We start from the raw sequence: 1086147 nt of genomic DNA on the forward strand, positions 1-1086147 counted from the left end.
CGATAGGTAGAACCTTCCTTCAGGTAATTAAGTGCTTTTCTACCATTAGTCAAGCTAAAGCCTCCCTTCCCCCACAAGCTCGATTCTCAATAACGAAGACGGCAACATTCGCGATCTAATCGTACTTTAATTACACAGAATTCGAGTAACAATCGAAACCGTTTCATACTACTGACTGACTAACTAACTAACTAGGTATATCTTGCTAGCATCCTATTTCCTAGATCATGGAAGCAATAAAGCAAAAGGGTATATGCGAAATGGATTTGAAAATTATAGTACTACGATACAATATGAACCGAAATACAAGTGAACCTATCTAAATGGCTTTTCGTTAACCCTTATCATCAAACTCATTCTCAATCTTCTTCTCCTTTAGTCGTAACAAGTGGATTCGTGAAAATCAAACTTTTTCAAAGATAATGATAAATCGATCGAGACTCGATGATAAATTATCGTGAAAAGTTGGCCGACAACGAAAACGATCTGAAAGATGATGGTGATTGGAGTAGGGGTAGTAGATGACGGAAGAGGAGGAAGAGGAGGAGAAAGGAATATGGGTGAAGGGGAAACGAAAGACCGATGACTCTCTCTCTTTGAGGCCTCTTGCTTGCTCTCCTCTTGCTAGGCTGAAACCGTCGTCGTTTCCCCGTCGATAATGTTAATAAATTCAAGAGAATTCGGGCGAGCTATCGTAGCTACGATGAAATACGTCGGAGAAATTTACGTGAACGAGATATCGATCCGTCGAGCATCGAACACAGTCTTTTCATGCCAGTCAGCCAGCCAGCCAGCCAGCCAGCCAACCAGCCAACCAACCAACCAACCAGCCGGCCGACTGCTGCGCCAGCGAAGGCAGGCCCTCTTCGGATACGCATCGCAGCGTACCACCGATGACGCCTAATTGCATAAATAATTCAACGGACACGGCCGTTGCAGTTATAGTTATTGTCCGGGTATAACGAAGCGTCAGTCTGTTATTCATTGGTTAGCTCGTTAGTTCAAGCGGATCCTCTCGATCTCGTAAAACTTTCAACAACTCCATTTTTCGCACCTACATAACGCGATCTTAAAACGTTTTTCAAAAGATAATCGAATTATCTGATCATCGATTATTATCCGAACTTTTCTTTTATATGTACGAATTGATTATTCATATATGTATATCTTTAACCATTTATATCGCACAGGTATCCATTATATTATAATAGACAAATCGAAAATAATGTAGTATATGTTAGAATATGGAGAATGTATGTTATGTGTAATATACTTTGAGATAGAGTCAACAAGTTTTAGCAACTTATTTACGAACAGAATCTATCTTAAGCCGTCGAGTTTGGAAAGATCGATTTGAGAGAGTATTTTCAAGTATCCTCTTGTCTAGGAAGACGAAGTTTCTGCTCGTGACGTCCTTTAAACGTTCCAGATGAGCTTTCAGAGACGAGATGTCATACGAGTAATCATGTCTCTTAGTTATCGTCGAGAAACGTTTATTGAGAAGATTATTTATTTCTTTGACACCTTCATCACCCTAACGTTCTATTGATCTTATCTCTCTTTCTCTCTCTTTCATATATACCTACTGCTTATCAATAAATTACTAACCCTATTCAAAAGGGGGTTTGAAAAAAAGAAATTGATGATGAGTAAAGTCGACGCTGAGTTGAAGAGTAGTAGTAGTAGTAGTAGCTTGTATATACTACGCAATGTGATGAAAGGTAGTACGAGGTTAAGTATAATTCGTTGAAACATTAGCAAGAAGATAAGGGAAGAGTGGCTTTTTCGAGAAACTTTTTCAGGACTGTGTACGTAATAGCTGAAGTGCAGGACAAATTTTCTCTGGAGCATTTCGCGGGACACGATACATGACACTGGACGTGACCCATTACCGTACTATGTATTTATTCTTCGTGAACCAGGAAATGGAGTATTAGCGAGAGTAGCACCGGACAAGTAGTAGACAAGGGGAAACCGAGAGAACAACGTAGAAAGTACGAACACAAAGGTAAAAATGGACGACGAGCCTCGGAGTACAAAGTCGAATAGGCATGGTCATACATGGGTTACTTATGTATATATCACATACATACATACATACGTAACTACGTTGACGTTATAGTACTTTATAATTCCATTAGACTAACTACTTCCCGACTATTTTTCAACTTAAAAGGCAGCAGACGAAACAAGGTACGACGATTTTAAAATATTCGACTATGACTTTCAAACCCAAGTTACTTTTTTCTTCATTCGATCGTATGTTTTAACTTACCTTGATATTTATGCTTATGCACTTCGATCGATGATGATAAAAAGAATACACAACTATGAAATTCACGATCGATCAATCGATCGATCAAACTTTACTTTCAGATATTTACTTTAGCTACACCTAGCTATGGTGAGAGCTTAAATCGGCACTAAGGATAAACACGAATAACCATAAACACGAACCGAGTAATACGGGGTGCGTATAGTAAAATGAAAGAAAAGTAAAGTACAATCTGCAAAGTGATCGAACGGTATAGAGATTCGCAGTGAGATAAAAGGTGAGTAGATAGAAATATGCGCTTTTGCTGAAATTCGAAACCAACGTTGAGAGAATCCAAAAACGTTTCTTGAAACTCCTATGCTCGAACTGGTTCGTCTATCTGGACGATTGTTTTCCGCTTGATTTTACCGTTCCAACCGAACTTCCATTTCCCCGAGCAGAAGCTCTTCTTCGCACAGAAAAGCATCTTTAGTGCCAGACCAAAAAGTACTTCGATTTTTCTCAAGAATTTTTCTGCGAGATAAAGCCAAAACAATGTCACTCCAACCTTCTCTTTTTCTTTTACCAACTTTTACCTCCCGCCCTCCCTCCCTCCTACTCTCTTCCCCCACCATCCGTTCCTACTTTTTTTACTTTTCCTTCCTTCGAAAAGCTTTTCTTTAGCGTCTATTTGTTTTTTATTTCTAACAATCACTTTTTATATATTTTTTTTATTATTCTCTACTTTTTTTTTGCATTTTCTTTTTTCAAACAACGATAAAGGAAGATCTTTTGACGAGGAGAATAGATAGGAAAATAAATAAAAAGAAAAAGAATCGTAAGTAACGTTTTAGTATGATTAATAACTATAAATGAAAGAAAAAGATCGAATCAATCAAACCGGACACGTAACATATTGCTCGAGTTAACGCATCTGCGAACAAAACATAGATTTGACCGAGATTTCTATGATTCGCGCATACATACATACATATATACATACACACACTTATATAAATACATATAGAAACTTTAACTTCTAACCATATACCCAACTTGCGTTTCTATTTGCACGTAGAAAATCGTTTACGTGGGAGGACGCTTGGCACGTCTAAAAAGAAACGAATCGTGAATGGCGAGGGGGATTGAGGGAGGAGAGGGAGGGGGTGTATGTGGTAGTGGATGATAAAGATCGATTCGGTCGGTGGTCTGTTCCTCGAAAGAACTGCGTTTTCTTTCGTCTCTCTTTCTCGCCTAAGGCCATAATCCCCTTTTCTGACGGGCGAAAAGTAGAGAATCGCTTTTCAGAGAGTATCATTCCAGGTTCTTTCTCAACGACGACGACGACTACGACGATGACTACGACCATGAGAACGACGAAGACGGTCTTATTATTAAGTACTCGCATTGTTCCGCGCTAGTCGTCACATTTTCTACAGCAAAATCGTCGTCGTCGTCGTAGGTATACCCTCTCTCTATCTATCCTCGAAGGTTTTTAACCGTTAAATGCTTACATTCATCGTTAAATTTAAACGTAGCAAAAGGTAAGAATAAAAATACGAGGAAATAAAAAGAAACTGTGTTACGAAAGAGGAAGGGGAGAGGGAGGAAGAGAAGACGGGGTGAGAAACAAGATGATTTTATCGTTCAATAACGCTTTCTTTTCTATATACTTCGCGTAGAAACTAGCATGAAAAATCTAACTTCTCTTCTTCTTCTTCTTTTTCTTTTTCTTTTTCTTTTTCTTTTTCTTCTTATACTTTCCGTTTCCTTTCCTTCCTCTTTACCCCTTCCGCTTTAGAAGACTGGAAGCAGCAAGATATTTGCGGGAGGCAGCCCGTGCGACTACCGTGTCGTTTCCTCTGACAAGTTATCGTGGCTAGGAACCTGCGAACGACGTTTCTCGAAAGGTACCGGTTATTTCGAAGGGATAAATCCTATTTCTCCAGGCGTGCTGACCCACCTTCCCTCCCTCTCTATATTCCCGCTTTCTCCACCCACCTTTTTACCCGATTTACTTGTAATCTTCGCCGTATCGTACTCTATCGAATTGTCGTTTAGAAAAATGTATATCGCTATTCCGACATAACCATAATACATTTCTCGTATCCTTCAAAATATAGAACTCCATCAATAATGTAGCATTGTGTTCCATTTAGTATAGAAATATACAACTAGTAATTGGGATAGTATTTATTTTGTTAAGTTATTATATTGTTAATTTTAAATCAACAAAATAATAAAAGTAATTAAATAATTCAATGGAAAATATAATTATTGTTTTAACGACAACTATTGCGAACCGATATCTATGATTTTTAAACTTCTCACATTTAGATCCTAATAAATTCATCGATACATTTCAATAGTATTTGTTTTCAGGAATTAATATAATTTACTTGTTTCTTTGAATTAAAAATTCATTTAACGAAAAACTAATATTCACCTCGTTAATTTTGTGATTTTAATACACACTTAATTAAATGAACACTTCACTCGTATTACCGACAATCGAACATTATAAATTGGAAAATTGTAATATTGATATAAGAGATAGATGCTTTTTAATATTGTATCATTTCAAAATAAAAAGAAAATGTGCTCTCTTCGAGTTGGGAATTCAAAAAATGAAAAAAAAAAGAAAAGAAAAATGAATTTTTTTTCATAAAACGGAAACTCGTGAAGTGCGAACGACTTGTAGATACGTAATGATTCCCGATTCAACGCAAGCTTTAACCGGAATCGAAAATGGCATTTTAATGGTACGTTCTCCTTCGCACTTGGAACTTCATTTATCGTTTTAAATAAAAATCGTTCGATGCATTTTACACATACCATTTTTATTATATTTATTTTTTCTTTCTTTTATTTTTCATTACGAATATTATGATTATTTTCTTCATTACACACATATCAGAATGAAATTCGTCCGATTATTAATGATTGATGATTACATTTTCCACGTTAGCGAATCGTCACATTTTGTTAAATTTTGAAAATTATTCTGGCACATAAATAAAAAAAAAAAAAAAGAGAGTGACCCATTCAGTAAAAGTATTCAGGAGTGAGGTAAAGTTCAATTACCGTAGCGAATCGGGGAGCTCCCTAGAAAAGTTTCATCGATATAAAACGAGTCGCCAATGCGATACGATCGAAACTTTTGAACAAGATAAGTTTCGTGCGAGTGTAGATACAAGTGAAAAAGGGAGTAGAGAATGGTATGCGAAGGAACGGTAAGAAAGAGGAAAACGGGAAAGCAGTGGGAAGGAAGGGTGGATGGGTGGTTTGGGGGGCTTAGTTGAGAAAGGGAAGCATAGCGTTCGCTTATAGAACGTGTGCGAACGGTTATATCGACTTTAGTAATAGCAACGAATAGAAGTAGTAGGATATCTCGAGTCCCTTTCCACACCCTTTTCCGCACCCTTTCGTCCCCATCGTTTCTTCTTCGTCTTCTTCGTCCTAGAATCCTACCTACTACCACATCCTATCCTGGCACGGCCGAGCGAATAGCCGCCTCGAGAAATTAAACTTACCCACTACTATCCAATAGCTTTCTTTCCACTTTAAAAGCCACCAAGGAAAAGAAGAAAACGGATTGCTTGTCTTCGAAATTGTCTCGAATGTCTTTCCCTGGTTCTTCCAGTTAGTCCTTAGGTACGGATCTCTTCTTCATATGTCAGGTAGTCCCCTTTCTTCAAAACAAAACGTGCTTTTCTTTTCTCTCTCTTTCTCTTTCTCTTTCTTTCTCTCTTCGACAACGTAAATCGCCGTAGGAAAATACACGAAACTTCTTTTCTAAAGATCTTCTTTATCCCCCGTCCTTGAAAAATCTCTTTACCTTTTTATCTTTTTTATTTCTCTTTTTTCTCTTCTATTTTTCTCAGTACACCTATTCCCCCTTTCTTTCTCTGAAGCTTCGCTTTCGGCACTTTTTCATCAAGCATTTGTAAAGGAACATTATTATGCAGAATATATAGAGGACTGGTCTACGCGACCTTATCCTCGTCGTTATAAGTCAAGAATGAATATAGAAAAGAACTTGCGTACCACCCTTCTTTACCGGAATTTTTGAATTTCATCTTTCACGTCTTACGAGCAATGCATTTCTTGGATATTCGATCGGTTTTATTCTTATTTCAGGGGTAACCTCTCGCTTCTCATGTTCCGGCATGTTATCACGATAGATCCTCTTGGCACTTTGCCATAGTTCGGGGGGAGGGGGGAACATTGCACCGCTCTATCATACTCCGTGTGGCTGGTAACGTTCGTTTCCGAAAGCCGCGAACACACACACACTATCTTTCTCTTTCTCTCTTTCTATCTCTATATATCTTTTCCCCTTTCTCTATCCATCAACTTTTTTGTCTTTCACGCGTAGTATACCACTCTCGAATATGGAAAGAAAGAAAAAAAAAAAAGAAAAAGACGATGAAAGTATTTTTTCTTTCTTTTTCGTTAAACCTAGCGAATGTAAACGCGACCCACTCACCTAGCTCAAACCTACGTCTTTTACTCTCGAAAAGAATTCGAAGAGAAATAACGAAAACAGGTATTCTAGTTCGAGAACAACACTCGACAAAAAAATCGATAATACTGTGGATAACTACGATAGCTATAACCATCGACATTGACCATCGGACGAGGAACGTTTGAAGTACGCTATGCATCGATCATCAATTCGAAAATCGTCAACGATGTTCATGCCAAAGTTACGTTTTTCTAACTCTAGTAGTTCACCCATACGTATGTACTGACATATAACATACTCCTTTTTTTTACCTAGAACGTATACATATCTATGTACACATACATGTACGTGTATTTGTATGTGTGCACGGGCGTGTGTGTGTGTGTATTTATGTACATGTGTGTTGTATACACAAATACGTTTGTGCACGCGGCCAAATATGCGCAATTCACTCTCCAAATGTTTATTTAACAAAGTATCGTCTATGTGTGGTCATCCATCATCATAGATACGCGAAGTAGATTATGTAGTCTTGCTGTTGCTGCTACTGCTAGGAGAGATGGCAATGTACTTTACCTAGCAATCTTCTCCCTATTTGCCAACTTTTGAGTTTACGGAACTTGTACGAAGTGAAACATTCGATCGGAATACGCGTTTGATACGAGTCAACGAAGAAAGAAAAAAACGTCCACAAAAAGGCACGCAAAGAAAGAAATAGAAAGAGAGAGAGAGAGAGAGAGAAAAAAATAGACAGAGAAAATGCAACGATCGTTCTGTTGTTTTATATGCTCCAGAGAAATATCACCGAGCTTATAAACGTCCTCTGTAATTAATTACCTGAACGATGACGACGGGAACAATTTATTCGATCGCCACGGTAGACATTCGTCGACCAACCGCGATATTTCACCAAATAAATATAAACTTCAATGATTTTTACGTTCACACTTCTACGCGAGGAACATACACGCGTATCAATATGCAAACACACATGCGCATGGACTCTCTCTCTCTCTCTTTCTTTTTTTCCAATAACTTTTAATTATTCGAATATTATTTTCTAACAATAAACGTGCGAAAATAAGTAAAACAGATATTATCACATTTTTTTCTCTTCGTTGTATTTGCTTTCTACACTTTTATTGCTTCATTATAAGAATATAAAAATAATTTTGCATTTATGATAGACTGAGGAGAAGGAAAGGGATCATGTTGATACAATGAAATTATTTGTACCTGATCTTTCAAATTTATTGTTTACCTATTTATCAAAATTGAATGTATTCCTGCAATAACAGATTGTTATTCAATCATTTTCCTATTTATCGGGGAAAAGATTTACTTTAGTTGTCTAAAGAATAATAATCAATGTATATTATACCATATTTATATTAAGTAATTAATTAAAATAAATAAAAAATAAAAAAATAAATGAAAAACTTAAAAAAATAAATGAAAAACTTAAAAACTCATCAATTTTCCTTGGTTCCTCTCTAAGGAAATAAAAAAAAATTTGCAGAAAGACTTCTTTTTTTTTTTTTTATATATATAAGCAATTTTAATCTCTAAAGAGAGATTATTTTGCGTAGTTTATTGAAAAAAAGAAAATGTGTACATTAGTAATATTTACATAAATATATATGTGCATTATTATATAATCGTATGCTTATAAGTTAAGATTACAGTCTTCCAGAAAAGCACAGAAATTATTACAAATATATTTTGTAGGAGTATAGAGCAAAACGAAAGATGCTAGTGGTTGGGCTAGCTTTATTTTGTGAAGTTTTCTTTTAAATTTATTGCGTTGTTCTTCGTATAGAGGACATTGCCAAAGTATGTGGTCAAGAGTTTGTTGTTGGTAACCACAATTACAAGACGGATCATTAATAACGTTGATTTTTATTAACGATGCATTTAAACTATAATGGCCAGATCTACATCTGTTAATTGTAGCTATAAATTTACGTGGTAATTTTTTATTTTTGAACCAAAGTTTAGCTTTAATGTTATGATACTTTTGGAAAAAATCAAAACCTTTTGTACGTCCTTCTTCAATAATTATGTTATTAGTGACCGTAAAAGCTTTTTTCGCTAATTCTTTGAAATCAGTATACGGAATTTTAACATGAGTTGAGAAAGGTTTTCCAGATGCTAATTTAGCTTTAGTATCAGCCTCTTCATTACCTTTGATACCTATATGGGACTGTACCCAGACAAGCTTAATTATACAATTTTCATTGCGCTTTTTGTTTGATGCAAGGATTTTCTTTTTGATTTCGTATATATAAGGGTTTGTATGTACACTATTTTTACAATTTTTTAATGAAACTAAAGTGCTTAAAGCATCAGTAAAAATTAAAAAGTTACAGCGTGGACGATTCATAGTAATATCGATTGCATTCGATAAGGCTATGCATTCAGCAGTAAATATTGAAGCATGTTTGTTGGTACTAGTCAGAATACTTATATTTAATTTCGGACAGATGCAAGCGCTACCAACAGAGTTAGAATTTTCTGATTTACTTCCATCAGTATATATTGCATACGTATTTCTATCTTTAGTAAGTATGTCCACCAGCAAGTTAGGATCATTAGAACTTTTTAATCTTTTACCAAATTCGAGATCGATATTTACATCACCTATTATTATATCATATGCATGCTTGTAACAGGTATAGTAATCGCTTTTAAATATAAGAGTCTACTTGATTGATATTTTTTATGCAATTCACAAAAATACGTTTATTATTTACAAACAAATGTTTTTTACATTCTATCTGTTTTTTAAAATCAAAAACATTTTCATATATGTTTAAACTAATATTTGAGGCAATCTTGTACAAGTAACTATTGCATAAATATATAGTACGTTCTTGTATAAAAGTTAGTTTTGATTCGGAGATAAAAATATTAATTGGAGTGCTGATTCTGTATCCTAAGGCTAGTCTTATAGCCATATATTGTAATTTTTCTAGTTTTTCTATTTGAGTTTTTTGTATACGAAAGTAGACAAAGCTAGCGTAATCAATGATTGATCGTACAAAACTTTTATACAGAATAATTAGAGTTTCAAGATCTGCACCCCACTTAATACCTCGTAAGAATTTAATGATATTTATTGCTTTTGTACATTTGTTCAAGACTTTATTTACATGTTCTTTAAATGTTAATTTATAGTCAAATAAAATTCCAAGAAATCGTGCGTGGTTACTAGATTTTATGATCGTATTGTTAATATTTATTTTAGTTTTGCCAGGCTTAATGTTGCGATTATTAAAATGTATAAAAATGGTTTTTGACTCGTTTAAAGAAAGCCCTAATTCACAAAGATTTTCGAACATTTGTTTTAACGCTTTTTCAAGTAGTCTTTTACTTGTTTCAAAAGAACCTCTATTGCAGTAAAGTGCAATGTCATCTGCAAATTGTGATATCTTTACACTTTTTGGAATCCTATCAATAACATTAGAAACATATATACAGTATAGTAGGGGACTAAGCACACCACCTTGAGGCACTCCTTTATAAACTTTTCTAGCTTCATTACCTGTTTTATCAGTGTATATAGATCTTTCGAATGTAATAAATTTTATAAATTTAGTCAATTCTTGTGGACAGTTTATTTGTGTGAGTTTAAGTAACAGAATTTCAATGTTAACATTGTCAAATGCTCCACTGACATCAAGAAAAGCAGCTAGAATGTCTTTTTTGTTAATAAATGATTTTTCTACCTGAAGGGCTAGACTTAATAGATTATCTGATGTTGATTGCCCTTTTCTAAATCTGATTTGGCTTTTTGGAAGAATTTTTTTTTGCTCAACCCACCGTTGCAATCGATTTTTTATTAACGTTTCAAAGAGTTTACATAGACACTGCGTTAGACTTATTGGTCTCATGCTTGTACCATCTGGTTTTTTGACGAAATGTACATATACATTTGTCCAAGAAACAGGGTAACTATTAGTACTATACATTTCATTGAATATGTCTAATAGGATAAGTTTATATTTTATAGGTAGTTTTTTTAGCACTTCGTAGTCTATTCCGTCCATATTTGGACTAGAATGTATGTCTCTACTATCTAAGGCAATATTAAATTCTGAAAAATTAAATGATTTACTAAGCATTTCATTCTTTTCACAATTTGGTAAAAAATTAGGATTAGTATGGCACCAAGATGGACTAATTTTATTTAAGGCTGTGCCTAATAAACCATCATCGGTTTGATGGTTTTCTGTTGTGTGACAAGGCTTTATTCTTGTATATTTATTTTTCATTATTTTACAAGAATTCCAAACGTAGCTTTGACTAGTATGTATATTGATTTTCTCTGCAAATTTTTTATAATTTTCTCTACGTTTTGTTTTGAATAAACGTCTTACAATAGCACAGTTCTTTTTATAATCTATAAGATCATTCATACTTTTGAAAAACCGCTATTTTTTAAAAGAAGCTTTTCTGAGCCTTAAAGCTTTATCACACTCTGGATCCCACCAAGAAACAGGATTTCTGTGTATATTATTATTGACAAGTTTTTTCTCTGGAGTGCTTATTTGAAGTGCATTTACTATTAAATCAGTGAGAATTGAATATTTTGAGCTTGCATTAGAGCTTTCATACTCTACAGTAAATAATTTTACATAATTTAATTCCAATACTTCTAGAAAAAGGGTCCAATTAGTTTTCATAGATTTAAGTCTGAAACTTTTTTATTATAAATCGATTTTTGAATATTTATGTCTATATTAACAGGAAAGTGATCAGAGCCACAAGTTTCATCTTTGATCTGTACATGTAATTTATCAGCTAGATTAATACTAGAAAAAATGAGGTCTAAATTGGATGTATAGTTAATTGGTTCGCGAATGTATATTATAGTATCTGTATTGTGTAACAAAAGATTAGATTTATTAATACTTTCTAGTAAATTTTCACCATTAGGATCATTTTTTTGGACAATTTCAGATTGTATGGTGGGAATTAAAATCTCCCGCGAAGAGAGTAAATTTAGTATTATCTATATTATTAATAACCGTATCCCACTGTACCTCAGATAAGATTCCACCTGGGGCTCTATAGCACGCAAATATATCAATGGCAGGTTTAACATTTTGAATACATATTCCCATTAATTCAACACTTATGTCCGGTACTCTTAAATTTTTAATTTCGTAGCACACAAGGTTTTTGCGTACTAAAAATAGTACCCCCTCCTCTTGAATGTAGCTGATTTTTTTGGAATGTTTTAAATCCAGGAAATTCGATGTTTTTGGTGAGCCATGTTTCGACACATATTAGAATGTCTAAGTCAGTTAGCAAGTGACGTACTTCTTCTTCTTTTTCAGAAATAGAGTGACAATTCCAGTATAGCATTTTTAAATTTTTATCACACAACTTAGCCATTTTAATTAATATCAAAATTGTATAAAGCAGCACTTACATTCTTAAGAGTTTTTTTTATTCTATTAAGCCTTGATTTAGCATTTCGATGTATAACGTGAGGAGTAATTTTATCAATCATATCAGATAAGCGTCTTGAGTTTTCAGTGTACTTTTTAGCTAAGTCTATAACGTCTTGAACGCCATATGAAGCAGCGAAAAATTCTTCAAATTCTGTAAAGGGAATAATAATACATTCTTCTTTTGAACTTTCAAGTGCTAATTTTGCTGGTAAAAGTGCCTCTTGATGATTTATATTACTTTCCGCATCCGACATATCTGACTGAGAGTCATTCGTATTATCAGAAACTATTTTTGTTTTTTTGGGCTTAGGCTTAGGTAAGCACCATTCCTCAGATGGTCTCTCTAAGAGCGTTTTAGCAGTGTCATACAATACTTGATTTTCTGTAGTTACTTCTGATACAGTAGAAGAAGGTGGCCTTTTCAATGTGTTTACAAGTTTATTTGGTTTAAAAGCGTCCGTTGAGTTATCTGCTGTTAACGTATCGTTGTTGTTATTCGTATTCATACTTACGTCTTCACTGTATTTAGTACACGTCTTAGCTATATGGCCGCTTTTTTTACTTACAAAACAATGTGTTGTATCTGTGCTTAAGAAAATCCAACACGTAACGTTGTCAAAGCTGATTTGGAGCGATTCAGGTAATAAACTTTCTTCTTCTTCTCTTATGTAACATTGTCGTCTAAACGAAAGAATGTGTGCTCTGCCTGGTTTTATTAATCCTGCTCTTAAGCTATGTATGTTTGATACTGGATTGATGCCTGCATGTTTTAGTTCTTCGAGTAACACTGAATTTGGAATGACCGGATTAACGTTAGATATTACTACTCTTTTATTTTTTTCAATTAACGGTCTTACTTTTAATTTCATGTTTTTAACTTGCACAGTTTTATTTACAAGAGTATCAACTAAAGCTTCACTGAATAAAAAGATACATACACGAGCGCCAGATATTTTAGAAATGTAGCGTATTTCCAGAGGATTTATAATATTCTCTAGGCCATCAATATAGTCATCATTAGAAAAACTTTCGATTGAGTCAAGGATTATTGCTTGTTCTTTCTTTGGACTGGTGTATTGAGAGGTAACATTGGCGTATGATGCTGTATTTTTTTGAAGTGTAGTTTTATATAATTGGCCCCTGTTGTCAGAAGCCATGATGTTCGATTGTTCTTGCATTTCAAACTGCAAAAGCAGTTTGAATGCATTATTTAGTCACTTATAAGATAGCAATTAAATATTACAGTAGAACTTTAAATTTACACACTGAACCATTCACTACAATTACGATTTGTTTACACTCACGTTCTAACTCGCGCGCGACACGTCTACTCGCTTCGGCGTCTCAAATCCAATCCGAAAGACTTCTTTTCCTTCTCATTATTTTCAATTAATTTTCCATATTTACCTCGAAATAAGGTTAATTATTAAAATTATGAATTAAGCGCAATTGTTAAAATTATAATAGGAATGAAATAATTTTACAAAGCTATTTTAATTCCAAGGATTTGGAAATAAATCAAAATCAATGTGTGATGTGGTAATAGTAGTAGTAAAAATATATTATTTATGAAAAGAATCAGAGAGATACAGAAATAAAATAAAACAAAATAAAAAATAAAAAAAAGGGGCCGAATCTAAAAAGTGAGAAAAAAGAACGTTAGCTGGGAAGACACTGCGATTCGCCAAAAAGGATTCCATTTCCGTTTTCTATTTCAAGCCTACGTATAGACGGAGGAGATCTGCGAGGAATAAAAAAAGCAACCAAGCGCGCATATATTTTACATCCATTACGAGCTAGCTACGCTTTTTCCCACTTTTCAGTCTCCTGCTATCATCCGGAAGAAGGTTGCTGCTTGTCATCTCTCTTTTTGATTGAAGAAAGAGAGAGATAGAACAAAAAAACTTACGAATTGTCGAAACTAAACAACAACGACAACGACAAAAAGAATGAACAAAAATGTTTATTAACAAGGGTAAGCTGTAATATTGGAAAAAAAATTAACCACGAACATATAAAACGTGTATACGATCAAATAAAACATAAAATATCTTTATTTTATTTAGATTACAAATAAACTAAATGATAGAATATAGAATGAATTACGTTAGAAATTATATAACACACGTTTTATGGGTTAATATTCTGTTAGATGCTAATTAATTTCGTAACCAATAACCTTTCCTTGAGTATATTCGAAAGAAAGAGAGAGAGAGAAAGAGGGCATAAGAAACCCATTCAAAATATGCTCGTTGTATATAAATCTTGTAAAAATATGATACACCCGGTGTAAGAACATTCGACATGGATCAGATCTTATTTTCTCTTAAGAACAAGCATTTCTTGTCAGGAATTTAAAGTTTCGCGAGATATTATAATATGAGGAACATCTCGTCGGGACTTTCCCCCTCAAAATAAGTGTAGATATACCTCTCGAATGATGTCTTTACTTTTATATTTTTGCCCTTCTCTTTCTATCTCTTTTTTTTTTTATTTCTACAAGTACTCCATGTTATTTCGTGTTTCGAACAAAGTACTATAATCGTGATTTATGCAAGAGAATGCAACGAACCTACTTGCTACAAGAAAGGTACTTTATTTTCTAAGAGGAACATCTTATTCTCAAAGAAAAGAGAAAGAGAGAGAGAGAGAGGAACGTTCCTGATTATTCCGTATTTCCTAAAAGTACAAATACTTGCTAGTAATAAACGAAGGAAACTAGCAATACCTTTAAACAAGTTTTTACCAAAGTTAATAACGAACGTTCTTCCTTTTCCGTTTTATAGCTTTGGTTTGATACAAATATTATGACACAAAAAAAACTAAAAGTAAAAAAGAAAAATATTATGTATGCAGATCACACGTGTTAGAAGTGAAACCTTCAAAAAACTAAGTTTCGAGAGAGTGAAACGAATGCACAGTATCAAGAGTAAGATAATTTAGGATTTACTTATTATAATATTGTTACCATATATAACAAAGAGCACTGGTATGATCTCTGGGTGAAATGGCTGATAAAAATTACACTTTTCCAAATTCAAGCAATAAAAATGGAATGATGAATGCGATAGTCATAAATAAACACCAAAATTGTAGGATGTTTATCGAGGGAAATATAATTTGTCGTAAACTAAGTAAATATAGAATATCCTTTTTGTGAAACTCAGGTATAAAATTTTATTGGTTACGATGATTTTCAAATTCTCACTTTCATCTACAATTTTGAGTTGTCTAACAAACATTTTAGGAATGACGAAATAAATGAGGAACAATTGATGTAAGATTTATGTTATGGCCGAAATTCCTCAACTAAGAGTCCTCTGGCAATTTGTTTATGCTATGAAGTGGAGAATAAAGGGTTAGGTTAAGGTGTAAAATAAAACACGTGATTGAGCCAACCAAAGAAACAATGCTTTTTTTATTGGCTCGTCAGGGAAAAGCCTTGCGGCATAAAAACCCTGGATGTTACTTGATTATACAATAAGAATGCACCGCGTGGTGTTACCACGAGGGAAAATACCGTCGATGTGAAATATATATATATTGGAAAGATCTCACCTCTCGCATTCCGCAAATATAGCGATCACAACCTTAAGGGTTGTGATGTTGAATGGGCTCACTTTCACGAGTCTTGAAGATTAGGATATTCTCTTCGTTGTCCTTTGTGAATTCTTAAAGCCTCTATAATCCCTCAAGATGTGTAGTCGTAGGCGTCCGGTGAAGAATAGGAAGAATGCCCCTTTGTACTGGCCCAGCAGGACGTACGTACTAGGGCTATGAGAAGTGGGGATGCGAGAGGCGGGGGTAGCTAGAGAAGCGCTTCGATAGTTACTGGTGGTTGATCGATGCTCACAGTAAGTATCGATCTAGAATCCTAATCGATGGAAGCGGATGCGCGCGAGTTTCGAATACCGCTAATCACCGTACGATCCTTTCGGATCGTACAATTTAAAGAAATAGTATATAGGAATACTAGTTAATCTTTAACCCTAATTTTCTCAAAAACGACTGTACCTAGGAAGCTAATTACTATACACCGTATGTACGATCTGTAACCCTAACGAACAGATATAAATTTATAAAATTTCAGAAACGTCTTAAAAATACAAACTCTGGGTTCTTTGTGAAATGATATGAGACTACGCTTCGTAGTATGCAGTCGCACACAAACACACATATATACAAAGATTAGTAGACAGGAGTGGGGATTACGAAACAGCGCATAAAGCGGAAACTGAGAACAGGAAAAATTGTATAGCTATATTCTGTCTCATTTTCTCGCAGGCTCAATCCTATATGTTTGTCTCTTTTTCTCTTCTTACTTAGTATCTTGGCCGTTTCATCATCGCGCTGCATCGCCGCGCTGCACGCCGCGTTTCATTTCTTAAAATCACCCGAAATTCTAAAGAAATTTTCACTTCAAAATTCAAGATACTCAAAGAAGAATGTTGTTAAAAAAAAGAAAAGTGATAAAAAAGGAATAAAAATCATGTTCAATCGACCAATCTCTATCAGTTCCATTATTCAAAGAGTATCAACGTTAATCGAGTTAAATATATTAATCCTTTAGGAGATTCTTCTAGTTAGAGACTGACGTAAAACGACATGGCAAATAAGCGAAAGTGAATTAAATCCTTCGAACGAATATCGTACGGTTACTATTCGTTGATCGTGTTTGAGGTTAGCCTTTGTAGCCAATTATCGGAAGCGATAGCGGAAGAATGGTAGGAAAAGGTAGAAAGAGTATGAGGGGAAAATGATGGTTGGAAACGTGAAAAGCGACACACGAGTAACCCGTGACGGTGTGTAAAAAGTGAAAATCGCGCTTACTTACTGGTACACACAGGCAAAAGTATTCGAGTGAACCTTTTTTCTTTTTTTTTCTTTTTTTTTCTTTTTTCTTTTTTAATAGAACTAAAAAAGTTCAGCTTCACTTAATGAACGTCACGGCTGATTGACATTTAATTCTCGCAAGAATTTCTCTCCTTTGAGAGTCACGCTGAGAATTAAAGTACGAGAGAGAGAGAGAGAGAGAGAGAGAGAACAAGGATCGAACGAGGATGCACGACGTGGCAAAAAGCTAATTGCACCGCCGTTCAGACCCACCACCCCTTTTCACCGAGTTACGGCTGGCTGGCGCATTCGATAATTAAAATCACTTTTTGGGGTTTGGAATTTGATCGAAGTAACGGTATGATCCCCACCAAAACGCAAAACTTCTCGATCATTTTCTTTCTTTTTTTTTCTCTCTCATAGTTTTTTTCTTTTGTGCATTCTTTTACGTCGTACATTTCTTACGTTTTATTTTCCTTTTTTTTATAATTTCATTCGAAGTACATTACTATTCTAAAATACCGCAAGTACTAGAGATAAATTCATTTCCATTTTACATATATTAGAGTATTAGGTGATAGAGTTTAAAGTGACTCCAGCTAGGAGGGTAAAAGTAGGCGAATAGACGAAGTATATATATATATATATATATATATATATATATATATATATATAGGTACCGTCTCGTCGTATTCGAGCAACTACCTTCAATTACACTCGATATCGTTCCCGTTCGTTTTCTCTCTAGCGTGTTGCGACGCCCATCGACTTTGATTTGTCGTCACGCAAAGCCGATCGCTTCGTTTCGCTCGCTTACACGCCCGCAATTTCTTCGGGCAAAGAGAGGAAACAGAGAGTGAGAGAGATTGAGAGAGAGAGCTAACTAAATAGGGAGAGCAAAAGAGAAGAAGAGGGAGAGAAAGCTTCATTTTGCTCGGCACGACGAGACGGTTCCCGCGAGTTTAGTTGCTAGAGTGCATACTCGTGCGAACTATTACCCTTTCCCTACATTACTACTCCCTATCCAACACCTTTCGACACGCGCGTTTATCGATTGTAAAACCGATATACTACTAGCTCGTCCGAAAGCAAGTCACCTCTATCATTTCTGACATATCCTTCTCTCTATAATATCTTTCATCTCTTTCATATATTTTCTTTTATCCTCTGAATATATCCACACTATTTCTAAACGATATTACGTAGTAACCCAACATATGTCATACAATTGTAATGATTAGGATGATATTCTCAGATAAAATAACTCACGAAAGTATTTGAACCATTTATTATTACTTATAAGTCTACTTATAAGTCTTTTTAACACCAAAGGGCATTGGTATTACCTTAGAATGAGGGTAGCTGACGAAAATTACCACTTTTCAAATTCTATTATAGTAACCAAAATGAAATGCTAAATGCGACAATTATAGATAGATATGAAAAAATTATTGGATGTTTGTCGACAGAATGTGTCCCGTTGTAAACTAGGTAAATCGTCTACCGAAAAGTTCTATCCATTTTTAGAATAAAAAAAAAAAGAAAATAATTCTTTTACACATATCTCGAATAAACTTTATCGAATAATATAATTGTCCTCGTTATTTATGACTTCTTGACAGCTTAATGGCAATTTGTATAGTTCCATTTTTTTAAAAATATCTTTATCCTTAATTGCAAAAAGTTGAACCAGTATTTGTTTGAACAGACAGAACTTTCCGGTAGATTTAATACAATGTATTCTTTCATTGAAAATTTATCTTCAGGTATTTTTATAGTTGGTCAACGTGATCAAGAATTTTTCATTGCAATAAATTCCTTTACTTGTTCCGACAACGAACGAAACAAATTGAATGGATTTGATTGAATCGAATGGACCAGACTTGGACCAGAAATATAGATTTAGGTAGGACATTAAGTAGTCCATTAGGACTAGGTCCAGAAATAGACCAGATTGAATGGAATGGAATAAAATTACAAATTATATGTAAAAAATCATTGCTTTTTAAAAGAAAAAAAATTGAATTACTTTTACACGTAGAGTCATCCTCGTTTTGTTGTACATTTTACTCCTGTAAAAATGCACCCACTATATCAGTAGGTTAGGTGAAAGTGCATCGTGGAAGCTTGAGCGATATCTAAGAAGGAAGATCGACAACATGAACACAACGAACGTGACCTTAGACGTAAAACGCTAGAGCGACAGGTGCACCATCGACGTTAATCGTTATTACACGTATAAGCTACCATAAGGGTTCTTGCTTGATCGTCTTTATCCCTACTTGCAGCCTTTACCTCTCGCCCTCCTACGCGTTTCATCGTCGGAACATGACTTGAATATCCCCTAAAGAAAATTCTCGTGCTAACTTTTCTAGAAAAATCTCGAAAGATACTTAAATCTCTCTCTTTCTATTTTTTATTTTTTCTATAACCATTTCCCCATTTCCTGAACCAAAAAGTAAAATAGAAATAAAATAAAAATTACAAACAATGTAATATTTCGTTCCATCATATTCTTTCTATTATTGCAATGAATTAAAAGAACAATGTCTATACTATTTTCTTTCGAGCATTGTTCTAAATCGCTGCTTAGAAGAGAAATGGTACATTAAGAACAATAATCACGGAAAAGATAATTGAAATTTTAACTGATCAAGGAAAAATCGATTGTTTATTTGGTTTTATCTTTGTATTATTTCTGTTTTTTCCTTTTTTTTATTTCAGGACGACGAAACGAATTTTATTGTACCCTTATACTCGATTTGAGATTCAATACTTATTAGTGTACACCGATAAAATGAATTTTCTCACAGTGATATTATTTCGTTCACGAGCTTCCGTGATACTTTACTTTACTTTAAGAGAACGAACTAACGCCTTCCTCTTGGAGGAAAGATCGATCGATCGTCTCGCATCTACCTGCAGGCGGATTAATTGCGGTAACGTGAGAAGCTAGCAATTTCGAAGCGTGGAACGAAATAAGGGTGGCTAAAGGAGAAAAAGAAAAAAAGGAAAAGTAAGAGAAAGAAAGAGAAAGAAAAAAAGGAAAGAGGGAAAGAGGATGAGATAGAAAAAGCAAAAAAATGTCGTGGAATTACTCGAGCCGTAGGAGGAAAAAAGGATCCAGTTACTAACGAGATCGTAGCCATTCTCGCGTTAACGAAAGAAGGAATAAGGAAATTGAACGATGACCGAGAAGTCGTGCGAGTTGAGATAAAATGAAAGAGAATAGATTGATAGATAGATAAAAAGACATTAATACATACTTTAGCATATATATATATATATAACATTCTATATCCGATGAATAGTCGAACGAATAAAGATCTCGAAAATCAGAGTGAGATATAGAAAGGAAGGGAGGGGAAGAAAAAAAATGAAAGAGGGGGAAACAATGAGAAAGTCAGGGATGATTGAGTTCTATAGAAGAAGAAAATAGTAAGGGTGGAAGATAGAGGAATAAAAGCGTACTGATTATCGAACAATTCAAGAAGGATTCTCAACGTTGAACCTAACGTGTCTTCGATAGCTGCAATCAGATCACATAGAATAGACAGAATAAAAGAAAATAATACAGAAAATCGGTATCTGTGTTTGTCGTTTGTATAATATTATACAAGTATTATAATTACAATGATAATCTTTAATCGAGAGAGATTTAATATTGACTCGTGATTTAATATTAGGATTGAACCAAAAGTACGTGCGTTTATTGTCTTGTTTCAGACAGTGCAATGTTTTTTTTCCTTTTTTTGAAGTCAATAAAATTACTTTATACGCAAGTGAAATGTTAAATTAAAAATGCACTTTGAGTTTTTGATTTAACCCTAATAGGTGGAACACTTTTTGATTATGATCGATAAAAGACAAATTATAGAGAAAATATAATAATATAGCGAGTAAAATGAAGAAGGTAAAGTGCCACATGATACACCCGTGGGATACCGCGATGATTTAATTGAGCATGCCACGCGTGGCTGTGTCCAATCAGCTAGCTAGCTGATCAGCGAGAAGCAGAACGAGTATATGTGCAAGAGTAGTTAGTAGACGCGTATGTAGTCGGATCAGTAGTCACCTGGCGATACGACGTGCCGATCGCTGTCGTCGTCGTAGTCGTCGTCGTCATCGTCGTATAATCCCAGCGTCGTCCTCCAGCAGGCAGGCAGGCAGGCACAGGCGCTTAGTTAATTGAAAATTAACCAACCGTTCGTCCATCTCTGCAGGACCTACCAGCCTGTAATCACGACTAACCCCACGTGCACGCTCTCTCGTTAACCCGATATGCTGCAAACGTGGTACCAGCCGCGAACCATCGTATTCGAGCTTGCAAGCTCGCGTACGTACAACGCTTCTGTATATTATATCCATCCGTACCCCAACTCCCTTATCCATGCCTATCAAATTTTCGTGGAAGAGAGAGAGAAGAGAGAGAAAGGTTCTCAACGATTTCTCGAATTAAAACATGAAAGAACATTTTATTTTTTACCTTCCCCGTCCAAAACTGGTTACAATTTAGTTAGCTTTAATTCGTCTCTCTCTTTTCCGAGAAGAAAGCCCATTAATCTGTATAGAAGTAGGTAAATGTATAGAAAACTTTGCCACCATCACCCTCCACCCTCCGCCCTTCAACCCACCCACCTCTCTGGCCAAACTATCAGTTAGAAAGGTAAATTGGAGGAAAGTTGGCAAACTGATTGTGGCGTTTCACCGATATTAGCGCAGAAACAATAACAAAGTTCGTATCTTTATATCTCAACTCGGAGAACAACCAACAGAGAAGAGAAGAGAGAGAGAGAGAGAGAGAGAGAGAGAGAGAGAGGCTTTCCATAGACCTTAGCTTTTACCTGGATAAGTACGATCCAAGAGAAACTCCTAAATTTCCTGAACCACCTAGTGGAAATCCGGCTCTCCGATGAAGTTACATATTTTTTTTCTCTCTCTCTCTCTCTCTCTTTCTCATTCTCTTTTATTTTTCGGATAAAAAGTACAAGTATTCGAGATAATGTTCTAAAATTGCCGTACGATTTACTTCGTATTATTTTGCATCAGTGACGAGTACGATCTATTCGAGCGAATAAATCTTTGAACAATGTCAGCTTTACACGGTTGGCTCGAAGAACGAAAAAATAATCGAATTGAAATGTATATAAGTATATATATATTGTGCTTTACACACTATACCTATGACGATCTCAAAACTGATCGCAAAGCGACAAATTGAATCAAGTACACGGGGTAAGGGAGAGTGGGGAAGGTGAAGGGAAGGGTTTGGAATAAAATATTCCAAGTTATTCGCAACGCGTTAACGATAGACACAGCAGAGAAACTAAATTAGTCGTTCTTTCATAATACTCATAAAAAAGTTCCAGTGGAAAGTTTAACGCGGTATTTTACATCTCCGGCTATACTGGACTAACACAATAAAAAGTTTTTCGTCTCCCGCTCGAATATATAACTCCAATTCGTATCTCATGATGTATTTTACCGTGGGATCGCGATCCGGCATTCGTGCGAATAAACGAATGGAATACGCCCGGAGATACGAAGGTTGAAAATATCTTTTCCGAAATGTACGTGAACGAAGCAGTCTTTTCCATAACTTATATCTACCACTCGTATTCTCCCTTTTCTTCGTTCCTAGAAACTCGATAGAGAGAGAGAGAGAGATAAGTAGAATATCAAAATATGATATAGTAAAATATAATACGCTACTTTTCTATAGCCCTTCAAATTCCCACAATTATTATTACATCGAAAAATATTTGCAATGTAGGAAAGAAAACAGATCAAGATGATAAAACTTTGGATGGTAAAGAGTAAAAACGATAAAAGGTTTCATTGACGAGAATTAGAAGAGCGATAAGGATCGAAAAAAAGAGTAGAAATTCTTTGATGAGAAAGGGTTAAAACGACAAAAAAAAGTAGAGGTCAGATGAAGCAAGACCGAAATTACCTCGACCAGATTTATTCACTTCCCGTTGCTTGCTGTACTTCCTTCTTTCCACTCTTTCCGCCCTTTTACCTCCTCATCTTCGCATATATACACACACACATATATATATAGATATATCTCATATCTCCGAGTTCATACATATAACCCTTTTCCTCTAACGCTCGAGTTCCTAACAGAAGAGCGACACGACCAACGGAGTATCATTGCTACACATCGTCTCTGGCAACTACGCTTACGGTGAAATTAGTTTTCAGGATTATTTCGCAACGGGAGTCCTTAACGATACTCCCCTTTACCCCGTTAACCTCTCACCTACCCTCCATAACCACTATCTCTTCATCTTCAACGCGTGTCCATGCGTTTCTATAACCTTTTCGGCAAGAGATACTGTATTTTCAAAAACTTCCATTTTTACCGAAAGAATCTCGATAAATAATACTCGCAATTCGTCTTTTGTTTATTTTATTTGACGAAATATTCAATGACTATTTCGTCGATTAAAATCTTATAAAACGTTATTATGGAAAACGATAAAAAGTTCAGTGAAAAAGAAACCGATGGTGATTACGATTACGGTGATGAATTTTTTTACGACGAAGATACAGATAATGACGAGCGAAAAATGGAAGAGGATACAGAGAAAGCAGAAGAAGAAGAACAAGATATAGAGGAAGAAATTAAGGAAGAAGGTAGAGATATTTGATATTTTTTTTAATAATCTTATTTTTTTTTTTACCGTCGTCTCTCATTCACATCGTTTTTACGAAATTTAGATAAGGATTGGGAAAAGGAAGCGAAAAAAAAAATCCACATAGATCTCGTAGAACCTATTGTGGAACGAAGAAAAACCATATACGAGTTAGATTCTTACAAAGCCAGTGGTCCTTCCGTTTATGATATCTTAAAACTTGGTAAAATAGACGATGAAACCGAATTACCACCATCGCCACAATTATCACGAGAAATCCGTTATTCCGTTTCTATGGTTATATATAATATATACATATATAGAAAACGAAACAAAACGTATCTTTCTTTATTTAGAATCGAATTGTTCTTTGAAATTAACATTTAGGGTACTGCCGGTATAGCAAGAATCGATCTATCTTCTTTAACTCAAAAAAGTCTTGGTTGCGTAATCGATGAGAACGTAACTACGGAATATCCATGGGTATGGGTGAAGAAGGAGATCATTGAGGACAACCTAGATCTTCACTCAGAGAGCAGTGAGTTCTTGCCGATGAAGAACGAGATCCTTGAGTATCCCGAGGAGAGAATGCTGATCGGTTACGCCCCTTCCGTCACTGAGGAGGGCCAATTTTACATTTGCCTTAGCACCGAGGCAAAGGAAGCCGTATTGCAGCAAATTCAAATGCAGAGACGGGAGCATGAGATTCACGTGAGGAGCGCCGTTTACAAGCACCCAGCCAAGTGGAAGGATTTGGGAAGCGGCAAGGAGGTCGATGAGAACGTTGTCAAGAATCAAAGGCCAAAACTCGAGATCAAGGTACAAGTATAGTAGATTCCAACATAAGAGGCATATGTTTTCTTCCTCCGGTTTATAGATTCCCTTTTTTTCAAATTTAATAATGCATCTCACATCGTATGTTCGATTTAAATTATCGTTGAGTGAGAGAGAGAGAGAGAGAGAGAGAGAGAGAGATTGTTGTTAAGTGGATTGTATTAACGTACGATAAACAGGTCGTATCTACGGCGAATTTGCTCAACGTGCCAATGAATCTGGTAGACAGGAGTGCGGACGATCAAAGGGACGGATACATCGACTTGCTGCCATATCGGCAGACATTCGAGAACGTGTCACGAAACACGATAAGCAGGTCCACGCAAGTGACGCCCAGCACCAAAGACAACGAAGCTCAGACCGCGCCTTCAATACCCGCAAATTCCTGGTTTCAATACCGATACGAGTATGAACCGATCGATATATCCGCCTTTACGGAAGAAGATACCGACAATCTCACGAGATTTCTACGACGTAATACTGACATTATGTGCGATCAGGTCTCTACACTTAACAAGCAAGATTAATTATTTTTCGTAATTATCTTTAAGTGTTATTTTTATTTTATTTTGTATTTTTTACTTTTTTATTTTGTTGTTGTTTTTCTATTAAAAGTATTGATCACAAAATAGGTGCAAATGAACGCGACCTGGGATATTTACGCGGATGATTATACAAATCTGGTGCATTATGAAAGAGATACAAAAGCACCGATACCGGTAGGGTACAACGAACACCAAAGTTTTTATGACGGCAAAGTAACAAAACAAAAAGTTATTAATGATTTATCTTGGCATCCTTTATGGACTGGTATTCTTTGCGCGACGTATACTCATCATTCCAAAGATGAACACTTTGTAGGACAACGAACATACGACGAGGTACATAATGATATTAACAGTTTTATCAAAGAATAGATCTAAAAGGGTTTAGTGATTGTTCATATTTTAAATACAATGCATTTTAAAATAGGCCAAATTAATGAAAAATCTTATGGGAAAAGTTGTACGAATATAAACGATCAAAGTCCATTTATTATTTTATAGGTCCTCAGGGATTCCAAAGGTGACAATGTAGCATTAATATGGTCGTTCAATGATTGTTTGTCTCCGAAGCTAATCCTAGAATGCCCAAGGGAGATCACAGCGATATCTATTTGTCCTCTGAATAGTAACGTCATCATTGGTGGTTGCGCTAACGGTCAGGTAAGCACTATGTTTGAACCGACGGGTATCGAGGTAAGAGAATTTATTTGTTACGAGAGCCATACGCGAAGATACCAATAGCAAACACTTTATGGTATTTCCGTTGCATCGTTCAGATCGCCATTTGGTCTATACCGGGTAGAATCGAAAACGTAGAGGCGGTAATAGTGCACACTTCCGCCCAAGTGAGATATAGAATTGCTATGCGGGGTCTGATGAGGTGGATGCGAGAAACCGTTGGATCCTCGGTCATAAGACCGGTGGCGATGTCCTCGTTGCAACACAGCCAGAAGGGTACCATAACCCAAATAGCTTGGATACCACCTTACCACAAGGTCGAGAAGAACGGTAGAATCCAATCTCTAGCTGCCAGTACGACGCTCGAGGATCTCCCTTGGCAATTCGTTACCAGTAGTATGGACGGTACTATTGCCTTTTGGGATCTCAAGTTAGTTCACAGAACGTTTATGTCTTTCGGATTATCACTGTTAGCACATATCGAGACAAAAGACAAGTAAAATATAAGCGCACACAATTTTCTTTAGGAACGGTTAGAATGTAATCTTGATTTTCGATAAATGAATTCTATACCTTCTGGTAGTTGTTATCCTTCTCGTTCTCTTAGTAACAGAACGAAGCTTCCTTCGATTAAAGCTGTGTGTACCATTCTACTCTAACGTTCATCTTCCTAGCTCGTTTAAAGTCTTTCATCCTTCCGACTGACTACGTCAGCGCCATGCGAACTCATTAAAGAGCCGCAGGGTCAACTCGTCGTTGGATAACGTGAGCTACGACCTGAGCTGCCAATTGATAACCACCAGCGAGAATTACACCAACCGTCTGCCGGGAGCCGAAGTTAGTGACTTTGAATGTTCGTCCACGCCCCCTGAGAAACTTGTCGCGAGCTAAACGGCCAAGAGAAACGTCTGCATCCTCTGGGGTCCTCCGATCCTAGTCGGCCATTCTACGCGATCACCCACCACTTTCCATCTTCGCTTCTCATCCCTCTTCTAGAAACTCCTCGAGTCTGGCGAACTCTAATGGCCCTACCAACTCTCTCCGTACCATCCAACATTCTCATGCGCTCTCACCAACATTGCGTACAGTCGAAAATTGATGGATAGGTTCTCCTTTCTAATCATCGATCGTTCCTCTACTCGCATATCGAATTCCTTTATCTACTACCAATTGAATCCTAACCTCTTCTCCATACACGGCACTAATTAAAACGCAATCTGTTCGAAGGGAAAACGTAACGAAGAAGGAAACTCTGTTGAAAGAGAAACAAAAACAAGGTACCCTACCTCACGCACTGCTAGAATCAACTTCACCTTTTGAAATGCTCAATCGTATTTGGAAACCGTATTACGTGCTATTCATTCATTATCCGAACGAGAATCGACGTACAGTGTTGAGCACTTTTACCATGTATTATCCTAATTTAAAAAAACAACTCGACGAACCGTTTCCAATTATCAAGACGGATATTACCGCGAGACGATATTATAAACTGATACAAGAAAAATCCGATTACATTATGAAACCAGAAATTTTTATTGGCACGATCGAAGGTATATCAATTATTATCGTATTTCATTAGGATAATATTATATTAACAATATCGAAAGACGTAATATCGAAATCCGTAGGATATGTCGGACTTGTTACTTGGGAGGGTTTCGAATTCGATACAAAATTGACATCTAACCGCGAAGAATGTAAATGGAAGTGGATGAAGCGTATACATGATGGACCGGTTACGCATATGGTGAGATCGAAGTATCATGAAAAAATAGTTGCCACCGTGGGCGGACACATTTTTGCTATTTGGCGGGAGGACTATGTAGAGCCGATTATTTGGAAAAAATCGAACCTGAGGTAAGCGAGGAAAAAATCCAATATGTCGTCGCTTTTTTTTTACTTCATCTACTCACTCAAACCTCTCCTGCATTCTCGTTCGTTATCGCGTTCGTTATCACATTCATTACCGCATGGATGGGTTAGCTTGACTCAATATATAGACACGTATGTATATTACGATAGGTGGAAAGAAGATGTAGGTCATATTGATCGATTAGAGACGAATTACTTGTCTAGGAAGAGAAACGTCGATATAATAATATCGAGATGTGCGACAATAGGAATATAATATATCGTATAAACGTATATAAAACATACATGCGTACGATAATGGGCTGGCGTTTTCATCCGTAGTAAAATAAAAAAAATAACGAGTATCTCGTACGATAAATTGCTGCAATGTACAGCATGTAATTGCCGCGGTAGCGTTTCGTATTGCTACGCAAGCACCTAGCTCGTTTTGGGATGCATCGCTTGTATGTAGTTTTCGCTAGTGGAGAAACCGAACTTTCGGTATGATCTGCATGACAATACAGCCATAACTTACGGTTATAACACGAGCACCAACGCGCCGCTTCGTTAATGAAAGCTATTTTCGATACAACCCCTTCCCTTCCCTTCCCTTCCCTTCCCTTCCCTTCCCTTCCTTTCCCTTCCCTTCCCTTCCCTTCCCTACCTTTCAACGTAGCTACATATATGTGTAGTATCATACACAACGTTCGGTCCAAGATCCCTTCATCGCCCGAAGCGATGGTTAGCTCTTGTTACACAAGCGAAATACGAGAATTCCGAGCGACGTTATGTTTATGATATAAAACTAAAGTTTCACCCCACTCCTATTCCCACGCACTATGAAACAACTTCGCATAACTTACACTCCGAAATCTAAAGTTTACTTTTTGTCTAGTTACACGGGTTGCACCTGGGGCAACTTCCGACCGACGATTCTAGTTTTGGTACGAATAGACGGTACCATGGAAATTTGGGATTTCATCGTTAAGGGACAAGAACCGATTATTACGCAAAGCGTGTCCGGTCGAATAATTACGGGTATTTATACGCATGAGTTACCATTAGATCCTCAATGTGTCGGAATATGCGACTTCAATGGTACATTAAGAATATTTACCGCACCCCCAACATTACTGACGTTCGACGTTAGCGACATTACGTGGATGCAAAATTATGCCGATCAGCAAGTCGACAGAGTATATATATCTTCAACTACTTATCTTTCATTATCGATTTCCATTTCGATACAATGCTAATATAAACGTTCAATTTATTTTATCCGAGCAGATAGCTAAATTTAAAGATTGGCAAGACGCTTGGAACGAAACGAACTTTGAAAGGATCGATGAAAAAAAAAAAATTACAAGAAAGGGAAGCCGAGGAGAAACGTATAGAAACGGAAAGAAAGCTTCGAGAAGAAATGGACGAGATATTGAGAAAAGCTGAGGAGGAAAAGAGAAGGAAAAAAAAGTATACGATATATACATATATCTATATTGAGGGTTTCTTTAAAAGAAACAGAAGATTGAAATCAATATTATGATCGAGTTTATTAGTCACTATTGATCTTTCTTCTTCTCGAATAATCATTTCCTTTTAGTTAGATAGATACTTTGATATTCGATCGACTAAAATAATATCTCGATTGGAATATTTTAGATAAGGAAACCTTGGCAATTTATAGAAGAAGCTAAAGAACGTTGGCACGAGATGGAAATGAAACGTATGCAAATAACTATTCTCGAAAAGAAAGGCCTCAGGAGAGACGTTCTTGAAAGGCAACGAGCACCAGTTTTAAAATTACGCCAAGAGGCCCAGAAGAAGGAAAGACAAATTCGCGAGATTCTGCAACAACGCGACCAGATTTTCCAAGAGACCGTAACTTATCTATTTCCGGAACAAGAAATTGATCATAAGCATACTCTAGATCAAACGGACACATCCTTACCTTATATCAAACCAATACCATTGAAAGATCAAATATCAACGAGGAAGGTCATCGAGGAATCTTTGGTTCAAGAAAAGGTAAAAATCAAATGAATCTGTTATAAACTGATGAGACAATTTTATAAAGTTTATTTTTTGTTTCTATTTAAAAACAAGATAATTTTAATAAATTGATACGTGAATTCAAAATCACGTGAAATTATAAAGAGAATTGAATCGTACGAATAATTAAAAAGATCATTTATATTCAACAAATAAATTGTACCTATCGAAAAATATTAAATTACTCTTATAACAGACACAACACATAATTGAGGAATTTCTTGAAGTGCAAGAAGAAGCTTTGGAAAAATTGATGTATCAACGATTCGACCACGTGTTCGATTGGCCTACCGTTTTAATGGAAGCGAAACAACGAAGATACAATATGAATATAACGTTGTTGAATAAAAATAGCTGCTAAATGATAATGCAACGTGAACTGATGCAATTGTTCTCTCATCCAGAGAGAAGATTAAAAAGTTCATTAGAAACCGCTTGAAACATGAAGTAGGTCGGAACTCGTAAAATATAACCAAGCACGCTATTTCTTACAAATGTACCTACATATATATGAATTGTAACTAATTTATACTTGCGTACGTTGTTGCATTAAAAAATAATAACCCCTAATAAAATAATAAGAATCTTGGAGATAAAAGAAAAGATAATGTTTGTGATCGATTGCAAGTAAATATTCGATAATATCATATGAATATCATTATAGTCGTTTATTATTATCATCATCATCTTCATCATCATCATCATCATCATCATCACCATGTTTTTATTCTAATTAACAAAGTTTATAAAGCACGAGAAATATATTCATGTCGGTAAAATATCAACGTAATCAACGTAATTACGTATAAAACAGCGATATAAACGAGGAACGATGAATCGGTCGACGAAAAGGACCAGCAGCTAGCTAGCTAGCTAGCTAGCTGATGATGATACACGTTCGGAGAAAAAAATGTTTTAAAAAGGGATGATTATATATATAAAAAAGGGGAAAGAAAGAAAGAAAGAGATAAATAGATAGAGAAAGAGAGAGAGAGAGAAAGTAAAATGTCTGGAGAAAAGTCAGACGACGGAACGGTGTTGAGGGGTTGAGTGGGGGGGGGGGTGTACTAAAGGGAGAGGGAAAGAGAAAAATAGGGGTGGGGACGGAAAATGTAGAAGGAAAAACCGTCGGCACTTGACGATTTTTCATAATTAAAGCGGATTAAAACTCGCAGCGGCTTGCGCGTAAATGAATTTGAAATTTCAAACTAGCAACGACGATCCAACACTTTTTTTTTCTTTTCTGTCATTTCTGTCTGTCTGTCTGTCCGTTTCTTTTTCTCTCTCTCTCTTTTTCTCTCTCTCTCTCTCTCTCTTTCTCTCTCTCTCTCTCTCTCTTTCAATTTCTCTGTCCCTTTTTCTCACACTTTCTCATGCGTACGTGCACTCTAACGCAAGATGAAGGAGTCATGCAAGGGGTGGACCACAGAAACGGAAGCAAAGCAAGTAACTCTCTCACACACACACACACACACACACTCTCTCTCTCTCTCTCTCTCTCTTTCTCTCTCCTTCGTCCTTTATTTCCCAGGAGCAACATACTTGCTTTTGATTTTTATCCGACTAGACGTCCGCTCCTTCATCCGTGCGACATTTCTAGCTACGCCGAAATGCAAAACGATCACGTTGACGTACGACGCACGTTTACAAGATTACACTCCCTATTCGTTATGACCCGAAGAAACGCCGCAAAGATTCTTTCCTCTTACTCCAGGGACAAGTTGAAAAACCTTAGCGATCCTTTGCCCTTGGCGAACGTTTTTATTAATGGACGTCTCGGGCGTATCCTTTCTAAATTAAATCCGTATTCTTTGTCTCGCAACTACTGAATTTTAAAAGTATCATTTTTCTTTTTGTTTGTTTTTTTTCTATATCATTATCCGCGTACTCCTTTTTATTATATATTACAATTTTCTTTTTTTCTTGAGAGTATACAATTTTGTTGTTTATTATATATTATGTTATATTAAATAAACCAAGCACACATGGAGAGAAAGAGATATTGTTTTTGTATTAATAAGAATTGTTAGATAAAGATCTGACATATAGATATACACTGTTATAGAGCTTTGATTTAACATACATTATTATATGAAACGTGTATTAACGTACTTACATTGATATCGTCGTATCGTCAAAGAAACCTTTGGCTTTACACACGTTCAGGTGCTTTTAACAACTCCTTCTCTCTCTGCTCTGATGCTCGTTAGAGGCGTATAACCATTTCCAAAGCTCTTTTAATATAGTAGCGCATATCTTGCTTCTACGTTGGACCTATGACCAAAATATAACATTTTCTCGTTTCCTGTCATATCAACTAGTTCCTAACTTAGTATAGAGTAAAGCGAGAAAGATGCGGTATACTTTCACTCGTCGTCTAAAGCATACCCTAACACCATAAACATTTTCATCCGTGTTACAGTTCGCGTGCTTAATTCCCTGAGTTCCCTACGAGACACGCAAAGACCCTTACTGTAGTATAATATCTATCGCTCAAAATATAATATTTAATATATATCTGTAAAAAAGAAAAAAAAAGAATATTTATGAAAAGCCACGTGTTTACGGATGATCAAAATATACAACATACGGAGGAAGTAAAAATATGTCACAAATAAGAACGTGTCTCTCGGGGTAAAGAAAATAATTAAAAAAAAACAAAGAGAAAGAGAAAAAAAATGACAAAGGAAGATTTAAAGTTCGTAATTAAATAAAATAACCTAAGTTAGTTTAAATTAAAGTATAATTACCGGTATAAGTCACAGCTCAGGCTTAATCCTCGGATAGGAACCAAAAAAAAAAGTAGATTTATATGAATCTCAATCGTTAGTAATAATGGTCGTTACACAAAGACGACGTTTACGGATTGCCAGTCTTCTTCTTTAAACGACGATTTATCGTAGACGATGAAAAGGCGAGATAAAACGGTTCCTCTCTTCGATTGCGACAAGAAAAAAAAAAGAAAAAAAAGTAACTAACAGAAAGAGAACATAGATAAAGTTAATTGTCCCTTTTCCCGTCGAGCCTTCTCTCATGCTACATTCTTATTACTATGTATCGCGCGTAAGGAAAAGAACGAGGAAAGGATTACTGATCAACCAATGTAAATATAACGACCGAGAGAGGAAGGGGCGGATGTGGTGGTGAAGGAACCCTGTTTGACGACAGAAAGCGGCTTAAGAGAGATTTGTTCTTGCCACATTTATCGTGACTTTTTTTTCTGCATTTCACGCTTTGGTATAGAAAAAAAGCCAGTTGGTCGATCATTCTTTTTTCTACCATTTCCACGATGATGCATCATCAATCACCGTAAATTCATAATCGAACTTTCTACACATCGACAATCGTCTTATTTTGTCGTAAAATAACTTCATAAATAAAATCACGGGCAACGATTAATAGCACGTAAAATATTTCGTCCATAAAATTTATGCATCTACCATATTTTCTATTTATCTTTTTCTCTCTTTCTTTCTCTCTCTCAATTGTTTGATTTATCACATTAATCCAGTAAAACAGATACTTTTCGTATAAACGAATATATGTATCGTATGTGAACATGCATATCTACACCTATCTACGAATGCGAGTGCAGAGAAATATTTCAAAAGGACGAGCTTTTGTCTAACGCGAGCAAATTTGTCTTCTTTATTTTTTTTTTTTGGCCACACGTTCGTTCTACAACTATTATTACTTTTTCCCTATATAACAATAGACATAACCAACTCCTTCCTCTCCCCTTCCCACTAGATCATATTTTGGTTTAATCTCGACGTTTGCGTAGCTCAAACAATTACTCGGCACAGTGAATCCGTAGTGAAATAGGGGTAGTTTATTAGTCGAGAGGTGAGTAAACGAAGAATTACCGAAGCGAAAGTCGATCGGCCAAGTAAATCGGCAATCCGGCAACGATCACCGCAAAACTCAGTGGTGGTGGTTTTTACTACGGGATTTTAGTATCTGACCACTCCAGCCATGTTAGTAATCGATACGCCATCGGTCACCGTAACGATTTAACGACCGTCGTTATCACTCGTGGCGGTGGGCCACGAACGATATCGTGGAAAAGCCCTTTTACAGTGAGCTACACGCATTTGACCATGATTTCGAACAACACTGATCCGCGGAGGATTCCACGTTGAGATTGATCGCTAAAATTACAAGTGTCGGGGATAGAAATCGGTGTCATCCCCATTCTCGTTTTCTCTTACTTTATTTGAACCCTCCCAACCACTCCTGTTTCACCCCCTGCCCCCACGATATTCGTTTTCTCATCTCTTCTAGATGCAACGTGTTAACAAGAAATTATTAATGTTTGATCGCTATATTCGTAAGACGTTAGAAGAATAGATGCAAGTACTTAGAGAAAACTTTCATCAAACTTTCTTCGCTGGAAGAAACAATGCTTGTGCTTTGGTATATTTACTAAGAATAAGTATAACGCAAGTGATGCGTCGGAAGTGCAACATTAATTTCGAATTGTATTAACGCAGCATAAGATGCTGATTCATTCGACGAGTTGTTCGTTCACTCGTATGTCGGATATGATGGGAAACAATGTGGAAGACGAAGAAAGAGAAGAGAGAGTATTGCATTACCGTAATATCTAACACTTTTGACGTAAATAAATGAGCTTTCACGCGCAAGCTTTCTCCAAAGGTAATATGATTTTAAGAAGAATCGTACGATACAGAAACGCGAAATGATCTCTGTGCCGATTAAACGTTACCCAAAACGAGAGATTAGTAATCAACACGTGATGTTTAATCTGACGTGAAAATTTAATTAATCGCATAAGAAGTTATGTAAATCATGATGCCAATTTGCCTCTTTGGTAATATTTAATTGTTATATGAAATAATTATAAATTATTATATCGCGATATCCTGATGGCAATTACATCATTTATATTTCAATATAATGACAAATTTTAATTTCGAATTAATATAAAATTACGTCCTTATGAAAATTCAATATCGCTTTCTCGTCGTCAGTTGCAACGACGAAAATGAAAATGTTATTATAACATTTCTTTGGACCCGCGATTGGATAACATGACAACAATTAATAGGATGCGATATCAAGTAACGTGAAAATTAATCAGCTGATGTGAAGCTTTCTATATAATTAATGTATCCATTAATTATCAAAGTAGACGAACAAAAATAATAACGTATTTCATTCAACATCGAGAACTTTGATCGATAGAACGTTCAACCGCGTACAAGAATCAGATAATTAAAATTTATGCTCGATTTAATTACTCAATTTTCAAACGTTTTACTATAAAATACTTATATATAAATTACGAAAAGAATATAAATTTAAAAAAAATATGTATATATATATATATATATATATATATTTTTAATTTATATTCTTATATATATATTACAAAGAGAAGTATATCATTAATAAAAATGAAAATTGTATTAAATTAATATAATACATTTTTTATATAACTTACGAAATTAAATTTATATACGAATTAAATGTATTACAAAATTAATTAACTTCGAAATAAGATACCTTGTCGATAAAAAAAAATGTCGATAAATGGTTGATTAATTAATAAAATCTTAATGCTAACCTTTTTAATTATAAATAACGAATTTAGTCGCCGTGAAAATTTCGTTTCTGTCGATGACAAAAGAATATTTTTATTATATTATATAATTCTCAAAATTTTAAAATATAAAATAATTTCTCAAAATTTTAAAAATTCTTTTATTTATACAAAATTTCCCTTATCCCCGTAACGCAAGCATTTAATTTTTAAACGAAAATAAATTTCTTACTTAAACCGATCGAAAAACTTCCCGGTTAATAGATTAAGAAAATAAATACTCTCAAAGCTAGCCGAATGAGAATCATCTCTGTACTTTCTTTTAATTAAAAAAATGTCAAGAAATGGCATACTTACAATTTAAATCTAAAGACCTTATGATCGCTTACGTAGGGCCACGGGTTTGAAAGATATAAATGTGTTTATTACGATAGGATTTTTAAATGGAGGAACGGTAGAAGAAGAGTATAAAGGAAAAAAAAAGAAAAGAAAAAACATCTTCAAATTCTTAATGTTCGTGACATCCTCTAGTTTCTTCCTCTTCCTTTCTGCTTCTTTCCATTAACATCGACAGTCTTCGGTCTTTTTGATAAGGCAAAATTTTCTCTAGTTTCTCTTTTACCTTTTTACCAACTTCTCCTCGTTATCTTTAATCTCGTTTATTCGGTAAATCGTAGAAGAAGTAAGGAAGGAAGAGATGGATACGATAGCAAAAGCATTTTCTTGGTTATCACGAAAGAAGACGATCTCTAAAAGAAAAAAATGTCACCAAAGACCTGAAAAAGATTTTGTTAAAATTGATACAAACGATAAATGATAGAGAATTTATAGACAGTAAAAATATATCTCCTCACCAAGTTAGATGATGTGATCGAATCGAAATCGACGATTGGGACGAAGTAAATCCGTACAATCGTTTCATACCAAAATCCGGTGTTTATCAAAGTTCCGTTCCATTGTTCTCGATTGTGAGAAATGTTTCTCCAAGAGACTCCAGGAAACTCGAAAGTTACTCCGACTAGCAAAGATCGTGTCTTCCTATCTCTCTCTCTCTCTATCTCTCTCTCTCTCTCTCTCTCTCTCTCTCTCTCTCTATCTATCTATCTATCTATCTATCTATCTATCTCTTTATCTATTTCTCTTTCTCTCTTTGCTGAGAAACCAGCATTGAGTAATAATAGCTTGAAAACAAGACTCCTTCGGCTACTAGAAGATAACGTTGCAGCTGCGTTGTTGTCGAAGAAACAGAGAGTGTGAGTAGTATCTCTCTCTTTCTCTTTCTCATACGGTCAATGGTCTCTTGCATCGTCAAATTTCAAATCTTAAGACGACAATTTTCAACCTATCAAATATAAGAATAAATCTAACTATAAAAGCACCAAGTTAAACCATCGAGTTAACAACAACAATAAAATATATAAAGAATTCCTTCTACAACGACGTATTAGTGTTAGCGAAACACATGTTTTTGTAAATCAATTTCTAACGTTTTTCTCCCATTACTGTTTACTGTTTTGTTAGATAGATTTATGAGTGTATTTATATAAATTGGTATTCTCTCTTTTCTTCTTCATCTTCTTCTTCTTCTTTACGCGAACGTTATGTAAACGATCGCGATACTTTAGAAGGATTCGTATGAAAGAAAACAAAAAAGAAGAAGAAGAAGAAATAAAAAAGAAATTAAATGCATAGGTTTATATCAACGAATAGAAAAAACATGAAAGAGGTAAAAGTTGTCAACGATTAACCTTACATCAATAAAGTATCTTGAGAGAAAAGAAATGAAGAAAGAAAACACAGAGTTCTTTCTGCTAAAGTCTATCCTTCCATCTTTCTTCAACCTTTTACTAAATCGTTCAAAGAAAAACTACCGCACAGCCCTCTCCTTCTCCTCTTACGTGCTTCCAGTTAAGACAGAATGGAGTAAGAACTCGTAAGAGTGGATTTCTCTCGTATTTCTTATGGTACCTATCGTTTTCTCTTCTTTTACCGCTTCCCACTTGTTTTATTCGTTTTCAACGCGGTAAATAAATTTGTGGAAACATTCCTATATACATCGAAACTTTCCACCCACGGCACAAAAGAATTGGTGAACCCTGGTGACACGATTCCAATAAAATCATTCCAATAAAAAGTAGTACCTTCCTTTTCAACCATCGAATTAAATGTTCCAAGTTTGTTCTCGCGTATTTATCGACCAATACCTTTCGATTTTTAACGACTTGTCGTTGAGTTTCGACACTTTATCGAGTTCTTGAGAAAAATTTTCTAAAAAGATATTTTTTATTAAATTAAATACAACACATATGTTCATAAATATTAACGAAAGATTTTTATTAATATTATTACATACTCAAAATAATATTAACCCACTTCTTATGTACTTTCAACTATTATTATACGATAACTGTCCCCATTCATTCGATATACACTTTTTTTTATATAATCTTTTCTTCTTCTTTTAAGTGCCATTCACACAATCCTTATTTTCATATTTCTTTTATACCACTCGACCTCTTAACCTATTTTCCTTATTTTTTTCTTCTTCTATTTTAATCTTTTATTTATCACCTTTAAAACTTCTTTATATTATATTTTATACCTTCTTTCCCCCCGGTATCATTTAAAACGAAAAAAACATTTTATGATAAAAATTCATGCAATTGTAGATTATTTCATAAACATTGTTATTAATGTCTTAAATACAATATTCTGTGACAATAGGTTAGAAATATATAGACGTCAATCTAAAGTCAATCTATTTACATGAAATATATCGAATGACACGAAAGATTAGAGAATCCTAAAGAAATAGTGGCAGTTTTGAAATTGACCTGTATATCGTTAATACGTACGTGTATGTAAGTAAGTATACGTGTATATATTTGTACGATGTGTATATATATATATGTAGTATACACACATATTTCCTGTAGCCAAGGGCGACAGGAATCAGGAGAGTGTGTAGCAATTTATCGGTTACCTAAGCGGGATGGCTATCGGTTATCGCTAATCGACGATCGCTCGGCCTTATTCGATTACACGCTAATCACTGTTTCGACCCGATCGATTACTGTTAGCTTAGGCGTTACCGAATCTGTCTTCGTCGATACTCACTGGACCGAAGGAACTTAAGAGAATGTTGAACCTCCAAAATAGTTCATCTTATTTTCCTAATACTCCTTTTAAGTTATTTCCATCCAATCATCTTCATAATAAATTTTCATAAATTCTATTTTTAACTTTGTCTGAATCGAAATAAGATTTTCCCTTATGCGAAAATAACGTAAGTAATAATATCAAATTGGGAGCGAATAGTTTCTTTGTATTTTTCCCGATAAATATCATTTTAACCCTCCATTGAGTCGATTTTTTGTTATGATTACAAATGAATCAATATAACTTGAAATAAACAAAAATTGATCTATAAATACAAATCAATCAATGATTAATCATTCTCATAGATACATTAATTCACATATTTCAAACATAAGTTGATAATCAATATATGAATGATATTTTATTCAATGAAAAATAAAAATTATGAAATATTATACGTGTTATATACATATATATATGTAGGGAAATCAATCGTTCTGTATCCGGCTAAGGATATCTAATCTCCCCGTGTTGCCGACACTACTTGAGATATAAAAGATATTCTTTATTTTCACAAGTTATTGTTTATTACAGTTACAATATAATTACGCTTCGCAACTTCTCACACTCACTCAGACCTCACACAGTCACTACTCACTCGCTATTCTCTCACTATTCACTCGCTATTCACGTTCGTATCGAATCGCTCACTATCGACGCTCGGTTCTCTCTACGCTACCCCCGAAAAAACGCTCCTCACGCGTGACCGTCTTCTCCTTATGAGGTTTCTCCCCCACCCTGCAACCCCGAGGGACAAAACATTTTCGAATCGTTCTCGAATTTTCCCAACGTCCAGCTCGGTCCAATAAACAAATCACTGATATCGCTCGAGAACCTTCTAGCTCACACCGACTTACACACACAACTTCTTCACTTACAAAGAGCAGTCCAAACACCGTCTTTCTTTATTTCGATAGTCTTTTGTTGCCTGCCTACTTATCTGTGTTTACTCTATGATATTCAACACACCCCACATATATATATAAAAAAGTATTCAGAGACAGAAATCAGTACACATGAAAGTTTGATGATGAATATCTTTTGAACGCTTAATTTAATCGCCAAAACATAGGACACCATTTTTATAGAGCAGTTAATTTCCTACAAAAATTTGTATTGTGCACTTTTTAATAGTCATTTATTGTCGAGTTATAAAATTCATAATCAAAAATGAGATTTGTCTAAAAATCATCAAATTTAAATTTTCAATATCATTCAAATGGTGAGGTTCACGGAAAAAATATAAGATACCTTTTTTGTAGAGCATTAAATTTCCTACAAAATTTGTCTAGAACATTTTTCTGTACAATCAATAAATAATGAGGTATGAATTTTAATCTATTGGACTGAAAAAAAAATAAAAAACTGCGATGCGGAGGATCTTCCTATTAAAATTAAGAGCTCATATTGGGTGAGGATTCTTTTAAAGTGTCTAGGAACCCATTTTTGCGTGGCACTTGAAAAAAAAAAAAAAATAAGTCATTTTTTTGACCCACCCTAATATATATATATATATTAGGGGAAGAAAATTAGATTAAAGAAAATAATATCATATGAATTTATTTGTATATGTGAATTTAAAGTTACACGAGTCTATTGAGGATTAAAATCGTATAATTCGGGTAACATTAATCGAGAGTAATTTAGTAATTGAATAAAATAATTATGATATTTATTGGGTTGATTATAAATTATTGTTTCTTGAAAATAAGTAAAAATGAAGATGGAATTTGATACGTTGCGAAACTTGTTTATAAAAAGGAAATAAAAAGAAAAATGTGCAACTCAAGTTGGTAAACAAAAATTTGTGATTTTTATGGACCCGACGCAAAATCAGTAAGTGTGATATAAAACTAGATCAAGCATTTTTAATCTGAACATTTTGACATCAAAGATGCATCTCGTTCGGTCGATTAATAACTGAAAAAAAAACCTAGATTACAGTCGTACCCAAAAAATAGCTAAATGTAGTCGAACAGAACGCCAAAATGTTCGATTTTTTTTTAAAAAAACCTCGTTTAAAATATGACATTTTATTTTTTTCTAACATTAAAATAAGTTGAAATATTTTTTTCATATTTTAATATCTTTTATTTATAGGGTGTTAGCCTCGTAGACGAGTAGAAAAGAGGCTCTTTTACGAGGCTCTTTAACGAGGCTCGTTCACGATGAATGATGATGAATGATGAATGATGAATGTACGATCCGAAATGATCGTGCGGTAACTAGCTGTATTCAAATCGCGCGCGTCCGATTCTATCGATTAATATAGAATTCTAGATCGATACTCGTTACGAGTATCGAACGACCACAAGCGATTATCGAAGCACTAACCTCACCTCTCGCATCCCTATCTCTCGCATCCCTATCCCTCGCACCCCCACCATACATGCGCCCTGCTGGGCCAGTTCAAAGGACCATTCTTTCTATTCCGCCACCGGACGCCTACGACGATACACCTTCAGCATCTAAAGAATATAGAAGCCATACGGAACAAAGGACTTAAGGATTCACAAGGAACAACAAAGGGAACATCCCAACCTTTCCGATTGTGAACGTAAACCTATTCAGCCCCACAACCTTTAAGGTTGTGATCGCTATATGTGGAGAGTGCGAGAGGTGAGATCATTCCATTATATAATTTTCTCGTGAAATATAGTTTCCCGCGTGACGATGCCACGTGGTAGATTTCATCATTGTATTCTACCAATATCATCCAGGGTTTTTATGCCGCAAGGCTTTTCCCTGACGAGCCAATAAAGCTTCGCATCTTTTATTGGCTCAATTACGTGTTTTATTTTACACCTAAACCTAATCCTTTATTCTCCACATAATAGCATATACGAAATTGCCAGAGGACTTTTAATTGAGGAATTTAGGCCCCATACAATGAATGATGAATGATGAATGAGTTTACGAAGCTCGAGTACGCTTAACGCGAAACGCTTAACATGATTTGCTTAACATAAAATGTTTAACATGAAACGCTTAATGTGAAACGCTTAACATGAACGTGAAATGTTTAACGCGAAACGCGTATGCTATTAGTATAGCATATACTAGTAGTACTTGTTAGTATCAGTACTACTAACTTAGTATAGTATAAGTACTAGTATACTAGTACTAAGTAGTAATAGTACTTACTATACTTTGTATAGACATTATATTTCTAATATATAAACTATAGTCTCTTAAGAAGGGAAGCTTTTCCTTAACGAATAAATAATGTTTTATTATACCATCTATTAAGTACGATCACATGTTTTATTTCTCATTTTAAATTCTCTCATTTTCCCCTCATCATAGCTTTTCGTTTAGGCCAGAAGATTTTATTTTTTATATATCTGTTTAACAATATAAAAAATGCCGCAAACTAGAGAAAAAAAGTGTGAAATTAAGCAGAAAAACATGATAAGGAAGATTCCAGAGTTCAACGGAACGTGTTCGTGCATTTCGTGCACGCCAGAAGGCCTTATTAACACCTTGCGTACCGCGTCACCCGTACTTGGGTGACGGGCATGCTTCCGTGGGGCCCGCGTCACCCGTACATGGGTTACGCTTTTCTTGTTGAAGTTAAATAAGATTTTCAGTTGCATTTTGAAAACAAATTTAATGGAACAAGTTCTGAAGTATAAATATAGAATATACAGCGTAAAAATATACAAAATATACAAATAACACTCTACTTTTTATTAATTTATATAGGATAACATATTATAATATACTATGTCGCATGAAATTCGTTGAAACAGTCCAAACTCATCTGTGGCGATTTTGGGCAATTCAAACAATACGTTGTTGTTTTTTTGTGTTCGAATTCAATTCAATTCAGTTCAATTTCTCTTCTTCGTCTAAAGCCAGTTCTTCTAGTAATTCTTCAATATCTTCACTTGCATATGATTCATCAGTATCCGAGCTTGAACTCGACAAAATTCTATTTCTAACTTTTCTTCTAAAACTCACGTTTTCATCACTACTCTCACTTTCAATTGTACTTTCACGACGTCCAATAAACATTTTTGGGATAAAAAATTACTGAGGTGCGTTTCAGAAAAAGTATGCTTCTAAACTGAATAATCTATACATGAAAGATGTATGCTTTCCAGGGAAAGCGATAAACGTTTCCAAATCAAAAATAAGCTACTTACCAATAAGATTATTTCGGAACAAAACAATGTATCAATTACATAGGTCGATAGCACTGTAAATGTAGATAATCGACAATGCATGGATCTATTCGAGTTAAATTGTTGGTTTTCCCGCATATCTCTCCGCTATCATTCTAGTGCGCCGAGAAAAAACTTGGGCCCGGAGGAAACAAAACGTAATAACGCTTCGTACGCAACGTGTTAAATGAGCAGAATAATATCTCTAATGCGGGTAATAATGCTTTCACTGTTAGAAATAGTGAAAACGATCATCGTAAGTTATTAAATAGCTTCCAATCAATATATTTCTTTCTTAATCCTTTCTACTCATACTATACAAGTATAATCTCAGTAAATCACTTTTGTAACATTATTTTTTATTTTCTATTCAGATAATTCGCAACTGGATATTGTGAATTGTGATTCAAGTGTCTTTCGACTGAAAATTAACGCCGAACATTGTCGTGAAAATCTGCAGAAAGAAAATATTAGGGAAATTTTAAAGAGTTCGTCGGAACGCGTTCGTGCATTTCGTGCACGCAGAGAGATGTTTAGTTACCATACATATTTTGGTTACTATAAGCAACTCGTCTCATTTCTTCAAATTGAGAACTTGCTTACTGTGTAATATGTTATGTATTATGTGTCAATAAAACGTAAAATAATTTTTAAATGTGGTAACAATATTATAGTATTAATATTATAACAAATAAACCCTACAATTATCTTACTCTTGAAACTGTGAATTCGTCTCATTTTCTCGAATATTAGTTTTTTGAAGGTTTCACACGTATGATCTGCACACATGTTTTTTACTTATAGTAAGTCCAAAATAATATTAATACTAAAAAAATTATATCACGGGAAGAACTAATGCAAAAAATAGTATAAACACATAATCATTGTGATTACGAAAAATTCTTACGAATTATGTTGTTTCAGATAAACATCGTACTATTTTATATAACTATTTATTAATGATAGGAAAATGACACGTTACTATGTGATAAAAAGCATATAGTATACGCATACCCGGTAAACAGAATCAACCTTCTGTGTGCTCTAATGGAAAATACGTAATTACTCATTTCACGTGTGAATATAACATGTATGAAGATTCGTTCATAACTCCGTAACAAAATGTTACCTGACAAACTTTATATAAAACATGTTTTTCTTTTTTCTTTTTAAATGTAGATTAATTCCTCGCGGTTGGTCCAAATTTAAGCTTGGGACACCTTGCACATAATATTTAAAATTAATAATAATAATAATAATATTTAATGATTCAGTCGAAGTTTTCTAAAAAATAATCTGCAAATAATCAACGAAAAAAATATTAACCTTTAACGCTACCAGCAACTCTGATACAAAACATTTTAAGCACAATTTGAGTCCACAGCAGAATTACCAAAATTATTGAACAAATGATTGATAATATATATATATATATATATATATATATATATATATATATATATATTAATTAGATTTTCAATTCTTGTATTCGAAACAGATACTCAACTATAGTTTTATCGGTAAACATTTTTTCAAGATAAAAAGTAACAATGTTGTCGGAACATAGGTAGAATATTTTTCCGAATGTCCTTTTTTGAGAATAGAAGAGCGGCCGCAGGATGATAAACAAGAGTAGAAAATAGTGGATAGCGAAGGATTAACGAGAGTGACAGACGAATAGATTAATCACGGACGTTCGAGCGTCATCCCTCTTTTATTTTCATTCCGTGCTATCGCTCGTCGCTTTCTCTTTTCCATCGTCGAGGTAGGTAACGACTATAAAGAGAGAGGATTTTGGTGATACGTTCGTTCTTTGTTAACCGTAGTAACTAAAGTTCAAACAAATTTTTGCGCATCTGCCAAGTTGACCTAAAGTTTCAATCGATTTATGAAATAAGCTTACACGAGTAAGAAATAATCGTGACATTTTTTTCTTTTTTATATTTTTTATTCAATTTCCCAAAAAAAAATTGTCTAAAGAAAAACAAAAATACTACGATTCTCTAGGTAGCAATATTTTGCAAATAGCAAACCCGGGGAAGGAGTGAAAGTAAGCAGTTTTTTTTTGTTTTTCGCGAGACGACAGTAGAAAAAACCTGTTTGGTGAAAAAACCTCTTTCTTGGTTTTTGAAAAAAAAAAGGACATAGAAAACTCTTCCAAATCCGTTTAAACAAAACGATCTATCGTAAATGCTTGGCAAACGCTTGTCTTACTTTTCTAAGCGAATGCAAGGAACATCCTCTTTTATCTTTTTTTTTCTACCGTTGGTTGGTGTATAATATAAACACAGACTCGTTGAAGGGTAGCGTATTTTTACAAAAGTAAATCATCTCTCTCCTACGTAAGAGAAACTTCACAGACATATTACTACCCTTCTCGTTCATATTTTCGAGGAAACCGTATATCACGTGAGCGAATGTAGTACAGGGATTTGTGAAAGGTGTCAGGTTAAGATCTTTTTCAATTTCAGAAACCTCATGCTAGAGAATCGTGAAACCGACATCATACGACCAAAGAGAGAGAGCGAGAGAGAGACAGATAGAGACTCCACTCATTCGGTTACTTTTTCTCCTAACTATCTTTGCGTGTAACAAGCGCCGCACGTCGATGAAAGTGAAATAGATTTTGCAACCAATTTCCTCTCATTTCATCAGTCGCCGCTAATGACTTTAACAAGGAGACATCTCGAGCGAGAAAGCCATAAATTTTAAGGATCGTCGTCTCGAGAACCACGAAGAGAACCATACTAACATACGTACATACATGCATGTATGCACATGTATACACATATACATACGCTATGTTGTACAACTTGTGCTACGTAGTATCAATGAAAAAATGAAAAAAAGAAAAAAAAATACTGTTTTTAACGCGCACGCTATACACTTCTCATTCGTATTTTTTTATATATAAGAGAGAAAAAAGAAGAGAAAGAGAGAGAAAGAACTCTCGGCACTTCGCAAAATAAGTTCTAATTGCTCTACGTCACCATTACGGAAATTCTCATAAAACCAGATCCACGCAGTGCAAACGAGGTGAAAACGATGTGTGAGGCTGTTTGTTTTGAAAATGTAATGCTTTCTGCACAGTTTAAATGTGAATAAGTAATGCATGGATTTCCTGCTAGGATACCTCCTCCTCCTTCTCTTCCTACTCGGTTCTCTCTCTCTCTCTCTCTCTCTCTCTCTCTCTCTCTTTCTCTTGTGTACATCCACTACGCGCGAAAAGTGTGAATTGATAAAAGGAACGAAAATTAGAGAGGTAGTTACGCTTCATCTCGACTCGCTCGCTTTAATATCTCCTTTCTCTTTTAATATTTACTACGGCAAATGACGAATCGTTTAAACCATATTTATGCATCTTCCTATATACAATCTAAGAAGAAACACTTTTTAACCAGCAATTTGTTGCTGTCAGTAGAATGTGTGTGTGTGTGTTTACGCGAGAGCTTGTTCATCTACCAAAGTGATAAACAGTATTTAAAATAATTTCTAAAGAAAAACAATAGCAATTTGCATTCACCTCGAAACGTATACTTTAACTACTTCGTAAATAACACTCAAGGATCTTTCTTTAGAGACATTTATTTACGTTTTTCCATTTACGAATGAAAATATAATTTATAAAGGATTAGTATAATGCAACAAATGAAAAATAAAAAATAAAGTAAAATATTTATTTTATCAAACATTGACTTATTTATCACGAATATAAAAACGTGTTTTTGCATTTAATATTACTGTATATAATCAACTTTAATTTAGAAAGAAACAACAACATTGACGTTGTTTTTAACAACTGATAACGTTTATTAATTAACACGATTGTCCGTTAAATACCAAAACCATTATAATAAAAGAGAGAAATAGAATAATAACGAATCTCTAAGCTGTACAACACTCTCGTACGCGAACATACATATGACCCGATGTGAAACGTTAGCCACGAATATATTGCGGTCGAATTTACAAGGGCTCGATGTGATTTCCGTGTCAAGTTCCCTTCGGTCGCGATCATTATAGCGCGTGCTCGAAAGATCAACGCTCGTAATAGAAACGTGAACGATTTAGCAGCGCGATTTATATAACACGAGTAAGACCCCCTACCTCCACTCCCACCGAATTGACTGGAATCGATAGGAAAAGCCCTGATCGAATGAAAATGGAAATTCAATCATACTCTCTACAAACATATAGAATAATAATTCTTGGCACTGAAAACACAAACCGTATAATACTTAAATTCTGAAAAAATTCCTTGTTCATTCTTTTATAATATTTTTCAAACGTTCCCCCTTTTTCGTTAAAGTTCTCTCTCGTCACTCTCGCCATTGACGAAAACTTATTTCTTCCCATAGATTTTACTCCCGATTCTCCTACAGAGTGCGTATCATTTTTCTCACGGTCAATCAATGAAATCGACGATTCAAATGGCGAATTCTACTATATACAAGACTGTTTTCAACGATCCATGTAATTTTTTTCACTCCACCCATCCCCCTTTCTCTGCCTCTCCACCATTGCTGTATCTCTCGAAAATAAAAATAAGATAAAAAGAAAAAAAAAGTATTTCGAACATTTCCAATGTTGGTAGACTGGTGTACTAGAAAATTCAAGACCGGTAGCATGCCAACCGAGAAGAATGAAGCAATTAATGGCCGTCATGAGAGTCTACCTACTGACTCGGAAGCGTGCCGGCCAGTTACGATAGGAAAGAAGTAGAAAAAGTTTCCAATGGAATTCTTTTCCTTTCGTGATCGGACGTGATCAGATTATCGAACCTTTCTCAACTTACTTTCTTTATTTCTTTCTTTCTTTCTTTCGAGATCGCGCGTGCTAAAATATCCGTTATGTGTCATAAACCGAGGATGACGAGGACGAGGACAACGCAGCACTAGCACCAGTACCAATACCACTACCACCATCATAATCACCACCACCTACTAACAACAGCAGCTAGGAAGGAAACGAATTTCATAAATCCATCGTCCTTCGAGAATGAAAAGCGATTTCGACGACGTTTGTACGTGAAAATTGCTTTTCGAGATAGTTACTCTCTCTCTCTCTCTCTCTCTCTCTCTTTCTCTCTCTTTCTTTCTTTCGTTATAATTTCCAATGAAAAAGTGAGAAGAATATAGAACGAGAACCACGTAGGTCGTTTCTCAAACATAGAACTTAGCAAATTTGCTTGTTCAACTAGGGAACACATTGAATGAGGCGATATCGAAAATGATTTTCTAAATTTATCTTTTCTATTACATACCAACTAATTCTTAAATATACTTAACTTAACCAACGTTATTTTAAATATGTATATGTATGATTATAGCGTGAAAAAACCGCTTTTTTTTTTGCTATAAAAGTGAAACTCGTATTATCATGTGGAAAATAATCAATTGATTTATATATACAGTGAATATCCCTAAAAATTGTATAACGCGTATTAAATTTATTATATTGTATATCTTAATTACATATTTAAAGTAATTTAACTTCAAGGGATTATTTTTAACAAGTGAATTAAGCAAATGCGAAAATAATGTACTAATCTTTATCAGGCGTTAGACACGTGTCCAGTGACAATGGTATTTTGGCGTTTCGCTCGTCATGTCTCATGAATTGACAATCGACATATGTATAATTGCATGCAAACCGAAATCAGCTACAACCAAATCAGAACCGTACTTAAAAAGGTGACGACCGATAAGGGCTAATAATAATGTACAAATAAATAATGTAATGTCTAAAAATTGGTCATATTTTCTTATTACTTTAATATTAGAATAAATTTAGTACCCACTGAAATAAGAATAATACAAATTACATTTGTCTAAAAATAGCATATCTATTAATAAACTTGAATTATACAAGTGTAATTAATTAAATAAATTAATAAAACTTCAATCTAATATTTAATTTAAATGAAAAATGTTCCACTCTATATCGTTACTGAACAGGAATGTTGAAACAATCCTAAATGATTAGTAGAATAGATTGGAGTGTTCGATTTACCTTAATTGATTGTTAATTAATCGATGCGAGGGTTTATTGTTGTCTAAAAGCTTGGAATATATGATCGGAGTACCGTCCACTTCGAAATTCACCTTCAGACTGGCATAAAGTCTTCTATGTAATTTCTTTTATTAAATGCTGTTTATATGACTTTCCGAATGTTATGTATGTATACAAAGGTAGTAATTTACCTAATAAATAAAATTTTAGATTATAACGTTAAGATTTTAGTATATTTTTTCATTCTAATGTAATTATTTTATTGCTCCTATACAGTGATGACTTCGAGGGTAAAATTATTATTATATTAAAAAATTGTTAATTAAACTAAAATAGTGTATATTATTGTTTAAAGTCACGGAATATATGTTTGACGCACCGTCCTCTTCGAAATACACCGTTAAATTAACTCATTGTTCTTTGTGAAAGTTGTTTTGTTAAATATTGTTTATAAGACTTTCCGAAATAATAATAATAAATAGCGAAATGTTATTTCTTTGAATTTACATTACCTGCTTTTATATACATAAGTCTACGTTAATTACGTATTTAACAAGTTTATCTCAAAAACATTAATTATAACAAACAAATTAAATAAATGTAAAAGTAATATATGTACAGTAAACATCTATACTTTAAAATTATACATGTTAGTATAACAAAGGGAATACACGGTTTTTTAGCGTCTAAAAATTTGTTAGTCACCTTTTATTTCTACTGTTATTTAAATATTTTTTAGTATCAGAATCAGTTTAGGTAATATCAATAAAAGTAAACATAATACAAATTACATTTGTTTAATAATTGTATATCTATTAATATAATTGAAATATTAAACAATGATTTAATTATTGAATAACAATAATTAACTTTTATAGAGTACAATACGCCAGTCTAATGGTGGATTTCGAAGAGGATGATGCACCATATTTGTACTTCATGCTTTTAAACTACAATATACATTTTTATCGATAAATTAACAATTAATTAAAATACTGTTCGAATATTCTAATGTATTGTACTAATATTAAGGATTTTGTATTGTTTCAACGTTTCTGTTCAATGATGACTTTGAATTTCTTATTTTTATCTAATAAAATATCAGATTGAAATTATTTAATATTCCAAGTGCATTAATAAATATATATAATTTTTAAATAAATGCATTTTTTCTATTATTCTTACATGAATAGGTATTAAATTTATTCCGATTCACACATACACCTGCGTACAACTAACACACAAAAACCATTCATAATCTTGTTTAACTATCGATCTAAAGTAACTTTTATCTCACTCTTCCTCTCTCTCTTTTCGTGTCATATCATAAAATTTTATCGTTACCATCGTTGAAAAAGTTTCCTTAAAAAAAAAAAAGTACACAAATTGAATGAAATAAAAAAAAAAAAACAAAAAAAAAATAATCATTTGTTTAACATACAAAGTACCGTGTCAGGTTAATCAACGGGATAAAAAAAGAAAAATGTAATCAATCTATTCTTTTAACGATTTCGAATTTTGTAGTTTGTACGGCATGGTAAGAGTGCATGTAAACAAGTTTTCTCTCTCTCTCTCTCTCTCTCTCTCTCGACTGCTTGCTTGCTTGCTTGCTTGCTTGCTCGCTTGGTGAACACGGTAGCCCAAACTACAGGACTACATTTAAGTATAGAGTTACTAATGGATATACCGGTGAAGCTATAACACAAATAGCCTGCAGGCTTGCTGTCCCGTCGATAGAGAGACGAGAGAACGATGCTAACGACAAACAAGCTCTATAGCGACATAAATTGTTCTGTAGAAAATCGAGACGCGAAAACCGAATACTCCGCCCATTGTTTCTCGTTACGCTCGCTACTTCTATATATATATGTATCTCACTGCGTGCACGCATTCGCATTTATATGCGGAAACGTGAGAATTTTGTTCGTACCTTTTTTTTCTTTTTTTTTCTTTTTCTTTTTTCCACCCTCAACACAACATTGATAGTTTGATTTGTTTGGGGTTTGACAAAATCGAATCGATCAACCTCCAATTCCTAACAACAATCAATTAATATTAGGATGAATCCAATGTTCGTGTGATTTTCTTTTATTTTTCTAAAGTAAATTCTACAAAAACAACCCATTATGCAATTTCAAAATAAAGCTTCAATACAATAAACGTACGAATTTTGATTCAGTCTAACATATATGTATGTACACATATATACGAATGAATGATAGCAGGAAACCATTTGATCAGGATCACTTAATTTTCGTGTAACTATTTATAGAAAAATGTTGTTCTACGTAATATCGAATTTTCGTTTGCACTTAAACTTACATGAGATTATCGTTAACGATAATATCCCGACGATATCAATCCTGACCAACCATGACGAATATATCCGGACTAAATCTAAACGGTATCGAACGTTCAATAATGTTGTGAGTAACTGACCATCAAATAGATTTCCATTTACACTATTAGATTATCTATCTATCTATCGTGTTCTGATCAAAATATAAAGATCATCTTATTTTTTAATAACTTTTAATGAAAATATCATTATAATATTAATAATAATAATTTAATAATAATAAGGACAAAGATATGATAAATTAAAAACAGATTTATGATTTCGTGTGGTAAAGAACATATTTAGCGAATGTAAAGAAGATAAGGATTTAAATAGAAATAAAATGAAAATACTGAATGTGGAAAATATTATTATCAAAGAAACATTCGGCCATTTAGGGTGGTGAGGGTGGGGGGTGTGGGTAGGACATATTAAAAGGACTTTATCGTAAACGTTCAGTCTCTGTTGAAACAAAAGGAGAGATAGGGAAAAGCGCTAGAGAAAACCCTATACAAAAGGGTACAAATTATTTACAACAACAAGATTTCGAGTCACGGCCGGAAGTTATAGGTAAGTTTTCTCCGTGCGCTTGGTGGCAGGAACGCGAGTGCTCTTCCATGCTTTGCCTATCGCACCGTTAACGAGAACAGAGGACGCCCATTACAGACGTACTTTTCTGCTGAGGGCCATTCAAACTCGTTGAAAGACATAGTGCAAAGCGGCACAATTCCTCAGAGTTGGTGATGCTGGATGAGGACGAATGGAGGAGGAGGAGGAGGAAGAGGAAAGAAGAAAATGTAAAGGTTAAGGCAAGTAACTGAACGAATTCAAATTCACAAGTATGCTTTTTAACGTTAAACACAATACCGAAATCCTTCCAACTCCCCCCTATTCCTGCGAAATTTGCAAACAACTATGAGGGCCTTTGGCTAATTGACGCTCGGAGTCGATGATTCGCATAAATCTTGTGGACGGCACTTGATACGCGTACATGCGCATGATTTATGCACACATCGAGATAAGATCGATCCATGGTTTGACAGTGTCTCCAACTTGCTCGATAATATTGAATAGCAATAGCGTAACTATGCAAATGATATATCTCTTCGAGAATAAATCGTACGATGAAAAATAGGGAAAATACTTTAACGAATGAAATTATACGATTGCCATTTACTTTTTTGTTATGTAAACGAGAAAAAAGGAAAAAGAAAAAGAGAGAGAAAACGATAAAGGAAAAAAAAAGAAAGAAAGAAAGAAAGAAAGAAAAAGAGAGAAAAGAGTGCAACGCGAGAGAAGAGGAAAGAGGAGGGTAACTCGCGGTTCTGCCGAGCGCGAAATTACACCTTCGTTTTCTTCTTCGTGAGACCCTTTTTGCACTCTCGTCTTTTACGTGGAACACTCCTCCCATTCTACCGTCCAGTAATTTCTCGCGCATTTTCCATCAACGGGATGTTAATTCATCTTTCGACATACTATTCCATACAGTGTGAATCTCGCTAACGATAAAGGAAAAGCCATTGTGAATTTCCTTTCGGTTTTTTCTTTTCGATCGCGAAACATTTATTCATAAATTTAATCGAGAAATTATAATAACTTTTTTTAACAAAATACTTTTTCTATACGTATATAATTATCGTATCTTGGTATTCGTATAAATAAATATTCGCAAAACAATACACTCGCTCATTTAATGTCCTTTGATTATCATTCGACGAATAATAGTAACGGAAAGTAGTATATATCAACGAAATAAGGGACAAAATCTCTAGAGTTAAAACAGAAGAGAAGAAGAGAGCTTTTAGTGAAATACATCACGATCGTTCTAATTAATTCCATTAGCTTGTTTTCCCAGATAAATTTGTGTTGTTCATTCTCGAATTTGACTTCGACGCGCATTGAGTTAGACTCTTGAACCGTGTGAAGCCAAAAACAAACCCCTTGCTTACTACCTAAACAAAACCTTTTGCGTCTATCGAGGTCAATGATAAAAGACGCTCTATAAAAAGATTGATCTTTTTTTCTTTTTTTGGTTCCTTTTAGTTCTTTTACGAGTTCCTTTGAGAATTGTGCTAGAAAACGTATTACATAAAAGGCAAAGATGCAACGAACTGACTATAAGATAAAAAACAAAGAAAATACTGTAGAATACTATGGACGAATAATATAAAGGATAATTTAGAAACAAAATATCTCGGCTGGATTAAACTCAAGGAGGAAAGCAAGAAGAAGAAGAAGAAAAAGTAAAATGAAAAGGAGAAAAATCGCCAATAGAGAAGTTGAAACATAAAAAAAAGAAATAAAAAGAAAAGCCAAACCGTTCTCGCTAAAGATTCGTAGTACTACGGCCCTTTGCGACATTCGTTTTACAAGGGAAAGAATTTTCGTTAGGTAAGGTAAAAGCAACACGGTTCTAACAGGATTGGTCGGTAACAACGGATAAACGAAATACGCTTTACTTATTTTCAAGGATTACCACGCGCTAGAATTTGGTGTTAGTAAGAAATGAAGAAAAGTTCTCGAAGAGAAAAGTTGAAGTGAGTCGTGAGAACGGTGAAAATCCCCCTTGACAGAATACGAACGAGCTAGAAGAGACCCGTTTTAATACCTACTGCACACAATACCCCCGCCCTATCTCAATTTGTTCCTTTATCAGTCAACATTTACCCTCGCTTGCCTTCCTCTCCTTATTCCACCCTTTTCATTTCAACCTCCTGCCCTCCCCCTCCCCCTCGTGTTTGCGATTAATTATGTCTTATTAAATGCTTAAGCCGTTACTAGCGATTCGCTTGAGATACTTCATTAAATATAAAAATATTCTCGTTGAGTTGTATGTTATTGAAAAAAAATGAACGCTAGAAATAAAGAAGAAGAATCAAAATATAATGATGTAAGAGAATTCTTCCTTGTAATCGCGATTCAAATAAAACAAATTCATCGTAGAGTTTTTATTTTCGCAAATGTATCGTCTTAAAAGATACTCGCGTTCTAAAACTTTACTTTCCTTAACTTTATTATCGATGTAACAAGGGGAAAAAAAGTAAGAGAGAAACGTCGTGATTTGGCTTATCCCCGCGCCCTACTAGTTCTGTACTTAATCCTCGTAAGATATACGTGTGGCACATAGTAATTTACTTTATGAAGCTTTTCCTCCAACGCGGGGTCATCACTTTCTCCCTTTTATATCGACCTTTGTGCTTAACCCCACTCTCTTTTTTTTCTTTCTCTATTTATCTCTCCCTTTTTCTCCCTCTCTCTCTTTCTATCTCGGTAGTTCTCATAAGCCGTAATAACCAGGCCGACGCCGAAGAACGATGTCGACAATGATAAACGTCTTTACTTGCTACGCCTGCGAAAAGCAGAAGAAGACACCGTCGTGTTACCTACCGCTCGAGGACAGAGAAAACGCAAAGATATTGCACGACCTGCGGCACGAAAGACTAAAAGAGGAAGAACTAATGTGACGGTGATATAAAGTGACTTATGGAGCCAAACGGAAACTTTCGATTGCCTAAGGGAAAATTGCGGCGAACCGCCAAACACGTTCGTTCATTCTATACTATATTCCTTCTTTATATAAATATATATATATATATATGTTATTGCATATATGTGCATTTATAGATCGAATACTCTTCTTCAATTTTTTCCTTCTTATGCTGCGCGGATAACATCGATAATAACGCTATTTCCAACTGACGGACCGCACGAACGGTCATCGAAATAGTTGGCAACAAACCCATCTCCTTTTTATTTTACATTGTTACATTTGTATTCATATAAATGCATCGCTATTCGGTGACCTGCCAAATCCAGAAAATTTAGATCGCTACCAAATCTGACTATTTTATTAGCATACTTCACAAATATACACATATGTGTGTGTGTGTGTGTGTGTGTGTGTGTGTGTGTGTGTGTGTGTGTGTGTGTGTGTGTGTGTGTGTGTGTGTGTGTGTGTGTGTGTGTGTGTGTGTGTGTGTGTGTGTGTGTGTGTGTGTGTGTGTGTGTGTGTGTGTGTGTGTGTGTGTGTGTGTGTGTGTGTGTGTGTGTGTGTGTGTGTGTGTGTGCCTACTATAATGTAATGCGCTTTTTTTATTTCTCTCTCTCTCTCTTTTTTCCTCAAACACACCTACACATGCATACACATACGACCTTTTCGTCTCTATCTCTCGAAATCGAAATCTTTTATTATATATTTATAAAAAATGAAAAATCAATGAAATAGAAATGCATTCAGAAAATGTCTACATACGATGAAAGAAATATTAATATATTGATTATAAATAATAAAAACCCTCTTTTTCTTTCCTGAATGAAATATATATATATATATATATATATATATATATATATATGTAACTTTTAAAAAATTCTATTTTTAAAACAGTACGATTATGTGTCTTGCAAATCATTTATCTATTCATGCATTTCCTTACATAATGGGTGTCCCAGTTTTATTCCGCAACATTTGATCGGCATATTATATAAGTAAAAATAAGAAAATAACGTTATATAAATGTGAATTTTTAAAAGCATCATTAAAAAATAATTATAACAAAAATAAGAAAAGGATGGTATTCCGTCGAACCCAACATAAGAAAAGCTATATTTATTTGAATATCTAACGATAATGTATTCAAACTTCATTTTTTATCTGAAAGATTAACTACACAGTCTTTTTTAGATTACCTACAAAATGATTTGCAATTAATATTGATAAAAGATATTTCCATTATTATTTATAAATTCAATTAAATGATTTTTTTCCTGTAAGGCAATGATTAAATAAATATTACCCTCAATAATGGATAAGTCAAAAAAGAACCAATTCCATTTGTCCCTAAGATCATTATATATTACGTCAATGTATTTTTACTTGTGAAAAAGAAAAAGAAAAAGTTTATCAGACACAAATTAATAAGCGTCTAGAATGAATGCAAAAAAAAAATCGTGACGTACTTACTGCAATTATGGAATATGAAGAAGAAATAAGTAACGCAATAAATTCTATTCATCGTGGATGTCAGTCTTGCATTCATAACGACAGACAATATTTTGAAATAGAATTATTCTTAAGTAGTATCGAACAAAAAAATAGTCCGTTTCCATTTCGCATTTATATTATAATTTTTTGTATAAATTATCTTAAAATACTCGTATAACATTATATATTTTTTTTCTTATATTTATTTATAAAATACATATGTTAATAAAATTGTGCGCAAAAAATATATTAAAACGTTCGGTATATTTCTTCTTTGACATATAATAAAATGTATAATAAAAAATAAAAATATAAATCATCTCTTTCTTATCTACTAATTAGATATTTTATATGCTTCATTTGCAATTTATAAGAGAAAAAAAATAAAAAAATGTATGTAAGTTGAGATAACTCGTAATTTTTCCACTTATGTGACAACTTGACCTAACGAAGAAGAACACGCCTATTTAATTGTACCTACTTAGTTAGCAATTCTAAACGAACAGATGAATATCAACGAGTTTATATATGTTGATCGAATAAAATTGTATCTTGAACGATATATTAGACTTTTACTAGTGTATTTCTAATTTATTAACCACACTATATTATCTATTGTTTTATACGATTCTCAATGATGTATTAAAAAGATAATCTTTATGATTGGTTCACCTACATTTTTTTCAACATATAAGAAGAAGAAAAAGATCGTGGAATTGGTCATAAAAATATTAAAGGGAAATAAAATAAAAAAGAAAATTAACAATGATAAATCGTTTCATTTGTATTGAAATATTTTCAAGAAAAAAAAAGGTCGATCTTAATCAAATGATGTGTGAAAACTTACATTAATTAAGAATAAAAACTTTCTCCAAATCGAACGAATGAATCGAAGTCCACGATCGAGTAAAAACGACCAAGGTCGTACTAACGATCGACTAGTTGATAAAAAATAGAATAAAAAACGAAAACTAGTCGATTGCTGACATAACGAAAGATGCAAACTGGATGATTGTTTCCTTCATTGTAATAGCTTTATGAATATTTTTTAGGTACATATACATATACTTATATACATGTATTTAAGTGTATAAGCGTGCAAAGGTTGAATCATTTGCATTTTTTTTCCTTGACTTTGAAATTATACGATTAAAATGTAATACTTCATTTAATATATACAAATGGTTTTCAACAAATAAAAGATTAATGACTTTATTATCATTTCCGGATATTTTTAAATCATTAACAAAAAATGTCACATTATCGTTGAGTACCATGATAAAGGGGATGACACGAATATATGATTGTCGCAAATATCTAAACCAGTGTTTAGGACAAAAATAGTGTGAAGCATGAGGAAATAATACTAGCACTTTTTATTTAACAAGAAATAACATTGGTCACTTCAATCGTGATCCTCTCATTGATCCTTGACACTTCGACGTATGAAAAAAAACGTAACTCTACAAGCGAATAGAATTAATAAATCATTTAGTAATACATCGTTGAAGAGAATAATAACATGAGATCATAATTCATTTATCGACGAAGTTACTCGTGCGCGTTACAGAGACAAAAAGGAAAAAAAGAAAAAATAAAGATAAAAAGAAGGAACATGATGACTTCGCATTTGAGAAATCGGTGTCCATGCGACGACACATCGTGCGGTGTTTTCGTTAAAAGTTCTCGAGACTTTTTGGAATGACTCGCAAAACTTGTTCGAAAAGTAGATACGATATACTAGTTTTTGGTTTGGTTTAGATTTTTTGCTTTCTTTTAGATGTGGACAACTTTTTTAAAAGTGGACTGCAAAAGATGCACCGACCAGTTCGTAAAAAATATTTATAAATTCCAAAGTGAGAACTAGTGATTCCCTCTTTCCTTTCATTTTAAGAAAAGAAGATTTCACAAATTCTTGGATATATATATTGTATTTATATATGTATTATACCAATAAAGTTATATCTACTTAGAACGGAAGTTGATATAAATATTCAATTAGCAAAGTCTTCGGTCGCACTTTTGTTCACGTGTTATTCGTAGGTTCGCGATCGTGGTGAAAACTTATTCGAAATAGTGCGGTTGTTTGTCGAGAAAAAAAATCGATTCGAAATATTATCCTGTGTCCAAAGAAAAAAAATAAAACAATGAAACAAAATGAACGAGACAACGAATTCGTCTTTTACAACTGTTAATAAAGAAGAAGAAGAAGATACCAGAGACGAGTACCTAGCTAAATGGGAAATAGTGCTATTAGCGAATATATTAATTTTCACCATCTTCGGAAATAGTTTGGTATTGTTGTCCTTATATTTAAGAAGATATCGTGCCCATAAAAAACTCAGTAGGATGTATTTCTTTATTATGAATCTTAGTATAGCAGATTTGTTGACAGGTCTGCTCGACGTTCTACCACAGCTCGCTTGGGATATAACATTTAGGTATGTTAATCTTTGATATTATTTGGATCACGTTAGATTCTATTCTACATCATCTAAATGAAGAAATTAATAATGATGATATTAGAGGAGGATATAAAAAAATGAAATAGATTTCAGGGTGGGCTGGTGCTCTGCAAGTTAGTGAAATTCTTTCAACCATTCGGCCTTTATTTGAGCTCTTACATTTTGACAGCAACGGCGATCGATAGATATCACGCAATTTGTCATCCTCTCAGTTATTGCAGCGTAACATCGAGAAAATCTAGAATAATGGTTTATTGCGCTTGGTCCCTCGCATTGATTCTCTGCATACCTCAAGTAAATATGTTTAAATTACGATTGAAAAGGAATTCGTCTATTTTTTTTCTTTTTTTTTTTTACTATTATCTACCATACCTTAACAAATATGAAAAAGAACAGAATTTATCGAACATCGTATACATACCTATAACCGTTATATTAAATTCCAGTTATTCGTGTTTTCGTATCAAGAAGTAATGCCAAAAATTTGGGACTGCTGGGCAACTTTTGACATTAAGTTTGGTGAAAGAGCGTACGTCACGTGGTAAGCGATATTCCGTTTGCTTTTATCTTTCTTACCTTTCCGTACTTCCCTTATTTCTTCCTTCCTTCACTTCTTTATTTCTTTCTTTCTTTCTTTCTTTCACCTTCTATTATCATTTCCCTCGAATCAAGATTTACTTTGCTTCTCATTATTACAAGAGAACGTAAACGCGGAAGAAACTTTAGAGTTCATTCTTAACATAGGTACAGTCTAATGGTCTTTCTCTTACCATTCATCGTTCTCGTATATACCTACGTTGGAATCTGTGTTGGTGTGTGGCGAAGTAATAAAATGTCCGGTACCATGGACGATAAAGCGTACATTAGAAGTATCAGCAATTATTCTCGTAATCGAAGTACATTCATTTCTAAGGCAATGATCAATACCGTTAAGCAAACTATAGCTGTAATCACTCTCTATGCTCTAACAAGTATTCCGTTTATTGGATGCGAACTTTGGATGACCTGGGATACCGAAGCTTCCAAAACATCTTTCGCAAATGGTAAATAAAATTTCTCTTATACGAATCTTAAGAAAAATGTTTTATCGTTAATTATTTAAAGATTTTTTGTTTCATTTTTTTCAGGTCCCGCGTTCACGATCCTAGCCCTTTTAAACAGTTTAACCAGCTGCGTTAATCCATGGATATATTTATCATTTAATCGAGAACTACGTCAGACGCTAATGAATTATTTCTGCAATCGTAATGAGCATTCGCAGAAATATTACGGTATAAAAATTCTTCGAAGCCCTTATCGCGCTTGCACAACCGAACGATAATGTTTTCGCAAAAATATAAAACCCAATATTTACAGGTCAGAGAATGATGCGTCGCAGTGACTCGAACGACACGTCGACGAGGATATCGCTGATGTCCAGGATATCGCGATATACTAGTTCAATAATTCCACGTTAACGAAGAGGACTCAACGATATGTATGAGTCAAATAAAATCAAAATGCACATTCTCTCGTCTCTTTTTGACGATAGGAACAATTGTGTCGTTGGAGAAGATATTAATTAGCTTTTTATCATGATCGATACGTTAAGGAAATATTTTTCTTTTTTTCTTTTTTAATTTTTATACCACTCCGTGTATAAATGCAACTCTAGCAAATAGGTCCTTCATTTACAATTTTTGTACTTTTTATATAAATATCCATTACACATATGCATTACACTTGAAAGCTCATAAAAATTCAAAACCGATGTATAATAATATTATATATTATATATACGTAAGTGTGTATTTGCGTTTAAATAAGAATTTATATATGCACAGTATATATATATATTATTATAGGTACATGATGTACATGCTTGTTTTGCGTAGTAAAATGATGCGAAAAAGATTCGATTTGAAGCGTGCTCACGTTGAAGCATTTTTGAGAACGTTTTCAACTCCGTAATTTCCATCGTTTCCTCTTTTCAACGAACGACATTCTTACCGAACTGTTATACTTACACGGTTCTGCCTCATTAGTATTTCTATCGAACGAGCGTCTATTATGTTTCGATGTTTGTATTCCCCATGTTTATACCGATCATCTCAGGGATTCTCACGGCGATGATAATGTCCCACACCAGGAGCGTACACTGACATCAAATCATTATTTTTCTCGTATATTTTTCGTTAAACATGAAAAAGAGTAGGAGAAGAAATGTCCCCTTAAAAATATCTTAATTAACCTAATTGCCATTATCTCGATCTTTTTATCTATGAATATATTATTCGAAATGTGATACTGGACTCATTTTAAATAATGTTAAAAATAAGAAAATAAGAAAAAGTAAAAAAAATGGAAACACAACAATGTTGATACTTTCCTGGTAAAGTAAACAATGCACTCGGCACGTCGAAAGAACTCAATACAGCAATGAATGAGAACCCCTTTACGGAACACCTGAATACTTAATAAACGGATAAAATTAACATTAATAACGACTGTCTGTGCCCGATCCACATTTTATCCGAGGACAAACGAGAACGACGATCGTCCAAGATATATTCCATACGAGGGCGTCATTTGAGGTGGACTAACTCTCTCTCTCTAGTTTTTCATTCTTCGTTGGGGTGCAGCAGTGAAAATTCGAAAGACCTTCTTCATACGAAACAGTTGGCCCACGACGTCTGATTTCATCTGGAATGGAACAGAATCCGGAAAGATATCCGAACGAATTATCGAGAAACGAGGTACTATCATTTACGACTTCACTTGCGATCGAAACTATGCTTTTATATCGGTCAAGAGGCAATAGAAAAAGTACAAAAGGAAAGATGAGACAAATAGATAGATAGTTAGTTAGATAGACAGATAGATATACATAGAGAAGAAGAAAAGGGGGAATATATTTCTTTTTCAGTCCGAAAATGAGAGCAACGACGAGGATTACGCGCGTTCACCTATTTTACTCGATCTAGATGAAAATTCAAAGCAACAAGAGCTACGAGAATTGGAACATGAACGAGATCGCGAACGACAACGGCAGGACGTCGTCAACCAGCAAGAAATGATTTTACCGAATGTACTATCGACAGCCGATCAACACCTACAGGATCAATTATCGCAAAGTGCATCAGGTACCTTTCGAGTGATTCAACGTATTGCTCGTCGTGGTATATTCGACGGATCTTGGTAATCAACGAAATGGAAGAAAACGGTTGGTTTAGCGAACGAACGATCGATGCTCCTCTTCTATTCGCTTCTTCGCAATTAACTTAAAAGAATCAAATGTGCCTTATTTCGTAAAGAGATTATCGCACTCTTCGGGATTATCGTTTAGAAAAATAACCCTCTGGGAGAAGAAAGAAAGAAAGAAAAAGAAAAGTCAAATAAAATTCTCAACGTCTCGGCGCTTTCAAAGCGAAGAAGCGAATTAAGGTCCCTCGAATGTCCTCGTCGAATTCGATTCTCGATTTAAAGCTATCGGTAATAGCGTCATTAGATTATTTTTCCTACAGACGATCCTACCGTGATTCGACGTCAATCCTTGAGAAGAAGGTGGCAAGGTCCTAGTAATATCGACGAACGTCAACAGAACTCAGACAATGTGTTAATTATAAGAGTACCGGAACCAGAAATAATAGGTGGCCATCCGCAATTGGAGATACTTCACGAAACGAATATCAGATCGATACAACGTGAACCCTCGCAAACTGAAAAAGGTGAAAATTCTATCGAAATTAGTGGCATCGATATCACGGATGAAACTTTTATAATTGTCGTGATAATAATTATTTCATTGGTGCATTTATTTTTAAATATAAGTTTATTCGAAATCTCGCGAAATAAATTCAACAAAGAGGACTGCTCAACCGTGGCGAATCGAGTTTCTCGTCGTATATTTTAGAAGAAAAAGTATTTTCGGCGGGTAATCTAGCTTGTAATTCTCGCTGCAATAACATTACCCGTAGATTCTTATCACGCGTACGTTGAATTTGTCTTACGAACGTAGAAACGATCTCTTCCCGCGATTTCTCCTCAACGATAGGGTTATCTTCTTTGCGATAAACAAGATACGATCTTGATGTCGTAACATCGATTTCTGCTTTTTCTTCTTCTTCTTCTTCCATGGCATCTTTCTTTTTACTTTTACCCATTATTTGAGAAAATAAATTTATAATCAATTGTGTTATCCAACTGTTCCTCCATCTACTCGAATGCCGTTTGTTTTCGCGATTTATACGTCGATCGTTCATTTTCTCTCTCCTGAACCTATGATTTTCGATCAAATCTATTTCTTTTTCATTTTCTGTCCTGTCAACAGCAACTTCTATGTCAGAACGCTCTACCTTCGTTATAATAATCGATTCTGATGATATTCGTTGAAAATTTTCATCAGTTTCTACAAAAACTTCCCGAAAAAATCCTTTCGAAAGTTCTTCGTTAGACGCATATAAACCGCCATCGTCGTGATTGACCAAAGCCATTTCAATAGATTTTTCCATCAAATTAATTTTTCTCCCTTGATTCTTCGTCCTCAAATTAAAATTAACAGAAAAGTCCTCGTTATCGATAAAATACCTCGTTTTATCACTCGACGTATTTTCCAAGAGAAACATCACGGTCATTTTTTCACGAGTATGAGGCAATGGATTTTTAAAATACTGTACATCATTTAATCTCGTCCCTAACGAGCATAACGAACGGAAATATAACAAATTATTAAGCAAAAGGACTACAAAAGATATTCACTAACCTTTTCGACTCGACTTCATTTTTAATGAAATTTTGTAAGTAATTTTAAATGAAATTTCAAGATGAAGTTTCAAAATGAAGTTTCTATAGTTCTATTCCATTCAACGTGGTTTATACTTCATACCTTCGTATTATTTACAAAGTTAATGCTACATTCTACGAAATTACAAATTTATTCGACTCAAGTATTTAAGGCATCGTTAATTTTGGATTTTTTTATCATTTATTTTTCACCAAATTCGCTATTCTTTCTCGCCAATGTCATCCATCTTAAAGATTAATGATAAAACAAAAAATATATATATATATATATATATATTAATGAATGATCTATAAACGATATATCGAATATGCAATCGAATTTATTGCTATAAATAAAATAGGAAAAGTTAACGATATGTGAAATACAATTTAATAAAACTAAACTAAAATGATTAATGTGAAACAGAGAATTTACCCGCCGATCGATCAATGCGTACGCAGCAGATTCTATATCCAATTTGTTTTCATTTCAGACTACAAAAAGTCAGCATGCGATCGCGAACGAACGAGAATGAGAGACATGAATCGTGCTTTTGAACTTCTCAGATCAAAGCTTCCGATATGCAAACCTCCAGGAAAAAAATTATCAAAAATTGAATCACTTAGGCATGCTATAACATATATCAGACATTTGCAAAGTTTATTGGAGCCTCAGTATAATTACGTTCCAAATGTATCAGAAAGAACAACGTATTACGGGAATCCTACTGGTGCAATACCCTTCGAAATACATCATCCCAATCGATGGGAATCTTTTAGCTACTATCGTTACGATTATCATACTCCTTACGCCACTCCCTCTCCTCCCAGTTTGACATCATCCTTGCATCCACGATTATCCTGTGATCCAGAGGAACGATCGTTCTCATATGACTCACGACATTGATATATTCAAATAAGAAATATATATATATATATATAATATGTATTTTATTATAATTATATTAAATTGTATTTAAGTTACAATAAAGAAATTAAGTTTTCATATTTCCTTTATTGCTATAACATTTTTATCTATATCTATATACCTATAAACCTATATACATGTGAAATAAATTAAAATATCAAGATTCTCTTATTGTATAAAATCTAAAAAATCTTACGCGCGCGATACTTATGAAATAATTATATTCTGTAATAAAATTAACTATCGTCCAAATTTAAACGGTTAAATAATAATATTATATCTCGTTTGTTGAGCTGTATTTGGCGGAACAGTTGTAGGGTGTATATGAAGAGGTAAATCCCAAATCATCGTTTCAACATCCAACGTCGGAGGCCCATGCCAACTGACCGTGTTTTCAAAAGGCATTTCAACTAATTTCGAGGTAGTTACAAATTCGAAATGTAATCTCCACCTTAAGGTAACCAGTTCTGTCGTAAAATCTGGTGTTACGTGTAACGGTATAGGTAATACCAAATGAGAATATTTCAAACCCAAACACATTTCATGATGTTTGTTATAACTAACTAAAGTTGGTGTTGTAGACTTTCCTCGTCTGTATTCCTCCGCGACATGTTCCTCAGATTGTAAAGCTACGGACACTTGCGCACATGATACAGTAGCATTGGAAAAATCGAATGTACCAACAATATCCTCCCCTAATTTATAAGAATTTTTGAAAAGACAAAATCTAACTACACGCCCACGTCCATTGGTTATATTATAAAAATTTGGACTTCTCCTTGCAGTTAGATTCTAGAAGAATTTGTTTAAATATTTTGATATTATAATATAATTTTGAATATTTTCCTATTAATTTTAAGTTAACTAACCTGAAGAGTTTGAAGCGCTATGTCTAATGGAGTTTCTCTATGCTGTGTTTCCATAAAAGGATTATTGGGACTTAAATCCACGCTATCATTGCATGTCGTTATTTCTGACAACTCTATAAATAAAATAATTTATATAAAAAATAAATAATATACGATTTTTCTTATACATACATAGACATTACAAAAACAGATGTAGGATATATATATGATATAAAATAAAAATAGTTACCGCTTAAAGATAATACTCTAAATGGTACGCGTAGAAGTTTAATAGCTGTGTTCACTCGTTGGGTTCCAATTGTGATTTTATAAGAATATTTTACTGCCTGACCTCTATATGAAGGAGGAGCATCGCTTGGAATTGTTTCTCTATAAACATCTATAAATGAAATAATATATATATTTATATAATTTATCTCATATCATATAATAAATTTAATTATACATATTTATCATGCTATAGTAACAACTTACATGTTTTACTCTCACCAGGCGATAATCTTAAATCGCAGAACAAAATTTTGGGCTTCGTATTTAATATAGCATGACCGTTATCTTGTTGCCATGGTACAAAAGTTGTATCTGTAAAAATCCAAGTATTAATAATCATTCAAGCCTTACTACAATCAACAAATTATATTGTGATAATAATCTTGTATTCTTACTCGCATTTATAGCTGCCAATCTAGCAGTCGTATTTAACCTATCTGAAAGTACCACTTTACTGTTCATAGAACATTGACAATGAATTTGAGCACTGGCCCAAGCAAGACTTTCAAAAATATCACTGTAATCAAATAAATGAACATTATCCTCTTTTATATAAGACTATACGACATAAGCGATAATACCTGTGACTTTGTGATATTTGATGATTTGGATTGGGAGGATTACTAAATGTAACATAACATTCAATGACTTCTCCAGAAAAATATACAGATCCTCTAACGAGTTTAGCAGTAACTTCAATCATGGTTTTCAATGTTTCAATTTACTTAACCTTGCTTATAGAAACCTTTCTTATAACCTCAAAAAAGAGATTATGTTTTATTCATAAAAGAGTAAAACTGTAATAGAAAAAAGAAATTAAAAATATTATATGAAAATAATATAAGAAAAAAGAATATTATTAAACGTTTTAATATTAAAACCAATAAACATTTATTAATGAAACAAAAGTAAAAATATAATGACACATTCGTACCTACATCATCTGTTACTAATAAAATATAACAGTTTTATACACAACAATGCATTTATCAAATTTGACATTGCTAAGTCTTCTTAATAAGTTAAATAATCTATAAGAGTAAGTAAAATTTATTATGGATTACAGTTTTTACATTTTCAAAATATACAATGATGACGTGCTAACCGAATAGGTGCGATTGTTACCAGTGTTACCACTACTTAAAAAAATAAAAATACAGAGAACAAAATTGTCAGTGATTTTGTGAATATTAATTCGAAATACCATCTGTTTATATTAAAAATAAATAGACGTATATTTTATTGGAAGTATTTTTTCTATCTATTAAATATATATATATACATAATGTCATATAAAAACATTATTTAATATGAAACATGCTTTTGCATATTAATTAATTTCATTAACGCATTGTAAGTTTGGTTATATAATAAAAATATTTTGTAAAAGATTTGTTTATAAGATTATCAAAATGTTATCTCAAAATTCAAAACCTATATTATATAAAAATACTGAAATTTCAGTAGATGAGTTAGTATCAAATTGTATATATAATATTATTTCTAATAAAACTAAAAGAAAATAATTATTATCTATAAAATTATAAGGAAATATAGACCTTGGCTTCCAACTCCATTACCATTGTTCAATTTAACTGGAAATATTGTTGATAATTTTCCTTTACCTTATTGCTGGCATTGGGATACTAATGATGTTATTAATTGGCTGCAAAAAACAATTTGTTTACCTCAATACACGGTTAGAAATATAATAAACATTTTTTAAAAATTAATATTCTAATTCTATTTTGTTTACTTGACGTAGGAATGTTTCACTAAAAATTTTATCAATGGAAGACGGTTATTGCTAATTGATGCCTCCAAATGTGTAAAAATTGGAATCCAGAACTTTGCGCACATAAAAGTTGATACATTCTTATTATTTATATTTGTTCACTTTATTTATAACCAGGGTGACCTGTAATTAGCGATGCATGCAATGAGATGGTGATTCTGCCTAAAAGACAAAATAAAAAATGTAGAATAAAATTTGTTCATACAGAGTTTTCAATGGTTTTGAGAAAAGTACATTTCCAAATTTGTCGAGTTCGTGTACATTTTGTAATAAATTTTATTCGACATTTTAGACTTATTGTTAGTTTCTCATTTAGAATCATCTCCTGCTCGCTTGTATCACTAAATACAGGACACCCAATATATAAATGCTTCTTAAAAATGGACATATCTATCTCTACAGCTTATTACGAATGGAATTAGAAAATTATATAATATTGAACAAGAAACATTTAATAGGAGTATTAGCCTTCCTCCGCGTTATCCATGGACACATTATTTGCTATATAAAAGTCCCACTGGGCCAATTCGTGAAAAGACAAAATCTACAGAACTTTTTCAAAAAATGGGAATACTTCATTTTAAAATTGGTTGTCCCATAGATCATTGGAGAATGATGTTATGTAAATGGCCAGATTTTTCTGATTATTTGTTTGGTCTCACTAATCGTAAGAATGTATATATTAAAAAAGAGCAAGTAAGACAACCACGAGGTTTCTCCTATTACAAAAATGTACAACATTATCCAAGTTATTTTATAAAACAAAGTATAAATAAATAGAATAGACACTTTTAGTATTAATCATTGTAATGTAAAATTATTTTTGGAGTAATACATTTTTTACAAAGCATATAAGTCGTATAGTAATTCATAACATTTGACTCACAATTTTTATTTATTTCTTTTTTTATTACTCTTTCATGTACCCACTGCATATAAGCATATCCACACATATTGGATAAATAAAAACAATAGAGAAAACAATGATAAACAATTTTTCATACGATTTGCTATATTTATATATATATTATCTTGTATATGTATATATCTTGCTTGATTCATGATTTAAAAAAATACATTTTTCTCGATAAAATTTTATAACTATACAAATTTTCAATTTGTAAATTATATTAATTTATTATTAATTTAGTCAATATTATTTCCTAAATAGAAGATATTAAATAAATTGCACATTACTTTTAAATAAATTAGGAATTGTATAATGTACTATATACATATACAACTCATTAAAAATATTTATTAAGAAAATAATTCTTCTTCCGATTCTTCTTTAAAGTCTATATTGCTTAAAATCAATTTATTTGTATTTGTCTCTGGCATTCTTAACACAAGTTCGCATTCACTTTCATTGCTTGATGCTGATGTATTAAGCATAGAGTTAGTTTTCTTATTTGTAGTGTTTTCAGAATAATTTTGCTTCTCAATCGCTGTGCTAGTCGTTGCTTCCAGTTCATTTACAAAATCCTTATCAGTTAATTTACTTCTTTTGCGAGTAGTATAAAAAGAATCTTGATTTTCATTATCCGAATCTTCACTTTGATCTGTACGTTTATTAGATACTGCTTCTTTCAATTTTGATTTAACATTTTTTGCACTCTTACTGTCCATATCTGAGTCTTCACTCTGATCTGTGCTTGTGTCATATACTGACTTTTGCGTACGTTTTGCATTTTTTAAACTATTTTCTAATTCCCTGATCTTTTTCTTTTTAGCATTTAAAATTAATATAAACTTTTTGTACAGTTCCTTTTCCATGTCAATTTTTATTTTTGTCATTTTCTCTAAGTTAACGAATAATTCATTTTTGGTATTAGTCAATAAATCATTTTCGATTCTTAATTTTGAAATAATTTCTTGTAATTGTTGTTGCTGTTCTAATATACCGTATAAAGTTTCAGATATATCAATAATATTTGAAATTGGACATACTGTAATCTTTCCTAAAATCCATCTATTATTCTTCCTCCATTCAAATTTATTATCTTGAAGGAAGTATTGTATTTCTGTATTTTTACCAGAAAAAGCATCTTTGGTTTCTTTCAAATATTCGTTAAATGATTTCGAATGTTGTTCCGAATAAAAATTGATATCATTTGTAAGCATCTGAAACACACACAATTAGGTTTTATTATATAATATTAAAATAATAATTATAGAAAATTAAATTTACCTCTCCCATTAATGGAGCAGCAGATGGTTGAAGTAAAATGATCTTAAAACATGTATTCGTCCATTCAGTATATAAAATATATTGTGTCCCATCAATTTTATTTGATATCTGGGTAATCGTTATATTTAACATTCTAAATAATATCTATTTTAAATGTAAATAAACTCTAAACCAAGATTAAATTACTTATGTTTGGTATTTAAAAAGTGAAATGTCATCTGTCATTTAAAGATTTATATGTATTGTTATTTACATATCAAATAGAAAGATAACCTATTCAAATGCTCCATTACATTGTACTCTGATTTTAAAGATTAGATTTCATTTAAATATCACCATATAAATATAGATTCATTTTTATTTATAGGACAAAATTTTAGTATTAAATATTAAAATTAGTAATAATTAATATTGTATTTGTTTTACACATTTGTAAAGTTGTTCTGTCACAATATCACAAGTATAACCTAAACATAACCTAAAAGAATGACATTTTATTTACATACCTTTTCTTACTGATCATTGGTAATAGTAGGATACATTATTATCGATTGTCAGTGTTGATAATCAGTAAATTTATTAGTCAATATTAATTAAAATTTTTCATTAGTAATTAATATTTATTAATTATAAAATGTAATGGAAAACTCTAATTATGGAAGATATTTAGTGATTTACATAATTGTAACAAGCTTCACCTATTTTTCGTAGTTATTAGAAAGAACGTCAGGAAAAAGATAAATGCTTTAAGGTTTATTAAGTAATTACAATTATATTTTAAATGCTAGTGTGTTATTTTTTGTATATCTTTAGATGAAATTTACGATTACGGCGAAATCTAAATTTTATGATGCGAACAAATTATCTCATTTCATTATCTACCTGTAGTTATAATTAAAAAATTGTATTCTTATAATGAAGATATCTAAAATTATCATAAAATCATTGAAAAACGTTATTACTTTGATTAAATTTAACATGGAATAATTTTGGAAATATTGCATACATAAAAAATTACAGGTCACTGAAATATCGTCCGAGCAATTCGTACAAAATATTACTCTCAATTACCGGAAATTCATTCCTGGTGCGAGTTCGAATAATTCGATACTAGATAACATTTCAAGTATCGATAATCGATCGAAAATGGGGAACTTAAATTTAAAAATTACAACATTACGATCTATAAATTAGATTTATATAATGATTTATAAATTAAATGAAATAACTTATCAAACTATCGTATCACTCTTTAAATAATAAAAAACTAATTATCTTTTAATTAACTATATAAATAAACAGTATTAAATAAATATAATTAATTGTAATGACGGAAGATTGGAAAAATGCAGAATATCGAGGAAAATTTGATCGATACTTGAAATCTGTTATCCGTGTGATTTTTTTTTAGATCAATGCCACTTCTAACCATAAAGATCTTTTTGTCTCGACATTTTAATTAAAAAAAAAAATGACATAGAAACAATTTTCTATATCATTGAAAAATAACTTATAATTTTGTCTCCTATAATTACAACTTTCTATATGATGCAACGCCTGCGTATTTAGTTCCGCATCTAAATCGATGTTACATTACGTTAAACATTACTTATTAAGCCTCATGATAATATTTTTGACCTCCTTAAGATAGAATGTAATAGAAGTATAATCCTATTGAATTACCATACGATATAACAAATCAAGAAGAATTATACTTCAAGAAATAGATATTTTCTATCTGAGAAAATGAAGTGGGAAAGCTGTTGTGTATCGTTCTATTTTATATGCAAATGTATTAATAAAAACAAATTAATATTCATAAAGAATAAAATTAGGAAATGTTTCTCTTCCGTTTTAAGTTATTTTTATTTTAATACGTTTTAAATTTCGAAAGAAATAATAAAAAAAGTTGACTAACGTGTTTTCATCAATATGTTTGCTTCTGAGCAATCGTTGGCTTATCGAATAGACCGCACAAACGGATAATGAAATCTGATAACCTTTCGCCACAATTTATCATATAAAATTCATTTGTATAATATCAATGATAAATATTTATTTCTACTACCTTGTCAAAGAATTCAAAATGATCTTTTCTATGCAACGTGTAAAAAGAAGAAAAAAGAAAAGAAAAAGAAAAGAATGAAAAAATTAGTAAAGATAAAAGAAAAAGAGGCTAATACTTTTGCAATGATATCGATACTTCTACCTTTCAATTTTTTGCTCTTATTCATTATGGAAACAATTATTATACTCCAGTTGGTGGTGGTCACCATTAGTTCAAACTTTCAAAAAGTTATATCTCCGTTGACCTCGAGTTTTTCCATAAACATAGTTTTTCGACCAAAAAAATTATGATAATAAAAAAAAAATCAGTAGAATACCGAGGACTTTTTTCCCCCACCTAAAACATCATTTCATCTTATAACCCTATAACCATAATATATGGAAGGCACACATGTTTAACTCGATCTGTAACATAGTATAACAGTCGCTGTTTCAATCTTGTTCTATTCGTCGTTCTGTTATTTCGATAGTTCGTAGTCGACTATTCCGCGAATTAGAAAATTTTTTCTTTTAGAAAAAGAAAACAAATACACTGCTACAATCTAAAGTAATTTATTTTTAAATTATTAATTATTTATTAATTGTTGAAAAAAGGAAACAAAAGAAATATTTAACGGAACGTTTGTAATTTAACTTATAATACATCGAAAACGAATTTTGTTCGAATGAACAGAAATATTAAAAAAATGGAATGTAATCTTACTAATGGTGTAAAAAAAAGGGTAAGTTTTAATTCGTTACCTGCATATACATATCAAATCTAATTTTCGATATCATATTTCGATTTATTCGATTTTATGTTAAACTTATTTACGATATTATTCTATGCTTACTGACAAAAGCTCATATTTTTCGTTTATTGCATTCATTTTCGTTTTGAATATACTTCTCTGTTATAATAAGATAATGAATTTAATTAATTCACAGAATTAGCATACTCATGGTCATACACAAATCATACTCTGTACACGCAGTACTCTTGTAAAAGCGTATTGTAACTGGTACGTGTTTCATTGTTGTTGTTTTTTTTTTATAAGTTTTTATTTTAACTATCTCTATACTATAAAGCATATAAGATTAGATATACAACTTATCGTTAGAGTATTTAATTTTTAATAATATCATACAATTAGGTTTCGTAAATTGGATACATAACGAGAAATAACATGACAAGCGTTGCGTAATTTTAAGATATATTTACAATTACTTAATTTCTCAAAAGTCCCCTAAATAATCTTATTGTTCCGCGTTTGAAAAAATTATCATTTGTATTCATATTATCACCGTCGACGTATGTTCTTCCCCCAACAAAAAATAAAGCGAAGATAATTCCCATAAATTAAAATTATTTCGTACTAAATAATTCTCTAATGATGTAAATTCAAATTACAATCACAAAGTTTATAAACTTTATATTATTTTATTTTTATATTTTAATCATATTTATTTTTGATTATTCAGCATTTATATTTTTTGTGTTTTCAAATTTCTTAAAAAAAAAAAATAATTTTGTAAAACCTTTTAACTATTTTATAAATAGAAATAATTGTCCTACTTTAGATTAGAAATTTACAAGCATAAACACGGCTAATTAGTAGGGTAATAAACTACAACTATTACCAACAAGCATTCAAATAGTTTTTCCTTGAAATCAATAGTAAAATATTTTTGACGAAGTCGTATAATAAAATAAACCTGTATTGTTACAATTATAATTCGAGGTAACGCATGGTTTGTCAGATATTTAACTTATTATTTCTCAAATTATTTTTAGAATTAATATAACGTTTTAATCAACTTTAAAAATGGCAGATGAAACTAATATTCAGAATTTAATCCATTTATTATATAATTGTACTGATTAAAAATAATTTATCTCTTCATAACATTTAAAAATTTATAATACATATTTTAAAAAATTATCATTGAACATATTTAATGGAAATTTTTATTTAATTAACAGGATTATTAAATTTTAATTAATATAATTTATGTTAAATGACAATATTCTGGTGCCACTCACATTTTTCATCTAAAAAAAATATTTCTAATTGCTCACAATTTTAATTAATTTAAATAAATATAAACGTATAATAAATGTTGCAAAATATAATTTAATTGTTTATGATTACGTTGTATAAAAATTATGTGATAAAATATGTATTTTTTATTTTATTTAATTGATTAAAGTTCTGAGAATTTATCATTTTGGAGGTCAATGATATCTGATGAGAACTGGTTCCTCTGTTGTTGGTATTACTAACGATGAAAGTCACTTTCTTTTAACTTTCTCGCGAGCATGCCACCAGTCTTATTCTACGCTTAACACGGAATGCAATTCGTAAGCAATTTATACGAGTAATCGTCGTATTTTTGCCAGTTAGTTTTATTATTTCAAAGAGTGACTAGTAAGTGTAGTTATGTAAAAACAATACGAAAATATATTTTGTAAAATAGCATAAAAAGTTTGGCAAGGAAGGAATTGTTTAATCAAATATTTGGTCGAGTCATAAATAACTTCCATTTTTTATGAAACAAAGAATGGTGTTTCTGCGACTGATAAGTGCAAGACTCTTTTCATAGAGTTTTTTTTTTGCACTCTTTGCTATTGTTGAACGTATCTATTGGATTTTGCTCCAATATTACCTTTAAAAGGTTCATTAAAGTCGGAAATACGTCCTGCACTCGGTTCATCGTTTAAGATCGTATCTCCTGAACGGAATTTTACAAACCAATTTCTGACTTCCCTATCAGTTATCAGTCCTGTACTTTATACGCTGCATATTTTTTCAGTTGTCACCTTAGTACTATTGCCTTATTTCAATTCCTAAAGCATTACATGTCGAATATGCACTTTTTACTATCCATTTCAGTGGTTAAGAAAAACGGTTAAATGTAACATTGACTACATACAAAATTTGACAGAAGACTAACTGAATCATCATCTATATAGTGATATTGAAAATCCGTTTGTTTCGGTGACTTATTGTAGGTAAATACGAAAAATAGATTTTACATAGCCGCATCGGAAGTTACTTATGACTCGACCTAATAGTTTGAAATATTTCTTATTGTTCAAACTGCATCTGCAATTAGTGACACAACAATTATACTATTTCAATATAATGAGTGCAATACAAAAAGAAACTATTTCTAATCGTTTATTTTTATTTGAAATAATTATGTGATGTTTATGTTATATAACTAGTAATCAAACTTATCAAGTTTAATTGAATAATATTAAAGAATAAAAGATTAATCAATAACAAAAACTTATCATACGCGAGATAATCAATAATCAATTGAACTTTAATATTTGTTTACCAATAAAACTAAAATACGTTATATAAACTCAGAATTAATCATTCTTACGATAATATCTATACATCAATATCATATTTTAAACCTTTATTTCCGCCAAAGAATTGAGTAATATTTCGATAAGAATTCTGTTTATCGAATATGGGATTCCTTCGACAAAAAACGGAAAATCAAAATTCTACAAGACAGGTAATAAATTAACTATTCAGAAATTATTAAAAATTATACATATGTCGGAATAATTACAAAATTTATAAGCATTAGAAGGACATGCATAACTTGTATTTTGATATTTAAATGAAAAGATTGAAATATTAGATATATAAAAAATATAAGTATTATAGGACTCTATAAGTATTATAGACTCTATTCCTTAGAGTCTTATATTTTTACAGACATTCGCGACTAATGTAACATCTCAAGCTCATCATGTATCAAGAGCAAAACGTGGCCAAGCTGTTGGTACTATTCGCGGTTTTCGTGGATGCACAATATGGATGACTGGACTCTCTGGAGCTGGAAAAACTTCTATATCGTTCAAGCTAGAAGAATTTCTTGTATCCCAGGTAAATTATTGATATTATATATATAATCAGATTTTTATTCATGATTATACATTGCAATATTTAATTATATTACAGGGTATACCAGCTTATGGTTTGGATGGGGATAATGTACGGACTGGTTTAAATCGGAATTTAGGTTTTAGCAAAGAGGATCGAGAAGAAAATGTTAGACGAGTTGCTGAAGTAGCCAAATTGTTTGCCGATGCTGGTGTAATTACTTTGTGTAGTTTCGTGTCACCTTTCGAAGAGGATAGAAGAATGGCTAGAAAAATTCATGAAAATTCGGAATTACCGTTTTTTGAGATATTCGTTGATGCATCATTGAAAACTTGCGAGGCACGAGACGTTAAAGGTCTTTATAAAAAAGCTAGATCTGGTATCATCAAAGGTTTTACAGGGATCGATCAAAAATATGAAATACCAATGAAACCTGATTTCGTTGTTAACACGGAAAATTCAACGGTTGAGGAATCTACTGCCAAAGTTATTGAATTTCTTGAAAATCTTTCTATTATACCAAAGATGTACGGATTGGGAAGACCCGTTGATGAATTATTTGTTCATGAATCGATGATCGATGATGTTAAAAAGGAAGCACAACATTTACAAGCTATTGAAATCAACGAAATCGATTTACAATGGATTCAAGTTCTCGCTGAAGGATGGGCAGCACCGCTTAAAGGATTTATGACGGAAAAACAATATTTGCAAGTAAATATGTTCCATTTCTTTGAATATTTTTTTTCTCTTCTTTTCTTTTTCTTGTTACTTCTCCGATATCCATACGAGGAATAAAGAAATATCTCGTTAACATTTCAGGCTCAACATTTTAATTGCTTAATGGAAAATGGCGTTCAAATAAATCAGTCCATTACAATAGTTCTCGCTATTAGTAGTATCGACAAGGAACGCTGTGAGAACGTAAAATCTATAACCTTGAAATACAATGGAAAAAATATAGCTATTCTTAGAAATCCGGAATTTTATTTTCATCGAAAGGAAGAACGTTGTTCGAGAGAATTTGGCACAAATGATCTCGGTCATCCTTATGTCAAAATGATACACGAATCAGGAGATTGGTTATTAGGTGGTGAACTGGAGGTATTTGAAAGAATACGATGGAATGATGGTCTTGACCAATATAGATTGACTCCTAATGAGATTAGAACTAAATGTCGTCAAATGGGTGCGGATGCAGTATTCGCTTTTCAGCTTCGAAATCCTATACATGATGGGCATGCTCTTCTTATGCAGGTAAAAAATATTACGTTATATTATTCGCGTAACGTTTTCATCGTATTCGTTGAATTTAGAAAGTATCAAACATAAGAATGATATTTTAAAGGACACAAGAAAACGTTTGCTCGAACGTAATTACCGTAAACCAGTCCTTCTTTTGCATCCTTTGGGTGGTTGGACGAAAGATGACGATGTACCATTGTCCGTTAGAATAAAACAACACCAAGCTGTTCTCGAAGATGGTATTTTACACGAGGATACTATTTTAGCTATATTCCCTAGTCCCATGTTATATGCAGGACCAACAGAAGTAAGAAACAAATTTATTAATATATTTAATATTGTCGCAAATAAACTTACACTATTCATATATTTCAAATTATTGTGCGAGTGTTTATCATTTTAATGATTTTTATTTTCACAGGTACAATGGCATGCCAAAGGTAGATTAATCGCTGGTGCTAATTTTTATATAGTTGGCAGAGATCCTGCCGGTATACCACATCCAAATAAAAATTCTACACCCGATGGTAATTTATATAACAGTAGTCATGGTGCTAAAGTACTTTCGATGGCACCTGGCCTTCAAAATCTTGAAATTATACCTTTCCGAGTAGCTGCTTACGATATAAAAGAACAAAAAATGGCGTTTTACGATCACGAAAGACATAATGATTTTATATTTATTTCTGGAACGAAAATGAGAGGTAAAAGTTGGAATATATTTTACATTTGTTAAATAAATTAATATATAATCAATGCTAATAAGATAAAGGAGGTTAAAAAAACTTTCTCTTAAATGAAATATTTGTTGATGTTTACATTAGCTTTGGCGAAATCTGGCGAGAATCCACCAGAAGGTTTTATGACACCAAAAGCATGGAAAATTTTATCAGAATACTATCAACGAATAAGCAATAAATGATACCTTCTCGATCAACCGGAAGATTAGATTTAATTAAGATAATATTTTGTAGATATTTATACTATTCAATAGCATAATACGATCTTGCCACTAAAAAATACAGTATAATTATTTATTTTCTAACGAAAGATTTAATGGAAATGAAATTCTAGATTAACAAAGAACACTATCCTTTTTTAATGTATATTTATAATCATTTAAATCTATATTTTTATAGGAAAACTAGAAACCATTTTGTAAGAATAATCTTATTGATAAAGAATGAAAACTATAATATATATATATATATATTTTTTATTTTTTATTGCAATGCAAATTGAAACTATTTTCGAATGAATCATAGGAAAAAGAAATAAAATATATTATATATAATAAAATATAATATATACGCGTCTTTTATCTATACTTACGAATCCGTAAATATATTTGTTACTTGTATACAGCTACATAAATACTAAAAGGACAATCAAAATACTAAAAAACAATCACAAAAATGTACATATAAATAATTAACTTTTGTTTTATAAAAAAATATGGAAATAATAAAAATATATTGTAAATAACATATTTAAAAAATAATGATTTATATCATCTTATGGGAGAATAATAAAAAATCGTTGATTATTTGGAAATAAAATCAATGAATGAGTTTTACGTTTTCCCCACCTTTTTCTAATATCTATCGACTTGGGGTACCTTTATTTAATTTTTATTAAAGGTACGGAGACACAGAGTATTCTTAACGTAAAATATACTTGATAGTCGAAGGATGAAAGAATATGGTAGGTGTATAGTTTTCAGCTAAAGGCTCTTTATCCTAGATAGTAGTCCATCTCCTTCAAAGGAATTCATTTTAATCTGGAAGATCTGTAATAGAGTGTCCACACAAATATCTAAATATATATATTTTATATTGTTTAAATATATATTATAGCGAAGGAAAATTATTTGCCTAAGCATTTGTAAACATTTAAACATAAAATATTCTCATTTTAACTATTATACTATTTAATAACGGAACAAAATAAAATCTTAATATTTATCTAATTCATGCAAATATTTTAATGATCTAGATTTTAGAGAAATATCTGCAACAGAAATTTTGCAATCAATATTGCATCATGCAGGATGACATACAATTTTACTAATCACATTAATTGACCAATTATAATTTACAAACTATAAATAACTTAATATATATATCGTTATTTAAACAAACAAAAAACTAAAATGTACTATCTGTGTATGTGTGTTTTTTTTGTATTATGATATTAAAATTAACTTCACGTTTAAACAAAACAAATCAAAATTAATATTAAATGAAAATTTTTACGAACGATAAGTATACTTTTCCGAAATACTCTTTCGGTACAAAAATTTAATTATAATCTATAAAAGAAAAAAGAAAAACAAAAAATTAATGTAAATATATTTTTAATTCGCATAACATTTTATCCCACAAATATATATATATATTATACACAAACATTTATAACGTACGCGTATTTAACTCTGAATAAGAAAATAAAATAAAATAAAACGCATTATTCTTAGTTTAGATAAAGACGACTCGTTTCTTAAATGAATTGGAAGACAAATTTGTTATTCAGTGTTAACATAATATCAACAAGTGCAATATTTAAGAGTTAGCACTATTATCACGTATCATTAGAGTACGTAATGTTCATGATTACTATATCATCGAATATTCATTACGATATACCATTACTGACACGTGAAAGCGTCACTATAATGCAATAATTAAGCATTAATCTATCGTATTGTTTAAATTATAATGAAGCATATATAGATACTACATAACTATGCGACAATAAAATCTAATTGAATCTAACAACAAATAATTAAAAATATATTTATGAGGCGATGCACGACATTGCACGCCTACCTTCTTCTTCGGAGTCGGATATTCGAGTTGTTTGAAGGGAACTCTGTTTAGACAAAGTTCTTAAACCACGTGGTCTTGGCGGTGGAGATTGTTTGTTCCAAATAGCTTCCAACTGATCGAAATGTTGGGACTGAGCCAATGCTGCTTGTTCTGGACCTAAGCCTGGTTGAGAACCAGCTAATCCAGCTTTACTAATTTCTTCCATAGAAGCACTAACACTGAATCGTCGTTTCAATCTTTCTTCGACAGTTGATACCGTTATACCTTAATATACATAATCAAAAATCCAATCTATGTAGGATATTTATAAAATTTAGATATATAGATAACAACTACGTTGGGTTTGCTCAAAAAAGTCGTGCCGATTTATATATATATATATATATATTTTTTTTTAATACACAATGTATATACTTTTCTCAAACTAGGCACAAATTTTTCAGGCAATCCCAAAAATAAAAAAATAATAAGATACATACCTGTTGTAAGATGACCGTACTTGCGTTGCCACGTATACGTATCCAAAGAAACCTCTTTTTTCAATAATCTTCTAGCAGGACGTTTAGGACCGGGTGGTCGTAAATCTCTCGGAGCAACGTAAGGTGGTAATTTAACATATTGAGCTGGTGTATTATACAGACAAAGAATGGGCATGCATTTGTGTTCTAATAAGTGCAATGCTAATCTTGAACAATCGGTAGACATCTCAACACCAAGTATTGGTACATGAAGCATAATAGAATTTAAAGCAGTGCCTTTCTTCGTATCCCAAACTATTAAACTCTTATCCTCGCTACCAGAAACCGCCAGAATACCATCGCCAGACAATCTGACACAAGTCACATAACCGAGATGACCAGTTAGAGTATGCAAATCTGCTCCTGTGTTTATATCCCATACTATCAAATTAGCATCACGAGAACCAGACACGACGATAGATTTGTCAAGAATTGCTACCGCTACACAAGTTACGTGATCGGTATGACCTACCAACACCTGTAAAATAATTGTTACTTTAATAGATTTGATAAAGAAATAATTAACTTATCGTATTGAGTATAAATCTTTGATGTTTCATTGACCTGTGATAATTTTCCTCCGGCAAGTTGCCACACTTTAAGACTCATATCTCTAGAACCGGTAATAAGAGATTGTGAATCAGGCGTTACTACTAAACAAGTAATATCTTGTGAGTGAGAAACTTGATGTTTTTCTTCTGGACCAGCTCCTAAACTTATTATTCGAACTTGATTGTCCCCGGTACCACAAACCGCAAATCTGAAAGAATACAAATTCGTCGAAATATTAAATATCGTTATTTTATTTTAACGATATTAGAATTCTATTGTAATACCTCATGTCAGCGGCAACAGCAAAACATCGTCCTGGACCACAAACAGATTGAATCAACGTTCCACTATCCGCTGCCCATACTCTAATAATTCCAGCTCTGTCAGAGCTGACAACTCTTCTACCATCTAACATAGCTATGACAGAAGTAACAGTTGCTTGATGTCTAAATGTCGCTACAACAAGGCCTAATGTTAATCCCCAAACGCGCACTGTTTTATCTTCCGAACCTAAGAACAAATGTCTTTTTATTTATTCTATTTCTACTATATATTTATAAAGATTTACATCATGAATATAATCGATTGATATTTTACCCGAAGCTACGAATAATCCAGAGGCAGAAAATGTGATACACGTAACGCTTGCTATATGACCTTCTAATGTTGTCATTAATTCATGTGTATTTAATTGCCACAAATTGACTAATGAATCGACACCACCCGTAACTGCCATTGCACCATCCCTAGATATATCTAAACAGGATATAGGTGAAGTGTGTGGTTGAAGTGATTCTTGTTTCCCAAGTTTTAGTGGTTTTGAAGGAGCTTCTTCTCCTCGAAAACTCCAATAAGTTACACGTCCTCCTCCAGCAGTTATAAGGAAATCATCTTTTTCGGTAACCTATATATGCGGTCAAGTTTGTTTGAATTATTTCATTCTATATTTTTGTATATCATCAAAGATTTCGAGTTACCTTAACAGACGTAACATCTGCAGAAGGATTAGCAGGTAGGGTTTTGATAAGTCTACCACTGTGTATGTCGAAAACGGAAACTCTGCCTTCTGCACCACCAGCAATGGCTCTTCTACAATCTTTGGCAAGACATAAACTTCTAACAGGACCTTGATGACCTCTTAATGTATGTATTTCTGTTCCAGTAGCTAATGATCTTAAGTAAAGTTTCTGATCTTCACAAGCAGCCAACAAGAAGACAGAATCAGCTGATACATCAAGATAGGATACAGGAGAAGGTAACGATATGCTGTTGAGAAGAGTAAAAGTTTCTAAAGACCATAAACAGACTTTTCCATCTGTCGACCCAGATACAAGAACTTCTCCGGCTGAATCTACGCGTATTGCAGTAACGGGTCCTCTGTGATGATCAATTTTCACTACTAACTTTCCAGTGTGTAAACTAGTTGCAATGATACTCGAATCTTCCCCACCACTTACAATGATGGAATTATTTATAGCTGCTGTTAACGTAAGAACAGATGCTATGTGCTCACAAATTCGTAGTTTTAATGATAACTCCTTCATATCCCAAACGATAATGGAAGTGTCTTCGGAACCAGTTAATAGATATTGAGATTCTTGAGTAATCGCTAAACATGATATCGGACTAGAATGACCTAAAGTATAATATTTATAATAAATCATTCATAAATCATTGTCAAATCTGATTAAAAAGATACGTATGAAATAATTAATACCTTTAAAAGTATGTACTAGCTGACCAGACATAACGTGCCATAATTGAGCATTTCCTTCCGGTGGAACAACCACAACATGTTGACCCGATGGAGCAGCTTCAACTAAACGGACACCTTGTGGACAAGACAAAGCACGAATTTGAAGAGGTAGAGGAGGTTGTAGCCAACCATTTAAAGGAACTAAAAGAGGTGCTGTAAAACCATCGCACCATGCCATTGCTGCCATAACCATTCTGCTTACCTTTCGTACGAAGAAATGATTGACTAAATATTGAGAAGGCTTTCAAATTAAATACAAAATTAGAAAAATCTCTTACAAGATCTCCACCATCGTCCGCTACAGGTCTTAACCAACAAATAAGTTGTGCTCCAAGTTGAAGTGGATCTCTGGTAAGTACATCGCTCGATTTTCTAACTGCGTAATATACCAATTCCAAATCCCTTTCCAAAAGATACCTTCTTGCATGTTCGAGTACGCATCGTAAATAGCTAACAGAAATCATTTGTACAGCGGCTAAAAGAAAATCAAAAGCACAGACAGCCAATCTTTTGAGTTTATCAACATCGCCAGCTCGTAGCAAGTGAAGCCAGGCTTCTTCAACGTGCCGTAGGGTATATGTGATATCTTGTGATTGCGGAGCACTCTGAAAAGGCGTCTCTTTTGCGGGCGTTTCTATAGGAACCTCAGGTGATTTCTCCTCGCTATCTTCGGTTTCTTCGGCAAAAAATAAATTCGCCAATTCGGTGTGACACATTCTCGATACGTCTTGATTCGAAAGATATTTATTTCTAGCGACTTCACGACTCAACCAACGCCAGCCAAACATTAATCTGCCGCTCATTACTCGTACCTTTATATTACGCAAATATATGTAACATGTAATGTAAGAAAAAATAAACCAAAGGTGTAGAGATTATTTACAATAAAACAACGTCATTATAAGTTGAATAATTTTACCAACCCTTAATAAAGGTGCCAAAGTTCTTCGGACCAGACACCACGTTGCGAAATTATATTGTCCCAATGTTAATGATAATGGATCGTCTCCACCCGTCGGCATTATCAATTCGAGAATCTCTGTTTCCGAGAGACCGTATTCCGCGCATGCTAAAAGTGAACCGATTTTATTTGCTGCTGTTGGACCGACGAGCTTTTCCAGATTATCCAAAGCCAACTCTACGTCAGGCAGATTGCATTGTTTGTCGGATAGCTCGATAAGTATTTCGCTGCTTCTGAGTCTATCTTTTTGTAATGGTGTCAGTCGTAATGCTTCCGGCGGTACCGTAGTAGTTGCTATGAAATGTACACCTTGGGGTAAATTTAATGGTAACCATGATAAAGCAGCCACAATATCGCATTCCAATGGATGAAGGCGATGCAAATCGTCCACCATAACGATTAATTGTTCCGACAAAGGCTGTGCTTCGATGCCACGCATTATTTGACTAAACCAATTATTCAAATACAAAGGATCGAAGGAAGCATCTAGTGGAAGATTACCGTCGTTGTTACCCGATAAGAAACCGATATGCTCGCATAAAATTCTTAGAAGTTCTAAACTATAAGCTGATTTTGGCGTTGATGTACATAATCGTACAATTCTCAAGGTCGGTTTACCAAACCATTCTGGTACACTTTCGTATATTCTAGCAAGTATAGAAGATTTTCCGGATGCCTTCGAACCCCAGATTAATATAGGACCGTGTTTTTGATCCATTCCTAAAACAATTTGTATTAATAAATTTAATTACGTTATATTACATTGGCCCTATAAATTTGAATCGAAACTTACCGGATATCAAAAGTTTTTTTATACGCGTGATAGGTTCGTCATACTCGTCGGCAGGTTTGATTTCACGTAACAACGATAAGTGTGCCATACTTTCGGCGTAAACTTCCTGTACCATTTTTTTTCGACTTTTAATTTCCGGATCGATCTCTATTGACGTGTTTGCTAAATTTTGTAATCTCTCTACAACGAGTAGTCTAAATTTATTCAAGTAATTGTCATGTATGTCGTTGTCTGCATCTATGCCGCCGGGTTTATAATCAACTTCAAGGTGAATCACATTTTCATCTGGTAAACACGATTTGATGTGTGACCGGAAACTCATAGCACCGGGACTAACCTTCGGAACATCTTTACCAGTCCAATCTCTAATAATAGCCATTATTCCATTCCCGTCTTCGTCAAGATCTAGAAAAGTTATTCGCAGATACACCACAGTTTGTTTCTATTTCTCTCAAGTAAAAAAAAATAAACAATGTAATTTCTCGTTAAAGATAATACGATGATTTACTTAGGCCGTAATCCAATTGTCGTTCCGTTGTACTCTTTAACACATTTTGAACTTCTTTATTGTCCGGTTGCTCGAGGATAACTGATTCAGCTGCTATTCTTAAAATTGTCCTCAAATTCGATTCCTGTGTCGATTGCCAATCATCTTGTGCCGTTTCCACACTATCGGTCAGCATGCAAGGCATCGATTCATCTTATCTTGCGGTCACATTGGAACCAGTCAAGTTAAATTAAATCAAGACATATCAAATTCTAATAAGGTTGACGTCAATCGAACCTAACACTGATGTAACGTAATATTTTGATCCAATTTTCTTTTTATTCACATTCAAACGATTGTGATTTAAAAGAGTTATGATAAAATAAAAAAAAGAAAGACAAATCTGTCAAATATAGGGATCTTTCATTATCATTGTCCTTTAAAATACGGCTATCGTCAACCTCAAAGCTTTTAGTTTAGCTTATAAATATGCATGCAACTTTGATTAACTTTTGAGTTAGCATATCAGTTTGTATTGGACGCATGGGTTTTACGAAGGAGGACAACATTACTTTAATAGATTTTTTGTCACATATTTTCTCTTTCACGTCAAATAGAAAACAATACTCTGTATAAATGTTTAAATTAGTTTTGAAAGTACCATTAAATAAAGTTTCAACTTTGAGGGAAAATTAAAATATCAAATCAAATCAAATGATTATGAATATAATATATATTGTCCCGTCGGTTACAGATGTTTCCATTTTTTTCTTTGTATGGATAAATTAGAATTTTTGTAGAATTTGGAATGAAAGAGAGATTGTGAAAGGTATACAATCAACGGAGGAAGTAAATTGTGGTAGGAAAGTTACAATCTGAATAAAAAGTTAAAATACGGGCAAAAAGAATGTTTATGTAAAACGTCTCTAAAGACGCATAGTTTTTTTTTTCTAGTAAAACTGAATTGCGTATTACCTAGAAGCTTTCAATGTATAATAACGGCCATCTTGCACGTAATACTCGTTCAGAACGGAACAGCAACCGAGAAGTGCATGGAAAGTTTCTTCCTCGAACTTGGTAGGCACCCAACCTGTATTGTAATCAGCTCCGACCAATAGCTTTAAAAATAACGATACACAAGGAACAAATGTTAATAACAAGAGAAAAATAAAAATAAAAGTACCAAGAACACAAAGCATCCATTTATTTTTTTTCTCTCTCGATTATTTGACGCAAGACAAAAGAAATTCACTCACCAGCAAAAAACAGCCACGGGAATGTCGATGAGAAGCGTTTATTTCTTCTAAAAAAGTATTCTGCCAACCTTGGATTGGTATCTGGGTCTTTATTGGTTCCATATTGCATGTCAACCAATAATACCTAGACGCAAAAGCATTATAATTAATATCATACATTTCGCGTATTCAAATGTAATCTCTTAATAGCATTTACGTTACATGGAAAATATTTCAAGCTGGTAATTTATTATTATAATATAACAAGTGTACTCGTGCGTGCATAATCTGGTCAAAATTAGTGTTAATCGTACGATAATTTACCTCAATTCCCATATCATCGTAAATCGATTGCAGTTCTGGACCCACCACCTCTAATAATTGTTTCCTCTCTGCTGAGAATTCTGAATATATTTGATTTATTATTTTATCATCGTTATTTTTTTATTTGCGAATAAAAAAAAAATGTTTCCTATATTTATTTTCAAATGTTGCGAACAAAAAAACTACACGGTTTTTTATTTTTCTTTTTTTAATAATATTAATTTAATTGTTATATTCAAAAAGAAGAAAAAAAGGAATAAAATGAATCTCGTCGAAAAGGACGAGAAACTGATAGGCAAATATGGATGAGATATTGGTCATACAATCTTAAAAAATGTAACGTGAGAAATAAACGAGCAAAGAAAGAAGTTTATATAGAGCAAACAATTCAATTAGATTAGATTGAAACGTTTCGGTGTTTTCTTAAACGATACTCTTATCACTAGAGAATTCAAGTCTAATTATATTGGTTTAGTGATCTAGCGATTTCCACCTGTAGCGAATACCTTTCCATTTCAATCGGATCTTTCTACGTTTGCACTTTAATTCAACGATCAAGATTGTAAGATTTATGATTTTCTCTCAACTAAATTGATAATTTGATTTATATATTTCGCGCAATTAATTATACTGTAAGTTTTTTTTTTTTAATAATATTAATACAAATAAATAGATTACAGTAAACACTTTAAAATAAAACGTAATATTTTTTCTTCAGAAATATATGGTAAATTTTTAAAGTGAAAACTTCTTTAGAATGGGTGTGATTTGAAAAATGAAATGCGGTGATGTAGTAAGAAAACGAAACCGGGATATAGTGGGGAAAAGAAACGGATGATGTAATGGGGGAAAGAAACGGCCTTAAAAAATTTTATATAAAATACTAAATATTATTCTAAAAATATGCATAAATTAATTACAATATTAGAGTTCAACTTCTCAAAGTGTTTTATTATTTACTTTCTTTGTAATTATTATAAAAATGCGTGCCTGTATGAATGCAACCCTTCAGACTCACTTTGAAAATGTTGCTTGCGAGCGCCATCTGTCGGGACGGAATTTTTTTTCTGCCCGAAGGATAGGCAACAACTCGTCATACATACGTGTATAAACAGTTTTGACTGCAAAAAAATTCCGTCCCAATACATGGCGCTCGCAAGCAACCTTTTCAAAGTGTGTCTGGAGGGTTGCATACGAACAGGCGCGAATTTTTATAATAAAATTAATAATTAAATAAATAATTACAAATTAAAAGTATAAATAATATTATAATAATATTATATAATAAATTATATCCTCGAAACTTGTTTATTTGAAGGTTTTACTTTTAACTTGTGTGATATGCACACATGTTTTTTTCTGCCTAATCTAACTGATTAAAAGAACACACAAAAAAAATAATATGTTTTAAATAATAAAATGAATTCTTACCATCCCTTTCACTGGCAATAAATATCTTGATAAGCCTAGGAGCAGGTAGATGAGGTGGTGGTAAACCACCCTTGACCACACCAGCAATAAGTTCTACTTCGAGATTCATATTGATGATGATATCGGAATTTTAAATTGAATTTTTCTTTTTTCCTTTTCGTAAATAAATATCACGATCAACGTTTAATGCATTGGAGACACATTAATTGTTATAAATAATAAAGTGTATAGATTTCATATTTCCAATATACGTATTTTTGACGAAACTCGAATTTCGCAGTCGGATATAAGAGAACTTTTTTTCCCCACGTTTCGATTGAAAAACGTCGTTTATTCTCACTGTGTGCTTCAACACATTTACCTCTTCTTTGCCATCCGAAACTTTTCGCTTTTTTTCTTTTTTAACTCACTTTTATTCCTCTCTCTTTCACCCTTTCATTTTTCTTCTTTTACCATGGATAAATTGACGCGCTTTGAAGGTGTAAATGTACCGAATAGAAAGTCCCTTTTTCCCTAGATCGACACTCCAGACTTTTTTTTTTTTTTACTAACTATATATATATATGTGTGTGCCCTTTTGCCTATCCCCTTTTCCTTTTACTTTTTTTCCCTTAGACGACAAGCACGATGCTTCTTCTTCTTTTCTTTAATTCTTTTTTGGTTTCTTTATCACGATACCTTTCAAGACTTGGATCACTTGGTTCGAGTAGGTACGAGTAGACTTTTATATGCTTATTTATATAGTAATATATCCTGTTACTATTGTTCTCAACAACGTTCAAATATAATATAAATTATCTTTTTTTTTTCTTTCTTTCTTTATTGGACAGTGACGTATGTGTGTATCTGTAAGCGTCTATGTTTGTCTATGTGCTCTCTCTCTCTCTTTCTTTCTTTCTTCTTTCTTTATTGTTTAACAATTAACTTTCGATAAAGATTTATGCAATAGTGTAAGTGTATACATATAGATATTTATATATATATTTTTTTTATTAATGCACAATAATATTTATTATTTCGCACATTATATTCTAAATTTTAATAATAGATCCGGACTTAAGTATTTTCTAATTAGGTAACTTTGTTCTTCGAGGATTGTCTTCGCTTCTGGTCGTACGTGTAATGTGTTTTACATTAAATTTGTTTTTTTTTCTTTATTGTGCAATTAGGCGAATTACTTTTCTTACGTTGTCTCACCTCTTGTCTTTTTTTTAAATTTTTGTTCGTCTCTTAAACTTTATTCTAATAAAAGATTCGTTGCGTTATATCGCAACTAGACAATTTTTTTTGTTCTATTTTCCTTTTTATTCTCAAATGAAATACTTTGTTTTTCTTTTATTAATCGTTATATTTGTTCTTATTTTTCTTTTTCAAAATTAATTTCGTTGACATTTATAATATAACGGTGCCACATACGTTCTCATAGCCGTTTCGTATGGATTCGTATGAATTTCCATCATTAACTTTCCTTGCAGATTTTATTTGGACGACTTCATTAGAACCGCAAAAAGAAGGGGTCATTGGCCCCGTTGCGATAATGCATAATAAAAATTTTACATCTGTAACAAAATGTACAAATTATAACAAAATGTAATATACAGTAAGGAGCATAACTGAACCAATAAAAAATCACTAGTTTTGTATAAATCATTATTTATTGCTAAGAATGTAAAAGAATATTAAAAAATGAACATTATGGTAAGTTTTATTACAGTTAGAAGTAACATCATAAATTTTTTCAATAATTAATGTCTCCTCGTTTAGCACATAAAAATAAACATATAATATAAATGTAATAATTATAACTTGTAACAAATTGTATAACAAATTATGTGCATTTAAAATAATAATAACTGCGTTGTTTATGGACATCGACATTAAAGAAAATAAAATTAAAAAAATAAGAAAAATCATAAATTTATCTCATATTTTTGGGAATTTTTATAATAATTTTTTGTAATGTAGTTACGACAAACGTTGAAATTAAAATAGAAAAATGAATGAAGATGGGGAAAAAATAAGAAAAGAGAAAGTAAAAAAGAAAAGGTAATACAAATGAAAATAAATTGAATGGAAATATTAGACACGAATTGTACGAGATATTAGAATAAAAAAAAGCACACCTATTCGTAATTTTTACTTTTTTCTGGTAAAATTCAACAAAAAAGGCTTCACCATTTAAGCAAAAAACGTTTATTTGCTAGAAAAATAAGAAATAAAGATTGGGATGAATTTTTTACTGTATCTAATTAAACGTATCTCTTTCTCTCTTTTCTTTTTTTTTTTTTGAAGATTCACAACGTGAAGTTTAATATTTCTCTTTGAAGAGATATATGAATTCTCGGATGATTTAAAACAAATAAATGACATTAGTTAATAATTATATTCATGAAATATTTTACATTAAAACGAAAATCTCTCTCTCTCTCTCTCTCTCGTATCGTTTAGATAAATTAGCATAATTGTTAAAGAAATAGAGGCTTATAACCATTAATAAACAATAGATATTATAATCGACAGTATGACCTAATTTGTAAGGCGAGGCGGTAAGATTATTATCGTCATGAAGGATGGAAAAAGAGATAAGACAAAAAAAAGGTCTAAAAAAAAGTAGGAAAGGCGAAGAAAAATGGAAGAAAATCCTCGAGATATCTCTTGTTGTAATGTAATATCCACTATCTTGAATATTTTTAGAGAATATCTCGCGATTGATGATGGTATGTTTAAGTTTAAAAAAGGAAAAAAGAAAAAAGAAAAGAAAATATTATCATCGGCAAAACTAATTATACAATAAGAATAATTATGAATTACGTATCGTTCGATAATTTGTTATCTTTTATCAAACGTGAAATATCAAAACTGATGATTACCATCGAAAAAGGAATTTTCATTAAATATTCATTAATCACGTTTTTGTTTCTTTCTTTCAAATTGTACATGTATTTTAACCCATATACGATTAAAAGCAACGTTTTATCAAAAAAATACTATTCTTATAATCCTTCTATTAAGAGTTTAAATATGATTTATGTTTGATTTCGTTATTGTCATTAAATAATCCGATCCAATTACATATTTCTCTGTTTGACGTGTTTCTAAAAGTTTCAGTAACATGGACAAAAATTACGACTTTAAGTAATTAATAACATTTAATTAATAATTTCACACTGCCATTTATCGTAATGCTTTTTATTAAATTCATTACAATAGAAATTTCATCGTAGTTTCTAAATTCAATATCGCAAGATTATCTTCTCGAGTAGATATGTATATTTTCATTATTTTAATTAGTATTCCTTAAACAAAATACGATATAGCGTTAAACCTCTTCTAAATTTCATAGTTAGTACTTAAATGAGTACGTAATTAAACTGAGCATTCGATATTATGAAATTTTTATCCCCTCATTTCGTTTTATCTCTCTCTCTCTCTCTCTCTCTCTCTCTCTCTCTCTCTATCACGCTCTGTTTCGCTTTCTTGGCACATTTTCATGACATACTTTTCCAAAGGAGAGGTTTTCTACGAGTTGAAGGATCCAAATGCTTTTTCTACTACCATCATTTCTCTTGATTTCTTTTCTTACCTCTATACCTTTATCCTTATCTTTTTTCTTTCTTTTATTCCTCTATATATTCCTTTCTGTGGTAAAATTTTTTTTTACTTCTATCTCGATAATTCACCCCTGCTCACCTAACGATAAAGATTCGAGAAAGAAAAAGAAATATTCGCTGTATCAGCAAATCGTATAATGACTCAGTTACACCATTATCCCGTAATAGAATCAAATTTGAAAGAAATAAGAAGAAAATGTAATCTACGAAGGAAAACGGGACCTCGGAAAAAATCGAGAGGAATTAAATGAAGGGAGAAAATCGTGGAATGTAAAACCGAGGGTTGTTCTTCTATAGGGTTAACTAACTAACTTAAATAATTTAGTCTACCTTGCTTTCCCTTTCGACTTTTATTTCTAACAACACGAAACTTGGAGAAATATCATTTGCCATTTGTATTTATAACTAGTTTTAAAAATTTACCCTTGTTTGAATATCAATGAATTATTTTTTTTTTTTTTGGTTTTATTAAAGATCGCGATATCGAACTATAAAAATTCTTTTCGATTCTAATCGAAAAGTACGACGAATTCCGATAGGTATAAGGATATTAAAAAAGTTCCTCTTATCAGATAATAGGAATTTTTTTAATTTCCTGTATTATCTGTTGAATTTTTTCTCGCTTCATTGATATCATTGAGAAACCCGTTAATTTTACATTGATATACATAAAGGAAACATGAAATAAGTAAAAGCTCTTTTAATCTGATAACATTAAAGAGTAAATGGTAAAAATATTTTTATAACTATAAATAAGACGATTTCCAATTCCAAAGACGCTTATATATCTCTTAGAACGTTTTTTTTTCTTTTTTCTTTTCTTCGTAGAAATATACGGAGATTCTTTTACGATGGGTGAGACGAATACATGAATCATTTAAACTACTGCTGACAAGGAATAGAATATTTATAATTTTTTAGATCGATCAAAATAAGAAGAATTTAAATAATTTTCTTTAAATGATCATTTTTCCTTCTCTTTTTATGAATAAATTTTATGTCCGTTTGTTTCTCCTAATACCTTGCGTGCTTCAATAATATAATGTTCGTTTCTACATTGAATGAATTATGGAATACGAATATGGGTTTAATAATTAATAAGAATTTAGGATTCGTAAAACGTATACGTAAACCTACCTATATAAATTTTTGAAGGAAAAGATTTTCTTTTGGCGTCATCGACCAATCGCAATCCATTGTATTTACCTAACGTAACTTTTTCTAATTGAACAACAAAAATTTGTTGGGTTTTTTCTTTCTTTATCCTTAAATCACAGAAAAATGCATGACCTAGCTAGAATAGTACGAGAACGTACAACTCATCAACTTTTTTTCATAAAAATATAATGATAACAAAAAATACATACTAAAAAATATTAATAATAGCGCAATGCTTCAAAAATATTAACAATACTTTTACTGTTTCGATATAAACGAACAGTTACTTGACATTTTATAGATAATATCAAAACAGTTGTAAAATATTTTCGAGTGTTGTATGATGTGTAAAATGTATTTTCTTTCTTCTTTTATCGAGTACTTTTTAAATCTCGTCCAATTTCCTAATGCTTATTCGAAAACTTAAAGAAAATCCTCAAGTAAACATTGGATTTATGTTAATACGTAAAGAGGAGAGACAGAATTATACTTTACAATGAAAGACGCTCTCGGCTTTATCAATATTCGTTGCACGACGTAACCCCGTCAAAAAAAAATTATTTTTCTTATTCTTTCTTTCTTCTATATTTTTGTTGATAACGTTAAAAAAAAAAAAGAAGAAAAATCTTTAAATTTTTTTACTATAATATCTTTTATTTTCGTCAAATATTTCCGATACATTATTTTGTTCAACAAAATAATGGCTAATCGTCATTTGAAATTAATGATAAACAATTATCCAAAGAGATAAACACGATAAAAGTGATTGCTACAAGTTACATAAATAAATTCGAAAGGAAAAAATACAATGAAAATAGTCACGCGCATATATTTATATTTCTTTCTTTTAAATCTACCTATAAACCCCGATTGTAATCGTATCGATAAATTGTCGGTGAATAACCCAGAAAATTTGTTCTGTACAATCCATCCATGGGGAATTGTTATCGGTTTTGATTGTATTTAATGGGAACGATTCAAACGCGATTGAATCTATCTGAAAAGAGATTTAATCAACGAAAACCAAATGCGAAACGATATTACGAAAGTATAGTAAAGAGAATTAAAGTATTTGTACTGTAAAAATATGAAAATACTTTTCTATTTTCCACGAATATATCTATATCAGAAAATCTCACTGAATTGATATAGTATTTGTCTGTATTTTTTCTTTTTTTAAATTAAAATTAAAAAAATATTAACAAAATCGATATTATAGTTTTAAATTTATAATAATAGCGTAATACGATATAGATGAAATATTTCTTCTTGGTGAAATACATTCAAAAATAAAAAATACAAAGATTATGTAAAAATGTTAAGCTTATCAAAATCATTAATAAACTAATTACCGGTATACAAAGATAAATAAGAGAAAAAAGTAAATGCAATGTCTAAAAATTTTTTTAACGACAAGATACTCGCTCGAAAGGATTATCATTAAACGTATATACCGAGTAAACGTGGACGTTAATAAGGGCAAGAAAATGGGAGAGGGATAGATCAAGAAGTATTATGACCCTTTTTAGAAAATTAAAAACAAGAGAAGATAAATAATAAATTAAAAACAAAATAAAAGAAAATATCTTTCCTCGACTTATACACATTTATCTCTTATATCGAGATGAGAAAATTTTAATATTTAAAAAAAAGTGTAGAGTATACAGATGTAAACGTACGGATACATTTCAATAAATCCGAGTAACATTTCGTGTCGTGTATTTCCTCTTATCCTCCTTTCAACCTCAACAAAATCCTGCAAGCACCCTTTTTTGTTAACCGATTTCTAAAGGGTAAAAAAAAATGTGTTTTTTCTTCTTTTCTTTTTTTAACCAAAGAAAAAAGCAACGAGATGATAAAAACCCAGTTGAATGGAGTTGGTCCAATTGGTCCTTTCATACGTACGGGATGGTGGTCTAGGTAGAAACGAAAAAGGTCATAGATCGTATAACATCTATTGCGTACGTATCTGCATTTACTTCGATGATCGATAGCAACGAAACGTATCAGGAAATGTTGTTCCCAAGCCACGGGTTTGGGGCCATGGTACTCGATCTTCTCTGTGAGAGCACGTTCTCGAAAATGACAGGATCGTGGTTCAAGTAGAACCTTTAAACGAGAAATCTCTCAGGCTGGGGAAATATCGATTAAAAATATCGCATTAAATGCGAATCCATCCTTCGGCAAAGCTTTAATTTGCTTTTCATACGAAAATCAATAAATCGTCATACAAAATTCCCCTTCCCCCCTCCTTTTGAATTCATGGAAGATATCTCATTAGAAGAAGAAGAAAAGAAAAAAAAAATAGGGAAAACTCAGATTCCTAAAATTAATTCTCTGGTTTGGACGCTCAAGACCGAGTTTCTCATCGATCCCAAATATATATGTTTATATATATATATATATATATATATATATAATTTGTACCTATATGTATGTATTAGTATAATATACGTATATTACTATTGGGTTTATCGAAGCCATGGTAAAATTTAATAGTGCGTGTCTTCGAAATAATTAACGCTTCTGTTAGTAAGGACTTGCTTGTTCGATCGATTGACGTTGATACGAAGGAGGAATACAAGAGACTTTCGAATATAGTTCACAGGAACGGATGGTCTTGCACGAAGTATATGAGAGAGAAACGATGAAAACGTTCCTTTTGTTATCGTTATCTGAAATATGTCGGATAGACGAGTATTTGTTTTTTATCACTTCTACAAAAAATAATCGGATAATGAATTTTCCCTTCTTAACGTAATAATAATTCAAAATAATAAAACTAGTTTTGATGTTTCTTTTTTCTTTTTGAAGTGAAAACTTCTTTAGAATGGGTGTGATTTGAAAAAATGAAACGCGGTGATGTAGTAAGAAAACGAAACCGGGATATAGTGGAGAAAAGAAACGGACGATGTAATAGGGGAAAGAAACGGCCTTAATTTCATATAAAATACTAAATATTATTCTAAAAATATGCATAAATTAATTACAATATTAGAGTTCAACTTTTCAAAGTGTTTTATTATTTACTTTCTTTGTAATTATTATAAAAATGCGTGCCTGTATGAATGCAACCCTTCAGACTCACTTTGAAAATGTTGCTTGCGAGCGCCATCTGTCGAAACGGAATTTTTTTTCTGCCCGAAGGATAGGCAACAACTCGTCATACATACGTGTATAAACAGTTTTGACTGCAAAAAAATTCCGTCCCAATACATGACGCTCGCAAGCAACCTTTTCAAAGTGTGTCTGAAAGTTGCATACGAACAGGCGCGCATTTTTATAATTAAATTAATAATTAAATAAGTAATTACAAATTAAAAGTACAAATAATATTATAATAATATTATATAATAAATTATATCCTCGAAACTTGTTTATTTGAAGGTTTCACTTCTAACTCTTGTGATATGCGCACATGTTTTATTTTTTTTTCTTCTTTTCTACCTTAAAGTTTTCCCCATACATTTCTACGTATGAATAAGTAAAATTTATATTCTCCAAGGAGAATTTCGACATAGGTTTTTTCTTCTTCTTCTTTTTTTTTTTTTTCGAGGGTAAAGAAAACGGAGGTATCAGCAACCACATAGAAATATTTGCTTTTGTGCGTGAATAGTATTCCGATCGTAAATAGAACGATAACGGCCAGCGTATATACCCACTACCCCTGCCTGCCTGCATCTGCTTTGTATTTTCGCAATCTTTGTTATTTCTCAGCAAGGTGTATCCATGGTATCCGCGCATGAAAGTTTCTCTTTTTATATTTGACACGAAATAAGAAAGAGGTAAAGAAACAAGGAAAATTGTATTGCTACCCAAGTTGAATAGGAAAACGGGTAACAGTCGCGGATAACAAAGAAAAATATATATATATTATGCGTATGAATTGATAAAAATACGATCTGATGATAGTAAAAAAAAATCTATTCTAGAAAATTGTGTATCAAGTTAGATAATAATATACAATAAAATAAATCATGAAAAATAAACTATCTATCTATCTATCTATCTCGCGAGACTTTTTTACTAACAATAAGAAGAAGAATAAAAGAAAAAAATAGAAATTCTAAGAATATTTTACGTTACGTATAGAAGAGTATTGAACTCAAATAGAATATGTTACAAGTGTGAGCCAAATATTTGTTGAGTTATTGCCTAGTCGATATTGAGTATTCGCAATATGGTATTTGAAATAAATAGAAAATGCTTCTCTCTCTATCTCTCTTGGGGAAAACAGAAAAGGGCAACGTTAATAAGAAAAACGTTTTCAAAAAAAATGGAAACGTGACGATACGAAACATTGATGTGTTACTACGATATCGCGGTTGAATGGATATATTTGCGTAATCAAAAGGATGGATGGGCCTACGGTTCATACATATTCGTATGCTAGGTTCGCGATATGTGTACGTCGGATCAATGAATTTTACGAGGTCAAACAGATAAGGTTGTATCGAGAAAGCAGAATTATATAGCTTTCGGCCAAGATCAGAGAAGACTGGTTTACTAGTTCGTTCAAGAATGAACAATCATTCTCTTTACAAAAATCAGACCACCACCTTACACGAATGCACAATGAACACGTATCTTTCTTTTTCCTTCACTTTCTTTCCTAAGTTCGTTGAATTTTTACTTTATCCAATTTTTATACGATGAAAAACCGCACTATTTTCCTGCGTTTCAAAATATAATTTCAATCTTTCTACCGTTTCAAACGAAATAATATATATATTCAATACTAGAAAATATCTCAAAATTTTGACCTATCTCGTTGTAAGAATAATATCAAATCCTTCTAAAAAGAACTTTCTAATAAATCTAATCCTTCGGCGTATATATAGAAGAATATATCTGAGAAGAAAAGTAAATAAAGAAACTAGAGTTACTTACTCCACTTTGAAAGGATTTTTAAAGTACTATTACTTTTTTTTCTGTGCAACAGAACAACAACAACAACAACAACAACAGCAACAGAAGTAGTAAGCTTGATGTTGAAAGAAACAAGTAATAGTACTAACATTGGTTGCAACTTCACATAAGAAATTGCAGGTCAAGTTTTTAGCGTCTCTTTTTTCCTCTCTTTCTCTCTCTCTCTCTCGTTCCGGTTTTTTCTTTATTCTTTCATGCGGTTTCCCCTCATTCGCTAAGCATCCATTTCTCTCGAGTTTTTTTCAGTTTGGCCTCACGGCGGAAAGTGGAACTCGCAGTTTACGATCAGTCAGGTCGAGGATGAGGGCAGCGGTGGTGGCGGTTCGTTCTTTCTCTCCAGGAGTTATACAACACGCTCGGCAAGAGTAGTAGGAAATGTTGAAGAAGAAGTAGGAATAAAAGTAAAGACAAGGGTAGGTGGTAGTAGGGAGCAACACGTGGCTAGGGGGTCGATACCACAACCAAGGGATTTTACTACTTTCCTTTCTCTCTCTGCAACCTTCTTGTGTCTCTTGCTCGGTCACCGCGAATAGATATCACTCACCCACCTCACCCCACCTGCTCTTTACCGCTACCTCTTTCTTTCTTTCTTTCTTTCTCTTTCAACTCTCTCTCTCTCTCTCTCTCTCTCTCTCTCACACACTTCCCATCTTTTCCCCCAACTCGTAGGAATTAGTCGCTCCACCTTTTTAGCAGAAGAACGAGCGACCTGCCAAGCAAACACTCCGACAACTCTGAAGTAATCTGTCAGATATTTCTCTCCCTTTCTCTCTTTTTCTCTCTTTCCCTTTTTTTCTTTCTTTTTCTTTTTCCAATTTGCCCACACAAACAAACGTATTATACATATAGACGAAAGAAAACGTAATACATAAAAGGTACTCTCGTTTCTTTCGATCTCATTCGTGAGAATAATTTTAAAGATAAACGAGGTAAGAAGAAAGATAGACGCGGATGATTGGATAGATCTATTTACTTTCCTACGAGATTATAGAGTTGGGTAGAAAATTCGACTGGTGGTAGAGGTAACACCAAAAGGGGATGAAACTGCCGAACGTACGAGGAATAATAACAAGTATAACCGATCGAATATTACCCCTCCCCTCCCCTTTTCCTGTTCCTATCCTTATTCGAGGAAGCTCGACGAAGAGAAATTACGTTGGACTATGGATATTTTAAGTGATCATAGTCAATGATAAAACGAACAATGCATTTAATATCGAAGGTGTAAGCCTGTAGAATACGTGGATTTAATGACGCAACGCTCCAGGATATTACTTTACTTTTAATAGGAAAATAGTCGTCCCCTAGATTGGAATTGAAAATTCTGGAAAGGTTAAGCTCTCTGACGCAAAAGAGATTCGATGCGATTCAAAATAGGCCATATAATCCTTTCTATTCGGTTTTTCATGTTGTTTTCTTTTTCTTTCTTTTCGTTGGTTTTTTTTCGTTCCTTTTTTTTATATTCTCGTTTATTTTATATCACTCATTAGATCGAACGGTTATTCTTTCTTATTTCCAGTTGTTATGCCTGTATGAATGGGTCATTAGAATAATATGGATCACCGATCGCTGAATGCATTTCTTCTTGCACTCGTTAACGTTCTTTCAATAGACGCAACGTAATACATGTAATTTTCAAAAAAAAAAAAAGAAAAACTATATAGAATTAATATTACGATGGATTTGTAAATGCAAAAAAAAAAGAACAATCTGTGAAATATATTATATTAATTTTTAGATTAATTTTCTAATAATACAAAATTAATTATTACTTTGAATTCTAATCAATGATTATCATAAGAAATAAGAAAAAAAAGTATGAATTTTAAATGACAATTGTTATCCCCAAAAATAAAAAATAAAAACACTTTGAAACATATTTGTACAGATAATATATATACTTGTGGTAAAAACATGTCGTATTTATCTCGTGCTCATTGAAAAATGTATAATCCTAAGAACGAATGTCCGTTCCCGTGGCTTTTCACGTCAACTGGAAGTCCTGAAAACGTAGTGGAACGTAATATCGCTTCGTTCTATGCCAAGAAAATGATGACATTCCGTGGTACATACATGTATGTTGAACATTCTTCGCTTCGAGAAACGTCACGTTTTCTTCGTACGAGTAATTCTCGATCACGAATGTCGTTCTCAGGATATACCCTCGTAAAATCTTGACATCTCCAAGGATGCATTGACTCATTGCCAAGATATTATGATTTTCTTTAATACTCTTATCATTATTCCTTTTTTTTCTTTTCTCTTTAATTTAATTTTATTTTATTTTTTATTTTATTTTATTTTATTTCGTTTTATATTAAAATACAAATATAGGAGAAATTAATTATATTTTCACGATTGAAAAATAAAATGATATGAAAGAAATAAAAATAAATGGTCACTAATTAAATTATACGAAGGTAGAAAAATCTAGGTCGCTTTTAATACTAACCATACTACATTTTATTCGAATCGATCTTAGTTAAGAGCTTTATTAATTTCAAAAAATTATTATCTATAGAATATATACACATATATGCATATTTCTTGAAAATATATTTGAAACATCCTATATTTGAATATACAAAGGTTGATAATGATTCTCTCGAATTATCGTTAAAAGAAAAAACCTCATCTGGAAGATATTAAAGTAGAAAAGACAAACAATGTTGGATTTCTAAACATTGAGAGATTATTTACGTAACGTGTTTCTCAGCTAAGATGGGTGCTTACTATTCCACGGTTATAAACAATTTCGAACGGTTTATGATTTAACATCTGTTGTTATAGAAAAAAAAGATACTTTTTTAAATGAAGTTCAAACAATTTCAATGATTCCAAACATATTTCCCTTTCTTTTTAATCTCATATGTATTTCCGTTTTTAGAATGACAAGGTAAATTTAATCAAAAGATTTAATAAAAAAAAAGGTTTCCTGAAACTGATCCGATAATGTTACCGTATGTAAATATATTAATGTTCATTAATTATTTGTGTAAAAGTTTAATTATGAATGAATCATTAAACCTGACTGTGATATTCTGAAATTGATAAAAGGAATAGAAAATTTATTTAATTTCACGCTATATCATTCGAAATAAACCGTGCAACGTTTTCGACGTATTGATTTTATTTCAAGTCCTTTGACTCGCGACAAGGACAAAGGAAGATTTCGTTGCTCCTTATCCGACATATTTCGATTGGTAGCTTGCCAAAATATCAAGAAGAACATTTTCAGGAAAAAAAATCAAATCTTTCAACATTTAAAACTTTTTCTTTTTTAAACGAATATCTAAAAGACAAAAGACACTTTAAGAAGACAAAATGTGTTCCTAAAGTTACACAAAGTTAAAATCATTGCTGAAATTTAAACGAAAGTACAATGACGTTTGCTTTCTATTCTATGGGACTATATTAAATGTGTAAAAATATAACGAAAAAACGAAACAAAATATACGGTTAACCTCGAGATGGGTGGTGGAGGTATTTTCGAAAGTCGTTAGAAACTTTTCTAGGATAAGAACGGGGTCATGTGCGTTATCTGGAAATTTACCGATGGTTCTCTCACCGTTGGTAAATCCAGTTTCATAGTATTAGTGTTTTAAAAGTGCCGAAGGACTTGCTCTTAACTCGCGTGTTCGGTTAGAAACTTAATGAAATAATTTCGAAATCCTTGTCATTCTCCAGTCGTGTTAAATTCCAGTAAAAGTAAGCAACGATATTTAATATTGTTATTATTATCGTTAATAACATTAACTATAAGGTACGAACTTCTTTTCTTGTACAATACTTGTGGTGATAATAAAAGAATAAAAAATTGTATTTCCCCAATCCCTCTGAGATTTAACCCTGGTTACTACTACAAGTCCGTTTCATCCTAGAGGATCGTTAATTACGAAAGAGAAAGTGAGTATTTTTTTTCTTGAAAACAGAGCAAGAAAATGGCGAGACACGAGTGGTCAAGAAAGAAAAATCTTTCTTCTAAGGATCTCACACACGCATATATACACACGTACGATATATTATACCTTTGTTTCTTAGAGCAATAAAGAATGATAGTTACTTGTCCTGAGTGAGCAATTTAATTGCAGAGAAAGAGAGAGAGAGAGCGAGAGAGAGACAGACAGACAGACAGACAGAATTTATCTTTGTATCGTTTCTATAATAGTAGATCTGTGTATAATTCCGTGGAAAAATAATGACGTTACCTTAATTAAGTAAAAAGTTAGTCGAATAGGTTCCTTTGTAAGGTGGCAAAATTTTCCTTCTAGTTTAATGTATCTAATTCCTAGGTGAGTTGGAAGTTTCGTATGGTAGTACTCGGTTGGAAACGTAATCCACCATGTGAGGTACCTTCCACTTGTCTCTCTTTGTGTAGGAAAAGAGAGAAACAGAGAGAAAATACGATACAGTCTGATTGATTAAACGGCTCAGAGACATAAAAGACTATACTTACAATGTCTTAATTAAAAATACTACAAAAGTATGATAATACTTCTCACAATAAATAAACTACTGACGATTGCATATCTAAAAGCTTTTACATGATAAAACGTTGACAAGTCAAATTGGATTTAAAAGACTAAAATTTTTAATATTAACATAAATCTACATTCATTTTAATTACTTTATACTTAATCTTGATTAAAAAAAAATGTTAGAAATGAATGATAATACTTCTCACAATAAATAAACTTCTGACTATTGCATACCTGAAAGCTTGTACATGATATAACGTTGACAAGCGAAATGGAATTTAAAAGACTAGAATTTTTAATATTAACATAAATCTACATTAATTTTAATTACTTTATATTTAATCTTGATTATATAAAAGTACTAGGAAAAAAATAATACTTTCTAAAAAATAAGTGAATAACGTGACTGCATACCTAAAGCTTTTATAACAGAAAATGTTGACAAGACAAATTGGATGTAAATGACTAGAATTTTAATATTTAAAATAAATTTAAATTAATTTTCATTACTTTATTCTCTGTGTTGAATGATAATAATAGAAAAGAATGATACTTTAGAAAGAATAAACGATTAGATGATTAAATACTTACTATTTGTGCACGAAAGAACGTTGATTAGTCAAATTGAATTTATATTATAATAAATTAAAATTAATTTCAAATGTCATTGTTAAATGTTTTATTATATTACATTCGATAAATTAATTATATATATATAAAAATTATTCTATAAGCATTATCACGTTAGATAATCCTTAAAAAGATAGACTTCCAATTTGATTTTATAGTTCGCATTTATCTTTTAATTCGAGCCGTAAATCTCCAAGAAGAGAAATCCAATGGAGAAAAATAAAAAAAAAAGAATGATATTGATGGTATATAAGCAAGACGATAAAAATAGGAAGAAGGCCGAAGCAACGGCGATGACCATGTTGATAATAATATAAATAACTTTAGTCTCGGGGTTGCGCTTTTCGATATATATGTGTGTGTTTTTATGTATTATAAGATCATCCTGTTATCATAAAAATACAACTTTCTACATTAAACATAAAGTATAATTCGTAATAATTTATCTCTCGACGTTTCGATATTAAGAAATAAATATTTATCACATTAATACATATTTCCAAATGTTGTTTACCTTTCTTAGAAATATCGATCATTCCTATTATAATAAATAAAATATTTTAAAAATTTTTATTACGCGGAATGCATTAAGTTTTTCTTTATATCGTATCAACGTCTGTCTATCTCGTAAAAATTAATTAAAATTCTAGCTAATTGTATTTAAGATATAATAAATTTTACATTAACGTGAAATGAAATAGGCAGGATTACGTTAGCGGTACCGCAAAAGCCTTTTCCAAAGTACTAAAATGCGGGCTTAAAAGAAAAAAAAAAAGAAGAGGGTAAAAAACGGAGAAAGAAAGAGAGGAGTCGCCATTCCGCGTTAAATGAGATAAAGGATCGTAAAAAAATAAAATGAGTGAAACAAAATTGCTCTTTCATAATGCTATGTCACCTACTTTGAGGAAGGAGAAAAAGGAAGGGTTGGCAACGTATAGAAAGTACTCACGTGTGGTTTACAACGTGTGCGAGAAAAGATCAATAGCGTTCTACGAAGGGACACGGAAAAGTAGAGAATATCGAAACCTTCATCCAAGATAACATTTTTTGTTGTTGTGTTGTGTTCTTGTTAAGAAATAATACACAAAACATGAGAGAAACTGTAACACAATTATATCTATGCATATGTGTAGATCTTGTTGGGGAATATGCTTATTATAAGTACATACATGTATATATCATTCGATTATGAAATAACTTCGAAACATACAAATAAAATAAGTTGTTGAATATTTTTACCATTACTATTAATTTAAAAAAATTGATATTTCCTTGTAATGCAACATTTCCAAATTCCTTGTACACGATAATATATCTTAGGATTGTTAAACTTGTAAATTGATAAGAATTTTATTGCAAAATGATCAATATTTGCCAGTAATATTTGTAATATTTACAAATTTTTTATACGCATAAATATATTTTAAGTTTATTAAATTTTTAAATTGATATCAGTTAAGTATATTTAAAAAAAAAAAGTATTTTATTATGGAGGAAGTATGTTCAATCATCTGAAAAGCATTATAAAATGCAAAGATCTAGCCCAATACTACTTACAAAAATAATCATTATATTTTTATTGTATTTTGTATAAATGCAACTATCCTTACGAGATCATTTTTGTTATCGTATATATCGAATCATATTTCTCTAAGAATAAAATATTTCTCTGTAATAACATTGATGTCAATATAAAAGTAAAATAATCCTAAAATATGTTTCTATGTAATAGAAATTTTTCAACTTTGCATTACTAGTAAAAATTTCAAATTTGCAATGGAGGTGAGTACCAATAATCCTGTGACTTATCGTATGTGTGTATTAAACAAAATAGAAAATATTAAGTAAACCAATGTTAAAATTAAAGAATAAAAAAGATTAAACAAAACTTGACAGAAATGTCAAGTAAAAAATCTAACCATCGTTATATTATTTATCAACAATAGTAAATAATACCATTTTCCTACCATTTACCTACGACCAACTCGAATTTTTCCACTTGAAGAAATATAAATATGTTCACGTCGGGTACTCCTACAAATAGAATGTTTGTCTCTGAATATTTCTCTCTCTCTCTCTTTCTCTCTCTCTTTCTATCTTTATTTGGAAAGAAAAGGAGAGAATATTTTCTTGAATAACACAAACTACGAAAGAGGTGTTACTATTCGCTAACGAGTCAACAGAATTTTCTATAAAACATTTTCCCGTCTCATAATAAATAAAAATAAAATAAAATAAAAGAAACATATATTCTTATTGTTAAAGGGATTCTTTCCGCTTTATATTAAAATCGAGAAATCTTCTATTTTGAATAAATGTTAAGATACCGTACGGTATACATTAAGCGTCCGTTCTTTCAATTCTACCGAGTTTTCATTCTTCTCGTTGACATCGGTCTCTCCCATTTACGAATGTCAGCTGCATTTCAGAAATAACTCCGGCGTTCTGTGTGATAGCGAGCTTAAATATGGAAAGGACACTACACGAGAACTCTCCACACGACGAATATAATGACGTATCTAGGCTTCCATTTCACACAGTTTTCTTCTTTCTCTCTTTCTCATTAAAATAGTACATACTGAATTCATTTCTTTTGAGATATTTTTCTTAACGTAGGTACGTACCTACCTACCTACCTACCTACCTACATGCATACATTTTTCAGTATAAAAGTAAAACATCTTAGTTCGTTGTTTATTTTATTTTTTTTAAAACGTAATATATGTTTATGAAAGTCTCACGAAAGTACCATTATGGGTTTAACATTAACGCGATTATTTGAGAAAGATACATAGGTAATATTTCTCAGTGATTACGTTACGCGTGCTCGACTATAATTTATTATGAAAAAGGTTTCTCAGATATATATAAAAAAAAAGGAGAAAATAATTAACGAGTCACCGTTGAATTGGAAACTAAAATTTTGCATTAAATTATAATTAATCATAAATTTTAATCAAAGCATCTGAGCTTGATTTTCAATTAATAATAGGTCCTATGTAGTAAAGTGTAAACCAATCATCCTTCGTCGAGTTAATTTTGTTCGATTAAACCTTGACGCACAGCACAAGCTAAAGTCAGTATCAAATTTCCTGTCTAACAATAAGAAAGAACTCACTTTTCGTTTGAACTACGATAATCACTTCTTTACTTACGACAAAATGAGGTAACCACGATTGGTAAAACGAAACTTCGATCGAAACTAAGATAATTGTTTATCGATTCAAAATTTGATCCTTAAAATATTCATAAGAATACGAATCTCAACATCGTCGAATTTAAATCCTTAAAATTGAATCAAAACAGAAAGTAAATTATAAAGGGACTTTTTCTTTTACAACATCGCTATCAAAAATTTCATTATGAAAACAAAAGCTTTAAGAACTAAGAGGGTCGCGATAATAATTTAAGGACCATTATTAAAATGAATCGCCATAATACATAGTCAAGTGTTCGTAGAATTCTCGATGTTAATTATTCAAAAAATTAGTCGACATTAATATCATTGAAAGTCTTTCAAATGACTTTTAAAACCACGATTATTTTGATTTTAATAATAAAACATAGTAAATGCATTTATTCGACATTGTGAATAAAATGTCGTACAAACGACTACTCTATTTTATGTGAAAACGTTATCACAAATTTGATACATACAAATATCATGGTACAATCTTTTTACGATTTGAAAATCTAGTAAATCCAACGTTTCGTTCTAGATATTAGATACGACGAGATAGAAAATATATTCCTTCTGTATAATAAAAAAAAAAAAAAAAAAAAAAAACAGAGAAAAAAGGAAGTAGTAAAGGACAAAGAGAACAATTTCCAATAAAATATCTTTCCAACTACGTTTAAAGATGCACTGCTACTTAAAAGAACGAGATGTGTATAATATTATGAAAAAAAAAAAATTAAAAAAAAAGCAAGATATAAGCATTAACGATCCTTTGACAATTCATATTAAAATACTACCAACAAAGAAGGACAATTTAATGATAAAGGATTTCACTTGAAATCATCCGTAAACTGGCTGCAAAACTTAAACTACAAAGGATTGATCTAACATTTCCTGTCCTTGTTAGGATAACTTGAAACTATCGAAAGTCGAACTTACTTATTAGTTACATAGACCCAAAACTTCGTCGCAAAACTTTTCAACTCTCAGCATGCATCGCTCAACAATCTTGGTCTCCCTTTTGAAACTGGAGAATTTGGAGAATTTGAGAAAATCAAAGAGAACGAAAAAAAGGGAAAAAAAAGCAAAAAAAAAAATGGGAACAACGGACGTGAAAAGACCAAAGTAATATTTTTCTCTCTATTTTTTTTCTTCATCTCTCGTCCTTTCTCTCCTTTTTCTTTTTTTTTTTTGTAACTCCTATTCCATCTCGCTTCACATTTTCATGATAAAAAGGGTTATTATTGTCCTGCCCGTGGTGCTTGCTTTCAACGAAAAAATTTTAATATTCATCGCGAGATGTAGAAATTTTGTAAATGAAAGCTGATTGCTATGTTTCAAAATGAATGCATAAGCAAATATATTGTATAATACGTTAAACTTTTTAATAAAAAAATGGAGAGAGAAAGGGATAGAGAATGAGAAAGAGAGAATGGGGGAAATGGGTTAAGAGAAATTGTATTTACAAAAAATTAAATCAAATCAAATTCTGAAAAATTGAATGAAGAAATGTAAGTATTTAATGAATGTTATATAAAAATCAATCTTTTAAATACTTAATTAAAATATATATCATACATATTAATAATTAATAATATATTATAAAATATTTAATTTTAGGTATACAAATGTGAACATTGTTACAGCTTATTCGTAAATATATTCAAAGCTTTTGTATCTCATTGCATAATTGTGATGTACACTTCCTCGTACCTGTACGTGTATCGCATTACTATATTCAGTATCGTTGAATTAATTTCATGGGTAAAAGGATTTTCTCTTTTAACAAAAGGGTAAAATATCTCACACAACGCGATATAATTACATATAAAAAAGAAAAAATAGGAAAATGAAAAATATATTCAGGTGTAATTTGATAATACGTTATGCGTGTATTATCGAAATATTGACAATTTTATTACAAAATATGGGTTCTACTGTAATAAATAATGATGTTAGAAAATGTATTGACACATTTGACATATCGTACACAACATTTCCAAGTATTATAATATATCTCGTTAGGAGACAACAATTTTTTTCGTATTTTAATGCCAAAAAAAGGAAATCAGTTTTTGTTCATATTTTCACAATGAAGTTTATTAAATTAAACATGTATCATTTCGTTAAACCATTTTCCAATAAAAATCATAATCTTCGTTAACTTTTTTCCCGATCAAATAAATAACAAACCTTTTTGTTGTATAACAGCATCAAATAACGTTATTATATTACCTTTAAATATTTAACAACTTTTCACGTATCTCGAATGTAGAGAAAGAATGATAAAATACAAAGATTGGCACGAGAACTTTGGTCGGTCGATTGTAAGATCTCCCTTGGCGCTACGTTTGTAAAAAATTCTATTTCTTTAAAAAAAAAAAAAAAAAAAAAGAGAAATACACGCATTATTTATTAAAGAACACAAGTAACCTACATCTATTGTTTTCTTTTTTTTTAAATTCACGAGTGTTTCTCGAAAAAGAGAATATACAAATATATGAACAAAAAATAAAACTGATTGAAGGATTTCCTCAAAAAGGATTTTGTTATTTCTAATTAATTAACGAATTTGAATAATTTATTATATACGGTAAGTAATTTCGAATCGGAATAATATATTGAAATGAGTTTCAACTATGTAAATTATTTTCGAAATAGTTTCTAAGTTTTATATGGCTTTGTTCCTATAAAAGTATTAAATTGTCGAAAGGAAGGAAACCTTATTATAATAAAATACATTCTTTTACAGTAAATTATAATCAAAATAACAGATTTTTGTTATTCTCGTCAAGAAGTTTTAATTAAGCTCCGAATAATGGAAATGTATTATATAATTTATTTGATAATATGAATATAATCTTAATATAAAATAAATCATAAAATTCATTTATCCAATTTGTTGACTTATTAATAGTCCACTGTCATAATTATCTGCACAATGAAATAAAATTATTGAGAAATATTTAATTACGAAAGTTTAAATTTTGCTTGAAGAAATCTAAAGAGTTGTGTCATTTGTCTTAATTATTTTGATTATTTCTTAATTTGTTTGGTATTACTTGTAGAATAATTAAAATTAAATCAAATTCGTAATAATGTATTTGTGATGAATATACAATAACTAAAGTGTACTTTTCAAGGAATCCTATCTTTTTCTTTCCCTTTATCTTTTACGTTATAGTTCAAAGAAAGATAATTGTGAAGTTTATAATAGAAATACTTTGACGGTGTTTCTTCTCTGAGACTGCGTTTAGAAGAAGTAAAAAGAGACTCAACAATTTTCTGAAATGCACGTAGCTTTTAACGCATCCAACGGATTTAAAGAAAACTACGAGAAGAAAATTTCATATATGTTGTGAAAAACAAAGGAATTGTGAACGTACTTCAAATACCATTACGAATCATGTTTCTTATTAAGGATTATACATATTTAATACCAAGAATATTAGAACTATTGTGAAAACTCGTGTACATGATAAAACGAGAAAATGTAGGTAAAATACGAATACAAAATTGTGCATACAGCCAATTATGGTAATTCGAATTCAGTATTAAAAGAAAACAAGTGAAACAAAATTTTATATTTTGAATAAAACAAAGGAATTTTCTTTCTTTTTTTGTAAACGCACTTTAAATCCCGTTATGAATCAGACTTATCAAAATAGGATTATTTTTAATATTAGTGATAAAATAACTGTAGTAAAAATTCGTATCTAGTAAGATAAAACGAACATCCTATTAACGGATAGATATAACAAGGATACGAATTCTGCGTGGAGCCAATAGGGGCGACCAGAATTCCAACCCACGTACCATCGTTATGATCGAAATGTCCCATGTTCATAAAGGATAAGGACACCCCTTTGCATGTCAATTGTCTGTCATATTCAGAAACATTAACCCTCGTCATAAAGGAACTTGTCACTTGCTTTAGGACAAATCACAGTGAGTATTCAATCGAAAAAATCAACAAAATATCCGATATAATATTTTCAAAATAATTTATAACAAATAAAAATAATCAATCATTCGTTTTATTCGATGATTTCATTGAATAAAAATTAAAATAATAAATGATAACGTTATACAAAAATAACTTTGTCTAGATGATGATAATAATAACAATTGATAATAATATTTTTATATGATAAAAATGTTAGTCAAAAATACAGAACATCTCAAAAATAGAATTTAACGAACTGAGAAAATAATTTCTAACAAGTATTTGCCACGTGTACTTTTTTTTAACTACACTTTAATTGTAGATTCATATCCTTAAATGAAAAAGAAAAAGAAAAACATAATATTATAATTATTTGAAATAAACCAATATTTATTTTATTAGATATTTATTATTAGATATATTAATTATTAGAATAGAATTATAGAATATTAATTATAAGATATATATTTTATTAAATGTTTATTAATATTTTCATAATAAAACAACATTTGGGGTTAATCATTTTATATAATGTGACATATTGTATAAACTTAAATATACTTTAACGGAAGGAATACTGTTAACTTTACTAAAACGTTTCATCTAAACTTTAGCAAATTCAGAGAGAGAGAGAGAGAGAGAAAGAGAGAGATAGATAGAATTAAAGCTAAGGAATATCGAACGGAGAATAAACGCGATAGGAAGCCTTAAGCGAAAGGTTAAATGATTTAAGCGCGTCAAACTCACGGTGGTTTTCATATTCTAAAGGGAATATTCAACGATAAGAGTGCAAAGGGAAAGCGATATGGGGATGAATCGTTGAAAGCTTAGGTTTTCTATTTCTCTCTCTCTCTCTCTCTCTCTCTCTCTCTCTCTCTCTCTCGTTCTATCTCGTTAAATAGAATGATAGAGAAGAAGATCACCAAAGTCCCTTGGGATCAGTCAAAAACTGTCAGAGTAAGATATAAAAGAAAAGAGATGAGAGACTTTCTCTCCTCTCATCTTTTCAAGTGGAAAACTGTACTATTACGGTGGTACTGTTGATTAAATCAAAAAAAAAGTTTTCCAATAGAAACCCGAATTTCTTGCCCTTATCGCTTTTTTTTCTTAGATATCTTCTCCATGCTTTTATTGGATATACCCTAAGGATCCTTAAATATATACTGGAAAATCGATGTGTTTCTTCTTTTATCCATTTTTCGTACGATATATTTTTGTCTTCGAATGATATAACTTTCTTTTAGCGTTATTTTTATCTTTTTTCTTTTTTTTGTTTCTTTTATCAATACAAGAAAATACAATTAATTCTTAATGATAATTATAAGTAATTTATACTGACGTGATATACATTAACATGAATTGTAAATACTAAAGACATAAAAAATTTATTATATTAGTCCAACCTAGTTCCTATATTAGAAGTATGAAAACCTTTTTAATCTACGTATTAAAATCAGTATTTTTCGGCAAATTTTTTGCTAGATGGTTTGAATATTTGGTTAAATGAAAGTTATAGTATTCACTGAAATTTGTAATATCTTCTTTTATTGTAAGAATTCTTAAGATCTTTACGTATCCTTTCATTAATTACTTTTTTATATATCTTGTAATAAATAAATTAAATTCAAGGTATCCTCGTATAAAATCTAAGTAAAGGGAAAATTTGTACTCTTTAGGAGGATACTTTCGTTTGTTGTAGAAAATAGTTTACGTTTTCAAGCACGTTTCAATTTGAAATTATTCTCCTTTTCATATTTTCGTCTAGTCACGTTTCAAGTTCTAACAAATATATACGTGTTTTATTTTTTTTTATTTTTCAATAGCGTTATACTCCGTTAAACTTTCGTACTATTTATAGTTTATCGAAAGGGCAATGTTTGTTAAATAATATTAAATTAAAACTGTGTGATTTCGTTTATACATTTTTCTATACGATAATATTATAGGAAATAATAAATGCATACATAATACCTTGTTTTACGAATGATTAGAAATAAGTATTATCATGTAAATATGTCTGGGTGTGTGAAAATTAATAGATTATGATTTTAGGACTATGAAGTATTATACTATATTTATTTTTTCATACTTTCGATACATAATATTCGATGAACGAACATAAGTTTAGAATTATATTTTTTGTTTGATCAACTAAAAGATGAATCAGATATAATATAAAAGAAACCTTTTAGTTGAGAAACTTTTCCGGATCTTCTTATCGATGTTAACAGGGTGGAGAAGAGGAACAGGGATGGCGACGAAGAGGGGGGAAGAATTTTCTAAAGACTCACGCTCTACTTTTGCATCGTCGATTTGAAATGGTACTTACGCTTACGACAGTACTCTCTCTCTCTCTCTCTCTCTCTCTCTCTCTCTCTATCTCTATCTATCTATCTCTCTCTAATGGAAACAATTTCCCTTCCATTAGAAATTTTGTCTTCACCTAAAAGTTAGAAAATATAAGATCAAAGTATGCGAGATAATCTCTAGAAAATTTGTCCTAATATCCTCGAGTAATTTTTTCAATTGTGTGAGAGTGAAAAAGTAAAATGTAAAATATAATATTATATGTGAAAGAGAAAGAATTAAAAATTATTTTACTTTAACTAACAATTGACATTTTATAAAGTTAAAAATATTCGTTAAACATGAGTTGAATGAGAAATATAAATTGTATTATTCAGAATATAATGAAAAATATAAATTATAGAATATAATTGAATAGCTAAAAAGGAAAATGTGTGAGTAAAAAAAAAATAACATTTTCTTTTTGAAACTTGATATAAATGCATATCTACAAATTAAACATGTAACTTATTATTTAATAAGTTAATTAATAAATAAGTTATCATTCTAAGAAAAGAAATGTTATTTCTAGTCTTTCCATTTTTGAACCATTCAATTAATAAATGAAACTCGTACACGATGCAAATCTGGAAATAACTTTAACAAGGAAATAATTGCAAATTTGTAATATGATTATCTGAAAAAAAAGAAGAAGAAGAGGAGGAGAAGAAGACGAAGAAAGATATGGGGAATAGGAATAATAATGGAAAATACGAAACTATCAGTGGAAAATAATCGATTTATGTAAATGTAACAAGTGCAGACACGCAAACGTCATTACCTTCGACGCGAATCGAAGAGGAGGACTATCAACTACAGGCCTCCTGTTTTATACGCATCAACCAAGATCGAAAAAAAAAATCGTGAAACACGAACTACAGACGATTGAAAACGAATTCCTTGTCGGAGAAAAAAAATATACCCAATTATTCAAATTTTTCGATCATTTTATCCTATCATATTTCTCATTTCATCATCATCAATTTAATAATCGTTCTTAAAAAAAAAAAAAAAAAAATGTTTTTCATGCATGTCCAGGAATATATTACGAATTGAACATCAATTATTATTCGAACTATTTTCTATCAAACTTTATCTCCATTTCTGTCTCTTATAAAACTTACAAGAGAAAAGAGGATTATCGATCGGATTGGTGATAGACGTGAGAATTTTGGTCGTGATTCGTTTCAATTTTAAAATTCATCCTACGTCATCATTTTTTTCAAGACCACTTGTGTCAATAATTTTGACGCTTTATTAAATCGAAAAGTAGAAAGATATTTTTTAATAGAAATAATTGTATTATAATTTAAAATAAATCATAAAAAAAAAATCAATTCTTTCTTAATTATCTCAATCATCATATATCAGTTCACTGTTATAATAATCGTATATAATATATTAGACAAATATCACTATAAAAATATTTATTATCAAAACTATAAGAAATGTATTTCCTTTTCCTTACGGAAAAGCTGCGTATAAATCCGATTCTATTCTCTCAAAGTAGAAATCGTTTGGTGACTACTAAAAAGAGATAATGGATGAGAGACGACGACGATCTTGGAAGATTGAAGGCTCAATAGCTTCCTATTACCGGTAGAAAAAGTTAGCTGGATATAAGTCTGTCTTGCCACTCTACCTCCCCCAACCCAACCCCCTATCTTCCAACCCCTGCCGATGTTCACTTCACGACACTTCCGTCGAACGTACAAAGCTGCTAGATACGATTCGTCGAAGATTTTTCTCGGTGAAACGAGAAAAGATCCGTATAACCACAGACTTTTCTTCTATTCCTTCAATTCTGTGCCACCATTAAGTTGGTCACGTCAAGAAATTCGAACGATTTGTTCAATCTCGTACGTGAAAGAAATGTTATAAAATTTATTATACGTGTACACATACGGATGTATTTGTATTATTCGATTTTAAACTATAATCATTTATTATTTGTTAACGAAAAAAAAACCTCTCTCGTTACAATTATGTAAATATCACTTACGTATTGTATTCAATAAAAAATCACTAATTATCTTACACCTTTGTTTCAAAATTATTTACGTAGCTTACATTGTTTCATATTTCCTAAACGACTTGAATTTTGGTGACTATTATTTCATAGAAAGTAACAATAATAATATAATTTATAAAAATATTAACAATGAAGTATACTCCTTCTATTGAAAATTTGTTTAACCAACAAATTAGTATAAATGTTAATTAATAACTTTTAGGTGAACATGGAAAGACGATTTAATACTGATGCATGTTAAATTATTATGCATCGATATTCGAATATCATGCATCGAGGGGTAATATTCAAAATCTATCTAAACTGTGAGATGGTATATGGTACATTGGCAATAAATTTGTCTACATGTCGATACGTCTCGATAAGTCTCCAACACATACATACAACTATATCATGTAATAATAAATCTCGTGGAACAGCTGGTAAAGGGGTTCGCAGCACATCTTTCCCATCCCCGATCGATATTTATTACATCGTTCGTACTTACGATGCTTCTATTACTTACGAATTACATTAAAAGCCTGCACATATTATGAACAATATATATATATTACTTCAAATATATAATTAATTTTACAATACAATACTAAAATACTTTATTTCCTTACTAACGGTGAAATTATTCTTCTTAAATAAAAATCAATATAAACGGTACAAATATAATAAATTCAAAATGATTTTAAATTTTTAAAATAAAGTTACGTTTCATTCAAAGCGAGTAGTAATAAAATCTTAGTACAGAAAGAATAAAAAAAAGAAAGAAAATTACTTTTCGAAGAACCCAATACGTTCGACCTAATATCAGATGTTTAACGCGTCAATACGAGAACGTGACATACTTGACACCTCGCTTTAAATAAATTTAAAGAGATATTATATATATATATATATAGATAAGCATCAAAGTTCTTCATAGATTTCAACGAAGAAATCCGTTCGTTATTTTACTATAATAATTATCGAATAAAAACTGATAGTAGGAGTTTTTAACGATGCTATATTTTTGTCTATCTTCTTTCATTTAATTTCTTGTAACACTATGAAAAAAAAAAAAAGAAAACAAAAGTAAAACCGGTGATCGTGTCTTCTACAAGTTTCCGTACGCTATTAAATTACGTTCATGATAATAAGGTTTCGCAAATTAGATGAAACAACAGGCCGTTAGAACGCCTGCAGTCATTCCGACACCGCCTTTTTCATTTTAAGAGGCCTTCGAGAGAAGAGTTAATTTGTACTGGCAAGTTTCCTTCTCACACTGTTACGAATGAACGATAGAACAAACTTCCGAACGATTTTTTTTTTTTTTCAAAAGTATCTCTGTGGACGAGAATGATTTAACAAACAAACAAACAAAAACCAAAGCTCGAATTAAAAGGAAATAGGTCTCCTCTTCGAAGGACACTGTTAATTCCCTTGACGCTTTCGTCATGTTTGAAATAACGCTAGGACAGGAAAAACAGGAAAAGTTATAATAACGAACAAACAAACAAAAATCTTGAAAGTTACATGATTAGTTACGTTTCCATGTTACCTGATTACAGAGAAACATGAATATTTAGGTTAATTACTGAGTTAATATGCATATTTGATTTTACGCGATGCATTAGTAGCAAAAGGAAATTTAATTGACACCTTAACATTGAAACATCGAACTCAGTGATTATCGATGAAAATCATTCAATTTTCTGTAATTATTTTATAATCGAATATACCGTCCTAGAAACTTAGCTCTAAAGCATCAATAATAAGCTTCATTTACATTAACTTTAATATCATAAAGTTTACGTTCTAAATCGAAATATGAAATGTCAACGAAACTCTTATTGCATATATATATATATATATGTAATTTAGAAATGGAATGATATTTATGTAAATAACCGTTTCTCTGAAGTAAGAGAAATGATATTAATATCAAACGGAACCCAGAGAATCTTGTCAAATGACTTTAAAGGTAAGAGAAATCCTATTTAGAATTTATATAGACAAAAAAGAATACGGTCTAAAGTTGGTATCTGTAAGACGTTAATATCGTCTTACTAAATACGCTCAGAAAAGCACCATTAGGAAGCATCCCTTTTAATCTTTCAAGAACTCAGCTTCTGTAGGATGAAACGAGTATCAAGGGATCTTGCATCTAACGATGACTACAACTACGCGGATACGGTTACAACTTTCTGTATCGAACAATCGAAACAATGAACTTCCGTCGATTTGTTTCTACGAATCTGGGTCGCGTTTCACGTAAAAAGATGCATATTCACAAAAAATAAATAAAAATAAAATTATTTGTAATCCTGAAATTATTTTTTTCAAATAATTAACTATGATGATAATTGTAATAAATAAAAATATTTATCATTCCTTTGACGTATTCTCAATTAATCCAATGATTTTTGAAAGTGTAGTGTATCGATATAACGATAGTTGAAATGTATATATATATATATATATATATATATATATATACACACACTTGTATAAGTAATTTTAAATGAAAAAGAATGTACGTATATTCCCAATGCAATTTATTTTACCGTGGGAACATCGAATCTCCATTTGCGCTTTACAGCATCAGGCAAACTCATTTATTATCCCTCTTCCGTTCTCTCTCTTAACATTTCGTAGACAAAGTATTTTTCTTTCTAACCAAACTTTACCGATGTATCATAAAATTGTCGGAACTTTTTTATTTTGTAGAAACAAAAAAAAGTGAATTCATTTTTTAGATTTAGATCTATTAATTATTTATCGTGAATCATCGTACAAGAAAACGCCGTTTGACATATTGTTAAATATACAACGTTCTGTTTTGTGTAAAAAAAAAAAATTTTAATATACGACGATTCTGTGTAAAGTTTCCGTTTACTTGATCTAAGAAAAAAGTTACAACGACTAGGAAACAAAAAAAAAAGGGGAAAAACTTTAATAAATAAAACTTTTTTTATTTCTGTATGCGATAAAACGATCGTAGTGGATACGCGAAAAAATATAGACGCTTACAAGCGTTATATATAAATTTAAAAAGGGAAAGGGGGGCAATAAGCAAATCAAACAACAATAAAAATAATAAAAAACAAAAACTTTTTTTCACACCTTCAACTATCATACACCGTTATAACACGACGAGGTAAAAGGAACAATAATAATTATAATATTATAATATCTAAGAAATATTAAAGAGGTACTTTGTTGGTTAATTAGATAATTGGAGGAAGAGGGGGTGCGTAGTTTAAATGTTTCGCGTTTCCAAACTTGCATGATTCAAATTATCTGTGAATCACACTTATAAAATAAAATTTGACGAAACTTTCCTTGACGTTATATTATAACGTTTTTGAACTTTGGCTATTGTATCGTGTTGTACGATAAGCGAATAATAGAGTCCGTTTATAATCATGATAGCAAATTAATTGCTAGATCAAAGGAATGATAAAAGCGTCAAATTCAATTATAAACGGTTTGACATATTCCATTATATCAAGCTCACGTTAATCGTTTGTGATATTATATTATACAACGTTATGATATCTTAGAAATTAAATTGCTATTTATTTATTTTCTTTTTTATTTCAACTTTAAAAAAAAAAAAAAGAACAAATTACGTACATTTTTTCTTCGATTCTTTTTTTCATTTTATTTTCACTGATTTTGGTTGTTTCTTATTCTTTACATGAGAAATATTTTATCGATAAATATAAGAAAAAAGAAAAAATCGAAACAATTAAAATTTCGTACTCACTATGATATTGTACAAAGGGTCAAAGGCAAAGCGTGAAATATCGAGCTTTCACGCTAATGCAACGAACGCGCCAACTTCTGGATGCGTCGATTTGTTATCACCACACAGAGAAAGAGAGAAAGGGTTGCCCTACTTAGAACTTATGTACTTCGCTTTGACTTTTCTGCCAGTGGTCGGAAAGCAAAAGGGTGAGAGAGTAGGGGAAAGAACAAAAAAAAATGTCGATAATTATAATCGAAGAAACTACCTAGTTTACCTAGTACTACCTATTTGCGCAAGCTTAGTTTAAATCGTTGAAAATAATAATTGAATTGTAAAGCTTATACCTAATGCGTTCAATTTCTTTTTTATTTTTCTTTCTAACGAACTTTAAAAAAAAAAAAAAAAAAGAAGAAAAAAGTATTACTCGTAAGAAATAGTTATTGCAAACACGTAAAAGAAGATAAAGACTTTTAATAAGTTAAAAAAGAGTAAAAAAAAAGAAATAGAATTGTTTGAAGTAACGTTAGGTAATTATCATGAAACACACACACACACAAGGGCTAGTAACGAACGAACAAACTAAAAGTCGATGCTTGATAAAACAAGAAATGCAAGAAATCGTGCAACTAGCAGTTACCAATCTAACACAATACGAATACACGTTTGACAGAAAACAAACAAGGAAGTAGCACTTTGGTACTACTGAATTTACTGTTATATCTTCGTTAGGGATTTTGCTTGTTTGTCCTAACAATTGTACACCATTCGTAGCACGTTTCAATTTAGATTGGAAATAGCAAAATTCTATTTTACCGTTACTCGTATCTCTTGAATAAAAATTCAATCATCGATATACCGAGCGATACATAACGAAATTTGTTAATTTTATATAATATATAATTTTATACAATAATTTAAAAACAATAACTCATTTATGCGAAAGTTTGCAATTTTAATGAATTTTAATTGAACAGGAAATAAATGTGTTATTTATAATATTGTATAAATACAATTTAGAAATTGAACTATTTAATATATCAATGGGACAATCAAATTTATGTGACCAACTTTAGAATAATGAAACTTCATAAGTTTGCAACGATTTTGACTGTGACAAAAATCATGTTATTTCGGTATTTACCAGACTTGATATATTCTCGTTCTTTTTTTAAAAAAATGTTAAAACATTAACAATGGTAGAAAGAAATATGACGTAAGGTAAAAGAAGAAATCTACACAATGATACTTGGGTCAATAACAGACATACTTTCAACCTGGTAACGATTGATATCTTGCTATTTCTATGCAACACTTCAATTCTTTTTCGTACAACTTAAATACAGAATTATAATATTATAACGCTTTTTATATTTTTTGATACATTGGCTGAAACAATAAAACTATTTCTAAGCTTCTATTTTAAGGAAACTTTAAAAAAGAAAATTAAAATGAAATCGATACCATCGAGATTATTGAACTAAGTCCATTTTAATAAATCCAGAAATAATTTATAATGCAATATGAGATTACAAAACCAATTTCCGATATTTAAATTGAATGAAAACAATTACGAAATGGTTATTGACATTTTGTTAAATCGTTCGCTGTTTTTAATTTAATATACGATCGATTAGAACTTTAATTTGCATAGTGCAATTTCGAAGATAAGAAGAAAGAAAAAGAAGAAGAAGAAGAAGAGGAAGAGGAAACTTTTGCTAATAAAAGATTAAATAGAAAAGAATAAATAACCTAATATCAACGTGAAAGTAAATATAAATTAACGATTTCTCCATTTTAAATGAAAATTAATGTTACATCGAAGATAGGCGCACTTACAATAATATATTTCATCTTGAAAGAAAAAAAAACGTAATTGTCCTGAGTTAAAAGTTTTCTCGAGTACTTCTCAAGAGTGATTAATTATTTTTCGTGAAAGTAAAGTCTTCTATTGCTATAAAAAAAAATCACTTATCTATTGAATCCACGAACAATATTCGCAAATTCGATGAAACAATAATAATGACAAAGAAAAAATCAATGTCATTAAACACTTATTCAAATAATTAAGAAAGAAAAAAATATATTATTTCCATTGTTAAAAATTGCAAATGCATTGCGATATATTGGCGATTAAGTATCATCAAACATGTCACATTTCTGCGAATCGATAACTTCCCTTCTCATCCATTCAATCTTCCATATGTTTACTCTCGACCATCGTCTGTAACAATCGATGTCTATCAAGCTCCAACATTTTCCTAAAAATCGAATATATCGATTAATTTTATTGAAAATGTTATATCATTACTTCATCAAATATTAATTAGTTGAATTTCGTTTTAAGAGATTTCAATGTATAGGTATACCTTGTGTACATAAAATACTCTTGTATAATTGATAAACCCAATTTTAAAGTAATGCTCGAAATAAATTCTTTTGCTGAAAAATCTTGGCAACATTTCTACATAATAAAACTTCGATATTAACTATTTGTAACTTTTTGTAACTAACTACCTATATGGGTGATTCTCAGATAACTGTGACTTATGTCTAGTACTTTATTTATTATTCAACATATTTTTTTTTTATCAAAAAATTATAAAATTTATAAATTTGATAGTATTCTACCGTCGACAATGACTATTGAAGCATAAGTAGTCATGGATCATAAATAACTTAAAGAAATACACCCAAAATTTCAGTATCATGGCATGTCCGATTCTCATTTTTCAAACTAAATGTATAAATTTCTATAAAGATTTGTTTAATAATTTAAAGTTTAGCTTTTATAACTAAAATCTAATGTATATTCCATCAAATTATGCTGCAATTATACCAAAATATTGATTGGCAAAAAAGAATAATTGTCATTGATTTATGTCCTAAAATTTTATTGAATTTTTAAATTTAAAATATTTGTCGCCTAAACGCCATCTTCCATTCAGTTTCGTTCGCTCTCTTTGGCGGCATTTTAAGGAAGTACTATTTGTGTATAGTTTACAGCTGTATGTTTATTTGTTGCCCTGATATTTTGACAGAAATAATTTGTTTTGTTTTGAAAAAGGTAAGTCATAAAATTACATGTCAGTACCATGATATTGAAATTTACACATATTAATACAATATTTAGATTAACTATTCAGAATATATATTTAATTTTACGTGTACAATTGAAATTGTTTGGAAAATCATTTTAATTATGTGCAAAAAATAAGGTTAGGTTAATTATAAATTCAAATGTCAGTACCGTGGATGTCAGTACCATGGTAAAAATAACAAATAATTTTCAAATTCATATTTCCTTAATGTTTTAATTTATTATTATTTTCAGTTGTTCTAGTTTTATGAAAAATGGCTTCAATACTCCGGACAAGACTTAAAAATATACCTGGACTCCAAAACTTGTGTAATAATAAACCATTTATAATAAGTAAAAAACGTGTATTGATACAAAAGAAAAAAATTACTAAAGTTCAGCAAGATGAAAAATTAAAAAAAAAAAAGAGAAGCAGAAAGGTTACGGCGGCAGAAAATTAAAGAAGATCTAGAAACTTATAAAAATTATTGTCAAAAAGAACGAGAGAGATACGTACAGCGGAAATTTGATAATAAATTAAAATCAATTGACCAGTTGACAGAACGTGAAAAACGATGTCGACGAAAATTACAAAATATGTGACAAAAATCATCACGGCTCAAGAAAAAACAACTCCAAACCAATGCTCCGGACGAAAACAACAACGAGATGAATGACAACAACAATGACATTAATAAAAATATCTCTAAACGGGCTTCAGTGGGTAAGAAACGAATTAAAAAAAACAATACACCATACCAATACACTTGGAGTAGGAAAAACCCTAGGCTAATACTACTCAATTCATTAAGTTGTCTCGATTGTCAACCTGGCATAATATGTGAACATTTCTCGATGGAACAAATAAACTACAGTGATAATCGCTTACCATTACCCTCTGCAAAGGCACAGAAAGTGTTGAAAAGATCTCAGAAAGACCCTGTAGTCAGGAGTGAAATCAAAAAATCAAAAGTTATTCAAAATGTAACTTTTCGACGAAGTTTAAGAAATAAGGAATAATTCACTAAATATTTTAATAAAAAATTCTATTATAGATTAATATGTAATTATATAAAAATTATATCATTGTTTTTTACATTTATAATTGTTAAAAAATTTCATTTATTCACTCATTTTAAACTTAGTTACACATTCAAAGATTACTATAAAAATTATTATTCTAATTCTATCATTAATACATTTTAAAGATTGTTAAAATCAAGAAAGAAAATACCAAAAAAGTCTTTGTATCATTATCAGAGTATTATAATTTATCATTCGTTTTTTTATTTTAAGATTTTAAAAAAATTTAGGTAAGTACTTTGAATATTTCATTTATTTGTTAGTACCGTGGGATTGAAATTTTCAATTTTTATCCTAGTTTTTTGTCTATTAAAGTTGTATAGAACTACATTACAGGCTTAATTCTGAGCATAATTGGAGAACAATAGTACCCAAAACATAAGTTATAAAGCATTTTTAATTTTTAAAAATTTTGAATTGTAAAAATCACAATATCTGAAAATCACCCATATACGAGTCATCTATGTAACCCTTACTCAACTCATGTTAAAATGATAATATTTATGGTATTTATGTTACTATAAAAAAGAAACATTTTATTTTCATAAAATAAAAATATTTCAAATAATTCTATCCTAATTGAACATCAATTTATCAGTTCAGTTTGTATCCTTCCTGAATAACGTTGGTTAATCTAGATACCTATTGTATTTGCATATATCATATAATATATGTATAATAATCAATATAATAACGATAACATAATTATAACGAAGAGACGAATTTTCCTTTAAATTCAACTTCGATAATATATGTGTATAAGTATAAGCTTTGTCAAACGAACCGTGAATGAGCCGAGCGTCATTTCAATTTCCATTTGGGAAATGAAAAATGCAGAAATGAGAAAGTGGTATGAAAGACTGAAAGCATATAGTCTCGTGTAGTAGTCCATACCAAGAATTTTATCTTTTAAAAAGAACGTTGAATGGTATAAGTATGTATGTAAGGGTCTATATATTTACGTATATGTGTATTATAGGTGTGAATGAAAAATTACCTTACCTTACCAAGCTTTCAGACTTTTTAAGTCGACACTGATGAGATTTAACGCGGTATCATTTAAGTATGAGAAAGATAGATAAATACAAAAATCACGTGTATTATTACATTTGTTTTATTATTGTCGTTAAGATTGAAGATCAAACGTGATGTGTTGTTATCATCATCGAAATAACGAAGATTGTTTAATCGATTTCACGCCTATCATTTCAAGTCGAACTAACGCATAACCAACGATTAATCAAATTATCCCCTCTCCCCTTTCCCTCTTCCACACATTCCTATGTGTAACAACGAAAGTGCACAAACGCAATCACCTAGGATAATAAGTAATTGTTTGTATTGCTAGTTGAGATTGTTTTAACTTGATCACCTGAGAAGTTTATAATCGATTAAGGCCCTAGTATTGTTTCAAAGCGTGATTATAAGCTTAACTATAGAATAGTGAATTAGAAACTCGTATGAATACGGCCCCGTGTGCTATTTGAGATTATAATCGTATAATTGTTTTATTACCTATGCGTAATAGAAGATTCTCATTTTCATGCAAATACTTTCGAAGTATTTTATTATAGGAAAATTCACAAATATCGAATTGTTTTTAGTAATTCAATATGTTTTTATCCAAAATTTTTCTTTATTTGAAAAAAAAGGAATTGAAAGATTGTTTAATAGACTTGTATTGTTAAATACTGAACTGGATTGAACGATTTATAATCAATTTAAATGCAAAAAACGTGTGATAATATTGTACGCATTATAACAATATATCTCTTATAACGTATGTGTAAAAATTCTATTTTCTTTCTATACAAGAAAAAAAGAATGAAAAATAACAGAACATTTGAAAATTTAATTTAAATAGAAATATATATTGCTTCAATAATAATATTGTACAATTTATAATATAACGTGTATATGTATAAAAAAAATTGATATCACAAAACGAGATTTAATTAAAATTAAATACTTCAAATAGATTCGTATAAAATGAAATGTTCTATTTCGAATGAACGAACAAAATTGTGGGTACTTCTCTCGTGTGTTTATGGTTAGTATTCCTTCACAAGGAAGTTATAACAATAAATATATAGCAATTGTTTACGTTCGTGTGTATCATTCCTCGCAGAACAGGTTCGATATATGTCTAAAAAAATAAACTGAAGAAAGAATATAAAGTATATTCAACTTATTTCGAAAATATCCATCCACTATTGATAATAAATTTGTCACTTTGGAAGATCCGATAGGAAAGATCGTAAAATTGATGTCAAGAAGTCTTCGATAGGAAATATTCTGACAAAATGTACTGTCAATGTCTGAAACTTGAAGACTATGCACGAAAGAGATTCGCAAACTAATTATAAGAAGACACGAAAGTAAATAACTTACGTTGTAAGAACATACCACGTTGAATGTTTACACATTATTATCATTGACCTATATTCCAATTTTAACATAATAAATATACAATAGAAATACTTTATGTTACAAAATTTTCATCATTTTTTCTTTCTATTTTCAATTTTGATTTGATCGAAGATATTAAATTTAGCGAACTTATAGTGCAAAACATTAAATATTAACTAATTGCAAAAATCTCTAATAATAAAACGTATTTTACTTATTTTTAGATAATCTTTTAATAAAAAGAACTTATTATTATTATTTTGCAAAATGAACATGTTAGAATATAACTTAGGTTGCCTAGAATAAAAAAAAAGTTTAAAAATCACTGCTTTATGTCATTGTGTCTGGATTGTTTTATTTAACAATAAGCAATCGAATTTAACAAGTCGAGAATTTAATAAAGAAAAAGAAAATTTAGTTTATTTTATACATAACAATCTATAGCTGTGAAAGGAACAATAATAAAATCATCGTTACGACTGTTTATACTACATAATTTATCTAACCATGATTTGCATTAGTCGTTAATGAAACGAGGAATAATTATATACATATTGTCTTCTGAAATAACAAATTTATCAATTCGTTAAAGACAAACTTTTTATTTAACGCTATTAAAAACGAAACATCATAAATTTTTCTATATCATTTTATTCGTACTCGTTTTTCTTTATTACGTTTAATTCTTAATCATATGTAATCATAATAATTGATTTTTCTTTTTAAACACGATACTACACATTTCTCAATAATTAACACTAATTACAAATGCTAATCTATTCATGGTGTAATAAAAAAAAAAGAACCTTATTTATTATATTCATAATCGTTTCAACGCGTATACATAATTCCATCGATCAACATAAATTTGTAATGTCAATTATAAATATTAAATAGCATTATATTAAACTCATTGCATTAACTAATTGAAATTAATTTAAAATATGAAATTCTTATCGTTCTTTCAAAACTTTCGTTAAAGCTGAAAATTCGAGTAACCGCATCGGGGAAAAGGGAAAACGTCTGGGTTTACTTGAACCCTTGCAATTAACTTTACCACGCTTGGATTACGCCAAATTTAGTTAAAAATACAATTTTTCAAAACACGCTCATCTAATTTCCGATGTAACGTAAACAAACAATAGCCAAGATTAATCAAAATATTTAAAAAGAATTTCCTATTTTGGGAAATATTCATAAAATCAAATTTTTTGTACTATAAAAATTTATTATTATATAATAATGACATTGCATATAACATTGTTAATATTCGTAGAGAAAAAAAATGTATTATAGTAAAAAAAGAAACAAAGTTTTATTGGACTATTTAAGCAAATACTAATTTCGCAATGACCATTAGAACATGCCTGGAATACAATCAAAATTACATTATCATTGTTTCATTGATATTTCACGATAAAGTACTATTTCTATCTAGCACACGCTGGTAGCCAACAATGACGCGATTAGGTCAAAAGTTCAAACATCGAAGAAGAAGTAGAAGGATGCTATTTTCCTGGAATTTATAAGACATATATATATATATATATATATATATATATATATATATATATGTCATCGTTATATAATCATTAAATGAGTAATAAATACATAAAGGTAAACTGGGATAATCCATACAGATATTCGAACGAACGTATGACATCTACTTTAATAAGAAATTCATCAAACGATCTATCTTTATTCATTAATATTATTATTATTATTATTATTATTATTATTATTATTATTATTATTATTATTATTATTATTATTTAGATTGACATAAAATAATTATAAGGTATAAATTACTTTTTCATTTATAAATGTCTGATAATAATTTATATAAAATAACGATATGAAATATTTAATGATAAATCGAATAAATAAATTGTATGAAAATCAATTTTCTCTCAGATCAATTCGGTGAAAAATAAAATTATTTTAAATCTTCCCGAGTAAAAACACAGTTACTATTACTCCTCTTATACATGCTGAAAAACGAAATTTATTCAACGAAGCACGGCACGAATTCAAACGTAGTTTAAAGTGAATCTTGGTGCGGAATGAAAAATCTCGGGTTGAAGGAACCAAATGGCAAATAACATGTTTAGATTTTATCTTTCCTTGCTTGTGAATCCTTACCTTTTGTTATATATTTCTCTCTGATACTACTACTATTACTGCTGCTGCTTCTGCTGCTACTGTCTTTATCTTTTTTATTTTTTTTTATTTTTATTTTCATTATAAAAAAGGTTGCAAACAAGAAGGAAAAAACAAGAGGAAAAAAAAAGAAAGAAGAAGAGTAAAATAGAGAATCAAAAGAAATATACAAAAATACATTCTTATCGTTAAAATTACCCCAAAGTGCAATATGCAAGAAACTTTGCAAATCAAACCCTTCAACGAGGTCAAAAGTTCACCGGTTCATCCATGGTAACAGCTGGTTGATCGTTCTACCCTATAATTCGATTAATGAATACTGATGAATCAAAAAAAAAAAAAAATATATATATATATATATACTTTATTATTATTATTTATAAATATATAATATAATTAACATAAGTGTAAATATTATAATAATATAATGAGAAAAAAATAAACACATATTCCTATACTTTTTGACAATATATATATAATTTTTTATATGTATAGGTATTTATATAGTTGAAGTTTAATCTTCTTGTTCTACCTTTGAAAACCTTTCAGAACAAAACCCTTAAAGGCAAAAGTTATATTACTCTTTTGAATCTCTGTCATCACGTGCTTCTACTGCATTCGACATTTTCCTTTTTGTTTTAATTGTAAATGCAACAGTTGCAGCAACCCAACCCGAGATAATAAATTTTGTCAAGCGAACCGATACGCATCGATTGTGACGTCGTATTCACATACACACACACACACACACACACACACACACACACATCGTAACATTTTTACTTGAAAATACTTCATTTCTATGTTTTCATTTGTTCTTTTTTTATTTTTTATTTCTTATCAACTGTAAATAAAAAAAAAAGACAAAACAGAAAATGATAGTAAGGAATTTTGATTAAACTTCTTGTACTATTCAAATTGAGAGTACTTTGTTATTAACGAATTAAGGATAAAATCGAGATAGAAAGATCAACTTCATTCAGTTTGATCATCGAATTAATTAAGGTTGACTTAAACGCGTAATACATCGCAGATGCGTACAAATGGAGAGGATCGTTATGCTATTAAAACCAACCTTAATCTATCTCTCATTCTCTCTCTCTTTCTCTTTCTATTTATACTATATATCATGAAAACCAAGAGTTATGAAAATAACGAGATATAACAAAAAAATAGCAAGAAAAATATTTACTTCCATGGAAAATGTATTTTCTTTAAAAAAAAACATTTCTATGCCGCATGGATTACGCGTTGAAAATACATATTTTTTTTTTATCGTATTTATACTATCATTGCCTGTATTCGATAAAACGATAAAAAAAAACAAATAAGTGAATTTCATTTAAAACATTAAATTGTGATCATTATTTTCGATACATATTCTGAAACATAACAATTTTATCTGAATAATTAGATTATGAAATAACTCGTCTCTCCTGTTTCATTTATGTTTCCATTTTTTTTCGTATAATTATAAAATAATAGAGATTCAGTTATAATTAATATTCTGATACAAATATTGATTGTGTACCGTCGAGAATGATTTTCTATAATATATATATCGATGAATGGTAGAAATACATTTGGTTAACCAGAGACATATTTGTGAAAATTTCGAGGTTGTGGTTCACGACAGAGGAGATAACAATGTAGTTGAAGACTGTACTGTAATTAACTCCATTGTAAGTTCTCTAATCTCATATAACTTAATTAATGGCGGAGATGCTGGGTAAAGGCCTTGCGCTGTCAGTTTCCTTTTACCATGTCCAAAAAGCAACAATAATAAACCCCCAACGTAAATAATCATAAAAACTTAACGAAACAAAAAAATTGATAAACGTAAAATTGATCTTATAATTCCCATAACTAAAATCTCATAGTTAAATGTTAAAATAAATAATAATAAAACAAAAAAAAAAGTTTTTTTTTTAATTAAAATCATATATCGACACATATGTTTTACGAAGAAAACTGAACAAAAAAGAAAAACAAAAAATAAATTCGTAGAAATCCAACGTAACCAATTAATGACAATATTGATTTGGCCTAACAGAAGGTTGATTCTGAATCTACAACGTGAATATTTCGACGATAGATCGCCAAAAGCTCAAATCGCTGTTACGTGAAACATGTTACGGAAATTGTGTTACCAACTACGACGTGCATAGCACGTGAAATCTGGAAAATCCATTTTGGGGACAGTTAGCGCTAACTAGCCATCAAGACGAAACAAGAAACAAGAAAATGGTAAGATGAATGTTGTTGATGCATCCAATCGTTATATCGTCATATCGATTTACTATGGAAATCTAATTAAAAACTCAAGCAATCTAATAAAAAAATTAATATAAATAAAAACGTAGAGAGAGAGAGAAAGAAACAGATCGGAATTTCTCTTTAGTTAATGAATTAATTAAAATTAAAAACAATTATTATTCAATATCATCAACAATTTTAAGTACAAATTGATCATTAGTACTTTATAACGAAATGCTCGTTATAAATCTTATTATAGCAATAATGAAAATGAAAGTGAAAATAAAATTAGAGAAAACATGATCATCCTAACAATTAATATTCGTAATAAAAGACATTTACTTGTGATCTATATGTAAACACGTTGTGGAGTATAGTGACGTAGATGAAATTAAGTTAACTTTAAATAAGTTAAGCGTTTAAGTATTCTTCAAAAGCTGCGAAAATATCTTATGAAAATTCCTATGTAAATTGATTCTATAGTAAACTATCTAAAGTGAGTAATTATTCTGTATACTTATTATATTTATGTATTATGAATTGCAAATATTATACAACGATTATATTTCATCTATCTGTAAATATTATCTATAAAAATTATTATCTCTTTATATTATTATTTCTGTTATTTCTTTCTTCTTTTATAAAAGTTGAAATATAAAATTACTTGAAGAAAAGCAAGTGGATCGCTTAAATAAAAAAATAAAAAAATAAACTGGAGAAATAAAGTATTCCTTTTATTCTTTTTATCATCAATTCGTATATATATATATATATTAACGTATTCTATTGTTTAAAGCAGAAGAGATGTTCTTGCAACGTTGAACTCTGACGGAAATAACCGGTGACAGATCGTTCAAAATGGCGCATGGCAAAAGGTGGTCCACCATAGAACAGGGCTTCCAGGGTATGCGAAAAGGGTGGGAGGAGAAACGTCGAATGCAAATACCTCTACGTCAGCAAGCTGTCATAAATAAATAGTTACATGTTAAAATTGAATGGGATTTGAAGATATTTGTTTCTTGCTTTTTTAGTTAATTGTCGTAAACAAAAGTTTCTAATTTAGGGTCGATACATTCACAATCTTGACTTTCAATAAAGTTTCAAAAGGCTTTTCAAATACCTTCAACTAAATTTTCGGTTGTATAATCGTGCAACACGTTTAATTATAGTGCATTATACATGTCCGACTAACGTTTCAAAAACTTTTTACATATGGAAATGAGATGCTCGTTCATAAATGACTTCTAAATTTGTCTAAAGTAAACTTGATATCACGTAGCTTTTACATTATGCGAAACTTTTATTATATACTGCATGACTGGGTCTTATTTTATTTACGTTTCAATTCGAATGTGTGTCGTACGCCTACGTCATTTATTTATATAATTTTCCACAATCTAAATAAATGTATTTTTGCTTAAATATTGGTCAAATCGCGTTGAATAAAAAGAAACAAATATTTTCAATGTATTTCACAATATTTGCATTATCGAATATTGCAAATGGGTGTAAGGGAAGGATTGTTCAGTTGAAAAAATTGACTAGGAACGAATTGATATACCCAGTAAATAGATATAAATCCTTTCCAATTTTGCAGTTAATCCTACGTCTCCCCCATTCTGGTTTCTTTCCCATTCCGCTTTTATCATCGAACAAGTCATGTCTGACTAATACGGGTCAAAACTACTGCCAATTCGACAAATACAACATGAGTGGTTTGTTTTCATCTACAATGAAATAAATGTAAATACAAAGAAACCTTACGTGAAAATAGGGGAAAAAATCAATAAAAAAAAAACGTCGAAATTAAAATTAACCATTTTTGTTCAATTTCTTTCGTTAATTAATTTCAACAGACAATTGTTATTCGAATTGAATGACGTATCGAAACGTTATAAAAAATTCAAATCTCGTAAAGAATATTGGATGTTGCTGTATTGATATGTCTTTAGTTCGTAACATTTTTGCAACATGCACCAGCTGCTGTAACGTAGCCATTGTATCATAAAATAACAGGAAGTAGCAACGAGTAATATACGAGATGAACCACTCGCCACGATGTTTGCTTTGGTTCCCAAAATGAAACACTTTCACCGTTATCCTAATAAATATTAGAAAAGAAACTCTCAAAAATTCTAACAATAATTAAAATACCACGTAAATTGACAAGAAAACTATTTGTCTTTATTTTAAATATTAATTTTTTAAACTGTAGTAAAAACTATATGCAAAATTCTTTACTAAACAATTCAGTCATCGTACTATTTTAAATTTAATTACAATTTTCTCTCACTTGTTATATTTTGTTCAAGCAAATTCATCCCTTTTTCATTTAATAAAAAATTTGTCACTATGAACAAAATTAAAATAAATTACGTTTAAATATTATATTGAAACTTTCTATCATGATTTTAACAAATCAATTATTCTTCTTCTCTTAAACATTATAAATTTATTTTGTACAGATCGTATAAAATTGCAAACCTAATGAGAAAATAAACCTTTAACAAATGACATCGAATTACAGAAATTCGAAATAAAAATATTTCACTTAAAGCCTTATTTTCAAATGATTCCTATAACCCAAATATCCTTTTTCTAAACGAAATACAAAAATAATTTATTAAAAGTATTTCCTGAGACATGATTTTTGTATCAAAATCCTAATGATTCGACATCACTAATTATATTCCTAGAAGATACACGCCAGGTGTATATTCTTTAAGTTTTTTTAAGTATATTTAATATTAAATTATATTATATTATTAATATATATTATAATGTATATATTATAATTATATTATAAGATTAAATTATATTATAAGATTAAATTATATTATAATATTAAATTATATTATATTATTTTTATATTAAAATTTAATATTAATTTCTTTAAGTATAATTTTTTCTTTAAGTAAATATATTCCGGTTTAAAATTTAAATTAAATAAAGTATCGTCTAACTACGTTCTTTGATTATCGTTTGTACTTATTGTTCTTCGTTCAATACGGAAACGAAACATCAATGTCACGAGATATTTCGTGGGGTGTAGATAATAGGAAACAAAAGGTCAGACCGCGTCATTACAAAAGGAAAGTCAACGATATGACCTTACGATAGAACCATGTCAATCGTCGTTCAATCGAGACAACACAGATCACAATAGTGTCTCTTTCTCCTTTTTTCTCTCTTTCTCCTCAATCGTGTACCTTCGTACCCATATAAAGCCCTTCCAGCTCACAGCAGGTCCTCTCAAGGTCTAATAAGTCTTTCCCATCAATTTGCTGCCTTCTCTGACACCTACCTACACTTCTCTTACACTCCTCTCACCCTCACCACTATTTTCCAACCCTTTTATTCGTCTACTCTTTCGATCGTACATCACCTTGTAACTCTGTGGCTCTTGAAAAAGCAATCGAAAGATCGTTTTCAAAAGAAATATACCAAGGCATCCCTCAAATCAATTGCCAACGATTATACTCAAATCCATTATTTTCTCATGTACAAGAGATTTTTTTTTAACGTGTTAACATTAATCAATCAATACGGACGCTTTTAATCCTTTTAAAAAGTTCTTCTATTTTCTTTTTCTTCCAACTAACAAAATAAAACTTAAGTAAACTAACTAAAAGTTTTCTTTTTTATTTTTTTTTTTTTTTCATTTAATACAGGATAAAGTTAAAAGTTGTTGAGTCATTTGAAATATACGTTACTTCTTTCAAAAACATTTTTTTGTTTTTAATTAATCTTCGTAGTTTTATTATAAATTACACTAGTAATTTTACGATTTGTATCAAAAGAAATGATTCAAAAATGTTTTGGAAAATGACTATTCGAATTTTTCAAAATCAAAGTGTTCAAAGTTGAACATAATATGTTGTCCGTAATTTATTTTGATTATCATCGTCGCAACGGATTACTTGCAAATATAACCACCGTACGAGTAAAAGTGCATCGATTTTCAATACAGCAAGAAAAAAAAAATATATATAAAAAAAAAAAAAGCAGAAAGATTCTTCCTCCTCCTAATCCTCGAGTTTTTATTAAAACGAACGTACAAAATGCAAATCGTTGCGATGTTTTCGAAATGAAAAAGTTTAAAAAAAAAGAAAAACTGGCAGAGCGAACGGAATTTATGAATTGTTCGAATTTATTATAACCGTTATTTTATTCAAATTCACCGAAAAAAATTACGCGTTTCCTTGCGTTAAGTGAATCACACGAGGTCAGTAGAAACGAGTAACCTAATCTAGAAAAGTCAAATATCAACGGAACGAAAAAAAAATGGCGTTTGTGTTTAATCGCGAATAAATGGAATAAATAAATGAAGGACGATCGTATTAAACAAAAATACGCGTATGCACAAATAGGAAAAAAAAATTTAGTGTATTGACGAAACGCACCCACAATCGATCAATAAAATTGTTTATCCGGTATTTAAAATCCAGTATTTAATTGTAAACTCCATTCATATATATATATATATATATATAAAAGGTTTGCAAAAACATTTTAACAAATGTCCCTTAAAGCGTTATTCGTTCTTAATTTTGTTGTCTTTTTATATTTTATACTTTTCAAAACGAGTATATGAATATATATATGTGCACATATATTTGGTACATACGTACAAACTTGCATCATATTTTACATAAATATATACGTACATGCATATGTTTGTATTTATGTGCCTCTCTTTCCTCCCCCAAATGATAAACGAGCGGTGTGTGTAATGTTCCACAGAAAACCTCTTACTTCTTCATTTCTTCAGAATATTTACACGCATCTACGAACGTATAAAATAAAACGAACATTTGCAAAAGATCGACCTCGTTATTTACCTAAAAGCTTCGCGTTAAAACGAAGTTATCATTAAAACAAAAATTATTGCCCGAAAAATCGTTGGTAACAATTACACTGATAGTTAAATACACATGTATATATGTGTGATAATTTATATAACCAATAAATACTTTTAAACATATTATTTATACTGGATGGATCAAATATTTATTGTTTTTAAAGTTTTTAAATTATTTTTTTCTTTTATAGACTTTAAAATGAATTAATACGAATACAATCAAAGCTTGGATTGTAAAATAATTTTGATTTACGAATAATCCGCAAGATATTTTGTAATAAAATTACGAATCTCTCAAAAACAGATCATTCATTTGTAAAATCGTCTAAAAATGTCTTATTCATTCTGTATTTCAAAATGATTTGTATTAGAATAAACTATTAAATATAATTCCAGTAGGATAATACAATTAAGAGAGTTTTGGTTACCAAAAACAGCAACATTTGTCGACAATTTGGAATAGGTAGAATCGAGAAGATAGCTTTAACAGTACATTCGAGAATGAAATAAACAGCAGCAGCAGCAGCAGTAGCAAGGTGTTAATTGTATTTAACGCTTTACCACCTTGCATACTCGCTTGTTTCTCAAGTGTTTGTATTGGATAGTAAACAATCTTGCTTACGGCAGAGACGATACACACACGCACATATATAAATACAATACACACAACCATACGCTTTGCTTTTGAGCTGAAATACATAAGCGTAAGGACAAACGAATAATCAGAGCGGATGCTGATGCTCAGATTATTCAGAGGTGAGATTTTAGCTTCGGATTATCAGAGAGAATACTTAAGCTAATACATACAATATAAAATCGAGAAATTCGAACAAATTCTCCTTGAATCATTTGATATTAAAAAATACTAACTGAAGGAAATGACAGGATTTTCAAAAAAATAACACACACACACATTATTATTTACAAAACTGGTGATATTAAATGCCTTGAGCTAAATCGATGACAATAACATCCACCGCAGCTAAAATTTTGCTACAGAGAGATAATTTTTATCATCTATTATCACATGACCAATATAGTATATACACATGGTGAACACATAAATTTTTAAAAGCATATGTGCATTGCTTGCTCGAAAGGCCACACAGCCGATATATTCTAGCGATATTATAATACTCTGTGACGATGTAAATAGGTTCTTTATATATAGCTTGATATCCTAGAAAATTGGATTTATCCTATCATACTAGCAATATCTGAATGAGTATAAGTACCTATATTCAAAAATCAATTGCAAAGTGTATTCATTTTTATTCTAAAAACAATTTTAAGTATTAGTTTGTTCAAAAATTAATTTCGTTATTTCAATGATAAATAAAAGAAAATATTTATTCGTATTTAAAATCTATGGCATTTTAAATGATCGCGAGTGATTAAGTTTAAAAAAAAAAAGAAACCTACTTTATTGAACGAAACATAAAGAGGTTTGAAGTGTTTGTTATTAAAATGCAAAATCATTTTGAAGTTTATGTTTAAAAAAAAAACGAAATCATATTTTTTGAACAATTTTATTTTTATTTAGCTGAAACATGATCGAAAAGTTTTTGAAATATCAACGAACGTTGGAATGGTAAATAGGAAACGAATATTCGATAAAAATAAGGTTACAATTTTCTACTCGAGCGCATATAATTAGGTAAATTTTTAATTAGATCGTAAATATAAGTTCATTAAAATTGTAGCTAATTAGGTGGATGCGATCCACTTATTTAAGAATTCCGAAGTGCATTGGTTAATTTAAGAAATGGAAAATTTCGAGATGAAACTAACATCCACAAACTCTCACACGTTTATATCCAAAACTACTATTACTACTACATATACGAATTGAACTTGTATTCTATGTTAAATAATTGATATCCTTGTAAAAAATGTATTATCAGTATCCGAAGGAAACGATGCAAATTCGGCCTATATGAATAAATTATTCATGTAGCTCTCAACAGAAAAGAAGAGTCTTCGTATCGATCAACCATCGTCGTCGTAGGATTCATTTACGTTCGTACAAAGTTTAAACGAACTTTTAGATTGACACTTTGAAGAAAAAAAAAAGAAAGAATAAGAAGAAGAGAAAAAAAATGTAATAAGTACTCAGCTGCCCTTTAACTATTCATTAAATCTCATTTAAATGTAACTAGCCATTAATGTGAACATTTTTTTCAAGCTCAATTAATTCGCGAATAAAAATTCTGCTAGGACTAAAAAACAAAAGGGGTGAAAAAGAAAAGAGAGAGATAAAAGAAGAAAAGTCGAAATTACTACATTCGAAAATTCAAAGTTTAAATAAATTTTTCTATTCTCCGACGAGACTAGAAAAAGGAAAAGAAAGAAAAAAGAGGGAAAGAAAGTAAATCGTCTAGGGTAGGGTTTGGTGTAGAAAACGGGGGAACTCTAAAAGTGGGTTCTTCATTTTTCAAGGAGCCAAGATGAAATTCTTTTACACGAGAAAGAAAAGAAGACAAAAAAAAGGCAAAAATAAAGGGAAGAAAGTAAAGGTATCTCGCGAGTCGGATATAATGCAAAACAGAATGATGCGCCATTGCGAACGAGTGACTAATGATGGAAAAATCTTTAACGTACGATAATGATCGTGAAAAATTAAGAAAAAAATGAGACGAAAAACGAAAAAAATAAAAAAAATAAAAACATAGGACGTCAGAATTCATCGATTTCTTTACCAACTGATGTGAGTCATTTTCTTTTATTTCTACCCCCGTTATATATAAAATTGGATGAAATGACGAAGAGCTAAACGTACTAAAGTATGCCCTTGACTCTCTCTCTCTCTCTCTCTCTCTCTCTCTCTCGAACACATAAACACACACACATACACACAATATGCTCAAACCCTTTTCTATTTAGTTTATAGATAATATCAATTGACTAATTAATAGTACTAATTAAAATGTCGCTTATCGTTTGACTCATCGTATCTTTACGATGTATATTTTACAACAATTATTATTATATTCATTTGATCGTTCATATATTTAACACTAGATATACCAAACCAGTCATTTTGACTGGTCGGGCCATTTTAATTCAAAATCGCTACCTCATGTAACATTTGATTTCTGTAAATAATTAAGCGTTTTGTTATTTAAAAATGTCTATAAATCTATTTATCTATTAAAATTATTATTGTTAAACATTTTTTGTTATTTTTTAAGAGTAAATAAAGACTGAAAGCCTCAAAAAGCTTTTTTTTTATTCACCAGTCATTGTGATTAGTGTGATAGAAATAGGTATACTGAAAATGGTGATATATCTAGTGTTAAATATTTGTAAAAAAAACTTGGGTATATAATGTTAAAAAAAAAAAGAGAAAAAAAAAGGGCAATTGATTGATTTTAGATTACAAATGGAAAAACAAAAAAGGAAAAAAAATCGGAATACGATTACGAACGTGTAAAATGTTTGCGGTAATTTAAAAAAGGATACGTGAATGCGATCGGTGATTCTTCTAGCAAGCAAAAGGATCATGTTACTATCGTAAAATAGGACCGTTCGATATATTTGATGTATCCACGAACACATATATCATAAACACATATACATACATAGATACGAACATATTACGTGCAGCCTCGGTCAGGACATTTCTTTGTTCCGCTAATCGATTCGGTCGATATCGCGAGACACGCGCAAATTGCGGATAAAATGCGTTTAGGAATTCCGCCGATTTTCTTCATCTCCTAAGTAAAATGTACGTTGTGTGTATGTGTGTGTGTGTACGTATATATATATATATATCGATAGTAAAATACAAAACGTTCGCGTATTTTCTTAATGATACACGCTCAAGTACTAAAACAGAATCTACTAACTCGTAAGACTTATTGTCGACTATAATCGAGAAACTTTAGTCACTAATTAGCATAGCTGAGAATTCCTTTCTGTGTTCATTGCTTGTCAGAGAGTGAGAAAGAGAATGAGTAAATGATGGATAAAATATATATATATATATAAGTGTATACTATATACTATAAGTGTATATATATGTATATATATATATATATATATATATATATATATATATATATATATATATATATATATATAAGTGTATACTATATACTATAAGTGTATATATATGTATATATATATATATATATATATATATAGAGAGAGAGAGAGAGAGAGAGAAAGAGAGATAAATATATAAAGAGAGGGGAGTGAGAAATAAAAAAAGATAGAAAGGAGAATGAGTGAATGATGGATAAGAGATATATATATAAGAAAGGGAGAAAGAGAGAGAGATAAAATGAAGAAGTATAAGAAGAACGAAGAATAAACGAAGAGCTGCGGGAAAGTCATTAAGGAGTTTAATAAAAAGAATTGAGAAGGGAACGCACCAAATTCTAATTGAGAGTACGAAGTAGGTGATTCGCCATTTCACAACGAGTATTATAGAGATCGTATTTTATAAGAAATCCACACATGTATCCTACTTTATTAAGTACATATATAAAGGTACATATATATATGTACCTAAAACCATTAATCGAAGATAACAATAGAAGTTTCCACTTCGGCAAAGCTTGCATCGATAATATATGTATGTCTACTATCGTATCCATTAAGTAACTTTTAGGTGATAAGTATTCAGTATGTGTGCATTAGAACTTACATCAATAATTATTAGGATTATAGTACATATTTTCGTCTACTATATTCATAGTTACTTATCTATATATAAATTTATTTACAATTAGTTAAATATTTATTCGTTAAATAAAAAAAATAAAAAATATAAATAAACCAATTACTGTATCAAAAATATGTGGTATATATTATCCTGGTACTTAGGGTCATCAATGAATGATTTACTCGAATATTTATATATCGGAAACGCGAGTTGTCTTAATCGTACTACGGAAGAACTTACACGTCATTTTGATTAACCGTCATTATATATTATATTGCGCCCTGTAGCTGTCTTTAATTGCCGGGTGAATGAACTAAATGCAAAACACACATACTCGTATACAAATACACACATACATGTTTAAACCAACGTTTATTTCTCGTACGCTTTATATAGCAGCAAAAGTGCAATAAAACGCAAGCAAGGAACGCACGAAAACGGATATAAAGTAAACAAATTACTTGCATGAATATTTATATATATATATATATATATATATATACACTTGAAAGCGTGTATTTATATATCATATGAAAAGAATTTATAAAAAAAATGTGCATAGATAAAAAAAATACATAAATGAAAAAAAGGAGTATAATCGATCGACGAAAAATTAAACTTACTTATTACTTAGAAATTCGTTTGTACCTTTATATACGTGATGATTGTCAACTTTCATTAATTGCTATTTCTTTTTATCAAAAAATTGATATGTTCATTTATCTGTAAATAATTCTATCCAAAGCACGTATGTATTCAACAAAAAATTACATGTATGTGTGTATGGTATGCGAATAATGTTTTAATACTATTCATTCTTGAATGGAAACAAAAAGAGATAACAAATGTATGAACGATGAAAAAATTAGAAACATTTCCTGTAAAAATGATTACATTAAATACAATGTATATATGTAAATATTAAATACTCGTGGTCAAAACAAAACTTACCGGATCCGTTGAATAAGTGTTATAATAAACGATCGCGCCTCCTCTCACCGACTACGGCACCACTACTGATAACAAAATCAAACCGCGTACGCGCCGTAGCACTGACGTCACTGGTGCTGCCACCTATGCGCAACTATCAATGCGCTGTAGCGCGCATATTGGAGGCAAAATTAAACAAGAAAACAAATAAACATATAGACAACAGGTTCTAAATAAAATTACAAGATATTTACATGTTGATTGTTTAAAATTTATCAATTAATATAATTTATAAGAATATGAAAATTATTAAACATACCAATGTTTATTCGTATGTTTAATAAGACGTTTATGGATATAAATTTCTTTAATTTTGTTTACTTATTGTTTAAAAAAACATCAGCAAAATAAATTAAAGGAAATAAAACGTGAATATAAATAATTGGTTTAGGTGAAATTAAACTTTATATATATATATATGTATACTCATTCATCCCGTATGTGTAATTTATATTTATATATATATTTATATATATACATATAATTTTTTATAGCTTAATAATAATCAATATTCGATAATAACCTATAAATCAAATACACACAAAATGAATGGTCTGTGTCAGGCTACCGTGGACCATTGTCGTTTGAGGCCATTGCACGAGTTATAACGATTGAACTTTGAGCACACCATGGGACATTTAGTTTGCCCTTCGAGGAAGTGCATATAACAATTGATATTTATTTCACTACAATTCTCCCGAAAAAAATGAATTTTTTCTTCTATGTATACATGGAAAAGTTTTTATTTGGCAGCATCGATTACAGGAGAGAAATGAAGTGTCATAAATATCAAATCCCAAATATATTGCTCTTTATATATATTTCTGAAATTGTCTGCACTAGAATAAATTGGCTGTTCAATGGAATTTTCAACTACCTGCAGTATTTTACATAGACATTATTTATAATTCTATTTGAGCACCTAATAAACCTATACTTTTCTTTTAAATTGCATTGATTTCCATTTCATATGCAAGACACTCGTATTAATTATTTAACCATGTATAACGATTATCTTGTAATAATATTTTACATTTTCGTATGAACGTATTACATTTTTAAAAAAACGCAATTTTCTTTTCATAATAACTTTACGTTCTTTGTTTTCATCCAAATTTTAATTATTAATGCAAACAATGAGTATATAATGTGAAAAATGTTATGTATAACTTTAAGATGTCATTATAAACATAAGGTTAAAATAATAAGATACGAATACCCATAAATTCACAAAAATCTCGATAAATAAACCTAATGGAATTATAGTAAAACTTATACATAAATTTCTCTACTTCGCTATACATATAAATTGCCATGCCAAAATAATGAATTAACAATCCAATCATATAAGATAAAAACACATGGCTGAAAAAGAGGTGTCCCTTAAAAATTAATAACAACAGTATTGAATTAAGATCTTCCATTAAAGCATGTATATAGCAAAAAAAATCAATCTGCAAAATTCAGAAGAAAATATTTAGTTATTGCATTAAAATACTTATATAATATATGAAGAGAAAGAGAGAGAAAGAGAGAAAATAAAAATGGAAAAAGCAATGCGTAAGACGTACTAGGTATCCGATATAACATAAATTTACGTGACATACATGATATTTGGATCTATGATATTGATACATTGTAAGAATATGGATAATAATAATTATTATAATCTATTACATTTAAATGCGTCAACGTGTTTTTTTCTGAAGAAGGCTATGGTTACTTTTTCGTATGACATGTCGTTTACAATTATCGTCTGTTTATTATGCAACAGCAAACTGGAACACTTACGCGTTACCGTGCTATCTGAATGAAAAATGTAGGTGATGCTTGATAGGGAGATCACATCCTGTTCCTGAGCACAGTCGCCGCTTATGATTAGCACTTTCACTGTGTCAATAACAATATTTTCGCGATTCTTTCATAATACATTTATGAAGAAATTCAAATTATTTAACATAACTTTTTTATATTCACTTATTATTCAAATTGTCCACTACTTCACTTGAGTTTTTAAATGCTGCAAGAATTCATAATAACTAAGGGCTGATTCGAATCTGTCCTCAATTAACTGTTCTACAAATAATGTCCTGAAATGACTGTCATCTCTAAAAAATTAAATACAAATATATTGATAAAGTAACTATTATTATATTATTAGATAAATGGAAAAAAAGTAATAAATGCATTACCGAATAATTTGCACGGATGCATAATATGGTTTCTCTTCTTGCAGACTAAATACAAAATGGCGAAGTCTCTCGTTCTCTACAGTGTCAAGTTCCGGTAATTCATACTATAAGTAAATTATAAATAAATTATAAATAACATGTAAAAAATTTTTAAGATCTATATATAATAGCCAATTTTTTTATAAAAAAAATCTTACAAATTCTTCTGGTATAGCGGAAAATGCTGAAACACCAAGTACATTACAACAAAACATCGGATGTACATTTTTCCCCACGTATATTAATATTTTATCGCCGGCATCCATGAGGAATGCACCTCTTGAATCTATTTTCTCAGCAGATAAATGTAATCTAGGTGGTTGTGGGCAAACTTTTCCATCTATATCCACTGAATTTTTATCGTCAAGCACATGTATAGGATAAAGATCTGGATATATCATTTGTATAAGTTGTAAAAGTGGTAAAGTTTTTAACTGGCACATGGCAAATACTCGATCGTCCAATCTCGTACTTGTACCTGATCTAAAAGCAATCTGTCCAAACAAAATTCAATTCCTTAATAATGATAATAATAATAATAATAATAATATAATTAATACCTGATCTATAAGAAAAATAATCTCAATTAAAATAACAATTACTTACGTATTTGAGCAAAGCAATAATGTATAAAGGTAATAACTTGAGACTGGTTGGTGCCACAAGTCCAGTCGATCCTGTAGATTGGGACAATTTGAAAGCAGACAGAGAATCAATCGCTACGTTTATCAATGCATCCCTTGCATCTGATAATGAAGACTGTTGAGATCTATCTACGGCTGTTATATGCAATATATATAATAAATAAGATTTCTTACAATTAAATTTATCATAAAATGATAATTAGTTTCCCATACCCATTTTAGATAATAATCCTATTATACATTGTTGATCTGCCGAATGAAGGACTTCATTTAAAGTAGCAACCACTGGTAAACATAATGTATGCACTCGAATTCTTCTTTCACCTAAAATATTTTATGAATTATACACGTAGACGAATTTAAAAAAAATATAAATATCCATTTTTTTACCTTTACTTGATGTATACAATAATGCTGCTTGAAAACATACATTTTGTGTTTCTGCTAGACTCTCTTCGATCGAAATTTGCATTGCAAATCCAGCATCAGGATTTACATTCGGCAAACTTAATAAATCAGTAGAACGTACAAAGAAATTGCCATGGAAGGTGTGAATACTAAGGCCACGTGTGCAACGTATTCTCATAACAGCTTCAAAACCTATCTTTCGTGTTAGATAACGTCGTAACATTCGTTCCAATGTTTCTATATGTTGTATCTTCGATGAACGAAACAGTGGTAAATGATATATACAACCACCAGAAAATTTGCACATACCAGCTAAAAAATATAATTATTGTTTATTAATAATCGATATAAAAGTAAATTAATTTATTGTATTTTTAATTATATACGTACAAAGCGTCGCTAAGTCGCTGTATTGACTATTTAATAAAAACAAATCAACTGCAATCTGTTGCCCACTGCAGTCTAATGCTAATCTTTTATAAAAATCAGTTGCTGGATTTAAATGAGGTACATCTTTATTAGCTCTACCATTTGGATCTTCTCTCGGTTGTAGGGCTCCAGGTCCCATATTTGGTAAACATGTTTGAAATACAGTCATTCTTCCTCCAGTAGGTGACTAATATAATAATAAACAAACAAATATTATATGTATATAAACGATCGTAAAGAAATATAATTTATATTACTAATATATATTAAAAAAATATACCACCAATTTGTAAGCTACTTGTAAAGCAGCCCCTAATGCACTATTCGTATCATGAGTACCCTGAAATTTAGTTGGTAATTGGGCTAATAAGTCTTTTATTAATTCTTCCCGTTCTTTAAGATTAACTATTAAATTATCTGGACACGGAAGGAAAACATCTGAAAATATATCATCATATATTTTTAGATCACAATTTTGATCATTCGATAAATATTTATATAAATTATTTAAATGTCTTACCATCCACATCTAACATAATCATTTCATGGGGCTGTGATACATTGTCAGGCATACTGAAAAAATGTATTGTTGAATCCACTGCCAAAAATCCAATTTGCGTTCTTCCATCACCTGGTAATCTTGATAATTCATCAGTTATCGTATTACATACTACAGTGAGATAACCACTTTCTACTGCAAGTCTTGAAACATCCAGTATAAAAAGATAAACTGCTGGCTGTGGGGGACGGAGCTACAATAAAAATTAAGAAAAAGAATAACAAAGAGACGAGAAAGCTTGTTTTCTAAAATTTAGGATGATATTTGGTATATAAGTAGTATTTATAAACGACGATTGTTTACAAGAGTAAAGTGAAGTTTGTTTTCCAACAGATCTCTTTAAAAAATCTTACTCCAATAAACAATTGTCATTTATAAATTGTGCAAGACGACAAAATATTTTTTCATATTTTAATGAATGAATACCCTAAAAATATACTACTAATATACTAAATCTCATCCCAAATCAGAAAACAAGCCTTCTCATCTCTTTATAAGTATAATAAAAGTACATTTTTACACTATTAAAGTGTAAGTATATTATTAACAATATGAATAGTAGTTGTAAAATACCATATATTCACTAGATGCAATAAATTCAATGGTGCTTGTTTTGACTTCTGGCCTTCTGGATGGGTCCCCATAAGATTGAGTTATTGGATCAAATTGAAATTCTCCTGGAACTGTTTTATACACATTATTATAATAAATTAAACAGAAATACATTTAATGTTAGAATGGATTAACTTTTATTATTTAAATATTGTCTGTAAATAATGTTTATTACTTACGGTCATTTACTCTATAGCACAAATTACATTTCCATCTCTTGGAATCAACAAAATATACAAATGGATTGATATATGTTCTACAAACACGACAACGTACAATTGTACTACACTGAATTACGGGTAATTGCTATAAAAAGAAATTTCATTATTTATTATATCATTGAAGTTATGAAAATATCATTGTATCATATAACTTACGTTTAAATCTTTGAAAGGATGTATTAAAATTCCAAGAGGTAACTTGGCTTTTTGCAGCAATGAATTATTCTCAGGAATCTTTGTCAAAGTACATCGAAATATGCTATAACAAAAACGATAGATACGTAATAATAGTAATTATATATTTTTAAAGTTTTATATACTCACTCTGGATTGCAATTAACACCATCCAAAAATTCTTGATGTAATCTAACTTTCGGTGGCTCTATTTTCTCAGGAGGTAAAATATTTCTACATTGTAATAAGTCAACGGTTTCCATGCCCTAAAAAATACAATTAATACAGTTGACAGTCACTTATGAAACAAAAGTGTCTGAAATCTAGTTAACTTACCCATATTTTATTATAACCAGCCTGTGTAACTGACATTGTATTCATTTGTCTATTTAGTTGATTCATTTGATCAGGATATGATCCAGGATATCTTGCAGACATAGGATCTAGAGAAATATTAGATAATTGTCCTGGATATGGTGGCTGCTTATCATATTTACCCTGCTAATAAATACAAAATGTAATAGTATAAAAATAAACTAAATAAGTGTAATTTATAAACAAATTAAATATATATGATCATAGTTCATACCAATTGCTGTCCTGTAGGGGGTGGCATAGTCATTGGCGGCCTCATAGAAGTCAGACCAGGATTATTAGGAGGTGCACTAAATCTTGGAGGTGTCATTATAGGGCTTGAAAGATTGGCAGTGCTTGATGGCATTTGCGTTCCATAATAATTTTGAGCATAATTTCTTTGGCCAGTTAAATTTGGTTGACTACCATACGTATTATGACTCTGTTGAGAATTTGATCCCTGCCCAAGTAAATCTGTGTGACTGCCAAATGTCTGATTTTGTACTGTTGACTGTAATGAATGTAGAGATTGAACTCGTGATTGTGATGGCAAATTATCCTGACTTCCTGCAATGTTTCTTGACGCAGACATATTTGGATTTTGAAGAACGTGTTGAATTTGTTGTGGTTTAATTGAAGGCATGCTATGTGAATTAATATCTTGATTTTCTTGTACATTTGAAGGCAAACTAACAAATGCAGAAGAAACATTGCCTGCATTATTCGGGGGAGGAATATTTGTGGCACTAGTATTGAATTGGTTAGAAGAGTAAAGAGTTGTGGTAGGATTATATTGTTGTGTTTGCGTGACATTTGGTAAAGGAGGCCTAACATTCAGATGCATATTTTGCTGTCCATTAATTGGTGGCATAGGAGGTCTTGGTAATTGTGGTCTATACTGATTGTGTAGATATTGAGTTGGAGATGGATCTCTCGATGTTTCTCTTGATGGATCACGAGATGATTGCGATGACGGTGTACCTAAAAATTATTAAATAATATGCACAAATAAACTACTAATGATTTTTTTAAAAAACATAAGCTTCACATCTATGGTTGCTATATGCATACCAGTGAGATTAGAATGTGGTGATTGCATGCCGTTTTGTATATGTTGATTAACAGTTGATTGACCATTTACTATTGGTACACGTTCAGTTTTTAAGGAATTATTAGGATCTATGTACGATTGATACTGATAACCATCTGGGTAAGCCATGTTTTTTCTTTACAAATCACTGAAATAAGGTGAAAGAAGTACAATAGGATGTTTTACATAAAATAAAGGAAATAAAACAATACACCTTTCGTTAACACCATTACAGATTTACACTATTAAATCGTTATATAAAAAAATGAAATGAAAAGTAAATTGTTTGTTAAATAAAAGGAGTCTCATATATATTTTTCTTTTTAATTAATACAATACATTTTATACTTACAATTACTACCATTAAAAAATTACAAAAAAGTTATTTCAGCACAATCACAATAAATGAAACATCGTTTAAAATTAATAATACATAATTATATAAAGATATATGTTAAATATGAATTTCTCTTTATATAATTATACTTCATAATTATAAAAAGAAAGGATTAAAGTTTAAAAAGTATAATGAAACTCATTTATCTAGAAGAAAATAGTAAATCGAACGTCTACTGATCGACCAATAAAAAAAAGGAGGCAGATAGAAGATAATTGTTATCGACGTATGTTTGAAATAAAGAAAAACGAAATCAAAAATATCGTCATATTTAGCAATGGAATCGAGACTTAATGAAAAATAAAAGCAAAATAATGTTCGGGGGTCATCAAAGCACCATGTCATCAGCTGACCTTACAATAATTCTGACAGTTCGAAATTAAAAATGTCCACGAGAAGGATTAATCATTCCTACGTGAATTTTTAACATTTGACTTAAACAAAATTCTTTGTATAATTATGATTTTATTAGTTGAGACAAAGACGAACTTGCAGATAAGCTTTGGAGCACGCGCTTGAAAGGTTAAACGTCATCTAGTAAAAAACGAGTTTAGGTGCTGACGGACAACCTTTGATTTATTACACATTCTGATCGACAATTTTTTGGCTTACCTTCTTAGTGAGCTTTTCACAAAAAAGATCGACTGATCTTATATTTTCTCCGATATACGCTTGCACATCGAAAACATTGACGATTAATTTTACGTAAATCTTTTCACAAGTATAACTAATAAACGGCACACACAACATTACGTGGCAGAGTAAGCGATCGAAGCGACCTACTCTTCAACGTGGCATATATACAAACTAACAAGGGTGACAAATGAGGACGTCACTGACATACTACAAAATCGAGGGTGTGTTCGATTAATATGCTTTTTCGATCAATTATTTGGCGGTATATTCAAATACAGCAATATTGAAAGATATAAAAACGAATAAGAAAAAAAGGATTAAACTATTTTAAATAATAGTTGGAAAAACGTGCGTTATATAATTGAACTTTGATCGCAGATCTTAGTCAGCTAGATTATAAATTATTACAACCATACTATTGACGTAAATATTAATTACATTCAAATTAATAAAACATCGTATATTTATTTTTCATTCTGAAGTATTACATTTTTCTTATACATTTGTATAATAATTGTCGAAAATAATTGTCAGAAAAATAGTATAACCTCGCAAAAAATCGATTTTATTTGAAGTGTTTTAAATTTTCTTCTTTAAGCGACGTCATTCTAAATGAAAAAATTTTATTAAGTCCTGTTATCACTCGTTACATTAAATTTATAAAGATAGTCTTTGACTTAAGTTCGATTACCAGATAATTTACATTGCTTATGCATATATGTACACGTATATATATGATGTATTTACGTCATAATATTTGACGTATAGTAACCATGGCTACGCGATATATAATAAAAGAAGACATCATGTATAGAAATGTATATAGATTTAGTAGTTTAGTACACACACATATATGCATATAAAGGTACGTAATATATAAATCATTATTACAATATTCTACATAAAATAGTTGCAATGTCAAGGGTAGTAAATCAGTCGAAGATTTCACCAGGTTTTTGAGAGCACAAATTATAGCACTGTAGCCACCTTTTAAAAAGAAATAATCGGACAAATGTAAATTCACGCGTTAGTCGATCATGGTCTTTGACCCTGAATCTAACCTATACACGTGTTGCATCGTGTGATAAAAAACACGATTTTGGCACTAAACTATCTTCCTTTTTTCGTTGCCAAAAATTGAATTGTGTCACTGTTAAATTTGTTAATAAAAATTGAAAATTCTCTTACCGACGAATATCAAGATATATAAATAAATGAAACAATCAAGTTTTGAAAAACAATAAATATGAAGAATGACGAGGATAAATTGTTGGACGAAGAACAATGGAAACTAGAAGCACAGGCTGTCATTAATGATATCAAGGATCACGTGATTGACGTAAAAATATCCGACAGATTGTGCAATACTAATCAAGTTATCTATCTAAATTTAACAACGCTGGAAAACTTAACGTTTTGCATCGAATTATCCAGTGCAGGTTTTACCATCGTTGGAAACAAATATGACGATTCTACAAATAAGGGAAATGAATATTTTGAAACATTTTACAGTTTATTGAATTCAATTAGTTTACAATATAGAAATTCATTTGGCAATTTGTTGTTAGAAAAATTGGAAAAATTAAGTTGAGAGTGTGACGCAGGATATATTTTAAAGAACGTATTTATTTATGTTACGTAAATAGTTGCGTTTTACCTTCTTATAAAATAATATAATTATATGCTAGGAATGTTACCTGACACGATATAAAAAGCTACTTCTAGAAAAAAAGTATCGCGCATGGACATCTAAAAGATAAAGAAAAAAAAACAGAACATGAAATTTATCCTCGAAGATTGATGAAGTTCATACAATTTACAAGGACAGTACCGTAATTATTACGTTAATTATACGATACGTTTTCCATGGAAGAGTATATCTTGAAAAACGAAACATTGCTATCTTTGTAAGCTGTATGTCATAAGAGACAGTGTGATTATTAACGAACATGCAAAGAAATTTTTTTCTCATATTTATAAAACTATCATTTAATTTATATTTTATTCTTACTTACTAGTTTTATGTATATAACGTTTGATTTTTCAATAATTATAATCTTGTAAATATAAATAATAGCTTTAGATAATTAATCATGATCTTTTAAGAAATAATCCCTTTTGTAATAAGTTTTTATATAAAGAGTATTTTTAACAATAAAAAAATTTTCTGTTCTTAAAATAATAGGAATTAAAAAATTTAAATAACATGTCCTCACTGTATGACAGCTAAATTTTGTATGTAAGTTGGTACAACTTTAAATGACATTTGTACCAAATTTCATGTCGCTACGATCATTGGTAATTTGTTTACAGTAGTTGTGTAAGAAGTATTTTTACACAGCTACTGTAAAGTAACAATCCAAAAATTGTATTAACTTTTGTCATGAACGAAATAAACGCAACAAGAACGTTAAATGTTGCAGAAAACCTTAAAAATAAAAATTCATTGCATGTTATCAAGTTTATACTGAAAAGTGTGTTCTCAGGAGTTTTTGAAGAGTGAAAAAATCGCTGGCATAATGGGGATATAAAATAAATATTGATGAATAAATTAATATAGTTTATGTTTTATTTAAACAATTTCAATTACTTTTGTGGAACAGGAGTTATTTAATGAAATAAATAAAAACACTTCTTTTAGTTAGACCGAAAAAATGATTCTCTTCATGTTAGATTTAAATACAGACTATTCACGTATATATTCTAACCTCAATGAACGCTATGTATTTTGATAAAATTAAAAAAAAGAGAGAGAGAGCAAAGAAAATTCTATAATTTCAAGCAATGTTTGTAAATAATAGAACGACGATGGAATGAAATACATACACAACACTGACGTATTCTGCGGTAAACGCATAACTTATTGTTAGTGTCCCTAGTAACAGTAGCCATTATCCCTAGAATTCGAGATATTCATCGACGCGTCGACCCTACGTAGAAATCTCTCATCCTCTTCTATTCCCAGCACTTGTCATTCTGTGGTTCGACGTATTACACCGCGAAATGAGACACTTTCGACGAACCTGACATACTACATGTCCAATATAACTTGTATCTGTGTACTGGTGAAGATGGTGGTTGTGTGTACGTAAGTACTTACGTACACACTCCACATACACAATCCAAATGCATATGCAATCGTGTACACCGCGTTACTTCGTGCAGTCGAAAGATACTGAATGAGTTTAGTAGCGTCGATATCATATACGATCGAACAACTCGTTGAAAAGCTCTCGACGATATCGTTAACGACGTTGTCGTTGTATGTGAAGAAAAAGAAAAAGAAAAAGAAGAAGTGACGAATCGCGACAATGACACACCCGTGGAAAGTTATCACGTATATGAGTATGATTCTTTGATTATTAATTCAGTGAGAAGAAGATAAAAAGACACGGACAGAGGAAAAGAGATAAATAGAACAACACCAACAAGGAAAAAAACACGCAAAAAATTACTCGCGATTATAAAACTAAACTGTATCATTATCGATATTTCTCGTTTTGTGACACGTTATGTCAAATTAAAAATGATAACATACTACAACCGCGTAAAACGTGCATTATAAAATAAAAGAAGGTGAGTTAGTGTTATCGATAGATTTTTAATTTTTAATCGTATTCGTTCAAAATTGGAAGAGAATGAAATGGTGATAGAAGAGAGAAAAAGAGAGAAAGAGAGAGAGAGAGAGAAAGGAAGAAAGAAAGAGAGAAAAAGAGAAAATGGAAAAGGGAGCAGAAAGAGAAAGAGAACGTGCGTATGAGTGCATTTGTATGTGTGTAAAAGTCGGGCGTGCGACTTGACAGGTCAAAAGTTTGTTTTTATTTGAAAATCGTCCTGCTTTTTTAATGAAGCCGTGTATAAAGGGTGGGACGATAGTGTCGCTATAGATTTAAAGGAACGTATCAACTAATAATATTCTGTTTTACATGTCCGCAGTAAGACTGTGGCGATTTCTTCACGTCCCATAAGTTAGTGAAAATATCTGAAATTCTACTTATGTGGCTCCATTTTCGACGCTTTGACGATCGAAAGAAAGTTAATAACGAACTTCAAAGTTTACGAATATTCGTAATATTTCTTGCTTCTTCTTCTTATTCTTCTGTGTTATTCCATATAACAAACCAGGAAGGATCTTAAGCCAATTCTATTTTTGATTGAAAAGTTTTATCTTTTACATAAGAGAAATGGTAATTTGAAAAGTCATTTGTTACCATTTACATATATCCTATTTGTTGTTAATGATTAATATTAAATTTATATGTGTGAATATTAATGTATCGATATATATCTAAATGTACGTAATTAAGTATATATCAGTTTAACGTTACAATTATAATTTTATTTGATGATAATTTCTTTGAAAATGTTTTATTTTATTACTACATAATTTATTATCCTTCTTTCTTTGTTTTATTGACCGATCAGTGGAATTATTTTTATGAGATACGTTCTACAGCTTGTTCTCGTATTATGATAATCACAATGACTCTTCAGTTGCATTAGGTCAAAGGTTGTTCTAAACTATTTATTACTAGAAAACTCTTGTATAATTTTATTATGGTAATAGATTTATATTATTATAGTAAATTTTTTTTATTAAACATTACTAGTATAATATATTTCTGTTTTATTTTTCTTTCATATTGATAAAAATGAATATAATAATCATAAGATTTCTTATCACTAAAGATATATTATATTCATTTATAAATTTATCTTTTAATATATTTTTATTTATTACTATTTAGATAGAATTGACAGATTATTTTAAAGGAATGATTCATCTTGTATATTAATCTTTTTTATGTATTTATATATTTGTCTTATACAGGTGTTGTTGATTTTTATTAAGAGTGTTTCTTATCATACCTAGAAATCATCTGATAAAAAAACATGTCTAATTGAAAGTTTATGTGACTACAGATTCAGTGCAACATGTGGCATTTGTCCGATATCCTAATAATAAACCTTATTAGAAGAAAGAAATGGCTAGCTTGATGGTGACTTCGTCAAGTAAGAACAGCTCACGTAGCACTTCTCCTACTAGAGGGAATACATCTTTATCTCAAGCGCATTACCAACAATCATCTAGTTTGGAACATACACCAAAAGCACGTAATGCTCCAATGTAAGTTTATAATTTGTAATCTAATTATAAGTAATGAATTTGTGTAATATTTGGAATGGAATGTAACATCAATCTTTTTCTTCTTTTTAGCTATCAGACAGGAGAAGGTAGCACAGGCAGTGGTAGCAGCTGTGGTGGTTGTGGGAGTAGCTTCAGCATGAAAGGCAGCAGCAGACAAAGATCACCAGGTACTTTAATTCGCATGGGGGATGCTATGGATGAATCAAACGGTAATCCAATCACTGCCGAACCAGATGAGTTTGTGCCAAATGTTCAACCTCCAACCGATGATGAAGGAGTATGTATTATGCTAAATAAATTTTCTTTGATAAATAGGTTAATATATTTTTAATATTATTTGAACATTTATATTATATTTTTTGTTATATAATAGAAATGATATTTTTACATCGATACACATTGCGATAAAACACTATCGTACTTGCATCCGTTCTGGTATAAGATTGCAAGGTTATCATTTATAACAATGTAGTCTATTAAAGAATGAAGCAATTATTTGTATATTGCTATAAATGAATTTGTCATAAAATTCAAAATCTTAATTAGTATCAAGAATGAAATTTTCCTTATAAACTGCATTTAACTTTATATATTGTTTATTTGTAGGAACAATATCATACCATACAATCGTTCCTATCAAATGGTTCTTCTGAATTAATAAGTGATGATGTGGACTCAAGCGCTTCACGAGTTCGACAAGCGATCGAACATATTCAAAGTAAAATAGCCAGAACACGTGAACTCATACGTACCGAACAAACAACTCGTGATGGTAAATTATCTTCTTCCCTACTATTATATTACTATAATGTTGAATTTAATGAAATTAATATCATTATCTTTCTTCTTTGTAGAAAATGTTAACGAATATTTAAAATTAGCTGCGAATGCGGATAAACAACAATTAACTAGAATTAAAACGGTATTTGAAAAGAAAAATCAAAAATCAGCAAATAGTATTTCCCAGTTACAAAAAAAGTTGGATAGTTATCAAAAAAGACTAAAAAGTTATGAAATGAATGGTGCACCTGTAGGTCATAGACAACCAAGAGAAGTACTTCGTGATATGGGACAAGGATTAAAGTAGGTGTACTTAACTTTAATATTTACATTTGCGTGTTAATTTAATTTGTATTAGTTTAGAAGTATAAGTAGTTTTTATAAATAGATTTTGATTTATCTTTATACTTAAAATAAATAACGAGTTATGGTATTTTTCATATAACAGATATTATTTTCTTAACATAGCATGTTTTGTATATACATGAACATCACCATGCACGTTGCATGATCTATTACATAGTTTCTTGCTAACATGCAAAAGGACTTTGCACAAATTAAACTCATGTCAATTCGATTCTTCTATGATATGGTGTATGTTGGTCTTCACCTTTTATTTTCTCTGTTCTCTACACTCATTGCTAAGTATAGAGAGTGATTTTTTTCTTCTAATTTGAGACTCCCTTCCAGAAATGTGGGTGGCAATATTAGGGACGGAATCACTGGTTTTTCAGGGTGAGTGTTATGATAAAAATAGATTGTGATTCAACTATATTCAATATCCATTATATATTAATTTATTTAATTAATATTTCATCTTATACGAACGTTATTTATCATTAAGTAATAAAAGATTAAAATTATAGTATATACGATTGAGGTTAGAAAAGCTTGTTAAAAAATTTATCTAATATCAAACTTGTCATTGAGTATTATTGAAAGTATGTTTATTTAAAATAAGGATTTATAATTTCAATTTAATACATGTCCTAAACTGCTTCTATTTTCCAAGTTCTATATTTTAAAATATATTTGTATTTTATATATGCATTCACATGTAGATATAAAGTATTTATAAAATATCATACCTTAGTTTTTATGTAATTTATATAAAATTATGATTTGTGTAATAGATGTAACATTGTAAAGTACAGCAAGTGTAGTTGTTTACTATTAGATTATCATTAATTATTGACTATTCTATTTTAGGAGTGTCATGTCAAAGCCAAGGGAGTTTGCACATCTTATTAAAAATAAATTTGGAAGTGCTGACAATATAAACACATTATCACGTGAGTAATATTTATAGTACATATTTTATTATACTTTATTATATATTATCAAAATATTGCTACAAATTGTATTGTCAATTTAAAATTATATAATATTTGTTCAGCTTTAAATTAAAATTAGAATGCAATTGGATATAGTAGTTATGTAGAATACGCACCACTTTGACAATATGATATTTGATAAAGTTTAATTTATCTGGTACTGTGCACTTTCGTAGACTATATATTTATAGTCTAAAAATTCAATTATTAATATAAATATGTATGCTTTATTATATTAAATATATAATTATTCTAAGTGTCGCACTATATTGTCTGATTTAACTTTATGCAAAAGTAAATTTGAGTATATTAAAATTTCCATGATATATTTAAAGAAAGAGTTGATTTTCTTGTCATATTTCTATGTGGATTATTCTGCATTTATATTTAAAAATAAATGTTTTTTTTTTTTTAATATGTTGCGCTATCATGGCAGTTGAGAGTAGTAAGTAATGTGTCACAAAACAAACTTCACTTTGCGTCTATCTATTCCACGTTTTTATATTCTGTATATACAAACTTTTCTGTTAATTTCAATATTAATTTTATGTTCATATGTGAAACGTGTTCTTGTATTTAGTTACGTTCAATATTTTGTGATCATACGAATATATGTTCAAAGTTATTACAAAAAATATATTTGTATAGATATCATACACTGTATTTTTTATAATTTTTTTTTTTTAAATAATTCACCGAGTTCTATAAAGCTTTTGTATATTAAATAAATATCAACTTTGCAATTATTACTTATATTTTTCATTTTGTCTATTTATTTAATGATAATTTGTTCTAAGGTGATTGGTTGCTTGTATTAATTGTACATTTCTATGACGCTTTGTCTAATAGTAGTTATCCAATACTATTAAAAAATGAGGTCTTAACGATTGTTCGTGAATAATATTGTAATATTATTTATATTTACATGTAAACAAAATTTCTTACTCTAACTCACATTAGCATATATTTCTATTTCTGTTATATATTTGTTTTGTTAATAAAAATACTTTAATAATATTTAAACAGAATAGAAAGACGGCAACAACTAGCGTTAGTTGTTAGTAGAGTATATATTTTGGTATTGGATAACGATCTAACTTGCAAAATCTATGTCTCTGCAGATGGCTCAACTTTTTATGTAAACGATACACCACATGCAGGTAATGGTGATAACGGTAGTGTTGAAGAAGAAAAAACTCATCATGGATCAGCTACTTTACCTGGTGGCTGTAGTCTTGGATCTACGCACAGTGCTGTGGCAATGAAATTTCCATCGGAAGAAGGTTCAGAATGCTCTAGTGTAACAAGTGAAAGTGGACCAGGTAGTAGAGGCCAAGCCCATACTTGTCACAGTAATAATGCTGCGTTTAGTTTCAAAACTGTCTTCTCGGAACTTCAAGAACACAGAGATAGTCTTGAACGAATGAGGGAAAAATTAGATGGCTTAAAGGTTCGTTTATCATACATAAACTATATATGCAAATTGGGGGTTTGGGTATGGGGATCTAATTTCAATAGCAACTAGGTTTTATTATTTCTATTATAGAAGTTAGAAAAAAATTGTATGAACTAGTATTTTTATTTAGGCTTTGCAACAAGAAGTAACATACTTATCACATGGTCTACAAGAAGAACGTTTTCGATGCGAACGTCTCGAAGAACAAATCAACGATTTGACCGAACTTCATCAGAATGAAGTAGAAAATTTGAAACAAACAATTACAGATATGGAAGAAAAAGTACAATATCAAAGTGAAGATCGTTTAAGGGACATACATGAAATGTTAGAAAGTTGTCAAACGAAAATATGTAAGATGGAACATCAACAGCAACAACACCAACAGTATGTTACGTTAGAAGGTCTTGACAATAGTAATGCAAGAGCATTGGTCGTCAAGTTGATAAATATAGTGTTAACAGTACTGCAAGTTATTTTACTACTTGTTGCAACAGGTGCTGGTATTATGGTGCCATTCCTTAGAACCAGGTAATATCATTTATTATCAATATTTACCTAACGCATATTCTTTTATATTCATTTTTAGTTAGTTACTTCATGAATCATTTTCTCATGTAAAAAATCATATATGTTCATGACTATTAATTGTAAGATATGTCAAATATTGTATTGCGATAGTAGATATTAATTAATCCTCTTGTTGTTTTGAATATATTGTCATAAATGAGTTGTTAGATGTATTTATATATACGTATAGGAGGATCGTTATTTAATTAATATTATTTTAAGATAACATGGACATCATAGATACATGAAAATTTAATTTTACTCATTAATTGTTTAGTTTTACTTTCACGCGTTTGTTACAGCTGTACTAAGCCTCATTGTTTCATGTGCAGGGTGCGCATACTAACGACCACGCTCGTTGTATTGGGTATAGTGTTCGTGCTCAAACAATGGCCAGAGGTGCATGATGTTGGGAGTCACCTCATGCGCCACCTTAAACAAACGCTCGCCATGAAGTAGCATTGTAAGTTATATGAAGACATTTTTTAATCTTTATAATTATTCTAAGAATATATAAAATTCTTTTAAATAAGATTCTTATAATTTATAAGTAAATTTATCTCGTTTCAATGAAAATAATATATTTTTTTAAATAGAAAACACATATAATACTTTCTAATTTATACATGTAAATAAAATTACATTATTTTTGAAGGCACATATAATATTTAATATATTTGTTATTTGTTTTAATTTATTTTTTAATTATAGTATTTTATTTATTTTACGAATGCGATACCAGCTGTTTTTCTTAATAATATTTGAAATAAGTTTAAGAAGTATTCAAATGGAATTGATTTTAGGGTGGTATACTTAAATTTAATGAACCCAGTGATGATGATGCAAAATTGATTACAATAATCAACGATTGGAGCCATTTACAAATGCTGCATTGTTGGAGCAATAACATCATATGTACGCAAATATAATTGTTCGTGTTTATATATTTAATTAGATGCATTATTATTATTGATTTAATTGATATAAAATGCATCTATTTGAAGTTATTTAATTGGTAAAAATGATTTGATTTATTTATTTATTATGCTATTATCTGCATAATAGCAAGTATTTTTCTCCAAAAGACTATTAATCAAATTAGTAAAAAAAATATATTAAGTATTATTTATAAATATATTTTTTTCTTACATTATTTGTATATTTAAATTTTGTTTAAAATCATTGGAATGGAGTTTCATCTTGTACGACGGATACAATTATTATTCCTTGTAAAATAAAGTCCCATTTTTTCTTTGAAAAAAAAAAAAGACTTTAGGAAAAATGATTGAAGGAACGTATATCCTAATGTTATTGAACCATACTATGAAACGATATTACAGTCATGGACATTTAACGTAAGGTGTCGAGACATGTATATTAACACTTTTCCATGTAGCTCTGCTTAAACACTCATCTTAATAAACACTAAATGAGGACTTAAGAATTGAATAATATGATAAAAGAAAATGCTGTCTTCAGTGTGTCTGTGGTTGGTCTTAACGTATTATGTTATTTTAGAATGGACTTATTCAATATGAGAGATAATTCCAAATTTAATATTGAGTCCATAATAAGTTTATAGTTACAAGTCACAAAATTTAATTATTTAACGATTATATATCACCATTATTAAGGTAGCGTTAATTAATATTATAATAGTTGATATAAATCCACCGATGCAATAATAAAAAAAAGTTCACTTACAAATGTTATTAAAGTATTTACTGTATATGATAATTTTTATCGAGAAAATAATTATTCTAAAAAAAATATTTCAATATAAATTTAGTAATATTGAACGTCACAGAAAGAGGTCCAAATATTTTAATCTTATTATATCATATCAGTTAATTATCTTATGTGTAATGTAGATCATAGAGCAATTAATAACAAATATATTACATATAAAAATTGTATTTCTTTGTTTTGAAGAAAGTATTTACCACCACAGACACAAAAATACAAATGCGAATGTATATTTTACGAGTATAAAGAAATGATCCATGACAGATAATCGAAATGAGAGAAAGACTGATGGACTAACTGGTTTATGTCATTATTACCATTGTGAATAACGTTATAAATTCGCTGCAATTTCATTGTAGTGTAATTTGCTGTACATCGGTGAACGTTACACTATTAGAATGATATAGTGTGAACTAATAAAAATTGATGGCAGTGTACAAGTGATAGCTGAATTTCAGAATCTTTAATACGCAAGAGAAAAAAAAATTGCTATCAAGTGGTACAGAATTGCAAAATATTGCTGAATGAATATTTTGCTTGAAAGTTGCATCAATATATCACCCACTACTTAAATAGTGAGATAAATATGACCTGACACTATTTTGCTATGCACTTTCTTCCTTTTGTCACGTAACAAAATATATATATAACAAAACTTTACATTATATAGTTTGTAAATAAATACTATAATATTCTATAGAGTTCCATTCTGTAGAAATAAAAAAAAAAAAATAATTAATGAGCTATTTAAAAACAAAAGCATTTGCTTTACATTGTTATCCTTATACACACTACTTTTTGCACAACAATTGAGCTTATATTTTTGTCTATTATTTGAAAATAAATTTATCCGGATTCCTATCACAAAAAATTGATACAAATCAAGTAATGCTGTTACTGCTTTTAATAATGCATAATATATGTTGAAAGGAAAAAGAAAAAAAAAGAAAAGAAAAAAAAAATACAACCAAATACCAAACAAATTCACAATTTCGTAATTCCTAAACAGAGATATGTATAAATAAAGAAATTATTGACAATATCGATTTTGCTTTTTGTCTATCATTGATGAGTATACCATCAAATTTCCTAATTTCAGCTGTGATAAATTCTCCAGCTTCCTAAGTTGAGGATTATAATTTTTATAGATGAAAAAATACAAATATATAGCTCGATATATTTTGAATTCGTCAATATTATTATAATTTGACACGTACGTATATCGTTTTCATATTTTTTTTTATATTTCTGCTATCATAAAATAATAAAACCAGTGTTTGTTATATATAGCGTGAAAATAAAAAATAAACGATAATAAGAATTTTGTTAATTAGTAGCAAAGGCAAATATACAAGCGTTATCAAATAATTCTCTAATTTCGTAATAAAAAAATATTAAATATTAAATTGTTTCTGTTTATTACTAAAATAATGTGTGTTTGCATCATAGAATCAAGAATAGCGAACTATGTCGAAGTATAATATATAAATATAAATATATATATATATATATATTTAATTGTCTCTTGTTTCAATTTTCTTATTTTAAAAAAATTACTCTTTAAATTATTATCAAAATCAAAGTTTATATGGAACGTTATAGTTTATATGTGGATTGTTAAAATTAATTAACACGTTATAAAAATGTCTACTTTAGAAAAAAAAATGCTGTGACACACTATGCTAAGTTTCTATATAAGCTTAGCATTTAAGAGTCAGTTTTTGGGATCAATATATTCACAATAGAAGAAATTTCAAATGTATTATTATATGCGCAATATACGCATGTGTAACTTATTAGAAGTATATATAGTTACAAGTAAATATTTAGCGTGCATCGAATAATTCATATTTACGATTTTCAATTCTATTAAGTATTTCATATCGATGATTTATGTCGTAAATTATTTAATTTATTTCTACTAATATATCTCGTATAAGTTAATTATCTATTAAAGTTTTATATAATAAATAGACAAAAATATATAGGGTGTTGATAGATATGTTTCCGTATTTCTCTGTGATTAATCTCGTGGCTGTGCTCAAATTTTGTCTTTGTATAAAATTATATTTCTTTTATTTTAAAAGATAAGAAATATAAAATAAAAATAATAAAAACTAGGTTTATAATAAACTTCTTTGGTATATTAATATAAAATATTCAAGCACAAATGTTAAATTTAAATAATTTTTAAAATAATCAAATAAAAGAAAATCTTTGGAAATAATCTATTTTATATGTTAATTATACTACATTAACTAAGTGACACCCTATATATAAATATTAAATATACGTTAGAATTGGTGCTCTGTAACATATACATATATAACGTTATCGATAAAATATAGTAATATAATAACTGATTATAGAAAGAACCCCTGTGCGCACGCTTTTTAAATCAATAACATGTAAAAATGAAAAATTACTGCAAAGTACAATATCTCTATTTAATTAAATAGTAGATACACATTCTATATATTGAAATGAAATTTTCGGAAATTTATCCAAAATCTACATATTTTGTACTTTACATTGTTACAATTTTCTATAAAGCTTTTTCTTTTCTTTATATCCGCGCTATTTACAATTTTATATGTATTTTGTAATTATGAAGCTGTATCATTATAGAAATAACAAAGTATTATGTAAGTGCTTCATAATTTACAGCAATAAATTATTCAAGTCAATGGAAATTAATCATCTATCGTGAGTAGTAGTACTACAGGGGTCCCATATATAAATATTATATATATATAGTAAAAATAAAATAAGGTGATAATTACACGCATTGTTATTGATGCCTTGCATAGACAGTTAATGTGAAATAATAGAATAAATAAATATTCATTGTCAAAATTGTAGGTGATGCGGATGACACAGGCAGCAAGCAATTACTAAATCTTTTATCATATATATGCATATTTATATATGATGATTATGTAAACATTACAATAATAATAAGATCGTTCAAATTCACTTTTGAATTTAATTGTACCAATATATGTATGTGTTCTACAACAATATTTGTAATATTAATTTAGATCATAGCTGCGTGTGAAATCCAAAATCCATGTAGCTATTTGTGCTACTATGTAATTATTATTAATTATTATCACAAAATAAAACCATTTTTTTTAAATAGAAAAATTGCATTCACATTGAGCTTTCTTTTATCTTTGTTTAAAAAAATAAATATAAATTGTCATAGAATAAAATATATATTTTGAAAACAAAAAATATCATGAAAATGATGTAACTTCGTCAAATATACGTGGGTTGAATATTTTTTAAAGAAAACACTCGGAAGAAAGTGTGAAGTTCATATATTTGCAGACAAGGGCTTTCCTTAATCATGATAATACAATCATAATAATTTTACAAATATATATAATCAGCTATTTTATTAAGTAAATATCACAATTGCTACTTTTTATAGTGCTGAAAGCCATTGCAATAGGAATGAGAAATGATAATAGATAAAACAAAAAAAGCATAAATAATTTATCTATAAAATTGAAAGGCATGATTTTGAATGTTCTTAACATGAATTTTATTTTTGGGTCAAAATGTCTTTTGCACACAAAACACGATTACCTTTTGAGAGTTTCTTTTAAACGTCAAAAGAAAAATAATCTTTTCGTCTTTTACCTAGAATACTATGACTTTATTTTTTATTTTTGCAGTTACAAGAATATTATTTTATTTTGCAAAATAAGATAACTGGCTTTGCGATGACAATAATTAAATTAAAAAAAAAAAACATAAAAATAAATCTCATTAATTTAAGATATAAAACTGCAAATTTATTTTTCAAACATATTAAAATAATAAACATAATTTACTTTGTACAATATATCATAATCGATTTTAGAATAAATATATATTTTTAATTTATATGCTTCTCATTCATTTAAATACATTTCAAACATATATAAATGTAAAATAATAGATTCCATAAATTATTTTACAAATTCATAATAAATTATTATATATCGTATGCAAATTATCTAATAGAATTTTCTCTATTTGACAAATCATTTCTTTTTCATTTTATAGAAAAAAAAAATATATATATATAATTCATATAAGCATTGTTTGATTCATTTATGTTATTCTATCTTATAGAAAGGTGTAAAATATATCAAAACTGTAACGATCATCTAGATTTTTTAAAGCACTTTCAGAAAGTATGTGTTTTGTATGTGGAAAAGGATAGGATTTATTATAGATACGTTGAAATATTACTGCGATCGTGTACTTAAAAAACTCACTTATGTTTTCTCTTTAACCTGACCGCAAATAGAAGATAGTTAACTTCATAGACATCAAGTATTTAAAATTTGAATTTTATTCAATTCTGCAATATATGTATATATATATGAATGAAAGATATTATTAAACCTGCATTCTTGGAATTTATATATAGATATATAGATAAGCACATGAATGTTTATAAAATAATATTCTTGAAAAAATATCTTTCTTGCATTAAACTTTTATGATATATATTACATGTCCCAAGACATAGAGCATGAAGCCTACAACGGAGTAAACAATAAATGCAGGTCAAATATCTTATATCTTATATAAGTACAAATGAAATCAATTATTTCCTTCCTACCTTTTCCTATTTTTGTTAATTTAAATTAATATTTTAGATTTGTTTTTCAGTTTTTGTTCAATCAGCAGTAATATGGATTCCGTCATGTGATTCCCTAAGCACTATTTCTGTTGATATAATGTGTTTCACTTCTGGATCCTCGTTAGAAACTAAAACATCTTTTTGTATAGGTGTAACAGGATTATGATGTTTTTTTCTGTGACACATCATAGTCGATCGTGATACGAATGCTTTGCCGCACATATCACATTTATATGGTCTTTCACCGGTATGTAAACGTTTATGAATAGCCATTGGACTAAATTGAGTAAATGTTTTATCGCAAACGTCACATCTATATGGTCTTTCTCCGGTATGCGATCTTCTATGACATCGTAAAGCTGCTCTTCTAGCGAAGACTTTAGCACACATTTCACACTTAAAGCTTTTCTCACCAGTATGCATGGTGGAATGAATTTTAAGATCAACACGTGTTAAAAATCCTTTCCCACATACTTCACACAGATAGGGTTTCTCACCGGTATGTATACGTAAATGTGTATTAAGATAACTCTTGCTGACAAACATTTTATTACACACTATGCATGGGTACTGTCGATTATCCATACCTGAATGTATTTTCTGATGACTCTTACAAAGACCTTTAGTTATAAAACCTCTACCACAAACTTCACACATGTAAGGCTTTACACCAAGATGCCTATTCTGATGATCCAATAAGGATTGTTTAGTTTTAAAATTTTGTCCACAAGTACTACAAGGATAAGGTTTTAAGTCCGAATGAACTCTTTGATGGACAATTAGATAACTTTTACACTGGAATCCTTTGCCACAAGTAGAACAAGTGTAATCGAACTGACCGGTATGTGTTGCCGTATGTTGTGCAAGACCTATCTTGCTACGAAATGCTTTTTCACAAATCAGACATTGAAAAGGCTTTTCTCCTGTATGTTTGCGCATATGCTCTTGTAATTTATAATTGGTTCTGTATTGTTTACCACACTGAGCACAAATTTTGGGTGTCCATTTTTGTCTTAAAGTGGATGGTTTCTTTTGGATATCCACATTATCATTGCTTTGTGATGGAACTAATTCTGATTCTATTACCTTGATTTCCTTATTTTCTTCCTTTATTTTATACGAGTCACACTGTTCTTTGTGAATATTTAATACTTCTACACTTGTAAAATACAAACCACAGGAGCATGAACAAAAATGTTGTCCAAAATGTGATGCAAAATCACTTACTTCCATTGCAGCTTCATTACAGAAAGGACACACATACCAATGAGTATTAGTCTCATCGATGGTTGGATTACTTAATATAGATTTTAATAAAGTATTTTTAGTTTCTTTAGTATACTCAACAATAACTTCCGTATTTTCAGTATTAGATTGACTGGTAGAGGGCAAAACATTTGAATGACTTACATCCATATTTCTACAAACTTCATTTTCACTAACAGTTGTTTCCTCTATCTCACTTTCTGTTTCTGGTTGAGAGGAATGAAACCCATCGGTGGGTACCTTTAAAAAAATAAGATATTTATTTCTATTTCTTGTTAATTCATTTTAAAAAAATCATATGTGTCTTACATTGCTTTCTAATACATGTGTAGGATCTTCAGAATTTAATCCCTCTTGTAAGCTTTGATATTCTTGCTTTATAGGCACTGATTCATATTTCACATCTTCACAATAATGCACTAATTGTCCCCTAGTTTCAGTTTCTGGATTTATGGAAGTTACATAATTTATACCAAGTTGACTTAAATGTCCATCTACAGTTAAATTTCCTACTACGGTCATATCTCCTTCCAAATGCATAGCTATTTGATGATTTGAAACCTGAAAATAATCAGAAATATTGTAGAAGATTAAAGTATAGTAAATATGCATAAAATTTTGCTTTTTTCTTTTATTCATTTTTTTCAAACGATGATAAAATAAAAATTACTTCTCTTATATGTTCATCGACCATTCTGACAGTTTCACCATCTAAACAGTCAATGTCAGTAACCTCCATATCATGATCTTGCTGACCAATATCTTCTTGTGTAACAACTTGTTCGTCGCCAGCTAAATCCATTTCATCCATAACTTGCATAGTATGTATAGCAGTTACCCCTGATTCATGAGAAACTATGCTACCATGATTTTGGACTTCTTCAATATCACTTTGTATTCTATCAATATTCCTTTGAATTCTATTTATATTCATTTCAGCAACCTCTTCTAAACTATGTTCCGATATACGCACTGTTTCATCTTTGTTAATTTCTTTTAACATTTCCATAAACATACCTTCTGTATGTAAACATTTTTCACGGAAATCAAACAACTGATCTAATTTATATGCGCATTCTTCGCATACTACTTTAGGAAGCTGATCTGTCATTGAAACCTGTAAGAAAAATCCAAAAAATAATGTAAAATTAAATATAAGATTTAAGTACAAATATCAAAATGATTACTTTGATGAATCTAATAGTAAGTATAAAATTTTATTTCTTTTTTAATATAATAATAAATATATTATGATATATCATCATAGATTGAATTTAACAGAAGAAAAGAAAAGATGTTGAAAAAAAATAATAAAGCTAAAATACTGAATGTAATCTCATAGGGTATCAATCATGTATAATTATATATCATGTATAGTTGTAGATTCCTCTATAATTAAAATAGAAGAATATAAGGAAGGAATAAGTAAATTAATCTAGAAATTATATTGGAAGACCTTACTTGGACGGGAAGGCAGGCTGCGATTTTTTTATGGATGTTACGCATCTGATTGCCAGCCTCGAAGATTGGTAATCCCATGAGAATTCCAGTCTTGGTCGCGCACAAGCGACAAAGATAATCGAATTCTTCAACGATAGCCATTATCGATGCAGAATATTTTTAAACAAATTTTCTGTTTATCGAGAAAAATAAATTCATTCGAGAAGTAAGAATAAGAGTAACAGATTGAAATATTAAAACTTTAGATCAAAGTAATATCTCCTTGGAAAAGCACTCGATACGAGGCAATTTCTTCCGAAGATTCGGCAAGACCGCGACAACGCGCATCACGATCGAACGATTTCCTCTCTTTTCCAAATCATTTTAACGAATAAAATGTTTATTAAAAACTTTTCTTACGAGGAAGCATTTTATTCTTCAAGATACGTTTGTTAAACGGTATTCCACTACATTCGGACACTCTCTCGTAATCGGCTAAGAGACGTACGAGAGAGCGGGGGATTAGCTCCCCTATTAGTTTTTCTTCACTCAAAAAGAATTAATCATCTCCTCCAGATGGCGCCAATTTCAACTTTGCTACAATCATACATATATTCGAGAAACGTAAATGAGTATGATACTTTACTTTTCAGATTTGTTTTATTCTAATTTTTATTTCTTTCGCTTCTTGTTTCGTAATCTAATTCAAACTTTATATTAAACTTTATTTTCGTTTCTTATCTTTCCTGGGAACTTTTTTGCTCAGTCGATAAGAATATATTTAGTTTGTTGTTTATTTATATTACTCCATTATTGTTAATTTATATGTGTATATATATATATATGTATTTATTTTAATTTTTATACAATATATTTATTTAATTGAGAACATTTTTTTATTAAACCAAGAATCGTATAAATATGATTTTATAAGACGTTACCTCGTTCAGAGAAAATTATTGAAATTATATCAATGAAATAAGTTAATCTTATTTTATTAGTATTACATTTAGAATTATTGTTTTCAATTATCTACATTGATTTTAAATAAATGTAAATACATTTATGAGAAATAACATACGTTTTAGTTTGACTAGTATTGGAGGTTAATGGTTTATCACATAGCTCAACAGACAGTAAAAATGGCGTCTAGCCAACAAATCAATCGAAATAAACGTAAATTTGATAGTAATGATACGCGATTTAATAATGAAAGTGAGTTTAGTATACTTTGAATTCGTTTATTTTACTAAGAATTATTAAGTACGAGATGTAGGAAATGTCAATGGCAAAGTTGTTTGTTTATGTTTTGTGAGGTTAAGAAACTATATTATTTACTATAAATCATATTATTTTTTTTTATTTCAGATGTTAAAGTGACTAGAATTGAAGCACCACGTTTGTGTCCTTATCTAGATACGATTAATCGTCAATTTTTAGATTTTGATTTTGAGAAATTATGTTCTGTTTCATTGTCACGTATCAACGTGTATGCCTGCTTAGTATGTGGAAAATATTTTCAAGGCAGAGGAACCAATACACATGCATATACTCATAGTGTGGCAGAAAGTCATCATGTATTTTTAAATTTGCATACGTTGAAATTTTATTGTTTACCTGATAATTATGAAATAGTAGGTTAGTATTAATGCTCTATGACATTTGTTTAGATCTATTAACTTCTAATAAGAGTACGCTATTACTTTTTTAGATTCATCTTTAGATGACATCAAATATGTGTTAAATCCAACATTTGATAAAGCACAAATCGCTTTATTAGATAAAAGCGACAAGTTGTCTAGAGCTATAGATGGATCAATGTATTCGCCAGGTATAGTTGGCATGAATAACATCAAAGCGAACGATTACTGCAATGTTATTTTACAAGTAAGTAATTTTAAAAAAGGTTGTTTTATATTTATGATTTATAATTATGGTAGGAACAGAAGTTATTGTTCATAATTAAACATTTTTTTAGGCACTATCTCATGTTACTCCACTGAGGGATTTCTTTTTGAGAGAGACTAATTACGCTCATGTGAAAAGGCCACCTGGAGATTCTTCATATCTTTTAGTTCAAAGATTTGGTGAATTGATGAGAAAACTATGGAATCCGCGCAATTTTAAGGCACACGTGAGTCCTCATGAAATGTTACAGGCTGTGGTATTATGGAGTAAAAAAAGATTTCAATTTACTGAGCAAGGTAAGTAAAGAACTAAATAACGAATACATAATCTCTTCAAACAATGTATAAATATACAATTTTTTAATACGAATAAAATATTTAGGAGATCCTGTGGACTTTCTATCTTGGTTTTTGAATGCTTTGCACTTAGCGTTAAATGGTACAAAAAAACGTGATTCTAGTATCGTTTACAAAACGTTTTTGGGACATATGAGAATATATACCAGAAAAATACCTCCGCTTGAATTAGAAGAAAGCCAAAGAAGTGAATTATTACATACAGTTGAATACGGAGAAACCGTAACACAAAGTCCATTTCTTTATTTAACCTGCGATTTACCACCACCGCCTCTTTTCAAAGATCAATTTACTGAAAATATTATTCCACAAGTATGTATTAATCTAATTATTTATGTTCACGAATTTATCAAGTGCATTTAAACAGTTCATTTTATCTTTCATTTAGGTTAATTTGTATACGTTGTTAAATAAATTTAACGCTGTGGCTGAGAAAGAATATAAAACATACAAAGAAAACTTTATGAAAAGATTTGAAATTACAGAACTTCCACCATATTTAATTCTGTATATAAAAGTTAGTATATATTAAATAGTGATAATTATTTACAAAAAAATATAATATATGTGAATATATATTAAATTTAGAAAGAATGTAATGAATTATATGCATTATTTACAGAGGTTTACAAGGAATACATTCTTTGTTGAAAAAAATCCAACTATAGTCAATTTTCCAGTTAAGTAAGTTGATTCTATTTTTTAAGAAAATTTGTATATAATATCTTTATAGTGGTATGTTAAACTATAAATATTTTTGATAGAAATGTAGATTTCGGTGACATTTTAACTCCAGAAGTTAAGAGCAGACATCCTTATACAACATACGATCTTGTAGCTAATATAGTACACGATGGTGAACCAGGACAAGGAACATATAGAGTTCATATTTTACATAGAGCTACTGGACAATGGTATGAGTTACAAGATTTACATGTAACTCAAATATTACCACAAATGATAACGTTGACCGAAGCTTATATACAAGTACGTACGATCTAAAATTATTAAGTTATTCTTCTTATTAATAAATAACTATAATTATATTTTAATTTCTTTTAGATATATGAATTAAGAAAAGACGCTAATGTTGAAAATGGTGATAGTAAAAAATAAGAGAACTATTTAATATAAAGTCAATAAATATTTTCATTTTCTTTATGCTTTTATCTTATTTTTGGTACCCAAATTTCATTTTATGGAATTTATAATAAGCGCTACATCTCGATTGGTCGGTATTGTAAACCAATAAAAATCGTGATCACGTGGATGATGAAAAATATTTTTCAAAATTAATCAATAAGAAGATTCGATCGAAGTAATCTAATGTACTTTAGAGATGATTTACTTTTCCGTTCTAAATATCCATCATTTATCTTTCTCAACTTACTTAAAAAATCTAAAATATTTGCGAGAGGAATTCGTTTGACCGTAAAAAAACAAAAATATTTATTCCCGTACGAGTGTTCTTAGAAACGACGAATCAGAAGATAGCCGCGCGTTTTGTCTCGGCGCGATACCGAGCTCGATCCGAAGAGATCCGAAAATGACCGAACGAATCGGAAGCGTAAACTGGAAGTAGAAGTTAGTAGGAGAAGGGTAGGAGATAGGAAAAGAGGGAGAGAGAGAGAGTGAGTGGAACCAGGTATCAGAGGGGAGTGGGGGTTACTCGGCAAGGATCGAGGCGTCACACCGAAGGGAAAACGAGTCGAGCCACAGCCGGCCATACGAAGCGATCGGAGATCAGTGTTTTTCTTCGTGAAAGCGCGGTTTTTTAACTTCCGTACGAGAATTTTTTTTTATATCTTTCATCGTAACCTCCTCCTCTTTCTATACGGGTTTTTAATAGTGTTTTTAAAATTACAATAACGTTGTTTGACGAGTTTTAATCGAATGATCGCTTCTTCCCGCGGTGCTCGCTTCAATTCGTTGTGAAGTGCGCGTGTGTGTTTCTTCTTTCTCTCTCTTTTCGTTAGTGCACGCGGTTTGTAGTGTATATAACTGTGTTCAGTGTTTCAGCACGTGGATATTATCAACCGATAGAGGAAGGATGTTCGTTTGAACGGTGAGTAAGCCGATTATGATTCTTATCCCGTGTACACTTTAAAAATTCAAGGATTAGACGTGCGCAGGTGTACGAACTTGCGTTGTCCTTCCTCTCGCGAAAACTAAACTGTCGAGATAGTTTTTATTTTTATTTTTGAAAATAATATCGCTGTTGTGTTGATAAATTATCGAAGATAAATCTCGAGAATTTAGGATCAAAATTTGAAGGTTTTAGAAACTTGAAAGTAATATGTTAACGTTGGAAAGTTGAGTGATCGTTATTATAGATCATCTGACTTTTTGAGATTAATTTAAAATGATCGATAGTGAGGCGTAATGTTTATTTATTATTTTAAACGAGAAGATTTTATGAGAAATCAAGTGTAAAACGTTGTTCGATTTTCGAACGTACAAAACGTTCGGAAATTGCCGGCCGTCGTCCGGTTGGTTGGTGGTAACGGTTCATGTGCGTATGGCCTCTCATACAACTACCTTTTTATAAACGACCATCTTTATTTAGCTTGTCGATAAGATCTACGTTCGATTTCGCTTTAGTTCTCAGCAAATCATAGCGTGAATCTTATTGCGCTAATAATCTTTAATGATCGATAATTTATTCGCGAGAAAAGATTTATCGCGTCTACGTTTTAATTTATATGCACGAAAACAATTAATAATAATTCATAAATCGTTGGAATAAATGTCAACGATAATTTTTATTCGAATTTTGTTATCATTTGTTATGCTGAATTTATTATAATTATCTTGATGTGAAGTATATTGAACGAGTAATAATTTGTTTTTAAAATACATACAACGCATGTTCTAACTTTACCGAGAAAACATAAAATTACGATATTTTGTTTTTCATTTCAAGATATAAATTTTTAGTTACAGTCTTGTTAAAAAGATATTCGCTTACGATGCCGTCACTTCAAATATCCATCAAATCAAATTTTCCAGTTCAGTAAAGTAACTTTTGGATAACTTTATATACGAGAGGAAGGATATTTTTAAATTACATATGCATCACGAACCGCGTTGGTAATTTATATTATAATAAAAAGTTTGACGTATAAAAATATCGAATATTTGTACAATATATTATTTGTTTATTTAGGAATTGGTAGATTTGATAGATGTTTATATTAAAATTACATTTTGCATTTTATTTGATCGCAACATAAAGGTTAACCGAAGAAAATCTATTTCGTGATCATACTCATCATTTATTATCATTTGAATAATTTTTATCTATTATTAGCATAATTTTCATGATAGTCGTGTCCTTATTTTGTTCTTTTTAAATACGTATCATACAATACAATAATAATCTTTTCTGAAATTGTTCGTGGCTTGCTTTTATGTTTTTTTAGGTTTGTAAAACGTTTAGTTATTCTTGGAATATAAGGTTTTCTAAAGAGTTATGCAGTGTGACAATGATAAAAAGAATTACGAATCTTCGACAAATCTTGTCCTTTTTCAGATCGAACAGGAAACTTCGAACGAGAGTCATGTTATACAACTAGTATTGCATTCTTTCGTAGTTGTTAATCGTTATTTCATCCCCGTATGTGAAACGTAACGGTGAAAAATCGAGATCGACTTTGGCGATCGTATCCCAATATGGGTTCATAGATATACCAAACAAGTATAGTAATCGCACTGTAACTTCTCATTGGGAAGTTAAACAGTTATCCTAACGAGATCGATACCTTTCTCCAAACGTTTCGATAAATTAACATTCATTTATAATCTCCTAATTCAACTATCCTATTATAGAATTTTAATTTAACAATTATACACGAATTCGTTTAAAGAAACAAATTTTGTTGATTTACCAATGAAATGAGATCAAATTATAATATTTTCCAGAAAAAAATTACAACGTAATCACGATTCGTCTAACGGAAAGAACAAAAGAAATAATAAAGTCGCGATATTAATTTCTCAGATATTCAAACAAAATTAATATACAAGGTGAGACAAAAGTTTCTGAATGATTTAATAAATTAATTATATTTTCCCTTATACTCGTGTTAGATTGATTTATGAATCAAAACTGGTAATATAGAGTAGAAAATAGTTGACGATTTGTAAAAAAAAGAATAAACTTCGAATAAAAGTATCGAGAGGAAAAGTAATTAAATTTTGTCAAAGTACCTAGGAACTTTTGCTCCACGTAGTATATATACACGATATAAGAATCTTCAAGTGATATTATTTTTCAACGACAAAAGAAGATACGTTTGGAAGAAGAGTAGGAAACGTGTTCCTTTCGCTCTTGGTGTTCTTTACTCTCGTTGATAGTACAATCTCGTTACTTTTATAGTCTTGCTTCCATTTTCGCCGCCATTTACAAATACGTTTGACTCTTTTTTTCTCTCTCACTCACTCTCTTTCTTTGGGTACGCTGAAAATACCTGTTTCGTGTGCGAGGCTTGAAAAAAAGCGCCCGATTGCGACGTAAGAAGATGACGATGAAAGAAGAGAAGGGGGGTTGGAGGTGCAGAAAAAGAAGAAGTTAAAGCAAGAGGATGAGGAGGAAAAGAAGGAGGATGAAGAGGAGATCGAGGTGGAACGTCGCCGTCGGTCGTCGTTAAAAGGCTACGGCCCGGAGCGAAGGGGGCCAGGTACGTTGACTCTCTCGAGGAAGCCACGAGTTTCGGATTCCTAGTATCTTCTTCTCGCGAGATCGCAGCATCGTGTTAAACCAGTTTCCGCGAACTCTCCAACCAGGAAGAAGAGGTGAAGGACAGAGGAGGGATACATGAGAGTTCGTTGATGATCGATCGACCGGATGAATTACCGATTTGATTCATAACTAATACGAGACATATGAACCGGTGATTATGAAAATGATCTAAGTCGTACATATCTCGTTTTAAGATATTTTGACGTTTGAATTATCTTTTTTCTTTTCTGTTTTTGTTTTCTTTTTTCTTTTTTTATAACGAGTTATGAACAAGAACTAAGTGGATACATTTATTCTCAAGAAATAATTATAATCATTCTTTAACGTAATTAAATAATTTTAACTCGTATATTTTTCGTTCTCCAACATATTTTGATATTTATATTTTTTTTTTGTTATAACGACTAACAGTAGGAATAATTAGGTACATTTATTTACGTAAAATATAATATAATTCCATTTTATCCAATTAAAATATTTCTTTTTAAATACCGTTTAATAAAACACGCTTTTTAGTATCTAGTAGAATGGCTTACATTAAACTACTTTCGTAACAACCGGCTTATATGTAGATCATTGGACTTTGATATGAATCTAGTCGTTTACGTTGTCCTCATCATTATGATCATACTTATTGTTAGTTACAAATCATTTCTTTATTGTAAGTTTCATTTCTTTGTTTAGAGGTTCTAGGAAATAGTATTATACATTAATTTTAATGTTTTTTTTTGTATCGATTATATTTATTCACCTATCTAGATGTATGTGCATAAATATAAAGATTGCTTATCTCTGTTTATTTCTAGGTAATATAATTATAATGTAATCACGTAGATGGATGCGTCCTTGAAGGTATCTTTATAAATTAGATTTTATAACTTATGTAGAGGAAATATTCTCGAAGTGAGTTCGTTTAACGGAAATTGGTCAGCTCCGTTCAAGCGTATCAATCGCTTTTTATCTTATCAATAATACAAATGAATATTCCACTCGTTTCATTCAACACCATATACACAATATGGTGTCGGGCTGAACGAACTACGTTGAGGTAAATAAAGATTTCAGAACAATCGAACAATATAACGGCAAGTTGTATCACAATGAACGAAATCGAAACGTCGAGTTTTAAATTTGATCAGCTGTGAAAGAAAAGGATACGATTTTTTATCTTAAGAATGAAAATCTCGAAAAAGTATGTATGTATGTGTATTTCGTTTTTAAGTTTATTATAAGCGGATGCGAATGGTTTTCTTTCTCGAACCGATCGATCGTAGGACGAGGTAGGAGTAAAACGAATCTACCGAGCTGGGAGAAAGTTGTCCTTTACTTTCGTGCACTCGCGCGTAGTATAGCGTGTAGTATAGCGTGACATAAGGTGAAGTTGAATAAGGTAGCGAAGGGGCAAGAAAGGAGTAAGAAAAAGAAAAAGTGAGAGAGAGAGAGAGAGAGAGAGAGAGAGAGAGATCGAAGGAGGGAGAAAGAAAGAAAAAGACACCACGGTGGGATGAGACTAGACTAGCTAGAGTAGGTTGAAACGCCTTCTCGAGTACGAGGCAGGTGTCCAGCTGTCGCAACGTAAAATCTATATATGTATGCATGCATTCGTTCGAGTCCATTTAATGTATTTCTACACACATATACATATTTACATATATACTTATGTAGATCTATGTATATAATGCGAACATGAGCATCGACTGACGCGACCTGTGGTGTAACGTATTACCGAATCCGGTTAAATCGGTCGGTAGGTAGGTAGTGGACTGGAATGATTAGTCGTTGATTCCCTGCCGTTTCATCTCTTTACTACACTTACAGCAGCATGATATCGGAACCTATGCAAATTGGAAATGCGGCATCTTCGTGAAAAGGTTAGTTATTCACGGTTAAACATTTTTCTGGGGCAAGGGACATATTACGTTATGTCGCTATTATTAACCTTTTTTTCTTTTATTTTTTTTTTATGAGAATGAATTTCGCAAAAACACGTTCTCGTGATTTAGCATTTCTTCATTCCTCTTATTATTTGTGTAAGAGAGAATAACGTTATAAATCATTTTCTTTTATGATTACAATGATTTGCACGTTATTATTATTCGTAAATCAAGTTATTATTACTAATGGTAAGTGTAAATTCTTGTTTATATACCAATCACTAAATTTTATGTACATATTAGTTCAAACGGAACTTAAAATTAATCCGTTGGCTTTTAAACGAGACATAGAACGACGTTAGTTATGTTCACGTTTACTGAAAATACTTTAGATTTACCTACACTCGTTTCTCGTTCCACATCGCAAACATCTTTTCTTGTGGCCGACCCAAAAGAGTCTTCGAAGTAGAACGAACTATGACGGTGTACCTTGTTTCTGAAACTAGAACGCATCATTTCAATGAAATGTTACGACCGTGTGAGAATGAACATTGACGTTTACGTCGACGTCAACGACGTCTTTTTGGTCGACGACCAAGTCGAATATTCATTAAAGTTAGTTTACCCCTTTTTCTCATCTCTCACCCTCACAACATTTGCAATGATTCAATGTGGTCGTAAGACAACTTGGTTTAACCAAGAATCGTTGTCTGAATCGCAACTGGTTGTTGGTAGATTTTTGTTTTCCTTCGAGTCAAAAAAATAAGAGAGAGAGAGAGAGAAAGAACGTGGGTGATTATTTGCACATTTCTAAGAATTTTTGTAGTCATGGAATAATTAAAAGCACGATTTGTTTAATTACCGAGTTTACATGGCATAAAGTCGCGTAAATGGATACGCGTAAATACCCTTACATACACAAACTAGTGTTTGTTTGTTTTTCGAATGGAACATTTAGACAAAACCTACAGTTTACGACGAGTCAAGCGCAAAGAACGTCGTCCTCCGCGTGTACTTTCAAAGAAAGAGAAAGAAATAAGAGTAGAAAAGAAAAGAAGAGAAGAGTTAGAGAAAAAGAAACGCTTTCTCAGGGCGTTGATCAGAAGCGGGTTGAGCCGTGAGTAGCGTGGATCGAATACAATAGCCAAGGGCTATCCTCATTTACGTAATGTACCTACTACGAAAGAGTAAAAGAGAAAGGGTGACATGATGTAGAGTAAGAGAAGAGTAAAAAGAGTGACAATGCTGTCTGGCGTTCCTCTCGTTCGCGATTCGTCGGTCCGTAGACGAAAACAACAAAACTGAAAGAGAGAACGAAAGACAGAATAAGAGAAATTCAGAAAGAGAAAGAGAGAAAAAGAAATAATCGCAAGGGCGTTTCGTCGCCATGTCGACTTTTTTCGAATCCACTTCTGTTACTGTTGCTGTTACTGTTGATGGCGTAGTATTCTCTCGAGTACGCGTCCATGTATGGTTTATGCTTTTGCAGTCTCTGCATATGGATCGCCCACTCGCTCACCGGAATAGAAACACCGTTGACTTACCTCGTGCAAACAACGACGATTAGATCGATTGCCGTTGCCACTCAATTCCTCCTATTCGAGCACTATTCTCCCAACAACGTGCGTGCTTACGATCTCTTATAAGGAAGGAAGGAATAAAGAGGGGAAGGAAATGTCTATGGGGGGAGGTCAACATCCCCTTGAAATTTGTCGAGAGGTTCGTTCGTTCGTTGGTTCGTTCATTCGTTCTTCGTATCGACTATATATAGTCCACGTTGTTAATTAAAAAACTAGTCAACATTCTATCAAAGTAATTAAGAATATTAGATAATTATATTTCACTTTAATATTTTTCAGTTAAAATTTTCATATTCGGTATATATTTTTGTTTAATTTCGTTCATTTCTTTCAAATTAATTTCTAGTAGTATATTTTTTTAAGAGAATCGATTAAAATATTAAATATTTAAAGAATAATGATGATATTTTAGGTAATAATATTAGAAAGTTTCATCTTAGATTAGGTAAAATTCGTTGAAATAAAAATTATGTTCGATAATTGGAAATACGTATAGGTTTGGTCTATTTAGTTTTTTTTTTTATTTATTTTTTAATTTTTTGTATTTTACGATCGTTAAGAAAAAGCATAAGAAGACGACATGTGCGAGACGAAGAACCGAGACGAAGAACCGAGACGAAGAACCGAGACTCGATCTCTCCGGAGACTTTATGCTTGAACGATCGATAAAACGGTGCAACGTCCGTAGGACCGGCAACGAGCACTTCCTCTCTCTCTTTCTCTCTTTTTCACGGAGAAGAAATGCTCGAGATTGCTAGGCCCTTCGCGTGAAATCCTCATCCGAGGATTAGGAAAGAAAAGTCTGAGTGTTCGCGAATGTAAGAGAACGGGAACCCCCCAGCCTAATACGTGTTCTAATCACTGTGAGCTTAAATACTTTCTTAACTTTCCTACAATTCTATACCAAATGATTTTTCTTCTCTTGGGAAAGATAAAAAATATTTGTTAGTAAGTAATAAAAAAAAAATTAGTTTTCAATCGATATAATAATTAAAAGTTTGTTGGATTATTATACGAAAATATTATATACAAAATGTTTCCTATTTTATAATATTTTTTTGTAGAAATAATTAGATTGTTTTGTAGTTAACATTTTAAAAAGAGTAATATAGAACTTCAAGCTGAATTATTAAAATAAAGTAGATAAACAAGTATTAAAGTTTGATGGTTAAAATTCATTAAGAGTTTAGCCGAGGATCGATAAAAAGTATTTGTTAAAAGCCAAGAGGATTAACTAAGAGAGAATGATGATTTTAAATAGGTACTTAATGCTGTTAATTACTTCAACGAGCGGAAGAATGCACTCTATATAACGCGTCATTTTTCTTTACTTCATAGATTTATATTCAGCTATTACTGAATACCAGTTTATGCCTTAGTTAGTTAAGTGAATCACATTAGAGGAAAATCGAGGATAGTTTGTCGTGAAAAGAAGGTAAAAGTCATTTCAGTTGAATCCGATTAGTTCATCGAAGCGCGGCACACTCTTCTTTTCGTGCTTTTTCTTAATTCTATGCGTATTTATGTATTACCTGCATGCATAATGCAGAGACAGTTAGAAACGTATATTCAAAAGGATTTACGAGCTCAAAATTAACATACACTTATATCGGTATCGTGTCGTGGTTACTAAAATAGTATACAGGAAACAAATCGATTTTTGTGGTCGTATTTTCATGAATTTTTATAAAAAAAATCATTTACGATATATTTTTTTATTTAAACATATGTACACGAGAATATATATATATATATAAAATAATTTAACATTTAATTAAATAAAAATTCAATATCGATAAATAATTTATAGTCGATGGAAAAATAATGGCCTTTCGTTTATAGAATTTTTTATCAAATTACGTAAAATCTTTGAAAAATTATTACGATCATTGTTTTTGTTCTATGGAAAAAAATTGAGAATGCTTTTTCATGATCGCAACCTCTTTGTCTTCGTATATTCAATCAAATGACCTGATTATACAGATTCACCTTATCCGTGTGTTTTCAGGGTTTTCTCTCATAATTAATTGTTAAAGAGTTTGGAAAGATCCATTGTAGATTTTTCATTATTTAAAAAATCTCTGTCGTTTTAACGATGCCAATTTCTCTTTGCATCTCGTATAATTCGTGTGATTCATGATGGATTTTTATTAAAAAGGTCGAGCGATCGATGATTAATCTTTTTGCATATATAACTCATGTCTAATAACTATTCTAATATAAGTAAAGTGCATTAGAGTATTAAAAAATGTTAATTAATCAAAAGAAATGTCTATTGTTATAAAAAAAAAAACCGAAATATATGATCGCGGAGTACCGTTTTCTTCGAAGTTAAAATTCATACTGGCACGTTGTCCTTTATTGTAGTTAATTTTAAAATAGTCTCTTATCCCCTTATCACCCACTGCCCTTCACCCCACCCATTCTCTCTAAACTTTCCTCTCCTATCCAAAAGAGATAAACTCTAGGTTTTATTAGAAATATTAAGAAGTTATTTTATTATTCCTTTGGTAGGAATATTATTACCGTTGCACACATGCGAAACGTTCGAAAAGTCATATAAACAATATTTAGTAAAAGATTTTTCATAAAGGACTTTGTGTCAGTCTGAAGGTGTATTTCGAAGAGGACTGTACTCTGATCGTATACTTGGTGTTTTGAGGTAACAACACATTCATTTCGATTAATTAACAATTATTTTAATACTTTACTGTAATTTACTTATATTAAAATGGTTATTAGACACGAGTTGTATACAGGGTGTTAAAAAAAATCCGTTCAATATTTATATAGTATGTAGGATACATTATACCGAGTAAAAAAGTTTTAGTATATATATATAACAAGTTTTATACATATAAATCTGTTCGCGTGTTGAGAATATTTTCTAGAGAAATTCTTACCAGAATCTAAATAAAAAATAGAGTTAAAGTCTAAAAGAAGATAAAAGTTGTATAGAAATGAAAGTTTATTTCTTCTTTTTTTATTTTTTTATTTTTTATAACAACCCACATATTCTTTGATTTAATCCAGGAGGGGAAAAGTTTAGGATATTTATTAGACGTTGAAAGGGCAACGGTCGTTTTTGAAGGGAGGGAAAATGAGTCCAATGAAGGTGCAGGTGTAACACAGTTGGTCAGGGTTGGTCGAATAAGGTGTTCTCCCCCTTCGAAAGAAGAATGGATGCGCTTTGAGATAATACGGTGGATAAAGAAGGTAAAAGCAGCAGAAGAAGAAGAAGGGAAGCGCACGTTAAGACAGGTGTTGAGGATAATAATGTTTAACGGAAAGGCGTCCAACTCGGCTGCGTGCAACTCGTTCGTGCGCTGTCTGTTCTACGAATGCACTTTTGCCCCGTTATATGCCATTTCTCGAACGCGCCGTTCTTCGATTGCCGTCTCTCGACCAATGAAACGCGAAGATCTTTTAGAAACACGATAATAAAGTCACGAGTTTAACTGAATGAGATCCGACATACATGCTTTCATGAAACAACACACATTTTTGTCAAGAAAATTAACTAATTGTAAGCGTATACTTTCACTTTCGTCACGTTTTCATTGCAAATCGTTAACTGTGTTTTTTGGTTTGTACAACATTCAATCTACCCCCTACCCTCACCCCACCCTCTTCCATTTAATTCTGATCGTACGAAATATTTTCGGAATAAAAAGAGAAATAAAAACAAAAGAGCGTTCGATGAATGGAACGTTAATTTGTGTGCATCGTTGTGTAAGCATTTTTCATTGTTTAGAAAAACAAACGTATCCACAGAGAGAAAGAGAGAGAGAGAGAAAGAGAGAACAGTTACAAAAGTTAGTTTTTTTTACGTAAAAATAGTAATTCTTAAATTTGTTAATTATACGTTCCGATCGAATAAGCAACAGAAAAGAAAACTTGACCTTTATTTTATTCGATTAACAAGATAAGCAAGGTTTCCATTATTCCCTAAACTCTTTGGATAGATTATACGGTAAAGGCTTCTTTAAAGCCAATTTCAATGAACTTAACGAGAATCCTCTTACTGACCGATATTAAAGCGTATCTCTTTTTCTATCTCGTTCTACTTTATATTATACAATATCATTTTCTAATACTATGGTAGATACTATGCAAAGATATATTCGTTCTCAAGTATAACGGCTTTTATTTCTGCATGATAGAAATTGCTGCAGCTTTTAAGCGGTTACAATTTTGCGGTTCGTACGTTTTCCATCAAAAATATATACACACATAAATTTAATATATATATATTTGAAAATTTCGTCATGCGGTTTGGTATAATCATAATCCTGATTCGGAGACACAATTTTCGTGCAATTTCACGCCAATTTCCTAATTCCTAGCTGCTATATCCTGTTAGGGGGAGGAAAAAAGATAAGATTAGGAAGACGTTCGAATATTTTGTTCGGTTATGTTCACACGAAGGTAGAGAGAGATAGAGATATATCATACACACAGACGAAAAAGAATTTAATAACGAAGAACCGTCAATTTCCGTCGAGTGAGATTGAAAATAATATCGAGTAAACGACGAGTCAGTAACATCCTACGCAAACCTCGCGGGAAATGTTGCTTGGGGTTCGAACGAATTCGAACCTTTTGGCTAGAGGATACCGAATTTCAATTGAGCCCTTTTGAAGTATCCTATATACACAGTAGTAACTTTATTGTCTCCAATTATCGTTGATTCTTTTTCTTTTTTTTTTTATTCTGCATCCAAAGTGGAATGTTCCGCAGAGAGTTGGATGATTACATTCCATCACAAATGAACGTCAACTAGGTGTCATTGTAAAAAGTTATGAGTGTTACGTGCGTACACGTAGTCGAGACATTCCACTCTCTTTCATCGTGCTCGGTCAAGGGGAATGGTTTTAATGTGTGAGTTTTGTCATAGCATGTATACACTCTCTCTCTCTCTCTCTCTCTCTTTCTCTCTTTCTCACTCTCTCTACTTGTCTTCTGCTTTTTTTTCTTCCTCGTGACAGGAGGAACCGGAAGCGATCGTCTGAATATGCAGAAGGACGTATATATAACTTCAACGATACCTTATTGTAAGCGTGCTACACATATAAATGCAAGCACACGCATACGCACTTGTCGTACATATTTAACTTGTCGTTAGAAAATTTCGTTGGTTACGTTAAATGTATTCCACGTTCACATCCATCTAGTAACAAGAATATTCGTATCTTTACTCTTAATTTATAACAATCAATATTTTTTTTGTAATATAATATTTGTATATTTTTTCTATGTAGAAATGTATTTTAAAATTATTCAACGTTTAAATTGATATCTATTTCATTGGATTTTAAAAATAATCGTATCATACTTTAAATATATCTCACGTAGATGCAAATACTCTCGTTAGATCAGTTTTTGATTTCATTTACTTACAATTGTATTTCTCTAATAATAAAACGTTTTTCTTCAAGAAAATTGATGTATATTAAAAAAAAAAATTGAATAATCTTAAGATAAGTTTCTATTTATAAGAATTTCAAAGCTTTGCATTAAACACATACATATATCTATTATTTCAAATTTATAGTGAGAGCTGGTTACGAATACACCTGTGATTCACTATACGTGACGTTCGCGTATTCAAACACGTGTATTATCGTATTCCGTATGCACAATAACGTTTCCCTCTCACAGTTTCTTCGATCGTTCTGTTGAATCGTCGAAATATCGTGTCTCTCTCTCTCTCTCTCTCTCTCTCTCTCTCTCTCTAGAATATCGGTAGGAATATAATCGATGCAATTTTTCCGATGCGAAAATGTCATCGCGTATGGAATTTTCGAAAGGTGACAATGGGCTAGGAAGAATAGGAAGGAGTATACTATGTACGATTCCATCGAATGAAAGGGTTGTAATCTCTCGTCTATAAACGTGAATCTTTGTATTGGAGAAATCGATTGTTTCAAATGTGGTTCTATCGAACAATTCTCGATCGTGAAACTATTTTTTTTTTAATTCCTTTTATTTCTTGTTTGTTGTTTTTTTTTTGTTTTTTTTTTCGTTCTAACTCGTTATTGATATTTAATTGAATCGTCATATTAATTGATTGTCTTTTCGTTGCTAGGATTTCTAGTAGTAGTATATACATATATATGCATAGAGAAAACGATTAAATTTCCAACGGTGCCAGGTGGTGAAGCGTAGAATTCGATCGTGAGGCAGGTGATTCTCTCTCTCTCTCTCTCTCTCTCTCTCTCTCTTTCTCTCTTTCCCTCTTTCTCGCGTGTGTTCTCCTCACGAGTTCGCGTGGTCTTATTAAACCTACCACCACTATCGATTTGTTAGTGGGGTTCACTGACCATACGAGTGCCTACATTCCGACTACTACTAGTTTTTCTTTTTTTACCTGTTTTTTTTTTTTATTATTTCTTTCCTTTTCTTTTACCAAACCTCAATAGTATAAGCAGCAACATCGTTGTTTTCTTTACGACGAAAAAAACATTTCAAGGCTATTCAAAGATCATTGATGAACGTAAGTTGTTCCTTTATTATTATTATTATTTTTCTTCGGTATATAAATATTAGTACTAGTGTTACAATAAAATATCGACGTGAAAAGAATACAAATGTAATGACTAAAAAAAATATTAAATGTTTAAGATAGAGAGAGAGAAAAAGAGAGAAATATAAAATGTAATTTAGTTTATTACATAGGAATTACGATTTATTCGAGGAGACGGATAAAAAAATTCTATGAAAGAAGAATAAAAAAAAAAAGAGTTTAGCATTAAGGGAATTTTTATATTGCATTGGGAATTTTCCAAGGGAATTGAAACGTCAAGAATAAATAGAAAGAATTGAAAAAAATGAAGATAACGAAAAATCATCATCTAATTTGATCGTATGATTGATTCTACGATTATACAAATAGTTTGATATTAATTAGAAATGAAAATTAAATTGGAAAGAGAAATATTTGTTGTTAGAAATTGATCATCAGGCACGTTGTCGTAATGCGAATGCCGTCACGATTACAACACCGTTTCTTTGCATTACACGAGAGAGAGAGAAAGAGAAAGAGAAAGAGAAAGAGAAAGCTATAGTTACTTTCGAATATAATTAATAAAAACAATTTAAAGCATACCTAATATTTATAATTATTATTATATTGTGACAACATTTTATCGCGAACGATTTTATTTTTTTTTCTTTTCATCTCATCTATCGTTCGATTCATTCATTCATTCATACAGAATTGAATGACACAGAACGAGGAAGAAATCATGAACGATAGAACAATGACAAGAAATTGCAAGAAGAAGATGTATGGGCGACACATTCTGTGCATTGTACGAACGATGCAAGCGTAAATGCTTACACGGGATGACTAATCGAGTGAGGAGGAAGTTAAATATATATATTTCTTTTTCATACGATGACTGTTTCATTTATTTGTTCCTCTAATGTAATATAAATGAAATATTTTGTTTGTTTTGTAAAGATTAACAACACTTTTGAATTTTTATATTTAGTTAACACAAATAAATCGTGCTGATTTATAAAAATATATTTTTAAATGTAAAAAAGTAAATGCACCGAGTTTTTGGTTTTAAAATTCGGTACCATAGCAAACCATATTATTTTCTATGTTCGGTCAAAAGTCATTAATTAATATTTATGCTAACCCGTGTTATTGCACGTCAAAGTAATATTTTTAATGGAAAAAGTATGCTTTCTGTTAATACTTTCCCATAGTAATATTGATGCTTTTTACAGTTAATAACGGTTAGTAAATTCAAAATCATTTATGAAATTTAAAGCAATGTAAGTTACATAAGTAATTTGGAGTCAAAAGTATAGTTAGCGAGTGACTTTTGATTAAACATAGGTGATGCATAAAAAGAAAATATTTTTGTGTCGTTTGATTATAAAATTGTTGGACTCACGATTTATTTGGGACGAATGAATAAACGTCAGTCGTGAATGATAATTATTCTTTTTCACTTGAATAATACATACTCTATATATTCGTTTCTTTTGGCCAGACGTTTCTCTGACACGAGTAAAATAATTCGAGTACACGATTCCGTCACCCCAATGAAAGGTATAGAATTCTTTTTTCTTCTTTTTTTGCACAGAAGCCATAGAATGCACCATATGGCAGTGACCCGTGCTATGTGCACGGCTGAGACAAACGTACACACAACCATAGATATTCCTATATAAATATATGTACACGTATGTGTATGATATAGGTATGTATATATATATATATACGCTCGAAATGCGAGACGTTAAGCTTTTGCTCGCGAACGCCGATTATCCAGACGTAATATCGATTATTCGAACGTGTGTATGTACACGCAGCCAGGATAGAGGCATACTTGATGATCGTACGTTTTAAAACTCGTATTTCACCAGTTTTCTTTTTCATCGATTTATTCGACACTCTAATAATAATTTCTAATCAAATGTTTTTTTTTTTTTTTCATTTTAAACGATTATATTATGTATTTATTATCATATCGTTTGGATATATTGATAATCTCATTTTATATCTCAACCCATAATCACATTTTTTTTTTAGCTTAACCGAATAACGCGAAAATTCGATATTGTTTTTAATGATTAATCTGATTTATTTTTATTTTTTTCGTTGATCATTTATTTGATAATTTTATAAACGATTTAAGTTTACGTAAGTATTGTCATCGTTACGGGATATTCTCATGCCCTTGCTAACGAGTGCATGGAATTATTTAATTGAAACTTTTATTTTTCTTTTCTTTTTTTTTTTTTTTTCAAGGATAGTGATTCCAAGAGAAAATAACACACGGGACCTCTTTGACCTCCCCATTTTCATACGGTAACCGTGCTGTGTAATCGACAGATGAATAAACGGAAACGACGCTTATATTCGTCCTCCCTTTTTTTTCTTTTACAACTGATACACGAATGTATACTATAATGATCAAAAGTAATAACCCTTGGTTCTAAATTTTTTCTTTCATTATTTTTCATCCGTTTGCCCTTTTTTTTTTTGATACATTGTGCAATTTATTAAATAAAGATATCAAGTATTAATTTTAAAGTATTTTATGTGAAATTGGGTGCGTACAACTCTCAATCGCGTGTCACAAAGTAATACAAATTTGAAGAACCAATTTATTTAATTAAAACCTTCTGTCCCCCTAAAGTAATAGGAATTTTGATATTCGAGTACCGTGCGCTCATCGTATGAGAACCAAATGTTTTATATACGTTGGTGCAATTTTAAGTGACGTTTGTACCAAATTTTATGTCATTATGATCATTAATAATTATTTTCAAAATTTGTTTCGTGTAAGAAGTGTGTTTTGTACTTCTTGCCGATTTTTACGATATCGAAAAATAAATATTTCAAAATTTGTATTAAATTTTACGTGGAAAGTGAAATAAACGTAATAAAAATTCCTATTACTTACTTTAAAAAATAGTAAAAGATATTATCTATTGTATTTTTGATTAGAAAAATATATATATATATTACATTTTAAGTCAGATGATTTGTTTAAGTATTGAATTGGTTTTAGATAAAAGAAAGGAATATAACATGGTAACCTTTTAACAGTATCAACTTGAAGATAATACGTATACCGTACTAAACTAGAAATAGATACGCTTTTACTTTCTACGAAAAACTCATTTCCGCAGAAAAAGTCTTTATCGTTTGTTTGTATTCCTTTTTAACCGTCAAGAGGGGGGAAAAAGGGTACTGACTTGGTAGTTGTTTGTGTGCCACGTGCGGAATGAATCGGAATTTTGTCAATGTGTGTATGTGTTTAGTATATAAGTTTTTATAACAGATGGCATATATATGCAAACGCTTATCGATGCACCGCCATGAAATGCCTGCGTAAACGGTAGACTCGAAAAGGGGGTGTTGCAGGAGGAATAATAATACCATGAGAACTATCCCACGCATCATGCCCGTTGTAGATGTTAAGAGGCTTATTGGACGTTTTCCAGTTCGAGGCCCATTCGTAAACCAGCCCAGTCTGCTCCGATTTTCTATCCACTCATCTCTCCCGTATATGTTCTTTTCCAATAGAATTAAAGATTTTCCATTTCCGAACGGGTGTATATATAGTTCATGGTTACTACTCGTCGATTTTCTCTTTCTTTTATTTTTTTTTTTTTTAAGGAGGATTTTACGTTTCACATTGAAATTCTCGTTTCTAAACTTGCAACCAAAAAAGAAAAGTCGTTGTAAAAGACGAAAGGGGAAGTAGAAGTTAATAGAGGATGAAAGATAAAGTTTTGAATGGATGTAATCTTTCGTTAAAAAAGAAAAACAAAGTCATTTAAATAACAAAATAAGTTACAAATTTGTTAGACTTTATATTATACGGTTGATAAGTGTATAAAGTATTCATAATGTATTTTAATTCAACGCACGTCGTTATCAAAGAAGTTAGGCGCGCGTATCCGCGTAAATTGGTTTGTAAGAGAGAAAAAGAAAGAGAAAGAGAGGGTGAGTTTTTGGGTCTTGAAAAAAAGAAGCTGACAGAGGGGATTTTTCTCTCCCTTTGTACCGTGTTGCGGGCTTGGCGCCAGGGTTTTAGAGTGTACACGAAGTGCAGTTCTCCACACGAACGAAGTACCTGTCGCTGGTACCCGGCTACTACTACTGCTGCTGCTGTTGCTGCTGTTACTGAGGCCGTTGCCGTTGTCGTTGAAAACTCGAGAAACCGGAGGGAAAGGGTCGTGAAGGAGATCAGAGGAGAGGGTTCTTTCCAACCCCTCATTCGCCCTTTGCTCTCTCGTCCACGAACCGTTTCCAACGGCTTTCCCTTTCTACATTTCTGCAGGAAGTTACCTCGATTCGAAAAGTCCCAAGCTACCACGTTGCTTTAATAAAGTCTCTACCACGATGGTTATAGGGGATTACAAATTCTCTCTTTTTTATTTTTTTTATTTTTCTCTCTCTCTCTCTTTCTTTCTTTCTTTCTTTCTTTCCGACGATTTAAAAAACATTCCTTTTTATTTTTTGCTTAATATTTATCTCAACTTTTTTTTCTTTCTTGGCGCGAAGAGGAAAAAGAAATGAAATAGGTGTTTGGTAATATTATTATCGTTTTATTGTCATAAATATGATGATAATTTTTAATATATGAATATTTTTATTTTGATTAAGAAGAGAATGATATATATATAATCAAATAGATAAACAATAAACAATTTTGATTGTTGGAACAATAAAAAATTAATTTAATTGATTGTTAATTAATCGAAAGAAATTTATATTGTAGTTTAAAAGCACGGAGAGAGAGGAGAGTACAAGTACGGTGCATCATCCTCTTCTAAATCCACCGTTAGACTGCCTCATTGTCCTCTATGAAAGTTGTATGTATTTATTTATAAATTTTCTTTATTTTAAACATACTATGTTAATAGTTTTAAAAAATCTCGTAAGCGTAACGGTGTAAGATATTATGACACACTCACTGCATATATGAATCAACTGATTATATTCCATATGATAATATTTTTCTAATATATTTTCTAATACTTTTCTAATAATCTTTTTATTAGTATCACCTCTATCGCATGTGGAAACCACGCATATTCTTTATATCTTTTAATTTCTATTTCTGTTAATAAATAAATAAATAAATGAAAAAAAATGTTGAAGATATTAAACACGAAACTTAATGAGACTTGTGGATGAGTCGAATAAACAGCCTAGCGGAACAGTAGTTAGTTCTTGCATTGTTCATTGTGAACAAGATTTCTACGAGTCATTTATAATACATCGTTCTAGGATTGTAACCAGTTCACAGAGAAATGTGGTAAAATGATGTGTGAGACGATTAGTGGAAATCTTCTCAAACTCGTTACTCGATTACCACATATATTTTCCAGCTCTTGGATTTTCCTTTTGCCACTCGTCTCGCGTGCCAAGTTTTCACGTTTTCTCTTCTATTATCATTATTATAAACCAACATCGATCATAGCGTTGAAATAAAGATGTCTTTTCTTCCCCCCCCCCCGTTTAAAATTGCTTTTAATCTCGTTAATCGTAATCACATCGAACGATCGTAGAAACCTAGATTCTATCTTTGCTTTCTCCTTTTTACGTTTTCTTCTTTTATTTCTTTTGCTCTTGTACAAATTCGCTGATACAAAGTACAGCATCCAACAGTAGCAGTAGCAACACATCAGCTTTGGAGAAGACGATCAAAGAACCGAGATAAATTATTTGTCAAAGTTTCTGATCAAAGTACTTTTGATGATGGACGTGAACTTTTTTTCTATTTTTTTTTTTTTTGGTTCTTTTTTCTAACGACGATTTTGTACTTTTCAAACAGGATCAAAAGATACAAAATGTAAGAACGTTGTTCGTTCGTTCGTTGACGTTGCCCTCAAGGAATATAATAGGAGGTGATGACGAAAAGAAAGTTGAAAAGGGTGAGAGGAATTGCCGAAGGCAACTGCCACGAAGTCGCCTAGTTTTTTGACGAAAAATTATTTTTTTATTCTTCTCTCGTTTTCTTCTAACAATCTGAAACACCGACGAGCAAACGAGTATATAATTAATTTGTATTCTATCCAAAAATTTCCTAAATTATCTAATAGCATTTATTAGATGTTCAAACATTGATTATAAAGTGTTTATATAAATGTTAAGTGTAGTAATGAATTTCGTGTCTTGATATTAATATACACTGCATGAAAATTGTCATATTTTTGTTGTCAACGAATTTGGCATTTGCCCGAAAGGATCGATCAAAATTATCAGAAATTATTCATACTATTTCGAAAAATTAAAATTAAATTAACAGATGTATTGTTACTTTATAGATATTAAATTTGTTAAAAAGGTAACACGAATGAATAACTACACCTAATACAAATATATACTAAACATTTGCAAATAAATACTATGTTATAATCGTTTACAATTATTGGAACGAAATATAATTTATTTATTTAAGGTTCCCAAAACAGTAAAGAATACTTTGCCACATAAAGCTTAATTTCAATAGAAATGCAAATTAAATTTCTATTCCGAAGAATAGCAGATTTATATATATTGTTACTTTATTAATAAATATTAAATTTATTAAAAACGTAATACAAATTAATAACTACACCTAATACAAATATATTTATCCAACATTTGCAAATAAATAAACACTATGTTATAATCGTTCACATTTATCTTAACGAAATATAATTTATCTATTTAAGGTTCCCAAAACAGTAAAGAATACTTTGTCACATAAAGCTTAATTCCAATAGAAATGCAAATTAAATCGAATAACAACGGAATCGACGCGTTCGATAATCGGATCAGATAGCTGAACGAATGGACCTCCGGGTGGAATGAGAACGTGGCATGATTTTGCATTATACAGAAGAGTGAGTCGCGATGTTCGTAACGTTGGCAAGTTGCTAGAACGGGGACGAACAAAGTCGAATTAATAGAATGTTATAGAAAAAAAAAGAAAAAAAAAGAAAGAAAAAAAACACCACACGAAGTGTATTAGATAAACGGGAGAGAGAAAGAGAGTGGGAAGAGTGTGGGGTTAGGGGGTGGGGGTAGGGGAAATGCATAAGCCTGAGTTTTAATGAGGATGTACGCGTATTATGATGGCGTAGGTCGTTCATTGCATTTCTAATCTCGTCTCGTGAGGAGGGTATGTTAGCGGTGTTAATGGTAACGATAGTGTCGATAAACTATACTAAACATCCGACACGATCGACGACCGTGTATTCAGTAGGCCAAGGATCCTCCTGATTATGCGAGCGATATCGCATATCGTTAACTAGTTCGAAGGCGATCCTCTTCTTTGATCGTTTTATTATCTATTGGAACGTTCGTAGGTGAATAATGCGTATTATTACGTTTATCAACTAATATCGACCTATTTTTGTTGAATTTTTTGAACGTTAATCTTCGTAATACTTATTTACAATGAATCATAAGTCTTCACACTGTAAATTTGTAATAATTGTATATTGTTTTTGTTTTGTAAATTGACAAATTTTGAAATATTGGGTTGTCCGGAACGTTCGTGCCGATTTTCGGTAGATGGCATAAAGTTCTTTTGGTAAAAATAATCTGAGAAGTTTTGCAAGAACGAAATTTTGAAGTTACCCTTAAAGATGGAGAAAGATTGTGAAACAGAATAGCGCTTAAATATAATTTAATAAATATACAGCAAAAAAAAGACTTAAATGCTTTGTATTTCAATCTTTCGTCAAAATCGGCACGAACTTTCCGTACAATCCAATACTTATAATACACATACATAGTAATTTATTTTAGGATTATTTCATTTTTGATGAATTTTATTGTTACAGAAAAAATTTTACTTTAATGAGAAAAATCAATAATTGGTTTTACAAAGAATACTTTATTATAATATAAATAAAATATAATAAAAACATAATGATTATTTTTGTAAGTAAAATACTCGGTTGGTATTCCTTTTGCATCTTATAATTTGTGTGTGTGTGTGTGTGTGACGAGACTGTATATTATATCGACTATAAGGGAAGAAAAGTAACACAACCATTTTGTATATTACATAGGGTATATCCACGCAATTAAATTACTCTAATTAATTGCGTTGTTAACAGAGCGATTTCATTTTTTTTTTCTTTCAGATGACTCAGTTCGAAGAAGCTTTGAAAAAGTAATTACTTTTGTCATATCTTATTTATTAGAGTTAGTATAATATCATTCGTTAAATTAGCTTAAATGTTTCTTTTTTTCCCTAGGAAAAGAAATTTTTACGCGATAATCGTCGTTTTTCATCTTTATCCGAGTTTTGTACACAATTTTTTTTTCTTTTAAATAAAAATAAATTATTTCAGGGACAAATATGAACTTTAAAATAATCACGATAGTTTCCGTAATTTTTTATTTTTTATTTTTTTTTTGTATTCGCACAGGACACATTTACGCGTAAAACTTGGCATATTTAAACGAGAAGATTTATCTCGACTAAACTTTAATGTCGTTAAGATTTCGAAACGGGTGGGTGGTTGGTAGTAGTGATGGTGACATTTCCCAAACTTATAATACTTTTAAATATATGCTAATTTATAAGGAGATAAAATATTGTAAGACAAGTGTTCTCTTCTTTTCGGTGGGTTGAATATGGGTGGTGGTTGGTGTTAGAGAGTGGGTGACTCATTAATGCGAGAACCGTGATTAATAATTAAATGCGCAAGCTATGTGTGGGTGGAGTCATTCTAGCATGGACTTCATTGAACAAATATTTGGACAATGCATATATATATATATATATGTATATATATAGTCCTTTTAAACGTGAAACTCTCCCATCTAATGAAACTTTCGTCCCTAACCCCCCTTCCGTTTACGTACAATTCAAATTGTATTCCGTTACGGTACGTTTACGTTCTTTCACAATCGTCGTTCAACATACGTTAAGTGGACAACGGTGCGGTCAGATGAGTCGGTTTACTTCGAAGTCAATTTTCCTCGAAAGTAATTTTTTTGTTTTAGTAGATAATCATTTTTGCATGAAAATTACACACAATTTTTTTCTTTGTTTCGTTTTTTTTTAATTTAAATATTTTTTCATATTTCTAACCGATAGTTTTTCATATTTTTACTCATATATTCGATTTTAATCAACGAAGACAAGGTATTACATTAAGTAATTCATTTTTTTTTTAATAATGTACTTTACATTCGTAATAATATATTAATCGTATATTCATATATCCCATAGAACGATTTCTCATCATTGGAAAACAATGGAATTTGATTTAAAAGTAATTAAAACGAATCGATGCACGTTTAAAATGAGAAGATACCACATATGGGGTTCGTCCATATTGATGACAACACGCTAACCGAGATGTTAAGTAGGCTTTATGTAACGACATGTTTATTTTATTTGTGTATAATTCATTTCGTTTCTCATATCGTATGGGTGTATTATTTTTTATGCTAATTCAAATAAAATTTCGTTTTATTGTCGGATATAACATCATCGCGTCGAAAGAAAAAAATAAATAATACTCTAAATGTGTGAATCTTAAATCTTAAATAGAGAGATAGAGAGGGAGGGGGGGGAGAAAGTTTCGCCATAGAAAATGAAGATATGACGAAACTAACGAGCCATTCGAGTGGAATAAGATTTTTCTCGTTTTTTTTTTTTTTTTTCATTTTTTGTGACGTTCCTTTTATATATATATTTTATAGGTCGCGAGCAGTTAGTGTCAGACAGAAAGAAATAACTTTTATTCTTATCGTATGATACGATGTCAAATGTTATCGACATTTCGGTAAACTATCAGAGAATACTCTTATATTGGAGAAACTTACGATCTTCTTCCTAAAAATCATATTTCATTTTGTGTAAAGCATTCTATTTCTGTTTGGTAATCTTGTATCTTAAAATGAGAAACTTATCGATCACATGGTTCCCTTATTTTGATTTGCTACCCTTCAATATGGGTTGGGTAACCAAATTGTCGATGCATTATCTTGATGATCGAAATTGAAAGATCGGAAAAATTAATTACTTAAAAAGTACATTGACCTCGTTTTAACGTTTTCTTCTTTTTACCATACATTTTTTTTATACCACCTACATCTAGGGAGAATTTAGGTATTCCAGAATTTGTAAAAAGGACGCTTGAAAGGACGCTTGAAAAAGTACCTCGTTCTATTTCTTTTTTTTTTTTTTTCTATAGAAGGCTAAATAGAGAACTGTGGGCACAAACTGCCTTGAGCTTTCGATAAGCTCCAAAGCAATATTTACTCGCCAGGTTTCGTTTCAAGAAGAAGAAGAAGATGAAGATGAAGAAGAAGAAGATGAAGAAGAAGAAGAAGAAGAAGAAGAAGAGAAAACCTTTACGCACTGCCCTATATAACGTAGATATTTTTATCGGTGACTCGTTTACATGCACGCGTCGTCAGAAACACATTTGACTGTTGGACCAACGCGTTGTTTTTATAAAAAAAAAAAAAGTACGAAAGAAAAGAAAAGGGAGAGACAGAGAGAGAGAGAGAGAGAGAGAGAGAGAGAATGCGAAGCAGATAAATTAAGTTTCTAAATAAAAAATTGAAATAAACATCTGTGCTAAATTAAATGTAATAATTGAAATGACAAGAAACGTATTTTTACATGAAAAACTTATAACAGTAGGTTTCTGTGATATTATGACGTTTTCAAATTTTCGCGTGTATTAATTTTAAACGAAGACATTAGTTGACTTTCTGAAATTTTTGCAAAAATAGTCTGTATATTACTCGTTCTTTCATTCATATTAAACCAAGGAAGCCATGTGACTCACATTTTCTCTCAGTGACTCACATTTGAGTTTAAAGTGTATTCCCGTTAAAAACAACAGAGATTCGTAGGTGCGTAAGATGTAATTTACAAGAAAGAAAGAAAGAAAGAAAGAGATGGAAAAAATAACACATTCATTAAGAACGGTAAACGTATCTTAATTATAATAAATAAAACATTTCGTTGAGTGAAAATCTGTTCAAACTCGAACGGGGTTCTTCGATCACGTCGAGTTCGAAAAGATCTATCAATGGTAACATTGAAGATTATTTCAAAAAGCAGACTAGGTAAGTTAGTTTACGCAGGCAACCGGTAGTTCGATCATCAACGATGACGATCTCCAGACGTTGGTAGAATTTTTGTTGCTTGTCATGAAAAGAGTCTTTGGCATGATCTGGAATCAGTGTAAATCGTTGGCTCAGTCAGAAGACGCGTGCAGAATCTTTTTTATCTCATGCAAAAACACGTACGTATGCACACACATAAACAAACACATAAATGCACTGGATAGACATTCATCTAGAATGCGTCATTAATCTTTTCCAGATCGATACGATCGTGATGTGTAGTAGTAGCAGTAGTAGACTATAAATTGTATGGTAGGAATGACAGATTTACGTGTAAACCTTGTATAGTACAATATTGTTTCGAGAAAGGAAGAAAAAGGAAAGGATAAAGTTCGCGCGTTTCTCTAGAAACGTGTAAATATCGATGAGAAAGTTTTTTGACGATGTTTTGGAATCACCATGGGTTAGGAGGAGAGATGTCTTTATTATTATCAACAGTGGCACGTAGATCGTTTATCGCAAAGGACGAAGAACGATTAGTAAACCGATACGCTTTCCGTTTGTTCGACATAAGCATGTTTTCTGTTCAGGCATTCCGAGTTCACGCGAGACTGTCTGTACAAATGTGTAGACCAAATATATGTGTATATATATTTTTTTTACAAGTATATTTGTATGTATATATGACGTATGTGTGTATACATATACAAAAGTATGCCTACGTAGACAGTATGTAGACGAGTTTCGAAGGAGACGCCGGTTCAGCAAGTTTCTTCTCAGGGATAGAAAGAGTTAAACGCGTGTTGTGTGTGTGTACGTGTGTGTTTGTATGCGTGAACACATGTGTGAGAGAAGGATGAAGGATAGGGAATGAAGAAAGAGAGAAATGAGAAAGAGATATAAAAGAACAGGAGAACCCCCATACTGAAACGATCCGCAAGGTCGACAGTGGAATCGTTTCTCTTCTCATCGCTCTATCTTCTTCTTTCTCATTTCTTTTTCTTATTCTTATTTCTCTCCTTCATTTCTTCTTTCTTTTATTTTCTTCTTCTTCTTCTTCTTCTTCTTCTTCAATTTCAACTTCGTACGTCTTTTCCGGTTGCATATAAACGCCGAAAGTTTTTCATCTTTTTTTTTATCCAGGTAAATGAAATTAATATTAGAAAAGGTATTATAATTTTGTTTCGTTAATAATATTAATAAAATATATTTTTTTCTCTCTCTTCAATTATTTTCATTCTATAATAATTTTTCGAAAGACAAACAACACGATGAAAGATACCACTCGGATGTTCTCGACGTCGTTGAATCTTAATGAAGTTGATATAAAAAAAGAAGAAAAAAAAATTAGAAAACTTTATAATAACGTTCGAGGGAAGAGACGTAAAAGTTTTAGCTTTTAGTTGATACAGAAAGAAAATGATATAAACGGAGAAAAAATATAACACGCGGGGAGTCGTAAAGTAATGAAAATTTTTGATTGATCGAGAAAATATTTAGTTTGAACATTAAAAAGTAATATACTAAGTTTACTCCTGTTAATAATTATTCTTATTTGAAGGTAGATACTTATTAAAAAAAAAAAAAAAAAAAAAAAATAAGAACGTAGAAAAAAAATGATCTTAAAGTTCTGTCCAAATATGAATGCAATTTACTCGATTGCGTTTGCCATACTAAATTCATATATTTTTTCGTTCGTTGTTGGATTGTGACGTTTTTTCTCATAGCGAATTTTTACGACAAATCGTATCGCGTGTAAGTTTAGTTTACCGATAAGGATTAATTGCATGGCATGTTTGTACATCGAGTGTGTAGTTTAGTTTATTCATCGGCAAGTCATTTCGAATAAAAATCGGTGAAATCGTAGGCTAGACATACACACACCGACTGATGTGAGATCAATAAAGTCGTAGTTACATGACTGTGACTGCTAGTACATATGTACTGCATCCAGTAAAAAGAAATATATATATACTTTCCTTATGCATTTCATGTTTTTTCACGTTTAATTTAATTCGAGGATTAATCTATCTAAATTCTATTTAAATATTTATTTAATTAATATTATTTTTGATTATACAAAACATTGACGTTACTCATTGAGTTATGATAACATTTAAAAGGATCGATTAGATTAACTCGAAATTATTCTAATTACTAATAAATATTAGAGAAAATTTTGTTTCACGAGCTTTTCTATTTATTTTATGTGTATTACGATTATAATATTATATTATACGAAATTAATATACTTAATAGCTATTTAAATACCGTATGGGGTAATTACTTGCTTTCCTATGATAAATAATATAAAAACAATTTTAAAGTCATTTCATGTCATTTGTCGTGTTCATAACGAAGTATAATACTCATCATATATAGTTAATTAATGTTAATATCAAATTAATTTATTATGCAAAATTTCAATTGTCTAATAACGAGAAAGTTGATAAAAGAAAAAGTTATTAGAAAAAGAAATTGAAGAATTAATACGTCCTAGGGAATGGATGATATTCAATTTATCGAACTTGTGCCTTCATCACGATTTGTAAAGTTCGATATTGAAAAGAGTCTTCGATCTTTTCAATTTTTTGTTCTTCTTTTTTATACGATAGCAGACAATGTTTCAGGGTCGCGAATAGGAGTCTAGTGGGAAAGGTCGAAGATTAAAAAGCGTTCGTGTCCCCCCGTCGGGAGCTTTGTTCGAAAAAAGTCATTTCGGCTAGGACTTATTATAGGTCTCTATCCTATCCCTTCGTCTGCATTTTTGTCGAGACAGTATCTATCCACGAGGTACGTAGTTACTCTCTCGAACAATATGATCCATCGTGGATTAGTGTCTATCAACGAGAATGCATTCGTACAATTGGAATTGTTTGAATCGATCGTCGACGAATTTTCGAATGACTGAAGTTGCCGGAGACTTAAATGCACGGAAATACGGATTCTTTTCAAAATTTGGATAATTTTATCAGAATATTTTTCAATTCATTTCATTCGAATATATTTGATTTAATATTTATAATAAATAATTGAAATATAATAAATTCTTGAAAGTATATTTTTATATTATTTATATTTAAATATATTGAGTTGTTCGGAAAGTAATTTCATTTTTCTTGTGTGAAAATGAAGACAATTTTCGTTTCAAAGTTAAACCTAAGCCTTTCAAGTGGGTATAAATAGTTTAATTGGATAAATTTAACCTCTCACCGATCTCACGTTTTGTTATTTGCCGGTTTGCATCAACTAATGCCTTTATTATGTCAGGAAAAAATGAAATTACTTTCCGAACAATCCAATATAACTCGTGTAGATTTTATTGTTGTTGTATGTGTATAACAGGAATATTATTTGTAATAAATTGAAATTATAAGATTATAACTTTTTGATTTTATTATTTTTACACATGCACAACCTTCGAAAAGTCATATAAACAATATTTAAAAAATAAAAGAATTTCCATAGAGGACAGTATGCCAGTCTGAAGGTAAAATTCGAGGAGGACAGTGCACGGAAAATATATTCCGTTCTTTTAAATAACAATAGATATTTTTTTTTGTCAAATAATTAACAATTATTTTATTATTTTAATTCACACAACTTACATTACAGGAAAATTTTACCCTCGCAGTCATCACTGTGCAGAAGCGATAAAATAATCACATTGGAATAAAAAAAATACTAAAATCTGGACGTTATAATCTTAAATTCTATTAATTAAATAGATTATTACCGTTGCACACATGCGCAATATTCGGAAAGTCATATAAACAATATTAAATATAAGATTTTTCATAGAGGACTTTGTGCCAGTCTGAAGGTGAATTTCGAAGAAGACGGTACTCCGATTATATACTTGGTGTTTTTAAATAACAATACACATTCTTTTCGATTAATTAACAATTATTTTAATACTCTAATATACTCTACTTATATTAGAATAGTTTTTATACATAAGTTATGTATATATATATTTATATTTATTATATTTTATATCTTATTTATTTATTTAAAGACACATTAACGAGATATTAAATATTAAAAGACGCATCATACGTGTGTGTCTCTTTTGATACGATAAGGGATTTCTTACTTGACCTTATTCTCTCGTTTGAAATTGGTATGATCCAAAATTTATGATACGCGTCATCATTCCTCCAGTCGATAAAAATTACCTCGTCGTTAAATAAAGCGTTAGAGTTATATCTACCTCGAAGAAACAAGATTAGATCGTACGTTTTACTTTCTAGATCCTTTTTGCTTAATCCACGATCAATCAGAAACATCTGGAATGATTTTGTCGATCATATAATTCAATGTGGGAGCAGCTTACACGTGATATAGTTAATGATACAACAGATCTACTCGATTAGAATCTCTGCGTATAATATGTTGAAGAAGTATTGAGGATAAACATAATGCGAACCGTTACTGAGAATGTACATTGCACGTAATACGATAATGTCTCGTAACGAGTTGATATTTGATGAGTTTTAATGATTACGTAAACGATATATAATGTAATTCGTTTGCGAATTAAAAAAATAATACTCAAGTGAATGAAAGTGTATTAGCATTTGGTAATAAATTTTCATGAATTTTATTCAACTTTCAAATTAGTAATTATCAAATCATTACAAATTCTTTCCTATTACCAAATAAATATAAATAAATAGTTTAATTAATTTTTGTAAAAAAAAAAAAATAAACCATTGTATCTTCGTACTTTCTCTTTTAAGAGTTCGGAGTCATTTATCAGTAAACACCTTTTCACACTTATCGAATATTATGAAAGAACTCGCGTTATTTTACTCCTTTTTTTGGAGTCAGAAGCACAACGAGGCTCAGGATTATTTGATTTTAAATGAACTAACAAAAACGTTGCTAGGTCGTTGACAAATTTTTGTAAAAAATTTATATTCATATATTGTCGTAATCGAACGTGTTTACATGACTCTCTGCTGGCTTGCATAAAGGATGCTTACTTCCTCGAATGACAAATGTAAGTTTGACGGTGTGAAATAATTGAGACGGCTGTTTTAGTTCATCCTTTCTCTTCGCATCGAGAGTCTCTAGATCGGTAGAATTATCTCTTCTTTCATGGTTGGTCGGGTTGTATGTACCAACGGGTACCAGAGTACGCGTACGACCTCGACTTGCCGCTTCCAAGGTAGTTAGGTATGTGGCTCGCGTGACGTTACTTATCCAAGGTCGGATGATGAACCGAGAAGTCGATGTGTGCTTCTTCTTTTCCAGTATTTTCAACCTACAAGAGAGAATTTAGAATCATTCCAAATTCCTTTATATTCTTATTCTATTTGTGTATATAGAAAACGAGTTTGAATGTTCAATGGGAATAATATTCGTTGTTGCGATAGGTCGAGTATAAATGTTCGAGAATAAGAAACGAGAAGAACAGTTGAAGCTTTTGTTTTGCACGCACTATGAATCCTTTTAATATTTTTCTTCTTCAAAGCTAAAACAATTTTGATATATTTCGATTGCTGTAAATAAACATCGAAAGTTAACGTTTTAATTAATTCTTTGTTTATTTAAAATCAGTTTATATTCATCGTGGGAATGTTTTGTTTTACGATTACTATACTTCGAGAAAAGTTTGTATTTAAATTCATTATTATTAAAATGGAAGAATAATAAGAAAGAAAAAAAACACATATGTCTTAATGACAAGTATTCTCGTCAATCACAGTTAACCGTTTATCATTTTTATTTATTCTGATCATCTTGAATCGTGGCCGAGTATTTCTCAGCTTATTTCTTCATAAATTTCTTTCAATATGGTATGTGTAATACAATGATATACGGTTCTCAATGTAAGAGAGAATATGAGTGTAATAATATCGCGATGTTCTCCCGGTTTACTTGATAACCTTCCTCGTATGCAGTTACAGGTGCGATTGATTTACGAATGCGCTTGGTTTCCTCGATGCATTTTCAATTCATTTAACTTTCATAACTCTCTTTCACTTTCTCTTGTCTCTTTCGTCATTTCATTTTATTTTTATTACGAAGGATCGATTTATCGGATCCTAAATTTCAACTAAAATTCTAAAGTCTTATTTCATTAGATATTTTTTGTTTGTTTGTATGTTTCAGATCTGGAACTACCTTGGATGGATTTTAAAGTGGAAAATAAAAGGAAGGAAGTTCGCAAGAATTAGAAATTTTTTTTACGTAAAAATCCTTAGAAGAATTAAACGTAAGATGTTTCATTCAATTTTAAAGCCGTGTCAAACCAGTTTCTCTCGTGTTTCCTGTTAACGATATAATCAAGTTAAGTTTGATATCAATCAAGAGATAGACGAGACGTAAGTTGTAAGAATGAACAAGTAACGGAAAATTTGACGAATGGCAGTTGAGCCGTATTATTATCGTTAAAAGAAGAAGGAGGACTAAGCTTCGAACATTGTCCTCGATCAAGAACGGTTGCGATGTTCGAAAAGTGCTCCTTCATTGAAAGAGTTGCTAGAGAAAGGCACTATAAATAGTCTTACGTGGGCTATTATGACGGAATACTTGGATCCACATTTTATCCGGGCTCTTTGCCGCGATCCAGAAAGACGAAATCTTCAGGTAATATTTTATTCAAATTATTATTATTATTATTATTAATGTAACAAATTTGAATAATACCAATAAACTAATCAAAAGAGTTTTATCTTCTAACTGTATAATTATTTTCGATATAATTAACGTTATCTCGTAATGATTAATCTTTGAATAGGTTGAAATAGTAGTTAATAAGTTTCAAGGACACGTCATAATATCTAACATTAGAACGAATAATGTTTGCTGGGTTTCGTTTCTAGTGTAGGTCAGATCGATTTAAGTCAAATTTCCTTTTAACGGAAACTATATTCACACGTGTATAATACTTGCATATTATACGTCTATGCACAATGGTATTAGGAAAAGGTGAAAACTAAAGGAAGTAGTCGATTTTTCTTCTCCAACATGTTCTCCATCTGTCAATTGAGAGAGGGCAACTTGATAGCCTTAATCCAAGTCTAGTCGGGAGAGATCTTTCCCCTTTATTCAAGTAAGGCATGATGATTAAAGGCTCTCACTCAACTAGAACGAGGAAATCGTCCATTTGTAGTATATTCATGTATAATTTGTATTTACACATATATATGTAATACTAATACGAAGAAAGTAAAAAAGAAGGACACAAATAACGTAACGGACGTTTTAAGATGCACGCCCAACTCGTGGGAATTCATATACGAGACTTGTCTTATTACAATAATTATTATACCTTCTTTTAATTATTCGTGGATCGTTAAGTCTGTATCGGACATGAGGGTCATTTAATGTCTTGTTAAATAAAATTCTAATCGATTACTCGAACGTACGATTTTGATTCTTTCGAAGTAATCACAATCGATATGTTTTTCTTTCTTTTTTGTATTTTTTTTTCTTCAAACGAAGATACGAAACGACTTTAACGATGTTGGTACTTAAAGGTAGTATAGTTCGTTCAAACGACTCACCCACGCGTCTACAAATGAACGATTGAGAAGAATACCGTGCTTGAGTGATCCTATTTCACGAAATCAAATAACAACATTCTATTCGACGTTTATTTTCATCATCAAACGAGGTATATTCTATCTCATCAGAAATATAAAACGTGTGAATGATAATGGGCTTTGATAAGGAGCCTTGTAGAATCATTACTATGTTATTTCTATCCTGCTGTGCTGTTGTAATCTTCATAGCGTAAAATCAATGATCGTTTTTACAAATGTAATATATTTTTAACTCATACAAATTTTTTTTTCGTGTCAATTTTCAATGGTTTTTAATTTAATTGTTCTTTTTTTCTTTCTTTTCATTTAATCGTTTGTTTTTCTCTTGAAATAAGTACGATTAAAGTAATCATTGATTAATTTCATACAATACATCGAATAATCCTTTATTACTCGTGCAAAGTGATAGATAAATGATCAAAAAATGATTAAGAACAATGTACGTTTAATTTTGAAAAAAGATTGAAGTACAGTGAAGTAAATGATAATGCATAATAAGCCCATTCTATATTACATTTTTACGTAATGTTTACAAAACATACATTATCACATACGTGCTTTTATTCATCTATCTCTAACGATTATCTTGTTATTAAAATCGTAACGAAAAATGAAAAGAAAAAGTATAGAAATTATTCGAATTCGTACGTTTTATTTTCGTGACACAAATATCGATAAGATTGAAAAGGATCGTGGACCTTTTTGAAAATTTAACGAAAGTTGATCGTTGTCGTCTCGTCGTTGTCGGTGGGTTCATGCGATCCGTACTCGAAGGTCGTCCGGTGTTCGCTCCAGTTTTCGCAAAAAAAAAAAAAAAGAAAACAAATGACATAAAAAAGGATGGGGGAAAAAAAAAGGGAGAGAGACCCTTGTTTTTTATTTTTCTTCGTTCAAATAAGAGAAGGCAGCAACTACTTGCGAACGATTCGCAGACGGTACGGCGCCTCTTTCGAGAAAAAATGTGAGAGTTGTTGAAAGAGTTGGGGTGTGGGTGAAGAGAAAGAAAGGGGGGAATTGAAACTTACGCATATGTACGTTCGCATATTTATGATCTTATTTTCTGTCTTTCACGTTGGAACCACCACCAACCCTTCTGATCGTTCCAAATTTTCATTTTGTAATATCCTCTCGCGATATAAGATGTGTCTCGCACATAAAAACTTGTTCTTCCATTTAAAGTGGAAAAGTTTGATTGGTTTCATCCATACGTGTATGTGTGTGTGTGTGTATGATTATCAATGCATCATTGATGCATCATTGCGAAACTTGTATTATTTTTCTTTTTTCTTTTCTTTTCTTTTTTCATTCATGTAAAAATTTTTTTATTTATCTATTTTTTATCGTTTGTATTACTATTTTTTTTACATTGTCCTTATAAAGATTAAATCAAGCTAACAGAGCGGCTAACTCATTCTCGAAGTGCATCGAAATGGCTTGCTAATTGTTAGTTTGATTAAGAACGAAGAGAAATAATTAACAAGTCATAAATGAACCCAGTTCGAACAATCTAGCAGCCAATGAATTATTTCCAATTGTTCATTTTACCACGATAATACGTAATTTATGATAGATCGATAAGGCAGATTGGATTTGTGCTTAAGGTGAATGGATTGGATAATTTTTTTTTCATCTTTTTTATTCATTTGTTTCGATTAAAAATCGATTTTACGTTGATTTTCGTTAAAGCAATTGCACTTTTTTTTTTTTTAAATTATTATACTTTCTTGCACAATAATACATGATTTATGATCGATCAATTAAACAGATAGTATTTTAGATCGGACAATTTGTTAATCGTATATATTCATTTATTTTAATCGAAAATAGGTTTAGTTTAATGTTTATTAGAAATGTAACTAATTTCTCTGTTAAGACTGTTATTGCACTGAATGCGTGTAATTTCATACGATCTCAAAACTAAATATTTCATGGTATAAACATAGGAATTTACGATTAATCTCAGCGGGAGAGCTATTTCTTAAGTTCAGCAAGCAAATCTAACAATGTTCTCCTCAAACTCCCCTAATCGATGTTCTTGTTTGCTCAGAAGCTGACATTAGTGAAACATGTAAATTGTACTAATGCATGGAACTGAATTAGTAAGGTATTAATAAACTGAAGATATATATATAACGTAGAAATAGTTCGTGAGAAAGCAATTAATTGGAATGAGTAATAGATGAATTTCTTATGAATATTTTTGTAAGGAATTATTTGAATATTTTTTGAAAACAAAGAAATGAGAATTGAGTAACAACAAAACAAAATAATTTGCGTTATTTTTTATGCAAAACATTGTTTTGCAACTGTTTAACGTTGTGGTTTCTTTTATTTTAGGACTTACAGATCATATATTATGGACTTCTGGGACTTGAAGCATTACGTCCATGCAGAGATTCCATTCTGCGCGGGCTTTGTAAAGTTGTACGCTACGAAAGACATAATGCGAACCATGTCTTGTATTAGTAAGTATTTTATTAGTTATTAATATGTTTTTCTTTTTTTTTTTTTGTATAATTCAAGCTTTTTAAATTCTGTTAATATTTCTGTTTAAAATTTTAATGTAAATGGAAGCCTATGAGAGATAGAGTATTAATAAAGTTTACTCAATGAAATCGTGAATTATCTAAGTGTATATATCAATGATCTAGAAATACTTTATTATTTGCAAAAGAAATAGTAGAAACATAGTAAAATGAAAACTTCTTTATCGACTGTTTTATCAGTCGGTAATGTTCTACCATATCAATAATTATATTGGACAGTGATATACTACCTTATCGACGGTTGTCGGTAAATTTACTCGTTGTAAAAGAGAGTAAAAAGTTTAATTGTTACGATACAGATGTCACTGATTTACAAATCGTTGAATAAAATTATTTAAGATTGCAAGGATTAACTGTTTTTGAACATGCACGTAAGAAGAGAATTTCTTACGACTTTAATTATAAATTCTTTGGTAATTAAAAGGCTTAATAATAGTTAAATTATAAAATGCATTAAATATTACTATAAAAGTAAACGAAGGACATTGTAATTATCAGCACGAGCTTATTAACGCAGATAATCAATATTACAGTAGCATTCATGCTCTTTCCGGCCTAACGGAGGTGAAACTTCCGGTATGCGAATCAGAGCGAAAGAGGAAGGTTATGCAATTTGTATTCTTTCACTATGGTCACACCTATCAATAATCGTTCTTTGAAAAAAGCTCTACTCGAAATAATTTTTAATAAATCTAATAATTAACGTTTCCAATATGAATGGTTAAGTGTTTACCATCGGTAAAATTAATTACTCTTGCAAATTCAATGTTTCTATTGTCTTAAATAGAAATCTACTGATATCTTGTTACAACATGTTGGGTTTGCATAATTTCAGCACCGGTGAATTGGCGACCAGCTGGTACATACTGCTCTCAGGTTCTGTGTTTATCGATGGATCCATGTACCTGCCCTGCTCCAGGTAAAGTTTAATTTATGTATCTGTAAACACCTCTCTTGAACGTTTCAGAGATAAGCACGAATAGTAAAATCAACTTCCCCATCGGAAAAGATGCATAATCCGGAATTCGATTTATTACCTATAGAAAACTTTTCATGAATTATTCACTAACTGGTATAATTAACATATATAATTTCAAAGAATTGTAATTTTAAATTATGATCGATCGATCGAACTATCGTTTATAAATTTGGAATATAAAATTTGACGTATAACGTTGTTGTTGCTTTTTTACATTCGTTTGTACGACAATTATTATTACTATTTTATTTATTGTTTTAAACTAAATTACTTTTGCATTAAATTGCAAAACAAAAAAATATTAATTCTATAAAGATTTGATAATCTGATTGGTTCCGGTAAAAATATATTTAAGGTATACATAAAATGTCGATAGTTTAACAAATATTTAATGTTTAAAATTAATCAAAGGAATATTTTTGATAATAAAGAAAAAAATGATTAAAATTAAACATAGTATACAAATGTAAAGGATTAAAAGGAATTAGAACACGATATTTTGGATATCGTGATTAACGGATCAATCCTATTGCCAAATTCATTTGCTGCAATAAGCATATTATAGTTTTCTTCTATATAATGCTATACACATTTGTGTGTATATGGCATTATTCCAATATAATATTTCTTTTTTGTTTTCAATATCATATAACGAATTCGTTTTACGCCAAGGAAATGCCGAGATAGAAATCGATCGTGGTGCGTATATCTACGACTTCTCATATATACCGGGTGTGTTGAAGAATTATTACTATGTATATATATATATAAAATAAAATAATTATATACAAAGTATCATAAACGATTAAACTAAATGTTATAAAATGAAAGATAAATAACGTTTGATAACGTAATTCGAATTATTAATAAATCTTTATTATTACTCAAGACAAGAATTAATAAATATTTGCTTTGTTTATCTATAATATTGCGATGATATCGATTTGACATTTGACATTACGTGGATTTAACCAATCTCGATAATATTCCAGTTATTTGTCATAAAGGACTTTTAAATGTTCTACTTTATTTTTTATTTGTTTTTTTTCGAGACACTGAGTGCGTACCCACCACACCACATACACATACACACATAAATACAGAAGAGCATAGCTATAAATCGTCTCTACCAGGGTTACGGTCACAGTTTTCTCTCTTTCTCTCTTTCTCTTACTGTCCCTCGAACCACGGAAATTCTCATTAATCGTATAACCTTGTTCTTACATGGAGCATGTCATAGCGCTCTAGTATGTGGTGCGCAAAAATAAGATTAAAGTTGAATAATATTCGATATACTGAAGTAAAGAAAACAAGATATAGATAAGATCATTCATTCAACACCTTTCCTCTCCTACTCCTCTCCCCACCCCACAAATGCAACGTTCCCTCTCACCTTCATTCATCTGAACTTTTGTTCTTATCAATAAAAAAGTATAAGAACAAGAAGAAGAAGAAGAAATGTACATTATATTCGAATGAAATGCTCCTCGTTACGAATGTTTTCTCATTGAAGTCAATTCTCTTCTGTGTAACCTGTGCAGCCTAACATATAAACACATATACATATACACATACGCACAGGTGTTCTTCGCATGGACTTTCTCCTCTACATGCTTTTCACCTCATAATATGAAAACCTGTACGTACGTCCTATTTATAATACACTTTTCTAGCATAAAAATAGTCGCGCATTAACGTTACGGTTGCATAAACAACGCGCTCCATCTTGTCTATAAGTATATCTTGAAAAAGTCTAAAGAGAGAAACTTTTAACAAAAGAAAAACATATATAATATCTATATAACTATTTAATTTTATATTACATACGTATCTCTCTCTATCTTTCTCTAAACAGATAGCTAGGCAAATAAATAAATATATATACATATATACACGTTAATACGAGTATTCGTAAGAGTGTAGAGATACCTTTGGTTTTTTCTTATTTTGCTGCGATAAACCTTGGAATTTGTTCGTTTAAATAAAATACTATACGTATAGATGTATGTATACTCTAGCTTATACTTAAACACACATACAAACACATGTTTATCACTTACGTAGGCATAATGTATGCACGATCTAAATGTATAGTATATAAGAAGAAGCCTACATTGAAAAGGTGTATCTACGCTTGGTGATTAAAGAAACTTCGTTATATTATTTGCATTTTGACACTTGGTATTTTCATCGAGTATTCTCTCATCTCAAACTTGTAGAAGATTCAACAAGATATTTCGATAGATTTCTTCCTCTTCGCGAGGTTTACTTAAAAGATTAAAAAAAAACACATTACACATCCATCCATCCATCGTTTGTCTCTTCCAGTCTCTTTCGCAATCATTTTAAACGTAGAAATTGTTGTCATTGCGAAACGTAATAGTATCGAAAGTAAGGTGGGGATATGTACTTTTTAAACATTCCAAATTCTTTCTTTCTCTTACTAGTTCGATACATGGTACGATGGTATAAATCTTACAAAAATTAGTTGCTAAACATTCAGGGGCGTGGTTATGTGGAAATGCTTTTCTTTTTCTATGTCTCAACCTCTTCTCTTTTCAACTTTCGGTGTTCCTCGCCCCCATTTCATTTTATATATATATATTTCTTTCTCACTCTACTTGGCCGAGGATTTACGAACTCTACCGAGTACAGTGCCTCTTTCCTTCCCTTTCACGATATAATGTCAAAGAAGCGATCGTAGGAGAGTAGTAAGGACGATGGTAGGGGTGAAGGGAAAAGGGAGAAGGTTGGAGGGTTGATTTGCTAGAAAAAGATAGCACAATTTTCTATCTCTCTCTCTCTCTTTTTTACGTATACCATCCCTTGACATTGGGGTAACGGAGAGAGACTGTATGAGAGAGAGAGAGAGAAGGAAAGTAGACTGCACGTGTACACCTATATGTACTCGTTTGTGCGCATGCTTGCATATGTACGTGTGTTTGTGATTAACCTGTATATGCGTATGCACGCGCCTGTCTCTATGTTGTTATGTGTGTGTGTGTTAGGTTAACGTTAGGTAGAACGAGTAAGAGCGAATGGTAAAACACGGTGGTAGAGAAGGGACGTAATACCGGACAGTACCGTATCTTTTTCTTTGACTTATTTTCATTTGGATATAGAAAAATAAAATGAAATCATTGTTAGTTGTTCTAGCTTTCTCGTTGACAAATATTTCGGCAAAATTGATCGAATAAATTATTTTTTAATTAGATTTTTTTTTTAATTCGTTCACATAAATGAATTTAAGGGAAAATATTGATTAAGATTATACGGATAAGAAATGTACGATAGTGAATTCCTTTCAATTTTCATTCTTTTTCCTTATGATATTTATTATGATATAAAACGGGAAAAAAAGGAAAAGAAAAAAAGTAGAGAGAATATAAGTAGATCATCATATTTGAAAGAAAATTGTGGAAAAGTATGCGGGAAGTATAGTTGGGTGGGAATTATGAGCATTTACGGGTGCACTTAAGGTGTACGGAATGTTGCTTACCTTGAAAGTAGGGGTACCAGTAATGCTCGGTACAGCACTGAGCGTGGTTGTAAGAGAGTGAGAGAGAGATAGAGAGAGAGAGTGAGAGGAGGCCTCACCTACCAAGAGAGAGAGACTCCAGTCTTCTCGTGTATATCGAGGCGGTTGGTGAACGTTGCGATTAATACGGACTGCACCCGCGGAATCGCATTCCGATCTCTCGATGTTTATCGAACGTTGCCCTTGTCCTTTGAAAAAATTCACCGGAATAAAATCAATTTTTCTTGATTTTCTAACAAATAATAGACGATGTCACCGATCGATTATATTCGATCGTTTCCATTAATCAAAGGATTCAACGAGGATCATTGGTGTCAGTGAAATCTTTCGTAAAAGTTCTTCGCCAACGTTCTTCTACGTTAACCAGAGAGAAAAAAAAAGTGAGCAAGTGTGTAAGAGAGAGCGAAAGAGAGTGAATGAGAGAGAAATAAAAGAGAAATAATAAAAAGAGAAAAAGAGAGAAAATGAGAAAATGAGAATGTAAGATTATTTATTTCTTCAAAGAATATAAGAGATAAGAAATACAAAATTTCATGATGAATTTTTGAGAGGATAGCAATCCTTAGTTTGGTTGGACCACTCGAGAGAGTATACTGTGTGTCGGATGCTAGCAATCTCGCGTCTCGTTGTCAGTGACGTAATTGTAGTCGGTGAATCGCCACTGTCGCTGGAGGCGGCGTTGCATAAAACGTATATACGTAATAACCACGACCGGTTTTTCGTATTTTAGAAAATAAATCGTGAAACTCATCTTTCTTTCTCTATATTCATATCTCTCTTTCTCTCTTTTTCTTTTTTTTCTGTAAATTTCTCATTCGTAAATTACCATAATAAGGGATGATTATTCGCCGATGGAATTAAAATTGTCCCAAAATCCTGGCAATTATTTCAACGTTTTTATTCCCTTTCATTTTATTCTCCTCCTTTTATGTACAATCGTTTAATACTAATGTTACATAAATTGAATTTACTTATAATCCCAGAAGAAAACATTTCCAACATCGGATTATTTTGATCCATCCAATCCGATCGATCGATCGAGGGATAGATGAAAATAAAAAAAAAAAACGTGGATGATCGTCTACGTGGTTACGTAAAATTAGAAGATAATATATATTTTATATCGGAAGATATCAAAATTCAATAGGTTATTCGTAACTCCGGATATTATTACATTTCTAAAGGTAGATAGAATTTTTGATTAATTAATAAACGATTCTCACACACATATACTAATAATAATTCGAATAAGAGAGAGAGAGATCTATCCTTAGCTAATATTTTGGGAATAATTTGATGGTAGATACATATATATATATAATACATACACACGCGTGCACGTGCATATATACACACACATACATATCTAGTATGTGCATATATATATCTATTTATATTCATAGTTATTATCTATCTATCGTCGAGAAAATCGGAGCACGAAGTACGATAAGTTTTCTCTTTCTCTCTTGTTCTACCGTTGAAGAAAATAAGCGTGCAGATCTGCAGAGACTGAAACCCGTTTCGCGGTAGGAACCTTGTACGAGAGTTGCATACCGAAAGCGTGGGACCAGTGACCCGTGGTGCAAAGCACGAACACCATCTAGAATACCCGGACTCTCGCATCTTTTGCTTTACGAGCTCTCAGATTTTTTCTCTCTATCTCTCTTTTCTCTAATATCATTCGATATTACGTGTACCTTTATTTATCTTTACATGTATAAACATTTATACACACAGTGTCATTGTCTTACAAAATGTATTATTTCTAAAAGAAAACAAACTTTTGATATCCCGCGTAATTTTTCAATTTTAAGAAGTAAACCCGTTAAATTTTGTTTTAAAAACGAGGGGTTGGGGGAGAGTGGAAAGTTTAGAATCGATATTGATGAAATTTTTAAATTTCACCCCTTTTCCATCCCAAGTGTAATACCTTTGAAATTCTAAATGCAACCTTCTTCTTCTTCTTCTTCTTCTTCTTCCTCCTCTTCTTCTTCTTCTTCTTCTACCTTGTAATATAATATCATTTTAAAAGTAACATACATACACACACATACATCTACATATGTACACGTAATATATACATTTATATATGTACTTTTATATAGTTTAATATATACAATGACAAGCTTGGCATCGATGTGAAAGAAACAAGGAGAGAACGGGGGTTCACGAGGGCGTAATTATACGAACGTAGTTCTGATCTACGGCTGTGAAAAACACAAGCAAAGAGAGTAGTTGTGTTAGTTGGTTAATGCCAGCGACACAACAGCAACAGATTTTTGCTCCATATAGGAAACCCGCTTCGCCTACGAACACAATCTTACATGATAATTACCGTTTGCTTTCACTCGCTTGGGTTACTCTTATTAGTATTTCTTTATTTCTCTCTTTCTCTCTCTCTCTCTCTCTCTCTCTCTCTCTCTCTCTCTCTCATTCTTTCGTCTTTTTTTCTACCATTATCAATGAAAAAGTTTTTCCCTAATAATTCGACCGTTCGTTAATGAGCATCGAAAGAAAAATTAAAAAAGAAAAACGAAGAAATAATTGAAGAAATGTTGGTTATATTATAATTTTGATGTTAACAACTGTGATCTCTAAATTAGAAAGAGGATCAACAAAATCATTATCGTTGATCATCTAATGCGAATGATCTAAAGGAAGAACTTATACTCGTTGGATAATTCGCTCAGTTTTTTTGGAAAAATTTGAGAACAAGAATAAGAAGAAGAGAATATAGAAGAAGAAGAAGAAGAAGAAGAAGAAGAAAAAGAGGAAGAGGAAGAGGAAGTAGAAGAATAAAAAGAAGAAAGGCGAGGAAAAACCGGCAAACTGGATGCCACAGACGGTGCCTCCCCTCCTCCACCCCCGCCTGACATTACTGTCACCCAGGATGATCGGTGAGAATCTTTTTTGGATTTATATTTCTGTATTATAATCTTTTTTTTGTTTTTAAATTTATTATCTTTCTTTTTTTTTCTTCTATTTGATCAGAACGCATATCCGCTTACACTGTGGTATTATACTAGACGAAGAATTCTCTTGGTTGAATCTAGGATGATAAAAAAAAAAAATAAAAAGGCGAAGGAGAGTTTACCAATGCGAAAGTTTTTTCGAGTAGAAAAGAGATAAAAGTTTATCCGTGGTGAGCGCCTTTCCGAAGTATCCTTGTTATTGTGTAGAGTGTATATCTACTACGTGTAAATATGTTTGTATACATTTATATATGTAATACACACACATATATATATATATATTTACACGTATGTAGAAAAGACCAGCTTTATTCTGGATAGCAAGCTCTCTCACGTACTTACTTACACATCTTGTACCCTTTTGTCCGGTCAAAACGAAATGCAACGATCGTTGACACAGTCCAATCTCAACTACGTAAAACTAAACGATCAATAACAGAGTTTTCGGACAGGTATTGTCTGTTGGTCATCACGCGTGCGTGCGTGTGTGTGTGTGTGTGTGTGCGCGTGCATGCATGCATGCACGTGACACGTAACTGTCAATATCACGGATCACGTTTTATAAGCTTCCTGGTAAACAAAACGTGTATTGTATTGAGATGGCAGTTTCGAAAGTTTTCACGTTAATTGTTCACAACACCCATATTTGTTAATTTTTTCGAATTACTTTCTATTTTCTCTTACTTATTTTACGTTGATAAAATTTACTTACTATTAATAATTAACTAATTTGCCAAGATTATTTGGTATAAAGATTTAAATTAATATTTAATTGTTAAAAATATAATCGTATTTTATTTTGTATTATATATTATTATCTATTATAATATGTATTTATATATTATTATCTATTATAATAATGTAATATATATTATTATTATGTATTATATATTTTTATATCGTATTATATATTATTAATTTGTATACAGATTTAAATTAATATTTAATTATCAAATAATCGTAAAAAAATTGTGTTATACTTCGAAATAATTTTTTTTTAATTATTTTTGAATGATTTTGTTCAATCGTTCGGAAAAATGATGAATTTTATGACGAAAAAAAAAATTAATTTAATATTAAAGCTACCGAATTAATTCCTATATCGTATATTTATTTCATAGATTTTTTTTTCCTTTTTTATAGTAAATATTTGAACGTACGATTAAAAAGTCGTACGAACGAGATTGTTTTACGTTTTAAAATACACGCGATACACGGATCATCGATTTCCTCTCTCTCTCTCCCCCATTAGACTAACAAGCGAGTTTTCGTTTAACCTGCATCTTCCGGCTTTGTTTGACAAAAAAAAAAAAGAAATCAACTATTGGTAACGTGGGTGGTACAAATCTATAACACGAATTAGTTAAGTATCAACGAGTCATCACTATCGACGACGCTTCATCTACAGGATCGATTAATTTCCTTTTTCCTGACGTTGCTGCCGTAAAAACGACAATTTTCTTTTTAAGATATCCTTTATCGATTTCGACGTTTATACCCTTTTTTTTTCTCTTTTTTTTTTTACACAAATACCCCCTCCTCCCATTTTTATCAAAATATCTATCATCGCAGTTTAATCGATTTTCACGAAAGTGCGCTAATTCAAACGTCGAACGAATGAGAATCGACCTTGAACTTTCTAAATACTAATTCCGTACATAGAATAGTCGATCCTCACCCTTGGCATACTTTATTTTTTACACGAAGTCTTGGGGGAAAAAGAGGAGAAGAAACAAAAAAAAAAAATATAAGAAAATAATAATATCGATACACAACACCAGTACGTATAGCTTCAAATTTTATTTAGAAAAAACATATTTGTTGCTCTAACTAAACCAGAAAAAAATTTAGATCGTAGACAAATGGTCTTTGGAACGATCCCATTTTTTGAATTTCTTTAATGCATGGGAGGAGGAGGGGGAGTTGGTTTTTTCATGTTAATCAATAAAATAAAATGTATATTAGGCATTTTAAAATACGCCCACTTGTGATTTCAAATGATTGCATTATCGAAAAAAAAATGAAAAAAAAAAAAAAATATAGAAGGAAAAAGAAAAAGAAAAAAAAAACAGGATAGAAATTCAGTGGCCCTTGGTATCGTCTAATAATAGGATCTGCATTATTGGTTGGCACGTATATATATACACACGTATAACCCATAGACACGAATTACCATGCGAATACGAGGAGGGTTGTCGAAAGACCCTTGTTTGTCGACAGCGCGTGCACTTCCGCACCCTACCAACCTCTAACTAAATTAAATGCTCCGCATCCTATTCCACCGGGGTTATAGGGGGTTGGGGTTGGGGGTGAGGAGAGAGAGAGGGGTTCAAACGAGAATCGAACCCTGTTACAAGCGCGTTTCTTCTTATACCCTATACGTCGTTTTAACTTTCCAAATTATATTCCTTCGCTTTTGACTTACTCAAAAACGCTTCGCAAATTTCTACATTAATCGCTAATCGAAGATATATTTTTTTATTTATTTTTTTAATTCAATAAATTAATCGCGCGTATTTTTAGATGGATCAGATGTTTCATCAAAATTGAGAAACAAAGAGTGAGAAAGAAAAAGGATAGAAAATCATTTTATTTATTATTTTTAATAGAGAACGCAACAAACAATATTGAAATAATGTAACAGTATATGTAGCAATTAAAATTATTTTAAATAATTTTTTTGTTCAATTAATTCATTTATATTTCATTAACAAAATATATAATATATTTATATAGATATATTTATTTATTTTAAATCTTATAGAATATATTATTTCTTCACTTTTGAAATTATCAATAGATAAAACATATAAATGAAGAATAATAATTAATTCCTTTATTCTTTACCATAGATACAGAGTAAGAACAAAAAAGAAAAAAAAATTGTATAGAAAAATGATTTCCACTCGTAAAATTATTCTGTAAAAGATAAAATACATAAATATGTATATATATATATATATATATATATATATATATATATATATATATATATATATATATAATTTTACTAAACCGGAAAATAAATCACGATCGTTACGAGATAAAAATAATAATTAATTATCTTTATATTTGTCGTAGATAAAATTAAAAACTAACAAAGAAAAACAAACAGGATAATTTTCTTATAATTATAATTGAAATAAAAAATTTATTCACAAGTAATATCGTATATAATAACATATATATTAGGTGTCTCGTTAAAAAATTGTAAACGGTGATAAAGAAGAATGCATACTCGTAAGGTTGTGTTGTTGTTGAAGCGATGATCGAATGGACAACTTTAGAAAGGTGCATCTCGGTCAACATTTCGTCCCAGCTAGCTGTACGTTTCTCGCATACGACTGAAACCCGTCGTACCAGCCAAGGCTATCGAGGTGCATTCCGTAGGCGGCGCGATCTTGAGGGAAGGATTTCTTCTTCTAAGGCTCTAATTTTCGAGTTCCAATCGGTTTACCATGAAGCTGTAAGTTCCTGGTAATTTAACATCGAGTTACAATTTATATACGATATTCTTTCTTACTCTTGTTCTATCTCATCAAAGAAGATACTTTTACTAGACTCCCCTACTACGAATCATTATTGCAATCTTCGCAAAACTGTATTTGTAAATCCGTTAGAAAACCATAAAACGTTCTCCCTTCTCGTGAAAACTCGTTAAGTATTATTAAAATATTTGAATTTATTATACTTAACAAAACGAAGTAGTAATACATTAATAATACTAGTCATTTTTTATTTAAACGCTTACTAAAATCAACATTTTTTTTTTTAATACAATCAATTTAACGATCTTGAAGAATAATTAAATCTTATCAGAAATAAATCTCATGTATGCATATATATATCCTTTCCTTTTTTATCAATTATTTTCTTTTATTTCTTTCATGTAGAAAATATAAAAAGTGAGATCACTCGATATCAGAACTTCCGTGAACCATTGCCAAGAAACTTGGATAGGATCCGTGTAATTCAAGGTCAAGGGTGATTCTTTCCCACGTATATAGAAAAGTAGGAACTCGCTTTCAACGAACGACTTTCTACGAATATATGAATACACTCTTGTGTCGTTTGATGCACAAAACAAAAACAAAAAGAATCTTTTTTTCCATCTTTGTAATTAATATCTCTTGATAACTTACTTCTCTTCTTGCAAACTACATGTATTATTTGCGGAACGATTAATCATTCAGAAAATTTTGACGTTGTGAATACGGTTAACATTTAAATGTTGACATATATATATAAACGTAATTATAGCAGCTTTAATTTCTCGTAATTAGGTTCGGTAGAAATGAGCGGTTTTGCAGTTCGTCATATACATTTATAACATCGTTTATGTGTATGTATAATAACGAAAGTTTGAATGTATGTAACGTTTAAACTCGATGACACATTAGATCGTTCTTTCACGATTCAATATTTTTCTTTGGTTATCTTCGTAGCAACGTACGTATAACGTATATGTATAATTCTCTATTTGTATTTCTCTCTCTCTTTCCCCTCCTTTTTTCTCTATTTCTTTTCATAGCAGTGTTTATAAAAAAAAAAAAAAAAGGAAAGAAATTCTCTGATAAAAGTTTCTCGATATTTTCATTTCCCAGGGAATCGTAGAATTTATTTAATCGAAAAGGTTGGTTAAAAAGAAAAAATTTAGAAAAGATCGCATTTATACCCTGTGTCGAAAAAATATGATATCGTATACGAAGAGATTTGCTAGTTGAAAAAAATTATTTCGTTATTTGCTTTTACCAATATTATTTAATTTTATTTCAAACGTTTAATAATAGTTGACAAAAAATTAAAATCAAATAAATGACACTGGTGTTGAGGCTAATTGTTGCATAACAATTTAAATAATAACTGAAAAATTGGATTCGTCAAATTCAAATTCTCTAAATACATATAAAAAAAAATTTTTTTTTTATTTTTCATTGTTTTTCGAACGATCTAATATTTCATCTCTCTTTCTCTTTCATGTCCTCTTTCTTTTTCAATGGGTATTGTAGGAGTAGAGACACGTGCCAGGATTAGCGTAAGCACAATTCGATTCTGCCGCTTCAATGAAAGGACATAAGAGGAGAACAAAAAAAAAATTATACGTGGAAAAGAGAGAGAGAAATGAGAGAGAGAGAGAGAGAGAGAGAGGGAGGGAGATGGCGGTTAAAAGAGAAATAAAAGAGAACAAACAAACATTCCTAGAGAAAGGACTGTCTCGTTTGTCCTCGTTGTTTCCGGACGCGATCGTATGGTTTTTATGTGGGTGCTTATACTACTTATTACCTTCTTTTGTGCCCTTTCAAGGGGCTGGTGCCAGAAGGCCCTTGGCTTCGTCAAATTCGATGAAATGTTTACGCTCTTCTGTTGTGGAAGGGAAGGGAAGGGTAGAAAGGTGAGGGGAAGGGAGTATTCGAGAACCCTCTTATTCGTAACTCCAAAATCTTTTGTTTCTTCTTTTGGCTTGTACGCTTATTAACCCGGTAAATATTTGTTATAATTCTCGAAGGATATAGTTAGGAAACTTAATTAGGAGAAAAATATTCGTTCTTTACGTTTCTTCTTTTTCTTCATCATTTAAAATACTTTACCGAGAGTTTAGCGATTGATTTAATAACAAAAATGTTATATAATTTATAAGCTAATATTTCTCTATTTCTTGTGTCGTTTCACGAAACTATTTATTACTTATATAGAATTACAATTTCATTCGTTGTGAAGTAATTTTAATTAAATGTATAGGTTGAGTTATATTTTGTTTTATTTGAAAATTTGATTATTCCGAATATATTACGTGTGCGCGTTCTATATAGGCAAATATTAGGTATAACTATTTTCAAAGATATCGAGATCGATATTATGTATATATAAAAATAAATAAAATGAAAATTAATTAAATATTACATCGAAAAGTACGGCATTTATTATTCGACCCTTGGCCCATATCTTTCAACGCCTTTGAATCATCGCGTTCAGCGACGTTATCGAATTAAGAGGCCGTGAATTTCTCTTTAAGGTCACCCGGTTAATGGCGGCATCAAACTCGACATTTCTCGAGGGCTAAGACCTCTTTCTCTCAACTTTATTTCTTTATCTTTCTTTCTTTCTTTCTTTCTGTCGACAAAATCGATAAGAACATTGGTCGTTGTCGTCAAGAAGCACAGAATTGCACTTTCTTCATTTTAGTTTTTCTTTTCTTTTCTTTTTTTCTTTCGAATTTTCATGGGAATAGTACTCTTTTTCCGTTTATTTTGCGTTTTATTCCACGCACTTTTTTCTTCTTCTTCTTTTTTCTTTATTAAGCCAAATTCAACGATTCAACACCGGAAAACAGGCTCGGGAAAAAGTTTTCTGAACGGTTGAAACGAAAAGTTTTTTAATATACGCGACCAGGATATCACTTCAAAGCTCGATATTTCCTTCTCTATTTCCATCTTTTCCTTTTTTATCTTTTTATATATTTCTATCTTGATTTGTACTTTTCTGTGCTTTCTTCCGTACATTTTCGTCCTCCTTCGAGATCCTTTTACTTTTCCCCTTTCCCTTCCACTGCCACCTCCTTATTCTCATCCTCTTTCTTCTCTCTTCTTCTTCGTCTTATATTCCTTCCCGTCTAAAAGTCTTTCAAAGGCCTCGAAATGGCAAACTTGGTAACTCGTTCGCGAATCGTTAAGCGCTCGAAGTTCGGTAAATTTTTGAAAGGAACCTTTTAACGAGGTCCCTTTTACCCTGACGCTAATGACCGTTAAAAGGAAGGAAGAAATGAAGAAAAGAAGGAAGAAAGGAAGAAAGTCATAAATAAAAGAACCGTGGAAAGAAAGGAAAATTAATAAGAATGACGTGAAAGGGGGAGAAGGAGGGGGGGGGTTAGACGCGTTTATTTGCAACGTCAAATTTTAATTTGATCCTTCCCCCATTCATAGAATTAATTATATTCCTTTATTTATACTTTTACGTAACGTTAACCTAAGTTTCACTCGATCTGCTTTCATCTATTTCTTTCTTACTCTCTAATAGGTAGCGCAACACGTACATATATATATATATATATATATATATATATATATATATATATATATATATATATATATAAGCACTTGTATAGATATAGTTGTGTACTATGTATTTCCTGAGATCATTAGAGAACGGTGAAAGCTTAGAATTTCGTGTGTGAGATAGCTCGTTTCGTTTCGTTCTCGCATAATGTACATAGTATCTATGGATGCTGATAATTATAGTTGTTAACTATAAAACGACGAATTGAAATGAATCTTATTTCATAATTTATCTCAAGATAAATATGTTTATGAAATGTTCATTGATACGAAGGTAAGAAAAGTATTCGTCTTATAGAGGGAAAAATAGAGATGTTCTGGTGTATTAGTGTTAGTTACCTACGATATATTACGGTTTTACCATCACGCAGGCGCGCTTAAAATCCGTATAAAGGGCGTACTTAGCTTGGAATATATACAAGTAACGAAGTTTACGAGAACTCGTAAGTTCTCGAAGACCGACCTCCTAGTTTCTCGGTAACTCTCGTGGCTTCCATCTTTTTTATTTCTCTCTCTCTCTCTCGCACATCTCTAGCAACACAACGACAGCATTGTGCACGATACACAAAGCAAAAGTGCAGCGAGGTGCAGCGGAACGGCCGATTGGCTACGGCGCTCTATAGTTGAGGTTTTATAGTGCATGCATTTTATATCTCGCTTGCTCTTTCCACGTTTAGACGTGCATTTACCTACATATACACATACACATACCACATAGATACATATGTATATATTTATATATATAAAAAGATATGTAAGTAGTATTCAACATCGTATAAGTATAAACACGCGCGAACGCGTATATAGGTAGATGCATAAATACATACGTGTAGTAAGAATTAAACGCGTATGCGAAGAACGTTTATGTGGAGATACGCGTGCAAGCAAAGTCAACCCAGCTATCTCGTAGCACAATCGTGCAGTCGACTTTTACCTACTAACGTCGAGGTCCGCATAGTCCGCAGTCGATAAGCAGTCCGGTCTTGCATTAGCATCAAGAAGCGTGCGTCGTCCTAAGTGTCACGCTTCTCTCTTTCTTTCTTTTTTTTTTCTTTTTTATATATCTATAAATCTATCTATCTATCTATCTATCTTCCTTTCTCTCGTTGAAAGTTCGATCTCCTTTCATCGTGTTTTCTCTCTCTTTCTCTCTCTCTCTCCCTCTTTCTCTTGGTATTTTTCACGGACACGAATAGGATTCCTTTAGTTGGCCGCGTAAGGTTATACGAGAACACAATTTAACTCGAGGAAAGTAGGATGGATGAACTAATACACATAAGGATTTATATGCATGTATATATATATATATATATTTCTTGTATAAATAAGTTCACGCTATGTATGTACGCGTACACACTTATTTACCACCTGGTGCACCTGTGTGTCTCTTGCTCGTGCTCGGAAATACGTGCAAGGCGAGTCTTGGGACTGCCAACATTGGTAGGAGTCAGTCGGTAGGCCTAATTTTATTCACCGTTAAGTCCCTCGTATCGTATCCATCTCTTTTTTTTTTCTTTCTCTCTCTATCTCTTTTACGCTCACACATAGTCTTTCTCTTTCTCCATATGTGTTTATTAACTGGTTTCCTCTCGACGTTATGTTGTTCTCGCGCGAAAATCGTTTTTGCTTTAACACGAGCTTCATCCTACCTGTCTGTTGCTACTTCGTGCGAAAAATCTCATAAATAAGAGAGAGAGAAAGAGAGAGAGAGAGAGAGATAAGGAGAGGGGTGAAGAGACGAGAGATTGTAAAACGTCGATTAACTTTTTCATCGATAGTTTATTAACGCTTCGTCGAGATATTCTCGCTCGATCGGTAAGATTATACGTTCAGAGTGGGCCAAACAAAGTGCTACGAGTGTTCTTTACACCAAAATCATTAGTACTACCTAGTAGTAATTTTTGTTTTTTATTTATTTAATTAAACATAGTACGAATGTTAGATTTAATTATTTGATAGGAGAAATGATTTTGAATATTGTATTAAAGAGGAAAGAAAAGTTTTTTTTTTTTCTTTTATTCTACATCATTTCGAAATTAATTTAAAAATGATAAAGATTTATGTACCGTTTTATTATTATGATGATTGATTAGGGAAAGTTTTCAAAAAAATGTTTGTTTTATTATATGAAATATATAACTGTGTCGTTTAATTCAATTCAAAATATTAATTTCAATGAATAATTACTTAGAAATTGTTTATCTTATCGTGTAAATAAACTTTTCGAATATATTCAATAAAATATGATAAATTAATTTCTTCGTTCATCAATTCAAAAATTTCATATGAGATTTATTACTTCGTTATCTCGAAAGTATCGTGTACCAATAAAAATAATAATTGCATGGATCTTAGAAAGTAAAGGAAAAATAAACGGTACTCTGAAAGAATCGATTTCTTCGTTGAACGTTACTTACGTTAGTCGTTTCTTGCTCGTATACATATGACAAAACGAGTCGCTTAAACCATTTCATCGTACCTTTTATTCGTCCGTCGTAGTGAATCGTTTTCTAACGGAATCCACCTGGGAAAGTACGAAAAAGCGTACATTTACCGTATTTACGAGCAAATGCTGAAGGGAGATGTCTCAAGAGGAAGCAAAGTCGATCGAACTACTACGACTGCTACTACTACTACTACTACTACTACTACTACTACTACTACTACTACTACTACTACTACTACTACTACTACTACTACTACTACTACTACTACTACTACTACTACTACTACTACTACTACTACTACTACTACTACTACTACTACTACACTATTACATCTACTACACAATCTCAAGCATGCAAGAACTGACTACCTTAAGTATATACACTTACGTTGCAGTGTAAAGAATTTTTTCCTTTTTTTCTTATTTTTCTTTCCTTTTATTTTACTATCGAAAAATAGGAAAAAAGAATGAAAAAAAAAAAAAAAACGTTGAATGAGGTAAAAGAGTTAAATGGGAAAACTTTTCTTCTTCGAGCTTTTCGCAAAGCTCTTTGTTACCTCTTCCGTATGTATTTATGTATATATATGTGTTGGTGTATGTAGATTTTGAGAAAGAAAAGGGTGAATGAGAGTGTAGGGGGGAAAAAAAAAGAGATAGTAGAAAAGTAAAAACAAAACAATAAAAACAAAGAAAAAAAGATAAAAACAAAAGAATGATAGAAACGAATGGTAAGAAAAAAAAAGAAAAGAAAAAAAAAGCGGATGTAATCGTAGTCTCGGGTAGTTTCTGTTTTTTAAAGTCCTCTTCTTCGTTTACGAAATGTGTGTCAAGTCCGAATCGCGTGGATGCGACTCGTTCCACTTTCAGAAAATAAGAGGGTGGGTGGGGGACGGTAGAGGAGGGAGGGCCCTTCACGGAATATCCATTTGAAATTCCCACACGTTTCCTGCGTTCAAAGGCTCCCGCCATCGTCATCTTCTTAACTACTCCTACTGATTGTTCATCTCTTAAACTCCAATGATAATCATTATTTTTATATGAAATTTTTCGAATATATTTTTGTTAAATAAACGGAATAAGGAAAATGTGATGGATAATATTTGTTGATCCGTATCTCTTTATATCTATCTCTCTCTATTAAAATATGTTTTCTTATATCTTTTTGTAACGTGTATTACATATGATTAATCCCTCATATGTGTGTGTATAATGTACGTTAACACATATTCATGGTGTTTTATATTATGCGTATCCATGTGAGTCGTCCTTAACTGCCCCCCTTCCCCCGAACTCCTTTACTTACACGCGTGGAGATGCACGGTCTATTAAAGGAGCATGAGAAGAAGCGAATCGTGTTCCGCGAGAAGCCGCGGGCTAGAAAGTTGCTGCACTGTGTGTTGCACCGTCGACTTTATTGCGTTTGTCGACCGGTGCATATCTCGTTCTGTTAGCTAGCTAGCTAGCTAGCTAACTTAGAGCTGGTTGTTTGAGCTCGAGTTTCGAGTTTTCTTCCAACGGCATTTACTTTAGATAGATCAATCGATTGATCGGTTTATCGATCCTCCACCTCCGCTTTTATTTTTGTTCTGAAAAAAGAAAGAATAAAAAAAAAAAAAACTAAAGCAAAACGTATTTTAAGAGGCAAATGCTTTTCTTCTTTTGTCAGCAACGGTAATCTTTGGAATATTCGATCCGTTATTCCTAGCATTTTTTTTACTTTTACATATTTCTTCACGTTGATTATAATAATGTCGTGGTTTTGTTGGTCCACGGGAGATGTCGTAACGTTCTCATAACCACAAAATAACTCTACTTTTTCTATCGAAGAAAATTGTTTTCTTTTTTCTTTTTCTTCTTCTCTTGAAGAAAATGCGAAAATAAAAAATAATATGCCTCGTAGATTTTATTCGAAATAATTTAATTACACATATTATTATTATTAGTTGTTTTTTTTTCTTCTTGTTTTCTCATTACTCGTTTCAATTATTGGGTGGCACGCTAAGCACCGATCGGTATTAAATAATACTTTCGTGGGATCGTCATCATACTGTAAAGTATAAAACGAACGAACGGCTAGGGGAATTCTAGTAGCTAGGGGAGAAACGCTAGCTTTTCCAATTAGTTCAACATCGATATCGTTCTCCATTGTGATCGCTGGCATATAATTTACATCCTTTCGTTCGACCGACACTCTATCTATCGCATCCCGCACTTACAATTATCGAATTCGCGTCATTTTACGTAATAACTGAATAATACTGAAAGCCCGTATTATTCTCACCGACAAATGCGTATCATCAATTTTGCGATAACGTTACATTTAGTTGCGTTTAAACCATCCATTTACATAATTTTTGTCTCCATATCTCATCCCACCTCTTACGAATTTCTCGTACAATTCCATTTAATGTATTTCATCTTACAAAAATTTCATAATTAGAAAAAGCGATGATATACGTCAAAAAGAAAAGAAAAAAAGGGAACAACCGATGAAAAGAAGGGGGAAAAAAACGATACCTGTGACGTCAAGTAAAGAAGAGTTAATTATTTTTAGAACGTTATGACGTACGTAATGTATTCGTAGATTTCGCGTAATTAAGAATGAAATAAGATCTTGTAGTGTACCAGTTAGCAAGTTCTCTTCCAGTGCAGAAAGTTCACATTCATTCTTTCGACACGACTCAAGGAATCGAATACTGCGATATCTGATAGAGGGAGAGAGAAAGAGAGAGAGAACGGTTTCGATCGTATTAAACTATGTTGCATGGTTAGACGAGAATGAGTCATCCAAGTCATATTCTGACACACGTTCACCGAGTAAACGAGTGGTGGTTTCTCTACCAATCGATTTGCCGCGTTATTTCCGGGCCAAAGTAACCCCCGCCTTAAATCGGAAGGAGACAAGAAACGAGAAACCCTCCATTTGCTTGTTCCTTTTATCGCTTCTCAGTTTTACTTCCAATACTACTTCCATTTCCAGTTTCATTTTAAGTTCCAGTTGCAGTTCCAGTTTCGGTTTCACCTTTAGGCATTCTCTCCCATTACTTACATTCCGGTTTTATATGCGAAGGGCATCGCGAAAAACCTTCGACAATTCGAATTAGATTCTTACCCTTCGTCTACTGGTTTCATACGTTAGAAATTAAACCAATGTTTTATTTGTTTCTTTTTTAAAATACTATTTTTTTTTTTACAAAATATTCTACTTACATTGTACATCGTATAAGAAAATTTTATTATATGAACAGGTTACATGAAAAAAAAAAATAAACGCGTATAAATATATATTTTATCTGCCTTTTAACAAATATTTTGGTTAAAATATTGTACTCCTGATAAATGTCATAAATGTGAAATTTAATTTGCATGTAAAACAGATTTCTTTTAAATAGCTTTTTTACGAGCAAACGATAATGAATGCAACCGTTTATTACAAGTATCACTTGTATGTTTGTATGATCCTTGATATTTTCATGCAATTAACGTTTTGCGTTATTTATAAAAAGTAAAGAGAAATATCGGTAAATAATCTACGGTCGGTAATGAAGGTCGTTCTATGATTAATTGTAGATAAAGAAGTTTTTACGGTAGATAAAATAGAAAACTGTAAAAGCTTTAAATATGTTTTTTTTAGCTTCATAGATAGCAGCACCATCATTTTTGAAAGTAAAAGGGTTGTTCTTAAGGGGGTATTGCAAAAAGGTTTTTCTTTTTTGAAAATTTATGAAATAAGTTACAAGTGTTATAAAAACATATATCGGAAAAATATAGAAAAAATGCAATAAGAAGTTAGAATCTAGCGGTTCATGGTGAAGGAATGTATTTTAATAAGCGACACGGGTTATTAGCAAAATTCTATGGCTTATCTCTGAACGAGTCGCAGCACCTTCTTAGAGAAGCTGCCAGAATCGAGTGGTTGGTTGAGTGCCTTTAGAAAACTCAGCGACCCTTTTCGTAGGAGCGAGTTTCACAAAGCTGCCTTTTATGATGTCGCTTTCGCTTTCCTTTTGCTTTATGTAAAAAAAAAAAAAAAAAAAAAAAGAAAGAAAGAAAAGAAGCGAGCGAGAGAGAGAGGGAGAGAGAGAGAGAGAAAGAGAGAGAAAGAGAAAGCAAAAAGAAGGGAAAGAAAAGGTAAAAAAAGAATACTCGTCGCAGCGTTGAGTTTCCCGCGTATAAGAACCGCTTGAGACCCCCTCGAAGTCTCTTAATTCGAAATTCAATAGGTCACTTCGAAAGGAAGTTATGATGCCTTTGGCGTTCTACGAAATTTATCGATGCACCGACATGTAAAGTTAAGAATCCTTATTGGCTAGACGCGATTATATCGATTAAATCTTTTAGAAGAACAAAGCTAATCGACTGAACTCGCAAAAACGACCTTACCGAAAGATCGAAGACGTACGAATGGCTGTGCTTTTTGTATAATCTTATTAAAGTATCGTTTTGTCTTCAATGAAATGGGGAGGATAGGTTTATGCATTTTTAAATTCGAAAAAATACAGCAATCTTATTTCCTTCCTAAAGAATAAAATATTTGTAGAAAATAGAGAAAAATAAAGATGATCTCATTTTTGGAAGTACGTTAATATTTATACGTGTACGTATGTGTGTATTCGTACATGTATCCATACATATACGCGTGATTTGTTGTATAAGAGTTTAAAATCCGAGCGAAACGTCTTCGAGTCCCAATATCCAAGTCGAGGCACGTGCGGACCATCTGCATCCCCTAGGACTCATCGTATTCTCTCGTCGGGGTATGTTCATATACCCTTAGGGATGATATATATTGTCTGTGGGTCGTAATACGTCGTTATATCCCTTTTTCCTTGCGGCTATCTCGTTCGAGGAAAATCACCCAACGGCATGGCGTAGAGTAGCGTGAAAATTTGCTTTTCCTATATATACATATACGTACGAAGATATACACATGTATGTATAAAAATTGGTTCGATTATCTTCTACCGAAAAAGTCATCGTAATAAAACGTTTTTTCTACTTTTTGACTTAAGGGATAATATTTATCATTAAAAATTATGTTGAGTATGAAATATGGTAAGTGCAAGGTAAAATTCGTTTAAAGAACTTTAGTATACAAACAGTTTCAACAACATTCACTAATTTTTCTATTAGAAAAGTCAGTTTATAGAAAAGTAAAAAATCTGGCATCGAAAACAATGTTGTTTCGCGTTCACCGAGATTTCTCTTTTAATTTTTGACCTAGTATAAAAAAAAAAAAACTATATATATTTCGCAGTTTTACAAAGAATTACCTTTCGAAAGACATGAATTATTTGAAAATTATTATTACAGGCAGCAGTAGTTGATTGCTATATCTACGATGTTTCTACCATTTGATGTACAAGTGTACTACGTGCACGTGCACATGCATGTGTATATGTATATGAATTCTAAGTATGTATTTAGTATAATCAAGTAGAAGAGAATTATGAGAGTCTCGAAGCGTTTAACAGTACACCAACCGTTCGGTTAGTTTCATCTTAAAATTGCATATCAGACATGTTAATAATTTTCCCAATGGAATTCATCCTTTCGTTAGATACTCAAATTTTGTTAATTCTCTTTCTTTTCTTCGTAGAAGAACATTCTTTTCGTTGTTGTAAAAATATTCAAAAATATATTCTTACCACCGTTTTAGGGATGAAAGAACGAAAAAAAACGAACGTTGAAGTTTTTTTCGTAATTTTTTTTTTTTTTTTAATTTGTTTTCCATCATACTCTCATGTAGAAAAGAAAGAAAATATTTGAAAAAATTGTGAGCGAGAAATTCGCGAAATATCTAGGTGAACAAATTTCTTTTATTTTTTAAACAGTCGTTTTCTCCCGCGTACAGAGCGCCACGTTACTGCCGCGTTCATGTGCATCGGCGCGTGCACATAGGAAGAAATAAAATGAACAAAAATAAGCAAGTTTCGTAACGGTATCACAACGATAGTTGGTAGATACGTAGCGGTGTATAGCCTGCTGCCTGGCATATTCTGGTTAAGGTCTAGAGTCTAGACAGTAGGCAGGTCGATATCTGGCACCTCTACGAAGCCACGACGAGCAATCTTCATCCGTGTGTGTGTGTGTGTCGTCGGGTATCCTAAACGAATGGTGGTGTACCACCAACACATTGACGTTGTTGAAAGTTATATGTGAGAGAGCTCATCATAACCAGGGTGAGAAGCTATTGCTTGTATTTAGCGTCCATGGACCCATGCTTTGGTTAGATCATACTCGAGATACTACTGGAAAATATTGCCATCGAGAGAAAGGGTTTTTTGATAGAACTATTTTTATTTGTCTTTACTTTATTATACGAACATTTTTCAATAACATATTTTTACATTTCTATCATATATTTGATATTGTTTAATTAAACAATTTCATTAATTATATAACACAGATATTTGAATGCTATTCATTGCTAAATACAATTGAATTATTTAAAATATTTCACTGATATTATATTAATATTGTATAATACAATTTAAATATTGTAGATATTATGGTAATACTCGATGTTGTGTTTGTAAAATTAATTACGTCAAAAAGGATTTGTACATTTCTCGTACGTATCATTATCGATTTTCATTCATCAAAAATTCTATCATGTATAAAAGACAGTTATACATATTTTACTTGGATTTAAAAATATTCAAATTATAAGCTTATGTATCTATTCATCGTTTACGCAATATTCCTTTCATGAAATATAATGAGACAAGCGTTGCATCATTATTTGCATGAAACTGAAACTTTGTTGAATTCGGTACTGAAATAAGATAGATTATCGGATGTTACGTGAGTCGATTGATGTTAATTGATATTAATCAGAACATGGGAGAGAACACGTGCCAAGGTTAATGTTTTACATAAAAGATACATACGCAAATGTAAATGTATTCATATGTGCAGGACATTTCAGGTTTAAACGATTAAATTTTATCAATATGTTCTATCCAGTAAAAATAGGCCAAAAATTCTATGCACATATGGATGCGTTAACGCTTTATAAAAAATTTTTAAGCAAAACATGATACTAAGAACACAATAGCGTTATATTTTATTGAATTATAATTATCTCCTTTGACATTTATTTAAATACAAATTTTACAATTTTCTAAAAATTAAATTATATTCAAATAAGAAATCATGTCTAATGAATTTTTGATTTTATTAATTGTCTAGTAAATATACACAAACAGATCATAATCTGTGCTCGTAACCATTAGTACGAGCATCTGTCGGAATTTAATGAGTCAACCAGCTGAGACCTACATTCAGACAAATTTTCAACATTTCACGTAACACAGGTTCCGTAGCAGATTGATTTTTGGTGACATTTTGTGTATGCCGCATGGGTCGCATACGTCCCACGTATAAAATAGCGAAAATTTCAAATAGCTCGTACTTAAAGTTCGGAATAGGAGGGATTTATGCGACATATGTGCTAGAACGGACGTAAAAAAGAAATGTCGTTGATGAAATGTATCATCAAAAATACCAGGAAATAAAACGAACTCGTGTTGATGCACTTAGGTGTCATATTTTTCTTATAATTTTTCTTTTACAAAACATTTATGAGTTATATATTTATAAAATATTCTTCTCATATTTCTATATACTGGTGACATTTGATCGTTTCAATCTTGAATAACATGTATACAATATACCCATCGAAAACATCCTCGGTCTTTGGCACCTGCTTCTTCGATTGGTTCACCTTCTTGCATGTGGACATTACGAGAGGAAAAAGAAGAAAAAAAAATGTGCGTTATGTATTTAAGTACGTGATGGCCTTACTGGCCATTATCATCTTGCAGGTTATTTGCCATACTTCAGTCTTTTATTTTCGAATTCTTAATTTAAATTTTACAAGGAAAGTCAAGCCTTATTTCGTTTTATTAAATTCTTAACCCGAATTACTTCAGGAAATGTGTGAGATCATTTTTTTTTCTTTTGAAAATTATTATTTATATATTCGCCGTTATGCACCTAAGTATGTAAGTAATATGATGTATGTATATGTATAAATACGTACTTTGGAAATTGTTATTTATATATTCGCCGTTATGTACATATGTAAAGATATAGAAGTACATACTCGAGGTATAACGGAACGATCCATGAAGATTCTATATGATTGTATATTATAGTTGATGTACATACAAGTTTACATACAAAAACTTTATATACAAGTGTCCTGTAACTTGTGGTACTAAGCGTGCACAAGGGGTAGTTTCTATATGAAAAGCTAACAATAAATTAAAAATGTAGATTATAATTGATACATATGAAGCTTTGTATACGAAAAAAATAGGTTGAAAAATTTGTTGAGTACTTGTGCACTTGTGCACTAAGCTTGCAATCCTGGAAATTAAAAATCTTGTTTAACAAGCAAAAGAGATATTCTAACAATGTTTGTAAATAAATATATTAAGAAAGAAAGAAAAATGCTCACAATGAAATATCTGAGAGAAAAATAATAAAATCCGTTCGTCGAGTTGCAACGAGATCAAGGGCACGTGTATAATTTTTCAATCTGTTTATCTCAAAAATAAACAACTTTTTATATGAACATGATTCTACGTAGTTTTTTTTCATGTAGAATCACTTTATTCACGTTTGTAGAACCATTAGTTACAGGACACTCTGTAGATTTTATCGATCGAACGAAATTCGAATTTATCAACCGAGAAATTGACAAGTTAAATCCAGAAATAAAATAAGAGAGAGAGAGAGAGAGAGATAAATTTTATGATCAAAAAGATACTATACGTAATTTCTTTTATTAAAAATAAGATTTTCTAAATAATCGATAACTCAGATCGAGTTACAAATTTATTGCCAAATTACTATATATTACCGGAGTTATTTCGTTAATGGTGTGCTCATACATAAAGAAGTAGGTGTATTAGGTATGTTCGAACATCGGTTGTCCCTTTTTTTAGCTGTTTCACGCATGACTCGCCGTCGTACGTCGATACGCGTGGTCAGGATCAATTTCGTGGTTGCTAGAGACGGTGGTAAAAGAGGGGTAGAAAGAGAAAGAAGGGGAGGAGGTGGAAGGGGAGGAGGAGATGGAAATGCTGGTGGAAAAGGACGGAACCCTTTGCCTAGAGGCAAGATTAACGCTTCCAAGCGACTTGACTCCGCTCGATTGGTCTGCGCGCGCGGAAGGTGAGGAGAACGGAACCGGAAGTATCCTATCGTCCGGATAATATCGCACGCTCCACTAATTGAGTCACTTTTTTATTAATTAGATCAATAACACTTACAATTAATTATATTTTCTACGATCTTTCTTTCTTTCCTTTTCCGAAATATTTTTTTTACTTTGTTTTCACACACACACACACACACATATATATATATATATATACACGATATCGTCACGTTCGTGGTAGGTGTTGTGGATGAGAAAGTTATGTAATTTAAAATAAATTTTCATTAATTATTGTTGGAGAAAAAAGCTTCGTGAGGTAGATAACGTAATTTGTGGTCAACGCAAATATTTTGATCGTTATTTATTAAATAACTAAAAATGGTCTTCGTTAAAGTCTATCGAGTTCGTGCCTGGTACAAAATACCAATGCACGTGCCTTTTCTGCAAAAGGTTAACATTGGTTATCAATGAAAGTTTCCGATGATTTTAGTTAGAATATAAAACATTTATTTATGACGTCAAGATTTAAGGCGAAGTTTAGAGGGGCGTATATCAAATGATGATACCAACTTCCTCCCATTCTACTAATTTCGATTCGATAATTAATCGTCATAGTTTCTACCTCTAATAAGCATCGTGTATATATTTATACATGTGTGTATGTATGTTTGTGTGTATCTACTTAAGCATGTATGTGCTGATTACAAGAACACGTTACGTCGTTGGGTTGTCACGAGTTTAACTGGATGCAAGCCTAATGCCTACTCGAATCAACTGTCGCTACTCACGAGGATGATCTTCCTCCTTCTTCTCCTCCTCCTCCTTTCATTCATCGCAATTACGGCAATCAAATATGTCTTGTTATCTCATTCTCTCATTATAATTAATAATCATTATAATTGTAATAATAATTAGAACAATAATAATAATAACAATAACAATTAATATAAATATTATATATATTAATTTATATATATTAATAATAATATAAAAAAATATAAAATATAATTAATATAAAATCATAGTAATAGAAATAATAACAAAATTTTTAATAACGATAACAGTGATATTTCGTTTAATCTCGATTCTCCGTCCGTTATAAGGACAAAAGCAGGAAACGTTCCTTTCGTCTCGTTAGCATTTTTTTCTGTAAAAATGTTTTACGATTGAAAATTCTACCTCATGAAGTAGAAAAGTAATGATCTGTTCATAGAACTCTCGGATTGTTTGTTCACTGATTTAATAGATTCCAGAGTATGGGATTTAATTAGTAAACTTTTTTTCGTTATTATAATCAAAGTTCTAAAGAATGAAACTATATTTTTCGTAATACCTAGTACTCCTATAAATTCGAATAATACTCAAAAGGAATGTTTACATATAATAAATGTATACGTTGAAACGCGAAACTTTAGACTATATTACTCCCATCCTCATAATTTCTCATAACTTTATGCGTAGGTAGAAAAAAAGGAAGCCATTCCCCGTTGAGTATCGCTTCCTCTGAAGGGAATCAATTTAAAACAATATACGCGTCTGAAGGAAATTTACAGTATTACGGTGCAGCGACCTTGGGAGTGACCCTCCTTCGTTACGCCAGCATCCGCTTAATCGCTCTTTTAATTGCCTCGCGTTCGCGATTCTAGTAGCGCGTGAAAGGGTGCTCGAGTCGCACACTCGAAAGAGAACATGGAAACGGTAAAAGGTGCTAGAAGAATCTTGAATGCCGTTCGTATTTACATTAATTATATTCTTTTATTATTATTGTTATTATTGATGTTATTATTATCATTATTTGTATTCGTTGGTTACTTCATTTTCAATAGAGAAATCGACAAAAGAAAAGAAAAGAAAAGGAAAATGGGAACGTAGAAAGACGTTTTAAAAGTGCGCGCTTTTACGGAGTAGGGATTAGACACGTGACGATTGGTGGGGGAAGAAAACAAACCAGCGAGTGAGCGATCGAGCAGACTCGGGATGAGCAGTTAGTTCAAAGTTCAATCCCACGATGGCGCTACGATCGGCGCTCGGTGCACACGCGAGCGACAGCGCGGGAGTGGTCAGTATAGTTTGGGATTCGGTACCGCGTGTCTCGATTTTTACGGAGCAACCTACCGTTCTCGACAAATTTGTCTCGTTTAATCTTACGTTGAATGAACGGTAGCTTGTATTTCTGGGATTTAAGGGTAGATTGTGTTTCATATATTTAAAAAGAACTTTGAATAAATCCCTCAACCTTTTTTGTTTATCCATGTTTTATTGTGTTAAAAATATCAACAAGATTTAAGTCGTGTGTAAAGTGCATTGAAAGTGTTTTAATTATAAAAGAAATAATTATTATTTTTATGTTTTTTAATTTAGTTCGTCAATGACCGTGTCGCAACGATACACCTGTGATTATTAATTAATTAATTTATTTTGATATTTTAACTAATGAAAGGAGGTTCATCTAACGAGTGGATAAAAATAACTACTGGTGCAGTCAACGAGGGATAAGGTTTTTATGCAGATTATAATTCATTAAAAAAAAAAAAAAAAAATAGTAACGAAAAAAAAAAGAAATAACCGAAAGATCGATCTACTTCGATTCTCGTTTCCTATTGGATTCGTGCGAACTACAAATGGGGGAGAGGAATCCACTTGTTTGATCGGTGGTTGAAAGACGAACGCACCCCGTTCTGTCTCTTTCTAGTTCACAACATTCCCCATTTTGTTTTCTTTTTTTTTCTTTTATTTATGTTACTAATGTAGAACATACGAATTATTTATTTGTTCCTTTTTTATTAAATTCATTTTGTTTTTTAATTATTTTTTTATTTATTTCTACCGACTAGGTCTACTGTCAACATAACCGGTTAAAAATCTATCGACTTTTATAATATAGTAAATAACATACTTATATTTATGGCGCGTGTGCTCATTCGTTAATACAATGATCGAGCACAGAAGCGAGAATCTCAGGCATGGACCTCGTTGAGTGTGAACGATCTTTTTATTTATATTTTTATTTTTATTTTTATTATAATTTATTTTTCTTTTACCTGTTTTATTTTTTTTCTCTTTCCCTATACTATGTATAAGTTTATTTATTTTCTGTCGCTTTCTATAATCCTTTTTTTTTTTTTAATCTTTTTCTTCTTCTACTTCCGCGAACTTAATAGTTGTGAGAAAAAGAAGAAAGATGGAGAGAATAATAAATGATCATAAAGACAGGAAAGATGGTTAATCAGATAAGTTTTTCTTCATTACGAATCTACTTGGGTAAAACTACCACTTGGGTGACTAAATGAACGAGTAGAAAAACAAATAACGGAATGAGAGAATAAAACAGTGATGATGAAAACGTACATTGTATATACTTTGCTCGATTCTTTGTCACAAGATTCTTCATACGTAGTTTGAAAACTTTTAAGGTGTGCATGATGCTTGTATAAGTGGAAAGTTTGTATGTACATGTAGGTATATATATATATAGGATAGACGGTGTAATATAACAACTATTCTAATTAACCTTGCTTCTCGCTTCGATCGACTCGCCTCGTGATAATTACGCGTGTCGAATAATTTGTAGATAGACACTAAAAAAGAAAGAAAGAACAAAAAAATAATATTTCGAGCTGATTACTACTAACCAGCACACGTGGATATATATATGTATATCTTTTCTTTCTTTCTTTTTTTCTTTAGTCTTTCTCTCTCTTTCTTTCTTTTTTCTCCCTCTTGTAAATAAAATCTAATATAAACAATAATCTTTCGAGACCTTCTGAGAGATAGATAAAAATAGTTAAAACGTATGCTTTTATTTATTTAGATAAAGCGTCTAGACACTGTCGAGTAAGATTAGCCACTTTAGTGTTTAGACTTCGAACGAGGCCATCGTTAGTTTTCTTTTTTTTTCTCCTAGTTACTTTTTGTTTTTTTTTGTTTTTTTTTTTTTGGTTTTTTACTCTACAATTAGATCGTAGCCTAAGAGCTCGTTGTTTTGTTTTGGTTTTAAAATGATTCAATTTCACATGTGATAATATTTTTTTTTCTTGTTATTTTACTATCAGTTTACTTTTTCGTTTTCGTTAATTTTTTTTTTTTATATTAAGTAATAGAACAGAATGGATCGTAAAATAATTTACGATTATAATTTAATAAATTATTTTTACCGATTTAATTCAATAAAAAGGAACTCCTGTTCCTTTGAAAGTAGCTAACATTTATGACAATTTTAAATGATAGAATATTTTTACGAATTAAATATTTATATATTTAATTTCATCACAAGTATGAAAAATATTTATGCAAAAATAAACAAGTATGATTTTATAATTATGTGCGAGTTATCAGTGTCCATCGCACAATTTCTACACCCTTTTTGCAATAAAAGTAAAATATCGTTCACGTAAAACATTCTAAGAAAAAAATAAATCGGATAAATTTATCGAGTTATAAATAAATATATAAAAAATAAAATAGTAAAACTGTTAATATATATTTATGTTAGTATCTGGAAACGTTCCAAAGAAAAAAGAAAAATAAAAACTAACGAGTTATTTTGAAACTCGTTGAAAAATGCTCAATTCTTATAAATTTTTTTTATATAATTTTTATTAATAATTTTATTATTAAGTACTTATTATATATTATAATTTATATTTTATAAATTATTATTAATTATTAATTAGATTATATTATATTATAAATAAATATAATAATATTTAATATATGTATATAAATATAATTAAATTATAATATTATTAAAAAAAAAATTATAATATAATATATATAAATATATAATTTATAAATTATAAATTATAATTATAATAATTTTCTATAAAATTATTATACCTAAGTATTGTATTTATTTTTTAAGAATTTTCTCAAGAATCTTTTTCATTTCTGTTAAGAATGACACCCATCATCACCCATCATCATTTATCGTTATTATTCAACTTTATTGAAAAAAAGAAAAAAAACTTAATATTCAATCAAGATCTCGTCTTCTTCTTATCTCCACTTGTCTCAGTCAATCACGTTATTTTTGAAATCCTAAAAAAGGGTTGTATCCTCTTTCCGTCTGACATCGAATCGATTATTCAATGAATGACCGGAAGTGGAAGGACGTGACGATAAATCCTTGGAATCTCATTCACAAATGTGTCCTCGTATTTGATGCGTCCGACTGCAAGGACGTTGCGATACACAAGTTCCTTTTCCAAGAAAATAGTTGTATAATCAACAACAACGAAAAAAAAAAAAATAATAAAAGAGAGAAAATAATACAAGAACGGGGGAAAAGATGCCAATGGACGAAATAATTATCTCAGCGATAGAGTAATAATTAAACGGATGTTCAATTATCGCAAATTTTATTTCAAAACTTCATGGAACGATGGCCGAAGGAAACAGGAAAAGCATTGGGAAGTAGGGGGGATGGGTTCAAAAAATACCAAAAAAAAAAAAGATAAAAACAAAGAAAATATTGATTCGTTTCTTCTTTTTTTTTTATTTATTTATTTTTTTCGTCTTATTTCTGGTTTATCGGCCTTCTTCTTCTTCCCTAATCATTGATCAAAATAAAAGAAAACTTCAGTAAAGAAAGGAAGCAGAAGATCGAGTCTATTTTCCTCAGGCGTGGAAGAGTGCACTTGCACTCTTTCGAGAACATGATCCATGACCCAGTTATGTGAAGATCTTTTTTCATCTCCCTCCCTTCTTCGACTTTGTAGACAGACCGGAATTTTGGCGCATTCAAAGTAACCTCTCTCTCTCTCTCTCTCTCTCTCTCTCTCTCTCTCTCTCTCTCTCTCTCTCTCTCTCTCTTCATATGTCATGTATATATATATATATATATTTTCACAGTTATCTCTATCTAACTATGAAAATCTTTTGAATATTTCTCCCTGTGTGTGTTTGCATGAAATAAGAAAAATTCATGATATCCATTTTGTTTTCCTTTTTATTTTATTGATTTCCTAATATAAAAAATAATAGCATCGGAAAAAGAAATTTTAAAAATGTTTATTTAAATAATAATATATGCATAATTTATAAATATATTTATATATTTACCATTATATTGGTAATATATAAAATATAAAATATATATAAATTATATATAAATATTAATTAATTAATAATACATTCCAATAATTTAAAATATATAATTAAAATATAAATATAAAATACACCATTACCATTATTAATATACTATTATTTATATATTATATAATATTCTATATATATAATTATATTTATAATTAATATTAATTTATAATAATAATAATATAATATATAATAAAAAATAATGTATAATATAATAATAATATATTTATTAAATTTTATACTTATTGAATTTACATTAGAATTATTTTATATAAAACATTTGATATATTTATTTTTGTTTTGTATTTTTATTTGTTTATTTTTCAGAAAAAATAATCAATGCAGATTGAAAATGGAAATTTTTATTACAAATTACAAACATAAAGATTACATCAAAATGTTCAATCAGTATCGGTTTGTTTATGGATTACATAAAATAAATATTTTCTAAGTTGTGTATATCATTTGCAGACGCTGCAATGCGGTCATGCATAAACAACGTATTCGTCCTTGTTCCGCATGCGGTGTTATACGAAAAAAAAATTCGCGACTTACTTTTCTAAGCTTCCTTTGGTAAAAGTACGTTCGAGAAAAAGACTCGTCTTTCTTCTTGTATCTAAAAAGAAAAGGCCGTCTACCTTTTTCTTTTAATTTCTCTCTCACGCTATCTTCTGAACTTTCTTTCTTCAGTGTTTTATAAATGAAATACTTTATTCACCTTTCAGTCAGTCGCCATCGTTGCCATAGCTTTTGAAAGGACACAAGACGGGTTATTCATCTTTTTTCCTTTTTTTTCTTATATCTTCATTGGAATGTCTTATTTACGTGATGAACGTTTGAAAAAAAAGTCTTGTAAAAATGTACACGCGAAGATACTAAATTTAGTATAGTGAGATAAAATGTTAAATCATACGATGTAATATTGAATTTTAAAAAACCATTTCCGATAATCGTAAAAACGGGAAGTAAGGGAAAGTAGAAAAAAGGAAATAAATTTATGGACAATTTTTTACGAAGTAACAGAGCTTTTTTTCTGTTTTATTTTTATTAAAAAATATTTCAATCCGTTTTAATCCACGCTTTTATTATTAGAAACGGATGAATAATATTTTATCGATAATATTGCTACTGATTATAAACAAGGAAACAATGTAATTTAGTTGATCGATATTTTTTATTACATTTATTCGATATCATTCGAATTCTTTAGAATTAAAATTTTTCTTTTAATCCAATTATTGATACTTCTGTATATGTATGTGTGTTTCTATTTGTTTGCAATATCAAGTAAAAAAAATATAATATTTAACTAGCTCTCGTATCTTTACTATCTTATTTTTTACCTCCATTTTTATTTGATTGTTTTTATTTTATTATTCATAATATAATATTCGAACAATAAAAAGATTAGTCTTATTGTATTAAGATAGTATATAAGTTAAGACACGAGGAGAGTAGAACGAACGTTACCGGCACGTCACCGTGCACGTAAAGTAATTAATTATTGTTTCGAGGAGGATTAGCCAAGTATAATTATGTTTAATGCACTTACTAGTTTGTTTCGCTGAACGGTACCGAGAAAGTCTCTTATTGTCGTCAAGTTTTTTTTTATGAAACTGGAACGTAAAAAATGGTTTACAATTAGTATACATCTCCGTCTTTTTGAACAGAAAGTTAAATATAATATATAAATCATGTAGGCGCATCATCATCATCATCATCATCATAATGTTTCCGCTTTCGTAAGATAAGTTTCTTTTAGAAAATCATTCGACATGTAATAAAACATGCGCAATAATAAACAAACTTTTTATTATACTTCCGTCAATAATTAAAAGTTTTTTTTTTTTTGTAGTAATACTTTGTTCATGCTAACCTCAACCATGAAGTTCTTTTACATTTGTTATATTGCATGTGTATTATTTAATAATTAGTCGTTTCCTACGAATATTTATAATTAAAAGTAATTTCGTTAGTATACATAATTATACTTCAAATCTTAAAATATTATTATATTCTAGTAATAGATACTTCAGATATGATTTACAACTTTCTTGTAATTCGATTAATTAAGTAGTTCGAAAGAAGAAATTTTTTTTTAGCATTGCATTAGAGTTAATTAATCAAAGTCAGTATTTTCGGAAAATGTTATTTTTTTCTTTCTACAAAGATAATGCAATGTAAACGAGAAAATAAAATTATGATAGCATTTAGGAAGAAAAATATGTTAAGTGAACGTCAGAATCAAACTTATTTTTCAAAATTTTGATTCGAAAGATAAACTACGTTAAGGTTGTCCCAATTGAAAAAAGGTTAAGGTTAATATAAAGGTACTGATGAATGTAAAAACGCGATAATTGCTGAAAAGTTAAATTCATCAAATTCGATTATTTAAAACGTTTTGAATTTTGAATATGCGATAAAAAAAAATCGTCTTTTATTTTCCATTAAATAAACGAAATTACTTCTGAAAAAAAAGAAATATTAATATTTATTATATAATTCTCGCATTGCAATTTTTATAATTTTGAAATTAGATACTTAGAGGGGGTCGATCTGTATTATCGATTTCGTCTCGGACCATCAGGGCGTATGAAAATTTAATGACGCGTTCCGTCAGATACCCACGTTCAATGGCTCACCTACGTTTCACCACCACCTTTTCGTTTCACTTTTTTTTTCCTTTCCCAAATAAAAAAGAAAAAACGCGAGATTTTATTCCACATGTAATATAAAAAATGTATGGAATCATTGAACGCGTCCTTGATAATAATAAAAAATACATAGAAGGAAAGAAGGAAAGAAAGAAAGTTATCAGAAACGTTGGAAACGAATTGCGAACGAAGAAGAAGAAGAAGAAGAAGAAGAAGAAGAAGAAAAAGAAGATGAAGTAGAAGAAAAAAAAGAATTCTTGGCCAGTTCGTGTTTATTTTTCAAGGAGTTAGTGTCTCGCCAAATTCGCTTGGCTGAGAAAGAAATTCACGGGGAGCGTTAAATTCTTTTCTTCTTTTCTCGGTGTTTATAGGCTTCCACTTCAATCCTTTCCTTTTTTTCTTTTTTTCCTCTTTTACTTCACACCCCGTCTAACTGTCTCTGGAATGGTTTCTTTCTTTGGCTCTCTCAGCTATTCGTCTTAGGATTTCTTTTCTATCGTGCTGAGAATTGGCTTTCTTCTAAGGTCGGATTGAATTCACTGATTGGATTGAATTCGTTACGATTTACTTCGAAAATCTTATCTGAACGATTACGTAGAAGGAAAACAGACGCCTCATATCTTTTAAAAAGGGTCGTACACGTGTCTACAGTTAGTCATTGAATCCTTCCTACGAGAAAGTAGTATTTAGAAACACTAATAATAAGAGTAGCAGAGTAGTAGTAGTAGTAGTATTAGTATTTGTATTAGTAGTGTAGTAACACCACCAAGTGTATTATAACATATATCCGAACGCAGCAATTAATTGTCGTGGAAACAGCTAAAGGGAGAGAGAGAGAGAGAGAGAGAGAGAGAGAGAGAGAGAGAGAGAGAGAGAGAGAGAGAAGAAATTCTCGTTTCCTGTCGAAGGACGAACACGTGTCCTATATTCTTGAAAGTATTTCTAGTAAGCTTAAGGCATTACTATCTCCTCCCTGCTTTTCTCTTTCGAAGCCTTCGGCGTTTCCTATATACAAGCCAGATGCATCCTGTGTGCTTATTCTCTATATTTCTACATTTTTTTTTCTGTTTTCTTTTTTTTTTCTTTCTCTTTCTTTCTAAAACGACTGGCGTTCTATTTCACATACCATGTGTATATCCTAATTCTATCCCTCTATTGTGAAACGTTGCATTCTTTATTACGAAAAACTAAGGATGTTTTTTTTTTTTTTTTTAAACAAGTATGCAATCATTTACACACATACGCAGCATGTATTATAATTTATGATACAATCATTGGACTAGTAATATAAATGAATATTTGATATTTTGTGATTATAGAAATAAATAAATAAAAAGAATTGATGTTATTTCAAGAATATTTTTTTACGTTTATTATTTTTCCATAAAAAAAATAAAAAAAATAAAAATAGAAAACAAAAATAGTCAGATTTCTTTGTAGGATTTCAAAAGAATAATATACGACATATGAAGCTTTATGTGTCATCTTTTATAAATCGTAGGAAACTATGGGAGAAAAATATATATAGGAATGAACAATATCGGATCTCGATTTGCATGTTTATCTCGACGTATTTTTTTTTATTTGCTTTTTTCCCGATGCATCCGGTACGCCTCGGCTTTTTTTTTTCTCAATTCCGTTTTTCGAAGGTAATAGCGTGAAGGTACGCCGTTCGCGTATTGTTCGGTTCGATTCGGTTCAGGTCGAAGCTATAAAAAAAAAAAAGATTGACGATTTTTATTTTATTTTCTTTTTCTCGCGGTATTTACGCGTTTATTTTTCAACCTACAATTGTTCAACTATCGTGGATTTTCCGTATATATAAATTGTCGTGAACCTTTCCTCCCCCCCCCCCGTTTTCCGCCGTTAGTCGCATTGTATTTTAACGAAAATATGGGTGACATTTATTTTTTTGTTTTGTTTTTTTTTATTTTTAACTTTCAAACTCATAAAGTTACCTTTTGGTTGGATGAATTATAATATAATATATATATATATATATATATATATATATATATATATATATATATATATATATAATAAAAAATGAAGAATGAGAATAAAAATAATTTACGCGTTTAATATATTCGCATAATTTTTTACATTTCACAATCGCAATTTGCAATAAATGGATTGACCGGTTGATAGTGTTTTTAGTTACCCCTTTTTCTTTCGTGTACATAAAACCGTACGATTCTATGAATACCTAACTCAATTTTTCAATTAGTAGGCAGGTTTTCCGCAGTGGAAAGTTTAATCGCTTTCCTGTTTAACTGATAGAACCTTTCTCTCTATCTCTCTCTAAGAACATTTGCGTATCTCCCGTTGGTTTAAGTAAAAATGCCGAGTTGTAAATTTTTCACGTAGGGTATACTTTACGCGTATATGGATAGGTATATTTACCTTTCTACAATAACATCATCCCTGGTACGTTTTACTAGCGAATTTATTGAGTAAACCATCGGACGATAATTTTTAAATTAATCGCATACTCGATCTTCGATCATTTTTCAGATAACGTAAAATAATCTTCGTTTCTTTTCTTTTTTTTTTTATAGATAGATTTCTTAACGAATAAATAAAAAGATTTTGAATATAGTATATCAATTTCGCGACACGATAATTCTCGAAATAGAAATCTCACATTTTACCTTTTCTGACGTCACATTAGCGGCGTGGCCTAAATAAAGCATACTCGACCCTGTTCATTGTTCTTAAATTACTACTGAAGCGCGTTTTAAAACTCTATTCGTAGTTTCTTCTCTCGTAACAGACATTTAATTTTTTTTTTTTTTTTGTACAGGCATTTAAATACATTCATTGAATACTTTCCAAATAACCGAGAATCACACAATCTACATAATACAGAAATAAACGTAATTTCACGTGTAACGTTAATTACTTAGCGAACTTTATCAACGTTTACGTATTTATATAGGATTCATTGAATTCCGTAATAATATACGTATTTCTACTCATTGGAAAAATATGTGAACTGAAAAAGAGAAAGAAAGAAATAGAATCGAATCATTTAACGTTGTTCACAAAGGGAAAGCGTATAAAAAGGATCACTTTCGACAATAGGAAAGTTTGATTTAACGAGCCGAGTACGATTCGATCGAGATAATCGAGCTTTCAACGCTTACTTGCTTGCTTGTTTATTTGTATGCTTGCTTGCTTGCTTGTATTTCATTGATAAAGTTATAGGAACGATTTACAGAAAAAACACAAAAAAAGACGTTTTCCCGCATTCGGTTCGATTGCAATGATATGAGGAGAGGGGGTTATAGTAGTCATCGATATTATCAAGCCTACTTTGTGAGAGTTTGCTCGATGCAGCGTTAAACGGTTTGTATCATCGATTTTTGCAGCACCTATTTTTTTTTTATCCTTCGTCTCTCTCTCTCTCTCTCTCTCACTCTCGTTTGCTCAGTTACACGCTCGTTCACTCACTCATTCGTTCACTCGTTTGCTGGCTCGTTCCTCTCGCGGTCAGTGCCCCAACAAGGGAGGATTTGCGTTGGAGCATGAAGGCGGATACTAACACCGGCATCGATTCGTCGTTGATGCTCTCTCTCTCTCTCTCTCTCTCTCTTTCTCTTTGTAAATATTTGTTCGTGACTACGGCAACTCATGAATTCTCGAGGGAGGAACTATGACGACGATGATGATGACGATGACAACAACACAACGAGGAAGAATATTATGAAGATGTAACACTGTCCTCCTCCAATTCGTCGAAAACACGAAATGCGTAACATAAATATTAAGATTTGTCGATACGTGATAGAGTGCTTCTAAAAGGGATGAACATATATAAAAATGTACATCTGGTTTTTTATCTTTTTTTCCCCCCTTTAGCCATTTTCGTCTTGTTTCGTTGATCCTTTTGTATCTTCTCGTGAGAAGAACGAAAGGTGGTGGGATCGATGTGGTCGTGTGGGTGTAAATAAACACATGTAATCTTTTATTTAATAAATTCTTTTCCCTCATTATACGGTACAAACACATTTAATAGTTATTAAATAAATCTATTATAATATATAGAAATAGTCTATGAAGAAAAGATGGTTTACGTTAGAGGATAAATCAGTTTATCTTTTTTTTTCTTTTGAATATTATATTCTAAATCGTAGGAAAAAAAAACATTTTCTCATCGTGTTTACGAAATACATTTTATAAGATCGAGTCGAATCAGACACCCGGTATATGAAGTTATTCAAGAAGACGTAAATGAGGACAAATTAAAGAGAAGGAGGAAACGCGTACGTAGTAAGAAGTAATATTTGAATCGGTTAAAGATTCACAGAAAATTCGAGATGATACTCGATAAAAGGGTGGGAGGGGGGAGAGAAGATCCATCTAAGTTTCTTTCATACTCGCTTCATATTTTTTTCTATTTTTTTTTTCGTAGATGGTTTCTATGGTAATAAATACTAGCGTATAACTAGAAGAGAGTAACGTGAGGTATCCTCTAACTTCTGAACATTAACTAACGACAGCATACTCGTATATCATACGCATATATTACATATATATATATATATATATATATATATATATATATATATATATATATACATTTATTTACCTTATACATAGATAACTCGTTTGAAAGGTGAACGAGCTCGCATCGTTTCGCAGCTTTGGTCCAACGATTTATGAGCAACGGATTGCTCCAAATAGCATCTGGGTCTTCATAGGCACCACATAGTACACCGGTGCGCTTCCCATATGAGCCCATCGTAAATGGACTTTTACGTGTATAGAGAGACGTACTTACGCGTCACTGGGATATGCGAATCGAAAAGCGAGAGACAAAGAGAGATGAGTGTGTGAGAGAGAGGAATGAGACATATAGCCTTCGCTTGAATTTTGGTTCGTCCGTTGATTAACTGCCTGCACGCGTTTTTGCCCTTACGAAGTCTATGACGATGACCGGTTGGATAGATGGATGGTTGGATGGATGAATGAATGAATGGATGGGTGAATGGATGGATGAAGGAGAAATGGATGGATGGATGGATGGATGAAGGATGGAAGGGTGGACGAAGCAACAAGGATATATTTGTGTGTGTGTGTGTGTGTGTGTGTGTCTATGCTTGTAATCGATCGAGTAGAATACGCAGAGTAAAATGATTCGTGCGTGTTTACGTGTGGCTCTATGCGTTTATTCGTTCATTCGTTTGTGTTCGTTCGTTCGTTCGTTTCATCGTTGACTGAACTCTCTCACAAGAGCAGTGTACGTATGCTAAAGTGATCTATTTTTTGATGAAACAATCGATTTCACTGTTACTTTCAGTAATTAAGTAAACAGCTTCGGGATTGGCGTTAAATCAGAAAATTTTGATTAAGAGCTTTTTTTGATATTGGATTTATCGTTTTATTTGGATATATTAGGAGATATAGATAGATTTATAATTAAGTAGATGATTAAAAGATTATAAAACATTCTTTCTAAAATGTTTGACTTGTTTTATCAGAATTGTGACTCGTATTAAAGATTTTACATTCTAGATGCGTCCTTGGTGGTATAACGCGTTCTTTTATGAGATTTAGTATTTACTATGTCCAGAACGGGATATAAGGTTAGGGATTAAGGGATTTCTTTGTTTCTAAGGTAAAAATGATTTTTCTTTCTAAAGGAAGATAAGTTATTATTATTACTATTATTATTATATTTCATGTTATTATTACATGAGCAAGATAACATATGACGATTTGGTCTGCATATGTTGGTATTGGACACGGTTACGATTTGTACGATATTCGGAGCGTAAAAATCTCTTCACGTGTAGGACTTTTGATTCGTGAAATGGAGAAAGGTTTTTATCCAACGAAGATCTTTCGAGAGATTAATGAACAACATGCCATTGACAAAATGGGTAGAGTCGAAAAACGTTTGAAGTTTCATAGTTTCTATGTGTAGAATAGTGTTGTGATCCATTGAAAAGAATTCCTCTCTCAACTTCCTTTCGAATAGTCCTGGCACGAATCCAATGGTAAAATGTAAAAAAGAAAGACTAAACGCGTACTTCAGTTCTTAAAGTCAAGTCATCGAGTTGGTCGATTAAAATATTCTCTGATAAGATAACGAGATCGAGTTTCGCGTTACTAATGTGCAATCGATAACAGACATTCAAATCGATTCGGTATTTAAATACTTGCTAATGTTCGCGAATAAACTTGACTACAATTTTGTGTGTGTGTCATTAACGTGGCGATTAGAAACTGAATTATTTCAACAAAATTATTTATACAATTATTATTTAATTGGATATATCCGAGTTGGTACATATAATTTTTGTTAAAGAAAAAATGTCTAAAAACAATTTACCTTTCGTTTATTTTTCAATCGCATATTATTTACGTATTCGATAACGTTGAAATTTAAAACGAATCAAATGAGAGAAAGAAAGAAAGAAAGAAAGAAAAAGAAAACGTTCGTGGAAAATTCATATCGACTAGATATTTTATTTCACGATAAGTCGTAATGGACTCTTTTTCTCTTTTATTTTTATTTTTTTTAATTTCTTTTTCTTTTTTTTTTTAAATTTTCCAACGAACGCAGTTGAAATGCTGCTGGGAAACGCGATATTGGAATAAGTTCGAAAGTAAATAATATAAAATAGCTAGAAATATGAAATCGAAATTCCTGACTAATTTTCAAATACAGTTCGTTTGTCGAAGAATTCAATTTTTCTCACTGATTCCGTACAATCTAATGGTACAGTGTTTTACATTAACTGACTTTTCTATTACAATTCAATCTTTTAAAATTGCATTTTGCTTAAGTAAACTCTCAACGGAGTTAGAATAGAAGGTTATTTTCCCAAAGGTCGATTGAATGAAATTGAATTTGGGTCGACAATTTCAGTGTAAAAAGTTTCTTTCTTTATCTCATTGATACTCGCCAAATCTATGTTTCTTTCTTCTCTCTCTCTCTCTCTCTCTCTCTCTCTCTCTCTCTCACTCTCTCTTTCTCTATCTTGTTTTTTTCTTTTATTTCTCATCACTCGAAACGTTTCCAAAAGGCTACCAACCACTCACAAACGGAGACGACTTCTTCTTCCTCAGTAAACTTTTATCAACTTTGTATTTTTCTTATTGTCAGGAGTTATACTTCCCGATACTTCGATTCGTGACATTATCGGTGTTCTATCTCAGCAAAGGAGATAGAAAGAGAGTACAGAGAGGCACTGGAAAAGAAAGTGGAACAAAAGGGACGACTTTCTTACCTCGTGAAAGATAAATCCTGTTATTTTATTGCTACTTTTCGATCACAAGATCTTAAGATTCCCTCTGTCTCCAACACAATCCTCTTTCTTTCTTTCTTTCTTTCTTTCTTTATTAATCTCAGATCATGATGATTTATTTTGAAAACTTGCCCTTACAATTCTAATCAAATCTCTTTCTTTCTAACTCTATTTGTTCTTTTTTACCTCGTTGATATCATTGTCACGTTTTATTTGATATTTTCTTTCTCATACTTTAAATCTAAAGCTTGGAACTTTATCATAGGGCAAAATTATGTTTATATACTTTAGAAATAAACATTTATTGTTTTCTTTTTTCTGTTCTCTCTCACAAAAACTTTCTTTATTAAATCTTAGATCACGATTTTAAAAACTTGCCTTTACAATTCGAATGAAACTCTCTCTTTCTCTTTTTATTTCTCTTTCTCTTATTCTTTAGTTTCTTTTCCTTCCCCCTTTGTTAATATTGTAATCACGTTATACTTGATAATTTCGTTCTTTCTATTTTTCTAGATTTAAAACTTTGAACTTTGTCATAGAGAAAAAAATGATATATTTATGCATTAGAATTAATTTTTTATTCAATATTTCTCTCTCTCTCTCTTTTCCTCTTATATTGTCTATTTTTTCCCGTAGCGTACCGTGAGTTTCCCGAGAGAAATCCCGTGGTACAATAAATCAAGATATATATCTATCTCTTTCTCTCTGATCCCGGTTGTTTCATAATAATCAAGAATGGAAAGGGTAATCTCTCTTTATCTTTTTTTTTTTCATCTCTCTCTCTCTCTCTCTCTCTAGGTTGCTAGTCGCACGGCTTAACGGAGAAGATAAGATTTGGTGAGAGAGGAGAGAATCTTCCAGCGTTAGTTCGGTCGTGGATCGATTCGCCTTTTCTATACCTTTATTTTTTTTTTTCCCATTTTTTCTTTTTTTCCCATTCTACTTTTCTTTCTCTTCCTTCCTTCCTCTTTTATTCTCTTTTCTACTACTTGGTCTTCCGTTCGTCGTCTAGTTCTTTCTCTCCCTCGCCCTCGTCCTTTGTGTACACTCGCCATTGTAACTTTTCCAGTATTCTCCTTTTCTTCAGGTACGAAACGGGGACGGGGGCGGAGACGGGATCATCGTCTCCAGTGAGAATGCATTAGTTGAAAATCAAAGCTCTCGAAAAGTATTTTTTATCCTTTTTTTTTTCTTTACCACCGATCCACCGGCCAATGCCGATTTTCATCGAAGAAAATTTCCCCCGAGAGTATTTTCTCGATCGGTCCCCTTTTCCCTCTTCCTCACCCCCTCAGCCAACTCCTTGTTCTCGTCCGGATCATTTCGTTCGTTTCTCGTGATGAATTTTAATAGAATCGAATTGAGTTCCCTTCTCTCTCGTTTCTCAATCGTCGTACGATGCCCCGGGTACACACCCGGGTAAATTGTATTTCGATTTAAGTTTAAACGATTAAACGAAAAAGGAATAATAAAATCAGAAAGACGATAGCGAGTTGTTTGAAAACAAATAATAATATTTATAACGTATGGTGTAAACATCACGAAAAATTTAGCTAGTGTGCTAAGTTTAACAGCGAGGGGTAGTAATTGAAAAATTGATTTTTGTTGCTTCTCGTGTTACGTTATTTTATTTCCTTCGTGATAACTATCGAATTGTATTTAGATTTATTTTATTTTATATTTAAAGTTTACTTTGATGTGTAGATTAAATAAACGCAATAATTTTGGACTATGAGACAAAGTAAAATAAAAATAAAATCACAAGGAATTTCAAAGTTATTAGAAACGAATGAAGTTAATAAACAGCAACAGATTTAGTAAACATTTTGAAAGATTTCTATACAAAGTTTAACAATTAGGGGGATGATACCGTTGACAAATTTGATTTTTGTTGTTTCTTCTTACTCTGATATTATTATTTTTCTTTTTGTTTTCTTTCCGTGGTAACTATCGATAACATTTTTAGTTGGATATTATTGGGATCGATTGTGCTTGAAAATTCGTTGCATATTCAGGAAGCAGCTGGGAACGCATGAATAGATAAAAGTATTTTCGAGTGGAAAGAAGAAGAAGAAGAGTAATAGTCGGCAGGTAGCAGAGTAGTCGGCAGGTAGCTAAAGTCGGTACGCTGAACTTTGACTCGGTTTTCTTCGTCGTCGTCGTTGTCTTCTCTTCGTTTATAGGAAGACATTGGTGGGAAAGGTAGACTTCTTCTGAATGGAGGGCCCCAACTCCCAAGACGATCCAGGGTCGTTCTCTCACGCTGTGAATCTTCTCGTAAACGCGTTTCTTCTTCTTCTACTTCTTCCTTTTTTTTTCTTTAAGTAGTTTAGAAAAAAATAAAGATATAATACTTATTTACGTGTATTATAGTTAGGTAAGCACGTGTTATCATTACCTTCACTTTTCTTGATGCTTAGTCATGATTTCGGTAACGTACACACTCTAATCACGAACGACAATCACAATTTTATTACACTTTCATCATGCTAATTAATCTATTAATATTGTTAATTAATATTAAGTACTTTATTATTATATTAAAATTAATATATATTTAATAATAATATTAGGAACAAGCAATGCTCACAATAATTTATGGGATGAAAGGTATTATTATTATTCCCTATTATATAGGGATTTGTCATACATTTAATATCGATTAATAGTATCGCAATATTTTATTTTTTTTTTAAACGTTATTAACTGACGTTAAAAAAAAATATTGGTTCACTTCAAATACGTGACAAAACAAATTGGTTATTTTCTTAATTTGCTAATAACAAAAATATCAAAATAAATATCAAAAAGAATAAAAACACGAGATAAAAACAAACCTGTGTAACTTTGTACGTAATATTTTTGTTTTTATTCGAATTTTTCGTATGGTCCAATAATATAAATGATCGGCGGTCAGTAGGGGTCGAGTATAAAAAATTCCATATATCCTTTATGTAATTTTTTATCCTACCATTTATATTTGACAAAATATGAGAAGACTCGTATGAAGAGAATAGATGAAAAAAGATGATAGATACGTAGAACGAAGTACATTCATTATTATTTTTTTTTTTTTTCGAATAGTACTTCTGAAAGATCTCGCGAACGTCGGACTACACTCGTCGTTCCCTTACTACACTATATTATCTCTCATCCCTTTCGAAACATCGTTTTTTTCTGTAGAGCCCTTCACAAACATCGACTGACGGTCCAACAACCTCTCATAACCATATCTTTTGTGAAACGCGATGATGGAATTCATGCTGAGCAGAGGGAATAGTTGGTACGATACAATTATGTGAACTCGTTCGATCTGTATTTATTATTTTCCTATCAATTTGTTTTATTTTATATTTTCATCTTCAATAAGATTTATTTGCATTCAATCGTCCACCCCATTAAATTTATAAAAAGGAATTATATATTAAACAAAAAGTGTTGTATAAATTTCATATAGAAATGCTATATATATAAAATATAATAAATAAAAAAAAATACAAATAAAAGTTTACATTTAATGCAAACGCTTGTTGTTATTTATTCGTTTTATAATAAAAATAATAAAGATAAAATGCACTTTATTCGCGTGTTTACCAAGCTGGAAAGACGAGTGAAGTGTTTTGTTCTCTTTCTCTCTCTCTCTCTCTGTCTGATTAAGTTTCTCTTCCGGTAAATAAAGATAATAAGTAATTAAAAATGGTCTTCACATAGGTTGCAGTCCACAGAGCCCACGTTCAATCAAAGAAACCTCTTCGCGTAGAGAAAAAATAAAATAAAAAGAAACAATTTAAATTAAAAATTCAAGACAAAATAAGTTTCTCGACAATATGTCGAGTGGAGTTGCCAAACTCGAATTGATTTGGGTTAATTTAGGTTAATTGGATTGGTCCTCGAATAGTGTTAGGCCAGGACACCCAAAGTTTAACGATTTTTGAGTCTTCTTACGATTACACACGGGAAAATTAAGTTCCATCTGTTGTTCGAAGCTTTAAAAAATTTGACAAAGGTAATTGAAATATTAACACTAGATTTACGTACTGAATCAATTTGGCTCATTGAAAATTTGATTACTATATATATTATATATATAGTAATAATGTTTTTTTTTTAATTTTATATTATACATATATATTATATAAAACCTAAATATATTATTTTTTAAAAACATGTTAGTTTCTAGTCACCTACAAAATATATAAGTAAATATTAATTCCTCCCTTTTAATTAACCCTTCATACAAACAATGTTTGTAAGTCATTAAAAAATAATGAACAAAATATCTGTAAATCTAATGTTAAGTTAAGTTTAGATATGAGTTAATATGTTCGAAACAATTATTTATCTTTTCTTTTCTTTTTATTATAGATTATAACAAATAGCGTGACATCGATATGCGCATATATCTATTACGAATTCGTTGGCAAGGGTTTATCTCATAAATCATGGGAGTTTCTTCTTCTCCCCCTCACCCCTTTTTCCGTAACCCCTATTGAAAAAACGACTTTATTTCATGGCATTTATTTGGCATTGGGATAATAAAAACGGGCCACTGCCTATTTGAATGGGAAGGATATTAAGTACTTGCGAAAATATTGGTCTGTCATGTCGAACTTTACGAAATATTATCGTCTATCTTTTTTTATCGTACCTCGTTTTATCCCACGATATATGAATTATGTTCCACGACATTTACTTTTTTTTTTTTCGTCGAAATTTCACGTCACTTGCCTGTGCCCCTTTTTGATCTATGATCAAACTAAATATAGTAGGTCAAGTCATAAGTAACTTCCGATGCGGCTATATAGAATCTATTTTTCGTATTTACCTACTATAAGTCACTGAAACAAACGGATTTTCAATATCACTATATAGATGATAATTCAGTTAGTTTTCTGTCAAATTTTTTATGTAGTCAATGTTACATTTAACCGTTTTTCTTAACCATTGAAATTGATAGTAACAAGTGCATATTCGACATGTAATGCTTTAGGAATTGATAGGAATTGAAACAAGGCAATAGCACTAAGGTGACAACTGAAAAAATATGCAGCGTATACAGTACAGGACTGATAACTGATAGGGAAGTCAGAAATTGGTTTGTAAAATTCCGTTCAGGAGATACGATCTTAAACGATGAACCGAGTGCAGGACGTATTTCCGACTTTAATGAACCTTTTAAAGGTAATATTGGAGCAAAATCCAATAGATACGTTCAACAATTGCAAAAAGTGCAAAAAAAAAAACTCCATGAAAAGTGTCTTGCACTTATCAGTCACAGAAACACCATTCTTTGTCTCATAAAAAACGGAAGTTATTTATGACTCGACCTAATATATATATATCGCTTCGTATCGGTTTGCAGGTGTCAAGTAAAATTTTTGACGTAGTCAAAATATCGATCAGATTACGTTAATTGAAAAACTTCGTAATATAGAAAGGGTTTGTAACAAGATTAAATTCGAAAAAAAAAAAAAATAGTTAGTTCAATTCGTCGAGAAGAGTATTTCTAAATCACTGATATGTTTTTTTTTCCCCGATAAAAATAAAAAAGTATTAGAAATGAATTGAGATTTAATTGATATTTTTTTTGAATCTCACACGTTTGTCAAATCGATTAATTTCCCACGATATAAATTGGACCAAACAATTGACACAATTAGTAATTAATTATAATTAATACCAATTTATATAATTTAGTTGTATTTAGCTTGAATTTATTTATTTATTTTTTTTTTTTTTAGTATAAAAAATTCAACGTCTATCAAATACTTTGGTAATATAACTGAAAAAAGGCAAAAAAAAATATAAAAGCGAAGTTAATTACCATGAATAGCTCGTGCGTATCGAAATATAATATACAGGATGTTTCAAAATACATAGGTATACGATTATGCAAAACTTTTTTTCTCACTTTAACGTCCTGAAAGCACTACCCCTCCAAATTATTTCCGCATATTTTGAAAATTTCTTCTGCGTACGTGAACGATTTAACGATCACGTTAACTATTTCTATTCAATTTAATACGATCCATTATACTTCATCTTTTTTAAATTATACGTTATAATAAAAATAAATAAATAAATAAATAAACTACGTAAATAAATTAAAACGAATTTCGTAGCCATCGAAAATTGTATTAGAACATGTTTTCGTTGACCATTACGTTAACTTGTATGATGAAAAATATCGTTTAACGATAACGAATGAAATTAACTCAACTTGCATCAAAGGAAGAGAGAAGGAAAGGAGTAGTAGTAGGAATCGTCGAAACATTTGAGCCCGCAGCATGTTCGATCGAATACACAGATACCTCACAATCTATCTACCTAGACTATTACATATAGTTGGGTACGGGTTGTTCTCTCTCTTACTTCCTCTCACTCTTGTACGGGCTTGCGGAAATCCACATGGAGGTGAATTACGCTAGTTTGTGTGTATTCCCGTAACGTGGTTTGGTTTAACCGATAGCACGTTTGGCACGGTGCAACAACGAGAAGTACAGGAAGTAACGAGCAGTAGTAGGTGGTTGAGGAAGAGGAGAAGGAAGAGGAGGAGGAGGAAGCAGAATGTCTCGCATACTTCCCCTACGAATTGCATTTATGTGCTTCTGCTATTCAAATCGTGATATGCGCATTTTCATTAACGAAGGAACTACGAATTAGAAACCAAATGGGATTTGCCACTGACAATGATGTTTTTCAAATTCATTTTTTGAATGCTTTTATAAATGTGATATATAAACTACAATAATTTTATACTTTTTAATACACACATACACATACGTATGCAACTTTCTCTTTCTCTTATTTTTATCATATAGAAAAATAACGTATAAATATTTCATTTATTATGATTAATTGTAAGATCAATATTTTAAACGTAAGAAATTTTTTATTATTTTATTTCATTGTATAAATTCTCTTATAAAATGTATTTGATTTGTTTTCGATGTAAAAAGGTTCAATAATTTATGCGCTTATAAAACGATTCAGTGAAAATAAAATTGACGATATTTCCTTCCCATTCGTTGCAAAAATTTTCACACAGTTTGAGAAAATAGTTTTCCATAAATTTTTACCGATGAAACTACCAGTCATCATGATTTGACGTCGATAAAAAGGGGGATGGGAGGAAGAACAAAAAGAAACGAACGAAGATCTCGTTAGTTTCCGTGACGAAAAAACACACCGTCCGTTGGCTTAACGAACTCTGGCCGTAAACATTTTTTTTCTCTACGTATATCGATTTCTTGAATAATTGCCGTTAACGAGGAACGTCGAAGGTCGGATTCATTAATAGTTGTTTTGATGATGTTCGTGTCGATATTGTTGCCGGAAACAAGGAATGAAGGAAGGAAGGAAGGAAGGAAGGAACCAAAGAACCACTAGTTGTATGGTTGCATCACCACACCGGTTTCTTTACTTTGAAGAATATTAAGCGCACGTCCTTTACAGTTTAACCCTTTTTCGCTTTTACAAACTTATTACCATATTCTAAAGTAGTTCTCGCCCCATACATAATACACTCGCAAACCCATTTAACAAACAAGAGCCGTGTTACTTTAGAAGCTATATTTTCGAATAGTAAATAACACTTACTTTTGCTAGCAGTTTTTAATAAGAATATTCTTAAAAAGAAAAAAGAGAGAGAGAGAACAAAAAGAAAACAATGGAAAGAGTTTATAGGAGGTTTTTTTTTTTATTTTTAAACGATCCACCTAACCGGTCGAAATTTATGGGAATGACGCTCGTTAGCAAAAGCTGGGTGAGAAAGAACTGCTAGGATCGTTGGGATTAGAGCAACCCTCGACAATGGTCAAGGTTGTCCTTGAATAACCCAAGGATCTTTATCCTCTTTGGCTGCCCTTTTTTTCATTCCTTTATCTCTTTTCTTTTCTTGTTTTTTTTTTTTTTTGTATTTTCTTTCTCATTCTTTTCTTCTAGTATTCATATTTCCTTCATCCCTTATCTAATAAGAGAGAAAGAGAGAAAGGTTCTTTCGATTTCGTTTCTTCCTCGTTATATTTCGTCTCATTGTTATTACACTTTCCATAAAGGAATTCTCATCCGCTGTGTGTTGTAGTAGTAGTAGTAGTAGTAGGTCTAAAGATCAAAGAAAAAAAAGGGGAAAAAAGGCGCACGGTAATTTGCGTTTCATCCCGCTTATAAAAAAAAAGGGTGGGTATACGGAACTGCGATACGGAAACGAATCAACAAAAAGCATTATTTTGTTCTTTTTTATTTTTTTATTTTTTTATCTTTTTAATTTTCTTTCTATTACTTTACCAATTATATTCTTTTGCATCTATAAACTTAGCCCAAGGAAATAGAACGGATGAAAGAAATAGAAAAAAGAAATAGAGAAATAAAGAATCAAGATAAGATAAAACAAACTTTTGACCTTTTTATAGAAACACTTTTTTTTTCTTTTCCCAAGACGTACAACCGGATTCATTCAACCCTCTCGTCACTTTAACAAATCCTTTTGATAAATGAGAGTACTTTAATAACGTTTCAAATAAACTTTTTTCTTTTTATTTCATTTTCTTTCTTTCTGTCTTTTGAACGAATGAATCTACTTCATCACAAATTGAAATTTATCGCTTTAGACGAATGAATTTCGTTTATTATTTTCATCACCAAGGGAGCATATGAAGTATTCTCAGTGGTTTGTTGTTTACCATCAATTATGGCATCACGTCGAACCAGACGAAGACCATTTTAATCATTTTGTTTCATTTTGGATTATGTACGTCAGAAGATAAAGTTGAAAACTTATCGGGTTAAAATATCTCGCGCTTACTTGTCAATATAGTACTGATTAGTTAGTTTATTTTCAATTAATCGATATACACAATCAACTGTTATCAATTTATTAACGTTTGTTTAATCTTACCGATTAATTAAATAATATTTGTTGGTAAACACTATTATATACGGTGATGATTGTAATTGTAATCTAATGTAAATTAAAATATAGAAACAAATTAATTTTATAATATAAATACTTTTATTAACCAGTTAAGCGTGGCGACTCTGCGCAGAGCGCGCTCCGGTGTGTGTCGCGATAATCAAACGATGACGGATATAGTCGTCAAACACAGAGTAAGTGGCGCTATTAAAATATTGAGTCAAAAAGACGATTTTATTTTCGAAAATGAACAATTTTGTTAGTAATGTACACACAGTATCTTAATATGAACATATATTTATACATAATAAACGAAAAACTTAGAGAAAAAAATCGAATATTTATAGAAGTTAAAAATTTAAACTGTTGCTGTCGTGTGATATTCATGAAAACAAGGAACAACGCATAGTTGCACTTTGCATGTCAGACACCAATACCGCGATTCTTTTCTAATCTTTTTTTTTATAACAAACAGCGCATCTTTGCAAAGGATAATCAAAGATCCAGTGTTACTGCACTGTTTACGAGTTAACTCTCAGGAAGTTATGAATCCAACTCAAATTATTTATAATTTTTATTTGCTTGTTTCATTTCGTCTTGACCACTAAACATTTTAAACATATTAAAATTTACGAATATAATTTAGTTTTCGCCAAAATTACAATTTAAGCATCAAGTTGTAACAAACTTTTGCGCGTGACGGATAGAATCGTCATGACACAAAATTCTGCCACATCTCCATGACGGATATAGTCGTCAAACACGCTTAACTGGTTAAATGAATCATAAAATCAATGTTTTTCATTTCGTGATTAACAATAGTCCAATAATTATAGATACACATATATTAATTTTTTTTTTTTGGAAAATAAATTTATTAGTCGCTTTTATTGATACCACAAACCTTTCTCAAAACATTAAAATCATTTAACACTATTGCAAAAGATACTTCAGATGCCATTTAAAAACTTTCATATGTTTCGATCCATCAAATAGTTCTTTTTTTTTGTCATCGTATGGAAAATATAAAATCGAAGTAATTATTTTAATGAAATGTTTATTCAATTGAAAAAGACGAGAACAAAATAAATGCACTCGTTGATGCTGATTGTCGCATAACAACGTGAAAAATAATTTCAATTCGTCAAACTATTGGGTTGTCCGGAAAGTTTGTGCCGATTTTGACGAAAGATTGAAAAGCAATGCATTTAAGTTTTTTTTTTTGTATATTAAATATACCAATTTGGTATAATTTATTTATGGTATTTATTAAATTATATATAAGTGTTTTATATATGTAATATAAGAGTATTATATATATATTATCAGTATTTAATATTATTAAACTATTTATTTTATTTAATTATTTAACTATTATAAGTATATAATATAAGTATTCTACATCTTTATGAGTAACTTAGAAAATTTCATCCTTAGGAAAGAGAACTTTATGCCATCTACCGCAAAGCGGTACGAACTTTCTGAACAACCCAATATATCATTTATTATAAAACATATTGGAATATTTAAATATGCAACAATAACAAAATCGTCTTTCAATTATCGTTGAAAAAAAGAAAATTATTTTGCAAATAATCTAATATTATAATACATATATGGAGTATCCTTTTATGATTTAAGTAATTTTATAATGTCGAAAAAGAATAATGATTCTCCTAAGTACTTTTTCTATGTTATTTATTAGACATATTTGTTTGAACGTCGTAAAAAGTAAACTGAACCGCGTGAAAAATAATCTTCATCGAGACACGTGGTAAAAGAGTGGGTGGTGGGTGGGTGGATAGTTTAACGATGGAAGATTATTAGTTCCTTTTACGTGGTAATCAGTTTTTGTGAATTTTAGTTTGATGGACAGTTAATTCGAATACGATTTTCTTTTTCTTCTTCTTCTTTTTCTTCTTTTTATTTTTATTTTTATTTTTATTTTTCCAATACACATTTCCAATTATTTTGATTACATTACAAATCTCTCTTCTCCAATATTACTTCAAATCAAATATTTCTGATTTCTTTTGCCGGATATACTCGCAAACGTAATACCCGATACGTTCGTGATATATTCAGTGTGTCGAGGATAATTCATGAATTATGCTTAATACTCGAGAAAAAATTCAATACTAGGGAAGAATTATGAAATATATATCTTGTCGTATTTAAAAAAAAACGTGGGGATATATTTTATCGGTTCTTTTGACAAAATTATGATAAAAAAAAAAAAAAATCGATAAAATTTTCCATGCAAAAAAACTTTTAACCTTTTCAATACGATTTTTATTTCCACATTGAAATTTCTTCATTTTTCTTTTTCTTTTTTAAAGATTCAAACCCACGCGTTTAAATAATTCTAAAAGAGAAAAAAAATAAACAAAATTGAATGGATTTCAAACTAAATATAAAACTCGTGTTACAATAAACGCATTTATTTCATTTTCAAATCAAAATATCGTATAACTTTTTTGACATTTGTTCGTTTAATAAAAAGATCAAGCGCAAAAAGAAGATATTAAAATTTACACGTAATAAAATTTCTTTCTTGATTCATTTGAAAGAAAAAAAAATGTTTTGCGTTTCTTAATCGTTGATACTCAAAGATTTATATTTTTTCGAACGGGCTTATCTACTTTTACGGTATACAAACTTTCATTATAATAATCGTTCAAGAAAAGAAAAAGGAAAAATAAAAATAAAGAAAGAAAGCAAAAAGGAATGACGTTAATCAAGGAGGCTACACGAGGGCATTACAATTAATAATTGCGTTTACGCTGAGTAAGATCGTTGTACCGGAAGACACGGTCCGCGTATTTCGTTGGAAATTGAAATTTTTCTTCCACTTCGTTTCACCTTATCGTTCTTTTAATTAACTTCTTCGTTGGCTTGATTCTCTTTCTCTCTCTCTCTCTCTCTCTCTCTTTTTGTCGATTATTTTCGTATTTCTCTTTCGTCCTTTCTCTTTTCTTCTTTACCTTTTTTTTTTTTTTATTATCGCAATGACTCTTTTTTCTCCTTTTATTTCGTTTTTCCCCCCCTTTTAACTTTTACATTCATTTTTCTTTCTCAACAATAAGAGAAATCTATACACAGACTTGCGTTAGAAATATAAGCGAGAAAAGCCAGTTGTTGGTGGTAACAGCGTGACGTTCTCGTTATTTCCAAGTTTTCTCTCGTGTGGTAAGTTAAGCAAAATGCCGCCAGGCAAAAGGGAAACCTTAGGGAGAGGAGGAGGGTGGTAACATTCGATTTTCCACCGGTTTAATCTTACTTTCCGAACTCAATTTATTCTAGGCCGATAATTTACGTTCCTTGCAAATCCTTACGCTCTTTTAAAAAACTTTCTTTCGTTGAAAAAAAAGGGAGATAGATAAGAAGAAGATGATGATACAAACATTGGGATAACGTTTATCTCATTTTCTTTTTTGGGTTAAAAGTAAAGATTCAAACGCGAAGAATTTCAGAAAAGGAAAATGAGAAGATAACCAGGAATATTATTCCTATCTCCGTTGTTAATTTAAAACAATTAATATATTTTTGTTGTAATACAATATTTCTAAATTCTTATAAAATATAAAAACATATTTTATGATTATTAGATTTTTCAATTTGATATAAATTTGATAGCAAAATAGACTTTTTATTATGAGATAAGTTAAAATTTGACGTTAACGATAATAAAATTAGTTTCATTGAAATGATAAGATACAAAGAGAAGTCCAAACAAGTGCTACTTACAAATATAATTTTTATCATATCTAATGTAGATGTGCAAATATTCTTGCAAGAATACCTTCATCTACATAATATAATAATTCTTGATTATTTAAATAAAGTTATATTTTAATAATCAAATATTTTTCTTGTGTATAAAATTGATGTCAATTTGAAATGTAAATAATATTGAAATAAGTTTTTGTGTAGAAGAATATTTAGAATTTTTTATATTACAAGTAAATTGAATTATTTCAAATTTACAGTGAAAGTAGGTATACGAATAATTATTTATAAATATTATATTCTTCTAGCTTTATTGTATTATAGAAATTAACATTATATATAATACAGTGTAATTTTTATTTGAACTAATAAATAGTAAAACTATATGATTATATACCAACTATAATTATATATTATATAAATATATATAACTAATAAATTATAAAACTATAAAATTAATTTTTACTATTTTATAGATACACTATATATAATATAGTGCTAATTTCTATAATATATTTATATTATAAATATTATATTCATTCTTATAGCTTATTGTATTATAAAAATTAACACTAATAAGCCTATTTCGTTTATACTTATTCTTACCATTAGTAGTCAAATGATAAAACATATATTTTCATATAGAATAAGATTTTAGCCAATTTAATAATGAACAATATACCTTTATTTATTTAGAAACGAATAATATACATTTTATACGTTTTCACCGAATTTTTGTATAAATTACCACGCCTCTAAGGGTTAGTGTTAAAATTCAATTTATTTATATAAAAATTATAAACGATCCCGTAACCTAGTGTATATAATTTCAAGATTATTTCATAGCAATTTTCTTCTCGACTTTTCGTATCAAATTCGTGAGTTTGATTACTCGAAACTACGCGACAGTTGTTCTTGAAAGTTTTTGAATATATAGGAATGAGAGAAAGAAAGAGAGAGAGAGAGAGAGAGAGAGAGAGAGAGAGAGATGAAAATGAAATGTATGAGAAGGGACAAAAGTGTCGTTAGTAAGTTTTACCTTAAGATAGAAGATACAGCTGCACCTGTAAAATGTTGTACCTTCCTAAGTCCTTCGTAAATTGTTTCAGGTGGAAGGTATGAAGTTGCCGAGATTTTCTTTCTCCCCTTTTCTAACACTTACTAACATATATATACACACGTATAATATATATATATATATATATATATATATATATATATATATATATATATATATATATATATCTCTATAACCAATCCTCGTTAGAGAAGCGAGCATAGTTTCTGCATACTCGACCCGACTATTTGTTTCTCTCTCTCTCTTCGAGTGGCAATTCAAGCATACTCACAAGAAAGAAAGAGAAAGAGAAATAGGAAAAAAGAAAGAAAATAGAAAAGATACGTTTTAACACATAGAGAAACGTCTAACACAGACGGTTGAATATTTGAGTAGCAATCATACAGGTGTACATGTATATTACTCGACCATCTAACTTTTACGAGCATACAGCAACAGAGCAGCAGATTTCTTCTCGTCTTGGTTTTTTTTTTCTTACTGTTAAACTGCGTCAGTATTTATCGCCATTACGATAGTTAATTACTTTCCCCGGAATTTCTGTTTTATACATGTTCAACATGAAGAATAAGAAGAAGGGTCCATCGGAAAGTTAAACTTTTATATTCATTATTTATACGCTCACAACAACGAAAAAGATACACGTTTATTTATCAAACGTTAAAAGTAAAATGGAAGATGTAGAACGATTTATATATGTGATTGAAAAACGTGTATATCAAATAACTCGTCGTACGTTCTTTTTTCTTTCTCCGTTCGATTAATTTTCATTGCTAAAGAGTTTTGTTTCATTTTAAACAAATAAAAATAATTCGAAGAGAAACTAAATACCGATCTCACGTTATATTGAAACGATACAAATTCCAATAGATGGGATCAATTTCGAGTAAATAAGGAAGGTTGGGATAGATAAATTGATTAGATCAAATTTATAAAAGAAAAAAAAAGGAACTAATAAATTACATATAAGCTTATGATAGTTCGATTTCATCTTTTGATTTAAAAAAAGCATACATACATATGCGCATACATGCATATATAACGTATTTACATACGAGTAAAGCAAAGTCAAAATTTTGCTATCTTTCATAAGTAAGTAAGTACTTGGGTAAAAGTATACGTATATACATACATACATACATATATACATTCGCATGTGTGCACGTATGAATTACGCAGGTAAGGGGCAAAAATACGTCGTAGACGATGACGTAGACGACAACGAGGAGAACGGGGTGGATGGGTTATCTCTTTCAGCACGAGGAAAAGCACAAACGTCGTTGTCGTTGTCGTCGTCGTCGTCATCGTCGTCGTCGTCGTCGGGAAAAGCGTGTGCTCGGATTTTCCTTTCGTAAGCTCGGATGCTGCTGCGAAAAGAGGAAGATGAGCCGGTTCTCGAGCGCGTGCTCAAGGGGTTTTGCAAGCTCACTGAATTTCTATCCACTACTCGAGAAGGTCTATCCACTCTCTTTCTTTTGCTTTTTTATCCTTAAACCTACCCTCTACCCCTATTTCCTCCCCCTCCTCTCCTTTTTTCCTCCCTCTTCTACTCATCCTCCTTCGGGGCCTCTTATGCACTTCGGTACACGCTATTACTAAAGCTATTCCCACGGGTGCCATTATATACGTGGACCTATTTTTCTTGTTCTCTTTATCTTTCTCTATCTTCTTGCTTTTTTTTCTTCTCCTCCTCTTCTTACGTTGTACACATTCGTACTTATCGTCGTTTCTACTAGGAAAAGGTTTATCCGTCAAAGATTATTACGTAAGGTCTAACAAACCATAAAGATTTTCATTATTGAACATGAGATTTTTTTTCTTTTTATTTTGAAAAGATTATTAACAATTCGATCATTGGGTAAATATTAAGTCTATTAGATAATTCTTACCGTTTCTAGAATCAAAGAAAGTAATAAGTTGAATAGACTTTGTTGAATTAATATATTGGGTTGGCAAGAAAGAAAACCGAAATTATTTTCTTGCCAATCCAATATAATTGTCATAATTATTTTATATGACTTCTTATCAACTTGAAAGCAATTTGTAATTATACCATTTAAAAAAAAAAAAAAATACCTTATCCCTAGAGATGCAACATTGAGCCAGTGTTTGTCCGAATGAACAGAACTTTTCGTAGAAATGTAGATCTAATATATCTTCCCCAAATATTTCTTCGACTAGAAATTGACAAATTATATGACGTTAGAGGAACTCTCTTTTTTTCATAGGTTTTCTTCGAATCCTTGTAGAATGGAAATGGTTTTTTGAAGATCATAGGACTACTCAATCTGGAGAACATATGTTTTTAACAGTTGCAGCAATGTTACGCAACTTAGAGGGAAAATATTGGAAAAAATTTTAACTTTCGTCTTGCTTTTTCATCCCTCTACGGTTTTCGTAAATTTCTCTTCTTTTTTCTTTCATTGAACAAAATAAAATCATTTCGTAATATTAGTTTCGAAAATATTACGTATATATATGTACGTATCTCAATATTCAATATTTTTGATAGATTTTTAAAAAAATTTCTTATACTGTGATCGGATTGTCTATCGTTTCATACACTGTTTTCCCCCTCCCTTTAATTGAATTCTTTCGTTTGGAAGAAAATTCTTTTTCGTTTATCTTTTTGAGAGACGATAAAAACGATTCGGATAACAATCGAACGAGATTTTTTTTCTTATCGACAATCGCATTATCGGGTTCTAGGGTTGTGTCTGAAAATGCTAGAGAAAGAGAGAAAAAGGAGAGAAAGAGAATCGTTGAAATATCAAGCCCTTGGGACATAGAAAACATACGTTACATGCAATGACTCACGAAAGTGTTGAACAACTTGTCATAAAATACTTTATTAATTATAATAAGTATATTATATAATATTTACCGATGTATTATTAACATTGGTTAGAGGTAGGATTCTCTATATTATATAAGTAAAGTTTCAAGCAAATACAAAATAAATATAATAGTTATGGTTAGGATGATAATAGTTATGATACTCGAAATATGAAGTTCCATATCACAAAGTGTTATTGGAAAATTAACAAAATTTATGCATAATCGTTTATAAGATGTTATTGGTGCCAAAGGTGTTTCTACTAAAAACTAAAAACTTAAATGAGTTATCTGTTCAAATAATTTGATGGTTTCAGTAATTTTTACGTTTGTAAGAAATAAATCATAACTATTGCATATATATTTGAATTTGTTTGAAACTTTACTTACATAATCTAAAAAATCGTACCCTTCTAATCAATGTTAATAATACATCGATGAGTGTTGCATAATATACTTATTATAATAAATAAAATGACTTCATGGTAAGTTAGTTGAAATATTTTCGTGAGTCATTGTAAGCAAGCACTATGTGGCAACCAACAACCAACAACTATAGTTTTACGATGAAATAGCCGTATGCTTGATAGGAGAGACATCACGACGTAGCAACTTTCGAAATTGGACGAAGAATTTGAGAAAGGGTGATGAAGGAAAAAGTAGAAAAGGAGTATAAGAGGAAGAGAGGAAGGATACTTATCATTTTATGATAACATTTACGCGGGTTGCATGAAAGGTGTGACAACGATAAACTCCCTTCTTACGGGTGTCTCGGATTTTATCGTCGTATAGTTTTCTTCTCTTCTCTTCTCTTCTCTCTTGGTTTTTTGTTATCATGCTTCCATGCAAACGCGTCGAATTGATAAAGCACAATTTAAAGATAGGAAGAAAAAGGAAAAGAAAGAAATAAAGAAAGAGAGAAGAGTTAGATAAGTACGAAACGCGTCAACCGTTAGTCGAGTGTACTTTTTCACGCAAGTGGCACGTTCTCCTATTGTTAAAATGTGTTAGGAAAAGCAATTGGTCACGTAGTAAATATTCTATAAAGACACAAATATTTTTTTATACCATTGGAATATATTTCTGTAGCAATTTATTTTTTTGGTGACTTGATATTTCAATTTTATTGCATGAAAATCGTCATCCTTTTTTTACTTCAAGAAATTCGCTAGTTGTCCGAAAGATTAATCAAATTTATCAAAAATAATGGGAGATTTTTTTTCGAAGAATAACACAGAATAACACTTATATTGAATTTATTAAAGAAAAAGCATGGAATTAATTGATACATTTAAATACATTTTGAAATGTCTTCAAAAAATCTTTTCCACATGTGTTATTTCTATGAAAATTAGTACAAGCAGTATATTACTGTTTCCAATTAAATTTATTCATTTCTTTGTCATCGATAGCTGAAAACAATTGTTTAAGCTAGAAATCAGAATATAAATTCTTTGATAATAAAATTACTTTTGAAAAACAATATCACTAATTTTTATATATCATAATTATGTGCATATGTTATCGTTAAAGTGTATAATTAAATTAATTTGTGAAATAATTAAACGTATTAGGAAAAGCATATAAAAATTAATATTATTATATGTTTTGATTAATTGTTTTATTTAATAACCAAACGTTATATGAAATAACGGTAGATGTGTCTAGTTATTGTGTCAACGTAAGTACTTTCAAAGTCTATAAGTATAACAGCATGACTCTAACAGAACATTTGTTTTTAAAGTATAGGAAGAGATAAGAGAAAATATGACTATACGAACATTGTTTTAGGTTTAAACAAAAGCTAAACTTTACAGAGACAAATGAAATCTCAATTTTATATAATTTTAACAGATCAGTAATATAATTATTTCACGAATTAATGTATTTAACATATTTTATTAACGATAACATATAAATATTGATTATAAATGATTTTCGGATGGCAAATGTTTTTTCATGGTAGACGCGCACGAATCCAGTAGGAAGAAAAAAATCGGAAATAGAAATCGATCGTTCGGTGATTCGAACTAGGAATAGTGAAATCCTAACGACTCGTGAACAATATTTTCTAGATGGTTTCTTAGGGAGACCGAATGGAATTTTAATGTTGTGGAAGAGATAGAATTCTTCTTTGATCGTACGGTGTTGTTATCGCTGTTAAGTATTGGAAAGAGTCTCATTATCAAGGAAGGAAACACTTTGCTCGAGGAAACAAAAACTCTCGAAAGAGGTAAAACAAGAAGGGAAAGGAAAAAGAAGAGGTGGAGGTGGAGGTTGATGTATAATGGTAGAAAGATATGTAATTGTGAATAACCTTGACGACAATTAACAATAAAACGATAAGGATGGAAACGAGAGAGAAAAGTGAGAATTCGAGGGGGGAGAATGAAGATCGATTTTTAAGAAGAACAAAGGAAAATAATGCACAAACACACTAATCAACTTCGCGGTCCTGTTGGGACCGGTAGTAACTCTACTACTACTACTACTACTACTACTACTAACAACAACAACAACAATAGGGGTCCTGTGAGAAGATGGAACAGTTTTCATGGTGGTGGTGGTATGGGGGGTGGTGGTGGTGGCGGTGGCGTAAGTCACTTGAGTGACACCGTTGGAAATGGCGCCGTCGTCGCGGGAACTTTTGCGAGGACACCTCAGGAACCTTTCAGGGCCGTACCGAAGGCCGTTCAAGCCCTGAGAAGTGAATCGGTCGACAGGAGCCATCGTGCTCCCCCACCACCGCCGCCGACCTTTCCGAGAAGACGATTTTCCGTTTGGTGAGTCGCCCTTCTCCCTTTTCCCTCTCTCCCATCCCCTCGCACATTCCTCTTCCCCAAGAGCCCTTGCTCCTCCATCACTTTCCCATTTCGTTTCTTCTAGTTTCGTTCTTCCCCATCTGCTGCTGTATTATTATTAGTCACGAAGTCAAATCTGTTTCACTTATTTTCTTATTTTGACTACTATTTTTCGTCTAGTTCTATTTTTTCTTTTGATCGTTTCATTTTATAGCAAAATTTATTGATTATTTATCTATTTATTTAATTATTAAAATGATGATAATATTTTATTTGTTGTTTCAATAATATTGTTTTGATTTACAATAAGTATATTTTTTATATTTTATATATATATATTTTTTTTTAATATAAAATAAAAACATGTAGACTCTTATGAAATATTATTCCTAATTTAATTTACGTTTATACATATATATATGTGTTCCGTGAGTAACGTTATATTCCATATGTTTTACTCGATGTTCTTTTTACTTTGAGTTTGTTGATTTTTTTTTACAAGGTATTCAACGCGTTGTTTGAGTTTCATCCTGTATATATTTCTTTTTTTCTCTCTCTTTCTGGAAAATAAGATATTTATTTTACAAAATATCACTAAAATGATACATTTTATTAGAGACATATCTTATATTTCTATACTTTTCTTCTCTTTCAACGATTACTTTCCTATTTCTGCTCGTAGTAAAGTTTCATGTATATAATTCATAATTATCTTTTATATATCGTATAAAAATTAATGAACGAATTTATGTGGTTGCATTAATTAGTAATATATATATATGAGTCAACGTTTTTCGGACAACATGCGGTGTATTTCAGTAACATAATTAGATTATAATAATAATAGGTTATTAACTTCTTTTTATCGTTTAAAAAATTACTGAAAGCAATTAATAATATTATACAAAATCGTGGAATAATTGAAACTACGTTTAAAAAACGTAGTATAGTATAATATATATGTATATATACTAAAATCATGTAGGTAGGAATCGACCTAATCATTTTTCCAACGGAACATGGATACGCACTCGGTAGCATCGTGTATAACCGTTAGAACGAGGAACCTACTAAATGTTACCAACGTCTTTAGACTCGAGTAAATTAGTATGTCACGATCCAACAGTATTCTTCGTTAGTTTCTAAATACGATAAACACACGTCTAGATAAAGGATTCATATATATGAATATATTGAGTTGTCCGGAAAGTTCGTGCCGATTTTGACGGAAGATTGAAACGCAACGCATTTAAGTTTTTTTATTTGGTATATATTTATTAAATTATATATAAGTGCCATTCTGTTCCACAATCTTTCTCCATCTTTAAGGGTAACTTCAAAATTTCGGCCTTCCAGAACTTCTCAAGTTTTTTTTAGTAAAACAACTTTATGCCACTTACCGAAAAATCGGCACGAACTTTCCGAACAACCCACCCAATACAAATAATCAAATTAAACGTAAACTCTTTAGGCAATATTTATATGATATTAATATTTATTAATATTTAGAAATTTTCTGTTAATCAAAATTTTCTCTTTTTATATTCATACAATTTTTTTTTGTAATTTTTCTTTCTTTTTTATTCGAAGAGAGAAAGAGAAAGAGAGACAGAAACTTTTCCTACACGCTTTTAACTATCTAAAAGGAGAGAAAAACGGTCCGATAAGGGTAGCATAAGCAAGCTAATGACGGCAGAGAAATATTTCATTAAGTCGAGTGGATTCTCGTCTGGCACTCGTGAAATGGGACGGATGATTTCGCAAAATGAATGAAAGACTGAGGAAGAGGAAATAGAAGGAGGAGATAGTAAAAGAGAGAAAGAAAAAGAGAATACTTTGCTATGCTCAGGTCGACAATGAGACGCTGTCTCGTCGGCAAACCTCGTAGCTCTTCAACATTTTTTCTCTTTTTCACCCCCTTCAACTGGAAACCCTCTCTATCATACTCGTTTTTCTTTCTTTTCTCTCTCTCTCTCTCTCTCTCTTTTCTCTATTTTTTTTTCTTTCTCTTACATTTTGCGGAAACGAGGGAGAAAATTATACACGTAGGATACATCCCTGTTGTGTGTCCAGGAATATTTCGTAGGAAAAAAAAAACGGTACGAAAATTTCGTGGTTTTATTTGTTGTTTTCTTTTTATAAAAATAAAAACTGAAAGACTTTTTTTTCGGAAGTCCGGTTGAATCGTTTATCATCGGAATAACACGTTTTCTCTCGTTCTTTCTCTTTGCACGATTAGTACCTTAACAAAAAAAAAAAAAAAGAAAGAAAGACAGAAATAAAGAATATACGTGAATATGTGTGTGGTATATATTTGTGTGTGCACATGGGTAAGCAAGCAAGCAAGTAAACCAGAGAACATAAAATTCGAGGATATTTCACTCGTGCCGAAATTCACGCGAGAGTTACTTCAACGTAACTCCGGATTCGCTTTTGGCGTTTATACGTGTATGTACATACGTATCTACCTACCTTCCTACCTACCTGCCTACCTACCTCGTAAAAATTTAATTGGCTTCCATGAAAATCGTCGACGTAGCTTGAATATACAGGGCGCATTTTTTTTAAAGATTCTTTGTTGTTAACTCGAAACCGAGAGAAGGGTTTTAAAAGATATTCCGATCGAAAGATTTTCATTTTCTTTTTCTTTCTTTCTTTTCTTGTAACCAACAAGCTTCTGTGACTCTCGAGAATTTTTCTTTCGATGCTTTATTTTTTTTTGCCCTCCTACGGAACCATACAAAGTCCCCCTGTGTGATATTAGTTCGATAACCCACTGATAAACGTAATCCCGTAAGAAGGTGACGTTAAATCGTGACAGAAAGATGGTTCAACGTAGACCCAGAATGATATGATATGATATGGAGTATTATAGAAAGAGTGAGAGAGAGAGGGAATCTGAACTCACAGGTAGATGATTATGATGGTGGTAGTATGTGGCATCGTCCATGTCGAATTGAATTTTCTGCGGTGTACGCAGAAGAAGAGATATGCGGCTTACGCATGCGTTATGCATGTGTGTGTATGTTGTTACGCATCGAAAAACCGTATCTTGGTTATACATGTATATATTCCTATACGAGTCGAAGAAAGGTGCATGTACATATATATCAGTATATATATATATATATATATATATATATATATATATATATATATATATTGTGTGTGTGTGTGTGTGTGTGTGTGTGTGTGTGTGTGTGTGTGTGTGTGTGAGATAGAAAGAGAAGAGGGATCAGGTCAACAGCCTTCGACAACCTTACGGCCTTCCCTTCTTCGGCTCGATCGAGCTTCGATCAGCGGGATCTCTTTGGGGTTGGGAAATCGAACTCTTCTTATACTACTGACAGGCTTTCACGTAATACTAATATTTAATCAAATAATTAATTATTATTATATTTATATTAATCAGAGAGATAATTACGATCTTTATATAGAACTTGGTCAAATCCAAGTTATACGGAATTATTGATATTTTTATTGGTAATATTAATTGAATAATCCTTTAGCACGTACAATGGATGTTCATTGGAAAAAAAAAGAAATATAATATTATGGATAATTATTAATATTTTTATTAATGATACTTATATATGTAATGATCTCGTAAAATGCAATAGTGACGTTCATTGAAAATAAAAAAAGAAATAAAATGATATTAAAGAGAATTATTAATATTTCTATTGATAATACTTATATGTAATAATTTCGTAACATGGAATGGTAGTGGTGTTCATTGAAGAAAAAAAACATAAAAATGAAATTAATTTTTACAAAAAATAAATATGTAATACACGAACGTTCGAATAGGGTCTTACAAGTTTGGTACTAATTCTGGTACTAATTCTAGGTAATTTACTAGAAGAACTTTTAGTACGAGTATCAGGCGGGGAAAAGCTGGTTAATCTCTATTTAATACGAACAACGGGTAAAGGCCCTTCAATATCGCATCACGGATCAATTTTAACCTGAGGAATAAATAACAATATTTGGCTTGTTATTATGTTATAGCCAACGATTTTCCTATAAACTTTAGCTTTAACGTAGAAGGATATTTAATCGGTTTTCTATCTTTTCGCCATTGTTTTCTAAAATCCGTTGATAACGAGATTAGAGAATCCTGAGTATTTACCGCTTTTACTTGTAAACCGGAAAATGTTATGCGAATTGCTAATCGCATTCTCTAATAACATTTCTCTTTAATTCCAACACACGATCCTCTCATACAAGAATTACCCCTTTTACTATTATTATTATTATTATTATTATTATTATTATTATTATTATTATTATTATTATTATTATTATTATTATTATTATTGGACTAAAGAAGGAATATAAAAATCATTTATAAATATCCTTACGTTTATATTTGTTTATTTAATTTTTGAAAAATATAAACTCACCGTGAGAAATGGAATATAAACAAATAAATAATATTTGTCTTGAAGGATAACGTTAACGGCACGTATACTAGTACTCTTATTTAATGACAATAATGATTCATTAGCATTAAAATCAAAAACAAAAACAAAGGAAATGAAATAAAAAAAATTCATTGGGCTTAAAACCCCTTATACTTTTCCTCCTCTTTTTTTGTTCTTTTTATTTCATTGTCACATGTATACCTTTCCCTCTTTATGACTTGAAAAGGCACGCGAAAACCATTTTCAGGGCCACCTTTCTTCCTTTCTCTCCCACGAGGGTGAAAGTTCGTATGACGTTGGTATTGTTCGTCGTGTGGTGTGGTGATACTTGAAAAAGAAAGAGAGAAAGCAAGCAAACAAAGCTATGGACACCAACCCACCACTAGCCCTCGTGACTTTCCCTGTAATCGCACGAGATTTTCGTAAATCGATGGATGGGGCAACCGAAAACCGACATGGTTTATGGCTAATTTGAGGAGTGGCTTCCCGACGATGGGCTACATCTGTCGGATGTATATGGGGACTCGAATTGATTACCCATGGAAGCAGAAAGAGAAAGAGTAACAAAGAGGGCAAAAGGAGGAGGAGGTGGAGGAGGGCCAGGTGGGGTGGGTTAATAGGGAGGTGTGCGGGAGGGTGAAAGGGGACGCACTAAAAGTTACCAAGCGAACAATACGTATTTATACGATCGCGCGAACACGTTCTCTTTGTTGTGTGACTATACTCGGAACTATATCGAATTATAGAAGAACGAAAAGGGAGAATAGTAGAATGGCCATAGCGATAAATTACATTTTACTTCGATCACGTTCGTAGGTATTTATTTATACCTACGTATAAGCGTTAAAATACTGTCACGAATTTAAACCAAATAGGATCAAGTATCAAACGCATAATTCTTTTTCAAAATGATAACCTTTAATGTTTATGATATCGGATTAAAAAGAGTATGATCCAAGCTGACGATTACTTCATTTAAAATTTGTATTTTTTCTGTCCAATGATTTTTATTAATAAATATATTTCTTTATTTTATATGTGTTACATAAATATAACTATTATTTATTAATATTTATGAATCTTTACAAATTATACGTAGGGTGTTCCATTAATATTAAAATAATGAATTAAAATGTGATCTTGACATGAGGGTCCTAAAGACCCGAAGTCATCAATTATACTCGTACCTAGGTACGCGTCACCAGTTAAAAGGTTATTTAAATTGATGAGAGCCTTAGATGATGCTCTCACTTTCTTTCCTCTTTTCCTCTTTTTCTCTTTCACCCTCTCTCTCTCTCTCTCTTTCTTTCAATAGTTATTTTTCTCCTTTCGCGTTTTACATCCATCTTTCAAGACTAGTACTAGAAAAAAGTATAGGAAAACATAGAAAAGAGTGGTATTAAAAGTTTCCTTTTGTTTCTTCTCTGTTTTAGCTTTGGAAAGCGAACGGGCAGCAGTGCCAGGAGACCCAACGAATGTTTCGTCTTGGAACCCTCCGAGATGATTGTCGTAAGTATATTCTTTCTTTTGTGTGTGTGTGTGTTATATGTTTTTTCTTTTAAAGCTTCAAAAGAACGAAGATTGCTAAATTTTCTTTCTTCTACCATGAAAATGGGAAATAGATTGAAAAGAAAGAAAAAAAGAAACAAAAAGAAAAGAAAGATGGTAGGTAGGATAATAAATCTGGTCGCTAGCCAGGTTATTATTTTAAGAGTAACGGATATACAAAATGTCTTCCCACGATAATTAAAATCGATTTCTTTCTTTTTATTTGGTAGTTAAAATATATACTGTATGTATATATGTGTGTATGTGTATTTACTTGTGATATATTAAAAAAGAAGAGTGGGGGAATGTAACTTGTGTGTTTTGTGTGTTTACTTACCACAAACATTTCGTATCGATGTATAGAATTTATTTTCTCTTTTTCTCTCTCTCTTTTTTTTTCTTTCTTTCTCTACTTTCTAGATCACATCGGTTAATATCTAAAAATACTAATATACAGGTGTTTCTCATGTGAAACTGAGAACGATGCACATTCACGACGTTAGCGAACAACACGGGTGACGATATCGCATATCGAAAGACAATGTCGGCCAGACTCGAGATGTAACGTGTTAGAGACAGTTAATCGATAGTTTGTCTCCTGTTATTCTCTCCATAAGCTTTTCAAACTGCGAACCATCTCAACTCTTTCTTTTTTTTTTTTTTTTTAATGAGATACCGTTAATGGAGTCATTATTTAAATAACGCATGACAAAATTCAAGATCAAGGTACATTAAACAAAAATCTTTCTTCTTCTTTTTTTTTTTTACATCGTTTAATTGAATAGTAATTTTTTGTCTATTTAAATTGTTCAATTTCTTTGACTCCTTGTTTCCTTTTTTTCTTCTTCTTCTTTCTTTTCATCTTATTCGCAAAGAATTTTTTTTTTCAATTTGCGTCAACGTACGCTTAAAATACAAATAAAAGTTCTAGCTTTTGTCGAAGTTCAACTTCCTCGGAGAATTACTCGAATTGAGAGAGTTAAACATGAAAAGAGATAAAGAAGGCATCGTTCGTGAAAGTTTCATTACGATTTAGAATTTTGAAGAGATATTTAAATGTTTACATTTAACTCTACTGAAATCAAAATCTGTAGGATTATCATGAAAATAGCTTTTTATTATTCGTCTAATCGCATTAGTTGAGCACACAATTACGAAACATCGTATGGTGGTATTATACTATTCCCATATTGTGCTGCCACCTTCGAGAAGAAAACTACATTATCGGCGGCATATACTTCTTGTGCGAATATCACAAACAATTAATTCATTTATTTTAGCTTAAAAAAAATTACCAATTATTATCGATAATGCTACGAATTTTCAAAAACTATTACGCTGATAATTAAACGTTGAATAATATTTTTTAAATTCTTCTCAAAAAAAAGAAAATCCGATTTTGCGATTTGTTTAACTGTTTGATATTCGCCGCTATGACATAATAAATACATTCGCAATATATTTCAGTGCAATTTAATGTTATTATTCTATTTAGTAGATTATTATTATTATTATCATTATTTATTTTAATATAATGCAATTTAACGTAGAGTGGGCAGGAAGCCGACCAAAATACGCGCTTGCTTTATTATATATAATTAACGCTTAACATATTTGTTTCTATGATATAGATCTACAGAAATACACAAATACAATCCGTTTAAATATTGGTGTACACAAAAGTGTGCATTCGTAAAATGCATACAATAATAAGATATATGTGTGTGTGTACAATTGTGGCGCCTCTCATGTCAGTATAGAAAATGAATCATAAACGTAGCTGCATATCCTTGTTCCGGCGTGATCCGTGTTATCGGGTGACAACCCACGATTGATAAAACGTTCCAAACTAATCAATAAAAATGACCGACCAAATGAGTCATCAGGCAAAAGCCCGATCTCTTCGTGTTACGCTTACATTTCTCCTTTTTTTCTGATAGCAAAGGCGCCAAAGACGAAGTCGTGTTCTGATATCGAACTACGAGCTCTAAATAAGATGACCGAGAAGAATGAGAAATAAATTCAATGAGAGAGAATCAAGTTTTATTCTTTCTTATATATTATTTATATACTCTCTTACTTATACAATTAGTATTATGCAATTCTTTCTGTCACTGGTTGGGTATTATGCTTACGTAGATAAGTAGTGGACTTCTTATGTCTTTGCTTTTTATTCTACTTATCTCCCCTCACGTTTCTTACCAGTTTCTTACTTTATAAGCTATGATAACTTATTTTTATAATCTGTCTATTCTTCGATGAATACCAGGTAGCTTATTTATTACATTTTACAATAATTGGGCCGAGTTATAAGGAAACTTCATGATGATTTTCAAATTAACATTTAAAAAGTACTAATTCAATAATTTTGGAAAAAACATATATTGTCAAGCTATAATTCTATTTTAAGAATATTACTAAAACAAATTTAAAATAATATTATTAGTTGAACCACAAGAATTACAAATAAAATTTAATTAATAATATTTTTGTTTTCAATTAAATTATCTCAATTTCAAATTATTGAAGATTTGTAATATTGTACACAACTTGACCTAATTGTAACCGTGTCATCTTTTACGGAATAATTCGAAAAGATTTATCCACGTCGTAGATCATGTTACATGTTATGTTACATCTCCCCTTATAAATACATATTACTTGTTTGTCAAATGTCTGTTTGTATATATAAAGAAATATAACGTTTATATAAATTCACGTTCTAAAAACAACAATGTTGCTGCTCGGTAGATGCTCGTTTATATTTAAAAGCAACGTGACAAGTAACAACGAATCAAGGTTAAACTTTGCAACAGCTAAATGTTTCCTGTTTCGAATTCATGTCAAATTATACAGAGTGAAACAAAACGTACGACGATATTAATCGACACAAATTTTCAAATTTATTTTTGTCTCCATAATCAAATTTGTATATATATATATATATGAACAAATAATTTTGCTACCCAGTTACAGAACGAAAAAGACAAGAAATATGTGGAAGAATAAGTGAGAAGAAGAAAGATATGGATAAAAAAGGATATATAACGTTTGTCACAAGTTACTTCATCCAAGCAAAGGTTTCCTTCGTTCATACACGCCCTCCGGCAGCTTTGTGACCTGCTATGAATTTAACGCCCTGACCTTTAACCTTACTCTAACACCATCCCTTTCTCTCAGCCCTTTAGTTCACCTCCACTATGGGGCGTTTATTTCGACTTAAGCTTCAAATTGGTATAAATCATTTCAAAATACCTCGGACCAATCCCCGAATATTATATCCTATGTCAAAGGCCATAATAATATCGTTTCACGAGTACAATTTATGACGCGGTTGCGGTAATTTGCCCGGAAGCGGCAATGGAATAAGGGGGATGAAAAAAAAATATATCAAAAGACACCGCGACGTGACAAATCGAAAAACAAAGAAAAGGACGAGCAAAAAGAGATCGATGAGATTTGTAGTCGTAACTTTAATCAAACTATAACTTCGATTCACGAATATCAAAGTCTCGCCATTTCGGAATTGATATACGAGAAACGTTACGTAAAATCGAGATGCCAGCAGTATAGTTGAATAATCTTTATTTCGATCGTAAAAAGTGAATCGAATTCTTACGAGTAAGCAGTTATACTTTTCCTATTAGCCAAGAGTTTGTATAATAAGTGAATTGCATTGTTCGTTTATGTACATATATATACATTTTATCGTAGTTTTAACTTTCACGATGATTAGAATAGAGATAGTAAAACGCTTTTGATGACGTTGACAGTCGTTCTGGGTGGACCATTATCGTTAACCACCAAAGGATATTTCTCACTAATTGTGAGTATTATTATTTCGATGAAACTGAAGGGTTGAAAATGATATCTAGTAGTTGTTCATATATGCAAGAACAGAACATTCGCGTATAATTTATAATCGAATTATATTTGTGTAATAATTTTTTATTAACATCGGTCAAAGTTCTCTTGTTCTTCCTCTTGGGTGTTCCATTTTCTTTCATGTTAGATCCTCTTTGAAGAAAAGCAGAAATACTAGAGCATCGAGTGACGCTCACAGGATGCGGGCATATATAATAATTGTGTATAACCGTTTTATTCGTGTTCTTTCAACACCACGTGAGTAAGTAAGCACAAGTATCATGAATAGTATTATATATAGTTTATATATAAGCAAGAAACTTATCAGACCCAAAGAAATAGACACCAGGCGTCTGTAAATACGTCATCGTCTGGCAAGTCTCGAACCAATGACGTTTATCGAGCATGTATCATCGTTTACTTTATGCCTGGATAAACTAAGTCTCCCCCTTCACCCAACCCTTTAACAAGATAATATTCTATTTTATTTATTTATGAATATAAATACGCGCGAATTTTGCTTCGTCAATTTTGTTTTCTAAACGATAGATAGATATCACCCATTTTAAAATTCCGTGTCTTCGTTGTATCGTGTTGATCTCTCTTATGTCTCTTTAAATTTGACCTCAGTTCTTCGTCCAATCGTGTTCTTATTCTTTCCCTTATCGTTTCATCGGATCTTACTTTTCTTAATAAAAGTAGGAGAATCATTTATTCCATCGAAAAATATAACAAACGAGAGATACATGAATACGATACACACGTATTGATAAAAGTTGTTAGATAAAGTAGCACACTTATGCTCGAGTTTTACGTATTTACATACATATGCGAAACGAGAGTAGAATTTCTGTTTTAAAGTATTTTCAAGCTAATTTAGATTTTGTCTTTTTTTCTTTTCTTTTTCTATATTGAATATAAATTGATAATTTAATCGAAGTTATATTATTTTAAGAAGAAAGAAAAAACAATGATCAATTGCATAATCTAAATAATATCTAAATTATATATGTATTTAATTTATAAATAAATTAAATAGAAAATAGTAGAATTGTTTAATCGTACTATTAATTCTAAACGAACGAACAATCATAGAAGTTTCGTACGACGTTACTCATGCAAGGATGAACGTAAATGAACGTCATTTACGTAAGAAACTCGTGAAGTTGACGGTCACAAACGTAAGATCGATCATTTGCTAGCATATGCGAATATATATTGCATATATTAAGCGAATAATATCCCTTATAGATATAAAATCGTTTTGAAATAAGTTTAAATCAACCATTGGTAGTTGTATTTCCCGATTTACGATGGTGTAAAAATCCAATACGACAAATGGTGTAAGTTATTTTTCTTCCTATCCGAGAGTTTTCTTCGGATAATAGGAGATCAGATTTGATCGTTCGATAACAGGTCGCGATAAATCTTTGAATTTATTCTTTAGAGGAAAGATCTCTTCATTTTGAATCTTTGACATTTCGTTTTACCAATCTCCTTAGCCTTCTTTTCATTCTAACAGATCCAATATTCGTTTAATGGCATAAATTGAAGTGGGATCCTTCGTGATTTGTAGAGACGGGATCAAAAGATATCGTTTTCAAGCAACGAGATAATTTCGTGCTAATGTAAGAGTTAGAGAAATTGCATGTTTTTTTCTACGATTGAAATTGGAATCGTAAGAGTGCCGACTTTTAGTGTATATAGTTCTTATACACTCGTAAAACGTACTTTATAGTTCCTTATGGTTAATGCTTCTAAGAAATATAACACAAGGACGTTAATGTATTAACGACAAATAAAAACGAGAAGAATTTTACGAAGTAAACACATAGTAAGAAGCGAAATCCCTCCCAAACCGCTCGTTTCGTGACTGCGTTGCTGTTCGTTTTTAAAACTCACATTGGTAATATGAAGAGAGAGAAAGAGAGAGAAAAAAATATCTCAAAATAAAAAAAAAAAAGAAAAAGAACTTTGGACAGAGAAGAGCCGCGGGAAGTTCTTAAAATAATTCTTTTCGTGTACGAAGACGCGATTCCCGAAGACAAATATTGCAAAAACTTCTTCGTAAGAAAGAAATGTTATTTTTCGATAGATTCGAAGAAAAATCTTTTTCAAACTTGTTAAAATCTCTCGTGTATATCAAAATGGGAGGCTTAATTGTTATTTTATTTTTCGAATCGAAATGCATCATGGGTGTTTTCGAAGACAATATTAGTGATTTGAAATATGACAGTAAGATACACATTTAAACCAATTTTAGTCAGACGTGTTCGTATATTAGTGCATGTGTGCATAAAGAGAGAGAGAGAGAAAGAGAGAGAAAGAGAGAATGTGTGTGTCTCATTTCCTGACTCTTTCACGCGTACGTTCCAAGACGGTTCACTTCCGGTGCGTGATATGTACGCTCTATTCTCGATTCAAGACTCAACCAATAATATTAGTAGAATTTTCTTTTCGGTTTGCCATGTACTTTATACGTCGTGTTTTTCTACTAATTTTTGTTTCCTTTTTTTATATATATATATATAAATACGAAAAAAATATACGTGTATACACGAGTGTAAATTTACATTCACATTTTCAGTCAATAATATATGTATTTTTTACGAATGATCGAGACATCTACGTCATGATATATATATATATATATTTTTTTTATTTAAATGATCGTCTTCCGAGATATTCGGATTGATAAAACTTTCAAGGAATGTTAATTCGAGATAATGACTCGCTTGCTCCAGTCAACTTCTACCGCAACACTTCCGGATATTCCTAGTAGAGAGCTATGTTTCTAAACCACGAAATTACATTTAACTTGGAAGAAGAAGAAAGAAGAAGAAGAAATTAAAGAGGAAGTGATATATTCAAAAAATAATAAAGAAAAAAGTAAATGAATGAATATACCGTGAATTATCAGATATTATTATTATTATTATTATTATTATTATTATTATTATTATTATTATTATTATTATTATTTGTAGATAGTTAATTATCTCAAAGAAATTTTCTTCGGATGAGAACATCCCATCCTCGGTAGATTAATCTTCCGTGCGTAGGAAAAAAGAAAATAAAAAACGGTATTTCTCTTAATCAACTCTATTTCTTTTCTATGTATTTTAATTATTTTTTTTTTTATTTAATTCCTTTCCCATCCTTTTTATCGAATTAATTCCTTGCAATACAATTCATATTTTTTTCTCCCCTTGTTTCGTGCCAAGACTCGCAATATAATTAGGATCCTTAGTTGAAAAGATTTTTTTTTTTAATAATACTTTACCTATTACCTTCCAGATTAAAGATATTAATTAAGCCAAGATCATTCTATAACGTTCGTACACGTTCTTATTAATTCATTAGGGTGAAGGCTACACGTTGCTATCAATGTATCCTATCTGTATTTATCTCTCTCTCTCTCCCTCTCTTTCGTATTTTTCTTTTACATCGAAGGTTTTCCTCTCCATTCGTTTCCCGGCATTCAAACGAAATGCGATTAAAATGATTGGTTTGATCCGAAAGGTGGTAATCGAATCGTGAATCGACCTAGATCTTTTTTCCGGTTTACGTTAACTCGATATGCACCTGCGATTTATGATCTAAGAATATATCTGATGATTTTATAATGTTCTAAATTCTACGATGAACTTTTTGTAATCGTTGGTCTTCGTCGTTGTAGTCGTAATTCATTGTCATTGTAGCAAAGAAACAGAACTTGCACGACTGATTACATACTACGCTTACGTATTACGAATAATACACCTATCTTTCTTGTAAATTAATATATTCAGAGACTAGAATAATTTCAAACTCTCGTATAAGTGTGTATACTTCCCTTTTCTTTTGTTTTTCTTCAATTTTTTCCCTCTGTTAGATCATAAGTTTTTTTTTATTACATGATATTTTACATTAATATACACGTTTATTTACATAAAAATAATAATTTTGATTAAATCGTCGTTACAGTTAAATCTTGTAACTTTAACAGAAATTACGATCGATTTATTGATCGATAAAGAAAATTCATTTTCAAAGAGACAATAAAAAAATGATTTGGTAATTATTATAGCGTACATGGAATTTTAGTGTATGTATTATGTGAATCTATGTAACATGGATATAATTTCTTTACAAGCAACGATCGAATGAACGATTAGCGATTGTATCGTTTTAAATTAGTCTCGTGATCGTTTTCATGTTTTAACTTTCTAATCGTGATTTTGAAACGTTTTCCGATCACATTTACAATTATACATACATATTACAACGACAAAGTATTATTATTTTTCAAATACGAATTATTTCAATAAATTCTATCTTCTGTATTTATCATTTACGTTCAAATTCGCGATAATACAGATTTTTCATTTTTCTTTGCAACATTGAAGCGTTGTTCATGTCAATTCGAACGTGACCCTTGACAATACATGTTCGAAGTATATATGCGTTCGATGTGTGGGCGAATATACATGTATCTGATTTACATATATACGTACTGTATTTATATATTCGCGCGCGCGCGCGCGTGTGTGTGTGTGTGTGTGTAAGAATACGCACGATATACGATACGGTTCAAGTACGACCGATATCATCGACTGAACCTATTCTGTGTCTCTCTCTCTCTTTTTCTTCACAGAAGGAAGAAGGAGGTACAGGTAGAAGACACACATACACACACACGAACGAGTTTACACATACATATTTATTCTCGAGTAGGTGAAACACGCTTGACTTTCCATTCATGTCTCTTACAGTCACACGAGAGAATTGTTCGTTCTGTCTGCCCTATCTCCGCCCAATCCCCATCCGCCTTTTTTCCCTTCCTCCTCCCACCCCCTCTTCTTTCCTTCCCGCCTCATTCCCTTTCTTCCTTATTTTTCTTCGAGAATAAAACGCAAATATCTCGTTTGTATTCTAAATCTTCAAAAATAAAAAAATAAAAATAAAAGAATCTATCTAAAAATCATAAATCTCTTAGAAGCAAACAAGGAAAAGTCAAAAAAGTAAATAAATTTGAAAAAAACATTTTAATTATACGATTGAGAGTAGAGTATATTTATGATCACGAGTAAACAAGTATTCTAAAGATATCTCGAAATTTGGTTAAATAATTCCATACCCCATTGCATTTTAACTAGCTATGGGCATATTAATGCGTATCTCCTCATCAACTTCTATTCAAGTGTTAAGTATATTTATAAAGTTTACGTGTATTTATAAGGAACTAATGAATGAACGTTCGTACTTGATATTTTTGTTAAGGTAATTATGAATTTTCATCGTTTACTCATTTCTATCTTTTTTCTCTCTCTCTCTCTCTCTCTCTCTCTCTCTCTTTGCCATATTACTATACGATGAAAAAACTTATGATTAAGAATCAGGCTTAACAATTTTAATTCGGTGTTTCTTAATATTAAATTCAATGCATTCATGTTTGTCAATAAACTCGACAGTTACTTGGAAAGATGGATCATAATCATTGAAAATAATGGTGTAAATTATTATTATATAGAAAAATTATTATATCTTATGTAGGAAAAATAATTTTAATAATAACTAATGTATGATTAATTGGTAAATTAATAATACAATTGGTAATATTTGTATAATTATATATTTGTTTAAAAGACACTGAATGAATTATTTGAAACCTAATAAATAATAAATTGATATTGACAAGGAAGTAAATAAAAGACGATACCTCGAAGTATCGTTGACCGGAGAGAAAAAAGGGCTCTTGTCCACTTTCGTATTTTCCTCCGTCTCTTTCTCTCTCGCATTGCAATGATTGTACGTAGAGATTATACATGAAGCTGTTGCCTGCTGCTGCTGATGGTGGTGCACGCGACAAAAGGGAGAGAGAACGAGAGGAAAAAAGAACAAAAAAAAAATGAGCGAACATCCGTGAAGAAGATAGCAAGCTTATCGCAAATGTTACGCCGGACGAGCGACACACAATCAACGTCAGTCGCGTTTCGTCGGTCGTTCGATCCGCGCTACTGGACTTTACGAATTTTCCCCCATTATTCTTTTCTTGTGCATCCCGATATCTCTCGATAAAATCCGTTTACTTTTTTTTTCTTTCTCATACCGTGAGAACTCAGTGACTAGTGATTTACGATAAAATCGATACAAGCATCGATAGTAGTAGTATAAACCTTTGGATTATAACGAATGGTTTCTATTACGGATACCTGTGAACGATGATTCGTATATTTTTATGTGCGTGTAGGATAATAACATCTTTTTTAACATCTTTAAGAAAAATTTTGTTTTTTTTTCTTTTCTTAAAAAAATAAAAAGAAAAATAGACGAAGTACAGAAAGAGAGAAAGAATTAGTCATCATTTTGAAATTATCGTCGTGATTAATCTCGTTGGAATTTATCGTCGTAGTTGTGTTTGTGTGTGTGTATGTGTGTGTTTGTATATATTTGAAAATCCTATAACTGACCCCATGAACCAAGAAGAATTTTAAGCTGATTCCCTTAAGACCACCCTCGTAATACTACCTGCTATTTCTAGATCATTGAGAAAAGTTTCTTCTTTTTTTTTTCTTTCACGTATTTCCTAGGAAGTTAAAGCTTGGTGGAAATCATTTGGGGTTTATCGAGAAACGAGGAAACAATATATCCATAATGATTTTGTTTGTTTTCTAGCCAATCCTTAGGTAAACCGCGATAGTTTTCGTAAATTTAACCGTCCGCCCTATTTGCTCAAATGTATAACCGGATTATATGGGACGTGAAAGATATTTTCTCTTTGTTATTTCGATTATATATATATATTTTATTTATCTTTACGACTAAGGACGGGACGGAACTTTCTCAATATCGTGTTATTATTTTACTGTCGATTTATTCATTTATATATTATTAGTATGATTTATCTTCCGTTCAACAGGATATACACGCAAACGTAGTATATACGAGAGTTATGTTTTTTTTCCTACTAGCGATCTCTCGTTGTAAAGGGAAAATAAAACGCGTTTTTTTTGTTTTGTTTTTGCGATAGGGAAGAGAACTTTCTCTATCGTTTTGTCGTCGTTTCTCTCATTCCGGCATTTCACGGATACTTTCTTATAGTCGGTTTTTAGGGTCGCGCGTGACGCCAATGGTGTCGAGACGGCCGACTGCAGGATGAACCGAAAATAAAGTAGACGGGCGCCGAGAGAGCAGTGTGTGTATGAATATTCTCTCTCTTTCTTTCTTTCTTTCTTTCTTTCTCTCGTTCTCTTTCTCTCTGTTCAACCCTCTGCTTCGTATACGCCTAGCGGAGGTCCGACGGGAAGAAATTTTTAGCCCATGTAGATTCACAAGAGAGAAAGAAAGAGAGAGAAAAAGGAGAGGAAAGATGAGAAGAACGCCCCTTTTGCCTTTTACCCAAGCCATTTCATAAGCAAACGAAAGAAATTGTAAGTTCGTGTACCGAAGTAGAGTTTTTTAAAAACGTGTTTCATCGTTCGAAGAAAATGCTCGAAATATAAAGAGGAATAAAAAAAACAAGGCTTTTCACAAGATATTGTGTGTGTGTATATTCCACTTTTAGTGAAAGTTTATAAGTTAAAGAAGAACTACTATAATTTCAATATACTATAATATAACGTTGAAATGTTTTTTATTTCTATGACTTTTATGGCAATGCTTTTCTTTTATATGTATTTCAAAATTAACGAATTTTATAGGTTCAATTATCTAATCTTAATATCATTAAATCGTAACCACAGCGAGATTTTATACGTTGTTCAGATTCATTGGGTTATTCGGGGTCTTTAAATTTTACGAGCAAAATTTCACATAATGTTTCATCAACGAAATGATACGCTCTCAAATCACATGTGTTCGTTTTATTAAAAAAAAACCCACGTTGAAATTTGTGTTCTTGATAACCGACGTTCATTCGTTTTCATTTCGAACTAAACTTACACGATGTAAAACTACGGTAATAGGATATTTTATTTGATACTTTTCGTATAATTGGACTCGATGTTAAAGAATAGAGCTGTAATTAAAAATAGTAAAGTAATTGATATTTCATTTTGTTAATAATTATTACATCGTGTTGGAATTATCAAAATAATTATTTTCTTTTTTAATGATTAAAGATTAAAAATGTTCGATTTCTAAGAAAGAAAAAAAATTACTGCTCGAATTTGATGAAATAAGTTAAGAAAATGAAAATAGTAAAAATAATGAAATCGTACATCATCGCGTGCGGTCGCGTTTTAATTTATCGTTTGACCTAAATTTGTATAATTTAAATTAAACGAGTGATCACGCTCGTACGTTATAATTTTTCGTGAATAATTGTTTATTAACAAAGTTATTATCAATAATTCATGATCCAAGATATACGTACTATCTCTTTACAGTACGTAACTACATAAAAAACCTACGCTTAGTTATTTCTCTTCTTTCCGTAAGAAGTATTATCGTTCTTACACGATCTATCTCCTCCACACTAGATCCATTGTCTCCTTATCTGCATTTTCTTATCTTTGAAGATTCTTATCTTATAGGCTTAACGGATCGTGGAGTATTCAGGATGCATCTTTTGAAGTAGGGGGATTTTTAAAAGAACTATGCAGCTCCTTCTTCTACTTCTTCTTCTTCTTCTTCTTCTTCTTTCCATCGATTTTAATTTCCTTTCTTCTATAATACTTACAAATTAATTCGAATAAGTTTTTTCTCTCACGTCGAGATCTAATAAGATATTTTATCTCTTTTGCATTTTTATTATAATAATTATTTTATATACGCTATTGATTAACATTTTTTTTTATCAGTTTGATAGAATCAAATGATAAAAAGTTTGTTTAGTTTAGTGATGTGTATGCAATTTTTATTACAATTAATATTTTTATAGTTGAGTTGGAAAAAATTGTATTCGTCAAAATGAATTTTTTTTCAACGTGTTTTTAAGCGTGAAATATTCTTTCTCTGATCAAAGTGAAACGACAACTGATACTTTCTATGCAAAGCATCTTGGAAATAAGATTCGTTATTTGGTTGCATTTAAATCTACCTTTTAACTATTTTTAGAATAAATTTAACCGAATACGTTTAGTGAAAAGGACTGTAAATTATTTTAAAAATATTCAATAAATTACAAATATATTTTGTCCAAATAAAGTTTTTCTAATGAATGGCACATTGAAATAATTGGAAACTATATTTACTTAAACCCATTTTTTATCATTTTATTTTAATATAAGCTAATAAATTAATTTCGATCGATATCGTATAAATTTTCTAATTAATTTAATACTTTGTAAATATATGAAATATTAGTGAACGACCTGAATTACTGGTTTCCGTCTGATCACTGAAGTCAAGCAACGTTGACACATGGTTAGTAAAATGGATAAATTTTTCGTTTGGAAAAATAAAAAAAAAACCATATGCTGTTGATTCCAGAAAGGCAGGGTAAAAAAAATACGTCCTCTCTTTGGTAGTATTATAAGAAGGAGATAGACCATAGAAAAGTAATTCGAATCCCGTAGAAAAAAGGAAAAAGATATACACACAAAAAGAAAAAGAAATAAGAAGAAAAAAAATGAAAAGAATATATCAAATATTTGATTAAGCAATTATATTTTCTTATATATATATATATATATATATGTATATATATTGAAATATTTCGTATAAAATAATTCTAAATAAAATTGATAACAATAATAATACAAATCTTACAATGATCGATACTAACTGTAAGATCTAATAATAATCGTTATCTTTGATCTATAAACAACTTATTTAGAAAGTGGTACAAGAGTCTATTTTCTGTTTCGAGAAAAATTAAATGTTTACATGTTAACAATTAATATAAAAAATATACGTTAGTTATGTCAAGTATAACAATGTTTCCACTAATTTATCAATATATATAATTTGATTATAATATAAATTGTCCTTTAGTCTAATTTAAATTAAAATAATCCATATATATTAAAGGGCTTTCCAAATGGTTTCGATTTACAACCACTTTCAAAATAAACGTTTAATATCAAATTTTGAGGATCAATTTGGTAAAGAAATTTTCGTAAGGTTGATACTCGTAATCGTAAAGATAAAAGTTCCTTAGTCATCATCACCATCATCATCATCATCATCATCATCATCATCATCATCATCATCATCAACCCGTTCGTTCGCGAGCTTATTTCTAGTCGACGGCGACAGTGTGTATGTATGTATATATGTGTGTATGTATGTATGCGCGCGTCCGGACGCCGCCAAGCCGATCTGCTGCTGACCCACGAAGAAGAAAAGGAATGATACGAGCAACCGCGTCGTAAGGTTTTATACTGCGTGTGTAGAATCATCACGTGACGAACTCGACTCGACTCAACTCGGTCTTTGGCCCTCTTAAGAATCGTCAACGATTCAGTTTGCCGGCGCGATCCGCGAAGCGTGCTTCTTCTATATTATTTCTGTCTCTGTTTCTCTCTCTTTCTTTCTTTCTTTCTCTCTTTCTTTCTCTTTCTTTCTATCTATCTAAATATAAATTATTATTACAATAATAATATAATTAATCTCATAATAATAGTTTTGATTTCTAACGTAATAAGGTCGTCACCGAAATTTCTACATCTTCGTCTATGTTTTTGCTTTGACATGGTAACAACTGCGTTCATTGCTGACAAATCAAATACGTTCTCTATCTCTTTCTTTCTCTTTCTCTCTCTCTCTCTCTCTTTATTCGTAATCATATGACCGTCAATAGATAGAGAGAAAGAGAGAGAAAGCTAGTTAGCTAACTAGTTAGCTAGCTAGCTAGCTACGATAAACAAGAACTGTGTATAATATATATATATATGTATACTCGGTAGTGGAAATTTTAAACGCAAGAGGAAAATACTAAGGAAAGAAACGATCGGTGAATTATATTAAATAAAAGTGTTATATTGTGTCTTTTTAACATTGGGTGTGTGTATGTGTGTGTGTCTTATATTATCGGTGAAACAATGAATCGAAATGTTATATATCTGTGCGATGATACACTGTTGTCTTATTAAGATAGTGAAAAAAGTGTGTTTGATAATTTGATTGAAAAGTTAAGAAACAAGGAAAGGTACAAACCAAAGTCGACGAGATGTTGAAATATATGAATCGGACTGGACGACCTCGAGTCGTGGTAAGGAAAAGGAAAGGACGGTCGTTGTCCAGAAGTTGGCCTGGTACACCTATAACTTTATCCATCGCCTCTTCTGAGGTAAAGTTATGAGGAATAATTTTATAAACAAAATTTTATCTCTTTTTTTTCTTTTGTCTCAATCTCTGACAGTATAATAAAAATTTATCATATAGAAATTATAATTGAATCCAATTTTTTTTTACATACGATATAACGAAATGACCATTATTATGAATTATCGTGATCTATATTTAATGAAAAATGAAAATTCAAAGTATTCTTGTCTCTCTCTTCTTTTTTTTTTTACATACGTGAATAGACAGAAAGAGAGAGAGGGAGAGAGAGAGAGAGAGAGATGTAGTGGTGTTCGCGCGCGCGCGTACGCACAAACACGCATACATATAAACGCCCATATAACTCTGGCAGGCCCACGCAGAGCACGAGTAACGATGGGAACAGACGGAAGACAACTAGGAGGAGGAAAGAGGAACTTTATAATGATTATTTCTTACTCGTCCCTTGGATACTTTGTTGAGATGCATCGTTTTTTTTTTTTTTTTGAAAGATCTTTATCTCTTTCCCTCCCCTTCGTTTCTGTCTTTGTCTATTTATCTTTCATAAAAATCGAGATAAGAAACTTTTAAGATTGAAACTAATTGTAAAATCGAAAACGTGTTGAAAATTATTTTTTTTTTTTATCCTTGCTCTTTATCATTTTTAATTAACGATTTTTGTATGCTCCGTTTCCTTTAACTTATTATTTTTTCTTTTATTTATTTATTTATTTATTTTTTTTTTAACTACATAGAAAATATTTAATTAACATCCTTATTAGATATGTAATATTTTACGTAATTTTTTTTAATATTTTATAATTTCTTATTTTTTGCTTTGACAAACTAGAAAAAAGTTTTCGTAAATTTTTTAAAAGCCTGACAATGTTTGTAAAAAGTTTTGATTAATAATATTTTATTGGTATAAAGAAATATTCTAATTATTAACGAAAACTCGTTCGTCTCTACTTTTCTCCACCTTCTCTTCTATCCCCCACTTTTCATGCTCTAAACAATAATTATTTATAATTCGCGTATTACGCAATGGAAATGCATGCAAATTTTTGTCTGATGGTTGTTTTTAAATTGCATCACGCTCGTCGTGCTTCTCTTACTCGGTCATCGCGATTGCATTTTCGTCGTGTGTCCGATGACTATGATGTCATTTATACGAAATTGTCAATAAACGCGATTGCAATCGCATAATTTTCTGATTTTTTTTCTTATCCTTTGTGTAATCAGCTTTGTCATTAAAATGTATGCTTTAATGCATATTTACGTGTGTATTTATTATGTACGTTTATTTTTATTCCGATAATTCGAATGATTCTCATTTAGAAATGGTGATTAAAATTTCTTTTATTATATACATAAATATTCATTTTATACGCCGATAATTATGACAACGAATTTGAGTCAAAAAATTAAAAAAAGAAAATTAATTAATTAATTTTATGATTTACCTTATCTTATAAATAATTATTGCTTTAAATAAATCATGAAATTAATATTTTCGACAATCAACATTTTGAACAAATATTAATCGTCCTATAACAATACGGAAAATAGCAAAAAAATTGAATCTATCAAATTCAATCATTCGCGATCATTTAAAACACTTTGTATACTACACTATCGAAAATATGAAATTACTTGTCGAATAAAATAATATTATATTTTTATTAATTATATCCTATTTTGATCTTCATAATTAATTGGTTTAAAAAAAAAGAAAAAAGAATAAACTCGACTATTAACAAAATGAAGATTTACTCGTACTTTATTATTGCAAAAGAAAGCTTATCAAGGAAAAAGATGTTATCTCCTTAGAGAAGAGTGCGTGACAATATAATATATCGAAGGGGATATATATATATATAATTAAGAGCGAACGCCTTTTTCCATAGTAAAGTTCGCGTGGTAGGTTGGTATTGTTTCGTGTCTCGTAGTTAAACATTCATGCTCCGGTGGCGACAAATAATTTTCACTATTTTTATTTTTTTATTTTTTGCGGAAATCCTCTTCTCTTTATCCTCCTCTTATTCTCATACACAAGCGACTATTTCTCTCTCTCTCTCTCTCTCTCTCTCTCTCTCTCTTGTCATAGCCCCGATGAAACTACTTTTCGTTCCAAAATTGGCTAAATATTTGTTCGGACAATCGAATCACGAGGGAGCGGTTCTGTGAATGGCGAGTATAACTAGCATATCTGCCGGAAGTCCGGCCTACGAGTTCCGGCCCGAAGCACGTACGTTTTCTCGTTGTCTCTTGCTTTTTCTCTTTTTCCCTTTCCTCCTTTCTCATCCTCCTTCTTTTTCTCTCCTTTTTTTTCTATTACTCAACACAACACAAACTGCTATCCATATAACTGTCATCCGAAAAAAAAACTGTCTCCGTTGCAAGCAGCATATCGCGTACACAGTGACGCGGAAAGTTGATGCAGCTGAGCTCCCGGAGCTTCCATTAGCAGCAGGTGGCATGATCGTGATATAGATTATCGTAGAAACAATGTATATATACATACATACGTATATACATACATGCACAAAGGATCTTTCGATAGAATCCATTTTAAAACGAAATATTTATTCCGGTAAAACGAAGATAGAGAGAGTGAGAGTGAGAAGGAATTCCGGTAGTCTCACCTTTTCTTTTTATTATTATTTTTACGATAAAGAAATAGCATTTAGATTATGTGATAATCTCGTTCGTAGATAAATATTTATTTACCCCTACGAAATAATGATAAAAAGCAAAAAAAAAAACATCAGTGAGGGATGGGGGAAAGTTTAAAAAACTTCGATGAAAAATATCTAAACTTTATCGACCTATTTACTTCCAGTTTTATATTTCCTTTCAATTTTCAATGATTAATTTCTTTTTTCTTTGTTTAATTACAGATCGATTATCCAGAAGTCCATGGAGGAGGAAGGATGCATCGGCCACCTCATCCGCATCCCATAACAGACCATCGTCAGGTCAATCTGGTCTTCGACGATACGGTAGATATACACAACCTTTCGATCTTTCTATTCTTCAAAAAGAAAGAAGAGAGAGAGAAAGAGAGAGAGAAAAAAAACAAGAAGGATGGGCGTTTGAATTGGTTCCTCCTTAGTTAGTTCCTTCGAAAGGTTACGACCGGATCGATCACGGGAACCTTTTCCGCGTCGACGTTTGATATCGCCTTCACGTTTATTTCCATCCATTACATTTTTTTTTCTTCTTTTTTTCTTTTTTCTTTTTACGCCAGTCTTTACAAGATCATCCGATATTGCGTCATAGAGTATGATACGTGTTATACGTAAGCGTAAACCTACATATGAGGATGAGAAAGAGAACAGAGAGAGAGAGAGAGAGAGAGAGAGAATGTGTGTATGTGTGTAAGAGAGAGAGAGAGAGAGAAATATGAGGACAGGTAGTTTTCTTTATCGACAACGATGTGTGACGCGTATGCTCTTGCCTACGCACCCCCAACCGCAAACGCACTCTCATGCTCAAACTTTTTATACGTTTGTGTAAGGAGTCACGTGCCTTTTTCATCCTACTTTTATATACAAATACATATGCATGGATCTCACGTTTTAAAAATCCAACTTCTTTTATAGATATCCATCAAACGGAAATATAATATATCGAAGTTCTTTTTTCATAACCGTACCATAATTTCTCCATCGAAATTGGATTAATCTTTTGGAAGATGAATTAATTCACGATAACTTGGTCACATAGTCGCAATTGACATTCTTTCATCTTACTGCTCCAGATATGAAATTCCTATTTGGAGAATGTATATATACAAGATGGTCTTAAGTCCGATGATGACGCATTCTCAGCATTGTTCTGTCGAAGTCCTTGGAATATTTGAACGCTAACAACTTGGAGAAACGTTTATTCCCCTTTTCCTTCCTTTTTCCTACCTCTTAACACGAATGTTGTGTTATTGTTGCCATTGTCGGAAACGATAAGAAAATGGATATCGTTTAATTCTTATTCATGACAATTTGCCCCGTTTAGGTAAGGTCTATATTTTCTTTCTTTTTAAGAGAAAAGGGACAACAGGAAAAGTGAGGCGAGACGCGAGACATAACGGCTCGTATAAATCATACGGCGCTCGGGCAGTGGCCTTTGAGTGCTCATTCTTCGAGCTGCTGGGCTGCTGCTGCTGGATGCTTTGAACGGACCGGTGTACGTTCTCTCAATCTTTCTCTCTCTCTCTTTCTCTCTCTCTCTCTCTCTCTCTCTCTCTATCTGTCTGTCTTACTTTTTCTTTCTTATTCATTCTTTCTCCTTCTCGCACCTCTTTCGAGCAGACCGGAGCATCGATTGACCAACCTCGACTTTCTTAAGCTCTTTTCACACAATAACATTCGCCTAGTAAAGTCAGTCTCTTACGACTTTGAAAGACTATCAAGATCAATTCAGGTGTCATTGTTTGACTAACCCTTTAATAATCGTTTCTCTAAGAAATGACCATATCTCTCCTCTTCCGCTGACGGAAGTCTCAATGTTTAATCATTCTTGAAACTTCATTTATTTCTACGAATTCAATTTATTAACTCTCTTTTTATCAACGAGATATACTTTCCTCGTATTTGTAAATCGATCTTTTAAAATGTCTGATACAGGGGGTGTAATTCTTTTATGTTCTTTTTATTTTTCTGTTTTAATTTTTTTTTTATTATTAAAATAAAACAAAGAAAAAAAAATCAATCAAAAGTCATCAATGTGGTTATGTCGTCTACATTTCTGGGTAACTCGTCAATGTCCATGAACCTTGATTGGAAAATTTTTCTCTTCGGAGAGTCGAACGAACGGACGAACTATCGGACGAATTTCATCGTATGATAGACGTATACGGGAATTAGATTAGAAGTTTTAAGTGAAAAACTTTATGCCGGTATAGTTGAATTAGATCGACGTTTTCCAATGAATTATCGGAATTTGAAAAACTCGTGTAATTCATTTATATTAAAAAGGAATATACGTATATTTTTCTTTATAATAAGTTAATTATTATTTTAAATAAAATCGTCGATAAAGATTTTTTTTCAAAAGTTACTAGAAAGATGTGTTAGGGAATTGAGAAGTTGAAAGATTAAGGCGCATTTCCAAGAGAAAAAAAAACAAATTTCTTTCACTATGCGAGCACGCAGAATATTCGGAAGCTACAGGTGGCACCCTACTTCGAAGGGCACCCCCCGTTGAGACGGACCTGAGTGGCCAATACTCTCGTTGGCCAGGTCACGTGATCTCCCGCACGCTCTCGAAGGGAATGTCAGTGAATGAGGGTGGGAGAAGGGAAGGGGAATGACGACGAAAACGAAGAGGTAGAGGGGGAGAGAGAGAGAGGGATAGAGAGAGGATGAGAGTCAAGCAAGTAGCAGCTTCTCTCCGTTCCAATGAGACATTTATACACGCTTCAGATGCCAAAACTATTAACTACGTAGTGACACGAATCGATATATTGCTTCTCTTACGTTATTGCCTCCCTTATTTCACAACGTTATCGTTCACCCGTTCTATCATTTTATCGAACCGTTCGGAAAAATATTTATGAATCATATCCATGCGTTGAAAGAATATTAAATTCTTTATGTAGAATTAAGAAAAAAAAAACATATAATTTTTTCGTGAAATTTATTTTCTTAGAGACAAAGAGAAAAAAATAGAAAAGAAAACTACTTTTCTTTCTTTAAATTCTGCCTTACCGATTTTCCCGCCTTGGCATAGGTGGAAATTGACATTCAGATGGCGCGCTCGGTCTTGTACGAAGGCGAAAAGTGTCGAAGTTAACCGAAGTCGATCGGTCTTGTCTCCGAAGGAGAAAAGAACCTTAGTCCCATGTTCGGTGCATTAAGTCGACGGCCTGTGAGGCCACGATACTACTCGCGCCACGAGTTGTACGAAACACGCACAAAGAACCTTGTCTCGTGGGTGTGTATCATTGGGGGGACGATAGTATACGACGGTAACGGGGCGGGAGAAAAGACACGTTACGTATGGCATCGATATTTTTATTGTCGTCCTTTTTTCGGCACACGAGGAACGTTAGAGAATAACGACGCGTTAAAAATCTGAATCAAGTGTGTGCGTGTGTGTGGTGTGTGTGTGTATATATATGTTGTGTCGCGTGTGTTTGTTATGTCCGAAGATGTCCACCATGAGAAGCGTGGATATCTCGATCTCGTTTTTTCATCGTGAATAAGTCGAAAGAAATTGTGTTGTTGTTGAAAGGAAAAAAGATAGATAAGGAAAGTCGTTTTAGAAGAACGTCGATTAGCTCGGCGTGTTGCTGCTTATATCGAAAGGAAAAAGGTCGAGTTCTTCGTTCGAGTGGAAAATTATTGTCGATCCGAAAACACCATGGACGCCTTCGGCATGTATCAAGTAAGTCCTGTTATCAAAGTGACCTCGTAATTAATCGAGCATCCGATGAATCTCTTTGGGAGATGTGACATCGTGATGATGATGATGATATTGACGATGATGATGGGGTGCGACGATGCACAACGGCGTTCCTCGAGATGACAGATGTCGCGACGTTTTGTTTGGACACGAGAAACTGTATGCGTTAAACGGCGCGCCTCTATCTTATTCTCCTTGCATGCGTGATGTCATGTCTCGCATACGAAGACCTAACCTAACCATGTACAAACAGCTCATCCCAATCACACACGCCCATTCCTGGTATTTTCTTTAACACGTTTATGGCATCCCATGGAAAAATAAAACAATGTTTTTACCGTTAGGTGAAACCTCATGATCAATTCTAATGCTAATTTTTCAGAGGTTATGATAGGTTGTTTGTTTTTATCCATCGATGCGTTTGACAGATGAAAGAAAACATTGGAGAATGATTTTTCTTTTTATTTTATTTCAATTTTATGATGTAATAGATTTTCAAAAAAAAGCTCTCTTTTTCTCTTTCAATTAGACGATTAGGCTTTTCCTGTTATTTTGTGAGACCGGATGTCGTTTGCTTAACGATTTCTCAATGAAAACAATCATGTAAACAGTTTGCTTAATCTTCTTTTTTAGAACGTGAGTAGTAATTGAAACGTGAGGAGGATATAACATTTAAGCCTTTGACTGCCACGCCGAAATCATATGTTTTGTCCAGGACGCCATGGCATTATTTTTATTATTCAAAGAATATAATGGCAGAATAATAATAAATTGATGTTAATAAAAAATTGTAATTGTTCAATAAGGAACTTTTTATTTCAAAGTATCTTCTATATATCAGTCATATTCAAATATACTAACTTTCAATTTTCATTTAGTTTTTTACAATTGTAAAATGTTCATACGCTCTGGTCACTGATGACCACCATGGCATCTCAGGAGAAACTGTGGTCATATATGACCGACATGGCAGTCAATGAAATTTTACTGCTTCCTTAGAAATACTAGAATTAATTATTTGTATTAATATATTGTTTGGGTATTTTTTGGAGAGTAATTATTAAATATTGTTTAATTATTATTGCAGTTTTCGCAAGGCCTGACAGGTAGACCGGAGCTGTATCAAAAATCTAATCGGAGTAGTCATTCAAGTGATACAAGTTCTGCGTATAGTGGCTCAGACACAATGACTTCTGTACAAAGTTCTTTGGATGCGGATGCAGATGAGGTTGATCTTTCTGGTCTTGTCGAGTCCATAGTGGACAGTGATGAGGAGGAAGATCTTGCTGAAAGTATGGATGTAAGTATTGTCCTATAATTTTTAATTAACCGGTTTGGCTACATAGAATTTAATAATAATATGAGCATTCTTTATTTATTTAGAGTTTGAATGTTCGTGATGCTGTACGAGAGTGCCTGGAAAAAGATCCTGTGGAAAGATCAGAAGAAGATATAGAAACACTTTTAGAATTTACACAACAATTAAAGGCCTTCACCAATATGACATTGGCTGTAAGAAGAGCGCTGTGCGCCGTAATGGTATTTGCAGTAGTTGAACGGGCTGGAATGGTTGTTTTAAATGATGGAGAAGAATTGGATAGCTGGAGTGTACTTATCAATGGTACGGTTGAAATCGAGCACAGTAATGGGGAGGTCGAACTGCTTCATCTTGGAGATAGTTTTGGTATTTTGCCTACCATGGACCGACTTCTGCATCAAGGTGTTATGAGGACAAAGTAAGTAGGTCAATTAGAAATTATTTTCTTATGTTTTTTAACAGAAATAAGAACTAGTGTTTTGTTTTAGATGCGACGACTGCCAATTTGTGTGCGTCACACAAGCAGATTATTTTAGAATTCAACATCAAGGTGAAGAAAATACGAGAAGACACGAAGAGAATGGTAGGGTGACTTTAGTTACGGAATTAAGAGGCGCCTTGGATGGGGGAGTGCGAAGGGGTCATGTTGTGATTAGAGCAACGCCAGAGCGCTTAATGCTACAACTTATCGAAGAAAACAGTATTACAGATCCCACTTATGTGGAAGATTTTTTATTAACTCATCGAACTTTTATCAATAGCCCTTTATTAGTTGCAAATCAATTATTAGAGTGGTTTAACCAAGCTCAGGTCAGAGAACGTGTTGCACGTGTTGTATTACTTTGGGTAAATAATCATTTTACGGATTTTGAAACGGATCCAGCTATGATGGAATTTTTAGAAGATTTTGAAACTGGGTTAGAAAGAGAAAAAATGCAGGGTCAACAGAGGTGAGATGATCATTTATTTATTTAATGTAAGATTATATATAATAATTGCAAGAAATACTAATTATATATATATTTTTCATTGAAAATTTTCAGGTTATTAAACATAGCCTGTGCGGCAAAAGCAAGAACGCGAAACGTAACGTTAGCAAGGCCTAGCAGAGACGAAATTCTCCATTTTAGCATTTTAGGCGGTTACGAAAGAGGTTTTGGAATTTTTATTTCAAAAGTTGATAAGAGATCGAAGGCTGAGGATGTTGGTTTGAAACGTGGCGATCAAATTTTGGAAGTCAACGGACAAAGCTTCGAACATGTTAATCATGCCAAAGCATTGGAAATTTTAAGAGGTTCCACTCATCTCAGTATCACCGTCAAATCTAATCTTCTTGGTAATTATTCACAAATTTAATTACGATTTAAATATAGATGATGGATCGTATTTAAACACTCGATTATATGTATGCGCAGCTTTTAAAGAAATGTTACAAATGCCCGACAATTCTCCAAGGCCAAGAGGAAGGGCAAATAAACCAGAAATTCCACGACTTCAATCTGATCCACGTGCAAGACTCTCCACTCACGTTGATCCTATAACTCCAGTAAATCCTTTAAATCCTTTAGTAGGAGGCATGCATCTCTTGATTCCGGATAGTAATGTTTCTCCTTGCAAAGATGCTAAAAAGGAACATAAAGGATTTATGACTCTTGGACCTAAGAGGAGGTTACAAAAAGCACTTATGAAAATGAACATACTGCCAAAGAATACAATCAAGTTAGTATTATAAGACATATGCGTAATACGTATTATATTATACTCTATTTATAGAATATTTAAAAAAATAAACTCGTGTTCTTTGATTCGCAGCGATGGTGTGCACTTAGATGATCCTCTCGCTCCACCACACACACCGCCAGGAACGTGCGGCTCACAAACCACAACTAATCTTTATCACTCGAAAAGTAATCCCGATCTTACATCATTGTACTGTTACGACGATCTTAGAGCACCGGATTATCCGGAACACGTATTAAAGGTTTACAAGGCTGATCAAACTTGTAAATATCTTCTCATTCATAAAGAGACAACGGCGCACGAGGTAATTTAATTTACATAAAAAAAAGAACATCATGTTTAATTACGATTAGCTTTAATATCTCTTATTCATTTTTGTTCTACTTTGTTTAATTTAAGGTGGTGATGCTCGCATTACAAGAGTTTGGTATAACCGAAAGTAGTTCGAATTTCTCCTTAGCGGAAGTGAGTGTTGGCGAGGGTGGCATGATAAAGCAGCGTAGATTACCAGAACAATTGCAAAATTTAGCCGAAAGAATTGGTTTAAGTTCGCGTTATTATTTAAAGACTAATGGTATATCCGAAACTTTGGTAGCAGATGAACAAGCGCCGGAACTTATCCGTGAATCTCAAGTACATTTTCTACAATTAAATGCCGTGGAGGTAGCTATCCAATTAACTCTACAGGATTTTAGTATATTTAGGTGAGTATTATTTATTTAATAATTTTCTTTTTGATTGAAATGAAATTTCTTTAGGGGCTATTTTAACGCTTTGATGATTTTTAACTTGTATAAATTTAATAATCGTGGAAACGTTACAAAAAATTTAACTATGCATATTCACTTGATCCATTGAAAGTCGTACGTCATCGTTTATCGAATTTTTTAATTCAAATTCACCTGTTCAAAGAGGTGTATGGTTTGTTGGTTTAATGAATTTTTCTATACCGGCTTTTCGTGAAATTTTGAATGAATAAAATAAAATAATTTTAACTTTTTTGCGTTCTCTTTTCTATAACTGAGTTTTTCAAACTTTTCTACTTGTGTGTGTGTATGTCGACCCAATTTATTCGAGCAAATATATTTGTGACTGTAGATATGGATTTTATATACTATTTGCTCTTTCAATATCATAAACTCGCAGACATATCATCCGTGTAGTGTTGCTAAATTGATTTTGAATTAATTTTTAGTCGTTGCGTTTTTTATGAATTTAAAAAATTCTTTTTTAAAGGATGCAATCCTGGCGATTTCATACGGGGTCATGACCCATGCGCAAAGAAACCCTGTTCTACTATAATTTTGAAAATATAGAAATTTCATTTCTGGTGCATGTATTGTGTTACACGTTTAATGTTTTTTTTTATTATGTTACGTAATCGTTATTTTTTTACAGACAAATTGAATCTACAGAATATGTGGACGACTTATTTGAATTAAAGAGCAGGTACGGAATACCAATGCTCAGTCAATTCGCGGAGCTAGTCAATAGAGAAATGTTTTGGGTCGTTACGGAAGTGTGTTCCGAGCATAATCTTGTACGCCGTAGCAAGATTATCAAACAATTTATAAAAATAGCTCGTAAGTTTGTTATTAATTTTATAGAAGTACTATAGAATTATCATCTGTTTAATTGGAATCCTTGTTACAATTGATTTTTCTGATTATCTTAGGTCAATGCAAAGAATGTAAAAATTTTAATTCAATGTTCGCAATCGTATCTGGTCTTGGTCATGGCGCGGTGTCAAGGTTGAGAGCATCTTGGGAAAAACTGCCAAGTAAATATCAGAGATTATTTAGTGATTTACAGGAGTTAATGGATCCTAGTCGTAACATGAGTAAATATCGTCAACTAGTAGCATCTGAACAAACGCAACCACCAATCGTAAGTAATTATTATTATTATATATAACCTTAGAAAATGTTTATATGAATTGCGTTATTTAATCGATTGTATTTTTGTGTGGCAGATACCCTTCTATCCCGTAGTCAAAAAAGATTTGACTTTTATTCATCTGGGTAACGATTCTAGAGTAGAAAGTTTAGTGAATTTCGAGAAGCTTAGAATGATCGCAAAGGAGGTTCGAACTTTGACGAATATGTGTTCGTCTCCGTACGATCTGTTAACTATGTTGGAAAGAGGTGGCCAGCCACCGAGTTCCGCGATGGTAGCTTTGAATCAAATGACAACGGGTAATCAAGGTACACCAGATAAAATCTAAATGAAGAAAATAGTAAACGTTATGTCTTGTTGTTAGACGTAGACTATAATAAAATTCGTCAAACGCATAGGTGGTCAAACAGCAACGGTCAAACGACGTAAGAAATCAGCGGCAGCACCGAATCCGAAAAAAATGTTCGAAGAAGCACAAATGGTTAGAAGAGTAAAGGCGTATCTTGCGAACATGAAAGTAATTACTGATGAGGAACGATTGCACGGTCTTTCCGTCGATTGTGAACCTCATGCTGGTGCTGTAGCAATGGCTGCGGCGGTACCACTCACTGGAAGCCGGGGGAGAAGGCATCCTTCTCCTACGCTTTCAACAACGAGTAGTGCCAGCAGCACAAGCGAGGGAAGAAAGAGTATACAAGGTCGGTTGTTCGTTACAAATTATCAAACATATTTTCTTATTTATATACATGCTTGTAAATTATTGAAATATTTATAAGCCAACTATTATTATCCAAAATTGAATGAAACATTTCTTTTTCTCAGGTACAAAGTTCGGAGCTGCCTCACCCCAGGCAGTAAGGAAAATGTTGGCTCTTTCAGATCCTCACAAAACTCGACCGTATCAACCTAAACATTGTCCACCACCCCTTCCAGTACCTGGATTAGCATTGCATTCTAGCGGACTGGAGCCAAGTCCTGGTGCACCAAGAAGAGTCGGTTCCGGTAGTAGAGTTCCGATGCACGAAAGATCGCACAGCGATACTCCCTCAAGTTTACCACCCCCCGTCGATCTTAGTGCCGAAAGTAGCAGTGTCACAAGTCTGAGTAATCTTCAACCATTACGGAAAACGTTAACGAGCGGTAAGTTGTATCTATCGTTATTCACTTCGGAATGGTTTTGAACGAGATGCTGCCGAGAAGTATTAGCAAAGTAGACGTTATATTTTTCTATATTTTTTTTTGTTTTTTTTTTTTTTTCACGCTAATCGAACTTTTCATGTCGTGCGTTTATTTCATACATTAGACAATTTTCTAATCACAACTGTCCAAAGTTGTGATTTTTTTTCTCTTCTGCTTACTTCGTATATAATTACATTATTACATCGCTTTTGCTCGAGGCAGCTTTTAATGTAATAATAATCATAATAATAATAACAACTATAACGTGTAATTGCATTGGAATTATTTTGAGAAACTAATTATCGTTTATTCCTAATTATGATAATAAAATTTTAATTGAGTTTACGATTAAAACCAAAATTAAACTAACATACATTAACGATCTAAGGTAGTAGGTATATATACACATATGAAAGTTTCTCTAATGTGTTAGGACGAAAATGCAAGTTTGGACAATTTAGATTAGAAAAGTTGCTATTTTACACGATATATATATATAAACACACATATATATCACGGGCATGCATCTCGCGACATAACCATCCACGCACCTTATCATTGCTCGTAACGTACACTTGATCAGGTCTCGTAAATGAGAAAAAAAATCCATTATGTCTGCACGCTGCACAGCCGTTTACGCAATTCATATAAATGTGTGTTCCATGTTATTTAGTTTATTATACTCATATATACACACGCATATTGTTATGCCGTATTTATTACCGTAGCTCTCGCGCTTTTATCGATCAGCCGTTGTTAGGTAATCGAAATCACCTTTAAACGATCCTCATTCCGTAGAAGAAATTATCTTCTATTCGAATCCAAAATTCTTTCTTTCTCTCTTTGTCTTTTTCTTAATCCTTTCCCATCTCTCCTCTTCCTTCTTCCACTCCCACCACTTTTTCTTCTCTCCTGTTTCTTCTTCTTCTTCTTTCTTTTTGACCATGGGACATACGAATAAAATCGCGTGAATTTACTTCTTTCGTTCGTTTCCAGGAGAAGGAAAGATTATTTGAGATGTTGAGAGGCACGCGCTTTTATCTACGTCAACACACTTATTTAAAACGAGAATGACGACTTTGAGATCTCATCGATGAGTATATTTATAATATCTCATTATATTTTCTACGTTACGTAGCATTTGTCATTGATTAATTAGTTATTAATCAAGTTTAAACTGTCTCGAATTACTTTTACTAATATTTAGAAAAGTAGTAGTTTTGTCTTTAGTTTGCCGAGTACAAATAATCGAAAGATCCTCTCGATCAGAGCTTGTCTCTGACCTCTTCTTATTATACTTCTTATTTCTTATTTCTTAGAGCTTAGATTAGTACAATAATATAATAGCTTTTAGCAAATCGCGCGGTGGGCCTTCCCCCTGTCCCTTTTTCCCCTCTCCGAGAAAATTTAATTCGATAAGATAAAAGAGAGAAATAAAAATAAAATAAAAAAGCAAAAAATCAAATCTATGAAAAGAAAAGAAAAATCAAATAAAAATAAACTAAAATAAGAAAAAGAAAAATGAGCGTGTTCAGCGGCCGCAGCGGGACGAGACTTGGATTTTTCGAACGTGTTAAGTGATGGAAGTGTCTTGGGGACGTGTGCGTAGGTTCAGTGACGAGCAGTGATAGCGGTCACAGTACTCAACTGGACAGCCATAGTGGAAGCAGCGTAGAAGCAGGTGGCAGTCCACCGCCACCACAAAGACGGCATTCCGCCATGCAAGGTACGTAATTTTAACGTGATAAGGAAGAAGGCGAACGATCCTGTGCTCGTCGTGACTTCTTTATCGTCCTCCATTCCGTAGCATCGTGTAGTGAGTATATAAAAGTATTCCTAAAGATCAGTTATTGTCGAAGGTGTTCTCCTTATATTAGACGAGAGAGAGAATTATTTAACACACCCGATATATTATATTTCTCTCTAATGGTCCTACCTCCTTTCTTGCCTCCACACCGCCCCCGATTTTTTTTTATTACAACGTTTAACCTTTTCAATTCGACGTTTCTATTGTGTGTTTTTATTTTTTTTAAAGATATTTTTGACTGTTTTTTTTTATTTTATTCTTGTATCTTATGTAATTTTTTATACACTGTTGGACAAAAGTTTTTGATTATCACGTCTTAATTGATTGTAAGAAGAAAGTCTAATACTTGTACAAGAAAAAGATCTGAAATATTTTTTATGTGATGTCGTAAATAGTATTTAGATGTTACGTGAAATTATTTTTTTATCACATGAGGGATAACAGTAAAGTCCTATAAAATACGTATAAGAATAAAAGAAGCGTAATAAAATTAGGAAGCTTGTACATAAGTGTGGTGTAATACAAATGCTCAGTAGACGTATGCAAACTTTTGGCCAGTAGTGTACGTAATAGGATAAAATGATGTTTCGTCTATCTGTTAAATAAGTCTTTTTCTTTTTATTCTTTTATTATTATTGTTATTTTATTTTTATTTTATTTTTTATCGACAATTTTCATACTCCAATAAATGGCTCTCTTTTTTCCTCCCTCTCCACCACAAAATTCGTTTAAATAAAAATCAACTTTTGCGCTAAATTCGCTGTACTACACGTTTTTTGCATTTATATGTATTTTTGATGAAACGTGTAAAAAAAAAAGTTGAATATTTTGTAACAGTTGTTACACACGGAACAATATGGAATATTTTAAATAAATCTTATACTTCTTTTTCAATATTTTTATTCTCACGTTTGAATGTTATTTTTTCTCGCGTTTTAATTAAATGGTTTAGCTCGTTGAACAACGTGCTGACACGTGTTTCAGTCGAATAAACGCGAATGATATGTAGAAAAAAAATTTTTTTCATTCTCTAATTAATTTTTGATCGTTTTAAATGTGTTAGTTTTATCCCCTTGTCGAAAATATTTCTTTCTGTTTAAACGAAACCTTCGTCAAATTTAAAATGATCTTATTGAGCTTTGATTTCGAAAAAACGTATGTCCCATGGCCGTTCATCTTCATTCAAATTACTTTCGCGAAAAAGTCGATCGTCTAACATATGTATTATATTATTATATAGAACCTATTATTATTATTATTATTTTATTTTTTTTTTTTTTTCAAATCTTTTATCATCAAATTTACAAGTTCATTTAAGACGTTTAATTTACATGGAAATGAAATGATCCGAAAATAAACGTAAGGCTTGTATATGTATATATAGTTTTTTATTTTCTAAAAGCATGCTTTCGAATTGTTCTCAACAATTTTATTTTTTGTTTTTTTTTACTTTTAAATTAAATTTCTCAAAAAATTGCTTTTTTTTAGACGAGAAAATAAAAGTTTGAATAGAATAATTGAAATATTATTTTCGTTTATAATTTTGAAAAATATGCTTGTAAATTTAATGATGTTGGGACGTTTAAAATTAGCATTATAGTTTATTCTTGAAAAATTGTTCCATCTAAGTGTCGGTAGAAAAAGAAAAGAAAACGTGCAAAGCTTGTACATTCGCATTTATTTATTTACAATAATTATATTAATTGAACATTTCATGGCTTGCGTAAGATCGTTGCTTTCAGCTTATAATATTAATTATTTTTTAATTTTAATCACAATATTATCACAGACATCATTAAGCTTTTGTACAGTAAAAACGCATTCAAAAAAATAATCATATTTTGTAACATATTATATACATTATTTCGTTATTTTAATTTCGTTTAATGATAAAAAAAGAAAAAATAAAGTACACGGTCGTTTTATATTTATTTGTTATATTTGCTTACCAAAAATGTCTCTCATGCTTCTGTCATCTATTTGTGTAAATATATTTACTGTATATATATATAAAATACCTGTGTACATAACACAATTCTAGAGAACAAATAAAGAAATTTGTAACTTTGAAGAGAAAGAGAGGAAAAAGAAAAGAAAAGAATAGAAAAAAAAATAAATAAATGTTTCAAAATAAAATAGCAGAGAAAAAAAAATATCGTATGTGGCCTCTGTGTATGGTGCAGGGTCAATTATGAGAGGTGGTGCTCCACCGTTTCCTCACGCTGTAGCAGTGTTACCTCCGCTTCCTGCCAACCACAACCAGAATCACAACCACAATCATCATCATCACCAACATTATCACGATCATCACCATCACGAACCCCAACCCCCTCAAGGTGAGTTTGCTGCGTCTACCTGCTAACTCTCTCGGTCACTGCTACTATCGCTTATCTTTACTAAAATTTATCTTTAATAAAATTGTTCTCTTTCTTTTTATTATTTTTCTCTCTCTTTCTCTCTATATCTCTCTGTTTCTGTCTGTCTGTCTCTCTCTCTTTCTCATTTCTTTTCAATACAATGCATTTTTCATATCAAATAAATCTCTTCGATGATCGCAACGAATACGTCGGCTCTATCGTAAAAAAAAAAAAATAATTTTTATATTTTTAACCACTCAAAAGTTTAATTAATGTTCAGTATCATAAACGAAATAATAAGTCAAGATTAATTTTTTCAAAAGGGATGTTTTCTTTTTACAAAGAGCCGATATTTTTGTTTTGCGTGGTATCATAATGAATAATATATTGTAATACGAATATTGAATTTAAGAAAAATAAAGGATACTTTTGTACTATAGCTTTTTGCGTAACAAATTAAATTATACTTGTATGATAAAATTAGAATTAGCTGAGGAATGTAATTAGTGCATTTGTTGCATTGCTTTTTTACGTATGTGTGGGATGCTTGCGTACTGTGTTGGATTGCGTTAGACGAATGTAAAAAGTGTTGGATTCGCGGTACTTTACTGTTTTACCTGTACGTATTGCATGTTATTTCTTTGTTCGATCTCTTCTAACGGAATACGAAGGCTTCTTTTCAGGGTAAACTAATTCACGTGGAGAACGGTTTTTCCGTAGATGCGTTGGTCTTCCTTCCAAAGTCTTATTTGTCACTTCTTTTTTCTTTCTTCTGTATATCTTTCTCTCTATCTCTGTCTTCTTTCTATCTCTTTTTCTCACTTACACTCTTTCTCTCTCTCTCTCTCTCTCTCTCTCTCTTTATCTGTTTTTCTCTTTCTCTTTTTCTCTTTCTCGTTGATCGGACACAACGGTGGAATCGTGGCGAGTGTTGGTGGTTTAAAATAACCAACCCCCACGCTTATTCCTCATTTTGATCCCGAATTAGCGTGATTCTCTCTTGCCGATGATGATTCAAATAATTGAAAATAATATGCAATTGTTTGTCGGTCAAAATTAATAAGTTAAACGATTAACATTATATATAATAAATAAATTCTTAATATATATCTTTTTTTTTATTAATTTTTAACTTTTGTCGTAATTAAATTGTAAAAGAACAATTGTTTGCAGGAAGAAACTCGCTAGACGGATTGACGAATCTCGATTGCGAATTTGTTCGACGATTCGACATTATTTCGTAAAAAAAAAGGGTTTATTTCTTCTTAATCCTTTTTTGTTTTTTCTTGGATTTTGAATTGCTGGCGATTACTAATGGAGTATAGAAAAAAATAAAAGAAAACTAAAAAAAAATATATATATTATATTAAACATTTGAAGGAAAAAGACTATATATGTATAGGGAGTCTCTGTAGGGTTTTTTTTTGCGTTGTGTTGTTGCTGTTGTTTTCTTTTGTTGGTGGTGTGAGAATCGAGAGAAAGAAAGTCGAGGGTTTTCAGGTTCCGGTTTGGCCGGAGTCCAGGGCCCACCAAGTGCAGGGACAACGACCATTATGACGAACCTAACATCATCCATGACGGGTGGAATGACGTCGAATGCGGCATCGATGAGAGCCGTTGGACTGGGTGGCATGGGGGGTGGTAATCAGTGCCGCCAACCACCGGCATATAAAGTTGCAGCACAGATGGCAAGATTACACAGGCTTGGTCGTGCTCACAGCCACGAAGGAGTCACTTATAGGACCGATCATGAAGATGGTACTACACCCAACACACATAACATACACATAATCGAAATAATACTACGCACACCCTCTTCTTTCGCGGTTCTCCTTTTTCTTTAGTATTTTATATAAATATGTATATAAAAAACAAAAGAACATTCGCGTCTCTACGTGACTCAAGATTACTTTCTAGTATGTGTAAGATTGTTTACTCGTTTATTAATGTGTGTGTGTGTGCGTCGTGATTTACTTTACGGGTTACACACAAGTTACACACGAGTTACATACGTAGCCTATCATTTTTTATTTTCGTAATTTCTCTCATCCACATGGAAGTTAAATTAATTTTTTTTACTTAAGATGATAATGCGTATGTAAGTATATACGAGTTATCTGAATTTATGTATAAACGGGTACATTCGTTCTCTCTTTCTCTTTCTCTCTTTCTTTCTCTCTTTCTTTCTCTCTTTCACTCTCACTTTCATTCTCTCTCTCTCTCTCTCTTTCTTTTTCTCTTTTTCTTTTTCTATTCTTTACATACAACGATCAAAATTCGTCATCACCAACATTTCTATCTTCTTTTTAGTTCCCCCTTAATCCCGCCCCCCCCTTTTCCAACTATGTCCCGTGACATAGTGTTCGACTTTCTTCGTCAGAGACGAGACATTTTCAGAGCCATTACAACGGAAGAGGGTAACTTTGAAAATACGGAGAAAAGGATACAGGGCAATGAAAAATCGTTTTAACGTCCTTTGACGATAATACAATTTGATTCAACTCGTAGTTTGTTTCGTAGCTCATTAGAGATGCTTTGGGCTTGTATGATAGATATCAAGTCTGATTGTCAATTGCACTTGATAATTAATTACAATGATTATTGCATATTGCTATGTATACGTATATTTAATTATTTATTTATATATATAGTATTAACAAAGCATCACCTAAACGATACGAGTATTGTAGTAGAGATTGAGATAAGAAACTTAAGAAACGTAATTTAATTGTTTGCTACGTCAATTATACAGGAGGATGTTTCCAAATATGTAAGCATAATTTCAGAGGGTGGTTTTAGTATGCTAAAATAAGAAAAACAATTGGTACACAATTGTATACTCAATAATTTTGTTTCCGAATTATACCTAATTTTGTATTATACACGTTGTTATATGATTTTTATAGAAACTGTTTGAATTATTTGCTATTTTTAATTTAGATGAAAGCTTTCATTAAACGTTTTATTAATTTGTAAGCTAAAGAGTTTAAATATTCTTGCAAATAAAAATCCAACAGATTTGAATTAGACGATTGTAATACTCGATAATATTTTTATAATTTATTTGAGAATATTTTATTGAAAAATTGTCTCCCGTTAGACGATTGAAATGTGTCTTCCTGTGTAGTTCATCAAAATTTGTTCTTAAATATTCAGCGTAATATTTGCTAATTAATTTAAATAGTTGAAGCAAGCAGTCACACCAATGTATATGAATTTTATTGCAAGACAAAAATAGCTATAATTTGAAAACAAAGTGTTTTTTGTTTATTTTGTTTTAACTATAATCACACCTGAATTTTTGTATCTACGTATTTTGAAACATCCCGTATATTAATTAAATTTATTCTTTCTTTATTTATTTCGCGGATTTTACTTTTGACAATTTTTTTCTCTCGTTTCTATTCGTTTACAAGGTTACCCTCCAATTACGTTTCACAAACTTCTTCAGTTTACAAATCGTTATGTCACTTTTTATATGATCCTTCATTTTGCTACATCAATTATCGAACAGAGTCGTTAAAGTTATATATTTATTAATAATTATTATTAATTATTAATCGATTGATGAATAATCCTATAATTTCTAAAGATTATGTTAAATATATGTGATCGACGTCGTTATTATTCGAACGAATGATTCAATCGTTCGATTGTAAATAATTCCTTCCTTGCTGAAACAAAAGTGTGTTAAATTTGTCAACACGAAAAAATTGCTGCTTGCCATAATTCGTTATCACATTAACGTAAGATTTAATTTTTTGTTTATGTTTATTCGTTATTTTTTGTGTGTGTTAAGCATCGTACACCTCATGCATCTCATCGAAAAGAAAAGCATCTCGTTATATGGATATTTTTCACAAATATTTTTCATTCATACTCGCATCGTTCACACTCATCCTCTTCTCTCCTTTCATCGAAAATCGAATGAATTATTTTTTTAATAAAATCGTTAATCATTCTGCATATTCTTGCTGCCTTCGTTTTGAAGTTTGTCTTGAAAATAAAATATCAACATTCATTTGAGTGTTGTCTAACAACGAGATATTATTCGAATTATATATTCCTGATAAACAGGATGTTTCCGGATGGGCTGGTACAAACTAAGATTGATTTTATATGTAAAATTAAGTCGAGAAAAAAAAGTGTAACATATTTTGTAAAATTATTTAAAGTACGTACATTGAACAAAATTAACAGTCAATTAGCAAAACTACAAAATTTCTTGAAACACCAAAACTGTAAATTAATTTAAAATCAGTTTAGAACTAATGCACGCGTTATAGTATGTTTATAAATCTGTGTGAATCGTGAAAAAGAAGATAGTATACTCAGGATTGTGAAAATATTTGCACGGATAATGGCAGTTGTAGAGTAGAAAAATTTGAGAAACCTTGATTTAAAGTATGAGTTTCTTATTGATTATTAAATATTAATTTAATATTATAATTTAAATTAATACACATTTTAATTAAAATTACAATTTAAATATAAGTAATAGTTAATCTTTCGTTCAAATCCTATTTTTTAGAAATAGTAGATTGAAAATTACATTTAATAATTATAATGATTTATATTATTTTGTTGGGGTATTCAACAATATTTACTTTTTATTTTCAACCGTGTGATTTATTTCTCCGATGTTTAGTTTATTTTTGTCAGTCAAGCTGTCAGCAAGGACGGAACAGCAACAGCAGTAGCAGTTAATTATTTTACAAACAACGGTTTCCAAATCATCGTCAATTACTACTAGATATATAATAACTTGAAATTTAAAATATATTACCAAATTACGAAATATTATTACAATTTAATAAGTTTTTTTTTTTTTGATATTTTTTAGTTAAAAATATAATTTAAAAAGCGAATATATTTATAAAATTAAAACGAAATTAACGATATAAATTTTATTATTTAATGAACAACAATTTAGTTAAAGATTTGGCAATGTCGTAAGATTTATGCGTTTATCGCAAATCTATTTTAAGATTAACATAAATTTAGAATTTTTAAATATAATTTTTTCTTTACAAAAAAAAAAAAAACAGAAATTCACATGACACAAAAATATTCTTGTTTATTTTATTTATTTATTATTGTTTTTGATTACATATAAAATTAGCCCATCACTTTAGGTTGTTGTACCACTTGTCCGGATAATACACCCTGTATATAAATTTACAAAATTTTTAAACAACGTTTTGTTTTACTTTTGCGTTATTATTACGTCGCGGCATGGCTCGCTTGCTTGCGCCCAACTTGCACGTCTTTTATCCTATCATCACATTTCCTCCATCCTAATCGTCTCGATTCTATCTAATTCTTATTTTTTATTAAAAATCTTTGTTTATTCTAATCACAAAGAAAAAAAAATCGATCTCACCCTTTTCGATCACGTTTGGATGAATTTTAACGCTAAACCTATCCCGACACTTCAAATATACATATTCCTATAAAAAAAAAAAATCATACATATATTTTAATACAGAATGGAATTTTTGAATCCAATTGAACGGTGAACAAAATATTTTCTTTTATTTAAAAATGAACCATTTATTAAAGTTCGTACGTTTTCAAATTAATATTTCAACTTGCGTATAAAGTAGTTTTATTTGACTTGAAAAAAATTGTACTGTGTGAAACAACGGAATAAATGTATGAACATTTGGTTCATCTTAAATATATAATTTATATTTATACATTTTTTTTAAATTAATTTTCTAATTTATTAATTGTATTTATTTTTTATTTATATTAATTATTATATTATTATTAATTAAATTATATTAAATATTTTATATTAATATTTAATTTATTAATTATATAAATTATTAATATTAATTTATAATTTATATCTATAAATTATATATAATTATAATTTTGAATGTATTCACCGCATTTTTTTCTTTTCTTTTACAAATTACAGTCATTTAATCGAACGTGGTGGGTAGGTTTAGTGTTAAAAAAAATGGTTGTTGCCAAAAATTAGAAAATAAAATGGAAAAAAGAAGAAAAAAAATATAGAATAACAGATATATTATCATACGAAAGGTGACAGTTAAAAATAAATAAAAGAAAAAAAAAGAAAATTATAAAACGCGTTCCAATAACGACTATTAGTCGTTTGATCTTTTATTAATATATTTTCGAAATGTTCCAGATGACGAAGATGCCCAAGTGTCGGCGGTATAAATATGATCGAGGAAGAAAACCGAGCAACATGACCAATGCCGGTGATCCCATAGTTAATTTTCCTTCAGAACAGATTTCGTTTCTTCGTGGCTCCCAGAGGATCGATAAAAATTGATCGGAAATGATGATGATGATGATGATGATAATGATGATGATCATTATCGATTTCATCGTAATAAAATCGAACCTGGAGGAAGGATCATCAATCGGAAAAGGATATTTAATGCAATTCTTCGTAAAACTTCAATCCTTTGTCTCCTATAGATCCTTCCATCGATCGTTCATTCGTTCGTTCGTTTTTTTTTTCTTACAAAAACGAAAGATGCTAATTAAACGATGAGAGATCGGTGAGGATGATTGATATATCAAGAAGTTCGAAGATACAACGAGCAGCAACGTGAAATAATAATGATGATGATGATGTTATGTGTGCGAAGTGGGATACTAATCGAGAATCTCAAGATGCGTGGTGTGGTATACTTCCTCTTTCTCGTTTGGTTTTTTTTTTGTTTACTTTTTTTTACACTTATATAGATCGAATGAATAGAGACAGAGAAAGTACGGATAAAGAGAAAAAGGAAGAAAAATATAATAGAAAGAGAAAAAAATACGGAAGTACAGGTGTGACTTTCGGTGAGAGTAGTATCAGTAGTAGTAGTGCAATGCGCTCGTCTTCCACAAGTGAAACAAAAAAGATAATTGACAAAACTGACGAGGACATTGGTTCTGATAATTAAAAAAAAAAGAATAAAAGAAAGAAAGAAAGAGAGAGATAGATAGATAGATAGAGATGAGAGAGAGAGAGAGAGAGAGAGAGAGAGATGGAATAGTACGAAAATCGCTAAATGAATAAATGAAGAAGAAAAAGAACAAAAAGACAAAAAGAAATGCGTAAATCGAATTTCGTAATAAAAAAAAGAAAACTTACGCTAGAAAAGATAATAACTTTTTTTTATTATAAGGAAGGTGTTTAGCTTTCTCTTTCTTGAACTCTTTTCCTCTTTATTTTTCCTTATATCCTTATAGTTGTAGGACGAAAAAAAAATGAAAATAAGAAGAAGAAGAAAAAAGAAAAACAAAATGAAACAAAAAAAAATATGAAATAATTAAAAAAGTCTCTCATCATAATCGAATTGTCGTCGGTGAGGTGATAAATGCTTTTCGACAAGTAAAAATATAATCGACGATGATAGGAAAAGTAATAAGGAAATGAAGTGAGGGAAAAAGAAAAGATAAGTAAAAGAAAAACGTGAATGAAATAAAATAAAATAAAATAAACAAAAAAATATATCAAGCGATTCTAAGTAATATTCTATTATAAATGTGTAATAAAATCGAGTCCAAAGATGTTATATATATATAACGCGTAATCGCCGCTGATAATACGAAAAAAAAGAAACGGCGTTGTCTTGTATTATAATACTTTGTAGGATAGCTTTTAAACAAACAAACAAAAAGAAAGAGAAAAAGGGGTTTAGATTTGTCCCTTTTTGACTTGCCCAAGAATCCTCTCTGACGATCGACCATTAACCAACAACCCTCCACAACCACCACCCTACCTTTCATCTATTTTCCATTTCCCATCATCTTAACCCCTCATCTTTAAATATATATAGGCGAATAAGTTGGTGTAAATAGCATTTAGATTTTACTTAGATGTTAGCCCGATGATAAACGACGAAGACAAGGTGAGAGGATGAATTAAAAACAAACAGAACAAAAAAATTTTCAAAATGAGATCGGGAGAGATATAAAACCATATATATATATTATAATATCGCTCAAATGAAGAATCATATTCGACAAAAAAATAAGGAAAATCGTTGACATCTCCTTCCTTACTCTCTTCCAAGTCTAACGAATTCTCTCGTCCTGGCGTTAATGTACATACATATACATATATATAAATATATGTATATGTTTATGTATGTATGTATATATACATATATATGCGAAATATTCTCAACTCGTATTAATTAAACAAGGTTTATATATATATATAAGCTATAAAAAAAAAGAAGGTAACTTATGAAGATTCAACAATTTTTCTCTATCGACTTTATCGAATTATTATTGTATTATCGCGAGAACACCGAGTTTTGAAATTCGACGTTCCGAAAGAAAAAATAAATGCGAACTTTTAGATTTAATGCTTTGTTAGATTTTCGATATATAGTTCTCGTGCTCCGTACAGACGTATACAATCTTTCATAAATATACACTGACCACACGTAACAACACACACACACACATACACATAAGGGACATTTTATTATTATTATTATTATTATTATTAATTATTATTAATTATTATATTATTATCATTACTATCATTATTTTTATTATTATTATTATTATTATTATTATTATCATCATCATTATAGTTATTATACACAAATCCTAAGGTTAATATCGAAGTCCAATTTTTACCGCCTGAGATACGTTGAATTTTTAGCGTTGGCGCGATCAAGTACAAAGAATTTTCTTAACAAACAAACAAAGAAATAAAACAAAAAAAAATTTAAGAAACATTTAAAAAAAACAAGTGGGACCGAGAGTACCATCGATGGGTAAATGAGGATGAGTGCGATTGTTTTTTTACTTTTACGGTCGTGTATATATATACACATATAAATACGAATTTTGTAATTTTTAAACATTTTCACATACATTTTTGCGTAGAAGAGGTGAAGATGATGCTCTGCTGTATTATATGAATATAACACACACGTTGTTCTGAATATATATTTTCAAAAACATATTTTTTTTAAAATATCGAGATCGCATTGAAACCTTTTTTTTTTAAATCCTCGAATAGATAATATAATTTTTTAATCGCGTTTTCCCTCTTTTTTTTTTTAAACGAATTTCTTTTTCCATTAGCCGATACCTGAACAAATTTCTTTTTTTAAATTCATAAAATTAGATCAAAAAATACAATAACAAATAAATAAATAAATAAGTAAATAAACAAACACACAAAACAAACAAATAAATAAATAATAGATATAGAAATAAGGTATAATAATTTTATTATCATGAATAATTTATCGTTTCGTATCAAGTAATATAAAAAAGCAAATGTTGAGCACAAGAAGAAAGAGAACTTGACCGAGAGGAAGAAAAATAAAAAAATAAAATAAAAATAAACAAACAAAACAAAATGTCAAAATAAAAAATAATAATTTATTTCATTGAGGAGAGTATTATTGTAATATCGATGATTAACACCTATAATAATAATAATATAATAATATCGATATATTTCTCGCCCACTTGGCACTTAGAACTCGCGAGAGCTAGTTCGCGTTTCTACGTGTATTATTAAATTATAATAATAATTAAAAAAAAGAAAAAGAGTGAAGCGTCATGTTTTTTTTTGTATGCAGAAATGATATAATAACGTGCGCTTTATCGAGAGCAAAAAGAAAAAAACAAAAAGGGCCTAAAAATATCGAAGGCACAGTTTTGCGATTTGTCGTCTGTCAAATGCGGAACGTAGAAGTTCCAAAAGGGTTGAGGAGGAGGAGGAGAAGGATGAGGAGGAGGGAACACAGTGCTTTCTTGGATCCTCGATCGACATTCCAATTTTTCTTCGTCTTCTTCTTGTTGCATTATCATCGTTATATCATTTTGTTTTTTAATCTCGTTTCATAAATCTTCACTTCATTTTTTAATATTACAATTAGAATTTTTTGCGTGTAAAAAGTACGAATACATTTGCGAGTATTTAACGATTATCTCTCTCTCTCTTTCTCTCTCTTTCTCTTTGTCTTTCTCTTTTATTTTCTCTCCAACTTTTCTACTCTTTTCTCTTCCTTTAATTTTATTTAATATTTTTTCTTTTTCTTTTTCATTTTTTTTTTAATACGAAAAGACATATGTATATTTATTCGAAATCCATAAGAACTGTGTTTACTCTTTGACGTGTATTTTTGTTTTTCGATCGCCCCCACCCCCTCTGCGTCCCGAGAAATTAAGTCGATTAAATATGGCCGTCTTAATTTCTCGGGATTGAATTATATATAAATATATATATAAATATATATATTTATATAAAAATCTTTGTACATATCCTAACACTCATATAAGAGAAATACACTCACACACACGACATGTGAAACTTTTAAAAATATTATTATTATTATTATTATTATTATTATTATTATTATTAAACGTTCTTGAAAAAAAAAAGAATTCTTTAAACGTGTCCATCGTTAAAATTAAGGTTCTTCGTAAATTATGGCGTTCTAAGGAAGAAAAAGAAGAGGGAGAAGAATGGAAAAAGTCAAAAGTAAAGCAGAATAACGCGGATGGATGAAAAAACAACAAAACAAAAATAAAAAGCAAACAACATATGCGAGCTAAATTTTGTTGTACACGCGTATAATGTGTGTGTGTGTGCGTATATTTAATGCGTAAGTTTTAAATATACACATGTACATAATGTCGTATATGTGTTGTTATTATAGTTTGATTGATCTTTCACTTTTTTTGCTAAAGAAAAATCACAGTTAATACAATTGTAGTTCTACCATTTTTCATTCCAAATGCATTTAAAAGATATTTTTCCTCTTTTCTTTTTTCTTTTATCTTTTTTCATTTTATTTTCTCTTATCACACACGTTTTACTGTGAGCCGAATTACGTTAAAAAAAAAAAAAAGAAATAATTCTATTATTTGCAGTTTGAAAAATTCGAACGAAAACAGATTAAACATATGTCGATGATTCCAATGATTTTTTCTTTTCCCATATCGCAAATTGGAGTTTATGTGAAGAACAAAAAAGCACGTTCAGTTTATTTTATTCGTTAAAGATTAAAAAGAATTGGAATGTTTACAAATAGCAATATAATTTCATATTTTTTTGTATTTAGTTAATAATAATTTCGTTAATCTCGAAAATATTCGGCTCATTTCGAATCGTTTTATTTTTTTATTTTTCGCATAACAAAAAAGAAAAAGTAATTTTATTCGAATAGGATGGGACGGGGAGAAGGGTAGTTTTCTTCTCAAATTTTATTACTAACACCCTACTACCCCTTTCTCCTTTATTTTTCTTTATTTTTTTTTACAATATTTATGTTTACCTCTCGTTTCGTTGTTTTTTTATTAGTTATTTATATAAATTAATATAAATATATAAATTACGAGGTGAGTAGTACGACGAGTACGATTGCAGGAGTTTAGGCAAAATGCAAATGGGAAAGTTATTTTTCTGTTTTTTTTTGTTTTTTGTATTTACAGTTTGTTTCAATAAAATACATGAATCACAGTAAACTTACTATGGGTTCACATTTCTTTTTCATTTTTTTTCATCGATTATTATTCGTTTTATTTTTTAACGAGTGAAACCACAATCAACAACCAATATCGAGCTTATTAATCACTGCATATTCCTCCGCTTACTTTTTCCGTTTTTATCCAAATTTCTCGATACGATAAGAAAGCAAAAAAAAAAGAAAAAAAAATAAATAAATAAAAAAAAAAAACCAAAAAATAAAAGAAACGTCTCCGTCTATCTAATAATACCTAAAATTAGGTTTGTATATATAATACATATAGAGAAGTAATCTTTATTATCCTTTTTATTGTAACCTTCATTATAGTCCCTTAAGTACGGTACGGCATTATTGATGATAAAATAAAAAATAAAATAAAAAAAGAAGAGAGCTTATACGTTTTTTCTCTCAAATGCATTTGAAATAATTCACAATTACCTTCGATATTTTTCCGATTTTTGATTAAATATATTTCAAATATATTACATTCAATTGGGATGTTTGTTCAACACTTTTAACGAAATTCGTTTGCATAAATTTGACCTGAATAAAAAAAACAAAGTGTAGAGGAAATACGATTTGAATAAAACCAATAAAAGAAAAAGAATCGCGTGAAACTTAAAATTTTTGACGAGAGGAAATAAGAAGGGTTGTTTTCGTATAAATACAAATAAACGTTCTCATCATTCAGATTTACCTCGGAACGTAACTCAAGCTTATTGACAAATATCGTTTATACGATAAGAATTTTCAATATTGTTGATACCGTATTACACAAAGGGAATGAAACGCGTGGGAACGAAACTGACGGTGATATTAATGCTACTATTTTGTACGATACGATGTTTTGTATATCTGTTTTATTGTACAGCCGGTCCGGTATTTATGTTGATGACAAAAGATTTTTTTTTTTTTTAGTATCTCTTTTTTATTTTTTTCTTCTCGTAATATAACATAAGTCGAATTAAAAAATGATAGCGTAATGCATATATATATATATATATATATATATATATATATATATATATATATATATATATATATATTGAATTTATTATGTTCCTCCAATATGTGTCGAAGCGATTAAAAGAAACCAGTGTATTTATTATTATTATTATTAGTATTATATATAATCATTACTTTATTTTTTTTTATGCATAACGATCTGAAATTAAGTCGATAAAACATGAATGATAATCGAGCTAAATAATTCGCATATATTTATACGTCGACTTACTTTCCGTGAATAATATACTATTTTAAATTACGCGAGTTTTGAAATATTAGATTTAAGTTAAACTTTCCAAGAGAGCGACGTTTAAAATCGCTTAACACAAAAGGAAATAAATAAAATATTAACAACAATAATAATAAAAATAAAAGAACAAGCACATTTGTACGAAGTTTTCGCGTCAACATAAATATCGTTACGATTGTATGTATAGGATCGAAGTTTACCAATAATGGGCGATGAATAATGTATCGAACATACATTACGAAATACATTTGTAACGTTGCCGGATCAGCCAAGGAGGCTGTTTCGCAAAGAAGAATCCCACATAGGTGTTGTTACCATTAATGTTCACCTGTAAATCTCCAAACAATATATAACTTATTAAAGGATCAGGTAACGATCTCGTTGTAATTAATTGGATAACCAATACCCAAGAACAATTAACGTGTAGTGTACGTTCCTTACTTTTATCAGGTATGTTATATTATAATATTTGTTTCTTTTCATTTTTTTTTTTTATTTTGATCATTTTTTTTCGAACACTTACGTAGAATATAATAATTATTATTGTTCGTAATATTAAATTTGAAAATACGAAATTTTTTACATATATATATGTATATTTATCTATGATTTTTAAGATTCATTTTTGATAATTATCGGAATTTTTTTTAATTAATGATACCCGAAGGCGCAAGATCGAACGATTAGTTAAATCACCAAACAATAGTTGGATTTTTTTTTTAAAAAGATGAACAGACTTCGTAGATAATTCAAAGACCAAGTCGTTAAAAGATGATCACCATCCTTGATCCATCATAATGGTTTACGCTATTAACGAAATCCGAGTCAGTAATTTTTGATCGATTTTAATTAATGAGTTCTCATTTTTTTCTTGTTTTAAAGATAAAATTTTTTATATAACTATATGACATGATGACTTTTTCTGAGTATGTAAAATAAACTTTTTTATTTTCTTACGAAAATAGGGTTTTTTTTTGTTTGACAATATTTTATATAGTAATATATATTTAAAAAATTGAATAAGTCACACTTAAATTTTGAAAATTTTCATTTGTTCATCGATATTATTCATAAATTGTACTTAAATATAATAGTAAAACATAAATTATTATAAAATCAGGAATAATAAATTTCAACGCGTGGATCATTTGCTTTTCACACAGTCTTGACTTGTATCCATAAGCTTTGAAAAATAGTTTTAATAAAACATGAGACTGTGCACAGGATTACTTTCGATCAGTATTATTAACATTCAATTGACTGTTTGCCACTTGAAAAATTAACAAATATTTAAATGATTAAGAAATATTAATTTCCTTTCGAGGATATTATTACTTGATAAGGTCAAGGTAACAGTCAATATTTGTTTAAAATCAGGAAATCATTTAAATCATTAATAATTCGTAGATAATCTTATTATCTGTTCAAACAGCTTATTTTTACATATTATTTATTTTTACTTATTTTGACAGAAGATTGAAATGCAACGCATTTAAGTTTTTTTTTTTTTTATATATATTTATTAAATTATATATAAGTGCCATTCTGTTTCACAACCTTTCACCATCTGTAACCCTTTGAATTCGATTTTTATTCAAATAATTTTTATTATATATAATTTTTTTTATTTATTTTTATAATTTATTTTATATAATTTTGTTGAATCAGAGTCAGGTAATAAATAAAATAATAATGAATAAATATAAACTACTGAGAAATACGTTGCGACAATAAATTATTACTATAGTCACTTTAAAATGTGACGTACGAGTTCAAAGGATTAAGGGTTACTTAAAAATTTCGTCCTTCTAAAACTTCTCAGGTTTTTTAGCAAAAGAACTTCATGCCACCTATCGAAAATCGGCACGAACTTTCCGAATAACTCAATATATTTTTTTTTATTTGTAAATTTTACGAGATTAAGTAATAGAAAAATTTCGGAACTCGAGTCACATAAATTTTGTTCAATTAACAATAAATCAATGCTTTCGAAAAAAACACTTCACATTAATTTAATAAAATTATAAAATTTCTTAAACTCTTTTATGTTTTACAATTGAATTTATTTGAAATAGAAATATATTTGAATTCAAAAATAATTCATCGAATGTTTTAATTATTTTAGGATAATAAGAATATGTTTTTTTTTTATTACTTCGAATATGTTTAAAGGATAACAATTTATTTAGATTTTTATACAGTTTAGAAAAAGTGGTTTTTATACGGTGAGATCGAGATGTCGCTTAAAAGAAGTTTAAAACAAGAGAGGACAAAGCTCGAGTTACAATGACAGGATATCGAGCCCGAGGCTAACCGCACTTGTGAGAAACGTAAGAAACGTAGTCACCACGCTCGAAAGCGCGAAAAGGAAGTTGAACCTTGCAGTACTCTGACAATAAGTTTAACTACGTTTTCCAATTAAAGCACATAAAATATCAAGGTTGAAAATGAATTTCCTATTAAGAATTTAATTGTGGATTTAATCGGTCAAGGAATCGCACGTTACACTTTTCCAATAATAGTTTTCTAATATATATATAGATAGTAATATATTTTTTTTATAGTAGTTTTTTTTTCCCACATCGATTTCTATTATTCGAGTCAATTTTTTATAAGAAAAAAAAAAAAAGATAAAATCGTTTTAGAAAGAACACAGAAGAAATAATATAATAATTCATGATGAAAAATGGTCGAAGAAGAAGAAGAAGAAGAAGAAGAAAAAAAAAAGAAAAAAAGAGAAAAATAGGGGAAGGGAGGAAAAATAAGGAAGCAACGATGCGAAAATACAACCTCGTGTGCAAGTTCGTGCAGTTAACGCATGACGGCAGTTGACGAACACCTGTTGCTTGCCCGCTGCTGTAAACGTTAACTCGACGAACAGGAGGAATCAATTGACTGTTTTAAGTCGAAGGGGTGGCTTTAAGAATAGTGAACCCTATTTTTCTCGATTATTGTAATTATTCGTTAAAACGTTGTTTAATAAATAATTTATAAAGTAAATTTCATTATAAGGTAATATTAATAAATTAGATCATTTTAGAGTTGATCTTTTTTCTTTATACGTTAAATACGAATTAAAACTTATAAATATCGTTTAAATATTTAATACGATATATAAATTTATTTGTAACAAATAACACAATTACAACATAAATAATTAAATAATTTTCTTTTATCGTATGATTGGAAAATAATTAAATTAATCGTAATTACTGTATATTTAACATTATTTTTTAAACCAAAACTTAAAAGAACGTTAAATAATCGAATGAAGATGTTAGATACTTTCTTATTCATAGTTTCTAATCTATCTTTTTTTTCTTTCTCTCTTCTTCTCATTTTCATTCTGATATTCTCCTGGCGTTTCTCTCGGTGAAGTTCGACAAATGCCACTGGGACCCGGTCTTGATCTTGGATCCACGAGGGCCATGGATCTCTTAGAATCTATTACATTTTCTTCGCCTCTCCCTTTTTAACAGTCAACAACGGCAGCTATATTCCACCTCCTCCTACCATCGTTTCGCCATTTCCCTCTCCACGAGGCTCCTGATGCACGATGCAGGGGAGAAAGACACGCCGCCTTCTGACCGGCACGTAGTTGTTCGAAAACCTTTCTTACCTGCGCTCGCTTTGTCGTTCTACTCGTGTGATCAAATTTCGCGACGACAAGTTTTTGCTATTACAATATATACAAATATATACATACATATACACATAGTCAGGAAGGAGAAGATTTTCCTTTCAGTTATTGGTTAGTTTAAAAGAAAAAATCAAAAAATCAAAAAATCAAAATAAAGTAAAAAAAAATCGATCGATCGATCGATCAATCGATATAGATCGGTGGTCTCGATTGATAGAAATTCCTTTTTTTTTACTTTCATATTCGTTGGTATCAACAGGTTTGCAAAAAAAAAAAGCGAAAGAAGTTTCTACTACGGTAAAACCTCTCTCACGAGTAGTAATAGTAGTCAAGTAAGTCATGATGTGTTTTACGGTGCATCGCGAGCGGAAGTTCATCGATCGATAGGTTCTTACGTGCTAAACGAGCTTTTTCTTCTCTTATTTTTCTTGATCGTGGATCATCGCGTATTATTTATTTCCGTAAATCGATCTATACGATTTATATATGTATTGATCTGTTATTATTAAACGATCGGATTTATAAGGCTTTTTTTTTGTTCATGAATTTAATATAATGTTATAATGGATAAATTAAAAGAAAAGATTATTATGTTCAATGATATTTCTATTATTTTTTTCATCAATAGGAAAGAATTGTTTTATGTCCTACGATTCGATGCTTATGTTAGAGTAATAACAATAATAATTTGATCGTACATCTATGTAGGACTTTCTATTAAAACTTTACGCAAGATCGTCGATCAATTACACACGACGTTTCTTTTTTTCTTTTTGTATTCTTTATCTACACGGGATTATTTTAACACCTGTTGCCTCGCGTAAGCAAGAGGTAAACATTTGAACGTATACGCGTTCATCGTTGTATCGTCGTAATTTTTCGAAAACATGTTTTAGAATATAAACGTGACAAAAGTAGTCTTCTTACGATCAATTTTCGTTTTTTAACTTATTAAATATCTCGAACGAAAAAATAAATAACCGATCGATTAATAATCGTTTAACATTACTTATTTTACAAGTCATTTTTATGATATCTCAATTATTATTCGATCATTCCACTTAATTTTGAATTCAATCAACGCCATTATCTCCATATACATCGTCATGTAACCATTTGACGAAAATCATGAAAGAGAGGGGAAAAAAAGGGATGAATATAATCAATGATAGTAGTTAATCCATTACCTGCCACATTACATTTTCGAATTTGTATTTTTTAATAACTGCAACTTCAGAATGAAATATATTCGTTAAAATCATGAGATCGTACATCATGCTTCATGAAAATATTAAAAATGTTCACAGTTTTATTTTAAATCAATATTTAATGATATAAAATAATTTTTATATTTAAATAAAAAAGAAAACAATTGTTGCAAAAGAAGTTCCATTTAGTATAAATATCATTATACAGTTAATTTAATTTTTTTTACATTTTCGTATTGTGGCGGATAATGGATTAAATATCTCAAAGATAATATTCTTCATCATCTTCTTCTATTTCTTTATCTTCTTCTTCCTCCTTTTCTTTTTCTTCTTCCTCTTCTTTGGAAATTTTGGACGATGATCAAATAATAACTCGTTTTGGACACTCATTAACATCACGCGAAAGGTAAACAGACGCATAGCAGTCATCGTCCGATTATCAGAAAGAGAATCGAGACTAAATTAGTTTCTTTCTCTCTCTTTCTCAAAGAGAAAAGTACGTCCGTTTCTCCACGCGTTCGTCGACCCGCCGAAGGTCGGCAAAGGGAAGAAGAAGAAGAAAAAGAAAAAGACGCAGAACCAGAATAAGAATAAGAAGAAGAAGTGAGTTGATCGTTCTGGATCCTCCGTGCGAACTTTCGTCGATTGTTTCCCCAAGAGGATCACCTGGGGGCTTCCATCCATCCATTCTTTCTCTCTTTCTCTCTTCATCTTATTCTCTCCTTTTCCGTATCTCAGTTTCACGCGTGATTCATCGAGGCCGGTCTCTGTTGAGCAGGTCAGGGACGGAGTTTGCAAGGCTTCGGTACTCGCAAACGGTGCAACGTCCCACCTGAATCTTACCCCCTTTTTCTGTCATTTGTATATGTTTTTCTTGTATATATATATATACATATATTTGTATCTTTTTTTTTCAATCTTGGACAATTTAGTAGTACCTTTATCGTTGGAGCATCAATACCTCGGAGAGAAACCTAACGAAGGCACGCACATATACAAATATACACTCATACATACATCGAAGTTTCCCGTTCACTATTATCTGACCGTCTAACGATAACGTTTCGCGTCAAGAACGATAACGAAAGAACGAACCAGAGTTCTCTCAGCACGGATCGTCGCGGATCGTTGAACTGAAGCCGATCATTTTCTTCGTTTAATTCTTCGTCAATACTCATCATCTTCTTATATTATATAGATTGTGTGTGTGTGCGTGTGCATGTGTATGTGGATATTTGATTATACTACTATACTGTTATATTATATTCGAAAATAGAAAAGAAACATCAAGAAAACTAACAAAAGAACTCTTATTCTCAGTTTAACGTCGATTAATGATACTTGATAATAAATTAACTTAATACTGTTTTTTACATGGTCAACGAATGACCATTATAAACGATTAGAAATATTAAATAAAGAAAAAAAAAGTATAGAAGAAAAGTTAATAGTTGATTTATCTTCGTTTAACTATAGACACGTGTTCAGGGTTCGATCATTTATTTATCAAAGTTACGTTACCCTTTGGATTTTATTTAAGGGTGTAATTTTAGGGGGGAGGGGGGAGGAAAAAGAACAGACATTGTGATCGATTTTTGTTTGTTTGTTTTTTTTCGTTCAGTGCGGAAAGTGTTCTTATTAATTATTAGTATTATTAATATATTATATATTTTTAAATTAAAACTGTGAAGTGTAGTTTTATGAAAAAAGTGTGTCGTATTTTTTCCGAAGGAAATCGGATAAAGTGCTTCCATTGGTAGATTCATACGTCCAACGGACTATCGATCCATTTTTACTTGGTAAGTTATTTTATACAGATATTTATTTAAATTTTTTTTAACGAGAAATAGCTTGTAAGAATTCAAATATTATTATTACTATAATAATAATAATATTTAGATAATTAGGAAAAATTGCATAATTTTGTATAATAAACAAGATTTGGATAGGTAAGGTTGCATTGTTAAATTTTGTCTAAAACAAAAGAGTAAGAAATTTGATCAATAATTAAATAACCTCGTGTAATATTATAATAACAATATAATTAATTTTCATACACTTTTGAATACTCGAGAGTTACGTTAGTAAATTGCACATATAATGGACGTTTTAAAAAATAATGTTAACAAGCCCTTTTTATACAGAATGTCTGAGTATTTCTCTACTAAATTTTACCAGCTTCAAATCTAGAAAAAAAAGACTAAATTTTAAATAAAAAGAAAAGTAAAACCTCGAACATCCATTAAAATACGAAGAAAAACTTTATCTCCAATATCCAATAATAATTAGAAAAAAGTATCGAAAAACTGGTAATAAAATTTAATATTATCTTACGGATCATAATTTATTTACAAAAATTAATTTTATTATACTTAATAATTGATAATAATTATAAAAAAAAAATAAATAAATAAAACTTATTCATTTAATGTTTCTCATAGTTGTTAAAGATCACGGAAACGTAATCAAAATAGGAGAGAGAAGGAAATTTAACGGAAGGAAAAGAGATATAGCATAAGTCAAGTTAGAACACGAAGATCGATAGTGCAGATTTGTGAATCTCGAAATCGTTCGAGCAAGAATCGTTTGATAGCATCCACAATTCGTAATGCACGCTTCTTCGTACGATTCGTTGGTTAGCGAGGCAAACTTTCGCGTTCGCTTGCAATTTCCGTTCTCTGTGTCCGTCCGTGACGATGATCTATAACCCAAGACGAATAATAAGTATAAAACGTCGGTTTATCGACGTATAATCGTTTTCCGGGACTGACTGCGTCAACTTTTATGCACTAACGCAAAACGTGATCGAAAAGTCATCCGAGAAGTTATATAAACTTTTTTTTTCTTTTTTTTATTTCCAATTTCTTCAACTAATTCGACGTCTCGAAGTTAATGACGCGTGGAAGCACCACCACAAGGGGTTACATTAGCTCGTAAGAAAACGTTTTCTAACCGATCGATCAGATCGAATTCTTTGTCGTTCGTTCGTCTCTCTCTTGTAATTTCTTTTCGTTAATTTTTACTTATTAAAAACATTTCTAATTATTAGAATCTTTTAAAGCTAAATTATAGTACTCAAATTATTCCCTTATTACCGAGACGATTAAAAACTAAAAGAAAACTTTTTGTCGAAGCATAAAAAATGAGCCTTGCGATTTTTCTTTTCTTTTATTCTTTTTTCTTTTTTATATAGAAAAATCGGAAAGCGTAAAAAAGGTTTAATAATATTAGGGTCGATCATGTGTCGTTGTCCTTGGGTAAATGGATAATGTAGATTCGATACGTTTCATTGTAACCCGCATACACTGGGTGACTCTTAATCATGTTCAGTAGAGGAGAAAGTAATGAGCACAGAGATAATGAGTAAAACGATCAACCAAGGTTACCCGTGCGACTGAATTATCGTTGCTTGCAACGAATCGAGCGTATACACGTATTTATCTATGTATATATCTATATATAAACATATATTATATATATTTATGTATGTGTATGTGTATGCGTGTGTAAATACATAGTATGTATATACCTGCTGAGTATTATAACGTAGGACCAACGACGCGCATCTCGTTAGAGTCGCCTTAAACGCGATTACGTAAACGCTAATTAATCTCTCAGTTGAACGTACGTACACCGAGCGTTATTACGTGATATTACTTCTATTATATGATGAAACGAACGCGTATAAGTCTTTACAATTTCAAAGCAGAGATAAACGTCCTCTTTACCTCCGCGATTCGAGTAATTCAAAATATTAATTACCAGCAACGGTACTCATTACAGTACAACCCTTCTCCTTTCCGCTCTGTTTCCACTTTACACGTTTATTTCGTGTGCCAATCTTCTATATTACACGTACACACTTTGCGCAACTTATTCGAAAAAAAAGAAAATAAAGCACCAAGTTTAAAAAAAAAACAAAAAGAAACGAAGGACAAATATGTGCGCGGAAAATAAATTAGCGTTCGTTTGAATTAAACGTTAAAGTTTCACCTATTCGAAAAAGTGTAGTATGATGGTCGCGTGTTTCGCACGTCTAAAGATTTAATTGTTTTCATTTAACCTGAAATATAGTTGGATCGTTGGAAAATAAAAAACAAAAGTACAAAAAAAGTTTCAACACGAGGAATTTATTATAACGTTTATTGTACGATACGTAATTGTGCGTGTGTGTGTACTTTTTGCAAGGATCTCACACGTTTGTAGGGGGGGGGGGGAATTGTAAAACGTTGTTGATGAATTCCAAGTATAAATAAGAAGAAATGCGGTCAGGAATGGAAACCTTGCGGATACACCCGATACGTGATCGAAACTAGGAGAGAGAGGGAGAGAAAGCGTTAGCAAAGAGTTCATCTCGTGGGGGAGCCCTTGAACTTGGCTGCTTACGCTGACTCGATGGCCGAATTTTCCACCACGAGACTCATCGAAGTTCTTGTTGCGTTGCCCAGAGATTCTCAATTTCATCGGTATGATCAAGTTTGCTTTATTATTTATAATAATTATTTCTTTTTTTTTTCTTTTTAGTATCTCACATTTGAATATTTGTAAATTCGTATTTTCTTAAATGAGAATATCCATATACTTTCACTCGTAAAACGTTTATTATTTTATTTTTATTAGAAGCTTTTTTTACTTTCTAGTCCTCCTTTTTCCAGTAACTAATACATACATATATATACAATACCTCTTTTATTCCTTCTACTCTTTTCATACTTAGTTTGCTAGTCAACATTGCAAGACGTTTAATATTTTCGTAAGAGTTTCCTGCGAGCGATAACATTTCCCCGACGCTTAGGGACACGTATTAAACGTTGTTTACATACGTCACGAGAAACGTGTTTCGTTCTCTTGTAAAAAAAAAAAAAAGGAAAAAGAAAAAAGAAAAAAAAATACATTACCACACTTTTAACAAGGTGTCGCGAGCAAACACGTTACATTAACCACAAGCGGCGAACCGTCGGAGTTCTTCAAGCCTGAAACTACATCAAAGCAAATTCTGCTTGGAAATTGGCGAGCTTAATGAGTTTCTCAAAGTCTCTCTCTCTCTCTCTCTCTCTCTTGTGTTGTTCCCGTTGTTATTGTGTTGTTATTGTCGTTGTCTATTTTATTAACAGGAAAATAGATATTTTTCATGATAAATTTCATTTGATTCGAATTTTAATACGAATTCATTTTTAATTTTTTATTTTAATTTAAATATTGTAATATGTATATATTATATTTTATTTAAAATAAAGAGTCGAAATATATGAAATTGAATTAAAACGACGATTTTTAGGGATATTCGAAATTTGATTAAATAAGATTAAATGACAAAATGGTGAATTAGTTTATGTCTAGAATAAGATTTGATCGCATAAGTCACGTAACTCGGAATGATCGTTTAAGAATTTAAAGCCGTTAGAATCGCGTCGTGTGTTAGAGGACGGACAAAAGATAAGACCTTCCTCGTCTCGAGCGAAAGCGAATAAATCACAACCTTTCTCTCTCTCTCTCTTTTTTTTTTTTAACTTATCTTGTTCTTCTTTCTTTCTTAGACTTCATTGGTCGGTGAAAATTTCACACGATAGAATCGTTTACGGTTGAAAATGTAAATTCGTTAAACTTCGGATCGGAAGAGTTTTATTATACCACTTACAATTAGAAATACAAATTTTCTTTTATAATGAGTAAACGTTAATGACATGAAAGTTGATAATGATTTGTAGTCATTGGTCAGAGTCAGTCGATCGAGTGAAATTTTCCTTCCACGAGAAACTCGTGGTAACACATACACGCCATATTGACCTTGTTTTCTTCAAAAGTTGTAGTTGACCGAGGTGTTGGAGAATACATTTGATTCGTGTTAACAATAGAATACGTCGAGACGGAATATAAAATGTTTTATCCATTTTTTTTTTTTTTTTTAATATGAATTTAATCGATTCGATGATCGTCTTGAAAACAGGATTAATTTTTTCGCGAACATATTTTGTAAAAAAAAAAAGAACCTTTTTTTGCCGAGATACCGAACAACAATTTTTGTTTTTCTTTTTCCTTTTTTTATTATCTCGCGTCAATCGATCATAATTAAAAATCCATTATTTTGTCCGAAGGATCTCTTTGCCGATAAAATATTTCTACGATTTTTCTTTTTGCAAACAACAATATTTACGAACTCATGGGTGGTGTGATGTTCGTTTAACGAGGATTTATTTTCTCTCGTTTGGTTTTTTTTTCTTTCTTTTTTTTTTAAACTCGCTTTATTATACTTTCCCGTCGCGTTTCACAGTTTTATTTTCTTTCGAGATACACATCAATCAGTATTGATTATGCCAGCTGTATAACCAAAGCGGGCGCGCGTCGCTATCGATCGGCGATAGGCGTGGGTTGCTTTTCAGCGCGTCGCGTTCTACTTTCGTCGATCGGTATCACTCGATTTTCGATCGAAATCCTTTCGATTTCTCTTTAAACTCTGTTACAAACGTTAATAACAAACAAAATTTTATGAAGAAATTCGTTTAACAAATTCTTGCATTTTTCTTGTGCTTGTCTTTAATCGTTCATTCGATGTTCCTACTTATTTTATTATAAAAAAAAAATTATTGTTCAAGGTTGAAATATTGATTCGATCATTCATAGCATCTATTTTTTTCTTTTTTAATTTTTTGTTAAATATTTCGACTAAGAATAAAAAAAAAATCGATTCGAATTTCGAGAATCAACAATTTTCGTATCAAATATAATCAATATTAAAATATCAGTATCAAAATAAACGAATGGTTGTTAATAATTCGATACGTTGACGTAGTATAAATTTAATAAAATTTAAGATAATATACTTCTCGAATGATAGGAATGTTTAATAAATATTATTGTTTCGATAGTAATTGACAAATGACACGATGTTATGTGTATTCGTTCTCCTTAGGATTTGTCGGATCGATTCTTAATGTAAGTAGATGATTTGTCAAAGTACGCAGCCATAGAATATAAATCCTTCATTTGATGCGATGTTCAAAAGGGAAATCACGCTAACCGAACGTTTGCACGCCCTACAACGCCTCCTCTTACAGGGAGAGCAATCGTTTCAATATCGTCATAGAGAATAATCCAGGTGGTCGGCTTACACGATTACTTTACCCTCGTTTTTCTTCACTGACTTCGTCTCGATTATTCAAAGTTTCCCTCCCTTAGATTGTGAAAACAAAAGTTAGGTGAATTTACGATAGAATTCGAAAACTAATATTTTGAAATATATTCATAATATATCAATATCACTTCGAATAAGTTACATGAAAGAAATTTTAATTCTTAATATAATTAAAATTAATATATATATAAAATTATTAATTAAAATTATAATTAGAATACAAATATCTAAAATGTAAATAAACAAGAAGTTAACAATTAATTTTAAATATAAATACAAATAATATACAAATGTCATACTGAGACAGTTTTGACAGTTAATTAAAAATCGTTTCACAAAATGATTATTATAATTATCATACAATTTAAATAAAAAACTATCCCAAAAGGAATTAACGCAAATCTCATTAGAAATGACAACTATCGAAACATATTACGTAAATACGAACACACGACTCTCCATAAAAAAACAATTACATACTTAAGCACATTGAACTCGTAATAGGAAAAAGAAAAAACAAAAAAAAAGCAAAAAGGAATAAAAAAAAATCACAGAGTGCAAAGAAGAAAAGAAAAATGAGGAAAAAAGAGAGAGAAGAGAAAAAGAACGAAAGAGAAGAAAGAAAACTGGAGAAGGAATGGAGTCGAACGAAGTTAATTGGACACACCTTTGTGGTACATACGTCAAAGGTAGAGGCTCTCTTAAAAGGAAAGGGTAGAGGAGTAGTAGGTGTTGCAGGGTATAAGGGTAGGGGTGGTTGGTCGAAAAAAGATGAGAGGGCGCAGTCGCGTCGAAGGCACCCTCCGCGAAGCGTTGAACGACGTTGAACGTCGGCAGTCTTGTTCGGTCGGCGTCGGCCGAAAGTCGTCGTGTTTCACGACTCTCATCATGGAAAAAGATAGATAGATAGATAGACAGGATAGATAGATAGACAGATAGAGAGAGATAAAAAGAGAGAGAGAGGAAAAGAGGGAGAGAGAAAGGGCTGGAGGATATCCGCTGGTAAAACCGGCGGCCATTCGCGCGTTCATCGCATTGGTCCCGGTCACGGCAAACTTGGAGAAGAAGAAGCGCAACCGTCCGTCCCGTCCGAACCGAACCGACCCGAGCGGCCAGCTGGCGGGCCGGCAGGCCGGCCGGAAGCCGAACCTCGACACGAGACGGTCGACACCGAAGTTTCACGAGGGGTCCAGCCGTCGGTTTTCGTGTTCAGTTCGTGTGCCGCGCTCAGCACGCGCGTTCCGTTTCTCTTTATAAGTTTGTTGTCTGTCGTCTCTTAACATTTTCGTTGAGTGTTCCCCTTTCTCATTCCTTTGTCCCGTATCGCCACATATATTTTTTTTGTCTTCTTTATTTCTCTTTATACACGTATGCACTCTCTTCTTATATTTCCCTTCTTTCCTCTTAAGTTTCATCAGTTTACGTCATATCCTTTCTTTTTCTTCTTCTTTTTTTTTGGGAGGAGATTTCTTTTCTTTCGCAGGCATTTATAACTAACGCCACACGTTTTTGTGGTTTTCGAACTATTTTCGCAACTCTCCTCCAATTTTTTCTCACGTTATTCTCAAGTTTGTTCATTGTAAGATATTTTTATTGTCAAACGCGTCAATCGTAAGTGAAAAGAAAGTATTGACGAAGAAATTATTAACGAGTTTTGTAAGATCGTCTTTCTTTCGAATGGGTAATCTTTGTTGAAAAAATTTAACTTTGTTGAGAAAAAAAAGAAAGAAAAAGAAATTAACTCGAAGTAGCGTCGATTGGAAATATCTAAACGAATAGTGTAGATCGTCTTTGACTCAATCGAAAGCGTAAGTGATACGAGTCGATGATCGAAAAGGTTGATTGCCGACGACATACGTAGGGATTGAAAATACGTTTGTACGAACACGTGTTTCATATTGTTAATCCTTGAAGTAGTTTCTTTTTCTTTTGTTGTTTCTTTAAATTTGGATAACTCTTTTATTTTTTCAGTTACGTCGTATTTCTAAATGTCGAAACTCTCAACGTGAAAAACACACGTTACATACGTTTGATATACTATAATGCATTTGCGTATCTCTTCGCGTACATTGAGATCTCGCGATAGAAAGTGCCGAGCAACAAAAGTCTACTGTTTACTCGATACTTCGTGCAAAAGGCTCGATCGAAGGTAGATTAAAAGGAAAAAAATCGATAGACCAAACCGGTCACCGCTTAACTAGGTCACTTTGATAACTTTGATAATTTACCTAACATTTGGATCTCTTGATTATTACTGTAATACGACAATACCAAATGAAAAATTTTATCATTAACGCCAATGTTTTCGCCTTTTTCAACTTTGTGTTACTCGTAGTACTTACTTAAGATTTTATTTAATTAACTTTCGTGTTATTCGTAATAATATTGTATATCGAATGTTGTCTATTAATGAAAAGATTGTTTAAGAATTATAGAAAAAACGGCGTTTTTACGTCAATTGTATTTTTTTTTTCGATAATTCAACACGTTATTGCGAATGCCAAACGATATATACTTACAAAAAAAAAACTAAACTAATTATTTCTTTCTCTCTCACTAGTAGGAAGTTTCGATTAATATTCTAATCGCTTAGTTTCTTAATAATATTCGATACGGTGAATATAAGGTTTAAGTTAAATCTACTATTTTTTTTGTAAAACTTCGTGCGAACTGTATTGATACGCACATGTGCATAGAGTATTAAAATAATATAATAAAGAATATAAGTAAAACATATAAAAGAAGAAATTTCCGAGCTTTAATAAAGATCACTTTAGATCGAAGTTGTAATGGTGGATAGGTTGTGAACCAAAAAGAGAAAAAAAATAATATTTAAATTTAATGGAAACGAGGATAAATTCAAACAAAAGGTGTGTCTACCAAAGAACAAGAAGAAAAAAAAAGATGAAGAAGAATGAAGAAAGAGGAAAGAAAGAAATGAAAAAGAAAGGAAGGAAAGTAAAGAAAGAAGAAGAAATAGAAGAAGGACATAAAAGTCCCAGTGTGAGGGTTCTGGCGGGTCTTGGCACTGGAAGAATTCACAGATGTGCAATATATAATCGTGGATCTTGCAATGCCATCACTTGCTGGATGCCGATTCATCGTGGATATCGTCGTAGAACTTCGTGGATCATTACCGGAGTTCGTTCGAGCGTGTCCTTACACTTATACAGTGAAAGTAGACACGCAGGAGCATGTTCAAGCAAACTTTAATGTAGTATAGTACTCCAGTATTTCAGTTGCTGCTTCTATTTCTCTCTCTCTCTCTCTCTCCCCTTTCTCTCTTCATCTTCATCTTTATCTTTATCTTTATCTTTATCTTGCTCTGTATTTCATCTCGCTGCTTCTTCCAGATGAGAGATGACCGACCGATTAAGGACAAACTACGGACTCGCAATCCTTTCTCCGTCGGCGTTGATGATCAGCAAATTGCCGGCAATCTTCGCTTTATTCTCCTTTTCCGATTAAATCGTCGATAATTTTTTATAGCTTCCGCAGGCAAGCTACCACCACTACCACCATCAGTTTCTATCTCCATCTTTGTGCTAACTCTCCTTTTTTTCATATATCTTACTTTCGTTTCTCTCTTTATATTGTCTTTCCTAACGATGTTTTTCTTATGTAATTTTCTTTCTTTCTTTATTTATTTTCTAATCCAATTGGATCTTTTACTTATCGCGTGATTCTTACTTTTATAGGATGCGGAACGAGTACGTGCAACGAAAATAATAATGATTTACTATCTTCAATGCGTGTAAATAAAAAAAAAAAAACATTAAACATTGAAATTGTATATGAATTTCTGTAGAATTATTAAGCGTCAAGTGTTGCGCTTGGAAATCCAATTTTCCAACGTACCACTCTCTTTCCTGTTTCCTCATCTTCCTTCCTTTCTTGTTCTCTATCTCTTTTTTTTCTTTCTTTCTCATTCTCATACATATACATAGGCATACATCGTAAAAATCTTTTCTCGTTCGAACGAGATCGAAATCATTTTTACAGGTGGTTACCAATCTTGACTACTAACGATCGCCCTCGACCTTTTCGTTATCTTCGAGTGTACAAGCGTTCTCTTAACCACCACGATTAGGAAAAAAAAAATAAAATAAAATAAAATAAAAAACCTTGTAAAACGGATAATTTTTATCAAGCCGATATCGTAGGAATAGTATCGGCGCATTAAAATATCGCACGGGGACATCTGCCGAGGGATTGTAATTATTTTTCACGTTGTACTTTTATTTTATTCGCTTTTATTTTTGTTTTATTATTTTCTTTCCTTTTTTACAACGAATAATGACTATTACTATTACTACTACTAGTAGTAGCGGGTTGAAAATCTCGATTTTAATGAAAAGAATTTATTAGGAAGAATGTTATCGATGATACGTTAGTTACGTGTGTATATTCAGAATGCTATCAAGATTTCGATAGTAACAGAGTTGCGATGCACATACACATACACAAACACAAAACACATACACATATGTTTTTTATTACCAACTAAACGAATGATTAATTTATCGATACAACTATCATTGTCAGTTATTCGCGTGAGAGCGAACGTAATTAAAATCGGATCTATCTATCGCGTGTACCGATTGGAAAATTGTCAAGATAAAATCGTTCCTTTTATTTTATTAATTACTATAGGTAAGTTCTTCCGTGTTGGAAGAAAAATATTTAAGCGAATGATCATCATCTAGGAGGTTGGTTGGTTGGTTATATACTTCCAGTACGTTTGTCTTTTCAGTAAGAAATCCATCGTTACTTACAGATGAGGTGACTGAACGAAAATAAAACAAAAGAAACGGTGTGGTATCTCGCATGGAGGTGTTTCAGGTGGTTGAGGTGGAAGGGGGGGGGAGGATCGTTTCCTCGAAGGAACACACCTGCCACGGATAAGGAGTTTCTCCTATCGACGACGATCACCGAGGGCTGCTGTTGCTGTTGCTGTTTGCTGTTTGCTGCCACTACGAAATCTTTGCTTTGCTAACTCTTATAATTATGGCCTTTGAATCGTACGCCTTTTCTCTACCAACACTTTCTTCCTTTCTTGTCTCCCCTTTTATATTTGATTTGATTTTATTTGATATTTCTTTTTTCTTCTCATCGCCGTTGACTACTTTTAACTAAGAGAACGAGATACATACAGGTATTTGCCGTTATCGTGAGCAAACACTCTATTCATTTCCCCTCTGATATTTTTTTTTAAATCCCTCGTAAAACACATGCTAATTGTTCGAGGTTCTTTTAAATCTTTCACTTATTTTTCTCACAGATAGGTTGAAACGAATAAAATTGTCGTAGATAGAAACATAATAAAAAATATATATATATATATGCAATGAAATGACGTTTTTTTTTTAAACTAATCATCGATTTTTTCAATATTTCTTTTCATCTTTAAATTTGATTATAGACGTTGGAATATTTGAAAAACATCGGCATGAATTCATTTGCAATATGATTTATACGGGAAATTATTACGCTAAAGAGTAGGTACGCGAGATTTCCGAGATAAAGAGATAGAGAGAGAGAGAGAGAGAGAGAGAGAGAGAGACAGAAAAGAATTTTCTATGAGGAAGAGAGAAAGAGAGAGAGAAAGTAAAAGAGGATGGTGTTTTTTTGCTTCAAAGGGGGTAGTGGGTGAGTGGTAGCGGAGGGGTTGGTTAGGACGGTGCAAAAAAAAAAAAAGAAAAAAGGGAAAGAAAAGGGGATAGAAAAAATAAAAAAAATAAAAGAAGAAAAAGTGCGTGTTGATGCCACGTCGAGAGGGAATTATTACTACGGTGTTCAACGCGAATGCCGTAGCTCGTTGCTTGCAATGCCGGCATGGCATAGGGACGATGAAATCGGAAGTCGGGGTGCCGTGTGCCGGGGTATTTATCGACCCCGTTGCCATGCCAGCTCCTCGTGTATACAACAAGACTGCCGCCACCACCCGCCACCATTATGGATCACGCTCCGGGGGCACCTGTGAGTCGACCGTTCGGCCCTATCAACAACCTCCGTTCTCTCATTTTTTTTTCTCTTTCTTTTTCTCTTTCTCTTTATCTTTTTACCTGTTTTTTTTTTGTGTTTTTCTTTTATCTCTATTTTATCCTCCTCTATCTTTTCCCTTTCTACTTTTACTCCTAATCGTCTGTTTGTCCCACCACCATCATACCCCCTTTCTGTTAGCTCCTCTCCACCCTTTTACAAGAGGAAATTCGTAAAAAGTCATCGTCATAAGATTACCGTTCGATAGGTTTGTTTCTTTTTGTTTTTATTTTTTCTAATTTTATTCCACGCCTATTGCCGAGGAATGGATTATCATTGCGAACGAATTTATCGATCTATTCCTATTTACAGAACGTCGACCTTCTTTTTCTTTTTTTTCTTATCCTCTTCCTTCCGTTTGTTTCTCTACGTATGTGGGGGGAGGGGAGGAGTGGTCCGTCTATCTATATAAATATAAAATAGCATATGTATGTATGTATACTAGTACGTGGTTGTAATTATTTGTATGACCTTAATCTTGGATAGAAGACAGGTAAATCAATCCTATCGATTACCTACGTGTTAGATTAATTTATTTGAGTTCCTTTGAAGATATCTACAACCGTCATCATCAACGTCCCGAATCGATGGAACGTTGATAATGAATATTCTATGCGTACGTGTACCAGAACGCTCTAGCTTGCTAACATTCACGTTCAAAACGCTCACGGAATTATGTGATTAGTAGGTGCGAAAATAATGAAAGTTTGTTTAAAGTACAATAAGTCATAAAATTATTTCTACCGGTTTTCGCTATAAATTTAAATAATTAATTATTTTCTTATTATAATGTTAAGCTTTTAAATTCTCACACGCAGAATTTTTAATAAAATTACTATCGTAATAATAAAAATATATAATAAATTTTTTTCTTATAAATAGTACTTGATTGGCATCTTTTTTTTCTATCCTTAGAATTTTGATGAAATAAATAATTGTTATCTTTTGTGTAAAAATATATTGAAATGTTTAATAATCTTAAAATATGTTTCTCGGTAATATCGTATTACAAACAAATATATCGATTGTATTAAATTGACAATGTTTAACAATATTCCTATGACTCATTATAGATCTGTACGTTATTTTCGTTATACCTCATTGAAACGTTGGCGTTTAATAAATGATATAGAGATTTCGATAAAGCTTACTAGATCGTAGATAAACGAGCTAGGGTAATAAAACGTTTGCGATGCAATTACCTGCGAAATGAATTATTTAAAACGTGGCTTACGTAGCATAGTAACTTAACCAAGCAAACTTGCCTTTTTGGAATATATTACTTTTAATTTTCCAAACGATTTGATTCTCTCTCGTAAACGTTCGATTTGAATATTAACCCCTTAAGCAGCATGCTCGAGTTAACTCGAGCTCCCTAAACCGGCCGATTTCCGCGCGCTCGAGTTAACTCGAGCGGCCTATTATTTTATATTTCTATGATTTTTTACACTCAAATATAATAGAAAATTGAAAATAAGAATGTGAAAGCAAAGGAAAAGAAGAATCATTTTTTCGAAAAATGTTTTTTCCGAAATAGTAATTCGAAAAGAGAGATTAAAAAGTCGATGTACGTGTAACATTGCAATATTCGGCTCTTCTCTGCAATGTAGAACAAAATCCAAAATTAACATAAAAATACTGATTATTTCTATATTTTTTTAATTTTTTTTGTCAAAACAATGTTCATTACTATGTTTTTATGCAAAAAAAAAAAGATTTTTTTTTTGCCGTTTTTTTTTAAATCCATGCTGCTTAAGGGGTTCAAAATCGTTAATTCATTCTTCACAATCTTATTCCTCTTTGTTAGTCCGCTCCCACCCTCCCCTTCTACAATTCGATTTTCGTGACATTTTCTACGAAGAAAACGTCGAATTAATAATCGATTCTATTCGTGATCTGAGTAAGCCATAAGAACGAATAACCAAATAACAGGGTCGAACAAATTATACTGCAGAGTCGAAAATGGCCGACAATTATTCGCTGACTCTCGTGTCGTTCTAATGTCACGAACGGGAAAATTCATTTTATCGCTTGCCTTTCCGTCCAGAATTCAGATACGGTTATTTGTATATACATAGATAGATAAAGAGAGAGAGAGAGAGAGAGAGAGAGAGAGAGAGAGAGAGAGAGAGAGAGAGGGTTTATTATCATTGAGGAAAGAATAAGAAATGAAATCGATTTTAGTTCGTGTTTTTTCTGCACTTATTTCTTTTTTTATTCTTTTTTAGTTTCGTGGTAACTACGCAAGCAGGCAGGCAGGCACCAGTTAATTTAATCGAAAGTTAGCGATATATTATACTTAAATTATATTAAACGATTACCGGAATGAATCGATTTTCTTTCGACACTGGTAGAATAAAGTAAAGGAAAACCGATATTTCTTACATTGAGAATTCGATTAATTCAACACTAAGAAGAATTTATTTTATCTTTTCTTCCCCCGTCTTATAGAAAAAGTTTGAAATTATTTTTTCGATATTTCTCGAGAAAGGTATTGTAGGGTTAAAAGAAAAAAAAGAAAAGCAACCACACAAAAAATAAGTTCTCGAGGAAGATGTTCGAAGGTAATTAAAGGCGAGGTTTGTATCGGTTACCGTCCAGGAAGTATCCGGAAATCGAAAGCGGCACTCGACTGAGTGTAACTAGGCTACTGCTATCCGTTCACGGAGTAATTTGAATCGACGATCAGTAAAAAAGAGAGAGAGAGAGAGAGAGAGAGAGAAAGAGAGAAAGAGAAGGAAGTGAGAGCTCTATTGAGAGTTTCATCCTAGAGTTTGGATACCTGTGAAAGAAAGTCCTTTCTACTATCGTTCGAAAAAAATCAAATCCCATTTTTCTTGTTTTCAATTTCATAACGTTCGTTTAATCCGTTCCATTTTATTTTTTATTCTTTTTTTTTTTTATCAACTCAACAATATTAAGTAAATGAACACGATAATTTTTGCATTTAACGTTATCTCATTTTAAAGCGTTGTTGTTCGTTAAAATAAAGTCAATTAAAATTAAAGCATTAAATTCAAGAAAATAAATCAAATGTTTTTTCTAGAACAAACGTATAATTAGCGTTAAAAGAATTTTATTTTTAGTATTTTTATTTTCTTCTCTCGTTTTTTCTTTTCTTTTTCTTTTTTACTCGTTGAACGTAGTAAACGATGGCAGACGAACGATCCTCGTGCATTCAACCATGCAGGGGGTGTGAAATAGCGTTTCTATTCACAGATCGACCGACTATCCAGGATTCCCCTTTTTCCGACTTGATCGTGAAATTGCCTTTCATTTCATTTTCCATTTGATCTTGGATAGAATACGATCACCTAGCAGGCACATGTTACTTTCCAAACGTCCGGTTATCGTACTTCTATATATAGATTTTTTAAACAAATTATTATTCCCTTTCATATTACGGGAAACTTTCTGTACTCTGATTGGTGTCCTTTTTTCTTCTCGCGTAAGATTATGTAAGATTATGAAATATAATTAATCAATAATAGTATAGCGAACAATTTAATAATCATTTTTAAGAAGTTAATTTAATTAAATTTACTGATCACATTTTTCCAACGATATTTATGATAATAAAAAAAGAAAAAAAAACAAAAAGAGCATCATAATTTATGACAAATTTTTCTTCAACGTTAAATCACGATATTCGACGCAAACGATGAGATATCCTAGATCACGAAGGATTATATCGGTATCCTGAAATGCATTATCGAAAAAGATGACATTATAGGTAATAACGGCTCGACTCTTTACATTTCCAAGAGCTAAAATCGATGCTTTCGTTTACGAATTTTTTTTTTCAAACCCTTTCGTAAATGGTACGTCGTTATCTCTCCTCAACAGATCTGTTTTCCTATACAATGTTTATATTTTTTTTTATCAGTCCAGTTTTCCCCTTATTATTATTATTATTATTACTACTACTGCTATTATTATTATTAACATTAATGAAAAAAATTATTGAATTGGTTTGAAATCATTCGATTCGAATGACGTGCATTATTATAATTTTGTAATCTTCAATCAAATTATGTGGTAATTCGTAAAAGAATAAAATAAAAATAATTATTCGTGTGTTGTACATAATTGTTAAAGAGAAACAAAGATAGGAAAAAAGAGAACAGTATCGAGAGAGAGAGAGAGAGAGAGAGAGAGAGAGAGAGAGAATGAGAATAAGCAGGAAAGAAAGAGCGCGGGAGCAGGTGGGTCCACCAACACCTGATGCTCCCTCGTTTCCGTCTCATGACTCGCCAACCGTAAATTTACGATTCTTCTCTTCAGGGGCGTGACCGAGCTCTCTCGAAATGTTCATTCGTAAATGCTACTACGTATTACGACTAATTAAAAATAATTCTTTTGCACGCGTCATATCCAGGTATGCCCAGTAATTTCCGTGTTTTATTTTTTAAATAGTATTAACGATAGATTCTTTCCCTCATTTGTTATGATCAATTAATGAAATAACAATGGATAATTATTTTGTTATGTTACATTAATTTCAATATTTTAAATGGTACTCCTAACATTTGTTAAGAATTCATGATGATTATTTTATTTATCTTAATAAACGAAACAATAATAAACAATACTTGCAATAAAGATTTTATTATATGTTATATCGATGTCTTAAGATAGTTTAATAAAATTATTTATAATCCCGACTTGACTATAAATAGTAATAGTAATATAATAATAGTAAATAGTAATATAATAATAATCGATGACCATTTTCTATCGTTTAAGTATTACTACCACTTACAATTATGAAACATTTGACAACTAATCAAAAATATTAATTATTAATAAGCAAGATGTCAAGTATTCGTATATTTATTTTTAACAAAGTATCGCGAATTAATTTTCCACACCTAACAAATGTACATTTTGTAACGATAAATATGAATTGCATTTGAGAAAAGTATATAGTAGTTTGTAACAAATCGTTATGAAGGTATATTACATATCACGAATGATTAAAAAGAGGAAAGGTAAATCGTTGACAGTTAGCAAACGATACGCATCAAAGCATCGAAGCAACAGGAATAACAACAACAACAAAAATAACAACAGCAACTGCAGCAGCAGGTACCCACCACCAATGTATTGCACCAAGTCGGAAATGTTTCGGATTTCGTGGCTGGCTCTGCTCATCGTTGCACCTGGAATTATTAATCACCCTCTGGCGTGTATTATGGCATCGTCGTTCCATTGTTCGAGTCAGGAGAACGAAGAAGAAACGGCAAAGATAGACTAAAGGAACGATAGAGTGAGTAAACGAAAGATCCACGAGTAAGACAGAGAGAAACAGAGAGAGAAGGAGAAAGAGAGAGGGGGAGAGAGAGAGGGAAATGTGGAAACGGGATTGGAGGCTGTTTCGCGTGTGCGAGAAACATATGTGCTGAGCATATATAAAACGAACCTGGAAGCGGAGCTTGAATGAACTACGAGACCACGCGGCCGTACTTCCGGTTTGTTCGTCCATCTCTTTTTATATATATATACATACATATTATCCTCTTACCGTCGTATCTCTTTTTCTCTTTCATTCTCTTTCCCTTTTCATCGTTCATATATCTCTTTCTTCTCGTCCTGCTTCTATAGCTTTAGAGATTCGTGTTGGTTTGTTGGTTGGTTGGTTGGTTGGTTGGTAGGTAGGAAAATACATAATTTTGACGCTACTATCGTCAATTATACGAAGTTAGAAGAATCGTCAAGTGAGAAAAAATAATGATTCCCCTGTACGCGTTTCTTTACATTTCTTATTATCCTATAGGGAACATTTTGTTTGGGGTAGTGTCTTTTAATAATATATTCATCAGTGTTATATTACGATGCTGGAAAGATCGGATTCCGGTGGAGAATGGCTTCGTGTGTGCGTGACACAAGAAAGAGACCTGTGTTGACTCTTCAGATTCTTCAGAATGTTTCCGAGCTTTTGAAAATAAAATAAAAGAAATAAAGAAAGAAAGAGAAAAAGATAAAATGTACCCAATCAAGTCAGTATAACTCCGAGGGTCACGTATTTTGACAGATCTCGAGAAAACATGTTTCGTGAGAACTTTCGGTCTCGTCCTCTTTTTCCTTTACTTCTCATCCCTTTTATCGCATTTCAACGATCTTTCCTAAAAGGTGGAACTTCTTCATCTTCTTCTTCTTACCTTACCTGTCTAGGAAAGTATATCCTGATAATCGCTACGTGCGGAAATCTTCGAGTTTGCCTTCGAAAGTCATGTTACCAAGTTCTATCCGAAAGTTTATTGAAAATAGGAAAGAGAGAGAACGAAGCGAGGGTTCTTTAACGAAAAGATGTTTGAACTTGTAAAGATTTATTATACATACTTATATAGTAGGATCATTTAAGTTGACATAATTCACTACGAACTTATTTTCACGTGTCAGAACTCTTTCTACAAATTCGTTCAATCGATGTTTAATTATTATTTATATGATTTTTATTACAGTTACTTTTTTTTTTATTTGTTTATTCTCATGAAGGAAAACGAAGGAACATTTATCTATCGTAGGATTCATTCGACACGTTTGATCTAATAATTTTACATTAAATTACATATAATGTGGTTTTTTTACTTATACGCAAATGCATTTCTAAGGAATAAGAAAATAAGGATTATTACTGGGACGATAGAGAAACGATAGTTTTCCTAAGAAAGTGTCATAAAAAGATTCATCATCAATCATCTCGAACACGAACGCACGTCAACGAATATATATATATATATATATATATATATATATATATATGCTACATGCTTCTGTAGTAGAGCGAACTATTATAATTTCTTTATTTATACTTTCGTCGTCAAAGAAACGGAAAATACAATAAGTCTGTTTTATTTTGTTTGTCGATTTTTATATCGCTTTAACACGTGAGATCGATCTTGATAAGGAATATTATTCGTTGTTAGAGATTAAAAAAGAAAACAGAAAACGATTTAACGATAACTTAAGTTTACTAGGAAAAAGAGAAAGAAATTATATATACATATATACTTTTATTCGAATTAGAACAGTTTACAACGAAAATAATAATAATAAAAAGTCAATAAAATGATCTACGTAAAAAGTATAAAAGATAGATAACAAAAGTTAATGAAATTACGTTAGAATTGTACGAATCGAATAGTCAAAGTATATTTAACGATCGTATTATACTCATTCGTGTATTACGTAAAGGTAGCAGGAAGTAAGGGAACACCCCATATAATCGTTAGAGAACTTGTAGACAAGTGAGTCTAAAAGTCAGATACTTTTGCGAGCAAAGAAGAAACTTCTTTTTTTTGCACGCCTTTCTAATAAGATATTATACGTGTTAGTTTTAGACAGTATAAAATGATAAATCGAATGAAAGGTCTGTCTCCTTGTTTTTTTTTTTTTTTAAGAATAACATACGACACCCTTTAACATTATTCTCGTAAGACTACGTGCGTCATACTGGTGTACATTAGTGATGGTTTGATTGAAGTATACGAGGAAAAGGGTGCAATTAAAAGGAGAAGGAATGATGGAAGAATGAAAGAAAGAAAGCAAGAAAGAGAGAGAAAAAAAGAATAAAAAAAAGCACACGGTCGGAGAGCTCATAAGCTCGTACGCACGCCACACGTCCGATAAATGGACGAGCAAAAACAGCTCGAAGCTTGTCACGTTTCCAAGAACATTTCGTTTCGATCGATACGGCCTGCCATTACTGCCGATGTATAGTTTACGCTCGCCACACTCTCGTTCTATCTTTCTCTTTCTTTATCTTTATCTTTCTCTTTCTCTTTCTCTTTCTCTTCCGCTTCGTTTATTTTATGTACTTGCTTTCCCGAAGCATTTACGTTTTATTTCGTTCTATTTTCTTCGGGGAGATAGATAATAGTAGTACGTACTAACAAAGTTGTTATATATCAAAGCCAACAAAATGTAAATTCCTTCATTTGATTTTTTTTATGGTGATTATAATGTAATAAGAATTGATAATAATTCATTAAAAATCTTTTTTACATCTTTGAATAAAATCTTTTGTATCTATTAAATTTCTTAGATTTTACGCTAGCATCAGAGGTATTTTTCTTTTCTTTTTTATTTTTTTTTTGTCGACGTAACGCATTTCGTAATACATAAATACGTAGGTAGCGTAATACGATTCGCACCGGACTGGAAAATCAGGGCTTTTGCGTCTGGGAAAGAGATCTCCTAGATCGTGAATCCGCCTCTGTTGGCGTGTCATTACAACCTACCAATTTCGAGCAACGTATGCTCGCCTAGTTGAATATCATTATGCTTGTTTCGAGTTATATCAAAATAAACGAATAATATTATTTAATTGTAGAAAATATTAGTTTTATATTTATAAATATACAATTAAATTCTTAATAGACAAGTAGTATATTAATTAATAAAAAATATAAATTAATGTAAATACAATAATTATATAAATAGCACACAATTTATCACGATCATAATAATTAATATAAACGATAAATAATAGCGTATGCTACAAATGTTAATAGTCATCTACTTGATATAGAAAAGTCATTTGATAAAAGTCTGTCATCGAGGAAGAATTATTATAAGAAAATGAGCAGATTGCATAAAGCGTATAGAGAAAGTATAGAAAACACGTGTAAAATGCCCACAATCTTCGGTTTAAAAAAAACGATTGAACATTAGATGGAAGGGGGACTTTCTTTTTGGGCCTCTTTCATTCCCCTGTTTTTTTTTCCTTTTCTCTTCATCGTTTTGCTGCCCTTAGTCAATTCACCCTCGTCGACAGAAGCGCCAGCGCCCAAAGCCACGCGCTTCTAGAAAGCCGGCTCGTGTACCCACGTATACGAGCAAACTATTGATCCGTGAGTAGTCACGCGATTCCCTCGTAGAAACGCCACTCAAACCTTTCCTGTGTCGTTTCTCCATCCCTTCTCTTTTTCTTTCCTATCTACGGCATCGATCCCCCGCTCTCTTTCCACGACCAAAACACCCACTACCTACCTCTTCCTTCTCCTTATTCACCTTCCATTACCTCCTCTTGGTCTTACTATTTCTATCGTCTATTGCTTAAAACTTTAGTCAAATTTGAATCCAATCTAATGGATTGTATTTTAAACTCTTTCCCGGTTATATCGGACATGAATTTATTTTCTTTTTTATAAATATAATTTCTTATAGAATTAAATCAATGCAGATTTTCATCTTCTACGATGAAAAATGACGTTCACCTTCACTTTTCCTTCAATACTTTGGCGAACGTTTTTTTAACTACCTAACCTAGTACCTTCTGATATATAAGAATTTAAAATTGAATATTTATCAATTTTATTCGTAAAGAAATCGAATTCGATTACTAATCGTTTAATTGAAATAGATTTAATCCCCATGGGTTTAATTAAACTCGCAGTCGTATTATTGGAAAGAGTGTTTTAACGGACGATGACATTGAGTCGTCCTATCCAATTAAAAGTCGACGATCAAAGAGGAAAGCACCGAGGTGTGGACAGTTGGCAACGTCGTGTTGTTCAGGAACTACCTCACTTCCCCTCCCTCCTCCCACCCCCTCCACCCCTATTCCAGGTTTATTCCATTTTTCATCGTTCTTCTTCGTTCGTTTGTGTCGAGACTTTGCAACTTTTGCCTCGCCCGTTTCGCAAGCATCGCAAGCATTGCCTTTCACACTATTATCGTCACTTTCTTGTCCTATACCTCGTTCTTTTCCTCTCTCCTTTTCTTTTTTCCTTTTTATCTTTCTCTATTCCTTTCCTCTCTGAACCCCTTAGTTCAGCCCATTTGCCGCGCTTTATCACCTGCCATCGCCTAACTCGCGATATATACCTACCTATGCTACTCGGCTGGGCTAGGTCTTATCAGTAATGGTCCTATTTTTGGAATCTCCGCCCATTCTTCGCGTGACCCACCTCTACCCGGCACCCCTATAACTCCGTAGTTTCTACCCTTCGTGCACGAGAAGGAAAAAGAGGTGGATGGGGAGGAGGAGGAGGAGAAGGAGGAAGCAGGATCTTCGTAACCACACGCAGTTGGCCTTACCGCGAAACACGTTTCTTGATACCAATCCGTATAAGGGAGGAATATAAAATTGTTCAGCCACGAAAGTGCGTGAGAGAAATTAGGATCTTTTTTTTTACGATAAGACGTAATCTCCGAAGTACTTCGGACATCCTTTCGTAACAGAAAAGGGCCAGTTGAAAATTTATTTTGTTTAAATGTAATTACTTTTAAGAAATCTACATCTATTATTATTATTATTAGTATTTTGTTAGATTAGAAAGCAAAGTATAGTTGTAATTTTGTTCCAATTATACGAGTAACGTATTTACGTCGTAGATTCTTACCAATCTACCTACCTACCTACCTACCTACCTACCTATCTACCGGCTTTTAAGTTTTGATAAGACTAACCAAAAACAAAGAAAAAGAAAAGAGATTTGAATTAACCTCGGCATGGAAAGAGTCTTGGAGTTGTTGGAGGGCCGGTTAGCGTGACTTGGTTCACGGATCGATAAACAACGCTAGGGTTCCCGACTAAGCAGCCTCGGGTCACGAGAATATTATTAACCGTGCTTTTCCGACGTCGAAAACGGAACCGGCTTGCCTAGGCACCACCGTACTTACCAAGCTTATCCTAACTTTTGCTTTTACCTTTGTTCCCTTCGACGTGATCCTGACGAAAGAGAAATATGTACTTATCGTTTGATGCACGAACTACTTTATCGTCATTTTCTAACTTAATCAAGATTTTTTTTTTTTATTTGGAGATTTGATAGTAGTCGGATAGCAACGTAACAAACATTTCCTAAAACAAGAAAAATGTTTTCTGTAAACTTTTTTTAATTATTTCATTTCTAACGAGTTACTATTCCGATTTATTCGTGTTACTTTGTTAAGCTTCGAACGTTAATTAAAAGTATTACGTTAACGAGATTTAAGCAAAATAAAATGAGAGAAAAATTCTAATCCAAATATATATATATCTAGGCCATTCGATAGAAAACTATAATACTACTGTCCTATCATACCCTTCGAATTTGTACGATCGTTAAAGAACCTTTCCTAAAAAGGCGAGTCACGTTGCAGCAGACATGAAAACGATCGTTATATTTCGTAGATAATACATTCGACATCTGCTCTCTCTCTTCGTGTGGTAAAAGGGGAGAAAGAAGCAGATGACCAAATGACTTTCGCGGTTCCGATGCAACCAACACGAAATATTTCTTACGTGGAAAATAACAGGTAAGAGTAAAAAAGGAAGGGCATACGAAGAAGAGGGGTAGAATAAAATGAAACGAATTCATGAATGTGCTTCCACAAGACGATTATATGTGTGTGAACGTGCACGTATTTATCTATTAATCAACAGAATATACAATATACATATATTAATTATGTATATTGGTTCGGGGAAATAGTTTCTTCGTATTTCCACGATTAAATGGCGCTTCAGAATTGCATAACTCTGCTAATATTAAATCTGGCAATATAAATCGATCAAGTTATAGATAAAATTAAACAGGTTAAAGCATATTAGTAGTTGTTATATCGATAAGAACTAAACATCGATCACAAAATAGTTATAAATCATTTGGACAAGACTTAATATAAAATATAAATAATATTTGTTTAACTTTAACATTTATAAATACGAAAAAACATTTGTCCCCCCGTCTTGGTATACATATAAGTAAATTTCTGCATAATTTACAGATTCCCTATTGTGTCATATATGTATTTAAATTTTCAGTTATATATTACATTAGATATATTTATAAAAACCCATGTATGTATATATTGTTCCATTTAAGCATTTAAATACGAAGAAACATTTATCCCTTATCCAGTATACACGTAAATAAATTTCTGCATAATTTACAGGTTCTCGGTTATTATATCATAGGTATTTAGGTTATATATTATATTAGTTATATTTATAAAAAAAAAACATGTATAGAAAGAAAATGCTTATTACTATTTACGAATATAGAGAAAAGTAGGTGTGTAATACGATCGAAAGAGAACGGTAGGTAAGAAAGAAAGAAAGAAATAGTAGTCATATGGCATTGCGGTCATTCATGTCCACGTATATTCCACGTAAAGTTTTTCTCTTACTCCCGTTCTTCGTAGTCCACGTCTTTCTATAGGGCACACACGTTTTGCTCTCACACACGTTAGTTTCTCGGCTAACCGTTTAAATCGAACACGTGACTATACATCCTACGTTACGTGGTGAACCGCCTACGTGCCGGCAATCCCTTTGCCATCGATCAGAAGCGGTCTCGGTAAATCGTATAAATCGTGATTCGCTAAGGGTTGCTTTACACACGCATACACACGTACACACTCATTTATATACTTATATGTAAATACTATTGGTAGGTATACTTTACTATACTCGAAGTGGCATTTAACGTCGAAGAACATTTATAGCTCATCGATAGCATCCATAAAAAGAAAGAAAAAGAAAAATAAACCACAGGAAAAACTCACATTGCTCGTTTCTTGATTACACACACATACACACATACTAGTCGGAAACGAGTATGGGAGTATGCATTCATTTAGACGCGTTTGAACGAATGGAAAAAAAAAATAATAAAAGTAAAAAAATGGTCACCCAGACGATTCGATTTCGCGACGAAAAATCTGCCATGCGTGACGCCCACTTGTCCCGTCAGCCTTGAAGAGCCAGCTGATAGGAACGACCACCGGAACGCGTCTCTCCATTCTCTCTTTCTCTTTCTTTTTCTCTTTTTTTCTCTCACTCTCTCTCTCTCTTTCTCTCTCTCTCTCTCTCTGTCTCTTTGTTCGGCTTTCCTGACACGTCCAAAAGTTTCTACGTTAAACACGAGCTGAAACGAGTATGCTCGAAACACCATGGACGACGACACTCCTTCGTTTCCCTTTTTTTTCTTTTCTAACGTTGGTATCTTTCTTCACCAACTTTATCATGGGAACGAAAAAATACAAGCAAGTCGAATTTACTTGGATTTCCGTGGATTAAAAAATTTCAATTGATAGAGAAATTGTTAATTAATTTTCTATTTTATCAATGTAATCTACTTTGACACATATCAAGTTAATATTTATAAAATACACTTTCTTTTTCTCTCTTATCCGTATATTTAAATAATTACGAAAGAGTGGTTTAAGTAAATAAATCTATAAATGTTTGATTTATAGCTTATTTTATCAAATTAATCAAAAAATGTTAAAATAAATTAAATATACTTGACTCGTTCTTATTTATTATTATATAGTTGTTCGATATACCGTGTATTTAAGTATATACATATAAATAACACGAATACTCGTATTTATATAAGAAATATACATATATATTTGATGTAATCTTTCATATATATATTACGTATTTAATTTACTATTATACTTGTTCCATATAAAGATTACTTAAATTTGTACATAAAATTATATAACATAAATATTTGTATTTATACCTACGTATACAGGATGACTCACGGAACATGACGTTTCAAAATAACTCGTAGAATATACAATGTATCAAAAGATATCTCCCGCATAGTTAAACTGAATAAGGAGGCAAATATAATGATAAACAAAACTTTGTTTTAATGTACTTTTTTAATGAAATATCAAAGTCATCGTTGTTTTCCTTTTTTTCATCGTTTGGATTCTGATAAAGTATCAAATTCTGCATAAAAAAGAAATCTACATATTATAAATATTATATATAATCGTAGTTAAATAAGAAGATATAATTTTTCTATGTATTGTCCTTAGTTTTATCCAATTGCAGGCGCGTAATGGACGCGTCCTGGAAAAGTACACGACGAAAAGTATACTCGTTTTATTACTGGCCGCGTAGACACACACGAGCCGTAAGAAAATAAGAAGAAAGAACGACTTCCCCCTGTTGCTTTACGAGGTGTCGATACCACGCCCCTGTGTGTAAACCCTGCATATACACGTGAAAAGAGTTTACTCTGTTAAACGTGTGTAAGATAAGTGCGGGCACGAGCGCGAGAGCGAGCGCGTGTAAGCGCCGATCTATGAAAGGAACAAGGACGAAAGACTTATCGTTCGCTTATTGCACCGGCGAACTTTACGACGAGCCAAGGTGGAGGTTATGGGATATGTTCCTTTCTATCCTTATACGTTTTACTTTAATCTAACTGCTAATACAAGGAGCGTTTTGTAATATACCAAACCGTACCGTCTCTTAATTTTTTTTTGTTTTAGTTGTTGTCTTTTATTATTAATTTCTTTTCTTTTCCATCGTTACATTTTCGATTGGTTCCATTTTTTCTATAGTGTTTCTTTATAATTTTTTTTTTATTTTAAAACGCATGTTGTAGCAATTTCCACGAATATTTGTACTGTCAACGATGATTTTTGTTATTCAGTATTAATAATTTGCATATACGGTTCTAAATTCTTAGTATATTTGGTTAATATAAGGCTATTTACATTGTATTTACGTTTATATAAAATAAGACAATTTTAAGATTAATTTAATATTATTGTAATAGGATTATTTTGCTTTTATTTCAAATGCAATTTTTAAGGAAATGACGAAAGCCAAAATTATTTTGAAATTACATTATTACTTGTTTGTGCTCTACATACTATTGGGATAAGTGTAATGTATAATTTATCAATTACTTCGTAACCTGATCCTTGTAAAATCGTATAATTTAATTTATTTATCTTTATAGTTTGTCTTTTTGTTAGGAGGAAATAAAAATTTAACGAATGAATATGAAAATGTTTATTTGCAATTCGTTTAATTATCTATATTCAATGACAACACGTATTTGATAATTCCGAATCGAATTGTAGACATTATAAAATAGATGGAAGTAGATAGATGCACAGGCAAGTGGGTATCTGGGGGGGGGGGAGTAAATTTCTTCTCTCGAAGGTATTATAACAGCAATACCGTAGAAAGGAGAAAGGAGAAATGAATTACGTTCGTTTTGCACGTGCTACTCCTCCGTACGTTGATGATAGAGAGAAAGAAATAAAGAAAGAAAGAAAGAGAGTTGGAAGAGGAAAGGATGGCAACTGGGGACCGTGAGAAATCGAAGAGAGAGAGAAAGAGAAAGAGAAAGGTCGTTGATCCTTGAAGAAGTCTTCGCGACCTTGCTACGAAAAGTGCATCGGTGTTTGAACAAGAAAGAAAAAGAATATCGATTTGATTTTCCCGTATTAGCTGACTAGACTAGATTTTCGTTCTTCGGCTTATATCAAATCTTATATTTAAATTTAAAATTAAAATTAATTCTCAAACCTATTTCTCTTCTTCTTCTCTCATACCTTTCTCCTCATATATTAATTAGTTAAAGTTTTTGATCATTCAACGATATGTATAGTTTGATAATTTATAATATGATGATTTGTTGAAAAGAAAAAAAAAAGGTCAGATTTTTACGATAGGAAGGACGTAAAGTTTGTAGTGTGAAAAAAGAAGAAAAAGAAAAAGAAAAATAAGTGAAGTAAGTTTCGAAAGGAAAGAAGAGCAGTAGTAGATCTTCGTAAACGTAAGAAAAAGATGAAAAAAGGAAAGAAAGAAAGGAAAGAAAGGAAAAAAAGGAAAGAAATGAAGGAAGGAAGGAATGAAAGAAGTAAAATGTTCTTTCAATGTATAGGAGGAGTATATTCGAGTCCGCAATGCGGCTAACCGAGAAAAGAAGTCGAACGATTACAGTCGCGCGATCGGTGCGCCATGTTTTTTAAAATGCAGCGAACCGTCACGCGAGATGCCACCACCACCCCATGAATTGTTGGTAGTAGTGGTAACATAGGCCCTGCTTACTTTTGTTTTTGCTCTTGCTACTGTTACTCTTATTGGCGGCGGTTGATAGTTGGTAGTAGTGATGAAGTAATAGGGGTTGAAAAGGAATGGCGGGGTGGGGTAGGGAGGAATAGGGAAAGACGTAAGGGAGTTTATCGGGTGTCCGTCGTTTAGGAGGACGACTTCGACGTCGACGTAGTAGACGAGGAGGATGGTTTCGATGGTGGCCGGTAGCCGCAGTGCTGGCGCAGCGCCCTGACCTCAAAATACCGGCATCGGATCGATAGAAAACTTCCTTCCTACCCTTCCTGTCGCGCCTTCCTCCTGCAAACTTCACTAAACTTCACCGAAGAACGAACGTATCTTTCTTATCCCACCCCATCCTCTCTACTTCAACCTAAACACGTGTGCTATATTTGCCGATCTTTTTGAATAATTGCTAATAGTAGCGGTTAAGAGAAACAGGAAGAACATTTAATATATATATGTATTACAACCGGTTAAAGGTTTTTAATTTACAAAAATGAACCTCCAGCATTTAAGTTTATTTGTCATTACTTCATTTTACTTACCGATATTTTTCATTTCTATTGTTGGCTTGTTATTTATTTAAGTTCGATTTAAAATTAAATAAAATTTATAATCGATACAAACACTGGTCGATAGGTTCGGTAATTATGTAATCAAAAATAAATGACTTGAGGAATCATTAATATACGCTTATAATTTACTAATTGATTACAATACTAGTTTGAGGGGATGTTTTGCGTTGAAAAGAAATCGATAGACCATTTGAATTCGAAATTATTCTTTTAACTCTGTCTTTTATTTTTTCCTATTTTTCTTTTAAAGCTTGCCCATTGAAAATAAACGAATGTATGCAGATTAATGTTAAGTGGATTAAAATTCGATCTGTTCCGTTTAACGTTTCAACATTACGAAAATTAGATCCGTTGACCTGCACAAGAGGAGGTTCGTTTAACAATCCAGCATCGTATACCACGAAGAACGTGCTTAAAACCGCATGGGATTTGAGGACTGACGGATATTTATTTTGTCGAAGCCGTTTTAAAAGTTGCCTTGGAAATTATCCTGAATGCTCGTCGAGGTAGAAACAGGAGAGGATGGTGGAAGGTCAATGGAAAGAGTAGAAAGGGAAGGAATGAAGGGCAGGCCCATAAAGAGCCCCACACTCTCTTGTCGTGTTCTACGCTTTTGACATTTCGCACGAATTATATACTCGCACCCTTTTCTTATCCCACTAGGTTCTCGGTCTTGTATACGACAGGTTTTCGAAGGTTAAACGTTAGGTTAATAAGTTAACATTTAAAATATTAGAAATTGAACTACTAAATGAGGAGAAAACTTTATTTTTACAGGGTGAGGGGATGGGGAAGGGAAGGTAGAATAACAAAGTCATCTTTTCATTTCTTTTTTCATTCTTGTTTCAATTCGATTAAATAAACATTTTTTTTCTTATTCACCAAGATAAATGGATTCCAGTTCACGTTATTTCAATATATGATTAAGGTAATCCAAGCAGGATTAAACCGATTAGATCCTTTCAAAGTCATTACATTCGCTTATTACTTTGGTCGGTTACGTTCGGTAAACGTAACGGTGAATGAATATTAAGTCTGTTTCTATTAAAGGAAAGAAAAATTAAAAAGATAGAGAGACAGAGAAGAATGAGAAGGAGGAGATATGGGTGGTGGGGGTTAGGGAAAAGTACAAGGTAAAGTTAAATCGGTGTGTGCATTTTGGTTCATTTTTTTTCTTTAAGATTAACTAGAAAATCTCACACATGAATAGATTTCACGCTCGATTTAATAAAGCACGATCATGCACGATCGCATGATCGCAGGTGTATAAACGAGTTCCATGAAATACGAAACGTTTTACGTTGGAAAAAGTATAGATTTGTTAAGGTGCCCTAAAGCAAATCGAGGAGAACTTTATAATCCTAATTAGTGGCACTTTGGCAAAGTCGTTAGCCAAGGTACTTTCTCGATAAGACAACGTTGGATGGTCGACGAGACGATGAAAGTTTTTAATAAAAACGAATGATTCGTTGTATATCTTTTTTCCATGAATTACAAATTAAGCTCTGACTATTCGATTGTTCGTCATTACTATTATAATGATCATTATTATTCGTAACGAATTTAACAAAATTCATTTGCAGCTTTTTGTTATTTTTTTTTCTTTTTTCTTATTCTTACCGTCGAATACTCTAATTGCGAATGATTATACAATAAGAAAATAAATTGGAAAGAATTATTACGTAATTTTATTTAACAAATAATAATGCGAACAATTTAATAACGTTTAATTAAAAGAAAGCAAAAAAAAAAAGACAAAGAAAATGAATGTACATCTTAAGGAGAGTAAAAAAAAAGAAAATAAAAACGAAAGATAATTTCGAAGATAATATTTAAATTTCATTTTCTTTTTTAATGTCATAATTGTATTCATTTATCTAAAAGTTAATATCTCACTATAAGAGAGACATTACGTATAATTTTGTGTACTTGTACTTATGTCGAACGGAGTAACGAACTGGGTGGACGAACCGGAGGAAGAGAGTAGGTCGGTTTGGGTTAATGTCGTGTCGTCTAGGTCAAGGAATGGCTAGTGGACTTGATCAGTGGTCGTTTATCTCGACGCAGTGGTAACCTACTTGGAAACTACCGGTAATGTTAATCGTCAACCATAACACAATTCAAACCTACTATCTTTGTGTTTCAACTATAAAAAAGTTGTCTTATACAAAGAATACAAACGTTCCTTGCATTACCTATTAAAAAGTAAATATTTCCAATTAAACTTCCTCTTTTTTTTCTTCTGTTTCATTTATTTAACAATAATTAAATATTTCTATTATTTATTAACGTTGAAATAAAATTACGAAGCTGTCTCTCGTTATTTCCATCAATGTCTTTTTTCTTCTCCACGTGGAAGAAGGAATGCAGATTGTGAGATATGGTAAGGGGTTGTGTGCGTTTGTTTATTATGAAGATAAATAATTAAAAAAAAAAAAAAATGAAAGAATAAAGAAGTAGAAGAAGAAGAAAAAATAAGATGGTTTATTAAACTTGAGCATCACTAGGCGCCTTTTTGCCGGTAATTATATGCTTGCACCTCATGTTACTCTTAGGATGCAGCCTAATTACTTCTAATTACGAACAAAGGCTTCAGGATTGCATCACTATGTGCCGCCTGTAATAAACTTGCTTATTTTACGACAGAGCTCGTTACGTGCACTCAACTTTTGGCTTGATCGATCGTTACTGAATTGTTCTTACGGAATTCCTACATAATTGTAATTTAACTATGATCAGTTACTACCTACCACAGACGTACTAACATACAACAAAACTGACCATAATCGATCGTTCCTTTTCTTTTTTATGGTACCACAAAATCTCGTTTTACCGAGAATTGTATTTTTTATTACAACAACAAAAAAAGATGTTCTGAAATTTTGTCCAGGAAATCACATAAACGTGAGAAATATAATTTACTATATAAAGATCGATATTATTGATGAAATAGGAATAAGAACAGGCTGGTGAATAGGGGGGTTGAAATAAACGAGTCAGACTGGTTCCATAAGTCGGACGATGTTGTAGTTTCCCTTTTGTTTCGGTATATAACGCTGTGTGCATCGTTCATTCATCGAAGTCGTTATCTTCGAGCGGAACGCGCCTTGCCGTTTCGTTTTCATTCGCAGGGAAATGCGTTCAGCGAACTACAGGAATGTGTGTCAGGGTTCTCCTGATCTAGAACTTACTTACGATATCTCTCTCTCTCTCTCTCTCCCTCTCTCTCTAACTTACGCACCGGTTTCTTCTTCCTCGTTTCATAACGGAAATTTTGACACGATATACTATAATATTTAATTTTCATACTTTTTCTATATAATAATAATAATAATAATAATAATAATAATAATAATAATAATAATAATAATAATAAAGATATCCAAGATATATTTATCTTTAATTAATATATTAGGTTTTTGTTTTTTTTTAAATACTAAAGGGACAATTACATGTACATTGCTTATACAGTATTGAAAAGTAACTGGATTACCGTTCCTGTTTATCCTAAGTGCATCGGAAAGCACGTGAAAGGTAAGCTCGTAGTCAACTAGCTAGAGTAAGCTGGTATGTTCGAAGAAGTTGAACATGAGCACGCTATAACACGATGCTTCGAAAATTCCAGGAAACAAGGCGTACCTTGTCCCTTTACCAACAATCATTTCATGCTTTCTAAGAACTTAAACATAACGAAAAAGGTTCACTTTTCCTTCAAACTTGCTTCGAAATTGTCCCAGAATGTAAGATGGTAATCTGAAGGAAAAAAAGAATTCAGATGAAATAAAAGATAAAGGAATAGGGAGGGTTGTCATGATAATGTCGATTAAATATTCTCAATGGGATCGTCGTTTGTAATTTTTGTAGAAAACATTTCAAATATTCAATCGATCGTATTAATATTGTGGACGTGTTCTTTCTCATAGTTTTTTTTTCTTTTATAATATTATGAAAAAAAGTCTTACATAAAAACGACACTTCATTTTGAAATGTCATTCCTAGATTCTTACAATTGGTAAATCTAGCAGTGAAAGTATGTGAATGATGAATCGTTGCATCTCTCGACTTATGAAATATAAATAATTAAAAAGAAATATATATATATGAAATATTGACAGTAATCGTAAATAATTAGGCTACACGAGTCATTAGAGATATGATATTTATTAAATCTCAAAAAAAGAAATAAACAGAAGTAAAGTAATATTACAAATAAGCAATATATATATTATTTATTACTTATCAAATTGTTAACTTTCGAAATGTTATTTCATTTGGCTCGTTTACATATAAGAACGAGTAGTGAACGACACATAGACTAGAAAGGAACATTAATTATCGTTCCTTGAAAGGTGAGATCGATCAGTTCTACGAGCTTGTCGGTTACTTCAACCTTATTTTACTTTTCCATGGAAAACTATTCTAAGCTATTTTATAAAAGAGTGAGAGAGAGAGAGAGAGAGAGAAAGAAAGAGATAAAATATTGTTATTCGAAAATAATGGCAGAAGTAAGTTATATAATTATCATTCTAATCTTTAGTTTCTACTGTAAGATAATTGTAAGAAGACTACCAGAAACGATTAAGTGAAATTATTTCGTTACATTTTAACGCGTACCTGGGTAAGACATATCTCGTAATCTCATAAAAGTTATCCGACAGCTGGCAAGAGATCTTGCGACGTTGAATTGGCCAAGCTAAAGCTATCTAGCTAGGTAGCTAGGTAGCTAGGTAGCTAGCTAGTTTTGCGTTTACGGTAGAACGACGTGGAAATCGAAAAGAAGAGAATTTCTGGATGATGCAGCCGATTTTACGATTTAACAGAGGTAATGGATTTCGCGGTTGCATTAGAATGCTTGATCGTAGATCGAAAGAGCGTTAATGATCCGTATCTTTATACCGTTACCACTTGCACCGTTCAAGGCACTACTAACGTTGCTATTGAAATTTTTCACTTCCGCTTTGATTTTCTATCGTTCAACGAACGAAAGGGCACTTTCTTCGTGAGATTTCGAATACCGATTACGTGATGATTATCGTGTATGTTTTCATTAATGAAAATTTACTTGAAATTAATTTCATTTAAAGTTAAAAATATTATATGTGAATGAACAATTATTGTCATTTAATTGTAAGAACTATCATTGGATCTGTGGTGTAAATTGATTCGACTTAAATAAAATTTACGAGATTATTTTATCGTTGGATAAATATTTTTTTTTTTTTTTTCGAAGGGATGATTGCCGGAGTTGGTGACGGCGGCGTCTTCTTCGATTCGATTACGAGACGTTCGTGTTTTAATCGGTGTATTTATCGTTCACCCTCTTCGCTAAATCCACTAACGACTCATTAGAGGAGCAACGTTCTCTCGACAAAAGCAAACGGATGCTGAGGAATAAAGGGAGGGTTAAAAAAAAAATAAAGAGAAAAAGGAGAGAGAGAGAGAAAGAGAGAGAAAATAAGATAGTAACGAAGAGTATTGTAAATAATGGGATTATCTTGGTGGTAATTACGGCACTCGAAACGACCTTCGTTTCTCGTGATTCGCACGAGAAATAACGAAAAGATAGAATGAGAAGGAAAAATTAAAATGGTGCAGAAATGCTCTCGAGAGGAAGAGAATCGAGAATGGGAAGTAAAAGGAAAAGGATGATGATGGTTACAAGTGCGAGTGACGATTTTTCATCTTTCTCACTCTTTATTTTTAAATAAAAAAAATATAATATAATAGGAAAAGAGAGCTAAGATTAAATGATCGTGTCTTTGTCTAACGTTTAATTATTGATAATTATCTTTCTTTCTCTTACCCCACGTTTATTTGTCTTTATTCTTATACGTTTATATTATATGTGTGTTTCTTTAGAATGTAACGGTAATCGTAGACACGGTAATCTTTTGCGTGTATTGTTCGCACGTTTGTATCTCACATTGTGTCGTGTGCCAACTTATTTCTCTCTCTTTCTCATGCAAACTCCCCTTTAATGTAGCAGATTTTTGCTTTCGTTTCTGCCAGAAGTAATTTTCTTCTAATTATCTTAAGTACGTTTGTTCTTCTTCTCTATGAAATACGACGAATACGAGAAACGTGGATTATAAGAAGCTTGTTTTTTTTTTTACTTTTTTTTTTCGTAAACATTTAATAGCTTCTACTACGATCTACTGTTAACTTTTTCCACTTATCATGTAGGAAAAAGAATTTCATTTGTAATTTTGTCAGTAATGGATAGTTTCATATATCAAGTTCAATTTAACGTCGTTTGAACTTCGTCGTAAACGTGCTTGATATACGAGCTCTGAATTATCTCGTGATTACCAATGGTTTTTTCGATACAACATTCCGTGATTACAATTTTTAATCTTTTTCCGAACGATTAGAACCCGGATTTTTTTGCTATTGTTGCTTTTTTAAATAATTCAAACATAATTTAAAATATCTGACGTTCATTAAATGTAGTATAATTTTGTTTGAAAAATTAATATAAATGATAAAACAAATGGAGGAATATTTTAAAATCATTAATTCAAGATATTTTGAAAAGAAGGAATAGGAAAATGAAACTATTAGGTGATATGGGGGGGAGGGAGAAGAAAGGAAGGGAAATTATGGGTTCGTATAATGCAACGAATGTCGTATGTCATCATTTGTTAATGAAACAACACTCGTAACATTGCACGAAACACGATGCTTTGTTACATTTTTCACGATTCCATGCCTACATTTTTTTTTGCGCTCGTATCTTACTCATTTTCATGACAACCTTGACAAATTGCTCCCAATGCGATTAATTAAGTTTCATTCAAAAAAAAAAAAAAAAAAAAAAAAGAATAAAACAATATGACACGATTTCTCGTAACAATTTACTCGTCATCAAAATAATGATGATAATAATTTATATCCATTTAAAACACGTCTATCCAATATCTCATTGAAAACGAACGTAATCGTATTTCTTGAAACGATTATGGCAAATCAGAAAGCGTTACACCAGGGTATCGGACTTCTAAGAGAAAATCCTTCCTTATCTTGTGAAGCGAAAACACGTTGTTTCTTTTACTACTACTATCCTTTCTTATGTTTACAAAGTATCAATCATTCTTTACTGTCATTAATATGTTTGCAGATAATTCGCGGAAATGGGTTTGGTTGAAAGAGAAGCCAACATGCAAGATCTCAACGTGTCAAGACCCGGAAGATCGAGAGATCTTTTTGGCGTACAACTTGAGGTAAACAAATTTTCTATAATAATTGTCTAACAATAATTTGTTAAAATATTACGAACTATTTTTAATCAGGTAAGATCAATTTAAATTAATAGATTCCCAATTTTTTTATTAAAGTAGTCAAAAAAACAAGAAAAAAGAAATATTAAAGTTAGTTAGAAAATTTCAATACTTACAACTCGAGGTATACAAATTTTCTATTATAATTATCCAACAATAATTTGTTAAAATATTTCGTACCATTTGTAATTAGATAAGATCAATTGAAATTAATAAATTTTATAATCTATTAATCCTTAATTTCTATATATTAAATATTTTATTTTTCTATATTAAAATTCTTTGATTAAAGTAGTCACAAAATAAACAAAAATAAAAGATATTAAAGTTAGTTAGAACAATTTTCTATCGATATTTAAATGTAAAAAACCAAATACTTATATATTATAAATCTTATTTAAAAAAAAAAAAAATAAAATAAAATAAAAAATAAGAATAAGATAAACTCGAGTTTAAGAAAGGTAAGATAGATAGGTATACTACAGGATAAAACCTGAATCGAGTAGGAGGACCTTGAAAGCGAATGCGATAATCGATCGGAGACAGGGAAGACGATGGAAACAATGCGAACGTGCTGAGTATCCTTGTCGAAAAGGGGCAAAAATAAATCCTATCGTAGTTGGTCGAGAGACTTCTTCGGCTTGGTTCCAATGTTCGACTTTAGCCAAGAATCGTTGACGGTGAACAAGTAGTGAGAGGTCCGACCTATAAAACCGGTGTTGGTTCTGCTACAACGAGCAAGCCACCTGAAACTGAAACGATCAAGAGAGGAAAGTCTGTTTCTTTTCTACTCTTTCTCTCTTTCTCTTTCTCTCTCTCTCTCTCTTTATCTATTTATCTAGTAGTTCATTTTCTTTTTTTTCTTTTACTTCTCGTGATCTCTTTTCCTTATTGGCGTTGGCACGTAGCGTCCGCTTTACCGGCTCGTCTCGTTACGCTTACTTCCTTTCATCTCTCTCTTTACTTTGCCTTTACTCCTATATCATAAATTATAAAACGAGATACTTCATTTCGATACTTTGATTTCTTAACTCTGCTACTGTTAAATGCTACATAAGTATTTAATGACGCTTTTACTTTGATCGGTTTTTTTTTCATTTACATTATGAAACGTATTTATTTTTTTTTCTTTTATTTCGTCAATTTGATTTTGAAAAAAAACTCAAGACATTTATATTTGGTTCTCCTTTTTAAATTTTTCTTTTTTTTAATTTTTGTTTTTAATTTATTTCTTACCAACACACAATTCGCAGAAGCAAATTGAATATTAACCTGGAGTTTGTAATTTGCATACAATATTAAACATTTTCTTTGTCCATTGTTTGCCACTAGTATTAATTTCGTTAATTGACATTACTGTTGTTTACTAGCTTCTTCCAAAAAAAAAAAAAATAAATAACAATAATTTATTAAATCATGAACGTCGGTAATTTGGAAACAATAACATTTAGATTTCCTAGTAAATTAGTATAATATAACCGAGAATGAAATCATATTATGTTCTGAATACACCAAAACCCCGAACATAATATGCACAATAGTTTGATCGAAGAAAGAAGTATAATAAATCGATACAATTTGTTGCTTATCAGAGATATACCTACATTATGGTAATATTAAACAAAATACAATAGTTTAATATAAGAAAAATAAATGATTGCAAAAATATTACTGATATTCATTGTGGCTAATTAGTCGGCAATTAAGTGTGCAAACGGTGACTCATATTCAGGATATCTTATGTACACGTATATAAATACATACGTTAGCACGTTAGACATGATTATTATATTCAAACGTTATTCTAGGCATTAGAAGGCGCATAAATTTTCCTCTCCTTGGAAAAATCTAGCCAGGTCGTTATACTCGTTTGGTGAGCGTGATCGGTGTAAGTACTTACGTATTCTTGGTTTGCTTGCGAAACGCGCTTTTACGTCAGACCGCCTTCTTCTACTATAACCATTGGAAAAGAGGAGGAGGAAGGTGGAGAGGGGGGAGATGAAGTCTTAGAAGAATCCAAATGTCCACCAAGTTGGAAAGAAGAAAACAGCGTGGATGAGTTTTGCAATGAAATTGTTTTCTTTTTTTTTTCTTTCCAATCGACAGAGAACCAACGCGAAAGTACCTAATCGATTTAAAAGATCGATTAGATTCGATTGGAAGTTGACTATAAACGGTGATTTCGATCATTAAATTTCTAAATCGGGGGGATAGCAAACAGTTGGATGCATCAACTCGAGATATTTCATCTGTAACACGTTTCGACTTAATCGAATCGAATTGAAAATATGTTATATATATATATATATATATTTTGTCAGTCATATTTAGCTGAGAAAGTTTAATTCTACCCGGGAGCGTAAAAACACATTATACACGTGTCCGAGAGAGATGATAGAAGATGCAGCACGCGTCTTGCGTAAGATCTCGTGTTTTTAGAATGGAGGAAGAAAAAGATGGAAAGGGAAGGGAAGGGTAGGGAAGAGGAAAGGGTAAACGATAGTCAACGACGTATGCGAACATGTTACTCGGTATAATGATACACGTGCTTTTAAAGGGCAACAACTATGGTATGGTAGAAGTATCTTACGAGTAAGTAAGATTTTTTTTTGTTACTTTTAAAAGATATTTATAACTTGTACGTATGATGAGAACAAGTAACAAAGAGAGATAGAGAGGGAGAGAGGGAAAGAGTCGGTAAAAATAAAAGTAGCAATCTAAAGTTCGTGTAACTTGTTGGGTGGAATGGCACATAATATGAAGATCATTATAGAGAAAAAAAAAGAAGAAGAAGAAACCACCGAAAATCCTTGAAAGTAACGTACACCGATCGTTGACATCTTCAAAGAAATTTGTCTAAAGAGAGAGAGAATGGTTGGAACTACGAAATAGCATGTAATAAATAAGAAAAAAAATCGAAAGTACGAGTTAAATCGTAAGATTTGTTCGAACCGTGACATCTCCCAGGGGGTTCCTCCTAAATCATAATTATCTTAGTTTGTGGCTGGAGAGGAAGTAGTATTAGGAGATGAAACAAAAAAAGAGATAGAAAAAAAAATGTAAAAAGAAAGAAGGAGAAAGACAGAGTAATATTACAACATAATTTGATGGCTTTGTAATCAGCATCCCTATCACGATGATCTTTAATAAGCGGAGACTCGCTGACAATGTGGATATTACTCAAAGAAACATTTCGACAGAGGAGACTACGATAAGCTGAAGAATTTATATTTCTTTCATTTGTATAAATTATCACGTACAACAACGTTCACCAACTACCATCTACGTGTTTAACCACGCAAACCCGTATCTATGTGATATTATTCTTTTCTTCGTTATCATATGTTATTGTATTCCGAAAGATCGAATTAAACGATCAACCTTTTGATTATTGTCAATTACATAACAATTTTTATCATCTTCTCTTATTTAAATATTATTTCACGTATTTTAAATTCATATCTGTATAATCTAAGGGATTCTGTTTATAAATTAATATAACCTTTATATGTTTATAATAAAAGAAAAGAATTACGGGTGAAGATATAAGCGTACGCGATATGCATGCGTTGTTTGCGAGGTTGAAAATAACAAAATAAAAAAAGAAAGAAAGAAAAAAAAAGTGCGAGTAAAGGAAAGAATAGATTCGTTTAACCGATAAACGAAGAGAAACAACGATGTGGCTTATCCTTATGCAATAAGAAGGAGGCGCACAACATCTAGCTAGCTCATCGTCTTGTCCCAAGGCTTAATTACAAATTTTCGCTTTCTTACCTTCCTGAGAACGAATAATACTAGTTGAGATTCTCCAAAAGATTGGTATCAATGATCGCGCTTCCAACAAAACGGATAAGCTATAGTGATTCAGAAACGATGCGTAATCGAATTGTGTAATCGTTAGAAGTTCTTGCAGTATTGAAAACTAGAATGCTAAGGTTGTTCTATATCAAAGTAGTAAAAGGGTTAAATTGAAATTCGATACGAATAATGTAATGTTCTCTCAATAGTTATAATAATGTTCCATTCGTTCTCTCCTTTACGAGTTTCAAGTCTAGATCGTGGTATCCGTGTGTCTTTATGTGAGTATTTTGTGTATCGATCGGTGGCGATAACTTTAGTACATTTCGCTAAATTACCTGCATCATTGGTAAATTGCAAATTCACAAAGGTTGCGTGAACGTAATCGAAACACACTTTACACATTTAAAGGGAAGATGAAGTATTCTCCTGTACCATTATCCCCTTTTAAACATTATTCCGCATCGAAGATCTTTCTCTTATTTACAATTCTTCCCAAACTGCAAAGTACGAAACACAAAAGTTTCTTAACTTTCCAATTTACTTTCGACAAACTTTTCTTTTGTATCATTGTTGAATTTCGATCGAACACAACTACCAAAGATTGAATAACATTTTTTTTTAAATTATATTTATCGGGATTTAAATAAAGTAATTGTGTTTTTCTTTTTTATTATATTTTATAGTTTAGAAATATTATAAAAACGATTTATATAACTTAAAGTTGTTAAATGAATATAATTTAAGTAATAATAATAAGATTTGTAATCGTAGAATGTAGTTCGGTGCTATCAGCCAATTAAAGAGCACATTCGCATGCGCGAATCTTCCAAGAACTCCGATGGGCTCACGTTGTAGATAGGAGGGTTTATCTTGGAATATATCTATGCAAGAACCTTCCATTTCGAATACATACGTATGTACATTCATATGGAGATGTACGTACTATGTATGCGTTATTGCATGCTCGAGCACTATATGCAAGAGCAGTTTTGTTCCTTGAAAGGGAGTAGAAAAAGGAACGTTATCCTTCTGGCACGAAGGAGAATTTTATTATCCTTGCATACGTTGAATAGTCGTTTTAATCTGTTCTACAATCTCTTTTTTTACGACTCTTATTTAAAATTTAAACAGAAATCTCTTTAACATAAACACAATATTTTTGAAAATAAAATGTTTTATTTGATAAATATAAAAATTATGTTTTTTTTTCGTTAAAAATAATGTTTTTATCGATAATAGATATTTTATCAACGAAGTAATCTTACCGAGCGTTGGTAATAGCGATTTCTATTATGATCCTAACTTAGCTTTAGTCGATAAAACAGAAATAGACATAGTCGATAAGTAGGAATTTATAAAAGAGTGAATTAAAAAATATCATTTTTTTCAAGCTAATCATCCTTTGGTATTTTATTTTTTGTTATATTAATCGATCATCTTATAAAATTATCTAGTGCCAGTAATAACAAAAAAAATTATTGTATAAAAATATACCTAAATATTTATGTAAGCTTTTCTCCCTTTTTTCTCTTTTACATTTACATTTTATATATTGTTCTTTTTGATGTTTTATTATAGGTGACATCATTACTGTTGGAGGCGGAACGTAGAAAGCTCGCAGTATTACAAAGAGAATTACAAGTTGCTCTAGCTGAAGGCGGTAGTGTAAAAGTTAAGGAAAAGCAGAGACAGGAATTGCTCCATGCTATTTCGTAAGTTGTCCACAATTTATTTTTTTCTTTTAAACGTAACAATATTAAGGAGTTTCTTTTTTTCTCCCCAATTTATATCGATAAGATCAAAGAAATTTCTTTTTTTGTTTCAAGATTAATGAACTAATTAATAATAGCATTCAATTAGGCATTCGTGAGAGAAGAAATTTTGTAAGTTCTTTTCAAAAAAGTTAGAGAAACTTTTACATTTATACGTCTCACGAAAGATAAATCGAAGTAACGAATCCATTGAAGAACCTTGCAAAGTTTTTAAAGGTACGAAGTGAGAGAGAGAGAGAGAGTGAGAGAGAGAGAGAGAGAAAAGAAAGAAAGAAGGAAAGAAAGAGAGAATGAGAGAGTAAGGAAGTCTTTTGCGAACATTATATTTTTATGAGAGGCAACATTAGGTCATCCGTGAAGTTTTACCTTCTCAGATTTGCTTTCTGTTCCAATGGGAGCAAGGATTAACTCGTTGAAGATTTATTACTCTTTTATCTCTCTCTCTCTCTTTCTTTATTTCTTTCTTTCTCTCTCTCTCTCTTTTATGTATAAATGAAAGTACAAAATCTGATCATACCAGCGAGGATATTAAATAATGCTCTACGTACATTCTCGAAATGTCGCAAGGTTTTCTTTCTCCTAATTATATGAGATTAAACTAACGAAAGGAGAGTTGTTCCCTTTAGTAATGTGAAAGGATAAAGAAGGAGTATTTATTTTAGAAAAGTTATCAGGAAATTAGCCTCGACGGTAGAGATTTTTCTTGGATTTAAAACGTACGACGAGATTTGTACCTTGGAAATAGAATAGTCGATTATAACGTCCCGCATTGAAAGGAACAAGTTGTCAGTGAAAAAGTGTAGGTCAGCATGATCTGAAGTTTCCTTCAACCTATTTTCTCTTTCCTTTCTCTTTCTTCTCTCTTTCTTCTCTCTTTCTTATTTTTTCTTACACTCATTCGTTCTTTCGTTCTTTTCCTCCTTAGTTTGTACTTCAGCAATGTTGTTTGCACAACCACTCTTACATATTTAGCGTGTTCTGTGAGTTCTTTGTAGATGGCAGGACTACTTGGGCGGTGTCGGGGTTCTTTGGTTCTACTATGACAGTAAGAAATTCTCATTAAAACCACTTTTTTAAAACTATACTACCTTTAAAGATTCTTTTTTTAACAATTTTTCCATCGTTAATTTGAAAAATCGAATAAATTTATTCATACATGAGTGTGCAATTGTTATTAACGTTCTTAGAAAACAATTTATTTCTATCCTCGTCTTTTTTATATTCCACACGAGACAAAGGTTTCCTTTTTTTTCTTTAATATCCCGAGATAATTTTATATTCTTTAGTATTTTTAAATATCTTTTCGTTGTTGAAGAATAAATATCGATGATAGGTAAATGATTTGATTCGTGAAAAAATGTTAAACGAAACAATCGACCAATTTTTCGAACGTAATATTGACGACTGACAATTGATTGACTCATACTACTGTATGACGAATGAAAACTGTCTCGTTGGAACGATAACATCTAATATTTCCGATCTATTTCTTCTCATAAAAACGAAACTGACGTTCTTTAATATTTCAATATTCTTATAATAGGATAATAGACTTTATCAATTTTTGCGCTTCTACTTTGACGTTATTAAAGTTTTATCCGACAAAATAATCTGCTTATTTCATAGATTTTTGTTTAATGCAATACCTCATGATAAAGACATTTTTTTAACAAGTTCAAATAATCATCTATAAATAATGGAAAATATTTACTTTTTGTAATTTACATTAAAAAATTGTCAACCAATAAAGAAAAATTAAGTATCGTTCGTTTGAACATTTCAAAGTATTCTTATAGGTTACACAGTATATTTATTATGTTTTATTTACATTTATACAGTCGAGAAAAAAGGTACACTAATTAGTTCGCAGAAAAAAACCACGAATATCGTATGTATGTAAATAAAAAAAAGAAAAAGTAGCAAAAATTATTTTTATACATTTTGTCTAACAAATTAACTTTACTTTTTGTCATAGTTATTACATAAATTGTTTTTATTAAATGCCATTATTTTTGTAAATATTTCAAACGTTTGTTTGTATAGAATTAATTTAACAGAAGTTGTATACTTTTGAAAAAAAAAAAAAAAACTATGCAATTTTTACGTAACTTTTCTTACGCAAATAAAATTAAAATATTTTTTGAAACATTTAAATCGTTGGGATATACTCTGAAATATTTGATTAAGAATACGAATACGTAATCCTATTCGATATTAAAAAAATAACTGCACTCAATTAACGGCTTACGCTTTAAACGAGTAACTTTCGTTGGATATTTATTAGGAAAAAGTTGTATAGGTTTTCCATTATATTGGCTGATATAAAATGTTGAAGGGGGGATGAACTTTTGCATATTTATTAGATCGTGTTATAAAAGACGATTAAATTTAATAAAAAAGGGATAATAATCGATAAGACGTTTATCTTAATTTTATCCAGACAAATACTACTTTGTGATTCTAATCGCGTTCATAGCATTTCGAACGGTTTTTTAAACAGGGTGCAATAGAGAGAAAATATTTTCGATCATTCAAATAATCGATTTTCTTTCTTATCTATCTTCTTTCTTCATTTTTTCCACTTTTATTCTTTCTCTCCTTAGCATAGACCACATTATGAATTTATAAGATTGTTTGGTCTCTCTAGTAATTGCTGAAGTTCCAGTGCAGCGTTCCTCCATCTGGAACTTTTTCAATTCCTAAGTCAGCAGTAAGGAAACCGCTTGGAAAATGTGTCAGTGGACCGTAGGTGTGTGCCATCTTCTGCTCGTTATTTGGCGGCCTTCAGGTCGTTTTCCCTTCCTCGAATCCGAAAGAAAATCGGTGTCTGTTGTAGGGAGGGAGAGTAGTGGTGGTGATGGGCTGTAGAGTCGACCCTAGTTGCGACGTTTCATCAGCATCCCTTGAATCCTTCTTGCTCGTTCGAGTGCGAAAACTTTCAAAAGAAAATATTTCCCAACGTACGTTTACCATCTTTTTCGCAAACCGGTAATTTTTCTTTACTTCTTGCTTGCTTATATCTTTATCGAGCATAATCTATTTTTATTCTTCCTCCCTCTTCGAATAAGAAGAAGAAGAAGAAAATAATCTAAAGGTTTTTCTTTTTGAACAAAGTGCAATAAAAACATTTTAGTATACGAATTTTCTGTTTATTTATACTTTTCCGAATTTGCTACGAAAGAATTGAATTGAACAAATAAAATTCTCTACTCTCAAGTATGTTTTCTTTTTTTTTTTTTTGTAATGAGAAAATGAAGTAAGATTGTGCAAAAGTATAGGCACATTTCAGTTTAATCTTTAATCCTTATCTATCTGTACTGCTTCGCAGGAAGATTCAAGGACAGCACGAACAGCTCGATAAGGAGTACAGGATACACGCAGCTGGGGTACTTCTCTGCAACTCGAGAGGCTCCGGAAAGGTAAGTGAAGCCCCATCGTCGATCCCTCTTTCTTTCCTTACTTTCCTTACTTTCCTTATTTTCTTTGGATTCATTCTACGAAGATAAATTACCTCTTCTCGATATCGTGCTAGCCAGCCAGACAGCCAGCCAACCAGCCAACCAGCCAGCCAACCAACCAACCAGCTAGCTAGCTAGCTAGCCAACCACCCAGCCAACCAACCTCTATTATTTGTTATTCATGAAAATCTCACTCAGTGTGCTTGGTGAACTTTCACGATTGGTGGGTGATCTTACTTATATACTTTTATGTTAGATCTTCAAGTATATTCATATACTTTCGTATAAATTTTACTTTTTGTTTTTTCTTATTCTCGATTGTAATACTTTCATGAATTCGTATATATTATTTTTGAATATTAAACTACGTTGTGCTCGTTAAAATTTGATCACGAAACCGATACAAGTATAATATTTTCATTTCGTTTGATAAATTTTCCTTTATTATTTCAACATTAACTTTTTTATACTACACGAGTTATTTGAAACTCGCTTAGGCTCGCTAGCAGTTCTTTAAGCTTTTAGTAAGCCTTAATTCTTAAAATAATTAGCAGACATAATGCACTATTGTCATAATACCTTTTTTCTTCTTGCTTAAAGCGAGCTTACAGCTTTACTTCTTTCCATTAGGTAAATCTACAGTAATGGTAAAAGGGTGAAACATTAAGAAAAAGAAGCAGGGGGTGAAGAAAAGAAATTAAATAGCACGGAGAGAGAGAGAGAGAGAGAGAGAGAGAGAGAGAGAGAGAAAGAGCAAATATTAAGACAAAATTTTTTAATAATCATTATCGAAAGAAACGTGGGTATAATAGTTAATGATATTATCGTATTTTATTATAAAAAAATATTGCTATATAAAAGTTTTAAGAATTTACTTGCATTTATTCTTTTGTGGTTCTTTATTTCATTTCACTGATAATAATAATAATTATAATTATATAATATTAATAATTATATTTATTTATAAGCACTTATATTATATTATTGTATTATATAATAATATAATATAATTAATTATATTATATTAATAATAAATAATTTATATAATAATATTTATATAATAATATTTATATAATAATATTTATATAATAATAATTATATAATAATAAATAATATTATATTATATAATAATAATTATAATTATATAATAGTAATAATATATTATAATTCTATTATTATAATATATATATATATATATTATAATAATATATTCTAGAATATATTATTATATATTCTATTCTAGAATAGACCCAAGGTATTTTCTGCCTGTCGTAAAAGGCGACTAAAAGTAAAACCCAAAAATGGAGACAAGAAGTAAAAAACGCCTCGGAAAAAAGCCGCTTCCTGGAGAACGCCAGGGCATGCCCTGGAGCTGATGCTGGGCATAGCAGCATACAGACCATCGGAGACAATAGTCCGAACAGACGGGACATTGTCGGGCAACCCGAAAATGATACAGCCGAAACCGAAAACGAAAACAGAAACACAAACAGAACATAAGAACAACACCACTCAAAACAAAACACCACACACCCAGCAATGGATGCTTTGCAGACACTATCTGCAACCACCAAAACTGGCAAACAGAGACAACGCATAAAATGGTCAGATGAGATGAACAGAACCGTCATGCGTTGCTGCTACACCGCTACAAAAATAGAAACGATAGATTTAGGATATAGAACAGAAATGCACAGACTTTTCACAACACGACACCCAGAATTAGAACCACACATAACAGAACAAAGAATAATAGACCAAAAACGAACAATTCTTATAAACAACAGAATACCAGCAAGCGAATTACAAATAATCAAAGAAGCAGTAGTACTCGAACTAAGCGAACCAGCAATCCAAGACACAACAAACATACACCCCACAGAACAAGACCGGCAACACCAAAATCCAGAACGCGAAATAAACGGCGAAACACAACCAATAACTAACAGGAATATCCAACAACACGACACCACACAAGAAACACGAGAAAGACAGATACAAGAAAACACAAATCAAAACGATACAATAGAGATCCAAAGAGCACTACAAACCAACATAATAATCTGGAAAAACAGTGACCCTACTAAAAGAAATAGAATACCATAACTAATACACAAAAAAAAAACACAACGCATATAATAAACACCATAAACAACGTATTAGCACAACACATAAATGAAAATACGACAATACAAGACATACACATGGTGCTATATGCAGCAGCTATCACAACAACACAACAGAATAAACAAAAGATACCAGAAGAGACACCAAACAACCAACAAAAAACCATAAATAAACATAGAATACACACTATAAGAAAAGACATAGGCAGATTAACACAAGCAATGAAAGGTAATACGTCAAAAAACATAACAAAATACATTAACACACTCATAGACAAAAATAACAACAATTACATAGTTAACCAGCTGCTAGACACACTCAAACAAAAACTTGCCGTATATGCAGCAAGACTAAAAAGATGTAACGAATTAAATAAGAGTAAAATCAAAAACAGAACATTCTTAAACAGTGAGAGAACATTCTACAGAAAACTAAACACAGAACAAGAAATAGGATCCATACAACCAACTAAAAAAGAAATAAGCGCTTTCTGGACATAAACATGGTCAAACACAACAGAACACAACACACATACAACATGGATAATAATAGAAGAGAAACAAAAATATGAAGACACACCAGAACAAGCCGAATACAAAATAACAGAAGACGAACTAAAAAAAAAATGCGCAGCACACATAACTGGAAACACCCAGGACCAGACCACATACAAAACTACTGGTACAAAAAATTTACAACTACACACCCATATCTAACACAACAGATCATCAAAATAATAGAAGACCCCCAAGAACTCCCGAGTTTCCTAACTGATGGAATCACATTCGCAAAACCCAAAAATCAAAACACCGAAAACTCAGCAAATTACAGACAAATTACATGCCTACCAACACTATACAAAATAATAACAGGTACAATATGCCAGCAAATAGAAATACACCTCACAAAAAACAATATAATCTCAGAGGAACAAAAAGGATGCAAAAGAAACAGTCAAGGATGCAAAGAAGAGCTCATCATAGACAGCATAATAATGAACCAGGCAAGAAAACAGCAGCGAAACCTACATATATGTTACATCGATTACAAGAAAGCTTTCGATTCAGTCCCACACACATGGCTAATAGAAATTATGAAAATATACAAAATAGACAAACACACACAACAATTCCTAAAACACACCATGTCAACATGGAGAACCAGAATTATATTAAAAACACCAACGGATACCATAAAAACGGAAGAAATAAAAATCAAAAAGGGCATCTTCCAAGGAGATACATTGAGTGCCCTATGGTTCAACATGTGCCTAAACCCACTATCTACAATATTAAACAAAATTAAATACGGCTATCAAATCAGAAATAAGAGACAAACACAGTACACAATAAATCACCTAATGTATGTAAATGACATAAAACTATATGCAACAACAGGAACACAATTAAACACACTTCTAAGAATCACAGAAAATTTCACATCTGACATAAAAATGCAATTCGGAATAGACAAATGTAGAACAACACATATTGAAAGAGGACAATGAATTACAGACGATACACAAAGAACATTACAGAACGAAACACTACAAAACTTAGAAAAACACGAAACATACAAATACCTCGGCCTTGAACAAAATATTAAGATAAACCATACAGAAATTAAAAAATACTTACAAAAACAATACAAATAAAGACTCACAAAAATACTTAAAACCAAACTAAATTCAAAAAATCTCGTCAAAGCAATAAACACATACGCAATATCAGTCCTTACATATTCCTTCGGAATCATCAATTAGTCAAAAACAGACTTAGATGACACCAATAGAATAACGAGAACACACCTGACAAAGTCACTAAAACTACACCCGAAATCATGTGTAGAGAGATTAACAATAAGTAGAGAAGAAGGTGGAAGGGGAATAACGGACATAAAAGCGTTACACAATAGACAAATAAAAAAACTCCGCAAATACTTCAACACAAAAGAAACACAACTACATGAAACAGTAACGAAAGCCGCCAAAAATTACACACCACTAAACCTATCAACAAGCAATACAGACATAGATAACTATAAAGACATAGACCATACACAAAGCAAAATAAACGCATGGGCCACAAAACAATTCCACGGAAAACACTACTACACCATTATAGATGAAAATATAAACAAAAACGACACATACGAATGACTAAAAAAAGGAAACCTCTTCCCAGAAACCGAAGGTTTCCTAATCGCAATCCAAGATCAAGTAATTTCAACAAAAAACTACCTCAAACAGATAGTACAAGACACAAACATACAAGATGATAAATGCCGGAAATGTAAATTAGTAGCTGAAACGATAAAACACATAACAGGAGGTTGTAAAATACTAGCGAACACCGAATACATGGAAAGATACAACACGGCAGCAAAAATCATACATAAAGCAATAGTGAACAAATACAAACTGGAGAACACTACAACACCATACTACAAATACACACCAACAACAATAATAGATAACGAAAAATACAAACTATAATGGGACACTACACTACACACAGACAAAGTAAAATACAACAGACCTGACATCACATTTACAAACAAAGAAGAGAAGACAACATACCTAATAGACATCTCAGTACTAAACGACATCAACATCATATAGAAATACAAAGAAAAAATAGAAAAATACACACCACTTGTATAAGAAATACACAGAATATGGAGACAAAAAAAGGTGCACATCATCCCTTTCATCATATCTGCAACAGGCATTACACCGAATAATTTTAAACCACATCTCACACAACTACAACTAGACCCAAATATACATCAAGAAGTACAAAAGGCGGTTATATTAAAAACATGCAACATAACCAGAGCCTTCTTAAACTCAGGAGATAAAAGCAGTCAAACCTGGCAAGAGTCCTGTCTGATATGCTGATATGCTCGAGGAATCGGAGAAAAATAATAAAATTAAAAAAAAAAATAATAATATTAATTTTTATTATAATTATTATCGTAATTTCAATCAAAATTGTAATTACCAAATTTGTAATAATTAAAAAAATTATAAAAATTACAACAAAAATAAAAATAAAAATTATTATTCCATTTACAAGGACATTAGAGAATACGTAATGCAAATGATTCACGCGTGTTAATAACATACCGAATGGCCAAATTGGTGAATTTATATTCGTTTTACAAAATGAATCCTGGCCACTGTTTAATCGCTACAATTTTTATACTATTTTTTATTATTTTTTTTACTTTCTAATAAAAATCCTTATTTTTTTGATTTTGTTTTTACAAAATATACTTATTTTCAGCCGTGAAAGAATCGATTAGACATTTCGACGAAAAAAAGAGAGAAAGAGGGAAAGAAAGAACTAGAATTTTTACCTAAAATTAGAAATCGTTAGTATCGGTAAAATTAATTGAAATTTTTTTCCAAAGTTATTTTTTTTTTGTCCAATTTCTTTCATAACAACGTAACGAGCTATTGTCGATGAAAAAGAAAGAAAAAAGAAAAAAGAAAAAAGAAAAAGAGAAGAAACAAGAAAAACAGGATATAAGTTCTCTTTTTAAAGCACGGGATATACCGAGAAGAGTTCTTTGCGTTCTTTAATTAGCCGTACGTATTTTCTGATAAGAGAAAATATTTTTCTATCCTATTCCTTCTTTATCTTTATTTTACTCCATCCTCGTTTATTTTTATTTTTATTTTTGTTGTAATTTTTATAAATTTTTATTATTATTATTATTATTATTATTATTATTATTATTATTATTATTATTATATTAAAGCAAAATAAATCGTTATCCACAGTAGACGTTATCCATGGAAAGCACTCGATAGAGTTTCTACGTACATGCTAGGCTTTCTTTATAAGTGGACAGTGATCGATGTCTCTGAGGTTGCGAAAATAATGTAATGGGATGGTGAAAAAAATACAAAAAAAAAAGAAAAAAAATAAAAAATAGAAAAAAAATGGGAAGAAAACAAACTCGGTTACTAACTGAAAGGTATAATATATGTTGAAAACGAGACAGATTCATCGTTATAATATTCTCTCTATTTCTCTCTCACTCTTTCCGTTTGTTTGTTTCTATCTTGTTTTATTTCTTTGTGGCTAAAAATCTAATAGATTTGATTTCTTTTCTTTACTTTCGTAGAAAAGGTTAGGAGAATTTCTTTGCCATCTTTGGTAAATGAAAGTTTGGTTGGATTATCGTACTTTGTCAATGAAGAAAGTATCATATTGAGAGGTTCGAGAGTAATCGAAAGACGGTGGACTTTATCTCGTGTTTAGCATCTTTTGAATCAACTAAAAAGCAAAACTATAAGAAATAAAAAGAGAGAGAAAGAGACAGATAGAAAATAGATGAGAAGTAAACAAAAAGGAAGAACAAGAGAAAAAGAGAAAGAGAAAGATAGAAGAAATAACTAAAAAAGTAGAATAAGAGAAAGAGAGAAAGAGAGAGAGAGAGAGAGAGAAAGAGAGAAAGAGAAAGAGATAGATAGAAAAGAGAGAAAAAATAAAGAGAAAGAGATAGATAGAAAAGAGAGAAAAAATAAGGAGAAAGAGAAATAGAGAAAAAGAAATAAAATGAAGAGAAAAAATAAAAAAAAGAGAGAGAGAAAAAATGAGGAGAAATAGAAAGAGAGAGTATAAAACTATCAGAAAGGGCGACGAAGTCAAAAGCTCCGGTAGAATCAGCGGATCATTCAATGAGAAAGGACTAGACTAGAAAGAGGGTACGAGAGAAAATGAGAAAGAGAAAGAGAGAGAGAGAGCGAGAGAGAGAGTACTATCCTATTAATAAACTGAAGCTTGAAGCACCAGTAGAGATATGGAAGAGATCGAAGAGTCTCGAAGGTGTGAGAAGTGTATAATAAAAGGACGTAGAAAAAAGATGGATAGATGGATTGATAGAAAGTAAGACAAAGAAGGAAAACAAAAGGATTGCTTTGCTGATACAGCCGTCGTAGAAATGGATCGAACAGATGATCAAACTAAATAACGACGCTAGCCTAGCTATCTTCTTCCATTCATTCCCTTATTGCCTACTTTTCTCTCTCCCTCCTATTCTCTTTCCCTTTCTCTTTCTCTCCTTCGTCTTATTCGTTGTCTCTTCTATCTCTTCTTCCCTTTCTCTTCTATTTTCTCTCTCTCTCTCTCTCTTCTTAATTCTCTTCACGTTCAAGCTACGAGCTTGAGATGCATTAGTGGTGTCCAATTACAGACTGCTCCACTCCGCCCAGGGTTAGGAACATTATTCTGACGTGCCGTTAGAAAATGGTAGAAGGGACAAAAGTTCTCTCTCTCTATTGTTAAAGGTAAGAGAAAACGAGAAAGAAAGAGATGAAGAAAGAAAGAAATGAAGAGAGAAAGAGAGAAAGAAAATGAAACGTTTCTTCGACGTCCTCTTCGTTTCAAGCAACGAAGAAGGGAAGGAACGCGTAATAAGAAGATTCAATTATGAAAGAAGAAGCTGGATCGACGAGAGATATCTTCGAGAGATGAAAAACTCTTTCGTGGATGAAGTTTTACCTAAAGGTGAATGAATATTTGTGTTGACCGTTGACCTTTACCCTTCAAACTTTCTTCTATTTCATCGAGCACGCTTTAAAACTTTGGCGAAATTAATAATCTTTTATGTAAATTTACTGAGAAAATAGTCGAATAATAATAATAATTATAATAAAAGTAATAATAATGATAACCGTGGTAATATATTTTGTGTGTCGCCCAAAAGAACGGATGCGGGATAGTGTACAGGTATAAGAGGAAATTTTCGATCGATCCACCTATCTATACTCAGTTTTAACGCTTCCGAAAATCCACTGATACGAGTAGGATTTTCGTGATATAGTCCTTGGATTTACATATTTATGATGGGTATACTTATATTTCACGATCAATCCTGGTGGGTTAAGATAAATTTGAATGTCTACGTTAATGCTTTAATACTCTATCTCAATCTTTGTTCAGACGTATCTTGTTCTTCTTCTTTATTACGTGTAGAATTAATCGATGCAATCCTTTCTGATAATAGAGAAATAATGTCTATATTCAATTTTTTTTTATATATTTATTATGAAACGTATAGCCAACGATCTCATCTAATTGAAAAAAAAAAGAAAAACAAAACAAACGAGAATGCACCGAGATTTTTGAAAATCTATTATAAAACTTTAAATTGTTTAAATATTTATAACATTTTAAATATAATAACCATATTTGTGTATCGTTAAAAAATCATTGAACTTTCGTCATTCTAATAACAATGACAACCATGACTGACTTTCATTTAACTTGGAATCCATTTTCTCATCATGGATGAACAAATTTTCTCGATAAAACGTCACGTTGTGTTACTTGCTGCTCTCGATTATTATATGCCACGTTATATTTACATAACTATCTTACCTAACTATGCCGAACAAAGTTCCCCCATTGTCTGCACGATATTGTTAAATTAACGTAACGGTGGTCTATGGTGGTTATACGTATACGATAGAACAAAATTTTCCCATTTTAACGGGGTTTTCTTAAACGATACGCTCTCTCGTTTAAATCGATAGCAATTGGAAACTATAGTAGTAGCAGACTTGACTAAGTCGTTCCATTTCCTTTACTACTTTTATTCGCATAAAGGACACATTCTTTCTATCGGTTACTTCATTTTATTTTCATATATAGAATTCACCTTTTAAATTCTATTATACAAAGATGTGAGTTTAAATCACTGTGAAAGAAAAACAGAGAGAGAGAGAGACAGAAAATAAATGCATGTGTGTGTGTATACACGTATGTATGAAACTTTAACGGGGATAAAGTTGGCATACGTGAGAAAAATAATGAACGTGAAATATCAAGGCAACGACCTTTATCGTGCGCGATCATTGTTGTGCTATAAATCAGGTCGTGAAAAAAAATGACTTTTCATTGAATAAACCCGATAAAACGTTTGTTCCTGTTGTCTATTTTTCTATTTTAAACGTACGTAATTCGTTTATTTCCTTTAATTAAAAGAATCAAACATATAGATCCTGAACAAATAATTCTAAATAGAAATAAAACAATGAAAAATTAATACGTTAAGATATATAATAGAATGGTTCAACAATATGTGTAATTTAAAATTAATGAAATTAAAAATTGTTCATTTTCTTTTTTTTTTTAATAAACGTTCATGTTTATTGGTATCGATGTAATTAGTGTATATATGTGTGTGTGTAGATTGGAATTAAACGTAGGAAAATAAAGTAATCAAATGGTTATCTCGATTATTTTTACGAATGACTGCCCTTTGAACAAAATTTTCAATAAAGGATTAAAATTGCGAATATATTCTATAGGATAATTGAAAGTGGACGTCGACTATGTGGAAGAAGTATAACGGCTTTATCGCGATATCATTTTCCGACTTTTCTCGAAGAAGCTTGTCGATTGGTAGAGAAAGAAAAAAAGAGAAAGAGAGAGAGAGAGAGAGAGAGAGAGTAGGATAGAGAAAATGGAAGAAAAAGAAAGGGGGGGTTGAGAAAGTAAGTCATTCGAAGGTTTCGATAGAAACGTATATACTGCATTCTTATCGAAAGTCTCGAATTCACGAAGGATCATCGTAACTTAATGAATTATTTGATACTTGCTAGGAGTTGCCTCTCGATTTTTCAATTGTTATGAATCATCCGATTGAATCCTTTATTCATATTTTATATTTTCATTATTACATATAATATTTTTACATTTGAAACGTTGAAATACGTGTTTTATGCAAAATCGTTATTGTTATTGTTAAAATATAATACATCGAATATATATATATATATATATCTGTAACGTTTGTGAATTTAAATGACCTTTTAAGGGAGGGTAAAATAATTTTTAATTAAAATTTGTTGTTACGTTACGTATAAGCGAAAAGATTAATGAGCGAACGAAATAAAGGCAATCCGCTTTGTCCAATGATTAAAAGGAAAAATTCAACAATTTTCCAGTCAATTTTTTTTCTACCGTCTATGTACATTTTGGCACTCACATAGAACGAGCTGTTTTATATCTTCTCGTTATATTCTTAATGCAAAAAAAAAAAAAAAACGACAGCATAAGAGCACGTTGTTCTTCTACCTTTTTATCACGTGACGTTAAAGAATAAAACACGTTTGAAAATTTTTGTTTCTAATACCATATCACAATTCAATGGATAAACATGGTTCGAAAGTGATCAGTGCAATTTGTGAGAATATGAAATGATTCAAAATAAAAAAAAAATAGAAACGAAAAAACAAAAACGATATTCATCCTATTATGAATAGATTTTTTATTTTAATTAATTTTACTTAATAATTATTTTAAATATTTTTAATACGTAATTTATATATAGGGATATAAGGATTATGTTCAAAATATAATATTTATATGGAAATAATGATATCTCAAATGAACGTAGATATGTAATAAATGATCAAATGTAGTACCCAACAGGTTAAACTTGGATCTTTGATTATCGTATGCGACCAAACATCTTCGAGGTAATTAAGAAGAGCCTTTGAGCCTTAACATGATCATCGCTTGGATATTAAGCTAATGATATAGAGAAGGGAGCGAGTCTGCTTATCGGAGAGATGATTTATCATAGCTATCTCTCGTACGGCAGTTTGCACTATATAGTCAGCTAAGACCTAGAAGTGGGGGGGGGGGATCTGGATATCCGATTTCTTAACTTAGAACAACCAAATTTATAGTTATCGTAATATGTTTTTAAAGTTTCTATTTTCTTGATTATAACACGTTAACTCGTAAATATAATGATGCAAGTAAACGGGATTTAATCTATTCAATAAACCTTTCAAAGCCATTGAAACTTCTTGACTTATGTTTTTTTTTTTTATAATTAATCATTCAGTAATAGTTGCATTGAAAAAAAATGAAAAATTATTATCGTCCATTGAAATAAAACAAATGATTTTGTTTTTCTGTTTCCAATTTAATCAAATGATATTTAACAAATCGATATCTTTACTTAAATTTTTCCATATCGAAGGATTGAGAAACGTCAGCATTTAAAGTTTGTTTTTTTTGGACTTATAAAGGAAGAAGTAAAAAATAAAGACAAAAGGATAGTAGTATGGTCTAGTAGATAGTTATGAATCGAGAAGTATAGTAAAGTAGGGGAAAAGTAAGCATCCAGGATGTTCGTGGCCATCGTCATCGATGAGTTCTTTTATCGAGAGGAGTTTTAGGAGGAAAATAGAAGACAAAGAGAAAGAGAAAGAGAGAGAGAGAAAACAAATAAAGTACAATATATTTTGTTCGTTGATAGATATTTTTTTGTTTTTTTTTCTTTTCCCATTATTGACGGATCAGCCATATTTGCGTCGAGTGTATTTGGGCCGGGCCGTACACTTTGCTTAGAGTTTATCTCTCCAGATATCGTATATTGGATTCGAAGTCGAATGAAAGAGATGGTAAAAGAAAGGAGTGTGAGAGGAAAGAAGGGAGGGAAGATACGCGATTCGACGTATAGAAAACCACAGGATACGCACCAGCGTTAATCGAACTTGTTCGTTATTATTTGAGCCCCATCATCATCATCATTGTTATTATCATCATGATCATCATCATCATCTGCTGCTGCTGCTACGAATCGCTTGCTGTCACGTTGGTATTATGGAATCATTTTCCGAATTAGATGAATCGACCCTTCAATAATCTCCGTTCAACGGATTCAACGCTATTAGTATTTTACTTTGCTCGTGAATTATGGGATTAAAGGGCACATCAATTTTCCTTATGAAGTAGGGGGGAAGAGGAGGTGGTCGTTTATTATTATATTATCTGGTTACATATATATGTACAATATAATATATATGTAATAATAATGTATATATATTTTATTATATATTGATTGGTCTAAAATAGCAACCAATGGTGCTAGCACATTGTTATGTTTCTGATCTGACTGACTGTTGTACTATATCAAAGATATGATAACGATTAACCGCTCTAAAGGAAGAAGAAAAAGGTAATCGATGTAAACAAAAATCCGTGCGCATTCAACGAAAAGGAATTTCAATTTCCCGATAAACCAATAAACTGTTGAAGAGGAGGTTTTATATATTCGGTTTGCAGTTATCGAACGTGCACTTCGAAATGCTTCGAGCGATTGCATACGCATACATAAAGAGAAAATACGTATATCTATATGCATTTAGCTTCTCATATGCACATCCACCACATATACTCACAAATAATACATATACATCTAGAAAAGGACAAACGATGTATACCTGTGCAATGCGAGTTTGTACATGCCTACAATGTAGCTCGCAAAGCGATTTGCATTATTTCGAATTACAATCCCACTTGGTAGTATGCTTCTGCTCATATTATAAACACAAATTCTAGCATAAAATGCCGTTGTTATCGTAACTATACGATCTCGGCGACATTACCCCTCCATGAAACTCGGTACCGCTGTCGCCACCGTTTACCACGTGCTACCATCGTTAACCTAAAAATTCATATTTTATCTATCGGTCTATTAGTCCACCTTTAAACACAATTTTATTCCAATTTAAATTACCCCTCGTCGTTAACTATCGGCTTTAATGCTCGTTTTTGATGGAATGTTTAGTTATTGAGAATTCAAAAATTAACGTTTAAATAAATAAGCAATTGCTCGTGTGACACTTCTAGATGTATATTTTCGATGAAAATGAACGTTGACGGTTTCTTTTCTTTTTTATTTTTTTTTATTTTATTCATTAACGATCTTTAATTCAGAACGTGTGGTAGATTTCTGTACAAATGTACTATAACTTTACTCGATTATGGTTACTAGGTAATTGAAGATTATTACGCAATTAACAATTTATTCTCGAAATTAGGTATTTCAGTAAGCAGCTACTACAAAGGGCAGAGTAATTATGTAATTTCTAGTCTTTCGAATTAAGCAATACATTTAACTCCGAAAATGGACATCTCGTTGAATGCAACGACGTAGAAAATGTTTTATCTCGTCTTCTCGTATTTCATTAAGAAATAATTTTAAGACAATAATATCATTTTATTCTTGTTTTATTTTTTCTTCTTTTTTTTCTAATAATAAAGGATCGATCGAACACGGAGGAAACACGATATTTGTTTAACGATTAATTAGTGTTGAACTACTTTTTATTTCTTTCATTTGTTTTTTATTATTATTATTTGATCCCCTTTTGAGTGTCCTTTCCAAGTGAGTTAAACGATATCTTGAGTGAACTAAAATAACGATTAATCACGCTAGTCGCTGTGAAAATGAAAAATTCTTCAAGAATAGAATTGTGTGACATTGATCGTATCGCGATGACAGGAAAAAGAAAAGAAATGAAAAAAATAAGGAAAATCGAGAGAAGGAGAGATGATGAAAATGTTCGTTCGTTGATCGAATATCCTCCTATCTTACGTTAAGAAGATTATTAATAAAAAGATTTAATAAGAGGAGAGAATATTGAGATGAGGGAAAGTAATAAAATTGTAGAAGATATGTGGGTAATTTAGATAATAATTAAACAAAGTTAAGTAACTAAAAATATAAAGAAAAGAAGAAGAAGAAACATTAAAGCTTTAATGATTAAATAATTGCAAAAGGCCGCCAAAATGTTTGATATTTATAGGTCAAAGACAAATTAATTGTACTTAGAATTTTTAAAAATAAATTTTGAATTTTTTACGTTAACGTTTATTAATTAAATCAAGCAAAATAATTCGTTGAAGCTAATAATAATAATAATAAATGAAATAAAGCGGACTAGAGAATAAAACGAGCTTGTGCGTTCGCTTTGAACGGTATATAAAAAACCGCTAGCGAATTATTAATTAAATGCGTAAAAGATTATTAACAGGTAAACAAAAGTAAGCTTATATAAGCTGTTCTTGGGAAAATTCAAAGCTTAGCAACCATCGAGGCAAGTCCCATAGTCTTCATCGTCACGTTGTTTGCCTTCCTTTTTCGTTATCCTTTGAAGAATTCGTTTAAAAAAGTTAGATTAAAGTATTCTTTGTCTCAAAGACAAACGACCAAATTTTTCTCTACGATATAAACATACCGATCTAATCGATGAACTCTCGTACTCGTACGAAGGGACAAATTTTTAATAACCTTTCTTGCCCTTTGTCCTGAATATATCGAAAAAAAAAAACAAGGACTTTTAAATTTTAATCGAACTGTTTCGTTTTATCGATCGCCGTATTTCGAATGTATTATAAATAAAAAAAGAATAATATCGTCGAAACTGGGACACACGTTAAATGGTAATATAAATGTAATAAATTATATATATACATGTATATATATATATATATATATTTTTTTTTTTCAAAAATAAATTTTAGCGTATAAAAGCAAGAATATACATCCTTCCAACATATTATAAAAAAAACATTGAAAATGTAGTACCTTGCATCCTTTCATTTTAAAAATGTAGGAACTACTTTTTTATCATTTCAAGAATAACACTATATTATTGTTTTCCATACTATTTTCTATATCGGATTTATCGGAATAAAAATGTTCTACTAGTACAGGTATCATATTTTTGCGTCACGTCAATTCTCTATCTTTTCAAACAAAAAGTTTTCCATGTTACGTAGTAACAGAGACAGGACTTGAAAGATCGAACGACGAAAAAGGTTCGAAAGAGGTCGTAGTGAAATGTTGCTAGTACACCACAACATACAGTCGGGTGGTACTCTAAGCTCTTGGAAGAGCACGGCGCGTACTCTGACGTTAAAGGGCGGATAGGAGTGTACCGACAGCAACACGCGTGCTCTTCTCCAGAGGCCTCTTTCGTTCGTTCTTCGAAAGGAATGAAGAGAAGAAACCCGCCGCCGCTGCGGTGAGGATGGGGGTGTGGGTGAGGGTGAATTCCTCGCACCACTTTCGCTTTTTTCTTTCCATTTTTTCTTTTTCCTTCTTTCTCTATCCCGCATCATACACCTTATGCGCGTTCTTCCATTTCCGTCCTGGTATATTGTACGATACGCAAAAAAAGAGTTCTCGTCTAAAGAGAATTGAGAGAGAGAAAGAGAGAGAGAGAGAGAGAGAGAGAAAGAAGAACACGAAAGATAGAAGAGAAGAGTAAGAGGAAGAGGAGAAGGATGAAGAAGGGAAGAAGGGAAAGAAGATACTGACACAGCAAATAATAAAAAATGAACCACTTCCGAAAATGAGTTGTACGCGAGCACAAACCCCTTCCCCATTCCTCCCTCTCCCTCTCCCCAGCACCCTTTATAGAACGACTACCTTCAGGCGCTTTGTCGGATGGCACTTGTCTTGTCGTTTGAGTCCTTTTCCTCCCGACATATTCCTTTCTCTACTGTTTCTCCTCTTTTTCTCTATTTCCCTCTTCTTTTCTTATCTTCTTCTAGCGATCTCCTTGCTCATCCTTACTTTCTTTTTATTTCTTCTTTCCCTTTCCTTTTTTCATTTCTACGCACGTGTAAGGGTGTGAATGTATATACGCACGTGCATTTGTGTGTGTGTGTGTGTGTGTGTGTATATAAGTTAAGGTATCCCACCCATCTCAAGAAATCCTTTTCTTAGTCTTGTTAATTGTAACTCTACCTCTTTGTCGAAAGTTTTTACCAGAACAGGGTCAGACATAAAAGTCGTCTCTATTTAAATGGATCTTTTTACGTTGTCACGTTACGTTACTTTTTATTATAATGAAAAAAGAAATAAAATAAGGGTGGGGTGGGGGAGAGGGACATGGTAAAAAAACGAGACAAAGAAAAATACAATATTTAATCAAAAAATGTAAATTTATGTTTAACGGTATAAAAAACGTTTCATTTAACTCAGTTGAATTTTTAATTTCATCGAAGTTTACCGTCGCAAAAGGTGCTTTATCCGAGAGACCCGGTAGAAAAGTTTGAGATACTTTAGGCGTGAGAGGGTGAAGTTTCAACATAAATAAAATTCGATAGAATCCGCGAGTGTCTCGATGTTCGTGAATTTCTGGTTATTGTATTCTTCGAACCCTTTTCTTTTTATTTCCTTTCTTCTGACCTTACCTCCTTCTCCTTCTCTTCCTTTTCCTTTTTCTCCTTTCTCCTTCTCTATTTTTTTTTCCTTTTTTCCATTACGTAGGTCCTTTTTTCCATTTCCCTTTCGTTCCTTTTTATCTAGTTTTCGCGTATACTAACTCACCGTAGAAGGAAGCTTGGGAAACGGTACAAACGTTTCGTTTAATGCTCACGAATCTTTGAATGTCGGTCCTTTGCTAGAATTTATACCCCACGTATATATGTATAATATATATATATATATTTAAAAAATATTATATAGAGTAGAATTGGGTTGGGGTTGAATAGGAAGGAGAAAGAGGTGGATGAAAAAAAGAGACTTTGTAAAAGATTCGGTACACGAGAAAACGTTTCTCTTTTATCGTAACAGTTATTGTATGTAGCGAGAACTGTTAACGTGAAGATATAATTAAAAGGATAGTCGGGGGGGTTGGAAACAAGCGTTGAGTTTTCATGAGTTCGCATATTAAATTATATGGAGGACGTTGGTATATGTATAAAGTGTGTATATATGTATTCCATAGTACTTACTTACGCAATGCTAAAACATAGAAGTTGGTAAAATATAAATATTGTGAACTAGAACGATGATACGCAATATGAATGCATTTATTTGTAAACCGCTTAATAAAGTTACACCTACACCGAGGGGATTATGAAGATCAACAATTCGTGATTCGCGAAAAAAACAAACATTTGTACGAGTAACATTGAAACTTTTACAAATTGATACGATTTTCATTATCATACTTAATCGATTAAATTTGTCGCCTATCTTTTTTTTTTAATCGAGGTTAGTTTGGGACCACCGATAGTCAGACCAAAAACCAACTTTACCACTTATCGATACGCGTCTGATCGATACGAGTCACGGCTACTGACAGCTGTCGTTGCAATCTATTTCCGAGGGTTTTTGAATCTACGAATCAATGTTTTTTCTTTTTTCTTCTTTTTTTTCTTTTTTTCTATACACATTTCACGTAAACCAACTACAACATTTCAAAAGGCACCAAGAGTAGATTACTCGATAAAATCAACTCTGACATGGTTAAGCTAACAAAAGTCATATTATCTTGATCAAACCGAGGTTTATCGAGAGAGAGAGAGAGAGAGAGAGAGAGAGAGAGAGAGAGAGAGAATGAGAGATAATTTTACGAAAAATATTTCTGTAAAAAAAAGAGGAATAAAGAAAAAAAAAAAATTAGGAGAAAAATCTTGCACATATTTGATACTGTATATATTCGTTTAATGGTATAATATGATATATATATATATATATACCTAAGACCAAGAGATAAAGACTATAATAATGTCTCTCGTAAATACTTTGATATTTCTTTCGGTGTATATAAATAAAACGTTATAAGGTTTCCGCTCTCAGAGCAGAGATTATTAAAGCGGAATTATATAAGATATTTCCCGTGTGTCGGCATATTTCGTAGAGACAAGGTCCCTTCGGGAAACGCATAACGAAAAAGTGCGACTTACGTTTCATCTCTTTTCCTTTTATCTTCTATGTTTTTCTCTTCTCCTTGTTCTTCCTCATTTTTCTTTTATTATTCCGTCCCTTTTTACGTCTTAAACAGCAGGAAGAGTGCAAGTAGTACAGCGTAGTTACAATACCTTTTACTTCACTATTCCTTTCTCTTTCTCTCTATCGTTCTTCTAGAAGGGTAAGAAACGAAACGAACCGGTGGCGATTTGTGTTGGGCCCTTTCCCCCTTAGGGAACGGGGGAGGGGAGAAGATTGACCGTGGCTAGAGGGTGGACAAGTTTACGAGGTTGGCAGACGGGTGCATATTTAGTAAGTTCCCGTAGGGAATGAACAAAGAGAAAGACGATGGTATAGAAAGAGAACCGTGGTAAGAATGAGATAGAAAGAAAGAAATGAGGGTAGGTTAATACGTATGTACGTATATGTGTATGTATGAGAGAAAGAGAGAGAGAGAAAAAAAGAAAGAATGAGATCGTCGAAGAATGCACATATAAAAAAGGGGAAGCGAAGGAGAATAAAGTGGGGAGGTCTCTCCTTGGGTGTGCAAGTTACATCGGAGGAGAATTTTTTCTAGAGCGCGTGTGTTTCTCCTTGAGGACCCATTCATGTGCGTTTATGCGTGGCTGCGCGTGCACGGAAGGAGAAACACGGTCTCAAGTAGGCTGTCTTTCTCCCCTTTTGCCATCTCTCTCTCTCTCTCTCTCTCTCTCTATCTATTTATCTCTCTTTTTCTCTTTGACTTCTCTTTCTTTTTCTATCGAACGTGCGCGTGCTCATTGAGGGAGAATGTGCTCAACGGTGCGTATTGATTTCACGATAACTCGCTTCCTACCCGTTAGAATATTCTCTCTCTCTCTCTCTCTTTCTCTCTTACCTGTAAGCGTTCTTCGAATAAGAATATCACCGATGTTCCAACACGGTGATTTTCCTTAGACTATTTTACTTGGCAAAACACATCTTCACCAATGGTTCAACGTAATATTCTCACTCGCTCAAACGCGAACGAGTTTATTGTAGATAGAAGAAGAAAATAACATCTTTGTCGAAAGGAAAACATTTGGAGTCCATTATTTTCAAACCTATTGTCCTATCGAATCGATGAAAACCGTTCGAATATTCAAGGATTATGAGAAGGTCGCTTATCTTTTGCAAAAGTTTTGCTACTATTCATTTGCGAAGAGAAACTTTTCTGGTTTCTGACTTGTTACAGAAGAACCAGGGAGAAGGAAGAGGAGGAAGAAGGGAAAGAGATGGAGGAGTAGGAGGTGAGACATACTGAAGAATTGAGACAATTAACTTACGTGTTCTTTTCAATTTACCTGTAATTTGTATTCGTTCAATTTATGCAGATTAATATTTAAAGTTTTACCGAGTTCTCTAAAAATTTTTGTGATTACTCTTGCAAATACAAAACCCATGCAAAATGCTTTATAAATGTTTGTATTATTTATAAAAACAATATTGATTAAAAGTTTCTTTCGGATAGCAAAAATTTGACTTTAGATTTTGAAGAAATGTCTTTTTCCTTAACGTGTTTTTTTAGTAATGGCTTTGGTATCTTTGTTCTTCCTTTTCGAAGAGCTATGCACACTCGGTCAAAGAATAATGTAGGTACGGCAAATATCGAAGAAAGTGGAATAAAGGGAATCGACTCTTTGTCATTTAGCGTAGAGGAAATTTATTAGAAAATGGCTTTTCTAGGGGATCGTCTTGAATCATCGTGACGTGAAAAAGCTTAAACGCTAGGAACAAGTTAAAGGTGGAATAACGACGGATATCATGAAAGACAAAAGGATCAACACCATTTCCTTTCTTCTTCTTCTTCTTTTTTTCTTCTTCTTCTTCATCGTCAGTCGAGTTTTCTTTTTTTTTTCTTTTTTTAGTCTTTTTTCTCTTCTTGAAACCATGGTACTACGCCTGAGGCAATTCACACTAGGAAAGATCGTACGTTTTCGCTAACCTACCCTTACGACGATCGTTCCGAACGAAGTTCCTTCGAATTCTCAACTTCTATGACTTCTTCGCGGCTGCTTTTAAATCGTAAATCGTCTTCGACTATAGTTCCTTTGAAAAAGGAGGCCGTTCTATCGAATAGGATAAGTTTCTAGCGATCTAAAACTTTATTCCTTTGTTTGCATGCGCTTTAGTGAAACTTAAAAGGGTTCCGAATGAATTTCTAAAGTCTCGGATAAAAAATCGAGGGTTTTGAAAATTTTTGGAAAATTTCTTCTTATCCTCGTATATTATCCACTCGTCTACGAATCCTTTTTCCCGTGTTATTTTACCAAGATCATCGATAGGATAGAATTTCGTTTATCCTGCGAATCTTTTTGACTTTCCTTTTTTCTTTTATTTTTAACCATCGATCGCACTTAGATAAAATTGAAATCAACTCGACCACCGACGATGGTTTTATCCAATTTACACTAAAGCGAACGATACGCGCTATAAACGCATCCTACTTAAATGACCATACTGAAAGGTAAAGAATTAAAATGAAAGTACCGTTTTTTCGAAAAGACTGACAAAATACGATTAATAGGAGACCTGCTTGCTCTTTTCGTTCGACAGTTTAGAAAAACCACTTTGCAATTTTTTTATGGGACAAATACGTACCCATTACGTTATCGTCAATTTGTACGAAAGATCTTTTTTACAAGCTACTCATTGGATTTTCGACTATAAGTTTATTTAATACGAACACGTATCCTTTCCTAATGAGTTATATCCATTTGAGAGTAGTTATATCTTGTCAAAGTATATCTAATCAATTACATAAAGATTTTCTTAAGTCCCTTCTTAAGAAAAGTATCCTCAAATATATTTCTTAGGGAGAAATTCAATGCCAGAGGTTGTGACCTAGATAAAATCTTGAATTAATATCCATGACTATATATATATATATAGGTTTTAATATTCATCTAATCTATTCGGATATTTGATTTGTCGCGAGATTTCGATCGCTTACAAATCAATTAGTTCCTTTTTTGGACTTGAATATTTTTTTCAATCATTGAGAAACTTTTACAAAATTTCTATAGAGATATATATTGTGTGTACGCCACGTCCTAGGTAAAAGTATTGTCTATAAAAGGGCATACTTAATGTCACCGAACGATCGTGAAGTTAGTTTGCATTTTGTTCGATCGATGCGTTTCATATGCATAGAATACTCGATGCGACGATGGGATTCTATTGGCTCAAACAAAAATGTTCGTCGATATAATGGAATGCCTTGCACGGGCTATCCAGTGCAGATCGAAGGAAACCTATCTATCGATTGCGATGCTAGTCGCCCAAAGCTTTATTTCATTTCTTTAGACGTTGTTGAAACTAGAACGTGGGCAAGCTATTGCTTTTGATTTTCAAAATATCGATACCCTCGACAATTTTCAGCAGCTGGAAACAACGAGCCACGATCGGAGAAATTCAAGAGGATTTAACAGTAAAACCCATCGACCAATTGAAATAATACTCATACTCATTTTCTCTTAAGTTAACTTGGCCGAAAATTTTCATACGTGAAAATTACTTCAAACGATTTACATTTATAACGATTCGTATCGGATTGCAAACGTTAGTTTTGATTCTATTTTTTTGTTCTTTTTGTATTTAACTTATATAATATAAGTTATATTTAATAATATCATCTATTAGTTTATTTACAATTATATTACGATCGATTGATTTTCTAATACAAACAATAAACACGTCTTCCGTCATTATTTTAATAACATATGTGCGTTTATTAATTCCCTATAATTTCTATTATTTTCAATTAATTCGGATAAAATATATATATACATATATATTTCGTTAGAATTCTCTGTCTATATGTTTTGACAAAAAATATATACTATTTAATTCGTAGTTATATTTTTAATTAAAAATTTAAAAATTAATTTACGACGTACTATGTTCTAAATTGAGAATCATTGAAATTGTCAAACGGCTAGAATTAATTTAATTAAAAATAATGTAATCTAACTAAAAATATTCTGCAAACTCATATTATAACGTGCACGACTAAATTCATCAAATAACATTAACAATATAAATTTCAAAATACCTCTCTGTCTCTCTGTTTCTGTTTGTCTTCGTAGTTTTATCATAACTATATTTCATATTTGTATCGATTGATGACGTAAATGTATGACGAGAGGAAAATATATATATATATATATATATATATATATATATATCGACAAAATAATTTAATAAATATTACAAAAGAATATTCATTTTCTTTTGAAACAAATATCTAACAAAGTATCGCATTGATGAAAGGAGTTCGGTGATTCTCAATTAATAGTTTCCACGGGTTGATGTATCGTTCTTGAGTATGATGGCTCTCTTTGTGAGTCGAACGTAAAAGGGCCAAGAGAGTTTCAAGCTCGGTCGAGAAGTATGGTTTGAGCGCACGTATCAACTTGCCCTAGACCTTACTTCTCGTCGTTTTACTTAAGCCTGAGCTTGCACTTCCATGTCTCCGTTAAGAGACCGTTGGATAGTTCAACCCCTCCGCCAACCCGAGGAAAGCGCCAATGACCCCCATCCAAGAGAACTCTGCTGCCTGGATTCGAGTGTCCTTCTCGATCTCCCCTTTCTAAACCTTTTGTCTCTCTCTCTCTCTCTCTCTCTCTCTCTCTCTCCTTCTCCATCTTCTTCTCCTTCCTTTCCTTGTTTTATTTTTTTTATCTTCTTCTTTTGTCTGCTTTTCGAATTTACCGTAACCTAGCCAGCTAGCTAGGCTACACACTACTACTACATCCCAATCTCGATTTCAAACTTACGATAAAGCTGTGTTCTGACCCCTACCGAAGTAATACGGTTCCCTACATCGAAGTAAAATGTACGAGAAACACGCTAGCTGCATTTTACGAACCCCATTACAACACGATGCTGTGAAATACAATTTTCTTAAATAATTTCATTAAACCTGGTAAAAATATTTGAAACTTTTTTATTACAACGCCGCGTATATCAAGAAAATTGTTTAATCGATATTGATTTTTTTATTCTACTAACGAGTAAATGTTTTTTAATTATTGCGATGATGGAAAATATTTTGTAGCATTTTTGTATAATTTACAGATATTTCACAACTCTCTAAACGTGTGCATTACTATTAATTGGTTATTTTAAACGTATAAAGTATATAAAATATGAATTGAAATTTTATGTTTAAGCGAGTTCTCGTTATAATATACGTGTGCTTTTATGAAAGAAGATTTTCAGGGATATTTCTTCTTTTTATTTGGTCATTTTTTATTTTTCATAACATTTTTCGCAGAACCCAGTGTCACAAGAAATCGGTATGTATGTACATATTTGCAATGACAAGGGGCTGATTATGTGCACCGGACATTGGGGAACTTGGCACTAGCCCTCGATCGTTCCCGAGTGGCAATGAACCGGGAATTTGAGGCTTTTTCTCACGTTCGTACGAGTTGCCAAGCAAACAAGATACGCTTTTTATGATAGTTACGGAACGGTGTGGATACAGTCCAGGTTCGTCTGGCAGAGCAGCGACCTGTTCTACTGGCATATACGCTATACTCCACTTTTTCTTTCTCTTTGTCTCTCTCTCTCTTTTTTTCTTTCTCTCTCACTTATTGGTAGAGAAAACTAGAATCGAGAGACGAAAGAGGAAGATGAGGGTAGAGAAAATAAACAAATAGAAACGCAATCCCAAAGCTTGATTCACTCTGCCACGAACTACCGTGTCCCCTTTTCATTAACTCTACCAATTTGCCTTCGTTTTCTCTATATCTTTCTTTCTCTCTCACTCTTTCCACAACTCTCAGATCCTCCAGCAATACTACCGGAGTGTTTCACGCTCGGCAAGTTTTTGCCGTTTGAAAAGTATATATACTTTTTATCTCCTTTTTCTTTTTTTTCCCCTTTTTCCGCAATTAAATGTAATGTACTATTTGTTGTAAAGTAAGAATTTTCTCAGCTCGAACGATTTCTATTCCCTCGTAGAAAGAATAAAACATCTAGCATAGAGTTGACCAAAAGTTTTGTCGCGTCATTGTTAAATATCAATTATTATCTCCCTTATCTGCATTTTTGTAATTAAATTGCTGCAAAATTTACAAACTTGCGATAATTTTGAATGGAATCTGGGAATCCGTAAAAATGTTAGTAGAAAAGAAATATGAAAAAGAAAAGAAAATGAAAGGTAAAGGTATGGTAAGGAAAAGCAAATAAGGAAGAAAGCAATGTTCTTTTGAAGAAGTTTATGCAGTAAAAGGAGGATCACAGTTCCGAGAAGGAACTTTGTCGTCGTCGTCGTCATCGTCGTCGAAGCCTCACGATAGCTTAGATGTCGCGAAGGGTGCGCTTCCGAAGCTCAACCCCCGAACGTCCTGCGCCCCTTGTCCTCCCCTCCCGCCGAATTAGGAATTCGATCGACGCTGAAACTTCCAGTCGTGGCCACCGGCTCGTCGGTGGCGTTTGCGTCGCGACGCCCCCTCGTAAACAGAGGCCTCGTGAGAGAACGCTTGATGCATCACTAAAATCCTCCGACTCCGTCAGCCCTTCGTCGACCTTTCGACTCAAATGAAGAAATAAAATGAACGAATGGAGAACCACTGTTTGACAAAATCCTTCTTCGCCGTCCTCATCCTCGTCTATGTTTAATTGATTAGTGAACGTCAACTATTAAAATATAGAAAGATAACGAAGTATAGTGGTGTTGTCAATTCAAATTACATATTATTTTTTTTTGTAATACAGATATTAGTATTGTTTGTCGTATAATATTTCATATTATAAGAGAATATCTTTGTAACGTTGTTGTTTTATTTATGTACATTATTCAAAGGAGTAAACTAAGTCTCGTTTAAAAATAGAGCTTTATTAAAATATTTCTAACATATGTGTTTCGATCTTTTCGATGGAGATCAACAGTAGCTGTGAGCACAGACGATAGGTGTCTCCCCTTACTTATGTACGAAAGGAGGCTAGTAGTAATTTCCGAATTATACCGGCGTCGTTAAACAAACTGACGTTCGATTGAGATATCGATTGAATATAATATGCTTATACTGAATGCATTACTATATGTATATATAATATTTAAACAATTTCGAAAATAACTAATATGATATATTATCTTCTAGAATTGTTTGAGAAGGATATGAAAAAGGAATAACCTTGTCGAAAGGTTCGACTTTAAAGCAACCTAACTGAACGTTACTCACACGAATAAGAGAGAGAGAGCAAGAATCGGAGGGAGAATCGGAGGGTCGTCGGTTTCGAATGGAGGGGCGAAAGCGTTAGGGGTAGAAACGTAGTAGTAGGGGTAGTGAGTGAGATACGGGGCGTATAGAAGGAAGGGTAAGTTAGGGGAAGTTAGCATGGGTGGTAGTAGTGGTGGTAGAGAGACTCGGTAGGAATGCTGGGGGCGTCGGCGGTGGTGGAAGGTAGTTTCTGGGTGGTGGAGGGCGCGGATCGGCGTCCGCAAAGTCGTGCGTTCACCCCGTGCCGCGACGACAACAGGGCGTCGTTCGTTCCGGAGCGAGCAACGCTACTACCGCCGAATCTCTATTTCTCTTTTTTTTTTCTCTTTCGCACTTATCTATTTCCTCATTCCATCGCGTGTTTTCTCTCTCATTTTCTCTCTCACTCGATTTATCTTTTATCAGTGTACTGTCAAGGAAGGAAAAATAAAACGAGGGGTAGTTCGATGCTCATTAAATTTGCGTACCGCGCGTGGAAAACCCGAATGTTTTGCTTAACTCTCGTTCGTTTTTAGTTAAGATCGTGACTTGGACAGTTGTGGTTCACTTGGACGCGTTAGTTTTCTCAAAGATGAACGAAAGTAAGAAAAAGAGAGGATGGATCAACATGCGCGAACGTGCACGTGACTCTTGAGGAAGGTTCGTTCACGTGGTAGTAGTGCTCGTGGTGGTGGTGGTGGTGGTGGAGGTGGTGGAGGTGGTGATGGTGGAGGTGGTGGTAGTAGTAATATAATACTAGTGGCGGTGACGGTGGCGGTTGTGGTGGTGGTTCTTCGAGTCTGGATTGCTCGTGTAGCACTATGCAACGCGCTGGAATGCGTTCTAACGAAATTCGAGGTTAGAGATACGTTCGGAGACCTCGCCTCGTTTCGCGAAAGGGGTGTAGCTAGAGAGGCGCGGATCTTCCGAGTGGATCTCTCTTGGAGAGGGGTTTAAACGAAGGGGTCGAAGGGGGTGTTGGCCAAGCGACCTCGGTGTGCTCAAAGTGTGTCTCGCTTGGGCGTGCGAGGTGGGATCGGTGTTTCTGGACTTTAGTGTCTTTCCCCTGTGTCTGGACGTTGCCTAGGAAAGCTCATCCCACGTACAAGATCACGTGCCGTCTAAGAGGAGAATCATTCAATTGGATTTTTGTCGGCTGCTCTTTTTTGTTTTTAAGTGACAAATCTTATTAAGGTCTTATGATAAATATGAACACCGGTGTGATTATTCAAAATAATCTTCTATTTATATTATCCAGCGTTGAGTGTCCAGTGAAATTTATCTAAAGAAGATTATATAAAAAATCTTGTTCGCAGTGTTCTAACCGATTTTCCGATTGAAAACCCGGGCAAAGCTCGATATTGTGATTTGTGTTAAATAGACGCAAAAGGAAATGGTGGTAGTTTAAAAAAAAAAGAAATTGACGGCTTGTCTTTTTTCAGTGAAGTGTTTCTTCGATCTAAAGTGTATACACGAAGCTTTTTGAAAAAATAAAAAAATAAAAGAAACAAAAAGAAAAGATTCCAACTAACGAGGTATGTCCATTCAAACAAAGAAATAAGTTCCAGTGACTTATTCTAATTAACTTTTCAATCGTATCGTACGATTTGAAACGTGGATTCCCGCCCTACGTTGCTAGGACGTACACGTGAATCAACCCTTAGCGGTTTGAATCGATCCGGTATATATTCTGTAGGAATCGCACAGACGAAGTGTTTTCTTTTAAGAATGTGTGAGAAATTACCAAAATATTTTTTATTTAAATCTCGTATTCGTCTACTACTTGACCTGTTTGCAACACGATCGCGTGGAGAGTAATCTTTATTGCGTTAAAAAACCGTCGTCGACGGCATGTGAAATGATATACAAGTTCCTCTACATAATATCTTCTTTCAATGTTTGTTGTAATTTGTATTTCTAATAAATTAGATTCACGTTGAATAATCAACGTGTGAACAGATTATTACGTTAAAGCTTACTTAATATCACATTTAAAAATCTGTAATGCAAAGATACATATTTTATCCTAGGATAATATTAAATTTTATGATAGTCGTTAAGATATTAAACGTATCTTCAATGAAAATTAGGTTAGTTTCGTATAGATATTTTTCGAATCGTATGTATTATTAGGTCAGTATGTTAACGTCGTTTGATGATTCTGTCACGCCCTGTTTGCAGAACATTTCATAAATGTTTTCTTAAGTTTTATTTTCGTAAAAAATGTAATCATTACGTAAGTTTTTAATTCATTTGAAGCATCTTAAAGAAGAGCTCAAAGTTGAAACTTTGCTTGCACGGTAGAATGACGAGGAGACTATCGGTTTTCATGCGATGGATCAACGTCGTTTTCTAGAAACTCGCTCGGCGAACTTGTCGAATTTAAAGCTCATTGCACGACCGAGTCAGCCAATGAAAGTTTAAGGGTTAAACGTTCAAACCGCGAACTAATCATGGATATTGAACGTTGCTACGATAAGAAGACTCCTTTGACCGTTGAATTATCTACATAGAGAACAAGTTTACTATATTCTCAACCCTTTTCAAAAGTCGTACTTTAAAACATTTCAACCTTGATAGAAGAAGGTCGTATCTTTATTGTAAAAATTTCAAGAGGTCATCTTTAATCTTTAAAATCTCTTTTTTACAAACCGAATAAATATTTTCTTACTCGATAATTATATTCAAAAAAAACAAATAAAATATTACATTTTTTTATTTCGAAATGAAAATAATTCATAAATTTGAAGTTTCACGTTTCTTTCTTTTGCGAAGGGATTGGCTGAAATGATAAATGGTAGAAAATTTTCTTTAATTAAACTTAATTATAATTTTAAACATTAAGAGCTAAATAGCTAGAGAAATCTCGTCATTATACAAACGTTAATTTACTTTCTAAAATACCAGCGCGTTTAGTGAATTAAATGTTGGTGTTGGAAATTTTGAATAAAATCGGTATCGTTTATCATTTTTTGATATAAAATACGAAGAAAATCCGATTTAATATTTTGTTAGGATTTTATATTTTATAGAAATTCGAATTTCAAAATTTCATATTCGTATTGTTGAAAAATCATTTTGAATTAATTCAATTCTCCTTTATTGTAACATATGTGATTATCGTTTAAACAATGATTGTCGAATCACCATTTTAATGTAACAAAGAAATAATAGTAACAATTACAATGAGTTATTACTCAATGGAGCTTTAGTTGGTACCTTTGTATAGAATCGAAACTAATGTGATTTATTTAGATTAAATTACCTTTAACAGACTATTTTAACAATAAAGAACAACACAAACTATAATAGACGATTAGAATAAATAACACGCATTCCATCCTTGCGAATAATTTTATAATTTACTGATGTATACGGAATAAAAAATAAAATAAAATATTTACGAAATGCAACATTATGTGGAATGCTATTTTTGTTGCATAGTAGAGTTGTAGATAAATTTTAATATAATGTAATTAAAAAATTAGACAATTTTGTAAACCAACGTTGACACATTCTACTATCCAAGGCAACAGAATAAACAACATTAATGACATTAGTAGCATTATTATATTTTCTAAGTTCATAAAGCATCCAATGTTTATTTTAAAACTTATCCTCACTTCTTTTGTTCTTCCTCTCTTATAAGTTTCATCTAATTTTGTTCAAACATTAATAATATTCACATTAAATATTAATGTATAGATTATGTCATAGTTAAATTATTATCAGTAAAAGGCAATGATTTTTAAAATTCGAAATTTAAAAACAAAATTCACTACTTATGGATAACCTTAAATATTAATGAATATTTGAAAGAGTATTCCAGAAGAAGTGTTTATAATAATGATTTACTATAATTATTTCTTTGCGTAGAGAAAAATAATTGGAATGAACTAAAGTGATTAAGCTATATTCTTTAAAAAGCGTATTACAAATGGGGCGGGGTCATGAGGTCATCGTCTTGGTCGTATTGGCGTTAACCAAGGATAGAAAGGAACATCCGCGGCTCTAATTAAAACCGATCACGCTCGAAGATGTAGTCGGCGAAATTGATTACCCATAATTGGAGCTCGACACGGTGTAGCCTCTAGGCGACTTTGCGGTTTGACAGACGGACCGTATTGGAAGTTTACGTCAGTAAGCTTCTACGAGCTGTCATTTGCAGGTAGTACGCGAATTACAATGTGAATAATGGTAAATATCGCTTTGATAGAAAAAGAACAAATAGTCTAACGTTGAAATCATTTATTTTTTTGATCTATGTATATAATATTAATCGATTAAAAATATAATTAAATTTATTTGATGAATATTTTTATTAACGATATAATTAACTATCGTAGAATAATTTTTTTTTAATATTTTCATCGGGATATTTGCACATACCTTTTACGTATTTACGCTTAAGGTAAATTTTGTTTACTTGCATAATATCTTGATCGCACATATTTGCGGCTTTTACGGTCTACCACTATTACAGGTGGTTGGTAAATTTCACGCTAGCTGTAACAAGAGGATCAAGAACATATCGGTCTTTTGCGACACGTAACACTATCGACTTACGGTTAAGAACATCGTATCATCTCTTATAGTTTTCATCCGTGACATCATCCTCCTATTCGACGGATACGTGCTTGAGAGATACCTGTCAGAAGAACTATTTATTTTGAGAATCACTTTGAAATTTAATAATTTTCCATTTATCTCGACGACACCTATATATCCACCATATTCCTTATTATATATTATACAAATTTTATTCTCAAATAAATGATCGTTATTTGATGATATTTTCTTGAATCTTTTTAGGATGTTCCTTTTACGTCATTAGATTATTCAACGACAAATATTTGTTTGTGACTGTATAAATAGAGCAAAAGACAAAGAGAAAGAGCAAAAGAAAAAGAAAACGAAAGAAAGAGAGAAAGATTTTGTAGATATTTGAAAACGAATAAAAATGCAAGAGACGATTTTTAAAGAGAAAGAGAGAGAGAGAGAGAGAGAGAAAGACTCACAACCGTTCTTCTCGATTTTGCTCTTTTCTCAAGCCAACTCTCTTTCTTACTTTCTTATTTTCTCGAGTGTCGGAGTTATGGTGTAAGAAAAGTCGGAATAAACTACGCAGAAATACTAACGTATAATTCAACCAGAATTCAATTCAAGAGTGCACCACTTAACTTGTCTTTGAGGGATTCGCGAAGTTTCGTTCTAGTTTCAAGGAAGATAAATAAAAAGGAAGGATACTCGTTTTCTTGGAAATAAGACGCGACGCATGAAATTTTAAGGGAAATAAAACAAGAAAATACGGAAGAACGGAACAAATCAAATAAAAAAGATCTGGAAGATAATAGACATCGTAGAGACATGATCTTCCATTTTATATTTTTACGTTTTCCTCTTTTCCGTTATTTTCTTTTTTGTTTTTAGAATTTCATTCGAAAAGTCTCAATTCAATCTTTCATAAATACTAGGAATAAGTCGCATCGCGACGACGGAAAAAGGAACGAATGAAATTCCGACTATTTTCCGCTACCTAACTGTGTATTTGCGACCCTTCTGATAGGTGTTAGATCGATGCCCTATTCGAGAGAATTATGACAAACAGTGCGAAAGGGGGAGAATCGGCTTCTACGGTGCTATAATTTGCACTCTCGTAGAATTCGATTCGAAAATGAACAAGAAGGGATTGGATAAAATGAGCATACGACGCGTATTTCAAGCATTCGTTTACCGTAAACGCTTCTGATCGAGGCAAATCAACCTGTGATCTTCGATTCGTTATCATTAATGATATTGTCATAGAAAATTGATGATTTTCCTTGACACTTGGATACATAATTCTTCAACTATAGATGAGAATATTCATCAAGAATCGATACGGTAACAACACACCTTGTCTTATCCCGTATACTCGTTTTAATTTGTGTCATTTGAAAATTTATTCGATACAATTTCATCGCTGAAGCCATCAATTTTGTTGACTAACTTAAATATTGTTATATAAAATTTATTGCGAGGGGGTAGAGGGATCGTTTTGAGCTGTTAATCGAATTAAATGAACGTACCAAAAGTAATTGATTATATCGATATAGGCGTGCACGAGTGTTTAATTGAAATATACACATAAATATCGACTGAATTCGTTAAAACTTTTCAATATGTATCGTTATTAATTCATCCTCCATTTTATGAGTCGTCATTTCGTCGTACGACAAGGAATTTCTATTCGTATCGTAAAAAAGTATGCAACACATTTGCTCGCTTTAAAATTACCAAAGTGAAAAGTGCTCGCATACTAAAAAAAAAAAAAAAAAAAAAAAAAAAAAAAAAAACATTTCTTCAAGAATTATTTCTATTTATACATACGTACAGTCATTTCGTATTACAAGCTTAAATAAAATGAACACCAAAAGAAATAAATTTACTCGATGCAAATTGTCACTTGACGAACGTTCCATATATCTGGCGATGATACTCTATAAAAATACGTCCCAATTTTAAAAATATAGTGCGCAACCAACGAATAGTATTTGAAAAATATCATATTCCATTGAGAGCCATCAACAATGCTTTCCGTTTCACTTCAAATAGATCGATATTTTTGGAAGCTGTTGGTGTTAGGTGTAGTAAAGCCCATCTTCAACCGATGGTTTCAACGGAAAAGATTCTTTCGAGTAGCATTCAACGAGTGAGAGTTTCCACTAGCATGTGCTTATTAAACTGTATACGTATATTGCACTTTTATATATCTTATCTATCTACCTACATCGTCAGATCTTCTTTCAAGAAACTATTCCAAGGAAGAAGGTCCTTTTGCGATATTGCCTTCCCTACGTTTCGATTTCTAGAAGAACAGGAAATTATTTTCTCTGTACCTGTGTTACGTGTACATTGTCATTGAAAAAAATTGAAAAAAAAGATACGAAAAAAAAAGTAGAGGAAATGGCGATTTCAATGTTTCTCACCGCTAAACTGAAACTTAGTTGTAAGGGTGGGTGGGTAAGTAGGTAGGTAAAGTCGAGTTTTGCTCGTTACATCACCGTCCGATTTCTACCCCGTTCCACTTTCTCAATTGGCTCGGGACATTTCGCAATTAACGTCAGCTTTGAGAGTGGTAACAGGAAATTCGGTCTAACAGTGATAAACAACGGAAGCTCGAACGATAACGTTAACGAAGAAAGTTGTTGAAAGAAGTTGTCCTCGTTTTGTTCTCTATAAGAAAGGAACAAAAGTAAAAAAGAAAGATATCCTATTTATTCATCCTTATTTTCACAATTATCAACTTTTCTCTCTTTAACGATCAAATAAAGTAACGTGACTGCGTAAAATAAGATTTCGCCACTATTCATCTAAGATTATTCGTTTTTTTTGGTGTTGATAATATTAAACATATATATGTCAATGTTAAATTGTACAATTTAGTTAAATCATGAAAATCCTAGGTTACATTTAAAATATTTCGACGTTCTTGGAAGATCATATAACAAGAATTTGATTATACATCGAAACTAATTGTTTTAAAAAATAAATGGATAAAATATTCACGTAAGGGTCAACAGCTAAGTCACGTTGCATTACTAGTTCACGTAAGACCACTAAAATCAAATAACATGGAACGTAACGTAAAATGAATGGATGACTATTTCGAAAAAAAAAACAAAAACCATGTGTTGTTGATTTCAAAGAATCGATGAAATAACGTGACCTCTTTGATAGTATTTAATAAAGGTAAGAAAAAGTTAATATTACAAATTAACGGAAAAGCGAATAATTAAATTATAAAATTGAAATTTGATCCGTCTTTAAAGTCTGCTTTTGCTTCTAAAACAATGCACGTAGTTATTTGTTCTTATCTCTTCATAAACTTTGAAAACTAATGTTCTGTTAGTCTCATCCTGTTCCATCTTATCTAATCTACGGATCAAATTTCAAATTCATACCTTAACTAATCATCTCTTCTAAATTCATGTCTATTATCATTTAGTCGATGATATATCGTCTAATTCATATATTATACATAATTCTGTTTTTTTTTTTTATATATTAAAAATACAGATCAGTATCAGTTATTTCAAGGTTTAGCTAATCATATTATGAATTAACGGATTTCGCAAAGTTATGTCAACATATACGTAGATATACTATAATACATCGAGGAGTTAGTTCACCTTCTCATATTCTACTCAATGTGGAGACATTACATTTTTTTTTTTTTTTTACTAACTCTTCTAGTACTATCATCTTCTCTCATCTCAGAGTAATTCCACAGCACTCCCATTATCGACAAGCTCCAGGCACACTCAACATAAATTAGCACCGAGTGTACGACGTATCGAGGGCCACTTTAACACCCTACTTTGTTCACACAATCTTCATTCTATCGTACCGGAGAGAATATCATTTACGATATGTACTCATATTTCTTTTCAATGATTAAACATGAGACGCGGAGAAAATGTTGACAGAGCTCGCGCACATTAGTCGTACTATTATACTTATTTTACCACATATACAATTTTTTTTTTCAAATTCATATTTTTAATGACAACTCGAACAAAAAGATTCTACTCGTAAAACTCTTTTACACTGGGAGAGTGTAACATTTTGAGTACACGCGAAATTTCTGTTAATCCTCCTCCCCTCTTCTTCCTCCTTCTCCTCCTCTTTCCCCTTAACTTTCATTGAATGTTCAAGCTTCGTTCACAGGGGAAGTAAAATCGACAATTTTTCAAAGGAATAAACTCATGACATAGAAAAAAAGAGAGAAAAATAAACTGGGAGGGAAAAATAAAAAAAGAAACGTAGGTGAATATACAAGGGGGTGGAAGAGGGGATGCTTTCAATACGACTACGAACGTTAGTTATTTTTTGTAAACTTTTAACTTCGTTTCACGTCGTACGATTTCACATAGGGAGAAAAAAAAGTTTAATCTTCGAGTTGGTGGATCTCACTAACTCGTGTATGTTAGCGTTTCTATTTCAAAGTATACACGGAAAATTAGAATATTTAACGACCTAATTCTTTCGGCATATATCAAAAATTTTCGATTGAGATGATCCAAAAGTTGAATTTATTTTTTTTTCTTATTTTTCTTTCGTTTGTTTTATTTTATTTTATCCTATAAACTTTTCTGTGGTCATCGAACGTTATTCAGTTTTTATTCCTACTACAAGGATATTGCGATGGCTATAGAGAGTTCACTGACAATAAGGAAACTAGGCCGAGCAATGTCCGAGGGACGCGTATATTGCGATCGTTTGACGTGTAGCGTTTCGAAACAAAGCTACAACTTTATACAGGGTGATTAGAATATTGCTGTTACAAGGTAGCGTGCGATAGTGAATCATTCGCCATGTAAACGTTTGCGATGCGTCTCGATGTATGCCTTCGTGGACTCATGCTTGCCATAAATTAACACCATGCGTGGAAACATCGATTTACACGGAAGCAACATTTTATTTCGAATTTCGTCGGTTGGTTGGTTGGTTGGTTGGTTGGTTGGTTGGTTGCAAGGTTTAACGGTGTGGTCCACGTTCTATTACCCTTAATCTCATAACCATGTCATAAATTTTCGAATCTAAAAGTGATATATACTGTAATGTTTTCCTTATTTTGTAATGTTATCTGCTAATATGGATATATAAGAAGAAAAATGGGGGGAATCTGTTATCGATTAAATTAACCTTTAATGAATTTCGTCTTCGATGGTATTAGTGGAAAATCATTCGTCGAACTACCCTTTCATCCTAATTGTCTATGTTTATTCGATTCGCCGATCGATGCTATGTATATCGATTATATCATTTGAAAACTGTTATAGATCGGTTCGTTTAGATCGTTCCCACCCATTGCGTCATATTCATGGTAATACCGTATTAGGTGAAACGGAGTAGAAACGAGAAACTATTTGTGACTAGGATTGATCGATTTTAACGTTGCATTATTACGTCAACTCGGATTTAAGCTTCTGGAAAATTTAACCGCTAACAAAAAGAATTATTTGCATTGCTCGTGTTTGTACATTTTTCCGATAATATCTCGGCTTTGTTTTTTTTAGACAGATAAAGAAAAAGAAAGAGAGAGAAAGAGATATAAAAAGATAGAGAGATAGAGAGAGAATATATATTTGTTTTGACTTTTGTCTCTTTGTTAAGCAGCGAACATGTTTTATTCAATGGGGTAAGGCGAGCGCATAATCGTACATACAAAAGTTTTCAACATAAGCATCGTGTTATTTTTGTTCCTTTGAATCTATACTATAAGATTCATACATACATACATACATACATACATACATATATACATAACCTAAGCTTTCTTCACATATTAGACGTTTCAATATTATTCTAGCACGTTGAACCTTTTCCTTCATTCGCCGATGCAATAATTTTTCTTCAATGTCAAACTTGTTTCCTCCAAAAGATATAGATGTTTTTCTAGTTCGTATAACGTTGGAGATATAGGAAGAAAATATAGTGAAAATGGAGTTACTTTCTCTCTCTCTCTCTCTCTCTCTCGTCGTCAATCCTGAAAATATTATACATAGTCGCGGCCTTGTGTCAGTAGTTTCGCCCAGTCACCCATCGGACACGAGAAGATTCATTCGTTTTGGCTAAGTCGGCCGCGAAACTCGATAAGGTGACTTATTTCTTTTTCTTTTTTTTTTCATCTATTTTTTATTTTTATTTTTTTAAAGGAACAGAAAATAAAATATCGCTCGTTTTTCCACGCCGAAATATCGACGATCGTATATAACTTCTATATATTATTTGTCTACGTTTTATTTTATAAATAACGAAATAAAATATTATTATAATGTTTTCGATCAATCGAAACATTTTATTTTTATATTTTCTACGAAACTTTTCCTTCTCTAATAATGATGAAAGAAAAAAATATCTCCCGCATTATCTCTCATATTTTTCATCGAAAAATATTTCCGTTAATACAACGTTACTTGTTATGGAAGATATCAAATTGAGAGTAGATATTGTATATGAAATATAGAACGGATGAAACGATTGCGTAAATAGACACTAGGGAAGAGAATAGTATTGAGTTTCTTTAATTACGTGTAAACATGGGTACTAGTTAGCTCGTCGTGAAAGGAACGGAATGATGATTGTGTGTTCCGTCGAAATATTCATGGAAACGTGTTAAGAACCCACACCACGTCAAAACTACTATTTAAACTTGTTCATTGGAAATAAAAGCGAAATAATACGAATCCTCGCTCTTTCCCTTGTTCTCTTTCTCTTTGTCTTTCTATGAGAAAACGTCGTCATCATATACACCATCCGAGCTCTTGGAAGGTTGTAAAGTAGTTACAGCTTCTTCCGAGTGTCGATGTATACGTCGACTCGTATTATCCTACGAAATATTATCACTGAAGGACATTGTTTTAAAAGGGCCAGTAAAAATCATCTGCATGTCTTCAGTTTCGTTCGAATAATAGCAGAGAATTGTCGCATAAACATACAACACGTATAACGAAAATTTATTTTCCATAATATTGCCATCGATTCATTAATTTTGATATTTAGATAATTTACATATTTCTAATAGTAGATATTTTTTTCTTCTTCGTGTCTATCCTACTATAATAAAAATAAAATAAATATTTTCTTACTTGGTAACTTTATCCTTCTTTTTTTGTTTTTTGTCATAAAATTTCTTACCCGATAGAAATCGTCTAAACTTGTTCCTTTCTATTCTCGGGAGATTCATCGTCAAACAAACACGCTTGATTTTGTTACGAACGATGGAACACGTGTTCTCGATAAAGGAACGATAAAAAAAAGAAACAAAAATAACAAAAAATAAATAAAATAAAAAAAGACATTTCCTCACTTTCATCGAACAGGATCCTCTGCACCAATCCATAAAGATAAAAGCTTTCATCGTATCGGCTTGTCGATGATATTAAAGCTTACACCTTAAAACGATATCACAGCAGGGGGAAAGTCGTTCGTGACACATTTTCTCGTCTCGTTTTCGATGAGTGTTATTCGAATCGAGCTTAGCTGCTAGGAACGTTGTATAATCGGTGATCAGCGATTAGGATAGTGGTTGTGAACTCGCTATGCCGAATCGATGGTACTTCCGAAACGGACTCGATTCGATTTGTCGGACAATCTGTGGGCACCGGCTCCGTTTTGTTCGCTCTGGGACAAACGAAGTTCATTCGATCGCGAGAATCGTTTCTCTTTCTCTCTCATTTTCTCTCTCTTTCTCTCTCCCTTTCTCTTATTCACCTATCGATTTTTCTTCTCTTCATTAATTATTTTCCTCGTTATATTGCACTTCATTCCGCGATACTTATTATCTTCTATATCATTAAACTTTGCATTTTTAACGACGAAAATGATCCTGAATTGTAGTAATTATTATTTATATCGATTAATGATATTATTTTCTTTTGTTTAATTTGAAATATTTTAAACTGACGTGCTCGTAATAAAATTTGAATGTACAAACGTACATGCACAATACACGATTGAGAATCTTATAGCTGTAATTTTGAATTAAAAAATAAAAACAAAAATAATATAATTTATAATAATATTTTTAAATTAATCTATTTTTTTCCGAATATTTATTTTTATTCAGATTAGTATACAATATGTTATGTTACGTTTATGCTAGCAATAGGGTTTAACAATTTTTGAATAATATTCGATAAGTAAGATTAATTTCAATTTTGTTCAATCATTATTTTCATACGTAATGCATGTTTATAGAAAATATATTATTTTAATACGTAAACGTTGAATAGATCGAGTATTGATTCGATAATTATAACACCAAAATGATCGGATGCGGTTTAAATTAGCGATTATAGAAAACTCGAAAGCGAACAATTTGGTATTTCGAAAGCACGTATAAAACAGGGTAAAAGGTCAAATAAATTACATGGATCGCGATTTGAATGGAAAAAAATGTATAAAAAAAATATGTATGTGTAAGATTTATTTAAATTTAAAATATAAGTATTTATTATAATAGAACAAATGTTTAATTATTAAGGTTTAATATAATAATAAAGAGATAGAAAAGAAAAAGGAAAGTAAGTAACAATAGTTAGAAATCTCAAGTACACTCGTATTACACTCTTTCACTCACAAATAGTCGCACCGAATCAAGAAGGCGAAGACCGCATTCTTTGCCGCGCTTATATACACATTCACCCCACCAATGGTCCCAATCACTTCCGTCAATCATTCTCGAAATCTCCAGACTATTCCCGACCGATTAAACAAAAGACCTTTTCCCGATTTCCGGTTCGGGAATATTCGAGAGACTTCGGGGTGCACGCTCGCTTTTCTTTCTTACTAGACACACTCATATTCATACCGCTGCATGCACTCACACTTATACCCATATCGCTGCGCGCACTCACACTTATACCCATATCGCTGCGCGCACTCACACTTATACCGATATCGCTGCATACTCTTACACATCTTTCACATTCATCAATTGTTTTCACGCACACCATACACTCTCACTCTTCGTCTTTCTCTCACTCTCACATATGTATATATATTGTTTTCACAAAAGGTTACTGTAAATAAATATTTATTTTGATGATCGGGAGGCAATTGAATAAGTGAATGAATAAACAGAAAACACGCGAAACCTGAAAAGAAAACGTACATTTAGTTATTCCAATAAAATTGGTAATATCATAACCAACATACCTTTGCTAAATGTGATTGTAATTGGATAAAAAAAAAGAAAAAAGAAAAAAAAGGAAAAGAAAAAAATTGAAAGAAAGAAGAAACATGAGAGAAAAAATCTTCGAGGTCATCGAGCCAACGATACGCATTAATTTCCTCGAGGAGGACCGTCGAGAGAAGTGTTACTCCTCGTTTCGAGCTTTTCCTTGGCGTTTGCTAATTAGACTCCCTTCCTGTACACCTTTCCTTCTACTTACATTCCGTTTTCATAATTATTTCTCTGGCTCAAAAATCTCTCGTATATATTATATTTTTATAACTCATGAGCGTTTCTATACGTAATCTACATGTGCATGATGATATTACATCACGTAAGTGTACTCGAGTACTTCATATAGATGATTATTAATTCTTATCGCGATTAATTATAATTAAGAAGAAAAAAAATATCTACGAGTACACGTGTCGCTTAATTGAAATCGCAAAAAGAGAAAAACTTGTCGTTGATACTTGTGAATAATTTGATCGTTGTCTATCGAAAGAAAAGTCGATCTCGAAAATTTTCCATTTCCTTCGACATCTTCGTTTTCTCCTCCCTCCTCCCCCGATCATTGAAATATGAACTAGTTCGTCTAAGAGAATCTTCTTACAATCCATCAACGTAGATCGTACTATGCGTTCTTGGATGACTCTCTGAAAATTGACATTAAACTGTCCATGCATCAAATTCTGTCTGCGGCCTTGGTTCGTAGTGGTCCTAGCATGAATACCAAGTAGTCACGCGCTGACTACGAAAGGACCAAAGACGAATGTCCTTAAGCATTTGTCGTCGAATTCCACGAAGACGAAGACGAGACCTCCATCCTGTCCTTTAACGTCGTTCAAGAATTTCCAGAGAATTCTCGAAGTAAACCGCTCGAACGATAATCGACCGCTGCGATTTTCCTTTCCTTCTCTTACTTACTCTCAAATCTTTTTTACGTTCATAATCACGCGCATATGTACACACATAATACACATAACATATACACATATGCGTGTAAATATTTTTTTTATTCAATCGATTTGCGAAATAATATTGAAACCAATTCATTTGTGACTTTGTTAAACGTTAACTTTTGCACAGTTATAGTTATCGTTGTCTCGTTGTCTATTTGAAAATATTCGCTTTTGCCGAATACGAAAAGATTTAAACTCCTAGGGTATCGTTCGCATTCCACACACAATACCATTTGTTACGGTGAAACGTACCTGCTGTTGGATACTAGCAACGATAGTCCGGCTAGTTCGATGCGGCAAAATGGTGAATTGGAAATTTTGTTGGACAAGAAATCACGAGACAGGTTGATTCGTTTCAACGTGCATTCATTCGATGGTATTTGCTTCAAATGTATGATCGAACCTACCTATATTCGTTTAAATACGGACGAATTGTATGCGTTCATCCTACCCATCTCTAAATTTATTCTACTGCAAATTACATTTATTCGTCGTATTCCTAAAGATCGAAACAGCAACTCGTCTTGCAAAAGATAAATCCCATTTTCTTCGTCTAACATAATTAAGCGTCACTTTGAACGTGTTGTTCGTTCGTTCGTTCATTCAAATAAATCTCTTCTTTATGACCCTGCGACCCTGCCATCGGAAGCGTTCATCGATCGAAACAAAAAACGAAAAAAAAAAATCAACGAACTGCACAATATCAACTTCTTTATTTTATTTTTTTCAATACCAAATTTGCAGTGTATACGTATTGTCGACTAGTCATAAATATATTCATTTCTTTTTACAATGCTCATTAAAATATTATATTATATTATATGTAATTATTAACCCGTACGTCCATCTTATTGTAATATTATTTATTGTATTATTAACAATCTTCGTAAATTTATAATATTTTTCAGTAACAATTTGATTCCAATTACGAACATAATTGACATGAAACGTAATACTTTTTCCATACAATGGACGTTCTACAATACGAATATTGAATTTAACTTTCGTAATTACAACTCTGGGCATATATTTCTCAATTATAAAGCAAAAATAGAAATTGTTAACTGATTTTCATCTTTTTCTTTCAAAGTATCGATTGAGAAAATGAGAATAAAAAAAGGAGCCAAATTATTTCTCAAATATGTTAATATCGTCTCATTCGGAAAGTTAACTATTACGTGAAATTGCTATGTTAACGTTATTTTACTTGTGTTAACTGGCGTTGTAACGAGCATAGCTTTTAGTCGAATTAGGTGAGCGAACTTACGCGAGTATTAAAATTCCGTTTAATATTTACAATGCAATGACGTTGTATTACCGTTGATGGGAACGATCGGTGCTTTGCGTGTCATCATTCGATAAAATCTCGAAATATTAAATATATATACTATATATATATAACGACATATATATTATATATATATATGTCGTTCGAAGTAAATCGTCCGATCCGGCGTTCGATGCTGTGTATTTCCATGTATTCGTTTCGTTTGAAATAGAAAGAGTGAAAAATAAAAATAAAAAGAGAAAGGTGTAGGAGTGAGTAAAAATAAAACCGAAAAAAAAAACAAAAATACAAAAAAAAGAAATAAAAAACCTAGACGAAAAGAAAACAAAAAGATGAGTAAATAATGAAAGATTTTCGGGTAACCGATTGCTTAATCGCTATAGATCGGTGAGAGTGGTGGATATTATCGAAAAAGGGATGAGTAAAAGAGGCTTTTCGCGTTTTGAATCGCGTGAAATACTCACGTATACACTTACACAAAGAAACGCATACATAAAGAAAGAAAAAAAGAAAGAAAGAAACTATGAAAGAAAGAAAGAAAGAAAGAAAACGAGAAAGAAAGAGAGAGAAAATACGAAGAATATCTCTGATTCGAAACGAAAAAAGAAGAAACAAAGAAAATAGTGGAAGAGGAATAGTAGGAAGAGGGGAGGAAAGAAGGGTATAAGGGATGGATGGGTGGTGGGGGTTTGTGGAGTGGTAGAGGATAGAAAGAGATACTCGGAGGAAAAGTACGGAAAGTGCATCGTCCTTTGATGCACGCGAACTGCAGACAACGAGACGCAATCGAGGCACGTATAACCGAGAATCACCGACCGAAATACCGGCCACGCCCGACTCTGTTGGCTTACGTTAGAAGAAAGAGACGAGGATAAAGCAAAAAGGGGGCCAAACTCGATTGGCCCGAGTTTTTTTCTTCCACTTCTGACTCTCCCCTCTCAACCCCAATCCTTTTCACAGTTTCCTTCTTCTACTCTTCATCCACCAACAACCTTCGTCGAAGCAGCCGTTGTTTTCGCGCTTTTTCAAGCTCCTACGAACTCGCGAGCGAGGGTAAATACGTTATTGACGAGTCTTCGTTCGTTCGTTGGTTCATTCCTTTCCACCCCCTCTTCCCCTCATCATCCCTGACCCTCTATCTCTCTCTATCTTTCTATTTCTATTTCCATCTACCTCGGTCTTTTTCTCACGATGCGAGATAGAAGTCGACCGTTCGTCAATGCCGTTCCAGTTTTTTTTTATTTCTATCCCTCTTTCGTCATGGAAAATTCAAACCCTCTGATACACCCAGCAAAATTCACGATTATTCTCCCTCGGTACTCTTTCCCGTCGTTCACTTCTCTCTCTCTCTCTCTCTCTCTCTCTCTCTGTCATTTTTTCTTTTTTCCCCTCCTATTTTCATCGCTGTGTTAATTTTTGTTTTAATTTTTTTTCCCTATTGAAAAGGCGTAACCTTACGCGCTTTAAGACCTTAAATCAACGAAATCGATAAACGCATAACTTCAGGCATATAATATAATATGATATATCGTATATTTCTAAATCAAATCTTTCGTCGGAGGATCAGTTTCATCGATTTTCTAATGTCAGCAATGAATTACGTAATGATAGAGAGAGAGTTTATAGCATTACCATCCGGACACGATGCATTTAATGCCATAACTGTAAGTGCGCAGCTGCGTGTGACGTTTCCAACTGTCCTACTATTCCTGTGTGTGTTCCTTACAATCGCATTTATGATGGTACGTAAGTATCGTTATATCGTTGTTACAACGTAGGAAGATTAAAAATGGTAAAGTAGTTTAGGGTTTCGGGGGAAAGAGAGTCGGGGAGTGGTGGTGGTGGTGGGAGGAGTGGGAGGGGTGCTTTGATATGAGAAGTAAATTATGAAGATTTAACTGCGTTATACGACGGATATCCTGGTGTTACTTTGTACGATATTAAAAAGTCATTATATGATAGAAAATATAATTTATTCCACGGTTCTGCAGGAAGATAGCACGACAGCAGTCGGGGACTAATGGTTCCCTCTCGAATTGGGCCGAGAGCGAGAATAATTTTTTGTCAGCGTCATTAGCATTTCCGTTTAAGCTTGCCGAAGGGATAGAGAAAATGAAGAGAGAGAGAAAGAGAGAGAAAAAAGAACGAGATAAAGATAAAACGTAGCTGCCTTCTCGTTTACATATACACAAGCATATATTCCAGCAGGGATAATTATTTTCCGATTGTAGAAGGAAACACAATGTATCGTATTCTTTACATTTTTGTATCTCATTTACGTACACCTATGTATTTGGTAGCTCGATAAATTTTGATAAACATATCACCTTCTGGGCTCGTGGAAGTATCGTGAAATATGATGCCGCGAAACAAAAAAATTCGAATTACAAATCGTATGATCTTTTTTAATAGATTTCGTAAGGAACGCCCAAAACAATCAAAGGGATATGACTTCCTTTTTATTTCTTCTTCTTTCCTATATGCTTTTTTTTATTTATATTTTATCGTTAACAAAGAGATAAATAACATCAATAAGTACGAAGAAAAGAAGTATCAGTTGATAAGAATAAAAAGAGTGGATATTTTTTGTTTTGTTTTTAAAGATAATGAAAATCCTTAGATTAAAATGATTTCTAATTACACCGATTTAGATAATCGACGTAATTATTTAGACGTTTAATTAGTTCTCTACATCTTTTAAAGCGGGCTGCTATTAATGTTTCCCTAATAAATAATAACCGACAACACATGACGACGTGGCAGTGTCGTGTTAGCAACGTGCACGCCGCCGCATCAGCCAAATGTCGCGTTTATCGTGACCGTCGTGCCAAGATTTAATTAGCCTGCCTCGGGGCTACCAGAGTTAGAATCACCTAGGTACGAAATGATAAGTGATTTATACGTTTGGTTATATATCTGCTAATCGATTCCTTGTCTTTTCATCGAACGTTAATCTATGCTCGTACGAGCTTAATATTATAACGATCGCTTACTCGTTTAACTCGTATCAATATTATTTTATTTTTATCTTGAAAATCCTTAAATTTCAATTGAAAAAGGGAAATACTTTCTTCTTTTGAGAAGAAGAAGAGAAGGAATAAAAGATGAACTCAGATAGAAATATACAATTCGTTGAGGATATCGAGTAAATTGTTGAATTATTTCTTGTCAGATATAGTATAAAGTGAATTTTATGGAAGGTTAAACTATCGTCGATGTCGTAGCAGAACATCGTCGACGAGAAGCATGCAATTATAGTAATTTCAGAATGGAAGCGGCGACGTTTCGTGGAGACGAGGAGCAAACATCAAGGATTTACGTGATGTCGTCTCGAAGCCATTAGCGATCTACCGGATGATTAAATTATTTTGTCAAAGTATTCGTCGAGGGTTGGTGGTGGTGCATCGTGTTGAGGACTAAGAGAGAAGGACAGAAATAGGGATTAAGTGTTTTGAGAGGGATAAAGACGAAAGGAATCAGGGGAAAAGGGAAAATGGGTGGTGATGGTGATGGTGGATGGATGTTGTTGCGATGCTTACGGTGCTCGTGTCACCGTTCAACGTGCAACACCACACCGTGGGGGATTACCTTAGGTTCGCGGCTGCTCTCTATGTTAACCCTTTCGAAATCTGCATGAAATTAACGACGAGTTTACCGACCGAACGCCCCTACTGTACACTACACCGTACTACTTCCTTCCAAAGACTGAACTTTTCGATGAACTTATCCACTATCTTGAGCGATCATTATTGCTCTGTCATATGTTACGTTCTTCGATTATTAGTTCCTATTAGATAACTTTTGTAATATGATATTTAAACGTACATCGAACCGATAAACTCTATATCGATCAATTTTATTTAAAATGATGTTACGATTATTAAAGCGGATATTGCAGTCATGTTAAATCATTGTAACAACTTTAATCTACTCCTTGCAGTGGGTTATTTCCCTTGTTTAATGCGACACGAATCAGTAGAAAATTTTTGTTATTTGATATTTAAATATTTGTAATCAGATCATAAACGTTGGTTGAATTTGAATTTGGTTTATGGGCGTAATTCGTACGAGTTGTTCAAATTTGATCTATCTATTTGTGGACATACGAAGTTATTTGATATACGTGTTTTTTTTAATTATTATATTAATAGTAAAAAAAGAAAATAAAACGGTAAATGAGTATAGAAATTTTATTCATTGACGTGATTAATTGGATCTCTCGTAACTTTGAGATCAAATTTAATCTGTCGTTTATTCGTGGGTGGAAAATTGAAAAATAAAAAGAAAAGCATCGTTCCACAATATACGCTTAAAATTTTCGAACTAGCGTCGATAAGAAAATACAAACTCACTTATCGAGTGTAAATCGCGTCGTAGTTTGCAACATTTTGACGAGTTTGCTTAAAGTTAAGCCAGACGTGAAAGTGACAAATTTTTCACGAAGCTGCCGCCTAGTAGGAGAATCGTCGTTCCCCTTATTGACTTAAAATCCATAGCGTAACGTGGAAAGCGTCCTCTTAAAAGACGACGAAGTAGGGCTTTTTTTCCGTAAAATTATAACGCATTTTCCAACGACGTGACCTAGGTTCGAGGATCTCCTTGTCATCAGGAAAAAATCGACTCTTGAAATATAGCAGATAGAGGAGAGAAAGAGAGAGATAGATAAAAGTAACGAAAGAAGGACACTTGAGTATTACTTTATCTCAAATGTATAGTTTGTTAAGTACGTCAAATGCAAAAATAATTTAAAATATTTTTTTACGCTTTAAATTTGGTAAAAACAAAGTCACTTTTTAGATGAAGCAAAATTAAACGATCAAAAACCTACGAAGATTGCATATTATCATACAATTGGATCATAGACATTTTTGAGAAATATTTAACTGTGTTAAAATATTCGCGTCGGGGAACCGGAAATATTTCTCGTGGTTTTTTTTCTTTTCAATCGTATTACGTTAGAAATTACTGTGATATAACTGTGAAAATAAATAATATTATTCAAAGAAATTTTAGTTAACGTAGAAAATTACTGTATCGCATTATAATGTATACATTTTAAAATGGAATTATTAAAAGTTTTCAAAAAAAAAATTTAGTGAGATAGAAATTCAGTTTCTAGTATAACACATGCATTACGTATATATATACTTCATCCGACGCAAATGTATTTAACAGGCGATGAATTGAAGTTTACTTCAATTTGTAGGATTTAGTAATTCGGTTCCTTTTGATATCATTATCATTAATTATGATCAAAACTAAGCGAATTATGGTATGGCACGGTATGATTAATTATTAATCTATCGATGTTAATGAGCGAAAAGTACTTACACATATAGTATAATATATAAATACATTCATCATCGACACGAAGATGAATGTACAGTGATTCCTATCGTTTCTCAGCAACACGCGACAAACTTTCACTGAACTTTATGAAACGATTATTTTATAGATTTTTTTTCTTCTAACGTCCCGCAATATAGCTTTGCTTGGTCACTTTTATTATCGAGATCATGTTTTATATTTTCTTCTTTTTCTGATTATAAAGATTGCAATCACGAGGACGTTGGAAATGTGCATAATAAGTAAAGCTGCTTCTTGAAATTAGGTACTGACCCAGTTTCATGGTAATCGATATATTGCGACTACTATTCGATTATCCTGACGTTTTAACTTCTTTCCTCTTTTCTTTTTAATCCGCAAATATGGTTTAAATTCGAGAAATTAAGTATGCAAATAAATTGAATATACAAAATAGTCGAAAAAATAAAGTCAGATATTTTTTCTTAGAGACATCTCGTTTACGTACAAAATTTATATAGGAATATATATTAAACTTATCTTTAAGCTTAAATTTACATTAATGAATAAAAAAGAATACTTTTACTTACTTCTTATTCGAATTTCAATCGATTTTGGAATCGTTGTATGTATTAGCAAGCAGCTGTTGTTAGGTCATCCTCACTGTTCGACCGATAGAAATAAACTAAACGTAATCGAATAAAGTCATATTACTAAAGAACAAAACATAAACATTACAGAGAACAGTGAATATACGAAAGTATAAATGAAAGAAATTGGAAAATGTAGGTCAACGTATATACGCGTGTTTATAAATATTTAATATTATATATAGTAATCTAATTGTAAAAAAATGAAGTATTACGAAAAAGCTTTGCTATTTTCAATATTTAAATTGGAAATATTCAAGAAGGAAATTCCTATTATACATTATATTGTAATTTTGATCTTAAATTTTAATCTGGGTTTAGTTTTGTTAAGTCAAACTTGGACTTCGTTAGCTGTCGATTATCTTGACTAGTAGGATGGAACAGGAACCAGCTCGTTTTACATTCCGAGAGGTTGCCTCGGGCAGTATGCGCTTTACAGAAGTAGAAGCCAATGTAATTTATACGGTGTTAAATATCAGATGCTACGAGACCAAAAAGCAACCGTCGTTGTTGCCACGAAAACACGTGAATTAAGACTGCATGTTAATTGTATAATATAAAAGAACAAAGTTAACGATTACTCGAGAAACGCGCGGACCGAATGAAGAATTCCCCTATGATAAAAAGATAAAAAAAAAGAGAAACAAATTCATTGAATTTTTATACAGCAACGGAATGAAAGTTAAGTACACACATTCGTACGAGATACAATAGGTATTGTTAACTCGTATCATAAAGAAACTTTACTTTTGTAATATGCAAATGTATAAACTTTTTCTTTTTTCTCAATTTAAATTACAGAGTTTCTTTTTTTGTTATAATTAACTTCGTATACCATCGAAAAATATCTTTGAGTAATGTTCGTAGCATTGAAAATCTATATCAGTCTTAAAGTATTATTACAAACGAGATAAATATAATATATATTCTAAATAAATTAATGAAATGTTTAGAGAAAAAAATATTAATAATACAGTTCTATAAAAACAAAAAAATGAAATTCAAATACCATTCTTTTTTATATTTCATTATTATCGCTTATACGTATCTAGCTGAAATCCATAGAACACGTTATCGCAGTCACAAACGTTCGCGACCATGAATGGCCAACTCTCTGCCGTAGGCACGAGCTCATTAGAATTTTGTCGAATGTTTACTCTCCTACCGAAGGTGGTTGCTTGCAAATCGAGCAATAGGTCTCGGTACTACTATGAACGGTAACAAAAGCAGGAGTGTTTTGGTCAATGTGAACGTTACGAATAAATTCCACTCATGGTTGAAGTCGAAAACCGGGCCGTTTCCATCCAGTTATAATTTTAACTGATCTCCGAAACAATGGTTGTTGTTGTTGCTACTGCACTAACAACGATCCCAATCCACCCAACACTTGCCAGCTTTGATATCGTCGCATACGTAATGTAGTTTGAATCTGTGTCACGATTAATTAACATTTCAGAACCATGTAATTGCATCGAAGACTAACTGTCGAGAATAAGTTGTGCATCTATGATGCTATTATCTCTCAACGAGAAAAATTCAATTCTATTTATCTCTCTCTCTTTTTCTATTTTTCTCTTTCGTATTTTGTGCTTCTTCAAAGATTGTACAGATAATTTTTTTAATCGAGTGATATAACAGACCAGGTATTTTTTCGTCCGATTTTTCTTATTGACTTTTTTCATTATTCATGGATTTACGTTTCATATTATCGTTATTTAAAAAGTATTTACTTCGGTTAATTTGAAGAAGCATTAAATTTTTAGTTATATCTCTCGTATAGTCGGTTGCTGCTTAATCTTTATTCATTTATTATTCAATCTTATTTTCAAGTCGTTTTAACGTATATTATCTTCATCACTTCTCACCCCGTTTTACTCTTTACCTTCTTTTTTCTTGTTCTTTTGAACAGAAAAAAAGATTTAAAAAAAAAAAAATGGATATTACGTTTCTCTTTTAATCTCATCATGAATTTGATCCTTTATAGTTGAGTTTCGAATATGAAAATCTCTACCGTTGCGAATTTTTAATTTTTTTTTTTGATTGAATAAAGTGTGACGTTGGGGGCTACATTTTAAAATTCTTTCGGGGGAAACAAAATTACTTCGCGAGACGTTAAAACGGTCCGTTTGAACGAACGGGACTAGTCGTCACACAATTCTTCGTGGTAAATAACATGGGTTCAAAAAAAAAAAAGAAAACTATAACGTCGGCATTGAAATAAGAGAAACTAGAGCGAATTACGTGAAAAAATAATTTCAGCGGGTAGGTAGGTAGGTAGGTAGCGGCCTGAAACATTTCTTTATTACCTTTCTTCTTTTTTCTTTTCCTTTTCCTTTTTCTTCTTTTTTGTTTTTTTTTTTTGTTTTTTTTTCTTTTTTGGTCAGAAGAAAGAAGAGTATATATCTCTATGTTTTTACTAAGTTTCAAGGAAAAGAGAGGATTTTTCTCTTCAAACACAGAATTCGGAACGCGGTACCACTACCTTTTTTTTCTCTTTCCGTATATTTTTTTCTCTCTCCTTGACAAGAAGGAAAGCGGAGACAGGCTGGGGGTGAAGGAAAGAGGGAAGTGAAAGACAAAGACGAAGTGAAAGAAAGAGGAGGAGGCGGGAGGGGGGAGAGCTAGGTCTGAAACAGAAACACAGAGACGTGTGTAGAGAAACGAGTCACCCGCAGGACATTTGCCATGCGCTTTGGCAAATTGCAGGTTATATCGCGTCGGGTGTGTATAAAGTGCAATTTCTACTTGAGCTAACCTCCCTTACACGCAACACGGAAATGTTATTTCTCATTCGACATACGTGCGAGGACATAAGTGTATCGTACATCTACGTGTTATCAGAACACGTGTTACGAATCCTAGAAAAGGGGATGATTATTATCATCATAGAAAATTTCTCTGTTTTACCGTCAAAAGAATTGATCGGGGAAGTTCGACCAACTCACTGATCATTAAAAAGAAACTTTTTAATTATTTCCTTTTTACGTTCTCGCATAATAAGAGAAAGAGTGAGAGAGAGAGAGAGAGAAAGAAAAAAAGAATATTTTTATTTTACAAAACTCTACGACCCAATTTCTTGAGAACCTAGTTACTTTTCAAGAACTATTATTAGGAGGAGAATTTTTTTTCAATGAATAAAACTTTCGAAAGGGTAAGATTTTCTAGAAAAAAAAAAATATCCAAGTTATAATTTCCGTTTGGTTTTCTAGTTGTCAACACTTTCTTTCTTTCTCTCTCTCTCTCTCTCTCTCTCTCTCTGCATTTCTATCTGGAATTCTCTTCTCATTCTCATATTCACTTTCCAACTTCATGGATATTCGGAAATTTTGATCTTACGTATAAACTCGATTTATAGACTGGAACCAGTTTCGCTTAATTAAGAGACCCTTCTACGATATTCGCAAGGTACCACAATTATTATTGAAATTGATGGCGAATAAGGAAAGTTAGTTTTCTAAGGTATTATTAGTATATTACAAACTCATCAATTACAACGTATAGAAATACGAAACTAATGAAGAGATAAAATATAATTCGCTCTTCTTTTCTTTTTTCTTTCCTTCTTTTTTTAAATTTTTCTTTATTTCGAATCAATTTATAAATATTTAATGCGCTTAAAATAAAGTTATACTTTTCTTCGAGAAAATATATTTTACCGTAGTTTATAAAAACGATATATAATATAACAATATATACAAGGTAGACCAATTAAAACGTTACAAGTTATTTTTACCATGGTTATTACACACATTGCATCGAAATTTATGACTTTAATTAAATCAAACGATGCGATGCGTAAAACGATTTGAGAGTTATATTTCTTTTTTTATACGGTACAAAACAATATTGGCTCTAGCTCTACTGATTATTATTGAAAAAGTGAAATAAAAATTTTACTTTAATCATTGGAATCCTTATGATATTTGATATTAATAGTGATAAAAAATCAAAACACAAAAATCGTAATTATTTATTTATTTTACCCCTTTGATGCATACGTGAAATGTTCCAAATTATTCTTCTTTCTTTTTCATTATAGGATATGAATCTGCAAAAAAAAAAAATAAAAGAGAAACGTGTAATTTTTCAGCTCGGTAAAGGAAGTTTTAGGACACCGTGTATATTCTATTGTGTTGTTAATGTAGCAGAATGATCAAAGTAATGCGACGTAGGCACGGTATGGATAAACAACGAGCATTGCACCGGACAACGTTCGGTGGCCTGTAAAATTTTACATTCAGCATTGCGAACCCCATAGACTGTGGTAAAACTTTCCTGGATAGGGGGAAGGAGGGATAAAGAATGTATCCTTTAGACAGAAAATATTTCACTACACGAGAAAAGGGGGAAAGCTAACGCTTCATGGAACGCAGGTGTTTCTTAAGTGCGTTTCTTTAATGTGCCTCATGACTAGTATCCGAGTTTTACGATGTACTCATCGACGATGTACTTTAGGTTTTAAATAAAAGCAATATTGTGATAAAACAAACGAATCCTTGATGCAGGCAGGTAGTCCCAGTCATATAAATTTTTACGTACATTTTAATATGAGGACAAGTAATGTAATATGAGCGTAACATTTCGTTACGATAGATTTTACGAAATATGTCACTGTTTTCCTCGTCATTGTAACGCTTTATCGCAATCAAATCACCATCATTTCAACTAAAAGTGGAATTTCATTTGTAGGAATGCTCATCATTTTGTCATAGTTACGATTTTCTCATTCCATCTATCTATATATTTCTCTCTCTCTTTCCCGTTATGTAGATAATTTCGAGCTCATTTGAGAATATGAAAAATTTGTTCCTTCAACTCAACGAGTAGGAATTTAATCGTATAATTAAATTTGCAAAAAAAAAAGGAAAGAAAATACAAAATGAAAAAATGTATTTAACGAGATAATAAATTGAACACAGCTTCTTTTATCTACTTATTACCTTCCAATTTCACCACGATTCTCGATTCTTCTACCAATGTTGTGGTTTAATTATGTAACCGTAGAGATACGTGTTATGATATCATAAAACCTCGCTAACGTTTTTACTCGTGCGCATAGAATACGCGAGTATCATAATTGCATTCCCCATTACCGTGAGGATTCTCCAGATTCTTTTTTAAAAAAAGAAAAAAAATACAAATTCCTCAAGAGAAGAAGAAACTTGCCAGAGAGATATAAATCTGCGTACACTGGGACAATTTATCTTACGAAAGTCTGCACTTTTCCTTCGATATATCTTCAAAGTATTCGATTGTTTAACTTTTTCTATTTTTCTACTTTATTCGACAGATATCTTCAATTTAAATCGCTGTATATCATAAGTTGAACATTTCGAAAGAATTAATTTTAAAAAAGGAAATTCAATTTATCGAATTTGTCAAATTGTTATCAATATTTCTCGAATATTCTATATATATAGGAACATTATAAAACCAATACTATAATGATCGTTCGTTGTTCGTTCCGATATCGAAACGACATTTCTCATTTTCCCGTTTTTGTTACATTTTTTTTTCTTATCCCAGGTATCGTAAAATTGCTAGAGAAAGCAATAGTACGATCATAAGAAAAGCACCTTTTCTCTTTTTTTTCTATCTCCTCCTTTCCTTTCCTTCGACTCCCCTCCCCCTCCAGAAAAAAAACCAAGACGGATGATGGGGAGTTTCAGCGTTGTTTAAGTCCCTAGACGTCATGCAGAAACGTTTCGGCGATAAGTTAACTCCGTTGACATTTTAGGACGTTTCGCATACGAGGAAGCGACCCATGAATAAGAATTGGGATTGTAGAAAGGGGTTGAAAAGACACCGACTGGAAAGATAAATGATTCAACGAATGGGAGAAAAAGCTCTTTTTCGAGTGCGTAGTGGAGCTTGTCTAGTTGGGTAGATATAGTTAAAAGATTGACACGAATTATACGATCTATAATTGTGTTGATATTATTGAATAAAATCAATGTATTATATATGGATATTCATTTCATCTCTTTTTATTCCATTAGACGTATTATTCTTTTCGATGACATTTACATAAAACTATTTAATTGTAAATTAATCACACACCTGTTATTTTTATAACAAAATTTTTTTATTTTCGTTTCAATTTTCTTCAAAACCATATTTCTCGACGAGAAAAAACAATGACGAATCGATGCAATGAATTTAATGTTAAAGCACTTAATTAATTGCTACATCTAATATATTTCGTATGCACGTGGAAAACAAACGAAAAAGATCATTATACTAACTCTCCTATGTAAAAACTAGAAAAAATATAGAACAAAGTGTTCACATTTTGGGTATCTCTTTCTTTCCCGTCCACTTTTCACGTGACATCGTTTATCTTAAAAATAAACAAACCATAAAACGAACTTCGTCCAAACACTCTTGGATTCGGATAAAGAAATAAAGAAAGGAATAATAATTTGTGCACCTATTTAATAATATAATAATTTCAACAATGAATAAATAAGAATTTCGATATTTAATTTTTCTTTAAATTATTGGAAGCGAGGTGAAAAATAATATAAAATGAAGAATTGTATCTGCTATAGAATTTACTGCAGATTAATCTAAAAGAGAGTATGAAAATGAGAGTGAAAGTGTAAATGAGAAAGAGAGAAAGAAAGAAAAAAAAGAGAAGAGAGAGAGAGAGAGAAATACATTTTAATTTGTTATCTCGGTTGAAACTCCTCGCTATTTCAGATTAAAAACAGATATTTCTCGTTTCGTTCATCTCCGTTGTCATCATGCAATCTGGTATCAAAGTGAGTAGATCTATTCAGATAGCATAATATTTGAAAATTGTGAGAAAATAAATTTGTACGCGTAGTAGGAATCGACTCATTATTATACTTTTAAACTTTCCAACGAGTATTAATATACGACGCGTGAGATTTTTATAAATGATCGTTTTTTCAACATCGTATAAATGTATGTTTCCTCTCGGCGTATTTTATTTAGTATATCAGGAAAAATAAAACAAAAAAATCAAACGAAGAAAAAGAAAATTCAATGTTTCGTATAATCATACGTACCTACCGTGGATCCTTCGTAAATACCAACGACGCGAAATATACGATTTATTGTCAGATTTGCCTGAACACGATATTTTTATAGATGTGTATTACAAAACGGCGGATTAAATGAGACGTGACGCGTACAGTTAAAGAATCGAGGTCGAATCAAATGTTCGAGAACGATCCTTGCACGTAGTAGACAGACAGACAGACAGATAGATACATAGATAGATAGATAGATAGATAGATAGATAGATAGATAGATAGATAGATAGATAGATAGTTTGATGGATACTGTATTCTACGGATTTTCCTTTTACGGATTTTTCTCTCGCACGAAAGCTTACATCTCGCTTACTTTCTCATCTTTGATAATCTTTTCTTCTTCTGTCTTTTTATCTTTTTTCCTTCTTTCTTTTTTACCTCTATCCGAGTTCGTTCACTTTTATATATATGTAAGAAATAAGTGTTTCATGTCTGAGTTATTATGAATGTAATGTGTAAGAAGTCCGTTAGATAGTATAAATGTGAGAATGTATAAGTATGAATAAACAAAAGTATGTGAGTCAGAATATAGGGAATATATATATATATATATAAATGGCAAGATAGATAGACGAAAAGATCAAAAGAAATAGCGTAACAGTTGAGTTTGATTTAAAATCTAAAAATAAAAACCAAGTTATATTAATCAAATATATATTTTTTAATTGAATATTAAATAATATTTAAATTAATATAAAACAACAGTCTTCTCAATATCAACCTTTAACAATATATTAACATAAATTAAAATATATTAACATAAGATTTGATGTAAAATATTGCATCTAATTATAAACAATGTGTTTAGATTATTTATTATTGACTTAGAACGAATCGATAATAGTGTCAAATAGATATAATATGTCTATAGACACAGAACACTATATCTATCTACACATATATATATGTATGTACTATATATCTGTATTACATATCTATATATCTCAGCGATATAACCAATCAATAGTCCCATAGAAATTCCGTACGTCGAGCCAACGTAAAGGATTCGAGTTTTCACGATGGAAAAGTGTAAGATGCTTATTACAGAGATTCGAATGTATCTCACGTGAGAATTTTCAGAACGGCTAGGAAATGCAATAAGGGTATTTTATCCTGACACGACTTTTTCACGTTTTCTAATGCACGAAGAAAGATTCGTATACGTGTGACTATGTGCCGTAACATAGATGCATACCTATGCATGCACCTCTAAGTATATGCGTTATTTATGCACCTTGGTACGTCTATACACATGTAGGTCTAGTACAGAAAAGAAACGAACACCCAGATATACATGAAAGTACGATATTCTCTCTCTCTCTCTCTCTCTCTTTCTCAAGAAAAAGAAAAAAAAATGGAAAAAGAGAATAAAAAAAAAAAAAAATAGAAAAATAAAAGAAAAGTGAGATGAGACGAGAGCTTGGATTTTATTCGGCAGTCTGGCACCCTGCTGGATACTTTGATTTAGAAGGCTGCTCACGTAACTCTCTTTCTCTCTCTCTCTCTCTCTACTTTCTCGGTGAACTCGAACCAGAGAATTTAGATCTCTTTTCCAGCTAGGAAGCAATTATCTTGTAGGCTGCAGTTGCACGTTTTATCGATAATCGAAAATTTTCGACCGCTAGTACGTAGAACGTTTTTTTCGAAAGAAGAGAAAAAAGAAAAGAAAAAAGAAAAAGATTAGGTATAAAAGTAAAATAAAAGGGAATAAACTTTCCGACACTTATTTCTATATCTTAATCTTTTCTTTTTATTCTCGAAAGATTCGACTATCTCTGTCTGATTCAGGACAAAAAGCGAGATAAGAAGAAGAAGAAGAAGAAGAAAGTGAAGTGGTGAGAAAATGTGGGGAGATAAGAAAACGGAAAAAAGGTCGAAGGTAACGACGAATTCTCCATTTTTTTTTTAACCACAAAGTTTTGGATATTACATGAAAACAAAATTTATGAGGTGTTTTCATTTTTTTTATTCCCTACATTTACGTCGAGCGAGTAAACCCCTTGGAAAATTATAATTTGATCTTTTAGGAAAATGGAGGGTAGGATATGATCACTTTTGGTATCTCGGTTATAATGGATCTGAAAATGACGAAAAATTGAAACGACTTATGTATATTAGTTAAAAAAAAAGAACAAAGAAAAAAAAATAAGTTTAAATAAATGTATTTCCTTTTTTTACCCATCGGTGACTTAAATTTGCGTTAAATTTTTTATTTATATCGACTGCTGGGCCAAAATATTTTATCTTTAATTTTAATCCTCGTTTATTTATCCACATATTGAAACGTACATTTATACATAATTAATAATTCAACGATAGTCGTACGAAGCTTTTGTTAAATTAATTATTACTCGTTTTTAATTGAAATTTTATAATATTTCTCAACACCAAACTTTTATTGCAATTTATTAATCAAATAAATATTTGAGGATTTTCACTTGAAATTCTATCAGCTATCAAATCAAGAGGAATATTGGGGAAACGTAGTTTCTTATGGGATGATCTGCCTTGTACGGTTAGAAACTTTACGGTTAGTTAATTATTATTCAACAGAAATATATAGAAACTGAAAGAGAAACATCCAACAAATTCTCTAAACTACGAATCGTTCGAGTGACGTCAATTGAAAATAGTTTAGGAGTTTGAGTTTGTTGTGCGTCCATATAACCATGCTATACGAGATATTTCTAATTTTCTAGGGTGATTAAATTTTCGAGATTGTTAAACCACACGACGCTTTAATAAAGTTACTTTCGTAATATGCCTCATTAAGGATAACTAACTTCTTAGTTAGAAAATCTTCCTTCTCTTTCGCGTTAAAACACTTAAAAAAAATCAAATATTATTAAAATCGATCGATGATTTTTTTCAAAGATAAATCTATAAAGTTGTCCTCTTTTTTTTTGCTGCTATTTAAATATTTTTTAAATCAGATTAATACTTATTAAAGTGTTAATAATATAAAAAGTATGTTTGTTTAAAAATAAAATATTCATTAATATAAATGGAATATTAAACAATCTTAATTGAATAATTTATTAAATGAAAATTTTCAATTTAAAATCATCACTGACCAGGAACGCTAAAAACAAATTTATTTTAGTTTAAATAAAAAAAAAATATTAGAGCAGAGTACAGTACAGTGTTTAGTTTACCTTAATTGATTTGATAATTAATCAAAATAAATGTATATTGTAGTTTAAAAGCACGTGGTATAAATTTGACGTACCGCTCTCTTCGAAATCCACCGTAAGACTGGCTAATTGTCCTTTATGTGAAAGTTCTAATTGAATATTTTTTATACGACTTTCCGAAAGAATAACAATAACAAATAACGGATTATTATTTCTTTGAACTTACATTTTCTGCTTTTATTTACAATTAGACGCATATCATAGACAGACAAAGACACACACATACACACACGAATAGCGCACCTTACTAAATCCTTCCATAATTTCGTTTAACTGTTCGTTTGACTGTATGAGTTCTAACTCTCTCATTCTCTCTCTTTATTTCTACCTCTTGTTCCTTCTCTTTCCATGTCGTTTGATCAAATTTTATCGTTAACGTTTGCTTAAGAAGTTTTACTTCAAAAACTGAATTGATAATAAATTCAATTGGACTAATTAATTTATGATACTTACACATTTGAAGAAACGTCATTGTGGTTCTTATTTATGTTGGAAATAAGTTCAATTCAATATCGTTGAATTATTTGAGAAATTTCTCCTTAATTTTCTTCTCTCTATAGAGAACGAAAGATAGTATCGACACACACAAAGACACACGGAACCTCACACGAATAGACTGAAATGAAATATCACAGAAAAAGAGAGAAAGAGAGAGAAAGAGAAAATGAAAAAGAAGAATAGAAGTAAAGAAAGACTATCACGATCAACTTATTTCCCAGGCAAAACTAAATCAACTTACGTAAACGTTTACCCTCTTTCTATATCGATCAGTCGTTCGTTTCTTTTAGCAAAACGATTCGGTGTAAGCCGAGCATTCGTATTTCTCATTCGCCGGGATCTTCATTTACTCATCCAACCAGCCGTTTGTTTTAGAAGATTTAAAACGTCCATGATAGAAGAAAATCCTTCATTCCTTCTTTTAAAGCTAAAGCTACGTTGGTGCATTAGATCTTGTGTAACATTCAATATTCAAAACGATTTATAGCATCCTTCTTGTATAAAGAAGAAAAAACTGAGAAAAAGAAAGAAGAAGAAATTTTCCCTTTTCTTGAAAGATTGTTTTTTTTTTCAATCTAAGGGATGGTAGTAAACAAAAATATGATTTATTTGTGATTAGGGTCGCATCAGGGATAAGTTAAAAAAATGAAATTTACCTTGTTTTTCTTCTTTTTTTGTTTCGAAAGATTGTTTTTAATGTAAGAAATGAGAGAAAAATAAAACGATGATTTATTAGAGATTTGGGTAACGTCAGGGCTATGTTAAAAAGATGAGATTTTTTTTTTTTTTTTTTAAAGATTGTTTTCAATGATGGAATAATGGAGAAATAAAAAAAGGGATGATATATTAGCTATTAGGGTCGTGTGTTTGTATTAATGAGTATTTCCCTTATCTTAAAAGGTATCTCTGTTCGTGATCCTAGAGCTTCACAGTAGTATTCACGTATCCTCTTCATTTATTACCTTGCTTAGCGAGATCTTAGTCTTAAGAGACACATCTTACTATAGATATACTTATTATACCTCTAACATCTACATTGAAGAAAGTAGTCTTAACACTGGTAGAAGCGTTTTAAAGTTTCGTCATTATGCCGCTATAATCCAGCTAACATTTCTAGAATAACTCATTTACACTCTGTTTTATTAAGTAAAGCAACAAAAAGAAAGAAACAGAGAGAGAGAGAGAGAGAGAGAGAGAGAGAGAAATAATAATCTTCTTTTTGTTTGTTTCTATGAATCTTCATCTACTTTTGAAAATGATAAAACAAATATTTAAAATGAGATTATTAATACAGCAATTAGTACAACGAATGATGCATATTCTTACTTCGTAATTTGACTTTTCATTTGTAGGAAAATATTTCTGGTAAGACGTTTCACGAATATACGAGCAAATCAGTAACGAACAAACGTTTCTTGTCTTCCTACAAATTTCCATCGTCTCTTTTTCTCTCGTTCGCATGGTAGCTTCTCTCCAGCATTCTAATTTCCATCTCTCGCATTTCTTCCAAAGCGAAAGACATTTTCTTCTCTCTCTTTCTTTCTTTATTTTTTTTTCTTTTCTTTTCTCCTCTTTTCTTCTTTCCCATCCCCGCCTTTACTTCCTCATCAAGCCAAGAGGTTTCGTAGTCTGCGCCCGTTCGCTTCATTTATTATGACGCTTAGGGAACGCTTTAACATTATGGGGAAAATTTTTAAAAGAGATACAATGTTTCCTTACCTTCTTCTCAACGTTCCCTTCTTATTTCTTCTCTATTCCCTCACCCTTTTTCTCTCCACTTTTCGTTCCACGTTAGTCGATTTATTACTTTTTTTTGTCTTTTTTTCACCCTTTTATTCTTTTACATCGCGTTAGATTTTATCATTATTTCCATTGCAATTTGTTGTTGTTTTGCTATTTTTAATCGACCGTAAAGACAACGTATCGTATCGTTGATGATATAAATAAATGAAACATTTTTAACGAATGAAAGAATTTCCATAGCTTTAGAGAAGAGAACTTCATTGAAACGAGCTAACTTTGAATTAATCTTTCATGGTTCGTTATCCTTTGTAGTGGGAGAAAGAGGTATAGGGTGAAAAGCTTGAAGAAATGGTTTAGGGCAAAAGGTATAATCAGTGCAATGAGCTAATGTAAAGGAACGCATAATTTCTCTTTAAATGAGATTCACTTTGGGTGCAAATATGAATTTCAACACATGTATTAGGAAAATATGCAGTAGATTGTAATAATGTAGTAGACAAACAAATATGTATATTCGAAACGTTTTTTTTTTGTTTTATTTTAAAATAACGATAACGGCTCTGTCTCTTTCTCTCTCTCTCTCTCGCTCGATTTTCAAATGACGATGATTATTGTCAATCCGATTATATCCGAGGAAATACAAATTTGTTTTTATTTATAGCCAAAACGTCGATAGGGAACACGATATATGTATATCGTCGATGCGAAAACCGAGTATAATTTTCATCGAGTTTTCGTTAAACAAAAAAAAAAGACAAAAAACCAAAAAAAAAAAAAATAGATTAATTTTTCTCCAAGAGAAATTGCATCGAATTTAATAAACCGTTCGTTCGATTGTATTTTTAAAGATGAAATTTTGAACGAACAATGATTTTATTTCGTGTATATAATATATTTTCTTACCCCTTTTTATACTGAGGCAACAAAATAGGAGCGATAGTTTTCGTGTACGAAACTTCGTTCGGTTCTGATAGCCAAACTTTCGACTGGTGCAACTAAGTTAAACGAAGAAACTTCCACCATCGGCTTGATAAATATGGAAATTAGAATGCTACTAACAATAAGCTAACTAATGGTGTCTCTCGCCACGAGGAAAAATAATAAGCGTATCGTTTTGTGACAGACTCCTCCAAACTCATTCGATCCCTTATCTTATTTTTCTTCTAAATATTCGAGTTAAAGTTTCTTTTATAACGATCTCTAGTTAAGTCTATAATCAAAATCAAAATACAACATTTTCCTTCCTCTTTAAATAGGATAGAAATGTATAAACAGAAGCGCGATATCTTGTACTTTGTAATTAATACTAAAATAATTTTAGAGTCTCTATATAATTTTGGCTTAAGGGTGTAAGATATAATAAATCTAAAAGTTACTTATCATTTTCAAAGTATCTCTTTCGTCCTATCATGTAACAGGGTCGTTTCATTCGTGGATCTTGTTCTATCCTCAAAAGTTAGAAAGATCAGATACTAACCACACCGCAATGTCAATGATCTCGTAACAATAACACTTTTCCTACATTTATACTTATCGCTATAATACGACATCGTATATATATATACCTGTTAGCATGGAAACTGATAAAGAGAATAGAAACAAACATACATCTGCTGTGAAGTCGAAATAAAAATCAGCCTTGTCGTAAAGGTCGGAGGAGACTACGAACGATATCGTTATTATCAACGGACTTCTGTATACGGTCTGTAGAAACTCCAAAGGTTTGGAATTTTCGTTCCACTTTAGAGAATATGACGATCTGGTCGTGTTTTCTCTCTCTCTTTCTTTCTCTCTATCTCTCTCTTTCTCTCTATCACCTTTTCAGTCTCGAGAACGAAGGGTTACACACGTTTGCGATAGATAACGCACGAATATTAAACTCTCCCTATCGTGAAATTTCAATGATACCAGCAACGTCCAACCAACGAACAATAGTTCGTTTATCGATTTGTTGTAAATTTAAAATTCAATATAGGGAAATTTAAATCTGACAAGTTCCAGATGGCATCCTCCTTTCTCCCCTAAAGCGTCAATTTTTCGTCTCGTTTTACGAAGAATCGATTGGCAATTAATGCTCTACCTATTTCCTTCCATCTTTTCATCGAGTTTCCTCCTCTTTTTCTTCATTTTTTTTCCTTTTTACTTTTTTTCTCCCCCGTTCCTCTTATTTTGTAATCGATTTTAATCGATCTTCCTATCGTTCACAGCCATACGGAGAGTACCAGTTTAAACTCTTGGTCGCGCGCCAATCGGACCACTCCGGGATTCGATTAACCTCACGACGAAATATTACGACCCGATTAAATCGGATCTTTCCCGGAGGCTTTTAGTTCGTACTACGATCCTAGTGTCCTCTTGCGACATTTGATATGATTTTCCTCTCCGAACCCTCTTACTATACCCTTTATGATATACGATACTCTTTGAATCTATTTTCAACGTGTAACTATGAAACAAATTTCACGCGAGTAAAGTAATCCGTATTATATGTATTATATACATATACATATATAACATAAGTACTCGTAGTCTCTTTTCTGTTCAAAAGTGTCAGCTTAAAAATACAAATGTCAATGAGTAATAAAAGAACTTTCGAATGATATCGTTTTATTCTTTTATGCTAAAAGATTTCTTCTTTTTTTTCTTGTTTTATTTTATTTTTCACGATTTAACAAATGTCCAATAAGAAACGATTAATGTAGACGAGAAACGAACGAGAAAGAAAAATTAGCATAATTAATTTAAATGAAAAGTTTATTTATCCTTCGATTATTCACTCGAATACATCGTTATTTTATAACGTTATTTTTCCATCTCCAACATTTTCTTTCTTCCTGCTTTTATTCTTTAAATAAAAAAAGTATGTTTTTTTCTTCTTTCTGTTTTCATTTTCTGGATCAATACTTTCCGCTGTTCTGCTCGTATATTTAATTCAATGAACGTTTTATTTTGATCGATATAATAACTATTAAAAAGCGTCGCTCTCTCGTCGTGCATTAAATACGATCGAACACGTTATTTTACAAATTCATTGATATTTACGAGAAAACAAGTTTGCGTAAGCATTCTTTATTTCATTTTAATTAAATTTATATGAATATTTTGATATTATTATTATTATTATTATTATTATTATTATTATTATTATTATTATTTCTTCATTTACGACGATATTATACGTTGCATAAAATATACGGAGTGAATATTTTCGTAAACATAGGACGAGCAAACACAGATACACAAATACATTTGCGACAAATAATGGTATGAAACGATAGTGCTCTGAGATTTATAGAATTCTACGCAAGATAGGAAAGGTAGAATTCCATGACTTTGTAACAAGATCAATACGCGTTTTACCACGTAAGCACATCTTGGTCTTTGACAAGAAACAGGGAATAGCGTATCGTTTCGGTTGTTAAAACGTAATTAGCGAATGCTTTGGTGAAATGAGGAATGCAACAAAAACGTATCTAAATTATATCTATTATTTATGCGATCAACGAATATGCTGCTGAGGAAGAGAAAGAGAAAAAAAGTGAGAGAAAACCTAATCGATACGAACACGTTTAATCATTCTAAAAGTATCACTTATCCTAAACGAAATTGGAAAAACATTTTGAATATTTTTTTTTTCTTACGGAGAAAAATGTTCGCATACAAAAAGGTGACATTTTGAAATCGTACGAATAGAAAAGGGGTCGTGATGTTGCGAGACTAATAAAAGGTGACAAATAAAAATGAATGCTTGGTAGAGAAATGTGGACTGTAACAAATCGTCGAGGAGGAATCTTGGACGTAGAAAATATCTTTGTCTTTTGCTAAGTTCTCTTTCTATACCTGAGACATACATATTTATATACATACGATCTGTATATATGTATGTATAGAAATACAGTATGTCCTAAAGGTCACTTTATCGTACATTCTACATTCTACATTTTTTCTTTTCACAGGTAACTCGAGTGTCGATGTTTTTTTTAAACTCTTAATTAACCATCAGTACTTCACTAATTAATGGGTCGTTATACAGTTAGTGTACATCATATACCTGAAGATTGTGTTGTATTTTTAGAACTTCAAGTGTGTCCTTGCAAGACGAAGATACTTAACTCGGGTCGTCAAGAATTCTTTTTCTTCTGTGTTGTCTAATTCTGGTATCGTTATTGCACATGTCGTTAGATTACGGACAGATGCCGGATATAATCGGTGATAATCGTAAGAGTATTAAATAGTAATAAAAAAATTTATAACATAAAATGATAACTCTCATAATATTACAATTCTCTTAATAGATTGAGACTCATTTGTAAATTGATTTTTCTTGTGACATACCCTGTATATGTGTCTCTACCTCTTGTTCGATGTACGATTATATTTTCCATATTTGTTTTTCTTGTAGTGAGTTCGTTGGACGCGTAGATTTTACTTTGAATGGATTGACGATTGATATTGCAATGAGAAAGTAACGTTATGAAAGTGGAATTCTTTTTTTCTCTCTCTCTCTCTCTCTTTCTCTCTTTCTCTACTTCTGTCTGCAATGTTGGTGGTTGAGAAGCACGTGTATGAACTCGTTCCAGATTCCGAACGGAGAACGTATCACCCGTATACTCGATCAAAGCATTCTGTGGACGGTACGCTTAGCGTGTTTCCGTATAAGACTTGGAAATGTGAGTATATGTATGAACACGTTCAACATAGTACGTATGAACGATCATAAAACCGACCTGGTAGTCTTCCAACGAAATTTTCCGAGTTATCTTCGAGGAGTAGTTTCCTGATGGTTTATTGGTTCTCAACTCTCTCTCTCTCTCTCTCTCTCTTTCTCTTTCTATTTCTATCTCTTGTAACCTTTTATCTCATCCTTCCCTTCCCAAAGGCAAAACTTAACTTTCAAATAAATACGATTGGTCTATAAGTTTTGTAATTTCCTGTGATTATTTGTCTGTTTCTTCCAATTTTACTAGTTCCTGGTTACATCAAATTACGCTATGTAACGTTGATGAATCGAGAACAATTTTGGAGGACATGGAAACAATTCTTCTTTCTTTTTTTTTCTTTTGAGATCAAACTAATTTTTATTTTTTTTTCGACATATTATTAAAAAAACTTTTCAATTCAGTCTAACCGAGGGTGGGTTTATTTAATTAAATGTTCAATACTTGTTACGGTAAAACTTAATTGGAATAAATAATTTTTGAATTATATTTAATCTCTGCTTGCTTGCCTATGTTCGGTGGAAAATTGTACATATTAAAACTCACCGATTAACCTTTTAATCAAATTAATTTTATCCTCTCTACTTTCTTCTTTTTTCTCTCTCTCTCTTTCTATTTCGGATAAATAAATAAATAATGTTATTATTTATTTGTCAATTGCCATGCGCGTAAGTATTATACGTGCATTGTGTATAAAATGAAAAGAAAAATGAAAAAAAAAGAAATTTAAAAAAAATATGAAAATGGAACTAAAATACGTCAACATATAGAAGTAACTAAATAATTGTACACGTTAAATGGGTCAATCGGGTTTCTCGATTGTATTGACGAGATATTCTCCCTTGTTTGTAATTAATTGTATCGGGCAACGAACGAATTGCTTGAATGTGAAACGATCTCTAATCACATATGTATATATACATAACGTTTATAGATTTAAGTAAATATGGTTATCGAACATAAATGTTAATATTATCGATTCGTAGATTATACGAAAACAACTAATAATAATAATAATAATAATAATAATAATAATAATAATAATAATAATAATAATAATAATAATAGTAATAATAGCAATAATAATAATAATGGAAATATATAAAAAAAAATCACAGTAGGAAAAAGATTTTCATCGAGTAACCGTTCTAATAGAGAATAAGTGGATATTAATTCTTTTTTTCTGCGATATGGGGAGCACGTGCTCCAGTTGCCACACAGATAAATCCCGTTTTTACGAGCAGGATGTTGCAAAACTTACAGAGATATAACCGAGGGTTGCAACGTGAGTGGTGGTTAGAAACATAAAAATAAAAAAATATGAAAAAAAAGAAAGAAAAAAGTATTTTTACACACTTTGTCTCGTTTTATCTGTACCTCCTTTCTTCACCGAGAAGAGTTTTACGATAAAAAAAAAAAAAAGAAAAAAATTACGACATGAAGAAAACGAATCAAAGGACAGAGAAAACAGTTTGTTGTGTAGATAATAGCTCGTTCGTGACAAACGTTAAACGCGACGCTTCCACTGGATCGCACTTTAACTGTGCTACAGGAGAGTAGATTACGCATAAGAGATCAGTTCACGTGTTGCTAAACGGATTACCAACGATCTCTATCCGTAAATCCTGTGAAAATGTTAGCATGAATTTACTTATAGTACCTTACTAAGAAGTTGTTTTTAATTTAGAAAAATCGAGGGTTAGGTCGCCTATTTCATCTGTCGTAAAAAGTTAGCTGCGATGAAAAAAAATTATTACCAATATATGTATATTTCAGAGAACGTTGAAAACAATTCTCTTGTTTTCGATGAACAGGGATTGATCGTTTCTCCACTATCACGGTTTTTTCTAACTCGTATTCCCTCCTCCTCCTTTTTTTTACTCATCCGCTTTATATTATCTCTGTATCAACGGTGGATTGCCAACAATACTTTGATTGCTTCCAATTTCCAAAGAATTTTCCATTTTTTTACTATCTCGTACTACGTCAATACATCGGGTATAAAATATTGTCCTAAAAAAAAAAGTATAAAAAAATCCATTGACGTAGGTAACTGAAGTTAATTATTATGGTTTCACGTAGAACGAATTACCCTTCCACTACACTATGGAATTTTTCGATTGGTTCAATTTTTTTTTTTTTTAATATCGACTTGTATGGATTTTTGTTTGTATATAATTTTAAATGAACTTTCATAACTTCTATTGCATTGATTTCCCGTTCTAATTGTATCGAAAGAAACAAAACTTTTATTGCGTATTAGTTCGAGAATTTTAACGTAGAAATGAACGAATGGGTAGGGGGAAAACGAAGAGAATTTCAATAAATTCGACGAGTAAATGTTAATGGCGTATGATATATGTCACAGACCGTATAAGTAGTACGAAATGATTTGACTGTCGTTTTGAACGAACATACGAATGAACAAACTGTATAAACGTTAAAGTGGTCGAATATTTCTCTCTCTCTCTCTCTAAAAGTGAGCGTTTACGTCAGCGTAGAGCAGGCTTATGAGTATGTGTTCTACCAGAAAGCCATTACGGTGTTTAAGTGCAAAAAGATTACTCTCCAAATGTCGACAGTTTCGAGGTCGAACAGCCAGTTTATCGATTCGTCCAAATGCGAATATTTCGTCCTGTGTAAAACCACAGAAACACTAAATTTTCACGTTGCTTACCATTTAAATTTGAAACTTTTCGTGGTGCTTTTATAGTTTTGTTGAACTTTGATGCGTTTAAAACGGAAGCTCTACATATTGTGGTGACAATTTTTCCCAAACTTTTACCCATTTTATATATCGTATGCACGTTCGTTGGATTACCACGTTTCAAAAAGTGCGAGATGTGTAAGACGTCGCCGAGTCAGCCAAACGGAGATATTATATTTTTACAGATCGTCCTTGGGGAACTTGCATCAACGGCCACTGCTGAGGATATCAACTGTCAAAATTTACACGCTACCTTAGATATATTAAATATTTCAAACGGTCCTCGCGATTCGTAGAGATCAGTTGAATTTGAAGGATTTAAACGTTTAATCAAAAAAGTCTTGGCGATAAGATGGACAAAGAAATAAAAACATAACAAAAATAAGGATCAAAATTTCAAATTAAACTAACGAATTTTCGAAGAATTTACATCGATGTATCGATCAATCAAAATTCTCTTTCGATATTATTTACCTGATATAATATAAAATAATATAAATATATATATGACATTAATACGTATATTTAAATAAATATATATTCATAAACGTTATAAAAAGTGATGATCTATCTATTCAAACGAATAACAACGAGCTTATTAAGTTACTTTAAAAAAGAAGAAAGAAAAGCAAAAGAGGAAGAGAAAATCCTTGTAACGAGTATTAAAGGAATAAAAAATACGAGAAAAGGGAAAAAAAGCTCGATACGATTTTAAATTAAATAAACCAAAAAGAGTGATTCGTAAGCAATTACGAGATTTTAAGATTATTATACCAATTTGTCACTCGACACAGGGGGTGTAAAAAAGCAAGACGTCGACGACGAATATCATATTAAACGAAAGTTCTAGAAGGAAGAAAGAGAGGAAGAAAAATAAAGGACAAAAAATTTCGGAAAAAGAGATAGGAGAATCTTTCGGAGATTTTGATCGAAAATCAAGAAAACTGTTTCGATTAAGAAAAGAGGATATTCGGCGTCGTACCGAAAATATTATTAAAATTAAGTCAGGCGGGGTATCGACGTTTACATGCCTCGCACCGATCTTCTGACGTTTAGGTGGCACGAAAGATCGTCGCCGATTCGATTCGTCATCGACGTCTAAGTTTTCCGAGGAGGTGAGCGAAGAAGACGTCACGGTGTGTGGATTAGGGCGAATCCTCGGCTACATCGGCGGAAGACCGTCGGTGGGGGCCGCCGCTATGTCACAGTCTGGATCAGGAGGTCTAACCGGATCACAGGGTCAAAGTAATCAAAACGGACAGACGATGGAAAATCAACAGACAGATTGTAATCAAAATGGCCGGGCCAATCCACCGACGGATACAACGAAACAAGATCTTTCCAATGGTTTTGAAAATCGAACGTTGGAGTACGAAAGATTTTCACAAGAGAGAAATCAACAACAGGGACAAACGACTGTACAAAATCAAGATCAACAGCAGCAACAATCGCAACAGCAAGTTCAACTGCAGCAACCGCAACCGCAACAGCAGCAACAGCAGCAACAACAACAACAGCAACAACAACAAGATCAACAGACCGGACAATATCCATCTGGAAGAAGGCAATCGGTTGTAGGGTTACCGGAAGATAGACATCCTCAGACGGGTCAACTACCACCTCAGCAATATACCGTAGAAAAAACAAACGCTGATAGAGTCCAACACGTTTCTCAAACTAGCACTCAAACCGTCCCTGTACAAGCCCATCCTCAATTTGCCCCGGACTATGAGCAAAGTCAATACCCACAAATACGAGGTCAATTTGATGTTCGCTCCCAGATATATCCTCAACAAGCTCAGTACGCGGATAGAGCTGGTTACGTGACCAGAGACATTACGTATAGAGATCCAGCATTGTATGGTCAGAGCACGGTTGCCAATCCGATATTCGCGAGTCAAAGTCAGTACGTTACAGTCCAGCACGGAACACAAATACCTTCTCAGTCGGCCAGTCCACAGCCACCCTACTTTGCGAGCGTTGTAGTACCTCAACCACCTGGATATACACAATTTAGTAGTCAACCTCAATATCCATATAGTCAGTACCCTCAAACTGTTATGAATGCAGTGCCGTACAATCCCCACGCGGGCATCTATCAAGCTCAACAATTTGGCCAACAATCGCCCAATCCACAGAGATTCACTCAGGAGTTAAGTCAATATCAAACGCAACCGATTATTCAACCAATCGCTCAGAATGTAGCTCACGGAATAGCGATCTCTACGACTGAACGGCCAAGTCGTGGACCAAAACCGATGGTACCGCCTCGTGGAAATTCTAAGATCACACACGATACGGGCCATAGAAAATCAGCTAGCGTTGACGTACCGGCACTGCAAAAAGTTAAATACGAATCTCAAAATCCTCCCCAAGATCAGATTCATCGTAGCGAGGGTGCCATTATCGTACAAGGATCTCAAATCGCTGCAGGTGAGACGCAAGAAAGGAGATATTTAACTACGATAAACCAAAATCCTAGAACAAGACAGGATGGGCTATACGTTGACGCGAACGGAGACCAAACGGTTAGGGAAAAAGTCGTAGATAATATCACTACGGAATGTGGTTTATACGTTTCGAAATCGGAGCACAGAAAGTCCATATCCGTAGACGTTACTACGAGTTTTCAGAGACGCAACGATACCATCACTTTTACGTTCCCGGGCGATGGAAATCAAGATATGACCGTACAATCAAGAAAACCATCGACGGTTATTGAGCCAAAAAGAGTCGAGGGAACTCAAGTATTTCCACCAGATCAGAGAAGATTGGACGCTAGCTTGCGAGTCTCACCTATGGCGTTCGATGCGAGACAGGAAAATCGAAAAAGCGTGGCCACGGATAGAAAAGTAGATTGGGGTAACGTGAGCCCAAATCAAAGAGTTGTCATACCGCAAGAAACTAGACGATCAGATTATTTTGAAGAACATAGGCGATCACCGATGAATTTGGAAAGTAAGAGAGTGGAAGATGTGAGAAGATCGCCCATGCCTTTTGTGCCGATTCGTGATACTTCCGCCGATCGAGCAAATCAAAAAAGTCCTTCGTTTGTTAATCAAAATTTCGAAAAGACCAGGCAGGAACTTGCAATGTGGGCTGAACAAAGGCAACGTCAGGAATTAGAGAGGAGTATGATGCAAAATCAAATATTTTCTACTAGCCCGCGATCTCGTAATCAGTCAGAGGAAAGAAGAGAATCACGGTCATTGCATCCATCGGAAGAACGTAAAGAAACTAGAATGTCGCAGTCGGCTTTTCAACCTTTGCCGAATATCAGTCAAAGTACTATAATGGAACAGCGTCGTCATTTGCGACATGTAAGTGCGGATCTAACGAAACATATGGAATTGTCTCGAAAAGATTTCGACGATCAACCGATCAGTGGTTCCGTAGCTAATCTTGGGCCAGGTACTGCCAGTACCGTATCGTCGCAGAGAGCCAGTCCAAATCTTTGTCATCAATATCCGGCATTGAGTGAAGCTAAATTAGACACGAAGACCGTACTGACAGTAGTCACCGATTTCGGAGACTCTAATTCCAACAAGCAAAGCGATCAAGTCGATCACATAATACACAGTCACAGAAAGAGTCACAATATATCGTCGAGTTTGTTAACACACAGCAAGAGTCAAACGGAATGCTTGCAGAGTCAGCTAGATTCCCAATGCGAAAAATCGGATTCACTTCAAGTTCAACAACAACAACAACAATTACACAATCAGCAAAGTCTCGATTTAATTTCGGAAAAACTAAGTCAATTCGAGCGCCAACAAAGCGACCTACAAGCCAAACTACAATGTCTACAGAATCAAAATCAGATTTTAGATAAGGTAGCCCAATTTCAGCATCAGCAGAGCGACTTGCAGGCACGATTGCAAAGTTTGCAAACGCAGAATCAAATCGGTAGCGATAAGATTCAACGACAGGCTACAGAAATTCAACAGCACGCCATTGGAAATGACGTACACCAAGTACAAATGAGTCCTTTGTGTAATCATCAAGACCATTTGGACAAGACAACCTCATTGTCACAGAACCAACATCAGGCAGTACATAGTCACCATCACAGTTTATTGACCACCACATATCCGCAAAGCTCGAGCCTTCAAGCTTGCCCGTCGTCCGTTTGTGAGAAACTATCTCCGCGTATCCAACACGACGTCAATGATCCGAATTCCATTCAAATACCTAACATGTCGCAGATGCCACTTCCTTGTCTCCCCCAGTTCGATCGTGCAGACACGTCGCGCGGTTCGTTCTCGCAGTTTCATCGACTTCAGTGTCAAATCGACAGTCACGACAGTGCATCTGCGACATCGGCCAGCGGAATTGTTGGCAGTACCGTTGGAGTTAGTGGAAATGTCGGTAGTAGTGTTGGTGGTGGTGGTTGTGCCACTACGACGAGCACCTTTACTGGGACTCTCAAGAAAGTTCCTCCGGAGAAGCCACCCAGACAGTCCTTGACCGTGCAGTCTCCGGAAGCAGAGGTAATATAAAAAAAAAAGAAAAAAAAATACGAACACAGAGAGCATGCTTCCTTCGGATAGTTACAGATTTACTCCGCTCCAATTTGATAGTAAACTTATTTTTTTATTTACCAAAAACCTTTGCATTTAAGATAGGTTCCTTTCAGAAAAATAACTCAAATTTATTTTACTAGTTTGTGCTATCGATCAAATTTTACTCGAAATAATGAAAAACAAAAAATAGAAGCATCTTTTTGTCGAGAATGTTGAACGGAATACCTTAAGAAAGCTTTTTTTTTTCTTATATTTTCTTTTTACATACCATTCCAGATTATTTCAACATAAAAGTACAAAAAAAAAAAGAAAAAAAAATGCCAAAGAGAAGGCCGCGTCGTTCGTTGCGTGCTGCTAGACGGAGATCTTCGTTCAACATTTTTCCTGGCAGCAGCAGTCGAGTGGAATGAACTCGTTAGATATCAGACACGATGTTGTCTTTGAAAACTTCGTTACGAACCCTGTGTATCTTTCACTTTACTTTCAAACCAGACCGACTCTTCGCATCTCGAGTCTGTCGCGCCTATAAAACGAGATGAACAGGAAGGGCGGGGGGGAGGAGGCGTTGGAGGGAGTTGGTCCGACTACTCACTCGCTTGCTTGCTCTCTCGTTCTACGTGTTTCGAATCGAAAATGGCAGATTTTGCGACGATACGATCGCCCGCTATACTTATTTTACTTCACTTTCCTATAATTTTCTTTAACTCGATCGATATAAGGATTAATATACCGTAAATGTTACCCTTGGTTATAGGACCATTTTTGAAAATTATTTCATTAATTAAATATGAGCCTTGTTATTTGAACGAGAGAACGAAAAACTAATTTGCTTTTAAACAAAAATATCCGATGAACAAAATAAAATAAGAAGGAAAGAAAAAAAGGAAAAATAAAACATAATAAAAATAAAAAAAAGGAAACAAATTCCTCGATACGGACGTTGTACGAATATCATATAAATTTCTTTGCAAATATTCCTTCGTTCGGTGCACTCTGTAATTCGATATTACTGAAAGAACGTTGAATATGGTAAAAAGCTCGTCGTTCCGAAGTTTGATATTCGCGTTAGATCAAAATTGATTTATTTCTGGGCAACAGATCTCGCTCGTTCACCTTCGCATACATTGATGTTACTAACGTCAGCTTTAAAGCATCCCTACCTTATAAAGTATCCATAACTCGAAGGAATGCAAATAACGTGTGGGAACTTTTCACGAGTACTCTCTCTCTCTCTCTCTCTTTCTCTCTTTTTCTGCTCGTACATACGTCCCTGAGTTTTCGCTTTTGTTGTTTCTAGCAAAATTGGGTTAGCACAGCGACTCTTTCTATCTCTTTCCTTCTCTCCCTCTTTCTCGTATATGAAAAGCTCCGACGTTTACCTTGCCGATAAAGCAAATATCCCCCCGCCATTTCGTACCTTCCTTCCATGCCGGACAATAGAAGAGTAAAGAGAATTCACATTTCCGACCATGGTGCTATCTTACGTAACTAATGTAGGACCGTTTCTAAGCTAAATCATGGGCCCCCGAGCTTCGCTTCCATTCATTCGAAGAACAATGAACGTAAATGCTTATTTGCCGTTCTCATTTACTCGCGTCGTAAGTGGAAACGAATACAAACGATCGTCCTAGTGACGTTACGAATTATTTTCATTTCGACGGAATTAAAATGGATTCCCTTCGATTATTGGGTCAATATTATTTTAGATGAATTAAATTTATTTTAACTTGATCACACACACCCACACACATATAATGTTATTTCTTTCTTTTATTTTTTTAAATTATTCTACATTCATATTCTATTATATCTTTCATTTCCTTTTTCTTATATTACTTCAGGTTCTTGCATTTCTCATTAAATCCGTTCAATATTTTCTGTATTAAATCAATTTTACTTTAATCATGCTATTTCGTTTTTTTTTCTTTTTCTTTTTCTTTTTTCCAAATTATCCGATACGTATCCTGTTTATTCTTTCATTTCCTCTTAATTACTTCAGCTTCTTGCATTTCTCATTAAATCCTTCAAGTATCTCCAATATTTCGAACTTGAGAACGTATTAAAATAACAAATGTTCCACATGAACATATTCATTTCTCGATCCAGCTGAGAGATGAGCAACGGGCGCGAGCCACCCTTTTCAAAACACGTTTCTCCCATTTAGAGGAGTTCGTTACGGTTTTCCTTCCTTTTTTTTCTCCACTCCTTCTCTCTCTCTCTCTCGTTTTCTCAGTTGATGCTGGTTACTATTATTATCCTCGTTACCAAACTTTGGACTTTCGAAATGAATTCCCCCTTGTATCAACCATTTCGATGATACTCACTTTTTAATCAATGCGTGTTTTGGGAATATGATGAATACGTATGCTTTAATTAAATATATTGATGATTTGTGTATAGATACACTGGGACTATAACATGACAAAAACAAAAAAATAAAATAAAATAAAGAAAGAACTAAAAAAGTTTAATGATAATAAGCATGCATTGCATTTTTTTCCCGAACGTAGAGGAACATTAATATTCGAACCACAAACCAGATTGGGATGTATTTACAACGAAATCATTTTCTTGCAGTGGACGCCACCGAGCTTACGAAGCTTAGCTTTCACGAGGCAAGCTTTAGGGCAAAACAGAAATTCTCTTACTCTCGTTACGCATTACGAACTCGAGTTAGAAGCTAATTCGTGTTCTTGCGAAGGACCGAATTACCGTGGAAACCTGACTGAAAAGTTTTTAGTACTTCTTTTCTCCGCGGAACAAAGAATTTCGTAGGACTTTGTAATCCCTCGTAAATTTGATTTTTCTTTCTTTCTACTAGACTTTTTTTTCCTTTCTCTCTTTATATATCTCTATATTTTCTCTCTCTCTCTCTCTCTCTCTCTCTCTCTCTCTCTCTCTCAAGTTATATATATATATATATATATATATATATATATATATATATATATATATATATATATATATAACTTGCTTATTTTTCTTTCTCTGTTCTTACTTTTTCTATTATATTTCATTCATACTTTGTCGCGCGAAACAGGATAGTTTTGATCATTTTCAGTCTTATTTTATATAATATTATACTTTATAAATTATACCACAGCATTTTATGGCTTTCTCCAACTTTCGCAATTTTCTAGTTACTCTCGTATTCTACTCTTTCTAAACGTTAGCCGACAAAATTGAAACTAACGGCAGAGAATAGTATTACGTTTCAACGGCATAACCTTCCCTAAAGTATATCGTTCGGTAAATTGAACCTGCTACGCCTATGATTCTAGATCACGTCGTAAGAAATAATAGTAAAAATTTATTCTCTGTTATCATGTTTCGAAAATTCAGTTTTAAAAGTGTCTTGTATATACCCTTGTATAATAGAGTTTCATTATTCGTTCCTACGTTCGTACCTTGTTTGGGTTGGTTGGTTGGTTGGTTGGTTGGTTGGTTGGTTGGTTGGTTGGTTGGTTGGTTGGTTGGTTGGTTGGTTGGTTTGAATCTTTTAATTTTTCGTTCGAGAAAAAAGATATTTCATTTGATTTCAATGGCATTCAAAATGAGTACTCACGATGAGCATAGATTAGACTTTAAAGTTTTGTTGGAAAAATAAAAAAATAAAGCTTCCTCTGAATACACGACCAAGCTCGGAGATAACGAAGAATAAAATAACTTTAAACTAGTGGGGAAAAATGAAAGAAAAAATTATACGTAATAAAGAAAGGTAAATTATTGTTCTGTCAATTGTTCCAGTTCATTATTTTTAGTAGCGTAATTAAAATTAAAGTCCCTTTTTTAACGTAATTATTATTATCATAAATTATTATTAAATTATAACGCGTTATAATTAACGTGATAATTTATATACATAATTAAAATAATTAAATAATAATATTTAACTGTATATATAATAACGAATATAATTTAAAATAAACACTTCTAGTAAAAATAATACACGCGTATATAATTTGTTTTTATTTTTATCAAAACGTATGAATATCGTTTCGACAAAGTTAAAGTATACCTCGATAGATTGCTATGTACATTGAAATGAAAAAAAACAAACAAATTTTAAAACAGATTTCCATAACCATTTACATAGATGAACGAGAAATAAAATTAAGCAAAGAGATAGGAAAAAATGAAATCGCGTTGGGAAATCGCTGACGTAAAGTTAATAAAAAAAATAAAAAAAAATAGAAACTATGAAACAACAGCGATGTAATGTTCGTAACTCATCGTTGTTATTAGCAACGTCGAGAAATATGAAATAAAGTGATGAATCAAAAGAATCGCGAGTCACATTTTTACACTTCTGTAAACGACGAGAACGTATATAGATATATCTGTAATAATTTTTCAAACAAAGCATTTTCACTTAAAGAACAGGATATCGCAATAAAAATCCGAGCATGCAATTTCCGCTATTGGATGTGTTGTATTATTTTTCGAACATTGGAACGTATCAAATGGTTAAATAATAGAAAGGTTATTTCTGTTCTGTTTAATTCCCGAGGGTACGTTTCACTTTGAATCGAAAAGAACAATAAAGCTTTGATAATATATATTATTATTATTTAAAATATAAATGCAATTTTCTAGAATCTCGATAATAATTAAACGTTGATATACCGTGACTCATTAATATGCATTTCGCGATCAAGTATATCAACCATGATGATCAAACCTAATCGAAAGAATTATTTTTTAACGAACGCATTTAATACATCCTATAGAAGAGAACTAGAAAGGAAGGAATGATTCAATAAATAAAATTGCTTGTTTGAAATGAAAAAAAAGTATCATTTTAATTTACCACACAGTACTCATCTCGATGTTCAACGTTGAATAATGTTTTCTTTTGAAATAAGGGAAACGACTCTTCTATTATCTGGCAGAAGTCGGATACTAGATAGTTTGCATTAGTTAAGGCATTTATGAAAAGAGAAGGTTTGCCCTGGAGAATTATGAAAAGGGAAAGGACGAGAATGCAAGAATATGGAAGACGTTAAAAACTCGTATTTTTTTATTCTCTGAACGTGTAAATAATCAGAAAGTTTTTGAAATTTCACCGATAGAGAGAAGCTCGGTGGGTCAAGAAATAAACTTTTAAGCTAAACTTTCAAATCAATTTTGAAAGAAAACATACACGCTCTTTTGTAATGTTTAAAAAACTTTGCCGTGTATTCGATGGTGAAGTCTCTTAGGATTTTTCTACGACGTGGTCATTGTAAAACTATTGCAGTCATCTTGCTTTTATATCACTTGACGTACTTGACAAACGTCTATACATATATAGAAACAAATACGTATATAAATGTAAAGAGAAATTTAGATCTTGAGGTGAAACGTTAAACACGAGAATAGTTTCAGGTCGGTGGTTTTTTCAAAATTTTTCATAAACCGTATGGGATACTCGGGTAAAAATTGCAAATAGATTTTTATTATTTTGATATGCCTTAAGGTATTGCATACACGTACGTTAATATTTCACGCAGTTGTGTACTTTTCCGGATGTCAGATACGCTAGCATTTCCAGCAGTTCATATATATTCAAGCACATTCCTCATATCACATAATTTCCTTTTTTTTTATTATTCCCGCATCGTTATTTATATCCGACATCTTTCGTATCGTGTAGATGAAAAATTGATGTCCCTTCAACGAATGAATGAACGAACGAACGGACGAACGAACGAACGGACGAACGAACGAACGAACGGACGAACGAACGAACGGACGAACGAACGAACGAATGGTATTCGCGGTAAAACTTCATTACAAGCAAAATCAACGACCACGGCTACCACCACCCTGATTTCATACTCTCTTCCGTTATCACCAAATGCGTTTCCATAGAGCATTGTACTACACAACTTTATCGATAACCGTTTTATATGCTGCAAAATTTGATATGACAAAATGAAAAGTACGTAAGAACGTTGGAAGTTAAAAGAAAAAAAAAGTAAGAAAAAGAAACGAAAAGTAGAAACAAAACGATGAGATACGAGGTGGTGGTTTCATTGAGATAGAAAAATAATGCCTCTCTTTCTACGACGTACGATACTTTTCAAAGGGAAAATATAGTAGATAAAAGAACGGCAAACACGTGTAGTTCATATATAGATTTTACGTATTAATATTTATTTTAATAAACAACACAATATTCTCCTCTGTCCAATAAGAAATTAACGATATTTCCATGAACAGTGAAAAAAAAAATATATTAATTATATTAAAATAAACGCGAGTGAAAAGTTATCTATGTAATGCAAATATTCGAAGATTATTTACGAGTTTAATAAAGTTAAAACAAAAAAAGAGAAACAGAAAAATAAGGCGTAATTATAATATAATAAAATAATAATATAATAAAGGCGTAATAAAAATTTAAAAAAAAAAAATAATAATAAAATAATTTCTTCAAAGCTGAAATTATTCCGAGTATTTTTGAGCCACGCATTTTGTAATTTAGCTGGATAGCAGGCCGTTTTTCATAGGGTTGCGCTCTGGGAAATCGGTAGATTCAACAGGAGAAACGAGAAGCGCAACGAAAACGCTAATTACAATCACGCGACCACGATTCGAAGAGAAGTGCGGTGGTGGCCTAGTGTGCACCCCCCATCGTTGCTTTCCATTCCCACTTTCTACTACTACTACTACAACTACTGCCACAGTGTTACAAACAGCACCACCCCCTAGCCTCACTCCCGTTTGCTCAACATCATTGCCTACACCGATACCCTGTGTCCTCTGTCCTAGTTCTCCCACGATTCTACTCTAACGCGAGTTTCCTGCTTCCCGAAATAGATCGACCGGGATTAAAATTTTATCAGACGCGTTTTAACGAACGATGGATGTCGGCGGCATCATTCCCGTACGGGAGAATCATTTTCGCACCTCGTACTAAACGATTTTTGTGTTTACGTTACATCGTTATCGGTTCTTCTTTTCACCTCTTACTTCGTACGTTTTCAATGACCACAACGATAAGTGAATGATAGACGGATTTCCTACTTCGGACATGCGAATTAAACCCTTTTTGCGGATGCATTTTTAATATTTCGAAATTTGCATTATAACGTAATCATACGAAGCTGACCATTTGAATGATGCAAAATAATTGTAAATAATTTTCGGAAATTTTAACTTCGTGAATTATTAATGAATATCCGTTTGATTAATTGATAACACAAATGGAAAATTATATATATTTTACAACAACGTTCGGAATGATCGTCTTTGTATTAAATGTAAGTATTCAAAATCAAAGGATTCTCAAATGATTTTATTATAACCTTACTTTGAATTGTAAATTTTGCGCTGTATATAGTTGATCATATTGAGAAGAGAAAAATCCATAATAATGAGATCAGAAAAATTTGAAAAGTAAACATTTTGATCCAAAATTTCCATAAAGAATATTTTACAAAGCCTAATCGATGATTTTACTGCATGTAAAACTACTCGATCATGCTGAAGAATCCAATACCTGTTTTCATAATATTATCCGCGTGGTAAAAATCTTTTATTCAAAATATGTTACTGCGGGAAAAAACTTCAAAATTCTTTGGAAAAAGTTTGACGTGAAATAATCATGGAAGTGTGCGTGTATTATCGAAGTTTCTAAAAGTAACATCGTCAAAAGCTTTGAAAAACATCAAGACCCTCGCATTCAAAGTAAGCATAACAAACGTGTGTTTGTGAAAATATAGTTTTCCATTTGTTTGATTAAATAACAAAAACAAATAATTAAAATTCGTTTGTAAATCGCGAAATGAAAAACTCTAGAAATTCTCATCAGTTATTTTTGAACTATCCTGCGTTCGTACTTTTACAAAGTTTCTTATTTGTAATTAAAATTTATTATTTTTAATATAAAATTTTTAAGCGTACATCATTTTTATCTTGCATGCTTCTAAAAGCTCTCGTCCAAGTTATACTTATGCGTCAGAAAATACAGTAGTTGAAAAGAGTTAATGTAATTTAATAATTATAATAATATATATATAACTTTCCAGCTTAATTACAATATTTTTTCTTTTCAACAAGATTGAACCAGTTTACGTACAAAAGTGCGGCCGCTTATTATTCATTACATTAATCAATCGATAATGAAGAATCCCTAGTTTCCGATAATATATTATTCGTTGTTGTATTATTATTTTCACATATTACATTTATTCGTTAATTTTGAATTCCATTTGTTAATAATAATGAATAAGAATCCTTTTATTATGAAAATGTACAAAAGCGACCTTTTTTATTTTTATCCGACACATAGAGCTTTATTTTTAATGAAACTTTTTCAACGAAACCGAACTATTGCATATATGGGGATTGAAATATGAATAAGATTTATTAAAATAGAGAATAAAGAATATAATGGAACATATATGTTCATTGTATCGGAAGAACCTTGAGAAAGAGATCGATGAAAATGGCACTATCCTTCACGAATACAATACCCTGTATCATTCATATAGCAAAAAACACCATGTTGGGTATTTTATGAGACTTGGTGGCAGTTCCTTCACGTACATACTACGACAGTTTTCATGGTTGATCTTTTACACATGTCCAAGGTGGGTTTGAACCCTAGAAAAATCTGTGACGTCTATTAGGTGGACGATAGGTGTCAGGAGAGTCAGTGTTGGTGTTTTTTTTTCGAAACGAATAGTTAAAAGTGTGCAGTAGAAACAGCTGACTAGGACACGTAATGTCGGTCAAACGGTAATTTATTATTTTCGAACATTGCCCTTTGGTTCTCAGAAAAAACTTTTGTGTTTTTGTGTTGTCACAAAGTTGTGTTATTGAACATAAGATTATTATTGGTTATCCGCATTGATTGATAGTCCAGTTTGATGAACTCAAATTTCATCAAAAGACACACTGCAATATTAAAATCTTACTCGATACATTTCTACGCAACATTTTAGGTTTATTTTAAAAATAAATATCATTGAATTAAAAAATATAAACATTTTTTCTAATTGAAATATGAAATAAACGATGTATTATGGAAAAAAGTTAAAAAAAAGACCAAGAGAAAACAAAATTTTCTACAGTACAAATTGTGTTGTACTAGCTTTTAAATATATCGTAATTCGAGGAATCGAGACATCGAAGACGATCGAGTTCTCTATGTAAAGTGGAATTCTCATTTCCTTTATACGTACGTGACCTAGTCGTTACTGGATTTTCAATGGCGTGTTCCCAATCTCGTGCAGTTCTCGTGGCACGTTTCGTTCCGACGGATTGATTTGTTTTCAATGCGAGTTTTCTTTTTCTCCATCTGTCACCCTTTTTTTTCCTTTGGCTCAAAGCCGAATTAATTGTCGTGCCGATCTTTAAAAAAAAAAAAAAACTTTCGTTCAGGGCCGACCGTTTTCTCTTCTCCTGGTCACGATCCTGCAAAAGAGAGTATCTTTTTATTTATTTCAGGAATTTCGAGAAGAAATTTCTAGTAACGGGTACCATTCGATAAAACTCTAACCGTATTGTCGTTAATTATTATTAATTCGTACATTTTTTAACGACCAAACGTTTTTTTGAAAAAAAAAGAAGAGAGAGAATAAAAATCACAAATTATTTCCTCTCTGCCTTTTTCGAAAAAAAAAAAGACAAAAGGGAACATAATTTTTCGGTCGATAAAACTTTCAAAGTCAGAAATAAGTCAGACGAAAGAGGAAAAAAAGTTGACGTCTAGAAGAAGGTACTACTCCTTTGTTATATAACCTAGTCTTCTTTTTCCCCCCTTAAAGACTCGAAGGAACGGAATTCTATAGCAATTTTTGTTGTTCCATTCCTGTAGAAGAAGTAATACGTAGCGGTCGACTTGCTTTTTGCAGTTTTTTCCGAAAGAACGAACTATCAAGCAAGCAGGCAGTCAGGCAGGCAGGCATGCAAGCAACACCGGATCTTGGCGTTTAAAAGACGAGAAAAGAAGAAGAGTGTCTCGAAGAAAGATTGACAAAAAAGAATGGGAAAAGAGAAAGAAGGTGTAGGAAGGAATGAGAAAAGACGGATGGACGGACAGAAAGTTTGAAAGAAAAAGAGAAAGAGAGAAAATAAAGCTCGAAGGAGAAGAAGAAGAAGAAGTAGTAGTAGAGAATGGTTGCATCTGCAATTATGGTTGAAATAGGGAACCGCGTTGTTGCTTTACAATATTATCCTTATCCTAACGCTTTTTAGTAGTAACTCAATGGAAAACTTGAAGTAATTACAATCAGTGGCAAGGGATTAAGCCCCCCCCCCCGACGAGTCTTAAGACCGAATTTTGTAATGAGCAAGGAGAGAAGCTCGCAAGCAAGCACGGCCGAGCATCGAAACAGGAAAACGCCAAAGTTCAATTAAACTTTTGCCTATATAGTCGAAGTTTCCGTTAAGTCTTACGAAAATTATTGGCCCTTTCCAAGGGACTGGTAGGTAGTGGGTAGGTTGGTAGGTAGGTGAGTAGGTATGTGTCTAAAGAAGAAGAAGAAGAAAAGAAAAAAAAAGAAATAGAAAAGAAATAAAAACAAAACAGATAAAAGGAAAGAGAAATAAATAGAAAAATTCCAGCCCTTATCCTCACGATAAGCTAACTCGTTTCTGGATAAAACGAGAGTGAGAGAGAAAGAGAGAGAAATTATATCTCGAAACGTCCGGGAAAATTAATTAGCGATCGGTAACGAGGATACCGTGCTCTGAGATCGACTCGACGTTCAGAGTGGGTCGTTCCAATTTGCATCTAGATCGTGCGAGGACATCCCTGTTAATGCTCAAAATTGTTCCGCGAGAGTCCCTCCACGATGTTGGTTTAAATAGATTCCTAAAAGCGTTCTCCTCGAACTTAAGTAAAACCACTTGACTCTTTTTTTTCTTTTTCCTTATTTCTTTTACAAAATTACGTTTATCGTCGCAAACGGTTCCCGAATCCTTAGTTGGAATACGATCGTACCCCCACCCCCATCACCAACACCATTGCCAACGTTCTAGTTAACATTAACTTTTATCGAGTTTACGGGTATCCGCCTTGCTTTAACTGACATTTACCATAACGACCGTTTGAATTACGTGGTCGATTTCTTCCTTTAACGATAACGACTAACGTTGCTTCCTTTTTCCGAGACATATTCTTCCTTTTTACTTCCTATTTGTATTCGTATTCGCGCGTTTCTTAACCTTATTTTCTCTATTAAGTCGTGAATTTGGGTATACCATTGGTAAATAAATTTTTTGAATATTTGAAATTACTATTGTTCCCACAACTTAGATTGTAAATTAAGTTAACTCTTTGAGTGCTGAATACTCTTAGCTGAAGTGTTTTCTAGAGATGAAATAGTTTATTATTAGTGCGACTGTTTCCGTTGATTAATATTATTAATCAGATTTTATAATAAATTATATTTAATAATTCTATAAAGTTATTTCGTCTCTTGTATAATTTTCATTTGACAAAACTCAAAATAATAATCAACATAATAATCCTAGCAACTTTTACTAAATGAATATATTCATAGCACTTAGAGGGTTAAGAAACTAATCCACATAAAAAATAATCATTTCGTCTAATGTCAAATTATATTAACGTGAAACTTTATTATTGATTAATAACAACGTGTGATATAATAATTATACTACCGATACAAACGATTTCTTATATAATTATTAGATTGCAAAACTTAACTTACAGTACGGGTAGGATCGACAATTATCATCGAATCTCGGTTATATAATTAATATGCAATTAACTGCAGATATCACTGACGTTGCCTCGATCATTTTAATTCCTGTTATTAATAATCGATCAACGAAACACTCGATAGCACAACTCAATACAAATAAATATATGCTTGGTTAATAATCGAGCTGACACATATACATATGTACGTATGTAATTCGGTTATAACGACGACTATCGCTAACTATATATAGTATTTTTCAATAGGATTTGTCAAATATTTAAAATACCTAATTAATGTGAATACCAATATCGTTATTGTCCGAATCACGAACAATTTATTGAAATGTGGAAAATATTTGCATATATTATTAACGAATATTGATCTATATTAAATAAGAAGAAAAAAATAGACTTTTATTATTAATAATAATTATCATAAGTCATATAGTACGAATGATAACCCAGTTATTGTAGAAATATCGTTTACTTTTTGCCTACGACGCAACATGTTGGTAAACAAAAAAAAAACGATGGGAAATATATGAAACCAATATTTCGAGGTGACCATGTCACTATTTGGTTTTTGACTTCCGACGAAAAATATTTTCTCATCGATGGTCGTGCATGTCACCAGTTACGTGTTGTTCCATAAGCAAATTCTTCGAGTAAACTAGGAACTATATTGTGAAATAAAAAAGATGAGATAATACAACAACAAAAATATATACATATATATATAAAATAACTCTCTGACCAGTCTTTTCTCCTTCATGTTATTATTACTTACTTTATAAAAGAACGTGTAACGTACAACAGTAAATATGACTTTAATTAATTGATATGTAAATAATAAATGAGTACTACGTAAACAGGTATATGAAAACGCAATCCGTGATATTATGATCGATGAGAGTCACACATATATATATTTTACACGTACATTTCTATAAAATATATACTCGATCCAATAAATTCGCCAAATCGTAACATTTTCCGGTATATTTCCATCTCGAAATCGAAACTCGAGTTTACTTGACACGAAAGACTATTCGGCTAGCATAACTAGATGAGATATATCGGTCATGAAAAATATTATAATAACAAAGATAACAACGACGACGACGACGAAGACGACAACGACAAACACAGAGACGAATACAAAGATAACTAACTGGTTCAGGGATGTGAAATCCTATTGGAGAAGTACTGTTCACGTTTGTGCGTGACACAATCTCAGTAATTGCTACTAATTGCTAGACGCAATTATTCGGAATTAATTGAGATAAACCGCTTAATTATCACTTCTAAGCATTTCTCTCGAACACTCCCCTCTCTGTCTGTCTGCTTTTCTCCCCTCCCTAACCCTTACCCCCTGCAAACCTACTCACTCTTATTGCATCTTGCTCGACACAACTTGCTTGGCCAGCTTCTCTGCTTCTCAATTTATCTAGCTCGTTTATTTTACCTGACCCAGAAACTCCGCACTAGCGAAAATCCATTTCCATAATACTAAAGTCAAAATTCCTACTTATCCCCATATAACATGTTATACCGTTAATTATGACATCTTCATTTTCAATATCTGCTTATCGTTCATGAATCTAAATATATTTTACATGATTATAGTTTAATTTAATGACACCCTATAGAGACCACGGCTGAAATATATATTTCCAATCTTCTTTAATTATCTGGGAAAATTCTTATTTTCATTTCGTCGTTATTAATGTAGCCGAATGAGAAATAAATAAAGAAAAAAGAAAAAGAGAAAAGTAAAAAAAGTTCGAATGTAAAAGTTTTTTCCTCTCACTAGAAAATTTCTTTCAAACCATTTATTTCATTTTTTCTTTATTTGTATTCCCGATTTTTTGCCTATAGTTTTTTCCATTTCGTTCGTATATTATTGAAGCAGAAACCGATAGAGTAATTAAAATTTATACACCCGCAAGAATGATAACAACCAGTTACGATAGTGAATGATTCAATGGCATCGAGTAAATTTATCGTTTTATCGTTCGTACAAACGATGGTTCAAACTGAAACCAAGCAAAGTGACACTGACGTTCACTGTCTTTCCAAGAGATTTATATATTCCATCAGAAAAGGATTCGAAGTATCCATCATTGACTGTCGAAATTGAATTCATGGAAGATTACGAGATCAAACGTCCATTTGCCTTTAGAATTTCATTCTATCTCTGTCCAACCTTTCATAAGTATGATATGTAATCATCCCTGCGCATTCGGAGATTAAAAACAAAGCAACATTCTAAAACAAAATGGCGATTAGTAGTTTAGTTTCTCTCTACCTTACCATTTCAATGTTCAGTCGCTCTATAATCCCGTTAACCAAATAGGTAGAATGGTAATGTACATCTACACACCCACGTACACACATATATACGTACCTAAGAGCTTTTCATTAAGCTCCGCTACAAACACAATACGATCCTATTATCTCTCTCTCTCTCTCTCTCTCTTTCTCTTTGAAATCTCTATTAATTATTTTCTACTGAAACATGCCATTTTCTTTTGTCGTTGTTACAGAGTAATAGGAGCCAACCAGCGATCGGACTAAAACAGACACCAAAAGCACGGGTAAGTAAGCATTATTCCTTTTTTTTATCTTCTTAACTACTACGAACTATTACGTTTCTTGTCACATCGTAGTCCTCGTTGTCTTTAGATAGTTGTGGTAACAAAAAGTACATTCAAATAAGGGGAGGGTTCCAAAACAACATTGAAGAACGTCATTAACCATAATAGTTCGCTGAAGATCGTTAAGACTTTCGATCGAACGTGGACCCATGCAATTGGAGTTCTTCAAAAGTCGTTTACCTTTTTCTTATTCGCATAGGCTATGGAATTGTAAACGACGACGTGGAAACCTTTTCCACCCTCGTGCCGCGATTCGCCCTACATCATCCCCTTTTAGCCTGATTTTTGTCTTCTACTCCGATAATATTGCCATTTGTATGCGACTATCCGAGCGTGTACTCGACGAAAAGTAGACCTATATTTTTATGGTCCTCGACTTTACTAGCGTACGATTGTGAAATTTTTCGAGCGCGTAATAGGTAGCACTTAAATGGCTCCTGCTGCAAAATCTCTACCTACCGGTAGGATTATAAAACTATTTTAGAAATACAAACGTACCCTTTTTCGCGTTCGGGGAAAAACGCAACGAGCGACCTAGCTCAACCTTGATTCGTTAACGACCTCGAAAACGTCAACGGTTTTTTCTACTCGTTTTTTTTCAAGATAAATGCGAACACACAAGAATTAGGATCATAGAACCGCGTAAACTATTGGTAAAGTTGTGTTTTTTTTTGTGAGAAATTTTTCCTTTTCTTTTTCGTTAATCGATAAATAATACTGCAACTTCGCTTTTCTTTCTTTTTTGTTACCCCTCGTTTTTACATATTCGGCTAGGCTTGATCGATTTTACAGTGCAGACAATTAGCGAGTAATAAATTATCGGGTTACCCCTGTGTTGTTTCGTACTAGTTAATTAGGAAAGAAAAAAAAAGAAAAAAAACCAAAAACGCGCTAGAGGATTCAAATCACGATAGATTTTTTTCGAGCGTCATTTCGTAGGAAATCGATCATCGAGGCGAGTGGATCATAAATTTAACGCTTCACAAAGTTACACAAAATTTATCCGAGTGTATCACGGTCGACGAGAGGAGGTGTGGGGGGTGGAGTGGGGTGTGGTGTATTGTACAGAAAACGTGCTTGCTACGAACAAAGCTACTAAATGACATACTCGCGTGTTCCAATGTGTAACCCGTGTTGCCGTGTTACGTGAAAGCACAGACTCGAGTTTAATCCCCACTGGGCCTACTTTTTTTTCACGAGACAGACAGAGAATAGGAGGAGAGAAACAAAAAGAGACTGCTGTATGGAATGTATCCCTCTTGCCGTGGGAAAAATTACCAAAAGTGAGAGAAACGGGGCGAAAGGGAGAATGGCAGGAATAGGAGGAGGAGAAGAAGAAGAAGAATGGAAGACGGAGACAGAAAAAGAGGAATAAAAAGAAAAATCATTCTCCTTACCGGAGCAACAACCGTGCTCAATGATTACCGACCTCGTCTGCTTGAATTGTATAATTTTAAAAAATCATCGCATATTTATGCATGCATGCAACGTATGCACGTACGTACGTACGTACGTTAAAGTTTTCTATAATACCATTTCCATGATATCAAATTGAAATACAACAAACTTCTCTATACGCGTACTCAGAGAAAATCTCATGAAAATAGAAACTGTGAAACTAAATGTTTGAACATTAATGAGATTTCTAAGACGTTTCGACGTAAGGCAATACTATCGTAATTTGTATACACGTAGTAGAGAATATATTCACAGTTACGTCACAGTTCACTCCTTTTATCCTCTGACGAACTCTCCGATAGTTTCTCTCTCGGAGGCAAATGAAATTTGAAGGGCCGAAGGCCGGAAGTAGAACGAGAGAGCGAGCAATCGAGATGGCAGCTACTTCGGGACGACCTAAAATCGTGCGAAGCAATTTCGTGAGATTACTTCTCGCTGTGACACGTTGGAAAAGCTATCCTCTTCTTGGAAAAGAGCTTTTAAAAAGGACGATGGTACCCGTATCTTCTTCTTCTTCTTCTTTTTTACTATTTCTTTTCCGAACAGGACATGATTTTTTCTCTTCTTCTCTCTCTCTCTCTTTTTTATTTTCTTTCTGCGTTTCTTTTTGCAACAAAAAATCTCAACACGTTTGATCTCTCTGATTTTTTCCTCCTCCTCCTATCTTTTCCCTCCTTCCCTCTTTTCTTTTTTAACATGTCAAAAGCAAACGTAAACCTTTAGTAAGGATTAATATAAAAATTCGTAGCTTAGAAAAGAAAAGTAGAGATGAATAAAGAGAAAAAAGAGAGAAAGAGAAAAGATAAAGTAATAGAGTAGGAAATGAAAGAGCATCTCTTGATATAATATTTTTCTAGATTAAATAAACTATCGATCGATAGATAATAATCAACCAATAAGAACTACAGAAGCTTAATTAAGATGCTGTTGAAGTATTATAAAAGTACGTTATTAAATATTGACTTTAGTTAGACAAGATGTTCCTTTATCGACAAAGATTGATCAAAAATATTATCTTAAAATTGAATAGATCGTTACGTTTATTAACTTGAATTTCTTTTTCTTCTTTTAATCGTACGAAAACACGTAATTACGGTAAAATGTTTTAAAGAGAAAAAGAGAGAAAGACAAAAACGTTAAAGTTGGGGTGTTAAAACGTTGTCGGAGCTCTAAAATCTCTGCGGCCCGTATATATGTCGTGTTGCTGAAGTTTACAACACCATTTGCACGCCGTTGTACAACTGCATCGTCCAGGAATTGCAACACCAACGTTGCCTTAGACAGAGCAGTCTAATTTAACTAGTTATCCGGATAAGATCGTGCCCTTGAGGTTGAAACATTCGATTCCATGAAAATTAAACGTGCTTACGTGAAAGCTTCGGCACAAATGAACAACAGATAGATAGAGAGAGAGAGAGAGAGAGAGAGAGAGAGAGATTGAACAATGCGTTGAAACATTTCAATGCTTCCGAGATTTACTTCAATCTCCATTAATTCAATTTGAAAACAGGTCGTTAAATCGATGATTTCCATTAATTATTATATATTCATTGAAAAATGACGATTAAAATGCCCGATACCGTTATTAATATTCATTATATTCGTAAATCAAAATTCGATTCGGTCGACTAGGTCTTGTTTGCCTATTCTCACCGTAACCGTAATAATTTATCGATAGAGAAAAAGGACGACGATCAATCTTGAAACGCGAAAGTTCGTAAAATCCGCAATTCGAAGTTAGCTTTCGCGGCCGATTTCGTAGTTCCGCGCCATTAAATCCTCATGGTGGTGCCCAAAAGCTTATTCGTTACATTGCTAACGGACGGACAAACAGAGCTACCGAATCGGCAAACTGAACGGATAGTAACAAGTTCGTGAACAGCGGCTGGTTTGCTTTACTGTGATAGAGAAACTTTTCCAATCAAAACGATACATCATATTCAAGATTAATAATTTTCAGGATGACAATTCTAAATCGGATTATTTGTCTCTAGGAAAAACATTGTTCCATTTTTTTATTTTTTTATTTTACACGGAGATATTATGAAAATTTGGAAGAGAATTTACTTGATACTACCTCTGAAAACGGAAAATTTTCGCAACGTTACCGCAATGTTTATCGAAACAAAAAAAAATATGAAAAAGAAAAGAAAAAAACAGAAAAAGATAAAAAGGGAAGATAAAAAGTCGTCCTAAGTTGTTGGGAATCGTGAGAATAGTAGCTTGAAAAGTTCTACGAGAAACACCGAAAGTTTCTACGCGCCGCGAACTTTCGACTTTATCTTTCTTCCTGTTATCTTTTCGTATTATAAAAGTATAAAACGTTGGTAATATTTGCGAAGAAAAGAAAACGGGATATTTTCCTTTTCTTCATAATTAAATAAAATTGAATATTAAAGCTACCTATTTATATATAAACGCGTACATTTAAATATATAATTCAAAAATGAAACGTTTCTGAACTAAGATTAAAATATTTTGGCATCCTACGAGACAACGATTTAAAATCTACTATGGTTGAATGTTATGCATCATCACGAACGTTCTATAACCGTGAGAAACGAGTTAAGAAAATAAAATGATAAATTAAACGTAACCCAGGTGCTAGGATAGAATCTTCTTCCATTTTCTCACCTTTTAAAACGTTAATGTATTACCGGAGAATGAGAAGTGCTGTGTCTTGCTCAATGTAAAACGCGCGAGCACAATATAACGTCTATGTGTATCCATAGAAGAACATAGAAAAGACAAATGCATATATATATATATATACACGAACACACACATTTATAAATTCGTATTCGTCACGAGTCGGTTCGTCCAAGCACATTTCTAACTAAATTTATCCTTAATCCATTTTACACGAAAAGTACATTTCTACGTTTAACTTCGTTCAAGACTTTTGTTTCATTTAAGATTTTCCGACTTCGAATTATCCAATTTTAATAAAATAACAAAAATAAAAGAAACACAACAAGAAATATAAAAAAAGAAAGGAATAAAGAGTAGATTGTGAAAGTTCTTGGATGGGAAAGCAAGGGCACGTGGTTCCCGTAACAAGATGCACGAATTTCAACACAGGAGAAACGTGTTTCCATTCCAGTTCGTGTGGTTCAAAATAGTGATTCAACGTCGTAAAATGAAGTCTCCATGGTTGCATTGTTCCGTTTTTCTCGCGTCGGAGGAATGAAGGCTACCCTTTTTTCCACCTGCATGCTATTACCTTTTTCACTCGATCGCCGTATTAGAACACTCCAAATCCTTCGACCGAGTACTCCAACGAGATTATGATTCTATCCGGGGTAAATATAGTCTACGAATGGGTATTTTAAAAATCTCATTACTTCTTCTTCTTTCTCTCTCTCTCTCTCTCTCTCTCTCTCTCTCTCTCTCTCTCTCTCTCTCTCTCTCTTTCTATGAATGCTATCTCGATCTCGCGCAGAAAAAAAAAGAAAAAAAATAGAAGAAGAAGAAAGTAGCTTTATTAACGATAAAGCGTTACCCATGCAGAAAGATGTTGTAATTGTAACGAGTAAAGGAAGTTCAGCGTGAAAGCTAACTACTCCTTCAAAAAGTAGGTAAAGAGCTTTTTTCGTTCTCGAAAGTTTTTTAGTACTATCGAGGCCAATAGAAAATAATATCTCTACGAGAGAGAGAGAGAGAGAGAGAGAGAGAGAGAGAGAGTGAGTGAGAGAGAGAGAGAAGGAAGACAATGTACATTACGAAGCGAAGATAAATGAGGTAAAGTAAAGGAAAAAGAGTTTTACTTTAACAACCTGAATCTGTCCATCCGTATGTCCGTTCGTCCAATCGAAGAAGTCTGGACAATGTAGGTAAACGCCAAGAAGACTATCAAACTTTTTCCTCGAATAAATTCGTTCATTGTTTTCTTACCAAAAGATACGACTACCGGATAGATAAATGGCCAAGTGTTCATAGTATTTTGGTGGAAAGCATTGCTGCCACTGTTACACAGCACTTGTGAATGTCTCTGTATTTCTTCGTGACGTAATGAATTGGTCTGCCGCTAATTACAATTACAAATAACCAAGCAACCCCTTGGTACTGTTTACTACGGTGATACTATAACGTTCTAGTCGTTGCCATCGTCGTTCTCGGCTTTGACTTCTCTCTCTCTCTCTCTCTCTCTCTCTCTCTCTCTCTGTCTTTCTGTATCTCTTTCTCTTTCTCTCTTTCTCGAACGACCTTTCACCCTCATTCTCTTTTCTCTCTCTCTCTCTCTCTCTCTCTCTCTCTCTCTTGGTCTCCTTTCCTCTCACGATCTTCCTCTCTAACACATGCATATATATCTTCCACCGTACTCATAGATATGCAAATAGTTAGAAACACGTAACCTCCTCCTCCTCCCTCTTTCCTCTTGCCCTTTATCCTCACTTCGTAGCCTTTAGCAGAGAGCGAGAAGTAGATGAGTACTCATTTGATGCTTCAAATTATGTATCCACTGACTAGTTCCTACTCGTACTTATAGATGTATGTATGTGTGTATCTATGTATTTATTTACTACCCACATACATATATAAATAGAAACATATAAAATTACGAGTATCCGTGCGTGTTCAGTGGCACGGCAAGTAGTTCGGCTTATTCGATTACAAACTCTATCTCTCTATTTCTCTCTTTCTTGAATGTGGGATTTATAAGTTTATGCATATACCTTCTGTGTACGAATATTTATGGATTTCGTATAAATAAATATATGCACACCCCTTACGTTTTCAGTGTTTTCTCTTCCGTGCATTTCCACATTCTTCATAAATTATATCCGTAGATTTGAAATCGTGAGAATGTATACTCATAAAGTAAAGTTTATCCGATAAGACCGGAAAATTGAGCTATTGATAATATAAATAGTTCTTAGAATTTTACGTAATACTTAATTAAATCATACAATTTATCGAAATACCTATTTCCTTTATTTTTTTATTTTATTTTTTTTTTTTCCATTATTTTATCTTTCAGACAAAGAACAAATTTCATACACGTTAGGAACAATTTATTAACTCCCATGTTTGAATTCTATAATAATAAAATTCGCGATATATAAAACAACACGACAGTAAAGGATATTTTATCGATGTAGTAATTTAATTGACATAGTCGATATTTTTACGGATACAAACTCTATGTAGATTTATCGAGGTTCCCTTTTAGAACAAAAGGGTTTACAAAAGTTCCTTTTCCGTGGTTTTACTACAGTGCGGTTGACTTACCCCGTGAATGACGAAATGAGAAAGGTGGATAGAGAGCTCGTGCGTTATAAAGGTAAAGCTCGTATTTGAAGCATGAGAGTATAAAGGGTGTACGATAAGGGTGCGTTACGCGGAATCCCAGAGCTCTGTCGGGAGAAATGTTACATATTCTTTGTCCCTTTTGGATTTTCGATAATGCATAACATTTGTTATCTGCTACCATTCTCACCAATATCACCCACTACCATCATTGTTACCCAACACCAATCATAGTCTTTCAAGGATTTCGAGATATCAAAACGAATGTGTTTTAAAAGGGTCAACTTCATTCCTGATATATTTTATTTTGTGTAATAATATTGTATTTCCAATAGTCATGTGTTACACTGAAGTGTTAAATTATTTTACTAAATATTATAGATTTCATGGAAAATAACAAATGCGAATATACACACGAATAGGTATCGTACATCGATCTGTTTATTTACGTTAAAAGTATGATAATGTTATTTTTATGTTTTAGATTGTATTATTTGTGAAAAATTATAATTAATAGAGCCGTAGGTATACACGATAAAATGTCAAAACGACACAATAGCTTTTTTGTACAATAAACGTGACTTAAAAAAATATGCACGGACATAACACTTCGTTTATTTTTTGAAAGTAGTAGCCAAATAATTTCAAAAATAAAAACGAATTTAAATTGGAAATATTTCTCGCGTTGATACGCGTTTTTACAAAATGCGTTAAAACGAAAAAAAAAGAAAAAAATAGAACATTCCCTTTAAGTTACTACGATCATAAAAAATGTCTTATAATTATAATATTTTAATCTACTTGAAATCGGATTATGCTCTCCAAATGAAATATTTAACTCTGTTATTTTATACGGTTTAGTTAAATATGAATAATCTCATCTCTAATCTGAAATATTAATTTTTTTCTTCGAGGTTGTTCACACTAGAAAAAGTTATTTATAAAATATCGTATTTAAAGGAAAAAAAAAGAAAAATACGAATTCTTAATTAACGACCAATTAATCTGTTCCTCTTTGAATGAAAGAAAGAGAGAAAGAGAGGAAGAGAAAGAGAGAAAAAAGAGATTTTTGCGAGCATAACCATGTCACCATGTTTCGAACTATAACTTGTCGGTGCTCGTAATTCATTCAATGCATCAAACACCTTTCATGAAGACATACTGCACACATATTTATACGCGTGTATGTATTTTTTTTCACGCTAGCTAAAAAGCATTTATATTTTACACGTATCATTGCATTTTCGTTCGAACCATGTAGAAAAAGAAAAGGAAAGAGAAATGGAAAGAAAATGATGAAAAGAGTTACGATGAAATGTAGAGAGAATACCAAATAAAACTCGTAGATTCTAACTTCTATCCTCTTTTCTCTCTCTTTTTCTCTTTCTTTCTCTCTCTCTCTCTCTCTCTCTCTCTCTCTCTTGTCTCTAACAGTGCGTTTCACGCACCGTTCATGGCTGACATTACGCGCAATAAATCACCGTGGGAAATTTGTATCCTTCCACGCACTATTAAACTCAAGAACGTTTAAAGGGAGGGGGAGGAAAGATGAATGTTCAAGATGTGTGACCGATCTTTGCAATTAGTATGAAAAGGTTAAACGTTTCAAGACCTAGGAGATTACACTTAACATAAGCATACCACTTCATTAAATTAAGATCTAATTCACAAAAGAAAAAAAAAGATAGACCTAAGGATAAAAATCTCTTTAATAATATAATCGTAGAAGCTTATTAAATTTATTAATGTAATCACTTAAGTATCATGTTTTGTTTAAAATAGAAAAGATTAATATAATCTTAGCTAAATATTGCATAACTTGTTCTCTAATGATTAAAGTTTATTAAAACTCATCATAGGAAGTATTATAATATATATCTTAATGCATATTAATGAATCATCCCATATTCGATGAGTATAAAATACGAAACGATATGATATTCAATAATATCGTACACTATAATACATCTCAAAGTAAATAATAATAATAATAATAATAATAATAATAATAATAATAATAATAATAATAATAATAATAATAATAATAATAATAATAATAATAATAATAATAATAATAATAATAATAATAATAATAATAATAATAATAATAATAATGAAATTATATTTATGTACGATAATTGTATTAAAATGTCGATTATTTTTCGTATCAATTGTCTATTACAAACATTCGTTTCTTTTTTTGTTTTTGTTGTTCCACAAACAAATACTACGTGCTAGATGGTTAAACTTAATCGAAGAAGTTTATACGATAAATCGATTGGAATTTTTTGGCATCGTGTGATCCTGAAACGGGACATTAGTATCGTATTACTCGCGTATCGCTTTGTGAAACTGCATCTACGACTAAGACGACGACTACGACGAAGAGACACGAGAAACGGCTCGGAAATGCGATTCATTCATCCGGAGCTGAGTGTTACTTTGCTGAAAGTTCGATACGAACTTCTCATCCTCCTACTTTTTCACCCTTTTTCTCTTTTCTCCTCTCACCCTTTAGTCCTCTCATTCTATACCTACCTTTCCTTCTCTTTTTCATCCTCGCTCCTTTTCTCCTTTTTCTTCTTCTTCTTATTTTTCATTTTCTTTTTCTTCTTCTCACTCTCTTCCCACTTCAGCAAGCAGGAAAACACAACCGAAACTCCGTTTTCTCTTGGCAACGGCAGGGTAGAGGAGCTTTTCCTTCTTGAAGAAATAGCATTTTACGTCGATTCCCTTTCGTTCAGTGGCGCAGCAACTTGAAAAACCGTTTTCAAAGAATATGCACTTCCACCGGCTATGAACTTTTACCAAATGCTTTTTAAAATATAAAGCTAGCTAGCTAAATAGATGTCCCATTTTCTCTCTCTCTCTCTTTTTTTTTAATTCTGCTCTTTTTTTATCCTTTTTTTTCTTTTCTTGTTTTTTATTCGAGTTTATCTTCTTTATTTATATATTTTCCGAATCAATCGTAATTAATTCATTTAATGTAATACCCGTGGTTGAAGTATAACCATTTAAACTTTGAAATTATTTCTAAAGAGTAAATAATTATGAAAATAAATTTATATACGAATATTTAATCGTTGAAATAAATCAACTTTTCCTTTATATAATCATAACCCCACCTCCATCTTCCCCACCACCATAGGATTGAAACTTTTAATGTAAAGAAGATGAATTGTTATATTAAAACGTTACCACATTACTGCGACTAAATTAGCACGTTAGTTCGGAAAATATTAACATATCGGGCTCTTTTTTCTTCCCCCTTTTCTCATCTCGTTCATCTTTTAATTCCTATCTAATAAATTAATTCATTTAATCACGTTTGAATGCAGTTACAATCAAATAATGAGAAGAATATCTTCAATTATCTCGTCACTTTACATTATACAGTTAACAAAATCGTAACAATTTTTTTTTATTATTATTCTTTTAATAGTCGGTATTAATCATATGTTAGTGTACTTTGGTTATAATAAAAAATTGTACTCTTTTTAAATGTTAAATACACAGTTTCATTATCGGTAATCTTTCGTGACACACGCGACTAGTAAACCAACGAGAAATTTACGGATTACGATCTCACGATCAACCATTTCAAGTTCATACACTGCTAAACCCATACACATTCCTATTTCCCAATACACCCTGCACTTCATAAATCAAGTACTCTCCCTACTCCACTGCATGCGACAGTTTTCGCACATAGCGTTGGGATACACCGTTCGATGAAAGATAAGATAAAACGATCTCTGATCTTTTTCTCTTTCTCTCTTCTCGTCTCTTCTTTTTTTATTTTTTTTTTTATCTTCGAGATCTCACACTTTACTAGAGAATATACGACCGGAATCAAAATCGAAAGAAGACCGATTTATCAATTTATCGTGAAACCGAATTAATTATATTTCAAGAAATTTTCACACCTACGTATTACTTTTCGGTAACGTTGCCAAATACGTACTAAATTTTCATACGTTATGAAAGTCAAAGTTTACAAGAGTCAATATGTCCTTTGAAAGGTCCTACGTAGAATAGTAACACAATCTTAGGAGTATTATTTCACGTAACTTTTAAGAATGGCATCTTGGTTTATTTACATTGTCCGTTGTTATGTTCTTTCTCGTTTTATTTTTTTTCTATTTTTCTCGTACCTTCTTTTTACCTTCGTAATGAATGATCTCTCTCTCTCTCTCTCTATATATATATATATATTAAATAATTTTATTCTTTAGAACAAACAATGAGAAACGTTATAATAAATGAAAACGTTGGAAATATTACTTTCTATTGTAATAAAAAATTAATAAAACATTTATTGCTTCCACTTAATGAGAAAGAATCACAGTACGTATATATATATATACGTTCATTGATTGAGAAATTTATTTTATTTTTCAATGAAAATAAATTACAATCATAAAACATCCACGTTCGTTGACCGAAAATTTGTTCGATTAACGAATTCAACGATCTATTGAAAAATCTTACCAATTGATATTCGTGATTACGTATGATAAAAAAAAAAAATATTTCAATACTTTTGATAAATTTTATATATTTGTATAACTTGTATTCCTATACGATTGATAAATTTTTGAAAAAGATATTCATGTCATTTTACGATTTAACTTGTAACATCGTTTCACATACGTTCTCGAATAGGTCTATGCGAACGAACGAACGACGAACTACCTGACCTACTTTACTTGTACACGCATTTTTACGCTTCGTATTTCACCCCGATGCATTCTACACGGAGAAATATTTCTTTTTCTTTCTCTTCTCTTTTCTTCTTTTTTTATCCTTCATGGTTGTAATTTCTCGGTGCGAAAACGACGCATCCTGCAAAGGAAGTTAATTCGAACGAGATATAATTTTACATTATATAGTTTCAACGAAACTCGACATTTTGCAAACACAACACGTTTTAATATCTTCAATGAGAAAATGTTGTTTTATCATTAGAGAAACGGAGAACGCTTTTTATCTACTAGAAATGATCAAATTCTCGTATATAAAAGGTATAAACACGTTTCTCATTACATACCGCTGTAATCGTAGTGTGTCATCAAGCGTACTTGATGCATGGATTAATGAATATTTTATAAGAGTTTAAAAGATGCACAATTTATACTCTCGTCCAATCGTTATTAACCGAGAATGTTTTCTTTCCTTTTTTTTATTTCCGTTGCTCGTATTTAATCATTCCTGACAAATATTATACATTGAATTTAACGACCGAGATAAGCAAGTATGTAAATGTATTTATTTATAACGTCACGTAACGTTACAGAGATATTATGTTTTTTAAGCTTTACAAATATTTTGAGAAGGAAATTAGAGAATCTGTTATGAAATCTGTCAGTGTTGTGAATACTTCTATCTTATGTAGATGTTTGTTACGGTTAAATAGTACAATTCAAATAATTCATGAAGAATCTAGATCTTATACTAAATAACCACAATAGGGTTTTTATGAAAGCATATAAAAAAAATTTTATTATATACTTAAACTATTATAATAATTTTAGAAAATAATTAGGAAAATTATGAATTCATTGAAGGCAAATAGTTTAAGAATAAAATTGAAGTTTGATTAGTCATTAAAGTCTGCTTTTTTTACAACAATACTTATAGTTATTCGTTCTTATCACTTCCTATACTTTGAAAACCAATATTCTATCAAATCTTATCTTCAGATAATATGGCAATCATATACTATAACAACTTTTGCCTCTCTTAAATTCTTATATTACTTACATCTAAGAAATGGTTGATTTTTTGAACTATGTTTACAAAAACTTTTTTACTCTGTACAATGTATCCTAAATACTATATAAATATTAAATGATTCGTTTTGAATACCCTGTACATATCTAGTGTATAATAATAGTAATTCTAAAATAAATAAAATGCATTAAAGTATTAAAATAATTGGTAATTAATCGAAGAAAATGTGTATTATTGTTTAAAGACTGGCACGTTGTTCTCTATCAAAATTCTTTTATTGAATGTTGTTTATATGACTTTCCGAAGCCGAATCCAGTCGAAGTTACCCGAGCTATCATAAGAGATGATAAATTTTAAGTCAGACGATAAATTTTAAGAAAGACGGTGCTCCCAATATATACACAGTGCTTTTAAACATCAATGCACATTTCTTTCGTTTCTATAACAATTATTTTAATTCTCTAATGCACTCTTTTATATTACAGTAAAATTGAACCTTCGAAATCATCACTGCGCAGGAATGTTAAAATAATAATTATTTTAGAATGCAGAAAATGTGTGCGTGTATGCTAAAATTAGAACGTTATAATCTTAAATTCTCTTTATTAGGAATATTATTACCGTTGCACACATGCGCAACGTTCGGGAAGTCATATAAAGAATATTTAATACAAAATTTTTCATATAGAACGTACTAGTCTGAAGTCTTATACATATATGTATTAGGGTGGGTCAAAAAAATTGACTTTTTTTTTTCAAGTGCCACGGAAAAATGGGTTGTTAGACACCTTAAAACAATTTTCACCAAATATGAGCTCTTAATTTTAATAGGAAGATCCTCCGCATCGCAGTTTTTTATTTTTTTTTTTAGTCCAATAGATTAAAATTCATACCTCATTATTTATTGATTGTATAGAAAAATGTTCTAGACGAATTTTGTAGGAAATTTAATGCTCTACAAAAAAGGTATATTATATTTTTTCCGTAAACATCACCATTTGAATGATATTGAAGATTTAAATTTGATGATTTTTAGACAAATTTCATTTTTGTTTATGAATTTTATAACTCAACAATAAATGACTATTAAAAAGTGCACAATACAAATTTTTGTAGGAAATTAACTGCTCTATAAAAATGGTGTCCTATGTTTTGTCGATTAAATTAAGCGTTCAAAAGATATTCATCATCAAACTTTCATGTGTACTGATTTTTGTCTCTGAATATTTTGATAAAAAAAAATAAGTCATTTTTTTGACCCACCCTAATATGTATATATAAACTTATCACCAAATTAAAAGATAATTTCCATCAACATTACTTTATTATAATCTCGAAATAGATAAACATAGATGGAAATCTATCAAACTGGAGAAAGTTTCTCCAACAATTTTGAACATCTTGTACTTCTAAGAGGAAGAAACCTGTCGTGTAACCGTTTAGACGGAATTCGATATAACTGGTTGAAACGATTTTTTTTTCAATTCGATTTCTCTGTAAGACTTTATTCCTGCTATAGGTAACACACTTTTCTCAGAGACTCTTCCACATAAATCTGAATTTTTCTTTTTAGAAGAAGAACTAGAGGAACTCAGTTTGTTTCAACGAAGATGGAGTCTAAGCCGGCTATGTTTCTGAGACTGACTACTTCGACGTTTTTCCTAGGGTAAACTTATCGTCCTGAATAGTTCCCAATTGGCGCTGACTTTCTATCGATTTACGTAACTTTCTTCTCGTATATGTATAATACTTACACCTATAACTATGTAAACCATATGTACATACATACATTCATGCATACATACGTACGTCTGTATACAAGTGGTGTATATAGCTAGATAGATAAAACTTGGAAAACGTAAAACGGAACGAAACTGACTTATAGTCGTCGAAGTAATTTGTCAGAAGCATGGATAGATACTACAGAGAAAGTAATGAAAACTTGACTCGTAGAGAAAATCTATTTCGATTCGTGAAACGAGTATAGAAAAGGTTCGATGGGAAATAGAAAAACGAGATAAAAGGAAACGAATCGAGAAGTCCTAGGTAACTTTGGATTTAAAGTTAAAAAGGAAAGAAATCTTATAAGATTAAAACTATTTGTAATTAAAGTTAATATCTATTGAATAATAGATTTATGATATCTAATTGAAAATCTAGAATTGCTTTGTCAAACGGAAAGAAATATTCTAGTTCATGTATACGATTAGCATTGGGAAGCATTTATTCATTTGTTCGGACGTATCTATCAACGTGTATAGGTACTCGACCATAGACGAGTCCAAAGGGTATCACGAGGAGTGTCGTTGAAGGGCCGAAGAGGAGAGAGCCTGTTCGTTGTTCATGCTTTGTTCTCTTGCCAAGGAATAAACAGACGCGTGGCATCGGCCGATAGTATCGTCACGTCGAATCGACGTTTCGCGATCCACCATCGAAAGATAGAGAGAGAAAGAGAGAGAGAGAGAGAGAGAGAGAGAGAGAGAGAGAGAGAGACGTCTCTGTACCAGAGCCAACTTCCATTTCACTGTGCCAGGACTCGTTACGTCCTCTGAGCTTTCTCTCTATCTCTCTAGTTTTCCCTTTCCCTCTCTCTTTACCTTTCTCTCTCTCTCCCTCTCTTTTCCTCCTCCTCCTCCCTGTGTCGAAGTAGAGAGAACCGAGCCGGAAAAAGATTTCAATTTTCTCGTCGCCTTTCATATTCCCATTCGCCAACTTTTTCGTCTCGTCCTGGAAAACGTACGAGTCTTCTTAAACGGAGCATAAAAAGTCAAAGAAAAAAGAAAAAATATCCAAACGGATGGAAAGACGTGGGAGATGGAAGTGTGGAAGAAAATATGGAGATAAAAGGGGGGAGGAATTTTCGAATATCTATGGTAATTACGATGGAAGAAACAACTTTGTCTTGAAATAATATATATATATATATAGATAGATGTTCGTATAAACGAACTCGAAACAAAGTAAGGAAATAAGAGAGGATAAAGGAAGGTAAAGAATCGTTGAATGGAAATTTGATCAGACAGAAAAATGTCAAAGTAAAGATAACAGAAAAGAAAAGAAAAGAAAAATCGGCCAATAACAGATCTTTTACTCGACAGAAAAATATAGTTTTGTGTTCCGTAAGAATGAACGAACGAACGAAGGAAGGAAAGAACGATCAGCTCATGAGGGATGCCCGAAGGATTAAATATTTTTCTCACGCCGTAGGATACATCGAGGAACCAAGCCAGAGCTTTTGTTCACAATCTTGTTGCTTGTCGACGAAGAAGTAACGTTTTCTCTCACCCAAGTGTCGTCACCAACTCGTTTCTTTTGTTGTCTTCATCACCTTGTAGAACCGAATGTTTTCTTCTTCTTCCTCTTCCTCTTCCTCTTCACATTTTATCTTTCTTCCTTTAGGACACCTTCTTCTCTACTATTTCACACATTTCTTTTCTATTTCTTCTTCTACTTCTTCTTCTTCTTCTTCTTATTCTTCTTTTATGTTTTTTACGTCTTTTTGCACGAACACATGTAAACACAAGTAAAGTGTGTATACCTCCGAGCTATACTTTTCTTATTTTTCTTTCCCTTTTCTTCTTTTTTTTTCTTCTCTCTCACTCTCTCTCTCTCTCTCTCTCGTTCTTTTTTTCTTTTTCTTTTTCTCCTTCACACAATGAAAAAAGAGGAAGAAAGTCAGAAACGAGGTGGCGGCTGTAAGAAAGCCTCCGTCTCTCTTTCTCTTTCTCTCTCTCTCTCTCTCTCTTTCTCGAATGATGCTCTCTTCCGGATAGTCATCTTCGTGTTTCTGAAGTAGACGTTCACAGCTTCCGTTTGACCGACGATCGCATCGAAAGCACTACCCCTTCCTTCACCCCTCCTCTTTCCCTCTCTTACTACAACTTTATCCACAAGCCAGGAATACCTCAGCCTCTTTTTACAGAACCAACGAGACCCATCTCAAGTTCTTTTTCGTACCTTTCTCTTCTTCTTTTTCTTCTTCTTCTTCCTCTTCCTCTTCTTTTTCTTTTTCTTCTTCTTCTTCTTCTTCTTCTTCCTCTTCCTCTTCCTCTTCTTTTTCTTCTTCTTCTTTATCCTCGACAATATGTTGTGTGCGAACTACTATCACGCGATTCGGTTTAAAGCATAAGGTTGGTCACTGGCATATGCGTTATTTACATAACGACTGGATCAATATCTTTCTTATTATTCTCTTCAGGTATTTTTTTAAAAACTCGAGTTTTTCATTTGCAACGACAACGACGACGATAACGACGACGACGATAACGACGACGACGATAACGACGACGATGATGATGACGACAACGTTGTGATTTCAGGTGTTTTTTATTTTATTTTTTTATTATCTTTTTTATTTCAAATACAATTTCTCAACATCTCACTCGGAAAAATCGATTTTACAATATATTTTTACTATGGTAAAGATATTATTACGTATCTCGTATATACTTTACTTGAAAAGATACCACCGACTCTTATTCTTCGATGAGATTTTTCGTTCATTAAAATTTCAAATGTATTCGGTAGTAGAAATGCCTTTTTCGACGGTAATGAAGTAAGAAGAAAAAGAAGAGGAAAGGTCTGTGTTTAATCAATATCTTCCATTCTTGAACTGAACACGCCAAGGAGAATCTCGTTTGTCGAGGAAACGAAATACACGGTCAGGCACCTTCTTAACAATTCACTCGGTGGAATCGATAAATCGAATCTTTCATAAATCTTCTGATTTCTTTAATTTCTTTTTCTTTAGTTTTCTTTTCTTTCTTTTTCTTTTTTTCTCAACGTTATTAACTCAATGCTAATACTCTTAAAATTTCGTAGATTTTTATTTCGAAGAAGACTGTAGTAGAAAAAATATTGGTAAAATAAATATGAGACTCAACGAGAGATTTCGAAATTCGATTCCTTTCAGACGGGAGAATAAAAAAAAGAATAAAAAGGAAAAACCTTTTTGCACTTGTGAAGTTTCCAAAAGAAATTAGAAAGCGAAACCGTTCGATGATCGTGATACGCACACTTAGTACCGCGAAAACGTGTCGAGTTTTCACGAAAACCAATCTAAATGGACAAAAACGTTAAAGAAGGATGGAATTGAAAAATTTACCAGTTACATAGTATAATCAAATCGATTGCAATCGATGGATTCAATTATCGGAAAAAATCAACGTAGTTACGAACATGGTTATGCATGTTGCTCTGTAAACAATTAAGCGAGAGAAGGGGAAAATGACATGCACGCAAAACATGTAACATATAATCCTATCCTGTTTAATTATCCTATTAATTATAGAAAATGTTAACCTGCTGACTTTTTCATTAGTACTGCTATTATTATTTGTTGATTTCAATTAAATATGCATCTGTTTTTTTTCCTCTTAATATCTATAAAACAAGAAACAAATTACTAATCGTTCTCACACGCTCATTACTGTTTATTATTTCGTATTATTATTATGTATTTTAACATGATATTTCATTCGAGATTTAGTTTCACATAGATTATTATCGTTATTCCATCGTATATTGTTATAATTTTATTACCACATAATTTATACTTTACGTATTAATGTAAATTATTTCTATCAACATATTTCCTTCGTCGATATTGAAAAAATATTTTATTGTTAATTAAATTCCTATTATGTTTAACTGATTGAAATTTAATTGCCTTAACAGATACGCGTATATATGCAAAAGGTGTTATGTTAAAAAGTGGTTTTGGTATCTTAAATTATTATTCGAAAACAAAGTAATCCGACATTCAATTATATAAATTGTTTTTTTTCTTGTTTCAACGAACTGAGAAACCATCCTACAAAGTTACGTTTATGTGTTTCGAGATACACAATATGCAGGTATATCGATAACTTAAAAACACGAAATATTATAAGATTAAATAGACAGATTATCTTATAATTGATTTATAATAATTTTATATTAATATATAATAATATATAAATAAACAGATTATCTCATAATTAAATAAATATTTGTAGAAAATAAAAGTATAGATCATCTAAATAATATTTCCTAAAAATATTTCTATGGTAATAATACATAATGCTGACATGTTAACAATACATTCCCATAGAAGTTCTATCAAGAACAACGAACGATACGAGAGATAAATCAAACAGATCGATGTCGATAAAAGGTTGGAATATCTTATTCAAGAATTCAGTATCTGTTTATGCAGTAAAAGTATGTGAAAAAAGAAATGGCGGAACACGTTTTACGAGAGACATCAGAGAAAATGTAAGTAAAGAAAAAAGATGCGATAGAGACGTTAAAGAAGAATGATAAGATAAAGATGAAGAATAAGAATAAGAAAAAGAAAAAAGAAGAGGAGGAATAAAGGGAAGACGATCAAATCGATATCTCGCGATTTGAGTGATGCCGTTTTATGGGTTATAGCTTAGAAGATTTCAAGAAGAAGAAGGACGCGTATTTTTCCATCTCTTTTCTTTATTTCACCGACTGAGCTAGTGATTAAACAAAGAAGCGAACGGTAACGTTGGGGTAGGTGTACACCACCAGCGAAAGAGGCAGAGAGAAAGATGAAGGATGATGTGGGTGTGGGTGTGGGGTGGGGTGGAATGGGGTGGGCTAGAAAAAAGAGAGGTAGATGAGAATAGAAGGGAAAAGAGGAGAATATGAGGGCGGAACAAGAGAGGTAGACACAAAAGAGAACTGGTACCGTATCCTCCTCGAGTCGCGGCTTCCTCCTCTTTCTCTTTTTTCTTTCTTCGTCCATCTTTCTTTCTTTCTCTCTCTCTCTCTCTCTCTCTCTCTCTCTCTCTCTCTCTCTCTCTCTCTTTCATTTTCTTTCTCTTTTCTACCCTTTCACTATCTCTCTCACGTTATCTATCTGTTTCCCTGTCCTTTGTTCAAGGCACACCGTCGGCCAAACGGAAATAAAGAAAAGTCAAAACGGATATCGTAAAGAAGTGAGTCGTCCGAGAACGAACAATAAACGAAAAATACAAGGCTAAAGTCTCCATCTCTCTTGACTTAGCGTTTCAACGACATTTCTTTCTACCTAAAAGTTTATCGAATACACGAAAAGATTTGTTCGCGTTTACTTATACGAAAGATGTTGCATATATACATGTCTATGAAATAGCAAGAAAAATGGTACTGTTACATGAAATTATGTTTTCCTTTTAGATAAGTAATCTCAATCTCGCAGAATCTATGGTTTTTGATTTATTTATAAATATATATATGTATACATCGGATGTTTTTTTACACATTTAAAATATTATGGTAAAATATTTTTGATTCAATCAATTTGATTTAAAAAAGAAAATAAAATGTATCGAATAAATATCACAACGTTTTGAGGGGAAAAAAATATCACTTTTTATTGAAGCTATTTCATAACGGATGCTGTTATATCGAAATACGGAAGCCGTTACTATTTCGTTGAATGGAAACCGATATTTTAAGCCTAACATCAATTGTAGAGAACATTAAATATGGAAATAAAACTAAACTGCAATGTATTTCTTCTCATCGATATTTCATCGAATTAATGGTGCTTTGAAGTTTAACAAACCGTATAATCATATTAACGTTCTTTTTGTGATTATTGAAGGACATCACACTTTTCTATGTTAAAGAGTTAAAAGGTGAGCATGCATGCACGAGCTTATTAACAATCAGAATACACTTATTTTAATTATAATACTGCCATGACTCATAATAATATTTATCGCTGAGATATAAAGAGGAAACAATATATCGTCGAATGCATTCGAACTTTTGGAGATAACATAACTTGATGAAAGTATACTTCAAGGAATTTGTTGGACTTTAAAATAATATTTTCTACAACTTTTGTAAGGCTTAAAATGATGATTTTCTATTAAACAAATTATTTAGAATTTTTTTATCATTAATATTATATTTTTTCATTTCGTAATCGAAAAAATTCGGTTTGTGAAACGTTTGTTTAATAAATTCATATCATCGAAAATATTTAATTATATTGTTTAAAATGAGACACTCGGTATGCACATAGGTCTGATTAAATTTTTCAAAATGTGTAGGTTGGCGTAAGATATAAGCTCTTTTTGTATTTACATAAAATATATGTTTAAAGTTGAAAATCAAAGAGACTACCAACGTTGTAAAGGTCTATGTTATTTTTAATTATTTAATGTACAATTTTGCTTGAAAGCAATTTTCATTATAATTTATTATAAATAATTTTTTTTTTTTATCCAAACAAGTTGCATCAAGGGTAAAAACTAATCAGCTTTGCTTATATGCATTAGGTAAGTACACCTCTTTAACATAACATGAAAGAGAAATTTAGTCTTTTTCATATCCATAATATTTCTATCATCCTCGTTTATTATTTCTCTTTTTAAACTGAACTTTTTTTAGTTATCTCACAGAAATTGGAATCGACAGATAGCAGAAATTCAATTTACGATTCGGCCAACCGGAATCGGACGATATGACATTTTGGATAACTCTTGCGTATAATTTCGCCTCGGATGAGTTTATTCGTTTCCAAAAGATAAATTTTTCAATAATAATAATAAAACATAAAACAAGAGAGAAAAAGAAAGAGAAAGAGAAAGAGAGAAAGAGGAAGTAGAACAAAATATTTCATTTGACCGAAGGCGAATCGAATTAAAAATCTATGAAAATTAAAAATCATTCAATAAATCTTATTAATACAAAGAAATAGATAACGTTCTTTATAAAATCACGTGTATAAATAAGTTGAAAGATAAATTAGAAAATAAATTTTTTTTCAAAAAGGTCCATTCTTAATAACTTTTTATATTGATTTATAAGTTGAACAATAATAGTAAGTCCTTTCTTCATTTTTCTTTCTTTTTTTTCTATCTGTCTGTCTGTCAGTCTGTTAACCCCAAGGGGATTCATTTTCATTACGATAAAATGCTTATCGAACATACTAGCAATGGTAACTGCATACGGCTGTATTATTCTTGCCAACAATTCTCAACAGCTTGCATCGATGTGCAAGCAGCCAAACAGGCAAATAGGCGAGTCACCATTGCTGCAATTTTCAGGTGCATTCTCTTGAACGAACACAATGCATCAGACAGACAGTTAGACAAACAGAGAGACTTGAAGAGAAATAAAGAAAGAAAAAGAAAAGGTATACGACGGACGGAAGCATGCATTCGTAAGCAGTTAAGTTATTTCTACTAGGTTCCACCCTTCGTTCTCACCCTAATCCCTGCTACCCTTATAACTCTGGCACCATCGTGTAATAGTCGTTTCTAAAGTATACTTTTTGTTTTTTTATTTTCGAGTTTCTCGACAAGCATCAACATGCACAACTGTTACATTTCGTTCAACATTGTTTATTAATTCCAGAAATTTTCGTCCCAGGGCTGCAATTTATCTGCTAGAAGAATAGTTCATTCCAAACGCGTCCTCCTCTTCCTCCTTTTCCTCCTCCTCCTTCTCCTCCTCTTCTGCATAGTATTCATTATTGTTCACACCGTGACGAAATGCCAGAACTAATTTTCCTCTCGCTCTATCTTGCTCTTTCTTTTTCTTCATATGAATATAATAATTTTAACGATGTAATTTCGGAAAGATCGAACATTGTTTGTCTCATTTTTTTTATTATAAATATTTAATTACTTTACATTGGTACTTATGTTTAGTTTATCCATTTATTATTTATCACATTTACTTTTCATTTTATTATAAATAATAATATTTTTCTTCTAATGTTTTAATTATATATTTAATCATTTATTTCGCGATGTTTCATGAATAAATATCGTTTAAATAAGGATGCAATTTCTTGTTTTGTTTATTTAATCATTGACTTTTATATAATCATTTTGAATAATTTAAAATGTACCATATGTTTTAATATGGTAGATAATTTATCGAGATATCGTTGAAATGATAAATATATTTTACTATTTTTCTTATTACAAAAAAATAACGAATATACTTTAAGTATTGTTCCTTATCATTGCGTCATAACTTTTGTTTACAATTTTAATGATATTTTGACAGCTCGTCTCTTAATAAATCATTTATTTTTATTGCATATTGTTTAACAAATATTTTAAATTATGATGAAAGAAATGCATACTATCTTTTATTAGAAAAAAATTCTTAATATTGAAATATAAAGAAATATTTTCCTTAACCCAATATTATTTCCGAAAATTTATGTTTTATTCTTCTTTATAAACAAAACTATATATTGCAATGAAAAAATTCGAATAACATAATTAATCATTTGTTATGTATTGTGAGGTAATGTAAGTATTGGTCAGTTCTTGATAAACACATGAAACCTTAATTAAGAAATAACACTAGGAAACGTGAGCTCGATTGTGAGTAATGAACCAGGAGGTATAAGTATGATAGTTGAGTAGGATGAGAAGTAGCGTAATTGGAATAAAAGATAGGTTTGGATTCTGTTAAAGGAAGGACGAAGTATTGAAGTGAAGAATTAAATTATTCGCTCATTTCATCTGTGAGGTTTTTCTTTACCAGACTTCGTATCGAAGATAAAACAACATTTAATAGCAATCGATAGATAGTGCATGATTTTTATTGACCAGTATCCTCCCTTGTTTATTTTTACTTATTGGATTTTTTTAATAAGATTCTCAGGATTCAATTTGCAGACTAAATGACTGATCAAATTGGATTTATCGTATACTGGATACCGAGTACAAAGTTACTAACTAAAACTTAAGTACAAGATTCAACCGACAGAATATTGAGATAACCAAGATAGTTCTTGAAGATCATTTATGTTCTCGTGGTGAGTGATTTCGTGAATGATCGTAAATTTATAAAATTGTAGGGCCTTGACAACAGGGCTATTAAACATTGGTCGTTAAACCAAATATTTCAGATTTTTAACGAAAAAAATATACAAAATCGAAAAAAATAAAAATAAAAATAAACATTATCAGGACATAAAAAATGTATTGTAAATTCGGAATGATAGATATGCATACATTGTTTTAATATTCTCCAACGAATTCCCTCGAGATCAAATGGACATTTCCACCAATCGTGACGCACAAATTCATCTGGACATTTATTCAAAATCATCGTCAATCTTACTCAAAAACTGATCGTTTATTTATAGTTAAATCAAGAACTAGCTAAAAAACCCCCAAAAATGTAAAATTTGAAAGAATAGAACAAATATTTGGGAGAATATTTCAAAAGGAACGTGGGCAATCGAGAAAATGTCAACTATCTAACCAGAGCTAGTCAACGAGCGTGATCGTAATCTTGAAAAGCGAGTTGCGTCTTGAAACAGCCTAGAGCGTTTTCTATATAATGTATGTATATGTATATGTAATGTATTATATACAGTAAGAAGAACGACGAGAAGCCGAGAGTCACGGTATCCACCAACACCACCAACGACATTTCCTCGGATCCGTATAAACGTATTTCATTCCTCGAGGCGTCTAGTCAACGAGATAAATCTCGGCAAACTTGAAACAGTTCCTCTACCACGTTATTAACGAATTTTCGGATAAGAGATTCGGTACCATTAACAACAATACATTAAAATCATATGCATTTCAATATTTTATCCGTGTCTTATCTGTTATAGTAGAACAATTAATTCGGTAACCTTTTGAATAAATTTAGGATTTATATATGAAATAATCATACACCTGTTATTCTTCGAGATAGTTTCCATTCTTTGCGATGATTTTAGGTATATCTTTCAGCTAATTTATTGACGAACCTTGACGAATAAAGATGTCAATATTGATGCAATGAATTTAATATAAATGTACCAAATTTATTGCTAAATCTAATACTTACGTTCTGTATAAAATACACCCCAAACCTAACCCTCTATATCCAACCTCCAATTTCAACAAAAAGATAGGAAGAAAACATCTTGCAAAACAACAAAAAAACGAAGAACAAGAAAAAAAATCTATTTCCGCGAGATACTCTCGCCTTTTCTGAGAGAAAGATTATTTACCCAGCCTCAAGAGGAGAGTAGTCGAAATTTGGAGAAGCGGAGATAGAGGAGTCAAGGAAGGCAAGGCCGAGGTAGGTACCTTGTTCGGCTTGTTTACACATTGGCGGTAAGTCAAGAGCCACTTTCGGCTGCTGGGGTGCCGAGTAATCGACTTTCCTGACCCAAAAAGTCAAAAGGGGTTGCATTTACTATCACCCTGTCACCCTCTCTTCATTTTCTTTTCCTTCTTTCTATCCCTACCAACCAATTGTCTGCTTTCTTTCTACCCTCTTCCTCTTACTTCTTCCTTCATATTGAATTTCATCGTTTTGTTTGTTCACTCTCTTTCTCTCTCTTTTTCATTCTTTTTTTTTTTTTTAATCTTTTCCATTGGCATTTCTAGTAGAGTCTCCAGCTCATTGGTATTGCTTGGCTAGATTCGATGGAACTCGAATTCTACCGTAGTTTACTTTAAATCGAGCACTGACCGAAAATTTCAATATTGCGGCTCTTTTATCGGGAGAAAGAGAGAGAGTGAAAAAAAAAGAGAGAAAAGAGTGATGCCTCAGATAAATAAATCGAAAAATAGAAATTGAGTTTCTTTTTTTTATCATGTATACTGTATGTAGAATGTCACACAATTTAACGACAATACTGCAAAAGAATATTCTGTAACTGTAAATAAAAAAATGCCCTACGTGTTATTCAAAGTTTGGTCATATATAGAAACGTTTTATTACAAAATTATAAATTGCAATATGTACAAACAGATTTGAAATATGTAAGGGTGAGAGAAAGACGAAGAGTGCGAGTGTATGGTGTGCGTGAAAACAATTGATGAATGTGAAAGATGTGTAAGAGTATGCAGCGATATGGGTATAAGTGTGAGTGCACGCAGCGATATGGGTATAAGTGTGAGTGCACGCAGCGATATGGGTATAAGTGTGAGTACACGCAGCGATATGGGTACAAGTGTGAGTGCATGCAGCGTATGAATTGAGTGTGTCTAGCAAGAAAAAAAAGCGAGCGTGCACCCCGAAGTCTCTCGAATATTCCCGAACCGGAAATCGGGAAGAGGTCTTTTGTTTAATCGGTCGGGAATAGTCTAGAGATTTCGAGAATGATTGACGGAAGTAATTGGGACCATTGGTGGGGTGAATGTGTATATAAGCGCGGCGAAGAAGGCGATCTTCGCCTTCTTGATTCGGTGCGACTATTTGTAAGTGAAAGAGTGTAATACGAATGTATTTAAGATTCCTAGCTATTGTTACTTACTTTTCTTTTCTTTTCTATCTCTTTATTATTATATTAAACCTTAATAATTAAATATTTGTTCTATTATAATAAATATTTCTATTTAAATTCAATAAATCTTCCAAATATTTATATCAAATTATTTGTCAGCTAAAAATATTTGATTTTGTTTAAACATTTGTATTCATTGCTTTCCGTATTGTTTATGTTTTTTCATTCAACCGCGTACGATTTATTTTTTCCTTGATTTAATTTGTCTCTATCTGTCAAACTTTGACAATAACGTCAACTGCAGGCAAGTGAATATTGTAAAAAACAATTTTCAATTCGTCGATATTTAAACAAAAGGATAAAGAAGTGTACAGAATAGAATTTAATTAAGAGTAATTTCTTTCAATATTATCGTAATTCTAATCCTATTGGAAGGTCTTTAAATTTCGAATTTTTTCGAAAAACAGGACCTACAAGGCAAAATTTCGACTGCTTTTTTTTCGACTTATTTTTACATGTAGAATCAGTTTTTACCTGGTTGTACTATCCATCCGGATACACATTCTGCATATGTATGTATATTCATGTATATGTATGCATGTATTGCATATGTGATGATTCATAGCACCGTAAAAGGGAAAAATGGAATAGAAAAGGGGAAAGGGACTGCGAAAAGCTAGATGGAAAGCACTTTTTGTTACGTAACACGGGGCTTCCGGATCAGGTGACGGTAAAACTGACTAGCATTTCAAACTCTGTGTCTGAGTTGGTCTCTAAATATGATCAAATTATTACTATTCGTTTTTACGAAAAAAAAAGAATAAAATTGGAACAAAAAATTCATTAAATTTCATATTAATGGAAATTAAGTGTTTTCGCAAACTACGAAAAAATTCATAGAAAATATATATTGTTTACCTAGAAAACAAAAAAAAAGATCGAAAAGTAGATACAAATATGAAAGAATGAATTAAAGTCTTATGTATATACTAATATTATCAAATTGAATGCAAAAATTCCTCAAGATTAATTTAAAATTGTTTTAAAATTATTAAAATATTTTCAAGAAAGAAACGATCTCTTACATATTTATTTTCCTTACTTTGTTCGATCATTGGGACTAATTATTGAATTTCTTTTTTGTTGAAATAAATTCTAAAAATTCACGAAGTTTGATATAGAATGATGTCACAGAAACGTTGAACGATCGCATACACTTTATTAATTTTCTTTGAGGATGTTCCATGGCAAACAGATTACGGGTAATAGTTCGCATTTATCGACGTTGTCGACTATTACGAGAGATTCCATAAAAAAAAAGAAAAAAAAAAACAAAAAAAAAACAAAAAAGGTAAAGATGAAAGAACACGATCGATGTTTTAGCTCGCATCAACATCTAACTGCTTTGTTTTCTAATAAAACGTATCTCCTTGAAAGCTCTTAACTTCTTTCCTAGAATTTGCTCTTCTCTTATATCGTTAAAAATGAAAATCGATCGAGCAAGTTCCTTTTCTTATTTTAAAATATATGTATCTTTGAAAAATGTACATTAGTTGTAGTATCTATTCAGAAATATGCACGTTATTACGGTAATAGATTCGTTCTAATTAATCATATTTCGAATGAAATGACGAGATTAGAATTATTTGGTCAACGAATGTATTCAAAGGATATAAAGTAATATGTAAAAGTAAAAGCAACTGTTATGACCCATCCTATGTTTCGAATGTAAGCTTTTAACGAAGCAGATGATAATTTTAAATCAAATGATACAGAAATATACTACACTTTAATAATAATATTTAATTACTTAATATATTTAATAGATTTTTTTCCAGTTCAATAAGTTAATATCGGTATATTCTATCACAATTAGTTTGTACAACTCTTATACTACAAACATTAAATTCAATTGATTAAATTCCAATTAGTAAAAAATCAGGTCAATAATAAATCCTAAAATATACGTTTAATAACTCGTTATCTAATTACAACTACGCACACACAAACGAACCACACGTATTTTCGACGAACAAAAAGTACAAATTCAAATATTAAGCTTACGTTGGAGAAAAAAAAGGAAGGAAAGATATGGTTGCTTTTTTTTTATACAATAATTTCGGCGGGCGTGGCTAAGCGCAACGTCGTTTCCTTAAAATTCAAATCACACCTACCGTGGGAAAGTAATAAAGGGGTGCTTTCATCAGCGTCGTAGACGTCTGTGCATGGCAAAAGAGCTCTTAATACTACGGACGAAGGTTCGCCATCAGTGCGTCTCCTTCACCAACGCCGACAGCTTCTGTGTTTTCTACCGACTTTTATATAAGCGCTTGCCTTCTCTTCTACTTCTTCTTCTGCTTCTTTCTCTCTTCTTTCTATTCCACCCCCGTAACCCCAAACCCCTTTCTTCATTCGTTAACGGTTGCTCTTCCTACCTTCCTTCCTTCCTTTCTCCATGAACCAACCACCCTACCCTCTTCCACCTCCTTCTTTCTTCTCTCTTCCACGCTTGCTCAGTTCGTTTTGTTGCTCCTATTCTTCGACTTAATTACTTGGTCGCTGTGATTATTTCCACTAATTTGTTTGCACCAGCTATTTGCAAGAAATAGAGTTCTTACGTGATAGAAAATAATTATCATCTATTCCTTTCTGTCTCTCTCTCATACCGTTATACAATATTCCCCCCCCCTCCGTTTAATTTCAACACTCAACAAATTTATTTCCCCTCTCCGAACGTTTCAAATTTTTAACGAGTTTCTGTTGATTATTTAAAATACGATTGGCAAGTGCGTTTATTGATCATTTACTTCTATTTATTATATCTTGAATTGAAAAATGAAAGTAATAATAGTAATTTTTCGAAACGTAGGAAAGGTAAGTTAAGACACATTGTCGTAATCATTAGATTTATTAATTTTCTGATACGAATTTCTAACAAAATTTAGGAAACAGATACCCAAATTGCGAGAACTGCTGAATAATTTAGTAATTTTGTCGATTCTACGTATAACGAGGAGAACTCAAAGAGTACACCACAATAAATTCGCAGTCTGCCGAGTCGCAGTCCAACTTGATTTTGTAATTCGCAGTTTCGCAGTTACGTCCGTTTAATATATGTAATACATACATGAGGATATACGTGATATATTCCACGGTTCCTTCATTTTCAAATGCCATAAATTAAAATCGTTTATTGTCGACTTCTTCCCTAGAGAAATGCTATTTCAGCAGGAATGTTTTTACGAGGAAAACGATTCAGCGAGTAAATTTTACACTGTACAAAATCGAAGTTAGTGATTTCTCTAAAGGAAGTAATACTATACGGAGGATAGGAAAGATTCTAAAATCGAGAAAAATTGAGTCAATCGAAAAAGAAAATCATTGATAGCTTTAGGGACGTTTGGTTAGTACTTGGGTGTATCTTGGCCGAGCGTAAAGTACAACTTAAATCAAGTTTATTCTCTAATATCGAATTTTGCTGGAGGTGAGTTTCCCCGGAGCAATGTTTAAGATCAACGCTTGTACCCCGATACTAACGTTATCTCTTCTTCGGAAAGTGCATCGTTTGACTCTATCAACTACATGTACAACTACACGCTCGAAAGGATTAATGTAGAATTACAATATATTATTCCTTCGTTTAATTAAACGTCTCCTTCGATCTTACCTTTTACTTAAATTCCGGATATTACCGTTATCATTACCATTACCTATTATACTTTAGAAGACTTCCTATCCGACTTCAAAAACATGTTCCAATTTAAATTCGTAGAATTAACTGGAGTGAGAGAGAGAGAGAGAGAGATATCTTAGCGTTCCTTGTCTTAATTAGCACGCTACGATTCAAAAGTAAGTCCGTTCGTTAACCAACGCCGGAAGTCATCTCTAATTCGGTTAGAGAATACTCTCTGAATGAAAAATAAGCTATGTTAACTAGAAACTATCTGAAGATTGCCATCTAACCAGATAGATAGCACTAATTTTACCATGGTATCTACTTTCGTAGCTATACTTCGAATACCATCTGATATTCTAGGAAACTTCCATACCGGCCAACGAACTACTCGTGCTTCAACTCGATGGGTAAGCGATAGCCAATCTTCAGTTTCAATACGAACGTAATTACCATTAGGTATTTCTATACCTTTTCTACGTGTTTCAGATATTAGTTCCTAACTATTTCGACTACAGTTGTATCATTTGAGAAATCCTCTTTACCACCTATTCCTATCTAATATTTTCAATACTCTCAAGGTAAAATGATTTTACGAAATGAGATTAATTGAGCGTTTCTCTGTCATTTATTATGAAAAAAATAAAAAATAATTACGATAATTACTATTATTTATTATTTTATTGTTTATGCGAATCAATCATAATATTATTCTATTTGTATTGAAATATATGTAATTTAAGAGTAAAATATGTATCTGTTCTATGATATGAAAACACATTTTTTATTAAGCGTATAATTATGTCTGATTGAAAAAAACACTGAATCATCTTTCTCTTTCGAAAATTAAAGCAAATTAGAACTTGGAAATGTTTTGTTCTGTTCGATGAAAACAAGTGTCTTTTTTGAAAGTTCTGATACTTATTATATTACACTGACAATCCTCTTTTCCAACATAATCAAAGATGAAACGTCTAGAAAGAAAAAGCTTTAATATTTTTTCTTTTTTCAACTTTCTTCGTGGTAACGGTATGAAGCGGACAAATCGTAGAAGAAAGTATCAACCGTCAAGATTGTTTTTACGACGACACTCGTATCTTTTCAGTTACTAAACTTTTTCTATTATTCTTCTTTTTTCTCATACCGTTATAGCTATTCCGTTGTATTAGTACTTCGTGTAAGATGCCCAAGGGAATAAAAGAAGTTGTATTTCTTCCATTTACTTATTTGAACGAATGACTATACTTCGTAAAAAAAAAAAAATATCAAATATTTAATTATTTTCCATTTAACTAATTCTTTTAGATGGTAAATTTAATTTGCTACCAGAGAGAGGTACGGTTTCTAATGCTAGCAAATTTCGCCACTAAAGTCTCTCATACGTCTTTTATAGTTTAGACATTGCTGAAAGGTATTCTTCAATCTTTACACGAATGGTTAGATTTTTCGACATCAAAGAGATTTATAAATTGATTGAAAATAAAACCACGATAAATTGTTTTTCGACATACATATGTTTCTTTCCTACTACAATTTCAAGAAAATCGTTGCTGAAACGCATCGCTTATTATTTAAAGTATATCTCGCGTTGAAACTTCATCGTCAAGAACACGAGTTTGGCTAAAACGATTTCGAAACGTTTATTTTAATGTGAAAGACAAAAAACATATCTAAAAGTTGAATAAATTTGCAAGAATTATTCATGAATAATCCCACCTTTTAAATGTTTGTATTCTATGTAAAGTATTCATAAGAAATATAAAATAGCTATAGAGCATATTAAAAGAATCGAAATTTAAGATTTATATACCTGTCTGATATTATTTTGATAATGCAATGAAATTTTACGTAACATTTAATGTAATCATTTAAAATTATAATCTATAATTGTAATTTATACTTTACAGTTAAATACACACACGCACATAGTGAATGGTAGATCACGAATAGGATATATTATCCTCAAATGTTGAAAAACGATCGGAAGATTGAAAGATTAAACGTTGAAAAAAAAAATTGTTAGTAGAGGAAGTACACAGCACAGAGAATAATAACACAAGTAAACTTGGTCTAGCTATACTACACACTCACACACACACACACACACACACACACACACACACACACACACACACACACACACACACACACACACACACACACACACACACACACGTACGCGAGAAACACGTATACGCACGTACGCATGGATGGTACGCGCACGAGAGTGGTGCGTCGCGACGACTACTGGACGGTGGTAGGTAGTGGTGGGGGAAGCTTGAGTGCGAGAGGCGCGTGGGGCTGCGCCGGGTCACGACTGTCACTTGTCAGTTGGCCACGAGCGCTCCTAGCGGGAAGTTTGTTTTTCTCGTTCGTGCGTGTGAGACAAGTGAGTGCGTGCAGCCGGTTCAAAAAATAAAGTTTTTCGATTCCGCGCCTTTTTTTTATAATCTCTGTCTCTTTTTCTCTGTTTCTCTTTCTTTCTCTTCTTCTTCCTGTCTTCTTCTTCTGTTTTTATTTCGATTATTATCGTTAATAATACAAATCGATTTTGGTTTCGTGTATAAGCAAACATTAATGTCATCGACGAAGAGTAGAATTTCGGAAGACGCGTCGGCGCGTCTCGTCGCGTTGTTGTCGCCGTTCGATTCGCATTATTATAATTTTTTCTCGACAATATTAACAACAACAGTAACAACAACAACAACAACGACAACGATACCAAATTATTTTCCTCATCGTCATCATCGTCGTCGAATAACGCGTTTTTCGAAACGTTCGTTGTCATTTTCGTCGCCATATTGCGGAAAGTGAATTTGGCGCGGGATCTTTTGAGATTTTCTTAAGCATAAATATTAAACGTCGAATATTATTACGTAGAGTTTGCGTATCGAATTGTCGTGTCGTGTGGTGTTCGTTAATATAATCGATTCGTCTGAGCGTGACAAAATCGAGTGAAATCTTTTATTCGAATTATCATCCCTCTCTTCGTGCTTCTTCTTCTTCCATTTGTCCTCTAGCAACCCCTTGTAACCCCAGTGGATTACGTCGAAATCGGTGCTTATTCTGCAGATATAAGGAATTCATCGTTGGACATACGAGTAAGTGAGAGTAACATTCGTTTCTTGTTTTGGCGCGAATTTTATAATCGATCTTTTGACTTGGTTAAATTTCAAACCGTTTTGGCCATTTTCGAACGCGATCGATATACATCTATTAAATAAAATCACATAGACGAGGAAACTTATCATCCAGTTTCTCTTGTTTCATGTTTATTTTTTATTTCTTTAATTTTCTACACGCTATCGTAACTAAACTTTACTTTTTCACAGCTACCGGAATATGTTGTGCGAATGATCAACTAACGTTTACGTAACTCACACGTAACGAGTTAAACAACCATTCGTTCATACTCGATCAATTTTTATTACGAAATGTTAGAAAATGTTACCATATTTACTTCCTTTTTTTTTAAATACAAATTACGACAGGATCATACGATATGCCATGGCATTGACTTTAATTTATGCGATCGAAAACATACTATTTGTCCACTCGGATTCGACGTACATATCCGTTTCCTTATCTTTTTTTTCTCTCAAACGCTGCTTTTGTATAAACGTACGACTCACGCGACATAATCTTTCGTTAAACTTCTCCCCCCTGCACCCACATAACTTTGTTAACGCAGTTCTCCTACTTTTGTACTTTTTGTTTAATGTGAGCATTGCGTGTTCATTAGTCATTCGTTCAATCTTTTAAAACGTACACTCGTATACTATGTTATTACTTTTACGATTTAAGAAGATACTTGGAATGTAAAAAATCGCGGTTTCGTGAAAATAAATAAAATTTAACGTTAATTAAACGTGATGTTATCTTTGTGTTTTCGTGTAATTTTATTCATGAAGAAAAGAAGAAACTTTAAATTGAAATATTTTTTATACGAATGAATATTATTAATCATTTGAAAGATCGTTTCTCAAATTCTTGAAGTATCTCAAAGAATTAAAACTACTATTAGTAAAAAAACAATGATTAAATGCAAAGTAATTTTTTTGGTAATATCTTTTAAACTAACGTACAGTATTAATCATTCGAAAGATCTTCTCTTAAATTCTCAAAGTATTTGCAAAGAAATAAAACTACTATCAGTAAAAAAATAATGATTAAATGCAAAGTAATTGTTTCGGTAATATTTTTTAAAAGAACGTACAATATTAATCATTCGAAAGATCGTTTCTTAAACTCTCGAAGTACTATAGAAAGAAATAAAACTTTAATCAATAAAAAAACAATGATTAAATACAATGTAAATATTTAGGATGACAATAATTGTTTTTACTCGGATTGTGTAAGCGAAAGTCGAGAGAACGACCGATTAGAAAGTTCTCTCCATTTATCTCTTGGAAAGTGTTAAAACGGAAGAAAATCGTGAATCGTCTCGTCGCCACAGACAGCCTCGTAATTCAATCTAAAGAAACGTGAATTATCTGTCTCTTCTTCTCTTTCTTTCTCTTTCTAAATTTCCATATGTTTCTTCTAAAACGGAGTCGCGCATTTCGTTAAATTCCAAAAAGTAAGGGACAAAAAATCTTATGCACGAGTCAGCATTTCATCTACATACGAAATAGTTATATCATCTCATTGAAAAATTATTAAAATCCCTTAAATTAGCAGCCCAATTAATGGTCTTTCAAGCGTACCGCACGCACCGTATCAGTTATACGTTTGTGTATTCCTTATCGATACTAATTATCGATAACTCGTGCTAGAACGTGAACGTTATCATCGTATTGTCACGAGTACATACACCTGCCCTGTTATTCATTCCGATGCGAAATTCATGTATTCCTTTTACGTTTATATCAAACCTCTTACGATAGGAACGTTCATACACGAAGAAATAATCATTTTAGTTTATTTTTAACTTAATAAAATACAGATATTGTTGCGTTCTCAACATTACTATCTTAAGTAGAATAATAATATTATCGAATAAAAATTGTATAATCTGTAAGATATATTTTGTAATATGTTTGAGGAAATCCGATAAACGCATTGTCAGCATTTTATACCGCGAGTAGTTTATGCTGTGAATTCGTAAATAACGAATTGCTAAATCGGGACCAATTAGCAACGGGTCTTGTTGATGTTGTGTAATATATAAATGTATATCGTGTTGTTGACGTATTCATTGAATCATTCTCGTAATAAACATATTCTTGAGAAAGTATCGAATGTTCAACGGGTTTCCAAAAATTTTGTTTAACATATATATATGTATATAATATTTGGAAAAAGATCACTACTTTCAGTGATTAACGCAGAGATAGTGTTCAACAATAAATATTGTTCTCGTAATTTCGATTGGGCACGCAAGTCTAAATGTACTCCATTGCGATCGAAATTTGGACACGAAAGTAAACGAGTTATCATCCTGGCGCCACTCGGGTAATCAACCAGAGAGTCTTTGAAAGCTTCAATTCGAATAACTGCGGATATCAACCATTTTTGTTACTCTTTAGCGTAATTATAGTCTCTTTATATTATCTTTTTTGTCTTTTGTCAATTTATTTCGGAACAATAACATTTATTTTTAGCATTGTATTTACATAATCGTAACGATGTATATTTTTGATGTAAATTCACACGTGGAAATGTATACGCATAAGTGTGCGTTTATTCCAGTTTAATTGATCGCTTTTATACAGGCCAAATTTGTTTTTTAATTTCAAACGAATCTTTTTACAAAATAAATTTTTTCCAATTTTTATAAATTGTTAATGCAATGATCACGTTTTACAGTCTAGTATAAAAATAAATATCGCGTGTCAAAGTATAGGCCCCGTTACGCATTCACCATCACCAAGTTGGACCTTCTTAATATTCTCATCACGTAAGTCAGACCAAGCGGAGATGGAATCCATCGTGAATGAGCGCATACGACGACCTAAATGCACCGTGAATTGTACGACCGTGAAACGGTAATAGCAGCGAAATGTCGATCGAGTTTTATGACACTGTAGGAATCATCGAGATAATACGAAACCTTCATCGATATATCGATCGCAACCGTATTTTTATTTTCGATGTAAAGTTTATTTGACGAACATTTGAACGTAATTAAATAACCATATAAATATATTTTATTACAAATATAGTATTATTATTAAACGCTTCTCGTTCGAAAATGGCCAACGGATTAAATATTTAAACAATTGTTTTAATCAAATCCTTTTAACCATTTATTTCTAATCTTTAAATATCGTATGATCTATCTATTGCATGTTTTCAGGACTTTGTGCGAATAACGATACCCGATAACCAGAACATTATTATTCATAAGATTAATTTAAAAACTGTGTCGACAATATTTAATCGCTAAGTAAATAATATTATTAATTATATTACGCAACTAGACAATATTTGTTCTCGTATACATCAATAATCCGTTGCATAACGAGTCCCTTTGTTCGAAGGAAGACCCCTTTGGTGGTCTACTCTAATAGATGATTCGTAGGGATTCCAAGCGGAACATTCTTTCTTTCAGGAGTCCCCTTCCGTCGTGTGACATACCCAGTGACTTTTCTCTTTCGGACAGAGTTCCAAGGCCGATCTTAGCTATATAGTTTTCTAGTACACACACACACACACACACACACACACACACACACACACACACACACACACACACACACACACACACACACACACACACACACACACACACACACACACACACACACACACACACACACACACACACACACACACAATATCTATAGTCTATAGTTTAACTATAGCTACTATACACGTATAGTAGTATATATAGATATATACACGTTTAAATATAGTCTCTTCTTCTTTTTCTTCTTGTCATCTTTTTTTTCCTCGACAATAGCAGTCACTCATTTTCCGTCGACTATACGAAACGCTTGGGAGCACGCATGAGTCACGGATATCCGCGTGCACCCGGATATCCGTGCACGGCAAGCATAATTAAGAATTTCGGTGGGTTACCAACGTATGGCGTAGACGGACATGCCGCATTTCCACCATCAACACCCTGTATTTTTCCAACCCTAACTTCCATCGTTCGTTGAACACGTCCTTCGTTGATCGGGAACAATGAATTGGGTGGATCTACGTCATATTGTCGGCGCTTTTGAATTTAGAATCTACCTGAGGTAGAAACCTACTGAGTTTCTTTTTAAAAAGGGGTTAGTAGAATCGGGATGCCCTCTGACACGCGTCGATGCCAGATGCGTTCTTCTCTATTAATTGTGAACTTCCTTTATGTTATTGATCGTTCTCCAATTTAATTCTAAATGTTTCAGTTTACATTGTATTTTGATCAAACAAAACATTCATTTCTTTTTTATCAAATAACGAAATGTTTCAACATTTTTTATTTTGTTACAATATTTCGTTGAATTTGAAGACTAATTTTCGTATGCATACTCACACGACGATCCCTACATCTGTGTAGTTTAAATTAAATCTGTGTGCTGTATACTTTTAGCTATATATGGTGGTGCAACAATAATTGCAATTTTAAATCAGTACAAAAAACAAAGTTTTTCATTTTAATTAATTTTAATTAATTTCTAAACAGTCTGTAATCGTGTTCCGCTGTACGATTAATTCATATGAATATTTTTTTCCTATGTAAAAAATAATTTCCAAGTAATTTAAGTAGCACACTTAGATGAATCATCTTATATGAAGTAAATAATATATTGCAACTACTGGAAATTCGAAACACGCTCGGACGTTGATGTTTTGAAACAGAAAAATAAGCGAACATATGATCGGCATGAGTAGAAGGATTGTTAAGAAATAAAATAATTTTTTTTCCTCGCACAAGGAGATCGTAAAATATTTGGATTTCTTATTTATTTATTATATTTTTTTTTCTTCCTAATATTGTGTATAAGATATAAGTAAATATATAAAGGATTATAGTGAAGCATCTGAATATATCTGAATCAAAATGGACGTCGATGGCATTGGTTTCGTGTAGCGAGAGTGAAAAAAGAGAACAAAAAAGAAAAAAGTAAAAAAGAAATGGAGTTGGAGTAGGGGTTTAAAAATTAGTTAAGCTGCACGGCTGATCCCCCTCTTGTACATCCTCCGACTCGTTTCGATATGCCGATCAATAGGGAAAGGAACAAGTCGATCGTGAATCCGTTCAAAACTACCAACAAATATTCGATACACATTCGATATATTTCCATCTATCATTAACCATGATAATAATTATCTCATTGTTTAATAATCATCTCATTTTCTCTCTTTTTTTTCAACAATTTAAAGCTCTTTTATCTCGCACAATGTTATATCATTTCAGTAGAGCCACGAGATTTTGGACGAACGAATTTGCAATGAGCGATAACGTAGGACAAACGGGGTAACGTAAACGAGAGAGACTCCCGTTAGTTTGAATTCTCTCGGAAAAGTGCTCGCAATTTGTGTTGTGAATATAAATCGAAAAGGGTGGCAGGTTAATTAACTAGGAACGTAAATAGGTATACTATTCCATGTACTAATCAAGCGAGCACAGAGATCGAGTCTCATGTCGTTTTAAATATTTTCCAATGATTATTCACATAGGTAACGAGACATGTTAAAGGAATATTCTAATTGTACGATACTTTAGTAATTCGTTTTTTTCTCTCTCTCTCTCTCCCTTATCGTACCGTAAACTATTTTTTCATAATTATCAATTTAAGCTGGAAACTCGTGGGAAGTAAATAGATTTTCTGTTTATTTTTTTTTATCTACAAAATAATATTCACTTTAAGCGTTTGCATTAGGAAAGGGTTTCTTTGCACCGTATCGCTGTGAGACATTTCTTGTTGCCGATTAGTCGGCGTACGAGAATTAAAGCTTACTCTCGTGTATGCTCGGTGCTTTTACGACGGCAATTTGCCACGAGTTCTTCTACCACGAGTTCTTCTAACCACGATAACGACACCAGGTGACACGACCGAAGAAAGCATTTGCGATTGTTCGTTCGGACATCTTTCCCTTCTACCCAAAGCTCGTTGTTTTTCTTATTGCACCTAAGCACGAAGAGATATTCAACGCGTTTTTACTTTTTTTCTTCTTTTCTTTTTTTGCTGGATTATAAAACGTTTCAACTCGTTTAAATTTTAACCTTAAAATGAACAAATATTGCGATGCGATAGCGGTAAAAAAAAAAAGAAATGATACTCATTTCGATCCTTACTTATTGCTCATTACAGAAAAAACCTTTCGCGAGCCTAAACGATTAACTCCACTGAACGAAATTTTTTTATTTTTTTATTTATTTTATTATCGAAATACTTAAGTATCGATACTTAAAGTTTTATATTTGAAATTAATTTTCTTAATAATATAATCAGGTTTAACGTCACAAATAAGGATAATTTAAAATGATACAATAATGTATATTACTTTATCAATTTTATTTTATTTTATATTTTGTAGGATTAATAATCGATTTGCTGCCATACGAGTGATTACTGAATCGAAAAGTATTGACGAAAAAAGAATCTACATACGTCATCGTAAGAAACGAAATGATTAATTTTTCTAATTCCAGTTATCCACAACGGATCGGCTCGTTAATATGATCGAAGTTACGCGTATTAGATTGCATAAATATTCGATTTTAACCGTTTCATAGAAGACGACCTCAATAATCTTTCTACAGGCTATGTTTATGAATATACCAAGTAAGCGTACGTATGCGGGAGATCAAGGTCGAATCTATACGTACTAATAGGAGAGATTCTTTTTATGTACGGTACCACATCATTAAGCCCAACTGTACAGCTTCGATTTACGTAATGCGCATTTATCCTTACATTGTGAATCTCTTTTACATTACGATCTCATTAAAAGTAATCGTTTCGCTCGATCGATTCAAGCTTTTGCTCTTAACTCGCACCAATTCTTTGCAATAATTTCAGAATAGTGTATAAATCATTCCGTCGCTTAGCAAACGATATATCGTAGATATTTTAAAACGTTATGAATCATGCACCTAGCTTAACGCAAATCTTAAAGAATTTTTCTCTGTTTTACTGATGCATACTCGATGACTCTTTCGCCGATCGCGGGATTTTATAAATTCATATATTTTAAATACTTTTTTTTATCGTTACATTTATCATGAATAACTTTAACGAGTACGTATATATTTCTTATAAACCACTTTAATAAATATATGTACATTTAATGAAAAAAAAAAATAAAAATAAATAAATAGAACGAATTGGCTTCATTTCGTAAAGATATAAGTTCAAGAACATCGATCGATACCGACCGAGCAATTTAATTAAGGTAATTCGGTCAGGTATTAATTACTCTTGTAGTTTGACTGTAGAATCAAGCTATATCGAATTACATTAACACTAAATTTGGTAAAATGAGGATAGATATTAATTTGTCCCTAGTGTTTATCGAGAGAGAAAGCTATGGTGTGTTTATGGTTTTCTTCTTCTTCTTCTTCTTCTTCTTCTTCTTCTTCTTCTTCTTCCATCAGACATGCATATACGTATACGCATATACACACATGTTTAACTTGAATCTCGTAGGACCGACTTAACCGGTGGTACAGTTCAGATAAAAAGCACTGGTTTTTTTGTCGAAAGTAAACGTGTACTTCCTTTTACGTTCGATAAAAGACCTCGAGGCGTCAGAAAATGAAAACGTCTAGTATGGATCTGATTTCCATTACGATAACAACTGTTTACATTAGCGGTTTTTTTGTAGATTTTGTCGTGCGACCTGTATCATGTCACGAACGCATGAACTTTTCCTTGGATAGATTAAAATCGCTTATCTTTTTGTTTATGCGATGAGCTCAAGCCACGTTTAACATATACGTATATATATGTGTGCTCATAGGTTTTTTTCGTTCGAAGGCGTGCACAATTACACTTCCTTTTCTTATCGAACTTATAATTATCGCGCAAAGAGTCGATTTATCAATTACGCTTAACGACCTATCGAATTTATCCGATTCTTATTTACGTACGTTCAATACGAGTACAAAAGCGATAAAAGATTATTTAACATTAATGGTTTTCATTTCAAACTTGCGGTGGTTGCATTAACGAGGCATGAATTTTATATAATATCGACGTTTCTATTTTATTTTGTTTTGTTTTCTTTTCTTTTCTTTTTTCTTTTTCGTCATCAAGGGTGTATACGATTAACGAACGAGCGTCAAAGTATTTGTTTAACGAGTTTAGTTTGCTCTCGAGCAAGCCTACTCGAAGGGTTGCATGGGTGGTCGTGCTGGTAGACGTAACAATGGGAAATAAGTAAAGCGGAAATAATCTGAAACGTCGGAGAACTCGATGGTATTGTATATTCACTTTGTTTATATTCAAACGTATGTGCGATCATTATTATATAAATAATAGGGTGCCCCGGCCACGCGTTGCTGTGGCTTACAATCAATCCGATACAAACGTCTTTAATTCGAAAATTTCAAACTTTTTGGAATAAGCTGTAACAATCTTGACCGTTTTGATGAAAATTTTTAATAAAAAGTTATTAAAATATCTAACGTCATTACATGTACCAAAATGAATGTACTCCCCAAACGAAGTTTTGCTTGATTAAATTTTATATATCGTAATCTCTCACTTTCGATTTTCACATACATATTACATACATAGAATGTTATTATCTTCATTAGCACGAATCATCAACCGGTATGCGTAGAAGTTCATCGCACTAACTTTCTTGATCAGTTCTTCACCTGCAAATAAAAATATTTATAAGATAAACAGAAATTATGGGTTCCAAAAAAAGAATTATAAAATAATCTATAAGTTGTACTTGTAGTTGGATTCCTTTGTTTAATATTTAAATGATATCCATATTCTCCTTCCAAAAATATCAACGGATACTGCAGTGCATTGTAAGAAAGAGGATTGTCTTGAATTATTTGCATCGTATTATCTCTGCGTTGCGAATATCTCGATATTCACATGGGTCACCAGCCATAACAACTAAAACTTCATTAATAGTTGGAATAATTTTAAATAAAAACAATTGAAAAAATTTGTTATGAAATCAATTAGCTACACAAATAAATTTGTAGTTTAGGGTGGTTGTTAATCAACTCACGTGTAAATTTGATAGAAAATTATATAAAATACTCACTTCAATTCCGCACTAAATTGGCAAAATGTATAGTTTTTTATGCTAACTTCCAAACTTTCCAAACACTAATTAGATCTTAATGTAATATTTCAATTAGCACACGTTGTGTTTTTGTAACACAATAATAACACGAAGTTACAAAATATTTTCCAAAATAAGATCGCAGCACTAACTATCGGGACAAACTGGAACTAATAACTTCGATTATCGACTCGAATATTCTCTATAACTCGAATATCTACTAACTTTAACCTGTAAACTTTTCGCATAACAATTAATAAATAAAAAATTAATTAAATATACAATTTAAACTGGACCGAAATGTAAATCTAAACAATTATCGAATCCACCTGAAGACACACAAAAAATTTCATTAAAATTGTTCCAGCCGTTTAGGAGGAGTTCTCACTTTAAAATGTGCACAGAAGAAATATATATATTAAGATTAGCTCTTGCAAAGTATAGGAAAAAAAAATAAAAAAAATAATAATGTCATAGTAGAATTATTATAATATGAAAATAAAACCCTTATCGAAAATGTATTATTATAAATTTCTTATTATCTAATACGTTTATCTTTTTCTTATCGTTTTTTTTCTTCCCTCAATTTTATTTTCATATTTTTCGAAATTACGATTATATTCGTGCTTTGTGAAGCAGAATTTCGTGTAGAATATTTGTGCTTTCGTGCGATTTCAATTTGATCTTAATTACGGAAAAAATTCAAGATTCTCTTCTTGCATTACGCTCATCGTTTTTACGAATTCTCATCGACAACATTTGAGAAATTTCATTAAAGTTTTACATTTTCTAAATTTTGTAACAACGTAGTATTCTCAAACGAGACTACGTTTCGTGTTTGTGAATAGATGAAACGCCCTCAGAAATGGTCTTATTTGATATTAAAGCGTTGGTGGATACGGTAGAAGGTTTACACACGTGTTACGCAATGTTATTTATTACGTTTATACGTGACCAAAAGAAAAAAAAAGAAATGAAAAATAGAATTCACCCACGTATTTCTCTTGTGTGTCTTCGTCCCATAAAAAACGACAACTATGCTCATAAAACTGAAATCACTGAAGGAACAATGCTACTTGTAAATCAGATTAAAAAGGGTTATTTCTTTCGTTTGAAATTTAAATCTAAATTTAAATCTTTTATATTTTTTTTCTTTTTTTTTTTACCAGCTATCTGAAATTGTTAAAGAATTTTCCATAAATATTTTATATATGTATTTTAGAAAACGTCAATTATGTAAACACGTTTGATTCGTTAGAAATTTATGTTCCTTTGAAAGGGAATATTTATTTAAATTGTTACTTCTATTTTCTTTTTCGTAATAGTCAAGAGTGGTACGTCAGTTTGAACAATTTATTTTATTTTACCTTTTATTTCTTTCTTCTTTTTTTCTTTGTTTTAGATTGAAAGTTGTGTTTCGTTAAATCGTTATTTTTCTCTGTAGAAATTTCATTTCGCGCACTTTTTGTTAGTAAATAAAAAAAACAAAAAATATGTGTAAAAAAATTTAATCGCAAGTAAATTGATAATTAAATTAAGGACGGCCTTGAAATCGTTTTATTTTAGTGTTAAGATAATTTTCATTGAATAAACTACGATCGTGTGTGTGGTACTTTAATTTAATAATTTTACAGTTCACCACCGTAAGAATCTATGCGGTTTTGATAATAATCAAATCGTTTATTACGATGACTGTTACGCTCGTTTCCTTCGAAATGTAGAATCGTTTTAGAAGCATTGCGAAATCAGTCGATTCAACTGTGAGCTCGATGGTATGTCGGTGTAAAAGTAGGATGCATTTTGAGTACATTAAAGCAACCCATTATTCCGTTCTTTGAGGGTGTTCTAACTGTAGAATCATAAAAGCTGTCCATAAACAGTCGTCCAAGTAACGAGCTCTCTCTCTCTCTCTCTCTCTCTCTCTCTCTCTCTCACTCTCGATATTCTACGATTGCCAAGTCGTAATCGTTAGAATAGAAATTTAATAAGAATGATAATATGACCGTTATTTCCACATTCGCGTGAATATAAAATCTGAATCCAAATTTAAATCAAAATGTCAATCAAAATTTACTCTCTCTCTTTTTCTTACGTTTTTTTCTTTACAATAGGAACGTTGGTGAACATCATTTTCTTATATGAAATCTCATTAAAAATATCTAGGCTACATGTGTCAATGAGGATAAAAATATTAGCTTACATTTCAGTTTATTTTAATACTAGAAGAACATGGTTACATGTAAAGAAAAAATGAAGAAAAAAAGAAACGAGAAAATTGGTCAATTACCATGAAAGAGAAAGAGAGAGAGAGAGAGAGAGAGAGAGAGAGAGAGCAAGCAAGCAGGTCAAAGTAAGGTTCTTTGTCTTATGACGTCTCTCGTGTCTCCTTTTCTTTACGATGCAGAAAATGTCCTTTCTCTTTCTCTCTCTCTTTCTCTCATTCTCCTCTTTTAACCCTCAGCTTCTCTCCACTCGCTTTCTGAACCGTCTTTTACCTTGAAAAACCTGTCGTGGCCCGAATTTTCAACCTCTGTCTCTCTACCTGAGCTTCGTTAAAAGTGACGATCCTTTTTTTTCCTTTCTTTCTCTCTCACACTTTTTCTCAGGTATAATACAACGATGATCTTTTCATTCGTGAAATTCCTCGTCTCGTTTGAAAATGGAGTTAGGTAGATTGTACGAATAAGAATTTAGTCTGAAATGTTTTAATTCCTTTTTCATGAAAGTATGAAAATAGAAAAAAAATAGACTTTAAGAGATTTCTTTTTACTAATTTTTAACCTTTTGATTGAGTTATCGAGTAATAAAATTGATTTAATCGATCACTAATCTTACGGTTCGAACGTCTCGTATTCTTATAGAAAGTTAGGAAGATTATACTAATAACAATTCAATTGACATTTGACAAAAAAGAATAAAATACAGTTCTTTTTTTTTTAGTCATTAATCTTTTAATCATTGATCTTCGTTTCAAATGGAAAGACTTTAATATTCCTTTTTTTTTATCGGAAGAGAAAGTACGATCGAGGTATCAATCTAGTAGTAAAATCGATTTAATCGGTCAATGATTGTACATACTGCCGAAGGCAAAAGCGGCAGGGTTGGGTGGTTGGTTGGCCGAGTATCTCGAAACTTTTGGCCAACATCCAGAATTAATGCACACGTTACACGGTATTCCTTTCTCTTTATGGCGAAGGGTACTGAACTGTCGCTAGGTACGTTCCTGGACAGGAGATATCGAGCGCCGCTCGTACATTGTGCGTTCTCATGCCGAACATGGAAGATAATCCTTGGTAGTTTCCGCTACAGAATAGATACAAACGTGCATAGATGCATAGATATATGTATATTATATTATATATGTGTGTGTGTGTATTGGCATATATATATATATATATATATTACCAACCTAAGCTAGGAATTTCATCCCCATCGAGCTTACGAGTAAATTCAATTAACTTTAAAATTTCATGTTTCAATCCTTATTAATAATAATTAGATATTTTAATCACATCGGATGTTACTCATTAGATGATAGAATAATCAAATAGAATTTTAGTTATATATTATCGTAATATAACATATATATTATATGTAGAGATTTCGTGCAATTATTATACGTTACAACCGTAGACTAGGTGATCAATTGTAAGAAATTTTATCTTTTTGTAATTTGAGAAGGTAGGAAGAGAAATAATGTTAACCAGTAAAATATGAATCGAAGAACTCCTAGCACTTATCGCCAGCGAAGCCGAATTATTTAATTGAGTAACCGAATACGGTTCCTTTTAAGAGCTTTCATGCTCTTAAAAGAAAGAAAATGGAGGAAGAGAAATTTGGAGAAGAATGGATCCTCTCGAGTACAGACGGGTTCTTTTTCTCTCTTTCTTTCTCTCTTGTCGGCGTTAGAAAGCTCTCCTTTTTCTAGAGTATCTGGCTATTGGCTTTGCCAAAATATGAGGTGGAGTAGGTAGGAGGGATCTTGTGGGAACGGGAGCGAAAAGCCTCTTCTATTTTCGTAACGTCGCTGGTTTACAAGTTGCCGTGTTATATCATATACCTGACTATCTAGAAAGCTTCTTCGTTATCGTTAGAGTTTCTAAAATGCCAAAGTAGCTCTTTTCCTATCTTACAAAGTTTTCAACTTCATGCTTTGCGGTTATTTTTCCGAACTTTACGTTTCACGCGAATAATAATCTACAACGAACAAAAGATATCTCTATTTTGAGTAAGTCTTTTATCTATTCTTTTGCTCAAATTAATAACGGTCTGTAATTTTTTTTATTATTAGACAAGGCCAGGCCTTCATATGGGTTCCTCCTAGGTATATATTTAAAATACATCGTGAGGAAGAGAGGAACAGATTGGCCGGGTTCTTGTCTTACCTTAGTCTTTTGTAGATAACCCAACGATCATGCTAGAAAGGCTTTCGAGACGCTTGAAAAACATCAAATTATTTATACCGACCACTTTACTCTGAACGTATCCAACCTCGTAAGATCAAGTAAGCCGAAGTTCGATTATTATCGATTACTTTTAATTAATTCACAGCTACCTCAGACATACTAGTCTTCGTTGGTTGTGTAGTAAGCTTCGTAATATAAGATCGAGACTATTCTTTTTATCAATAATCCCTTGTCTTCCTTCTCATAGTTTCTTTTAAATTTATGTCTTTTATTAGAACCCGATATTCGAGTATTATATACGATAAATATCGAACTACTTTGTAAGTACCTCGTTCATTATTCGCCAAAATTGATATTACAAAATCGTAAAAAAGAGAAATAACGAAATATATTGTACACGAATATATATATTAGGTATTGCACAATTAATTCAGTGTTATGATATTAAATTATTTATAATTATGATTTGAATGTAAATAATCGCCATTTCGATGATCAACGGTTATCGGAAATAATGAATAATAATTATTTCGAAGGATAACAAAAGTGCGATTACTTTATAAATAAATGCTAAATTTGTTAAAATAAAGAAAAAGCATCGAATTCATTACTACAATTAATACAAAAAAATAAGAAGAAGAAAAAGATTAGAAGCTAAGCGAATCAGATTCGTAGGAGGTGTATTTTCAAGGTTAGCATAATTCTCGCGGATACATATCAGAGTTCTCTCGGTCTCACGCGTCTAAATGCCCGGCTTTCTTCCATACACTATCCGGCCATTTGTCTCTGTGGTTTTCGCTGCGAACCTCTGTAGTGTACCTTCAGGAGACTCTAGGTAAAGGCTTGCGTGCAGGTGCAGGCCTCTTTCTGTTCTCACATCTCTTACAACATATGTAATATATAATACGTACGTATCGTGTTTCTTACTAATTTCTTTTATTTCTTTATCTCTTATCATCTGTTTATTCAATTTTCTTCTTTATTTCTTTCATAAAGAAATCGAATTTAGGAGATCATAAAATCGATCATTTATGTAAATAAAAAGGCAGGTTTATTTAAAAAAATAAATAAATTAATATACAATAGTTGTATTCGGCATATGTGAAGGATCCCTTATATTCCTTGTCGTCTTGCAACTCATATGAACACGCACGAACACGCAGGAACAGTTCTGTGCGTGAATAAGCAAGCGTTGTCTGTAAGACTGTGCCAACTATTATGTAATTCCTAAGCTTCTTCTTCTCTTTATTCTCTTCTCTTCTCTTTCTCTTTCTTCCTCTCTTTCTTTACCTCATATTCTCATATTCTCGTATATTTTACATTCAGACGTTTCATATATTCGCTTTTCCACATGCACGTATGTAAGCACCCTCGAACTCAACTTTGCTAACCTGAGTTTTCAGCAAAGTTCTTTGTCGTATCTAACTCATATCGTGCTTTCGAAAGCCATCATAGTGATTTATTTTCTTTAGTTGTGTACTCGATCCATCGGTGGTTTTGAACTTTCGCTCTCACGATTCTCGATCGAATTAAAGTTTCTCTCTTTCTCTCTCTCTTTTCCTTCCCATTTCTCTTTCTCTTGTTCCCCCTATCCCACTATTCCCTCTTCACACCCTTTCTTTCTTTCTTTCTTTCTTTCTTACTCAACAACAAACTCGTACACGCTCGTCTCGAGGCCAACATTTTCTTTATTTACGACACGTAGAAGCGCGTCGAGCTCGTATCGTTCGAGGTGCATTCGTATTGACTCGCGTCATTCATGATTAAAGTTCTCTTTAGTAGTTCCTTTTGCTTCGAAGCCTTCGGTCGGTCGACTCGAATACATTGACGAACAAATACGCTATTTCTTTGAAATACCAAGAGATCGAGTTTAAAATAAAGAAATTATTCTCCATTGTCGTTTTACTTTTAAACTTTTACGATTTACCGAAATTTCTCAAATTTTTTTGCAGCATATTTTAAAATATTATTTTATTATTATATCATTATTAGATATCTTAAAGTAATAGGCTACGAAGACCGCGGATGGAGGGGTTGCACTCAGGGACGGGAACACTGCGCGGAATTTTGCATTTGCGGCAATGAACTTTCAAGTTCCTAATGCCAATTAATAATAATAATAATAATAATAATAATAATAATAATAATAATAATAATAATAATAATAATAATAATAATAATAATCATTATTAGATAATCTGTGTAAATTTTATTTTTACGTTTGTTTTTCTTAATGAGAAATACGTATGACACGTTTGATGAAATTATTCGTAAAATAATTCATTGTCGAGGATGAATACTATTGTCGTTTTATTTTCCAACTTTTACATTTACTCATATTTATAACTTTCTTTCAAAAATAGATTGAAATATTAATTCAATTCATTACATGATAATCTGTTCATATTTATTTATGTTTGTAGGGAGAGTCACGTAAGACTCGTTTGATGAAATCATTCGTAAAATAGTTCATTGCCAAGGTTTAGAGTTGTATTTTTTTTTCATGCGCGCGTGGGAGTTCGTCATTATTTTCTACGAGCAGAGAAAGAAACGGTACTTACAATTAAAATTATTTTCTTTTTTTTTTTCTTTTACCATACGTAGGATATATAGGATCTGCTGACATAGATTGCTTTTACGCTTATTTGCGAATATATGTGTCGAACGGAAGCAAATCAAACTCGTATGACGAAAGATCGAACGCTTCTCGCAATTAGAATGAACCGTTAAATAGAACTGTTTTTATTCGTAGCTTAAGAAAATTGCCATGGAATGAGCACAGGATATGCGTTTATTTCCATCGATGAAAGTTGTTATTTTCTGATCATTTATTTGTGTTTATTTGTTTTCTATTCTCTCGTATAACAGTACTTAAGATATTTATAACACATCGATTGAACTTACGACGAACCGATTGCAAGGGTTGTTAACTTCTAGAAGAAGGGGATAACGTGGGCAGACTTGACCTAGGGGAAAGTGGTTCTCCATTTCGAATACGAAACTGTGAATTACGTAAGAATCCAGTTACCGGTCATTGGTGTTTTTAAAAAATTGTCTAGTCAGCTACTTGCAATATTGCATTCAACATTGAAATGTCGTAAAAGTTTGCTGCATTGCATAATTTTATGTTTACACGCTTACTGTATTTTAATTCCCAATGTAATACTCATTTACAAAATGAATACATAGAAATAAAGAAAAGAAAAAAAAACTATCTTATACCAAAAATTTACTTAACAAATATAACAAATCTTTATTACCCCGTTAAATACCCGTTGATACAATTTCTAGATTGTTAACCAACTTTATCAATATTGTACATATGCATACGTACAAATGATTCCTTTCGAATAGACGTAATGTAGTTTACACGGGGTAAAACAAAAAAGGTATACCCGTTGGCCGTGACGTAAAGAGACGTATTTTGCTTCGTGTACGATCGCGTGCATCATTCTTTTACTCGCACGTTCGTCACTCACGATGATGTTTTTGCATCGTCGACCAAGTGTCTGGCTTCATATTACGTAGTAGTACACATAGTGGATGACCAAACCAACTACCGGTTTTAAACTGAACGATCTTTCTCTTTCTCTTTTTTCACACTATTTTTTTCAATGTCCCGTTCCCCTTTCGAATTTTTTTGTTTTCAATTACGGACGAAGTATAATTAAATTTGAAAATCTGGGATAATCAATCGTTTACGGATCTACGAATTATCTTTTATCCAGTGCACAGACAAGCGCGCTCGCGCGCGATGTTGTGTACAGTTCAATATACATAAATGCATTTGTATTGGTGAGCGAGACCGATCATCAGTGCCATAACGAACTGGTTTTCAACCAGTTTGGTTGGCTAGACGTGGATGGATTTTGATGTTTCGCTGATACTTATTTACTTTTAACTTCCTTCCTTCCTTCCTTCCTTCCTTTTTCCACCTTCCATTTTGTTTCTTTTTTTACTTTCTATCATTTACATATAACTTTGTTTCTCTAATTCTATAAACGTCAAATCAGTTTGATTTCTAATGGTAATCCAATCCAAAGATTTCAATCAATAGAAATATATTTAATTTATTTAAGATTTTGGTCTTAAGTTTTTATTAACAGTAAATTTAATTTCGTGTATACCTTTTTCTGTTGTGAGTGGTCAAATAATCGTTTAGAAAAAAAATATTTATATTTTAATATAGAATGAGATTTTAACCAATTGGATAGTGAATAATATATTTTATTTTATTTAGAAATGAATAATATGTACATTTTATGAATTTTCAAAGTATTTTTTACAAATAATCATATTTTTACAAATTACTTGACGCGATCATTTGACCCACGCCTGGTAATAGTTTAGTATTTAAAAGAGAAAAAAAGGAAAAAACAAAAGAAGAAAAAGTTTGAAAGCGATGGTGCAATTTTGTATCGATTACCAATCGATCGTGCTCTCAAAGCAGTTAAGGTTGAATTTATTTCGTTGGAATCGCTATTGCACCGAGTATTATTGATTTCTAATCAGAGATAGATAGATAGATAGATAGATAGATAGATAGATAGATAGATAGATAGATAGATAGATAGTTAGATAGATAGATAGATAGATAGATAGATAAATAGGTACAGACAGATTGATAGAGATAGATAGATATGTTGAAGAAAGAAATAGTGAGACATATACAAACAAAATAGAAGAAAATTACATTGAGATTTAATAAAGGAAGATATCTGTTTCCAACTATGTCTAGCCTATCTTCGATGTATTTCGTCTTCTAACACAAATTCGAATTTCCAAATGCTTTTCTCTCTCTCTCTCTCTCTCTCTCTCTTTCTCTTTCTCTACCTGTCTGTTTTATTCACTCTCCCTCTCTGTCTCTCTCTATCCTTCTATTAACAAATACCAAAAGACAGAATAGGAATCTAACAATATATCTATGTACGTATGATATCTATGTACCCAAGTACATTTCAGTTTGCAAAGTTATTGTGCTATAGTAAATGCATACGCGACAATGCGAATCATTCTAGACACTATAAGATTATATCTCTGCTTTGGTGTTTGCATATATAGTTCTACCGAGTACTAAAAGGGTGTTTATACATACGTACATATGTATATATATATAGGATTGTAGAGTATGAGGGAAGTGGTAAAAGGTGATATCGTATGGATTCGCATACAAAAGCCGTTTATCCGCATATTCAAGAAGCCGTCGAGCATTGACACTATCGTTTATGGCTTTATGCGAAAAGACCGGACGTAAATACGCGTTCGTCTGTCCGGCAACCGGAAGTACGTATACATCGCTTGCCACTGAACGACTAACCGGCTTTCCATTTTTATACCGAGAGATAAGTGCTGCAACTGAGATGGGGGTTGTTGTTGTCGTCGTCGTCATCGTTGTCGTCGTCTAAGTCTAGCAGTGAAAGCTAACTCGGTATCCTGCTCGTTCACCCGTAAATAGATCTCTCGAAGAACCTCTCGGAGTCGATTCAACGATGCAAATACAGATTATCGGATTTTTGACGAAGATACGGGAGGGGGGATCTTTTCGATATATAAACTGGATGATACTTTGATAAGAAAAAAAGAAACAAAGGCAGGGAGAATGTTAGAAATAAAGTTAAGTATTGAAATACACATCCGTTTATTTTTTCATTCAATTGAATACAAATTAATCGTAATTAATCAATAATTATTTATTTTACTTTGAGATAAAATATATTAACACAGTTTCTTTCGAATTAAATTTTGTTAAAATTTGAAATTAATTATATTTATACTAATTAAAAGTAATCTGTTATATAGTTATTAATGCTATTAAAACTGGTTCCTTGTTTTTCTTTTTCGATGAAATAAAAATATTCCTTTGAAGTATTTTGATTATTCAGGATTTGGAGATAGAAGTTTGTATGTGTAACTGGTGGTTAATGGGCTCGTTAAAATTCACTTTTTCGTTGAAGGGAATTGGAATTAGGAGAAATAAAAGCAGTTGGGGATTGATGGCAGTCGTTATCTCTTATCGACCAGAGAGATTCATTTATGACGAATGTAGGAAAGTTCGATTCGTGTCGACAGGATTTTCATTTAGCCTTTCGAACGGACTCCGGGTCGTTACATCGTCAACCAGGAAACGAATAGTTGGACTGGTTAATGCAGCGGGCATGAAAATGCACGACGAAGTAACTGGTGAACGTTCTCGAGAAAAGTTTCCGGCTACAGCTAAGTGACTTCCGGAAAATTCTGCATAGTCGTGCTTTCAATTTTTACCGTGGAAGATGACGACGGATTTGCGCAATAATCGTTCGTAACTTTGGCAAAAGATAATGGCAGCTTTTATGGAGCACAATTAAATTTAAAAAAGAAAGACATTTAAAATATAATGAATAAAATTTTTCATTGTTTATAAAATTATACTAATTATATTATATAATATATCGATAAATATTTGCATATAATTTTCTCCATACAATTAAAAAAAATTTTTTTAAATAAAATTATACTCCCATAATTTAAGTTTTATAATATATTGTATTATATGAAAATATAATAAGCACATAGTTCGTCATATCAATAAATATTACTCGATAATTTTTAACGTAATAAATAAATAAATGGTAACAACTGTACGCGAATTATATTCATAGGTATGTAAAACTCTTAAATTTCTCTAAACGTCTTCTAATTCCAAGAGATGACGAGACGATGAAATATTTAACCAAGGGAAAAGCAAAGTCGTAGTCCATAGTAGGTCTCATCAGTGGGGGGTAGAGAGTTCCTTCAAGACGGGTGGTTTGCATTGTTAAAGTCAATCTTGGCGAGTTTCACGTCGTTTCCCTTCCATTTCGTCCCTTTTCCTTCACTTCGCATTTCCCGTTTTCTCTCGTCGCTTCCACCCTTGCGAACCCTTGGTTCGAACATCCATCCCATCCTATCCCATCCCATCCCATCTCATTCATCCCTTCGGCTGAATTCCCATAAGAGGGATGACTCATCTTCACGATCGATTATTATAACAGGACTCAAGGAGAATTCGTCCAGAAGTCTAGACTTTTATTGCGTCACGTATCGGTCTTGCGGAATGTTTACGCATCAAAAATGGTGGAAAAAATAATCCTTATTTATGCTCAACTTTGTGTATATACTTCGTAGAGTATACTATTGTATATACGCGTATTATCTTCGTGCTTTCCCATTATTAATGCATAGTAACTATTTCGAGATGAGTTGAAAAACCAGACGAGAAGCTATGTTTTTTATTTTCATCTTTTCTTTTTTTTTTGATTCTACCTCCTTTCTACTTTTTCTCTCTTCTTTCTCTTTTTCTTATTTTTTTATTTTGTTCTGTTTTTTCGGTTTTTTTTTCTTTAGTAAACATATAGAATATAGAATCTTCGTTGTGCTAATTTCAAATGTCTTTACTGAATGTTCCACCCCTTTCACCTTCTCCTCTCCTCTTTTCTCTCCTTTTCTCTCATCGTAGTAGGTAGTTATAGCGTAGACCATTCAGTTTTAAAGCACGCTGTTTTGTGAGCTTTTTCGTTAGCTTTATTTCCAGTAAAAATATCCCGCGAAGTAATTGTGAACGACGTCGTGGGTACGATCTCTTTTTCATTCTCTTTGAAAAAAAAAAAATTGAAACAAACAAAAAGAGAAGTAGTTTTTTGGATAGTTGGAATCAACGACTCGGTCTTGTTTTAGGCATATTAACATTAATATTAACAATAATTTTTATTTCATGGAAAAAAAGATTTAAATAAAAATAAAAATAAGAAAGAAAAAAAGAGAATGAAATAGGAGAAGAAGAAGAAGAAGAAGAAGAAGAAGAACACATGACGCAAAAAGTAGTTTTGTTCTACTTTCTAAAAGAATATATCGTAAATTTGTTTCGCGTAAAAAAAGTTATGGGAAAAGAGGAAGGAAGGAAAGAAGGATGAAAGAAAGAAAGAAAACGACGAATGAAATGAATTCTTTTAGTTGGGTATAAAACGACAGTGGAAAATAGCTGAAAATAGCATTTGGAAAAATGGCACGATTCACGATTGCTATAGCAAGCTTGATGTTCGTGAATCCTATACATGGGTGAGCTTATTGGTAGATGGGTACACTGGAATGAAAGTAAGATCGATAACTGAGAAGTTGGTTCCTGCAACATTATCTCACGAGTTGCACCACTTTCGATTCGATCTTATTCATGATCGATTACTAAGTTTATTTCTTTATTTTTTATCTTTTATCGAATATTATCTAGTTTCGATCGTTAGCAATATTGTAATTTCTGTGATATATATATATATATATTTTATGATATATATATATATATATATATATATATTTTAAAAAAATTATCTAGTTCACATCTAGTTTCATTCGTCTAGAAATACTTTGATTTATCATTATCGACGTATTTATAATTAGAATAATCGTATGATTTTTCGACAACACTATTATTTATAGTCCTTACTTTTTTTTTCATTTTTTTTTAAAATCAATTTTTCAACGTTTTTTATATACATTAATCTAATTTTCTATCGAGTATATTAAAAATAAATAAGTTAAATACCGATAATGTTTTTTTTTAGAAATAATTGTCCAACTACGAGAATAAAGAAACTCGGTAAAAATTCTTTTGTAAGACTGGAGATATCGATTCTAAGGATTTACGAGAAAATAGTAGAATCTTACAAATTGTTATTGTTACATGTTACGTCCTTGGATACGGATACACTGCACATGGGTCCGTTGTTTTTGTAAAATTAGAAACCCAAGAGAAAAAGAAGAAGAAAAAGAAGAATAATAAGAAAAGAAGAAGTAGAAGAGTAGTAGATATTGTTAAAAGTAGTAGTTGTATATACTCGTCTGTCATCATGTCAGTTTCACGTGTTCTCTTGGGTAGATTTAAAAAGATTCGTTATACATATGACAAAAGCATACAAATGATATTTTAACGATGAATAACTTCAAGGATGCATAATACATATACATATATATATATATATATATATATATATATATATATATATTCTTAGTTCGCTCGATATATCTATGTATTCACTCATTTCCGTTTGGCGAGTTTACGAAGTCGGGAGTACTTTGCTTTAATGGCGACTTCCGATGGAGACTTGAGGGGGCTGCCAGGTTTTGAAGGAACAGCGAAATCCGATTCTAAATAGAGCGGAAGCGAGTTGATGGAAGAAGACGACTTATGTTAGAAAGGATGTTGTTGTTGGTATCGTCATGGTAGAATAGGTCAAGATACTCAGTCAAAGATACCAACAGATATATTTCGTCAAACTTATCGACTACGAACGACATTTCGAAACATTATTTCCTCCATGTCTTTTTTTTTGCAAACTATCATCATGCAAAGATCCTACGAGCAACGCGACCACATTTCAAGTTTCTTTTTTATCCTCGTAGTTGATCGATTTACATAATTCATGAATTTCTTTTCTCTTCTCTTTCATATTATCCTCCCTATCCTATCTTCAACTGAACAAGAGAGATCAATATAATGTATAATAAGAGAAGAGAGAGAGAGATGAAATTTGCTGTGTAGGTCATACAGTTCTAGAACATAAAACTTATATTCGAGTAGGCTGTGTTCGGCCTCGATTTAGCGGAAAGCGTCGTTCAAAAAATGTTCCGAAGGTTAGAAAATCTGGGTCAGGCTTCGATGCGTTAAACGATAGATATATGGTATAACCTATGTAAGTAAGTACATATTTACTTTCATATATACGTATAGTATATATCCGTTACTTCTTCCCGGCAATTATTTCCTTTCGCTTCGTCGAAAAACTTCAACGTTCTTCTCGTATTTATACATGCCTATACGACGATTGTTATCGACGAGACATCGTTAAATCAATGAGAGGAGATTCTTATAATGATTCTACTTCTTCTACTACTATTAAAGTTTATCTTCATCCCTTATGCTCGACTATTTTTTCTTTTATCTTTTATCTTTTCTTTTTATTTTATATTCTATTCAGGGAATGTGTATATAAAGTTACGAGATTGGATTATTATTATTTTGTATTATAATAAAATAATTATAATAAAAGCCCTGCAGATAAAACTAAATGTACAATAGCACTGTTATGCGTTTACGTAAAAAAAAATTGTAACTATTCGTTAAACAATGTTAAATTTGTTTCTATTTTTTCTTATCTTTTGAAAGGAAACAAAATGTTACTTGATAAACTCATTTGTATTCGTATAATTAACAAAATTATATAATTCTATTTTCAAATAAAAACTCGTTATGAGAAATAACTTTTTTCTTATCTTCTTCTTCTTTCTTTTTTTTTATTTGTTCGTTGTTTGTTTTTTATTTTTAATAAATAGAACGAAAAAGGATGTATAGTCGTTATTTATCTTTTTTTTTTTCATTTTATATATTTTTCGTTTGTTCATAGACGAATGTAATATCCCGGAGGACATTCGCGATTTGAAAAGATTCTCTCAATATACACGAGGGAAAAATGTATCCTGCTTTAGCATAGGTACCCCTCGGGCATAACCGTCCGAATCCCGATGGAGAAGAACGTAGCTTAATCCCGCTGGGAAACGACGTGTCCCTTTTCGTCGTTCCCGTTCGAAAGCGCGTCTATCTTTTCATATCTTATCCGTCCTAGAAAGCTACTTTTTTTATTTTTTTCTCTTTCCTTTGGAATTTCTCTTCTCAAATTATGACGAAGAAGAAATGAAGTAAGAGAAAGAGAAAGAGAAGGAATAAGAAATAGAAGGGGGAAAAGGATAAAAAGTAAAAAAACAGGAAGGAAGGGATTAAAAGGATACTCTATGAAAAGTGTTTTCTTACTACTGAAAAGCATTCAAATGGATAGATGTGCAGTCATTGAAATTATCGGGCCGGTATAATACCGTAATTAATTACATTCCTGCATTTAATTAAATTCGTTTCTATCGTAACGGTTCTTTTCTGTGATTTTCTCACCGATAATCTTTCTCAGAAAATGATTTCCTATATATATAGGATATATTATAATAGTTATAAATATGCTTTAGGTATTCAAATTCATAAATTACAATTTTATTAATCGTTTTTTTGTCGTTGTTGTTTAATTAAAGTCGCTACGTTTGATGAAAAATGATTTAGAATTAATCTCTCATGATACAACGTAATTCAAATAAAGTTAATAACGAAATTTAGACAGGCAACACAGCCATACTGCAACCATTTTCCAACATGAATAATAATTAAATGAGAATGATTTAATCGTACTTACACCCATATTCTCAAATTACAGGTAAAATCATGTATATTTAGTTTACAGAGATGATGTTATACGCTAGTAGGTTAATTTGCACAATTATTGTTACTCGCGTCTAATTTCATTGAATAATCGTAACCAAAACTCTAGTTTGCAAATATTAAATTATTCAACGATTCTGTACGAACGTACAGAAGGGCGATGTTAGCGTAGAAAAAATGTAATTGTATGCACGCTAACACGGTCTGACACGTCTTTAATTAAATATTCATACGGAACATATTCTGATCGTTATTTTCATTATAATGTTCTTCGAAATTTTTCATCATACGTTTAAATGGAAATAACTATGTTAATATTTTAGATCAAATTTTATATAAAATCGAGACTCTTTTACGAGAATTCTTTTTTCCTCTTCGAAATATGCTTTTAAGAAAAAAAGACTAAGAAAAAAAAGGAGAAAAATTTGAGACAGATGAGTATGATGAACGAAAAAGGGTGAAAATGATATCTGGGGGATTATGAACGTCCTGGATATATGAATGAAAAAACACGAAACTCGTGGCACGAGCTGCCGAAGATGTTACTGAAGCGTATGTACTCTCTTCTCATTCATACACACATACACGCACACGCATACGCACACGTATATATATATATATATATATATATATTCGTGCGATTCTATCACGCTAATATCCGACACTGTGTGCCGTACGTGTAACATATCGCTCATACATACGTAACAAGAAGCTTGGTTTTCGTGCGATGAAGTGTAAAAAGGTTACATGGCAGGAACACGTGGTACCACGTTGTCGTGCTTTTTATATTTCCGTATATGACACACCGACGGTCGTAACTCGAGTACAACTTTGTATGTAACAGCAAATGTTACTATCATATTCGTAGAAATATTCAGAAAAATATTTTTAATTTATTGCGCTCGCTTTGAAATGAATTCTGGAATTCTAAAGAACGATATATAAAAGTATTTTAATCGAGCAATATTTATGTTCAAATTCATTCGTTCATTTACAACCTATTTAAATTCCATTGATAGAAATATATTTAAAAAAGAAAACGAATCTCTTGCAAGTCATTAAAACGCCGAGAGTAATTTTTATGAACGATAACGGACGGTTTTGTCATAGTCATTCTATTGGAAAGCTTCATCGGAAAAAATGTGATTGTCCAGTTACATCATCGTCTTGTTTTATTTAACCGGAATCGTTAGGATCATGTACGCAGGAAAAGAAGTACTATGGGAATCGTACTCGCATCGTACAGACGATTTCTTTTCCGTCATTGATATCGAAATGAATGTGAAGAGTACTGGGTGAGTTCGACAGTGGATAAGAGGAGGAGTAGCTAGAGGTGGAAGGTGGAAGGTGAATGAGAGGGAGTAGGGTCAATCCAGGATACAAGAGCGATTCCTATTACCTGTATCTGGAGTTAGCATGTGCGAGTGACATCTCCATCGATCCTTTTTTTTCTTGTTTGTTTTTGTTTCGTTGTAACGTACATTGCGTTCGTTCGTTCGTTCGTTCATTCGTGTCACGCTCGGACTTTGGATAGGAAAAATACGAGACAAATGGATGGAACAGGATAACATAGCCATTTCTGTCGAGTAAGACGAAGCCAGAAATCCAATTTTCATCCTCGAATAAGCACACCTTATATTTACTTGTTTTTTTTTCTTTTATCTTTTTTATTCAGAACCCCTATACCTCGATTTCTCTTTTGAATCCTAATCCAAATCGTACTTTTGCCATTTCCCTTTCCCCTCGGTGCTATACGAAATTCGAAACTATTCAAAAGGATGAACCGCTCGGTGTGCTATCTATGAAAGTAATTTCAAATGTTAGTCACGACGTTGGAGGTGGTGCATCGGACGATTTGCTTCCCGAAGAGATTGAATCCTTTCTCGTAGATATTCTCAAAGACAGGAAGGAAAGAAAAATTCTATCTCGTTTCCGAGAGGATTCATTCGTATCGAAGAAAAACGACAGAACTAGAGAAGAGGAGGGCTTGAGGAAGGGAGGGGGAGAGTAAAGGGTAGGAGAGTCAAATCGAATTCTTTCGAAATCCTCCTTTTTGCTTTCGCGATTCCTAAAAATCACATTCTCGTTTTTTACTATGTGATCTGCATTCTTGCCAAGTGAAATTCTAGTGGCACGATTTCACGGTGTAGTCACTTTGATTAAGAATTTTATTTTTCTTCTATTATTTCTTTTTCTTTTACTTTCTCTCTTTCTTCTCTTCTCGTTTTAATTCGTAAAAATTAAACTCAGGTGAGAGCACACGACGGAGTTTATAATCGTTTCCCTTATTTCAAAGTTTTTTCTTTGCTATAATATTAAATTCTATTCCTTTTTTTGTCTGCTTAACCAACCTCAAAAAGAAACAAATAATAACTTTGCATATTCATATACGTACAATTAGTCGTACTTTTGCATTTTCTTTTATTTATATTACATTATGTTATATTCTCTCAGACGAAATTTAATTCTTCGTTTTTACAATGGATTATGCTATTATTTCCTTGCATAAATATAAAATATGTATTTTATTATTAGTATAGTTTAATTTGCAATAAAATTCATAGATTTTTTGATTTGTTTTTTTTTCTCACTCTTATAGATCTTCCACCCTAATAATTTTGTATTTTATTAAATTCTGAAATATCCTGCCTGTCTAATTTTAATTTTCTTTTTTTATGCAATTGATTATAATACAATTATATCCTATCACTACTATCAAAAAAACATTTTATTGTTCTTATAAATTTAATACACAATGAAATTCATTTGTTTTGTCTTCTCACTCACTTGTAAATCTACCTAAAGGCTGAACAGGGTTAACAATTTGTTCTTTTTACTCGAATGGCAGACTCGTTTCTTCGTCGTGACTTGGTCGAAGTATTCGTTGGGTATAATCACCGGCGCCACTCTAATCCCTGGCAAAGAGCGAAACGTCGAGACAGACATATACGAATGGAAGCAGCAAACTCGTGACCTGTTGCTCGCGACTTCTTTCCATTTGAGAAACGCGTAAATCTTTGATTTCCAAGTTTCCGCTTCTACGAAGACCAGTCACGTCCAGTTTCGATCCCAACCTGTACGGCTTCCTTGAGTGTCTCTTTTTTCTTCTTCTTTTTTTTTTAGCACAATACAGTACAGTATAGTACAGTAAAAGGTGGTAACAACAGCTACCGTTCTTCTTTAGCCCCGTTGATGGACGTTTGACAGGCTTGCGGTTGCCACTCATGCTAACTCATGTTACTCGATGAACGATACTTTCGCAGGTCTACTAAAATACTAGTGGATCGATTTACGAGATTAATCCTTTCTTTACTCGACAGCAGATGGAAAGGAAGTAGAATCTATTCTATACACTTGTGAAAGAATCCTTCCAAGATTTTCAATTCCCTCGTGGTTTCGATCATCATCGTTTATTTTGCTTTTATTTAAAATCCTTTTCTTAATAATTAATATTTAAAAAAAAAAAAATAGTGTTAAGATGTTAATTACACTTGTACTGCTACGTCAGTCACCTGACGTTTGTTCTTTTTTTTTAATTGGGCCACGTGAGTCAACTGTGATCAACGTTATTCGTTATTATAATGTTTTTTGTCTTAGAAATGTGGTATCCATGGTGAAAATTTATTTACACGCAAAGAAGAAAATAAGTTTTACTAAATCCCGAGTAACGATAAATTTGTTCAGGAACGTTGACTAGATTTAAGAGGATTTTTTTTTTATAATTACAATGAAAATGATTTGAGCCAATCCCCTTCCCTCCCCCACTCTCTTCCTATCGTTCAGATTTTTTCGCACAACTAAACTTCCCTAGGAAAATGATCTCTGTAACGATTTTGCGTTATATTCTCATAATATTTTCTGTCGCGACGCGGCTCATAAAGAATTTCTTACGTGAGGATTCTATAAAAAGCGTCTCTTTTATCAGCTCTTTCATTCGATAGCATGAACATAAAAGGATGTAACCAATGAAATTTTTATTATATGCGAAAATATAAGGAAACAAAATCGAAGAAAATGAAAGAATATTTTTGATTGTTATTAGAACAATGTCTTGTAATCAAAATGATCGTGTTGTTTGTTTCAAAATCGAATGATAATACGACACAGATATCAAACGTATAAGCAAAATGTAATAATTATTTATTAAACAGGAAAAGAAGTGTTGATAAAATTTATTTATTAGGGTTAGAATAATTTTCTGTAGATTTGAAACAAGGTAAAATTAAATAATAATAGAATAAGATACAGAAAATACAAATTAAGTATAAATAAAATTTGTATAGTGTAGTATCATAAATGAGGATATGTGGACAAGTGTTGAATCTTAGAAAAAATTAAAATAAAAAAGAAGTGAACTCGATAAACAAATAAAATGATTTTTTATGTTAAGATCAAATTTTTTCAACCCACCCATGTAGCGTTGTTACATACATAATATTTACTAATAAAAATATACAAATAATTATAATAATATAATATTTACGATAGTGCAAATATTTAAGCCAATCACCAAAATGGTGCATATTAAAAGTTTCTTAAAAAAGGAAAAAAGAAATAATAAATTATATCAAAATAATATAATAACATTTAATTGTAGTGTCAGTCTAACGAATCCCAATTGTTCATCAAATAATAATTATAAATGTTCCAAGATAGTATAAGATTAGATAGAGAGATAGAAAAGAAAAAAGGGTCGCTTCCAATCAACCCTACAACCCCTAAATATCCACAGAAGAGGGGTTGTTCGCTATCGTACTCCCTCAATACGTTTGCAAACACACAAATGAACGCATTTCCGTCTTTCATTCGACTACTATGATGTACTTTTCCAACCCCTCTCTTCAAGGTTATGATTCATCGTACGGAAAAGACGTGAAAGGCGTTTCTGTATGTCATGCGTCGATGTGAAAGTAATCGAAATTTCCACTCCTCAATATCCGTTGTGCGTTTTCTTTCCGCAATTTATTATCACGTCGTTCTACACGACAGGCGATAGCAATTTCAGTTAAAAAAAAAAAAAAATAAAAATAAAAAATAAGATCCTAACAATTTTCTCACACTAAACCATAATTGAATTTTCCAATGATGATTTCTTATCTTCTTCTTTTTTTTTCTTTCTTTCAATTTTTCCACGAGATTTCTCTAATAAGAAGTTAGTTTCTCAAATCGAACGAAAATTCGATCGTCCTGTTTCCTGGCGAGCTATCATCATTCAAGCTACCGATAATTCAATGGGGGAAAAATGTTTTGCCCCCATCGTATGTAATACGATTTGTATGTATCGCGTGTGGTGTGGTCGTTGATACGGATAGTAGATACCTCGAATATCAAATGTACGATACATGTAAATCAAGTGAGTGAGTGAGTGTTGTACGCATCTATGTAAATGAACGATACGAAAAATAAAAGGAAGGAAACAAGGACAACGGTTTTTTTTTGTTGCTTTGTTTTGTTCTCTGTCACCTTTCTCTTTTTCACCTTCCCCCCCTGTCTCTCTCTCTCTTTCTTTTTTTGGTTCCATAATACTACGATGGGAAAAATCATAAGACACAATCCAATAAAACGACACGAGCTCAAGAATATTTCAACGAGTGATCGAACAACAACGCCCTGTCTCGTATGACGAACGATCGAAAAGGTAATATCTTTCGATCGTAAATAAAACGATCCTTGTTCGAAGTCAAGACTTTGAGAATGGTGGTAATGGAAAAATGGTTGTTGTGGTGGTGATAGAAAGGAGGGGAAGAAATCGTAGGCGCGTGCTCGAAACACAATTAGGAATATCGTTGGTGAGATCGTGACTGCGAACGGGTGTTCGTGTACGATGGATTATATGTTTGATGAGTCACGCACTAACAGGGATTAGAGTCTTCGAAAGAATGAAAGGAAGAAAGAAAAACAGCTATCCCGACATTCCGAAGATCTACGTTTCAGATGTCATGACATGACAATTGCAAATATAAAGATTAATCGTTTGAATTGCATTTATTGTGTAATGAAATATTTATAAATACAAAAAAAAAAAAAACAGAAAAAAGAAAACGAAAGTATAATCGTTGGATTGTTTATAATAGGGAATCTATTTATAAGTTTTCAGGCGTCATGAATATGTGGGGGAGAAAAATGAAGGTGTAAAAAAGAGAGAGAGAGCAAGAGAAGATAAAGGGTGTCAAGGACGGTAATTACGTTCTTCGATATAAACACATCCTTGCTATTATATGTAGACAAAAGATTTTTGACTAGACGTCTTACGCTAGACTTGATATCTTTCTCTGCTTTCCATTGAGATATCCTAAGCCAGGGAGTTACGTCATGTTTGAAATGCCAAAGAGTGTTCTGCTTTTGTCGGTCGAAGTTTTTCATCCTATAATGGTTCCTCCGTCGGTTCGTTCGTAGTAATAGTCCTTTTCTCCCACGGGGGAAAAAAGCTTTTCCCAATGATCTATATTTCTTCTTTCTACGAAAAAAAGAAGAAAGGGAAATATAAAGAAAGAATGGAGAAGAAAATGAAAGAAAGAAAGGTTGCGTTTGAGAAATAGTTCTTTATTCGATTTCAAACCCTTTATCAATCGTTTCTACTATAAAATACTTGGGGGTCGGTCCTACGATGGAATTTAGTTTCAAGGAGGTTTCTAGACTCGTGTTTTTAGCATCAAGAACTTCTTCTTCCAAGGCCGTTACTCTCAACGACGTTGTAACCAAGGAAATACGAATCGCGTATCAAATAACGTTTAAGACAAGAGTATATGCGTAACAACGATCTTATTTTTAGAGTCAAGAGTTTTCATGCACGGATATTCTATGATATCGATACTGTTCTATGCAATATATTATGATGTGGGTGATTTGAAATGTTACGACAAAAGTTTATAATATGAATAAAATGTTGATCGGAATAATTCAGATTTTTATGTTACCTGCCAAGATATCATAATCATAAATCTTAAATATCTGATTTGTCGTGTTCCTGATTAACAATAAAACTACATTTTATGGATATTCATTTATTACCGTAACCGGTTTATCGATCAGTCTTTACAATTGAATTCAAATAATCTACTTAGAAGTAAATCAAATAACAAATAACGATGATTTTTAGATAATAAACAAACAATACTTATTCATAATTTATATTCAAACGAGTGAAGTCAAGCAACAACAGCATCGAATGCAGAATTTCAATTGGAAATTGAAAAACCGGTTTGTTGTGTGGTAGATATTTGGTGTTAACCGGTACAAAACAAATGTATGTTTTGCTTATACAATTTCATTGGTTTATCAAGGATAATGCGTGCAAAGGATTCATTAACGTTCTCAGAAGAGATTGAAGAAGTTTTGAAGAGATAGCAAAGAGAGACGCCTTTCTTTGGTCATTGATGACAACAAGTATAATTAAACGTAATCGTTTAGTCTGTCTTATTCATCGTGCCAAGCAAGTAGTATCTTCTCATTCGAGGACAACAGACTATCGCGCGAACTCGTTTAATCGACGTGATTGCACTTATGTCAGCAACGAATTCGGTTTTTCCCCTCTCTCACCAACCTTCCCTCCCTTCTACTCTCCCCCCTCTTCCTTCCTACTCTCGTTGAGCCTCAATTTATGAGGGCCGATCGTAAAAGACGCACAGCGTACGCCCACGCCGGAAGTCGATGGAAATGAACGTCGTAAAAGTACATTAAATCCGTTCCTGCGAAATTGGACACACGAAAAAGGAGAGGAAGATTCGATATAAACTTTATTAACGTATCATTCATTATGTTATAGATGAAAAGGTGATAATATGGCTCCTAAAGTTGCCTAGTTTTATATTTTTTTTTTTCATTAATAGAAACTGATGATGTAAATTATAGAAGAAGAAAAGGAAAAGATGAATTACAATTTTATTGAAAATAAATCGTTGTAAAAATTTTTGAGATCAATGTAACACAATAATGAAAAAGGAAAAATAATTTTTTGGAGTAATGTTAAAGTAAAAGAATAAAGTTTTTATTAATGATTATTATTAAAAATAACAATAATCCATCTTGAGTATATATTTGTTGTTTTTTTCTTTTATGTATAATTAATAAACAAGACTAATTAATTAATAAGCCATTTTAAAGATGTCTTTTTAATATTAGATCAAATTATTATAGATTAAAACCAACCCTTTATTTTAATCGCGTAAAACATATTTTTTATTTTCACAGAGAAAATATTTCGTTGAATTATTTCGTTTCTCAAAGAAAAAAAAAAGAAAAACAAACAATCGGATGGATCTCCTTTTCTCGTTTTTCCAATAAATTTCCACCAAACGTCGTGAAATATACGGACAGAATTAAAACGATCGTTCAGTGGAAAGAAATCGTCGTAAATATTTTATTACCCTTTCTTCCCTTTCTACATCCTCCCCTTCCCCTTTCTCTTAATCTCAATTTTTCTTTGTCCGTTCGTCTGGCCGTTCGTTTGTTTAATATTCACAATTATTTCTCAGTAGGTAGAAACAAGTTTCCACGTAATGACTTTCATCTCTTTCTCTCTCTCTCTCTCTCGTTGAAATTTTTCTCTCGAAAAGCAGAAAATCCGAAAGAGAGCAAGACGTCATCCCATAAAGTTTCGATATACGCTTATGGCATAAACGCGTTACGAGATACTCGCGCATATATTAACAATAAACAATAAACATAACAAAAAGTAATATATAAATAAAAATAAGAAAGAAATTTCCACCGAACTTAAAACATAATTTCTTTTCTTCGAACTTTCCCCTTCTTAACATTTATCCTCTGTTTTTTTTTTTATATACACATATACACATACATATATATATGGGAACGGTAAAATCGCGAGTCGAGTTATATTAAACCAATGCAAGTTGCGTTCAACGAAGAATCATAAAGTTTCGAATGTAGTACCAGTTCGTTATTTCAACGAAGAGTATTCGATAGTAGTAGCGCGCGTACTCGATATCTCGAAATTTCGTTTTCGAGTGGTATCGAAAGTGGATCGAGTGTATAGCAGGAACGAACGAAGAGTAGTAATAGAGAGGTGAGGAGTGAAGAGAGGAGAAGAGGAGAAGAGAAGAGAAGAGTGGAGAAGGGAACAGAAGAGAAGAGGGTGGTAGAACGTGTAAGGGGACACTAGAGCATAGCACAAGCATTACAGGATCGTATTGTCGTTGCTCGAGAGCTTTGCCTGCCTGCCTGCCTGCCTGCCTGCTTGCCTAAGCGTGTACGTGTTTACACGCTCATAATAAATGCGAGCAATAAAGGCGTGAGTCCTCGTCTTCGTCCTTTACTCGCACACCAGTCCCCTCGTGAGTATGTTTATGAGAGAGAGAACACGCAATGCGTTTGAGAGAGAGAGAGAGAGAGAGAGAGAGGGAAGGATAACAAGAAAAAAAGGAGTATGAGGGAGAGGGGGGGGCAAAGAGTTAGTCGTTCGATACACTCCAAACAACCCTCTCGAATTACGAATCTCGAGATAGGTATGTACGTTTTTGCGTGTAACCGTTGAGATTAGCTTAACCTATTTTTTTTCTTTTTTCTTTTTTTTTCAAAATACGTTTCTTTTCGACAAGATAATTCATGAAAAGTGTTAATATAATTATTTAAAATCATTACAATAATACGGAACACTCTGGATTTCTGTGTTTATTTTTCGTTAATTTACTTTGTTTGTTGATATTATTTCGGATTTCGAAAGTGTTTTAAGAATAATTGTATTTATATTTTATTATACGAAACAACACGCGCGTATATCGTGTTTTATACGTTCGCAGATTATAAATATGTATTTTTTTTGTCCGTCGGTAATTAATAAATATTAATCTATCTGGTATTAATCTTTGTTGTTTGATTTTGTTTTTTTATGTTTTTAATATTTTCCATACGCTTCGAATATTTTTAATAATCGACGGATATTTTTTTATCGTATTTAATTTAATTTTTCATGGTAAAGTAATTTTATTAAAGTATACATTTTCTCTACAGATATTCTGTCGTATATAGTTGTAAATATTATATATTATGCCATTATAAATCTTTATGTTAGATCTTTGAAAATCCCGTAAATAGAAGATAATCCTTAGGAATTATTTCATCCAATTGATAATTCATTATTGAACATTAAAACAATTTTAATGTAAAAACCATCTATAATTAAAAACAATTCGGATGGCAGATATTAGCGATTCAACAGGAAGTTTGTTAAAATTCGAAGATGAGTCGCATAGATGCTTTTTTCTTTCCGTTTTGGATTTCATTCTGGATGAAGAAAAACAAGGAACCAGCAAATTGATTGAGTAGAGATTTTCAAGTGAATTTCAAGAGAATTTTAGGAGTTTTACTCTTTGAACAACGACGATTTCAGCACCGAGATCTTAGCTTTCACAAGTTGACTCAAATTTAACTGTGAGATCTTGTCTTTTATCTTTCCAAAAAGACGGAATGTAAGATAGAAAATTTTAAGGATTCTTAACGTGACTTTATATGCTCATTTACTATTCCGTTTCTTTCTTCCATTTTTATCTTATTGAAAACGTTGATTAATTCGGATATAGAAAATCGAAACCTTAAAATTTGAGTATCCTTATAATTTCCATAAATTTATCCTTTCTTTTTTATTAATAGAAGGTATTACATGTTGAAAAAGTATTACCATGACTCATATTTTTTATTATAGGTTACATTAAAATTGATTATTGATACGTTCAAAATTAGAAATACTTCATATGGATGATAGAAAAGTTAATCATAATAACTCTGAATTTCTCTCATAGTTTTTTCGTAAATAAAATACATTTTTTAAATAAATTAGACCATTGGTGGGAATATAATTTTTGACACAACTGTATTTTAAGATGTTTCATGAGACTATTTCTTATTTGAATACAATATACGTGAATTGTTTATTATGAAAATATTGCAAATTAATATATATTTCAGTTTTTTCATCATTTTGAAAAATGAATATGATCTTTCATTAAAAAAAAGAGTTTCCTTAAAGCTGGATGATACCAACAAGCAACTGCAATTTTTTTTTTGTTCTTTCTTTTTCTATTTTGTCTTTTTTTTATTTTATTCAGGCAAACGGATCAAATTTTCTACTTGCGGTAGGACAGAACAGTAGTCCCACTTTCTTCGTACTTTAGAATTATGCGGAAATTTAAGTGGCGATTCGTCTCGCTTTCCCTAAGCTCGAGTTTCTTCTTATCTCCTCGTGGTGTCTTACGCGTCATTTAAAATCGTGATCTCGAGAAGATGATAGTAAAACAAGAACTATTAGAGAAAGAAAGAGAGAGAGAGAGAGAGAGAGAGAGAGAGAGTGAGAGAGAGATCAATCGACCATCTCAACTTTTTTTTATCATCTAGTTGACATCGACGAGAAAATAAACGAAATTAGGTAAATCGTTGGATCGGATATCGTTAAATCGAGCTAATTTAATACCGTAAATCGTTCTATTTACGATACTTATTATTAGATCGAAATCGGTCATTCGTACATTAATCCAATGTCTTTTTTTATTCTCCCCTTTTTTACGGATTCGAATTACTTTTTTATGACACACATTCTCACGCATATATAATATTATAAAAGGTATATTATATGTTTTTACTGTCAGTTTGAAATCAACAGCACGCACGGTTTTTTTATTTTTCTTAACGAAAATAGTCACCCTATCAATTTTATTAATCATGCTCACGTTGCTCGACTTTAAAGATATGACGGGAACCGATAATCAAACGTGATTAGGCCATTGACTCGATCACTCGTATATACATATAATATATATACATATATGCAAATAAATACACAAATAAAGACCTAATACGCGTGAAATGCGAAATCGATTCGGTACGAACGCCGTAATCGGTCATTAGCTATGCTTGTAAAACTCGATACGCATTTCCGTTCAACAAAACGCAACACGTTCGATTCGATAAACTCCATACATACATACATACACATACGTACGTCGTATTTACAGCAATGAAAGAAAATATTTGTTACGATTTTTAAATAGAATTTTCGCGACAATTTCGCACCTGCAAGATACATAGAAAAAGATATGAGCAAAACTGTGTAAAAAAAAAACATAAATTAATAAAAAAAAAGAGGGAGAGAGAGAGAGAGAGGGGAAAAGGAAAGATAAAAAGTAATAAAAATCGTTGGACACGCTAACTCTGGGAATTGCCGAGACTTTAATCCAGTGCATCCTCCACGCCTTTTTCGTCGTAGAACGTTAATTAATATTGCGGTTTCTGTACTGTCTCTCTCTCTCTCTTTTTCTCTCTCCCACCCTTTTCCTTTCTGATAGCTATGACCATGGCGATATAGGAGAGGTAAATGACAGAGAGAGAGAGAGAGAGAGAGAGAGAGGGAGAGAGAGGGAGAGAGGTAAACCATAGAGGCAGAGAAATTCCCTTTGTAACCGAAAACTCGATATTGCTCGGCTTAATCATGCTTAAACGCATCCTCTCGCTTCCTGCCGAGCGAATATTCATTCTACCTATCTCTCTCTGTCTCTCTCTCTCTCTTTACTTCCCCCCCTCTTCTCCTCTTTCGATCTCCATTTATATCTCCGTCTATCTCTTACACCCAGTGACAGAGTCGGAGACGATCGAAATACGTTGATGGAGCAGGATGTCGAGGTTTCCGTATCTCCATGAGCTTGTGGTCTCCTTCGTATCATTATTAACGAACCAATTAGCGCTTTCCATTAGTCCGTCGAACGCAGGTACACACACTCACTACTACTCTACAGGTATTTCAATATGTTCGTGAATCTCAAATGACATTCTCTTCTAGTGATTGATTTAAATCGTTAGAAATATAAATAATAGTTTATAGCTTTCAATGTGTATCTTTCTCATTGATATTTTTATTATTAATGTATTCTTTAATATTTTAATATTGTTTTAATTTATTTTTTTATTTCATATCTTTCTACTGTGTTTTTTTCCCTCCCGGTATATATTTTCACAAGTAATAAACTAATTTTCTTGATTTATTGTAAATCGCACGATTCAATCGTGAAATATAAAATAATAACACATGTGTTTCGTCAATTATTAACTACACGAGCATTTTGTTCCACGCAAATTCTATTGCAATAAAGAATGAATTAAACGCGTGTGTAGGTAGAAAACATGTATAGTAGAAGAAAAGGACCACCTATGTAGTAGAACAACGTATGTTCGGTACCTTTGTCGCAGTTGATTGTTTTAAAACGAACTAAAGTTGTTCTTTCCTACTTTATCGCAAATTGTAACGTGAATATGAAAAATATACGCGATGAAAAATATAGCGGGAAATTGAAACCCTCAGTGTGTAGAACGATATTTTATATTATTATTATTATTATTATTATTATTATTATTATTATTATTATTATTATTATTATTATTATTATTATTGTTTTTATTAAAATTTATATTCATGATTATTGTATATCGATCCGCTATAATGTATATCTTCGTGTTTTATTGTGACTCGTTTATATTATCTTCTTTTTCTTTCTCTTGAATTTTTGCCCTATACCAATCACGAGGAGTCGGCGTAACCGTAAAAAACAATTCGGTCCCCATCGACGTATATATAAGAGTTCGATTTTCGACACGTTTTTCCATTATTCCTCTTCGTATATATATATACATAGACTTCTCGCAGACACAACAACGAGATAGAACGTGGCAAAGTGTAAAATGTATGTACGAAGAACGTAGAACGTGAATTCGCGTGCAAACGTGAAGATCAATTTCCGGTGCGTATCTGTGGTCATTTGTCAAATCGTTTCTCTACCGCCGCGACGAACATTTTCGTGGTCGAATACTCTCGCCAACACGCATTTCGAAATATTCTTTATGTTAGCGTTTGTTCCGATATACATGATTTCGAAAAAGTCATTTTAAATCAAATTGGCATAGGTAGACCAGGGGGAGGGGTTGATTTATGTAAAAGAAAAAGCTTTTTCGAATTTTTTATTATTTCTTTCTTTTCATATAATATACATAGGTGTATATCGTTTACTTTAAGCCAAAAGTATGACTAACTAATGTTTATGCTAATCTGAATTCTATTACTCTTCAAAGAAATATTTTCTTTGAGCTTTTTCGTTAATGTTTTTCACACATTACTATTCAATAAATTTTTCCTGAATTTTTTAAATGAAATTTGAAACAATATAAACTACGTAAATTTATTTTATGGCTAAAACTTTAGTTAGTGAATTGTTGATTGAATATAGACGATATCTATATATAAATAACTAAATTCAAAATAAGCTAGTGAAATAATTTGGAAAAACCTATTCCACGATTTTCCATAAAAGGTAGGTAATACTTGTTCAAGACCTTCGTGCAATATATCGTATGCATACGCGTATGCACTGTTTCTATATACATACGTGTTACGTATGCGCATGTGTGTATATTTCCGAGATTGGAATATCGAACTTTGCGTGTGTGTATATTTTTTGGTTGAGAGCAGATTCCGACCTAATCCAAGGTACATTGTTCGGGTTCGGGTTCGCATTCTTTAAAAAATGAGAGAATCGCCGAGATAGAGAGTCCCTGCTCTTGAACACCCCGAAACGAAGGAAAGAGAGAAAACGATAGTTGAAGTGAATTGATTTTTCGCGACAGCCTGAATCGATGTAAAACCGACGTAAAGAAGATATACCCATATATATATATATATATATATATATATATCGATTGTCCCATTATTTTTTCCTATAGGACATTTTGATCACTTAAATAAACGATGATTATAACGCTTGTCAATTATTAATATGTTCTTTAGTAGATCTAATTAAATCATGTTTTCTACAATTCTCCCCACATCACCCCTAACGTCATTTTCCTGATTATAATGGTAGCACGAAGTGTAACTGACAGATTAGAGTGGATAAATCGGTTCGATGGTTATCGTCAGGGATCGATATTTTCGCACCGTCGTCGAATAGATGAAACGACGAATCGTTTTACCAATATCATTCACGATGCTGTCAATTTCTATCATCGTTCCGAAGGTCATCGATCTTTTCATCTTCTTCACTCGCGATCATTCTTCTCATCGTCGCGTAACGAAGAACCTTTTTTGATTACATCCGAATGGGGGTCCTATAAATCGTCACCGAGATAAGATCCTTAAATTCATCTTCCCTTTTCTTTTTCGATCCCTTCTCTTTCGTCCCTTTCACCATTTTTCTTTACCTTAGATTTCTTTTTATTTTTACTTTTTTATTTCTGATGTCTGTCGTCAATTACACAAAGAAATAGAGTACTAACGTTCTTTTGTGCGTGCGAAATTAATTTCTCTCATCTTCAGACACTCTCATTCATTTCGTCTTGGAAGTATTTCTCTTTGAAGGGCTTACTTATTCGTTGATCTCTCGAACCCATTTTGGAAAAGCTTTCATCCCCTTTTAAACTCTTTCCCCACAAAACTTTATGCCCTCCACGTGCTCAGAATTGTTTCATTTATCTGCAATGGACGAGAAAACGAATCGAACAAGTCTCTTTCTCTCTTTCTACATTTCAGTCTTTACTTATAGGTTCACTATTTATATTTCTTTTTGTTTTTATTTTATCCAATCCGTTTTCCGATGTAAAAAATATGTGTTCGCGTACTAACTCTGTATGTGTATGTGTATGTGTGAGTACGTAGGAGAACAGGGATAGATAAATAGATAGATAGCTAGATAGCTTGCTAGCTAGCTAGGTAGCTAGATAGATAGATAGAAAATACGTTTCTTTGTTTATTTATTTAGTCGTTTGTTTATTCGCATTGCAATGGGATTGTAGGAAAGTGGGAGGAAGGGTAGGGGTGGGATTTGATGCGCGCATACGCCGTTCCTACGGGATCGATACTCTCTCTCGCTTGTTACTCTCCGAGCTCGTCGCCAGAGGAAACGCGAAATTCCCGGGAAAATTGAAAGGCGATGGAGCGAACATCTACGCGACTCTGTTATGCGAGATCAACAAGCTAATTTTACCAATTAATTATTATATTCGTAATAAATTTTTATTCTTTTTATTAAAGTTTCTTCTACGTCTTCTTCGTTCATTTTACTCGTTATTCTCGTTTGTGAGAAATTAATTTAATATTTTGGAAATGAGAGAGGAAAGTTTGAATGAAAGTTGATTTGCTAAATTTCCTATTCGTAATAAATTGCTTAATTTTAAATATTATATTATATATATAGTATATAAAGTATAATGAACGTTCTCCTGAGAGAAAATTCTTGAGACATTTTCGCACTTCGTTTGGTTCGTCTTTTAAACTGTGTAACCGCGTTTGTACGAACAAGCCTAATCGCGTTAATGGTGGTTGTTAACTCGCTCGTTAAATATCTACAATGTATCACGGTATCGCGTAACATCTTACTCCTTCATACGAATTATATTCTCACGATTGACTGAAAAATGATTCAAATGAAAAATGTTCATTGTCTCTTTAAACTTATGGAAAATTGTCTAATTAATCTTAACATTTCTCGGTGTTTTTTAATCGTTGCATCTCGACGATCATACGAGATTTTAGTTTAAACGTCTTAATGTTCTGGAGGAAAAGAAAAAAATAGAAAAAAAATATAAAGAAGAATAGAAATCTACGAGAATATCTTTAAAAGTTCTTCTGAATATTTTCATAAAGAAATACTCGCTGTATCGCATTCCTCGTATAAATCTACTTGAAGTTTAATTGGATTGCGTAAAGGGAAGGCTCTCCTAGATTATAAATGTTTCTTTCTTCTTATTCTATACTTACCGTTTGTTCTACCGACTTCAGCATAATCGCCAAGCAAACGCGTATCAACCAAACGTCTGCATTTTCTTAGAAGAACCGCTTTTGAAATGCTCACGTTTTGCAATCGTAGGTTCTTCAACGCGTCCGAACGTAACATCACGTACCCTCGTACTCACAGTCTCGACGTAAAAGATACAGTGGCTGCTGATCCATACGATAACAACGCGAGTTGGATAATTTTACTTAATGCTTGATATTTCTTTTTTATTTTTGTTTTTATTACCGTAAAAATGAAATACAGGTAAAATCCTTATTTAACATGGCATCCTATAATACGGTGGTCACTTTAATACGATAAAAAAATTATTGCGAAAATTTTGATACAGTACTGTATTTCTATAGCATTGGATAACACAATGGTTGATTAATTATATTTAAAAACTAAATTATCTTAAAATAATGACAAAGAAAGGAATTATTAATTGTAGGTCTCATATAACATGGTTTCATTCAACCTACCTAGCGTGTTATAGGAGGGTTACGTATATGTAATAAACGTCAGATATTTGTCTCGGATAAAAAATGTCATTATTTTTAGGTAACATTGATCTTGATAGTTTTCATTTAATTAATGTGTCTAAAAAAGTTTGAAAACGATCAAATTCTACAAACTAATAGACACGAAGTTTATGAGCTATCCTTTTGTAAAATTATTTATCCCTTTAATCAACTCAAACGTAACGAATGAAGGAACGAACGAAGGAACGAACGAAGGAACGAACGAACGCGTATGAACTTTCGAACAACTTCGGCGCAAATTGAAAGGAAATTTGTAAGAAGAAGGAAGGAGTCAGTCAACAAATACGCGATATTCCTCCTGCGTTTCTCTCACGCGAGCTCTACCACGCTAAGCAATTGCAAATTTTATTCCGTAAGAAAGAACCATCGTTGAATGTTCATTCGAATTCGAATCATGCGTCTTTTCCCGCAGTAGTACGCGATCGAACGTGACACTTGAACGATGATACTATCGGGTTTGTTTGTTTTTCTTGAGAATGTTTTGCGTTAAAATGGCGTTGCATTGAAAAGTTATGAATTTTCATTAATTTCCATATTTATATAATAACAATAAGATATAAGGTATAAAATCTAAATGTTAATAAGATTGTCGTTTACGCATAATTGATTTAAAGATCAAAAAAATAGATTATATATTACTTATTTTCTAATTATATATAATATATTTCAAAAGTTTTCTCCAAAATTGATAGACATAAAGTTGAACGATACAGAAAAAACTTTGAATTTGTGTGGGTGAAACTTTACGAAAGAAAATAAAAAGATATGGAAAAAATATTCTTATATATTCGAATTGTGTAAAATTTTCTTTTCCAATCTGATAATTTTTTAAAACACACGTGTATAATTAATAGCGACGAAGTTTCGACATTTTTTTTTTTTTACTTTCAAAATGTTGCGGCTCATTAACTATCCAATTATTCGCAATGTAGTCGTCGATACTTCTCTCTTCGAATGTTCCCTCTCGTTACAAATCTATTTAATAATAATTATCGTAGGAAGGGTGAACGACCGGAGATAAAAGCGATCGATAGTATGCCATCGAAAATTATCCCTTCTTGTTTCGTGCTAAACCAAGATGACGAGTTTACCTTTTGCTGGGTTAGAGTGAATCTCTGATATTGTAAGTGCTAGTCGTAATCGTTCGAGCGATTGAGTCACGTACGAGTTAAGCGCGAAACGGGCCATTACGCGAACGGCTCACTGCCATAATCGATATATCTATTTCCTATATAAACGTGCGACGAGAAATTTTACTCGGTAAAGACCAATTCTAAGCTTGATGCGAATTGAACGAGCGGCTTCTTATTTATCGTACGGTGTTCCGTTCAAAAGTGGCTCTGAAAAGTGCCATATCGTTTAATTTTACTTCTATACGTAGTAAAATGATGAACTCTCTTAATCAAATTAAATCACTTGACTGATCTTTATAATGTTTTTTTCTTTTATAGTAATATCGTTGTAGATTGTAGATCAATAAATAAAGTATTAACGAGAAAATTGACCACAGGAGTTTTGAATAGTTCAATATTTAAAACAATTGCTTAAAAAGTGATAGACCCTAGTTCAAGATCCAGTTCATGAGTCATAGAATATTTTGATCAATCTTTCGTTAAATGCAAATTCAATAAAATAACTTTGTTATACTTTCAAATGGTGTATATCTAATAATGCGAGAGCTACTACTATTAATCAAAAGTTTTGCATAAGTACAATCGTAGTGGGTTTATCTTGTTGGGTTGCGCAACTATTTTTATCAAAGAGGAATCAAGCTCGAATAATTTCAAACGAGGACGAACTAGGAGTGCCACAGGAAGCTGTCAGTATCGGTCGTTCAACGAAATGAAAGCTTTCCTTGGGTGGTTTAGCTCAACGAGTCTGATACTTCCTTCAAACTACGACGACTCTTTGTATATGTTTATGTATGTATGTATATAGGTACAACGAGTATAATGCAGAGGATTTTGGTAGATCACTGACCTTTTAAAACTCCGCATGGCCTTAGTATATTTTCATTTTTAAACTTATCCAAGCGTGACGTCGTCGTACAACGTTAATGTCGCCGCCTGGAAGAATAATGCTTTATCATTTGACGTCGGGTCGAAGAAAGTCGAGATCGACGTGTCGAGATTACGATTATTCATTGCTGTTGCGAGATATTTTTTCCTTTTTTTATTTGTTTCTTCCCAAGCGCAATTTATTTTCTTCTTCTCCTCACCGATCGATCGATTGTCTTACATTACTTAAATATCTAAAAAATTTCAAACACATATGAGCATCATCATATCTATATTTATTATTTTCACAAATTTATTAAACGAATTAAGGAAAAATTTATTGTTGAATCATATTTTTTCCACCAAAAAAAAAAAGATAAAAAATCTTTTCAAGCAACAACATATTATGTATATACGTTTATTTACATGTATTAATATATAATTAAATACGTATTTATTCTTTTTTGTATTTCATTTGTTGAACAGAGTCGTGGTCGTTTCGACGGTCGCACCTCTTCTTACACCGGTAATCATGCACGACATACCTGACGATCAAGTTGGTCCGATCTATCATTAAAAACAAGTTCGTAATTTCATTTTTGCCGTAAGACCGTTTTGCACGCGAGATATTTTTTCTTTATACCGATTTTTTGTTCGACAACAAAAAGCGCATACATTTCGTGTCATTTTATTTTTAAACGATTACATCGCGAGTACTTTTTCAGAAAAAAGAAAAAAGAAACAAAAAACCAAAATAGAGAAAAAGAAATTCAATATAAAAAGTTATGTACATGACAAATTTGATTAGAGAGCAATCAATGGTAGTAGCAATTGTCTGAAAAAAAAAATAAAATAAAATTAAAATGATTCATTTTATTCCCTCTTCCATCTCTCCCTTTCTCCCTCTCTAAAAATATTACGTTAAAGGTAGTAAAACAACGAATCATATAGGATGGTCAAAAGCTGTGTGCCATAGTTTGTGTTGGTTATATTTACGTCCCGTTTAACTGCATAATGCATGTGCATCAACCCCGTTGCACTGTTTTAATCTCCCGAGCAGCACAGGAGGCACCCTTCCGCACCAGGCAAAAGGTTTCGCATGCGTAAATAAAGCCGCTCGAGGGTCACGCGGTAACCGCTTTTGAATATAAAAAAAATAAAAAAACTAAAAAGAAGAAGTGTTCCTCTCTCTTCGACGATAACGAGCTTTAAAAGAAGACGACCCGGTGGGAAAGAAGTATGAAAGCTATGGTAAATAGGCCACGCGTGTATTCCTATACATATTTGGGTTTATCTTTTGCTTTTTAACGTCGAGCCATCCATCAAACGATAGGAACTATCTATCGATATTCAATAATCTAAAATTAAGTGAATATAATATATAATAATTATATATTTTTTAATATATATTTTAATAATATATTATATTCTTTTATTATATACATAAAATTATATGATAAAAAAGAAATCTATATTAAATTTCTAAAAAATAAAATAAAATTTATTTCACATCATGAAAAAAACTTTGCCAAGTACAAATATCAAAACGTTCATTGAATACAATAATGATGACGATGGATAATCAAATCGATGATTATCAATTTATTACCTATAACAAAAGATTTAATATAATATTGTTACATCAATCGTTTATATTAGCGTTTATAGTTAGCTAGATTAGTGTTACCCAAAATTGTATGGGTATTTTGTTTGACGGATAGTTCCGATGTTCGTTAATTACATGAAACAAAGATAATTCGATAATAGTGGAAACAACAAAGCCTGTCCACAGTTATGGGCTCGCATGCGGTCAGATGGACGGTCTGAATAGGTCACTCTCTTTCTCTTTCTTTCTCTTTCTCTCTCTCTCTTTCTCTTTTGTTAGCGAACGTTCGTGCTTTCTCCAGTGATTTCCGGTTTTAGCACCGTTCGAGATCTTCCAACACAGAAAATCTTTCCTCCTCTTAGCAAAGTGACGTTTCAATGGATACCTACCGAATAAAAGGGGTGAGGAAGAGAGGACTGGAAACGGGAGGGGGGAAGGGGAGGCCGCGAGTCGAAGTGGAAAACGCTTTTGACTTTTCTTTTTGCCGAAACGATCTTGATAACTTTACCGTAAGCGTAGCGCATCGTCATTGTTGTTGCCACGGCATGGAACAGAGTTAGCAGCTAGCTTATTTCTTGTCTAGCTAGCTTGGTTCTTTGAACGTCGATGGGTATCATTATTTATTAGCGCTTGAAACAAAGTCGTTGAAAAAAGAAAAAAAATTAAACAACGAAAAAATAAGAAAGAAAGGAAGATAGAAAGAGAAAACGTTCTAATGTTCTAACAGTGTGTGTGTGTATGCCGATAAGAGGTATGAATCAAGGTGGTCTTTCGAGTTTGTTCTTTCGTACATAAGAAGAAAAAGAAAGCTTCCCACCTCTCTCTCTCTCTCTCTCTCTCTCTCTCTCTCTCTTTCTCTTTTATTAAAAGATATAAAATATCGGCCAACTAAAATGGCAACGTTTCGTGGTCGCTACTTATTCCAACGCGCATCCCTTTTTCCACAATGGTATCATCGCGGATCGATATTCTCGAGGGTCGTAGATACTCTAACTTAAACGAACACGTTCGCGCATATGTACCATACGTATATATATATATATATACGTGTATAGAAAAGCGTATAGCCGAGGATACGTTAAAGTAGCATTGAGCGATTGTGCGCCTACATTGAGTGAGAGAGATGGCCGAAATTCTACAGGGAGTGGAATTACGAGCGCAACGACGGAGAGAGGTATTTTATGCGAAGGTTCGTATATATGTGAACTATACAAATCGGGGTTGGGAGGGGGCGGGATATCAGAAGGGTAAAGAGACGACCGAGAGAAGGGTTGCCCCGCTAGGGGAATACATACGTGACTCAATGGAAACGGGTTGTGCATGATAGCACATACATGGGTTAAAGGGATGAAAGCTACTCTCTTTCTCACACATTTTCTATCTCTCTTTCTTTCACTTTCTTTCTTCCCTTAAAAATGAATAAAAGGATATCTTCTCCTTTTCTCACATATTTTGGCACCTAATGCAAAACCCTTTTTTTCTCTTCGTGTACATAAAAAAATGTTGTAGAGAATAAGTGTGGGGAAGGGGGGATATATTTTCAAGATAACTATGACGTGTTTTACATAGTTATAAGAACCTAATCGTTTCTTATTCGTGAACGTCTTCTTGACAAAAATTCAACTAAGTTTTCGGCAAATCCATTCGGCAACATCTGGACGTATTATAAGAGAGAGAGTAGAAAAAAAAGATGTAGTAGTCATTGCTAAGACATCTGTCGGACTTATATTCATAAGGCAAAGAGTTTATTTCGAACGTATCTCGCGCTTACGAGAAAGCGAACAGAATTTTCGTTCGAAATCAAATATTCTGTCGTAATTCAAAAAAAAAAAAAAAAAAAAAAATGAAACGAAATTCAAATAGAACATGTGCGTTTATGTATGAACGTTTTATTTTTTTTTTTTTTTTTATTACGTTAAAGTCATTTGTCAAAATATTTTCGACTTCTTTACTCGATTCCAGTATGAATATTGAGCTCGATTTTTTTCATGCTAAATGAGAGAATTCTCGTAAAAAAAGAATTTAATTCACCCATCGAAACTGATTTTATTTTCGTTCGCATCAACCATATGCTCGAAATCAATTTTTTTCTCTTCCTCCTCCTTCTTCGGAAAAAATACAAAAAATAATAATAAATTTTGTTTGTATCTGGTTCGTCGAAAAATTGCGTTTTGCTTTTGCACTCGATACCTTGAAAAATTTCGAAAAGTTTCCAAGAGTGCGCACGTCGAGGCCATTGCAATTTTCATCGATACGATCTGAGCACTAAGCGTGAAGCCAGGCCCCGTTTCCTGTCCGGAATCGTCGAGCCGATTTCGAACCGGTCGTTCGAAAGGCTGCACCCTGCCGAGACCTTCTCGTTTCTTCTTCTTTTTTTACTCCTCCACCTTCACCTCCACCTCCTCCTCCTCCTCCTACTTCTTCGATTCATAACTTTATTTCCGTTTTCTATTCCCTCCATTTCTTTTTCTTAACATCTTCACACACTCTGTCGTTTTCTCGTGTTGCCATTGTTTCTAAAGATAAGTCTGAGCAAACAACGAAGATTCATTTCGATACCTACTACTTCCTCCCTTTTTCGTATAACCCTATTAATAGTTAGCTCACTTTGAGAACGTTAACGGAACATGTTGATGCTCGTCACCTTTCACGAGACAAATTCATCCCGAAATTTAACTCGTTCTTTCCCACTTGGATGGATGGGTTATATTATACATTCGTATTTTTTATATTTGTTCAAATAACATTTGACATATGTATTAGTATATATACAAATTTAAAAACCTATTTCTTGTTTCTCTCTCTATCTCTTTTTATCGTTAAATAGGTACGTGAATTGTAAACATTACGATATGATAACAATATATTTACAGATAATTCTTTTGAGTTTAGAGGAGGGAGAGGGGAAACACTGCATTTCAAATATGCTTTTATACGAAAACATTTCTGGAAACGATCGAAAACATCGTCGATCTAAAAATGCGTTACCATGCTATGATTTTTTTTTTAATCAATGATGTAACAAAAAAAAGTATGATAATACGATAAAAAAGAGAGAAAAAAATAAAACGAAGAAAAGAAAAAAGAAAGAAAAGAAAAAGGATAAAAGCATGAGAAGAAAATAAATCAAGAAAATCTTGAGGGAAAGTACCGATGAAATCGCGCAAACCGGCTATTTATTCTTCGACTCCTGTTTACGTGGGCGAACGAACCATTGCTGCTGCTCAGTCTTTCTCTGTCCTTCTTCTTGAACACATAAGCACTCGAAACACATTGTCCTCGACAAAGACGACGAGGAAATAAATAAATAAGAAGATGTATGTGTACGTTTGTATGCATGTGTGTGTGTCAATGTGTCTGGGGGTGTAGCAGTTAAAAAAAAAAGGAAAATATGAAAGAATTGTGTACGACAAACTCGGACAAGCGTCAAAGGCCATGGCTTTTCTTTGTCCATGGTGAGATAAGAACGAAACTCCGAGAAGACTACGTCTCGTATGTTATACATGAGAAAGAGAAAGAGAAAGAGATAGAGTAAGAGAGAGAAAAGTTGGAAGGAAGGAGCTTTCATTAGTTCGCTTACGTTCCGTGTATCATGCATAAGGAAAAATTCCACTTAAAAATTTTCTCTCCCTCTTCCCTTCCCTTCCTTTTTTCATCCTCTTCTCTAAGCGATGCAACTCAAACAAATATCTCGTCGAAATCAAGCTGGTATATTGCTTTGAAGTTTCTCTTTAGTACCTCAGCGTGTTCTCGCTTGCTCTCCATCTTCTCCATCCGAAGGAAAAACAGTGTATATCCCTTATATCTTGTCCTATCGAGAAAACCCGGATGCGTTCCACCTGCTATCGTTCCTTCGACACCAAATCTTTCTTTTCGGTTTTGATTAAATTTTACTTTTATCTCGTATTACTTTGTGTTGCCTCTTATCTTATATTTCTCTTTCTATCTACCTTTTCTTGTTACATATATATATATATTTTTTTATTCCTTTTTATTTTTTAGAAACGTAATTAACGTCGTAATTTTCAATGTGTCCGATTTAAAGAGAAGATATCGTATTTTTCATTCTTTTATTCCGAGCAATTAGAACTACGTGCGAAATACGCTTGAAAAAGAATTTAACGAAAGATATATATATATATATATATATATATATATATATAGATGTTGAAGTCTTACAATTCTTTACCTCACTGTCACTCTCTATCTTTCTCTTTCTCTCTAGTTTTTTCCTCTATCTTACTCGGTTGCACCGAGAACGGGTAATTATCAACGGTTGGCATAATTGCGACAGAAGGTTCTCGCGTAATAGCTATAAATTATTCGTCTCGTATGTTAGATATTATTTTTATGCGTCGTTTAACTAACATCGGTCCTTCGTTAGAATTTTTCATTTTTTTCTTTCTTGTAAGAAATTCGTACTATACGCGTGTATTTCACGCGAGTTTAATTCGAAAATAACGTCACGGTGACAAACGAGAGAGAGAAAGAGAAAGAGAGAGAGAAAACAAAACGACGAATCGTTATCTTTCTTCTCCCTTTTTGTTCTTGACACGAATTACTTTATCTTTTTCCTTTTCCCACCTATCTCTCCTCACTTCATTCTAAGGTATGATTACCTACTTTAAAAACAGATTCGTTCTAAATTCGAAGTAACTTCGTTATCGCGCCTCTTCTCGAGGAGTTAGTTGCCTACCTACTTATTTCTAATTCCGTTAAGACAATCTCGCGTGCACGTCCTGCAATTTCTACATTACGCCGAATTGAATCATCGTTTCAATTTGCAACAGTGTCGTTTGCATAGAGAGATATTCTCGTTTTCTTTTCAAATAAACAATATATATATATATATATATATATATATATATATATATATATATATATATATATATATATATCCCGTTCTCTTTCACAGAGTAGAATAAGAATGTTCTCATGTGCATACGTAAAGATTGTATAGATCAGTGACCAATGTAACCTTCAAATTTTATCGTTTCACGGAATCCTTATGACTATAAAAATATTTTATGAGACCCTTTCTCATAACGCGATAAATAATATTATCCTTCCATGAAAGTACTAAACCTTGCATCCCTTTTTTAAAGTGAAATATTTTCTTAAATAAATAAATAATAAATGTACAAATACAAAAATACAAAAAATGATTCGTACAACCCTTGGAAAAGTTACATGGAATCCTATGATTTCGTGGAATATACTTTGAAGATTACTGGTACTCTGATTTTTATCGTAAACGATCTTTGCAAAAGTTACGTTAAATTAAATCTCGATAAACGTTCGGTAACTTAACGCGTAGGAAACGTGTATCAAGGGCTTACTTTAAAATCTCTTTCTCTCTTTCTCTTTCTTTCTCGATGAATGTAAGAAAGTAAATCTTTCGTTAGGGGAAGGAAAACATCGTCTAATGTAGGTAATTTGACCTCTCTTTGCAAAATCCATTCGATGCAATCGCACGATGGTTTATTTCTAATGAAATTAAAGGTGATCACGATGCAGTTCCAATTAGCAGCTAGAACCACGAATGGGGAAATTACAGGAACAAACCGTTGGAATGCAATTTCGATGTAAATTCACTGCTATCTCATTGGCGCGCGGATCTTTCCCCTTGGAGGATCGTAATTTCAGAGACAGAAAAATTTTCTCTCTCTCTCTCTTTCTCTTTCTCTTTCTCTTTCTATATTTCTTTTACTATTTTTTTTCTCCGTGTTGCTAGCCAGTAATTAATTTTACTAGCGATATCTCGGAAAAAAGTCTGATGTGGCTTACTCTTACTTCGTGATATTTCTTGTTACTATTCATAATTGGAATATCCCCCTAAACCTCTCCCCCTTCCTCCTCACCCCCGATCAAAGCCTTCGAGCCATGATTGGCTTTTAATTTCCATTTATTCCTTCGATTTTATTGATTTCAATTTTCGTAATTAGGTTTTATACGGTTTATCGGTAAAACATCCGATATGATTCGAAGTTAGTAGTCGTTAATATCGATTATTAGATTACAGTATGCGAAATTCGTTCGACCTATCATCATAATATATAACTCTGTCCTTCGATTTATTCCAAAGTATTTCTATAATTATATATATATTGAAGATAACGAAATGTTAAATTTAAAATCCAAAGAAGATTATTAAACTAAATAGAGTTTCGTGATTATCTGACTTATGGTATTGGTAAATGAAAACTTATAACTGAAAATTATAAATTCATTTCTAGGAGGAAAATATTCATGTAATATTCCACTTTTCATAAAGTTATCGTAACATTCCTCTTCCTAAACTAACTTTAAACTTAATTTTCTATCCGGAAGTACTAGAAAATGTTTCTTTTCTCTCTCTCTCTCTCTCTTTCTCTTTTATGGAATGGAAAATAATTCAAAATTAGATCAAGAGAAATGCTTGGATTTTTGCGATAACTTGTGCTCGGATGAAATTTTTTCGTCAAAATTGTTAGAGAAGAAGATAGAAAAAAAGAAAGAGAGAGTAAGACCAAATGAGAAAAGAAGAGAATCATCATCCCTTTTTCCTAATGATGGAATACATAAACGCGTGTATGTAGATATATATATATATATATATGGATATGTATAAATATGTATAGTTATTACATGTTTGTATGTATGAACGTTCGAAGGTCCCTTCTTCATGCTCGTTGTTCGTCGTCGCATGGTTATTTCAGGAAACTGGGTGAATGCACGGTATTCGCGGCATTCCCTTTTTATGGCGTACCGTCGTGAATTCCAAGTTGACAGTATTCGAGTGTCGTCTACGTTTGAACACACAGTACGAGTCTGAAATTATTTTACGTCTACGAAGTTTGACCGCGTAAGAAGAAACGGGGTGTCGAAATTAAAAGAAATCTTTTGTATTCATCAAATTTAAAGTTTTTACGTTTATTCCAATTCCAAAAAATTATTATTATTCCAAAAAAACATATCAATTCTATAACTTCATTCATCCAATGTGAAACATATTTCTAATTCGATAAAACAATATGAAAAAAATTATCTATGCAACTTTAATCGAACATAAAAAATGATCTAATTGATTTATTCAATAACCATCAAAAGATCGTTGAATAATAAGTCTCGTGATTACTTTCTTTAAAACTTTAATAAAGATCGCGTATACAAAACTAGGAATCGTGTCAAATGCGAATTAAATTATCGTTAGAACATTCTGCACGTAACTGCCTCGTAATTAGGTTATTTCGTATTCCTCGGTATTTATGCTAAAACTTCAATATATTCTCCGTAAAATATAAATAATTTTAAATCGAGATTTTTCTTTATCATATAAAAAAGTTTAACGTGATCTCAAAGTTGTACGAATAATAACGATTTACTGATCAGCATATAAAAATAAACGTCTATTTCTGAAAGTCACATTTAATTAAAAAAAAAAAAAACTTGTCCTTAAATTAGCATTAATAAAATAAATCTTTAATCAGAAAAAGGATATACAATTTCTTCTTAAAGTTAATAAAAAAAAGAAACAAACAAAAATAAAAACATAATTTAATTCCAAAAGACGTCGAGCGGAAACAGGTATCTCGATCTTATTGAATTTAATTCAAGTAGAGAAAAGTTCAAAAACCGCGACTACCGAAAACGGAGGGAAGGGACGGACCTTACCCTTACCTGATTCGACGAGATAGGTAGCAAAAGAAAAGGAAGTCGATAAAGTGAATACAAGGTTAGGATTCAAGTTGATGCGAATTAACGTTTAAACGAGCGACTATACTACTACGTGGCCGAGCTTCTGGGCAGATCGAAAACCTGGCGATCGTTCTCGTTAACATTGCAAATCCACTTTGGCGCGAATACTTTTTCTACAAAGTTAATTTCACTCTGCAATGCAAATATCAGGCTTTCTCCTGTTAGTAGGTCCGATGTTCATTCGCCGAGCTTTTGATTCGCCAAGTGCTTGACAACCAAGAAAAATGAAAAAAATAAATAAAAAAAATGACGACATGGTCATCTCGCTGCTTATTCTATTGGTCCACTGTCTTTTATTCGAAACGTTGTTTTCCCATTTGAAAAACATTTTTGGATTGTTTTTTTCTTTATTTTTTTTTTTTTCGAAGATTCACGAAAGATATATTTTTTTTTACTTTTAGAATTTTAATAACGTCTAGATAGAATACAAATTACTTTTTATCTATTGTTTTGAATAAAACGTAAATTTACGTTAAGGGCAAACTAGGTTGATCGAAACAAAAGCTCCGAGACATCACCGACTTAATCCTATTACAATGACAAAACAAACCACAATGAAGCTTAGTAGGTTATTTACGCTTGGAATCAACGGACGTGTTGGGCGTGTAGCAGGGTCTCATTCTTTCTCCCTCTTACAATAGTTATAATTTTAATAATTTCATTGTTATAAAATTTGAAATTTTGATCTCAATGGTATACTTAACAATATTAATTAACTCCAAATATTATTCTACTTTTGATATTCGCAATGTAAACTTTTTCAAACTTTTCTTTCATCGTTTGCCTTCCATCATACAATTTCTCTCCAAAATAATATTTCCCTTTAAAATATAACGTATTTAAACTCGAATTTCAATTAATTTTAACAATTAGAAAGGATTTCAAATAAATTAGGTATATTCGATTCGCAATCGACTTTAAATAAAATGTCAATATTGTTTTTCTTTTTTATCTAACAAGTACGTCAATATATTCTAACTAATTGTATACTTTCTTTCTTTCTCTCTCTTTCTTTCTTTTTCTTTCTCTCTCTTTCACTCATTCTCTTTGAAACTCTTTCACGTGTTTCCTGTACGTACGAGGCACGTCATTTACAGACTTGTGGCACGTCATTCATAGTCAAAGGGAAGAAAGAGAATATACGAGTTACGACGATAAAGCTTATACATTGAAGGGGGATATGACTGACCGTAATTACGAAGCTAATTCTCGAACCTGACGAACAGATTTATATACGTTCTTCTATCGTTGGATTAACTATAGTAGGAGATATCGTGTAAGCGAAACCATTCGTGCGGAATTAGACGTAATAAATACTCTACTCCAATGTTCGTCTAATCCGACAATGGTAACTACATATGTACCATAAATATCTATACACATATACAAGCGCGTATTACATATTTACGTACATACATACATTGTTAAAGGTTGAACGCGTTAAAATTAGTATATTAATTATTAGAAATAACAAATGATGTTACTTTTGCATTCTATTTCACCGAAATGACGTTATGTTCACGATTGTTCAACTATTACCGGAAATCACGGAAAATGGTAGAATGCAAATTAATAAATCATTTATCCAATCTCCGAGATTTTTTCAATCGTGAACGCAATGTTTTGTATAAGATCGAGAAGAATAGAAAGAAAAAAAAGGGAAGACAAAATAAGAAGAAGGTTGTAATCGTAATAACGTCTTTGTTCCATTGTAGAAGAGGTAGTTACATTTTTCCTTTCGAAGTATCTGTCAGGATATTAATCAAACGTACGACTAAGATACAATTAAAGGCACATACTAATGATAGCTATGGCATCGGAGTGAAAAGGGCAGGTGTGCCCATCTTCTTTCCTTCCTTCCTTCCTTCCTTCCTTCCTTCCTACCTTACTTAGCAAGTCTTGTACGTATATGTGTTTGTGTGTGTATTACCATTGCTATTTTCCTCTCTATCTCCTTTCCCTTTTCAAGACACAACGTGTTCCCAGTTCTCACGGTTGGTAATGTATAAATGCTCAAAGTTGCTGGTTAACGATAGTAAAAATAGTTATAATAATAAGAACGGTAATAATGAAGACGGTGTAAAGGTGATTTTATTCCTGTTCGAGTCGCATATCCAAATTAGGAATTAACGAGAAGGGGAGTAAACAACGGAAGGAGTGAACAGATAGGAAAGATAATCAAATGAAATTCTACTTTCCTTTATGTACTCACCTTACATTTAATTATTATCAAAATATTCTTTTTGCGTATACGTTAGTAAAAATTATTTTTATACGCAGACGAACCATTTTGGTTAGTTGGTTGAGAATTTAAAAATTTTTTACCATATATTAAAAAAGAAGAAAGTTATTAACGTTAAAACGAGACTACGTTATTTTATAATGAAATTTTTATTACTGTATGATATATTTACGTAAAATGAATACTTTCTTGTATTTATATAACGAAGGCGTAGGACTGATCACCCTTCCCTGAAGATCTTTCGATCAAGAAACGTAACTCAGGCAATTATACGCTGAGCGTAGCCGGTTGCGAGGTCTGGTCTTTCGAGACCGTAACCCAAAAATTTATTTATTTTATTTTTTTATTTATATAACGAATCAAGAGAGAGAGAGAGAGAGAGAGAGAAATTATCAATATATTTAAATATTATTTAAAAATAAGTTCTTAAAAATAAATAGAATATTTTTAATCTGATTGAAAATTGTTAAAGAAAAATTTGTAATTTCAGTTTCATCAAATCAAAACATCGGGGAAATAATGTAGAGACAAATGTATCGTTGGGATCGAACTTTGAATAACTTTGATCATTGAAAAGTATTAATCTTCTTATTCGTGGATGGGAAACAAAAAAGAGAACATCAATCACACAGTCATTTAATACGAATACACCGATCGGATGGTGGTTCGTTCGTTCACACGCATGCAAAGCTGTTAGTTTGCCGTGACAATTACCAGAACTGTATTTGCATTCTGACCTTAACTATACTATATCAGCTAGTCCGACCTTGATCTTATTGCATCGCTTTAATCGTAACGACGTGTAACATCGTAATGCATTGTAGATGTGTGAAAATACCGTGACATTTTGCGGAAGTAATCGTTGTACATACATAGGTGGTAATGTGATGGTGGTTAACAGTAATTTGCAAACAATCGTAAACGTAGCGTGGTTGAGTCAAAGGAATTTGTTCAACGAACGAACGAACGAACGAGTTGTTTACACGAAGTAAAAGCGAATCGATTAGGATTAATGGACCTTGATAAAGTTACTCTAAGACAAACTTCGAAACTAGGAGAAACTGTACGAAAAAGTTCAGGACAACTAACGACAACGACAACGACAACGAGAACGACAATGGCGAATGTTTACGTAAGCGTTGTGTCTACGCTCGTTAGTCAGCAAGCCAACACGACACTTTGTTTTTCGCACTTAATTGGCTCAGACAATTAATTAGTTCTTCTCCGCGCGTTGGCCCGGATACGGGAAAGGCGAGAGAAGATGCACTTAGTCGGGGACGAGCTGTGCATCTTCGAGCACACTTCATCTTATCTCTTCTCTTCTCTTCTCTTCTCTTCTCTTCTCTTCTCTTCTCTTCTCTTCTCTTCTCTTCTCTTCTCTTCTCTTCTCTTCTCTTCTCTTCTCTTCTCTTCTCTTCTCTTCTCTTCTCTTCTCTTCTCTTCTCTTCTCTTCTCTTCTCTTCTCTTCTCTTCTCTTCTCTTCTCTTCTCTTCTTCTTCTCTTCTCTTCTCTTCTCTTCTCTTCTCTTCTCTTCTCTTCTCTTCTCTTCTCTTCTCTTCTCTTCTCTTCTTCTTCTCTTCTCTTCTCTTCTCTTCTCTTCTCTTCTTCTTCTCTTCTCTTCTCTTCTCTTCTCTTCTCTTCTCTTCTCTTCTCTTCTCTTCTCTTCTCTTCTCTTCTCTTCTCTTCTCTTCTCTTCTCTTCTCTTCTCTTCTCTTCTCTTCTCTTCTCTTCTTTCTTGTTGTTTTACCAGCAACTAGATTGACAGACAACTTTTAGTTTCATTTCCAGAATAAAGAGGAAAAGTATCACTTCGTTTTTTATATTTCTTCTACGCTCTCAACGTAAATTCGATCGCATTGATTTATCTCCTTTTTTTTTTTTGTTAATCAATGCCGTAACTGCATGTATGTATGTATGTAATAAAATTTAAAAATCTTTTTTTTTTTGTTTTGAAATCGAATCTTTGTCAGTTTTTTTCGTAAAATATATTCAAATCGAAGTACAATCGCTATAAAGAACTACGACAATATTTACCTAACAATTTTTCATGATTGTAAAAAAAATATATTGGAATCGAGTTCAGTGATAGATTCAACGTTAGATTACTTTATACACAGACCACACACGATAACGCGAAAGTTTTACGATGATTTACGTGATCTACATGATTTTCCTGGATTTGAAAAGGCAACTTTGAAGCGTGGTCTTAAACGTCTTATACCAGAGACCTGTACTTAGTTGCGAGTAAACGCAACTGTACAGAAATAGTCACGTGCTATCTTAGAAGGGAGTATATAAACACACGTACATATATGTACTGGACTTAAAAACACGATTCTGCGAACACTTATCGATATTTTAGCTATCGTCGATTTGAAAAATTATTTTCAACAAATTTCTTCTGTAAGAAATTTAATCCTTCACCGTAATCAATTTCTTACTTTTCATAATTTTAAGAATAAAGTTTTTAATACACATGGGTAGAGAGAGATTTAAGGGTCTATGGGTTTCGTCAAAATCCACCAAAGACTTGTTCAAAGCATCCCCATTTCTACTAAAGACTACTAAAAACTAAACATATAGAAACAATTTAAATTAAAAATTAAACAGAATAGAATTATTATTATTCTTACGTTTTCTATTAAATTTATTTTCGCACGATTTTCAAGAAAAATGTTTTCTCTCTTTTGAATTATCACTAAAGCTTAACAAAAAAAATTTTTACCATTAATCTCTCAGAGTGATTGTTAGTCATAGAGAACAGAACAGAGTCGAACGGATCATAACGGACATACATTTAATCCTGACTATTTAGCGCATTGTTTACTTTTCAAGTAAACTCAAGGATGATACGAAAGCATGCTTCCAATATTACGGCAAACATTTGACCAGCAATCTATCCATATACTCGTACTATCCAAAAGAAGCTTTACATCGTAACTACTTAGTTTGCGTCGAATGTAACATATCCAGTGATATTCTTTATGATTATCCTCTTTTAAAGGATCAGCTTACTTTTATATCATTCGTTCTATACAACGAATGCAACTCATTTCACTGATATATATATTTTTTATAAAAAGAAATAAAAAGATTATTTATATAAAAAAAAACAAATTCATATTTCATGAATTAGATTGAAATTAAAGTATGTTTTACAAAACAAATTATCTTCATAGTACATTCATACACAGTTGAATCGTAAAGATTTCATGAAATTTTTTGTCGGTCAAACTTAGTTTTATTTTTTAATATAATCTCAAAACACTTTTCAATTTCATCTTCGTATATTAACTATAAACAAATTTTATCACAGAATCGTATCAATTTTTAACGTATCCCCGAATCAATGAATTTGTTTATCCTTGATAGTTTTAAATATTGTTGGAACAAACGAATCTAATTAAAATCATTTCAATTTCCATCCTATCCATCGTACGTGCAATTTCTTGACTCTTCGTAGAATGTCTTAGCAAAGAGAATAAAATTGTGGATCGGTGAAAACCACCGGGAAAGAGATCCTTATACGTGGAGATCAAGTTTATACGATCGGCCAAAGTTGGCGCAGGTGCGTAGCGTCTTTTACCATCTCCAGTCAGCCAACCAACCAACTAACCAGTCAGCCCTTCGTTAGCTTAGGTTGGTTGAAAAGGTAATTCAGGTGCATGCACGAGTGTGCGCAGGTGTTCGCACCTGCTGTTGCACTTTCGTGCAGATCACTCGGGTATTAAACTAGAACCGTGATTCGAGCATGATTTCTCTCTCTCTCTCTCTCTCTCTCTCTCTCTTTTTCTCTTATCAATACTGTTTTTAAAGTTTTTTTTTTGTATGCGCAGCTGCATTTCTGTTTTAGAACACAAATCACAAATTCGTATTATTATTATTATTATTATTATTACTATTGGATATTATAATTGTCATCATTGTTACGATCATCGATGTTTTTGTCTTTATCAATAAAATGAACAAAAATAGTCGAAGGATATAAGTTGTCTTAAGTATTTTGATAATAGTATTATATTATCATGAGAAATTCGAGTGTTCAAAGTATATCTCCGTGAGTAGCAATTAATAATCACGAGAGAGATCTTAACGAACGAAAGTTTAACATTCATCGAGAATAAATTTGTAGTCGAGTAGAATTGTGAACTTTAATAGGGTTATGGTAATTCATAATAATACTACCTGATTAGGAATGCGATATTTGAGCAACTTGAAAAAATAAATCATTCATAAGATAGACGTTGTCTTCTCGGTAAGTATATTAATAGAAACGAGGTTATCGGGTATATCGAATTCGCACAAGGTCCGGTCTTTGGTTAAAAGTCAAAGTACCAAATAGAGTTCGTACCTTCTCTAGGAATGGATGACCACGAGATTCAATCGACCGTGGAGTCGATTCTTGGACCTGGAGTGAAGGTCGTTGATTGCGAAAAAAAATCATGCGTCAGGGAGGAAGAAGTTTTATTGATAAATGGAGTACCGATCCCTTTGGAAGGGCCAGATGGAGTTGCCATTCGTGAGGCTATGATAACCGGTCAGGTACCGCCGTGTGATTTGCTCAATCAGATTCTCGTCAAGGCTGGGATTTTAAGGTAGTACGGTGAATCCGATCGTACAATATACTTTTTCTTTTGTTGATCGTTGATGTTAAGAAAAATATTCGGAAATTTTCTTTTTTTTTCTTTTCAAAAACGCGTAATTTGTTTTATTTCCTTTTGGATTCATCGTGTTACCTGGTAACGTGAACATGAATTGTAAAGGGCCCCGGTACGACTGGAGACGTCCTTGAGCGTAAAATCTTCCATCGTGACGAAAGAAGAGGTCACAGTGGCGCGAGGTGGTAAGGTCGTCGACGAGAGAAGTCGCGAAACTAAGGAGAACAATTATTATGCCTCATCGACCAGCGAGATATGGGAACCAGTTGGTATTGTCCATCGTCCTAGAAACATCAAACCGTTCGACAGTTCCGACGAATCAAGGCCGAACTCTAACGCGAGCTCCGATCAGGGATACACGACCAATACTAGCAGCAATCATGTTCTCAGAGAACGTGGGGGTGCTTCTATCACTGGTTGTCCCATTTGCGAGGACAACGATCCTGATTGCGCTCAGCGTTGTCTCGGAGGACTGGCTGGACTCGGAGCCACCAGTAAAATGCCTGGAGTACAAACTACCACTTCTGCGGTAAGCAAATATTAGACAAATTCTTTTCTAGCTTCGTACAACAACCTTCGTTCAATTAATTCCGTTTAATGATTATCTTCTGATCTTTTGCGATTAGAAAGTAAGAGAAAGATAGAGAGAGAAGGAGAGAGATACAGAGAGAGAGAGAGAGAGAGAGAGAGAGAAAAAAGTAGAATAACGTAACGAAGCCAAAGGGGGATGGTCATATATTAGAAAAGTTTTTTCTTTAGATTGCAAATAATCTTTCCTCTTCGTTCCTTACCAATTTTTTTCCTCTCCCTCCTTTCCTCCCTTCTTTTCTATTTTTTGTTACGAACTAACATTCCAACGTAGTTGGCAGGCATCGCGAGCAACGGCCGGATTTTCTTGCCTTCAGCCGGTTGGTAATAGTAAGACTGAATAGAAAACTACTTCGGAGGATCGACTCACCGCGTAACTTACCTTATAAGTATTCTTTGTCGGCTCGTTTTCGCCTCGAGTTATCGTGCTTTCACGATGACTTTGGGGGATCTGTTAAAGTAGATTTCGAAAAGATCTATTATGTTCCTGGGATGGTGTGATTTTATTGGAAGTGTCGTATTTTTTACAAGTCAATGATGATATATATAGGATATTCATTAATTCATAAAATGAATTATTGTTAAGCTTTAGATCTTTTTTGCTTAAGTTGCAATTTTAATTCCTTTTTTTTTATTGTCAGCTTGAGGAAACTAAATAGAAGAGACATTTGTTTTTTTTTTTTTTGTTATATATAATATTCTTTTTTGCGAAACACGTACTATTGGGTTATTCTTTTTTTTGTCCAATAAAATTAAACCCATGAGAAACGTGGCAGAGTATCAAACATTAGTCTCTATACGTAAGAACGAGAAAAGATCTTAACGGGCTGAGTTTTTCCTCGTTCCATCGAAGTACGGAGTTGAGTCAATGGGTAGATAGGTAGGTAGGTAGGTAGGTAGGTAGGTGGTTTGCAAGAAAGCAGTCAGGACAGTCAGGCCAAGCTATCGAGCAGACGAGCCAGCAGGCGATCAAGTTGAATTCTCTGCAAGAAAACTACCTGGTCTTAATGGGTGTTCGTTCCTCGCAAATCGAACATCTTGTACGTAATCTCCTCATACGGAAATCCTTGATTCTTCTCGAATGTTTTTTTATTTTCTTTTTTTTCTTTTCCCCCTTATGTTAGAAAATTATGTTCTATAAGATTGATAAGTATCAGATAAATTCGTATTTTTTTTTTATTATTGTTTCATTGAATTTATAAGTATTCGAAGAAATATGATTGTAAACATCATAACAAATTGACTTAAATTATAAGCATTTGAAATTCTTCGTATTACTCAATCCATATTGATAGCACGTAGCGATCTTCGAGCTTCGTGTATTACTTATGTGCACCTGCAATCGAATGGTTGCACGTAGGACGTAATACATTGCTACGATAATGACTGTACTAAACAGCTTTTTCTGCCGCGCCTATTTAATTTGCATAGAATTAGTCCCTTTTTTTCTTTTTATCTCATTATTATTTTCTTCAAAAATATTTTATGAAGTTGAATGGCTATACCACTTGTCCAACAACCTATTATTATAATTTTTAATTCTTTTTTAATCGTTTGTTATATATAATTTGCTACATTTTTATGTCAAATCATGATAAACATCTGATGATCGTCTAACTTTCCTTATATTGAAAAATTTGGCCGTCGGTAATGCAGATTTTGTTTTGCAGGTAAGATAAGAGACGATAAATATGTGAACTGTATTATCGACTCTCTGAAGATATTATATCGACAGTAATAATTTACCCTAAGTCGATATAGAAGTTTCCTTCATATATTTGGTCATCTTTGAATAGTAAATGATTGTCAATAAGGTCACAAGCTGTTAAATGAATAGTCGGTATAGTAGGTAGGGTTTGTATTTAATTTATAGATTTTATTTTTTTTAATACTGGATAGAATAAAATTATGTATAAAAACGTCATGAGATAATAAAAATATATTATCAACTTACGACAGATCTATATAACTTAATATTATGTATCATGTATTTTGTATATATATATATATATATATATATATATTTGTGTATTTTTTGTTTAACATCATGATATTTTATTCACAATCGGATTTTTTCTACAATGTTGAATTTAAAATACATAGTAATGTTTATACTTCAAAGTAACAGATCTATGACAAGATCCAAAACGTGATTGGCCTATAAAGCTACGTTATATTTCTTCTCTCGAGTATCTAACATAACATACGATCTGACGATTTGACGTTTCTTATTTTTCCATTTGAGTCAAATCTATGTCATGTACGTTCGTATGAACTTACGACTGTATCAAGTATATCATCTAGTATAAATTTAGTCATATCTTTCTCGTACATTTTCGAGAATTTTCAAATCTACGATAACAATTCGATAAAATGTTACTTTTCCAATACGATTGGATACAAATTTCAATGATAATAGAAATTTGTCGCTTTTCATAAAAATATCGTTCGAAACAATATACCGCTATAACTTCGAGTATATATATATATATATTTTTTTTTTTTTTTTTTTCATTCGCATATTTATGTAAAGTATTTGTGTATTTACGGGGGTACAGGTGCGATCTATTTATAAGATCTTTGCATGTGAGATAAAAATAATAAAACGGAGGGAACGTATGAGTATAATGAATTAATCAAATAATCCCGTGCGAACTTAATACGCAAAATTCTTTGAATAAAGAAAAATGCAAAGTGCATAGGTGTAATTGAAAAAAGAAAAAAAAAAGGAAATAAATAATGATCATTACGAAGGGTGAGAAAAAATATATAACGGTGAAGCTCAGGAATTATAGCAATGGTGGGAGGGAAAATGATAACGCGTAAGCTAATCTAGCTTTTCGTAGTTTCATTGTGTCGAGAATACTATTGTTGATATATATATATATACACATAGGACAAAATGAAGAGTGAGAATCGACGATTAGCTTACGACGTCAATTACAGGATGCCGAGCTTTGGTAGATTTTCAACATGGTTCGTTCGCAATGGCATACTGGCTCTTCATTGGTGTTTTTCTCTCTCTCTCTTCTCTTCCGCTTTAGCAGTGAGGCCAACGGGAAATGGGAATCAGAAAACCGATCGATAAATCCAATTAAATTTTGTAACGCGCCTGGTTGTAGAAGCAACGGCAGCAACAGAAGCAACAGCAACAGCAACACCGTCCCTGACACCAGCCAAATTACATTTTACGTAGGATCGTCGAACATCGTCTGGGAATTCGCAAGAACTATCTTGAATCATTATCGATGACCGTTTCGGTAAAGTACCTACGTTTCCCACCTTCGTGTTTTTCTATTCTTCACCCCCTTCCTTCCAGGATCATTTATTATCCTCGCATTATTATTTTACTTGCCGTGATATTTAAAAATAATTTTCTAAACAAATTTGGGAAAATCTAATTTACAGCTGACAAAGAAAAAAAAACAAAAAACAATAAAAAAAAGAAGAATAGAGAAAATAATATAAAATTAACGTGACAATAGTTGTTACGAGGTCAAATTTTGAGCAACGATGGTCTCTCTCTCTCTCTCTCTCTTTTCCTGCATTGGTATCAAGAATGATTGTGAACGACCGCATCGTTAAATGAGACATGTGTATCGATTGTTCATTATAATTGGATTTGCAGTTGCCCGTGACACGTGATTTATTTTTTTCGATACGAACGAAACGACCTTCGGTGACTCGATTATTTCCAAAATCGTCGTCGATTTTGTGTATGGTAGGTATGGTATCGGTCTCTCGAATTAATTTGTCGTGGTTTACATTCACCGATGAGTCAAAAGATTAAAAAACAAAAAGAAAAAAATGGGTTGAACGGAGCGACAAGGGAAGGGGGACGGGGAGGCGTCATAAGGGGTGATGGTGGTGATGTTGGGTGTAGGTCATCGAATCGATCGGTTTCAGTACGTTTTTGCGTCGTAAAGCGAGCGTGTATTCGATGAATAGTTCTTTCATTTTTAAACTTTTAAATATTCAGCATGAAAATAGACGAGAAATAGACGAGGAGATAGGAAATGAAGAGGAGAAAAGGAGGGATAAGAGAGGAGTTAAAATGGTAGGATAGTAGGAGACCGACAAAGAAAAACTTTGGGAACGAATCTATCGACCGATTGCTGTTCGATTAAACATCAGGAATATTTTTGGAAGTTTAGACAAGCAAAACTTCGAAACTTTTCAAACAATTCCGGTTGGGAATCCTTTAGGATGTCGCTAGCAGATCGTTGCTGCTTTTTCCTCAGGCTATATTGGTAATCTCGATAGAAACACGAATTGACTGTAGAGAAATCGATTTGTACTGTAAAGTCCGTACCGTACTTTTCCAAATCTTTTTCTATTTGTTTTCTTATTCTTATACTTATCCTTATTCTTATTCTTATTCTTATTCTTATTTTTATTTTTATTCTTCTTGACGATCTTCTTTTTCACTTAAATGAAATATTATTCTGTAATAATTAATTTTAAAGAAATTTACTATTTATTTATATACAAAAGTAATATACCTATTATTCTTCGAAATAGTCTCAAACACATTATATTTGACAACTTTAAGACATCTTTCAGGATATGCTGCCAAATTTATTTTGACACAAAAAAAACATTTTAATTTTTTTTTTGATGAAATAAATTTAATATCAAGACACTCCGTATTACTTAGTGGTGTACCATTGATTATTAACTTCTATTCAAAGTTTAAGGTAAAAGATCTTTGACAAGTAAATCTAGGATAGGAGAACGCGCGTATACTAAAATATCCAAACATTTTCCACGAAGATTATCTTTTCGTCTAGTTACTTATTCGTTCTGAAAACTACTCGAGTATTTTCTTTGAGTGTGAAACGTTCACCTAGTTTTCGTGTCTCTCGAACTATTAATACGCGTAGATATATTACTGGTCCAGTAGAAGTAGTAGTAGTAGTTGTACGTAGAAGAGAAAGATAGATAAATTGAAAGAAGGGGTAAAGAGAGAGAGAAAGAGAGAAAAGCAAGAAACGAGCAAAATTACAAACTCAGTGACCGTCAGTATACCGTAGAAGAAGAATCAACAGACTATTCTCTTATTCATTATTTCTTCTTCTTCTTCTTATTTTACGTTTTGTTTATTTTATCGATATTTAGATCGATCGAAGGCAAAGAACAACGATCATATTTTTTATTGATCGGCCTCAGGATATTCTATTCGAAACGTTGACCTTTGTCATTAAAATACGAGAAAACTTAAATTTGGTTGTATATAGTTTGTTATAATTGATTTTTCGTGTGTCGGACATTTCATTGGTCGAGTCTAATCTTACGATTTAAAACTCTGAACTTACGAACGATAATGAAAGAGAGAGAGAGAGAGAGAGAGAAAGAGAGAGACGGGTTGGTTTGTTATTAAAAGCTTTAAAAGCAGGATGGTAGAATTGCTTTAGAAGAAACAGTGCTGAAAGTAGTACAGGATTGTGTTTCTGCAAATTGTAAATCGTGGAAAATTGTATTACGTTGTCCAATTGAATTTCTACCAACAGAATATATTTCACGGATTGATCAAATTTATGCTAACTCGATAGGAGAATGAACGAATTTTTGGAACGTTTTTTTTTTGTTGGATTATCGAACAGTAAATAGCTGTTAGGTGTTTTTTATTGTTTTTTTTTTTTCGGTTATTTTCTGAATTTTGCTGTATCTATCTATTTCTTTTTTCTTTCTTTTCTTCGTATTTTTTTTTTTATGAATCAACATTAACAACTCACACACACAGGCCAAGCTAACATATTTTTAATATATTCGAGTTTATTACGTATACGAGAACTTGTTCAAAATTTTACGAGAGAATTCAACGTCGGGATGCGACTGATTAATGTTTCGTACTTTCTTCGAACGTTTTCGAAAGGAGCTTTCTCAACGAAACTACGAGACGATTTAAAATAATATCCGTGAGAAGGATTATTGTCGATTTCGATGATTTTCTCTTTTTCTCTCTCTTTCTCTGGGGAGCGATCAGATCTTCTTCTTTTATTTTTTTTATCAATTGTTACAACGTCCAAAAGAAAAGAGGGAAAACCGAATCGAGAAGAATAGAGGGAAAATTGAGCTTCTTAGAAATATAAATGATTCAAATATATCTTGCAAAAAAAAAGTAACGTTGGAGGTGGGAGTAGGGGGTGGTAGTAGGGGTTAGGAGGAAAAGGGATATCGTTCGATAAGTTACCATCATAAATCTCCTTTTTCTTTTTTTCTTTTTTGTCGGAAGAGATTCGCAAACGTTGAGTCTTTGGACAAAGAAGATAGAGCCGTCATTCAACGAAAAACAGATTTATCGAGTTTTGTTCGTTGCTATGCTTTTGTCGGAGCTCTATTTACATGTTACGAAATCAATCCATTCATTTTTATTTTTTGTTACTTTTTTTTTTGCCTTTTTTTCTTTTACACATATTGAAATATTCTTTTGAAAGTTTTTTTTTTTTCGAGTGATTTGGATTCAACGATACTTTTCAAGGATTTTTCGGTTGAAAATTCGTAAATTGAAAGATTGCACGAACCAAAAATTTCTACGAATGACTCGAAGTAGCAGTGATCAGTGTTTTTTTTTACAATGGACGACATAATGGAACGAACGGAATACAATCAAGAAACTCTTCCTGTTATTTATGGAATTATCATAGCGTTAATTACTTGCTTCGTAGGATACGTTTTGTGGGTAAGTTAATTAGGTGTATTAATACGTTGATTGTCACGTTGGGTCATCCGTCATCGATTATTATTAATATCGTTTTTACATTTTATCGTCAAATTCGTAAAAATTCTACGATAAAACGTATAAAACGAACATGGTCTTTATTGTCATTAACTTGTCATTCACTTGTTATTCATTTGTAATTTTAATTAACGAATCGATATTTTTGTTATAACATTTTTTACCTAATAATCGAATTTTTGAACTTGTCTTTGGAAAAAAAAGTAATAAAGAAATCATTTATATAAAATGTTCGAGACGAATTTTGTAGGAAATTTAATGCTCTACAAAAAAGGTATCTTATATTTTGGCGATTAAATTAAGCGTTCAAAAGATATTCATCATCAAACTTTCATGTGTACTGATTTTTGTCTCTGAATATCTTTTGAACACTTAATTTAATCGCCAAAACATAAGACACAATTTTTATAAAGCAGTTAATTTCCTACAAAAATTTGTATTGTGCACTTTTTAATAGTCATTTATTGTTGAGTTATAAAACTCATAAACAAAAATGAAATTTGTCTAAAAATCATCAAATTTAAATCTTCAATATCATTCAAATGGTGATGTTTACGGAAAAAATATAATATACCTTTTTTGTAGAGCATTAAATTTCCTACAAAATTCGTCTAGAACATTCTTCTGTACAATCAATAAATAATGAGGTATGAACTTTAATCTATTAGACTGAAAAAAAAAATAAAAACCTGCGATGCGTAGGATCTTCCTATTAAAATTAAGAGCTCATATTTGGTGAGAATTGTTTTAACCCCTTAATCTACGATTTATGTTCTAGAATTTAGGGCCGAAAACGTAAACAAGTTCGCGCAGCCTTCGAGCCATTCGCACGACTTGAGTAATACACTGATCGAGCAAAACATAAATTTTGTTATTATCATACTACAGGCTATGCCCGTAATATTTAAGTTTGGCCCGATCATTGTACACGGGCTATGCCCGTAGTTGTAGGTTAAGGGGTTAAAGTGTCTAGCAAACCATTTTTTTGTGGCACTTGAAAAAAAAACAATAAGTCATTTTGTTGACCCACCCTAATATATATATATATTTTTAACGAATTATTAATTTATCCAACGTTTCGTTTTTCTCTCTCTATCTCTCTTTACTTTTATTATTTAATATTATAAAGAAAAAAAATTTGATGGGATTGAAAAATCTTCTGGAAGTTAAGAGAGATAAAATAATAATAGTAAATCTATAAAAGAGAAAAGTCAGTTTTAAAATTGTCGTTTTGTTTCTTACAATTGAAAAGGTAAGATAAATCAAGATGGGGTGGTTCACGTAGTAATCGATATTGCTTATGTTAGACATGGAGAAAAATATCGAAGTAGTTTTTGCGAAGTCCCGTATAGTAATCTTTTTCACGTTAATCGTTTCTTCTTCTTCTTCTTCTTCATCATCATCATCTTCTTCTTCTTCTTCAGAGCAAACCACTAGTTCCCCAACGTACAATCCGCACTTCATTTATCCCTTTCTTTCCCCACATTTTCTTTCTATTATTCCCCATTGGCTTAGTTCGAGGTTTTCTTTTTTTTTCTTTTTTTCTTTTACTCTTTATCAAGGGAACAATTGAGAAACGAAAATTGGAAAAAAGAAAAAGAGAAATAGAGAAAGGAGACCCACCTGTGTATTAACGAAATACTGTTTGCATAAACGTGCTAGCAACGATAAGCATACTCCCGAGATATTCAATCGGGTACGTGGACTCGATGGAATTTCATTGTCCCATCGTGTTCCTCCTAACCAACCAAACGTTCAACCATTTGGCATAACGAATGTGCACGAAATAATCGATTACTGATGTGCGTTACGGTTTAACGATAAGTTACGATCGATCGAACGTACGAACGAACGATTATTCCCTCGGTCGTTCTCAGTAAATTGAATTTTCGTAAGACTTAAATGTCCATTTATAATACTCACTTCATTAACATAGTTTCTATGGTATTATTATGTATTCTATGATTAGTTATTAAAAAATGAATAGTTAACGAGATTTTTAATAAGATTATTTGGAATACTCTATGCAATCTTTGTTATTATAAAATAATACAAATATAAATATTATAAAATATACTATTTGTATATATATACGTGTATTAATGTAAAATAATAAAATGTAATTTTTTTTGGATCAACTTTACAACAGGGTGATTATAAATATGTGGACATTATTTCTGAGATGTTTTCGTTAAAAATTAATAACCAATTTCATATAATCGTATGACCATCTTTTAAATTATGATCAAACATTTTAAAACATACTTGTTAATAATCATCTGCTTAAACAATTTTTATAGAAATATTCGACTATTCTTTATAATTAATCCTTACACGAGAAATGCTGTGATTACATCCTAACTCATATGTAAGTCAAATGAACAATAAAATTAAATTAATTTTTAAAAGTTTTGTAAAAATCTTTATTTTGAATATTATGAAGAGTTAAGTAAACAAAACAAATATTTATTTTCTTTATTCAATCTTAAACAAAATATTCACTGACTCAATCTTATACCGTGTTACACGAGTAAGATTTAAGGTATTATCTATCAATACGTGTATCTTTTCTCTATCTTACATTAATCATTTCTCAGTATTGGGACACACCTATGTGAATACAGCTTCCAGTCAAATGTTGTCTTTCAATGATAAGAATTTAGGACAAAAGTTATTGTAAAATCTTTTGAAGGTTCGATCAATGGCTGAAAATGGTTTAACCATCTTCGGTTAGATTGGAAACATCTGGTACAAATGTGTCATAAGGTTATACCTACCTTGTGTCTTGAACATTACCATAATAGTGTAATGACGTGACATTATGGGACGTACGTTATGGGGTCCGATCGTTTGTCGGATGTAATTACAGGAGAAGACATTGCTAGACGCACCAGTAGAACATAATTATTATCGTGCTCCGCCAAGGGCGGAGGTGGTGGTGGTGGTGATGGTGGTGGTGGTGGTGGTGATGGTTGTGGTGGTGGTGGTGGTGATACAGTTACATATACATATATGTGTCTACATATAACGGATATACATATTTGTGAAGAGACAAGAACAAAGCTTTTGTACAATGGCCCGGAAATTGCACGACACCAGATAAAATTCTTTTTCATAGTGTTTCTCTCATCCTTTCTCTATTTTCCTCTTTAATTACCTTTCTTCCTTTCTCCCTTTATCTCTATTTCACATTCCCTTTCGTACCATTCTAGGTATTTACCGTTATACATACGAGAATAAGAGAAACAGATAAAAAGATTTTCAGACGAAATACACCAAAAGAAAGTAACATAATTTATTACGCAAATCGTAATTTTACTTAACTATGGAAACAAAAAGTATGAACATAATTTATAAATTATAGGGATATTTAATTCGTAGTTAGTAAGCAAACGTTTTATGATTTCTTTTTATCTCTCTTTGGGAGAAAGAACCAAGCATCTAATTAAACGTTTTGTTTTGGTCTAAAAAATATTTTATTATTTTATTTCTGAAACTGTATTGAGTTTTCTGATGATTTTAATTAAATTATCTCAATAATTTTAATTGAAAGTTTTCTACGAAATGGTTAACTAATCATCACAACCAAATCAAACTTAGGTTTAATGTGTAGGTCCTCAAACAGTGTTAGTTCAGGACCCTTAAAGTTACCGATCCATTTCTGCGTATTTGTACGAGCAATGAAAGAATTTTTTCATCGTGTTATCCAAGGAACAATAATATTTATTTTACAATATTTTTGCCCCGTCAAAAATTTTGTTATTTTAGGATAGTTTTTTAGATTTTCCTGAATCGTCAAAAATAATTTTCCCCTTGTTAATTCTAATTGAATTTTCCACTCACATGTTATAAAATAATATTTGATCTGTCTGTGCATATTTAAAAAAACATTATTTTGTTAACACTGATACGAAAATAATTCAAAAACCGTATAAATGTTATTTCTATCTCGAAATTCGTTTGATTTCATTATTGTTTTATCTTCAATTAGAAACGTTTTAACCGATTTACGCGGTTTTTATTTTTCTTGAAAAAAAAAAAGATCATTTATCTATGTCATTCGGTGTGAACCGATAAATTCAAATATATTTTTATCGAAAGATTTATTTCAAATAAATTTGAATAATTATTTCAACTAAAAAAATAAAATTCACTGACGATTATTTTAAATAGTTTATGAATTATTGTTTGCAATTGAGTTAAAACAAAAAAATTGATAACTGTGATCGTAAATAAATTTGAATCGACAAGAAAAATGAAGGAATCCCAAAAGAGAGTGACAGCATAAATTTGTAACGGGGCATTACTAGAAAACGACAGAAGAAGGAGGAAGAGGAGGAGGAAGGTTTGTTACGATATCTGAAAGAAATAGGGTGATTTGAAGAAGGAAGCGACAATCTTTTACGACTCTTTCCGCGAAAACCATTTTACGTGGAGAAATTCCGACTCTTCGCATTCGAGATTGCACCTTCGAATCTGCTCGAGTTCTGATAGGTGAATTTCCTGTGGTATATTTTACGTGACCTATCGAGATTGTATTTTCTTTTATTATATATATACACACACGTTTATTTTCTCTCTCCCTTGTCCAAATTGATTCTATTCGTCTCGTTTTCGAATACTTTTCCAAAAATATATTTTTCAAATAAAAATAACAATAATAATAATAATAATAATAATAATACTAACAGGACTTAATTTACGATTTATCGAGCTTTTTGGGCTAGATCTCAATGACTTTCTTTTTTTTTTGTATAACGTGTGGATTTATCGCTGTCTCAAAGGATTCCGACCATAGGAACGATCCTTTTCGCGGCTTATCCTAGCCAGAGCAAAGTTTTATTCCTCGGCGTGCTTTTACCCGAGAAGATCTTTCGCTTTTATGTCTCCTCGTTGAACCGAGCTACGACTACAAGAAGTACCCATCTCTATCGCATAGACTAAGTCGACGATAGAGAAGGAAAAAAAAATAGAAGAAGAAAAAAAAAAGAGAAACGAGCGAGAGATTTTTCGATGTACAAACGAGTTGAGATAGGAGACGAGATAGGAGGGAACAAGCTCGAATTATTACTTCAAGAAAATAACGACGAGGATTATACAAAATTAAACGTTTTAAAATATTATCTTTTCCTTTATCCTGTGATCTTATTATTATTTACTTTTATTTATTGGAAAATAAAAGTGTTTATTGAGTATGAAATTTAGAGATAAAGTGTGTTATTTTCTTGATATTCGATATTTTTATTCATAACAGATATTTCATTAAAAATATTCAAAAGAATTGTTGTATTTTAAATCTGAGATAAATTCAAATGTAAAAACTTAATGAAAAACCACAAAGTATTAGCCGATGAATTTTTGTATTAAAGAGAATAACGATGAGGATTATACAAACGTTTTAAGATATTATTTTTCATTATCCGACGATCAATAACTATTTTCTACTTTTATTTATTTAAAAATAAAAGTGCTTATAAAGTGTGAAAATAGATATGAAGAATTGTTTTTCTTTTTGTTGATATTCTATATTTTATTGGTAACAAATTTTGATGAAATATTTTAAAGAATTTTTCGTAAAAAATGATCTGTTCGTAATTATATTATAAATTTAAAATAAATCCAAATTTAAAATTTTATTTAAAAATTGGGGAGTAGTATAGAGCATAGTATAAATCGTATTATTCACACTTACGTCATTATTGTCCAATACATTTTGTTCGATCATTTCGTAAGGTAAGATTTTATTATCATTTTCGTGATTTTTCAATACAATCTTCATATCGTATACTTCTACAGGATTTTCTAATTTTTCTTTACTTTTCGGTTTGGTGTTAGGATCGGTCACATAAAGGAAACTCAGTTTGGATTTGGTTTCCTTAGTGGTTTGTTTCTTATTAGGTCCTTCCTGCATCGAAACTTCCTTCGTATATTTTTTCGATGTCAGAGCTTTCCAAGGAAAAATTTTACCTTCGATAATACCGTTGTTTCTTTTTGGTAGAAATATATCGGGAATTATTTCAAACAATTCTGTATCCGAAGAGGACGACACTATCGACGTGTTTAACCTATTTTCTTCTGATTTATCTTCGCTTTTTACATTTTCCTCCTCTTTATTATTTCCATTCTTTTCATTTTTTTCTTCGTCCTCATCTTCCTTCTCAATTTCTGGATCTTTCACTTCAGTCCCGTATTCATTTTCCGGCTCTTCATCCTCATTTTCCTTATCTTCGTCCTCCTCCGACAAAGAAACGTCTTCTTCTTTTATCCGATCTTTTTTTAGTTTATTCGAACGATTAAAGTGACGATCAATTTGATGCAAAAGATTCTTCAAAATCTTTTTCTCGGCTATTGTAAAGTCCACATCGGGAAACTGTTTCGTAACGACTTTTTTCTTCATAAACCTTTCACGAATTTTTCGACCGGAGTTTATGGGAAGTGCCACGGGTGCCATACGACGAAATCCTAAAATTGCAGGACTCCGTCCTTCACTTTTTTCCGATGTCTTATTTTCCTGCTTAAGATTCATTACATTTGTCGAACTATTGTTCCGTTCGTTTCTTGAATTTGTTACTTTCAAAGACTCTTCTCCTTCTTCTTCGTTGGCTGGTTTCGTAGACGTGTTATTTGTCTGAAATTGGATAGTACGACAATTCGATCAATTTATATATATATATTTTTTGTTTCTTTTTTTGTTACACTTATTTTCGAGAAACGAAAGTTTTGTAGAAGCAGCAAAAGAATAAGAAAAAAAAGAAAAAAAAAAGAAAAGGAAAATAAGGTCGAATTCTCGAAGTCGAAGGAAACGAATTCGAAGGTATCCCTTTCGATTTTTATCTTTTCTCTCTTTTACTTGGACATTTTCACGGACAAATGCACTTTTCTGACTTTACCGCATTGAAGAAGTCTTCCGTGCTATTGATGGTACTGGTCGCGTTCTTCTCGATGCTTTCAGGAACTGCGAATCTCTTGAATTTTCTTTTTCTTTGGGACTTCCATTTTCTTTGTATCTTTTGATTCGTTTTCTCGGTCTCCACCTCTCCAGCTGAATTTTCTTCGAATGTCGACCTTGACTTACTTCTGCGTTACAATTTCAATAATATACGTTTTATATACGATTTTACACTATTTTATTTTCACTTGTAACACTTATTAATTCAATTTTACGATTATTCGATGCGTATTACTAAAAACAAAGAAAAAAAGAAAAGAAAAACACAAAAAACTTTCCGGTAAGATGATAATGAAAAAAAATCAAATTGAAATTATCGAAATAAGATATTGAAACTGAAGAAAATGTAAGTTTCATTATAGCGAGTATAATAAGAAAAGAAACGAGATTTAAATATGTTAACGAAGTTGGTACAACCTTGAAACATAATTTCTCTTTAATAAGTTTCTTCTGTGATTCGACAAACATTCGTTGTCGCGTTTTTCTCCTGCGAATTCGCCAACGTCGAACACCTCGGACGTAGAGTAATCTGTAAATAAAGAGAAAAAAAGAAAAATAAGCATCAAAGGCGTCGTCTTCAAATAAACGGGGGGTGGTAAGTAGGAAAGAAGGGTAGGATAGGGTAAGGAAGAAGTGGGGAAGGGTAGATTGTGTCAAGGGAAAGGAAGGTCGATTAATTGCGTGCTTTCGTAGAGAGCAAAGAGAGCGTGGAATAATTCAGTGAAGAGTAGTGAAGATAGAATGAGATAGAAATAGTAAAAGAGCGAAAGAGCGAAGAGATAGAGAAACAAGAAAAAAAAGGAAAAAAAGGACTAAGGGAGAAGATTTACGAGAGCTACGTGAGCGCTCTACTTGCAGTATCCCTATCAAAGGGAGCCACTTAATGGATCATGTGTCGTACGATCGCGTTCTACCTAGTCTACAAGATTAAAACTTACGCTGAATTTCTCGTCAAACGGAAAATTCAATCCGAATTTCTTCGGTAGGATCTAGGAAATTCGGAAAATTTCATTGCCCAGACACAACTCTCTGTCTACTCGGCTTTGAAATTTTCGCTTCGATGCTCGTTTAAAGTAATAGTAAATGGATTAAATCTACAGCAATCATTCTAATTCGCAGTTATCCTTGAGAAAATTATTTCTTTTTTTATTTTTTAAAGAGCGATTTTTGTAACTGATATAAGTTCTTACGTTGTTCTTTATTAACGCGTTTCTTGCCATGCTATTTATGAGGAGATGTCATTTCTAACTAAACTACATGTAATAATTTTTGTAGAAATATTTTTTTTTTCTTATTTTAGAGAGAATATATATTATTTTTATAATTATAAATATTAAAACGACACTAAATGCGCATAATAACACTAATAAATGAAATTTATTTTATTTTAAATAATTGATATAAAAGTTATGTACAAAAGTAAATACAAAATAGAAAGTATATTCTATATTTGATTTCATATAGCGATGAATTTTGTTAAAATAATCAATATATTATAAGCAATTAATTTTAGATGAAAAAATTTGAAATTAAAAAATTCGGATTGATATATAAATGCATTTTAGTGTGTACCAAAACCGGTGCACGTGGCAGGGAACGTGTTTAGTATAAATAGAACATAATTGTATAAAAAAATATCATTTATTTTACTAACTAACTATTTTCTTATTCTTTCACGTAGATGTACTGAAATATCTACCAGATATAATTGCATATTATCACAATTCCAAGTATTATTCTGTAGATCTATGAATTTCTCTCTGTTTCTGTTTCTGAAGAGTATTACTCGTTACGCGTTTCGCAAATCATCGAGTCATCGTCGGTGTTTAGCCGATGAGAACGACACGAACGTATTTTGCGGTACGCGTGCTTACGTAGTTAGCTTCAGCTGTTGTGTTGGTGTTGTGTTGTCGTTGGTTGTTAGCGTTGTTGGTTGGTTGGTTGGAAGGTGCAACCCTCCTCGTCGTCGTCGTAGCATTTACGTACGTGTACGAAATCATGTGTTAGCTCGTAAATGTCCGTCGAAACGATTTGCCTGCAAGCTTTACCATCGACCGGCTATTCTCGTTTGGAATCTCTGTCCGCGACTATGGCGATCGCAATCGTTACAAGGTTGGTTGTTGGTCAAAGAGAGAGTGAGAGAGTAGAGTGGCAGTTTAGCGATATTTAATTGTCACCGAAGCACGAACCGTAATTGAATAGATAAAAGCGTGATAACTATTACGAAAGGACCACGTACTAACTCGTACCAATTACATTCCTCTTTCTCTCTCTCTCTCTCTCTCTCTCTCTCTCTCTCTCTCTATTCGACATCCAACTGCTTAATCCTGTTTTTTTTTTATTTTATTTTTTTTTGCCGTTGGAATTCATTACATTTTCATCATACATTCGAATCATATTTTTATTATTTTATCTCCGTTTTATTATTTTGTCTGGGTTGCGTCGGGATTACGTCAGAGTTTTATCGCTAATAGTTGGACAAATGGATACGGATAAAGCGTTGACAAAAAATGAATTTCAAACCAATAGTTGAATACATTTTTTTTTTAATAAATAAATCGAATATACGTAATACCAACGATTGAAACGAACATTGAATCGCTATTAAAAACTTACGAATTGACGATTCAAATAAACGAATCACGAGGAGAAAGATATAACGAGGTTAGGTGAGAAAAGGTTAAAGGGTGGAGCTTTACTGGAAAAGAGGGTGGCCAGGGGAGAGATGACTTCGTTTCCTGTTCCAAAGCGTACAAACTATAACTACCTACGAAAGATATTTTCTTGTATGATAACACTTATTGTTAATGGTAGTACGGTACTTTGCGTAAATGAAGATTTAATTGTAATGTCACGGTTAAAAGTGGAGAAAATTGGAGGAGAAGGGAAGGTATACCTATTAATATCTTTCCCAACACTTAATAATGTTGATCCTGTAACATACATTACGATTAAGTAAAATCACTGCATTCCCTGATAGAAGAAAATCAGGTTTTTCATGGGTATATTTTAGTATGTCGTCCGATAAGAACATTACTTAATTATTCTAGTCTCTCTTTCTCACGCTCAATTAACTATTCGAGAAGTTGGATCGTCACGTACCTATATCTCACTAGTCTATTATAGTTATTTATAATAGAAAGGTTAGATTAACCCTTTTCGGACGTATTCAATTTGGACATGGGTGTCGTAGTGGTCGGAATTAATTGATATATATTTTTTATATATTTTTATTATATATATAATATATTTATTATGTAAAATACATAATTGTTTACATAAATATGTAAAATACATATTACGTAAAAATATATATATAATTAGCTAAGAGCAGACGTACGACCGGAACGGTAAAAAGGCTATGATGGCTGAGAGTAGACACACGTCCGAAAAGGGTTAATAATACATCAGTAATTATTTTATATTCTTTAAACTAGGGGGTTTCAAAATTAAGCTGGGCCATCACAGAGTTCATGAATAATACAAATCGTCTGTGGTTATTTGTCGAATTTTGCGAATATCGTTTAAATATCGAAAAAACTAGTTAAATTGATCGATTATCGAATAGCTGATAATTTTGTTATATCCGTCAATCTTCTAGAAGAAAAATTTTCTCATTCCATCGTTCGCAATACAGTTTTAAATCTTCTAATGAAAATAATCGAATGAAATCATCGTATGCGTTTAGCTAAAACGTACCGCAGGAAATATCGATTTAGATATGAAACAAAAAGGGAGGGAATTATATTTTGTTCCTATTTTCTCTTTTTTCTTTTTTTTCTTTTTTGTAAGCAGAAGCTTTGCACCGGTAGAGATCCGTCCAAGTGTATATTGAGATAAGAAGAAAGCAATTCAGCGTGGATTTCGCCTCCATTGGATAACACCGTATCGATTGGTTTATTTTTCTCTCATTTCTTATTTTTTTCTCTTTTCTCTTTTTATTCCTCTTTCTTTTTCTTGTTCGTTTTCGATCTATGTGGTAGAACTGACCGTTACATCGTAAATTACATTACTAAGATTCGCTGTAATCTTTCGAAGGAGATATTACGCTTTAGAAGCTTTTGTACGTGACTTTTCAAGGAACACTGTGACTCATTCCATATCATATTTCCCTATCACGATCGTAAAATTCAATCTGATATATGTGAATAATAATATTTATCCAAGGTATAAATGTTTTCTAGTGGTCGAACGAAAAACAAAAGGTAATCTTTTTCACCTACACTACCGAAAATTATCGATTTTAATCAAGGCACACCTGTTTTAATCGTAAATTTATTAGAACACACGCACACATACACGCACACGTATTGTTACGTACCACTACTGTAAACCGAATAAAAAAAAATATTGTATTACTTGTTACAACAACGACATCAAATTACACGTTTACTCCACACTACACATCGAATATGAATTATATGAATAATAAATAAATTAAACTAGTCTTGTACAAAAACTGACCACTCGTTTACCACCATTTACTTAACGTGTTCGGAATATCCTGTGTTGTATATATTAAAAAAAAAATAACGCTATCAACGAGCTGACCAAAAATATCCAAATGCCATTGTCGTTTCTTTTAATCCCAAAACCCCCCATAAATTTCCCATTTTGGAATATGTTAAAACCACGGTCAATGGATAAAGTAAAACACCTGTGATCGAGTTTTTCACACTTTTTTTCTCTCCTCTCTTCTTATTCTTTTTCAACACCTGGTCAGAAATTCTCGTTACACGAAATTATTTCAACAGCTCTTTGATGATTTATTCTTCCCTCGACACATTTTCTTTTTTTTTCTTTTTTCTTTCCTTCTCGTCCTTATATAAAATATATATCACTTACCGTACGACCCAGAGACAGTTAGGATGAAAGAGTATAGCAAAAGAAACAAACAGCTCGTGGTGAGGAGGTTCTTATGTTGGATGATCGTGACCATCTTGCCCGGGAAAACGTTCCTTGTATACTAAAAGAATGTACATATATCGATCATAGTGGCCAAGTGGAGGGGTCGATTTATCGCTAGCGCACAAACTCCCTGTAATCTGTCTCGCTACTACTACGGTGACAACAACAACAACAACGACAACGACAACTACGACAACTACGACAACTACAACGAAGATACAACGCTTGAGAAAACTAAATATCGATTAGATCAACTTTGACCCGTTAACCCTCTGGACCGAACAACGAGTTACCTCGTCATGAAGATCTTTCTCTCTCTTCTTTTTTCTTTTAAAACTTATAAATTCAAATAAATCATTTTAATACTACTAATACTACTAATAAATTATAATACTTTAATATTACTTAAAAATTAAAAATAGCACAACCTTCCTAATTCTTTATTTTTTATGATATGCACGAATTTATCCAAAAGTTTGTTACTCTTGTTCAGATTTTACATATTATAACCAATTTATTTTAAAAATCAAATTATTTATTTTATATAATATACTTAGAACTTATAGTAAAAAATATATATATATTACGTATCTCGTTAAAAAGTTAATGAAAAGTTAATCTTTTCGTAATTGTATTGCCAGATATTTTTTTCTTTTTTTTTTCATAAATTTATTTAACAATTTTACCGACCGATCTTAATTATTTTATCCGTACAAATATTATGTGCTCGAAATTATATGTGTATACGTGGCAATTGTTGTTATGTTTACTCTTTGTTAATGAGTTTAAACTGGAATTGTATTTATTTTATACCTTACAGTAAAATCTGTTATCATAATGATAATAATAACAATAATAATAATAATGATATTAATTTTAATTATAATTATAATATTACCAATACGTACATATAATATTTAATAATAATTTTGATATGTAACCCCCACGTTTTTATTCGTCCAGGTATCATGTTTATCTCGCTTTTTCTCGTTTAATTTTTATTCAATATAATATAGCTTGAGAATATTGGTATCAAAAAAATAATTAATGCAAATGCCAGAAGAACGATTTTACATAAAACTGACAATAAATATTGACCGAACTGTAATTAACCGTAAAGTTTTACGCAAAATAACCTGACTATATTAATGAAAAATTATGACTATCAAAAAATATCATATATTAAATAATAGGAATTATTTCTGATTTTATGGCTTACGTTTTTTTCAGAAAGTGCGCGAAAAGTTTGTACGGGAAATATTAGGGTGAATCAAAAGATCGTGCGTTTTTAAAATGAATATTTCCAAAGTAAATTTTACAAAAACAATCCATTATGCAGTTTCAAAGTAAAGTTTCAACATAATAAGCGCATGAACTTTTGTTTCAACCTAATAATTTTTCTACTTGAAGAAAAATGACGGTCGGGTAAGTCAGTCAAGTAAAGTAAGTCTCTCGAGAAACATCGCGAGCGTACTATAATGACGATGGACGAAGAAAATTGCGATGGTTTTTCCTTCGTTGAGTTCGAAGATATACCATATGTCGTTTATTCATACGTTTATCGTACACATTGAAACGTCATATATAGTAGGTAGAAGGTACAAATTATTATTATACGTTGGCGTAGAATTTGTCACGAAACGACATTTCATATGTAACTTTAAGCTCGTCGCACGTTATCCGTGAAATTATATCGGCTTGGTCGATTAAATCGAACGAAACAATAAAGTGCAACGGATAAGACGTAATATTTCCACTCGTATAAACGTAAGTACGAATACATACGAATATATGTGTGCATGTGCGTTCAAGAGTATAAGTTAACATGTATGTGGGATAAATACACGAAATGCAAACCGGTAAATTTAATTGTACTCTATGCCCAGTTGCCGTGCAGTATAACGATTCACGAAATTACACGGGCAGAAATAAAACAAAGCGGGCATCCTCCCTCCCTTCTCCTAAAAGCTACTTGAGTGATTATTTTTACAGTATAATTCCATGTTGCAACGACTACTGCATTCTTATCTTACACCTTCAATATTAATTACTCTATACTTCCAAGTACATACAAATAATAAACATATATGTATAAGCATTCGCGCATCAATTAAAAAAAAATCAATATTTTTGTTTTTAATATAATATTTACAAAAATTCTTATACACATAAATGTGTTTTAAGATTATTGAACTTTTCGATTGATAAAAGTTTTATTAAAGTTGAATTATTATCTTTTATTACAGCCGACGATTTTTGGAACAGTCGCCTCGGATCTGAATCCGAAAGATGGCAACAGTCGAAGGGTGAGTTTTTCTTTCACATTTTTTTTTTCTTCTGTATTTCGATTTTTGTACGAATTTGATGGTATCTCAAATTGAAAATGAAATCAAAATCAAGCATAAATTGTTGCCAACAAAAATATCTCAAATGATATACATCGAACGCTATTTCTTTTCAACGAATAAAATTACAAAAAAAAAAGTTAGAAGAAATATAAAAGGGTTTGGAATATCTCGACACTAGCTAGAGATTTTTGTCTGCAATATAGGGAAGGGGAAAGAGAAATCTCCCATGGGATCTTTTTCTCGTTTAATGAGTAAAAATTGCTGCTAAGTCGGTGTTGTGCGTACTAACCACTGTAAGATAGACCAGTCGGTCTAATTAAAAGTAACAGCCACAGAAGAATAGAAGGTCTCTACTATCCTTCTGCGATGAAGAACTTTCATGCCCCTCTTTTTCTTTGTGATTCTTAACGTCGAAATTACCGTAAATTCAGCGCTTCCCTTTTCTCCCTAACTTGTAATCGTAGAGAAGAACTAAAGGATAATTTTGCGGAGAAGCTACATTTTCGGTCTACAAAATTAGAATCTTTCTTTATCAAAGGTTTTATCCTAAGGTATATAATTGAAGCTTCATATTTTTATCTCTTTTTTTTCGCGTAAATCTACCATCTTTTACTTGATCTCTTTTTCATTTAAAAATGATCATGCTCTTTCTCGCAACAAAGAATAATTTCTGATCGTACCACCACGATATAAATTTGTATCTCGAAGGAAAACTTTTTTACCATGAGTTAAAATAAGCTCTTCTTGTATTGTAATAACGATAACGATTATTTCCCTATGAGTAATCGTTTTTGGCCAACGTTAACAACGTCCCATGCGTACCGTGTACCTAATTAATCACAGTTTCGTCAATATTTTCATTCTATACACAAGATATAACAGCTTTTATCTGCCGTCAAGTACGTTACATTGTAGAATTAATTGCACTACGTACCTGAGCTAATATTTCCATGGCTATAATCAAATAAAGGAAAAGAAAAGATATTTCAATGAAGCTACTCATAAGAGATAATTATCCTTTCAATAAAAAAAGGTGAGCACATTTTTGATTATCTGTATCCTATACTGTTCATTTCAATAATATATTATATTTTTTTTCTTTTTTAGTTTGTTTACGATACATCTAATATAATATTTAGTTTGTTATTCGTCAAGAGAAATCAAAAAAAGAAAAAAAACCAAATAAGAAGGGAAAGAAAAGAAGAAATTATCAATCTAACAAATTTTTTTTTACATTTTAAATAAAATATGATGAAAACAAAAAAACAAATGACGACAAGCCGAATTAAAAAATCGGGAAGTAAGCGTCGTATATATAGTCTTTTATAAATATGTACAATCAGATGTTGTTGTTATATATTAGTGGAAAGTGAAGTCGAGTGGAAATATAGCGAGTATATTTTAGTTGAAGGAGATTCGAGTGAGTTTCGCAATCATTGACGTGAGATCGTTACAAATTAAAACGAACGGATAGGTAACACCAATACGATTACGTTTGTAGCCGTGTAACATGCCTCGTAGGAGATTTTGCCGTGATGCGTTTAACGTAATGGAAGAACAAGCATGACTGCGATTGTAGGGCACCGCACAACTCGATTAATATAGAACCAAGCGGTATTTTCGTTGGATTTGTTAGCAGTCCCTCGAATATTACCGTTCAACAAATAAAGTTTGACTATTTTCACGTGTTACTTGGCCGGTTATCGAACTACGTCATCGAACGATAAATGTCAATATTGAAGAAATCGGTTTTATACGTTTCAAATATATTCCAGTAAAATGACAATCTTTTTTTTTAATAAAATACAAATTCTCTTCGGGAATTAAAATCCAATAAATTCGTTTATATTTCTTTTAATAAAAAATTTAATATTCATTTTACGTATAAGTAAAATTCAATTATTGTAGTTCGAATGTAGGATAGAAAAAAAGAAATGAAATACGTGTATTATAGATTTGCAAGAGATTAATTATCTTTAGACATTTTCAAGATCACTTTATGAAATGAGTAATAGAATGAGTCACGGGGTATAAATGAGTCAAAATACATATGTGTGTGTATCTTACTGTACGTTATGTGGAATCAATTAAAATATTATTATGAACATATAGGAATATACATTAATAGAGAAAGTATTTTTAGTTAGAAACGATATGCGAAAATAGTTCATTTCTGTTGTAAATTCGTATAGCATTGAAACCATTTTTTATAGCATTCCATTTAATCTTGCATACGTTAAATCTCTATTTTATTAAATATTATAATATTATTATTATTATTATTTATTCGATATAGTTGAAATACGTCATATAAAGATTTCCTATCTTACAGATAAAGTATAATTATTTATTTTCTACGGGAGATTTTTCGAATGATTTTATCATAATGTATCTTTGATCAAATTAGTTTTTTTTTGTTTTATCCTTTTTTCGCTTTCCAGTTTTTACACTCCGATCGTAAAGGGTTCCGTCTTTGAAGTATAGGGAAGACGCGAAGAGAAAGAGAAAGAAATAAGATTTTTTTTTCTTCTTATTTTTTTCTCTCCCTTAGAAGGAAATAAAACGAGAAGGAAGAAATTCTCTTCTTTCGTAGGAAAGCGAATGCCAGGAGGCTCACCGGTTATTTAAGCGTAGCTCGTATCGCGCTAGCGGAAATCGACAGATGCGAGACTTCTTTTGGATTCGGAGGCATCCGGATGGAAAAGGATTGTGAGAGAAGAAAGACGAGAATAAGAAAGCCGACAAAAAAAAGGAAGAAGAAGAAGTAGAAGATGGGGTGGAAAAAAAGGAAAAGAAGAAATGCGAAAGCAGGGTGGCAAAGAATTCGATGAAAGATTTTTACGTAATATTTGTCGATGGGGTAAATATTATTATTACCTTTTTACCGATACAAATCAAAATTGACGTGTTTAGAGATTTCTTATTATTGTTAAAATATATATACAAATGGTTATCCATTTAAAAATGAATATTAAAATATCAGATGTTTATTTAAGTTACTGTTACTTACGACGTGTTTAGATTTCTTATTATCGTTAAAATATATGCGAACCTGTTATCCATTAAAAAAAGTATGAAAAATTACTATAATATATTGAATGTTTACTTACATTATTTATGTTATTTTTTGTCTCCTCCCTCATAGATTTTTTTTTCTTTAATGGAACATTTTACATTTACATACTTCCCATTATTACGACCGTTAATAAAAATGATTATTTCGCGTTTAGTATAATATCCCCGTAGGGTAAATAAGGTAGAAAAAATTCGTTCAATGATAACAGTATTGTAGTATAACCATAATGTCGAATGTTTCCTTTATGATGCCAGACGAGTTGGTTTGGATAAGCCGACAGATTGTACCACCTTTCCTAAAATTGGACTAGCGAGGAGAACTATTTCCTGTGGCTGGGTCGAAACAAAACGCCTTTGGTTTCGTGAAGATATGGAAAAAGAAAGGAAATGGTTGGAACCCGATAAGCTCTAGCATAGAAGAAGATAAGCTTCTTCCATCTTCTAAAGTAATAGGAAAGGTGGAGTCTTTGATAGACGATAACTCGAATCACAAGTTTTTTTATGTCAAACAATAATGTATATTACAAATTTTGATTCGTAACAAATAATATATTTTAATTACTTTACGAGTAATAAGAATTATAAATATTAAATATATACCTTTTATATATTAAAATTATTATTATTATTAATTAGAACGATCGTGAAAGTCAAAGTATATTTCACTGACATAGGTGTCAGAATTTTTCAACTAACCATGAAAATGGGAAACGAAAGTGTAATGTTACGATGATGGATGATATATAAAACCAAAGGGTTACGAGTTGAGGGAGAAGATAAGAAACGATGATCGATAGAACCCGTCCTGATATTTTCATCTACTGCTATTTTATTAATAATATTTATTAATAATATTTAAAAAAGATTGTATAATTTTATAGATTTTCTTATTTTTCAAAATATCTTTCAATCGTTTATAAAAAAAACTAATATAAATCATCGAATATTTTATAACAAAGTGTTTATTAATTTCGTAAAATTATTTAAACTTTATTTGATTGTATGGAAAATGTATAGGAACTTCTAGTGGATGATGTGGGTGATGATTTCGTGGCAACTGTCGTTAGGAAACGGCTTGGGGGTTATGGCACGAGCAGAGGTTCGATCACTGCATTTGATATCATCGTTGCCAGCGGCTGGCTCGGTGCTACCAAGCTCATAGATTACAATGTGCTGCGCATACTGTGCCATCGATTGAGAGAGAGTGAGAGAGAGAGAGAGAGAGAGAGAGAATATGAAAGGGTGAGAGGACCCAAGGGGTGTAGCGTGAGTACGTGGCAAGGGAGGTTGCGGTAAAGACGATCGGGAAGATGGATGGAGAAACTACCCTCTTCTCTCGATCGTGTGCCATATGCAAACTCGGTAATAGGATCTATCTTCTCTCGATGATCGCAACCGTTTAACGCTCCATTTTCGAAACTGTTCTTTTAAGATTCTTCTATACTATTAAATCTTCTAAACTTTCAAACTGGAACAAAAAAAAGGAACGATTAATTTCATTTGACGAATCATTTTTATATATTTTTAATTTTTCTTTAAGATTATTTTGTAATATGAAACACATCTGGTTTTATAAATTTGTCGATGATGCTTGTGCATTCAAATACGATTAAATGAAATCTAATTGATTTTACGTACGTCAATAGGTTGTTGATTTTATAAAAGTTTTGCAAAGGGTTTTTTTTCCAATATTATGTGAAAAAATCGAAAAATTATTCATAAATGACAAATTATAAATATTTTAACTAATGTAAGTTGAAATTTTATTCAGAAAAGTTAAACTTTATTTTAACCAAGAGAAATGAATTTATTACGATCAAACGTGTTTCATATTTTACCTTTACACGTATTTTGACAGAAAATTAATAATAATTTGAATGAAAATAAAATAAATTTAACGGTAAATTGCTTTAGAATACTCAAGGATGAATTTGGTCGATAATAAATTATGCAATAGAAATTTGTTATAAGCATATATATTCACCGAAAAATATAACTAACTTTATGTTATCGTCCAAAATTTGTACGCACTGTTAAACACTGAAATGTTTTTAAATGAATATCGATATTAATATAATTGTTTATTGTAAAAACGAAATATTTCGAATGGTTACCTCTAGTTATTAAAATGAATCATCTTAGAAAAATAAACAGATGCTGGAAAACTCACTTATAAAATCAATCTCTTTTTATGAAAGAAAATTATATTCAAATATCATTTAAATGAAATATAAAGCAGCTTTTTCTATTTCACGCGTATCTATAATTTTTCAATTTTTTTGGTTGAAACTTGAAAAATAACGTAATAAAAAAAGAGATGCCGCGTCAATATCGTTCCAGTGCGTTACATTAAAAAATAAAAATGAAGAAAACATTGGTAAAAAAAAGAATGATCCTATTTGTTAATCTTTCTTGTTTAATCTTATGTCGGAAATACTGTTGAATATTGAACTTTAGTATAATATGGAATAAGCTCTCTCTAACGTCTAGGAAAGGGAGTTGAAGAGGAGTTTAATGAACGACTCGACGTCCGTTCGTTCATCTATCTACTTTGAGAAACGAGCTGGTTCTCCATGACGCGAGTAATTACGAATAACTAGCCTTGTCGCAGTTACGCGGAGTCTCGATGCTACTACGGTTAAGTGATAAATCGAGTCCGAAAGCACGTCATATATTGGTTGGTTCTACGTTCCGGAAATGTACTATACAGAGGCATCGAAATGACGTGTGTGCACGTGCATCTAGGTGTACGTGAAACTCACGTGAAAACGTCGGCCACGACCGCGCTTGAAACATTGTTGTTGCTACAGAACAACCCGTTGCAATTAGTAGTAGTCGTGCGATAGTTCGTTAACCAGTACTGTATCGAACCTGGGTTCAGGTTTATCGATCCTTCAAATTTCTCTATGATCGGTCATATACTAGAATCATTATCAGATATAACTCAACTCACTGAAGAACTAACCTCCTTTATATAGTCATTTAAAACTTTCATATGAATTTATAAAACACATTTTGTTCTATCTTATTTCATTTTTGTATCAATAAGTAAATATATCCAACATAAGTATCACTCGGTACAATAAATAGCGTACACTTAAGTTATATTGTATTTTTTTCTTAAAATTTTTAAATCCTAACGAAAAACAAAATAAAATCGAATAATTAATTACGATATATAACATTTATAATAAACAAATATGTTAATTTGAAATAATTAAATGAAATAGCATACATATATCGTGTAAATGGATTATCGGATAATTCAGGACCAAAGTATCCTTCGAAGTTGTCTATGAGATCAAGGAAAGATATCAAGTGAACGCGTTAGTAGCAAAAGCAGAAGCAGAAGCAGAAGCAGAAGCAAAAGCAAAAGCAAAAGCAATGGTGGTAGAGCACCAGCAGCACACTATAGAAACTCTACAAAGCTATCTTCGTTGTTGCGTTCTTCCTGGTGTCGACCATGCTCACGGGGGAGCTCTCTTGGATTTGCATAATCTCTAGTCGAAATGGCTCGAGCCAAGCCGGAAGCAAGCGCTTGCTTTCTATTCCAGTGTCGCACTCCAATGATATCATCGGTTGCCTCGCGACACCACCTACCCTTACCTTCTTCAACCCCTATTTCGTCCTTTTCCTTCCTACTTCTATCTATCCATGGGAGAAGCATTCGTATTCGACTTTTTAAGCCTCGATTCGGGACGAAGATATTATTACCATCTTTTCCACCACGGTTACTCTTTGTGTGTGTGTGTGTGGGTAGGTGTAGGCTTTCTCTGTGATATCTCGGTTAACTTTGCATATCCATTATTTACATTATTTTCTGTTTTTTTTTCTTTTTATTCTCTTTCTTACTTTCTTTCTTTCTTTATCTCCCACAAACAATACTCGTGAGATCTTTAAGGAGAGATATCAATGCGAAAATTATGTCTTATGAAATATCTCTTAGAAATATGATCGAATATTACGACCCTTGAATATATCTAACAATAAAAATTTCATTTCGCGTATCCAACAAACCCTTTATTGGAATTCTATGTTAGAATCCTGGATTTTAGATTTACAAAGAAAAAAATAAAGTTATAGTTTTTATTGTTTTCTGTAACAATAGTTTTTTTCTTTTTTTTTTTAGAATATAAAAGGTTTTTATTTGAAGTATTTAATATTTAATTGTCGATACAAATAATTCTAAACATAAAAAAGCATTGTTCTATTTTATAAAAAAATAAAATAATTACCATCATTTGGCTGACAATAAATAATAATTACTTATATATAAGTAAGATTAGGTAAATGAAATATTCTAACAATAATTTCAAGAGAATAAATAACTGTCGACTTTATTTAGAAGTATCATAAATATAACGAAAGCAAAAAAATAATGATAAATAATAATATTAATAATAATAATATAAAAGAAATCTTAGAAAGGACGGATCATTCATTGAGTAAAAAATGTTCGCACGAAAAAATTCCCATGACGAATGTCCCTTTTGGAAAGAAGGTTGGCTTTTTTTATTCTTTTTTTTCTACATCGGTCGTTATCTTTTCTCCAGTGTTGTTGTTGGTCGAGTATTGTTCGAAAGCTTTCGCGCGTTACGCGTTAAAAGAAAAGTTCGCATATTTATCGGCACGATGAGAATGGTTCTCTCTCACTATCTCTCTCTCTCTCTTTCTTTCTCTTTCTCTTTCTCGAACAGGAATCGGCGAGTCACGCCTATAAATCGTACCGTTCTATCATTCTAACTCTTTAGTTTTCTGACTTTTACGCTCGAAATGGTCTTTGATCGTATCAGACGAGCGGGAGGACAAACAGAATCGTTGGAAATGAACGAACGAATGAACGAATGAACGAACGCTTCGTCGCTCGTTTTACGCCGAGTAGTCGATGATAAAACGTGAGATATTCTGTTTACGATCCATTCGAAACGATAGATTGACGATTCTTCAAACGTATTTTATAGAGATCCTGCTTATTACATTTCTCGATACAATGCATGAATCGAACGACGAATGAATAAGCTTTTTTATATATATATATATATATATAGATATATATGTATGTATGCAAGATATATATATGTATATATAAATACGACTATTCCGAGATAATAATATAGAATGTTTAAGGAATGATAGAATATTGAAGTAGACCGAGTTTTATTTTACTCTTTTATCAAGAAGTAAGATTTATTTAACGATCAAATCGATAAATCATTACATATTTCCTTATTTCTTTTTTCTTTTTTTGTCTCGTTACAATCATAATAATGTTATATAAATGCACACAAATAAATGTTATTTATTTTTCGTCATATTTAAATTTTTATTTTATAATTCTCTTACGTCAACGAGTTTCGAATATTACATTGAGTTTTATCGTTCGCTAGTTATTAAGTAAATATCTGTAAATATATCTTCGATTCTCCGATATCGTAACAGTGCGCTACGTTCTTTTTTATTTAAATAAATAAAATATTTTACCTCGTATGAGATATAATCCAATTCACGAATACACGTCCTATACTGATTTTTCTTTATATATAAAGAATATGTATATATGTATGTGGGTGTATTTTTTTGTTTTGTTTTCGTTTGTGACTTCAATTAAAAGTCATCTGTTTTATGCAAAAGCTTAGCACAAGCGAGGAAAAATATTCGATTCGGAGATTACACGCTCTGTCAAACGATTGCCCTTTTCGAGTGCTTTCGCTTCGAGCAATCTCCGATGAATCGTAATGGCCACGCTTAAACGCATCTGCTTCCCATCATGCCGTTTTCTATATTTTCTTTCTTTTAAATTTTTTTTTCTTTTTTTTTTTTTATATCAATATACCAGCTATGTGGTTTAGGTATTCGTTTTGTACATATATTAGGTACGACGATTTTTTTTTCGTAATTTTCAGAATTTATTAAATATATTTCATTTTTATCTTAAAACATAGAGATTCAAGACATATCAACTTTATATTAATTCTTTCGCTTGGGATAATTTACAAAGGAATTTATACGAGAAAACAAAAAGAAAAATTAGATTTTAAATCGTTTCATTGAGAAACGTAAAAGAAATTTGTAAAGTTTTGAAATATTACGTTGGTAATCTTATGTTATTCGAGTTAATCCTAATGAAAAATTGTCTAAAGTAGATCTGACCATCGTATTTTCGACATTTAATCGCATACTAGACAAATTGCAACCATTTAAAATAATTTCGTTCTTTATATTTTTTACGAGATCTCTCGGTGAAATAATATTTCCTAACAAAAATTAATCTATTGCTTTTTTTTTCTTTTTAATAATACTTGAATCTACAACAATAAAGAGAACGAACAAAGTAAATATGTGTGTATATATCTGTGTGTGCATGCTTGCATGCGTGTTGATGATCATTGAAAAACATTAAGGGGAACATAAAGAAAGAAATTCAATTTCTTACGACATCCTCGAGCACGAAGTATTTTCCGAAAAAAAATTTTATGGGCCAATGTGTCGAGTTTGCGAATAAATGTAGGTCAATGAAGGCCGTGTGTATAAACAAAGTTTTTTATCGGCTCTCTCGGCGCGTCGTCTAGCTTCTTTTTTTTTTCTTTCTCCACTTGTATATATAGTATAAAGCTTTACTATATATAACAGGTATTTTCTTAGAATTTATATAGGACATAGTGCCGCGCGTGTACTTTAGTGGGACTTATATACAGGCTGACGTTCTTAAAGACGACGTATTACGATACGACAAAATTACAACTTTTTTTCCATCCCTTCCCTTTTTTTAAACAAAAAATCACCAAAGGAAAATATAAAGAAACTAAACGAACGAATAATAACGTTTCTTTTCAAATATTTTCTATATTTAAATTATTTGATTTTAAACTAAACACCAGGTATGAGTTATCATTTTTATTGTTTTGTTTAATAAGGTTGAATACTGGAATAATTATAATTTCATTTATTATTTTTATACACTTATAGGGGATGGGGGAGAGGTCAGAGAATGTTATCGTATCGTTGCACGCATCTAACTTTTCCGTTCTAAAAAGGAATACGCAGTTAAAAATGAATCCAATTGAAAAATAAAAGATTCTTTTGGTTTCGAACGAAAGTTCCGTTCGCGGATTGAAGTTGCAAAAATACGGATGTTCGATGAGGAGGGGGGAGGGGGAAGGTTAGGTAGTCCTGATGGTATAACCCAACCAGTAGGATGAAAGCAATAGTAACCGGCAACTGCATCTGCCAAGCGACTGCACCAAGTTGTGCTGCGACTGCACTCTACCACCGGACGCCAGCACGTCCAGGCAATTTGTCACTTCTGCCAACGAACCTGCTGCTTGCCGCCTGTTTGATAGGCTTAGATTAATTACCCCTTTCGTGGGTGCCCACACATGCTCGCGTATGCTCGACTCTAACGTTTATGTGCAACTCTGCCCAAACTGTTATCTACCCTTTCCCAGTCTCCTCTATCCTCTACCACCACCACCACCACCACCACCACCACCACCACCCTCTCTCTGTCACAAATAATACTTGTTACATAAAAAGTTTTCTGCTAAATCGGTAAGTTCTTTCCGTATTTTTTGGGCTTTTTTTTACGAAAATCAATATTAAGCGGATGTGATGTAAATTTAATTAAAATATATATGTCATGTATTGTGCTTTAAAATTGATTTTATTTTTCTTTTTTTCTCTTTTTTTTTCATCGTGACATTAATCGAAAATCGATATTTTTTGTTTGTTTGGCAGAAATTTTTAAGAATTTAATTGAAAGTTTTTCATCGACATACCAACATATTGTTAAATTATGTCATGTTACTTTCCATTTATGTTCTAAAGTACAAATTCTTATTTCTCAGGAAACTAACGAATAAATCTCGTGGTTGTTGCAAGAGTTTAAAATATAGAACAATTCGTGCAGGTTTCTCACTTATCGCATGGAATCAAGATTTTCAGGATAATTTAAAGCAGAATCTGGAAATTCACTGGACCATTAGCCGTTTTCTCTCGGAACCACAGACTAAACATAATATACTTTAATCCTTTTAAACTGTCTGGGTATAATCAAACCAGTCCGAATGCTATTTATATTGACGTTTAAACGACTCCAAGTGTTTATGGATGTCTGTGTCTACAAACCTATGTGTGTGTGTGTGTGTGTGTTTCATCCTTTTGATATCACCATTCGTTAGACACATTTGGATTACCACTTGAGTTTCCGGAAATTACTCGATCTAATTTCCCTCTCAAACGACAGCGCTCGCCATCATTAGAAGAGATTTCGTACCATTTCTTGAAATATAACTTAGCAAAAGTTGTTTTCTCATTTTTTTTTTTGACATTAGAAAATCATAATTCAAGAAGCAGACCCAAATCTATTTTATATCATTTCAAAATATAGAAATAATTAAAAGATCATTAATTTTATACATGTTCCTTTCTTTTGATGTACTTTACTACGATTACTTTATTTACAGAACGAAATTTAATCGCATTGAGAAGGATTGTGTTTCGCGTCCACTGTACGTACACACGAATACATATAAAAATGTAAAGATATATGATACGCAATAGATAGAAAAGTTTGATCATCGAACTAACGTCAGCGAAAGAGATAGCGACGTTGAATAGAAGACGGAATATGGAGTTTGTCGAGAAAAAGAAGAGAAGGAAGTTGTGGAAAATAGGAAAAGAGAGTAAAAAAAAAGAAAAAAAGAAAAAAGGATCAAGAGAAAGAGTTAGGATGGTAGAATAGTAAGAGATTCCTTTTCGTCTTACCTAAGGTAGAGAAAAGATATCGAGTTCTTCTGTCTCAAAACTTCTTCTTTCCCCTTGTAAAGAAAAAGAGAGAGAGAGAGAATGAAGGAGAGTGAGAGAGTAAGAAAGAGACCTAGCTTGTCTCTCTAGGCGATGGTGGTCTTGGTGAAAGGGTAGGTAGGTACTAAGAGTGGGGTGAGAAGGAGAAAAGGGGTGGGTACTAAGGGATATTGGTTTTCAATTTGCATTCTTCCAATAGCCACCCATGCATCATTCCAAGTTACAAACCACCGAAGCCTGCAGCGATATCCCGCCTTTCCTTCAGAGTTTTCCCTTGGACTTCTCATCCCTTCGCATGATTCGAACGTTGAAAAAGCACCAAGGAGAACGGTAACCGGGGTGCTTGCTTGCTTGCAAAAACAAAGTCTCTCGACGATGACGAGGAGAGTTTCATGTTGGTAGTAGTTGGTTTTGATGGTGTTGTTGGTGATGCTTGGTGGTGCTGCTTCTGCTTCTGCTTTTGCTTCTACTAGCGGGTGGTCGGTTCTTCGTCGACTCGGTCGATAAATATTTGATGGTGTCTGAAAGCAAGTTAATCTTGTCTGCTGTTGGGGGAAAACGAAAGAGAAAAACTAAACTACTACTTTCTTTCCTTTCTTTCCTTTACTTTTGTTCTTTCTCCATTTTTTGGGGTATTTTTTTATTTTTTTGTTTTATTTTACGAATCAAAAAACCGGAAAGAAACCAAAGAGAGAAGGCTAAAGAAAGTAAGTCCGAAATCTTTCGGCATCCTATAAACTTCCCTTACTCTTGTCATTCGAATGGAGTTAGTTAATAATAAAGCCTTTCTCTAGATTGTCTGTATTGTTTCTCTAGATTGTAGTAAAGTAGAACTTTTGTATATACCTTGTTCGAATGATGCAAAAGAAGATTTGTTGGGGGAAGAAGAGTATCTTACACCTGAGCGAAGTTAGTAATAGAAGTCCGGTCGATTTTTGTCAAAAACTCGACAAATTTTGAACACGAAAGAAGGAAGGAAGAAAAGAGAGAGGAACGAAAGGGGTGAGAATATTTCCATTTCCGATTAATTTTACCGTTCTGTTCGTGAAATGAGAATAACTAATTACCGTATGGGTTCGATGTTTCGCATCCTGTTCTATATATATATATATTTTCTGTCATTACCCACACTATCATCTCTGTCTACGATACTATATAGACATACGATTCATTTCGGTATCAATTAAGCGTACTCGATAATGTCTACTTGTTTCTCGCACATTGCTTTCACCTACCCACTTACGAAACATAGTACGGGCATTTGCGTATTGACGAAAATTTGTCAATGTGTGTTTAAATTCCATTTATCGAATTCTTGTTTCAATTGATGATACACGGCGGGGGGGGGGTAGTTAGAGATAAACCGGAAATCATTTTCATTTCATACGAAAAGACTACCACGTATCCGTGCGTGTAACTTTTGTATGAAGCAGATGGTTTACGCAGGATCGGTCGATCACATTCTTTTAACGCGAGAAAGAACCAAAAAGAGAAAACAAAAAAAAACAAAAATAAAGAAAAAATCGTCTAAAGAAGGGTTTGCGTCTGTAGTAGACAGAAAACTCTCTAGTCCTTTTCTTTACTTTCGCCCATTTTCCTTCTTCTTCCCTTTTTTTCTTTCTTTTTTTTTCTTTTCGAGGTTGTTTCTCCCGAACGAGAAGAGAAGATCCGCTTCTCCATTTCGACATCGAAGTGGTCCAACGTCTCCAAAGAAAAAGACGAAAAGTACAAGTCAATTTGTACGAAACGAAAGCACTCGACTGAAAGACTCTTCGCGTTTGCCATTCTCTCGCGTCAACTACGTCTCGAGCAGTTGTTTTCAATCCTTTTATTCTCAATACATTGCAATTCCTACCGTTTTCTTTTTAGATTTCTATTTGCAGCGAAAAAAAGAGAAAGAAATATCTAACTAATATGACATCGTTAAAAGTTAAAGAATATTAGTAGGTTATAGAATTTTGACGATCAAATTTTTCACGAATATACGTATACATGTCTAGCAATTGCTTTTTCATACCTTTTTTATTCTAAACACATCATAAATTTTTATAATTCTCTTCTATTTCTATTTGCAATTAAAAAATAATATCTGTGATCGTTCCAAGTTAAATAAAAATTAATCTATATCTTACAATTTCGACGTTAACAATTTTTTGTCACAGAAGAATAAAATATTTAATTAAATATCAAGAACTTCATAACTCCTACAATAGGGTTTGAGAAAATTTTTAAACTAAAATTTGGTAATTATCGTAGACCTCTACTCGATTCTAAAACTTGTTACGAACATATACATTCGTATTACATCTCGATTATGTCCTTTTTATCTTCTCATCTCATTGTCGGCTTTTAGCGAAATTACAATTCTCCCATTTTATTAATTTCATTCAACGTTTCAGAACTTCGTTTTTATCATCGAGTCGTAGAGAGTAAATTCGTCGTCGTAGTCGTTGTCATAGTCGTCGTCATAGTCGTCTTTGTTGCAGTTGGTTTTGTTCTCTCGCGCGCATGGGACACATTTTTCATTTCCGTAATTCCCCATTGTGGTAATAAATTGTCGAGGACGAATTACCAAAAGAGAGAGAGAGAGAGAGAGAGCATAGTTTTTCCCTCAACGAATAGATTTTATTCGTTTTACCAATAGGCTGTTTGCGGTCGTTGAATTTTCGAGGGAAGATAAACGTTCGATAGTACGATTTAAACTGACGCTTATTCGATTTGTAAAATAGTATGTGAATTTAAATTCAAATTAACGACAAATCTGATACACAAAATGGACAAAATTAATCAGCTAAAAATGTATTAATTGTGTGTAATGAATTTATTCGAATTTCGAAACAAACGTTATCTCGTTTCAACGCTCGTTTCTTATTTTCCTGAGTAATTGCGTCAAAGAATTCTTAATAGAGCAAACATAAAAAAAAGAAGAGATTTAAAACGTAATTACCCGAGTTTATCCACGATCGAAAGAGCTACAGAAGAAAATGAGAAAAACCAAAGGCAATGATCATGGAGATTGTAAAAGTTGACATATTTGTTTATCCCTCTTTTTAAAATCCCCTTCTCTTTTTTTCTCTCTCTCTCTTTCCTCTCTTCTCTAGATTTCTTTTTTCTTCTTTATTTCTCCTTTGCTCCTCCGCTCTCTTCTCAACGGAATACTCTTTATAACTCCGCGTATTAAAATAACTTGGTGAAACTTTGGAATAAAGTCGAAGTTCCTCGTATTTCCGTGGCTCCAATTTCGCGATGTCCAAGTTATGCGACTCCTCTTCCTTTTTTTCCATTTTACAGTTCTTCGTTTTTCGACTTAAACTATCCTATCTCTACTTTCTTGTCTTCTATTGTTCGTTTGCTACCTTTATCTCTCTGTTGCGTCTATTCTACTATCTTTCCTTATCCTTATTATTATTCTTTTTTTTTTATATTTCTATTTCTCTTCGTTTGTTATAGAAATCGTTTTTAAGGCAAAGACTTTATAAGTCAAAGACGAAAGAGAAAGAAAATGTTGAAACGCGAAAAGACATTGGAATCGTATCCACCACGGTGCTACTCTACTACTCAAAACTTTTGACTTACTTTTAGTTACTTGGGTTGGATGTAAATTTGAAACGTTATTTTCGCACACGATCAAATTGGAATACTTCGTCGTCGTCGTCGTCGTCGTCGTCGTCGTCGTCGTCGTCGTCGTCGTTGTCGTCGTCGTCGTCGTCGTCGTCGTCGTCGTCGTTCTTCTTCTTCTTCTTCTTCTTCTTCTTCTTCCGTGGAGGGGGAAACATTTTTGCAAATTTACTTTTAGTTTAATCTCAGAATCGTAAGATAAGATTTTATTTGACCGTTCTGCTTCGTTTTTTTGTCTTTTTTTTTCTCTTTTCTTTTTCGTACAAATTGGATATTCTAAAAGTAAACTGCTGTACTCAATGTCTACTACTTTTGAGTTTTTATATCGTTGTAAGAAAGCAAATACGCCGAATTGAAATAAATTCTTTATTCGTTTTTAAGCAAATGAAATCATTCCATACTGTCGTTTTCCATTATACATTTTAATTCGTTCTAATAAAAAAAACTCTTAAGTTAGAAAATAAAATGTCATTCTAGATTATATTTCCTTAAGTTAGACGAGAAAATAAGAAAAGTCGAATTTTTTTATACGTACGGTAAGAAACCTTTCTAACGAGGTTTTCTTCGTACTTTTTTTTACAACCAAGTCATCAGGATACTAAGCCGATGCAAACGGGAGAGAGGGAAGGATATAAATGAATGTCAAGGTAAGAAGAAAAGATGGAGAAGTAGTTAGAAAAAACAAAAAATATTAAAAAATGTTAGATAGAGAATATTTGCTACGCTATAATTATCCTTGATGAAAGAATCGGATTTAATCGGGAAAAGGTTCTTCAACGTGAGCACGATTTTTAATTTCAACCAAGAAGGTTCTCGGTTGCTTGAAAAAAAAAATCCTTTGTACTCGTAAAAATAAGGAAAAAATGAAGCCTCGAAAGGTTTCGAATCAAAGTTTGTGATTAATTTGATTATCTTCTACGAAATGACGGATTTGTTCCTTTCAACAATCTAATGTGTTCTCTTATCGATAATTTTTTTTCTCTCTCTTTCTCTTCCTCTCTTTAGTTGTGATATCTCTTTGATTCGCGATATTAATTTTTTTATTATCGTGAACTTAAATTCTATCTCAAAAGTTTCTACAGAAACAGATTTCGTAAGTGTATCAGATTTTTATGTATACTATTTATTTTTTCTTTCTTTTCCTTATTATTGAAAAAAAAACATACACACATACAAACGAAGAATGGTGTAGTTAACATTGATGATATCGATAGAGAAATTGTTACGATTTAATTTGATTCTATAAATCTTACAAAATATATTTTCGTTATTCCAAGTAAATATAATCCTCTGTTGCTATTACTACATCATCCATTGGTTAGTATCGTATTGTAAAGTAAATAGATAAATGATAGTATTTAATATTTTCTTTTTGAATGTTAATAGTAGAATTTTCGTTAAATACTCCTATTGGTTGGTAGATATGTATGTATAAAATGAGTGATAGAAAGAGAGAGAAAGAGAGAGATGAAAACCTATTTTAATGAAAACTCTAAGCGTTTCGATACATTTGTACAATTATATAAATGCACTTTGATTCTCGATAATGAGGGAATAAAATCAATTTTTCACTCGAATAAACGACGTTTATTATTTCAGGATGTGATCGTTTAAATATCATGGAAATGGAGATAAACTTGAAAACGATTGAAAGGCAAGGCATCGATGGAAACTAATTGCATCGGTGATTCAAACAAAGTTCGCTTTAAATTTACCCATCTTTGAATTGTTTTTGAACTCTTTTTGAGAAAGAGAGAGAGAGAGAGAGAGAGGAAGACAGACAGACAGACAGACAGAGAGGAAAAAAAGGCCAATCGAGAAAAGAAAAGTCATTGTGAAACGAGTTCCCGGGATCCGATTCGAATCAGTTTGATTCAATCACACGAACTTGCAGAACGGGTTTTGGTAAGCCAGGATTTAGTTGGTCGATTGTCTTTCGCTCGAATGCAGGCAGTAGTACCACCCCTCCTTCTTCCGGTTGGTCGAGGATACGAATCCGAAGCTTGGTTTTGCTATTCGAATCCACGTCTTTGTTCCTTGCTGAACGAGACGATGGGCGACTGGTGACATCCTTGTCCACGATGATCGAAAATCCGTACGACAATGGTTCGGCTGACACGAACGATCCGTTTCCCTGTAAATTTAATGTTAACAACCATAAAGCTAACATGACTGATAGAAAAACTAGACTTTTCAAACTTTTCCTATTATTATTTTGTTCGAACGTTTGTTGAAACTTTATAGAGATATGTTTACGTAACAACAACTATCATCGTAAACAAAGTTTACAGTACAATCGTGTATCGGGATTAGACGATTATTTAACGAATGACTGATTCGAATTAATTTTACGTGTTTTCGTTCATCGATTACATGTTTATTATAGAGATACTTACTTATCACATTGAAATAAAATAAGTGCATTACTGTGGATTTTCAAGGTTTATTCATGATGGATTTATGTTTCTCTTTCTCTTTAAATCTTTTCACTTGGATTTCTCGCTTTATTTTTGATAAAAGAGAACAAAATCGATATCATAAAGAGAATCACAAAGATCATCGTGATATAATAAGTTCTCTTTTTTATCTTTATATATTTATTATACATACTTGTTAAATATAATTTAACATTTTTAAAAAAGGTAAAAAGGAAAGAAATATCGAAAGTTCAGTCATTTAATTAGACAATTACAAAAATATGCAATTACAATCGATCCAATAATCTTTTGTTAATATTCATCGAAATGTTCGTCAACGTGGACGAATCAAACACAGTCGATAATCGCGATTTATTATTCGTGAAAATATTTTTTTCGTTAGCGTCTCACGCAGAACGAAACGAACTTTTGATTACGAAGTCTTCGTTGTCGTCGTCGTAGGTAAGGGTGGGTGGTAAGGAAGTGAAAGTTTCGAGAACGGAAAAGGTCGATCCTTGGCAAGTAGAGATTAAAAGCGGACTTTAAGAATATGTACTTAATGCCAGATGATAATAGCCAAAAGTATAAAAGAGTCGAGCTGGGAATTTCTACGGTTAGCGCTATGCAATTAAAACGGGATAATAGATCCAAGGGAGAAACGCGTTCTTTTCTAAGTACCTACCAACCCTCTTTTTTATTTTTTTTATTTCTTTCCTTTTTTTTCTTTTCTTTTCTTTCTCTTTCTTTTCTTCACTTATTTTTCTTCCCTTTACTTTCTCTCTCTCTCTCTTTTTTTCACATCATTCTCTTCTTTCTCCTCCTTTTTCTTGCTCGAAGTCAAAGCCATTTTGTTGGAGTTTCACAAGCGTGACCGCGATGCCTAGAACTTATTTCCACGGACGATTCGGTCCTTACGTGCCGATTTCAAGAAATAAGCTCTCGTCTCGAGAGAGAGTGAGAGAGAGAAAAAGAGAGAATAACTTCATTCTCTCGTCTTTATCTTTTACGCGAACTTCTATTTCTCTTTGCTATTCTTTGTTTGCTAAGACAAATTTTTCTCTTGATTTAAAGTTCGCAATCAACGAACGACGGAGCAAGAAGGGTCTTCGAGTTTAGTTTGAATAAATAATAATATTAAAAAATAATGAGTTTATCATTTCGGCGAATTTTTTAGCTTTTATCTCTTTTTTTTATTTTTTACATTCAATTCGCTCTTTTTTTTGTCAGACTTCCCAATGGAATTAATTTGACTACTAAATGAAAATAAGATTGACGAATTTTTATAATTATATTCATATTTATCTAGAATTTTCGACGTTAAAACTGTCGACTCAAGGATGAAAGATCAAAGAGATGTACAAATGATTCGATTCGTTATACGTTTTACTAGCAACCCACTGCGGATTTGTATACGTATCACCATCAACCGTGAACGAATAGGAAAATGAAAAATTAAATCTAATAACTATGCATCTAGATAAAAGTGTGAAACCTGGATTATGCTTGTTATTATTTAATGTAAAATGTTTGCTCTTTGTTCGTTCCGACGTGTGGTACACATAATTTGAAATTAAACGTAAAATCCAACGAATTGTTTTCTTTTCTCCGAAAAAAAAAGAATAAATGACATTTCGTGGAATTTCACGAACGTACAGTACAATATGTTTGACATCTTTTCACTCGACTTGATTAAAAAAAAAAAATAAAAATAAAAAGAAAAAAAAAGATCGGAGTAAAAAATGTCATGAACTTGCAGCTTGTTATTAGTAAAAGTGTCATCGAACTAAACTAAGTCGTGGAGGAGTCAGTTTATACGACGAAGTTCTTTCGTTTGGTCAACAGTGTTCGTATTTTCCTCGCGAGCTTTTCACCTCTTTAGTCGACACGTTGTCGGTAGATTGCTTGAACGGTCGATGCAATCTCCGAAACTCACGATAATAACATCGTTTCACGAGAAAGTAACTACACTTTCTCTCTCTCTCTCTCTCTCTATATATATATATATATATATATATATATATATATCTTTTTACTCTTTTTCCCTGAAGTGTTTACGAAGGAAGCTCATTTCTCATATCCTAGCGTTCAAGTTGTTTCTCTTATACACCCACCTACGCAGGATATTCTTTTCGTAGTATTTTCTCTCTCACTGTCACATATACGTGCATGAGAATATGTAGAGTTGTATATGGATAAGAAAAGTCGATGTAAGGTTAAGAGGAAAGAGAAAAGAGGAAAGAAAGAGTGAGAGAGAAAGAAAAGGAAAGGGAAAGAATGAAGAGATCCGTTGAACGTAATACTTCGACAGTGTTATCACGAGACTCCTCTCGTTGAGGAGAAAAGGTTCTTGCCACGTAGTCCTCTTCTTCCTTCTTCTCCTCGTGCGTCCCTGCGGAGAAACGATATTTAACTTATGAATATTTGCCGACGTACGATATGAGGTTTGCGCTTTTCAACCTCTAAGTACGAAGACGACGTCCGGAAGGATGCAAACGGACTGCAAGGAAGAGAGGCAAGGGTAAGGGTAAGGTAAGTGTGTATAAGAAGAAATAGTGGAGAAGATGCTTACGTCCGCTTTAAAGTAGAGATATGTCTGGGTACTACTACGTAAGCACATACACCCTTACTCGTCTGCATTATAAGTTTATGTTTCTTTCGTGACTACCTCTTCTAATATTGTATCTGATTCATCTATCTTTCTCTATCTCTTTCTAACTCTCTCTCTCACTCTTTACTTCACGTAATTTTACTCTTTTGAAAATCTTTTTTACTTTTGTAAAGGTAAAAAAAAGTACACGAACGAAATACCTGTAAATGTATTATATTAAATGTACATCTGTTATATAACACATTTATCTATTTATCTACCTATCCTATCCTATCTACTCGTACACATATACAATACAATTCTCGTTTGCATTAAATTTTCTTTGCTTTTAATTGAATTCCAAGCGATCTTTATTCCCACGTGCATTGTCCACCCGAAGCAACCTGGCTCTCTCGCGCGGTAGTTTTTAAATTATTCTTACAAAATATCTCGAGATTCTAAGGCAACCTTCTCGGGAATACCCTACGTCGAGTAGAAAGAGAGAGAAAAAAATAAAGAAAGAAAGAAAGAAAAGGAAGGTTAAAGGGAAGGTGGAGAAAAGGGATATTCGGAAAATTACTTCGGCGATTATCACGAACCGGGTCCTTTGAACGTTGTCGCGGTGTTCGTCATAATCCTTTCAAACCGAAAACTTTCTCGCAACAGCCCCCAGACCCTATTACTCCTCCATACTATGAAACGATCTTTCTCTACCTTTTCTCATCCCCTTTTGCTTTCGGTTTGCTTGCTCCCTTACATTTTCCTTCTTTCTTCTTTTCCGGATGACGACGACGACGAGGACGACGATGACGACGACGACGACGTTGCTACGAGGAGGAGCCCTTTAATGGAGCTTTTCTCTTCTCTATCCTTGCACCCTTCCACGTTCACCATTCACCTTTAAATTTCTGTTCTTGCTGACTCGCGGCTTAACGGTTCCTTCCTCCTTTATTTTTCTCGCTTTAAATGCGCGACGACGAACCCACTAGCTCGACGACGACAACGACGACGAAAAGCCCTTTTTCGTTAGCCATGGACATAGTCCCACCCTTCTTTTCTTTTTTTTTTTTAACCTTTCTTGAAAAATTTCCTTTCAAAAGCGAGCCTTTACACTGGACACAATGTACTATGTAAGATAAGGGAAAATTTATAGCTACCGTGTGCCTATCGGCCAAACCTGGTGGCTTGGTACCTCTTTTTTTCCTTTTGCTTTGTTTTGTTTTATTCTTCTTTCGTTTAAATATTTGAAAGAAACTTTTTTTTTTAAAGTTTAATATATCTATGTAATTTAAAAACTCTTTAAAAAAGAAATTATATTATAATTTTCGTTTCGATGTTATTCGCAATTTTTTAAAATTTTCTCGAAAGATCATTGAAGATTGATTAATCATTAGTTTTACGATCTTTTCATTTTATTTCACTTTCGGATTATCATCGAAGTGATTAAAATCACGCGAAGATTTACCTTCCCTATGGTCAACTTTATTAATGCGAACTACCACGGATGTATAAGGTACCAACCTTGGTATAAAGTAACACGAAAGCAGAGAATATAAGTGAGTTTAGGATAACCATAATTCCGTGTAAACTACGTGAGAGATTCCGTGTAGGAGAGTAGGTTATATAATTGAATAACCATCGCCATTGGCTTTTAAGGAGTAAGAGACTGACTAAGGGCAGTTGTACTTTTTGGTGACTCAAGAAAGGTCGTAGCGGTTGTCCCATTCTCGTTTTGTGTTTCCTATCCTAGCTTCGAATTAGAATGTCTCTAATTAAAGCCCAATTCGGTGAGCTCAACGAACCCAGCCTCAGCTTTGTGGTTTCCACTTTCCTCGTTTCCGTCGAGTCCTTTTAATTCTCGTCCGACTCACTTTTCCTGGCCGTGCTCCACGCCAGAAACTATGGCTTCACGGTATAATTTGTCAGCGCGCTCGTTTTTTACCATTCCTACTCGTTGTCCCGTTCTAATGCCTTTGTTAAGTGCCCGACTAGAGCTTCTCCGCGTACCTACTTGATTACCGTCGCTAATTAAAATCCCATGTACAATGATTTACCTTAACGCGTATCGCAGGTTTTTTTTTTAACGTTGAGATATATCGTTATACCAACGATAGAAAGTGTTAAATTACATCGTTATAATAACTTCCTGCGGTTAATTAAAATATTTCCTTTTTCCTGTGTATATATTCTATAAAGGAAATAGAATTAAGATCGAAGAAACTACGATGAATCGCAATGATATTGAATAAACATTATAAACTTATTTTAATTTCTATTTTAAATTTTATTACATTTATAAAAATCGTATTCAATAATTTAAAATCGTATTTCTTTTTTTGATACGATTTCGTCTCGTACGTTTGTACCAGATTTGACAAAAAAAAAAAATAACGTAACATCTCTCTTTGAGATTATTTCCTATTCGTTAAACTTTCAACGTATTCTTTTCCTTTTGGAAAAATTCGTTTCGTTTCAAAGGTACCAGTTTCTCTGTCATACGCGAATTTTCTCTCTCTTTCTTTCTTTATGTTATACAACTTAAATGTGATACCTTTTTCTTTCTCTCTCTTTTAAAGAACGTTTTATTAAATATATAATTTTCTAATTAATAAAGCTATAGTTTCGTTACACATTTTTATAATACGTAACTTTCAAAGCTATACAGATAATCCTTGTATTGTATCAAAGAAAAAGTATCGGACATGGGGCCAAAGAGTATATGAGCGAAGGATTTGAGAGGATAAAACGAAGGGCTTAAAACGAAAGAGAAACTTTGAACGTTTTGTCATTCTTATTGCTGCCTAGGCGAGTACGTTAATTGGCAATCTCTGCAACGGAAGTGAGGATCGATTAATTACGGTGATCGTAATAATAGACACTCGGAGGGGCGAGGGATGAGTTAACTTGATCCGCTAATAAATATGCATGTCATTCTTGATGAGTCTCTCTTTCTCTCTCTTTCTATCGCCTTTTTGTTATTTTATTTTTCTTTTGGAATTTTTTTGAGAGTAGTGGTCTAGGTGAAGAGGAGGGAGAGCTTTTGCTATGCTAGGAAAAGGTTGTCCCTCTTTCACCCCTCTTTGTCGCCGCACGCCTCGTTATTTTCGTGCGGGAAAGAAACAAACAGAAAAAAAAGAAAAGTATATCGAAGATAAAAATAGCGAACAAAGCTTCGACGTTTTTTTTTATCTCTGGATTTTTGTTCAAAACCGCGAACGATCGAAACGTTTAGAACAGAACGAACTCCCTTCTTCTTATTGCAGAAGGGTGGTGAAGAAATAGAAGGAGGAGGAGAAGGAAGTGGAAATTTATACGAAAGACTACTTGGAAATTTTTCTTAGAGATCGTTAACCTTTCGTTCACTAAATAAGACTTTTAAATAATATCTTACGTATTCGTGAACATAAAAGAAGGTTGTCTTCCAAAAATGATTCCAATTCTCTTGAGACGTCCGACGATATTACGTTCTCTACGTCTATGCGTTCAATTTTTAATTTCCTTGTTCGCTTGCCCGATGCTTCCCCGTTCGTTCATTCGTTCGTTCGTTCGTTCGTTCGTTCGTTCGTTCGTCCGTCCTGACGGAATATCGATAATGGTTATCTAACTCTCGATATACCGACAGCTTCGCCAGAATTCACTTATACGGTTATCCTACGTATATGGATACATATATATAGGTATATATACGGAAAATAACGTGACGTACAATCGAGATTAATGAACACTTCGATGTAAGAAAATCTTGAAAGATTTCATGACCGAACACGAGATGTTCCAATCTCTTATTACAACGCAATAGCATAGTACAACTATACTTTTTAATATATGAATAGTTGAGCATGCAATTATTGTTTATTTCAATGATCTGATTTCCTACTGTGTAAAAAAATATTTAATCACTAATTCATTTTCATTAATAACTTAAATCCAATTTAGTTAGTTGGGACAGTCGAATAAATCGAAACTGAAGCTTTACATTAATCTAATAAGCATAATTTTTTTTTTCATAATTATCCCATTAATTATCCTACAGGTATCAACTGAAAGTCATCAATTTGTACTATTTCTATATAAAAATAGATACATATTACTTCCTAGGAAAATAATCTTCTAATTATGTATAATCTAAGTATCAAGAATATTTACAAATACCCTCGACCATCATCATTATCTTTACGATCTTAAAAGTTAACGTCGCGCACGAAAATCCTTTCCAATTTCTTAATTCGAAATAGGTAAAAGCTGCGCGACTGTTCCCAATTCTTGGGATAAGGAAAAGAGCCACTTAAAAAGTTGGAAATGTTCTAAAACAATGGTTGAATAAGTACGAACAGGGGAAAATGTCTTTGGTACTGGAAAGTTTTTTAAGGTTTTCAAAAACAGTTCCTGTGGTTTACGATAATCCTGACAAAGGGAATTGGTAAACAGACAAAACTAAAGAAAAAGAGAAAGAGAGAGAGAAAAAATTAGCGAATGAGAGAATTAGTGTATAAATGAGAAAAAGAGAGATATTATTAGAGATACAGAGAGAAAGAGAGAGAGAAAAAAAAAGCAAAAAACGGGAGAACAACAAGACCGGGTACATGAGATAACAAGCTCCATCGTATCGAAGGGACGACCACGTTACTGATGCACCTGGGATCGAGAGTGTGCATGCATGTGCACGCGGGTGCGCGTACTCACATAGAGAAACACCAGACACCGAGAGTTGGTGCGTACATTCGCTACTTGTATACCCATAGTCTACATGAACGAAGACAATGACAAGCACGCGCCTATACGTGCTTGAATGGAGACGGATAAACGGCGGTGAAGCTGACCGTGCCGACAGATCCGGTATCTAGAATGTTCGGGAGGGTGTATTGTTGATTGTGGGCAACGATCGGAAATGAACCGATCATCCGGTGCAGCCGCCGCCGTTTGGCCCTGACGTACGGTACGCTCGATAGAACTTCTCTTCCCCCTTCTACCTTTGTCTAGCCACGTCCTGTTCTGATTCTCTTTCCCTTTCTCTCTCTTTCTCTATATATATCTATCTATCTATTTATCTATCTATCTATCTATCTAGCTCGTGCCATACATTGGATAGTGTTTCGAAACGAATCGTTTCTCGATATCCATTTTTGGCGAAAAAAATAAAAAAAAAGATTTTTTCTTTCTTTCGATTTATCCGTCATAATCGAATCCGATCTCTGTGACAATTTGAAATACATATATATATGTTATAGAAGAACTATCTTTTCGTGTAATGTTCTTCTTTGTCATACTTACTATATATATGTAAGAACATTTGCGAGAATCGAAAGTTTACACATAAGATTATGCAGGACGATTCAAGATAATACGTCGATTTCGTTCGACTAAGAAGTCATCTTCTATGAATGTTAGTTTGAATCTTAACGGTTATGGGACTATGAGAACTAAGAGTAGCAGTAGTAGTAGTAGTAACTATGGGAACCACTGAAAAGACCATTCACGAGATATTGGAAGTCAAAGTAGGAGAGTTTGAGCATAGCAAAAGGAGGGACTACGATGTTTCTTCTGATTCAGATTATATACTAGATGATCGCGATAACGAGGATAGTAGAACTTTAATTGATCGTTCTCGATCATCAGTTTGGATAGAATTTTAAGAAGATAACTTTCGGGAGAATTACAGCTCAAATATCGAATGTTACGTTTTAGAATGATTGTTGTCTTTTAATATGATCCTAAGAATTTTTGTTGTTTTATTAAACATCAACGAAATCTAAGAAAGATGATAAGACATTGAACGAGTAGTAATGCACAATACTGAAAAAGATAACCAAAGTTCGATAGGATGGAATGAGTTTTTTTTTGCTTTCTATGTCCCTATGTTTCTCCCATTGCTTATCGATGCCATTGGCTATAGGGAAATAATAAACTAAAGTTTGCACGAGAACTTTGGTTTTAAAATGATATTTAGTTGTGCGCGTAAGGTAGGTGCAGAAAATCCTTGAGAATTTTGGCCTTAGATATGGCCAGTTCGGGTGGTTGTCGAAAGAAAGAGGATTTAGATGGAAAGGGGAGGGAGAGGGGGAGGAGGAGTGCCGAGAAAGAACTAGAAAAGAGAAGAGATACAAAGTAATAATAAACTTTCGAACAAACCTTCGCCGGAGACTGTCTGCGAACCCTTCTACTTTCTCTTTCCTTCCCATCTTTCCCTTCTGCCCTTTATTCTTCTTCTTCTTCTTCTTCTTCTTCTACTTCTCTTTTATTTCCTTTTTTCTTCCTGTTCCTCTCTCTCTCTGTTTCTCTCTCTCTCTCTCTCTTTGCTTCCCACTTCCTTTTTCATCATGTTCAACTCGAACTTCACATTCTTTCTCTTTCTCTCAAGTTTCGAGCAACGTTCGTAGAAATTCATCCGTGCACGCTTTTCCATCCGTATCTTCGAAAAACCCTTGGGATCAACTGCTTTCATGGGAATCCCTAGACTGCCGCACGGCGGTTCGCAGCCAAACCTTCCCCGATATTCGAGATGTTTTTCGTGTAATATACCTCTCTCTCTCTCTTTCTCTTCCGACTTCCTTACGTACCACCCTCTCTTCTCTCTTCTCTCTTTCGATCACTGCCGCGAGCTTCTTCTTCTTCTTCTTCTTCTTCTTGTTCTTCTTCTTCTCGAGGAGCGCGAAATGCATCTTTTTCTTTCTTTTTTTTCTTTTTCTTTTTTTTCGCTTTTCTTTTACTTTTTTGATACCACATTTCAAGTTATATTCCAAAGTCTAGACTTATACGGAGGGGTTGGTGTACGCTCTTACATGCCTTAAGCTTTGCTACTAGAGACAGCAAAATATCCTAGACTTTTCTGTTCCAACGTTAAGAGAGCGTATAATACGTGTAGGATATTTTTCATATTTTATTTTTTTTTATTTAGGTATGAAACGTTTTGAATATATCCTTCTCCTTCCCCTCTTGAGCATTATTTTTTTCGATAAATATTCATAAAATACAGTCGGTATGTCTCGGACGATCTATTTATTTCTTTTCACGCAGTAATAAATTTAGAAAGAGTTTTTTTTGTTTTTATTAATTGAATGCAGGATAACAAATTATAACTTTCTTTTTGTGGAAACGGGTAAAATATTTTGGTTTTTTTTTTACAAAATCGAGATGAGTTACGAAGTGCAAAGTTATTGATACGAAATGAAACATATACCAATATTTTTCGTTATTCTTGTAAATTTATAAATATTGATTTATACGTTACCTACTGGGGATTTTACGCGAAGTTGGGCCGAATCTCCGTCTGGAATGTCATCGAAACGAACGAACATCGGAAAAAAAGTTATATTTTTATCAATCATGTTAGATATTGCAACTATTTAAACAGTTTATTGATAACCGTAAACAACATTAAAATATAAATTTTATCTTTTGATATTTCATTTACTGTTGAAAACAAACATATTTCAACATATATGTAATCTATATTTCTGGGAATAACATGTTCAACGAAAAAATTGTATGAGTATGTTCCACACAATAACATTATGCATTGCAACTCATTTCCGTTACACGAATAGTAGAAAAATTTTATCTATTTCCCCGAAGATGTAATCCGACTGAAGTTTTAATTACTTTTGTATTTTACGTTTCATAACAACAGCAACAAAATAAAAAAAAAAACAAATTATCTCTGACACTTCGTATATTTCTTATTCATATTTAATTAGAAATATTGTAGACTTGTGTTGTTGATTCAATAATTTCGTAAATTTAATATTACGAAAATAAATTAGTTTCTCATCGAATTATCAAAGTTTAGAATATTTTTGCGATCTGTTGACTAAAATAAATAAATAAAGGAATTCGCGCGAAATTCTTTGAACAACAACAACAACAACAGCCGACAAAGAGACTCCTCGTTACGTTATAAAACCCACGATGCAATTAGCAAATTGTACCCCAGTAGGTACATTACTCATTATACATTGTCTTCGTTTCTGCCTGCAGCTATCCGATGAATCGGTCGAAGCGCCATAAAGTCATCATGATTTCATTAGAAAGAAAGAAAGGCAGACTCGTTAGTTTACCTTTTGTCTACCATGACAAACGGATGTACTAAGAATTAAAAAAACATTCGTGATATACAACCACGATTCGTTTTGTTCACTCCTTTCTGTCTCTCTCTGTCTGTTCCTCTTTCATTTCGAAACATTGTTCCAATTGCATTCTCTTTAAAATCATACACAAGTTTATTGGCTCTGAATTTATCTTTCATTTTTATTTATTTTATTAACAATGATCATTTACTACGATAAAAGAAACCAACTAAAAATATGTTTTTCATTAAACTATCTCTCTCTCTTTCTTTTTATATTGAACTTTTTATAAGAATTATAATAGAGAATTCAATTAACTCGACAAAACTTGAAGTATTATGCACAAAAATACATAGAGAGTAAAACTTAGAGTTTCCTTTATCTGCCACTCAACTTTTCCCGTTCATCGCAGAATTGATTAACTCACTTTTTGCTTAGCATCGTCTCATATTATGAGTAAAAATTAATGATTAAAATATTTGAAGAATTTCCCCGACAAGGTAAACGAATTTTTAAACGAGACTTTGTCGATAATAACGGATGAGAGGAAATTGCAAGTATATATAATAATATATATAGGGATGTGATCTTTACTACGTTGCTAGGTTAAATTTAGTTCTTCTCCTCGAGAACAGACATTTTATTACGTTGGGGTTATTAGAAAAGTTTTGTTCATTGCGTGACAAGCTTACTCTTGAAACTGTACACGGCCACACGAGTTCGCACGATTTTGTATCTTGATAAACGTACCGTTGAAATTTCTCTTGGTGGTAACCTATATATTATACATAGTATTTCATTTAACACCGCGTTCTATGAGTTTTATCGCTGTCCAACTTCGTGACATCATTATAATGTATGTAACCGCGTATAGCAGTTGCAGCAGCAGCAGTAGCAGCAGCAGAAGCAGCACTAGAAAATTTCAACGGTTCCCTTTATTCGCTGTTAACCGAAAATGATAGACGAGTCGGTTTTATTGTCCATAATTGCTCGTAAATTTCATAGTCCCCCTTCCTCCTTCTCCCTCCTCCACCACTTCCCACCACATACGATAATCCCTCTAACTTTAGATAGAGAATATTTTCATTCGCGAGACATTGGTCTTTACCATCCCGCCTTCGTGTTCACGAGTTTACAGAACTTACCAGCAGACGATTGTTAAAATCTCTGACAAAGTTTCCTACCGTTTTCCTACGGCTGATCGAAATTTAAACGTTAGAATATTTCCGAAAGACGTAATTAATCATCTTGACATCTATATAGCTAGTCTCGATTGTAACGCGTTACGGATTAAAATCTTATCAAGGGGGAAAACCGTCATTTTCTCTTTTCATCTTGATTAATAATTATAATTATAATAATGATAATGATAGTGATAATATTTCTAATCGAATTTTTTTTTATTTATCTATCTATTTATCTCTCTCTCGCAAGAAGATTTTTGATTTTGTAGACGATAAAACTAGTACTTAGTTCTTTTCTTTATATTTTATTTTCTGTTTAACCCTTTCGCTACTACGAGCGACTATAGTCGCTCTCCATGTGATGCCACTCAGGTACTACGGGCGACTATAGTCGCTTTCCATGTGATGCCGCTGAGATACTACGAGCGGCTATAGTCGCTCCCGCTAAAGATGTCGCGTATTTGTATATATGATAAGCGCCTGCACTTGCTATGCACAGAGTATCTCACTCTAGACATGCCGCGTGAGTCTTTCGTTTTGCATCATTTGTTTTTTACGGGCTTCAATAATAAACCAAATGCCTCGATCATAAGTCTTACGACACCGGCTCGAACTTTGCGTGCACCGTGCACTTTTTCGGTGTAGCGCGCCGTACTGCGGGAGTACCGCGGCGGAGATCCGCCCCGTAGCGAAAGGGTTAAATATGCTATCGATTTTAGTGAAAGAAAACTCCATTCAGAGATTAAGAGAAATTTTTTAGGAGGGTCATGAAATCATAAACAAACTTAAGAATAATCTAGATATATTGGTGCGATGAAAACCTTTGTGCAGTGTTGGGCACTTTGAGAGGTTTCGGATTCCTATGTAATCATATGCGTTACTATAAAAAGAAATAACATTTCGATATTCTAGATAAAGTTCCTTTATGCATAGTTTCCACTACCAAAACCATAGGCTGTAGCCATCGGTGGACTATGGGGTGGATCCTTCTGCTATTGGTCAATAAGATTCATAATTTCCTTCCCTCTCCAAAAAGGTGTAGCTCATCTCTGATATTAATATGTGAAAAAGAAGTTAGAGGGTGTCCTTAGTCTTTAGTCTTCAGTCCTTAGTCTTCAGTCCTTAGTTAGTCTGTCTGTATCTGCCTGTATCAGTCTGTTATATCCGTCTGTGTATTATCTGTTATATCAGTCATTCTGCAAATCAGTCAGATTATCAATCAGTCAGTCAGTCAGTCGATCTTCTATTTGTAGCTCTTGTTATGGCCGAAATTCCTCAACTAAGAGTCCTCTGGCAATTTGTTTATGCTATGAAGTGGAGAATAAAGGGTTAGGTTAAGGTGTAAAATAAAACACGTGATTGAGCCAACCAAAGAAACAATGTCTTTTTTATTGGTTCGTCAGGGAAAAGCCTTGCGGCATAAAAACCCTGGATGATACTTGATTATACAATAAGAATGCACCACGTGGTGTTACCACGTGGGAAAATACCGTTGATGTGAAATATATATATATTGGAAAGATCTCACCTCTCGCACTCCTCAAGTATAGCGATCACAACTTTAAGGATTGTGATGTTGAATGGGCTCACTTTCACGAGTCTTGAAGATCAGGATATTCTCTTCGTTGTCCTTTGTGAATTCTTAAAGCCTCTATAATCCCTCAAGAGGTGTAGTCGTAGGCGTCCAGTGAAGAAATAGGAAGAATGCCCCTTTGTACTGGCCCAGCAGGACGTACGTACTAGGGCTATGAGAAGTGGGGATGCGAGAGGTGGGGGTAGCAAGAGAAGCGCTGCGATAGTTACTAGTAGTTGATCGATGCTCGCAATGAGTATCGATCTAGAATCCTAATCGATGGAAGCGGACGCGCGCGAATTTCGAATACCGCTAATCACCGTACGATCCTTTCGGATCGTACAGCTCTTTAGTATTCTGTATTTTTGTAACCACGCCTCTTTTGTAAACTTTTGTAAATATCGCTCACCATTTTAATTAAATATATTATATCATATCATTTTTCATTTTATTTCTCTCTGTCTGAACTCCACAATTTAATTATTAAAAATAAAGAAGGAAATAAAAAAATTAGTAACCATATATATGTATATATAAAGAAATTCAGAATACTCGATTATATCAAATGGTAGTAAGAGAACGGATAAAGGGAAGAAAGAACAGGAATTACGAAAGAATGAAAAGAACGAGGTGGTATGCAAAGACGTGACATTTAAACGCTCGGGGGGTTAAGGGTGGGAATGGGAGGTGGGTATGCTTCTAATTAGGAAACTTGGGTGATTAAACGCGAGCTATGTAGAAGAGAGGGTCTCACGAGGGTGGTGTCTCCATGATGCTGCTACCACGTTCTGCTCGATCCAACAAACACCTCCGACGTCCTGGATCGGCTCCGTGGACCTCTGTCACCTTTACTCGAGGTCGACAGAGTTAAGGTAGGTTGAGATTGGGGTGGTGGACGTTGCTCTGGGAGAAATAGTAGAGTTGTTAGAGAACGGAGCATTGCTTTAAAGAGGAAGGGAATAGAAAAGCCACGACTTAAGCGCGCCACGTTTATAATTTTGAAATATGACGCCTCGTGACGGCACGACACGACGTCTACGTGACTATGAAATTACTCCCCCATGAATCATCCTATACGTTAAGCCACAATTCACCAATGAATCTAACTGCCGTCGTTCATGCATCGATTAGAAATTTCATATCGATCCGATGTTCATCGTAATTGTCCAGAAAATTCGTAAAGATATTATTTAAAAATAAAATATATATGTACATTAGGATGGGTCAAAAAAATCAATTATTTTTTTTTACAAGTGACACGGAAAAATGGGTTGCTAGACACCTTAAAACAATTCTCACCAAATATGATCTCTTAATTTTAATCGGAAGATCCTCCGTATCGAAGTTTTTTATTTTTTTCTCAGTCCAATAGAATAAAATTCATACCTCATCATTAATTGATTGTACAGAAAAATGTTTTAGACGAATTTTGTAGGAAATTTAATGCTCTACAAAAAAGGTATATTATATTTTTTCCGTAAAAATCACCATTTGAATGATATTGAAGATTTAAGTTTGATTATTTTCGGACAAATTTCATTTTTGTTTATGAATTTTATAACTCGACAATAAATGACTATTATAAAATGTGCAATACAAATTTTTTTAGGAAATTAACTGCTCTATAAAAATGGTGTCTTATGTTTTGGCGATTAAATTAAGCGTTCAAAAGATATTCATCATCAAACTTTCATGTGTACTGATTTAAAAAGTTTTTGATTAGATATTCGACAAATTTCAATTTAATTTATAATAATTAATTATTTTATTATATATTATAATATACATTATTAATAAATAATTAACTAAGCGATAAGTAATGCACAATTTATTTTTTTAACTGTAGACAAAGATACTTACACATAAAAAAAAACTTGAAAAATATTTTGAAGTTTCTCAGTTGATAAAAACTAAAATTCGTGTAAATTTTCTCAAAACTTATAAATTGTCATTTTTCTATAATTTTCTTTTTCGATACTAATTCAAAGAACAAATAATTATTTTTGTTACTTAACGAAAAAAATATTTCTCTCTCTCTTTTTTTTTTAGTTTGTTTGAAGGAGAAATAGAACGTTCATCCTTGTCGCTCGTAAAGAATCACACGACTCGTAAGGAGCTTAGATAACAAACGACGGAGTCGTATTTCTATCAGCTCAGAAAAATAGAATTTATTTCAGAGATCGTCGAATATCGATAACAGGCGGTGGTATCCATGAGAATCCGGTGGAAAATTTGCCGCATCTTAGCCAACCACAATCGAAGAAAAATGCACGGAGATGGCTTACACTGCGTTCTCTTTTAACGAGCTAAAGTTAAAACTACGACGTTTTAACTTTAACCAGCCGCTAAAAGACTTATGAAAACCTCTCTTACCTGCCCTTTCTTTTTTCCCTTCTTCCTTCTCTGCTTCTTCTTCACTCTATACACTAGTTCTCTCTCTCTCTCTCTCTCTTTTTCACTTTCTTACTCCAAGAAGCAATTTTGTTATCGTCTCAGAGCTCTTTAAAATTCAACATGACTTTAACCTGTACCGCAACGATCCTAGCGATCTCAAGGTATCTTAATGCGTACAAAAGTCAGTTAACTTGAAGGAAGTTTAATCGCTATGCAAAAGTAACCCCTGCTCCTTAACTTCATTCCTAAGCTTCCGACGTTCATTCGAGAAATATTATTTTCTCTGTTATACGTTTTTTTCCCTCCATTTAATGCGTATTAAGGGAATGTAAATCCAACCACGTGATATATGCATCTTATTCGAAAATAATACCTCGTAACTATTGTTAAAGTTATTTTATAATCAGAAAAGAGAGATGGGAAGGAAGGAAAAGATGATGCAAGACGATGCAAGATTCATATATTATTTTCAATCTAATAAAATAAAAATATCAGTCAAAGGTAAGATAGTATTTTCAATATTTGATGAGTAAAATTCAATTTCGAGGAAGTAAAGGTTTTCGAAAGCAAAAAAGCAGCCAAGCATGCACGGACGTCTCTTTTGCGCATTTTCGTAAAGTCCCCATGTCAAAGTACAACAAGTGAATAATATATCACGTTGGTCCAACGATGGGAAAGGTAAAATTATCAAAGTTTCCAAGTGTTCTGGGCCCGTTTTCTTTCAGCTTCTTTTTTCTTTCTTCTTTCCTTCCTTTTATTTCTATCCTCTCTATTTCTCTTGCTTTCATAGAATGCATAGAAATCGGTTTTGTGTATACGTGAAACGCACGTGTATGTCAATCGTCATAATATTTCATCGGTACGAACTTTTTCATGTAAAGTATTCCAGTTTTACACGATTCCTTAAACTCGTCCTCTCACTCTCTCTCTTTCTCCCCTTTTATTCCGAATCTTTCAAAAATCGATTTATTTATTTTCTTTTCGTATCTTCGCAAATCTTATAAAACGTCGGTATCCGCTGAAATTTCTTTCCTTTTATTTTTATCTCTCGTCGGATTAAATTGAAGGATTTTGAAAAGAAGGAAGGAAGCAATCGTTTTTTTTCCTTTTTTATTTTCGATAAAAATTCAACTAGGATTAGCAGGGGTGTCGAAATTACTTCCGCTAGTATTATCGACTAGTCGACTCAACTTCGAGGAATAAACGCGGTCTGTTATTTCTTTATAATCTCGATTCGCAGGTTAATCGGGAGAGTTTTTACGTTGAATGTGCGGCAAAATCCTCAAGAGAGAGGAAACGAGAGTTAGGGGAGGAAAAAAAAGAGAAAAAAGTGAGAGAAAGAAAGAGAGAGTACATTTTGTGATAATGAGAATGTGTATCCCAATCGCTTTCTCCTTAATTGTTTCCCTTGGCGATTCGAGGTGAGGTAATAAACGTTAGGGAGAGAGAGAGGGGGTGGGTAGATAAGTGGAAAGGAGTTTTCCTCTCTCTCTCTCTCTCTCTCTCTCTCTTTCTCTTACTTTCATTCACGTTGATTCTTTCATAAAATAAATGAACTCGACGAACGTGAGAGAACTGAATCACGAGACACGTCGGTAAAAAGCTTGATTGAGAACTTTGCGGATTACGGTTTGAACGAATGGAGTAACAAAAATGATTGGCTTCCTCGTAACTATGCTTCTCTTCTCTCTCTCTCTCTCTTTTTTTGCTCTTTATTTTATTTTTCCTTTTTTTCCTTCCATGTGCATCATTCTTCTACGATCAACGGATAGAATATATATGTATATATCTACATATATGTATATGTGTTCGTGTAGAGATGTAGATAGTCGTTGTTACTCCGATCGGATCAAGATGATTTGCATTTAATCTATATACGAAGCTCGAGAAAGAGAAGCTCTCGGAGAAAGGCATCGATCCTGATAAAAGGAGGTAGTGAAATTCGAAATCGCAGCCTGTTTCCATCCAAGATAATCCAAAGTGACCACAATACAACGGTTGATGCATGGTAGGTCCGACAGGGCATTGGTCATCCTGACACGGATATATCGCAAAGCCTACATTACTAGTACTACTACTACTACTACGACTACTACTCTCTCTCTGTACCCTAAACTACAGCAGAGACTATTCGTCCGTTTCGTGGAAACCCTACGAGATGTCATTAAGATTTGTTTGCCTGCGAGTGTACCGTTTACGGTACTCTTTAACGGGATTTACCTAACTAGCTGCTGCTTCGTAGTAGTCCGACGGATCCAAAAAAAGAAAAAGTTACCATAAAATATCATTGCCAACGATTTTTCTCTTCTCTCCTCTCCCGTCGACTTTGAATATTATCGTCGAAAAATCTTTTTTCACGTTGAAGAAAAAAGAACGAAAAAAGAATTGAAGGGTTTCAGTTAAGCGAGTCTCGATCTTACAAAATTAGAAATTTAACTCTTGACTATAAAGAAAAAGTAAGCCTGTGCAAGTGAATATCGTAAGTAGTAATATCCAGATGGCGGCGCGAATAAAGTCTCTGAAAGTTCGGGAGTGTATCTTGGTAAGTAACCAATCTAGCCTAAAAAGAAGAAAGAAAAAAAAGAGATGAGAAAAAAAGAAAGAATTAAGTGCGCTCCTCGTAGTTACAGTTACGAGCCTGTACTCCTCCTAGCGTTGATGGGTAAAGAGAGAGAGAAAGACTTCCCAACTACATTGGATAATTGGAGACTTTTAACGAACCGTCCGAAGAACCTCTCTGTCTTTCTCTCTCTTTTTCTCTCAGGCCGACTCTTTGTATCTATTTTCTACTAGGAAGGATATCAAAAAGAAATAGAAAAAATACCATAGTACAAAGACAAAGATAATGTTTTACGTTTCCATGAGAGATAAGTGGTGAAAATTTCCAAAGTAACGTAGAGAGAGTAGCACGATAAAGAAATAAAATTACTTTACTTCGAGGAAAAAGTCGCGAACACATTTCTAAAGATAGAGAAACTTCAATAAATCGTGACTAAAGATTCACGAATGACATGACTCTAGCTCGTAAAAATAACTGGTTTCCCTCTTGTTCTTACGGTGATTCTCTTACGTCTCTCTCTCTCTCTCTCTCTCTCTCTCTCTCTCTCTCACTCTCAAGATGGAAGAGTTAAAGGGGTTAAGGCTAGGAAACGCTCAAACACTATTTATCTAAAGTAAGGACAGGGTTTCTTCTCTCCCTTCTTTTCCTCGGGTTACCATTTCCTTTCCCTACGAAGAAGCACACTGCAGTCGTGCACTAAATCACGGTTTGTTCTTGTTGGTCTATCCCTATCTCTCCCTGACTTCTGGATTCTGGTAAGCATCCCCTCCTCCGCACCACCGCCACCACCATAGCTACCGTCAGTCGTCCTGAATCCACGAAAGGGAAAAAGAAAATGAGAGAAAAAGAAAAAAAAGTACTTACTTAGGAGGCAAAAAACAGAGAAAGGGAAAAAAAGGGAAGTAAAAGGAGCACAAGGACCTGGCCGTGGAAGGTCTGTCCTACCTCAACGTTAACGATCGTACCCTGGCCTTGTTCTTCCCTCCTTCCTTCTGTCTTATTCCTACACTACTTCTCGGTCCTTCGAGAAGTTAAGGCGATTTTCGAAGTCGGGCTCTTTGCCAAAGATTCCCCGTGCCTGTTACGGAACCTCGATACTTACTCCACCTTCTTACCCTTGATAACTTGGGTCTTAGACGCTTCTACCTTTGATATCGATACCTTCGAATTGACATATATATGTACCGTCTTACAAGTAAACTGAACCGTAAACTAAATCTCAAATTGAATAAGATAGTTACCTATCTACGTTTCCTAAGTTTGAAAGATCAAAACTATTATTTCATTTTTATCTTTCCATCAACGTGTCGAAAAGTATACAATAGGAGTCGTGAAAACTCAACAAAGATATATATATTCCCAATAAATCGATGACGAAAAGAGATGAGGGGAAGATTAAAAGGAAAGAAAAAAAGGGCCGGAGAGAGAGTGAAAATAAAAAGAACAAGAATATTTTCGTTTTCAGGAAGCACGTCGTTGTCGTCGTTGCGGCTTCGGAAGATCTAAATGAAAGTTGGCAGGATTAAAAGTTAGGCCGCGACGAACCGATGAACATAGGAAAAGTTTAATGGAAAATGTCGACTAGAATGAGACAGCCCCTTTAAAGGGCTGCTGGTGCCGAGAGCCAACGTCGAGACAGCCCGTGCGAAGAGTTAATTCAGCCTCGGTGAATGGCTACTACTATCTCTTCTACCTTTCCAGAGGGAAAATCGTCCTTGGTCGATGAGGTCGAGACTTAACGATCGTTCTCTGTTCGAATCGTAAGACTTTTTTCTATCCTTTTCTATCTCTTTTCTCTCTCTCTCTCTCTCTCTCTCTCTCTCTCTCTTCATTTCTTCCATTCTTTCTTTCTTTTTCAACTCGACGCTTCGACACTATTACGGTTAAAATCGATCGCATCTAACGTGGAAGATCAATTCCGATGGCGCTCGTATATCCTGCACCTTTCCAAGGACACATCCTGGAGCTAATTGAAGTCTACCAATCCGTGATAGCATTTCAAGCATAAAGGGAGAGAAAATATCTCTCACTATCGGTTTCTTCTTCTATCGGTTCTCCTGTGTGACATAAACGTCACTCAGCAATTTCTTCCCCTCATTCCCCACTTTACTCGAACATTTTACGAACAACCCGATAACCATCTATTTGGAAAATCGTAGGAATTATTCGTCAAATAACGTTAAGAGTTTTTCAAAATATCGTTAGAAATTCATTGAAACTTTTCATTGTAGATAATTGTCGAAGGTATGCACAGAGTCCTAGGAATCGTGTTACCTTTAGTTAAGATAATCGAAAACGGCAAATGCAATTAATTAAGACTCGATTGCACGTTTGTACGCTAAGTAACGTTGCCTAATGGGCGAAATCATTAGCGCCACGAAACAAAGGTCGGCCATGCTCCATCTCCGTGGTCCGTATAGACAGCATCTCTCTTCCTCCTCCTTCCTCCTTCTTCACCTCTACCACTATTACCTCGGCCTCTGCCAGAAACACTATTCGTTTAAGATGGAATGCGTTCCCATTTAGACTTCTATTTAATTAGATTGCGAAGCCTCTTCCCGATGATTAAATCGCAACTCGATCATTTTGTCATCACTTTCAATGATACAAAACTAGCAAAACATTTGTCGGTAGTTCTACAAAATTTCGATAAGCGAAGGTACGATTAATTATATCTCATTAAATTAATTAGAAAATAGATACATAGGTACAGTAAACGTTTATGATAATTATTTTTCAATTATCGCAAATACGATGAAATTAAATACCTTTCTTTGATAATGTTGAAATTTATTTAACAAAATAAAAAACAACTATTTAAACTAATTAACTAATGTTCTATAAAATTTGATCTTCAATTTATTCGACAACCCAGCTAACACCTGCTCCACTTCTTTTTTTTATTCGCTCATGTTTTTCAATCTTCATCCTTTCATTTCTTTTCACTCTCATGCACAATGCACAATTCGAGTAGATTCTTCGATCTTTGTCCATTTCGATCAACGATCGTCTTACAAAGAAAGGCCATATGGAACTATTTGTTTGTTTTTTTATCTACACAGATCTTGTTTACTTCAAAGAACCCTAAATCGAAATGTTCTCTAGTTCACTTATCGTTCATACACACATATATATGCATGTATGCAAACAATAAAACCCATAACAATGAACCACAAAGAATAACAATAAATATTAAACTTTTCTTTATGGTGTTTTTTAATAATACGGATAAAATAATAAAAAATAAATTGTGTCGATAGATCATTTTACCCCACATATTTTCACGTATTCATGCATAGGAATATTTGAAAGTTGCGTGAAAATTTTCCGGCATAATGAGGGTCGGACTCATGGGAACTCTTGGCAGATTACACTTTCATCGTTTCAAGAGGTACGTAAAAGTCTTTTATGATCTGCCGCTTCGGCACGCGTACTCGAAAACTTGTTCCGAATGAACGGTTCCCTGCATCTCTTCTTCGTTTACAGCATCATCCTCAAATTCCCTTCTACTTCTCACGACTTTCTTAATTTCAATATATCGATATATCGATCATAAACGACTAAAGTATTATCTTATGTTTTATTTATTTCAGTTTCGTTTTATGACTATCGTTAACAAACAATTTTATTTTTTCTTATAAACGATGTTCAGTTGGTTAAAAGAGTTTTGTTAATTTTAAACAATTGATATATAGATTGCAAAATAGTTTAATACTATGTTTTCACATTTATTGTACAAAGAAACATATTTTAGAATTATTAAAATGTTAGATAATCTTATAAATGTGAGTTTTGTCGATGGAAGAATATTTTTTATAATTGATACATAATGTTTCTTATTGAAAAACATTGTACATTGATTTTGCCGATCATATCGATAAAAATGTTAAAACACGATGACCAACGTGTGTAGAAACATTTTTTCTCCTCTCTTTCTCTCTAACTTTTTTTTCTGATTCTTTTCCTAACATATTTCGTGGCCAAAAATATTTGTAAATATTCCAAAGACGAGAAAGAAATATTAAATTAAATTACATCTTTTCATATAAAAATGAATTACAATAAAATAAGTTTATCTTACAAACATTCATTAATCGAATATTGTAAAATGTTGGTAACTATAAAATAAATGAATTAATTCTTTTAGTGTAGTAGTAATAGTAATAATAAGAGAAGAATCGTAACACGCTGGCACGTTCGAGAAGCAGCAAAATGGAGAAAGAAAAAATGAGAGAAATAGAGAAAGCGAGGCAATAGCAATAAAAGGTTCTTTTGTACGAATTGAGACGGTCGATTCACAAAGAGTTCACTTCTCTCTACCGAGACTGCTAACTGAATTAGCCCGGACCTTGGGGTGCCATAAATTTACCATCGACATGCGGCAAGAACCGTCCCGACACTCCTGGGAAAGCCAATTAAGAAGCATGGTAACTTGGGTTTATGGACTTAGAGTGGATTCCTGTCGGTACATATTAACCAAGTCACGTTTTCTCCTACTGTCTTCTTTATTTTTCAACATGTAATCACGCCAAAACGAGATCGAAGAAGCCTATTCAAGTTCTACCCTAATCGCGAATTTATACTCTTTTTATTTTTTATTTTCTTTTTGGATTTATAAAAATAAATTCATACTATGAAAGCGTTTAAAAGATTTTCAAACAAATAGTCACTGATTACGCTCGAGCTTTTTAAAAGTAGTTTGATTAAATGCTGAATACAAACAGCGATTAGAATGAAATTCACACAATTATCATTTGCAAAAAAAAACCTTTAAGACTCCTTTGAATAATCATTCATCTTTTTTCCTATTTTTTTAATCAATTTTATTCATATTTCTGTTAGTAGTGTTGTACGTTTAAGCCGTGATGATTGTATAGTCGAATTGAAACTTTCCCCTTTTGGTATTATTTCCTTACTATGCTTTCAATGATGATTGATCCCACATGAAAGAGGTATAGAGAAAACAAAAAAAAAGAAAAAAAAAATCAAGAGAGAAATAGTAGAGTAGTCGCTTTTAAACTTATTAATCTTTTGCGGTCAATGCTATTGCTGTGTTGGCAGTAGCATAGGGGGGTTCACTTTCGTTAGAATATTTTGGCATATAAGTAAAGTTATTTTGATCTATCGATATATCATTATTGTGATAAATGTTAGTATTCGGAGTTGGGCGTATTATTCCAAAAAAAAAGAGGTCTCGAAACCTGTAAATGTAAAGAAATGATGAATAGGAAGGTGCGAAAAGGGTCAATCGGTGTGTCCACAAGAGTCGAGGGCGTCGGATTGGTCCAGTTTAGTCCAACGACCCGGACATCCGTCGCTTTGGAGCTTGGTCCACCGTTAAATATGGCAGCCGATGGGCCGAGCGACTAATGTGATTGCTGGCAGACTGTTAGAGGACGCTAAAAGCACCGTGTCGTAAACTCTACGTTCTGCGTTACGGTAGAAGAGAGAGAGAGACAGAGATAGATAGATAGATAGATAGATAGATAGATAGATAGGTATATAGAACGAAAACTAGAGAGAGAGAGAGAGAGAGAGAGAGAGAAAGAGAGAGAGAACTTGTCGTACACAGGACGCGCATATCTATCGGTTGCCTGGTGACCAAAGTTTCTCTTCTACTGCACGAACGAGTCCGCGTAGATGTTCCCAATCGAATTTCCGACTAAGTCCTTCCATAAGAGTTATTTCTTTTTTTTCTATTTTCTTTCTCTGCATATCCAAATTATACGCAAATATACATATACATTAATTATTGATTATTGATATTTTATTACTCATTCGATTGAAATATTTTACTCTGTTGAAATATTTTATATTTTATTTGAATTAATTTATAGGATTTGTGAACAAAAAATTGAGCCTGGGGTATTTGATTGGATCGGGATAATTCCGATTCAGGATATCTCGTTTTTCAGACGATTTCCACAAACAAAAATAATTATATTTTTAATATATAATATATATTTTATTATCCTCTTAATATCAAAATGACGATAAATTATATATTTTTTTACACAAGTCTACTTTAATTATTAAGCTATTCAGAATTTTTGGTAAACTTTTTCACGAATACCTATTATATTTGTCGTGGAGGTACCCGATCCCATATAATGATCACATATTTTCTTACGTAAGGTTATTTAAGTCGCAAGATTGGATAGTCGAAGATGATTTGTCACGAGTAATGATGTTTGGCGATTAGGAATGTAATGAAGTTCCCATGACCGTTCATCCTCTGGCCTCTCTGAAGCCATTCGGGTTTCCGATCGGCAAAGGTTTCGTCCTACTTTGTGAACGACCAATCTCGAATTGATCGTGTTAGCTGTGCATGGAGAGTCCGTTTCCAGGGAAAGGTATGAACAGTTCGGCTTGATATCGACGTGTAACGTCAACGAGTTGACAAGTACACGTGGTTAGATCACCGACGCTTAGTTCCGCACGTACGTTTCGTCATTTATGGTGTATAACAATAACGGGTGACGAGAATTTTCAGTCCGATATTCTGAATAATTTTAATATTTTCGTCATTTAAATATATATATTTAATTTATTATTATTATTCAATATTAAATTCAAAATATTTCACATTTATTTTATTCATTCTTTTCTCATGATAATAAATCATGGAAAATTAAAATATCTATTTAATATGAGAATAATTTTAAAATTGGTCGGAATTATTTGATTTGATTATAAGTTTAAAACGATTCGATCAAAATCTAAAATGGAAAAACTTAAAGCTTGGTGGTGATATTGATCTCAAACAAAAAAGGCTTAGGAGAGGACTCAATTTTATATACCATAGAGGTGGCACGCATGATAAGAAAAGAAGGGAGATTCTTTCGGCTGTGATCATTTTTTATTTTTCACTCTGAAAAGTTTCTTTTTTATATTGTAATAATATCGAGGGGACGGATCAAGAAATTTGGAATTTAAAAAAAAACCCAAAGTCATGCCATTTTATTTTCGACACACCCTTCTAAAACCTTTTTTCTTCCTCTTTTTTTTCATAATTTCCTCGTCATAACAACTCGTCCTTTTCTTTCATTTTTTTTCGTTAAAGTAAAATATCACTTTAGATTTAAAATGGTTCCTATCGGATTTCATGAAGTTTCTATCAAAAAAATAAAGAAATGTATTATGAATTATTCGCGAATAACGTTAGAAAACGATTTTTCTTGTCTTAATAAATATATCTTTTCTCAATATATCATTATATACTTATTTAGAAACGAAAAACATAAACGTTCGAATTTTGAATCATATCTAAAACGTGAGCGTATATTATGTAAATACACATATATATTCGGGGAGGAGAATACATAATATAGGATCGAAATGAATTTATCGGTGAATCAAAACTACGCGAGTTAGATCTCTCATGAATGTAATCGTAACATGTAAAATGGAGCGTAAATCAAATTACTAGAGCAATCACACGCAAAGCTCATTTCCCAGCAATTGCTCCATCAAAAAACGGCAAACAAACAAGCTCGCATAAATAGGTTTTACTTTTCGTTCATTTTGACTTTTCTCATTTTTTTTTTTTTTTTTATTTACTTTTGACCCATTACAGAAAATAAAATTCATAAATGTACCTAAATACTGTAAAGATAAATCATCAGTTGAAAAATGGCAAAGTCATCGTAGTATGTGGCCAGGGGTAGGTATTTTTGTATCAGTGTATATCGAAAAAAATTTATAATAAATTTATATCCACATCCACGCTAATCCAAGAAAATCTTTTTGATATTCATTCAAACTATATTTTCCGAGTGTCGAGTTTTCAATGAACGGCGGATGAAGTTAAAAGCTGCCGAGTTAACGACGACTGTGAGTTAGACCCAGTGAATATTATTAATCAAATGAAATGTGCCATATGTCAGGTCGCACGAGCGTATTCGATCGAATAAATCGTGCTCGGTTAAACGCGGCATAAATAATTATTTAACGAGCCCTGTGATACGGTGTACAATCGAAAGATTGAAATTAAATTCATTGAAAATTAAACGGAGCAAGACGATTACGACTACAAGATTAATCCGTTTAATGACTCACGAATATAGAAGGTTTAGAGAATCGATGTTGGTGTTGGCATCGAGTTAGAGATTAGGATGCTTATAATGATTACCACCACCTATATACAGATCATCCAATAAGAACTGATTTCGTTTGATCACATATAACCAATTTGACTTTTTCGATTTCGTATGCTAAACGGTCGCGTAAATAGAATCTTTGCTATTTCACAAAAAGTGGTAGAAGTATCGAGGGAGGGGGAGGGGAAAAGTTTTTTATATGTAGATACGCGATGTTGCATAATATCGCGAAGGAGGTTATGCGGGCACACCAAGTGGCATTGTGAATTCTCGCCATGGGCCAAATGTTTGCTCTCTTATCCCTGCTTCTCTCCCCCTTTCCCCCTTTCTCCTTCTTTCCCTCTTTCCCTCTTCTTCCCTGACTCTTTCTCTCCTTTACTTCCTTCCTTTCTTCCTTCCTTCTCTTTAGTCCTTCCAAAATACAAAAGAGAAAGAGAAACGTTAACAACTCTCACGTGCTACGGCAAAATGTTAGTCCTATTTGCAAACGGCGTATTGACTTTGGCGGAAGTTCGAGGCAATGAGTATACAGTAGTGTTCACATTATAACACCGAGCATATGTTTCTCGAAACGAATAAGCGAGGAACTTTCAACATCCTGTCTTTGGGTCTAAGTACATTAATAAAATATCTTATCCTAGAATGATTTAAGACAGCTCGATATAATATTTGCATAGTACGAGTAAACCCACACGTTGAGAAAATCGATCGTTGGTAAGAAGAATACAAAGTGTAGAACGTTTTAAAAAAAAATTTTTAATAACACGATTTATTTTTAATTAATTAAACAAAATATTAAAATATTTGAATCTGAACATTTATCAAAAATAATCATTTACAGTAGGAAAAATAAGAAAAAAATATGATTTTATTATAGAATCGAATACCTTCATCTTGAATATAATATAATAGATATTAATGTAAAAGTTAACCCTCCTGGGGTCTTGGTTATTGTAATGGTTAGATCTATCATTTGAAAAACAGAAAAGATTCTAAGTTTTAGTCAAACTGCTCAATTTTCTTCAAGAATCATCATATATTTGTCATTTGTTACTCTGCCTCTTACGAGTTCTAGCCACTTCTCTACTAACACACTTTTTCACATTTATTCAAAACTATCAAAGATGTCACGTGTCCTTTTACCATCCTTCTGAAATCAACAGCATACGATTTTTATTTTTTCGGGCAAGCTACCCATCCATTTTACTAATCAATTACTAGATACTATGATCTTCTTAACGGGTACACAGGCAATACGTTTAAATCAAATCGATTAATTACGTTAATTATAATGTAATTCAGTCAATAATATTGAGATAAAACAAGTCTCAATTCGTCTTTTATTTTCTTTTTTTCTTACATGATAAAGGAAACGCTTTCACGAGATTTAGAGTAGTCACATGATTGTAACTCGTAGATTGGACGTGCGTGGAATACCAATTCGGACCGCTTGAGAATGTTCTTTCTCTCGGAACTCGTCGTACAACGAGACTCGAAGATATACGCACATACCATCTTCGTTTTCTCGAGGGGGAGGAAAGAAGTATGGCTTATCTATGTGTGTGCGTGAGTTTATTCTCTCTCACTCTCTCACAAAATCTTTCTCACTCTTTCTCATTTCTTTTTTTATCTTTTTGAAAGAAAAAGACACGGAATAGAAAGTAGATCTTTTCGAAGACTAAAAATGCAGGGTAGTCGCAAGATATATCCATGGATTTCATAGAGACACTCTTTTAACACCGACAAGCAATTCGAAGGGTGTCGGTGTGTGACTGCACCCATAAATTCACTGATAATGATCGCAGTACGTCTGTGTCCATGGGATCTACGGTGTGCGCTATGGGAGCCATAACTTATCCAACACCGTATAGATTGTACCTACCGTTCCCACGTGTATGTGTTCACGTATATAACCTACTAGTAGTGGAGGTACGTCGTTAATGTACTCGTATATGCAAGCTATCGGTAGAGAACACGGAACGAACCCCAGCCACAATAGATTTATGAAACGGAAGCAAATTCGAGGAATCCTGTATATACCCAACAACGACTTATCAAGATTCTCGTTGCAACCATTGTACGTTACTTGTCCTCCTGCTAGATCAAACTCCTAGGAAGGAAAGATCATCCTTCGATTCAATCACGATATTTGAGATATCATCTACACTTTCCCTACATTTTCTTTTTTTTTCTTATGCTTCCATTATCGCGATTTCTGATTATAAAGAACATATTTTCAGCATTAGGGTGTTCTAAAAGTTGCTTTTTATTAATGAAATTATTTCATTAATTGAATTAGGGCATATTATATAGTCAGTATTGTTAAACAAACAAAAAATATAAACCTACGAATATTATTAATTAAATTATTTTATTAATTGAATTAGGATATATTGTTTTTCAAATAAAGATACGAGTGTTTGCAGTCAGTGTTGAAAAAAAAACAAGGGACTCTCGGAATACCTTGTAAGTTGTCTGTAAGACGAAATGAAGTTATTGCGGATTAGAAAAAAATTAAAAACAAAAAAAGGTATATTGTCAATCTTCGAAATGTGATAGGGTGTAGGTATTTGTAAGGTGGTGGCGTCTGTTGTGGTTAGATGGTTTGCTCATCGAGACTTCGTCGAGTCTGATGAACATTTCAGAGAGCGATTCGACAAAGTAGCTTTAAGGTAGACGTCCTTTCAGGATTAAGGGATTTCTGCTTTCGCATCGCCGTAAATGGATCGACGATCGACGAACTGGATGGACGAAAAAGGAGAGAGAGACAGAGAGAGAGAGAGAAAGGCTTAAAGTGGGGGAGGGAGAGGAAAGGGACGGCCTATCGGCGATTTTGGCACATGGCCAAAACTTGGCAAATGCAAATTTAATTAACCAGAAAGCGGAAGATAACGCCACGTTTTTCGATCCACGAAACCTCGACCGATCTTCAATCGGACGCAAGATTTTTTTCAATGAATCCGTTCGTTCCCACCTTTAGTTCTTGTCGATTAAGGATACTTAAATTTTGACAAATTTTAAATTAATCAAAAAGATACGTATGAATTATTCATAGAAAAATAAACAAGGTTCGATCCTTTAAAGGAACTATCGATAACGTAATTTTTAATAGTTTCGTTCAATCGACATTTAGTTTCCTTTCGATCGCCTTTTTCATTTTCAATTATGATGATTTCAATTAAATACTTCAATATATATTTTTAAATGTTTTTCTTCAAATTATAAAATACTATAACTAATAAATTATTTTAATATCATATAAAAATGTTCATCTTTTTCGAATAACATTTTAATATAATTTTTTTTCTTTTATATATTAACAAATCCAATGTGAATTTTATTATTACATAGTAAGAGTATTATCGAACGAAATTGAAATTTTGTTTGAAATCGCGTAGGTGCGTTTTAAATCGGTGCATTTCCATTTTTCTCAGGATATTCCTGTATGGAAAACGTTTTATTTTTCGAAACGACGTCGTTCAAGGACGTCGAGATGGCGAGATTATAAGAAATTTGAAGAGACGGTAACTATCGCATCTCTCGTCGTTACGAGCAGTTTTATCGATTCGCGAGCTAACGAAATCTTTGAAGAAACGGACGTGGGAGGAAATGCAAGATGACATGGGCGTTACTTGATGGCCCGTATCCCGAGTTAATTACATTTTCCACCCCCTTCCCTTCCCTCCCCTCCCTCGTTCTCCCATCATCCCTTTCCCTCCGCAACATTCTTTTAGTCTTCTTTTCACTCTTATCATAATACCCAACCCGTTTCTTTCGAGCCTTTTTTTCCGGATCGACTTGCATCGTTAAAGATTTTATACTTCCTCGCACATGTTTTCCTTCCAAACGAAAGGAAGAAACCACGAATGGGTAGGACGCTATCGTTCCACGTCGTAATTCAGTCTTGTCTCGGGAGTGTGCTTTAATGTCTGATAAAAGAGAAAAAAAAAAACAGGAAAAAAGAAAATACCCCAAAGAAAGTATCATTTCACAAATCTTCCGCATCTCATTCTCTTTTCTACTTAATTTTACGAAATAAACAGGGTGATACTACAATTTCCTGCTAAATTTTTAGTTTTATTTTTTAATAATATCTGATTATTAAATGTTTAACATTTTTTACTCAAAATTTTATAGCTCAATTGAAAATGGTATTTTCTGATATACAGGATAAAAATGAAATGATAAGACTACGATGAGATTCAATTTAAAAAGGTATTTGGATGATTAATCATTTTAAAAAGCTATTTTATAAATGTTGGGGGAGGAGGGTAATATTATATTACTCCGTAATAGAAAAGCATTTAAAAAAATAAGCTTTTCCGATAATAATAAAGTGAACGAATAAAGTTTCTGTTTTTTTTTTTATTTATTCTTTGAATTATTCTTTTCTCGAGATAATATTTCAACGATCATGGAATTCTCATGAATAGGATTAGTTTAGTTCCTATGATAATCAAGATTTTAATCATCATTTGATTTCAAGGATGTAATTCACTTTCTCCGTAATCATAACCGGTATCTACAATAATCGCGTGCAGACAGAAATGTCTAAATAGTTAAACAGTCTTAAATGGTATAATGTTTCCATTAATACTGACTTCCACGAAGTGAATCTTACAAACGATATACACCCCCCCCCTAACTGTTATTACAATATAATCTTTAATAGCAAAGGACATTAATGTGCAACACATTTCCTTTGTCAACGATAAACCTAAGATCATCTCTGACTTAAATGACGCTCTGTTATGGGATTACGCTTGTCTTTAGTCAAAGATCTAAATCTTATCGCCAAACATTCATTAACAACTACTCTTCCCAATTAGAAAAAAAAATAAAACTGCTTAAATAATTTTATCGAAATTTTCTTTATTTGTTTAAACCAACGCATAAATAATAGCCTTTTTTTTCTTTTAATAAGAAAATTTGAATCAAGTAGTACTTTAGTACTTATAGCTCGAATATTTTTTTTTTCAACTATTTTTTTCAACCTATTAAAGTTGGGTACTTTCATTTTACAAGTAGTCCGAGATTATAAGAAAATTACCAGAGGTACAGCCAACGCCGCACCGTTGTGGTCGTACCTCTTGCTTCGTATTTTCTCGCTAAAGAAAAATAGATTAACGGTGTGTCCCTTAAAGCTATAAGAAGTCATTAGATCGCGCGTCCGAAGCGCCGACGTACAACAGATTTTTCAAGCTCCGGAACGTTGGCAAACGATATCGCGTCTCTCTGTCTGGCTGATAGCCAAATTGGAAATTAAATCTAAACAGGGTAGAAAACGAGAGGTCGTGTATCTTTCTCTTCTGGGAGTGAAAAAAGAACGCCAAAAATATTTCAATATTGTCGTTGATATTTTATTCTCTTTTTTCTTCTTCTTTTTTGTCAATATATTTTTTCTCCCCTCTTCTCTTTCTCATTATTTATTTATTTTAAAAGTACACACGTTCGGGGTCGTAATCTCGGTCGCGTATATTTTTTACCAACTCCCATAGCGTAAATTTATCTGAAGAATATGGAAAAGTCCAGGCCAACGGTATTTATGGTTACGAGAAAAATGTGTCTTTGGTTGTAAGAGAACTCCGTTAGAACGAGTCGCGTGCCGTAACAAAACAGGATAATAAAAATGCTCGAGCCTAAGAGTGGATAATAAAAAAGTCACGGGTTTCGTTTTACCTTTGGACGTAAGGTAAAATAAAGTAAAGGCGCAGGAGAAAAGCAAACAGCCATTAGACTGGTGGGTTGACATGGATTTTTATATTATAGAAGTTCGTTTCTTGGAAATAATGTGATTTGGTCGTGGCTTTGCTCGAGGTTATTATTAACGGATGACGTGATGGTAGTTAGTAACGATAAAGAAAATAATCAATTATTATTTTTCTTGGAATCACTTCGTTTGTTACTTTGATTTTTCTATTTTGGTAATGAATTAATAAAAAAATCAACCTAATTGGTTAACACGGAGGAATCTAATATATAATGGATATACACGTTGTAGATGAAAAGCTAACGATAGTCGGGAATATAATAGAATATTGTACAATGTCGGTTTATCTTTGATTTCCTCGGAGCAATGTTGAATTGAAATAAAAAAGAGAGAGAAAAAACTGCCATTTGTGACGCGTGTCGGTGTCACTGATAAAATGCAAAATGTTACCTCTCCAATTAGCAAACATCCGTTTATAAACTATAAACGACCCGTCGTTATTCAACCTGCACTCGCGTTAACAAGTAAACATGTATATTTATATATACTCCTGTATATAGATAGTAGATATATATATATATATATATATATATATATATATATATATATATATATATATGTACATATATGTGTGATGATCCTTTTTTTTACTAATGCAGTCATTTTCTTTTCGATATCGGCAAATGACCTTTTCGACCTCTCTTTATATATCATCTATTTATTTCATTCGGGAATTCGATCGGGTACCAGAAGAAAGCGTAATTTCCGTGCTCCGCGTCCAAGCAATTTTAATTAATCATTCAGAACGCTCGAACGCACGATTATTGTTCGATGAACTTTCAATGGAATGGGTCAATAGTTGTTCAACCGAATTCAAGTGCAACGCCATTTCCCGATCAATATTTAAAGAAACGATGTTAACTAATCGTTTCGGCAACAGTTTCGTGATTTAAAGTTCGATCCATTAGAAAACGTAATGTTCATGATTATTCTCTTTCTCTTTCTCTTTCTCTTTTTCTTTTTCTTTCTCTCTCTCTCTCTCTCTCTCTCTCTCTCTCTCTCTCTCTTTCTCATTATTAATAAATCATTCCAATAAGATAAGCGTTATGAAACGTTTCCATTTGATTAAATAGTAATTGCGTAAATTATTAATACACATGATAATACCTACATTTATACAATTACGTATTATCCATTTAACTTACGTTATTAAAATGACTTCATTTGAGAATAAGAAAAGAAGAATTCGGTATGACGATCAAAAGAGACACGACTCTATAGACTTTTGTTTGATGATAATTAAGTCAAATCGTTTCTGTAGAACTTTACATCGCACCTTTCATTCGTTTCCTTCTAACACTATTCAAAAAGTCTCTGACTTAAGAATGACGTTCTCGGAATCGCAATTGCCACTATTTCTATGATTTACGATCTAACTCGTTCCTTTTAGGAAAAGCTCACTTAATTTCGATGAAATATTTTATTCGAGTCTATGAAAACTACGAGAATAATTATTACTTACCAATTCATTCTTCGAATACTCGAATCTCAGAAAGATATTTAAATTACTATAATAAATTTTAACTAATTTATCTTATTTTTTCTTATTGCAGGTAAGTCAGAGAGATTTATCAAACGATCGGGAGAAGCTTTACGCAAAAAATTGGCATTCAGGTATTTACGTGATCCAATATTAATTAATTCAATTGCATCGTAACTCGAAGTAAACGTAATATCTGAGTTAAAACATTTCAAGAGTTTGAATATTATCATTTGTCATTAATGATAAATTCCAAGTTCAACGTAAAAAGCGTTCTCGTTCGGTAAGAAAAGTAAAATTGACAAACATAATAGTACTTTTATTTCAATTACAAGTTCGGCAGAGCAAAATTCTATTTGCAATCGAATAGTTGAGATGTCTTCTATTTTTATTTTTTTTTAAATTTAAGACAATAAGCATCGTCGTCCGATAATGAATTCAACTGTAAAATACTTGGCGTGATTTCTCTCGGGATCATTCTTGAATCACGGACACACGTTCTTAACGTTCATTGGTAATGTGAGAAGAAATCCCAAGAGTAAATCAATGCGACACATTACCTTTCCCTTTTCCTTCGGTATTTAATTTATCATGACTCTTCTCTCAACTGCGAGTAATTCAAGCGTAGAGAGATTCGTCGTTTATTTGATGACGCACGAATGAGCACGAAATCGTGCACTTGAAAACCCTTATTTCTTCTGCCATCGTCACTCTTTTCGTTATCTTAAAGATTAAAGAGAAGTAAAATATAGAAAAGGAAAAAGGGAAAAAATTTATAATCATTTATTCTATATCATACTATTCTTTATATATTATAGTATAAGATTTTGTTTTAGGCAAGATGAAAATTCGGTAAAAATTCCAAATTAAAAATAAAAATAACAAAACTTTGTCATAATTTAAATGAAAATTGTTTAGAAATAAAAGGAAAATTGTTCGTTTCGGTATTAAAGAGCGGTATTGAAGAAGGGCACGGAGGTAGAGGAATTATTCGCGAATAATACCCTGACTAAGGTTTCACGTCTGATTACTCGTGTAGAAAACTGAAGAGAGAAAAGGGGTTGTTGGTTGAGATAGTCTAGTCAGAAGGGAAGGCTTTTACGCAGGTGGAAAATTACGAGGAGAGTTAGTTTGGAAGAGGAAGAGGAAGAGGAGGTGGGTAGAGAACGAAATTCGTACAGGCTACGTCGATTTCGGCGCCGATTCGTCGTTGCTTGCCGGCGGGTTGCGATAATTGGCCGGTGATCCGAAACCACCGATATCGCGGATGTTAACTCCACGTTAATGCGATTTTCCCAAACCGTATGACCGATCGTACCCCTACGAAATCGCTTTTCACCCTTCTGTCGGACACCACCCAATGATTTTCGCTTATGCATTTCGTCGTCGATATTTTTGAACAAATCGACAATTCTATTCACTTTACTTGTAATATAAATTTGTGTCGTATTTTATTTCGAAGCATAGTAAGTCAAATTTCGTTTTTGGTGATGGCTTTAAAAAAATAAATAAATCGGAATCGTAAATACAATTGTCTAACTGAAGAAGAAAGAGCTATTAACTTACTTTCAACATTTTCTGAGAAAATTTACTTCAAAATTTGTTCATTATTATAAATAATGAATAAATTTTGTATACAATTTAACTAAATGGATATTCGAGTAAATTTATTAAGATTTTATTAATAATGTTTCAAATATATTTCTATAATTCTGAAATGAAAAAGAATTTGTATAAGTAGATGTAAAATAACTGTTATCAGGTAACAAGACATTATGGGAATTCGATAAAAACAAAATGTAGTATGTATAATTCGTAGTTATACATTTATCTGCAATTATTGTTAAAAATGTTACATATACTTTCCTTCTCAATCACTCAGTCACGTGATTTATCATGAAATTTGCTTTGGAAATAAACAGGTCATTTGTCGGAAAGATCGGTTTGATCATCGATCAAAGTCGAATCGTTTTTCGTTCTCGATATTTCACTTTTACATATACTTATATATATAAGAGTAGAAAGTAGAAACACGTAACGAAATCGTTTATAAATAAAGTAACAGAGAAATGGATGTAATGTGTTTTGTAGTTTTTTTTTCTTTTTATTTTTTCAAAAGAATCGATCTAAATCTTTTCGAGACGTCATTTGTAAGTAGGTCAGAGTAAAAAAGAAAAAAAGAGTATAAAGAGAGAAAAATAAACGCGTTTTAAAAACGTAAGACACTTTCGGAAATTCGATAAAAGAAAAATTCTCTATAAACGCGTTACCGTGACGAACGAACGAACGAACGAACGAACGAACGAACGAAAAAACGAAAGAACGAAGGAAGGAAGGGTGTATCTATCTATCTCTTCTCCTTATCAAGCTATTTCTAGCATCTCCTTTCCTATCCATAGTTCCTCGTTGCACTTTCATAGTAGCCGGCGAATTAATGCGCTTCGAGAAAGTAGGCTAGCCCAATATCGTTAAGCCGCCTTCAAATCCGATGGAATTACCAGGCGTTCATTCGAAACGAGTTTCTCCTCTTGCTCCTCCTCTAACTCTTCTTCGTTAAGAACGTAACAAAATAAGCTTTTCGAAACGTCTTTACGCCATCACCACCACCACCACCACCATCACCATCATCGACGACGAAGTTCTTACCATCGCGTTAATCGATAAACTTCATCGTTCGTTATTTTCTTCTTTAATTTCTTCTTCTATTTTTTTTTTTTTTTGCATTTATCGATCGATCGGGGTTTTATTTTAACAAAATATCATATTACGTGATATTCGATCGAAGACACATTTTCCCTCTCTTCCTTCTTCTCTTACCGCCCTCCGACTTCTCCCCTTCAACGCGAAGAAGAAAATTTATTGACAAAGTCATCGTCACGTTGCAGTATAACTCGGCTGCATATGATCTTTTGACTATGTCAACGTTAATTATACTTAGGTATACTCTCTAACCCAACGATTATATTATCGTGGTAAACGATCCTGGGATGACTAAAAAAAGAAAAAAAAGAAAAAAAGAAAAGAGATTAATATCTTTACGTAGCGTCCTCTCTTAACGTCGATCATAAAAGTTTTTAAGCTCCGCGAACTTTACCGAATCTCGTTCCCTTTCTCCTCGTTCATGTCTCATGGATTCCCTTTGAGATCGTCGTAACTTTCTCGCGTTTTTGCATCCACCAAAGGGAAACTTCTATAGCTTTGAGAAGCAAAACTGAAGAAAAGATTAAACGTTACTACCTTCGCACAATTTTCAACGCAACGATACTCTCCCTCTTTCTCTCTTTTCTCTCTCTCTCTCTCTCTCTCTCTCTCTCTCGTGGTTTTTCAAATAATTCTCTTCAAAAAAATAAAGGGAAAGAGAGATAATATATGTGTGTGTGTGTGTGTGTGTGTGTGTATGTGTGTGTTATTCGTTTTTTCATTTTTTCTTGAACTCTTTCGTATACATAAACCGTAATAGCAACTCGATCAGAAATCATATAACACAAGCGTATAATTTCTTTGAAAAATTTAATTCTTCCACGAGTGAAATCTCTTTTTAAATCTTTGTATTTCTACTTTGTTTTATTAAATTCTAGACAAACTAAAACGAAAAAAAGAGAAAATGAAAAGAAAAAATCAAGTCGTCAATTTTTTAGAACGAATCAATGATAAACGATTCTTACGAACCGGTGTCATATTTCGAGATACTGTGTTTTAAAAAATACAAGTGATTCGAAAAGAGTGATTCAAAATGAACTAATGAAAAAACAACTCTCGATGAGTAGCTTACATCTTTCAATTATATAATATCTCTTTAATATTACCCTGTATGGAAATAAATCGTTCTACCAGTAAATGTTGATAGGTAAAAAAGACAACAAATGATCGTAACATTCAAGTTACGTTGAAATCGCAATTGAATATTTTGTTGTTTTTTCGATCGTGTTTCTATCTAAATACGTTTAACTATAGTTACAAGAAAATTCGTATGGTTTTACGATTCCATTAAAATTCTCTGTAAAAAGAAATATATATTCCATACTAATAATAATAAAAACGGTATTCACAAAGCAGGCGAATTCAATTATTCAGCATTCAATATACTTTAACTTTGTCGGTATTATGGATTTTTCGAGGACGATAAATCTTTTTCTCCCTGTTGGTCGGAGACCATGCGCTCCCGCGCGCATGCCCGTTCGCCTATTAACCTCCAACCTTATTTCTCCTCTACTATGTTTTTCTCACTTTCGCAGAATGCACTCTAGAGGCCAGGAGCATAAGCAGCACCCAGCAATGGATGCTGTTCAACGTGAAGATGCTTTAAATGTTCTTTTCTATCGTTTTACGTATTATCAGATAAGAGTACATTCATATACCCATACATATATATACGTTAAACGATTGCATGAACGCACTATGAAGAATAGCGTGCGTAACCAACTCGATGGATGCACTTACAGTGTAATACCGGCACAGTTTACTTCAAGTTTCTACATGGATCTTTTATCCCCACTCCTACACGCGTTTTCTATACGCTTCATATGCTTTCATGTGTATTAACATATTCTAAAAGGTTTCCTTTTTTCTTTTTATTTTATTTTATTTTTTTTTTTTAAAGAAAAAATAAATAAAAAGAAAGATATAGAATAGAAAAGGTAAATTTCGTAGACCTCGTGGTTGTTGGTAGCTGGCTTCACTTAAAACTTGAAGAAAATCTAGAAGCAATTGAAAATTTTGAATAAGTCATGAAAAAAAGCTTATATTATTGTATAACGTGAAAGAAAATAAAGAGTAACTCTTCGATATTCTTGCGGTTCAATGTAAAAATAGGTTACATAGGGTGAAAAAAAAGGGAAAAGAGTTAAAGAAAAAAGAAAGAAAACGATGTTGGTGGTGATGGTAGTAGTGGTAGTCGGCAAGGATCGCGCGTAATTTCACACTTCACCAGATGGTAATTCGTTCCAAATTCGAATCGATTTTTCTTAACTCGTTTTTCCTACCAACTGATGAATCATAAATCAAAGATCTCTGTGTATTACAAACTATTAATGGCGTTTGATTTGCTGTTAGTTTCAGACGAACTCGTCGTCACATGACGACGAATCTCGCATTTTGTATTTGTTTTTAATTTTTCCTTTTTTTTCCCCCTTCTTTTAAACATATACTTAGATTTTTTTTCTCTTTATATTACCTTCTTAACCTTTCGACATTTTTTCCATTTTCTTCTTTTTCTTGTAATTTTTACTTTCAACTTCGTATAATTACTAGTAAAATTTTGTTATTGGAAATATAAACAAACTCGTGCACTCCTCGAGGGGTGAGGGTTGAGGGGTTGAAATCGCTGGAGAACGTGCAATGTAGTAGCCTGTTCTCTGAGAAATCCACCAACCTTACTTAGTATAACATATGTATACTTGGATACGTACATAAATACAAAGGTTAGTGTAAGCGACTTGATTCTCCAACGTCCCGAGAGTCGACGTAGCGGTAACAGTAATGCCTACAAGCTATTATTATGCGTTTGTTATGTTAATGACTCGCATGACGGCTCCGTCGTCCGCAGAGGTCAACCGTTCCATCCACTCCTCGCTCTTGAATGCAGTTCCTACAGAACCTGTTCCTCGTTGTTGCTTCTAGTCTCCGTTGACTTCGACCTCATCGTACGGTGGTAGTGTGTCTCCTATGGTTTGCTTTCTCCCATATGGAATCTGTCACGGTAAATAACAAGAATAATAATTAATCGACCCTTATTGTTTCAAATTGATCCCCGACTTTGTCAAAACTCGAGTTGTTGTTGTTACTTAATTATTATTTAATTGGAAACTATATTCATATATTTTCAATGTTCTATTAATCCTTTTAATGATCAATAGATTTAATTGAAAAATTAATGATGTAGTTTATCTATTATATAAAATAATATCAAAAAGATCTTAGGATCAGTTTTATCCTTAAGTTTACGTAGAAATATATTATATTAAATATTAAAGATTATAAATGTGTGTCTATATATAGATTTACAATGTATTTTGAACGTAGAAAACAAAGCAAAATAATTTTTACATAGATATTTAAAGCATATCAAAAATAGAAAATAATATGAAAATAAAGACAATGTCTATTTTAGTTAAACTTGCTTTGAATATAAATTTTAAAAAAGCCCATTAAGTAAATCCTAATAATAGAATTGAAAGGGTTATATGGGTCATCGGCAATCTCTTCTTTGTCAAACACACTTTTCCGATTGTTTCATTCGGTTACATCTGACCGACCCCTTTTACCAACTTGATCTTTTAATAAACAACAAGACGTTTAATTAACGAGAAACAATGTCCTACGATATTCACATACAGAAAACGTTTACATATAAGCACTTAGAACCCCATAGGACTCGCGATAAAAAGGGAAGAAAAGAGAAACAAAAAAATGAAAAGAGACAGAAGAAAGAAAAACAGTAAAAATAAGCTCGATATCATTTCTTAAACGAGTCCCACGCGTTTGTTGCACTGTCATCTTTTCTCTTTGCGTTTCGTTAAATCAACGAGAGACCGACAAACTAAGGGCGAAGATTTTAAGGGCGAGAGAAAGAGAAAGATTAAAAGAATTATCGCGCGTCCTCGTAATTGCTCTAATTTTCTACATTCTTTTTCTTCCTCTTTTTTTATTTTTATGCTTCCAAGAGATAGAATGAAAATATAAAATGGATGATAAAAAGAAGGTCACTGTTCAAGTTGACAGGATAACCTTTAAAAGCTCACCGGACGTAAATTATTTTTTGTAAAAATAAGAAAAAGGGAAAAGAGAGACTAAGCATTATTATATTTAAACATATATTATTTAATAAAGAATGATTTGTACATAAAAAAATAAAACCCCTCGGATTATTCTTCTTATTACGTTCGTTTCAATTGTATTAATAATCATATTATTTGTTAATTGAATTCGTTGGACGGTTTTTTAATTAAAAATTCGTAAAATATATTTTTATTACTGGATCGAAATTAACTACGAATTTGATTGACTTATAAATATTCATTTAGTAAAAATTATTACGGTAGGTGTGTATCAACGTTAATTAATAATAATAACGTTCGTTAGAGTTTAATATTTAATTTTATTTAATATAATATTGGAATTTATCGATAAATATTATCTTTACCTTATTTTCAATTATTCTATCTTTTATTTGAACGTTCATTTTCGATTTTTTTTTCCTTATTAAAGAAAAATATAGAGAAAAATTTTTAACGGGATAATATTTTTTCGATTGCAAAGAATTATGCAAAACGAGAGCTTTTACCATAACCCGTACTACAAAAGATTAACGTTTCAGTACATATCATAAATAAGAAAATATGTAACAATTTAAATACGTACATATGTACAATATACGCTTGTATATAAGCGTGAAATATAATACTAAGCGAGTTTGAGAAATAAAGATATGGAAATGACAGAGTTTTACCTTGTTTCACAAAAAACCATCATCAGGGTGAAACTCGTATCCCGAAGCTGTGCTGTCTCGAGGAATTCGTTTCAAAACTTGTTGGACCCTTCATTTTTTGCTCGCTTTTTTTCTTTCAATTTTCGTACCACACGCGTAACATTAATTTCATTTTTCCTTCTTTAGCATACGCAAAACCATTAGAATGAATTAAAAATGAACATAAAAAAGAAAGAAAAACAAAAAAGTTAAACGGTATTCAATCAAATTTAACGTTAAACAAATAGTCCAAATTTTTAATCCATACTATGAAGAATTCCTTTGATAATCACGATAAACTCAAGATTGTTATATGGAAAGCTTTAGAAAAAAATTATTTTAGTAGAAATTAATGAAAATAGTTAACGATATAAAACGTTAGAACAGAGAGGAATGTTTTGTATTTCGAGGTGAGGAAAATGTGACATCGGGGATTGAATCAACGTGGCCGTTGCGCGTAACATTAATTGGATATGGGAAGAAGAGGGTTTTGTTAGGGGGTGGAGAGAAGTATAAAGAGTGGTGAGGAGGACGGTAATTAGAAGAATTTAAAGTAAACACATGGAAAAATATTCTAATGACAAACGTTAGCGACACTCGTCGCTCTGGCAAGGCTGTTGTACGATACAAAAGAGAAAGATAGAGAGAAAGAGAGAGAGAGAGAGATAAAATGGCGAAGTTATACGCGCGCAGGAGCGTAACGCAGGCGCGATCGGGCCACAGCCCCGTTGCCGAGGGTGGCACCTCTCGTAGAGGAATCTCGCGAACGTTTCAGTACCGTCTCGCTCTCTAACAGGGGAAACCGGAAATGTTTCTAACCCCCCGGTCACCGTACTGGCGGGAAAATAAAATAAGTGCGAGTTTGTCTTCTTAAATCACCGCGAGTGTTTCACGCTTAAAAGTTTGTCAACTTTCACGTAAAATAGTATTTTGTGTGTGTGGTAATTGTGTTTGAAAGATTTTTCTCTTTCTGATTATTTTTATTTATTTGATTACTTTATCCTTCGACTAATATTTTCTACATCTATAGTGATTAGTCGATGTGAAGAAATAAGAAAAGGAAGAATATACGAATAATAATACACACCTTATCGACCTATTTTTTTACTTTCTTGTTCTCTTTTCACTTGCTTCTATCTTTGAACGTTGTTCGTTCCATAAGAACAAAATAAACAAAGGAAGTAGAAAGAAAACATAAAAAATAGAAGGAACGAAAGGGAATAGTTCTTCTTCTACGAGTGTCAGAACACACGTTCTTATTCGGTGAAACTACACGTGTGTTACGTGAATTTGATCGTGAAATAGTTTATCGGAAGTTTCGTGGAAGAGAAGAAAAAACCCGGATATAGTAGAAAAGTATCGACGTACATCTACCGATACTACTAGGACCATCAAAGTTATCTCTAGCTGAAAGTTTTTTCGACGGAATTGTGGAAAGGGGAAGAAACGAGAAAGCGAAAGCTTTGTCGAAAGGTTGGTCCCAAACTGGGCTTGGGAATGAGATTAGCTTTTTATTCCTACCTAGACTCTCGATCGGATGTCCCGGAAACGTCTACACCCTCACTCTATACTACGCCTACTAAATTCGAAGGATGTTCGGCCTTTTCCAGAAACGTTGTGAAATACTATTCTACAGTGCCGGTGCATCGTTCGCAAGATTTACGCTCGAAAGTTCAAAGGAGCTTTAATGATGGTTCTTTCTGATCGTTTCGTTCTTTCAAATACTTCGACTTTTTGTCGAGGATTTGATTTCACTAGAAAATCTCTACGTTCGTTTCGTTCGTTTCGTTCGTTCGTTCGTTCGTTCGTTTGCTTTGAAATAGAAAAATATCTAGCCGATTGAAATGTGACACACACACACATACACACATACACATATATACATTTTATTATTATTTATTTTTCCTAAAAGAATACCTTTTTTAATTTCTTTCTTTTTTCTTTTTCATTTTTTGTTTCTTTTCTTGTTTAAATGTAATTTTAATCTGGTTAAACTGTTTAAGCTCTTCGTAATTACTCGGGTTGTGATATCTTTTAGAAACGTTTGTTGGTATAGAAGATACACTTAATGTCATTAACTCGAATTCTTCAAAGTCTTTCACTTGATACTACCGTATATCGATTCGCCGTTTAGAATTTTGAGATACTCTTACAAAAGTGTCGAATATCGAAGAAGATAATCTTTATTTTTGAAAAGACAAAGAAAGTCCGCGTGTTATATGACAAACGTTGTTTGACTATCTTCAATAATTCTTTGAAGATTCTTCGAATAGTCTTTGAATTCTTTCAATGCTTAGCATCTTGTCATCGTTTCTCATTTATATTCTTGAAATTCTTCTATCATCACGTCGTTTGAAATATTTGGAGAAAATCTTTTGAAGAAATAATTACATGAAGTGATTTTGAGAAAATCGAAATCAATCAGTCATTTGTTTTTTCATTAGAAATTATGTTGTATTGAAATACGATTGAAAAAATATCAAATCGGCGCGTAACGTTAACGACAAATTGACAAAAGCTTTAACAATTGTCGCAAATATTTTATTTCCATGAATCTCTTTTACTTCGTTATCCAGTATAAAAAAGGTCAACGTTGTCGTCGTGTGTACATTTACCTACATGTTTGTGTGTATGCATCATGTGTGTTTGGGGTTGTTATAAAAAGCATAAATTGTTCGATAAAAATCGCCATATCGCTAATTGGAAAGAATGAATTTTTATTCAATCCGAGAATAAAATCATCGAGTGGTAGTAGAGAAAATAAATGAATGAATGAATCTCCACTATCACTCGAGTTTAGTCTCTGACGAGTGAAAGTTCGAACATGCGACCGCGCGTTTCGTTACCACGACTCATTTTTCTTCTTTTTCTTTATTGTAACATTTGCGAGCCACGACACGATTTCATAACGTCTTTTAGTGAAATAACACGACGCAAGTTTTGACAATTAAAAGAATTTTATGGAAATAACGAGAACCATAATAAAAGGAAACGGTGACAAATAGAACCAAAAAAAGTGAAAGAAAAAAAGAAAGAAAAAGAGAGAGAGAGAGAGAGAGGAAGAGAAATAGAAAAAAAAGCAATGACGAAGGAGTCATGATGGCGAAACCAACGTAGACTTAATACCCGAGTAAGGATCTCGAAGAGTAAGGAGTTAGGTCCTGTTTGAAATGCAGCTTGCACCCTTTCAAGAACAAACTCCCGGCCTACGTTCAGCTTCTTCTTCCTCTTCCTACTCCTCCTACTCCTCCTCCTCCTCCTCCTCTTATTCCTCCCACCCACTTCCTACTGTTCCACTCTTTGCCTGTTCTTTCCGTTCAAACTTCCCGGAGAACACAAAACGTGCACTTCGAAACGCACTTTATCTTCCTGTTCTTGGAATCGTATATTTAATATATAAATATTCCTTTTCTTCTTCCAGTTTTAGTTCATTCCCACCGTTTAGCCTATATTTCTAAGTTTATATATCTCTGAGAAAATTTATTTCTTCAATATTTTGTAATATTCATAGATGAGCCAACACTTGATTTATTCTTTTTCGTTCGTTCTTTATTATTCTTAATCAATCGACACTGTAGGTTTTTTTTCTGTTTTTTTTTTTTTTTGGACAATGAAAATATTTCTTTTATCCAATTTCTCTCGTGAATCAGTAACGAGAAATTATTCTTCGAGCGTAGGAGATAAAAGTTTTTCAAGAAGAAATGTTTCTCCTTGCTTCGTTGTCATAGCGTTATTGCGAAGCAAAAGTATCCACTTTGAAAAGTTTCAATAGGACTTATCGTACGTGGATCGTTAAAGGTGCCAAGGAACGAGGATCGGAAGGTAAAAAGAGATAATAAAAAGGAAAAAAGGTACTTGTCGGTGAATCGACTCTTGAAAACGAGTCTCACGAAACTTTTGTCAACGGTCAAATATTTTACAACTAGAAGATCTTAAAAGTGAAACAAGATTTTTCCTCTCTCTCTCTCTCTCTCTCTCTCTTTCTCTCCCTTTTTCTATCTTAGTTTTTGTTGCTGATTGTTAGATTAAACGAGAGTACGAAAGTAATCTTATCTCCACGCGAATAGATAAAAACTGGAATTCGTGAGAATGCACGCGCTTGGTTAAATGCTAATTTATTCAAAATCTCGTGCCTGGATCCGATTGGTAGGTGTTAAACTAGCTCATAAAACGTTTCTTGTCTTTATATACTCTCTTTATCTCTTTTTCCCCTTTTCTTCCCATTTTCTCCCCTTTTTTTCTACGATGTCGCAAGATGTCGGCTTGTCAAGCAAATGGAAATTCTTGGAATGACGCAGCTAGCGGTAAAGCAATCTTGTAAATTGGAAACAAATCGTCTAACGGCATCTTATTTTCTTCCTTTTTTTCCCTACCTTATTCTCAAGATCATCGTTGATTTTCCAACCCCTGATTCGCAAGATAAATTCATGAACTCCCTCAACCCTCTCCTTCCCCCTCGAGTGTTTCGATCTATCGTTTTTCTCCATATGAATATTTTAAATAACTTTTCTCGCGTTTTTTTTTCGAACGAACAATATCTCTCTCACCCTCCCAACGATTTCAGATAATAAGAGAACGAAAAATCACATGGGGTAAAATTTATATTCGACGATTTCCTTCTTGCGAATTTTACGATCTGATCGATGCTTTTATTCGTTGACGAGCTTACGAATCCACTGTGTTACCCATCGACGAATATACTTCTCGTCGGATTATCGTGCTATCAGATTTTTCTTTCTTTTTCTTCTTTTTCGTTTTTTGTATTTTTTGTATATCTTTTTTAAAACGAGTAACAAAAACGTAAAAAAGAATGAAAAGAAAGAAAAATATCTAGCTGAACAAAATTGTTCATACAGTCACTCATTTATGAAAGCCGTTAAATATATCTATCTATATATGCCTACGGTATATATGTGTATATATATATATCAATATGTATACGATCCATTTCGATAGTTTCCCATTGAAGTAATATTTTTACTCCATGTCTCGTACAGGTTCGATCGTTCGTCGACATTCTCACGCTCGATACGGTGCTTTTAATCGATAAATCTTTTGATTATATCGATTTGGGGGAAAGAAGGGGAAGGGAAGGTGGGAGGAGAGGACAGGATACACGAGAACGTTATCATATTTTACTTTCGCTTAATCTTCGTAGCAATGAACCGTTTCACGCGATGTATTATCAGAAATCTACCACACAACGATACTTATATTATTTATCAACTCCGTTAACGTATTTAATTTACGTATCTACAATATTCCCTATTTTAAATTTAAATATAAAAGTATACGGCACATGTATGTACGTACGTACGTATACATGTATGTATGTATGTATGTATATAGAGGGTGGCCCAAAAGACCATTCACAAATTAGAATAACATTTTTATCTAATAAAAATTTACACTTATTATTGTACAAACAATAAATATATTTCTTGGAAATTATTTTCAATGAGTCTTGTAAATTATAATCCATCAATCTAAATCACCGTTTTGTTCTTGACAGTAGTGAGATCTTTTTAAAATGTCTTCTTCATCACTTCTCATAATGGTCTGTGACTTTTGGATCACCCGCTAGTACATACATATGTACGTACGTATATATGTACATATGTATATGTACTTTGATAAATCATCAAATCGAACTTTTTAAAGGATTCGTCGGCTATAAAATAGTAAACCCCCGCAGGTGGTGCGATTAAAATTTGAAAGGTTCACGAATGCGCGGAGTACAAAATCGCAAAGAGAGAAAGAGAGAGAAAATCCTGCAAATTTTATTTCATCTAAATTAAAAACTAAATCCGATGGACGACGTCAATGACATCGTAGCGTAAAAATATTGCAATTTTTGTTTTGTTTTTTTAAACAAAAGAATTAAAGATGAATAGAAAAAGAGAAACAGAAAAATAGAAAGAAAAAGAAAGAGAGAGAATGAATCTGAAAAGAGAAAAAAAATAGGAGAAAATGATCGGTTCCCGTCATAAGTCGGCCATCGTCGACGATTTAAGGGTTATGAAGATAACGACGAGTGTAACAAAAATAAAAGAAAGAAAAAAAAAAGGAGGTGGGGGAAAGAAATAAAGGAAGAATGATGAAAGAAAATAGATAGGAAAAGAAAAAGAACAATTTCCGTTTGCGGTTAGGACGGGGAAATCGATCGTTAAAGCTGCCTGCACGATTTTAATTAAAAGCTTGAGCCCAGTTTTGTATCATACGCGCGCGCATTTCCTTGTATCGTGTCGACTCGTTGAAACATGGACGCCTTTATAAAACGCGTACGATGCATTCGAGATTTACTAGTTGCAAGCAACAAAACACCGTTTTATGCGATAAGAAAGAGAACAACAAAAAAACAAACTACCTGGAAGAAGAAGTACGTTGTTGTACGTTGCGTTGCGTATTTGTTTCCTCTTTGTATATGAAGGTGTGTGTTTTTCTATCTCTTTTCATCTATCTTTGATAAAAATTTTACACGTTATTTACAACATCCTTCTTTCTTTTTTTTTTTTTTTTAATGTTTGTCCGTAAAGAAATATCCAAACAAAAAGTTTATCTTGATTATATTCTCCTCTCGTCCTTATTCTGATTTATTTTTGACTTTCGAATGAACTAAAAAATAAATGCGATAATGTTACAAATATTATATAAAGATAAAGATAAAGATAAAAACAAAGAAACAAATTCCAAGCGAACCGAGTAGAACTAAACAAGAAAATAAACACAATGTAAATTTTTATATCTTGCAATTGAGTTTCGTTATTAACACATAATCATAATTGTGAACTGTGAAATCGATAATTATTTTAGGAATAATAGCACCCTAATTTGGCACGTTAATTTATTTGTATATATCGGAAAATCGATTCGACTGAAAAAGTATAGGAGAAAAAACAAACAATAAACAAAAAAGTAAAGTAGATGAAATTAAAACTTGAATTGTTCGCAATTGCTTAACACACCTGTAGTTTTAATTTCAAGGTAATTTCGTGACAGAATGAGAGAGAGAGAGGAAAAGGGAGGGAGGGATTGAAGGTAGGGGTTGAGACTGGGTAGAAGGCAGCTAATCGCGTCTCTCGGTTTATGGTTAGGGGCCAACGAGATGGTTGAAGTGACACGGCATCAAACCACTGCGAAGGGTGCGAAATAGTGTCAGTGCGTATATAACAGGCAGGGAAAGGCTTTGAGCGAACCGCAAAGCGGATGACGCTAAGGCAACACAGGGAGAGAGAGAAAGAGAGAGAGAGAATGAGAAAACGATAAAGCAAGGTAGATAGATAGATAGAGAGAGAAAGAGTAATTATTCTCACGACACCTTGGTGTAACATACTCCAGGAGATCATTATTGAAATCTCTATGGGCATCTTTGTTTTGACTAGAGCATGTTCCATGTTGCTCCGATTACATATTACCGATCTTCGATGATAATCGTAACGAACACCTGTATGACTGATTAACTAAGACGATATTATAAATGCCATTTTATATTTAAAAAAAAATAAATAAATTATTCCGAATGAAGTATTTTTTCGATTAAAAACAAAAGGCAACGGTAAATTTGTAATTAAAATCTAACGAAGCGTAACGGGTATAATGATCGTTTGAATGAAAATGAACGTAGGCGCGATCGTGTTGACACATAATAGGGATATACGAAGAGATAGAGAGAAAGAGAGAGATAAAGATAGAGAGAGTGATAAATTTCCAATTCACTCGAACGTTCCACATGCAATCGAGTAAATCAAATATTGGGACACTAGATCGGACAAAATTACCTAAGGATGAGGATTAATTTTACGCATGAACGTAGAAACATAGGAGGGAATATCGGTTAATATGTATATAGATAATAAGTTGTATGCATTGCAAATAGTCCTAAATCCAGTGTACGTATGTTACTCCAATTTTCTTCTATTTCATATTGGTTGTTCGAAACGTTCTCGTGGTTGTCGAACTATAAACGACGTATAGGCTTTGGAATGTTTCCAAACCTTCCAGAAGTCGACGTATATAAGCAACAAGTTTGCTCGTACCGACTGAAAATCCGCTCCCCCAATGGCTTTTTACGGCGGAAACTTTCGTTTCTCCCTTAGAACGTTTTACTCTGAGCCACCGATGAAAACGTGGAGAAGGTAGAGTAAAGAGGAAAAAAAAGGAGGTGGAATTTATTTCACCCCCTCGGGCGTACAACAATGCACCAACCGCGCTCCGCGCGTTGCTGGTACGACGACGAGAAAAACGACGTTCCGAATAAATTTCTCCTAGATCTTCTACTAGCTACAAAGTTTGTAGAGTATTATTTTTCTTTTTATTCTTCTTTTCGAAGGTTCGATGTTTCCAAATTTCACGTGCCTTTCGATTTTCTCGCGAGATTATTTTGAAAATAAATAGATTATTAAAGAGAAAAGCTCTAAATGGAAATAATGTTTTAATGGATGAATAAAAAAGGAAATTAGTATAATATTTAAAAGAAATAATTCACGATGAAAATGGAACCTTAATGAGGAGCACGATTATCGGGTAAAAACAAAAGTTCTACGTAATTCTTTATTGTAGATTTTATTTCTCTCTGGGCAAACTATGAAATAATATAACGTGTCCGGTTTGCGGTTCATCGTCGGGAAAGTTAGATTTCTCTCACACATAAGCGGACTTTTAAAAGCTACGACAAGTAAAAGTGGCAAGAGATTCGCGCCGGATGGCGAGCCAACGTCGACTAGTTGGCTGCTGCTGCTGCTGCTGCCCTTGGTTCTCTCATAAGCGTTGCAAATTTAAACCCACCGTGGCAGAACCGTCGCATAAACTGTTTTACATTCAACATTTGGTCCCAGCCATCTTCTTCTCCTCCTCCTCTCATCCAAACTCGACTCTTTCCATCCTCTTCTTTCCTTTTTCTCTCTCTTTCTCTATCCCTCTTTTTCTTTCTTCGAAGATGTGGTTTAGCATAACGCAAAGTACAAAACTATCCAGCAGCCGTTTCGAAGTAGGCAAAGAACAGAAAACTCTCAGAGTACCTGGGACTCGCGATAAACGCAGCTGTCACAAGTGGCTCGTATAGCAACACGTGGTCCGACACAGGCCGAAGGCTAGAATACATTACAAAGGATCCTCACCTCGTAGATAGAAATTTCTTCCTCCTCCTCCTCCTCCTCCTCATTCCTCTCCTTCTCATTCTACTCTCACCATCTGTCGATTTTCCTCGGAAAGAGAGGAGAGGTCCGCCAGGAAAAGTTGACGTTAACTTTTCCATCGAACCATTCGATGGGTCTGGTTGAAGAGAGACCTTCTCCGTTGAGTTGAAAGAGGTGGCGTTGTGGAGAATGAGGAGATGAGGAATGGAAGAAAAAGTTTTTCCCCCACGATGAATTCTCCGAAATTACGATGTCGTCGTCGTCGTCGTCGTTCGTACCTACCAATCGAAGGAATGTCGGGTACATGCTATTTCGTCGTGGAAAGATTAACGTATAAAGTTCGATACGCGCTGCATTCGATTCTATAGAGAATGTTGTAAACCAATGCCATCTCGAAACGACGAAGCGATTTTCATTCGTCCATCGTATGACGGATAATCGTATTACCGTGAATCGTTGCGAGCTGAATATTAACGAAATTTATAAATCTGTCGTGGATTTCTGTGAAATTCTGCATAACACGAATAGAACGCTTGAATTTGTGAGAAAACTAATTGAAAATTCCTTATATGAAAACAGGGGAAAGAGGAAATATTGCGTTACAGGTTTGTCGCGTTACGAGATTGTACACAAAACTAATATTTATAAATAAGTTTGTTTGAGTTCGTTTTTAATTAAAAATTTTTTCAATGACTCTACTTACGTAAACATCTTTTCGTTTTTTTTTCGTTACGTTAAGAACTATGAACACAAAAGGAAATTAACACGATCACGCTTGCCGCTTGTGTACCATTGGTGGACTCATGCTCTACTCTTTTATCATGCGACGAAAAAACTAATTAAAAAATATTGCGCCGTATAGTTGGAAATTTAAATAATAGAAATTTAACGTATATTAATTAAAAACAGAAAAATAAGAAAGAGACGGAAAAAGCAGTGTCGCTGAATGGAGAAAAGCATGAATACGCGTGCCACCCCACAGGGAAGAACACAAAAATCAACGTCGGCGTGAACGTGTTAAAAAAAGAGAAGAAAACAAAATAATATATAAAAGAAAAAGACAAAGTAAGGAACAAACGTATCAAACGAATCTTTTTAATAAAATATATTTAATCTCGCACGCGTACGATGTTCTCTCTCTCTCTCTCCATAAAACTTTTTCTTTCCATACAAAGCGATTTAAATTGACACGCTAATGAAAATAATTTCATACATTCTCGAAATATTTTCCCTATTAGTAAAACCCTAATAAGGTGATCACACAAATGATTCATGTACGGCGCGTAACAATTAACACTAATTATTCGTGAATCAATCCGAGAGAAGAGAGGAAACAACGTGCACGAGTTTGCAATATGTAGGATGATAAACACACACACACACACAGATACACTGGTAGACAATGCGGAAGGTATAATGAAGTTCAGCAGGGTAGGTCGAACCGCGTATTTCGAAAACGGAAGCATGCCGCCAATGAAGCGGCCAAAACCAAAATCACGCTTCCGGAATCGCGTTCCCTACCTCATTTCGCGATACGAGAAATGAGAAACGTTAACGCCCTACGTATTTTGATACCTACCCATCTACAGTAGATATACCAATAGCTGCAACATCAAAGGTATTGGAGAAATTTCATATCTCGAACGTTGCACGTACGAACCATGACTATCGAATTGCAATACGTGCGACAACCGTCGTATATAACACCGTTTTAAACGGTAAGGTGTATAGTTTCTTCTAAAGAACTTACCAAGATTCTATTCTAATATTCAAACCAAAATGACGACAACGATTTATTTCTCTTTTATTGAATAAGTATAAAAACGTTGTTATTGAATGTTCACTGTTATCACTGGGGTATAACATAAAGTTGAAATGAGTTTAAAGTATTCGATGAGAAAATCGATGAAAAATAAAATGAAAAAGAAAAGAAAAAATATAAGGAAAGACAGGAGGATCTCTCTTTTCTTTTCTGTGGGTCAGAAAAAGAGAGAGAAAGAGAGAAAGCTTGGTAAGGACTTTGAAGAGAGAGAATACTTCATTCGACTGAAGCAAAAGTGCCTTTTCACGGGAATCTAGTTCAGGATCGCGTAATACATATGGAAAATGATAGATAAAGAGAGAGAGAAGATACATACATACATGTATACATATCCATATATATATATATATATATAGGTAGGTAGGATATACAAATACATATGACATGGTGCATGGAACTGGTTTCTCGTTATGTAAAGGCCCCATCGGTGTCTCAAGCGTAGTAGTACAGGCGCAGAAAGAGACGGATCGAGAGAACTCGAAAAGGGAAGGGAAGGGAATGGGCGGGAAAGGGAGACGCGGTTGGCGTTACTGCTTTGGACGGTAATGGCTTTCGCAACGCGAACGCCCACGTCCAGGGCTCTATGGAATCGTAGGGAGAGCGATGTTAGTTATGTCGAGTCCGGACAACCTGCAGAATTATACCACGATCCTGGACTAACTACTACTACACACTTCTCTGCTTCACTTCCAATATCTACTATCTTTCTCTCTCTCTCACTCTGTTTCTACCAATCCTACCAAACCCTAGCTAGGACTCGTTTACTTACGCGTACATCCTTCCTCCCGCTCGTTTTGTTTTTCCCTTTCACCCTTTCACTCCATTTCCCTCCTCAACCTCCATTTTCTATTTCACTTTCTTTATTTATGCTTTTACCTAAAAAGTCATACGTCTCGATAGACCGTGCCAAAATGTTACGAAAACTTGCCAGGTCGTGTCTCCAAATCTCCAATGAGAAAACTGTCCACCAATTTTGCACAAATTTAGATAACTGACACACGTTATATATATATATATATATATATATATATATATATATATATATATGTATAGGTATGTGTGTATGTATTTGTGTATGTAAAAAGTTAGATACATACTTGTGAATTCAAGGAACTCCAAATATGCAGTCAGATATCGAACATCACCAGGACTATTTCCCAAGCGACGAAAACTCTTACTCGAGCTAATTCTCTAGAGGTAATAAGTATGTCGATAGACATGGAAGTCAACTTATCAGGATTCCATAAAATCCGAATGGAAAAGCAACTGGGACGGTCGTCGACGATATTCCATCTTAAATCCTATAGGAAAGGATTCTTCGAATCGATCAAACGTTTAGAAGCTTTTGAATAATCGTTGTATCGTTTAGAAATTCGATCTACACTTCTGTATACTAGAAATTTTCTAAAGAAATGTTACAAATGTTGATATTAATCGATTAATTCAATATCGATGTTATTTTGATTGTTTGATGTAGGAGATGGTATGAATTTTGAAAAAAAGAAAAACATATGTTTAACAATTATACGATTGTTAACAAATAAAATAATTGAGAAAATATATCACACGTTTCCGGACGTATAAATCAAGTCGAAAATTATATACATAAGTAAGTATATATGTATATATACATGAACTCATACATAGACATTTATACATGTAGTTCGTTTCTAAATAGAGAGAAATCTAGGATAGTACTGCACAAGCAAAACTTCCCACAGTGCTTTGCTAAGGGCAAAGCACGCGTCCAGACAAACGAAGATTGGGGTGAAACCAGAAGGGAATGATTCTGCTCGCGTTGTATAACGAAATTCCATTTAATTGCTGTACTTCGTATTCTCGCTCTGTTCGATAAACGATAAAGCGAGAGAGAGAGAGAGAGAGAATGAAAAGCAGTTAAGGCGTCGTTTTCGATCTCAGATATCTGCCATAATCCGATGTTCCTAGCAAGCAAATTGTTATTACCGAAGATCTTGGATCACAAACATGCTTTAATTGATATTAATTAACCTTCGGGGCTATTATTACCTTTTATTAATTGGTTAAATATTTATTTTATTTTTATTTTTTGTAAAGAAAAGAAAAGTGAAATTTCATAATAGTTCGCAAATAAAAAAAAATTGATCAACACGTTCTTTAATGTATTGCCAATAAAATTTAATCGAAATTTGAATAATCTTATTTGTGTTTATAAAATCATTGTTTCTTTCCTCCCTTTCTATTTTTTTCTTCCGTTGTACAATATTTTCACGGAAAAAAAGTGTATTCCCGGTGTAGGAAACTCGACTTTGTGAATTTTTGCGCTTCATAAATCTTCGTACGATACTTTTCAGCGAAACGTCTCTCTTTTCTCAGGGAAAAATATACCAAACTTTATGAATATAAAAAGAAAATAACCTGTATATATAATATAACGAATACGAAAGAGAAAAGAACGGGAAGTAAAGGAGACATGCTTCGAAGTTAGTAAATAGCTGGTAAACATGTACCTGCTTATCTACTTGATGGAAAAACAAACGTGGGGTATACAAAAAAACACGGATATGTTTACATCATTTTAATAAATATTTTCGATCAAACTCAATACTGCATAGGAAAGGAAAATTAAAGAGGAAAACGAAATAAAGGGAAAACGCGTGTACATGAAATTTTCCTTTTTGTCAAATTTTTCTGAAATAACATAATAAACAAAAAACAAAAAGAGAGAGAAAATTAACTCGTTGTGAAGGTAACTTTCTATTTAATGTAGAAAAACAAAAAAGAAATAAAAAGAAACAAACTTTGAAAAAGAAAGGAACCGTGTCGTATCTGAAGAGCCATCGATTTTACGAAAGTAAACATTTTTACAACCTCGTAAAGATTAAGTTCAAATGGTATAGGAGCTTTGACCAATCGTCGAATTTTTCCCTTCTCTATTTTTTTTTTCGCGAATGGTGAGAAAACGAAAGGAAAAAGAGAGAATGAGAAGAAAAAAAATACCCGATAATGTCGTCGTAGACAAGTCAATAAGTGTGAGGTCAACCTTTGAAATTTCGTTTCCCGTTTGCTTTGCTTCAATTTCTTTACGCCCTAAAGGGATGAATATACTCGTGAACGTTAAAATCGAACGATTTCATACGTTCTCAAATAGTCGTTCCAGATTGAAAGTTCTCACTTTGCTATCTGAATTCTACATCTAACTTAATAGATAACAACTTTTTATAGCCATTAAAAAATCGTCTGATGTTATGATCAAAGATTTATACTTACGGATGAGTAATTGAAATCCAAATCGCATGCTGTGAAGCAATAAAAATACTACTTCTATTAAATATTTATTACATTTTCAGTAGAGAAAACAGTATAAATATTCTTTGCATTAAATAAAACATGAAAGGCAGACAGGGAAGGAAAAAGTGATCAGGTTCAACATCGAACATTTTATCGAAGCAAACGCGAGATATTTGGACGAGCTAGGGATAATAAATAACTGGCTTGCGAAAAAATGTTTATTCTCTGGAGAATTATCATTATTAAGCGATGCTCGGGAATACCAAGTCGAGAGAACCAGTGTAACCTTCTTTGATGGACGTGGAAAGAGAAAGAAAGAGTAAGAAAGAGTAAGAAAGAGAGTGAGAGAGAAAGAGAGAGAGAGAGAGAAAACGGTTATCCATTTCTCAAGCCTAACGTAAACCGAAGTTCCCCAGAGAATACGGATAGAATTCAACGATTCCAGAAGAACGATTTTTCTTAGCTTTCGCGGCTGAATTTAGGGTATAAGAAACAGGGGTAAAAGAGAACACACTCAGAGAGAAAGAAGAAAAGAATGGAAGGGTGAAACGAAAATCCTGGAGACAACACACTCAGAGTAGTATGGAGGCTCTGGATGTAGGGACGAGCTGTGAACCGAGCACGAAACTTCAATATTGACTGAGACAACCACCCCTGTTTGTCCTCCACACCCTTTCCGTTATCGTCGACTCGAGACTCAGCTTCTCTCGGTATTATCCTTCGAGCTCTTCCAAGATCCCTCCTTAATGTTCGCTCACTTTATCTTAGGTAATCGTGGTGAAACTACCTTCTCGGCCGTTGTTACATCCTACAAAGTCGCCTATTTGGTCGTCCAAACGCACGAGTTCTAAAATCAAAATCAATTTATAACCGATAATCGTTTATTTTTCTTACAATATTTTCTAATACTATAGACAATTGGATCTTGATGTTGTAAAAATATCACATTATATGAAAGTGCGTATCAATTTAACAATAAGATTTTAGTAATACTACCTTGATCGAAACAAGAATAAGAGAAAATTTTTTTGTGGATTGTCGTAGTGGGAGGGGGGGAGGGACATTAAGGATTTTGTCTTTGTCGACCATTAGAAATCAGGGCACGATACGATTCTTTGATGAATATCACGGAGCCGTCTACTAATGAGGTTAATCCACTACTCTGTTTATATTTTCTCGTTTATGAGGTAGGAAACAAAGGTAGGATAGAACGAGTGAACAAACCAAAAGGAGAGAGAGAGAGAGAGAGAGAGAGAGAAAGAAAAAGAGTAAGGGTACGAGAAAATACGTTTGAAATAGGGTTGAGTTTTCTCCCTTTTCCTGACCCTCGCAAAAGCTTCGACTCAATGAAAAGAGGTAAAGCAGAGAAGCTCAGCGTGTGTATAGGACTAGTGTTGAGGTAACGGGGGTGAAAAACTATCTCCGACCTGTGATGGGAATAAGAGCAGTGTGTTACTCTGTATATCGTTTCGAGTGTTCTGCACTCAAATACACACCCTCTCTGAACCCTTCTCTGTACCTTTCTGGCACTCGTTCCCTAGTACTCGTTGCGACCCAAATGAAACTTCGTCCCGGCCTCAATCAGTCGATCTCTCGCACCTGAGTTTATCCTGTGTCTCTTCACTTTACTCCTAATAATCGTCTAATGATCGTTTTTTCACGGCGTCACGGTACTTAATCTTCAGCCACTTCGTTTAAACGATTCTTTCTTCTCTGCAAACTCATCGATGGTTTTATTCTCTTATTCCTTTATAAAGGGAATTCAATGCTTACGTTATTTTTTGTTTTTTGTTTCTGTGAAATTGAATGATTTGATACTCTAGTTAGACAAACAAGTTATTTGAGAAGAAATTTATACGTTTGTAGGTAGTTTTTCATTAAATCTATTAATCTTCCGTTAAAATTATCTGATTAAAACAAGAGTTCGTATTGGCGCGATCTATTCGTTAGACAAAGAAATTTTTTGGTAAATAATTTTATGCTTACTTAGACTTAAACGATTTGCAAGGATTTAATTAACGATTTATTTTTGTTAAGATTAAATCTTCGCAATTTTCTTTGAAACGATTACAAAATATCATCCGATTAATTGTGATAATATTCGCGTACAACAACAAATTGTTTGAATAAATATTAAATCGATAATTTTCCAAATATACATATTGGTTGCAACGAACATTAAATAATAAGCCGAGGAAACAAAGTGGAAGTAAAAAATTAATTGAGTGCTAGAAATTTACGCTCACAATTGTATATAAATGTACATATACATTTTTCTTTCTTCGCAAAAATCTCAACACAAAAATTCGCGACGAGCGAACAAAGTTCGATAAAAAAAAATTTTTTAATAAGAGAATCGTGTTAACGAAGAACGAGCACGATTGGGTCAAAGTTAACGAGGTCGACGAAGGATGACCTAAAAAGAAATTTTATCCAACCTATACGTACAGAATCCGCTTTGTTTCGATAAATGTTAAAAACATGCGCTCTCCCCGTCGTATTTCATCGCGTTTCTTTCTGTTCTCTTTTAAAACCGGCCAACGCGTTTACAAGAGATTTCCAGAAAGAAAGAAAAAGAGAGAAAGAGAGGTTCGTTCGTGTTCCTCTGCCTTCGGGAAGGTATTGCAAAAGAAATAAATTTAGTAGACCGCGTATAAAAGAAACGTGTCAATGGGAAAAGAATATTCGATGTGAAACATCAAAATGCCGATGGTATTCGCGATGTAAAACGTAACGTATTTCATATGTGTATGTTTTATTATTTTTACGACCCACGCGTAACGTGTCATATTTTGATGTTATTTCATGTTTCGCAAGGAAAAACGAGAACACATTCATAGACGTTAGAATAGTACTACCTGTTATACACAAAAGTCCTTTGTACGAACATTATACATACGCGTATATACACGTACATATGTTCAAGCATGGTTCACAGTTATAATAAATTTTTGCAGCATTCGAGCATCGAGATTCCATATAATCCGAAATCGAATGAGTTATGAGAATACGAAGGAAAAGGAAGTATTGAGAAGCATCGTCGATAGATAAGAATTCATCGGTCTTCTTCCTGGTATTCTCGTTCGAATTCACAGTTCGCGTTTTTCTTTCTCAATTATGTCCCTTGGCCAGTGTTAAAATCCTTCCAAACTTCAAATTATCGCTTTTCCTACTTCTTCTTCTTCTTCTTATTCTACTACTGCTGCTGCTGTTGTTACTGATGCTGCTGCTAGTGCTGCTGGTGGTGCTGCTTTTTCTATTGCTATTGCCGTTGCTGTTATTATTGGTGTCGTGAAAGCTTTTCAAAAACACGGTTAATGCTACGAACGGACGGAAAAAGATGGATTAAAAGGACGTCGAGGATAAAACGAGAGGGGAAGGTTTATTGGAAACCGTCCGGAAAGAAATTACCGCGACAATGAGCTTCGAAACTGCTCGAGTGTTTCGCGAATCGGTTAGGGAGGCGAGTGGGGGATGAAGCTTTAAGAGAAAAAGACCAAGGGAATAAGGGGGAAAGAGGAATAACGGGAAGAGGAGGAAGTAGGAACGAGGATTTAACGGCCGAGCGAATTCTCTTCAACCTTATCCTCACGTCAAATTTTCTGCTTTCTCATTTGCCTCCCTGTTATACCCCCTAACCCTTTTCCCTCCCTTTTTCTTTCTCCTTTTATCATTTCAGTCAGTCGGTGGTACCTTTCTTTTCCCCTTTACGTCCCATTCCTTCAACTTTTCAATGCTTTTTAAAACGACGTATACGTCAACGTGCGTATACGTGTACTACCACCACCACCATCAATCCTCCTAACCCCTCTCCTCCAAACCTCTTTAGTCAGATAATGAAATTTATCGAAAACGTACTCACAGCGAGAACGTGTCTCTCGATTAAGTTACTTTTACGATCGATAACTACTCTCTTTCTCTCCCTCTCTCTCTCTCTCTCTCTCTCTCTCTCTCTCTCTCGACGATACTCGTTCTTATTACAAGGATAATAAACCCTACTACTACTACTACTACTATGGGACAGAGAAAATCGGATAAGTGAAGTGGTTCTCGATATTACTGGCAGCTTGTGATGAGATCGAAATTTTAGTATCATAGTCGAGAATATATTGTGTGGTGAAAAGGCAAGAGAGAAGGGCTATATGGGAAAGGAAATTGGAGGGGGAGGAATGAGAGGAATAGTACATCAACCCCAATCTTCCTGTCGGATTATAGTTCGTTCGACTATTGAGAGAGAGAGAGAGAGAGAGAGAGAGAGAATTTGACCTTTATTATCGTTAAATTAGTTCACCGTGAGTAATTGTGATACGAATGATCTAGATAATATTGTTGGTTAACCATGAAAAACGAACTATGATATAATAAAATCTGTCGATACGGTGAGTTAATAATTAAAAGAAAAAAAAGAACAAAAAAATAAACAACGTAAATTCGCAAAAAAAGTTGATAGGAAAATGTTCTATGTTAAATCTTCGACGTTGATCGATAACGCAAGATTTTATCTACTTTACGACAGGGGGTGTACGTGGGAGTGTGGGGGAAGGGGCCCGTTCTCGCTACCTCGAAATCACGTTCCATTTAAATTCTAAGTGATCGTAAAGAAAGGAAAAGTATCGTAAAAAAGGTTTGCTTTAAAAGGCTTTGACCATCGACGCTAAGTCGTAAACCGTTCTTCTCTCGGGTATAATCTCTCTCACTAGGTATAGGGACGTAATTCTATCACCAATCTTAAGTTGGAAATAAAAAAGTAAATACATACATACATATATATATACGCGAAAGAGATACAATAAGATTTTTTTGTCGTAGAAATTCGGCATACGGTTCAAATTACAAAGAATTATCTTCGATTATCTCTCTCTCATTCGTGTTATCATCGTTTTATGTTGGTAATAAACGCGTATAATCTTGTAGTCAGCATCCCCCTCCCGTCCCCCATTCGAATAAACTCACACAAATATTACTCAAATTGTCAATAAATTGTAATAATAAAAATTATATAAAAAAAATAAAGAAACAATCATTTCATTTGAATAATATTTTAAAACTTTCAAGAAAAAGAGATAATGAAATATTTCAATATTCTTCTATCAAATTTTGTTTATACCGTTAATGATTATAATATCTTTAGAATTTTCTTTTTAACCGTACCGTTTGGTAAATATTTGTCTTATTATACTATCATGGAAAAACAAACAATTATGATGAGATATAAAAGATATTATGATACAATCTCTTAGTATAACAAAGAATCTTCGTGCGATCCCCATGATCATCATAGAAAGACACAACGTCGTAGTATCTTCCCAAAGGACAAGATACGAGCCACTAATATTTCCTCTCATGCAACATTCATGTCTCAACAGACACGTCATGTGGTATCGTGATGTATCACGTCATGTCGAACCTCGTCAATGCATCTCTATCTCTATCTCTATCTCACAATTTCTCTCTCTCTCTCTCTCTCTCTCTCTCTGCACCCCCTTCTCCTATCTGCATTTCCGATCACAATGACAATTAATTATCGAAATAGTCAGTGCTCGATATTGATTATTCATTCGTTCGGTTTGCCACACGTATTTATCGCGAGACATCACGAATACTTTGCTTACGGTTCATCCTATTGGTTGATAAATATTCCTATACTATTGAGGATTGAATTTTACTGATTCACCCAATACGTTGGTAACATTGATCGTTAACAAATAACCGTCACGTTTTTTGTTTTGCATTAGAAAAATTTCAAGAACAAGAGAAGATTATCTACCAATCTTGACGCAAATCCCTTGACACACGCAACGCTTTTGTTTCTGTTTTAAATTAAAAAAAAAGAAGTTACTCTCGTGTAATTGAAAATAAATAAAACAAAAATATATAATTCGATAATTACGAACAATGATAAGAATTCTATCAAGTTTCGAGAAATTATAAGAACATTCGTGTTTCGATGAATAAGATAACGAAACTTTGAGAATATTAAATTTGACAGTATTACAAGGAATGAAAAAAAGACTATGAATGGTAACTTGCCAGTAACTTCATGGCAGTTATTTTCATTGAGAAATATAAATTGGCTTTGCCGTTGTGCAATATACAGATTTTAATGAGTTCGGATGGTCGTAGTCGTTTCGATTGCGAGATGTGTTATTCTCTATAACACAATGCTACTTTGTGAACAACCGTTGAAAATTGGAAACTTCATTCTTACCTCGACATTTTCGAAAAATTATTAATGCCATTGCATCTTGCATTTCTTCAAAATCTGTTCTATTTTATCGTTTAAGATTATGTTTAAGATTAATCAATTTATAATATTATTTAAATATAGACCTTAATTGGATTGTCTTCGAAAGCAGATAGAGAATGAAACTATAGATCTCTCTAAAGATCATTTGTCAACTATTTTAAATTGTATTTAAATGTGCTCTTTGAAATATCCAAAAGTCATTCAAAGTGAGAGTACAGTCCAGAGATTCGTAAATGAATATGAAAGGATTTTTGTTTTTGTTAGATAAGGATGATGTAACGTGATACTTTAAAAAGAACATCGCTGATCACAAGATTCAACATAATAATAGTCACTTTGATCGTTTAATTCCTAAAGCTTCGAATTTCAATACCTTTCTGCAGTGTTGAAAGACGAATTAGAAGCTACTGTTAAAACTATACCAGCTTTGTTACAATATGATATTATTATACAATAGTCGTCAGAAACGAACATAATTAATAAAGATGATCTTTGAAACATGATAACTTACGCGTAACGAAAAACTCTTATAATATAAGTAGGTAAACAAAAATCTTTATTATCTCTTGAGATAATAAAGTTGAATGCACAATTTCGCTTGATAAAAAAGTCACTTTGTCACTTTATAACGATGCTTACAACAAGGTCGTCCGTTTCAATTCTCGAACGTCATAACAGTGCAGGAACACGGTATTGTTCGAAGATAACCCTTTGTTCGACTTTACCGGTAGGATTTGTTTTCTTTTTTGTTTTTTTTTTGTTTTTTTTTTTGTTTTTTTCGGTAGTATTCGTGAATTGAGAGGAGATCAGTGGGTAGATTTTCGTCAGAACATAGCCGCATAGCAAACGTAAACCGATATTGAGAAATTTTGTTCTTCATGTTGTGACACGCTCACTCGTCTAGTCGTTTCTATTATAGTAAGAGAGATAGAGATAGGAATAGAGATAGGAGATAGGGATAGAAATGGAAAGAGGATGGTGTAGTCTATATACCAGCAGTTCTCTCGAATTCGCAGCAGTGTTGGGAGTTCAATTGTAGACGGAATCAGCCATGGTAGGGTGGTTTTCAGCAGGACGACCTCCATCAAACTCTCCTATGTCCTCTACCATCGTTGACGAAACTCTGGGAAACAATCGTTAAGTATGCTTACAGACCAACCAGTTTCGTTTCGTGTAACCATAATGAAGTTCCGAATGTTAAGGGAGACTCGTCGAGGTATTCGCTCGAGTACCTAAACATGGAATAGAATGAAAACGCCGGAAAGGAAGAAAGAAAGGAAAAATTCTCTTGAGATAAAAAAACACAATTTTAATTACGATCGTTTTCTTTTTGATCTGTCTTTTATCATTAAACGAAAAATAAATTTTTCTGTCTTTTATCATTAAACGAAAAAGAAATTTTTCTGTTTTTTTTTTGTTTTCTTTTTTAATGCAATACCTATAGAGAAAGATTTTAGAACGACCTTCGTTCTTTGCCTAAATCGTAGAAACGAGAAAAATAGCCAAAAACATTATACGAAAGAAATAAATCGTGAAGAAGAAGAAGAAAAAAAAGAAAAAGAAAAAAAGGAAGGAAAGCAGCAGCAACGATTAAGAAAGTTCCCTTTGCTTGTTGGAGCCGATCCAGAAGAAGGTGGTGCTCATAGATTTGCCGCGAAGACAAGGAAAATATCGTCGAGTCTTTGCAAGTGCGAATCGACGAAAAGATTCTTTAACGTTTCGAGCTCGTTTATACCGAGCTTGTAAAGATCATCGATCGTCATCGCTAACGTCAGTGATGACAGGAGTGAAGTGGCGTGCTGGACGTGGTGTTAAGTTTTCGTCGGATAAATGTGCGCGATGTATTATTATGCCAGCAAGCTGACTGCGGCAGCATTAAGCGGAGGTGGATCCTTCGGGGGTGGGGGTGGAGGCGGAGGAGGAGGCGGAAGTGGAGCTGGTGGCCACGGTGGTGGTACAGTTACCACGGTATGCCGATGTCACGAAGCTCAAAAAGAACGACAACAATCGCCGATAAGGACACAACAACAGCAACAACAATCGGCAAGTCAATCGTCGAGGACTCATACGCGTTCGACGAAAAACAATGCTACTTTCGCCTCCGGTTCCGCCGCCACCACCTCCACCGCCATTTCTACCACCGAACATGTCCTCGTCGAGCATCCAAGGCCGAATCATTATCATCGCCATCGAACCAAGCACAAGGTACGAATATTTATTTATTCGTTTATTCATACGAATCTTCCTATTAGCTTCTCGTTAATAATTATCCTCTTATTCTATATACATGTATAATTATTTTATAAAACGTTTCGTTTTATTAAAATATTTCTTTAAATCGAATAATAAAATTAATATATAATACCGTACGTAAAATAAAGCGAATTTGATATTTTATGAATGGTTGGTTGTTTCGAACTAACCGAATGAATTCACAATATTCGGTAGACAAAACACGATGGATGTTTCTCAAAGTATAAAACTCCCATTCGAATTCAACGTTAATTCTCTCACATTTATCATCTACGATACGGTATACTATAACGAAAATATAATGAGCCAAGTAGCATGAAGCTTTAAGCAAAGCTGTCCTTGATACGGGAAAGAGGATGGTAACTACGGAACTCGGTACGGAAGCGGTTTGCGGAAATAACAGCGGAAATGCACGGAAATAGACCGTCAAAGTTTACAGGCGAATGACCAGAGGATATTCTACGATCGTAAAACTCAACGCGGTAAGCCGCTAGAGAATCATCCCCCTTCGTAATCTACCCTACCTACCCATACTCTCCTCTCTTCTCACCCGATTTCTACTACTCCTCCTTTCACCCTATTCACTTTCTCATTCTTCTCTTTGCGTATGCTCCGATAATCATCACCCTCGTAATTGCTTTGTCGCTCGATTCTCCTCGTTATGGAAATTTCTCCATCCTCCCGTTTACTTTCGGATCTGCTTATTCTAGTTCGATATTATGAGAAAACTGTATCCTTAACTTTCTATATAAATGTATTATTCGAACTCGTCTAAAATGAGAAAGGATGGAAGAACGCTAAAGCTCTTCGGTTTGTTTTTCATTACGATTGCGCATAAGAAATGAATGGATTTATATTTTCGTGAAATTATTTTGATAAAAGTTCGACGTCTATTTAAAAAGTAGATACATTTTTTACGTAAAAATCTATCCTCCCAGATTCATTTCTCTAAACTTATTTTAACACATTTCGTAGAACGTTTTATTTGCTCAACGTGCTTTTGAAACTCTCATTTTTTAAACGTGTTAAAAATCTTGAAAGGATGCACAAAAGCAATATTTTCATTCATATTTATACATTTGTAAGATATATTTATTGATTCTATTATTATTATTATATATATATATATATATGTAAGAGTGAGAGAAAGACGAAGAGTGCGAGTGTATGGTATGCGTGAAAACAATTGATGAATGTGAAAGATGTGTAAGAGTATCAGCGATATGGGTATAAGTGTGAGTGCACGCAGCGATATGGGTATGAGTGTGAGTGCACGCAGCGATATGGGTACAAGTGTGAGTGCATGCAGCGGTATGAATTGAGTGTGTCTTCCGAATGTCTCCCGAACCGGAAATCGGGAAGAGGTCTTTTGTTTAATCGGTCGGAAATAGTCTGGAGATTTCGAGAATGATTGACGGAAGTGATTGGGACCATTGGTGGGGTGAATGAGTATATAAGCGCGGCGAAGAATCGCCTTCTTGATTCGGTGCGACTATTTGTAAGTGAAAGAGTGTAATACGAGTGTACTTAAGATTCCTAACTATTGTTACTTACTTTTCTTTTCTTTTCTATCTCTTTATTATTATATTAAACCTTAATAATTAAATATTTGTTCTATTATAATAAATATTTCTATTTAAATTCAATAAATCTTACATATATAATTTGTAATCAAGTCAACGATCTAGTTATACTGAAAAGTTCCCCTTTAAATCGTTAAAGTCAAGCAACTGAATGCAGTTAGTACACGAATAAATGAATCGTCTGGAAAAAAAAAAGAAAGGACGAACCTGTCCTAGTTTCGAACTCATAAAAGGGAGAGTGATAAAAGAACAATATAGTAATATAATCGAATGATTTTAAATTCGTTTTGATACGCGTTTATAACACAGCATCAAAATGAGATATTTCGTAATCCCGTACGCAATATGTTAATTAAGTACAATGTAAATTTATATCGAATAGATTAGCGTTGCTACTCGAATGAGATTCTCGAAAATTATTCTCTCATTTTGTAACAGTGCTACTTAAAACTAAAATGACCACTTATGTTACACAGAAATTTACATATACGACGTAAACGTGTAAGTTATAAAGAGGTAGAAACGCGGGACAAAGTAATGACGAAGTAGCAATCGATGGAAAATTGATCCTTTGACGGAAGTGTTCGAAAGTATTACCAAGTGAACTCTAAGATAGATTAACTTGCGAGTAGAACTCGGTATCGTTTTCCTTGAATCGAAACTTTCTATCGTGTCTTTTAGATATAGAGCAATGATGTTCGATTTCTCTCTTTGCAACATCATTACGAATTGCGTAGAACTACCAAAGTTTCTTTCTAGACTATACTACGAGTCCATCGATGATCTTCCACTCCAGCAAATCGTCCTACACAACTTCTATCTATCTATATCTCTCTTTCTCTTTTTGTTCCGTCTGTCGTTTTGCTTTTAGAGCAACGATCGAACCAATATGAAAGACTATTTTCGGTCGCTTTCAACAGAGAGAACGATAACTATCCGTGATCATCGGCAATTTGTTATCAACGCTAACCGAGAATCGGAAACAATAGAATCTACTTTATTACACTCTGCCATTTTAAGATCTAACCAAAATGCTCGTTTAATTTGAAAAAAGTTTCGTGACGGAATGATATTTGGTCGATACGCAGTGATCCCAGAGACTTTAGTTCGTCTGATCGACACAGGGGCGTAAAATTATCGTACGCCCCGGGAAAATTTGAAGTCCGACAAAAATCCTACAATTTCTCGGACAAAATTTTGAGAATGTGGAAAAAGTGTTTTTTTTTAGTCATCAAGTTCAAAACCCTATCATGAAAACGATAAAAACGGCGGTCCGCAAGGAGATAGAAGACTGGATCGTACACGGATCGTATCGTGGTGGTGGTAGGGGTTGTGGTGGTAGGGGTGGTGGTAGTGGTGGCGGTGGTGGTGGGGGTGCACCTTTCCAAAGTTTGTAGACTAAAAAAAAAAAAGGTCATCAAGTTTTCAAAATTCCAAATGGATCGTACGCCACGAATTTTGGATCGTACAGGGCCTCAAATTATCGTACGAATGGGATCACTGTCGATACGAGTAAACGACGTTGGTAAAACTTTCGAGATTAATCGATAATAACGAAAAATATAATTAAAATGAGAAATTGAGAGAGTGGTGAGGGGATGGTGGACAGGGGAAATAGAACCTTCTTAAACTTTTCATAAGCGTTCCTTTAAAAGAAAAATGCAAGAAGTCAAATGAACTCGGCCGATTAGGGGAACCCTATCAACGGCTTCGAAGCGATTAATTTGCACTCTCCGCGACGAGAGTTGGAAAAGGTAATTTAATTTTCATTTTCCTCCCATTCTACTATCGCGAACACTTACGACGATCGACGATGTCACGTTGGGTTTCGGCTTAACCGGATTAAAAAGATTGCCGTTTCATTCCTATTTCCTCGTACGAGCTTGCGTACGAGAAACGAAGGTACTTTTTATCGTTTAATCCCTTCCTTCTTTTTATTATTCTATTGCGGTCATCGCAATAATACGAAAATCGGAGATATCGAAAATTCCATGTTTTTCATTTTTTTGTCTTCTTTTTTTTTTAGATTCTTTACTCGATCGTTCAGAAAAACGTTGTTCAAAATCATACGAATAAAAAGTTTTTAACGATTCTTTCTTAGTCATAAATAAATAAATAAATAAATATATATATATATACAAATGTATATTTACACCCCCAAACATATATATATTCAATCTTAATTCTTTTCATTCCAACGACGAATTGTCACTTATTTTCATTTTTCTATCACGATTTTTTACTTATTGTACTTTCATGTTATTTACAAAATTATAAAGCTTAAGGTTTAACTATTGTACTTATAAAATATTAAAAATAAATTTATAAAACATTCAAATCAATATGTTATTTTAAAATTTGAGCACGTATGATATTATATTTGAGTTTTTTCTTTTATAATATCGCGGCATGGGTGACAGCTATATATAATAGCAAAAATAAAATGTAATACAAATTGTTTAAAAAATTAATAGTTAAAATATTTTTTCACCATATTCGAATGAATACGTATAATACTCAAACGATACGATTTCCGTAAAAAGAAAATTCTTCGAAGCAATATCTCCGACTTTGTTCTAAATCCTTTTTCTCGATTTTTATTTTTTTTTTCGCCTCACTCGGGTACGCGCGTTTAAATTGCAAAATTCCACGAAAGAAAGCATTTCTTGCGGACAGGAGAATTTTCCGGAAAATTTTTATCAGTAAACCATGGATATAAAAACGCCATTGGAGATTTTGCCCCGAGATCAAAGGCCCGTAACCTTCCGTTCTAGGAGCGAATAAATTTTACCGTGAGTAACGGTACAAGAGTAACAAATCCATTAGATCTCTTTATTTCAATTATATCACTCATCTTTCTGATTCTTTTATTTGTTTTTTTTTCTTCCTTTTATCATATCTTTTTTCTCTATTACACTATTGTGTCATCTATTCATAATTATATTCCCCAAAAAACAATATTTTCACAAGTTTTGTACACATACATCAGCGTGCAATTTTCAAAGTGCATTATCTCTCCCTCTCTCTCTTTTTCTATCATATATATCTTTCTCACTTTTCATTTTAAGCAAATTTCCTGAATCTCTAAATTTCTAGAACAAACAACAAAATTAATAATAAAAGAAAACGATCGTAGAAACGCTAGGAAATACTCGAAATATCCAACATACCACGTTTATCCCGTGTACCATACGTATTCATATCATTTTAAGTGCACGTAGAAAACAAATTAATGCTGTTTCGGAAGCGTATGTATTTATTTTACGTACGTACACCAACGTAGACATGGGAAACTAGAAATTCATAACGGACAAATGAACTGACCAATATGTTTACGATTTACGTTAAAATTCATTCAGTGAATTTGATTATAAAATATTTATAACAATATTAATGAAACTAGTCAAGTAACATGCTTTTAAGTTATTTTCGAACGTCATTTTCTATCCGTATTCTTGAGATTCAATTAACTCCGGGAAGTTGTGTGGTAGAAAGCACTCACCCCCATAACATAAATATATCCAACAACGTCAAGATCATTAATCATCTTACATGACGATGTAAGAACGTTCAGAAGCTTCTTACATAGCTATGAATACACAATCTTTGCAGTGTTGTATTCTAATATATAAATACATATGTATTAAATATCTACATATAAAAACCATCTAACTTAGCCATGTATTATTATTATATATATAATCTCATCATGACGAAATTTCTCATTGGTATGTATTCATATGTATGTACAACTTTCCCGGTAACAACAATTTTCGCTAGGCGTTCACACGCGTATAGCGAAAATAACTTCGGAAACGTAGTTTCTCGTCGGGACAAAAAGATAAAAGTGGTATGGGTGGTCACCGTAGAAACCTAGTACTTCTATTACAGACTCGTAGATGGAGTTTTACATTGAGTCTCTCGACCCTAGTTGTATAAACACATATACTACGTGCACATATTAATACGTATAAACATACGTATATACACACGTATAAACCCTAGCTTATATGTATATATATATACATATTTCGAGGCAGTTTCGTCGTAACTCGTCTTTTATGTACTCTTTGGTTGGTAGAAAAATATAGATTGCACTTTTTGCTTGGATATATACAAGTGCGACGAACTCTACGGATATTTTTTATAGTTCCCTTTCTCGAAACGTACCTAAACTCAGGATAGGACAAGGAGGATATCAAAATTTTAAAACACTCTAGACAGCTCTCTCTCTCTTCCTCTTTTTCTCTTTAGAAATACAGTTAGCCCTTTTCAATTTACCTGCATATGCATATATACCTTTGATGAGTGTTTAATCCAGACTACGCGTTTTATGCATGTGCGATCATAAAAACCACTCTCTATTTACGCTTTTATACATGCGAACGTTTACGTAGGCGTAAATGTATCGAAAAAAAAATTAAAAGAAAAGAAAAGAGGAAGGAGAATCTAGCCAAGAATAATCTACTTGTAATTTGGAAGATATTATATTTTTCAATGGTACACGAAATGTAATTATTTTTTTTCGATTCGCAAAAATTTTATATGATTTTTTACTTCCTTATTTGCCTTTTGACTGTATGAATTCGACTGTCTTTTTTTCTGTGTGTGCGTGTATCGCAAAAAAAAAGAAAATGATACAGATAGGAATAGAAAGATAAGGTGAAAGATATATGTGTATATATGCATATATATATATATATATATATGTATATATATATATATATATATATATATATATATATATATATATATATATATATATACACATGTATGCATGCACGAAGAACATATCGACGATCGATCGAAAAGTCAGCAGAGTTAATTGCGGCCTCGTTAATTACTCCTTTCTACTTAGCCGCGAGGGATAACTATGTATAACCCTGCTGCTTCAACTTCTATCGGTCTTTCCACCAACTGGATCAGTTAGATCTCAATGATCTCGGTTCATCTTCTCTCTGAGAATAACCAATCGCTTTCTTCATAGACAACCTCATTTCAAGAGATCTTTTATCCTCGTTAACGAACAAAGTCGCAAATTGTTAATACTACTTCGTTCTTCCCTCTTTTTTTCTTTCCTTTTCTTCTTTTTTTTGTTTTGTTCTTTCATTTTGTCAGACTTTGGAGAACAATTTTAATTTGAATAGTAGTAAGCTAAAAAATTCTTGAGAGAGTATCGGAAGTAAGAAATTTTTCTCTTCGAGTTTAATATAAATCAAACTAAAACATAATTACAATTATTATTATTATTATTATTATTATTATTATTATTATTATTATTATTATTATTATTATACATTGTACGTAAATTATGTAATAAATGATTATAAAAGTAAACGAAAAAACAGACTATAAAAAAATCACTTTTTACATTGTTACAAAATATTCTTTCTTTCAGATCAAATTTATAATTATATAATTTATATATATATATATATATATATATATATACTCCTATGTTATTTTTATAACTCCTAATGTTATTTTTCTAATTCTTTCACAAAAATCGATAAAAGAACAACATTATTATATAATCGTTCAATGAAACCTTTGAAGACCCCACTTTCAACTTGTTTGCTTTTTTTACTTTTCTAATAAATAATTAGTTAATCAAGAAGTGAAAAAAAAGAAAAAGAAATATCGTGTGCTTCCAAATCGAACATTCTTCGAAAATGTGGAAGATAAATATTATCGTCTTTACAAGAAAAGCGAGCCAACTTTTCTCGTATCTTTTCTCTCCTTCTTTTACCTTATCCTCCTCCTCCTTCCTCCCACCCTCCTTCTCTTCCTCTCTCTTTCTTCCTTTTAATTTTTTTCTTTCCCCCCATGATTCTACCTGTTCTTTTTACCTGAAGCGCGCGTACAACGTTCGAAGAAAAAGAACAACCTCCTACGAGAGAATTTATCGGCAAGCTTTAGAACTCGTTATTATCCTCTTAGTAGTTCGATTCCACTTCGTTATCGTTTGCGAATGTGTTGGATGAGAAATACACCGATAAGAAGAAAGTGTATAAGGGTTGGTGGGATTGAGGGGAGGGAGACGACATCAAAGCGTTCTCCGTCATCGTCCATCATCGTGGACAGCTCAAACTATGCGAACTTCAACTACTAGTAGCGTTATACGTTGAGTTCTAACATACTTTTTCTTCTCACTCTCTTTACTAACGTTACTACACATCTTGCCTTTTCGTCTCCACAACAGTAAACCGTGGAATAAAGACGGATAGAGAAGCACGGAAAGCACTACGGTTTCTGCTTCATCTTATTTTTTTTTTGTATTTTTCTTTTTCACTCTGTCATTCTTTTTTCCTTTCTTTCTTTCTCTTTCCTTTCTATCTATATCTATCTATCTTTCTTTCCTCGTTTTTTCGGATTTCTAACATTTTCCATCACCCACCTATCACGACCTATCACGTCAATGTATATAGTTACATACTTACCTTCTTCTATTCCTTTATCTGTTATCTCTCATCTGTTCTCTTTTCATGTTTTCTATTTCCTATTACATCTTTACTATTTTTCAAAAAAAAAAAGATTCCCTTAACTGATACAATTTGATGTATGTAATATTTTTCAAATCAAACGTACGATCTTTCGCTAGCTTATAAATTTTCTTTCTAACTTCTTCAATAATTCTTATATAATTCTATTCTTACAAATTATTATTTTTCTCTTTTAGATAATAATAATAATAATTAATTTAAAAAAAAAAAGAAATATTTCAATAACACGAGTATAGCATTATTTCGTTTTAAAATTTGATAATTTTTCTTTGTTAACGTATTTTCTTTTATTCTTCGTATAATTCCTTCTCATTTCCCATTCGATATGAAGGGTAATTGTTAATTTAATTCTACATTGTAAAAAGGTGGATACATGGGTAAGAAAACACAAGTCAAACGTGCTCGCTTTTATATTGTAATTTGAACTTTAGTCGATTGTTGTCGAAGTAATTCTTGAGTCCGCGCCTTCAGACGTTTATATTCAAAGTGCTACTTAATTAGACAGCTTCAAGTGTATCTTTCTCTCTCTCTCTCTCTCTCTCTCTCTCGCTTTCTACCTGTCTCTTTATTCGCTCTTTCACCACTCAATCTCGCTCTAATACTATACTTCAAAGAACCTAATAATATTATTTAATGTCATTCAAGGTTATTCAAATTAACTGGGTCGCTTACCGAAGAATGCAATGACAAAACGTTTATCCGGATATTTCCTATCGTAAGAATATTTATTTTAATCGAAAAAATAGATATTTTGGATACATATGTGCGAAGTACTCGGTCTCGTCGTAAACGCCTTGTTTCTTCTGGCGAGTGTCTCAATTAAGCCCTGTGAATGCCTCAGTTAGGACATATTTATCGAACAATATTTTTTGTAACGACTGCTTTCAAAGTTCAATAGAGAGAAATTATTCACTTACAAAGAAATGTTGTAATTAGCTTAACTATATTAGTTATCAAAAAATTTTAATTAATCCATAATAGGGTTACATTTTAAATAAAGTTTTTAATTCATTTTCATATAATCGTATTTTTATTATTTCAAATTTAGATCTTAATTACTGATAATAGAACAAAAATAATATTATTTTTTAGCGCCAAAATGAAAATTAACCGCACAGTTATTAAATGCAAAATTCATTCATTCATTCAACTTTTTTTTTTAATTTTAATTAAAGTGATAGGGAAATTTTTATTCCCGCACGGTCAATTGGTTGGAAAATACTACTTTCCTGCACGCTACTATAGTAACAACCATAGTTACTACATAGTTACCACCATCACGAGAATATGCGACTTTACGGTTGCTAAACAAGGCTAAAAAATTGAACTTTGAAAGCAGGAGTTACAAAAACAATATTTCTATCGAAAATATAGACGCGAAGTAAAACCAAAGATATATTACCTTATTTGTAAAATAATTTCATTTTCTTTTGTTTTTCTTTTCATTTTTTTTCAATTGTATTTAAAAGACAATTTATTCGTATTTAGAATTCAAGTCGTTTTAAATACTTTTCACGGTTAGCGTTGGTGAAAAAATCATTTTAAAATAGTACTTCAATCTATTCAGCCAATTCAAGCAATGGTTAATCTTCTCAAACTACCTGAAACCATATAATCGACAAAACCCTAAAAAATTATTATAACTATATTACTATTATTTCAATTCCAATGTTTTCATCAAAAAAGTACTCCCAAGAAAGTAAAAAATAATCATCCTCTGTGGGAATTGAAACCACGACCTTTGGATTAAATTTATGTTAATCTTAAAAATTCTCTCTGTTATTTTTATATCAATAAATTTACATTTATAATATAACAAAATATAATTATGAATATACGCTACTTAATTGTACTTGTAAACAGTTTCTACATTTATTGAATTATTTATATCTCTGATTATATACGTGCTATATAATTTACTTGATATGTGAATCACAATGTTTATATAAATACATATATCTAATTTATTATGTTAATAATTATTATTAGATACGAAAAAAGTGTAGTGTAACAAGAAACCTATTTTTCCTTTCCTATTTTCTAAATTAAAGGAACTTATTTTGACACAACTTTAATGTGAAACAATAGATCTTGAAAAGAATTCGAAATGGAAAAACAAAATGGGTCCGATTCGTGACGAACGTAAGCAAACTTTATACTTTCTGAAATCTTTCTTTTTCCTTTTATTTATCTATCTATCCATCTATCCATCTATCTATCTATTCGTCTATATACATTTGTATCTCTATCTTTCACGTAGAATATATAAATCTCTTTCTCTCTCTCTCTCTCTCTCTCTCTCTCTCTCTCTCTCTCTCTCTATAGATATATATATGATGCATTTGAGCAGGATGTTCTAAGGAAGATAATGGCGAAACTTTGAACGGATTGCGGTCACCCTCGAGGGACACTGACTATGCCGTCGTTGTAAACCTCTTGCCAAAGCCTCGATTCGACGCTTGTCCAACGTGTCATCGAGACACCGGCTTGGGTGTTCGGACTCGATCGGGAGACACGCTCGAATCGATCGTAATGGTCTGGAATCTAGGATTACGTACATATGTGAACTGTCCCTAAGGATGTTTCGATAGCTTCAGAAGTCAACGAATTGAGACTGAAATCTAGTCTCCAATCTAAAAGATAATAAATTGTTCCAATTAATATAACACTAAGTATTCTATCATGATTGTTTTGCTCATGTTTTTAAAAACTTTCGAACATTATTTGAATGAAGAGTTGAATAGAGGGGAGGAATTAATATTTACGCATATTTCATTAAGACATTAAAAATCAACATGTATTTAAAAAAAATAATATTTAATTTTTATATATACAGGGTGGGGCAATATCTCTGTCCATTTAGAATATTGTCGTTGTTTATAACAATATGAAAAATTTTATATACCCAACTTACATGGCATGATGTGGGGCATTTTTTGGCTTGAACGTCTTTTGCGTGGCTGGAGGCATAGAGGAGATTGCAAGGTCACCTGCATTTTTTTAACTGGAACCTTATTTTTTTTTTTTTTTTACACTATTCGATTCCTTTTTTTATTCTGCGTTAAAAAGGACAGAGACTAACTGGACAGAGATATCGCCCTGTATATGTAATAAAAAAATTTGAAATGAATCAAATTGACTCAGTCCGTAAATCTAATATTAATATCTAATATAATTTTTCAATTAGATTTAGAAAACACAAGATTTCCTTTTTAATTTTATTATGTATTATACTGTAATAATTCGCCATTTTATTAAAATAATCTTATTGTAAGTTCTCCACTCTATCTTTCTTTCTTATTCTTTCTCCTGTATCCAAGTAATTATGTGAACCGCAATTCGGTGTTTCCAACGCACGAACTCTTCTAAAAGAGAAACTTTTCGTCCAAGTACGAAACTCGTATGAATATTTATAGTGAGGTTTTACAACAAGCAAAGATATAATAAAGTTCAACATGAATATCTTACGGAAGTGAAGCTTGTAAAGAGCGCGCAACATACATATGTAAAGAACTAGCGACGAATGTCCACAAATTGTTAGGCTGACAGGATGTCGAAAAAAAAAATAATAATAATATATTCCATCATTCTACTTTACAAATTTTTATTTGATTGCGTTAGTTGTTTATATTTTATCATTATTTTTTCTTTCATTCGTCTCTTTTCCAGAGAATTTTATAAAATCGTTTTACCAGTAGGAAATATTTTTGAATTTAATTTTTTTCATCTTACGAATTATATTTTTTAATCACGAAAATGAATTTTGTTGCCTCGTTGCTTTTAATTAGCTAAAGGGGACAAAAAAGAAAATAGAAAGAAAGAAGAGGATAAACGTCCGACAAATCTTATAAAATAAATAAATACTTTTGGTTGTTAAACAAAAGACCACCAACACGCCCCGTTTACAAATCGCTGGTGTACCCCTCTTCTTCTTCTTCTTCTTCTTTTTCTCCTTGATAAGAAAGAGACGACGTTATGCATAACGAAGTTAGAAAATATTCGCTGCACGAAGTCGGTCTAGATTCAGTCGTATATTTACAGTGCAAAATAGAATGTATATAGATGTATACATATATAATTCACGATCTAATTTAAGACGTTCTTATTTACTTTGAGTTCTCGTTGCTTGCCTGGAAAAGTATACGCGAAACCTTTTCTCATGGGTACTTCGCGAATGAAGAAAAGAAAATTAGTTAGAAAAAAATATAAAAAAAATAAAAACATTTCCACCGAGTATTAGACCAACCAGTCTCTTTTTCTCATTTAAACATATTATTTCAAATGAAATACAGTAAAGAAAAAACAAAAAAACAAAAATACAAACTAAAAATATGTGGGAGAAGAAAAATAATATGAACGATACGATAACAACGTTTGACAAAAGTTTGTAAAATTTCATCGATATGGGTAAAACACGTTTCTTTCCTTCGTATTGAAATTCAAAGTATCAAAATTTCTGATATCTCTTGTACTCGATTTTCCGAATTGTTCAAAGGCATTTTATAACAAACATTATTTTATCTACGATTGCTCGTTTCCGGGATACTTTTACGTGTTCTTTGCAATACACCTGGGTCCAGGTCTAATTCATTTCCCCCAATAGCAGCAGTAACAGTAGCACAACAGGAATGGCAAATCGTGATTCATGACCCCGTAACACGACAGAATTCTTCCTCCGAAAGTATCATCTTCGTTTTCTTTTTCCAACACGTTAGCGTAAGAATTTGATAAATCGTTCGAATTAAATTATTATATATATCACGTAACAATAATTACTTTCGCTAGAAAGAATGATTGAAAAGGAAAATGAAAAATAATCAAATTAATCTTTTATTTTCAATTAAACAAAAGTAATATTTCATCGTAATATAAATAACACAAAAAAAAGGAAATCTTTAAAGAGTAAAAAAAAAGAAAAGATTGAGGGGAAATGCTTTTAAACAGATCGTACCTTAGAAACATATCGATTTTGACTATTTCGAAGACTTTTCAAGCTTACCCATGCCATGGCACGACATACGATCGATCTTCGATTGAAAGTGGAAAGAAAAAGAAAAAGAAAAGAAAAGAAGAGAAGAGAAAAGTAGAGTAAAGTAAAGAAGAGAAGAGAAGAGTAGAGACAGACTGGAGCTGGGTTGAGGATCATATGTGCACGTCATTGTATGTCAGAGATCTGAAGGATGAGGAGAACGCGGAGAAGAGGAAACAGGATATAAAGTCATGATTGTTGATGAGAGAGTCTCGAGAGCTTTTCTACTCGTGCAAATATACTATATGCATTTCTTTCTTCTCTCTTTCCCTTGCATCATACCTGCTTCTCTACTTTCTTTCGTTTATTCGTTCGTTCCCGTTCGTTTCGTTTCGTCTCGTCTCCCTCGTTCTCTTCGTTCGTTCATTCGTTCATTCGTTCATTCGTTCGTTCGTTCGTTCGTTCGTTCGTTCGTTCGTTCGTTCATTCGTTCATTCGTTCATTCGCTTTACTCCGTGGAATTTGAATTGCAGAAACTCATTCGGATAGATACGAGAGCCGGTCTATGAATAAGGAAGGTAGGGTATTGAAAAGAGCGAGGATTCCGATAAACGAGAGGTTTCGATCCTTCTCTCCCGTTTACTCCTCTTACCTACCTTCCGAAAGCAGCTACGATAGACGACGATTTTCTGATTCGAGTTTTAATACGTTGCATACGAAGTATTGGAAAGGAGCAAGAATAATGAATGAATTCTAGTCTATTCTTAAACCGAGGAACAACGATATCTGGTACGATAGTAAGAATAAAGATTCGTTTCAATGATTCGATTTAAACAGAGGCGTGTGAATTTAAGAAACTCATGCTTTTGTTTCTTCTTCTTCTTCTTTATTGTATTTTTATTTATTTCTTTATAAATTATCAAAGATATTCCTCTAAAATAAGATTTGAAATAAATAGCCTTTGGTTAGATATAGTAATTCAGTATATACTTGAAAAGGATTGGAGTACAAGTAACATTTTTTTTCAAATTAAAGATAAGTGCACATAGCTACGAACTAGATATGATAAATTTTATATATTACAAATTTATATAAATGAATTCTCATAATGCGTTGCCACCTGGCAATAACTCTTCACCTACTTACGCAAATACTTTTTCTTTTTATAAGCAATGTGGTACAAGTGATTATAGGAATTTACGAAATATTTATTTAAAGTATTATAAAATAAAACATAGAAATATATATATAATTATAAAATTTATGTAGTTAAATTGTATCTAAAATTTGCTCGTTATTAACAAAAAACAACAAACTTTGAAGGAGTAAATTTTTTAAAAAAATATTGAAAGTATAATACATTCGTACTCGTTTACTTTTTCACCACTCAATTGGTCATAGGTTTCGATAACAGAAAAAATATCGTCAACGTATTCTCAAAATTGATGGAAGAATATTTCACAATATTCGCCGAACTAAGATCCTACGCGTGTCGAATTGAATCCTTAATTAGTAAGCATTGTTAGCTTAGTTAGGATGGAGAGAAACCATCCTATGCTAGGTAGTGCAATGTGGACAATTTACTAGCAATGATGCCATGTCCACCGTTACGAGTCAGTCATTGAATATTGACGAGCAAGCGTTTCCTTCTCTCCCTTCCTGATAGAGAGATTCCCTACTATCTGTTTCCCTCCCTTTAAAGCCGAAATTTCGTGCGTAACCTCAACGTGTTTCAATTAGTTTTGCTAAGATCAGCATTGGAAAAGCGGAAACACGAGGAAACCTCTCTCTCGTTGTAATTAAGAAAATAGAATTAGAGAAGAGGAATTAAAATGAGATAGTTGTCGAAGTTACGCTAACGAATGAAATTCAGGACGCACTCGTCGTGCCATATAACGCGCTGGTAGGTGCAATTTTACACTTTCAATAAGTGACTCGACAAATTTTCAAAAGTCGTCTTAACGCTAACATAAGACCAAGTTGTACTGACAAAGTGCAAAGGAAAGTTTAAATATTCGACCAATTCGTATTCTTGGTAAAGGATCTTTTAACGAAATAAAAATACGATTTCTTCTCGAACGAAATCATTTCTTTTCGTTCTTCAAGGAGAAAATTTACAATTCCCTAGCAATTCTACTTTCGTCGAATTTTCTTTATCTTTATCTTTCTCTTTCTCGTTTTTTTTTCTATATTTCTAGCCGGATAAAATCGACTTTGAACTGTAGTGAAAGCGAAGCTCGGTGCCAGAAATATTCAAGTCAAGCAGTAACATTACTTCCCGTGTCTACTGCGATTCTAAAAGCACAGAAGTGCTAAAATGATCGACGCCAAGGCTTTTCTTCGTGCCAAGGATAAAATCTGATCTGGATTAATTACATCTCTCGCGACGGTTCTACCTTTTCCTTTATCCTTTATCCTTTACCTTTCTTTATCTCTCGTTTTTTCTTTCTTACTTTATTTCTTTCTTTTTAAGAAGAGAAAGAACGAAAAAGTGTTACGAGAAAAGGTAGAGGAAAAGCTCATTTGCGTAATTCCATCGGCTCGATTGACGATCATAAAAATTATCGAACAGACGTTAAGTAAATGAAAAGAGAATTCGCAAGTAAGCAGAAAAAAATATATATAGAAACCTATATAATATATAAAAGAGAGTGGGTGGAAAAGGAAGAAGCAAAATAAAAAAAAAATAAAAACACCATTTCGTAGCTTGTAGCGAATGAATTCTCTCGCCCCTAGAAAAATACTTTTATTATTTTTCGCTATGCCGAGAAATGGCGAACATAATAGAGAAACGGCTCGAGCATCGGCGCTCTGCGTCATTCAGTCGGCCATTGTTACGCGTCGCGATTAAAAAATGGTCGCTGCTCTCTCGTCCAGTCATTGCAGTGCTTTAACATCGGACATCGAAAGAATATTTTACGCGAGATAGGATACTTAGCATCCTTTCTTCGGTAACAAAACTTTCTTTATCCCCATTCTCTTACTCTCTCTCTCTTTCTTTCTTTTTATTCTACGACTATTTAACCAAACATTTTTTTAAGAGATTCAACTTATTTGACTTTACAATGAACATCTCTAATTATTTAGTCCAGTTCCTTCTTAAAAGAGCAAATATCATCTTCTTTTGTATTGTTGTTATTGTTGCTTCTTACGGGATATTTTTTCTTTAACTTTTCTATTTCTTTTTTTTTTGCAATTTTATTTTTTCCGATAAAACGTCTCCATCGTTTTCTTATTAGATAAATCCCTACAAACGACGACGACAGTATCTGAATTTACAACGATTACTTCGTAAGAGCATGAGTTTCTTCAATGAAAACATCCTTTTGTACAAAGCCATCTTTTATTCTCAATCTCATGTTTTAACAAAAAAAAAAGGTTTCTTTTCATCTTACGTCGTCAATACACAGTTTGGAAGGAGACATCGGTCGGTCGTGAAAGCCAACGCCACAAGGGCAACTAAAAGAGATTTTTAATTTACCACCAGCTCCTCGAGTCTAACAACTAACGGTATAGAAATAGGAGTACATAGGGATCGAAAGACCCTTGCCCTGTCTTTAAATCTTACGGCAACGCCTTATTATCGATTCTCCAGAAATTATTTTTCTTTTTCTTAATTCACATCGTAGAAATAAGAATAGAAAAAAAAACTAATAAAATATAACAAGCAGACGATAGAGATAACGAGTCAAAGTACAAAAATAATGAAGAGTAATTAACAATTTTTTATAACAATACTTTTCCATCCTCGTTATTTATTGTCATGAAATAAATAATATCCTTAAAAGAAAGAGAGAAAAAGAGTGCGATTGCAAAAAAGTGACAATATCAAGTAGTGTCATCTTACAAATAAAATACGTTCGCTTTCTTTCAGTCAAAACACTCTTACGCACACACTCACACTCATATATAAACAATTATTTTTCAAAAGTTAAATAATTATTTTATAAATAAATTAATAGAATAAAAACTTAGCTGTATGTTGCAACGTTGTGTCAAAATTTCGAGACAATCAGTAAAGTACTTTTAGAGATTATCGATTAGGCACAAACAATATCTACATTTTTATATATATAGATGTGGGACGAACGCCTCCATGCCAAACTTGATAAGCATTCGTGGAAGGGAACTGGTCGGTGGGCCCTGGATAGGCTCAATTGGTTAAAGAGCAGTCGCCCGGAAAGCGAAAGATCCGTGGTTCGAGTCCCGGTCCAGTCAGTCCAGCGGTCCAGTTTTTTTTCACGAATCTTACATAGATATATGTACATATATACAAAACTTAAATATTATTTTTTAAAACCTTATGTTGGTTTTTAGTTATAAGTAATGAAATATACGCAAATATTAATTTCACCTTTCTACTCAATCCTTCATTCAAACAATGTTTGTAAGTCATTAAAAAGTAATAAACAAAACATTCATAAATCTACTGTTAATTCGATGAATATATCTACAAGTTAAGAGAAATTATACTATTTAAAAATATTTCTATAGTAAGAAATCTGATTAAATTTAAGGGAAAATCTCGGTGTCGTATTCTTAAAATATAAAATAACTGATTGTAAGTGTTGGTAAGCCTAAGAAAAATTATTTCATTGCCGAGGTCAAATTTACGCTCACACAGACAAGCTAGTTTTCCCGTGCATGAATCGATTTTGAAAACTCACTCTTTTGCGAATTTCTTTTCTCCTCCTATCTCTCCCCATCATCTTGTAATAACGATAGTAATAATAGTGGTTTTTTTTTCTTTCATAACATAATACATACGATCGAAATAAAACATTTGAAAAAAAAATAGAGAAAACCTGTCGTTAGGAAAGACAAAGTGGCGTCGTCGTTGTCGTCGTCGACCGATTCATTGACGTAAATACTAAAAAGCTCGAACGAACGAGGGAGGAAAGGTGGGAGGGTGGTAGGGCGGTTCGGTGCCAACACGATGAATATTATTTTCGTTTCGTGGCATTCGCACGCGCGCCGATTGAAGCGCAGACCGGAATAATCGAACGAATTCGCGAATGAAAACGCTTGGCCTGGCTCGGCCTGACTGCCCCGTTGCGATCCAGCAAATTTATAACTAAACCCATTAGTAGAGGCAATAATTTACGCGGACCCTTTATTCCCCCTTCCTCCTCTTTCTCCTCCTCCTCTTCCTCCTCTTCTGCCCTATCCCATCTCACACAAACCCCATCCCACACAACCATTTCTCCGATAACGACCATCCTCGTTTCGTTCGACTTTTTGTTTCGATGTTAATGAAAAAGAAAAAGAAAAAAGAAAAAAAAACAAGAAAAAAGGAAAATATAACAGGAAGAAAAAAAATAGACAAAAAAAGGAAAAAAATCTTTTTCTATACTTATGGCGAAGAAAAAATAATATATGTATATATGTATATATTTGAAAACTGATCGAAATTTTTTCGTATTTGTTTTAATTTTACTTCGACACTTAATTAATCGGAATTAGAATTAATGAATATAAGAGAATAATAAATATTCATGCATATGCGTAGGAGTTTTCTAATAATGAATATTTACATACTGTGTGGTGGTACAAAGACTGGATAGCCTCAAGACAAAGGGTGGAAATGATTGTGTATGTAAAAAAGAAGTCGTAGAAAAAAGAACAGGAAAAAAAATTTTAAATTTAAAATTACAATTCCTAATTTAAGAAACGTTTTATTACCGTCAGATTTTGTATTAAACCATAGTAGAAACAGTACTCGATTAATCTTTCTTCTGTACTCTGCAAATCGTATTTCTTTCTGGATGACGGCGATTTGAAAATTCTCGTCTAGAATACTAATTATAAATTACTGCACTGTTATGTTCGCAGTTTGACCGATAGGAACATACTAAACGTAAAAGAAATGAGTCATACGATTAGAAACGAAACTTAAACATTATTAAAGATAATAAAGTTAATGATCTCTAAATGATACTTGGAAATAATTTTCAAGAAACACTATTTTTTTTCGTAAAAAAACGTCACGAATGAAATAATTTTATTGTGAATTTATCGACTTATTTTTATTCGTAAAAGTACACAAAATCAGTCGATTTTATTAGCCACATATTACAACTATATGCAGGCATCATAAAAATAAAGTATTTAAAATGATAGAAAAGATCATCGAGAAGAAGTTTCACTTCAAGGTCATTGCATTTTACCGGACACAATAGAAACGTTTCAAAAGCGATGAATATCGTATTGGCAAGCTTGGATACGTGAAAAGAAACTTTTTCTATCTTGTTCACCGAGGTACTCGAAATTTGACAGATTTGATATTACCACGACGTCGTTGGAAATTCATTTTACATGTTTTCATGACCATATCACTACGAGGACCCACCCCCCCCCCCGTAATCGATCTTCTCTGGTTAGGCGAGCTGACAAATAAACGCGTCGACAAAAGAATAAACGTGATCCCGTTTAACGTTCCTATCTTTATCATATTATTCATGCCTTTTTCCTTTTTTTCTCGATACAATAGATGTGAGCGTGTATAAAAATTTGTAAAAGGCGTTCATACATGAGAAATTTATATTTTGGAGAAACTTGTCGCGTATAATTCGAAAGTTTTTATGAACGGTAAAAATGAATTAATCCGTAGATTTAAACTTCATTGAACAAAACAAAATCCGTATAGGTAAGACAAGCTATGTATTTTTTCTTTATTAAACTAATTTATGCTAACGAGGTATAGAAATCGAATTTAAATCAGGAATATTAAAAAAAAAAATAATAATAAATACACAGGAGTGTTGAATAAAAAACAAAAAGATTCTTATCCCGTTGAAAATTCATATGAACATGATTTGTATCTTCATGTACAACCTGAGAACGTAATGAATATATCGAAATTTAACCAATTATATGTCTTAACACGCGTGGTCATATGATAATTAGTTCTGTAATTTTTAAAAACGCATAAAATGTACATTATTCATTTCTTAGTTCAAAATATATTGTTCATTATTCAAATTGAATAAAATCTTATTCTATATTAAAATATATATTTTTTTTGTAAAGCAATCATTTTACCAATTACTGTACAAATAACTATAAATGAAGTAGGTTTTTATTGTTAAGTTAAAGGGGAAATATAAAGATAGGAGGACATCTAGTTATATACTCACAGACAAAATCCTTCTTGATTATGTTATATTGATTTATCGAATATCGGTAATTAATTTTAGCAAATGTATGCGTGTATTTACCAGCTCGCTCTAATATAATACAGACAATTTGGAAATTTCGATGGAATGAATTACCCTTTGGTATACAAACTGAAAGAGGTTTTTATTGGAGGTAAAACCAAAATGAAAATATAAAGATCGTGAATTGAAACTCGGAAAGAAGGAAGGAAGAAAGAAAAAGAGAAAAACATCTAATTCCCGAATTGATCCAATCCCACGCATTTTCTCGTATACGATTCTATTGAAAGAAACGTACGTAATTGCTATGTGTAGAACATGTAGAACATATAAGATATTTTCTAAACCATTCGCAACATTCTTGATACCTGAAAATTAGAGATCCTTTAAAACTAACCATGTTCGAGAGAATCTGGCTTCCTATTGATATGTATTTATAGTGCGGAAAAACTATAGAATCCATGTCAGATTTATTGGAAACATATCTCTTTCTTAGTTGTGTTAAAAATGTTTCAGGTGTGATGGGAATAATGTATTAGTGAAGAATAATTTATAATCAAGAGCTTTAAAAATAACATAGAATAAGTATAGCACCAACAACCAAGCACCAAATCTTACGATTCTATTGATAATAATTATTCCGAATAAATTGTTCTTACCAGTTATTAGGATAATGTCTATTTCAATTACTACTACTTCTTTTACTGTAAGTATAATCAAAATTGACAAGTAAGATAATATTAATCGATCATCGACGATTTGAAGATTGAAAATTTGAATTAAAAAAAAACCCCTTATAAATGAAATTTCTAAAGAGTATTTTCTACGATAGGAAAATGATTAATGAGAAATCTTAATATTAAATTAAAGAAAATAAGCCATTCATTAATTATCGAACCAATATATAATATTAATTTTTCGTATCGATGCATACCCAAATGATAACGTAATGTTATTTCGGAAAAGGTTGACGTTGAGATTAAAAGATACCGTCTTTTACGACGAAGTGATATTTTCTTAACAATTACCAATACCATAAGATATATAATCAACGAGAAATTATTATAACGTTTTGTTTTAATTCGATGAGTGAGTAATTAACGTTAGAGAAATTTTCTTCGAATGGGATATGCTTGTTGTACGCATATAAACGCGTATCGGTTTGCAAATCTATCTACGTAGATTATTTAGATCACACGAAACGGCTAACTACGAGAAGGACGAAGTCTGGGATGAATGACGCTCGTTAGTGGATTCGTTACTATGCAAAGTGGATAACGAAAAGCACTGGAATCGAAAAGTATTCTCGAATCTTTTTTTACTTTATTTATCGTTCATCCTCTGATTTAATCTCGTTTCTCATTCGTATTTATCTTTCAATTATATCTATACGTAAAATCAAAGATATCGCTAAAAATCGTTAACGCTAGCCTAGGTAGTATACTAACGCATATATGCATAAATTGTTATCATACTATTCCGTTTATCGATCAATTATAAAAGGATTATTTAATCGAATCTTGACACACGCGTTGTATGTCTATTTTTTTTTATATTTTTTTATTCTCTCTCCCGGTAAAAGGGCACTATGTATTCACTGAGATTACGTCAGCGAGATTATTTCAACATTGCAACCTTCATTTTCATCCGCTTTGTTCCATTATGCGATTTAAAACGATTCGATTTAATTATATTCTATCGAAACAATCGATATAGGAGCATACGTACAGTTATATGTGAAACGATATGATGTTTGTAAAAGATTACGAAATATGAATTACTATAACGGTAATTGTAAGTATATCACGCAGATCCAACACGATCACTTAAAACTATAATGCTATGTATATGCTAAATATATATATATATATATATATATATATATATAGAGAGAGAGAGAGAGAGAAATAAAATATATTAAAGGACATTTAATATTATCTAAATAAACATAGTTCAATTAATGGGGAATGAGGTAAAACACTTGTATTATATATACTAACATCGACAATGTCGATATTCAAACTCGGGTTTTCCTTTTGATACGCGACGTATCGATTCAATTTGAATTTACATGGCAACCGTATGCGAAATCCCTATTGGTCCGAAATATCGGCCGTGAGGGGTTATACGGATGTCCTTTTGAATTCACTCCTATTGACTATATAAATAAATGCCGAATGGTTTTCCACGTGGCACGTTTTGTTCTATTGACAAACAATATTATTCTAAATGAAATGAACAATTTTAAATACAATTTGTTCCTATTTTTTTCGCTTTATTAGAACATGCGAGAATAATAGGATAAAGATTGAATCTTAAAGACGAATGAATGAATAAATGAATGAATAAATGAATGAATAAATATTTGAATACTTTTCGAATTTAAGACTACGGTAATTTATCAGACAGCTTGACGTGTCTATTAACCTTACCGTCTCCTCCCCACATCCCATCCCTTTTCCATGGTAGAGCCTAATTTCCGATAGCGTGGTCTCTTCTAGTAACCTCTCTTACTATCTCTCTCTCTCTCTTTCTCGAAGGATTTTCCCTTCTCTTTTCCAGACACACATACACTTATGTAGACACAAATATATATATAAGGTATGCCCTCGCGGTCCCAATCGTCGACATCGCCAGAAGCTCTTCCGTTTCCTGCATCTCTAGTAAGAAGAAATTTTCCGTTCTTTCTTAATAACCACTTTCCTCTCACCACTCTATTTCGCAAACACCTACTTCCTCTTTGTACCGAGTATTCCGTTATAGGAGAGCACTTAGTTCGCCCGATTACTAACCAACACGGCCCTTCTTCTTTCTTTCTTTCATTCCTTGATGAAACTCTCCAAACCAGCGCAAAAAAGATCCAATGGAACGGACCATTGTCCGAAATAACGCAGAGATATTTTCGATAAATGGATTTTCTCTGAAAAATCGATTGAAACGAGTAAAGAATAATAATAGAGTGTGTGTGTGTGTGAGAGAGAGAGAGAAAACAGAAACATTTGAATAGGAAAAATTGAAAGTTTGATCATTCTGTAGAACGTAATTAAAGTATTCGATATGAAAAGAAATCTATTTGATATTTTTTTACAAATTACATTAATAACAAAATAAAATCAATTATTAGAATGTAGATTTTTTGTTTTGTTTTTACAAGGATCGAATTAATCGATATAATTTACTAATTGGAGAATCTTTATTAAATCGGATATTAATTTTAAAAAATCTAAAAAAGAGATAGAATATATAAATGTCAAGTTGAATAAAACTGAGAGATAAAGAATTACATTTTGGAAAAAGAAAAAGAAAAAAAAAGAAGGTAGACGAAGGTAGAACACGTTTTCTTGGTTGGTAGATCTTAAAGAAAAATCTTTGTTCATCTACCGGTCACGTTTTCATATGAAAATCCCCAAAAAATCGAGGGTCTAGAGCAAAAACCAGTCTCTCTCTCTCTATTTTTTGTTGGTTGTGGAATGACTCTCGTAGGTGGTAGTAGGCGTATTCTACCTCTGAGGATTAATTTCATCTGAATCTCAGGAGAGTGCGTCTGGCATGTACCTTTGGGTAATTCCGTCGAAGGAGGAATAAGAAGAAGAGGAGACCGTCCGTCGGACAACGGGTATAGTATTATAGAAAAATATGCGAGGAATTTTGCATGACAGCTCTTTATTGTCGAGAGAAATGCCTCGGTCGCATTTATTATTGCAGCCCCTTTAGTTATAGAAGGAGGAGTAGCCGTCTTCCTTCCTTTTCTGTTGCTATTACTCAGCCTGTCATAACGAACCGGGAAACAAGTTGAAATATGCACTCACCGCGCGGACACCTCTTTGTAACTCGCTTAAAATACGCGTTGGAAATACGCGAGTACGTCGTCGTAAACGAGAGAATCGTTGCTAGCCTAACAGAGTCAGTCCCCTGACTTCTTTGTTACCACCCCATTACGACTACTCGTTCGTTCGTTCATTCATTTCTTATACTTACGATCCACCAACCCTTTTTCCTTTTCTACTTTTGATTCTCATAAAAATGACACTGAACCTCTCGTTATCTTTTCACGTTCGTATGACGACACCGTGAACTTTTAATGGCTGTTGTCTAACGACTCTTTAAAAAAAGTCCATCATATATCGTTCCTTCTTCTTATAAAATTTAACGAACCTTTCATCCCCCTCACGTTTCAAAATTTTTTAAAGGGCCAAACAATACTCAAGACGAAAATACAAACAGATTCTATGAGAATAATCATAATGGCAGTGGAAGGGAGTCACGGACAGATGGGCAAAAAGCTGTTTGTTTTTTTTTTGTTTTCTTTTTCGTAAAAATAACGGACAACGTAGTTTGAAATACTTGCTTACGTTACATCAAATATATATTTCTTATACACGTAGTAGACGGATGAAAACGAAGACTAAAGGATACAAAGAGACCCACGGTAATTTCTTACTATCATAGAAACAAAGTGGAAGGAATATCACGAAGGATTTTCCCTAGGATCTTTCATTCCACGTTCCGCGACGTGCCGTGGTGGGTCCTCGAAGACAACGGAGGCGCGAAGATGACAAAAAAAAAAAGGGAAAGAAAGAGAAAAGAGCAGAGGGCGGCGGGAGAGCCAATGAAAAAGTAGTAGGTAGGACTCGTAAGCTAGAGCTTTACGTCCTGATATATGCAGGCCATTAGGCGACATTGGTGTATGCGTCATTCTCGGTACCAAAAGACCTGGAACTCTTCTTCTTCTTTTTCTTCTTCTTATTTCTCTTATTTTCCCTTCTTTTTCGAGACCAAGTTCACTACCCGCAAGAATACTTCCTCTTATCATCCCTTTTACTACGCAAACGGACGACATTTTTTATCGGTAATTGGACCACATTATGTGTCGCTATACAAAAGAAATGACATATATATATATATATATATATATATATATATATTTTATTTACAAATTATTAACTGTTGACAATGAATTATATGTCTTTTTATTTAATTTATTATTTATTTATAAAGTAAGCGATCGTACGTTTATTATTATTCGAAATATTACAAATGACTTTGGTATCTATCTTTCAGTCAACTGTTGAATTCTTTAAAGCACAAAAATATTCTTAATTCGATGCACCGATTTAATTGTTGCATTTAATAAATCGTGTTATTTGCGAGTCTAAAAATCAGGAAGATAACAAAGATCGATACTTTTGAAGTTACAATCCTATATTTTGTTTCTTTCTTCTTTTATGTTTTTCTTTTGTAATATTTTTTTTGTTTTTATTTACTCTTCATTTTTCGGACTATCGTTTAAACGTCAAACGAGACAAACGAACTGCGATATATAGTATACATATATTTTGAAAAAGCTCATACGAAGTTTATCCATACGAATACCTATAAAATTAATTGCCGGTCATGTCCGATTCTCTTTTAGAAAGAAGTTTTCGTATAGCCGGGGTAAGCCACTGGACAACGTTCATCATTCAACACGAGTGTAAGAACTAAGAACGGATGTACTATACTGGATGGCTTTATATCAATCCTTACGATCTTAATACTACAATTAAACTCTTTGATTACTATACGTTTATAAATAAAAATAAAAATTTATATCGTTTTATTGATTGTCGTTTAAAATGTCAAACGTGTATATTCGTTAATTATATTTTGTTACGTTCAATTATTTGATTGATCTATATGACGACATTTCGACAATATTTTCAATGTTTTTCTTTTTTTGTTTCTTTTTTTGAATTTAATGAAACATAGTGAACGCTTTGTGTAGTGAACAGAATTTATTGAAATTTGTGTTTAAACGCGCGCACCTTTCCTTTGTGTATATCGATAAACTTGTGTGAGAGAATATATATTATACACTTTCGCAATTAAAGGGTTAACATTCGAGTCGGTGTATCATAAGGACTCTACACAGTACCAATAGAAACTTCATCTTCCATCCAACGAGACTGCTTTCAGTCCGATTAGCCTGAAACCTGTGTCGCTTGACGAACGCTCTTCCTATATTCGAGACGAGTCAAGGTACTATCGAACCTTGATTAATATTACGTTCTACTTGCTTGCCTTAACAGATGGGATAGTATAGACAAGAAAAGGAAAGAAAAAGGAAAAGGAAAAGGAAAAAGGAAAATGAGAAAAGATAATTATCCGATATCGATGATGATAAAGACAAATGTTCTTCTTCTCTTTCCCTTTTTTTATTATTTATTTATTTTCTTCTTATAAAATATTTTTCGATAAATAGATACATAAGATATTTATATAAATAAATGTAAATCACAAATGTAAACTCGTAGCAACAAAAAAAAGGATAGTAAAAAATAAATCCTATTCCCTTTCGATGTATATTTTACGTTGAAATCGTAGAAAACTGTCACTCATTTTCCGTAAGCCCTTCAAAAATGACGTAATCCCTGTAAGACGTATATGCACTACGTAGGTAAATGTATTCAAGAACTGGTTACATAAGCTTGTTACACACGAGTTCTTACATGAACCCTCGTGTACGTAGATAAACATATATGGAAGACTATACTCCTCTTGCAGACGAATTTATAAAAAGCAAAGGACTAAATCCTGGATTATTGCAAGTCGAGAGAACAAAAGTAAATTACGTGTGCTAACATGTGTGTATTGTAATAACGTTAAAAAGAATCTCGTTTGCCGACAATCCCAAGCGTGGAAAAGGGCGGCCTGGTTTGCGAGCGAGTTACGTGATTTAAATATTTATGCAAACGCATCGAAGAGACATCGAATTGCGTTCCGTTGAAACGATGTCACCGTATTTCCGCAAGAAGAGCGAACAAATTTGAAAATTCATATAATTCCCATCTCCGCACATCTATGTGAGAGCTTTTAATATAATAACCTGAATCGTCATCACTGCAATTCCCATCTTTCTCTCTCTTCTCTCTCTCTCTTTCTCTTTTTTATAAAATACAAGCTTTTTTAAACGGTAATATAAAACGTGACGTGTGTAAAACATATGCTACGTTTATTTTCCTAAGAGATAAAAAATCACGACAAAAGATATCCTCGTGTCAGAATAAAGGAAAAAAAAGGCAAAAAGAAAAAATACAGAACGAGAAAATTGAAAGCGAAGCTAACTGGCATTTTGTAATAGACGGGACAAAACTGACCTATGTTTTCTTACGCTCAGCAATATTACTCTCATTAGATCATTCCCTTTTTGCATAACTCCTTTTCTACCTTAACAACTCCATTTCCTGTTACTTTTGTAGGACGTTTCCGAACTTCTCTTTTCTTACCCCAAGGGGGATGCATATTTTAATACCTTTCTACTTTTCTTACGACAACATGAATAATGACCCGAAATTACAAAGTCTCGTAGTATCTTTCTTCGTAGACCAACGGTGTTCGCGTAAAAGAAGAAAACGAAATATAATTATTGTCGTTCGTCTTCAACACTATGATCGAGATTATTTGCATATTTCTATGCAGCGGTTGGGCGGGTGGGGGGGGGAGGTGAAAAAGAGTTCTGTCGTAATGGAAAGAAAGAATGTGGGAAAGAGAACAAAAGAGAAAAATATAGAAAGGTAGTTCATAAAATAAATGTGAGTTTTAATATAACTTTGCGAAATAGGGAACAATTTAAAATCGTTAGTAGGAAACGGTATTGTGTTATATTCTTCGAGCATACGATCTTTGTCGTAACAATAAAATAATAATAGCGATAATAACGCTCTAAAACATTATAACAATAAACCAGGAAACTCGTTAACTAACTAAAAAGAAATATTTTATAAATGATCGATCTCGCCAACTTTATGCAATGTTTCACATATACATTTTTGTATTAAAAATATTTGCACAACTCATCTATATTGGTTTACTACAATTCCGTATTAAATTTCCTCCAGTCGAATTTTATTTTTTTGTGTTGTCATTCGACCGAAAACATCGAATTTTACTTTAATCTGAACAAAATTACGTGACTCCATAATTCCGTTTGTTACTGTAACTGTATAACGTTTTGGCAAATTCCAATTATTTGTTTTTTTTATTCGTTTAATTGATAAACGAAACAGAAATTGTTTAACACGAGAGTACCTATATCGGAAATTTCTAAACGAAATATTAACCTATCTTACTCTCATCTATCATCTATTCGTTTTGACACGTCTAATAGCTAAAACCTCAAAAAGAAGAAGAAAATTCAAGCAATGTTAACACAACACAGACGTATTTATACAAACCTATATACAAGTTTACTATTTTCCTTGCTGGATTTGTAATAGTGGACAGACATCTAGTTCCAAGTAGAAGACATTCGAAGATACAAGGAAGATCAGAAACGGCGCCGGATTGTCTAAGAGGAACGAAACGAAACTAAACGAAACGAAACTTGGTGGAAAGAGTAAAGAGGGGGAATGGGGGGAGGGAAGAAAGAGAGAGGGATTTAAGGAAGGTGGAGACAAACACGAAGGATCTTCACGTTTTCGAGGACGACGGCAACGCCCTGAACACATTTTCTTCTTCTCCTTCTTCTTCTTTCTCGTCTTCGACCTCTTCCTTTTTCACATGTGAAGAGGATTTTCAACATCGACGTATAGTACTAGGTACGATGCGTCTTCCACGAAATTACACGGGCAGGTCATTTCCTCCCCGAGACATTTCCTCAATTTGAAGCATTCGCTTTCTGGCTGTCGGAGAAACACACATATACACACTATATACAAGTATATAGACAAAGAGTGGGCTTGAGGGTGAAGGGGTTAAAAGGGAGTAGCAGAACGCATAGCGTGTAGAGAAAGAAGCTACGTCTTATTTACTCTGGTACAGTCGACTGACTTTTTCTATCCATTTGCTTTTCTCTGTTCTTCGTCCAAAACTCTCTCGAAAAACTCATCGGAAATCGAAAAGAATAGCACGCTACAGAGGGTCAAGATTCTAATTTTTGAAGAATACTCTAGATATAATTTCTCGTCAAATATTTCTTTTATTTATATTTAAATAATAGAGTATAAAATCGTGATTAAAAAATAAAAAATAAAATAAAATAATATAGAAAATTTTCATGGTATAGTATATACACGTTGATTATGGAAAATGTAGTAAACTTGAATATGGATACTTCGTGGCGAATCGAGAATCAAATCCAATTTATGGTACATCCTGCAACCCGTCACCAGTGTACTTCGATCGAAAGTTATAACGAACACAGCGGAATATAGGGTACCACCGATCAATGTTTGCACGGACATAGGAGAATATCGAGTTTGTTCTACGATCGGATTATAACGATCGTTCTATCTAATTATAGTTTGACCTTTAACCGATCGCATTTGCTTCTCTGCTTGTCTACTTTTTGTATATATCTTTTCCATTAATATAGTGACATCGTAAATAATATCTAAGTTATTCACTTCGATTCTAACGAGTTGATAGATCATTTATTTTGCTTGCTCACTTTCTTGATTTCAAAAAAAAGAAATAAAAAAATAAATTGTAAGATCTTTTCTTTTGCTCTTTCTACCTTTCTTATTTCTTTTCATCTATCTATCTCTCTCTATCTATCTCCCTTTTTCTTTCTTACTTAAAACGTTTAAACTTAGAGGCACTTTGCGCTAACTTCCTCATTCCCTTTGGAAAGAGACCATAAATAAGCATCCCATGGGTACCATGCGCGTCCAAAATTTACGCGATCTGACATACCGTCACGTAGCACTAGCGCCAGCATAAAACAATGTCTTTCTCTATCTATCTCTCTCTATCTCTAGATCCTTTTCCATTAGCGAAACGAGAGTTTAAACTGCAAGCATCAAAGGTATAAATGTGTTTTTCAGTACATACGAATAACGGTTAACTTGGCCAGTAGTACGTCGCATAGTACTCCACAAATTTTTTAGAATCGATAGAATTATTTTCTACTCGTTTGTTCTATCATTTACATAGGATATTCTATATAATAATTATTATTTAATTTCTTAAATTTTTACAAATCGATCTAATCTATTTATCAATTTATATCGTAACCATTTACAAAGCTTTGACAAATATAGTTTAACCCAAGACAAAAAGAAAAGAAAATGTATCGAACCTGAACGATACGATATATTATATAAAAATGATATCAATAAAAATAGTTATTTCTACTTTCTTCTACAAATCTATACGATACGTTATTCGTTCATGTTAACGGTAACTCGATAAATCTTCTACGAGAGCATCCCCAGCACCGGACTACTAGTGGCAGTTTGTTTCGGGTAGAGTTTTTCGCTACGAGCAATCAGTCACCAATAAATTCCAATCTCGTTCAATTTTGTTCGACGGATCGTTCGTTTCGTCAAGTACCAAATTGACGCGCGAATACCACGTCAAAGGAAGAAATGACGAAGAGATATGGGTAGGGAAGGGGTACGGTAGTAAATGGAAAGGATGGGGGAAAAGGTCGAAGCAAAAAAAAAAGAGAAAAAAATAAACAAAAAAAAGACTAAAAAAAAAGAAAGAGAGAGAGAGATAAATTCGATTTTCTTTCCAGTTTTCAAACGGAAATGGAGTTTATTTTTTTAACGGGATATTAACAAATTCATGCGAACGCGATCCAGTTAACAAAGTCGAACTACAAACTAAAGCGTAGTTCGACTTATAATTCATTCGTTGGTAGAAAAAATAAAGCGTTTTCTAGTATATATAGATACTTAAAGTGTGAAAGAAGTTTTTCGATGAAAGAAAGTTTGAAAAAAGGAAATGGTATCCGTACGAAACTTTATGAGACTTGCTGCGATCGCTTAAAATCTTCATTTATATTATATATATATATATATACCGGAATTTTCGAAAGGTACGAATAAAAGAAATCCTTACGCGGTATAATAAAAGGAAATGAGAAATCTGAAAGACAGATTTATTATAAATGATGGAGGACACAACAACAACAACAACGCACAACAAAAAATAAGAGAAAAGAGACGAGGAATGGAGGGAAAGAAGTATTAGGGAGAAAGAAAAAGGGTTCTTGTGATATTAGACAAGTTTTGGCATAACGTCATCCTGTATTCAGGATCGAACGGTAACGGGAAACTTTTGATGAAAAAAGTTTACCAGATGCGTGACGGATATTTATTTTGTGAGTCCAGGATAAAGAATACAAAATTCTGGGACAAAGTATTTTGCGTGGAAGTGGAACAACGAAACAAAATGATGGATATAGTATCGTATTATTACACACCTCTCTCTCCCTCCGTACCTCTCCTTCTTCTCCTGGTTCGAATTCATTCTTTATCGAAAAACAGATTTTAATAAAAATGTTGAAAAGTACGCTTATATACGTTGTTTCAACTTGAAACAGACAACGTGTTATAAGAAAATTCGAAGAATTCATATTTAAAATGATAAAAGGTCTTATTTTTTTTTTGTAATAAAAGAACACCTCTGCTATTTGAAATTTTTAAAATAGTTAAAATAATAATTATCGTTTTAACGGTGATTTTAATTTTTAAAACGAATCAAAATTGTCATCGAGTAAAAATCATTGTCCAAAGATTATAGATTAATATTAACTTTAAGAAGAGGGTTGCGGTTTTAGCTGAGAAGTAGATTGAAAGATCGATGAATAAATTTTAGAATCGGAGGTTGGAAAATTCGGGAAAGAAATTTTCTACGATCTTTCTGAAAGCTTTTGTTCAAAGACGAACGATTCCGCTAAAGTTTTACGACTGTTGATACTACGAGAAAAAAAGAGAAAGAGACAAAAAGGTAAAAGACATGAAAGCAGGAGCAAAGATGAAGTAAACTAAAATAGAACTAAAGTAAACTAAAAAAACTAAAATAGAAGAAATAAAGAATAGAATAGAATAAAAAAATATAAAAAAAGAAAAGGAATAAAGAGAGAGAGAGAGAGAAGCGACCATTATCGTTCCGTTGGGCCACGAAGCAGAAACGTGTTCGAGCGCAAATCAAGTCTAACTTTATTTCTCTTACAAAGGACTTCTGTTCGAGGAAGTAACGATGCTGTCGTAAAGAATCTTATCGTTCTTCTCTACCAAGTATTTACTTAAGTACCAAGATCGGGTCCTTCGTTATCAAATTCTGAACCATTCCAAAATACCAAATTGCATCTATCAAAGCAATTGTTTTTTTTTTTTCTTAAATATGTATATTTATTATTTAATATAATTATATAATAATATAATATAATAATTATCATTTCCCTCTTCCAAACAAAAAATTCTATCGTATAATATCTGATCATCTTGCTCGTCTTATCACTGATCGATTTTTAATTTAACCGCGTAAAACTTATCTCACCTATATTTTATAAGAAAAGAAAAAAAGAACCGGAATAACAGCACAACGTTAAATTCCTCGTCGTTGTTTCAAGTTATCGTTTCCTTTATTTTTGGTGTGGTATTGTTAAAAATACTTAGAAGTAAAATACTTAAACGCAAATTTTCTACCTCGAATTCGAACGGTAAAATTTGAAACTTCGTTTTCTTTGCTCAGACACGAATTGAATCGCTTGCTTCGGCTTTCTCTGTAATTCGTAGCAAAGCAATTTACCAAAAACGAAAATGTCCTTTTACTTCTGTTTCTACCTCGATATCCAAGATGGTGATGGTGGTAGTAGTAGTAGTAGTAGTAGTAAGTAGTAGTAATAGTAGTAGTAGTAGTATTGTAGTAAAGGAAACCCGTTCGCGAGTATCGGAGAATTCTTAAAGCCTGTTAACAAAGACGGTTGACGATTGTCGAGTCGCATTTAAGCTTAAGAACTTTGAGCTTTCGTTAAATGGCCGATGATCGAAGAAATAGTCGTGACAAAGTGACTTTTCGTGTTTAATAATAATAATAAAAAAAAAATACAAAAGAAACAATTTCTAACACTTTCGTGAGAACATAGTGAGAGAGAATGGTTGAACGAATATTAACGTTCCTCTTATATAAACGGAAATAACGTGTAAATCATTTTAAAATGTCAGATAAAACATGTATAACATTTTAATATAAAACCTTCCCTCTCACAATTGATTATTTGTTTTAAACAATACATAATAGAAAATAAATAATATACAATAAATAAAAAAGTAATTTAAATTATACGAATATTTGAACTCTCATACGTCTTTGTTTGAGAGCAAGTATAAAATAACATGATTCTCGTACTTATTAACATTACCAAACACACGTTCTTCATTGAAGGATCTATCGTTATGTTAACGGAAGATTTAAGTATGCATAGAAACAAGGTATCTTTGACTACTATAAATTTCTGCTAGAACGAAGAACGCTTGTGAGTTTGGTCCAGAGTCCTATCATTCCTTGTTTGTCTCTCTTTCTCTCTCTCTTTCTCTTTGGTGGTAAAATACGAAGCAGTATACAAGAGAGATACATGCTCTCATACATTATTGTTTGCCCTTCCAACTGAGATTGCAGAGGCGGTGACGAAGCTGCTGCTTAAACGAGTTAAACCAACGAAAGGACTAAAGAGAAAGAGAGAGAGAGAGATAATATATGTGTATTAAACAGGGTAAAAGAAGAGAGAGAGAGAAAGAGAGGAAGAAGAGAAGAGAGTGACGAAAGAAGAGTAAGAGAAGAGTGGTAACAGTGTCTGAGTGTCTGAAAACGCTGACGACTGGCTCACTTACTCTCGAACGAAGTGCCTTTCATATGAAACGAGAAGGAAACCGTTGAGGAGGGATCGAAAAACGAGAAAGAGGGATGTGGAGAGGGAGAGTCATGGAGAGAGTAGTAGTAGATAGAGTCTTTCCGTTGAATTCTTTCGTGTAGACTATACTTCACCTACTCCTCTTCTTCTTCGTCTTCTTTTTCTTGCGCGAACTCGGACACGCGAGTAATTGCGATCGAAGACACACTCTCCTCTTCCTTTTATCCTCTTTTGCGACCTCCCTCTCGATGTAAGAGCGTTACTACCTTCAATGTTCTTGCCTACTTGTTCTTATCCTATATCTAGAATAGTGTCTATGTATTTCTACACCTATGTGTGCACAAGTATGTACATAGGTACTTACCAACTACTTACTTTCCCTCTCCATTAATTTCTAACATGATCGAGTAACGTACTATAACACATTTATGCTATCAAACTTTCCTCTCTCTCTTTCTCTCTCTCTCTCTCTATCTAACTTACATGTTCTCAATTTGTTGCTTATATTGTTCGTCAAAAAATTCGATAAAAATCAAATGAAATTTTCTACTACACGCGAACACTGAATTCATCCATATCAGATTTCTATTTCGAATGGTAGCAATCAAAGAATTTATTGTTCGATCAATCGTCTTCCTGTTTCTTCGATATTCTCTCTCCTTCTCTCTTTTTAAAGACGTAATTCTAAAGGAAAAATGAAAAAAGAAAAAAATGATTGAAAAAGAGAAATGAGGAAAATAAATAAAGTAAATGTTATTCTTGATGCGCTTCTTCCCTACGTCGTGTATGAACGCTATAGCGAATAAATGAAAAGAGTTAAATCGACATACAATCAGACACATATAGGTGAAACCAACTAAAAATCGAATACGAAGTAAAATCGTCTTCTTTAAAAGATCCTACGTTGCTCTGAGCATCTAGGTCTAACTATATTTCATCAACCATGCAATACTTTTCTAGTAATATTTTATTTAATTTCTAATAATATTTTATATATTTTGAATCGATACATTGAATAAATATTACAAAGGTATTAAACAATAAAGTTAAATTTTAATTGGAAAACATATTGTATCTTTTGATTAGACAGGTACATTAATTGTCGTCAGTTTTAATGTTTTAAGATAATATAGTGCGAATCGTTAAATTCTTCTGACAAACTGGCTGGTTGTTTCCTTTCTCAAGTGTTCAAGAAATAATTCAAGCTACTTCTCAGATCCGAATAAATGTAAGCTATCTTATTCTCTCCCTTCTCTCTCTCGTATCTCTCGTTCGTTCTTACCACTATATCCTTTTCACTTTGGTTTAATGGCGTATGAAACTTTTAGAGACTCTAGTACGAAATATACCCGCAAATTGCAATAGAGGTTCCTTACGTTGAAAAATAATTTAAAGTCTCTTTATAGCAATTATTATGATCAAATAAAAACTAATGATGAAGTATAATATAACTAAAATTTTTTTCACTCTCTTTCTTCTTGTCTATTTTTTACATTTTTATTATCTTCAGATATTCCATCTTATTACGTAGAAAATAATGTATTCTGTTAGAAAACACGACGATGACAAGAAAAACCTTCTAAAGCAAACTATTAAATTATTAAATGATAATACTGAAGGAAAGAAGACTGTTCGATGGTTACTTCGTCGATGGGTACTCGATGAAAATTGAATTTTCGATGAAATACAAACCCTCGTAGGATTATAACGATAGGATAGACGTCTTAGATCATTTTGAGGAGCAAACATGTTCCCCGAAGGGTTCGTAGAATCTTCAATCTCATTGTTATGTACGCCCATCCTCTTATCATGGAAAGAGTCTGGAGATAAATAGTTCTCTGTTATTGGACAAATTCGTAAACGTTCTAATAAAATCTCTTTCTGTTTGTCGCTACCAAACTTTTTTTCTTTTTTTTTTCACTCTTCGACGTGTTCAACCTCCCCTGGTATTTTATTTTATTTCATTTTATTTTATTTTATTTTATTTTATTTTATTTTCTTCCGTTTTTTCTTACTTCGCCGAAGAGTTTTTCCAATGAAAGAGAAAAGATAAAAAAAAAAAAAAAAACAGAGAGACAAGGAAAAACGAAAGAAAGAAGAAAAATTTAATTGTTTTTATTCCTAGTAGGTAATTAGCTTCCTCTCAGCACCTCATCTAACTTCCTTGTATTTTCTCACGTTCTTTCAGTATTTCACTTCTTGACAATCTTTTGTTAACAATTTTCCCGTTTGTTTCCATGCAGTCTCTTCAGGATGGCTTTTGAGAATATTCGACTATAATATACTAAAAAAATATTTAATATGTAATGTACATTATTAACTCATTAAATATGAACAGATTTCATTTCACGACTAATTACTATTTTTTTCAAAGTTGGTTAACGACGAACGTTCGATAGTTCGGAGAACTTTCAAGAAGATATACGTACAAGAGATATACTCATTATAGTATCGTCTGTTTATTATAAAGGATTATATAATGAAAATGAAGCTTCAATATAGAAGCCTGTCAGAAAATTGAAAGGTCTTATTACTGGAACACTTAGTACGGATTCTTTGATATCTATCATATAATTACTAAACTCTCAAAGTATCGAATCTCAACGCTTAATTAATTATATTTAAACTCAACATACAAAATAATCTAACAAAAAGATAAAAAAGACAAACGAAGAAAAAGTACAAATAATTTATGTTTGTCCTGTTTTTTTTTTGTTTAGAAACCTCGATAACGTTATCGTGGTTTCAACACGCTGAATGCCGAGTTTCCTAACGATTTGCGGAATTGCAAACGGACGTCCTTTTCATGATGATTCTGACCCTTGAATTTGGCCAACCCTACTATTCCAAAAGGATAACTCGATCATTCGATGAGGCCTACTCCACACGACATCGACCAAATCCTGCCTTTCGTATATACGTGACTAGCATTGATCGTTGATTCCCAATCCTCCTTTCACGTCTATTCCAAAAAATCCAACCATTTTCCTCAGTCCCCCTTATCCTCACCGTTACCCTCAGATGAAAGTTATAAATATATGGACCCTTCGACTAGATAAATTTACATTGATTCCGAAATGTAATGGAAAAAGTGAAAGAAACTCACGATGAAAATGAAGAAAATCAGTTCGCTATAATAAAATTAAATTAGCTTCGATAGCAATTAAATAAAATAAAAAAATAAATACCAATAAAAATGTACTTTTAATAACTAAAAAGAAAAAATATATAATCAAATGTTCGTTGAAATAGAATGAGTCTTGATTAATTGCATAACAACGATGATAACAAGTATTCGATACGTTCTACTGCAGAACAAGTATTATTTCCGAATGAACATCTATGAGATTGCTTCATAATTGGCTAATATTTTCTTCCTTCGTTGCTAGTTAAACAACAGAAATTGTAATCGGAGTCGAGAAAACGTAGACGTCGAGAATTTGTATTCCTCAGCACGATCTCCCATACGTTACGAACTCAATTTGCTCGTGCAATACATTTTATTCCGTATCTTTTACTCGCGATTGTACGACAGTCACGCGAACGATAGATCCTTTTTTCTGTCGCATAATATCATTCCAATTAATTTGTAAAAGTTTCACGTAGCAACGACGAATAGTGGTACCTATGTATACGTATACACGCATATATCTTTTCTAGGCTTTCTTCTAGTCGACATTTAATTCACTACAAAGCAACTTCTTTAACGCGATTTAGTAAATTCTTTTTTATACTATTGTTTATTTTTACGCGCCTTGAACTTAATTGTTTTATTTTTTTATTTTTCTATCATGAAATTTATTTTTTGTATCTTTCCTAGATAATATATTTTACGATCTTTTTTTAAATTAATCAAAATTTTCATATTTATCACAATCATAGATTTTTTTTTTGCTTACGACGTTTTGGGAACTACTGGTAAATGACATGTGTGCACAACAATTATATGTCGCTACCAACATTTAGTACTTGTTGGTGATTTTTAACGATGTCGAAAATTAACGATCTAAGAATTTTCATGAAATTTTGTGTTGGAAAATGAAATAAATGCGACAAAAATGTTGGAAATGTTGCAGAAACCCGACGTAATGAAAAAGCACGTAGCGAGAGTAAAAGAAATTGGTGCACCAAACTGGTCGTATGTTGGTTAGAAAGGTGCCACAAGAAATTGGTGGGTGAAAAATGCGTGGTCGTATCATTTTGACGGAAATTTTTATGAATTATACGCTTCTTGATTCTACTTGCGTTAGAAAAATGTTGCATTTTCTTTAAAAATAGCATTGAATTATTTACTAGTATTGTCACATAAGAAAAATATTTGTCTGATTTGACACCGTACAACTTTTTTTCACTATTGAAACTCCAATTCCCAATGTGTGAGAGAAAATAAATATTGATAAATGTATAGTTTAAGTATTATTTAACTATTTCTAGTACTTTTAAAATAGAAACAACGAAGCGTATTTTACGACATTATTGTATTTCTACAATAAGTTGAATAGACGTGACTTATATATATATAGAACGAAAAGTTAAGAACTAAATCGTATGTTATAAAAGGAAGGTACGAGAAGAAAACGATCGTAAGAAACTCGTTTATTATTTAGGGATTTAACTATATATACGAGACGACTAGAGAAATTCGGATTCGATTAGGAGTAGTTCACGTCCAAAAGGTAAAGATGAAAGTTGTTATTTAACCAGTAATTCATTTACAAAGTTTTGTTTAACCCGATTATAGTTTTCAAGCAGGAAGTTCCTTTTAAGCACTGGTTTATGTAGACTCATACGGATGTAGTACGCAATACCTACCATGTACGTGTATCACTCCTCTAACAATCTCGCATTAAGCAGCTTTGAATAACGAAATTATACCATCAAGCATGCTGACAGTATAATTACAAGGAAAAGTTGTCAAGGAATTTTCATTCAATTAGAGAAATCTGCGCGAATTTCCTCGATCGTTTCCCCCTCATTTTAGTTCGTGCCAATCAAATTGAGTGAGAACCTTCGAAAGATTAAATCATAAGTATCACGAATATTATTTTATTAGCATAATAAATATATTCGCGTATCACGATGCATCATCTCCTAATTTGACATTAATAAAAGGTTTTAATATTTTTATAATATATTCTTAGAGATAATTACTATCTCTACTACGGAGTATGTGCTTAACTCAAAATGCACCATAGTATTATATATTCCCAAAATCATCCTAATCGCTGATAATGCAAAGATGTTATAGTATATATATGTAGGTGAGAGGATCCAAAGAGATTGGGATGCAATTCAGGCAGCGAACGGATCCTCTACGTGTATATGTGCAAGCTATGAACAAAGAGAGAGAGAGAGAGAGAGAGAGAGAGAAAGGGAAAGTGAGTGAGTGAGTGAGTGAGGGAAGAAGTGATAGGGAAACCCTTAGAGGATGGACTGGATTCGATCACGATGTACTACCCTCTCTATCTCTCTTACCGCTCTGTGATAGTAATTCAAATTTGCATACTATCAGAAATGCATCGTAGACGGAATCGTGAATAAACCTAGTCCACGCGTGTCCGGCCACGCTTGCCATAATAAAGGACGGATTTATGGGGTAAATCGGGATTTGGGTATTCGTGTCTCTTCTCCTTACCAAGCATCTCCAGTCCTCTTTTTCTTTCATTCCCTTTCTATTCTCCTTTATGTCTTTAGTATAATTGAGAATATTAGAGATCTCTCTTGGAATCCTCTGATCAAAATTAACACGCCAAAATGGCTATCTCTGTTATTGCGAATTTGCATATCTAGAACCTTTGAGATAGATGAATAGATGGATAGATGGATAGATGGATAGATGGATCGATAGATAGATAGATAGATATATGTAAGTATATATGTGTATAGTATAGTGTATATGTATTAGAAGTAGAGGAAGTGAGAAACTCAAGAAAAGTAGATAGGAGGAAGGAAACAGAATATTCCATCCGTTGAAAATCTGCTAAATTACTTGGTGTACCAGGGTTTTGTTCGTTATGTAATTTATGCCACAAATACAATTATTTTCTCTCATAATGATAACTCTATTCCTGAGTACCTGCGTTTACTCTTTTCTCATTATTAGATTAAGATTTCATTTATAAAATCACTTTTATTGTATGGCAAAAATGATCTCACATCGTTTATCTTACCACGTTGAATTTATTTATTAAAACAAAACTGTTTAGAGTTTGTAAATTTTATTAATAGTTGGGAAATAACAATGGTTGTAATAACGTAAGTGTGTGTGTGTGTGCCAAGAAATATAATGAAATTACTATAACATGAAAGTATTTTACAAATGAATACAATATGAAATACTCGAGAAGTATTTCTATCGAGTCGTTTGCGCGTAAATTTAGTAACGTAAATGTCAGTGCGTAACCATAATATCATAATGACATAATATATTACATGAAACGAGTCAAATCGAGTGGCAACAAACGGAAACGTCGCTAAGCGGAAACACAAAGATTAATTTAAAGCGTAATTGTCGATGAAAAGCATTTCTATTAAGCATTTAACGCTCATCGTGATACGATTACGAAATGGATGGCCATTAATCGATGTAGTAGTACATCGAACATGAATAACTAAAGAGAATAATGGTTGTTAAACGCTTACATTGAGAAAATCCATTCGCTAAGAAGTCACGTCTAAAGTACAAAAGGGAAGTAAAAAAAATAAGAAAAAAAAAATAAGAAATGTCTGATGCAAATCGTTCCTCGTGAACTCGTTCAGTTCAGATTTTACCTTCCGTTGTCTTCCTTTCCCCCATTTTCTTATTCTTCTAGACAATCGTACTTTCGACAAAAAAAACTTTGGAGCATGGACTCGTCGCAAAAATGAGAGAGCGAGAGAGAGAGAAAAAGAAAGATAGATAGTTTTTCGTCATATCGAGATTCGACTCGATTCGATTATACTGGAAAAAGAAATTCAACGAGTTTTAGTTTGAGAAAATGGCACGCGAGTGAGTGACAAATTTTCTTCTTCCTCTCTCTTTCTCTTTCTTTCTTTCTTTTATTTCTCCCCGCGTGTTTCTACAAAGTCTACAAAATTGCGAATGGTTGAGAAATATAAAAGAAATAAATACACATTCGAAGGTTCCTCGAAGAGAAGCTTTCCAGAACACTCGATGTGGAATGACCCGTTCATCTTCTTTGATAGCTTATCCTATATAGGCATGTACACGTGTACATATATACGAATACAACATTGAATACATCTCTTGTATATAAGTAAATACACATACACCAACATATTTTTCTCCTCTTAAATTTGTCGATATTTTTTGTCCGATTTATGCATCACTCCAAACTTTACATAAATATATTTTTACGTACATAGGTACCTCATATGTTGTCTCTATATGCAAAGATAATATAGCGAAAAATCGCAATAATGTATTGGCCTTTACACGACCTGATTCCAATAGCAGAAACTTGCGATTTACGAGAAAAACTTAACATCTCGCGTTTCTAGATAAAAGTTTTTTCATCTTATTCTAAATATCATGTTTCTGTTTTATATCTTTTTCTTCTTATTCTTCATCCTCAACAAAACTGTCTTCTGAAAATTGAGAAAGAGATAAATTATTTTCATTAAAAAATAAAAAAATATGTATCAAAGATACAATTTTTATCTCTAGCCGAGTTCTTATCTTTTTTCATGGAATTAAGGTGCTTCCAAATACTTTCGCGTATAATTCCAAATACATCGTGGATATTTTACAACGTTGAGAGAGAAGTATGCCCATTTGCAGGCTGCAACGGACAATGGTCTTCAAAATCTGGAATTTATGTGGAAACTTTTCTCACGAAACTTAGAAGATTTCTCTCTCTCTCTCTCTCTCTCTCTCTTTCTATTTCTCTCTTTGTGAATTCTCGAAGGGAATTCATCACCGAATGAAATAGGAAAGTAAGAAAGGGAGAAAGAGAAAGAGAAAAGAAACTATTATCGAGTACTAGCCACAAATATTCAGAAGCGTCCTCCCATTCTCAATCGCGTGCATTTTATCAATGATTAATGCATCGACGCGTCATACATTTGTGCATTGCTTACCAAAGTACTTGAAGAAAGAAACTTTGCAATACACGAGAAAGTTATCACAAATCCTTAGAAGAAAGATTGCAAAACATTTCATTCGAGTTTTCGTATTATTCGAGTTACTTACAACGATAAAAAAATATAAATCACCTTTTTCTTATAATATTTTAGGTATAAAAACGAATTTTAACCCTTACGTTACTAATGCAAAGATCAAGTATGAACTACTGAACTGTATAAAGTAATCTAAAACAATTTGTTAGTTCAATTAATCGCTAAAAATCGTAATACTTGTTAACTCTTTTTGGAATCACATTGTATATATACAATTTAAAAACGTCATTTTAATCCGAATAGTTTACGACGAGTTTGAAGTTTGTTCTAAATTCACGAACATTTAGTCACGATTCGATATTATAACTACAACCGTTTCTGATTAACTAACTACGGAAACACAAACACAAGGACAAATATTTAAATTTGGAAATATTATATTTAAAGAGAATATATATTTATTTTACTCGTGTAAATAAAATAAATAAATCCTATGAAATTGATCTAGAAATAAATATACTAACGCAATTACTAGGAAAACGATTCGCGATCATTTTTTATCCTTTGAATACCATCAGTTTCATCATTTAAATCGTCCAAAAAAAAATCCAATGTAACAAAGAATGGAAAAAAAGAAAAAGAAACAAGAAAGAACAGAAAAAGAGAGATCGACGAATGGGAATTTTAAAAGAAGCAAGCCCTCGAGGAGAACGAAGAATGGAAGAAGAACTGAAAAACGGAAAGACGCGTGTATCCGTTCGGCTGTGAGCCCTTCAACCAGTCGTTTGATCCAATTTTTTTCTTCTCTTCTTTGTCACTCCTTCTCTTTTCCCTTTTACTTCCTCGCTTGGTAGTAGGTAGACCTCCTTACCCTCGTAGTAGTTCGTGCATGAAATTTTATCGTAAAGCTCGAAAGAGACTTGACTGGCACGCTCGATAAATCTTCAGCGTGTCGTCCACCTGTAAAGAAACGATAATCGTTCTTCACTAAGTAAAGAAACGTCACCGCTTAAAAGGTTGAATGAAAGAAAGAAAGAGAGAGAAAAAGATATAGAAAGATGGAAAGATAGAGAAAGAGAGAGAGAGAGAGAGAGAAAGAGAGACTGAGAAGGGTCTACAAGAATCGACCTACAAAACAGTAAGAGCCATCAAAGCATCGTAAACAAGTGCACATCCTTTATCGTGAATTTTACGAGTCGAATGAAGAGCAGAGAAAATGGAATAAGAATTTATTATGCGCTTCCGTATAACGTCCCAACCTACTACCTATTCTATTCTACGCATAAACACACAGATGCGCACGCTCACACACAAATACACACACAAATCTACACGGAAAATATATAGGGAGAATTCGCTTATTCCTCTCGAGTAAATTCGCTGCACTGATAAATACCTAGAACATTGTAGTTTATGCATATTCTTTCACCGTACGGTTTTAGTACCTTCATTTATATCCTTGGCGAAGTAACAAAGTCGGGATACTTGAAATAGAAGAAGAAGAAGAAGAAGAGAGAGAGAGAGAAAGAGAGAGAGATAGTCAAGATGGTAAAAGTCTGTACGAGCTTGACTTTTATTCGTTCTCTATCCGTTCGTAAAGTTCAACGAATCTGATAGGCTCTCTCTTTGATCTCTTCGCGTTTTTCGATCGAAGTAGCAGTTGCAGTAGCAGTAGCAGTAGCAATAGCAGCAACAGCAGCAGCAGTAGCAGCAGTACCGAAGCGATGCACAGCAAACAGCCGTATTTACAGAAAGTACCTTCATATCGGCAAACATTACCGGAAGCAATTAACGAAATCTAGGTCAAAGATTTCTTTTTCAAAAACTCCGAGTTGATGAGGCCGAGCGTACATTCGAAATAAAACGAATTCCATCGGATCCAATTCGGAAATTGGAAGAAAGAAGAAATAGAGATGATATAAAGGGAGAGAGAGGTCACTTTTTTCGAAGGAAAAATTGGGAAAGGACTGGTGGAAAAATATGTATATAATATATATATATGTTTTACGAGCTATCATCGAATACACTTCTCGTTCCTCTTGTTTCGTTCGTTTCGTTTGATAAGTATGACCGGTGTCTGTATCCTATGAAGGAATGAAATATTTCCGTACATTCAAAATAGAAGGTTTTCTAGACGACAAAACGTTCTGTTAAACGTAAACGTAGAAATGCATATGGGGTAGGTACTCAAATGGAGCTACTACGATCGATGTCGTTCAAGAAGAATGGTCCTTTGTTTTCTATCCTAAAAATAGTAGATGGGTCAACGTACCTGGATCAAGATATACGTTCGATTGATACCTTTATTCTATCCATTGTGCGTTGTGTTACTATACATGGCATATGGAATAGTAAACCTCAATGTATATAGGTATACGAGCTTTTCGGTCACATGGGAGAACATGTGTGTGTGTGTGTGTGTGAGAGAGAGAGAGAGAGAAAGAGTGAGAGAAAGAGTGAGAGTTAGTAATCACAAACACAGATATACTCTCTACGCAAGTATAGTATACGTTCTTGCTATATATCAGCTTTTCCCAGAGGCACATATTGGATCGTAAAACGTCATTAGATATTCATTCGTTATTCGCGCTCGATCGGGCAATGGGTCTGACTCCCAATAGTGCCGTTTCCTTGATCTTTAAACATCGTTTGCCCACGAGGAACGACCCATAAAGCATCGTTCCGTGGGCGCACGTTCGCGACGTTTCTTTTCTTTTCCCTTATTTCCTTTTCTTTCCCTTTACGTGTATCTTTCTCTTTTCGCTACCTCTCTGTCATTCTTTAAACCCTTCGATTCTCATCTATTTCTTCCTTTTCCTCTTTTCTACGCTCTCTTTTTATTCGAAATGGATAAGAGAAGGAGTTAAGGATGCAACCTCTCGAAGATTCGGTGCAGCTGGCGTGTGCAATAAAAGAAATAGTCGAGTATCAAATGGTTCTTAACGGCCGACGAACTCGAACCTATGAATCTGAGATTCTTCGTACCCATCGACAACGACGTGACTCGATCGATAGTCGTTGTCTTCTTATCGACTACGGAAACCGTTAGAAACGATGTTAAAAATTATAAAAGCGTGCATTGACGTTGTTATCGATAAAAAGAAAGCGAGGGCACGTGCTATTACTGCTGCTGCTGCTGCTGCTGCTGTTGCTGCTGCTGTTGCTTCTTCTTCTTCTTCACGGCATCTCCCATCTCTCTCATCATTTTGCATCACTCAAATGCGAAATAAAACAACTTGAAAAAGCACTCGTATTGAGTCGCTGATACTGAAGGATGCTACGAACGAATTTGCTTCGACCGTTTAAGAGCTACGGCCTCATTAACTTCTCCTGAGGATCGATTTAAGTGGAGGACGATAAGATTCTATTTCTTTTGCTATTGAATCTACTCTCTTTTTCTCTCTTTTTTTCTCTTCCTTACCTACCTACTTAATGTTTTTCCTTCCAAAATTCTTTCCAATCTTCGATAACCTCTTTTAACTCTCTCTTTCTATTTTCACTTTAATTTTAAAACACTTGTTTTTGTATGACAATCTCTTACTTACAATTAGATACTTTTTCCAATCTTTTACCGATTCATCATTGTTCCTTTTTCTATTATGTGTACAATATCTTTACTAATATCATTAAATTTAATAGACATCACTTATCTTTAAAAAACACGTCAATTATATTATATATCGTTGGTTATAAAATAAATAGTAGTTTACCTAAATCTAATTTATAATTATTTTGAAATAATCGATCCAATTTGAAATTTGTTTCTTTTCTTTTATGTTTCAGGTAAGATTTCGTTTCACGTTTGAATGGGAGACATAAAATGGCCATCTGGGTGAACTTAGAGAACGGTAAAATCAATAAAAAACTTTCTAACAAAGTAAAACGTAACTTTGACTCGTCCTAAAAAAAGATATATACTATAGTAAATAGGTAAATATATATATAGTATGTATAGTCGACTGGCAAGGAACATAGCTCGTAATACGTCACACGTAAAAGCTCCGACACTTTTTGTCGGCATGGATGGTAACCTCAACTCGTTCCCGACAACCTCCCCTCGGTCTTTCCCCGTTTCATGTTTTGTCTGGTGCCCGTTTATTTCTCGAACGTGGTCCAGCTTCTATCTCGTTACATGTTGGCCCCGGACTTTTCTCGTCATGTCGACGTCATGGTCGACCGTTTTCTTGAGACAGGAAACGTGACTGGACGACGGAGGGAAATGACAGGAGAGAAATAAAGTAGTATACCTAAATATAAAAAAAACACCACCGGACTTTTCTAAGTTCTCAGAGAGGAGGGAAGAGATAAAAGTAAAAAATGTGATGAAACGAATGTAACAAGAATTTTAAATTATTTAAAATTATTTCCCTATATTATTCTTTTAACGTTGTTCGATATCTCGCGAATAATAATAAAAATTTAACAACGGTGAATAAAATCGATTGGAAGAATAATCGAAACGAATACAACTTTCCGATAGAAGGTTCTATCTATAAATCGATGAAAAAAAAGAAAAAGGGTAAAAAATTGGAACAAGGTAAAAAAAAGAAAAATGAAAAAAAAGGTGAAGGGAAAACTTGCAATTGGATCGATGGCTAGTTTACATAACGGATTTATCTTTATATCTAGAGCTATCTCTCTGTATCGTTCGAGTTACCCTATCGTTTCACCTCAGTCGAGTGAACTATCGATGTTCCGCTATTCGAGTAACTATTTATTCTTACCCCATTATGCTCGCGCCCTCCAAGTTTCGACGATAAATTCAACTTGGCTAATATAACGCAAGGCAACTTCGTTTACAGCAACCCTCTCTATCACGGTTTACGTATATGCATGGTTTATCCGAACGGGTGGTATATCCAGACAAGAGAAGTGAAGAGAGGGATGATACTACCTGTAAAAATAACTCAAAAAAAAATCAAGAAAAAAAGAAATGGTATAACATATTTTTCGTTCGAGGCCCCATATTCGAGAAAATTGAATTTACAAATTTTGTGGAGACTAAGTACTGTCGGTAAAACATTTTTTTTTTCACTTTTTAGTATAGGCAACAAATTTGTACACGTATGTAACGGAACTTGTATTTAAAAACAAGCATTTAGATATGATACATAGGTAAAACAAATTCTTTTTTTGGTCATATTTTATATCCAACTTTATTTTAAAGGTTTAAAACCAATGTTTAGAGGAATTGATTAAATATTATCAAAGTTATGGCTATATTGAATTCATTTTTATCGGCAAAATACGAAATAACATTTTTCTCGATTTATTACATTTAGTTTTTTACTATTTGCAACTTATTATAAAATCTATTGTCGAGTTCAGACAGAGAAATAAAAATGATGAAAATGATAATATATGATATAATATATATTTAATTATGATGTCGAGCGGTATTTACAAAAGTTTACAAAAAGTGGCGTGGTTACAGAAATACAGAATACAAAAGAGTTACAAATATAAGACCGACTGACTGACTGATTGATAAACTGACTGATTTGCAGAATAACAAATAATACACGGACGGACATAACAAACAGATCCAAACAGACTGACTAAAGATTGAAGATTAAAAACTAAGGAACACTTGCTTACTTCTTATCACATATATATATCAGAAATAAGCTACACCCCTTTGGAGAGGGAAGGCAATTATGAATTTTATTGATCAATAGTAGAAGGATCCACCCCATAGTTTATGGTACAACCTATGTTTTTTGATAGTAAAAACTATGCATAAAGGAACTTTGTCTAGAATATTGGAATGTTATTGAAGTGAAAACTTCTTTAGAATAAGGGTGATTTGAAAAATCACACGTGTTCCAAGTGAAACCTTCAAAAAACTAAATTTCGAGAGAATGAGACGAATGCACAGTTTCAAGAGTAAGATAATTGTAGGATTTCTTTATTATAATATTATTACCATATATAATAAAGGTCACCGGGTGGAACAGCTGATAAAAAGTACACTTTTCCAAATTCGAGCATTAAAATGGAATGCTGAATGCGATAGTTATAGATAGACACTGAAATCGTAGGATGTTTATCGAGGGAAATATAATTCGTCGTAAAATAAGTAGATATAGAATATCCTTTTTGTGAAACTCAGGTATAAAATTTTTCTGTTAGTATGGTTTTCAATTTCCTGTTTTCATCTACTTTCTTGCGCTGCTAACAAACATTTTAGGATATACGAAATAAAGACGTTACGAAAAACATATAGAAAATATTGCTGGACTGAACGAAGGTTGTGGTAAAATGCAATGAGAGATCTAATAGAACTATTCTCTAGAAATGTTTATTCAACTCTATAGCCTGCCACACTTCCAGACCCTTATTATTTATAACATATCTCGTCTTTATTCTTTGGACCACAAACTTATCTTTCTAAATACTCTCGTCTGAATAAAGATCTGAACAACGAAAAATCTAAAGAACGCATTGAATCGTATCGCTCTCTCAGCTTATCGAACTGTGTCTCGAATTTCAGCCCCGTGTAATGAATTCACGGTAGGCGTTCAGCCTGTTAAAAATGTTTTTATTTCATTAAAAAATTAACATAAATTTCTTTATTACATGAATATTATAATTAATAACATAATTTTCTTATATGCCTGGTTTAATACATGTCTTTGGATATTTTTTATAAAAACATATAAAAATCAAATTCTATAGAAATAATTTGATCTTTATGAATCATATATATTTTATGAAGAAGAAAAATAAAAATGTTACAGTAATTTACTTGCTTTTGAATGGAGTTTGTCAGTTGCTTCTAATGTATTCTACAGTGTTGTCTGATTCTTTTTCTCTGATGTATCTTATAATCATTTTTTGAAGTGAAAAGTTCTATAGAATAGGGAGTGATTTGAAAAAAATGTAACGCGGCGGCGATGTTACGGAGCGGCGAGCGGCGAGGCAATGGAGCGGCGGGCGGCTTTGTAACGGCCATGATATTTAGTAAGACGAGAAAAAGAGACAAACATATAGGATTGAGCCTGCGAAAGAATGAGACAGAATATAGCTATATAGTTTTTCCTATTCTCGGTCTCCTCTTTATGCTCTGCTTCGTAGTTATCGCTCCTGGTTGTATAGGTGTGTGTTTATGTGTGACTGCAACTACGAAGCGTAGACACATATACAATAATTTCGATACTATACCTGTTTGTAGGTAGGAGCGATAGAAGGGTAGAAAAATAAACAGAGATAAGCACGTAGGTATTCGACAAAAAAATAGGGTACAAACGGACCGACGGTCGAAATAAAGAAAGAAAGTGCGTGGTCTGTTCTTTTTTACCAAACGTGTCATTTCTTCTTTATTTAAAAATGTTTCTATTTTATTGAAAAATTAATATTAAATTATTTATTTTGCAAATATTAAATTAATAATTATAAAATCTATAGAATATAATAATTGTATTGTCAGCAATATTTTACAAAAAAAAAATGATTACAAGATACATCAGAGAAAAGGAATTAGATAGCACTGTAGAATATTTTTCTTAGATTCTTATAAATATCTAAAGACGTGTTTTTTAATTATAATGTTTGCGTATTTAGGAAATTTACACTAATTTTTCAATAGAATAGAAACATTTTTAAATAGAAGAAACTGGACACGTAAGACCAAAAAATAAACCATATTTTTTTATTTTATTTCTAGTAAAAATACAATAATGTATCTTTACATATTTTATATCTTTCTTTTATATCTTTCTGAATTATAGAAAAAAAAATTATAATTAAAAAAAATTAAAAAACAAATTAAACAAAAAAAATTTATTTTTAAATTAAATAAATTATAAAAAATAAAACAACGTAAATGAATAATAGATTTTAAATTTGTTGTATTTTAAAACTCGATTAAACGAAAAAAATACGACAACAATTGTTCCCTTCTTTTTACAGCATCTTAAGGTATTAGTTGCAACACACAAAAAATACTTGTGTGTGTTAACCCATAATAAAGATATCTCACATTCACAGAAAGTTTGAAAAGTGTGAAAGAAAAAATACATCTACCTGAGTTTTAAAAAAAAAATATATTATATTTACTTAGATTAGAACGGCGCATTTTTCTGTCGACAAACATTCTACAATTTTTGTTTCTATTTATGGCTATCAAATTCGGAATTTTATCTTGATGGATAGAATTTTGAAAATGTTAGTTTTTTTCAGCTACCTACACCCCAAGTTCGGTTCCCTTTCATGAGAACAAAATTCTAAAAAAATGGGAAGGTCCGTTGAAATTTGATCTAAATTTCTAGTCTAATCTTTAGTCTAATCTTTATTACCGATGCGACAATATTCATGTCTATAGGTTTTTTTACAAAACATGTCATATATTTTCTATTTAAAAATGTTTCTATTTTATTGTGAAAAATTAGTATATTAAATTCTTTATATCGCAAATATTATAAATAATAATTATGAAATACATAGAATATATAATAATTGTATTGTTTGCAATATTTTACAAAAAAAAAATGATTACAAGATACATCAGAGAAAAAGAATTAGATAACACTGTAGAATACATTAGAAGCAACTGACAAACTCCATTCAAAAGCAAGTAAATTACTGTAACATTTTTATTTTTCTTCTTCATAAAATATATATGATTCATAAAGATCAAATTATTTCTATAGAATTTGATTTTTATATGTTTTTATAAAAAATATCCAAAGACATGTATTAAACCAGGCATATAAGAAAATTATGTTATTAATTATAATATTCATGTAATAAAGAAATTTATGTTAATTTTTTAATGAAATAAAAACATTTTTAACAGGCTGAACGCCTACCGTGAATTCATTACACGGGGCTGAAATTCGAGACACAGTTCGATAAGCTGAGAGAGCGATACGATTCAATGCGTTCTTTAGATTTTTCGTTGTTCAGATCTTTATTCAGACGAGAGTATTTAGAAAGATAAGTTTGTGGTCCAAAGAATAAAGACGAGATATGTTATAAATAATAAGGGTCTGGAAGTGTGGCAGGCTATAGCGTTGAATAAACATTTCTAGAGAATATTTCTATTAGATCTCTCATTGCATTTTACCACAACCTTCGTTCAGTCCAGCAATATTTTCTATATGTTTTTCGTAACGTCTTTATTTCGTCATTCCTAAAATGTTTGTTAGCAGCGCAAGAAAACCATTGATAACGAACGCGTAGATGAAAACGAGAAATTGAAAACCATCCTAACAAATAAAATTTTATACCTGAGTTTCACAAAAAGGATATTCTATATCTACTTATTTTACGACGAATTATATTTCCCTCGATAAACATCTGACGATTTTGGTGCTATTTATTACTATTGCATTCAGCATTCCATTTTTATTGCTTGAATTTGGAAAAGTGTACTTTTTATCAACTATCCAACCCAGAGACCATACCGGTGTCCTTTGCTATATATGGTAATAATATTATATTAAATAAATCCTACAATTATCTTACTCTTGAAACTGTGCATTCGTCTCATTCTCTCTAAACTTAGTTTTTTGAAGGTTTCACTTCTAGCACGTGTGATCTGCACACATGTTTTAATCTTTTTTTCTTTTTATGGTATCGCATATGTTTACATAGGAATCCGAAACTTTTCAAAGGGCCCGGCACTACACAAAAGATTTTCATGGCACCAATATATCTCGATAATTCTTAGGTTTGTTTATGATTTTATTGCCCTCCTAAAATATTTCTCTTAATCTCTGAATGGAGTTTTCTTTCCAGAAAATAAAATATAAAGAAACAAACTTTTCTTTATGGAATGAAAAATATTTTCGAAAAAATTATGTTAAGAATGAAAAATAAAAAAATCGTTCTTAATATACTCCGTTCAATAAAACTCCTAAGTTTCAGTAATAGGTTCCCTTTTGCTGATTAAACGAACTTAAATACACGAAGAGACTCTTTGTTTTCTAACTCATGTCAGTAGAGTTACTACTGAAAGCGTAACAATGTAAGACCAATTACATTCAATTCCCTTTCTTATCGCGTATTGTACCACCTTCTGCAATGAAAAGCCTCTCTCTTATCCTAGCCGAATAATCAGAAGAACGTAATAATACTTAATTAGATGACATTTCGCAAAACGTTAATAATTGTCTTCCTTAATTTCGATAGTTAATTGTTCATAAGTACTTCCTTTATTATTAGGTTATTTTTGCATAAGTAGATTTTATTTGAACAGATGAACACACACACACGTATAACCCATTAAAACAGAAATGCTAATCTACCGAATAGTATATCGGGAATATAAACCATAATTTAAATGAAACTTCAACTTCATAGTAATAGCAACTTCCACCGATCGAATTTAATGTCGAATTCATGTGGATTATTTATCTTATCATTTTCAAAATTAACTACAATAACAAGTATAATACAAAATTACGCGTTTAAGTTGAAATTTTGTTATAGTATAATTATTGAAAAAAAAAGTATCGTAGATCATCGTTAAAGACAAGTATCATCTCGTGATATGATTCCTATCTAGGTCAATAAAACGTTCATACGAGGCCTTTACATGATCAACCCATATATAGGTCGCTAGTAACCAAAGAGAAAAGCGTTCTACAGCTTCAAACTTCAGAAAGAAACTCTTCGCTTTGTCGCAGCATGTTTCACGAATTCTCATTGACTTATATACAATTTGTTTTCTCTTGTCTCTGTGTTTTTTTTTCCTTTTCTCCAAGTACGTGTAAAAAACTCGAAGAGAAGAAAAGAAGACGAATTTCGTGGGTAGACATGAAATAATCACGACCGACGTATCCATCTACGAACATTTTATTCGATTATAAAGATAAACAAATAAAAAAATAATCCTCGACTTTCTCGTCCCTTTGACATTTCCTTAATCTTCTTCATCACTTTTACCTCTTTTCGAACACGGTCAAGTACGTTATAAACACGCTGCTAGGTTCAGTGACAAAGATAACAAAAAAAATATTGCGATGAAATTACAAAAGATTTATAAAATAGGCATAGCTTGCTTTCTTTATGATTTTTTCATACCTTTACCTTTTACCTAAAAGAAACGAAATAAAATATTGAATGTTTCTATATATATACCATAATTTCACATGCATACTACAGGTTATTGTATACTTTCTTTGACTTGATTTTTCGATTCTACTTTAAGGTATAAGCCCGGTGTGACGCCCAAAATTTCGACGTTTTTTCATGAATTTTTTTATACATGAAAATAAAATGCGATTGTTTTGAAATTTAGATATGTTTTTATTACTGTCTTAAAGTGTACAGAAAAATTTTTTTTGACTTCATTTTACATAAATTTGTTTATGACTTTCTAAGTCAAAGTGAAGTCCTCGAAAAAAAGTAGGTTATCTCGGGGAATCACACAGCCTTCCGTAGTCATTGAAAACCAAAAATTCAAACGGATTATTATTTTGTAGGCTTGTCGCTAATGACTGAACCTCTAATATGTAAACATTTTTTAAAAATAACAAAATAGCAACAAAATTTTGAAAAATTTTTTTTGCAAATCCGCCATTTTGTTTCCAATGACTACGGAAGGCTGTGTGCTTCCCCGAGATAACCTCCTTTTTTCGAGGACTTCACTTTGACTTAGAAAATCATAAACAAATTTATGTAAAATGAAGTCAAAAAAATTTTTCTGTACACTTTAAGACAGTAATAAAAACATATCTAAATTTCAAAACAATCACATTTTATTTTTATGTATAAAAAAATTCATGAAAAAACGTCGAAGTTTTGGGCGTCACATCGGGTTATACCTTAAAAAAATTGTCGTATACATTCATAGACCTGGACTGCTTTCAAACCTAAATTATTTTTCATTGACTTAATCCTTTTTTTACTAGCGACCCATAACATATATAGGTCGTCTCCATATATATATAAATAACGTTTTATATGAATACGACTAACTCGTATAATAAATGTACCATTTGTCTCAAAAAAAAAGAAAAGAAACAATCAATGTTACTAGGGAGCCAGAAACATTGCTAGAATTATTTCTTTGAATTGTACATTTTAATAATATTCTTAAATATTCTTTTAGAATTATTAACAATAGAATCTTATGCACAATAAACGAAATGTTACGTAATATAATTTGTTAAAATAATTAATATAAATTTAAATTAAAGATTGATAAAATTCTGAACGTACATGTACGCTTTCGTAATACATCAAGCAAATTAAGGTATGACGTAAATGTAGGTACATTTGTACTGTTCAAAGGATTAATGGGATTTTCCCTAGTCGACCTACTGTGAACTTTTCAAATGCACACCTACATAGACGCGATAAAACACGTACTTACATAGGTATTTACGTACGTCGAACGAAGCTGCTGCTGCAGGTTCTCTTAGTTTTGAACCCATGAATAAATCAGATCCCACTAACGCTACTCGAAGTACTTTATGTTTGAATACGGCCTGACGATGAATGGTCGAATGACCGCCAACAGAGCTTGAATTCTATTAATGCTTTACATAAATCGTGATCGTGCTTCTTAATATTCCGATTTTTTGCTAAGATTATGTAATTAAAAATGATCTCTAAAGACGATGATTTGATCAAAAATCAAATCAATCATCCGTTTTTTTTCCTTTTCTCGTCGATATTTTTGTGCGTATCTCATTTTGTACTTAATACAAATTTGCCATTTCATATATTTTATAAGTTTTGCTTGAAGAAAAAGAAAAGAAAAAGAAGAAGAAGAAGAAGAAGAAGTAGTTAAAAAAAGTTCGAACTTTGGTGAGATATCTCCTGGAAAGTTAAGAAAAAAACAGAGATTAAAGAAAGAGAGAAAAAGAGAGAAGAATTTTGGATGAAACGACAAAACTGTTTTCTTCTCAACCATAAAAATTAGATTGGCCGATGTCAAAGAGAGAAAGAGTAGGTTCACATAAGAAAAAAGTTCAATATCGTAGAAACGTAATTTTGTGTTGTATTTTGAATAAAGAGATTTTGAAGAACGCGATATTTTCTGTTTCTATTTTTATTTCATTTTCTTTCTTTTCTTTCTTTCAATTTCTTTCTTTCTTTCTTTCTTACAATGGGAAACAACCCTTTACCATTCTTTCATATCATTTCACTCTTATTCCAATTTTCTTTTCTAAGCAGCCCAGCCCTTCTTGTAATCAAAATGAAAGATAGAAATAATAGTTTACGATCAAAGATAAAATCATCGTAGCAGCACGCGGTATGTTTCGAATTTATTCACCTTTAATAAGGAACCACAGAAAGACGTAAGATAGAAATTGGTTAGAAGAAATACTTGGTAGTATTGTCGTGGTTTTGTACACGACGAGATACCTTCACGAGGTATCTTACTTTTTTCTTTCTTTTTTTATCCTTTCCTTTTCTCATTCTTCTTCTTCTTCTTCGTTCTGTTTTCTGTTACCACAAGCTTGTTCCCACGGTACAGAAGAAAGATTTGTAACCTGTGATATTGAAAAGCGCTGGAGGCTTTCACATCCATGGAGCTTAACCCCATTTTCCTTCTTCCTTCCTTCAGCTATTCCTTTTATTTATTTTTTTTCTCCCTTTTTTTCAATGATATTCTGTTCGTCTGTCTGTTTCTTTCCTCTTACTATTTCTTTTATTTTTTTTTTACGATAAATTATCTACCATTTCGTCACGTTTCAAATCTTTCTATTGAAATTCTAATTCCTTAGTACTATAATAATCTGTTACAAATTGTTCGATCAAAGTGACCGATTTAAACAAATATTCAAATTATTCATCATATAACTATGAATTTCTGAAGATTATTTTACCCCTTTTATAAGATTCGAGATGAACATAATCGTCTAGCCAGTAGTAGTATGCTCACTATACTCTTTTATTCTCTTACTTAATCGAGTTTTTTAAAAAACGACGATCGAGGCTCACTCAACCGCTCTTATCGAACGAAAAAAAAACAAGTAGAGAAATAGAGGAAGGAAGGAAGGAAAGCAAGTAAAGCAAGGAAGGAAGGAATGAAAAGTATTTTCTTCTTTTATTTTCCTCGATATCTCGTAGATATTTTCAAGCCTTTATTTTTAACTCGACTTACTACTACTACTACTACTACTATTACTACTACGTCGACTAATATTCGACGATTAATGCACGAATGGAATTTTTTCGCTTTTCTTTTTATTTTTTATTTTCTTTTTCTTTTCCCCCAAGTTCCGTCAAATAATTTTCACAGTAGTGCTTAACGTTGGAACAGCTATCGGATCTGCGTCTATTGACTCGTTGAAACTCGCACCCAAGCGAAAGCTCTCAAGAGAAAAGCGCTTCTAATTTTCAGCGATACCGTCGAGCTTGTGCACGACGAGTGCACTGAGTATCCCTCAGCCTCTCGACTACTCCTCTCCTCTCACCTATTCCTCGCTATTTCCACCCCTTCCTTCACCTCTTCCACCTCCGCCTCTTTCTTCTCTCTATCTCATTCCCTATCTGTGTTTCTATTTCTCTTTGTCTTTGTCTCTCTCTCTCTCTCTCTCTCTCTCTCTCTCTCTCTCGGTCGTGTCTTCTCCTTGTACTCATCCACCACCACAGATTCATCTTTTCTTCCCTACACGCGAATGTGTTCACGTATATACACCTTTCGTATCCCATCTCCCATTCCCCAACCCCCATCCCTGTAAGTACTTCTCTCGTCCCCGTCCAACGGTGATTTACGATCTTCCACGTTTGTCTCTAACACGACGAAGGAAAATGATTTAAACTAAAAATCTCTTTCTTTCTTTCTCTTTTTTTCTTTCTCCTGCCTCCCCCCCCCCCACCCCCGTTTACAGTTTTGTTCAGAATTGTAGAAAGAGAAATTCCTAAAGCTTCTCTTAAATCTGTCGACCTTAAAAATTTAATCCACCTTGATAAAAAAAAAGAACATAGAAAAAAATTATATTCTATTTTTGTTCAATTAACCCCTTTTTATATTCCGCACATATTTTGTTTTTTATTATATAGAGAGAAACCTTCTGTTCGTATTATTTATGTAAAATAGAAACAATATGATATATAATGGAAACAAAATAATGCATATTGGGCACATTACGAATTACCACAAATACATTTTGCTATATATTTTCCAATATCTACATTATAAAAAAAAGGGATTCCTGTGATTGGATTATTAGAGTGTTCACGAGAATTCGTATGCATTGTAACACTAATGATTATCCAGAAAATTATATAAATTCTTGGAATCTGGGTATGTAATAGAAGTTTTTTTAATTAACATTTTCTCTTCTTAAACATGAATTAATTCGTAAATAAATTAACTATCTATATAATATAATATATATGTATAAATAATTATATACATAATACTAGGACAGAACAAACAAAGGTAAGAGTATTCGTAGTACTGTGGATTTACCAATAAAGCTAATCCGTAGAGATGCAAATACTGAAGCGAAATTCCGAGTAGACCACTACAGATGCGCTTAACATTCTATATATTTAAATATATAAAATACGAAGTACATATGTATGCGTATAATTGGTGCATTAATATCCATTATTATAATTATTACTATTATTAATATTATTATTATTATTATTTTTATTATTATTATTATTTTTATTATTATTATTATTTTTATTATTATTATTATTTTTATTATTATTATTATTTTTATTATTATAGAAAATCTCTTTGGAAGAGGAAAAAATTTCCTTTTTACTTCGAATCTAATTTTACAAAAATGAGTAAAAAAAGAAAAACTGTAATCGTGAATCCAAAATATTAGATCGAACAGATTATTTATATTACTGATTATTTATTTTATTTTATATAAATAATATACCCTAATTAAAATTGTTGATAATTATAAAAAGTTATAATTAACCTTAAATAATACTTCAATAGAGCGTTCTATCGCGTTAATAATTCATTCGCTTCTCGTATATTATCGTGAAAGATTTTTGAACAAATTTCTCGTTTTTAGTTAACAAACGCGTTTAAAATTGTATGATATTAGCGTCGACGCAACGCGTGATGGACCTTCATATCTCACCTCGTGATCGTTTAAAATAAAAAAATATTTTTAAAAAAATAAAAAAAGAAAAGAAAAAAAGTTTATAGTCACTTGTATCACGCATATGTCGAGAGAGAATTGGGGGTAGGGCCGAAGTGGGGAAGGAAGGGGGGGTATATTTCGATTACTTTTCTACGAAACTATAACTCGACGACGTCAAAGGGTAATAGATTATATTCTATCGAGCGATAACGGTAAATCGATCCTACCTACCAGTCGAATAAAATAAGAGAGAGAGAGAGAGAGAGAGAAAGAGAGAGAGAGAGAGAGAGAGAAAGACTGACTAACGCGCAAAATCGGAAGCCCAGCGAAAAGTGGTGAACCATGCCAGAGACAAATCGGTCGGTCGGACCCACAACAAAGTGCACCACCACCACCCTCCTCCTACACCTAGTGTAGGTTATTTTTATTGTTCCTGCACTTTTCGAAAGAACCGACGCTTTCCACGATAAACGAATGAATCACCGAATCCGATGTCTCGTTCCATTTCGTGATTTATTTATCGCCTAACCCAACGTCATATTTCTTTGAAAAATTATTCCCTACGTCGTGTGTGCTTATACTACGATCCGATATCTTTGACTTGACATAAACACAAATACAAATATTTATACGAATAGAGAGAGATATCCTTAGTGACATTAAGTTAACGGTGGTACAGTATATTTTTTTGTAACATAATTGATTGGAGAGAAAAATTGTTCGTCGTAAAAACAACAACAATTCGTGAGTTAGGTGTGGTTGAAATTTTTTGGTCAACAAATTGCAACAGAAAAATTCCATCTCTTTTTCATTTTTCCTATCTTTTTTCATCTGAACATGATAGTACTAGCTTCCATAACGATTTCAAACGTCAGAAACCATTCCGGTTGATACCCCGAATCGAATTACGAGACGGGGACTTTGGTGGTAAGCCTGACGACGACCATCGAATGGCATCGACAGTATCCGACGACGGGGGTGGCTTCGATGACACCGCTTGTAACTTGCACGGCTCTTCGTGTAGTTACGCACGAATAAGCACAACCAATCATCCCCTTTCTCTTCGTACCACCCTGTATTTTCTCTTTCTCTCTCTCTCTCTCTCTCTATATATATATATATATAATTTTATGGCGAAGCTTCTCGAAATACTCCCGAGTACCTTTGACGATGTGGCGCATAGCGATAATCGAATTTATAAAATAGAACGACTCGTCAAAGAGTAATTTTCTCATAGATGTGGTCCGCTCGTTGAATAATGCTTTGAACGAAAATTCATATTTGCTCTGTTGTGTCGAGCTAATACTTATTATAAATTTAATCTTTTAGGTATAAGAGAAAAAAAATAGAAAAAGAAAGAGAGAGAAAGAGAGAGTAAATGCATGAAGACTAAAATAATTTTGTTAAAATAATGAGATTTTTACCTACTTATTTTCCACAATGCTGCTTCATATATTTTTCTAAGACTCTCTCTTTTCTCTCTCTCTCTCTCTCTCTCTCTCTCTCTCTCTGAAATGTTCCTTAATGAGAAAAACTTTTTCAAAAAACTAACCATAGATTCTTTACTGAAAAAGGATACTTTGTGCTATTATTCATTTTTTAATAATCATATCATTATGTGAATTCATTTAAATAGATTTAATTCTTTCATTAAAAACTTGTCAGAGATTTACTCGAAAAAAGTATAGGCAGCTATCTATAAAGTGTTACACGTTCGACACGTTCTTCTGATATAATCTTTTAAACTTGTTCTCGAGGATATTTTTTTTACTAAGGTCTTTCCCTCTTTCGAGGATGGTAAACCTCGTGGCAAATAGGCGTAGGAACGATGCGTCCTTGGTGTAGTCAGTCTCAAATGCATAATGCAGATCCTCGAGGCTCTCCGATCTTGGTCTCACATCTTTTTGAAAAGCCAGCAACAGACGCAGTAGACACGAGCGTCACCCATGACGATGACAACGACGACGACGACAACGACATTCCTTGCACGTCGTGACCAGGTTGCGAACGAACACACATAGTCGGATTACATGTATTCTCCCGATATTTTTCTTTGCATGATACAAAAACCAGAGAGAGAGAAAGAGAGAGATGGCCCATACATCCAGTTATATTCTTATATTTCTATCTTTGTCTCTACTTGTTTCTTATTTTTCTTTCCTTCAGAGTGAACTTTATAACGTGATACCTCTTATTTCCCACGTGTTAACTTAATTATTTACAAGATACGAAATTGAAAAGAAATAATAGTTATCATTTTGATTACAAAATTAATAATACATTTTAAAATATATTTCTTATTCGACTGTGAACTAATTACAATCGTTTCGAATCAAGTTTCCTAATAACTTACCGGCATAAATATCTCTCGGGTATTCTACGCTTCTCCCAATCTTAACGTTACAAGTACTCCAGAACACATTCATCGCTTTACCAAACTCTGTTCTTCTCTCACAAAGAGAAGGTTATCGAGCTTCGTTGATCATAATAGAAGGAACCCTTTCTGTCTTAGCTTCGTGCGTAACGAGGGAACACGCGAGACACCATTCACTTCGATTAAATTTGAATTACGTGTTTATGCATATACAAAAGATTATTAATACGGATGATAATGGGACTCTATTAAGCGTTCGTTGCTGCTTCTATTTAAATAAAATGTATGAATTAACGTATACGTATGTATATATACATATATATCTAACTCCTGTCATATCCACATTGGAGAGAAATTTAAATTGTAAATTTAAGCCACGTGCTTTGACGGAAAATATTATCTATCCTCTCATATTTCTTCATTCGAAAATCCTTGATGTGATATCGATGCTTTTCCTGTTCTATCCAAATTTTCCTATACTATGACAACGGGGAGGTACACTTGCTTAACGTATCATACGTTTGTTCGTTCGTTGATAACTTTTGTTTATAAAGAGAATAAATGATTATACGTTATATCAGTGACAAGGTTTAATGAAAAACGTCGTGTACTGTGTTAACATTCCGATTCGTTTCTCATATTTCTCGTTCGCGTGAAATCTCAAAGATTGGTAGATACCAGTAGTACGTATCCCCTATAGCTGGCTTACGTTAGCGTTGGCAGTCAACGACACTTAACCTGACATATACCTCCAATTTATATCATTCCTTCGTGATTTCCATAGTCAGCTACGAAATCCGTAACACAGTAGAGAAAAGAACCGATTCGTGAACGTCACCACCACCGTATACACTCACAAACTTTTCGAAACGTGTTGCCTACCTAAATTCTCTCTCCTTCTCCACCTTCCTCCTTTTGCATTCGTATTTTTTATTTTCTCACGATATTTCTACGCCGTGTTTTCCATACACGTTCATTGGTGCGTCATAGAAAAAACACCGATCCGTCTTTCCGACCGAATTCATTTCTATTCACCAGGAGCAACAACAACAATAAAAATAACAGAAATAAATATCAACATCCAACAATTTTTATTGTCGTTTAATAAAAGGATACTGCTTTTTCTAATAATATGATCAAAATCTCTGAAGAATGATATAAATAAATAATAAAAAAGAGAAAGAGAAAGGGAGAAAGAAAGAAAAAAAAGATGAATAAAACAAAAGAGTCATCGTGAAAATGGGCAAACAACGGACGAGGGATATGGGTGGATCGTTTTTTCCGGGGGTTAATTCAAAGAATGGGGACCAGTAATGTGCGCGAGTTTCAAGCGGCGTCGTCACCTAACGTACGTCACTCTTCATATAATAATACCAGAGCCGCCGATAGGACATGGCTATGAAAAATGACCGAAACTTCCCAACGAACGGAGACGCGAACGCGAATGAAGGAAAGGGAGAAAATGAGAGGGTGAGAGAGAGAGAGAGAGAGAGAGAAAGAGAAAGAGAGATGGGCGGATGCAATGGGCGAAAGAGGTTGCCGTTGCTACTGGGTGGGGCTATTGATTGCCCATCGGCATTGTTGTCAGCCACGCGGCGAGCAACGTTGGGAAATAATGCGATATTACCGGGCGAAAAGCTGTGATAAATTGATATCTAAACCACGGCTTTTATGACACAAAACTGTACCGTTCGACAAAATTTACATTACCACGTTCTTTTTCTTTTTTTTTTTTTTCATTTTTTTCTGTCACATTACTATGATATTGCCGGTATTATTTTTTAAAAAGTTGAGTTTTCTGTCTCTACGTTACACTGCATTATTAATCAACTATCAATACTTTTTAAGTAATTCGCCCTTATTTACGTTATCTTATTGTTTATTTTTTATTTCTCTCTATCTCTCTTCCTCTCTCTTATTAATGTTATATTCTTTCATTACTATTTAGAACATTTTGTTCGTTATTTGTATGCAGTATCCATTATAAACCGAATATCAACATTTTAAATAGCACTTTGTCGACCATTTAAATTAGCCTGATTGGACGCTTTGCTTCATACCAATTAATTCTAGTATATGTATTTATGGTTGTATTTCTAATTTATACTGAATATTATAAATAATGATATGCATATATCATGAATGTTAAATATGAAATTGACATTACTATATATTAATACTTTTTTTCTTTAATTTCTATTAATATTACTAGTGTTATCTAGGAAATATTTTTCTTTATACATCACTTTCATAAATCTTATAGCAAAATTTAAAATAAAACTTTAATTAAACTGCCAAAAGAATCATTTAAATTAGCTTGATTGGATAATATGTACCATACAAATTAACTTTAATTCATCTATGTATCGCTAATTTGTGCTAAATATTGTAAATAATAATTATCATACATTTGTAGATAAATTATGGTACTTGATGAATATTTATTTACAATACGTGTGCGCGAATAAGAAAATTGATTGCTTCTAAACGTTTATTATACATTTCATTTGATATGAAAAAATCGTATTTTAATTATCTTTGAAAGAATGAAATTACTTTTTTAACAACTTAATAATATATCGTTTCCCTTTAATCGATGTATCGTTATTAATTGTTCAAACATTTTTCTCTATTGCATGTAATTATGTATAATATACATAGAACGATACAAATTGTTTGTCATAGTAACTGTAAAAAGGAGTCTATCTATTCGCTTTCCATTAACTACAATTAATCAACCAACCATCACTCGTAAAAATAGCTTACTTTTCTGCCAACACCTGAACCATCTTTCGTATAGTGGTTTCATTCTATCGTTCCAGTATCATTCATTTATCTCCTAAGTGGATCTCACACACACAAAAAAAGCTTTTTTTCTTAAACATCTTATCTTTTTCTTTTAGTTCCTCTAGAAAAATCGAATAGATTTGTTCAATACCCTTTCCTATTTTTTCGAGAATATCTGTTTGTATAATGCTGCCAGAATATTTGCCAGATTATTAATCAAATAATAAAATATAATAAAAATATTAATATTATATATTACAATCATTTTTAATCACTCAGTATTAAACAAATGTGTATAAATTGTATATTATTGGATGTACGGTTGAAAACGACCTTAGACTGTCAAGCGCTATTCGAAATACGCGCCGTAGCATTATGACGTACTGCCGCTTACCGAAAAGAACAAACGAATGACGCGCGCATCCCCCCCCCACTAAAAATTTTTCTACGAGCGTCCTGCTGGGCATAATCCTCCAAAAAAATCGATCTATTCTTCCGTTGAACGCCTGCGACTATATACCTTAAACGATCAGAGAGAAGAATTTCATCAAGAACGATCAACGAGCAAGAGGAGTTTATTCTCGAACACATCATACAAAAGAAAATAGCGAAGTGTACGAAGACGCTCTACATTCATACACCACATCAGTTGAGATCAGGTGAGATCACCCCTTACATATATCTAAGCACAAACAATAGTCCAACCACGTGCGTCGCCGTGGTTGATCACCACTATTGTAAAGCAAGCAACAACCAGCGTTTTTATGCCACGAGGCTTTTCCCTGACGAGCCAATAAAACATTGCGCTCCGCCGCTTCGTCGCATTCCTTTGGTTAAATGGTCGACTAGACGACGAAGATACCGTGACGTCATAAAAGACGTTGTATCCCCTCAATCGGTCTGCAGCTAGCGAGAAGCGTATATCCCCTCCACGATCTATAGCTTCAGGGCCGTACCGCGTGATCGAGAACCTAACGCACGGCAATTTAATCATACACAAAAGGGATTCTGCATTTGCCATAAATTGATTGAGTAGTTTTCGAAGAGTAGGATAGTTAATACCGGTCCATAATGGCATTGCAAGAACAACTCAAACAAAAACGGATTGTTTTAGAATCGGGGTTTATACACTTCGAAAATTTAATCCAAGAAGGAAAGTTAAGCATAAATGAGTTAAGAAAGCGTTACGAACGTCTCACCAATCTAATAGATAGCTACGAACAATTATATGTAAAGTGTACCGATATCAACGACGAAGTAGAAGGAGTTGACGATTTATGTCAGCTTGTAGAGAGATACCACGTGATCGGAGATAAAATTTATTCAAGCGATACGGCCGCGGTTAATAACACGAGCGGCTCTAACAGAGACAACGATACTATGAATACTCGCGATCAGCAAATTCAATTACGCCGTATCGAGATACCGAGATTCGACGGAGATATGGAAAAATGGCTCCCATTCAAATCTAGCTTCTTGACGCTCGTGAGTGAGCGCCGTGACATGTCGGACTTAGAAAAGCACGTATACCTCCGTGGCGCCCTTAGCGGCGAGGCCTTCCAGACGATCCAACATTATCCACTAACCGGGGAATGTTACAAAGCAGCGTGGGAAGCTTTACTGACAGAGTTCGACATACCACAACGTATTCTTTTAGCCCGGGCATTCGACGCGTTAATCGATATACCTCGACCAAAAACCATGTCGGTAGAAGATATAAAGTCATTTTTGAACGAACTGCGTTCTCATATCTTCACCATCAGTACATTTAATAACCCAGTTGCCTTGCAAGTACGCCTTGCTGAACGCGCTTTACCCCCTGCCATGCTACGAGAATGGGACAAACAAGCCGGTTCCGACGAATATCCAACCATCGAACAGTTTTTTGACTTTTTAACCAGATTTACGCGTTCTAGTGCTCCGTCGCAGGCTCTGCCACGGTCCGCGAGCATCGAGCCCCGCGCAAAACGTAGATATCCCGAGACGAGGACATTAAGACCGCGAAAACGACAGAATACATATCCAACGCATAAGTTCCTTACCCATAAAACAACTAATTGTATTCTATGCAAACGAGCTAATCATCCTTTATATCGCTGCCCCCGGTACAATAACATGACGAAAGTGGACAGATGGGACACGGTTATGCATCATGAACTATGTGAGAATTGCTTGTGTAAGCACCAGGAACAATGCAACAAAGCCTCGCGTTGTCAGATCTGTCACCAGCCCCATCATACGTCACTACATCTAGACTGTGTCAAGCATGAGACCATGAAGCAGGAGAACTAGGCCTCCACGAAGGAAGGAACCGCGTCGACGTCCCAAACCGTACCCGTCCCAATGTGACCAACGCTTATATAAAATAATATTAATAAAATCATACTAAGATTCCAATCGATTATCTTTATGGAAGCACATCACGAAGTACGACAAAACTTCTGGTGACGATGGCACATCGAGTACCTACGAGAATTGCAAATACACCAGAAGTTGATACGCCCCCAGTATAAAATTGAAAAGGACACCATCGTTATTCTCATTGACAAGAATCAACCTTGTATGAGATGGCTGCTGGAACAAGTCGTAAACGTATATCCAAGAGAAGATGATATAATACGAGTAGTAACCGTGAGAACCGCTCACGGAATTATAAGACGAAATGCGACCACTATTTGCCCGTTGTTAGATACTTGTTAAATTTCTTGTATTGCATCTGCTAGAATCGAACCATTGACATTTGCGTCTAAACCTTGTAACTATTTTTCTTGTACGTACAAGACGGATAGATCGCCTGGGCAGCGATGTATTGAATATGTTAAACGATCCGCGACACAAGCATTATATACTTTACTTTAAAGAATTACGCCTCACCGACACTTGTTACGAAGGCAATTGATCGTTACACACTCAACGGGGGGAGTATGTACGGTCGGAAACGACCTTAGACTGTCAAGCGCTATTCGAAATACGCGCCGTAGCAAAGACGTCTCGCCATTTTCCGAAAAGAACAAACGAATGACGAGTGCGAGGACGCGCGCATCCCACACACTAAAATCTTTTCTACGAGCGTCCTGGTGGGCATAATCCCCAAAAAATCGATCTAATCTTCCGCTGGACGCCTGCGACTATACACCTTGGACGATCAGAGAGAAGAATTTCATCAAGAACGATCAAACGAGCAAGAGGAGTTTATTCACGAACACATCATACAAAAAATGATAGCGAAGTGTACGAGGACGCTCTACATTCGTACACTACATCAGTTGAGATCAGGTGAAATCACCTCTATTGTAAAGCAAGCAATAACCAAGGTTTTTATGCCGCGAGGCTTTTCCCTGACGAGCCAATAAAACATCACACTATCTATTGGCTCAACCACGTGTTTAACTCTTTTCAAATATAACCCATTATTTTCCTCATCTCTAGCAAAACTAATCACTCACCGGAGGATTCCATGTTGAAGAAATCTGCGTAACATTGGATCCTATTATTTATTCCTCTTGTTTTCTTCTCATATGAAAATACACAAAATTGCATTTTTTATTTATATATATAAATTTGTTGTTTGCATTGTTTATTTTATATATAAATATAATATACATCGTAACACGATTTCAATCATAAAAGTATCATCATCATCATTATTATTATTATTGTTATTATATAAATACAACTAATATGTTGCTGGTTAACAAAAGCTATTTATTACGAATGACCGCTAAAAAACAACGAAGTTTTATCTTGATTTCGGTCACATATACTTTTAATTTTGGCATTAAATGAATAGCGAATAAAACAGATAGAGGTAATGGGAAGAGGAATTCTCTTATTGCATTCTCGAATTTTCGAGTACTCTTTAAAATCTCTGGATTTAAAATCATCACAGAAAGTAGTAAATTCGCTTACCTACATAAGCTTGCGTATATCAAATATACCGTCAAAGAGATACGAACGTGAGTTACGATATAATGAGCAGATACCTTCTGATTAAATAGTACGTAGTGAAAAGTGACATTTTCGAATGAAATTTACTCCTGGATGTTGAAAGAAAATTACATAAAATAAAACAAATTCAATACATTTAAATTATTTGTTCGTATTATGTAATTAAAAAATAAAAATAATCAATATTTTAAACAAAAGAACAAGGGGATATGGGAAATCGGATATTGTTATGATATTCTACTACACCACTATATCAGTTGATTCCATATGATGCGATAACTCCTCTTCCCCTATCCTCTCTCTTTCTCTCTCACTACCTTTTTTTGACGTTTCCATGTATACCTAGTTATAATACGTTTGTGTGTTGCAGCGATATATACTGTTACCATTACTATGTGAAATAACCAGCTAAACATTAAAATAACTATAATTATGTTAATAATAAAAGAACGCAGAATTACATATGTACTGCGATTAATTATTATATTAATTTGCAAAAGACAAATAATTAAAATATATTATAATTGATATTTGTGTGTGTGTGTAATCCCAAATATAAAAAAAATAAAAAATTTTTCGATTTCATTTCAATGTCTATGTATACCTACATTATTACACATCCAAAGACAGAAAATATTAGTTTCTTCGTTTTATGGACCTCCGAACAAAAGGTTATTTAATCTCGAAATAAAGTTTCTAAACTAGATTTTTTTTTCTTAGAAAACGAAAATAAAATAGACACGAACAAAAAGTTCTCGTAGTTATCCCTTATTATCTTTTTCTGTCCTTTGAAGACAGATTTCATGTTAGTGATGTACTATTTTATCGACTTTAAACGTATCACGTTGAAACTTTAAGCTTTAAAAATGTTCACTCTCGTAATTTTTACCCAATTGCCTCTTATAAATTCATATGTAACCTAATTTTTTCCTAAAATAACTAGCTCAAGTGTAGAATACAATTTTTTTTATATGCTTTCTCTAAAATATCTAGTTATTTCGTGTAAGAACTTGAATTTTCACGATTTAACTGAAGTATACAATATAATAGTAACATATCTACATAAATATGAATATACACATATATCAGCGGTTCTGAACAAATATGCTCGCTTAGCTTTCTGATTGATCAACTCCTCCATTGTATTGTATCCGTGTACCACCACGGAATATAATTTAATGATATAAATTTCTATTCCATTGCGCTTGCTCGCGAGTTTGCCTCTAATTTCACAATTCATCAAAATCATTCGCTAAAATTGGAGATACGTGATAATAAGAAAGGAATTATATCTATACCGATTATATATTGTAGGTGTGCGGATTAATAATGAGTGCTAAACAAAAATGCATTTGATACGAGTACGATAAGATTGTTACTATCAGATATGAAGTAGAAGATGTGTATCGTTAAAAACAATCATCTCGCATATGCATGTGATAGTACAAATTCATGAAAAATGATTTATTGATGAATATTCCATTTTGAATAACAACGCGTTTCATATGGATAAAAACCTCGAGAAAAAATGAATTTTCTGTATTAATGATACCTAGGTCGAGAAAAAGAAATTTTCCTTGTATCATTTGCATCGAAATTGGGCCAACCGAATGATCGTCGTACACGTGTGTGCGTGTGTGTAGGTAATACTTACACAAATACGTATATTTTCACACATACTAAGAAGACATTTTAAATTGAAAATTTCATCAGGGAGTGCTCATTGTGGAATCTCGCGAGAAATTGGAATTTTTCATGTGTCCCTTAGGAAAAAAAAAGAGAGCTTATAAAATTCTTTATTTTCTTCTGCTCTCGAAAGTACCAAAATCTTTATACATCTTTTATCTCGTACTAGGAAGGAAAGGAAAGTAAAGGAAACGTCTGTTCTGCTACGATCGAAATTGTAATCAACGATTCGTGGTTACTCGTTGAATAATGCAAGAGTCGTCGTGGATGTAAAGATACCTTCCCAAGCTTGCCAGAGTACGATCGTTAAACATTGTTCCACGTACTGTTTAGTAGAACCAGCCGATATCCAAACTCATCCCTTTATCTACCGCGTTCCAGCACCCTTGGTTTACAGCAAAATCCTGCTTATCTCAACAGTGTCCTTCGTCCAGAACCTACGACTAGGAAGGAACTCAGCGAGGCTAAGTTATCGTTGTCACGGTTACCATGCTAAGTTATCATTACGAGTTTATGCTCTTTCATTGTATTACCAGAGGAAACAATCTAACGATAGAACTGTAGAGATTACTGTTACTTTCAAAAACTAACCAAGCAAATATAAGAAAAATGACGTTATATTTTCTTTGAAATAAATCTAAGGTACACACATATAATAAAGATTTTTAAGGCGTACGAGTTTTACGGTGTATCCATAGCAAATATTTTCAGATCCGTTCGTTCGGATAATAGAGCAACAGATCGTAGTAGGAACGATTAAATTCGCGTATACCTATCGTCACATTTGAGAAAAATCTTTTGAAGTCGTTAAATAAACAGCATCCTCTCTTTATCGCGATAGTCTGAAAAAGCAACGAACCGATTCAGTAATTCACATTGTTCCCATAGATAAATACTTGCATCATCCTAACGATAAGCTTCTTTCGTTGCGATTCTCTACAAAGGAACGACCTAAATTATTTCATAGCCGTAGGGTAACATGAAAATTGCATTATAACTCACTATCGCGATATCGGTAACAAAGTACGCATAGTTAACAAGAAAACCTTTTCATATTTTCATTTGATGAACGTGACCTGCTTATTATACGTCGGTCACTTTGAACACTCAATGTGCACTAACAAACGTTTCTTGCATACACAAAGAGCGTATTAACGTGAACGATTGTCAAAACAATTTATGCGAATGAAGGACTCGAAAACACGATCAAAGCGGCCAACCGTTGGCATGGCACACACTTGTCAGAAAGAAATTACTAAATAAAAGATTTTTAAATCTTGCAAATGTTGTAAAATAAAATTCGAATGACATTGATAAAAATGTGTGGTTTTACTGAAACCAAAAAGATAATAATTTAAAGAGAGAAAGAGAAAAGGAAAAAGATTGGAAGGATAAACCAAGCAGATAAACGATTCCAAAATTGTTCACGAAAGCGATGTTAAAGTGTCAGAAGGTCAAGCGTAATTAGTAAGGAAAGTTGTCGTCTGCTTGGATTTCAAGAAGAGGATCATTCCGGTCACAAGATATTTCTACGTCACGACGTCCCTCTTCGTAGAGAGAAATGATATGTTTTATCTTCTTTTTCTTTAACTTCCTTCTCTATCCTTCCATTAAGTCGGTTAGGCTGCTTTCTTGGAACGATATCTTTGCCCTCTTGCATCCGCAAGTAGAGGATACCTCTCTCTCTCTCTTTTCTCTCTCTCTCTCTCTCTCTCTCTCTCGGGAGTACGGCTAAATTACACCATTAATTGCACCTTGCCCACTTGGTATGCAACTGTGTCGAGTGCAACGGCCCGTCCTTGGCCCAGATACCGATAACCCCCGAGTCACTTGCTCCGGTATCATCTTCTAACTACGAATCCGTATGCACCTGCCGACCTTTATCCACCTTGTTAACATGTATACCATTTAATCATGCTACAGATCTCGTGTTATGTGATTTACTCTCGTTGATAGAAAATCTAAAAAATAAACCTAAATTCAACAGAAATTATTCGTAACCGTTGAATTGATGTAAAAAAACACCATTCTGTTTGATATGTAACAAATAATAGAAACAAATTTTAATAAAATACATATTAGAATTACACGGTAACCTAACGAACTGTATATTAATCCATATATAAAAAGTTGTACATATTTAAGAGGTAACGAAAATAATTTGAAATATGGAAACAATTAAATTCGTGTAAACGAAATATGCTGGAACTATTTTGAAACAATTTGAGAAACTCAAAAAGAGATTGAGAAAGAAAGAATAAAAAATAAGAAGAGAATAGTCAACAGCATATAGTCGATTCCTCGCGAGTTCATTTCTCTCTTCAACTAGTACAGATGTATAGTTATAGTATATGTAACACCATCGGGGGATATTTATGATCTGTCTTGTACCAATCTAACTTAACTCCATCTCTGGGGTAACAAGGTATACCTCTCTCTTTCTCTCTCTCTCTCTCTCTCTCTCTCGTTCTCCCTCTTGGTTTCTCCGTAACATATATCCCAGCAATAAAGCATCTCGGTAGTGAGTAGAGGACACTGTCCCTGGTTGAGCTTAGTCGCGAAATGAACTTCGACCTCTCGAATGCTCATCCCAACGAAAGTACCTAGCGCGAGATTCCCTTTGTCCACAGCAGAGTTTCCATATAACTAGCAATGCGCAGCACACCGCCAATTTAAGAAGCTTATAAAATGGAAGTATACCTCTCCGCACCCTTAGCATGCAAATCTCTCACCGCGAGTACCGGCAAAATTGCAGAGCCTTCGAACGATGATGGCTCGGAAGAAGGAAAAATGAAAGAATGAGAAAGAGAGAGAGAGAGAGAGAGAGAGAGGGTACAAGAGAGACAGAGAAAAAAGAAAGAAAAAGAGAGAGAGAGGAAGAAAAAAGAGGGCAGGAAAAAGTATCTCACTTTTGTGGAAATTATTGCTTCTCTGGCTGGCTTCGTACGATGAAAGATTTCCTCTGGTATGCATTTTATGGCAACGAAAAGAAAACTTTGCTGCTTGAAATCTTCGAAAAGTCTTCAACTTCTTCCTCAAAAGATATTTTACTATATGATATCACATTTCTCATTGGTTTAAATTTATATCCTATTTTGTTTCTTCTTTTTCTTTTACTACTTCTTCTACTTTTTCTAACTTAACAAAAATTTGTTCTCCGATGGGTTGAGTAAATTTTTCTCAAATATTACGAAGAAATATAAACGGCAAACAATGATATTACATTATTCAGCTTTCTACGTGAATTTACCATAATAATTACGCGGTAGAAAAGCGATCTATGTTGCATTCAATAATTAACCCTCGATGTTGTAGTGGATTCAGCAGGTAGAGTATTAATTCGTTCCGTGCATCGGAGAGTTAAAATAATTTAATCGCTATTACGTCGAACATTCGACAATTTCCACGATAATGTCTACCTATCGACAAATTATTTTTAGAAGCATTTAATTACTGGCTATAACGTACTAATGATTAGTTTTATTCTTTTTGAAATTCGTATAGCCATTTAAATCGAATATATTCAACGATGATATAACGTTTGATATTAATTCGTCAAACGCGACTAATTAATTTTTGTTACGTATATTATAATACGTTTTATCGATAATATGTACTTATAAGTATCTCTATGAGATTATGATATAACAATCAGTGTGGTTGTACCGCGATTACCACAACCGACTTCAGACTGCGGTTCGGAAACCACTATGCGTTTTGTTAGGAAAGTCCTCGGAGAACTGGTTTGTATACACGATTCCTCCCTTTTTCTCTTCCTTTCTTGCTCTCTCTATCTCTCTCTCTCTCTCTCTCTCTCTCTCTCTCTCTCTTCTTTGACACAGCATTATACTGTTGTAGCCTAGCATCGAAAACTTTCCCAGTTGGCAAAGCGCCATCGTCACGGTGGACAGAATCTGAATGTATTTACGGTTATGTTTACGCCCACAATCGTTTGTGGACAATACTATCAATCCAAAACTACAAGCACTCTCTCTATCTCTTTCTCTCCTCTTCCATTTCTTTTACTATCTTGCAACTAGTTTCACATTTACGTGAAATTCATCCAACGCTTTTACCTTGAAACTTTGAAAAACATTATCGAAAGATAAAACTTATAGGAATAGTTTCTCTCGACTTTTTTACGAAAACTTCTCTTACAATACCGTGTAGTATCTGTAAAAATATAAATTATTAAAAAACAATATAAAGTAATTAGTTTTTATAGATGAAATGGATACGAAAAACCAAGATAAATAATAAAAATAATATATTAATTAGGTAATTAAAAGAAACTAATTACAATTGATTGAGCACCGGAGGAACTTTAAATTTTAACTCACGACCTCTCTCTGCTAACTGTTATATAACATATATGTGGTATTTTAAAATAAAATGACACATGTATGAAATATGAATAGTTAGCATTAGAAGTTCTGCGGCAGCTCTAAAACACTCAAACTTCGTAGAAAATGGTCGAGATGCATCACTCGTTCAGATCCATCGAAGAATTCCTTGATGCACTTTTTCTTGTACTCACTCTCGAGACTAATAACGCGGAAAATGAATATAAGAAACTATAGATGAGTTCCTTATCGCGAAACCGAAATTTTTCATATACGGCGAACAACACTGACTTCACACATACGCGTATGATTTTAATTTAAATTATGCCCGGTCACTGGCTCTACTTTGCGATAAAAATTTTACTTTAATTATTCGGACAAACACTGACTCTACAACTACTTTAAAGACTGCTTTGCACGCAGTCAAATGCTAACACAAAAATTTCACTCCCGATACACGCGGTCACTTCACTGTTTCTACTTCGCGAACAATCTGTGCGACTGTTTTAAAATTAAAAAAACTATAACTATATAAAAGCAAACTCTAATGCAAGTAACTGCATTGCTCGCAGTTAATTTAATATATATATTTAAAAAATAACGCGAAACTTTACGGAATTTAAATTAATGAACGAATGAACGTGCTTCTAATCCGTGATTTTAAAATTATATAATATAAACGATCAAACACTCCCGTATATTGCTTCGCGCACGATTGCAATGATATTCTGAAACAGAAGAAGAAAAAGAACAATTAATATCATAGTCGTAATATAAAACCATAAAGATTTTTGAAAAAATGTTTAATAAAAAAATTAATTTACCTTTTTTTCTTTATTGATAAATGCCCGATGGGTCTCTTACCTTTAGGATAACGATGAATACTCTTTTCGAATGAAAATATGAAACTTATGAGTTTCTTATAGCGACTACGGCACTGACTCTACTTTGCGATAAAAATTTACTTTAATTATTCGTACAGCAATGACTCTACTTCGCAATAAGAATTTTACTTTAATTATTCATACAAACATTGACTCTACTTCGAGATAAAAATTGTACTTTAATTATTCGAACATACACTGATTCTAATCTTACAACTACATTGCGCGTAGTTGAAATATCAAACACTAACACGGCTTACCTATGAAAAGAAAAAGAAAATTAAAACGATTAGAATCATTGTTATCATTTAAAAATTACAATTATTAAGGAAATGTTTAATATAAAAATTAATTTACCCTTTATCTTCAGAGATGAATGCCCGATAAATCTCCTATCCTTAGAATGACGACGACCAATAGATGGTAACGAAAATAAAAAACTATAATAAAGATTTTTATCGTGAACGCGAACGCAACCGGGAATGCGTGTCATTAGTGCTTAAATGTGCTTAAATCGACCGCACTGCACATTAAAATACGACTGAAAGAATACATATGATTAGTGTTCCTATAAAATAAATCGAGTATTATGATGTGAAATATAATATGAAGAGAGTAATATAAAGGGAAAAACAATGAAAGGATTTTCAATATGGTATTAATTAGGAAAATGAAAGAAACTAATTATCATCATAATAGTTATGGTAAGCGGTCTTTGGCTGGATTTTACTTGCAATAGAATGTATATCATATAAAACATGATAAACATTATACTGAAAGTAAAATACCATTATCCAGGTCTAACCACAAGGAGATAACCGCTTCCGAAGACCCAAATTTTTATAACTATACATTAAATTTTATTCGCCGGTAACATGTATCGATCTTAACACTTTGCAGCCTAAAAGAAAACTGATTAAAAACCAATATAAGTAATCAGAACACATTATGTTTACAATACAAAAATAGTAGAGAAATTTATCCAAAAAAAAGAAAAAATATAAATTAATAACGTATCAAAATGATTTTATATTTAATATATGTTAAAAGGTATATAATGTTTAAATCAATGTATTTACGTTTAAAAAATCTGAAATATAATTAAAGCGCATTAGAATATTAAAATAATTCATAATAAATTGAAAACAAATGTGTATTGCATTGAAAATGATTTTTCAATTAACACATTTAACTAGCAATGTTATGTTTAAATTAATGTAATATTGTTTAAATATAAATTAATTATACTTCACTTAACATATATCATATATTTTTTTTTTTAATAATTATTATGTATTTTATTTAAATTTGCGATTAAAAAAAAATTCGAATTAATAATGTTTTAAATTTGAAATAATATTAACCATAAATTAAATTTAATTCTAACTACTTGTGATTTAAAAAATTAAAATTAAACAAAAAATTAAAATAGAAATCTCTCTTAATTTAGGAAACTCAAGTGGATATTTTAATAAATTTATATCAACATATAAAATATCAATTAAAAAAATCTACTATTGCAGTTTGTGTTGATATGCACAAAAGACAAATGCATTTGATACTTAATTTCCTGTTTTCTCTGTCGTATTTTACCGAAGGTGGCGCATACTATAGACTGGCTGAAAAATTGCAATCGATAAAGCAACCCGTTTTTATTCGTTTTTTTCTCACTCGCGAAAAAGGCCTCTCATTGGGCCATTGTAATTCGCAGCACGCACAAGCCATTGCACGATGAAACGAGCGGTTCAAAATGTACCATGAAAATTCTACATGATCCGTCTATGAAGAAAACTTTTGCGTAGAGAGAAATTGTTCTAGGATGAAATCACGCTCGTTTGATAAGGTTTTTGAAAACGCATTTCGACAATCGCCTTATTGTTAAAAACCAATAAAGTTCTTACGAAAGATAAATGTAAATTAAGCATATTGAACAATTTCAACAATTTTTTCGAATACCTTTCGAATTAAAATAATTTGTTTCTTGTGGGATCGAATACTTTGATTCAGGAGGAAGTTGGTCAGAGGGTTATAGTTTAAAAGTTACAACAGTCGCCCGAAAAAGGAAAGACTTGGCTTCAAGTCATGGTCCAGTCAGTCCAACGACCCAATTTTGTTCACAAATCCTGTACTTTGTTTTTTTTTTTGTATACTTTTTACATACATATGTTATTCCGTAGGAACATCTAGAAGAAAACCTGAGTAACGAAGAAAAAGAAAATGCTATACTGTACTGTAATACGAGTTAGTCCAATAACGAAAAATCTAAAAACAAAGAAAGTGAATTACACTCTCCTGTTTCTAAAAACCGTAGGTATATTTCAGGTCATTACATATGTATCATAACATTGTTATATCGTGGATACGAACTTTGTTCAACTCACTACTACAAATGTAACAAAACGGATACAGAAAGTTATATTTTCCATCCGAAGGTGGTCATAGAATAAGGGAAAGAGGAAAAAGGAATAAGAGAAGCAGAAAGAGAAAGAGAGATATAGTGAAAGAAAACAGAAAAGGAAAACACGGAAAACCCGAGCGTTTACGAAACAACGTTCGATGTTGTACAAAAGCCACCAAGCGTTTACGCGGAAACTACATTTCGCGACTTTAAACCACCCTCAAAATCAAACCAACGTGGTTTTACTTCGTATTCCCAAGTATTCGATATTGACGCAATACTTTTTTACTACAACGTGAAAAAACCTGATTCGTTTGTGAGCGAGCTTCCCTCTTTTCTTCATTTATCTCTTCCTTTCTTTCCTATCTTTTTTCAAATGTCAAAACATGCTTTCAGTTCGTCGTTATATCTCTTTAATTGTCAGCTTAGAAAAAGGAATATAAATAACAGGGAGTTAAATTACGAGTGTGCTTCAATTTTATATATTAAGTTTCTAACTCTGCGAGCACAAGAAAATGAGAATGAGAAAGAGAAAAGAGAGAGAGAAAGAGAGAAAAAGAGATGTAGAGCAAAAGCAGGGGTTGGAAGTAGCAGTGACAGGGCAAAAAAGGAAATAAAGTTCGTGTATACGCGTACGTCGGAGTCGAGAGCTTTTATCGCTGTGGAAAGTCCATTAAGATAGCGCGACTCGCTTCTAGGCTGCTGCTGCTGCTGCATCTGCTGTTGCTGCACCAGTAGCAATAGCAGCGAATGTTCCGATGGCCTTTTCACCGGCGACACCCGGTATATATAAGGTGTCAATGAAAAGCGACGATTGCTCGATTGCCTGTCCTGTGAAACTGCGTTACTTCGAAATGGTCGTCATTTCCGGTCACCGTCGTAATGTTGCATTACCTCTCTCTCTCTCTCTTTCTTCTCTCTTTCTCTCTTTCTATTTTTCTTTTTCTCTCTCTTTCAGTTTTTTCGACTTCCCTCTCATTGCTTTTTTAATACCCACCCAAAAGAATCAAACAAAGGATCAGTCTCGACAAAAGATACGTTACACGATTCGCTTGACTCTTTTACCTCGATGTTTTAACGTTTAACAAAAGTAAAATAAAAGTCAATTTTATCGACCATGAGCAATAAATCGATGGAACATCCGAAAATAAAATCGCGATCTGGTGCATGAATAGATATACCTAACAAGTGTTTTTTCACAATCGATATGAAATTAAAATTCATAAACGTCTACCATTGTACCGATCATAAAAACTACAAAAATTCCAACGCATTGTTCTCGCGTGTATATGTGTGTATTTGTATGTTTAAATGTATGTGTACGTCATCCTCTATGTATGTACCTACAGAAAGTGAATTTTTTCTTTTTGTTTTCTCATTAGATATGAAATATTTTTATGTTTTTCTCCTTTGTATTTAACATATTAATTAAGATACTAAATGACTCTATTTTCCTATAACCTTTTTAGTACATATTAGTATATAAATAAAATTTATATATAATATAAGTTTATATATTTTTCATTTGGTTTTTTTTTTAATATCGTTTTGATCAATTTCGTTTCAACTCAACTTGAACTTGTTCCAAAAAAAGAAGGTTTTGTTTTATTCTTTTGTAAAAAAAATAGTGAAAAACCGATTTCAAAGGAAGACATGAGTATGATAGATTCCGAATCTATATCTATACCAATGGGAAACGTTCACACGGCGATTCTCGTGAGATTTTTTTATTGTACTACTGATTTTCTATATCCCGAGAATCTCGATCACCTGCGGTACTTTTTCTATAAAGTCGGCAAGCAATTCAAATATTGAAACAAATTTTGTCGTAGTAGCTAAAAAATTCACTCAGTATCGTTCAGTTCAATTGTAGAAAAAAATATAATTAAAAATATTCCTAATATAAAGAACACAAATAACGTTTATAATAAATGCCTAATAAATTTATAATACTTTTCGTATTATGCATTATTCACTAATTCGAAAAAACATGAACTTTATTAAAAGTATTTACTAGAATCCTTTATTTTAATACTTTTACCGTTTGAACATACAGCCAATATTTTTCTATCATTCTTTCGTATCTTCAATTGTAATAAAATTCAAGTTGGTTTTACCGAGGGAGAAGCTGGTGTTAACGGCTCGTAAGTCGGTGTATGCGAAATCACAACGTTGCAGCAGGTGCGAATTATAGAATGTAAAATCTTCAAGCGGAAGAGGATCGTGATAATTTACTACGTCGAAAGACGAATGACTTCTCAACCTCCTAACTCTCTTCTTCCTACTGCTAAGAGAGACGTCTGGTGGTTAATCCATCTCGGCTTTCACAAATTAACGTATCCTCGACTTAATGCGTTCTCGAGTTTGAATTTGTCATGAAAGAGAGAGAAAGAGATAGACAGAAAAGAAGAAAAATAAACATAAAAAGAAGAAAAATCTTCTATTTCGGAAGCAGTACTGTCACATATTGTGCATAGTTACCCAAAGTATCATTTAAAATGAAATTTAATAAAAGAAATAATATTTATTATATCATATTGAACAATATGATATATAATATAATAAATAATTTATTAAATAGAAATTTAATATTTAATATAATAATAATGTAATATTCATTATCGATAAGAAATTCATTAAATTATTGATACGATGATATTTTACAATGAATAATAAAATTAATCTACTCTTGCAAAGTCTACACTTATGTTAGTTCGAATTTAAATAATTTATTTAATGATAATAATAATAATAATAATAATAATAATAATAATAATAATAATAATAATAATAATAATAATAATAATAATAATAATAATAATAATGTTACTTTTTCGATAGTTAGTAAGTACATCAGAATTTAAGTATCGCCAGAGTCATGTATATAATATCGAACGTAAGAGAGCCGATTGACCGGGATGGATGTCTTCGTTTGACGCTCGTTAAAATTAACGAACTTGTTGCGAGCTAGGAGAAAATGAACCGAGGAGGTGAGCACCGTGAGAGAAAGAGAGAGAGAGAGAGAGAGAGAGAGAAAGGTGCACCGTTTTTACGACCAGAAACTCTATCGTTTCCGACGTCGTTAAAACGCGACCGGTCGATCAAGAAATAGGATCCTCAGCTAGATGGAAGGCGAGACTTTGAAGTTACCGTTTTCTCATCAAATTGATTGTTTCGAGAAAAACGAAAAAATGAAGAAATGGAAATAAAAAAGAAAGGGTAGTTGAGGAGTGTGAACGAAACTAACAGAGAGAGAGAGAGAAAGAGAGAGAGACAATCAGAGAAGTATACTCGTCGCGCTTTCTGCATACGAAAAGGGGCCTGCCATTCGTGTCATTAATAATTGCAGATTGTGTACCCACCGAGATTACTCCCTTTATCCGTTCTCCTCGAGTCTACCCATTCATCCCCATTTCACCGTACTTTCCACCTTCTCTTTCCTTCTCTCTTTATTTCTCTCTCTCTTTCTCTTGTGCCTACAGTTCGCCTCTTTCTTTTCTATATATATTCTTACAGTCACAAACACCTAACATATTTCTCTTCCACTTTCTTCTCTCTCTCTTTCTCTCTCTCTTTCTCTCTCTCTCTTTCTCTCTCTTTCATACGATGACTCTCGTACGACATTCTTTCGCATTTCCCTACTCTTTTCGGTCTCGTCTCTCGCCGACAGGCGTATGTTTACGTAGCTTTAAATTCACCCTCGAATTCGCAGTCGTTCGTCTTACCTTCTTCCACCTTCCTTGAGAATGAAGAGAAAGACGGTGCACATTCGTGGATGCGCTTAGGTACTACACTGCTACGTTCGTTATCTTTCATCCTCGCCGTTGTTATGTTCCCCCATACCCTTCCCTTTCTCTCTCTTTCTCTCTCTCTTTCTCTTTGCCAAGCCCTTTCTCAAACTACCACCACCCATCCTCGCGTTCAACCCTCTTTCTCTTTCTCTTTCCCTCTCCGCATCGCTTCATCATCGTTGAGCGGCAATAACTTCACCGTCGGCTCCAAACAAAAGCCACGAGAACCGAAATCACGCGAGTTATGGAATTAAGCTTCCTGGGTGTGATATAGAGGAACAAACGTTTCCACGCCGCATACTTTGTTATCTAACGCGTACATCGAGTTCCCAGATTAATGGACAAAATGCGACGACTACGACGACGACGACGACGCCATTGATTGTTACTGTCTAGTCTCTCTCCCAAACCATGAAAAACACACGATGAAAATATTCCTGCTTGATAACAAACAAAAAAATAAAAACAAAAATCTTTTTTCCCCCATTATCTGATTTTAATTTACACTACGTGGATATACTAACGAGTTCTTTAATTGCTAGATATTATACTTATCCCATTTTTTGTCTGTTTTTTTTCTTATAAGACCAAATAAATCGTTGAAATTAATAATCGCTTAATTGTTATATTATACATAATATTCGAATAAAGTAAGATTCGTCAAAGGAAATAATTTCAATTAAAACGAGGAAAAATGAATATCTTTTGATGAAATCTTAACAATCTGGTATGAAACCTTATTCCGTTATCTTTGATTACCGAGTATTGATTGTTTGATATCCATTATTCAAATAGGAAGTAATACTTGTTATGATTTACGAGATTACTTATACGATGAGAAATTAAATATTCAATCTTCCTAATATAACATTTTATAGATGCGTTATATCGTAATAAAGTATCAGATTAAATATTCTAATATAAAATACGGAAAATAATACAGAAAAAAATAATGAAAATTATGAAGAAAAACTCGCGTTTCATGGTCGACGAAAAGTCGAGGTAGAAGACTAACAGGTCGTGTATAAGAATCGTGAATAAAGTAGAAAAAGTTACAAAGTATATTTTTCTTTTGAACAAAGTGGCCTTGAAGATATTCTCCAAGGAAATAAAACGTTACGGTTAACATTTTTTCGTCTTCTTTTTGTGTATAAATATATATATATATATATCTTCTAATCCTTTTCCTTTTTCTTTTTCTCTATTAAAAATGAAATAAAATATTAGGATTGCTCGTTTAAACAAAAAAAAATTGTGACATTTGAAAAATAAGATTTAAGAGAAAATAGTTCTATAGAAGGTAAATAATTACAAACGAATGGTCATTATTCGAAAAACAAGAAAAAAGTTGAATCTTTTCATGATTAATTGATAATTAGTAATTGTAGGAGTTAATTCATACGGATGATTAAACAGAAATGAGGCTTTTTCTGATGACCGAGTTAATTAGGGAAATCCATTCTTCGAAGCAGCGTTGTCCGATTCGAGCGCGACTATTGTCGCATCATTGAACTGAAGTATTATTCTCGTAAGAGAGATGAAGAGGTAAATAGAACTACGATATATATTCTCTCTATCCATCCATTACTCGTTTTGTAAAAGAACGTGTACATTACGTAACGATGTGTAAAAAAGAAAAAAAAAGGAAATAAAGATCGTTAAATATAAATTAAACGCCGTCCACAACAAATCATATAGTCGGAGAGGTGAGTGGCAAAAAAAATGCAACAGTTATCTAAAACCTGATATTTCGATATACTACATAATAATGTAGTATTTAGGATGTATAGCAATAGCCTGCCGTCAGTCAGCCAGTTTCTTTTGCGATTAGCGAGAAGACGGCTTCAAAGTTGTGAAAAAACCATGTATGTCGCAACAGTTTTCTAAAATCTAAAAATTGGTATACAAGGTCTTAATAATGGGAAAAATCAAAAAAACATAGTCAGCCTGAATTTTTATTTAACATACGCCGTCAGCAGTCGATACAAAAGCGCGCCGCGTGAGAAATTACGTGCTCGACTCAGCTCTTGGACTATAAATGATGCGCGCGGCGCATTTTTGTATCGACTGCTGACGGCGTATGTTAAATAAAAATTCAGGCTGACTATGTTTTTTTAATTTTTCCCATTATTAAGACCTTGTATACCAATTTTTAGATTTTAGAAAACTGTTGCGACATACATGGTTTTTTCACAACTTTGAAGCCGTCCCCTCGCTAATCGCAAAAGAAACTGGCTGACTGACGGCAGGCTATTGCTATACATCCTAAATACTACATTATCATGTAGTATATCGAAATATCAGGTTTTAGATAACTGTTTTAGATAACTTAAATATAGGTTTTAGAAAACTGTTGCATTTTTTTGCCACTCACCTCTCCGACTAATAGCTATTTAACTTACGCTAAAAATTTCCGGTTAAAAAATGTTGATCCATTTTATATTCGACAATTTATGCGGAAGTAGATAAATATTTCTAATCGATGAAATAATTATCTTTTTTTTATATCATTTCGATTACTTTTTAAGATAACCAATCGACGATCAATTTTTAAAATTTCTGTCCCCAAAACTTCCAGCGACCCGATAATAATAAGAATCAGAAATAAAATCGGCCATATCGGGTGAATTTATTCTTCCAACGTGTTTGGGAAAATATTTTCTACGAATGAAAAGTGAGGAGAAAAGGATAGGGGTGTAGGGGGAGGATGCGGAAGGAGAAGCACAACTTCTTATATAATTTGTAAGGGAAACCCTTCTCATCGTTCGTTTGTTCGTTCGTTCGCGGAAAATACGATTTTCTTCTCGTCCTCGAGGCGGTTCTAAGATTAATGCGGAGTACCTTCTATCTTACTCGTTATTTCAAACTACGAGGTCAAGAGCGAGGTGGGTCGCAAAGGGTCCTGCGAATGACTATCTCTTTTTTTCTCCTACGTTATTCAGTTTAGTTCACCGAGCACTTGCAATCGCTCGCTTAAAGTAAATTTTTGCTTATATTCTTTCTCTTTATATTTTTTCTTTTTTTAATCTCTCACACTTCTCTTCCAATCCACCTTTCTTCCATCTCTTTGTTTTTTCTTTCTTTCTCTCGATAAATATTTCAGGCGACTACCGCATCCGTACACTCTATCTTTCGATTGTACATCGGAAAGCCATTATCTTCGCAGTACCGCCTATGTGGGGGGTGCGATTTACGTGTACAATCTGCGTTCCGCTTGCGGTCGAGAAAACTCGCTTAAATTCACTCTAAACAGTACCGTAAGCCGAAATCCGGTGCACCGAGAATAAACAATTAAGGTATTACGTCTGTCATATATGTAAAAATTGTAATCTAAGCTTATTCAATATTTCAGAAAAATTCTTCTGAGTTTTTTATTATAATTTTCATTTGATTTTATACACATTTGTATTATAATATTTTATTGCAAATTTAACGAGACAAAAGATAACGTTGAATCATTTTCAACTGTCTTACGATAAAGGCTAATTAATCAACTACTCGTTTTCTCGAAATAATGATCTATTTTCGTGTTCTTACAATTACCTTAAGCCATATATCACTCGAAATAACTTACTATCTCGTTGTGGAAAAATTTTCTTTGATAAAAAACGCGCAAAGTAAAGTACATTTGACAGGACGATTTAATCAAAAACTATTCATAATGGAATATGTAGGATAAAAAATTTTTGATTATTTTTATTCCAATCAAATGTAATATGCAAATACAATACAATGCATATATTTTCATACCCAGAACTAATATGTTTCGATGCTACCCCTTTGCTTGCATCATGAAGGATTCTGCTAATACATTTGCTCGATTTGCTAGTCCTTGCTTTCAGACAGTTACGATGAAATTTATACGAGTTACCCAAGATGTCGAGCATACTATCGTTGCACATATATATGCACAGATACACACACATACACACCTATAAACATATACATGAAATAATCCTTATGCTCACAGAGATGCAATTTTGGAGGCAATTTAACTTGACTCATCAAACGAATGGAGAATTACAAGCAAATATTTAGCTTAAGGTCGTTAAAATAACTTTATAGAAAGTTATTAGAAATTTAAAAAACGCTATCGCGTAGAAAGAAAGACATTTCAAAATTTATAATATCTTCCTTTCGAGAGTTCGTTTTAACTTCGATACTTAATTTTCATTTTATTCCCAACGTCATTCGTCTATGAAAACTTATTGTTTTTTTTTCTTTCATATTAAATGAAATTTCATTTTCATCACTTCTCTTACAATTTTTTGTAATAAAAATACGTGCTTTTACAGACATATTTTATATTTAAGGACGCAGATCATGTTGCATTTTTTAGCTATCTTTTTTTTGAAGTGAAACTTGTTAGACGACGTTAACGATATGAAAAGAGAGGGTGCATAGAAGTAGGAACAGAAAGAGAGTGAAATTTTGCATCGGAAAGGTTACACATCTTGTATATATATAACTGCATTTTTTGTAAAAAAAAATACATTCAATCTAAAAATGTTTAATAAGACCACTAAAACAAAAACGCAGTCAGCCACAAAAATTGATGAACCTATTCTAAAAACATCTTGATTAAATTGAATCTAAGGTTTCTGTACGATATTTTAGTTATATAAATCACTCGTATCATTTTTTTAAAACGATAAAAAATAAAAAATACATAAACAATTTTTCGAACAACAATATAATTTGAATATTAAACAATTTCGATCTAATATTTTAATATTAATAGAGTATAGTACTGTATTCAATTTACTTTAATCGATTGATACTTAATCAAAAGAAATATATATTGTAGTTTAAAAGCACGAAGTATAAATTCGACATGTTATCCTCTTCGAAATCCAAAGTAAGACTGACACGTTGTCCTCTATGAAAGTCAGTTAAACTTCTTTTCTCGATTTTTGTTTATAAGATTCCGAAGACTACATATATATATTATGTATAACGTAAACAATATTTTTAATGAATAGAATTTTCTCCTTCGGAAAATTATATAAACAGTATTCATTAAAAGAACTTTCATAGAGGACAATGTGCCAGTTTAACGATGAATTTCGTAGAGGACAGTTGCTTTGAATGTATACTACGTGCTTTTGGACTGTAATATACACCTCCTTCGATTAATTATCAATCAATTAAGGTAAATCGAATACTTTAATGTATTCTACTGATATTTAAGATTGTTTATTGTTGTTTCAACGTTTCTGTCCGGTGATAAGTTATTTTTTTCCTTTTTTTATCTAATAAAATATCAAATCGAAATTATTTTTTAATCGAAGTATATTAATAGATATGCAATTTTGAAGTAAACGTACTTTGTGTTAATAATATTCAATTAATTCTAATATTTAAAAACATTTAAGTAACAGCAAAAACAAAGAATGACTAACCAATATTTAGACATGAAAAAACCGAATATTCTCCTTATTATACTAACATGTACGAATTTAAAGTATAGGAGCTTTTTCTGTACATTATTTTGGCATTTGTTTAATTTATTTATTATAAAGTTCAATTTAAACTCGTTAAATATGTAATACTATAAAATACTTATGTAATTATTTCTAAATTGTCTTCATTTTAAACACACTATATCAATAGCTTTCAAAGAAAAATATAGTTTAAGTGTAACGTTTTACGATTTTAAAGGAAGATTCTCTGTACATATCAATCAATTGATTATTTTCCACATGATAATGTACGTTTCACTCCTATCGCATATTCTTTTTTTCCCCCGTATTTTTCATTCATTTGTCTTTCTTTTTCTCTCTTTCTTCTCATAGAGATCTTCATCAAGGTTTCGTTGAAAATGTCATGAAATAAAAGGATGTCGCTTACTGCGTGAAAAACAACAACAAAAATTTATGTCGAAAGTTTGACGAGAAAGGCGTCCTGATTTTTCTTTATCTTTTGCTTGACTGACTGCCCGTTGCATACAATGTGTAACGTGTATACATAGATTCACACCTAGACGAATCATTTGAAATAATAGAAGTCTATGCTTTCTTGATTTACGTAACATTCAAAAGTTTTAATTAAAGAAATAATTTCAATTTATATAGATTTAATATCATTGAGACCATTTTAAACGACGAACACGTCTATCATAAATATTATTTATGAATTTACAATGAACCTTCTAAAATCATTACTAATTACTAATTACCAGAGTTTCTACAAGAGAAGTAGTTATTAAATACCTGTTTTCAACGTAATAAGCAGTTTCCTCGATTATTATCAAACGACATGGTTACACATTTCTGTAACTTGTTATGCTCATTAGTAAGAATCAAAGAACAGAGAGCTAATACACACTGATTCAAAATATCAAACGTTTTTCTTTTTTCTCACTCTCACTCTCTTATTTTTTAACTTTTTCTTTCAATCGACACCTAAATTGAAGCTTGAAAAGTTGAATATTAAATCGACGTAAGGCTTTGAAAATACTTTAATGAAACGCTATCGTTCGATAGATCTTTTTTCTAACCTGGCAGGTATTTCTTTAACAAACTTTTACGCCCTTCAAAAGTTTCAAACTATTTTAAGAGAAATCGTACGTAGGTACCTACCTATCCCACGCCCCTCCCCCTTTACCTTATACAGTTACTTGCGTAAACTTCGTCAGACTTTTTGCAGGTAATTAAACTTTCGTAGTAACATAAGATTGGTGCGGCAGGTAAGTAAGTACTTACGTCTCCCTGTTTTCATCCGATCTCACAAACTACCTACATTCTAATCGTTTTTGCGTATATATACTTAACTAAAGTCTACATGTATATATAACAACAAAATGGCTTTATGTACACTATTTCTATGTATTTATAAATATATATATATATATATATATATATATATCTGTGTATACATAATATGTAGGATTACACGTATTAGTACTTCGTCTAAGCTGCTCTAGTTGCTTCGATTATCGATCCAGAAACTTAACTTTATCCTTCGCTAAGTTCTTAGCGTCATCTTAAGCAAAAATCCGAAGCTTACCTGGTACCGTGATGATGTAAATAACAAGGATTACCAACGCAGTATCCGATCTTATGTTCATTCTTCTTTTTCCCCTTTTTTCTTTCTTTCTTTCTTCCATGCGTGTTTTTTTTCTTCGGAAGTGTTTTTTAAGAAACGTCCGAACGGTCACTATCAATCGAATGAAATTTTAAATGTAAGAACTTCAAATACTTGCCTTCTTTATATAATATTTTATTATTACATTTTTACAAACCATAAATGTTTTCAAAAGAAAGTACCTTTTATATATATATATATCTGTCGCTTTATGTTTTCCTCTCTTTGATTATGGGAGAAAGGCCAGACTGGTTCATACTTATAAATCTCATTAAAATTCACGACGGTACTCCAAAGCAATTAGCTTTAATCTCAGGAACCGGTAGTGCGTGCCACGACCTTCGCAATACTTTGCGCGAATTAAGAGACGTTTGACAATGGCGGAATAGAATTTTCTTTCATTGTACCTCTGTGAGAAAGTAAGCACGTACGTATTTACATATATACAGGGTCTATACGAACGGTGTAACTAGACTGGAAATGATTCTACGTGTAAAAATAACTCGAACGATAATAGTTATTTCGTTGGAGACCTTCGTAACTTTTTTTTAATAAAGCATTTTAAGCACCAGCACGTTTTATGTAGCATATTATTTTTTTAATTGTTTACTAGAAATTGCTGATTGAATTTGTTAGTAAAATTTTGCATAAAAAAAAAAATTACTAGAGGATACCCTGTATATGTGCTCGACCATCCGCACGATTGAACAATACTTCAAATTGGCAAATTTTATCGACGATAAAAATGATCATCTCGTCCATCAGAAAAAATTCCTCTTTATCCTTCGGATTCGGATCATGAACAGATATTTCGCAAAATACTCCTTGAATTTTTTCCTCTAAAATTTCATATAAATACGTTCACGGTGATTTAACCTTCCATAGGGGAGACACCAAGTTTCAGAGAATTTACTCTCTATCTATTTCACTCTTATTCTTTTTCTTCTACTTTCGAACCCTAGGATCGAAGAAGTCTCGCGGAACAGAGTTAGCCCCGTCTTTTACGTAGCACTTTGCAGTATTCGCGAAGAAAATTCAGTTTTCAGGATGATTCAGAGGAGGACTCAAGTATCTACGAGGTGCGATCACTTCTTCTTCACTTTCAACCCTTCAACACTCTCCCCTTCCTCCTTCTCCTTTCCCTATTTTCCCTTCTGTCTTTATCTCGACTTTTTTTTTATTTTTATCTATCTCTTTTACTATCGTCGCTATCGTGATCTATCATGGGATAGATTGAAAGAATAAGAAAGGAAAAAATGAGAAAAAGGGAAGAAAAAGAGAGAGAGAGAGAATGAGTATTGCAACGTCATCGAGAAGGAACGTTCAGACAAGCTTATTACGAGCTCTATCGAGAATACGCTTACTTTGTATCTGAAAAGTCGATCAGGAAATTGAGAAGTTCTGCTCCAAGGTAAAACGTGAACTTCCTTCTTTATTCTCTAAAGTCTAAATATGTATATGTATATAAATGTATGTATGTATGTATGTATGTATGTATACATAGATAACTTGTCTCATGAATACGTAAAATGTATTTTTATATTTTTAAAATAAATATGTGCATTATATATTTACGTACATAAATCCTATTGTTAGCACATCACGTATATTCGCATAACTATCATCTTAACGTCGTTAAGAACATATTTCGTGTTGGTACATATTTCAAAATGAAGCTTTAATGATATATTGAATAATGCATAATGCACGCGAATCTTTGTTCTTCTTTCTCCCTCTGTCCCTCTCTCTCTCTCTCTCTCTCTCTCTCTTTCTCTCTTTCTCTTCTTTTTTTTTTTACGACTAAAAGTGCCATCGTCGGATCTAATATCATTTTCATATCTACTGTAATCTCGTTACGATACTTCGAGCCTAAGTACACGTTTATTTCCTGTATTTACGTTATTTCGATTAATCGTTTCTATTTACTTTCTTTTCGAGATAACGCTTAAAATCGTGATTGTACAATTTCTGAAAATAATCTTTCGTAATAGATAAAAGATTAAAAGAAAAAGGTTTGATAAATATCACGTCGTTAAAGCGGGTGTGATAAATGCATGAGAAAATCGAATGCAATGGCTTCGAATAAAATTTTCAATAAAAAAAGTGATAAACTCGAAGTATAGAGAACTTATAAAGAAAGTATCATGAAAAAAATAAACAAAACAAAAATTAAACCAAGAAGAAGAAGAGAAGAAGAACAAAAAAAAGAAAAAAAATTCTCCTAGCAAGTCGTTGAAAACTGCCGCAAGTTTTTATATATATTTTCCTTCTCTTTTTTTTTCCTCTTTTTTTTTAACCGTGGAAGGAAGAAGTAAAAGATAATTATAGAAGGATAAGGAGAAGTTGAGAGAGAGAGAGAGAGAGAGAGAGAGGAAAGGAGGAACAGGAAGTGTTACGAAGAAAGCGAGCATCGTAGGATTCTCTGTATAGGAAATGTCGAGCCAAAAGCAGCACAGACGAAGAGAGAGGCAACCGTTGAAAGAAACTCTTCGTGCATTTCGATTCGGCGCAAAATAAGAACGGCAAGTCTCCTCAAAGAAACTCACCAAGATTCGTATTACCCTCTTCTTCTACTTCTACTTTTAACTTCTTCTTCGTCTTCTTCTTCTTCTTCTTCCTTGCATTTCTTCCTATACATGCGAACGCTTGGTTTGACTTTTCACGAATATAATTCCATTTATCGAGAAGAATTATCTAGTTAGCGTGACATATTCTTCTTCTTCTTCTTCTTTCATATATATCCGTATACAGGTGGCAAGAAATGTTGTCATATTTCAATTAAATGTGCCTTCTCCAATAATGAAACTCTTCGAGATTGATATTCAAGAGATACTTTTTTATTTAACGGAGATTATCGAGTGAACAATAAAAAAGAAACAAAAAAGAAAAAAAGGAAGACAAGTCGAACCAAGGAAGCTATGATCCTAAACGATACTTTGCTCTTTTATATCATGTAAAAATATAGAGACCGCAAGAGAACTCTCTGATGAGAGAAAGAGAGAAAGGATGGAGTAGGAGGAGGAGTACAGAAAGAAAAAGAAAGAAGAAGAGAGCGATCGTAAAGTGCCGAACGTCACTTAAAGGGTCTTCGAGGCTCTATTACTTTGAGAGGAGCACTTTACGCTATTACCAATACACGAAATAGGCGTAGATGGGCGTAGACCATGGTCTGACCTTAGTTCGGCTTCTCGAGGCTCATGATTCAATGTGAACGAGCCTTTATTTCGTTTTCTTCGTTCTTCATACCTTTCTTCTTATACGAAAGAGAGAAAGAAAAAGCACCACAGAGCAGCAAAATTCCCTATTTTACTCTCTCTCTTATTCGTTATATCTCTCTTTCTATTCTCCTTTCCCTCTCTTTCTTTAGAGTTTTATTTTTCTTCGTTTCCCCTTTCCCTTCCCTCTTCCTTCTTTTCCTTCTCCCCCCTTTCGCTCTCGTTGTTACAAAGTGCCGTACAATCAGCTATGTCATTAGGAAGACCAAATATCGCTTTATCGGGTTGCGAAGTTCGTCCTAAAAGCATTTTTAATGGAAGACATCCTTTCAGGGGGCCGACGAGACTTTTTACTTTTTTTATACTTTTTTTTTTCTTTTTTTACTCCTGTTTCCTTCGCCGTGTACGCCGATCGTACGCTTTCGCTAGGCGGATAGGGGGCGAGAGGAAGGTGGAGGGGCCCCTATCGATTTTACAATTTTATCTTAATCAGCAGTTATATCGTAGTCGTAATCGTAGTCATAGTGGTAGTAGTAGTAGTTCTCGCTCTCGTTGTCGAAAAAGAAATAAGAAAAGGTGGAAAAACGAGTATCACGTGGAAAGTTCGATAAATGGCATCGATATGATGTCTCGTCAGGATAATGGAACAACGCGTCAACTTCGTATCATTGCTATGCTCTTATTTCTATTTTGAAGCAAACGTTTTCGAGGAGACGAACATGAAACACGCGTTAGTAGATACGGACTATTAAAGAGTTACAAAACGAAGATCAATCATCATTAGAAAACGAATACGTCCTTCTCTCTTTCTCTTTCTTTCTATCTTTCATTTTTGTTCTCTTCATGGTCTCTCTCTCAGTTTCCAATGTGAAAAATGAAAAGGGTTAAACGAAAATTAGCCTATCATTAGGTACTATCATTGATAACGAGTTAAACTGATAAGGCATCACAAAGTTTTCTTCCGTTGTGATTAACAGTTGTACGAATCGCACGAACACGATCAATCCTAATGCACCAAAATGGAAAAGTTTCCCCTTGACGTATGATTTAACGAGCATATCATAATCCTTTATTAAAAGCCGTCCGTCATTAAACCGTAATATTACATGTGAAATTTTATGACCTAGAATATACCGTCCTTTAATTACATTATGAACCCTCACTCTCTTTTTCCCCTTCTCTTTTTCTCTTCTCATAATGTGTAAGCTCTTTTAAGAGTACCCACAAGCTTAACGTTTCCTAACTTTTCCATTTCTCTTATTCTTCTCTCCATTTTTATCCTTCCTTCTTCCTTAAAACCTCAACACACAATTTACGCTTGAAGCTATCCTATCATGTATATAAATTTACCGCCAACAAACAATGTCCGCTAGAAATAATCAGACCTCTCTGCCATCCTGTACAATTATCAGCGTACCAATTCCTCACAACAACATGGAGAGTAGAAAGTCTGTTGACAATTAAAAATTTATAATGACGCGAGAATAGTGTAATTAACACACGATTCCCATAACCGTTCTAATTACCAACCGGCAAAAGCAGTAAGCGAAAGCTTTGCAAAATTCAATTATGATTGGATTATCATTGAAAGAAAAAAAAAAAAATATATATATATATATATATATATATATATATATGTGCAATTTCTATCGATCGAAACCGATTGATGGATACTTTCGTAAATTTTTAGGGATAAATATTAAGTCTTTCGATTGTATAGAATCATCATCGGTTAGAAAAGTAAATGATCTATTTCTTGAACGAGTTTCAAATTCGCTAATTAACAAACGAACTTTTCGTAAGGATGGAATTTATCTTTCGTATAATTACCGAGGAAACAGGACTGCACAAATGGAGAAAATGAGAATCGTCCTTTTAAAAGGATTTTTTTAAAATTTGAAATAATATGGAATTCATTGGAACAGAAAGGTTTGGTAAATAAAAAGAAAGTTATTTTCCATCAAGTTAGATATTAAAAAAAAAAAAAAGAAAAAAGATATTTCATCGACTTCTACGAAAGTTGACCGAGAGATAACGACGGGGATATTTGTCGTTGAAAAAGAAAAAAAAATGAAATAATAAAATTTACTTCTTCGATCTCGCTATTTAATTAAAATTCAATTAAAAACTCATACAATGTTTTTTTCTCTTCCAGAGCTTACCGCAAACTCCAGCCGGTGGTGTCGGTGGAAAAGGTGGAGGAGGTAGTGGTGTTCTTGGTTCTGGCATGGTCAATGGTGCTGGTGCTGATCATCAAGATATTCGCGACGGTGCAGCTTTAAATACCGAACACGTAAGCACCTTGATGATTATTATATTTTCAAACACAGGCCTAATTATCATTATTATTATAATTATTATAAATTTGGTTATTTAGTTATAAGGTACATTTATTTAACAACTAATTATTACATTCTATTTAATTAAAACATGAATATCGACGGATTCTCTAGTAAATGAAATTAAATTACAAAATATCTCATCCTTGATGATCCCATTTTAATTTTCATCTTTAACATAAAATATGGCATATATTAACACGCACCACACGTACTACATCATCGTTTTAATACTCTAAAAGTTGAAGTTAATACCACATACAAGTTAGACCAGAAAATCCATCTGTAATATTTCTCACTAGAAGACCCAATTCGACTAAACTCGACTCAATTCTACTCGAACAAAATGTTATCCCTTTTTTATTTTTCAACTTTCTTCCTCGTTCATTCTCTGTGAAATACACAATAGTTACGAGCGAAACGTTCCTTCGTAGAGAATACGACGCTGAAAGACCGTCAGAATCGTTCGTTCTTTGGCGAGAAAGAACAAATCGACTTTTTCCTTTCCTTCTCGTATATAATTTCGCAGTTTTTACGTTACAACTTCGTTTCAACGAGATTTCGACAAAACTTTGCCAATGATCAAACTAAAAGTCATTCATTCTGGTATTGACAATGTTCGGTTCATTTTTTTTTTACTTTATTTTCCGAATGAAAGGATTTATTGCGAGGCAACAGGATGTAACGATGAAACGAAGATATGTTGAATAAAACAACAAAAAATTGTTCCTAGCAACGAATAATCGAGTTCGTTCGCAAAAGTTCAAAAATGTTCTCGTAATAGGATATCGAATAATATTCGTCGTATCAAAATTCGACTCGATATTTGCTATTTAAAATAATAATAATAATGATGAAAATAAATTGTAATTACAGTAATTGTATTAACAAAAATGTTAAGGAAACTAAGAAAATAGGTAATAGAGAAAAGAAAAAAACCAAATGAGGGAAAAATAAAACCGTAGTATCAAACAATACAATAAGACAAACAAAAAAAAAGAAGAGAAAGAAGGAAGAAAAAGAGAGAAGAAAAAACAGAAGAAGAAGAAAAAGGGATAGGAAATCAGTTGGAGGTAGTTAAAATCCAGGGATTAAACGATTACTTTCGAAGTTAAGCATTGTTCTCTCGTTGGTCCATCAATCCAAATCGAATCGATCTTTTTCCCGACGGCCGATTTTTGCGCGTCGATCCTTTCGTACGGAATTAAAACCTTTATCCGCGTTTTCTCTTCCTGCTTCGCTTGATCTCCAAAGATGGAAAGAGAAAGAGACTAACGGACAAGAGAGGTCGACGCATTCGAAAGTGGGGAAGGGATGGTGCAGTGTGGACAATTGAAAGAGAGTAGAAAGAGAGAAAGGGAACTGCGAGGAGAAGGGATTGAACTGAAAGAGGGGGTGGTGGAATGGGGCTAAAGAGTAGAAGGGATGGAAGTGAAAGAGGGTGGGATAGTTCCAGTCGGTGAAACTGCACCGATCATTCGTTCCGAAACGTCCACGTTCGCACCCGGTCTGATAAGCGTCACCAATTTTTTTTCATCTTCTATCTTTATCTTTCATACACCAATGTCACTCTTTCCCTGTAACCCTTTCTTTCTTTCCCTCTATCTATCTATCTATCTATCTATCTATCTATCTATCTATCTATCTATCTATCTATCATCTATCTATCTATCTATCTATCTATCTATCTATCTATCTATCTATCTATCTATCTATCTATCTATCCATCCATCCATTCGCCCATTCCTCTCTATTTTCGCACTCTCTCGCAATTTTTTTCACGCGTTCGTCAATTTACATGCGCCAGCAAAATCAGAGCTGCTTTCGTCGTAGACAACCGCTCAACTACTCCCCTTCCCCATCCCCAACGCCTATTCTCAATGATCGAGAATGACGTTTGATGAAAGAACGATTATTTTTTAATGCTCGTTATGTTTCAACATTTTCAATCGGTCTTCCCCGTATCGAACTGAATCGTCCTCGATTAAATGCATGCACGTTGCTCACGGATACGAGTAGGAGAATAGGTAGGTACATAGTTTCGGAATATGAATGGATCGATAAATTCGTTCCCCCTTAGAATTCGATGAATGTTCGGAAGATTTAACAAACGACGTATTTGATTACGTTACGTCCATATGCTAAAATAGAAAGCGTAACTTCGATATTCGAATTTGTTTCATTCATCGTATATAGGAGATTATGCGTTGGGTCGATGTTGTACTATTAGATTAACAAGATTTGTCCGGAAAGGTAGCAGTTTCCATTTGTATAATCGGCAAGCGAAACTAACGGAAGATCGTTTTCCCGGTGGGCAGTAATAGAGAGTACTAGTAAAGAGGTATTATGAGCAAGTTGAAATAGTTTTGAAAGGCCAAAGTCTGAGTATGTATCGATCGCAGAGCGTGCGGATTCCCGCATAACTCGCATTTCCTGCATTTCCTCGACTCGGCTTATCTTACCACGACAGTTAGCCGAAGATCAGGCGGAAAGTGTAACCACTCACGACGATCGACCCACATACATTATCGTTGGAAATTCGGGCTGGGCGTTCTCGCCGATATTCCGAATACTGTTTCGCTGCTTCTACGAGTACGGAATGTCGCTATTGCGAACGCGCGCGTTTCTACGCGTAGAAACTACGTAGAGTACGCACTGTACATGTAGTGTAGGATCTTGGGTAAGTGAGCGTAACGTCAAGAGTATATTCGTGCACGATCATACTCAATAACGAGCATGATATGTCAAAGATGAAAAATCAATAACGTTAAATGGATTCGCGCTTCAAACTAAATTGATCAAATCATCCTCTTTTATCGGATTACACATTGGTGTCCATAAAACTAAGATAACTGTCGTTCTTTATTAACGTCATCAATCTAACCATATATCCACGATTATTTCTACCATTTTACGATATAGGATCGTGGACAATTTTTTTGTTTTTTATTTATTTTTTTATTTTATTTTATTTATTACTTTATCGATTTGACCGATCACTTCGATTTCTCTATTCTTCATTTCGTCGGCAACTCAAATGGCTATGTTTCTTGTTATTATTCTGAAATTTCTCCACTCTAGTTCTTTTTATACGAGAAACAGACATTTCATTTCTTTTTTTTTTTGTCAAAAATTGATCTTCGACCTAGTAACCGACGGATAACTAAACATTGATTTTTCCGAATACGTGTTGAAACGTAAAGTTTTCGGTACGTACGCTTGTAGTGTGCACACACACATACAGACACACGCACGCGCTCGAGCACGAGCACATACAAACTTATACATACACGAAAACACATTTCAGTTTCATCTTATGAAAAAAACTCGTTGGCACAAACTCGTTCGTTGATTTCGGTAGGGAAAAACTAATTTCCTAATTGCTATCCAAATTTTTTTTTCCTCGAAATAACTCCGGGAGTTTACTTTTCTTCCTCTTATTTCTTCCCTTTTTTCTCTCTCTTTATCTTTTCTTTTTTCCTCGGTAGCACTCTTTCTTCGTCTTTGTTTCATCGCTTTGTGTGTTAGCGAACGTACACTCCGTTTCTCTTCAACGTTTTTCTTTAACTCATCCACACTCTTTTCGTAATCATAATTTCTTTTCTTTTATTCCTGCGACGATGCACCATAATGCACCATCCTTAGTTTACTCAATTAGACTTTTATTAATGTTTAGTGTTTGGATTGAAATATCACGGTGATGATTAAAAACGAATATTTTTCTTAACACAAATTATATAACAAAATACACACCCACACACATTTCACCAGTAAATGCGTGTAAAGTTTCAACGAAAATTCTGAAAATATTAAATTTTAGTAAAATGATTAACTTTGTTATGAGCTTTTCTTTCACGTTTACGCGTGTATATATTATGTGTTGTTTTTGTGTGTGTGTTGTGTGGATATCTACGTATGATGCTTTATTTAGACAATGTAACTAATCCGAAATGCGAAGAAGCGGTAATCCTTCCGACTGAAAACACGTTGTCCTACAAATCTCTTTAATTGCACCACTCCCGTAATGTCTCTTGAAATAATAAAAAAAAAAAAAGAAAAAACAAGCAAAAGAAAAATAAAGAAACGAAAGAGAAGCGCTGCGGCATATATTTCTTTTCTCGCTATCCTCTATACGTTTGGGTGCTCACGAAACGAGAGGAGGATTACTTTCGTAGACGTTGAGAGAAAATATCGAGAAAACACGCGACCTGAAAAGCATGTAGAGGTAGTTGCACGTATATATTCCTCTAGGTAATATATACAAAAAAAGTTAACATTGAGTCGTTTTATCTTAAATCTTTTCGAACGAATTCGCGATCCGTTGTTTATCCTCGGATCGACTATATAAAACCAATTAATTTCTACTAACTATAGGATGATGTTAATGTTAAAAGAAAGAAAACGATCAAAAGAATAGTTAGCTATTTAACATTGAGTAGTAATTTCATTTTCCGAGTTGTTCAAAAAACCGAATAATTTTAAAATAATGAAAAGTAAGGAAGTCGAAAGAATAATAAACTCCAGATCGACATATATATTGTATACACAGGGTATCCTATATAGTTCAAAGTTATAATTTGAAAAATAAAGTTATATGTATTAACTTTTTTCATTTATTTGACCTTAGTAATAAGTAGTATAAGTTTGATCTTAACCTTTTTGGGCATACTGTATATCAAATATAACAAGAGAACGTTATGCGAAGGATGAGAAAGAAAAGAGAAAAAGATAAATGGAAAGAAGGAAAGTAAGAGAGAGAGAGAGAGAGAGAGAGAGAAAAAGAGAAAAGACTAAGCGTAGATGTACGATATAACGGTAAAAGAGAGCTGAACGTTTTATTAAGCCGGATACATAAAAACCACAGGCGGCCTCTACGGAGTGCACAAGGCTGCCTACCTGGCTTGTGTACGGAAGAAGAGCTAGCTGTAAAGAGGAAAGAGAGAGGGAGAGGAAAAGGGTAGTGGGTGGAGGATTGCGGAGCCGGTAGTGGAATGGTCGTATGAAAAGAGTAGAAAAGAAAGGAAGACTCAACGCGTTATAACAAAGGAACCAGCCAGCAAGAGCTCTGAATTCATCCTCCTCGATTCTACCCTTTCTACCTCCTCTCCCCCTCCCTTCCCGTAACCCATGAGTTTACCACCCCTCACCGACATCCTCAACGACCACGCAACTCCCAGTACTTCGCATTTTTCCACTATCTATAACGCTGTAAAGTACGGTAACGTTTGCAAAACGTTCGTATCATCCTCACCTTCTAACTTTCCATACGCTTTTGGGTAATCTAGAAAATCTTCAAAGATTACGCTTTATTAAATCGTTAGAGCGTAACGTCCGACTCCTATTAACTTATTCACCGGATATTATCTTTCCTTGATATTGAATCTGGTTATGATAATATATCATACGTATTTAACCGTAAGATAATGAATGCATACATATGCTTGCATTGAATACAACGAGCAATTGAAATGATTAAAATCATAAGTCAATATTAGGAAGATACACTGTATTATTATAAGCTACTTAGAATTAGACCTTTAATCTAAATAGATTACTCATTTAATGATCAAAGGACACATCAGAAAGCCACAAATCGATTGATCAATCAATCCTTTGTACCAAAATGTTCTCTTCGACACATTTTGATCGGCTAAGCAATCGTAGTTCATTCGTATGATCTATTTATGAACAAGCACGACTCATTAACTGTCTAATTGTCAAAACGATCCTCATCGAGACTCAATTCGAAAGCAACTTATGTTAGAAAGAGAGAGAGAGAAAGAGGGAGAGAGAGAGAGAGAAGGTAAGGGAAAGCCTTTAAAACGAGTAACTAAAACCCTTTTAGTGTTGACGTCTATTGGCTCTCTTGAATTTTTTTTTATTTTATAGGTAACTCTATTCTTTACAAATTCATGGTTTATTTCGATCGATTTGTTTGAAATTGAATCGGTAGTGGAAATCACAAACGGGAACAATTTTTTATTTGTCTTGCTATCGAAAAACGATATCTTTTGTATCATTCCAACAAGAATAGGATACTTTGTTATCGTAAAAATGATATCTTCGAAGATTCTTTCCTTTTAACGCGATGATATTTTTTTTCTCTTTGTTAGAAGAAAAAAAAAGAACTTACACGAAATACACATATAATGTAGAAAATAAATATAAAAAGAAGTTTTTTTCTTGTTCTCTTTAATTTATTCAAAATAGCAATTAGTTAACGAGAAACACGTGGGCATTTTCACTCGTCAATAAATACGTCAAGTGAAAATTTTTCATCGTGAAACGTAAGTTCCCGTACGTGAGAAGTCTTACTCAATTCGTTTTATATCACGGTGAATGATGTCCCCATAACTTTTGACCGATTCGTACTTTTCGAAGGATCGACTTCCGATTTCTTCCTACAGTCCTATTTCCTTCATAAATTCAAGTTCCATCGATATAAGGTACTTACGAAGAACGCTATAAATATTTCGAACTTTAGTAGATAACTATATGACGAATAATATACTGAAATAAATAATGTAATTTTCGTTAAAAAATACAAATAAAATGTGTTTACACAAAAGAATACGCTAATTCATAATTGTGTTCTGTCATGTACTAACTTTTCGTTATTTTAAGTTTCTTATACAAAGGTTAAATGCTTAGTCAGTTTATAAGCAACCCTAACTGAACCCAAAGTCCATGTAATTTTCCTTTCCTTATCTCATTCCGAAACCTTTAAAACTGCATCATTAACAATTCTTTCTCTCAGAATGTTCCTTTCTCTCGTAAAGAACTGTTATAGTTTTTCTAAAGTGATTTTCATTTTACCGTGATCGTTAATCGCAAACGTTTAAGTGACTATCGCAAATTCATCAGCTAAATCTAGAGAAATCAGATCGTAACTGAGTGTCTCACATCAGTTGAAAGAAATTTTTACATAACGTTGAAAAGAAACTGTCGAACTTTACTCGTAACCTAGAAAAAAATACGTTTTATCGTTATAAATCAAAGAAGTAAAACATTCATGGAGGTTACGAAGGTAGGTATTTACTTTTTTCTTCCCATCGGTAAAATGTCAACGATACGAATGGAACTTACATAGAAAGAACCAATAAATTTTACGATTCCCTTTTCTCATGTGTCACTCTCACGCATCACAAAAATATGTACGATTTTCTGCAAGCTCAGCAAAGGTCGGTCATTTCTTCTTTGACGTACTTATGGACTAAGCATATCATAGAAAAAAGAAAAAGAAAAAAGTAGAAAGCTTTTTTCTGAGCGTGGTATAAATCATCAATTTCGTTTTTTTTTTCCTAACACTCGGAGGAAGAAATAAAGAGAAGTTCAACCATATAGTTAATTATACGGAATCATTCGCAGTTATATGCACGATAACAATCGCTATTGACGATCATATAGTTATTAAATAATACGATTTCACGTTACGTATCTCATCTTTTTATTTCATATATTTAAAGTGTAATGTTACGTGTTATAATATGTAACGCGATAGCATATGATTTCACATAACGCGATATTAATGTATAATATTTTCTACGTTAAACGTTGTTATATAAAATATCTGTTTTTCTTTTTTTTTATTTAATTTTTTATTATATGTATGTTTCCAACTATAATATCAGGTAGTGTAATATGTAACAGGATAGCATGTGATTTCACGTGACATGGTATTAATATAAAATATTTTCTACCTTAAATGTTTTATATATATCGAGATATATATATAGATATATATGTATATATACATTTTTCTCTTTCTTTTTCTTTTTCTCTTTTTAACATTCAACGCGATACATTGAAGCGACGATCGTCACGACAATACATCAATTTTTCGAAGGGGAGTGAGGTGTTCACGTTAGTTTATTTGTCGAAAGGGAGAGGTCGAAGTCACACGGGGTACAAAACAAAAGCGTTTTAACCGCAAACCAACAAGATAAATAGAGACGTGTATTGGGTTGTGCTACCACCCACCGACGTTGTGTTTCTCTGTACGTGAATGTGGTTGCTGTAGAAATAAAGAATAAATAGAAAGTAAAAAGATAGATAAGCCTCGGTAATGATTGTGGAGTAATCAGTAAGTAGATTCAGTGCTGCAAATGAAAACAACAATTGAATCAAATCTACTTGATTATATCAATTCTCAATAATTATTTATCACTTCAATCAATTTTTTTTTGTCTCGATCATTAATCTTCTTTTTTCTTCTTTTTCATCACAAAAAAATGATCGTACACAACATTCGTGAATCATCGAGTTGAATTAGACTTGAACATAAAGTTTCGATACATTTCTCAACACGTCATACGTCGAAATTCAATTCCTATGATTCTATTTGAATTACTATTTGCATAATATAAGACGGCAAACTTTAGATTGCGCCTGCTAAGTGACAAAGTATGCATTGTTAATTTTATATGCCGATTCAAGCTACGGAACTTCTTCTTAAGAATTTCTGCATATGCATTTATAATATATACGCGTGTATTAATCATTTGAATCGCACTTAAGACGAATGTGCATATTCCGCTAGTCAGAATTTTACTAACAATAAGACGAATTTATAAACAGTAGAACCCTTTCCTATTTGTTTTAATAACAAAATAAAAGTGGTCAGATCAAAGGAATTTTCAAAAATATAATATAACAAGCATTCTTGTAGGATTTGTGAAAAAATTAGGTCGCTGAACTTGACTAAATAAGGAGCTCGACCCCGGGTCTTTGATTTTCTGGACCACTGCTTTAACCTTTGAACTATACAAGGCCTTTTTTACTTTATTTGGAACGGAAATGCACGATCCTATATTCTTTTATATCAAACTTTATTTATTCAAACTGTAATGAACAAACTCGTCACTCTGTGTCGATATTTAAAAATCCCATATGGTTTTTTAACTGCTAAATCGTATAATTTTGGTAATAAATATAATTACATAGAATTATGGTATTAATAGTAACTTACAACTAGGAGAAAACACGTGTGCTTCAAAATATTATATGTAATCATCGCTACAAAATAGTTATACGGATAACAGAACTTCCGGATACGCGAACGTTCGAATATTAGGGTATTAGGATAATAAGGGTGCTGAAGCTTTATTCTATGTAGTATATTTAGCCAAGAACTTATGGGAATTTACAATTTTGAACAAATTCAAAATCATGAAATTACTTTCAAAGCAAAAATATTTCTTTCCTTTCTAAAATGTTTTACTTACTGCTGAATAATTCCAATATTAATATAATGGTACATCTATTTTATTGCTTTAACCACCAATAAAGCTAATGGTTTGTATTTTCTACTAAAGCACATAAAATTCAATTCGTTGACATAAATTATTTGTAATAATTATGATATATATAGAATTTATAATATTTATCGTATTCATCATATTTATAATAGTTCATAATAATGCTTCAATCGTTGATTGTGTACGAATAATAAATATATATAGACATATATAGGCAAGTTCATTGATAATAATTAATTCAGCAGCACTCGTAAAGCTTATCAACAACGTAATTATTGGTCTTTGTATCGATAAATGTGAATTATTATTGAAATGAAAATTTACAAGGATAGATAATTGTTTATATTTCAACTCGTAAAACGAAAACTTTTGAAGAAAGAAACAAAGAAAAGAATATTCGTTAAAAGATAAAAATGACTATTTTAAATAACACCCGAATAAATAATAAATAAAATTTTCTAATAATGATATAAAAGATAATTCTTTATTCCGATATAATTTGTATTTCCCATAAAACGAGCTCTTATTATAACTCTTACCGTTTAAATGAAGCCGAAAATAATCCTATTTAAACTTCGTAACATATTCTAAACATGCCGTGGTTGTTGATATATGCATTACATTCGTAAAATCGAGATTAAAATCGATTACGATAATAGCCTTTTAAAATTATTTTGTTTAAAATAAAATGAGAAATATATATCAATGCCTACCTACCTTGTGCTTGATGTTTTTTATCAAACAGAAATTAATGTTTTAATGAAATTCCTTGCCAATGTAATAATTTCTCTAGAAACATTATCGATGAACGAAGTTTTTTTTATTCTTTTTCTCTCTCTCTCTCTCTCTCTCTTTTTTGTAAAAATAAAATTTATCCGATAATTACGTTTCATTTTCGCTTGCTTTTAAAGCGGAAAGGAGGAATTTCTTTGATGAACGTGAGTTAAAATCATCACTTTGTAACGATGTCTGGTACCGTTGTTATGTCGTTAATATTACCTCATGGTAACAAGGTCGGGGGCCTGACTCCGTCGCAAGTTCGTCGATGGTTTGCAAGTTACTCCGTGCGAATGTTTCATCATTCGATGGTATATTAACCCGTGCTAAGTTTAAGCTATTTGAATCCTACTCGATAGAGATGTTCGAAGCTTAGCGGTGTAGCGATGGGCGTAACTTTAATAGCTCACAGATTTAACAGACTGCGGTTTGATAGTAACTTCAGAACAACGTATCTCAATACTCTACTAACATTTGTGGAAACCTCAAAAAAGGATCTCCGATTTTGCAACGATTTCGTGTGGAAATATTATATTCTCTTTCTCTTTCTCTTTCTCTTTCTCTTTCTCTTTCTCTTTCTCTTTCTCTTTCTCTTTCTCTTTCTCTTTCTCTTTCTCTTTCTCTTTCTCTTTCTCTTTCTCTTTCTCTTTCTCTTTCTCTTTCTCTTTCTCTTTCTCTTTCTCTTTCTCTTTCTCTTTCTCTTTCTCTTTCTCTTTCTCTTTCTCTTTCTCTTTCTCTTTCTCTTTCTCTTTCTCTTTCTCTTTCTCTTTCTCTTTCTCTTTCTCTTTCTCTTTCTCTTTCTCTTTCTCTTTCTAAAACTAAAAACAAATCCGATCCCAACTCGTAGTATGTTATTTTATTTGACTCATCGTAAAAGTTGAATTCGTATAAAAATAACATATAGATAAAGTATAGCCATAACTATCTTAGTCCCTTACAATTAATCGTGTTGAGTTACGAAGCACCTAGGGATTACCTTGAACTTTTCGTTGCATTTAACGCTTACGAAGTCTAGGAAAATGTTCGCTCCTGTAACATCAACTTCTTCTGTTTGAGTCATCTCGTCCTAACTTAGGATTACAAAGTTTCCGTTTATATTCTTACGATAAATACCATCAAGCCCTCAAGAGAAATAACCTTATATTAAAATTTGAACATTTTATCTCGAGAATAATGTAATTTACATACTTTCAAAAAACGTATATTTATATTAGAGATAATGTTATCATTTTAATTAATTTACTTTATATAAACTACACGTGTATGGAAATATCATACACGTATTATATTTTATCTCGTGTTACATTTAAATATGGTATACGTATCCTACCTATCCTTAACAAAGTGGATGACACGAAACTTTGTAATCTCAAAGCAACACGCATGTACACTAACAATAAAACAAATCCTAAACTACATAAGTAATCTCGTAATATTATCAAAATTTTCTACACTAATTCAACGAGATAATGATGTTATGTTATAATTGATACGAATATGTATATGGATATAAATAATTGAATAACAAACTTCTTATTCTCGTTCTAATAAAAAAAAAATTCATGGAAGATATGACATCAGCGATATCGATTAACATAAAATTGTATAGTCTGCGAAGGTTTTTTTTTAACAATGGGACTATATTATTCATTCGTCGAGAGAGAAGAAAGAGTAAAATTCGAAACGTTATCGCAAGAAAGCATCTCCATTATCACGACAACTCATTTCCCCTTCATTCCTCATTGTATTAAGATATACGAGTATATTTCAGTAGGAGTGCATTAAAGCGCGATCCGTACAAGTTTCGTATCTTGCATTTGCATTTAGGGTGGAAAAACGAACGTTGACATATTCGTAGGTATCTAGTTTCATGTGCTCAAGAATGTCGGCGGGTCTCTTGTTTCAGGCTCTGGTGTACCGAGACGGAAACCTAGTTTCTGGATCCTTGGAAGCTTTAGTACAGCACATGGTACCAACTGAGGAATATTATCCCGATCGTGCTTACCTTTTCGCCTTTTTGCTAAGCGCGAGACTCTTCATCAAACCGCACGAGCTACTGGGTGAGGTTTGCGCCCTTTGCGAGCATCAGCAAAATCTCAATGGAGAAGGTGGAAAGGTGAGTTCGTCTCTTTCTCTTCTTTTATATTCTTTCTTTTCTTTCCCTTAGATATGCCTCTTTACCCTACCATCAAGAGCATGACTGCTAACGTGCGTTATCGTCTCGTTGCATCTCACCTCGACCTCTCTCTTGCTTTCCTCTCATCATCGTTCATCCAACCTCACTCGTACTTTATTCGAAGATAACGAGTTTTTGCTGCTTTGCGAGTCAATTTCTAAGTCGAAATTGTCCCATCAAAGTAGACAAAGGACTACACGGTTATATGAATCATTTTACATGATATAGGATGCAGTTGTTACTTTTATTTGAATGAAATAATTTTCATATGGACACATAAAAACTCTTTTGCCTTTGAATATATAAATCTACTCTATAGAAACATTTTAATAATTTAGAATATAATAAAAATTTTATTAAAAATAGATGTCTAATGAAAAATGAAGTAAAGCACGGACTAACGTAGTTGCATCTTTTGAAAAATTCTCTCAAAGAATAAAACTAAAGGACATAAAAGAACGCATAACTAGAGCATACTATTAATTGTCATAACGTTAGGAATAGTAGTGGTAAGAGAAAATGCAAATTAATCAAAGTAACATACGGATTTTGCAGGAACGACTACATCGTTTCGTGCCCCGACTGGTGCAGCTGTTGGCAGAATGGACGGAGACTTTCCCGTACGATTTTCGGGACGAGAGGGTGATGGGTCACGTCAAATCCATCACGCAGAAGGTTGCTGCGGTCGACGCGGCGGCGCGACAGGAAGTTTCAGCCTTGCTACAGAACTTACTTCTCAGGCTCACAGCCCTTGAGAGGTACGAGGAGGGCCTAGCTAGATTGGCCACTGAGGCGGCGACTGAACAGCTCACGCAGGTTCGTAACTTTGAAACGATGAAGCGTCATCCTCTAACAAACCGACCGACCTACCAACCACGATGGATTTCCGAATTTTAACAGCACGAATTCCCTTGTGTCGTCTAACATGTAACTTGCTAATTGAAGCGAACTCACGACTCGTGTGGTAAACTCTCTTACTTCTCTCTCTATCTCTCCCTATATCTCTCTATCTCTCTCTGTCTCTCATCTATAACGTCGGATGAGTAACGAGAAGTGAAGGAACACCAGATTCGGCTATCTAGTCTTTACCAAGGGATTTACGAGTCGTTGTAGGGAAAGTAGAAAATTTCCGGTCCGGAATTCGTCGATCGAGCTCAACGTCGCGGCTTACGAAGATAAATTGAGAACATCGAGAGATTCGCTGTTACCGAACCGATCCCTGTTAATATTCCATAGGCAATTTTGCTAATCCACCATTCGCTCTTCTATTCCTATCACGTGCATGGATTTTATAGTCATATAATACTAGCTTCGCTATCGTGTTTATAAGCACTCATCCCATGTTCATCGACTATCCTTACACTCTTCTCTTTCTCCCTCTCTCTTTCTCTTTCTCTCTTTCTCTCTTTATCTCTTTCTCTCTTTCTCTCTTGCATATACGAATTCTCTTGGTTACTATCGTGTAGGTGCGTGCACTTTGCGCAGTTAGGGTAACAACGTTATTCCGCTAGTTTCCCTAGCACGAGAGACAGTAACTATTCCGTTAATTTGATTACCGTACACCTATCTGCCACCGCGTGTAACACCTGCTAATGGCTAATTTGCAACTGCATTAGTTAGTTAAATATGCCGACGCACGGGTCAAGCTCGCATCCTCACCGCTCAGACCCTAATCAGGAGGAAATTGCGTGAGCACCGGTATTACAGGATACTGATACCCATGGCTCTAACGTCCAGAGAAATTGCCAATATATAACTTATGTCCTTAAACGTTTCCCCAAAGTTCATTAACAGCTCTAACAGTTACGTGAGAGAATTTTCGACGTTAGCTAACTCAAGTCTGATTACAGGGGTAATACGCTCGTAACTCATGGAAAACTACCACGTACGATTTCACTTTGTTGCTACAACCGTAAATCTCTCTTTCTTTCTTTCTCTCTCTTCTTTTGGAAAGAGTAGGAAATTGGTTAACAAACGTATCCCAAAAGCCAATAACGCCACAAAATTCTTTCAAGTAGAAGCATAAAAAAAAGAACTCCAATGAAATCTTTTTGCAAGACTGTAGACACGAGAGAAAGAGACTTGCAACGTGGAGGTTTTAAAAAATTTATTGAATCTTTTTAACGTTCCTTGAAGTCTATAGAAATGGACATAAAAAGAAAAAGAAATAAATCTATCTAATTTTCTTGCTGTAAGAATTTCTGTTTTAAGTATCTTAAATGTAAGAGAGAGAGAGAGAGAGACGTTAACGAAATATGTCTTTATTAATAAATCGTATTTATGGAAAATATAAGTTATGATTTTACGAATGTTTGCCTTATGAAAGAAACGAATGAATTCAAAACGACGCGAACTAGTTTTATTACAATTTTTTTTTCTTTTTTAGTCGTACGAGGCAGATTTCTCGTTTACAAGCGAGCTCGACGAAAAAAATCATGTCATTTTCATATAGCAAAGGTAGTTTCGAAAAATATGACGAACATCGAGTTTAATAATCTGAAGCCCTTGCAAAAGAAGTCACTATCTCTTTTCTCTCTCTCTCTCTCTCTCTCTCTCTCTCTCTCTCTCTCTCTCTCTCTCTCTTTATCTTTTTCGACGACTCTACTCCTTTTATTTCTTTTCCTTATTTTTCTTTTTTTTATTTTTATTTCTTCGTTTGCTCCTCTTCGTCGAAGCTTTTCTCCTCTTTCTTTTCTAGTAGTTCTCTCGTTCGACGGAGTAAGAGGGGGTGGAAGGGCTGCTGAGGGTTAGTACTAAGTAAGCGATTGAATGCACATACATACATACGAGCGAAACTAAGGAAAAACCGCAGCAAAGGAAAGTTCGCCTCGGCCGCTTTCTATGGATTAAATCTGTTGACGTAGCGACACGAGAAACGTTTTAAAGATGATTCGCCTGTTTTAAAACAGAGAGAGAGAGAGAGTACCATACCATCTTTTCGAAAAAGGTTACGAGTAGTTTCATTAACTTTAACGTCCTCTATTCGTTAAAAGATTGGGCTAGTTAAACGATGTTTTTTATGTTAACAAACAGAGACTCCCTTTTAAAAACAAATTGCAAAAGAACAGAGTTGATATAAAAATACATCAGTACAATGTAATTGAGAGAGAGAGAGAGAGAGAGAGAGAGAGAGAGAAACTACTTTTCCTGTATTTTTTCTTTTCCGTAATATTTTTCCCAAAAATTATTCTCTGTTAAAAAAAAGTTAAAACGCTTCCTGAATATTCTCGAAATAATTTTGATCCCATTAATGTATCATATTACGACACGAATAACAGACTCCCTTAACAGATGAAGGGAATGGCGTGGGGAGTGAAAAAAACGCATTGGAACGTGGCAAATGATTTTCTTGTCCGGATGAATCCCATCAGCGGGTTAGCAATTCTTCGCTAATCGTTAGCAGCAAGAAACTTCTACGAATTCTGTTCGGGGTGTTGCAAACGTACAGAACGAGCGCAACTTATAGGTGTGTTTCACAACGCGTTCTCCTCCTCTCCCCCTTAGCCAGTAGAATCGCAGGTTGCATAACGTCGTAATACACTTCTTTGGTCACCATTGGATTATCTCGCGTTGGAAACTTGCGCAGTTTCCAAGTTCGTATTTGGAAAGAGGTTGGTAGACTCCCCTCATACTCTATGCCGATTAAATTTCGTTAACGATTTTAGAGAGAACGGACTCAGTGAATTTCTCTTCTAACATAGAATTTACCGGTACAACACTTTTAATCGTTCGCTATCGAACAAAGTTAAATTAAAATTTGGCTTCCTTTCACGAATTCTCGTGCTATAATATACACGTATATTATTATGCTGTGATCGTTTGTAATCAGATATACATGATAAAATAAAAATAATAAAAATATCTATCGTTAGATGCAAATTTTCTCAAAAAAATTTTTACCTTTCAAAAAAGTGATTACCAATTTGTATACGAATTACGTTTGAAAATAACAAACGTTCAAGTGATTAACGATTACCTACGATTGTGTTCTTCGATTATCTTACGTTTTCACAAGTTTCCCGTTAAAATACGTAAACGTGAAAATGATCGCGGATCAGTCACACGGACATTTCTCTCTTTGATTTAACACAATGCAAGGATTTAATGTATTTTGACACATAATCATTCGACCGAATAAAAGAGACCTCAAGGTTCCATTTGCTTCTAAACCGATCATACAGTTCAACGATCTCATTCGTCCTCACTTTAGACATTCTGCTTTATCCAAAGAAAGTACTATGTCTATACACACATACACGTACGTTTTGTTAGAAACCCCACTGTCGACACTTCTACCCTGTTACCGTTTCTATTTCCATAAGGTAGATTTCTGTAATATCATTCGGTTCGCTAATTTTAGTATCAATCAAATTATTTTTATTTTGAAGAATAATAAAACATGAGATTTTTACCTTTTAAAAATGATAATTTAAAAAATTATGTCAAATTTACCATCGACCTGTTCTATTTTTATCTTCCGAAAATACTTCCTCTCTCTCTCTCTCTCTCTCTCTCTCTCTCTCTCTCTCTTTCTGATTTATTTCAAACTTTCTCTCTAAAAATATAACGAAACGAGTTTGACGTGTTCCACGAAACTCGTACTATTTTCAGTACATACCTGAACTTTTATTCCCGAACGAGTAACATTTTCAATTGGTGATAAATCAAAAATAAGAAATCGATTGAATGTATCACAATTTGCATTGATAAGGTTATTTCTTTTTTTTCTGTCTAATACGATTATATAGTTCCAATTATTCTACAAATAAATAAATGGCCAATTTAAAAAAAAAAGAAAAAGAAGCTACAAATTATACACAAATTTAACGTAATCGTCAAACTGTAACCGTGTATCATTATTGGTACACATGGCCTGATTACAATGTTTACTGGTAAACAATTTGATACGAAATGCCTTCAAGTGTTTCGATATTTTCGTTACGTATATCCTACATATACATATATTTAAGTCGCGTAACATGAAAAAGAGAAATGAAATAGAAACAAGCACAAAAGAAAAAGAAAATAGTAAAAAAAAAGTGAAAGAAAAGGTCATATGCAATTTCAATATTCTTTGGTCTCGTATGCAACTTCCTTTTGAAGATTCCGTGTAGCCGTCAATATTAAAAGGATAGGACGACCTTTTTTTACCGGTTCAAGTGACAGAAAAGAGCTTTGGGGGTGATCTAACTTAAAACGCACTTTGACGTCCGATAAACCAAACAATTCAACGTTCTTTTCTCCATCTAAATCTAACCTCCTCCTTCTATTTCTATATTTATTTATTACTTTATTTTTATTTCGAATTACGAGAAAAATTATAAAAATTTTTCTTGCAAATTTCACGATATCTTCTTTCATTTCGTCAAACGAGCCGTAGTAAATCTATAAGCTTCTTAAAACAGATTAAAATATTAACAAAAAACGACAGATAGAAAAAAAGAAAAAAGCATCCCTTTTTTCATGAACCAATTAAATGTACCAATAAGACAATTAAGAACGATTAAAACGTTGGCATTATCGACGTTCTCTCACACTTTTTCTCTCTTTCCTCGTCTTTCGATGTTATATAATATGAATTATATAGATGAATAATTAAAAATACTACGTCGAGTAATTAACCATACTTAATGTATAAATTCGTTACTAATTACCATTTTTCTACTTGATAAAACAGCCTCGTTGCTTTCGATTATTGCTTAACAAGTTGATTGCTTAACAAGTAGATTACTTAAACGATTGCTTCTTACTCTAACAAAGACATACTTTGTTTTTTCTATTTGTGTATGTCGTTTCATTTTTTCAGTCGTCAAGTTTGGTTGTCCAACTTGAAGAAAATGTAGGTCAGGCTTTCGTCATTTCTCAACTCTCTTGTTGCCTCTCTTTTCGTCACATGTCATTTCTTTTCTCGCATAGCCGGAAAAAATAGGTTAATAGCGACGATATTTCACGAACATGCTCGACATCGTTACTCTCATCAACGCAAAGAACCACGCAAGGATGTTGCTGCTTCTGCTTCTGCTACTGTTGCTACTCTTGATGATAATCTCAATGTGTGTATGTGTTGTTGATGGAGAAACGAGCAAGGGATATTTCTATCATTCGGTCAACCACGAAGAAGAAGGAAGCAAAGCAAAATGATAAAGTACTAAGAACTAATCCGGTTTTACTTTTCCAAACTACGATACAATCAACAAATCATTCTCATTCAGGAAGGAAATAAATAATAGGGAGTATAAAGACTATAAATAGAAATGGTAGTATAAATAATAAATTAGGATACGTGGAGGAAATATGATGGTAGTGGTCAAACCAACCGTCCGACCTATCCTCCTTATGATTTTCTTCATTTCCTTCCTTCTCGTTTGCCAAAACACGTCGAGTCTCCTTTTTGTCACTCGAGATATATGATCATTCATGAAATTACGATTGTATTGTGTCACATATATATGTATAAAGAAAGAAATAGAATGAGAGAGAAAATATAAAGGATATTATTGCAGTTAGAACGATAACGATAAAAAGTCCGATTGCTCTTATGTAACATTTGAAGAAAGTGGGACAACGAGTTTAATGATTACAGTATTGTTGGAGACCTTGTAATTTGGATTTTTTACCTGGATAAATAATGGACCATCCTTTTTATCTCTTTCTATCACATAAATATATTTATTGAAATGCTTTTTTGATGTATCGAACAATATACAAGATATCTAAAGTTTTTCTTGATGGTGAAAATACAATAAAAAAATGTTATATTTTTTGTGCATAAAATACGCTGAAACAGTTTAACCGGAAATCATTTTCAGATACCTTGTATAATATGTTGAAAGAGATACTAAAATATGAAATATGAAAAAGAGACTGTATGGTAGCTCGCTTGATGACTAATTTGAAAAACAAACGTACTTTTGAAATCATATATTCTATTTTACTAGCTTTCCTACCCCAACTGAATAAATAATAAAACTAAGCAAATCATCAATAGAGAGAGTTGCGAATAACATAAAGTTTGCAGGAATAATAGAATACACTACAAAACTCTCTCTCCCTCTTTCTCTCTCTCATCGATACAAATACGATTGAACTAACGTCGCACGTGAAATGTTCGATCGTTCTAACTAAAGTCAACAAAAGCGTAATATTTTGATATCGCAAACAACACAAACGATCGGTTCCTCAATCCATTCCGTAGAAAAATGAAAGAAATAGAAAAAGAAATGATAACGCGCATTCGATTGTTACGGAAAGGGATGGTGGTATGAAAATAGAAAAAAAAAAGTCTATGAGAAATGACAGAAGTTTGTTCCTATCTCGAAAGCCGAGAGTGCTTAAAGTAGAGAGAAAGAAAGATAGAGAGAGAGAAAAAAAAGAAAGAAAAGTGGAAAGAGAGAGAAAGAGAGAGAGACATTGGAAAGAATTGTTCAGAACGGTGGAAACGGTCAACGAAGGAGAGAGTTGGTCAGATGAGTTTCAGGGAACCACAGGGAGGATATAAATTTTAGCAAGGTCGATTCGACCAATGGCGAGGTAGGAGGAGTGAGAAAAAGAGAAAGGAAGAGATGTCTCGAGTACCAAGCTTCCAATCTCGTGAAAATATACGAGTGGAACTATCTGTCGGCGTTTCTCTCTTTCGTTCCCAAGAAACCATAGGCGAAGTGTCGGTGTAGCTTTGAAAAACGAACAAATCGGAAAAATCTTTATTAAAGAGGAACTATCTTCTCTCTCTTTCTCTCCCTTTCTGAAAAAAGTAAAAGAAATATTTTCTATTTACACGTTTTCCAAACGTTATCGTATACCTTTCGGCCAAAAAGGAGTTACCGGTACACAACACGCCCACATCGAATTACGAGATTGTAATATAAAAGTTTGGTAAAATCGGTGCTACGTTAGTTTCCAACACCACGTTCGACTATCAACAGAAAGCTTTTTCGAAACCCCTGCGATAGTCCGAGATAAGAAGTTGGTCTTGGCTCTGGGTGTTGAAACTCGACAAAGCGCAAGACGCGAAATTGAAAGAGAAGAGACACGGGCCGACGAACTTCGCGACAATACTCTCATCTTTTTCTTCTTCTTTTTCTTCTTCAAGAGAACGCCAATCCAGGCCACTACCCGCTACTTCTCTCTTTTTCTTTTTTAAATTTATTTTCTTTTTCTTATATCTCCTAGATGTCAAGCCTGTTATCCCCTTGTTGTTTTTTTTCTTTCATTTTTTTTTTTTTTTGATATTTCTACTATTCTTTTCACATTGTAAACGAAAAAGAAGAATCTTCCATTTTCATTCTCACAAAGCTTTTCTGTCACTTGGTCTTTCAGGTGGACATTACCGAGCTCTGTCCTTCTGCCACGGTACTGGCACAACAATTGACTCACGTGGAACTCGAGAGGCTCTCTTACATCGGCCCCGAGGAATTTGTCCAAGCATTCGCTAAGGTAACATTCATGATACATGAATTTCTATTCTTTTCATTCCAAATAAAGACCTCTCTCTCTCTCTCTCTCTCTCTCTCTCTCTCTCTCTCTCTCTCTCTCTCTCTCTCTCTCTCTCTCTATCTATCTATCTATCTATCTATCTTTGTAAAAAAGAAAAATAATTAAGACTAAATAAATAAAGAAATGAAATACCAAGCTAATTGAGATACACATACGATTCTATTTTATATTTTTCTTTTCTTTCCAGGAATCACCACATTTGGAAACATCTTTCAAGGACATGAAAAAGACTCGTAATCTGGAGTCTTACGTTCAGTGGTTCAATCGATTAAGTTATTTCGTAGCAACTGAAGTGTGTAAGGTAATAAATCCATACGCTATCGACTTATGATCACCGATTTCGAATACATACAAGTATAATCGATATTAACGTTCATATTGTTCTATCCATATTTTTTTTGTCCTAGCACGCAAAAAAGAAACAACGAGTGCGCGTCGTAGAATATTGGATAGAAACTGCTCGGGAATGCTTTAATATTGGCAACTTCAACTCACTGATGGCGATCATTGCCGGTTTGAATATGTCTCCAATATCGCGGCTGAAAAAGACGGTAAGTATAGATCCTTGAAAAATCAATCGGTTATTCGTATTGAGATAGAGTTTCGAAAAGGATTGAAGAAAATTTAGAAAAGGGTTGTAGGAAAAAAATAATCAAAAAGGTAGGATAATCATCTGGACCTAATGTGTCACATCGATATTGTAATTGCTGAAACGGAAATCGTTCCTCGTTATACTCGTTTACACGCAATGTAGTAGCATCAAGAGAAACTCGTGCCTGCGTTAAAGAGAAATGGAAACGTATAGGAAGCAGAGGGAGGAAGGGTTGGTTGGTTGGGAGGGTTTGAGAGACGAAGGGGTTACCGGAAGCAATAAGCGGCCTGTAATCCTCGTAAATCGAGCGTGGCGCCGCGACGCCGTTGCCGCGACGCCGTTTCCCACGTTACTGCTGACAAACCGACGAGAATCGAATTTCCGCATCGTTTCTCTCTGTTCGGAATGGACGACCGGATGAACGAACAGCATAAGCTTGAAAAAGAAAGAAAATAACAACGCTTGTAAAAAGAAGTTAGGAAAAAGGAAAAGAGAGAAAAGTAAAAAAAAAAGGTCCGACCAAAGTAGGAATTTTATAAGAGAGAGAGAGAGAAAGAGAGAAAGAGAGAGAGAGAGAGAGAGAGAGTGAGAATGAGTTCTTCAAATTTAATTTAATTGAATTTTCTTCACGACGGTTTCTGTCGAACATTGAAAAAAGTGAAGAATATTATGGACAACTTGAACGAATATATATGTATATAGACTGGTCGCAAAAAGAGGTAGAAAAAAAAAAGATTGTGAGTGAGGTGTAGTAATGCTAAGAGAAATGTAGGTCGTAATCTGAATTAATCAAAAAGTTTAATATCGACCTAGGTTTGACCATCGTGCGTCATCATCACTCTCTTTCTCTCTCTCTCTCTCTCTCTCTCTCTCTCTCTCTCTTATTCGCTTTCCTTTTATACTTTTCACAAACTAATTATCTTTAATCATTGAATTTAACATACGTATGAGTTTTAAAAGGAAATATTTTCAAATCCTAATATAATACTAATCATGTTAAATTAAATTAAATCTACGTAATGAAGGAAATAAAAATAGGATTAGTCGTATTCGCAAAAGTTGATATCAATAAAAATATGAAATTTTCTTGACAGTAAAAGACTTTTGAATATGGGATGTTATATTCATGACATTCCAAGTTGCGATTGTGACATACGTAAAATGACCGACTTGTCAGCAAAGGCTATCCCTTCGTGCGATGGTTGAAAAGAACGAAAATGACATTCTGATTGCTATGTCTGACTATACGCTTCTGTTGCTTCTTTAATATCGCCTTCGCTATTCCTCTCTCTTTCGTACAATGATTTCCTTTTTCCTTTCTTTCTTTTTTTTTCTTATTTCTTTCTTTCTTTCTTTCTTTCCTCTTCGCTTATATGCTTTTCCGAACATTCTCACGAGAGTAATAGGAACGAAAAGTAAGCACGTACCACTATCGTAAGCTTCTTTGACGAATTGAAAAATCTCATTTAATAAAAACGATTTCAAAGAGTTTTCTACGTGATTAATCGAGATATTGAAAAATAGATGAAGTATATATAAAAAATATTTTCGAAAAAAAACCTGGTACAACCGGCTGATTATGCGTGTGTAGGAATAATTTTTTAAAAATGTAATAACATTATTTAAAGAAAATCGCATTTGAAAATTATTTATTGATATTATCCTCTCTTACTACTCTAAATTTATAATAATCATGAAAATAACTACATACATTGAATTTATTTTTCTCTGCTGTATCCTCTTGTTTACAATATTCGGCTACTGCCGTTGCATTATCGTCACAGCTTAATCGATAAAGATAGAATATATGTTGGAAAAACAAAGTCATTCGACTGAAAGTCAAACGTAAACATTACACAAAGCAATGAAAACGAAAGCTTATGCGAAAGAAAATGTTTTTAACTAATTAGTTATTAAAAAGATATTTGTATCATATTTCACAGAATTTTTCAACACAAATTTGTTCGTAAACAGAAATGTCCAGTGAATAAATGTGTTACTCTTTTTATTCAAAAATCTTTATTAAATAGCAGTATATTAGAAACAATTGTCGTTCGCGATTAAAACTTGCTTTTATTTAAACTTAAATAAATGTTTGATCTATCATAGTTCCAAATTTTTTGACGATATCATCCACGATACAAAAAATCGAGAAAAAATTTTTGCACATAGGAGAAAAAAAGAAAGAAAAGACATTTTCCAAGAACAAAATGGAATCGTATCGATTGTTCTCGTTCGGTAGTTTCTGTCACGTTAGCCAAACTGGTATAGATCTTCCATTCTCCTATGATTCTCATTCGTCGAAAGAGGATGGTCAAGCGCTATTCGAGGTTCATTTGGTCTCTCGCTGACTGATTTATATAGGGTGGTACGCAGGAAATAATTGCAGCCTTCTCTCATCCCTTCTTCCCCGAACCAATAACCGTGCGAAGTATGAGAGACCAGCTTCGTAATTTTCGTTAATGAAAATTTATCGCTCATATTTGTTGACCACTCGGCTTCGTTTCGCACAGAATACCAAAGAATCGATGAAAATAATTGACGCGCGCGCGAACGTATTTCCGGCTCGCGTTCAAGCTGACTCCCATGGATTTTTCGCGATATTGTAGATTTTTTATTCTTTTTTTTCCTTTTTTTTTGTCTCTTTCTTTTCCTACACCACTACCATCACCAACACCCCCCACCCCATTCCTTCCCCTCCTTTTTTAGTTCATTTTTAGAAATGCGAGAGAATTTATAACGTGCATCGTTTAACCGTGCAATTAGCGCGATTTTCATTACGACGCGAAATATCGCCGTGTGAATTCTCGTTTATTCTTTCTTTTTCCTTTTTATTTCTTTTTATTTTTTTATTTTTTGTTTATCCTTTTTTTCCTTTTCGTATTTTTCCCCTTTTTTTTTGTTATAAAGTAAAATCGTATGTATGAACACCACACCGAAGCGCTCTATTTTAACAAAAATGCGATGAGATATAGTCGAAATTTTAATCGCTCGAATAATTATACCGAAATATTATAAGAAAAATCATTTGTAGGTTGAATTTTTACGAGATAAGTATCCATGTATGAGCATGAATAATAAGTATGTATCTATGAGGCATATAAATGTGCATATATAAAACGTATATACACATAGGTAAATGTAACAAAAATCGAAACCTCTCGTTCGTTTCATATAATATTCCTTTTGCGTCTGGTGTTGTTGCGTCGATAGATCAACGGAAAGTTTCGACCTTTACGAGAGGAAAGAAAACGGCTACTAAAGATAGTACTCAAAGATAATTCATTTACTACACGAGGATGATTTGAAAACGACATCTTCCTTTACATCTTTCTTTCATCTTTTTTTTTCTTTTTTTTCGTTACTTTTTCTTTTTTCAAATGTTAAAACGAACGATACTCAGATCTTTATCATCAAAGAACGTAATTACTTACGACTGCGACGATTCTTACCCTTACTCTCGTCATCGTAGTGAGAAAGAAAAAAAAGAGAGTGAGAGAGAGAGAGTAAGATGAGAGAGGGGAGAATGGCCGAAAGAAAAATTTCTTCGCGCGAAAATGTTCAATGTCAACGTGATGTAGACAAAATTTAAATTGAGTTTTGAAAGAGTAAGAAAAGTCACCGAACGAAGAAGAAAAAAGAGAAGAAGAAAAAAAAATATAGTAAGTCTCCGTACTTTTCTACGAGATATTCGTTCTTACGCTTGATTTTTCTTCTGGTAATGTTTTAGCAAAAGGAAAACGAAACTTTAAAAGATAGCGCGATGTAAATGAATATTCGAATCGAATTACGAATGATTCGATTTATCGTTTGGTTCTCATATGACGAAACATTTCTTGTTAAATTGGAATTTGCAATTGACAAACCGCAAGTTGTATTTGCTCGTTCTATTTATCTCATCGAAGATTTTCTCTACGATTCCCTTTGAGCATAAACCACTGCCCTTACCATCTACTACACATATATATATGTACCTATGTATATACATATATGCAAGTATATGTACGTGTAGTAGGATACATCATACTTTTCTCTCTCTCTCTCTCTCTCTCTCTCTCTCTCTCTCTCTCTCTCTCTCTCTCTCTCTCTCTTACCATAGCATCTCAGTTTCAATTTACTGCTTCTGCAGACTCTGCGATTTTTCTTATGTATTTTTTCCCCCTCTCTCTCTCTCTCTCTCTCTCCTTTTTTCCTGCGTAACAGGAAAAGCATTTCCTCGAGAAGAAGTTGAATCGAGTCGCACTAAGAAAAATGACCCCCGTGGCGCATGCTGAACGGGATTCTCTCTGTCATTTTCAAGGATACTACGGAATTAGTTGCTCGATCGAATTTCAAATTCTATAATATTTTTTGTCCTTTTTATTTATATTTTATATTCCGATATTCTCATTTTAAAAGCTGATATTTGTTAACGAGAAAAATGGGTAAGACATAGAATAATTAAAAAAAAAACAAATGTGTATCATTCGATCAACGTTTGATTTCACTTTTTCGTAAAGCCGATCGATTCGAAAGTTTCGATTATAGTAGATAAATAAAAAGATATCACAGTTAAAAAGAAACAATAATGCCTAGATTGAATAGTGGTCATTTTTAAAGGAACGTTGTTTAATATATCTTTAGGAAAGTTCAGTATGAGTGACGAAGCAAGACATCGATAACAACGTAGGGAAACGGCGCGTTCGTCCGAGCGTTAATTCTTGAATTAAAGCACTGGAGATACGAGAGAATAAACGGAATTAATTCCAACGTCTATGTCCACGTCGACGACATTTTCGTCGTCCTCGAAGTTAATTTAATTACGTCGTCGCAGTTACCTCGACTACTACTCCTACTAGTAGTAGTAGTAGTAGTACCAGCAAGTAGTAGTAATAGTAGTAGTAGTAGTAGTACCAGCAAGTAGTAGTAATAGTAGTAGTAGTAGAAAAGTACAGGAGATGCCACAGGAAACTCGCGGTGCCACGTCGCGCTTGATTTCGGTCGAAAATTATTTCGAGTACGTCACTCTATTTTTGGACATAATACGCAGGATAACGTGTCGTGTGACACCCACGAGTACCATGTATCTCTCTCTTTCTCTCCTTCTTTCTTTCTTTCTTTCTTTCTTCTATATTCCCTCTTTTTTCTTCCATTCATCTCGTTCTCTTTCTTTCTTTTTTTTACCTCGTTTTGTTTAAACAGATCATTATGCGCCTCCAGTGCTTTGTAAAATGTTGCCCCCTTCGACCATATTCGTTTCAAGCTCGATAGCATACGTTGTTAGAAATTCTATTCGCGAGTTCGGCACGATGCCAAGTTCAAAGGCTCTTGACCCTACCCAATTCGCCTTGCAGAGACTGGATCTGAAAATGGAAGAGAGATCGAGAGAGATGGGTAAGGTGAAACTAGAAGAGCCACTAACCTAGGAGGGTATAAATCCCGATCCCGAGGAGATTTCGAATTCCTTCCAACGATTTGATCCTACCAACGTTAAGACGAATTCCAATCCATTTATCCGGAAATTCTTTTTTTCATACTATCTTAAATATTCATTCTAAAATAATCATCTAATGAATCATTTAAAAATTGATAATAATTGTTTCGATAAGTGACAAGTATCCGACAAAGAAAATATCATAAAAATAATCAAGTAGTGTAATATTTCTCAGTACATTGATCAAATTGATAAAACAACCCTTTTCAGTTACACTTATTCGCACCTTATCAACGTTTTAATTACATTTCATAATCATAAAGGTAATCATTCTCTTAATCATTACAGTGGTCTAAAGTACAATCGGCCAAATTCTCGATCTTGGAACATCAGATGGATCCAAGTAGCAATTTTAGCAGCTATCGTAGCACCCTGAAGGCAGCAATGTGGCGTAGCGCCGGCGCTACGGATGAACGACAACGAATCGTCGTGCCCTTCTTTAGCCTGTTGGTCAAGGATCTATACTTTCTCAACGAGGGTTGCAGCAACAAGTGAGTTAAACTTACATGCAATATATTAACACACATATATATAGATATAATACATATATAAAAATATATATATATATATATATATATATATATATATATATATTATATGTGTAAATATGTATGCATACAATAAGTATGTACTATATGATATACTTATACAAATGTGCATATATATATTACATGTATATACATAAGTTTAATGGAATTTCAAGTGGTGGGCTGAGAATTTAATTAATAGAGCGTGACATAGGTAGGCAAACTGCATGGTCAACCTGTCATTCTATGTTGTTGCTAATTTACTAGTAATTGTTCTACATAGGTATATACATTATTATAACTAGAGCATTCTCGACACTAGTACTAAGAGAGGAAGTGGACGAGTCCTTCTGACGTTTAATTGATGCCAACGCGAGAACGACTAGACAGTCAGAGAGAGAGAAAGAGATAGTGTAGCTAGCATCTACGTGACACAAAATAAAACACGTAACATTCGTATCATGTTTTTCATGCAGCTTTTCATGCTTCCAGGCGGTAAATAAATTTCAACGTTGGCTTATTCTAACCAAAATTTTTTTATCACGTTAACATTTTTTTTTACTAATTTTTAAGTTACATTATCTTATAGTGACGTACTTTACGTATATTGTTATTTTTTAAATAAATAAAAAAAATAAAATATCACTTGTTCGAGTATAGGGTAAATAATCGATAAATTGATTTATCTCTTACTCTTAAAATAAGAGCATAAATTTTTGGGAAATACTGTATTATATTATACAGGATGGTCCACCAACTATTAGCATCTATATATTTCCCTTATTTGTTATAATATAGAAAAATGTTATATACAAAATTTATATGGCATGAAAAGGTATATAAGGTAGTATAAATATTTTTTACGTTGGTGGAGGTGTACAGAGATTCTTAAGGTCATTTTGATTTTTTTAAATATGTTTTTTTTCTATAGTTTGATACTGTATAACATTTTTCTATATTATAACAAATAACGGAAATACAATATTTAGGTTCTAATAATTGGTGGACCACCCTGTATATATTATATATATATACATTAGGGTGGGTCAAAAGAATGACTTTTTTTTTTTCAAGTGCCACGGAAAAATGGGTTGCTAGACACCTTAAAACAATTCTCACCAAATATGAGCTCTTAATTTTAATAAGAAGATCCTCCGCATCGCAGTTGTTTATTTTTTTTTCAGTCTAATAGATTAAAATTCATACCTCATTATTTATTGACTGTACAGAAAAATGTTCAAGACGAATTTTGTAGGAAATGTAATGCTCTACAAAAAAGGTATCTTATATTTTTTCTGTAAACTTCACCATTTGAGTGATATTGAAGATTTAAATGTGATGATTTTTAGACAAATTTCATTTTTGTTTATGGAATTTATAACTCGACAGTGAATGACTATTAAAAAGTGCACAATACAAATTTTTGTAGGAAACTAACTGCTCTATAAAAATGGTGTCTTATGTTTTGGCAATTAAATTAAGCGTTCAAAAGATATTCATCATCAAACTTTCATGTGTACTGATTTCTGTCTCTGAATATCTTTTGAACGCTTAATTTAATCGGCAAAACATAAGACACTATTTTTATAGAGAAGTTTATTTCCTACAATAATTTGTATTGCGCATCTTATAATAGTCATTCATTGTCGAGTTATAAATTTCATAAACAAAAATGAAATTTGTCTAAAAATCATCAAATTTAAATCTTCAATATCATCCAAATGGTGAGGTTTACGGAAAAAATATAAGATACCTTTTTTGTAGAGCATTACATTTCCTACAAAATTCATCTAGAACATTTTTCTGTACAATCAATAAATAATGAGGTATGAATTTTAATCTATTAGACTGAAAAAAAATAAAAAACTGCGATGCGGAGGATCTTCCTATTAAAATTAAGAGCTTATATTTGGTGAGAATTGTTTTAAGGTGTCTAGCAACTCATTTTTCCGTGGCACTTGAAAAAAAAAATAAGTCATTTTTTTGACCCACCCTAATATATATATATATATATATTTTAATCAAAAATTCTCGATTGCTTTCGAAAAGAAGTTTTCCTTGTCGATCTTCGCAAGATCCTTCCTACGCGGCGTTTCCCATGCCGGGATTATTAATCTCAGAAAAAGCAATATGTCGACGTATCGGGTCGACGTCGCTTGCAGAACTCATCCTTTTCGAGAATCTTATTTATTACATTTACGAACGTGACATTACGCGCCCACTTGTACGTGTAAACTTATTAAACTTATAATGGCAAAAGTTGTATCCTGAAAAAGTCGGGGAAAAAGGAGAAGAAAAATTAAAAAAAAAAAGGTACAAGAAATATGAAAGGTTCCGAGTAAAAAGAAAAACTTGAAAATACTGTCCTCTCTTCCTTTTCTCTCTCTCTCTCTCTCTCTCTCTCTCTCTCTCTCTCTCTCTTTCTATGTTTTTTCTTTTTTTGTTATCCTCTTAAAAATATACAAAAAAATCGTAGAACGATTATGTTCATGTAAAAAATTGGAAGCGTTGATCGAAGTATAATTATAAGAACAATCCTTTTTTTAATGAAATTAATAACATTTCTTTTTATTTGATCATGTTACAGACTACCAAACGGGCACATTAATTTTGAGAAATTTTGGCAACTGGCAAAGCAGGTTACGGAATTCATCGCGTGGAAACAAGTAGCCTGTCCATTTGAAAAGAATCCTAGAGTTATAGCCTTTTTGCAAGCGAGTCCTGTGTTGACTGAAAATGGTAAGAATAAAGAATTATTGTGTATTATAATCCGACGATAATGTGAACAATTGTATCAATTTTTAACTATTATAATTTATTTTATTTCTTTTTTTTACAGCATTGGCTTTAGCATCATTCGAATGTGAACCACCTGATAATAATCCCGAGAAGGAACGTTACAAAGCTTTAAAGTGAGTACACGACTTATAAGACCGTTACATTTTATAACTATTTATAATAATACAATATATTAAAAAATATTCTTCTTTTTTTAAATGATCATTTAAAAATATAATTGTACTTATATATTACTGAAAATATCATTGACGATATATATTTTACATATATATTTTACAGGTCTGAAATGAACGCCCAGTGAAAAAAAGATTTACTGCAACACGTTGAGCAGGAACGCTACTGATAAAGAATAAGTATATATACGTATATGTATACATATACATATATACACTGTTCTATATATATATATATACATATACAAACAAGTTTCTATTAATTAATATATTCGTTACGGTATCCAAGTTAATCTCCTGCGAAAAGACAGAATGTGTTCTCGATGGGAGGAGGTAAAGAAAAAAGAAAAGTAAAAAGAAACAAAAAGGAAAGAAGAAAGAAAAAAGGAAGGAAGTAAGTAAGGAAGGAAGAAAATAAAAAAAAAAAAAAAAGCAAAAAAGAAAGAAATAAAGCGGTAAGGATGACACATTGAAGAGGAAAACTAGACAAAAAAAATTCAAAATATAAATGTGACGGTTTTAAAGTATTAAAACGGGAATAAGCCTACATCGGATGTTGTAAACTCGTCGTATCATGATTGCACTCGCGATTAAAAATTGCGCTATAGTGAGATCCTCGCGTTGTTAAAAATCGATTAAGCATCTGCTTGACCCGTATAGTCATCGGCAATGTAAAAATGAAGTTCGACCGACCTCGTTGCGATACGGATGAAAACGTAATCCTTCGGGTAATATTCCTGACGGCCTTGGGTAGGCCATCGACAAGAGAGAGAGAGAGAGAGAGAAAGAGAGTAGTATACTGTATGAACGTATCGAGCAGTTCGCGATTAAAAAGCAAGGAAAAGTAAAGGTATATGGCTTGCACGATGAGTTATGCTCAGATGTAGGCCAACGTTCTGTCGGTGGGGGTAGAGGATAAGGGTGGACAAGATCGATTCGCTAAATGATTTTTCACGATTGCAAATGACAATACGGGTCTCGCGAGATCGAATAAACAGACTATTTTTCGAAATCAGATTTCGGAATTGATCTGTTATTTACATTTAAAAAAAAATAAATAAAACAGAGAAATAAATAGAAAAAGAAAGAAAAGAAAAGAGTGAGAGAGAGAGAGTAAATGAAAGAAAACTAAAAACATGCAAGAGATTTTCCTTTCATTGTTAAAAAAAAAAAGAAAACGAGAGAAAAAAAATAAAACAAGAAAACGTTAGGAAGATCAGCTTCGAGCGAAAAAGGTATCCGTTATTCAAATCGGATGATTAAGTATTTATATGTAATGTATGTATTTTAAGGAAGAGAATTATTCGCTCGGACAATATCGCGCGTGAACAGTAAGTATAGTTCCTAAGTCCGAGGCCCAAGTACCGGCTGAGAATCTCGAAAGTTCTTCGAATATCCTCCTTTGTTTTTTTTCTATTTTTTTTTCCAATGAAAATAATAGGAAAGAGTATGAACGCGAAAGATCGACGAAAATCCTAACGAGAGAAGAAGTATAATCGGAGTATTCTCGAGAGATGATCCGTGACATAGCCGATCCTTTTGTACATATTCCTTTTGATATAACGCTAAACGGACTCCTAAGTGTCAGAAGTAGGTTCGTTCCTGTAGTTTCTAAGTTCTAATATAGAATCATAGATATCCGATAAGAGAGAAAGATAATAAAAAAAAAGAGCCACACTACGATCATTGTGTCCGTACTTAAAAAAGTCATAAATACAAACAAAGATAAAAGAAGAAAATGAAGAGAAAAAGAAAAAGAAAAAGAAAGATAGAGACGATGAGAAAGTCATAAGAACTCGTACGTGGTGTTAAAATCAACGTATGAAATATTTGCCTGTCGTGCAAATCATTATATCGACTTGATCGACGTTCAACAAACGAATCGTTTTAAAATATTGTTCGTTCTCTAACCATGCCCGTTCAAAAGTCTTGCAAAATGATTTAGAAAAATGTAATACGTTTGACAATGAATGAGTAACGTATTGAACTGGAAAATAGGGGAGGAGGAAGAAAGAAATGAGGTCAAACGTTGGAAAGATTCGATCAAAACGTTCGATTTAGTCAACTACATTGACTTTTACGATCTCGAATAGGAAAGAAGAAAGATGATAGATCACACGATTTTACTAATATCCGGCGTTGTTTTCTTTCTTTGCCTGCATGTAAACTCGAGAGTACGAAAGGAAAACCTTCTTCAAATATTTAGGGACCAAGAGTTCGCTTTTCCTGGGTACATAGCGCAATCCGAGTCAAAAGATAAGAAAAAGGAAAAAGAATAAGAATAAGGAAAGATAAAAGAGAGAAAAATATGAAAGGAATAAAAAGAAAAAGATAGTGGAAGAAAGGTAAAACAAAAGAGAACAAGAAATTAAAACGAAGTCACGAACAATAGCAACGTTTTACCCGCCCCGTCGCGAAAGTGCCGAAATATAAGAGCGGATATTAAAAAAAAAGAGAAACAAATAAAGGATGAAGATCTCGAAATGTCCACAAAAGTCAACAACAAAAAGATCGCAAGTAACAAAGAAAGTATAAAAATTCATCGATCGATCGAATCGCAACAACAAAATCCGTGAGTCATCGAACGCTATGGACACTTGCCATTCTTTCCATTTATTTTATTAAAACAAATGATCATAATTTTTATTTTTCTTATTCTCGTGTCGTTTAACGTGTAAACATGTTATGTATTACGAATTCACGTCGTCTTCATTAGATAAAAAATATTTCAAATAAAATAATACGATCTTCATCCTACAAAGTAGAAACGCATGAAAGTACATTATTACAAAATATAGCGAGATCTTTGTAATAAAAATTAATTAAAAAGAAATTACTCCTCTCAAAACTAACAAGAAGAAGAAGAAGAAAAAGAGAAAAGAAACACGACCGTACATCGAGAAAAGCGAAATTCTTGAAAAAAAAAAAAGAAAAAGAAAAGAAAAGGAAAAAAAAAGACGTTTATAAAGATACACCGTTATAGTATGATATCGTATAACATAATAATGGAAACGATAAATAAATAAATATATTGCGATATATTCATCATGACGTAAATGACAGTAAATAATACGGTTATACGTACGAGTTCTCTGTACGATAAGAAACAGTAAAAAATTTTCCGAGATACGTAGATGTCGTATTTCGTTATTCGTCTCGTTGAATATTATCATCATCAATTTTATCATCGTCGTCGTCGTCTCGAAACTACCGAATGCACTTTTAATCACGAACTGTTAAATACGTAAAGTTAAAACTAACTGTTTTCCTTACTTCTTGATAAAACAACTACTTTCTTACGATCTTTCAAAGAATCTCTTCGTCCTATCCGGCAAAACAAAGTGTCCGAATGTTCTATGATGACTCGATGGAGTTTTATTTGTTTTCTTTCTCATGTAGATAGGATATAACAATCGTCGACAATTATACACACATGCACGTTTATCGTAAGTAAATAAGAAATATAAAATTACCACCGTAACGTTTAAGCCGCTTAAATCGTCGCATTGTCAATATTCATATCTCGTTATCACCAATAATGACCATTTTTGATCATCCTCGCTCAATCCGTGTTCAAAAATCCATCCTAAGCACCACCCCCTTCTCTAAAAATCACCCACGACACTCTATATACTAATCGATGAATTTTTTTTTCAATCTGTCCTCATTAACTAATTTTCTTAATACGAGCAGCACCCAACTTCGATTTTTTATATCACGTGCGCCATTTTTTCTACTACTATACTTAATCCGATTTAACGCGTCAGATTATAATCGCGATTGCCTTTCGATCGGCTAAAATTCAATCGATGACAAAAAAACATAATATTATTATGTACGTTACGAGTTTATGTAAAAACGTGAGTCTATCGATTCGCGATCGTTTCGCGAATGATAGACGAAAAAGCGTCACCCATCCAAATTTCTTTATAAAAAAAGTGCTGCTCCGTTGTCCCTTTCTATTTAAGGTACACTACAAAGTTTATCGTTACACAATCTGTAAATATTAAAGAATAGCGTGTATATATAAATACATACAATTATATAATATATGCGTATCTATTATGCGTTAATTTAGATTTTAAGTATTAGACCGTAATCGAATTTAAATTAGATCGACCCAGGACTGCCGTTACAGAAAAAAAAAATAATAATTTCATCGATGAATTTTGTCTTCAATATTTTTGTTTGCTTATGGATCACAATTTTTCTTTTCTCCATCGTTCATAAACAGAAATAATTAACTCATAACTTTAATATAAATAAACTCTGATTTTATTGACAACTGTGCAGATAACGATAAATCACTTGAATCTTTACTCAAATATTTTTTTTTCTTAAATACGACAGCCCTGAAGCCGACAAAAGAGAGAAAGAGAGAGAGAGAGAGAGAAAGAGAGAAAGAAATAAAGAAAGAAAAAGAAATAGGAAGAGTAAAAACGCGTTGTAAACGCGTCAGAAAAAACGTCGCGACGAATAATCGACGAAGAAAATTGTCGATCCATCGATCGTCGACCTGAGATCGCCTAACGCTATATTATAGCAAAAATAACTAGATTCATCCTCGAAATCAATTTCTAGAGAAAAAAATCTTGCTTATCGTCTAGTCACTAGATAGTTAGTCGAGCCCGAGCTTTTTTCGCCGCGAAAGGAGCGACCTACTTTTATTGCGAATTTATTGTTCATTTGTTATTTTAATTAAATATTATAATAAGTATACACCCTTATCTATAACTTATATAATATTATAATATGCTGTGCTTTTATATATCATTACATATATTTGCGATGCGTTTTATACAAATTTACATTATAATAATATTTACACGTCTTCGTATTGGTTTTCTGGCAATGATTCATGAAATATTTCTACGAACGATATTATTATATCGTTTAAATTCGATAAGATGATAATAATAATAATGAACGCGTTTTGTAAATGAATGATTTTTTTTTTAATGATATTTAATATACGTTAAAAATACAAACACGTTATTAAACATTTCCTCCAAGAGAACGCTCCTTTGGCGAGCTGAATCTAGGTCGGGAAACATTATGCCTAAATTAAGCGTATTCGAGAGTAAGAGTTAATGATCATTTGCGCGCTAAACGTATATGTGTAATATTTTCATCGAACATTCCCCGTTTTAATTAAGTAACAAACTTTTTAGAAGACGCTCGAATAGTACGATACGCGTCTAATTACTTCGCCAAGTTTGCTTGTAAATGATATTTAACTTTTCATTCCTTTCTTCTATTTGTTATTTTTTTTTATTTCTTCTTTAATATTCTCTTTTTTTGTGTTTTTTTTTCTTTTTAATTTAATATTTTCGCGCGATATAAACTCTTTGGATATATGATGATCAATGTGATCGTTGATAGGCCAAGAGGAATAAAGAATAAGTATGTGTGTGTGCGTGTGCGTATGCGTGTACGTGTATGTAAAAGAGAGAGAGAGAACGAAAAAATGGAAAAAAAAGAAAGAAACTCGAAACCCCACCCTCCCTCACCCCTTCATCATTCACATAACTTATCACAGGAATCTTCGTTGAATCATTTCAGCGTGATTGAAATTATTCATCAAAAGTTATTATTCTCGATCATGAGAAAATTGATCGAAATAATTGATAATGTAAACGCGTTGAAAAATCGTTTTTTATATTATCGTCAAAATCCAACATATTCAAATGTTATCATTAACAATATTATCCTACCACAGAATGCATTTTTTCCAGAATATTATATATTTAAATAAAATATAATTTGTTTGATCCAAACTGACACCAAAATGGATCGAAATTCAGCAATCTATTATGCGTTGTAGCAGCAACAACACGACGTTGTTTGAATACTTTGTAAATCTTTTCATGAAGATGTCAGTTTCATTTGATTGTACAAATACGAGTTCTCCTCTTTTTTACTTTCGACGATGTCAAAAAAAGAAAAGAAAGAAATGCGTTGGGACTATTTGTACATATATAGGCTCAATCATGTAACAGCAATGAAACAGCAATTAAAATTATTGTAGAAACGATGATGTCTTACAAAATAAATTGCAAATCGATAAAAAAAAACTTTAATTAAAATATTTCTTTCCCTCTCTTCCAACTGGCAAACATATAAAGAAATTAATCGAAATTAAAATTAGATCTCGTTTATTGAAATAAATTTATTTTGTATAAGTTTATCTTCCTGACAGTGACTGTATTATCTTTTGATCGATCCAACGTCGATAATGTGCAACTCGAACGTAAACACCAGGTTTGTTGGCTTTTCCACAATGTTGACCCCAACTTGTAATCCCATACAAAGTAAATGCACCTATGTGAAAGGAAAAATATAAAAATGTTAAAATTACATTTTTTAATTATATGAAATTTTCATTAAAGAATATTACCATTATGATAACACGCCAATGGACCACCAGAATCACCATCGCAAGTATCCACCCCTTCATTCAAATGTCCAGCGCACACCATTCCATCGCTAATCTTTCCAGCACCATAAACGTGCTCAGCACGACATACCGATTGATCTAATAAAGGTATCCACCCGTACCTAAGATTTCTGGAAGGTGCTAACGATAAAGAAAAAGAGTGAATTATATATAAATACAAATATTATCATAATCAGAGAAATGTTGATAACACAATTAATAATAAATATTTACTAGTTCTTCCAGTTTCAATACTGCCAAATCCGCTGATAGTACAATTCAATCCTGCAGGATATTCAGTATTTTCCGGTGGCAAGCAAATCGGCATGATATCTTTGCCTAAAGGTATACCTTGTCCTTTGAGCAAAATTAGAGCAATATCGTTATTCATTCTATGACCTTTACGAAAATCTTCATGAATGTAATAATCTTCAATGTTTGCTTCCCTCTCTGTCCCCTCCTCTTCCTAAGTATATTTAAGAATTGTTAAAATTATTATCTTTGTAGCTAACAATAAGTGATATTTAACTTGGAAACTGCCTTACTTCAGTGTTATAATCACCAGCACGAACAAAATATGTTCCTTTGTTGTAACCTTCTAAACAGTGTGCTGCCGTTAGAACATGCAGAGGCGACAAAACAACTGCACCACACCAATGATTCGATCTACTATGTCCCCTAACTCGTATACTCGCCTACCAATTTATATTATATTAACAAATTTATTTGACGAAAGAAAAATTAATCGATATATTGTCTAATAATACGATTTTTTTATCACACTTGTTTGCCATTAATTAGTTAAATTATTTAATTTACCTGCCACGGATATGTGCCTTTTGGTGCAATAGAACCGTGCACCACTTTAGCAAATATTAGATCTTCGTCGTCGTTAAAATCTTCCGAACGTTTTCCACAATTTGCTGGTAGAACATCATTGATTCTTGATTCGGGTAAATCGGTCACCGTATTCCAGATATACTGAACGATAAACAGGTAAATCAGGATCAGGAAATGAAGTAATTATTCTCCATGTACTTTGTATACTTCAATATTTTTATTTTCACTAATAATCGTGGTATTGTTAAAAAAAAAGAAAATTACAAATTATCTTCATCTAAAAACCACAATCGTACAAATAAGTTAAATGTTTAAACTCTAACAGTAATTTTTGGTTACGTTTGATCTTGAAAGACTAGAAATCACAGATTCGTATAGACAAATCATTGTGTTTCGACCAAATGTATAAAAAAAATTATGATCTACTCCGAGAGAGATTATTTTGTGTTACCTCGGAGTCATCGTTCGCGTTTCCATATGAACAGATTACACCCGCATCTTCGTTGTGATCGCAATTAGTTTGTCCCCATTGATCATGATTGCAACGATACAATTGTGTCTCATTTCCATGACAAAAAACCTGATTTAAATAAAATGATGATATAGAATGGAAATTAAAAGGAATATGAAGTAAATACAAAGTTCCTAAAAACATACTTCATCAAGCCAAATAGGTCCCTGTCCAGGACCAAAGAAACCGTCTTTTTTTGGTTTTGCAACCCCATTATATCCCAAAGATCTACAAATAACTCTAGCTGTTGCAGCAGAGAAATCATCGTCACAAACTGTACCCCATATACCATGATGATAAACTTCTACTCTGCCTTCCAAGGGACTACTACCATTTACCAGACGAATATCGAATGGAGCCTTAGTTAATAGAGAAATCAAAATAAATTATTTTCATGGCTAATAATTAATTGAAATTTTTTCAATAATAAATTAAATGTATCTCTTACGTTACAACGTTCGTCACTTTCATCGGATTTGTCTGAACAGTCTTGAACTACGTCACAGATAAACGCTATAGGTATACATTCCGGACTGTTTTCGCATTTCCAATGGCCTTCCTGACATGTGTCAACCGCTGTTTTGCAAACTACACCTACAGCCTCTTCTGGTTGACAATTATGAACGCCCCAACTGTCAAATTATATAAATAAAATAATACAGTATAATTTTCTCTACTTATCTTATCTCTCATTTTAACCGAAATTTTAACCTACCCTTCGAAATCACAATGACGCAAAGACGTTTCATTGCCACGACATTTCAATTGATCAACCATGAATCGAGTTGGTGGATCTAAATTACCGTAATATCCTCCGGGTTTAATTTCCAAAGCACCCAATGGAAAACCGAGTTCTTTACAAATAACATCAGCATTGATCATACCAAAACCATCGTCACAAACTTGGCCCCATACACCCAAAACTATTGAAAATAATTAACGATGCTATCAAGAAGCTAAAGAATTCTTTATAAAGATACAACGAACGAAATTAATTTAGCATACTTACTTTTAACTTCGATTCTACCCTCGTCTAAATTATCCGAACCGGCAAGTCGAATAGCATAATCTAGATTTTCGACGGTGCAGATATTTTCATCGGTACGATCATTGCAATCATTTTTTCCATTACACACTAACGTGTGATTAATGCACTTTCGATTTTCACAGATGAACATGTCATCACATTTAATACTTCTTTCTTTCATTTCATAATAATCAAAATCCTTCATCGGCTTTAAAGCTCCCGTTAAACCTATATTGCTATCACTCAGTAAACAAATATTACCGCTTGCTCTAAAAAATTTAAGAATGTCATAAATAACAATGAAAATTTTTGTAATAAATACAAACGGATAAAGAAACATACTTATGAGCGAATGATCGACAAGTGAAATCAGCTTCCTTACATCTTAGAGCGCATGTTTTTAAAGGTGTGTTCAACCACTTTTCGACATCGTATCCTTCAAGCCTGTGCTTTGCAAATTTCTGATAAAGATCCATATGATCTATGCATGCTCGCTCATCTGCACCATTTGTACAATCCTACCAAAAATTCATGAAAATTATTTAATGAATATATGAGAATGAAAATAATCATATTCATACCTCTTCTCCGTCGCAAACCCACGGTGACGGAATGCATTCCCCAGGTAAACATTCAAAATGTTTCGATTTACATTGGCCACTTAAGTGCATTTTCTTGGATTCTAAAACACAGAACTTCGATTATCATCCTCTTACAATTAATTAATATATATAGAATTAAACTAATAAAAAAAAATGAATTACCAATTTTTCCGCAAGGTGGAAGATCGCAATATTCTCGTTCTCCGAAGGAACCTGTATAACACCATGGCATGGTTTCTACATTCGGATTTGGATTCCTACAATAATTGTGGGGTTGCAATTTCTTTTTGACATCACGATTAGGTACCTATTTAATACAAATAATTATCAGTTAAGTTATTATAATTTGTGTAAAAATTACGTGATTAAAGATTGGATACATACGGCCATATTAAGATAATGAAGAACTCTATTATCAGCCCAGGGAAGACACTCTTTTCCTGATTCGGTTATATTTGCAGTTCCAAAATATTGATTGCCTTTACCATAAATGCAACCTAACAAACAAAAAGACATCTAGTAAATATTTTAATTAATTACTTTAAATGATTAATACATACCAATTTCATTGTACGGCCTTTTGCAGATATAGGCATGCCCCTTCATAGAAGTAGCACAATCTTCAACATCCCAAAAGAAGTAATCCGCGACGCAAATTGATTCTGGACGATTGTGACAAGGAAACTTTCGTTTCATAATTATACAAGCTGGACGTGAACCCACCCAAGGTGGTAATTTCTTGTCTTCCATCCATCCTGGCCACCATTTCGTGAATCTATAAATAATATATTTTTTACGAAAAAAAATAAAACAACAGATAGAGATAAGCTTAGATGTTTATAATCGAACTTACTTAAATTTAGAACGACTTGAATCTTCCCAAAGCCACAGAGTCCTGTTGAAAGTGGTGAAACCAACTCCAGAAGTCATAATCGATCCGATTTCTGGATGCGATTGCGACAACCATTCTGATATGAAGTCGTTCTCTGCTTGACTTATAATGTCAATAAGCCGACTATTCCTTTTGGAACAATACTGAAGTGCTTCTGCATGATTTAATCCGGTCTCTGAATCGGCTAAATGATAACATTGTCCATCGTGTGGAATTTCATCCTTACGACAATGTACTATTCGATTTGGCAAACATCTGACACCTATTGCATCTCTTTCTACACGACACTTTTCTCCATGTGTGAATCTATAATAATCATTTTTTACTTTTTACTAATTCATTTAGACATTAGACTCGTAGAATTTCATTCAAAGAATAGAAATATCTCAATAAACGTACTTGCAAGACTGAAATCTAATTTCATTGCCGGAACAAGTTACGGAATTCGCTGCAATCCAAGTTGGCATTCCATTACGTTTGCTTCTTCCTTGCCAAGCCATTTCGGCGCCTCTATAAATCGCAAAGAAATATTATCTTAAGTGACGTTCAACAGGGACACTATAATCTTAACGCAACGTCTAACTTCGTTACATTAAATCAAGGATGTTAACATAGATAAGTACATACCTAGAATATCCTAATTGTCTACAAACTACATGGGCTTCTTTGAGCGACCAACTATTTCTAGAATCGCAAACAATACCCCAACCTGGTTGTGCTCCTTGAACTTCAACGTAGCCATCTGAGGAACTAGGTCCATCTCTAAGTCGTATAACCTGTTAACACAAAATTAATATTATTCAATATAAAATAATTCAATTGAATTTCTTTTTATTATTTATTTATAAAAAAATATTGACCTGGCCTGAAATCGGTGTAGGCGGTGAAACCTTTTTCGAATGTAAAAGTGAATGAACCGGTGGGATATAATACACAGGGAATGGTGGTTCCTCTGTAAATAAAAAATATTTATATATATATTTAAATAAATGAAAAAAACATTATTAAAATATCTAATTAGTTTTACAATAACGTATAAGGACATTGAACTTGCGTCTTACACTAAATGCTTTAGTATCATGCGCCGAAAGCATAAACATGCGCCGGAAGCAATAGTATATACTATATTATAATATAATTGATGAAATTCTTACCCGTTAATCCATAATTATAAAATGAGGATTAAATCGAAACAACTTACCATTTTGATAAGGTGCTACTTCTACATTAAAGATATCCACATCCGTGTTTTTTTTATTGATTCTCATAATAACGGAAGAATCATTTTTGCTCGCGGGTTTAGTCTTATTTTCAAAAACCAATACTGGCTTCCAATCTCCTTTATCTTCTAAAACATCCACTTCGTATGAATCTAAATCATCTTCGGGAACGATTCCGTTGAAATTCGATGTAGGAGTTTTATTTTCAATTGTCAATTCTGTATCGGTTAACTCTGGACCATCCGTATTATCTTCGATCGATATGCTAGGAATATTAGGATTGGTGGTATTACTTTCATTTTCTGAAATATCTTGAGGAACAGGAACGCTTATGTTCTTGGAAGGCTTTAAATAAACATCCGGTATCTTTTCCGTTCCAACATTCTCAGAAGTTAATGGATTGAAATCGAACTGTTTAATTGAACGATTGATTGTACGACGTGGATCATGTTGCGATAATATAACCGATCGATTGATTGTACTATAAACAGGAAAATGAAAATCTTTTCCAGTAGAATAATCATTTGCCGCGCCTTTTAAATCCTTCGATGTTGACTGATTGAAAAAACGATTAGTAAAATTACCGTCGAATGGTTGAGGAATATTTACAGAATTCGGAGTATACTGTATAGGATAATGATTACTTGGAATGATAGGACTCTTAGTAGTTTCTTGATTATGTAAAGGCGTACGCGTGTAAATGCTGCCATAAGTTTGATTAAAAGAGAAAGGTGTATGTTGATTGTTATGATTATAAGTTTTAGTCTTCGAGTGTCCTTGATTAATTTCCAACTCTTTTGTGATAAAATGGCCTTTTATGCCATTACTGTTAACATAAATTCCGTATGGATAGAGTGGTTTTTTCTGTGTGGAATTTTTATATCCTAGAAACAAAAAGGCTTCTTTAAACATAACGTTTTGCGGTAAATGCATAACTTACTTTGCATAAATTATTTTCCTCTATAGGTACGTAAATAAATTCATTAAAAGACAACGATCTTTCTTTCATTCTGTATGTAGGCACATACCTGTTGATACCTGTCCTTTTGCTTGTAAAAAAACATTGGTTTTACTTAACCATTTATTCATTTTGGAATCAACTTCCTTGTCAATTATGGTTTGCCGTTGAATATTAGTTCTCGCGTACCATTCGCGTAATTTTTCTTCTTCATCGATTGCATCTACATACCAGTATGGTTTTTAATAATTATAAATATGCGACAAAAAAAATACACTATGTTTAATATAAATATTATACATTTATGTTAAAATTATATATCGCAAATGATCTTAGTTAGTTTTGTAGCTAGTAAATTTCGTTAAAATTAATAATTATCCCTTTATTTTTTAGTTGCCGATTATTGCTTACCATTTTCTTTAGATTTTCTTGATCCTTCATCCATAGAAAACAAACCTTCTACATTCGTGCGCTGATATCCTTTGGGATAAAAAATGTCCCAATTCGGATTTATGCAACTGTTATTTAAAAATCGACTATGAACAATACTAACCCATCTATTTAAAAAATAATCCAAATGATTCAACATGCTATCAAAATAAATCGAACAACCCTTATCATGCCATGCAAATCTTTTCAAAACCATGCAAATATTTGCATTCTTTTTTTCATGCCAACCTATTTAAATAATCAAATAAAAATCCGCAAAAAAAGATTATAATCAATTTAAGACATAATACAAAATCACCTTGATTCCATGGCCGAGACGATGGTTGATTAGAGTTATCTGAATGATTTACGAATGTAGTTGGACGACTCCATGTAATATTATTTTGATTCGGTCTTGAAAAACTTGTTCCGATTTGTACACTCAAATTTCTGTTTGTTCTATCTCGAGATTCCACTTCATCATGTGAATCGTAATCGTTATTAACATAAATGTTTTTATTCGAACTTGTAGATTCATTTGTTTGTCTATTATCAAATTCAGGATTGTTTCTACCATTGTTTATCCTATACAAATGAACTGTACTATTAAATCTATGTCTAGTTGGTACATAAGAGTCAAAACGCCAAGTAGATTCTCCTGATTGATTATTAGTTTGCTGCTTGTTAAAGTCATCGATATTTGTATGAGAATGGTTTGCATGATTCCAAGTTTCTTCAGTATTATGTATAGTTGGAGAACCTTGCTGATGTCCATCAGATTCAAATATTCTTCTATTACCAGGATATTGAGTATCGTTGATCTTTGGAAGATAATGATGGTAATGATAATGATAATGATGATTTATATCACGTGAATCGTAAGGGTTTGGAGAATGTGTCATGTGATTTGTAATATTACAATTTACTTCGGTCATAGGTTGTCCTGATCTTGAATGATTGTAATGATAATGACCATGATCGTGATGATAACCATGATCGTGATGATGACCATGATTCTGATAATTTTCATAGTTATTAATGGATCCCATGGAATTAGATTGATTTTGTAGATTATTCATTGGTTTCTGAATCATCGGTCTCCAAGTAGGTCTCCACACTGTCCTTGGCAATTCAGTCGTAGTTATAGGCTGAATTTGATTATTCCTAAAACCTTGGCCATGATTATTATATCGATTATAAGTATGATTATATCGAGGATGTTCGTGCGATGACTCTGGATCTCCTCTGCTGTATGGCGGCCAAGGTCTGCTCGTTGTCGTAACTTGTTTGAATTTTTTCTCTGTCGAAACAGTAATAGCAATAATAATTGAATTTTTTCAAACCATACTCTACAACAGTTCAAAGCTTGAAAAATTCTAATTACCTTCTTTACAAGCTGGTACCTTATGTGGCCAATCACACACCGATATGAGAGGATTAAAAGCTGTTCCTGGCCCACAATCCATCACATACGTAATACCATTCGCACACTGCAAAAATTTTCTACAATTTTCTGGATGAGGTAATAGACCAGTAAAATCATCAGGGCACTCGATCTTTTTTTCGGATGATTGTGTGTTATGTTTCAATTGATTGGCAAAATTATTATTCGAATTATCATGAACATTATGATTATGAAAATTTGGGTCCGGTGGTACTTCAAAAATCTTTGTGGTATGCTCTTTTGATTTAAACGTATCTGTTTAAACAAAAATATTAATTTATATCCATATCATCATGTAACGAATATTTTTCACTAACCTTCGCAGCCTCTTACATTGTAAGGCCAATCACAGACGCTAAGGGCGGGATTAAAAACCGTACCAGGACCACAATCCATTTCGAATGCCATTCCATTGGCACAATTTAAAAACTTGGTACAATCTGTAGGGTGTGGGATTAGACCTGCCACGTGAGGTGGACATTTTGGTTTCTGGTAATGAAGAAATCGATAACAAATAAATTATATATACACATGTCTTTTTTTGTTATTTAATAACCTAATGAAATTTACAAAAACAAATGTATACACGTACATGTGATTCCTCTTGTCCCTCATCGATCTTCAGATTGTATGCTTTTGAGTAACGTATAGGGTCAGAAATCTCTGAGCCGTAACATGTAACTTTGTACGGAAAATCACATTCCAATGTCTCAGGATTAAATAAAGTACCTGGAGCACAGGGTTGAACGAACGCTCTGCCTTTCCAACAGTTAACAAAGAATTTACAATCGGGAGGATAAATAAACTGACCAGTAGAATCTAAATTTGGACATTGTACTCCCGATCGAAAATCATAATGCGCTACCGTCGATATGGGATTATTCCAAAATAATATTCTTTCTTGTCTCGGTTTCTAAAAACAAATCGAATATTAGGTAGATAACAAAAAAATAACATATACTGTAGCAGTGACATCGAATAAAGATAAGCGTTCTTAAGTATATATTATCCAAACATTTATGTACTAAAGCAAATTACATCGCAGTATCATTAAAAGTACCGCTGTTGAGTAAACAAAAATGGTGAAATTTACCGTGCTCTCACTTCCAATCCCTTCATATAACAAAGTTGAATCACTATCCTCAGATAATTTGTGCTTTAATTTATTGCCAGAAGTTTCGGGATTATTGCGATCTTGATAAACATTCTTATCTGTAGAAGTAGAACCATATTCGTATTGACCTTCTGGAGGATGCTCCGGATGATCATCCGGATGATCGTCGATTTGATCAAATTGATCATGATCGTGATGTTGTTTGGAAATCTGATCATTCCTTATCTCTGTTCTTAACTCGATCTCACTACCAGAAGTTTTACGCCATGGTGTCCAAGATGTGCTATCCGAATTAACGATGACAGGTTTTCTTGGTTCATTCTCTTCCGCATTGGTCCACCACTTAGCAGATCGAGCTAAGTCATCGGGAGGTTGTAAATCCTTTTCGTTGAGATACCAAGGCAAAAATGATTCAAGACGATTAGGAGCTTTTGTTGTCGTTTCCTTCGGATCGTATATCTATGAATCGATATTCCATCCAATCACGTAAAATTCGATAACGAACATCATTATTATATACTAATATATTAATCACATAATAAGTACATATTCTAATCATTTATTATTATTAAAGTAATCAGCTCTTTCAAAACAGTTGTTCAAACATATTTCCTCAAATATCTTCTTTTATATATACTGACGTAAGAAATTTTATCTGTTCAAATTATTCACTCGACAAGTATTTCAATCGTTAGAACGATTGTTAATCGACGAATGTTAATGTTAAATGTATCGCTTTTAACGGATAAATAATAATAATTTTCCGATTGAATTAAATATATCCTTAACTGAATATATATTTAAATATATTCCAAAAAATGTAATGATGTGATAGATTTTCACAAAGTATAATATGTACTTCGAATTAAATAATATAGATATGACATTGTTTCACGTACCGCTAAAGTGAAGGTTCCAAAGAACATTAGACAAAGTGCAACGTAAAAACAATTAATCCAGGACGTCATTCCTAAAACATTTAAAAAGCACAACGTACTGCACACTAATGATCACGCACTCACTATAAAATCGCTTGGTATAAAATTCAGTTTAAATGAAGTGTACACAAACACTGTTTTCTTCTAAATGATAATTTAAAAACAGGAGAAAGAAAAAGAGAGAGAGAAAGAGATAGCAAATAAGTATGATAGTGAAAAGAGGAAGGAAAAATGAAAAAGAAACGAGAATAGGGATGTGTGCATAACTTCTTAGAGAGTAGGGTTATCTATTTAGAGGGCAGATCAAGGGTCGCTCAATCGTCATCGCTACAGGAAGGCAAAGCAAAGATCGTACTGGAAAGAAAATAAAAGATAAGAAAGAGAGAGAAAGACGGAGAATTCTTTACTGACTACACGCAGTGCCAACGTGTATACACTTTAATCTAACAAATGCACACAGAACTATTTGCCAATTGATTCTACACGGGAGTAAATTGGCTCTCATTTTACCAGTCATCGAGCTCATAAAGTTTCGACGTAAGCTCCATGTAAACGTTAGGGTAAAAGTAATAACACCGTACTTTTAATATGGGTAATTGTAAGAGCTTTATTTTATTTTCTTGTGAATTTGTTTTAAATCCAATAATAGGAGGAAAACAGCAAAAAAAAAAAGGAAAATCTTGCTTTTCTGAAAACTAAGTTATAATTATTTTGCCGCAATAACACTTGGACTCCAGTGACGTATGTAAATACTTAGTAACTGATCACGTAATGCAGTTGTGCGTGTATTGTATTTTTCAATTTATCGAGATAGAAGAGAAGATTAAAAAGAATACTTTTTACAACATCGTATCCTCTGATTTTTACTGGCATTTCCAACGATGTTTACTCCATACATACAAATAGTTATTAATGCTGATAATAATATTCATATCGCGTTGAAGATAAATTCGTTTACAGTGGTAATTACAGCATTTAGAACATTAATATACGAATAACGTATTAATTTTAATATTAATCATAAGGATATTGTGTCAGTAATAATATACGAGAAATCCTTATATTCTATCCATATTATTTTCTCATTTATTTTATTTTTCCAATAATTAATATACTTCTATCGAATAACATATTTACATGTGCAACATGTGTTTTATTTCCATCAAAAATTGATCATCCTCGGTTACCACAACCATCACGATTTTGCAAAGGATAATCGCACGTTCCAATCGCAGGATTGAATTCGGTGCCAGCACCGCAACTCAATACGAAACAACCACTGGCATCACATTGTTGATATTTAGTGCAATCACCAGGATATGGTATAACTTGAGCCTAAAAATATAATTTGTTTTTTATTTCTAATTCAAATTTAAAATTTAAAGATCATTAGATTAATTATGTTTCCAAAAATATAAATCGTCTTGTACATTATTTGAGTTTTTCGTAAAATGTATAAAAACAAAAAGCAAATTAAGAAAAATTACTTACCGCAGAATACTCAAATAAAAATAAACTTATACAAAGGAGTACTAACGATAGAACAACGTTAAACTTCATCTTGATTCGTCCTTTGATTCACAATCGTAATTGCCTTCTCTGATCAAGGAATGGTCTTTATATAGAGACACGGAAAATAAGGAAAACAATTTATCATTATTAGAATTCGCTATCACGGAAATTATTTTTTCCCAGCACTATCGATCCTGTTTTTCAATCAATTGCGATTAACTCATATTACTAATAAGCTTTTATCGACCTTATAACATCGCACTTAAGGTCAAGATGCGATAAATTTTTAAATAAATTATTCTTCTTAGATTGAAGCTAACACAAAGTAGAAGGATCATACGAATAATAAAATAATAAAATATGAATAGATATTATTTTATGTCTTTTTATTCAATATTCACGTCGATTAACTGTAAATTTGTTAATACTATTTTCATAACTTTTAAATATCTATTTTATTGTACGTATTATGTTAAACATAAGTATGTTTAACCAATCATTTTAATTTTTTCATTGACAGTGCTTCCAAATTTGTTTTACTTTTTATCTTCTTATACAAAAAACTATATGGATGAGATAATTCTGATTCAGTTTCAGGAATCCTTGTCAATCTGCGAAATTTTGGGGATAACAATAAAACTTTTTGACCCAGAGTACAAGCACTATTCGTTATCCAATATAAGCACAGAGACTGAAATAAATGAAAGTAAATATGTATTATTTTGATAAATTACCAATGAATTACTAAATACGATTTTAATTAAATTATTTTTTTATAACTCACAGAAGGTATAAATGGTGATAAAGGTATTATCACAACTGATACTAATCTAAGAAAATTAGTAAGACATTTGTATAGTATTGTAGGTTCCTTCAATCTCAACATACGAAAGGTCTATAAACAACAATTGTAATAAACTTTAGTTAACAATTTCAATGAATATATTATTAAAGAAAATGTGATCAATATATATTATATTAAAATCTTACCTCTACGTTAGCTAAATTTATTAGTGCAGTTAATATAGGTAAAATGAAATAACTATCTGCTACTGCTAAATTTGTTATCCAACCGAAACCACCCGTTGTAAATTCAAGATAATTCTCATAAGCATCTGTTTAAATTAATTTAACATTTGGATAAGAATTTAATAAAAATAGTTTTAAATGTTAATTATATCAAATAATGTTCTCTCTTACACATATCGCCTTTGGGTAACATATAACATAAATTTCGTAGTGAAAATGTTAATATTATTAATATTGGAATTTCAATATATGCGAGAATTATGGTTTTCACCGGATGACAATTGTCTCTGACAATTAAATCCTTCCATTTTTTTCTTACCTATGATCGAAAAATTTATATCATTTTATTAAATATAAAGAATTCTTTCAAACATTTATATAATAATAAAACATTAAATGTAATAATAATTACATACCGAAAGAATATACATACGTCTTGCATGTTCCTGTGACCAATTATTTCGAAACATATCATCTTTAATTTTTCGTTCCAAATTTGTAGTAATGCCAGTCATTTCATGGCGTAAATTTTCTAGCTTAGCAGTAACATTTTGCTAAAAATAATCAGCATAATTTTACTAATATTACATAGCGGTACTTTAACAATAAACTCACCATAAACAAACAAAATAATTAGTTTATATTGAAAATTTTAATAAAGGTAAGTTTGGTAAGTTCAGTGTTAATGTAACTTCATATAATTTCAATTAATAAAGTATCATTAATGAGTTTTAAACTTAGTTCAAACATTTTCATAAAATAAAAGAAAAACAAATAGAACTACTACTTTTATTAATTTAATTTATATAAAATATCTTATTTGATTTATATAAGATATCTTATTTGAAATTATAGTATATGTAATCACAAAATGTACATAATATTAAATACCTGATATATTGCTATTGGTAAGCTAATAGTTAATCGTAATAATATAGTTGTCAATACTATAGTCGCCCACCACGGTAAGCCTGTATAAGAATGTATATCTATTAAAGAATTTTGTGCAAATTCCACAGGTGCACTTTCAGATATACCAGTTATTAGATTAACATAATTCTTGTACAAACTATCACATGTTCGTTCATAAAAACTTGACATTTGTCTTACATTATAACAATTTCGTGTGGTAAAATCATTTTTGATAAAAAGCGAATTTGTTCCAAAGTGTGATTGTTTATTTATGACTTTGTTGCACAAAGATTTATGTGTGGAAATAAATTTACATTGTTTTTCATATATACTATTTTTATTTATTTTATTAATTATTAATATTTGTTTCGACAAATCAGAGCGTAGATTTGGTATAGCATTGTCAACAATACCAGTAGAATGAATCAATTGTCTCTTGAATTGGTTAATATTAACCAGTGAATTTTTAAAAGAGGAACATGAACCCTTGGAAAAAGTTTTAATATCGATTTTATGTAATAAATAAATATTGTTATGTGAATTCGTGATGTGCATTACACAAGGGCGAAAACTTATCATTATTCTAATAATATTAATAACTTTTAAAATCACACTTTTACACTACCACGATGTTTTTTGAGGTTAGAAAACATAATACTATATAAGTTTTATTTAATAACAAATAATTAATCAAATTAATCAAACAAATAGTTAATCAAGTTTTATTTAATAACAAATAATTAACTGAACAATTAATATATATTATTATTATTTATTAAATAAGAATATATCAACTGATAATTATGACAATAGAATAAGTGAAATAAAAATTGATAATTTATTTTATATTAAAATTGTTTATATTATAAAGTATGAATCACACATAAAATCAATTTTTATTTAATTTTTTTACTTATTGTTAGTCTACTTACATAATTACCGACACATTACAAGCGTTTTATTTTCTATTATTATATTAAATTTGATAACACTTTTTTGAAATATTTGGAATAGTTTATAGCCACGGTCTCCAACCAACATATGTACGACCCAAAATATTTAAATCTGTTGCTTGATCTAATAAACATTCGACCTGTGAAAATATATTCATAATTATTTATAATATAGGCATAACAATTAATAATAATGAAAAATAAATTTTACTTGTTCCTCTGCTGTTAATTTCTCATTTTTGATACTTAAACGAGTACGTTTAATGCCATCATCGCCATTAACTATCATATAATATCTTTCAAAATATTGATCAATGTATAAATCCTTCAATTGTTCCAAAGTTATTGCTGATGGTTTATTACCGTTCAACTTTTTTTCTATAATATTAATTTTTTTTTGCGGTAACCATTTCACATCTAAAATGTTACCAAAAATTAAATTAATTTACAAGTAAGTGGTACAGAATGAATTAGGATTAAGTTTGATGATTAAGATTAATTTTAAGATTAAGATTGTTGTACATTTTTCTACACTTACCTGCATTCACTTCTTCAATTCTTTCCAAAGCTTTGTTAACATTTTCTGTCCAATTCAAAGGTTCATGTATAAAAACATCTAAGCATGCAAGAATAGTACTCTTATCGCATCGCAAAGCCTTTAAAACATGCGTCATTGTTGCTCCAAAGAGATCTTTTTCAGTAAATGGTTTTAAAAGTCCAAGGATTTGAGTTGTTAAACGAAATGGCATAAGTTGAGGTATCATTGAATCAATGCCAGCATCGAAAGCCTGATCAAAATCGACGCCTAAACATTTCCCTGATCCAATAGAAATTAATATGTTTGATAGATGACGATCTCCAATCCCCAAAATCCAATGTACTGCACACATTGTAGCATAACTAGTAATAAAATTTCGTCGAAATGTTATAAAACTTTCTGGCGATGGGCACAATGTTATGCATGCTTTACGTAACAAATCCCATTCCGTTTTAGCAATTAGTTCATTCATTTTTATAGTAACTGCATTAGCGTTGTAGTTTAAAGTTGCTTCTTTATATTGTATTGCTAAATTTCTTGAAGATCCAGCAGCTTTTTGAATCCATGCATTGTATTCTTTTTCAATGCTATCATAATGAGAATATTTATTTTTAGGAAGAGTAAAATAAATTAAATCTTGCAATGATTTGGTATCTTTGATCCATTCTATGAGACCTAATGATTTTGACAGTGGAATTACCTACAATTAAAGTAAATACAATGCTTTTATATTTTTGTTAATTTAAGATATACTAAGTATTTACGAAATTACATTGTAAATCTACATACTTGGTACGTATCAATAAATAAATGACGTCGTTTGCAAGCTATATCCGTATTCAAAGTTTTATTTATGATTAAAAAAGTTTGTTGCAGTCTTTGATCGAGTCGTAAATCTTCTCCAAATTTGTTTAAAAACATATAATCCTTTGCATCATCACCTATTATTGTGATACGGATTGGTTTACGTAATGATTCCATAACTCTTACAGTTGGTTCTAGTTTCATAATTTTAACGTGATATTGAGGCATGGGTTTTCTATAGCCTGTATATTGTCCTGGTACTTCTAATTGGCTTTCACTAAACTCGCATAACCATGGACTATAATTTTTCAGTAATCCATTGGTTTTCGTTTTCTGAAGCGATTGTTTTAGATTTTGATCTAATTGTTTCAAATATTGACGAATTTCCTTCTCATCTTGCATTTTTTCAAGTTTTTTTAAATTAAACTTACTAATCATATTATATATATTTCCTGGTCTTGGTTCATTTCTGTTTTTTCCCAAAGATGGAATCTTTTTCATTAAAATATCAATTGCAGTAGCTGGACCTTTTGACAAATTTTTAACACATTCATGGAGATAATAACATAAATACGATTCTGGCTGAACAACATATTGCATTGCTTTAAGAAACTGTTCTAACTCTTGATTATCGTACAGAAATTTTCTGATTTTGTACATTCGTGAATCATTCAATACACTTGGATTTGTTTCTATTATTAAACGAAGAATATATATCAAAGCATTTGGATAATCTTTAATAATTCTTTCAATAATCGGTATAATTAAATCCGCTATCGATGTTCCAAGATGAGAAAATAATTGTGCTTGCCATCTAAGAAATAACCAAGACTGAATTTCGTTAGTGTTGTTTATAAAAATCTCTTTAACTTCATCGTCATTCAAATACTGATGTTTTAATAAACAAGGAAAATAATGTGCAGCATCTACCGAACCATAACTCATTGCTTTCAATGTAGAATTTACAAACTCTTTGAACAAATTAATATTATCGGAAAATTTGCAAAATTGATCGTAACAATATTTAGACAAAATAAAGTAACAGTCCTTTGGATTTCCAATGCTACAACATTCTTCCAATTTTTTAAAGCTATAAGATTCCAAAAGATTTCTTATATCTTCAATGCTACTGAATTCGACCTCTAATTCTTTTAAGATCGTGTTATTTTTGTATAATACATCGACAATTTGTTCGTTTTCATAACTTAACTGTACAAATCTTGTAGCTAGCGTACTTATATGTTGTCTAGAAGCGATTTGTAGCGAAACATCAAGATCATCTTGATTCAATATTTTATGTGAATATTTCCAAGAAAAAACATAATGAGAGAATTTTTTGTCAGAAATTAACTCGTTTTCTCCCTTTAGATATTTAAGCCTAGCAATGGCTAATATATATTTATGTTTAATTTGTGACGAACAGTTATCGATTTGTTTCTTTAAACAATTAAAATGTTGATTTGCTATAAATTTATTTTTGTGACTTATGGCCATATTAATTATATCAAGTGAAAGTTGATAAGAAATATTCTGTAATTCATATATATAATTATTTTCTTCGTCACTTTGCGTTTCAATCTCCATAACATCGTTTAAACGTTTTATATAAAGTGGTGCAAAGTTTGTTCTATATAAGATTAGTTTATCCCACAAGAGAATATCATCTTGCACTGAAGGAACACTTCTGCGCCAGAATCTTAATAAATTTTGGGCGCCTTGAGTAGTATCAGAGACTTTCAAATATTTTAAAAATAGATCGATATCACTGATTCCTTGTAATTTTTCTAGCTTTTTCTTTTTAAGTTGAACAGACAGTGGATGTAGATGTATCCATTGTTTCCTCAGTTCATCGAGAGCAGCATTTAAAAAATCGTGAGCGTCAACTTGTCCCTCGTTTAAAAAGAATAAAGCTAATTCTTCTCCAAAATTACTTTTGATATAGCTTAATTTCTGTTCATCTTCAAACCAAAGATTTACTGCTTTCTTAAATTCAACAAGCTCTAAACTTTCATCTAAAATTAATGATTTGTGCACATAAACTTGAAACATCCATGGAAACATCCAATTTTTCCATGCATCGTTCCAAATATTATCTAAATTTTGATCTAATCTATCTTTTATATATGTATCTATTTTATCCCAGTCTGATAAATGACTCAAACATTTGAATAAACCTTGGAGACAGTGTTCTTTAATTAATCCTCCTTCTTCTGTATAGACAGTTTCATATGCTGATTTTCCTCTTACCCAATCAGATGTAGCTTGAGCAAGAGAAGAATCCTAAAATATAAATTTAACATTAAAAAAAATATATATATAAAAAGAAATAAAACAATTGTTACTATGTTATATAATGCAACAATACCTGTAAATGTTTATTATCAATTTTATCTCGGAAAATGCTTAAAACGATATCGATTTCATTCATAGATTCATAAAGTTTAGCTAATTGCATCCATTTGTTAGTCTGCTCATCAATTTCTTTCTCAGCCAAGCACAATCTTTTTTGAGGTGGTGATGTTTCATTAGAATAATATATTAAATTTTCTTCCAACAGAAGTGTAGCAGTGAAATTAAAATGATTTGCAGTAGAAATTTTTGTTGCAATGTCAGGAGTACAATCAATTATATGACATGTAAGCATTGTTTCTAGCATCGCAGCCATCAGCGGAGAACTTCCTTGACAGTTACATAATATTTTCTTTAAGATTGAAACAATATCATCAATGATATTTATATTTTGCTGCAGTTTAATAGCTTTCATAAGAGAGCTAAACATTGCAACTGTTATATCTTTGCAAATCAGTTGATCTTTTTTTATTAAGTTTTGCAGTGGTTCAATTAAATCAGAAAGGGTAATTTCAATATCAGGAAAGTCACCAGATCTATATTTTCTACAAAAAAATTATAATGATTATAATTTTAATGTTTTTATTGTATGCATATAACTAGAAATACTTACCTGCATAACTTTACAGTATTCCTTTGTCTTATTGCTTCTTTCTTTATCATTTTAGAATGTTGCGAATTTTTTATTATTTCTTGTTGTCTAATGATATTGGAAACAGCAGACGAATTGGATAAAAATCTTCTTGACCGTTTATTATCGGCAGGTTGTACAATTTTTGATGCTTGTACATTCATATCGTATTCTGTGTCATTCAAAAAAATTTGGTTGTCTTGATCTTCATTTGGATATGTTGGTTCAAATATTGGATCTTGTGTTGCACGAAAATTTGTGTTACTTTGAAATGATGTATAAAAAGAATCATAATTAAATGTCGAAGACATTGTTTGAGTGAATACTTGATTCATTTGACTTGCTAGCGAAGGAGCAAATAACGGTGCAATCGATCCTACATTTTTGGTTTTCCATGAAGGAATAATTTCATAATCTTTATAATCACAATTAGTTAAAGGTTCGAACATTTTACTTGTATATTCAACTGTCTTTGTTAAGAGATGCAACATTGTAAGTGGTATAAATGGTAGGAAAACATCTTCTGTATTGGGTGAATATATGTTTAAAATTTCTAAACATCTATCTGTTATTTTGTTTGCTAAATTGTTATCTTCTGTCCAAAAATGTAATATTTTTGTTTGTAATTCTGTAGCAGGATCCAATAAACCTCCAAGTAGAGTTTGTTTACTTAAATATTTCAATTCTTCTATCTTATCATTACATGAAGTTATTTTTGAATATTTATTATATATACTCATGAAAATTTTGTAAGCTATCTCTCTATATTCCGAAAAATCATGCTTCGTATATGGAGAAACCAACTTAGCAAGTGATAAAAGATCCAATGGTTCTAATATAAGAACTAATTCATGTATAATTTGAAGTGCTATTTTTTCACAAAGCACAATTTTGTTTTTTAATATACTATGGAACTTTATGTAACTCAGTTTGTTTGTAATTTGTTCTTTAGATTGTTTTGGAATCGTTAACAAAAATAATTCCAGGCAAATAGCTCTTCCATTGGAATCAACTTTGGACATACTTAGCATAATAAATTCTAAATATTCATTGGCTATATCTGGATAATTTTTACACAAAGCTTGGATACATCTAATTTGCCTATTTCCAAATTTCATTTGCATCTGTCGAAAAGAGCTTTCTAATTTTTCACCGATTTCATGTAATTTATTAGAATAGTTTGTATCATTTTTAAATAATTTAAATATTATTCCAAGAGCTTCGCAACTTTGCAAAACCATTTCTTCATCTTTTTGCCAATTTTCAACAGTATTTTGTAGAAACTCTAGAATATCGTCTCTGTAAATAATTTCTATTTGCGTATTGTTAGCTAAAAACATTAGTATTAGATGAACAGCTGTTTTAGGTGAATTTTTCATTATTTCATTGAAATTCGTTGGAACTTGTAAACATTGATGCCAAGCTGCAATCATCATTCTAATAATATTAACATTGTACTTATAAATTCCTTTTGATATATCTTCATCAGTCAATAATATATGTTGAACTAATTTTTCAAATAGTTTTTGTGCCCATTCTTTCTCTTTAGTTTCACTAGGTACGGCAACTTTATGCCAATCTATTAACGTAAATAAAGCATCGGTAATAATATAATTCAATTTGTTTTTAATTAAATATGAATTAATAGTAGCTATGACTGGAAGTAAGAAAAATTTAGCATAATGTTCAAATAGCTGTGACGTATTCAATATAATTTTTAACATAAATAATCTAATATTATTATTGCGTTGTATTAACATAGAGTCATGGAAACATTTTAATGATTTAGGCAACGTGATATTATCTTCGTTTGAAGTAACATAAATTCCCTTAGACATCATATGTATTAAAACTCCACAAATAGATGGCATACATTCATGATCGTTTAAATCATCAGATTCAAATAATAAGCTCATACTTTCTTCTTTGTTATTATTTTTAGATTGATTAATAATATGAGCTTCATTTAAATCATAAGCATTTAAATCTTCATAAAGTGTTGATTCAGCTATATTGTAGCTATAAATATATGAATAATTGTTTTCGTTCGTATTGTATTGTTGGCTTTTAGACTTTTTTATGTTAATTAATTTCTTTTTATTTTTGGAATAATTTTCAACAGTTTGTTGAATATTATATTTTTTATCCAAATCAATAATATTATCCCATATAAGCATATTTTTACTTTTATTTTCACCAAATACGCTCATATATGCTTGCTCATTATCTTTTAAACTTACAATTGCTATGGAACAATTATATGCAGAACAATGTAATAATCTCATTATTTCTTTATGTTCTGAATTATCTGTTTTCAAAGATCGCACGCGAAGAGTATTTGCATATAATCCTGATAAAAGTTCTGTACCAGTATCCACATTATCAATAGCATTTTTTGTAATTGTGCTATCAACGTTAGTTATTTTTTGTATATCAATTTTTGCAAACATAATACCAACAAGTTCGTAACAACCAATTGTAGATATAATAAGTTGTTGTTTATCTATATCATTACCCACAAGATTTTTAGCTATAATGGTATAAATATCCTTAATATTGTTTTCATAAAATTGTTCTATTTCATGAATGTTGCAAAATTGAAACATTGGTAAAAGAAACTTCTGTAAAATGTCAAATCTACTAGAGGTGGTATCATTACCAAAACTGTTAAGATCCATAAAGTATTTATAACTCATTTCTAATGATTTCAAAGCATAATTACTAGGAATAGTATTAAAATATTGTTTCATACACTCTTCTAATTTTTCAGTAAATAAATATTTACCACCACTTGCGGCAAAGAAAATTATAGTTTCATAGACCATTAACGATTTTGTAATAGGTAATAGAGTTAATAGCATGTAGAAACAATTTTTAATTTTCATTGCAACCATACTATGTTCCGAAAATACGTTATGCGATATTGAAAGTCTATCTTTTCTTAATGTATGCAGAATGGTAACTAATTCAGGTTTATATGTAGATGACATATCCGTTAAACATACAAGAAAATGTTGTAAAAGCTTAGTTTTGTATTCAATATCTATTTCTTGTCTTGTAAATTCTTTTAGAATCCATTGATAAAAATATTCAGACATATGTGCAACGTTTATAGGACAATGCATTAAATGCACGCAAATTCCGTATATGTTAATTAATTTCTCCTTTCTACTCTCAATATTACTTACAATTCTATCTAAAATAATGAACTTTTTGATGATTGTAGTTACTAAAGATTCTATATAATCTTTATATTTATTTTTATGATGCTGTGCAAATAGCATTAAATCTTCTAACATAGTCAATGCAAAACATGCATTAGTTTCTAATAGATCTTTAAGAATTATCATAGTTCCTTCTATATTTTTTAGTATGTATCCAAAAATGGCATCTTTAAATATGCTCAAAAAATATTCTCCATGTGTTATCTCTATTGTATCTAATCCAACCAATACATCATTGTTTCCAATTAAATTTATTAATTTTTTTGTTATCGATGGCTGAAAAAATTGTTTTAGTTAGAACCAAAAAATAAAAGATACTTTTCTAAAAAATTATGATAATAATATTACTTCTGAAAAACAATATCAAAAATGTCTATATATCATGTGCATATATTTAAAGGGAAGTTAATTTACCTTATAAGTAGTAAGAAACAATTTCATTATACTCTGTAAATATTCTATTATTTGTATATGAAAACCAACACAAACAGAAATTCCAGCTTCTTCTTTTGACAAAGATTTAAAAATATATTCAATATCACTTTCAAAATTATCAAAAATTTGTTGATCCTGTAATACACAATGTACAATAAATACACGCTATAACATTATTAACTAGAAAATATAATATTTATATTAATGCTTACCTTACATAATTGAGAAAGAATATTACAATTTTCTAATAAAGTAAGACCTTTTACGTAATCCCAAATTTCTGTTGATATTTTATCATTATTCTCATGCAAAGTTAAAAAGGTAGTACAATGTTTCATTGCATAACTTTCAATTTTTTTTAAACAATACTGTGCCGAGTCATTCATTTTTTTTACGAATACTTGAAGTAACTGTTCTAACAATATTGGTAATTGGTCATTTATCGTAACATTTCTCGTGTCGAATCCTAGTGCTTGTGGGCATATTACACATTTAGCTATTAATTCAAATAATTCTTCATTGAGAACAAAATCTGGTATAATGTTACTATCTAAATTAAAAAGAACTTGAATAAAATTGAATATTCTCATTATAATTTTGCATTGTAACATTTGCAATTGTTCAATTTCTTTAGAAATAACTATTTTATCTTTTTGTTCTATCTTAGTTTTCAACAGTGAGTATACAAAATTTCTTACACAATCGAAAATAATATCTTTCTCAGGATTTTTATCGGTAAATAAATAATCTATATTGATTAAGTTGTTATTTATCAGCCATATATAGCAGTCCAAACTCTTCGAAAGCAATAACATATCTTGAACGGAAAGATTGTCTCCTTTTGCTTTTAAATCTTTCAATATTATACAGTTAATTTCTTGTATTCCACTTTTCTCAATATAAGATTCAATAACTTCTGTTGGCGAACTATAATTAAGGTGTTCGGAAATCTTAACAAACAATTCCATACTCTTTTGTCTGCAATTTGGATCTAAGGATCCACATTGAGTAAATAACCAATTAACAGCATCAGTTAATGTTCTTCCTGTAAATGCGGATGGTTTTCTACGCAATGGATTATCTTCATTCAATAAATCTGCCTTAACTTGTATAACTTTATTGATGTGGTTAAGAGCATTATGTATTGAGATATCATTACATCCTTCTAAACTTTTAATAAAACAATATAATAACTCTAACCAATATATTGTAATTATCTCCTCATGTTCACGCATAATTCTGTAAAGATGATTAAAAGCCGTAGCTGCTGCCATACGTTTGCCCTTAGAAGGATGTACTGCAAAATTAGTTATCTTTCTTATGATATCACGAATATGTCCATTGTGTTCGTTTGTCTCTGAAAATTGTCTCAAAGACCAATCTATAAATTCTGATAAACATAAACCAGAAAATTCCCTGACGGATGATTTTTCATTATTACATAGACCGTCAAAAAGTACATTTATAAACAATGCAGTTATAAGTGATTTAAACATAAATTGTGAGCTCAGCCAATGTGACAATTGTATCATTAAAGGTTGAAAAAGTTTCCACACAACTTCATCGGAATCACAACTAAGGTCGAGTAATACTGGATATAACGTTTCATATAAAGTAGCAAAACGATCTATATCCACTGTTAAATGTTGCTTTGCTTTACCAAGAATAAATGAAACCATTTTATAAAGTAATTCACTTGCAATTACTTTTGTGCGTCTATCCCCAGAACTTTGAGCCAAAGTTATCAATCTGGGAAGAATTTTATCAAAATGAAACTCTGTCCTCAAGTCTGGAAAATACAGCGTACACTTAAGTAAATCTTTCTTATCCCAAGTTGATCCTGTATTTAAGGTTCTTCTATATACGACATCTGATAAAACATCGGAATCCAGTGAGCCAAGAAATAAAAGGATTCTTCTTTGAAGATTTTCTAATGCATTGTCGTTATCAATTAAAGTTATATATTTAACATTTTTTCTCTCAGACTTTATAATATCTTGTAATAATTCAGTAGAGCTTTCGTTGCTTTGTAGAAATAATTCTAAACTTGGTATTATTTCTAACAAGAAATCCTTAGTGTCTTCTCGATCTAAATGAGATATCCATTTTTCCAAAGTATCAAGTATAACAGAGGCAAGATCAAAATCATTTAAACCCATTGTAATAGCAATTTTAAATGTAGAAATCGTACGATTCAATACGTTTGGTACATATTTAATTGGTATACACATAATTAGGTAAAGACAAGCAGTCAATAACTCATTGGAAAAAGTAACAATCTGATCCAAAATATTTATCAAATATTTATACACTAATTCTTGTATTTCGATATTATTATCATTTTTATTATCTATAGTAGAAAATATTTCAGAATTCTTCATGATTACATGAACTAATTTGTAAAATCCTGATATCAAAGGATATTTGTAAGACATTCTAATAATTTCATATAAAAATTTATGTATTGTATTTTCCAAAAGAAATGATTCAATCCGATTAATTATATCAATCATAAGATCCACCATATTAAGAAATATTCGGAAATCTTTTTCATTTTCGGCAGTTTGAGAAAAAACTATATCAGAAAAAATACAATCGTCCTTTATCCTGGTATTTAAATTTAATTTAGTTATTAACGTAATATAGATGTTTATTATTTTATCAAAAATTTGTTGTGGTATTAATTTTTCTTCATATTTATATCTACTTGGTTTCAACAATTCCAGCCACAAAGGCAAATAATTCTTATAACAAATTGGATTTTTTGAAAGATTATGTAGTTCACCAAGCAATTCAGCATCAATCCGTAACGTATGTGAGCATGTCCATGCAATTCCATCAAGAACTATAGAAAATTAATATATAATAGAATAGTAGATTATTGTATTAAATAAAATTAAAAATAATATATATATACTTACTTATATTATGAAGAAATTCATCTAATAATATCTTATTTATGGAAGCAATATTAATTATAGTTTTAATTAATGACGAAATCGCATAAGTTTTACGTATTCCAGAGAAATCAGGATATCTTTTGATAGAGAAAACACTAATTTTTATCAGAAGATTTATTTGTCCAATAGACACATCTGATACGTGACGAAGTATTTCTGATAATGCTTCTTGATAATCAGTAATATTTTCAAATTGTACCTGTTCCATATTCTCCCTAAAATACAAATAAATAAAATACAGTAGCAATTTTTAATAATACCATATGCGTAATATATGTATCTGTTGTAAGAATATAATAACAAAATTACTTTAAAAACAAAGAAACTGTGTAGCCTGCAATAAGTAAATACATATCTTTGACATCATTATGAAAATATATTTTACAAGGAGCAGCTAATTTACTAAATCCATAAACTACAAGTCTTAATGAATTTGGATCTAATGCTGGATCCATCAGTTGTTCTTTAAAAAGATTTTTAAAATACTGAAAATAATTACAAACACATCAGATTTATTAAATATATAATATTATTAAATTAATAATGAATTATACAGGGAGTCCCAGTTTTGTTCTGCAAAATTTTACTAGCATATTCAATAAATTAAAATAATAAAATGAAAAAAACTGGGATACCTCGTATATTTTTATTGTATAAGAAAATTTATTACCAAAAATACTGCTTTATTTTTGTCTTCGTCGCTAGATTTTAATACAATTTCTAAATTATTGTAATAAGCTTTTAATGCTTCCTGTCCGCATTGTCCATGTGAACTTCCCTCTTTTGTTAAATTGAAAAGCAGTTTATACCAATATTTATAATCATTATATACAAATGTAGAAAATAGATTTATATTTTTGGATAAAAAAACAATTGCTGTTCTCGTGATATACTTTTTTGCTAGATCTGGCATGCTAAGATATTTAATCCATTTATATAACTCTGCATAATATTCTGAACCTATTTCTTCAGATGTGCAAAGATCATTTAAAATACTAGTAAGAACTTCCAAATAAGTTTGAATCTCGTTAGGTTGATTTTTTAATGAAGGATTATACTGTAAATATAAAAATATATTATGATAATGTTATAAACATTTCTATGCATATATACAATATTCAAATAATAGTTCATTATACCTGGCTTTTAAAATCATTAAACAGTAATTTAAAAATATCATTTTTATATCTCTGCAAGGTTGGAACTTGTGGATGATGCTGTGCTATTGTTCCAAAAATAGAGAAGATAAAACTTCTTTCTGTAAGAAAAACATATAAGTATTAAGTAGTTGTTACATTAATATTTTGTTTAATAATTATTATTATTGTTTTCAATGTGTTAAACAAAATACCTTTAACAGGGAGTTTATAGAATTTTGACATAAATTCTCTAATAGTTTCATCTAAGTTTAACTCATTTTCTTCAAATTTTTCTAGTAATTTTTTCAAAGTACTACAAGCAGATCTTTTAATATACATGGAACACTGCATAATAAGTGCCAATTGACAAATATCCTAAACAGAATAAACAAATCAAGAATATTTTATTTCAAGTTATGAACCTACAATTATACGATATTTATTATTATATAAATAAACAAGTTATATAGATCCTTACTTTAACCGGTTGAACATATTGATGAAATATCATATGAAAATTGTCTATAATAAATCCAATTATTGAAAATACTTCTATAACTACGTTATCAAAATGTCTCCTTGACACCAGTCTATTAAGTTCGTTTTTGAGAAAAGTGAGCAATCCTTCGTCATTATTAAAAAGATTAGACAATGCTTGTTCTACATAGAAAAAAATTTGTGATTTAAATAAATGTGAAATATATATTAATGTTGCTGAATATTTCCAAATACTTACTGCTTTCATCTGTTGTCAAACTTTGAAAGTATTTATGACTATCCTTTAAGAATTCTACTAAATCCTTGGAATTATTTTCTTTTATGCATCTTACAAAAATATCCATAAATGATGAAATCGACTCCATGGTTAAAATCCACTAAATTATTTAAATTATAAAGTATATACAGTGTTTACTGAATTAATTTACAAAATATATATAGGTTAAAATATTTTTTAGCGACTTTTTACATATAATAAATATAACAATATTATTATTAGTGAGCGTTAGTTATTCTTAAGTTCATTGCCACAAATATCAAATTCTGTCAATGTTCCCGCCATCCCCATTCACGACCTTCGTACTTTATTTCGTTAAGATCTATTCTAATATTATCAGTTTATAAGTAATTATAAACTAATATAACTAAGTGTATAAATAATTTATAAACTGTCACAGACTACTAAGCACTATATTCGTTAGGATACCGTCACGGCTATCATTTCGTCATTGATAACAGAACAAACATAACCTATTTACAATATTACATGTTTAATTATATTATTGTTATTGACACATGAATTGTATTAAAAAGCATATTTTTATAAAACTATTTCAATATTTTATATGAATCTAATTACAAAATTAATTTGTACTATTATTTATGAACAAGCATAATATTATCAAAATATAAATTTGCCATCTAGCGATGACAAAAGAAATTACAAGCACACATGTAACATGTGTGACATGTAAAGGTGATTCAAAAGTCACGCAATTACTATGTAACTTGTTGATTTACAGGTTTTTTTTATGTTACCTTTGTCAGTTAAAAATTGAGCATTCTTTCTTCATTCCATCAAATATAATATTATTATCTTGTTTTAAATAATTTATTAATCGAATTGTTTAACTTATGAGTCACTCTATACACTGATGCTTTCTCAATTTTATCAATCGGTTTGTAGTAAATTTATTTTCTTATATTATAATTTTTATTTTAAATTACGAATAATAAGAAATAAGGATTCATTTAAGTAAAAATAATTTAATGAATACGTATAATAAATATTTATTTTTTGACACATGAAAACTTGATAATAACACTTCCAATAATATATAATGTAATGTTTGAAATGACAATCTTGTAAGTCAACAAAAATTATATTATATTGTTCATTATTAAAAAAAGAAAACTAAAATTTTTACTTGAATAAATATATTAAATATCAAAGAAGAGATATAATTGGAAAACCAAAATGTACATCTTATAATCAGATAAGATGACTTTGATCAACAATTAAGATAATAATTTATCAACATTTTGATTTCACATCTTTATCAACCTCTTCAACGATTGACATGAACTTGCGCCATTGTACCATATTTAAACAAATACCTGTTTTAAAAAAACATCTATTAATTAACTATTTTTAACTATGCATTACAAATGTTCTTCTTATCAAAATATAAATCAAATTAATATACTCTATATACCTTTTTTACTTGGTTTTAAATCTCCATCTTTATCCATGTACATTTCTCTTATATCAACAAAGAGTTTTCCTTTAAAATTTCGAACATTTACATATCGTCTGCCACCTAAATCCCATCCGTCTTCCCCATCATTCTTCGGTTCTTCCACTTTAGTTTCTTTCTTTGATTTTTTATTTGAGATAGCTTTTTCTCCTGTTTCTGTTTTCTGTTTCTTCTTTACTTGTTCCTTTTAATTATAAAAATTAAATAATTGACAAATATATATTTCAATTTAAAAGAAAAATCAAAATTTAAATATTTTGCGAAGATCTAATATTTAAATTATAATTGTAAAATATATAGTGTTCTTGATAAACTTTCAAGCTTATTTTTTTCAAAAACAAAATCTTATATGAATGAATTTTATTCCACATTGTAGAAATTAATTTAGTGCCTTACATTCATTACATCAAAATTGCTATCCTTTGCGTCAAGGAATTTGATAATTGCTTGAAGAATGAACTAAAGTCATCGAGAATAATGCAGACTATTTAGAAGAATAATAGATGTATTACTTTGTAAATAAATACTAAATTTGTTTAAAAAGCACCGAATTAAATTCTACATATAATAACTCCTTATTATGTTACAAAACAAATTTTAAATATCTGAATAAGATTATTTTTTACGTCATATAAATCAAATATTGTCACAAAATATTTGAATAAAGAAAATTTGAATGTAAAATTTCCTAATGCATTTTGCATACAATTAAAGATAACCCTAAATAAATATAAAATGTAAATTACCACCTCGCTGTCGCTATCACTATCGCTCGAGACATATTCCTTTGATTTAGGCATTTTATAAATGAGAATCTCTGTAATACAAAAGCATTAATTAACAATCGAAATAGATAAAAGTTTGATTCAATAACTTAGTACTTTCAAAAGTTTTTTTTATAAATTGTATACAACAATATGTTACGTTAATATACTTATATATTGAATATTATAATTATGTTTTAGTAAATTTTATTAAACAATTTATTGTTGATGTAAATTAATTATGAATTAAAAAACATGTGTATTTATATGTGATATACATATAAATGTATATATAAACATGGTTCTATTTTAAGTTATACAGGATATACTCTGAAATATTGACATGAAATAAACTATTTATATTTAATTATTTAAATTTAAAATGAACTTACATATTCTTAACGAAATTTATTTGCTCTTTTCTTCAAAAAAACCGTTTCAGTTTCTAAAATCGAACTTGGTCGTTTTGTATGAAATTTTCTTCTCATTCGTTATATTTCAATGTGTACTGCTTTTATGTACACATGCATATTCGCATGAATCATAGCAAAGTACATAAAATAAAATCAATATTAAAAAGTGATCATTATATCGTGTATTTATATTGTATTATAACGATAGAATGTTGAATTATTGGATTATCAATTAATGTTTTCATATTTGTCAAACAATTATCATATTAGAACTTTGTCCAATTTAATAGCAAATCATTTTACAAATCAGAAATAGTACAAGTATATAGGAATTGACCATTGGAAATGTGTCTTTTGAGCGAAATTAGCGACATCTCTCTCTTGAAGATATTATATATTCAAGAAGAAAAGCAACACTTAGAACTGTATTTCTTGTTCGCTTAATTTCGTTGTGTAGTTTGTGAAAAATTATATTCAAGTTAATACATCTTTAATTAATCATGCCGAAAAATAAGGGTCAGTAAATTAAATATTTTCTATTTTAAAATCTTATATTTAAATATAAATGTTCGTAACACGTTTAATTTTCATAGTAAAATGTAATTAGTTTATCATAACCTAACAATGTTAAGCGTGTATTGCAATGTGCATTTTTTTACTATATTTTAATTATAATTATTGATCCATGTGTTCGATATGTTTTATTAACAATTACTTTATCTTTCTAGGAAAGGGAGGTAAAAATAGGAGAAGAGGTAAAAATGAAAATGAAACAGAAAAGAGAGAGTTGGTATTTAAAGAAGATGGTCAAGGTACAATGTTAAACATACAAATATGTCTGAATTGATCTATAGGTTATTTTTTGATTACATAAAAATAATACTGAAACTGTTCTCAGAGTATGCTCAAGTAACAAAGATGCTGGGTAACGGCAGGTTAGAAGCTATGTGCTTTGATGGTGTAAAACGATTGTGTCATATAAGAGGAAAACTGCGTAAAAAAGTTTGGATCAATCAAGGTGATATCATTTTAATTGGTCTTCGGGATTATCAAGATGCTAAAGCAGACGTTATTTTAAAATATACATCTGATGAAGCTCGAAATTTGAAAACATATGGTGAATTTCCAGAAACTGGTAAGTATAAATATTTTAGACAATCAAATGTAAACAATTTTGTTTACTGAAATTAAATTTATGTTATGTTTACTTTAAAGCTTTGGTGTTTGATAATAAAAAAATGTTATTATTTCAGTACGCATCAATGACACAGTTACCTTCGTTGAAGATGGTTTTGATGAAGATATTGAGTTTGGTGATGAAATTAGCGATGATGATGAAGATGATGTAGACAACGTAAGTTGAAAAGTAAAAATACTTCAATGCTTCTGTGCTTGTATAAAATAACATACAAAATAATTATACACGCATTTACTTTTACAGATCTGATGATATATTATACAATCAGATGCAAAATATGGTGTCAAATTGTATAGGAGTATCTATTTATTTCAATAGATGCAACTATGGAATCTTCATTAAAACAGCAAATTTTGCTTCTAATAAGTAGCCAATTTTTCTTGTATCTATGAATAAAATAACATGTTTCCAATTAATGTCATACTTGTTTTGCAATAGTATTATTTTTTCAAGTTTTGTCAGAGATATATATAAAATATTTTTTATCTAAATTATGTCACGCATTAAATTAATATTATCCATTGTTGTGAGTTAATTTATAGATTTTTTTTTATGTAGATTCAATTAAAGTGCATTATATTGCTATAACTTAATAGAGATGTAAGTAAGCAATATTATCGTATGTACTATATTTTAGTTTTCTCCTTGTGTATCATTATAAGTAATTTGATGACATATGAATGCATAATCATTTTAAACGAAAGAAAAAATAGTATATATATACATACATTTATATATACACATGCATACATGTACAACGTCAATTTTTATATGTATTGGTCCACATCATTAAAAACTGTTTATTAGAAAGAAAATTGTTTTACTTCGAGCTAGATCATAGACCATTTCCTTAATTTTTAACTGTAGTTGGTTAACGTTGAATGTTCGTTTTTTATGAAAATAATAAGATGTAAGCTAATCTAATTCTGCTTGAATTAAGAACTTTAAATTAATGTAGTATATCTTAAAATCTTCATAGCAAGCAACACTTTCCTGACTTACATTCTCGTTCTATATTAATTTCATTTAACTTGTATAGTTAAAGCCTGGACTCATTGAAAACACTACTTCCCCTTGGATCACTAGAGTTATACAATGATAGACATAGCTAGTACTTTGATGTTTGACAGCTTTAGAATATCATGTGCTGTTGACTCCAGGAAGGTGTTATCAAGGTCTTCATATTAATAAGAGTAATAAAGATATATAAGAAATCAATAATTCTGTCCCATACAACGATAGCGTACTAACAGCAGACTCCATTGTAATCAAAGGATCAAAGATAAAACGTATCTTACTTATATAATTTTTAAGTATATTATATAAATGTTCTAAACGATGTGAAAAATAAACAAATTTATTTCTGTCGATCTTAATGGTAATTTCTATATTGGATCATTTATTTCATCAATAATATACTTACCAAATGTTGAAATTGATTGATTGCGTGCATTCACAAGCGAGTATTTTTAATACTTTCTTTGAATATTGTATTATTATTAATATTAGAGTATAAGACTTCTATATGGAATGAATGTTATTACTTTAATGAGATTTAAAACATGACAAGAAACGTTACAGCATAATTTGTGCTTTATCTATTAATAAAAGGACAAGACAAAACGAATTCTGCCCTTCTTCGTTCTTCTTGTTTTTTTCTTCTTTTTTAATACATTATAGTTTCATTAGAACATTTTGTTTATTATGCTGTTATTAATAATTCAACCACACAGTGCTATATACGTCGTACCTTCTTTTTTTGGTTGATGTCGTGCAATGACTTTACAATATTATAAATTAACACATGATATATTAAATAGCAGAGACACATGTATAATAGCACAGAGTAAAATGGCTATTGCTGATTGCGTGCATGTCATGTTACTCAGAAAAAGTTGACTGTACAAAATTATGGGATTTGTGAAAATTACTAATGCGAGATTGAAAATTAAATACTTCTTAAATCTATGTATCATGTAATATATAAGATATATTACAAGAAATAATGATATACTATAAATTGGTCTCTTTAACTTACTGTAACAATGCATAACAAAGTAGAAGATATTAACCCTTTGACATAACTTCGTCGTTCTTGATTTTTATACACTAATATAACTTACCGATTTATGGAGTTCTTTTTTATCGTCATTTTGATTATGCTGTTGCGCAAAATCTGCCGGTAGAATTAGATAGAATTTTATTTTTGTAAAAGTTCTATTTCTTTAATAACTTTTCCGCGCATGAATAAATAGCAAATATCGAATATCGTCAAAGGGTTATTTTAAATTGTCGTCCCGAATTGTGTAATAAGTATTTTATAGTAATCACTCTTGTATTTACGAGAACGTTTTTCCTTTAGCAGACGTTAATACGTGTTTGCACATAAATTATGGAAAATAGTCATTTTTTTTGGTGTAATCCGTAGTTTGATTTATCCAGACTGTTTAAATAACCGGTATCACAACATTTGTGAAATTACACTAAATGTTACAATACATTGGAGCATAATATTTAATTCACTTTAATGCGCGCGTGATTGTGCCTTTGGTCCTTAGGTCAAATAGGCTCTAGGCAAGTCTATTAATTGTAGTTTAACAATCATTATAAGTAATAAGTTATAAACTTCGTATATGTAATAATTATATCATTCAATGTATCATATATGAATTGAACGCCTTATTCGTAGCATTCTTTCAATACACATATGCATGATTTTCCCCCCTACTTTTTTCTTCAAATTTGTGTTGTACATTGAAAGCTAACATTGTTTATTATGTATTGAGACGAATTCAAACTAATAGATTTAAACAATATATTTTCTATAATTATCGTGCTGTCTCGTTTCTTTTTTCTTTTTATATTTTATACAATTCATATGGACAGATTGCCAACAACATTACTCTCGTTTCAAAATTTTACGCATTTAACATTATACCAATGATTTATTCTCTTATTTTTTTCTTTTCTTTTGCTATATAAATAAAATATTCGTGTTATAATCTTGTCATTATTACAACTGTATAATAGTACATTTTGTATAAGTTACGCTAAGAAATTATATATATGTATATATATAATTAAAAATTGTTAGGAAATATTCTTTTAAATAAGTTACATTTATATTGCGCCTCGATCAATAAAAACATTCGTTTCTCGTTGTCAATCGAATCAAAAACGACTTTTCGATCCTTCAATTTATTGTGCACTTATTGTTAAGTTCGTTTCTGAGACGAGCGACAACAAGATCATCTGTGAAATTCACTGACGGAAATATATATATATATGAATAGAAGTTTAATGTTCTAATTAAGCGATGTATTGCGTAGATAGACATTACAGTCATTCTAAAGCTAAAGCAGACTCCCCAGCGACCATTTAGCAAAGCCGCAATGTAAAATCTGTCGTTTTAATTTCGTCATTTAAATCGTGATTTTATTATACACTATAAATATAGTATTTGCTTTCGCCATGGCATAATATCGTTCGTTTCGGATAAATGTCGTCTATATTTTTCATCGTTTCGTTTAATTATTTTCTTAATTTTTTTTGTTATCATCTCAAAATGACTTTTATTGTTGTTTCCGATCGATAACTTTGATTTGCCTCAAAAATTTTCTATTTGAAGGCAAAAACGATTCGTTTCCTTATCTTGCTTTGAACAACACGAGAGAAGGCGTTGTACGTGGACGGGTTGGCATAGTGAAGACTAGCAAAAAGCTAGTCGGACTAGCAACGACATATACATACATACATATATTATTAATAATAATTACGAGTTCAAACGCAAAATATTATAAGGCAACGAAACGGAACGGAAGGGCAAGCAAATTCGAAGCGTAGGCCATAAGCGACGCGACGATATAACGTCTTACAATACATAGTACGTAGTATATGCCTTATTTATTTCTCGGATAACGTCGCCGCGAGAATGAAGAGCTTGTATTTTTATTGGATATTGAATTTGAATGGGGTGCTTTCTTAGAACAGACGTTTCGTTAGGTCAACGCGAAAGAGAATATTATAATCCCATGTTAGAGAGATTTTACATCCCTTTGACGATATAATTTGTTTCTTTTTTTATTATTATTATAATTATTATTAATATATTATTATTAATATTATTATTATTATTTTATTCCTTTTATTGAGCTTCTCATCTTTCACTTCTTCACTGGCCTTTCCTCTCCTCTGTCATAAATTGGTCGACTATTTTCTGCATGGATTCTCGCAAATCGTCCGTCACAGCTATGCCACCTGTCATCGGTACCGTTGTTGTCGTCGTTACTACTTGCACGGTTCTCGTAATTCTGTGAAAATAAAATTCGATTGAAAGATCGATACAAAAAATAAATATAAAAAAGATCGTAAAGTAAAAATTCGGGTAAAATAAATTGAATACCTTTCCTGCGTTAAGGGATCCACTTCTGTCGTTGTGGTCTCTACAAAAGTTGGCTCGCTTTGTTGCAAAAAGTCAGATTCTGCGTAACAAAAGAAAATTAGTCAACCACTTTATTGTCAAAGTGTAAGCACTTTTGCTATGTCGATTGTTCACATGAAGACAAGTACCAATCTTATACCTTTCAATTTTACATCATGCCCAAAAACAAGGGGTAATAATACTAGACACATATAAAAAAAAAGTTGCAACATCGCTAAACATTTGACGATACATAATAAATATATAATACGCATTTTCGCTCAACCAGCCAAACATTATGCAATTTTTTATAAATTTCTTTTTTTCTTTTTAGTAATTTTTTAACGCTTCTTATAGACACGTTTAAATTAGATACTTCGTGGAAAATACGTTGCACGTGATTGATATTGCCTCGATGTATTCAAACGGACTTTCTATTATATTCCAGTGCGACGAGCCATATGATACGGACAATAAACAAATTTATTTTAATTTATTTTTTATATATTAATAAATAAGTAAGCAAATGAGTTTATATTATTATTATTATTTTTATTTTTATTATTTTTATTGAGTCTATGTAAATTAGAATTGAATTAATGTTGACAACGATCCTTAGAAATTATAGACGCGTATTTTAAGAATGATTTTCTTCCAATACATATTAGATATTGGCAAGTAGCACTGTCGTGTCAGCGCTCAAAAAATGAATGCTCATTTAAACTGAGTAAAACAAATGATTTTCTCAGTATAATTGTGCTGCACGCAGCGAGCTCGTGTAAAGCGCCGATAAAAGCTGCCGAATAAAGCATTTAGCAGTTAGTTGGTAAGAGATACGAGTACTCAATATATTATCAGTACAATCAAAATATAAGTTTGTACGTATATTTTGTAATACGATCTAATAGGAGTTTTCATCGGTCGAACTGAAGCAAGAACAACGAGTACATCAATAGAAATTCGATACTACTGGAAATTAAGCCGATGATATTGTTTTATTTCAATGCTACTATCAAACGATTTAGAGTGCAATGTGCGAAATCTCGAAATCTAATTACATCTTCATCACATTAACGTAATAGAAATATATTCATTGAGTGATGTAATCTTAAAAAATAATCGAGTGTGTCTCTTTTCGTTGGTATTAATTTTCATACAATTAGTATTTTTTTTTATTGTTCCATGAAAACAATTTGATTACTTACTATTTTCGACCAAGGGAAACACTCTTTTTTTCTTTTCTTTTCTAACTCTGTTTGTATCACATATGCTCAGAATACTAATCGAAAATTGATAAGGGGCACGTACTAACTACATTAGTTAGTATTGTTAGACGAACGGTCAAATAATACTGGAATATTATATTGCAAGCTTTATATTAGCTATACTTAGCGAAGGAAATGTGCATTTCTACAAGCTTAGGATCTTTCGTTTGATATATGCTAATTACATTAGCGTTTTGTACCTGCATTATTGAAAAGAGAAGGAAAATTTACATTAGTTCTCACGTTAAAACTCACTTATTTCGGCATAGAATAATAAAGTCAATTATCAATGATCTCGAACGATCTTCTAATCCAGAGTATTTTGTAATGGGCAATTTTTAATCCTCTTATGTATATATGTAGGTATACATTTATGTATTTAGGTGTATATATATGTATAAATATATATATTTATTGTATATACTATATACACAAATAAAGGCTTACTTACATGACGATTCGCCTAACAATCCTAACGTGACTAAAAACACGATTGTTGGTCCCTCTACATTTTAGCTTTATCTTGCGTGGCTTATTGTCAGAAGAGCTAGAAGGGTAAAAGAACTAAAAGGATGCTTAAGAGAATGAGATGTATCGAACTTTTCTCAATGTGTACGTGCACTAGCTGATAAAAACGCTTGAAAATAATGTATTATTAATCATCTGCTTTTTGAGATGAGACACAAGACTACACATAACTATCAGATGCTACAGGAGTATAACGTTCAAAGGAGTGATAGGGAATGTCATGCGAAAAAAATAGTGCTAATAATCAAAAAACCATGCAAAACAGTTGATAATAATCGTTTAAGTAGACGGCAATTACGAGAAAAAGAAAGCTTGCATATTTTTTATATATTGAAAACCTTATTTCTCCATGCACCTGCCTTAAGAATCAAAGTTACCTGTTCAATGTATGTAAATTGTAGAATATCATTGTAGAGGATACACCTGTGTTGGTTAAGTTGTATTATATGTATGTATGTGTGTATGAATGTATGATCTTGCGTGTTTTGTATATGCATATACGTTAATATATAAGTTTTATTGTCATACTAGGATTACAATATGTAGTAACAGACATTTTCTAGACACGATGACTAACTGACCAAATATTTATCCGAAACTTTGTCTGAATAACACCTTTACAACCACTGAAACTTTCCTGCATTTATAAGGAAAAATGAATGAAAAATTATGAAAATCATTATCAGGAGAATATGCTAAAAATTTGGTTCAAAGTATTCCTCGGGAGATGTCAGTTGATTATCGATAATACTATCGACTGGATGTAACTGCAATCTAAATAATCTAATTGTTAATACAAACAACGTATATGTACGTATTTTTAAATTTGATTATATAAATTTTCCCATGAATTAAGCCGACACATATTTTATTAAATCGGGCAGACAGTAAATTTGGGCAGTAAACAAAAGCGCGAATCAGTAGGGAACCGTACTTTCGTTGTAGCAACGTGCTGTTTAATTGCGAGCTATTCAAATATCTTCAGTATCTACAACCACCTATAGGATATAAATAGAATATCTAGTTTTGTTCATTTAATATGCACTTTATACGGGATATGTTCACGGATAGGAAAACTTTTTCTTATCGATAAAGATGCATCGAAATGTTAAATTTCTTTTTTTTTTTTATAAGTGGTATCGACTTTCAGTTAATATTACAAATTTAAGCTCGACTTGAGTGGTTACTTTATAGAGAAGAATAAAATGAAGGGTATATAATCGTACCCAGCTTGCCTCGGGATATTGTTAGAGAGAGTGTAGATGGCACGCTGGAATGTACGTGGCTCCACGGTAAGTAAAATTGCTAGTAGGACCATCAATACAGCAGCTGCTGCGCTCATCCAACAAGCACAGCTCGTCCTACCGGTAGTCTTCGTCCTAGGCTTCGTCTTTATCACACTGCACTGCATGCTCGAGCAAACTGATCGTACCGTACTGTCTGTTTCTGTCACTTAAAGATTATGCCTTTCGTAAATTTCTTTCAAGCTTATGGACTTTTGTATAATTGCTTTATTTTTTTATTTTGATTAAAAAAAAAATTTTTTTTTAATTTCACGATGTCTCCCGTTCCAATAATTAGTATGAAGAAACAGCAAGCGAGTATAATGTCAATCACAACATAACCGATCTTTTCGTTTTACCCAAAGTTATTTTGAAAAATTTCTTTACGATGAAACGATATTATATTAATGAAATATAATTTATTGATTAGATTGATATGTTCGTTTGAAAGATATCTAATGAATATTCGAATGTTTAATGAAATAGTGAAAGCTGTTTAATGAAATAGGAATTATATTTACTTGTTAAATATTTTTGTTAAATGCCTTGAGTTTATTAAACAAAAACAAATAGATCTATTCTGAATGAGAAATTAAATGTTTTAATTACCTTCAATACACAACAAAAATATGAATTGTAAAATGTGAATAATCGAAATATAATATAAGTTACTCGAGCGTATTTGCCATTTCATTATACTAATAACAAGAGCACAAAATTGAATGTACAGACACGCCTTTATTGCAAGTGAGTTTTCAATGATAATACATTAGCCCCAGAAGCTCCTCATAACAAATTTGTCCATATCGCAGCAAAGACCAACGATAGGAAGGCAAAATCTTTTTTTTACCGATAACATTTCCAAATAACGAAGCACGTTAATCCGAGCAATACACCGTAGGACGCATATCTTACCCATGATATTTAATATAGGAGCCACACACGTATATAAGTTTGTGATCCTGATACATAAGCTTTGTTTTTCTTTACAACCAATCGCAATTTTTTAGATTTGCACCATACAAATACCGAATACCGGCCCTACACCTTGTACGGTAAAATGCATCATATTAAAATACACCGTAGAGTGTATTGTCATATATTATTAATGACTTGCAGTTAACTAACTTAATGTCATGCAGTTCCCTTTTTAAGACATTGCTAACCAGTGCGCGCACATATACTACTTCAATATCAGAAATAAAAGTAATAAAAGCGTTGCCACAAGTGTCGCACCAACTAGATTCTCTTCTAAAAAGAATATTGTAACTAACCGAATGATATAACGATAAGTATTATTGTATTATATTTATTTCGAAGATGAGATCAATATAGAGAAAATGTCGACAATCGCCTTTTTAAATATCCGAAGGGATAAAGAGTCCAAATATATGCCAGTTACAACTTCATCCCGTAGAAGAGTGAACCGTTGAAATTAGAACGAACTACAAAAATCTTAACTACATTTCAGTGTTGAATAACAGAGAGGCCTGTGCGAGATTGCGTGTACATGCGAAAAATATAAAGCAAATGAAAAATAAAGCATACCGATATAATAAAATACTCTATGTACGGACGCAATTACGTATCCGAGGTAACTGGTTAGCGGGATTCGTACATTGCTTACTTAGAAGGTTAGCTGTGAGTGCGGTACCTTGGTCGTCCTCCAATGGGGACAGTTCTGCACCTTCGTGCAGTGCTACGTCCGACCCGCTAGAACTGCCCAAAGTACGTCTCTTGCATGGGGATCTTCTTCTTGGCCTAGGTGAACCATCGCTATCTGTGTCGCTGTTCAATTCGTGCCGCGAACTATCGTTCTTTGTATAAATGTCACCGTTACCAGAACCAGGTGACGTGTCTAAAGATAGCTGCGTTTCCCATTGATCGGAATTATTAATAGAGTACTCTGCTGCAGCAGCTTGCGCCCATGTGTCACGTTCATCGCTTTCCGATTTTCCAGCTTTCCCGTAACCCCTATCAATTTCGCATTCCGACGTCTTCAAGTCCGATGAAAAAAATGGATCATCCGATCGATCATCGCCAGTTTTCATCGATTCTAACATCGATTGACCTAATTTTTCCGAATAAAGGGGCCCAGTAAAATGCCTTATTGTTGTTACTCTTTCTATGAATGTTCCATCTTCGTTTGTTTTTATACTTTGACTACTGTTACTTGTATTTAATCCTATATTAGTCTGATCATCGCTAATTTGTTTAAGATCAGGGGAAACTTCGGTGATTCTAGTAGTTTCCCTCTTAACAATTTCCGTAGGATATCCGGAATCTGTTATTTCCATCGTAGTAGTTACCGTTTTTACAGTCTTCAAAACTTCATCCATTTGCATGAGTTCCTTTAATTTGTCGGGATCGATCGTTTGATCCGAGGAAGACACGATCGTTGTCACTGTAGTATAAGTTTTATCAGACTCAAATATATTCGATGGATACATTTCGATGTTTTCCTTCTTCGTCAAATATTCAGTCTCTATAATATCTTTATCTTCGTCGACAGGACGATTGGTATTTAATTGCGATAGAATCGTATGATCTTTGTCTAACAATTCATCCTTCGTAATACGTACTACATCGGCTGATTTTAACAAAGGAATATGAGATTCCATCTTTGATCGGCTGCGAATATCTGATTCTATGGTTTTACTAATTTTGAGATTCTCTTCGTCTTCGATCTGTTTCCTTATTTTCACAGGAATCTTGGACTTAGGGCTGCTTTTTTCTGGTGATTCAGGAGAACGTTCGTATGGTTTCTTTATTTGAAGACCATGTGGTGTTCGTGAAACGTCTCCAAGATCTAGACGAAAATCTGCTTTGGCGGACGACTTGGTGGTGGTGAAATGACGTGGGGCGGGAACAGGTTGCTTTGTTGGAGCAGAAGTAGCATGCCTCTCTACAGTCCCATCAATCTCAGCCGAATCATGCCCTGACCCATCCAAAAGGACATGGACAAGAACAGGAACAAGGACATAAAGCACATTGATACACACTAAGAATTGATCACTTTAATCCAACTTAGGGAGTTGGACTTAAAGATTCAGCGTGTCTGCTTGACATTCATATGCGTGTGTACGCGCATACCCACTCTAATAGGCGCGCGCGCACACACGCACGCTCACGCGCATTGTTTCCGCATGTACGTGGGTGTGTACGTCGCACTTCTACGGTAAGTTTAGTTAGTATCAATACTGGAACAGGATTAGTTTGTTTATAAAAAAAACACTCATTAAACAGTGTCTAATTGTGACGCTTGAATCTTACTAAAACGGACCATTACAAAATTTACTCGCAGTAAAATATACGTTTTAATAAATTAAAAAAGCTTTCGCGTGTAGTATTAGAAGATACAAGATTTTTACTTTATATAATAGTTACAATTCATTTGACTAAGGATATAGGAAAAGATATTTTAATTATTGTTATATTATATAAGTAAGGATATGAAATTCTTTTAATAAATACTTCTAAAAGAAAACAAGTTCAAATACTTTAGAATATACAGAGTGTCCTGTAACTGATGGTACATGCAAACAGGAGTTGATTCTACATAAAAAACTAAATCAAAAATGTAAAATCAAATTGGTTCATACAAGGTTTTATTTCGGAGAGTTTTTAATGTATTTCTTCTTAATATATTTTAGTACGTTGTCAGTATGATAATATTTTTTTGTATTGGTTCTACTCTTCTGTTTATCGAACAAAGTTTTTAGTTTTTAAAGTTGCAAGCTCAGTTAAATTATTAAACTTATTTTCCTTGAAAACCTTATACGAACAAATTTTATTTAACATTTTCGATTTAGTTCTTTATATAGAATCACCTCTTGCTCTCTTGTACCATTATTTACCTGACAGTCTCTATTATATATTTATGAAATTACTTATTGTAAATCACAGAAGTTATAAATTATATTTACTCTTTCAACAGATTACCACTCAATAGATTAATGACCATTTTCTTGTTGCATATAAACCACTATAGTATCTAAATTACAGCAATGTGTTATTCAAATTTACATGTATACTCTCTTGGGGAGATACTGGTAAATATTTAGTAAGAAACATGCGCACAGTATCCGTTAGTGTGAAAGCGTCGGCAGGTGCTAACTATGGAAGATAAAGCTAAATATAAATGAGGGCACCAAAATAGAATTTGCTAATACATTGATTTTTGACCTGTGATCTGTGTTCGTGATTATTGCGTTTCTGTTACTTCCACTTTACCTGGTTTTGTCACAGAATATGTTTGTTGAACTAGGTTTTGTGCTCGTCTTGTTGCTTCTTCTGTTACATCTGTAAAATGAGAAATGTTATTTAAATATTGACACATAAATCAAATTAACATTGAAAGCAATGAAGTAACAAAGATTAGATGAATGATGTTTCCCTGCATGGTATACCTTGGTCATGCTTCTCTATAGTTGTGGTGTCCTGTTAATCCAATGAAATAAATTACGGAATAAAGAGTATGTGAATTGTATGTTATATATTATAACGAAAAAAAATAAGGACTTGCAAATAAAGTCTGTTACACTTAACAAATATGAAAAAAATTATTTTATATGATGTGATGAAATAGTTGATAATAATATAACTTATTGTATGGAAAACCTGGAAACATGCATTAAATAAATGTTAAAACAAGAGAAATATAATACTGGCTTCAGCGCAGTAAATAAAAACGCGTAAATTGTTATACTTCTTCACCAATCAAGTATATCTTTCGAACACATTCGTACCCCAAAGTATTATCTTCCGATTAAAGATTATGAACTGATACAAATTTAATGGAAATGTAAATAATCAAATTAGCAATAAATATATGCGTAAGAATATTATTATTATTATTATTATTATTATTATTATTATTATTATTATTATTATTATTGTTTAACGTGTATAATCTGAAATAATGTAAAAACGATCATTCCATTCTCCTCTCTATATTTTTTCGTACGAATGTATTACCTATAAATAACAAGTTGGTAACATTAGTGGACTGAAAGTGATTTAGATTAGAAAGTTAGAGTTGATTATAAATAATGAAAGTGCACGACTAGTTTGCACGTTTTTGTATAACTATTAAAACTGAAGTTACAGAGAAAAGCAACAACATAATTAATTATGTTACACACAGCTGGAATATAATTTGAATAACGCAATTATTGCAAGATACCTTCGATTCTACTGTCAGTGAACTCGGCGAGACTGGGTGGTGGTGTTGCTGCCGTCCGCACAGACTTTGTTACGACTGTGGTGACGGATTGTCTTGTGTGAGGTTCAAGGTGCTCTGATTCACTAGATATTACAACTACTCTACCTGAACCCAAATTTGTACTTAGCTGTTCAGTTCTGTCATCCGGAGAAGTACTAATACGTTGTGGAATGCGCGAAATCTTTTTCGATCTATCCCGTGATACCAAGTCCTGATTACCGCTAACAGTGAAACTAACTGTATTAATATCAGGTTTGGGATCAAATGTAGATGTTGAAAAACCGTAGCCCTCTGGTGCAGAAACTCCTTGCGCAGGAGAAATTATTTCACTACTTATAATCGTGGTCGTTCTACCTCCAAGTTGTTCATTTATTTTTCGTCTATCTTCAGATTCCTTGGGAAGGAAATAATCCCTAGAAGCAGTGGTAACACTTGTAATTTTGTGTCCAGCATCAGATACTTTGGTCTCTGCCTTCGTTTTTGTATCCTTGATAGCATCTGCAGTTATATCCTTCGAATCTTTTGCAAGTTTAACTGAACGCGTTGCAGCTTCCTTTGCTCGCGCCTCTTCAGCTGCAGCTTCGGCTTTGGTTTCTTCAAAGAATTCTTTCACATCACCGGTGACTTCTTCCATTGCATGTTTGGCACCTTTAATTATACCAGACAGAAATCCAGATCCTTTCTCTTTAATTTTCTTTTCCTCTTTAGTAGTTGTTTCCTTTGCTTTTTGAGTACTATCAGCAATACTACTACCACCAGTTGTTAGTTTTTCCGTTGTTGATCCAGAAGGAAGAAAATGTTCACTTGCAGAAACTGTAAAGTCGTCTGCTTTCTGTACGATATTAGATACTTTCGATTCAGTTTTTGCTTTAATGTCCTTAGCTGCGGCCTTAGACTTATTCTTGGTGTCTTTAAGGCCATCGACAACTTGTTCTGTAATTACCTGTGTACCTTCTATAATATTTTCATTAATGTTTTTTATTTTTGCTGAACTTTTATCTTTTACATCAGTAACATCAAAAACGATCTTTCGTTCAGCATCGTGTACTCCAGATACTGCTTTATACTTCAAGTCTTTTACACCTGTAACAGTTTTATCTTTTGCTTCATCTACAGCCTTAGACGTAAGCGCTGCAGCTTCTTTAGCACGTGCTTCTTCTTCAGAAGCTTCGGCTTTCGTTTCATCCAAGAACTCTTTGAAATCATCAGACACTTCACCTACCGCTTGTTTAGCACCTTTAATTATACCAGAGAAAAATCCAGAAGTTTTTTCTTTAGCTTTTTTGGTTTCTTTTGCAGCCTTATCTTTTGCTGACTGAGCACCATCCACAACAGCATCAGCTCCAGCAATTGCAGCACTTTTGACGATTTCAGCATCTTTTTTAATTTCCTTCGCTGCAGCATCTTTTGCATCTTTAGTAGTCCCTGCTACACTATGAGTTGTGGTTTTTATTTTATCAGTAACTTTTTTCCCACCTGAAATAACACTGTCACCTGTTGCTGTAACAACAGAAGCTGCTTTAGTTTTTAAATCTTTTACACCATCTGTAGTTTTCTCAGCAATATGTGACACTCCTTCAACTGTTTTCTCTTTAACATCTTTTACACCAGTTACTGCTTTATCCGTTAAATCATGTGCCTTACTTTTAACTTCGTTTTTAGCATCTTCAGTGCTACACACTACTTTATCTTTGACGACTTGTGTTGCAGCTACTGATTTATCCTTTGCATCTTTAACAGCAGTTACCGTTTTTTCCTTAGCATCTTGAAGTCCACAAATTGTCTTGTCTTTTGCTTCAGCCAAAGATTTAGAAGCTCTTGCAGCATCTTCTCTAGCACGTTCCTCTTCTTCTGCAGCTTCAGCTTTCGTCCTGTCCAAAAAGTCTTTTACATCTACAGAAATATCATCGATTGAGTGCTTAGCTCCCTTAAAAACACCTGTGAAAAATCCAGAAGTTTTGTCTTTAGCTTTTTTAGTTTCTTTCGCAGTTTTATCTTTAGCTGATTTAGCTGTGTCCACAAGAGTATCAGTGCTACTGCTTATAGCACCTTTCACAGCTTCGGTGTCTTTTTTTAATTCTTTTGCTACTGCATCTTTTGCATGTTTAGCACCATCAGCAACTTCGTGGGCTGCAGTTTCTACTTTAACCACAGCTTCTTTACCACCAGACATTATTTTTTCGCCTGCATCTTTAGCTACAGCAGCTGTCTTATCTTTCCCATCTTTGATGACTTCCACTGTTTTCTCCGTCATATCCTTTACTTTCTCTTTTGATTTATCTTTAACATCTTTTGCATCAGTTACTACTTTTTCCTTAACGTCACTAGCTTTACTTGCTGCTTGTCCTGTAGCATCTGTAACACTAGTCACAATTTTCTCTTTGATATCTTGCGTAGTAGTTACAGTTTTATCTTTTGCATCTTTAACACCAGCTACTGTTTTTTCTTTTGCATCTTTTACTCCTTCTACCATTTTATCTTTTAGATCTTTAATTTCAGTCTCGGCTTTATCCGTTACATCATCTATAGATTTTGCAGCTTTGGCAGCTGTTTCTTTAACACGTGCTTCTTCTTCGGCAGCTTCGGCTTTAGTTTCATCTAAAAATTCCTTAAAATCATCAGAGACATTTTCAACAGCTTGTTTCGCTCCCTTGAATATACCAGAGAAAAATCCTGATGTTTTCTCTTTAGCTTTCTTTGTTCCTTTTGCAACTTTTTCTTTTGCTGATTGACTACCATCCACAACAGTATCAGCTCCAGCTATAGCGGCACCTTGTAAGACTTCAGCGTCTTTTTTACCTTCTTTTACAAGAGTATCCTTTACATCTTTTGCACCTTCTGTAAAGTCATGTGCTGTTACTTTCATTTTATCACCAACTTCCTTTCCATCAGATAAAATTTCACCTTCTGCCTTAACAACTGCTGAATCTACTTTATCTTTCACGTCTTTTATACCAACTATAACTTTTCCTGTAATATCCTGTAATCCACTTATTGTTTCGTCTTTAGCATCTTTAGTGCTAGAAACTAGTTTTTCTTTGACATCTTGCGTTGTAGCAATTGTTTTATCCTGTCCATCTTTAACAGCAGATACTGTCTTGTCCTTTACAGCTTGCATTTCTGTAACTGTTTTATTCTTTAATTCTTTAGTATTTTCTGCGATCTTATTTTTTGTATCTTGTACAGATTTTGAAGTACGTAATGCATCTTCTTCCGCGCGCTCCTCTTCTTCAGCAGCTTCAACTTTCGTCTCTGCCAAAAATTCTTTAACATCTTCAGAAACTTCTTCAACAGCGTGTTTAGCTCCTTTAATTATGCCCGAAAAGAATCCAGATGTTTTATCTTTCGCTTTTTTGGTTTCTTTTGCAGCTTTATCTTCTGCTGATTGTGCATCACTTGCTATAGCACCAGCAGCGAAGGAAAATGAGTCTTTTACAGCTTCAGCATCTTCTTTCAGTTCTTTCGTTACGGCATCCATCGCATGTTTCGTTCCATCCGTCACTTCATGAGCTGCAGTTTCTACTTTATCAGCTGCTTTCTTTTTTCCAGTCTTAATTTTATCTTCTGCGTCTGTAACTGCTACAGAAGCTTTATTCTTAACATCCTTCAATTCAATCGCTACTTTTTCCGTAAGACCATGGACTCCTTCAATTGTTACGTCCCTTGCATTCCTTACATCAGATACCACTTTTCCGGTGATATCTTGATCTTTAGTATCAGATACAATTTTCTCTTTGATGTCTTTCGTGGTAGAAACAGTTTTACCTTTTGGATCTTTAACAGCGGTTATAATTTTCTCCTTACAATCTTGTAATCCAGCTGCAGTCTTCTCTTTCGCATCTTCTATAGATTTAGCAACACTTGAAGCAGCTTCTTTAGCACGCGCTTTTTCTTCTTCTGCTTCAGCTCTTGTTTTGTTTAAGAATTCTTGAACATCATCAGAAGCGTCGTCAACTGTGTGTTTGGCTCCTTTAAAAATACCAGAGAAAAATCCTGATGTCTTATCTTTAGCTTTTTTAGCTTCTTTCACAGTTGATTCTTTAGCTGATTTCGCTGTATCTCCAAGGGTATCAGTAGCAGTGCTTATTGCACCTTTTACAGATTCGACATCTTCTTTCAATTCTTTTACTGCTACATCTTTCGCATGTTTAGCACCATCAGCAGTTGCGTGCATTGTAGTTTCTACTTTGGCAGCAGCTGCTTTTCCGCCAGACATTACTTTCTCGCCTGCATCTTTAGCTACAGCAGTTGTTTTATCTTTTCCATCTTTAATGACTTCCACTGTTTTCTCCGTCATATCCTTTACTTTCTCTTTTGATTTATCTTTAACATCTTTTGCATCAGTTACTACTTTTTCCTTAACGTCACAAGCTTTACTTGCTGCTTTTCCTGTAGCATCTGTAACATTAGTCACAATTTTTTCTTTGATATCTTGCGTAGTAGTTAAAGTTTTATCTTTTGCATCTTTAACACCAGCTACTGTTTTTTCTTTTGCATCTTTTACTCCTTCTACCGTTTTATCTTTTACATCTTTAACTCCAGTAACGATTTTGTCTTTTACTCTATCAATAGATTTTTCGGCTTGAGATGCGGCTTCTTTAGAACGTGCTTTTTCGTCTTCAGCTTCTGATTTTGTTTTGCTTAAGAACTCTTGAACCTCATCGGCAGTATCTTCAACTGTGTGCTTGGCGCCCTTAAAAATACCCGAGAAGAATCCAGATGTCTTGTCTTTAACTTTTTTAGTTTCTTTCGCAGTTTTATCTTTAGCTGATTTAGCTGTGTCCACAAGAGTATCAGTGCTACTGCTTATAGCACCTTTCACAGCTTCGGTGTCTTTTTTTAATTCTTTTGCTACTGCATCTTTTGCATGTTTAGCACCATCAGCAACTTCGTGGGCTGCAGTTTCTACTTTAACCACAGCTTCATTACCACCAGACATTATTTTTTCGCCTGCATCTTTAGCTACAGCAACTGTCTTATCTTTCCCATCTTTGATGACTTCCACTGTTTTCTCCGTCATATCCTTTACTTTCTCTTTTGATTTATCTTTAACATCTTTTGCATCAGTTACTACTTTTTCCTTAATGTCACTAGCTTTACTTGCTGCTTTTCCTGTAGTATCTGTAACAGCGGTAATAACTTTATCTTTTGCATCTTGAACACCAGCTACAGTTTTTTCCTTCGTATCATTAACACTAGCTACAGTTTTTTCCTTCGCATTTTTAACACCCGCAACCGTTTTCTCCTTAGCATCTTTTACTTCTTCTATTGTTTTATCTTTTAGATCTTTCACCCCTGCAACAACTTTTTCTTTTGCGTCATCAAACGATTTTTCCATTCGAGAAGCAGCTTCTTTAGCACGTGCTTCTTCTTCTGCAGCTTCAGCTTTAGTCTTATCCAAAAATTCCTTTACATCTGCGGAAACATCCTCAGCTGAATGCTTAGCTCCTTTAAAAATACCCGAGAAAAATCCAGAGGTCTTCTCTTTAGCTTTTTTAGCTTCTTTCACAGTTTTATCTTTAGCTGATTTACCTGTGTCCACAAGAGTATCAGTACCAGTGTTTATTGCACCTTTCACAGCTTCGGCATCTTCTTTTAATTCTTTTGCTACTGTATCTTTCGCATGTTTAGCACCTTCAGCAACTGCGCGCGTTGTAGTTTCTACTTCGGTAGCAGCTGCTTTTCCGCCAAACATTACTTTTTCGCCTGCATCTTTAGCTACAGCAGTTGTTTTATCTTTTTTATCTTTGATGACTTCAACTGTTTTCTCCGTCATGTCTTTTACTTTTTCCTTTGATTTATCTTTTACGTCCTTCACATCAGCTACTACTTTTTCTGTAACATTACTAGCTTTACTTGCTGCTTTTCCTGTAGCATCTGTAACAGTGGTAACAATTTTTTCTTTGATATCTTGAGTCGTTGCTACACCTTTATCTTTTACATCTTGAACACCAGCTACAGTTTTTTCCTTCGTATCTTTAACACCAGCAACTGTTTTCTCCTTACCATTTTTTACACCTTCCATTGTTTTATCTTTTATATGTTCGACATCTGCAACAACTTTTTCTTTAGCGTTATCAAACGATTTTTCCATTTGAGAAGCAGCTTCTTTAGCACGAGCCTCTTCTTCTGCAGCTTCAGCTTTTGTCTTTTCCAAAAACTCCTTTACATCTGCGGAAACATCCTCAGCTGAGTGCTTGGCTCCTTTAAAAATACCCGAGAAAAATCCAGAAGTCTTGTCTTTAACTTTTTTAGTTTCTTTCGCAGTTTTATCTTTAGCTGATTTAGCTGTGTCCACAAGAGTATCAGTGCTACTGCTTATAGCACCTTTCACAGCTTCGGTGTCTTTTTTTAATTCTTTTGCTACTGCATCTTTTGCATGTTTAGCACCATCAGCAACTTCGTGGGCTGCAGTTTCTACTTTAACCACAGCTTCTTTACCACCAGACATTATTTTTTCGCCTGCATCTTTAGCTACAGCAGCTGTCTTATCTTTCCCATCTTTGATGACTTCCACTGTTTTCTCCGTCATATCCTTTACTTTCTCTTTTGATTTATCTTTAACATCTTTTGCATCAGTTACTACTTTTTCCTTAACGTCACTAGCTTTACTTGCTGCTTGTCCTGTAGCATCTGTAACACTAGTCACAATTTTCTCTTTGATATCTTGCGTAGCAGTTACAGTTTTATCTGTTGCATCCTTAACACCAGCTACTGTTTTTTCTTTTGCATCTTTTACTCCTTCTACCGTTTTATCTTTTACATCTTTAATTTCAGCAACGGCTTTGTCTTTTACATTATCTACTAATTTTTCAGCTTTAGCCGCTGCATCTTTTGCTCGCACTTCTTCTTCAGCAGCTTCGGCCTTGGTTTCTTCAACAAATTCTTTAATATCTCCAGAGATATCTTCTACTGCGTTCTTAGCTCCCTTTAAAATACCCGAAAAGAAACCAGTTGCTTTGTCTTTTGATTTCTTCGTTTCTTTTGCAGCTTTTTCTGTTGCTGATTGAGCACATTTTATAACATTTTCAGTATCGGTTATAACAGTATCCTTTAAGATTTCTTTATCTTTTTTAAATTCTTTTTCTAGACTATCCTTCGAATCTTTAGTATCATCTGCAGCCTTTTCTGTTGTTTTTTCAACTTTATCAACCGTCATTTTAGTATCAGAAACTATTTTATCTTTCACTTCTGATGCTGCAAGAGTAGTTTTATCCTTGATATTCTTTATGCCTGCAGCAGTTTTTTCCTTTACATCTTGTACTGCCTCAATTGTCTTTCCTTTTGCTTCCTTCACATCAATAGCTGCTACATGTGTAATATCACTTATTTTACTTTCCGCTGTATCTTTAGCATCTTTAGTGACCGATACTACTTTATCTTTGATGTCTTGCGTTGCACCTACTGTTTTGTCTTTTGCATCTTTAACACCGGCTACTGTTTTTTCCTTTGCATCTTGAAATCCAGAAATTGTCTTGTCTTTTGCTTCAGCCAAAGATTTAGAAGCTCTTGCAGCATCTTCTCTAGCACGTTCCTCTTCTTCTGCAGCTTCAGCTTTCGTCCTGTCCAAAAAGTCTTTTACATCTACAGAAATATCATCGATTGAGTGCTTTGCTCCTTTAAAAATACCCGAGAAAAATCCGGAGGTCTTGTCTTTAGTTTTTTTAGCTTCTTTTGCAGTTTTATCCTTAGCTGACTTGGCTGTGTCAATAAGAGTATCAGTACCAGTGCTTATTGCACCTTTCACAGCTTCGGTGTCTTCTTTCAATTCTTTGGCTACTGCATCTTTCGTATCTATTGCTTTTTCCGAAACTTCGTGAGCTGTAGTTTCTGCTTTTCCAATAACTTTTTTACCTCCAGACACAATAGTGTCTCCAGCTACTGCAGCTGCTTTAACAGTTTTATCTTTGACGTCCTTTATACCAATAGTTGTTTTATCTGTTGCATCTTTTATTCCATCAGTTATTTTTTCTTTTGCATCCTTTACACCAATTACTACCTGATGTGTGGTATCATGTACTTTGCTTACTGCTTTGTCTTTAACGTTTTTAACGTCAGAAACTACTTTCTCTTTGACGTCTAGAGATGTAGCTACTGTTTTATCTCTTGCATCTTTAACAGCATCTGCAGTTTTCTCTTTAGTATCGTGTACTTCTGCTACTGTTTTATCTTTTAGAACTTTAACCTCAACTGCGATTTTATCTTTTGTATCTATTGCAGATTTAGTAGCTTCGGAAACAGCTTTCTTTCCACGTTCTTTTTCTTCAACTGCCTCAGCTTTTGTATCTTCAATAAATTCTTTCACATTTTCAGAAGCATCATCAACTGCGTGTTTAGCTCCTTTAAATATTCCCGATAAAAATCCAGATGTTTTTTCTTTAGCTTTTTTGGTTTCTTTTGCAGCCTTATCTTTTGCTGACTGAGCACCATCCACAACAGCATCAGCTCCAGCAATTGCAGCACCTTTGACGATTTCAGCATCTTTTTTAATTTCCTTCGCTGCAGCATCTTTTGCATCTTTAGTAGTCTCTGCTACACTGTGAGTTGTGGTTTTTATTTTATCAGTAACTTTTTTCCCACCTGAAATAACACTGTCACCTGTTGCTGTAACAACAGAAGCTGCTTTAGTTTTTAAATCTTTTACACCATCTGTAGTTTTCTCAGCAATATGTGACACTCCTTCAACTGTTTTCTCTTTAACATCTTTTACACCAGTTACTGCTTTATCCGTTAAATCATGTGCCTTACTTTTAACTTCGTTTTTAGCATCTTCAGTGCTACACACTACTTTATCTTTGACGACTTGTGTTGCAGCTACTGATTTATCCTTTGCATCTTTAACAGCAGTTACCGTTTTTTCCTTAGCATCTTGAAGTCCACAAATTGTCTTGTCTTTTGCTTCAGCCAAAGATTTAGAAGCTCTTGCAGCATCTTCTCTAGCACGTTCCTCTTCTTCTGCAGCTTCAGCTTTCGTCCTGTCCAAAAAGTCTTTTACATCTACAGAAATATCATCGATTGAGTGCTTAGCTCCCTTAAAAACACCTGTGAAAAATCCAGAAGTTTTGTCTTTAGCTTTTTTAGTTTCTTTCGCAGTTTTATCTTTAGCTGATTTAGCTGTGTCCACAAGAGTATCAGTGCTACTGCTTATAGCACCTTTCACAGCTTCGGTGTCTTTTTTTAATTCTTTTGCTACTGCATCTTTTGCATGTTTAGCACCATCAGCAACTTCGTGGGCTGCAGTTTCTACTTTAACCACAGCTTCTTTACCACCAGACATTATTTTTTCGCCTGCATCTTTAGCTACAGCAGCTGTCTTATCTTTCCCATCTTTGATGACTTCCACTGTTTTCTCCGTCATATCCTTTACTTTCTCTTTTGATTTATCTTTAACATCTTTTGCATCAGTTACTACTTTTTCCTTAACGTCACTAGCTTTACTTGCTGCTTGTCCTGTAGCATCTGTAACACTAGTCACAATTTTCTCTTTGATATCTTGCGTAGCAGTTACAGTTTTATCTGTTGCATCTTTAACACCAGCTACTGTTTTTTCTTTTGCATCTTTTACTCCTTCTACTGTTTTATCTTTTACATCTTTAATTTCAGCAACGGCTTTGTCTTTTACATTATCTACAGATTTTACCGCTCGTGATGCAGCTTCTTTCGCTCGTTCTTTTTCTTCTTCAGCTTCACTTTTGGTCTTATCCAAAAACTGTTGAACATCATCGGACGCATCATCAACTGAGCTCTTCGATCCCCAGAAAATACTTGAGAAAAATCCAGATGTTTTATCTTTAGCTTTTTTAGTCTCTTTCTCAGATTTGTCTTTCGCTGACTGGGCCGCGTCTACAACAGTATCAACACCAGTGGAAAGTGCACCTTTCACAGCTTTTGCATCTTCTTTTAATTCTTTTATCGCAGCGTTTTTCAAATCGCTTGCGCCATCTTTTAGTTCTTGTGCTTTAGATTCTACTTTATCAGCAGTTTTGTCAGCTTTATCTCGGGCATCTTTTACTTTAGTTTCTGCCTTATGCTTGATACTTTCTGCTTTTTCTAGCGTTTTGTCTTTGGCATCTTTTACTTCAGCTACTGATTTCCCAGCAATTTCTTCTGCTCCATTTATCACTTTGCCTTTCACATCTTTAACACTCGCAACTGTTTTATCTTTAACTTCTTGAACTTCTGTTACTGTTTTATCTTTTAGATCTTTAATTTCAGTCTTGGCTTTATCTTTTGCATCATCTACAGATTTTGCAACTTTAGCAGCTGCGACTTTTGCACGTGCCTCTTCTTCGACAGCTTCAGCTTTAGTTTCATCTAAAAATTCTTTAAAATCATCAGAGACATCTTCTACTGCATGCTTGGCTCCTTTAAATATTCCTGAGAAGAATCCAGATGTTTTTTCTTTAGCTTTCTTCGTTTCTTTTGTAGCTTTATCTTTTCCTGACTGTGCGGCATCTACAACAGCTCCAGCACCAGTGGTAACTACTCCCTTTACAGCTTTAGCATCTTCTTTTAGTTCTTTTGCTGCAGCATCTTTTGCGTCTTTTGCGCTATCTGAAACTCTGCGAGCTGTGGTTTCTATTTTATCAGCGGCTGTCTTTTCACTAGAAACGATTTTACCTTTTACTTCTGCAACAGCTGAAGCACTCTTATCTTCAACGTCTTTAATACCAGCTGCTGTTTTCTTGGTGAGATCTTTGGCTCCTTCTACTGTTTTGTCTTTTACATCCTTTACTCCAGCTACTACTTTCTCGGAGACATCATATGTTCCAGTTATTGCTTTGTCTTTCGTATCTTTTGTTATAGTCACTATTTGTTCCTTGGTCTCCTGTGTTACTGCAACCGTCTTATCTTTAATATCTTTTGCACCAGCAATTGTATTTTCCTTTACATCTGCTCCTTTTGCTACTGTCTTATTTTTCAGATCTTTAACGTCAGCAACAAGTTTATCCTTAGCATCATCTGTAGCTTTTACAGCTTGTCCAGCTGCTTCTTTTGCATCAGCTCCTTTCTCTGCTACCTCGGTTTTTGTTTCTTCTACAAAATCTTTAACATCATCGGATACGTCTTCAACTGTTTGCTTAGCTCCCTTGAAAATACCCGAGAAGAATCCCGATGTTTTGTCCTTTGCCTTTTTGGTTTCTTTCGCAACTTTATCTTTCGCTGATTGTGTACCATCCACAGCAGTACCAACACCAACGGTAAGCGTATCTTTTACAGCTTTAGTATCTTCTTTCAATTCTTTTGCTGCAGCATCTTTTACATCTTTTATACCGTTTAGAACTTTTTGTGCGGTGGTATCTGCTTTATCACTGGGTACCTTTTCGGTTGGTGGAGTTTGTTCTTTAGTCTTATCCTCTTGACTTTGCGGTGAAATTATATGTGATTGTTGATAACCACTAATTATACCAGCGGTATTTCGTGTGTCTTCCAAAAACTTGGCTGTTGTTTCTTTGAAATCACTTTGCGGTACTTCAGGTGGTAAACTTTTTTCTTTAGATTTGCTTCGGGAGCCACGTTGCAATCTGGGACTTCTAAACATTCCAAAAATTCCACCACTTCTTTCTTTGCTACCTTCATCTCCTGATCCAGATTCCTGGCTTTCTTCTTCCTTTTGGATCGATGGTTTGCTTGACCGTTCCATAGTTTTGATGTCTGCATTATAAGAATCTTCATCTGCGCTATCGAACGATCTCTCCTTCGAAGTACTACGATCTCTCTTTTTAGATTTGAGTTTAGGACTTTTAAATATACCAAAGAAGTTACCTTTCTCCTTACTTTCTTCTGCAGTTTCTTTATCAGTTTTTTTATCTGGTGATAGAGTTTGTTCAGGTGTCAATTTATCCGTTACATCGTACGAATGTCTACTAACTTTGTCTATTGGTACATCAAAGCTATCGTAAGTAGGAGCACTAAACGTAGCTACTGGACTTGTTGCAGTAGGTTTTGCATCATCCGTCTTGTAACTTATATAAAGAGCATCCTCGTCAGCAACTTTACGTGTTTCCTCGAGGAATTTTTCAGTCGTAGATTTAAGTTCTTCGTCACTATAATCAAACGATGAATCTTTTACTTTACTTGTTTTTTTATCTTTCAATTTTGGACTTCTAAATATACCGAATATACCACCGCCACGTTCTTTACCAGTTGTACCTGTTTCGCTATCATCCTTATCTTCTTTTTTTGGTGATTCCTTTGAGTCAGATTTAGGAACATTTTCTTGTTTAATCGGACTACTCTTGGACGTTATTTCGAGATTCTTACTATCCTCTCGTTCGATCTTTTTATCTATTTCATCAACAGAATTTATTATCTGATCTGGTTTGATCGTTGACGTTCCATTTACATGTTCTTTTTTCGTTTCTACAGTCGTAATAGTCGTAATTTTTTCTTTTACTCCTGACACTACTTGTGGCTTAGTACGAACTTCGATAGACGATTTGTCCTTTTTATCTTCTACGGGAATTGTTACTGACCCATTTTTTTCGGTTGATTCTGGTAATGCATGTAAGATAGCAGCAGTATTTTTAGCATCCTCCAGTAAATTTATAGTTGTTAGTTTGATATCAGATAAGGCAGTTACTGTTTCTTTCTGTGCTGGAGATGTTTTATCGCGAGATGTAGTTACAGGTTTTGATACTGCCTCAGATACTGGGAGAGTTTTGTTTTCCTCATCTCCGCTATCAAAAGATGTCTCTTTTGAATCTTTGGATTTTCCTTTTTTTAATTTGGGACTTTTAAATATACCCGAAAATATACCACCACTTTTATCTTTCACCTTTGTCAACGTATTTGTCGTTTCTTCTTCAAGGTTCTTTGTAGGATATTGAGCATCATATACGTCCTTATACGCGGAATGACGCTTATCGGTAATTGATTTTCCATCTTGTTCAACTTTGCTTTTCGTCGGAACATCCATTTCGATTTTAGTTTTGATTTCTGTCGTTTTAATCTTTTTATCGGTATCTTTCGTTGGTTGCGATGTCCCTTTGATATCACCTTGCGACAACTTTTCATCAACTTCTTTACCTTCCTTGGACATCTTCTCTTTTTCGCTAACTTCTGCTTTACTTTGAGGTAAGATGATCGAATCTGTGGAAGTTACTGTAACTATCGGGGGTTTAATATCTTTTATAATGGTAATCTGTCTAACAACTGGTTGTTCTACTACTGTATCCTTCTTTAAAATGCCTGTTTGTTTTGGGGTAGAAATTTGCTTTTTAGGATCCCTTTTCCCACCGTGTGCTCGTTCTTGTTTAATTATCAGTGGTTCTATATCGTCTCTAACTTTTGGTTGTAGAATAATACCTAACTCCGCATCCCTAAATTGATCTGAACTTTGAACTATCTCTTTGTTAAATGAAATTTGCCCTACAGCACCTCTCACCTTCTCACTGTCCCGCATATCATCATAAACCACCGACCACCCTTCCTTCGCTAACTTCTCCTTTTCTTTCTCTGCATCAGCTATTACACCTGTTAATTAAGTATTATATATTTTAGCCATCTGTAAACGTAACATATGTAAAGGAACACATTTTATTCGTTCATATTGCGTCATCATTAGTGTAAGCCGGCTCGTTCGTCATTGTTCTTTGATTGGAGCAGAGGTTAGATTGCCGCGTGGATTGTGCGTAGAGTGTATGTGCTGTGGAGCAGCCATCCTTCAATTAATAATAGTACATTAACTACTTCCAATGAATGACGATGATGAAATATATAAATAATTGATTATTCATTACCCATCATTTCTGATATAGTAAATACCTATGCATTCTTGTGTGATCGGTAAATGTAAATGTGCGATGTAATCATTGTATTTTATGTATTTCTTTTTTATAAAAGTATCATTATATTCCTCAACCCTAAAGAGGGCAAATATTATAAATAAAAAAAATTAAATATAAATAATATTATTTTTTATTTGGCGTCGTATCGTTTGCTAAACGATAATTCGTTATTGTAAACTTTAACAACGCTAGTATTTACTTGATTTTCATCTACTTTTACTTTACTAATAAATAATTATATCTATTTATTCTAATAATCTATAAAGACGGCTGCTCCGTGCGCCCACACAACAAGGCCACACACATTTTGACTGTTCATGCATCGCCAAATAATTGTAGCATAATCTTGCTGAAACAAATTGCTAGGAATGTGTTGAAGACTAGAGAAAATGTATTAGCGAAATGATTAAATGGATTATGTTAAAAAAAATCGTATAGTTATATACGATATATACATATATATGAAATGTCGATCGAAAGGCAAATTAAATAAATCATTACTTATTAAGAAAGATAAGCAAGCTGAAATATGAAGATATCCACAGCGGCGTCCGGAACCTGTGAGTAAAATTAAAAAGACAAGATGGTAACCGTTTAGTGCACTAGAATGCGAATGTATCGGCGCGTTTTGCACATATTTAAATATAAATTGGTTTATTATTTGAGCGATAAGATAGTATTCAAATTTGTTCTTCGTATAAAAAACTAAATTTTCACTTTAAAAACAGACAAATTATGTTCTTTTCAAAATATCTATTACGATCATACAATATAAAAACATAATCCGTTATGAGATGGCACCATTCGTGGATAAAAATTAAAGAAAATTGAGAATATACCTTTCATTCTCATTACACAGAAAATAATAAAACGATAACGTGCTATTCAGTGCGTTAAAAGTGTCGATACGTATTATTTTCATTTAATTATTTATTACTAAAAATGAATTATTAGCTATTAAAAGATTGGATTATTTTTAATTGTGTAGTACATTAATAAATATATATATTTACAAATGAATATGTATAGTTGTAGTTAACAATTTTGATGATACCAGAAAATTTGTATACATTAATAATCTATTTCGAAATAGTAAATAGTTAATAAAATAAATCGATACTTTAGAAAGAAGCGTGCGTTATCGTATTGGGCTAAACATGCTGCGAAAGTTTGAATGAAATAAGTAGGTGCTCATCGATAGCTTGTCGTATATCCTTTTAATTATAATATTATCCTTTTTGCAGATAAAAAGCACGGCCCCCCGGCCCCTCAACCCACCAGATTTAGAAATAATACACTAAGTCACTTACCAGAAACTATTTTATTAGCGTCGTCAATCACCCTTTTTCGTTTAATTTCTTCGTCGTCGAGCTCGTCGCGTGACTTTTTACTCATCGTGTCGGTAATGTGACATTTATGTTCAATGAAATCGGCCATCATATCTCCCAATTCTTTTTCATCGCTTGCATATTTATTTTTGATGGGGGTCGAGGTTCCGTTGAATACAGTGCCATTTGCGATTGTGACATGCTGCTTGGCTGTTAAGTGCGGAGAAACGTGTTGTGAACGAAGAGCCGAAATATAACGTGTTAAAATATGTTTTTAAATATGACGTGATTCATCAGCTAAGTGATGCATAATGAACAATGAAATATAACACGAATCATAATTAAAATTACTATTGCTTAACGTGCATTGTATTGTTTCTATAATCACTATTATATTACTTTGCAAAAATTCAGATCTCTTTCTCTACTGCTATTCTTAAGTAATTATTATAAAAAAAAATGTATAATGTAATATTTTAAATAACAAAAAGAGAAATGTGTATATAATCATAAATATACTATAATGAAATTTAATTATAAAAATAGATATTATTTCTTTCATACACTTTTGCTATCACTATTAATAAATTTTTACTTACATCGTTTATCCTGCAAATGACCGGTGTTACTAAGCTCTTCTACGGATTCAGATTCCTAGAATTGAATCATATTTGATTATAATATATCTGATACATTGCAATGGTATGCATGGATTGTATAGATAATATTGCATACCTTCATTCTATCTGGTTCCTCATAATCAGGATCCATTTTTGGATCCATAGTTGCATCACGTCGAAGAGATGTGTCTCTGGAAGGTCCTAATTCCTCTTTCAAGGAGTCAAAACCTGGCTGATCTAACCGAACCCTTGCTACTGCTTTTTCGACATCGTCAGTGATTAGTTCTACGTTAAATATACATTTGTTTACAATATCTTCTCGGCCAATCTTCTGGAGTGCTTTTTCTAAAGTATTTCCTATAAAAAGAATATTTATGTAGGATCACGAGGTTCGAAGCTCCATCATCTTAATATAGATCATGTTTGCGCGTTCGTATGAGATTACAAAAAAAAACAAGGATCAAAGTTTATCGAAAAAGTCTTATAGCTAAAAGGAAAGCAGAAAATAATTAATTGAATGATTGCTTTTTTTTTTTAATTGTTTAAATTAAGTTTATATACTCTTTCGTTATAATTTCTTTAACTTTTTCTTTCGAGATCTCTACGTTTGTATTATATTATAAGACATGCATGTGTATACATATAATATTTTTTATAAGTATAACTACGTAACAACTATTTATAGCAATGTAATAATTAGTACAAATTCACGAAATAAATAATACGTACGAGTATATACGTTTAGTATTTAGAAATTTTGTTTTCTAAACCACTCACTCTATATATATATGAATATTTATATTTAGAAAATCATTTTCTATAACCGACGTAATTATATTTAGAAATATTCTTTTCAAATAAACGCACTTTTAAAAATAATTCGTTTAAAAAATTGTCCAATTATTCCATTTATATAACATACCTGAAACTTTGGAAGTGTGATGACATATCGAAGGCGTTTTGTGAAATATTATTAAAAGTTCGCTAGTATATAAATTCGTCGTTGGATTTTGATACTCTTGATACAAAGATATGTGCATCTTCGTTTTAAATTTGTAATTAAATGTACCATATAAAAATTATTTATTTTTAAATCACTACACACTCTCTTTTCACACGATATCACTGACACGTTAAAGTAAAAAGAAAAAATCTATAAAATTATAACGAACTGTTTGATATAAATTCTCAAGGAGAGAACTGACAAACAGGAAATAACAAACACGAGTAAATTTGACTGTATCCTTCAGACAATACTGCGCGACTGTTTGTCGTTCCACTGATTGCTGAGAGGTTTTGCGTACTTCGTCAAAATAAGATGGAATCATTATAGTAGTGGGAAAGAAAAAGAAAGAAATAGAGAGAGTTGTGAGTTATGTCAGGAATAATAATGTAGCATGAGATCATCAACAACATTACGATCGAGATTCCACACGTCTGAGTCAATCGCAGTGAGCAAATCTTGTTTTCTTGACCTTGCGTGATGAAGCACGCTTCGACGATTATGGTATAATTATGATGTATCGTACTAATATAAATTGAATTCATTTGGCACCTATTTATATAGTTTCTATCATATATCTATAATAGAAACTACAATAATAATTAAAATATATTTAAACTTACCCGTCGCCTTATTCCCATTACTTTGCCAGAGTTTGAACATTGCTGCCGCTTGTTGAGCTGGCTTATCAGGATAATTCTGTTTTATCAAGGATACATCGTTCGGAGCAATGTTAAGTTCTTCTGCTAATGGTTCCCAGTCCTTGCCTAGTAAATTTGCTATATCCCTTAAACGTATAGTTGCTCTATGTATAGCATCCGGTCGACCTAAAAAAAAAAAAAGAAATTACAACGTCTCAGCTCGATATACTTAACTGGTAATTAAAAATATAATCCTAATCACAATAATAATAATAATAATAATGTAATCAATAATTGTTACATACTGATTCCACCATCGCGTAGAAAACTATAATTTTTCGATAATTCAAGTAAATCCAATTCTGAGACTGCAGGCTCTGGCGAAATCTTTTCAGGTAATAAAATATTCAATGTACATATTGGCGTTTGCGGTATCTCGCCTTTAGGAACCTTAGGCTCACTCATAAACATTATTCGACCCATCATATCTACCGCATCTGGATCTTTTATCCGCGCAGTAAAAGGTACTCTATTTTCTTTAAACGCTCTGAATGGTAATTGAAGTTGTTCGCCGCTTTTTAATACTGGTACGAGATTACCCGTAAATTCCATGTATTGAGTTTTGCCTTCTAAAACCTGCACAACGTACACAATGTAGTAAATTTGACTAACATTTCTTATTTTATATTAATACAAAATTTACACACACACACTTACTTCAACATCTCTACTCTTCGCAACTTCAGTAAAATGTTCTTGATGTTCAAGAGTTTTATCCTCTTTGTCATCGGTCATACAAAATACGCGTATCCTGGCCTCCAAAGGATCTATACGTTTGGCGAATACTACGAATCTATAAATAATATCGAATAATGTATTAAATTCAAAAAATAAAAAACTACCAAAGAAAAAAAGAATTATATTCCTAAAGACGAAGATAATTATTTTGCAAAATAGTTGTTGTTATCCATTCAGTATAATTGTCAAACGTACTTAGCCATAAATGGTACATGAGTAGCATGGGTATATAATTCTGTAGCCATTTTGGTTGCTTCCGAAATATTTCGGCAGTCCATTAGCCAAAAACGAGCAGATACCGTGGTTGTAAAAGAGACACAATCCTTGACGAAAGTCAACGGCGTCGAACCTGTGACATCCTCCCAGACTGCCCGAGACTGACCCCCTGAACGACATACATGTCAAGTCCAATAATATTATTAAAATATGTCCGTACTAAAAATGTTCAATAACAGTAGTGAAACGTGTGTTTTTATCCGGTGCGACCGAAATTAATTACAGTCTCGAATAAATGTGAAGAGAATTAAGGTAGTAATTTTTATAATATTTAAATCATTTTTTTTTATGATTATGAGTGCAAATATGTTGATTTCATTAGCAAATAGAAAGGACGGGAAGATGCTTGACGTAATCATTCTCGTTTTATAATGAATATGAATAATGATTTTTAGAAATATTATTTTTCTTTATAAAGAAGATATGATGAAATATTTTAGACGTAGATATGCTTGTATATATATATTTGTATATACACACACACACACATACTCATGGAATTGGGTAAAAAATAGAAATTCACTAAAACCTGAAAATACATACAAATTACAAATAATATATACGTATATGATATTTATAAAAATTTAATGAACGTTATGTATTTAACATCGGTCTCTAGAAATGTGTATAGCGTGCTATGGATTATTATGTACACAAGACAAGTATAATGAATATAAAAAAAGCTTCGTTATTTGCATATTTTTATACGCACCAATTGAGAGAAGATATTTATAAATACCTAGATAAAAAGCAACACGAGAGTACTCTGATCTCAGAAGATATGTATTTCAAACAAAACGCACAAATATTAGCGAGTGTAGTTGAAATTATTGAAAAAATATAACGTTATTTGAAAAACGAAAAAGAAAAAATTATATAACGTAAATCTGTGATATTTGTTGAACAGCTATGAAGCCCCGGATTGAAAATGTCAACGAAAAAGAAATGTGGCTGCTGTGCACATTTATTAATTTAATATAAAAAAATAAAAATAAAAGAAATTTAAAAAAATGCGATATTTTGCAATACTTCTTCATCGTTAGAATAAGTTCTAACGTTGAATAGTACTTTATCGATTTCAGGTAAGTACCGTGTATCTTACATTAAGCACAATGTCGATTAGATAATAAAATTTGATTTAGAATGAAAGCTTGACATATTGAAGCAATTACCATTCAACTGAATGTGCTGAAACAAAAACTTGTAATTTGACGCTTACGATGAGCTAAGTAATAAAACTTTGATCTACTTTTAATTAATAATCCATACCTAAATGACTCAATCCTAACAATATGCAAGCATTAACAATGAATCACAACAAGATATGTATACAACAATGGTACTCAACGAAATGTTTCTATGGAACATGCAGCTACCATCTCCCTTTTAAATCTCTATCCGAAGGTCTTCGGGATACTGCCACTGATAACGAGAAAACTTGAAACGATGCATACACTTTCAATAAGAAGATTATAAATTACAGTTGAAAATAATTCACTTGGCTGACACTTACTCGATAGACAAGATCTTCCTCGACCCTTCAGTATCGATTTTCCTTTTTTTAAAAAGAGAAAAATTGTTTACGTGTCTGATTTATGCAACTAGGAAAAAAAACTAATTTTTGTAAGCTATTATATGAACTAATTGTAAGAATAAAAAATAAAACCATCTATCTCTCTCGTAATAATTTCCACATTCCACGAATAAACGACCTTTTTTCTTTTTCTTTTTACGTAAAGTTCTGTTTTTTTTCCTTCGTTAATGTGTAATCGATATATTTACAGAGATCACAACCCTTCATTATTTGTTCATTTAATTGAAATAGATTATATAAATAATAGTACAATATTAGTAGAAACAATTATCTCGCCCGATACCAAAGGGTAAACCGCAGTCAGTGTTTATCAGCTATAGATAAATTATAAAAATTACTAAAAAAAAAAACCAGTATTAGGAAAAAAAAATAAATAAAGAATAAAAAAAAATATATATATATATATATATATATTGCGATCGCAAATATGAAAACGATATAAGTATATAAGTTTAATATGCGTAGCTACAAATACACAAAAGACTATTATAAAAATATAACACTTAAATATCGCAAATGTTATTACATGTGTGTATATGGTATAAAAATAAAAAACCGATAGCATGCCGCGCAGTCCCGACGACCTGAGAACAGACGAGATTGCCTACCGACGTTGTCATCATGCCTAACTAAACTACAAATTGATTTACTCGAATGCTTAAAAAATCTGGTAAGATATATAATATATATATATATTAGGGTGGGTCAAAAAAATGACTTATTTTTTTTTTCAAGTGCCACGGAAAAATGGGTTGCTAGACACCTTAAAACAATTCTCACCAAATATAAGCTCTTAATTTTAAAAGGAAGATCCTCCGCATCGCAGTTTTTTTTTCAGTCTAATAGATTAAAATTCATACCTCATTATTTATTGATTGTACAGAAAAATGTTCTAGATGAATTTTGTAGGAAATTTAATGCTCTACAAAAAAGGTATCTTATATTTTTCCCGTAAACCTCACCATTTGAATGATATTGAAGATTTAAGTTAGATTATTTTAAGACAAATTTCATTTTTGTTTAAGAATTTTATAACTCGACAATAAATGACTATTATAAAATGCGCAATACAAATTTTAGTAGGAAATGAACTGCTCTATAAAAATGGTGTCTTATTTTGGCGATTAAATTAAGCGTTCAAAAGATATTCAGAGACAAAAATCGGTACACATGAAACTTTGATGATGAATATCTTTTGAACGCTTAATTTAATCGCCAAAACATAAGACACCATTTTTATAGAGCAGTTAATTTCCTACAAAAATTTGTATTGTGCACTTTTTAATAGTCATTCATTGTCGAGTTATAAATTTCATAAACAAAAATGAAATTTGTCTAAAAATCATCACATTTAAATCTTCAATATCACTCAAATGGTGAAGTTTACGGAAAAAATATAAGATACCTTTTTTGTAGAGCATTACATTTCCTACAAAATTCATCTAGAACATTTTTCTGTACAATCAATAAATAATGAGGTATGAATTTTAATCTATTAGACTGAAAAAAAAAACTGCGATGCGGAGGGTCTTCCTATTAAAATTAAGAGCTTATATTTGGTGAGAATTCTTTTAAGGTGTCTAGCAACCCATTTCTCCGTGGCACTTAAAAAAAAAGTCATTTTTTTTACCTACTTTAATATATATATATATTATATCTACTATTATATATTTATGACACCCAATTGATTGCGACAGAACGATTTTCAACAATTTATCGGTAAGAGATTTTCCAGTAAGACGGTACGCTGCTCTACAATATTACGCGCAAGCATATATTACCAGTTATGCTGCACAGGAGCCTTAGAGTCGGTGCATCCCCCGAGTATTGGTTAATCATGCCTTTATTAGCTGCTTGTGGAACCGGTATGGTCAAAGTTATCGGCTTATGGAACTTTCGTCGTCGTGGTTCTACCGTAACTATAGGCGATACTGCGACTCGATTACCTAGTAGTTTAGCTACTAGTTCAGCTGGTATCGGATGGGCCTAAAGATAAATTCAAACGTCAATATATCATTAATTTAAATAAACCGTATATTCATTGTTATATTCTACATAGATAATATTATTTCTTGAATAATTATAATAAAATGATAATAACCATTGCCAATCGATTTTATAATAATAAAATTAATTGCCTATAAAATTTTAAATGTTTAGAACATACCTGTAAGCCAACTCTAATCTTCTTGGTCAAAGCTGCAGGTGGGAATACAGCTTGAACCTGAGGAACAGCCGATGAAGATACGGTACCACCTTCCGGTCCAACAGCGTGTACTTCTTGCCTGATGCGAGAGACAACCGCGAAATAATGTGGAAAATCAGCGGTAAGTATCCTTACGATACGTGACGTTTGAAGATCCTCTAGCTGGCTTAATTCTAAGATTACGGAATAATGATGAAGATTGCTGAGATAAAACAATCGTTTAAATAAAATAAAACATATACCTTCTCCTTCAAAGCTCTCGTTAAGAACATCCTGTACAGCCTCCTCGCTAGCTTCCAGAGTATGTTCGCGCCAAGTTTCTCCGTTGTCCGAACGTAAGATAACTATTTCTCGTTCCTTCCCTCTTAATGATGCAAAATGTGGTACTTCGATGATGACGGGTCTAAATTTAAACAAGAAAAAAAAACCAAAAAGGAAACAATAAATTAAAAATATATTTTATTTTGTTAACACACTATCGGCGGGTCGGGTATTTCTACCCGTTCCACAGATTGACGCTGGTCGGCGAGTCGCATTTTAATACGTTTTATGCAGAACGTAAGCTAAGTTTCAGTAAAACACTTACTAATGCTTGTTTTTTTTCATTGTCACTAATTTTTGAGCAGGAATGATGTTTTTGGTTGTTTTTTTTTGTAAAATCTGACCAGTGTATAGTCTTAAATTTATTAATTTTTAAGAAAAACTAATAATTTTATGAAATGTGCTATTTTGACATTGCAAGTTTTGTGTTTACAAAGTAGCATAAATTCAATTGATTGATTTTGATAGCTTTGAGTTTAAGTTTTCTACATCTTCGAAATACTATTTGATACCTATTTTTCAAATTTCATTGAAATCCTACTATTAGATGTGAAGATATAACATGTTTTTTTAAAAAGTGCACTGCTTTCATATTTCGCTCATTTTCGCCCGCTACACGCGTCAGTCAAGCTCACGACGTTCCCGACGATAGTGTGTTAATAAACAATATTATATATATATATATATATATATATATATATATATATATATATATATATATATATATATATATTATATATTAACATTATAATATATATTATAATGTTAATTTGATTATCTAAATTTAAACTTACCCTAAAAATTTCGCACCGACTGGCCCAAGTTCCAAAATACGACTGGCCAAAGCCTCACCTTCCATTAAAGGAGGCGGATTGGTCAATTTATCTCTTCTTAGGTATCTACAGGTTACTCTCATCGGCATTGCCGCTTTACGTGGGGGCACGATAACGCGAACTCCGCTGTGTCTACATCCTCTCATTGCACCACCTCTCGCGTCGACCAGGAAAGAAACCAGGAAGCTATCGTAGTAGATTGATTTTAGAAAAACTCATAATGATAATTAACTGCAAACAATTGTTTTGCCGTTGAATACTATTATACATTGATACGATATATAGATTTGTAAAAAAGAAGATAATAAATAAAACATATTTTATATATATATAAACGTGTGAAACCGCAATCGATGTTTCGTTCGTTCCTTTTCATCTTGAAGAAACCTTTTTAATCATTTTTCAAGTTATATTCTGTTTAGTATGGAAATATCTTAATTAATAATAATAAATATTTATTTAAATTGAATATAGGTTAATTTCTTTTTGCATTCGATATCTGTTGACTTATAATTATAATAATTATTTTTCATAGCCAAGTCGCATCGTACGCCAAGCGTGCGGTAATGTGAAAGATTTAATTATGCATCACCAGAATGATACTATGAAACGCAAAGCAAAAATGAGTCATTTTCAATAGTAAAGATTAGACATTTAATATATTTAATATTATCAAAATTTAATATAATAAATTAAACAATATTTAAAATGATCTCTGTTCGTGTCTATCATATGTATTGATCTTTTTATGGAATGATTTATTTTTTGAAAGAATTTGATTGTAATCGATAAAAGTAAATAATAAATATGACATGTAATCATAACGACAAGGATAAGCTAGACGAGAAGCTAAGCACTCTATTGCAATTTTTGATTTATTTTTATATATTTTTTTTTTGTTTGCTTGTTTTTTTTTTTTTTGTTTTTAGTAAACGAAGCTGCAAGCTGAGCTGTATGATCACATCAAAGAACTATGTGAAAACATCGAAAAGGTCAATTGTTAAAAAAACCAACGAAAAAAAAATCCATTTAAAAAGTATATATAGATAATATAATATAATATAATACATTCCAACAATTTTCGTGTGCGAATGACTAATAAAATTCTAAAGAAGATTGTATTTGAATAAAACTTATGTGGTATATGATAGCTGTAGGCAACGTTTTTACAGCGAATACATAAATCTACGAAAGATAATTCTAATAAAATTCTATTTCAACAAACGATTGATACGATCGTAGTTCGTTACTCGGTATGTGTTCGCTGTTAGACGAACTCTATCGATTTAAAAAAAAAAAAATGACTAAAAGTCATCGACTACTAGGGAAGAAGGGGGTCATGTGCAACAAGGAATGAAAAAAGTGTCGAACGCATGAAACTATACAATTCAGGAGCATAACGTCTAATAGCAAAAGCTAAAAGATTCAAGAGAAGATCCACTTACTTTCTCCATTGTGGGATTCTGCGAGTAGCGCAAATTAAATAACAGAGGATCGGAAACAAAATAAAAAACGCGTTAGTATTCATTCGTTCCCATAAATATGACGATGAATGATGCCATAAAAATAAAGAGAAAGAGATAGAAAAAGAAATAGAAATAGAGAATGAGAGAGAAAGAGAAAGATGAGATCATGAATTATTATATTCTGCCACAACTTTACAGATTTTCGAAAGTATTAATAAATCAGCGGACGGTTAGTTGAATCATTTAATGATTCCTTAAAGTATTGCCAATTGATAATCGCTGATAGCTTCGAAAACCCGCAATGATCACACACAAACCACTTTTTTATTAAGTACATATTGCGGAAAGGAAATAACAATAATAATTATGTATTATAGTATAGAGACGCGCGATAGACAACACATCACTCACACTATGCGAAAAATAGACATACATTGGGACTGCAACATAAGAGGAAAGATTTCGAAATCTGCCTGATGATATGCTGTCGATTGAAATCATTCTAGAAATTGGATTTTTATGCGATTAGTATATTTTAATTTATAAGAATAAGAATAAATAAATATTTAATATCGTGTACGAGATTCTATTAATTCTTAAATAATTTATATATAATGTTTTTCATTACTATTATTATTATTATTATCAACAGCAGCATAAAAGACGACAGATCTCGTTTTATGCACATAACGTAGCTGAATAAAAAAATATAATGGAAATATTTTTGTAAGATAAATCCGCAACGAGCAACAACAGCCGTTGTAAAGGACTAATTTTCCTTAATTTCTCTTTTTGTTAGAATTAACGACGGATGAACGATTCTTCTTTTTTGTAATAACTTTTGTAAATACTTTCCACGATCGTTGGCGTAATTGTCTTTTGGTAAAATAGATTTGTCATGTGCCAATGTGTGAATATACGTTTATTTTTGTTCGTATATCATTTCTGTTGTAAAAAAATTGAATCCTTCCTTACGATTCTAATTCAATTTAAAACATGTACTTTACTATTTTCATTAATGACGTCGATCAATATTATTGTGCTTGATTTAATATCGAGTATAAATCATTTGATAATGAATTAATTATCAACGATATTTATACGTATAATTTGATGATAAAAATTAGGAAAGGATCGTGGACTACATATCAAGCACGTGAGTCTAATATAATAAAAACGGAATGGTATACCTGTCCCTCTCCATTCCTTGTCCTTTTGACATGGTGCCAATAGTAGCCAGCGATGTAATTAGGAACTCTATAGAGGCACTAATCTCGGAACAAAACCGTGTATGATTATCGACACTTGTTTTATTTCATGCACATGCTTAATGTTCTTTTATTAAATCGTGCAGTTGACGTTTCGTTCTTAGAAACTTTAGCGATTGACGCAACACTGCCAAACGTATTTCTTGAAACTCATAAAACTGTGCTCCATAATATACTCGAAACAATCACACTCAACATTTCGAAAATAGAACAATATGACGCAAGTATTTTATCCTCAGACTTTAAACCTACATACGAGAGAAATTTAATAGATGCGTGTTAGTTGAAAAAAAATAAAAAAAAATAAAATATTTAAGATACTAATGGTTAACGAAATTATTTAAAACGTGTTATATCCAAAAAGAATCGTTCATCTTTGAATATATATATATATTTAAACATTTCATGCTAAATTGCTACATCGTTTAAAACAATGCTACGAGCAAGACAAGCGGCTAAATGAAAACACGTATGAATGCAAAGGTGTAACTGAAGAACAATTGTCTTTATTTTTAACTAATTAACGAATTGTATTAAAGTATCGATGAGATCGCGCGATGTTTTGTACAGAGAAAGTGAGATGATAAATGTTAAAGAACGCAATGATTATTTTTCGTTTTAACGTGTTATGTTCTATGCGTTTTTCTTGTTTTCCTTTTTTTCGTTTATTTATCAAAATTTTTAAATAATTATTGATATAATGATAACCAAAGATAATTTCTTTACTTCAATTGGATTAGTTCGAGCTTTGCATAACGAACCTTTAGCCCGTTTAATAAAGATCTATCAAACATCGATAATTTAGCAAATTATAGGCTTGAGAGATAAATTAGAAGTAAACTAGAAGATAAATTACATAGCAACCAATAATTTGAAGGATTAGTTACAGCAGGATACTTTCATCAACACACACCGTATCACACTATAATACACAACATTATTGCTTTTTCATAATCAACACTATTACCGTTTAAGGCACGAGAGTAGTAAATACGCTAGTATAAGAAATGCAATATCTTATGCAGTGTACACATTTCTGGCATCGACACTAAATATTTATATCTTTATGTTGTCCAAGAATTTTATTAATCTTACTTAATCGTCGTGCGTAAACAAATTTTCTTAAATACACACGCGCTCCTTAAAACTTTATTTTTCTACCTATACAATTTCATGATCATGTATTTGTTTAAGATAAGCCGTACAATTATGAAATTTATTCGTATCATCGATATTCCCAAATTCAACGTATTATATCGAATGATATGTTAGCGGGTGTTTTTAAAAAATGTTGACCATTAAATAGAAACAATTCATTTTTATTTGTTTTAAATAGAAATATTTCTGTTGAGACTCAAAACTTTTCAACCAACCTTCGAATATTCAGAGTGTCTCAATATTTCCCACCATATTTTACTGGGATATTCGATAAGTAAAAAAATAAGCTTTTAAATATATAATTAAAAAGCTATAAATAAAAATACGAAACGATAACGGACCGGTGTTTCTATTTGAATATGCAACGTTAACTCAAGATTACGTCTGCATTAACGCAGACTCAATATTTTTATTTGAAAAATTAACCACGCAATCTGTTTTAGATTTCCTATTAAATGAATTGCAGTCAGAATTAATAGAAAATATATTTTTATTATTTATTGAATGACAATTATCCCCAACAATAGATAAGTCGAGGAAAACCAATTTCTTGGACTTCAAAGATATTATTAATAAATTTTTACTTGTGAGAAATAGTGAAAAAGAAATTGATCAAACAGAAATTAATGCACATTAAAAATGAATGCAAAGAATTCGTGACGCATTTGAAACAATTAAGGAAAATAAAACAGAAATATATAGATTAGTCATAGGATAAATTCTATTCTCCGTAGATGCAATTTCTAACATTCATAATGACGAATAACATATTAAAATGAAATTATAATTTGAACGAACATTCTATTCCTATGTAGTATGCAATTAAAAAGTAGTTCGTTATTGTTTTATATTTTTGTTATAACTTTTTAATGAAGCATTTAACGTAACGTTGTTTTCTTATTTTTCTTTATAAAATATGGTAATAAAATTTTGAAGAGAAAAAAACATTGAGACACTCAGTACGTAATCGTTAATAATAATAATAATAATAATAATAATAATAATAATAATAATAATAATAATACAGCTTATCGAACTCTGTCGTGTTAATTCGATATTAACTAATTTTCATTAAAATGTCTGTATGTAATAAAAAAAAAAATCTGAATACAATCGATACATACCCAACGTGAACCGGATGCCTATTGATATCTATATTGTCCGGCTTTAGAATTGCGGCATTAGAACGTTGATAGTTTTCCTTGGTGATCATTTCTGTTATCGTGGGAGCTAGAAAATTGTAAATCAAAGAAAATAAAAAAACGTTCTTTATACGATAACGAAAAATCACACGATGTTTTCCGTTGTTAATTAAACGACTGACTAGAAAAAAAGAAACAAAGATAAAAAGAAACTAATTTTTCTAACATACCTCCAGCATGTCGATTATCTCTTTCGTCATCAGTAACATTAACGCGCATGGAGTCGTCTCCCATAGATTTCATATCATCAACAGTCATGTAACGGTATTGATGTTGGTCGCTGAGCATCGGATCTTCACCTGCATAAATGAACAATGAGATCTTTATTACGGTTCACGGTATACTCGTTAATAAGTTCTTCGTGAGTTAATATGAATACAAAGTGGTAGATTATAGTACCGTATATGAAAAATAATACTATGTGTCACAATTAAATCGTATGCACTAATATTATTAAATGTATGGACATTGGTTTTGATGCCTTTGCAACGGAAATAAATAATATCATTGCCAATGAAATTATTAGGAATAAGCGAAATAACAAGCAAAATCGGAAAAGGTATATATAAATATATAGCGGCGTTAGAAAGATTTTTCAAATAATCGTTTTTTCATCGACCATATTATTTTGTTTTTTTTTTAAGAAGAAAACAACACTATGGTTTATCTTTTGTCTTCTTTTTCTTCTTCTTCTTCTTCTTCTCCTTCTTATTCTTCTTCTTCATTTTATTCTATTTATTTGTTATCATCATCACCGTTCGTGATTACTCTCATAAAGAACTGCTCAATCGTTGGTATACATTTACACACAGATTAAATCTCTGCCGTTTAAGATACGAAACAATAAAGTACGTCATACTTCCTTAATTTGTCGTGTAATATCTATCTCCGAAATCAAAAAATAAAATGCAGAAGTCTGTATTACTCTGTAACTCTCATTTTTCACACTGACAATGGAGACTGAAATCTTGCCGCATTTACGATTGCGAATTATCAGACATTTCAAGAATATAGGCCACAATTATCCAATGGATGGACAGCCCACAAATTTACCGCCCACGTCTAATATGTTATCGGCAGATAAAAGCAAATTATTCTTCACGCCGCTGTATATGTTTAAAGCATGTAAGATGTTGTAATATCTAAAAATAAAGACAAACAATATTATGTCGAGTTACTCGAGTATGAGAGAATAAGACCTTGAACCGTCGATGGTAGATATGAGATGATTGCTGTCAAATAATCTTCCTTTTTCTCTCTTTCCCACCTTTTTTTATTTATTTTTTATTCTCTCTCTCGTTTAATCTAACGAGTATAAAGATGATAGTTCGAGTTTTCTTTGGAAAACGTTTTCGGATAAATATATTATTACGGAACCAACTGAAAATTTGAATTTTCGTCACTCCACGTATTCAGTTATGTTTAATTTTATGGTATGAACGTAACCGTAACACAGAAACGCTAATTTTATCATCGTTCAAGGACACGTAATACTGAAACAGTTCTGTTAGACGTTCTAAGACGCTTCTATCTCTACGAAAGAACCAATCTCGTAAACGGTGACCTATATCTTCTGGAGAGTTCGTGTTCTAATCGTCTCTCAGAAGATCAGCTATATAATCGTGTCAAATCTCATTGAATAAGGAAGACTTGAAGCGTCATAGGATGAAAATAGTTTTAATAATAATAATCTAAGATAGATTATGACTCTTAATAGTTCGATCATTTCTAACGTAATAATACTTTAATCTATGAATATAATATCATGAAAACTTATTATTGACTTATAAGAAAATTTAAAAGTCATGGCTGGGAATAAATTTCGTATTAGTATCTCCTTTCTCATTATCCCACATTATTCCTTATGTCATTGATGCAACCGTCTGTATAATTATTATGTCGTATTCACGTAACGTACTGTATATTCCTCCTCTTCCTCCTATAAACTTAATTAGGTCTAACAAGTTCTACTCACTTTTATGTACGTATAGAAACGATATTCATGTAAACAAGGTCGTATCTATAGGTGTACGAACCGTACAGGAGTACAGAGCTTATCAACACCATAGATTGTTTTTTTTAATTATCATATAAATTAATATTTATGCGTATAAATATTTTTCATACCCGATGTAATTAATTAATTAACAAGATATTGTTCCATTTAAAATTTACATTAATTTAATTAACTATCAAATATCCCGTAAAATGTAGAAACGGTCGGAGTGTAAATTTGTACTTTTATCATACGGTATCATCCTAACTTTTTCTAATCTAATTTCTAATTATTCATCCTATTTTATAGTAAAGATAAAAATATATACAAGTAAAAATATATGTAAATACGTTATTATATACGTTTCTATCGTCATCGATATCAATGACAATTTAAACTGACACACCCTATCGTAAAATGGCCGAGTGATTTTCGGTCGATGTCGTAAAGTGGCAACTATTTGATACTATAACGCTATTCGTAGTATGAGGTGGTCATGGCTTAATTTAAAACAAATTGTTTGTGTCTGTAAGATTGGCGCTACAACTTGACGTCCTTGTCTTGCGCCAGCGTTTACATTTGCAATGCAGAATGCATGTCCGCGCCATTGTTACGGTATACTTCCGTTATATATACGTACAGAATGAATATTTAACTTTTATTAATGGGCATGAGCCTTTAAAACAAAGTCATGTTGGTTCTATTATCCATTAATGTTATGTAATGAATATTAAATGATTTTAAATACGTATTTAACTAATTCCTCGTAATTTAACATTTAATTTACACGATGAGGTTGCTGTTTACAGCAATTATTAACAATAATTCTGCCGATTCCACTTAAACCGGTTTTTCAATTCTCGTTACGTTTGCTTAAACAATTGAACATAAATTGGTCTGGATAATCATTGAAAAAAATACATCAGCCATCGATGTATTTTCTGATAAAAAACATCGTTTGAATTTAATTATTACGATATTTGTGTCGTTGGATTTATTGAATGCAATTTTTATTAGCATAAAAGCGAATATTTAAAATTATCGAATCGATCATTTCAAAGTATATGGTTAACAACAATTTTGTGTGAATATTTACGTTAAAAACATATGTATTATTACAAAAAAGGTGAAATAACTGATTAAGAAAAAAGATAAATGAGTGAGACATACTTTTTTTCGATTGTCGAATGAACGAACGACAAGTAACGTAGCCTTTGACGTTTCGAAGAAACGTGCACGCATTAATTTATCGTGAATAATTACGAAAAGCATAATGATAAGGTGCGTAGATGATGACGTGCATGAAATGAGGTGCATGGAGCAATATAACGACAAGGATAATTGCATATTTACATATAATGTCGCTGTTCCTGCTGCGTGCACACCCGCAGCATGCCATCCCTTTCGACTCTTTTCCCTTTGCCTTTCCCTTTGCCATTTCAAACGGGATACAGATGTCGATGTTTAAAAGGTAACAAAATTTAACAAAAAAAAAGAAAGAAAAAATAAATAAATAAATAAATAAATAAAATAGAAAAACTGAAAGAAGATAACGAAGAGCGCCGTTTATATCGTCTTGTGCCTTTTGAACAGTAATAAGTGCACTGGTGCACTGTGACGAGGTTGCATACGGTGTACAGTAGGATACTCTCTATGCAGTCAACGCCATATACAATGATATAAAGACAATTTAGTGGCGGTACGAGTTGTTACGTGTGCCTCATAATTATTGCATCACTGATTATTCGCAACTGTGCGTAATCCTTTGATCCGTTGATAGGATAATATCACCGTAGATCTTTCTATAAGTTTTATTTTTTTCTTTTCTTTTATATTCTTATCGTCGAATATTTTCAATCAAAAATTTTCACAATATATAGACAATTAATATTCGTTCGAACGAATCAAATAAATCCGTTATGATCACCTTTGTCGTTCTAGAATTCAAAAACGAATTCTTGATCTTCTTATCGAAATTTTCGTTCTCTTTCCGTACTATCGACACCGTTGCGTAAAACGTTAGTTTATTTATTTTATCCTCGTGACGACAAATCAAACGTGTTGCCTCGCGTTCAATTGCGATTAAAAGTTTGTATCGTAATATTGAGGAAATATCTCTGTTTCACCGTAGAAGAAACAAAAATCACACAATTGTAACAACGCCTTCTTTTTTTTGATGCACCGTACGTTCCGCTATAACGTTTGCATCCGCGGGGGTCAGGAACAGCGACTGTTTTGAGATTAATACAAGTTCGACGTAAGACCACCGCTAGAAACGTGACCTCATTTTATGAATCACCAATTTTATAATAGTCATTGCCTTCGAGCTTTCCCGCCAATTTATTTACACGCCGCAAGATATAGCCGTTGCCCGCGACTTCACCGTTCATCGTTGAAACAACAACTATGATTTTCTACTGTTTACCTCACGTTTTCTCAAGATCTATGGGTGCGTGTCTCTATAGTAATAAGGTAGGGAGAATTTTGTTAAACTTGTGCACATGCACGTTATACGCGTATATAAACGATACTTTGAAAAAAAAGAAACGTTCACTAGTGTCGTGTTCATTGATCAAATAAATAAATATAGATCGATTCTCGAAATAAATTCGTAATGTGTGATAATATATGGGTATAATTATTATGTGATTTACTACTACTGGCGCTTAGCAAATGTTCACAACCGAAAAAAATATCTATCCAACGTGAGCCTTTTTACTTTACTTTGCTTTGCTTTGAACGAGACTTCGTCAGCAACAAATATAAAAAATCTTCCTAGAAACATAAATCTCTAAAGGTAATCGCGTAGTGAGTTGAAACCAAAAAAAAAGATCAAGGGAAAGACGGGGGAGGAAAAAATAAGGAAAAAAAAAGATAAATAAGAAAAAAAAAAGTAAGCGCCGCACGTTATATAAATTCGTGTGATATTTCGGTTCTTGGATTGCGTTTGGCAGTTCGCCAGAAGACGACGGGGGTTAAACTGACTATTCTCTATTGCACCAATATGAATAGAAAACTCTCAACGAGAAACGTACGTCGCGCGCCGTTGTTGTACGTATGTCGTACGCGTTGCATAACAGGTAACAGACAAAGTAGAATGCATGTCATAGGCTACAGACGAGTACAACGGGTGCAATGTTGAAAATGACAACTATGATGACGCCAAGGATGATATGTCAAAACCGAGCAACGAGCGAGCTAATCTACGTCCGTTTCTACCAACTTGTGTTAGAATGATAATGCTACTCGTTATTATGTTAATTGCATTAACGCCGGTCCGGGAGCACGGCCCATTTCGTTAATCGTACAGAATGTAAAATTGTAACAAGAGGATGTACGGTTTCATAGCTTCAAAGTGTGCACTTTAACATGTACATTTCTTCTCTATCTGTTCGCTGATTTCAATTCAAATGCATAACACTTGATGTATGAGTAACATGTATTTTTTTCTTCTGTTTCTTCATCACCATCATCAACCAAACACATTCTCCGATATCTTGAAAACTTCGTTGGATAATTAAACGATTTCTAGCTTGTCACGCATCGTATTGTATATATTTACATAAATACGTGAGACGTGAGTGAATTTAAATACGAGAGAGAGAAAGAGCACCATCTTATTGAAAAACTATTCGCATTCATTCGCATAATGTCGATTGGGAAATATTAAGATTAAGGTGATGGTTAGTGAGTGCATAAAATAAAAATTTAAATCATACTACTGAGCATTAAGGTCAAACTATCAGAGATTCAACTTTCGACATAGGGTAGAACAATTGAAAATAAACTATAAGTTCATCTTGTCTACTCGTCGTTATTAAAAATCAAAATGCTAACGATAAGAATTATTTTTATTTCATCTTTTTTTTAAGGGGGTTTATTTTTTTACAAAAAAAAAAGGACCCAAAAGTATAAATCCAATACCAAATGTAAGCTAGCGGGAAGATAGGTAAATAATGTACAAGATGGATTGATCGTTTCGATTTATATGGGATCGAATAGATGGGAAGGGAATGTTTAAACGATGTACCAGACGATCTATGAGCTTAGAATTCCAGAGATCGACGAAAATATTACAAAATGACCCACATCACACGGCTCTCAGAAGAGTGTATGTGTGTACGGTATGTACTTCACGCACGTGTGACATGTGAATGAAAGAAAGAGAGAGAGAGAGAGAGAGAGAGAGAGAGAGAGAGAGAGAGAGAGTAGAGAGTAGAGAGTAGAGACAGAGTGACAGAAAACAGAGAACTTACGGGTATAGGTCATTTGGCCCTTGTAGTAAGAAGGAAGGTACACGTGTTGCGCGTGTGGAGGCTGCCCGTACACATTCATGGCTGCCATGCCGATTTCATCACCACCTACATTATACGCCGGCGAGTAAGGTCATTTTTTTATCAAAACCCTAATTTTGCACCATCAAACATTGTTTCTATATCTCGTTATCACTGGGTTGTTAGTCTTCGTATAGTTAGTGTTAAACCAAAATATATACCTTCGCTGAAACTGCTATGAAGAACTTTATTTGTAATATATATAAGCAAGCAACTAATATCGTTTTAAATATATTATAATATAATAAATATATATATATATATTTATCTATACAAATATAATATTAATTATATTAAATAAGTAATTAGAATACTCAAGAAAACGCTAATAAATAATGAATTGCAAGAATCTGTTTCTATAATATGTTCAAATGTTAACTTTATTTCAAATCCTATACCTTATCTATACTATGTATACAGAATGTTTTGTAACTGGTAATACAAATGTGCAAGGGGTGAATTTACATGGAAAACTAAATCGAAAATGTATAATCACATTTTTTCATTGCTTTGTTTTTAAGAAAAAAAAAGTTTGAAAATTTGTCGAATACGCGTGCACTTGATTCAGCTCGACAGATTCCACTATCTTACTCTCGGATATTTCGGATAACATTTTTGTGCTTCCTAACATATTTGCGAACATTATCAGTATGATAATACCTCTTGTATCGATTTTACACTTATGTTTATCAAACGAGGCTTTTAGTTTCTAGGGATGCAGACACAGTCAAGTGCACAAGTACTCGACAGATTTTTAAACTTATTTATCTCAAAAACAAAGCAACGAACAAATGTAATTCTATATTTTTTATTTACTTTTTTATATAGAACCAACCCCTTGCTCGTTTGTACTACCAATTACAGAATATCCTGTAGAATACTTTTTACTTTAAGGCAAGACCGCATATTTACAACTATTCCTGGTGCTATTACGAAGCTTCAAAGTTTTACATAATATTGATAAAGCAAAGATAATATCTATACGTTATTTGAAATATTGATAGCTTAGCTATTTTGCAAAATTCAATACTAAATAGATATATTTACATAGACGGAAAAAATATAATTTGAATAAACATTTGATGGAAGACGTATTTAACAACCCAGCGAGTATATGCTAGATACATGCTCTTGCGAAATGAATGCAAAAGAAACGCAATAAAAACAAGCAAAGAAAAATGCCATTTAGCTCTTTAATAATAACTCTGGAATTTCGACAAAAAAACCGATTATACTAAATAATAATGTAATATACGTATTCGTTACGCGTATGTTTGTTCATTTATGTAAATAGAATATGTAGATACATATACATATATTCTATTGTGTCAAGTTGAGTAATTTGAACCTATCCCTGCTACCTCATGTTGCCTGTTCCATCGTAACTAATCGGGTTGGGAAAAGGATATGAGAATCTATGAGGATATTCATATAAGGAAAATATTTTTATAAGCTAAGAAGACATGTATCATCCATGCTTCATTATTTAAACTACACTATATATTCTCCTCATGCCTCATGCAAGAGTGTGTACATAATTTTAGGAAGCTTACTTGATAATTCATTTAGTATTTTTTCATGCAATTGTTTTGGAAGAAACTTGTGTTAATTCCAATGATGTAATACATATACATATTTAACAAATCAAAAATATTCATTAATTTAATACGGACAATTTCACGGATAACGCTTAATAAAAACATTTATTAAATTAAATAGAAATGAATATAAATTAATAATATATCATCATTAACGTAGGATTTTTTCTATAAGAATTATTTTACAGCATGCATTATATCGAATTATGTATCGAAATTTAATTCCAATAGGATTTATACTTGTATTTTTACAAGAAATTCTTTTCTTTATTTTCTTTTTTTAATATTCCTATTTTTTTAATTATCGAATATATATTTTATTAGATAAAAATTCTCAATATATTGCAAACTATATTCAACATGTATATTTAAAAATCGCATGAGGTTTCATTTTCAAACGCCTCCACTATTAAATTGAGAAAAAATGTTATTTCTTCTTAATTCAACTCTTATATAAGATTATACATTTGAATATGCATAGACTGCAATAAGTATCTATTAAGCAAAAACAAATGATTATAATAATAAACCATGTACTCACCGCCTTCATCTTCACTGTCACTCATGAATGTTTCTTGCATAGATTCGGGTGCTTGTACTCTATATTTTTCTTCAATAGTGATAGTATGTGTTGTGGTAATAATAGTTTCAGTTACAACCTTTAATGTCTCAATGACGCTGATATAGCCAAGTTTTTGTGCAATATCCAAAGCAGTTTGCCCATTCTATAAAACGTAATGCAATTTGTTATTTTAACTATTTGTAAAAAAAACGTTGTCTTGTATATAAAAAATTGGATTTTTAGCTCTACTTACATTAGTTACAGCATTTGGCTTAGCTTTACTTTCTAATAGTAAATTAATAACCAGCGTGTGACCCTGCTGAGCAGCTTGATGTAACGGCGTGTAACCAGCATTGGTGCTGTTATCAACAGTTGCACCCGAGCGTAAAAGGAATCGCACCATTGCTGATTGTCCAAAATGAGCTGCAACGTGCAATGGCGTGTAACCAGCCTAAAATAAACGCATATATTTAATAACAATTTGACATAAAAATAAAAATGATAATTGTATAACAACATTTTTTTTATAAGATAGTATAAACAATACCAATAATTACTATCACTATAAAGACAATAGAGTCAAGTGAACAAGTCGGACACTTAAAGATAACAATGCAAAAAATGCAACCTAGAGCTACTTAAAGTACTTATTGTGTTTCCAATGATAATTGAATTATATTGATGATGTTAACAATGTAATCGTGAATATGATAATTTTTTTCTACGCTCAGTTATAATATTCATCGTCTATCGTGCCATTGATCTTTCGCTAATTATATTGTTCTTTTCATAAGCATAAATGTAGATAAAAATAATTACATTACCTTTGTTTTAACATCGATCTGAGCACCATTTTTTACGAGGATAGAAGCAACGTTGACTTTATCCTCTTGTGCGCATAAATGTAACGGCGTAAGACCATTCTGAAAAAACAGGTTAATAAATAATAATATAAGGAATATTCTAATTATGCGAATGTACCTTCGCCTTATGATTTGTGTCTGCCTTGTGTTCGATAAGTAAAGTTGACATATCAGTGTGTCCTTCTTGTGCACTTAAATGTAGCGGCGTAAATCCAGCTTTTGATTCTGCATTAGCTTTTGCACCATATTCCAGTAATGTTGTTGCAATGTCCATCTGTATACAATCATTCAAATTTTTCTGTTAATTCTGTCAATTCTGTCAATTTTAATATCATTTTACTCTATTTACTTGCCTGATTTTTTCGTGCTGCAATATGTAAAGGTGTATGACCATTTTTAGCCATAGCATGTGGCGAAGCACCCTTATCTAATAGGAGTAATGCTACATTCTGATGGTCGTAATGCGATGCTACGTGAAGAGGAGTTACTCCATTCTGTATTTAATAAATTGATCAAAATATTTTTACTTGTCGCGTCTACGCTTATATATAATTTTAATAAAAATTAAATATTATAAGGACGTTACTTACCTTTCCTTGAGCATCAACAGGTGCATTCTTTTGTAGTAACAATCTTGCCACGTTCATATTGCCATATTTAGCTGCTAAATGCAATGGCGTAAAACCTTTTTTAGTCGTAGCAGTAAGTGATGCGCCATTTTCTAATAAAACTGAAGCAACCTACACATAAAAAATAATTGTTAATACGTTATATTTAATAGGTATAATCAAATATTAAATTGTATGACCAAAAATTACTTGTAACTATAAAATGTTTACCTCTTCCTGACCTTCCTTAGCCGCGATATGAAGTGGAGTGTACAAATCTTTTGTTGTTGCATCAACTCCAGCACCGTGTTGTAATAGCAACATTACAATGTCAACGTTACCTAAGCGGGAAGCAACGTGGAGTGGTGTTTGTTCCTCCTAAAAAAAAATAATATGACAGACATCAAAATTATTCAAAACAAAAAAATAAAATTACATGATATCCGTACCCTTGCTCTAGCGTCAACTTGAGCACCATTCCTAAGAAGTATCCTGATAATATCAGTCTGGTTTGCTCTAGCAGCTAAATGTAACGGCGTCTCGCCTCTTACTGTCGGTATGTCTGGACTAGCTTCGTGTTGCAGCAAGTAAATGACGATGTTCATACATCCCATAAAACTTGCTACATGCAGCGGAGTTAATCCGGACTAAAACAAAAATAAATAACAAGAAATTTTTTAGAATTTTAAATTATTACAAAAAATATATTTTTAATATTCAATAATAATATTGTTTACCTCCGTAGTGGCTTCGATACTAGCTTTGTGTTTTAATAGAAGTTCAACCACTTTGATTCTGTTCTTCTTACACGCAATATGAAGAGGTGTGAAACCATTGAGTGCACGTGCATTAGGATCCGCATTTCTATCGAGTAAAAGTTTGGCCACTCTTACGTGACCACAATGAGCTGCCACATGCAATGCTGTTAAATAGTCTACTGTTACTTCATCCACAGGTGCACGATGATAAAGTAAAACCCTTGCTGCGTCTACGTGATCTCCTTGAGCAGCCATGTGTAATGGTGCGAGACCATTCTGCACGATAATCAAGAAAAAATGCATTACTCAAATGATAATCAAATATTATTCGACAACGATGAGGTTTATGAATATATAATTTATTACCTTTGTCTTAGAGCCAATGGGCGCTCCTTTTTCAATAAGAATATCAACAACTTCATGATGACCTGATCTTGCTGCACAATGAAGAGGTGTAAGGCCATCTCTCGTTTTAGCTTCGATATTTGCTCCTTTATTCATCAGATGACTTACCATTTTTAGTTTACCCCATTTTGCAGCTACATGAATTGGTGTAATATTGTGCTATATGAACGAACAAACGAAAAAATAAAACGTAAATATCATATTTGTTCAAATATTTTTTAATAATTATAGGTGCACATATAAATATGATTGAATACTTACTTTAGCAACAAAATTAACATCCGCACCTCTGTCATAAAGTAAAGAAGCAATTCGATCGTTGCCATAATGTGCGGCTATGTGAAGTGGCGTAAAACCGCTTTTCGAAGTTACATCGGGATTATGGTCGTTCTGTTAAAAAATAAAATACGATAAAGATTCAATAAACGCACTATTTACTTTTATAATTTTCCATTTACTTAAAATATAAAATAAAAGCGTATTATATTGACCCTTTGATCGATTTATTACGAATTCAAAATGAATGATAATTCATGAACGTTCATCAGCTACCTATTTGTCAGTCTGACGTATTTCATAACGATGATATAATTCATAAATAGGTCAAGTACATATTCTTATATAACTAAAAAAAGCTACAGTACTTTTTTAATAACGCGTAAAAATACATAAGTCGATATGAGATCTCATAAACGATTTTATTCTTTTCGTATTTAATAAAAATCATATTTATATACACGTTCGTATGTAATTTAAAATTCTTTTGATGTAATTAACGTCCTAACTTTCTTTCACTTAAATATATGCGAAACATCTATACAAAACTGTTTTACATTATTTGCAGAAGTTTATAAAAAAAGTTAAAATTATCCTCTACTTTTTATTCGAACGATAGAATATTTTAAAGACAAAGTTTTCCGATATGAGATTATATTTTCCGAGAATTTTTTGTTATAATACATTTACATCGATTTTAAATATTTGAAAATTTAAGAGACGAATTTTTGTTTAGAACATAACAATTTTCACAATTTTATAGTTATATTTTTTATTATTCTCGTTCATATAAAAATCGGTCAACTATTTGGATCAAAAGAATGTATGGTATAAACTAATAGAAATGTATTAAGTGGTGAACCCTATTAACAAGAATAAGAGGATTGCTACGAAGGGCTCTTTTGCTAGAAAAAAAGAAATATGGCGTCGTACTTGCAAAAGTAGGGCAGCAGCATTACAATCATCCTTCTTAGCTGCAATGTGGAGAGCAGGTAATCGAACTTTACCGCGAGTATCATTTTCCAATAGAACGGCAACTACTTTATCATGACCCTGTTGCATGGCCACCGCCAATGGAGTAAACCCATCCTACGATAGAAAATAAAACATAAATAAAAATTGAATAATAAATAAAGTACATTGTATCTCGTATAAGTTTTTGCACAAAATTATTTTCGGGAACTATTTGTTATTCAAAAATTAACGGAATTAATTTTATTTCGAGAATTTGCCTTCTGGCAGAACTTGTCTATATGAAGGACACGTTTTTGAGATTTCAAGGTAATCCTTGTTTTTTCTTTTACATGTTTACATTACTCGTTTCGTAATGAATTAATCGACCCATAAATAGAATATTGATCCTTTAAATCAATTTCAAATCATTTATCATTTATTTTAATCGAATAACCAAAAATTATTCCTTATCTCCTATATTAGAAAAAGGACCTTGGGCATCATTAAAGTGATTTACCCTAACCCTAAATGATAGCAGCTCCACCCTTTTAGTAATAGTGGTAGAACTAATTTGTTGGCAGACATTCCTAATACGATTTTTCGTATTATCGGGGAGTAAGATAATAATGTAAATGAGTCATCGTAAATTGAATCGTTATCGATAGGACAAACGTGTAATGCTAATAGCAATAATAGTGATTATTTCAAAGTAGTTATAATATAATTTATTATTATAAAAAAACTTTAACACAGAAGATATATGTCGCTCGTAAACAAGAATAATCATAAATCACATATAATCAATGCGATTTCGATTCGTGTTTACGACTAAAATCGAAATTAAATCTTTGAAACATTTCGAGCACGTTTTTCTTCTTCTAATTATTAGATAAAGTATCTTTTTTCGAATAACACGTATTTATTATTAAAATAAATTATATATATAACACGTACCTCTGTAGTGAGGGTTTGATTTGCACCCTTACTGAGGAGGTACTTGACCACAGAGTCATGATTTTCCTGAGCAGCCATATATAGTGGTGTGAACCCATTTTGTGACTGTGCGTTGACAGAAGCACCTTGTTGAACTAGCAATTGTACAACCTCCTCTTGTCCAGCTGAAACAAGATATTAGTTTCACAGTGAAAGAAAAGTGGTCAGATATCATATACATTTCCCATTATGACCCAGGAAGAATAAGTATAGGGTAAACAAAAAGTTAACGCGTATATGATAAAACTCTTTAAAAAAAGAAAAAAAATACAAACAAAAATATGAAATATTATATATTTTTCAGTATAAATAAATCCATCAAAAGTTACATTCTTTTTCGATTAAACGTGTCATCGAGTCGTTGGACATAACAATGAATTTTTTAAAAATTATTATTGCCTAGAGGCAATGCACCATATCGGTATCAAGGTATGGAAAGATATGGGTTAATCGATATAATCTGAGAGTACGTGTATTTTACGTGTATTTGTAATACGTTTGTATATACGTATAGACAGAAACACACACACAAATGGAATTACGCTTACTTACCAAGAGAAGCAATGTGCAATGCAGTGTTTCCCTTTTTAGTAGCCGCATCGACTACTGCGCCACGATTAAGAAGTTCTCGTACGATTTCCAAGTGGCCATCCTTAGCTGCCAGGTGCAAAGCATTCAGTCCGTTCTAAGTATAAAAAAAAAAATAAATTCATTTCCTTTTTTATTTAGATTCTGTGTAAGTAAAATATTCGTTATACGTATACACGCATAGTTCCTAAGATAGTCACTTAAGTATCTTGATCAATTGCGACTATGTTAAATTCATGCGATACAGCAATGATAAACTTACAGCATTCGATGCATTAATATCCACTCCCGATTCAAGATATTCCAAAACCTTTTCGAGTTGGCCCGCACGAGCTGCTCTCAAAAATGACGTACTTGGATCACTCTGAAAATAATCAAATAAAATTTGACAAATTGAATCGATTATATTTATTTTCTCTTACGTTGTAATTATTGAATGAACGGTTTACTCGAGTTATATGATAAGTCGGACATTGCATAATTCTGATTAATTTCATGCTAACTAGGCTAATGTACTCGTGTGAACATTCGTAATAGAAATTATCAAGGGACCTTACGTAACGTTTTAATCCGTATATCTTCTCCAAATCACGTCTCGTACATATGTATGTATTCACGTGCCTTTAATTCCAATGTGCTTTTCCTTCTTTGTATTCTTTCCATTGTCAACGTAATAAAAAGAAAATATACTCTAATATGATTTCATTATAATTTTCGGCATGTTTGCAATGTCCTCATTATTGTTTTCTATTGTGCATTACGATATGCACATGTATATTTAATATCGGTGCATACGAAAGTTTGTCAATGTTATCTATGAATTGTAAATGTTCGATCTTAGAACATAAAAACTTGCACATACATTCATTTTAACCGTGCTTTTTACGTTTCTATTTTATCGAATTGTATTTTTCGTTTCTCGATAAAAGTTATCAAAAGCACGTCTCAATGTTATATATTCTTTGTAAATCCTAAACAATAAATAACAAAGCTTATTCAGCAGACAATGTATGAAAGATAAATTTATCGATCTTTGAAATTACAACTAGTATAAAAAAAGAAATCCACACATGTATATAGTATATACATGTATGATGATTCTACTACTTATACATATCTATTAATTTTTCTAGCGCAAAATATGAAGAAAAAGAAAAATAATCACGCACGACATGCTCCGCCATTATTTCACGATTACAATGCAGGTTGTTAGCCAATGTGTATGTAGTTTACTGGAACATACGGCGCCTTTCGGTCTACACGAACGATTGATGCTGATCTCGTTATTTTACTACTATCCATTTGATCGATAAAGACTAGCTTTTTCTCTTATTTATAATAAAATAACAATAATGCATGAATACATAAGCTTTCTCAAAAATTGCTTTACCGTAATGGAATGGAAATATTTGATACGAAGATGGGTAGAATATTCTGAAGACTATCCTTTTTTAAAAGTTTAAAGACCATGTCAAAAAATAAAAGTGAATTTGATCGAAAACAAAAATTGTTTCAATTTTAGGCACAAACTTCAGAAACGAGCATCAATATTAAACCGCAAATATCAAATTCGCTTGACTTTGTGTAATTTTTTCTTATTCCCAAAACTCAAATTACCACTCCGAAAACATCATTTTCAGTCGGACGAATACACTACAAGAAATTTGCAGTAATCTCTCTCAAAGCTGTACCAAAAAGTGCATTCATGGTAAATTTTCTAGGAGTAGAAAATTCAATAGCACAAACGTATTGCGTCTAAAGGAAATTTACATTGAAAAAGAGAACAAAATAAATATTAACGATTAAATTAAAATAATATACATATACGTTTAATTTAACAATACTTATTATACTTTCGTGACAAAAATTACAAATTATCAATTAGAGTTTTATTACAAGAAAAAAAATATGAACCTATGATTCAGTTATTTTAAAAATAAATTTATAATATTTTCAATTCAATAAAAAGATTTTGAAGGTCACTAAAAATGTATTGATAGCAATACAAAATCTTTACAAGAATTTCATTGATTGTGTAATGCGTTAGATGTATTATATAATCCTATGTGTGTTTTATATTTATAAGAATAAAGTTCCCATTTTTTTTCTTTTTTTTTTTACGGGGAAGAAGACAACGTACATGTCTGGAAGCGAGAAAGTCGCGTGTTAGTCAGCGGCAACTGGTTTATAAGCTACGTTATAAGCTTTATGTGGACGGTAAGTGTACGAGAATAAACTAACCGAACTACACCTGGATAGTAAAGGTAAGTAAAAAGGAGTTACAGGGAGAGACGAGACGCTTCGGCGTCACCCAACGACGAATACCCTGTCGTATTACTGGAACACATCGTATTATCGTTCATGCGTTGCATGCATAAACGCTGTCGAACAATAAATCGATAACAGAGTACGTTGGACGAGTTTTTTTTTTTCAGGGCAAATAATCCTCCTCCGTTACTGTCACGGTAATTAACATACGGAATATGTATCGTAAATAATAGTTTTACTTATTTACTTCCTTAAACACGCAGTTATTTGTTCAAGAGAGATTTCTTTTTATGGTAATTACAAAAAAATAAATTAAAAAAAAAATAAGGTAAATAAGGATATCATTATGTATATATAAAGTTTATTTGATAATGTTTTTTCTTCTTTTTCTTAGGGAGTACAATTGGAATCGCATTTATTTTCTAATGTAAATAAAAAATACTTCAATACAAAAGGTATACTGTTTCCATTAACGATTAGTTTAGTTTCTTTCTTTATTTCTTTCTTTCTGCTTTATCTACCTACCGTTTTTTCTTATTTTCTTTCTATAAGCTTTCACGATGGGCTTTATCTTCCTATCAACAGCACTTTTATTTTTTTATTTTTTTTTTAAATCGATCCTATTCATAGCTTCATGCTACGAAAAAAGGATAAGCTTCCCTCATAAAGTGATTGCCAACGCTAACAAAATAAACCAACTAGGATTTACAGTCTATTAATTTCGTAGAGAAAAAAAGAAAATAGCATTCGAAGTGGGTGGTGGTTTCAATCAAGATCTTCCTTTTTTGTTTTTTTGTTCTCTCTCATAAGTGGTAGTAGCACCATATAACGTCAATGCTAATTTAATCTGAAAAGGAAGGAATCTCCGGTTAGTAATATTATCTTCTTAAGACACATACGCATGATAATACCATAAAATAAGTCCGCAAATGTAGGTGTTAATAGAAAATGTAACGAACTGAAATAGAATTTATATGACATAGTAAAAAAGAATTTTTTTATTTGTATTAACTGATTAATTGATTGAGATTAAATTAAAATAACATAAATTAGAAATAACGAATGTCACGATCGTACAATCGTATTTATGTTAATGACGAAACATTATTTTTTCATATTCGAAGTACAAGCATCGCGAAATCACAAGAATGAAAGTCGAGTTATGATATACCAGGTATAGACGAAAGGATTGTGTATGGTGTCGATAACGGCGACACATTTTTTTTTCATCAATGGCGAAACCACGCCACGTATATTGTAACATACATTCTATATATGTCTAAAAAAAGATTACTAACTTTTGCGGTATAAGAAGTAAATGAACTAAAATAAATACGTGAGACTGCTACTTAGAAAGGGATATTATACACGTTTACGTTTGTAAGTATGTATTATACTTATGGTATATGTAGGGCCACGAAACTGTACGACAGATCCGATTACTTAAACACGAGCTGACCTCGTAGGACGATAAACTCGAATAAATAAATAAGAATATATTCTTTTAAAACTATCAATTCTTTGTTATTAGGTTTTAAGGTACGTGACGATAATCGAACTAAAATCAAGACTATTTATTTTTTCGAAAGAATAATCTATGGGGAAGGAGGGGTTATTGACAAAGGCAAGAAATATCGAGAATAGTGTGGGTTGTTAAAAATAATATACGTAAATTATCAAAAAAAATAACAGTGTAGATTAGATTCGATTAATTCACAAATTATGTTATTGATAATTTCAATTTAAACAATATAAAATTGCATTCGAATTAATTTACACATTTAATACATGCATTCATTTGTTTCATGGAAAAATATTTAACGTTAAAGAATAAACAAATCAATTATTTGAATTACGAGACGATTTATATTTATTTCCCTTAAACAAATTAAAAGATTACTTTAAAAAAGATTGAGAATCGAAAAAAAAGAAGAGATCTATGGTAAATATAATATATATGATAAAAACGTCTCTCTCACACACACACACACACAAGATAAATCTCTTTTAAATATCAAACGTTAAAAGAAACGATTCTTCCTTCATAGAGAAGGAAATTCTTTCTAATCGGTGCAACAGAGATAAAGTGTCCTTTTGTGTTTCGCGATAAATGACGGCTCGGTTTTAAATAATTCAGCGACCCCGTTACATCCAACACGTGGACATTCCCTCGTGTTATACTTGCTCCTTACCCTTCTCCCTTTACTAGAACCCTTCTTCTTTTTCTTCTTCTTCCTCACCTAGCCCCATCATCTTTCTATACTCTTTATCCAAGAAGCGAAGCTGTATCTCCGGCATGGTAGAACAACCGTTGAAAAAGAGTAGAAAAACCGGTGGAAGTCATCGTCGCGGTGGTCTCATTACTGTCTCTTTATTACAACGAACAAGTCTAGTCTCACTCAATGCGATCATATAGCGTAGCTATGCGCGCATTTTAAGTACTATGCGAGCTTGATATTATATATTCGAGTCTCCTATTCGTTTAAATGTCTTTGATCTCAAAATCTTCCCGTAAAAATTACATAAACATTTTCTATCAATTCACTATTTCATTCCAAATAAATACGAAAATAAATGGAGCGTTCTAATCGAAACACGATAAAATTCAATACTCCATATTCCACCCTTTTTTTAATACCTAAATATGCTTACAGTAAGATATTTTTATATCTCGTCTCGAAAAATTATCATCACACATGGAAAACATGGCTATTTTTATATCTTACCCTATAATGTAACACTTAAATAACTTTTGTATTCATTTTATGTAATAACATTTTCTAAAAATAACATTTCGACGTATAACGTGTGTTTGTGGGGGGAAGGGCACTGTTTATATTTTATTTTCTAAAATTTTAAGCTTCAAAGAGTTTAATGACAATTTCTTTGTGAAAAACCGAAGACGATCGTTAACGTACCGGAACATCGATATTTTTATAATCGAAACAACGACGACTGTTACGGCTAAATCGTTTCTTTCATCGAAATACCATCAAACTTTTTCTTATCGTTGAATGGATCCTTCCATTTCACCTAACACAACACAACAGAACAGAACAGAACGCAACTATGGAACAAACTATAGGAACGAAGATACTACGTAAGAAACTCATGAACCCGTAGATTCTCGTAGAATCTCGACTGTATCAAAGATTTAAACTCTCGTAGATTGCCTCGGGTGATACTGGACGAGTCTTCGAACCAGCTTGAAGAAACTGTTGTAAACCCGATCAACTATACCAAGTGATATCATCTTTGGTTATTGCCAAAGTTTCAAAAGTTGTAAACATGTCACTTATAAAACAACTAACACATTCGTATAAAATTTATTCATCTTTAATTTTTCTTATTATTAATTGAAAAAATGTGACAAAGTAAAAGCTTGTTTAACAATTCTAATTAATAAAATATTCAACTTGATTATAATTATTAGAATAAAATATTGTCATAATAAATTTTAATGATGTACCATTTGTATTGAATTATCATATTTTTATTTTTAAATGTCAAATAAGTAGAAGAATTTGTCTTATCTTAAATACTTTTAGTCTATTTGGGCTTCCATACATTAGTAAAAAGGAAGTAAACGGCAACAAGTGCAATACCTACGAACCTTACTGCAATTTCTGGCTATGTACCAAGCTAACTATAGATACAACATGCACAAAACTGACTACTATAGTAACAGAATGTGTACCTACGTAGACCTGCTTGGCGTTCCAGTCGCTGAACAAATTCAGAACCCTCGAATAAATGGTATGCGAGAAAATACATTTTCACATATTTTTCGTGATAGATTATAGTGATTTGTATTTTGTTTTTTTTTTCTTTTTTACGATTACATCATCGATTTAAAATATAATTACATATTACTTATTAAATATCAGCGATTTATTATCATTTTTAAATACAATCTTTTCTTGACGTTCCCATTCTATGACAGTAAATCTATAAATAGCTAAAGGTAGCAAAATAGTAATGAATCTTTACCAAGGATATCAATGTTCGACAGGTGATCGATCGATCAACACGCAAAAGGTAGACTTATAGTCTGACGGAAGTAATATAATAGACGAGAACAATTAATGTGACAATGAAGGAACGAGGTTGAGTTCGTTGACTTTGCTTAGAAATAGAGAAAGAAGAAGAATAAGACATGCAACGGAACGATTATAGTGGTAGGATAATAAAAGTAGTAGAAAGGAAGAAAAAAAAAGAAAAAGCAGACAATATAACGAGAAAGAGTAAAAAAAAGGAAGACCGAGAAAGGACTAACGTCGGCTTCGAAGCGTGAACCACGAACCACGAACGACCGTGCACCAAAGAACAAACCGTCGGGGAATTTTCATTGGAAAATGTGTTTAATTCTTCATCAAAAAACGTAAAAAAAAATTAAACGAAGGGATAAATAAAAAAAAATAAAAAATCTTCCAAAGAATAAAAAATTACAACGAACGGATAGGAAAGTACGTACATTTTGAATGTAGTCGGATAATGTAATTAAACTAATTAAAATTTCAAGATAACCATCTGACAACGTGTGGAATGCAAAATACACGTAGCACAAACCGGAAAGTAACAAAGTCTTTTACGCGTGTAGGCGTGTTCATTCTCCGGTGTGGGTAGACGCCATATTTCAATGTATACGCACACAAATATGTGGTGGTTATATACGAGTCACACATGCGTAGGAGTAAGCGCAAGCTTCACATACGTGTAGGATCCTCGAAAGGGCCTTGACCGTTTCCAAATGCCTCCAGGAACGGAGTTCTACGCTTACTACTACTACAACTACTACCTGTCCAGACTAAGAGCTGAGATATCGTGACGTTAAATATCGAGTCTTTTCTTGGCGAGACGTGATTAATGTTGATTTTCATCGAACAGTGACTAGGCCATGGCCAAGAAGAGTTGATCTCTCTGAAGTTTTTTACGAATTAACGAGACCCACGGGTACGACTCGTGAAAGATTCTACTACGAGGAAACATTTTTAATTTAAGACTGACCGGAAGACCCTGACCTCTTTCAGTATTATTATTATTACTATTATTATTAATATTATTATTATGCATTTTGTATGAATCTCATGAAAATTTACCTCGAAAATAAAACATTTTATTTTATAAATAGATTTAAAAAAAAAAGGTTTAAAATATTATAGCAGGTACACAGAAGAAAGTTTAAAAATAAAAATACGAAGTTTTCATTCCAGTCGAATCTTCGAAATAATAATTAAAAATAACATCACAACGTTACGTTTACAAATACGTCATTCTCAGTACGTATGCATAAAATTATACAAGTAAATACAAATCGCACGATCTGAACGCCCTTTCCTCCTTACAACCCTGAAATCAAAGAAGCATCGAGCCGTACAACTGCTCTTCTTAACTTCTAATTTGATCTATCTCGCTGGGAATCCTTTTGACTGATGGTTCCCGCGAGTCCTGCAGAAGGAAAGAAAAATTACTTCCCACGAACTATCCTCGAACTTGACCGATTATCTTCTGATAGTATTTTGCTAATTTCTAACAATCGCCGACGATAAAAGCACGCAATTATCCTGTCAACGATGCAGCAGTGTTATGGTAAATTCATATAAACCTACATACTTAGTCGTTAGAATAATAAAATCAACATGGAATTTGATCTTAAACAATGTTTATGCTCAATCTAATCTAAAAATAAATATATTTTCCTCGTAACGTGTTTAAACTACGTAAACAGAGGCCAGAGGAATGTTACATACAAAAAAAAAAGTCATTTGTTTGATAAAATTATACGTTTTATGAGAAAAACGTTGCAAATTCAAAGTAAAGAAAAAAAAAACATTGTTTTTGCAACAACGAATATCAAAGAAATCCAATCAATTTATTTTCTCTCTCGTGTTATTAAAAGTTCTCTTTTTTTTCTCTCTCTGTCTCTCTCTACCATTCAGTAGTGTCCATCCTATATCCCTTTCTCTCCCTACCTATCTATCTATTCTATCTATTTATCTATCTATCCATCTATTCATCTCAGCCATCTCTCTATGATCAGTCCAAGTTAACTATGCACTAAGCCAATGTTACATAATCACAATAAATTACAAACGAGGAATGACATCACGTCCCGCGTTATAAGTGTGAGGTCATCAGGTGCTGACTGGATCGAAAGTACAGGTTTTTACGGCCATCTTGTTTGGCCTCGCTCGTCGAGGGTGACGGCATAACCGTATATGCGTTCTCGCTCTTACTATACGCATAGGTAGTTCGAGGTTGACAAAAAAAAAATAAAAATAAAAGTAAAGAAATAGAAGTCGATTCCCAACATCACGGTTCTCCTTTCGACGATTAAAATGAACAAAAGAAAAAGAGAAAATAATGAAATGAAAAGTTTTATTTGGCGATCCCACATTCCTATCTTTAAAAGTACAATTCTTCAAGAAAGTACATCCTATCTCGCAAGATGCTGACAAACTGATACTTCGGTATGTATATGTATGTATATATATACATATATTTTTTTTTAATTTTCTTCCATCCTTTCATCGTAGATTTACAAAATCATGTTTTATATTTTAATGGACAGATAGATACGCTTACTGTCGGAACTGTAGGATCATATGAAGAAAAATACGCGTCTCTGTTTTTCTATATCTCCGGATATAATACTTAAACTATTTTTAACTCCCTCTCTCTCTCTCTCTCTCTCTCTCTGTCTCTCTCTTTTTGAATTTTCGACGCATATCGAAATTAAAGAACGCAGGAAGGTTAAATAGTTTTGAAAACGGGCCAAGTATCGTTCTTGTGGATGAAAAATATGGAAAAAGAAAGCAGCTATCTCGTATACATAAAATCATAGATCGATAGTTAGTTAAAGGATTGACATTTCGTCGATGTTACATCCTATCTGACAAAAGTATACATCCGTCATTCAACATTTCCTCCTCCCTCTTCTTCTTCTTCTTCTTCTTTCATCGAGTCATTCATAGATACGAATGATACCAACCATGAGAATGACACGCTTGAGTTACTTACGATTGCCGGTTGAAAAATATCGACCGGATGTTGTACAGCATCATCCTCGAGATCGTTTATTTTCATTAAGGGAAGAGAGAGAGAGAAAGAGAGACGATAACGTGAATACATCGGTGACAACATCTTTTGTCATCATCTTTTTTTTTTACTGTCTTTCTTTTTCAATTATAACGACAAACAATATAATTGCAGTAAAGATAATAATTTTCTTTCTCTCTCTCTCTCTCTCTCTCTCTCTCTCTCTCTCTCTCTCTCTTTCTCTCATTCTTTTTATTTTCCTCTTTCTATTTCTCTCTTTTTCTCAGATCGATCTTTTTATTAAATTCGAAAGTTCAAGGCAACTAGAAGAAAATTAGGACGCGAGTCGACAAATTACCCGATCGTCCTCCGGTGTTCTAATTTTCAGAAATGATCGCATGCAACGAAAACCAAAACGTGATTCACACTTATAATATGGCATAATGTAGTATATACTTTGAGTTTCGTATGATTTTAGTCGCCAAAATTCATTGAGAAGTAAAAACATTTTGTTAACTTATTAACATTTTATACACGCTAGAAATATTCTAACGATAGCATCCTCTTTAACTTGATTTTCCCGTTATTCGTCTATCTATGAAGAAAAACAATAGTCGATGCATAGCGATGCTTCGAGACTTTAACAAATGGTGTTTAAAATGCCAGTGTCAAACGGTTGAACTATGAACCACTTGCATCGGTATATCACGTTCCAAGTCAACTTCTAATTGTATCGTTCAAGATGAAAACTATTACGTCCTATTTTAGAAACGCTTTATTGCAACAATCAGATACGCTCAAAATCTACTATAGTTATGAATCACAGTGTTAATCGAACAATATATTCAAGATTAAGGTAAAACAAGGGGAGATACACCAATGTCAATGAGAACACAAATTCAATTTAATCCCTCTTTGCTTTTAGTTTTTTTTTCATCAAATGAGATATAAAATGCAATATGAAAATCTTTAATTAGCGTTAAATTTTAATTAAATAATTATTACAATTAATTCGTACTTCTTGAGATATCTTTTGATGTTTATTTTGAATTGTTAGTCTAAAGTAGTATATATTATCACTTTTCGATAGATAGCAATCATTTTCGACACGTCCTTTCCATTGAGTCTTAATTAAATGTTACGAGCAAGAAGAGATGCTGGAGAAAACAAGAGTAGGAGAGTTACATCTATTACAGAGGGGGCCGATGAAGAGCAAAGTTGAAAGGGTCGAGGTCGCGGTTGACACGAATACGAGCAAGAAAGAAAAAGGGAGAGAAAGAAAGAGAAAAATAAATAGAAAGGGAGAGAGAAAGTGAAAAAGAAGAAAACAGAGAACACGACTTTTGAGAATTTATTTATAATAGTCTCCTTGGTATTTCATAGTAGCTTTCACGACTTTCTCATGACACTGCTCGCATTACAATTTTTATTTTTCCTCCCCATAAACCACAAAAACACGGTAAAAACTCCTTGCAACACGCTCGCTGATCCACATACTTTTTCTAGTATTCTATATATTTTTTTTCTAATTTTTTTATTTATTTTTTTCCATTTCAAATAATCGATTAATAAATAATATCTCTGACGTAATACCTTATTAAAAGAGAAAAGGTATTCTCGTTAGTTGTGAGATGTCATCTCTTTGAAATATTATGTAAATTTTGGTTTTAGAATTCAAAGAACGAAATTAAGAATGAGCTTTATCAAGAAATAGGAAAGGGGTTAAGGGATGGAGAAGGACGACAGCGAACGATTAAGCAATAACTCGGTACTTTTTCATTCGTTTCGTGAAGGAATTTATCTTTAGAGAGAAAAAAAAAGAAAAAGCAGAAAAAGCAATTGTTCTACATATTTTATAAATTTCCAGGAATGTAACTAGGTTAGTAACTGAACTAAATTCGCGATTATCACCAAGCATGCGCATACCTACTCCTCGTGCTGTTGTATACGAAGGAGTCTACTAAAAGACTGAACAATGAAATTAAAAAATGTTGGTCCGTGGTGAATTGAAATAAATTCACCAAAAGAACAATATAAAAATGGTTTGTAACCGCGTACGTTATTTTCACAAATATCTTCCATTTTTCCACTATCAACATATAATCGCAACGTTCGTAAAATTTTTAAAATACGACCTTTAAAATAGTAATCAACTTATAAAGAAAAAGAACAACGACTTTTTTAATCCATTACCATAATCACATACTACGCGTGAAAAAAAAGAAATATATTAAATTAATGTAAATTGTTTGCTACGATTAAATATAAAGATCACGCTAATGAAATGGTATATCTATGTATAAAAAGAAAGAGAAATATTATGAATAGCACGAGAAACACGCGACAAAAAGAATTCGAGAAAACAGAAAAAGGGAAAGCATTGGAAAATGTCATTATTCTATATTATTTTTTTCCCCTGCTGCATAATTAAAATGAAGAGAATAATTACGATATATAAATAGAAAAAAACAAAGAATACTCTCTCAAAGGTTGGGTACAACGATTAATTTGACTTTACATTTTGCGCGAGGATAATGTCATAGATAAACTAACAACCTACATACATACATACATACATACATACATACATACATACATACATACATACATACATACATACATACATACATACATACATACATACATACATACATACATACATACATACATACATACATACATACATACATACATACATACATACATACATACATACATACATACATACATACATACATACATACATACATACATACATACATACATACATACATACATACATACATACATACATACATACATACATACATACATACATACATACATACATACATACATACATACATACATACATACATACATACATACATACATACATACATACATACATACATACATACATACATACATACATACATATATATATATATATATATATATATATATATATATATATATATATTCAAAGTTATTAATCGAGTAAATATTGAAAATCGAATAATCGAAAAGATATATTAAAAGAAGATATTTGCGGAGAACGTTAAAAGTAAGGAACAGGGAGAAGGTAAAAATTGCGGAAACAGAGCAGAACAGATGAAGGTAGGGCAGGACTTTTTACATAGGTTGGTGAGTAATAGATACATGTACATGTACGTATCATCTACGTACATACACATAGCTATATGTAGGACAAGCAAGATGGAGTCTCAAGCTTCGGGTCGATACGAACGCGGCAGCGCTATTGCAGCAAACCTCCCCCTCATTCCTTCCACAGACATCACTCTGTTTCTCACTTTACCATCTTTTTTTCTTTCTTTATTTATTTATTTATTTATTTCTTACCTTCCTTCATTACTTCCGTTTTCTTATTTAAGTTTCCGAACTCCTCACTACTTTTCGTAGTGTCGATTCGTGACAACTTATATTTTATTGTAACAGATAAAGATTTGCATTCGATGCGACAACAGGTAACTTTGTTATTTAAATTCGGATAGCTTTTAACGTCTCGATTCTTCTTATTGATAATATAAACGATCGTGTCGCGTTTACTTTTTTCTTCTTCTTCTTCTTCTTCTCCTTTTTCTTCTTCTCCTTTTTCTTCTTCTCCTTCTTCTTTTATGTTATTTTTTATTCGAAGATATCACAACTACTTCATTCTACTAATAAAACGAATATTTTTTTCATCAATTAAATTAAATTTTCACGTATATTTACATCCATATATTTATGTTTGATAGAATTTTGTCCGAAATATTTAATATTCGTCTTTGAGAATAAGATTACGTCAGCATATGAAAGAACAGTTAAATCAAAATGTCATAGAATCATACCCACGTACGAAATATCACGGACGTGTCCTTAATTCATTCGCGTGTATCTTTTAAAAAAACGCTTTCGTAATGAAAAGAGGTACGATTCTACACTACCGTAATTGTACTCACACACCAGCGTGCATCATATGAACGAACAAACGACTACTTAAAATCATATACGACTCTTTATTTGAAGTAAATAGATTCATCTTTTAAATGGAATATTACTTTTTATAGTATTTAAATAAATACGTACAAACTGTAAGAGAACGTAATATTTTTTGACGATAACTACTTGAGATTTGAACTCGCTTACTTACTTGCTTTTTAATTATACATGTGCATGAATATACAAAGTCAAATTATGCGAAGACACTATTCCATAAGATAAAAAGAAAAAAGAAAGAAAAAGAATTAAGAAAAAAAGAGGCATCTTGATTCTAAATACGATTGAAAAGATAAACGAATTTGAAGGAAAAAAAAAATCTCTCTTTAGTTTAACGACACTTGAAAATAAAAGTATATAAAAGCTTCGGAATGCAGAGAAAGAGAGACCACTTCGAAGGACCAATTTAATTCTCGACGTAGAGTAGAGTCCTCTCTACGTTCGCCTAAATTAAACGACATTGGGGTGCTATGAACCTTGGTTTAGCTGTTAAAGACTCAAGAAGGGGAGTTCGTCGGCAGTCGGGTTAGCAGGTCGAAAGGACTGTAACGGGTAAAGAGAGGAGAGAGATATTGACAATGCAAAAAGGGGGTCGATCCCTCGTGTCGGTTATACGTTCGTGAACGTAATTCTACACATTGGGATGTGCATATGTGTAAAGGGAACCTACGCGGTTGCAATGTAAAGCTGAAATATCGGTTTCCGTTGTTCAAATGATACCAATGATGGATTGAAAATAAGATACAAAAAAAAAATAAAATACTAATCGATAAATACGTCATAAAACTCAAACAAAAATGTCATCTAATATATTACGTTGTTAAGAGCTTCAATATTTTATCGAACATGTAAATAATATGTAATATAAAAATCTAAAGAAAGTTGTTGATCTAAAATATAAAAACAAAAAAGTGTCTTTTATTTACTATTAAAAAAAGTGAAATTACTTTTCGAACGATCTATTATACTATACGAGAATAGATTGAATAGTTTTAGGGCTATGTGGAAAAATTTAAATCAATGGTTTCTATATTAGACTCAAAACTTTTTAATCTAATCGCTGTATGTGTATAGATTATTATACCGATTTATTATCAATATTTTGTTCTTTTATTTCATATATACACATATATATTATATAAAGTAGATTTCGAGGAGAACGGTAAGTTGAACTTATACTACATGCTTTTAAACTGCAATATACATTTATTTAGATTAATTATCAATTATTTGAGATATATCGAACACTCTGATGTATTCTATAATAATATTTTCAATTGTTTAAACTAAGTTACATTCATTCGTTTTAACATTCCTGACGAGTGTGATGACTTTAAATTGAAAATGTTCATCTAACAAAATATCAAATCGAAACTATGTTTATTCAAAGTATATATATAATTTTAAAACAAATATACTTTATATATTATTCTTACTTTAAATGGTATTAAAGCTTATTTAATCAGTATTAAGCTGATTCTGATATACACACATTCAACACAACTAAACATTAGAATCTTCCATAATCTCATTCAACTGTTGATCGATTGAGGGTTCTATCTTACTCTCTCTCTTTCTCTCTCTTCCTACTTTTACGCTCCCTATCTCTCTTAATGTAATTTTATAAAATATTATCTTTACTGTCGCCCCCAAAAAGTTTCACTTAAAAACAAAAAGAAAAATAAAATAGATCGATAGGAGAGCGTAATGAATTATCATGATATTATCATTGAATTCACAAGGTCGCAAGAGATATAAGATGATAATAATAAAACTATATCTCGATTTATCCTAGTAACGTACGATGAACGGGGTCAGCCGTACACAAAGCTTTTAACGGCAGCAGCGTTTTATCGGACTTTATTGAACTGGGTCAATCACATTTCCTATATCGTCGGCCGTGCGTAAGTATCTATCAAGAATAACTCGCCAAATTTCACGTAAAAGTTACAAAGATAATTTTTCTTATTCTCAATCGACCTATAAATAAAATATTTATGCATGTATTATACATAGAATGCGTATTACTTTGACATCAAAATAATACAGATAATAATAATATTTTTTTACCGATCTTATATATGACCGAAAATAAAAAAACCGAAATTTTATAAGATTCGTTACTTTCGATACGAAATCTTTTTTCAAAGAAAAACCGTTGTGTGACTTCTTTTTAACAATTATTTCAAAGAAAAAAGTTCACTCTCGTTAAAGCGAAAAAAGCTTGCTCGTTCGTTCGTTCATTCGGCATGTAAAGCCGTGTTGTGTGCTTTTTCGCTTTGCCGATGGCGCCATTACCAAACGAACGTGTACACACGCAAATACATTTATTTTCAGTCTTTACTTTTACGCCGACACGAAAAGGGGGTGGTTATCTATATCCACATATATTTATATATATACATACATACATCATAAAAATATACATGTTTACGTACATTTATATATGAATGTATTTACAACACACCTATGCATTCATACAAAAACATATATATGAAATACTATGTTATAATGTACACGTGTACGTCCTCTTCTCTCTTCCTTTTTCTCTCTCACTCTCTCTCTCTCTCTCTTTCTCGAATGCGATTTCACAACCCAGTTCCGTCCGGTTGAAAATGTACGAATAGAAAATAGGATCCACAGCCGATATCTGGTAGTCCTATGAGCATATAAAACGTGCACCAAACGTAATTTTTTTTCATCCGATTGTTACCAAAATATTATTGTGAAATCTACCGGAAGATATTAAATCTAAAACAAGATCCTTTCTCTCTTTCTCTCTCTCTCCTTCTCGCTTGTTTTCTCTTCCTTTTCGATTGAAAAAGTATTTACAAAGGAATGAAACTTTACGGTATTAAAATTCAAATGAAAAATCAATAAATAGATAAACAAATATCCCTTTCATTTAAATTCCCTTTTATTTCCCGTGAAAAAAAAATAAAAATAAATAAATAAATAAATATATATATATAAATATGTTCTTCGTGAGAATTCATGAACTAATTTCTGTAAGAGAAAGAAAAAGACATTCCAGAGATATCTCACATCGTGAATATAATAAGGCAGCTGTTACGAAGCACAACGTCTGATTAAGAACGGCGGCACGTAACACGCGAGTCAGCAGCACTCATCATCAAGAGTGTACTTTCATCGCCTTCTATGAACTGACGTGTCACACGGTGGGCAGCACATAATCACGACCTAAAAAACGAATTAGGACGAAATTGCGTTGATCCTTTTTCTGCTTCTTTTTTTCTTCTTATTCTTAATCTCACAAAAATTAATGATTATTCTTTCCGTTCGTCTCTTTCGATTTGGGGTCACCTATATTCGTCATCCTCCTTATTACTTGGAAGAACTGTCATGTTCTTTGTTATTTTTATTAAAGGTCTAATTTCAAGTGTCGCCATGATATCATATCCGCGGCACGCGTTTAAACTCGATTAAGAGAATCGATTAACGCATTTATTTTATCCATTGAAGACAATATCAAAATGTCAAGGAATACTATTCTGAAATAGAAGTTTATTGTAATAATGTTATTACTATTATTATTGTTATTATAATTATTATAGATCAAGAAAGCACATATAAATTTCATGTCTACGTTGCTATTTATTCCTTGAGATAGCACTTTACCTATCTATGGCCTCGAGAACGTTTAAAGGGTGAGCGATAAGGATAGTCAAAAGGGGGAACGACCCGTACGAGTCGGCCCTTCAGGCATTTTCTTGCTACTACACAATATGCCTACGTAACATATGGGTTAGATGACTCTTCAAAGCTCACCGATTTTCTTTTCTTTTCTCCTATTATAAAGATATAAGAAATAAAAGCTAAACCAAGCATAAAAACGATTTTAAATTGACCCACGTCTACTTTCGGATATGAGAAACCAATTGAATTATAATTCGAGAACAATATTTTTTTTCTTCTTTATAAAATAAAATTTTATTTTAAATTCATAATACGTTGATAAGTTAAAAATTGTCAAATCTTGTACGAAAACATTTTTTGATGTAATTCGTTATTATTTTAATATTAATATAAAAGTTCGGTTGTTTATTGAATAGATCTCAGTGAAATTTGTATCTGTAAAATAAATCTAGAATAAGTTATCTTATGTTAGATGGATATTACGCATTTGGTTGGATTAATTAAACAGTAATGTTTGTAATCTGAAAAACTCGTGGTAGATTTACGTGAAAATACGATTTGATCTATGATGTAATCATTCGTGAGTCTATTACGAGAAGTAAACACACACACACACACAAAGAGAGCGGATAAACGATGTAATATGCGAAACACAATAACAAATTACAAGCAGTAGGATGATACGAGCAAATGAAGCCCTATACGTGCGATATGTTTTGAACGAGTATGTAGTTTGTTTATTCCTCGAAGAAACTCAATAATAACGAATGTTACCTTAATTCGAGCAGTGATTCTAACAATAAGATATTTTTCGAATTTCTAACTCAAGTATTTTTGATTACTCGTTGTGTTTCGATTTTCTGTCGTAATAATAACTAAAACTTATCATCATTTTTTTTAAATTAATTTTACGAAAGACGCGCATTCGTTTCACCAATTTCACTTTCCTTGCATTTTTGTGTCGAGCGTATTAAAAGAAAAGACAAATAAAAATATTTACGAAACGAACAACATCAAAGTCCAAGTCGAAATAAACACGCGTGTACACCATCGTGCTTACTATTATAGTAATGGTCTGCGGCCCACGGTAACCGTGACCTTTTACGAAGCAACAACAGTCTATTCGTCTTAATGGTCGCTTTACATGCCACTGCGCAAAGTAACAATCTGAGGTACGTAAGAAAAGACCAAATAAAAAAATGATCGGACATTTTTCTTTCTCTCATTTGGATTCATGTTCAAAAAAAAAAAAATTTTTAATCCTCGACAAAAACTAAGAGTTACTTCTTTAAAACTGAAATAACTATATGCCGTGTCTCATCCTCGAAATCATTTATTCAAAGATAATAATATCGATAGATCGACCTTGAAAATATTCAAAAGAAAAATTAACAAGATTTACGAAATAATGATAAAATAACCTATGTACATATATGTTTTTTATTATTTCATATTTCGGAATCAATACAATAAAGATGAAAAATAATAATGTTAATAATAATTAGCATCATCTTACCTGTTTTCCAGCACGCGGCAATGTCTCAACGTTGGTACCACCGACTACCGGCGCCTTCTCCGTTCCGCCATTTTGGTGAACGACATTCGTATTCGCGTTGATGTTGACATTGACATTCGCATTGATGTTAGCGTTAACATTGTTCACATTATCGGTCGCATTAACGTTCGTATTCCCACCGGCGCCACCACCACCCTTCCCCTCCTCCCCCGTCATCTCTTCGAGCTCAGTCACGAGCTTATCTCTTTTTCTTTTTTCCTTCCTACTTCTTCTTCTTCTTCTTTCCTATTTTCTTCTTTTTTTCTTTCTCTTTCTCTATCTTTTTGTTCTTTTTCTTTTACACACACTGACGTCCTTCCTTGTTCCTTTTCGTTCAACGAAGAATTAATTTCTTCTGTCTCTCTCGACTATCCAAAATCCGGATATTTGCTAAGAATGAATGAATGCACACCATGAACGATGGGAAAATTGCCCACAAGGAGAAAAATCTTCGCGTTACATAGGGAAGAACCCTCCGGCACTTTTCTCTACCTCGGCATCTCTCCAATTAGAATACCACGGGTATTCAAGATGAAATCAAGGGAATAACGTCAACTTTTTTTCTTTTTTATCAATAAAACTTCGTCATTTTTAAAATCTCATGTAATATGCGTGCGCTTGCTTGCGACGGCGGAAATGAGAACTACTCCATGTTATCTTTTCGCCAGGTGCTCGTACAAACGAACGATCGATCGAAGGAGACGAGTGAGTCTTCCCGATCGAAGATTTTCAGGGAACTATACTAGACGTATATATTTTAGAGAGAAAGAGAAAGAGAGAAGGAGAGGGAGAAAGAGAGAGAAAGAGAGAGAGAGAGCTCCCGTCCAAATTACTTTCGTTGTTCTTCCGGGGGCTCTATTTTTAGGTAGCCAGATACGCGATACGGTCGACATAACGGTATACGTCCAAGTGTTGTACCCGGAGAACGTTCACGAGCCACTTGCATAGTACATTCTCTATATCTCACGTTTGATATTAAGCTATTGGTCTGACAAAACGAAGACCAACTAAATTTAATTAATAGTTTCGTTGATTTTTAAAGGACTTTTTAATCCTCGCCGTTTCTATCACGAGAAAACACACCAGTTTAACGATAAGTTGTATATACCACACGTTTGTATACGAAACGAGAAGAACATTCCGAAGTGAATTACACGCGAAAATGTTTCCCTCTCTCTCTGATGTCGAATCTAATCAAAAATAAAAATAAAAAAAGATCAAATAAAATATAGAGAAAAAATAATAAGCGAAATTGTGTCGCGAACTAACCATAAGGGGGAACAATTCCAGCACCATTCGGTGCGTGTGCCCGTACAGTTCAGCACAGCGGTAGTAGAAGCAGGGAAAATCGATTGGAGCGTGTCCGTTCGAGTACTGCGCGCTTCTCCAAAAGCACATACGAACGTAACTTTCAAATCAAACCAGTCAAATGATACCTATATAATAAATGGACAAAAAAAAAGAAAAAAACTATCCTATTATCTTGTCCATTCTTAAAATATAATATTCAAAGAAAAATATCTTTATAGATTTTCCGTTCAATTTCGTCTCCTCATTACCCTAATCCGAAATATGACTCAGCGAGCAAAGAAACCTTTTAAATAAACGTTTAGGAGTAAACATATCCTGTTTACTATCCTACTAGCTACCACAGAAACGGGGGAAAAAGATCCTTCTTCTTCTTCTTCTTCTTCTTCTAAAGTTACCAAAGGGTGACGAACTACTCTACTTTAACATGCTTCCTCCGATCAAAGAGGTCCTAATATGACGTGGCACGTGGAATTCGCACATCCGTGGACACCGAACCACCCCAACTTTAGAGGACCGAGAGGGTGGTAGAGAATTTTTTCAAGAGACGGCAATTAGTAAACGCTCACGCCGTTAATCGTTTGCCTTTGATGCTACGCCCTGGAGCGATGGACCGACGACGACGACGACGTCGACGACGATGGCTTCGCTCTCGTATTTGCCCAACCCTCCCGCAATACTCTCCTCCTACTTTTCTCTTACCCCTTCTATCCTCTTCTCGTCCCTTTTCTTCTCTTCTCTTCTCTCAACAGAACATGGCACATAAAGAGAACAAGGCGCACCCCTTTCCTATCCTTCTCTTCTCTCTCTCTCTCTCTCTCTCTCTCTTTCTCTTTATAAATGCACGTCGAATCCATTTTAACCGTCAAATGCATCCGATTTTACGTTAGACGTACTCGACAATACCCAACAACTACTCGTTGTTAATGACGTATAAAAAGATGCAAAGATTTTTAATATATGCAAGAGAGATATAATAAAACTTCCCTCTATTGTCACTGTATTATTTTATATTCGTATAAATATTCGCTATACGAATTTAACCAGGAATCTCTTGTCCGTTCAATTAATTTATCTATTTGAATTAACGATGAATAACACATGTGTGTACATATACGCACGTATTATTTTATTTCTCTACCCTTTTTGATGTCATTCCCGCTGAAGGTCACCTTCTTACTCAAAGAGGAAAAGGTAAAAAAAGATAAGTATGATGTAGGACTCGGTTAAAAAACTGACCCGAACTAAACTCGTCGAGCGGTAAGTTGTTTTTTTTTTATTTCTTTAGAGAATTCCACTGATGTTACCGGTTATGTGACAGGGACGAAAGAGAAAAATGTGTAACTCTACGATTATTTGTAATCATACAGTTGGTTAAATTTTTGTATAAATGTTTCATTTGTTTTGTAAATATATAATTAATCTTAAATATTTTTTACTATATATAATAAAACGTCACGTAAAGTTTTTAATAAATGAATGTATCATTTGATTCTTTGACGTGATTGTTAAAACGATTATGAAAATCGAATTCGCAAACGATCCTACTAGGAGAACTGAAAATCAATTGTATAATTATAAAAAATAAGATTTTAAAATTTGGAACAAAAATGTCGGTGCTCAATTCGTTGCAAAACCGAATTCGCGAATGATCCTACTGAAGGAATTAGGAATTATTTTATGTAATTAGGAAAAAAAAATCAAATTTTGGAATTTAAGGAAACAAATCCGATGCCCTGTTTGATTCGAGTTTTAAACATAGTCACCTATAATGCATATATATATCAACTATACCGGCCAATACCGCCTGTAAGAGTTTATACCGCGCTCGTCGATCAATGTCTCGAATACTGTTTTCGACGATAGGCTTTTTATCCTTTTTATTTCAAGGACGATAAAAAATTTCTCTTATTCTTTTTCGTCGATAATTTAAGATTAAAAAATACTTTGTCATTGTCGTTAATACGAGATAGAAAATGAAAACGAAATCTAACGGAGAGATGCAAGGTATTTGAAGAGAAGTATACTTGTTTAGAACTGAAGATCTTAAATTACGAACCACTAAATATCGAGGCACTTTTCCCATTCGATCATTTCCTTCACTGTCAAATCACACGACGCGACATTATTCTTTTACGAATAACGTTTCTCTCGTGACGCGCGTGAAATCCAGTATACTGTCGTACAAATCAAGAAATTTGTATGTGTTAAACTATGAGGGAAAAAAGATTCTCTCTCTCTTTCTCTTTGATCGTAACACGACCGCCCTCCTGGAAACTCTGTACGCTTTTGATCGGCTTCGTATTGTATGACCGAGCTCAGCGCTTTAACTGACCTCTTCTGGATACTGCATAAATTACAAGCTTTTGAAAGTACTTGCTGGAAATGCTCCAATGATATAATTCCGTCATATGCTGCTAAGATCGCTACGATCTCTTGAACAACGATTAAGCGCGAAATCGATTAATTATTTGAATATGTATTTTAATGAATACATAATGCAATATTTACTTTCATAAATTATATTGTTAATAATTTTAATCTGGAATTTAATTAAATTTAAATTTAATGTCATCTTTTCGTAATTTTCACTTTTATATTAACGTTAATATTTTATATATATAATATATGTGTATGTATGATATATTCTTGAGTATAACTGCGGCAAAGCATATACACACATTATTTTATATATTTTAAATTTCATATATATATATATATATAAATTATAGAGAATAGAAAAATGTTCGTATATCAATGATACTTGATTATTGTGTATAAAATATATCGTAACATATAAAAAATATTAAAAATCGGTTCGTAATGTAAAAAGTTAACCTCAATCTATTTACCTTAAACGTACACAATTTTGTGACAAGTACACATGTAAGTACATTAAATTTACACTAATATGTTGTACAATCAATTTATCATTATATTTATATAAAAAAATGAATGTATTACATATATATTTATTAATAATACAAAATCTTTTTTTACCTTAATAAATAGAATCAATAATGGCCAGAGTAGTGAAATTTTTCCAAACGATAAGAAATAATTGGAAAAAATCTGCATTTGGTGCTGCTGTTTTATCATATGGAGTTTCATACAGTAAAGAGACATACAAGTATGATATTTTAATAATTATAAGCGATTAAAATCATTCAATAATGTTTTATAATATAATTATTACATTTAAATAATGAATTTTTAATGGTTGAATTTTTAGCACTCAAATGTTAATGAGACAATATTGTGAGGATGTAGTCAAATATGGAAACGAACCTTGTCCCACAACCATAAAACCTCGCCATGTCACAGTTATTTTAAATCCTGCTGCTAAAAACAGGTTTAAAATAAAAACATAAATCTATTGCTGCATCCTAAAAAATCATTTCTGATATATTGATTTATTCATTTCCAGGAAAGCAAAGAAATTATTTGAGAATTATTGCGAGCCATTGTTACATTTAGCAGGAATTGCAGTAACAGTTTTACAAACTGAATCAACAAGTCATACTCGTAGTATAATAGAAAATTTAGACTTTGTAACCGATGCTATAATTGTGGCAGGAGGAGATGGTACTTTATCTGATGTTATAACCGGTTTGATGAGAAGATACAAAAATAATCTTCATTCTGTCAAACAATGCTCAATTGGTGTCTTACCACTGGGAGAAACAAATACTGTTTCCCATGCTTTAAATTCTTTGCGCTTTAATAATTTACTTGAAATACGTGAGATGACGGAAGCTACAATGGCTGTTATAAAAGGCAACCAAAAGTTCATAGATATTATTGAAGTTCAAGCGCTTAAAGTAAGTTATAAGAGAATAGATTTATTTAGTTTTGCAGCTAAGAATTAAACGCAGATTCCAATATTCTAATAATTATTGAAATTTTATCTTTATTCACGTTTATAAAATTTACTTATGTCTATTATGTTGATATTCAAGGAAGATTCTGAAAATGAATTAAAACCGGTCTATGCAGCTGGAACAATAGAATGGGGTGCCTGGCAAGATGCGTATGCGCGAAGAAATAAATATTGGCTTGGAAAAAATTTAAGAAAGTATGATATACACTTTAAAGTAATATTTTTTATTTCCATAATTTTACACATTAACTTTAAAATCTTATTATATCATATATATGAAACTTACACATTTAACGATTATAAAAATATATTTTTCCATTACTTTATATTAACTTTAAAATCTTACTATGTTATAGATATGCAACTTTTATATTTAATGGTTACAAAAATAACTTAAACTGGAACTGTAATGGGTTATTGAAATATACTAAACCTTGTGCAGGTTGTTCTCAATGCTATGAAAAAATAAATACAAATATCGATCAATCTTTAAATACAAATAAAAAATGGTGGCATGCATTTTTGTCTAGGAAAACAACATTTACATCAGGTAAGCATGTCTCGATCAATGCTTATATGCGTCAAGTAAATGTTCCTTCAAATTTCAGTAATCGCACTTATCACAATTTATCAGGATAAAAATTAACAATAGTATATAATGAGAAATTAATTATCGTAATGTATTCTTTACACTAAGCATATTGCATCTGTATATATATACATTTTTAAATTTATTTCAGAAAAGGTAATTGACTATAGCAAAATTACGAATGAAAATTGTAACGTTTCGTATGAAGTTCCTATTTCAACAACTGACTTATTTATAAAAACCTCATCTCTAGATGACGTTGAACGTCAAGACTATTCTTCATTAAAAGTACAATTAGGTAATGCAAAACAATAATAAATAAATTATTTAGCATGTTAAATGCTATGCTTATCCTTATAAATCAGCAATTAGATTGTCCAACCAGGCCATTATTTTGTTACCAATGGCTAATATTTTTATATTTTTCTATATCTAACAGATCATTTTGACCTAAATGGAAAGCTCAAAAAAATAAGTTTGGAGCTTAACGTGTAAACAAAATTATTATATAATATTATTTAATGCGATTTACATTTGTAGGTCCAAAAGATGTAGATTATATGTCATTCGTTAGGGAAGGCTGGAAAAGAATAAATGGAAATAGAACCTTAATAAATTCCTCGTTCGAAGCAAAAGACATTGAATTGTACCCTGAAAAGGTAAATAGTTTTGTTTTGTTGTTACTAAAATTTATTATTTTTAAATTCACTTTTGCTGTACTTTCCATATATTATAAAAACATCCTATTCATAACATATACTTTTTTACAGATTGATAAACGAGTATTTTATATCGATAACGAAGAATTTGATTTAATGGCAATTCGAATGAAATTACTTCCAAATTGTATAAAAATATTTTGTTCTAATGAGAAAGATGTTAATACACTAAGTAGATAATACTACTAGTAAAAATTATGTTTAAGTATTTCTTTTTTATCTCCTATAAGGCACATCACATTTTTTCGGTTTTCATATAATAAATATTTTCTAAAATTATTGATTACTTATGTATAAAAAATAATTCATTTATACAGTTTTTTTTTCGTTATTAATAATGAATTCTTATCAAAAAATAGTCTTATAATTATCGATAAAAATGGCAATTACACTGGAACGAAGAGTACCTTAAAATTACTTATCTATTTTAGGTGAATACTGTTTTATAAGGTACACTATTAAAAACAATACTAAGCGCGCTCAACTCTCTTCTCCATGTATTTTCAATCCTATTGTAAAGATGTTTTTTAGATAAACCATTGATGTTTCATTACATTATTACGTTCATTGCATAGATAACTAAGAAAGAGTATTTGAGTTTCCAGGACAAGTATTTTTATCACATTCTCTATTATTAACTTTAAAGAAATTGAGTAAAGATGGAGTGGGAGACGCAGAAGTTTTGCATCCTTTTGGTTCCATTGATCTAGATCTACTACTTCTATGTGCAGGTGTAATCACTTTAGAACTAGACAGTTTATTTGTGGATGATTTACTTTTTTGGTCTTTAAATTTCTCTCGTATTTTTGTTAACCAATCGACTCTTTCCTTGTACTTTTCAGGAGAGATTTGAAGTAGGTGAGGCGCTGTTCCATCTATCACAAAATTTGGCAGATTTGATATAGGTAAAAATGAAATTGATGAACTGGTACTTTCTGAGACGTTATTTTCTGAACTAGTACTTTCTGAGACGTTATTTTCTGAAATGGTACTTTCTGAGACGTTACTTTCTGAAATGGTTGTTTCAAGTTTTGGTACATATGAACTTGTACTTGGTTTATCGAAGTTGTAACCCTTATCACAAATAGTAGTTTTATCAGTACTTTGGCTAAAAAGCCTTCTAGCACCACGATTTTCTATGTGTGGGCGTTTTATTCTAGTTTCTGAATTTTCATGAATAGGAGATAAACTGGTTTTCAATTTTCCGTCCGAGTACGATCCTTTAAGTGTCATTTGTGTATAAGTTCTTTTAAAACTACTGCTATTACTTTGTCTATGCTTATGTCCCGCATATACATTATTTGATTCAGTAGACCCTGGTGTACTATCTGTTAATAAAATATTTTATTATATCTAATATCTTTCTCTATACATGTAATAAATATTTTATATATCCTATATATGCTATATATATATATATATATACTCACTTGGTGTCCTATCTGATGATCCAGGAGTATGATCTTGTGTTAACGTATACCGCTGGTGGGTAGTCGGTGTTGTCTCCGTTTTCAAATTTCCTAAGGAGATTGCACTGGAAACAGGCTCTGCTCTACCTACTATTTCTAATTCTGCATTTTCTGTTGTATTTTCAGCTATAATTCTCCATATCATATGACACGAATCATCCGAACAAGTTACTATCTATATAATTATTAAATTGAAATGTAATATTTTATGTAAGATAAAGTGCTATTTTTCTATTATTTACTTTAACAACTAAAATACCTTGGTTTCTCCAACAGTGCACCATGCAATACAAGTAACTTCTTCTGTATGACCACTAAGTTTAATTATAGGCTCACCAGATCGCTTAGTATGCCAGATATAAGCAATTTCATCACTAGAACCACTAGTAAGGTATCTTCCATCAGGACTTAAAGAAGTCTTTACATAATATGTACTATTTTGATGTCCATAAAATTGTGCAACTGTAATAAAAAATAAAATTATATAAATTATTCTAAAATTAACATTTCACATGGGAGTTAAATATTATTTTAGATTACCTGGATACGTATTATAAGAAGATATATTATATGCATATATAACATTATCCATACAACTAGCATATAATGTAATTCTAGCTGGACATATTAACAATGAGGAAAATCCATTTCTTAGGCTACTTCCTGCATAATACATTGAATGTTTAGGCATCGCATCTCTTTTGTAAACGGTATAGTTTTTTCTTAAATCCCAAACTTTGATTACTCTATTATAATTAAAAATATATTAATATAAGATTTACTTTTTTTTTATTTTCAATGCTATTTCTTATTTAGAACTTGATTATTTTTAAGTTATTTACCCATCACCGGCAGCACACGATATTAATGAATTATCATCTTGAAAACCAAGACTGGTAATACTTTGCGTACAAGATAGGTGATTGCGATTTTTACGATGCTTATTACTAACGGATACGCTACTATGTGCATTAAATATACAATTATCTGCTTTAAGTTGAGCACTATGTCTTGCTCTTATATCCCAAATCATTATAATTCCATCACGAGCACCTGTGGCAAAAATTGCTGAAAAATATAAATTCTATTTAATATAAATATAAATGGTAAAGAATTACAAAGAAAAAATACAATTCAATGTAGAACATCTATGAATACATGCATTACTATATAATTTATATTTCTTATACCTTTATCTTCGGGACGAAATACTGCAGTTTTTACACTACGCAAATGAGCCTGGAAGATATCGATTTGTTTTATTTCAGATTGGGATACATCCCATAATTTTGCGCTGTGATCTCCTGATACTGTTACTAACTTTAAATCATTAGGCATCCATGCAACATCAAATATTGCATTACCATGTGCCTAGAAGGAGCATACGATGATTAGTAACATTATATTGTATAATTACTATATACTTTCTTTTCATATAATTTCTTTTTTATGTATGCATAATAAAAAAAAGAAACAAAGTATACAGGGTACCTTATAATAAGTAATACAAGCTAGAATAAAATGATTCTACATGAAAAGCTAATTTAAAAATACTTCTTGCTTGCTTATATTATTAGTTAAAAAATATAATCTGTACAAACGTTATTAAAGAATGGTACAATACTTGTGTTCCTTCTAATGGTGTATCATGCCTTTTTCTAATATTTATATCTTGTAAAGCAACTCTTCCATCTTCATTTGCTAAGGCAAGAATTTGCTCGTACCCTTTCTTTATACAAAAACGACAAGCAAAAACCGGTGGTACTGAATTATAATGCTGTGCATTTATATTCGAAGATATTCCATGGTATAAATCATTACGAAGGCATTTTAAACGATACAGTGCTATGTCATAATCCCGTACAAATTCTACAGAAGAGATTAAATTCTTTGTTATTAGAATTGAATAGGATAGTAAATAAGTACTATTTTCAAATGAAATAGTATGTTCAAAATACGCATAAGAATTCTTGCATGACAAGATGATTGAATACATGCACAAATATGAAAGATATAACCTTTCATATAAAATATAATATATTAATTTTAATTTTTTATAATAATGTAGATATAATATTTTTTTAAATTACCAAAACCCTCCCAACGTTTCGTAATATTTTGCACTATATTCATTGTAATTTTGTGTTAATTAAAAGTTCTCTTTATTAAATCATTAAACACAATAATTCATACGTCCAATATTCTACGCGCGAAAACTTGTTACGTCTCCTACCTCGCAAAATTTGGTTAGTACATATGTAACGACTGTTACCTAACTTTGATTTCATGTATACTTATTTTTTTCCATAATATTCTGGGGATCCTAAGGTATATGGGGATCTGTTTTTGTCAAGTTTAGTCCAGGGAACAGCATTATACCAAGATCGTTTGGCGCAAAAATTTTAATATTGAACATAATAAAGATAACAATATTATAGTTGAGAGAACAAAGATGAGTTCAATTATTAAATATTTTTCATAATCTAATAACCAATTAAAAAATGAATTGAAACGATATGGACTTCGTTGTACAGGAAAAAAGAAAGATATGCAAGAAAGATAGATATTATTCAATTTTTGAAAACAAATTAAAAATAACACAAATTAACAGTTCAGATTCTTCTTAATTTATTCTCGATCGGATTTTTTAAGTCTGTGTTGAAAAATTTTTAATTTTATAAATGATTAATTATGAAGAAAATTATGTAAATCAATTTTATTTCTAATTTTTTATAAACACTATTTAAAATTTAGCGCTAAATGATTTAGTGAAATGCTGCCACCAAGCGGCAGAGTTTGGCGATCAAGATCCCCATGAGAGTATGTAACTTATAAGAACAATAAATGATAGAAAAGAAAACAATAATAATAAAATTTCAACCCCTTAAAATTTCCTCCTATTTTTTATATTCTATTGAACTCATTATTTATTTAACAAGATATTATTTTATTTAAAATTTCCCTAAATGTTACTAACTTTCAGTGGTTTAGTAAAATTTAGAAATGAAATAGAATATAAGTAATAGGTCTAATTCACCGGATTAATGGCCGGTAGTCTAGCATTAAGTATTTTATGGCCGTTAGGTGGTTTGCTGTTGCTTGATCGTTAGTTTTGTATGTGGCTTTAAGTACCTGCCATTTTGCGATTCGTAAACATATCGTGCTTCGATTAATATTCGATCAATTTTATCAAATGTTATATCGTGGTCTCTTGTGCAAGGGTTTGCTCGACGATCTTGTCGAGCTAACCTCTACATTTTGCGCATAATTAAAAGAGTAGAACGATTCACGGTTTTCCAACGATATACGCTACTGTGCCAGTTTTTTATGCGTTGCGGTATGAAGCAGTGATTCATTTATTGCACGGTAATAAAATTTGTCATATGTACATACGTATGTATGATTACATTTTGCATACTAAGAATTTGATCAAGGTTTTTTTACGTTTCGAGTAACGCGTTATCAGGCAACAACATATATCGAACAACTCACATTTTTATTATTTATTTTTATTGCCATTCTTATACTTCCTCTTGAAATCCTTTTTATTACAAATTGAAATGCAACGTGCTTGACTTCAATACTATTTTTTACAAATGAGTTTATTTGTACAATTTATCGATGAAACTGTTTAATGCAAGTATATACAAGATGTATATAGAATATTTATTATCTATAGAAGATTCTATATATATTTATTTTTAATATCATTACTTCTTTTTTTTATTGCATGTATTTTAACTTATATACATGTTTGACTATGTTTTCCAGAATGGTAACTTCCTATTAACAAGACTATTAAAGAAGTAGTATATATTTGAAAAGTAATATCTGGGGTTTTTTCTATTGACTCTGAAGATGATGGAAACTGATCCTCCTCAATTTTTGTCTAAAGATGATGAAATTCAATATTGGATGGATCTTGCTCATCAGATGCATCAAAGGTAAAACATTCTGTTATAGAAAATAAATATAGATAATCAAAAAATATATACATAACTTATATTATAATCGGAGTACAGTAGATTACTGTAGAATACAAGCTATCCATGTTATAAGAAATTGTAATATAAAATGCATTGTGAAACCTAATTTTTGATTATTGTATGGTTGATATATAATTTGAAAAACTTTTCTGTAACATAGAATGTACTTATTACAAGTATGGTTATTAATAATTTATTAATACGCAGAAAAGAAGATGTCGAAAGAGAATTGGAAGAGTTTCAAGAAAATTCTCAGATGTTAGAGAAAGAATTAGAAACGTCTTTAGAACAAGCAGAAAAAGCTAACAAAGAATTAAGGCAGAGGAATTCACGACTTGCAACAGAGGTAGAACAATTAAGAACAAGATTAGATCAGCAAACTTCAGATTGTGTTATGTTTCAATCACAAGCGCAAGATTTGCAAATACAACAGGAGCAATTGATGAAATACATTAGAGAAATAGAACAGAAAAATGATGATTTAGAACGAGCGCACAGGTATGGAATGAGACTTATAAAAAAAATAATATAAAAAATGTAATATGAATTTTATAAATGTTAGATAAAGTTAGAATATTATTTATTGTTATCGGATACATATGGGCAAATTTGAATTTGGGGATTCCATGTACAAGTCTAGATTTCTTTTTTTCTTTTGCTTATAGTATAAAACATTGCTGAAAACTATACTATATAACAATATACTATTGCCAACATATATTTATAACTATTCATTATATATTACAGGGTAAATAGAGTAACGGAAGAAGAGATAGAAGCTAAATTTAACTTGGCAATAGAAAAGAATGCTCTACTTGAGTCGGAACTTGATGAAAAGGAGGGCTTAAAAGTCATAGTACAAAGATTAATGGATGAAATTAGAGGTTTGATTGATGACAGTTATATATGTACATTATTTTTTGTTTGTTTTCATAATTAGTACTTTGTATTCTTAATTGATTATTATTTTATAGATTTGAAACAAGAGATTCAAGTACAAGAGCGACACCAACCAGATAACGATAAGACAGCAGATAGAGTTCGCAATCTTGTAGATAGTAATAAACTACAAGTCGAACTAGAAACGCATACACCACCTTCCAGTCCATTAGTTTCACAATCTATACCTTCAAATAATACAGCTCCATCATTGAAAAGTAAGATTCATAGCGCTTTTCGTAAATCTAGACGTATACTTTTTTTTGGAAGTAAGAAAAAACTTTCCGTAAATCTATGAAACAAACTTTAGGTTTTTACCGACTAATTGGTAATTAATGTTCTTAATTAGTTATTACTTCAAACTAATTTATGTGAAACATGAATTGACTACTTCCATTTTTTCTTTATTATTCATTCAATAACATGAATTATCAAACCTTGCATTATTCAAATTGTAAATTATTATAAGTAAATTAATATTTGACATTATATTAAATTGTAAATATAAGTTTGCTAAATATCAAATAAAAATTTATTTTTAAGCTTGTATATTTCCAGTTTTTCAAGTTCATGCATACTTTCTCAGGTTTTATTTCTTTAAAGTAATATACATTTTATCTTATTTACTATTAGTTGGAAATGGAGTAGTTGGAGGTGTAATTGGGAACAACAACAATAATAACATAAATCCGCCGTTGGCACCATGTACCAGAATATTAGCCATGAATATGATTGGAGACCTGATGCGAAAAGTTGGAGTGAGTACAATAATTTAGTTACTAGGATGCAATAGTTGTTTGTAACTGAAAAAAATGAGTGCTGTTATTAAAGCTTAAAGCATGGCCTGTATTTCCTTATAATTTTGTAAATTTCGTGTATTTGTTTTTATCATATCTTGTATATAAATTACATTTTATTGGGAAAGAGCATTTAGTATACTTTTATATATATATATATATTTTTTTTTATATTTTTTTTATTTTTCAAGTATTCCATAAAACTATGTTATTTTATTTAATTGATTATACTAGTATCTTTTTTTCTTCGTAAGAATGTAGTTATTATTAGTAGCTGGTGTTTTGGTAGCTTGACAGATGGGTCTGCATGGACTGTAGGAGGGTGAAATGTACATGTCCAAATGGAAAAAAATCAAATACTATTCCGCCAAATAATGCACCATCGGTTCAAGTTTGTACACCTGCACAGTGTATTAGACAACAACCTAGACCAGCCAAATGCAGACAATCTTCGTGATTTCGTCATTTAATTATTTTCCAACTAATAATACAGGTCTTTATTCGTTTTTCTTCTTTATGTTTTGATTCGTTCTCCATTGCTTTCACTCTATGCTTATTTACATTATTGATGATAGATTTTCAAACAACTATTATTATTATTATTATTATTATTATTATTATTATTATTATTATTATTATTATTATTACTTTTATAATACTAAGTATTTTATTCGTATTTCAATATCTTTCTACTTATATACTAAATAATAAAATGCTCGTGCATGTTTTGTTGTTACATGGCTTTGAGAATTAAGATTGATGTATTGCATATTTTATTATGTTAGGATTACTTTTTGATTATATTTTTCATTTCTTTCAGTTAAATTGTATCCGAATTTAATTTTTTTTCAAATCTAGAGAGAACTAATTCATTAACATAAAACAACTATGCTGTATTAACACATTGTGTTTGTTTTTATTTAATAATATTGTTTTTATTTAAAAAAAAATCTCGTAAAAAGAAAATTAATTATTTCATTAAAAAATAATTACTATGCAAGGTGTATTCAGAGGAAAGATGATTTTATGTGCAATAATAAGTCAAAAAAAAAAAAGACTACGGTGGGTGATCAGTTAATGAATAATTCAAATCAGACAATGAACATTTTTGCAAAAGAAGAAATAACACTGTATTTAAAATATATAAAACATACTGTCAGTCACTGTATTTCAGAGAATTTTCAAACAAATTTTCTCGAAAACATAAAAAAGTATTACTCTTTATTCTCGACTTTATTTTTACATATAGAATCATTCTCTGCTTGGTTAAACCATCCATCTGGATACATTTTGTGTTTAATTAAATTCTATATTTATAGATACGCTTAAAATTATGTATTATATTTTATTTTATTTTTAGTTACTCTGATATTAACTTTTATAAAATATTTATGAAATATTTCACTGATAATCCAAAATTTGTTTATGCAGGCCTTGGAAAACAAATTGAATACATGCAGAAATGCGTCTCGAGAGGACCAAGCTGTACGTGATCTCTACAGGTAACATTTCTATCAAACTTTCACATGGAATTGTGCTGTTCTTTATTTGTGCTGTTGTTGCATAACCTGGAAAAGTAAATATTATGTACCTGCAAAATTGTTTTATATATAACATGTAATATATTTCAATTGAATAATTTCTTCAAACTAATCAAACAGAAAGGTACATAATATTTTTGCAACATGAAATAAAGTGTACTTATTGTTAAGTTAATTCACTGGTTGTGTATACACTTTTTAGCGCTTTTTATGAAATAATTCATATAGAATTTTTAATTTCATATTATCTTATAGTCCTATAGCTTTTTAATTTCTTTTTTGTTATGAAAGAAATTAAATGATACTATGTCAGTCGCATAAATTTTTATTTTAGTATTTTGAACATAAACTATAAGACTAGGTTTTTATATAAGAATCTTAATAATTTTTTAAATAAATGTTTTTTTGTATTTATATTAATTTTTAAATTATTAGATGAAACTTTCTAAATTTCATAGACGAATACTCATTTATTTTCTTTTTTTTATATCTCTGCTGTAAAAAATAAAGATGACTCAGTAATCTGATAATTTAAAAGCTTGTATCAATGTATTTATTTACTATCTAAATAATTGAATACTTATAAATCAAGAAAAATTATTTAAATATTAAAATGATGTATTATATAACATTATTAAATTTTTCTTTGTGAAAGGGTATAAATCATTTCTAAAATTTAGAATGTTTGATAAAGCACATTTTGTCATACTAAATTTTCTTTTTATATCTTACACATTATATACAAAGTGTCTGAGATTTTTACATTTCGCAACGGTGTCAGCGTATTCTATGCATAAAAATAAGAAAACATGTTATATAAACATGAATTTAGAAAAACCTTAGACATTTTGTATATATATGTATATACATATTATTTGTCATTATAAAAAATTAATACGTGTGAAAATATTTTTACAAATATATGTACAAAACATTATTTTTTTTTTTCACAAAACGTATGCTTCATTACACATTAAATGCTTGTCGTATGCTTTTTTTTGTTTATATATGTGGATAACATCTTAAAATATTTACTTCAAAATATCACATGTATTTATTGTTATGTGATGTTGAAAAAGATTTTATTTCTATTATGAAATTTAATTTTATATTATTTACTTTATAAGTTCTACAGTGTATTTTTTGTAGTAATTTATAATTTACTGTACATTAATATAAAATTTGTGTTATAAGTAAGAGTTAAGCCACTAATTCAAAAGTAATCCTTTTGTTGTGCCACTTTATTCTACTTTAATAAATAACTCGAATTATTAATTGCAAATAATATAAAGATGTATGTAAATATATGTGGCTCAAATAACTAATTAGATACTAGATCATTGTCAACACGCAGTGCAAGTAAGATTTATTTAGTAGTTACAATACATCATTTGCATGAATTTTTAGTTAAAAAAAAAAAAAAATTGATTATTATTTTGTCATATTCTTGTAAAGAAAAATTAATATCTGACGGCTGCATAAATATATGTTGTTAACCATCACATAAACCGTGTCTTATTTTATAATGTCACTCGTGTATATTTATGCGGTAAGTTGGATTGTAGAAATTAAATAGTTGACTATATTAAAATAAATAAAAAATAGAACCAAAGTGCTGTTTTGTTATGATACTAAAGTAACAAATAATTGTTGCATTTGTTTGATCAGGAGTAGACGACAAGTGAGAGGCGCAGCCTCAGGAAACAACAACCACATTCGATTGTAACAAGGTATTTTTTGTGTGCAACAATAAGCCTAAAAAATGTGCAATTACGTTTAAGAATTGTTGCTTTAATAAGAATATTTATTAACTAATAGAAAAATTTTTAGAGATTGATACGATTGTGTCGATTAAAATGCATCTCTATGTAATATGTCTATTTTGGACAAAAAAATATTTTTTACTATAATGTGACAAAGATTTATAACTAGGTATTTGGCATATTTATTAGATTCGTTTGGTTGATAATTACTAAAACTAAAATTTAATTTATATGCGTTAATAGGACGAATAAATGTTTCATTATATATATAAATATGTATATGTAAGTGATTATTATAAAACACGAATGAAAGCTAAGTACTATACGCTATTCGATAACAAAATTAAAATACTTTTCATCGCAGCAATAACAAACAGATATACATATATATAATAATCATTTTTTTGTAAAATACTTTTATAAAGTACGTTTGAATTTAATTGCAAATTAATACATCCGACTTTTTAAGTGGTATTATTCAAATTTGTAAATAGAATTAGTGTCGTATCATAAATATTTAGGCAAGATATATATATATATGTAGGTATGTGGACTGTTTTAATTATTTATATTGTAGTATTCAAAATTTAATTTAAATAAACCAATCAGAAATGTTGTTTTTAATATTTAATTTTAATTTCATTAAAAGAATCGTTTAATATTATTCTAAAATTATCTGTAATAATAATAATAATAATATAATTTTAAATATATTATTAATAATAATAATTATTATTATTGTAAATTATTAATCTATTGGATATATATATATATATATAGAGAGAGAGAGAGAGAGAGAGAGAGAAAGAGAGAAAGAGAGAGAAAAAGAGAGAGATGTTATGGATTGATATAACTTGTAACATTATAATTATGATTATCATAAGTTATGAATTTCCTTTACTAGAAATTTCATTACAATGTTGAAAATAATATATACACATAAGTATATACACTCTGCATTCTTCATAATATTGACAATATCTTAATATTTTTTTATTTATTTTACTGATTATTTATATGTTAGTTGTATATCAGTGCCATTAGATATATAAAAGATACATTTCGTTAGATTAAAAATGTTTTGCATTGTTGTCTGTTATTATAATATATTTCGTATGCAATTATTGTATTGTATTTCAATATACTGACGAAATTGCGAAATATGTTTATTTCAATGTATTTAAGTATATTTCAATTATAATACAATCTTTATATAATGATAATCATTAATATACTCACATTTTAATTTATCTTTCATAACACATGTAACACACATCTTACTAAAATATTAATTCTAAAGAAACATATTTTCTTCATTGATGTAAAGGTATATAGAAGTTTAATGTTGGCGCGATGAAAAATAAATGATGAGTATCTTGAAATTTTAACTTAAAAGGGTCTAGTTATAACTATTACTTATTTAAATATGTTTAATTATTATAAATAAATTTTAAGGTTGTTTAAAAATATTGAAAACATAATTAGTGGCATCGACGATATTAAATCTAATTTTTACACGATTTTGACAAACAAAGTCTCATTTAAGAAATAAAGATTAGAGCGAGGAGAGACGGGCTTTTATAATTTTTTTAGAAACTTTATTTTCTATGAGGAAAAAAACATGTTTCAAATAATCCTTTTTTATTGGTAGAAATCAAATTTTTTTATAAACACCCTAATATATGAATCCTTAGATATTGCAATTTAAAGACAAAGTGATCTTTGTTACTTTCAAAATAAACAGCTCATATACAAAACTTAAATTAATTTTGTTTTTCTATTAAGTTTTGAAATTTCACAGCACAACATTGGTGTAATTTACAAACGGTGACAAGTGGTTCAAAGTGGTACAACACGCCGCGACCAAGTCTCATTGGTGTTAGAAAGTTAAATTACAGTTAGCTATATACCGAAAATAAATCTGATATCTAAAACAAAATTGCTAGGGACAATATTGGAGATTGGATGTGAGAAGAAGTATAATATTTACGTTCTATTTTTGTACATTCCACATTTGTTTGAATATTTAACATGTTCACGCCGGCGCGTACCACCAAAAATTTAGATCGTTCAGTAACTAGAAAAAGTTGCTATATAGTTTAAAATTAAAATAATGAAAATTTAACGTATTTTAATGGAAAACATTTATTTTATAATAACAATTATAATATATTTAATATCGTTTTATAAACATAACTTTAATTTAATTAATTAATCGGTCCGTCCGATATAGGGAAAAGCTGCCACCTATGCGCGAGAAAAATGAATTACAGCGCCGGCATGAACGTGTTAAATCTAATATGGCACTCGTTCTTTCGTTATTAAAGTTAACATTGACTTGATATTTTAGTTGGTTTCTTCTTTTTACGTCATTTTTTTGTTAAAATTGGGTAAGTATGGATAATCAAAAATATAAATTCTAAAACATAATTGATTTTAAAATGTAGTTTATTTTAACATGTAGTTTACTCTAAAACAGCGTTTTGAAACTATTTATAGAGTTGTAGAGATGATTAAATTGAGTAACATGTCTATTTGTGTTGGGGGTGACTTGCTATTAACGATAAATGGTTGATCAAAACTATTTTTTTAACATAAAGTTCAAATTTGACTGTTATTAATTATTTTTGTCGTAGATTAATGTTTTCTTCGCTTCATATTATGAAAACTTTCACTCTTATAAGGAAATGCAAAATACTTACTTTGATTTTCTATTTTTGATGCAATAGCTAAAAAACATTATTTAAAACTTTGGCTGTCACGTTGAATTCATATGTTTCGTTCAAGACGCCACGGTAGTATTTTTATTATTCAAGATTTTATAGAAATAAATCTTTTATTTTCAATGTTCCAATAAAAATTTGTAATTGTTTATTGGGGCATTTTTTATTTAAAATTATATTCTAATTAGCGATAATCTTGAAAAAGCACTAACTGTAAATTTTTATTCAACTTTTAAGATTGTAAATATTCAAGCGCGCCCGTCGGTCACCGATGAATACCATGGCGTCACAAGAGAAAACGTAATCGGTCATGTATCACTAACGTAGCAGTCACAGTGTTAACGGGTTAACGGATTGAAACAAGAGAAGGTTTTAAGTTACGCTTAAAATGTCTCGCTAAAATGTAAAATGTTGTTGAGATTTTAAGTAAGATTAATCCAATATTATATAAAATAGGAAAGATGATTTTTTTCGAAAAAAATCGATATCTGGATCAATTCTAATTGAATATCAAAATATCGAAAATAAATAGATCAATCTGTTTTTAAGTGGATTAATTAAAAAATATATTTAATATTTAAATTAAATTTAATAAACAAATAAATATATATATATATATTATATGTTAATCTATTTGTATCAATTGTTTAACGTATTATCCCAGCATAACCACCAACAGAGTAGTCAATGCCATCTGTTGAGATCATAGTGACTTTGATATTGATATGTTAGTATTGATCGAGAGTTGACATGTGTTGATATGTGCGATGTGTTCTATTTAAATTCCCTTTCATTACAAGATTATATTTATTATTAAAGAATAAAACATATCAGTCGAGTTTTAGATTACTTATATCGATTTTCCGATTAATCGATTACAGATCATCATCCCTAATATAAAATACCTTTACTGTTTAACTTAGTTTATATTAATTTATATTTATAATAAAGTGCAATATTTCAATTAAAACTTATTATTTTTTGCATTACATTTTTTTCTAGATTTGTTTCTTACGTTTTATTTCAATATTCAATATGGAAGCTGTTCATTCATTGATAACTAGGCGTATTGAAGATGAGGACAAGGTTTCAGAGGTTATGAAAGATTTCAATAAAAAGGACAATGATCAGGATCGCATAATAAAAATTCTCCAAGTGATGCATGAGTTCGATGTAACTCCTATTATTCCATCACTAACAAAAGATAATTCACTCTCGAACAAATTTCGAAATATGGGAGAAGAATTGTTTAATGAAGAACCTCTCAATATAAACTATTTTAAAGAAATATTAATTTTATATTCAAAGAGTATAGCTTATGCGGAACCTTTATCAACTGAACTTAGTCTGGCCTATGAATGCAGATCCAATCTTCTATTATTTATGTTTCAATATAAAGAGTGCATTAGTGATATTGACAGAGCATTATCCTTTAATAATTTACCCGAGTATCAAACCGTCAAATGTCATTTGCGAAGAATACAGTGTTTGCTCACGTTAGGAGAAAGTATAAATAATGATCTTATCAATGCGATTAATATGGCGAAACAGATGCCAGAGTGTCCTAGAAGACAGAAATGTCTGAGAATAGCACAAAATTTAGAAAGAATGGCACAAGGAATAGGCATTCCAAAAGTATCAGTTAATCAAAGGTACCCAGTAAAAATTCCAGTAGTTAAGTCTCCGAACGTAGAAGTTCCATCTGCATCAGATGCAGTTGCTATTGAATACAATAGCCAGTGGGGGAGACATATTGTTGCTACCCGCGATATTGAACCTGGTGAACTCATTGCAGTAGAGAAAAGTTATACTTATATTTTAAATCACACAAATTGTTATACTCATTGTTCAAATTGCACGGAAGGTTCTTTTACTCTTTTACCTTGCGATTATTGCTATTGTTCAATGTATTGTTCAGAAATATGCCGATCTGACCACTGGAAGAAATTTCATGAAATAGAATGTCCTGTATTTTCTATACTGTACGAGATTTCAAATGATGATAACGAAAAATTTAATTTTTTCTGTATAAGACTCGTATTACAAGCATTAAGAGAGTTTGGAAGTATACAAGCTTTAAAAAATCAACTTCTTCTTTTAAAGGAAAGTAACAAACAGCGTGGTAATTAGAATTTATAACTTATTTTTTCAACTATTAAATAATAGCTTTTTTTTCTTTTTTTACTTAAATTTTTAATTAACTATTTCTTTATAGATCCTAGAACACAAGGATTTGATTCCAATATGCAGTTTCTTAGTAATAAATATACAAGTATATATAGTCTTACAACAAATACTGATAAAAGATCATCTTTTGATATATTTAGAAGAGGTTTAAGTTCTTGTACTCTTCTATATTTATTGGTCAATTATTCTACGTTTTTTGGAGAAAAAAAACATGAAAATATCTGAAATAGCCGAATATGACGATGCTACGTTCATTGGTGGTCTCTTATTAACTCATCAACAAATAATACCTAGTAACGCTCATTCTGTAAGTATTTTCTTTTTTTGGTTTCTTCTTATTTTTTTGTTCATATTAAAATTAGAATTATATTTCAGTTAGAGGAAACATATCGTTATGATCCTAAACAACGAGGAATGGTAGCTATGGCATTTTACAGTCTGTTCAATCACAGTTGTTCGGCGAATGTATTAAGATATTCTGCAGGCACAAGCACAGTTATGCGTTCTATATTTCCTATAAAGAAAGGAGAACAGGTATTTATTTATTCTAGAGCTGTAAGTAATATCATTCTATGCTTTCTGTGAACAAAAATTCTACATAAAATTCATTCTTTACGTTTTTCTAGCTTTTTGATAATTATGGTTATCATTTTGGTGTAACGGTAAGAGCAAGAAGACGAGAGGGACTTCTAGGACAATATTATTTCTTCTGCGAATGCATAGCATGCAAAGATAATTGGCGTACAGATGCTGAACTACCTAATGTCAAAGTATTTATAATTTATGAATTCAGTTATATTATATAAATTATACAGGAGGATCTGTAACTAGTGATACAATCAGGCAGAGGGTGATTCTACACGAAAAACTAAGTAAATAATGTAGAATAAGATTTATTCATATAAAGCTTTGTTTTTAAGAAAATTAAATTTGAACATTTGTCAAATGAGCGTGGACTACTGCATTTTCAATTTTGTTTTTCACGTAGAATCATTTCATGTTCGCTTGTATTACTAGTTATTGGACATACTATTTACAATTTTTATTTTTCATATAAAATTTTTTTTTCTAGGAATTGATAAAACCACCGATTAAGAGATCGTTCATTTCAAAATCCTTAAAAATGCTCGATCATTACATCATTTTTTTAGGTAGTGCAACACCCAAAATTATTGAAGAGAGACAAGATATACTACAAGCTTTATTAAACATGTTAAAAACGTTATATAATAGTTCTTTATATCCTTCTTCGGAATTTATTAATATTGTGGAAACTATAAAATATGCTTGTAGCATGCTTGGTAACGTATATTATTTTCCTGAGATAAAAGAAGAAAATTGGGCCTAATTTACTAAATTATTATATTAAATTATTGTATGTGTATTTTCGTATTTTATTTTTTTATATTAACTCTTTCGCTACTACAGGCGACTATAGTCGTTCTCCATAAAATTCTATGTATTTTACATATGTAGAACGTTTACGATTATAGCACATCAAATATCCCACTCTGAACGTATAATTTTAGTGTTTAATTTTTTTTGGACCAAAAATCGTTTATATCTACAACAAAATACTTCAAAAATGAGTCTCGACTGCTGATGAAATCGGTTTTTCGCGCAACTTGCAGTTTTGATGCTGTACTTCACAGTGGCCTGTTCAGGTGGAGTACCGTCCCGGAAATCATGCCCGTAGCGAAAAGGTTAATTGACCATTCTGTGAAAGAGTTCTTATAATCAAAATTTTTTATTAGTATTATAGATAATACATGTATGTATTGAAAACTAATGTAATGCAATGTAATGGAATGTATTGAAAACTAATTCACATCGCTAACTATTTTATTATATGTTCGGAAAATATACATTACAAAAATATAATACTTGAATTATTCTATTTTCTGAGGTAGATAATTCAATAATGAAACATACTGCCAGTACTAATATAAATACAGATTATAAGATGCATTTGGACATTACATTGTAAAGTACTTGTAAGTATTTAAATAAGTATAATAAGGCTATGAATACTTGTAGAAAAGTAATTACTCGAATAATATATTATCCTTAAAAATTCTTAAAAATATATTAACAATTAATAATTGTTAAAGGATATTCAAATTATCTGTAAACGACTTGTATACATGTTACCGTGAAAGACTGAAATTGAAGAATGTCAAGATTCACATGGTCGCTTCGTATATGTCCGAAATATAAATGTTAAGAATAAACTCAAATATTCGGTCTTTCACTGACGTATTTGTTGTGTGTGATAAGCAACTATGTGAACTTTGTCATATTTTTTTTTTTTAATAATTATGTCATTAATATGTAAATAATGTCAAATTTTATATTTCTTCTGCCAAACTTAACGTAAAGTTACCGTTACAATGAAATGATTACGTTAACAATCCAATAGACATCATTAACAGAATTATAAGTCCTATCGAATGCTCCTTTACTGGGGCAGATGATGTATCTTTATTTTTAATTTTATTAACATATTCTGTATCCTGTATTTTGTCAGAATATAATTCGTGGATGTAATTAATTCTCCAATCAACACCAGTATATACAGGACTGTATTTTTTCAAATATTGACTAACTATATCTGCTATTGTAACACCTAAAACATGATAATGATTAATAAACAACGACATTTTGTGAATGTTTAAAATAAAAATCACTTAACCGTACCTATTGTAGTAAATTGAAGGTCTTTTAACATCTTATATCCATCTCCTCCGTTACGCATAAAATCACTCATCAGAACATTGTAAGTTGCAGTTTTATTGAGATCACTATAACTTGGAATATTACAAGCGGCACATCGTACTTTAACGGAAACCACTTTCGAATTAACTGGACGAGAAATATCATATAAAACCTGAAGGCCAGAAAATTGGAGGAATGCGCCAAATAAGTTATCAGAAGAATTTTGATGAAGATTATATACGCTCCATTCTAACATTGAAAGCACTTGTTCTCCTGTCATAGAAACTTTGAATATGGTATTGCCAAAGGGTAGAACGCCAAGTATATCACCCATTGTGATCTAAATTTTGTTTATATAGAGAAACGGGAGAGGTTCAGAAATATGTAAAATAAATCAAAATAATAGATTGAATGTAATCTGAAATATTTACTTTATCGTCTAAATCTCTAGTTATAGATGCTCTAATATTTCCACTATTTTGAACAGCAATAGCAGCGTCGGTCCATTTTCCTTTGACAAAATATTGTTGGGCATTCTGCAATTGCAATTGTAAATTCGTATCTTTGAAATAATAACGATAAAGGCAATATTTTTTTTGTTATGATCTTACGTAATCGACGATAGCATCTGTAATAAGATTTCCTAAATTGCATTCTTTCTTTCGGCAAATTTTACTATCACCGTTAAGCAATACACGAGTCCTTCCGATTTCCAACGAAGTTATATTATCGATTGCAGGTCTGAGTAGATCCAGTTCTTCGATAATATCCGGTGCCTGTTAGGAATCGTCTTTAAAAATAACATAAATATCGTATAATTATATAATTCATTGTTATCGTTTGAAAGCTTACCTGATCGATGCTATGATCCACGAGAATCGGATTACCCTCGATGTGAGTAATTTCACCATTTGAATCGAATGTAACGCTAAAGTTACCAAGATATTTGGTATAAGCGTATGCTTGAACAACATAGACTCTTCTACCATTGTCTTGTATAATTTCAGTAGGATAAAAACCTTCTGGGTGTTCTATATCAGGTTGTTTGCCACGATAAAGAAAAGTATTGGTATGTCCACCAATAACAAGATCGATGTCCTCAACTTCTTTGGCAATTTTTTTATCAACGTTGAACCCAGAATGACCCAAAGCAATGAGAATATTGACACCCTCTTTCTTCAATTTCTTAGCTTCCTCACGAATTGCTGGTACTTCGTCATTAATTATCACATTTTCGGTGCTCGATAAGATCGTTGTATCTGGCGTGAGATAACCGATCACACCGATTTTCGTACCGTTTATTAACAAGACCGTACTGTTTGCTAATTTCGTCGCTTTTAAGTTCGGCTCTTTCGATAGATCAAGATTTGTTGCAAGAACGGGAAACTTTGCATTCTCGATGAAGGGTATCAAACCGTTAACACCATCATCGAACTCGTGGTTTCCAAGACTCTGCGAAGCATGATAACATAGTTAAAGAAATTTTCTAGCTTTCGAGATAATTAACGGAATAAGCAGGAATTAATTCGACATTGATACTAACTATTGCATCTGGCGCGAGAATGTTGAGAAATTGAACAACGATTTTCCATTTGTAAATATTATACCAGACTGAACCTTGATAAGTATCACCAGCGTTCAAAAATAACGTTGGTATGGAAGAATTTCTAGCTTGGCGAACCAATGTTGCTATTCTGGCGAAACCACCGTAACAATTACCTGCTTTAACATCCTGTTTAGGACAAATTGGTACTGACATTTTTGAAGTTTCTTCGAATCTAAAAACGTTATAGATTTTTTGGTGAGTATACTGAACTAATTAAAGAAGCGTAAGCATTGTATGATTTTATTGTAAATTGACATTTATCGATTTATATATTATCTCACAAATTCCCACGATAATAATTAGAGTTAAAGATTAAATTGTTGCTTAATTGTTATATATGTATGTGTGTGATCCAAATTGATTGGAACGTTACGTTAATGTATATTAATTAAAATGTAATTTGTGCAATTTTTATTATTTTAATTTTTTATTAGAATGATTTTAAATTATACCTGGCGTGCATATCATTAGTGTGAACAATTTGGAAAGTAAGTTCTCCATTTTCGTTTTGCGAAGATACAGGATTTCCATAAACCAAGTCGTTCGTTACCGTAAATAGTATGAAAATCGTTGGAAAAGTCCGTAACAGTAATACGAGCATTGTTACGACTCATTAATATTGTATCTGATTAATATTTAAATATTTGCCTTGGAACGTAAATGCACGGTATTGATAAACGTTGTTGTTTCACGACTCGTTGAGATCTTCGTTATTGCAATTATTTTTTTTTTATCGATATGTTAATAAGTTTGTTGGTTGTCCTTAGTATATAAGACCTTCTCAGAACTTTATCTTTTAAGAGTTCATTATTATTCTGAAAGATAATAAACATTTCGATTTAATAATGTTTTATGAAATATGAAAAGCAATTTTTCTTTTATGATATAAAAATATACAAACGAAACGATGCCAAGCGTCACGGTCTATATATTATAATATTTGATAAATAATACCTATTATGTGTTATTCAAATAACAGAATTAATTCAATGCCAATAATTTATTTCTTTGACAGCGTTTATGAACTTTCGAGTTCCTAATGCCAATTAATAATAATAATATGTATATTTGTATTTGAATTATAAAAATATTAGGTATCATCAGCAGAAATGATTTCGTCATGATTTCGAAAAATGTGTCGTTAAACAAATTGAAAAATATTCATTAAAATTTATTTTAGATCAAACAGATAACATAGATTGTAACAGTGTTTCTCAATTAGTGATTCGTAGACAAATTGTAGAGGTCTGAAAAATGCAAATGTTTATAGATTTGTTTATATTTATTACATATTTGTTATTCAATGACTAATAAAATTAAATTTATCTTTAATTTACCGTTCCAACATTTTCTTTTGTATAATTAAGATGTCCTGTAATTTGTGATTATAAGTGAGCAGAGGATGAGTATACACGAAAAACTAATTGTAAGTCGAAAAAGAATCAATTACAGGACATCTAAAGTAAAATAAATTCGGTAAACGCTACACGATAATAATATTTTATTATAAAAACGTCCACTCTTTCTGTCATTTTTTTAGCTTAATTTATTTCATTTGATTTATAATAAAAAAAATAAAAAAATGTGTTGACCCGCGGAAATAGAGCTAAATAACAGCCAATAGAGCTAAATAACAGCCAATTGAGAAACACTAGGTTTTAATGATACGATATATGATATACGATATACATATATATATAATATATAATATAATAATAATATATATATATATATATATATATATATATATATATATATATATATATATATATATATATAATATATAATAACATATATAATACAAATATATAATAAATATATATGTTTTATATAATATACGTGTTAATTTAATAAATTTAACATCGATAATAGAGCAACTTATTAATTTTTATTTAGAAGAAGAAAAAAAGAGAAAGATAGAGAGAGAGAGAGAGAGAGAGAGAGAGAGATAATAAAATTTACCTTTAAAAATAGATATAAATCACCTAATTAAAATTTTAATTAATTCCAACTAATCTTTCACTTATATCATTTTTTCATAAACTTAAAATCAAATACTACGGTGTCACGTGCTAACACTCTCAGATAATTTCAAAATATACTCCTATTGATCGAAAAGAATAATCGACCTCTTTTGAGTGATATGTGGAATTTTAAAAAAGATTAATCGTAAGCATTAATTATAGTGACGAGAACAAGCACATGGTAGAAAAAAAAAGACAAAGAAGTTGAGACACGATCGAAGTTGCGACACATGTTATATATATATATATATATATATATATATATATATATGTATAAAGTGACGTTTAAGTGTAATTTTCGATTAGGTTTATTAAAATTTTCTTTAAACACAATAACGAGAAGAAGGAACACGCGCTTCTTAAAGATACGAACAGGAGTCAATAAAGACACGTAGTGATTTTGCCGAGGGACGAGCGTTGACTGAACATAATGGACGTTTGAAAAGATGGCGGAGGTGGTGGTTACAGCGTATTTTAATTTCGAAGTAGAATAGTCGTCATAAAAATAAAGAGAGGGGCATACTCCTTCGGTTGGTTCATAAACAGTCCTTTATATTTAAGGATTGGTAAACCGTTTAATGAAAAGAAGGATTTGGTTGAATAACTCTAATTCAAAACGTAACTCGCGACGTCATTTTTCATTCATATTAGTTAAAAGGCCGTATATCTTTTTTTACATCAACCAAAAATTTCTGCTATCTCGTTTTAGTTTATTTTTACTTATATTTTCTTGGATAACAAATGTTACATTGTCCGCGTTATTTTTATTTCCTTGTCATGCTTTGTCAAGCAACTAAAATATTATAATTCGTAATTTCGTAATCTGAACAAATTATTAAGTTTCCGCAATTGTCGAGGAAAATTATTTAGCCGGAAACATTTATTCATCCATTTATTTTTTTTCGATTTCTATGGAAAACGGTTTCTCCTCACTCAGTCGTTTTGCACAATTGTCGATGAAATTATACATTTCATATATGTAAGTAATGTTTGTTAAATTCAATCACAATTTTGAAATTTGGAAAATTTTTTCTTTATCTTTATATATTGTCGTCTTTGCTATATTGCCGTCATTGTTAATTTATCCGTCGCTTGATAACATGACTTAAAAGCTTAACAATCGTGTGCATATTGCGTTTAATTTAAACAAGAAAATAGCAGAATACAAAAATAAAAAGAAAATAAAAAAAAATATTTAACATTGATCGATAATCGAACATACATTCCTCGCGAACATACAAAATGCAAAGTATCGGACTACATTTATTTATTTATTTTCAATATTTACGAGTTATGATTTCGAATTATTTGTAAAATATCGCTCGAAGAATCTCATTAAAATTGATTTTTATTACCTTCGACCGATCGATAATAACTCGAAGTCGTCGTTCTCATGGCAATCTTGTTTTTCATTGTAACAAAAAAGGTAGGAAGAAAAAAACAAAAAGGAAAATTACAACAATAACAAAAAAAAAAAAAAACTCAGAAATCATATCCGGGTGGAGTTGTAAGAACGTAAAAAGAAAAATTGATTTATTTGTTTTCTCCCTATCGAACGAGATCGAAGAGTTTGATGTTTTCATTTTTGGTCGAAGCATACAACAGTAGTAGTATATCCACTTGAATTTCTTTCATCCTCATCATCATCATCATCATCATCTTATTTTTCGTTCGGTAATTTCACTCGAAATCGATCATAAGTTATTTCTTAGGTTCGAGCATGTATCTTCGCGGTTTTTTTTAAATGAGACCAGTGAATCTTGATTCCTTCGATCGTAAACGATTAGCCATGGAAAAAACGTGTTGGGTTATACTTATATAGGTACGATCTTTTAAAATTACTTCTTCGATGGACTTTGTATCTACTGTAAGATAAGAATTTGAAGTGATTTTCAAATTGATCATGACGCAATAGCTCTCAAGGTTGTATTTTTAATGAATAAAAACGAATATATACTCTAGAAGCGATAATATTTACTATGTTTTTGTTATATTATATTTTATTTTATTCATTTTTTTGTCTTTTTTTATAGTGCAGATAATGAAATTTTGCGAAAGTTAAAAAAAAAAGACAGGAAAGTGAAGATATCGTAATGCATTCGTTCGCGTAATTTTGTCTTATCCTTTTTCTTTTTAAATATTAAGTTGACATTATCATTGGTGATGTAATCAGACCTTCGGTCGTAAAACTCTTTAGTGTCTTTTAGAATATATCTTGTAAGTATCATAGTCACGGTCTTACGAAGCGTGCCATGGCCAAAATTCTAATATAGAATTATTCTTTTGTCAATGTGCCAATAAAGAAGCTCTCTTTCCTGTTGCTTTACTCTCCTCGGCTTGGAATTTTTTAAACAGAAACACTTCGAAACACTTGAGTAATTAATACTATTTTTTTTTTTAATCATATTCATTAATTTGATCGATCGTATAATAAATAATTTGAATGAATTCTATCATTCGATTTTCTTATTTCGTAGTTCCAGGTGTTTTTAATATTTTTTTAGATCTTCGTATTCACGTTGGTACAACAATGCTAATGCACAATTTACTCGTTGACACTAACACGATTATATAACCAAGTGTTTTACAATACACTGATAAGAAATGAAAAAGAATTGATGAAAGATAATAAAGATATAATGTGAAAAGCAATGTGAATGATCTCTTTCTGGTTATAGGTTCTAAGTTTACTAATTTCTCGTATGTTCATGATAATTTTTCTCAAACAGGTTTAAATGAATGCGGACAGGTCACATGTTTGCTTATAATTTCTTAACTGAACACGCAATATATCGTTATTTTTTATTTCCCTATTTTACGTATATTATTTATAAACGATAAGAATTAGCATAATTTAATGATTCGAAAATATTTTATGGTATTTTAAATCAATGTGGTTTACCTGCATAAATCCGGACTCCTTGATTCTAGTAAAAACTCGATCTGCCCCGTATAATTCAACGTTTCTGAGTTGATTTATAGTTTCGATATCTAGTTTTACTATTATATTGAAAGGTAAACGTGAGAGATATACAACAACCAATGATATTCGTTCTAGGAAAAAAATCTATGTTTTTAATTTGCTTGATAAAATCTTTCAACATCCGCTTTATCGTAACTTTGAGTATGGAAAGTTTATTAAGTAATTATTGTACAATGATTTTGTTAATGCTCAATTGTACAAGTGAATTGCTACACTCATGCTAAAAATATGTTATAATCGATGAGAGTCCTTGTCAAACGATGCAAAAAATTTTTTTATTTTTGTTAATGAAATTCCCTTCTATAGTTGTTGAATATTGTATTGATCATTAACAAATTGTCAAACAATTGATAAGAAAAATTTGACAAAAAAAAGTGGAGAAAGATAATTCGTCGTTATCGAATCTAATGACATGTGTGTTTTCGAGATAATTATCATGACAGTGTGTAGATAATTATGAGACGCCTTCAATAATGAATATTTGTGATAATAGATGTGCTTGCTTTTTCATGGAAGGCATTAAGATATATCATTGTTGGTGAAGGTAGCAGTTCTCAACGAACATTCGGTGCTGACAGGTGATTTACGATTGGTATGCTCTTTACGGAAGTTAGAAGAGTGCGTGTAAGTTTCAATTTTTCTCTATCAAGGTTACTAAATTTTCTCCTCGATTCATTCCTTTCTGTCTTCTTACAAATTTCAAAGGAGTGATTGTTTTTTTTTCTCACTTTGTATTCGTCGTATCGAAATGTCATAAATCGAAATTTGAAACTCGTAAGTTTCTTATGAAGGGAACAATTACATTTACTAATTAGAATCGTATTTCTTAAGTATGCCAGCAAACGTTCTCGGTTGCGCTATAAATATGCGCTATAAATTATGAAAATGACAATACAATTGATCGAATAATTTTATTCATGCTGAAACTAATAATTATCGGAGAAATGAGAATGTAGTTTTACGCGAAAAATAATAATAACAAAAATATATATAAATTATTATACTTTACCAATAATGATAATATCGTCCTTTTTCCTTTTATCATCTTCAAACATTTTGTTGTGTATACGTTTCTTACGATCACGTTTACATTAGTCACTGCGAACATTTCCTTTAAACTATTCGATCGTTGGTGTCACGTTTGTTATTTTTTTACAGGCGTATATAACTTATAAATATATTGGAAATATATTTTTAAAACGAACGAACGTTTTATTATCGTTAAACTAATTCAAGTTATTCAATTTCAAGTATCAGGTAAATAAAATGAATTATATTGATTGGCAATTTCAATTAATATTTACGTTACTCTTACTAGTTAATATCAATTTGTTCAACAGTCGTACAGTTGTCGAACACAACATGTATACTTTGTTGTTAATAGGCATACTGTTACAAACATGTTTGGCTTTTACCGGTCGTGGATTGGTCTATCCTGGACAGACCGATTTTTTTGAATTATCTATCATACATTTGAATGATTTTCATGCGAGGTAAGAAATCTAATGATTATATACAATTATTTATCTAATTAATTACGAAACACTGTTGTGTTTGTTTCGTATCATACGTTTCAAGTAAATAAAAATATCTTTGTTACCGTCGTCTCTATATTTTATTTATATATTTACGGTTTACATAATCACAATTGAAAGTGAATATAGAAATTCTTAATTTATTGTGATAGACATAATATTACGAATTATGTAACATACGTAAGTCTTGTTTATAACATACGATTTTTATTACAATATAAAACAAGAATTAATTTAAATATAAAAAAAGAATAATTAAAAAAAACCGAAAATCATTTTGTAAGATTTCAACAAACCAATCCAGACTCCAGTATTTGCCATCGAGGACAGGAAAATGATTGCGTTGGTGGAATTGCTAGAGTGTATACTGCTGTTAATCAATTGAAGAAAGAACGACCAAATGCTATTTTTCTAAATGCTGGTGATCATTACCAAGGTACTTTGTGGTACAATGTTCATCGATGGAATGTGACGGCTACATTTATGAATATGTTACCTCACGACGCTTTGGTAAATTATAATTAATGAATAATTATTGAAATAATATTTTAATCTAATTATAATTTAAGTATCTTCGATCTGTAGACGCTTGGGAATCATGATTTTGATGATAAAATAGCTGGCGTAGTACCTTTTCTTAAGGCTATGAAAGCACCTGTTATTGTAACCAATATCGATGACAGCGAAGAACCTTCTATTCAAGTATGTGTCATAATTATCTTTTTACTTTTTCTTTTTCTTTTTCTTTTTCTTTTGGTATATCCTTCAAATAATTTTTTCTCACACATGGATTGAAAGTTCGTTTTTGCTCCCTGTTTTCAGGGGCGAAAGTGCCACATTCCTGCCCGCTTGAACCTGTTTTCAGGGGGCGAAAGTGCAACATTCCCTCCCGCTTGAATATTGTAATAAGTTAGTGCGCATGCTTCAATTTTTTAGCGTATGCAAACTAGTTTCTTAACTTTAGGAATGTTTTAATAAATTACTGCGCATGCTTCAATTATTAATAATAATAATAATAATTTATAAACTCCCAATTTAATTAATTAAATTTTATTTAAAAAAATATTTTTTAAACTTAAATAATAATTTATATTTTTAATAGAATATAATTTTATTTTTTATTTATTTTATCGTAATTATGTAATTTAATTTAATTTATTATTATATTAGATTGATAAATGTAATTAATAAACTAAATAAGTCGTTGGTAAGGTTACGCCATACTTAACAAAGCTTGGCGCATGTTCATAAAAGTTGAAGCATGCGTAATATTTCTTTAAAAATTTTGCAGGGAGGAAATATTAAAAAACAATATTATTAAAATAGGGAACCACCGATATGTTTCTTTTTCTAAATTAACAAATTAAATCGTGATATCGAATAATTTAAAAAAATATCACCTGTCTCATAAATTTTATATTTTATTTATTTTTATATTAAAATTTTTTTTTAAGCTTTTTTATATTTTATTTTATTTTTATATTTAAATTTTTTTTAAGTGGGGGGCTGTTCCCCCGGATCCCCCCTGATTTTTTTTCTGGGGCTTTGCCCCCAGCCCCAGACCCTACCAGGGGTTTCACCCCTGGACCCCTTGTTTGTTTTTAAATTTATATAATCTTCGCAAAATTTATTAATTGACAAATAATAAAAAAGTATATTACATACCTAGGGCAGTATAGTATGAAAGCGGCAACTTCGTTTTGCACAGCTGCAGCGGGAGAAAGTTGACGCTTTCCGCCCGGGTAGAAAAATATGTGAACTATAATTCCTTTTAACCTAACAGCAACATATTAATAGTATTTAATTATTTAATTACAACCGAACTTTCGATACCGGTGTGAGAAAAAAATGTATACTCACCACGGGAGAAAAGTATGACATCCCGACCCGCGGAATACCATACTTTTCTCCCTAGATGAGTAATATACTATTTTTTTGTTTTCAGGGTCTTTATAAAAATAGTACGATTATCGAAAGAGGAGGTAAAAAGATCGGAATAATCGGTGTCATTTTATCAACTACGAACGTTGGTATATTCTTCATTATATTATTCAATTAATAATAATAAAAAAAAACAAATGTTTAAATATTAAAACGATAAATATATATTTATTATTAGACCATATCGAGGACAGAAAAATTGAGATTTTTGGACGAAGTAGACTCTGTTAATGAGGAAGCCCAGAAACTTAAGAATCAAGGAGTGGATATTATTATTGCTTTGACTCATTGTGGTTTAAACATAGATAGAATAATGGCTGCTAATTGTCCTCTTCTCGACGTTATTGTTGGAGGACATTCGCATACTTTTTTATACTCTGGTTTGTGCAAAAAAAAAGAAAGGATTTTGATTAAATATATTAATGAAGTTTACGTTGTCAGTCTTACATTAACGTAAAAATACATTATAAAATTAGGGAAGCCACCATTCATTGATTTACCTGAGGATGATTATCCTGTGATAGTGAAGCAAGAAAATACTAATAGAACGGTGCTTATCGTACAAGCAGGTGCTTTTACAAAGTATGTATAATTTGTGTATATCTTTTTATTGTACAATTTCATCCATCGAGCTACTATTTTATCACAGGTGTCATATTACAAAGTTAATTTACGATAGTGTTACATTAATCTTAGTAAAGTCGAACTAATTAAAATAATGATTTAGTTATCTTTCGTATTATTAAAATGAAATATAAATTATTTGATTAGTTAGAAATATAAATTATTTTCTTGTATTTAGATATCTCGGCAATTTGACAGTGTGGTTTGACGAGCAAGGAGAAGTTGCAGACTGGGAAGGAAATCCAATTCTTTTGGATTATACTATCGAAGAAGGTAAGTTTGAGGAAAAAAGATATGGAAGTTTAATAAATAAAAATCAATCATTTTTTGAACAGATCCAGATATCTTAAAAGCATTGGTACCTTGGCAAAAGGATGTCGATGCAATGGCATGGAAACAAGTTGGCAAAACTAAAGTTTTCCTTGATTCTAAATGTAAAGGGAAGCAGTGTAACTTGGGTAACTTTATAACAGACGCTATGGTCGATGCGGTAAAAAGTTTTTGATATTCTTATAAAAAAAAACAACCAAATCTTTTTCTTTTTACTTTTTCTCTCAATTTCAGTTTGTAGATATGGCAGAGAATAAAACTTATTGGACTTATGCTGCAATATCGTGCACAAATACAGGCGGAATTCGTGCTTCTATCACAGATTATACTGTAGATATTACTTACGGTGATTTAATGATGGTTCAACCTTTTGAAAATACCTGGGATACTGTCGAGATAACTGGCAGCTCTATCAAATATGTAATATTTTTTATTTATTTATGTATTATCAATAAGATAAGGTATTAAGGTTTGAACGTTATCAAGATAATTTTTATTGAGAAATAAGTAGTTTATTTACCGTTAAATTTAAGTGTAATTTTATCAATGTTTGCTTGTTGTATACAAAAGATTTTATTATTTGTTAACAATGTATACATAGGTTACAATATGTTTTTCAGTTGTTGGAAAATGAAAGAATTATGTTGTGGTCCGGACTCAAAGTAATTTATAATATGACAAAAAACGCACCCAATAGATTGGTCGATGTTAAAATTAGGTAATCTTGTATCTAATTAACATTAATATTCAAATATTATTTCTCATATTAACACGTTGACTTTCAAGGTAATTTTACATGTTTTTCAAAAGACACGATTTAAAGATAATATACAAAACAATATAGTAACGCCGGTCACGGATGACCCCAATGATCTCATTGAAAGTAGAAAATGCAGGTTACAGGTGATCCACGTGATAGTCAACGTGTTAATTGTATATTGCAAATTTGTACGAAAACTTTGAATATTATTTTTGTCTAGATGCCGTGCTTGCGAAGTACCAAGATATGAGGATCTTGCTGACGACGAATGGTACAGAATCGTAGTTCCATCTTTTCTTTATAATGGCGGAGATAATATTAAAATTTTTAAGGAAATGGGTAGAAACCATAAGGTTGGTTCATATGACATTGATCTTTTTGAAAAATACGTACAAAAGATGAGTCCCATTATAGCCGAAACAGATAATCGTGTTAATTTTCTTTACGTGCACGATGAACATGATGTATATATATCGTGAAAGATTAGATTTTATAAATTCTGTAAATAAAAATCATCTCAAACGAATGAAAAAGAAAATGTTTAAAAAAAAAACTTTCTCGAGATGAATTTCGTAAGAGATTCTCTCTCTCTCTCTCTCTCTCTCCTCTCTTTCGTTTTCTTTTACGGAGAGAAGCCAAGAATCGTGCGGGACATCCTTAAAGAAAGCAGGAAATGCTGGTCGCTTATCTCGCGGTATCTCGAGATCGCGGCAGGTGAAGCATTTAAATAATATATCGAACAGGTGAAATAGCAGCTGTTCGTCCGCATCTCCTTGGCCCTCCTCGCGCGCAGGACGCGTGAATCTCTTTGTGGTGCCGCGGAAACGTTCCTTGATACTTCTTCTTTTTCTATTTTCATTCTTTTTTTTTAAATTTATTTATATATTTATTTTAATTTTAATTTCTATTTTTTCTCATTCCACATCTTTTTCTTTTTCTTGTATTATATGTCCATAGAAGTAAAAACGCGCCAACAATGCGTACGCGTAAATTCTTTCGACGAAAGCCTCGTTCCTCGAAATGCGACACGAATTATAAATAGTATAGTGATCCTCGTTTCCATTACCTTTCTCTTTCTCTTGATAAATGTTTTTTTTTCTCGACCAACGAGATGTTTCTTTCTCTTTCTCTCACTCTTTCATATCTTTGACTATATTTATAACATATGAACAATTAATCAATACTTATATTTATATTTATGTAAAATATATATATTTATAAATTATGTTAAATTGATAAATAAAATAAATTTAGTATTTTTACGTGTATAGAAACTTTAAACTGTTTTTAACCATCTTATATGTATCTGACCAATTATTTCAATCCTTTATACGAATAATTAGCCAGCAGTATTCTTGCTAACGATTGGTACAATTTGAAAAATCCCGCGAATACGGTATTACACTCGATTGGCGAATTATTATGGAGGGGAGAACGATGCGCGAAAAGTTTTCGAGAAATTCCGCGAGGAGTCGTTGATCGAAGAAGGATCGAAGTTTCAAACGAAGAGAAAAAGGGCAGGTGCTAACATTACTGATGATGTTTCAAAAAGTAGTAGTAGGAATATTTGAAGGGACGTTACGTACGTAAAAAGGAAAAAAAAAGAAAAATAAGATTTGAAAGATGGGTTCGTTTATTCTGCCTTTCGGCTGGTCGACCGTCCTGTTTTATCCTATGTACGTATAGCGATAGTGGCGACAGAGAATACGTAGTGGGAAGAGGAGAAGTAACTTTCGTTAGGGTTTTGAAAGACGCGCGTTTCGATAGATCGAGTTGGGACTGTTATTTTAACGAATAAGCAAGCAAGAGCGAATCTCGTCGAGTAGTTTGAGAGTTCTGGATTGCGACGTTTTACATGGTTTAACCTGTAAGTGGGGGGAGGACGAGAGAGAGAAAGAGAGAGACAGAGAGACAAACAGACAGATAGGGGTGGAGCGGTGATGGTGGGGGTTGATGATAGTAGTGGTGGGGAGTACGCGTTTGTAGCTTTCGACGTTCCTGCCACGCCAGCGAGACGTAACTCGCAGAGAGACGACGTTCTCCTGGAGAGCGCGTCGGAGGAGCTCTCGTATTGGTTAGATTAGAATTTCTCGTAATCGTGTTCGTATAATTCGCGAAGCTGGCCCCTCGCGTGTGTGATATGCATACTTACGTACAATATAAATAAATATACATACAAATATATAACTTAACGCGTACCACACACACAGATATATAATTATATGCATATTTTATTAAAAAAAAAAAAAAACGAGAAAGATAAACTTGTAGTGTGTAAGTCTATACGTGTGTCGAGAAAGAGAGAGAAAGAGAAACAGAGAGAGAGAGAGAGAGAAAGAGTAAGAGAAAGAGAGAAGTTAACACGTTGCGATACGAATCGATCCGAACGTTGAGTTACCGGAGAAAGAGGGAGAGAGAAAGAGTGAAAGAGAGTGAGAGATAGAGAAAGAGAGAGAGAGAGAGAGAAAGAGGGAAAAGAACGTATGTGTTTGTGAAGAGAAAAAGAAAGACGCGATGTGTCTTCGTTTGTGACGCTGACGAAGAAGAAGAAATTTTGTCAGTTATATTCGTTCTTTTCCTTCTATTCCGTTCTCCACTTTCGTCATCGTTCTCATCGTTCTCGTCGTTATCGTCGTAGTCGTAGTCGTCATCGTCTTAAACTCTCTTTCGAGTTTTGTCGTGTTATTTTATTCCCCTGTTCCGTTTCCTTTTGATTTATTACTACCATTGAAGTTATTTTCTTTCCTAAGTTTCGACTTATACGATTCTAGGAGAAATAGAATTGAAACAAGTCTCTCGAATTAAAAGGCACAGGTAGATCGGTAATAAAAGGGGAACAAAAAAAAATCAAAAGAAAGTTTGACGATAGAGATAGAAAGAGGAAGAAAGAGAGAGAGAGAAAAGGGAAGAAGAAAAAGAGTGAAAGAGAGAAAAATAAGAGGAGAAAAAACATAGAGAAAGAAAAGAAAAAGAATAAGAATAAATCTACATACGTTCGTGGGCGGTGAGTGATTGTGTGATCGTCGTTGGCCAGTTTCCATTGGAAGTCATGCGAGATACCAGCGATATGACGGAGGACGCCCTGTCAGAGGTATGCAATAATAAAAATTTATATTTTATCTAGAAATTTTTCATTTTATTTGCTATTACTCTACCATCCTCAATTTTATAAGTCGAAAATCATAATTTAAAAGAAAAAAGTATACTACTTCCGTTTCAATGTGGTCTATATATTTTAATCATTTTCTTTTTTTTTTTCTTTTTTTTTTTAAGGAGTAGTTACTAAGATCAATTTGGAAATAACGACAATTCGATAATTTGAAAGTCTTTTGAATAATAATATTTAATTCAATGTCCTTTTACGTAAACTCAGATCAATTATATTCCTTCGACGATCGATTATTAGAATCGGTTAACACGGAAACATCAATGCTCGCAAAGGAAATATCAAAATTATTCTTCATGAGTTTTTTCTGTTCGTTTGATTTATTTCTTGGGTTTTCTTTTTGTTTCTTTTTCTTCTGTTTCCTTTTAAATATAATCGTGGAAATTGAAATGAAAATTTAATGTCAATTATTTATGCAACAGGAGTAGTGGGTTTATGTTTTTCTCATGATAAGCGGAGCGAAAAGAGATTGAATCGTTAAATCTCGTGCGGTTTTATTTTGTTCTTTCTTTTTTTTTCTCTTAAGAAAATCAAATTCTTCTTTATTTTTCCATCCAATCATTTTCTATCCTCTTTTTCCTTTTGTACCCTTTATTTTTCTTCCATTAATTCGAACGGTTTCACGTCTAATCGAAGTTCAATCCAATTGATGAACTTTGATTGAAAATTGGTCGAGAAAAAAAATATTAATTGTCTAACACGAGAAGTACAAATGTTCGTTTTTCTTAATCGATTATAAATTGAGATGAAGTTGAGTCTAATTATTTTGCAATTAATCATTCGTCCCGTTGCTCGTAACATTGCCATGCTCGATTACATTTTTTCCAGTTTTCCTTCTTTTACTCGAAAAAAAAAAAAAAAAATAAAAAAAATAATAAAAAGCAATTTTTAGAACAAAATTCATCGAGAGAGTAAAAAATTCTTTTGAAATTTTTCTAACAAAAGTATCATAAAAACAAACGTACAAAAACAATAATACCCTTTAACTTGTTCGAAAGTTTATTCTATTTTTTTTTTTTTTTTGTAATTTGAAAACTCGAAAGAGCAGGTTTAAAAACGAGTTCGATATTTTTATCGAGAGATTGGATAAAGAAGAAAAAAAAGAGTTAATTTTAAGAATATCTCGTTAACAAATTTGTACGCTTCGTCGAGCAAACTGATTTTCTTCTCGTAGTTTAAAAATTACTCGTGTTTTAAAATACAGACTTTATTTTTTTTAATCGAGTCACGCGATAAATCGATTATCTTCAAGACTATATATTGTATAGACGATAATTAAATAAATCGATTGAGAGATCGCGTTAGCGTTTATTCGATATGCATGAAACTAAATATATATAATGAAACTTTTACTTAAATTGTAACACAAAAAGAGAAGGAAAGAAATAAAGAGAATGAGAAAGAATTTTATGATAATGAGATTTATATGAAAATATTACGAGAACGTTAAATTAACGATCGAAGGAAACGATAAACTCTCGCGAATTGCGTTCGATACAATTTGAGAATTTTCTGGCGCGAAACGTTTTTTAAGACCGGACGTACTTACGACGCTTAAAAAAGAAGGACGGTGAAACTTCATTGCCCTTTCATTTCGGTTTTTTTTTTAATGTATGCAATTTTACTTCACGAAATCTTATTAAATAAACGTGTTTAAAGGCCTATACCAACTTGTCATTACGTTATCGGCTTGCTTCCCCCCTCCTTCTGCCCCCCAAAAGTTGTTAATGTTTTTCGTTAAATGTTCAACGAATGGTTCTTAACGAGATTTTGCATTTTTGTAAGGTTCGAATGTAACAAGTACGTTTAAGAAAATGTTGGAATTTAATTAAAAGATTTTATTCAGCGAATATTCAACGGTAGATATGTGGAAAGTGTCTTTTCCGTCTCTCTATTTTTCCTGTATTTTCATTTAAAAAATCGTTACGTTAGTTTTCGGTGCAATCCAATAAATTGTCGTCACAGTCATAGATATTACCATAAAAAGAGAGAGAAAGAGAGAGAGAGAGATAGCAAGAACTTGGCTCGAGTGCATCGATTTATTTTGGAATAAATACAAAGATTATTTTAACGCATTCTGGTATTTCGAATATTACAAAAATGTGAGAAAGAGATAGAGAGAGAAAAAACAATAAATGACAAAAATTGTACACTTTTACTGATCAGTTTATTCGAACAATTATTGAAAAACCGCATTAGACTTGATAATATGCATTTATAAATATACACATTATATACTCATATATACATTTGTAAATGGATGTAAAAGTATTGTTAAAAAAAAAAATCACTTTCATCTTGCGCTCAGTGCAAATAATATTGACTTACGAGGACTCCTCGTAGCCAAGACTATCGTCGTGTTTTCTCGAAGAGCCATATTCGTTTTCTTCTTTCGAACATGCAGTGCACCTGCTTGTAATCGATTTTAGTAAGCAGAATCGTATTTCTTCTTAGCGTCGTTTTCGATCGTTGAACAAAAGAAGAAAAAGAAAATAAAAAGAAGATGAATAAGAAAAGATAGATAGATAGATAAATAGATAGATAGATAGATAGATAGATAGATAGATAGATAGATAGATAGATAGATAGAAAGAAAGAAAGAATGAAAAAAGGAGGAAAAAAAGAAAACGAATTTTAAATAATAATAATTTGAAAATTATTTACCCATTTTCTTGTTTGTATTCATTAACAATTTAATTTTCTATTTTCTTCTTTTTACATTTTCTTCATATTCCTTTATCCTTCTTTTAATCTCGTTTGTTCCCGAAAGGAATAGTAGAGTTAATCTCGTTAGAAAGATACAAGAACGTTGCATATTCACCGTTTCTTTTATGGTCCTTTTCGAATGAGCGTATAGTCCCGCTCGTTTCGATGATTTAAATCTCCATTAAAGGGGGATGATGTTACTTTGTCGACAGTGGGAATAATTACATTAACGGGTGTCTCTTTCTCGTTCATGGTACGCGTGCCTAACTCTCTCCGTTATAGGAGGAAATAGCAAGCCTTTTAACCCCTTTCCTCCTCGTATTAACTCGAGTAATTGAATGTAATTTCGCGATCGTTATTACCGTCGTCGTCGTCATCGACGGCGGGTGGGCTATCCAACCCATATACACTTCTTTATGCAAACAACTATTATTCGATAGCTCGTATTATTAAGCTGGCTTATGTTACGAATCGAATATACAAATCCTATAATTGATTCTCGCCACATACCCGTTTCTAGATTTTATTTCTCTTTCCTATCGTTATAATATATTCATTCAATTCAAATTTATTAGCAACATTCGTAAATCACGAAAATTGACAAATCTTATTCGTAGATCTAACAAATCCCATTCGAGCTCGTCGATCGCAATGATCGCAATGATTGTTAAGGAAAATTTTCCGATTCTTGTAGAACAGGTTTCTTCGTTTGGGCGTCATGGCTCGTCTGACCTTGAGAAAATCTCGCGTTCTAGCGACGTTGTTGTTCAATGTATCGCTACATCGAACTGCATTTCTACGTTCGACCGTGGTTTAACCTCGTAGTCGCTAAACTTTTTTTCTTTTTACAATTATAGAATTCGTACGAATTTTTTGATGGTAAAAATTTGATTGAATAGAAATTCGTTCTTCCTTCTCTTTTCGTTGCTTTTTTTTTGTTTTTCTTTTTTGTTTATTCCGTGCAAATCGAACTTGATAAAAGCAAAAGAAATACAAAATATCGTTGTTCTGCACTTTACAAGACATCCGCTTGGCAACGGGTTAGCGAGATATCGACTTGATCTCTTGAGATGACTGCTCCGAAGTGGTCAAACGTGTCCCTTTTGCTACGTACACACAGTACTCTACTACTATAATCGCGTATACTTCGAAACATTCTCCGATCGTTGTCCTATTTATAGTCCTTGTATCTTTTACCAATGGGCTTCAATAAATAAATAACATTAGATACACTCTTAATCGATCTATAAGCGTACATAGAAAAAAAAACAAAAAAGAATCCCTTATACTAATTACTTCTATTTCTATTTCTATTTCTATTTCTATTTCTAATAAACGTTACAATTTTATTTCCTAGCATTAAATTTTAACGAATGGGAAACTATCGATTATTAAATTCATTAGCATATATTTTCTTTTTTTTTCTTTATGTATACATACGCATATATACGTTGCAAAAAAAAAAAGAGAAAATAATGAGTATTACGTAGCGATAATCCGTACATACGAGATATTGTATGAAATAGATTTATATATGTAAACGTATGTAAAAAGTATGTACCAACTTATATAGTTAGATGTGCTTTTCTTTGACACGAATATTAACTTCAACTTTAATAAAGCTCGTTCGGTAAAATTGATGTTTCAAACAGGTTGAGTAAAAATTTCCGTTCGAAGTTAACGATTTTGTATCAGTGTAAAAAATATAAAAACAAGAAACGAAAGATGATTCATCGATTGTTGATATTATTGTAGGAAGAAAATTAAAAAGAAAAAAAATTAGTTTATGACTGAAATATGTGTATAAAAAAAAAGATAAGACTTTGCAACATGTGGAAAGTATCCTTTATGAGAAACCAAAGAGAAAGTTTTGAAAAGTGTTAGAGGAAAACTTTAACAACAAGATGTCATAAAATTTATAGTTTTTTTTATCTTTTTCTTCTATACACAGAAGCTCAATGAAAACCAACGTAGAGTTTGCCGTACAATAATTTAAACGCCCTTTTATCTTTCTGTCTTTATTATGGTAGCACGTCTCTTTGGTTTCCATGTTTATCGTCATCCCGTGAGAGTAGGTCACTGTGTGTAGAACTTTTGAATCAAAGTTTGTTCGTGAAAGACCCACCACCAAGTTTTATCCATTGTCTTGAGGATAAATTTTCGAAATTTACGAAGGACACAATAGCCGAAGCTCGTCCATTACCGTCAACGTTTGGGGAAGTTAGTGTGAAAGAAAATCGGTTAAGGAAAAAGTATTACCGTTCAAGGTTCTTTTCTTTTTTATCTCTTTTTTTTCATCTTCTTTTTTCTTTTTCATCATTTCTTTTACTTTTTCATTTTTAAAGGTTTTTTTTTAGGAAGTTCAAAAATTTTCACGAGTACTTTGTCATATAAAAATTTGTATAATTTCGATATTTAATAAATTTTTGAATATACTTAAAAGAAAAATTTTCATTTTATTAAGGATTCTACTGTTTTATGGTCTTTCGTTCTTTTCTCTCTTTTCCAGGACACTATGATGGATTGCGGAGGGGATGGCGGCGGAGCTCTCGAAGATTTTGTTGAATTGGCAACCAACATTGCTGATTCCTCGCGAACCATACGAGGTAATAACAAAAAATACAAAATTTTCATTCCTATATTTTTTTGTTCATTCACCAAGATTATCGAATAATTAACGAGATTTTTTTCTAACGAGTTTATTATCTCGTACCAAGTGAGATGTGTTATCTCGATCTTATGTAAAAGAAAATGTTTGTAATTTATTTTGCGTTTCAACTTTGTCGCATATCCGATCAGTATTCACAACCAGTCGACTTATTTGCAAGCTAAATTATTGCCTTGTTTTTTTCTTTTTTTATACTTTTTCCTTCACTATTTATAGATCTAAGTTTATACATTTAGTTAACCAGTTGACTCATTTTTAACGTTCACGTTGCAATCGCGTAAACCTTTTAATTAATTTTTAATAAGGTTTAAAGAGTGTGTTATTTCTTTTTTATTTTAATTTTTTGCAGAAATTAATTATCCTTGACTTTTTTTTTGTCGTTATAAAGAAATAGACGTGAACGCGGAATTCGTCGCAAAAAAAGAAAAGAAAAATACATCGGGCTACTTGGAAGAGTAGTTTTTGTCTGTCTCGCAAATTAAATTGAAAGTCACAGTTTAAAATAATAACATAAATCAATTTTTAACTTAATTCACTTTTATAATTACCGGAACTTAAGTCTAATTTATATGTATGTAAACAATTTTATTTAAAAAAAAAAAAATAAGGGTTAGTTTTTTTTTTACCAAGTTTCAATACTTTTCAACCCAAGCCTAGAATTAAAATATATTTTTCTTTTAACGTGACGAAAGATTGAAAAGAAATGTGACGAGAAAACGTAACATTAACGAGTCCATTGAAATCGAACAGGAGCAATCGAGATGATCGCGAATTTTTTTTTTTCCTTCGAGCTATATACTTCATCTGGCTTTATCACAGTTATTCGTTTCGATCGTTCGCTTATTAGAGATCGATCAGTTTTCATTGGGCGACCCAGTTTGTGTACGCTTTGTCCGAGCAACCCGAATTTTACTCTTGTCTGTAATCATCACGTAATTGCACTCTTTTCTTTTCTTTTTATTTTTTTCTTTCTCTGTCCTTTCGAGCCAGCCTCATTTTTTCCTTTCTACTTACATATAATCGTCCGATATGCGATACACGATACGATAAATTTTGATCACGCAATTGCGATTGAACGGCGCCGACAATTTGTTACGTCAATTTTTGTGGACCATTCCTCAAACAATATTATTTCCCCCTATTAACTCCAAAACTGTTTATTAAAATAAGAAAAACTTTCATATCTGTCCGATGGAATAATTTTGTCCGATCCAATTTTTCTTTAATTCCTGTAATTCATCGTTGTTACACTTACGAGTTCCAATTTAAGTGATAAAAATAAAAAGAAATATTTTTACGAATAATTGATTCACATGAAACAAAATGATACTTTTTCTCTCACAAATATTCTATTACATTTTGTAGCTCATTGTTCAATGTTTACAAACCTATTATTGTCGATGTTTGTCATGTCAGAGAGAAAAGTAAAGATATTTGATGTTACAACCTAAACGAAACTACCTGATGCTTCTATAAATAATAAAAGAGAAATCTTGAGAAATGATTTTTCAAGGTTATTTCGATAATGGTTTTAAGGGTAAAGGTCATTTGATTTTTCCCCCTTTCATTGTAGTAGACAAAATTTATAAGGATTTTCTTTTTTTCTCCTTTTCTCTTCTTTCTTTCCTTTCTTTACTTTTTCTCCCTTTTCTTTTTTCAATTTTACCTTTTATCCTTTTATTTGTTATTCTTGTATACACCTATATATAGATACACACACAAATACACTTACGACTATACACTTTCATAGAGATCGCACGACACGATTGAATAAATTACAACTTTACGACAAGTATAGTAACACTGTTTTATGATCAAATGCAACGTAGCCTGGAACGCCTCAAGGATAGATAAAATGAGAAAGACCGAGATTACATTAATTTAAACCGCTTGCGATCCAATTACGAACCAACCGACAAGCAACTCAATAAAATCTCTTTTGACTTTATGAGTTTCTATGCATGCTAGACGATGATTAGACTCTTGTAAGATTCGTTTTAAGACAACAACAACAACTAGTAAGTTTTTCTTTTAACATTAATCATAAAATAGGGTTGGTTAGTCCGTGTATTTACGTAACGAGGAAAATGATAGAAATGAACGACGACAAGTTAGAAACTAAAGGAGAATTTTCGTTCAAATAAGCCGACCTCTTTTTGAAATATTAACTTTGTATGCTAATGGCCGATCCAAAGTTATCGTTGAGGCCAATACTGAAGGTGCTTTTACTCATGTCCCCCTTCTTTCTCCACACCCCCTCTCTCTTTTTCTTACTGTTGCTTTATACGGTAGCCAGGAAACAGCTTTGATAGTTGTTGTTGTTGGTATTGCATCGAATAAACTTATTTATGTATTTCGCGAAATACGAATCTCGCAACATTTCTTTTCAAATTTCTTACTCTCGTCAGAATCTTCTTTGGTTGTGGTTGGTTCATGCGTTCGTTCATTCGTTTGTTCATCCTCGACATCGAATAAACTAACTTTCAAAACGATTTCTTATTTATTATTCATGTACCGTTCCATTATTCATTCAGAAAAATCGAATTCCGCGTTCGTTCAATACATCCTTACTCGTGATTTGCAATTTTCGAATGATTCTTATATTGATCTTGATCGAGTATGCGATTCAATCTTGATTTAATATCATTTTTATCACTTTATCTCTTCTTTTTTATTTTTATTTCTCGTATTATTGCAAAAAATAAAAAATAAAAACTTAAAAATTTGATCGAATGGAAAGAAACAAAATTAAAGCCAATAAAAAAAGGAAAAAAAATGAAATCATATTTTTTCTTTTTTCTTTCTTCCCTTTTTAAATGTAATTTACTCAACTTAAAACGGAATCCAGTCTCTTCGTTTCTTTGCGAATGGTATAAAAGATTGGAGAGACATTTAAATCTCGATATCCCTGTGGGAACGTCCGGCAGGACGAGTCGAATTGGCGTCTTTTGAACGTTTCATTCATTGAGGGGGTAAAAAAAAAAAAGAAAGAAAGAAAGATAGAAAGAGTGGTAGGAGGGTGGTGGTAGGGGGTTTAGAGAAAAAAACAATGAACTCGTTTCTGGCTGGTCCAGACAATCCTTATAATAAAAAAAAAGAAAGAGGGACGAAAAAGAATTAAGAGAAAGAGAGATGGAAACGGATTTGATGATCGTAACGAACCACCACCCAAAGAGGAAAAACAAAATTATTCAAATTTGATCCAACGAGAAACCCCCCTCCTTCTTCAAAAGAAAAAAAAAGAAGAAATAAAGTATAAATAAAAAAGAGCTACCAATATAAAATGAATAATTATTTGGTTTATTTGATAAAAAATTCTTTGTGTTCTATTTGTCGTTTAAAAAAATTCTCGTAATTTTATCCCCTTTTTTCTCCCTCTTTTTTTTTTTTTTAAGTAGTTCAGCTCGATACGACCAGTAAGTTTCTTTTTAAAAAAGATCACCGCGCGAGAGTTACTCGTTCCCATGTTCTTTGAAAGGAAAATAGTAGACGACGACTTCGTTAGGTTCGTCTTGTGTCTGAGAGGAGTCAGGTCCAAATAACTCGATCGACTTCCACCCCCCATGGACGATGATCAAGGTCCCCCTTTTCTGTTCCCAGGAACGGGCTCAATCCCCGAACTTTAACCCTCGTTTGTCGACCCTTTACACTCTCACGATGGTGTGCGAACAAAGTACCTCGTGTACGTACACGAATTTTATTCGTGTGATAGTGAGAGTGAGAAAGAGAGAGAGAAAGAGAGAAAGAATAAGAGAATAAGAAAGAAAGAGTGAGAGAGGGGGGAGGGAGACTCGTGCGAAATCCGATGGATTTCTTAGGACGAGAACGGCGGGGTGGATCGCGACAGGTAGTTCCCATGGAACGTTTGTGGAGCAGAATTCCCACAGGATCTTGAAACCGGGTCTTCTAGTCCTAAATTTCGTCATTATTCTTTCATAACGATTTCCCTTTGATTCTTCGATCTTCTTAATCTAAATATTAGGTTTAACCAATAATTCGATTCTTTTTTTTTTGGTTAATTTTTTTAAAATAAATTTTAATATTTATTTTATACGTCTGTTATTATTCGAAATAATTTTTTTCATTTTTTATAACATTAATATTCAAGCAATTGAAGAAAGAAAAATGACAATGGATTTAATATATTAGGATGAACCAAAGGAGCTTTTTTAATTAATATTTTCAAAGTAAATTTTACAAAAGCAATTCATTATGCAGTTTATAGCACGATTTATAACACAATAAAGACGCCGAATTATTCATTGCTAAACCTGAATAGATAATTCAACGAGAGATAATTAAATCAATTGACGTTATAAAATAATTATTGTATTGGATCATTAAGAATGTAACATTAAGTATCAATTCGTAATCGAATATTTAATACTTAATGGCCTAATGATATATCGTTTTTATGAATAAATTTAATGAATTATCATTTCTTTTTTTTCTGATAACGTAGATGCTGCCGAGAGATTACTGACGTTATTGGGTGTAGACGACGAAAACGAAGATCTTTTATCCTCATCTGAAGACGAGGGTGTCGAAGTAGACGTTGAAGATGAAGAGGACGACGATCGGCCAGAAAATACGAGGTTACTTCATCAATTGGCAGCCTCGTTGGCACAAGAATTGAAATATTCACAACAGAAACACGATCCAGGTCCTACAAGGATATTAACTCAAGGACGAGGAGTACCATTCGACGATAGGGATCAAACGATGGAAATAGTGCAAGATACTAGTTACCTTGGACCAAATCGTTTTCGAAATCAGATTGATTTAAAAACGCTAGACAGTCAATTTAATGGTGATCCTTTTAATAATGCTCAGGAACAATTCGTTCCTACTAGAAGATACTCATTGGGTTATTCTTTTCAAGGCCATTCGAATGAGCTCAATGTATTTGAATCTAAAGAAAGTTTGAAAAGATCTAATCGTCATCATTATCGTCATCACCATCATCATCATCATCACCATCATCATCGTCGATCGAAAATTAACGAAGATGAAGAAGAAGAAGATGAAGAAGAAGATGATGATGATGATGATGATGATGATGATGAGGAAGAAGAAGAAGAAAAGAAGAAGAAAGAGAGATCGATGATACTTCATCGAGATTACGTTCCTGAATCATGGGGTTCCGGATGGGATGCCTGTGCCACGGAAGCTCTGAGATATCTCGTGGAAGACGAAGGACTACCGGCTCATCACCCAACCGTCCTGGCGATGAAAAATCATCTAGAGATTCAGAGAGGACGGGTATTCGCGCAGTACACAGCATAAACGAGTTTAACGAGTTGCAAAGGAATCGTCATCCCGATTCACATTTACCGTGAAGCAGTTATATTGTGATAATCGTGCGCGAATCCGTGATCGATGATACCGACGATAAGAAGGTTTTATTTATTTTTTTTTGACTTCTTCTTAATGACGACATCACGTCCTATCTATCGTCTTTGCTGCATTTTGTATCGTGTATGCAATGCAATGCAATGCAGTTTTCATCGTCAACTCAAAATGGAATACGCTTATAAATCGGCCCTGTCGGATGAATGGATCAACGCGCGGACAGGAGCTGCTAAATACGCTTTTGATAAAACGAAGGTTAGAAGATGAGTTGTTTTTTTTTGTAAATCCTTTGGCGTATTTTAATTATTAAGAGAATATCATTTGTTTGTTGTTTCTTCTTCGAATAATTGGATGTGACGCTAAAGTTATGTATGGATTAGGGATCCTATAGGAGGGATGCGCCATGTACATTGCTGGGAGACCGGAACTCGATTTTGCACGCGAATGATTCAAACATTGAAATAATTATGAAATAATGAATTGCATCAAATACAGAAAAAAATGAACTATATTTAATGATAATTAAAAATTTATATTAAAATAGAATAGGTTACACGAAAAAATTATTATAAATTCAATCGGTCCCCCAAAATTTTCAGCCAATGGCACATGAGCTGAATATGAATGGCGCATCCCTCCTACAGGATCCCTAGTATGGATTTGTTTTATCTACCCTGTCTCTCTCTTTTATTCTATTTTTTTTTTATCTTGGTTCCTTTCTTTTATGTATTACTTTTTGATTGTTCCTTTTTTTCTTTTTCTTAATAAGTATCATAATTGGTTAATAATACTTTAAACTAGCGAACAGACAATCAATTATGGGTTGAATTATTTACAACAAATATATGATTTTTCATCGATGATTGTATATTATATTCGTTATTCTCATTACCGTTTCATATTTGAATGAGTTAATTATTGGTTTAACTTTCTAACGAACGTCAATACGAATGTCAATATAATCGATCGAAGAGTTTGGAGATTCTATAAGTGACAAAGTTAGAATGCTGATATTAGATGAGAGACATGAGTTTAACTCATCGGAAAGTTTGATGAGGAAACTTTCGTATTCGGTAAACTAAGCAAATCAAAGAAGTGACATTAGTCGTGGCGAATCGTAGATAAACGTCTGATAGATTGGAATTAATTAAACATAGAACAAATTATTAGGATTACCTATAGTCAAGTGAAAACTTCTATACAACACACGAATATTACACATAAACAATACATAAACACACACAAACATAAACATACCTATACACGTACACCTATAAACCGATACTAGAGATTAGATTAATTAAATCGTCTAATGAAAAAGAACGATGAACGTTAATATCAATATCGTATAATTAGATTCATTCATTTTCGTTCGAATAATTATATTTCTTATTTTATTCATTAATTTATTCGCGATCGATGAGCTCGAGAAAAAATAAAAATATATAGTTTTGTTATTGTAGAATATATTACGTATACGTATCGATTGAAATGATGTTATCATCGATTAACGTATACGTAATCGTATGAGTTTTATTTGTGTAACGACGAACGGGATATCATAGATAGTATGTAAATTATTTCTATTAATAATCAATCGATAAATTATTAATTAGAAACAATAATATACAAGACGATCATCGTTCCTCGTATACGATGAATCAAATTCATTATAGAAAACAAAATGGATCGATTTGGTGAGATGAAATCAATGAAAAGAATTTGCAGATATCATCGCGAATGATTTAGGATCGACGCTACTTCAAGCCTTTCGATCGTTTATCATTCGCTCTGGGGAAAAAAAAGAAAAAATTCAAATTCTTTTTCTACCTACGATCAATCACGTAAATTACGAGAAAAAAGCCTATGAAAGTTTTTACGAGATGGATCATAGTGATGATCGTAACATAGGCATATCTGTACATATGTATGATATATCGTTTTAACTTATACACGACTATTGTTACTTTTACAATAAATCATTGTAGATAACATTGACCACTAAAAATAAACGAGAGCTAAGTTAATTCATCTATTCGTTCATTTATTTCCTTTCGAGGCGGATTTTGGTATGGTCTTCGTGGGTTGCATCTCATTCCCCCATTCGATCGTAGTATAACAAAATAATAATAAAATTTAAATTAATAATTTAAGAAAAAATAAATCATACAACATTTCTTCGTAGATAGATAAAGTTTAAATCGTAGTTATAGCAACCCTATTAGATTTTAATGAAATATCAAACATTGGAATATCTAATCGTAAGTGCATCGTCAAATCAAAGAACAAAATTACTTCTATATGTATGTTCTTATAATTTTTCCTAAGTAAAAAGAAAGAAAATAATTAAAAGAAAAGTTGTACGATAAAATAGCTAATGAATTGTGACACAACTAACCCAAAATTAAGTTTATTGGATAAACCTTCGAACAGTGTTCTGTCCAGGGTTACGTCAAAGTTATCCAAGCTTCACAAGATTAATGGTCCACCTTGTGATTTCTTTTTCTATCGTTTAGAAGGTAATCGAAATAACAAATAAAATATACGAATTAACAATCCAAAAGGATCTTTCCAGATAATCGAAATATATTTCCAAGGATTTCAAGGTGGATCGATATGATGGTTGTAAATAGTCATAGAAGAGAACAAGAAAAATGAGAAGAAGAAAGAGGATAAGGATAAGGATAAGGATAAGGATGAGGGGGAGGTGAAGAGTGAGGAAAGTGGTTTCGGTTGAATCGGGCACGCGATCAATTTGAAAAGGATCCCCCTTAGCAACCTCTATCAGCGAGAACGCCTGGAGGGCCTGCCTGCCCCTCTACGCCAATAGGGCATCTGGTGTTGTTGGCTCGTAGCAGCACATGCCATGCATCTGCTCCATCAAGGTACTTTTGTTGTCTTCAACGTTCGTACGGCGAAAATAAGCCGTAGGCAACGTGGCCACCGTTACCAAGTGAAACCTATGAGGAGGATGTTCTGCTAAATCCCCTAGCATCCCAAACCTCCCTTCCTCCTATCCCCTAAAAAGATACTTCGTTTAAAAACCTTTCTTGATCTTCTTTGATCATCCCCCTCTCCCTTGTCTCTTTCCTCGAACGTTTTTATACCAACTTTTCGTAAATTTTGAAAAAAAGGGGAACAAAAAAATGAATTTTGTACCAAAATTCTCGATGATCAAATTGAACTTTTCAGTTAAGGAGGAAGAAGAGAGTCTACTCCAGCAGATCGTGGGACATCCTGTCTGTTGGTGGATCAACGAGAACGTTTTTTCCTCTCTAGCAACGTTCCCGAAGGTCTCTTTTTTTAATATACCGAGCTGTGTTCAACCAAGTTTCAGAAGAGTAATAAGAAGGGCCAAGGGAAGTGGACGGGTGGTTGACCGATGCAGAAGGGAAGCGAACAGCTGTCCTGGTCGAATCGTCAGGTGGTAAACCGCCGACGCTTCGTCAGCTGCGGGGGTGATAATACGAAAAAAGGGTTATGAGAGGATTCTCTCAGACTTACTTTTCTCCCTACCATCTTTCTCAATCTATTATTCGATATCAAATACCGGCCATTAGTTCGATCGGAAAATCAACTTTTCGTTCCTTGAATAATTCCCTTTTTAAGAATTCAATCTTTTTTCTTTTTTGTTATCAACCTTATTACTGGTTTTTTATTTTTTATTTAATTTTTCAATTAAAATATATATGGACGAATACATCTCCTACCTTTGTACAATCGATTTAACATATTAAAAGAAAATTAAATGACTTGTAACCGTCATCAATAAAGGCACGAGTCCCGGGGTAGCAAGAAGCAAAGGTGTTCTTTGGCACGAGCTTTTTATTTTTTTAATCTAAGTAAGATCCGTCCTCTTCTTTCTTCCGGGCAGCTGTTGATGTTTTTCAAAAATAAAAGGAAAGACCATCTTTACCATTCTTTCTCTTTTCTTTCATTATTTTCTTTCAAAGATGTGGTGGAGGTGCACCACCTTTTGCCACGAAAACTGACAGACTCGCTGATCCATTTTCTTTACTTTCTTTTTCTCTTTCCTTGTTGATTATTCTTTTACGGTTATTATCTAAATGTATCGTTACTTTTGTTATCCAAACATTTATTCTTACTCTTTTTCTTATTTATTTATTATATATATATGTCCCCCCTCCCATAATAAAACTGTGGATTCTTCTTCCCTATAAACTCTTTCTTAGCTCTTTTTCTAACATTCTCGTACGCTTGCTTTGTTTTTCTATTATTTTGATAGATTTTCGTAGATTTTTGGCAAACGAACGAGAAGGAAGGTAGGCTGATCTGAAACGTACGGTTAGTAGAGAATCCTGGCAGATGTATACTTCCGGCAGCTGTAAGAGAAGCACGTTGTCGTGTGTCTTTATGGTGCACGCGCCCTATCCCATATAACAGCAGCACACCGCGATTGGACATTAAAAATGGGCACAGCTGACGAATTCTCTAAGGTAGACGAAAATTAACTTCTCCTTTTAGTTTGTCTTTTATTCTGTGTTTTATTCACAACCTATTATTTTTTCATTATCATATAGACGAGTTAATTATTAATAATTATAACGGGATTATCGCATTTCATTAATCTCTGAATGGAATAACAAGAAAAAATGTTCCCTCTAACGGATATCGTAAAATGGTTTCTTTTTTTCTTTTTTTCTATATCATTAATGATGCGATGATACTCGTATCTGCATTTTTTTCTTTTATTTAATAAAATAATAATTTAAAGTTTCCTTTAGTCGTTTCTTTTCTTTTGTTTTATTTTTTGTTTTCTTGTTTTTTTTTTTAATGTTTTTTTTTAATGTTTCTTATTTAATATCTCCGTGCTTTTTGTTGCACGACATGCTGTAGCCAGCTGTCGGATACATGACGTTTCTTGCTCGACTACTTGCAGCTTGTGTTTCTTTCTTCTTTCTTACAACGTTGTAACGATTGCACTCTAAAAACGCTCTCTTCGTAGAAAATGTATAATTTACTATCTTGTCTCCCGATCTTTTTTTTTAATTTTTTTTTCGTTGGTTCCATTCGTAGTGGTTTAAACGACAACGACGACGTTTAACGACGAATTATGACGATATTATTATTATCCTTTCTTCTTTTTCTGTTCTTTTTTTTTATTTTTTATTTTTCTTATTTCATATGCAATATTAATATTTAGCGATCTCGATCATCGGATACAGGTTTTCCCTCTATTTATATGATCTTGTTTTTAATAATAATAAACTTATATCATCGCGTGTTAAAATTGATCGTGAACACTATATAAAATTATCCAATATTTCATTTATTTTTTATTCGAGAAAAAAAGATAAGAAATATCGTCGCGCGTCCTCGAGGAGAGGCTACTCTAGGGTCCAGTTTTAGTTTTAATCGAATCTGAGACTACGGTTATCGCACATCTGCATCTATACATATAATCTACGAGTATATTCCTCGGGACGTGGTAATTTAAGCAATTTATTCGATTCCCTCAACATCCACCGTACAATGGACCGTCATCAGCCCCTATATCGTTGACAATTACTCTTCACGAGACACCTCTTCATTGGTCTTTCCTAATATCTTTTTAAATAACGTTCAATCATATTTCTACACAATATTCTTTACAATAAAAGGATACCCTTATAATTTCTAATATCGTATAATACAATTTTTATTAGTATAAATTTATTTAATTTTTAAAATTAAATTCCTTTCTTTTGTTGTATTGGTTTTTTTTTCGTTAAATATAACACAGATTCGCATATAAAATAAAATATTTTTAGAAACCTAGCAACCCTAATATACTTAAATATACCAACCTAAATATAGTTATTTATATTATGTTATGTAAAAATAAAAGATCTTTATTTACCATGATAAAATCTAGATACTTATAATACTTTTAAAAAATCGTGAGTCTAAAATGCGAAGATTTAGAAATACTTATTTCAAGATTTACAAGATTATGTGAATACAAATTTGGTATCGAACATTTGAAAAAGACAAATAAAAAAAACACTATGACTTTAGCGAAGTTTCAACAGGATTGGACATTTCAGATAAACTAGGAACATTTGAGAAAAATAAAGAAAAGAAATCTTAAGGGAATGGACATTTCAGGTATACTAGGAACATTCGAGAAAAATAAATAAAGGAAATCTTATAGGAAATCCTTAAAAATTGGAAACAGGACCTTATAGCATCCTACACAGTAGGAAGGCTAGGAAAAGGTATTCATTCTGGTTTATACGTAGCGGGCGTACGGTCATTTCTTTTCTAAAAAAATATATTTCGTTAATATCAAAATTTGTATTTCTAATTTCAATGCTAAATTTGTGCGCCTACATTATTATAAACTCACGTGAAATTTTTAATTTGTGCAGAATTTGATACGAGTATAAGCCCCTTTTGTATTACAACGTGCTTAGTGAACAATAGCGTTAGTTCGTTAACGAATACAATTGTGATTTTTTGAATCGAAATAAGTGTAAAGGATATTTAAAAAGGTTAAAAAAAAGTAATAATTAAAATTCGTGAAATTTATTTCTTTATAACGTGTAGAAGAAATAAGATTTTACATAGGATTAAAAATCAGTGGCACGTGAGCGGTTAGTAGCTAACGGGTTGTAACTAACCGGAAGCCGGAAGTGGTGTTGTTGTTGGTTGACTAGGAGGGTGAAAAGGAAAGAGGTGGAGGACTCCCCCCCACCCCCTGAGTGCAACGATATAACGCGTGTGTGTTGTCTCTCTCCAAAAGTTTTCCCCTTCTCTTTCTCTTCCACGTGACCAACATATGTGGGTTCCTTCTTCGGTTATAGCAAAGTTTATATGAGAAGGTAGAGTATCGAAAAGGGAAAGGAAAGGGAAGAGAAGAGAAGGAAAGGGAAAGAGCGTTGTGTGCACGTGTATGCGTGTGTATATTTGCACGTATGTGCATTATTTGTATATTTGTGTGAGAGAGAAAAGCTCCCTTCGAGCGAGCGCTGCCACAAGCCAGCTGATGTTTTCTGCCGGCTTTACTTCCCTTCTTCAGTTTCTCTTGGACCGTGCCTTCGAGATAAAGCTCAAGCTACGGGTTCCCTCGAGTTGGTTTCTCAGACGTCGATCGGACGACCTTGACCTTTGCGAACGAGGTCTATTGATAAGGAGTCAAATTATACCAATAATTTCTCACTATTAAGGTAAGATATATATCCGATAATTTGACACATTTTTTTGACACATTTGACACGTTTTTATTGAAACAATCATTTTGTTAATATTTTCTTTTTCTTTTTTAATTAATCGTCAATGAAATTACGTCATCTATTTTTCTCAATAGACGAGCTATATGCAATTTTTATATAAAAAGAAGTATTTTCAATTAAAGTTACAGAGTGTTAGAGGGTGAAACAATGAAAGATCAAATATAATTTTTGTTCTCTATTTCTTTTGTTTTCTTTCTCTCACTCTCTCTCTCCCTCTCTCTCTACTTTATATTTTTTTTATCTTTTATTCTCATCGATATTGGATCTCTCTGTTGATAAATTCTTATCTATTGGAAAATAAAAATCCAATAAATCTATCGAATCCCTTTCTTTTATTTCTATTGTCAGGCAATATATGTTCGATTGCAAATAAATATTTTTCACGGAATTATTTTATTTCTGGAAATTTCGATTTTTGTTATAATTAAATTTCATTTGAAGCATTTAATATTTCTGATTTCCCCTTTTGTCATTTATAATTACCATTAAACTTTTGTTAAGTCTTACTGTGATTTTCATTCGTCGTTGGACGAACATCTTTTGTTCGTTTTAAAGCTACGCTTACACTAGAGAAACTCTATTAGAAAGTAACTATAATTGTAAGTGCATTGAAACAAAAATGAATCTAACTAGTTACATAATTCCCGTGAAGTTAGGAGAATTTATATAATTCAAAGTATACGCTTCTAATATTCATATTCTCATTGTTTTATCTAATTCAGTTTGAATATTTTAATTTTGTTTCCTTTAAAGACAAGAAGAAAGTAATAATATTTCTAATAGAGAAAATAAAAAACAATTCGATTGAGAAAGAAGAGTTAAAGAGTTTGAAAAAAACCCTATCCCAAAGTATATTTGTCTTACATTAAAAACATATATATTATTGTTTCTCGATCAGAAATTAATTATAATCCGGCTGCATAATGTCATTCCCACCTTACCAAGATAAGAAACCAGTAAATTTTCTTTCTTTCTATCTCCATCTATCTATTTATTTTCTTTTTCTTTCAATTTCTCTTTTGTTTCACCATCAGTAAAGCAGAAACAGAAAGAGGTTTTCCATTGGGACATCGTAGTTAAGGCGTCGTTTTACCAACGAACAAACCTCCCTCTCTCATTGATCGTTGAACTCTGGTTATACGTTTAGTCGCATTGGCTCGTTTTCTCCCTACCTTTTTGTTTCCCCCTTTCTCTCATTCTATCTCTTTTTCTTTTTGTCTTTCTCTCTCTCTCTCTCTCTCTCTCTCTCTCTTTGTTTCTCTCATTTGTTCGCACGGGGGTGACGGTGAATCTGGTAATCCGAGGGGGATTGAGAATCCTTAGTAACAGTGTAATGCTCTTCGAGTATTGATTTCAGACAAGGAGAGAGTTTTAGGCTTGCATTACACGTCCTACAAACATCAGTTTATCCCTATTTCAACATGATGACATAACTTTCTATCATTTTAATCGATCTTCCACAATTCTATTCTTTCTTAACATGTAACTAATCCAATTTCAAGATAAAAAAGATTATTAAAAGATATTTCTATATTCTATTTTTTTTTTCAGATGATTCCAGATTTAGATAATCCAGAATTTATTCCTATGCCTATAATAAGGGACAAGAATGGGTCAAGACAATGGGATAATAGTTTGGCTAAAAGTTCGCAGCATAAAGATCATCAATCTCCTATGGCATGGTCCAGATTGGAATGGCTTTTATCAGTTTTCAAGGCTAACGGGCAAAAGTGCAACATGCAGACCATCATCGAATCAACTTTTCGCGGAGAAGATTTATTTTATAATAATGATACTCAATCACAAGAAAAATATTCGCGACCTTCTTCATCCTATTCATCTTCTTCTACATCTTCGTTTTCGTAATATTTATTATTGCAACACTCATTTAGATTTAATAACTTATCCTCGAATTATTCAGTCATTATTTTTTAGCACTAAGTATTTCTGAAAACAAAGTATTACCACTAGAATCACCATCTTTGTCACTTTCATCCTCTGATGAATCATTCTCATCTGACCAAAGTCAATTTTGACGTTTTCAAATTTATCATATAGCGTTACTTAAGATACAAAAGACTAGTAAAGATTTTTTTTATTATTGCTACCACCCAAACTGATATTAAATGATTGTATTATGCTCGTATATTATAAAATCCAAAGAATATATAAGTTAATAGTTGTTTAGTGAAAGATCTGCAACACGAATAATACTCGTGATTAGTATAAATGAGTAGAAGAAAGTCTCTGACGTATGTGACTAAACCAAAAACGTTTCTTTGTAATATTTATAAATAGCGGACCAATTTTTTTGCAGTAGCAATTAATATTTTCTTTATATTTGTATATATTTGTCGGATGCATTGTTTATTTTGTTGTATTTCTACCAAATGTTGTTGCACTTCTAGTCAAGTAGACCATGCAATAAAATTAAATTCTTTAGTATAAAGAGAAAGATATTATGTATTTAAGATTATCATTTTGTATTGGCATTAATTGCTGTTACAAAAAAAAAATAAAAACGTGCGCGTTTAATTAATTACAAACGATAAATATCTCGAGAAAAATACTCGTGACACAGGATGTAATAGATTAGGATAGATTTTTATCACTCGTTGAATGTCGACAAAATGTCATGCAGTTGTCTGGATAAATTTTTTTTACCAAAGAATTGTATTCTATTTGCATTTAAAATACAAAATAATTTTTAAGATGTTTACATTAACATTAAACGCTACGTGACCCGCTTTTACATGTACGATTTTAATAATATGTTGTTATGTTGTGTAATTTGGTAGTCATGGACCAAATATAAATAAATCTGTAAAAAAATATGACGTTGTATAAATAGATTTAAAAAAAATTATTTCAACATTTTATTTTGCTGCTATTCCTCATTACGTTTTCATTATATGAATTTTATTTTCCATATGACCCAAAAGCATTTAATTTAAATACTTTAAATATGAACAAATTGTGTGATTCTAAAATTCCGCTGGTTTCTGCAAGTTTTCTATTCATTTCATCGATGAATGACCTTTTTCACGTCGTTCTACCACATATGCCAACATTATAGAAAACATTTGTTACAGTTTGAACACATATATGTTGTTGAATGTGAGAATATATTCATATATTTTTTTTAAACGTATATAACATTAAATCGCTATACTTTCTAACAACTCGAATAAATGTAACATAGTTTTATCGCGTTTATCGATATAAATCTTTTCCTTTTTGTTTTGTTTTTACCTTCTGTACAAAATAAAATCGTGCTAAATCCCAATTAGAGAATTTTTATTCGCAATTATATTACAAAAAAAAAACATGATCGTTCTCTACGACCTAATCGAATGAACACCTACGCGCCAATTTATAAAGCGCGTGTTTTACATATTTATAGCGTTAAATATTAATAATTAAAAATGTACAAGCTATATACAAGATAAATTCTATGCGATATTATCGTACGTCATGTTGACCACCTATTACCAGCAACTTTCTTACGTGAAGTCACAAAATACACTCGAACATATTTTACAATATTTTTACATAGCGCGCATATATATATATATATATATATTGCATGATTCTATACGTATAACATTCATATGTATAAACAAAGTTTCTTATATACGAATTTTGGCTTTCTGCCATTGAAATAATCTGTTTCATTTGTTTAGATAATAAATATTCTATTAGTCACGATTAATTCGATTTAAGAATGAACACGTCAAATCGAATTTATCAAAATTTTGTTTTACAAATGAAATAATATATTAGAGCTTTACTTCTCGAAAAAAATTTCATTAACAATAATTGGCATTGGAAAAATCTTATAAGATATTATTTCAATTGGATATAAATTAAAAAAAAAAGAAATCAAATGAGTATGTGACATGGACATAGATGAGAAGAAAAGATACTTTAGAAATGATTATATACGTTCAGATAAATTCTGTAACAAAGATCTTTTTAAAATCCGGTGCCGAGCCCCCGATATCATGCCTGCAGATATCACCATTGTCCAAATAACTAACATCGGAATTTTTTAGGATACTTTTCAAACTTTCCATTGACAAATTTGGAAACTTTTTTTCGATGGTGGTTAATTTATCGAGATCGTTCATAGAAAATCCTGGTCCAATTCTTTTCTTTAAATGATACGATTGTATACTCGGCTTGGTGTTGATGATAGTTTTATTGATTCTTCTATCTTCCCGATCGATGGTATCGTTCTCTATGATCCTCGGCGTGAAAGATCGCATGCTGACCTTTACCTCGTTGCTTCGCTTCGAGGGCAACAGCTCCACCTGCAATACAGGACGTTCTCACGTTTACTGATTACGTAACCAAAACCAAAGGAAAGGCAAACGAACAACAACAAGCAGGCGATTCTAAACGATCTTCGCGGAATTCTAATTTCCTAAGAGTAAACAGGATTCTTTTAGTTAAATAAATTTTTGTTTTATTTTCGAGTAAAATAAGGAAAAATTTGTTAATTAGAGCTATTCGAGATTGACAACTTTATATATATATATATTTATTAGATGTATATTCCTTCTAGCGTTTAACAATGATATATAATTGTTACATTTGTGAAAAAGTATCATAATTCTTAATATTTTCGATACGTTTATTAACAACTGAAAATTTATTTGTAATTTTGCCGTTGTCTTATAATATTTAAGAGTGATAATTATTTCTAATTATTCTAATAATTTGAAATAAATACATAGTAGAATTTTGAATAAACATTTAAACAAATTTGTCAATAATTTATTCTTCCTTTATTTCTCCATAAAATTCCTAGAGTTTAAATTTTGCAATAATTATTTACGACAAAAGATTAATAGTATTCTTGCTTTTCTCAGATCTTACAAAACTGCAACGAATTGGTTGGTATTTTTCGCATAATTAAAAGGGATATACATGTGCGTATACAAAATAAGTAAAAATTATGATAACAAGTTAAAGATTATGGAGCTGGAAAAGAATGCCGAGATCGTAAAAGAATTACCTTGGTCCCCTTACGTTGAAAGTACTCAAAGTCGTCGTTAGCAACCGTTGTAACGGAGCAACAACTCCTACTCCTGCTCCTACAGGAACTCATAGTGTCGAAGTCTCCGTTCTCTAAATCGCAGCTTTCGTCATCGGACGTCTCGTAACCATCTCCAAGTTCTTGACTATTTTGTCTCTGATGAATACTTTGTTGTTCCCTTCTGTGCTCATCTTTCTTTAAATCGTAAGTTCTTGTATCGAGAATGGGTCGATGATACCTAAACAAAACAAAAAATGATCAAATGTATTTTGTACCAGAGTGTCTGAGATTTTTTTCCAACTATAAAACGGTGTCAAAGTATTCGATGTACAAAATTTAAAAAAAATGTTATACGAACATAGGTTATTTAAATCTTATATTTCGTTTTAATTCAACAATACGTTGATATCGTTTCGTTAGAAAAAATATCGGAGACACCTTGTATATGCGATATTTTTCTCTCTTTTTCTTCCCTTATTTAATTCTATTAATCCGGTTTATAGTTATTAGTGTAAGAAGGAAAGATCAAAAAGTAAATGGAACATAAATGTCGGGTGAAAGCAGATTCCATTAACTTTTGATAATCAAGAAATCGAACAATTATTCTACTTGCTACCACCGTGCAAAACGTTAAAGGAGAAATAAACTGAGGATAGTCACGATTCGAATTACTTACTTTGCTTTCACTTGTCTTAGATACATACACATAAATTTAATATTGTTAAACATCCATAATTGGTGAAGCAGCTTTTTTCTATAAGACTACGAATATTAGATACGATTACGTGTAAGTGCGTTTAATCTAACGCATTAAAATCAGACCGACACTTACTTCGCCATTTTTAGAGTATCCTTATATACACCGAAAGTAGGTAATATCGAATTGAATTGAATGATTTAATGTAAGTTACCAAAAATGGTACTTTATCGAATGTGAAAGCAATCTAACGATTCATTCCAATTTATTATATTAATGAAACTTAAAGAAATTCCAGAGTGAAAACAATATTTGTGATTTTGTAAATGGTTCTTATAATATAAATTTGTACGTTTGAATTATTCTAAAATGATATTTTCCTACACAAAACGATAAGTAGATATATTTAAGTCTAAAAAAGAATTCATTTAAATGATTGAATTATTACAAAAAATAATCAACTATTTTAATATCTTAATTGATTTAACTTCTTTCATAACAATCAATCTATTTAAATACAAATTGAAACAAATGATTACCTCGCATGATCGAAACTCTGATTCCTTTTAAGAGCATTTCTCGCTAATTGCTGTTGTTGCTGTTGTTCTCTCATACCGTTATCCAAAGTGATTACCAAACTATCCAATCCCAAAACACTTCTAACGTGTCTTCGTTGTTGCGGTTCTTCGCATATCTCTTCTAAACTTTTGGCAAATTTTCTTTTAGAATTGGAATCATCTAATTGTACCAAATTTTCCATATTTTGACCGAAAACGTCTGTACTACCGATTTTTCTACGATTTCCAGCTAATTCGTTAAAATTATCATTAACTCTGCATGATCGATCGGTACGATCGTCCATTGTATTTTTCTTCGGTGATTCGTTAAGTCGAATTTCTTGACGTGGTTCGAAGGTCGAACTAGTGAATGATGATAATTCTGCAGGAAGCGAAGCATAGTTGCTGTCCTCGTTGACGGATTGCGATCTTGGATAATGTTGTACGCCCATTGTTATCGTTCCCGTTTTTCCTGAAAAAAATAAAAAAATAAAATCAAATCAAATAAAATTCAACGTAAGAGAAACACGAAGATTTTAGAAAATATACATCTGTCCTACTTATGTGTTTTCCTTTTTAATATAATACCAACATTTATCTCAGTTCAATTAACACATGAGAAACATGAAAGCATTTTTCATTGACTTAGAAACAAATGCACTTTTTTTTTTTTTACGTAAATTGCAACCTTTAATTCACAATACTTTTAGTATGCATGTATTATTAAAAAAAACTGACGAAAAGAAAATAAAAGAAAAAGGATTTTCTCGTTTTACTTTGGAAAATTTTTCGATTAACCAGACCACATCGTCAATTCGTTCAATTTTTTTTCGCGTTATAATAATTAAAGGAAAATTATTATTCGCGAGTAAACTTTTCATTTTTAATCGCGTTTTTTAAATGAGACCTCTAGTATGGTTTCTTATTGCGCGTGCATACGAGGAATGACTTTCAAGGCTGGAATATGAAACGTACGTAATATTCTGATAATTCATTTTCATATTAATGTAGTTATATTATGGAAATGTATGCATAGTTTTTCATATAACGTTCGTATCACTTTTAAACGAAGTTAAACAATATTTTTACTAATGATTCATTAAATTACTTTTCGAACAAATTATTATAAAATTAATTTTATATTCGACATTGATTCAATTCATATTAAAAAAATAAGAAATAAAAAAAGAAAGAAACATTAGAATGTCTCAATATTTGAACATTTTATTCTCAATAATATAATCTTACCTCTATTTTGATGATTGTGCAATCTCCCATAAAGACTTCCGTTTGTCAAGGGAAATTTCAAACCGTGATTTAGGTTCAATTGTAATTTGTATTCCGCGTCGTGTTCAAAGTGTCGAAACTTTCCGTCAACACCACCTAAATAAGAAAATATTGAATTATAACAATATTATAATATTTTTTTGTCCTATTTTTTTCATATTTTTTTTTCAATCAAAGATCACTCAGTCAAAGAATCACATCATTCAGATGAGAAAAGTCAAAAGAAATAGTGTTTCACGTAGACGACGTTTATTACGAACGGAGTATAAGAGTTACACGCCTTTCCCACGCGAGAGCTCGAGCTTAACATGTTTTTTTAAAAGAAATGGATGGAAACCATCTGTTTTGTCGTAGGAACTCTTATGTTACGAAACTCTTATACCAAGAGAGAAACGTTCATCTTATATATTTTCTTTCTATTTAATGAAACGTGTAAACATATTACGGATAGTTTTATTAGAATCGTTTCCCTTAGATAAATTCATCATTGCAAAAATTATTTTTAAAATATAGACTAATAAATAAATATTATATATCATACTACTACCTTTATCTATTTCAATGCTTCTCAAAGTATGATTTTCGTAATATTGAATTTGATGATTCGTAGAAATTTGAACAAACAAATTTTTCGACCCACAACTATAGAAAATATTAATTCAAAATTATTTTGATAACACTACTAATATAATATATGTTCATGAGTTTATGATAATTAAAAAGAATACAGTACAGTGTTTATGCTTAGAGCAACGTAAATTTTTGCTCGTAAAGTAAAAGGGTTCGATATAATAAACAAATATTACAGAAACAACATAAAAATGAATTCAACATTAACAAGGTAATCCACGTAAGTAAATATTGTCTGCGAACAATTACTACTTTCACGATATATAAATGGTAACACAGTTATAATTTTTTGTTTAAATATAAAATGAAAAAAAAAATAAAAGAACCCCATACCGTGTGAGAGTCTTCTCGCATGATCTTGTTTCGTGTAAACTTTGGCAACGTAACGACAGAACATTTTATCGAAGATCGCCAAGAAAACAGGTAAAAGTGTATCCTTAACGAGTGGCAACCACATTGCCAAATTTTGCGGTGTACAAAAGTTTCTCAGTAGACTCGGCTTGATGGAAAATATCTGTAACGTGATAAATGATCTATCGTGTAATAAACATACATATTTACAATTAGAAAAATGAAATTACTACTAGGAAGAGAGATAAGATAGAAAAAAAAAGAAATGTTTATTCGTTCTGATTATTCACGTCGATTAGTACGTACTCAGGCTTGAAATTACACATAGATTTTTAAAATTTATTCTCAACAATTTTCTTTAATAAATTCTTTTCGATGTGATTTTATCTAAAAAGAAAAAAAAAATCTTTCTATATAAGTATATGAAAGAAAAAGAAAGAAAGAGAAAGAAAAAAAAAGAATAAATAAGAACAAACCTCAAGAACGATAGAATTTTGCTTGGCTTTCACCTAGCGGAATTTGTAAGCTTCGAAACTATCGGCTCGGCTAATTAAACGTACTGTTAATTGTAACTTGTGTGCGTGCATACGTGCGTGCGTGTGCACGCGCGTGTGCATAAGGTGAGTGCACGACGTGCGTTTTTTTTACGCGTCGATGCACCCCATGCATCTCTATATACCGTAGTTAGTTTCATTCGTTTAACTACCAATTCAGTCATTTTCTTTCACGAAAACGTAAAAAAAAGAAAAAATATATGTTGGAACGCTAACGCGTGTGTGTACACACAACTTTCGATTTTAGTTGCTCGATTTTGATGGTAATGGTTAAAAAAAAAAAAGAAGAAGGGGAAGAGAAGGGAAGTAAGGGGGTAGACTTGGTCGATGGAGGAAGGAATTTACGGTGAAAACTCGTTGGTCGCGCTTTCAAAAGTACACGCTCGCGGTTATCATGCAATTTTGCGCATCTCAACACACGTCGATGAAAAAAAGAGACAGACAGATAAATAGACAGAGAAAGATTCTTACGGTGAAAATTCAATGTAACTTCAACGATCTCTCTTACTTCTTACAAAATAGTAGTTGTTCTCGATCCTCTCTTGGCTTGAATAAAAGTGTTCTCGTTTCTTATAGTCGAATTCCTTTGATCTCTTTAAGAACAGATCGAATGATGATAAAAAAAAACGATCTTTCTGTAATCCAACTCACGTAATGCGATCTTTTCTTTTCTTTTTTTCTTTCTTTTCTTTTCTTAACGTTAATGGATTTATATCGATTCGATCGATTATAATAATTAAAATGTTTTTTTTTACGGATTAATAATATATGGAACGTTTATTATAAATATATATATTTAATATAAAAATAAAATATATATATATTATTTTAATTAAATTAAGTCTAAAATAAATTTATATAATCAAATTATATATTGATAAATTAATAGAATCAAAATAGAAACATTGCAAAACTTGACATAATTATGACGCTTATTTTGAAAGTGGCCTAACTCCATTTTGCAAAAAAATCGAGATAGCTACCGTAATAGTTACATTTTTACATGATCTTTTCTTTTTGAAGCAATTTGATACAAATATATTTAAAATCATGAAGATATTGTGACAAGAAAATTTGCCGATTAACAGAATGATGAAAAGTTTATTTTGAAAGTGGCTTATCTCCATTCGTCATTTATTATTTTCCGATTGCACCTGGTTATTGTACAACTTTATGTAATGTATTAATAAAGCATTTGAGGTTGCTTATATTCCGAGTAAATATGATAATAATTTATTGTAAATAAAATGAGATAAAAAGATTTGGTAGTAACAAAATTATTAGAAGACGCAATTTTGAAAAGGGTCAAGAATTTTGATGAAGAATCAATAAACTGGTTAAAAATATGTTGGATGCGTTTTGTCAGAAATAAACCGTATCAAATTTTCTATAAGACATCAATGAATGAGAATGAAAATTTTAAAATCCTGAATTTATTACTATGTCGGGGTAGATCAAAAATGTTTGAAAATATTGTATTGATATCACTATATAAAATATCAGACAAATTACAACTGCAAAATTCATAGACATAATTGGCTCATTACGATATATATCACCGGAACATCATGATTTCTTCAAATCCCCTTCACACACACAAAATGTAGATGAGTAGTAAATTGTTTTGTAGGTTATATTTGTAATTTTTGAAACGCATAAATTATTTTTCTGAAATGTTTTAAAGATATGTACAATAAATTGAGTATTGTTTTTTTCTATTTGAAGCATCTTAAATTATGTTGAATGGAGTTAAGTCCCTTCAAAATTTTATAACAAATCAAATTGTTGATATTGACAATGGCCTAACTCTATTCGTGGTTAGAAAACGCATATTATTTACTTAATAATTGCCACTACTTTAAGCAGTATAACTCGTTAGTGTTTTGTACGTATATTTTTCATTGCATTGAAACGCAAACCCTTCAATATTTCGATTCGAACATAAATGGAGGTAGACCACTTTCAAAATAAAAGCGGCTCATATAATTTTTTTTAATTGACATATATGTAAACTTTTAATTATCTCGAAACAACGAACAATTGATTTGCACCATTTTCAAAGTAAACGATCCATATATACTTGTATTTATTTTTTTTTTATTTATAGCGATTTTGTATGTTTTCTTTTTAAAAAACATGTAAATATAATAATATACACACGTCGTACTTATATTATATTATATCGACTAGTTGCAAAATTTGGTCGCTTGGTAACTCGAACGAAACGGAAAGGTTCGCGGCGGGATTATGATCACGTAGAAGAAAATTTCTTCGTATGGGGGAGAGAGGGAGGCTTTTAGAAGGTTGTTTCGCTTACCGTTCGTGTGTGTTGGGCCGATGGTTACGTGAGTAATAGTTAGTCTGGTCCGTGCTATGAAATCGAAACTACCGCCTTAATTAGGGATTGGAACGATTGAAACACGCGTATGTGCAACTCTTCTTAATGCATAGCCGTAAAACTCTCTCATTGCGGAGAATAAATTTTCTTTTTTTTTCATTACATTGTTCAACAATGTGTTTATCCACAATTAAATATTAATTTACATATTAGCAATAAATTCAAAATGTTTATCATTAATACTAATTTATGAATTATTTTGTTCAATATTTTTTAAAGATTTACACAAATATTATTTGAATGAAGATATTAGTAGATAAGAATATTTTGTTATAACATTAAAAGCCAATATATGTTTTAAAAAAACAATATTTAAGTTTGATATACATATGTATATAGCAAACAAATGAGTCAAATTGGCTTACATCAATTCGTGAGTCTAGTGTTAAAAGAGTAAATATTGCCTTTTTCAAGATAGAAAAAATGATCAATGTGTCGTTCGTGACATTGTAATAAGGAAAGATAACGTCGTCTTCGTCACTCTGTTACTGTAACCTAATTGACGGGAGAATTGATTTTTTACGAGATGTAAACAGAGTATGCGTCATGCGTGTAACGTAGCCTAGCATAAATATTCATGAGAAAAGTCAATAACAAGTGAGATACACGAAGATGGTAACAAAGAGAGAGGGAAAGGGGCGAAGGGAAAGAAAAGAAAAGTTTCTTTCGTATAAAATAATTTTGAGTTGACGAGTTCCGACGTTACTCGAATCATAATTGGGATCGGACAATAAGGTCGTCGTCCTTATTAAGTTAACACTTTCGAATTTCGTCGACAAATTGCAACGACCACGCGCGAGGGAACCACCTCACCTCCCTCACCCCTAGCCCTACTCCTCTTTAGGGAGGTGGATATATGAGGGCGGACTTTCACGTTTTCAAGTGGGCTTCCTGTAAGCGATTTAAAAAAATACAAGAAAAGGAAAGATAAAAAAATGAAAGAAGACAAAAAGAGAATGCGAACGAGAAGAAAGAATAAAAAAAAAAATAAAAAAATAAAAATAAAAATGAAAATAAAATATAAGAGAGAAAAAGAAATATGCGTTTCCGGATATCATCGAGGCACGACCGGACTCGTTTCCGGCTTGAGTTCAGTCGCACGAATATCCTCTTATGCTCGTAGTGCGATTCACATTGATAGTCTCATTGTCAGCTACGCAAACGTCTACATGATTGTATCTATTATCTTTCATATTTCGTTATACTTTGCTTGCTTGAAATACGTATATATATATAAATCCTTGAAATGTAATATAACGTTAGAAAGTCGATTTGAAAAAGGAATTAAATATTTTCATTCGAATCAATTGTACTGTATGTGTTAAACTTTTTTGTTGTTATTGAATTATAATTATTAACAAACTGATTAATATACACCATGTATTTAGACGATGTATCTTTCTTTAGTTATAGAAAAATAAAAAACAAGTTAATTGATTTATAATAGTAGAAAGATAGACGTTTATTATGTTGATCGTTAAATTACAGGTTATTGGATGTATTTATATAGCCAACAGTTGCAATCTAGATTGTTATATAGATGGTCAAGTATTCGAAGGGGAATGAAAACTACTTTGTTCTGTTGGATGCACCGTTCCGGTAATCCGAAAAAGTAGAGTGAAGAGTAGACTGACTAATGTAAATTATACAACGCGGTTACGCACGACGTGCCGCATGTAATTTCATAGGCGATCTCGAAACATCCTCCTCGATTGGTTATAATAATACTCTGATGTTTTCACGAGAAACAAGTGGATCGTAAATAAAAAAAAAGATTTAATATTCTTTCAATGAAAAAAATAAAAATATATTAAGAAACACGTTAACAAATACGAAACGTTTAATTCTACCAGTCGTTTGCTTTCTCTCTTTTTGAATCGATAATCGACGAAGGGGTAACAAATTACATCGCCCTAGGCTCGTTTAAATAAATTCGAAAGTATAATAATTAATCCGAATAAGGGTGGAAAGAAAAGAAAAGAAAAGATACATTAGTATTTTTTGTAAATTCTTTTAGCGTTTTATGGAAAGCGAACGATTAATTTGATTCGTGTACACGAATTACGAGACGATTACGTAATGCTTTACTGTTCATCGAATCTTTTTTTCTTCTCGATTATCTCTCTGTTTCTTACTTTTATTTTAACAACTATTTGAAACTACGTTAACGCAATAACCGAGTCTAATAACAGAACCGGTGACTTCTTATTGAAAATTTAACTATTAGATTTCAACGATTTGTAATCGTTTTATCACAAATCTTAGAATAACAATTTTACGTGTAACGATGAATAAGCGCGAATTAAAATACAATCTCATTATTTTTCAATAAAATGAGATTATCTAATTCAATTTAATTCAATTCGATTCGATTTGATTCGATTCGATTCAATTGGACTCACCAATACTGGAAGATGCTCGAAGATGTAACAAACGAATAGAATGCTGTAAACTGTCGATCTTTCGCCACTTTCATCAACGTGAATTTTTTTCTTACGTAGACAAGCTCTGCTATTGGTTGAACCACTGGTGCACGAACCGCTCGATGGATCCCATTGATGAGGATGACATTCGAAAGCACCTGACGAATTTTTCGAACTGGTCTCGGACAAATCCGAAACAGATTTTAATAATTCTGCTTTTGGGGTACGACATAAACTTTTAAATATTGCTATCAATAAACCAATGAGCGAAGCAAGTAATAGCAAACATCTTAGAGAATTGACGAATATTCCATATTTCATGGATACTTCTTGCGGTAGAAATACACATATATCTGGTTCAAAGTTGAGAACGCCTGTTATACCAATGCAAGCGCTTATTACGCTTAAACTGACCAAATGATACTTCAAATGATTTTTTGTTAAATTAAACCGCTCATCTTTGCTCCCTATTGCTGCGAAAATTGCGATAGACGTCAAGGTTAATTCTTGTAGTATGCTCGATGAGTTTAGGATCCAAACTAAAGTTGAACATAATTCTGAAAATATAGAAATATTTTCTCTACGTTTGTTTATCTATATTCTTTATTTTATTATATATTATTTCTTTTATAATATTAATAAATATAACGTCTAGAATATCCTGGTTTATTTTCAACAACATTTTATGAACTTATTCTATAAATAAAAATAAGAAAAAAGTGTTAAACAAACATGAGATCTTAAATGTTTAATTAAAAAGTAATAACTAATATTTTTATTATTATTATAATATATTATTATAATATTTTTCATGTATTATATTATGTCTTGAATAAATAAATCCATTATTTTTATATTTGTTTAAATGTAATTTAAACGCGTTATTTATTTAAACACAAAAATAATAGATTACTTTTTCCTAGATTTAACATTAAATATTATTGTATTTAACATAAGATGTAATTGAATATTTCTAGTAAGAAAAACTTTGGTTATTTGTATGTTTAATAATTTGTAGAAATTATTATATTTAATAATAATAAAATTTAATAATTATATGAAAAACTAGGACATCATCTACGTTATATCTACTAATATTATATTAACATTAATGCACATATAATATCTTTCCTATTATTATATTAAATATTATAGTATATAAGATATAATTAATAGTTATAATAAAAATAAAACCCTTACCTCCAAAATGATTTGCTGGTCGAATTAAAGTAAGGATAGCATAAAATAGTAATCCAAGTTGATGTACGAGACTCTCCGCAATAATTGCCACCGTTAGTACGTCTATTCTTCTCTTCGTCGAGGATGGTTGATTTTGATAGATTAGTAAAGACCAAGAAAGCAAGAGGATACATATCGGCGAACCAACGCACGTTGCCAACCATTCGCTAACCTCGCTTCGCATCTCTAAAATAAATTAATACGATAAAATAAGAAAGAAATAACAAAAAAAAGAAAGTTCAAAGACATATTAATTTCGTTAATTTACGAGGGTAACCACAAAAATTTATACAAAATTCATTCAAAATTAAATTCTATTCGAATCAAGCAAGTGCTATTTTACGAAATCTAACGAACTAAGTAAGCATGAAATTAATGACTAAATTATGAGGATATAACTTTTTTTATATTAACATTAGATTCAAATTACAAGATATTAATATTAAATAAAAATGATAATTATATTTGCGAACTATCATCGTACGTATTAATTAAATATAAAACATAACGTCTTCAAGTATTCTACAATGAAGTTTCGTCAGATCCGTTGTTGTTTCAATGTTAAGGATTCCTCCTTTCGCGTTTCCAAAACGAGAGAATAATTTCTAGTGAGAGTGATCCTTATCTCTTCTATTCGACGTCTTCATCTCGATGAAAGCTTTAGTAATTACCGTGTTTATACGTACAAACACACACACACACACACACACACATATATATATATATATATATATATAGTATTTTTTATAACGTACAAGGAAGAGAGTCGGATGAGATTAATAATATAATCGGAAGTCTTCTTGTATTACGAATGGAAACTTGCATTATAACGGAAACAAGGAAGCACTGAAATCTTTCCGTTTCTCCGTGAAACGCGTTAAATTTCAAGACGGAAGAATACAAGAAAGGGAAGACGATGATGTGTTTTTTATTTTTCACGTGAGATTGTCCACTTCTTTTTTTGCTAAGTTTATTTTTTTTTTTTTTTTTTTTTTTTTCTATATATATGTATATTATATATTATAAATCTCTTGTTTATCTCTCTCCTCTCTTTTTCTTTCACTTTTGGTTCATTTATTCTCATAATGTAACGGTTTTACAACTTTCTATTCCGCGCAGAACTGCGGTCTAATTTATTGCCAAAGCCTACTCGAACTATTACATTTTCAAACGAATACTGATCAACAATTTATCAACGATACAAATGAGCAAATTTCTAAAAAGTTATAATACAATAATGTACCATAAATTATTTCCATAAAATTATACGTATATATATATATATTATATATGAATTTACGATTATAGAAAAAAAAAGAAAAAGAAAGAGATTAGAAAAACGTTTTACGTTTTTAAATCGAAACAAAACGACGGGATAAATAATTCGAAAGTCTTGTTACCGTTGTTGTATTGTTGCTATTATTATTATTATTATTATTATTATAATCATTCGTATTTCGATCGTGTGATTATTTTAACAAGTTTCTGAAGCCTATTGGTGTTCTTCAATGTGAGCTAATAATCATAGTTCAAGTGTTATGCAACATGTTTATCCAACTTGTGTATGATCATAAAACATTCTAGTTTCCGATATATCTTTCTCTCTCTCTTTCGATATCTACCATCCGTGGTAAGAAAATTCAAAGGTAGTACGGTGTAACCAGTATGCTTTTCAATTTCGCGGCACACTCTAAATCCAAGTGAAATCAGCCGTGACAATTGCTACGTGAAACCGGTTTTGAAAGGTGTGTGTGTGTACGTGTATGTTTATATATATTGTAGAAAAAAAATACTTCATTTCCCATAGAAAGATAACATCGATCAATGATGTTGGATCGAAGATCGCACGAGTTATATCCTATATCGATGAAAAATAAATTAGAATGAAGAATTCACGTTAAGGGATTAGTTTCCGGAAGAAGAAAGAGGAATCCAAGATGGAACACGATTCTCGATCCACGTCTCGAACACGACTGATCCGTTATGTTTATATTTACTGCCTGTAATAGTTCTTCCCTCCCCCTTCCTCCCCCTCCCAAGTTTTGATAATTTCACCGACTCTTTTTATTGATGATGCATGTTTATTTCGATGGAAACATATAAATACAAATATTACTAGGGTAATTAAGTTTGTAACATATATTTTTAACTCAGTTTGGTTTTTATGTTAATAATTATTAAATATATATTTACTAATTATATAATATAAAATATAACCTTAACATTGAAACAATATAATATATAATATAAATATATATATATTTAATAATTACATATTATATATGTTTACAGTATAGAAAGATGCAAAATTTATTATACCTTATGCATGCATTTATTTATATTAAACAAAATTTAACAATAGTATAGTATTTAGAATCTTTTACTATGGGGCGACTCAAATTTCTGAATTTATTTTTCCACTAAACAGTATAAATTTGAATTCTTTGATTTACCTAGAACGTTTGTACCATTACTGGTACAAGCCATCCGATAAAACAATTATGCGTGAACCACTGGTAGATACAAGCACTTTAATAAGACAATGTTAAATAAAGAGGATAAAAAAAGATAAGCTTATTCTATCTTTAGCAAATAATACATGAAAAATATACCTTTTCATTAATCGTTAAACGTCTAATCCTGAATATGAAAAATGAATTGAAATGATATGACACTTTCAATTAAACTTCGTCGAAATCAGATTATAAATGTTTTCAGTTGTGAAATCCGATTATTAGCTTTGAAAGATGAATTTTGTAAATCAAACAATAAAAAAAGAAAAGGATTAGGCGCGATCACACGATGTTTTCAAAAGATATTTTGAAGAGAAATAGCAGGGAACCTTGTAAGTTATTGTTAGATTTCTTTCTTCTTTCGAAAGGGTAATCTAAACGGTGGGGTTTAGTTCAATGCATTAAAGAAAATCCGGTCGAAGTCAAACGTATCATCCGTTTTCTTCTTCTAAGGTTTGTGCCTCTCTCCTTATAGGTCAGTCGAACATAAAAAGAGTTTAGTGTAGGTGTATGTGTGTGTTGTTCGTAAAAGGCTCATCGGTATGCGGCTCGGGTCCATCGTTATGGGAGGCGTGCCGTTCGATTAAGTTGGAATGTCGATAGGTGCTGTAGAGTTACCAAGGTCGGGAAGGAAGAAACAGAGAAAGAAAAAAAAATAAAGAATAAAAAAAAACAGAGAGAGAGAGAGAGAGAGAGAGAGAGAGAAGAGAAAAAATATATATTATATATTCAAACGAATAGAAAGAATCTTTTGGAATGAAAATGTCTCAAAGAAAGATTTGTGTAACACTTTTATCCTTTGAATTAAAGGACAAATCACCACATGAACAAAGGATCACACACACATATAATCCACAGTATTATGGGGTAAAGTGAAAATAATTTCATGATTTTCCGTGTCAAAATAGACAAATTGTTAATATAATTGATGGAGGTTGCTTTTTAAGTAAAGAATAATATATTTTATGAAAGAAATATTATTTTAAATTGGTCAAATAACAAATTTGTATAAAAAAGAAATAGGCATAAGTGATATGTAAATACTAATGGGATGTAAGTGAAAAAAGTTTTATAATAACTGTAATAAATAAAAAATTAAAAGAATTTTGAAATATTGAAATAATTACTTTATACTGTTAAATGGATAGATGTTTCCTTGACATAAAATAATATTTCATATAGAATAAAATTTAATTAATTTTGTGAAATATATAAATTTTATGAAAGAAACAATACGCGTGACCTATATATATATGCATTTGAAAAGAATTTAATGAATTGTGAGAGTCGGAGAAAAAGATTGGAGAGCGTTGAAGTATCTAAATAATTGTTATGTACTTAATCGATGAATGTTTTTCCTTGACATATTTTCAATGGGGAAAATCAATTTCGTGAAATGCAAATTGTAAGAAAGAGAGAATATATATGAATGATATTTGTGTATATCTAGGTGAGAAGAATTTTATGAATTTCGAAAGTCGAACAAAAAAAAATTAGAACGTGTTAAATCACATTAAACAATTGTGTTCTATTAAATAGATAAATATTTCTTTAAGAAAAGAAAACAATTAATAAACAAATGAAACATATAAAAAATAAATTAAAAAATAAATTTAATTCGTAAATATATGCAAGTAAAATAGGATGAAGAGAATTCAATACAATTTCAAGAATAGCAAACAATTTTTATATACTCGATATCAAACATATTTTCTACGTTTTTCAAGAAAAAGAAAACAAATATACCAATCATAATTTCGTGAAATAAAAATGAGTACAAAAAAAAAAGAGAGATCGGAGATATACAAGTTTGCGTACGCGAGTAATTAAAAATTATGGATGAAGGTTTGAAAATGAAGCAAACTTTCTATCGAATAAACAAATTGTCTAATATTATAAATAGTCATGCAAAAAGAGAAAGGAGATTAAACGTCCAAACGATATAATATATAATACTCTCCTTAATTATCTCAAAGAAAGTTGTTTTATACTTTCAAACCACGTAGGACATATAATTTTTCGAGTAAGGAAACTTAAACTCGACTTTAATTTCATTAAACGATCATTCATTAATTAAGAAGAAGAAGAAGAAGAAGAGGAAATAAAACCTCGAAGTATTTAACTCAATTGTTTTTTCTTTCTTTTTTGTTTTTCAGTATTTATGATCTAATCACGTTTCTTAAATGATCTCATTTGCTTTCGCAAATACGTATATACTTAAAAGCACACACATACATATAAATATCTGTACACGTGTACATACATACATACATACATACATAAAAGATTATCATCGAAATGGCAATGTCCGCAATTGCGTTATGACGAGGGACAAAAATGACGTTTATGATTATGACCTCTGGTAAATTAGCGCAAAGCTCAGGAGTAATATCGCGATGCATCGCGAGACGACACGTAGAACGTGGTGTGAAAGCGATCTCCCGTGTCATAACCATTGTCCCAGTAAAACTGGATGTTCTAACTCGGTCATGTGAAACTCCGGCTTGGAATTTTCTTTCTTTCTCTCTTTCTCTGTCTCTGTTTCTCTTTCTCTTTAAACTCGTAAATTTGATGCCTACTCTCTCTATTTCTCGTTTTACAGAGAATCGGTGAGTGTTCCTTATTTATTTTTAAAAGTTTTCAAAATAAAATGAAAAATAATATCTTAAAACTAAAGGAATAATGGCCTCTACCTTGAAATTATATTACACCAGTTTCCTGATAGAAAATATTATTGTCGTTGAATTTCTTATTGTTATAAACGTATCTTTATCGTTATTCTTTTTTTCTTTCTCGTTTTCTAGTGTATCTTCCGTTATTTATACATCATCACAGTGTATAAGAATAAAGCCGAGATAATTACTATAATAATCAATCGTGCAACGGACTTAACATAATAAATGCTGCGAGCATTTCTCGAGTAATCACTGATTTAATAGGATTATTTCGTTTCACCGGAAAATACGTGGTTGTGTCGTAGAATAAGGAAAGAAAGAAAAAAAATAGAGAGGAAAAAAAGAATCCTCCTCGATGCGGTCACTCTTTTATATTCCCACGATAAATGTCCTCGCATCCGTTGAACGTGGGTCGTACAATTAATTAATCGTTCGACCGATTTAGATCTTCTATTTAATACCTTCAATCTCGTATCGTATCGACGTATATATAAATAACCAAAGATGTAACTAGGATATATAAATAATTGTAAAAATAAAGAACTTATAATGAATTATTTGAAAAATTAATGTTTTTTGTTTTCTTTCAAAGATCTACCGAATAAGTCGAGCTACTCGATTGAACTGCAACGAATGAAATTTCGGCTTTCGACGATTTCGCAGGGCCACTGCACCGAATTTAACGATCCGAATCATCCGTCGTGATAAAAGAAGACTTGGCACGAGTATCTTCGTGCGATAGTAACCATCCATCGTGTTCTCTCTCTCTTTCCCTCCCTCAGAGGGGGGTTACGATTTGCAAAAGTAGGTTAGAAATACGTGGCTCGAGAAAGTAACAGATACTCGATGATATTCTCAGTGTACTTATGTATGTATGTATGTGCGAATAGAAAATCGCGAAGATTAGTCTTAGCATGTGAACATGTTCGAATCGATAATCGTATTAAACGGCGTTCAAGACTTCGCCGATCGACTAATTCTTCCTTTACTTTTTCTTCTTCTCCTATCGACTAAAGATTCAGGACAAGCTAGTAAGGCTTCTTCTTCTTCCTCCGTGTGTTCTTTGCATCACCAGTTTTTGCGAGGTCCCCGTACTCGAAGAATGCGTCGTGCCAAATTCCTAACACGGCAACGACCCGTCTCTCTTTCTCTCTCTCTCTTGTTTTTTTCTCTTTCTTTCTCTGTCTATGTTGTCCCGTGGTCGCTTTCGAGGCCAACCTGGAACGAGTTTTGCTCGCACGACTTCCAAGGGTTTCCAACTCGAATGATTTCTCGACTTAATAATAAAATCCTAAGATCGTTATTGCAAGGATGGTGATGATGATGTATTTTATGATTTAATGATTAAAAGAATGTGTTAATTAGAAGAATAGAAGGAAAAAAACAAAACCAGAGAAGAGATCGTAAAAAGATGAAAGAAAACGATCTAATGAAGGAAGAGTCATTATTATAATAAGTTAGCGCTCATCGAGTCCTACTCGTTGAGCGAATTAATGGGCTCTCGTTGGTAAATCGCAGACAAGGTCGCAAAGTGGAAGACGTGTCCTTGAGGTCCAACCCTTGGACTCCCTCCTGCCCTTCTACCCGCTTTGGTTTCTTTCGTTTTTCTCAAGCGTGAATGAAGGAAATGAAATTTTTGTCGCCTTCGAAACGCACGTTTAATAATGTTTATTTAAATGATCGTTAAATACTCACTGGCAACTCGGCTGTCAATAACTATCGTAGAATAATAAACACCCTTATTAAATGTAACCGCATTGCTGCTTTTTCGTTGATAAAATCACGTGTGTTCCTTCGTTAATTAATTCTTCAAATGTCGACAGTAATTGCATTTAATTTTAATTTTATTGTTAAAACGTTGTTTTAGCAAATCTGTTACATCCTGCGAACGAATTTTTCTCTTTCTCTTCTTCTTCTTCTGCTTCCTCTTCCTCTTCCTCTTCCTCCTCCACCTTCGTGGTTTTTCACCGTGATCTCCGTAAGTATTTCTCTTTCCTTTTCACAAGCACCCCGGCAATGCGTATTTTCAGATCGACTGTGTATCCTCGTTCCTCGCGACAGTCAGCAGTACCGATTTAGCATATTTACACGTGTTCTAACATAAATCGTGTGTATCTTTTCGTAATCTTCCTTTTTACTCTCATTCAAAATTTTAATTTCTCCCTTTTTTCTTTCCCGCCTCGAGATCGAAGCCTATATTCTCCAATTTTAAAAGCCAATCAAGATGTACGGAATCATAGATACTTTTCCGCACAAATTTGAAAACTATCGTAACTTGTATTTAATCCTACGATTCTACCATTGATAATGATATTTCACTTTCCACAGAGCCCCTTTCATCGTGGAAACATTTCTCATTCGGTGTTTCGTAAATTAAGCGACAATATGGGAAGCAAATTTTCACGTAACCGATGCGGGAACGATGTTGGTTGCGCTTTAATGTCTCTCCGATTAAAAACGAACTGAGATATCCCTTTCTCTTATATTATCTCTTCGACACGCAGTTAACAATTTTTTTTTACGCGATCGACTCGTTATTTTTCAAATAATAATAATAATAATAATAATAATAATAATAATAATAATAATAATAATAATGATTATTGTTTTTGTTGTTGTTATTATTATTATTTTAGTATAAGTCTGTTGAAGAGTAAGAACGCGGGAGCAATATCACCGCGAAGAAGCCCGGCCCGGGACTGACTGTCAGTAGGATTCATTTGGGTCAGCGGCACAACGTAGTATAGCAAACGCTTCGAACTCTCCGCTATACTATCTGTTGCACTCCAAAGTGAAGGTGCTATGCCGTGTCGGTCATAACGGAGCTATCTTTGCGTCACGATACTTCGATCTTTCCCTCGGTGTCCCTTCCTCTATCTTTCTCTTACCCTACCCTACCTTTCCCTTCCCTTTCCAATCCATCCCATCTAATTCTTTTCCATTCCTTCCCATTTTCTCTTTCGCCTTCTCTTTTTTTTTTTTATTCGATTTCCCTTGCGTATTTCTTTTTCTTTTTTTAAACCTTCGTCCATCATATCCCATACGGCAAATCCACGCACATGCTTTGATCGTTCAAGGCCGATCCTCATCGATGCGAACGTTTGCGCTCTTCGATGCCTTGTTTTTTTTCTCTTTTCTTTCCTTATTTTTTTTTTTTTTACTTTGTTCATTCAACCAATCGTTTACTCTTCGTTAGCACTTCGATAAAAATACTTCGATGATGAGGGATGACTCGCGAGGAACCTAGTTTAATAAGTATTCTATATTTTTGAACTCTTCTTGTGAACTGTATAAAAATAAATGAATAAAAAAAAAGAAATTTAAAGAATATTTACATTATATTATTTACACAAAACGCACACAGAGAAAATCTTTAATGAATCTATAATATAAATTTGTTCCTATAATTACATTTTAAAAATCTCTAATTAAAAAAAAAGGTCTAACACTTAAAATCCAATTATTTTTTTTTTATTGGCAAATTAAAAAATCATCTAGGTACCTTGATTTAAGTTTTTTTTTTTGTAAATTTATTTTTCTCTTCTTTTCATTATAAAAATGCTTTGAGCAGTCTCGAACGATCAGTCGGAAGCCATAATCGTTAACGATCAACTCGTTTGTCTGGATCTTTTATTATTTTCAAACGAATTATTCATTATCGAATAGATTCGTTTCCTAACTCGATTTTAATTAAAATTTCGTTAGGAACGTTTTATGCGAATACGATAGAGAAAGTCTCTTCCAAAAAGAAAATTCTTCCATTCTTTATCCCACAAATTAGCGTTAACAAAATATATATATATTGATTCTTTTTCTATAATATTTCTATAGATATAGATATATATATATATATATATATATATATATATATATATATAGTATTTGTGTATTTCTTTTTTTTCTCCACTTCTTGTTTCCCATCATTTTCTTAAGAAAAATAGGCCTATAGGAGATATTATTATATTACGAAGAATCTTTGTATCTATTATTTAGTCACTTTTTTTCAGTCATCACGAACGCAGTATTCAAAATTGATACTGGAGCGGCGTGGAAGTCTTTGGATTATATTCTAAATAATGTGAATAAACTAATTGTAAAACTACGTAATGATTATTCATGAAAGCTCGTTTGAAGGGATAAGCGTTTCCTTCTAATAATAATGGACAAAGGGGTGGTTTTCCACTTGCTTTCGCCATTCCATTATCAACCACATCCCATAAATCGACCATTTGACAACCGTTTGGCCTAAAAAAAAATTAATTATCAGTTGACATTTAATTAACTCTTAGCATTCCAACGATGAGTCTTATTTAAAATCTTGTTCTTTGTGTTAACTGTAATGAGTTTCAGGTACCATAAGTTGACATAAAGAACAGAGTAATTAGTGAGACTCACTATGGGAGTGCAAAGGATTAATATGTTAATTAGAAGTTCAAGTTTAAAAAGCTTACACATTTGCGTATCCGAGACATAATGGCTCTTCTAATACAACGTAACCGACATGCATATTTCTTAATTTAAGATATACGGATGTTGCATTTTTCCTACTGAAAATTTCGTAGACTGCCATGGTTCGATTTCTGAAATAAATAAGATAATAACTTTATTATGATTCATATAAATTTGTGTCATCTATATCAAACAGTATTAATAATAAACTAACCGCATTTCTGCACTTTCGTAATAAGGATTATTTACTATAGGTCTTCCAGTTGATAACATCAAATTAGCCATTAATGCCATTTTACCAGCAAATACTGCGTTCTTAGGAGTATTTTCTTTTATCCATTCAAATAATTCTTCCTGTTCGATATTACTGTATTCTCCTATGAATATAAAATATTGATTAGTTTAGATATTATAAGGAAATGAGAGAAATATGTTCGTTTGATATATGAATAACGTATGAATATTAATTACCAACGAATCCTCGTTCTTCTCGAAATCTTTCCAAACCGTGATAAGACATACCAGCTATGAGTAAGACTATTATAGCTCCTCTGATTGCTTTACTTCTTAATCCAAGTTTTTCCGAGTATCTTTTACTACATACCAATCCTGCTATTATACAGAGATGTGGTGTCATGAAAAGCTTTAATCTCATAACGAATACAGCCATAATAATGAAAGCTCCAGTTTGTAATCCATTGTAACATACATCTGCTTCTATACAATAAGGATATCCTTCGCTCTCATATTCTCTATACCAATAATAAAGCGCTAATATTCCTGAGAGTATTGCAATTGGTAAAAGTAAAGTCTTGATGATTGCTTCATAAGTTTTATATTGCAAGAAATCAAATTCTGGAGAACATGTGTAGAGCAGGGTATGAAAATCCTTATAGTCTGTTAGTTTTGATCTTAAAATATTATAAATGTGTGCGTCGTCTTCGATGGTGAGAATATACGATTTTAACCATTTTGTGAAAAGTACAGCAATAATTATCTCAAGAATAACTTCTTTTCTGCCATTCAAGAAACGAGAACATTTACTGGCAAGAACTTCTGCTATATTACTACCGATTAAAATACACGCGAATATAGAATTAAATAATAATGTGCCATCTATCACAGCCATTGATAAAATACTAGAAATAGTATATATTCTACTTAACGGTAAGAATAGATTCTTAGGTATAATTTCAACCCATTTAAGAATAAGAATGGCTAGTATTTGAGTGGCTAAGATAAATTGTGAAAATTGCCAACTACATAGACTGATCACAGTTCCCAAAAGCATATTCTGTAATTAAATATAATTATTATATAACGCAGTAAAATAAGGTACTTAAATAATACAAATTAACACATTAGCTACCACGCAGAAAAAGAAATTCCAACAGAGAATTTATTTTTCTCTTTGATTATTGTCATAGATATATTGTCATTAATAACTTGGATTATCAAAAAAGAAGTATGAATATTTACCACATATAATCCATCGGTAAGTTCTCTCCAACTTACATATCCTTGTATATCCTGTGTAGTGTGTCGTTCAATGATCTTAGTCACCGAATACATTTGGAAGAGTAACATTGGATATGCAAAAGTTTCTCTTAATGGAGGAGTCCATTGAACACGAGTACATTCATTGTGATTGTAGAAAAATAATAGCATAGTAATAATACCACCGAACACAGAGTCACTCATATACGTAGAGTATTTAAAAAGTATAGCAGCTGTATATATGGTGGTAATCCAAACTATTTCAAGATAAAAATATACAGGTACACCTAAGCCTTCACAGCTGGTTACCGGTGGTAAACCACCTCCTCTCTCTGTCTAAAATGAACTGCCTTATGGTTATTCTTTCCAAAGAAATAACAATAGCAAAAAATGCATTGGTAAACTTACTTTCCAACATTGTTCTTGAGATATTAATCCTAGATTCTTGGCACTGTGATAGAAATAACTGGCTGTAATCTGTATATATAAAATCATCTATCTAATAATCTCAAAATTAATAAAGCTAAGATATATATATATATAATCGTTGTGTTGGTAAAACATTTACCTCTGGTAAGAGGTTATATTTCCTGCAAGCATTTATCACATTTCCATATTCTGATATGTTATCCTTAGCAAGTTTATAAACACCATCAGCAAAACTTTCTGCTCCTACGATGGTTTTATAATATGAATAATACATTCCCTAAAAAAACCAACAGTATTAATAACATTTAAAAAAACATATATACTAATCTGTGATCTCTCTCTATGAACATTGTATATAATATTTGTGTTTTTTAAACTAACCATTTCAGTCCTGAAAGACATTTCTCTTTCGATTTCTGATAAATGAGAAAAGTGTCGATCATTTTCAAAAAGCGTTGATACATGCCACCGGTGTAGAAACCCGAAACCGATACCTGTTGTCATAATAAAATAATAAATCATTTATGAGATATCACAATCTATAGTATATTTTCATTGACATTTGATATAGAAAATTTCTTACTTAACAGATGCACAGCAAGAGGATAAAAATCTATACTTTCTTTCGATAATCTCCTTCCTTTCGGCTTACTGTTATTCGTCGTCGCCATCTTTTGCACAGACGACATGATTCGCTGTATGACCTCGCCTACGAAACAGGTTCGTCTAAATAGACGTTCCTTAGATTTTGTTTTATTTTGTTTTTTTTGTTTTTTTATGTCTTAAGCAAATGCTTGCTAGTAATACGGTCAACGAACTTTTACAAGTATCTATTTATAAATTATATTTATGAATATATACTTCAATAATTTTTTTTCTCATATTTTCCATTCATTTATCATTTCATTCGAATTTTATTTTAAACTATATTTAATTGTATTATAAATAAACATTTAATTAAACAAAAAATTAGTAAGATATTTTATTATTTTCATTTTAGAGTGTTAGCCTTTAAAGATAATTTTCCCGCGCTTTATTTAAATTACTTTCCTGCTATTTCATGTTCCTGAATTTTGTTCAATAATATGATAGCTATTATTGATTACTTATTTGTATAAATATATTGATTAGATCATGCATATGATAAACAACATGTTTTTTTTTTAGTTATTATGCATATCTTGTTGATTTTTATTACCTGATATGTTCTATTTCTTTATTTTTGAACTGAATTACTTGCAATTTATATTAAAAATCAATTGACAAGTTATGTAATATTGGTTCAATTTGATTTTTGCAATTAAAACTGCGGGAATTTCAAAAGTGAGGACATAATAAATATATTGACTTGAAATCGATATTAACATCGAGTTAGACGTATCGTAATTTTGATAGAATTCGATTTCTGCTTTCAAAGTGGCGGGAGTTTCAAATATGAGAAAATGAGTAACGGTTTAAGTTCCATTCAATTGCATAGATTTGAATCCTCCACTATAAGAAATAACTGGTAGCAGGTGTACCAATAATAAAAAATGATTAAATATTATTATAATAATCGTAATTTCGTTTCTCATCGTGTACAACAATTGACGAACAATTATAAAAGAATATAACGTAAATAGAAATAAAACGAGAAAAAGAAAAGTAATAAAATAATTTGATCAATAAAAGAATATTTTTTAAAACCCCTTTAAAAAAGATGTATTTGATACGGTCCTGTTAAGTCGTATATACGTATCGTGCATTGGCACACCCGCTATCGATCAGTCGCGTGGCAGCCCGCCGTGTCATGGAGGATCTCCTGCAGCAGATCATCAGGGAGTCGAATAATGCAAAATTACAAAATTTACGGAAATCGGCGCAGGAAGCGTACGGTGAGTTTCAGTTTAAAAAAAATTTTAATATTAATAATATTTTTTCTCTCGACACGTAAACGTCGTAATTCTTCCGACAAGAATACAACTCGTTTAGATTTTGGTTAACAAAGTATACACACGGATTTTCTTTTTCGTTTTTCTTTTAAAATCATTTCAAACAACGACAAACTTCACGACAGCTAAATCATTTATCGAATTTATTCCTGATAATTTAGACATTTTATTTTTTTCATCTTTTTCAGATTTCTTGGGTAAACAGCAAGGTTTGTTGCGGGATCCACCGCACGAATTACGAGCAAAATGCTTACACGCGCTTCAGCTAGCACTCGAAACGAAAAGAAGCAAGTTTGTTGCTTTTGGCCTATCGGGATTACATGTGAGATTTTTTACGATTAAAATAATCATTTATATAGATACTTTTTACCTCTCGTACATATACGATCATTTTCTTTTTGTCGTTATTTACTTATAACGTATATGCAACATTCGAAAGATAAGTTTCAAGTATACGGTGCAACACATTTAATATATTTTATAATATTTATTTTATTTGCAATAATATTATACTCGTAAATGGTTTGTTTGACGTTATGATTGAATGTTTTCCTTTGCGGTAGTTGTGTTCCGGAAATCTACGATAAAATGATATCACAAATAGAACCGCCATATTTGTACTTCAGTAAAATCTAGTTTCACGCAGACATTGAATAACAATTCGATATGTTATCAAAATTAATTCAAATATCTAAACATTCATTTTCTTGATTTGTCGCGCAATGCAGAAAATGTTGAGAGACGACATATTTCAATCTCCATACGAACCGGAGGATGATTCGTTATGGTTGCCAGCTCAAATGTTACACGCAATGAGTTCGATGCTTTCGCAGTCGGACGATACTCAAACGGATATGCTTAAAGTAAGTAAAAAAACAAGAAAAAACTAAGAAAAAAAGTAGCTTAAACGAATGATTATAATTTTCATTTTATATGCAGGTTTTACTTCAAGTCGCATGTTCCCCATATTGGACGATGAACGGCCGTTTGATCATCGCAATACTTACAACTTGCAGCGAAGCTTTTGAGAATGGAAATCAAGCTGTTCGTACTGCGGCACAGGCTGCAACGAGCCAAACCTTAAGATCCTTTTGTTTGTTTTTAGGTATATATAGATACACTTTTATTTTATATCCTAATCGATTTTATCTAAGAAACTAAAGAAAAGTTTGATCGATAAATTTTAAGATCGCGTGTGAGACACGAGTACGGAACGTCAAAGTTTTTTCCTCCAAAGTAATCAGATTCTTCATCAATCAAACTTTAAATTAGTTTTGTTTAATAAATTGATTTTGTTAATCAAGTTATCAAATTATCATATCTTGGACAGTTGTTTTTTATTTGAAAAAAATAAGAAAAATAAAAAATAAAATATTTTTACAGACGAGGAATGTCAGGAGATGGATGAGAACGCGAAAAAAAATAAAAATGTACGAGAACGTGGTGTGTCGTGTTTCAACGAGGCCTTGCCGATTCTTCAATATATTTGTAGTAAACTTGACGAAGCTCAAAAGTAAGAGAAACGAATACCATTAATGTTTGTTGATAAATCTTCAAACGCGTTTATATACAATATCATAAAAAAAATTGTCGTTGTAATATTTAGGACATTTTGTTACAGTAACGCGAGAAACAGTAGTACGGTAGTGTTTCTTTTGGAATGTCTTCATACTTTGATATCGTCGCTTCCGCAAAAGATTCACACGAACGCACACTTTACTACCTTTCTCTGGCAAAAATTTTGTCCAGCTTTGATAGCTTTTCTAGGAACACCTAGAGTAGATAAAACTTTTACATCGAGAGAGGGTAAGGAAAATGAAGTTGGTAGAGGATCGGGATATCTCGCTACGTCATTAAGTTTTGACAGTCATCAGGCAAAGACTGTATACAGGTAACTTTCTAAAAAAATAAAGATAACAATTTTACTTCAAATTTGGTTATATAATCTAACTTATTTCTGTTTTATTCTTAGCATTGGAACTGAGCTTGTGAGACTGGTTGGCTGTGTAGGTCCTTTAAGACCGGTGTTAGAGTCAGTTTTTCATAGAATGTTATTATATCCTCCACTTCAGCAACGTTTAGAACCTTTGAAAGCATTGAAAGAATTGTTGCACAGTCCTAGTCGTATGGTAGACTTCGCTGGTCCTTTACTCGTTGAGGAAGATCGTTCGAGTCATATACAAAGCGATATGGCGTTAATGAGATTGTAAATAATATATTATATTAATATTTTTAATATTGTTATAATAATAGATATGCGATAATTCACATTATGTGTGAAATATGATAAATAAAATTCATGTATTTTCTTGCAGAGCAATGGACTCGATCGAAGAATCAACAACAGGAGGATTATCTATTTTACATGCCAGTGTTTCTTGCATAGTTGCAATGCTTTCAGCACTTCAAGAACTTTCCGAGGGCAAAGCTATTAATCATAATTACACTTGCACGATCAATAGTTTGTACGAGGATTTGGAGTCTTGCGACTATCGTGGACCTTTGACTTACCAGAGTATGGCAAGATTGCCAAAAACTTATAGGTAATTTATATTTCGATAAGAAATTAATTAAATTCATCATTTAATTATAAGCATTTGTATTATATACGATTAATTCATTTTCAGGGAACAATTAGAGTTAATGAAGAAAGGTATTGGTTCAGATTCAGACTCATCAGGTCATGGACCATCGGAAGATGGTGATTCGACGGATACAGAAGGTCCTCAAAACGAATCGGACGAGGTGCATGAGGATAACAGTCTCGATGATAACGATTATGCTATCGAGAATGAAAGAGAGAGACTTAGATTAGAAAAATTACCTAAATGTCTTCATGTAGGTCGACAGGTTGCCGATGAGTGTAACGTTGACGTTGAAAGACATAACGCAAGAAAATTTGTTAAAACTTTACGAAGCGATTTAATACCAATGGTGCTTATACTTAGGAGTAATATCGAAGTTGACGAAGCATTGCAAAATTTTGCTTCGGAATATTGTCAAGGTGAGAATTCATACAATTTATCATTCTCGCGTATAATTATTATTTTTATAAATGTTGAATATTGCGCCTGAATGTAGATAATATTTTACTCCGTCGATAATTTTGCTCGCGAACGTTATCTGTCGAGGAATTTTTAAACCCCTGCGGTATGCAATATGTATTAAAGTGCATTTTTAAATGTACTTTGGATAAATATTTTACCGAAAGATGGTGTTAGCGATAACTATTGATAAAATATATAATTCATCATTAAATCCGAATGTTTAAAGATGACTTTTAAATAAAAAAAATAGATAAGAAGAATATAAAATAAATGTTAGTTATCTTTAGAAGTACTTATTACGATTACAAATAATTACAAACAATTTTTTAAATATAATCAATCAATAATAATCTAAACTAATAAATAATATTAAAATAAATTCTTCTATTACTAAAGAAGTATTTGCAGTTCAACAAAAAATACAAGAAAGAACAGAAAATACAGATAATACAGATTCATGCCCGCTTATTACGATTATGAACGCCGATGGAATTTATTTGGCAACTTATGCGGCATTGCTACTTAATCTTAAATTAATTAGAATGAATTACTATAACGAAGATAGTCGTCAAGTGCCAATTAGCGAGGTACCATTCATAATTTGTATTTAATATACTTATGAAGGATGAACAATTAAAAATAAATTAATATTAAATAAAAAAATGTGTTTTCAGGAACAATTCGTGGAAGAAGTGCATGGTTCTGGTGTATTAGTTTATTTATCGGCCACTTGGCTTTCAGAATTATATCAGCAAGTACTTGCTTGTAATTTGCTTGAAAAATGTGGATACAATCCGAACTCAACTGAAAACAGTGCATTAGTGAACGTTCTTACTGGTAATTTACAAAAAAAAAATAAATTTCTTTATAAATAAATAAATTCCGTATTAACAAAAGCATATGAATACTTTTCTACAGATGTCGATGGTATTCCTGGTAGTCAGAGAGGTGGACAACTATTGTCGGATTACATAAGATTAGAAAAAGCTCAACTTTCTCGAAGTGAACCGACACCTGAAGCTGAAGCCGGTGCTAAGCTTTCAAGACGTGTGCTAACTTGTTGCTGGGGAAGTATGATGGCTGTTTTATCGATTGGACTCAATCCTCCAAAGGAAGAAAATAATAAAGGGATTTTGAACAGAGATGGTGGGAGAAGAGAGATAAGAGATACCGTTGTTTTGTCTTTGGAAGGTCTTCACAAGGCTGCAACTTTGAGTAATATTCTAGGTAATTCGAAACTAAATTTTTTTATTACCCGGTATCGTTAAAATATTTAATATATTTAATATTTATTATTTACTATTTTAATATTTTAATATACTTAATATTTATTAGTTTAATATTTTAATATGTATTTAATATTTATTATTTTGATATTTGAATATTTAATATTTACTATTTTAATATTTAATCCTTTTGTTACTAGCGACCCATCTATGGGCCGCCGATGTAAATTTCATATGGTGTTTTTGCATACTGTAACGAAAGGGTTCAAATATTAATATTTATTATTTTAATATTTTGATGATTAAAAATAATAAATGAATTCTTTATAAATCAATTTAGGATTGCAGAATCGATGCGGATCTATTTTTGCTCTATTAGCGAAAGCTGCATGTACAGAACAATCCATATCAAAGATAACTCGAACGAAAGATGTTCTTCGATTGAAATTACAAAACAGAGCAACGAATCTTCATACTTCCCACGCTTTGAGCATGGACGTACTTTTAGGTAGAGGATTGGAGCTTGGTAGTCACGGTAGTGATTGTTGGCCCCATGTTTTTACGTGAGTTCATTTAAAATTAAACATATCTAATAATTACGAATATTAAGAAAGTAAAAAAAAATGAATTATCACGTTCATGTTAGGTGCTGTTTGTACGTGAGCAAATTAGAACACGATTTTTTTGGTCGAAATCAAAATCCATCTCTTCCCAAGACACATCAAAAGAAAGAAAAGAAAGAATCTGCTAACGGTGATATCAAAGGTAGTCAAGACAGACTTCGACTGAATTTTAATATAGTTGACGAAGAAGAAACTTGGTATGATTTGTCCCGTAACATTTAATCCAATAATAATGTTGAATAAATAAATTAATTATTGTTGTTTCTTTTTCTTTTTTTTGTTGCAGCGTTGATGTATATAGTTTTCTATCGAGTCCCTATGCACAAAATCCAAGCTCCGATACAATACCAGAAATTATTCAAGAATCTAATGCAGATAACCAATTCAATGGCATCTTACCCGTGGATTACGCAGCTAAGATCATTTGTGTTCTCTCTCAACGAGTTGACAGATTGTTCGAAGATGCAGCCTTAAAATTAAATCTTAAAGCTCTTTGTTTATTCTTAACAGCATTATGCAGAGCGAGCAAAGCACAATTGTTTAAAACAACGGACGGTTTAAAAGACAATAAAAGGTTCTGGTGGAGGAGAAGTAAACCAAGAGAAAACGAATTAAACGTATTGTTATTGACAAGATTAGGTGAAGTTATGTTGAAGTGTGTAAAAAGTGGAAGACCATTGATTCATATAATGAGGGTAAGTTTATGTTAATTAATTTTTAACAAAATTCATGTTAATGTGTGAATATTAATCATAAAATATTAATTATATAGGTTTGGAGTATTTTGGGTCCTCATTTTATGGAAGCTGCCTGTCACAAAGATCGAAGTATCTCAAAAAAGGCAGTACAATGTATTCACGATTCGATGGCTGCTTTGTTAAACGAACAAATAGAATTACCACATTTTCATTTCAACGAGGCCCTCTTTAAGCCCTTTGAAAATTTACTCTGTTTAGAACTTTGCGACGGTGATGTTCAAGATCAGGTAAATTTGGTTAAAATTATCGAATATTATTGATATTAATGTATCGTTAATCATAATAAATTTATTCTATGATTTATAATACAAAATACATTGTAAAATACGGTTTATTACTCATAATATTTTCATAATTATCGGCATATTTATTTATTAAATTAATCGATTTTTCCAATTAGATCGTTAGTTGTATTTGCGAATTCGTGGAGACGAATAGAACGGAGATTCGTTCAGGATGGCGACCATTATTCGGTGCATTACGAGTTGCATCTGTCGGTAATTCGGAATCCGTGGAATCCGCACCACTTTTAGAAGTCTTCAGAGTATTTCTATCGACCGACAATACATTGGTATTTGCGAACGCAGCATTGGATTGTATTCTTTGTCTTCTTAGACACGTCAGAGGTAGTGGAGATAACGAGTTTCATCAGGATGAACAGGATCAAATCGACGTTATGGAATCTAGACGCATGAGACTCTGCGTAGAAAGTTTGAAGTATCTGTTGAGTTGCAGCGACATATTAGCATCGATGTATCGTATGCCAGCTTGCCCGATTTTCCATTCAGCTCAGAGAATTCAAGTTTCGACGATTCCTCAATACGTGGATTCAACGATTCCTAACATGGAGATGCCCAGGTTTGACATAGACTCCGACTCGATGATGCAAGGAATTATATCCGAAAAGTCTTACGAGATACTTTCAACACCACCCGGAAATGAATCTTATAGTACTATGACTCTACAAAGTATGGACAAGCCGAGTGGTATTCTGCGAGTATGGTATATTCTCATCGAGGGTTTAGCCAGTGCCACGATGATATGTCCTAGACGTTATCAACCGCATACTTTGGAAACATTGTTCCATCTGTTACGCGATATTCTCAACGTACCTGGACCAGGTTTTGGACTCTATTGCGTGAATCATTTACTTTTACCAATGGTACAAAATTGGTTGAGAAAAACTTCGAAGATCTTCAGGGGTTGGGATAACTTCGCGCCGAATTTCAAACAATGTTGTGGTCTTACCACCGATCTCGTAGTAGACTACTTGACACACCTGCAAGGTACATTTTGTTTATCAAGCGTTATCGCAGTTAAAATATGATATTTCGTTATTATTTCGAAATAGATTTTAATTTGACTTTGCTCATTCCAGGTCCTGAAGTCGTTAGAAACGACACCTATTTGCCAGCTACTACGTTGATGTTGAAACAGCTTTTACTGGTAATGGGGGAATGCGTCGTTCAACCCACAGAGAGTATAGCCCGTCTCGGTTGCGCTTGCATCAGGTGAGCTGTTCGTGGGTTTTAAAAGACGTACAAACGGGGACGCCACTGATGCAGAATATATAAAAGCCGGCGTAGCAGAAGTAATTTGCATTCGCTCGTTTAGTGTTATTGCGATTCGCGACCTTCATTAATATTTACGCGCTTCGTTGCGCACTAACTATTTATGCGCCGAGATAGAGAAGCATCATTTCGATCTTTAATATCACAGAAGACGACAAAAAAAAATGCACTAAGAAAAAAGGAAAGAAACAAAAAAGAAAAAAGAAATAGAAAAAAGAACAAAGTAACGAGAAATAAGAACATAAGATCGGATCTTTTATAATAAGACATAATCTGGAATGCGAGGAAGTAGGCAAGGACCCCGTTCGATATCTCGCCAAATATGGCCGTTCGTTAACAGCTGATCGGAGTCATCTACCGTTTCATCATAATTCAGTTACTTGATAATCGAATTATGGAACTAGATCCTGCATGGAAAAAAAGATCGATGTATATGTACATCAGCGTACGTCGGCGTACGCATAGAACGTGTTTTAACTTCGTGTAAAAAATTGTCTTCGTAACGGGTGACGTGTTAGCGACGCCTGTTAACTATCCTATAGGTTAATTCTTATTAACGTTCAAACGATCTCGATTGATATTGATCTATCGATCTATCTTAGATCTTACATTATTTATCAAAGAACATTTAAGATAAGGAGTAGAATATTGAGATATCTTTGATCAGTATTTCTTAGATTGGTAACGATCTTTTACACGTTTCACACGATCCTGTGAGGATCTGAGAGGTTCGGCGGAATGTACGTTTGTGTTGCCTCGGTTGTACATATATATATATATATATATATATATATCATCGTCGTTACGGACGGAGCGTGCGTGTAAGATGATAACGAAGCTTGACAGGCTGTCCAGTGGGATAAGGTAGCCACTGACATTCGACACCCCCAGGGCGTCGTGCCAACGGCACACACTCCTTCTTTCTTTCTTTCGATTCTCTATCTATCCTTTTCTCGCTCAGTCGATCTCTGAGCCATGATCGTTTCAATCCTTAGCTTCTCCATATCTTTACCTTCTTTTATACACACACACGCGAGTATATATATATATATATATATATATATATATATATTGCATATATGTGGGAGAGGGAAAGACAAATAGAACAGGGAGGAACGGTGCATTTTCTCCGTCTTAATGCACGTCACACATCCACGTGGTAATCCAATCCATGTTAGGGCTCGATCGCTAGGTATCGATGTACAGCGCGAATGTTTAAAAACGGACAGGTTCGTTGGGAGAAGCAGAAAGATAGAGAGAGTGTGAGAGAGAGAAGGGGGGGGGGTAAGAAAGGGGAAGAGAGAGAGAGAGAGAGAGATAAATTATGACCGATAGTGAATGACGAACGGGATCTCGGTCTCTGAAATCCTAGAGCAAACTCCTCCTACCTTGTCTCCTTTTTCGACAACTCGATAGATTGCGGTAGATGGCTTACATTTTAATCGACACAAAAGTCTAGACCTATTTTTACTATACTTATATTAGATATATAGATTAAACTATCCTTAACATTTGTATTAAAATGAGAAAAGTATGGCCCAATTAATTTTTCTTACTTTAAGAATATTCCAAATACCGTTGTTATAGCCAATTCTAAATAAATTCTTGTGAATTTTAATAATTTAAGGAAAGACATTATATTATTTTGATTAAGTTATGTTTGTACATTATTTTTTTATATTAAGATTTTATTAATTAGGATAAATATTTGCTAATGCTACTTAATCACAAATACCGAAAATGATTAATAGAAATAATTAAATATTAACCGAAAATGTTAATAAGAGATATCATGATCTTTTGAAAATTAACAATACAAATTTTTTCGATTGTTCTTAGACACGTTTTGGTGAGCAGTGGTCCGATACTCACATCGGAACAATGGGAGGTCTGCGGTGTAGCTTGCTATCGTGCCTGTTCAAATTCACTTCAAGAGTTACGCCTGTTGACCATGGCTTTCTCACCAAGATCAGAATCTTTCTACGGTGACATCGCACAGGTGAAGGTCGCTGCCCGTCGGGATGCAACGCCCGAGGAAACCGAAAGATTACGGCAACTAGCTGCACAGGTAAGTGATCGTGCGATGATTTCCATCGGGGTTTCATCGGAGACCGATGATCTCTCCCAATTATGTTGTCCGGTGAACGTTCGATGTGTGCTTATCGATGTGTTCGCTTCAGCGAGAATTATTCTGTATAGGGTGTCTTGTAATTTGTGATATCAAGCTAACAAGGAGGGGATGCTTTTATATGATAAACTAACATCGAAAATGTCGAATCAAATTTGTTCGTACGAAGTTTTCCTTTTGAGAAAAATTTAAGTTCAAAAATTGACCGAACTGAATCTTGAAAATTAAAATCATGTTCGATAAGCATAAGTATAGAACAAATGCAAAATATATATCGTCAGATTGATAATGTGCAACAAACATATTAAGAAACAAATATTCTTCGAAATATCCTAGAATAGGATAGAGAAATCCGTCGAACTGAAATTGAATTGAGTGTACGCGTATTTAACAAATTTTCAAATTTATTTTTCTTAAAAACAAATTTGATTCTAAACTTTTCGTATTAGTTTGGCACGTAGAATCACCCTCTGCTCGTTTAGTACAGTTACTGGACACCCGGTATATTTATATACATATATATATATATATATATATATATATATATATATATATATATATATATATATATTCGGTGTGTTTTTTTTTTATTTCTATCATAAGATGTTGACCACTTTGAACGTTTCTTCTGTATATACCTATCCTTCTAAACATTTATTCTTCTAACGCGTATTATTATAACCTCTATCTCTCTGTTCATTCTCACTTCTTGCTGTACTTTATTATACTTTATATCTTATTTTTTCTTTTTTTTTACCTCTTTTTTTGATGTCTCTTCTTATTTAACTTTTTTTCAATCTTAAAACACGCGTATTCAAGAAGAAACGTATAAAATAATTGAAGAGAATCATTGTGTGTGTGAGAGAGAGAAAGAGAGAGAGAGAAAGAAAGAAAGAAAGAGTGGAAAGGGTGAGAGAGATAGAGTATGAAAGAAAGAGACAAAAAAGAGATTAAGAAAATAAAAAAATAAAAATTAAATAAAAATAAAAAAATTAAATAAAATGAAAGAAAAGAGACCTGGTGCCCTCCTGACCTGACTTGCTCCCAGGTGAGCCAGCTGCGTGAGGTATTGACTGCCATCAAGAGGCAGAACGCGTCGTCACTGCAGACGACACCTTTCCAGGATTCGATGACCATTGAGACGACACTGATCGACCAGCACACTACTTCCTACCCCGTCGGTTGTAGGCAGCACACGACACCCCCCGATTACACTAACACTACGTCGAACACGGCTCCCCATTGGCTCTAGCCGTTTACGGTAAACTCACGTCATGGATTTTAATCAAACCAATAATTAACGAAAAGCAATCGAGAAAAATAATTCGAATTAAAAAAAAAATTACAAAAATAAAAAAAAATATAAAATATACAACCATAACGATACACGAACGAGTAAACAAATCTACATCGAGCAAAATGGCATCCTTGTAATTCGCGAAGCCGCTCGTCTTAGAGATTCCACGGCGTCGTCAAGGTCAGCTTTCAGCACGTCGCCGTCGAGAGGCAGGGTTTCAATCCTCATCTTTTTTACAAGAATATTCCACACCACCACTACCGTCACCATCTTCACCACACTATCACTACCACTACCACGATCATCTTTATCATCATCGTCATCATTATTCTTCTTCATTCTTCCTCCTTTTATATCTCCCGTACACTACCTCTCTTCCTACCTCTCGTTATCTTAAGAAAGAGATTTTTACACACATATATTTTCGATCGAATTTTTCATATATATATATAAATATATATGAACAAACTAAACAAAAATGACAATACTCTCTCAATGAAATTTTTTAAATACTATCGTAATATCATTGTTACCTTAGCTTTGATGCATGCGGACCTTGCATCATAGTCATTACGATTATCATCATCATTGTCATCTTCATCGTCATCGTTATCGATGTGTCAGTGTGTAATTCAATGATTAGCTTTAAACGATTATTAGGACGATCGTCTCGTATATTGTATATGTTTTGTACGATGTTAACCCTTGAATGTATGCGAGAAGACGTCTTTTTTAAATGCCTAACAAAATCCTATGCGTAACGTGCCTATGAATATATATTATTACATATACATATAAATATATATACATATAAATACATGTTTTCGTACGATTAAATCGAGACCAAAATCGTACTTCGAAATCAAGGAGAAAAAAAAGAAATAAATCAAAAGATAACTCTGTTTTTAAACCCTTTCGTTATTAGCAATTCATATTTGGGTCGTATCATGGGATTTATGTACAAGCGATTTTATATGGAATGATATTCACATTAAAAGCATGCCATAACGAAAGGGTTATATCGTGAAAATTTTTATCGCGATGTCTTTGAGAGACGTTCTGTTCCTTTTTATAAAGATTTAATTTATTATAAATACACATAAACACATATACACACACAAACATATATACAAAACATATATATTTATATTTATATTCATATTTATATTAATATTTATATTCGTATATTTTATATGCGAATTAGCTGATAATGATAGAAAAGGTTAAAAAAAAAAAAAAAGAAGAGTAAACATTTAAGGGTTGCATTTATTTTTTGTGCGCTCAGTGTTTTTGTACTGCTGAAAAAAAAAAGATAAAATGTGTTCAAATATATATAGCTTTCTTTATCAGATTCGTTGATTCTTCAATTGCACCCTTCTCCCACGTGGATCGAAAGAGAGATGATCAAGAGAGAATGTGTGAGAGAGAGACAGAGAGTGAGAGATAGAGCATGAGAGTGAGAGAGAAAGCGAGATAGAGAGGGAGAGAGAAAGAGAAAGAGAGCATGAGAATGAGAGAGAAAGATGGATAGAGAGGGAGAGAGAGAGAGAGAGAGAGAGAGAGAAAGAAAGAGTGGGAGATAAAAAGAGAAAACCAAAAAATTAATCGAAAAACAGAAAAAAAACGAATTTCTGACTGTGTGCCATTAATGTGACTTATAAAAATTAAAAAAAAAGCAATTGAAATATTAAAAAAAAAAATAAATAAATAAAAAATAAATCAAGTGGAGGATTTGGAACGAGCCTATCGACGCTTCTCGACGAGCGGAAATTCTGAATCATTACGTTTTAGACGTTTGCACTTGCTGGTAGAAGGCACATTGTCAAGGCTACAAATCTCTTCGACGAGGTCCTTTATCCATCGAGATCTCACGATATACATATAATAGGAATAATCATGAAAATAATCAAAACTAAAATAAAGATCGTGCGATGACGTTTGTTTAAAAAAAAAAAAAAAAAAAAAATGTATTCATTCGCAAAGGATTGACGTTGTTGCTGCGACGTTTAGTCCTCGAGAGGAATTAAATATTGAATTCAAAGGACCCCGTCGCTATTTTTTTTTTAAACTCATTTGGCATTAATTTTTTCTCACGATCTTACGAATCACCATTAAAATCCATGGCTTGAGTCCATGGCTAGATTTTCACATGTCATATTTATATTTCTCTATATATGTAGATATATATTGTTATATTTATACATATATATACTCACAAATATATACACACACCCCTTTTTTTAGAAGCTGCTGCTTTCGTAGAATGCACACATATTCGTTGGGCTGAGCGTTTCTAGGACGTTTGCGGAATCTTTGATATCATCATTAGTTGTGTTCGTTTTAAAAAAGAGAGTGAGAGAGAGAGAGAGAAAGAGAAAGAGAGAAAGAGACAAAGAGAGAGAGAGAGAGAGAGAGAGAGAGAAACGATTGTTCTCGTTAAGCACGATGTTGATCTTCCCGTCTTTTTAAATTGATTCATTAAAAAATATTCTTTAGAAAATAAAAATATATTTTTAGAAAATCGTCGTAAAAATTGTGCTTAACGCGTACAAACGAACGTTTCGGCTCAGTCTCTTGGTTTTCAATTGAAAACTCCACGTTTGTGTCTTCAGGTGTTCCTCCTGGAGGAACAGCGTGCTGAAGATTATTCAAGGTCATCTGATGAGAGATCTTACGTCTTCCTCGTGTATCCACCAGCTGTGGGTGCCACACTTAATCCAGATCTGTTCATCGTCAGGATTCAACTACGAGCATTGGTGGTTGGTCTTTTGGTCCATAAAATGCTACTCAATTGTGTCGCCTGCGTTCTTCTTCAGGGTGATCCCTCGATCTCGAGGTACGTTAATGTGATTTTCCCAAATGAACTGAATGTTCCTTTTCTTTCGTGTATCGATTAAATTTCTGTCTTTTTTTCGTTTGTTTGTTTTTGGTTTATTCGAACGTTTCTCAGCTTATCTCACGTGACCTCACACGGAACTGCTTCGGTGTCCTACAAATCAACGAAAACTGTCCAATATTCTTACATGAATTCACGACACATCGAAATTTTTCTATCGGCATTGGACCTCTCATACGCCGCAGCTTTGAAATTCGATTGTCGACCTGGTTTAAAGTTCTTAGTACAGAAAGTAGCTGATCTCGAACAACCGGCAAATCTTTATCGACAAGCTGGAGCCGCTTGGAGCATCAAATTAATCGCTTTGTTCGAATTATTTCTTCGCGAGGCTGAGGAAACTTCGGTGGATTTAGATTACGTTAAAAATTTTCTATCCAATGGTAATAATAAAAATGAGAACGAATCTAACTCGAAGTATCAGAAGATAAAGAAATATCTTAGACAGATACAATCGATTTTCGAAGAACTTTGCGACATGTACGTCGAAGTGGTTCGCAATTACGATGGAAAATACACGAAAGCTGATAGTTTCGCCGAAAGAAAAATTTTTCTATTGGTTGCTCAACCTGACGATTATCCTGAAATCACGAGGAAGGAACCGATTCATGACAGAATCATTACGAGCACACCGGCACCTACCGAATCGCGTATGCATAATCCTTTAGTAGACAGGGATGAGGATCAAGTCGACGATGCTGATGAAAACGAAGATCCGGAGGATCTCGAGGATCCTGAAATTTATAATCCTAGTTTGGACGATGAGAGTGGTTTGGAGGAACTTGGACAGGAATGTGAAAATGATCTTAGACCTTTCAGATTATCCGATTTAGCAGCTGAATATTCGACAGATTCCGGTCCTCATTCGGAGCCTGAAACGGATGATTCTAGGCCAGCTTCTAGATTAGGTTCTGTCACTGAGAGAATAGTTTATTTCGATCGATCAGGAGGTACTTCAAGCGAAGGTTACGTCGATGCCAAACTCGTAGCTATGACACCGGCACCTCCAGAAATGATGAACAGCCAGAATCAATTGTATCCTCTTTGGAGAACTACTTCATCACCTGACACTTCGGGTATCTCGATACCAGAAGTTATATTACCTAGCAGTAATGCAACCTTGAACGATGCACTAGATTACGAGAAACAACCAATAACCATTCAACGACGTAAAAGCGAGGCATGTTTACTATCGAAAAGAACTTCCTTAAAATTCATCATGACCGCCGATTTAGAAAATTTCAACGATTCGGTTAGTTTCGATCCAACAAATTTACGTTCTAAATCGGTAATGGAATTACGAAGAACACGAGATACTTCAGTTCTTGAATCTCCCAAGATCATTCTTGAGAAATCAATTTCGCGCTATTCGAAAGATGACGAAGATGACGATGATGACAATAACGTCGTTGGCGATGAAGACGATGATGATGACGATGACGATGAAGACGATGATGACTTATCGATTGATCGTTCTTATAAAAACGTTAACAACATTGACGATCTTTTGCGCGATTACGAACGTAGTAAACGCGGATTTAGAACTAATCCATTTTTAAGGGACGAGGAAGACGATACCGATACTTTTATTAATAATGATAAACAATTTTTCAGTCACGAGATTGAATATAGAAAAAAAAGGAACGTTAGTAAGGACAGCGAGGCTCATAGGAAAGCATGGGCCGAGACTTTGAGTTCAGTTCTCGAATGGATTTTAGCTTTGCCGGTAAGTGAAATACATTTTGTTTTTCTTTCTTCTTTTTTTTTTCTTTTTTTTTCCTTTTATCTTTTCTATTTCTAGCCAACAGACTCCGACAAATATTTTTTCTAGTATTGATAAATTAGGAAAAGATACGATAACAAAATGTTCCCAGGATGAACGGTTGGCGCCGTTACTTCCGGTTTTGGTGCGTGGCGTCAGGATTCTTACCAGACATGCTATCGATCAGATCTTGAAACAACGACTATCATCTCTGTTTCACCGAATTGCTGTCTTTTACGGATTGACCAACAACTAGGAACAGCTACAGCTCATCTGGGAGCAAATGTTTTTTTCTATGGTCCATTAAGAATTTTCAACCAAGAAACATTCTCTGGATGAGCTAATTCATTTTTCATTTTTTGGTCTTTTTCTCCCCCAAATAAAATCAAGGAAGAGGGAGAACAAAAGAGAGGGAGAGAAAGGGAGAGAGAGAAAGAGAAAGAGAAAGAGAGAGAGAGAGAGAGAGAGAGAGAAAGATAAATAGAAAACAAGAGAAAGAGAGAAGAGGAAGAGAGGTAGAGATAATACATTTAATATTAGAAATACAAATGTGTGCGAGAACGAAAGGATTATTAGACGATTCGTTTCTCTTTATAAATTTCTTATTGCATTGACATTTTGCTTTGAATATTATGTAGAAAGTAAACAGTTCATTCGTGTCTTCTTCTTCTTTCTCTTCTTATTTGTTTTCTTAGAAAATCTTATGTTGTTTTTTTTTTTTAAATAATCGAAGTATAAGAAAAGAGAGTAAAATCAAGGGTAAAGAAATTAATTTATTATTATGTGTATTAGTTAGAGATATAAACGAATAACTCGTAATACTTAGAAACAATTATCGAATTGCTTTATCCGGGACGATAATAATAGTGATGTCCGTTGATTTCTGATCGGCAACGAGGAATAATAAACGAGCGATGGTAGTTTCTCGTTGCTTTTCTCGGTCATAGAAAGACGGTGTCCTGTTTCCAGGCATGAATCTAAGTAAGCCCTATCTCTATTTCGTCATACGTTTATACACCAGTCAACGTAAACTAACATAAGAAAAAGAGAGAAAGAGAAAGAGAAAAAAAGAGAGAGAGAGAGAGGGAAAGAGAGAATGAGAAAGAAAATTTTATTTACGATTTATTTCGCACGCACATCTTCTCGATTCTCCTTTTATGCTCCTTGCGCTTAACTGTAGTTTGCGGTCCAGTCGCAGCCATCTATGCTGTTGTTGTAACTATACTTACGTGCGTATGTTGAACTTTTTGCATTAAACTCGCATAAGATAAACATATGTGCGACGAATTTCACTCGTGAGGCAAATCTTTTTGACAGAAAACATACGTGTCTTTATAAAATGATTACAAAAATATTATATATATATATATATATTCCCATTTATGATTTATTTTTTTTCTTCTGTAAAATCTGCCTTACGTTTATTCCACGCGAATATTTTTTTCTTTTTTCATATCTTAATATAAAATATAATATTATTGATATTGTTTTATTTAAATAGAGTTTTTCTTGTTGTTTCCTTTTTTTTTTTTAAGAAGAAAACAAGGTATGCTAATTATTTAGAATGAATTTTTCTTGCTTCTCATTATCTAGTCTTTTCCTCTTCTTAATTTATTTAATTATTTATTTGTTTTTTATCTTTTTTCTTTTTAGAAAAATTAGAGAGAATATCTTCTTTAAAAACGTTCGTGTACCTTCACAAATGTTTTTTGTTGAAAAAGAAACAAAAAAAGAAGAAGAGATAAAGGAGAATATTTTAGATAGAGTAGGAACGGCCTGTTTGGAGCAAGTCCAGATTAGAAATCCTAGAAAGAAAAATTATTCGAAGAGTTATTGATAGTGCGAGGAGACGATAATAAAATAATAAAAAAAAGAGAATATATAAGAAAATAAATTTAAAAAAAAAAAGTATTTAACAGAGAGCCTTTTAATGTTAACAATCTCGTAATATATGATTTCTTCCTAGAAAAATATATTTCGCAGATGCTCCTAATTGTGTCGTAACTATTCATAATTTAATTAATTAATTAATTTAAATCTAACGTTATAATGTTTTATTGTAAATAGTTATAAAACGCTAAAAATGGGCGGTAAATGAGATGAGATGAGACTAAAAAAAAAAAAAAGAAAAAAGTATCGACGTTTGGTAATGTTTGGTCCGTTTTTTTAAAGGAATTATTACGTTTAAAATAAAACTCGTACGTTTGGAAATAAAGAATTATTTATTATTTTTCTACATATACTATATACTTTTATCAATATCACACGCGTTTTACTTGTAAATTAAAGAGTTTGGGAAGTGGGGTTTTGGGAAGAAGAAATACGGACGATTACCAAACGACGATTTGCTATTCGTATTTAAAAGAAGAAAGATAAATAAAAAGAATAGAAATAAAAAAAAGCAGAAGAAACTATTCACTATAAATGTGAAAATGTACGGTACATGTTATAAATGTTGTTGATCGTTAGATCGTTTTAAACGAAAGAATGGAGCTAAAGTTTCGATAATATGATGATAATTGATAATAAAACGTGCCTATGTATTATCCTCCCGTTTTTTCAATGTATCTAAACAATCTATTATACATACATATGTATATTTATATATAAATTATTAATATAAATATATTTGTGTATGTATGTGTGTGTATATATAAATATGCATGGAGAAACAAAAAAAAAGATAAAAAAAGAAAAAACAATTAACGGTACGAGCGAAGAAAATTGACTAATCATTTATGTAAGAAAATACACAAAAACGCGAACACACATACACATGAACAAACACATACACACACGCATCCGACTTTGTCCGTGGTTGTGCAATAGTATTCTAAAATAAAATTAAATCATAATCAAAAATTGTAAAAGAGTACGTTTGAATTGCAAGAAGCAAGTAACAACCGTGACATGTACACAACAAGAAGAAGAAATAAAAAATAAAATGGTGAGAAAAATTAATTGACGTCCAAATGATCCCATTTTAGTGTTTTTTTATTTTTTTTTATAATGATTTTTATTGATTATCGATTATCGATACTCTCCAAAGATGGAATTTTATTTCTGTCAATATTTTTAAATAATTCAATCATTTTAAAGTAACGATGCTCTATCAAATGGTTTTATAAATTAATACGAATATTTATGATGTTACGTCACGTCACGTCATATTGAAACGATAGAGAATAAATTAGAAATATTGTTAATTTTTGTCCCGATTCTAGCAGGCTTTCTCTTTTACTGCAACAAATTACCAGGATCGTGTTTTCAAATGTTTCATATCCAATAAAATATATAATTAATCGTGAAACATAACTAAATATACAATATTCATAATATAAGCTTTATCATAATAATAAGTATCATATTTATATTCCTAAAAATCTATAAAATTACACGTAAATAAATACAATGAATAAATTCGAATCCTTTTAAAAGTCAATATATCCTACAAGTGGAAAAACGTTTGAACTCTTTCTATTTGAAATAAAATGAAATACTAGACGAAGAGTTGAAGAGACAATTACAAAAAAAAAAAAAAAGAGAAAAAGAAAGAGGAAAAAGTAAAAAATAAATCTATCCTAGGTATTAGAATTATTAGTAAGAAAAAAAAAGATATTAAGAAGGTGAAAAAAAAATTTGTCCCACTATTTATGGTCGGTAGAGTGCGAAGATGTCGACCATTTCCTGCGTAGACGAAACGTATTTCAGTTCGGTTTCTTAACGGACAGAGAAGAGAACTCGGGGAGACGACTCTCGTCGTCTGCGGTCGAAGACGAGTCGAGTCATCCTCGTAAAGAGAGAAGCTTATGAGCGACGGCCGCCTCTCTCCTCGGCTTATTCCATGGTTTTATTCCTCGCGTCCTATTCGCAGGACACGCTACGGGGCTGTAAACATCACGGAAGAGAAGTGGGAGAGACGAAGAAATCACTCCAAAGTGTGAACTCAGTCAGTTACGTGGAAGGGGGGTGGTTAAGAGGGGAGAAATGGCGGCAGCCAGTAGAAAAGAAGTGAAGAGAAGCAGAAGAAGAAGAAGAAGAAGAAGAAGAAGAAGAAGAAGTAGTAGCTTTCTTCTTCAAGATTAACTCGAGATTGCTTGCCTTCAGCTCCGTTTTTAACGATCCTACCGTTTATTTTTTATTTTTCTTTCTTCCCCCATCCCCTTACTCCTTTTATCTTTTCTCTGTTCTATTATTTACTATGTTTTGTAATATTGAATAATATCCTAAACATTTGTCTCTTCTTCTTCATCTTATTCGTATATGTTTTTTGAGTTCAAAAAATGATCGAACTTACCCAGTAATAGGGGAAAACGTAAGGGAGAAACTGTCCAGGTACGTGTTTATTACTTCATGGAAAATATTTGTATATTTACAACGTGTGTATTACATTATCTGACTAATCATCATCTCCTTTTCTTTCGATAAGTACATCATAACACTGATTGTTCTTTCGTTTTTATATTTTTTTTTTACGATTGTAGAACGAAACGGCGACATCGCTGACAACCTTCATACGTATTACTATCAGAAGCCTTACCATTTTTCTTTTTTTTTCTTTTTTATTTATTTATTATCCTTTTTATTTTTTCGTATTTTTATTCTTCTAACGAGAACTCATTCCTTCTCAGTCTCTTTTTCGAATAATATCGAATAAGAGTTTGCATGTTTAGTTTTGATAATACTTGAAATCTGATATCGTGAATATTCAGTCTTCTTTCAATCAACATCAGATTGAAGATTGACTTACGATAGTCTATAGGTATTTTTTTATTTCGTGTTTTTTTTTTCTTTCGCGACATGTCTCGCACTATACAAGAAACAACGAAAATTTTCGTACGTATTTAGCAATCGTATTAATTAACAGCCTTTCCTTAGAACAAATTTACGACCGTCCCCGCCCCTGCCCCCAAACGCAATACGTTGATTATTGTGGAAAGAATTGCCGGTAATAGAAAATATCCTAAATACACTTTCTTTCATCAATCATTGTTCATATTCTTACATTTTCACCGAACATTTTTCACTATGATATTTTGAACATAGTACAAAACAAATTGGTCTTACAATGAAATATCTCGTTAATCCTTTTTGTTTTTTTATTGTTAAACTAGGATTTTTTAATTAATAAGGTCTCCAAACGTCGTTCCTTTGTTCGCTTTCTTCACCAAGAACTCCAATTTCAAGACGATTACTACTGATGGTCAAATTACCACCAGCAATGGTGACTTGTTCATCGCTAAGATCACCGTGAAGATGCAAATGAATTTGATTCTGATTAACCGTACTGTAAAGCTGCGGATAAAGAACCATTGGAGCCGGACTTATGTAATTTTGACTTGGGTTATTGTAATAGCCTTGATAATTAGGATTGTAGTTATGCGAGGCAACCGGTACCGGTGTAGCTGGTCCAGGTGTCCAGGAACCGTAATGATATCCTGGACTTGCGCTTCCTGTTCCACCACCTGCGAAGATATCAGGGTCACTGGGCTTTCCAGGTATCAGAGGTAAAGTTGTCGATGACGTTCCGTGACCGGAATACATGGAAACGCAGTTTGGAGTGTAGGTGTCCTGTTGACTCTCCGATGGTAAAACTAAAAGAACAGGTGATTCAAGTGCAATGATTTGAAACCTCTTTTAATTGTCGGATGAAAAAGGGAAATTATTATCGTTTGTTTATGTTGTTACTGTATTACAAGTCAGACTTATACTATTCGATTGTGTCATAAAAAAAAAAAAATAAGGAATGAACGTATTTTCCTGGAACGTCTCGTGAATCATGTTAGTTTTAATAATCCTTGAATCGAAATAATTACGCAAATGAATGAGAATAAGGAAAGATTTTTCTTGCTTTAAAATTTTACAATCTTGAACATCAATCGACTTACCAGTTGGTAGTGGTACAGGTTCCGTTGTTGGATGATGAGACAAGGATTCACCTGGATACGAAAATGCACCACCTGGAATTGGGGAATACGATCCACCGCTACTTACTGGTGGAGCTGGATAAGAAGGAGCTGTCGATGGATAAGACCATTCAGTTGTGCTCGTACTTGTATCTGCAATCAAAATAAAATATCCAATTTGAATGATATATGTTTAGAATCAATGTTTATTATTAAATTAGTTCGACTTTGTTTTTTTATCTGACAATTTTAATTGTATCCTGATAGAAATTTGAGAGAATTCGAAAGCTACGAATTTGTTAGACAAACAAAAAACCAAAAATATTGTCTGTACAAATATCGATATTAGCAAATAGTTCATTAAAATTCAGCATCCGCTGTTGTTCAGAATCCGAGTCGGTAACGGGATTTCGTGTGAGTAAGACCAACGGATTAATTGGCATGAGTCATTGGTCGAAACGCGACGGAAGTTCGAAATCGTTAGTTGGAAATCGATGTTCATAAATTCGTTTTAAACGTTCATGATTACGTTAGTCGTAACGAGAAAACAAAGTTCTCATTAATTTATATTGTCTATTTTTAACAGATTACAGTGGTTTTTTTTTACCGACAAACGTTTACATTAACTGCCGATAAGCTGTCGACCGACGTTACGTGCAATTATTTATGTAGCGTAAAAAGATCAATTAAACGAAAAATTGATTATATACTCTACTCTTATTATTATAGTATCGTTTGATACAAACGAAATGATTCTTCCGGTGGATTTAAAAGAAAATAATAATCATTAATGAATTTATTATTATTTATCACGTTATTTCTCGGTATATTTAAAGTTTTACGAAGTCAACTGCTACTTCATGACTAGCCAACACGACGTACGATGAATGAATTTCCAAGCATCGGAGAAAGGACAAAAAATAAAAGAGATAGAATGATAATGAGAGAGAGAGAGAGAAAACGTGGGTATAGTTCACAGAAATCAACATCGAAACATGGAATTGTATGAGTCAGCAAAGTGAAATTCGTCGTTATTTCTCTCTTTAAATCTGAACTGACGAATCATTATGTTAATAGATACACACATGTATTACAAATGTACTGATATAATGTGAAAATTCTAATAAAATTGGACACCATAAAAATATGAATTTTTTTTATTTCGATTATAAAACTGTGTTTTGAAGAATTTTAATTTATTCGATGTATTGAAATGAGGGCATATTTAATTGAAATGAAATTATTCATACTTCTTGTTAGACTCGATCATCATCATTATCATCATCGTCATCGTAGTCGACGTCATCGTTGTGAGAAAAAAGAGCTCATGATAATACTTTTTATCATTCATAATCTCAGAAACGTAAAACACGTTTATTGTTGCAATCTCCGTGAGTTTAACTTGTGTATGTGTCTGTATGTATAAGAAAAAGAGAAAAAAGAAGGATGGAGAATAAGAAAGAAGACATATACGTGACGAAGGAAATCGTTGTTGACTGGTTGAGACGTCGACGGAAAGTCCGAGAGCATTGACGATTCTCGTCGGGTTACTGAAGTCGATGATAAAACTTAACTTTCAAGGGCGAGTCCCGTCCGTCTTATCCAATGATTTCTTAGAATTCTCCTTTCTACTTATGTTAGTCGAATTTTTCTTCACATTTTGTTTTTTTTTTTTGTTCAAACTTCATCCTAAATATCAAAACTTTCGTCCAAATATTTCTCATTCAAATTTTGAAAAAACCTTCCATATCTAGGTGAATTTTATTTTTTGGAATTGTTATCGATTTTTTTTTTTTTGAATGCTTTTTACATATTTACAAGATATAAAGAAAGAATTCCATTATAATATTTCCATTCCATAATAAATTATTTTACTATTATTTTCGTTAGGATTATTGATAACTATCGTTGTTTTATTGAAATTTTTTGCACAATTTTGTGGTATCTTCATATTTACGTGATTTCTATTTTAATAATGTATTTTATTTAATTAACGTTTATTGATTATATAAACGTTGATTAATATTTTATATAGTTTAAAATTTTTCAATTCGTTTAAAATGTAAAAAAGAAGAGTTTATTGCAGTTTGTAGTTTGTTTTTTAAATATTAATCTTAAATTATTATATTTTCTTGAAGACATAAATCGTTGACACTTTATGCCAGTCTAAGACAAGACAGTAAATACTTTTCAAACGTTAAACTTGTCTACATCGGATGGTAACTCGTACGAGAGCGAGGTGATAATTATGGTCGGCTAATGGCATGCTCACGAATACGAATATTAAGTGATGAGACGCACGCGAGCAGATTAGCCGATCATTCATCATCGGTAAAATCCTTCTTTGATTTTATTGACGTTACATCGTAAAAAAAAGAATAATAGACACAAGTTTTCTTTTTCTTATTCAAAGTATCGATAATTAAAGATTTATCCGAGAAAATTAATATAAAAATGAATGAAAATTGATTTTTAATGGAAAATATTTTCCGTTTATTAGATTAAAATTAATCTAAATTAATATATTATCATGTTTTAAATAATTTTATAACTGATTAACAAATTATTTATTTATCGATTCAAAGAATTACGTTTTAACTCTCTAATTTGTTTTTAAAGCGAGCAGGAAGATTTAAAAAAAAGAAAAAAATAATCGATGAGATAGAAATGAAAGGGAAGAAAGAAAATGATTAAAAAGAAATGTTAGAAGTTAGTTTTGACATAGGACGGTTAAGTTAAAAGTCGAGATCGTGGCCAGCATGGGTCCACCGAGGATGAAACTGTCGTTACGCCTACCGGCGGAAGGTCGAGGTCGTTTCGGAATTCTCAAAGGGGACCGCCGTAGATAGGGCAGAGTAGGGGGCGTAGGGGTGATTACCGAAAATGGCCGTGTATTTGCCGCAATTACCGGAACAACGGTAACAAAACAAAGCTACACACAAGCGTGCGCCAGTTTGGGACGAGACCATCTGTTGTCGAACTGTCGATGGTCAGTTAGAAGTCTTCGATTTTTCAAATCTACTAATAAAACTACAAACACTTTCTTTTGTCGTTGGACAATGGCACAATTATTATTATAGAAATATATTTTTAATTTAAAGGAGAAATATTATATGTAAATGATAAAAAAGAAAAGGTGTACGAATTTTTTATCTAATCGGTGATATCTTTTGTGTATCAACTGTTGTGTTTGCTGCCTAACAACGATACTGAAACTAATACTAGGATTTAACATAATTTAAGATTATCTTTATCTAGGATTTAATATGATCGTAGTATAAATGTAAACAAAAATAAACATACAGAATTGACAATAAGATGCACTACATATTTCATACTTGACGAGACTAATAACATAAAGAAAGATGGAAATAAAAAAAATTAAAAAATTAATCAATTACGTATAATAAAAAAGAACAATTATAATATTTCGAAACAAAAAATATCGACGAGTAAAATAAATCTAAAAATTAACAAAATCAATTCCCCTTCAACGTAATCTGATATTTCATTAAACAATTTCACATCAATTTTTTTGTATTATCTCAAATGACGAACCACAATATTTTCACCTTGTCCAACAAACGACAAAAGTTAGCGAGAAGATAATTGAAAGGAAATACTCGATGTCGAAGAATCGATGTTTGAAATGATTTCTCGAATCTTTTCGATTGAAGCAAATCGAAATAAGTAAGTAAGTGAGTAAGTAAGTAAGTAAGGAAAGAAGTAGAAAGGAAAGAAGAAAGAAAGAAAGAAATGTCCGTAGATCCGCTAACCAGGTGGAAGTGTTGGTCACGGCAATGGTCATCGGCGCAAGACGATCGATTCTCAACGGATTCTTTAGCGTAGAAAGAAGGTGTAAAGCCATTCGTCGTTGATCCTGACCGAAGGAACGCACGAGTCCTGACCAAAGGAACTCCGAGTTGTTTACTACTTTTCTCTCTCTTGTTCTCTCTTTCCTACTGTTTCTCTCTCTTGCTCTTTTGCTCTCTTGGACTCTCTCTCTCTTTTTATCTCTTGCTCTCTCTTTCTCTGCGGGTGTGAAACCACAGTGAGGTGGTTTTGGTGCTTAGTCCCCCGACCAGCCATCTACTTAACGAACCGTCCATCGACCGCCGTCATTTCGTCGTTTCTCGGTTTCTCTCCCACCTAACACCCTCTTTCTCTCTCTCTTTTTCTCTCTCTTCCTTCTCCATCTTCTCCCCTTACTCTTTTCATCTTTCTTGTTACAACAGCCATCGTCCGGTGGTTCGATCGAGCTCATCATCTTCTTCGTGCTACCGACACTTGAGATCTTTCGTAGATCATCTTCTGACGATCTTATTGAGAAGAGAAATCAGAAAGAGAGAAAGAGAGAGAGAGATAAAGAGAGATATGATATCTTCAATATGATATCTATCTAATATATGAAAGAAGAGAAGGGAGATTTAAAGTAGACAATTCTTGAGAAATAAACAACCTATCGTGTACTCGTTCAACGTATACGTTGCTTTTTGTTCGATAAGAAGAAGAAGAAGAAGATGAATTCTTGAAAAAGTGTAAGAGAAATCTTGTCTCCTATAGAGATAGAAAGAGAAAGAGAGAGGTTTGTGACGGAATTCAGAATCTGACAGAGAAAGAGATATGGACAACGAAGAGTACGAAAGCATAGGGCTTCGTTTCCCACCGAGATTGATGCTCGCTCGGTCGTGTAAGGTAAGTCGATATTGCGTCGTCTCGATATACTTGCTCAACACTCGCGCGTACAACGAGAGACGAAGAGAAAAAGATTAAGAAAAGAGAGAGAGAGAGAGAGATAAAGAGAGAGAAAGAGGAAGAAAATGAAAAAGAGTAAGAGAGAGAGCGTAAACCTGCATATTCAACGGTCGCAAAAGAGGAGAGAAAGAAAACGAGAGAAAAAGAGAGAGAGAGAGAAGTCTTATGCGAGCATACGAACGAGCCCAGGAAACTCTTGCCTCCTTGCGTATCGCTTACCATCAACGATTTCTTCTTATACCGAGTATCCTGTCTCGAGGATAGTATTTCTTCGTCGCAGGGACGACGGGATTCGACGAAGGAAGCGGGGTGAGAGAGGGAAAGTGGAAGTGGCGACGGCGGCGACTGTATCGTTGCTTTTGCTTTGGCTTTTGCTCTGAATTTTGCACTGGATTTTGCTGTTGCATTCTACGGATATGTATACGTGTACGCGTATGTATGTATGTGATGTATTGTATATACGTTTAATTTTTCAACTAATGAACGAAAATAAGAATCTATTATAAGGGTTCCTAAAAGTGTCCTTGACTTTCCCAGAATCCGTGGCATCGCGATTCCGTGCATCGAATGATTTTTGTTCCACCACAAGAAGTAGATGTTCTACCACCTCGAACGTCCTTTTCCTGCGTACGAATAATACCGCAGAATCGACAACTCAAAGTCTCTTCTTGAAGATGATGATGATGATGATGATGAAGAATAAGAATAAAAATAAGAAGAAGAAAAATAAGAAGCAGAAAAAGAATAAGAATACGATCGAACGGTGGTGGTTCGTCAAGTTGTAAACTCACAATGCATTTTGGTTCTTGATGACGGTTTCAATGACCATTGCCGAAAAGTAATTTCGGTCATCCTGTTTGCAAACCTCGCGTATCCTCCCTATAAGCTTTCTTCGCAAAGTGTCTCCTTTTCTCTCTTTCTCTCTCTCTTTTTCTTTCTCTTTTTCTCACTCTTAACTTTTGGAACAGGCAAACCCATTCGTTGGACCCATTCAACGAACAGACCTCACTGAATTTGTAAGGGAAGGAAATCTGTTTAGCGCAACGTTCGCCACAGGGCGTTGTGTTTCGCACGCACGAATCTTTCTCTCTCTTTCTCTCCCTCTTGAAGATAATTTGCTTGGAGGCTCGAACAATGCATCTCCTCTCTCTCTCTCTCTCTTTGCTTCGAATTTAGGCGCCGAACGAAGGAAAGAAGGAACGAAGAGATCGACTTGTATTTTTTTTCGTGCTTCTTATCTCTTTTCCCTTTTTTTTCTCATTCACTCACTCACTCACTTTCCCTCTCTCTCTTTTTCTCTTTCTTGCACTCTCTCTTTCGCTACTCATTCTTTTTCACTCGATCTTTTCGTACTCCATTTACCATGAGCGCGCGTTTACCATCGTAATCTTTTAACGGTCCCGAAAGAAATCTTTCTCATTCTCAAGACTACCCTTTTCTTCCCCCCTCTCCGCACTTAGAACGATTTTAAGGGTGAATGAAGAAGAAGAGTTGCTGAGCATGAATGGACTGGGCCTCCTGGCGTGTCCGGAAACACGAGAAGAAGGCCTTCTTCTTTCTTCGCGTGACGGTAGTAGTAGTAGTAGTAGTAGTAGTAGTAGTAGTAGTAGTATGTTCTAAATTTTCGATCATCATCTACCGTTTGGTTTTTTCACGAAGAGAAACACAATGCGGACACGCGACTATTTCCTTTTTTCTTCTTTTTTTTTTTCAATTTTCTATAAGAATTTTTTTCCAACGACTTTCGTAACTTTGTTAAAAATTAAAAAAAAAAAAGAAAATATAAATTATACGGAAGGGATTAAAACTCTCCCTTAAAAATATTTCCAAGAATTTTTTGCAATATTTAATACTGAAATGAAAGAAATTTTACGTTTCACGTTTGTCTTATACAACCCTTTCACAAATTTATACTTCGTTGCTGCTCGCTATACTGTGCGAGAGATTGCCTTGCAATGTTCTCTGATGGAATGGATAATTGGGGTGCGGAGAGAGAAAGAAAGAGAGAGAGAACAAGGGGGAGAGAGGGGGAAAGAAGAATCTCGTCAAAATCTCTTGCTTTGATTTCTTGCAGTGAAATTTCTTTTTCGATGAAACAACCGAAGAAACGAAATTTACAACGAGCTACCGAGAAACGATTTGGCAAGATTATTGCAAACGAAAATGATGTAGATCGGTTAATCAATTGATCACGCTCTGTACGGATCCGTCGAATAAGCGATCAATTAACAGGATCGATGGATGTACAAAAGAAAAAAAGGAAGAGAAGGGAGGGGGTAAAGGAAAAAAAAATTAGAACGAACGGGTTTCTCACTGGGAACGAATTTACTCACTTTGAGAATCGATTCCGTTATTGTTTATCGACGAGGAAGAGAATTCCTTATTTTGTTGTAATTTAACTTTTTTTCTCTTCTTTTTTGTCAGTAAGAACACCGAGTCTACTTTTTTTTTATATCTCATACACATACGCACACATAAGAACGAGCGTTGATTTCTTTTTCGATTTCATTTCAAGTCTCACAGCGTGGTATCACTCAGAGATACCGATTCTCTTTAACAGTTCACCGATTACGTTCGTTTTATCGCACCTTACAATTAGTAGTTTCTAACATCACATTATTTTCTCACGATTCGACTAAATTCATATACGATTATAAACGTTCAACGTTAGTTAGATTTGTTCGTAGAATAAAACAAAAGAGAAGAAAGAAAGAATGAAAATAATCAAATCAAATCAAATTAACAATTTACCCGTCTACGATTTCTGCTAATTCCTTTAATAAGGATAAGAAAAGTAGTCTCTAAAAGTGGTGATAATGTCGTAGGTCAAAAAGAAAGATGCGAAGATAATGGGTGACCAAAATCATCAGCAGGTAAAATGAGATGATCTTAAGGTCCCTAGAGAGAGAAAAAGAGAAAAAGAACTAGCCAGAAAGAAAAAGAGATAGAAAAGAGAGAAAGAGAAAAAAAGAAAGAGAAAGAGAAAGAGATTCGTGCTCTCTCGAGCGTGGATCACGTAACTGCCTCCTCCTCCTCCTCATCTTCCCACTCGTTTTTCTCTTTCTTTTACTTTCTATCTTCACCTTCTTATTTTTATTCTTCATCTTCTTATTATTATTCTTATTCTTATTCTTATTCTTATTCTTATTCTTATTCTTATTCTTATTCTCTTGTATTCTCTTTTCTCTTTTGCTCTTCCTCCCATAATCTCTCTCTCTCTCTCTCTCTCTCTTTATCTTTCTCTTTTTGTTTCCCTATGTTTTTTTTTTTGATCAACACGATCGAGTCGATGTACCTTGGCACGATCTTACGAGTACAAGCATTTGGTGTACGAAAAAAAGGACCGAAAGTGAGCTTCCTCCCGATCCTAATTCGTCCATCGTGCTCGGTACTTCCGTTGGACGTTTCAGTGGTGCTCCTTAAATTCTTCGGAGCCGAAAATCTTTCGATACCTTAGATGGAGATTATGCTTGCTTGAGTTATATACCGAGGTCACGGATGATCGCCGAGGTCGAATGACGACGTTGGCGTTTCTGGAATTTCCTGCGCGTCCTCAACATTTAGAAATTGTTTGTACGATCTTTTTCGATAGGATCCATGGTGAATATTAGTTTTAGATGATCATTGGATTTAATAATTTTACAAATTTCCTTGGTAATCAATAAAAATCATTTACCGTCTTTATTAACATTTTAATTATTCTTTAAAAGTACAAACCGTTGTTATTCTTATCTTCTTTATTCATGTTTATTTTAATTTAACGCCATAATAAATAAATATATCTTTTTTCGTAAATTTTTAATCAATCCTCGATAGTTATTATAACTTTAACGCATTGCTAATGACAAAAAAAAGTTACGTTAAAAACGTCGATAGAAATAATTTATGTCTTTAGAAGATAGTACGCGGTCGTCGTCGTAGTTCCTATTGTTAAAACTTTGTTTTTTTTGTTGTTTTTTTCCAAAATCACATCGCGTGTCACGCTACTAGCAAAAGCCTCCGTCAGCTCATCTCCAATCATCTATCCATCCGTCCATCCATCCATCCAACCAACCAGTAAGAATTCTCTCTTTTAAGAGTAGCATTCATTATTATTCGTGAAAATGATCGCGAGAGAAATTATATGGGTAACATCTGTGCTGCGTAATGCTCATGTAAATGATTCTCTTTCTCTCTCTCTCTACTTTAGAGAATGAAAGTTTTTGCATAATCGTAGGGTTCTCGATCGTCGTTTTCACTCGAAAGGAGAGGACTTAGGGGAGTAAAGGAGGGTGGGAGGGACGTAGAGGGGAACTACAGTAGTAATAGAAAGCATTGCTTAGAATTTTTGTTGATTCGAACGAGAAGAATTCTTGAAAGTCTTTTAGCTCGTTAAGAAATAGTATGGTAATTCGTCGCATAACCGAGCGTTTCCGCGAACGTAGAGACGATTACGAGTTATCGTGGCGGGACCTTTAAATCCCAAAGAGTCAGCCAACGTCATTTACGGTTGGTTTTATAAGAAATAACGGAAAAGAAGTAACCGTAGGAATCGGTAATGAGACGTGAGAACCTCTCCGTTCTGTTAACCTGTTAACCAGGAAAAACGAGTTAACTTGCCACGAAGATATTTTAAACCGTTGTTAGATACGAATTAAGGATTTAACAAATTATATATTTATTTATAATCAATCTTATTAAAAAAAAAAAGAAATATTTTACTTTTCTATTTTGTTGAATTCATTTGTTCGTGAAACTTTCTATTATTTTTCGTAATATTTTATTATTTATTTTAATTATCGTTTTATTATTTTATGTAAATATTTTCAATGATTCGACATATTTCTAAGAAATATATTAAGACTATCGTAATATTTTTCCCCATTTACGTGATAGTGAATGCGAGTTAAAATATATATTGATTTTATGATATATTTTATAATATAAATTATTGTAGTAATTATAAAATCAATTTATTTCTATAACTTATTGTTAGTTTACTGTTTTAATTATCGGAACATGTGTTAATTTGACAAGTAGTTTATTACATTAACTTATTTTTAATTTATTAAATTTTAATAATAACCTACTAATGAAAATAATTTTAAGTTTTGATATTCGTAATGTATTATTGTAAAACAAAATATTTGATAGTACCAGAGTTATATGATGTTTATTTGATTTATTTTTCTATTTCCCTCCTTCCTCTTTCTATATGCATTCATATATAATATATTTACTGTTTATCCTTTCCTTGAATATTTTCTCATCTTGACCACGGACAATTTTCGCGTAAGACGCGTTGCACCTGACGACGAACGAGATTCCGTTAAGAGACTACTTCTTACTTATACTTACGCAAAATCTTCCTCTTCTAGTTAAGATATTAGAAGATATTACGTAGAAAACGATTTAACATTCGAATGAGTTTATCTTTTACAGAAATTTTGTTAAATAATCGTTTCATTCGACTATCAATTTTTTTCTACCCGAAGAACGCGTCTTCCGCGTTATGGGAAAAAAATAATAATAAAAATCAATTTTCTTTCTTGTGGAATTTCGATCATTTTTCTTTTTTCTTTTTTTTTTTTTTTGTGTCGTTTATATTTATCTCGAATGTCCTCGGTAAGTTGACGACGAAGTAGACGTAGTAATATTTCGCGAATCTTTTTTCCGCTTCATTCGTTCGATTCGATTCTATAATTTTCGATCGTTGTTTCGAGGGAACCTTGATCGATTCGCAGGAAAGATCAACCTCCTTCGATCAACATAAATCGTTTTCGAACAATCGATCAATGTTAAAAAGATCATTGTTTATCGTATTCTTAAATTTATTTGTTTATTCTCAAATCTCTTTGTATTACAAAATAATCTATCGTAATATAGAAAAAAAAATAAAAGAAATTGATAAGAGGGGAATATTATAAATTATGTTACATACAAATAAATTTCTAAACAAAAATTTGTTCGTGAAGAAATTATTATCAAAAGTAAATTAGAATTTAACAGTTTTTTCTTAGATACATTTTATTCGATAAATAATTGTTATTGATAATAAAGTATCAATATACTAAATTACCAAACTACTTGACATTTAACCCTTTGACTGCTATGAACGCATATATGCGTTTGATAAAAATTACCAATGTGTTCTATCAGACACGTATACGTGTTTATCAATATGAACGTAAAATAATGTAATGTTTGTTTGCATATTGATTATTATTTTGAGTCTTGTCACATGAAAATTACATAAAAAAGAAAAGCTGTAATTATTAAATAAAATTTATTATTAGATCTGATTAACACTAGAACTACCGACAGATGAGACGTAGCTATTTCTACCAAAACCAGTCAAAATGACTGGTCTTTAAAAAAGACGTAAAAATATAATATTTTTATATTTATTTACTTATTATTATTTTACAAAAGGAACTCCATATTCTGAGATCTTAAAAACTATATAATGACAATTATAATAATAACAATAAGTACAATGATGAAGAATATTTGGTATCAAAATATTCTTGATACCAAATCAAGTCAAAGACCAGCTAGTCAAAATGACTGGTGTGGTAGTTCTAGAGTTAATATTATCATTTAATGGGGAAAATATTCGCACTAGTAATAAACTATTCCATCCCAAAGAAACATTTCAGTTAAAAATTATTCATCACTCAAAGGGTTAATTGCAAAACATTAGAAGAGAAAACGAAAATAAAAAGAAAAAAAAAAGAAATATAATCATTGATGATTTATAATTTGGATTACTTAACGCAACATTGTTGTCACAAAGTGGAAATAAAATACTAGATAATCGAGTATTGGTCAAAGAAAGTCCATACGTTTTCGAAGTAACAGAATCCGAACGAAACCCAATGGCTTGGAACCCTTCGAAATGGCCGTGGGAAAATCGTGAATGCGTCCGAGCGAAGGGTTCGGATTCGATCGAAGGTAGGAGGAGGTTAACGCTTTGGATGTAACTCCTCCTCATTGAGAAATATAAAATTCTAGAGTACGAGAGTGCCATACCTCGTAGTAGTCGAATCGTCCAGACAGAGACGACGAGATAGATAGATAGAAGAAGAAGAAAAAAAACAAAATACTATTACGGGGGATTTTTCTTTTTTACTTTAGCGAAAGCAGAAACACAACGAGAAAACGTAACGAGGAAAATCTAATCCTAGGAAACGACACTTATCGTTTAGCACGATTAAAATCATAAAAATTTTCTCTTTTCTAATCAGCTTCACTTACTTGTACAGGTTTTGTCTCGATAAATCTTGAGGAATTAGAAAATAATAAAAAAAATAAAATAAAATAAAAAACATAAAGAAAGATGCAAGTTGAGGAAAACCATAAATTCGTCGAGCAACGATTTCAACTGTTCGATTGAAAATATGATAGAAATCAATGATAATGATGATGATGATAATATTAAAAATAATAATAATAATAATGATAATGATAATAATAATAATGATAATAATAATAATTATAATAATAATAATAATAATAATAATAATAATAATAATAATAATAATAATAATAAAAAATGAGGGAATAACGCTTCCGTTTATCCGGCGGACAAGTCTTTCGCAGGGGATCCTGCGGTAAACGTGTGTTATATACAGAAATAAGGAATAAACGTTGGAGAAGAGCGGGAGAGGAGAATTGGAGGCCCTGTTTATTATCGCGGTCTGAGTTTAAGCGGTCGCCACGGGTTTCCTTAAGCCGTCCACCAAGTGCTGGCTTGATTGGACGGACACGAAGGATGTTGTACCCACCAGGATACGCGATAAACCGAAGGTCTGATAAAGTTAGACGGATAAAGGCAGAGTCGAAGGAGGAGGGTTGAGGATTTCGGAAATTCCATTGATGAAAAAGAAGAAGAAGAAGATGAAGAAGAAGATGAAGAAGAAAAAAATGAAGAAGATGAAGAAGAAGAAGAAGGCAACGAAATGTTCAATCAAAAATCTCTTCAATTTTCATCTTCGTGTTCTGACGAATATATTGTCAAAAATGATTTACAGGATCATTCACGAAGTAAATAAGAAGAGTAAGAATAAGAAAAAAAAGTGTCCTGGTAGATATGGCAGAATAAGAAAGGAGGGTAAGTTATTACTCGCACGAAGCATTTCGATTGGTCCGTGCACGGTATATTTTATATACAAATTACACACGCACACACACATACACACATACACATACATTGATAGATTCATACGCATGTATATACGTTAAAACATGTTACACGGCATGCTAAATAAAGTACAGTAGGAGAAGCAGCAACGACAACAACGCTCGTGGCTGTCTACGACGATGGTGCCGGCGGATTTACGAGTTTAATTAAGTTCTGCGGTCGCGTTCGTCATTTTAGCAGGCATCGAAGACTCGTTTGCGACGGCCCGTAGGTACTGAACTTCCGTTATTTTTTTTTCTTTTTTTTCTCCTCCTCCTCCTCCTCCTCCTCCTCCTTCTTCTTCTTCTTCTTCTTCTTCTTATTCTTATTCTTATTCTTATTTTTTTCTCTCGATTCTCAGAGCTGGGAGTCGTATGAAATAGCGAGAGAAAGAAAATTTTCGCGGATAAAACTATTAGCAGTAGTGGTGGTAGTGATTGTTCTAAGACTACAAGTTTTACTTGAGAAATAATTCGAGACACTTTTAAAATGAAATTAAGTGTAACTTTATCTTTAGGATTTCTTTCTTTCGAAGAATGACATTTTATTTATTTGTTTGTTTCTTTCTTTTATAAAGGTGGGGTTAGATGAGGGATGACTAATTATATCTTGGCATTCGATAATATCGTAGATATTTGAAAGTATACACGTTAATAAGCTCGCGATAAAACATGATAGGGGTTGTTGTTGCGTCACGAGGGGTGACTTGTGATAGGAGTGTGTGTGACATTTTCCTAATTGCCTTTAGCAACTTGGCACCCTTTAAGAAAGGCAACCCTTAACCCCAACCGTTCCTCCTACTTGCCGTTACTTGGAATTTCTTCGATCTTCCGGATATGTTCGAAACAATCAAGATAGAAAGAAAGAGAAAGAAAGAGAGAGAGAGAGAGAGAGAGAGAGAAATCGTTTAACAAGCAAGCAATATAGAAATTTAAAGAGTTAAGAATACTTCTTCAAGTTTTATCGTTCATCCTCGAAAACAGATCGTCTTTCGTTCTTTCTCACTACTAACTCACTCACTCACTCACTCAACTCTCATTGGAAAGTCTAAAACCACGTTGTGTTGCAGGAAGAAGTAATAATCCTGTACAAGCGTGCACTTGGTTTCCATTAAGGGCCCTGCACGCGCATCGGCGTAACGTTTCAAGGATAAGATCTTTGAGCGAGGAGCCTGAGCGCGGGACAATCAGTAGGTAGAAAAAAATGTTCGTTGAAGGAAAGCTAGCCGCATTCCTGGTTATGGCTACCGAGAAGGCACGTGGGAATCGCTAAATCGGTCCTCCATTGAAGCTATCTCTCTCTCTCTTTTTATCTTCCCTTCAACCCCTTCAACGATTTTCTTCCTTTCCATCTCCCTTGGTAAATAGGTAAAGAGTTGTGTGCGATCTTTCTTTGTTTTCTCTCTCTCTCTTTCTTTTTTCTTACCAGATTGAATAGTCGAGTATTATACGTCGTTTCTCATAACGTTCACTTTTCCTACGAGAAAATCGTATCATTTTGAGAAACAAACATATCCAAATAAATAATTATTATCTTGTTTATTATGTAAAAATGGAAAATAAAGATAAATAAGTATTGAGATAAGTATTTAATATTTTGTGGATTGATAACTCAATCAAATTTTGATTCTAGGTTTTTACTCATTAACACGGAACGTTAAACAAGAAAGTGAGAGAGAGTGAAAGACACAAAAAAAAAAAGAAAGATAGAAAGATTGATTAAAAGATTCAAAAGAATAATAGCGATTTCAATAATACGAAAGAAACAATAATAATAAAATTAGTGAGTAAGTACATTAGAATAAATGTAACAGTAAAAGAAAAAGACTTGTGCTTTACGTTTAGTAAGAGTTACAAAAATTATTGCAAATTAAAAAATATAAATAAATACACAAAAGATTTATTAGGAGAGTATATTTGAACGTGTGTAAATGTAATTAAATTATGAATTTTTTGTATATAATTATAAAAAATATCATCATTATTATTATTGCTATAAAATAAAGTGCATACAAAAATGTATTTTCGAAAAATATTATTATCGAACGTCCTAGTAAAAGAGAGAAAGAGATAGAAAAAGTGTCTGATCATTTTCTTTCGTCCATCTTCTTCCTGTTTGCGTATTTTCTTTTTTAAACTGGCAACAAAAAACATCTCTCCTTCTAAATTCTTTTCTACATACACATACATATATACGTACACTTACACACGTATACACATAGATGAAAGGTGAACGAAGGTAAGAGAAAGAAAAAGAGAAAGAAGGAAAGAGAGAGAGAGAGAGAGAGAGAGAGAGAAAGAAAGGAAACAAGAGTGGTTCTGTTATACGGACGTAGACGCAAAGGTAGACAGAAGGAGTCGGAACAGAATATACAATCAGTGTGATTGTTTGACACCCCATAATCAGCGTCCTTACCCCTACCACTGGTGCCCAACGCGGCTTCTCTCTTTTCGCGTTATCCTCTCTCTCTCTCTCTCTCTCTCTCTCCCTCTGTCTTTCTCTGTCTTTCACTGTACCACCTTCCATTTTCCGTCTCTTCTTCGGTAGTACAAACTACCATAGGAGTTCTCTCTTTTTCTTTCTTTCTTTCTCTCTTTCTTCATCTTTTATCTTCCTCCACTCTATTCGTATCTCACCACCTCAGGCTGTGAGGCCGCTGCTACTGGCAAAGCCTCATTACCCCGATCACGACTGGAGATGAAACTCGAGGGAAGAGAGAAACGGACACGGTTATATTATAAGAGACAGGAATAATGCTTGCTTCCTCTTTTTTCATCACCCGAGGACCTTCCGTTCGAGGTCTCCTCCACCAACTCTTTCAACAATTTACTAAGACGATGACGAAGACAACGAAGACGAAGAAGATGATGTCTCTTTCTTCGATTCTTCTTTATTTAGTAAAATAATCAGAAATATATATATATAAATATAGTTAGATAGAATTTCAAATGATTTATCCGGATGTTTTTGGATGAAGACTTTTCAAAGGAACACGATGTCTATCGATGAGATTGCAAAGGGTTCTCTTGATGGTTGCGAGCAATCAGGTAAAGAGAAGAACAAGAAGAAGAAGAAGAAGAACCAGAAGAAGAAGAGGCTTTGATTCAGTACAATGTCTGGTATCGCAAACGAAGCGAGCACAAGACAAAAGGAGAAGAAGAAGAAGGTTGCGAGGAGCGAAGGGCAAAAACAACACGGATCGAGCACTCGATCGTTTCTCGATCGACCGATCGATCCCTGGTATTACGCAGATGTGCGCGTGAGTCGTACGTGAGTAGTCCGATCATGTACCAACCATTTTCTCTCTCTCTCTCTCTCTCTCTCTCTCTCTCTCTCTCCCTTTCTTTCTTTCTTTCTCTCGAATGCTTGTTCGAATCGGTAGGGTAACGAAAGACGAACGTGCTGAGACCATTCTCTCTCTTTCTCTCTCTCTCTTTTTTTCTCTGTCCGTTTCAAAGAGAAAGAAGAAGGGAATAAGAGAAAGAAAATTGGATCCACCGACGCTCGCTTGCTCGCTCGCTCGCTCGATCATTTTGCACTACGCTCCTCGAGGAGTACGTGATTCGACGATTCAACAGCAGCTACTCGTCGTTCAAAGGAGTACAAAATCGATAAAAAAGAAAAAAGAAATAAAGAAAAGAATGATAAGATGAATGAAGGATTTTGAAATGATGAAACCTCTCGAATGCATCGAAATGTTATTCGAGGTTTCGATCACTACAATTTTTATAGGTTTTATTCGGTATTCTTTTGGCGGTTCGAACAAGGCCAAAACGCGTTAGTTGAGATAAACGAGCTAATTAGAAACGGTGGTGGCCAATGCGACCTACGAAGGTAACGTGGGTGAAGTCAAGTTGTTGGCCCGGAAGGTGGTGATCGACGAAGAAAGAACAAGAGATTGAGTTAGCGAAAGAGAGAGAGAGAGAGAAACAGACAAGAGAGTAAGAGAGTAAGAGAGGAAGAGGAGAAGGAGAAAGATGCGGAGGAGGAGATTAGGGCAAAGAGAAACCGCAACGTAGCTTCAAAGAGGTCTCGCCAGCAGAAGCGCGTCTACTTAACTTTGATCAGGTCGAGACCGCTGATCCGAGACGAGCAACGTAGAAAATAAAGTGCCTGAGCTAAGCTAGCTAGCCTGATCCAGCTGCCTTTTTGCATCCGAAATTATTATGAACTCGTGATATCGAGCTGTCCACGAAATGGCTTCTCTTTTCATACACGAATTTTTTTAAGTCGACTAGATAAATATCTCTCTTTTTTATTCATTCTTTCTTTTGTTTCATCAAAACGAATAAAATAATGAATCAGTGTCGTGTGTAATAATTAAGATAGTAGTACTGTACTTTAAAATGAAATGAGGAAAGAAAAAGAGTACAACTTCGTTGGAGGTCTTTAGAGTTTGTGACTCGTCGTTTTCTTTCTTCCTTCCTTCCTTCCTTTCTTCCTTTTCTTTCGCGGAATCGTGTTGCTATTCTGGTTACCATGTTTCCGTTAAAAGTTTTTAGCAAATGAGGGACGTACAAGTCACGTAAATCATCGGATATTGTCGGAAAAAGAAATAAATTTAAATGAGAAGAAATATCAACGATAAAAACATCATCGATCGATTATAAAATATTGTTACGCTTATTTTCTTTTATTATATGGCATGTTTATTAATTGGTGCTTCAGCGAAGTAAGAGAGAAAGAAAATGAGAAAGAGAATCAACGAACAAGTCAATCCATGGAAAGGACACTTTTGCCTCGTGCTAGAGAGATACAACGGTGAATTCGAGTTGGCTGGAGAGATCGAAAAGAGGGTAGAAGAGAGAGAAAGAGAGAGACGGGGAGAGAGATGGAAACGGCAGGTTGAATGTCGTTATTACGTTGAATTAGAGGGTGCAGAGCCGGAACGAGGTATGAAACTATTACCTCGCGAAACGGCGGACCCCTCTCCCTCTTCCCAGCCCCTCATTACCTTCTCTCCCTCCCTCTCTCTCTTTCTTTCTTTCTTTCTGTCTCTTTCTTTCTCCTTTTCTCTCTTTCTTTCAACAACGGACATTCCCCCACCTTGGCGAGGGCTGGTGGTGCGGGTGGGTGGGTTTAGTGCGTAGTTTCAAGCCGTTCTACGAGCCACGAGGATGCTTGGCGAGAAGAAGGGAGCCGGAGAAAGAGAGAGAGAGAAAGATTATGATATACCGTTGAAACATTCATCATGAACAAACGTCCGTCGCTTCCTTCGAAAGTTTACAATTGTTTTTCTTCACTCTTGTTTTACACTTTTCGACAAAGTACGAGTTTCTTAAATCGTTTAATAATTACTTTCTCATTATATACTGAAGTCTAGGACAGATAACAAGCATTGAAAGTCGCACAACAAATCGTCTTTCTATTAGGAATTGAATTTAAATCGAATTAAACTCCCGATTTTCTTGAAAAAGAAATTTTGAACGACAAATATTTTGTCTTACTTTTTTCTTCTTTTTATATGTTTGTTTTTTTTAATAACGAATCATCTAGTGTTTGCCCGTACGAGTTAATATTTACACAATTCGGATCCTGTTTACACTATGATAAGAGAAATTGATTTCAAGATGTATAAGTTAACTTGTGTTTAACTTAAATGGAGGAAGAAGTTTCGCATCGAACGATTTGCAAAATTGTACGAAGATGATTATACCTGTTAGGGAAGATAAGTGTATCTGATGATACGTGCTATACCTCGGCACGTGTCGAGAAAACAGAGATAAGAGGAAGGATAGCATTGTAGTAGGGTGATCGTTAGTAAATCGATAGGACAAAGGAAGAGGACTTACCACCGTGTTGAGGACTATGCTTGTAGCAATCCTGATGAGCAGTATTAGAGGAACCTCCTCCGGTAGCTCCGAGGTGTGTACTGGAAGCGGGCGATGCGGTCGGGTCGGTGTTGTTGGGGTTGGAGCAGGCACCGCTAACCGAATTCGCGGTGACGTTGCTGCCAGTCTGCTGTCCGTGTAAGTGACTGCTGTGATGATGGTGATGCTTATTCCTCCTGTAGGACTCCAGTTCTCGTAGGTGGGAGGTGAACGAGTTTGGTGCATCCAAGAATGGTCTTTGGCCCAAACCAAGTGCTCGAAATTGTTGATGCTGTTGTCCTTTAAATAATAATCATCGAATTGATGATCAATTTACTGATCGATTTATATTTATATATATATAATTCTTTTATTAATAATTATTTCAATAGTACAATTTAATTGTTATTCTTTAAATCAATCTTCGTAATATTTAAATTAAACGTCCTTGATTAAAAATGCTTATTTGAAAGTTGCATCTTTTTTCTCGAATTAATTAATCTTTATCACTGATTAACGAAATGAAGTATCATCGGGTTGTTGTATTGACAGAAGAGAAAGAGAGAGAGAGAGAGAGTGAGATAGGAAGATGTTTGTATAATTAAGCTCGCAGAGTAGGATAATTAAGAAACTCGAGTGGTCCGTATCTCGATTGACTTCAATAGCATTCCGCGCATTCCGTCCATTCGTGAGCCGACAGAATCCAGATCCAAGTATCGCGGGGCATCTACGCGGTAGATCGCCAATAGGTTAATCCACTGTTGTAGTGAAGCGAGTTTATCGTCGAAGGCCACAATGCATGCGCGGTATCGAACGATTACCCTCAAAGACGGATAGCGGATTCGTATCACCGTAACTTGATAGAACTTGCTTGTGTTATGGTATGTCTCTCTATCATCTGGCTATCTATTTATTCCGAAATATCTATTAGTCTTCTGTTTCCTCGATCGTGATAGACAAACGTTGAAATATTTAAAAAAGAAAAGAGGTTTACCTGGTTTTGGAAAATAAAATAGAAGGAAGTTATACAATTACAATTAAATACAAAATAATTATTATTATCGACCAGACGACAAAAAGAAAAAAAAGAAAAATGCTGGCGTAAGAGAAAAGGGAAAGGGGCGAAGGACAAATAAAGTTTGACCACAAACTACGCTAAATCGTTGCAAAAGACGCAGATGGTCGAGCCCTCGTCAAATTTTTTCGCCTAACGACGACTGAAACACGTATGTTGATTATTTGAATAATTCGTGCCTTCCTTTTCTACGTTACTTTCTTAACGAATTAATCATGAATTAATCGTGTTATGAAATGCAACATTTTTTGTTTACATCCAACACGTTTATACATGGTGAAGATCGATAGTAATTCGTGTATTTAACGAGTAAAATTTTTGCGTAACTCCTTTAAAGTTCTCTTAACGTTCTAGAGGTTGGACTAGTTACATGAATTCTTATCGGAACAGGCCAATGTATACGTTGTGATATAATTGATAAGACTTTTTACTTCATCCGTGCGTTTTCTTTGACGCCCCGTAGTCGCAGAGGCGTTTATCGTTTAACAACGTTTCGTATCGTATCTACGAGCTAGAGAAGAAGAAGATATAATGGGGAACTAACGAATTGTTTCTATTCGTTTTTGTGAGACCTAATAAAGAGAGAGAGAGAGACATTGTATTGTCTCGAAACATTACAAAAAGAGACAAAAAGTTTTAAAATAATTTGTAATTAATAATAAAATTTGACGTGATACACCTTCAAAATGATACAAATTAGTCAGTGAAACACGATCAGAGACAGAAAATGAAAAAACTACGAGAAAGAGTGAGAGAAAAAGAAAGAAAGAAAGCGAAAGAGAATAATTCCAATCTCTATAAGCACGAGTAGTCGACTTATCTAATCAAAGTGTGGCGGTCCCGGTGGACGGAAATAGCGCGGCTTTATCCTCCTCTCTAATAAACGGGCCCCTGCTCCTCCCCCCTCCGCATCTTACGTCCTTCTTGACACTAGGGGTCTGTAACTGGCACGAATATTGCGAGGATCTCGATTCGAATTTCTTTTCTTTACCATTTTAATGTTTCTCTATAGAAATAGTATTGAGATTCGACCATTGTTTTTTTAACGCACGCATGAATGGATGAAAGAATTTTATCGTTCGTTAATATTTTACACTTTTTATTTTTTTACATTATATTATTGATTTGATTTAAAAGTCACTTTATTAACTCATTGAAGAGTGGTAACGTAATCTTACGTCATTTAGAAATCTGTAATTAAATTTTAATAACGAGTATTTCATTTGGAATCGTTCGTTTGATTACGATGTCAAATTTTCTTGTTGAACTTCTTCAATTTTATTATTACTTTTTATGAATTTGATTTTAATTCTAACATTGTTTCTCAATTTGGTTAGAACAAATTAATCCCGAAAGGGAAGAAAAAGTATTTAATTTACACTCCCGTTTTGAGGGGCAACATTATTGTTACTAAATTTAATAAAATATTTTATATATTTCAAATCATTAATCCACGTTATTATGGTTAAAAGTTATATTCTTTTACGTAGAAAAACATTGGTCTCAAACGCGTTAAGAATTTTTTAAAGACTCGTTCACGATATGACAATTTATCGAATATCGTTGTACGCGATAGACAAAAGTATATACAAACACTTATTACACACATTTGTTTCCTATTTCTTTTTCAACTAGAATATAAAAAAAATGAAAAAATAATAAAACGGAAAAAAGGGGCTCTTTGGGATGTGTGGGAAAGAGAGAGGAAAAAACAAAGTTGAATAGTTTGTTTGTATTATTTAGTTTTGCGTATCTGACGGGGTAAAACCGACGGAAACGAGGGATAGAGCAATTGATATCGTTGAAAATTCATCGACAATTAGATATCACGGGGGTATTCCTTTTCTATCAAAGCCAGTAATGATTTCGCGGGACTCAGAGACCCTGGGATATGCCCATGCTAATCGACGATATTCCAAACGCGGAGCAATTACCAACGAAGCAAATTCAATTTCGACCTTTGACTGACAGCATCTGTCCATCGATATTGTTTCGGTCGGGAACATTTCGATGATTTTGGACCACGGGTGACGGCTGGCGGCCACTTTGTTTCGCGAAAGAGAGAGAGAGAGAGAGAGAGGAGATCGTTCCCTCTCTCTCTTTCTCTTTCTCTCTTTCTCTCTTTCGTTCCCTCTCTTCTCTTTCTCGAAATATCAATTTGTACTCTATTCTGCTTTACGCTGTTCGATCGAAACTCTCTCGCGCGCACGTTTGATCCGAACTGGAACTAGATCAAAGAGGACGCGAGCTTGGCCGGACGATAAAAGTTCGCTTGACAAGTTCGCCTCGCTGATTCGCCGCGATGCTCCCGACGGGAAATTCATTTGTTGTTTTACGATCATCTATTTCTCTCTCTATACATGTACATGTTATATATATATATATATATATATATATATATATATATATATATATATATATATATATATATACATATGTATGTATACATACATCTATATGCAAATAGAAAGAGAGAAAGAGAAATAGATAGATATAATTCAACGACGTATTAATTAAAACATTTTATAGAGAACAATCGAATTCGACGATTGCGTCTGTCAATTGTAAAAAAAAAAAAAAAAAATAAAAAAAAAACATTATATAAAAAATACAAAAGAGAACGTTAGAAAATCACACGTAAAAATGTATAAAATTCATATTAGCTGTTAACGTTGATAATAATTCCCGTCGACTGAAAGTTTCATCCCTCCAACGATCGACCTCGTTTCGCACGGTTACAACCCCTCCAATTCGCATTTCCACGTGCTGCCGAACGAGGAATTACAGAAATTGCTCGATTACCGTCGGTGGCCTACCGGTGAAGTGGAACGAGAAGGACGGCATGCATTATAGGGTTGGGAAGGGTGGAAGAGGTAAAACGACAGGTCTGAGGGAGGAAAGAAGGGTATTGGATGTAGGGAAAAGGGAGAAGAAAGGGACGATTTTCGCTTAACAAAAAGCTCGCGATTATACGCGTAATAATGAGGAACGGCAGGTGTCTGCGATGCGTCCTAGTATTGTCTCGTTGCCGTGTTTAGAGAGTCAGAAACCGAATAATATGAGAGAAAGAGAGAGAATAGGACACAATGAAACTTCGCTCGGGTCCTCGTGTTTTGCCTGCTCAAAGAATCGTCGATGCATCCACCTATACTATACACGAGCTTCTTCTTTACCTATACTAATATACTTAATACGCGTATACGTTTCTATGCATGTATGTAGAAGTTTCTTTCGCATAGATCATCCATACGGTGCGTGCCGTCCAAGCAACACGCTATCCTTGACAACCCCACATATGCAATATGTCGTTGTGCGTGGCTAAAGTTTCGTGGGGCTGCTCGCGCTTAGTTTCGTTTCACCACACGACACGGCTTTTTCTTCTTATTCTTCTTCTTCTTCTTTTCATCTTCTTCTTATTATTCTTTTACTTTTGTCTTTCTTTCCTTTCTTCTTGTTTCTCGGAGGATTCCTCGAAAGTGTCAGTAGGCTGGCGACGTATCCTTATTTTTTATCGAACTTTCTTTTTCAAAACGAGGGGATTAACACTTTCATTTACAACAAAATAATATCACGAATTTATTCTAATATAATTCTAGTATTCATTGATATCTATAATTAATTTGTAACAGTTAAGACAAAATTTTACTATTTTCATTTTCTCTTTCTCTCTCTCTCTCTCTCTTTTTCCCCCTTTTTTTATTTCTTGTTTTCACACAAAATTTTATATGCCACTGACGCTCTTTATAAAGTTGCATACAGCTTAAAAATATATTTACCGTGCGGTCACTAATGAAGCGTAAACTGTTAAACGCCGGAGCGAGGAATTCTGACAAATACATCATTGCACGCGTTGCATCGTTTCGTTGTGTTGTGTTGCATTGCTTTATGTGTTGTGTTGCGATGCGATGCGATGCGTTGCGTCGCTCGAATATCCGTATAACCTGTCGCACGTCAGTTCGCTATTTTGAAACACGGAATGGAAATGTTCATTGTTTTCGCTCACGGTTTGGATATAGATTTAATTATTTAATCGAAGTTAATTAATTTTATATTAATTTCTGACATCAGGACGGACATCGATATGTAAACGTGGCTCGTTACGGGGGAACATCTCTTCTCTATGTCGACACTTTTAATCAATGTAAATACAACAATTCATTGTGGGTAATGACCGATACGACTCGACGAGAATCCTATGAAATCGTGTGTTAACTTTTGAAAAAAAATTCTCAACATAATTTTCACGTTTGTTAATGACCTTTAAACATTGTTAAACATTAAAAAATACAAATATCTTATATATATGTAAAGAAAATATATTTTATAACATAAACATAAACATAATAATAATTAGAAGGTTTAAAAATAAATAAAGAAAAATGGATTGAAGATACGAATTAAATTAGTCTACGAATGTAATACAGGAGATTTGGTATGTATTGAAAACAGAAACAAATTAAACAGAAAAAAATTGGATAATTTGAGAATTGGACCATTTAATATAATAAAAAAGATATGTGTTGTACCGTGATAATTACATAACATAAACATAATAAATAGAAGGTTTTGAAAAGAGAGACGGTTATACGGTGATAAGAGAATAGAGAGAACGGTTGGAAAAGAAAAACTTAAATAGGAATTAGAAAATCTTGATTACGAATTAAAAACAGTTAAGAACGTGAATAAAGAAGTGAATGTAATAGTGATAAACTTAAATTGTCGTTTCTTTGTTAACAGAGAAACAATTTTCCGTTTATTACTATTACCCAACTATACAGAACAGAATATTGTCTTCTATACACAACAGAAATATTGTCTTATATACCCTATGTATATATATGTAATACATTTGCATACATACATACATATATACATACATAGATATACGAATCTAATTCTTTTTTTGAAATAATACCGAGCGATAACTGAAAAATTGGTGAATGAGCGGAATCAATCAAACGGAGCATTTAAAAAAAAAAAAGAAATAAAAAAATAAAAAAAGAAAAAAATAAAAAAAATAGAAAAAAATAAAAATAAAAAAAGGAAGGAAAAAAAATTACTCGCGAGTCCAGCGAGTGTACGCATTGCCCTACGCCCATCAATACTTTATCCAACAAATGCGAATCGTCCGCAAAAACCTGCCCGTACTCCGCGGTCGATTCCGCAGCGGCTATTAATCTGATATCGAAATAACGATCCCCCTTTTTTTTTCTTTTTTTTTTTTTATTATACACACACGAACACATCATACAGGCACACGTCATGCAGAGATACAGAAATAGAGAAATGCATACATTTGAAAGTAACTAGACCGTTAGAAAAAAAAGAGAAAAAAAGAGAAAAAAGAAAAAAAAGAAAAAAAAAGAAAAATAAGAAGAAGAAAAGAAAATAAAAATCCTTCTTCCTTTTCATACCTAATCGTCGAAAACGTTGCGGAGTTTTCTCGCACGAAAATTCCAGGACGGAAAAAGCCAAGCAAAGCCAAGCATCGCTTCGGTCGGTCCCGTCGCCGGGCGACGTTCATTGAATAGCAAAACCAAAACACATATACACGCAAGAGAGTATAACGTAGCTCGACCACTGCATCATCGTGCACCATCTGCTCGGTAATGACGCCGCTATTACCGCGTATAGGGACTTTCGGTGAATTATCGGTACATTTTCTGGGGATGCTGGACTAGTAGCAGCCGGTCACATCCCATTAGATGGATCTGATCGTTGCTCGTAACGCGTTATCGTGAACTATGCCACACGGTAGAGGGCACATACTTTTTTTTCTACTTACTCGTTTTCGAACGTGGTTCTCTCGGTCCATCTACGGTCACCTTGATCGCTCTGGTATAGGTTGCTACCTGTGGTGGACTCGTCGAGACTGTTATCGTGATGCTAAAGCTTTTTCCTGGTGACAAAAAAAAACAAAGAACAAAATTCGTTTAGTTAGTTTTCTATACGATACGTACTTTTGTTCGTTAGTCGTTAAAAAGGTGAAAGTAAAAACAAAAAAAAGAAAAGCAAGATTGAAAAAGGATAGAAAAAAATAAAAAGAAAAGAAAAATTTAAGGAAAAAAAGAAAATAAAAAGAAGTAAAAAAGAAACTGAAGGAAGAGAAACGAACGTTTAGAAGGGGGTGGAGCGAGCGTGTACATATATCACCAGCGAAGGTCTCGAGGTTGAAGGTCCGGTATATTAATTCCCTCTCCATAAATGTCCGTCGGAGAGATTGACTACGCGCTCTTAAACGGCCCATCGCGCGCTAATATGCATTTGGTAATTCGCCGCTCCTACTAACTTCTCGTCCGTATGGAACGAGAGAAGAAGTCCCATCTTGTCTCATTCGACCGATAGAATCTACGAGAGACGTTTCTTCGAACGGTTACATTGTCTCGGTTTCTTTAGAGAAAAGATCAAGCCGACCAGCGGTTGGTGGTAGATTTCAAAACCGGTATCTTTTAACCGATCACTGAAGAAGATCGAATTTTCATCGCAAAAATAGGGGGAAAAAAAAAACAAAAACAAAAAAAAAGAAAAATGATTGTTTGAAAAACGATACTACGTCCTATCGTTGTTGATCGCGAAGAGAGACGATCGGTAACGCGTCGCGGATATGTATTTGTTTGTGTTGGCGTAAACGTCAACGATTTGTAATTGTCTCCCCTTGGTACACCTAGGTCCACCTCGCTGTGTCTGTCAACATGATAACCGGCATCAAACACCCTCCGAACCCCACTACCACCACCTCCACCACCACTACTACCATCACCATCAGCATCAGCATCGCCACCCCCTCCTCCCCCTCCTTCCGGGAACTGCAACTGACTGCAGACTGAGAGAGAACGGCTACGTAGCGTTATATCGTTTTCCCCTCTCTCATCTTCTCTCCTTCTATCTTTTACTCTGCGATCGCTCACCACCTATCCTGTCGTTCTCTCAACCCGTCATTGTAGTATCCTTGTCTCCGTCATCGCAATATCTGTTACGATACAAAATGTGATTCGTTCCCGACGAATACTAATCTACCTAGCCCGGATAAACGTTTATCGAAACGATTTGACGGATTTACACGAGACGAAGAATCTTTACAATTCGACGATCCAATTCTATTCATAATTTTATGTGTTTCCTTAATGAAAGATTCTAACAAACTAATAAACTAAAAAATTTGTATAAAAGAAATATAAAATTCTAAATAATACGATTAGCATCTAATTACAACTAGGAACGCATGATTTTAACGATTGTATAAGAGAAAAAAATATTAGAACAGAAAGTTTCTTTGAGTTTAGTGAAAAAGGGTAAAAAGAACTCCAAAAATCATAGTTAAGTCGAAAGGATCGTCGAGTTTCGAGGCTCCCCCACCCCGATCACAACGGCTAGAGTCCATCGCATTTGGGGCTAATAATGCCGCACAGCCGACTACCACCCCCTCTCTTCGTGCCCGGAGCTGCGGTTAATACTCGATGATGGGAACGGTCATCTGCAGAGACAGGAGCCGGGCTATGCATTCGCGAGCGAGTGAGGAACGAACGAACGAACGGATGGACAAACGGACGAACGAAAGGACGGACGGGTGGATGGACGGACGGACGGATGGTAGGATGGTAGGATGGACGGATGGACGGAACGGAACGGACGGACAGATCGGACGGTAGGACAAAACCGGGCCACGCGTATGTGTCACCTATATAACGCGAGTAGCACCACGCTTGCTTCTCTCTATCCCGTACGCGATAATTCTGTCCCTAGCGTAGCACGCTCTCCTATCCAAATGGTGTATGTGTATGTATCGATGTCTTGTATGATGTGTGTATGTGTACACTTGTGTGTGAGCGCGCATGAACTCATGTATGAACATATACATATATATATGCACATATGTATGCGTTCGTGTGTGTGTTATGTCTATGTGCGAGCGTTGGTAACACAGCGAGGAATGAGATGAGTGCCATCCCAAACCGCCCACACAACCACCCGAAACCACTCGAAACCGTCCGTTAATACTCGTGGCGACGAGGCGGAGGGGACACGAGCATCAAGAGTAGGAAGAAGAGGAGGAGGAAGAGGAGGTCTTCTGGGCGAGGAGAAAGAGAAGGACGAAGTGATGGTTCAGAGATAGATAGAGAGAGAAAGAGAGAGAGAGAGACTACGAAGGGTAGCGGAATGAATGTAGAGAAGGTGAAAGAGAGAGAGAGAGAGAGAGAGAGAGAGAGGAATAGAGAGAGAGATAGTCTCGAAACAGGATGTCTCTGCAATTGTCAAATAATTACTATCGCTGGTAATTTCAGCCGTGTCGATATAGACTGCGGTATATTACTAATTATAGGCACAGGCCGGTAGGTCCGCGCCCGATGATGGAACGACCGCTTTAGTCTCCGCAGACCTCTTTGATCCGGCTACTATCGGCTCTCCTCGTCTCGTTTCTCTATCTTTTCCCAACTCTCGGCTAGAACTCTCTAGGTAGAAGCGTGGCACGTTTAGACCTGCCTAATTGTAACTTTAGTACATATAGTTCTCGTTCTCTTTTCCTTTTCTGTCTTTCTAATTATATTTCTCTTATTTTGATTTTAACGAATTCGATTCGAATTCGGTTGAAATTTACGACAATTAGTCCAATGATATATTTTATTATTATTATTATTATTATTATTATTATTATTATTATTATTATTATTATTATTATATGTATGTGCATCTGGTAAATTATTTCTTTACGAAAGCAAAGAGAAAAGAAAAGAGAAACGAGTTAACATCAACAATATTCCTATCCGTAAATATACTCGGTGGATATTTCTTGAAGCCACTATCGTCGATGGAAGCGATACGCGGCGCGGTTCAATCAAATTAATAAGTCGCGGAAACAAAACCTCCATGATAGGAGGTTCCATTTGGTCGCGGCTGATACGAATACACCGTGGGCAGTTTGGTCAATCGTCGAAATTGAGTATTACGGATTATCTGGGAGGGTAGTTGGGGAATGGAAAGAGGAAAAGGTGGGAGAGAAATTGGGGAGGAAAAAAAGTTGGTACAAAGGGAGTAAAGAATTTTGACGAGAGAAGTGTCTTTCATACTAATTGATTTCATTATCAATGTTAGAGTAAGAGAGAGAGAGAGTGAAAGAAAGAGTTAAAAAGAGAGAAAGGGAGAGAAAGAGAGAGAAAGAGAGAGAATAGGAAAAAAAGAAAGAAAAAATAAAGATAGATCGATGGAGGGAGAAGGTAGAGAGGAGGATTGGTAGGTGAAAATCGTCGACCCTAGGTTTCATGATGAAATCAAATGAAACATAGATGGTGCCATCAACGAACGGCTAGCACGAGCAGTACAGCTCGTTAATTCATAAACGCCGGACCCTCGATGGTAGGTTCGCACAGGGTGCAAAATGCATTTGTACCTCCTGACAAATCTATCCAACTGTCCTCTAAATAATTGTCACTACTTAATCCGCGACTATAAAACTTTTGAATTTTGATCCGACTAAAATAACAAAGTAAAATGAAATAAATTTAAAGTAGAAGAACGCGGGGGAGTTTTCATATAAAAATAAAGGGAAAGAAGAACGGAGAAACATATCGTAATAAAGTTGGACGTTTTCGATATTCGTTATAAATTCGATGGATGACTGCTCTTGACATCATACCCTTTATCGTTTCGGTTTCGTTATTAACCGTTTTGATGATCGCAAAAAGAGAGAGAGACACTGGTGATCTCGTTGCATTTCCGATTTCCCTCGTCTGTATTCTGCTTTGGGGAAATAAATGACTCGAAACTGTCGATCAAAAGATCTGGTTGATTTTGGGGACTCGATGTCTCTCTTTCTACGTCTCTCTCTCTCTTTCTCTTTTTCTCTCTCTCCCTAGCAGACAGACGATGATTTCTGATTAACGGCCAGTTGTTTCATGCGTTCAGCCGGGGCTCGTGGCGGACATCGAGTAATGACTCTGGGGGCGGCAGGAGCGGGAACTCGCGAACGCAGGGCTGCCGAACGGCTAGCGGGGAGACTCCAAGGGTGGTTAATGATAATGATCACAATAACCGTGATTTTAGGCAGTTCGAAATCACTGCCCGACCGCTCTCGTACTTTCGACTCGTTTTACTTTAACGCGAATATTTACAAATCATTTTCACGATGTAAAAATAAATTAAATATTGTCGATTATTATCTTTCTAAAATGATATATTATATATAATTTGATTTATATTTGTAAGGAAATGAACTATATAATCATGCTCACCTCTTCCACTTCTACCGACGAACCTAAGATCATTAAATTTGGCGACTTGATTTTTCATAATTGCAGTAGAGTTACGTAGTTCCGCGCAACAGTTTTCATCGTTACCAGCGCGAACAGTAACGAGGGTTCCATCGCCGACCTCGCCTAGGGCTACGACTTTAAAAGCCACTGGTAGGGTCTTGTTGGATCTCCAGTGAGTTGGCAATTGACTGCAGAGAAAGTACGGCGAACCTGATAATAGAAAAAGATGTATGAATAGTATATAAGAAAAAAAAAGTTTGTATAATCTCTTCAGCAAATATTTATTCAGCAATTTTCACAGAATTTGTAGTCAATTAAAAAATGCGTAATGTTTAAAAAATAAAAGATTTCACATAAAAAAATTATTAGCACACCTGTTCTAACGAGTTCGCCGGGATGTTCAGCTTGTGCCTCACCGACGAGTCTCTCGGTCCACCAAAGTTCGCCGACGGCGGCACTCTCGCTCATTTCGCCGGCACCACCGCCGTTTTCGCCGTCGTCACCCTGGTGGTACCTGGTGTTGACCCCTTGGAGGGGTGCCAGGGAGGGACCGCACGGGCCGGCGCCTTCCTGAGATCCGACAATGCCGTAATTCTCCCCGCAGCCCACGGAACCCACCGGTAGATGCATCCCATCGGCCAGTAGCCGCTCCTCGTCACCCACCAAACACGTACCCTCCGCGCGAGACGTCGTGACCTTTACTTCAAGCGGACCTTACCGACGGAGTCGAGCTAGTCGACCCGTCGACGAGCGACCACCACTTTGCTACCAACAGGTACCCCCACGTTGCCCTCCGCTCGCGCATTCGTCTTCTCCGATCGAGCGCATCCTTTGTGGGTTCACCGATACATCGTTTTAAATCTAATAGAAAACCTCCTTTCTTTTCATTTCACTAAGATCTTTTTTTCTCTTTCATCAAACGATTAAAATCACTATTTTATATAAATCAGCCCAAAACGTTAAACCAATATGTTTATTTACAATTTTTCTCTTATTATTTTAAGTCACTTAAGAAAAAAATAGGCGGGAATCACTAAGCACGTGGCTCACTTAGAGGTTGTCCTACACTATTATCACTACGCGGCGAACACTAAAAAGTTTTCATAATCCTATATTATAACAATGACCAATTAGTCGTTTCCATGTGTATAATGTGATCGTTAAATTTTATCACTGATCTCCTGTCTCTTTTCTTTCTTTCTTTTTTTTTTTACACCTCAAATAAAAACAATTGAAAAGAGAACAATTAGATAAACGTCGAAGAAAATATTTTTAAATACTAATAACGTGAACAATGTTACTGACTAATAACGTCAATCGCGGTCGACGGTGCGCGACGTAATGCCGCGGCTCAGCAGGCCGCGTGTTCCGCGGAAGCGGCCCGGGTCGGCATAACCTCCGCAACTCTCCTCTGCAACCACCACCCCCACCAACCTACTCGTGCTCGCCACGGGACACGCTCTTGCTCCTTTACCAATCTCCCCACTACGATCATAACCACCACCACCATCACCACCACCACTACCATTACAATCACCACTACACCGTCACCAGTGACGACGACGAAGACGGTGATGATGATGACGATGATGACGATGATGACGATTATGATGATGATGACGATGATGACGATGAAGACGACAACTTATTGTTACTAATTTTTAAGCAAATCTTTTCGTTAGATTAAGATCTTTTTTTTTAGATTTATATTAAATCACTTATTCCAGGATTTCAATGCTCGCAATTTCGGGAACCCCGAATATATTCGTCGAGTCATTTTCAGAAATTAATCTTTACTAAAGATTGAGTTTAACTAAATATATATAACTAGAATGCAGAACACTCTAATGCAAATACAAATGCAAATGCAAATGGGAATTCTCTTAAAGATCTTACGGTAATTCCCTGTGCGTCATCCGTTCAAACATTTTTCCTATACTCTGAGTTGTAAATTTTTCCGCTATCGGATATCGAATCTTCATAAATAATAGAGATTACTAATACCAATTCTTCATTATCCTAGTTTGATCCTAAACGATAATGATCGTAGGAATAGTTTCAAAATCCTGTTTTAAACTGATAAGAGAGTAACGAATTAGAAAGAGAAAAAAAAACAACGGTATCGTCTAAGACTCGTGTGTTATCATACTCTTTTCCCCTGAGACAAAAAGATTCTTGCGGTAACCAAGTTTTATCGCATTAGTGTGGTTTTTAAGGAGAACGTTTAGATTTCGAAGAAATTTGCCAAGGGAGTAACGAGAAAAATTAATTAAATCTTATTTAAATTGGAAAACTATAAGAATATTTTTCCCCTTAAATTTTAATCGATTTAATTGAACAAAATAATTTATTAAATAATAATTAAAAATAAAAAATATAACGAAGATAAAGAAAAAGAAAAAAAAGAGGATAATTAATAATTATATGAGATAAATTTCGAATATAATTTTTCTACAGACACGTATAATACATACACCATACATTCATTTACATAGAAAATCCAAGCAGAACAACAGTGGTGGTGGTGGTGGTGGTGGTGGTGGTCCCGCCGTTCGAACGGCAAGGCGTAACAAGTGTCCGCATGACGTCACGCAACCTCTTGGAGGCGGAGCTTCCCATTGGGAAAGCAGGTGGAGGTGGGGCGAACGAGGCACGATGCGGGAGAGCCCCCACCCCCGCGAGATTTTGTCCCTTCGCTCCTCTCTACCCTCTTTTTGGATGGCTTGATCATTCCTTTTAACTTTTATCTCAACTCTATTTCTATTCTTTTTTATCTGGTGTTCGACAGGAAAGTAGCTATAATTTTTCGATCCTTTACTAAAAATCCCTTTTTCAAGAAGAAAAGTACATGCATAAATTGTAAACGAGAATTAACAAAATTTGTATAAATGTTTGTTCTTTAGGAACATATTTTTTTTAAATGTTAAAATGATATGAAAAAATAAATACTCTCTTTTTCTCTCAAAAATTCGTAGAAAAAAAAATTGATAACATTTTTTAACAATAATCAATCGTTTAAATATTTGATAAATAAAATAAAATCAAATAATTATTTTCCATTAACTAAATATTTTTAAATATTATAAAAAATTAATTTTCGCTAACAGATGCTTTAAGAAAATGATGGTAAAATAATTTCTAATAATTTAATACTAATGAAAATATTGACGAAGTAAGGTAAGTAGCGTTCAATGTCCTGCGTAGCACCTGTTTCTTCTGCAAAAAGAAAATATAGTGATCCCACGAGAAAGAAGAGACGAAGAGTTCGCGCTTACGTGCGAAAACATTTCAGGGCGCTTTAAAGGTCTCCGAGTTGGGGTCCCACAATGCTACCGTTTATTGCACTGTGGTTTGCTAAAGTGCAATCGAGGAAGCAGATGCGGTTTCACTCGTTCGTGCGGACTTGCAAGAATGTAATTAACCCCTCGCAAGTGTACGAGGTTCCTACCTGCGGCCAACCTTACTTTCCTAGTCTTAGACGAATTTTGATCATGCTTGTGACTAAGAAAGAATTTCTAAAGTTCGACAGATAATTAAAACTATCTTTTGTATAGAAAACTGCATAACGGATAAACTATTCATGAAATTAGTTGATTGTGAACGCCGCTTAATTCGATAACCCGACATTCAAATTTATTATTCGTCTTGTAATAGGTTAACGGTTTGCTATTTGTACTTTGAAGATTTTTATTAGCTTTAAAACAATGTTTAATACTTTCTTTTACTCGGAAATTAATACTCTTTCTAACTGTGCTATAAAAAAAATATGTCATTCAATTTAAAAATACCAAATTGAGGTTTCAATCTCCTAAATGTCTCAACTTGTAAATAGGTCATGTACACCACGTTATTTCTTTCTCGATGTTGTGTAATATTTGTTAAAATAATTTTTTGTTTTATGTACAATTTCGAAAATTATTCGAGATAATCAAGTTAAATGGCTTTCGCTATATAAATCGTTATAATTGTAAAGAACGTTCGCCATGCGAATGGCGTCGTTCTATCGTTATTAAGATTACAGAACGAGATTATTACTAATGAGGTTTCTGGGCGGTGCTTGTTACATTAAGAAGGAGGCACTCTGGTATTACCCAGAATCTTAACAAGATTATATTTGACGACTGGTTCGAATCAAACGAGATAACGATTTGCTGTGCATACTATAGACCAGAGAATTCTTTCTTTTATTTTTTCTTAACACTTATTTATCTTAAATATTTATGGTATCTCGTTTCAACTAGGACCAATTCGAGACAATCAAAATACCGGAAGAAGTATGAAAGACATAGTTATCGTATTTCCAAACATAGAAAATGTTCAACTCGTTTTAAGTAAATAAAAAAGAAAGTAATGTTTTTTTATACTTAACTCTTTCTTATCATTGCATCGTTAACGATTGAGGTTTTTATTGATAAGCTATTTAAAAAAAAATAAGAAAAACACGTGTAACCAACATGCGACTGAAATAAAATTTCTTAAATCTTTTATATTGCGGTAATTTCATTTAATTATTAAATTATTACATTTTTTTGTTAGCGCATTTACAATTTAATTAAAAAATTAAATTATTAAAATTATCTGTATACCTACATTACATACATTAAATTTTTAGTTATTATATACATACGTTTCATTTTTTAACAAACCATCTGATTATTTCAGAAAAATTAATGTGTCAGAAGGACCAAAAGAAAATGAATAATAATTAAACATGTAAATAAATTTAGATTGAATTTAGCATAGCAATTCGCCTCATATTACTTGCGTTACATAATTTACAATTTAAATTTGAATAAATCGCAAATAATACTAACCCAGGTCTCACCGCAAGGAATTTGCTATGTTCGGAGACCCCCGGGCTAAGATTCTACTTCTACATTTATTTTTCTAACAAATTTATTTCGTTAATCATTTGTTAGAAAGAAATTTAAAAAAAGCAACACGGAAAACGAGTCATTAATTTTTTCATCTAACCTGTTATTCAAGTTGGATTAAAAATCACGAACATCGTTTTAAATCGACTTATCTACCTGATTAAGGTAGATCAAATCTTGCTTATGTAAATTAGATATTTATTTGTTAAAAATTTTAGAATCAAAATGCACACCCTTGACACATTCATATGCACTCTCATGTGCTGGCTGTACTTTTGTGTATTTTTATTCGCTTAGCAAGACTTATACGTTTCTAATCAAAATGTTTCAAAAAAACTTTTCATTAATTTGCACTATGCAAATATAAATTTATTATTATATATGGATTAAAATGAAATTGTCTAATAATTATTAAATAAAATTCTTTGATTAAAAAAAAATTAAGATGGTTAGAATATTTCAAATATTAATTTATTAAGTATTTTTATTAGTGCAATCATTCATTCATTTTTTATCACTCTGAATGATAAATGTATATTCTTACTGTATTTTCATCTGCATTTAACAGGTATGTTTGTACTGACTGCGATTTTCATATGTACTCCTCAGTGCATTTAATCACAATGATTCAAATTTTCTTTTTATTTATTTGTTACTATCTAAACTAAAAATCAACAATCATATGTTTAACAAAAAAATGAATAAATAGGGTAAAAGACTATGTAAAGCAAAGTGAGTCTGGAGTCTGGAGCAAAGAGTTTGGTAACCATTGGGATGCAATAACAAATGCATTACATTACAATACATATTCAATAAATTATTGTATTTGGAATAAAACTGGAATGAATTTAAATTATATTAAAACATTTAAAAAATGTATTGTTATATACTTTGATTAATGCGTTTAGTAATTTAATTTGAATCATTCTGAATGATGAAATCTTTACTGTGTTGCCCTTATCTGTATTTTTGAATGCAGGAATATTCTCTTCTTTCATCGTTGTATCCAAATGCACTCTTCTATATAAGCAGCAGCAATCCATTGACGTCCACAAAATTTAAGCGATCGTGTCTCTAATTTAATAAAAAATATCTAAGAAAATAGTCTAATTTATATACAGGTCTCCCTCCAATAACACGGTAGATAGGTTCCTAGAAAACGCCGTGTTATTTGAAAGCGTGTTGTTTGAGACCCAGAGCCAATGCAGATGTTACGTTTCGAAAATTTCTTAAAAACAAATATTTTCTTTTTTTTTTAAATAAACAACTTAATTTTTATTAAAAATATAAATGTATGAACAATACAAAACAAAAAATATTATCCTAATTTAACGTAACTTTAATTTAATTTATTTCTTCATCGTCACTGCTCAATTAATTCAACCGAGAATGTTTTTTTGGTGGAATGATATCGTCTTGACTTTCAGAACGTTTTTCCTTTTTTTTTAAGTTCTTGTATCTTATTCCCTCTTTAAATTATCTGTAATTTTACTTTGCTTGTTGTTTCTTACCAGGTCATTGTAAATTTCTTGGTATAGAGCTAGACAGTTTTGATGCTTCCTTTTGAATTTTCGGCTCCTTTTTTTGGAAGGATTTGCATTCAAGAAAAATCACTCGAGATTTTCAGCTAAGTTTAGGCCTTCTTGTAATATTTTTAATGTTAACTTATTAACAGCACAATCTTTATCAGTGCTAGTGTCCTCAGGATCAATTTGATTTACAGTTTCGGATACCATTTCCATCAAATCCGTTTCGTCAACTTCTTCTTCCACTAATAAACCTTGAACGTCCCCAATAGCCATTTCCACAAAACCTTCGCCTCCGATTGATTTATCAAGTTCTGATATACAACCAATTGCATTTTGTGACGATTCACGCACGTTTTCTATTTTAACTGAAGAGAGCCATATCTTCTTCCAACACGCATTGAACGTTGATGTTTTCAGTTCACAATAGCGGGAAAACACTTTTGTTTTCAGGCCATGGAGATGAAAAGAAATACTTTCCGCAACCGTTTTATAGGATACTGTGTTGTAGGAGGGTTCCCAAATTATGAATCGTGTTATAGCGAAACCGTGTTAGGAGAAACCGTGTTGTTGGAGGGATACCTGTACTTCAAATATGCAATGATTTGACTATTAATTTATTTTAATAAAAAAACTGCAATGACTCGACTTTTAATTTAATTTAATAAAAAAAACTGCAATGTATGTGTGTACTCGAATTTTAATCTAACAATAAAACTGCAATGACTCAACTTTGAATTAAATCAAAAAAATGCAATGACTCTATTAATTTAATAAAAATAGTAAGATCTTGATTCTAGTATTTAAAAGACACTAATTTTTCATGAAAGCAAGTGTGAAACAGCGCAGCAGGGAAATGGAATGGTCCATCATCTCCATTCAGGAGTAACTTATAACTAGTACTACTACGAGCATAAGAAACAACGTAATAAAGGGGTAAGAAAAGAAATTTTGAGAAGACTACGAATCATCGATCAAAGGGTTATCAAAAAATCCTTTGAAAAATAACTCGTAGTCGAATAGTTGCCCACTTGATCCACAATTTGTAGGGGCCTGCCTCTTTGGCATTATGCCTCTTCTTTATTTTGTACCCAGATCACTGTAATGGAGCATTCCCTACATGCGACACGAGAAAAAGATTACGTGTCAAAAAACGCCCTACCGTTTGAAACAATACATCATAAAAATTGGTATACTTCAGTGGATTATATCAAAAGAATGAAATCATCCCTAAGCTAAATTGACATAATCCCGACCTGTTCTCACCATACGCGACAAGACTCAACCCCTTGTGTTTAATAAAACGTAATTTTATTATACGAGACGCATTTGATGTAAGCTGAAAGAAATTGGGGAGGAACCAACATAGTTATTTGTAATTGTTATTTCCTCAGGCTTTTATCCTGGTATTTTTTTGTTTTAGTTTTTATTCATTCTTAACCTAATGAAAGGTAAGAGCTAGCAACGTACAGTATCAATTTATTCTAAATAATATAACCACTGAAATATATAATAAAGTTCGCAAATGTATCATCCCAAACGCCACTGACGAGTCCCAACACGCAATCTCAACTGCAATTGTGCAGTTTTACCTAAGTGCGTCTCGATTTTCTTCTAACACAATTTTTACTTATTTATTTATTTGTAAAAAAAAAAAATAAAAAGAAAAGATAAATGTGTAATAGATTGAAAAAATATTTAATTAATTTCGTGAAGTAAACACACTAGCCTATGGACGATCACAGGATTCGAAAGAATTCACCGATCGTGCGCAACTACACAAGCACATTTAACCGAATGCTCCAACAGATATATTTTTTGTTTTTCTAAATTATGAACCTATTACAAACTATGATTAACACTTTGCACATTCAAATTGAATAATGTTTCGATAAAAAGAAAAAAAAACTAACTTTATTTAAAAAGTGTAAACAGCCACACTAACACAATCATTCTATGCTGGATCTCTTAATCACACTCCACCAGGGTGCAGAAAGTCTTAACTAGAGAGCATACCTCGGGGCACCTCTGACACCCTAGTTCAACCACGTTTTCTAAACTTACATTCTATAATACCACCTTTATCTAAATCCTTATTCTAAATCCACCTTTTCCATATTTCAACCCTCGATTTTTCTTTCTTGTTGCATGATTTTTGTACGGCGTTGCGAAATAATCAATTAGAATAGGTATTGAAATTGTATGAAACCGACGCCGTTCAAAATCAAATGATTAAATTGACCCGGGGTTTTTTCAGAAAATCAAAATTTTTATCCGACTTTGTGGCTTACTATTTTTTAACGGCACTACGTGTTTTCTCATTATTTTCGATGGATCTATAGGTGGTAAAAATGCTGTACAAAATCATTTGATAAAAAAGCACCCGGTTATTTTGTGCTTTTTAATTCTCACCTGCACTCAGTTGGACAGCTTACAAGTAACGGCATAGTGCTAAAAATTATTATTTTATGCCCCTATATCGTCCCATATAGATTTCCTGGGGGATCAGATGACCCATCGATTTTTTAGGTCGGACCTGTAATCTATAAGGTTACGTAACAATGCTGTAATCGACTGCCAAAGCTCAAGCCTAGCGACATCTGTTAGAAAAACCGGTATGACTTTCCGGTACACCTGATATTTATCTGAACATTGAATGATACATTAATTAAAAACTATCACGAAACGATTTACAGTACACACTATCTAATACACACACACACACAGGTGTAACGTACACCTTTTACCAACCTTGTACCAATTTTTTCTCACCCATACGTGTAACACTTGGGTAACACGCATCGATGAGAACGAAGAGAGCATAGGGGGGAAGAAAAAGGGGGAAATATTATATTAGAAGTTGAAAATCCTGATCTAGAAAACATAATTAACATATATAAGTAGATCAAAAGATTTTAATAAAAATTCATTTAAAGTAGCTAAGGACTCTACAAATCATTTAGTGAATAATGACTTAAAAAAGCGAATGAAAAAGATGATTTACCCCGTATAAAACTATTATAGTTTCCAGGTAAAGTAATGTTAAAAGATTCTATGATGATAATGCATATTTTTTGCAAAACCTCGGACGACTCTTTCATTAAATGGCTGTTCTAATTAAAGAACTGGGCTTTAAGCTACCACTTAATTGCCAGAATCAATTCGTTCGCGAATTTGGTTTGTCTTCTAGCTCATTTATTGATAATATTGAAGTACTGATATATTGAGATAAATCACGATTGAAAAACTAATTACGAAGAAATGCATATAAAATAGTTTTTACATGCTTTCTTTGATGAAATCAAGTAAATGAATGCTTGATTTCACCACTACTGACACGAATAACCACGCAAAGAGAAAAAATAAGTACAATAATGAATTGAAGTGTTAATTAAGTGAATTGAAACCGATGAAACAAGAATACTCTGACCTAATCTAAAATAAATACACTCATAAATAAAAATCACATATACTGGGAATCATTCATGAGCAAAACCAAAGATTTTACTCACGGTCGCTTATGCTCGTTTCGGACAAAACACATCTACGAATACAACTAAGAACCCGTGCCGATATTGGATCTTTCATCCTCGGCATGATTGGGCACTGGAGGGGTTTTATATTTTTTCACTCACTATTTACTAATTGTTACCATAAAAATAGAATAAAAAATGAAACATGAACAATTGGCATTCTGCGATGGTTCTAGAACACTCGTCTCCCTCACTTTTGGTTGAATGATCTCGTGAAGTTGATTTAAATTGGATGAATTGTTAAATCGATAAATCGTTAAATCGTTGAATCGTTGATTAATCTGTAATTAAAAATACATTATAATATCAATTATGTTTCATATCATTAAAAACATCTTTTATGAATGAAAATCATAAATAAAAACAATCATGATTTAAAAAATAAATGAGAAGTAATAATTAAGATTACGAAATAATACCAACCGTTGATTTATCTAGACGAAGCCCCATATTCGTTGATAAAGATAATCCAGAAGAAATGAAGATGTTAATTCACACTTTCGACCATGATAATATTTTAATCGAAAACGCAAATCCTTTTCTACTGAATTAGCCGAAAGTGTGCTACTGATTCTATTCACGTACCGAACAAATTGTATTTTAACAAGAATATTTAAACAAATTCTTGCATTGATTTTAATTGCTTCCGAGCTTATCAATTATTTTTAAAGCAGTCTATGCGATTGCATATTAAAAAATGCAATTTCGTTCAAAATAAACACTGATTTTAAGATTGCATTTTACGCAATCGCAACTGAAGCTCTGAAAATCAAAGTTTAGTTAAAGCAAGTCAAAGCGTACTTCTGTTTTTTTATTATGTTATAAATGAAATCTACTTAATATACTAATCATTTTAAAATCTAATTACTTAAACTACGTATTTCAAAAAATTTTGGAATCGTGCTAATATTTTTATATGCTAATTATTAATAATAAAAATTATTCAAAAGATATAACCACAAATTTGTAAACTATATGAAAAATAAGATAAAAAACAAACGAATAAACATCACAGTGAATTCTATCTTTCAAAGAATAAATTTAATATTGATAAGGTTATTTTTACAGAAGTATAATAATTGCGTTGATACCTATAGGAAATAATAGATATAGCAATAGTGTAAAACTAAACAAGGTACAAAATTTATAAATAATCATTTGAACAATTAATTAGAATCGATTGAACGTGTCTTGAATTATTGATGTCAATTTAATACCGTAATAGATAAACTGTATTTAAATAAATAAAATTTAAACAACAATCCCAATGTGTAATTAATTAATTAATTTAATAAATCATTTCATTCGTATTACAATTAATTAACGAAATGAGAAATTAGAATTTTCTAATGCATTGAACGTCAGCCATTGGTCCGACAGTGCTTACGTTGCACCATACAAATTTTATGAATATCGTAAGCAATATCAGTTACCGGATTTCACCATGGGGAGGTTGCTGCGTCAGAGATCCATTTAGAAATTAATAAAATCTCAAAAATTAAAGGAAAGAAAGAAAGAAATATTTGATTAGTATGATTTTAATGTGATGATAGATCTTCAACGGTTCTCCTGAAACCATAAAACGAATACCATATGAACCATAAACGAAAGTCTTTTTTAAAACCATGGAAAGAATACGATGGTAGTAAACGTCTTTCTGAAACTATAAAAAAAAATAAAATTATGGTAAAAATCCTTTAAAAAACTTAGAAAAACATATGATTTATTAATTCCGATAACAAATCTTTTTACATAATTTCAAGACGTGTACACTATCAATAATGCAACAACCTATAAATCAAATGAAATTTAATTAGATATCCAAATTCTGTATTAAAATATTATTTAATTACGCAATAATAAATTGTTACACGGAGCTCAAGCACGTACGTCTTGTCCCTGTGTTATATCGTTCAAAATTAAAATAAGATACGTCGTATGTGTGAGTAACCCCTCCCCTCGATTTCTCCTTAAGGGGGTATTCTGGTTTAGAGGCATGAATTTTAGGTACCCTTTCAAGTGCAATAACAAAAAGACGAATAATATTTTCACTATCTATAATGTTACAAGATATTTATTAATATTTCAAGAATACATGAAAAAAAAACAAAATAGTGAAAAAATTTAAAATTGAAAAAGATATAGGTTGATGAAGTGGGGGGTCCCAAAAAAATGGTGGGCGACGGTTGTCACGATTGCAGCTCTTCTAGTAATCCGAAATAAAAAAAATAAAAAAGATAATTAATTTAGAATAATGCCGCTATCGTTTGAAATAAAAGAATGGAAAAAAGTTTTTTTTTTCGTTAAATTACGGCTGTCTGAAAAAAAAGATACATTATTTTTACCACTTTTTTACTTTTCCGAATTTTTTAAAAATAGTAGAAATTGAAAATTTTTGTAAGAATTTATTTAGTACGATAGAGAAATGCATAGAGAAGACTCTTACCAGATTTCAAGTAAATCGGTTTAGTAGAACTTGAGTATCATGACAACCGTGAAAAAAAGCAGTTTCGAGAAAAACGCGTTCAAAGTTTCGCGTAATAAGGATAGGATACAGGATACTGCGTCACTAAAACAGCTATATCTCCGAAAATAATTTGAATTTTGAGAAATCCTCTTAAGGACATATTCTTAAAAGGTTAAGCTTTGAAAATATATTTAAAAAAAAAATCGATTCTTTTCAGTTTCTAAACCAGAATACCCCCTTAATAGATCTTTCGGAAATGTTTTTTTATGTATACTTGATAAATAGATTTTGCCGAGGGATATAAATATAATCTACCACTCTTTCTTTATACATTCAATAACAAGGAGTATTACTACTAGTAACAATGAAAAATATATATGCAGGTATTAAATAAGCTCCTGTAAATAAAAAAACATAACGTAAATGTATTGAAAACTATTTTTTTTCTACCAACGTATTTTTTATATTTCTAATGATAGATTTTTATTTATTTCTGATTATTTAGATGATTTATAAATATAGAAATGTATACGTATATGTTTGTATTGGTTCTTTGATTGAAATAATTTTAGTAATAATTATTAAATGTAATCTCTTGAATTTTTGATAAACTTAATTAAAATGCATGTACATATTAAAATATATATTAAATATATTATGTTACTAGGTAATTTAGATCATTAATAAGTATATATATATATATATTGATTATTCGATTAAATTTATTAAAAAATAATTTTTAAATAAATCTCAAATTTTTTATAAATCTAACTATAATACATATATATACACATATTTAAATAGAGAACATATTCTAGTTTTTTCTTAAAATTTTACCAGCATATTCTATATAATTTTTATGACTTTTTAAGTAAAACATTTATAAATTTATGTCTCTATAACAATTATATTTTACTTGAGATATGTTTAGAAAAAATACGTTAAGACAATTACATTGTAAAATAATTATTTATTAGAAATATTTAATGTTATATCCCATAAAAATAATTTTAGAAATAGAGAATCCTATCATAAAAAATATATAATAAATTTTGATGCTCAGTTAGATTTTATTTTCCGTTAAATAAAGCATTTTTAAAAATAATTTTTAATAATGACATTTTTGCACTTTTCGTATCGCATTTTAAATTGTTTATGCCTGTTGTCTGGTTATCGCGTATCTCCCCTGTCGTCTTTCACAAGTCTTGACCGATCGATATTTCCCCGTTTCTTCCCTACGACTAGAATAATGTGATCCTCTCAAAACCTTTCACTTTTTGTCTCATTTGAAAATTTTCGGTACCCTCTCAAAAAAAGTTTTACCTTAACAAGGATTTAGTTAGCGTACATACGTAAATAATATTACCTTTGTCAGAATAATTAAAGATTTTGTTTTTATTATTTTTTTCACTTGCTTTTAATATGTAAATTTAAACTTTATGATTGTACCTTTCATATTGCGAGGAATCGATAAGGAAAATAACATTTCTGAAAAGAGTTTATAATTCTCTTAAGAAAGAACAAAGTCATTATTAATAATAAGTAATTTTAATTATCACTATAAATAATATTATAAACATATGTGCCACATAATTATGAGAGTGGTTTAAATCAAAATAAAAAATTAAAATAAGTTTAACAATTATACCACATCACATTATTTTAAACTAAATTAATTCAATGTAATTATTGTCAGAAAAATGAATCATTCGATAGTACATGTTATTTCAACACATTATACGGAATTCATTTAGTGTTCAAATATAATCCTTTAAATATTTCGAAACAAGAAATATGTGACTTACAATTAGATATCATTTTCATAATTACGAACTCATATAATAACGACAGTAATAATAATTAACAGATAAAATATGAATCAAATTGATCGTGATTATGGTAATTTTCTAATATTGAAAGAGTATACGTTATAACAGCTCGTTTGCAAATAAGATAACTCTAAAGTGTTTCCAGTTCCGAACATAAAATCACGAAAAAAGTAAACAAAAGTTAACACTCGTTTGAACTTTCAAACGTATATGTATGTTTCTTCAAAATATAAACATATAATCTAAACAAATGTCCCCAGTCTCGCGTGTATACTTCTACGATACGGATCGTCGTTTACATCAAAGATTTTTTAAACGTTTTTTATTATCCTATGGATTTTCGAGTTTCGTGATTCATGTCAGACAACGTTATAAAATATTAGTGAGTACTTTTACATAAGAAATACAATAGTCGTGTAATGACGTATAAGGGCGTAAGTTAATCTGCCGCTGGGTTTTGCCCAAGCTAATGAACTATAAATAAGGGTTGGAATATTTGCAGAAAGTGGACAGCCACACTTACTGACCCTCGGTAATTAAAATCCCGTCCTAAATCAGGACTAGAGACCAGATTAGACAACCCTTTCTTCTTCTTTTTCTTCTTCTTCTTCTTCTTCTTATATGTCTCAGCTTAATCCAAAATCTATGAAACCCTTCAAAGAGGAATACAGGAAATTCTTCTATAATACGGTATCATTCTTATAACATAGTTTCGAAATAATATAATAGAAAAATTGATGAATATGTATATCTTTTTAGAACGAGATACAACATTGGAAACAAGGCTTTGTTATAACAAATTAGAAAACAATTGTGAATATATTTTTTTAAAACACAATATTCTTAAAGCTACTAAAATTGTAAATTTTATCACATGTTTTATTTAAATGTTAATATAAATTAATTGTTATATTGTAGATAATATTTCAATAACAACTACATACTCTTCTATAACATAATTCTTAAATCACTAAAATTTTGGAAATATATATATTAATATTTAAATTTTAATGAAAATGAATTCTTAAATTACATAAAATGTTTCGATCCCAGATAACGTTTTATTTCGGTAGATCAAATTTAACATATAACGAAATTCCAACTGAAATATAATTTTAAAGTTTCTTATAACACAGCTTTGACGATTCGAATTAACCATGTTATAGGAGGGTTACGTTTATACTTTAGTTTCGTGACTTCATTTTCATTAAAAACAATTTTCTATTTGCAATGATTGTATAATAAAATCATTTGATTTAACTTTTATCATTAAATGTATAAAAGAAAATCAAATGTTATATGCATTTGGTAAAATCGTTTAAATTTTTAACCTCTTTTAAGTTAACAACGAGATAAGTAAGAAAGCAAAAAAAAGAAAAGAACAAGAACATGTCAGTGAAATAAGAAAAGGGGAATTATCTAACCTTCTTCTTATTGCGTGTCGTTCCGTCGAATTTCCCATTGGAATCAAGAAAATGTAGTATGTTCATTTCGTTTCTAACCGTAGAAAGAAAGGAATTTACGGTGTATTCGTTTTAGTCCTTGCAATTCCGTTTCCGTTAATCCACCTGCAAAGCGTGCAGTTAATAATCTGCGTCGAGGGAGAGGCGACTACGTTCGTGAACAAAAAAAAATAATAAAAAAAATACAAGAGGTTAGAAAGTAATATGTGTATAGCGAGACGATCGAACCGTGTGTCGTTAGATCACGCCATATGAATTTTAGATTAAGAAGAAAGAGTGGGGGATATATTATAAAATTATTTGTATTAATATTCTTAAAGATTTTTTTATTTTACTTTTTTTTTAAATTGAATTTGACTCACTTAGAAGATGACTCCGTTGTAGGAACAATTATATTGAAAAGAGAAAAAAGAATATATCGTAAAATGTATTTAATTTATCTAGATAAAATTATCTTCTCTTTACTCATTTAGGCTTTTCGGACAAGGTAATACTTTCTCTTAGCAAACGACATAGCGGCTGTGTCCACCCTCGCAGAGCTTGTTAATGAGCTTAATAAACCCTCGTGTAATTCCCTCGTCGGACAGGAAGTTTAGATTCCTACGATACAGCAGCGATGGTGTATGAATATAATCTTTTTGTTGAATAGTCAACAAAAGTTTCAATGTTCAAATATATTTAATATAATATTTGTAATATTTATACTAATAATTTTTAATTAAATTACTATACACGTATAAAAGTAAATGAAGGTTACGTATGATAACGATATTTTGAACTAATCAATTAGATCATTTAAAAATTAATAGAAGTCATGTATTTGGATTGTTTTGAGTAGTTATCGAACAATAATTCATGGGACATAGTTCATTAGGTGGTGTACAGATCGTCAATTAAGGTCACAGCTTTCTGCAGCACTGCATACTTTCGCGAGTAGTGGGGAAAGTAGCTTCAACGAGTTTATACCTAATACTTTGAGAAGAACATCAAAAGGATAATGTTCGAGGTACCTGAATCCTACAATACCTTTTCCTTTCACGCTAGCTTTATCCAATTTAAACGAATGAGCTTTAAAACAAAAAGCTTTTACCTCGTTGAGACCCACTCGTAGGAATGGTAAGACGATCAAAGCTTTATATTTCTATGTATTCATATTAATGAACACTTTACTTTACAAGTATTGTTTTCATTAATATTTCTTCTTTTTATAATGAAAACTGATAACGTAATTTATTAGTGAAATCTGGAATATTCGTTTCTAGGATTTTTATAGATCTGTTTAACAAGTCATTAATTTCATATAACTTAACGTATCGAATTTGGGTTTATTAATTGACATACTTTTTTCAACATATGTATGTCTTAATTAGTTATGAATAATAATTATTTGCTAACAGTAACAATCATATTTCGTATTATTATGTATTCATATTATATTTTTATTACTACCAAATAATCGTAAAAATAACGAACGATCATTTTATCGAAAATCAATATGGTCGCTGTATTGAAGTAACAAAAAACGATGGAATTGATCATTTTTGTAATGATTTGAATTTTATTGGCAGTTGATAACAAAATATCGTTATTGCAGGGAACTACCTATTCCGAACAGTTTGAAACTTCTACTGTTAACGTTTCCTAGTTTATCGACACAGTAAATCGTTGCATGACTGTATTATCAATTGAATTTGAACATTCGTCGGTAAGTAAGTTCACATAGTTTTCGTTGAAACTTTTTAGGGAAAACTTTTTATCTCTTAATCCGTATAAAACCGTTGGTAAAAAATTATCGACGTTCAACTTCTGTAAAATGCTGACAATAGCGCTACGTTCAAACATCATTTACGATCTATTCTAGTATAGTAAATATTATTCAATATTTTCTTGTATAAGTTTATTTTATTCATGTAGAGAATATTAATAATTCAAAACAATTTCAAAATGATAGGATGCAATTATCGATAATAATACAAGTGATTAATAGCAGTTTTTTATTTTAGCTAATAAACGGCATTACATGAGTATAAAACGATGAATATTTAAACATTAAAAATGTCGTATATTTATTTTTTAAGACGATAAGAACATAGTCGTAAGAATAAAATTACCATTGACTGTAGTTATAATTAGAATAATCAAACATATTTTGAAAAAACTCTAACCAGATACATCATATAATTCTTTGAGTTATCCACCAGATTATCAATTGTGAAATAAAATGTACTTGTTTTTTTCTAGGAAACATGAAAAGAAGAACATGGAGAAGAGGATATTCGCAAGATGGAATATTTCCGTGGAGTAAGAAAAAGATATCCGGTTCGAATCGAAGTAGGATGTTCCTCTTTTTCCCGAAGGATAGAAATCTTATATTCCAGAGGCAAAGACACACCCACACTGTGCTACAGAACATCTTTATTTTATCTTAGAGCTTTAGATAGGTAAGTCCCTTTAGATATAAAAACTTCCTCTTTGATCTTACATTCATCCTTTTTTTGGTGGAGCATAAGCTGTACCACCATTATATGATAGCTGGTAGAGAGAAAATCGAGGGCATATCCTGCCCAAGCAAGTAAGCAAGCAAGGAAGCAAGGAAGCAAGGATCTCATGTTGGAACCCGGTCGGCAACAATGGCACTGGGCTATCCTGTGCCATTATGTTGCATGGAGATCGCGTTACCGGCCGATACGATCTTGCGCGAACGCGCTTTCACCAGCTTTCAGATTTTATCGTTGTCCCTTCGCATGAATGGCCAATTTTTTTCCCTTTCGTTGCACACCAACGCATATATCTACGCGCATATTAACACACATACATACATATACGAAAAGAGGAATCGCTTTGAATTTCGCGATACCAGTCGAAATATCGATGAGTTATCTCTGTTCTCCTATCGTACCTTTAATTGTTGCTACAGGATGTTACTGATACTACCTCGTTCATCTTTTTTGTTTTTTTTTCTTTTACTTTAAATTTTTCATTTCATTTTAATCCATTGCACTATGAAGTCAATTCCGGCGTAACAAAACTATTAGGAGATTCTTTTTAAAAAGTATCTCTCTCATACTCTTTTTTATTACAAAATATATAAAGTAAATATTTCAATTATGATATTGTCAACTCTTTATAAATAATTTGAACAATTTTTTTGTTAATGAAATCATAAATTTTAAATACTTCAAGCATTTTTTTCAAACCTAGAATGGGATACAAAATTTAATCAGAGTTATCAGAAAAGAAACTAGTCAAATAAATATAGCGCTGATAATGCGGAAATAACTAATCAACGTGCATCGATATGACGGATATATTTATTTTTATTTTTTATTCTCTAACAAATTTATTAAGAATATTATTGCTTATTAGATACATCATCAACGTATATTGCAGAATTTTTTAACGAATACTCTTCCATCGTAGATAGGTAACGTCCGTTTGCGTAATGATACAACAGAATCGAAAATACGCATCGCTGGTATAACACACGATACTATGCATAATACATGCATACCTACCTATACACGCATGCATTTATATATATATATATATATATATATATATATATATAAATGCATACGCACATAAATACATAGATTTGGATTTTATTCGTACGCCAGAATCCTTACTCCGGTTTAAATACAATAGTGATATAACATGGCGTCACGCATTATTTGCATTATTGTATTTTCAACATAAATATATAATCGTTCGTATGGCATAGAGGCGTGGACGAGATCGCAAGAGTAAAGGAGAAGAAATGAAGTGGTGGTAGAGGGGGAGGGGAAGGGTAACAGGGGGAGTGTGTGTTTACATATCGCCCGATGCGTGTACAGATCAATAACCGAGGATATAAATGGCCGAATAATTTTCGACGTATCGCTTTTTTCCTCGCATTGGAAATATATACGCGTACGTATATATAAATATATATAAATATTTGTACATGTATATGCACATGTACGTACATAATGTATGTATAAAATGTATATAAAAATTGATATATTTATTTGTATTCATATGTATTGTATACATATAATATAAGTATGTATGTATATAAAATATATTTATATATGTATAAGGATATGTATGGTACAGGGGGAGGGGGCAGGAGGTATAAGCCGTGGATGAAATTACGCGTTAGTACGTACCATACAAAAGTGTCGGGCGTGTATTTGTCAGTAGTAGCAGGTAGTACCGTCGGCAACGACATTATTGGCGGATGCGATCGCGCGCTCTTTCAGCGGCTTCCAGATTTTATCGGCGCTGTGCGCATGAATGGTCGATTTTTTTTTCGGTACAGCGAAACCAGAGAGGTACTGATTCGTAACCAGAGTAAAATAGCAGAGTGCTCGTCGATCGCGGCAGCAGCAGCAGCCGCAGCAGCAGCAGCAGCAGCAGCAGCAGCAGCAGCAGCAGCAGCAGCAGTCTGCTTTTTCTTTCTCTCTCTTTTCCCTCTCACCCCCCCAACCTACCACCCTTCACCCCTCCCTCTCTCTCTCTTTCTTTCTCGTTCGCTACTGCTACCAGCCGCCATCCTTTTTCTCCCCTTTTTACATTTAGAATGTATTCACTCGAAACTACCCGGTAATTACTTTCATCCGCATTTCGGTATTCGTTGCAAGAGCCATCGAGAGCTATCGCCAAATTCAATTTAGATAATACGAGCATGCACGAGATGCTTTCTCGTTCATTTTATCCCTCTTTCTCTTTTTTTCCCTTGTTCTTTTTGTAAATGCAAGGATGAATAATATGTAGCTTTTTCTATTTACCCTCTCTCTTTCTCTCTCTGTTTCTCTGTTTCTCTGTTTTTATCGCCTTTACACTGGCTACATCGAGAACACCGCGAATTCGTTCGAGTCGGAAGAAAAAGAAAATCGTCGCTACCATATGCGAAAGAAATAGTGTGTGTGTGTGTGTGTGTGTGAGAGAGAGAGAGAGAGAAAATAGCGTAGGAGAGATACTAGCTCGGATATTATTTTTCGAATGAGTGATATACGATCGTAGGCCCACGATTTACAGAGTTACAATGCTGCATGCCGATTGCTTCGTTTTTATGCTTCGGAAAAGACAGTCCTTTCTATCCTTCTCTTCCCCTTTTTTAGTTTCTCTATCTTTCTCTTTCTATCTATCACGTGAGTTATTTTCTTTTTTATTCATCTTTCATAAAAAATAAAATACCTTTTTTTACTCTCTTCTTTTCTTCGTTTTACTCAAAGATCGTGTCCTCTTTCGCTTGCGTATATTTCAGAGACAGAGAAAATCGTCTTTTTTAACAATTGTCCTTTCGTTTTTTATCCTGCATTTTTCTTCTTTACGTCCCCTTTTTTTCTTAGTCGTTTGTGTTCCTTTTTTTTATTACTCTTTGGTTTTCCTTCAATGCATTTCCGTAAATTTTTTTTATCTACAAGATGATCCAACAGCTTCCAGAATTCTTACGTTTGAGGATTGAGTTTCTTACCTTATGAAAGAAAAACACGTTAAAGTAAAAAAAAGGAAGTAAAATATGAAGTAGCCTGTCGAATTGGTTAAAGTAGTAGGTGGTTTTAACTTCTTTAGAATTTTTCCACTTAAAAAGATGGTTACCTAAAAGGTTAGGTATGCTTCTTTATTCTTCCATTCTTTTTTTTACCATAATCTGTTGTTCGTCTTTACAACATACCGGCGGGTAACCACGTGGGTTTTTTATTGCGATCATAAAATACACCTCTGATCGTCGTTATTCGTTAAAGCTTGGAAAAATTTGGTTCTATGCTACCCTTTTTTGATGACTTCGAAGCGAAAAGATTCTATTATGTTGGGTTTTTTGGTTCCTTTTTTTATTAACTCCAATATCTCTCTTTCCTTCGGTTTTCCTGTCTTTTTTTTTACCGTCTGAACGATGACTAATAACAGACACGTGCGGCAAGATTAAAAAATCAAAGTAAAAAATGGGATCAAAAAGTTGCGACTAAAGCGGTATAAAGATGTTGGTCTAAAACTTGCATTAGGAGTTATCATCTTCCACGAGTCTGTCGTGCCTAATCGTTGTTGACGATCATTATTGGCACATTTTGTAGAAAAACTAAATGAGAACAGAAAAGAAAAAAGAATAGAAAGGGTAAGAAATGAAATTTAGTTCTTTTTTTTTTTTACAGAATCGTACGTAACGATTGAAGCTAGGATATCATCGTAAATTTTATTAATTTACATAATTGAATGTACGCTGCACTAGCATGATTTATTTGCACATTATCCGTTTAATTATTATACATTATTTATTCGATTATTATACATAATTGTATTAATTATTTCTATAAATATTTTTTCTCAAAAACCTTTAATTTGAATAATTCGAAAAAACTGAAATGCAAAAATATAAAATAATTGATACTCCTTGGATCAAAAGAAATGGAAAAATATATGCTGTTGATAACTGATTTACGAATTGTCCATCTTTTAGGGAACCATGGATCTAGGCACTATTTCAAAACTACTCGCTGTGCGTTTAACTTAAGAAACGAAGGAATATCCGTACTTCGTTCGTCAGAACGTTTAGAAATGTTAGAAAAAAGAAAAAGAAACCTCCTTTAACCTCCACCTCCTTCTTTGAGTGATCTACTGCTTTTAGGTTGTGTTTACGCGCCGATCAGTGCCGCCAATTTCCCTCTTCCTACCACCCTCTACCCACCTTTGGTAAAAGACAGAAAGAGAGAGGAGGAGGAGGAGAGAAAGAAAGAGAGAGAAGAGTTAGAAATGGACGTGCAACAGCTGTTACCGTCACTCCCGATAGAGACTGGCACGCGTTGGCTTGCGTATAACGTTCGTCGAGCACGTACGACTTATGCCAGTTAGAAAGGACGGATATTGATTGTTCTTCGACATTTTTCAAGCGACCCGAGTACAAAGACCTTCGTTTGAAACAAATCTTTTTCTCTCTCTCTCTTCCTCTCTTTCTCTCTCTCTTTTTCTATTTCCCTTTTCTGTTTTTCCTTTGGCTGGTATTTGTCATTATACGTCGGGACACGCGAGAGACCAGATCTCTCTTTTGCTTTTTCCCCAATCTATTATCCGTTACATGTAATAGGATATAACGAAAAGCAAAGTTTTTTGTGTTAAAGGGAAATAGAGAATGTGTCGGTTGTATTCTAACAAGGAAGAGAAATACCGCCAGCAATAGGAGTAGGAGAAATAGGTGATGGTGGTGATGGTGGTGGAAGACAGGGAGCTTTGAAAATGGGATACTGAGAATGTGACTCTGATGATACTGAGAGAGAGAGAAACAGTGACAAATCATGGAGGAGTTGTTCGTACTTTACTAACTTAAGTGGTTGGCGGTCACCTAACATTGAAACCAAAGCACCGGATGTCGTCGATCGACTTCTTCTAAGACGATTTGCAGACTCCTAAGAGAGTTAGGAAAATGAGAAACCGAATGTGTATCTGCTGTACCAACTGTCTAGACTCCTAACAGTTGCAACAACACAGGCACGTGCTTTCGAAGCTAACAAAATTTGAGATATTCTTATTTAAGCAAAACCACATAAATACGTTTTATTAACAATCCCATTGTTAATTCGTTGTAATATAAAATTTAACAAACCTAACCTTTTCCATTAATATGAAATAATATATTTTCTTTTTTTCTTCTTCAACATACATATTTCTCTATAAAAATTTCTATACAATCTCGAAAGGATAATCCTACTTGTTGCCAACGAAATAAGTATAACTTTCTTTCCAAAAAGAAAGAAAAAAAAACCATTTTTATATAAAGAAGATGAATAAGAGCATTGAGAGAAAAATCAGAACTCATGGTTGCTTTCTTCGCGATTCGATTCGCTGGTTTTACGATGACTAGAGTATCGCAGGTAACGTGAAAGGATCTAACGGCATTGTCCATTTATCGCGGCTTCTACGAAAGAAACGCGAATGCACTGGCAACTGCAGTGTTTACTGACAGAATTTGGTCGGGCCCTCGAACTGTGGGACTTCTTAAAGGGAGTAGGGTAAATTTTGCTCTCTTTCTCACTCTCTCTTGATCTCTTGATCTTTTTTACTCTTCTGTTATAACATCTTTCTCACTCTTAGAAATGAGTGCCAGTAGCAACGGCGTTGACACGCGGGGTGACAACATAAATATAATGTCACGCTTCTACGCTTGCCAATAGGAGGGGAATTCGAGATATAGAAGGAGATGAAAAACATATACAGAAGCTTCTACTTTCCTTCTCCCCCTTCCTCTTTTTCCCTCACGTTCTCTCTATCTCTTTTTCTCTCTCTCCATTTCTTCGTACGTTTCTTTGAAAGCCTTCTTCAGGCCCCATATGAAAAAGGGGCGCATATGACATACACAGCCACTGGGATTTTTATGGGCCGCATGAAAAATGAGGTTAGCCTATATCTATACTAACGTCGATCTCCTTTTCTTTTTCTCCAAGCTCTTCGATGCGCGTCGCGTAAAGAGTGAAAGAGAGATAAAAAGAGAGACAGAGAGAAAGAGAGAGAATATCTCTCAATATTTTGGCACTCCACGACACTAGCGTGTCTTTTCGTAGAGTTACGATAGTAACCATTGTCAACCTGGAATCCGGTTTCTTTTTTCTATCGTTGAAATTATTCTTTGTATTCTTGCATTATAAAAAAAGATAATATATATTTTCATAACGTTAAATATTCAAGTTACCTTTCGATATGTTATCTTATTAAAATTCGTATATTTTTCTTTAACACGGTGTTCAGTTGGATATTGTTTATATTATAAAAATTATTAGATTACTTTGTTTCAATCATCGAACAGAACTACTCGAAAAGTATTATGGGGTCTACCACGAGAATACATTTTATTTCTTTCTAGTTTCCCTTTCTTTATCTTTCATTCACATGCAAGACCCAATTATATATTATATCGTTAGGGCCGTTCCTTTGAAAGATCCCGTCAATTCTACGGGAGATCCGTTCTGCTCGAGGCACAATGCCGTCCGTGACATCGTTTACGCGCACCCCCCGCGGTCTGCCACGGGACGAATGGGCCTTATGACGATGACGAGTACGATGTAGAACGTAGGGACACCCGTGACGAGATATCTTCATTACCTTGTGGCTCGGAACCCTCCTTTTCGCGTTCTCGCGTTCAAATGGCTCGTTCTACTCGAAGAATCAATTTGACCTACCTATATATATATATATTTCTTTGCTAGTACTATAGACTAAATCGTCCAGCCGGATACGCTTTCATATTGCACGAGGGAACTCTTCGATCCTTCTTCTTGCGTAAAGATTTCAGCCTACCGAAAGAAAGTTTTTTTTTCTCTTTTCGATTGGCTCCATAGAGTATTATGAAAAAAAGAAAGAAAGAAAAGTATCATCCGAGATTTTGGTAGAAATTATCAGCGAATTGGAAAATTATCTTGTTTGCGCGAATAATGATTCGTCTGACAATAGGGAATATAACGTAGGATTTTTATTATTTAAATCTTTCAACCTTTAGTTAATATGTTTTTTTATTATACAGGGCGTTCGCATATTCCTACCAGTAGGTATATTATTTAAAAAATAATATATTATAATATATTATAATTAATATTTTATATCAATTATCGTAGTGAAAGTTGTACCATTTTCTTTCGTAATGTAAAATTAAGAAAATATTTAAATAAAAAATTCATCTGTTGGAAAGAAAGAAAGAAAAAGGAAAGGAAATTATCATTCGATAATGTAGCTTGATTTTTGTGTTTTAAATCGTAAGTTCTATGATGGTAAAGGCTACCTGGAAAAGGTATAAAGAAAGATAAAAATATACACACACATATTCATATATAGATATATATAGAAAAGAGAGAAAGAAAGAGAGGGTTAAGAGGATGAGAAAAGAAGAAAGAGGGGTAGAAAAGTCCGTAGTGCGGTGCCTTGGTGGCCACGGGTGCGGTACGAGTCCCTCCGTAACGAGGGCCAGCCTTTATGGCCCGTAAAGATACGTGCCGTCCAGTTTACGTTTTTCTTTCCCTCTGTGTCTACTCCTCTTTTGGTTCCCTTTTCTTTCCCTCTCGAAACTATTGTCTACTGTGCGCGCTACTCGACGTTACGCAAAGCTCACGTAGGAATAGTAGGGACATTTCAGGTCCCCTATTGAGATGGCAAAATCCTCGAAGTTCACCGTCACCACCACCATCACCACCATCGATACAATTTCTTAATACGTGTGTATATGTGTATTACACACTCATACTCATCGTCATTGAGTGAACACACATCCTCTCTCTCTTTCTCTTTCTTTTTCTACTATTCTCGTTTTCTTTTTCTTTCTGTTCACCCTCCCCTTGTGCAAGTAAAGAACTCGCGTTCTGTCCACGAGTGGCAAAATTCCCTTGGGGACAGTTTTATAATGCGAGCCGTGATTCCGCGTGATTGCTCGGGCTGTTCTCTTAAGTTAAAAAGAGGGTATGCTATTTTGTGAGAAGAAGAAATAAAAATCCTTCGATTTTTATCTTATGTGATACGATATTGAAGGATGATACTTATTGTTGGAATTTTAGTTTTAAAGGAAATAACATGTTAATGTTATGGATAAATCTTTATATATTTTTTTCTTTTTTTAAGTGAAACTTTTTAGGCGACGGTAACGATATAATTTTATGAAACGACACGAAAAGAGAGGCAGCATAAAGAGAGACAGAGAAAGAGAGAGAATAAGATGAAACCTATTGTCGATCTATAGTTGAACGAGATTATGAGAGATTTTAGTGTTAGTGTATGTGTGTTGTATACACTATACGTTGATCGATAAATATTGGGAGATGCGTTTGTTTATGGAAGGATAAGTGGGGATGTGATAAACCTTGAAAATGTTTGATATACTTTAAAAGATTGTTAATTAATCAAAGGAAATTAATATTGTAGTCTAAAAACATGAAATACAAATACAAACGCACTGTCTTCTTCGAAATCTACTGTTAATCTTGTTCATTGTACTTTATAAATTCAATTGATGTTAGTTCTACAAGAAAGTCATATAAATAAGAATAAATAAACAAATTTTAATCGACTTTCATAGATCGAGTCTGTTTATTGTTAGATTTCGAAGAGAACGTTAAGTTGAAATTAAACTCCGTGCTTTCAGACTATAATATATATATATATATATTCTTTGATTAATTAATAATCATTTAAGATATATCGCATACTTTAATGTATTTCATTAATATTTTAGATTGTTTAAACTAATATACATTGGTTTTTTCCGTTTTTGGCTAGTGACTACTTCGAATTGAATACTTTCATCTAATAAAATATCAGGTTGAAATTGTTTAGTTAAAATATAGTATAAGTAATTTTTAAACAAATGTACCTTTTATATTATTCTTACTTTAATAGATATTAAACTGATTCTGATATTAAAAAACATTTAAATAATAGTAAAAACAAAGGATGATTTTTAGACATGAAACAACTGGTTATTTCTCCTGTTTTTGCAGTTATACCAATATATAATATATAATATTAAGAGATACAAAAAAAAATATGTTTCGTGTACATTATTTTCGTATTTGTTTAATTCATTTATCATAAATAATACTTTGAAGTTAAACTCATTAAATATGTAATACTATAAAATACTAATGTATTTATTTTTAAATTTTCTTTATTCTAAATACGCTATATCAACAGCTTTCAAACAAAAATATTGTAATTATAATGATGTACAGATTCATTTTTATTGCTCGTGAAGGCTATACATAATCTTTTACTTTTTTTTATTTGAATAACAAATCAATTTTATATACAGTGTATTTATGTTCAAATTTTTAAAGGTGATTTATTTTTGATTTAAAATTAATTATACATGTTAACGAAGATTAATAAATGAACTACTGTTAAAAATAATAATTACAGTGATTACTTCGTAAACAATCGAAATACTTATGAAGCCATAAAGTTGATCATTGTTCGAATATTTTTGGGAGTCCCTCTTTCTACCGACGGATGAGCACGTGTTTCGTTCGTATTCGTGTTCGTGTTCGAATAAAGAATAAACTAAAATAAACTTACAATCAGTATAATTTACGTTAAATATTTTAGTTGTTCTATGTTGCAAGAAAGATTGCAAAAAATGTATTATCATCTATTTTTCTAATGTACTACGATTTTATTTATTTATTTTTATTTGTTATTTTATTCTATTTAATAAAAAGTATACGTTACGGACAAATTTTTCGTATTTCTCGTATTAGTCAATCGTTCGAACGATTCAGTAGAATTATTAATCACCAATTATATCGATGCTAATGAAGCCGCACGTCTGTAAAATTATAATATCGTCGAACTCGTGAATCCTTTATTATATCATATCATGCATTTTATAGTTCGTAGTGTACGCAGATTTGAAATTCATTGGACGATTTTACATTTTTCATAAAAAAAAGGAAAAAAAAAGAAGTAAAAAAAAATGTCGTATCTTAGTTGCTCTTAATAAAAAAAACAAGTAAACGTGTCCCTCAACCCTTTTCCCTCTCCCTCTTTTTCTCTCTCTCTCTCTTCTTCTCTTATACATCCCCTCAACGGGAAATTCATTTCCCAATTAACAAAATTCTTTACATGCGAGGATTACGACGAAGGTCGTAGCCGAAGGACTACTTCTTTTTGTTTTTTTTTGTCAATTGTTTAAAAAATCTAAAGGACAAGGACGCAAAAGAAGAGAACGCGTTCGAGTGAAAAAACGAGAGACATATTAATTGGAGGATATATCATTTTGTGCCTCTCGTCCTTCCTCTTCCGGATCGCGTTTATACTCGCGCTCTACACGCCGTTTCCGCCCATCGCCGTGTAGACTCTTTTCTCTCTCTCTCTCTCTTCATTCTCTTTTGGTAGTGTATATTCTCTCTCTCTCTCTCTCTTCATTCTCTTTTGGTAGTGTATATTCTCTCTCTCTCTCTCTCTCTCTCTCTCTCTCTCTCTCTCTCTCTCTTAGATACGTTCACACATATACACACGTATGAACGAAACGATCCACCTTCAACACGCACGATACGTCCAACCTCACCCCTTTCTTCTCTCTTTCTCTCTGTCTTTCACCCATACTCATATAAACTCGCACACATATATATAAACGTATACATAGGGATATACATAATACACATAGGTGTCTCACGTGAAGATACACAGGTAGAGAGGTAGGTGAACTAGTAGGTAGTAGGAGATATTGAAATTAGCTGAACGTTCGCTCGTGAGCAGCGAGTACTTCGACACACACGTATATATATATATATATATATATATATATCTATATGTATATATGCGTGTAAGTGTGTAAATGCGTGTGCACACGCGTTCACTCTCGAACGTGATAGAGGACGGTGGGAAGGGGTCAGGATCGGCTGAAGCTTCCATATATTCACACCGAATTAAGTCACCAACACATTGAAACTGAGTGAGTGAGTGAGTGAGCCAGTGAAAAGAGAGAGAGAGATAGACAGAGAGAGTTTCAACGTAGCCACACTCTTTGTGAAATCGCGAGCCCTTTCACGCACGAGTCCTGCGCATCGGGGGCATCCGATCCACCCTCTCTTTCTCTCTCTCTCTCTCTCTCTCTTTCTCTTTCTCTCTTCATGTATACGTGTGCTTTGGCTTGAACAGTATGCGAGAGGGTACACACCGCGAATGCGTGTGCATAAGAACGCTACGAGTTCTCTCTCTCTCATTCTACCTCACTCTGTCTGTTGCATGTGGCAACGTACATACACGATATTCTCGCGTTAAATGAAAGTCCTGATGACGATGGTGGTAGTAGCGGTAGGGTAGTATGTTTGAATTTGGGCGGCGGTCCACCAGCAGCGTCGAGGAGCAACGCGGAAGAGGTTTACGCACGTTGCCGTGGTTTATTGTAAAACATAGGACGCGAGAGAAATAGAATGAAGGGAGTGGGTAAATGAATAAGAGAAAGAGAAAGAGAGAGTGCGGAAGGGAGAATTGTGTCTCCTTGATATCTTTTATTTTTCATCGAACCTAAAGAACTTTCCTCCCATCTCGTTTCTCCAACATCCACTCTCATACGAGAACCGATCGATATATGCTATAAATGGAGCGTAATTTATGAAGTCACTCGCGCGACCACGAGTCGATAATTTTATCGTTCGAAACTGAACGGAAGTGCCGTCCTATGCAACTGTCATTCCAATCGTGAAGTGTCCAAGAGAAGAGACCGAATTTACTGCTTTCGTAATCTCTGGATGTAGGAGAAAGAATTTGAAAAAAAAGAAAAAAAAGAAAAAACAGAAAAGTAAAAAAAAAATAAAAGTAAAAAGTAAAAAGGCGAGGAATTTTGATTGTTCTCGACGTATCGCGGAAAAGAAGAAATTTCTATCGTAGGAATTCTTTTCCATGTGTGTGTGTACGTGTGTATAGAGAGTATGTGAATATCGCGTGAGCGCACGCGCGCGTGTGTGTACTCGTTTTGCACAGTTTTTTCCATCTCTCTCTTCCTTTCGTTTTTCTTGTTCTTTCTTTTTCTATCTCGTTCACCCGTATATATATACATATATATATATACCCCCATCGGAGAGCAGCGTGACCGGGCTTGGCGCATATATTTCCGCCGAATGAAGTCACCACCACTATCGAACTTCCACTTCGGCACTCTTTGTGCGGCCACGAGCCTTTTCACGCGCGAGTATACCCTCGTTATTGTATCGGTCGTACGTGTGAGAGCCACCGCCAGTATCGCCAACCTCTTTCCTTCCTTTTCTCTCTCTTTCACTATGTGTTCACATGAAACTGGGGGTGAGTTGCATGTGAATGAGAGAGAACTAGATAGAAAAAGAGAGAGAGAGAGAGGGAATGAGAATACAACGTGGCCCGTTTGAATTTGGTCGGTGGTCCACCGATACCAAAAGAGAAGAGAGATTTGGAAAAAGATAACGGCAGCTGTTCGCTCGATGCTTGCCTGCAATGCTTGCTTGCATGCTTGCATGCATGCATGCATGTATGAATACATACTTGCTTGCTTGGTATCGTCGCGTCGTCCTCGTGCGTTGTGTTCTTCGGTTTTCTCCGAGTAAACGCGTCACGTCCTGAATGCTAAATCCTGTATTAGGAATGTATTAGCCGACGATTCTTCCTCGATCTAATACCAGCATGTGGTCCTTTCTCCTATTCTTATTATTCTCTATTGTAACTTTTGATGCGGGGGTTTGGTAAGACGATTTATACGTCATATAGATAATGCATATTCTATGTGATTGGATGGAAAACGGTGTTGTTACTTAGAACGACGTTGTTACATATTCTAACATATTTCGATTTAATTTATTGGATATATCATCGTTATATTATTATTTTATTATTCCTTTTTGTCTTGTCAAATTGAACAATTTTTTTATGAACGTATAACTTTGTTTTAAAATATATTTCATTTATTATACTGGACGTATTACTATATGTTGGCTTTATCGTACATTAGAGGTGATTTCTGTATATTAAATTAAAGATATGTTTGTACAATCGTATGTTAAATATTATTCTCGTTTTCTAATTAAACTCTTTTTTTATAAAAACGTTATACGGTTTTTATAGAAACTATTCAATGTGGCCATTTTGGTTTCAATGCAACATTCCAGAAATGTTACGACGGATCTTTTCTATCGTTCAATAATACCTGACAACTGTTTTGAATACGATAACGTAATTTTTTAGTAACGTTTATTGGTTTTGTTGTAAACTAAGCACTTAAGTGCATCAACAAATAAAAATTTAACGGATTTAGATAGTCGATCCTATTCATCAAAAAATTGTTTTTAGTTCGTTGAAATGGTTTTTTTTTTTAAATATTCAACACACGACTGTATGTTCTATTTAGATAGTTAAAGCAAACGGTCAGTAAAGTTATGCGAATTACTGGAAGACAAAAATATGTCTCCAATTAAACTGATTAAATAAATTTTCTTTTTTCTTTAGTTTAATATACTAGAACTATCCCCTGAAATTATGACTACATGCGTTGAAACATCTAGTGCGTATTTGGAGTTTCTCTTCTTATAATGACCTCTGTTTGAACTATGAGGTTTCGTTTTTTAAGAGTTTCCTTTTTTATGAGATATTTTTTTAGATGTTCCCAAGCTCTTAAAAAAAATTGGAAGAAAGGAAGCAGAATAAAAAAGCATTTAACAAAAAACGTTCTTGTCAGGCTTACCCTCGTAAATTATATCATTCTGTAGTTTATCACATTGTAATGGAGCTTAACAATAGGTAAAAAAAGAAATAAAAAATAGTCTAGATCAAACTAGACTTATCCCAAAAAACAGCTCTGTTTTGGTAAAAAATTAGTTCACCTAAATGGTAAAAATGTGTATAGAGCATGGTCAAGGAGAAATATGTTACAAAAAGAAGTTATCTAAAAAAATAACATAAAAAAGGAAAGTAGAGACGTAAAAAAACGTAAAAAACGTAAAAAACGTAAAAAAAGAAAGGAAACAATGAAAGGAGGAAGAGGGAACTAAAAAAACGAAAGAAAGAAAGGAAGAAAGTCACAAACCAGAGTAGAAAGGAAAATATTGCTTGCTGTGTCCATAAAAAAGTACAAGGTTGGCTATAAAAAACAGTTCACGATTTAGTTACGTGCCTGTACTCATCTATGGACGCTCTAGAAAAAACACGAAACTAGATCCCAATTTTTGGGATACCATGTTGCGTTATCGCGGTCGTCCTTCGGTGTTCTTTTTATACTCTCAGTTTTTTTATCTCCTTTGTGCGTTCATTGTAAAAGCATAAAAAACCGACTCTATAGATGAAAATGGATCAACTTTTAATAGTAGCCTGTCGTGTTTCTCGTCTTTCTGCAAATTCCTGTCCATTTTTTATCGTCTTAAAAAATAAACTTTTTTTTCAATCACTTTCCCCATGATATTGTCTTGTATCATATAAATTTCATATTTATTTTCTTGCTTTCATTCTTTTCTTGTTTTTTCTTTTTTTTTACGATACGATCTACTTTTTATTGTTTCTTTTTTTTTTCTTCTTTGCTCTCCAACCATTTGACACCCACTAAGCGAACAAATTCACATTCACGTTACGTCAGAGTATTTTTTTAACGGAATTTGTTTACTTTCTATTTTATCTCCGGGATAGTGAAAAATGTTGTAACGAAATTTCTTCGAATACGTTTTTTTAAAAAGAATCAATCAAATTTATTGTTTTTTTCTTTGAGAAAGGATTCTTCAAGATATGGAAAAGGGTAAAGAAAGAATTACAAGACAATGTTTCTTAGAATAACAAAGGGTGAAGGAAATAACGGTAAAAAATTTTAAGCACGGTTCTAACTGTAAAGCTTAACCCACATCTAAGATAAAAAAAAAAGTTACGTAGTCGTAGCCTTACATTGAAAGAAAAACATAAAAAAATGTTTGAAAGAATCGTAGGCATGGTGTCAATAGTAGTAGTAGTAATAACCCGTTCGTGAAAGGGTTTTTCGAAGGACGAAAGAATGGAAAGAGTGGACTTCGTACCTTCTAAGCCTTTCACTTCGTCAAAGTTAATTTCTCTTGGATTTTTAGTGTGAAAGAATTAAAGGAAAGGAAATAAAAGAAATAAAAAACGTAAAAAACGTAAAGAAAGAAAAAGTAAATAAAAAAGAGGTAAACAAGGTAAACCTTGGCACAGTTCTTGTAACATAATTCTTAAATAAAAGTTGAGAGGTCACAATAAAAATCGTTGGAAAGGGTTTAAGAATAAAGGAGAAATTTTACCCAAATTTAGAAAAAATCTTCTTTGATGTTCACGTAATAGTAATTCAATAAGAGACAAGAAACATTAGAGAGAAAGATAGATAGATAGATGAGAGAGAGAGAGAGAGAGAGAGAGAGAGAGAGAGAGAGAGAGAGAATAACGCAACTTTAGAAAATGTGTTTCCTGGCTTTTTCGTGAAAAAGAAAAAAAATAATCATCGTCAATAACAACAACAGCAAACCTCGAAAGATTTACGAAAAGCATCAAACGATACGAAAAAGCGAGTAATAGAAAAAAGGGCCAAAAAGTCAATCGATACTTCGAGAAGGGCTCGGCAAAAATGTGTAAAAAATAAAGATAAAAATACGTATTTACTTTTTCTGAATACGGTAAGGAGAACCGCAAAAACCGGCAAATGGATATGTATTTGTTGTTGTTGTTGTTTCTTTTTCTATTTTATTTTTTATCAATGCCCTTTTCAATGTAGAAAAAGAAACATAATTTTTTACGATATACGTAAAGATTTTTCGATAAAAAAAGTTTGTCGTTTTTTATCTTCTTATTTTTTCTGCAATATTCGTCTCTATCATTTACATACGTCTTTGTAGTAAACAAAGTTTATAGGATGACTTTCAGGGACTGATGTCCTAGACAGAGGTAAACTAGAGCTTTCGAAAGAGTTGTCTCGTGTCGGTACCGAAGAAATACGAGAATCGTAAATTTTCGCAAACCCGTTATGCGTACTCCTTTTACAGTATAGAGTAAGAGATGCAGCAAAACAGAGAAATAGAAACAGAGAGAGAGAGAGAGAGAGAGAGAGAGAGAGAGAGAGAGAAACAGAAACCCCACGAGCAAGTCTAACTGGTTCGAGCCGCGAAACCGGATAATTTACGAGGACGAATGGTTTTCTAGGGTCGTTTACTATTTGTGAGAAACAGAATGGAAGGGTTGTCCTTATATTCCTACCTATCAATTAACAAACTAACTCTTTATTGACCTATTATTACGCGAATTCAAACATGTTTTTTTCAACAAAGTTAGTCATTTTTTATTTTTTTTACAGAACGATCCAAGCCTACTTTTGTTTCCTTCTTTTCGAAACAATTTATTCGCAATTTTTACTCTTTCTATAAGATTTTTTATATTAGTTCTATTTTTTTTAACGATTCAATTGAAAAGTACAATTAGTGAAGAAGAATTTTTGATGATACGACGCTGATCAAAGATTTTGTTGTTGTTGGTTGCTTTAATTAAATATTAAATATATTTAAGTAAGTATTATTTATGTACTTTATACTAATATAAGTATATAAATTAAGTATTAAATATAGTAGTAAGTAAACTATTATACAAAGTAGTGAAAATCTTCTGTAAGGTACTGGTAAGTATCTTAAATCGAACATAAACGCTTGTTCGTTGAGGTATTCATAACAGTAAAATAATTTTAACGTATCTCTAGCTCAGCAACAAGTTGCATTCTCTTGTCGAATTTATAACCATCAGATGTTAGAATTTCAATCTCGTGATCTCCATTTTATGAATAATCGATGTCATCTCTTTCTCTCCCTCTCTCTTTGTCTATCTTTTTTTATCTGTCGTCTATACGCTACAAACGTTCGTGGGTCCCCTGTTCACCGTTTGGTCTTCAATTAAAAAACACACGCCCAAGAGTGTAGAAATAACGCTTAAAATCATTCTATGATTAATATTAGAACAAAATATAATTCGAAGCAAATGGTTTGATCACCTTGGTAATAGTCAAGTAGTTGTAATCGTAGTTCGTCCAAAAGAGACAGAAAAGGAAATTCATCACGACGACAAAGGTTGGAAGATGCGTGAAAGGGATGACCGTAGCTGACGGGCGGTTTTATTTTAAGTCAGGTTGAATTACGAGATCGATGGACGTAGTATCCAGAAGAGATAGAGAGAGAGAGAGAGAGAGAGAGAGAGAGAAATAGGAATGAAAGAGGAAGAGGATGAGAAAGAGGAGTGGAGAGTAGAGAGGAGTGAAGAGAAAGAAGGGTGAAAAGCTCGGGTCCAAGGAGATTTAATACGATCAGCACGTGAATATCGTTCCTCACATCCTATCCCTCACACACGCTCATACCACCCACTCCATCCACCCTCACGTCTCTTCTCGTCGAGGTACGGTCACCCCCATTGAACGTCCTAGCCGCATCGTCCAGGTGCTCTCCTCGTTGTCATGCACTCTCTTGTACATGGAATGGATCAAGGCTGGTCGACTGGGTTCGCGGAATGGTATACCTATCTACATGTTCATATACATGTGTGTGGTATAGAGAGAAAGAGAGATAGGAAGAGAGGAGGAGGAAGAGGATGGGAAGGGATATGTCGCGAACGTTCATTAGCGGCTGCACTGGCTGGATCTCGGAATTCGTGTAGGAAGGTTTCTCGTTGGAGGTGGAAGGAACGAGAGGAAGCTGAATGAAGAGAAGGAGGAGAAGGAAGGGGTGTAGGAGGTGGAGGAGGCATTGGAAGAGGAGAAGTACACTTTACTCGCCGGAGAGTTAATCCACGTGTGAAATTCAAGCGACCTCTGACCCCTACCAAGTACCATCTACTCTTTCTCTCTTTCTTTCTCTCTCTCCCTCTTCATCCCTCTGAATCGTTCTCTTCTTCGAGTCCTTTCCTCCTCCTCTTCCTCCTCATTTTCCTCTTCCTTCCTCCCTTTTTCGTTCTTTCGTTAGTAGCTGACCTTATGCTTTAGTCGTGCTTTCATTACAACTCCGAGGAATGTTTCTTGATGATTCCCTTCGGGTTCGATGCATCCGAGTCATTTTGATGTTCGCAAAGCGATTAAAAAATATTTCGAGAAGAAGTTGTCGACCATATCGTTCGAAATTCGATTTTCTTTTTTTTCTTCCTCCTCCTCTTCTCAGTGTTTCGTCTTCCTCCTTTATCCGCTTAAAGCAGGAAATAGAAATTGCTTTGATTTTTTTTTCTTTTTTTTTGTTCATATGTTTCAAAGATGAAAGAGACAGATACGAGTAGGTCGCAATTTGTCCAGTATCCTACAGGATGATCCTTAAGGATCAATGGCGTTTTGAAAGCGCTCCCGCAGATACGATCCGTCGTTTAAGTCGTTGACATGATCGACTGCCTGATCTTTAAGAATATAAGATATATATATACATGTATACAAAGAATTCTGCTGGCTCACTAAGATGATACTCTTACGTTTAAGGTAGCGAATATTACCTCCTGGACCATCACAAGAGGAGTCCCAGATCTTTATTGGTGAAAATGCGTTCCATCAGTATTGTTGAGGGTTATTGTTAAGTATTCTAAACTTGGCTACCACATAAGACCCCCATTATATTTCTTTTAAAAGCTTACGAAGAATCACCTGCCTTAATCGTTTCTTTCTCAATTTCAACATTCCTTTATCCAATAATCGCGTTCTTGCGAAAGCCAATAAACGAAATTAAATGAAAATATTGTAGAAAATAAAAAAATAATATTTCCAATTAAATGAAATAAAGAAAAAAAAAAGAAAAAAGCAACAGTCATCATTGTCAATGGGTACACTCTAATATTTGGAAAAATTGAGAGCTGGGATCGTACGAAGAAAAAAATAATACAAAAATGAAAAAATAAAAAAGATAAAAACACACGAGAGAGAGAGAGAGAGAGAGAGAGAGAGAGATAGTGGGTGGGGTAGCGGGGGGAATTGTCATCGTTCTCTGGTAAGGTTAGCTCCGAAACTTTGAAATAGAAGGCCGAAATCGTTGGAAGTGATCCTGGAAGGTAACGAGAATAGAGGAATACCACTGCTAGCCGTCGCGGAGCAGTCGGTTAGATTATTGGGAAGCCGATATCTAGCCACAGGGAGGTTAGAGAAGCACGGGATAGAGAGAACGGACTTTCTCTTTCTCTTTCTCTCGTTCGGTAGATTCGAGAGGAGGAAAGAGGGCTACTAGAGTATTGGCTTCTGAAACTGAGGAGTACTGAGGAAACGAGTTGCGTCGTATAATGCTCTCTCTTCTTTCACTTTATCTCTCATATTCTCTTCTCTTTTTCTCTCTCATATTCTATCTCTTTTCTCTCTCTTTCTTTCTTTTCTCGCAACAAAGTCTCAGTCTTGCTCGCGTATTCGTGGAACGAGCTGAGGGGGGGGAGGGGTGACCTTCTCTTCCTTTTCTTTTTCATAGGATATGGGGTATTGTATCCACTCCCTCTATTACTCTCTCTCTCTCTTTCTCTTTTATTCGTTCACTCTTTCTAGCATCCCTTCTAGCCATCCTGAACTCACACTCCCGATCCATATATTTAAAACAAATGCTATCTGATGCGGCGCCGCTTTGTGGAAGCAAGATGAGACCAAGCTCATCCCCTTGCTCTTTGCTCTCTTTCTCACTCTCTCTCTCTCTTATTCTTTTCCTCTTTCACTATGTGTTTCCAAGCCCCTCTCTTCACGTACTCTTCTTTTTTCTCTTTTCCTCTTACCCTTCTCTTTTGCTAGTGTCACATCGGAAGCAGGGGTGCTTCCTCGACGATGCAAAAGCTTCCGTTCGATGCATCGACCAAAGGTGTACGTCACATCATCCTAAGCTTCAGATTTCGATCGTTTTCTAAAGGTTCTCTTTTTACCTAGTCTCGTCTCTTTCTCTTGGGTAATTAATCTCTTAAGGGCCAGAACAAAGCAAAAGGAGCTCTACGTTAACTTTTATCAAACCTTTCTTCATATTTTTCTCTTTCATTCTTGATTTATTTTCTCTTTTTGAAATAAAAAATATACTTTGGTAGTTTAGATCAAGGACGATCAGCTAAATTCGTGATAAATCGAATTTAAGTTAGAGCTACGACAATATCCCATCGATTATTCTCGTTTTTTTATCACACATGAAATTCTTTCTTTAACCGATTTCCTTAGTTCATATATATATGTACCCATCGTATGTACGTGTATGTAGAATCCTTTGGTATTCGGAGTTTTCGTGGAAAGTTTGAGGATCGCTGGAGAGGAGATCTTGTACGGAAAGAAAGAGATAGAACGTAGGTGTCGCGGGTCTATCAGCCAATACGCGGGGGTTTTCCTATCTCCGCCAGTAAATCCGGCCGTAAGTTAAACTATTGGGGAATCGAGGTATACGTGTATATGTATATCTATCTCTCTTACACTCTCTCTCATTTTCTTACTCTATCTCTTTCTCTTTCTTTCACGTACTCTTATATACCCCGGGTTCCAGTCACACGACTCTTCTCGAGTAGGGTCGCGGAAGATCCTCCAGAATCAGGTTTACGTATATCTCGTTGCCTATCATCTCCATCACCATAGATTGCCCATAAAGAACCCTAGCAATCCGTGGTTATACGCGAAGGGGGCAAACGCCGTTCGATCGGAGGATCGAAACCTCCTTTTTCGTATTTTCTTCTATCCCTTTTTTTATATTTTTTTCTCGTTTTTTCTCTTTCTCTCTCTTTATCTCTCTCTCTCTCTCTTTCTCTCTTTTCTTCTTACTTACTTATTGTATCTTTTGAGTTTGACTATGAACTCTTGCGACGGTAGATTTCGAAACTCGACTCGACTTGCTGGCTGTTATTTCTTAGATCCTTTAAAGAAATTCTAAGAGTTTTCGTTCCTATTAGATATCTCTTTCTTATATTCTTTTGTTATTTTTTCTTCTTTTCTTATTAATGTCCATTTGTTTAAATTTGGATACAAAATTTGGTATATGTGTAGCTTAAATGGATATCTTTATAATTTAGATTCTTATAGTGGTAAATCAGAAAATAAAATGAAGGTCTTTTAGGTTCCAGAATAGTGAAAAACTTGATAAAAGTAATTGCACTGAACACTATAGAGGAGTATGTAAAATCAAGCCGTAAAAGACCGAGTTCACTTAAATCAAAAGTTATTGGAGGAAGAGTAAGTTTAGAAGTACACTATGACCGAACAGATCATCTCATAAAACCAATAGATACACAGTGAAGGTTTGCAGCTTGTGGAAAAAAAAAACAAGAAGAATGTGTGCAAAATGTAATATTCCGTTGCACAACAAATATTTTTAATATTTTCATAAACCATAAACATTCTTTTTTTGTATTACTTTTTAGAAAACTGAATAAAATGAATATATACTTTAATTTTTGTATTTTTAGTGTACCATAGTACATTTACTGTAGTATACCACTACATTTACAATTGTAAATTAAGTAAATATAATATATTCTTTTTGTGAAAATCAGGTATCTATGAACCTTTTTGTGGATCTCAGGTACCCTTTATGATTGATTAACACGATCAGAAATTTTCCGTAGCAAATAATTCTATTAGATGTTCTAACAAAAGACAGAACATAATACCTTCCGCCAATGTTTCAAAAATGGGATGCTGTATTTAACATTGAAAAAAATTTACCCAAGATATGTTCGAAATAATATTTCTGGGTGGATATGTAAATCAAAGTCTAAAGAACAAGTTTTTATCAAAAGTTTGTTATTTAGAAGTATTGTAAAAATGCTGCGATATCAGAAATAAACATGTGCCCAACAAGGCTAATAGTTTAAAACTAAATTTTGTAATGATTTAAAATAAAATAGTGAGAAGTTTTAATATTTTCATGGAGCACAAGATACGATCTCATTATTTTAACGAACATATTTCATTCTGAAGTTTCAGTTATTAAAAAAAACAATTTGAAAATGAGTCCCAAAAAAAGGCCATTGGCGGATAATATGTTAATCTTTATCTAAGATCGTATTACAATGTGCATTATCATGTTTATTGAATTAATCATTTTAACTGAGGACGATAAAATAATTACATTGGAATGAATAAAATGCAAAAATTAAAATGTTATAATCATAAATTCTCTTTATTAGCAATATTATTACCGTTGCACACATACGCAACATTTAATAAAATTATTTTGATAGAGGACAACGTGCCAGTCTGAAGGTGAATTTCGAAGAGGACGGTACATAGATCATATACTTGGAGCTTTTAGACAACAATAGACGCATCGATTAATTAACAATTGTTTCAATATTCTAATACACTCTACTTATATTACAGGAAAATTTAACCTTCGAAGTCATCACTGTGAAGGAGCGATAAAATAATAACAATAACATTAAAATGATAAAAATGCTAAAATTAAAACGTTATAATCTTATATATATATATACAGGGTGGGTCACCACATTTTACCATCTAGATTTACGTTATTATTATTACGTGTAGCGGACAATGTTTAACATGGAGTTGAATGGCTTTAATAGGGGTTCATACTGATGGTACTTTTTTTTTTAGGTGGACGTGTCAAGGACATATGAAGGTCATTAATGTTTTTTTAAATGGAATCATATATTTTCTATTGCATCATCTGATGCTCTTTCATATTATTTACAAAAAAGTATTACCCTATTTATGTAAAAAAATTATTACTTTAGGAGATATTTTAATTTTTATGTCTATTTACAAAAAAGGTTCAATGTGGACCATTTGCATCAGAACACTTTCTGAATCGATAAATTAATGACTCATTAACGTTTCTTAATGTATCTGATGTTATTTTTTTGCATTCATTGACGATACGATCCCTCATATCGGCCATTGTAGTCGGAAGCTCAGCGTAAACTTTATTTTTTAAGTAGCCCAAGAAGAAAAAGTCGAGGGGCGTTAGATCTGGTAATCTAGCCTGAAAATGAATAGGCCCACCCCGTCCTATCCAACGATTTGGGAAGTATTAGCCGCAGTTACGATATATCAATCCGTTAGCTCTCGCGAAATCGAAAGACAAGCTGGAATTAGCCGCAAAAGCATTTTACGCATACTGAGAAAGCACAAATACCATTCATATCATGTATCATAGGTTCAAGAACTGACCGCAAATGACTGTTATAAACGTTTAGAATTTTGTAATTGAGCTCTCACTCAAAAAGACAATTTTTTCATTTCTCTTTATAAGGAATATAGTTGCCATTGCATACATGCACAGTGTTCGAAAAATCATATAAACAACATTTAATAAAAGCATTTTCGCAAAGTACAACGTGTCAGTCTGAAGGTGAATCTCGAAGAGGACGGTGCATAGACCATTTATTCCGTACTTTTAGGTAACAATCGACACTTGTATCGATTAATTATTAATTATTTTATTATTTAAATCCACTCTATTTATAGTACAAGCAAATTTTACCCTCGAAGTCAATATTAAAAAAAAAAAAATTGAATGTATATTATTAGTATTATTCCAATAGAATGTTAGTGTTTTCAAGTCACGAATAGCAAAGGTTGTTAAAGATCATCATCGTTGGAACGTGGAGTACAAAACGAATGTTCTCTCTTTCTCTTTCTAATACTGTAGAGAGGTCCAGGACATACAACAGAGAGTCTTTGGGTCTCCTTAGCACGCTGAGCAGCTCCGGATCCATGGAAAGGAAGCGTGACGGACGTGTACCGGACACGCAACCCATAAAGGCATTACAGCCGGAACGAATCGGCCTCTCTGTTAGCTCGAAATCGGGGAAACTCTGTCTGTCTCACTTCTACTTTGATTCTCATCGTACATAGTCGCGCGACCTCCTCACAATTCTCTTCTTCCTCACGCGCGTTCATTGTCGAGGATCGGACAGATAAATGGCCGAAATTTGCGACGACTAACCCGTGCTGGGTGTGAGAGAGAGAGAATGAGTGAGTGTGTGTGAGAAGAGGATGGGAAATGGGAGGATGGGAAGGGTGCTGCTGCTGGTTTTGCTTTCAGGCGGAAAGAGACGACGAGAGAGAGTAAATAATGGGCAGGTTTGATGGTGGGAGATCGTTCGTGCTTGGTGGGAGGCCCTGTTACACCATCGGGTCTTATTATGGCCATTTAAACAGGTGATTTATCAGGAATGTGTAACGATGATGAAACGAAGGAGTTTACTGCTACGTTAAATTACATAACGATAGATATTTATATTTAATTACAATCGATAATAATATTTAGGTTTTGTTGAAGTGAAAACTTCTTTAGAATGGGAGTGATCTGAAAAGTAAATAAACGGTAACGCAGCTATGAAACGAAGCTATGTAACGAAGCTGTGTAACGAAGCTATGTAACGAAGCTATGAAACGGCTGCTATACTAAATAATGAGAGAAAAAGAGACAAACATATAGAATTTAGCCTGCGAGAGAATGAGACGGAATATAGCTATACAGTTTTTCCTATTCTCGGTCTCCTCTTTATGCTATGCTTCGTAGTTATCGCTCATGGTTTTATATGTGTGTGTTTGTGCGCGACTGCATACTACAAAGCGTGGACACGTATTCTTTCGATACTCGAAATGTTTGTAGGTACGAGCGATAGAAAGGTAAAAGAATAAACAGAGATAAGCACGTAGGTATGCGACAAAAGTATAAGGTCCAAACCAACCGACGGTCGAAATAAAGAAAGAAGGTGCGTGGTCTGTTTTTATTTTACCAAACGTGGTATTTCTTTTCTATTTAAAAATGTTTCTATTTTATTGAAAAATTAATATTAAATTATTTATTTCGCAAATATTGTAATTAACAATTACGAAATATATAGAATATAATAATTGTATTGTCTACAATATTTTACAAAAAAATGAAGTGATCATCAGATTCATCACAGAAAAAAAATTAATCAACATTGTAGAATATTTTTCTTATAAATATCCAAAGACATGTTTTTTAATTATAATGTTTGCGTATTTAGGAAATTTATACTAATTTTTCAATAAAATAGAAAAGTTTTTAAATAGAAGAAACTAGACACGTTACAAAAACAAATAAACCTTATTTACTTTATATTTCCAATAAGAATAAGATAATATAACTTATTTTACAAATATAGAAAAAAAATATAGAAAATAAATTTTTAAAAAAATTTTTAATATTATAAAATAAAACAACGAAAATAGAAATAGATTTTAAAATCGTTGTAATTCAAAACCCGATGAAACGAAAAAGATACTACCACAATTGTTCCCTTCTTTAACAGCATCTACAGTTATTAGTTGCAACACAAAAAGAAATACTTGTGTACGCTAACCCATGATAAAAATATCTCACATTCACAGAACGTGTGAAAAGTGTAAGAGAAAAAAAAATTCATTTACCTGAGTTTCAAAAAAATATATATTATATTTACTTGGATTAGGACGGCGTATCTTTCTTTCGACAAATATTCTACAATTTTCGTCTCTATGTATGACTATCGCATTTAGCATTCCATCTTGATGGATAGAATTTTGAAAATATTAGTTTTTGTCAGCTACCTACACCCCAAGGTCGGTTCCTTTTCATGAGAAAAGAATTATAAAAAACAAGGAAGGTCTTTTGAAATTCGATCTGCATTTATTATCTTTATTATCGATGCGATAATATTCATGCCTATAGTTTTTTTTTACAACGTGTCATATCTTTTCTATTTAAAAATGTTTCTATTTTATTGAAAAATTAGTATTAAATTCTTTATTTCTCAAATATTATAATAAATAATTATGAAGTACATAGAATATATAATAATTGTATTGTCTGAAATATTAAAAAAAAAAAGGATTACCAGATACATCAGAGAAAAAGAATTAAAGAATACTGTGGAATAAATGAGAAGCAGCAAATTCCATTCAAAAGCAAGTAAATTACTGTCACGTTTTTATATTTTGCTTCTTTATAAAATATATTTGATGCATAAAGACAAAATATGTCTATTAAATTTGATTTTTATATGTTTTTATGAAAAATATCCAAAGAGATGTATTGATCCATGCATATATGAAAATTATATTACAAATTGTGATATTTGCGTATTTAAGAAACTTATACTAATTTTTTAATAAAATAAAAACATTTTTAAGATGTTGAACGCCCAGCGTGAATCGGTGGAGCTTACCACGGAGCTGAAATTTGAGACTCGTAGTGTACACAGTTCGATAAGCTGAGAGAACGATACGATTCAATGCATTTTTTAGATTTTTCGTTGTTCAGATCTTTATTTAGACGAGAGTATTTAGAAAGATAAGTTTGTGGTCCAAAGAATAAGGACGAGATATGTTATAAATAATAAGGGTCTCGAAGTGTGGTAGGCTACAGAATTGAAAAAAACATTTCTAGAGAATATCTTTATTAGATCTTTCATTGCATTTTACCAGAACCTTCGTTCAGTCCAGCAGTATTTTCCATATGTTTTTCGTAACGTCTTTATTTCATCTATCCTCAAATGTTTGTTATATAGCGCAAAAATGTAGATGAAAACGGGAAATAGAAAACCATACTAACAAAAAAAATTTATACCTGAGTTTCAAAAAAAGGATTATTTATTTTTACCTAATTTCTGACGAATTATATTTCCTTTGATAAACATCCTACCATTTTGGTGATTATTTATAACTATCGCATTCAGCATTCCGTTTTTATTGCTTGAATTGTGAAAAGTGCACTTTTTATCAGCTATTCCACCCAGAGACCATACCGGTGACCTTTATTATATATAGTAATAATATTATAATAAATAAATCCTACAATTATCTTACTCTTAAAACTGTCCATTCGTCTCATTCTCTCGAAACTTAGATTTTTGAAGGTTTCACTTCTAACACGTGTGATCTGCACACATGATTTTTTTATTTATTATTTTTTTAAACATATTATACAATAATTGTTACGTACCTTATTTTTATTCGTTGCATTATATTTTCGAGATTTTTTAAATTTATCGTTCCACGTATATGATAAACGGGCAATTCGATCGATTATAATTATTTGTTTTTTCCTACTTAACGATCAATTAATGTAAAGCTAATATCCAATGACGTTATTACTGATTCTTCCCTTTTTACGTCGTAAGCAACGGCTAAGGATTCATGGTAATCGATTAGAGTCAATTTTCACAGCCGTTGCAGCTGTGGTCCTCCTGTCAAAGGCACACGGTCAGAAACGTTTCGAAAGTCCGAAAAGAATACAATTGAGGTTAGAAAAAATTACCAAAGGAAGACAGAAAAAAGGGTGTCATCCTTGGCAAAAGACAATTTATTAACTTTAACAAAATCTTTTCATTGAAAGTGATTAATGATTAACTAGAATTTGATAATGATCTTCGTTTATAAGAAAATATTTTCGAGAAAATTGAAGCACGTTCCCATTTAATACCATGAACAATTGACTGTCGTTTTTTATATGGGATCGGGTTGTTGTTACGTGCATTTCCATAATTGATAGAAAGAGTTAATGAATTTAAAATAAAAGCAGAAAAGGAAACACACGTGTATTTGCACATGGTCGTGCAGATCACTATTACATTATGGTTTTATGGTTTCTCGAGAAAAGGAAAGTGGTCAATGTATTATTGACAAAAATGAACTCTTAAGACGAACTTGAAGTCAAACCCCGTAGGAGGTTTGGCACTCAGAATAAGGACTGATCCTTTTTTCGAGGTTATCTTTTGTTCGTCTCATTCTTCCTATCCCATTCGTTTCTTTTTTCTTATTTTTTTTTTTACCCCATTTATTTTCTTTTTATCTGTTAATTTCTTTTCTTCTTTTTTTTTCTTTTTTTTTTTTTGGAGCAGGCCTAAGTTACTCCTTTTTATCCTTGTTGAAGAAATACCAGAAGTCTGCCAAAAAAACGTCGTCAATGAATGTCAGCACCCCTGTGGCGTCAAAAACGTTTCTTATTGTTTCATGAATTTGTAAGTCCTAAACATTTGGTCCAACGTTTGGCAAGTACGAGGTTTCGTGGCGACAGCAGTTGAGGTTTTCGTCTCGACTCGAAAGCGTCGGTCCGATTTCCGATAAGAAACTTAGATTCCTGTCTCTGAACCGAAATGCACTCTTTAGAGATAACAGTCTATGCTTCAGTCGACTATTTTCCTGCATCTTTAAACTTCTTTCTCCTTTTTTCTGGTTCTTCTTTTTTTTTTCTTTCCATTTATCTGATCTTTTTACTTGGAAAGATCAAGTCGCAATATTTTCAATTGTACCAAGAAAAATAATGAACTCTTTTTTGGGTCGATTAGTACGTTTACCGTTTATTGCAATAATATAAAGAAAAATCATTCAATTTTTTTTTGTAACAAAATATTTTATTCGGCGTTGAAAATAGTTGAAATAAATTTATGGCACACCCGATGGCGATATTATCTTTCGATAATCGCTATTAATCATTTAAACTTTATTTTAAAATTATATACGATAAAAATATATAAATTAAAACATACATCGTGGTTACTTAAAAATGTTTATGAATCTTTCGAAATATTTCAACTCACATCCGAATTTAATTCTATCCTTTAAAATTTCGTCCAAAAATTATTAAACATAATGTCAATTCGTTCAATATTAATTAAAATATGTGACTACCTTTACTTTTTTTCGTCAAATCCAATTTAACATTTGTAAATGAATGACTTCAAGTAAATGTTCGTTTTCAAAGACTTTAGACGAGTATCGTTTAATTATTTTCCAATGGAGAAAAGCATTTGGCTTTTTTTTTTATTTCTTGCAAAGCAAATAGATTTTCCAAGCTACGTTTTTCGTTAGATTCGTGAGTCAATAATAGCGATGGCAACAGGTCACGTATAGCATCTAAAAATATAAAAACCAGAATAGCCAGAGAGAAAGAGAAAAAGAGAGAAAGAGAAAGAAGGAGAGCGAGAGAGAGTATGTGGCAGTCTTAGCGTGGAATTATGGTGGAACGAGAGCAAAGTTTTCCAACGGAAATAACTTTGAGTTGTTGCGGAGGCAAAACATATATCGGGCTAAGGAAAAAACTTTAAACACGATACGAACATATGACTTATTCGTTTTCGTTTTGAAGAAGAATAGCATGGAATTTCTGAGAATCATTTTACCGAATAATAAAAAAAAAATGTTCTCCTATGTATATATATATATATATATATATATATATATATATATATATATATATATATATATATATATATATATTTCTATAAATTCAATAGAATGTGTACATAGTAAACACAGATGATCACGTTCTATTATCATCCTACATACGATAATTGCAAATTCGAATATAATGAAAATCATTCCGATTCGTCGGGTTGTTGAAAACGATCCATCTCTAGATCTGGATCCCGATCAATATAGTTGTCCATAAGTAAGAGTTTTCATAAAAGGTACAGGAAAAGTTTAGATGTGAAAAAAGAAGGTGTGGCATGTTGAGCAAGCATCAATTTATCTCGCGTTTTGTTCGCATTCTCGTGGAATTCGAGCTCGTGATAAAGAAGAAGAAATGAATGTGTAGGGTGGTGAAGACTCGCTTATTATGAGGCGAGGAAAAGAAAAAGATAGAAAAATATAAAGAGAGAGAAAAAGAGAGAGAAAGAGAGAGAAAGAGAGAGAAAGAAGTTGCGTTTCCTCGGTTGAACACCACCCCATTGTGGATTCGGCCGATGTGGGTAGGCGGGTCCGCCGCTCCCGTGTTTGCCCTCGCGTGCATAAAGCAGATTTTCTGTGATTTATGTCGAGTCACCAAACACCACCACCACCACATACTACCACCACATACTACCACCACATACTACAACCACATACTACCACTAACATTACCACTACTAGCACCAATAACGTCAACACCACGACGACTATGACACCTAGGATCGCTTGATAAAAACGCCTTCGTCTCGTATTCTCCATTCATCGTGGTTTCAATGCTTGGAAACCGAATTCATTCATAGGTTTGTTGTAGGGCTGGGAAAATCGCGTCTCTCATATTTCGAAAAAATCCGCCAAAGTGGAAAAGAGATAGAAAGATTTATCGAAAAACGTAGACAGACCGATGGAATTATTATTTTGTTCCATTCTTTTTTTTTATATTTTATGTACTTATGTACTTTTTATGTACATATTTTTGTTTTTAAAATAATCTTAGACGAATGATTATTTTTTTTGTGACGAAGAAGAAATGTTTTTACAGGTGCCATGAGATATAGCTGTTACAGTTTAGATGTTAGCATTATTTTGATCATCGAGTGTCCGTTGAATGTACCGGAAGAGAGACAACTTTCTTCATATGTCCCATGTGGACACTCACCAGGATGCTTGTATTATTATCACTGAGAAATCTATTGTAATCCGGGAAAAACGTATAAGGTTTCGTATGATCCTGTACCTTCGGATTCCCGATGACGTCTCCTCTTCGATGTTCAAAGACGTCTCAATTACCTGATCCCACCTGCTTTTATCTGCCGTTCCGTAACCCCGCGTGGGAGTAAACTTGATTTTGCTCCCTTTTATATTAGTTCGTTGTCCTCTTATTCGTCTATAAATATTTTTATAAATACGTAAGAAATATTACATAAGTGACAATAATTTTGTTTGATATTTTTTTCCGAATCGTAATTATTTCAGTTACACTTATCGAATCAAGAAATCAAACATTAACACGTTGACTGGAACGTTGATAATTCTTGAGCCGCGTTTATTATTTCAGTCGGGTCATAGTGGCCACATTGTTATATTGTAGTGACTGACATTGTTATATTGTTAGAATTATAGGTGCATCATGAAATACAAATGTGCATATAGTCGAACTGTTTGTTTAGAATAAAAAATTAATAACCAGGGTACGAAATGGTAGGATATGCTGAAGGTGCCCTATAAAAAATTGTAACGAATAGTTTGTTATTTGAAAGAATCTCGCAATGATCAATACTTTGTTCACATTTAATGCGTGTCCAACGCAAAAGGTGTACCTGGCCTGCTGTCCGACTGCAGGATCTTCAGGAAAGGTTATAAAACCTATTCTTACAATTGTGTCTTGAATGAAACCAATCTGCCGTTACCTGCGAACTTTAGAAATACTTTACATGGAGTCAGAAAGTGGCTTATTTTTGGATGGCTCTGGATTTGTGTGTGTGTGTGTGTGTGTGTGCGAAAAGAAATATAAAACAATCTACCGAAACAGATAACAATCGGTTACTCTATTTTGTTGATATGGAAAGAATGCTGTCCATGTGGAAGAAAAAAAGTTCCCTACCTGAAATGTGGTTCTCATTGGTTAAAATATATTTTCGTTTGATGTTACCGTACCTAACAAAATTATACTATTTGTGGAAAGGTTTACAAATATTAACTCGACGTGTAACAAAGAAAGGGAACAGAACGCTTTAAAGATCAGCAGTACAGAGTGCTGAAGCATATTTAAATTTACGCACTTTCATTTTAATTTTGTTACAAAGACCCTACTCTGTTAACCTTTAAAGTGTTAAAAGTGGGAATGGGCGGTGCGAACAAATCTTTTTTTCTTACCCTTATGTCCCTTGGGGGTGGAAACTTTTTCCTATTAACGAACGATATGTTGTCGTCAAAATATGTTCACAAATAGATAAAGTATTAATAATATAGTTCTTAGGAAAGAAAATAATCATTTAAGGTAAAGGCACCAGTTATTGACCATGTGCCTGAAGTTGACCACTTTCAATTAAAACGGTAAAAATAAGCTTTTTATAAATGAATGCCTCTGAAAACAAATAAGATAGACGCGCTACGTCCTTTACCGAATCGATGCACATATCTTTTTCCTTGGATACGACTGTTTATCAAAACTACGGACAATTGGTAATGTCAGTCCTATTGCTCGACACTATAACCTTGTTAACATTATCATTAAGAAACCGTGCGCAGTTGAGTGTAATTAATTTCTCAAGTTTTGAACCTTTATGCTTGAAATTTTCACAATTTAATTTCAATAAATTTTATACTTATTAAGCAGATTGTTTTTCTTATTATACTTCCAAAAACTTTATTTACCGGTAGGTCAACTACTGATGCAGTGATACCCTGTCAATAAACGTTTATAATTTTTATGTCATGCTTTACTTTTCGAAAAAGTATGCTTTGTTATATGATGTCTGAAGTTCAAAGAACATTTTCACGCATTGAACTTCACTATATAATAAGTATACAACAAGTTAAAACCATTTACGATAAAAATTTGTCTTAACTGGTCAACTATTGGTACCTTTACCTTAACGTTTCAATCTTTTCTGATGATTTACTATCAATTACAGAAAACAGATAAAATAGGCAAATCGTAGCAAATAATTAGTGTGTAATCAAAATACTCCGATTTTTCTAAAAAGAACGATAATATTTTAAGTATGAATTAATAGAACAAGGAACTAATGTGTAAGTATATTTGTACGTGTATATTTGCATGTATGTAAGTGAATAAAAATAAGAAAAAAAGAAAAAGATACGAATAAAAAAAACGTCGATGCTGTAAAATCGTAAAGAACTGTGCGCACTTTAGATTTATTATTAGCTATGAATCAGTCTAAATGTATGCAAGGTGGAACAAAAAAAAGGATTCTTTGTATAACTGCGTGGGAACTAGCATCACCATTCTATTTTAAAAAGTAGAAGTCTGTGGAAAAGTTGACCGAATTTATGACAAAACTGGACGACTCCGGTTAGTTTAACTAGGACCTGAGCCTGGGTCTTCCGTTTGGGTTTGATCGATTGATCTAACCATTAAGTTACCCAAGGTCCTTTGGTCAAACTTTTCATCAATGAATATTTTTCGAACAAAAACTTGTTTCCCCTTCCAAGAAAAATGTGTCTTGTAGCTGCTGGATAAGTGAGCTGAGTGCACATTTACTCGACAAATTTTCAAATGTATTTCCTTTCAAATCAAAATCTACTATTTTACATTTTCGATTTTGTTTTTTATGTATTCCCTACTTACTCGTAATATCAGTTACAGGACACGTTTTATATTATTTATTAATCTATTTATTTGCTCTAGTTTTTCTGTGTCAATTTTTATCACTTTTGCGCAATAAAGCTTTTTATTATTTTTTGTTTTTGTTTCATAGAAATATTTAACAAAAATATGTAAAATTCAGAATTCGAATTTTCAATTCCCTTGACGTACGTTGGTCACGTGTCTGAAACTTTGTCACGTGCTAGACTCACGACATTAATTTTTTATAAATTCGATGCACTTCATGGGACAAGATTAAAGAAAAAGTGAAAATACATTTGTGGATGATTCGAATACATTGTCTAAACCGTTAACGGTAAACTTTCGAAAGCAATAAATAATAATGTAAACAAAAATTTTCAAGGCTATGTAAGGAAAAAAAGGTTTGAATAGAAACCTCAGGTATCTTCTTCTCAAGTTGAATTTAACAATACTTTCTATCGAACCGAGTTAAATCTCATAAGGAAATCCTTTTCATTTCTATCTTTTATCCTTTTATTCTAAACCTTTTTTTCCGTTATTATGGGTAGGTTTAACAATTTCTTTCTAACATCTACCACCGACAGCAAGGACACGCGCCTTTTACCTCGTCCACGCGCAGTATGCACGCTTGTCATTTATCACAGCTTCCTTCATCCTTTATTTGTTTAATCCATAAAATTTTGTCAAGGATTGTAGCATCCTTCCTCTTGACCCTTGCTGTTTCATGAATGCCAAGGTTTCTCTTGGGTTTTTGTTAGTGGTTGAAACAAAATTAAGAATTCCCATTTCAAAATACTTTCTCTTATTCCTTCTTCCAAAGTTATTTTAAATTTGTTTGTGTATTTTGTATTATTTTATTTTATTTTATTTTTATAATTGAAATAAAGAAAATAAATTATAATTATTATAATTATAATGATAATAATATTTTTACTATATATTGCAAATATTACAAATATTATTGAAAATATAATTGTACTTAAATATAATATATACTATATAAAATATAAATATATTTAATATATTATTTACTATATATATTTACTAGATATATTTTTTACTATATATTTACTAAGTATTTATTTTCTTTGTGTTTTAAATTTCAATAGTAATGCTTGAAATGCTCGTAATTTTAATGTAAAATACACACGAATCCAATAATTTTGTAATATACTTAAATATTGTAGTTTAATAAAGTAAAACTTGACACAAATTCAAATTAATTATAATTTATATTTATATAGTTGAATAAATGTAATTCAGAAAAAATATTTTTGTTTATACTGTAGTTCCTAAGTAATCTTATAATGAAATATAAACATTCTTACTAATATTTCAAACCTTTCTACAATTATTTTCTTTCCAATATAAAGAAACGATTTGTTAAAATAAGATTATTATGGATTTTTACCAAATAACATAACTTCAATCGAAAATTAGTATAAATCATCTTTAGTATTCAATTCACGAAACAAACTTTACTTTTATATTTTTAACAATCTTTCCTTATTATTCTATGGTAGAAGTGGTATGGTAGTAAATCTTTTTATGGTTTTTTCAATATATAGAAACAGATAAATGAATCATTATTATTGGTTCTTAGAGATAATAATAGAGATTATAATAAAAAATTGTAGTAAAGATTATCTTAATAAAAATAAATAGTTCTATGACCGATTTTAGTAGATAATAATTTTGTATTCGCATTAATTTGACTCAATTATTACATCCTTCAAATAATAATGAAACTAAATAGAAAAATCATTAAATAATACAAATTAATTTACATACTAAAATTCACAGTATATTTGTGGTTCTTCTCGATGAATTTTATAAGCCCTTAAGACTTTGAATTCATTGGTTTATAATCATAAATTATATCAATTTATTTAAATAAAAAAAAAGGATCGATTCAACGTAATGTAAATTCTAATCCTAAACGATGAGACATTTTTCTATACTCTTTTGATATAAAGTTTCAGCTTCTCGAATAAAATCTGATATAAATGGTATCTGTGTCAAGGTCAAGAAAATTCTTGAAAATCGTATAAATAAAAGAAGAACGGAAGAAAGAGTCAGATTTTTTTTTTATTCACTATTTATGGTTTTTGTGTATCTCTTCGAAAAGGAGATTTGCCTTGAAATTACTCGCTGGGTATTTCGTCGTGTGCTACACTCCAGGAGTTCTTCTTTCTTCCACCAATGAGAATGGCTCGTGTGACTTTTAGAATAAACCAGCCACGTGCCATATAATTTTACTCTTTTACGCTTTGAAAAAAAGAAAAAGATAGAGAAAGAGAAAGATAGAGATATAGATAGAGATAAAGAGAGAGAGAGAGAGAGAGAGAGAGAGCGAAAGAGAGAGAGGAAGAAAGAGAGGAACCAAAAGAGGAGAATAGAAAAAATAAAAAATTATAAATCGCAGCGTTTCTCTTCAAATTTACAGGAACTTACAAAATCTTCTGGCAAACCCAATTGTACAAGTAAAGTCTGTCATAAATTAACTTGCACATAAAAAAGGATGACAAAGGAAAAAGGAAGAGAGAGAGAGAGAGAGAGAGAGAGTGAATGGAGGAGGAGGAGGAGTAAAAGGAGAAAAAAAGATTACTTGATAGATGGATTGACATAGACAAAAGGATGCGAGTGAAAAGTTAAAGAAAGAGATGGTTATAGGATCCCAGAGAAGTGTATCTCTCTCTAGGTTAGGTATTTTTAAGAAAAATATGGAAATAGGGAAAGAAAGAAAGGAAGACACGAAATAAGGGAAGAGTTTGGGTTATATCAACGTTTTAATAGTTTTCTGAATATCGTGGGAAACATCTTCCACTATTAGTTTCTCAGGAAACATTATATTCTTCTTATAGACTTGCTCGAGAATGTTACTGTTACCGTTTTTGACCTATAGTAAGGGCAGTTTTATTTAAATGGTCACGAATATCACATCCTTTTTCTTTCCTTGTTAAGTTCATACAGTCCGAGTGGTCAGTTTCTTTCTTTAAAGTGTCAAACTACAGAATTAGAGATAGATAGAAGGTTGGAGTCACGAATGAATACCATTATTTAGTACATTTGGTTAACCCATGTACACGAAAAGCTGTATTCTGACAAATTCCCATAAATTTTCACGAAATTGAACTTAAAAGTTGTCAGACATTTCTATTGAATATAATATCTTTGAATCTACTTTTTCATTATAATAATCAAATTTTATCATTTGCCAAGAACATTAAAATATTTTTGTCAATTGATCGCTAACATATAGTAATAATATAATAAATTTTATTTTTATCTTTAGAATAAGTTTAACATCTTTTTGCAACTTGAAACTAATATATTAGGTGGTTCGGAAAGTCGTTTCGTTTTTTGCTGACGCAATAATGGCATTAGTTGATGCAAACCGACAAATAGTAACACATGAGATCGATGAGAAGTTGAATTAATTAAATTCAACTATTTATGACCACTTGGATGGTTTAGGTTTAACCTCGAAGCAAAAATTATCTTCATTTTTACAAAAGAAAAACGAAACGACTTTCCGAATCACCTAATATTTATTATACAAATATAAATAAATAAATTTATTGTGTAGAAATTGAAGAAAAATAAGTAAATTTTTCAAATAAATTAAATCTCATAGGATATATAATTTTTTTTCTGTAGTTGAAAACTAAAATATACCTCATCAGTTACTAAAGAAAATATTTTTAGATCAAAATATTTACGTTATATTGAAAAAACAATTAAATACAACAAAACTTTAGTAATTTGGTTTCGAACCACCATTGCTTAATCGTAAAATAGAATAGATAAATTCTATTTAGCATTTTTTCGAGATTAGTCTTTTCAAATTCTTGAAATTGGGTTAGTAGACCTTTGTAACTAGATTTATTCAGAATTCTGAATAAATGTAAGATTTAAAAAGATTGATCATCAATAGACAACAGTTTTGTTTAGAAAGATTTCACAAGATTCTAGTTCAGTTTCAAGGCTCACAAAGAATTGGTTTTGTTGAGGCCAAGGTGAGATGTGACGTTCTATTTCGAATTATACCTGAATGTTAACTTTCAAGCCTGACTTTTCAACGTTCAACCTACAGGACTGTAGTATTTATTAGAAAAAAGGAAACTGCTACTTCTAATTTTATTTTTTTTAATGTTTCTTATTTTACAAATAATTTGTTAATAACGCGTTCATCGAAATCTCAACAATTTATTTGTCGATTAATTAAATCGATAAATAAATAAATAAATAAATAAATAAATAATAATAATAATAATAATAATAATAATAATAATAATAATAATAGCGAGAATGCTGTTGAAATGAATGCCATAAATTATTGACGTTAGAATACATGGAAAAATTCATGAATTTATAAAAAGAATGTAAAATGAATCATTAAATATCATTTGGCAAACAATTTGATCCTTCAAATGATATTTTTAGTTTAAAATATTAAAAAATAATAAATTATTTAATTCAAATAAATTTTTCAAGGTAGTTATAATTAGGAATTTGTAATGCTTAAAAATGATACTTAGATTTTAATCAAGAATTTGATAAGTTACATATAACAATATATCTTATTCAAAAAATATTTTGAGTTAAAATAAGAATGAACATATTTTAAAGAAAGAAATTCATACGATGATTTTGAATTATTTGAATATCTATATGAGAATTTGGATAAAATTAATTTCTAGCAAATACATATTAATACCTTATCATACATGCTAATATAATAATAATATAGTAGAAAAGAAATCTAAAAAATTTGTAAGATTTCCTCAAACTCCTTCTCAAAAAACTCATTTTTTAAATTTAAGATTAAAATTAGAAAAATATTAAGAAAATAAAATAATGCAAACACGAGTAATTCTACGTATAATTCTATAAAAATTTATTATTTTTAAGAAAAATAATAGAAAAAGAATAAAACAGAAGGAAAATGTCTAACATTTAATAATTATCTATGACGATCTAATTTGTATAATAGATTTAAAGAAAAAAAAATAAGAAAGAACATCTGTTTTATGCAACGTCGTTCGATTGAGATAAATTATTATAAATAACAGTATTGTAAGATTAGACTATTATCGAAGTATAGAATCGAGAAAAATCATGTCCCAGCCTTTATTTAGAAAAGAGGGTAGAAGAGTAGTTGGTTGGTACCGTTTGATTAGTGTCGGCAATATAATGGAGGTCCTTGGACGTACAAATAACAGAGAGAGAGAGAGAGAGAGAGAGAGAGAGAGAGAGAGAGAGAGAGATAGTAGATAGGGTGGTAACGAAGGGGTGGTAGTAGTCCCAATCGCACTATGCCAGAGGTTTTCGAGAATGGCACGGTGGCTCGTAGCCGGGGTACCACATATGGCCGTTTGGGAGTATTAGATAATGGCGTTAGTTATTCCCTCTCTCTTTCTCTCTTTCTCTTCACCTACCCCTTGTATATACTTTTGAGTTTTGCCCTTCATACAAAGAACCCTGGCACGGTATGTACATCCTAGCTATAGGGCACTGTGATTGCGTTCGAAAGTTTAGAGACTTAAACGACTACTATAGTAGCTGTCATCGAAAAAGGGGTGCATATCATCCATTATGTTGTACGGAGAAGTATTTTTGCTTTTTTTTTTTTCTTATGATAAATAAAAGAAGATTTTTATTTTTATCTCGATTCCAAGATATTATAAATGATCTATTTGATAAATGCGACTATTACGGCTGTTTTTCACGAATTTTGTTATCCGACGGCTAGCATTCACGAGTGGATTCATTTTGTTGTTGTCTTCTTCAACGGGAAGACTTAAGTTTTTCATCTTTTCCAACGAAATTATTAGAACGAAGTTTAGAAAAGTAATTTTTAATGGAAAATTATAAAATATATTAATGATTTTTATTAAAATAAAAAAGTATTGGAGATTTTTAATAAAATTTATTTTCCAAAGCACATACACACATACACAAACTCACAATGTATACTAAACAATTAAAAATATTCGAAAAAATATTACTAGATGAACAAAATACATCAATTTATATTATTAGTGTTCGTTCTTTATTTGTAAGATGCCATCGACCTATTGCCTAATGTATACGATCGCAACGAAACTTCTCGAACATTCTCAAACAGGAAGTAAGAAAAAGAATCCAGATATCTTATGATCGGGAATGGTCGGAAGGTTTCAAGAAAGAATGTATGGGGGCGGTGGAAGGAATGACATTCATATATAGGTAACGAAAAAGACCAACGGGATGCATTTTGTTTGTAGAGTACTTTTTACGGCGAATAATTACATTAAAACCCGAGTTAATTAGTTTATAGACACTTGCCATTCTATCTTATTTTATATCATTATATTTTATTAACAATCTTAATAAACATTGTAAATATTAAATTAACAAATTATAATAAATAAATCATTATATTATTATCATTATAATTCAAATGAATCTTACAATATTTATTATATATTTTAATATGAATAATAAAACAGTAAGAAAGTACTTGAACTGAGATGAATAAATATTGTACTACGTAGTAAGAACATTAGAGAAACTAGCCTGGTCGACTAGTACGCGTGTTGGCAGAGAAAACGTCTAGGGAATGGACCAGAAGGGTCTGGGATGGGGAAAGGAAGAGAAAGAGGAGGAGGAGTAGTAATAGTAGTAGTAGTAGGACGGTGTGTGCGGAAAGTAGAAGGGGGTTCGGTTGATTTTGAGGAGTTGCTACGGGGGTTGTCGTGGCGTACCCCTGCGGGCTCCCGCTCTCGGCTCCTAGAGGCCAGGGTGGTTTACCCCCGACGACCGTAATACGGCTTCACAAGGGGTGAGATTCCACTTTGTGTGTATGCACAGATATATATATATATATATATATATATCTATGTGTGTTTGTGTGTATGTGCACAGATAGTATATACATTTATCGAAGACTCGCACACGAAATTCGCACGCGTACGATTTCTTTGCTATTATCATTACAAAAATGATTTTTTTTGTTCCTTATTATCACGATAATCGAGATATATATATATATATATATATATATATATATATATATATATATATACTATTTTTGATATAAATAAAATTAAATAAATATTTCTTAAAAACGCGTCATTGTATAAGATATACTTTTATTCTCGATATAATATTTAGGGTTTGAATAATTCATTTAAATTGATTTATCGATAATAAGAAATGTTGATAACAAAAATGTTATAATTAGTAAAATATTTCTCTAACGTGAAAATTCTTTTCTTGCAAATAAGATTTGTATTTTATACAATATTATTATCGATAACGAATTTCGATCAAAGTTTTCCATAGTGCGTTATGAAGGTTAGCGTAACACATGGCACGCTTTCTACATCGAGGTAGAAACATATAGGAGAGCTTGATGGGTAGAAGTTAGTTACAGGAGTTAAGGAAGTTTCTTGGAGTTCACGATGCTTGGTTTACAGCCGTCGACCTTAATGCGACTTCGTATGACAGGACTGTACGCGAATGTGAGGACGTTTTACAATTATGCACTCGGATAATCCTCTAACAGCCCGGACTGCACCTGGTGACGTAAATTAATCGCGACGTCAACGACTGGTCCAAGTTCGCGTCTACCACCTACATATATTAATACATCTTTAATAAACACACGTATACAAACAAATATTAAACACCTACGTAATAAAATCTACGTCGAGTAGTTGTTTTTCCCCCAACATGAAAAAATATTTCCGCTCTCCGAGAACGTTGAGATGAGGAAGAAAGAGAGAGATGACAAATAAAAGCATCATTAATGCCAGCCAGTTATGTAATCGGATCCTTTTTTCCCGTCATAATTGTGTGTGGGGCCACGTTCAGGATGTTTGCTATCGTAAATTTAGTTCGTCGTACACAGGGTCACGTGGGTCGAGGCATGCCGCGTTTCGTTCGTCGAAAGGGGACCACTGGACCGGCAACAATCGATAAATCTACCCTCGGAGAGAAAGGACTCAACCCCCAAGTAAACTCACGAACGGTACTTTCGAAAGATCTTTCCTTTCGATCTTTCTTACTCTTAAAGTTTAATAATATTATTTTCTATCTATTCTTTTTCGTCTATTATTTAATAAAATCAATCTGTTCGATTTGTTTAAATTGTCTCTCTCCCAGAAATAAAGAAGAAAAAATATACAATGCCATAGAGAATAATTGTAACGAACTTATATTATAAATGCATCGAATAATAATATTGAATAAAAATTATCGATAGGAAGTTACATATACATATATACATATATGAAAAAATCGAGGAATATCTCTGGTAAGTAACGTTAAAAAAGCTTGGAAAAGGTCGTAATCTACGTGAGAACCTCTGCAGGATAAGTCTCACCCCATCCAGTCATGTGTGATGGACCTAAATGGATGAGACGCACCCCTACAGCGGCTGCTAGCCTATCGGCTGTCCATAATTTTTGCTGCTATTCCAAAGGGTAATATCTGAAGGGTGGGTAGACAGTGGAGAAAGGTAGGGGGAGGGGGCTTACTACCTCCGAGAGAATAAGTACTAAGTACCCACTTGCTCCGTGTGACATTAAAAATGTCGACGGCGAAGCTTTTTGCAGTAGTAGGTAGTAGATAGTAGGAAGGTGGATAGGAAGGTAGCTAGCTAGCGAGCTAGCTAGTAGGTAGGTACGTCTAGACCCAAGTCACCCCTTCTCGTATGTCCCGGTCTGGTCTGGTCTGCTCTTTGAGGTAGGGCACTCGTTGCGCAACCATAATTTATCGCTCAAGAATCTAGTCCTTCACTTTCCGTTACGAATCTCTATTATCATTTCTACCTTTTTTTTCTTTTCTTTTCACCTTTTTAATCTTTTTTATTTTTTTTTTTTTACATCTCTCTCACTCTCTCACTCTCTCACTCTCTCACTCTTTCTGTTTCAGGACTATAAACGAAGATGCATACCACTGAGTGGTTGGATGATCGTTAATAAAGAAGACGATTGTTTCCTGAAACTTTTCACTCTCCGGACGAATTTAAAGAGAGAAAGAGAAAGAGAAAGAGAAAGATACACTAGCAAGCAAGCAAGCAAGCAAGCAAGCAAGCAAGCAAGCAGGTACGTTGTATTCGCACAGGATGTGGAAATGGAGGAGAGCTAGAGTGAAGTCCGCGTAAGCAAAGCTCCACCGATATTACGTAGGTTCATTTCGACGTTGAATCGATTTGGCAAATTGGTCAATCGCTGAGGGGTTAGAATTCCAGAAAGCACTTTCTCCCTCTTTCTCTCTCTCGTTCTCTTTCTCTCTCTCGTTCTCTTTCTCTTTCAAGTAGCAGCGTTACCCGAGCTAGTATAGGGGGTGTCGAACTGGCCGAGGTGGCGGGGCAGATGGTGTAAGGAAATTGTTCCGACGTGTCCACTTCCTTTCGGGCTGATGAGTTCCGTTTTCATGCTGGATGGCAGTTGAGAGGCCGAGTACTCTCAAAAAGCTTCCCAATGGTCGCTAACTCGTGCGAATCGATCAGGAACATCATCGTAGTGACGACTAACTTCTTCACTTGAAAGTGATCCGAAATTTTTTCCATGTTTCCCCAAACTAAAAGAAAAAAAGAATCTCTATGAAAAGGAAGAAAAGGAAGAAGGAAAAGATGTTAATCAATCGATCACGTACAAATTAAGGGATTTAACAATTATCTTTTTTATCTCGTTGGTATCGTTAATTACACCTTTCTATAGACTAATTCAAAAATACGACTGTGTAATACGATCAACAGGTTATATGCTCGGTGGACGATTAACTATCTTTTTTTTCTTTCTTTTTTTTTCGTATGAATCAATCGTGAAAGGGATATTGAAAAGGTATATTCTCTATATTTCTCATTCATTCTCTCTTTTTCTCTTTCTCTCTCTCTCTCTCTCTTTCAGTTTCACAATATCAGCAATAGGAAATCAGGGAAAACGCTCATCGTATTCCATACGAGAGAATAATATCTAGTAATCGGGCAGGGAAGAAGGGAGGGGTGGGTGGAAGGAGGGTGGTTAATAGGAGGAGGGGGTGAGAAGGAATGAGAGAACGATCGTGTTGGTCCGTCGCGGTCGAGTTCGATACAAGTCAGCAGGAAACGCGCTAGTGCATTAGCAGGGCAGTGTCAGAAGATCAAACAAGATAATTAATCTCGTTAGTCCTGAATCAACCGGTGCTCTCTATTATCGGATTACCATTTCGGTTCCCGGTTAATTCGTTAGCTCGTAGGAAGATCCAAGAGCACATCGTTGCTCCGTTAACCACGAACAAGGCGTTCTCTGTGCGTTTTAACACCGTCGGTATTAACAGTTGGTAAAATGGGAAAACAGGAAAGCAGAAATACGTTCAGTGGTAGGTCTTCTTCTTCTTTTTTTTTCTTTTCTTTTTCTTTTTCTTGTTTAATAGAACAGATAAAGACAAAATATATAGATGAATAGAAAGACGAAGCTAGTAGCTTTAAGGGGGTATGTATTCTGGTCTAGAAGCCTAAATTTTAGGCATTTTTCAAACTAAGATAAAAAAAATGAAAAACATTTTTATTATCCATTTTTTTATATGATGTTTATTTACATTTTAAGAATACAAAAAAAAAAATCGTAAAAAAAAAAATAAAAAATTCATAGAAATACAGGCCGGTGAAGTAGGGGCTACAAAAAAAATGGTACACTCTGGTTGACATGATTCCAACTCTTGTAGTGATCTGAAACACAAAAATTTGGAAAATTCTTAATCAGTAAAGATGTCGCTATCGGGTGACCATAAGCCAAAAAAAAATTCATAAAATGGCTTCGATATGAAAAAAAAAATTTGTTTTGACCCCTTTTTCTTGACCTTCTCGATTTTTTTAAAATACTAAAAATTAAAATTTTTCAAAATCCAATTGTTACCCGATAGAGAGATATATAAATAAGATTCCCATTAAATTTCAAAGGAATCGGTCGAGCAGAACTTGAGATATCATGTCAACCACTTCAAAAAATGTAGTTTCGAGAAAAACGCGTTCAAAGTTTCGTATAATAAGGATAGGATACAGGATACTGCGTCACTAAAAGAGCTATATTTCCGAAAATAATTTGAATTTTGAAAAATCCTCTTAAGGACATATTTCTTAAAGGTTAAACTTTGAAAATATGAAAAAAATCGATTTTTTCAAATTTCTAGACCAGATTACCCCCTTAAATAGAGAAACTGCTTTTTGCTTTTATGATCGGTAAAAGAATTTATAAAGTTTTCATACGGTAGTATTTCTCATTGTTCTTTGAAAGACTAAAATTCTTAAAATTTAATAAACATTCATGAATTATTGTTTCAATTGTTAGATCATTTTTAATGTCAATTTTTCTTATTTAGGTTTACTTTCTCTTTTACAAAATTAAGGTGCTAGAAAATATCTTTTAAAAGGGTAGTCGATGAAATTGAAATGAAATTAATGAAAAATGTTAAAAGTTACGCATTTGTATTCATAGAATGTGTATCATATTTATTCCAGAAAGTAAAGAAAGAAATAAGTTTTCAAAGATGTAAAGTTAGGTTTTACAAGCAACGATTTTACTCTTAACAGAAGATTTTTATAATATGGTTTTAAGGGAAACTTTCTCTTTTCAGTTTTTATTGCTAAAGAAATGACAATATATCCGTATATCTTCAGGTAGCTATTGCAATCTTCGGTTATTTTTCTTTTATTTTGAATCATGTCGACCAAATAGGCACCCTTTGTGGTTAGAAATTGTGGTCTTTGAGCGGCGAAAACCCGTATACTTATTTTTACGATATAATTTTGAAAAAAGAAAGGTTTTCTTTTATTACCCCAATGTTTTCCAAGGTTACCTTTCCTTTCTAAGCTGGATTATTTCAAATTTAGAAATCTTCTTGAGGTAGGTACTACTTTTATATTTTTAAAAACATAAAGGATTTTTTTTAAACAGAGAAAAAAAAGAAACAAAAAGAAACAAACAATAACATCTGGATGGAATTTATGGAAGAGAAAGAATTTCGAGGAAAGAGAGAAACGACTGAAAATCGGTGGTTTCCACGAAAATGCACTGTTCCTCCCACCTGATTTCCCTCTCTCACCCCCTTTCACCTACTCTCTCTCTCTCTCTCTCTCTCTCTCTCTATCTCTCTTCCTCACTTTTGCATGAGTGGCAATCGGTTAAACGAACGTGCAACGCGCATTCGCACGCGAGCTTGATACATTCGACGTACACACATATATACGGAACAACGTACATTTGTGTACGCACGCACGCACGAATATACACAAAGAAAGTGGCGAACTGAGAGGTGCACGCAGCAGCCACCCTCTAGTGCCGCCGCAGGTACCCTTTAATCCGCATTGGCATCGCAGCAGGACGGATCGATAGCCGATAACGAGGTCGAAGCATTGCGATGCAAAACAGCTCGTTAAATGTCTCTTTCCATCTTTTATTTCACCTCCTCCTCTTCCTCCTTTTCTTTCTTTTCCTCATCTTCCGCTTTCTTCTTTTTCTTCTTTTTCTTATCTTTCTTCTTAAGCTATCGTACCATTCGAAGCTTTATCTTGTAAGATTCTACAACCCCACTACTACGGAGGTAAGAAACCTTCCTCCTCCTCCTCTTCCTACTTCTCTTCCAACTCGAAGACAACGACATTTTCCTCTTACTTACTCAAGATTACTTCGGCGTTGCTCTTGGAGACTTTACCGAGTCAATCGGGTTCCGTTTGCAAGACCCACTTGAAAAGCGGCTTATTATTTCCGCGGTCTCCTTCGAGACTCCTCGTCCATTGAGAAGGACATTCGCGAAGGACCCGCGTAATCCTCGACACGTTTGCGATGAAATAGAAAGATAAAGAGAGGGAGAGAGAGAGAGTAAGGTTAAGATAGGAGCCAATTAGTTACAAGGTAGAAGACTTAAGAATAGTCTCTCTTCACGAGAGTATCAATGTTTACCTATCAAAGATCTCTTCAAAGGAGGAATAAGAAACAGGATTCATTTTCTTGTCGATCCTTTGATCAAACAAACTTCTCATTGATTGAAGAATCACATGTATATTAAATTTATACGTACATCGATATATTAGGTGTAGCAATTAATTAAATACTTTTTAAAACAATTTTTAAAAATATTTATTTATAAAGTAATCATACATTTGTTATATTACTTCGGAATAGACATTATTTTTGATAACTTTAATAAATCTTACGAACAATTATATAATTCCTTAACGAACATTTATGATGCCGAATTTTATGCAAAAATATAATATCGATGACTCCAAATTCAATGTTACATCTAAAGCAATAATTTATAAATACAAATTTATCAGAAAGTTGGCAAGATAATCGAGTTTTTCTCGATAAGTTAGTAATCTAATGGGGAAAACAGTATCCTTGGAAAGGGTAAACTGTACGCAGGATGTTGCCATATCGAGTATAAACCTCCTTTTGCATGCGTAGTGGTTGTTGTTGTTGGTGCATCGTCGTCGTTGTCGTCGTCATCGTCGTAGAGGGTCAAAACGAACCAGTTGGAGGGAGGATGAAGAGGAAGAGGAAGCGTGGTCCATAGAATGAGGACGAGGAAGAGGAGGAGAAAGGGTAGGACGAGAGGTCGCGTGGAAATCGGTGACTGGGAGGATGGTTACTAATTGTCCGGGCCCTTCTCGCCCTTCCTCTATCCCTCATCAACGTTGATTGCCTAACTCTAGGACCCTCCGAGAGCATCGTCCCCGCGATCGTCGAGCGTGGTTAGAGGAGGAAGAGAGTGAGTGCATGTGTATGTGTGTGAGAGAGAGAGATAGATATATGCTGGACAGTTCGCGTACTCGTGCACGTTGACGAGATGACTTACACGAATCTCACCAGCTCTCTAATCTGTGAACGTGTCTATGCTTATCGTTAGTATCGCGAGAGATTCGTGAACGTGCGTACGTATTAACAGTACCGGTGCGTTATTGTTATTGTTATTATTGTTATTGTTGTTGTCGTCGACTAGGTTGGACCTACAAATATAATAAATCTTTCGTTAATCAAAAAAAAAAAAAATACATATATACATCGAGAAGTTTACTGATACAGTATGAGCTGGACAAGGTAAACTTGTTGATAAAAAAAAACAACAAACAACGGCGGGGAGGGGGCAGAATAAAAAGGATTCAAGTACGAGAGAAAGAGAGAGAGAGATAGTCGTCGAATTCATTGTGCTCCCGGAAGTCGATTATTCTGCCAGCGATCAGCGAATGGTTTAACGCTGAATTTTTATATTCTCTCCCTCTCTCTCTCTCTTTCTACCTACCTATCTATCTATCTGTCTCTTTCCGCTACCCCTTTCTCCAGCATTGACTCAATTATACGTCACGATTCTTTGGGCAAACATTAGTTAGCGCCGGTTGGGTCTCGCGCGCACACGGATTGGCTTGGATCGGTTCGGTTCGGTTCGTGCGGCGACCCTTCATGGTTACTTGGTTCCGTTGTCTACTCGTCAACGAACGAACGGCCCCATGGCTACAGGGTGTCAACGCGGTTCTCATTTTCCTCGAGATAATCCCATTAGGCAACGACAAAGCGTCCGAAATTGTCGCTTCGACGTGCCTTCCTGCCTGCTAGCCTGCCACCACGTTTCGGCATCCCCAGAAGCTTATGCCAATAAAATCATGATTGTGCTGCTGCCAATTGAGCTTCCTATTTTTAACTCTTCTCTTTAAACTTTCTCTCTCTCTCTCTCTCTCACACACACACTCTTTTCGTTTTGATGACTCTTTCTATTCCGAAAATCGATCAATTTTGGGTATACATACTAATCCCTATTTCGTCGAAATATGAAAAGAAAAAAAAGAAATAAAGAAACAAGAAAAATCTTTGCGTTAATTTCGTGAAAGTTGAGGGACCCTTTTTCTTTTTTCTCTTTTTTTTATTTTCTATCTCTTAGGGGGTAACTATCAACGCGTTGTGTTCCCCTTTCTCTCTAAATTCTCTTCTATATTGTGGAAGGAAAAGGAGACAAGAAGAAGAAGTAGGGATGAAGAAGGGAGAGGATGCTGTTAGAGCGATCTCCAGGATGAGATAAGAAGGATGAGAATCACGGGTTCGTGCCGAGGCTATAGGTACTAATACAGATCTCACGCAGTCCCCTCAATATAAACCATTCTCTACCCTTGCGATCGTCGTATGGGAGTTCGTATTCTAACACTGCCATACGATTCAAGTAGTATACGTGAATATATGTGCATTAGCCTATATGTGCGCGAGCGCAGGAGCCTTTTTCTATGCTTTTTTACATGTGTATGCGAGAGAAAAAAGAGAAACAGAGAGAAAGAGAGAGAGAGAGAGAGAGACGACTGTACGGACCATTCAGATTTAAATCGTGACAAAAAAATATGAATTCCCCTTGCAGCGATACGAAACGCACTGGTGCTTTCGATCTCTCTCTCTCTCTCTCTCTCTCTCTCTCTCTCTCTCTCTTTCACACACACTCTCTCCATCCTTTTCTTTTGCTTCTTCTTCTTCTCTTTTTTGATTACTTTTTTTTCTTCTTTTCCAAACGATCGAGAGTGTGAGAAAAAAAGGATGTGATATCGTATATCGAAGATTCTCTTTCTTTCTTTCTCTCTTTCCCTCTCTTTCTCTCTTTCATATATGCTCTCAAGAAATCGAACGTGTAAAAAAAAACACGCGAAAGGGTGGACGAAGAGTAAGAAAAAAAAAGGATAGCGAGTGTCTCTTCTCGAGTGAAGGATCTACATAAGTGTCTGTGTATTTGTGTGGATGTATGTGAGGGTGAAGAATCGCAAGGGTGAGAGTAAATTTTTGAACGATGTACTTGACCGACGACGTCGTGGATACGAGCAGATATCGTAGAAAATTAGAACGAGAGAGAGAGAAAGAAGAGAAAGTTTCTGTAATGCAATAAATTTCAACCTTTCGCAAAAAAAAAAGAAAGATAAAATTTAAGAAGGATCGTGTTAAGAGTACGATGGAAAATAAAAATTTGTGAAAGAAGTAAAAGAAAGG

At 32.3% G+C, this 1086147-nt stretch overlaps 37 protein-coding genes and 3 long non-coding RNA genes across 101 annotated transcripts; 20 read left to right on the top strand and 20 right to left on the bottom strand.

Annotated features, from left to right (window-relative positions):
* The first annotated feature begins 23487 nt into the window (after window positions 1–23487).
* Window positions 23488–30534, top strand: LOC107074576 (dynein axonemal intermediate chain 3). The gene is made up of 12 exons (XM_089175247.1): window positions 23488–23656; window positions 23741–23952; window positions 24043–24474; window positions 24606–25013; window positions 25122–25370; window positions 25536–25759; window positions 25837–26142; window positions 26892–27265; window positions 27344–27572; window positions 28462–28762; window positions 28854–29591; window positions 29812–30534. Exons 1-11 carry the CDS (start codon window positions 23488–23490, stop codon window positions 29010–29012), a joined length of 3063 nt encoding a protein of 1020 aa, XP_089031373.1. The 3' UTR covers window positions 29013–29591; window positions 29812–30534.
* Window positions 30535–57210: 26676 nt separating this feature from the next.
* Window positions 57211–63701, top strand: AkhR (Adipokinetic hormone receptor). Of its 2 annotated transcripts, XM_015336292.2 has the most exons (7): window positions 57211–58281; window positions 58392–58599; window positions 58752–58846; window positions 59050–59348; window positions 59433–59576; window positions 59662–59782; window positions 63561–63701. In XM_015336292.2, the coding sequence occupies exons 1-6, from the start codon at window positions 57998–58000 to the stop codon at window positions 59760–59762; spliced, it is 1131 nt and encodes a 376-aa protein (XP_015191778.1). In that variant the 5' UTR covers window positions 57211–57997; the 3' UTR covers window positions 59763–59782; window positions 63561–63701. The 2 variants fall into 2 exon arrangements, with proteins under 2 accessions (XP_015191778.1, XP_015191777.1); XM_015336291.2 differs by lacking the exon at window positions 63561–63701 and having other exon boundaries at window positions 57212–58281; window positions 59662–59866.
* On the top strand, window positions 60022–64074 carry sage (salivary gland-expressed bHLH). The gene is made up of 4 exons (XM_089175163.1): window positions 60022–61040; window positions 61211–61427; window positions 61809–62012; window positions 63561–64074. Exons 1-4 carry the CDS (start codon window positions 60993–60995, stop codon window positions 63971–63973), a joined length of 882 nt encoding a protein of 293 aa, XP_089031289.1. The 5' UTR covers window positions 60022–60992; the 3' UTR covers window positions 63974–64074.
* On the bottom strand, window positions 63999–66277 carry LOC107074652 (RAB6A-GEF complex partner protein 2). 2 transcript variants are annotated; one of them, XM_089175162.1, is made up of 7 exons: window positions 66072–66277; window positions 65715–65930; window positions 65529–65650; window positions 65338–65445; window positions 65093–65242; window positions 64864–64976; window positions 63999–64786 (listed from the first exon to the last, which is right to left on the bottom strand). In XM_089175162.1, exons 2-7 carry the CDS (start codon window positions 65834–65836, stop codon window positions 64256–64258), a joined length of 1146 nt encoding a protein of 381 aa, XP_089031288.1. In that variant the 5' UTR covers window positions 65837–65930; window positions 66072–66277; the 3' UTR covers window positions 63999–64255. The 2 variants fall into 2 exon arrangements, with proteins under 2 accessions (XP_089031288.1, XP_015191780.1); XM_015336294.2 differs by having other exon boundaries at window positions 66068–66276.
* A 208-nt stretch (window positions 66278–66485) lies between these two features.
* On the top strand, window positions 66486–67783 carry LOC107074653 (uncharacterized). The gene is made up of 4 exons (XM_089175164.1): window positions 66486–66604; window positions 66682–66832; window positions 66899–66997; window positions 67331–67783. The coding sequence occupies exons 1-4, from the start codon at window positions 66546–66548 to the stop codon at window positions 67706–67708; spliced, it is 687 nt and encodes a 228-aa protein (XP_089031290.1). The 5' UTR covers window positions 66486–66545; the 3' UTR covers window positions 67709–67783.
* On the bottom strand, window positions 67718–69562 carry LOC107074654 (uncharacterized). The gene is made up of 2 exons (XM_015336296.2): window positions 69120–69562; window positions 67718–69052 (listed from the first exon to the last, which is right to left on the bottom strand). Exons 1-2 carry the CDS (start codon window positions 69249–69251, stop codon window positions 68189–68191), a joined length of 996 nt encoding a protein of 331 aa, XP_015191782.2. The 5' UTR covers window positions 69252–69562; the 3' UTR covers window positions 67718–68188.
* Window positions 69563–69748: 186 nt separating this feature from the next.
* LOC107074640 (bifunctional 3'-phosphoadenosine 5'-phosphosulfate synthase 2) lies at window positions 69749–77741 on the top strand. 2 transcript variants are annotated; one of them, XM_089175152.1, is made up of 7 exons: window positions 69749–74696; window positions 74903–75073; window positions 75149–75784; window positions 75893–76327; window positions 76419–76622; window positions 76737–77019; window positions 77140–77741. In XM_089175152.1, exons 1-7 carry the CDS (start codon window positions 74649–74651, stop codon window positions 77235–77237), a joined length of 1875 nt encoding a protein of 624 aa, XP_089031278.1. In that variant the 5' UTR covers window positions 69749–74648; the 3' UTR covers window positions 77238–77741. The 2 variants fall into 2 exon arrangements, with proteins under 2 accessions (XP_089031278.1, XP_015191754.2); XM_015336268.2 differs by having other exon boundaries at window positions 69749–71908.
* A 141-nt stretch (window positions 77742–77882) lies between these two features.
* On the bottom strand, window positions 77883–138830 carry LOC107074641 (NACHT domain- and WD repeat-containing protein 1). Of its 3 annotated transcripts, XM_089175145.1 has the most exons (16): window positions 138701–138830; window positions 87201–88759; window positions 85770–85849; window positions 85467–85590; window positions 85186–85328; window positions 84232–84392; window positions 83724–84128; window positions 82893–83650; window positions 82248–82781; window positions 81931–82171; window positions 81191–81849; window positions 80811–81117; window positions 80498–80723; window positions 80226–80421; window positions 79623–80139; window positions 77883–79407 (listed from the first exon to the last, which is right to left on the bottom strand). In XM_089175145.1, the coding sequence occupies exons 3-16, from the start codon at window positions 85784–85786 to the stop codon at window positions 79112–79114; spliced, it is 4584 nt and encodes a 1527-aa protein (XP_089031271.1). In that variant the 5' UTR covers window positions 85787–85849; window positions 87201–88759; window positions 138701–138830; the 3' UTR covers window positions 77883–79111. The 3 variants fall into 3 exon arrangements, with proteins under 3 accessions (XP_089031271.1, XP_089031270.1, XP_089031272.1); XM_089175144.1 differs by lacking the exons at window positions 85467–85590; window positions 85770–85849; window positions 87201–88759; window positions 138701–138830 and having other exon boundaries at window positions 77883–78104; window positions 79144–79407; XM_089175146.1 differs by lacking the exons at window positions 85467–85590; window positions 85770–85849; window positions 87201–88759; window positions 138701–138830 and having other exon boundaries at window positions 84232–84428; window positions 85186–85327.
* A 342-nt stretch (window positions 138831–139172) lies between these two features.
* On the bottom strand, window positions 139173–146647 carry Sec24AB (Protein transport protein Sec24AB). 4 transcript variants are annotated; one of them, XM_015336227.2, is made up of 17 exons: window positions 146471–146611; window positions 145443–145609; window positions 144607–145352; window positions 144354–144515; window positions 144168–144283; window positions 144000–144102; window positions 143802–143928; window positions 143584–143693; window positions 142972–143203; window positions 142732–142889; window positions 142413–142638; window positions 142005–142334; window positions 141828–141938; window positions 141577–141749; window positions 141129–141464; window positions 140932–141035; window positions 139173–140847 (listed from the first exon to the last, which is right to left on the bottom strand). In XM_015336227.2, exons 2-17 carry the CDS (start codon window positions 145588–145590, stop codon window positions 140736–140738), a joined length of 3294 nt encoding a protein of 1097 aa, XP_015191713.1. In that variant the 5' UTR covers window positions 145591–145609; window positions 146471–146611; the 3' UTR covers window positions 139173–140735. The 4 variants fall into 4 exon arrangements, with proteins under 4 accessions (XP_015191713.1, XP_015191712.1, XP_089031276.1 ...); XM_015336226.2 differs by having other exon boundaries at window positions 144354–144518; XM_089175150.1 differs by lacking the exon at window positions 145443–145609 and having other exon boundaries at window positions 144354–144518; window positions 144607–144882; window positions 146471–146647.
* Window positions 146648–147365: 718 nt separating this feature from the next.
* Window positions 147366–149049, top strand: LOC107074628 (GSK3-beta interaction protein). The gene has a single exon (XM_015336239.2). It carries the CDS (start codon window positions 147741–147743, stop codon window positions 148083–148085), a length of 345 nt encoding a protein of 114 aa, XP_015191725.2. The 5' UTR covers window positions 147366–147740; the 3' UTR covers window positions 148086–149049.
* A 431-nt stretch (window positions 149050–149480) lies between these two features.
* Dmtn (transmembrane and coiled-coil domain 2 protein Dmtn) lies at window positions 149481–158571 on the top strand. Of its 9 annotated transcripts, none has more exons than XM_089175156.1 (12): window positions 149482–150681; window positions 151418–151622; window positions 151713–151920; window positions 152250–152415; window positions 152498–152726; window positions 153114–153158; window positions 153633–153715; window positions 154194–154202; window positions 154918–155207; window positions 155344–155744; window positions 156086–156246; window positions 156587–158571. In XM_089175156.1, exons 2-11 carry the CDS (start codon window positions 151480–151482, stop codon window positions 156240–156242), a joined length of 1731 nt encoding a protein of 576 aa, XP_089031282.1. In that variant the 5' UTR covers window positions 149482–150681; window positions 151418–151479; the 3' UTR covers window positions 156243–156246; window positions 156587–158571. The 9 variants fall into 9 exon arrangements, with proteins under 9 accessions (XP_089031285.1, XP_089031282.1, XP_089031286.1 ...); XM_089175153.1 differs by lacking the exon at window positions 154194–154202 and having other exon boundaries at window positions 149486–150070; window positions 150431–150681; window positions 154879–155207; XM_089175159.1 differs by lacking the exon at window positions 153114–153158 and having other exon boundaries at window positions 149481–150681.
* Window positions 158572–160835: 2264 nt separating this feature from the next.
* LOC107074676 (uncharacterized) lies at window positions 160836–165456 on the bottom strand. Its single transcript, XM_015336335.2, has 4 exons — window positions 164899–165456; window positions 164108–164554; window positions 163747–163998; window positions 160836–163677 (listed from the first exon to the last, which is right to left on the bottom strand). The coding sequence occupies exons 1-4, from the start codon at window positions 165037–165039 to the stop codon at window positions 162208–162210; spliced, it is 2310 nt and encodes a 769-aa protein (XP_015191821.1). The 5' UTR covers window positions 165040–165456; the 3' UTR covers window positions 160836–162207.
* Window positions 165457–165752: 296 nt separating this feature from the next.
* Usp39 (ubiquitin specific protease 39) lies at window positions 165753–168302 on the top strand. The gene is made up of 9 exons (XM_015336336.2): window positions 165753–166092; window positions 166246–166515; window positions 166589–166764; window positions 166856–167081; window positions 167167–167453; window positions 167530–167658; window positions 167764–167825; window positions 167906–168128; window positions 168204–168302. The coding sequence occupies exons 1-9, from the start codon at window positions 165987–165989 to the stop codon at window positions 168255–168257; spliced, it is 1533 nt and encodes a 510-aa protein (XP_015191822.1). The 5' UTR covers window positions 165753–165986; the 3' UTR covers window positions 168258–168302.
* A 708-nt stretch (window positions 168303–169010) lies between these two features.
* LOC107074577 (rap guanine nucleotide exchange factor 2) lies at window positions 169011–315362 on the top strand. 11 transcript variants are annotated; one of them, XM_015336121.2, is made up of 22 exons: window positions 169011–169206; window positions 186592–186685; window positions 199029–199505; window positions 202802–202929; window positions 203846–203929; window positions 270384–270459; window positions 288453–288554; window positions 293045–293257; window positions 293341–293693; window positions 293764–294225; window positions 294319–294611; window positions 294691–294994; window positions 295088–295319; window positions 295415–295719; window positions 296414–296598; window positions 296691–296902; window positions 296988–297219; window positions 297310–297609; window positions 297734–298051; window positions 299700–299816; window positions 303755–304012; window positions 308415–315362. In XM_015336121.2, the coding sequence occupies exons 3-22, from the start codon at window positions 199437–199439 to the stop codon at window positions 308444–308446; spliced, it is 4275 nt and encodes a 1424-aa protein (XP_015191607.1). In that variant the 5' UTR covers window positions 169011–169206; window positions 186592–186685; window positions 199029–199436; the 3' UTR covers window positions 308447–315362. The 11 variants fall into 11 exon arrangements, with proteins under 11 accessions (XP_015191607.1, XP_015191606.1, XP_015191617.1 ...); XM_015336120.2 differs by lacking the exon at window positions 186592–186685; XM_089175147.1 differs by lacking the exons at window positions 169011–169206; window positions 186592–186685; window positions 199029–199505; window positions 202802–202929; window positions 203846–203929 and adding exons at window positions 231253–231666; window positions 263798–264505.
* LOC149031648 (uncharacterized) lies at window positions 179571–180093 on the bottom strand. The gene is made up of 2 exons (XR_016177484.1): window positions 179796–180093; window positions 179571–179692 (listed from the first exon to the last, which is right to left on the bottom strand). It is a non-coding gene; the product is annotated as an uncharacterized LOC149031648 (long non-coding RNA).
* Window positions 315363–315496: 134 nt separating the features above from the next.
* On the top strand, window positions 315497–366500 carry LOC149031649 (uncharacterized). The gene is made up of 6 exons (XM_089175167.1): window positions 315497–324300; window positions 356512–356614; window positions 362051–362184; window positions 365573–365663; window positions 365777–365925; window positions 366333–366500. Exons 2-5 carry the CDS (start codon window positions 356525–356527, stop codon window positions 365834–365836), a joined length of 375 nt encoding a protein of 124 aa, XP_089031293.1. The 5' UTR covers window positions 315497–324300; window positions 356512–356524; the 3' UTR covers window positions 365837–365925; window positions 366333–366500.
* Window positions 366501–391357: 24857 nt separating this feature from the next.
* Window positions 391358–775949, top strand: LOC107074580 (uncharacterized). Its single transcript, XM_015336134.2, has 14 exons — window positions 391358–392118; window positions 432614–436918; window positions 451160–451210; window positions 565437–565496; window positions 739986–740123; window positions 752110–752319; window positions 752935–753195; window positions 760696–760812; window positions 761060–761173; window positions 761280–761423; window positions 767226–767428; window positions 770052–770203; window positions 770304–770376; window positions 770543–775949. Exons 2-14 carry the CDS (start codon window positions 433628–433630, stop codon window positions 770562–770564), a joined length of 4836 nt encoding a protein of 1611 aa, XP_015191620.2. The 5' UTR covers window positions 391358–392118; window positions 432614–433627; the 3' UTR covers window positions 770565–775949.
* On the bottom strand, window positions 556677–563334 carry LOC107074581 (uncharacterized). The gene is made up of 4 exons (XM_015336136.2): window positions 563128–563334; window positions 558700–558811; window positions 558224–558410; window positions 556677–557961 (listed from the first exon to the last, which is right to left on the bottom strand). Exons 1-4 carry the CDS (start codon window positions 563219–563221, stop codon window positions 556942–556944), a joined length of 1413 nt encoding a protein of 470 aa, XP_015191622.1. The 5' UTR covers window positions 563222–563334; the 3' UTR covers window positions 556677–556941.
* On the bottom strand, window positions 618897–625262 carry LOC107074582 (uncharacterized). Its single transcript, XR_016177482.1, has 4 exons — window positions 624608–625262; window positions 622334–622850; window positions 620255–621857; window positions 618897–620151 (listed from the first exon to the last, which is right to left on the bottom strand). It is a non-coding gene; the product is annotated as an uncharacterized LOC107074582 (long non-coding RNA).
* On the top strand, window positions 710830–722279 carry LOC149031650 (uncharacterized). Its single transcript, XM_089175161.1, has one exon. It carries the CDS (start codon window positions 711551–711553, stop codon window positions 712769–712771), a length of 1221 nt encoding a protein of 406 aa, XP_089031287.1. The 5' UTR covers window positions 710830–711550; the 3' UTR covers window positions 712772–722279.
* Window positions 775950–776574: 625 nt separating the features above from the next.
* On the bottom strand, window positions 776575–787760 carry LOC107074585 (uncharacterized). Of its 3 annotated transcripts, XM_089175140.1 has the most exons (29): window positions 787259–787760; window positions 786809–786879; window positions 785889–786368; window positions 785388–785708; window positions 785113–785284; window positions 784736–785050; window positions 783671–784651; window positions 783334–783402; window positions 782993–783145; window positions 781946–782848; window positions 781605–781696; window positions 781372–781520; window positions 781144–781254; window positions 780706–781050; window positions 780413–780627; window positions 780237–780349; window positions 780015–780159; window positions 779832–779932; window positions 779593–779768; window positions 779233–779519; window positions 778939–779146; window positions 778672–778855; window positions 778370–778582; window positions 778164–778292; window positions 777692–777853; window positions 777418–777567; window positions 777107–777338; window positions 776834–777013; window positions 776575–776757 (listed from the first exon to the last, which is right to left on the bottom strand). In XM_089175140.1, the coding sequence occupies exons 1-29, from the start codon at window positions 787371–787373 to the stop codon at window positions 776621–776623; spliced, it is 6909 nt and encodes a 2302-aa protein (XP_089031266.1). In that variant the 5' UTR covers window positions 787374–787760; the 3' UTR covers window positions 776575–776620. The 3 variants fall into 3 exon arrangements, with proteins under 3 accessions (XP_089031266.1, XP_089031267.1, XP_089031268.1); XM_089175141.1 differs by lacking the exon at window positions 783334–783402; XM_089175142.1 differs by lacking the exons at window positions 781946–782848; window positions 782993–783145; window positions 783334–783402.
* Window positions 787761–787905: 145 nt separating this feature from the next.
* Window positions 787906–788479, bottom strand: LOC107074587 (uncharacterized). Its single transcript, XM_015336144.2, has 2 exons — window positions 788339–788479; window positions 787906–788182 (listed from the first exon to the last, which is right to left on the bottom strand). Exons 1-2 carry the CDS (start codon window positions 788405–788407, stop codon window positions 788021–788023), a joined length of 231 nt encoding a protein of 76 aa, XP_015191630.1. The 5' UTR covers window positions 788408–788479; the 3' UTR covers window positions 787906–788020.
* A 249-nt stretch (window positions 788480–788728) lies between these two features.
* LOC107074586 (cytochrome c oxidase assembly protein COX18, mitochondrial) lies at window positions 788729–791031 on the bottom strand. Its single transcript, XM_015336143.2, has 6 exons — window positions 790280–791031; window positions 789805–789942; window positions 789560–789707; window positions 789350–789474; window positions 789144–789254; window positions 788729–789050 (listed from the first exon to the last, which is right to left on the bottom strand). The coding sequence occupies exons 1-6, from the start codon at window positions 790877–790879 to the stop codon at window positions 788856–788858; spliced, it is 1317 nt and encodes a 438-aa protein (XP_015191629.2). The 5' UTR covers window positions 790880–791031; the 3' UTR covers window positions 788729–788855.
* LOC107074584 (DNA-dependent protein kinase catalytic subunit) lies at window positions 789819–804973 on the bottom strand. Of its 3 annotated transcripts, XR_016177481.1 has the most exons (16): window positions 804070–804973; window positions 803812–803993; window positions 803546–803708; window positions 803334–803452; window positions 802865–803251; window positions 802504–802679; window positions 802156–802409; window positions 799447–802079; window positions 799214–799369; window positions 795558–799075; window positions 794961–795489; window positions 792581–794875; window positions 791792–792491; window positions 791465–791670; window positions 791233–791393; window positions 789819–789942 (listed from the first exon to the last, which is right to left on the bottom strand). XR_016177481.1 is itself a non-coding variant. In XM_015336138.2 (15 exons), the coding sequence occupies exons 1-15, from the start codon at window positions 804194–804196 to the stop codon at window positions 791316–791318; spliced, it is 11523 nt and encodes a 3840-aa protein (XP_015191624.2). In that variant the 5' UTR covers window positions 804197–804973; the 3' UTR covers window positions 791053–791315. The 3 variants fall into 3 exon arrangements, 2 of the variants coding, with proteins under 2 accessions (XP_015191624.2, XP_015191625.2); XM_015336138.2 differs by lacking the exon at window positions 789819–789942 and having other exon boundaries at window positions 791053–791393; XM_015336139.2 differs by lacking the exons at window positions 789819–789942; window positions 802504–802679; window positions 803334–803452; ... (1 more) ...; window positions 803812–803993; window positions 804070–804973 and having other exon boundaries at window positions 791053–791393; window positions 802865–803004.
* A 132-nt stretch (window positions 804974–805105) lies between these two features.
* Window positions 805106–806905, bottom strand: Ssb-c31a (single stranded-binding protein c31A). 2 transcript variants are annotated; one of them, XM_015336099.2, is made up of 4 exons: window positions 806745–806905; window positions 806335–806405; window positions 805547–805772; window positions 805106–805448 (listed from the first exon to the last, which is right to left on the bottom strand). In XM_015336099.2, the coding sequence occupies exons 2-4, from the start codon at window positions 806386–806388 to the stop codon at window positions 805366–805368; spliced, it is 363 nt and encodes a 120-aa protein (XP_015191585.1). In that variant the 5' UTR covers window positions 806389–806405; window positions 806745–806905; the 3' UTR covers window positions 805106–805365. The 2 variants fall into 2 exon arrangements, with proteins under 2 accessions (XP_015191585.1, XP_015191586.1); XM_015336100.2 differs by having other exon boundaries at window positions 806338–806405; window positions 806745–806904.
* A 223-nt stretch (window positions 806906–807128) lies between these two features.
* Window positions 807129–808379, top strand: eIF1A (eukaryotic translation initiation factor 1A). 2 transcript variants are annotated; one of them, XM_015336148.2, is made up of 5 exons: window positions 807129–807281; window positions 807494–807577; window positions 807664–807900; window positions 808019–808119; window positions 808207–808379. In XM_015336148.2, exons 1-5 carry the CDS (start codon window positions 807266–807268, stop codon window positions 808210–808212), a joined length of 444 nt encoding a protein of 147 aa, XP_015191634.1. In that variant the 5' UTR covers window positions 807129–807265; the 3' UTR covers window positions 808213–808379. The 2 variants fall into 2 exon arrangements, with proteins under 2 accessions (XP_015191634.1, XP_089031291.1); XM_089175165.1 differs by lacking the exon at window positions 808207–808379 and having other exon boundaries at window positions 808019–808128.
* Window positions 808380–809482: 1103 nt separating this feature from the next.
* Window positions 809483–885248, bottom strand: LOC107074551 (uncharacterized). Of its 19 annotated transcripts, none has more exons than XM_089175122.1 (39): window positions 884986–885248; window positions 881580–882008; window positions 863385–863486; window positions 863087–863219; window positions 862496–862659; window positions 861521–861676; window positions 860573–860701; window positions 860273–860470; window positions 859886–860182; window positions 859598–859795; window positions 859380–859526; window positions 859131–859280; window positions 858894–859034; window positions 858659–858814; window positions 858502–858600; window positions 857931–858128; window positions 857657–857840; window positions 855440–855544; window positions 849358–849486; window positions 849110–849215; window positions 845539–845556; window positions 844055–844279; window positions 843182–843342; window positions 842901–843112; window positions 842515–842719; window positions 840653–840694; window positions 839059–839248; window positions 838783–838918; window positions 838371–838701; window positions 838048–838251; window positions 836537–836778; window positions 836401–836455; window positions 835784–836011; window positions 820645–834159; window positions 819693–819761; window positions 817087–818397; window positions 815403–815628; window positions 814100–814195; window positions 812388–812444 (listed from the first exon to the last, which is right to left on the bottom strand). In XM_089175122.1, exons 2-39 carry the CDS (start codon window positions 881793–881795, stop codon window positions 812438–812440), a joined length of 20481 nt encoding a protein of 6826 aa, XP_089031248.1. In that variant the 5' UTR covers window positions 881796–882008; window positions 884986–885248; the 3' UTR covers window positions 812388–812437. The 19 variants fall into 19 exon arrangements, with proteins under 19 accessions (XP_089031264.1, XP_089031258.1, XP_089031257.1 ...); XM_089175119.1 differs by having other exon boundaries at window positions 839059–839255; window positions 840651–840694; XM_089175120.1 differs by having other exon boundaries at window positions 839059–839255; window positions 840651–840694; window positions 884954–885248.
* Window positions 865867–867720, bottom strand: LOC149031651 (uncharacterized). Its single transcript, XR_016177483.1, has 2 exons — window positions 867583–867720; window positions 865867–866237 (listed from the first exon to the last, which is right to left on the bottom strand). It is a non-coding gene; the product is annotated as an uncharacterized LOC149031651 (long non-coding RNA).
* A 313-nt stretch (window positions 885249–885561) lies between the features above and the next one.
* Window positions 885562–888312, top strand: Mulk (acylglycerol kinase-like protein Mulk). Its single transcript, XM_015336147.2, has 9 exons — window positions 885562–885812; window positions 885939–886056; window positions 886159–886278; window positions 886354–886747; window positions 886886–887001; window positions 887163–887356; window positions 887547–887693; window positions 887936–888054; window positions 888166–888312. Exons 2-9 carry the CDS (start codon window positions 885947–885949, stop codon window positions 888292–888294), a joined length of 1329 nt encoding a protein of 442 aa, XP_015191633.1. The 5' UTR covers window positions 885562–885812; window positions 885939–885946; the 3' UTR covers window positions 888295–888312.
* Window positions 888313–888337: 25 nt separating this feature from the next.
* On the bottom strand, window positions 888338–891991 carry l(2)dtl (WD40 domain-containing protein denticleless). 2 transcript variants are annotated; one of them, XM_015336146.2, is made up of 8 exons: window positions 891674–891991; window positions 891208–891452; window positions 890774–890954; window positions 890426–890651; window positions 890124–890329; window positions 889843–890045; window positions 889545–889758; window positions 888339–889442 (listed from the first exon to the last, which is right to left on the bottom strand). In XM_015336146.2, the coding sequence occupies exons 1-8, from the start codon at window positions 891714–891716 to the stop codon at window positions 888694–888696; spliced, it is 2067 nt and encodes a 688-aa protein (XP_015191632.1). In that variant the 5' UTR covers window positions 891717–891991; the 3' UTR covers window positions 888339–888693. The 2 variants fall into 2 exon arrangements, with proteins under 2 accessions (XP_089031277.1, XP_015191632.1); XM_089175151.1 differs by lacking the exon at window positions 891674–891991 and having other exon boundaries at window positions 888338–889442; window positions 891185–891315.
* A 645-nt stretch (window positions 891992–892636) lies between these two features.
* Window positions 892637–899235, top strand: nudE (Nuclear distribution protein nudE). 2 transcript variants are annotated; one of them, XR_016177526.1, is made up of 9 exons: window positions 892637–892949; window positions 893355–893527; window positions 893777–894067; window positions 894317–894453; window positions 894544–894726; window positions 895142–895266; window positions 895595–895798; window positions 896737–896807; window positions 898515–898669. XR_016177526.1 is itself a non-coding variant. In XM_015336353.2 (8 exons), the coding sequence occupies exons 2-8, from the start codon at window positions 893442–893444 to the stop codon at window positions 898570–898572; spliced, it is 951 nt and encodes a 316-aa protein (XP_015191839.1). In that variant the 5' UTR covers window positions 892638–892949; window positions 893355–893441; the 3' UTR covers window positions 898573–899235. The 2 variants fall into 2 exon arrangements, 1 of the variants encoding a protein (XP_015191839.1); XM_015336353.2 differs by lacking the exon at window positions 895595–895798 and having other exon boundaries at window positions 892638–892949; window positions 898515–899235.
* A 1438-nt stretch (window positions 899236–900673) lies between these two features.
* LOC107074629 (protein-lysine N-methyltransferase SMYD4) lies at window positions 900674–905400 on the top strand. The gene is given in 6 exon segments (XM_089175274.1): window positions 900674–903454; window positions 903548–903734; window positions 903736–903826; window positions 903895–904053; window positions 904146–904289; window positions 904592–905400. Coding segments are annotated over 6 exon segments (1944 nt in total). The 5' UTR covers window positions 900674–902367; the 3' UTR covers window positions 904868–905400.
* Window positions 905344–913990, bottom strand: LOC107074630 (protein 5NUC). Of its 3 annotated transcripts, none has more exons than XM_015336246.2 (8): window positions 913857–913990; window positions 908293–908655; window positions 907778–908012; window positions 907087–907686; window positions 906846–907010; window positions 906666–906770; window positions 906217–906574; window positions 905344–906145 (listed from the first exon to the last, which is right to left on the bottom strand). In XM_015336246.2, the coding sequence occupies exons 2-8, from the start codon at window positions 908439–908441 to the stop codon at window positions 905919–905921; spliced, it is 1839 nt and encodes a 612-aa protein (XP_015191732.2). In that variant the 5' UTR covers window positions 908442–908655; window positions 913857–913990; the 3' UTR covers window positions 905344–905918. The 3 variants fall into 3 exon arrangements, with proteins under 3 accessions (XP_015191732.2, XP_015191731.2, XP_015191730.2); XM_015336245.2 differs by lacking the exon at window positions 913857–913990 and adding an exon at window positions 912767–912901; XM_015336244.2 differs by lacking the exon at window positions 913857–913990 and adding an exon at window positions 909803–910287.
* Window positions 913342–919299, top strand: LOC107074632 (apyrase). The gene is made up of 13 exons (XM_015336247.2): window positions 913342–913471; window positions 914006–914104; window positions 914188–914340; window positions 914667–914892; window positions 914968–915084; window positions 916328–916408; window positions 916502–916703; window positions 916800–916905; window positions 917126–917220; window positions 917283–917437; window positions 917512–917697; window positions 917898–917995; window positions 918258–919299. The coding sequence occupies exons 3-13, from the start codon at window positions 914210–914212 to the stop codon at window positions 918514–918516; spliced, it is 1656 nt and encodes a 551-aa protein (XP_015191733.1). The 5' UTR covers window positions 913342–913471; window positions 914006–914104; window positions 914188–914209; the 3' UTR covers window positions 918517–919299.
* A 706-nt stretch (window positions 919300–920005) lies between these two features.
* LOC107074633 (uncharacterized) lies at window positions 920006–933956 on the top strand. The gene is made up of 3 exons (XM_015336248.2): window positions 920006–921128; window positions 926419–926515; window positions 931040–933956. Exons 1-3 carry the CDS (start codon window positions 921087–921089, stop codon window positions 931861–931863), a joined length of 963 nt encoding a protein of 320 aa, XP_015191734.1. The 5' UTR covers window positions 920006–921086; the 3' UTR covers window positions 931864–933956.
* A 3973-nt stretch (window positions 933957–937929) lies between these two features.
* LOC107074608 (uncharacterized) lies at window positions 937930–941998 on the top strand. Of its 2 annotated transcripts, none has more exons than XM_089175276.1 (2): window positions 937930–939098; window positions 940716–941998. In XM_089175276.1, the coding sequence occupies exon 2, from the start codon at window positions 940716–940718 to the stop codon at window positions 941028–941030; it is 315 nt and encodes a 104-aa protein (XP_089031402.1). In that variant the 5' UTR covers window positions 937930–939098; the 3' UTR covers window positions 941031–941998. The 2 variants fall into 2 exon arrangements, with proteins under 2 accessions (XP_089031402.1, XP_089031403.1); XM_089175277.1 differs by lacking the exon at window positions 937930–939098 and adding an exon at window positions 939178–940646.
* A 268-nt stretch (window positions 941999–942266) lies between these two features.
* LOC107074607 (uncharacterized) lies at window positions 942267–962721 on the bottom strand. 3 transcript variants are annotated; one of them, XM_015336178.2, is made up of 8 exons: window positions 961225–962707; window positions 954303–954527; window positions 953082–953659; window positions 947710–947890; window positions 946708–946842; window positions 945442–945931; window positions 944185–944443; window positions 942267–943477 (listed from the first exon to the last, which is right to left on the bottom strand). In XM_015336178.2, exons 2-8 carry the CDS (start codon window positions 954523–954525, stop codon window positions 943112–943114), a joined length of 2232 nt encoding a protein of 743 aa, XP_015191664.1. In that variant the 5' UTR covers window positions 954526–954527; window positions 961225–962707; the 3' UTR covers window positions 942267–943111. The 3 variants fall into 3 exon arrangements, with proteins under 3 accessions (XP_015191664.1, XP_015191665.1, XP_015191668.1); XM_015336179.2 differs by lacking the exon at window positions 961225–962707 and adding an exon at window positions 956135–956317; XM_015336182.2 differs by having other exon boundaries at window positions 943243–943477; window positions 944199–944443; window positions 961225–962721.
* Window positions 962722–962848: 127 nt separating this feature from the next.
* Window positions 962849–966644, bottom strand: LOC107074609 (protein C-mannosyl-transferase DPY19L1). 2 transcript variants are annotated; one of them, XM_015336183.2, is made up of 9 exons: window positions 966488–966644; window positions 966286–966398; window positions 966044–966181; window positions 965884–965952; window positions 965458–965811; window positions 964450–965272; window positions 964193–964355; window positions 963981–964109; window positions 962849–963774 (listed from the first exon to the last, which is right to left on the bottom strand). In XM_015336183.2, exons 1-9 carry the CDS (start codon window positions 966591–966593, stop codon window positions 963555–963557), a joined length of 2115 nt encoding a protein of 704 aa, XP_015191669.1. In that variant the 5' UTR covers window positions 966594–966644; the 3' UTR covers window positions 962849–963554. The 2 variants fall into 2 exon arrangements, with proteins under 2 accessions (XP_015191669.1, XP_015191670.1); XM_015336184.2 differs by lacking the exon at window positions 966488–966644 and having other exon boundaries at window positions 965884–965926.
* A 1011-nt stretch (window positions 966645–967655) lies between these two features.
* On the top strand, window positions 967656–986101 carry LOC107074610 (brefeldin A-inhibited guanine nucleotide-exchange protein 3). 4 transcript variants are annotated; one of them, XM_015336186.2, is made up of 22 exons: window positions 967656–967778; window positions 968024–968157; window positions 968564–968698; window positions 968775–968940; window positions 969219–969348; window positions 969442–969726; window positions 969808–970041; window positions 970151–970378; window positions 970463–970839; window positions 971279–971469; window positions 971557–971719; window positions 971801–972109; window positions 972449–972671; window positions 972755–972928; window positions 973018–973426; window positions 973504–973716; window positions 973890–974775; window positions 974868–975000; window positions 976900–977128; window positions 981098–981321; window positions 981436–983104; window positions 983253–986101. In XM_015336186.2, exons 1-22 carry the CDS (start codon window positions 967694–967696, stop codon window positions 983394–983396), a joined length of 6741 nt encoding a protein of 2246 aa, XP_015191672.1. In that variant the 5' UTR covers window positions 967656–967693; the 3' UTR covers window positions 983397–986101. The 4 variants fall into 4 exon arrangements, with proteins under 4 accessions (XP_015191672.1, XP_015191673.1, XP_015191674.1 ...); XM_015336187.2 differs by having other exon boundaries at window positions 971282–971469; XM_015336188.2 differs by having other exon boundaries at window positions 971291–971469.
* LOC107074678 (uncharacterized) lies at window positions 985693–1020490 on the bottom strand. Its single transcript, XM_015336337.2, has 6 exons — window positions 1019469–1020490; window positions 1019074–1019304; window positions 1014633–1014746; window positions 1007755–1008072; window positions 989029–989199; window positions 985693–988734 (listed from the first exon to the last, which is right to left on the bottom strand). Exons 1-6 carry the CDS (start codon window positions 1019722–1019724, stop codon window positions 988265–988267), a joined length of 1560 nt encoding a protein of 519 aa, XP_015191823.1. The 5' UTR covers window positions 1019725–1020490; the 3' UTR covers window positions 985693–988264.
* Window positions 1020491–1086147: the final 65657 nt, after the last annotated feature.

The sequence above is a fragment of the Polistes dominula genome, unplaced genomic scaffold (assembly GCF_049000335.1).
Source record: "Polistes dominula isolate Pdom_NZ unplaced genomic scaffold, Pdom_raw_medaka contig_82, whole genome shotgun sequence".
Taxonomy (NCBI): domain Eukaryota; kingdom Metazoa; phylum Arthropoda; class Insecta; order Hymenoptera; family Vespidae; genus Polistes; species Polistes dominula.

What these genes read in the sequence shown, in the direction of transcription:
- LOC107074576 (XM_089175247.1), top strand. Translation starts at nt 23,488, where the DNA reads ATGGAAAACGATAAAAAGTTCAGTGAAAAAGAAACCGATGGTGATTAC. An exon ending in TCCGTTATTCCGTTTCTATG is followed by an intron (nt 23,953 to 24,042) that starts GTTATATATAAT and finishes ATTAACATTTAG; the next exon opens with GGTACTGCCGGTATAGCAAG. An exon ending in TTTTATTGGCACGATCGAAG is followed by an intron (nt 27,266 to 27,343) that starts GTATATCAATTA and finishes CGAAATCCGTAG; the next exon opens with GATATGTCGGACTTGTTACT.
- AkhR (XM_015336292.2), top strand. Translation starts at nt 57,998, where the DNA reads ATGAACGAGACAACGAATTCGTCTTTTACAACTGTTAATAAAGAAGAA. An exon ending in GCTTGGGATATAACATTTAG is followed by an intron (nt 58,282 to 58,391) that starts GTATGTTAATCT and finishes AAAATGAAATAG; the next exon opens with ATTTCAGGGTGGGCTGGTGC. An exon ending in GAAAGAGCGTACGTCACGTG is followed by an intron (nt 58,847 to 59,049) that starts GTAAGCGATATT and finishes TTCTTAACATAG; the next exon opens with GTACAGTCTAATGGTCTTTC.
- sage (XM_089175163.1), top strand. Translation starts at nt 60,993, where the DNA reads ATGGAACAGAATCCGGAAAGATATCCGAACGAATTATCGAGAAACGAG. An exon ending in ACGAATTATCGAGAAACGAG is followed by an intron (nt 61,041 to 61,210) that starts GTACTATCATTT and finishes TTTCTTTTTCAG; the next exon opens with TCCGAAAATGAGAGCAACGA. An exon ending in ACCCTCGCAAACTGAAAAAG is followed by an intron (nt 62,013 to 63,560) that starts GTGAAAATTCTA and finishes TTTTCATTTCAG; the next exon opens with ACTACAAAAAGTCAGCATGC.
- LOC107074652 (XM_089175162.1), bottom strand. Translation starts at nt 65,836, where the DNA reads ATGATTGAAGTTACTGCTAAACTCGTTAGAGGATCTGTATATTTTTCT. An exon ending in GCCTGGTGAGAGTAAAACAT is followed by an intron (nt 65,243 to 65,337) that starts GTAAGTTGTTAC and finishes TTTCATTTATAG; the next exon opens with ATGTTTATAGAGAAACAATT. An exon ending in TAGCGCTTCAAACTCTTCAG is followed by an intron (nt 64,787 to 64,863) that starts GTTAGTTAACTT and finishes AAATTCTTCTAG; the next exon opens with AATCTAACTGCAAGGAGAAG.
- LOC107074653 (XM_089175164.1), top strand. Translation starts at nt 66,546, where the DNA reads ATGTTATCTCAAAATTCAAAACCTATATTATATAAAAATACTGAAATT. An exon ending in ACTGAAATTTCAGTAGATGA is followed by an intron (nt 66,605 to 66,681) that starts GTTAGTATCAAA and finishes TAAAATTATAAG; the next exon opens with GAAATATAGACCTTGGCTTC. An exon ending in TTTGTTTACCTCAATACACG is followed by an intron (nt 66,833 to 66,898) that starts GTTAGAAATATA and finishes TACTTGACGTAG; the next exon opens with GAATGTTTCACTAAAAATTT.
- LOC107074654 (XM_015336296.2), bottom strand. Translation starts at nt 69,251, where the DNA reads ATGTTAAATATAACGATTACCCAGATATCAAATAAAATTGATGGGACA. An exon ending in CTGCTCCATTAATGGGAGAG is followed by an intron (nt 69,053 to 69,119) that starts GTAAATTTAATT and finishes TGTGTGTTTCAG; the next exon opens with ATGCTTACAAATGATATCAA.
- LOC107074640 (XM_015336268.2), top strand. Translation starts at nt 71,852, where the DNA reads ATGAACAGAAATATTAAAAAAATGGAATGTAATCTTACTAATGGTGTA. An exon ending in CGGAAAAACAATATTTGCAA is followed by an intron (nt 75,785 to 75,892) that starts GTAAATATGTTC and finishes TTAACATTTCAG; the next exon opens with GCTCAACATTTTAATTGCTT. An exon ending in GGCATGCTCTTCTTATGCAG is followed by an intron (nt 76,328 to 76,418) that starts GTAAAAAATATT and finishes GATATTTTAAAG; the next exon opens with GACACAAGAAAACGTTTGCT.
- LOC107074641 (XM_089175145.1), bottom strand. An exon ending in CTTTGGCACCTTTATTAAGG is followed by an intron (nt 82,782 to 82,892) that starts GTTGGTAAAATT and finishes CGTAATATAAAG; the next exon opens with GTACGAGTAATGAGCGGCAG. An exon ending in CCGGAGGAAAATTATCACAG is followed by an intron (nt 80,140 to 80,225) that starts GTCAATGAAACA and finishes ATTATTTTACAG; the next exon opens with GTGTTGGTAGGTCATACCGA.
- Sec24AB (XM_015336226.2), bottom strand. Translation starts at nt 145,590, where the DNA reads ATGGCTTACCCAGATGGTTATCAGTATCAATCGTACATAGATCCTAAT. An exon ending in CTGGTTATAATAAAATATGG is followed by an intron (nt 144,284 to 144,353) that starts GTAAGTTAACTA and finishes TGTATTTTTTAG; the next exon opens with GGCATGGAAACCGTTGACTT. An exon ending in GTGCTATAGAGTAAATGACC is followed by an intron (nt 143,694 to 143,801) that starts GTAAGTAATAAA and finishes TGTATAAAACAG; the next exon opens with TTCCAGGAGAATTTCAATTT.
- LOC107074628 (XM_015336239.2), top strand. Translation starts at nt 147,741, where the DNA reads ATGAAGAATGACGAGGATAAATTGTTGGACGAAGAACAATGGAAACTA.
- Dmtn (XM_089175153.1), top strand. Translation starts at nt 151,480, where the DNA reads ATGGCTAGCTTGATGGTGACTTCGTCAAGTAAGAACAGCTCACGTAGC. An exon ending in CGAACAAACAACTCGTGATG is followed by an intron (nt 152,416 to 152,497) that starts GTAAATTATCTT and finishes TCTTCTTTGTAG; the next exon opens with AAAATGTTAACGAATATTTA. An exon ending in AAAAATTAGATGGCTTAAAG is followed by an intron (nt 155,208 to 155,343) that starts GTTCGTTTATCA and finishes ATTTTTATTTAG; the next exon opens with GCTTTGCAACAAGAAGTAAC.
- LOC107074676 (XM_015336335.2), bottom strand. Translation starts at nt 165,039, where the DNA reads ATGGCTATCGTTGAAGAATTCGATTATCTTTGTCGCTTGTGCGCGACC. An exon ending in CAGCCTGCCTTCCCGTCCAA is followed by an intron (nt 164,555 to 164,898) that starts GTAAGGTCTTCC and finishes TTTTTCTTACAG; the next exon opens with GTTTCAATGACAGATCAGCT. An exon ending in CACATGTATTAGAAAGCAAT is followed by an intron (nt 163,678 to 163,746) that starts GTAAGACACATA and finishes ATTTTTTTAAAG; the next exon opens with GTACCCACCGATGGGTTTCA.
- Usp39 (XM_015336336.2), top strand. Translation starts at nt 165,987, where the DNA reads ATGGTTTATCACATAGCTCAACAGACAGTAAAAATGGCGTCTAGCCAA. An exon ending in ACTGCAATGTTATTTTACAA is followed by an intron (nt 166,765 to 166,855) that starts GTAAGTAATTTT and finishes ACATTTTTTTAG; the next exon opens with GCACTATCTCATGTTACTCC. An exon ending in TGACCGAAGCTTATATACAA is followed by an intron (nt 168,129 to 168,203) that starts GTACGTACGATC and finishes AATTTCTTTTAG; the next exon opens with ATATATGAATTAAGAAAAGA.
- LOC107074577 (XM_089175147.1), top strand. Translation starts at nt 264,147, where the DNA reads ATGCACAAACACACTAATCAACTTCGCGGTCCTGTTGGGACCGGTAGT. An exon ending in CAAGGTGTTATGAGGACAAA is followed by an intron (nt 293,694 to 293,763) that starts GTAAGTAGGTCA and finishes GTTTTGTTTTAG; the next exon opens with ATGCGACGACTGCCAATTTG. An exon ending in CGTCAAATCTAATCTTCTTG is followed by an intron (nt 294,612 to 294,690) that starts GTAATTATTCAC and finishes ATGTATGCGCAG; the next exon opens with CTTTTAAAGAAATGTTACAA.
- LOC149031649 (XM_089175167.1), top strand. Translation starts at nt 356,525, where the DNA reads ATGGGTTTGGTTGAAAGAGAAGCCAACATGCAAGATCTCAACGTGTCA. An exon ending in TTTTTGGCGTACAACTTGAG is followed by an intron (nt 356,615 to 362,050) that starts GTAAACAAATTT and finishes GTTTTATTATAG; the next exon opens with GTGACATCATTACTGTTGGA. An exon ending in ACTCGAGAGGCTCCGGAAAG is followed by an intron (nt 365,664 to 365,776) that starts GTAAGTGAAGCC and finishes ATATCGTGCTAG; the next exon opens with CCAGCCAGACAGCCAGCCAA.
- LOC107074580 (XM_015336134.2), top strand. Translation starts at nt 433,628, where the DNA reads ATGTCACAGTCTGGATCAGGAGGTCTAACCGGATCACAGGGTCAAAGT. An exon ending in CAGCTTTAAATACCGAACAC is followed by an intron (nt 740,124 to 752,109) that starts GTAAGCACCTTG and finishes CTCTTGTTTCAG; the next exon opens with GCTCTGGTGTACCGAGACGG. An exon ending in TTGTCCAAGCATTCGCTAAG is followed by an intron (nt 760,813 to 761,059) that starts GTAACATTCATG and finishes TTTTCTTTCCAG; the next exon opens with GAATCACCACATTTGGAAAC.
- LOC107074581 (XM_015336136.2), bottom strand. Translation starts at nt 563,221, where the DNA reads ATGGTCACGATCATCCAACATAAGAACCTCCTCACCACGAGCTGTTTG. An exon ending in AACTGTCTCTGGGTCGTACG is followed by an intron (nt 558,812 to 563,127) that starts GTAAGTGATATA and finishes CTTTATTTACAG; the next exon opens with ATTACTCTACGTCCGAGGTG. An exon ending in CGGAAGACTTCTTCAATGCG is followed by an intron (nt 557,962 to 558,223) that starts GTAAAGTCAGAA and finishes ATCCAATTTCAG; the next exon opens with ACAAATAACACGTCTACGAA.
- LOC149031650 (XM_089175161.1), top strand. Translation starts at nt 711,551, where the DNA reads ATGGCATTGCAAGAACAACTCAAACAAAAACGGATTGTTTTAGAATCG.
- LOC107074585 (XM_089175140.1), bottom strand. Translation starts at nt 787,373, where the DNA reads ATGAGCTCGATGACTGGTAAAATGAGAGCCAATTTACTCCCGTGTAGA. An exon ending in GGATTGGAAGTGAGAGCACG is followed by an intron (nt 785,709 to 785,888) that starts GTAAATTTCACC and finishes ATTTGTTTTTAG; the next exon opens with AAACCGAGACAAGAAAGAAT. An exon ending in GACCTATTTGGCTTGATGAA is followed by an intron (nt 778,293 to 778,369) that starts GTATGTTTTTAG and finishes TATTTAAATCAG; the next exon opens with GTTTTTTGTCATGGAAATGA.
- LOC107074587 (XM_015336144.2), bottom strand. Translation starts at nt 788,407, where the DNA reads ATGAAGTTTAACGTTGTTCTATCGTTAGTACTCCTTTGTATAAGTTTA. An exon ending in TTTTATTTGAGTATTCTGCG is followed by an intron (nt 788,183 to 788,338) that starts GTAAGTAATTTT and finishes TTATATTTTTAG; the next exon opens with GCTCAAGTTATACCATATCC.
- LOC107074586 (XM_015336143.2), bottom strand. Translation starts at nt 790,879, where the DNA reads ATGATAAGTTTTCGCCCTTGTGTAATGCACATCACGAATTCACATAAC. An exon ending in TACCAATAGCAATATATCAG is followed by an intron (nt 789,943 to 790,279) that starts GTATTTAATATT and finishes GATTATTTTTAG; the next exon opens with CAAAATGTTACTGCTAAGCT. An exon ending in TAAATTTAGCTAACGTAGAG is followed by an intron (nt 789,255 to 789,349) that starts GTAAGATTTTAA and finishes TGTTGTTTATAG; the next exon opens with ACCTTTCGTATGTTGAGATT.
- LOC107074584 (XM_015336138.2), bottom strand. Translation starts at nt 804,196, where the DNA reads ATGGAGTCGATTTCATCATTTATGGATATTTTTGTAAGATGCATAAAA. An exon ending in CTATAAACTCCCTGTTAAAG is followed by an intron (nt 803,453 to 803,545) that starts GTATTTTGTTTA and finishes TTTTTCTTACAG; the next exon opens with AAAGAAGTTTTATCTTCTCT. An exon ending in TTAATGATTTTAAAAGCCAG is followed by an intron (nt 803,252 to 803,333) that starts GTATAATGAACT and finishes TTATATTTACAG; the next exon opens with TATAATCCTTCATTAAAAAA.
- Ssb-c31a (XM_015336099.2), bottom strand. Translation starts at nt 806,388, where the DNA reads ATGCCTAAATCAAAGGAATATGTCTCGAGCGATAGTGATAGCGACAGC. An exon ending in GTGATAGCGACAGCGAGGTG is followed by an intron (nt 805,773 to 806,334) that starts GTAATTTACATT and finishes TATAATTAAAAG; the next exon opens with GAACAAGTAAAGAAGAAACA. An exon ending in TTTAAAACCAAGTAAAAAAG is followed by an intron (nt 805,449 to 805,546) that starts GTATATAGAGTA and finishes TTTTTAAAACAG; the next exon opens with GTATTTGTTTAAATATGGTA.
- eIF1A (XM_089175165.1), top strand. An exon ending in ATTTAAAGAAGATGGTCAAG is followed by an intron (nt 807,578 to 807,663) that starts GTACAATGTTAA and finishes AACTGTTCTCAG; the next exon opens with AGTATGCTCAAGTAACAAAG. An exon ending in TGGTGAATTTCCAGAAACTG is followed by an intron (nt 807,901 to 808,018) that starts GTAAGTATAAAT and finishes TTATTATTTCAG; the next exon opens with TACGCATCAATGACACAGTT.
- LOC107074551 (XM_089175119.1), bottom strand. Translation starts at nt 881,795, where the DNA reads ATGACGGGGGAGGAGGGGAAGGGTGGTGGTGGCGCCGGTGGGAATACG. An exon ending in CTAAGGAAGGTCAGGAAGAG is followed by an intron (nt 859,281 to 859,379) that starts GTAAACATTTTA and finishes TTTTATGTGTAG; the next exon opens with GTTGCTTCAGTTTTATTAGA. An exon ending in GGGCCAAATGACCTATACCC is followed by an intron (nt 849,487 to 855,439) that starts GTAAGTTCTCTG and finishes TCATTTATGCAG; the next exon opens with GTGAAGATCCGATGCTCAGC.
- Mulk (XM_015336147.2), top strand. Translation starts at nt 885,947, where the DNA reads ATGGCCAGAGTAGTGAAATTTTTCCAAACGATAAGAAATAATTGGAAA. An exon ending in TACAGTAAAGAGACATACAA is followed by an intron (nt 886,057 to 886,158) that starts GTATGATATTTT and finishes TTGAATTTTTAG; the next exon opens with CACTCAAATGTTAATGAGAC. An exon ending in GAAAACAACATTTACATCAG is followed by an intron (nt 887,357 to 887,546) that starts GTAAGCATGTCT and finishes AATTTATTTCAG; the next exon opens with AAAAGGTAATTGACTATAGC.
- nudE (XM_015336353.2), top strand. Translation starts at nt 893,442, where the DNA reads ATGATGGAAACTGATCCTCCTCAATTTTTGTCTAAAGATGATGAAATT. An exon ending in GATTTAGAACGAGCGCACAG is followed by an intron (nt 894,068 to 894,316) that starts GTATGGAATGAG and finishes TATATATTACAG; the next exon opens with GGTAAATAGAGTAACGGAAG. An exon ending in ATTAATGGATGAAATTAGAG is followed by an intron (nt 894,454 to 894,543) that starts GTTTGATTGATG and finishes ATTATTTTATAG; the next exon opens with ATTTGAAACAAGAGATTCAA.
- LOC107074630 (XM_015336246.2), bottom strand. Translation starts at nt 908,441, where the DNA reads ATGCTCGTATTACTGTTACGGACTTTTCCAACGATTTTCATACTATTT. An exon ending in ACTAATGATATGCACGCCAG is followed by an intron (nt 908,013 to 908,292) that starts GTATAATTTAAA and finishes TAACGTTTTTAG; the next exon opens with ATTCGAAGAAACTTCAAAAA. An exon ending in CCTTCAATTTACTACAATAG is followed by an intron (nt 906,146 to 906,216) that starts GTACGGTTAAGT and finishes ATCATGTTTTAG; the next exon opens with GTGTTACAATAGCAGATATA.
- LOC107074632 (XM_015336247.2), top strand. Translation starts at nt 914,210, where the DNA reads ATGTATACTTTGTTGTTAATAGGCATACTGTTACAAACATGTTTGGCT. An exon ending in GCATACTTTTTTATACTCTG is followed by an intron (nt 916,704 to 916,799) that starts GTTTGTGCAAAA and finishes TTATAAAATTAG; the next exon opens with GGAAGCCACCATTCATTGAT. An exon ending in TTGGTCGATGTTAAAATTAG is followed by an intron (nt 917,996 to 918,257) that starts GTAATCTTGTAT and finishes ATTTTTGTCTAG; the next exon opens with ATGCCGTGCTTGCGAAGTAC.
- LOC107074633 (XM_015336248.2), top strand. Translation starts at nt 921,087, where the DNA reads ATGCGAGATACCAGCGATATGACGGAGGACGCCCTGTCAGAG. An exon ending in CGGAGGACGCCCTGTCAGAG is followed by an intron (nt 921,129 to 926,418) that starts GTATGCAATAAT and finishes TCTCTTTTCCAG; the next exon opens with GACACTATGATGGATTGCGG. An exon ending in TTCCTCGCGAACCATACGAG is followed by an intron (nt 926,516 to 931,039) that starts GTAATAACAAAA and finishes CTGATAACGTAG; the next exon opens with ATGCTGCCGAGAGATTACTG.
- LOC107074608 (XM_089175276.1), top strand. Translation starts at nt 940,716, where the DNA reads ATGATTCCAGATTTAGATAATCCAGAATTTATTCCTATGCCTATAATA.
- LOC107074607 (XM_015336178.2), bottom strand. Translation starts at nt 954,525, where the DNA reads ATGCGAAGCGAGGTTAGCGAATGGTTGGCAACGTGCGTTGGTTCGCCG. An exon ending in TGCGAGAAGACTCTCACACG is followed by an intron (nt 946,843 to 947,709) that starts GTATGGGGTTCT and finishes TTTCTTATTTAG; the next exon opens with GTGGTGTTGACGGAAAGTTT. An exon ending in GCACAATCATCAAAATAGAG is followed by an intron (nt 945,932 to 946,707) that starts GTAAGATTATAT and finishes TATTTTTTTCAG; the next exon opens with GAAAAACGGGAACGATAACA.
- LOC107074609 (XM_015336183.2), bottom strand. Translation starts at nt 966,593, where the DNA reads ATGTCGTCTGTGCAAAAGATGGCGACGACGAATAACAGTAAGCCGAAA. An exon ending in CTCAAGAACAATGTTGGAAA is followed by an intron (nt 965,812 to 965,883) that starts GTAAGTTTACCA and finishes AGTTCATTTTAG; the next exon opens with ACAGAGAGAGGAGGTGGTTT. An exon ending in TGTCTCGGATACGCAAATGT is followed by an intron (nt 963,775 to 963,980) that starts GTAAGCTTTTTA and finishes ATTTTTTTTTAG; the next exon opens with GCCAAACGGTTGTCAAATGG.
- LOC107074610 (XM_015336186.2), top strand. Translation starts at nt 967,694, where the DNA reads ATGGAGGATCTCCTGCAGCAGATCATCAGGGAGTCGAATAATGCAAAA. An exon ending in AAACTTGACGAAGCTCAAAA is followed by an intron (nt 969,349 to 969,441) that starts GTAAGAGAAACG and finishes TGTAATATTTAG; the next exon opens with GACATTTTGTTACAGTAACG. An exon ending in CATTGATTCATATAATGAGG is followed by an intron (nt 973,427 to 973,503) that starts GTAAGTTTATGT and finishes TTAATTATATAG; the next exon opens with GTTTGGAGTATTTTGGGTCC.
- LOC107074678 (XM_015336337.2), bottom strand. Translation starts at nt 1,019,724, where the DNA reads ATGCATCTACCGGTGGGTTCCGTGGGCTGCGGGGAGAATTACGGCATT. An exon ending in AGAACCACGTTCGAAAACGA is followed by an intron (nt 1,008,073 to 1,014,632) that starts GTAAGTAGAAAA and finishes TATTATTTAAAG; the next exon opens with GACAACAGCATCAACAATTT. An exon ending in GCATAGTCCTCAACACGGTG is followed by an intron (nt 989,200 to 1,007,754) that starts GTAAGTCCTCTT and finishes TTTTGATTGCAG; the next exon opens with ATACAAGTACGAGCACAACT.